This window comes from Malaclemys terrapin, chromosome 7 (assembly GCF_027887155.1).
Source record: "Malaclemys terrapin pileata isolate rMalTer1 chromosome 7, rMalTer1.hap1, whole genome shotgun sequence".
NCBI lineage: Eukaryota > Metazoa > Chordata > Testudines > Emydidae > Malaclemys > Malaclemys terrapin.
Genome location: NC_071511.1, coordinates 75,405,211 through 76,558,643, shown reverse-complemented (window position 1 = coordinate 76,558,643; position 1,153,433 = coordinate 75,405,211). Strand labels below are relative to the sequence as shown.

At 41.2% G+C, this 1,153,433-nt stretch overlaps 3 protein-coding genes and 1 long non-coding RNA gene across 7 annotated transcripts in view; 2 read left to right on the top strand and 2 right to left on the bottom strand.

Moving 5' to 3' along the window:
• Positions 1–221,127: 221,127 nt before the first annotated feature.
• On the bottom strand, positions 221,128–1,038,620 carry GRID1 (glutamate ionotropic receptor delta type subunit 1). Of its 4 annotated transcripts, none has more exons than XM_054034733.1 (18): positions 1,038,267–1,038,620; positions 1,035,477–1,035,632; positions 711,700–711,984; positions 604,718–604,923; positions 409,968–410,021; positions 393,381–393,554; positions 374,469–374,630; positions 373,312–373,431; positions 303,174–303,275; positions 301,471–301,668; positions 299,112–299,436; positions 296,950–297,088; positions 260,957–261,152; positions 247,157–247,323; positions 245,180–245,420; positions 244,864–244,950; positions 234,163–234,198; positions 221,128–221,813 (listed from the first exon to the last, which is right to left on the bottom strand). In XM_054034733.1, exons 1-18 carry the CDS (start codon positions 1,038,343–1,038,345, stop codon positions 221,385–221,387), a joined length of 3,156 nt encoding a protein of 1,051 aa, XP_053890708.1. In that variant the 5' UTR covers positions 1,038,346–1,038,620; the 3' UTR covers positions 221,128–221,384. The 4 variants fall into 4 exon arrangements, with proteins under 4 accessions (XP_053890708.1, XP_053890709.1, XP_053890710.1 ...); XM_054034736.1 differs by having other exon boundaries at positions 221,772–221,813; positions 244,864–244,955; XM_054034734.1 differs by lacking the exon at positions 244,864–244,950.
• On the top strand, positions 855,103–857,333 carry LOC128840563 (uncharacterized). Its single transcript, XR_008445669.1, has 2 exons — positions 855,103–855,542; positions 856,977–857,333. It is a non-coding gene; the product is annotated as an uncharacterized LOC128840563 (long non-coding RNA).
• A 99,538-nt stretch (positions 1,038,621–1,138,158) lies between the features above and the next one.
• Positions 1,138,159–1,139,775, top strand: LOC128840951 (basic helix-loop-helix transcription factor scleraxis-like). Its single transcript, XM_054035563.1, has one exon. It carries the CDS (start codon positions 1,138,243–1,138,245, stop codon positions 1,138,951–1,138,953), a length of 711 nt encoding a protein of 236 aa, XP_053891538.1. The 5' UTR covers positions 1,138,159–1,138,242; the 3' UTR covers positions 1,138,954–1,139,775.
• Positions 1,139,776–1,150,445: 10,670 nt separating this feature from the next.
• Positions 1,150,446–1,153,433, bottom strand: part of WAPL (WAPL cohesin release factor) — a 128,889-nt gene continuing 125,901 nt past the window's right edge. The window contains exons 18-19 of the mRNA XM_054034191.1: positions 1,153,304–1,153,399; positions 1,150,446–1,152,897 (exon numbers count right to left, since the gene is read on the bottom strand). Of these exons, the coding sequence (XP_053890166.1) occupies positions 1,152,832–1,152,897; positions 1,153,304–1,153,399 (162 nt within the window). The 3' untranslated portion in view covers positions 1,150,446–1,152,831. The remainder of the gene's footprint in view (positions 1,152,898–1,153,303; positions 1,153,400–1,153,433) is intronic.

The window sequence follows — 1,153,433 nt, the reverse complement described above, 5'->3', positions numbered from 1 at the left end:
ACATTACTTGTAGTATTTCTGGCCAGGGTGAGGAAAGCACTTGTGTCACTCATCCTTCACCTCTCCTGAACTGCTGGATGATTAGAAGAATCAAGTCTGTCAGTCACAATTATAGACTGGCAAATAATTCAAATAAAAGAACAAACGACTCTGATCTTTGTTCAAAGTTTAAGCCCAACCTGAACTGAATCTTCTTTGAGGTTTGCATGGGGCCTGTCTAGCAATGATCAAATACTCTATATGATCAGGAAAAAACTTTTGGTCCAAGCAGATTTGGTCCTTGCACATTCCTTACCTCTCTCCTAAAACCCTCTATCTTCAGTCCTTGCTTTCAATGGGAATTTGCCTGAGTTAAGGACTGAATAAAAAATAAGGAGCAAGAGAAAGGATGTTTTTGTGGTTAAAGCACTAGACTGGCATTCTGGAAATCTTGGTTCACTTCCTAGCTCTGCTACAGACTTCCTGTGTGATGCTGGGCAAGTCACATCACCTTTTTGTACTTCATCCCCATCTGTAAATAGGGATAATAATGCTTTTCCTCCCACTTTTGGTCTTGTTATTTAAATAACAGGGGTCCTAGGGATTATTGTATTTTAATTAGGACTCAGGATTTGGCCCAACAAAAAGGCATTTTCATTTAGAAAGGAGATTTGTTAAGGAAACTCTTTTTATTTTTTTTATTTTTTTTTAATTGTTTGCAACTTTTAGAAAAAACTTTAAAAGGATCTGATTATACTGATGATTATTTTCCACATGGGCTGGTCCACACTAAGCCCCCAGTTCAAACTAAGATACACAACTTCAGCTACGTGAATAACATAGCGGAAGTCGAAGTATCTTAGTTTGAACTTAAAGGTACTTACCGTGGGGCCACACGCGGCAGACAGGCTCCCCCGTCGACTCCGCCTACTCCTCTCATGGAGCAGGATTACCGGCATTGACAGTGAGCACTTCCGGGATCGATTTATTGTGTCTAGACAAGACGCGATAAATCGATCCCAGAAGATCGATTGCTTGCTGCCGAACCAGCGAGTAAGTATAGACGTACCCTTAGAGATACAAGGAATTACTGTAAGGCCAATAAAGAGTACAATGACAGAGTGCCATTATGAAGATTTATACCCTGGTGAGGGGAGTGGGACACTGCAAATTTTGTTCAGTTTGTATCTGAATGCATATCATGATCAACTGCAGTTAATTGTCTTTTTCCTTTACAGTCTTAATGCTATGGGCCAGATTCCTCAGTTGGTTTAAATGGGCCCTACGCTACAGACGTTAGTGGAGTTGGGCATATTTCTACCAGCTGAGGATCCAGCATGATATTTTTAAATGAAACAATTCTTGTGCATTTCTTCTTCAGTCAACCAAAACCAACTTTAAATATCTCTCCTAGACCTAATGCTTTTTCATTAAAGAGATTCTGCTTGCTCAGTTGATATGTGTATGGTTGGCAAAGGCACTTTCCCTTTCATTCTTTACTTAAACCTTTATTTAATTTCAGAGTGTTATATCCTATTGTATGAAGGAGCAATGGCACCTGGGCATTTTATTCGGTTCCAAATAGCCACGTATCACGGTTCGGTTATCTTATAGTATTAATTTTTTCTCTTTGTTCCCTTCTCTTGCCCTTTTTCAATCTTGTGTTAAAATAAATCAATATCCTATTGTGTGTGAAATATCACAAAATGCAAATAAATCCACAGCAAACTGATTCGGAAACAGGATTTGAATTTCATCATGAGATAAATCCCACTATTAAATAAAGTTTTATTTTTATTAAAGAATTTCTTTAAAATAATAAAAAATCAACTTAAACACTTCCTTTTCCATATGGCACAAACTATGGGCCTGATCCTGAGATCAGTTGCCATACTATAAAAGATCAGTTATGAAGTAAATAAGAGTGTTCTCTGCCCTCTCTCCTTAGTGACTAACCTCCTAAGTGCTTGCTATTAATTAGAAAATAGCACAGTCATTTCTAAGGCCATTAGCCATGATACCACAGAAAGAGGGCAGGGTCTTCCCCCCACAAGATGGAGAAGCTGCTGTTTGAGAATGACAGATTCTTCAAATATATGTCTTCAAGGCCACCAACAAAAACATATGGTGATTGGCCACACCAACTTTTTCCCTTTCAAATTTATTCTGGTGTAAGAGTTCTGCTTTAAAGTAGGCAAGCTGATTCAGAGGATGCCTAATGAATGGTGGCACTGGTTGGCCTCTGAGAGACTGAGGGAATTCCCTGTAATAATCTCTGTCTGCCCTTAACGTCTTGCTTTCCTGCCAGAGCTTAGACTCAAACTGCAGCTCAACAGTCAGGTATCCTGACTGAGAAGCTGTTGAAATATTGCTCATTTTGGCCAAGCTGATTTGACGGTACAGAAGCTAGCACCTCCCATCAGTAAGAAAATATATTGTCTCAGCTGGTGCTGACTGGGAGCCAGTCCTGAAGTTCTTAAAGCAGGAACTGTGCGTGTTCTTATTCTGGTAGGATTCCAACTGAACCAGTGCGAGTTTTACTTGAGAAAGGATCGCGATTAATATACTGCACAGTGTGGAGGTGAGCAAATCCGCTGGGGAAGATGTGGTGAGTCCTTGAAGTTGGAGAAAGGAGTTAGGCTGGATACTCATCATACTTCTGTGTAGCTAGCTAACATCTTTTGCAAATATCCATGGGGCCTCTTTAAAGGGGAAAGGCCAATGGTTGGTAGGAGTTGCTGTATTAAGTTATATGCTACACCCCCAAAAAACTGTTGCAGAAAGCTACCTATTCCCTTCTATGGAGCAACAGAGTGCAACTGGGTTAGTGAGCCAACCGCTGCCTGGTTATTGGTTTTCCCATGCTCAGAAAGAAAGCTAGTCCAGGGGTTAGGTGCTAGCCTGGGATTTAATCGTGGGAGGCCTGCATTCAATCCCTTGCTTCCCCACAAACTTTCTATGTGATGGGCATGGCCTTTCCGTTCCAGTTTCCCATCTATGAAATGGGGATAATAATACTTCTCTAACTCACAAGATTGTTGTGATGATAAATACATTAGAGTCTGTGAGACATTTAGATACTCAATGTGGGACATAGAAGTACCCTGGTTAGATAGATGGCTCAGCTCCTAGAGGACTGCAAGGGAGTGCAGAAAGAGGTCCCTTCACAAAGTTAGCTGAGATCTGCTTGGCTGAGGGCCTTTCTGGGTCCACCCTCTGACTGCTGCACATCTCCACTGATGCTGCAGGCATGTGTATAGACTCCATGGTTCTGTTGGAACCTCTAAGTTTTGGCATTAATTTGTTCTTGTCCCCTAGTTTTTGTGCAGGAAGCATATGACCTGACTAAGGATAACAGGTTTTAGCCTTTATTTCAGTTGAAGTGAGACATGGAAAGCAACAGCTGGAAGCTTTTTTCAATGTGTTTATAGTAGCTGTATTTGTCTCGGACACAATATTGCACAGAATTACCTAAATTCACATCTGGACTTATAGAAAATATTGATGTGAGTAATTACTCCTTGTCCATATATTTAATTATTATTGTTTGTGGGGAAAGCAAGACTTGGAAGATTTTACAAGGTTATGAAGAATCATTGAGTCAACTCACCGGAAAGATTTCAAGATATGGAAAGTGAAGGACTGTAGCAGCAGGAAAACCAGAGAAGTTTTTCACTGTAAAAACATGAAAAGCCAAGAAATCAATCACAATTGTTAAAAGTTGCTGCAAGAAGGCTCACTGAATATGACAAAGAAGAGGCCATACTCAGAATATATCAAAGAAAAAAATGAGCAAAGTGTCTTAGGGAGGGATGTGATGTTCTCCAATTCTTATTCTGCTGCAGCGAGAGAAGGAAGAAGAGAAAACGAAATAAAAGATAGGAAACATTTAAGATATCACAGGGTTGTGCAAGAATATTTTAGAGAAGAAGAAAATGAGATGCCACTGAACGCTGCAATTACAACCAAAAATGCATTGAAATTACATAGCTGGACAATAAAGTGAATATTGATATGGGGTGACCTTTAAGAGATAAAACTTACAAGGTCAGGAAATATCACTGTCTTCAAATGCACGCCCCCTCCCCCCCCCCCCGCCCCAATGGTGAAGGAAATTGCCCCCAAAGGGAAGAGAAAGAGATAATAAATGAAGATAAGAATGCAAAAAACTAAATTTCATCTTTGTCATGAAAGGCTTTCCACATTTAGAGACGTGTTTCTCAACCCCTCTCAAGTGAGCACAGTAAATTTCTGTATTTGTGGGTCTGTCTATTTTACTACCAGTGGAGCAAAACTCTCCCACAGTTGGCTTTCTGCAGAGAAGTAGCAACATCCAGTGATTATTTTTTCCAGATAATTTGATCTGTGTAGGTGGATCACCTGTTTTGTATCTTAAAGAGCTATCCCTTTTTTCACAGCTGATGTACCTTGTCCCAGACAAATGTTGATAAATAAGTTGATGTATCATTTTCTTACTTTCATATATCTGTCACATATTTTGAAATGCAATGGCATTCTCTCGCTCTTTAATTCATTTCTTTCAAAATAGACATTGCGGTAGTTATTGTTTGAATACTATTTTTGTACAGTCAACTCTGACATGAAACAGTCTCCAAAGCTGCTCAAAAATTGGCCTCTCCAGGAAGACGACAAAAAAGGCGTCCTTAGCTCTTCACCACAGCTGGCCTGGGTTGACTTTGAAGCTGTAATAGAGGTGTAGTTGCACAACATTCTTGTATTCAGGATAGCATAGTCCTTCTGGCATGGCAAATTCAAATTCTGTCTCCATATACACAGTAGAGTGATGTGGCAAATTTGTCAAAGATAGACAATTATTTAGGTTAGTTACATCTAAGGAGGCTTATGAAGAATCCCAGGAAGAATTCTAAGGCCTGGACTACAGGCCTTAACGTTTTGACTGACATAGCTAAACCACTCAGGGGAGGTGAAAATTTCACCCCACTGAGAGATGTAGCTATGCCAGTCAAACCCTAGGGTAGACACAATCACCTAGCTCCCACCATTTAGGAAGGAGGGGGAAAAAAAACAGGAAAAAAACTTCCATTGCTATAGGAAACGTCTACACTATAACACTATTGGGGGATAGCTACAGCATCATAACTGCCCCACACCTTAGTGTACACATAGCCTACGTGTTAGGAAATGTGATCGTAGGTCAAACTCAGTGTGGAGGAATATAAGGTGTCATGAAAACTGTAAGGAAATAGGTTGAAACTAAGCTGTGTATTTGGAGGAGAAAGATCTAGCTATCGCTGTAGGTAACTCAGCAAAGGACTCACCTCAACGTGCAGCAATAGTGAATAACTCGTGAGGCCAATAACAGTATTAAGAAGAGGGATATAACAATACCATTACAGAAACTGACCATGTATGCTCACATGTATCAATGAAGAATTGTCACGTGCATAAGTCGAACTCTGAATGCTGACAGGTTTCAGAGTAACAGCCGTGTTAGTCTGTATCCGCAAAAAGAAGAACAGGAGTACTTGTGGCACCTTAGAGACTAACAAATTTATTAGAGCATAAGCTTTCGTGGACTACAGCCCACTTCTTCGGATGCATATAGAATGGAACATATATTGAGGAGATATATATACACACATACAGAGAGCATAAACAGGTGGGAGTTGTCTTACCAACTCTGAGAGGCCAATTAATTAAGAGAAAAAAAACTTTTGAAGTGATAATCAAGCTAGCCGAGTTCACTGAATGCTGAGTTCACTTTTTGCCACCTCATCTTCTGAAGGTCATATAGTAGCAGAAAGAGAAAACGTCTAGAGATGAGCAGCAGGAGTGGGATGGGGGCTTCCATGCAAAAAACAGAGAAACAAAAAACAAAAAAAACCCCAAGATTTAAAAGACTTGTTATGACTTCTCAAAGTTAGATGTGTAATTTTCATATATGCTGAGCATTTGCTGCTCCTATTTACTTCAAGGAGGAGCACAGATGCTGAGAACCTTAGAAAATTAGTGCATGATAGTAGGTAAATACAGATTTGGGGCCATAAAGTTCGAAACTAAACCCCATATTTAGACAGCAAAATAAATGGTCTGATTTTCAGTTTAAAGATTGTGCTTTAGGTTTATTTATTTAGATATTTATTCTAGAAAGGGAGAGAATAAGATTCCTATTTTTAGTGAGGGTCATTAGCCACTGGAACAACTTAACAAGGTATATGGTCCAAAGTTTTCTAAAATACATTCTCTATTTCAAGCACAAATTTTTAGGCTAGTTGCAGGACTCATTGTGGTGAAATTCTGTTATGTGTCATGCAAGAGGTCATCTAGTTCATCTTAACGGCCTTAAAATCTATGCATTCTGAATAGTAAGAAATTATAAGAGGCCTGCAATTTAATGCACAGCATAGAGAAGATCTGCTCTGTGCTCCTATTTGCCCTGTCCTATAATAAAAGGAGGCATCCAAATAAAACCTCAGCACATTTAAATCTGCTAATTTTTATGTATCATATAATTAGCCTCCAGAATTTTTGGCCTCAAGTTATTATTAGAAATAGGTTAGTATAGATTTTAGACGGATAAGAAGTGTATCTGAATAAGAACAAAGCTTTGTTGTGATCAAATGGCATTCTTATTCATATCAGTTTCTTAACTTTTTAAAAATCTATACAAAGCTATTTGACTCAATCATATCTTCAGGCAGTATGAGCCTGATTCAAAGCCATTGAAATTAATGATAAGATTCCCACTTATTTCAGTCATCTTTGGATCAGGCCCTAAAAACCGGAGGCTGATTAAATTCTGATTGTATATTGCATTATTCTAGTTTTATGCTGGCATGAATCCATAGAAATCAGATCCCAGTTATTAATAGGCACCTGCAGCAGAATTACAATTTGTGTTTACAATACATCTGGTTGGAAAATGGAAATTCTATTTTTTTTTGTTTGTTTTGTTAAAAATTTGTGTCCATTAACATTTTTGATACGCTCCAATTTCCATAATTCCTCCCCATATTTAGAACACTTATTCACAGGAATATTATTGACTCCTGTTTCCGAATGAGCTGTGTGTGGCCCTTGGGGTCTTAAAAGCAGTCTGACATGAGAACTGATGATGAGCAGAGTTTACTATGATGGCTTATTCTTAGCTTAGTGTGTGTCAATCACCACACATCAAGTTCTTCCTATTATGTTCTATTTAGGTTCTTATTAGAGCTGCCAAAATTTTTCACACAACATATTTTCCCTCCCCAATAAATAAATAAATGGCCTTTAAAAATGGCAAAAAATTATCAACAGATCAACACTTTCAATTTATTTTGCAAAATTTTCCATGGAAAATTGTTGTAACCAGTTTTAAAATGGTTTCAATTAAAACTAAAATTTAAAATTGCACAAACAAAATGTGCAAAGCCAGCAAATGGGTACATCTGGAACCCAGCAAAATAGAATCTACCTGAAGATTTTGAATTTTTGCAAAAAATAAGTTCCTCATTTTTTTTTTCAACCAGCTCTAGTTCTAATGCCACTGTGACTTCTGAGTTGGTATGGTCTAGTGTATAGGGTATTGGATTGGAACTCAGAAGACATGAGTTATATCCCTGGCTCTGCCACTGGTTTGCCGGGTGATCTTTGTAAAGTCACTTCCCTTTCTGTGCCTCATTTTCCATATCTGTAAAATGGCAATAACGATACTGACCTCCCTTGTCAAGTTATTTGAGTATTATGGGATTCAAATCACTATATAAGAAAGAGGTGCTGTTAATATGAGTGTCTCTTGGCACATGTAATTCTTAATATATTCTTAATTCTATATATATTCTAAATATTCACCAGATCTCTGTGGATATATGGATAGTTTGATTGATTATGAGATCTTTTAGAGACAGTTTAAGGGTTTATTTATATATTCATTCATTTTCTTATTGTCAACATTTTTTAATTATAAATTAAGAAACAACATTCTCTCTCTCTCTCTCTCTCTCTTTTTGTTCTTATTTTATTCCCTCTCCCTCTAAACCTTTTACGGGATTTAGTTAAACTTGTTCTTTGCTTCAGAAGCCTGGATAACTGAGAAGCATTTTAAAGCAAAATGCATAGACCTTGTTCATAACTAAGGCTCCAGTCTTGGTAACACTTTAGTACTTGTTTAACTCAATAGGATTATTCATACTCTCAGACTTGTTCATGTGCTTAAGTGTTTAAAGGATCAGAACTTTAGGGAAAAATTCACCCAATAAAGAGGTCCAGTACTTAAATAATTTAAAACTTATTTTGAGGACTGACATGGAAATTATACGGTGGTATGTAAGTGGATTTCTCTCTCAGAATGTAATTTTATTTCACCCAGTACTAGACCTGGCCAGAGACTGACATCTGAAGAAGAGCATTGTGTAACTCAAAAGCTTGTCTCTTTTGCCAACAGAAGTTGGTCCAGTAAAAGATATTACCTCACTCACCTTGTCTCTCTAATTCTGTTTCATGATGACTTCTGAATTTTCAAAATTTTTGTTCTGTAGCAGAATGAAACCAACAAAAACTTGGCAAAATGTCTGTTTTCAGATTAAAAAAAAAAGTCAGGTTTTCTCTGTCTCTCTCTTTTCTTTTTTTCTGTAGTTGGACAGTGAGTTCACCATGGACATCAGAAACATTTCCATTGAAAATATTGTCAGAATCAACACATCTCTGCAAAATGTATGTACATTTTGATATAGACAAAAATAGTGTTTTCTGATGAAAAAATGTTTAATCAAAAATATTCCAACCAATTCTACCCACTCTTATTTGGCTCTTTTTATTAATTGTACTTCATTGTATGTACAATCGTACTTTTTACTAACTGTACTGTGTGGGGTGCATTTAAGTTGACTGATCTGATTTCCAGCTCTGACAGGGTTAAAAGTGACTTGAATTGCAATTAAAAGGAATTTGGTGATCTCTGTTGGTTATATTTAGTTGTTTCACTTCATACTGAAATAAGTTGGCATAGGTCAGACTTTGCTCATGAAAATCGCAGCTTTGGGTTTGCAGGCAAGGAGTGACTCATGAACATAGCAATGTAGCGTCCCAGGAAGAGGAGATCCTGGGCATTACAAATGAGGTTTGAGATTCGCTGGAAGAACTGATGGGCGAAGAGGGTCAAAGCTCACAAGGCAGTACCTACCTAATTTCTGTCTGCTTCTAGCCAGCATAATCATTCTCTACTTTTCATGAACACTAAGATGTCAAAAATAATGAATGTAAGACTTATGGGATGAGAATATTTTGAGGAAGATCAGCAGTTCTGTGAAAAACATAACTCAGAGAAAATTAAAGAGTATCTGCCTAGAAACCATACTGAAAACCCCTACACTACTGGATGGATCTGAGAACAATAAACAGCTTGAGTGAGTAAAAAAGAACCAAATCTAAATTCCCCATTTGTGGAGAGCCACAGGACACCAGGCATGAAAAAACTCAAGAAAGCTGAAATCTTTACTGAAATCTTTCCTTCTTTTTATATGATCCCCACCCCCTCCAGTGTAACTGCATTGATTTCAGTTGAGTTAAACCATATTTAAGCCAGTAAAAGAGAGATCAAAATTATAGTCTGCAAATGGGAGAAATTAGTGGTGTCTGCTGATGACTAGTCAATTAATATTAACTTATATATGCGGTATATGAGTGATGGAGGATGATAAGAATGAGCAGATAGAGATATACATGAAAACTACATGAAAGATATACCCAATAATTGAATCATCTTTCAGCTGAATTACATCAGCTGACAGTGGCGGATTTAGAGTTAGTGGGGCCCTGTACGCAGCTTTATTTCTCCCCCCCTCTCCCCACGGGACCCAACCAAGAAAAAGACCATTCTCTCTTATCTCCCCCCAACCCCGTTTTTCATTCTTTTTTTCTTCATCCTCCTCCTATATTATAAGTAATGGGAAGTAAATGAAAATAAAGTGAGGCACCTTGATTGAGGCAGGGGGTTGGGGTGCAGGAGGGGGTGCGGAAGGCGGGAGGAAGTTTGGGTGCTGGGTGTGGGGTCTGGGCTAGGGCAGGGGGTTGAGGTTTGAAAGGAGGGGTGAGGCTCCGGGAGGAAGTTTGGGTGCAGGGTGCAGGCTATGGTCTGGGGTAGGGGGGTTAGGGTGTGGGAGGGGGACAGGGAGTGGTGCTTCCCTCAGGCGGCATGGATCCCAAAGCAACCGGCACACACACCCCTCTGGCAGTGGCTCTTAGGTGGGGGTGGGGGCAGGGAGTCTCTGGGCGCCACTGTCCGCTGGTGCCACCCCCGCTGCTCCCATTGGCTGCAGTTCCCGGCCAATAGGAGCTACGGAGTTGGCGCTCGGGAAGGGAGCAGCACATGGAGACGCACACATCCTAGCCCCCAGGGGCCTCAGGGACATGCCAGTCACTTCCGTGAGTGAAGTGGCTTGGAGGAAGGGGGGGAGGGAGGCAGAGCTGGCAGTGAGCCGTCTTAGCCCTGTTGCTGGCAGGTCTCTGCATGCCCCTTGGTGGGAGGGGAGCAGTGGGTCTCCGTGCGCTACTCAGGACAGGGGAAGTGCACGGAGCTGCCTCTCCTGTCCCCTCCCAGCTGGGGGTGCACAGAGACGTGCCGGCAGCCAGTCATTCCGGGAATGGCGTGGGGCCACCGGCCATAGCATGCAGGCAGCCTGCCTGCCTGAACTCTGCTGCACCGCTGGCCGGGACTCAGGTGCTGGTTGTCAGATATTTGGCTTGCATTTTTGGGGTCCCCCTGTTGTTGGGGGCCCCGTGCCACTGCACAGTTTGTTTAATGGTAAATCTGTTCCTATCAGCTGAGCATCTGGCTTTAACGCTTTGCAGAAGATCTCTGGGTCTGATCCTGCAGTCTTTGCTACATAAACTTCCATCAGCTTCAGTGAGATTTTTGTTTGAATAAGGCCCACAGGACTCTTAACACTTTAAACAGCTGTTCACAACTCATTCAGACTTTTGAAATAACGCTAAATATTTAATGAACATTATCAGCCTTAGAACAGTTCTCATGGTGTTTCTAATGCTGAGGCTTTTTCAACTTGTCATGAATTCAGAAATTAATTTCATTAATTCCCTGATAGAAAAATGCTTGTCTTCAAACAAATAAATAAATAAAATTAATAAACAAAACGCTTTTTGTAATTTCCTGAATGTAACACTTGAATGGAGCAGTTTGTCGAGAGCAGCAAAATGCCAATAAACCAATATGTTAACAAAGAAGAACTGTGGCTGGAGGAGCAAATTTTGTTAGGCTTCCCCCCCACCTTTTTTGTATAGACATTTGGGGCACTGCTGTAAAGTTGTTGAGTCTGTGTTGAGTAGAACCAGATGTTTAAATAATTCTTATGGGACAAAAAAACAAGAAGAACACAAAAAGCCCATACATTTTTGAAGAGATCCAGTGTTTCAGGGTTTTATACTGTCAGAGGACAGGTAACCACAAAGTGAGATAAAGGCCTGTTTTGTGTTGTGGTAAGAACTCCAGAGCAGATGCTCAGGTGGTCCAGGGCTTATGTTTAATTCTCTGATCCACTCTGTATCTAGGGAGAAGAATGGCCGATGCTTAAGAAACAGAATACTTAAGTATTTGCCTAACTATAAAAAGTTAGGCACCAAATCTCCAAGCATATTAAGTCTCTCACATTATCATTCACCAATAAAACAGCAGCTTGCAAAGTGAGGAGAAATGGATAGCACAGTAATTGCTTTTCGACCTGATAGAGGCTGCTAACATTTGAAAAGTGGTGTGCTTCATTAGAGTCCAGAAAGATCCAACAAAATGGGGGGTAAAGGGGCAGAAGAATAACTTTTTACATTCCAATAAAATGAAAATTTCACAACATTTTTAAAGGTTCATACAATTTTATCACTGTCGGTAGAAACCCAGAAACTGACAGACTTTGAAATGAAGGTGTTAGAGCTACATGCAAATTCGTGCTGTGAAATATGAATTCTATGAAATTATCCTTAGAGGTACAGTACTTGAAGTGAATTAATTCAGCAGCTCTTTGTGGAAAATGAGTATAAAATAGTTGAATGAAATGCTGATACCAGATACCAGAGTGCAAGTATAATCCCCTTTTAATTGCTGAGCCGTCAGTCACAAGCCTGTTTGTGCACATGTGTAGGGGGATGTAAGGAGGCAGAAGTAACTATCTACCCCTTTGTTGGTGAGGATCTCTAGGGAGATGTTGAGCATCCTCAGTTCCCGCTGAAGTCATTCGGATCTGAAAGTGCTCAGCATCTCCCAGGATTAGGTTGTCTGCACAACCAAATGAGCCTGTAAATCTTTCAGCTTCTTCCCAGTGGAACTTGGGCAGTACCACTGCTAGGAAATGTCTGAGCTGGAAGAGCGTTCTGGATAAGGATGAAAGATGAGTGAAAATTTTCATCCTAAACTTTTCATTTGGTGACAAATGCAGATTCAGGTCAACCGAAACATTTTATGAATTCACTTTCACCAAAATATTTGGCTGGGAAAAGCCAACCAAAAAGTAATCTGAAAAAAAATGGAAATGTTTCATTTTGACATTTTTGAAATGAAGCATTTTGGGTTTTTTTCAGTGCAAAACAACTTCATAAAATCGAGTTGAAATGTTTCATACAACCCCAATTTTTTTTTTAAATTTGTACCACAAAGTTTTGCCAAAAAAATCATTTTGAGTCAACCTGAAACAAATCCCCAGCCCCCCCCCACACACACAATTTTTCAGCACTTCCAGCAAACCAAAAAAATCAGTTATTCACACAACTCTAGTAAGGGTACAAAAATGAGCACACCAAATACATCTATAGATACTGGAGTGCCTATACCAAAGGTAGCTCTAACAAACATCTTTTTAGTTTGAACTGGGGTTTTACAAGCCAGGGAAAATATTGACAAAATTTAAGCATTCCATGAACTATTTGTTTTATTGTGCTAACAAACAGTCAAAACTGGACACTGGCTCATGCTACTGTCTGACTTATTTAAGACACAGTCTTACAAAAAAGGTCATGTTTCTAGCCAAGCAAATTTCCTTAAATAAAATATGTCTAAAAATATCAGCTAAGACAGAAAACAGCTCAGGTGAGGCTTTCCAGCAGTTTATACACAGTCACTTTCCACACGCTATCAACTCCAAATGATCCTTGCCTCTGTGTGCACTGGTACTCCTATGTATACATATTCCTGCTCACTTATGTGCACAATCAAATACCTGCCATATAACTCACTGGTTCCAGAATACATATTATTGGTATTATGACAGGTTTTATGAGATCAGTTCAGGTATATGACCTTTGTTTTTAATTTCTCTCTTATGTGCTTGTTCTTGTCTGCTCACATTTTTCAGCAATCATTATTTAAAAAAAATAATCTTCCCTAAGAACATAATGAGCAATAAAGATTCCCTCGTTTAAGGCTTCATTTCTAAGCATTTTTGAACATTTGCAGATCCCATTAAAGCCCTTCTTGGGAGCAGATCCTTCATGTTCATCACTTCAGAAATGGCCTTGCAACTGTTCACACAAATGGAAGATTCTGAGATTCTGTCAGTGATATCATAGCAATTTCAGAAATGCCTCATCTGGATTAGACTGCTGGCTTTTTTCCCTGTAGTTTCAGTTTCAAAACATCAATAAGTCACTCCTTGAATGGCATTATTAAAGGATTCTCACTGTCACTGTTAAGGTCCCTCAGCCATTAGAAGTCTCTCATAAGACAACCTGAAATATCGACTTTGATAACATAATTGTTCATTCATGGGTGTAAGTTAGAGTTGATGCCAATTCATAGGTTGAGTTTTAAGTTAATATTCAGGCTGGTTTTGTGAATCAGGTTAGGGCAGGGGTGAGTTTGAAGGCTTGGACTAATACACAAACAAAATAAGCCTGGGGGCCTGACTGTAGGCTCTAGCTAGGATTAGATTTGGGGTGAGTTCCAAATAGGGGTCAAGCCTGAGGTAATTTTGTAGGGGCAAGTTAAGCTTATAGCTAAAATCCTTTCTATGAACTATGGTTAGTTACAGTGCCAGTTGAAGGGTGTATGCTAAAGTTAATTGGGGAGCTGGTTTGTAAACCCGAGTTAGGGTTAGGATTGACACCAGTTCCTTGGCTTGTGCCAGGATCAGTACAGGGGTCTGATCAATGGTCCAGCTTGTGAGCCCAAACAAGTACTGAAGATTGGGCTGTTTCTTGGGATGAAGTAAAGGAGAGATTTGGGGCTGGTTTGTGGGTCTTGGCTGAGGCTAGGAATGGCAGTAATATGGGCCCCATTCTGGTTTGGTTTGCAGAGGTGGTTTTGGAGGTGTTGGTTTGGGAGGTGGTTTTGAGCCTGAGCTTAAGTAGAGTTTGGTGCCAGTTTGAATGCAAGATATGAGGTTGATTCTACTTCAACAGCTTGAGTGTCATTCTGGCATTGAAAAGGGTCCTTAAAGCAGGTATAAATGATAACACCGGAGAGGGGTCTTAGTATAAATGGGGATCAAACCTTTATGTTCAGTAATATAGTAACATCCTAATTCCATTATTCTTTTTTACATCATTATATTTATTTGGAATATTTTTATTTAATTCTCGGAGTGCCATGGTAGCAGCTGGAGGCAATTTAAATACACTCATTTTTTATTAATTCTAAATAATTACATACATTAATGAAGGGTTCATTTAGCAATGTGGCAGACAGATGGAAATCTACAGAAAGAACACAACAAAGATAGAAATAACAGTTGACGGGCAGAATTAGGTAAAAATAATGTGATTAATTCACTTCCTAGAGAAGAGAAGGTGGAGGAAGCAGGACACTGGGTAAAAAAAACAACATTACTCCTGCAGCAGTTCCTGCTGAGTCAGTGGGTTCCAAGATGAGTTCAGCAAAACTGCATCTGGGTCTCCGTACAGTGATTTTACTTTGCAAACACCACAGGTGTGCAGCCTATAAACTTCACAGAGGGTCAGGGCATTCAAGATGAGTGTCAAAGTTACATATGAATACTAAAAGAACTGGCAGTAGCGACAGTGGCTGAGACATCAGTCTGCTGTCAAACCTCCTTGGTTCTTGGCACATTACATAAAATGCACATTTACGTCAAAGTCTGCGTGTGCACCTGCCACTTCTGTAAAGCACAAACTTAGCCCAGGGAGAGTTTCAGACAATTTTCTTCCTCTTTTTGGGGACTAAAAAAGGAATGAAAGAAATCAAACAGAGGATGCATAAAATGAAGAAAACAGATTATGAAATGCACAGTTTGGGGGGTTACAAAGCATACAGATGCTAATCAGTGTTTGCTACAACTAGGATAAAGCCACGTAGAATACATATGATATCAGGGTTCAAAAGGGCAGGTTTCCTAAATTTAGGAAGTGAGGAGGAAACTGTGGCTTGGATATGATCATTATATCTGCATTTTTTTCTATTGAGCCCATAGAAAGGAGAGGACAGTAAATGAAACTAAGCAGAAGTCAACATTAATTTAGCTTAATTTAGCACACAAGGACAACCCATCCCAAATAACATGTCTTGGGCATACATGCCCAGTAGTTCAACGAATGTGGACATAAAGAAAGCTAATGTAACTTAAAGGAGGGGTGAGCAGTAGCAGATCATCTCATTCCATTAAGATATTTCCGTCAATCAGCTAGGCCAAAAGTAGGTTGTGTGTTTGTGGTAAGGGGGCACTTATGGAGTGAAATCAGAAAAACACTCAGTATTTGCAGAGTAACCCATACACATCCAGCAGATTTATATTTACAAGGGTTAAAATTAAAGCAATCCTATTTTGTATGACTTCACATATTTCTTGAATACTTGATTTAAAGGCATTAAATTCCTGTCTACGTTCAGCAAGGCTGTTTTGTTCTCATGAAATGTTCCCAGGCCATTTGTGTAGCAGTTCAGATGATACGCTTAACAGTTGGGGTTTTGTCTGTGTAGGAAAGAGAGAGCCTATAGCACTGGACCTGGTGCAAGAGCTGAGCCTGAACCATAGTCAGCAAAGTTAGGCCATGTGTGGAATCAAAGTCAGGCCATGGATTAAAGCAGATGCTTACAAGTTCACTGTTTGATACATGAATTTGGCAAGGGCACTGCTAGCGTTGCTAAAACACAGGCACTCCTAAGAAGCAACAGATACTGGGTACGTATGTGAACACATTCCAAAAGATTAGCCCAGGTACATCCTGACCTAACACCAGATAAGAGGGTTTGACCAAAGTGTTGAATAGGGATGTTTTGCCGAACAAATCGAGCAAGATACAAGTGGAGGTAAGATGCAGATGTTATGAAACATGTAAGGTGGTACATAAGTTGTTTGTCACAATCTATAAATGTCAGGTTACCTCACCATACCCCTTTGTCCAGCCTAGAGGTCAGTAGCGAGTCCCATGGCTGACTGAAATGGTCCATTGTAATGGGCATACATGTGTTAGGGTACCTGTAGCATCTATGGGGCATTAGTGCCGTAATTCGTTGACAATAAACCTGGCTGAGTGCCTTCACCATTGAACAGAGTCTGTGATCTTTCTGGCAGTTCCATCAAGGTCTACTGAGCCAGCTAGGTGCGCAGAGTTGGGACAGCCCACGGAGAGAATATACATATGCAAGTCAACTAACAGCAATCTGAACTAGGCCAAATTTTGGAACCCTTTGAAAATTGCATTTATCAGTAAGGGCCTAATTCCATGAGCATTTCCATTAATTCAACATGAGTTGAGGACTGTATAGGACTGAGCCACAATATTCCTAATAGATGTGCATCACAAATAGTTGCACTAATATTTTTAATAGATACCCAGATGCTACAGAAACCTCAAACAAGCAACATGGCCAAGGTCCTACATATTGGGTTATTCAAGAAAACAAACAAGAAAGCAAGTTCTAATCCTGAGCACCACAGCTAGAGCTTTGGGATCTGAATGTCTTAAATTGGAATCTATGACAGTGATATGGTGTTCCTGAATCTCCCCCTTGAGATGCATCTAAAACAATGCAATTATTAGTGGGCCATCACATCAGATCCTTGTGCAGTGAGCAAATAGTCTTGGCATTAATAAAATACTTCTTGGTTTAGCATCAGTACAAAGGATCCATGGCTAGAATTACCTGATTAGCCACCCCTTCATACTGGAAATGAATTAAGCCTATTTAGAGTGGGAGGTTTTTCCCACATGTGGAGCTTTGGCCCTGGGCAAAATGGTTATTTTCTAGGATTAAGAGTCTTTTACTGGGCTAGGCAAATGTTGAAAAGAAATAGCCTCTTCCTAGCATGGAGCAGTTAATTATTAAAAGTGAGTCCATTTTTGTTATTCATAGAAACTGGCACATTACCCCTTGAACAGTGGGATGGTTCCCCCCTAAGTGTCCAAAAGGCAACATTTTGTCCGCTTAAATGTAGTGTCTCTCCTAAGACACCAGTGATGGAAGGGCCTAGATCTAAATGAAAGTACAGTAGAAATAGCTCCTGAGAGGGACAAGCCTGCCCAAGTGCGTCTGGGTAAAACACCTTCTTTTGCAAAGTGAGAACAGAGCACAGGAATATGAATTATGGCAGCTGACAGGCCGATTTTATCATTGGTAGAACACTTTCCAAAACAATTCCACTGAAGCAGCAGTCTCTTTCTTTACTGTTTACTGAAAAATGTCTCACTCTTTTAAATGCTGAGTGCCACAAGACATGTAGCACAACAGGGTATGGCATAATCCAATAGGACACAAAAGAAAGAAAATACACTACCACATAACATTGAATCCCACAGTGAAATACAACATAATGCAACACAAATAATATACTAGAACATAACAAATACTTGGAGAGGCCTTCTTTCCTAAAAAATACTGAAGAAGATGGTTCCTGGGATGTAGATGGATTGGTTAATTAGCTTGGGAGACTGTGACAAGCCTGGGATAAGCATACTGTGAAAAGGAGAGGAGGAGAGTAGAAGAAGCCATTTCCCCATCCATGCCCACTTTGTGCCCTGGGCAGGAGCTAATCATGATCTCAGTTTTTGCACTCCCTGAGCACAAGGATAAGGCAAGCAACAGTAGTATCCTCACTATAAGGAGTCATGAGGGTTGTGGTTATGCAGGTACTATTTACGTCATTCCTCATGATTTTATAATTATTCTCATGATACTTGGTGATTTTCTTAAAGCCCCAACTCCTGGACTCCTTTGATTATGTGAAAATCTCAGCTTTCACTAAAAAAGCTAAATTTCTAGCCCTTGGGTTTGAAGATAAAAGCCTGAAAATGCTATTAGAGTTCACACTAAAGTCTCAGAAACAAGAAGGCAATGAAAAAAGAATCCCAAAACCTATTTAAAAAAAAATCTCCTGATTTTGAGGCTTGTTTCGTGTTTTTTGAATGCTTGGGGTTTGCTATAGAAGAGGCACCAGTGTGTGACCTTTCCTCTACACCTCAAACTGGAACGGGTGCAGAGAAGGGCGACTAAGATGATCAGAGGAATGGAAAACCTGTCGTATGAAAAGAGATTAGAGGAGCTTGGGTTGTTTAGTCTGACAAAGCGAAGGCTGAGGGGGGATATGATTGCTATCTTTAAATATATCAGAGGGGTTAATACAAGGGAGGGAGAGGAATTATTCCAGTTTAGTACTAATGTGGACACGAGAACGAATGGATACAAACTGGCCGGGGGGAAGTTTAGGCTTGAAATTAGACGAAGGTTTCTGACCATCAGAGGGGTGAAATATTGGAACGGCCTTCCGAGGGAAACGGTGGGGGCGACGGACCTGTCTGGTTTTAAGGTTAAGTTGGATAAGTTTATGGAGGGAATGGTTTAATGGTAAAACATAGTAGCCAAGGAAGACCAAGCAATGGTACATGAATAGCATAATGGCCAACAAGGGTCAGGCTAGAGACTCTTGCCTATATGCTCGGGGTATTACTGATCGCCATATTTGGGGTCGGGAAGGAATTTTCCTCCAGGGTAGATTGGCTGAGCCTCTGGAGGTTTTTCGCCTTCCTCCGCAGCATGGGGCAGGGATCACTAGCAGGAGGGTCTCAGCCAATTGAAGTCACTAAAACACAGGATTGGGGACTTCAACGGCAGAGTCCAGGGAAGGGTCTTGCGGCCTGCATCATGCAGGGGGTCAGACCAGATGATCATAATGGTCCCTTCTGACCTTAAAGTCTATGAGTCTATGAGTCTATGAACTAGCAGGATGGAGCCATTTGAAAGCTCTGACCTGTGCTCTTTCAAACACAAAATATCTGGGAGCTCCCACCTGGTTCATGCACCTCCATAACTACAGCCCCCTTCTGTGTGATTCTGCCTTAAAGTACAGCCCATTGTCATAGCTCCATTCATTTATATGAATGGAGGATCTGTCCCTCAGAGTTTAGACAAATCTGATCTATAGATAGTCCATTCCATGATCATAGAATCATAGAATCATAGAATATCAGGGTTGGAAGTGACCTCAGGAGATCATCTAGTTCAACCCCCTGGTCAAACCAGGACCAATCACCAACTAAATCATCCCAGCTAGGGCTTTGTCAAGCCTGACCTTAAAAACCTCTAAGTAAGGAGATTCCACCACCTCCCTAGGTAACCCATTCTAGTGCTTCACCACCCTCTTAGTGAAAACATTTTTCCTAATATCCAACATAAACCTCCCCCACTGCAATTTGAGACCATTACTCCTTGTTCTGTCATCTGCTACCACTGAAAACAGTCTAGATCCATCCTCTTTGGAACTCCCTTTCAGGTAGTTGAAAGCAGCTATCAAATCCCCCCCAGTACTCTCAGCCTCTCCTCATAAGTCACGTGCTCCAGCCCCCTAATCATTTTTGTTCCCCTCCGCGGGACTCTTTCCAATTTTTCTACATCGTTCTTGTAGCGTGGGGCCCAAAACTGGACACAGTACTCTAGATGAGGCCTCACCAATGCCAAATGGAGGGGAATGATCACGTCCCTTGATCTGCTGGGAATGCTCCTACTTATAAAGCCCAAAATGCTGTTAGCCTTCTTGGCAACAAGGGCACACTGTTGACTCATATCCAGCTTCTCGTCCACTGTAACTCCTAGGTCCTTTTCTGCAGAACTGCTGCCTAGCCACTTGGTCCCTAGTCTGTAGCAGTGCATGGGATTCTTCCGTTCCAAGTGCAGGAACCTCATCAGATTTCTTTTGTCCCAATCCTCTAATTTGTCTAGGTCCCTCTGTATCCTATCCCTACCCTCCAGCGTATCTACCACTCCTCCCAGTTTAGTGTCATCTGCAAACTTGCTGAGGGTGAAATCCACGCCATCCTCCAGATCATTAATGAAGATATTGAACAAAACCGGCCCCTGGACCGACCCCTGGGGCACTCTGCTTGATACTGGCTGCCAACTAGACATGGAGCCATTGATCACTACCTGTTGAGCCCGATGATCTAGCCAGCTTTCTGTCAACCTTATAGTCCATTCATCCAGTCCATACTTCTTTCACTTGCTGGCAATTGCCTCCAGTTGCTTAGAGATTTAAAGATGTAATACACACAGACACACACAAATTAAAAGTTATACACACTACAAATTCCCTTTGAAAAAATCTGTGCAAAGATGTTGTTTCTTTTGTCTACATGGGTTAACCACTCCTTAGATTTACTTTGAATTTCACTTTCAAATGAAGTGAAAAACTCAAAACAAAGCTTAGTCTTAGGTAAAAGTACCACATCTAAAACGTTTATCACTAACTATCATCTAGGGAGATAATTGTGGAAATAACAAAGAGATATTGATGCTGATGCTTCAGCTTTTATCCATCATGCCTCAGGAGACTATTTTTTTCTGCCTAAACAGATAGAAGATTATTTAACAACTGTGTCTAAATTAAGCTAAAGATGTTTTATGTATTTGGTTGGTTTAAATGTAATGCTATTTTAAGTGATTTTTTAAAAATTATATTTAATTATGTTTTCTCTATTAAATTTTGGAGGGATGGCAAATGAAAAGCTTTTCTGTGATAAATTCTAATGCAACCTGCACCTTTTTATATGACAGCATTTTATATTTTAAGTCTCAAGAAAGGGAGAGCAGCATTTGGGAGGAAGCTAGGATTCATTGTAATCATCTGTGTTTCTGCCTATATACAGAAAGCAGAGCAGAGAGCACAGTTACAAGTAGTGTGAAAAATCCCAAAGGTCCAATGCTACCATTCAGAGTACAATATTTTTTATATTCCTCGTACGCTCTATTGAGGCTGACAGAGCTGGAAAGGAGATAAGTTCATATATAGGAGCTGATGGGAATTCCTCTCACACTCAGCCAGAAGAAGCTCTAAGAATGTGGTTGCTGTCATGACTGAGATTTGCAATATTTAAATTAAGCAATGTCTACACAGCACAGTTAGCTCGGTGATGGGTACCACATTTGAGCACCCAGATTTGCGTAGCTCAGTTGTGAACATCCCCACTCCAGTGCTGTTATTGTTTCTTCACTATTTCTGCTCTCAGACATATATTTCTGGGGCATACTCCAAGGCTGTTTGCACTGAGAAGCTCTAGGAGTCCTTCCTAGTCAATTGTATCAGTTGAGAGAGAGCTTGTCATTCCTTTGGGAGAAGCTGTGGGAAGGGCATTGGAAGACTGTCAGCACTCCAATGACTTAACCTGCATCCTCACTGCAGAGTTACAGTGAAGCGCAGGCTCTAAACCAAACCCGCAGCTAAGTCAGGTAGCTTCAGGTTAAAGCACTTCCAAACCAAGGTCAGATTTGTTCTGTGTGGATGGTAGATGGGTTAAGGCTGAAACCCATGTAAGAGCCCAGATTAACTCTGCAGTATAAACATACCATACGAGTTACTCAAGTCTTTACCCATTGTACAAGTAATGGATGGTTCACCATGATGAGTTTTACTGACATAGACAAAGTGCTGAGAGAGGAATTTTTGTCACTTCCAGTTGCTACAGAGCCCCTACAAGTTGTTTTTAACTATTAGCCAGTTGCTTTAAATTGGGAATCTGTCTCTTTTAATGAGGAAAAGAAAAGAGGCAGAAATCAATGAGACTAAAGGTTTGTAAATATGTTATCTGAGTAAGTGGGGCTTATTGGGAAAGGCTAGTGTTGTGTGTAAGTGGAGCCCTATGAAAATCCAGGAAGTTAATTTCATTTTGATGTTGTTCCGTGGCTGCACACATGATTTCCTATCTGACCAGACAAACTAAGGAGAGAGAGAGACAGCCATTAAAAGCGTATTGAGCTCTGTTACTTTGAAGGACTTGCAGACTAAGCTAAGAAGGCAGAACCAGATGATAAAACAAGAACGAGAGCCAATGCAGATTTCAGTCCTGTTGCCATATAGGCCTAAAGTGCTTAGAATCCCTTATGGTTATGTCCAAGGGAACTAAAAAGTGTTACGTGATTTTAAGCGTATTGAACTCATGTAAGACATGCCCACAAAAGGAATGGAAATGTGCCTAGGGTATGACCAATTTTTTGTATCTACAGCATGACCTATTTTTGCAGCTGTATAGGGTAGTTTAACCACATAAAGTGTTATAATATAAACTGGCAGAACTGAGTTAGGTACCACATGTGACCAGAGGCCCATGAAGCTTTGCAGCTAAGCTAAGCATGAAAAGTTACTGGTGTGGTACATATGCTATCAATTGTAGCAAATAAGGAGTACACTTGTTAGGCAAAATGTGATTGGTTCTCTTACTAGAAGAACAAGTTGTGTAAAACTGAACCAAAGCAGGAATAGGTAGGCAGACATGTTGCATACACATAGAGTATAAAACTAAACAGTACTGTGACTGCTTTGGGACATTAGGCGCAAGTGAGCCGTAACTAATGCAAAACTGTTTCCCAAATTGGCAAAGTATTAACCTTTCTATATTGTGCTGTTTAATCTTGTCTAATAAACTGATTGCACCTGATTATCTGACTTCTTATCAATAAAGGAATTGATTCTTCAGTATTCCCATTCTTTTTAGATAACTGAAGAATTCAGGAGACACTATTATTTTAAATTGGAAATTATCCCGATGTGGCTGATAAGCAGCAATTCTAGGCAAGTTGAACATTTAAAATATAAATGTAATTCCCAGAATTGACACCTTCAACCTTTCTGTGGGCCCTATATGCTAAGATAGGCACAGCTTGGAGTTTGGTCAGCCTCTAGAATGTTTATAGCTTTAAAAATTGTATTAAATTTGAACTCTGATAGTATTGTGATTTTAGAGCATAAGAAGTTCAACTATTTTCATGACAGTTGTAGAAACAAGATGCTGTCACTGAGTCAAATTCAGGCAATAAAACATAGAAGAAGTGGTTACAACTTTATTAAATGTCTTTATGCTAGGCCAAAATCAACGAGACGAGTATGAAAGTGTCAGTTAAATGACAGGTACAAATCTGTCATAAAACTGGTGTAAATGGATCTAAGTGACAAAATAACATAACTTCAATCAATTTAGATGCACAAAACTAGTATTATGTGCATGCCAAGAGGTGGGAGTTTAGCAGGAAACCAGGGGCAGCTCCAGGCACCAGCGCAACAAGCGCTTGCCTGGGGCGGCAAGCTGTGGGGGGCGGCCTGCCGGTCGCTGTGAGGGCGGCAGGCAGGCGGCTTTCGGTGGCTTGCCTGCGGGAGGTCCGCCAGTCCCGCAGCTTCAGCGGCAATTCGGCGGTAGAGACACCGATAGCGCAGCACCGGCGGACCTCCCGCAGGCATGCCACCAAATCCGCATGACCAGCGGACCTCCCGCAGGTGCGCCACCGAAAGCCGCCTGCCTGCCGTGCTTGGGGCAGCAAAAAACATGGAGCCGACCCTGCAGGAAACCATCTAGCAAGAGGATGACAGACAATGGAAACAGGAGATGGCTTTAACTCTATCGGCACCTCTTTAACACTCGTAGAGCCAAATTCAGGCCTGGCTCTGGATTTCACTCCCAGAAGTTTTATTCGGAGTTGCATAACTTTACTCATTTTGCATAATCTCAGAATGCCAAATCAGGGCTGCTTCCTCTATTGCACAATTTACACCCATTTCCTGGGCAATTTACACCCCGGGGAAGATTTTTGAAAGCACAAAGTGCCCAACTCCCACTGAAAGTCAATGGATCTTAGAAGCCTAACTCCTAATAGAACACTTGAAAATTCCTCCTCATCCCCAGTGTGTACCATATTTATATCTATATATATTAAATGTGGCTCTTTATGTTGGCCTCCATGTCTGAAAACATCAGACTCATAGGGTTTACAGCAGATTGTTAAAATACATTTCTAATTTTCTGCAAAGCCAAACAAACAGTCCTTGGTACTCTACTAATACCATTTCCATAAAGGAGCAAGACTAATTCCACTGGGACTAAGACAATCCTGTGATTTGACAGATTCAGATAGAGATGTGCTCAGAAAGATGTCTGGATGAGTATGCATAACTATCTGATGCCAAAAGCAGGAGATGAGAAGGAGGAGAATATCCAAATCCAAAGATTATTACATGTAAGAATGACAAGACACTCCAAAGAAGCGTTCTTGAACAACAATTTGCACTCAGGGCAGACTATGTTAAGGCAGTAAAACACAGTTTGAGGCCTCTGGGAGACCGTATGCTGCAGTCTATCATTTAAAAAGTAATGTGCACAGCGGCTGCTTGATAAAACTCCACTCAGGAAATTTAAACTGGCATGTAACTTACTTTTTAACTGGGAAAGCTACTGTCAGCTCTACAACAGCTTTCCCCATCAGCTCAACCAAAAACAAGAGAGAAAGAAGTAAAAGAAATAGTCTATTAAGGAAACTGGCACAAGCAAAAGGTTTCTACAAAATACTTAGTAAGATCCCACCCAGGGGTACGAGGAAGAAATCTACCTAAATCTACCCTTGCAGAATTTATATCTGCCTGTCTTCGTGAGAGGTCCAGAGGTATGTCTCCACCAACACAGGATGAGTCCTGAGTCCCATCCAAACCCAAAGGATCCTGGGTAATCAGTAGGTATCCAGGACCAATCAGGTAGAGGACCTATGTCTTTGTAGTAGCTGTAGTCATTGGGGATGGTTAACTTTTTGCAGAGTTGCTGTGCACTTGCAGCTCCAATTTACATCATTTTGGAGCTGGAAAGGATCAGCATCTCTAAAATCAGGGCCAACATTTGATCAGCACCTCTAAAATCTGGACCACTATTTCTAAAAGTGGGCCTCAAAACCTTCTTTTGAAAATTTGGCCCTTGGTGAGTTACCTGAGGTCATATAATGGGTCAATGGCAGAAATAGATTCTGGGTTATCTGATTCTTTCCAGCCCTGCTCCTTTAGACTAGACACCCTCCCTCCTTAAGAGTAGACATGGTCTTCATAGATATGAAGGCTAATAGTAGCACTGAATCAGGCACTGAGAAGAGCAAGTATTTGGGCCAGATTCCCCTCCACAGCTTTACCAATGCCCTCAACACCACTTTCTATTCCAGTCCTGGGCCTCACAAAGCTCTTCCAATTATTCTCAGTACTGAATCACAAAATCCTGCAGTACAGCAATACTACCTTACCTGAACTAAGTCAACCAATATGCTAATTTTCTGAAACAAACAACAATTTAGCATGAAAGTCCTTTCTGGATGGAGCTAGTAGTAATGCTGATGCAGAATTTTTAAATATCATAATATAAAGTGAAGACAACCAGACTAAATCTCCTTGCCCCTCGCCTCCTACATAATCTGCTTTTGCCATTCTATGCTCTGCTACAGGCTACTTGTGTGACCTTGGGTAAGTCACTTAACTTGTCTGTACTTAGGGAGTCAATCCTGCTAAGTGCTAAACACTTTGGCACTGATCCAGAAAATCACTTAAGCATATGCTTAACTTTAAGTATGCGAGTGATCCCACTGAAGTCAATATTGCTGGATTGGAGCCAGAGAGCTCAGCACATTGCAAGGGTGAGCTCTCAGTTGCTTTTCTTAGTACACCCCTCTCAGTATGTAAGTCACCCTCTGTCTGTAAGTCACACTCATTTTGTTTATTCACTAAATGTCAGTTTGAGACAGGTATTACTAGTTTATCAGGTGTTCAGACCAATTTACACATGACATGTAACATACCCAGCCTGAATTTGGTCAAGACACGTTGTCCTTATTGTTAATTTGTACCCACAACAAGGTATATTTGCGCACAAATTACTCACAGAAATTCTTTGGCAAATTATGTTTGAATAATGAATAAAAAATAGAAAATTCATGATGTGTTCATAGACAATACACACAAACAGAGAGGTGAAATTTGTCAACTCCACTATTCACTACAAATTATTCAGCCATCTCTAATATACATGCTTTCCTTCTCTTTAGAGGAGAGCAAGGAATACATTCTTAAATGTATTCCATTTGATTTCTGCACTTGTCAAAAGAGTTTCATTTGAAAACCATATAACACTATCAATAACCTTCTTGAAAATGGTCTAGTCCCCTATGCCAACCTATGATTTCTCATCTCAGTCCTGTCCTTTCAATCTCACACCTTTTTACACTCAAACATTAGAACTATAATTCCAAATTTCCGGAGACCTAGAAGTCTCTCTCATCTTGTGATCTGGGAGGATTCACAATGCTGCTAGAGCAGAACAGACAGAACAAAATCATTGTGTTTTTATTTTAAACAGCTGAGTTTTCCCTTCTATAAAGTTAATAGCCCTAGACTAGATCAGCTGCAATGAAAAAAACAGTATTGTAACCCTTCTGCTATAACAAGAAAGTGATTTTCTTTGCTCTTTGGAATTCTAATTCATCAGGTTAAATGTTTTTGTCTATCTATAAAGAAAGTGGAAAACAGTGGACTTTCAAGAGTGACATTTTTCCTGAGTTTTGTTTGCAAATGTTGAAATTTAGAAATCTGGGACCACTCCCCGCCCCGTTCACACACACACACCTATTAACTCTAGTAATTTTCTGTACTAGGGGAATTGAGAGCTGGAGGTGTACATGTTATTTAGAAGTCAGGACTGAGATGCATTGAAGAGCTATTTAGGGCCCAGTATTGCAGCCACAGTGGTGTTTGCATGTGAGGATTGAGTAGCACTAAGACATCTATGGGCATAGTCCAGGACAGGAGTTCTAGAGTAGTGGTTCTCAACCAGGGGTACATAGAGGTCTTCCAGGGAATACATCAACTCATTTAGCTGTTTGTCTACTTTCACAACAGGCTACATAAAAAGCACTAGCGAAGTCAGTACAAACTAAAATTTCATACAGACAATGACTTGTTTATACAGCTCTATATACTATACACTGAAAGTAAGTACAATATTTATATTCCAATTGATTTATTTTCTATCTATATCATAAAAGTGAGAAAGTAAGCATTTTTTTCAGTAACAGGATGCTGTGACACTTTTTATTTTTATGTCTGATTTTGTAAGCAAGTAGTTTTTAAGTGAGGTATTACTTGGGGTATGCAAGACAAATCAGACTCCTGAAAGGGGTACAGTAGTCTGGAAAGGTTGAGAGCCACTGCTCTAAAGAGTATAGTGGGGCTGATGTAGGTCAGTAATTTTCTGTCCTGTTCCAGATTGCCATTGCCTTTTTATGAGCACGACATTCACCTAAGTGTTTATAAACAAAGGACTTCTTCACATTTTGCTCCCTAATGTTGGCTGACTAATAATTGACAGCTTCCATGTTTTGTAAGTTTATATATATATATTATGAGAGAGAGAGAATGTTTAACTTCTTCCCCCATGACACTGGCCTGAGTGATAGAGGAGAAAGCCCTTCTTTTTGATACACATTTAGAGCATGAACTAATGTGCATTGCAAGCTGAACTGGGTCTTCTTGCAGGGAGGTACCACCCTGTGTTGTGGGGTGTGGAGGCTTCTTGCCCAAGTGAGACTCTGGGAGACACCTGTTGTGTTAATTTAAATGTAATATATGGTCTAAAGGCATTAATGTGACCTTGTCACTGCCCACCATCAAACAGTGTTACAGTCCAGTGCTGGATACACAGAAACTTCAGCCTGCTTAATAGCATGGCAAACATGCTATAAAACTCAGTCCAAAGGTTAGAAGTTTATTGATTGAAAGAGACAAAAGGAAAAGAATCAAAATGAGGTAAAGAACATTGAACTGAAATTGATTGTTTATGCAAAACAAACAGATAAAATCTATCAAAGTCCTTTCTGGAGACATTGATTATTGGTTAAAGGCTCTTAATCAGCCAAATGGTCCTTCTTAGTGGGGAAGACAGGAGTTAGTTCTGTTGTTCAATTCTGAGATGAGAATGAAAGTCACTTTCCTGCCTTAAACAAAACAGATAGACACAGAAAGGAGGGATGAAAGAGGATAGTAAAGATGAGGGAAATATAGCTTTTGTTGACATTCTCATTATATAGGGTGGTTGGTCAGTCATGGACAGAAGCTTTGGGCTGGCAAATAGGCCATGAAAGTTGTTGCTTTAGATCTGGGCTCACCTCCCCCATCAGGGACATCATCTGGTTGGTCTGGTCAGGTTCCTCTCCTTCACTGCTCTTTCTCAAGCTGGGCAGAGCTGGATGGATCATTTCATCTTGCTGGGCTGGTGCCGTGCAGTACAGTTGATTTGGGGATCCAGTGAAAAGCTGAGGGAGAGACAGAGGACAGGAGATAGATGGGGTGAGGTCAGAAAGGAACACACGAGAGAGGGGAAGACTGACCAAATTTAGTGGAGGTATGTTAAACTTATCTGTTCATGGACTGTGCCCATGGGTGACAGATGAATGGACCATTGGGGGAAGCTAGCCCCCAGGTCCCTCCCCTCCTGAGGCCCCACTCCTTCTCTTCCGCCCCCCTGACCCACCGAAGCCCGGAGTGCACACACATCCCCACAGCCGCTGGCCCCCACACACACCCCCAGCGGTAGACAGTGCAGCTGAAGTGCCTCCAGCCCCAGCACTGGGTGGGTGGGCAGGCGGCGCGGCTGGAATGCCCCCCGCCCTGGAGTGCCCCGGTCCCAGAGCACTAGGTGGGTGGCGCAGTCCCAGCGCTGGGTGGATGGATGGGAGGTGCAGCATGGCCTCAGCCTCAGCACCCCCAGCCACGGGTCTTGTGTGCATTGTCCCAAGCCTTCCTGCCCAGCCTCTTGGCCACAGAAGAGCTGGAAGGGAACAAGAAGCAGGCAGGAGGGAGCCTGGGGGTAGAGCATGGGCGGGGCCATACCAGGCTGTTTGGGGAAGCACAGAAGTCCCCTGCCTATGCTACCCGCTGCCCATGACTGTGCCTATAAAGCAGAATCACTCACGTTTTCACAAAAAAGCATCCATCTATGTAACTGGTAACATTTGAATACTGTAATGTAGTTCAGTATATAAATTTAATACTTAGCACATCCATAATCACTATACCCAAAGGAGGACATGTGGTTGAGTATTTGTTTTGCAAGCTGGAGATAATCTGTGGAACCAGCTACAGCTGATCAAAGATTTCATCTCAAAACTTTGAATTATGTAAGTAATTTCCATTTTGCAGGGTTCAAAATGAAACTTTTCTTTGTTTTTATTTTTCAATTTTTTTGTTTTTTAATTTTTTTTCCAATTTTTCATATTTCAAACAAATTGAATTTTCAAAAATGTGAATGTTTATTTTTATGCCTTTTTGTTACTCAGTGCAATAAAATTATATTTTGTTCACTTTTACATTCATCCTTTTTGCAACTTTGTAACTTCTGAATTTGTTGCATAGTGGCAATTTGTTTGAAAAAAGTTACGTGGGGCAAAAAAGAAAATGAAACTCTGTTACTTTCAAAAACTACTCTGGCTTATGACTCATTGCAGATTTTATTTTTCTTTTGCCATTATGACTTTTCCAAAATTGAGGGAGTTTTGAAATGTCAGAGGGGCAAAAGGCAAAATGTAAAAGTGAAAGAGAGAAAGAGCTATTGTACTGCATTCAGAGAGAAAAAAAATTGAAATTTCTAAATGTTCTATTTCCATGAAAAATTACAAAATTCAAAGAAAATGTTTTTTGTGAACATTTTTTAAAGGCCATTTTTGGTTGTAAAAAGGTAGGCAAAGTTTTGAGTGTAAAATTTAAACCAGCTCTAGAAGTAGCATTGGGAGGATTAGCAAAGAAGTAGTTGCTACAAGTGCCATGCATCACATACAGATATAATCAGCCTGAATTTGACTCATTTTTGGCTATAACTAATGTATCCAATTTATATTCAGTAGACAGTATGAAAATAATTTGAGCTCAAAGGGGACTATGAATCAGAAGAAATGCCAAGAGACTGGGATTCTTGCACATGTTCCAGAATCAATTTTTAGCTAGAGCAGAAAGGCGGTTTTCTCTACCAGACAGCAGGACAAAATAAATATTTGAGTCTTAGTGGGTTAACTTGTTAACTTAGTAGGCCTGAAAGACTTGATAGGTTCAGATTCATACCCACTGAATTGCTAAAGGTGGGGTGGGGGAAAGCTGCCTGTGAAACCTCTCACCATACAGTCATTTCTTCGATCTCCTATTCAGGAACTGATGACCTCCCTAGTGGACTGCCCTATCCTCTGCTAACTTAATTTTAAAAAAGAGTTCACATAGTAGTTTAATGAACTGAAACTCAGTGAGTAGCTGCCTGGTTATACAATAATTCCTTCCCCATAACTATCTACTACAGGGATTTTACTCAATGTTGCATTAAGTCACACAGGAATGCTGGGTGAGCATCCCTGGCAAGGAAAGATCAGTGTCATCGTACAAGTGGAAATGTGGAGAGATTAAATAATTAGAAGGTGAGACTGGTGGCTTCTGGCCTTGTAAGGCAGTAGAAGATACCCCAGGATGTTTGGAGTCTCCAACAGCAAGACAAGACTGGGGGATGAAGTGGATTCTCCTTTCCCTCCAACTTCTATACCCCAGTACACATAACCCTGTGACATTTAACTTCCTTTCTTTTCCTTTGATTCAGTACAGGGTACACTAGGTACGTCTGGACAGTACATGGTAAATTCATGAGCACGAATCTTCATATTTATATTTGGATGTAGACATATAAAGTGTTTTTTTTACTGAGAGTTGCTTCAATAAAATATAAATAAATAATAGAAGAGTAAACATGACATGAATAATGAACAAACAAAAAAGATCTATAAGGAACAGTGAATAACTTAGTAAGCACTGTGAATGTGTGATCCGTTGGCACAATTATGATATATGTTTCCAGAAGGAGAAGTGAAAGCCACAAATAAGAAGTTTATTTTGACACAAAAATCTGAAAGTAAATGCAAGTATTGACCTCCCTGCATATTCATAGTTGGCACTAATCATGCACAGACTTACCAACCCTATAATGCAAGCAGGCATCTAGGCGTCCAAAATCTAAAACCTTTAGTATATTCCTCTCTTCCCATATATCATCCCTACTTTTTCCCTCTCTTTTCATAGAGGGCCCCTGCTCACCAATAATAGCCTGTGGTTTTAACTTTTTGTTTATTAGGCTAGAACACAGTAATCTCCTTAGATTCTCGAGGAAAGGCTCTTCAGAAGTAGAATGCATTTGTGTAGATATACTAGTCTTCAATGAGCATAAGGGCTGTTCTACATTATGTTTGATTAATAGGGATTGTTGCACTAGCAAAGGATCCCATACCTGCCTCTTTCACGCATCCCCCCTACCCAATCCCAGCCCCAGCCATGTCCCCATTTACCCCCAGTACGTCCCCCTACAAAGAAGGGACAGTAGATGGCATCCAACTACTTACACCAGCTTTTAAGACACTAAATTATTTGCTAAATGATCCTAATTTGTCCCTGTAGGGAAGTTCTCTGGCTGCTTTCTCAGAAATACATAGCAGCTAGACCCCAGGGGCTGAGACTTGAGACCATTGGATTAAAATAATAATAATAATAATAAAAAAGCTGGCATTAACAAGGCCTCAAGAACAAGGAGGCAAAGGAATGAATGATAAAATAAAAGTACTTCATACAACAATCTGCCCTTCATCAACATATGGTATTACAGTTTACTCCTCCAAAAACCTCCATTACCAGCTCGTGCAGTCAGTAAGATTGGCTCATTCTGATCTTTCCCAGAGGAATATTTGTGAACTTATCAACTTTCATAATGCAACAGCAATGTTATCCCTGTGAATCTCTTCAGCTTAGGGATTCAGATATTGTATCTTCCAGATGGTGCAAAGGAAATAGAGTAGGATTATTTAGAAATGCGGGTGCTTTCCATGAAAATGTATTTTTCCAATTTTGAAGATATTGATAAAAGATCGTTAAAGGGGAGAGTTGCCAAAATATTGTTGGTTTATGTTGGGGAGTGGGGAGACAGGGTAAGGAGGTAGAGAGATGATGTTAACTGTGTCTGCATGCTAAACTCAACAAGTGCTGTGCAACTAAATTTAACTCTATCCAACACTTATAAATCTATAAAAGTTATCCATCTTATAACTAATAGGATAGCATCATTACAGATGCTCTTATGGGCTTAGTGGTACAGTGGATTACAGTGGACTCCTATTCTTTAACATATGGAGACCTGCATTCAGATACTGATTTAGGCCTCATGTGGAATTCAAATTATTGATTCTCTTCCACATCCCTCTTTATCCATATCATAAAACTATTCTGCAGTTTGGTATAATTAGCAAGGCTGGGGCAGTGAACAGGTGATGTTACTGATCAGAATGGAAGAGCACTGTGGCCAACTAGAAAGGTTGAGTAGCATTAGCACAGCTGTACAGAGTGCATTCACAGCAGCTGTTTGCACTCAATGTCCAATGTCAGTCAGTGGCCAATGTCAGTCCCTGCCCTGGCAATAAAACTGGTGTGGTATTGTAGTGGGCACACAGGGAATGTGCACCCTGCATGGCATTGATCCCTGTTCCACAATAACTCCCTGCACACAGGTATTAGGTGAGAATGGGGCTGGATTCTTGAACTTGCTGTGTCATGGTTTGAAGGCCACTTCAGTCAGCCAGTTGATATACTGGTAGCCTCCCTGGAGCCCAGGGCCGGCTCCAGGCACCAGCTTGCCAAGCAGGTGCTTGGGGTGGCCACTCTGGAGAGGGACGGCATGTCCAGCTATTCGGCGGCAATTCGGCGGATGGTCCCTCACTCCCACTTGGAGCTAAGGACCTTCCGCTGAATTGCTGCCGCAGATCGCAATTGCGATTGCGGCTTATTTTTTTTTTTTGCTGCTTGGGGCAGCAAAAACCCTGGAGCCGGCCCTGATGGAGCCAGTCCAGAGAAGTTCCAAAGCCTTCCACTCCCAGACCTCTGCCTAACATCCAGTCCAGTTTTTTGTGAGGATCATGAAGGTTTGTCGCTTAGGGAAATCTTATACCAGTGATTTCTGTTCCTCAATTTCTTAAGCACCAACATCATTTGAAAAGATTAATAACATAAACAGATTTCCAGCTTTAAGGACTGCTTTTTAGGGGATTGTGTGACACGTGAAAAAGTCCTATATGTTCAACCCCTTGTGTGTTAGAAAAAATATCTTGCATTTGGAATTTGTCAGTGCTGTGATATTAATTTAAGAGGATGAAAGTTCACCTTGCCAGAGATTGCATTACTTAGCACAAGGCCACAGCAGCACTGTCCCACACTGTGCAAGAAGAAAATTGTGAGATTATAGCTTATGATCTGTACATTTTCCCTGGATTCCTATATTCTAGGCTCTGTACTTGGTTTTTCCTCTCTACTTTGCATTGTTACCCAGTGGGTATAAAAGGGTTAAGACTACTGCTGGACTAACACAGGAGACAGGAGATGTGTGTGTCACTCCTGTCAGGGTGGAATGAATGGGTTATTAAAGAACTGGTTGAAACTGACACCTATCAACAGAGGATCTGAAAAAACAATGAGACCATCCCAAGGACTGATCAATTGACACCTTCACAGCAGGAAACCCAAGCAGGTGGAACTAGGCTGGAGAACAAAGGGGGGAAAATGTCAGAGGGTGGGAATAAGGCCAAAAGGGCTTCCCTTAGGAGGGAGTCAGCATCTCTCATCTGGGTCTATGGACAAAGGAGGAAGACAGAGACAGAAATGGAGTCCATTACATTGCACTGGGTTAGCCAGGATGGCTTAACCTTTGCCTCTCTTTGCAAACCTAAGGACTTTCAGATTCTGTATGCCAGGTGACTAATAAACTGTTACCTCATTTTGAAAATGACTGCGTGTCACTAAGAGAATTTCACCCTGAAGGGTCCAGTACAAGCATCCAACAGAAGTATGGCTCAGCTGGATTCACTGCAGGGAGCCACGGATCGCTAGAGTCTGAAGGCCAATTTTCATAATCTTGGAGGCTATGGAGCTACCCCTATGGAACTGTGTGTTTCTTGGGGCTTGGCACACTAAAAGGGTCACTCTGATCTATGCCCCAGACTGTGTCCAGTCTGGGGACACAGTCTGGGGCATAGATCAGACCTGTTTATCCATGACATGGCTGATACAGAACTCAGCCATGTGTCTGTTGTTTTATTCGTTTTGAAAGATTTTATCGTGTTTCTCATATAAACACGGTGGCAGCACATTAACCTGTTCAGAACAGACAGACTTCATGGTAAATCTCACAAGCAACAGAAAAAAAATTCTAGTACATGAGAAATTATTTTAAAAAAATACATTTTAGGCAAATCTGTGAATAATGGGGAATGTTTGTCTAGAAATTTCAATATGGTGAATTGTTGTGTTATTCAGATGGAAAGTGCCTGCAGGAATTGCAGTGTTATTTAGCTGGAATGTGCTTTTCTATTGATTTCGGTGGGTGACTTCACAAAGGGCACTTCACAAAGGGCACTTAAGCCCTATGCAGTTTTCCCTATGCTACAGGACTGGCAAAATGAGGCCATCTTTAAACTTGTGAAATCTCAAAAAGTTTTTGTGCTAATTTTCTGCAACCTTTCAAGAATATTTGTATTTTTGCGATGAAAAAAGATACTGAGCAAAATATTCTCTTGAAATAATTGCATTTATTGTGCATCAGCATTGTATCGCCTATTAACATTCAAAGAATTGTGTGAATCATTAAAAAAATTGCTGCCTCAAGACTGAACCTTTTGTCTCTGCATGTAAAGGTTAATTGGCTGGTGCTGTTGTTTAAGAAGCTAACTGGCAACTTTGCATGTTGCAGGTATATTAACTTAGCTGTTCATGCTGCTACCTCCTATTGTATTATAAAAGGGAAAAAACAGATCTGCACGACATTCCTGTGATATTAATTAGTGGATTAAATTGAAAGCTGTTGATAGCAACATTGAAGGGCAACTAACTACAGACCTGGCTCCTAATCCCTGTTTGTGCTGAAACATAATTTTAGGGGTTCTTTTGAGTCTTATCGGATTTGAAAAAGCTTTGCTGAGCCAAAGTTAAAGAGTTAAAAGTGACAAAAGACCATTTTTAACTACAAAATACAGTATGTCATGTAATGACAATAAAAAACAAGAACAAAATGGAATCCAAGCACTTGCATGAACTAAGTTTGTTTAGGCTATTATGAAGATGCTCTAAACAAGTACACAACAAAGTGGGGGTTGGAAGGGGCGCAAGGGACCAGACTCCCTCCCTGGCCCCTTCCCCCAGCCATAGACACTACAGTCTTGGTCTCTTCAGTGGGAGTGGGGAAGAGGTTCCATCCAGTATCCAAGGCTGATCCTTGGAGATAGGAAAGAAGCAACAATTTAAGATGTTAATGACCAGCATGGCCTAGAGAGAGTATAGCTCCTTCTGGGGCTCTGGTTCCGAGGATCACCTTCTCATGCTGCCTCCTCCTCCTCTTAAGCTTCCAGGCTTGATCTGGAATGAGACATAGAGCTCAATGGTGACATACATGTGCGGTAAGGCAAAGTGAAGAGGAGGAACTCCATGCACATCCATGCATGCATTTTGGAATGCAATGCCTGCATAAAGCAGGATCACAATGATGAGGAAATTAGGAATGTAGTGACCTTTGCTACTAGTCAGGTACTTGGTCCCCTCCTTAGGAAAATTCTGGTTGTGCTCTGCCTCTATGGATATAATGAGGTCACAAGTTTTTATTACAATGAACCAGAAATAGAGCTGCGCAAACATTTTCAGATGAAAGTTGTTTTGGGCAGAAAAATGCAAATTCAGGATGACCAAATGATTTTGCAAACTTATATTGAATTTGCTAAATTGTTTTGATCAAAACCAAACACTAAAAAGTCAAAATGTTTCATTTCAACTTTTCATTTATAAAAAAACCTGTTTTGTTTAGAACTTTGTTTCAATTCTGTTAGTTCTTTTTAAAATGCAAAGAAACCCAAAAGAAAACAAAACACAAACCCTCAAAAATGAAACAAAGTGTTTAGTTTCAGATTGAATGAAAATTTTAATGCAACCTGAAACAATTGTGTTGTTACTTTTTCAGTTCACTAAACCAAAATATTGTTTATTTGAACAGTTTTGATTGGGCACTGTGTAGGTAGGATCGTGATAATTGACCACAAGCCTTTGGGGCATTTTAGAGAAACCCAGGGTATGTGTTTGCAGGATCCTTTTGAATCTGGAAAGTTCTCATAGTGAGAGAACACATTTAAAGGACAACAATCTGGGGATTACAGGGAGTACATTCAGGTTGCAAACAGACTAACAAAGACAGCAGGAAATTGATGGCTGAATCTTAAGCAGCCTCTTCCCTGTAAAATTAAAGAACCTTCTTTTCCCTAAAGTATCATTTAACCCCCTACTATTTTTTCTTTCCTATTTTTCTTTTTGTTTTCTGTCTAATTGATTACAAAATTGATAGCTTTGAAATTAACTAAACTCCATGAGATCGTTGGCATACCCAGAATGACAGGCTAAATCACAATGAGTAATCTCATCCCAGCATGAAGGAGGACCGTTGGGAGAAGGCCAGAACACTCCAGCCAGATGTCATTCCAGACTGGGCAAAGGACTGAACCCAGAAATTAAAGTGCTACTGTGTATGACTGACCGGTCTGTGCATGGTATTCTGCCTGCAGCATGTGAATGATGCAAGGGTAACTGAAACAGAACATTTCCTTTCACGTCCCTTTATGAGTGTGTAATGATCAGCTAGAGAGCAGGAATAACCTTACAAATAATCATTGAGCCCAACAGTGGGTTCATATTTTCTTTTACCCTAGAGAGAGTTTGGGTCAAGAACCTTTTTAGTAATTATTTTTTCCTTCAAAAGAGTTTGTGATGTAAATAAAAGAAAGGGGAATTTCCCCTGAATGAATAAGTAAAAGGAGGTGTCTAGTAACACCACACTGAATATTCCTTCTTCACAACCCCCCGCTGGAAAGGATGGGAAGATAGCAATATTTTTAACTCAAGAATGCAGCTGACCCTTTCTCAAGAGGTAGAGTTTGTGTGTATGTGTAGCAATATAAAGGAACAGGAGCATTCCTATGAGTTTTGATTACAAAGCTGCTTTCGTATCTCGTGAAAGACATGTTGCAGATTTACTTCTTCAGAGAAACCCAGCACATGACTGCTAGCCTGGAACTGAAGCAGTAACCGCCTAGATATGATACGCTGTGACTCAGCTTTCCTGCTTGTCGGCTGGTGTGACTGCTCCAGCTGTTGTAGAGTATTTTTTCTACTGAGAACATGTTTGACAGCAGTTAGATCAGTGCTCATTACAGTACCTACAAAAGCCTTGTATCAAAGCTCCTGCTGCTGTTTGAAATTCTGAAAGGCATTTCTCCAAAGCTCGTCCAAAGGTAGTAACGGCCAAGATTTATCTTGGTAATTTTGGTCTTGGCCCATTGGAAATGTTTTCTAGCCTTCAGACTTGCTGCTGGCCAAAGCCTTTCCAATGGGATCTGAGCCCTAGACTTTCTCAGTCATCGTAGCTGAATGATTTTGCTACTCAGCTATGCAGAAGCAGCAGGCCTTCAGGCTAATTAATAAATCATCAACGCATTTGTGGTGTGAAAAATGAAATATTTATGCTTGCCAGAGTAATATTTCTGTCTTGCAGCCCCATGCTCTGTTGATGCCTGATGGAGGATGAAGTAAATACCAGCTGGTGTAGAATGAGCAGAATATAATTACTTTCTACAGAGTTAACTGAATATTAAAAACAGAAGTCAGAGAAACTAGTGAAAATAAAATATAATAAAAATAATGACACTGCATGAAAGGCAGGGTACAGCCATCACAAGAAGCTTCATGGTGCTGCAGGGCTTGGGAAACTGCAGGATCCATATTGTGTACAAATGGCCCCTGCAGAGGTCCTTTTACTGAGTAGTTAGTGACCAGCTGGAGTAGTTAAAGGCCTGAAAGGAAGCCAAGAATACTTTCATGTTCCAGTAGGTCATCATTAGGGGACTAGTGAAGGACTTATAGCATCAGATGCTGTTGCTTTTCTAAAACATATCCATTATTTTAAAAAAGAAAATGTTACTGTTGTTTTTTTTAAGGCAACAAGGAGTCATTTTTGTTCTTTACGCTCTGACAATGCAGCAGGTGCAAGGGAGATGCAGGAGGTTTAATTCTGATTTTTGCAATCACTTCTCCAGTCCTTTCCCCACATTCAAAGTATGTGAGCACCAGATCAATCAGGCAACTCAGGAGAAAAGAAGTATCATGTACCTTAAGGAGAATTTAACCCTTTATTTGAACAGGTGAGACTCTTTACTCTAATCATATAAGAGCAATCTAGATGGGGAACTGATTTTGATATTGATGGCAGCTGCAATCAGTGAAATTGAAACAGTCAACCATTGCAGAAAGCTATCCAAAGGGATGGCTGTAAAGGGCAAGCCTTAAGATTTTTTTCCAATTCTGATTTTAGTGTGTGGGTGTTCGAAAGGTTGGGGGTTTTTTGTTTTTTTTCGGGGGGGGGTAACGGTTTCTGGCCTTGGTTCATCCCTTCACCTTCTGCTCAGGTGTTTTAGGGCCTTGATTATGGGATTACCTGTGTGCTTTGCTGGATTAGGACCTGTGTGTGTAAGCGACTCTCCCTCTGTCCTTGTCCCCCCCCCACACACACACACTTATGCATTCCTATACTGGACAAGACATATTTTGTCTTTCTGGAGAATAATATAGTAAATAAATATATATCCCAGCATTTATAATTATATGTTCATGGAATAATCTAGGGATACATTTCTTGTTTTTAATCAGGTAAATTTCCAACCCACAACGGGGAGATACTGATTGCTCAAGAGCTCCATTTAAAACTATGAGGCCCCACATGAGACTTCTTGGAGAATTCTTGAAATACGAAAAAAGAAGTTTGGTTAGATATTTTTTTTCTAGCTCATTTTAATTCAAGTCCAGTCCCCACACATTCACATGCACATTGCTGGGTTCTGTCCACAAATGTGCCAAACTCTGTAAGACATCCTGTTCCTGTGAGATTTCTCACTGTCTTTTGTGGACCCAAGAGCTAGGGTTTGGAAGAGCATCTGAACTTGAATCTGTGACTGAACCAAACGTGAATGCTAAATCTCAGACGTGGCCCATCACTGTTTATTTCCATACTGGTTTGTTTATTGTAGAGTTAGCCTGGAGTGCTGGGCTACTGGCAATATTAAAAAAATACTGAGGCACTTATTTGAAAAATAGAAAATACATATATGCCCCTTCCTCTCAGATGCCTTTGTCAGTGCAGAATTACATTGTTGTTATGAAAACAACAAGGAGTCTGGTGGCACCTTAAAGACTAACAGATTTATTTGGGCATTTGTTGTTTTTGTGGATACAGACTAACACGGCTACCTCCTGATACTTGATTGTTGTTATGTACTCTTTATGGTGCCACACCTTCAATCAAGCCAGAAACTGAAGCTGATAGAGTAAGAGGTAACCAGTTCATTTGGTGTCTCGCTGTGATCATTTCACATCAGAGTGGAGGAAGGAGCATTTGTTTTTTGTGGATAGATTGTAGTTTCTATGTAAAAAGGTTGCTTGTTTGGTACTGCTATTTTATGCTCACTATTGTTTACATTACAGTTTATCTAGAAGATCTAATCAACATCAGGGCCCCCTTTTGCTAAGTGCTGTACAAATTCATGGCAAGACAGTCACTGCCCCAAAGACCTTGCAATCTAAAGGAACCAGACAAACAAAGAGTGGGAGAGGAAAGAGAGACCCAAAGGGGTGAACTGACTTGCTCAAGGTCACTCAGCAGATCAGTAGCAGAGAGGGGAATGGATCGAACCCAGGATACCTGCTGAATCTCAGAGCAGTGTTGTGTCCATTGAACCACACTGTGTTTTTAATGATCAGGTGGGGCATCTAGAGACTGAACTAGGTATTCTTTTTCTATCTATATGCTGGGGGGAGGGGAGGGAAGCATTCAGGGAATTTGTAAAATTGTAAACATTTCAGAAGAAGGTTACTTCAAATATTAGATTTTGTGGCTATCCGTTTGCGAATGCCCCTTTAAAATTGAAATTTTACAAAGGGTAATAAATGCTTTTTTCATATTTCCAACAGGGATTAGAATTAAATGTCATATTTTAGCTCTCATGCTTACGTGTTTGCTTCAATGAGAACAGACAATTTAAATGCCACTTATTATAGCTTGTCAATAAATTTCAGAATCTAAGCAAATTGAGCCTACATGACTGACAGCTATAAATTAATTTAGTTTCTTTTTAAATAACCAGCCAGCATTGAGCTGCCATTGTTGACAAGCATCAGTGTGTAACACTAATAGCTCAACAAAGCATGTGTGCAGTTGTGTTGTTATGGAGTGCAAATTGTGCAGACTTTACTTTTCTTTAAAGAGAGAAATATTTAGGGCCTGGCAATGTTCCTTTGGGGAAAAAGCTCATCGGTGTACAAAATCATAACCACCAGTGTGGATGGTTAAAAAAAAAATAGGCATGTTCTGTTACAGGAGAACAGCAGAAATATTGTTGGAATTATATAATCACACAGTATAAAGTCAGTGGGAGCTGCCAGGTGCACAGAACTTCTGCAAATCCAAGCCACTAAGTCACACACTAAAATAAGGGCTTAGGAATCTATGTTTAGACACCCATTTGTTAAAAAAATATTGGTGTATGTAAATATTAAAGGTTTGTACCTAGTAAAATATTGTACCTAATGAGATTATGGAACAGCCCCCAATAGGAGTTGTGGGAGCAAACAATGTGTATAGTTTTAAGAGAGGGAGCTGGACAAATGTATTTGTGAGATTGTACAATGGATGGGTTTCTTTGTGATGGTGGGGCTCAGCAAACTGGGGGTGTCTTCCAGTTTGTCTTATGTTCTTAAAAGCCCCATCCCTTGGGACTTCAGCTGGTCACCTGAAAGAGTCAGAGAGGGATTCCCCCCCGCCATCTGCAATGTATTCTGGTTCTGGTCTCTTTCCTCTGAGGCATCAGAGCTGTCCAGGGCTAGAGATGGGACATTGCACTGGGTGGGACAGAGCTCTGAGGTGACCCCAAGCATTATCACTCTCATGTGCATAATAGCTGATTCTTGCTCAAATGTTCAGGGTCTGACTGCCAGTGTTCCTTTGGGGAAGGAATGTTTGCCTAGCCAGTGCCTTGGGGGGGTTTCCCTTCCACTGCAATGTGGGGTGCAGGTCATTTGTTGGGATTATATCTTAGGGGCTGCAGGCACTGGTGCACCTTTGTCCCACCTATTCTCTGCCTGTGGCACATAATGGTTTAGTCTTCTTTGGGCTACAATACTTTGGTCTAATTTTGGTTGTTGGATTTAGTGTGCAGGTGCTGGGTGGTGTCAATGGCCTGTAACATGGAAGAGATCATCTGGTGATCCCCACTGTCCTTAAACTCTATGATTCTAAGACTCCTCTCTCTGATGCCTATCAATACGCTTGCCTGTAAAGGCTCTACCCTGTTCCAATGGGAGCAGGCTCAGGTCCTAAGTATGGAGGTAAAATTTACAATAGTCAATCAATCTGGTTCCCCAAACACTCTGACCCTTCAGAAATTCAAAGATCTCTCCGAAACAACATACAGTTAGGCCAGTTGGTGGGATAGACTGCATAATACATTGTAATAGACTTTTAATGGGTTGTTCTGTGGCTATTGCAGCTCAGCACTACCACTAAACACACACACACACACACACACACACACACACACATTATTGTTGCACTTTCTATTGATGTCATAATCGTATTTGTCTCAAATTCCCAACAGCCTTTCTACATTGCATTCTAGTGTTCTGAAATGTGGGGGCATCAGTGTATTTATATGAGTCAAATATTATGCCAAATTCTTGCCCTCCATACACGACTCTGCATGTGCCCATAATCAGCCAAATTTTCCAAAGAGCTCAGTAGTCATTGGATGTGCCATGAGTTGTGCGCTTTTGGAATTCTTGCTACTTCATTTCAGTGATGGCATGTAATAATCCAGACTCTGATAAATATGTGAACTGGAAGACGCATTGAAAGTCAGCTACCAGGGTTATCCAGGTTTTTGAAAACCCTGACAGCTTGTTCCGCAGGCAGATTTTCCCAAAACTCCCTCAGCTGTAATCTTAATGAGCTAAAATCATCCTATTAGGCTCATGCTGTCCCAAGCTTATTAAACTGTTCCTGAGACATTTAGCTTCAGTCGGTGACGTCTTGCTCGGGTTCCCCACTACTGTGAGCCACTGTGCTTCTGTTCTGCCTTAGCAAGAGTGAGTTTTGCTGCTGCTAAACTGAGTGTCAGGTCCCTGTCACACCAGCTGGTCAGCCTTGCCACCAAACTTCTCAGGACTCTGACAGTCCAAGCCTTGCCTTGCAGGTAACAATCAGTGATCCCCAAGTCCTGAGTTCCCCCAGAGACATCTTCCTGCAACACCCAGTCTCTCTCACTAAATACTCACACAAATTATTGTTTGCTGCCTCCAAAGACACAGACACTTACCAGCTTATTAGGTTAGCTGCAGAGCCACACTTCAGTTTAATCCACAGCACAGAGGTGGTTTTGTAATAAAGCAAGAGTATGTTTATTAATAAAGAGCAGAGATTTAAGTAATAAGTAAGAATAGATGTGGTTACAAGTAAAACATAACAAAACATGCTTTCTAGTGACTAAAACTTAACTTGAGCAAGTTCTCATCTTTGTCTAAGCACGTTTTTCACCTGTAGTCAGTTGCCAGAGACTTCAACCCCCCTGGCTCAAGGATCCATCTTTCTAAGTTTATAAGAGCTCTAGCCAGGTGATAATGCCATTGAGGCTTTCTGCCTTTGTTTATATTTCCCAAAGACTATTGTCTCTGTTTCAGGAGCCAGGAAGGCTTCTTGGAAGTAAAGGTTCCATCTCCCCTTGTGATCGTTAAGGGGTCTTCCCCCAGCTCATTTAGCTTGATAGCTTTGTTTACCTTCTATGTAGATGTACTTTTCATTGTTCTCTGAGGTGTTACTTGGTTCAGTTTACATCGGAAACAGAGATGAAACAACATTCCTCTGCATAAGCTTATGCAGTATTTGCAAAACACCTTTTAAGAACATATTTCCAGCACTCAACTGCAATGCTTTATACACCCCCCACATATACACTAATAATATTAATGACCAATGTGTTTCCCCCCCACATATACACTAATAATATTAATGACCAATGTGTTTGTGTACGATATCTCCCAGGAGACCTTTTAGATAAAGATTATGACAACAGTTTGTTGGGGCAATGAGTATGTCAGGTCTGACATGCGTTCTTATGGTTTGCCTTCTGCCAGTTTGCACTGAGGGACCTCTGGGTCACATGGATTTCATCTCATCCATGTGTAAGTGAACTTACTATTACAAAGAATGAAATATTTACAAACATTAAACTCCTGTGTTTCCTGCCAGAAAATGCTTCGCTCCCTGTCCTCCTAGCTTTCTGGATCTCTATGGAATTGATTGATTGGTTGAGAATGTTACAAAAATCCCCAATATTCACATGCCATAAATGTGTCAGTCCAACCTCCTATGCAAACAATCCAACAGAAAAAATGAATGTGGTATAAATAGAATACGTAATGAAATTGGTTGTGGTCTGAAAATCATCAATCTGGAACTCATAGACACTGTAAACTCAACAGGTAATAGATAAAAGGTCACCCTATTTCATGCACCTGGTTTTGAGATAAAATAGCTGCTAGAGTTAATAATTCTCACTATAAATCTTTGTACTGTAAGGAGCGCTGTTATACAACTCAAGTTATTTTTATCACAGTGACCTTAATTATTATAATGATCCCTTCATTGTCACATAATTTGCTTAATCAAATATATGCAGAGACTGCAGGACTCCCCAAAACAACCACTAGGGAAAGGAGCAGATAACTTCATAGTATCTAATGTACAAGGGATAACTTATATCTAAAATTAATTGACTAGTCATAATAGATTCATGAACAAATTACATAATCTTTTGGCTACACATAATTAAGTGTATGCTAGGAAGATGCTTGAGTTTAACCTTAAGTTTAACAGATGTGTTCAATTTGTTTAACTGATGTGTTCAAATTGTTTTTATTTATTATATATATGGCTAGATATTGCAGGTGAGCAATGTGGGGGAGAGTTTATAGCGGGCCTTCTGGCTTTGTGCACCTGTGAATGGGAAGCTGGGATCTCACTGGTTGCACAGGAGGGAGTTTTAGTCCACAAGTGGACATGGACACTCCAAAGGTGAAGGGATCACGCACAATGTAGCACATAATATATATATCTATATTTTACAATCTCCAAAGAGCTATATAATACAATAAAGGACATGGATTCCTGCAACTGTATTGATGTTCTTTTTTAAACCCTAAACTGCCTCATGCTGGTATCAGACCTACTTGCTGGTATCCAACCTTACAGGTATCCAACCTTACACACCTTCGGAATGGCATCATCTTATTTCTGTTCCAGGCAATATTTATTTATTGAGTGATCTTTAAACAAAGAAGCTTGAATTTTTATATGAACTTAATAGGGTGTATTTAAGTACCCAGAGTATGTGGCCCAAATGTTTTAGAGCTATATGAGGAGTTCTAGGGTATGTCTACATTACACACTAATCCTGGACTCTGATTGAGGTCTGAGCTCAAGCCCCTTTTCTGTCCACACCCAGATCAGTCTGACTCAAGTCAGCCAGCACTCAGCACCCTAAAGGGGGAGAGGCCAAGGCCTGACTGCCACTGTGACTTGGGTCCAAGCTCTGTCATTTTGCAGTGTTGATGCAGCTCAAGTCACAAACCTGAGTCAGAAAGTCTGTGTGGTGCACTATGGATTAGTTAGCACGGCTGTGAGATCTGGGTCCAGCAACTGTAAGACCAGATTTACAATGCAGTGTGGACACTCAAGCACAGGCTTGGAAACACTGTATCTACAAGCCTGAGTCCCACAAACCTGGGTTTACATTGTAGAGTAGACATACCCTTAGCCAAGGAGTACCAGAACGGGGGGAGGGGGCAAGGGGTCCTGGCCCTCCCACTTTTGAAAGTGGACAGGCCTGGCCTGTCCACTTTTCACCACAGGCCCGGCCCCTGCCCCTCCTCTTCCCCTGAAGTCCTGTTCCCAGCCGGGTGCATGGAAGCAGGGCCTCGGGGGCCTAAGAGCCACAGCCAGACCATGGTAAGCGTTGTGTGGGCACCTGTAGGGAGGCGCCGCGAGCCCTCCACCTGCCCGGGATGGGGGGATTGAGAGCAGCCCCCAGCCCATGTCCCCACCCCTCAGACTCCCCCCTCCCAGGGCAGGTGGAGGGTCCACAGCTCCCCACAGCTGCCCACACAATGCTTACCATGGTCTGGCTGTGGCTCTTTGGCCCCCGAGGCCCTGCCCCCATGCTAGGTGAGAAGCCAGATCTGGGTCGGTGTAAGAGTGACAAGGCTGTGGGGAGCCGCGGATCCTCCACCTGCCCTGGGCAGGGAGATCGGGGGACTGTGCTGGGGGCTGATCTAGGGCCCCCACACCACCCCGGGCAGGTGGAGGAGCCCAAGCTCCCTGGCCCAGCTCCGGCTTCAGCCTCTGGCTTGGCTGAGGGGCAGGGCAGGGTCAAAACTCAGGGTCTGCCAATGTTAATGTTGCCTGCACAACCTTAATTCTGTCCCCCCATGTGCATTCACTAGGAGCCTGACGGAAGTCAATTGGAGTCTTTCCGGTTATTCCAGTGGGATATGGGTCAGACCTCAGGCTAGCATCTTTAATTATATGTTTGTATACTGCTTCTAATAATACAATATAATGCCATATAAGTTTGCCACTACATCACAAGGGGGGTGTGTGTGTGTGTATATATATAAATCAAGCCAAAGTAAGTAAAAGTGAATGGAAACTGCAAGAACACAGAGAGGCAAAATACAGGCAGTAATTTTTTGACATTAGTACATACTGAATGTGTGGTTTCATTAAGAGTTCTGCCTCCTGGTGATATGTAACCTTTTTTAAGGTGTTTAGCATTTGAATTTCCCAACTGATAGGTATATGGAACATTCAGCATTTGGAATTTTGTAGGTATTGACAGTATATTTACTTGAACCATCAATTCTTTTTCCCTGAAGGTACTCATTAGAGATTCTGTAACTGTTTTTTTGTTTCTTTTAAGTGCTCAGCATTAGCAAACTTAGCACCAGTCATTTCTTGTTAAGAATAAAAGCAATGTCTGTCACTTTTCATCTTAAGGACTGTACATTTATTCAATTCTATTTTGATATTTATGATTCTTTCAGGTTCAAAGATATTTAACAAGTGCAAGAGATGGAGATCATAGGTATTTTTTGGGAGTTTAGTTAAGCAAGCTGTCACTATGCAAATTTTAGTAGTTCTTCCTGAATTGCTTGAAAGCAAATACTAAATAAAATCTGAGGAGGCAGTGATTGACTGGTGGGCAGAAAGGTCAGTCAGCTATTTTAGAGAAAGCTTTAATCTGTTCCATACCACTTTCTTCCTTTATTACCAAACCTCTCTTCTATCTATCCATGTTTTAACAGTCCTCCAATATTGCCTGTGTCTGTAGATTTCCATCAAAATCCTTTTGTTGCTTGCACTGTTAGCTACTGCTCCTGTCAGAATTCATAAAAGCTCCCAAAGATTTCCCTGCTTTCTCCAACTGCCTTGCTATACTTTACAGTACCTTGGAAATATTACCTATGGGCTGCAAAGGCCAGATCATCAACTGCTATAAGTTAGTATCACAACAGCGATATGTCCCTATGCATAGGCAGGAGGAGAAGAACACATAATTAACTAGCTAGGCATGGTTCATTTTGTATCATAGCAGTTAAAAAACTGGAGTAAATTACATCCCATTAGAAGAATAATATACATGGAAGCCAGAGCTTGAGTAACACTTCTGCCAGGTGTTGTCAGCAGCAACAGGGATGGATTCAAATGTCTAGGTGTTCCTCTAAAAAATTAAGAAACACCCCAACTTGAGCCTCTAGCCAGACACATGGGAAAACTCAACACATTCCCTGGGCAGCTTTCACAGGCAATAATTCCCAACTTGCATGTGTATGAAAAAAGGGGAAGCTTTATCAGGGGACAAGGGAACACAGCATCAACTTGGGAAAACACAGCAGCAATAAATGAACAATATATCTATATGAATAATAAGTAAAACACCCCCTATTCCCGTGGTAGCTTTGGCTGTTGTCTTTCACCTCAGTTCTCCACCCACTGGTGTGCATGTCCAATAAGCAAATGTACCCTTAATACACTACATCTGCCTCCGCCACACCCCACTCATGGTCTGATGTCAGAGGGCAGCCTAGTCCCAGAGCCCAGGAGTGCACTCGGGCAGTTCTGTATCCAGCCCCTCCAGCCTGGACCTGTCCTGAGGCTCTACCACCTAACCCAGCTATAGAGATTTCAGATTTACTGGTGCTGGGTAGGGGTGTCAACACCGGAGATCACTCAGCTCTGTTGCTGCCCTCTGCAGCTTCAGTGAAGAGCCAACTCCGTGCTGCCTCCCACCATGAAGGTGACCCTTTCCCCCTGCTTCTCTTTCCTTCTCAGTTCTGTTCTACTACCTAACCACTCGTGTTCAGTTCTGGTAACTCCCCAAGGTGTCACATGGGTGATAGACGGGTAGAAAGTAAGGTCTTTTTATATCAGTACATTCCCTTTTCAATAATAATAGATGGTGGCAGAGAGCCCCTTCCCTTATGGAGCTTCTGCCTGCTCTTTCCCCTATTCTACAACAGATGGTAGCAGAGAGCTCCCTAGCCTGTAGAGCCTCAGGGCACAATTTTGTTATTTTGCTTCCCTTGCTATCTTTAACCTTGTGGGGCCAGATCTTCAGCTGGTAAATTGGTCTAGCTCCATTGACTTCAATTGAACTGCATTTAGTTGCACTCGCTGAGAATCTGGCCTGTAGTCTTTTAGAGTGTTTTTTGTTTAATCATCCTGTAACTATTTTGTTGATGTATGACAGTTTAGATCAAGTGTTGCAAACATGACATCACAGCATGCTGCAGTTGTGTATTTTAAGGGGGAGGGAGGACACAGAATCTGTCTGGAGTCTCCAGGGGATCACAGCTCAGTCACTTCAAAAGAGGGGGAGAGTCTTTTAGTGACTTAACCTATGGGTTCCATTTAAGGTCTAAATATATATATGAATTCTCTCAAGCTTATGATAAATGAGGTATGACACTTCAAGGAGAAAAATCTATGGTTTACCATAAAAAAACCCACCACCTCTTTGATTTTCTGCCATTTGGCTTGACTATTACATTGCGCAAGCAGAATAAAAATTAATATGCTATTAGATTACATTAAATTAATGTTGCTCACAAAGCAACGGCTTTCTGGGCATCATTCTTATGTGAATAATTATACTATAATTATTTGTGAGATTGTTTAATTTTATTATGACCTTTTATTTTTTATTGTTTTGTTTGAAGTATGCCTATGTTTATAGAATTGATTTTTTCCCCTGTGTAATATATTGAGGGAGCTTATTCAGTGAAATATGACCCTGTCTATATGATTCTTTTTTATCTACTGCAGTTTGTGAGCTATTTTGACTGTGTATCCATTGTACATGAAAGCTTTGTCTCAAAGGACTTAACCTGTTAAAATAAAAGTTTTGATTGACTGAATAGCCAAGCAGTGATTTCTCCTGTAGTTTACTGCATAGTATAGGACGGGCAAGTCTTGCGCTAGGAAGAAGTTTGCACCAGGCTGGTTGTGTTTGGTTGAAAATCCCACCTTGTTAGCAGGTGGCAGTCCTGCTGGAAAAAGTTAAATGCTTTTTGCTAACTCACTTTTGCGTGTGACTCATTACCCTACTCACAAAAGGAAATGGGAGTGGCTCTCTATAGAGAGGATATAAAGTGTACGCTGAGTAATCTTCAGGGAGGAACCCTGGGAGCTGTCAAGGCTAGGAGACAAGCTGGACTTTGTGTTATTTCATTCTGAGTTCCTTTGAGGGATTTAAATCCCAGGCAGAAATATATTTTCTATCTTAAATATTTAAGTTGTTTGTGGCAGGGACTGTCTCATATTATGTGTATGAACAATGTCTAAGAGAATGAGGCCCCAATCTCAATTGCAGTCTGTAGGTGGTACTGTGATTCAAATGTTTTCCAACAATAAATCCATTAATTCAGTTTCTCGCTAACTTCACCTGAAGATGAAAAATGCCTATCTAATCTATCTATCTATATATAAAAGTATACCAAAATGGGTCTGTAAAAGTGCTGACAGGGAAACAGCTGTGTCTTTTCTCCCTATTCCTAAGTGAGGCTGTTGAAGTTTTGTGTGTGTGTATATGGAGAGTATTCTTGGAGGTTCAAGTTCTAACTTGCCACATTGAGTTAACCTGCAGAGTTAGTCTGGTACCAAATCTTGCAAATTGCCCTTAAGAGTCTGGTTTGTATATAATGCACAAGCAGAACCCTGTAGTTGTTGTCCAGATCTAATTATAGATCCCATTATGCTCTCTTTAACATAAAATAAGAGGTCTGTCTAAAAGACATGCTCTCCTAGCTTAGCCAGAAGTTTGGGTTCGATGCAGAAATTACCGGGTGAAATTCTATGGCTTGTATTACACAGGAGGACAGAACAGAGGATCACAACTTCTGGCATTAATATCTATGAATTGTGTAATGTTATATCTTGATATAGGGGCCAGTTTGCTCAAGGTAGAACATAAGATGCTGGAATCTATAGTCTCTCTAGACTTCAACTCCATTTTAAAGATGAAAAGATTGTTGGGCTGCATTATAGAACTCCATTATTCATATTTGACCCATGGGTAGTACTTTGGCCATCATGACTCTAGATTTATGGACGCAACAAAGCAATTTTTACAAATGTTCTTTGGCAGAAAGAGGAAGAACATGAACACTTGTCTCGGTGATTGCTCATGATCATTTAATTAGGGTTTTGAGGTCACAGGGAAAACAACATTGGAAAAACAAAAAACACTGAGGCACAAATGCAACATTTTCCAGGAAATCATACATATCACTCTATTATATTTAGTGTCCTGGGAGTAAAGAGAGTGCACTACGTTACATTATTTTATTGCAAGGCTTAATAGGCTTTGCCTTCCGAAAGCTTCCAAATAATTTGTCAGGTTGCAATTCATCAAGAAATATATTTGATGTAAGTCCAAAAGGCACTTTCATAACTCAGCCTTTCTCTTGAAACACCACTGAGCTAGAAGTAAAATTGCAAATTGGTTGTGTGGTTGATCAGGGCAAAAGGATTTTGCAATGAAAAAAGAACAATAATCCTAAAACTAGCCTAACAAAGAGGGTTGTGGACTGTGTCATCACTCATGGGGCAGTATTATTTATTATCTGCCACTGATGGCCTTAACTAATGGGACTGAAACAGTTATTCAATGGGCCTGATTCACTCCCCCACTAAAAACCCAAGTTATCTGTCTCTGATAGTAGAAAACTTGCTCAGAATGGAGTGAAGGTACCTAGAAAATGCACTGAGTTAGTTAATTTCCCACTAGAAAGTAAAGCTGCCAGATGAGGGCAGGAGCCTGGGAGGGAGAGTAAAGTTGTACTCCCACCTCTGGCATAGCTGCCTGGGTGAATCAAGCCCAATGGGTTTCTTTAAAAAAAAAAATTACAGATCACTCATAAAAAAGATAATCGAACAATAATATAGGCCCTTGACAAGGTAGTTCTTTGATTAGCAAGGGGGATCCAAATTACAGTGTCTTTGTTTTTAAAATGTGATCCATTTTTGTCCTTTTTGTTCAATCTCCCTGTGACAGTCTGTATCCTCCCACTTGTACAAAACTGATACATTTCATGCCTCGAGAAGTATCATTTGAAAACTCATAATTCACTGATCATTATTGTCCGGGTAAAATGTGTGTGGTAACATTGTAGGTAAAGTTATAAGATTCTTTTGTATGACTTTACTAATACATGCTCCAAGTTTAGAAAATCAGGCACAGACCCGTTCCTCAGAGACAAGAGGCAAAGTGATGCCTCAACCAGGTGTCAACAAAATCAAATGCACTATCACTGGATCAGTGGCCATTCTTTGGCAGGAAGAATGATGTGAGTGAGAAAGTTACATCTTGGCAATAGGATAGCTGAAGGTTCCCGTATAAACCTGAACCCTACTGGAGATAAACCTCAAAAAGGGGAGAAGGGTATAAGAATCAGACACCGAGGAGCCCAAATCTCCTTTCTCCCCTCACCTCTACTCATGGCAGCTACAACGTTTGAAAGACAAAGGAGGCATTATTAAACTGGGGGAGGGGTCCTGGCTGAAAAATCCAGCCAGACTACTGTGAGCATATGGTCAGACAAATCTTTTGCTTTAAATTCACATACCTTGTTAAGTTAGTTCTGATTTTTATGGCTCATTACTTGTAATCACTTAAATCCAAACATGCTGGTTTAGATAAAACAATAAAACAAGTTTATTAACTACATAAAGATAGATTTTAAATGTTTGGGAACTCCATTTGTGATAACAAGGTTTGTGCATATCATTTTCTATTAATGAGCTTTTACTGTCCAGAAGGAAAGAGCTGGGCAGTACAAGACGCACATTTCTGGGGACAAGTCGGGGACTGAGAATTTGCTGGTATCACTCTGCAATATAATTCAGGAGTGACTGGCTAGAGCACTCATATCATTCAGCTGGGAGTGATTTTGCATGCTAGAGCTCTATGTGAACAGGCCAGGAGGGGTTGTTCTCACAGCAAAGCAGTGTAAAAGGCACCCTATGTTGGGGAGTTGAGAGAACGAACAGTGTGCAGTTTCTGTCTATCTTTGGACTAGCTAGGTGATGAATATATCAGATTCCTTTTCTTCTGGCCCAGGGCCTGACTCTGAATTGGATCAAATCTATTCTGTTAAGATTAGAACTCTAGGTACATGAACCAGAAATGAATGAAAGTGGAGTTAAACTAATATAAAAATGCAGGGCTGTAAAACTCCTTACAAAGTCAGTATGACTCAAGTGACAGACCTCTCACTGTGAGTTAGAAGGGCACAGGGTCAAATTCCATTGCCGGCTTCTAGTCAATGTACATATTACAGTGTAGTCCTGGGAAGGATGCTGTTATATGAATCCTGACACAGCTGTATAAAGATGGAGGCAGAAAAAGAAGCTGGAATTTGGGCAATGCTATTGATCAGCTAGTTTGCTGATCAATAACAGCTCCTCCACTTCCTAGAACTCCACAGCTGAAGTTTTAGAGTGCTGTGGTCTTCTGAAGCAGCCAGAAATGGTGTAAACGGGATGCTCCTTTTTAACCTTTCTCATAATACAAGTGTAACAGGGTCTACAAACCCCACACTGAGCATAGACAGGAAAGTGGGGGAGAGTCCTTCCTGTTTACAAGCAAGTGGCTTAATCACCACCCCATGCAGCTGTCAGAGCTTCCACTCACAGATGCAGGTGTAAGGGGACTGTTGCCCCCTTACTAACATTCAGTGGGGGTGTTTTGGTTGGCTAGCTCCCAGCACTAAAAGGGGAAGGGTCGATGGCAAATCAGGAGCCTGAGACTGACAGTCCCCAGGAACAATGGGGAGAGGCCAATGCTCCAGATCAGCCTGATTGACAGGGCGGGCAGGCTAATCAGGGAGTCAGGAGGCCGGAGGGGTCCCGTCCTCCGTGCCTGGATCAGACAGAGTGGGGCCAAGCTAAGGAGAGAGCAGGGGCCTGAGCTAAGTTGCTGGAAGCAGAGCTGCAGCCCCAAAGCCAGAGCACGGCCCAGAGAGAGCAGAACTGCCCTGGGAGCAGAGCTGTAGCAACCAGAGCCAGAGAGGCCAGAGAAGCAGCCCAGGGAGCTGGAGCCAGAGCAGCAGCAGCTGTGCTGAGGCCGAGTGGAGCTGGGGCTGGAGCTGGAACTGGAACAGTCCGGAGCTGGGTGCGGTGAGCAGCTGGGGATAGTGAGGGGGACCCTGGGCAGTGGGCCCAGCACAGGGAGACACCTCAGCCAAGAGGCCTTGCAGGCCAGACTTGGAGGGGGATCATAACCCCTACCGGGCGGGGGCGATGCTGGGAAAAGGGATCCTGCCACCTAGAGCCTGAGAGCGTGTGGCCACCACCAGAGCAAGTGTCCAACCCGCAGCGTCTCTGCAGCACAGCCGGGGCCTGAGAAGGAGCCTGGGACCTACAAGGAACAGACTGTGACCTGCCCTGACGTTCCAGAGACACTGTTTGTAATGTTCCCTGCCACAGAACAGGGTGATGTGTTTTCCTTTAACCTTTCCCATTTTTCCTTATTCTTTTTTAAAATTAATTGTTAATTAAACAACTTGTATTTGCTTTAAATTGTATGAAATGATAGTGGGTCAGGGAGGTGCCCAGTGCAGAGAGAGTACCCCAGAGTGGGGACACCCTAGCCCCTGTCTTGGGTGACCACAGCAGGGTTGGGGGTCAAGCCCCCCAGGAATCCTGGGCCCAGCCTTGTCGGGGTTTACGAGGACTCTGCCAGACAGGAAAGTGGAAGGGGAGTCCTCAAGGGCAGGGAGGCCTCTGGGCAAAGGAAGTGGGAGCGAGGACTCGGATCCTTTCGCTAGCCCACTTCACCGGGGTAGTGCAGAAGCCAGGAAAGTTCCCCACAATAGCGGGACCATTCCCCCACTTACACAGGCACCTACAACTGCAACTAATAGAGGAAACAAAGCCTGCTATAGAGGGGTGACTGCAGAGAAGGAAAGGCCTGGGACAGCAAATGGGAAGATAGCCCCACACCAGGCTGCATTCAAGAAAACAGCCAGGAGACTGCAAGCCCAGAAAGTGAAGGGCTGATAGGCTTAATTGAAGGTGAGGGTCAAAGAATTGATCTGACTGAGAGCAAACTAAGGAGGGTCAGTCAGAAGAAGCTGAGGCCCCTCGAGAGACCATCCCAAGAGGCGATGACAAGAATAAGGGTCTATTCAACATGACTGAAACTGAACAAACTTAAAAATAATCACAAGAAATATGTATTATACAATGCCAAAGTTACATGTGGAATTCATTGCCACAGGGTATCACTGAGGTCAAGAAATTAGGAGCTTTAAAAAAAAAGACTACAGATTTAAAGGAACAGGTGAACGAAAGAGAAATAGGCTATTGGGGCTATATTCAAAAGGAGGAGTTAAGTACCTAACTTCTACTTTAGGCTCACAATCTGGTCAAGTCTGTAAAAATGGTGTGAAGTCTAGATTATATTTAAATGGACTGATTTCTTACAGCACAAAATACTTTTTTATTTACTTATTTTCATGGAAGGACTTTAATTTTGGTTAGCCCTTATTTCCCTTAGCCCTTAAGCCATGCCCTCTGGTTGGCTAGTTGTTAAAAGTTTATATGTAAGTAGTTAAAAATTCAACTTGATGAGTGATAGGTTGTTATTATCTCTGCTAATTGCTAATATTTCAACTCCATCTCAATGTCTAAACTTCAAGAAAGTTATTAAATCTGTGTAATCCATCATGCAATCTGTTGCGTGTTCTACTTTTTTCACACAAGGAAACGTTAATGCATTTAAGATCATTTACATATGGCCTAGCAGTTATTTAAGAAAACAGTAATTAAACATGTTGCGATAATTAACAGTATGCATACGATTAACAATGTGCATAGAAAGCTTTTTAGATGCCAGGCATTAATGGAGTAGATGCCAAATATATGTAATCCTACACTTCAGTTAAGATTTTAGTTCCTAATTACATTAATTTGCAATTTAAAAATAAAATCCTCTATTCAGAGTTCACTCATTTAAAAAAATAGAGAGGCTAGAAATCACTGCCTTCCACTTTGTGGAGTCATTTATGCCTGTGCAAAATGAGATCACACTGACACCAAATCAAAATAATAGCGTCTAATGCCGCACTTTGCAATGGTGTAGATTAACTCCACGAGGTGCAAGTCAGTGGAGATTCTGCCCTTAGATTTTTTTTTTCATTCCAAGCATATTGACATTGGTAATGCTGAGTTATCTAAGTAGCAGTACACTATACAAGATAGGCACATAGTCCAGGTAAAAGGGACAATGCAATACAGTAAAAACTAGAACCACAGTTTGACTCATTCAACTCATTCACTTATATAACACTGGTCTACAATTTTTGAGAAGTTGTCTGCTTCAGAGATAAAATGTGCTATTTATTATGTATTTTGATGTGCTGAATTCAAATATGACAATTAAAACAACTGATTGGCTACTGTTTCTAAGATATTTAAGTTTTTACACTTTATGTCTATGTATATTGTGTAGATAGTAGAGTTTTAATAATAAATTGTAAACCTAGGTCTTTTCATGTGTTTATGGTTGCTTTACATGATAATATTTCACCTGTCCTGTTTATGTAACACTTTAAAAATCAGCAAAAGAGTTATATAAATAAAATGTATTATGAACCAAAAGGCAAAATATTATGTACATAGTTTAGTCCTATTCAGTGTCTACTCAGCGCTTCTTGGCTTGTCTCTTGTATTCATTAAATGGAGGATCTCTTGTCACTGTCCAGCAATAGTCTGCAAGCATTGATGGGCTCCATTTGCCCTGATAGCGTTTCTCCATTGTTGCAATATCCTGGTGAAATTGCTCGCCATGCTCGTCGCTCACTGCTCCGCAGTTCGGTGGAAAAAAATCTAGGTGAGAGTGCAAAAAATGTATCTTTAGTGACCTGTTGCAACCAAGGCTTTTGTATGACTTGAGGAGGTTTTCCACCAACAACCTGTAGTTGTCTGCCTTGTGGTTTCCGAGAAAATTTATTGCCACTAACTGGAAGGCTTTCCATGCCGTCTTTTCTTTGCCACGCAGTTCATGGTCAAATGCATCATCTCGAAGAAGTTCACGAATCTGGGGACCAACAAAGACTTAGCTTCATTTAACCTTGGAAATTTTCCATGGAGGTACTTGAAAGCTGCTTGTGTTTTGTCAATGGCCTTGACAAAGTTCTTCATCAGACCCAGCTTGATGTGTAAGGGTGGTAACAAAATCTTCCTTGATTCAACAAGTGGTGGATGCTGAACACTTTTCCTCCCAGGCTCCAATGACTGTTGGAGTGGCCAATCTTTCTTGATGTAGTGGGACTCTCTTGCATGACTATCCCATTCACAGAGAAAACAGCAGTACTTTGTGTATACAGTCTGCAGACCAAGCAAGAGAGCAACAACCTTCAAATCGCCACAAAGCTGCCACTGATGTTGGTCATAGTTTATGCACCTCAAAAGTTGTTTCATGTTGTCATAGGTTTCCTTCATATGGACTGTATGACCAACTGGAATTGATGGCAAAATATTGCCATTATGCAGTAAAACAGCTTTAAGACTCGTCTTCGATGAATCAATGAACAGTCTCCACTCATCTGGATCGTGAACGATGTTGAGGGCTGCCATCACACCATCGATGTTGTTACAGGCTACAAGATCACCTTCCATGAAGAAGAATGGGACAAGATACTTTTGATGGTCACGGAACATGGAAACCCTAACATCACCTGCCAGGAGATTCCACTGCTGTAGTCTGGAGCCCAACAGTTCTGCCTTACTCTCGGGTAGTTCCAAATCCCTGACAAGGTCATTCAGTTCACCTTGTGTTATGAGGTGTGGTTCAGAGGAGGAGGATGGGAGAAAATGTGGGTCCTGTGACATTGATGGTTCAGGACCAGAAGTTTAATCTTCTTCCTCTTCCTCGTCTGACTCAAGTGAGAATGATTCTGGTGCATCAGGAACCGGCAGTCCTTCTCGGTGGGGTAGTGGGCGTATAGCTGATGGAATGTTTGGATAATGCACAGTCCACTTTTTCTTTTTTGACACACCTTTCCCAACTGGAGGCACCATGCAGAAGTAACACTTGCTGGTATGATCTGTTGGCTCTCTCCAAATCATTGGCACTGCAAAAGGCATAGATTTCCTTTTCCTGTTCAACCACTGGTGAAGATTTGTTGCACAAGTGTTGCAGCATATGTGTGGGGCCCACCTCTTGTCCTGATCTCCAATTTTGCAGCCAAAATAAAGGTGATAGGCTTTCTTAACCATAGTGGTTATACTGCGCTTTTGTGATGCAAAAGTCACTTCACCACAAACATAGCAGAAGTTATCTGCACTGTTCACACAAGTACGAGGCATCTCTGCTCACTTTGGCTAAACAGAAATGTGTCCCTTTGCAAAATCAAACACTGACAAATAAGAGAGTACGACGCTGTGTGATTTCTAGAGCTGATATAGGGCAATTTGTTCAGCAGAGTGATGTAAACTTCATTATGATTGCATCATCCATGACTTCTAGGAATAACATGATGCAATTCATATCATGTATGATGCAATACCAGCTTCAGATTGCATCATTCATTGTTTTGCCTAAAAAGCAAGTACTGTCCAAACCCAGTCATAGATTTATTCATAGATCCAGTCAAAGATGTATTTTAGTCATTTCTGGTTTAAATTGAGATCCCTTCCCTTTATAACTCACTTATCCTCTGCCATTCCCAAGTCAAGGGTTGTATATACTGACCCAATAGCATATCTTGAAAACTAGAGCCAATCAACAATTTTAAGCATCATTTTCGTTCTCAGTGACCCAGAATTAGTAAAGTTTGACTACATTTATTTCAGAAGCATTTTGGCTGTAGAGCAGTGTAATTCGTTTTCTAGCTAATGTACCACTGATGTCAAACCAAATGAAAACATTATGGTGGTGTGATGTGTTTGAGCTTTCCCTGGAACTAAATTATTTAAATGACCTGTTATTGTTTCAAAATTTAAGGTTGCTAAATGGCTGCCCTTCTGGCCCAGTGGTTAGAGTATCATACTTGATATTGTCTAGCCTGAAGTTGGAGGCTAATAGAGGGTTATCGCCTCAACCTTTTCAACACTAGATTGTTTTCTTTAAAATGTCCCATCGTTGCTAAGAGCGGTTCAGTTCTGCTGGTGGTAATACTGGAGGCACGCACCAGTGTAGATACGGCACCGGCAGCTACACCATGTTAGCTATCATGTTATACAGACTGTCTCTTGGCAGGTTTAGGCAGTATAATGGTTAAAATGGCGGTAACTGCCTGGAGTGTTGACTACATTAATTACTACCCCCAGTAGAGCTGCGCTGGTTTTAACGATGGTGCAACATTTTTCAGAATACAATCTAGTGCAGAGAGATTTGCAGTGTCTGAGTTGATTTTACCAGTGGTAGCTGGTGTACTGGGGAAAAAAATGTTTATTTTCCATTGGAATTGCCTCCAAGGTGGTGAGGGGGAGGTGATATGTGAGACATTTGGAAGACTTCTCTCCAAAACTCTTTCTTTACAGAGATGCTAGCATTTTAATTCCCAGGTTTCTCTTTTGCACTGTGATGGTTTTGACACCAAAAAAGAGCTGCATAAAATCTGGCAATTAGTCCTTTAAATATGCCTCTTTGTCTAAGTTTTCTCATTTCAGTTTTCAGTGTGGACATCAGTGGGCATATGTTTTTTGTGATGATATTGTGTTTAGGAACTACTGCAGCTGACGATAATTATGAAAATCTGACCTTTTTAGTTTGTACTGTTCAAATCATTTTAGGGCTGGGAAAGCTGGTCTAATTGAGTCAATTTCCTCTGCTTTTATTGAACTGCACTGTGTCATGGAAGAAGCTAGAGATGAACTCTGGGGTATCAAAGATATGTATTAGTTAGATTCACATATTTTAAAGGCGGAAGGGAATACTATCATCACTTAGTCAGATGCTTTGTGTAACAGGCCATAGAATTTCACTCAGTGATTTTTTTTAAATGGATCCCAATAACTTGTGGTTGAACTACAAGCAGGATAAAATACCCAATTTCTTTTATACATCTTTCCAGCTAAAGGACCAGATCTTCACTCGATGTAAATAAATACATGCAGATTTGAATCAGCTGAGAGTCTAGTCCAAATTGTTGAACCTATTTCGCCCTGAAAATGTTTTGATATTTTTATTGTCTATAAAAGATACTGACTTAAGAAACACAGTGAAAAGGGCTAATTGTTCCTACATGTGTGATCTCTGAAATGCATTATGGGCAATATTTAAAGGAGAGGGTTAGTTAATAGTGTATGGTAACGTTCTGTTCTTAAACACACAAAGAAAGCTCTACATGAAATCAGTGGGACCAACTAACATACAGCTGTATCTCAGGGAAGAATATGAGCCACAAATGGAGAGTATATTCCTCACAAGGAAGGCCCCTGAGTGGATGAACACCGAAGGGCTAGTGGGTTATTGTAATTGAAGAACTGAAAGCATTGTCCCAGTGCTTGTTGGCATGAGGAAAAACAAAGACAATGTTAAAATGAATGAATAAGATTAGTGAATGCAAATCAAAGGAAGTTATTCTAAGAGCTGGGTGAACTCACATTTGGAATATTGTGTTCGGTGTTTATTGCCTATTTATACTAGGGATGTTACAGGAGAGATACAGTGGAAGCCAAGCAGACTGATTCAGTGACTCAGGGAGCTTTGCTACACAAAAAGACTTGAGACTCTAGGCCTTTATTTTGGTGGAAAGAGAAGAATGAGAGGTGAACTCTTAGAGGTATGTAAGATTCCAAAAGGATTAAAATGTAGAGATGGTACAAGACAATTTGAGTTTGTGTCAAGGCATAAACTAAAGCAAAGAAAGGGTAAAACTTTAAAGGAATTCAGGCAACATTCATTTTCACACAAATGCTGCAAAATACTCTTTTTAAAAGGCAGAAATCAGAGCAATGTATATAAATAGTTTCAAAAGGAGTTAGACCATTAATCAGAGAGAAAAATAGTGTGGAGTGCAAATGCTGACTCATCATAAAAGTCAATAATCTGGACAGGTTACCTGATGTTCTTCTATCCGTTTCCTATTATTTAATAATAACGGTGAAGGAACATTAGGCACGGAAGTTAGTCATGATAACACTGAATTCCTTGACTTCTAGGGGTCTGTTTCTAATTCTTGCTGTTACTCTAATTGCAGCAAAGCACTTAAGCACATGCTTAAATTTCAATGTGGGTAGTTGTGACAGAATGTATGTGAGTTGCTGGATTAGGACTTAAAAGCTCTTAGACATCATGTAAAAACATGTCATCTTCATTAAAGAGATAGTACAGTAGGATATTTTGGATTATTCAGTTCAGTATTTCCTGTCCTGTGGTTTCAAAACTCATGACTCAGGGCACAAAAATTGAGAGATTGGCTTAAAATTCATGTTTGTTTAAAATAATATATTTGGGGTTATTTGGAGTTCTCTTTATCGGCATCCTGATTATTGCACCTTTAGGGTACGCTCAAGTCAATTTTTCAAGCTTTTCTCCACAACTATGAAGGTGGAAAATTCATATATATAATGATGAGATTCTTAAATGATTCCAGGATCTGTGGCTATTTAAAAAAAAAAAAAACCTACCAAATATTGCAAGGCTTGTATAAAAGCATGAGAATTGGCAACATTATAAATACCCCGTTTGTTATATTAGGAAAGCAGATTCATGACAGAGTCTTATAAAAACGTATGCACTTGTTTAACTTTAATGATATGTGTAGTCCCATTAGCTTCACTTGCACAATTGGGCCTAAAAATTACTAGCTGTAGCTAATTCTACAAGGTTACGGGACAGTGCTCATCACATATCAAGGCTCAGAATCTACCTTTACGTGTCTGAACAAATGCTTGGTTTACTTTAAAACAATCCAACAATCGAATGCAATAAGAAACCACATATCCTGACATTGTTTGAACGTAACAATGAAAGAAGCTATAAGTGCTTCTATTGTTTGTATGAAGAACTTCCCCTCTTGAAGAAATCCTACTGAGTTAATCTTCCTCCCCACATTTTTATTTGTATGACAAAGCACTGCATGCTTGAATGTAGATAGTTATTTTTCCATTGAATAAATTTTCACCTGCATTTTTGGCTCTGGGGTCTTATATATTTAAAGCTGTTTATTTTAAAAGTCAAATATAATTTCTAAGTAGGGAAGATTCCTAAAAATGCAGAAAAACTCAACTGTTTAGCTTCTTCTGTAATTATAACAACATTGTACTTAGTGGCAGGAAACAGTTTCACTTACAGAAAGGGTACTTAGCATGCCATCCCCATTGTTTAATGATGTTTTGGATTCTTGGCTAAAGTTTAACCCAGTGAGTAGGTTCAAAAGTAAAAGTGACAGCTCTCCAGGCAGAAAGTATGTTTTTTTTAAAAAAAGAGAACCATCAGTGTGCTGTGATCATAGAAATTTATTTTATTCCTAATGTGAGTTCTGGCAACAAACTGAGGCATCATGTAGTGTGACTTTTGTAGCTTTCTGTGGCAATCTGAGCTCAATTCAAACTATAATTAGCTAATCACTGGCAATTTTCAGATATGAGTCAAGCTAATTTCCAGACAATCAACCCATTAGATGGTTTCATTGAACAGCACTGGAAACAATGTTTACGTTTATGTCCATTAGCATTGTAGCTGATGGTAATGTTGAGCTGTGAAGAAATAGGTCTACAACCCTGAATTGCAGAGCATAGAAGACTGCCAAATATTTTGTACCCACTTCCTCATCTACCAGCTAGGCTTATTTAATGGAGAGGGGGTGTTTGGAGATGCAGAGGAGTCATTTAGGACACTTAGTCTAGTGTGAAATCATGGATTAGCTTTTGTTCAGCTTTGAAGGTCAGAGTTTTGACAGAGCATAAAAAGTAGTGAAAATAAAAGCATTCTTTTAATCTAGGTCAGTCAATGTGTTTATTTCTTTTTCAAGAGGTTTTGTATTCAAACTCCATGCAACACCACTGACATATATCAATGTACAATATGTAAATCAGATGGTATTTAAGACCTGTTTTATTTAAGTTTTTTGTGTCTCCTATTGCTAATTCTTCAGCATCTTAGAACATTAAGGAACTTATCCAGACAACATCCCTGTGAAATAAGGAAGAATATTATCCATTTTACAGAGACTGAGTGACATGTTGCAAGCCACAAAGGGAACCTATGGCGAAGGAGAAGAAAGATCTCCTTAGACCAAGTCCAGCGACTAAACCACAAAATCAGCCTTCATTTGTGAAAGTGTTGACTTGCTTCATAAGATCCATGTGAGTTAAAGGGAGCAAAAAAGATGATCCTTTACTCTCACAGATCTTGGGAGACAGACCTGTCCTCGCTTACAGACAACCCCCCAACCTAAAGCAAATACTCACCAGCAACCACACATCACTGAACAAAACCACTAACCCAGGAACCTATCCTTGTAACAAACCCCGATGCCAACTCTGTCCACATATCTATTCAAGTGACATCATCATAGGACCTAATCACATCAGCCATACCATCAGGGGCTCGTTCACCTGCACATCTACCAATGTGATCTATGCCATCATGTGCCAGCAATGCCCCTCTGCCATGTACATTGGCCAAACCGGACAGTCTCTACGCAAAAGAATTAATGGACACAAATCTGACATCAGGAATCAAAATACTCAAAAACCAGTGGGAGAACACTTTAACCTGTCTGGTCATTCAGTGACAGACCTGCGGGTGGCTATATTACAACAGAAAAACTTCAAAAACAGACTCCAAAGAGAGACTACAGAGCTAGAATTGATATGCAAACTAGACACAATCAACTCCGGTTTGAATAAGGACTGGGAATGGCTGAGCCATTACAAACGTTGACTATCTCCCCTTGTAAGTACTCTCACACTTCTTATCACACTGTCTGTACTCGGCTAGCTTGATTATCACTTCAAAAGTTTTTTTTTTTTTTTTTTTTCCTCTTAATTAATTGGCCTCTCAGAGTTGGTAAGACAACTCCCACCTGTTTATGCTCTCTGTATGTGTGTATATATATCTCCTCATTATATGTTCCATTCTATATGCATCCGAAGAAGTGGGCTGTAGTCCACCAAAGCTTATGCTCTAATAAATTTGTTAGTCTCTAAGGTGCCACAAGTACTCCTGTTCTTCTTTTTAAAGGGAGCAAAAGTTACTTAGACAGAGTGTGATCCCTGCATCATTAAGTCCAAGGGAGCCTTTCCATTTAATTTAATGTTGGGTCAGATCAGTCCCTGAGGTCTGGTTCTTGGAGTAGTAATATTCAGGACACAAACTTCACCAAAAAGGCTTTGTAGCACATGACCGACATTGAAATTCATTTAAATAAAAAATGCTTTGAAGTCATTTCCTGCATTCCCCTGGCCATCCAAGGTCCCTTGATGACAAACTGGCGGACAGTCAACTCCCTTCCCCTCAACATCTTAGAAGCATGGAAGGAACCTTGAGAAATGATCACGTCCAGCCACCTGTGCTGAGGCAGGACTTAGTAAACCAAGACCATCCCTGACAGGTCTTTGTCAAGCCTGGTCTTAAAAATCTCCAGGGATGGAGATTCCACAACCTCCCTTAGAAGTCAATTTCAGAGCTTAACTACTCTTTTAGGTTAGATATTAGAAAGTTTTTCCTAATCGTATCTCCCTTGCTGCAGATTACCCCATTACTCCTTGTCCTGTCTTCAATGGACATGGAGAACAATTGATCACCATCCTTTTTATCATATTAGCATCCCTTAACATATTTAAAGACTGTTATTAGATCCCACCTCAGTCTTCATTTCTCGGGACTTCACATGCCCAGTTTTTTTAATCTTCCTCATAGGTCAGAGTTTCTAAGCCTTTTATCATTGTTAATCTTGTCTGGACTTTCTACAGTTTCTTTCCTGAAGTGTGAAACCCAGAACTGGACACAGTACTCCAACTGAAGCCTCCAGTGCCAAGTATGACAATTACTTTCTGTGTCTTACATACAACACTCCCGTTAAAACACCTCAAAATCATATTATCCCTTTTTTGCAGCTATATCACATTGTTGACTCATATTCAGTTTCTCATCCAGTATAGCCCTCAGAGGTTTTTCAGCAGGGCTGCCACCTAGCCAGTTATTCCCCATTTTGTAGTTGTGCATTTAATTTTTCCTTTGTAAGTGAAGTATGCTGTACTTGTTTTATTGAGTTTCATCTTGTTGATTTCAGACCCGTTCTCCAATTTGTCAAAGACATTTTGAATTCTAATCCTGTCTCCAAAGTGTTTGCAACCCTGCTGAGCTTGGTGCCATCCACAAAGTATATTCTCCACTCTATTATCAAAGTTATTAATGAAAATATTGAATAGTACTGGACCCAGGACTGACCCTTGTAGGAACCCACTAGATACATCCTCCCTGTTTGACAGAAAACCATTGATAATTACATTTTGAGTATGATCTATCAACCAGTTGTACACCCTCCTTATGGTAATTTCATCTAGACAACATTTCCCTAGTTTGCTTGTGAGACTGTCATGTGGGACAATGTCAAAAGCATTCCTAAAATCAAGGTTTATCACATTTACTGCCTCTGCCCATCAACTAGACCAGTAACCTTGTCAAAGTAGGAAATTAGATTGGCCTGGCATAATTTGTTCTTGACAAATCCACGCTGGCTATTCCTTATGAACCTGTTATCCTCTAGGTGCTTACAAACTGATTGTTTAATAATTTATTCCAGTATCTTTCCAGGTTTAGAAGTTAGGCTGGCTGTTCCCCTTTTTAAAGAGGGGTCCCATGTTTGCCCTTCTCCAGTCCTCTGAGAGCTCACCTGTCCTCCATGAGTTCTCAAAGATAATTGCTAGTGGTTCCAAGATTGCTTCAGCTAATTCTTTAAATACTCTAGGTTAATTTAATCAGGCCCTGACAATTTGACTACATATACTTTATCTAGATATTCTTTAATCTGTTCTTGCCCTATTTTGGCTTGCTTCTTCTCCTTGTTGTTAATATTGATTGTGTTGAGTTTCTGGTCACCATTAATCTTGTTAGTGAAGATTGAAGCAAAATAGACATTGGACACCTCAGCCTTCATGAAGTAATCACTTATTAGTTTTCCTTCCCCACTAAGTGGAGGACCTACATTTTCCTTCATCTTTCTCTCCTTCCCAATGTATTTAAAAAATCCTGGTGCCTGTCATGAAAATGGATTCTTTCAACAACTTTCAGGTGGTTGTGGAAAAACAACATTGATGTCTTCTATTATTCATCTCAATGCTCTTTTTGTAGAGAATGGGAATATGGAAGGCCAGGTCTTCTTTTCAACATGGCAGGGTATTCTAAATGTGCACCCACTTAAATCCTTCAGGGAAAATCCAAATACAGTCCTGGTCCAGTAGAAATAACTTCTTAATTAATAAGCAAGTTCTAGTGACACAGTTTAATATATTTATTGAAGATCTTGAAAAAGGGCAAAACAGTGTAGTGTCAAAATTTGCAGGTGACACAAAAATATTTATGGTAGGTTAGTTGAGATTAGAGTAGGCTGTGGGGAACTTAAGATTGATATTTTAAAAAATAACGTAGATGATGGCAGATGAAACTTAGCAGAAATGAATATACAGTAATCCACAGTGTAAGGAATGATTTAAACTGCTCATACACATTACGGGATTCTAAATTAATGGTAATCACTCATGGAATAGACATTTGAGTCACTGTGGACATCCCAAGAGAGACCTCTGCTCAACGTGCAGGGGTGGTCAAAAAGGCAAACAAAATGTTAATGTGTATATCAATGGAATAGGCATTAATAATCAAAATAGCATAATGCCCTTATATAAATCAATGCTATGCCTCCATCTGGAATACTGTGTTCAGTTCTGCTCACTCTATCTCAAAAAATAAATAGCAGAAATAGAAGTTCAGACATGGGAGACAAAATGATTGTTGGCATGAAGAATCTTAAATATGAAGCGAGATTGAGAGGACCGGGACTGTTTAGTATAGAGTAGCTGATGATAGAGTTATACAGAATAATGAATGGTATAAATATGCTCATAATGTATCTTATGAGATAAAAACAAAATAAGATTCAATTCATTTAAAGGGAAACACATTTAATATTAATAAAAGTGAATTATTTTTTTACACAATGAATATTTAACCTGTGGGACTCAAAGTAAGTGATATCACTGAGGCTAAAGGCTTACTATGATTCAAAAAAAGATTGGACATGTATATGGATAGTGAGAACATTCCCAGTTACATTGGAGATGATTATATAGAGAGAGAAACATAACCTATAGTGGTCATTCCATGACTGTCCACTAAGGCTTACTGGTGCCTTCATTTGAAGTATTTAGAAATGACTAATGGCAGAGAAAAGACACTAATCTAGATAAACTACTGGTTTAATCTGGTCTAGTAATTTCTATGTTCTGTCATGCATTAGTCTCAAAACAGGTACAAAATAATGCTGCAAAAGAAGCCATATTTTGCCCATCTTAGCAGTTCCTTTCCAACGCTCTTACAGCTGCCAGTGCAATTGCTTATGACATGAACACACACAATCTTAGCAGCGAGAGCCCATGGGGAGGATAGGTACTAAATTGCAAATGTTTTTTTGTAGAATAGGTCAAGAGTTATGGGTTTGGGGAGGATACAGGAGCAAAAACGTGTCCAGCTTGACTTTGTCTTTTTCCTGTACACAAAAAAGACAGCCTGAATTTCTCCTGAGATTTGCAGGAAACATGAATATCCCCAGAGCTATGCAATTTGGGGGGTATGGCAGACGTTCACAGATTCTCATCCTCAGTTAAGTATTTCAGCCACACTTAAGCCATTGATTGTTTGTTTTTGAGAGAAGCACAGATAGATCTGACACCATAATTTTGCTCATTGTTTAATAGTTTTACTGGATTTGTTCTGATCTGGGACATTGCATTGTATTGTCTGGGAAAGATTAAGTATAGTAACTAGTACTAACATTCTAATGATTGGCAAACCTGTTTTGATAAAAGAAGAAACAATGCAATGTGTAAGTATTAATCTAAATGAACCTGAACCCAAACTTTAGAATTTTGGACAAGTGTATAGATTGTATTTTCCTTGGTGCTCACAGGATCTTGTCTCTCTCATCCAGTTTGTAGTTTCTGCAGTTCCCTTTTACCTGGGCTTTGCTTCTTCAATGAGTATTTTGCATAATTATATTTAATCTTTTAATTGAGGGCCCATCACTGTGTTACCTAAATGCTGCAGAGAATAAAAGAGCGGAGAAGAGAGGTGTTTCTATATCTTTGTTCCCCTGAAGCAGAGGAGCATAACTTCACATGTAGATTTGTTGGGTTTTTTCTTTCTTTCTTTCTTTCTTTCTTTCTTTCTTTTGGTTTAGTTTTTTGTTTTTACTTAGAGCAGTAATTCTGTGTAAAGACTGTATTGAAAAGTTGTGTTCTGAACACCTTCATTCATGCTCAGTCTGATCTCTTCCAGCAAGTCTCTGAACAGCCAGGCTCCTCGTGCTGCTGAGAATACTCTGTGCCCAGTGCCTGATAGCTGGAATTGGACCTATGCAGCTGCACCACCCCTGTGGAGTGTAGTCTTGAGGGATCATGGAGGGCAAGGTGATTTCAGAAGTGGATAGGTTCCAGTCCATTAAGTGCCTGGTAGATTAGGACCAGGACTTTGAACTCTGTGCTGAAGAAAATGGGGAGTATGTGAAATTTGCAAACCACAGGTGTGCATGTGATGCATTCCCATCAGTCTGTATGGCTAATGAGGCATGCTGCTGCGTGCTGTCCCAGCTTCAGTCTTTTGGTAGCGGTCGTGTCCACACCCCACACAGTGTAAGTTACAATAGACCCAAATTTGGGGATAACAAAAGCAATGGAATGTGCATTCTCCTGTGTCAACCTCTTTATCTTCCAGTTTGCCTGCTCTGGTACATTTCACTGTGTGATCTGCACAAGTGCATTATGCACTGTCTTCTGTAAAGGTGCATTGAGCAGCGTGTCATCCATAGTTTATTTGCTCATTTTATTTGTGCTATACAGTTATTAGAAGTGCATATCAACTCACAGGCTAAAACAAAGTATCTGATCCTTTTGCTGTGAATTTTCTCCTGTTTTGTGATTAGATACATAAAAGTGCATGCAGAATTATAGCTGCTTTGGTGGCTATTTTGTTAACATTGTGTTGAGCAACCAGTGCTACGCTAGCCAGAGAAATGGACCCCAATCCTGATACTGAGGGACTTTTACCATATTAAGTATATCACAAGAAAACGTTGATACTTGATGAGGTTTCTAGCACATTTATTTTAATGAGTAAAAAAAAATTAATTTGACAAATGTATCCTTAATTCCTCATCACATTGTATCTGTGAGCAAATTGCAATTTCCCCAAGTGTATTCATTATTCAAAATAATTCAATTAATTTTATATGTATATTTTAACATAATAGACTGATTGCAAACAGTTCTCTTCAAATATTTTCTCATTTTATGCTTTGATTCTTCTGTGTTATTTACACTATAAACTTATTGGGGCATAGATCATCTTTTTCTCATGTGTTATATGGTGCCTAGCACAATGGAGGTCTAGGCACTATTGCAACACAAACAGTAATATTTGATATTCACTGTTCTCTGTTGTAGTTATGATGGTTAGCTGTGATTGATCAAACAAGTTACATGATTTGGTTTCTGTTCACTGATTGGATGAGTGTGGGAGCATTTCCAACATGAATACTTACAAGGGCAAGTTTGAAATTGTCTTTCTATGAATATTTGTGTGAGGAAAAAACCAACTGTACAAAGGTTCATCGAAAAGTAGAGTCAAAATAAAGCAAAGGTTAAAAAAAGATTTCTAAATTTGTGTCACTGACTTTAGTTTTTTAATCATAACTGAAGCTCCAAACTCTGCTGGATGTTGATATTTTTAGTCTAAAGTCAGGGTGAGTAATAGACTATAGTAATATTACTTTGCATTTTTGTAAGAACTTCTATTTAAGGAGCTCAAAGTACTCTATAAACACCGACCAATTTAGCCCCACAATATCCCTGTGAGGTTGGGGTACATTATTATCCCCATATTACAGATATGGAACCTGAGGCACAGAGAGATTCAGTGATTTGCCTGTGCTCATATAGGAAACCTGACAGATCTAGAAATAGAACCCAGGTCTCTGGACTCCCAGGTCATTCATCTAGCACCAATGAGCAGACCTAATGCCATTTTTTCAAGGAGCTACTCTCCTCACTGGTGACAAAGGTGAGTAGTTCTGACAAAGTTATGATAAAGAGAAAGGTGTAATATACTGGGAATATACTTCAGCTTCTTTGAAAAGACAGACCAAGTGGATTGGAGAGATTATGAAATCAATATTTCAAGTCTAAATAGGGATTAATTTAGTCACACTAATTTGATAGATAAACAATTTTGCATTAAAAATAATTCCAGAGCAATGGACAGGAGATAGGTTATAGTAAAAGAGAAAGAAAGTGGAAGAGTACTTGGTTCAGAGACAGAATGAACTGTAATCTGTCTCTGCTCCTCTCACAATTATTTTCTAGCAAGATTAAGATTTATTGAACCCTGTTTGTTCAAGATGAACAATGGTTTCCTCCCCAAAGCTAGTTATTGAACTGAAAGTGTTCATTCCACAGGGCTATGTAGTGGATGCCAATTTATCTCCTTTTTAGGGCCATACTTTCATGAAAAATGATTAAGGATGATGTACGAGGTAAATACACCTGGTAAAGCTTTCAGACAAATCAGCATCCTAACTTAAATGCTAGCTTGAACCATTGCAAAGTAAAAAAGACCACAAAAACCATGTCCTCCTTAGAGTTACCCAGAAGGAGCTATCCTTACAGCATATACCCAACTATGTGAGCAGTACCTATGCAGTGCCTACAGGTTTGCAAGGAATCGAGAAAGGACTAGGTTACACTTGCCCCATAGTTTATAGTTCAATAATCCAAGACTAAAATGAGGCATATGGTTTTTAAATGAGTTGTTTGACTCTTGGAGGTGAAGTAATTTGTGCAAGGTTACTCAGTGATTCATTGAGATTAGAAGAGAACTCAGGATCCTGCATGCTCTGAGGCCTATCTTTAATTATCAGTACCATAAAGCTTCCTTGTAATATATTGCTCCGGACAGCGCATACTTTGCATAGGATTAATATTTATTCACATGACAGATGGCCACTCTGTGTTACCAGGAAAATTCTATAGCAACCCTAACCTCTCCCCACGTAGGAGCCTCAGGACTGAATGATTCCAGAGTGACTGGAAAAGGGATATCCAGAGATCACAATTGTCCCCTAAGTGTTCTTATTAGCACCTACATCATCTACTGCCATCTGGCACCTCTTGTTGAGAGGTGCTGTAAACAAGAATTGAAGAGTCTAGATTTAAAAATATACATATCCTTGAAATATATCCCCAGCTGTGTGTCCATGCTACATATGTTTCTGGACTCCCATCTCCTCTTCTTTCATTTCACTTCCCTAATGAATCTGCATAACAAGAGTGTGTCTTGTTATTGCAAACTATAGTTTATAGAATAATACTAAATGATGATACTTTTAAGTTTGTTCTTAATAGTAAAGGGCAAATCTCAAAATGTTTAGAGGTTTTGTTTTGTTTAGATAAGCACAATTTTGGATGCTTATCCATACCTTATGCCAAGTCACCTAGACCCGCTTCAGTAATAAAACACAGCTGAAGTGTAACTGGCTTTCTCACAGCATCCCTAGAGAGGTATGTTTTTAGCAAGAAGTAAAACCTTCTGCATGGGAAAGCATTAAAATGAAAATATACCCTGAGAGATTAGACTGGGTGACAACACTGGCAATTCTCAGACAGGATTTGTCTATGTTACAATCAGAGTGGGTGATTGCAAAGTGTGCAGACATACCCAAACTGAAGTCTGTGCTGCTACAATTTCACTACTATTTGTATTCGTGCTATTGAGATTAAAGCTAGCTCAGGTATGCCTACGCATGCTGCAGTTGCAGAGCAGACACCGTAAGCCTGAAGCTAATCTTTAGTAAAAATTGGGTCCGGAATACATGGTGGTTTTTTTTTTCCAAAATAACTTGCCTTAAAAATGGCAGCTGTCTATCTGATGAGTTAACATGGTAACATTAGTAGTTACAAACATTATTGTGCTCAAGAGCCCACAGTTCAGAAAGGAAGCTTTTCGGACTAGGGACTATTTTTTTCTTCTTTTGTTTGTACACAGGCTATCACAATGGGACTCCGATCCATGATTACCTCAAGAAAAATAAATAATCATCATTATTTGACTAACGTTGGCAAACCATTCACTGCTATATGTCCTCTCATAGTCACACATTCATTATCATTTTGCACTCATCATAAACATCAACCTCTTTCCCTTTCAACAGCTCCCTCCATCAATACAACTTGCTAACAAAGAGTAAGGTCAAAACTGTAGTCAGTGCAGTTATATTATATCTGCATAAAACCTGAAAAAAGAGACAGCATAGAAGAAAACAACAGAATAGTCTGCATTGTGACAGGAATTCACTTAAACAAGTAGGTCCTGGATTCTGTTTGAATTCTATTGGCTGTAAGAAAAAGTTGTCCAAGGTTACCATAAAACATAGAAGACAAGTGTATTTTTCCTTCCCTTTTGCAACACCTAATTCTTGCTTCCTAAATGGAAGGGTTAATGGAATATACGTCAATCACCCATGATGAGATTCTTTTTGTTGCCAGTAATTAAGTTTGGCTAAATGGAATTGTACAGTAAATCTTAATTACGACCAGATGTGTTTGAATACAGACTTTCATCCCTTGAATTGCCCAATATGCACTCTCTTGCATTTTGAATTTATCTCATTAATTTACTCATTAAATAATAACAGACAACTATCTCTGATATAACTCTAATGAGGGCTCTATTAACTCAGGAAAAAGAAAAAGAACTAGACTGTGATTTCGAGTAACATTTTCAAAAGTATCTAAGTCTGATTTTGACGTGTTACTTAGAGAATAAATGGGGCTTAGGCTCAGAAATGCGTAAAACACTTTTGAAAGTGAAATTTTTTTGAAAAGTCAGAATGGTTAGTTTTGGCTATTTTGAAATGAAACATTTCAACTTTTTGTTTCAGAACATTTTATTTCGACTATTTGGAATCAAAACAGTTTGACTTCTCTTTCACAAAGCTATTTAAGGAATGTATCTAATTAACATGCGCATTAAAAATGAAATGTTTCATTCAACCAAAACCTTTTTTCTTTTCTCTTCTTTTCTGTTTTGTTTTTGTTTCAGCAAGAAAAAATGAAAAAAGTCAGTTTAAAATGATTTTTTTTTGTTTGACCCCCCCAAACCAAAAAACCCCCCAACTAGTCACTCAGCTGTAGTCAAGACCTATTGTCTATAAAACCATGTGGACTGGCATTAATTATCATTCTGTCCTTTAATTCTTTATCAATTGAATCTCATATCAGCTTTTCCATTATTGTGCCTTGGATTGAGTGCAGCCTAACTGGCCTATAGTTACCTGAATCATCTCTCTTGCCTTTCTTGAATATTGGTCCAGGATTAGCATTCTTCCATTTTCTGGAATTTCTCCAAGTCTGTTAGGTGATTTTGAAAATGTTATCCCTGGACTATATGCCGCCACAAGACAATAAGGCTACATTTATACTTGGAGCTAAGGGTGTGATTCCCAGTTTGCATCCTGAGTACACCCCATACACACACTCCAAGTTCTGGGGCAATGTACTCAGCATGGCTAGCCAGTGGTGCTGCTGCCTTTGCTACCCCAGCTACACTACTACTTTTAGCATGCTAGCATGTCTTTGTGAGCTGGGAATTACATCCCCAGCTCCCAGTGTAGACATACCCTAACATGGTCTACCTGTTCCTTTGGCCTGACAGCATAGGAAGGAGCAAGCTATTTACCTTGCAGGAGCAAGTGAGTGCGGAGTGGATGGGGAATGGGAAGGGCCATATTTGCTGTTCAGAGTTGATGGATGGTTAGTAATTTACTGCTGCTTTAGGGAAGTGTTCAATCACCGCGTCCTTGCCCCCATAGCAAGAAGGAAGGAGGGGAAGATTTTGACTCAAAAGTCGGTCACTATGCCTCCCAGGGACATTCCTGTCACTATTCCGAGTCACTATGCCTCCCAGGGACATTCCTGTTGGTACAGTTTAACCCATTGTTCAAGGCTTTTCCTAAAGTCACAGCCTAGCACACGCAATTTTCACTCTCATAAAAGAAGGAGAGCCCTTTGCCTGCTGGAAATGGAAAAGTCCTTTAAAAGAAGAGATAAGCAGACCTACATCTACAGTGAATTTCTTTGCCATTTTTATGAGCTGTCAGTGGAATTAGCCCTTGTTGTTTCATCTCTCTCCAAACTGTCTCTCTTGTGTAAACTTGTGTTTTCTAAAATAATATCTCCCACTAGGGAAACAAGTCAGAGCTTTTAGCATTTATTCTGGAATGTTTGCTGAATGGACTTAAAGCCCTGATAAAACATTTTTCCAGCAGCTTATTTCAAGAGTTTATTTAATATAGCTATCAAAGAAATTGATATTCTCATACCAAGCAACATCCAGGGGTGCTGATTCATAAGGAACAAATTTTGCTTATTAAAGAAAAAGGTAATGAATCTTTCCAATTCCTTTTGAGTGTATTGAAGCCCAATCAGCTCTCCATCACCAATATTGTATCATTCCTTCCATTTGTGCAGAGAAGAGATTATCACTGGACAGTTATGTGATTAATAAAGCAAATATATAGTAGACATATTTTTCATCTCCATATCAATAAGCACATGATAATGAAAGAGTTGTGAAGCTAGCTTTTCCCATGGCAGAATTCAAGTGATGAAGGTGACAAATTTGTACAGTGTGTTGACCTGAGATGTCCAGAATAACAAGGTTTAGAATGAAGAAGGGTGTGTGGAAAATAAACCCAGGGTTTAGGAATGAAAAAGAAATATTGTCTGCACATTGCAAACACCCATATTCCATGAAGGGCTGAGAAAAGTAGCAAGTTCAGGTTTGGGACGGTGAGAAAATGGAAGGAAGATTTTAAAGGCAGAGCTTTGTGCAATATTCCATTTTTGAGGAATCTACAGTTAAAAATAAAGTACTTTTGCTGTGTTAAATGTTTGAGCCTCATCCCAGATGATCTCCCCTGGCTTCAGAAATAGAAACCTGCTTTCCTTAGGACTCATAATCCCCCCCACCACCATTCCCTCCCCTCCTCTCTTCCCTCCTCCCCCACTTCAAGTACTGACCTAACCAGATTTCAATGAATGTGTTCTCTTCAAGAAGCATTCATTCCTGGCAGTATTAAAGGCTGTCTGAGAGATGATGGGTTTACAAAGTCTCATGGAGTGAACTGGCACATAGCATGTATATGACCCAATACAAATATGTCAGGGAGGCTGCTGAATTGATCCCAGTTCTGTACTGTGGAAATACTTTCTCTGAAAAAAAAAACACTAAGCTTTCTTGAAAAAAGCCTTCCTTGCCAGAACTTGATCCTCCTCCATGAGAAAGAGTAGACTTGTGAAGCCTGTAGTTGAATTCTGAAAAACAACAGCTGGGGCTCACAGCAGGAAAGTCATGTCCTACCTTTAGATTGCTCTGGAATGGAACAATTTTCAAAATGGAGGATGGGCAAAAACTGATTTTTGAATGTTCAATAGCCTCTCAATGTACCCAGCTTGTTGTATGTTCCGGCGCCATCTAAGTGCCTTCCCATCTGGATTTTTAGAAGGTAGCTGTTTTGTGAGACTATAGTACCCAGCTGCAACAGTGCCCATTTGTTGGCAAATGGTAGCAGTTATTTCTCCTGCCACCTGCCTGTCCCACTCAAGTAGACAACATGCTGAATCTATGTAGTGAAGACTTATAAGAAAAAACTCAGATTTATGATCCATGCAGGCAAGGTGCTTGGATGTATCACATGCATCACAAAGGCCAAGGTGTATAGATGGATGGGCACCTTCTCTCTTCAATTGTTTAATTGTTTAATTGTCAGTTTAAGATCACCGAAGGAGTATGCAGAAAGCCACTCACACAAGCTTTAGAAAATTCCACAATGATTTCTAAAGTGGGAAGGATATTTTAATAACACTGAATGGGTAATGTTCAGTTTGTTCTCATGGAATTGATTTACAAAATTAGCAATTTCTACTTTTAGTACCATAAATCTCACTTTAAAAATATTTCCTCTAATACCTAAAAAAAGGAAAAAAAAGTGAGTGAATTTAATATGTGTGAAAGTGAGGGACTAATAGTTCATTCATGAGTCAGGCATAGTGGGTGGGCAGCCGTGATGCAAACCTCATCATCCAGCTCTGCCAGTGCATCTTACATACATCCCAAATCGCAACATTCCATCCTATTCTAACTCTGGTTCTCTCACACGGTTTTTGCCAATGCTGCTTTATTCCTGCCCTGCAACAGCCTTTGCTATATTAGTCCTGGACCTCTACACAACTCTGCTATTGCACCTAATTCAGGCCATGTAACACCTCTCCAATCCCAGTCTCTCTCCTATTCAGAGACTGCCAATAACGACAAAGCACAATGTACATTTACAGCACTGTATAAAGGATTGTAGTAAAATTGTGGCAATTTGCCTTTAGTGGGACAAGTTGTCCACCCCTCATTTTCACCTTTCTGAGGACCCTGTACTCCGGAGGTACAAAGATATTGTGCTAAAATAATCTACAACCCAGCACTGTATATTTTCATAGTTTACATGTAGACCAAATTGCTTCCCTGTATTCTGCTTATATGCTAGAATGTGTTCCTGTGTGCATAACCCTAGTGAGTTTCAAAACATGATTTCTTTTTGTTGCTTTTCTTAGTTTGTGTCCAAGACCGGGTACATGATGACTTGACTCCTTGGGGCTTGATTAATCATAATTTAGTTGCTATAAAAATTCTTAGTCTTAAACTACAGTCCACCTAGTTCAAGGGCTGTACTTTCTCCTTTTCCAAGTAGTGAACTTTCTTCTTAGACCCTGATTCTTCAATGACCTCTGCATGAGCAGACCCCCAGCTCCCAGCACTGACTTTTGTAGAGCTCTCGGGTGCCAGAGAATACCCACATGTAGCTTACTGTAAGACTAGTGCCTTAGTTATTTCTCAGTGTTTTGTGTTGAGTTGTGGGCGTTAACCTGCAGCTTCCTTGGTTTGCATCTCTAAACCAAAGCCAAACTAAAGCATTCTGCTTTAAATGCCCCTCAGTGATAGTTTGGAAACAGTTATTTAAAACACAATAAATGGCTGTTTAAAATGCCAATTAGTTTAAAAAAGAAGGGAAAAGAAAAGGCAAACAGGCACAGAAAAAACTAAACTACATTTCCAAATATAAAATAAAAGCTCCTTTATTTTTAGGCCCGAGAGCAACTCAATGGCTCATGTGTCATTTTTGTGATTCCTTTCTCTTTCAATGAGTGAAAGGCAGTGAGAGGAAGAGACAAAGAAATATTTTTTTTTTAAAGAAAAGCTGTATCAGAAGCCTTCTCTAACATGATTTTCTTTGTTAAATCATCCAAAGACAAAAATAAAATGGAATCTATCTGAATAAACTTATAATTTGGCAGCTTTGAGTAAACCTTACCTTAGAGATTAGCCTAAATAGATGTCATCAAAGACTTGATAAGTGCAGTGTGGGATTTTAAAGATTTCTAAGTCTAAGCATGAGCTGCAGCAACAACTCCAGAGGAGTGAGAATTCAAAATGTAGTGGAAACAGAGACTGAACTGGGGAAATTGGGGTACGAAGTGCCCCACCACATACTGCTGAGAGGGAGATTGGTTTCAGTTTTAAGGAACTACACTGGGATTCAGGTGATCTAGATTCAATCTTTGGCTGTCATGCATTCACTGTGTGACCCAGGATTGGTCAACTGTCTCCAAGTATGCATCTATACAGACCCTAACTAAAAGGGGCCCCAATCTTAGTTGGGGCATCTAGGCATTAGTGAGCAAACAATAATGTAGAATACCTTTACCTCTGCCACAGCACTCATTGTCAACATCTATGCTGCAAACAACTCCCTTGAATTCATTACATTTTTTATTAGTTTGAAGAAATTTTTTTTGTTCTGAGATGTATTATGGCCCTGGAAATATCTTAGGGTTACCATATCTCATAAATAAAAAAAGAGGACCCTCCACGGGCCCTGGCCCCACCCATTTCCCCACCCCTAGCCCCACCCCAACTCTGCCCCTTCCCTGCCCTAACTCCACCCCCTCCTCCCTCCCACTCCCAGCCAGGGGGAAAGGGCTGCCCCAGCGCTACCAGCTTCAGGGTTTTCCAGGCAGCCCCCAGACCCTGCGCCCCCAGCCGGCGCTTCCCCAGCGCAGCTGGAACCTGGGAGGGGAAGCGCCCAGCCGGGGGCGCAGGGTCTGGAGGCTGCCCGGCAAACCGTGAAGCCGGTAGCGCTCGGGCTTTGGGCAGCCCCTATGCCTCCAGATCCTGCGCCCCCAGCCGGGTACTTCCCCTCCCGGGCTCCGGCGGCGCAGGGTCCGGAGGCATGGGGGCTGCCCGAAGCCGGTAGCTCTCGGGCAGCCCGGCTCTTAAACAGAGCCGAAGAGGAGCAGAGCCTCCAGCCGCGGCGGCTCTGCTCCTCCCCGACTCTTCAGCTCTGTTTAAGAGCCGGGCTGCCCGAGCGCTACCGGCTTCGGGCAGCCCCCGTGCCTCCGGACCCTGCACCGCCGGAGCCCGGGAGGGGAAGTACCCGGCTGGGGGCGCAGGGTCTGGAGGCACGGGGGCTGCCCGAAGCCTGTAGCGCTCGGGCAGCCCGGCTCTTAAAAAAAATGGAGATATCCCATCTCCTAGAACTGGAAGGGACCTTGAAAGGTCATCGAGTCCAGCCCCCTGCTTTCACTAGCAGGAACAAGTACTGATTTTGCCCCAGATCCCTAAGTGGCCCCCTCAAGGATTGAACTCACAACCCTGGGTTTAGCAGACCAATGCTCAAACCACTGAGCTACCCCTCCCCTGGTTGTCCCATTCTCCTTCATGGAAGGTGATCTTGTAGCCTGTAACAACATCGATGGTGTGATGGCAGCCCTCAACATCGTTCACGATCCAGATGAGTGGAGACTGTTCATTGATTCATCGAAGACGAGTCTTAAAGCTGTTTTACTGCATAATGGCAATGTTTTGCCATCAATTCCAGTTGGTCATGCAGTCCATATGAAGGAAACCTATGACAACATGAAACAACTTTTGAGGTGCATAAACTATGACCAACATCAGTGGCAGCTTTGTGGCGATTTGAAGGTTGTTGCTCTCTTGCTTGGTCTGCAGACTGTATACACAAAGTACTGCTGTTTTCTCTGCGAATGGGATAGTCGTGCAAGAGATTCCCACTACATCAAGAAAGATTGGCCACTCCGACAGTCATTGGAGCCTGGGAGGAAAAGTGTTCAGCATCCACCACTTGTTGAATCAAGGAAGATTTTGTTACCACCCTTACACATCAAGCTGGGTCTGATGAAGAACTTTGTCAAGGCCATTGACAAAACACAAGCAGCTTTCAAGTACCTCCGAGGAAAATTTCCAAGGTTAAGTGAAGCTAAGATAAAGGAAGGTGTCTTTGTTGGTCCTCAGATTCGTGAACTTCTTCGAGATGATGCATTTGACCATGCACTGCGTGGCAAGGAAAAGACGGCATGGAAAGCCTTCCAGTTAGAGGCAATAAATTTTCTCGGAAACAACAAGGCAGACAACTACAGGTTGTTGGTGGAAAACCTCCTCAAGGCAGACAAAAGCCTTGGTTGCAACATTTCACTAAAGATATATTTTTTGCACTCTCATCTAGATTTTTTTCCACCGAACTGCGGAGCAGTGAGCGACGAGCACGGCGAGCGATTTCACCAGGACATTGCAACAATGGAGAAACGCTATCAGGGCAAATGGAGCCCATCAATGCTTGCAGACTATTGCTGGACAGTGACAAGAGATGCTCCATTTAATGAATACAAGAGACAAGTCAAGAAGCGCCGAGTAGACACTGAAGAGGACTAAACTATGTACATAAAAGTTTTTTGCCTTTTGTTTCATAATTTCATAAGGGTTATTTATATAACCCCTTTGCTGATTTTTAAAGTGTTACATAAACAGGACAGGTGAAATATTATCATGTAAAGCAACCATAAACACATGAAAAGACCTAGGTTTACAATTTGTGATTAAAACTCTACTATCTACACAATATACATAGACATAAAATGTAAAAACTTAAATATCTTAGAAACAGTAGCCAATCAGTTGTTTTAATTGTCATATTTGAATTCAGCACATCAAAATACATAATAAATAGCACATTTTATCTCTGAAGCAGACGACTTCTCAAAAATTGTAGACCAGTGTTATGTATATACAGTAGAACAGCTTCAACAGGAGAAATTATGGGGCAGGGGGGCTACATCAGGCTATCCCATAGCTCAGTGTTTGGAGCCCTCTCCTGAGAGGTGTGGAAGACCCCTGTTAAATTCCTTTCTCTCCCTCTGCCTGAGGCGGGAATCGAACCTGCGTCTCCTACATCCCAGGTGAGTGCTCTAACCACTGGGCTAAAAGTTACAAGCTGCATGGTCATACTATGGTGCAGGTGCCTACCTCATTCTCACAAGAAATTACTTAGTCTCTTGACTCTAGGAGAAGGGGTCCCAGTTGTGGATTGCTAGAAGTCATAGACACCTTCCTGCAGGTGTCTATCTCTGTGAGAGGGGCAGGACTTAGCACACATCCCTCTCATCAGTATTTCCTATTTTAGGCTTTTTCCCACCTAACATTCTGGTTTTGTGGATCACATTCTAAAGCATCTATCTCTCCCCACTCTTTGTACAGGGAGCCTAGGAGCCTAAGTCAGGCTTTGTGAAGTGCAGTGTTATTCCTGAAATAGTCTCGGTGCCTAAAAGTCAGGTACTGCAATGTTTTAGGATGGGCAATGTCCAAGAGCTTGTGTAAAGAAAAGATAAACTTTTGCTGTAACTCTGAAAGTCTGAATTGTGCTGTTTGGCTGTACAACCCATTTCTAAGCAAAGTCTATAAATAGGGATTATACATACAAATAGATTGGTATAATAATGTATTCATCAGGAGTCTGCTATGCACTTACTTCCTCTCCTAAAAGTGATAACTCATGCTCCGGTCAAGTGTGCTAACTGCTCAGTACTCCCAGATTAAAGAAACTGACTGTCACATTAATGATTAAAACAGCATCTGGCAATAATTTGGAGCAGGTTAACAAGCTTAAATACCTTGGAATATGCGTAGATCCCACTCTTATTATTAGCAAATTGGCCTGCAGTTGGGAGTACGTATGGTTAGCCAGTACCAATGCACACTGTCATTCTACTACATAACACAAGCTAAACACAATAGACTAGTCATTAAGCACATAATCCAACTTCCATGAAGACTTTCCTTTTGACTTCAGTGGTGGTTGATGCAGGTGGGACATTGTCAGGACAAAAGACAGTTCCTCAGCTACTGTATGTAATGATGTTGATGATTCATTAGGTGGCATTTTGTTCACAGGTCACTATTCAGTCAACATCACATTTTATTAAGCACTGTGTTTTTGGAGAAGCCATCTTTGGATGAGACCATCTAGTAACAGGAGCTCAAATTCCCTGCTCCGTGACCAAAATCAGCCCTGTGATCATTTCCCTGCCGTGCCCAGAGTTCAGATAGTCACAATCTCAAACAAAACTAAATAAATAGTATTTAATTACATTAAACATTTTATCATTTGGGCCCAGTTTGAAGTTCTTCCATTTAATCATTTCTCCCTCTTCCACTCAATGAAATGACCAAGTAAAAACTTCAGGATCAGACAGTGCATTTGATATAGACATATATGAGTCACAGTGCAAAGATCAGAGCTCATAATAACAGTTTTTAATGTATATTAGAATTTATATTCATATACCATACGTAATTTTTAAAAGAATGACACTGTTTTTCATTGTTCAAATAAAGGCCATTGGTAAAGCTAAAAATCTGAATATGTGTACAGAATCTGTTTTAAATTTTTCCTTTTTCTTCAGGTTAATTATCCCAGGGTGCAAAATGTTTTTTAATCAGAATTACATGATATAATTTCTGTTTCTCAAGAGAAACTAATCTAGACATTGTTCTATACTATATTTCAATATTGAGAGAAACGAAGAACAACATTAAGGCCAGTATTCCCCAGAAAAGAAATCTAAACCATGTTCTGACATATTCCCACTGGAAGACCTGAACATCTGTCATGCATCTGATGTTCTCTTGAAATGGAAAGATGAAAAATCAACACAACATCTCCAAAAGAAAAAAAGCCCCAAAGTTCACAGCCTCAAACAACATCAATATTCATTTTTATGTTGCACCAGGACTTGCAGAAAGAAGCTTCAAAAGCTGACTTTTCTCACAAAGGATACTCGAAGACTGTGATGCTAACTGTATCAGCAGAGGATTCTTCAGGTTAGGAATTCTTCATTTTATGTCTCAATTTACTGACCATTAGATTGGAAAGGTAATTTTAACTATCAAGGTGGTTTTAATAAGAAACATGGAAAATATTCTCCCAGGCAATGGAATTTCCGGACAGAGCCTATCATATTGCTGTTGGACTATAAATCGTGCACAGTACATATTAAAAAGTAGTGCTGGAATGAGATAAAGATACCACTATTTGGATTCAGTTGAAATTTTTATTCACAAGTCCTCGTATGTGGATGATATTTACCTTCAAATCTCATATGAGGTGGGAATTGAGCAGATAAACTTTTCAACTAAGAACTTCATGCAAATGATCTTGAGTAATAAAGAAGAAAAAATATACTGCAAATATGACATTTCAACAGAATTTTTATTAAAAATAATAGATTTTTCAAAACTGTCTATTACACCTCACCAACTATTTAATACTTCCAAAAATGTAGGTAAACATTTGATTCCAATCTAATTAGGTCTAAAGTTTTGTGACTACCGTTGGCATATACCGTTAGTTCATTTGATTGTATCTTGAAGAAACAAACATTTTTGTTGATTTGTATTGCATTTTCACTTCTCAATTTAATAATTTTCAACTGGCAAAACTCTTGGATAACTGAATGTATAAATAAATGTCTGAGTAAAGTAAAGTAGCCAGTTAAAAAGATATAACTTGTTTTCCTGCATGAACAAGTCAGGGTGTTAGAAGGTGGAGCTCTTTTTGAGAGGAAATGGCTATTTTATAGCTACTGTGTTGTTATGATTCAACAAACGTTACATTATTCCTTCTTGATAGACATGATGAGCCAGATTGTGACCTGCTTACTTGCATTGGACAGCAGTTACTTACACAAACTGTTCCATTGCCTTAAGTGGAACTACTTGTATAATTGCTGATTGAAGTGAGTTACTATAGTCATAATCTCGATTTATATACTTGGGATAAATTACTAAGCATGCTGCTGGGTTTTTTTATTCAGTGAGTCAGAATTTAGATCTGTTAACCTGACTATAAATACCTAGGTCAACAAGATCTGAGATTCCTGCTCATATCCTCTGGTGATATCCTCCTTTAGTCTGTGCAAGGAGTGATGTTAGTAGGCTCTGGAGGAAACCAGGTCTGACTAAGATCTACAGTAGGGGAAATTATCATTACATGAAGCTTTTTGTGGAAGGAAGAGGTGGGCAGGGAGTAAACAAAGAAGTTCCTAATGTCTCCAAAGGATTCTGAGGGTACCCCACCTCAGGCACAGAAAGAATTTTGTTGTAGTGTAACGCTAACAGACCCCCATTATCAGTGGGTGGGATTGAACCTGGGGCCTCTGGAGTTTAGTGCAGGAGCCTCTACCACACGGCATGAGCTAAAAGCGATCTGGCTGTTAGCTAAAGCTGTATAGCAGACCCATGTTCAGGGCCAGCTCCAGGCACCAGCTTAACAAGCAGGTGTTTGGTGTGGCCAAGGGAGAGGGGCGGCATGTGCGGCAATTCGGGGGCGGCAGGTCCCTCACTCCCTCTAGGAGCGAAGAACCTGCCGCCGCCGATCGTGGCTTTTTTTTTCTCCCCCCAATTGCCGCCACTGGCCACGATTGCAATCGCGACTTTTTTTTTTTTTTTTGCTTGGGGTGGCAGAAATGCTGGAGCCGGCCCTGCCCATGTTCGTTTGTTCTCTCTCTCTCTCTCTCCTTGGTGTCACTACATGAGACAGAACACCACACCCAGAACGTGTGTGGTTACAGTAGCACAGTGGAACATGTTAATAGGGGTCACAACAGAGGGACTCTATTGTGTTGGCTGTTTTAACAAATGTCTTCTTAACACAAAAGACTGCAAAAGAGCATTAGGACATCGTTCTTTGTGAACATGTCACTTGCAGACATGTACTTCAACTCACTTTCCCCACATTTAAAATATCCTGAAGTGCTTTACTTTCTGGCCACATTACCAGATTGATTGTAATGCTATTAAAGCTTGACTGTGATGCAGATAGCTGGAAACATGTTGGGGGATTTTGCCTTTCACAACAGTGAGTTAACATAGAGGAGACAGGAAACCTCACAGGAATACCTGGTGGGCATTAGTCAGAAATTTCATTCTGAATGCTCTGACACTCTCATGAGGGTCACATGTCTATCCAAGACAAACTGTTAATCTCATCAGATTAAAAGCAATGGAAATGGGCTGGATGGCTCAAAGGGCTGCTCATGGGATCTGGGGCTTTTCAACTTTATATCACAGATCCAAACCCAGCTCAGTCTGATAATGACTGCAATAACATAATGGAACATTTTTAATAGTGGGCCTGCATGAGATAGGTTTGTTGGCCTCAGTCCAGTTCCCAATGCCCCACTGACCACATCACAATTGGTAATCTATTGGGCTGCCTCAGGAGTTGTCAAGTTGTTAATAATACTTTGTTCTTATACCATGCTTTACATGCCTCTCAAAGTGCTTTACAACGGAGGTCAGCATCATTATCCCTGTTTTACAGATGAGGAAATGGAGGGACTTGCTGAAGGTCACCCACCAAACCAGTGGCTGAGCTTGGACCACGCCTCCTGAGTTCCATCATAGTTCTATGTCCAGTAGGTTACACTGCCTGCCTATAGTTAAGGGCTAAGGGCCAAATTTTCAAAGATATTTAGGCATCTAAAGCTGCAAATAGGTTCATAGTGGGATTTTCAAAAGCACCTAGAAGCCTCTGGGAGTTACATTCATAGATGCATTGGAAAATCCTACCAAGTGCCTATTTGCATCTTTAGGTGCCTAAATACCTTTGAAAGTCTGGCCCTGAAGGCATATAGAACACTATATTGTCCCTCCATACATATAAGGGGTCAAACGAGAAGATTGCCCTGCTACTGCCCCTCCTGTACCAGAGGATAAACAGACTGACTTCCCTGAAAGCTGTATTTATTACTCTAACACTTTTTATCAGCATTTTAAAAATTACACAAAAATTATTTAAATAAATAAGCAGAAAACACTCTACTAGTAATTGAAATCCCAATTTATCTGTGTGTTGTTCACACTAACAGTTTATTTTCATGGTTTTAGCAAATAATCTCTTGATTGAGAGACAGTAATAAAAATTCAGAAGAGCAGAGCATTTGGCGTCTCAAAATGTAAAAGTTTGCTAGGATTAAAAAATAAAAGGATAAAAACCAAGGCTGTAAGAAAAGCCAAGAACTTCTCATCCTTGAAATATGTGTTTTAAAATTCCCCCACTCCTCATAAATCAAAACTGAATAAACAGATCCTAGAGTTGAGGAGCAGGTGGTAAAACTGACTAAAAATCTTTTTCTATATTTTAGCAGAGAACGAATTTCATGTTGAAAAGAATGTATCATTTTTACTATTATTTTAGCTACATGGTTCCAAGGTACCCATTTTGTGAAGCTTTATCCATTTTCACTATGGGTCATTTGTTTCCGCTACAAATTTCCTGGAGATGTATGAATCTGATGCTCATAGATTTTTTCTTTGTATGTTTTTGGCGGTGCATAATGATGATTGGCTGGATTATCTTTTCTTTAACCTGTGGAGGACATGACAGAGAGAGCAAAAATCTTATCCTGTGTCAGATTGAGCAACATTTTGATTACAGTGGTTGAAAGAGACAGAAGCACTGATGCCCTATAAATTGCCCATTTTCCACTTTCTTCTAGGCCAGCTGCAGCCACTAAAATCAATTCTACTAGTCACAATTCTCTTGGAAATAGAGGGATATAGGTGAGAGCTTTTCTGGAAGAAAACTGATTGCTAGGAGGGTTTTGAGGAATGGGTGCCTATTTATTTTAATATCAGGGTAATATAGTTTCCCTCTAATAAAATGAATACTGGTTTATACCCATATTATGCATATGTTACATACAAGTATACAGTTAGATATCACACACATTCTTAATTCTTATGCAGAAAGAAAAATGGAAACTGGGACAAGACATTGAGAGTTATTCTGCTCACATGATCAGTCCCATGGCATGTGGAAACCTAAATAATTTTCAGTTTGCTGAGTGTACTGAATAGGAATTTATCTCCAATTCAGGCTGAATGTATTAAACATGATGTGTGACTGTGTAAGGAAATGTATATACACAACATGAAGACAGATGCCTCATGTATTTTAGTAAAGTCAAGAACAGATTTTAAGCCATTTCATTTTTATCTTGTTTGCATTTGATGGAGACTGTTTCCAGCAAACCACTGAAAAAATTAGCTTTTTTCAGAAGTTTACACCAGGATGATGTATAAAGCTTTGAATAGCACATCATGTTAAAGGATAAAGGCATTAATATATAACATCTGAGAGAGATTGTCACTGAGCCTATATGAAATTAGGCTATCGAGCAGGGATTGGCAATCTTTGACACCGACTTCTCAGGGAAATCTGCTGGTGGGCCAGCCTGGTTTGTTTACCTGCCACGTCCGCAGGTTCGGCTGATCACACCTCCCACTGGCCGCAGTTCGTTGCTCCAGGCCAATGGGGGCTGCGGGAAGTGGCATAGGCCAAGGGATGTGCTGAGGTCATGTCGGGACCCTCAGGGAGTTGCCAAGTTATTACATGGGGGGTCACAAGCTGTCAGCCTCAACCCCAAACCCCACTTTGCCGCCGACATTTATAATGGTGTTAGATATATAAAAAGGTGTTTTTAATTTATTGCGGGGGGGGGGGGGTCGCACTCAGATGTTTGCTATGTGAAAGGGGTCACCAATACAAAAGTTTGAGAACCAATGCCCTAGATATTGAACCCAGCCCTGTTTGCTGCTGGCTCCACCTGGAAGAAGGGTTACAAAGGTTATCCATATCACTAATTTCTACCATAAGGAAATGAGCAATTTATGTGTCCCAGAAGTAGTAGGCCTGTGCAACTTAAATGCAATAGCTGTGACATTGCTGTATATAAGTGTGTGTGTTTTTTTTTCCCCAGCATAGTGAAAGATAAGACGGATGTTGGGTAATGATTATGCTGAGCTTAGGCTCCAATAACATGATTGTGGGCATGATGGAAACTATATAATACAGAAATATTGTTCATGATTTATGATTTCTGAAATGAGATGAGTTTTGCTGCACTTCTGTACATTTAGCTCAGAGCACTGAAAGAAAGGATTTATTTAACAGACAAGCCGTATATTTTAAAAGAATGCCATTATACTTTGAAAGTACTGTACCAACTTTTTCTTTTTTTAACACATTGAAACTATTCCTTATGCCTGCTAATTCCTCAATTCCCTAGTGATATTCTGAGGGCCCTTTAGCTTCTTTCTGAAAGTATGAGCATTGTCCAGATTTTTCTGCTTTATTGTTAAATAGTTGTTGCATTCCATTTTAGGGGTGGTTGCACGGCAATAGTAGATCAATTGAATGTACTTACATAAATTTCCTCATGCAAACCCGTATCACACATTTTTTCACTTGGTTCTGTGCAGGGAAAAAACATACCACAAATGCAGAATATGAAACAGAAACCTACCATTCAGACTAAAGAGGAGATTATAATATATAAATAAAATGAACACATACACAATGTTTGTGTGTGTGCACGCGCACGTACACACACAAATATGTAGTATACACATACATATAAGATTCTCAAATATTCTATTTTAACTCTAACAACAACAATAGTATCATACATATTATAGATATTCTTTTTATTATATGGGTTTTGTGGATTTAATGAGAAAATGGCCAGATCACATGGTAATGAAAACATAGCTGTCACTTCATGAAGGAATGGCTTCCAATCCATAATAAAAAAAGGATTGATACTTGAATCTCTTATAGAGGCTTTGTGCATACAACAAGAAAACATAGTCTCTTATCTAGAGTAGATCATGAGGAATCAGGGTTCCATCACCTTGGGCCTCTCCTTTGTGAGCTTCACAGGTCCCAGCATTCACTTCTAGTTAGTCATTGCTAATACATGTCACAAACTAACTCAAGGGAAGCTCTCACCTCCCCTGAGATCATGTTTTTCAACACTTCTTCTGTTGAAATCTCTTTTTTAGGATAGCCTGGGGATATATACCTTCATTAGAGCTGGTCAGAAAATTTTTATTGAAACAGGTTTCTATCAGAAAATGCCATTTCAACAGAACTGGGGAGAAGGGTGGGGAAAGGGAGACACAGGAAAGAGGGAGGCCGGGTGTGTAATTATATTGATTTTACCAAAGTGTCGTTATGGAGAAAAGTGTTTTGAAAATGTTCCATTTTGACATTTGTGGAATGAACAGTTTCAATTCTTTTTGAAATTTCCTTTTAACTTATATGTTAAAAAATTAAAATAAAAACATAACATGTTCAAGTCATCGAAATAAAACATTTTGATTGAGTCAAAAGAAATTGTTTTTCAGAATCTTTTTTTGTGGAAAAAAAATTAAAATCTTGAAATATTTTGCTGGATGAAAAACCTTTTTCCCAAACATCCTTTCACCATGTCCTAGCATTTCTCCTTCCATCTGTTTTCTCTCATGTTCTTTTCCATCTTTCTATTTTTGGTTATCCTGTTTTTTTTTTTCTTTCTTCTTTTTGCCCTCTCTCTCTCCTCCTTCTTTCAGGTACTCTTTCTTTCTCCCAAACTCTTCAGAAGCTTATTTGACACTGGGGGTGAGGACAGCTATTGGTACTGCCCCAGGCTGAGCTGAGCACTTCAGAGACAGTGATCTGAATCTGCAATCCTATATATGTCAGATATCCCTGCAGCTAGCTGCAGTAGGGTGTCCCAGTGAGAGCAAGGATGGTAAATACGTAGCCTCCAAGGAGCCTTCATCTACTTTACCTGTAGATATGGAAGCATAAATGCAGTGTGTATGTGAAAGGCCTGAACTTGAGGTCTGGATCTGGGCTCCTGCAGCTTTCTCCACTCACACTAATCTTCCCTGTTGTCACACACCCTTGAACTAGTCTATAGGCCCTGCAGCGTAGAGGGTGGGGTAGTTCCTCCAGATGAGGAACAACTGCCCAAAGTATATCTATCCCTTGACTAATTATCTCACATTTGTTATGCAAAGTTTCAGGGCCCTGAATACATTCTGCTGTTTATGCAGGGAGCATTGGAGCTTAGAGTACAGCTGGATTATATCACTCACAAACCTTGGTTCCCCCAGCAGAGTAGTTATCACTCCAAGTCTTCCCAATTAGAGTAACAAGTGTAATCCTCAATTGTCAGGCACGAGAAATCGTTACTTTCACTCACATTTACCAGCTTATTGTGATTTCGCCCAGAACTGAAATTGTCTTGGGTTAATAGGAGGCAAAAATATTCAGGGAAATCTCCATATGGGACTTCTTCACATTGGTTAATGGCTGAACTGGTTCCTAATTCAACTTTGTTACTGAAAGGCAAGCACTTTGGAAGAGCAGATATAGCTTAGATCATTAAAACCAGCCTGAAAATTAGACATGTTTAAAGCATCAAACTGAAACAGCAGATAAAATTAAAGGGCATAACTGTAAGGATAGAATCTGGGCCCTAAAGTGCCTAAATGGCACCTCAACTCACTTGAAAACCCATCCTCGGTTACGAGTACTGCACGTTCGACAATCTAAAATGTATGGGCTAGTGTAGAATTGAAATTACTGTGTAGTACATTCAGTGGTAGCTCACAGCTCAATTGAGGGATCCTGTTCTACCCACGAATAAAGAAAAAAGTAAAACAAGGTGAAAAGATAACCCATTTACAGTTAAATGGTTAATTTTTTTTATGCTTGATTATACATTCCAGTTGCAGTAATTTGTTTGTAAATTAACAGGATTATTTTTAACTGACTGAGGTTAACAGCATTACCTGTTTAGGTTTCATTTACAGAGCATAATCATAAAAACTAAATTCTGTGTAATTAGTTAAATTACATTAGTTAATTTAAGTTGCCGTAAAAATATATAAATTGATAAAATTACAGACAGCTGGGTGCATGATGAACTGCAATAAACTAAACCAAATCCATACTCAAAGGAAAACAGAAATGCTAAATTAAGTGTGTCAGGTTAACCATTTAAATGAGCTAATTTAACAGTGATAAAAACAGTTTAAATCCAAGTCCTGCCTGACTTTATACCATATGGATGTGAAGTTGTGAATAACTACTGAAAACAGACTGCTGCTAAAGGACAGCTGGGGAATGAGTGGCTGGACCAGTAGTTCTTTCCCGACTAATTTCCCATGTTCCTAATAGTTTTCAGTAAAAACTTCAATCAGGGAAATTACTTAGGCAAGATTGATTTTTGTCCTGGAAAACTATTAAGGGATAATGTTCATAGCAGAAGAGCATACAATGCAATAAATGGCTTTTCAGGATTTCTTGAACAAAGAAGCAAAGCTGAGGCATTTGATAACTGCAGAAGATGGTCATTTCAAATATACATTGCTGCTGCAAATGCATGACAAGATTTTTTAATAAAGGGATCCCATAAACTAGAACACAAAAAATATTGACAAAAATATGATTTCCTTTCTACCTGTAGGATTGAAAGCCTGAGCTGCTGACAATGTCACATTGGGGGCAAGGCTGAAGAAGATAACTGAGCAGGGATTCATTTAAAACAGAACTGCAAGCTAAAGGTAACTGCTTATCTGGAAAAAAGAACAGGAGTACTTGTGGCACCTTAGAGATTAACGAATTTATTTGAGCATAAGCTTTCGTGGGCTACAGCCTGCTTCAACAGATGCATGAGCAGAACACCTCCGATGAAGTGGGCTGTAGCCCACAAAAGCTTATGCTCAAATAAATTTGTTAGGCTCTAAGGAGCCACAAGTACTCCTGTTCTTTTTGCGGATACAGACTAACATGGCTGCTACTCTGAAACCTGCTTATCTGGAGTTAGAAGTGTTGTTACTGGACACACACACTCTCCCCTTTTTCATCGTCTCCTCGTGATTTTTTTCACACGTCCCTTTAGATTTGAAACAGTGTCTCTATCCAGGGTCGGCTCTAACTTTTTTGCTGCTCCAAGCAAAAAAAAAAAAAATCCACCCCGCCATAACAACCCCCGCCCCCAGCGCCGCCCCGTCGAACCAAAAAAAACCCAAACCCCGAGTGCCGCCCCCGCCGAATCAAAAAAAAAAAAAAACACACCCCGAGCGCTGCCCCGCCGAAACAAAACAAACAAACAAAAAACCCAAGCGCCGCCCCGCCACCCCAAGATTGGCCGCCCCTTACATGGTGCCGCTTGTTGTAGCTGACCCTTACTAGTTTGTGTTATACTTAAGGAGCCAGATGGCACCCTCCGAGCCAGTCATGTATCTCACTCGCTGCTTGAAAAGGGGAGTCCGCTGCCTGCCCAGAATGTTGGACCCTGCAGAGAGTTCACTGCAGAGTATGGACCCATTTGGGAAAGGGTGGTAAAGACTGGACAAGTTGGGGCTAAGGGACAGGGCAGTCACATGTTTATGTGGTGGCACAGGACCATGGACAACCACCTCTTACCTCTATATTGACCCTACAGAGATTGACCCTATATTAACCCTCAGGAAGGTAATTCAGCCAATGGCCCTCTGTGGTACAGAACCTCTCCCCGCACACACAGAATTTAGTTTTAGCATATCCCTGGAGAGTCATGCTACCAGACAGCAGTGGGGAGACCACTGGATCTGTAGAGCCAGTGGACATGCAGAGCCTTGATACTGGGTACTGAGTCATAGAGCTTTAAGGACAGGCCCATGACTCATTCTGCAGATGATGGGGACCCCTCCCACCTGACAGAACACAATGAGTAAAACTCCATGAACAGAACTCATTAAGTTTTTTTTCCTTGTACCCCTATTCCAGGGATTTTACTATGGAAGGAGATGTAAACTGACCTTACATTAAAGTTCCAAACCACCCCCTAACCAGAACTGTCATTGAAGAGAATGAGAACTCGGTAAGCAGAATGCACGCAGGCTCAGGACCCTTGCTTGTAAATTTCTTGAAGCAGGGACCTTGTCATCCTTTGTCTTTGCAAAGCACCCACGGATGCTTAGTTTGCTATACAGATAATAATACAAATATAGGATCGATAAAATTTTAAGGTCAGCTTCATTAATGAGACAATAGTGTTTGATTTTTCTATGCTATGACTGCCTGCAATCCTCGCTTGTCACATTGTATCATTCATAATAAAGGTATTTATATGCTCTAATATTTTTAATTGGTTCCCATCATATACAGCAGTGAAGCACTGTTTTAATTTGCAATTTAAAATGTGTCAAGTAGATTCACAGCCTCATGTTCAAATCACAGAATCAAAAGAGAAGATAACTTAGAAAAATAATTTTGCATGTCAAAAGCATTATTTGGAGTTGGCTACTAAATAAGAAGTTTTCTTTTTGGATATTTGAAATGTAATTAAGTTTGATACCTACAGGTTTGAAACTCTAATTTCAAATATATTAAGGTTTACAAGATGTTCGTCACCAATAATTTGATAATTAAAAGAAAAAGCTAATTAACTACAATCAGTCTCCTCTTAGCTATATGTATTAAATGCATGTGTCAGAATCTATGTTCCTCCAGTATACAGAAGACCTCATCCCCCAAATCCCAGGTAACAAACAAGAGAAGAAATTATTTTTATAACATTTTGAGATCCTATATTACAGTTGTATGGTGTGTGGTCATGAAATGTATGTCAAAGAAACAGAGACAAATTGCTACATACCATCCATCGCTTTTCTGGAACGCAAAATAACAGAACCTGACTATCACACAGAAGGAATGATGATGATATAACCCTCATACATCGACCTTTGACACCCTTTTCCCCCTATGTAAATGTTTTATAAGATCATTAGTTTCCTTCCTTCACATAGCCATTGCATTCCCCATCTGTTTGTGTTTACATCAAATGAGCAAAAATTAAAAAAAAAAACATACAACAAATTGACATTATGGAAATCTTGAGATCTTATAAACATGTAAAATCCATTTGGATACTAGTCATGAGAATGCTTTCAGTTGATGGTTTCACAGGAAATCACTGGCTAAATTTCATCATCCACTCCTTCAAAGATGAAAATTCCTAAGATTAACATACCTTTAATGCTTTGTTTGTCTTGTTAGGAAAGATATCTGAATACAGAAAATGAGAGTTACAGATAATAGATGGAACGGATTTCAAGTGGACATATATGTCAATTACCATAGTACAGTGTTTCTCAAGCCCCCATTGCCCTGGAGCAGCGAACCGCAGCCAGTGGGAGCCGCGATCTGCCGGACCTGCAGACGGGGCAGGTAAACAAACTGGCCCGGCCCACCAGGGGCTTTCCCTACACAAGTGGCGTCCCATGTTTGAGAAACAATGCCATAGTATATGCAACCTTTTTTGCATGAGTAATCCCACTGACTTTAATAGGGCTACTCACATAAATAACCCATGTAAAGAAGTGTTGCAGGATCAAGCCCTTAAATCGGGAGCCTTATTAGTCGGGACTATTGGGCCAGGTTCCGCTTCACCCATGTGAATCCAGAATAATTCTCTTGTCCAGATTTACACTAGAGATGAATGTAGACTATTGTCTTTTACTTGTCAGTAAAGTATCATACATATTTACAGTAACAATAATCAGAAATGATTAATTGCAGCTATTGATCTGATTCATCTTCAAAGGCGTGCTGATGGATATGGTATTATAAGTGGAACTGACAATGTCACCTAGAGGTAAGGTTGCCTGATGCTTCCTATTATAAGACCCTATTTGTTCAGTTGCTTATAACTTTGTCAAACTTTAACAGTTTGGGCTGAAATTTTCTATGACAGGTGTTTGCCTTAGGCTTAACGTTTTTAACATTTCAGCAAACATGGTTCAGCTGTTTCCAAGAATAAGCATAGTGAAAATTCATTGTTTTGTTGTTGTTTTTAACAGCGTTTTACTGAGATACTCCAAAATCTCCATGCTTTGGAGAAAGGACTTGAAATTTGGTCTTTGTGTCAGGAATGTGCCCTTTTGCCATTCCTGTGGGGGACAATGGCCATATCTGGCCAAATTATAAGGCATGAAAATCTTTGACTTTGCACATTGTCTGTAGAGACTTTTTAGAGTTTGGTAGGTAAATTCTTTAAAGAGTTCATCTGCACTGAACTTGCTCCTGCCCAGGTCTGAAGGTGCTGACCAGGCCTTTCCCTGCTATTGCTATTCCTGGCTGCTGCAAGCTACTATGATTGTGGGCAAAAGACAGATTGGAGGCAGAGATGGGCAAAGAGACTGCAGACACTGGGACCAGCTAGGTAAGGAGCCTGTCTGAGGAACTTTCTCATTCACCAGCATGAGAACAATGGCACAGTAACGGATGTTGGAGTGAGGTAGAGCTAGGGGTTGGCTAGGTAAATATCAAGATGGGGAGAGGGGAAAGAAATCTAAAATAATGGAGAGCATGGAGTGGAGATGATCAATGACTGAGTCAAGGGAGAGGTGAAGAAAGAACGGGATCAGGACAGACAAGAACCCATGGATGTTTTTGATGGATGAGATAAATACATTAATAACTTTTATTAAGTCATTAAAACATTTGTAATCACATTCTTTGGGGGCAAAATAGCTGACCTCTCTACGAAAAGGCTTGGCTTTTGAACAGTCGATTTATGCTTGTTTAAAAGATATTGGTTTAAATTTCCAGCTAACAAGATAAAGCTCAGGGGCGTGGATTGATAGTCCATTAAAATTTAGTATAGCATGCACTTCCTAATACAAATAAAAGTTGTTTTCATGTAATTAACCAATTGCTTATTATTCCAATCATTAAGTGGAGAACAAATACCCAATTGTTCCCCCCTTCATTGTCAAGCTGTAATGGGGAGCAGTAAACTGTCTCATGGGTTTCCTTCGGTTTTATTTTCAATGCTGATCTAATAAATCCTATGAGATAGAAAAATGGGTAATGAAAAAAGTACTACTTCATCTTCAAGCCAGCCAGTGCATTTCATCCATCACACACACAGTAACTTCATTAGTTGGCTACTATTGTGGGGGCACTGTGTGAAGAAAACAGGGCAAAGGAACAAGCAACTATGTCTGAACCGGACTGGCCAGTTCTCAGGATTAGAGCTGGTGGAAGCCAGAGGCTTCTTTTCACATTGGAATGATACTTGTAATCAGAGTAACTTCTGAATAGTATTAAAACATTAGGAACTTTGATGTTTGGGTCTGAATGATATTTGTGTTCAACTTATTCCCTCATCCCTACTGTCTGCTGCATTCCAATGAGATAGCGCTGTAGCAGGGGTGGAAAAGTGATCTCTTTCTACCAGGGCACCAGATTTCTTTAAAAAGTTCAGAACCAGGTTTTCAAGTGCTCAGCACCCACACTCAGAGCCAGATTTTCCAAAGAGCTCAGCTGCCATTTGTAAGGGCCAGATTTTCAAGAGTTCATCACCTAGCAGCTCCTATTGTGACCTTTCAGGGCAGATTTTCCAAAGAACTCAACATGTTGCTCTTTGGAAAAGCTGGCACATACTGTTCAGTTTTTAAAGCCGATTGGAATATTTGGGCCACCCCTACATTGTAATATTCAATGATACTCTTCTCAGAGTACAGTATTAAAGTGCCTCAACATACACATAAAGTTTCAGTTGTATTTTGTTTACAGAACTAGAACAGGAATAAATGGAAATTTACTAGCTGTATGGATTACTACATACAATTCATATCAATATCATGCCTAAGAAACCTTGGCAAAACTTGTAGTACAGAAAAAGAAAATAATATTATTGTTTGATTACTAAATATTTCAGAGGCATTCAGTTATGAGCATCCCTCCATTCCCCCCCCCTTTTATTAAAATCACGGTTACTGGAGAAGAAAGTCACTATCATTGTGGTTTTGCTACCGTTGCACTAATAGGGCAGTCCATCTTTCCAAAGACTGCTTTCTTTGAAGAAAGCTACAGTAAATTGTTTAGCACATTCACAATTCAATAGCTCCCTCCAGTATTGCCTCCATCTTTCACTGATTAATAATGAAGAAATAATGAAAATGTTCCTCTCTGCCTCTTTGTTCCCACCGATTAAACATGTTTCAAAAAAATGCAGCCTTTGGAAATTGTTGTTTGCCTTACCATCTAGTAAAGAATTACATTGTGTACTAAGAACATTGGTAAAACAAGAGCTGCAGTCATAGGATTCAGATGGGTAAAGATGGATCCTTAAGCTGACATTTAAGAATCACTGACTCTCAAATACCACATTAGTAATCACAAAATCAACGGTGTTTAGAATAAATGTAATTACCCCTGTATGCTCTGTTTGAAACCAACACTGTAGCTATTTTCCTGACTAAATGCCAAAGAGAAGAAATGGGAAATATGATGGTTTTATTGAAATGCATTATACTTTATAATTTTTCTATGAAATGACATTACTGTAGCTCAACATGGGTTTTTCCCCTATTAACCAACTGAATTTTTGGAACAGCTGCCAATCTTTCTTCTGCTATGATCTTAATTAAATATTAGATTAATTAAAGGAAGTGGTATAATATAAGTGGGTCAAGTATGTGGTAGATTATCAATATGTCTTCATTTCATCTGTATGTGAAAGTTAGTGAGGCCACAGTTTGTACTAAATTCTATTATACATCATTATTAATTATGGATTAATACAATCAATTAAGTGTTGGGGAGGTCAAGTAAGCAGATTACAAAAACCTGAGTTCTGGACACTGTTGGTGAAGTTACTGTGGAGAGAGATTTTTTAATAGGATACAGGACAGTTCATTAGCTCAAATACAGCCCACATTGGGAGTGATTTAAAGTTGTCATGATTTCGCAGCTCCTTAGCAGTTCATGTGAAACAACTGGTGGTCTCAAACCATTTCATGATGGAAGGTGGCCATGTTCCAATTTCCATTAGTGGAAGTCTCGGGAGGGAGACTATGGGTTAAGGACTTGATCCAAAGTCCAGTGAAGTCAATGAACAGATGCTGATACACTTCAATGGACTTTGGAACAGGTTCGAAATTGGCATGGAAATTTAACTGCCACTGTATCCCTAAAGTTGGTCCTTCCAGAATATGATGTGGAACAATTTTTAAAAAGCATGACTGTACTGTGGTTGTAGGATCCAAGACAAGCAAACTACTTTTTATTTTTAAACACAAAATAAAATAATAAAACAACAAAAAAAAATAGGGCACTGACTGAAAGTATCTGGTCTTTAGCAGTTAGAAGAAATAGTTCCATCACAAAGCATCAGGTCTCATTCAAACTTTGTTCAGCCGCTAACCAAGAATTTATGAACTACTTGCTTCAGTTGAGTTCAGAGATGTATCCTCTGTTCCTCCCTCTGGTCTCTGTTATTCACAATAACCTACCATTACATGTTCAGGGCCAGATTCTGCAGTACATTCCAGCTGCTTTCACTATTCAGGTGACGTAAAGCAGGCATAAAGCCTGTGTAACCAGTTAGCTAAACTAGATTTACAGCAGCTTTTCATCATGAGAATGTTGCAAAACAACCAGTGAATGCTGTGGACTCTGACCCTCTGTAGTCTCATGTATTCATGGTCTCTGAAGCGGAATAGTATTGTAGTATCTGAGGACTTCACAATCTTTATGTACTCAGTCTCACCTCCCGCCCTTCAAGTTAGGGAAGTACTGTTGACCCCATTCTACAGATGGATAATGGAGGCATGTAGAAGCCAATGCTCAGATCTTCACAAGTGCTCAAGCATTACTCTGTGCAGCACGGAAATGGGGTGAACCCCCATTTATTTAATGTGTGCATAGTCGTCTAGCCAAGCGATGGCATCTTCAGTGGCGTGATGCAGTTCTTCTAGGCCACCACTGAACCTAGTCAGCAGGCATTCAGCGACAATGTGTGTCATTGGCTGTGTTGTGCCATAGCTTCACAAAGGCCCCAGTGATACTGGTTGGAACCCACATGGGGAGAACCCAAGCTAGGGTATGGTTTGTTTTCAGTGTCTACCTTGACTCAATCTCTCTCCCTATGCTGTGTTCATTTGATCCTAATTGATTATTGTGACTATGGGACATTGGTTCACTACTTCTGTGTGGTTCAGTTTAATTTCTTGGGGTGGGTAGAGTAAAATATTGGTTTTAAAAGGCAGTTACTAACCGGAGACACTGTTTCAGACTTCATTTCATAACATGCAACGCTTTCCAGATGAATATTTGGAAGGTTGGAACCAAGGAATATACTCAGGTCCCTACAATCAGTTCAGGTGATGGCCAGCAGAGGAGTCCTGCAAGTTCCCAGAAATGGAAACAGTGGCTCTGGAGGCATTTTTATCATGGTTGATGTACATGTTAATGATGCAATTAGCTAACTGTTGGCAGTGGGACCACTGTAGCTGGAAAAGTGCACCCAAATTGCTACCAACCCTGATCTATTAACATCCTGATCTATGACAAGCTCACCTTAAACACCAGCCTGTGGGGAAATGGGATTGTGTTTTCCTATTTATGATCAGATCTTCATTTGAGAGATGACAAAGGTGGTTCTAAGGCATCTTTATGTTCACCCATTCTCTGATGCAGACACCGGCATTATTTAGAGCAACCTTGGGGGGTGCTCCAATTTACTGTGGCTTGTAAGAGCCCCGGAGGAACCATTTTGCCAGCTGAGGAGTGACAGCATGCCCCCTCCTGCAGAGGCACCAACTCCGTGGGTGCTCCGGGGCTGGAGCACCCACAGGGAAAAATTAGTGGGTGCTCTGCACCCACCGGCAGCCAAGCTCCTCGCCCCGCCATACCTCACCTCCTCCTCCGCCTCCTTCCCTGAGTGCACCGTGTGTCCGCTCCTCCTCCCTCCCTCCCAGTGCTTACCGGTGCCAAAAAGCTGTAGCAAGCTCCATGAGGGAGGGGGGAGAAGCGGGAATGTGGCGCGCTCAGGGGAGGAGGCGGAGAAGAGGCGGTTCTGGGCGGGAATTTGGGGAAGGAGTCGAATAGGGACAGGGAGGGGGTGGAGACTTTGGGGAAGGGGTTGGAATGGGGGTGGGTGGGGGCAGGGCAGGGTTGAGTCGGGGCGTGGCCAGGAGCAGAGGAGGGTCGAGCACCCACCAGCGCCATTAGAAGTCAGTGCCTATGCCCTCCTGCCTCTAACACTGCCAGAAGTTGGGAAGGAGGCAGATATTGGGGTAGCTCTGCTGATTCAATGCCAGTCAATGGTTCCTTTCTGAGGCATCTCTATGGCCCCTTTGTGCAATTCCAGATCTAGCCCTATACTTTGAAATAGTTAAACATTTACACTGGCAATAAAAGGCAGAGAAAAACTAAAGCTTATGACACTTTTTTCCATGAATATTACAGTAGAGACTAACTCAAGTTAATGACATTTATTGTGAGATAAGTATTATTATTTTGATGCCAGTCACAGCTAGAACTTGCTATTTTTTAACATAATGCATTTGTATAATGTCCTTATCTTGTTAACAAAAACACCTCAGCAGTGTAACGTAATATCACCTAAACTGGAGGATATTGCTTTGTGAGAATAAAAATCCATAAAGCACAAAATCCATAAAGAAATGGATAAGGACTATGCATTGGATTTAAGAGAACACCACATTTTAAATACAGATCTGCAAAAAAAGATAGAGAGGAGGGCAGCGTGCATTTATTAATTCCCCCCCCACACACACACACACACACTTATTTCCATTTAGCATATTGACAAAGTACACTGATCTAGCCATGTAAGGGACCTTAAAGTGGATGAAATTACACAACTTTGACAGCATAAATAGGCCAAATGTAAAGGGTCTTATTGATCAGGCTCTTCAAAAAAAAGTTCATTTTTTCTTTCCCACTAATTATTTCTTTTCATGTTCACTGCCCTCTGATCTCCGTCTGGGATCAGAAGTGAAAGTGCTAAAATACTGTAGGAGGCACCCACTTATAGATGTCCTAGTATGTGCAGGACAGTATGCTTCAACAATGTCTTAGCAAAATGGCTTACAGATATAGAGTTTATGCACATTATTGTCAGTTTCCTGCAAGCCATCAGAGTTTCAAAGTCCTGGACACTCGATATCCTACCTTGTAAGGGTGGTTGTTTCAAATTATATTTCTTTACACAACATTTTTTGAAAATTTATATGGAAATTTATTAAAGTTTGTCTGGGTAGGTATTCAAAATTCCAAAGCCATGGTTCATGTTGCATGTGCAAACTTAACTCTACACCCTTGTTCATATGCATTATGATGTAAGGCCAGCTCCTGATGTTAATAACAATGAAAAGAGAGGAAAACAACAACAAAAAAACTACTCCAGCAGAGGATTTGATCTTTATGACCACAGACTATTTCTCAAATACAATAGAATTTTTTTAAAAATGTCTACACCCTTAGTTGCACATTGGTTGCACCTGGCATTGCTGTGAGAATCCACAGAAGTAATGTATGGGAAGTGCTCAGCAAGCCACATTAACACGACAATTTACTACACTTTACCATATTGTTGTGTACTATATACTATAGTATTTAATACACAATACTGAATAATAGTGATATTTGGTAGGATATATATGCCAACTAATCTTCTAATTCTCAAAACACATGCATGGACTACGAGTGGGACTACTCATAGGCTAAGCACTTGCAGTATCATTGTCTATATTTACAATTAGCTTATCTTAATCAAAGCTAAGTGCCTCAGTCCCTGAATAATGACAGGTTTCAGAGTAGCAGCCCTGTTAGTCTGTATCCACAAAGAGAACAGGAGTACTTGTGGCACCTTAGAGATTAACAAATTTATTTGAGCATAAGCTTTCGTGGTCTACAGCCCACTTCACTGGATGCATGCAGTGGAAAATACAGTAGGAAGATATATATATATATGTATATATTCTCTCTCTCTATATATATATATATCTTCCTACTGTATATTCCACTGCATGCATCCGATGAAGTGGGCTGTAGCCCATGAAAGCTTATGCTTAAATAAATGTGTTAGTCTCTAAGGTGCTACAAGTACTCCCGTTCTTTTTTCAGTCCCTGAAGTGCACCAAAGGAAGGCTGTGCTGGTGTATGGGCAATTTATTGTACTTGGACATGAATGGACCTGTTTGGCCACAATACGATGCAGATAAAAGCTTTGCATATCCCTAAAAGCAAACACAAAAAAACACTTCTGGAGAATTTTTTGTAGTTTAACACTGGTTCATTTAGTGCTGCCCCGTCTTGAAGAGCTACTACAGCTCCGTTCTGACGATGTTCAGTAGCGGTGGCCACAAATACACAGCATATCTGTGAAAGTCCAGATCTCTAAGGTGTTGTAAATGTGCAGTAGGAGTCCAAGCATCATTACCTCTTATTGCAGTGGAAAGGCCATGGAATTTCCTCTAAGAAAATTCTACAGCTAGAAGGGCAGGGGGAAAACTGCACAGTGGAGATAAGCAAATAATTCTTAACAAATCATTTATTCAACTAATTTAGCCTGTTTTTCTGTTTAAAATTGCCCATGAGCAGATAAAGATTTTCTTGAACATATTGGTTACTTGATACCAAATAATGTCTGTGAATAATCCTTGTTTTGTAGCTTCCAATGCATTTGGATCAATGGTTAGGGTCAAGTTTAAGACAATTTCTTTCATTTACAAATTAAAAACGTACTGTTTACACAAGCATTTCTGCCCAGGACAGACATATTCTAGCAGAGTCGCAGAATGCCGATGCAAAACAAAGTCAAAATAACTGCATTTCAAAAATTGAAAACCAATATCTGTGGAATGGTTTACCATATCCTCCCACAAATCTGCATAACTTCCCCTAAGAGGGATGCTACCAGGGAAGAAATAAAGCAGCCCCACAATAAAAACACATGCCACATGTGCTAACATACATAACGGTGAATATCTGAGTATTCAATATCCTGGATATTGAACCAATGGGCAATGTGATATGCAAACTGGCAATACGGTTTGGAGGAAAGGTACTTACGAGAATTTTTTGCAATTGGATTCTCAAGTTTAACTTTGAATTTAAAAAAACATTTTCAAAGTGAAATATCCTTGACTTAATAAAAGTAAAAAGAGGAAAAAAGAAGAGAAACAATGATAAATATCCAAGCTAACCCTGCCTTACCCTGGTGTTCAAACAGTTCTGTGCCCTGCCTCCTCCTAATTGCAACAGCTGAATCTGACCCAGTGCCCAGGTTCCAAGCCCTTCCAAATCTGAGAAATGAATAAGGAAATATAATGGCAGGGTGGAGAAGTTTAACAAGAACTAACCGAAATAGCACCTGCAGTTTGCCTCCTATTTTTCTTAGAAGTCTCCCATGCAAGCCCTACCATAATGAAATCTTGCTTAGTTTATGAGATCTGACAAATCACAGCCCTTTGATATCAGCTATTACTATCATAGAGAAAAACATGACACCTACCAGTTATTCTCATAATGTCGCCCCTTCAAGTTCTAATAATACCTATGGTTAGCATTAAAATTAGGCAACATCAAGTTTATTCAGACCAGTAAAAGCACCTGCTTGAAGCACTGAGCAACAGCTCTTTGAGCTACATCTTACCATGATTCCTATAATTTATTCAGCATAGAATACACTCATAACCTGCAATATATAAAATAGGATTCTGAACAGTTATGAGCCTGAGGCCAAGCTCTTTAAGCCGTATACAAGTTTGCTGTATGATAACCAGACATGACTGAAAGACTGCATAGTATTCTAAAGCATTATTTGATTTTCCTGGTGCATTATACTCAGTTGGCAGCCACTTCCTGCCCAGCATCATATTCACCACTATGATTTGGTGCTATATCAGGCTCTGTCAGGTAAAATTTTGAAAAGTTCCTAAAGGTACGTCTATACAGCAAATGAAGGTATGATTGTAGTGTGGGTATGCAGACCCATGCTAACTTTCGTCTAGTTAGTGCTGCAACAATGATGGTGTATATATGGCTGCATGGGCTTCACCATGGACTAGCAACATATGTATTTACCATGGTCCCTGGCAGACATGTACTGGGGGAGCAAGCCCACATTGGAGCTCATGCCACCATGTCATCACTACTATTGTTACCGGCGTTAGCTATATTAAAGCTAATGCAGATATGTCTATCTGTGCTCTAATCACATCTTCATTTGCTATGTAGATGTACCCTAAGTGATATAGGAGTCTAAGTCCCATTGATAGTCAACTAGAACATGCTGCCTTTGGTAATTAATAGCTTTAGCCAACAATGTAAATGTCATACGTAATAAACAAACAAACAAAACTCACCAAAATCCTTAAGGCTGTTCTTTTATTTAAAACATACCTAATATCCTATTTAGTGGATAGACAGACAAACAGAATGTACTAACCCCAAACCAAAATGTGCTAGACATATTCTTAAAGGCCATTTATGCTTTTGTGTAGCTTCATGAATGGGAGAGTGCTAACAGCTTCAAAACTGCAACTAAGTTCAAGTTTTAATTTTTGAACCTAATGTGTATTGGAATCATCAACCTATTTTGAGTAAAGCTCATCAACTGAGCAGTGCAGCTTAACAGGAATTCTGCTTAACTTTGCTTCCTCATGCCCTCTGAGCTATAGGGACTAAATACAAGAAAAAAAGCCTAATCATAAAGCTGGATACCATCCAGAAGTGTAGAGCTTGCAGAAGAGCTCTGTGGTGAATATGAAGCTACTTAACATTTTGACTTTCCCCATCTGTTTTGGAAATAAGAAAAAAGTATCTAGTTTTAATTAGTGGTCACAACAGACTTTAGTGTTGTTAACTGCAATAAAATGTTGCAGGTTATAGAGATTCAGCACCAGCATGTCTCTGTGTTAAGGAATACCTGAAAATGGTACATACTGTACATCTCTCACTGAAAAATACTCAGACCAATGCTGTCAATATTTCAGCCTCATTTTTAGGGCTACTGACAGTCTATGTGTAAAAATAAGGAGGGGCCCCTGTAACATTCCAATGTTTTTATCACTAAAGAAGACAGCAATGCACTACAAAGGAGAAAACAGCTTTTAAGACAGCATTTTGCTGGCAAAATTACTCTATTATGGATTATTTTAAAACTCTGCAATAAATGCTTTGAAGAAAGACTTTCTCACTGGGGAAAAAAGAAATTCATATCCTTCTTATATACAAATCTTTGCATTTGTAGTTTGCCTCTAAATGCTAATTATCATATGTCCTTTATCATGGGAATATACCCTCCCCTTGCTCATAGATGGAATTAACGATCTAATAAGTATTCTCCTTCTATGTTTCATTTTCAAAAGGGACTCCACTTCCACATTTCCTAGGCTTCTACTGCTTATTCTTATAGAAGGATTTTAGCACAGACTCTGTGGCATCTTATTTCATAGCATCAGGCTAAGTGATATCCTAAGTAGTAAAAGATAAAATGGGTTCAGTCTGGAGAAATATCTGAAAGTATGGACACTTATTCAAACTTCTTTAGCCTAGAAAGCAGACTGGCATATGTAATAGGAGTACACTGTATCTCAAGATCTTCAGTACTACTGATTTCAGACAGGTCAGAATTAATGCAAAGATAGACTCTTGTGTTTCTCACTTCAGAAAATGTAGATGTGCACAGAACTGAAAAGTAATAAGCTTTCACCAAAGTTCTTAGAACCTCAGAAAAGTTTCACTTTGGATAATGGCTCCATTATCAGACTCTTCATATGACAAATTTTCATTTTACCTACACCAGTTAACCAAACCTAAGTATCTGGCACCAATGCATTAGAGATTACCAGAAGACAACAATTCTGTTTCACAGCAGCTTTCACTGTTTCAAAATTTGTTTTTGTTCCATACTGGAACATGTGGCATTTGACAGAGGTTACTAGAAGGTCAGGCTGACTGATGAGTGTTAAACTGTGTTGGGAACTATCCATATAGTAAGTGAGTATGCACCACAGGTAAGAGAGGACCAAAAGGCAAAAAAAGGAGGATTTTTGATGAGTTGTGTTTTACTGGAAACATACCATCCAGTGAGAAGATAATCACCAGAGCAGATCTAAATACATACATTGGAACTGTGAAGGTTAGATATGGAACAGTCCATGGAAGGCATGTCTTGGAATGAGAAACTGAGGGGGAAATGGGGCCTACAAACTTGCCCAGCATTGGACTTGATGATTGAAATATATGCAGATTCAGACAAGAGAAAGCCACCTCATCACTTATGCCAGTGGAGGACACAAGTCCTAAACTGATTTCTTTTTAACAAGAAGAAGATAGATCATGAATAATCAAATGTAAGGTAATATGTGGTGAGTACATTGTAAGACAGCACAGACTTCTCCTTATGGACTTCAAAATGCAGCGACATGGAAGCAACTGAATCCTTGGGCACCAGAAAGGCCTAAGTTGTGGAAATTCAAAGATGGGAATGAAAAAAAAACTTTATGCAAGGAGTAATGCTTAGACTTCCTGATTACATCAAGGGATGTATGGAGGACAGCTGGTATAAACTAAAGTTAGATTTGCTGAAAATAGCAAATGAAGTCCTAAGAGTGATTAAATTAGTGTTAAAAAGGCTAAGAAGGGAGAGACGTGGTTATGGAACACTCAGGTTAAAGAATCTGTTGAGAGGGGGAAAAAAAGGTAACCTTCAAAAATGGCAGGCTAGTGGTTTGAGCTGTGATAAGATGGTGTACATGGAGGCAAAAACGGAGGCCAAAGGAAATTTTGCAACAGCTAAAATATGGCCCCTGGTATGCTATATAATCAACTAGGAGGACATGAGGGAGCAAAGATCATCTGTAGACTTTTCAAGGCAAGAGAGCAAATGACGAGAGATGTGCTCAAGTTTGCTGACAGTAGAAACAAATGTTGCATATTGCAAACAATGGTGAATCAATCAAAAAGTTTGGAGTGCTTATTTTGAAAGAGTGGTGAATGAGGAGAATCCAAAGGTGGAACTAAGAACATGTCAGCCAAATCAGGGCGGGTTAGATCGCAGGAGGCAGAGGTTGCAGATACACTTAGAAAACTGAAAAAAAAGAGACAGCATCTAGGCCAGGTGAAGTACCAGTAGATGCACTGAACTCACTGGGAAAGGAAGGCATTAGGTATCTTACAAGACCATTCAATGATATTCTTAACAGAGAGAATGCCTGAAGAATTATGTAAAAGGTTTGTGGTGCCTTTTTTACATGGCCAGTGGGTCTGTGACCTGTGGGGTATACAGGCCAATCATAAGGGATGAGTAGCAGACATTGGATTAATCTGCAACCTAGTGTCTGTTGCAGCGACAGCATAATTGTGTAAGGCTGCAGAACACTGATAGGAGAAGAGCTAGTCTAGCCCCTGAATAGGACTTGCATAGAAAGCCCTGTTACTTGGCCTCCAGATGAGAATTTGTCCGGAATTAGCATTTTCATAAAATTATCATGATGTATTTGAGAGTCTGGAAGGACTCCACTCAGGGAAATGCATGATGAGGCAGCTGCATTGCCAAACATCTGTTAATTAACTGTCATTAAAAAAACTAATAATCAAAAATAGACTGTCAGAAGTCAATTAAAAATCTACATGTCAGTAAAAGAAATAGCAAGCTCATTTACAAAAGTATTTTCCTCTAATGTAGTATAAATTACCAGACTGTGGACAAAATTGGGACCTGAGCTACATCTCTGCAGCCTCATCAAATTCACTGAGCTTGTCCTGACATATCTAAGGGCAGTGATTTACTATTTAAATCACATTTGTCGACATTTTGTTGATATAGTATCAGTTTTTACACAATTTCACTCTGACCCTGAACAGAGGTTGTACTAAGCCAAAAGTGCTTTAAAATACTAATTTTTTCAGTTATATTTTTAATCCGTGAGGAAGGCTGGGTATGATAGTTAAGGCACTAGACTAGGACTCAGGAGATCTGGGTTCATTTCCTGGGTCTGCAAGAGACTTTTTGTATGGACTTGGGTAAGTCACTGAGGGCAGATCCACAACAGGCTTCCGGTGCCTAACTGCCACTTTAAGCATCTACATCCAAAATGCAGGTCCTCAAAACTCACACTCAGCTTCTGCCTAACCCCATAAGCGTCTAAGTTTCCACCAGTAAAGTTCCCTCAATTTCTGCTGGTGAGCATGCACAAAGTCACCGAAGTCCAGACAGCGCTGAGCAGCGCAGCACCTAAGTGCCAGCATGATGCTCAAAGTAGGCACTCCCCAACTTCTCTCATCTTGGGGCATGATACAGGAGGAGTTCTCAGAACACCCCCCCCTCCCCCCAGAAAAAAACTGTCTTTCAACTTCCCCTCCATCAAAAATTTCATTGGAATAACCATGTTCCCGAAAAAGATCTTAATTTCTACAAAATTGTATTTGCTGATGGCAAGCTGTTCAGCCTAATTGTAAGTAAATTGGGGTGGGGAGGAGAGGGTTGTCTGGGAAGATTTGTATCTTGAGTAGGCCATAATTCCACACGTTAGTTAATTGGCACATCCTTCCTGCTGTATATATATAAAATATATATATAAAATCTCCTGGTGCTTTTTTACATTATATATATTTTATACACACACACCTATATATATATATATATGAATATTAAACCAGCAACTTCCTGGGCAGAGGAATGGTTTTGTTTTCTGATGCGGTTGGGTAGAGAAATAGGATTTTTAGCTATATTAAAGGTGCCAATCCATTGTTTTGAAGACGTGAATGAATACAAATGACCATAATAGGCTGAAATTTGTGTATGTCAAATCTCAGGCCAGACAAAATGTTGGTGACTAAGGACCTGTTCCAAAGCCTACAGAAGTCAATATGATTCTGTCCATGGACTTCAATGGGTGTTGGATCAGACCCTGTATTAATACACGGTCCCTAGCTAGGTACATATAAAAGTACCCTCACTAGCAAAAGCGTCTGTTCAGAGAGTGAGTAAGAATTGGGACTAGAACTCTTGAATTTTCACTACAAAGCATAATACCACCACATTCACCACTTAATCGAAGGGGAATCTTCATTCAGTACAGTATCATTAATACAGTATTAGGTTCTGTGTAAACCAGCTTCACCAGGTCTGATTCCATTCAGATGAAGGCAGTAGTGTGCATGTGCACACAAGTCTGAATATTAAAGAAAACCAACACATATCCACAACAATGACCTTCCAAACCATGACAGCATGGTTGTATCCTTAAGCAGATAAGATGGCAGGTGATCCCCATTAATATCTCCACAGTAGCACACATCACTATATTTATTTCCAGATACTGGAAAATTTCTTATTTTCAAATAAATGTGGCATTAAGCTCCATAAAAAGAACTGAATAGGGTGATTCAGTCCAATTAAAGATGCAGTAGATTTTAAAACATGCCCATTCACTGATGCCAGCGCTGTTATATCAAAAACTGGTCTAATGAAACTCCATTTCCCTCTTGGGTTTTCTTTGTGTTTATTTCTCCTCCCTTTCTATCCAGGAACAGAGAGAAAAGGAGAGATTTGTCTGTGTTTTCAATATCAGCTACAGTTAAATCTGAAGGGTAAAATAAAAAGCAGATGATACTCTGAAATATAGCTGTGCCAGATCTGGAGTTCCAGCACAGCCAACTGCAACTCACAGCTTCTAGGTTTCCTCTCTCTGACCTGTTCTTCCTGGCTATGGTAGTTATTTTCCCTTAAAATATAATTTGTGCTATGTGATGAGCAATGGAGATGTAGTATTAACTGGGCATTGCTCCACTGTACATGGCATAGATTTCATGCATCATAAAATATTGTTTACGTCCTAGGTAACTGTTAACAATTTAGTTATATGGCAAACACTTTGCAATTACTTTAGAAGCTGAATGATATACATTATCACTTATCTCCTGTAAAAGAGATGGCAGATTACATAATACAGGGAGTTCCACTTAAAACAGGTGTAGGTTGTTCAAACAAGTGGATAAAATTGAGTCTCTCATAAAATTAAAAACAAATCTTACATATATTTTTGTCATTACTGAGCTATAAAGTGGCTTTTGTGTTTGGCTTAGATATTTTCTTAACCTGCTCTTCTCCCCAGCCTGATCACATTTAAAATCCTTCTCAGTCTTCATCAATCAGTCCCTAAATTCTCCCTGTACTGTCTTCACTCACCTATCTATTGGTTTGCCAGCACACTTCCCTCTTCCTCTTCAGCTTCTGTCTCCTTTTCGAAAGTTCCCCTTTATTAATGAACTTTTAACAAACCCCCATAATTACTTTAAATGGATGTTTGTTAAAACAAAGATCAGGCCTTTTCAGTGAATCCATTAGAATTAGCTCACACTAAATTTACTGCTGTTTTTTTAGTTGCTACATTATCTAATACAATTGTTCTTCAATCCTATAAACATTTATGAATGTACTTAAATTTACATACGGTGAGTAGTCCCCCTGAACATTCTTGTGTAAAGTTAAACACAGGCATAAGTCTTCACAGGATCAAGTCCACATTGCATGACAATGAATGAGTCATTTATCTGAAAAGTTAGAGGCCACTCTTCCATCACCAACATACATATTCTTCAGCTCTATAGGCCTCAATCTCCCATACACACCCTTGAAACTTCCACCCATCTGCCTTCTTCTGCTGAAACTGATTGTTCCTTCCACTTCTCCCTGGTAAGATTCCTTGCCCAAACCTTTTGCTCCTCCTACCCACTTTCTTCCTATCCACAAATAAAAAGATGGGAAATTCAAAAGTGATAAGAAGAAATACTTTTCCACATGAGGTGTAATTAAATTGTGGAACTCGTTGCCACAGGAATTCATTGAAATCAAGAATTTAACAATTTTCCAAAAGGGATAGGACATTCATAGAAATAACAAGAATAGCCAGAGGTATAAGTATTGACAACAAATTTTGGAAGGGGTATTAAACTTCATGCTTCAGGGAGTAAGCCAGTCTCCAACTATTAGAGACCAGGATGAGAGGGCAGATTACTGAATATCTACCCACTGCTGCATTTCTACCTTTCACTGAAGCATCTGGTAATGGTCACTGTCAGAAACAGACTAGTGCAGTAGATGGTCCTTGGGTCTGAAGCAGAAAGGCAATCCCTGTGTTCCACTATGATCAGCCACAGTTCCCTGACCTTTCAACATACACTGTTTCATTACCTCACTGATGGACCACAAGTGCTTGCCTTATGAAAATGTTCTTTAGAATTGAATGGAAAATTATAACCTTGCTACTGAATCATATACTATACTAGTCTATAGAATATGAGAATTGTATAGAATTAGAATTCAGTTGGACAAGTTTTTGTTTTGTTTTAATCTACTGGAAGCTTAACATTATCTATCAAATTTTATAGGTTTTTAGAGTAATTTTCGTATAACTAATTTCTATTAACTGAAGGAAACACCATCCAGGATAAATTAGGCTGTGACATTGCAGCAATGTACTCATAAATGTCACAGTCAAGGAGAATAAATCATTTTAAATGTAATATACATAATTTTGCCATTAAACTAATGTTTTGCTTTACTATAGGTATTAGTCATTAAAATATTATTATTTACTATTTGCATTACCATAGATTATGGGATCCCTAGTCATGCACCAGGATGCCATTGTACTAGGCACTGTATAAACACAGATATATTTTTAAAGAGTTGAGGATTAAATCAACGACAAACTGCTAATGTTGCCATGCTGTAAGGTTAACATGGGGCTGTTACTGGTACAGAATATTTCCTTTTTCTTTTCAACCATTTATAGAGATTAAAGGTAACCTTGCTGTACTTTAATATGGTGTATATGCCTTGAGTTTCACACAAATACCTGAACTGCCCACATACCTTTAAACAAACCCTCTGTTAAGGACACCTCAACTTGGTCACATTAAATAAATTAATCTCAGCCTGTATAATTACTATAGCCCTATTCTATCTCCTGTATGGGAGCTCAGGATTAGACCTGGGCAAACTATTTGTAGTGAAAAATTTATTCTCACGTAAATGCTTTTTTCCTGTTCATAAATTATCTGCAGAGACATAAATTTGTTTGTTATTCAGAGGTCTTCAAAGAATGGTGTATGTAAACATATGGGAATGTATGGATTATTTATAAAATATTTGAAGGGAGCTAGCTTCACATATTTTCTATTCATGCTGTGTTATTCATATGTTGTTACTGCCATCTGATTGGATAGTTCCCCAACCCACATAACCTTCAAGATGGCTCCATTTCTGGTACAAATGCCCTTTAAATATATATACACATAAGGGCAATCACAAGTAAATGCCTGCATACGTATATATTCAGGAAGGAGGGGAGAAACCACCTGGAAGACTTGGATTGTCTGTGTTTTAAGATAGAGAAATAGGGATGGAAAGAGCAAGAAATTCAAGTACCAGAAGCAAAGGCATCCTCCACTTTCTAGGAAGCACTGACTAACAGTTTAGGCTAACTAACATCTGAGTTAGCTGTGTTGGTAGCTTGCCTGATGCCTGCCTCCTTCCCTCCCCCCCCCCCCCCCCAAACCTGTAGGTAATCAGCCAGAAGAAGGGTATGAGTGTTTGTTTGGGGGCAGTGCTGGCATGGAGGTGGCTCACTTCCTCACCCTTTCCATAAGGGGAAGTGTGTAACTCCACATATGATGAGAGTCCCCTCCACAAGGAGGGCATGATCTGCTTTTCAGTCCTTTAAATATATGAGCCAAGATAAAATGCTAAAAAATTTTGAAGAGCCCAATCCTATGAGATTTCTCTCCTCCACCCTGCCCAAAAAAACCCCGTTCTGTTTAAAAAGCAGTCAAAATTGAAATAGCATTAGCATTTGCTCTGTTGTTCAAATGCCTTTGAATATACATTGTAAACAGAATCCCTCCATGACATGATGGCAGAAAGGCTGGGAATTCACAAGTAAGGTATCACAAGTAAGGTGAGCATGGGACAGCTTCCCCTCATGGACCTTCCAGGTACCACTAAACAACTATAGGTCACCCTGGAGGGAAGAAGTCTCTGTCCCTGGTGTCCACTGAGGTGAGCTCTTGCCCCTTCAGTCTTCGAGGAGGCAGTTGAACAGGCCTAACCCCAAAATGTTCTAAACAAAAGGTAAACAACTCAATACTGAGCCACCCAACAGCCTGCCCTTGGGGTGTTCCTACCCTTTCCATCAGGTTTGGTTGCCCCAACAGCCTCTTACTCATAATGTCTCTTGCTCCTTGGGATCTCCTGTGGCTGCTCTCCCTTTAGACAGAGCTCCATCTTCCTTCTTGGCCAGTCAGCCCTGAACTGAGCCAGGCTCTTTCCATTTATTTCCCTTTGGCAGTGGCTGCAGATATAGTGTGCGTGGGGGGGGGGGGGGGAGACCGGTGGGGGGAGGGTGGACAGGGAGTGCTCTAGCTGGGTCCATAGGTTATCCTTAACCCCTGCTCTGCTGGCATGGCACCTCTCTGCCCAATCACAGGTATCCAGACCCATTGCCATGTAGAGTAATAGAGTCTTCATCCCTAATCCTGCTGCCACAATGTCAGTATCGGGGCTCTCATTGACTTCAGAGGTACTAGCATCAGGCCCTTGGTGTTCAGCCAATAATGTACTGTTTGTACAAGTTTAAAGACAGAATGGTGTGGTTTTGAAAGGGAGAATATTAATGTATGAATGGAACTGGAACTTTCCCCCCCATTAATAACTTTGGGGGGTTTATGTTGGTGGAGGTAAGTAAATGCCTGCACTGCTTCATAGTGAGTAACTCTGGATAGTGTGATATTTATGCATGATGTTACATTTATTCATTACAAAGAACTGTCTGTGTTTCATGACTATATTTGTTACACTGATGTCTGTTAATTTTTGAAGATTATGTAAAAAGGCCAGATTAAGGCAGAGTGAGTGGTACAAATCCACTGGGATAAATGGTGAAATATTACATGGCTGGAACAGATTGACTGGATACTCTGACTGTGGCCGGTTGTACCTCCTTGATAGATAAATAAATAGAAGACTCCATTCCCCAAGATGGCTAATCTGACACCTCTGATGAGCATTACATTTGGTTTTAAAAATCCAAATACTGGAAACAGTCTAAAATGTTGTGCAGGTCTCCCATCCTCTTCTGGTTCAGGATGTTATAGAACACAGACCTTTTTAATAGATCATATTACATAAGGCAGGATAAATGTATAAAGTAAAGATGAATTTGAATCACAGTTCTAGATACAAATTAAAAAAACCCTACCCCTAAACTTCAAAAAAACTTTGGATTCATATATGAATTTGAACTTCCCAGCTCAGATACATGTCTAGTTTGTATAGTGTTAAATGGAAGCACTATCTCCTCAACATATGTTTTGATGAGTGAGTGAGGGTGAGATTTCCTTCAACAAGATTGCAGACACAGTTCACATCAGTAATTCTCTTGCAAAATACAATCTGTCTCCCTGAACACATCTACAGTCATCTCACAGCTTGAGAAAGAGACATACAATCACCTGAGCCATATTCTCCCTTGGTTTAATTGCATTGATTTTGGTGGGTTTACACCAGGGATTAATCTGCCTCACTTCTTGACAATCTGAAACAGGATTGATGATTCTAAGAATTCCCACTTCTCGATCCTGAGTTTGATTAGAGGCTTTCTCCTAATCATTTCTTTAGCTGACTCTGGTAGCAGGTACAAATTATCCTACGGCTAACACTGAAGCACCGAGAAGGCTGAGCAAGAAACCGAAAGGTAGCTCTCGTGATATCAGGGAAATTCTTTAATTGAAACTGAAGAGGAATTACAGTGAAAGGACATAAAATATCCACATTATGCCAAATAAATTCATTATGATTAGTTTTATTACAATGAATAGCAAATGAATTAATAATGGAGACACTTCAAATTCAGCAAAGTGCTACCTAGCTAGGCAGCCCTGCACTGGAGGGAGCATCTAATGGAAAAGCCATGTAAAGATAAAAAGCAATGCCATTATAGGCTACAATTGCAGCCAGTTTTAGAGAAGAATCAGATTAACTGTCATAATCCTACAAACTACGTTTTTTAAAGGAGAAAATGATGCCAGGGTTCATTTCTGAGCCTCTTTTTCAAGATAAGTTCTTCTACATGCACAGTCATAAGGGTCATTAACCAGAGGTACTGCAGCAGTAAGAAATAAAGCCTCTACAATGTGGGTGGGGGAGGGGCAATGTCTCTTTCTATTCCTGCAAGGTAATACATAGAGCAAACGGTATTGGCTGTGTTCTCTCCTTGCCTTTCTGACTCATTCAATAATAAATCTGGTGTGTCAGTTTCAGGGAATGCACAGTCAACAACCCCGCCTGCAGCTCCAGCTGCTCTGCAAAGCACAGCGAAGGTCGCAGTTGGTGACTTCCTGATTTCAGGTCACTGTTGTGCGGAAAGCCTCCCTCCAGCGGTATATGCATTTCACACCTAGCTGCTCCTTTTGTCAAGCTGTCATATTTAATTAAAATGCTGAAGGCTTTAAGGATCTTTACAAGGTGTAGAAAATACATAAGAGCTGCACTTCACACTTTTTCTGGCAATTATTCTTTTCCTATAGTAATTTCATTTTCTTTCTCTGTTTTCCCCCCTCCCTTCTCTTTATCTTTTCCCCCAAGAATGGCAGGAAAGGCCTCATCAGTACCCTGAACTATTTGACAGAGATATCTCCCCCCAATACCCTTGGATTTATTTCCTCACCTTTTTGCTGTTTGAGGGAAAACTCATTTGGGGCTGCTAAAACTGGGGTTCTTTCTGTGCATCATTACAAAGGCGCTGATCATTTGATGAACAATGCAGGGACAAAGCCCCTCTTCAGAGGAGGGTAACTTTCAAATCTTCAAGTACGGTCACTATAGGGTGACTAGACAGCAAGTGTGAAAAATTGGGATAGGGGGTAAGGGGTAATGGGAGCCTATAGAAGAAAAAGATCCCAAAATCACGACTGTCCCTATAAAATTGGGACATCTGGTCACCCTAGGTCACTAAGTGTTTATAGGCAATTAATAAGAAATGTGGCCTCTGCTATTTATTGTCTACTCCCAGTGTCTCTGGCAAAGGTTATCAACATCTATCACAAATGGTACTAAATTCTGCATCTGTACTAGAGGTGCTGCTGTTGTTCTTTTTTTCACAATTTCATCCTCACAATCTATTGCTCCTGTCTGTTGCCACCAGTTTGCACAAAGAAGTTTTCTGAGACTGCACAAATCAATGTTTGATACATTTCAAGTTGCACAGAGACATATGTGCAGGGTGGGATCTCAGTGAGTTATGCACTCAATTCCCATTGAATGTTAATGAGAATTGGGCACCTAACTCCCTTACTCTCTTTTGAAAATGCAGTCCTAGTCCTTAAAAGGATATCATCAAGTTATTTCTCATGCACTATAAGATATTTATCTTGCCCCTTGTTGTTTTTAAATGTTGTAACCATTATTCAGGACATTGGACTTAACTTTCCCTCTTTTCAAAGATTTCTATGAGGTATTTAACTTCCATCAGTGCAGGACCGCTAGGGACCATAGCTGAGATGCCAAATTTTCAAAGATATTTCTTTCTCCCTCCAAAAGCTATTGAGACACTTTAGCATCATTTTAATTTACATAACAGGGATGCTAGAAGTGCCTATTGGTACAATGTGTATGTACAGCACCTAGCACAAGAGAAACATGAGAAGAGACAGGGCTTATCTTAATAGACAAAAGAGAGAAAGTGTGGGTGGAAGAAATGAAGCATTAATGCCATTTTCAGAGACTGAAGCATAGCGAGATAATGGTGTATACTTGGACTTCGTGGAGAGAAATAGCCACAGGCAGACCGTTGTGAATCCCTGATTCAGACCCACCACATCCCTCAGGAATTCTATTCCAGGATTGGAATATTCCAGGAGGATTCCAGGAGACTTGAGCACAGTAGAAGTCCATTGAATGACATCTGCTCCCTCTTTTCCACACTTTTCCATGCCACACTTCTGGAAAGCTTGGACAAGCCTTCTCCTTCTGCTTGATATAGGAGGGCAGTTAGTGTAAGAGGTGGCAGAGCCACCTCCACCATATATACACCTGTGGACCATTCCCCTGTACACAACAAATCTCCCTTGGCATGTCTAGCACAGAGTGACATTAACGTAGCCACTTACTTTGTATAAAGCGGCTTTAGCAGATGGGAGACTCCTATTTCATGTGACTTGCCCAGAGTCAGACAAGAAATCTGTGGCAGAGCCAGACACTAAAACCAAATTTTGTCAGTGCCAGTTCAGTGCCTTAACCACAAGATCATTCTTCTTCTCAAATTCATTCCAGCTAGCGCAGGAATTTACTATTCTCTTCTGTCTCTGGTAGGTGGAGGCTTGATTAGAACTAGTGTGGTTGGTTTGTGAGCTCAGCAACTTACCAAGTTAAATTTGTTGGGAAAAAAAAGTTTGGCATCAGGAATGGATGGCAAAAAGGCAGCTCAAGTTCAAGTTGATTTAAAGCAGAAAACACCATCCATGAAGCGAAAACGTTTATGAAAATGCCCTGTGACACTCCGTGGGAGAGTTCAGTGGGCGTTTGCTCATTGATTTCATCTCCTTATCCAAAATTCCCGACTTTAGTATAGCTTGACTGGCATAAAATTGGACTAATGCAATGGTGATTTGAGCCCATGGTGTCACAAGCCAGGGATCCAGAACCTGAGAAGCATAATGACATCAGTAACTTCTATGGGAGTTGTAGGCCCACCACATCTTTCAAAATCCAGCATGAGGGGGTCTCAAGGTAGTCACACCGAAAGTGACAAATCTGAAATTAGTGAAAACAACTGAAAATGTTGCCATTCAGAAATTGAGCTTTGCATACAATGCTTCCAGGAAGTGAACTGGTGGTAACCATTTTAAATTTGCATGTGTAAATGGTCACACCAGGAGTATTTGTGCACTCATTCAATTAGTACAGAGAATAATTATATTATGTATCTGACCAACAACTAATCAAAACAGCTTGATTAGCTAAAACAACAACAACCACAACGAACAGATATGCACAGTGGACTGTTGCAATCAATCCATACAGTGAAAAAGTATAATGTAATAATTTCACAAAACAAATTAAAGAAAATCAGATCTCTAATGACTTTGCAATAAAAAGATAAAGAAGCTACATTCATCAGATAAAGTATTTGTTTTAGTTACTCTGCTCTAATAGGTACATACCTAATACTTATACAGGAGAGAGAGAGAGAGAGAGAGAGACACAATAACAATCCAGCTGGCTTGAGAGAGAGTCACAGGATCCAAAAAACAAGAAGAAAACTCTGAGGAAACAGATTATGTAGCACATTTATGGCAAACTATTTGAAACATTGAAAATTGAATTGAAATAATTTAAAATAGTACTGTTAAAATTGTTTAAGATCCCAAAGTATGAATAGAACATCTGTGCAGAATGACAGACCAAATTTTCAGCAGCCTCCCTTATTTGCATCTGCAAGGTTTGCAAGGAAAACAGGTCATCTGTATAAAAGAGAAGTAGCAGAAAGGCATAGCATGCGCCCTCACTTGGGACCTGAATCACACCCTTTAAAAATCCATGTAAAGACATCCATTGACTTCAGTGTTTTTTGGATCAGGCTATTACAGACCACCTCATCTTCTGAACTCTCTTATAGGCCTGGATCCTGCAAGATGTTGAGCTCTCCTGTGGGCTACTGTATGCCTTCAACTCCTGTTGAAATCAGTACATTCAGCAAGCCACAGTCATGCTTGGCCCCTTGCATGATTGCGTCCTTATAGAGCAGGCAGAGGCTCCATACAGAGTGCCAAGTTTATCCCTTGTTTAAATCCTTTGATTTCCAAAGGGTTATACCAAAAATTAATTTGACTCTGAGAAGGAAATGAAGCAGCGCAATGGGAGAGCTTATTTTGTTGTTGAATCATAACTCAGGCCCTTGGGTGATATAAAGGCCTAGACCCAGCTCTCAACAATACTCTTAAATTAATTGTGTCATGTCTGAACGTCTGCATTTGCCAGAAATCAGAAAATTACAGCTGTGCGCTCTCATGATTTGTCAAGTTCCAGGATAATCTGTGACTGGGCATTAAAATGGGCAGATTTTCCCACTGTGCCATCTGGGCAGTTTCTGTTCCCCATTGCTCAAAGTAAATGGTTCATCTGCTAGGACATGTGTAGGGTTGTGAGGGTAATGTAGGGAACTTGCAGATCCATGCACGTGGCCCATATACTGTATTGTGGGCATTACATCAAACAACATCATATTTACAGGTTGATGCTGAAGATGTGCTTCCAGAAAAGGGTTTTTCTGGCTGCGTTCTTTAGAAATGGGAGACCAACTCTTAGTATCATTTCTACACTTGCTAAAGCAGATATATTTAGCTGCTCACATGGAGTGTTATAGCATGCAGAACGGATGAGTTAAAAAATCACCTGCAGTGCTAGTCACATCTGTTTCCTTTGTTCATCCAGGAGATATCAGATAATGAACGTGGATTCTTTCAGCGCGTCCTCATTCCTGGCCACCAATATGGAACCTCACCCTCTGAACAGATGCCAGCATTGCTCGGAGAATCAGCTGGCAAAGGGGACTAAATTGTGATGTCCAACTCTTTCTCAGGCTTCGCACATCACCCTAACAGCATGAAGCGTCTGGATACTGGGCTGCATTTACTAGAGGTGGTGAAAAGAATCATAAATCTATGACTGGAAGAGACCTCAATACGTGATCTAGTTCAGTTCCCTGCACTGAGGCAAGACTAAGGGCTAGTCTACTCTGCCGTGCTACATCGGCGCAGCTGCACCGCTTCAGCGCGTCTGGTGAAGACACACTATCCTCTCCCCTCAGCATAATTATCCTCCATCTCAAGGATAGGAGGAATCTATGTCAGCAGGAGAGCATCTCCTACTCACATAACGTGGTGTAGACACCACTTTAAGTCGATGTAACTTACATTGCTCAGGTGGGTGGATTTTTCACACCCCTGAGTGATGTAAGTTACATCAACTTAAGTGGTAGTGTAACAAGCCCTAAGTATTAACTAGCCTATTCCCAACATGTGTTTGTCTAACCTGTTCTTAAAAATCTCCAATGATGGAATTTCCATACCCTCCCTAGGCAATTTATTCCAGAGCTTAACCTCCCTGACAGGAAGTTTTTCCTAATGTCCAACCTAAACTTCCCTTGCTGCAGTTTAAATCCATTACTTCTTGTCCTATACTAATTATTAAACTAGGTGAGATTCACAGTGACATAAACCTAATAAATTGAAAGTGATTTTTACCTAGCAGAATGTCTGCTTATTGTCAGTTGTATGCTGTGTGTGTGTGTGTGTGTGTGTGTGCGCGCGCGCGTATCTTTGTTTTTCTGTCATTACGGCTGTGTGTGTGTCTGTTTCCCTCCTAACCATATTGTAGTTCCTTCATAAATCTCTCATAACACAATGAAGCATTGCTTATTTATACAGAACAAATAATGCGGGAATAGATCACGGTGTGTGGAATGGGCTCTTAACTCTTCCATTGTTTATTAATCTACTTGAAATGCACAGTGAAAACACATCGATATTGTTAAGGTTAATGACTGACTGATTCATAACGAGAGAGAGAAATGCCATTTACAGTCAAATGATCCTTTGTAATTGTTGTAATAAATACTGTAGATAATCCCTTTTAAGAAACGGTACATAGCTATCTGCAATAATCTCTTTCAAATGGAGGTGGAGCATCATCTGAATTTCTTCCGGGAACATGGGACAGGGGCACTAGGAAGGTGATTTCATATGCTAAATTAGTGTTCTTCCTGGCCAAAGTAATGCACATTTAGCTGCCACCACTGCCAGCCTTGTTAAATGGAGAGTCAGCCACTGAGGCCTGGTCTACACTAGGAGGTTATGTCGAAATTAGCAGCGTTAAATCGAATTAACCCTGCACCCATCCATGCAACTAAGCTATTTAGTTCGACATAGAGGTCTCTTAAATTCGATTTCTGTACTCCTCCCCAACAAGGGAAGTAGCGATAAATTCGACATGGCCATGTCAAATTAGGGTAGGTATGGATGGAAATTGACGCTAATAGTTCCGGGAGCTATCCTACAGTGCACCAGTCTGTTGACGCTCTGGACAGCAGTCCAAGCTCGGATGCTCTGACCAGCCACACAGGAAAAGCCCCGGGAAAATTTGAATTCCTTTTCCTGTCTGGGCAGTTTGAATCTCATTTCCTATTTGGACATTGTGGCGAGCTCAGCAGCACTGGCAACGATGCAGAGTTCTCCAGCAGAGGTGACCATGCAATCTCAGAATAGAAAGAGGGCCCCAGCATGGACTGATCGGGCAGTCTTGGATCTGATCGCTGTGTGGGGCGATGAGTCTGTGCTTTCGGAGCTGCGATCGAAAAGACGGAATGCAAAGATCTACAAGAAGATCTCAAAAGCCATGACAGAGAGAGGATACAACTGGGATGCAATGCAGTGCCGCGTGAAAATCAAGGAGCTGAGACAAGCATACCAGAAGACCAAAGAGTCAAACGGACGCTCCGGATCCCAGCCCCAGACATGTCATTTCTACGAGGCATTGCATTCCATTCCACGTGCAGCTGCCACCACTACCCCACCACTGACCGTGGACTCTGAGGATGGGATATTGTCGACGGCCGCTTCCTCGGAGATGTTAGCGGATGGGGAAGATGAGGAAGGTGAGGAGGAGGACAAGGCAGTCGACAGCGCTTACAACGCTGATTTCCCAGACAGCCAGGATCTCTTCATCACCCTCACAGAGATCCCCTACCAACCATCCCCAGACATTAACCCAGACCCTGAATCAGGGGAAGGATCAGTCGGTAAGTGTTTTAAACATGTAAACATTTATTTTGAACAGAACAGGAATATTAACAATGGGTTTTTCATGATTTGTTTGCCCTAGGTGCTTAACGTTTTAGTCCTTGGCAGTGCAACTACTGCAAAAGAATCTAACAATGTCCGGTTTATCATGATTAGTTTGCCCTAGGCGCTCTACTTTTTAGTCCTTGCCAGTGCAGCTACTGGAAAAGAAGGTCTATATGTCTGGGGATAGAGCTGAAATCCTCATGGGACATCTCCACGAAGCTCTCCTGGAGGTAATTGGAAAGCCTTTGCATGAGGTTCCTGGGGAGAGCGGCCTTATTGTGTCCTCCGTGGTAGGAAACTTTTCCGCGCCAGGCTATCATCAAGAACTCTGGGATCATTGCCTTGCAGAGCATGGAGGCATATGGCCCTGGTTTTTGCTGGCTTTCACGCAGCATGCGTTCTTTCTTGGTCTCAGAAATCCTCAGCAGAGTGATGTCGCTTATGGTGACCTGCTTAGAATTAGGGGAATGTTACTATTGGGACTGCTTGCCTGTTCCTTTACAGAATTGTCACTGGCGGTTTACAGCCACGCGGTGGAGGCGGGAGAGGGGCAGCATACAGGGATCTTTCCTGGGGACAGCCGCAAGGGGGTGGGTCAGGGCAGAGTTCATGCTTGCCGGATTGCCGGCAGCAGGAACTGGCCAACGATAGGAGCATTGCTTTGAACGTGAAAGGAGGGCACAGCTATAATTTAAGTTTTAAGCAGCCAAAAGTCTACGGCTTACCATGTCAGCCTGTTACACGAATTCCGCTGTCCTGCCCCGCTTGTCTGATCTCCACTGCAAGACCCCAGGCACTGAATGCGAAGGCCAAAAATTCAACCTTGTCCTGAGTGCGCATGTGGTAGGTGCTGTGTATGGTCTTGTTCACAGAGAAAGACTATGTTCATTGTTCACAAAAAATTATCTTTGTGAGGAATTCACTCCCTTTTTCCCATCCCACAGCTGCGACTTTCTCCCAACCTACCCTGGCATCCCCCTCCCAGAGGCTGGTGCAGATTAGGCGGAGAAAGAAAAGGACACGGGATGACACATACACATTGCAATCACTAGGCATCCTGGTCAGTCTGGGAGGTGGTTTTCATGTTCTGTGTGGGGGAGGGCAGTTACAGATCTTATGCAGTGGTCCTTATCCTGGATCACAGAGCCATGCAGCAGGGGATCTGTAACTGTCCTCCCCCGCCACAAAGTCACATAGCCCCCACACACAGAGTCCCAAAAAGGAGGGGTGGCAGGCTCCGTTGAAACAACCAGTCCATCACTGCGGACCACTCTAGGAGCAGGCGCCTTTCATTCCTCGAGTTTAGAAGTGTTCTTTCCATCACTACGCCCGCTCTCCACCACAGTCTGCATCCCAGTTTCAACACTTTACCGCGAAATCCGTAATAAAGAAAACGGTGTTCATTAACAAAGTTCCATTTATTTTATTTTTAAACTTGTGTTGGAAGAGGGGGGATGGGATGAACGGGGTATGTAGCTGGAGAGGTAGTCAACATTAAGTGGGTAAAGAAATGGGGGCAGGTTCAGCTTCTCTTTAAACAAACTTAATAGTCACAGGTTACCCTGCTCACTGAGGAACCTAGCTTTCAAAGCCTCCTGGATGCACAGCGCGTCCCGCTGGGCTCTTCTAATCGCACGGCTGTCTGGCTGGGTGTAATCAGCAGCCAGGCTATTCGCCTCAACCTCCACCCCGCCATAAAGGTCTCTCCGTTGCTCTCACAGAGATTGTGGAGCACACAGCAAGCTGCAATAACAATGGGGATATTGGTTTCGCTGAGATCAGAGCGAGTCAGTAAGCTTCTCCATCTCCCCTTGAGACGTCCAAAAGCACACTCCACCACCATTCTGCACTTGCTCAGATGGTAATTGAAGAGTTCTTTTTCAGTGTCCAGGGCGCCTGTATAGGGCTTCATGAGCCAGGGCATTAGCGGGTAGGCTGGGTCCCCGAGGATCACTATAGGCATCTCCACAGCCCCAACAGTTATTTTCTGGTCCGGGAAGTAAATACCTACCTGCAGCTGTCTAAACAGACCAGAGTTCCTGAAAACACGAGCGTCATGAACCTTGCCCGGCCATCCGACGTTGTTGTTTGTAAAACGTCCCCTATGGTGCACCAGTGTTTGCAGCACCATTGAAAAGTAGCCCTTTCGGTTAATGTACTAGTTGGCCTGGTGGTCCAGTCCCAGGATAGGGATGTGAGTTCCATCTATAGCCCCACCGCAGTTTGGGAATCCCATCGCAGCGAAGCCATCTATGATGACCCGCACGTTTCCAAGGGTCACTACCTTTGACAGCAGTAGCTCAATGATTGCGTTGGCTACTTGCATCACAGCACCCCACAGTAGATTTGCCCACGCCAAAGTGGTTCGCGACTGACCGGTAGCTGTCTGGCATTGCAAGCTTCCAGAGGGCTATGGCCACTTGCTTCTGGACAGTCAGGGCTGCTCGCATCTGGGTGTCCTTGCGCTTCAGGGCAGGGGACAGCAACTCACAAAGTTCCAGGAAAGTTCCCTTCCGCGTCCGAAAGTTTCGCAGCCACTGTGATTCATCCCAGACCTGCAGGACTATGCAGGCCCACCAGTCCGTGCTTGTTTCCCGGGCCCAGAATTGCCATTCCACAGCATCAACATGACCCATTGCCACCATGATGTTCACGGCGCGGGGTCCCGTGCTTTGTGAGAGGTCTGTTCCACTCTCAGACTTCATGTCCTCATCGCGCTGCTGTAGCCTCCTCGCCCGATTTCTCAGCATCTGCCTCTGGAAAAGGTGGATGATAAGGTGCGAGGTGTTGACAATGGCCATAACTGCAGTGATGGTCGCAGCGGGCTCCATGCTCGCAGTGCTGTCACTCACCAGAAAAGTGCGCGAACTGATTGCCCGCCGGCACTTTCAGGGAGGGAGGGTGGGAGTGACGGTTGGATGACGACAGTTACCCAAAACCACCCTCGACACATTTTTTTCCCCATCAGGCATTGGGGGCTTGACCCAGAATTCCAATGGGCAGCGGGGACTGCGGGAACTGTGGGATAACTGCCCACAGTGCACCGCTTCCAATGTCGACGCTTGCCCCGTTAGTGTGGACTCACAAAGTCGAATTACTGTCCTTAGTGTGGATACACACGTTCGACTTTGTAATATCGATTCCACATATTCGATTTAAGTAAAATCGAACTACTCTCGTAGTGTAGACATACCTTGAGACTCAATACACCTTCTGTGACCTGCTATGCATTTCATTGCTCTTTAGCTTAGAGCTAGCTGCAGAAAGGAAAGGAGCTGTTTCTACTCAACCAAAAGAATCCTCTACATTGGGACTGATTCATGAAGAAGGAAAGGGGAATTAATAACTTCTTTTGTCAGTGTTCAGAGACTTGGTTCCATAGTGTAGTACAGTGCAACTGAACTAGTCAGTATTCTTGTAGTTTTTGTGCAAGTCATAGTGGGCTAAATTGTGAGGTTACAATCTGCCCTGAGTGCCAGGCACTATCCCATAAACTGCTCAAGCGTAAGGGAAAAATGACTCTCAGTTACAAGTGTCCTTGGGCTTCCCATTTGCTGTAGGGAGAAAATACTCTGCTACTGCAATAAACAACACAAATAGACCAATAGCAGATTACTGACCACTCAGCACTGGCTCACCTTTTGCTGGGTAGCGAGATGGGGTGGGCTTTAATGGAGCCTGGGCTTTGTTTCCTTCCCCTGCCTTTCTATTCCTTCCTCATCTATAGAACAGGAGGAGAGGCCCCATAGAGGTTACTCTTTCCCCCATTATGGGTCCTGCTAGCATGTAGTTCATGGAGAGGAATAAGGGGGCTCCTTTATACCCTTCAATGTTCCAGCACACTCATGTAGGGCAAAGGCTAACACAGCCTGCAACTACATCTTACCCTTTACTAAAAGGTGACATACAATCAACAGTATCTCAGGGGAGACCTGTTAAGAAAAGTGGAAACAATGATCAGATGTATAAATTTGTCACATCAAGGCCTTTTTCTGGTCTGTTTTACTTGTAAGTGGTAAGGGAGGTAGAGTTTGGAACCACACACTTTCCTCTCTTGCACATCTGTTTTCATAACACATGCAAGCAGTAATCTGGACTGGCAGCTGCTTCCATCTACAAACAGCTGTATTGGGAGTTAGCAGAACACGGTGCAGGCAAATATACCAATGGTGAACTTTATACCATGTAAAACAGCAATAGTATATGAAGTGACTGCAGAAGGCTGTTGCCAGTTCTCATCACTGTCTAGATTACAGCCGTCAGCCTTTCCAGCCATCCACCCATTTTAGGGAAGGCTTTCATTTTCATAGCCTATGGACAGTGTTCACGGAACTTAAAGGGACACAGTCAATTTGAAACCCAGTTCATTGAAAAAAAATGTTAAAAGTAGTTCCTGGTGCTACACATATTGAGAGTGCTAATTTTTTTATATAGTTTTACCATTGCATTTTCTATTTATAGAAAACACCCAAGAAAATAGCAAGAGAAACTAATTGCCAACTGAAAGGGAACTGTGAAAACTGCTATGTACAAAGGCCATTGGGCAACACACGTAAGAATTACATCCTATTGATGCCAATGAAATTTGAGCACGTACCTAAAGTTAAGCATCTGTTTAAATGCTTTGTTGAATTAGGGACAAAGGAGCAGATTTTCAAAGGTATTTAGACACCTAAATGGCCAACGAGATTTGAGCATGTACCTAAAGTTAAGCATCTGTTTAAATGCTTTGCTGAATTAGGGACAAAGGAGCAGATTTTCAAAGGTATTTAGACACCTAAAGAGGCAGATATGTACCTAATGAGATTTTCCAAAGGGGCTAGGTGCTTTAACACCTAGTTTCCTTTAAAGATCAGGCCCAAAATACTGTCAAATGCATAAAGAAACTGAAGAAATAAAGACACTGTTTTTATTTCTACTCTCTGTCAGTTAGCTTTTAACTTGTAACATGGGAAGGTATAACATTTTCAGACAGCAGTGTGATTTTTTTTTTTTAACTCACAGTGTCCCTTTACTTAAAGGTGCATTCTAGTTATGTCAAAAGGATGAGATTCGGACTATTTCTCAAAGCAGGAGAGGTTTTTAAACTGGCACTTCAAAAGCAATGGCAGCAGAAATTATCAGAGCTCCCACGGGTGAGTGACTGACACCACACAGCTTGCTTGAGAACTTGTCAAATAAGGGGTGAGAGAAGCAGAAGCAGCAAGTATGACCCTTGCTTGGATTGGATGGCTTAGTGGCAATATGTTGTGGAGTTATTCATCTCTAACTCCATGGCTCAAGTTCCAACCCTAATTGGTAGTGACTGAAAACAATTACCATCTGATGGTCATGTAATGACCCCTGCTAAATTAGTTGATTATCTTAGTCCAGTTCTTACAGGTGTCCATATCATAAAAAACTACCATCATAGTTGGCACTGATTTAAAGTCTCAACACAGATGATTAAATGATTAGGGAGAATGAACTCATGGTAGAAATACATTAGTGGGGCAGTGTGGGTGAGGCTGATACTGCTTCTTCGAGGCCCTTGATGATACCTCAATCATCCAAGATGATGTGTTCTGGTAGTTCTTACTTCTTCTTCTCTGAAGGGAATCCAACGATAGTAACACTCTGCTTTCATTTGCCCCTTGTGTTAATAAAATCCACTTATTCACCTGAGAAACATAATTGTGAACAAGACTGCAGTTCCATTAATCTTTACTTACCAGTTTGATATCGGTTATCCGGTGATGACCTTCTATATTGAACTTTTTAACTTCTCCAATAAATTATCCTTCTGATAATTAACCACATATCTCTGCAGGATGCTGCAATCCAAAATAGTATCATTTTGCAGGTAATACATGTGTCATCTGCATTTGAATGAAGCCAGCTGTGCCATCCCCCTCTCAAATAGTACTTTCACCCCGTATTTGTTTCAAAAATATGTCAGCCCTCAACTTGTCCTTCCTAGAACCCAAGGGAAAAGAGAAGAGTGTACTTAGACTTTGATCAAACAAGATATCTAAACCCACCCCAAGCTTTAAGAATTGCTTTTCGTCCAGGGCTAGATTGTCCCTCAGCCTTTGCTCTGAGGTGAAAATACCACTTTACCTCTATGCAAGCTATCTTGTGTCAAGGCATGCAGTAAGTAAGGTGTGCCTGCTGGAATGGGGAGTGGTGGGTGGCATCTTGACTCCATCCTCTCCATCCCCACAATATGCTGGCCAGCAGAGTTGAAACTGCGTGATACGGTGAGTGGAGCCATAATTAATTTCTACTACAGACCAGTAGCAAATAACTACCCTCTTTGAATAAGGGAGAGTGGGGGAGGGAATTGTGGCTCACTGGATCACTGTTTCTACCCTGAAATGATCTTGGGGTGGCACAGCAATACCTTGCCATTAAATGTCCCCATGTGGCACAATCTAGCCATTACTCAGCATAAGTGAACAGCTCTTAGGACCAAGTTTTACAGATCTACACCCTGAAATCAGGACAGATTTTTTTCCCTTTGTGTCAAGGATTACCTTTCTTTATAGAGGACTGAAAACACGATAAACTTGGATTAAAAACAGAGGCAACCTTTGTGACAAATTCTGATCCCCATCGTCACTTTGGTACCCTTACTCATGGTGAGTAGTACTGTACACCACATGTATTCCCAATTAATTTCAATGGGACTAGTAGAGGAATAAGGTGCTACTTAAAGTCAAGGTGGCAAAATCTAATCCTAAGTAGTTCCATTGTAAACAGTGCACCATATTGTCACTTGTACAAAATCTAGTCAAAAGTAGATCTGCTGCAGATATTAGTGGTAGCAGAATGCAGCACAGTGGGATTACCCCTGAGAGGTAAAATTCTATTAAAAAATAAAAATGGAAATGGCCGGCCTCTAGCTAGGGTTCTCCTTGTGATAGACTGGTACCCTTGTATGGCTGATTCCCAGTGAGCCTCATAGGCTTTGGAAGGTTTTCATGTAGAACTCTTATAAGAGAAACAAAACCATATAGGCTAGGACACTGAAGTTAAGAGAATAACCCATAGGAATCTTACAACCATGGGCTTCTGTAGGAAAAAATGTGCTGAGACTGGAACAGTAAGTAGGGCTTCTCACTGCCAGAAGAACTTGCCAAAAATATCATGAAAACGGGGAGTATTTTTTAGGTTAACCTTGATTCTTGGGCTGATTTTAATAAAAATGAAAGGCTGTTTGCATAAAGGGGAAAATGCTTGTTCACGTGTCCCATGAACAAGGTAACTTTTGGTTGCTTTCAGTCTCTATACCCCAGAAATCAAAATAAAATGAGGTGGAATCTGATCTGGCCATAGGTCTGCAACAGAGCAGAAAAAAGCAAGCTGACTTATAGACTTCTTCTATTACACCTAGTCCAACAGATAGTCAAACTTATGTCTGATTCCTATGGGACTTCAAGGCTTGGATGAAAATGTATTCTGGGACGTCTATATGTAAAGCAGGAACAGGATTTACATTTTGAATGATGAATTGAAATGAGCAAATGGTGTATGAGTGGACATGATACAGAAAGAAAGAATCTAAACACGTTCTTCTCTTTCATTCGTTTAAAAGTGTACATGTGAGTTTAATGTAGATGCTTACCCAAAGAACAGGTATAGCAATGTCAGCACCAATACAAGCTTCCCCCACAATATCCTATTAATGTGACTCAACCCATAGGACTGGAAGGACTATCTCTAGATGTGAGAGGATAGTTTTCTCTCTATGCTTATTTGTTCTTTGGCCCCTGTGCCTATTCTACCAATTCATTCAGTTCATTGTCCACTGGAAACAAGATGAAGACTGCCAATTGACCTCATATAGGAATTTAGCCATATCTGATACTTCCCTAACAATAGCTCTCCTCCTCCACACATCATCCGTTTTATCAATAAATGCAATCTGCTACTACAGTTTTGGGGGTCTCTTTGCCTTTCTTTCTTTTTCTTTCTTCTTCTCAAAGACAGCTGGTTAAAGCAGTATATATACAGGGCCATGGCAGGGTTTTTGTGCTTTTCTACAGCCATGGAAACACATTGCCACATCTGTCATAATGTTGAAAAGGCATTTAGAATGCTTCCCATGCTTTCCGTGGCAGATCTTTTTTATAGCATTTTTCTCCAGGGGAAATAAAAGAATGAAGAAATGTTTCAAAAGACAGAGGCTTCAGGGTACCCATTATCAACTACAAGGCAATAAGCAGACTTACTGACACCTCGTGAAACACTTAGAAAACCAACATTAATATAATTGCTTTAGGCAAAGTTAACACCCAAAACACTTTCTAATAGCTCTTACCAAGCATCCTTTGCTGTCTGTGAGTCTTTGCTGACTAGCTGAAAAAGCAGGGACATTTGCAGCACTAAAGTACCATCACTTGATACATACATACCTACAGTTCTTACTCAATGTAATTTTTGCAAGCCTTGGAAGTAGATTTTTTTTTCTTTGTTTTTGTTGTTGCATCGTTTCTCTCTAATAATCTATAACTGACATTGTGCTTTTAGTATCACATGCACTGTACTGGATTATGCATCATGCTTTTTTAAACATTTTCTGTATTTTTGTAGATGATATTTTCATTCTAAGGAACTACAAAAAGCACCTCTTAAAAGACCCCAGCAAGGCTGAAAGGACAAAAATAAAGCTAATCTTACACTTTGTATTTCATTCAAACTGGCTTATCAATGATCTCTAGATTGCTGTGATCATTTGTCTTCTCCCACCAAAACCTCCAAACTTTCTCGTTCATGAATACACTCTCCTCCTGTGTTGTCCAAAAGAAAGCAGCTAACCAGTTATGGCTAGGCTGAATGGCAGTTAGGCATAACTGACTTGGTTTGGAATTACCAAACTGTCCAATAGCTATCTAATGAACCTATTTGATCTTGTTACTATTACCATCTTTCCTTTTATTTTTTTTTCTCACTAATTTTTTTCTGATCTCATAGTAGATCCTGATTTTGCAGCGGACACATGTACTTAACTTTACACACTGAATAGTCCCATCAAGGCTACTCACAATGTATAAAGTTAAAGCACAAATGTAAGAGTATGCAGGATCAGGGCTGGTAAACTCTTCAGTGCATGAATTGTAGCTTCTATATATTTATACAGTGTCTAGCGTTCATTGATGTGTTTGGGAGCTGTCACAATACAAATAAATAAAGTAAATCATAATACCCAACCTTAACAATACAACCTAGCCTACCAAAACAAAGCCCAAGATACAATATGAGTTTTTTTCATGATTAGGGATGAATACTGTCATTTAACACTTCCCATGCCATGAACAGAATCAGTGGCTTAAAAGAAAGCTGCTCTTAGTTATACAAGTTAGTTATACATTATTTTGCCATGGGTCTCAGATAATTATTGTTTTCCTTAAAGCCCCACCTCCTGGAGTCAAGTGGATATGTGTTGATTTTCATTCTTAAAGAAAAAGTAAGTTTCTAGCCCTCGTGAATGCGGAGAAAGCTTCAAAATGCACCCTAAAGGCTCAAAAAGCAGAAGGCAAATTATTTTTAAATAATTTCATGATTTTAAAACCAATCTCATGATTTTGGGGCATTTGGGGTTGGCAATATTGCAAGACTCTCATAGAACTGCATAGCTTTATGTGCTATCCCCTTGGACAACAGGACACATATTTCTTCCACCTATATAAAAGGCTTGGATGCACTATTTATGTAAACAGCTGTTCAAATAGGGGACATATACAATACACCTTATATGTACCTACTGACTGAGAGATGAGAACTGACATGCTTACGATGAGCTATACTAGGCTAATATATGTATGTCTCCAACTTTTTCTTTCTCTGTATCTATTCAATTCTTCCTAAGTCCTTTCAGTTGCCTATTAGCAGACCAAAAATATCAATATCTAAAATGTACTCCATGGTGTTACTTTGGCTAGTAATTCAGTTTAAATTGACAGTGACATGTTGACATTTTTAAGGCTAATAATCCAATGGTTTATGAGACAGGAGACATTTTAACTCAGATTGTTAGTATTAATTGTTTTATGGAACAACATGAACCAACATTGATTTTTATAGTTCTGCATTCATTGGAGGCAGTGATTTGTCCTGTGTTGTAACCATCACCATTCATTGTCTATGTCCTACCATAAATTGGCAGTTAGAAAAATCCTTTCCAGAAATTCTCACCTCAACTTGAGTAAATTAAAATTAAACTAATAATAAAGATTTTCAATGCAGCCCTGAGGCTGCTGAGTTAGAATCATAAAAACTTTGAGCAGAGGGAACATAGAAAACAGTAAAAAGTAAATAAAAATATAACATATATGTTGAAAAAAGATTGAAAAATATCTACTATCTTGCTGCCTCACTCAAGATTCCACTGCCTAGTAAGCTTCCTTTCTGATTGCCTCTTTAATGTTCTGTTTAGGGTCTTCTTCCAAGTCATTGATAAAAATGCTAAATTAGTTTAGTGTTGTACAACAAGGATCAACGTTAACTTTTCCCAATCTAATCCGCTGCCATCCAGTGATACTCTCTGATGTTGGTCCTCCAGACAGTTTTTCAGTCCACATGACAATGTTCGTATCCAAGCCAATTTGAATTTATTTTGAGAGACTCTTTCATGTGATACTATGTCAGACATTTTACTAATATTTCAAGGGCCTGTTTTTGACCTCATACTAGTTTTAGATTGATGTAATTCCTTTGACTTTAATGGAGTTACATAAGATTTGTGCCAGTGAAAATAGGAGATTTAGGTCCTAAGTATTTAATGCCCAGTGTATTTTCTTCAAATACGAATTTTGAAACTGTGGCAAAATAAATAATAAATAAAACAAAAATCAATCAAGTTTGCCTGGAAAGATTTGTTCACAGCATGCTTCATTTCATTGGTGGGAAAATATATTCATACATACATACTGAGAAAGAAATAGAACATGACTGCATTCTGCAGGATAGATAATGCTATAATTGTGTAAGTTTTCTTTTAGCATCTGTCCAATAGTTGCTAGATCCCTTAAACCATGTTTGCCAGGGATAGTTGAAATTTTTCTATATAAATTCTTTCTTTGGTGGAAAATTGTGTTTGTCACTAAACATTTTTCAAGAAAAGTATCTGCTTTTTATGGAAAATGAGAAACTTGAAATTTTACATTGAAAAACCGAACACCCCAAATCCAAAATATTTTAGCTAAAAACCAACATATTTCAGTTCTGAAATGGGGCCAAAGTGCCTCATGGGAGTTATACTTTGATTGTCTCATACTCCCATTCTTCTCTATGGGCCAGACTCCCCAGGTGGACCACATTGCTACATGCATTGTGGCCGTGCACCCGCCATGACATATGGCCTTCCCTCAGCAAAAGTGAAAATCATGGAGAATGAGAGCATGAGGCACCCAAATGCTAAAGAGGTATCGCTGTAGCATTTTAGAATAAAAATATTTCAGCTTTTAGCTGAGATATTTCATTTTTTTATTTTTTGCTGAAAAATCAAATTTTTCCATGGAAATGTTCTACAATTTTTTTTTCATTTTCATCCAATTTTCCATGGGAAAAAAAACATTTGCCAATCAGCTGAAATCATCACTATTGCCTACCAGCTACACAGTACCTGCAGTAGCTGAAGCGCATGCATAAATCTGCAGCGCTGAGGAGAAAGAAGCTGCTATTCCAGAATAACTTGGACATAATAAACCTCTTGAAATCTATTGCCTACATTATTTATTGTGCCCAAACTGCAGCCAAAAACATATACATGTAGAATGACAAAGGATACTTTCTTCTGATGTGATTGGTTTATATCTAACACTAAAAAGAAGTCTCCTAATACTTATGCAGTGCATTTTAATAAGTTACCAAGAGAAGTGGCAATATAAAATATATAGTTTCAGAGTGGTAGCCGTGTTAGTCTGTATCAGCAAAAACAATGAGGAGTCCTTGTGGCACCTTAGAGACTATTTGGGCATAAGCTTTCGTGAGCTAAAACCCACTTCATCAGATGCATTGAGAGGAAAATACAGTAGGCAGGTATAAATACACAGCACATGAAAAGATGGGAGTTGCATTACCAAGTGGGAGGTCAGTACTAATGAGCCAATTCAATTAAGGTGGAAGTGAGCTATTCTCAACAGTTGACAAGAAGGGGTGAATACCAAAGGAGGGAAAAAATCATTTTTGTAGTACTAATGAGGCCAATGTAATCAAGGTGCCCATTTCAAACAGTTGACAAGAAGCTGTGAGTATCAGCAGGGGGAAATTAGTTTTTGTAGTGACCCATCCACTCCCATTCTTTATTCAGGCCTAATTTGATGGTGTCCAGTTTGCAAATTAATTCCAGTTCTGCAAAAGTTTCTTGTTGGAGTCTGTTTTTGAAGTTTTTCTGTTGAAGAATTGCCACTTTTAAGTCAGTTATTCAGTGTCCAGGGAGACTGAAGTGTTCTCCTACTGTTTTTTTAATCTTATAATTCTTGATGTCTGATTTGTGTCCATTTATTCTTTTGCATAGAGACTGTCTGGTTTGGCCAATGTACATGGCAGAGAAGCATTGCCAGCACATGTCACATTGGTAGATGTGCAGGTGAACGAGGCCCTGAGGGTGTGGGTGATGTGGTTAGGTCCTATGATGGCGTCCCTTGAATAGATATGTGGACAAAGTTGGCAATGGGGTTTGTTGCAGGGATTGGTTTCTGGGTTAGTGTTTTTGTTGTGTGGTGTATTGTTGCTGGTGACTATTTGCTTCAGGTTGGGGGGCTCTCTGTAAGCGAGGACTGGCCTGTCTCCCAAGGTCTGTGAGAGTGAGGAATCATCCTTCAGGATAGATTGTAGATCCTTGATGATGCACTGGAGAGGTTTTAATCGGGGGCTGTAGGTGACGGCTAGTGGTGTTCTGTTACTTTCTTTGTTGGGCCTATCCTGTAGTAGGTGACTTCTGGGTACTCTTCTGGCTCTGTCAATCTGTTTCTTCACTTCAGCAGGTGGGTATTGTAGTTTTAAGAATGCTTGATAGAGATCCTGTAGGTGTTTGTCTCTGTCTGAGGGATTGGCGCAAATGCGGTTGTATCTTAGAACTTGGCTGTAGACAATGGATCATGTGATGTGGTCTGGATGAAAGCTGGAGGCATGTAAGTAAGTATAGCGGTCAGTAGGTTTCTGGTATAGGGTGGTGTTTATGTGAACATCGCTGATTTGCACTGTAGTGTCTAGGAAGTGGATCTCTTGTGTGGACTGATCCAGGCTGAGGTTGATGGTGGGGTGGAAATTGTTGAAATCCTGGTGGAATTCCTCAAGGGCCTCCTTCCCATGGGTCCAGATGATGCAGATGTCATCAATGTAGCGCAAGTAGAGTAGGGGTGTTAGAGCAATGCTTCCTCAGCTCTCATCCCCTAAGTCAGCCATAAAAATGTTGGCATACTGTGGGGCCATGAGGATACCCATAGCAGTCCCGCTGACTTGAAGGTGTAAATTGTCCCCAAATCTGAAATAGTTGTGGGTGAGGACAAAGTCACGAAGTTCAGCCACCAGGTTTGCCATGACATTATCCAGGATACTGTTCCTGACGGCTATAAAATATATAGTTATTTCCCCCCATAGACTATCAGATACATCTCATTGTATCTTTCATCTGCTAGCATTTTAAAATATCAAGGACCTAATTCTTCAAGCGACTTGCTATTTGGGGTGCCTTTGTTTTTGACATCAGACACCCTATTGATTTTCCAAAGTGCTGAGCATCCACCTTTGAAAATCAAGTCCTATTTAAAGTGTCTTATGTTGGGCACCCAAAAATTGAGGCATGCAAAATCACAAGTCGCTATTGAAAATTCAGGCCAATGTGTGTTGGGATTAGGCCCAACCCATAAACTCAGGATTCTAAATACCCAAGCATTTGGAGATAACTTGATACAGGATTTTAGGTTGGTTCACTGTTTTGTTCTTGTTGTTGTTTTTGTTTGTTTTTTGTAAAGGGCTATTTGCAAAATTTGAATCCAAATTCAGATAGTGAACATCCACTGACCCTTCCAAGTTTAGGAGTGGTTGGCTCTGGGGCTTGGTCTGGTTCCATATCTAGTTGGGAATTCAGAGTTTTGACTTAGCAGGATTATCTCTTGGGAGACATTGTTAGCTAGTAGGTCACAGTCTACAAATGAAACATTTCCTAATACTATTTTGGAAAATGACATGAGGGTATTGGTGAAAGGCCACAATCAGAGGAAGATACATTGGGGGAAGGGGAGAGTTAAATATTAGAGCTGGCTGAATATTTTCAAATAGTTTTTTTCCATCAGAAATGATGTTTCATCAGAATTGAGACTTCCTTTGTCAATGTCAATTAAATGTTTCAGGAGAAAAAAAGCTAAAAAGTGTTTTGACATTAATGGAATGGAACATTTCAATTTCATATTGAAAGAACTTTTCATCTTGCATTTTTACAAATTTTATACTATAGAAAAATTGTAAAAAGAAAACTGTTTAAAAAATCAAAATTTCAGTGAAATGTTTCAATTTTTTCTAAAAAGAAAAAAAAAGTTGATTGACCTGAAACAAATTGTTTCTGAAAATTCCATTTTGGGGGAAGTAACAATTTTGTTCTACAAAAAGAAGAACAGGAGTACTTGTGGCACCTTAGAGACTAACAAATTTATTAGAGCATAAGCTTTCGTGGACTACAGCCCATATATATGCATCCGAAGAAGTGGGCTGTAATCCACGAAAGCTTATGCTCTAATAAATTTGTTAGTCTCTAAGGTGCCACAAGTACTCCTGTTCTTCTTTTTGCGGATACAGACTAACACGGCTGTTACTCTGAATTTTGTTCTAGTTCAAAAAACTAAACAAATTACAAAATCACAGAATGTCCTCTGAAATGGACATTCCAGTTCCCACACAGCTTTAGTTAACACTGAATTCTGTGTATCAATCAATTAAGAATTTGGCTACCAAAAAGATTAGCTGCAACAGACCTAGCAGTCACTCCTCGTGTTAGCTGGAGGTACATTACAGCTATCAGCACTGAAATCTACAGAACATGGAAAAGATCTGAGCACATTTTCAAAACACCTATGCCAGTGGGATTTCCCAGATGTTTAGAGAACAAAAAGGGTAGCTGTCAAATTCAGTAGAAAAAACAATTCTGCAAGTGTTAAAATCAGCTGTCAATTTACCCACTTAGGTGACCTAACTTGGGCTCCAGGGGGAGGATCAACACATGCAGTTGGAAGCACAGAAGGCTTTAAAGCCAGACCTGTTCAATTTCCTTTGAAAGTGAGAGACTAGCTACAGTAGCACTTAACTGAACCAGAAGTGAGATAAGCAGGAATATCTGCCTATTTATATGGTGCCCATCAAGGAACTTGAAAAACAGCAGAAGTATTGCACCTTCGTATTGTACCCTAAAGACTCATCTAAAAAATCCTATGTAATTTCTTTCTGTAGGTAATGCAGACTTTGTACTTAAAGTATTTGCATCCTTTTTTTCCTACCAACCCAAATGAAGAGGGCTCCATTTACAGCTGTACGGAACTAAGGCCTGGTCTACACTGGGGGGAGGGGAGGGGAATCGATCTAAGATACGCAACTTCAGCTATGAGAATAGCGTAGCTGAAGTCGACGTATCTTAGATCGACTTAGAATCACTTACTTCGCGTCCTCCCAGTGCGGGATCGATGGCTGCGGCTCCCCCGTCGACTTTGCTTCTGCCTCTCGCCAAGCTGGAGTTCAGCAGTCGACGGGAGAGCGATAGGGGATCGAATTATCGCGTCTACACTACAGGCGATAAATTGATCCCCGATAGATCGATCGCTACCTGCCGATCCGGCGGGTAGTGTAGACGTACCCTAAAACTCAAACAGTGAAAAATGAAAGGTTCAGTGACCTGCATGCAAAGTCCCCCTCAAAAGGGCCAGAAAGCTGTTTGTTATTTCCACCTAGACCTATGTGTTTTCACCTGAGTTCCACTTTGAGTTTTCAGACTCATCAGAAATCCAAAAAAGATTAAGATTAAACCCCCTGTAAAGAAAAATCACCAAGTTTTGCACAGGTTTCTTTCTGTTAAGAACCAAGGCCAAACTGGTGTTTTATACAGCAACCACTGGATTTACCCAAAGGTAACAGCTGCAATTCCAAAGATAGTTTTGGATCACCAGAGGGTAACATTTTCAAACAGGCCTGAGTGATTTAGATGCCTCAATTCCACTGACTTTCAATGGGACCTAGACACCTAAGCCACTTACGCCCTTTAGAAAATTGTATTAATTTCTTTTCTACTAACCATACTGGAATGCTCTCAACACTTCCCTTACCAGATTCAGTACAAAACTAGCTAAACAATCAGCAGGGCCGGCTCCAGGATTTTTGCCGCCCAAAGCAAAAACAATTTTGGCCGCCCCCCCCTTATTTAATTACCCCACCCCCGGCCCCGCCTCAACTCCGCCCCTTCCCCAAATCCCCAGCCCTGCCTCCTCCCCCCAGGCTCTCAAACCTAGGAGGGAGGGGGAGAAGCGGCGCCGCGCCGCGGCCACTCGGAGTCTCCCCTCCCCTCCCAGGTTTGAGAGCCTGGGAGGGAGGGGGAGACCCCGAGCCGCCACGGTGTGCGAAACATCTGATTCACGCGCCGCTGCTCCCCCTCCCTCCCAGGTTTGAGAGCCTGGGAGGGAGGGCGAGTAGCGGTGCTCAAATCAGCTGTTTTGCGCGCCGTGGCAGCAGCAGCGGAGGTGAGCTAGGACGGCCGGGGCACATTTTTAGGGGCGGCATTCTGGCGCCGGCTATGCCGCCCCTAAAAATGTGCCGCCCCAAGCACCAGCTTGTTTTGCTGGTGCCTAGAGCCGGCCCTGACAATCAGATCAGTTGACTGCACTTTCCACCTCATTGTCTTAGCAGAGTCCCTACAAGTCACAAATACAAAAACATTTTTCAAATGAGCTCCCCCCCCCACACACACACTCTTAAAAATACAATATTCAAAATAGAAAAATCATGAAACAAGATGAATATACATCCCCTATTTGGACCGTCATTTTTACTGGTTGGAAAAAGTATCATTCTTAATGATTTTTAAAAGAGGTTGAGAAAGTGGGGGGAAGTGAAAATTAATAATCCTTTTAGCAGAAAGCAGAGCTGTCAGTTTCCTGATCCAGGCATTATGGAGGCTCTATTTTTTCCCCTACAAGGACATCTTTAATTTGAAGTCATTTTAACCTGCAAATTACACATATATAGTTTGAGGACTGACAATCAGATTATCATGATAACAGCAGGGTGTGAAAATATGAGCTTCACAATATCCATGCAGATGTGCTGGAGAGTCTAATTGATTGTTAGGTACAGTACAAATAGCCATGTGAAACACACTCTACTAATGTAGGGAGCCAAGGACAAACGGTATAAGTCAGACAGACAATTAAGCTACACTACACTACAATTAAGGTAGTTACAAATGCTATTTCATATTTTAACTCCATAAAAGTTATACGGGCATAGACACATTGCCTGATATCCAACATCACCCTACATACAACCTTTCAACAGAAAGAGGACATGACACATGCAGCCTCTACGACATCCACTGTAAATGTCACTAAGATAACAACAGTCCTGTTATGTGTATTTGAAGATGAAGTTGTGTGTGTGTGTGTGTGTGTGTGTGTGTGTGTACACGAGAGAGAGAGAGAGAGAGAGAATGAACCCAGAGGGGATTTTAGATTATAAAGGTTTGTTTGTTTATGTATTATGCACACAAAATGTGCCCGATGAAAGTATCAGAGAGAGTTCTAAATATGTAACATTGTCTGTAACCAAATTATAAACTATGAAGATCGTCTGAATGTCTGGGGTTAGATGGGTAGAAATTGAAGCTAATACTGTAGTGGAATGAAGAGAAAGTATTAATTCTGTATTACAATTGGAAGCTGAGAGATAAGCCATGGTGCTAAGGGCTTATTTTGTATGCAAGCCTTTCAAACATGGCTGGGGGATCCTTTTTATAGTTAAGAGACTCAATGAAATTCCAGTAGTTAAGCCCCAGAGTTACCATCAGAGAAGTGACCAAATTAATTTATATGAAAATCTTCCTGGGGTTTCTATGTGGGGGTGGGGTGTGAGTGTGTGTGTTATACCATTTGGACCATCATTGGTACTTTAGTTGACTAATGCATAGTCCAAAGCCCACTGAAATCTTTCAATAAAAATCTAAGGCCTCTGCTATACAAGGGATCAGAAAAGATGATCATAATATTCCCTTATGGCCTTAAAATCTGTGAGTCTATAAATTACTTCATTTAGCTTTTTATCATGCCTCATATGGTTTATGCAAGTGGAGAAAAAAAAGAGGAACCCTTTTTCAGCCTCTGCCATCTCAGTGCACCAGAATCACAATGGTTCCACTTTGTGTAGGGGTAACATTTGTCCCTGAAATGGGTGGGGAGTCACATTCAAATAAGACAGTCTACTTTGTATTGTATAGGTGGATGCATGAACTATATCCATCTTACAGCATGTGACAGAGAAGAAACTAAAAATGCATGCTATTTGATATATTTTCTGAAGGGGACATACATAGCATAAGCTATCTCATATCACAAAAAGGAATTGAATAGGAGACATTTCCTGCCATGCATTTAAGCAGGAAAGAAATAAAATAAATGATAATCACCATCCTACCTCCAAGCTGTAGTACTTACTGGTCTCTTGGTTATAAAATGTCATATTCAACACTCAGGGCTCATTATGCTACTTATGTAGTGTCATAAATACTATAATCTTTGCTTTCCAAAGATGGAAGTCTTCATCTTTTGTGGGAGCAGCAGGTAGCCTTGGGTAGTTAGTCTTGTGATACTGTACAAAAGAAATAAAAGTAGGAGATTATGTCAACCTAGATTTACATAAGAATGCTTACTATATGTGCAGACCATGTAATATTAGATTTAATCAATGTCATACTACATGGAAAAATCCCCTCGTGAACAGTTTTAGAGGTCATATGGAATCTAGTGCATTATAGCTTTAGTTCTACTGTTACTCAATTGGTTTTAAACAGGGTCAGAGACAAAAGTGACTTACCATAAAAAGCAATGGTTAATAAATGTCAACATCTCATCTATAAGTATTTATAATCCTAGCACTTTAAAAATGGTATCATTTTGTAACAGGTCAGAAGTAAAACAAACACATTTTTCATTGTAGCAGTTTGTCTTTACAAACTTAGACAGTTCTAATCACTTTTTTTCCTTGCCACTTGAATAGAGAATTCAATTTTTATCCTGCAATTAAAGGAGCTATCTACTTACCCAACTCACCCACAATATGGAACACCTCATAATGTGCTATGGAATAAAAGTTTTGTCAGAATATATTTGGGATGATCAAATTACTTACAAAACAGTAACTTTATTAATTATGAAGATCATTACAAGTGCATATAAAACCTTCATACCACATCATTATGGGAACCAACAGTGTAACACTGTTGCAAAACAGACAAACATCTTTCTGGGATGTATTACCAGGAGTGTTGTAAGCAAGACACACAGAAGTAATTGATTAGGCCTCAACTGGAGTATGCCAGTTCTGGATGCCACATTTCAGGAAAGATGTGGACAAATTGGAGAAAGTCCAGAGAAGAGCAACAAAAATTATTATAGGTCTAGAAAACATGACGTATGAGGGAAGCCTGAAAACTGGGTTTGTTTAGTTTGGAGAAGAGAAGGCTGAGAGGGGACATAAAATGTTTCAAGTATATAAAAGGTTGTTACAAGGAGGAGGGAGAAAAATTGTCCTCCTTAACCTCTGAGGATAGGACAAGAAGCAATAGACTTAAATAGCAGCAAGTGCAGTTTAGGTTGGACATTAGGAAAAAATTCCTACCTGTCAGCATGATTAAGCACTGGAAAAGATTGCCTAGGGTTATGGAATCTCTGTCATTGGAAATTTGTAAGAGCAGGTTAGATAAACACTTGTCAGGGATGGTCTAAATAATACTTAGTCCTCCTATGAGTGTAGGGGACTGGACTAAATGACCTCTCAAGGTCCCTTCCATTAGAAAGAAAGAAAGAAAGAAAGAAAGAAAGAAAGAAAGAAAGAAAGAAAGAACACATTTTAGGGCATCTTAAAAAATTATATTGGGACTATTTCTTCTACACCTTTAAGTGTAAACCAGGTACCTTAATTAAAACAAGCTTAACTGTACAAGGCTCAGATGGAGAGAAAATTTAAAACACATCTAAAAATTACCAACTGAATCTTTAAATATCTCACAACTTGGAATCTTCCAGAGCTAAAAGTGCTATCCCATTGGAAAATGGCACTGTCCCCTTTCTAAAGAGAGAAAGCCTCAGCGGGTCACATAATATAGGAAACCTATCAGTGAACCCAAAGTGCATATTGCTCATTCTGCACCTTCACCCATTGTAATTTTCTGGAAGAGGGTAGAAGTTCAAAATTAGGATTAAGAAATATATCTTTATGTCAAGCAAATCTTATAAGGAAATAGTAGTTGTTTGAAGATGCTCAGGTAGGTCTTGGGGAGATGAATTTGTGCTGAGAGTGCAGGTAAGGCAGTCAAAGAGTAATATTAAGGGCAATTTACCATGTAGTAATCTATCACCATGCAGGAATTATTTGTACATGTGTTTATTTTTAAACAAACACAAACCATCCCATGCAGGGTAGTGGGATTTTATCGGTGGAGGTACCTCCATCAGTTTTGTGGTATAGCTAACAAATCAATTTGCATGCTGCAATCTTAATAGTTAAAATGCTGAAAGATTTTCCTTTTGGAGTGGGGTATTCTTACAATTATAAACAAAGGGCCAAAATGGAATGGACTTCAATGGAGGTACACTGAGTTACAACTGGCTCACAGTATCTAAACACCAAAGCTCCATCTTCTCCATTGCGCTAAAACTTGTGTAGTCATTTACACCATTGCAAAAGTGGGTATAAAGTGATATTCTGATTTGATAGCATTTTCCATCCACCTTGCACTGTGTAAATGGCCATACAAGGTGCAGGGCAATGGTTAATTTGATCCCAAATGCGTACCTGGTCAAAGCAGGTGATGCACTACTGAAAGTAGTGGTGTTGCCTCTCCTAAACCACCTCTGAAAATTCCCCACAATCTTGAGAGTCAACATTCTTTTTCTATTTGTTCTAGGTATGTTTGTTTCTTATATATCAGTAGCTGCACTTGACTTAAAGATTATTAAAACTTTATCAACATTTTTCCCCTATCAGAAAATGCTGATTCCTTGAATTTGTAGCCATTTGTGGAAAAGATTTGTTTCGACAAATTTCTCATTTTGAAAAAAAAAAAAAAAAAAACGTTTCGAAATTGTCAAAATGTCTCATTTTGACATTTCCTCAACAACAATAAAAATCCATTTTGAGGATTTTATATGATATTTTGTTTTGACATTTAAGCCAATTATAATAAAAAATAGCTATCAAAATCAAAATGAAACATTTCCAAATTATTGAAATGAAACTTTTTGATTGACTCAGACTGAATTTTTCTTCAGATTGTCAGTCCACAAAAATTTTTGAGATTTTGACTTTCATCCTGATTCAAGGTGGAAAATATTTTCAAGAATTTGAAAATATTCCCAGGATGGGAAAACTGTTTCCTGCCCATCTCTAAGTGGAATACCCAAGATATGCCCATCTTGACTTTTGAACTGATTTACCCTCTGATTGGAATACAGTAGGCTTCTTCATTCTGTAGAGGGGGGGAGAGAAAGGGGGGAAAAAAGTTCAGCTTTTTTCCAAGACATGATGAAATCCTTCCCCAGCAATTTACAAAGGCCTGCAACTCATTGGTGGAATCAAAAGTTTCCTTCTGCAATGATGCCTTTCAAATTTCAGGGACCCTTAAATTAGCTTCTAGAGCCCAAGCCCATTGACTTATAAGGTAGTATGTGTGCAGACAGTGGGGGGGAAGAAGCAATGCCAAATTTATGCCACTCTCCTACTGTTCCGCTGATTTCTGTGTCAAGAGAAACCTCCATCTTCCTGCCAGAAAACCTGATAACCTGCTGTGGAAAGGTGCTTCATGTAAATCAAGAGAGGCTGAGAAATGACAGGTAATAAAAAAGATCATAATGCGTTAAAAAAATAAAAGAGGATTTGGCAGATTATTCTCTCACTCCATGCTGGGACCATCACGTGCCTCATACTGGTCAGGCAATCCAAGCAATTAAGCTTTAATGAAGCAGACACAATTGTGTTGTTGGCTAAAGGGAACAACTGACAACTTTCCCCAGCAGATCAGACCAGCAAATGGAAATAAATGTGAAGTTCAAAGCAATGGACAAGGCAGGTGTGTGGGGACAGGGAGAACAAGCAAGCTGGCTAGACAGCTCGGACACATAGTTTGAAACCTAGTGGTTGGTCATTTATATTATGAAATGGTCTTCAGATCTTGGATGGTGATCAGTTAAACCCAACATGTGCCCATGCAGGTGTTAAGCAACACCACACAATTCAGGATGACTTTCAAGCAGAAGACAGCAACACAGTCACAAATGGCATCGTGGGAAAATATGTCAAATAAACTGTAAAGACTAGTTTACACTGTTCCTTTTGAATCCCCTAACTTCTCTCCATTCTGCATATCTTGGGTCTTTCATCCTGGGCCCTTTCTCCCTTCTTGCTCCCTTCTATCATTTGTCTCTTCTCTTGACCCTCTTCTGTGTCTTTTATACTCTGCTGTGCCTTTTATTGCTCTCCTCCCTGCTCGGCAATCTACTCTTTTTCTAATGAAAAGCCCAGTAGGGAGTTGTTTAATGTTCACCATTGGGTTTTTCAGTAGAAATTTAAACCAAAGGACTAATTGCAGCTGCAGAGCAGCAGGGGAAATCTTGGCTTTAGAATCCCTTTCAAATGTAACAGTTTTTGTTTGTCTGTCTAAAGTGGGGTCATGGCTGGGAGTCACCTTTAAATCTCACCTCCCAACCAGAACCCATCATGAGGTTGCATTAGCTCTTTCATTTAAATTCCTCTGGAAAAACTCCAGTGGGGGGCATGCCCCGGCTCCCAGCTAGGCAGTTTTTATAGAAATTTAAGCTAAACTACAGAAGTGGAGACAGAGGGCCTTAGTCACATTTGGGCTTGAAGAGAGCTGCACGGACTCAGAGAAATAGGAAGGAGAAAAGTGCACTGGCAGCTGGGAAACGAAAGAGAAAGGAGAAGAAACAGGTGAATGTACCACTCAAATAAATAGTCAAAAAGCTACTTCCATAGAAATTATGTGATGTGATAAAAGGATATTTAAAACAATCTAATTATTATGAGCCAGATCCTGGTCTCCCAATCCACCTGCGTTGTGCTTCTTCATTAGCAGGCAGAAAGATACCTTAAGCAGTCAGTGATGATTCCCCAGAATAGGGAGGTGCTGAGCTGGGGGGGAAGGGGAGGACAGCCAGTATGTTGCTGTAGTCCTGACTGTAGAAGAGCCTTCTGAGGGGGAGGGAAGAGGAAGAGAGTTGTTTGTAGCCAAACAATATTCAGAGAAGCTGCTCTAATTTACACGGAGGCTCAGATTGGCCTCCAGCTAGCCCCAGGCTTCAGAATTGCAAACATGGTTTAAACCAGGGGTCTCAAACACGCGGCCCGGGGGCCACATTCGGCCCGCAGGGTTGTTTTCTGCGGCCCGCGAGCTCCTCGCACCCCCCCCCGCAGCGTATACCTAGAGCAGCTCCAGCCCGACGCGCACTGGGGGAAGGGCAGGCTCCCTGCCTGTCCTGCCCCCTGCTGCTCCGGGAAGCGGCTGGAATGTGGGGAAGGGGGGGGCACAGGGCTCTGTGTGTTGCTCTTGCTTCAGGCAGCACCCCCAGCAGCTCCCATTGGCTGCAGTTCCCCATTCCCGGCCAATGGGAGCTGCTGGGGGTGGTGCCCGAAGCAACAGCAACACACAGACCCCAGTGCCCCTCCTCCCCCAGATTCCGGCCACTTCCCGGAGCGGTGCGGGGACAGGCAGACAGGCGGCCTGCCCTGCCCCTGGTGCATGTTGGGCTGGAGCCCGCCCCCCGAGCTCCTCTTGCAGCCCAACCCCCTGCTGTACCCCACACCCCTCCTGCACCCCCACCCCAACTCCCTGCCCTCAGTCCCCACCACACCCCACACCCCTTCTGCCCTCCTTGGGAGCAGGAAGGGGGCAGGGTTGGGGTGGGGATTTCATGGAAGGGGTTGGAATGGGGGCAGGGCCTCATGGAAGGGGTTGGGGTGGGGATTTCACGGAAGGGGTTGGAGTGGGGGCGGGGCCAAGGGTGGTGTGGGGAGGTGTCAGTAATGTAGCCCTCGGCCAATGTACTAGTCCTCATGTGGCCCTCGTGGTCATTTGAGTTTGAGACCCCTGGTTTAAACCTATTTTAGCTGTGCTAAGCAGAGCTCTGGCCATGTACTTTTAATAACCTTTTTATAGTCACAGTAAACCATATTAGCTCATGTTGTAGAGCTGAGTAAAACTTCTGGGACATGTTTGAAACATGCAATTTAACTTCACATCTCTCTATTGTGCAAAAAGTGCACTACTCAGCACTGCCATGTGATCTGAATAAATTTCAGGGAGTAAATCAGGAAGTCTGTTATTAAAACGGGGTGCATATAGCTGTGTAACAAAGTAGAGGTCATTCTCTTTTCTGCACACTTCCCCATATAATAGCGGAGTCGACATGTCCCTGCTGCCATTCTTGTTTCAGTTCAGATTCAGAATAGTGGCAGAGTGAGTCATGGCGTTCTTCTTGTCTTGGAACATTTTTACTTGCACTTTCTTTCTTTGGTTTTTGTAATCTGAATTGTCGCCATCAGGACTGAAAGCAGATGATTTGAGCTGTGTAGGGGAGCACATAAGAGGAATGCTAACCTTTTAGGAATACAGTGGTTATTTAAGGGACTAGAAATAATTTCTGCATATAAATGTTGTTGCTATAAACACAGATGGTATTTATGCCAATGATTCTGTCTGAATCATTTATATCAAAATACTGCCTCATAGCATTACCACTTTTCTGAATTTTAGAATATAAGAAACAGTCTCTTTTTTTCCTTTCTCTCCGAATGTGTAATAATGCCCATTACCTCAGTAACTGGGTGCCTGGCTGAAAGATACTTTTAACAACTAAAAGTTCTGAAAATAAAAGACATCATCGGAAGAGAAACCCAACTCCTTGCCATTAAGACGATATAATGGTAAGGGCTGGACCAGACCACACTGAATTACAGTAACCTAATGCCCACTAAACATAGGCTGTGGTAGATCACAGGAAAGAGCTCCAAATTCCAAAGAGATATGGGACCTCCACTGAAAATGCCACAACACCCATCCTTATGCAGAGGGCGCATGTGACTCAGGGAAATGCAATCCCCATAACAGGACAGAGAAAGAGGTGATTGTTTGCAGATAAATTTCCCTCTGTGCAGGGCCGGCTCTAGGCACCAGCAAAGCAAGCAGTTGCTTAGGGCGGCAGATTGGCAAGGGGCGCAAGAATCCAGCATGGGAGCTGAGAACCAACAGGGGCCCTGGGAGCTGTAGTTCCTTGGTTAGCTCCCTGCCTATAGAGCCAGCCCTGGAGCAGGGAAAGAACTGCATTTCCCAGCATTCCCTTGGTCACTAGCAACAGGAAAGGGTGGGGGAAGGAGTATGGAACTGAAATCTGCAGCTTGCTATGAATGGTAGGAACAGAGCCAGCTCTAGGTTTTTTGCCATCCTCCCCCCCCCACACCCCTGTATTGCCCCATCCCTGGACCCTCCCCCGCCCACACCCCCTGCCGCCTCAGCTCTGGCCCCCACCTGCACCCTCCTGCTGCCCCAACCCTGGGCTCTCCCCCGCCCACACCCTCTGCCGCCCCAGCTCTGGCCCCCACCTTCACTCCCCTGCTGCCCCAGCCCTGGGCTCTCCCCCAACCTGCAACTCCTGCCACCCCAGCCCTGGGCTCTTCCCCCCCCCCCCGGCCGCCCCAGCTCTGGCCCCCATCCGCACCTCCTGCCACCCCAGTCCTGGGCTCTCCCCCCCCACCGAACCCCCTGCTGCCCCAGCTCTGGCCCCCACCTGCACCCCATGCCGCCCCAGCCCTGGGCTCTTCCCCCCCACCCGCACCTTCTGCCACCCCAGCCCTGGGCTCTTCCCCAAAGAAGGAATTGGGGGGACTAAATGGATGGTGCACCTGTCTATCTGAAGCCTAGCAAGGGAGGTATGTGGATCCCACTAGAATTTAAAATGAAAAGTAAGGGAGGGGAGGCTCTGGACCTGGGCAGCTTTAGATACAGTACCAGGCACTTAGGAGGATTTCCACTTCTGAGCCATGGAAGCAGAAATTGACTTTTCCTTTCCAGATATAGCTAATATTCAGAAAGGGAATCTAGCACCTGCCTTCCAGATTTGAACACTCTCAAAATTCAGGAGTGCTCAAGCTCAATTTGGGCAGCTGTTACTTCATTTCTCCCAAATCAAATATACTGATCCACTGTAACTTGCTGTAGAAAAGGTAGAATAAATTGAGCAAGAAATGCTTCCCAGTGGTTATTAGGACTGGAATTGCTATTTTCAACAGCCATTGCTTTTTTGTTTTTTTAAGTTTTAGTTGTTTAAAAGGAAGACCGTGATAGTGCATTCCCCATAGAAACAAAGAATGGAACAAAAGAATAATAAAGGCACCTCAACTTTTCCTCATTTATGTAGGACAGTCTTATAATATGCATCCAGCTATCCTCCAGTCACACAAGCTGAAAATTGTTCCACTTTACTGCAGTTCTGTAACCATATGGGAACCAATCCTCTCTGTGTTCTGTGCACATCCAAAATTCCTGCTGAATGACCCGCCCTGGGAGCAAGTTACCAGTGACCCAGGGCTGGGCTGCAGGAGGGTGCAGTTGAGGTGGGGAGCGGGAGAGCCCAGGGCTGGGGTGGGGGGGCACAGCAGCCAAAAATTTTTTTGGATGGGGCAGCAAAAAACCTAGAGCCAGCCCTGCCTCTGTGGTAGCAGCCATAGCTCAGGTGGAGGGCTCAGCTGCTTGTCTCTCCCACCCTAAAGATCCTTGGGATTGGAAGGGTGAGCAATAGCTTTGTCTGGCTTCTCCCTGCAAGGACTGGTAGAGCTTTAGAGAGACACTTCACTGTTAGCCCCCACCTCTTCAGTCAGGTACTTCATGTATAAAACTCCCTTCTTGAGGGTGCTCACCAGCATCCCCTCTATGGTTGTTTGAATGTCTTTTATTCATATGAATTGCTTTTCTCATCTTGTTGTATTTGAGTGACTGATTCTCTTGGACATTAGGTCCTGTTCTGATTCACTGTAGTTTTAAACTAGCACACCTGCTCAGTTATCTACTCAGACATTTAAAAGATAATAGGCAAAATAAATCACTGAAACACCTAAAATACCTGTTTTAGGTGTGTCTGTTCTTTCCTAGTAGGAACCCAAGTCACTGCACTGATACAACCAGTTGATAGCATTCTCTCTAATCACTAATGCAGTCTTATTTAGTCTTTGTGGAATTCAATTTTTATTTATTAATAATTGCAACAGATATCTGTTTATTTTTAGGCATTTTTTCAATTTTTATCTATTTAAATTTTCACAGTTGCGAGAAATGGCCATGGGGTCAGACAATAAGAGAGGTCAGACAACTATTTAATGACAGTAGATGCTGAGACTCAAAAAGTTAAAGCTTCATAACCGTTAAAGCACAAGTTGTCAACATCACATCAAAATATACAAAGTAAATATACTTATATCAAACTCTAATAGGTTCGCAAGCAGCATTTTTATTAATTTGTCTATTTGTAAATTTCAGTCATCATTGATGGACATATTGGTTTGTGTATGTATGCTGAAATTGACAGTTACTAATATTTACCTTTACAAATCTAATCCTTCAAAGCCTGTCCATGTTGCTTTCTTTTCTGCTTTCTTCCTTCACTATCACAGTCTGTTCCCCACAGCATCTGCTCAATATATACCCCTGTTCAGCACTTTCACTTCTCAGACAAATACCTAAATCCCAGCTTGAGAATCCAAAGCTAGTTCTTCTCCACTCATGCTATTAGTAGGATGGTTCTTTTATAGTCAGGTGACTGTGCTGTGGAGCAGAAATGAACATAAATCACCACTCAGTCTCAGGGTTTTTTGTTCTGGGAGGGAGGAAGACAGTGGGGCAGCACTTTGGGAATTAGGCTGCCTGACCAGTCGGGTACAGAATGATTGGGACAGCAGCACAGGAACCTGAAGAGAAGAAAAGATGATGAGGTAAGAAGTGAAGAGAAACAACAGAAGGAAAAGTACCCATATTCAATTAATAGCATGTACAAGACCCACCTCCCCAATGAATTGGCAAATCTTTGAAACAGATAATGAGCCAGATTCTCTTCTCACTTATACCAGTGTGCAGGGCCGGCTTTAGCAGGTGCGGGGCCCCACGCCGGGACGCGAATTGTCTCGTGCCCCCGGCCCCCCCCGCCCCAACTCTGCCCCAACTCCGCCACCTCCCTGCCCCATTGGATCCCTTCCCAGGCCCCGCGTCTTCCCCAAGCACGCCGCATTCCTCCTCCTCACCCATCCCTCCCAGGCTTGCGCTGATCAGCTGTATGGTGGCGCAAGCGCTGGAGGGAGCGGGGAGAAGCAGGACGCGGGGTTTTTTTGCTTTCCGCCCCCTCCCCCCCACTCCGCCGGCAGCCCCGGAGGTTGCGGAGCCCTCTTAGGTGCAGGGCCCCATTCCGGGGAATCGGCCAAATCGGCTTAAAGCCGGCCCTGCCAGTGTGACTCCATTTTTTTACTTCCATGTTGTTACTCCAGATGTCAACTGGTGTAAAAAGAGACCCAGACTAAAAATCTGAATCAGTCATTTCATAGTGATACAAAAATAATTAAAATTAAATTAAGACATATTTCAATTCAGACTATTTTACAAACTAACTTTTTGAATGTACACACCATTTAATGAAATGATCTGAATTGTGGAGAGACTTTGTCGTCCTGCCAGTGTGTGCTGTTTGGGAGATAAATACAAGGATTCGGCATATTCTTCTGCCAATCAGAATGCACTTTCCATTCAAAGTCATTTTATAAACACAACATAAGGCATGACATAAGGCTTGAACAGGCTAGAAAGAAAGGACTGTTTGAAACATAATTCTGAGGAATATTTTCATTGATTTTCTTAACAGAAAATCCTATCAAACTAATATATCAAATATATTAGGCATTTTAAAAGATAAAACCTGAAGATAAGACATTGCTTCTTTATGGTCTTATCAGAGGCAGACTCATAGACACAGACTTTAAGGTCAGAAGGGACCATCATGGTCATTTTGTCTGACCTGCAGACTGCAGGCCACAGGACCTCACCCACCCTGCCCTCTAATAGACCCCCAACCTCTGGCTGAGTTACTGAAGTCCTAAAATCATGGTTTAAAGAAAATGCACCGTTTACACTAATTTAAACTTGCAAGTGACCCATGCTGCGGAGGAAGGTGAAGCCTCCCCAGGGACAGGTTCTTAAATGTGGCTCCAAAGACAGAAAAAAGATGGAGATGAAATATGAGTTTGGTACATTTAATATATTTATATAAATTAATACATCTATAGGCCTGAGCAAAGTAAGCATTTAAATGAGCCTTTGATGTATGCAGGTATACCTCCTTATTCCAGAGAAGGTGTGCACCTCAACTATACCTTCCACATTCTGACATATACACATCAGCTGAGTTTTGAAGTGTAACTGGAGTGAGTGAGACCAAAGAGCTTATTTAAGAAATATTTCCAATATTTTGTGTTCAGACAACTTATGGCTTTTCTAAAACACAGAATAAAATTCATGTAGCATTCAATAAGGATTAGTGTTTTTGGCATCTGTGAAGAAATTTGGTTGATAAATAATGAAGTTATAAGCGTTTTATACCATATGGTCGTCTCTACTAACTTAATACCAGACACAGATATTTTTTTCTTAATATAGTCTAATATAAGCAGGGCTACTATTCATTTTGACCATATCATTTCCAAATAAAGACAAAAAACCTTATTCCAAAAATTAATCATTTCAAATAAAAAGCATTTATTTGTATAGGCAATTAACATTGATACCTATGGATTTCAAACTAACTTGTTCATTAATTTTAAGATATACAACATAAGTATATTTATTTGCATGTAAGATAGTATGAATAAATACTGTCCTTACTTCATTCTGAGATTGTGGACCAGATCCTTTTGTGGTGTAAATGGCCATAGCTCCATTGAAGTTAATGGGGCTGCATTAATTTACACCATTTGAGAATCTGGCCCACTGTTTGCCCAATTTTGTAATAGATCTGAATTTCCTCTTTTTTTTTTCCTTCTCATTTTCTACCAGTAAATATTTATATTATATTAGCACTCAGTTCACACCCTGAAGGTCTTGCCAGTCCATGACAAAAATTATTTAGCCTGTGCTTTCATGACCAGTTACAACTAAATTCAAACACCCTAATCCAAATGCAAAGCAAAGGGCTTAATGCATCTGGAGTTTCAAAACAATCACACATGTCAACTAAAGCCATTGAACCCCCATGAGCAGATCCTCAGCGGATGTCATTCAGCATAGCTCATTCAATAAAGCCATGCTGATTTATACTAGCTGATGAGCTGGCCCCAAATTTGCTTCCTAAAGCCAAAGGGCCAAATTCTCCCCTCACATCACGTGACACAAGGGCAGAATTTGCCCCAAAGATATTTAGATAAAACTAAAGCTTCCTGCAACTAGAGTTATGGAAGTGGAGGAACTGGAAGACTGCGTACACATCTGTCTCAAGAAGAGACCAGTCTTGCGTTTCATCTACCTTTCAGCAAGACAATTATTTTTAACCCTTCTCCTTTGTTATATTTAGTTTCCTTCTGCCTGGTTTGGCAGTCGTCCGCAGCTAAACCTTACCCTAGTGCCACAGTTGTCAGTTCACTGCACTATCCCTGACAAACATTAGGCAGTATACACTCTAAAACATTTTCCTTTCTTGGTAACAAACAAAAGCCTTAAGAGAGTTAAATTCAAGGGTTATATTTTAAGCACTGGCAACCCCACTGTCATGGACAAAATATTGATTAGCTCCTGTGGGAACTCAACAGTAGAATGGAGTGGCCACTATTCCCGTCGCATGCTTATACTGAAGTTACACACTAGTTGAACATACCCAAGTTAATCTGATACAGGTCTTCTGCATCAGAAGTCAGCTACAAATAAGACAAATATCCCACCACACCTTTTTTTTCATCCCACTCTAAGTGCTCATCTGAAGTTAGATTTGCTAAGAATGAACCAGGAGTCTCAGATCTCAGTTATATTAAGAGTCCATGGATGACAGATGCAAAAAATACAGAATCATTGAGTGGATAGGGCAGCTAGGTTGGGACTCAGGACACGAGCTATATTTCTAGCTCTGCTGAGTGGCCTTGGTTAAGCCAGTTCACCTCTTTGTGCCTCTATGGCCTTTGCTACTCTTTGCTAGTTTTAGATTTAAGCTCTTCAGTGGACTGTCTCTTAGGCCTGGTCTACACTAGGAGTTTATCTCGAATTTAGCAGCATTAAACCGAATTAACCCTGCAACCGTCCACACAACGAAGCCCTTTATTTCGATATAAAGGGCTATTAATATCGATATCTCTACTTCTCTCTGACGAGGGGAGTAGCGCTGAAATCGGTATTGCCATTTCTAATTAGGGTTAGTGTGGCCGCAATTCAACGGTATTGGCCTCCGAGAGCTATCCCACAGTGCACCATTGTGACCTCTCTGGACAGCAATCTGAACTCGGATGCATTGGCCAGGTAAACAGGAAAAGCCCTGCGAACTTTTGAATTACATTTCCTATTTGCCCAGCGTGCAGACCATGCAGAGCTCATCAGAACAGGTAACCATGCAGTCCGAGAATCGAAAAAGAGCACCAGCATGTACCGTACCGGAGGTGCTGGATCTGATAGCTATATGGGGAGAGGATTCCATGCTAGCAGAACTACGTTCCAAAAGACGAAATGCCAAAATATTTTAATGCCAAAATATTTTAAGGGCATGATGGAGAGAGGCCACAATAGGGACTCACTACAGTGCCGCATGAAAGTTAAGGAGCTCAGACAAGCCTATCAAAAAACAAAGGAGGCAAACGGTCGGTCTGGGTCAGAACCGCAGACATGCTGCTTCTATGCTGAGCTGCATGCAATTCTAGGGGGAACCGCCACCACTACCCCACCTCTGACCGTGGATTCCGAGGTGGGGGTAATCTCAGCCTGAGTATTCTGCGGACGGGGAAGATGATGATGAGGATGTCGACAATGAGCTTCCGGAAAGCACACAGCACTCTGTTCTACCCAACAGCCAGGATCTTTTTCTCAGCTTGACTGAAGCACCCTCCCAACCCCCAGACAATGAGGCCATGGAAGGGACCTCCAGTGAGTGTACCTTTGTAAATATAAAACATGGTTTAAAAGCAAGCGTTTTTTAATGATTAATTTGCCCTGAGGACTTGGGATGCATTCGCAGCCAGTGCAGCTACTGGAAAAGTCTGTTAACATGTCTGGGGATGGAGCGGAAATCCTCCAGGGACATCTCCAAGAATCTCTCCTGGAGGTACTCCAAAAGCCTTTCCACAAGGCAGTGCAGCCGTATTCCGTCCTCCATGGTAGGACACTTGACCACGCCATGCTAGTAGCAAGTAATCTGGTATCATTGCATGACAAAGCCTGGCAGCATATGGTCCCGGTGTTTGCTGGCATTCAAGCAACATCCGTTCTTTATCTCGCTGTGTTATCCTCAGGAGAGTGATATCGTTCATGGTAACCCGGTTGAAATATGGGAATGTAATTAAGGGGACAGAGATGGCCATTCCTACTGGGCTGTTTGCCTGTGGCTGAAAAGAAATTCTTCCCTGCAGTTAGCCAAGCGGCGGGGGGGGAGAGGGGCGGATCATTGGCGCTGAGCTTTTCATGTTTGGCTAGCAGGGATATTCCCTAATAACAGCCACGCGGTGTGGGGGAGGGATAAAGCGATCATCCCAGAGAATAGGATGGGGGGGGGTTAGTTTGGTTTCTGCTGCTGCACGTTAACAGGAAAACCGCAGCACTCAACGGGCTTTGCTTGGTATGTGGGAAAGGAGGGCGCTGCTTGTAGGAAAGCTGCAGAAGCCGAAAGACAATGGCTTACCATGGCCGCATGCAAGCCGAATTCTGTTGCCCGGACCTGCGTCTGTGCTCTCTAATACCAAAACCACAGGCACTCAATATTAAGATGCAAAATGCGACCTTGTACCGAAATCACATATGCTATGTAATGTGAATAATGTTGTTCACCGTGAAAGAATATAAACATTGTTCTGTAAAATGTATCTTTTTAAATACTTCTCTCCCTTTTTCCCTCCTTCCCGCAGCTGCAAATTTTTCAAGCCTCCCTCCTCCATCCCGAAGGCTATCTCAGATAAGGCGGCAAAAAAAAAGGAATCCACCCGCAATGAAAGAGCTCATCTGAATGAGTGGAAGGGCATGGTATCAAAGTACAGGAAAGATGCCAGTGAATGTGAGGCCATGAGGGATGCTAGAGATGAGAAGTGGCAGGCTGCAACGCTGGGGCTGTTGCGTGATCAAACGGACACGCTCCGGTGTCTGGTGGAGCTTCAGGAATGGCAGTAGGAGCACAGAGTGCCGCTGCAGCCGCTGTATAACCTCCCTCCCCCCGCACCGTGTTCCATAGCCTCCTCACCCAGACGTGTAAGAACGCGGGGGGGGGAGGGGAGGCTCCGTGCACCCTCCCACTCCACCCCAGTGGACAGCCCAACCAAAAGGCTGTCATTATATTGAACTTTTTTAGTGGCCTTTTCTTTCCCTCCTATCCTCCTTCCAAACCCCATCCGGGCTACCTTGTCAGTTCTCTCCCTCTTTTTATAATCAATTTATAAAGAATGCATGATTTTTAAATGATAGTGACTTTATTTCCTTTGAAAGCAAGCTGGGATCGAAGGGGGAGGGTGGGTTGCTTACAGAGAATGAGTCAATCAAGGGGGCGGGTTTTCATCAAGAAGAAACAAACAGAACTTTTACACGGTAGCCTGGCCAGTCATGAAACTGGTTTTCAAAGCTTCTCTGATGCGCAGCACTTCCTGGTGTGCTCTTCTAATCGCCCTGGTGATTGGTTGCGCGTAATCAGCGGCCAAGCAATTTGCCTCATTCTCCCACCCTGCCATAAAGGTCTCCCCCTTACTCTCACAGAGATTGTGGAGCACACAGCAAGCAGCAATAACAATGGGAATATTGGTTTGGCTGAGGTCTGAGCGAGTCAGTAAAGTGCGCCAGCAACCTTTTAAATGTCCAAATGCACATTCTACCACCATTCTGCACTTGCTCAGCTTGTAGTTGAACAGGTTCCGACTACTGTCCAGGCTGCCTTTGTATGGCTTCATGAGCCATGGCATTAAGGAGTAGGCTGGGTCCCCAAGGATAACTATAGGCATTTCAACATCCCCAACGGTTATTTTCTGGTCTGGGAAGTAAGTCTATTGCTACAGCCGTTTAAACAGAGTAATGTTCCTGAAGATGCGAGCGTCATGAACCCTTCCCGGCCATCCCACGTTGATGTTTGTGAAATGTCCCTTGTGATCCACCAGTGCTTGCACACCATTGAAAAGTACCCCTTGCAGTTTACGTACTGGCTGCCCTGGTGCTCCGGTGCCAAGATAGGGATATGGGTTCCATCTATTGCCCCACCACAGTTAGGGAATCCCATTGCAGCAAATCTATCCACTAGGACCTGCTCGTTTCCCAGAGTCACTATCTTTGGTAGCAGCAGCTCAGTGATTGCTTTGGCTACTTGCATCACAGCAGCCCCCACAGTAGATTTGCCCACTCCAAATTGATTCCCGACTGACCGGTAGCTGTCTGGCGTTGCAAGCTTCCACAGGGCTATCGCCACTCGCTTCTCAACTGAGAGGGCTGCTCTCATCTTGGTATTCTGGCGCTTCAGGGCAGGGAAAAGCAAGTCACAAAGTTCCATGAAAGTGCCCTTACGCATGCGAATGTTTCGCAGCCACTGGGAATCGTCCCACACCTGCAACACTATGCGGTCCCACCAGTCTGTGCTTGTTTCCCAAGCCCAGAATCGGCATTCCATGGCTATAACCTGCCCCATTAATAGCATGATCTCCAAAGCACCGGTGCCCGCGGTTTGATAGAATTCCATGTCCTCATCACTCTCGTCGCCGCGCTGCCGTAGCCCACTCCTCGTCGCCTGGTTTTGCAGGTTCTGGTTCAGCATAAACTGCACGATAACGCGCGAGGAGTTTACAATGTTCATGACTGCTGTCTTGAGTTGAGCGGGCTCCATGCTTGCCGCGATATGGCGTCTGCACTGTTCACCCAGGAAAAAGGCGTGCTGTTGTCTGCCATTGCTTTCCCGGAGGGAGAGGGAGGATGTACCCAGAACCACCCGCGACAATGTTTTTGGCCCCATCAGGCATTGGGATCTCAACCCAGAATTCCAATGGGCGGAGGAGACTGCGGGAACTATGGGATAGTTATGGGATAGCTACCCACAGTGAAACGCTCCAGAAACTGACGCTAGCCCCGGTACATGGATGCACACCGCCGAATTAATGTGCTTAGTGTGGCCGCATACATTCGACTTTATACAATCTGTTGCCAAAAATCGAATTCTGTAAATTCCGATTAATCCCGTAGTGTAGACATACCCTTACTATGTGTTTGTGCAGTGCCTAGCACAATGGACCCTCAGTCTTGCTTAGTGCCTCTAAGCAGTACCATAATACAAACAAAACAATATGCTTACATTACACATCTTGAACACAAAGAGATTAGATCTTGACAGATGATTTCCTGGGCACCCAACATGAAACACTCCCATGGGATCAATAACTATCTAACCAAAGGTCCAGATTTTCTCTGCCAGGTCTCTTAATGGTTGTCACCCCATGAACCAAGAACTCAGCCTCCGCAGAAACAATCCTCCATGGACATCCATATCCCCAGCTGAGAGCACAAGTGTTTAACCAAACAGCAGCTCCCAACGGAGGAGAGATGCCAGAGCTGGAGTATTAACCAGGGACTTCTACGTCAGAATGCCAGAGGCAAGGTGTCAGATCCATGTTCTAACAAAAAGTTCATCACTTCCCAATCAAATAAGAAAATTCCAAGCAAGATGGAAGGGGAGGGGGAAAACTACAAAACAAAACCCTTGTCTCATTTGTTATTGACATTTATCTATTCGTATTTGGGCATATTTGGATATACTTCATCACCTCAATAGTACCTTACTCCCTGAGTAATCCAGTTGAAGTTAGGGAGCTTTTTTGGCATGAGACATTACTCAACTTGAGTAAGTGCATGATCATTTTTTCTCCTGATGTCATCCAAATAAGAACTATTGTCAGCCTCTCTAAAAAGCAAGCACATTTCTGCTACTGTACTCTTAATTGTCTCATTTATTACTTTCAGTACAAAACTAGTAACCTATATATCAACCATTACATTCATATTTAAAAACTACTAATTGCAAATTCTATGAACGCAATACTGTTACATGGTGCTAATCATATCAATCATCATATGATGTACACACAATTGCAATACCATGCTAGCCTGCTTCCAGAAAGGATATGGATAAACACAATTTGACTTCAGTGTGAGTATGCAGCACCAAATACCTACATTTTGGCAGAAATTAGCCCAAAGCTGAGACTACTGAAGCCTATCACAGTGTATAAATAGCCCTGAGCGGTAGCAGAAGCTCAGCATTGCACTTCTGTACTTGAATGAACAAAGCCAATAACATTCCATTTAGTTTTGCATTGAGAGAACTGATCATCATTCAACAGGGGGTGAAAAATATATTCCTATTCACAACAGAAATAAATTGAGGCTTTAGCCTTGCCACCAACTCTATACTTACTTTATGAAGAACAGTATGTAGTTCTGTACATGGTAGCACCTTTCAAACCTTGAATATTTCGAAGGACATTACAGAAAATACTGCAGTTGAAAATGGACAATGGCTGAATAGGCAGAGAGGAGCCATTATTATACTTTCGCTTCTCTCCCCTCTCAATCCCCTGCCAGTCTCATTCTCTCTGGAGTGAAAGTGATTGTGCCTTGTGTAAATAAAACAAATCAAATGGAATGTTTTAATTAGACTCTTTAAAGGATTGTTCAAATCTTATAGACTATCAGTGTTCCTGCAGCAAGTATCTGTGACATAGCAAATTGGTTGCTTATGTTAGCCATCCCTATCTCTATAAAATATCTCATTGTAAGATAGCTGTGCTTTCCCCCCTTTTCCCATTAAAGGGACTATTTGAAAAGAAATTAATTTCCCAACACAAGTGCTATCGAAATACAGCTTTTTATTCAGCAGATAGGTAGAGCAGTTTGCACACTTCTGAGAACATTGTTGTTTTAGTAGTATCCGTAATGTTTCAAAGGTGACTGTGGCAGGTTTTCAGGCAAGCTATTTCTTGATCGCTTAAAAATAAGTTATAAAGTACAAAATAGTATTGATGCTACTGTAACCTAAGCTGGCTGTATTGTCTGTCTCAGCCTCTCCTTCCTGTCTCTGCTTGAGAACCAGTAAAAGTCCTTGTCATTGTGACAACTTTACAATGCTTGCTGAAGCTTAACTTTTTATAGGATTTCCCTTTTTTTACAGTCTTCTAACTCTGGTGTAAAGCCCAGTCTTTAGTCATGTCCATGGTTTTAAAGTCCTTCCTGTCTCTTTCACAAGCTCAAATGATCAATCCATGTGGTTTTTTGTTCTTCAAGTGTGTCTGATCTCACCTCACTCTCCTTTGCTAGTTGTTCATTTTTGTCTCTCATCTTCATTATCAGATACCTTTAGCAACTGTTTACAGTTTGTAACCATCATAAAAATAGTTTCTCTCTTCATGATCACTGATCTATAAATGAGGTGACAGGTCTTTAAATCACTGTAGCTTCTTTGAGACTGTGCGCCTCTTGCTATAGTCTATCTGCGGCTGAGATTTTCAAATAATTCCAATTCAGATTCAAAATCAATGGAACTTTGGGTTCATAACTCCCTTATGCCTCCCCTTGAAAAGCCCAGCAGAGTGTTGATTCTTTAACTGTAGTAAAGGTCACAATAGGTAGTTTTGTTGACTGCTATAATCTCTTTTCCTAGATCACAGAACTATCTGTCATCCTTTGGTTACATTTCACCTGATTACTGAGTATATATCTGCCTCTTATTTGTTAATTGTAGTCCATACAGGGCCGGCTCCAGACACCAGCTTGGCAAGCAGGTGCTTGGGGCGGCCACTCCGGAGAGGGGTGGCAGGTCCAGCTATTCGGTGGCAATTTGGCGGACGATCCCTCACTCCTGCTTGGAGGGAAGCAAAGGACCTTCTGCTGAATTGCCGCCGCAGATCGCGACTTTTTTTTTTTTTTTGGGCTGCTTGGGGCGGCCAAAGCCTTGGAACCAGCCCTGAGTCCATAGTGCCTCAAAGCCCCATTGATGGATCAGGACCCCATGGGGCTAGGCACTGTACAAATACAGAACAATAAGACAGTCCTTGCCCCCAAAGAGTTGGTGTATTGATTTTAAGGGCTAAAAAGAGTTAAAGGTGTTAATAAACTTTTCTTGCTGTCCAACATTAAAAAAACGTTACTTAAGTTTGGAGTTTCATTCTACAGAGGCTTGGTTTACTCTGTTTGTTGGCAAACACTGAAAAGCATTCATTTTAAAGTTGAAAGTGGATTTATCAAACACAAAAAAGAACAAAAAATGAAAACAAGCATTTATATTGAAACTTTAATTGAGTGATTATGCAAAACAAATAATCAAAGACTATATTAAAGTTTCTCTCCTTTGAAGGCAAAATATCAGTCTTATTTGTATTAACAACCTTTCTTTGATTAAAAGGAAAGGGTTAATTTTATTGCCAGTCCTGATGCATAAATGGTATTTACTTCTCCTGTTTTTAACAAACAGACAGATACAAGGTGGAGAGAGAAGATAGAAAAGGTGGGAGAAATGTGGCATTTGTTGATGTTTCTGGAACAAGAGAAGGCTGGTCATTTACGAATGGATACTTTAGCTGGAAGTCAACAATAAACACCTGTTGCCTGGACCCTGGTTCAAATTCTGGTTAGGGATGTTATTTAGTTGAGCCTTTTCTCCTTAGACAGGACAAGACAGTAGTCATCTCATCTCACTGTGCTAATGCAGTGTAGCTGATTTCAGGATTCGATGAAGAGATGAGAATGGGAGACAGGATAGGAGGAAAGCATGGAGCAAAAAGTAACGCAACAGGGAAGGAAACAGAACATGAGCTTACATGTTGTCTCTGTGGTGCTGGCAATTAGGAATCCCCAATGAGTGGCTGATGATGTCATGATATGACAACTTTCAGAACTCATAGGTGAAAACAAAGTTCCTTGAATAGGAGGGAGGCTTGCTGGCCCTTTCTCTCAGAAAGCAATTCCTTCTCTGGTCTCTTGCTTTTGTCTTGGGTTTGGGGAAGATAAAATGAGTCAAGAGGATCTGGGAAATGAGAGCTGGGATGGGAGAGAGATTAAATGTTTTTTTTTTTCAAAGTCTCTTTTTAAGACTCCCTAAAGAGTTACAAATGGGCAGCATAGCTCACGCCCTCATTATTTTGCCCATGAATTAGACCTAATATCATTTGTATTGATCAAGGACTGCAAGTGTTAGGTTGAAATGCATACGTTTTAGCAAAATCCAGGAATTCCTTAGTTTTCAAATGTGGTCCATTGTCTATTTTTACAGACCTTGGACTTCAATCTGGATATAACATGCCTGGTCACCATGAGACTGTGATGACATCTCCAAGAGTCTCTACTGTTGGAAAATGATTAAGAGTTCATTATTATCAGAGCTAAGAAATTAATTGGGAAGTAGTTCCATGGAGCTGCAGGCTGTGCATGTGAAATCACATCTCCTTTCCACTGTTCATTACAGAACCGTAGGCAAATTCCTCACCTTGTTCACCTTCATCAATAACATTCCTCATCTGCACCTAGAATACACTTTCTCCAGCATGTCTTTTTGACTCCATTATTGCAAGTTCTCTCAATGAATTCTTTCAAACATTTGGCTAACTGCAGCAACTGTTATTTTGTGCCTTTCAAGAATTCTCACAAAATTCTCTGAGGTTCATCTTTATATTGGGAATATGCAGGTGGGAAATGTTGATTTCTCCATTTATTGCTTTTAGGTATTACTGCTTGAGATGAGTTTCATCCTTAGCTGTTTCTATTTCCAGCTCATCCCATATGCCTAGTAATACAGCACATGAATGCATTTGTCTGGTTCACATGTACTGTTACAGCTTGTTCAATATTAGCTGGTTGTGTGTCAAAAGGAGCACACACTCTTGAAAGCATGTCTGTAATAATTATCTTATGTCCTGACTGCAACTCTAGGGTCATACCATACTCTGGTACTCAAAGAAAGAAATGTTGTACCCTTGGGCATCCTTTTTGTGGTGTATTGCAGTCAGGAATTTATGGTCAGCTCCAGCTCTGAAGCTATGAAAATTGTGAAATGTGCTACAGCCAGTTGCAAGGTCCACCATCTTTTTTCAAATTCTGAATGCATTTGCTCTGGCCTTGTTATAGGGCTAGACACATAAGTAACAGGCCGACCCTACGCCTCATAGCTCTGCAACAGTACAGCTTCCAACACACCTTTCGAAGCATCTGTGGAGAGCTTGAACTCTTTCAACAGGTCAAAGAATTCAGTATATGGTTGAAATCCATGAAATCACTTTCATGCTCTGGCATCCATACCCATTCTACATCTTTAGGAACGGGATTTTTTTAAGTGAGTTGTTCAAATTATATAGTTAGGTATAACATTACTGGCAGAGTTCAGCATTTCTTTTAGTCTCCAGTTTCCTATACATCTTTGAGTCTCTCCATGTTCACTAACCCTTGAATTTTAGGCTCATCAGCCACTATTCCCTTTGTGGTCAGTTTACCTCCTAAGCAAGTAAGTTCAGTTGTTTGAAGCTGAACTTGGACTTGCACAATTTAAGGCCATGTTTTCTTACAAATTCCAGTAATCATCAGAACCATCCCTCATGCTCAAAAGCAGTGCTGCCCCAGCCATTTATGTCATCAATATGCACTTGCATTCCTGTCAGAGTTTCCAGCATCTGGGACATTGTGTGGTGAGGTATTTCCAGTGCTGAACATATCCTGACATGCACTCTCCAGAAGTAATATCTGCCAACCTGTGCATTGAAAGAGCAAATCTTGGAGCTTTGTGCATCTAGGACAGTGGTGTTCAACCTGTGGTCCACAGACCATGTCTAAGATTTCCAAGGGGGTCCACAGCTCCATTCAAAATTTTTAGTGATCTGCAAATGAAAAAAGGTTGAAACCAACGGGTCTAGGAGAACCTGCCAATAATTCTGAGTGCTGAAGAATTTTATTGCTGCAGTCTTGCGTAATAATGTGTTCTTTGTGTACAAGTGGAAATATTGCCTCTTGATGCTTTTCTTAAGCTTCTAAGAGTTAATTCAATGCCTGCATCCACTTCCCCTTCCCCTCCCCCCCCCAACATTACTCAGGAAGGAACCCAAGCTTTTGGATCTTCTGTTCTAAAAATGCTGATTACATTGGTGTTTATTCAAGGTTTGTGGAATTCTCTGAGCAGCTCGTATAAAAGGCTTGTATCCTATTACCATATCTTGAATGTCACCAGGAGACATCTTCATAGAGTGCAATTAGCCTTTGTGCAATTAGCCTGGTTCAGGTTTGTTATCACCCTTGGTCAAGCACCTCACAGATGTACAAGTGCAGGACTGTTTGCTTCACTTTGTTTACTTCACTTACTCCCACCACCTTTTTTTTAAAGTACTGTTTTGCCTTTGTACTATCCCGTAAATTTGAATTTATTCCTCCCATAGAAGTTCAATCTCACCTTTGACTTTTCTAGCCCTATACTGTCTTTGAATCATGGTATCTTAACATTTATTATTACAATCACTTGTGCTTCAGTATTTATTCTGTATGTCACATGCAGGCTATTTTGCATGCTTCTATGAGCCATTCCTTTGCGTTTGTAATAGCTTTTCTTACTGTGTTTATGAACATTTCATCCCCTTCCCTTGAGGAAGTCTCACAGATTGGTTTAACCCATGCATTTTCCTGCTTTGCCTACATACTTCTGAAAAGTGGTTGAGTCTTATTATAGTTCCCATATGTTTACCTGAATTCTGGGCATTTTCTCTACACCTGTCAGTTACCATATTGTTGTTATTGTTCCTTATTGTGCTTTTTCCCCCTTCTTCATTTCCCCTGGTTTTGTGTTTTCTATAAACTTTGTCCTTACTTTTTTAACTATCATGTTTTCCTATGCTCTCTTCCTATCACTGGGGGGACATTTATCTGTTCTGCTGCTTGGCATATCAATATTGCCTTTGAGAGTGTTAAATCCATGTTTGTAAGTAGCTTTACATGTACCTTTTTACTGTTATTTCAACAGCATTACAGGGTCTTTAGTGAAGGAGTCTTTTCACAACACTTTTTAAATTTTATGTATGGGACACACTCCTCTACTGCTTTCCCTTCTTCGGGCAAGAAATATTGTATAGATAGCATTTTTTTTCAAGGGGTACAGTGAGCCACACACTTTTTCATTACATATTGAAAGCTTTCTTGATCACTGTAGAAAATGCTTTATATGTATATATGCACTGCTTCTGTACCAGGCACTGTTGAAAGCTGTGCACTTTTTTGTTCCTCTTCCCTTTTACTAGCCCCTGTGGCTTTCATTTACAGTTCAAATTGCTGTTTAAAGCTTTGCCTTATCTGCTCAGCCTTCTCCATATTTTTTAAGGCTGGTGAGAGATTTACATAGTGCAGTCAAACAGGTGCCACAGCAGCATTTTTTATTTTTATTTTTGTAGTCAGCAGTACATTCACCAAACATATGCAGGCTGCTGGCTCTTTCCCTGGATTCCTCAGCACTCCATGCCTTTCACTTCTGCTACAATGTTATATGTAATTCAGGAAGATCTGAGACAGGTTTTCAGATAGCTTGTTTAACAATGAGAAATAAGTAAGAGTCCAATTCTCTCACCCTTACTCACTCTGAGTAATATCTTACTCTGAGAAGAGATGATCCCCCGGCCAAGATCTATTAGTCTAGAACTTGAGACCTAAGTTGTGCTATAGACTTTCTGTGTGACCTTGGGCAAGGCACTTTCTTCCTTTGTGAATCTAGCCCTTACTCAGCATCAGCTTGCCTAGAGCCACAGCTAATGTTTAAGTGGCTAGAAAATCACTGTGATTCATAAAGCCTGAGGGCAAGTCTACACTACAGCACTACATCAGAGGGGAGAGCACTCTCCCATCAGCATAATTACTTCACCCTCAGGGAGAAGCGGAAGCTATGTCGGCGGGAGAGTGTCTCCTGTCGACAAAGTGCGGTGTGCACAGCGCAATACATGCATCACTTGGAGGGGCCTTTTTTGGACCCCTAAGTGACATAAGATAGATTGACTTAAGCAATAGAGTGTCAGAGGGGTAGCCGTGTTAGTCTGAATCTGTAAAAAGCAACAGAGGGTCCTGTGGCACCTTTAAGACTAACAGAAGTATTGGGAGCATAAGTTTTCGTGGGTAAGAACCTCACTTCTTCAGATGCAAGAAATCTGAAGAAGTGAGGTTCTTACCCACGAAAGCTTATGCTCCCAATACCTCTGTTAGTCTTAAAGGTGCTACAGGACCCTCTGTTACCTTTAAGCGATAGAGTAGCCCTGCCCTGAGTTAGGAGCCTACATTCTCTCTACAATGAATGGGAAGAGATAGGCAACTCAGAATGGGAAGCACAAAAGCCAACATACTAGGTAGCTCCCTACCTAAATTAGCCAATAGAGATGCCAGGAAAGGGATGTGTCCTAAGCCTCACCACCTCAGGGAGTTTGGCACCTAAATTCAGTCTAGGTCACTCAGGCTGCAGGAAGACACCTCCATCTGCTTGGGATTCTCAGCTGCCTACAGTGATTTTGTAAGAAGCTACTGTGGGGGGGGGGCATTCTCTTGAATTTTAGCCCACTGGTTAGGATGCTCACCTGGGGTATGGAAGATCCCACTTCCCCCTCCAGTTGAGAGGGGAGAAAAGATCTGAATGGGGACTTATCACTTCTGAGGCAAGTGCCCTAACCACTGAGCTATAGAATATTCTGATGGGGGGCTTGTGGTGGGGTGACAACTCATTGGCACAGCGCCTCCTGCTGGCCGTCTCAGGAATTAGCTCTTTCCAGCCTGAAGCACCCTCTGCAGGCCAGTGTCTCACCTGCCACTGGCCCCATGTCTCTCCCTTGCCTCAGTGGCTACTGCCAGTTATCATCTAGCCCCTGCTCCCTGAGACCAACTGCAATCTGTAAACCACTCATCATCGGCAAGGGGGTGACTGTCTATTCCTGGGCTGCCCCTCTGCAGCCCTATTACCCTTTTTGTGGGCCCTTAACGTGGCCTGCAGCCTGGGGCTTAGCTACACTGGAGCTCCCCAGCTCCTTCTGCCCTTCCCCAGCACGGCTCCACCCTAGGTACCCTCCTCAGCTTCCCAGGCAGCCAGGTCCTTCTCTCTCAAGAGGCGAGAGAGAGAGTCTGTGTACTAGAGTTCTAGCCCACAGCCCTCTTATAAGGCCCAGTTGGACCCTGATGAAGCTGGCCACAGCTGTGGCTGCTTTCCCCATCAGCCTACCTTTTTCCCAGCTGCAGCCCTCTCCAGGGCTGCTTTAACCCCTTCAGGGCCAGAGCAGGGTGACCACCCCGCTACAGGGCTCCTTCAACAGGAGAGATTGAGGACATTCCACTGTGGAAAAATAATAGAAGAATCATTGGTGGGCAGGAAGAGAGCAAGCGAGTGAGCACAAGCAAGGATCCTGGAAGTAAAAGACTCCTTGGCAGAGGCTTTATATATATATATATATATATATATTAATAAATAGAGGGACACTAAATTAGGGTTCCAAATACATATATAGGCACCTAAAAAGCTTGCCTGATTTTCATAAGTGCTGACCACCCATTGACTTCAGTGGGAGTTGATAGGTCTGGAACACTGATGGAAATCAGGCAAGCTGTTTAGATACCTATATATAGGTGCTTAACTTCTAACTATTTTTTATACCTCAGCCCACATATTTTGCCATTTCTGTCCCCACTTGTGATACCACTTTAAAAAAAAATGTAATGAGTATCACATCAGTAACTGGTTTTACTGGACCACAGTTGAAGCACCTCACTTAGTGCTTCTTTTCTTTGCACTTCCAGGAACACCACTTTGAAGTTCTGTATCACTTGTTGCCATTCCATTTCATCTAACAATTGTTGATCATTGATGTCAAGGGACCATTTGAGACTGCAAGATGCTGTTGACGAAAAACTGTTAGATTTGATGGTGCTGTCAAATATGAAAGCTTTACCAGTAAACTGTCCTTTGTCATCACTTTCCTTCTGACCGGGCCCACAAGTCAAACCATCAAGCACTTTGCTTTTGTTCTTCCTTTTCAAAGGAGAAGCTATATGTGTGAGTAAAAACTCAAGTGTTAACTGGGTTAATTAGGTGCAGAACAACAAAAATAACTTACATCAGGGAGGTGGGAGGGACAGCTGAGTAGAAGTGCACAGGACAAATAACTGACCCACAGACTTGCTGGGGTGAGGAGGAGAAGAGGCGATGGTGCAGTGGCTTTTCACCCTACAAGTTCAAATCCTGCTCTAGACTATAAGCATGGTGATCTCAGTCTGGTTCCCAACTGTGTGCATCATAAAAGTACTGCACCATTTGCAATAATTCAACATGACTGAGACACTCCGTTCAAGAGCAGCCCAGGATTGAGATTTACAGGTCAGAACTGAAGGTGTATTGGCTGGAATAGCAGGATTGGAGTAATAAAGGATTTTCATTAGTAGAGCTGGGAAAGGAAGAAGTTTGTACAGTATTTGCCTGTATAATTCATGTCCCTGGATTCCACACTTTCAGAAGTGCTACCATAAATTCAGCCTTCAAACTACAGCAATTCTGCCTTCTCACCTCAAGAAATCATTGTGCATCAAGTGGGACAGCCTATTGGAGTTCATAGACCACGCGGTAGAATAATTTGGCTAAGGACTTAGACTTTAGTCCAGAAAGGATCATCATGATCATCTAATCTGACCTCCTGCACATCACAGGCTACAGAACCTCTTCCACCCACTCAGTAACAGGCCCATAACTTCTGGTTGAGTTACTGAAGTCCTCTAATCTTTATTTAAAGACTAAGTTCCATACAATCCACCATTTACTCTAGCTCAGGGGTCGGCAACGTTCAGCACGCGGCTCGCCAGGGTAAGCACCCTGGCGGGCCGGGCCAGTTTTATTTACCTGCTGACGCGGCAGGTTCGGCCGATCGCGGCCCCCACTGGACGCGGTTCACCGTCCCGGGCCAGTGGGGGCAGCGAGAAGCGGTGCAGGCAAGCGATGTGCTGGCCGCGCCTTCTCGCCACCCCCATTGGCCCGGGACGGCGAACCGCGTCCAGTGGGGGCCGCGATCGGCCGAACCTGCCGCGTCAGCAGGTAAATAAAACTGGCCCGGCCCGCCAGGGTGCTTACCCTGGCGAGCCGTGTGCTGAATGTTGCCGACCCCTGCTCTAGTTCAAACTAGCAAGCGACCCATGCTCCACACTACAGAGGAAAGAGGAAAAAAAATTTTAGGGTCTCTGCCAATCTGCCATGGGGGAAAATTCCTTCCCAAATATGATTATCAATTAGACCCAGAGGATGTGGGAAAACCCATCAGCCAGGCACCTGGGAAAAAAATTTCAGTAGTAACTCAGAGCCCTTCCCAATCTCCACCACTGGAAATTTTTACTAATAGTAGTCGCAAATTGGCCACATGTCAGTGTAGGCAGTTTGTCTCATCATACCATCCCCTCCATAAACTTACCAAGCTCAGTCCTGAAACAAGGGAGGTTTTTTGTCCCTACTGCTCCCCTTGGGAGGCTGCTCCAGAACTTCACTCCTTTGATGGAGACAAGCCTTTGTCTAATTTCAAGCCTAAATTTGTTGATGTCCAGTTTGTAGCCATTTGTTCTTGTGCCAACATTGGCCCTTTAAGTTAAATAATTCCTCTCCCTCCCTGGTGTTTATCCCTCTGATATATTTATCTAGAGCAATCATATCTCCCCTCATCCTTCTTTTTGTTAGGCTAAAGATCCAATTTCCTTAAGTCTCTTCTTGTAGAGTAGATTGTCCATTCTTCTAATCAGCCTAGTAAACCTTCTCTGCATCTGTTCCAGTTGAATTCCTCTTTCTTAAACAAGGGAGACCAGAACTGTATACAGTATTCCAGATGAGGTCTGACTAGTGCCTTGTACAATGACAATAAGACTTCCCTCTCTCTACTGGAAATACCTTGCCTTATGTATCCTAGGATTGCATTAGTCTGTTTCACACATGCATCACAATGACAGCTCATAGTCATCCTGTACACCCAGATTTTTCTCCTCTGTTGCTTCCAAATGATACATCCCCAGTTTATGGCAAAAAATCTTGTTATTAGTCCCTAGAGTGCATGTCCTTGTACTACTAAATTTCATTCAATTTCTATTACTCGAGTTTTCAAGATTGTCCAAATCTTCTTAGACGACATTTCGGTCCTTCTCCATATAGGCAATACTTCCAACTTCATGTCATTCATAAATTGTATTAGTACACATCCACTTTTTGTGCCAAGAGCATTAATGAAAATGTAAAAGAAGATTGATCCCAAGACTGATCCCTGAGGAACTCCACTAGTAACCTTCCTCGAGCCTGAGAGTTCACCTTTCAGTGTGACCTATTGTAGTCTCCCTTTAACTTGTTCCTCATCCACCTCTTTATTCTCTTATTAATCACCATCTTCTCCAATTTAACTAATAATGTCCCAAGTGGAAATGTTTAAATGTTTATTGAAATCCAGGTAGATTAGCCCCACTGCATTTCCTTTATCTATAAAATCAGTTATCTTCTCAAAGAAAGATCACATTGGTCTGGCATGATCTAACTTTTGTAAAACTGTGTTGTATTTTATCCCAATTACTGTTTATTTCTATGTCCTTTCTCTTTCAAAATTTGTTCCAAGACCTTGCAATTGACAACTGAAGTCAAAATAATGGCTTGTAGTTTCTCAGATCACTTTTTTCTCCTTTCTTAAATAGAAGTACTACATTTGTAATTCTCCAATCAGAGATGACCCTCAAGTTTCTGGATTCATTTAAAAAAAAATCTTGCTATTGAGCTTGCTATTTCATGTGTCAGTTCCTTTAATATTCTTGTATGGAGATGATCTTGGCCCCCCCAATTTGGTCCTGTTAAGCTGTTTGAGTTTGGATTCCACCTCAGATGTGGTCATTTCTACATCCATATGATTTTTCCCATTAGCCACCCAGCCAGTGTCCCTAAGCTCCTTATTGCCTCAGTAAGTCCCTCGGCCTGCGCCGCTTCCAGCAGCTCCCATTGGCCTGGAGCAGCGAACCACGGGCAGTGGGAGCCGCGATCGGCCGGACCTGCGGACGTGGCAGGTAAACAAACTGGCCCGGCCCGTCAGGGGCTTTCCCTAAACAAGCAGCGTCCCAAGTTTGGGAAACACTGGAGTAAAGTATTAATTTATGTGTTAGGCTATACCTAGATGATCTTTATTCTCCACCCCATCCTCAGTGCTTATCAGTCCCACTTCTTTTTTTGTTTTCTTTTTATTTATATGGCTATTACTCTTGGTTTTAATTTCCTTTGCCTAGGGTTCAAGCCAGAACTATAACCCCATAAGTGGATTCCTGCCTTTGCATAGGCATCAACTTTCTCTAGTCTCCCAAGTAATCATTTCATAGTCCTTCCCCTGAGTACGGGGAGGAAATAGATAATCCAAGTTTTAAAAAAATGTATCTACTTGTAATATTGTTTATTGTCTATGCTTTTTGAGCAGTAAATGAGGGCGCTCCCACACTATGGAATTGCCTGAAAAGCATAATGAAATACCCATCCTTGTAAATAGTCATTGCTGAAAATAATCGTTAATGTATTTTACATCAGTGGATATTTTCAATCAGTGAGACTGTGTGTGGTGGGGTGGGGGAGGAATAGGAATAAAGAGTATTTAATGAGGAAAAATAAACAGAATAAATTAAAATAATCATTACTATTTATTGTAGTAGTGCCTACAAGCCCAGTCACAAATCAGGATTCCATTGTGCTAGGCGCTGTTCAAATGTAGAACAAAAAAGACTGTCTCTATCAAAGAGTTTACAATCTAAGTAAATTAATTTACCACAGAAACTAGGAATTGCTGTCCAGAATTTAGGGGCTGATGCCACAGAATTTGCCAGAGTACATAAGGCTCTGCTAAAAGGTAATGAGGACAAGAGCTGAAGGAATCTATGAGAAAACGATGGATTCTGATATTTTTACACAACCAACAGAACCACCCTCACATATGGAAACTTCCTGGGCATTGAAACACATACGCCTTGCTGATGTTTGCTTGCATGTTTGCTTGCAATAGGTGTCTGAGACAAAGATTTCTCTCATATGTAAAGTTTTGATCTTGCTTGACTTACAGGAGATATTTTAAAATTACAATTTACATGCACACTGAATGCATCTGGTCTTACTTAACTAATATTCTGAAGCTTAGAGCCTACCTAGTGATATTTTTCCTAGTGATTAGACTAGCTGTGTTTGTATTCTGCTTGTCTTTTCAGTTTCTCCTCATTGCAAATAAACCTTGCTGTTATGCAAGATAGAGCAACTGAAATTTGTGGTGGGATGACTTTTGTGGAACAATAGTTGGATGCTCTGGAGAGAAAGGAACTGATTTTTTAACTTAAGGTTCACAGTCAGATTTGGGCATTCACTCAGCAAGATTCCACCCGTTTGAGCCGTAAGGCATGGGCTCTTTTGCAGCAACTTGGAGGATCCCAGACAGTAATGCAACACTCAGCAAAAGTGACAGCAAATGCTGTTGCCTCTCATCTTCTTTCTAACAGCAAGACACCGACAGACAAGATTACAAGCCAGAAGGTCCAGCAGGAACTCCACAAAAATCTTCAAAAATGCCCAGAGGAATCCCTACTCTCTTCCCCATAGTTTATCGAGGAGATCAATGTTGCACTGTTGAAAACCAAAAGCTGGAAAGCTGCAGGGATTGATGGCATTCCTCCAGAGTTTCTCAAGAATCTGGGGAGACAGGGATGGGAATGGCTGGTGGCGCTTTTTACTGCTGTGCATAGAACCGGAGAAGTGCCAACAAGCTGGTGACAGACAACTGTGGTTGCCCTACTGAAGTCTGGGAAACTCCCAGAGGAGCCAGGTACCACCCCATCTCTCTCCTCTCAACCACCAGCAAGCTAATGGAATGGGTGCTGATCTACCATCTGTCTGATATTATTGAAGATATCCTCCCAGTAGAACAGGCAGGATTTTGCCTGAAGAGGAACTGCTGTAACCAAGTAGCTTCACTTGACAGCCACATTGAGGCAGGATTCCAATGCAAGTTGAAGACTGGAATTGCTTTTGTTGATCTGTCCTCCAATGCTGTTTGGAGACAGGGCTTCCTCCTTAAGGTCTCCCACATTATTCACTGTCGGCGAATGATCCGCCTCTTGGCAGCAATGACTGGGGGACCACCGCTTTAAGGTATACCTTAATGGCCCAGATCAGTAGACCAAGAACTCTTAACTTGGGCATCCCTCAGGACTCTGTCCTGGCTCCAATACTTTTTATCTGTATACCGAAGATATACCAGCGATGGAGTCAAGGAATTAATGTATACGGATAATATTGCCTTAGCAGTTCAACATACAAGCCTCCATACCATCAGCTTCAACCTAACCCGAGATTTTAGCACAATGGCTGATTATTTCCAATGCTGGCAATTTAGACCTAATCCCCCCCAAAAACATGGTAACTGCTTTCCATCTGAACAATAAAATGACTAATACCAAACTTGATTTGCAGTTCTGTGGTGATAGCATCAGACACGAAGCTAATCCAACGTATCTTGGAATTACCCTGGACCTTTCGACAACACCTTGAGAACACATACGATAAGATCAGGTCTTGTATTGCGTTTATCAGAAAATTGACCGGAACATCATGGAGCTCCAGTCCACGGACCTTATGAACCGCAACAATTGCCTTGGTATACTCTGCAGCTGAATATGGTGCACCAGTGTGGTCTCATAGCAATCACACTAAACTCCTTGACACTCAACTCAATAATGCTATGTGCACAGTTTAAGGGACGCTCAAATCTACTCCAGTTGACTGGCTCCCGGTCCTATCACACATCCAGCCTACACAGATTAGAAGAGGGGCTCAGACATCTTGCTTTCTTAATCATGTCAATGTAAATATGAGGAGCCCACTGCACCATGACCTGCAGCACTCACCAAAGACGAGATTAAAATCACACAACCCTCTATGGAACCATATCAAGATCCTTACACCCAATTTGGATGCTGAGGCTCAATGGGAATTCACATGGAGCACTTTGACTGCTCAAAACAAACAGCTCATCGTTGATCCCGTTGAGGAACCATTGGGTTTTGATTTCTGTCGGAAAGACTGGTGCAGATTGAATTGCATCAGGATATCTCATGGGAGATGTGGACAAACCTTCTTTAAATGGAGAATGAGGCAAACACCTGTATGTGGTTGTGGTCACCAGGAACAAACAATAGAGCACACCGTATCTGAATTTCCCCTTTGTTCCTTTGCTGGAAGCCTGAAAGACATTCACCAGCTTGCTGCTGCGGCAATGTGCTGGCTATCACACATAGATATATATTTGTAGTTGTTGCTACCTACCCAAGCCATACGAAAGACGATGATGACTCAGCAAGGACAACTTTTGTTTTGGCTCCCTGAATGGTGACAAAAAGGAACTGATAAATGGGCACAGGGAAAGCCAACAGATCTGATTACAAAGCTTAAAAAAAAAGGGGGGGGGAAGTTAAAAAATTAACTGTTTGATCGCCACTGGAAGTTCCAGTCATGTCCAGGCTGAGCACACTTATTATGCAACTAAATTATTGCAAATGTCATTATATGCCATTATCATCAGCGCACTGTTAAAAGAAAGACTGCAGCACCACAAGTGCAGGGGAGTAGTATTCTGGGTCTCCTTAGTTTTGTTTAGGTGCATTTGGTTCCTGTTGTAGGTCTGACCCAAAAGGACTGATTAAGATGTATGACTTTGTTACAGCTGTTACCTTAGCAATATAGACTAACTTCCTGTCCCACTTCCAGTGCGGGTAACAGATTGGCATTCTTGCCATAATAACTGCTTCTTCTATTCTAGCTTCTTGGCACATAACTCTTTTGTAACTATTTCAGGATTAACTCTCTTTGGCTCAAGAAGCTTGTTAGATGTTGACATTAAAGATTTGGTCCTTCCATGAGTCTCTGAACTGTTGGTCCTAATTAAGCATTGTGAGGAATGTTGCAGTATTCTACTTATGCTGAGAATGGATCTCTTCAATCCACTGGAGTTTACATAAAAAAAAAAAAATCAAGTTTTTTTGCTATTTATATTCTTTTGCACTTTGTGCTGAGAGCAACACAGTTTCACTGGATACCTCTGCACAGTGTTGTAGCTGCTTTCATATGTCTTGAAAAAACCATGGACATTTCTTGCAATAACCTGGCTTTGACCTAGTCACTAGCTATATCACAAATAAGTCAGTCTTAGATAGTCCATTTCTTAGCCAATCAGATTCACATTACTTAGCTTTTAAGATGTGGATTTGCAATACAGTCAATGCTCGCCCCAACAGCTAGTTTCTTTTTTGAATATATTCTTGAGGTTTATTAAAAGCTTTTTGTTTAGCAATTTCCATCCCTACTTCATGCTCCCAATGTAATATATATTTTACATCATAAATGCCTCTGGTCCTCCTACATGTAGTTGAGTGGAGGATTTCACCCCCTTCAATTTTTATGCAATACCATTTGGTTTTAACTCAAATGCTGTCACCACCTCCCCCAGTTCTCTGTCAGGCTGATGGGATACATATGGCTTCATTTGTTCCTTTTTTGCCAGAGATGGTTTTCTTTTATGCACTCAGGATGTGAGAGTGCGCTGGTAGGAGACTGAACTTGGTAGCAGTCACTTAGGATTCAGCATTACAAAGGATTATACCCAATGTCATATCACGGGGGCCAGGGTGAGAAACTTTTGCCACCCCATGAAATTTTTCAAAATTACAAAAAAAAAAAAAAAAATCATATCTGAAACCAGGAAGAAGAGTCTAGAAATCTAGAAAAAATTCACAAACTGAAAATGTTTGTATAGTTCAAAGGAAAACATTGATAACTTTAAAATTGAAACAAAAGATTTCAACCTTTTAAAAATGTTTTTACATTGTAAACTAACTTAAATTTCCAAACAAAAGCTCATATTGAACCAAAAAAATTGAACTTTTCATTTTTAAAGTGTCAGAATGGAACATTTCAACAATTTCATTTAAAAAAAAATCAAAAACAGGAAATTTGTTGACACTGACCTTTTCCTGCAAACTTTTGGTTTAGATAAATCAGAATTTTCTGACCAAAAAAAAAAAAAATAAGTCAAAACCCCCACGACCAACTCTAGTCAGTACCCATTGGCTCCTATGGCAAGAATCACCTTGCAACCCAAGAGAACTTCAATGCAATAATGCCCTCAGATAATTTCTTAGAGTTTACTCAGGAAACCCATTCTTGCTGTTGCCAGTGAGTGTTTGCTTTGCTGCCTACAGTTTCCTTCTTCATTCCTAAGGAAATTCTCTCCAAAATATTTTAAAAAAATGCCTTACACATTCAAGAGACTCTTTGGACATGAATCATGACTATATATATGTACAAAGCCTAGCATTGATTGGAGCCTCTGGATACAACAGCAACACCTTTACGATCTGAAAGAGGGGAAGTTCTCATGTACTTTCCAGACAGTCAAGAGGAACCCTTCATGAAGGAGATGGGATAAATTCCCTCACTAAGGAAATACCTTCAGGAAACTCAAACCCCATTAGCCACTGGAGAATCCTTGATTTGTTTTTATTTATTTATTGGTGGTGTGGAGTTGATGCAGAATGTAAGAACATGTGAGACAGAAGGGGTGAACATAAGAATGGCCGTACTGGGTCAGACCAAAGGTCCATCCAACCCAGTATCCTGTCTACCGACAGTGGCCAATGCCAGGTGCCCCAGAGGGAGTGAACCTAACAGGTAATGATCAAGGGATCTCTCTCCTGCCATCCATCACCACCATCTGACAAACAGAGGCTAGGGACACCATTCCTTACCCATCCTGGCTAATAACCATCAATGGACTTAGAACTGGATAAATTCATGGAGGTTCTTTTAAACCCTCTTATAGTCCTAGCTTTCACAATCTCCTCAGGCAAGTTGTTCCACAAGTTGACTGTGTGCTGTGTGAAGAAGAACTTCCTTTTATTTGTTTTAAACCTGCTGCCCATTAATTTCATTTGGTGGCCCCTAGTTCTTATATTATGCGAACAAGTAAATAACTTTTCCTTATTCACTTTCGCCACATCACTCATGATTTTATATACCTCTATCATATCCGCTCCTAGTCTCCTCTTTTCCAAGCTGAAAAGTCCTAGCGTCTTTAATCTCACCTCATTTGGGACCCATTCCAAACCCCTAATCATTTTAGTTGCCCTTCTCTGAAACTTTTCTAATGCCAGTATATCTTTTTTGAGATGAGGAGACCACATCTGTACGCAGTATTCAAGATGTGTGCATACCATGGATTTATATAAGGGCAATAAGATTTTCTCCGTCTTATTCTCTATCCCCTTTTTAATGATTCCCAACATCCTGTTTGCTTTTTGACTGCCGCTGCACACTGCATGGATGTCTTCAGAGAACTATCCACGATGACTCCAAGATCTTTTTCCTGATTAGTTGTAGCTAAATTAGCCCCCATCATATTGTATGTATAGTTGGGGTTATTGTTCCCAATGTGCATTACTTTACATTATCCACATTACATTTCATTTCCCATTTTATTGCCCAATCACTTAGTTTGGGGAGTTCTTTTTGAAGTTCTTCACAATCTTTTTTTGATTATTTGCTGTTTCAGTAAGATACGGAGGAATGTTATAGCTAAGGTAGAACCCATTACAGTACAAAAGCCAACATGAAATACAGGGCTAAACATATGATTGATGACACTTTGAAGGCTTAGAAACCACACTTTCAGGGGAAGATCTTCAGCTAGGGTAAATAGTCAGTGCTTCCTACTTTTCAATGGAGTTATGACAGTTTACATGAGATAAAGATCAGCCACTCTCTATCAAATGACATTGCTTAATACCAAGTGTCCCCCAGAGCTGCAAAGTGTGTGCGTGAGTGGAAAAACCATGTGGACAAAAGGAGTGTCCCATATTATGACTGCAATATCACTCACAAGGGTTAATGAACATAGGACAAAGTTAATTTTTTTTTCTACAGTAATTGCATGCTGAGCTGTCAGAAAAGAAAAGTATAACTCAGAGTCGGTAATGTAACCCTCCACCCCTCCTCTTCATTGACACACGCAGCACGCTTCCTAAATGTCAAAACCATTATAATATGTTAGCTAAGTATAATGAAACCAGGTTAGCCAAGTCACCACTTTGCATCTCTAATGACAGTGCTTGCTTTTGAAGTTTATCTTAACACACCAGTTTACAATAATTTGAAACAAATTGTTTTCAAAAGAGCTTTGAAAAGAAAAAGAGGCCACGGAAAGAAAGAAAAATAAAGCTCACAAGTTAAACTTCTTACAATTGTTTCCATCACTCAACAAATATTGATTTCTTTATTATATTCGTAGAAATGTGTCAGTACTGTCAGTGCAGGATTGATTCCCTTGCCTCTGGGAATGTTACGTTATCAGTATAATTACTACCATCAGTACATTTTCACAATCCTTTCTGACATTTCTGCTCCAGTGGCAAATTAGTGCAATTTTGACTTCTCCCTTCCATGCACCAGCTACCAATGAGCAAAAAGATCTCTTAATCTCCCCTTCCAGAAAAAGAGGGGCTATTACTGTAACAGTAGAGAGGAGTTAACTGGAAACGATAAAATAATAATAGCCATGTCTCCTTATAATGCATTTACTGAAGCTGTTTTTCCAGATGCAGTTAGTGTGCATGCAAAATTGTAACTATCAAATACCTTCAGTAAGAAAACTGATAACTTTTTAAATCTCAAGGATTATGTTGTATTACTATATTTTGTAAGTAAAGAATAAACCAGCAGATTTTTCTGAAAGCTACTGTTTAGATAGATATCCCCAACACATTTTGGAATTGTGGTGGTGGTGGTGAGTCACCACAACTCCACTGGTGTTCAGTACCTTCCTGGATCAGGCCACTTACTAGCACCTGAAATGTATTCAGTAAAGTGTGTACTAAGGAATAATTTAAATTTGCTATAAAATGACAGATTAAGCTAACATGGCCCATGGGTTATAACACCCATTATTCTCTTCAGGACCAATTGAGCTGTAAATTTCACCAAGATTTTCAAATTTTACTCTCTCAGATATTTTATCTGTAAGCAAAAATCCTCTCTTCCGCATGTTACAAAGAGCGAATAATGAGTCTGGAAGGAGCTCTGGCTCAGTTTACTGATTTATCTCACAAGACATCATTTCAAATCCCCTCTTCGGTTACAAGTGAAAATGAGTTTGGTGTTCTGTTCTCAACTTCTCCATTTGTGTACACAGAGATGGGATAATTGGTTAGAACAACCTAAACCTTCTGCCAAGCCAAGAATGAAACCATACCTGACGTGTTTCCATCAGGTTGTCATTTATCCAGTTGCCTCTGGAGGAGATCATAATATAAGGCCAGATCCAAAGCCTGCTGAAGCCAATGGGCTTAGGACCAGGCCCATCATGGGCTCATGGTGCTTACATGCAGACCTCTCAGTCATGAATGATGATCATTGGGGATCCCAGGTCCTTCAGCAGCAAGAGTCCAAACTTACTTTGGATTTGAACCTGGATCTCCTACGTCGTAGGTGAGTGCTCTAACTGCTAGGCTATTGGTTATGCTGAGGTCTCGCTCTCTCTCAAAAGTGAGAATGAAAACCAATGTCAAAACCTCAGACTTGTTCACAAAATTAAATTCTTGCTCCCAACCCTACCTATGACCTCCCACCCTCAACATATTTCTTTTCAATGCACTGGTCATTGCATTCAGACTATTCTCTCTACTCCAATTCAGTCTCACCTACATAATTCAGTATGGCAATTCACACCTCAGAAATTCCTTTAATAATAATGGTAATAATCTTTTGGGGATAAGTTTCTGGTGCAGGTTGGGACCAAACGAGTCCTCTGATAGGTTCCTTCTAACCTCTCTCTCTCTCCCTATGTATTACACATACATGTGTCGTGTACAAAGCCCATTATTTATAAACTTCTATAACACATATAAAACAGTTTTGATTTAATATGGGATTGATGTTGGGAGGGAGGTGTTAGGGGGCTTATTCCTTCACCCTCTCACTTCCCTGGTCCTTCTCGCATGAACAGAGAGCAACAATAACCCGAAGTCCGAAGGTGCAAACAATTTGATGTTTATTGGGGTGAACTTCCAGCAAGCATGATTCCAGTTTCCTTCCTTAGTGCCCCCCTTCCCAGCTCTGACACCATAAAGCCTTGCCAGTGTCCCTGTTCCCATTCCCCCCCTTAGCAAAACATGATCCCAATTCCCCCACCCCCAGTCCCTGTTCCCATTCCCCCCTTACTTCCTGATTGACTGCAGACTATATAGTAAAACTTGAGTTCTGCTTAGCTATACCTTAACCAATCATTTTACTAAAATTTAACTAACCAATCCTAACATATTGTAACATGGTTATTTAATCAATTACATCCCACCACCTTAATTGGTTTACACCCAACAAAATTAATTATACAGCAGACAGAAACAATCACAGAACCAGACAGAGATTATACAGACAATACAGTGACAGAACAATACAGAAATGAGGATTTCACATCCCAGCCATTGATAAGTGAGTTCTTGCCAGACAGGATGCTATCAAACTAAGTTTCCTTTTACATCTTCTAGGATCTTTCCTTTCTCTGAAGGTGATAGAATATCAAAACAGAACTGTATTCCTAACAGACCAATAGCACCTTATTTCAATGTCACTAGTTTGGAATGTGAGGATGTGACCATACTCTTCCCAGTTTATGGCTGGCCTTTGCTGCTTAGCCGAAGGCCTTAGCCTAAGAACCAGGCCTCAGACTGTCACAGTAAGAGAAGGCCCTTACACAGACAGAGATTTTGATTCTCTCTTTTATACCTCTACAACTAGCTAAGTGATAAGAATACACCTAAATTCTTAAAGTATAGGCCTTTACAGACAGGCAATATCTATATCCTAACAGGAGGTTCAGTCAGTTATTTGTGTGTGTCACAGGCAACTGGTTCAAGATGCTCACACTCGGTGCTTATTTTAAGAAAAAAGCAGTTCCCTCATTCTTTACTTACCACAGAAAACTACAAATTATTTAATCATGTGTTCAGTAAAGAGATTTTTTCCCCCCACTGAGGTTAATTTAATTTTTTAGTGCATCTGCATAAACATAGCTCCCAGGAAGATTTTTAACTAAAAGGTCACAGAGACCTCTGGTTTCTAGAGTTCCCTTGGCTGAAACTATTGCATTACCAGGTTAGGGACCAATTCACTTCTGCTGAACTCCTGCCCTGACAAACATACATTTACAACAGATAAATATGTGCTGCATAAACAATTCAGAGGGATTACTGAGATTACCTGCGGTTTTCTCTGCTGCTGCCAACATAAAATCTCCCTTGTAATGAAAGAGTCTGTTGGACACGTGCAGTACTTATAAATTAACTAAACTTGAGGAAGAAATACATTCCCAGGGAAATGCCAATGCAGGATGCATATACATACACACACACTCTGCCCTATGGTTTGTGCTCCCCCCGCACACCCTTGTCAGAGGGATCAGGTTAGAAATAGGCAGACTCCTTGAAATAACAGTTTCAATTCCCACCAGGGTCAGCTCTTCCTGATCCAGATAAATTGAGTTCACTGTAGGTGTGTGGGGGGGGGGGGGGGGAAGTGTCTTTCAAGTGAGACCTCAAAAGCATATGAGCAGTCCTATAGATCTAATTGGGATTATTCATGGACATACAGTGAAGCAGATGCTTAAGTGCTTTGCTGGTTTAGGGGCTGTAAAATTAATGCTAACCCACAAAGTGTTGGTCAGATAAAGCGGTGGGATTACCGGAATGGAAGGAAAGATGGAAAATGCGACATGTCCAGGGGCACAGAAATTTGGAGGAGCTGGAGTTAATAATGAAACAGCTGAAGAATATTACTTTTCTTTTTGTATCATGAGTAAATGTGTCCACTTTTGATAATGAGAGATAAACATATGTCTGTTCCATGCTCAGTATTTTTGTTCTTTCTTTCTTTCTTAACACAATCCCTTAAATTGTCTGTGCCAAGGAGGGCTGTTGGGGGATGGGTGGAGGGGAATGCAAGCTAAGGAGAGATCCTTTAGGTGCATCCCTACTCAATCACTCTGCTGTCATTCTCAGCTCCTTTAGGTGATCAGATTTCAAGCATTTACAAAGAATAGGACAAAACACCATTGTTTTTAAAACCAGCAGGGACACTGACAAGCCCCAGAAACAAGGAAATCTCCTATTAAGAAGGTTGAGTTGAATAGACAGTCTGCATGCATGTGGCTGCAATGTTAGTGGCAGTTGCAGCACTTCTATAAATAATTCTTTTAAGAGCAACTTTAGTTTTAAAAACATGGAGTCCTCTCATATTATCACCCAGCATGTGGTACATTGTTCTCTGCCTATCTGCTGGCCTCCACCTCAGATGTGGTAGAATGTCACTGATGCTGTCTGAATAACTGGGGAATTCTATGGGATGAAAGGTTCTCTATAAATATGAAATATCATCATGTCTTTTCATCTTCTCATGTACTTTAATGCTAGCAGATAATGGCACTACTAACAAGGTTGCTCTGCAAACCACAGTTTTTCATCAGCTGACCTTCCTGAGTTAAGCAGAACCCTTTACTAGGAGTGCTAAACAGGCCAAGTTGTGTATCATCTACAAAAAGAAGTTCAGGTTTTATTTGTTAATTAAAACCACAAATATACCTTTATAATTTATCTATCTTTTCAATTTAAAAAACAATTGCTTTATTTATTAATATTCCACAGCAGTGCGATCTCTGTGATGGAGCATTACTATAACATTTTTAAAATGAAGTTCCTGTTCTACTTCAGCTACTCTGTAAATATTTGGTGATCTATCTTGATATGTTCCTGTCTGTCAAGGGCTGTTACTTACTTGATGCTTTTCTTAAAAAGCAGACAGAGGGAGTAGGAAGCACCTTCCTCTGATTGTAAATCCTCTTTCTTAATTGTACATGAGGCTGAAGCTGCAGTTTCAGTGTTTTGAAGTTGGTATGCCACATGAATAATTACTAGCAATGGATGATATTTATGGCTGGCATTTAGCTGTGTGTAAAAGGATAATGATGCCAAACAGACTAGAAAGGTCTCAGCTCTACTTTACCTACAAGTAAGAACAAATACATACCTTTCAATGATGATTTAACACAACGATTGCCTAGGAAAATTTGGGCACAAACACCTGGCTTTATTTTTAATTTTTTTAGTCTCTTGTTTATTAAAAAGGGATGCTGACAAGCTTGGTAAACCTAAAATGTGATTTACCAGGGCCATTTTCTTATATAGCTTTGCAAAGTCCTGTACTGCAATTCTCTTTGAGATTTGATTTTGATCATGATTTTCCTGGATGTTAGTTATTTGTAATTGCTTAGTTTTTCAACATGAGTCAATTCTTTTTATTCTTATTTAAGAGCAATGTGAAAATTCATAAATAACCCTACAGTAATAAACCAGAATGCACAGCTCAACACCCACAAGCAACCCTAGAACAACAAACCACCATGCATACCTCCACATTCATTACAGCTTCTCAGATTTAGGTTAATCTTCAGCTTCTGTTAAACATATTGTATTTACAAAAGCAGTTGAGTTTATGGGATTTTTGCAAACTGCCTGTTGTGAATGCTCTTTCAAGGATATAATATTCGGTCACTGTCATTCATTACCTGAGTCATATGGTATGGTTTCTGTTCCCATATTGGACAACTAAATCTTTACAAACAGGAGCAGCAACTGGAAAAATCAATGAGTATTGAGAGGGGAAGTAGGAAGTTCTCTAGATAGGAGGGAGATGATAGGCAATAAGACGTAGGAAATTTTAAGGACATTTTAAATGTTTACTTTCCTCTTTTGCACAAGAAAGAGCATTTTTGCCTTCAAATGGTATGTGTATCCTAGATTTTAGGATAACTAGGTTCCTTTCTTCTCCCCAGAGGAGGGAGGGGAAGAGAAAAATAGCTAAGACGTAATGACTGTCTAACTGTCGTCACATTCAGTGTACCCCTCACATTCATGGCACATAATTGTTGCTGTTGTCACTGTCACTTTAATGTTGCTTGTGTTGACCCCTCATTTCTACCTGATAAAGGCAGAGAGGCAGATGACCCTCCCATTACCATGAGTTCTTTGATGTTGAACAATGTCTGGCCCTGTGTCATGGATAGAGTGGTTGACTCCAGGTGTTCATCCTTCTAACACATTGTCTGGCCACTCTATAGATACCTTGCCCTGAATTCTAGGGATGGGACATATTCAGAGTGTGGGTCCAGAGAAGTGAGATTCCTGCTGCTCAAGCATTTTTCTCTCTTGTCTCCTCCCCTCCTCATGCTGATATTGTTTGTGTTTGTGAAAAAAATTGCCTTTAAAAACCTCTCCTGCTTCCTCCTTCCATCCCAACACCCTCACTCCCAAAGTCTACAGGTACAAAGATGGGTGAGTGATCACTTGTTCCATGACAACTAATTGTGTGCAAATACACTAATTGTGTGCAAGTACCCGCAATTGCACAAAGAGCTGTTTCCCAAACCTTAATTTGAATGAAACCCAATCATCCTCATGGTTCTGAAAAGGAACCAGAAAGGGTACAGACATGGCCAGATCCTCAGCTTTGTAGATCAGGATAGCACCATTGAGTTAACTGGAGTCATGCAGATTTACACCAGGGAGAGCATGGCCTTTAGCGAATGCATGCAGATATGTTTTCCCTCACCAAGCAATCATCTCCTATTCTTCTACTGTCCTTCAAACACATCTGCTACATGGGCATGTCTAGAAATCCTTCAAAAGATCTAGGCTTTGATGCATGTGAAATTAATCTGGTCATCCCAGTCAACAAGTGTTTACATAATTAAAAAATAATAATCACAGTTGGCACCCTGGGAAGGAGAAAGACCAAGAATGGGACATGGGCCTATCCTTTCTCTGCTAAATGATGATTATGTAGGAGTTATTTACGGATTGTCTCAAAATGGACTGATACAGACAAGAGAGAGACAGTGTCTCTGGTCCAATGCCAAGGCGCATTGAGAAGGCAGTGGTTCAGAGCCTCAGCTGGTGTAAGTCAAAGTAGTTCTACTGAAGTACCCGATGTTACACCAGAGTTAAGCCATTCTCCCCAGCTAAGGATCTGAGCTAGCATTGAGTTGGTCTCCGCTGCGGCTTCTTCTGTACCTCTGCTGTGGAGGAACAGATGACTTCAATGTCCAGGTCTTGCCCTGGCACTTCACATGAGCGCTCCCCCAAAAATCTCACAATTAAACCCAAACCCATAAATCTAGACTTCGACATTTAAAACAAACAGCTGCCAATGCTCACACACTTGCCTAGCCCATGACATGGCTCTGTGTAACCTCAGTATGTCCCCATATCAGGGGAATCCTCAGCTCTGGGTTTGGGGCAGTCTTACAATTCCTTTGCATCATGACATAGAATAGAAGGAGCAATATCAGTGACTGGACCTGGCTCATTGCTCTGTATAAAACAAGTGCAGAATATTAGTGAAGGCTCTTCTGCAACAACAGCTTAATAGAGCTAGTCTTTTCCAGCCCCCTTCTGTTTGGATTTTAATCAAAAGCAGCTTTTGTGGGCTTGGGAGATGTCACTTGAGTTTGTAAACCAAGCCAAAAGAATCCAAAATGCTCTTTTCCTCCCTCAATTAGGTTTTATAGTTACAACACTGCCAGCTTTTCACCAGAACCTACTGACTGCTCAATAAACAAGTTAAAGAAACCAAGTTTTTATCCTCCATATGTGTGTCATTGGATCAGATAGTACACTACACGGCAGATTTATGTTGTATATCATCTTTCATCCAGTCTATGTTCTAAGACATTTAACTAGAGTTACAGTTCTCTCCAGAGAGAGAATCAAGAAGCACAACAAAAAATATTTTCCATGATGACATTTCAAATTAGATAGAGAATCAACGGTATTTAACAATAGAGTAATTCCTGCCCCCTGGAACAGGCTTGTAACACCCACTTGGGAATTCCCTCTGGGGGCTCTATTCAAATGCCTACAAGTCAGATGGCTACCAAAGCTCTCTGACTCATTCCCAGCATGCTTCAAGTCAGGCGTGGGGACAATCTATTAAAACCCCTACTAGTGCCAATAGTGAGTATTCATAAACAAACTAAGGGAATACAATCTAGATGGAGCAACTATAAGGTGGGTGCATAACTGGTTGGAAAACCATTCCCAGAGAGAAGTTAACAGTGGCTCACAGTCAAACTGGAAGGACTTATCGAGAGATTAGTTCTGGGTCCAGTTCTGTTCAGTATCTTCATCAAAGTTTTATATAATGGCATAGAAAGACACTGTAGCAAGGCACCTCTTTTCTCTCACCAACCCTAGTGCTTTCCCCTCTGGTGATGGTGGGTCTGGGGTAATCTGCCCCCTCAGGCAGAGTTTACCTTCCTCCTTCTGTGGTCCCTTGGTCATATTTTCAGGGTAGGCCTGAGTGTCAGCCTAAGGGCTGATCCTCCACCAAACGAAAAGGAAACAGTCTTGTAAACAAAATCCCAGGGGGGTACCTTTTGCTGCCTCCTCTCTGGGGCAAGGTGTTGTCCTGTTGGTTGCCCTGGGGTGTCAGTCCTTCCCCTAGCAGGCACTCAGGTTTGGCTGTCTCCCCTATGGGAAGGAGAACAGCCTCTCACCCTGGAGTAGTTTATTTCCCTGCTACCACTAGCCTGGCAACAGCTTGTCTGTTTGTCTTTCTTTCTGTCTGTCTGTCTTTCTCTCTCTCTCTCTCTCACACACCAAAGGAGGGGATTTTTAAAGTCCACAGGCAGCCCTTAATTTGATTCAGGTGTCCCTAATTGACCTGAGGTAACCCCTTCTCAGTATAACCCTTCTGCCCATCTAAGTTGACAGCAACAAGGGCCGGGTTCTGTATCTAGGGGTTCCGTTTCAATAAAGCAATGCAAAACCGGCTCGAGCCCCCACTCAGTGACCTGGGACAATTACATACCACCCCCTGGGTGCCTCTAAGAGGCAATACTTCCCCTCTCGCAAGCACGGAGTCTGAGTGTAACAGAAAATGTTTAATAACATGAGATAAACGACATCAGCATTAAATTGGAAAAACACCACAAACAGGATTCATAACACAAACCATGAGCAAAAGACCCACCCCAGCAAATTGGGCTGTGTCCTTTCCCTTTGGTTCTTGAATCCAGCAACCCAAAAATCACCCAGACTCCCCAAAGTCCAACACCCCCAAAATCTCTTGAATCCAGCAACTACCCAAAGTCCCAAAAGTCCAACAACCCCCAAAGTCTCTGTCCCTGGTCAGTGCAACCCCAGAGTAAAAGGGGGGCACCCAGGGTGTTAAGGGGCACCTTACGTGATCCGAGGCCAGCCGGCTGTCTCTCCATGGGGTTCCGCCGCAGCCTTCACTACGAGCCAGTCCACTTCCTGTCGTCCCACAAACTGCTCTGCTCTACGAGCTGCTCCGCTCCACTCACCGACCTGTTTGCTGCTTCAGCCGTCCCCGCAAACTGTTCCGCTCGCTGTTCCTTGGGCCGCTCCAACCGTCCCCACAAGGCTCCGCGCCGCTCGCTGCTCCTCCAGTCGTCCCCGCAAATTGCTCTGCCAGCTGCTTAGCAATATAGCTTCAGGCTCCCCCACTAGTTAACCCAGCACTCAGCTCTTTTGTGATTTCAGCTCATAATAGGGGATCCCCAGTGCTGGTGCACCATTGGCCCAAAGTGAATTCATCTCAGCAGCCTGTAACTAGACTTCTAATGGAATCAAAGTTAGCGCTGACATTCAACAGTGGAGAGAGAAGGTAGTACAATTGGTGTGTCAAGTCCCCCCCCCCCCCCCAAGGCAGCCCATACCATCAGGTACAAATACCTGTCCCCATCCTCTCTCAATTCACTGGGTTTTGTAATCCATGCCCCTTGTCAAGCAAGTGCTACTTAGGTAATGGTGAGTCCTTCTGTCATACAACAGTTCCACTGGCCTTGATTCACAGAATCAGGGTAACAAAACTTTATTCTTCCTGCCCCAATAACAGAGAAACTGGGGATCCCACACCAGCCAAAGTAACCACTTTCAGTTGCTATTGTTTCATGCCAGGCGGGTGGGTGTGCCTATGCAAACAAGATCAGCCCCTGGAGTTCTTTTCCACACTCACCATAATTCACCACCAGATGTCAGGGTACAGCTCATCCTCTGCTTACATCAGTTTATAGGGAAAAGGGCTGTTAACATTCTAGGGATAGTAGATATACTACCTTCCAGACTCTCTTGCAGCCTTCCCACCTGACTTTGTCACAACACCTATAAAGTTTGTGGACAATACCAAACAGGGAGGGGTTGAAAGTGCTTTGGAAGACAGGATTAAAATTCAAAATGATCTGGATGAACTAGAGAAATGGTCTGAAGTAAATAGGATGAAATTCAATAAGAACAAATGCAAAGCATGCCACTTAGGAAAGAACAATCAGTTGCACACATACAAAATGTGAAATGACTGCCTAAGAAGGAGTACTGTGGAAAGGGATCTGGGGGTCATAGTGGATCACAAGCTAAACATGAGTCAACAGTTTAGCACTGTTGCAAAAAAAGCAATCGTCATTCTGAGACTGGAGTGTTGTAAGCAGGACACATGAATTAATTCTACCACTCTGCTCTGTGTTGATTAGACCTCAACTGGAGTATGGTGTCCAGTTCTGGGCACCACATTTCAGGAAATGTAAACAAATTGGAGAAAGTCCAGAGAGAAAGCAACAACAATGATTAAAGGTCTAGAAAACATGACCTCTGAGGGCAAAATGAAAAAAATTGGGTTTGTTTAGTCTGGAGAAGAGAAGACTAAGGCGGGGGTTGGGGTGGAAGGGACACGATAACTGTTTTCAAGTACATAAAAGGTTCTTATAAGGAGGAGGGTGGGGAAACTGTTCTTGTTAACTCTGAGGATAGGACAAAAAGCTATGGGTTTAAATTACAGCAAGGGCGGTTTAGATTGGACGTTAGGAAAAATGTCCTAATATCAGTGTAGTTAAGGAAATTTCCTAGGGAGGTTGTGGAATCTCTGTCATTGGGGATTTTTAAGAGCAGGTTAGACCTCGAGGTCCCTTCCAGTCCTATGATGATTCTGCATGGAGTCAACAAATAGTCCACTGAACCACTGATAAGCCAGGGCAACACAGCCCCCATTTAGTCAACTGGGAAAGAAGTGACAGATTGTAAAGGAAGAGTTTTAAGTTTGGAAGAAGGAAGAGAGACAGTGTGCCTTGGAGAGTCCCTGCTAACTTCTCATTCCCCAGAAAGGGGAATTTCTGAGACTCTGGATACAGAGATCAGCATCCAAAAAGAGAGAAAGAGAGAGAGATCTATAACCAGGCATCAGCAATCAGGAGCCAGCAGAGACCTGGAAGATGGGGGTGGGGGGGGGAAGAAGCTGCTCAAAATAGTGGTGATACTAAGCACCTGGAAAAGAAAAGGGAGAAGGCTTAAGCAACACCCCAGGCGATTACATTACCAAAAAGAGAATTCTGTTACATTGGATTGTGGTGAGACTGGATGTTGGCCAGGGCCGGCTCCAGGCACCAGCGCACCAAGCTTGTGCTTGGGGCGGCACCTGGAGGGGGGCGGCGCGGTGCTCCGGCTCTGGCCACCGGGGAGAGCGGAGCCGCGGCGGGCTCGCCGCCCTCCCCCGGCGCTCTGGCCCCCGGGGACAGTGGAGCCATGGCGGGCTCGCCGCCCTCCCCCCGGCGCTCTGGCCCCCGGGGACAGTGGAGCCCCGACCGGGACTCGCCGCCCTCCCCCCGGCGCTCTGGCCGCCAGGGACAGCGGAGCCCCGGCCGGGGCTCGCTGCCCTCCCCCCGGGGCTCCGGCTGCCCTCCCCTGCCGCGCTGCAGGGAGAGGGGGGTGGCCGGAGGCTTTTTTGCCTGGGGCGGCAAAAAGCCAGAGCCGGCCCTGATGTTGGCACAGAAGGAAGGGCCCCTGTAGATGAAACAATTATGTTCTAATGGGGCAAGTTTTAGGACGACGGAAGACAGTTCTCAACTAGGGTCTGAAGAGGTGCCTAGTAAGGGTGTTTGAAGATAGAGGCAACAATGTCAGGCTTCTTAATGTGTCTGAGAAGGCAGTAGGAATGCTGGAGAGCTGGAACTTGGGGGAAGCAAAGTAAAAGGAGTTGTAATTGTCAAAGCAAAAAGAGATGTCATGGATGAGGAGTTCAGCAGAGATGACAATGGGACTAATCTAGCCACTAGGAGCAAGTACCACCACAGACTTTACTTGTCTACTTCACATTAACCACATATAACCTAAGAGTATGTCTACATTGGAGTTGGAAGGTTGAGTTTCCAGCTTAGGTAGACATACCCACACTAGCGCTTATTGAGCTAGCACACTAAAAATAGAAGTGTAGACAAAGCAGCAATAGTGGCAGGTGAGGCTAGCAGCCCCAAATTTGTTTCCATCTGAGACCCTAGGAACTTACTTGGGGAAGCTAGCACGTCCCTGCTGCTCACACTGCCATGGCTACACCTCTTTTTCAGCATACTAGCTTGATCACAGTGAGTGTGGCTATGTCTCCTCGAGCCTCCAACTCTAGTATAGACATATCCTAAGTATGTGATGTATGTACTTTTGTTGATTAGCTACTGTACCTGGATTTAATGCCACCAATTCCTTCTTTTGTCACCTTCCAATGAAAGATGGGGGATCTCCTAAATTGTCTGTGGATGCTGCAAGAGATTCTCTCTCATATGAAACCTAGCATAAAGCCCTAGAAATCCTACACATAGTTACTAACTAGGTTTCCCATTGGCTGTTGGCAAATTTAAGGTAGCAGACCAGCCAAGAACTCCAAGTCAGATGTTAAGATTTTAGGAGAGAGGATTTATGGCACATATGTATTGGGGTAGCATATGATAAACTAACTAGCGTTTTTAGAAGTGATAATACCTTAATTAGCATTATTATTGTCTTTATGATAAAACATTGCTGTTGTCAAATGTATTGGGAGTCCACTCTTCAAACCTGTTTATAATCTGACATTTAAAGCTATATTCTTTACCAGTTCCTTATATCTGATACTATTTTTTTTTAAGATTCCCAGCTAGCTTACCCTTAAGAACTCCCACCTCTTCTCCCCGCAAAACAAGATTGTTTTCTATGGTGATCTGCGTCTTTTCTGTATAAAGTTAGCCTCCCATTTTCAGTGAAAACTAGTCCTCCAGCTGGGAGCCAAGGTCATTAAAAAGAGATAGATTCTTGCTTTTAAATACTTTACATTGTGTTGCATTTAAAAGTGTGGATTTCAGTTTCCATCTGTGATGGTGGCCACTCACCACAGCAGCACTTCCTGCTGGTCATCACAGTGATTTGCTCCACCAGCCAGTGTGCCTTCTCCAGATGGTGCCTCTCCTGTCATTGTCTCTGCCCACAGACCTTCCTCAGCCCAAAAAACATAACATCCTCTTCATCACTTGGCCCTCTGGCCAAGTCACTATCTGTATTTCCCCCTTCCTGGGTTCAGTCCATCATTCCAGCCACTTCCCCAGTGGCTAACGGGGGGGATAGGAATAGGATTTCCTCAAGAAGAACCCACACAATATATTTTAAATATACAATGTGTGTCTGTGCACACATACAACATATAGTGCTTTTAGGCCTTAATCCAACTCTGGTTAACTTTAGTGGAAAGACTAACATTGAGTTCAATAAGAGCAGGCCCTTGCTCTTCAGTCCAGTCACATGTCCCTGTAACATTATGGGAACAGTAATAATTTTGAAACAGAAGGAACAAAAGCCTTTAGTATGTTAAAGTTATTTAAAAGACAAAAAAAAAATCTGGTGATGGGGAGGTAGAATAGCAAAGAAAAATTTGTTATGGCTATAAGTAAGGGCCTATTGTTTTTTTTTTTGGCTCTTCCATGAGGCTAGATTAAATGATTTAAAGGGCCTCCTGTGTCTCTGTACAGGCAAACCCTCAACAGACTGGTTACTTCCTATTTCTATTTGCTCTTGAGATCATCATTGACAAAGCAGCTCCAGTATGCATCTGCTGTAATTGGCAGCTTCAGAGCTGTAGATTAAGCTTGCAAGAAGACTGAATAACCACTCAAGCGTGATAATCAATTGGCAAAAGAAAAAAACCTACCTGTAGTACTCCTAAACTACCACACAGAGCCGAAGGTTAAAAGTGGCAACCTTTGCTCCTTGCATTCATAAAATAACTGGGCACCGAGAATAAAAACATCACTAGCAACAGTTATGATAAGATACATATAATGAGGAGCAATGCATACACTTCCCCAAGGGTCCATATTAGTTAAGTACTTGTTTCCTTTTTTAAAGCTGTGTGAACTATTCAGCTAAAAATTAAAGACTTTTTTACAGCTCATTGCTGTTGCTGCATTTCCTATAAAATGTTTCACATCAGTGAAAACTGAAGTCACTTGAGTTACTTTGATACAAAACCTGAGTGAGAGTAGAATTAGGCTAAGAAAATGAGGTATTTTAAATTGTCTAGCCTGATTGAGTATCTAAGACCTGATTTTCCTCTCATTACACTGGTGTACTACGTCAAAAATCAAAGGAACTACATAGGTGTGGGTAAAGGAAGAATTGGGTCCACAGACTCGACATAGCTTGCCTATTTTCTGCTCCAATTTGTTTGTAGTTGCATTAAAGTAACTGGGAAAAAGGTGTGGCATGACCTACAGAAAACATCAGAGTGTCAGTACAGCGATTATGTGAGCACAACTGACATCTAGTCTGGCAGCTCAAAGAAAACTCGGAGATTGTTCAAAGATGGAAACCATTTATAATCTATGGCTTTTCTGCATTAGAAAAATCAATCGATTGTTTTAACCAAAATATACCACCTTAGATGGAGGAATGCTCAGATAGCTCACACATCACCCCCACTTCCAGCTCCTGTTGCACAGAGCCTACCTGGGGGAAAGGAAGCATGACTGCAGATTCCCTGTGCCCAAGTGAGGCCCAACTACTGAAAATGCCCCTTAGGGATAAGACCAGCCAAACATAAATTGAAACTGCACTAACTTACACCAGGTTTGCTCCAAGTTCAGGGGTATAAATGTGGCTTAAAGCAACATTCACACACTAGGGTCAGAAGCAGCCCAAAATGTCAGCTACTAAGTTTAATGGGGTTTGCCCAGTGTGGAAGAGCAGACTCGCTACTAGCATACCCGCTTATGGCTGAATGTGGTGTAACAGGACCTCTTCATTTAGCATGCCCTAATGACAGCCACTCCAGTCCCAAAGTGGTCTGTTTCTTCTTACGACTCAACCCTCCAGTCAAGATCACATTTTAGTCCCTCCCCTGCTGACACAACAGAAAGTCTAACAAAAACAAATGTCTGATCCCTCCATCTGGTCTGCCGCCCTCATTTCTGGACCAGTAGTCAGTACACCCTTTTCTCGAGGCATCCAGTAGTCCACCTCCCCTTCTCAGGGGCTTCATAATGGGACTAGTAGGGGAACCCAGACCCTTCCATTACACTGGGTTCTAGTCCAGGCACCCCAGGCCAAACAATTAGGGTTCACTGTTCCAGACTCCTTGCTGCAACCTCCCTGGCCAACTTCTTATCAAGTCTGTCGGCAGACCTCTCCTACAGCCTCCTGAAGTTCACCCTTCTTTCAGGGCCAGGAATCGCAGGGCTCTTCCCTACAATCCCCAAGTGTACAAATGTAAATCCACTTCTGCCCTCCTCATAGTTGACCTTTCACCCCTCTATGTCCTTCAACTGAATGTCTCCTAAGACATTCAGATCCTGCCCTATTATCAGGGCTCAACACTGTAGCTCTCTCCATCCTGGTGGCTTCTCCATGTTTCCCTATTACTAAGAGAGTGACTGTAGAGTTTCTCCCCACAGCCCTCTTCTCCTACAGACTTCCTTTCTTTATAGTTATCACCCAAGCTCCTTTCCTCAAATGGCTTCATCTTTAACTGGAGCTGGCTCACCCTCCAGGTGCAGTCAGGAGCATTAATTGGCCTCCCAGGCTCACTTTAACCCTTTCAGAGTCAGGATGGAGTATATACCCCATTACACCCAACCTTGCTCTGTTCTTTTAGAGCACTGACAATAAAAGTGACATTCTACTTTCAAAATGTTTTGAAGAATGACTCTGGAGAGTTTATTTAAGAGTTTGACCTACCGGTAACATGAGGGAAACATTTAGATTATATATAAATGTCATCCATCAACTGTCCTTCCAGTTCTTTTCCTTTTCAATAATTAATCCTCAGATTTTCATTATACATCAATATCACCCAGCATAGGAATACTTAAGAAGCTTGGGCTTGGCTCAAAGTTTTAGGTGTGAAAGATTGCAAAGTTCAGCTTGGTTTTACAGGGACACTGGCAGTTAGTTTAGGCCCAAACATTTTGGAACTGAGTGCATGTGGGGATTACAAACCCTAATATGAACAAAGAAATAGCAGCATGACTTTTTGACTATATTATTCTCCCGCCTCTGCTCTTTTTCCTTCTAATCTCTGGGAGCAGTTATGGCTCAGATTCATGCCAGCATCTATTCTTGTGTACCCTGCTGAATGTCACTAGCAACAGAAAGTTAGATTTTGATCTCAAGTTTCCATTCATTTCAATGAGAATTGGGTGTCCAGATGTCTTAGGCAGCTTTGAAAAATCTTAGCCAGGAAGTACACAATAAATCAAAGTTCTGGTAGCACAAAGGAATAGCATCCTATCAAACCAGACATTAGGGAACCTGCAAGCCCAAAAACTGGGCAGCACTCAGTAGAAAGGGGTGTTGGGTCAAACTGGCCAGAGAGAGAACTGATTGAGTGCCTCCCCTCAAAATCTCCCACTGTGAAACCCCTGCAGGAGTTGAAGTAGCCCCCACCAGACATTCACCAGGATGAATTCTCTCTCTGGAACAAAGAGCTACTTCCTGCATCTGCCTTTCTGAACCTAGTCTGATATTTTAATTTCCATTATTGGTTTTAGTTTATGAGCATGGTGAAGTAATCCAGGTGTGTGCCCTTACGGGAAGATATATTAATTGTGAATTGAAAGCCTCTTTGGGAGTCAGACTGCAGCTGACATCCAAGTCTTTTTTTATGTATTTATAGAAGGTTTGTGTATTTTTTTTATTTATGTTAAGGTTGCAGTTTAAAAATCGCAATAGGCTAGGAAGTGCAAAACCAAAAGCTCTCACATCCTCCATCTCAATGCTGCACAACCTGTACATTCTGTGGTTTGCATTTTGCAACACAGAGAATAACACTAAAGACTAAGAGTTATTTCAGCAGAAAGTCAAAAAGAAAAAAAAAAACCACTGCATATTTGCAACACAGCCAAACTGACATTACTGTTGGTAAAAGTAAGTGAGCAGGGTCTCGATCTCTCAAAATGTCTGTCTTGTCTCCTTGTTTAAATATCAATCTTATATTATAATGAACAAGCTAATATGTATGTGGACTTCTGCCTTCCACTGGGTGAAATCAGAACTGTTCAACTGTGTATGATAGGCCTAATATCACTAAGTGTTAGTGCGAATACTAGGAGCCTGTGCTGCAGGTGCAGAATGACATGGGCCTTTGTGTATAGCACAGCGAGAATAAATGAAGCTCTAGGTGGACCCAGGTTTGCTACAATAACATCCTCTAATATATGAGCTGTGTCATCATTTCTTTGTGATTTTAAGCCAAGACTGGTGATCCAGACCATGTATGGATGTAGCCCGAGAACCTTTTACTGCCTCCCAAGCATCCCCTCATATCTAGGTTTGCCTCTGTAGCTATCCTGCCTCTATTTCCTCTTCATCCAAACCCTTTAAGAGTTCATTCAGTCTCCAATAACCTTCTATATTCAGTCCTTTAATTCACTGTTCACTAGTTCTCCTGAGGCTGGCAACAGAGTTTGTCACATGAAAAAAAAAAACAAAAAACAAAAAACAGAACTCAAAAACATCAAAACCAGAATTTTTCAGCTCATCTTCACTTCTTCCCATCACAGCCTTCATCTGGCTCGGGTTCTACAGTCACAGCTACTCTCTCAACCACTCTCCCCTGCAGCATCCTGCTGCCTTTTTCAGTGGAATCACTTGATTCCTTTCAGGTGGATCTCATCTTGCAATCAGGGCTGGCTTAGCCCCAGGCTTGTCAGCCCACAGGCAAGACATGCTGTTAAAGTGGAAATCCAAGAAAACACTTGGTAGCCTCTCCTCTGCTGCTCAGCAAATTCTGAAGATAAGCCTTTAGTAGATCTGTACTTTGTCTTTCAAAGTCATTGAAACTAATGCATGTCTAGTTTCAATAAGATTATTAGATTTGCAAAATCAGAATCTTGGGCAGATTTCTTCCTACATTCTTTTAGGGTAATGAAATGCTCAGATAAAATAGTGGCAGCTTCTGACTCAACACCACAAATATTTTGTGGAATGGAGGTTCTCTCCAGAAGTTCAGTCTTCCTACTGACTGTACTCTGAAACACTAAGTGTTGTTCACATTCACTTTGACCAAAAGATCCACTTTGATAGCATTCACACTCCTTTGGCTTTTCTCATCATTCCAAAAATTGCTCAGCATGCTGATCACTTGTTTTAATAGACAGCGCGTTCCTGGTTAACACGAAGCAAATTCTACTTCATGTATCAACATCTCCTGAAGAATCAACATTTTTAGTTGTGAATTAAAAAACAAACAAACATGTTTTGATCAGTGAAATGAAAAACCAGGATAGTTCAGGTGTATCTAAAGAGTCCCCAGGACATCATATGAAAAGTGAAGACATATGGTCCCTTTAAATGTAGATGAAAATTCAGGTTACTCTGCCCTGTTCAAGTTAGCAGAGTCCAAGACCAACGTTCAGAAAGTATTTCTGTAATCTGAACTACCCTAGAGAGAAGCTTTAATTTTTAAGGCATGTCACAGTGTCCAAGGACTGGATAAGGAGTTGTTCATACAAACTCTATTTGGGGTATCACTTCTGTCTGCGAAGAAGGCAAGGCTTATCTCTGACACAATGTTCTGTCCAGAATGATGACCTTGGAAAGTAATTTTGTTGATCAATATTTGTTGGGACTGAGATTAAGCAACAACGAGTGCTTGTGGGCAGACTGCAGAGAAAGTGAATTTCAAACTAGTGAGAGACATGTTACTGTTGTGGCTTTGTCTTTTAATGTACAGTTTGACTGTTACATCTCTGAAATCAATTTTACTGCTTGTCTTCAACCACTTATGTCAGTACAGCCATTTATTGCAACTACAAACCACAATAAGGTTCTGCAAATTAACTCTCTGTATTCGGAAATAAAATGTAAAAAACAAGAAAGATCTCATGAGAAGTTTATAGTGCCTATCACTGCAGACAAGCAACAGTATGTACTCTAAGGCACCAGACCAAGCAGTAATAAAATTCCAGTTTGCACAGGGAGGTTTAGAGAAAAATAGCAGAACTACAAAAAAGTGCAATATTTTTGAGTCACAACTATTCAGTATTCATACATATCGAGAGAGCCACTGCATTCCCTCACAGTCTCTTTCTCTCTCTCTCTCTCTCACACACACACTTTATTCCCACTTGACACAGAGGATTATATATATAGAGACCCGGACGAGATGCATCTCAGAGCTAATCTACTCTGCTCCTTAGCTAAAAAAAGAGGTTACTGTTAAGTGATAGGACACACCCACCTGTTAAGCGCCACCTCCAAACACTTCTAGCAAAAGACTGTATATCTATATCCCTGGTTCTCAACATTTTCAGCTGAGGGCCAGAAATATTACTTCAGAATGTCAAAGGATCCAATCAGGAGGCAGTTTACAGCTGACTTTTCCTCCTCCAGGTCCCATTTCACTTTTCTCTATCTTAAGTTCAAATAAAATTAATTGGGAGCCTAACTCAAGTCCCCCCGAAACCAGATGTTCAAAGCCGATCATCTGTTTTCTCAGATTACCAACAGGACTCAGAGGGGAAAGTGGTGGCTTCTTTGATAAAGTCTTATCTTCAGCTCCTCTATCATCAGAAATATACCCATCTCTGGCTTCTTTCCCAGCCTATCCCTGTGAGACCACCCTCCTTAGTCCCAATTCCTGAATGAAACATCTGCTTCCCTCCTCAGGGACCCTGGGGACCCCCCAGGAACTCATCCTCTCTTTCTCTCTCCACACACACACACACACACACACACAATGTTCCTAGATATACTCCCTAACCCTGAAACCTCCCCACCTGGATATGCCTCACTCCTCAAACAGTCTCTCCCTTCTGACTCAATTCCACCCCTTCCCCACTCAATTACTGAGGTCTGTATCCCACCCTAAAATCAATTGCTGCTGCTGCTGCCACCACTGCCCCATACCTCTTTTTAGGGAACCTCCGCAATTGCTATTCCTCTTCCTAGAACGCTCTTTCCTGGGTACTACAGCTCCTTCCCCTGCACTGGTTGTGCTGCTTGCTTACTCCCCAGCTTATAAAGACTACATGGCTCCTGCATTCTGTTCTCTCATTATCCGTTCCCCACCTCTTAAAGGGGCAGAAGTTCAAAGGCCACTGTGCTCTTCATTCCCCTTCTGCTCCTGAAAAAGAGCTATCAGGGATCACATTTTCAATTTGTAATCAAATACAAATATGCATTTTCTTCCTAATATGGCTTGCCCCAAGGTCCACAATTAAGAGGCCTAGGACACCAGTTTGACACACTGTTCTATATATGTGTAGCCCTTCTCCAATGTCAGCAATGATGGCTAGAGGCAATAATATGTCTATGGGACCATTTCTAATACAAACTAAAGATATAACTCAAGCTACCAACCTAAAATCATGTCCATTCCCCTAGCAACTTAAAATTATGATTTCCCGGCCACCTTTCCAGGTAATTATTTCTAGTTTTTCAAGCACACAATAGTCTCTTTGAACATATATGGGAAAAGCTTTTAATAAAATCAGAAAGAAGTGTGGCAAACCCCTTGAACCCAGTCATTAATTGACCAATGTATTGGGGCCAAGACTCTGTGTAAGGCACACAGTCCTATTTAGCTATGACATCATCCTCATATTTAAATAAATTCAGTAGTGACTTAAGTGGTCCCTAGGATGCAGACTGTCTGTTTCAGTTCAGCCTCACCAGATCTATGGCTGCTCCAACCTGTGGGCTGCTCTGCTACCACCTATCCAGTTCTGCCAAATTGGCTCCATTTCTATTGCTTCCAGTCCAGTACTGTAGTGAGCCTTGCACAGGGGTCAGTATCTCTGGGTGGACAGAGTCCTTGATCTGTCAAACAGAGCCCTTCAACGCCTCTTATTTAGCTTGGATTTATCTACCTACTGGAGTCCACTACCTGTCAGATCAGCATGAACTACTTACTACAGGGTATATAGTTTGCATAATAAATATGTCTCTCAAAAACACAGTTACTGTTATCTATTATCAGAACATAAACTCCAAATAATGGAGTGCAACGTACTATATAAAACTGGGGGTAAGCAAAATTATATTGATGCCTATCATGAGCTACTTTTTCACCTTTTTTCCTATAAGGGGAGCAGAGAGTTCCAGCCCTTAATCTAAACCTTCTAAATCTGGAGCCTTTTTTACTGAACCTGGAGAAAAGGAGCTATTTGTTTGTTTAGTTATATTTTATATGTTAAAGGTTTCTTATTGTTCTTGATGATATTTTATGGTGTATAAGAAATCTATATTTGCTGATTTCCATTGGAGGTGGATACCACTGTTTTTGGGAGATCTGTGTTTGCCTGATTGCCATGAAAATCAGACACCAGCTAAATATGGGCACAAGTTAATGTTGCTATAACTATAAAGGCATCTACGTCTATACTTACTTCCTGGTCCGGATGTAAGCAATCGATCTTCTGGGATCGATCCCGGAAGTGCTCGCCGTCGACGCAGGTACTCCAGCTCGGCGAGAGGAGTATGCGGCATCGACGGGGGAGCCTGCCTGCCGCGTCTGGACCCGCGGTAAGTTCGGACTAAGGTACTTCGAATTCAGCTACGTTATTAACCTTAGTCCGAAGTGGCGGGTTAATGTGGACAAGGCTGCCTTATAACTGCACAGTAGGAAATTGCTTAATCTTTCCCATTCATGCTTTTAGCGTGTTTTTTTCTCCCACCCCTAATTTTATTTTCAAGTGATCAGAAATATGGTCAGGCAGCCTGCCAGGAGAGAGAAGATAATGAAACTTCTTCAATAGCAGTTAAGGAACAGTATTGCCTCCTTTATAAAAGGTTGCTAATGTGGTGAACCAGCTAAGCTAGGCTATGCTAACTGGATGGAGACACAGAGGCAAACCATGACAAAAGGAATACTTTTAAATTTTTAGAACTTTATAAGGGAAAACCCCAAAATAGTACCAGTAGCATAAATAATATAGAACATTACCAAATACTTATTACTTATAATACTACACTATAGGTTACCATCTCATTAACCTTTGTGAGTTAGTACATGCTACTCTTCTTTATTCTGTGAAGATAATACCAAATGCATTATTATTAACAAGAACAAAAAGAGATTACTCAACAATATACAGTGTCACTTCAAAGAAGATTCAATTTTACTCTCCTTGGCTGTAAGTCCAGCTCCACTTTTGCTGTCCTGTTCTTTGTTTCTTTTCAGCTTGAACTGCTCCTTAGTGTCAATGTTCCTGTGGCTATACCTCTTTTCACAAGTGCGCTTTCTCCACCTAGTAGGCCCTCACTTATCCATTAGGCACCTTTCAACTCTAAATGTTCAGACAGTCATTCTCTCCATTCATATATTTTAGACCCGTTGTGGGTACGCTTCTCATTTCCCCTTTTCAGGATCGGTTTTCATCTAACACGGCTTTTTGATCAATTCTCTTTTTCACCAATTATATTTCCTTTCAGTTTTTTTTCTTTGGTAAGTCTGAAGGTTTTATTTCCCTCTACTTCCCTTCTCTAATAGTGTCTGCTCACACACCCAGGTATGGATTTTTTCTGGTTCTCCTGACCTGAAATCGTTCCTATTTTCCTCCGTTCCTCCTTCTCACTTCTCTGGCCCCTACTTTTATTCTCCGGTTCTTTTATTTTATCATTTCTCCTCCTACCCAGGCTCCAGTTTATCCACTCAGCATCTCATTTTTTCACTTTCTCTCACAGCTTTTTTTCCAACTATTGCTTTGGGTGGATTCTGAATCCCTCCCTAGCTTGAGCTGCCCTCTCATTTGCTCTCTCTCTCCCCCCAGGACAGCATTCTATGTTGCTGCATCACAGCTGCAGCAGGTGCCATTGCCAGGGTCAGGATTACTACACTAGCTCTGCATTGATAAAGTGGACTCAGTATATGGATGGGTGAATGAAGGAAGAGTAGGAGAGAAAGCAGATGGATAGAGAGATATAAAAGAAATGTAAAATAAAAATCCCATTTGGACTATTCATAAAGTGGGGAAACATACATACCCCACACACTGCTGAATCCTGAACGGATGTAAATCAGCATAGCCGGCTCATTTTTCATAGGAACTCTGATCAGATAAAATCACTGATTACATACAGTGGATGGCTTTCCATGTCTGTTCCCTCCTTCATTTTTATAGAGAACAATTAGTTCTGTTTATATTTTATGAAAGTGCAATATTGTCCTTCCCATGTCTGTGCAAACTTCTTATATCCTTGAGCTCCACCACATGATGTTTCAAAAGATTATCTTTGCAAAAGAATGACATCTAGACACACTGGAGCTAATTTAATCCCATCAAGGTCATTATCACAGACTTTTTAAAAAGCATTTCTTTTCTTTTTAACTATCCTATTTATAGTCTGAGTTTATCTACAGATTTCACATTCAATAAATGTAAAGCTTGCTCTGATAAGCCAGGGTCCATGAGTTGTTTCACCCCCAGAACTTACTTATAACATTTTGCTTCCATTGAGAATACAGCTAATGTAACAGAATAATATTTTTAGAGTGTTTAAAATGTGTAGCTAAGACATTGTGGCAGAAAGGGGACATTGATGAAGGGTTGGCTGCATGTTTTAGACACTTAAAGGTGGTACCAGTATGCTAAGATCTCTCTGCTACTGAATTTGTAACTAATTAAACAGGACAGATAGTAAATGGGAAAGAAATCAGGAAAATGTAGGTTATATTAAAAAGACAAAAATCAAAATAGTAATAGCACACTTTTGATCGAGGCACTAAGCAATTTATTTCATTATGTAGAGACCCCTGAGGGGGATTAAACCTTGCTAAAGAGGTCAGCTGGTCACAGAATTTGTCAAAGGAATTTTTATACAGCCTTTCACACCTCTTGGTCACTGTTTTTAATCCAGCCATAGGCCTTGACCTAGCAATCTGATCCATGCAGTCAGACCACCTCACCAAAGCAATGACTTCAGTGAGACATCTTGTAGGAACAAGGAACAAGCTTGGATCAGACTGCAGGATAGGGACCTAAGTAATAATCTAAAGTTATTACCATCTGACAGCAAAGGAGAAGTTATCCTCCCTCCATTTCCTAGTCTTTAAATCTAAGATACTACAATTCATATTTCTCAGAGGCATTGGGCTAAGTGATACCATATTAACAAGGGTAGGAATGACCACAGTTTCTTTGTACTCCCAAATCTATCTGAATCCACTTGTTGTCTCTTCCTTAGCTTGTAAGCTCTTTGAGGCAGGAACAGTGCCTAGCACAATGGGGATTCTGGTCTCTGACTGGGGTTTCTACATGCTATGGTAATACTAATAAATAATAAGCTAGAGAGATCCCTTTGCTGGAGTTGAGGTAAGTCTTACTAGAGCCATTTTATTTACACTCAACTCCACTGAATTCAAAATCTCGGAAGTGGCACATGTAGGGTTTCTGACAAGCAGTTGACTGTTAATATGACAGTTCCAAACCACTCTGTGTACAAGCTGACCTAATTCTGACCTGGCAAGTAACAGTTAAAGAAAAACAAATCTCTGCTTGCAACAGCTTGCAATGGTTTATCATTAACTTGACTGACACGCTGAATATTTTTGTTTCATTAAAAAAAACAACACAAAACAAGCATTGTGAAATGTCATTACTCATACCAAAATCAAGAAAAAAAATCTATGAGTGACAGGGTGTGATTATTTCCTCCCAGCACATCAAACTAGTATTTAGAAAAAAGGACTTCAGAGAGAATCAGCCTCCTAGTTCAAAACCAAGCTACATAGCGCTGGCTAGATAGCTCTCCAGAGAGGGTGTAAAATTGCTCCCTGCTCACAGCCTATAGAGAGTAACTCTAATTAGTGGGTGGGGCTTCCAGGAAAGGATTAAAATAAAATCAAAACAATGGGCTCGATTCCTCCTTTAATTTGCTCAGGGGTCAGTGGAGGTGTACTGATGTAAATCTCGCGAGAGAGGAGAATAAGGCCCATTGTTAGTTTTAAAAACAAATTTGTATTCTCCCTGACCCTCAATGTACCTATATAGCACCTCTAAATTTGGCCCCAGGAGCTTTACCTTGACAGCGTGGACCAAATTCAGTTCTGTGTTAAAAGGATGTAATAACTCCTGAAGTCAATGTGAACTGCAGCCATTTACTCCAGAACCTGACTCTGCTCTCACTCACACCAGTGTAAATTCGCCAAGGTCAATCAAGCTGATTCTCAGTCTGATTACATATCCAGCATTCTGAATACTGGCGAGTGCACCTTGAGTGTAATTTATGCTTTACTTCCCGTTGTCCCCATCCCCTATCCTCTGGACATACAAATAGCTGGAGACCAGTACATTCTGATCTCATACCCTGCCTCTAGTTCCTTTGTTCCAGCTCACACACAATACACCCTGTATATCAGGGGCTGGGAATGAGGTTGACATATGGCTGCCCGAAAAACTCCATGCCAACTGGGGAACCCCTTTACATTTAGGATTCTGGCCCCCTTAAGAGTCTCTTTGCACCACTAGAGTGGCATGATGGGGCTTTAGAAGAATGTATAATCTGACACAATGGATTTATACTGTTATAAAACTTGTATAAACAACAGGAGGATAAGACTCTCCTAGTTTTGCAGGTAGATAAGAAGAGAGAGAGAGTAAAATATGGCTCCTTATTAGAGCCGGGCAAAATTTTTCAATTGAAACCTTTTTTCAATCAAAAATGCAGACTTGGGTAATCAAAACCTTTCATGAATTCATGTCAAATTCACCAAATTGTTTTCTTTGTAGGGAAAAAAATATTCTGAAGAAACCTAAACTTTTTGTTGTGACATTTTCAAAATGAAACATTTTGATTTCTCAATTCAAAATGACTTTTTATTTCAAAATTTCCTTCAATGTAATTTTAAAAAAAGTTTAAAAGGTCTCTATCAAAATGAAACTTCTCACTCAACCCCAAATGATTTTCTTTTCTTTAAAAAAAAAAAATCAATTCATTGAAAATTTTGAAAAAAAAATGGTTTTGAGTCATCCCAAAACATTTATTTTTCAGCAGACCAAATGATTAGAGAGAGATCGAAGATTTGCACAGCACTACTTCATATATTATCAATAGTATGTTTTTTTTTTCTATGTAGAAAATTGGGATACCTCAATCCCCTACATATTTCAGGAGAATATAACTCATTTCTATGCATGACAAAGTAATCCACATCTAATGCACAATCAGACAAGTGACCTACTATATGTCGGGGGGACATATTCTAAATGATTTGGGTCATTGCCCATGGGGAAGAGAGAACTCTATACCTCTGTATTGGTTAGAACATTTCAATTTAATTTCACTGGGACACGTCAGAACTCTTTCAAATACATTTATATTTTAATAATGGATTAGTGATATATCAATTAATATGTACCAATAATCCAATTAAAAATATTCTCTGAATAGACATTCTGGCTGTACTCCAAATCTTCAGACTATATAAACAATCTAATGGAAACATTAGGTACGGGGATGCATATTTTGTTTTCTAATTAAGGTAATATTTGGCTGACACTGAACCAATTTACATGTAGAAACCAAACAATTTAAAAGGTCACATAACTAAAACTTGTGCATTTTATATATGCAAATTGGGCTAGCCGGTATGTAACAAATTAACATGTGCAAACAAGACTGAACTTTATTGCACAAATGCACTCGCTAACACATGGAGACGTGCAACTAATTTGTGCCTTTATTTGCATTTTATAATTGCCTATCGTAAATTCTAAAAAGCACAACCAAATTCATATTAAAATTAGAAAATAAAGTTGCAACCAATGTTGTGAACATTCTGGCCTCCATCCTCATCCCACTGAAAACAATGGGAGTTTTGTTATTTACATTAATGGGAGCAGGATCGTGCCTTTTAGGGGTTTTTTTTTTGGACCATGTGGGCCTGAGAGGAAGAATAATCTGCATTTTTCTGAGAGTGAGATGTGTGTGGTGGTTTGAGCAAAGAACTGGGAGCCAGCAATTCCTGAGTACGAATTCTGCCTATGAATTGATATTAACTCTTCCAGAAACATAGAACAACTCTGTCTCAGTTTTCTTATCTACAAAATGAGGATATAAGGCATCATTTCCTTCATACTGCTCTAATTTCCATAGAACCAGATAGACCCAGAACAGTAGAGTAAAATGAGTAATCTTGAAATTAGGGCAGTGGTCAGGAACTGATTTTGGCTCTGTATGACCTTTGTCAAGTCACTTAATCTCTTCTGGCCTCATCTCCCAATCTGTAAAATGGGAATAACTATTTGAGCTGATCAAAAATATTGCCAACTAAATGATTTTTTTCCCTGCAAAAAAAATAGGTAATAGAAATTTCCATTTTTGTGGAAAAAATAATTTTAAATGAAGATATCAGGGTTTTCCCTGAAAAAAACATAAATCTTAGAACCAATTTTATTAATTGATTGATTTTTGACAACTGACAGTCAAACATGTTCAGTTTTAAGCTGAAAACCTTTCAGTTTTTGTTTGTTGAAAATTGAAACTTTTTGGTTTTCTTTTCCAAAACAAAACAAAAAAAAATTCAGTATTTCAACAACCTAATTTTTTCAGGGGAAGTTTTGACAAAAATGAATTTCTTTTTAATTTTAATTGAAAATTTTAACAGGATAAACAATCTCTTCCTGACCAGCTGTAATAGTAACACTTCTTTTTAAACAACATCCAGAACAGATGCCTTGGTGGTGATGGGGGACTTCAACTATCCAGACATCTGTTGGGAAAATAATGCAGCAGGGCACAGATTGTCCAGCAAGTTCTGGGAATGAAACTAAGACAACTTTTATTATAGAAGGTAGAGAAAGCAACTAGGGGAGAGGTTATTCTGGGTTTGATTCTGATGAAACAGGGAGGAACAAATTGGGAATCTGAAGATAGAAGACAGCATGTGTGAAAGTGATCATAAAATAATAAGAATGAATGATTCTAAGGAATGATGGGTGGGAACAATGGAATAAAGACAATGGATTTCAAGAAGTCTTTAGCAAACTCAGAGAATTGGTTGATAAGATCCCATGAGAAGCAAGTCTAAGGGAAAAAAGAGTTCAGGAGAGATGGAAGTTTTTTAAAGCGACATTATTAAGGGCACAAGAATACACTGTACAAATTCATAGGAAAGACAGGAACTATGTAAAATGCTACCCTTGTTTAAGCCTTAACCAAAAGTTCTTCTATGACCTGAAACTCAAAAGACTGTCATTCAAGAAGTAGAAACTAGGTCAAATTACAAAAGATGAGTATAAAAAAAAAATAAAACAAGAGTGTAGGGACAAAATTAGAAAGGCCAAGGCACAAAATGAGATTAAACCAGCTATGGATATAAAGGGTAACAAGAAAGCATTTTACAAATACATGAGAAGCAAGAGCAAGACCAGGGACAGGGTTAGACCATTACTAAATAAGGAAGGAAGGAGAATAACAGAAAATGGGCAAAGAGTTAAATGTCTTTTTTGTTTCAGTTTTTACCAAAAAAATGTAGCAGTGATCTTATGACTAACATCGAGATCATCAACATAAATGGGGTAGGATCTGAGGCTAAAATAGGAAAAGAACAAGTTAAGAATTACTTAGACAAGTTAGATGTCTTCAAATCAGCAAGGCCTGATGAAAAACATCCTAGAAGACTGAAAAGATCTCTCAGCCATTAGTGAAATTATCTCTGAGAACTTGTGGAGGAAGGAAGAGATACCTGAAGATGGGAAATGGCAAATATAATACTATCAATAAAAAGAGGGATAAGGACATCTCAAGGAATTATAGACCAATCAGCTTAACTTTGGTACCCAGAAAGATAAAAGAGCAAATATTCAAACAATCAATTTGTAAGCACCTAGAAGAAAATAAAATTAATAAGTAACAGGCAACATGGATTTTTCAAAAACAAATCTTGTCAAACCAACTTAATATACTTCTTTGACAGGGGAACAAACCTTGTGGATGTGGAGAAACAGTATATGTCATACATTTTGACTTTAGAAAGTTTTTAATACTGTCTCACATAACCTTCTCATGAACAAACTAGAGAAATATAGCTTAGATGAATCCACTATAAAGTGGGTGCACAGCTGGCTGAAAAAACCATACTCAGAGAGTAGTTATGAACGGTTCACAATTGAGATGGAAGGGCATATTGAGTGGGGTTCCACAGGGATTTGTCCTGGTTCCGGTTCTACTGAATATCTTCATAAATGATTTGGGTAATGTCATAGAGAGTACACTTAATAAAGTTTGCTGATGATACCAAGTTGAAAGGGATTGCAAGCATTTTGGAGGACAGGATTAAAATTAAAAATGTTCTTGACAAACTTGAGAAATGGTCTGAAGTAGGATGAAATGCAGTAACAAAAAATGCAGAGTATTGCAGTTAGTTAGGAAAGAATAATCATTTGCACCAATACAAAAGGGGGGGGGGAGGAAATGCCTAGAAAGGAGTACTGCAGAAAAGAATCTGGGGATTATAGTGGATCATAAACAAAATATGAGTCAACAATATAATTCTGTTGCAAAAACAGTAAACATCATTCTGGTATGAATTAGCAGGGGTGTTGTAAGCAAGGCAAAAGAAATAATTCTTCCACTCTACTCAGCACTGATAAGGCGTCAGTTGGAATATTGTTCCAGTTCTGGGTACCGCACTTAGGAAAGATGTCTATAAATTAGAGAAAGTCCAGAGAAGAACAAGAAAAATGATTAAAGGTCTACATTGAAAGATTGAAAAAAAATGGGGATGTTTAGTCTGGACAAGAGAAGACTGAAGGGGACACAATAACAGTCTTCAAGTACATAAAAGGTTGTTATATAGAGGAAGGTGATAAATTGTTCTCTTTAACCACTGAGAACAGGACAAGAAGGAACAGACTTAAATTTCAGCAAGGGAGATTTAGGTTGGACATTAGGAAAACTTCCTAACTGTAAGGGTAGTTAAGCAGTGAACCAAATTATCTAGGGAGGTTGTGGAATCTCTGTCATTGGATGTTTAGGTTAAACAAATATCTGTCAGTGATGGTCAAGATACTTAGTTTTACCTCAGTGCAGGGGATTGGACTAGATGACCTATCAAGGTCCCTTCCAGTCCTATATTTCCATGATTCTATTAATCTTTTCTGCAATCCTTTGTCTATCTTATCTATTTACCTGGAAAATTCATACAAAAATTAGGGTTTAGAGTGCCAGTGGCTCTTTAGATGATAAACTGTTTGGGACTGGGGCTGTCTCTAATTATGTGTATGTTCATTGCCTAGTTACAGTACAATGGAGCCCAACTCTCAGTTCGGACCTTTAGGCCATACTGTAATGCAAATGAATAACAATAAGAAGGAAGTCCCTTATCAGCCACAGATGAGTATCTGGCCCTACATAGTGACTGAGCAAATAGTGATGGGGAATGCTCAATGGTTGATGAAAAGGTAATGAATTACAATACAAGTAAAAAGACAAACATAATGGAACCATCACTAGTTCATAAAATGTTTGATCATTTATTTAGAAGAAAATATTTTCTTTGTCTTCAGCATTGGTCATGTGATATTCACAGGCAAATCTCAGGCTACAATTCTATCCTAGCCTGCTGAAATGGAGTCCAACAAAGCATCTGATGCATGGGAAGAAATACAAAAGATCCAAAGGTGCAAAAGGGTACAAACTAGTTCAACGATAAAAAGGCTAATTTGAGAAACAGAGCTTTGATCATTTCTTGCTCATAATGGAGACTATTAGAATGCATAGCTGTTAAGATTAGTATGATATCCAGGGGATAAATCATTAGTTCTTTAGTAGCAAAAAATAATTATCTGCAGGAATGGGAGTTCAGATTAACAGAGACTTTTACTATTTATTGTCAAGCTATATTTCTTTCTTTCTTTCCTCCCAGAACTGCATATGCACACGGGACCCAGCCAGCACCTAGTAGTTCTTTGGTTCCTGAGTTTCCCTGTGAGAAATAAATTTATACATCTGAAGAGATATCACTTAAGTACTACCCACATTAAATTTGCAATAATGAACTCTTCCTTTAAGAAGAAAGCAAAGTTTCCATATAGGCAAGTCCCAAAAAAAGGAGCTAGGAGTAATAAGATTGGAGTAATTAAAGCTACTGGATCCAGACACTGACACAAGATGGAGTCTCTGGAAAGGACAAAGAGACAATGTCTAGTAGATGAAAGACAGTGTCTTTTTACTGGGGGAGTGGGGGAGGATGTACAAGTTTTTGGATGAACAACAGGGAGAATCCTAGCTCCGGTGAGCTACTGTGAACTGAGGCACTGCCACAGCTAACATATAAGATATCATTACTTATCTGTGGCCTTTATAATGTCAGTTTCCCAGGTCATAATACTGCAGCTTCCCACAGCTGTGGCTACATGAGAATATGAGTAAATGCTTCCCTTCCCCACTCTTTTCCCTAAATAAACAATACCCTGTGGAAACGCAGCTAAAATTGGTGCTGGTCTATGGATCTGGAGAAGTTGTTTACAACTGCTGGCTCTATACTCCTGTGAACTAAAGGGGTCAGATCTCCAATTAGTGTAAATCAATATAGCTCCATGGAATGAAACATGACAGATGTGATGCTTTGGAAACATGGAATATTCAAACACTGTTAAATCAACTTTATAAATATGCATCCGAAGAAGTGGGCTGTAGTCCACGAAAGCTTATGCTCTAATAAATTTGTTAGTCTCTAAGGTGCCACAAGTACTCCTGTTCTTCTTTTTGCGGATACAGACTAACACGGCTGTTACTCTGAAACTTATAAATATTATATGTATCTTTATGGGCTCAATAGTTACTATATTCCTAGCTTGATGGCTGAGCTAAAGGATGCTCCCTCTAGGAACTACAGTCACGGTGTGAGTGGGCAAGTGAGACGTAATTGATGCAAATCCCTAATGCAAGTGACAAATCTGTGGAAGTTTCATTCCCTGGGGAAATGGCATATATTGGTTTGACCTGGTTCAAAAAACCTAAGAACACAGAAGACTTGAGACTGTACAAATTAACTGTCCTGACCTAGGTATAGAAGTCATTCACACTCAATCGAAGAACAGACATGACCAAGAGAGACAGGCTCTGGATAGCAGAAGGTGCCGGAGCTGGAAGTAAGGGTTCCAGGTGGACATAAAGTGAACTTTCCAGCCTTATGGATGCTGAGTTATGGTGACTCATTCTGGCTCTTTACATTCCTCTTCCAGTTTTACTAATAAGCAACAGGTTGGTGTGGTCAATTACTCCCCCTCCTGCTGTAACCTTATTTAAAGAAACAATACTCATTTAGCAATTCTCCTTAATACAGTACAATAACTACACTATTCATTAGATTGCTTATGGGCAGACCTGAGGTTGGCTTTTAGGAGGTTTGTTTTCCAACGTTCATGAACAGAGCTGGCCAAAACATTTCAACTTTGAAATTTTTGATGAAAAATAGGGACACATTTTGTTGTGAAAACGTTCACCAGAAAACTCATCCTGTTTTTGACCAAATACAGAGCTGGGCACAAAAACTTCAAATGTTGTTTTTTTTTTTTCAGCAAAAGAGAGAGAGAGAATTTTTGAGAACATTTTTGAAAAAAACAACAACTTCCCAATTGTGTTTTCCAACTCATTGTGTTTTCCAATTCATTAGATTTGTTTCTGACAAATGCTAGTGCTATTCAATAAGTGCACCCAGAGTAGTTGATAGGTTAAATTTAACAAATATATATGTAAAAATAAAGTGGGAAATATTTCTTTTTCCCTTATCCCTCTGCAAGGCATAACATTGTCCTGGTGTTCACATGCTGAGCAACTTAATCCTGTATTTAGGCTTAGTTTAATAAGACAGTGGATGCAGTATGAAATATTGAACTAAATTAACAAAAAGAGATTAAAAATACAAACAGCATTACCATTAAATGAATATAAATAGTATTAGTATATAGTTTAATTAGCAGTCCCTTCAGAAAAAGTCCTTGAAATGTAGTCTCTCTCTTCTGGATCTTTAGGGTCAAATAAACTCACTGTTGAACTGTGGTGAAAGTTTTATGAACAGTCTAATCTCTTCATGACACAAAGTAAGCATAAATATCGTTCTCTGAACTATAAAGGAAAAATACAGAAACTAAGTGTATCAGAATACCCAATATCTGAGGTACTGAAATTCTAGAATGAGTCTGAGTCATTGCCAAGATAAATTCACTGTGTGCTCACCAGAATCTTGCCCAGTTATTAAGTGAATCTTAGGTAGTTTGAGATTCAGAACTATGAAGAATTAAGACACTTCTTTAAGTGATTATGGTGCACAACTAGTGTTTGGTGGTCCATATTAGGTACAATTATACTTTATCTTTAGAGCTGTTCAGAAAGTGTGTACTTTTAGAGCTTTTTAAATTGGAAAAACTGAAAACCCAAAAATGAAAAGAAAAAAAAAAGTTCAGGGTTCAACAACCAAAAAATGAAAGAAAATTTCATACAAAATTGGATGAAGACTGAAAAATTTCTGCTGAAAAGTGAAAAATTTGAGCCAAAAGTTTTTAGTTTTCTGATGCAACATTGACAAGTTTTGAGGAAAGCAGACAAGTGTTGGAAAATTTTCAGTCCACCTTAGTATGGCAAATCATTCTATCACTGAATAGTTGAGTTGTATCTTAGCTATGAGAAAGTATCAAGAGGTCACACTAAAAATAAAGGATTGGGTGGTTTCATTGATTGGAGTTAGATGGATTCTGCAGAAAGATGGACATGAACATCCCAGACATAGTGACAGTATCTTTGTCATGTGACTGTGAAAGGCATATCCTTTCTCTAAATAAATAGGAAGCCTTTTCCAGCTTGTCCTTCAAATTCCCCACCTGCTTATTATAAATGGTTATATGCTAATATATTTCTGAATATGGCAATTGTGCTTTGCAACCATAGAGCATAAAGGCAGGACTTTGGTGAATGGTGGTAGAACACAAGGTTAAAAGGTAAATCCACCATAGTAGGATAAAAGTATTTTTCTTCCTAATTAGAAACAGTACATATGGCAGACCAGAATACTAATAACTCCTATTATCCAGATGTCTTGGGGGGCATCTGAAACCATATGTGTAATCATAGTTTCATAAATATAAGTTTTTTTAATTCTCTGTTATTATTTATTTGTATTACCAAAATGCCTAAAAGCCATAGTTGTGCACCAGGACCTTATTGTACTAGGCGCTGTACAAACACAGAACAAAGACTGAATTTTGTCTCAGAGCCTGGGCTCCAGACCAAGCAAGAAAGTCTACATTGCTACTTTTAGTTCCATAGAGTGAGCCCTGCACACCCGAGCCGAGTCAGTTGACCCGGGCTCTGACACTCGCTGCTGAGGGGGGTGGGGAGGTTGCAGTGTAGACATACCTTAACTCCCTTAGGCTTCTTTGAAAAATCACAGCCTTAATGTTTATGCTAAAACATTCTGACCCTTCCATGCTCATTGGCATGAGAGGGGAGGAGTGGGTATTTCAAGGATGGGAAAGAAAGGATGCTTCTCTACAGTGCTTGAGTGAGAAAACAATGATGAATGACATTTAGACATGTTCAACTTGTGCTACTATTAAACCTCTCAATAGTGATTAATAAACCTATCATAACTAAAGCTGGGTGAGTAATTTATAACTAATTATTCATTCATTAAATTTCACTCTGCTGCTGAGTTTCAAAGTGACAATTTTTTGACTGTTTTTCAAAAAAATTCACTAAATAATTTCTATGAATAATGTTTAGTCTATAGCTCATTTAGTGAATGTCCATTGCATTATGAGTTCATGTCCTTACCAGATGAATTCCAGACACAAAAAGACCAGAAAATCCAAATAAGCAGCAAATCACTCTCTCACTGATTTCTTTGAAACGTTGCTTTTTTAAGGACATAGACTTAAGCAGAACTCCCAGCATGGAATGTGCTAGACCTCTTGCAGTCTTCTGATAAGCTGGGAGTTTTTCATGTGTTTTCTTAGAATAATCAGAGTTATTACTTGAATAGGCCTCCAGAGCAGATTAGAGTGATCTATAGCTGTATTGAGCTGTCAGATGCCCAGATTGACAGATCTCTGGATTTCACACCTTCTAGTCAGGATGGAATTTCCTTGCTGCAAAAAAATTATGATACTTTTATTCTAAAACAGCCATGGGACTTGTTTCACAATAGACCTAAACCCAAAGCACAGTTTTTTTTCTGTCAGTGGATGTAAACAAACTACATCTGAGATAAAATATGGTTTACAAGCCCACTGCATTGATAGAGCTGCATATCCTTTTGTGCCAGATGTTACAAATATGCAGACAGACAGTTCTTATTGATCCAAATGGTTTGAAGAAACTCCATTTGAAAGCATATGTATTTCTGCCTGACATTTTGACATGCTTGACATGACAATGCCAGAAATGCAAATGTGTGAGAAGAAAGTATGCTCTCATGTTATAACAGCAGATTTCCCTGCCAGACAGTTGGAAATATGTTGCAAAACTAATCATAGATCAGAGGAAACATGATCATCATCATCACTCATCTAAAGACATAAAACAGGACTTGATATCAAGCAGTGTGGACTTCTCTTTTTTTAATTTGAACCATTTCAGTCTTGCCTGTTACAAATATGAAACCACCAGTTGCTTTTCTTACAATCAAAGTACAGTAGCTTCAACTGTAAAGCCTTCCAAAAAACAAAAAAAGTATTTAGAAGCCTTCCCTTACAGCGAAAGAAATCACAGCCTTCTCCCTCAAAATCCCACAAAGGCCTGTAGCACCCAATGTATCCAACAAAAAACTTATAAAACCATGTGATGGCTAATTGGCCTGAAAGCCAATTACTGAGCCTTCTTCAAATCTTATCCTCTTTTGGCTTTCATGAGTCTGTCACCTCCTAGTTCTTTTCCTACCACTTTAATTGCTCCTTCAGAGTCTTATTTTGTGGGACCCCTTACCCTTTTCCAACTCCATCTCTCCCTGTGCACCTTACCCCTGGAGAAGGCTCTAATTCTACTCTGCTACAGATCTAGCCTTCCTCATTCCAAACAAAAATCTCATCTTGTCTTTCCAATATCTCATGGATGTCCAGCCACCAACTCAACAATATGCCAACGCTGAGCTCTTGATCTTCATGCCACAGCCTCCCCTACCCACCCCCCTCTCTCATCACTATGGACAACATCACCATAAACGTGTCATTCGGGCCCTTAATCTGAGTGACTGAGCACTCTCCCTACAACCACACAACCAGCCTGTGTCTACATTTATTGATACGTCCTAAATAACAGCCCAAGAACCAGCTTTTCCTGTATGTTCACACCTCCAGGCCACCATCATCTTGTATTCTGTAACCTCTTGCTATCTGGCTTTCATGCAGCCATCCTTACCCCCTTAAATACATTCAAAATGCAGCTGCTTAAACTATCTTCTGTAGTCTGACTACATCGTTCTTTCTTTGTGTGCCTCCATTGGCTTCCTCTTCTTTACCATATCAAATACAATCTTATCTTCACCATTAGGGATCTTCCTGACTGAATCTCACTCTACCTAGCTGTTCTATTAACTCATTTTGACATTGATTGTCACTTCTGATCCACCAATATTCCTGGCCTTCTACCAGTAAGCTTTTGTAACTCATCTGTCAGGTCACCCTGTCTGCAAAAGCTCTCAAGCAAAAAAAAAAAAAAAAAAAAAAAATCTGTCTAGCCTCCTTTGCATCTATTTTCAAATCTCTCCTTAAAACTCACCTCTCGCTATGATGCCAATGAGGCATTGTCAGATGACCATGATAAGGAAAACCGTAACTAGTGCCCATTGTGACAAGATATGCCTTACTGTTAACCCATCTTCCACTTTTGAGGTGGTGGAAATTAGAATAAATAATTATAAGTGACTGAAAAATCACTTCTTAGCAGTATGGGCATCTGCCAATATTTTCACAGAGAATAATGAAGTGACATCACCTTCCATTTTCTCTGCCCAACTTGGCAGGAGCAGAAGCTACTGATTTCAGAAGGTCAATGGGAATATTTTTGCAAGGACATCTGCAACTGTTTCATTGAAGCACACTCGTGTAGACGCCACCTGTCACTGTGTGACAGGGCAACATCATGGGTTTGCGATCCCACCAGGATCCCATGATTGTAGGGGTTCTCAGCAATTTTTCTGCATTCTGCAATATTCTGCAAATTCTAAATTTTAAATTTGGGGGGGGGGGGGGAAAGAGTGTTTTGCATCTTTTTTCACTTCCAGGTTTACAGACACCTAATGTGCTTCTTCAGTGCTAATTCACCTTGCTGAAAGCTGGGCTAAATTCCGACCTGTATTGTTGTACCTGAATTTTTCCAGAATTATTTACCTCAGATTTTAAAGGAAAACTATTATAAACATTGGGCCTGATTCTCCACTGAGTGCATGTTGTGTAGTCATTTATACCTGTGTAAAGCTATAGCATTCTTATGTGTTAGCAGTTTACATATACCTATATAATAGTGAATATTCAATACAGAAATCCTTGATTGTTGCCAGATTCAAAGCATGTTCATGAAAGCTCAGCTGCTTTGGTCTGGGCTTTGGCCGACTCGAGACTACCCAGGACCATAGTTTATGGTCTATTAAAGCAATGCACCTGTTCTCATGGTGGCCAATACAAACAATATTAAGACATACTGATGTCAAATTTGAAAGCACACCAGGTTGACCTCCAGCAACTGGGAAGCAACAACTTATGAAAGAGCAAGGTGGCATCCAATTTGTCATGTCACCATTAACCACTTTGAGATAAGGCCCATTCACACCTTTTGTGAAAAACGTGAACAGCGCAAAGCAAGGATACAACATTTTGCAATGGTCATAGACAAGCTTGTCTGGCCAATATGTAAACATGTTTATTGTTCTGACATTGGTCTGAACTCACATAAACATGTCGACATACAGTGTTTTCTGAATCCTCATATGTCGACATCGACATAAGAATCCCAGTTCAGGAAAACACTTAAGCATGTGGTCAACTACATCTCTAGCCTTCAACTCATTTAAGCACGGTTGTGTTTTCCTGATCTGAAGAATAATGGCTACACAAGGTGCAAGAAGGTCGATTATCAGCTCCAGTGTGACAGGATGGAGACAGTCTCTATAAGCTTATTTTTTAATAGTTCACCATATTGTTATGCTGTATTTCAGTACTGATGCCAGTACTGAAAAATATTCTCTTCAGGGAAGCCCATGTGTATGAGATATATCTTTTGTCTGTCTTTCCCTATTCTGTATTATCGGTCAGATACTGCATGCATGAAAATGTGATCTTTGCGCTTCAAGAGTTTATTAGTATCACTGATTCAATGCCACAGATGTGCATGCTTATCTGCTCTTTCTGCTGCATGCCTCATCTGAAATTGCATTCTACATTGGTGTCCTCATAATTAGTTGCAGTGGAAATATCACCAAGAGATGAGGTTAGGGCTTCATCTGGGGGACAAGCAGCAGCAAAACTGAACCTCTGAGGCCTAAGCACCTCTTTTGTGTAAATAACCTAAGCTCTAATGATTTTTTTTCAAAAGGGAAGACAAAAAAGATAGAATGGATAAACAGAACTGTTTCTTAAGAGGTGGTTTTCTGGCATGTGCCCTGGCTTTTTAAGGACAGATTCTGTCCAACCCTTAAGCAGGTATGGAAGGCGAAGAGAGGACATAAAGAGCTTCATCCCTTACTTGTACCTCATGCAGATGCCAGTGATCATCTCATTGTAACATGAAGGCATTGTTTCCTCCTAACTTCAACCTGGGCACTTGGGGCCTCAAAGTGGGCATGGGATGTTAAGTCTGGGCCAATTAATCCACCCCACCATCATCAAAACACTGGGAGGGAGCGTGTGCTGTGCTTTTGCCATGCCTGCAAATCCTGCCTGGTAGCCCACAGGCAGGATTTCTGGCTGATCCATTACCCCAGCTGCACGTGGTTGCTGCATACACCCTCTAAAGCAGCTGACCTCATGAAGGACACAGTCTAGCTCATCATAAACAAGATACCATGTAAAAATATCCTGGTAAAATAACTAAATCTTCTCAAACTGTAATTCCTTAATTCATATATTTTGATAAACATGGCATGGCGAGGGAGAGAGGGGGGCATCATACAAACAAACCAAGGCAGACTACGTTTTGTCTTAAGAAAAGCGGGGACTGTATTTGTGTTGTGATTTGAAATTTCCTACCCTGAAGCAATTCAGTTTATTGCTACAATCTGGTCACTCACAATATATTACCACTCGGCTACCCAGTCAAAGCTTTGCCAGGATGAACAGACATGTTCTCCCTTTTGCCCCGCACTTACTCTCCCATCTCCCTGCTGTTAGTTACATCAAGTGTTGCAGATAGATCATTTTTTCCCTTCATTATGTGGAGTCCTAAACAAAGACAGAACTTTGCTCCTGCCCAACTGTGGAAGTTTTACAGCTGTGATGAAAAATTGAATAGCTGCTGAGGTGAGAGAAGTCTTCCATTGAGATTTACAAGGAGAGAGGCAAAGCAACTGTCTTGCTGGGATGCCCCATTCCAGCATCAAACTCAGTTACTTGCAGCATTAATTCATTCATATATCAAAACAAGGTATTTCATGTGCATCAACTAATCATAAGAGAAAAATCACCAGCTTGGTAGTCCATTGCTATGCAGATAATAAACTGAGCTGTTTACAAAGTAGGAATTCAGCAAGGAGGAAAGAAAAATATTAATAATGGGACAAGTTATTTTAGGTTATTTAATTCATTAATTAGATTGTAAGCACTTTGGGGCAAGGACTGTCTTTTTGTTCTATGTTGTACAGTGCATAGCAGAATGGGATCTGGGCCATGACTGGAGCTTTGACATACCACCACAATAACTCATCCCTAGCACAGTTACATCAGGGATGCATTTATTGGTAAAGTTTGACTTGGTAGAGCTTTTACATGAAAGTTTAGGGCCATATCCTCAGCAGGCGTAAGTGGCTGCGGCATCACTGAAACCGATTTATACCAGCTGAGGATCTGGCAAATGGTTTAGAACATTATCAAGTAAATAGTCCCAACTCTTAAATAATATAACAACATTTATCCAGTACAACAAATGCTGCTTTTATTAATTGATTTTCTAAAAAGAAAAAAGAAAAAAAAATGAGGCCACCGCTTGTATAATGGAATCTATGCTTCTGATACAGTATTATAATAATAGTTCTGCTGGACATATCAAATAGATGCATTGTACCCCTCCCCCCATTCATTATAACCTAATATTTTGCTTTTCTTCATAGCTTTTTCTTTTATAGTTCCCCTTGCCTTTTCCCATTGGTGCAAAAGGATATGGATTCTTTGGGAAATTTCCAACAGAGTCCTCATATGTGTTATGTATAGACCTAGCTCTTCCTTTAGCCATTCACAACATAAATTCAGGTCAGTGAAAGGAATAAAATATGGTCTGAACATTGTAGTTACTATACTGCCCCAGGAATGTAGTCTCCTTTAAAAGAAAAGTTCCATTTGTTATTATGTCACCAACTTCTAACCTCTGTCAGAGTGGAGGTGCACCTAATTTTGAACAGGCTTTGAGAAGAAATTTGTGCTTAAACTAGTTCATACAGTAGCTATAACTAAAATCCCTGTTAATTGGCCAACAAAGTTGCCTTCTGAATTTCATTATTAGCACTTACTTATCACATTTTCTTTTCAGAGCCAGCAGTGAATACAGATTCATAAGAAGCAGTGCTTTCAAGCTCAACATTAAGGGCTTGTCTATATGACCACTGAGCTTGTGGCAAGCCTGGGTTGGGGGCAATCCCTACTTCCCACTAAGCCTCTGCTGCTGCTCACTAAAAGTTCCATAGTGCACTTTGAGCTAACCTGCTTTGATCTTCTACTAGTTTAAATCAGCCTGGGTCTAATGTAATCAATGGAGCTATGCTGATTTATACCAGTTGAGGATCATGTCCTGAGTATTTTATTCTACCAGCAGACTAAGCGAAGGTGGGTTATTCTTGCTCTGCTTAGGCTTCACAAACAGTGCAGTAATGCCAGGTTATAAAAGCAAGGCAGAATGTTGGGAATTTCACTTTGCAAGACAAATATTGCACACAAGTAATTATAACTCAGCATTAAAAAGGTCCTATCAAGTTTTAACTCTGAAATCAAAAAGCACAATTAATATTGTTTCGTTGCGACAGGAAAACATGACACATTATTCAGAAATAACAGCAATGCATTCTCCAGAGCTAGTGGACTGCAAGCAAATCTAAGAAACTGAGTCACAGTTTTGTATGAAAATAAAGTATTGTTTCTAAACTAAGGGATTAACAGAACGAGAAACACTACAAGTGCTGTGCCACAGATGTCACATTACCAGAAATTCATCAATAAAAGAGCACAATCAAAGAAGGTATAGGCACTCAATTTCACTTACACTCAGCTTTGCAATGTAAACATCTTGGAGAACCTGGAACACTTGGGCCCCTAGATTATCCCCGTTTTTAAGCAGAACCATTACACTCTGGTACACTCCTTGGGGAGTTCTGTTTAAAACTAAGGGCACAATATGGCCCTCATAGTTTACAGAAACTTATGCAACTTGTTCCCTCTTCGTGTCTGCAAAATATTTAAAATGAAGGGCTAGATCCACTGCTGGTATAGCTAGGCATACCTCCATTACTTCACTGATTTACACCAGTTGAGGATCTGGCCTGAAATCTTCAATTATACTTTAATTCATCTATGAATAACTCTCTCTGAGTGCATATAAATGCATGAGTTTATGGTGTATGCATACAAAGTCAACATGTATAAAAATGCTTTGAACAGGCAACATTAAAATAGAAATCTAAAACAGAAGACAGCAACATGGAAGTAATACATTCTGAATTTACTTTGAAAATTGAAATGTATTGGGAAAGAAATATTTTTAATTCTCCCGAGAGTACCTCTTGATTTATTTAAATAACCTGAAACTGAAGCAAAGGCTTCTGTCATGATTGATAGGTTCAGGATATAACTATCTAAGTTTTTAATAAACTAATCTTTTCTAAAGAGTGGGAGACTCATTGTGAATTGCTAATTTCACAGTCTAGCCCTTGATGTAACAAAGCACATGCTTAACATTAAGCAGAGACTAGTCCCATTGAAGTCAATAGCAATGTTGAGCATGTGCTTCACGTTCAGCATGTGCTTAAACCCATCTTTAATCAGCAAAGCACTTAAGCATGTCACTAAAGCATCAGCTTCAATTACACCAAAGCACATGCGTAAAATTAAGCACACATTTAAGTACTTGCTAAATAAGGATCATCATGGGCTTGATCCTGTACTCTGTATGCCATCCTGCCAAGCACTTAAGCAAGTATTCAACTTTAAGCCTTGAGTAATCCTGTTGACATTAATGGGACTACTCACATGCACAAAGTTAAGCACACACTTAAGTGATTTGTAGCACCTTGCAGGATCAAGCCCAAAGAAAGCAAACACATAATAAAAAATATTAAAGCTAATGGAGCCCAAAATGTACTTTGTTCATTCATTTCATAAATGTAGTTTAATTTAAACTGTTTATGATGATGCTTTAAAACATACTAATAAAAGTTACATAATTTGTTTTCAGAAAGTAATGAAGTCTCAGTAAAATGAGATTTCACTATGATCTTTACTGCAAAGAAGTGTGTATTGCCTTTTTTGTGTGTACAAGGGATGCAGATTAGAAAGATTCTTCTGTTCTTGTTTGCTAATAGCACTGACTCAGGTCCACGTTTTGGCCCATATCCACAGATGCATTATGGTTGCACTATGATACTGCAGCACCAGTTCAACATGACCCTAAAGTCTCTTATAGCCAGCTAAGGGAAGATCATAGTGGGGGATCCTCTTGTGCCATGAAGCATAGTAGGCTCCTACATCACCCCTAATACTTGGAGGCCTGGCCATGGGGAGAGTGGTCATGGCTGGGGTGCCCCGACAGGCAGCTGATACTCAAATATTGTATGGGATCATTGGCAGGCATTGCAAATGAGAGGAGTCTTCAGGGCTGAGAGACCATCTCTGTACACACACAGCCCAGGATCAGGGGAGACCTAAGGTGGCTTCTTCTGGATCACACTGGTTGGTCCTCAGAAGCCACTGAAGATCTGGGCTTTAATGTGAATTAGGGAAGAGAGGACAGTGAGGGACACTTTCAAAACAGATGCTTCAATGCTTTTCTCTTGTTAAATCATATATACATATGCACAGCATTCCAGCATGACCAGTCTTAAAAACATTGTACACATGGCAGATGAACAATAATTTCAGTAAAAAATATTAAATTTGGCTGAAAATGTTCATAACTTGTTACAAATATTGAGGAAAATAATTTTTGGGGTGCTCTGGTGTACAATCTAAATGGACCAAATTTATCACTGGTGAAAATCCAGTGACAAACATTATTATTGTTTATTTTTAATTAGTTTGAAGCAGGAAGTACAACTTGGCCAGATTGCAGAATGGTATTGTCTACATCAGGAGCCAGCTTGACTGGAGATGCTGGAATTAATCACCACTGGAATACTTCTATTAGCAAATTGTCAACGTTCCTTAGGTAAAAGGTAGAGTTGTAAGTACGCTTTTTCCCATGGGTAGTTTTCCTATCACTGTTTGATTCAGTTTTAGTGTTTCTCCTCTGTTTAATCATTTAATGCAGGGCTTTCCTAAAGAAAACAATTCTTGGAAAGTTATCACCCCATAACTAGTTGAGTAACTATTCAAGCCAGTATACCAGACAATAAATTGAACCTTTTATTTCTCCAAAAGCATAACCCACATTGTCTGCTTCCTTTTGGAGATATGTATGCATTTTTACTTTTGTTCAGTCATTTTTTTTTGTCCTTAATGTAGGCAGTGATTTTTGCTGCACCCACTGATATTGCATTTTCCAAATGATCATGTTCTAATAAAGTAAACAAATCCAGCTATAAATGGAAATAGCAACCTTGCTATTGTGACACGTTTGAGAGGTTATGAAATTATTCAAATTCTGAAAGCCAATGTTTGCCCAGGAATATCAGAAAGGAAGGAAAAAACCTCCTAGTTACCTGAGCATTTGAGTCACTATTTGGGAAGGAAACAATGGTTTTGAAATTTTCATGTTAAACTGAACTGGTAATGTTCTCAGACAAGACCACAAGCTAGCTACATGTGTTACTCCATCTTTTTCCGTTGATTGAGTTTCACAGCAAAAAAAAATGAGGCATTTGATAGCCGATTATGGACATAACCATTAAATGCTTCTTTAAAAAAAAATCAATGGAAAAAAACAGAAGCTGTGCTTATAGTCGTGAATTTAGCCTCATTCAGAGATATGACTTTAACAGAGAATGCTGCCTCCATTATACAGTAGTCCTTGAAACATAAAAGAAAGAAATCATAGCATAGGGCTATAGTCACTGTAACATGATCATTGCCTCACTATCAAATAAAGCTTTGCCTTGTTTTATTCCTTTAAGTCATTGGTTCCATTCCACTTTAATTTGTGCACACAAGAAACAAGAAAGATCTGATCGCAGGTTTTGCTTAATAGCCTTATCCATAATAACCTTATTTATCAAATATTTATATATATATATATATATATAATATATATACATAAATCAAATGTATATATTATATATATATTCATACACATAAGGGTAAATTAAAAAAGCCACACAGCACAGTACGCACATAAAACACAATTCAGTAAACCTGTGCTTCAACTTAGAAACTGTGTGGAAATTTAATCCCTGTTAGAAGGAAAGAGTTCAGTTGTTTTGTTTATTGTTTGCTTGTTTATAGTTATAATTCAGGTTTAAAACATATATTACTGCTTTGCTAATATCTGCTGTTAGATTTTCAAGCGAACTGCCACCATGACTATGAAATAGGGTACCGAGAAGAAGAGAGTGCTGAGGAGAGTAAACTTTTACAGCGACAAATGGATAACTTTACTGCTTTAAAACAAAAATAGTAAAACAAAAATAGAACAAATAAGGAATAAAGGTTGAAATCCATGATTTTTTGTTTAACTGCCCTCAGTCCCAGTAACAGGTCTTCTTTGGCACTTGAGAACGATCACAAGTAGTTTGCCTTTTTATTCATATAGAACAAAATTTACAAAGTCATTCATACATTTTTTTGTTTTTTGTTTTTGTTTTTGTTTTTGTTTTTTACTGACTTCGAAAATTGGGAATATTCAAAATACACTTTTACCCCACTTCATTCTTTCATTATTTACAGATATGTACACGAAAAATGTAAAAGTTTTTGTTTTTGTTTCAGATTGTATTAAAAAGCTCTGCTGGTTGTTTTGTTTGTTTGTTTTCATTATATGGATGTTCCATGGGAAGGCTCCATGGCTTCTGGAATGACTCCCCCTGGCACAGACTGAAATGACATCGGGATAGGTGTTTTCACGGGGCTCTGACGAAACAGTCCTCCATTTGGCGATCTGTGTTTACACTGTATAGAGGGCATGGTGGCTGAGCTGCTAAGGGGCAATGGCAGGTTACTACCAGAGGCAGTTGTGAGTGTCCTGCTGGCACCATGACTTGTCTGTTCTGGTAAAAAGGTGGTGACAGAAAGTTGTGTGTTCTGGTATTCGCGTACTGGCTCCAGGGTCTGACTTGGCTGCATGCCACCAATCTCCAAGGCTGAGATTTCAATCGACGCTGGAGAGATTTGCTTGTGGGCTATGTCTTCATCAATTAAACTGTTCATACGTCTGTGGACCTGCTCCAGATTTACTTCTTTATCCTATTGAGGTAAAAACAATGGAATCAGTCCAAACAAAAATCTGTCTCTCTCCCCACACTATGTGGTGGAAGCCATTGTTTAGTCGGTCACTTAATTTGATTTGCTTAGGCAAAAGCTCCAGGTACCCATAACAACTTAATCTTAAAAACACATACCAAAAAAAAGTCAACTCAGTGACAATCCACAACTGAACCCCTTAAACCACTCCCTCTTTGAGGCAAAACCTTAGCTCTGGTTCCACCTGTACACAGTGGAATGTCACACCAGCACCTTCCTCGAGCTACAATCTTGTCTGCCAGAACTTCAGTTTTTATTCTGGAGCAAAGAGTGAGCTTCTAGCTGTTATGGTTATGAAGAAATCCCACCTCCCAAATGTGAACTGAGTGTAATCGATGCAGAGATGTCAGAGAGCCTGGAACAATAATGCTGGCTGGGAGGTGTGAACTGCCCTATTCATCACAGTGAGATGAACTCAGATGCTCATTGATGACAACCTAAATATCAACATTGTTAAATATTTAATTTCTCATATCAGAAAAGAGAGGAAGATCGCAAAACTGTACAACACACTGAGCAATGGCTCATTTGGGGAAGCAGTGGGGAGATACAATCACATACTTTTTCACCAGTCAGGAAGGAGCCCAGCCCAAGAAGTCTACTGGGCATATTCAAGCCCCACCAATGGTGAGCCATGCTCAGAAGGTTCATGTGATCTACTTGGAGCAGCATCTCATTCATTTTGTTGACTCAGGTGGAGGTTATTTTGTAAGAGAAGCTTGGAAGCGCACGCTCACCTTTTTTATTTCCCTCAATTTTAGTTTTGAACAAAATAGATAACAGACCCAATATGACCTGAAGGTTGACAAATATGGCCTTTGTCAGAACAAAGGAAGGACTTAGTTCCAGAGTTGAGGCCTTCCACTGAGATTGCTTTTCCCTGAACTCCCTTAAGGAACTGTCAGCTCAGGCATCGCAGCAGATTGTAGCTGCCAGGATAAAAGCACAAGGGGAGAGCTGGTCTTTAAAACACAAACCAGTGAGGGACTAAACTGGGCTGCTTACTGCATCACTACTGTATTTCCCATATGTAGAATGGAAAACAACATAAACTGCATGGCGAAAGCAAGTACCGGGGTGGTGGTTTTATAGAGGACAATGTATATGTAATGTAAATGGTATTTCATAAAGCAGACCTAAAGTATGTAATATTTTCAAAGTACAGAATTTGATTATTTGATCTCATTGAAATAGTGGCCCAGAAACAAAGCATCTGTTAGCCCACAAGCTCTGGATGATAGAAGATCCCTCTTGTATTCTAGACTTCTAACGTGGTATTGAGCTCCCATAGTGAGAATGTCCTGGGAAAAAATGTATGTGATCTGCATCCAGATGATTCCCTGGATGGTGAAATAGTCTCACAGGGCTGTGGGTGGCTGGGTGCTAGGTAGAATAGCCTCGCAGCTTCTCTGTCTTATGCCAGCGAATAACCCAGTCTTCAGTGGCCCTGGGAATGGGGGAAATGTAAAACTGGCTCTAGGCCACATTTTCCCTATGGTCCTGTGCCAAGCAAAGTTCAGCTGGACTAGAGAATTTGATCCAAATACACAATAGTTCTTCAGCTGCCAACTGTCTGTATATACAGCTTTTAATTATAGATGAGCCCAAATCAAAACCATAAATTGTCAAACACTAACTTTGTGACTTTGGTCAATCTCTACTTTTCATTACCATTTAATAACTGGCTTGCTGGTCCCCCAAAGGCCTGAAGATCAGAACACATTGCTGGCCACAAACCTGCAGCCCTAGCTCAGGCTAAACTCCCATTGACTCTATTGGGAGTTTTGCCTAGTTAAAGGCTAAAGGCATGGAACTGATCCAAAGCCCTTTGACATCAATGGAAGGTCTCCTAATGACTTCCATTAATTTTTTATCATGACCACATTTCTGGCATGCCAAACACTCATAGCTACTCCTAGAAAAGTGACAATGAAGCCTGACACACCACAAAATCATCATCAGAGTATTCAGGAAAAAAAAAATTCTGCCAAATTATTTATATATGTCATCCATTCCCAAATGAAGATAAATCAATAGAAAATTAGAAAAGAAACTTTAAAGACAAAAATAGAATGTACCCTACTTACATTTAATAAGAAGTCTTCTCACTTTCAGTAGTGTAGAAGTCCTTTTAATGACTTCCACACTTGAATTATCATTCTTTTCATTCATGAAGGTAGACAACACATTAGCTCTAACCTATTATGTGTTCTCTATCACACAGTAGCTGTGTACCCAAAGGATTTGTAATACAAAGTCTCAAAGGAAGCACTGTAATGCACCACTGGTTTGTCAATTTAGAAAAACCTTGAAAAAATGGACTTGGGGGGGCGGGGGGGGGGAGATACAGTCATTGGACTGACTGTTTATATTGTAGCAGCCACTAGGAAGCAAATGCTGTACTTAAGATGGCTAAGTTGTTTTCATTAGAACCTAAACATCCTACCTGGGTCTACCAGTGAAGGTCACTTGCAAGCTTTATCTAATTCAACATATGATGAGCTACCTGCCTAGCTATGGTAACTACAGAGAGCTTATTACACCAGTTCTTCACGAGTTGCCCTGGACTCCTATTCACTTGAGGGTGTACTTGTAAGGGGCTGCTGATTTGGGTCTAAAGTGCAGAGGGCTTGGTTATTTGAGAGACCACTGTTGTTGCTCTAATCAGCTGCAAAATTAGAGTGGAAAGAATGCTGGAATTTTTTCCCCTGAACACGTGTTCAGATTCAAAGATGAATCAATTTTAATTTTTCTGTGTTCATGATCTGTTCATGTTCTCTTGATTTCTGCTAGCTATCTTATTCCTATAAACTAATGTTAAGCAAAAATATACACCAACATTGATTAGTGGTATTTTTATTGTAATATTTATAATTCATTCTGTGCTGCTTTCTGACCTGAGTCAGGAACAGAAATAATGTGACCGGGATAATTAACCAGTGGGGTGAAAATGGTAAAGTTCTAATTAGGGCTGTCAATTAATCGCAGTTAACTCATGCAATTAATAAAAAAAATAATTGCGATTAAAAAATTAATCATGATTAATCGAAGTATTAATCGCACTGTTAAACAATAGAATACCAATTGAAATGTATTAAATATTTTGGATGTTTTTCTACATTTTCAAATATATTCATTTCAATTACAACACAGAATACAGAGTGTACACTGCTCACTTTGTATTATTTTTTATCACAAATGTTTGCACTGTAATGATAAACAAAAGAAATAGTATTTTTCAATTTACCTCATACAAGTACTGTAGTGTAATCTCTATTGTGAAAATGCAACTTACAAAGGTAGATTTTTTTTGTTACATAACTGCACTCAAAAACAAAACAATGTAAAACTTTAGAGCCTACAAATCCACTCAGTTCTACTTCTTGTTCAGACAATGGCTAAGACAAACAAGTTTGTTTACATTTACGGGAGCTAATGCTGCCCATTTCTTATTTACAATGTCACCAGAAAGTCAGAACAAGGCATTCGCATGGGACTTTTGTAGCTGGCATTCCAAGGTATTTACATGCCGGATATGCTAAACATTCATATGCCCCTTCATGCTTTGGCCACCATTCCAGAGGACATGCTTCCATGCTGATGATGCTCATTAAAAAAAATAATGTGTTAATTAAATTTGTGACTGAACTCCTTTGAAGAGAATTGTATGTCTCCGGCTCTGTTTTACCTGCATTCTGCCATATATTTCATGTCATAATAGACTCGGATGATAACTCAGCACATGTTGTTCACTTTAAGAACACTTTCACTGCAGTTTTGACAAAACACAAAGAAGGTACCAATGTGAGATTTCTAAAGATAGCTACAGCACTCGACCCAAGGTTTAAGAATCTGAAGTGCCTTCCAAAATCTAAGAAGGATGAAGTGTAGAGTATGCTTTCAGAAGTCTTAAAAGAGCAACACTCCAATGCAGAAATTACAGAACCTGAACCACTAAAAAAGAAAATCAGTCTTCTGCTGGTAGCATCTGACTCGGATTATGAAAATGAACATATGTCGGCCTGCACTGTTTTGGACTGTTGTCGAGCAAAGCCTGTCATCAGCATCGACACACGTACTCTGGAATGGTGGATGAAGCATGAGGGACATATGAATCTTAAGTGCATCTGGCATGTAAATACCTTGCAATGCCAGCTGCAACAATGCCAGTTCTCACTTTCAGGTGACATGGTGAACAAGAAGCGGGGAGCATTATCTTCCATAAATGTAAACAAACTTGTTTGAGCGATTGGCTGAACAAGAAGTAGGATTGAGTGGACTTGTAGGCTCTAAAGTTTGACAATGTTTTAGTTTTGAGTGCAGTTATTTTTTGTACATAAATCCACATTTGTAAATTCAATTTTCATGGTAAAGAGATTGCGCTACAGTATTTGTATTAGATGAATTGAAAAATACTATTTCTTTTCTTTTTTACAGTGCAAATATTTGTAATAAAAAAATAAATATAAAGTGAGCACTACACTTTGTATACTGTATTGTAACTGAAATCTATATATTTGAAAATGTAGAAAACATCCAAAAATATTTAAAATGGTATTCTATTATTAACAGTGAGATTAATCGCGATTAATATTTTTAATCACGTGATTAATCACGATTAATTTTTTTAAATCGCTTGACAGTCCTAATTCTAATACTTGCAACAAACAGTTTATGAGCTATTTGAAGAGCAAAAACAAAACTGTGACTAATTTAGAATTATGAATAAATTCAAAACTTCTGTGATCTTCTCACAAACAGAAAAAGAGGTGAACTTCAGCACATTAATTATTCCTTGTGATATATTTAGCTTAGCTCTTTTAAGATATAAACATCAAAAGGCTACAGATGGGGCATTCTCAGTAGAGGAGACTTAATTCAGACATTTTAAGGCCAAGGAACTATTGTGATAATCTAGTCTGGAAATCATGTCTCCAACTGATCTAAGAGTATGAGATTGGTTACCTTTTTGACATAGTGTATAACACATCTCCTTTTGCAGGCTCTTTTCCGAAAGTGTGGATAGATGAGTCCTTGCATTTTGCAACTCATTTGTTTTTAATTTTGTATCTGATCCTCCCTCCTTGAAATCAATGTGAACATCTACAATGTCATTTTTATATAGGTGCCCAGATCATTGTATAAGTATAAATGAACACCCTTCTTTTCTGCCGTTTCATTCATTCAAAACTCTGAAAAATTCTATGTTAGATGTTAAATCCTGGACTTCTTGAAATCAATGGGAGTTTTGCCATTGGCTTCACTGGGCCAGAATTTCACCCTATGTCTCCATTCTAAAGTAAAAATGTTGTATGTGGAAATTTCAATTAAAACTGGTTCTGCCTCCTTAAATAAATAAATTAAATTAATGGAGATATCCTATCTCCTAGAACTGGAAGGGACCTTGAAAGGTCATTGAGTCCAGCCCCCTGCCTTCACTAGCAGGACCAAGTACTGATTTTGCCCCTAAGTGGCCTCCTCAAGGATTGAACTCACAACCCTGGGTTTAAGAGGCCAATGCTCAAACCACTGAGCTATCCCCATCCCCATTCAGGTGATGAGGGTGAGAAATGACACTTTTTGTTTTTTTAAAGTTCTGCTCACCTTCTTTTTCCCTGCAGAGAAATAACTGAAAGACTTCTGAATAATCAAGCTTCAAAATTGGCATGTGAAAAGTTATCAGTGAGGATGGGTGATTTGCCAATTTTGAAAAAAACTTTAAGATAAAGTTATGAGCATTTAAGCATGAGCCTGAGCTGGCACAGTAGACAATTTCTGTAAATTATAACTAAATTACGCATTGGAGGACAGACAGACAGACTGGGCATATATGTGCAGCTGTGGCCAGATTCTTCAAACAATCCCTATCCAGTGATGCACTTAGACACGTCTATGTCCATTAAAATCAATGTTAAGCAAGTACCTACGTGCTTTACTAAATAGGGATGGATTTAAGCATGTGCTTAAGTGCTTTGCTAATTTGGGGTTATAGAGAAGTGTGCTTTTTAAACTGTCCAGGATTCCAGCCAGCTCCTGCAGAGCTCTTAAGTCCTCCAGCAAAGCACGCCAATTTCTATACAACTCTTCAGCTCCAAGTACAGCAGTCCAACTCCTGTGGAATCCGAAGTTCCTCCAAATCACAGCCCTGCTAAAAGCCCCAGCAAGACAGTGCTGCTTTCGTGAAGAAACAAAGATCCCCAAAACTGCAGCCCCAATGAGGTTTAAGGAAATTACAGACTCCACTAACGAAGTCAACAGAACTTGTAAACTATAAGCTTAATTAGGACTAATTGCTGTCCCTTTTTTCTTTAAAGATTACCTAGGAAATTAAATAGAGAAAATGAGTTAATGAAATAGTAATCTTATAATTCAAACAGTGAAAGCCAGGGAATGCAAAAGTTAAGATTCCAGGTGCTTTAATCCAGCCATTTTCCTTTTCTGTAATTCTTGTCAAATATGAGGCTTTATGTATCACACTTTATATCTTTCTAGGTTTACCACAAAAGGTACAGGCCATATGGTGGGTTAACATTGCCATTGGATCCTTAATGCTTTTGCATCTCTTGATGCTTTGTGCTTTTAATTGTGCAATTCTAAAGTAGTATAGCAAAAGTCAAAAAGAGCCTTTGGGCCTATTTAACTCTATATTTGTACAGCACCTCACAAAATGGTGACACAACCTGATTGGCCTCCAGGCACTATTGTAGTAAGAAAGATAATTAATAATAGTTAATAACTGCTGCTCAATAACTTTATTGAACTAATTATCTGAACTGAGGCTGTGCAGAAGAATTAATGGTATGGCTCATTGCAGGAGACACAGTGCCTGAATGGACAGGGTAAGCAGCTCACCTCCTGTTTGTGGCTTGCTATAATGATATCATTACAAAGGGACTTTTAATAGGTTTGGGGCAGGATAAAGAAGCATAGGAGTCAGCAGTTGTGCTGGGAAGAACAAAGGGCAGAGAAGCAGTTTGACTGGAGATTTTGAACACAGAGCTGTGTTTCACACTGGGCCTTGAAGTTTGGTTACTAGTCTGGAAGCTTTGTTTCTGTTCTTCCCACATATTTCTGATTATCTCCACTCATTTCGCTCCCAAAGGTGAATAAACTGCTCCAGACTTGACTGTTTGGAGGCTGGGACAGTGACATTTTTGCAGTTAATATGTATATGGTATATTCATTCATATTGTATATATTTATGTAATATCTATACTGATGTATATTTCTATCAATGTATGTATTCCATAGCTATATGTGTATTGTTTATGTATAGTTGTATCCATACACACACTATCAAATAAAATGTGTGTGCTCTCACACTTTTCTATTAGATGCCATTAATGTCAATGTCAAACATACAATGTCATTTTCTTTTACTCTCTCAATACGTTCTCTTTCATTATTTTTATTACTATTATTATTACATTCCTTGCGGGTTATCTGAAGAGAATGATCAGTGAAATGGAGCAAAACACATATGTATATAGAGGATGAATATAAGTGCATGTCTTCCTCCTGACTGAGAAAAACAACTAACCACCCATTTCTGCTGGGTAAGCAAATTATCTCATTCATAGATTCATAGACGATTAGGGTTGGAAGAGACTCAGGAGGTCATCTAGGCCAACCCCCTGCTCAAAGCAGGACCAACCCTAACTAAATGCCAGTTTGAATTTCATTCGTTCCCTCGGTAAATTGAGCTAGAAGAGGGAAAGGCAGGTTTCTGAAATATTGTAAGAATTTGTTCATGAAAAATGGGTCCTGTGACTGTGGCTATTGGTACCCTGACTGACAAAGTTCACAGCTATGACCCCTCTACAGAGAATTGAAGGCTGCCTCAGGAAATTCTTTCAAACAACTAACCCTCTATGAGAACAATTACAATTAACTAAGACTCTGTACCCTGGATAACTTGGATATCATTTTTATTTTTGAGAGAGACTGTGATCATTAACCACCATGTAATATGCAAGTTTTAAGGAGTAATCAATATTCTTTATATAGGTGTGCAGAGATAAACAGGTTTTTTGTTTTGTTTTTTTCAGGTGTGTTTTTTTTTTTTTTAAATGAATATTTGGAGAGAGTTTGGAAAAACCTGGGAATTACCTTGGATACTTTTTGCTAATTGACATTAGCAGTCATTAGCAATGCCTCATTGACTTTCAGAGAAGAGTTGTTGGGTGAAGGATGTCTAGAAGGTTATCCAAGACCTCCTGAACACAGCTAATAAAATGTCTAAGTTCTTAGCAGTATGCCTGAAGGCCGCAGATTCCTTGAGGGAGGGCTTTTAGGTGAGAATCTTTTCTTAAGGAAACTAACACCTCTTCTTTATTCTACCCATTCTCCTCAGATCTTATCACTGAGTTCAGTGGAATCCCCTTGACCAGGGAAAGTCACTACAGATTGGTGAAGCTGTTTTGGACAAGTCAAAAGCAGATGAACCCAAGAAAGATGAAGGGTCAGGTGATGGATTGCATAACTAATACTACGATAAAGAGTACGTACACCAAACGTATGCTAACAGAACCACACTGGACTGAAGGGTGGAGAGGAAAGTCCCTGAGTATCAAAAAATAAAAATTTAGAAAAACAGCATGCACATACCTTGAGGGACTATGATGGATGTATTGACATCTCTAGGTCACATGCAGACATCTCTGCCTCAAGTATTAAAGTGATGTTAATGCAGTTCTTAATATGCCTGAGGTATGCATAAAAACTGCTTATGGTCTGTTTACGTAAAATTTTCTTAGGCCTGGTCTACACTAAAAAGTTAGGTTGACACAGTTATATCACTCAGGGGTATGAAAAACCCATACCCCCTGAGCAATGTAGTTAAGTCCATTTAACCCCTGGTGTAGACAGCACTATATCAATGGAAGAATTCTTCTGTTGACCTAGCTCCTGCTTCCCAGGGAGGTGGATTACCTCCGCCAATGGGAGAACTGCAGCTGTGCTACTGTAGCATTTCAAGTGTAGACAGGCTCTCAATCATCATTCATGGACCAATTTGTGTGTGTGTGTGTGTGTATATATATATATATATATATACACACACACACACACACATATATATATATATGAATGAAATGTATGGAAGAATGACACTTGAGTTTTGACCAAAATAAATATAATAAAAATATGAAACTTGCATTGTGTAAAGGAAATATAAGAAAAAACAAACAAGGATGATTCTGTGGTCATGGCAGTGAACTCAGACTCATGACTTCTGGGTTAAATCCCCATTTCTGTCACATATTTCCTGTGGGACCTTGACCAAATCATATGCCAATCTCTCTGTTCCTTAGCTGTAAAGCAGGATTGATAATATCCCTTAGCTCACAAGGTCATGCTGAAAATAAAGGTATTAATGGTTGAGTCACACTCAAAGTGATGGGACCCTCATAAATATCCAGATAAGTGGAAAATGAACCCTGAGAAACTTTTAAGCCCTGCTGGACAGTCTGTTTAAAAAATACAAAACACTTAAGAGGCAGATTTGCATGCTCTGGTATCCATAGGCTATACTACTGGTTCAGCACCAATTAGCCCCCATTGAGATCGATATCCTCAACCAACTACAAAATTCCAGGAATTCTTTTTATCAGACATGAACTTTTCAAGCATGTGGTTGCTGAGAAATGAATGGAGGACAACCCATGTGTATAAAGTATGACAAATAGGAGAGTCATTTTGAAATCCTGAATTTACTACATTCACTATTACTTTTGGCTTCATGTAATGCATTTGCAAAGCCATAATTCTATTTCATTCCATCAGACTCTGAGAGAGGTAAAAAAGTAGCTAATAATTGGCCTGCTCAATGAAAGAAACAGGAATGATATATTTAATTCGGTATATTTTGGAGGGGGAGGGGGAACCCTGATGTGTTATGTTATATGAGGCTAATACAAATAATAATTTAAATATAAATTAGTTTCCACTCTTATTATTCTAGGGTTTCATTAGTCAGAAATATGTGATATGCAGGCAGATGTGGAAACTGACATAGTGATGTATGTTTGCTGTCTTAATTTACCACAGGCAAGTGACCTAGTCAAATAGCACTTAATGTTACATAAAATTTGCTGACTATGTTTTGCATGTATTCCGCTGGATAATGATTTGAATACTATTGTATCTTATTAAATATGACTAGAGGATAAAGTCTGCCTTTATAAATAGACCAAGTTCTGCAATCAAACTTGTTGTGAGGATCCGCAGGTCCTGAACCTGCGCCGCCCCCCCCCCCCCCCCCCCGCTGAAGCCACCTCCTCCCCCCAGTGTCTCGTCCAGTGACTGGAGCATTGGGAACCCTAAGGCCTTGCATTCCACTAAAGGTAACACCCATAGGGACCTGACTGGAGGGGCTCCTCCAGAGTTCCTGATTGGGCCAGGTGCACTATTCAAGTTACAAAGACACAGGAAGTTGTCTGTGCCACAAGATGGATCCTGGCTTGAGGCTACTTCAGACCTCGCTGTGTTTGCTACCTCACTCGTGGTCTCATCTCAGGTTTCTAACTTGGACCCCGTCCTCTTCCTGGCTCCTGCCCTCAGCCTTATTCCAGTCCCTGAACCCTGCTGCTCTGTGTTTGACTGCTCTGGCTTTGACCCTAGAGTACAGCTCTTTGGCTTCTGACTCAGCACTGACCCTCGGCTCCTGTTTCGTATCTGATCCTGGCTTCAACTTTTGGCTCTGGCACCTGGCTCCTGATTCAGACCTGGCTATTGGCCTCTGGTTCCTGAACTCAGAGGTGATCACCAAGCCAGACCACCCACATCCCAGTTGCTGGTACCAGTCTTCCACAATCTTTTGTTCATATAAGCAGAAACAATACTATGTATTTTAAAATAGTAATTAACTAAACAAAAAGACCTCAGTAAGACTGACATTGTTTGAGGTCAACTGGACTCTTATCCAATTGAAAGGAAAAAGAAATTAGATGAGTTGGCAGTGTAAAATTATTTTCAACAAATGTGTCAACATCTCCACAGAACACAAAAACTTCAGCAGAAGCTATTTGGTGGAGACAACCTGATTCATTAGGAATTGGTTTGCTTAATTAAATAGCAGAAACAGTACACCTTACTTCACATAAAAGCGAAATTGATATTACTCTTCACTTCTAACTGAAAGAAAATAGGAAAAAATAATGAGCAAAAGGATGCTGACAGGAGGTAGTCAGTGCAATAGTCTTCTTTCAACTACATTTCCAGTGTTGACTCACACTCCTGCACCAAATTAATACAAATCATTTCTATTAAAGTGTAAAAAAAACCCCAAAACAAATGACCAATAAGGTGGAATTGACATAATGTCTACACTACAAAAGTAAGTAATTTCATGACCTTACTTTGTGCAATCCATATCCCTCCCTTCCCCTTTCCACCTTGTCTGCTGCCATCTAGCCCTATGTCATGAGGGCCTGGGCCTGAAGATTATTCACACAGTGTTTGTAGGATCAGTCCCATAGACTGTAAGTACCAAACCAGATCTTCAACTGGTATAAATCAATGTAACACCAATAAGCCAATGAAGTTCTGCCAGTGGAAACCCTGACGATCCAGCTCCATTATTTATATTTGTTGCTATATCAACATACATCCATATTGTATGGTGCTGTGTTAATAAACATGCAGAACATACAGTTCATGTGGGAAGTACATCACAAACTAGGTGATTGCTGGTGAACATGCTAATGCTCTATTGCCATTTGCAGAGGTTCAACACCACACCTCATTATCTAACTGCAGTAACTGTAGCATATTTGATGGTCTTTATTGCTAACGGTAGAGTCAAACCCAAGAAGATGAAAGGAAGAAAGCCTCATAGCACTCATTTGTTACTGCTGTAGAGGGCCATTAAGCCTCATGCTGAGGCATCCAAGCTTCTGAGTCCTTATCAAAGCTAATAAAAAAGAATGATTGGGCACATGACACATGTTCACAGGCTTCAAGAGGTTAAAATAAACAGCACAAAAGGAAGGTGCATAGAAGCATTTTCCAGCACAAGCAACAGGAAAATGCAGCATCAAATGGGTAGTGTTTTATGAGCATGCCAATGTCTTTGGAAATGGACTATTTGGGAGAGAGGGAGTTGGATGTTGAGAAAATAGCTACTATGTGAACATTATGTACACAACAGCTATAGGCATTTGCAGCAATAGGAAGGTTAGGATCAAGGGGGCTTTCAGGAGGTGAAGATGAGAAAGTTAGCAAGGGCTAAACTGTGCAGGCACTTTCAACAATAAATCAAATATTGGTATGTGGTTTTTTAATAAAATCTCACCATAGTTCTGAGGCCCAGCCTCACCTCATTGGCCATCTCCAGATAGGAAAGGGAAAGAAGAACAGGGAGAAAAAATGGATCAAAATAGTGAGGCTAATAGTGTACTTAATATTTTACTCTTTTTAACAAACATTTTCTGCCATATGTCTAACACTGGTGTTTGTTTTAGCAACAGTATATCATATTCTTGCAAAGATAGTCCCATTGCAGCCAGGGTCACATGCTACAATAAAGCCTATTTTTCATGAGGCAATATATAGACCATCTGAAACTGCAGTGTGATTAGATAGGTTGATAGGCTCTCTGTAACCCCATCATTCTGATATTGAAAAAGTTTAAATTCACTAAGGTCCTGATCCAGAACACATTGAAATCAATTGGAGTCTTTCCATGGTCTTCAGGGGACCTTGGGTCATGTCCTAAACCATTGGATGTTGACATACAAAGGGCTTGATTCTGCATTCTGTTAGGGCTGTACCTGCCCATCCTGACTTGCACCAGTGAAGGAGCTGGCATAGCAGAGCCGTGCTCGGTCATACCCCTTACCCTCCCCATTCTGTCCAGGTCCCACCGCTGAAACATCCCCTTTTGCCCATTATGCCAGGAGTGTTGGAGGCAGCTGGCAGAAGTCACAGAGGAGTCTCTTCCACCAGCTTTATGCCCATGGAGAGTTTCCCTGCACAGGGGGAATACTCCATTAGCCATCTCAGGGTGCTTGTAAGTCACTTTGATCTTATGCAGTGCAAATCAATCTCGAACTGGGCAATCTAGCCTAATGTCCATTGTGGTCTCCAATAAAAGCTAGATTTTCCAAAGTGATCAGCACGCACCATCTGAAAACAGCTCTGCTCCCATTTAGGCACCAACAGAAATAGCAGATTTTCAAAAAAGCTTAACACACTGAAAGTTGCAATTGAAGCTGCTGGGTGCTGAGTACTTCTCCAAATCTGGCCCTTATTTTAGTGCCTAAATGGAGGCTGAGCTCTTTTGGAAACCTGGCCGCAATTGCAGGTGCTGAACTTGTGAAAATCAGGCCCTATTTGTCAACATTTACCAACAATTATGACATGTTAATATTTGAGATTCCTCAGTATTTCTCTATGTTTAGAATATGGGAAAATAACTTATCTCAGATACTGGAAAGTAAGTTAAAATCTATATAATATTATAGTTTTATATAATTCTAAATATAATTATACACATGCATAATATAATTATTCTTACTAGTGGTGATGCTTGTGAAATGTAATGGTCACTATAATAATAGAACTAGGAAATAATTTTGTTTTTTGGTGGGAGTGAGCTATAGCTCTAAATACGTTTTCAAAAACAACCTTTCAGGCCTGATTACTTTGTAAGTGGCTCTTAGTAATCTGCTGTCAATAGCTTTTAAAATACCCAAGCTATTTAAGCTAAAAATGTGTTACCGTTGCACGCTATAACATTTTTTTTGCCTCAAAGTAATTATGCCCCGATCCAGCAATACACTTCAGCACATGCATAACTTTCAGTACATGATTAATCCAGGCTGACTTCAAAAAACCAAAGGCTTGATCTTCCATCATTGAAGCTAATGGAAGTCTTTCCATTGATTTGAATGGAAGCAGAATCAAGACTCTACTCTGGCAATTAAAAATTAAATATGGTCTTAAATGATTTGTTGGATCAAGGCCTCAGGCTTTACAAACCACAATAGGTTGAAAAACAAATGTTGGGAAACTGTTACATTTCATTTTTTAAATTCTGATTCAAATATATGTTTTAATTATTACTGAACATTCACTGTCAAAACAATCAACTTGGAAATACCACTGTGAGCTGAGATAAAACATACAAAAAAAAAAAAAAGGCTTTGAATGCACAGTGTCAGGAACCTAACTAGCTACAACCCCAAGTTCAGCAAGATACTTAAGCACATGCCAAACTTTAATCACATGATTAACCCCACTGACTTCAATGGGAACACACTGTAATTAAAGTTAAGCACATACTCAAGTTGCTTGCTGAACTGGGACTTTAAATGGTGTTGTTTCTAACAGCGTGGCTCGCACTCCAAGGGGACTTGTTTTATGCTCACTTTTGTTCAGGGCTATTTTTTTTCCTAAGAAACATGCTGCTAAATCATGTTCTAGTCTAGACTACCCCTCTAGGACTCTTATAGCAGGATTTCCTAATGTGGTTCTCAGACAAGAAACTGCTGCCCCCAAAGGACAGGAAAACCTTTGTGGTACTGAGCTAGCAACAAACATATTTAAATATCATAGTAGCTGGCGCAGTTCTGGTCCCAGTGTCAGCAAGCTAAAGAATGACATGTCATGCTCAATTCACTTAGGGCCTAATCCAAAGACCATTGTGGTCAGTGCTGAGATTCCCATTGACTTCAATGGGCTTTTGATCAGCCCATTTGTTATGACTATGTATTGCAGAATATCTGGTTCTGCTCAGAAAAGAGGTGAGTTTTCAGACTATTTATATTGCAGTTGTTCAAATAACCAGCAAGGAGTGAATTAAGGTGGTTTAACTCATAATTTCTCAATTTTTATCAGTATCTGTACAAGGGAGAGTACAGATATTTTCTCTCTTCTTTTTTTCTGTACCTCTTCCCTCAAGCTTTGTGTTTTGTCATATAACTGCATGAAATCTTGCAGCCTAGAGTGACTGATGGTTGCTTCTGAAACCTCATTGCTGGTTTAAAGCTGCTAGTTAAGTGATGTTTGCCAGTTCTTATGTTCATAGTTAGTCTTGAACCTGAGTTTTCTGGGTGGCATTACAATGCACTATTTTGCCAATGTTTGTATTATTTAAATTTTCCCCTCAAAAAACTTTATTTATTCTTAGAAAAAGTAGAGTACAATACAGTTGTACAAACAAATGATCATTTATATGTAACTGAGCAAAAAATGTACAAAGATTTCAGACATGTCAAAATACATAAAAATAATTTAAAAAACAACATAAAATATAAAGAACATACAATGAAGGGAAAATAAAATGTCAGTTCAATGATCTTGTATTTTCTTTCACCATCAGAAGTAACTGTCCCAAGGGGGAATCAAAGAGTCAGGAAAAAAAGATAGCAGCAGAAAGATGACAAGTGGACAGGAAAAGAAAGGTAAGAAAAGGAAAGAATAAAGGAAGAGAAAAATTGGTGTAAGTATAAGAACCTTTAATAACCAAAAAGTTGACTGACACCATATGGAAAATGTGCCAGGGACTATGAAATAATATCTTGTTGGAGATCTGAGGCGAGGTAAACCTGATCCTGATTAGAATTCTCAGCAGTAATCATCTTTGACTCATTATGATCATATTAATAATCTCATATTTCTATTTCTGAGATACAGTGGGTTTCAGTTCCAATTCCAAAGAGAAAGACTAAAGAGCTAAAGCTGTAAGTTCAGATTTTTTGAGGTAGGTGAAAATATGTGTATCATCATCCAGCACAGATATATGATGCACCGTAGGGAAACTTAAGGCAGAAGATATAAGGCTGTGTATCCCAGTCCAGAAAGATAGGTTGTTGTTTTTTTGTTATCCCCTCTCCACAGAACAAATTACAATATTTCAGGGCAATTTCATCACCTTCCTCAATCCTGCACAGTTAGAAAATTTTGCAGAGTGATGACTTGTGGGGTTGCAATTGTATCTATTGAAGTTATTTTGTTGAAAACAGAGTGAAAGCAGTAATGACAACATGATGCTGTTACAAATATATGAGTCAGTTAGTACAATTTTGTTCCTGCTGTGGACAGAGCATTTGATGTCAGCCTCCTTAATTTGAAGAATAGAGAAGAAGGAGAATACTGATGACAGGAGAAAGAAAAAGCCTGCTCGGTAGAATGGTTTTACACGGGCTGATTAAAACAATGAGAAATTATAAGCCAAGCAGCTTTAATTAATACTGTGATAGTTAAAGAATTGCAAATATATGTCATGAAATATCCTTAGGGTCCTTAAAGGAGAGAGATGCTGCAATATCTAACTGAAACTGAGTAAGATGAAAATGACGTAATTTCCTAGCTAGCAGGAAATTAAGATTCCATGTACACCAGCATTATAACTGTGATTTGTGCCAGCCATGTTCTAGTCTCTTCAGATAAAATACATTTATGTTTTATAGTCCTCTTCATTATAGATAAGGAAAGATCGAAAGAGGAATTTGATGAGCAAGTTGTAATAGTGACAAGATGTGGTTTAACAGCCAATGTGTCAATCTCATCTTCTATAAGGGATGCGATACATTTCAGTTCTTGGCAAAGGAATCATTCTGTAAATAGTTGAATGAAGTCAATGACTAGTCTAAAGTTGCTAAGTCTCCTTATGTGAAAAGATGTCACATAATTTGTTTTCTGTGATTAGTTCGCGCACACAGATAATTTTACAGGATTGCCATGGTTGACTTTTTTTATTCTTCTCAGTTTCAAAGTTTTAGTTATTCTAGAGTGTAACATTTGGTATGGAAAAAAGCGGGGTGGAGGGCTACAATGGCTCGGTGACTTTGAAGATAGCACAAGAGAATAGTTCTTCCGGGCGGATAGCTGAGTGCAAAAAGACATAGCTGATAAAGTATCGATGGAGCCTGCTAAGTCTATTAGCAGCCATGTTGGGTCATAATGATAATGAGCATTTGGAAACCATCTTTCAGACTGTCAAATAAATTGAAAAAATAGCCAAGACTTGGTGTTGGAGGAAAGCCCTTACAAATCGACTGACCCAAATTATATTAGAGTTTGTTGAGCTTGTGAAACACATGAGTAGGAATTGTACTAAAAAGTTACAGTACTTAGGATGCTGTGACCCTCTGTACCTCAAATTAGCACCCTGGAACCACCATGTTCACCACTGTGATGATATTATGATATGTGTTGTACAAAGTATACCTTGTGATGTATCATTTAAAGTCTTGATCTGTTGAACATAAATATCCTGTTTGATTGTATGTACCATCATTGTACGTGAAGTTATGAAGTACTGCTATATGTGTTACTGAAATATGTTGTGAGGTTGGGAACACCCACAACCAGCCTTTCAGTTACAACAAAGGAATAGCCATCAACACCCATCAAGAAAATAATCCACTATCCCAGAGACTTCTCAGAGAGATTGCGTATGCAATGGAGACTGCTTGACCAATGGGGACTGCCTGATCCCCTAGTCACAGCAAGGATCTTTCCAGCAAGCTGGAAGACAGCATAAAAGAAGGGAAGTGACACCATCACTTGGCCTACCTTTCCCCCCCGCACCCCGCCATCTCAACATCTGGAAACACATCTAGAAGACAGAAGCTTTGAACTAGGAAAGTTTGGTTCCAGGCTGTAAAGGGAGTCTAGTCTGTGCATTGGGAACTGAAACCTGCTTGTGCCATCTGTCAGGGTGAAAAAAGCTATTTGATTCAACTCTTGTTTAGACTGAAAGTTTAATATTTAGAAAGCATGTTTTCTTTTTAGTTTCTTAAGTGAACTATCTTTGACCTTTATACCTACCCCTTATAATCACTTAAAAATTAGCTTTCTGTATTTAATAAACATATTTTAAAGTTGTATCCTTATCAGTGAGTTTGTGTAAAGTGCTTAGGAAATCTCAGCTCAGATTACAAGGGCTGGTGCATGTCTACTTTTCTATGAAGAAGTGGGGAACTAAATAACTAAGTTACACTGGTCAGGCTTCTGACCAGTGCAAGATAGTATAGTTCTGGGGTGCGAGGATGGGGAGCTGGGGGGAATTGGCTGCAGCCTCCCTATTGATGGTTCATGAGTAGCTGGGAAATCATTCATGTAACACAGTTGGGGGTGTCCATGCCTGTGTATGTCTATGTAAGTGTTTACAATTTGACATTAGCATCACAGTGAGAGGGCCAGCCCAGGTTGGTGGGTTTGGAGGGCTCAGAAGTCTCACAGCCCAGGTTGCACCCTGGGGACCCCATTACAGAGACACTATTCATTTTCTGAATTTCTTTTCGTATGAGAAAGACTATCTGTTTTCAATATATTTAAGTGATTAATTTGTAATGTAGCTCACACTGACAGATGCACTTTAGAGGTCAGGGACCAATACATGACTTGCTTAGTTATTCAAAAGGGACAGAGAATAATCTAACTAAAAGTCCAAAATGGTCATTAGTTTGGATTTTTCACTCATTTTACTGACTAAAAGGCTTCTAAAGGCAATATTAGTGTCCAAAATATTACGTATAAACTATTGTGGATCAGTAAGAAACAGCCTAATATCACTGGTGCAAAATTCACACATCTGTTTGATGGGCCCAGTTGTGATGCATCCAGAGATTTGTGGAGGTACTCTAGTATTCATGACCAGGGTAAGAGGACTGGCCACTAAAAATAATTGGAACAATACATTGCAGAAAATCTAGTCAAAGTTAGAAGAGATTGTCTATAAATTTTAGAAAATCTACTCACTGAAGAAAGATCAAATATAATTTCCCCAAAGTTAGAAATAATCAAGGCCTTTTAAATGTTTCTGATTGTCTTTTTCTTTTGAGCATTAATAGACTATAAATGTGCATCCTAGTGGAAGATTCTGGCATTATGGTGCAGATATAATTTTTTTTCTAATATCATCATAGGCAAATCTTCCTTTCCAAAAAACAGTCTGTGGTTACCAGTACATTAATTATTTACTTATGCTGTGTTGTAGCTGTGTTGGTTCCCAGATATTAGAGAGACAAGATGACCTGAAGAAGAGCTCTGTGAAAGCTCAAAAGCTTGTCCCTCTCACCAGCAGAAGTTGGTCCACTAAAAGATATTATTTCACCCACCTTCTCTCTATAATAATTTATGTCATTTAACTATCTGAGTATTGGATTGCTCCAATGTACATGAAAAACAACAGGCTCACCCGAACCCAGAAAACACCAATGTGATTCTAAGTGGAAGAGGAAAATGCTTTAAGGAACTGGCAAATATCAGTACTTCATCCTCAGGTGAAGTCAAGATAACACACAGCCTTTGGGTCATGCTGGACTCAGTACTGACTCTGGAAGCACCAACTGCAACAAGTTACTAAAAGTGGTATCTCCCCTCTCCAGGTAGCAAGAAGACTCCATCCATTCCTCAGGTGAATTAGCCAAGGTGGTTTCTGCACTTATCACCTTTAGAATAATTCCCTCTTCCTGGGCCAAGATAAGAAGTTCACAAAGAAGCAGGAGTTGGTGTAGAGTTCAGCCTACTGAGTGGATCATACCATTCATGTTATGCCAGTGCTCTTCAGCATGAACTGATTTAATCCTGGATTCACTTCAAGTGTCTCGAACTGATTTACAAAACCCATTAATGAGATACGGTCATACTATCCGAAGGATTGCCTCTTTTGTTTGACAAGCCAGGGAAACTCATTGCTCAGTATCCTGTGACCAATAGGGCCAAGTATAATCTTCAGGGAACCAGAGACTTACTCCCTTCAGCTGCTCTGTTTTTCAAAAGGGATAGAGAATAGTCTAACTGAAAGTCCAAAATGGTCATTAGTTTGGATTTTTCACTCTTTATTTTACTGATTTAAAAGGAAGTACTTCTTCACACATAGCATAGTCAACCTGTGGAATTCGTCGCCAGGGTATGTTGTAAAGGCTAAAACTAATACAGAATTCAAAAAATAATTAGATATGTTTATGGAGGATAAGTCCATCAGTGGCCATGCGCAGGGGGGTCCCTAGGCCTCTGACTGCCAGATGCTGGGACTGGATGACAGGGGATGGATCACTTAATAATTGTCCTGTTCATTCCCTTTGAAGCCTCTGGCATTGGACACTGTCAGAAGACAGGATACTGGGCTAGTTGGACCATTGCTCTGACCCAGTATGACCATTTTTAGATACTTATGCTCATGCAAGACTCTGGAACACTCTTCCAAAGGTGATCAAGAAAAATCCAACTCTCACCATTTTCAGCTCACATTGCAAGTCACATCTTTGCCAAAGCCTTCCAAAAAGCAGAAGAGAAGAAAAATCCAACAGTGTGCTCAAAGTTAGAAGCTGTTAATTAAACTACAGAGTTGGATAGTATATTGACTGCCCCAGTGGGACAGATTTCACTTTTTTCTGTAATCCATTTATACTTTATACTGATTGGCAGTATTTATACTTTATAGTGATTGGCAGCTGATGATAATATGTAGATACCTGCATTGATAGCCTCAAACTTAGTCTTTCTGAAATCAACTCCACTAACAACTCCATTATCCTTCCTGTTTCCCACATCTGCAACCCTGGTGTCATATTTGACATCTTTCTCCTCCTTCCCCATATTCTGTCCCTTCATAACTCTGAAATATCTATTTAACATTATCAGAATATTCTATTTTCACTATCCCAACTACTTGCATTTGCATTCTTGGGGGACATTTTTCACCTTGACTACAGGAATCTACCCCTCTTCATCAATCCTATTTCTCACTTCATCTTCTAGTGCATCCAAAAGGCTCCTTCTACCTAATCCATCTGGGAATTTATACAATAATGAGAAGTATGGTATCTGAGTGCTTGCTAAAGTCACTTTCCTTTTGGGTTGATCTGATGTTTTTATGCCATCTCCTTGAACCACTTTACTTGCTTCCTGCATTTTACTTCATTAAATTCAAGCTCCTTGTCCTCTTCTTCAGGACCTTACGTAATCACAATTTTCATTTCCTTCTACCTCATTCCTGCTCCTTATACTTCTCCAAGACCTTTCATTACTGATTCCTTCATCTCCTTCTCCCATTCTCAACTTTGTCCCTTCATCCATTCTGCAACCTACATCTGGAAAAGTCTCCCACATTTTGTCCATGCAGCACCCTCTCTCTACTAAAATTAAAACCAACTTCTTGCAGGACTCCACCCTCCTTGTTCTCTTTCCCAGTCTCTCCACGCACACTCTCACTTTCTTGATCTGTTCTCCTGTGTCTTGTCTTAGTTTAATTTGTCTTGTTTACCCCTTCCCTGGAAGTGCTTTTGGCTCAGACTTGAAACCACTTACTCCCACACATCTGCTTATTCCCACAGATGAGTGATCTTCCTGGAGTAAAGCTGTACCATACATCCATCTGTTCTCTGAGTCTGCTGAAGTATTTTAGAGATTTGTGTGTGGGATGTTAAGACCCTGAGCATTCCAAGAGAGAAAGTTACGGGCAGCCATAATTTAGAACAGTAAAAGCCTAAAACACTATATTTCTGATTAAGAAAAGTCAGATAGGGGAATGATGAAAGCTGTAAGAATTCCAGTTAAAGACACAGAAAAAGAAAAGGAAAATAAAGGGAAGCAGGAGCAAAGGAAGCAGAACATAAAAGATCAGAGAGACAGGAATGGGAAATAGAAATAAAATAGAGCTTGGGGTATCTTGAATTAAATCAGTGACTGACCTTATCTAACACTTACTTTACCTTTTCTGTTTTTATTTCTGATTTTTGGGAATATGCTCATTTAAGTCTACAAAGCTTTATGCATTGGACTCCCTGAACATTGAGAGGCGAATACACCCAGAGTATGTCACACCCAAATATGGCTAATATTAGTGGACTTTGAATAGTCACCACCTTTGTCCATGATCCTGCAAGATATTCCTCAAAGGTGAGGAGGTCCCCCTACGTGGAGCTCCTTACAGGATATGCGCCTTAATTAGCAATGTTATTGTGGAGTAGGCTTCCATAGTTCTAGTGGGGATGAGGTCTACAGTGTACTAAGGGAAAGGCTAAAGCTGTGCATCAAAAATATAAATGCATCTGTCTTTATAGGCAAAGCTATTTGTCCTCACTGTGCATGCTCTCCAAATGCTATACTGTGCTAAGCAAAATGGATACAAAATTTCCATTATCAAAAGGCTCCCTTTCAGCAATATACATCGTGGAGTTGTGTGCAAGTGACTTCACAGGTTTGTCCCACAAGCATGATATGGATGTTTATGACTGAACACTTTGTGGATGAATTAAAATGGGTGAAGAGGGAACACAGAGAATGGAAGCTTATTGACAAATATTTGATAACATTACAGACTGCAACATTTATTTTCAGATTCCATATGCCACAATTGTTTATATGTGGTAGGCATGTCAATTATTGTAATACTCCTAGAAATTAAGATTGGAATTGATGGGCTTTGTATTCTTTTCTAGCAGTGATGCTGCTTGCTCCTATTAGTTGCTTGTAACAAATATCTGTTCAAAATGTAAGAATCTGCAAGTCTCTCAATGTTTAAAAAATTCCCAGAGGTTAGCTTGTTAAACTTTTTAATTGATGCAAATAGATACCAGCTTCATGCAAGATAGCTCTGCGTATGGACTGCTTTGTCTACCATAATGTTACTATTAATTACTTTGTACTGTTGCAAGAAAATGTTTGCAAACAAGTCATTCCAAATGGATTTTTCTAGGTAAAATATTTTATATGAAAGGCATTGGCTCAGAAAAGTCATTAATTTTTTTTAAAGGTTCCAAAAAGAAAGTTTTTAAACAGTGTTGGTGGCTGGCTGGTGTACTGTATTAATAATGGGATAATTAACTTTTAATCACTATGTCATCTGTTCAAATTCGATCTAGATTGGTTGTAACCAAAAATTGTTGCCATCAGATGGCAGTTATGTAGAATGAGCTGGTGGTCACAGCCCACTAGACAAGGGTCCAAATCACAAAAACATTAGTTGGTGCCAATTAGTATCCTTGCTGTCAGTCTTAGCAGAGAGGCCAAGGGCATGGTGTCTCAGCTACTCTCTTACCCCTAAAGCTGGTCTCTCCAGGTCAGGGTTGAGGCACATTGGTGGGACAACGTAGGGAAGTTTGCACTGCTGCTGCCCATGCTGTAACTGCTCTATAAATAAATAGAGGACTTTAGTCTCCAGGGCTGTCAATTTGGCACCTTCCATGAAAGTCACATTTAAAAAAAATCATAAACTTCATGAAATAATTTAGTATCTCCAATCAAAATAAAGTGAGTGTATTTGTACGAGAGCACCTAAAATCCCACAGCTTCCATTTGCTCTCTGTATTTTGTGTTTTCTATTCTTAATGGTGATAAGAATAAAAGTTATGGACCTCTTTTGGAGTTTCTTGATGACAACGGTTGCTGTTCCACCACAACTCCAGCGCTGCCACCAAACACGCAAGAAGAAGGCCTACTGCCAAAATGCAGAAGACGCCTGCAAAACTGTGAAGCTTCAGTGCCTTGCCATCTGTCTGTGCATTGGTGTGGCTGTTCAGGTCACAACGTCCCATCCGTGGCCACCATTTCTGTTTGAGTACATCCAAGTCTCCAGTGTCTTGTAATTCTAAGATCCTGCAGAAATTTTAAAACACAGCCATTATTTCAGTTGATTTCTGTATATTGTGTATGCATTTATCAACAACTCTGCAGCCCTGGAATCCTTATTTTACAATTGGGCTGCAGGAATGATCTTTCTACAGGAATTCAGCGTTAGTCAGTGGAATTCTGTATTTAGGGCAGAACATCTCCAACAGGACTGGTGTAATGCTACAGTTGCAGGACTTCCTCGCTCTCTGTCTATAATAAATCAGTGAGGTATATTTCCTGCATATCAAATATTCATATACATTTTCCTCAAGCATTGACGTGGTTGTGAGAGGGCCACTTTCACAAGATAACTTTCAGTAAGTAATAAGTTTGATGAATATCTCCTAGTCAAATGTAATTTCATCCAAAAAGCATCTACCTGGGAAAGGGTGAAATTAGCTACTCTTTTATACCAAACTTTATTCAGTATATTCCAGTCCAGAGCAGCCACAAGATTTCACAGATCAGCTTTAGAAATAAGTGTGACTTTCAAAAACTGCTCTTAATAAGCAAAGCTTTAGCTAGGGCTTTACCTAAAATTTTGACTTTGCTCAGATTTCCAGTAGATGATAATGGTTATTCAAGAAGAAACAGCTCATGAAAGACTCAACCTTCCCACCCATATATAGTCCATCATACTAATTTCAAATTATATTTGAAACAAGCATGTAGCCATTTGCACAGTACTTAATACAAAATGGTTTAAGCAGCAATAGAGTTGCTTATTTCTGCTTTGAGCTATAGCAAAGGCAGTTTATTCAAAAATATTTTACTACAATGCTGTTACTTTATGCTTGAACTAGTATGTTAACAATTACTAATTAATCATTGTTTCCCATTTGTGAAGTGTCCCTTTTCTCCATGAATGATTCATTTGGGGTCTGGTTTGACAACTGCCTTTGCTATTTAATAACAAGTTTTCCTTTCGAGGAAGCTTTGTCTCTGGTTATCACGAGAATTCAGGCCAACTGACTATAAAAGGCTTCTTTAAGAATAATCCACATAGACAGAAAGGTTGTGTTGGCTTTCTGCATGTAGCTGTGTGCTCAGCCACTTTCTACTAAGGCCGCATGTATCTACACCACCATGCACACGTTTGTTTTAGCATAAGGAGAAAGTATATATCTATACTTTTAAAACATACTGATAGACTGGGATCACTGAATTGTGATAGACACAGTAGAGTCACTATCTTCCTGAACCCATGCAATCACTCAATAACTATTATTTGCCCATTATATAATGATACATAATAGACAGCATTGCTTTTCTCATATGGATCAATGCTCCTCCCCATCTAAAGACTAAATTGTGGCTTTGACACAAGCCCTGAGTTTCACTGCCCCCAAAGCAGCCTGGGAAATAGATTGTGACTCAGAGAGTTACAATCTCCTTCCCAGTTTACCCACTGCTCTGGGGAATATATCTGGCACAGCATGGGCTGCCCAGAATGTTGGGAGCACAGCCAATGTTCCACCCATTTCCAGCTCCCTCCTATCTACCCCCAGACCACATGCACAGCAGAGGAAGTAGCTGCTCTGTTGAGGTTGCTCCCCACCCCTCTGCCCTATGCTACTATAAAAGGAAGAGAATTCAAACAACTGATTTCAAAAGATAGAGATTCATTTAATAAACACACATTGCCAAAGTTAATCAGCTGTGAACATGAGCTTCTTTGTTGCAGAGAGGAATCCTATGAAATAAGCATGGTTTTGCCTTACCTTTGGGAGAAGAGATCCCTGTAGGGACTGCCATGCTGGAGTGCTATCCCATATCCTTTACTACTGATGCTGTTTCCAATGACCGTCACAGAACACTCATCATCTGTCAGGGCTGCATATTCCACCACTGTTACATCCCACAAAAAAGCATAGTTGCCTTTCTTTGCCTGCAAATGCACCACAAATAAAATAAATTATATAGTTGATCTAGGGCTTAAATGGGTCTCAAAGTCATGCTGAGCCTTTCATTGACCAGTGCTGACATTTTGTTAGTTCATAACAACATTTTAGACCTCTAACATCTTCAGACACTTCATAACAACAGTTCCTCATTTACTTCATACCCACCTTAGAGCACTCTCATTGTTTCAATAAGCCAGAGTGGTGCAGTAGGCTGGGTCCAAGGCTTCTTGTGTGTGACATGGTTAACTTCAGGCCTCATATTGGTCTTTTAAATAATTATAACTATTAATAATGAATCAAAGACATCACCTTCAATTACACTGCTCTACAGCCAAAATGCTTCTGAAATAAATGTAGTCAAACTTTACTAATTCTGGGTCACTGAGAACAAAAATGATGCTTAAAATTGTTGATTGGCTCTAGTTTTCAAGATATGCTATTGGGACAGTATATACGACCCTCGACTTGGGAATGGCGGAGGATAAGTGAGTTATAAAGGGAAGGGATCTCAATTTAAACCAGAAATGACTAAAATACATCTTTGACTGGATCTAGGAATAAATCTATGACTGGGTTTGGACAGTACTTGCTTTTTAGGCAAAACAATGAATGATGCAATCTGAATCATACATGATATGAATTGCATCATGTTATTCCTAGAAGTCATGGATGATGCAATCATAACGAAGCTTACATCACTCTGCTGAACAAATTGCCCTATATCAGCTCTAGAAATCATACAGTGTCGTGCTCTCTTATTTGTCAGTGTTTGATTTTGCAAAGGGACACATTTCTGTTTAGCCAAAGTGAGCAGAGATGCCTCGTACTTGTGTGAACAGTGCAGATAACTTCTGCTATGTTTGTGGTGAAGTGACTTTTGCATCACAAAAGGGCAGTATAACCACTATGGTTAAGAAAGCCTATCACCTTTATTTTGGCTGCAAAATTGGAGATCAGGACAAGAGGTGGGCCCCACACATATGCTGCAACACTTGTGCAACAAATCTTTGCCAGTGGTTGAACAGGAAAAGGAAATCTATGCCTTTTGCAGTGCCAATGATTTGGAGAGAGCCAACAGATCATACCAGCAATTGTTACTTCTGCATGGTGCCTCCAGTTGGGAAAGGTATGTCAAAGAAGAAAAAGTGGACTGTGCATTATCCAAACAATCCATCAGCTATACGCCCAGTACCCCACGGAGAAGGACTGCCGGTTTCTGATGCACCAGAATCCTTCTCACTTGAGTCAGACGAGGAAGAGGAAGAGGATGAAACTTCTGGTCCTGAACCATCAATGTCACAGGACCCACATTTTCTCCCATCCTCCTTCTCTGAACCACACCTCATAACACAAGGTGAACTGAATGAGCTTATCAGGGATTTGGAACTACCCAAGAGTAAGGCAGAGCTGTTGGGCTCCAAACTACAGCAGTGGAATCTCCTGGCAGGTGATGTTAGGGTTTCCATGTTCCGTGACCGTCAAAAGGATCTTGTCCCATTCTTCTTCATGGAAGGTGATCTTGTAGCCTGCAACAACATCGATGGTGTGATGGCAGCCCTCCACATCGTTCATGATCCAGATGAGTGGAGACTGTTCATTGATTCATTGAAGACGAGTCTTAAAGTTGTTTTACTGCATAATGGCAATGTTTTGCCATCAATTCCAGTTGGTCATGCAGTCCATATGAAGGAAACCTATGACAACATGAAACAACTTTTGAGGTACATAAACTATGACCAACATCAGTGGCAGCTTTGTGGCAATTTGAAGGTTGTTGCTCTCTCGCTTGGTCTGCAGACTGGATACACAAAGTACTGCTGTTTTCTCTGCGAATGGGATAGTCGTGCAAGAGATTCCCATTACATCAAGAAAGACTGGCCACTCCGACAGTCATTGGAGCCTGGAAGGAAAAGTGTTCAGCATCCACCACTTGTTGAATCAAGGAAGATTTTGTTACCACCCTTACACATCAAGCTGGGTCTGATGAAGAACTTTGTCAAGGCTATTGACAAAACACAAGCAGCTTTCAAGTACCTCCGTGGAAAATTTCCAAAGTTAAGTGAAGCTAAGATAAAGGAAGGTGTCTTTGTTGGTCCTCAGATTCGTGAACTTCTTCGAGATGATGCATTTGACCATGCACTGCGTGGCAAGGAAAAGACGGCATGGAAAGCCTTCCAGTTAGTGGCAATAAATTTTCTCGGAAACAACAAGGCAGACAACTACAGGTTGTTGGTGGAAAACCTCCTCAAGGCATACAAAACCCTTGGTTGCAACAGGTCACTAAAGATACATTTTTTGCACTGTCATCTAGATTTTTTTCCACCGAACTGCGGATCAGTGAGCGACGAGCACGGCGAGCGATTTCACCAGGACGTTGCAACCATGGAGAAACGCTATCAGGACAAATGGAGCCCATCAATGCTTGCAGACTATTGCTGGACAGTGACAAGAGATGCTCCATTTAATGAATACAAGAGACAAGCCAAGAAGTGCCGAGTAGACACTGAATAGGACTAAACTATGTACATAATAGTTTTTTGCCTTTTGTTTCATAATCAATTTTATTTATATAACCCTTTTGCTGATTTTTAAAGTGTTACATAAACAGGACAGGTGAAATCTTATCATGTAAAGCAACCATAAACACATGAAAAGACCTAGGTTTACAATTTATGATTAAAACTCTACTATCTACACAATATACATAGACATAAAATGTAAAAACTTAAATATCTTAGAAACAGTAGCCAATCAGTTGTTTTAATGGTCATATTTGAATTCAGCACATCAAAATACATAATAAATAGCACATTTTATCTCTGAAGCAGACGACTTCTCAAAAATTGTAGACCAGTGTTATATTACTTGATATGGTTTTCCTAGGATTAGTGAAAGCATATTAATTCTTCCACTTCTACACAGTTACACACCTGGGCAGATACATTGTAAGCACTCTGGTATGTTCTAGCAGTCACAGCCACCAAAATGGCAGCTCACCAAAAGCAAAAAGAAAACCCTTTGAAAAGAGTTGCCCGAATCTGCAACAAAAGGAAGGATACAATTTTTAGAGACCAATTTTCTCTCTTAGCATGGAAGAGAAGAGTCACCAGATTCTCCCACTAGTTTTATTTGTGACTAATATTGACTTATTTTAGTACACACCTATACAGCTGTCCTCAAATGTGAGCCTTAATTGGATTCAAACCAATGCCTGAGTGCAGTGCGCATGATGAATGTAAATCACTTTACTTAACATAAGATGTAAGAAATGTCTGTGGATGGGGATTTTAATAAAAAAAATTCACCACTTTGCTTGGTTAAAGTAATAATTGATTTCCTAATGTATTTAAGTAATATGTTTTTTAAGTCTCTAGTGAACATACAAAGCACAGTGGAACAGATGGGCTGGAGAATCTAATGCAAATAAATGAGTAATCATAGATGCAGGCTTCCAAGACTTATTTTTTTTAAGTTAGGGTGATTTGTCTTTTCTCATCAAGTAAAAAGAGTTGGCAAGGCAGGAAGCTGACATTCTACATATATTTGTTTACAAGATTAGATCCTCAAGCACCCTCAACTAATGGCCTCATTTCTGACCATAAGCGGTTCCCAGTGGTTCTTTTCTATCTCCATGTAAGTTCAGTCTTGAATTGACCTAGAAGACAAGATTCTCTCACTTGTTTTATATCAGCTGCTGCCTACTTGAGACTGGGCTAGGAAATTAAACCCATTTCACTTTAGCATGCTTGGCTCTCAATGATCACAGTATGTTGAATGGAAGGGATAGCTCAGTGGTTTGAGCATTAGCCTGCTAAACCCAGGGTTTGTGAGTTCAATCCTTGAAGGGGCCACTTAGGGATCTGAGACAAAATCAGTACTTGGTCCTGCTAGTGAAGGCAGGGGGCTGGACTTGATGACCTTTCAGGGTCCCTTCTAGCTCTAGGAGATAGGATATCGCCATTTATTATTATAACTCCTTGATGGCTATTCAAACAGGACAAGAAACGAAATGTTGGTGAGTGGCCCTCCAGTGAAAAGAACCCAAGCAACCAGAAAGGAAACTCCCACTACCTCTCATCTGCCCATATACCCCTACCTTTTAGCACATTATCTCAGGCCAGAAAATCAGCCCCAGACAAACAGTATATCCTATCACACTAAACAACTACAATAAGGCAGCAAAATAACAAATGAATATGCTCAATAGGCTAAAATAATTCATTCATGTAACATTCTTTGAGAGGCTAGGATGACTGTTGCTGTATTAGTTAAGTATTTTTATAGTCCCAAATACAGCATGGGCTATTCAGATAGGAAGGACATGAACGCTATATGATCCTGTGCCAGCATCGTGAAGTAAGCCAGAGAGTGACACATCTTATTATTAATTATAATAATTATTATTATTGTTATTTAAAACAGTCCAGAAAACACCAGTTCCTAAAACGGCATCTTTGAGGTATGACACCACACCAAAGCAACCCCCCAAAATATTAGTATGTCTGACATTTCATGCACAATTGCCTACATTCCAAGTGGGCAGAGAGAGTTTGATGTGAATGGGGAAGGAATCAAGGACGAAGTTATCCCATGAGATATCCCATATGGCTGGAAACACAAAAATCTGTTTCTGAAAACACATACAGCCATCTATGAGTGTATTGAATAATGCTCTACCCCCAGCCATTGGTGTTAGTTACAAACCTGTTCATATCGGTCTCTGTCCTACCTGTGAATATGCTTGTATCTTTCCTGACTGTTCCAATTTCACCATTGGAATTGGAAGTGTCCATTATAGGACCATACTTCCATATCTATGATAGATCTGACAGGATTTCTGGTTCAGGGCAATATGCATCTTTTATAACCACATCCACTGTTCTACATAACAGCCTATTTGTGTATTTTAAGCCAAAGATCCATAATAAATAATGCACCTGCTTTGCAATATAAAGATGCAATTCTGCTGCATATATGTGCAATTACACAAGAGGCCAGAAGGAACTGCTATGAAATAATCTGGTATCCCCCGACACAGAATTTAGTCAAAGTGTGTAGAGCAATAAGGCAAAAAACAGGCTTAGTGCTAATGGAGAGATGGGACTCATAAAAGATGGACTCTGAGACACAAGATATGTCAGTCTTGTTTTCTTCTAGTTTTCACATCTGTATGTATTTGTTGCTTCAGAGCTGATCTGCAAACAGCTGTCTTGAGCTTCCAGTCTTCAGAAGAGGAACAGAGCCAATATCTATACTAGCATACTCTTATTTGTCCCAGGGCTGCTTGGGGAAACATTAACTTCCACAGGCATTCCATTTCCATTACAAGGCAATGCCCAGAGAATCATGCAGCTATGGCCTCTATTATGCAAGCTGCCCTGGATCTCTATTTTGCCCAGAGAAGCTTCCCATTACTGAGTTACAATTGGTAGGAAGCCTTTTGACAAGGTCAGTCTCTCTCTGCTGTTTATGATATTGCTATCCCGAGTTATGATTTGAGACTATGAAACAGTAAATAAAGTCCACCAGGCCTTTTTGTATCAATTATATATTTTTGTGACATAACCAATTCTGCCCAGTGCCATCGGAACTGTATAGTATTATTTCTCTGATATCCTCAGGATTTTAGCATAAACAGAAGTCTGCGTTTTAAACCCTTAATTATGCACACTTCTCAACCTCCAGAAATCCTGGAGGAGGTAAGATTGTTTTCTTTCTCTGATTGCCAAAGAGAGAGGTCCCAAAGATCTCTTTTTCCACGGGGATGATTTTCTCTTCTGCCATTTCTTCTACTTTCATAATATTTGCTTCTTTAAAGAATGGAGATTCCTTTCTCTTCGTATTTATATTACATAAAAAGCTTCCTGTGTGACCAAATATTTGGCTGCAGTCTAAATTCAGCACACTTCAAATCCATGTTAACATCCAATATGACAGGGAGGCAGTATCATTTGTGCAATTTAAAGAGGGGCTGTCGCACTGGAAAAAAATTAAAAATATATTCAATATAGTTACCTTTCACATGCTTTTCATTAGGAATGTGTGAAATGAGCTGGAGAAAATAAGAACTGACATGAATCATCACCCCAAACCCTAACTGAACCTTTTGTTACTCTTTGAATAAGTCTTGTTAACTTTCGTTTTCATTGCATTTTGAACTTCTTGACATTTTCAGGTCCAAGCCAGTAGCAGAAATGGAGGGATCAAAGTGCCACAATTAAGGCTTTTTTCATGGTATTTGGGACCCAACATGAAATCTGGAAGTGCTAGGAGCAGCTGTCAGTGGAAAGATATATGTGTGTATAGACGGTGGAAGGAAGGGGGCAGACACACGAGGTAAGAAAGGGGCTAGGGTTCTTTGGAGGAGCAGGAAGTGTGAAGTGGAGTAAGAAATACCCTAAAACGTATACATTGGGGATTGGGATTTGAATTTGACCGAATCACGTATATTATGCCCCCGATTGGAGTCCCAGGGTGCATGCAGGTAATACAGCAAAACTAGCTGGAGCTAAACTAATAGCTTGGTTAAACTATGGTGGTAGCGGTGATGGTGGTGTTTTTTCCCCTCTACCCATAAAACAGGCTTTCTAATGGAAATCCAGCAGATACTAATAGAATGGGACAACTGCCCTGGCTAGCAAGGAAAGAGGTATGGTGCAGACTAAGAGGGTAAGGAGGAAATTTGAAGGGAAAAAAACCCAAAGTTATATAAACAAAATTTCTTCTTTGCATTCATCAAATGGGCTTATCAGACTCCCAGGATATAAAAGGGAAAATCAAAGAGGATAAGGAGAGTGCAGAGAAGGACTAAGTAATTGCTTTCCATTATTCCTCACTATAGAAGAAGACTGGAAAAAGACCTGTCACAGGGGCCCTTGTTTATTAGTAGTGAAGTGAGGCTTTTTTAGAGAACAGATTGAAACAAGAAATGATGAAACAATTTAACTTTCAAATAAATACCCAGGTGTGGCTGGAATTCATCTGAAACTTCTGATGAAACTGACACATGAAGCATCTTGAATTACAAACAATACGGCATTCATCATTACAAGACATACCACTTCTTCGCACAACTACTGTACTGGCAGACAGAAAGGTCACCAACATTGCACCCATCTCTATAGTGTACCAAAGAAATGTAGAGGAGTTCGCTTTATTCTGGTACCAGAAAATAGATCAGAAAATCGATAAGGATAGAACTATAGAGCACCCAGCTTGGTATCAAAGAATAGCAAACAATCATGAGTTGTATAAGGAAACAACTAGCTTATTTAACATGTAACTATTTGAAAGAGTTAACAAAATAATGGATAAAGAGCCAGTGGATATTTAGGCTTTCAAAAGGCATGTGCAAGAGACTATTGAAGCAATTTTGTAATTTCTGGGATTGAGAGGTAAAGCGCTACCGTGGATTATAAAAGGTTTCAGAGACAGGAAGCAAAGAGTAGAGATAAATGGTTGATATTTAGCATACACAGAGGCTAATAGTAAAGTGCCCCAGAGATCAGTTTGAGGACAGGTATTGCTTTATCTGAAGGTGTGAATTGTGAGGTGGCATCATTATTGATAACAGAGAATGTAGATTGGTCAAGAGAACAGGAGGGCTGCCAGGAATTCCAGAGGACCTATGAAAATGCATACGTTAACTGGACAGCATAATGGTATATATGAACAAAGGCCATGTACATTGGAAAAAATAATCTAAACTATTCCTATGCACCAAAATTTTGAGTGAAGTGTGGCAATATCTCAGGAAAAACATTGATATGTGGACTGCTCAGAAAAAAAAATAAAAGCCTAGTTCAATATTCAGTGGTGATTTTAAAAATTAACAAGATATTAGGAGGCTGTAAAAAGGGGAGAGAGAATATAGAAAAATATTATAATTATAAATTATATGTATAATATTATATTATACATCCTTGCCTTAGATACTGTATTCAGTTTAGATCACCTCACTGCCAATAAAACATAGCAGAAATAGAAAAGATTCAAAGAATGGCAATGAGAATTATTAGAATCAGGAGAAGGAAGGGTTCCAACAGGGAGAGCTTTAAAAGATTATTGCTATTTAGTTTGGAAAGGAAAAGAGTAAGAGCAGGGGTGGGCAAACTACGGCCCGCGGGACTGTCCTGCCCAGCCCCCGAGCTGGGGCTAGCCCCAGGCCCCTCCCCTGCTGTTCTCCCTCGCCTGCAGCCTCAGCTCGCTCGCTCTGCCACCGGCGCAATGCTCTGGGCTGTGAGCTCCTGGGGCAGCGCAGCTGCAGAGTCCAGCCTGACTTGGTCTCCGTGCTGTGTGGTGGCAGCAGCAGCGTGGCCCGGCTCCAGCCAGGCGGCGCGGCAGCAGCGCTGCCAGCCACCAGTGCTCCAGGCAGTGCAGTAAGGGGTCAAGGAGCAGGGGGGGTTGGATAGAGGGCAGGGGAGTTTGGGGTGGTGGTCAGGGGGAGGGGGTGTGGATGGTGGTTGGGGGGAAAACAGGGGGTTGAATGGGGGCAAGGGTCCTGGGGGGGCAGGGGCAGTCAGGGGCAGGGGTTCCAGGGGCAGTCAGGGGACATGGAGAAGGGGTAGTTGGATGGGGCAGGGGTCCCGGGGGGGGTGCTCAGGAATGAGAGTAGGGGTTGGATGGGGTGGCGGGGATCTGGGAGCAGTCGGGACAGGGAGTGGGTGTGTGTCGATGGGGCAGGGGTCCCAGAGGGGCCAACAGGGAACAGGGAGGTTGGATGGGGCAGGAGTCTGGGATCGGGGGCAGATAGGAGGTGGGGGCCTGGCCACTACCCCTGCCCCTAACCGGCCCTCCATACAATTTACGAAACCCGATGCAGCCCTCAGGCCAAAAAGTTTGTCCACCCCTGAATAAGAGGGTTTATTATGTCTACATCTAAAATAATGAACAGTATAGAAGGAACTTATCAGGTCATCCTATTTATCCTACTCCTATAATGAACAGATGCTTAAAATAAAAAAGGCAACAATGCGAAATGTCTAAATATTCCATGATTCTCCAGGATATTCCACAGGATATCATGTGGGCTTACTAAGCTCCACAAAGGGATTAAAAGTGTATATGATTAAGAATAGTGTTTTCAGTTGCATTACCTAGGATAAAATTACAGGAGCTACCAAACTTCATGCTTCTTAGTGTACACTGATCAATAACTGGAGTGAGAAGGAAATTTTCCCCACATAACACTAATGCTGAATTAGTATTATTATGTGGAATCTGTACCAGTATTCCCATTTTCAATACTGTATTATATGGACCATTGTTACCATGAGAGACTTTTGAACCCGTAAGACCAAACTTACAGTCCAAATCAACTCTCCTCACACATCTTTGGAGTTAAACGAAACATCACTTGACTCTCTGAGTGCAAATCTGAAATACATTTGTGTCATTGAGTGTTTTGCAGTGCTTAGATACCCTTTGTGTGGTTGCCATCAATGTTTTTAGAAACTGTGCCTTGAGACAATGGTAGATGGTCACTATGGATGTACAGACTATATCTTTTATGAAAAGATGCATTTTCCATGGCAACAGAAATGCATGAAAGCTTTCAGAACCCTCTTTAACTTTATCTTTTTGTTTTGAGCTGCTTAAAGAGTTCAAATTGCAGAAGCAGATAGGAAATTCTCAGCTAGATTAATTGAGGTGAGTCGAATAGGGCAAAATTGACATGTCTAACACTTATCTATAAAAAAACCCAGACTCTCTCACATTGCTTCTCACTGCAGTTGGCATTGCTTTTCTTAGAAATTCACTGGTAACTAATGTCCATTTTATAATCCAATAGAACTGAAAGATATGGGGAAACTGAGAAGAGTCACAGAAATTTGGGTTTCAGGGAGAAGTCATATTTTTCCATTGTGCTGACAAAAGTCCTTGCTCTGAAAGATGCACTAGAAATATTTGTGGTTTTGTGCTATGGAGAAATTTAGATTTTACAATGCAAAAAATTAGAGTTTTAAGACTACATTTACATTTCACTTTTGTGTTCTAGGAAATGTATACTGATTAAAAGTCCAGTTTCATTGGCTAACACTGATTCTCTTTAAAAAAAAAAATACAATTTCTAGATGTGGTATTTGACATGAGCAACTTGTCTGTTTGTTCAAGGAGCTCAATGAGCTGTGAAGAGAGACATTTAAACTAGAAACACCGTATTTTATTTGACAATTTTATTAAATATTAAGCCTGATTTAGTAAATGTTTAATCAAATGGAAGCACAGGTCAGCTATGGGACTGCAGAGAAACTGGATTATAGTCAATGTTATTTGATGGAGTCGATCAAGTTTTATATATATCACACCAGAACATTAAAATCAGAGTTAATTTGACACAGTTATTATCATATAAATTTGAGCCACTTCCTACACTGAATCCCAAAGTTACTCTAATTGGTATTCTAAACAGTTTGCCAATCTAAAGCTAAAACCTGAGGCTTAAGTAAATCTAACTATAATAAATGGAAGCCCGTAATAGGTTTATAAAATATGGATATTTACAGCCTTGCTGTTGTTGAATATATTATGACATAATACGAGTGATATAGGGAAAATAAATTTAAATACATCCTGCATTTTTCTATGGTAAATGATTTAAATTTTTTTTAAACATCAATGCATGTGACAGAGTGCTTATCTATATTTCGCGTATTTATTTTTACTATTTTTTCATGCTGAGAAAGCATCATAAAATAGATATCTCATTTCCATACAGATCCTAAGCAGTTATAAAATCATACACGAGCACACTTTGTTACATGCATATAATGAGGGACAGTACATATAAAAGAAGGCGAAATGGTGACTGGGCCAAGGGCAGGGCATTTGGCAAAGTCAGCCTTATATTTTACAGTGGTTACAGGTTGAGGCAAAACCCACAAACTGTGGGGAAGCCACACACAAAAAAAATAGCTGAAGTTTATAGCAAGAGGACTTGACCCAGAGAAACCATTACTAGTATAATAATATTCCTATGAGAGAGAGAGAGAGAGAGAAAAAGCCTGATCGAAGGGTCATAGTAGTCAGTGAGAGGCTTTGCATTGACTTCAATGGGCTTTGGATCAGGCTTCAGGCAGGATTTATTCTTCTTCTGCCTCATGCTGTCTTAGGCACACACTGCGCACTCACTCAGTCTTTCGCAGGCAGAGCAGGGTCAATAGCTCCCAACTGCAACAGAATCCTGCTCAATATCATTAGTGGCAGAGCTCAGAGAATCATTTTCAAAGAACATGTTATCTGACAGGTGTAGCCTCACTTTATTCTCCCAGGATCTCTCTGAGAGCTCAGCACCATTTCCTAGAACTGATTTGTCATCTGAAAGAATCTGTGGATTTTTTTTTTTAATTCTCTGGACTAACTGATCCTGACTAGTTCTCAATGGGCATGTAAAAGTCACTATGTGAGCTGGGTTGGTTAGATGTGAGGAGTAGAACAAATCACATGATATTGTTTATGTTCTGTGCTTGGACAGCATGCAAGTACTTCTAGCCAAAATGTTAGTGTTTATGAAACTAGAATTTGGTTTGTACAAATTCTTGTACATGCAAACATGAAATCCACATTTGTGCCAAAAACTAGATTGCACTTATATTTGCAGCAAGTAAACAAACAAACTGGTGCAAACAAATTTATTTTAAAATTCCACACATTTTACAGGGAATTTGTTGCAATGTACATATAAATTCTACTTTTATATGTATTTAAAGGGTTACCCAAATAGCTTCATATGTAAAAGGTGAAACTGGTGTCTCCTTTGCTATTTGACAGTAGCGGTTTCAGAGTGACAGCTTTAATAACAAAAGTATTTGGAGGTAGAGCTTAGAGACAGCTTTGGGAACAGTGGTCTTGGGTGAACCAGTGGAAAGAGAAACCTCTGCATGATGGATGCAGCTGTTCAAACAGAACTGCAAATGCTGGAGTTCTGAGAGTGGAATTACACCTGTGATATTTTATTTGGTGGCTGCTCCTTTTGCCACCAAAATCTGTTCAAGACATAAATACTTGTTAATCAATTTGATTAGGAATAGAGTATTTCTGCTTGTGCATCCACACTTATTTTTCCCTAACAACGGAATATCCCTTGCCTGGAGTCCATTCTTTCCCATCAACTCAGCCTGTGACATTTTAAAAAGCTGAAGATTTTAATTTTTCTCTTTGAGCTTCTAGAAAAATAAACATAAAACATTTGGAAAAGTAAAATAATATAGAAAAGTCTACATATTAGTCTCAGCTTTTCAAAAGCATAAAGAACTTGTAACAGTTGTGGGCCCAGAGATACCGGTTTTCAGTTTACACCAAAAGAAACTGACCAATGATTCTACATTTATAATATTTTATTTTAAAAAATAAAAAAACTGATAAAAAGGAGTCTATGATATTCCTCTAAAGAAAGTTTTAACTTTTATTGACTTCCTGTGCATCCTGTCTGCTGTAATTTACTTCTGATTCACATTTGTCATTCACTTTCTGGCCATGCAGAGCTACAGCATGGGAAGTAGCACAAGAAATGTGTGTATGCATGCATGTACACTTCTAAGGCACTTCTAAGCAACTGGGTGGCTGAAAGTTGAGTGTCTGATTCCTGTGTCATTGCTCGGGGTCAAATGCCATAATTTCTATGTACTAATGAGACAACATATTTCAATTAGAAAGTCACAATTAAAAGAAACTATCACAGGCTTTAGGACCCTGAACAAAGATCATGGCTCCTCTACTGAGCCACTCTATGTCAGCTGCTTGAATCCTCCATGCACAGTTAATTTAACTTAAAAGTGTGTGTGTGTGTGTGTGTGTGTGTGTGTGTGTGTGTGTGTGTGTGTGTGTGTGTGTGTGTGTGAGAGAGAGAGAGAGAGAGAGAGAGAGAGAGAGAGAGAGAGAGAGAGAGAATGAATAGGTGAGTGGATATATTAGTGAGCAGATTAAAGTGGCACTGAATAACTGCATGGATGGGTAATATGTGAGTGGGTAGATGAATTTTTGAACAAGTGGAGTACCATTGTATAAACAAAAATGACCAAAAACTTAGTTCATGTTTCTGCCCTAATGTAAGTGGACATAATTTTGCTGAAGTGAATAGGACTGAATTTAGTCCACTGACAACAATAATCATGGGTAAACGACAAGTTTCAGCACCCAGGGAAAATATAAGACCACCCAAGGTAACTCTTTCAAAAGTGATTTAGGTACCTAGGAACCTAAATCTTATTAAATGTCAATGAGACTTAAGCCATAAAAATGGGACTTAGCTACAAATGAAAATTTAACCTTCAGTCTTAGAAAGAGGAATGGGAAAGGTGCAAAAGAATTAGCAGTTGTAATGTACTAGAACAATAGCCTTTCAGAAATGGAGATCTGAGTTCCATGTGAGAACTGGCCAAAGGTTGAAATGATTTTGCTGGGGAAAGTATATTCCCTTAGTAGAAGCATAATGCTATCAACAGTTTTGTCCTCAAATCAATTTGCGACTTTTACTTAAAAGAAACCTCGGACTGGAGAATTTTTTATTTTAAATCCTGCCTTTATCACATGACAATTATTTTCATTCATTAACTCCATGCAAGCTACACAAACACAATACAAATTTAAAGTAAAATTGCACTATTAATCCATTCTTACCTTCCTGATGCCTTCAGAAGGGTTCGATACACAGTTATCTGCCCCATTATTTTTACTGATTGTCCTCCAAAGTTCAGCAAATGTGTTATCCTGCTCCAAAGGGTTTGTCCCTTTTGCTTTGAAGTATTCATAGACTGCTGAATCCCTGACAGTACCGTAAGACATATCCATTTGTTTGGACAGATCTTGAAATGTTCTGAAATTCAAGAGATGTTGAAATATTAGTGTTAACTGGTACAATAGAGAGATTTTATTAGTTAAATGATCTCTCTTTATGGCTGTCTTTAGAGAGAAACAAAACACCTACCATCAATCAGTCTCATTTGCATGTCTCTCTTTTTTCATAAAAGGAACCCAAAGTGTAATTCAGCTGCACTGAAATCATACGAGGTTTCATTTTACCTGAGTTCTTTTAGTGAAGAGATTTATTTGGAAGCGATAACATTCATTCTGATGCCCATCAACATATTGAGATCATGTTGCTATGCTTGTGCAAGAGCACAGAGCAATCAAGTTTTATTAAAGCATGTGGAAAACAATGTTTAAAGATACAGGTCAAAATCAGCTCTCATTTAAATCTGTGTAAATAGGGAGTACTTCCACTGAAATTAGTGGAGTTACTCTGGATTCCAGCAGTGTAAAATTGGGCCAAAAATCAATACACTAACTTTAAACGTCTATAGGGCATTACATTCCAAATCTCAGCAGCCCCCAATAAAATAAACAATTTTCAGATACCCACACACTGGGCCTAATTCTTATTTATGCTAAAGTTGCTTTATATCACTCTGACAGTGCAAAGGGGCCTTAAAGGGTATGTCGACACTGCAGCTGGCACACCGAAGTGTGCCTCCCAGCTTAGGTAGGCAGATAAACACTATCTCCATTCGAGCAAGCTTGCTAAAAATAGTGGTCTGGACATTGTGGTACAGGTTAGCCTCCCAAGCCCTAGTCTGCCCAACCCCCCTGGGTCTGAGCTGAGGTGGCGAGCCCATGCCACAGCCTGTGCTGCAATAGCCACATTATAATTTTTAGCATGCTAGCTCAAGCGGAGCTAGCATATATCTCTCTACCTAGGCTGGGAGGCGCACTCCCAGCTGCAGTAGAAACATACCCTTAAACATAACATCTTAATCCACTCTGGGTCACTCACTTTCCAGCCATGCAGAATATAATTTATATCCTTTTAAGGTCCCTTTTCACTGCCAGACAGGTGTAAAGCAACATTCAGGTCAGTGAGAATTAGGCCCACTATATGTAAAATATCCATACTATCCACTCAATTTACATTAGAGCAGGGACCATTCTACCTGTGCTTTATAAGCACTTGTCACAAGGTTCAGAGTGCAATCCAGACCAGTAAGGGGTTGTGTCACCACTTGTCCTGCAACCCAGGGTGCCTTATAGTTAAGGCTACGATTTAGTCACAGGTATTTTTGTAAAACTCACCGACAGGTCATGGGCAATAAACAAAAATTCCCGGTCGTGACCGGTCCATAAATTATATTATAAACACCCCTGACTGAATCTTAAGGGGGTCACTGCTGTGAGGGGGGAGGCACACGGGGGGCACTTCTGAGGTGGGTGTCTGGAGGGATTGCTGCTGGGGTAGGGGGAGAGCCAGGGAGCCGCTGCTGGGGGGATAACCTGGGGAGCTGCTGATGGGGGGAGCCCGGGGCCACCCGAAAAGCAGCTGGTCCGGCTGGCCCCAGAGCCGCTCCAGCAGCGGCTGGTGCCCCAGCGGCTAGATACAGAGCCGCTCCAGCAGCAGCTGCTTAGGCAGTCCTGGAGTCAGCCACACTTGCTCCTGCAGAAGTCACAGAGGTCGCAGAAAGTCACTGAATCCGTGACTTCCATGACCTCCATGACAAACACAAAGCCCTACTTATAGTGCTTTGCTGCTGGAGGTCTTAGCCTGGGATGCTCACAGCCAGCCTACAAACATATGGGTCACACATTGAGCGTCTGTGTGCTAGATAGCCTGTACCAGCAGCCTGTTTACAGCCCCACTCTGGCTTCCACCAGTCTTGGCTACAACCAGCAAGGTGACCCCAACATGATCCTAGTGCAGAGTTTTCCCAAAACCATGTGCTCTGCAATGTCCAACCCTCTCCTGGATAGCACAGAGAAATAATAAGGTTTGTTTTTTTTCCTTTAAAGAGAACAAAGGACATCATAGAATATTAACTGGGGTAGATACACTCTTCCCCTCAAACACAGTTCTGCGTTGTTTTATAGTAAACATAAAATATATTTATTAACAATAGGACAGAGGTTGAGTGATGCCAAGTAAAAGAAACAGAAGCAGAGACGGTTACAAGCAAATAAAAGTGAAAACACATTTTTAAAAGTCTAAATCTTAATCTAGCAAGGTACAGGTTTTGCTCAAGGGGGTTTCTCTCATCAATCCACCTTCTTCTCAGCCAAGGATGACTTTCCTTCTGTCAGAATCCCAAAATAAACTTAGTGTCCATAGTACCTCTGGCTACAGACAGCGTGATGGGGTCCATCATACCCACATCTGGTTGTCTGCCAGCCCCTGATCAGGCAAACCCTTGTGTCATTCCTCCTGGGTTCCATGGGTGTGACTTGTCCCTCCTCTTCTATCTGAGCTGCCTGTGTTTCTCCTGGTCAGCAAACTTCCACTACTTCAGCTCTGCTTCCTCACTAACACGTGGACTCCAGCTCTGCCCACCTCTCCTCCACTAGCAGCTTTTTCCACTGTATCCTCCACAGCTCTGGAGGCCATTGCTGCTGCTGCTTCTGGATCATATGGGGAACCATCTGCTTGGTCTCCTGCATGTTCTGTAGGAGAAAAAGGGACTCTTCTTCTTGCCACCTGGTTTGGTCTCTAGCTCCAATTTCTTCTGATTCACTGCTGACAGACCTCACTATGCACTCAGCTTTTCTAACTTCTTGGTGAGCTTAGCACCTGCTCCTTTGCTCCGCCTGCCTTTTCTGCTTATTACTCATCTTTCCTTTCCTTTCTTCTATTTCCAGAATAAACAGAACACAATCAAGCTGTAGCCTCTCTTTGACTGTGCCCTTTCACTTGTGAATCACTTAAACCTATTTCACCAATACTTAAACTGTAAACCTTAGTTAAATTAACAAGCTGTGTGTAAATCCTTTTTAGATTACACCAATTTCATGAGGCTCAGGGGTGCAATCCAGACCATTAAGAGGTTGTGTCACCACTTGCCCTGCAATCACTTTGCTGCTGGAGCTCCCAGCCTGGGATGCTCCCAGCCAGCCTACAAGCACACAGGTCTCACCTGGAGTATCTGTGTGCTAGACCGTCCTGGTTCAGCAGCTCTGACCCCAGCAGCCTGTCTACAGCCCTACTCTGGCTTCCACAGCCTTGGCTACAACAAGCAAGGTGACTCCAACACACTCCCTGTCCAAAATTTCCCCAAAACCATGTGCCTGGAATTTTCCAGCCTCACCAGGATAGAGAAATAATAGGGTTCATTGCTCCTTTAAAGAGACAAAAGCCCATTGTGACAGTGTACCCCATAAGGCTTTATGGGGGGGGGTTCCTATAAATGTGTGTATGATATAACTGGAATAGGGTTTTGCTACATATGCCATGTAACATATCTATGTAAGGGTTATGATCTACTGGTTATGTTCATCCTAGTTGTATGCAGGCACCATTTGTGTGTTCCAAGTTATGTATACTTGCTTGATTTCTAAGTAAGCTTTGTGAGGCATTTGGTCAGCTTCTTTAGGAAGGAATTTGCAAGGTTAAGTACCCAGTCAGGAAGCATTTGGGGAACAATGCATCTTGGAATGCTCCAATCCACATAAGAAGTCTTCCTGGAGACATACAAGATACCATGTGGATAATAGCTTCTGCCTGTAAAGACTGTGAGTCATGCATGGACATGTGACTTGCCCAGGTGACTCCAGAACTCCATTTTGTAGCTGGATTTTGCATAGGAGTGAGGAGGGGGGTTTCCACCCACAAGAGAAAGTCTATTTAAACCCATGGGAGATCCCTCCATTTTGTCTTCAGCTGGCTAAAGAGAGAGCCTCCCCACCCCCCAGGATAATTGGAAGAAACTGGAACAAAGGGGTGTGAGTGATTGCTGGACCCAGGCTAAAAGGAGATTAGCCTGTAAAAGGAAGCATTCTGGAACTGGTGAAGATCTTATCTGTATTCAGTGTTTGATTAGACACAGATTTGCGCATTTTATTTTATTTTGCTTGGTGACTTACTTTGTTCAGTCTGTTACTACTTGGAACCACTTAAATCCTACTTTCTGTATTTAATAAAATCACTTTTTACTTATTAATTAACTCAGAGTATGTATTAATACCTGGGGGAGCAAACAACTGTGCATATCTCTCTATCAGTGTTATAGAGGGCAAACAATTTATGAGTTTACCCTGTATAAGCTTTATACAGGGTAAAACAGATTTATTCAGGTTTAGACCCCATTGGGAGTTGGGCATCAGAGTGCTAAAGACAAGCACACTTCTGTGAGCTGTTTTCAGGTAAACCTGCAGCTTTAGGGCAAGTAATTCAGACCCTGGGTCTTTGTTGGAGCAGATGGGAATGTCTGGCTCAGCAAGACAGGGTGCTAGAGTCCTGAGCTAGCAGGAAAACAGGAGCAGAGGTAGTTTTGGCGCATCAGGTGACAGCTCCCAGGGAGTTTCTATGATCCAACCCATCACATTACAGCTTATTAACTTAATTATGGTAAGTACACCCTTCCCTGAAAACACAGCACTAAGTTGGTTTATAGTAAAAACAAAACAAATGTATTAACAACAGGACATAGGCTGAGTGATACCCAGTAAAATAAACAGAAGCAAAGATGTTAAAAACAAATAAAAGTGAAAAAAATGCTTCTTAAAGTCTAAATCTCAACTCAGCATGGTACAGATTTGGTCAAGATGGTTTCTCTCACCAATCACTATTCCCAGCCATGGCTGACTTTCCCTCAGTCAGGACCTTCCACAGAAGAACAAGATGCTGGCTTCCCTTGTCTTCCTAGGTGAAAGATCTTTGCCTAAGCAGGTTTCTCATCTACATTCAGTTTCCAGAGACTTCAACCCCTCCTTGTTTGAAGGACCCATCTTTCTCAGCTTGCAAGAGCTTTAATCTCTTGTGTCTGTCTAGTGATGGATGCCAAAGACAGCTTCTGTCTTTGCTTATGTCTTCCAAAGTTCAATGACCTTGTTTCAAGAGGCAGGATGACCTCATGCTGTATCCCTTCCTGTGGGCTTCCCATCCCTCTGCTGCTGTCTATGTAAATGCTGCTTCCCATTTTTTAGTCATTTTGCTTAACTTCTTTGGAGACAGGTAGATAGCTGCCTTTCCTCGTGATGGGGGAAAGCCTGTTTAACCCTTTGTTTGGTCTCTCAGACTGGAAAGCATAATATCAGTGAGTATTCATAATTCCTCATATAGTATTAATACATATATTTCACAATGCTATTAATTACCAGTGTTATAGGTTTTCATAAAAGACCTCACTCAATAAACTTTTATAATACAGTAATATTGTAGAAATCAGTAGAGTTAATTGCTTATCACTTGAGGTTCAGCTCCTCTGTCTTTATAGACCAGTAAACTTTTGGAATGTATTCTTTGAAAAGTAAAATCTAGCTCAAGCTTCTGTCTTCTGCCAAGTTTAGATGCCATGCTATCTCCTCCTTCAATTGTTAGCTCGATTTACCTAATATTAAATGGACCTTCACTGTCTCTGTCTGATGACTGAGGGTCTGGCTAAAGAATCTTGCCTGCATGCTCGGGGTTCTACTGATCGCCATATTTGGGGTCGGGAAGGAATTTTCCTCCGGGGTAGACTGGCAGAGGCCCTGGAGGTTTTTCGCCTTCCTCCGCAGCATGGGGCGGGGGTCGCTAGCTGGAGGATTCTCTGTGACTTGAAGTCCTTAAATCACAGGATTTGGGGACTTCAACAGCAGAGTCAAGGGAAAGGGTTGGGACGGCTTTGTGGCCTGCATCATGCGGGAGGTCAGACTAGATGATCATAATGGTCCCTTCTGACCTTAAAGTCTATGAGTCTATGTCCAGGCTGGTCAGAGAAGCAAAAACATATTCCTTTGTCTAGGGAAGATCTGTTTCCCATATCTCTGCGCTAAAATACATTTTAGTCATCATTCTAGCATATATAATACGTACTACATGCATACATCACACAAAAATCAGTTTTCCAATAACATATTACATGACCTGTTTAACTAGAGATTATAACCATAGTGTGTAGTGATACACAGAATTGGTCAGGCCAGCTGAAACTCATGCCTTGATACCAATGAGCCCCTTGCCCTCCAGCATTGGGATGCTCTTAGGGTCACACCTTCCCATTTACAAAACTGCAGGAGGGTTAGCCACTGGCTGACCCAGCGACAGCAGGTCAGATCCCTCTTTCCTGGACAAGGCATCTGCCACCATAATTTTGTTCCCTTTATATGGAAGAAACCTGTTTTGTCACCTTTGTCTGTTGACAGTCTCCAGAACATAATATTAGAGCGTATCAATAATTTCACCTACACAGTTGTTAAAAACATTTTACAAGTGACCTTAATGACCCGTGTATTAGATTTAAAATGATATATTATATGACACCTTTTCAGGAAATATAATGGCACCAAGTGTATGAGGTGTAGTGAGTATGTCAGGCCTGACAAGCATCGGTATAGTTGACACAGACTAATGAACCCCAAATGGGCCTCTGTGTCACAGCACTATTTATACCTTTTTTAACAACACACAACAAGGCACCCATCTGCTACTCTGGATGTCTTCGACATTTTTTAAAACCGTGACACTAAAACAAACAGCAAACTTCCAGCAAAAGTCTCTCCTCAACATAACCCAATAAGTGGGCCTTTCCCCATCAAATCTCCACCCCTGCTCCCCCGCAATCACTCCCACCAGCCTCCAATCTCTTAAGCAAAAAAGCTAGGCCTTGCAGTGTGCCTTAAAGATCAACAATTCCATGCAATTGCAAACCAACAGCTGAAGCTAGATCCATTGCTGAAGACCCCCGATAGGAAATGCTCTACTGCCACCTTCCTATCTGTCATATTGAGAGGGATCCACTATTCATACCTAGGATGCTATATACAGTAGTTGAAATAGTACATAATTCTAACAATGATAAGATCATATACACACAATGCTATATTGTATAGCTAGCCATGTAGGAAAAATGTTGTACAAGGCCACTACCTGCAAAGCTGTCTCCTCCAGAGTCCACATACAGCATTAGTGTATGGTCAGTGCTCGTTTTCATGGGTTATAGATGAAAGAAAACATACAATAATAAATTCAGTGAAGAGATCTTTCTAATTATTGTTCATTAATTATATCTAATTGCAGCAAGATGCTCTTTTGCTACAAGAGGTCTAAGGGTTGTTACTTTGTCATAATTTTCTTTTAATGAAAGTGGAGGTGGGGTATAAGCTTTTGCACACTTTTTATTTTTCTCATTGTAGTATAAAAATAAATAAATCTTTGATAAATGGGGAGCATCAGAATGAATTACATAGTTGAGCCTAATATGGAACCGCTCTAAATTATTGCATGGCCAGCCACTAGAAAATGAATAAATACCTGTCACAGAGTGCCAATCCACTGCTTTCATCCAGTATATTTTAAATGGTAATTTCCTCCTCTCTATTAGTATTTATTCAGTGTGTTTCTAGTGGTCAGACAAGGAGGAAATGTCTTCACAGGACATGAGAGCAGTTCCACTATTTGAATTTTAATCCAGTTTATTTTTTTAACATTATTCACTATTCTTTATTTCAGATCTGCAACTCTTTCTTACGAAGAGCAGCTTCATATTACCAGCCGCACTCTATGAGCCAGATGTCTTCAGAGCTATCCCAGTTTCCATCAGCTTATGATGTACGCCAGTAGTTCTGTCTAGGTTCTTATATTTTCTTCATCACAGCAGTGTTTAAACACCAATCACTTCCACTCCTTGATGTTTGATTTCTACAAATAGCCCTACTCCACCCCGGACACACACGTACCCACGCTTCAGTCTACTTGGATTTCCTTCAAACAGGTCCCTCCCTACAAGGCATCCATCATCTACCCCTACAAACTCTTCAAGCTCTTAAGCTCCTTCAAGCATTTTAAGTGGTTTAAGCTCATAAATTGCTTTAGGGACTTGTATCAATTTAAGCTGTTAAGTAGCTTTAAGTATGATAAGTTGTGAACAGCATGTGTGGACCTGGGATGAGTTTGGAGTTACACAAGAACCCCAAACCTGGTCTTATTTCAGTTGCTCTGTATTTAGGCAAGATATAATATTAACACCCTAACAGCTGCTGGTGAGTAAAGAGACTAATGTGCACAAAAAGAGTAAGAATATTAGTCTAGTCTTCTAGCATAATTATAACTCTAAACTGTATATTCTGGCCTGCCTAAATTGCCTCTGTAATTTCAGTTGGATAAGTTTGTCTTCAAAAACTATTCTAAACTATTATACATTACTGCTGGTCCTGTTAGGGCTTTTGTCAGCTCAACCATATGGACTTGGTTGCATTATAGTGATGAATTTTATGAATATATTATATTCACACACATATTCATACAGAACAGCTTTGACAAGTTTAGTTAATATTGCCTAACATTTTCCATTACAGATCCTTCCTTTCAGTTGCTTATAACTTTGGCATACTTCCACTGTTCAGGAATATTGTTTGAATGTTTGATCAGGCAAGAGTTAGGCCAAACTTAGGAACAAGGTTAATGAAAAATTGATAGTTTTACCAATATTACAACATTTATCTGGCCATTTTTAATAGCTCCACTGCCTCTGTTGTTTGGAATAGGATCTTGATATTTAGCATTCTACAGTCTTAAACTCAGAAAGTGCCTTTTTTTCCCCCATGAAAATGTCCAAATCTGTCCAAGCTATAATCCACTGAAAATCAACATTTGTACATGCATAGTACATTTTTTTCAGCATTTGTCCTTCAATTTTCTGAACATACCAGTGCACTAATTTCAATAGGACTAATGATGTACTTAAGTTTGTGTGCTTTGCTGAATCAGTGTGGCTTAAATGAATACATGATGTGGGTGGTATTAGTGGGGGAGATTCATGTTATGGATAAGGTCATCTTCTCTTGGATGGTATGAGTGAGAGAACCATCCATGATACAGACAAGCTAGTATTTGTGAAGGAACTACTCTTTCAAAATATAGACAACCAATATTCCAGAAATAGAATCTAACATCATTGAGAATAGCATTACAGTTTCTGCACTATGGTGGTTGAGTGTGAAATAAGGGAGATTGGGACAGATTTAGGGTATGTCTACATGGGAGTGTAAACCCAGGGTTAGTAAAACTCGAGTTAGCAGATCCTGTGTTTGTTAACCTAGGACTTGAGCATTGACACTCATTTATAACCCCAGGTTAGGAATTTTTGAACCCTGGGTTGCCACCAGGGGCTCCTGTATCTACCTTGCATTATGGGGGCTCAAGTCCAACCACCCATATACCAGACTTCCTAGGGCCCTCCCAAAATGTGGCCAGTCTAGCTCTTTGTTCATAATTCAGTGTGAGAACACTTGACTATCCACCAAACTTGACTGTCCAGAGGACAAAGAAAGTTGGCCTGTGGAATTGTGGCTGACTCCAAGAGAACAACTCCAGTGGGGCTGTGTCTACACAGCAAAGTGATAGGCCTTGAAGCCAGAACATAGCTTGACTCTGGCTCAGGCCCTCCATCCCCATGGGGTCATGGGACTGAGCCCTGGGTCAGTGTGATTTGTGTGTAAATGGAAGAGAAGTTAGGCTTGAGCCAGAGTGCAATCCCTGGTCTTATAGTGCAGTGTAAATATACCCATGGTTTCCTTCCTTCCTTCCTCCTACAAGTTTTCTGAAGAGTCAAACAAAATTGTGTGAATATACCTAGCCTTTCCTGATGTTTTCTGATAGTGCTGCATACTTGTGTGTTTTCTTGATGTAGTCTGTAAATATCATTATAATTAAACCATTTGCTTTATTTATAAGTAGAAAATGGATGGCTACTTTAAAATCAAGAGGTTAGTTGTGGACCATAAGATTTGCCTTTGAAGCACATATTTCACACTACAGGAAAGGAGAGGAAGGGTTGGGAAGCAGCCTCTAATAACAAATAGTCTCTAGTGTCAGTGCATTAGTGCAAAATATACAAGGTGAAATCATGGTCCATTGAAGTCAAAGGCAAGCTCACAGTATTCATCCAGATCTAAGCAAAACATGTAAGGAGCTTTGTACCAAAACATATGTAGCATAATAGGGATCCCAATGCAATTCAACCAGCTGAAAAAAAATCTTTTCATAATTTTATTTATAGAATTAATAGGTTTTACAAATCACATCATCCTCCCCAGCCCGTGGTGTCATTACAATGTAGTAAAATGAGTTTGGAACATTTCCCACTACTCCTATAGCTCCATAATGGAATATTCCATCAGAGAATGGATCTCTGCTCCTTTATTCAAAATGGGGGTAGAGATGGCAGTCACTTCTATGGCAGTGGTCTCCACCTCCTAGGGAGGTGATTCTGTGGGTCTGGAATCGATCTGAAAGGAGTAGCAGAGGAACCAAGCATGGTGTGAGGGAGAAGTAGATCACAGGTAGTGCCATAGGGACATATATATTTTCCCTTTTGGCTCACAGAGATTCTCTGGAAGCAACAATACAGACTAGGCTGGCTGTCTTTTCTGCACTGCTCCATTTAGTGGACCCTGAGAACAGCCATGGCCAAGGCAAGTCCTTGGTAGCAGTTTCATTGGAACCACGTTGCCAGAGAGCCAGTAGAGTACTGAAGGACACAGCCAATATAGATAACGCTGGCTTTCTACCAATCCCTCAGCATCTACCAAGTTTGTGAGCCGGTCCTGTGGCATAACCTGCAAGGAGACGGGAGGGTGAGATAATAACTCTACCCGTTTCCCAAATGGCATAATTAGGTAAGAATTACCTCCAAAATGAACATTCTAATGAAGACTTCCTCTCCTATAGATGCCCTGCATGTAGGCCATGGTATTTACCAAACAAATATTTATTGCTAAATAAAGTAAAGAGTCCCTTGCATGAAATGTGTACTCTGTAACCTGAAGTGATGCTGAATATTCTCTTTGCAGCAGAAGAAAGAGGCCTACAGATTGTTAAGACTTGGATGATGCAAACGTAAGCTGTTATCACCCTATGCTTTGTATGATGAATTAATAGCCAGCACAGTGCAGCTTTCCCAGTACTTTCTCATAGCCTTTTATTTTAAACTTTAAAAACTAATCCCTGTTTGCTCAAATACCAGGCAATAAATTTTCCACTCCTAGTGAAAATCATGTTGCTCTAATCAAATTTTAGATTCTGATCAGATCTCAGGCTTGTTTCGTTCTTTAATGCCAGCTGCTGTCACCACTCAGATTGTGTTTCCTTTTGCAAATAGCCATTAGTTGAACTCAGCTTCCTTAGTTGTCCACATTATATCTCACCACTCCAATGAGAAAGGTCCCATGCACTTAATACTGGAAAATATTTGCAACAAAAATCTACAGAAAAGCAGGATGGCCCCATTAACTGTATTGTCAAAGTTACTGGATCTCATAATCCATTAAGGGACTGCCTGTTAAGTGTGATTAAAATTAAAGTCAGTCAAGCAGCAAGAGACAACGTACTTTATTTACAATTATAAGACCAGAATTTTTAATTTGTAGATAAACATACCCATTATGTAGATATTAGGCAAGTATGCTGTAACCAATTGTTTTAAGTAGACGTCTTTTTTGTTAATCAAAACAAAAATGTGTCTCAATCATTTCATAGTATTATAGAATATCAGGATTGGAAGGGACCTCAGGAGGTCATCTAGTCAACCCCCTGCTCAAAGCAGGACCAACCCAAACAGATTTTTGCCCCAGATCCCTAAATGGCCCCCTCAAGGATTGAACTCACAACCCTGGGGTTAGCAGGCCAATGCTCAAACCACTGAGCTATCCCTCCCCTTTAGAACTGGTATGTTTTAGAACTCTATTATTGGCTAAAAACATATTTAGCATATACTCTCACCCACTAGTTAGTATATAATTTTGTCATGTAATGTACATTACAATGGTGTTGCAATTGTTTGACATCAATTTAAAGATACAGAAAGATACAGTTGTGTTAGTAATTAACAGAATTAAAAAAAAAAAAAAAAAAAAAAAGTCCTGGAGCGTATCATGACCAGGAACAAATATTTGTGTCCTAGAATGAACATTTCTGAAGTTTCTATACTAGCATTTATAATTGTTTTATGCCAGGTCTACACTAAAAACTTTTGCCAGTAGAACAATGTAGTTAGTGTTGTGGGTTTTTTTATGACGTTTTTATACCGGCATACCTTCGTAACATTCATTCAGCTTATATTAAACAAGCAAGTACATGGTTTTACCCATGTCGCTTATTTCTCGCAGGGAACTGGTACACCTCTACCCTGATATAACACTGTCCTTGGGAGCCAAAATTTTTTACCGCATTATAGGTGAAACTGCGTTATATCGAACTTGCTTTGATCCACCGAAGTGCGCGGCCCCGCCCCGCCGGAGCACTGCTTTACCGCGTTATATCCAAATTTGTGTTATATCCGGTCGCGTTATATTGGGGTAGAGGTGTATAAGCTTTACTGCCAAAAGCACTCATTTGGTGGTTTAAGCTGCTGAAACACTAGCACAGACCTGGACCTAGATAACTATAGTTAATTGGTGATCAGCAACACAAACAGAAACTATAGACTGGGCCTCAGCTTCAGGGAGGGAGAACTAAAACTCGAGCTACAGCTTCATGTAACATCACTATGTAGGTCCTCCAAAGATCTGGGTGAGGTCTTCCAACAAGAGAGAAATGAGAACCTAATATTTCTCATGTGAAAAACAACCAGTTTTGTTTTGTTTCTTTAACACAGATATGGCTTTTGCACAAAGGAAAGTTAGCGTAAAAGGCAAAAATATTTCTTCTTTGTTTTTGTTTTTTTTCCTTTGTAGTTCACTTTTTAGAAGGCTTGGAGAAAGCTGCATGTCTGGATGCTAGTGTGTAAATTCTATTACTGTAAACAAGTTAGGTAGTTATCAGTGTGATGTCATATCAAAAGTAATCGGAAGTCATGTCACAGCAATCAATATGGCATTTTATCTCGACTGCAGCCTCACGGGATAACCACAGACAATAATGGAAATGCTGACAGATCCTTAATTTAGAACTGCACTGTTATTAGCATTCACTTCTGCAAATGCTCTGTACTGTAGAACTGAGGATTTTTACAGTACAATGCTTTTATGGAGAATTTTACTACAGCAGTTACTGAATTTACAATATTGTTTGGAAATGCTGAAATACACACATTTTTAGTTCCTGTGTGTGCGCATCAGCATATACAATGCCCCCAAATAGTATTAATTAATAAGTTAAAGTTGAGAAATCAAACAGTCAAGAGTCAGATTTAAAAAAATATATATGTGCACTACCCAGCCTTAATTCTACCACCTTGTGAATGTACCTTAAAATATGGTCTCTGTTCAAATATCACTAAATATTAGTTGCCAAATAATACAAGTTAGAGGTCTGCTCTCTTAAGTGGAATTCACACATGTTGTTAACTTATGCTATACAATATCTGCATACTTTGAGATTTTCTAGAGATCGTTAAATACATTTACTACTTATCCAGTTTGAGCAAGGACATTGCTAAGCTATGCTTTTACCCCAAAGAAGCCAATAAGGGAAGCTTTTAGCTCAGGGCACCACACTAAGCTTCTAGTTCAATGGTGCAGCTAAGCTTTTAGCTGAAGGGCGCCACTAAGATGAAGTGCTGCTGAGTGCATGCAATGTTCTAAGCCATTCTTCTTAAATAGAGGCTCAGAAAAAGAACGAAAATGTATACTACATATTCCAAATTCACAATTTAAAACATTCCTAACTTTTAACCTTCTTAGAAGCTTTTCTTCAAACTTGGCTCAAATGCTGGAGCTCTCTGACACCTATGAAATTAGATCAGTTTGAGGCTTCTAGCTACAGCTATTTTTGAATTATGTGAGTGCTAAATTTTTGATCAGAATGTAGGGGGCAAACATGTATTTTTACACCAGAAAAAGGAAAATGGAGGAATTGTAAGTAAAAAAATCAAATAGCTGAATTGATTTTGCCTTCCTTCTGAAAACAAGCCCCCCCCGCCAAAAACAAAACAAAACAAAACTATGGATTGAAACCAAGCATGATTAATCTGATCCCTAAAGAAATTCTTTGAGAAAGTGATCAGCAGTAAGCAGAGGAGGGTTAGAAGGGAATTCTGAATCCAACTTCAACTATATAAGACTGTTCATGTTTCAAAATGTATAAAACAGTTAAATTAAAACGGACTGTTAAATTCAAATGGACAGAGACAGAATGATGGCTTCAGGGTACAAATGAAGGCTCTTCTCTGTCTGAGGTCAAGCCAGTCTTGATCACTTGGGAACCGGAGGTTTAATGTGTGCTCTGGACCACAGCCTGTGACTTGAATCCATGTCCTTACTGCCTGGTGAAGACTGGCAGAGAAGAGCTGGGTCCATTACTTTTGGAGATTGCCAGTGTTGTTCTCCTCTGCTCACATGCTTAAATTAGGCACATGCTCAGGTACCTTTCTTAATTGGAGCCAAAGGACACTAACCCCACTTATGAACCAGGTAGTCCCCCAAGCCCACAAGTTAACAACACAGACTAGGTAACAGCGAGTATTGTAAACCTTTTAAAACCAGCATTAAAACATACTAAGTTTGATGTGTTGAAAACATATTATGTAAGCACAATGAACTAACTGGACAATGTTATAAGAAAAATGTTCCATTGTTAAGGATGACCTATAACCATCACTTTGCCACCCATACATTTTAAAAGTTAATCCCCAAGAAGAAAAATCTTAATATCAGATTGCCCAGAAATTCACTATGTACTGTATAGGGATATTACTAAAATCCATGAGAACATGTTGTGTGATGTACTATAACATATTTTAATTTCAATGTCTACTTCGAAGCAATAATGCCAAAACTCTTTGAAGTTTGGTTGAAAAACCACTTGTTTTAATAGAGAGCATATTTCACTGAGATAGTCCTGATCTAGATACAAACATCCCCAAATTCTGGGAGGTTCAGATCAATAACTTTAGTTTGTGCCTAGCTCTAATTTAATTTAGGATTAAGGATCAGATAGATGACCTCTTAAATCATCCATCATTAGATTGCCAGTCCCTCTGCTATGACATTATAGAATTCTGCACTGTTCTATTTTACTGCAAATCAAAGTTATATTTAATTATCCTTGATTCTGGGCTTGATCTTCCAAAGTGCTGAGCAACAGGGTCCTGATCCAGCAAAGAACGTAAGCATATATTTAACTTCGAGAATTTAAGTGGCCCCATTGAAATCACATGCAGAATGTTCAGTTGGCAGCAACAAATCCTTCTCTAGTAGCTACACTGATCCATATTTTACATAAAATTTATGTTACTGGTTATAATCAGGGGGAGGGACTACAAAAAATTATCTAAATGACTCCCAGAAATCCTGGCAGACAAAGCCTCATGGGAGTTTTTACAGGAGAAGCCATACGCATTGGAGCTTGTAAGAAGTGATGCACTCTGTAGCATTGCAAATATCCAAATGGAACACAGAGATTTACTATAATTCCAAAAACCTCTGAATAAATATTTGTGAACTCTGCCAGTTTATGATCTTTTTGCAACATGATTTAATTTTCTCTGTGCTGTAATGAACAATGAGGGAAAATGTTTCCTTTCAGCTGATCAGGAGGAATTCTTCTAAATATTTGTATTTAAATTCTTCAACACAAAATACAGAGCAGAGGCTTCCTAAAACAGGTCTCCAGGAGTTGGTGAGCTACTCAGAGTGAGCAAGCTCCCTGACATAGTTAAAAGATCTGCAAATGCCCCAAAGTGTGGGAGAGTGGTGGGGACAATCCTTGCAGAAGGGACTCAAAGTTGGCAGGACCAGCTAGATTGGGGTGAAAGGAAGATAGCAGCTGGCTTCCCCTTCCCATTTGGCCTCTATGGAGGTACCAGACCCCCAAGTGGTTCTTCTCCCCTCTCCCCGACCCTGAGACATAGGCTGGGAGAGAAGCCTAATCTCTTGGGAGAAGTGGACACTCCAATAATGGCACCAGAGGCATTTGGAGGTACTAAAGCAGGAAAGGAGAGGACAGAGAAACCACCTCTTTCTGAACCAAGGGACCTCAGTGATATCAGAACCTCGACTCTTACATTTGAAATGTTGACATTTTGCTGTTTGATTAGACCAGTGAATCTTCAGGAACTCTCCCCCCACAACCATCCTCCCTATGAACAGCAACTCCTTCTCTTCTCTCCTTGCCCTTTTTGCTGCTGAGTGCTCCCCTCTTCAAGTCTCCTTCCTCAACTTCCTGTAGCTCTCTCCTTAGGGGAGAGGATGAAGAGCTGTGGGCAGAGAAGCATCTTGAATGGACCTTGGGCAATAGGGTAGTCAGCGTTCCCTGATGGCTGCCCAAAGGCGTATGTTCAGAAGATGAGGATAGGAAGTCAGCATAGCTGAAAGATAGGCTCCCTTATTGAATTACCCCATTTGGCAGCTGCATAGCTCCAAATGAATAAGCCTCATTGGCTCTATGGGCCAAGGGTTCAGCCTGTTCCTTCAAAACAATAATATTTTGCAGCTCCTCCTCTTCAGCCTGTAACATGTCCCTCTGCTCCTACTCATTATCAACACCCTCACTGACACCCTCCATGCCTGCCCACAACAATTTCAATGTCATCCTATTCATTAAGTCAATCTACCAGCATATCATCTTTAGCTGCAGCAGCATCTCTGTCAGGATCTATCCCCTACATCCCTGATAGCTTGGTCCCTCTTAGGGATTTTGAGTTCAATCTGGGTTTTAATGCCACAGTTCTTTGACATATAGAGTCAGAGTTGCCTGGTCAGGGGAAGGAACGTTATGAGGAAACTGTGCTGCCTCTGCCCTTAGCCCTCTTGCTGCCATGTTCTTGGGAATGTTGCCTCTATCAGAGCAATGCTTTCTGGGGTTTTGCATGACGTATCGCCTCTCATCCTGTTGCTGCAGTGATTGCTGCTCATAGACTCATAGACTTTAAAGTCAGAAGGGACCAGTATGATCATCTAGTCTGACCTCCCGCATGATGCAGGCCACAAAAGCTGACCCACCCCCTTTCCCTTGACTCAGCTGCTGAAGTCCCCAAATCCTGTGATTTTAGGACTTCAAGTCGCAGAGAATCCTCCAGCTAGCGACCCCCGCCCCATGCTGCGGAGGAAGGCGAAAAACCTCCAGGGCCTCTGCCAATCTACCCTGGAGGAAAATTCCTTCCCAACCCCAAATATGGCGATCAGTAGAACCCCAAGCATGCAGGCAAGATTCTCCAGCCAGACCCTCATTGACCATTGATACTATTTACCAGCGATGGCACGCTGTTGATTAATTGACTAAAATCATGTTTGCTGATCCTTGCCATTTGCTTTGGAAGTTATTCTGAAACAGACCTATATGTGGGTAGGGAATTCATCCATGGCCTAACAGGGAACTCTGGCCTACAAAATAAAAACGACAACAATGCCTTCTACTTAGAGATGGAAACACTAGCAAGGCAGATGAACGCACTAGGTCAAACAGAGATGTAATGTAAGCCCGTTATACTCTACTAAAGTCAATGGAGCTGCAGCCACTGACACCAAGTGTGAATGTGGCTGAGTATCTAAAGAAAAAAATGACATGGGCTTCCACTGCTGATATGGGCTTCTCATCATCAGTGAAGCAGGAGCAGGCTCTACGAGTGGTTTAAACTAACAGAGATCTTTGTCCTGCTATGATATGATAAGATCTTTCTACTTAGAAATGGAATTTATTTTATTATTTTTTACAAAACTTGTCACCATGGCAACGAGTCGCTTTCCTTACGGGTAAAACAAAACATCAATTAACTCTCAGCAGGCAGTAACACTAAAACACCTACTTATCCTAACTGTCACTATATGGCACCTAAAAGCCCCAGTCAGGATTGGGGCCTCAGTGCACCAAACAGTACAAACAAAGAGCAAAATACAGTCCCTACCCCCAAAGAATTTAGAATCTAAAACCCTGATCCTTCTACACATGTGAGCAGTCCTACTGAACTCAATAGAACTATTCCTGCATGTAAAGCTAATCACATGCACAATGTTTAAAGGATCAGGGCCAAGAAAGTCAGGCAGAAATAGACAGACAAAAAGTATTAACTAAAGAACATACATACACCATATCAAAAGCACGGAACTTGTCAGAAACTCCCACCACTATTTAATGTCTCCAAAACAACCTTCGCCCCTTCCTGCATGATTTAGCCCAGATTAAAAATACAGAAAACAAGACAAATACAAACAAAAAATACCCTTAAAAGCCTCCATATGGGCTCACAGCAGTCAATGGGGCTCTGCCTTTGCAGAGATTATTGAAGGATCAGGGTCTAAATTAACATGAAAACATACTAACTATGCAACAAAAAGCTGAAACAAAATGATTAACTAAACACTAAGCTGCATAAATGGCCTATAATATTATTTATTATTGGTTCCTTAATGTTAATACTAGCTGCACATGCCGTAGCAACAAACTTTCCTTGGCTTTGGGCAGCGGCTGTATTTGAATAAGCCTTAACTGACAGGCACAGAAATCTGTCCTACACAGTCAAATGAAATATCACTTTCCCCTCACAGATGGAATTACTAATTGTGGTATTTTTGCCAAAGGGGAGACCTCCCCCGCCCCATCCCTCCTAAAAACAGCCTTCCTTTGATGCTTACTCATAATTTAGACAAAACAAGGCCTGATCTCCTTCCCATTAAATCAAAAGGGAGCGGGATTGAATTTGTGGTGATTCAGTGTGCAAACATTTATTTAAAAACCTATAATACCTGAAGGGTTGGCTTTTGAATATGGGAATTAGAGCTTGCCTAAGCACGGGCTTGCTCCTTGAGATCCCAGCCATTATGGCACTATCAATGCTCTTTATTACAATTATTTTTATTATTTTTTAACATTTATATTGTGATGGTACCTCAAGGCCACAGTTGTGTTGGTCCCCACTATGGCAGGTGGTGTGCAGACAGATAATAAATGACAGTCCCTGCCCAAAGATATTACAATCTAGAAGAGAGCGTACAGTTTACATAAGGTAGACTCTGCCAGACAGAAACCCATGGGATCTTTTATAGTAACCCCAATTCACATCCCAACCAATGGTCCAATCCTGCATTTTGTGCATGGCTGGATTACTGCATCTACAAGTCAGTGGTACTTGGCACAGGGGCAGAACTCTGCCCACAAGCAACAAATTGGAAAATCAGGGCCCAAGCCATTAAAATTCATCCTTTGAAGAGTCTCCCCTCTCCAGATAGAAAGCCAAATGTTTTGCTCAGTTACTACAAAAACCTCACATACTGGGAAGAAAAAAGTTCAAATGAAACACAGCTTATTCAAATGTTGTATGAGAATCTTGAACCAGGCAAGTTTCTTTTGGGTTAGAGCTACCAACATTTCATGTAGCACTGTATAACCAGCTGGTGCAAATAACTGGCAGAAGTCTTGACAGGGAAATCCCAAAAAGAGAACAGTAAGTACAGGAAGTTGCATCCAGGTAGTGTTGTGTCATTGTGGCAGCCGATTCTGCACTACAGCTATCCAAACGGCACAAGGAAAATTAACATCACTTCAAATACAACTGAATAAACATCTCCCACCACATGCTCTTTTATAATGCGATTCCCACCCCTCACTCCCCATGCACTGAAGAAAGTTTTGGGGAAATTGTTTCATTGCAATTGAATAACAAAAGTAGAACTGGTTAAAGATTTCCCAACAGAACAGTATTCTATCAGCAAATGCTGATTAGGGGAACTGGGACCCCTGAGCTCCAGCTGCCAGCCTTTTTGTCTGTTGGCTACCAGGAAGTTAGGTATCCCTGGGCTGACCAGCTCCCCAGGCACCTGGGTCACCTGGCTCTTCAGCCCCTCAGCTGTGAGCTACTTGGGGAGCTTGAGAGCCCAGAGAACATACTTCATTTTGGAAACACCAAAACGTTCCCACTGCTAGAAAGCTGCGGTGTTTCCAAAATAAAATACTGGAGAATTTCCATTCTTTGAAGAGTTTTTTGGCTTTTCATCATGATTTGGGATGGAAAAAAATTCCAAAACCTCACAATTTTGCACTGAACTGAATTTCTCTTTCCTGGCCAGCTCTGACCAAAGGTTTTGTCAGCATGAATATGGACAATGAATTGCTAAAAAAGTGATTACTTTGTTTGTGTGACTCTCTATTTGTAAACTAGAAGGAAGAGTCATCATCGTGCATTTCCACACCCAGACTCACAAACATATAGGCAGGGATATATACCACACATGTGGAAGTGATATCCATAAGCAAACGAGGGAAATATAGCATAGATAAAACTACTATAAAGTGAGTGCACAACTGGTTGGAAAACCATACTTAGAGAGTAGTTATTTCCTAAACAAATGTGCCCAGTTTACAAGGAAAAGAAAGCATAATTCCCACCCCTCCAAACTCACATTTGGATCTGAATCAAACTGGGATCTTCTCATCCACCATCACCAGGAATAACAGTTCTTCTGTAGACCAAATCAGGCCCTCAATCACACCAGTTGATCCCAATCATCTTCAAATTATGCACTCTAACCCCCAACCAGTGCCAGTGGTTTCCACTGGCTCAGTGCTTTCCACAGGTATATCTGATCAGCCTTCTAAATGGAATTTACAGCTCCACCTTGCTAGGGGCTGAGCATCCTGGTTCTGACCCGGCATAGCTCTTAAATGTGCACTTAACTTTAGGTAATAAGCAGTCCCATTAAAGTCAGAGAGACTACTCAAGCTGAAAGTTAAGCATGTATTTAAGAGTTCTGCAGGGATCAGGGCCAGAGTGCTCAGAACCTTTCAAGCCCTTAGTGAACAATTCTGCTGATACAGCACAAGGAGGACTGAAATCCAGCTTCTCCTCTCTCGGATCTTCTGGCTCTGCAAAGTAAACCAAGTCAGAGTAATCGAATTTTTGTCACTGAAGTAATCTCATCTGATGCTGAATATACACAGAATAGCTCAGTTGCAAAAAAGGCCACTTCTAAATGCTAATTTTTCAAAGTAGAACCACACTTTAACCACAAGGTCATTTTTCCCTCCTTCTTCCACCACAATGACAATTGCTTACTATTGGTATTTGCACTTGTTATTTATATTACAGTGTCACCTAGAAGCCCCACGTGAGATTAGGGCCACACTGTGGTAAGCATTTTTTAAAGGCTCTATTTTGATGCTGTATCGATAGCATAAAAAGAGCAGGGGGCAGTGGCAGATCAAGGCTAAGACTTTCAAAAACAGTAGCCTAAGGTTGGACTTCTAAATCTATATTTGTACTCCTAAATGACTGGACAGGCTTTCAGTACTAATCAATTGATAATTTTCACCTAAGGGCATGTCTTGAAGCCCATGGATCCAAATCCAAGGCTCAGAAAGAGCCCATGAGCATTTAAAGGGCAGATCCAAAGGACAGCTGCTGTCAACCCCCAAAATCTGACAGTGTTGAGCCCTACATCTGAACCTGGCCCAAGATCCACCCTTCATTTATCATTTGAGAAGGAATGAAATATAGAAAATGTAGGATCTACAATAGACAAAGCTGGCTGCAGTTTTTTTCTGAAAAACAAAGAGCAGATTTTTAAAGTTCCCATTGGATTATTAAAAAAACCTAACCCCACCTCCACTATGCCAATGGTTTTCAACCTTTTTTTAATTTGTGGATCCCTAAAACATTTCAAATGGCGGTACGGACCCCTTGGGAAATCTTAAACAGTCTATGGATCCCCAGGGGTCTGTGGACCACAGGTTGAAAACCATTATTCTATGGTAACAACCACCTTTCGCCGACCCCTGAGACATAGTATGTAGACCCCCAGGCGTCCGCAGACCACAGGTTTAAAACCATTGCTCTAGGCCATCATGCCTTCTATTTGAGCATCCCGAAGGGCTAATGTGTAAATTAAAGCAAGGAATCTACACTTCTTGCAATATTAATTAAAGTAAAAACTGCAGCTGTGTTTAACTACTACTCAGTCCCAACAGCAGGTTTCAGTCACTTTACCTAAATCAAACATATCATAAAGTTGGCATGAAAATCATATCGTCTGAACCGAACACATCTGGCGAATGACACATGCTTTCACTTATAATGAAAATAACAAACTACCTCGATTACTAATGCAGATGTGTTTTTAAACAGTTCACCGTACTGATTTCTTCTACCACTCACTTTGGAAAGCTAAAATCATCATGGAGATTAATAACTAAGATCAAGAAAACAACATGTTCATTCTTCTCTTCTGATATCAGAAGCATCTGATACTTCATTATGAAGTTGCAGCAGTGTGATTTTGTAATGAAAAATAATTGCTTTTTGTTCAGATTGTAAGCTCTTTGGGGAAGGGATCATCTTTTTGTTCTCTATTTGTACAGCTCCTAGCACAATGGGGCCCTGGACCATGACTAGGTTTCCTAGATGCTATGGTAATATAGATAATAATAAATATAAATAACACTAATTAAATAGCATCAAGAATGAGTACACCTGGTAGCTTGTTGCTAGATTGTGAGACTCCTACTAATGCTGAATAGTACAGTATACAACTATTATACCGTTATGCCATGAGTAGTTCCATCAAAGTCAGTGAGACTACTGGACTATGGCATCACTCAACTTTGTTGTGTGTGAGTTCACTGAAACGGACACAATCTAAAACTGGCTGCACTTGGAGCACTGCGGAGCCCCATGAATTTAGGATTTACTTGCTGCAGTGTAAATTGCGGCGTCGCCTGCATCAGTACCACTAATCTCATTGCCAAGGAGGACTGGAGAGGGATCCTTTTGAAGCTTACTTTGGCCCTGATGTCTGCCAGAGGGGTTGCCCCTCATGTACAATGAGCCATTATCATCGCTCTCCCTCTCTCTCAGTTTGAACACCAGTCTCACTTTATTTGTGGGCCTGATTTGGTATCACTGAAAGCTTTGTAGCAAAATCAACAGGCTGCTCCATGTGTTGATGATAATCATTCTTATTAGGCCAGACTAATCACGTTTCTTAGCTTGAAAATGTCATCACTTCCTTAGCTAGGAAACAGTTTTTTTTTGCCATTTAAATTGTTGTTCTCAATTTTTATTAGATGGATATACATAGTTATAAATCAATGAAAATAAGTCAGTGATTTATTTTCCTAGATTGACTCCAATATTTGTCCAGGGATGCAAATCCCCCTAACTGCATGAGATTATTAAGGTAGGTTTCACAACTGTACCAAAATGGCTTCTCTGGGATACTATTAATCTTCTCCTGTACACAGATGACACTGGAAACTCTCCTCTACCGAACAGCTGAAGGAGGTGCACACACAGAGAAAAAGAGGTTTTATTCAGCAAAGCCGCTGACTGCAGGAAATGATGATAACATATACCATCTTCCCATAATTAAGAGATTGTTCCTTCAAGGAAAGCTGTCCTCCATATTAGAAAATCATTTGTGATATGACAGTAATAACTCATTAAAGATGCCAGTGCAGGAAATGATTCTGTAGGCAAATAAATAAATAACTTCTCTCCCCCACCACCATTCCCCAAAAATAAATAAACTGATGAACAGTTTCAGTAGCATGTTAATTATCAAGAAAATTAAGAACAACAATTCCTGTCTCACAAAAATCCTTTAAAATTCGATCCATTAAAGACAGTCTGTTTTATATTTGACACCATCAGGAGTAACACAAATAATTCCAACTCTACTTAAGAGGATATAAGATTTTAAAAGCCTCAGTGAGTAAAAAGTTAATCAAGATCTATGCTGCAATGTAAAAGAACACTGAAAGCTTCTGGTGGAAAATGAAGGAAACAACGATTGATTAGCTGAGAAAAACAAATAAACCCTGCTTCCAATCCCAAACCTCCTGTTCCTCTTCAACTAGCTAGTCATTCTTATACTGATAGAAACCTGGTAAGGATTGTGAAGGTGCTAGTAGGCTACGTCGGATAATTGAGATAGAAAAGAAAAAAAGAGTTCCCAAGGGAAATTAATAGAAATGTTAGTTTGAGAAGGAGAATAAAAGAGATTTCAGTGCTACAGGAAACGACAAGGAGTCCTGTGGCACCTTATAAACTAACAGACGTATTGGAGCATAAGAAGCATGCGTCTGATGAAGTGGGTATTAACCTATGGAAGCTTATGCTCCAATACGTCTGTTAGTCTATAAGGTGCCACAGGACTCCTTGTCGCTTTTTACAGATCCAGACTAACACAGCTACCCCTCTGATACAGTGCTACAGGAGTGACAGTTGGAAAGGATAATTGTGTAAAGACACTTTCTAGGGGCAATGTATTCCATATCTTCACCTTTTCTGGGTAAATCCACAATTCTGGGCATACAGTTTGTTTATTGTTAACAGATTTAATGCACAAAAATACAAAGTGAAGTGGTTCCACTTTTAAATTTTTGCCACTACAAAATGTTTTTATTTTCTTGTGTGGCTATATCATATTGACAGCAGATGCACCTAAGAAATCCTTCATGGAGAGAACTACACAGCTACTAAGACAAATTAAACCACAGCTAATAATTAGCATTTCTCCAAGTTCTAACTGCCTATACATTCAGTTAAACAGAATTTGTAGGACTGTTTGTAATAGTGTCAAATGGTGACTCCAAATAAGAAGACATTCTTTCATAGCGATGAGAACTACCAAAGCATAGATGTTACGAACAAGGGGGGAAAATAAAGAAAAGTTTTACAGCAGAAACTACAGATACTAACAGAATATTTTACAGTGAATTCTAAAAGTTCCTCAGAAGTTTCAAATATCTTAAGTGAGCTAGAAAGTGTTATATACTACCTTGAGGTCTCATTTTTCACTGAAGTACATCAAACCTAGGCTCTGGAAGACCATCCTTTGGGGTTGTTATATGAACTGAACTTCTAGCTACATGACATAACTTTAGTTCCATACTTTAAATATGAAATAGAGGCAAACCTATAGCAGTATGATGTTGGTCACTGTTTACCACTCTGATATTGGTCAGTGTTGTCCTAGTAATAAAATAGCAGATATTTATATTTTCAGATATTTAGAGTAATGGCAGGGAAAGAGTTCCCTTGCGTTATGGGATCATTCCTGCATCTTTCTGGTAAAAATATAAACCAAAATAGTACTATAAGGCCACACGGTGATTCCCGTATTCATCTTGGTACCACTGAGCATATGGTATCAGAAAATAATTGGGATATGCTCCTCTTGCTGTCAGATATGAAAGAAATACTGATATTTTCTAACTGAAGTGACAGCAAATCAAAAATTGCTGTCCAGGAAGGAAAGCTGAACTCTGCTTTCCTAACAGACTTTCAATGATAGTTCCTAGTTACAGATCTAGGTCAGTATTTTAAGAGGGGTGGTGGAGTTGCAATTCATTTTAGCTAACTATATGCTGATTAATTATGGACACTTTTCAAAGTGCACTTCAGAATTCTGCTGTGCTCGTCAGTGAAATCCTATACCCTTGCTACTTTGGAGCCCTTTATGCAATTGTGCACTGCATAGCTGGGTAACTAGAGAATATGGATCCTTCACATGGAAGAGCTATTCTCTTATACTAATAACTGTAGATAGCACAGAGAAATGGTATAAATATAAAATGTATTTTACTTTAATTATATTTTTCTCTGAGTGGATCAGTTCTACTAGTAGTTCCATGAAAATAGCTACCCTTTGTCCCAGGTTCTATCTGGCATCCTACTTTGAGATTCTGAATCATTTCTAAGACAGGATATATCCAATGGAGGGGACAAGATTTAACTGTACAAAAGAAGAGCAAATACAGCCAATAGGCAAACACTATATAGGGAAAAGACACTCAGCTACTACAGGGATTGGGGCCATATAAGTATCTAGCTAGACTATGGTATAGTAGATAAAGGATAGACTCCTCTCAGAGGTCCAGAGAAGGCCTGGGCCACTTCTAGCTTTTGAGGCCCCTAGCCATAATAAAAATAAAAAATGACAACACATGAAAACAAAATAAGGCACCAAAAAACAAGTTGTGAACTTATCAAATGCCAAAAAATTAACAAGTGTCTAAATGTGAGGCCCCCTTTGAGCTTGAGGCCCAGACCAAATGGCCCTTCTGATTGGCCCTGTCTCCCATGCCTTGCAATGGTGAAACGCAAAAATTAGTTTGCTTTGCATTTGGTTGTTCCTAGGCCAGAACAGATTTCCATAATGCAAGACACAGTTAGTCTTTCTTCTTATTTTTGGCTTGGTCCTTAAAAATGATAGATGATAGTAATCTTTACAGTTAGGAAATGTTTGCAACTTTAAGACCTGTTCTGTCTTAACTGTCGTAGTAATCTTTATTATGCTTTCTTAATAACCTTTTTTATTAGAGTTTTTTAATGGTTCATTCACGGCACTATATCAACATCTTTACAGTAGACCAATGGAACAATAAAATGTTCTATTGGAAAAAAATTCTTCTACTGCTGCATCCTGCATTTTCTCCTCCTCTAGCAGCCAGACAGGAAAAAAAAGTATAACAGAAAAAAAAAACATATAGAAGTGAGGTTACGGAGTGGAATGATTCTTGCAGTATAAAGAAACCAAATATAAATAGAACAGTGAATGGAACAATGATTAGGTGGGTGGGTAGAGCAATGAAAGATGATACAAAATGCATAAAGCAGTTCTGCTTCTGAGGTTGCAAATGAGTAAGGCTATTTTAAAGAGAAAAGCAGAACTTCAAAGAAACACAGAGGTTCCAAAGCCCAAGATTCAAACCAACCCTTTGAATATTGACTGACATATCACAAGAACTGCTGTTCTTGTTAGAGTTCCACCACTCCAGTTGAGGGGAAAAAAACATGTAAAATCAAAAGATTTAGCAGGATAGCCACCGTTGTGAGCCAAAGGATCAAGAGCCCAGCTGATGAATTGTGGCGTAGTCATATCCAAATCACTGTCCTTATTTGGCCTCTAATCCAAATGTTTGTCTAAACTTAATCTGAATCTCCACATTGAATCCTCAATCCATTTCAACTACAGAACTTCCCTAGAAGGTGAAGAATGAATAGACACACAAATTACAATACAGCACAGGAAATGATAGAATTCCATCAGTACTTCAGTCTTCCAACAACCTCCACTATAAACCTTCCTTTCAAATCACAGCTGGAGATGTGTAATGCATGTTTAACTTTCAGTTGTGCTCTCCAAATTTTGCACCCACAATAATGACTCATGCTAGTGTTTGCACCCACACAGTTGCACACATGCCCAATTGGTATGAGAGGTTTGTATCCATTCCCATCTGCTGCTAAACTATGAAGATTCACAGTAGAAATAGAAATAGTGTGGAGAGCTCCTAAGAAGTTCCAAATTCTGGGGCTTCCCAGGAGCACTTCACTACTGGCGTCAACACTGAGGAAATTAAAGTGAGGCAGCAACAGCTTTATTATATTTCTGCTTGTGGCTAGTCCTGGGATGGGGAAGGAACAGTGCTGGCACGGAGGACAGCCTAGCGTCTTTCCCCTTGAATTTCTGTGCCATGGTGTGTCAGCAGAAAAGCATTTTCGAAGAAGTTTCCTCTGAGTGCACTGGGAGTGAAAGCAAGCCATACAGAAGACTCAAAGGCAATTATTGCACTACAGGTGTTTTTCTCCTCCCCTAGTTAACTCACTTGAGTCCTGTACTCTTTTTAGCCATCTCTTTTTTATGAAGTCCTTAATCATGATGATGATGGGTTTTTTTAATAATGCCCCCCACATACACAATCCCTTCCTGTCAAGGTGCCTGGGGTGCTGCATAGACACGTTAAAATACTGGAAAAATAAACAAAATTAACAATATAAGAAACCCAAATGAAATATTGAAAATCAAATCCAGTGGCATCAGTGAGAGAAGGGCTGCTTTCAAGCTCAAGGAGTTCCAATTCAAGGTCCCAGCCAGCGCAGATTCCTACGAGTTTTCTTGCTACCAAAAAAACATGGTAACAGTTTCACTGTTTCAGATGAAGCCTCTCTTTATTCCCCAAAACCAGCTTTTTCTCTAAGGCCATGTCTACACTACAGGGGTACCCCATAGCGTAGATGGAGACTATAGCGGCATAAGGGGTTTCTCCATTTCTGCAGGAACAACACCTGCCTGGGAGATGGTAGCTAGATCGACAGAAGCATTCTTCCATTAACTTAGCTGCATCAATACTGAGGGGTCAGTCGGCATATCTATAGCACTCAGGGTGTGGATTTTTCACACGCCTGAGTGATGTAACTATGTTGACCTAAATTTTAAGTGTAGAACAACCCTAAGAAGTAAGCTTCTACTACCTTTTCCGCTATCTGGGATTTACAGGAAGCTCTCCTTGATTTTCTTTAATATATATATTTTCTTTTCAACGGAACTTAGAAGTCTATCTTAGGTACTTATATGGTCCCCATTACTGTAGTATCTGAGCATCTCACATTCTTTAATGCATTTATCTTCACAGCACCCCTGTGTGCTAGGGAAATACTATTAAACCTCTTGCACAGATAGAGAACTGATACATAAAGAGGCTAAGTGATTTGTCCTAGGTCACACAAGAAATCTGCAGCAGAAGAGGAACTTCTCCCTAAACACTGGCCCATCCTTCCTATCAGCATCCTGGAAAAGCAGGCAAGCTTCTGTAAAAATTTCAGCTCTCAAAAACAAAACAGAAACCCACACCAAAAACAGGTGAACTTGGGAATTAGAGCACAAATAAAGAAACCCCAAATCATGAGATGACACAAGAAGCAATTATAACAGCAGACATAATATACTCTTCATGTGCAATCAGCAAATGAACATGTACAGATGCATTTAAAATATTCATAACGTCTGATGCAAGGACCTATTTGACAAAAGCTCTAATTTAAACTCCTTTGAATTTGCAGACAGCCTACTTTATGCCCTAGTTTTTTTACAATGCAGTACTTAATTACCATCAGGAGGGTTCTCCTAAATCTGAGGTTTGGAATATATATGTAGCTGTTGAATTGCATGTATTTTGCTTGCTAACCAGGAGCAAAGATGGAAGTTACATCATTGCTAATTAAACTCATAATTACGTATGGCTGGCTTAGTCAGACAGCAGATCCCATGGCTGTCAGAAAACATAAACAAATCAAAGCACAATCTGTCATGTAAAAGTTTAGACCACTTTTGGTGGATTGTCTCATTGGAGGGCTCCATACTTTACACACAGTTCTAAAGTTGGCAATTGGAAGAGCAAAGTAGAATTGCTTAGGCCTAGCAAGAAAGAACACTTGGTATTTACCTGGGATGGTCTAGTGATCATTTGATTTTAATTGCAAGGTTCCTGTAAGATTTTTGCTCTTACATGATATGACCTTTTAGCCTTGCTCAAGGCATTTGTCTGAGAATTTCTCTAGATTTTCAAAAATGTTTAAAAATTATTCAATCAGTCCTGGTCGAACTTAGATCATTGCCTTCTCATCCCCAGCAGCACCTCCTCACTACATGCCACAAATCTGGTTCCCCCCCCCCCCATGTTCACCTGCTCCTCTGTCCCAACCTGCACCTTGAGGGCCTTATTTTCAGAGGCCCCCAAGCACTCACTACTCCCACTTATTTCAACTGGAGATGTGAGTGCACAGCACTTCCCAAAATCAGACTCTAAGACCTCATTGTCTTGTTGTTTTCCGCAGCATCCCCATGGTCAGTGAGATTTTAAGTGTGCACAATCATCAGTGCTCCTCAAGACATCCACCTTGCTCAGTATTGTAGATTTGGGAACAGACCAAGAAAATCGATAGCAGGGTATCAGAGTTAGGAGAAGGATGAGAAGAGTGAAGCCAAGACAGGAAAGGGGGATGTGGCGAGGGCCTTCAAAAAGTGGGGCTACAGACAGTTACAGAAGCATAAAGTGTAGTTCACCAGGAACAGGAGGATGAACAGGAAGGGCTCAGACCTTCTCCATGCTATCTACCCTGTGTTTGAGCTCCTAAAACGTAGAGAACCATCAGTGCACTTCTGGCGCTCCATATCTTGCTGCACCTCCCTCGTGTTGTCAATACGGAATCTGTGGGGAGACTGTGGAAGTGTCAGATGAAGGCAGCAGAAATGGTGGAGGTACAATGGGCAGGAGGCTCTATCCAACATCCAGAATGCTGGAAAACTCCTGCAATGCGTGGGAATGCCTGAGAATCTTAGGAAGTCCACACGAGGGGAGTCACGTACTTTTGGAGAAAATGCCTCTCCTAGAGGATTCATAGATTTGGTTAGGGCAGAGCCCCTTTTCTTCTGGGGCTAACAGAGTCTTTGACCCACCTTCTCCAGCCTCCTCTCAGATGCTGCACTGCACTCCTCACAGATGCTGGACTGCTTTCTGCCCCCCACACTGCTGCTCCTAATCTAGCTAATTTCCCTTTCTGTGGATTTTAGGAGGGGCACTGGAGCTCAAACAAGGGTCTGGCAAAACTTGTAAAGCTCATCAGTGCCATGATCTTTAAAAGCCTGCTGCCATTCTGCAGTTTCTAATCTGACATTTTAATTTAATGAATTTGCTTTCCAACAGCTCAACTTTGCTCTGGTGAACAATGACTCACTTAGATCTTTCTAACACACACCATTTGTGGTTTCTCTGAAAAGCCATTTTGTAGCCGGCATGTGGAGAACAACGAGTATTAGTAGAATGATTGACATCTGTTTATTTTCTTCCATACTTCAGCTCTCCGCTAGTCACAGATAACACGTGCCAAATTTGAAGCTGGTATTCTAGAGGGAGTTTGGGAGCAAAATCAGGCTTGTAATGAACTTAACTATGTCACAACTACTGCTGCACCATAATACTAGTTTCTCCCTTGCTGGCAATTTAACAGCTACAATACTGCACAACAAAAGACTCTTCTATGGAGAGAGAGAGATAACAGCATATATTTATTCAGAGTGTGGGGGTTCAGTTTCCTAACATGGAAAGTAAATGCAGGAGGATTTAATAGTTCTCAGTTGGTGGGAAAATTGTCAACTATTATTTATGGTGCCTCAAATCTCACTATGGGAGGGAAAAAATGAAATTCAAGTATATATTTCCCTTCTAGGAAAGGCCTTATCTGGAAAAGTTCCAATGCTTAGTTTAGAAGGGAGACAAAAGTTATTTGCACTATACATTACTTTGCTGAAACTAAGTAGTAGTAAGATCTGGGAACACAGTTGCCAACTTTCACGCGGTAAATAAGCACCCCGACTTTCACAATAAGCCAAAATCAAGCTAATCCCATTTTAAAACAAGGCCAAAACAAGCCGATCCCTAAGAACCCCAACACTCTATGTGACCAAATCCTGCCGGCATGCAGTCTGGGACTGTGATGTGTCCACTGTGCACCCCTGACTATTCCCCCCCTTGCCACTGCTTTCCCCTTACCTCTGCATGCCTCCCCACCCCCCGTCTCTGCTTGCCCTCTCCCCCCCACCCCTGCTTGCCGGGAGACGATAAAAAAAAAAAAGAAGCAACAAGCCAAAAACTAGCCAATAAGCAACTCACAAGCAAGTTAAGCCAAAAACAAGCCCAATTTCTGCGTTATTTTTGCAGGTTTAGCATGTCTGTTTGGGAACTTGCAGACTAGGGTCTGATGCAGCAGAAGAAACACATGGCAGAGATGAAGTTTCAGCCTCAGGGAAATCTCTCACTCTGTGGCTGGTGATGAATTAATTTTTAGAAGAAATCTCTGCCTAACTGGCTGAGGCATGGAATCATCTCCACCATATTGAAGATGAAAGAGGGCAGCCAATCTTCTGAGTACTTTTATTATTGTTTTCAGGGAAAGTGGCATTAATGTGATATTAGAAGCTTTCAATAAAAACCAAACACAAATCTTAAAAAAAAAAAGATTCTTGGCAGAGGATAAAATCAGGTAGGGACACCGGGTGGCTTTCAACCACTTTTACATTCCTCAGTGTTTAAGCTGTCTGGCCCCTAGTATAAGTTGGAGCAGCCTTCAGGCTGCTGTAAATTGTGCTTAACTACTCATAGTCATAAGGTACTCTTCTAGCAATGGGGACTTTCAAGGAATAGGACCACCCTGGCCTCACCACCTTCCAGGAAAGTCCCATTCACTAGGGTTTGGAGGGGTGAAGCAGAAGCTGCTGCAGGGTTCTACACCACCTACGGATTTTCCCTTATACAACCAGAATCCTCAAAGTGGTTCAAAACAGCTATAGAAAGTGTGACAGGGCGCTATCAGTAGCACCCCAGTCACTGATATTGCTGCAACACGAGGACAGGGCCACCCGGGAGGGGAGGGGGGCAAGTGGGGCAATTTGCCCCAGGCCCCGGGCCCCGCAGGGTCCCCCACTAGAATATAGTATTCTATAGTATTGCAACTTTTTTTATGGAAGGGGGCCCCCGAAATTGCTTTGCCCCAGGCCCCCTGAATCCTCTGGGCAGCCCTGCCCGATGAAGGCCACAGGCCCAACTGGGGGCAATTATACACTTTCTATTGGGGGACTGTGAGCACCTGGGTGACAATCTGGGGCTAACAAGGTAATTAGGGTGAATATAAGGGGAGGAAACAGGATCAAGGAGCAGCTCAGAAGGAAGCTCAGGGGGTGAGGGCTGCAGGAAGCCTACACTTTCTGTAAGCCTGTGTTGCACAGTATTACTATGTAAGAGGGGAGTAAATACACACCTGGGTGAAAGATAAACAGTCCAGTGTGTGTTTGTGACTGTGAAACCATCTGAACTGGCCAGGCAATGAGGGTCACCAGAGAGCGATGGTGGCACCCTGTGACAGAAGGGCTGAGAATTTGGGCCGTCTTTCTATTAGTCACTAAATAAATGTGTAATGTCAACCTCACAAATATTATATTTCCAATTTAACATAATATTTGAATAAGTAGGGATTTTTTCTTGCTAAGGCATGAATTTAGGACTCTGTGTGTGTTGCCTTAATGACATACCAGCATTGAATTCCCAAGGTCATATCTGTTTTTTTTAATAGGATATTTTGACACACCATTCCCTGCCCCAAGGGTTAGAAGCTTCCATTGTCTGTTATCCTTCATTCAGTTTTGGAGTAAAATGGGAGGGAAGACTCACTTGACCAATGTCTGTGAAATAAGTCTATGGAGCATCAGAAAGGGCAAAACTCCAAACAACAAGCAAGTTGAAGGCCCAACATTAATTACTCTTTCCAGCATCAGGGCATGCCACAGAGTTCTGAGAGTGACCTGCTCTATTAGAGATGCACTGCATGTGGGAAACCAATTATTGTTGTTCCCTGATCTCAGTCTCACTATTCAGGCCAGATGGAAGAACTGGCCATTTTGAGATGCGCTTTTTTAGATGAAGGATTTAATGTCTGAAACATGCTTGTAGCAACAGTCAAAACAAGGTTTTTTTAGCAGCTAGCACTGCAAGTTCAACACAGCTTTGTTTTCAGATACCAGGTTGACTTCTGCCTTGTATATCATCACTGACCATAAGGAATCTGTTATTGAGAACTGGCAGTTGCCATTTTGTTGACAGTTGGCCATAATTACATTTCACGGGCCATCGCTGGAAATGCACTCCGTGTCATAACTAAAGGTAAAAGGCTGATTGCTTTCTGAGGTCACAAGACAAAGTCTAATGGGCCCTGTAACTAAACTATCATTCTATAGATTTAGGTAGAGACTTTCCAAGACGCTTAGTGGATTTGAATGCCCAATTCTGATTAATTTCAATAGGAATTAGGTGTCCAAATCCCATGAGAGGTTTTGAATACTTCAGCCTTAATGACCTCTACTAACAACACAGAAAATCTGCTGTTGATTTTACCTCTCCACTGAAGTTTCTTTAATGCATCTATTGTGCTCTTGTCTTCCACTGAAATCAGAGGAGTTTTAGGAAGCACCTGATAGATTGCACAGCCAACTCCTTCTACCTACAAGAAACTGTAACATTCAGAAGTAGTTGAGTAAATCATTTTTCAAGCTCTACAGCTCATTGTTCCTGACTTGAGTTGTAACACTGATTTGCACATTGTGCTTCCACCTCAAACCCATATTACAATTTGTTACCGAAGTCAGGACTGAACATTGTGGCAATTTGCAGCACTCATTGTCTACCATGGGACAAAATCTTCTTACATCTGCTGTGCCCATGAAGCATTTCCTAAAGGAGCATTCTCTGTTTGCAACATCACACCCAGACACACTATTATAGGATGTATATATCAAATGACAAGTTATGGTATAAAAGTTTTATTAACATGAGTTTGGGATGACAATATTACTCATGAGAGATTAAGTCAACTGTCATTTAGTGGCTGGACTACAGAGAGGGAAAAGGGGATATTACTGCAGCCAGTTGTGGGAGTTCTCCTTTAGTTTATGGAGTAGAGGTCTCTATGTTAGGACAAGGATTCTAGTCCTACCTCTCCTTGTATGTATACGTGGGAGATATATATAGTAACTTTGTCTATTTGTAGCACAAGAATTCCTTATATTAGCACCTTTCATGGTTAGAAGAAGATCCTGTGTCCCTTCATACTACTGGGAATCTTCCATTTCCAGTGGAATAAAGCTCTCATTTCACTGAGGGGCCACAGGATATCAGACCATAAACCTGTCACTGGGGAAAGACTGATGACAAATAAATTGCCTGCCTTGCACTTCATTCGCGTGTATAAGGTAGTGGCTGTAATAAGGATGTTGTTTTATTAAATGTGCATTTCTCCTCATGTATGTTGGCAATATCATTGTGATAAATTACAGGGCCTTGTAATAAACTACATTTATCCTACACCTTTGTCCTCTTTCCCTTGTACTCATTCACATCTGATGAGAGTATTTCCAAGGCTCTGGGCAGTTTCTGGACAGCTGCATTTAAAAAAAAAATCAACTTGCCAGCGAAATTTTTTCCTCCTAAATATGGATTAACTTCCCCAAATTACACTGGCATGATGTGCAGGGCACTTGGGGAGTTAGTCCATATTTGAGAAGAGAGAAGGAAACATTTTCCTGGCAAGTTGACTTTTTTTTTTTTTTTTTTTTTTTGAATGGCAGCTGTTCAAAACTGCCCAGAGGCTTGGAAATACTCTCATCAGATGTGAATGATGGTAAGGTAAGGAGGACAAAGGTGCAGAACAAATGCAGTTTATTACAAGGGTCTGCAATCTAGCATAATGATACTGCCAACATCTGTATGGAGAAATATATATAGTTAATAAAACAACTTCCTTACCACATCTACTACCTTAGAGTCTGATTCTGCCATCCTTTCTCCCTTACTAGCAGTACCTTACTCTTCAAATAGTCATAATAAATCTGGTCTTTTGATTTTAACAGCGTGCTTATCTTTTTGTACATGGAATTTTGTGTGCATAATCGTTTTCATGCAGTACTATATAAAACTGCAGACGACAACATACACAAAATTGCATACCCAAATGATTGTGCACACAAAATTGCACATGCAAAACTAGAGGCCATATGTTGCACGATGTTTTAGAGATATAAATTTGATACCATTTTTTCAGATTTCCTCCTTTAGAACCAGAAATATTAAGACACACAAATGTAGGTAACCTAAATAATGAGGAAGAAAACCTGCATAAGAAAATGAGTTCTCTCAGTTAGGGAGATTTGTATTTTCCTTTCAAATCAGCAAAAGTTTTCTCTTAAAGTCTAAGTGCCATGGTCTTCCCTATATAAATGTGAAAACTGCTTGGCATTTGTAGGAAAAAGAGAGAAGCAGGGAAGGGAGAAATGCAGACACTGAATATAAGGAGAAAATTCCCTCAAATATTTTCCTTCTCTCAAGAATGAGCATTCAAAGGGATAATGCATATCTATGAAATTGAGGTTTCCAGCTCTGTGTAAAGAAAGGCACTTACCTGATAGGATTATCCATCCTTGATACTGTGAGAAATGCTGCTAAATTAGCTGTATAGGATGAACACACAATAAGGGTAAAGAGCCACCAACTTCCCATCACAATGCGCATAGCCACAGAATTGATAGCAGATTCACCACCTACAAATAAGCAGAGAAATTGAGGTATCACAGAAACCTACATTTAAGATCACCTACAGTACGTGTTCCATGTGTAAAATGACACTGGAAATGATCTCTATGAATTTTACTTGTTCAAACTTGCATTAACAGATCACCCCATCAATGTGTTCAAAGACCTATCTTAAGTAGGTCTGATATTTTATAAAAACATACTATCTAACTGCTCAGCATCCAGAAAGCTATGGAATACTCTGTTGTACTGGTGAGGTTTGATCTGCAACAAAAAAAAAATACTAAAATGTGCTAAAATCACTGGTTTGAAGTAAATGTTGTAAAATTTCTACATCAACCCTCTCACTCCAATTGCCCCTCACATAGTCATAGAATAATGCTCTCAAGAAAATCCACACAGGGCCTTACCCAGAATTGTCAGGATCTAATTCACAGAATGACTTCCATAAATACAGCCAAATTAATAATTAATAATAAATAACAATAACAATAATGCAATATCACTATCTAAACATAGAGGTTAAATATTCAGAGTGTATCAAAGTAGACCTATATTATGTGTGAGGGGGTAATATAACTTTTAAACTGAGGATAACTGTTCAAACTTCTGTATGCTACTTATGCTGAATTAAATAATATGAGATTGTGGCATCAGTTACCCTAAAGTAGATTTCTCTATGACGTTTCCAGTGCAATGATGCTTGACCTTTAGTTAAAGACAAAACTCTGTTAAACAACTGATTTTTGCTAGTCCCTCTGGTGTCTGCTTACGGTAAGAAACATAAGAAAGACCACGCTGGATCAGATCAATGGTCCATCTAGACCAGTGATTGTCAAACTTTTTTTCTGGTGACCCAGTTGAAGAAAATTGTTGACGCCCATGACCCAACGGAGCTGGGGATCAGGGGTTTCGCGTGTGGGAGGGGCTCAGGGCTGGGACAGAGGATTGAGTTGCGGGGCTCAGGGGAGGGGCCAGGGATGAAGGCTTTGGGGTGCAGGAGAGGGCTCCTGGTTTTGGGGGGCTCGGGGCTGGGGCAGGGGATTGGGATATGGGAGGGGGTCAGGGCTCTGGGCTGGGGGTGCAGGCTCTGGGGTGGGGCTAGGGTTGAGGGGCTTGGGGTGCAGGAATGGGCTCCAGATTTGGGGGGGGGCTCAGGGGTGGGGCAGGAGATTGGGGTGCGGGGTTGGGGCATGGGCTTACCTCAGGCGGCTCCTGGTCAGTGGCGTAGTGGGAGGGGCTAAGGCAGGCTTCCTGCCTGTCCTGGCACCACGGACCATGCTGCGCCCTGGAAGTGGCCAGCAGCAGGTCTGACTCCTAGGCAGAGGCACACAAGTGGCTCCGAGAGGCTCTCGCTACGGCCAATGGGAGTGCAGAGCTGGTGCTTGGGGTAGGGGCAGCATGCGGAGCCCTGTGGCTCCCCTGCCTAGGAGCCGGACCTGCTGCTGGCCGCTTTCAAGGCGCAGTGCGGTTTCAAAACAGGTAAGGACTAGCCTGCCTTAGCTGGGCATCACCACCGACAGGACTTTTAACAGCCCAGTTGGTGGCGCTGACGAGAGCCGATGCGACCCAGTGCCTTCCATTCCGCGACCCAGTACTGGGTCATGACACGCAGTTTGAAAACCACTGATGTAGACTAGCATTCTGACTTCCAACAGTGCCAGATGCTTCAGAGGGAATAAAGAGAACAGGATAATTATTGAATAATCGATCCCCTATAATCCAATCCCAGCTTCTGGCAATCAGAAGTTTAGGGACACCCACAGCATGGGGTTGCATCCCTGGACATCTTGGCTAATAGACACTGGTTAACCTATTCTCCATGAATTCATCTAATTCGTTTTGGAACCCAGTTATACTTTTCACCTTCACAACATCCATTGGCAATGAGTTCCATAGGTTGACTGTGCATTGTGTGAAGAAGTACTTCCTTACATAGGTGCTGGAACTAGGGTTAATATAATATATGGCCTACTATTTCATACTGAGATTGAAAAGTACTGACTGTAAGATAGTAAATGCTGACAGTACCTTGCTGAACAAAGGCCCCATACACAATCCAAATGGCACTGTGAAGCGTGGAGGAAGCAGAGGGACTGGGATGTGAAGAATTCTGTGCTCTGACTGCCTGGATACGGTTTAAAACAAATATCAAGACACCAACTACAGGGATGGCAGCTGCAATACAGGCCCACACCGCAAAATCAAAGGGAGCAAAGAGAGAGAAGATGTTGATTTTCTCTTCAGGCTTCTTGATTAGAATCCCCACTGAATAATCCATGTACCGCTTGCTGAAGTCCACAACACTTTCCCGTTCCGGTGTTATAGTGATAGCCGAGATTGCCAAATCTGCTCTCTGCAAGAGAAATGCGACAGGTCATATTTCTTCCTGCCCCTAGCAAGCACATTGCTTAGATTGGGCAGATTTGGACAATAAGAGAAGTTCCGAAGTAGCCAATGGTTTACGTATTTCATTGATTTCTTTCTCTCATCTAATTTTAAATTGAAGTCTAGTTCAATGCATAAAAAGCAGTAGAACCATTTCAATTTATTGAGAGAAATTAATACAATAAAAATATGTACTAGTTGAAGGTGGAGTACTGAAATGTACCCTGTGAAATTACTGTATAACAAAGAGCATCTAACTGTCTCACAGATGGGAATTTACTTAACCTTTCTGTCTCACTTTCCTCATCTACAGAATGGAGGCTAATAATTCTAGCTCTTACCTAACTGGGGCATTGTGAAGATTAATGAAAGAGTCACCATCAATATAAAAATCACACTCTGCATGAACACTTCTTTTTATCTACTTTTGTTACAAATAACTTCTGCAATTACTCTAACTGAAAGAGATTAATGGGAAACAGAAATCCTACTGTATTCCCCCCTCCATCCCCTTTGTTTATTTTGTGTATTTGGCAGTACTTTATGTATAGTTAGATTTCACTGTTTTCTCTGTACAGTCTATCAGTTTCCCATATTCATACAAGATTGTCATGCAACAACCAGAGAGACTGGTTTGTTTGTTTGTTAAAAAAGGATTAGGACAATGTGATTCTACAGCCATAAACATTGGAAGAAGGTTTCAGGGACATTGGAAGAAGGTTTACCTCCTGAAACTATTTTAAACTCATTGTTTAAGTGAATAGATTTCATGTTAACAGTCATGCTGGCAAACTTTGCGGAAGATAAACATTTTATTTGAAATTAATTTAAAAAAAAAAGTTTTTAAAACATATTTTCTGTTTCCTAACTTCCCTTTTGGGAAAGAACTCAGAGGAGAGGCTGATATAAAGCTTATTGAAATCAATGGAAAGACTAGTAACAGAAATACCGTAAGTAATCAATAGCTCACAAAAAAGCCTGATCTCATGGGACCTCTAACCAGATTTCCAAATTAATTAAATTCAGAAAAGTTGGGATAAATTTAGAATAAATATGAAAATATCTAATGTTTACCTAATGCCCGATGTAATGAATATAGATTTTAGATATATATTTATTAGAGCTGTTCACTGAACTTGTATTTTGCTTAAATTTTCATCTCAAGCATCCTTTTTCCAGTAATACTAAATAATGACAAACATTTTACTTTCAGTTAAAACATATACTGCAGCAGAGCAAACTCCTGTGCAAAGAATATTTTGCACCATTGGATATTAATTCCTCTAAATGTCCTTGCACTACATTGATGTTGATTGTTCCATGTTAGAAGCTATGTGCATCTCCAAGAAAACACATTTCATTTCCTCTAGGGATTCTTGGCTATGATCAGTTGTCAGTTATTTCAGTGGTGTTCAACTGTGCTCTTCCTGATTTATACGGGTGTAACTAAAAAAAGAATCTGGTCCTCCAAGTGTTATCTGACTATCATCTTGAGACCAGCTTTCCAGTCTTCTTCTTCAAAATGTTTCTGTACAATGCATCCATTGGAATCAAATAGTTGATCATTATAAAACCATATTGCTATAAAGCAGGTGACCCAAAGGAAGTTTAACAGAGTTAGAAATGAAGTTGTAGTAGCTTTGAATTAGTGGCAAAGATATAAGAGAAAGTCCTCTAATGAGAATGGAAGTAGAATACATATTTTGGTATCTATTTTCCATATGGTAAATATGCATAGTCTATTGTTACATGAGCATAGCTTACATTGACATTGGGAGTAACTTGCTATCACTGACAGAATAATATACTCTTGAGTCTTTGTTTTGTGGAGATGGGCCAAAAACACAAACATTTGGATCAGGATCCAAACTTCAGGAATGTTTATAATTGGGGGGTTTGATTCTGACTCATCCCTTGTATTTTACTGGGGAGGATTTCACTACACCCTTTAAAAAAAGTTAGCTGTACTCTGCTTGGAGATCTCTGTTTCTGCTCTCTGTACCTTGTTAATAAGTTCTCCAATCATGCCGTTCCAAGAGCTGTTATGGAGCTGGTGTCCATACTTGCCATCAGGAGATTGATAAATCTCATACTTGAAGCCCAGATTCTTGGCAAGTGCATCCAAAACGTCAATGGAAAATCCTTTATAGCGCTTCGGTTGCCCAAGTATGTTCTCTGCCACCATCACAAAAGGCTCTTCCTGAGAAAAAAATAACATCTAAACTAATATTTAAAGAAGTTTTTTTGAAATGCCTAAAAAAATGGATGTAACTCTCATCAACCCAGTACTATTGTTGGTTTTTAGAATAATGTAGTTTTATAGATTTTTTTGCATAAGGTAACGAACGTATCATCTACCCAGGGCACACACTGAAATAATAACTAGAAAACACTTTGATTATTTTTACATTATTTAGCATTATGACCAGTCCAAGAATAGTTCTTACAGGGATTGTCCCCTGAAGTGCTTTTAGAGTTAGCAAAATGCATTTTGGAAATCGTGCAATAGGGAATCCTGCAGGGCGATGGTGTTTCAGTCTGACAGAGACTGTGTGCTCAATTGCCAAGGGAATGCCAGCTCTACTGATTTTACAGCCATTGCTGTTGGCCATGTCTGCAAACTGGTGCTGACATCCTCTCCGGATGGAGCTGCTCACCTCCCACAAAGCGGGGAGATATGATCACAGCCTTTACTAGCTAGAGGGAAGAAAGATAAAAACAGATGGAAAGAAAACTGTCCTAATGATCTCCTACAGTTCTCCAGATCTTTCTAATGCACTTTGATCTAGGAGAAGAGAGAAAATACACATAGAAAAATAAGTAAGTTAAGAAGCATGCATTATTTACATAGCCAACTATAGTATTTTTCAACCAGAAGATGACATTATTATAATGAAGAACTGGTGTGGGCATATGGTTTTGGTAAAGAAGAAAAACATAATGAGGGTCACCATGTTCAGCATATTAAGTAGTTATAAAGTAACTGCTCCCTTAAAAATATATATTTTTAGTGGCTTAGCCAAGCAGAAAATTAATGAACTACCCTTTTATCTCTGGAAACAAGTTCAAATCCTAATTTATTCCCAATGTAGCTTTTAGCTAACTGGAGCTCCAGTACCTTCTAAGTTACTAGTGGGAAGTGGCCCTATACCATCACATAACGTGACAAGATTAGAAGACCTCTCCAAGGAAGCCCAGGAGTCTTTCTAAAAGAGATACTTTAGCTCAACAAGCAATTATGGACTTAATGAAAGAATCGCTTGATGAAATTCTATGGCCTGCATTACGCAGGAGGTGAGAATAGATGATCACAATGTTCCTGACTGGCCTTAAAATCTAGTAATCAGTACAGGAAAATGTTACAGGTTAGAGTAAGGAGCACTGTGCAGAGGACCAGTACAAGTCCCAGGCAGTGTATTGGTCACGTGCACAGAGGTGAATTTCAGCCTGGGTGACTGTTTGAGACTAGCACACAGTCTCTGTATGCAATTCTCTAAACTCCTGATTTTAATGAGCATCAACAAAGTCACACAAAAACAGAAAAGTCCTCCATCTCTCTTCTCTTGCTTATGCAGCTGGTCAGCCCAAGTAGATGACACAGAATTAAAAGAGATAATGAAAAATTACGGGAGGGAACAACCAAATATCCTATCACAGCATTTTTATTTTGAGTATTTTGTCTCCTGAACTCAAATAGGATCATACCAAGACAGTCACCACTTTCAGTGTCAGTCCTTGTAAGTCACTGCCCAGACGCCGTTCTTGTAGGCTGCCATTCAGTCCCTTTTCAGAGTCCCATGTTGCCAACTACAAATAGAAATAATACAGTGAGTCTGAAGGCAATATTAGGCATGTACATTTTTAACATTTACCTAAAATACTTTAACAGCAATTTGATTGAATGGTTATATTAAAAAACAGTAGAGAGTAAAAAAGGGGAGGGATGGGAGAGAATGAGGCATTTTTGCTCACCATTAGTGTCTGGATAATGATGAGTGAAATTTAAGAGGATAAAAATGCCCAAGTACTTTGGCTGAATGTGTTTTCTTCAATACATCTCACAATAACTCTGCTTTGTTATCTACAGTACTTGTCATATCATTTCACCTAAGTCACTTTGACAAGACTTTTCTTTTTGGCAAGTTTCTATTGCCTCATCATCAGCAAGATTACCTGTGGTCTCACCACTGCTCCCTCTCTGTTCTCATTCTCTGCCTATATTTCAATCCATTCCCCACTGCTCATCAAGTGCAGTTCCCTTCTCTGGTGCACAACCCTGTATCTCATCAATAAGTAGTAAATGCTTGATATTGTTGGCATCATAAGGAATGGACTCCCCTTCCATCTATATGAGAATGGCTCTTCAGCTCCTATCTGAAGACTTATTTCCTCTCCTTGACCTAGAACTCCCTACCCTCTCGCTAATAAAACAATCACATCCATTACTCTCAAAAGCCAAGGTTGCTGAAGATCAAATATCTCCTAAGCTTTAAAATAAGTTATAAACCTGGTGTATGCACCCTGCTTAACCCCAGCCCTGCAATATTTATTGATGCTACTTTTGTCAGTATATCTAAATGCATTAGTTTTCAATTAAATATGATACAGCACATCAAACTAAATTGTACTGCATTTTCTGACAAGAAGTCTAATGTGGTAGTCCGCCTCAGAAGACCTATTGGATTTTTCACAGTGAATACTCTCTCTTTAGTCAGTAGCAGACTGTTCCTTTTACCCTAGAATGGATTCCATGAAATTGTTTTGTTTTGGACGGAAATAAGTGATATTGAGGTCAAATCTCTTGTGTTTGTCATCAGCCCTTCACTTAGAGATATGTAGGCCAGTATTTATGCTGCTAGCTGTAGGCATACCCCTTAGAAATTAAACGTAGGCCAGAGAACACTAAAATGTGGCTTCTTCCAGTTGGGTATCCTTAGTGTAAAGAGTCAAACCTTTCCTGAGAAGGAATGTATTTTGCTGATAATGCCTCTGGTTAAGAGTCCTACGAGACTTACTTCTGTTACTTTAATTTTATCATTCACCCCCAAAAGTTTGACCAACACTCAACAAATAATGGGGGACCACATAACAAATCCTCAGCCAGAGCTTTGGATACAGTGAGTACATAAAAATGATAATCTCACAGATCCATCTTAGTTTGATGATTGGTTAGTCATAGGAATGAAATGGGCACTAGAGTTATTGTAGGTTTCACAACAATATTCACATACCTATGAAAACTGGGTACAGTATAGGAAAGTCAGGAATTAGGCTACATCTATTTTAACACATCTGAGAGTGCTAAGAGGTGAGAGATATAGGTAGTGTCAAAAGCTACAATGACCCAAACTTGAATGCTCTCACACTGCTATGTCATTTTGGAAATACCACCCTCTGGGTGAAGTAGTAATTCCACTGGGATAGTCTCCTATGAACACCTACAGCCATGGCCAGTGGAATTTAACAGGAAAGTTCAATTTTAAATTTAATGTCATATATTTGCTCTCAAAATAAATCTAAATAAAAAAAAACAAATAGGAAAAATCATTATCATTTAACAAAACAGGCCAGATCCTCAACAAATATAAAACAGCATAGCTTAATTGACTGAAAAGGAGCAAGTCCAATTTGTACCAGTTGAGAATCTGGATATTTATTCAAAACTAGGAAGCAAAACACAATCCCGTATTACTCACCATCTTCTCTTTCAATGTCTTAGCAAACAATTCCTTCTCCCACCCCTTTTCTCTTCCCCACCTTTAAAAATAGACTTTACCGGAAGACTAAGATATGAATCATTTGAATATCATCTAAATACAGTCCTCACCAAGACTGGGAGTTCTCAAAGAGGAGCTGAAAAATATGCCAACATAAATAAGGATTTTTTTTTTTTGCTTTAGTTTAAAAGGGAAAAGGGGAGAAACTGGCTTCTCATATATTAAATAGGATGAGGTTCAGGGAGGACGGGAATATGTCTAAGATATTTTTATGGTTTCTCTCTATTTCATTTCAGCCTCAACTGCATACTGTTTTGTATGCAGAGGTAAATTTTGCAGTCTATAAAAAGTAAATGATGCAGATAAGGTTGATAAATGGAACATGAGGAAAACCTTTTACCAAAAGGGATTCTTCCTCTGAATCCTTGAGCTTCAGACCATTTCATTTGTTCATAAGTGTGTCAATTTTGACTTCCACTTGTTCTTGTAGACAGAATTTTGTTTATAGGATCAATGAATTTACGGTTATATACACCAGTTCTTGACAGCTGACCCGTCAAGATCAGTCCCTGAAAAACTAATCTCCAGCACTGTTAAACAAAATGAGTGCTGCTGCTATTTGATAAGACAGTTACAGTTTTCATTCTTTGTGGAAATGTGCTATACTTCTACCAGAAATCTGAAGCCAGAGGTTACAGCACAATCATCAATTGATAGGAGATGTATGGCTTCTAAATCTGATTATGACAAACAACTGCTCATAGGATCAGCCACTCGTAGAATAAATTTCATAAACCACTGGTCTCTGGAAAATATATTTGCTGAAGCAATCCAGGGTATTCTTGATTCTCAAGTTATTGAATTGCAGGGTTTGGGCTTCCTGGTTGTGTCTTTAATAAAGCTTTTGGCTTAAAGCCTTCCAGCTAGGCTTTCTTTCTGATTAAGGCTTGTATTGTGCATAGCTATATTACAGACAAATCCTACATTCCCTTCATAAAACAGAAGATCAATCACCACTGAAGCCTAAACTGGAGAAACAGCTACAAAATCCTGATGAAATTATCATTTCTTTGGAAATTCTGGCACAAGGCATGGTGCTAATATTTCTCAGATAGTTGTTGTACTTGTGAGCACATTCGCTGAGAAAATCTTGGAAAGAAACTAACAAGCGTAATTGTATTTTACAACACATAAATGCAGCACATGGTCATGCACACACAGCATATACCACAGTGAAACATTGTTGCTAGTTGGTTAATGAACTGTTAATGAAACATTTAAAGGGTCTGATCCTATAAACTGCTAAAAGGCCCTGGGACATGCTGAGTGCCTTCCACTTCTCCTGACTGGGAGCTCAAATTGCTCAGGACCTCGCAGGAGGCACTTAAATGTTGTGTGCTTGGACTCCATGTGCTTCCATCAATAAGTAAGGAGCCAAATCCTGCTAGTTGCCAATGAGAGATACACACACACAAAAGATTGGCCAGATTGAATCCTATGTTAATGAAGTTCCTGATCTCTCTCAGCCTTACTCATGTAATTGGTCCTATTCAAGTTAGTAGGTCTGATTGTGCTTTCACACCAGAGAATATCTGAAATAACTCCACTGAAGTCAATGGAGTTACATTGATGTAAAATTGTTGAGTAAGAACAGAATCTGAGCCAATGAGACTGCTCATAATAACAGCGTTAAGTCACGTAAGTAACATTAGCATGGATTGTACATGGATTATAAGTACATTATGTTTTATATGATCAATAGTATATAGTAGCAGAGACATACATTATCCATAAATCGCAATATGATTATATAACTATTTGCTTATGCATCAACTGCCATTGCAAATGCATTTTCTTTAAGAGCAGTACTTTGATATAAATTTTACAGCTATGTTCAGTAAGCCATTTATAATTAAATCCACAGCCATTTCAATGAAAAAATGCAGACATACTATTGACAATTAGACAGTAAACACTTACTAAACCTCATATAATCAAGTGTGTGTAGAAATAAATGTCTATAATAATCAGTTATAATTCAATGCACTAGATCCTTAAATTAACAGATTTAAGTGGAAAAATATGTATTTTATCTTTTCTACTAAAAGATGAAAATTGTCCCTTGCATCTATCAAGCAAATATAGCTGAAAAATTGAAAGTGACATAAAAAGTGAATATTTATATTTATACCACATCAGTAACTAAGACCACCCACATCTATATTATTTAAGTTTAGGATACAGTAATTACTGTCAAAATAATCTGTGCCACTATCATCTTACTCTCCTATTAGATATGACATCACCTAACATGATCTACTTTTCAAAAAAAGTTGGTCCCTTAGCAAATAAAACCTTATTTTTAACAGAAGCACATTAATTGCTTGAAGGGGTTTGCATTAACCAAAACCACAGATCTTCAATCCTGCCAAGAGGTAGCAAAACCTTGCTTGGGAACTCCTTTGTAGCATAAAGACCTTTTTGGACTTTCAGCACTAGGAAGAAAGCAAAAGAGAGGAATGTGTGTCAGGCAGTCATTTCTCAGAGCATGAGACATGGACCTCTAGTTCAATGCAAATTATGTTTCCTAGAAATGTGGAAGCCCAGTCCAAGCATGGAGACAGATAAACTAGTCCATCCTATCCCTAGTCAACCTGATTAAAGTTAACTGAAATGGACTCCTAAGCCCATTGCAATTCCAATACAATACATTTTTGCATTTTATGGCAAGGGAGTAGGTATCAGAATATTTTAAAAATCTTCTTGTGCTAAATTAATTTATTTACATGTTGGACCACTCTGGTTAACATTGCCAGTCATTTATTGTACAGCCAAGTTAAACGGATCATTTGGAAGATTTCTTGTGTCTTCCTCTCAAGCATCTGGTACTGGTCATTGTCAGAGATAGGATACTGGCTAAGACTTGACAAGTGAGCTCATCCAATATAGTGTTACTGTCTAACACCACCTGCTCATGTTGCAACAGATTTACTTTTAAATATTATTATATACTGATTTCATTTTATGATACCTTTGTGTTAAAGATGTAGCCTGCTTCTGAACATCCACATAGTTGGAATGTCAGTATTCAATGGATGGGTATAATCAGTTTAAGACAGATACTGTAACAAGGGAAGAAGAGGTAGAAGGTGGGCACTATATGGTCAAAAGCCTTTATCCTGTCTGTGAGGTAAAATCGGACAATGACAAGTTTGCTGCTGGGATAATTTGGTTGAGAATTCCATCAGGAATGAAGTAAAGCAGAAACACAGTGCACCTCTGCCTCTGATGAATAGGACTGGAAGACAGCAAGATCCAAGCATTCCTGGATCAGCTCCTGAGGTGCCTGAGAACTAAGAAACCATACTAATGGGAGACTCTCACTGCCCAGGCAAACAGAAAAAAACACCTCAAAGCAGTTCTTAGACTACGTGAAGGACAATTTTATGATGCAGAAAGCAGAAAACCCAACCAGAAGAGAAGTCATGTGATACAAATAGAGAGGAGCTGATTAAGGACACAACAATAATAGTGACAGTTAGTTTCATTCACTGTGAGATATATGAATTCAACATAGGATGGAACAGCTATATAACCCACTGGTCAGCATATACTATGCATCCCCTCTTTTTGCACACTCCACAGAAGGTATGAGTCTGTTACAGAACGTGGCTCTTTAGTTCAAACTGTGGAGACTCATGCTACAAACTCTAAGAGCTGGATTTTCTAAGATATTTAGGCACCTAAAGATAAGCATGCAGGGTTAGCTCCAGCCATGGGACTTAGACTCTGCATTGCAAGGCCTCGCGTTTAGGCACTCTGCCACCTAATGGAATCCACAGCACTGACCTAGATGTCCAGGCTCCCTGTACAACACACGGGGAGCACTGGGTGCCTGAGAATGGGATTCACAAAAGGCTGCAAGCTGAGCATGAGCTGTTTAAACTAGCCAATACAAAATGCTAAGGAGAGGGGTGTGACCTAAGCCCTGCTCCTCAGAGAGAGTCAGTCACCTAACAGGAGGCACCTCCTTCTGCTTGGGATTTATAGCAGCGAAAGCTCTTCCAGAGTCAGGGGCCTGAGACAAGTCATCCCTTCCTCACAAAAGATAGCCCAGCTCAGTGGTCAGAGCACTCTTGCAAGATTTGGGCAATCTTCAGCTTCTCGTTCTGCCTGATGTGGACCAAGAAATTGACCCCAGAAACTTCAGCTCCCATCTCTCAGGTGAGCAAGTCATCCAGAATACCCTATAGCTCAGTGATTAGGGCACTCATCTGAAAAACCCAGATTACAGTCCCTGTTGCAATTAATGTGGGATGTGCAGGCCACTGAATCACATGGAGGAAATCTTTGTTGCAGTCTGGTTGATACACAAGACAGTCCACTTGGCATGGCAAGGGGCCTGCAAAAAAATTGCTCAGCCATTCAGTAAATCCTCAGAGCAGGGAAGAGAAATCATGTAAATGTGTTCTCTGCCACTCCAGTGGTCTTTTGCTGATTCTGGCCGCCATATCTTTCCCGAGTAAGCCCTTTAGAGGCAGTGAGTTGCTCTCACAGAGCAACTTCTGCAGGGAAAGATGGAGGACTAAGGAAGAGAGTACTGTACAGGAACTGCCATGCTAATGCTTGGTTCCCTGCCACAATTCTGTAATGTATCTGACAGAGAGCACTGTGTTCCTGTCCAAGAGAATGATGCGTGCTAGCACTATTATTGCAGTGTAAATGGGCCCTTAGAGTGTGAATTCTTCAGGGGAAAGAATGGAGCTTATTCTGTTTTAAAGTGCTGTGCAAATTTATGGTGCTATATAAATGATAATAAAACATTTCTAGAGAATAACTGAAGCATGAGCATTAAGCAGCATGACTTTATAATGAACAAATCATTCTAGACAAACTTGATTGCTTTTTTTGATAGAATTGCAAAATTAGTAGCTAACAGGAAAGAAGATGGCATACAATACCAGTATCTAAATGTAAGTAGTGTACTTCAGTCGGTGTCTCCTGAAATCTTACCTTGCACCATTTGAATTAATTTCCTGTGGAAAGGCAATATCATATGGCTTACAAACTACCTGATGAACCACAGTCAAGGGGAACAATCAAGAGTGATGTATCAAGTTGAAAGGAGGTATCTAGTGGATGCTTTAGGGGTCAGTGTTCAGGTCTAGTCTTATTTAACAGCATTATTAATTATCTGGAACAGGGAATAAATAGCACATTACTAAAATGTGCCGATATTACCAAATTACAAGGCATTGCAAACACAAGTGAGGATAGAAAAAGAATATGAAGAGAGAAGGAGCAGTTAGAAATATGGGCATGAAATAATTTGTCTTGGAAAAATGCAAACTAATACCTCTGGGGGGGAGGGAAAGAATCTAACACACACATATGCAAGTGGAGAGAGAAACCTGGCAACAAATGTCAAAGAGATGCATAGGGGTGAAACTGGACAGCAAATGAGTGAAGAGTTTGCAATGTGATATGGCTGTAATATTGCCAATGTGATATTGGGCTGTTAAGTGGAGGCAGCACATGGTAAATTGCCCAGGAGACAGTCCCTCTCTATAAGTAACTGTGGTGCGGCCACACTCATAATATTGTGTTTAGTTCTGGGAAAATCAATAGCAGGAAGAGGTAGAAATATTGGACAGAGTTCAAAGGAGAGCAACAAAAAATATTAGAAGGCTGATGGAACTGGCTTATCCAAAAAGATTAAAGGAACTAACCAGATATAGCTAGGCTAAGAACAACTAAGGGTACAGCTACACTGAAGCTGGAGGTTTCATTTCCAGCTCACGTAGCTGTACGTGTGCTAGCTATGATGAAACTAGAATGTTAAAAATAGCTGTGTAACCACAGTTTCATGGGCTTATCTGACACCCTAGCTATGCAGCTGGACAGCTAAATCCATCATGCTGCCTTCACTGCCATGGCTACAAGTTATTTTTAGCATGCTAGCTCAGTCAAAGCTAGCATACGTACAACTAGCCAAGCGAAAATTACATCTCCAGCTGCAGTGTAGACATACCTTAAGACATGCAGGAAATGTATACATACCATAAAATAATAATGACTATTACTACTTTGAATCTATATAATGACTTTCTTATGAGGATCCAAAACATTTGCAGTTTGCAATTGCAAACAAACAAAAACTCTGTTTTTCTGTCTGTAAGCTTGGCTACAGACTTTGAGATAAGAAAAGGACATAGAGAGATCAATTCAGCAGTGCTGAAATGCAAACTTTGTGTGATGGAACATGTAACAATGTACAGCAACAGTTTAAGGTCTCGATCCCGCAAACATTTTTGTATGTTCTTAATTTAACACACATGACTAGTACCACTGAAGACTATGGGATTACTCAGCTGTAAAGTTAAGTATGTGCATAAATGTTTGCCAGATAAGAGTCTAAGACAGGAAGTAAAGAAGGACATCATGTTCAAGTGAAGATGAAGGAGAGATTTAAATAGGTAAAATGTAATTAGTTGAGTTGGAATTTGGTCAGGAAACATAGATATAAACCCCTATTCTTTAGAAAACCATACAGCAAATAGCCAGGACTTAGATTCTATATCTCATCTGAAAGACAATACTTCTAGCAACATCAGGCCCACAAACCATGCAAGGGAGTTGGTTGAATATGGGCACAGAGAGAAGAGTACCACCCACTGAATCACCACCACATAGATATTCCTAGGAGATCTTTCATTCAAGTACTGATGCAGCCCAGTTCTGCTTTATTGTGGGAACAGAATGGATCATAGTGCAAAGCAGTATATTTGTAGGTTGTGAACACCAAGAATGGAGATAAATGTTTTAGGGTGGTCAAACAGCTAAAATCTGGTGTAAAGGGATGAAATTAAGTAAAGACAATTTGTGGATTAGTATTAGAAAGATCTCTTTGACAATAAAATAATTTAGAGTATGGAATGGTGCTCCCATTGCATTTAAGAAGATAATAGACACATCATTAGAAAAGATATCATAAGGCGCAATCACCATTGTCCTGGGGAAAGTCTGGTGTTCTAATAGGGGTTTTTAACTCTAATTTTTGGAGATTCTCCAGGAGCCTCTTTAAAAGCACTGGGCTACATTCTGTTCTCAGTGTAAAAATCACTGAAGTCAATGGAGTTAATCTGGATTTACCTTTGTATGATACAGAACAGAACCTAGCCCTACTATATTTATGGTTTGTTATTGTAGAGGAGTAAAATGTTACAAAATCAGATGAAATCATTAGCCAAATCTAAATTTAGTAAAATGCCTTGTTGCCCTGAAAACCAATTGTTTTGAATAGTAAAGAGAGCTCTGTGATATAAAACAAGTAGTATAATCAGTAGTATACTTATATCAGAGGAAGCCATGACAGCCCTGTACAGTGAGCTATAGAGGCTGCTTACAATATTTGTGATCGGTACATCACACACAGAATACACATAAACTGAAGCCAGTGGCTGTTTATATTTCCTGTAACTGATATATAGCACAAGGGACAAAGTAATCTATTTATTGACACTGTCCAGTCACAGAGATATCTTCAGTTGTGTATTGTGGATGTGTCATCCCACCTGTGTTACATATTCATGGATCTACATGTTGATTATTAATTGTATGCTCCCAGGCTTCCAGTGGGGTGGCAGATCCATTGTTGTGCTACAAGATAGGAAAAATGAAACATCACCATGACCAGATAGTTGAAGCAGGATGATCAGATACTGCAACACAGAAACAAAAGCAACCCAAAACCAGTAACTATTAATGATCCTGCAGCTGCTTTGAATACCAAAGAAACACATCCATGCCCAATGCTTTGACCAAAACTTGAGCAAAATGTTATAAGGGGCACCAAATAGACACTAAATAGAAAGAGTAACCAAGCAGAAGTGACAAGGTAAATGGAGCCTGTTAATTCTAGTGATATAAATGTATAAATATGCCATCTCCACCTCTGATAGAATAAATTGCCTCAATTAATACTACTCTTTATAGGAACAGTGACAGCAACATGCTAATGATGGTGAAACAGAGGAAATTAGTGGGGGACATTGGCTGCCGTGGCAACGTAGGTACTGAGTAAGATACAGTATTTAATAAAGCAATCATAACAGTATGAAAAAGAACATTATGCTCTAGTGGCTTTTGTGTATAATATTGGCAACTATTGCATTGCCACAAGAGTTTTGTATCCTATTTCCATAACAGAGTAAATCAAAGGTATGGAAATCAACGTGCAAAATACATTAAATGTTTTTATTCCTTACTAGTTCCAACATGTGTTTGTAATGTAAAAATAGAAGAGTCCCCCTTTTTATGCTCTTCACACCTTCCATCCATCTCATCCACTTAAGAGTGAACAACATCATACAATGGAACAACACTGCTGCTTAATTATCTGGTAGGGTAGCTGTGACATAACAAAATGTATACTCTGCCCACCAACCTCACTTCCTGAGCTTGAGCATTCCGCTTCCAAATACCCGAGAAAGACTACCAGATCAGATACAGAGCAACTGGGAATCAAACGCAGATCTCTCCATGGTATTGCTGACTACCAATCTTTATGGCCAGCCACCTCACATAAGTTTAAAAATGATAAAGAATCATAATAATTGGACCAAGCCACATGGAAAATTTATTTGTGAAGGCACTAAATTGCCTCTTGAAAATACATTGACCATTTGGAAAGCAAAGTAGCCCTCCTATCTCCTTTCACAATTGCATAGGATATTAAAACAAACACATTGTTGTCCAATCTACATATAGCAAGTGCTTGAAGTCAAAATTAATTCTGCAAATTCTGCATGCTGCTATCAAACTGGGAGAGGGAAGGTAGGTGTGCACCAGAGTTGCTTTTTGTGCACAAAACAACATCTACTGCACCTGCCATTACTAATTATCCGTGGATTATAATGAAAAAAAAAAAAACCATTTCACACAGATAGACTTTTTATATAGCTGCCAAATAGATACTCTGTTATCTGTGGAGAAGTGAAATGGGGAAGCTATTCTGTGAAAAATAGGAAATTGGAAAAGTTGAAACTAACAATATATATATATATATACACACACACACAGACACACAAGTTCTATTCTCTATAGATTTTCACGTCACCCTCATGACCCTAGTATCCGAGCACCTACCAACCATGATATCCCAATTATAATCCCCTATGCCGAAGAGGAAAAGGGAGAAGGGGGCTCCTTTCAAGTCTTGCTGCCTATGGGACTGAACACAACTACATTTAGGTTTTGGGGGCTCTTTTCAACAAAGAAAATAATACAAAGGAAGTCAGGATCATTCTTTAATGGGTAATTAGCTCTCCAAGAAACAAAATAAACATAGACAATATTATTAAAAACACATGAATGTTCATCCGCATAATGATACGCATTTAATGGTTTTAATTTACAAGAAAAACAATTTAAAAACAGCCTTCAAAAATATATTTTCGCCCTTTGCTTTTGTTGTATACATATAGTGAGTTTTGCAAGCCAATTACCATCAGCCTACACACAAAGCTAATTAGCACTGAATGTACAAATTTGCTATATCTGCAGTTAGTGTTATAATTTCATGATTCCAGCACTATTAAAGCATTTGCAGTGTCCATAACAACATACTTTGGCTGCCTCTATTACTCTTCCTAAAGGCATGCTGGCAACCTTGAGTGATGTGAATTTTAATTACATTTTTTTCCTATTTTTCTTTTCAAAGTCTTTGTCTTTCTTCCACTGTGTTTTTTCCAAGGCATATTTAATGCCTTTTTTAGCCTTTTATAAAATGCCAGCAGTCTTGAACTTATGAGCAAAATTTAGCAGGAGGTAGAGTCACATGAGTAATGTAAACTGTACCCATATAGTTCTGTTAGTTGAAGTGTTTTGGATACTGACACATTAAGTAAAGGGAGGGGCAGACGGTTGGGACTCAAGAACCAGGTAAGAAGGGCAGCTGAAAACAGACAGCTGGGGAACTACACAAAGTTGCTGTAGATATAGAGCTGTATTTGGTGGATAAAACACATTGTGAGTTGTTATCCAATACATATTTGTTATGCGCATGGCATATCAGTATGCTCTAAATCAAATCAATATTATAACATGCATGTAATTAATATTGTACGCATTAAATCATATATGAATGCTGGGTAGTTATGTTAAATTGTATCACTGAGTTATATTATGCCTTTCCCAGAATGCAGTAGTGCTAACGTATATCCCATCACACTTTGCACAGTTGAATTCCGTCCTTGGACAGACACATACAAAACCTGTCAGAAGCAAGATGCATGAATGGTGTATCCTGGTATAGTTAGGGAGTGCATTCATGGCCCACTGTTCCCTGGTATATGGTATCCAAGACAAAGGTAAGGAAGGTACACTACTTATTTTTCTGTACCGTTGAGACAGGTAGGTGAAATATATATTGCGTTCTAACTTATAAACAACAGTGCTATAAATCTAGGTAGTTTTTACTGCATATTTTCAAAGCACACCTTCTATATATGGTGAACACTGCAAGCCTGCTTCTCAAAAGGAGTAGTATGTTTGCCTCCTTTTTGTATTGTACTGCTTCGTCTTTGACTAATAAACTGACTAAGCTTGGCTATTTGGTCTCTTAAATATTTTAAATATAGAACTGTAAGTGTAGTCTAATAATTAGCTATTCTTAGTTCTTAAAATGTATTTGTAATGTCTTGGCGACATCCCCTGCAGAATCCTGACCATGGCTTTGAAACTCAGTCTCAGGTTTAGGTTAACTAAACTTGAGTTAACTCTGCTCTCCAAGAACCTTTGTGAGGACGGCACATCAGCATATTGGGACAGAACTCTGAGAAGTTCGTAAGTGTTATGTGAATACCCCAGAGGGCAGACATGATCATTAAAGCTCATTCATGGATTTCAATATCATGCCTTGGTGCTTTCATTTAAGGACCTCCCAATAAACTAGGATAACAATTATATCCTTCAACCCGCTGAGGACCAATTGCAGGACACAATATATGACAAAGGCCCAAAATGCAGGACAATCAATCAATTAATAAATAAATAAATTCAGGCAGGAAATGAAGTGCCATGGGATTCATTCCTTTAGTGTAAATAACTCCCTCTGCAGCTGCAGTTTCATGATTACCCATTTCTGATGTAAACAATTTTCAGCAATAAAAGTGAGGACACACCAAAGCTGTTTGGAACATTGGGACTAAAATGAGTAATGCCCCTTCAAACAAGGGAGTACTTGAGAGATATGGATACAGCAATACTGTGCAGATTTATTGTAAATTATCTGAGGAGAAAAGGAACATCATACATTCATTAAATCTTTTTTTGAATAACTCTCACCTGACATTCTTCAGTTGCTATGGTGATTATTATCTAGCTGTTTGTACATTTAAAGAACAATCCAGTATTCCTTCTTATGAGAAACAGACTTGCCAATTCAAGAATATCTGTGATGTCCTTTTACAGTAACATAGGTTGGTTTGTTTGTTTCAATGTTTCAGAGAATTGCTGCATCTTGGGAGATTTTCAGGTAAACTCAGACTGTCCCCACCTATTCAGTCTTAAGGGGACAGCTGTGACAAAATATGGTATTTCCTTGATGAGCAAGGATGGAAACTCAGACAGTAGTGCAGAACACACAGACAGATTCAGGCACAGGGTGCTGGAGCAATTTTTATAGTAGGGGGCTAATGATGGAAACCATGTATTTATTCAGTGTTCGTTATTACCACTTCAAGCCAGGCGGTGCAGCAGCATTCCTAGCTCCCCTAGTTCCAGCACCACTGTTCAGGCATAAAAAGTTAGTGAGCCAAGATAGTGGCCACAGAGGAAGCAGAGATCCCAGTACTTTTCCGCCAAAGCAGCTGCTAAATCATAACCCACTGAACTGCCCTGGACTGTGAACTGCTTTGTCAGCCTGGTGCCCTCTTCCAAAATCCAGAGCCTAGCACCTGCGACTGCAAATAAAGATAAGACTACTTCTAAGTCAGCTACCAAAAAGCACCATTCAAGGCATCTCCAACCAGACACAACACCTCTCCTCTACAGATGGCCTGTTCACACAACAAATGCACAGTAGCAAATCCTGCAAACACAGTCCTTGTCCTTTGTGGCTAGTAAAAGAGCACAGAAGAAGCATCCGGAAGTGATACAAACTGATGTTAAAACCTCCTTTGAGGAAATCAATCACCATCCATCCTAAAGCACACCATATTACAATCAGTATTTGAATCATCTCCACTCAGTTCTATGGACATCCTCAGCTATCATCCAGTATCTAACCTCCAAATCCTGAATAAGCTAAGTGAGGACCTCAATAAGGGTAGATTCCAAGATAACTTAAATCGGATACTGCCAATATCCCCAGCCTTCCCAATAAAGATTTAGGCAGGATGTGGACAGAGAAACACAGCACTTCCAAAATCAAACATAAACCACAAATCTTTGACCTAAACTCCTCTCTCTCACTTCCCTCTGATACTGTTCCTAAGGGGTAATGTCTAATATACTACTGAGAAGACTTACCAGAATCAGTCAATATGCACATTCTTTTAAAATTTATGCACTCGGTAGAAACTAATCCATACAATTGTTCAGAAACTGGACTTTCCATCCCAGGGGAAATTCCAACAATTTGAAATTAGTTTTTGCTCCAAATCGGGACGAAAAGTTTAAATTTTTAAATTTTTCTCAGAAATCCTGAAAATTACAGTACAGAAACATCAAAAACTTCTTTTTAATAATGTTGGGTCACGTCATTTTCATAATATAAAAACATTTTAATGTCAACATTATAAAATATTAAATACATATAATATCAAACACAGTATTTATATAGATATTACCTTATTAAAATTATTTTAATCATATGAAAGTTCAAAGAGAACATTTCAACATTATCAAAATTAAATGAAAAAGGCTGAATTGATTCATTTAGACACCTTTCAGTCAAAAAAACTGCAAAATTGACATGTTCCTGGAAAACATTTTTATTTGGACGAAACTGCATTTTTGGATGGAAAACTTTTATATCATATTATTTTTTGGCCAGCTCTCCTAATCAAACATCATTAAATGAGAGGGAAATCCCAAAACCATGATATAGAAGTGAGTTCTGAAGACACAATAAGAAGAACAGTATTCCCAGTGCCACACATTACCTGGTTAAAAACTTGTTTGTTTTCAATGTGGCCATGGAGGTAGTTTTTCTTTGTCATCCCTATCCTCTTCCCAGGCTATCCAGAAGTAGAATTCTCCCTCCAACTGGCATACAAGAAGTGACTCAGACACATGATAAATGCAGACACCAAATAAGGTTTTCCTTGTAACAAATAACTAAGGGTATGAGAGGCTGTTTTAGGTTAGCAAAGCTGGTTTTACAAGGTTTCAGAGGACCTGAAAAAGTCTCCTAGGGGATGCCAGTTATTCAGCAAAGCAGCTAGTTAGCAATTTAATTGTGATTTAAAATAAAAGGGGGGTGAGGGAAGGAAGCCAATAAAAAGCCCCTTTGGCACCCAACATCCCCAGTGGTGAGCTGTAAAGAAATTATAGATAATGGTCAAAATCAGTCCCCGAGAAACTTTGGCTTTGGAAGACTCACAGATGCTGTGTAAAACTTTTATTTAGGTTTATTCAGGGGAGTCTCCCCAGAAACCTTATTCTTTTTAATGGTGCATTTCAGAATTAAAATCTGCACAGTTGAGCAAGGAAAAAGGAGGGCAAACACCACTTGCCAAACAGAAACTAGATGCATTTTGATAAGAGACTTACACTAAGAAAGTGGAAAAGTACTGCTTTCCTAGTGCATGCAGAACGATATGTTGAATTATCCAACACTGCTTGGAGCGAGAAACTGAACTCACTGGAAGAAATAAAGGAAACATGCACGATTTTGTTTGGAGAATTTTTCTAGACTTCTTTTTTTCTTGTTTTTTCCATATTCACGTAAAATGGGTGAGGGAACGCAAAGAAGGCAGCACTGGCACCACAGTAATATATCTTACCTCTGCTGATTCCCATGAATAAGATTGGCACTGTCATGGCTGGTTGGTTCTTAGGTATGACATTGTCTCTCCTCGAAGCTAAAGGGAATTTGCAGCATTTGCAGCACTTTTTAGCCTCTCAGCATCATCTTATGCTGCTTTCCTGCCAGAATGTTAAGTGGTGAAGGAACACCAAGGCTTCCTTGTATGCTCCAATCCTTTGCTTGCAGACCTCAGAGATAACTCATGAGGGGAATGAACTAAAGGAAACTCACAATTCTTAGTCCTTACAGTTGCTTATCTTCTCCTCCCCCCATCATCCTCTTATTTGTTTGAGCCAGGCATAGTGTAGGCACCTATGATTGAATGTCATTGTCATCTGCTGGCTGGCTGCTGTGAATGAATTATTGGTTACTAGTATGACAGGGAGATCTAGATTCAAGTCCCTGCCCTGAATCAGGTGAAGCTGAATCTGGGTCTCCCACATCCCAAGTGAGTGCCCTAACCACCAGGGTATAATCTCTCTCTGGCCCTCTGAAAATTAATTTATATAGTGGTACAGCCCCAACAGAAAAGACTGCAAGAGTGAGAGTGAGAGTAAGACAGACTCTAAAGCCCAGTGGCTAGAGTGCTGACCTGGGTCATTGGAGACATCCCTGCTTCACACCAGCCAGAGGGAGGATTTCAAACTAGCTCTTCCATATCTTGCATGAGTGCCCTAACCATCACACTATTGGCTATACTATGGTAGATCTCTCACTTTGTCACAAAAACATTCAAAGGGTTTAGTTTGCATTCTGACGTGGGACAAAAACAAACGTGGCATTCCAAGAAATGGTCCTTATTAGTGTAACTCTTCTGCCCATTGGAATTGGCAGCAACAAGGGCTCGGTTCAATATCTAGGAGTTCCTCTTCAACAATACAACACAAAACAGGCTCAAGTTGCCACCCAGTAACCTAGGACAATTACATACCACCCCTTGGGTGCCTCTAAGAGTCAATACTCCCCCTCTCGCAAGCACAGAGTCTCAGTGTAGAAAAAAAACTTTTAATAAAAGGAGGGAATTAACCTGGCATTAATTTGGGAAAACACCACAAACAGAGTTCAAAAACATAAACCATGAGCAAAATATCCACCCCCACATAAGTTGGGCAGTATCCTGTTCAGTCAGGTTCTTAAATACAGGAACCAAAAGTCCCTTTAATGTGCCCGTCCCTTTTCTGCACCACACTCACAGTTATTGTCCTTGGTCAGTGCAGACCCAGAGTCCAGAGGTGCATCTGCAGAGTTCACCTCCTGCCCTGGGTGCGGGGGAGGGAGGGAGGAAGAAGGCACTTTACTCACGCTGCTGTCCAGGCATTTGCTCGCCACTCCCCTTTACCAGATGCCTGGCCGCCCTGCTGTCCAATCTCCACGCCTCTTTGCTGGCTGCCCTGCCAGATGTCATCAATCTGCCAAGGTGTCTTCAGGTCCCACCACTTAACACAGCTCTCAGTGATTTCAGCTGTTAGTGAGGGAGACTCACTGCTGGTACACAGTCTCTTACATCAGAGACACAGTCTCAAAGCAAATCTAATGCTTAGATCTAAGTATCAGTGATTTCAGCTCTATGGTGTGTAACAAGACTCTCAATTGAGTCTAAATTAGCTCTGTTATTACACAGCGGAGAGAGAGAGTCAAATGGTGTCTGGGGCCCTTAGGCAGGGTCCTTACCACCAGGTACCAGTACCTGTCCCCACCCACTCACAACTCTCTGGGCTTTCGTACCCATGTCCCCTACCTAGTGAGTGCCTCAATCAGGATATGCCAATTATAGTTCTGCTGCCCTTGATTCACACAACAAGGATAACAACCCTTTATATGCCTTCCCCAATAACAAAGAGACTGGGGATCCCACATCAACTACAAATGATCTTTGGGCAAATATCCCATCATGCTGAGCACCTAGGCAGGGTGGGTGTGCCCATGCAAACAAGATCAGCTCCTGAAGTCCTCTTCCACAGCTTATCACCAGATGTCATGGGAGAGCTCATTCAGACTCTGCTTACATCACAGACAGCTCTTCCAACAGAAAAAGATTGTGTTCACCCTGCTGAGTGACAACATTCAGCATATAAGCTCAAAACTGAATGAGTTAAAATGATTTCTGTTACAAATATACCCCTTTTTATGTTCAGTCAGGGCTGTCACATAAAATGGAATATGCTCATCTCTGCTCTAGGGAACATACTGCTCTTGTGATATACATAAAGAATCACTTACAATTAGCATTGGCAAGATATTGTTAATTTTTAATTTCCTTGCATCCTTTAAACCTCACAGTTACTCTGGAGACAGTTCTGTCTTAAAGCAAGCTCACAGAATGAGAAAAAGAAATTACTCCTTCAGAATTTTATATACTTTTCTGAGCTTGTCTTCATGGTTATTTAACACCGTTTTTTTCACTATTTATTTATTTATTTAGGTTGGATTTTGTCAAGACTGAACTGATGTCAAATTACTTTGGGGGGGGGCGTATTAGACAAGCAGGAGTTTGCTGTTAGCATGCATAATTCTGCTGTCGTGATTTATATACATCAGGCTTAGTAAACTTAGCTTTCAGTCTGCACCATACTATCACTGTTATTGAAGCTGCTGTGAAACCACGTGTACAATTATTTTGAAGAGAGAAAGTGGGTATATTCCCCCACAAAAATACTTTGCTACTTACAGTTTAGTACAGTTGAGATTTCTACTATCATCAAAACACTCCACACCACACCAAAGCTAATGTCTTCTCTAACACTTCTATAGTACTGTGGCCCTGAGTGTATTAATCAAAAACTGATCACACTGCAACCCACAACCTTAACTCTGACCTTCCAATTATCACATTTATTGTGAAATGTGATAATTGTTATAATATCAAATTACAATCATATCATACCCCTGATAAGAAAATTACAATGTGACTATATATTAATTCCTTATGAAAACATAAACCAACCTATGCTATATATTTACTTTATAACCTGAAAATCAGATCAACTATGCTACTAAACAAAACCATCCACAAATATGTTTTATAAGTACAATCATAATATGGTACCAAACAAAATGACAGACAAACAGTTTGGAATTAAGGTAAGGCATTGTAGAATCACTTTTTAAAAAAGTTTTACTATACAGTGCTTGTCTGAAATATTCTAAAGATTAATTATGGGGTAAAATTTAAAATCTGTAGAACTTTCATTTTAATTTAGAGGAACCTAAAGAAATATCAGAAAAGAGGTCCATGTTTCACAAAAGGGAGTATTTTTAAAAGGTATCCATTACTAAAGTTGCAAATACCATCTAGAAAGCTCAGTTCCCTTCATGTAGAGGAAGATAAAGGATACGTCTCTCTTCTTCCTTTTATTTAAGTGGTGTTTATTTTAAGGAAGGCTGGTTGAAAATTTTCCATTGACACCAATTAGATAAATAATTTGGTTTTGACTTTTGTTTTCTGGAAAGCATTTGCTGTTCATAAAAGAAAGAAAGAAAGAAAGAAAGAAAGAAAGAAAGAAAGAAAGAAAGAAAGAAAACTGACCTCCTCCCTCCAAATTCAGCAGTTTTTTGGCCAAAAAATTTCAGTCTTTGTTTTGTTGACAACAGGGCCGGCTCCAGGCACCAGCTTGCCAAGCAGGTGCTTGGGGCGGCCACTCCGGAGAGGGACGGCATGTCCAGCTATTCGGAGGCAATTCAGCGGACTGTCCCTCACTCCCACTTGGAGCGAAGGACCTCCCGCCGAATTGCCGCTGCAGATCGCGATCACGGCTTGCTTTTTTTTTTTTTTTTTTGTACCGCTTGGGGCAGCAAAAACCCTGGAGCCAGCCCTGGTTGACAAAAGTAAAAACTTTTCTCTTTTTTTCCCTGACCAGCTCTAGCTTTAAGCTGCTCAAGGGTTTGCAGTATTAGAATCAATTCTGGGGATATGGATTAGTGTGAGAAGAACAGGTTAGCTAGTTAAAAGCAGTCACAGAGCTGCTATACACATGCTATTATAGCTCAAGACTTTAGCAGTCTCTGCAACAGTTGCACCCTTTGCAGGAAGAGTGGTCAGTGGATCCAGATACCCACAGATTCACAGACCTTGTCCCCATCTGTTCCCAAACCCTTTATATAGGATGGGTGCAGCTTCCATGGAGCTGGAATCTCTGGCACGCCAGCTGCATCTCGACTGGCTGGGGTCCTAGCAAAACGTTCCACCCCTGTGCAGTAGAACCAACTGTGCCATAGAGAAGATCTTTTCACAGCCATGGAGGTGGTGTCATGATTTTCCCTTACAGAATAAGATACTTGGGTAAGAAAATAGATCAAACAGTATCAATGAGTTCAGAAAATGCCTAGTTTTGTTTCTAGAGAAGGAAAAAATAGAGAGGGAAGGTGAAATAGTTAAAAATAAAACAGGGTAAAACAGACACATTAAGTTAGATGGCTTTAATACACTTCATACATTTATTTTGTTCTCCTTTTCCATTTTTGATGTAAGACCATACGCAAACCTGATGTATGTGGATACAATTCAGTCCTGCACCAGATTTTACCATTTGTATTGCTTGTTGAAAATATTCTAAGTTCTGGATGAGAAACGTGGTCACACAACTCTCATTGCTCGTGAACCTGCCTTGTTTCTCCTGGAATCCATACTCTTTCTCTTGTTAGTTTCACCACTACTTTTTTGTGCTCATATAGCACTGGCATAAGCACCTTATACATTTCAAACTGCTGTCACTGCTATATGTCTTTCAATAAAGTACCTTTTGGACAGCTTTCCCAAACTGTAGTGGTTTTCCTTAATGTACTAATTTTATCCATCTGTATCTCACATAACTATTTCTCCCTCCCACCCACCAAGGTCTTGCTGCACATTAGGGTTGCCAATTTTGGTTGGATGTATTCTTGAAGATTTCATCACATGACATAATCTTTAATTAAAGATTAATCTTTAATTCATGGAGACTCCAGGCCAATCCTGGAGGACTTTAATCCACTAGGGCTGTGGCCCTGAAAGCTATCCAAAGCAAGCAGAACTCTGTGCTCATTGACTACAATAGGGCTCCAGACTGACACTGGGGTAGAACAGCTTGCAGGATAGGTGCCTATTTTTGTAGTTAAAGGATCAGCTAAATCCAATCACAGCTCTAAACATCCAACAGGAACACAGAGCAATCACATAAAAAGCAGGGGAGGTTACATTCAGGGAGACATCACAGGGAGGGGAATAAGTTGGATAACAGGAGATATGTGTCCCCTACAGAGGCAGCAAGTATAACTTTGTAGGCTTTGTGACAATTTGGCTACTGATGATGCTAGTAGCACCAAATTATTCTAACCCATTACATTTAAAATAAATAAGTAAAGTAAATTTTATCTGCATCCAGAAACTAATGGGGGGAGAGGGAGGAAGGGGATTTGGTTTGTTTCGTTACATTGAAAAGCATCAAGTGTGCCAACCAGCCCCATTTCTATATAACCCCAAACCCTTAATTAACAAAGCCTGATATTAAGTTGTACTCAATTACATGTGTAATTTGCCACTGTGCTCCCAAAGCTAGTCCATACACTTGTGTGGCACCTTTTCAAACTCTCTTTTGGGCACACTATGACTATCATACAATGTGCTTGTAGTATAATTAAATTTGGCATAATTACTTTACAGAGTGATCAGTGACAGTCTATTGTTCAGGAAGAATTAATCCTCTGAGCCTTCCAACATCATTTTAGTTCCTGGTTCTAAATGAGATTTCAAAAAATGTAATTTATAATAACCCAAATCCCTAATGCACACTTTAATATAGCTTTCCTTTGTTACAGCAGTTCATTGGTAAAATGCTTCTGAATTAGAATCCTTCTGGGGTAATGAGTTACCTATGCTGCATTGGGCCACCTGAATTGAAGCAGAAACTTGTTAATTCTTAATAGCATCAATTTTTGATGCCCAAAAAATCTTTATTGATACTGTAAGACACAAAACTAATTCTTTTATTTAAATATCTACCTTAATTGTTAAATATGTCTGCTTTTAGAGAGCAAGACAACCGATCCTTTAACCTAAAACCACATTAAACTCCCCACACATTTGCAAAATAGGTATTATGATTAGAGCTGAGGAAAATTTCAACAACTGTTTTTGTCCCAAAATGAAAAAAAAAAAGAGTTGAAATATCTTTTTATGCAGAATGAAAATTCTAAAAAAAATTGATTCAGAAATGTCAATACATTTTGATTAGATTTCTTCAAAGAAAACTAAACATTTGGAATAGTGATAGAAATGTTTCATTTTGATTTGTTGAACATTTGAGCATTAACATGCATTTTTCTCTTGTCCAATGGGAAGTTTTAGCTCCAGTTCCCATGCTCTTCTATGGGTCAGGCTCCTTGGCCAGACTACATTTCCCATAATGCACCTAGATTCATATAATTCACATGCTGTGCCACACAGAGAAATGCATTATGGGAGCTGAAGTCCTCCAGGGAACCAGGTCCACAGGTGAGAATGGGAGCTGGAACTACAATTCTCATAAGGCAACGTGCCATAGGTAAATGCAAAGTTTAAAAATATATATATATATATTCAAATGAAACATTTCATGTCAGTTCAAAAGCCAAAATATTATGATTTGGGTAGAACTGCCCTGACATGATATGCTTCATTTCAAATACAATTTAAAAAAAAATAAAATCCCATAGAACATTTTGATTTTGTGGAAACTGCATTTTCCATTAGAAAAATCAGTCTGATAGAAAATTGCAAACCAGTTCTAATTATGATATCTGATTTCTGTTGTGTTTTGTTTTTAAATAAAGGGCATACAAAATAAGAAAGCTTTTGTCTAGTCAATGTTATAATATTTCCTCTGAGCTATAGTGGCTCAATCCCATTTAAAGTCAATGGGATTGCATTTTATGGGCTATTATATTTCAGACACTTAGATACCAAGGTAATATTTAGTTACCAAGATGATCAGTACCTTATAAATATCTAACATGCTAGACGTGAAAATCACACTAGAACACATTCAGAAAGCCTGACAAAATTTGTATGCATTTGCACCATTGCCACCTGGCAATTTGTTCAAACATTATCAGTTTATTTTACTGGCTAAAATAATGTAGCAAAATTGGACAGAAGTCTATGATTGCGGTGCCAAGTATTGGAAGTTCTGTTTCCCATGCTGCTTGCATGAGGTCAGTTACTAGGTAGCGTTTGAATCAATTATATGTTGAGGATAGCAGTGTTGCCAACTCTTGCAATTTTATCATGAATCCTCAAAATCTGGTGTTTTTATTTAAGCTCCAGTGCTGAAGGCATGTGATTATGGGAGAATCTCAGAGAACCGGGAGTTTATATTTTAAGTCTAGCCCTCCTGGTTATAGAGAAAAAGGCTGAAAATATGAATCCTAAATACTCCAAAACCATAAGGTAAATAAAAAGGATCCAAAATTATTTTTAAAATCTCATGATTCTTAATTGACTCTCATGATTTTGAGGGCCGCATCCTTTATCTCCCTTCCCAATTTTTGTCCAGAGTTTATTATAAAGGGAAGAGCTTTGCTTGAACATGTCTTAAATAACATTCAACATTCTTGTTGGAAAAAGGAAATCCCTTTTAGGTGGTAGCACTCAGAGTCTGTGATTTAAGTCCATCCATGTGACTTCTTAAAACAAAAGTACACAAAGGGGCAAAGAAAAAAAAAAAGCAAAAGATTGGAAAATGCAACTCCTATCTCTGATCTTTGCACAGTGCATTCCTTAGAAGACCACAAACACAGCACACACAGACCATTCCAGGACTTCAGCTTTACTCCTCTGGCTCTGGAAAACGTGGCTAGGTTGCATTTCTTTTACTCTGGCCAGTCTGTGAGAGACAAAAAAGTTTAAAAAAACCACAAAAACAAGAGAAGCCCCTGGGCTTGATTTCTGCAAAATGTGGGCTCCCAAATAAAGTAAACTTTGTGACAACACTGATGCAGATAAAGGAAATATAAGGATCATTTCCTCCATTACTGAAATCCAGGTTTGGAAGGTAGCTGCTATTTAACAGCACACAGCAACACTACACCATAATTTAGGACTGGAAGTGGAGATGACTATATCCTATTTAAACTGCAGGAAGACTGTTATGTAGGCAGGAATTTAACCATGGGACAAAAGACTATTAACACTTCGCTTACTGATGGGCAGTAATATAAACCCTAAAATAGATTGGAGGAGAGAGAGAGAGAATATATGTATGCACGAATGTGTGAGAGAGACAGAAGGGTCCAGAGAAGAGGGGGAATTGTCTGAGGCAGCACAAATAATGCTGGGGGAAGACTGGAGAGTGTTGCTTGGGTACTGGGGTCCTGTTGAACACCTCAGTAAGCCTGGATGACCAGGTAGTATCTGTATATAAAAATGCCTTCCCTTTCACCTCCTTCTTCCCAGGAAACTTCATCCCTTCTTCCCAGATAAAGACCTGGCCACAGTGATCCATGAATTTGTCACCTCCCAGCTGGGTTACAGAAGGCAGCTGCCCGCTTTCTCCATAGCTTAGGCCATCACGAGCACGTCAGACTTGTGCACCAATCCCTCTACTGGCTTCCAGAGCATTTCTATGCTGCATTTTGAAACCCATGATAGCGAGTTCTAGAGGAGCCTGGTTCTACAGACTTGGGCTCATGCTACTGCACTAAAAGCAGCTGTGTAGACATTTGAGCTTGGGCTGCAGCTTGGGCTCTGAAATTCATTCCACACCCAAGGCTTCTGAGCCTGAGCATCTACACATCTGTTTTTAGCACCATAGAGCAAGCCTGTGTCTGTAGACCCAGGGTCTGAGGCTCGCTGCTGTGGGTTTTGAAGTGCAGTGTAGACATACAAGCAAGTCTGCTTCTGAAGCCAGTTTAAGGCCTTGGTCCTATTTTTCATAAGAACATAAGAATGGCCATACTGGGTCAGACCAAAGATCCATCCAGCCCAGTACCCTGTCTATCGACAGTGGCCAATGCCAGGTGCCCCAAAGGGAGTGAACCTAACAGGTAATGATCAAGTGATCTCTCTCCTGCCGTCCATCACCACCCTCTGACAAACAGAGGCCAGGGACACCATTCCTTACTCATCCTGGCTAATAGCCATTAATGAACTTAACCCCCATGAATTTATCCCGTTCTCTTTTAAACCCTGTTATAGTCCTAGCCTTCACAACCTCCTCAGGCAAGGAGTTCCACAAGTTGACTGTGCACTGTGTGAAGAAGAACTTCCTTTTATTTGTTTTAAACCTGCTGCCCATTAATTTCATTTGGTGGCCCCTAGTTCTTATATTATGCAAACAAGTAAATAACTTTTCCTTATTCACTTTCTCCACATCACTCATGGTTTTATATACCTCTATCATATCCCCCCTTAGTCTCCTCTTTTCCAAGCTGAAAAATCTTAGCCTCTTTAATCTCTCCTCATATGGGACCCGTTCCAAACCCCTAATCATTTTAGTTGCCCTTCGCTGAACCTTTTCTAATGCCAGTATATCTTTTTTGAGATGAGAAGATCACATCTGTACGCAGTATTCAAGATGTGGGCATACCATGGATTTATACAAGGGCAATAAGATACTCTCAGTCTTATTCTCTATCCCCTTTTTAATGATTCCTAACATCCTGTTTGCTTTTTTGACTGCCGCTGCACACTGCGTGGACATCTTCAGAGAACTATCCACGATGACTCCAAGATCTTTTTCCTGATTAGTTGTAGCTAAATTAGCCCCCATCATATTGTATGTATAGTTGGGGTTATTTTTCCCATTGTGCATTTCTTTACATTTATCCACATTAAATTTCATTTGCCATTTTGTTGCCCCATCACTTAATTTTGTGAGATCTTTTTGCAGTTCCTCACAGTTTGCTTTGGTCTTAACTGTTTGAGCAGTTTACTATTTTCTGCAACTTTGCCACCTCTCTTTTTACCCCCTTCTCCAGATCATTTATGAATAAGTTGAATAGGATTGGTCCTAGGACTGACCCTTGGGGAACACCACTAGTTACCCCTCTCCATTCTGAAAATTTACCATTTATTCCTATCCTTTGTTCCCTGTCTTTTAACCAGTTCTCAGTCCATGAAAGGATCTTACCTCTTATCCCATGACAACTTAATTTATGTAAGAGCCTTTGGTGAGGGACCTTGTCAAAGGCTTTCTGGAAATCTAAGTACACTATGTCCACTGGATCCCCCTTGTCCATGTTTGTTGACCCCTTCAAAGAACTCTAATAGATTAGTAAGACATGATTTCTCTTTACAGAAACCATGTTGACTTTTGCCCAACAATTTATGTTCTTCTATGTGTCTGACAATTTTATTCTTTACAATTGTTTCAACTAATTTTCAAAGTAATTAACGCATCAAAGCCTAGTTACACTGGGGAGTGATTTTTGATCTATGAACCACAGCAACAGCTGCACTCCTCTAGGACAACGCATATCACGCAACCCAGGACGATGCACCTGTGGGCTTGGGGATAAAGGATTCTTGGACAAGAGGATCCAGCTATGGAACAATCCTCCAGAAGAGATCAGGTGAATCCAGAATCTGTCTTTACAAAATGAAGCAAAATCCTCCTCGTTGAAAAAGCCTTTCCAAAATCTCCTGGCGGTGGCAGCAACAACCAAAAAGAGAAAATTAATAAACTAAAACAAACCCTAGCAGAACCCCTAGCAGAATTGTTACCTTGAAAGAGGGAAAGTGCTAGAGACTCAATGAAGCTCACTAGGGACTTTGCTATTGCTGCTGATTTTACATGAAGGGCACTCCGATATTATGGTGATGGACAGTAATATAAACCCTAAAATAGATTGGAGGAGAGAGCGAGAATGTATGTATGCATGAATGTGTGAGACACACAGAAGGGCCATAGAATTGGGAGGACAAGGCAATGTGTGTGTATTGGAAGGGCAGGGGGGAAGAAGGGTGAGCATCAGAAAGGTATGGGGGTGTGAGAGCATGAACTATGGAAGGAGAGTGAAGACCATGATGGGGGAAGAGGTGGTCAATACAGAAATGCAGGCATCCAGATCCTACTTTGCTTGCTTGCATCCACCACAAGCATCAGCAACTGAGACTGACAGGCTGATGAGGATGTCTATATATCAAATAAAAAACTATATGGGGAAAAGAACATTTATTTACCTTTTCAAAGTTGTCCCCAAATTTCATAGCAAAATATTACTGATGGCACATCTGGTGAATTGTCTAATAAAGATCCTCTCGTCCTCCTGTTCACATAATGTAACTAATCTGCAATTATTTTGTAAGAACTTAGTCTGTATCTTTACCACAAACATTTCTCCTTACCTACTGAAGCTCAGCTTCTAACGATAAAATATCATACATTAATGTCTTCAAGCATGCTTATGATTTATAATACACAATCTGAGCTTATTATTACTGCATAGATATACAAGCAAAAGAGAAGCAGATGCATTATGCTTACGCTACTTCGGTTAATTTTACATCTTTCCGTGTCTTTCTTAGAACTTGCAGTATGTAGATAGTTTTGAATATGTATAACACGCTTATTAACTATAACATTAGCACTGACATTTTAATTTAATCAGAGTTTTGGCAGACAAGTGAAGTGATTCTCTCCTGTTCATACATAAATAGTATTATCTTTTCATTTCAAAAGGTGCCAATACGTGATCAAGGAAGCTTGGGAATTAATTACAGCATTGTATAGGAAAACTCTCACAAAACCCTCCTCAAAGATCTTTTTTTGAGACTGGATTTAGACATTGTGTGTCACTTTTTGCCCTTGGATGCATGTGTGGCGCTCCCATGGAAGTCAACCGGGGATCATATGTGTATCAATGGGCAGAATTTAGGCCCAAGCTCAGCAAAGTACTTACACACATGCCTAACTTTAAGCAAGTGAATAGTTTCATAACCTTGCTGCATCGAGATCTTAGCCCTTAAAGATTAAACAATACATAAATATGGAAAGCTTGCTAGATAATTCTACCAGTAACTACTGAAATGTAAACAAGAACAAAAATCTTTAGAAAGAAGTCAGATTACTCCTTAAGAGTAAAAAATCCTTTGAAAAATATACGGTGTGTCTGGTTCTCCATGCCCTTCTACCTTGTGCAATCATTTATGCTCGTGCATAATGGACATAAAATGCTACCGAATCAAAATTCTCCTCTCCACTCAGCCCTTTGCATCCACTTAGTACTCACTTTGTCAAGTGTAAATGATGAGACAGTGCGAAAGGCAGTAGAGAATTAGGCCAAAAATGTATCTTATAAGCCATGCAGACTTTAGGGCCATTTTGATATTGATTTTTTCAGCTGTTGACACTTTGCTATGCCAGTATTCATTAGTATTCATTCACACACCAAGACTCTTGAGAACCAGTTCCAGATACCATCTTAGATGGTATTTGTCTGGATCTTGTTGACCGATGTTGCTACCTTGGCTCTACTGTTACCAGTAATGTAGCACTTGATGCTGAGCTCAATAGTAGAATCAGCAAAGCAGCCAGGAAATTTGGTCTTTTGCAAAACAGAGCATGGAACAATAACAAATTGTCAACTAAAGTGTAAATCCATATTTATGAGATGTGTTTTTTGCACTCTTCTATATGGCTCAGAAACATGGATGACTAATTTCAAGCATACCACAAAACTAAACAACTTTCATATCAGATGCTTGTGTAAAATACTGCAGATAACATGGCAAGACAGGGTGACAAATGTGGAAGTGTTCAATCGTGCTGGTATGTCATTCATGGGAATATTGATTAGTAAGAAAAGACTCAGGTGGCTTGGACATATCAAGCAAATGCCAGATTACAGGATCCCAAAGAGTGCACTATACTTTGACGCTCGTGAATGGTCTAGAAAGAGAGGCAGGCCGCTGCACAGATTTTGGGATGCTTGTAAGGATGACTTAATATCCTTTGGAATCTCTGAGCATGATTGAAAAAGGAGAGCAGAATGCCACTCTGATTGGCAGAGTCAGCTTGTAGATGGAGTGAGGCGCTGCAAGGCAGACTGGATCAAGCCTTGTGATGACCAGCATCAGAGAAGGAAAGAATCTGCTGCTCGGGTTCAGAGCATTGCTAGAGCGCGGGTGTGCCCTACCTGTGGACAAGACTGTCACTCGCACATCGGACTCAGCAACTATCAAAGAACTAATCTGCACATATGCCATGCTCTGTAAAGAGCGACGGTGCCATTGGTATTCATTAGACAAAGACTCTAATCATGCAGCCCTCATTCAGGTCAGTAGTCTCAGATAAATTAAGTCACCAGAGCTACTCAGTTAAGCAAGGGCTGGAATGTTAGTTTTTTGGCATGATACTGCACAAATTAAGTCCTTCACAAGAAAACACATTACAAAATCATCGGGCCTGATTCTCTTCTCACACCAGTTTAACACCAGTGTAACTCCACTGGCATTAGATACTCTTGACTCTCACAGAGGTTGGCTCAGAATCAAGCCTAATGCACTTTATTGAGTAAACAAAACAAACACCATGGGATCAAATTAAGGGCCTAATTGACATCAGCAAGACTAAGGCTGGAGATCACCAGCTGTGGGCAGAGTGAGACAACCTGCCTGCAATCCCCACTTTGATGGTGGACACAGAGCTTAGTTATGCATTCCACAAAGTTGGCATGGTCACCAGTGGAGAGCATAGGGCCAGAATGAGAGCTGAGTAAGCCTCATTCCAGGAAAATCATATTCCACAGCAGGGAATTAAAATTATTAAAGTTAATGTTTAAAATTAAATATACACAAGTTAAGAGGGAAGGTACTGTACATCTGGAGTCAGGCTTGAGTTATGAGGGATTACAGGTATCGGTGACGAGGATCACAAGATACATACATATCACATAACCAGCATAGACCCAGATTGGGGTGCAGGAGTTTTTAAAGCATCAGTGGATAAGTGGGCTTGGGTACGCCACCCATGGAATGTATTAAGAGTCCAAGTCAGTATCAGTGTAGTGAATAAGTACTAGAAGCTCTAACAGAAATCACACATATTTCCAAGATCACTGAAATGCACAGGAAAGATCCCCACCATGGTTCCCCATCACTAAGACATTGGAAAAATCAAAGCAGAAATAGCCATCAAAGGATCAACTCCAAGTTTTTTTTTTTTTTAAATCATGCTTGGATAGGACAATTAAAGTTTTAATTAGACCACCAACCTTTGATTTTTTCTATTTATTAGTATAATACAAAAATGAATATACATCTTGAGAGTGTGTGCCAGTATAAACAATATAGGCAATAACATAAGGAGCTCTTTGTATATTAAGGAAGTTTACAGTGGTGTAACTATTTCAATCTATTTCAAACCCCTATTGTAGACATGCTGCGACAGCCAAAAGTAGGGCTCGCATGGATACAGCTCAGTCTGCTGCGCTGATGTAAACCTTGCTATAAAAATGTTTACATTAGGGTTTTCATTGTATTAACGTAGTTATATTGGTGCAAATTTCCAATGTAAACAAACAGAGACTTAGACCTCTTGCCCCATGGAAAAGTCTATAGTATATCCTACAATCTCATGCTCCCTGCAAAACCCTGAGAAAATAGTTCATCCTTATACTGTGCCGTGAAAATTAACATTGTTGGACTCTGCTTGGGAATTGATTTCCATTGACAATGCTCTACCCTCAAGCTCTAGTTGTTCAAACATAAGATAGCATTACACTCCCAGGAGCATAGTACACGTATGTAGTCAAAGCTTCCAGCTCTTGATATAGTCAAAGTTGTTAGCTCTTTAACTTATTACTGAGTCTTAGTTTTACTTTTGCTATTATAAAAGGTGGAAAAGATTGGCAACACTATGCTTGAATACATCTATACTCAGACATAAGACATGTAACAAAGAACAAGCAGTTATTTCAGATTGCTGTCATAGGGTGATTCAGAGCTTACTGAAAGTACTAGAGAGTCTGCCATTAACTGCACTGCACTTTGGATCAGGTCCATAGATTCAAAATTATTATAGTACATCAATGCATCTGAGTCCAGAACGGAAGAATTCTCTCTAAGTAGTCTAACTCTATCGTCTTTTCTCTGTGGCAAAATAATGCTATCACTGTACTTTCTTCTATGTATCCATAACTAGAGCTGGTAGAAAAACAGGAAATGTTTGCAAAGCATTTCAAAATGTGAGGTTGTTTCTACTTTACAGGATTCAAAAAGGACACACATTTGAAGTTAAAAAATTCATGAGAAAATTCATATTTTTCTACTGAAATGTTACCACATTTTTACTGACCATTTTAAAATGTTTTGTTTATTAGCAAAATATTTTTTTATGGAGCAAGACAAAAAATCAAATGATTTTGAGAGAAATTTCAATAATATAGTAAATAGTAAACTATAACAAAAATTTTCACTGAAAATTTTGAGAAAAACAGCACATTTCAATGTTGTCAATTTTTCACAAAGTTTTGTCTGCATTTTAAGACAGAACTAATTTTTTTGTACATAAAAATGTTGACCAGCTTCACTAGTAGCCTCTAGTGTGAAGTACTAGTATAACCTCTATTAAATTAGAGAGGGATTGAAGCTGAAAAAATGTGAATCTGTAGTTGAACACACTAAAGCTTGGAGTTGTTTGCATCACTAGCTTTGGTTGGGGACCTTCTGTGTTCTAAACTGAGTTATTTTCCCCTTTAAATTACATTTCTCCTCCATACAGTCAACACAAACCATTGCAATTGTTCAGCTATGCTGTAAGGAGGACGGGAGACACAGGATGTGGTTTAATTAGGCCACAACTTTATTCCTGAATGTCTGGAAGTACCAGGCAGATAAAATTATACAGTACAGGTAATATCATAATCATTTCCATATACCCTGGGGGCAGCTGCCATCCATCCCCCTTACCCATTCTGGTCCCCAGCCAATCTACTGCTGAGATCTCACCACCACCCGACCTGAAATCAGGGTTAAGGGGGGCTATAAAGGAGGGAGGGTTGACTCTCTGCTGTACCAGTCATAGGAGCCCTGAACTCACCCCTCTTCTCTTCCCACTCCTTTAAAGAGTACCTTCTTTAAATCCTTTCCCAATCCAACTTCACTGATCACTGTATCCATTCCCTACGGAGTAACTGCACCAGAAATCTACCCCAAACTTACATAAGGAGTTGCAACATTATAGCTTAAGCCCCTTTCATTCTTTGGGGGCTTAGTGAGGAGCAACCTACTGTGGGGAAGGTGAAAGCCCCCCATCCCCCTTTGGCCTTTGCAGGAAAGAGCAACTAGCATAATTCTCACAGCGGATCATCACAAAAAGCTGGGTGCGGTTGCTAAGCTTGACAAGAGGGCTTTTACTGCACAGACATGAGCATAAATAGTGACCTTCTCTTCCAATCATCTCGGGGAGGGGGAATGGGTCTGAATTCCCATGCTGCCCTGGTATGGAGCTGTCTACATATGACAGGTGCTCTCTAGCTGCCCTTAAAGGAGCAACAACACCTTCTCCAACCAGCCCAGCAAAAGGTCCCCTCCGCTTAATGTGCAGTGAGGTCATTCCGCTGAACTGGTGCCTTTCTAGTGGGAACAAAAGGGATGATTTGTAAACAGTTGCTTATCAAAAATATACTCCCTTGGCAGCATGTCATAATGAGAGCCATTACACCTGCCCTCTGTATGGAGAAGAATTCCTTTTTTTGTATCATAGACAAGAGGTCCTTGGTAATTATCACAGGAGTATGAATTCTATTGTTAGGTGGAACTAGAATTGATCCAAAAAAATAGTGTGTGGGGGGGAGGAGGAGAATGGAAATAATGGAAATAATTTTCTATTCTGTTATGTTTTGCATTTTCCGGCTTCCATGTTCATTACTTTCCTCAGAATTCTACTATGAAATCAGATCATTTCAATTTTTAAAAAGTATCCTATCATGTGACTATGCTGACCAATCATAACTTACACAATGGCAATCTACAAAAATATACACAACCCCCCCGTCCTCCCAAAAGAGGGAATTAAAAAAAAAAAGAATCACAAGTAAGATTCATTTTTTCATTTGAACTTGCTAGCATAATTTTTTGGAAAATTCAAATTGAAATATGTTTTTAAAAGTTCTGTGTTCAAATAAAGGCCAGGTCGTGGAGGGTAGAGTTGCTTGGTTTTTTGTTTTTTTGCATTAGAAAAATTCCAGCCAGTTGAAAGGGCTTAATTGAAAGCCCATTAAAATCAGTGGGACTCTATCAACTGAATTCAGCAGGCTCTGGATCAAGTGGGTATTCTGCTCAATACTGAATGTGTGTGTGTGACTAAGGCAGGGGTCTCATACACACGGCCCGCGGACCGCATGTGGCCCGCGAGATTATTTTCTGTGGCCCGCGAGCTCCTTGCGGCCCTCCCGCCCTTCCCCAGCGTTTACCTAGAGCAGCTCCGGCCCAACACGCATTGGGGGCAGGGCAGGCTCCCTGCCTGCCAGCCCTGCTCCTGCACCACTCCGGGAAGTGTCCAGAATGTGGGGAAGGGGGGGCACATTGGTGTGTGTGTTGATGTTGCTTCAGGCACCACCCCCAGCAGCTCCCATTGGCCACAGTTCCCCGTTCCCGGCCAATGGGAGATGCTGGGGGCGGTGCCTGAAGCAACAGCAATACACACAGCCCGGAGCAGCGGGGGGGCGGGGGGAAGCCTGCCCTGCCAGAGCCCGCCCCCCGAACCCCTCCTGCAGCTGAACCCCCTGCCCTGAGCCCTTTGCTGCACCCTGCACCCCGACCCCCTGCCACACCCCTTCTGCACCCCGACCCCCTGCCATACCCTGCACCCCTCCTGCACCCCGACCCCCAGCCCTGAGCCCCCTGTCGCACCCCACACCCCTCCTGCACCTCAATCCCCTTCCCTGAGCCGCCTTCCGCACCCCGCACTCCAACCCCCTGCCCTGAACCCCCTGCCGCACCCTGCACCCCTCCGGCACCCCAACCCATTGCCCTGAGCCCCCTGCCACACCTCACCTGCACCCCGAGCCCCTGCCCTGACCCCCTGCCGCACCCTTCATCCCTCCTGCACCCCACAACCCAACCCACTGCCCTGAGCCCCCTCCTGCACTCCTCACCCCTGCCCTGAGTCCCTGCTACACCCCACACCCCTCCTGTGTCCCCTGGGGGCAGGGAGGGGCAGAGTTGGGGTGGGAATTTCGGGGAAGGGGTTGGAATGGGGGCAGGGAAGGGGTGGGAAGAGGCGGGGCATCATGGAAGGGGTGGAGTGGGGGTGAGGCAGAGGACGGCGGGGGGGAGGTGTCAGTAATACAGCCCTCGGGCTAATGTACTAGTCCTCATGTGGCCCTCGTGGTCATTTGAGTTTGAGACCCCTGGTCTAAGGGACATTTGAAAGCATTTCTTTGTAAAACTCCAATGTATGTATGCTCTCTTTTGGGTTACTGATTTTTTTAGTGCTCCTGCTTTTGTCTTAGCATTTTTTCTTCCGTTTTTAGTTCTTTCATAGAAGTAGTTAAATCCACAATAATTTGATGAGGTATTAAATGCAAGAGAATGTAAGGTTTTAACTGGGTTTGATGATCCCAACTACAAGTGCATAGCAGTTACAGATGCAAAGACGATTCTAACAGTGTTAGCTTAGAGGACTAAATAAACTGCAGAAAAGTAGTTTTCCAAGACTACTTCTCTCACAGACCCCAATTCAAATTATTCAAGTACAGTAACTCCTCACTTAATGTCATCTTGGTAAACTTGTTTCATTGTTACATTGCTGATGTATTAGAGAACATATTTAAAGTTGCGCAATATTTGCTTATAACATTGTTTGGCAGTGGGGGCTTGGAACCAGGGTGGGCCACAAGCCCTCCTAGCAGCTCTCCTCAACCTCCCCAGCGCCTCCTGCCTGCCAAAAGCCCTGAGGATCAGCAATGCCCTCCTCTCTCCCCACGCCTCCAGCCCACAGCAGTCAGCTGTTTCACGGCATTCAGGAGGCTGGGGGGCCAATACCAAGGGGTGGCACGTCCGGGTCTTCAGTGGGAATTCGGCGGCAAGTCCCTCAGTCCCTCTCTTCCTCTTTGAGCTTGCGCCGAAGTGCCGCCGAAGAGGAAGAGAGGGAGTGAAGCCGCCGCCGAACTGTCACCGAAGAGTGGAGCGGCATGATTGCGCTGCCGCGGCTTTTTTTTTTTTTTTCCCCCTCTTGGGGCGGCAGGAAACCTGGAGCCGGCCCTGCCCTTTGGGATGGATTCTGTGCTCATTTACACCAAGATAACTCTTTACTGACTTCATTGGGGTTCCTCTTAGTTTACCACCAATATAAGTGAGCAGTGAATCAGGACCTTTGTCTTTCGTGAAGCACAGTGAAAGCCTGAAATTGTTTTAATGCATTGAAGTGGGCAAACAACTATTCTATGTATAGGGAACCTATGCTTACAGTGAAGTTGTTCTGTGAAATAAAATCAGAGGGCTTCCCTGTATAAAAATAAAGGTTCAGGAAATACACAATAATCTGTAAACAACTCAAGAATAGAAGAAAGGCTTATATACAAAATAAAAGGAGACTTTTTTTTAAAAATAGTCCTACATAACTATTTATTGGCTGTTTGCATCTCTGTAAATTGTTCAAAATGTACTGCAACCTCATGGGCAAATTAAAAAAAAAACAATAGGTTTGTTGCTTTACCCTCCCTTCCTTCCCACATTCCTCTCTCCATTTCTCACTTAATTAAAACATGTTAATATAGAAAGGCTTCAAATGCATTTGACAGTGTTATCCACAATACCAGCAGAAATATGACAAGGTTAATCATTTGGTTTAAAAGGGTCTAACTTCCCCTCGCGGGCATTTCCTACTATCAGTTTTCTTGTGGATGGACAGTCAATAATGACTCCTAATCTCTTATAACAGACACAGCACTAACATCCTATTACATCCCAAATGAAAAAAAGAAACTTTAATATTAGACCTGTCTGTCAAAAAGACATTGCAGTAATTATTACACCAGTGGTTGGGTTATTTTTAACGAATGAGCCATTTAATCAAAATGCTGATTACAAACAATGACTATTAGGGCTAGGAGGAGAAAAGTAATTCTGTTTCATGCAGGGTTCCTATATTTCAAATTTCGGTTTTGTTCTGATTCAGAGTGAATCCTATAATTTCTAAATTCTCCATAGAAGGGAATGGAGTTGGAGTTCCAGGGCAGCCTGCCAGGTGGACTGCACTGGAGCCATGGATCCTGGAAGCACTGGGGCCCACAGAGCTGGAGACCCTTGCATCCCTGGGAGTCCAGGTTGGTGAAAAGCTGGATGACTAAAACCCTGGGTTCTCTAGCAGTGCACCAGATGAGCTGGCAAAGTGCTGGGGTCGTGAGCTGACCGGATACTTTCCTGGCAGGCCAGGGTCCACTGGAATTCTGTCTGGTTCCATTGGCATTTTGTCAAAATCAAAAACTCCACAAAACTAAACACACACATTACTTTACTATTTCCACTGATGGGTCCAAATCTCACATTTAAAATCTGAATCCCAATCAAGCCAAAGTTGTAGAGTATTTGAATCCAGGTTTTTGGTTCTGCCTACGTTATAGAGTTAGAGGACAGCCATGAAATCCATTTACTGATTCAGGTGAATAGATTTTAAGACCAAAAGGGATCATGCTGATCATCTGGTCTGACCTCCTGCATAACACAGTCTCAAGAACCTCACCCAACAATTTCTGTATCAAGCTTGTACCTTCTATTTGAGCTGTAGCATGTCTTTTAGAAAGTCTTGACTTCAAGACGGAAAGTAATGGGATAGATGATAGACCACATCCCTAGATAAAGTGTTCCAATTTAATTCCAAGTCAATTACCCTTACTGATCAAATTTGCATAATATCAGATTTAGACTAGCTCCTCTTGGCCATCAAAACAGATGTGTCCATGGATTGGGTTTTGTCCTTCTCTAGTTTTTTTCCACATTTTATTTAGTGTCAGGTAAAAAGCAGAATGGTCCAGTTTGGAAACTTATCCAAAGACTAGCAGAACTGTCCAGACCTCCTTCAAAACTGGGCTAGAGACTGAACATGAACAGTCTTTCCTGACGACATTTCCAATGCTTCCTGCTTCTGACTGAGCTGGAAATATCATGACAAAAGCCTTGTTCTTAGACAAGTGTTCTTTGGCACTTAAATTTCCTGCCCCAGCTGGAATGTGAAAGTGTACAGGCACCAAAATGTTCACAATTAGTAGGGGCCTTGAGTTCATGGCTCATGCAAGACTGTATCCCGCTCATTCAAAAGACTGTAGCCCCCACAGCACATTGCTTTCCAGAACTTTGTTCTTGGTTTTGAGCTGTTTCAAAGAAAAGAATGCCACTGTTTTTGCTGGTTCTATTAATTTTCATCAACAAACAGACAATAAAACATACAAAGGTAAATGAGTTACCGCTTATGTATGTGTCTAAACACCACATGCTTCATGAGATCTCCAGTAGAATTATGCAACTATGAAATTTTATGACTTATCAAAGCAGCAAGACCGGACAATAATACATAGACATAATATGTTAGGGTGTGGGTAACAGTAATAAAATAGTAGAAGACATACATGAATAGGGAGAGAAGGGAAGGATGAGACCGGGGAAGGAGAAAAAAAAGACGTGTGGTTATGTGGAATAGAGGTCTGGCATTCTTTGAGCCATCACAATATTATTTTATCCATATACTGGTGTGTGTGTGTGTGTGTGTGTGTGTGTGTGTGTGTGTATATATATACACATATATATACATATATACATATACACATATATACATACACATATATATACATATATACACATATATATATATATATAAATATAAAGAGAGAGAGATACACACACATACATACAGAGAGAGAGCGCGAGAAACGGGATCCAAAAATCTTCAAATTCATATAATTGCTCTGTATGGCAATAAGCTATTCTTTCTTTGGCTTCTAACTCAGACCACTGTATTAGCAATATCATTATCCAAATGTTTTCCTCAGTAGACCACCACATAAGTACCAACTCCACTTATTAGACCATATTTTGACATGTCATTGTCGTGGGCCATAATATGCTCTGGAATATACAATAAGAAGTATATCTATGCTACTGATGATGATATGCCTTTAACTGCTATTAACATTAATAGAAATTCTGTGGATGTATCAGTTGTAAAATAGACCCTATGATATGCTTTGTCGTTGTTAAACTAATGGGTGATGGGAGAACAATGATGAGAGAACAGACCCTTTCATTTTAACCAGGCAGCTTCTAATAGCATGAATGGCTACATTTGCATGTTGAAAGAATGGCCGTTATTTAGCAATTTTGACCCTTTTCATCTGCCACCTACTAATTTTCATTGCATTTCCTAAGAACATATTTCTCGTCTATTACAGTTCTGGTTTCAGCTAAAAGTTAGTATCTTGTTTCAAACACGTTGGGCCATTCTCTTTCATATTGGCGAAAAGCTTTTTAAACAATCAATTCAAATATAATGTCCGCTGTGCTATTCACTGCAGAAATGTGTTGCTGTTCAAGCATACATTCCCTGGATTGTAATTGGAAAGAGAATAAACTCCTGAGGGCATAATATAATAAAATCCCAAAGTTTCAGGCTTGTTTAAAACTTAATTCAGGTATAGGTGTGTTATTTTAATCAGCAAAAACCTATGACATTTACAACATTGTTTCTGAATCTTTTTGCTTCTTTTTTCACATGCAGTCTGGAATTTCATTAGTGATTATAATCATAATTTATAATCATTAATCATAAATAAGTTTGTATAGTGATTTTTCATTCTACAGGATCCCAAATTGCTTTATACGTGTATCCATGCATCATTTCAACCACCATTGAAAAATGCAGCCACCTCTGGGGTAAAATGTAACAGATGTTTAACAATGCTCTACAATTGAAGACACACTACACAATAGTTTGCAGTAAACATCAGCGTAGGACACAAAGGGCCCAGGTTTCAGAGGTGCTGATTCCCAGCATCTTCCTATTTACTCCTCAAAACTGTGGATGCTCAGAACCTCTGAAAACCAGGCCCAAAGTGAGAAACAATACTGTTGAGATTGAAAATGCAGGGGAAAATTAACTAATCACAGTGGACCAAATTCACTTCAGTTTAAGTCAAATATTTACACAATAATGTGGCCCAGAGATTGGAGCTAACATTTTTAAATGCGTAAAAAGACTATAGGGATTAGATCTGTGCAAAATAGTCTTGTAAATCCCTGAAATCAGAATGGGATTGGGCCCCTCTCCCAAATTGAAACATTGGCCCAAATTCATCAAAGTTCAATGGAACTAGGCTGATGGTGTTCACACAGTCTTATTACTTCCCTTTCCACCCTCCCAAATCTTGCAGCCAGCCACTCCTCCATGTACCGTTAGCCATTTTGGGGGTGGAAGGGAGGAATAAAAGAGGTAGCTTCTTTAGAACGGACCTGGAAGGGGTGAACTAGGTAACTACTCCCCAGACTCTTTAGGTACTGCTAGGAAGGACCACTCCAGGCCCTAATGTGGAGTGTAGTTTCCCATTGGCCAGGAATCAACCACAAGATAGTGAGAGCCAGCAAGGTGTCCCACTCTAGTAGTAGTATCACAGACCAGTGACCAAGAAAGCAGTGCCCCAGTAACTAGTAAAGATTCTGGGGGAGCTGCTCTGGAGACACTCAGATGCTGGGATAGTAATGAGGGAACGACTCACCACTATCCCCCAAAGAGGATTAAGGTTGTATGGGGAGGTGTGCGGGCAGGGTGGTACATAGCAGTTAATGTTTGCCATGTGAATTATTAGAATTCTGTTAGAAGGTAAATCCTTACAAATCTGTGAGTTCAGCTGACATAACTTACAAACCCAGAAGAGTTCCCATGCGAGCTCTTTGATCATCACAAAAGATTAAGACCTCAACTTTATATCTCACTCAAAGACTAAGCCAGATTCTTGGCTGGTCTGACGCAAACTAATTCCATTGACTGCCTGGCATCTCTACCAACATAATGTTCCCTAACTTCATGTGGAGGCATTGGTTCCACACTATTGGGGAGGAGAGGTGCTATTCACTGACCACCTTCCTGAATCACATGAAGAGGGTATCTCTGCCACTCAAGTATCAACCAGAACTGGCTGCGGCTCACAGCATCTTGAGATATCTGTTGAGATCACAGCCTATACAGCTTTAATTGCATATTAACTGAATCGAGGTGTTTGTTTGTTTTTTAAATCCAATAATGGCCTCTGTCCCTGGCCAATAAACATCAAGATAATACTAAAACATTTATTTTTTACTAGCAGCTGAGCAATATTGGGGCCCAAACTCAGATTCTATTTACAAAGCCCTCAGATATAAACATTTAAATAGGTTGAAGAAAAAAAAGATCAATGTTAATTTCCCCAGATGAAGATTGGTGAAGGAGGCATCAGATATTGCTCATTTAAATTCATATAAAATGTACGGAATTAAACAGTGAATTTTAAAGAAATTAAATTAATAAGTCATTTGAACTACGAAGTTGTCCTTTTGTGCTCTGGATATTAGTGCAATACAAGGACTTTACTGGTAGTTTTCTGAAAGAATGTGTTCTGATTCTGAAGGCAGCTTTTTTTGATTCTGCAGGAAAATGAAAAATGCTGTAACATAAGAGAATGATTTCAAGGGGGCACAGGCATTTGGAAGGAATGTCTAAGCTCAAATGCAATTTGGGTGGATGGGAAAGGAAACCAGCAGCTGAGAGGCAGAGACAACACATTCCTGCCAACAGTGTGTTGGGGGCAATGCAAAGTGAGGGCAGAAGTTACTGAGCGTGCTCAGTCTGTGTGAGCATGCTTATTAAAAGCCAAACAGCAACTCTGGGGGCTAGGGTGACCAAATGAGAGGAAGAAAATATTGGGGCACATGTTGGGGGAGAGGGGGAAGCAAAAACAACAACAACAAAAAAAGCCTAGTGCTGCTGGCGGAGGGGAAAAAAAAAAAAAGGAGTACCGTGAAATATCGGGACAAATTGCCTAAAACGATCGGTTGGGAGGTGGGACAAATGCCTAAATATCAGGAAGGTCCTGCCCCAGCATGTCGCCTCTGCTGAGAGGTGTGTTGGAGATTTATCAGTTGGGAGGAGGGATAATAAAAGCAATAAATTAAGAAATAATAGGAAGTTGACCTACAGGGAATCTGAATAGAGAAATAAGCCAGTGGGGAGGGAAAAATGAGTTATCCTTAGATGCAGACCAAGATTTTCAAAATGATTAATTTATTGCCATAGAGAACAATTATATGAATGTAAAGACATTTGGATCCCATTTCTAGATACATTTGGATAAAAATGTTGAGATGGCTCAAAGAATACCAGACCTCTATGACAATCAGGATCCAAACACCCCAAGGAGCTGAAGCCCCCAAAATAAACAGTAGAATCAACTGTTTATATACAGTGTCATACTGAAAATACATCAAGTTATTTTATTAAAGCCTGTAATGAGATATGTATACAGACTATGGTTATGAATGTATATATTTCTGTATATAGAAAACTGTTCTCATAAGTTGTGGGGCAACTTCAGCTATACCTAACAGCACAATGGTGAAGCAGTCAAGCAGGAAGGGACACCTCCCAAGCCAGATGTTTATGCAAAATCAGCTCCAAGAAATCATCCATTGACCAGCCCAGGAAAAGACAATGATGGGCTATTGGAGTTAATGGGAAGACATTGAGACATCAGTGCTATCAAGTTAAGAGGTTTCAGAGTAGCAGCCGTGTTAGTCTGTATCCGCAAAAAGAACTGGCGTACTTGTGGCACCTTAGAGACTAACAAATTTATTTGACCATAAGCTTTCGTGGGCTACAGATGCATCTGAAGAAGTGGGCTGTAGCCCATGAAAGCTTATGCTCAAATAAATGTGTTACTCTCTAAGGGGCCACAAGTACTCCTATTCTTTTTTCAAGTTAAGAGGGAATTTCCCCCATCTGCATAACCATGACTCATCATGCCAGGAGAACAGGAAAAAAGGAAAAAGCCTTTTAAAAAGGAAGCTTGAATCCGGTTTTCATCCAAAAACTGAGGGACAAGCTAAAGGGAGGTGTCAGGGAAACACTAAATCCCTTCTATAGCTGTTTCCAGGAAACAGTTAAAAGGCAATACATAAACTTGGATTTGAAAAGGGGTTTTATTTAATATGGAAGTGCAAAGCCTGAGGTTGCATCTTTATGCTTATTTACTGTGTAACTTGTATGTGATTGCTCTCCACTTACTATTTCATCTTTGAATCTGTGATTTTTCCGTTAAATAAACTTTTTGTTTATTTTTACCCCAAGCACATCTCTGATTTGCAAATTGTGCAGAGTGTAAGTGCCACAGCGAACTGATAGCTTGGGGCTGGTTTCAGACCTTGAGAGGTGATAAACCAGAGAGGAATGGTCCAAGTGTCTGGTAATTAAGAACTCAGGGTGGATGGATTTGGGGAGACTCAAGTGAACATGCTGTTGGTGTCACTGGAGTAATTAGGCTAGTAAAAACTAGGGTGAGAGCTTATGCTTGTGGGCTGGTGTCAGAGATTTGAACCTTAGCAGCACAGTCCCCAGTGCCCTAAAGTTACAGGGCAGGCAGTGACAGAATCCCTTACCAGTATGTCACAACCATCATTCCACCAAACTCATCCTTTCTCCCAGCCCCATCCAGTCGCCTCCTTCCCCTATTCGGACATGTCTTCTCCTATTTTATTACTCTTACCTCCATCCTAACATGTCTACGTAGTATTGTCTGGTTTTGTATTGTCTAGTCTTGCCAACAAGTGGTAAAATCGCATAATTGTATAATTGCAATGGAGATCCCGTGAAGCATCTGGTATTTGGAAACATATACAAGCTGTAAATCATTTACCTTTTGGTACTTTTCATTGTCTGTTTCTTTATGAAAAAATCAATACAAAATTAATCATAAAAATGACTCAATTATTCTTATGGCCAGTGTCAATAGTGATTAATGATTTTAGGTGCCTCAAGGGAGCTGATTTTCACAAAGTAATCATCACCTGCCCTATGAAAATCATCTCCCTTTAAGATGTCTCCAGTTGGACCTCTAAAAATGGAGGCACCCAAAATCATTTATCAGTGTTTATACTTGCCTTAAAAGATTTAAGAAGGGTTTAAATAAATAGAGAGAATTTAGTGTATTTTTATCTTGCTCTTCCATATTTAATTCATTATTTAAATTCAACAGATTACACAAAACATATAAAGAATCCTCTGCCATAAGGTATGCATTAAGAGGGGGAAAAACTGTCTAGATGAGACAGGTGCAGACAGCCCATGAATTGAATACGACTGTACTGGATTGGAATATATTAGCCAATTAATATAACTGTGTAACAGAAAACATTTATAAAAGTAATAACTCCACAGAGTACAATTATATATCCTTGCATCGAAAGTGGTTGATGATTACTTGATTTTTGGCCTCCTGTCTCATAACCCTGATATTCTATGATTCTATGAACACAGCTGAGGTAAGTATAACTATGCACCATGTTGTATGTTTTGTTTTCAAAGGGAATATGCAAAACCATGTACAGAAACACAACGCTGGTGTAGGAAAAAAGAAAGCTTTGTGCTGTTCATTCATTTCATTAGAATAATTTAGTAGAATTGTATCCCAGGCCCCTCTGAAGGAGTCAGTCCGTAGAGCCATCCCCAAAATTTTAGGTAGCTGATACCCAGCTATACTTTTCATGAAGTCCGGGGAACTATGTTTTGCACATTGGGGAATATGCTACCTAGCTACCTGGATGCTATTGCTGCTCTTAATATAGCATATGTACAGCAATAACAACAGTCAAAAGAAATAGCTCAATAGCTCAGCACATCCCTGCTAACAATCATGTGTCCTTTCAAACAAAGCAAATAATGTTGGCAGCTAGATAGGTCTCAGCTATGGATAATACCATTTGGAATTCTACCATATATGCTGCAAGCTTCAAAATACCTGTAGGTACAGCACTTAACATTAGACTTACAATTTTCTTCTTTTTTTGTTGTTGAAAAAGCATTGATTTACCTTTGACCCTTCTTTATTCCACCAAAACATTAAAAGGTTAAATCATAACTCGTTTCCAAGACAGCATAGTTTTTTTCCCCCCAAACAAAAATAAATATCTGCAGATACATCAACGTCTTCATGTGAATTACCAGACAAGAAGCAGTAGAGCTGGGGAGAAAGCATTAATCTTAATTTAATTAAAACAACAACAGTTGCAGTAGCAAGCAACAATAACAAAATCCAGCTGGCTCAGTGGTCATCATCCTATTTCTTTGCTAAAATTTCATGACTTCAAGTATTCTGCTTCAGATGATGAAAAGAAAAGCCCTAAGAATAAATGATTTAAAAAGTAGGCTTTGATATTTAGGGAATCGGAGATACACAAATGGACACAGAATATATATAAAGATTGAATGGTCTGTTGACTAAAGTCCCATTATGTATGACAGTGATACAAAGCCAAATGGAATTTATTTAAACTGCTGGGGATGGAAAGCGCAAGAGGGGACACTAGGCGCTTGAGAAGTTAGCTTATAAGGAGCACTGTTTATAAAACAGAACCTCTAAAAATAACATCATAAAGCTTTCACAAATGCTAAACAGTATGACAATCTTTTGCAATGAGAGGGGAGCTGTCAACGCTTAGCACCTCTGAAAATCAGATTAAATTGATTTAGGTGCTTAATTGTAAATGACAACGTTTAAACATTTCAGTCCAATTACTTAACAAAAATAGAATACATAGGCCATCTCTTACTATAAGTTTTTTAGGTGGTTTCTGATCTATACTTGCTAAATTCCTCATGGATTGCATTCTCTGTCTGGGAGTAAGCTAGGAAAGAAAACCAAAACTGGTCTGATTAGTTATTACTACTACTTTTTAGCTACTGAAAAAACAGGGACATGCTGTAATCCTTAGACTGTGCTGTAACCCTTAGACTTCATGACGCAATGCATAATGGTTATAGTCAAGACCTCCTCGAGCCTATACCTGATGGGATTTCATGGTCACATACCACCCAGTGGTTAGAGGTTCCACCATCATGCCTGAAATCAGTAGCTGACTGAGATTTTGCTGTGATGACCCTGGAATTGTGGGGAAATGCTTCCTCCTGAAATCCATCTTATTTCATCTCTCCCCAAATTAAAAAAAAAAAAACCTAAACAATTATTTTTTTTTGCCAAAGATGCTTTTAAATTACTACCACTGTTGCTGTTATTTTTGCTTCTGTTCTCATTGTATTTTGTATCTACACCTTGTTTGTAGTTGCACTCAGGTTGAGATGTTCTTCTTGTTAGTTAATGATAAATTGTTTTTATGGGTGTGGTTCAGCATCCTGGATACTTTTGTGGAGGTTGGGTCTTTTATTATAATTATTTTATTATTCATTTGAACTATTTTTGTGTCATTTTGGTTAATTTCTGTTCTGCTAGTGCTGAACATGGAAATGAAGTAATAACTTACATGACAGACAATTTTTACTGGCTAAAAGTTTGACTTTTGTTATCCAAGTGTGGGAAGGGTGGAGACACAAACTACTGCATTGTTCATAGGTGTTTCCTGGAAACACATGGAATTTGGCCATCACCCTAGTTTTGCTTTCCACCTAACTCTAAACAGTACCAAATACCAACTAGTTTGTCAAATACTACCCTCCTTGGTAACAAAATTTTCCCAACTTCTAGAATGATATTTTTCCATTGATCCACAAGCAACAGAGCCACTGACATACATAACAAGGACATCAGATGATATACTGATTTATCATTCTAAGTATAAGAGAAAATTGAGGTTTTTTATTATTTCTTTTACCCTTGCACCTAGGAGCCCTAGTCATGTTTCAGGACCCCACTGTGCTAGCCACTGTACAACCACAGAACAAAAAGACGGTTCCTGCTCCAAGGGGTTTACAAGCTAACTATAAAACAAGAGGCAACAGATGGATACAGACAGATGGAGTAAACAAGTAAACAATAGTGGTCCGCATGAAAAGCAAAGGTCTCTACACACTAGCAGGCTAACCATTGTCAAGTTTTATGTAGGCATCATAAAAGTTTTGAGGAGAGCTGTGAAGGTGGATAAGAAGATAGCTTTCTGGATATTTTCAGGAAGCGCCTGTGATGTGTGTGTGTGGAGCAGTATGGGAGAATGCACAAAGGTGTTTGTTTGAAAATTAGCTGATCAGAGGCAGCTCAACAATGAATCAAAGATGATAGTTAGGGTGGGGACTGACTGAAGGACCTTGAAAGTTAATATAAACAGTTTATGTTTGAAGCAATAGAGAAAGTGGAGGCATACAAAGAGAGGGGTGACATGATGAAAGTGATGGGCTAGGGAAATTATCTTTGCAGCAGAACTCTGAGTGGCTATGAGAGGGGCAAGATTGCAGAGAGAAGGATGCTGCCGTAATTGAGACATGAGGTTTTGAAAGCTTGGATGAGATTTAGCTGTGTGGATGATGGGAAAGTCTGTAGCTCAGAGGTGTTATGTAGAAAGAATTGGCAAGATTTAGATATAGCCTGGATGTGAAAACCTATAGGGAGTTCCAAATCAAAGATGATGTGTCAGTTATGGGACTGAGTTACAGGCAGGAGCATGTTGTTGTCCTCAGTGATTGAAAAGCCTGCAACAGGCTGAGCGGGGCCTGTGGCCGGGACCCCGGCTGGCAAGGGTCCGGCAGCCAGAACCCCAGATCGGCAGTGGGCTGAGCAGCTCAGCCCACTGCCACTCAGGAGTTCCATCCGCCAGTTCCTGCCAGCCGGGATCCCTGCTGCCGGACCCGTTCAGCCCGCTGCCGGTCTGGGGTCCCGGCCCTGCCCACATACAGTGGGTACCTACCTTCTCCCTGGTTCTGGCCCATTCTCTTCCTCTCTCTGCACTGAGCTGAGGGTCAGAGTGCACTAAGTATAGGGCTGGGGATAAAGGGTCTGGCCAGGAGCTAGAATGAGGGAGGGGGCTCAGGGATGGGGCAGGAGGTTTGGGTGTGTGGCACTTACCTGGGCAGCTCCCATTTGGTGCCAGGGATGCAAGTGGGAATATGGGGGGAGGAGTGCAGGAGCTCCCATTTGCTGCTCAGGGTGGGGGCGGGATATGTGGGGGGTGCAAGAGTTAGGGCAGAGGGTGGGGGGACTGGGGATGTGTGGGGGTGCCAGAGTTAGGGCTGGGGTCGTGGGGGGGGGGAAAGAGTCAAGCAGAGGGCTGGGTGTGTATGAGGGGGGTATAGGGCTCAGGGCAGGGGCCGGGGGAGTGTGTGGGGCACAGGGCTCAGGGCACGGGCCTGGGGGGATGCGGGGCTCAGGGCTGGGTGTGTGTGAGGGAGGGGTCAGGGCAGAGGGCTGGGCGGGATGTTGGGGGGGGTCAGGGGATGGTGCAGGAGGGGATATGCCCCTATTCTACCCCCCCTTCCCCAAGGCCCTGCCCCCGCTTCTTCTCTGCCTCCGCCAGGGGCTCTGCTCCTTCCTGACCCCCTCCCTCGCAAGGGCCATCAGCTGATCGGCTGGCAGAGACAGAGGGATGGAGAGGCGGAGGAGGGGCAGGAACCCAGCACACTACGGGAAGAGACAGGGGAGCCAGCAGGACCAAGCTTCTGCCCCCTGACCCTTGCCCCCTGCCCCCGTGGGGGAGGTATTGGGGGCGGAGGGCGGAGAAGAGCGGGCCGGGCTGGGCTGGACAGTTTTTTTAATGGCATACTGCTGCCTGCTGGGACTCCGGCAGGCAGCAGCGTGCCATTAAAAATCGGCTCGCATGCCGTCTTTGTCACGCATGCCATAGGTTGTTGACCCCTGGTCTATACCGTTAAGCACATCAGAAATGCATTCTTGCTATATAAAAAAGGCCTGATTTGGTGTAACTCATAAATAACATCACTGAAGTCAGCAAAGTAACACCAGTTGAAGAGAAAAGAGTATCTCTCCTAAAATATATAACTAACATACCACTGCTGATAGTAGTCAGTGAAAGAAGGAGAGTATAGATCACAGTGCTGCAGAAGCCTGCCTAGCAAAGTGGTCACAGTATGAGCAGCATTACATCACTGCAAGCAGACTTATAAATTGAAACACTGAAGGAGGGAGTTCAGAGATGTAGCCTAGATCTAGGCCAGATCAATGTGCGATAAAACCTCTGCATCTTCAGAGCTCAGACAAACTAGCACTTCCCAAATATGTCTGCTAAAGAACAAATAAGTGGAAGTTTATCTACTGCAAAATAACACTAGCCCCTGCAATGTCACCTTAGCAAGTGAGACCTATGGAAATCTGTGGCATAAGTGTCAGTTGCATACAAGAAAACTTCCTAACTGCTGCTTGCTGATTTAATGCTAAGCACTTCCTTTCAAGGTTTTGTCTTGTCTTAGTTTTAGATCACATAACTATAGATTTTAGTACAATTTAAGATGCCTGTCAGTCTGTACTCAAGTTCTCCAGCAACACCCAGGGTGAAAATAGCAAAAGGACTATGCAAAATGACCAGTATTGGTCCAAATTGTGAATTAGAAACAAATGCAAATACTCAATGGAATTAATACATATTTCCTTTGCAAAAATGTATTCTGGATGAAATTTCCTACTATTCCCCTGCATTCCATCCATGATGCCCAGATGATTAACTAAAAAAATACTTGTTAAAACAAAGTTTACTAAAATCACAATAAATAAAACATTGATAAGATTCCAACACAGGAAGACCACAGAGCCAAACAGTCCACGAGACTGTCACACTAGCTCACCTAAGCCACTGACGGACTTCAAGGCAAGCAGGATACTGAAATCAATGGCATGAAAAGTCCTGGGGAAGTTTTCATTCTTCTTCTTTTGGGAGTGTGGGCGTTGTGCTTCCTTGCCAGGGAGTGTTTAGACGTCAGATAAACTGACAAAAAAGCAGGTGAGAAAACTGGGTGTGAGGATGCAAAATTTCAAACCATTTTAATCAGGATTCAGATGCACTGGCAAAATTGTGTGGAATGCCTGAACTGGAACAGCAGATATTACAGGCTTCTAAAATACACCTTACTTCGACTTTGTAGTTGCTATTCCTACAATTTTACACGTACCATCTCAGTCCTGACTCTCAGTGTTCCACCTAATCCAGTCTTGTGAGGATATCCAGCTCTGTGCATTAAAACACAGTTATTTGCTGGTGGAGTGGAGTGGTTAGACTAGAACAATGGCACCATCTTTTAGTTATATATCTGTACAGTACTTAGCATGTGGAGCTGAAAGCTCTAGGCACAGCTGCAAAATAAATAAGAGTGATCCAGTATTGAAGTGATAATGGCATCACTGTGGATCCCTGGACAGGAAGAAAAAAAGTGTGGCAGATCAGGATTTAAGTGCATTACATAGATTCACATATGGGAATCTTACACGACACCTACGGTTATCATCACTTCAGCCGATTAAATGACACTATATAGAGATTTTAAAACCCTAATAACTGATATCAGATCTATTTAAACTGAATTTTTTTCTTTTTAATATCAAATAGGCTCCAAGACTTTTTTCCATGAAGGAAATTGCTGATTTTTCCAGTGTCACACTGCTCTCTGAATTGTTAAGCCTCTGGAGACTAAATACTTCAATTGGTGCAGTTATTCTGTTATCTTCCAAAGTACTGTATTTCACAAATTTTAGCAAGGTATGTAGACATATACCTATTTTTGCATAACAGCCACTAGAGTTTTAGTAACATACACAAGAATTGGTATCATCCAAATAAACAGAAATTCACCACTGTCTATTTTGCAGTGTAAGTGACTGACACTCAGCAGACTCTAAGTTTATCACATGGGCAAGGTAGACAAAGATAGGTTTCTTCTGTCCTGAAAGAGAAGCTCAATCATTACTGTCTCTCTACAGGAACTCCAAGCTTTCTCTCCTCCCTCTTTTGACACTTTTCCTCTCAACAAAACCCGATCTCTGTGAAGTCTTCTATCTAGATGACAGTAAAATTAACCTAATTTTGTAACATATAATACCCACATTTCAAAGAGAACATTTTATTTCAAGTGAACTGGATATTGGCAGTCTATAGGTCTACTGCCACATTTAAGACAAATAAGCTCTGCTCCAAAGAAATTCATGTCATTCTTCTGAAGAATTATACATGCATACCATCTGTCATCCAATGATCTCAAGTCACTGTACAAATATTAATAACTGAAAGAAGAAAGTAACGTCACACAGGGTTCACACAGCATCTTAAATTCATGGGCCGAATCCTCTTTTGGCTTTTTGCATACCTTATACTTTTTAAGATTCTATTTATAATAATTTGATGTTGACCAGAGGGGGGAAAATGTACATGTTTTCTCGACATGCAGTTTGATTTCAGGACAGTTACATCATGGTTCATAACAGAATTTAGACTGTACAAGTGATTTGGCCAATCAGGATATAGTTGACTTCAGTTCTTTTGCATATTATCCTGTCACCTCTAGGCTGGACTAATATAATCTGCTCTGAGGCAGCTCTTAACCAAGCCTTCAAAAACAGCACCTGAGTTTGTTGAGCTACTAATCAGCAAATAACACTTGTTTGTGTGATCTACTAGCAACTATTTAAGTTCCAGCTGCCAAACAAGTTGCTAGTGATCTTTTCAGCTCAACATGGTTTGGGACCCACTTACTTAAACCATCTCCAATCCCTTTTCTATTCAATCAGTTGAGGTGCACTGAAGCAGAACCTCAGTTTTACAAACTCTAATCTTACCAACAACCAGTTATATAAACCATTTTTCCTGACCTCCCTCCCAAAAAATCATGATGAACATTATGTCGGTGAAGAACATTCTGACTCCTTCAATGCTTTGGAAATCACTTTCCACTGGTCAAAAGGACAAGAAAGTGATGTTGGGCACTAGACCACATCTTATGTACCATACCTAGTGTCATTTTAAATGTTATGAACTTTTTGATTTTATACATTCCTCAATGCCCAATTATTTCATAAAATAGGCATTCTAATGTATGGAACTGTCAATGGCAGGAACTTGGTTTCCCATGGTAATAATAAGGGCAGTTCACTACAGGGCTCCTACCTCTGAAAATCACTCCTTGTAGTTTTCCATCAAAGCCTCAGCTTGGCAAGCTTCAGTTCTGCTGCAGGGCCTTTTTTTTTTTTTTTGGGTTCACTCTAATTTTTAATGGAATAATAATGGGTTGTTTTAGTTAATGACTATTTCAGGCTAGAAGGGACATATGGAGAGCTGACTATTTTTTAATCATTTTGACTTTATTAATTATTATTGTATAGTACCTACACACTTCTGTTATACTAAAAATGCCATATAAGACATCCAAAACACATTTTTTTATTACTTAAAGAAATATATTTAGTTTTAATGATATCACAACTATACAATATTACCTGTGGGTGATGCTATAACCATATAGGTTTTAAATTCCATATGCACATTTGTATATTACACAAACATGCAGTGGTCACACTCCAAAAGTTTCTTCCATTTTGAGAGAGATTATCCATTCCAGGAACATTCCTCATTTATAGAATAGGAAACATTTTGAAGTATGACCTCTGTAGATTACACAAAAGCACATACACACACTCAGAGTTCTACTGTGTAAAAGTGGAATATTGCAGGGCTGAATCAGGCCCATTTATTTTACAAGATGATTGTTCGATATCTTAAAATTTGGTTTCTTTCGAGTTGGGACCTAACCCAACAAATGTCAAAATTCTCCATGAATGAAAATGGCATTTCAGTTCCGGGGCATTGGACTGAAAGGCTGCCACAGAGCCACAGACCCTGAAAGCCTTGGAGTCCTGACTCAGAGGCAGTCCTACCTGTGTTTCCTTTGCAACTTAGCTGAAGTTGAGCCATCTTCATGAAATGTTTCAATTTCAACAAATTAGCAAATTCCAACAAAAAAAGTGGTTTGTCTGGATTTTTCCGACCAGCTCTAGCATTTATCTCACAGCAACTCTGTGAGATGGGGAAATATTATTATCCCTATCTTACAGGTGCAGAACTGAGACTCAAGGCAACTATGGGGTTTGTTGAAGATCACACATGTAGTCTGTACCAGAGCCATGAGCTGAGCCCAGGTCTCTCAAGTCTAAACTAGTGCTTTAAGCACTGGATCATCCTTCCACTCAACTTAAATTGACATCAGTTTGACTACTCATGTAAGTGCCTTCCAATTTAAGGGTTGAATAATCTAGTCCTAAATGGCAGAAACAAAAGCAGAAATGTATGTAGAGAGATTTCAGTAATAATTTTCATCTTCTGTTTCTGGCCACATCCTGGAATTTTCGGCATGGTCTATAAGAAAAGCATGATCTTTCCCATGGTTTGCCATGAGAAACAACTAGCCTTAACTATATGCCTGTAAATGTCAACCTTGTGTCAGTTACCCGTCTAAATCCAGAATGGAAAATGATGGAATGACATGGAATTAAAACATAACTGAGATTATAATCCTGTCCATAGAATATGTTTTGTGCCTATATCTATATGCAGTTATGTTTCCAATCAAGTGGTACTAAATGCTATGGCAATTAGAGGAACTAAATATGTTTCACATAACTCCAGAGACGGGAACATGTGTATGTAGGGCTTGCCTGTTGGCATATAGTCCTTGCAACTGTCCTTGACACTGAATAAATGATTTTCCACTAAAAGTGAATAGATGATGCAATCTGTTTAGTTTATGCATTTATTACAACCAAGGTGACATCTATTATTTTATTTGTTCATTAAAATAATTTGGTTTACCTTTTATGGTATAGTCATTAATAACTTTCAAACCCATTGTGCTAATCAGACAATGTGGTTAAAAGCAAGTCTGATGGCACACAGATAATTCTTCAAGCTTTGGTGATACTTTAAATAGCAATCATGACTCAAGAAGATTCATCATGGTAGGAAATGTTAGAGAGGAAGAAAAACTGTCATACTTTATTCTGAAATGGAGAATTTACTGCCTTGGTCCCTGACAGATGCTGTGTAATAGGGAACAGCAAATAATCTTTCTCTTGACATTTCCAAAGAGGTAAAAGGAACCTGTTGGGGTGTTTTTCAATATTTTTTCCCCTCATTATAATAAGATCATAGAATCTTGAAACTGAAATCTGTTTTCCCACAGAAATTATTTTTCCTCCATGGTGGGCGCACATCAGTTTATTATTGCAGAGTTCTTTATGAGTGCTGAGTTACTGGAATTAATTCCTCACCCACACACCACCCTCATTCTGTAGGGTTTTCAATAAATTATGGTGCTTTAGTAGAAACTCCACAGTTAAGGTTGTGAGACACTTACTGTTACAAGTCTGATTAGAACATCCCTTTTAACACTCTAAGATTTTGCATAGGTGTAAAAGAGAAAAAGCTGGAGACGGGACTCTTGTAGAATTTACAACTTACCATGTATGCCATGATATTTTATTTGTGAGATCAATGGATTCTCCAAACATCAAAAGAATGACACTGCTGCATATGTGCAGGAGTGAAGAAGTCTCAGGAAAGTAGTTAATTATTGAAAATATGCTGATCCATTTAGGACTCGCAAAGAGGGGTGCATTTTGAAAACATGGTCTCTGTGTTCACACATACAAATGGCATATAAACAGATCCTCCAAAAGGTTCCGCAGCACAGACTGAGACCTGCGTGTACCGTTATACATATGAGCAATAGTTTATGTAGAAATATGTGTACAAATTAGTATGGACCCTTAGACAATTTGTCCCAGAATATACAAAGAATTTCTAATAAAAATATAACTGCCATATGTTTAGGACATTCAATGAATGGTGACACTCTTATTTATACCTGACTATACAATCTTATTTTAAAATTTAGAGTTAGAAAATTTTGCTATAGAAACTTATTGAACATCACAAGAAAATATTGACTTCTAAAAAATCAGTTGCAAAACTCAAACAAACCAGTGCCCTGCTTCGTATCAAGATAAACATGCAAGCCAGTTGTTATGAAGTTTACTCAATAGTGTAATTAGCTTTTTTATTAAAATTTCTTCCTACATTTTAAGACATAATTTCCCCCATAAATAAGGCACGTTATGGAATTTTCAATTCTAGTTTTCTAAGTCACATACTGAATAACATCTAGGTGCCTTATGGGGAAAATTACAGCTAAAAGTGTAATGGATATTTGTTATGGTCACAGGGTAATATCCTAGAGTTCCCATTGGGTCTCTATATGTATGGTATAAATAGTAGTAAATCTTTTTCCAATTTGGTCTACCATGACGCACAGTTTTTTTAAGAGGCTAAGAGAAAATTAAACCAAATGTAAATATACAAGAATTGGATTTTGTCCAGGACATTGGTCTATTACCCCATTTTCTTTGAAAAAGTGCTATTGGATCTTTAAAGACCACAACCAGCAAGAATCTCAGTTTTATATCTCATCTGAAAGACAGTGTAGTAACATAGATTAACCTGAATTACTACACCCAAGTATATGTTTATGAACTGCTCAGATGGGAGGTAGGCATCGGTTTTACAACTACCAAGGCAATTTGGTTGGGTATTTTTCATAAGAGTAAAACTGATTCAATTACTGTAGTAACTGCCTGAGATAATTCCCTGTAATATATTACATATGATGACTTTGCTCTTTTCTTATGGATGCAGCCATCTGATGATTCAGACCCCTGAACAATATAGGTCATTTGCTAATGAACAGCAATGAGTGTGAGAATGGTCAGATTTCCTCCAAAAGTAACAGTTAGAAATAAAGTATTTTATCTGACTTCACCAATGAACCTTCAATCAATAACAAGTGAATCACAGAAGTAGCAAAAGTGACTTCTGCAATCTGTCTGAAAGTGCAAAGGGAAACAAAAAAGATTGGTTTATGAAGCAAATGCTATTTCAAGAAAATCAAGTTTTCAGAAAAAGACTTGGAATGACATAAATGAATACCCAGTGGTAAATGTTATCGTTCTGAACAGTGTGTTTCTTGTGAATTACAGCATATGCGTGAAATATTAGCTCTGCCTGCATTCCAGTCAGCATGGGAAATAAGTGTACAGCTTACTTAAAAAAAAGTAATAAAATATCATAAATAATAACACTACTTTGTACATACACAGCATCTTCCTGCCAAGGATGACGATGATTATAATAACATCAAATCTCTTTACAAACGTTAATTAAGGGCTTGTTCACATGAACAATTAGACTGTGGCAAGCTTGGGTGTGACTCCATTCTGCTAATTGTCCATGTGCACCCTGCTGATGTGGGTTAAATTTGTTACAGAACTTTGATCTAGTCCCCTTTGAAACAGGACTAACTCAATGTGCATTAACGAACAGTTCACACGCGTCAGCAGGACACACAAAGATAGATAGATCGTGACAGGCTAGTGCAGGATACATAGCTTTACTTCCCATCTTGCTACAGTCTAATTGCTCTTGTACACAAGCCTGAAGCCTAATAACACCCCTGTGAGGGTAGTTAATTGATATTATGCTCATTTTATACATGCACAAAGAAGCACAGATAGGTTAATTGCCAAAGACTACAGAAAACTACAAATCCAAAAGCTTGTCTCATTCACCAACAGAAGTTGGTCTAATAAAAGCTATTACCTCACATACCTTGTCTTTCTAATATCCTGGGACCAACACGGCTATAGCAACAATACAAACGAGAGTACAGAGTGAATCAGTGATTTTCTGGGACTATCACCCTGGAATCCAGGCTCCCTGTTCTTTGCCCTCAACACTAAAATCCACCCACATGCCCAGGCATTAGAGATAGTAAGCGCCTTGCATGCCTTCCCTTCCCCCCATGCTGAGATTTTCATTAATAAAAATAGATAATTTAGATCTATTCCAGATAGGGGGACCAGACAACAAGTGTGAAAAACTGGGATGAGGGTGGAGGGTAATAGGATCCTATACAAGAAAAAGACCCCAAAATTGGGACAGTCCCTATAAAATCGAGACATCTGGTCACCCTAATTCCAGTTTTCCTGCATGGTTTGCAGGATGGGGAGCAAAGCAAACACTATCCTGCCTCCTTCCACTTCCTCCCATGCATGATCACCCAGATCGATGGAGTTCCTTGCATGGATTCTAGGGTAAGGGGACCAGACTATGCTGAGAAAGCAACACACACTTCCATACTCTCTGCATGGAGGATTCCCGAGACCTAGGGATGTAATCCGATTCTTTATACTTAAAATTATCAATAACACCACATTGCTCTTTCATCAGGAGAGCTCAAAACACTGTACAAAGGAGCTCAGTTTCATTATCCCCATGTTACAGCTTGGAGAAATCAGTCACAGAGAGATGAAGTGATTTGCCCAAAGTCACACAGCAGGCCAGGGGCAGGGCCCAGATTAGAACCCAAGGCCCTACACAATAAACTTACATCAGTAGAACTCCATCACTCAAGGGTGTGAAAAATCCACACCCTGGAGTGACACTAAGGCCTGATCTACACTATGACTTTAATTCGGATTTAGCAGCGTTAAATCAAATTAACCCTGCACCCGTCCACACAACGAAGCCATTTATTTCAAAATAAAGGGCTCTTAAAATCGATTTCTGTACTCCACCCCGATGAGCGGAGTAGCACCAAAATCGATATTGTCATTTCGAATTAGGGTTAGTGTGGCCACAATTCGATGGTATTGGCCTCCAGGAGCTATCCCACAGTGCACCATTGTGACCACTCTGGACAGCAATCTGAACTCAGATGTACTGGCCAGGTAGACAGGAAAAGCCCCGCAAACTTTTGAATTTTATTTCCTGTTTGCCCAGCATGGAGAGCACAGGTGACCACAGATAGCTCATCAGCACAGGTAACCATGCAGGCCGCTAATCGAAAAAGAGCACCAGCATGGACCGTACGGGAGATACTGGATCTGATTGTTATATGGGGAGAGGATTCAGTACTAGAACTTCATTCGAAAAGACAAAATGCCAAAACTTTTGAAAAAATCTCCAAGGGCATGATGGAGAGAGGCCACAATAGGGACTCAAATCAGTGCTGTGTGAAAGTCAAGGAGCTCGGAGAAGCCTATCAAAAAACAAAGGAGGCAAACGGTCACTCCGGGTCAGAGCTGCTGACATGCCGCTTCTACGCCGAGCTGCATGCAATTCTGGGGGGGCCGCCACCACTACCCCACCTGTGACTGTGGATTCCGAGGCGGGGATACTCTCATCAGCTACGCCTGAGGATTCTGCAGACGGGGAAGAGGAGGAGGAGGACGAGCTTGCGGAGAGCACCCAGCACTCCGTTCTCCCCAACAGCCAGGATCTTTTTCTCAGCCTGACTGAAGTACCCTCCCAACCCAGTATCCAAGACAACGACTCCATGGAAGGGACCCAGGTGAGTTTACCTTTTAAAATATAAAACTTGTTTTAAAAGCAAGCGTTTTTTAATGATTACTTTGCCCTGAGGACTTGGGATGCATTTGCGGCCAGTACAGCTACTGGAAAAGTCTGTTAACGTGTCTGGGGATGGAGCGGAAATCCTCCAGGGACATCTCCAAGAAGGTACTTCAAAAGCCTTGCCACAAGGTTTCTGGGCAGTGCAGCCTTATTCCGTCCTCCATGGTAGGACATTTGACCGCGCCATGCTTGCAGCAAGTAATCTGGTATCATTGCATGACAAAGCCTGGTAGCGTATGGTCCCGGTGTTTGCTGGCATTCAAGCAACATCAGTTCTTTATCTTGCTGTGTAATCCTCAGGAGAGTGATATCGCTCATGGTAACCTGGTTGAAATATGGGAATTTAATTAAGGGGACAGAGGTGGCCATTCCTACTGGGCTGTTTGCCTGTGGCTGAAAAGAAATTCTTCCCTGCAGTTAGCCAAGCACGGGGGGGGGGGGGGGGAGGGGAATTGGCCCAGAGCTTTTCGCGTTTGGCTAGCAGGGATCTTCCCTGATACCAACCACGTGGTGGGGGGAGGTGTAAAGCGATCATCCAGAGAATTGGATGGGGGGGAGGTTAGTTTGTTTTCTGCTGCTGAAGGTTAACAGGAAAACTGCAGCACTCAACAGGCTTTGCTTAGTATGTGGGAAAGGAGGGCACAGAAGCCGAAGGACAATGGCTTACCATGGCCACCGAATTCTGTTGCTCGGACCTGCGTCTGTGATCTCTAGCAGCAAAGCCACAGGCACTCAATATTAAGAGGCAAAATGTGACCTTGCACAGAAATCACATGTGAATAGTGTTGGTCACCATGAAAGAGTATAAGCATTGTTCTGCAAAATGTATCTTTTAAAAAAAATTCTCTCCTTTTTTCCCTCCCTCCAGCAGCTGCAAATTCTTCAAGCCTCCCTCCTCCGTCCCGAAGGCTATCTCAGATAAGGCATCGGAAAAAGAAGACACAAGACGAGATGTTCGCAGAAATCATGGAATCCACCCGCAGTGAAAGAGATCATCTGAATGAGTGGAAGGACACGGTTTCAAAGTATAGGAAAGAAGCCAGTGAACATGAGGACAGGAAGGACCAACGTGAGGACAGGAGGGACCAACGTGAGGACAGGAGGGACGCTCGAGATGAGAGGTGGCAGTAGGAAGATCAGAGGAGGCAGGATGCAACACTGGGGCTGCTGCGTGAGCAAACAGACATGCTCCGGCATCTGGTGGAGCTTCAGGAATGGCAGCAGGATAACAGAGTGACGCTACAGCCCCTGTATAACCTACCTCCCTCCCCCCTCACCACGTTCCATAGCCTCCTCACCCAGACATGTAAGAACGTGGGGGGGGGAGGCTCCGTACACTCTCCCATTCCACCCCAGTGGATAGCCCAAGCAAAAGGCTGTCATTTTTTTAACCTTTTTTTAGTGGCCTTTTCCTTCCCGCCAATCCTCCTCCCAAACCCCACCCGGGTTCTCTCCCTCTTTTTATAATCAATTAATAAATGATTTTTAAATGATACTGACTTTATTTCCTTTGAAAGCAAGCTGGGGGAAGGGGGACGGTGGGTTCCTTACAGAGAATGAGTCAATAAAGGCGGTGGGTTTTCATGAAGGAGAAACAAACAGAAATTTCACACTAGCCTGGCCAGTTATGAAACTGGTTTTCAAAGCTTCTCTGATGCACAGCGCTTTCTGGTGTGCTCTTCTAATCTCCCTGCGTAATCAGCAGCCAGGCGATGTGCCTCAGCCTCCCACCCCGCCATAAAGGTCTCGCCCTTACTTGCACAGAGATCGTGGAGCACACAGCAAGCAGAAATAACAATGGGGATATTGGTTTGTCTGAGCGAGTCAGTAACGATCGCCAGCGACCTTTTAAATGGCCAAATGCACATTCTACCACCATTCTGCACTTGCTCAACCTGTAGTTTAACAGCTCCTGACTCCTGTCCAGGCTGCCTGTGTATGGCTTCATGAGCCATGGCATTAAGGGGTAGGCTGGGTCCCCAAGAATAACTATTGGCATTTCAACATCCCCAACGGTTATTTTCCGGTCCGGGAAGTAAGTCCCTTGCTGCAGCCATTTAAACAGAGTAGTGTTCCTGAAGACTGTAGGGTTCCTGAAGGGCATCATGAACCCTTCCTGGCCAGCCCACGTTGATGTTGGTGAAACGTCCCTTGTGATCCACAAGTGCTTGCATCACCATTGAAAAGTATCCCTTGCAGTTTACGTACTGGGTACCCTGGTGCTCCGGTGCCAAGATAGGGATATGGGTTCCATCCATCGCCCCACCACAGTTAGGGAATCCCATTCCAGCAAAGCCATCCACTATGACCTGCACATTTCCCAGACTCACTACCTTTCATAGCAGCAGCTCAGTGATTGCTTTGGCTACTTGCATCACAGCAGCCCCCACAGTAGATTTGCCCACTCCAAATTGATTCCCGACTGACCGGTAGCTGTCTGGCGTTGCAAGCTTCCACAGGGCTATTGCCACTCGCTTCTCAACTGTGAGGGCTGCTCTCATTTTGGTATTCTGGCGTTTCAGGGCAGGGGACAGCAAGTCACAAAGTTCCATGAAAGTGCCCTTACGCATGCGAAAGTTTCGCAGCCATTGGGAATCGTCCCACACCTGCAACACTATGCGGTCCCACCAGTCTGTGCTTGTTTCCTGGGCCCAGAATTGGCGTTCCATGGATAGAACCTGCCCCATTAACAACATGATCTCCAAATCACTGGGGCCCGCGGTTTGAGAGAATTCTGTGTCCATGTCAATGTCCTCATCACACTTGTTGCTGCGCTGCCGTCGCCACTGCCTCCTCACCTCGTTTTTCTGGTCCTGGCTCAGCATAAACTGCACGAGAACGCGCGAGGTGTTTACAATGTTCATGACTGCTGTCTTGAGCTGAGTGGGCTCCATGCTTGCTGTGGTATGGAGTCTGCAGTGTTCACCCAGGAAAAAAGGCATGAAATGGTTGTCTGACGTTGCTTTCATGGAGGGAGGGGTGAGGCTGTACCCAGAACCACCTGCGACAATGTTTTTTGCCTCATCAGGCACTGGGATCTCAACCCAGAATTCCAATGGGCTGGGGAGACTGCGGGAACTATGGGATAGCTATGGGATAGCTACCCACAATGCAACGCTCCGGAAATCAACGCTAGCCCTGGTACATGGACGCACACCGCCGAATTAATGTGCTTAGTGTGGCCACATACATTCGACTTTATACAATTTGTTTCCAAAATTCGAATTATATAAATTCGGATTAATCCTGTAGTGTAGACATACCCAGATATACCAACATAACCCCCAGTGCAGACAGAGTTATACTGATGGGAGGACTTCTCCTGTCGACATAGCTACCACCGCTCATGGTAGCTTCTTCACTAAAGCATTACAGCGGCGCAGCAGCACTGGTGCTGCTGCAGCATTTTAAGTGTAATCTCAGCCCACTGTTTTATCCATTAGGCCACAAATGGAACTGAACAGAATACTGGTTTTAATACAGCACTGTTAAAAAAAATAAAAAATATTGATGCTGAATAAGCAAAGAGAAAAAAATATATTTTTAAACAGGGAAAAAAAGGTCTTGTAAATGAGTGTCTCTGAGCTCAGAATAAGAAAGTTAGTTCATGAGGTTCAAGTAACAGAGTGTAATAGCAGCTAACTTTGGTGTTAAATTCAAACCAGCCATCCTTAAAAGTACCTTAAAAAAATGGAGGTAGGGGGTGTGGAGAATATTTCTCCTACAAGTACAGTTGCCAGTTATAATGAAAACATCAAAACACATGAAGCACTTTGAAGAAAAAAGGCTACTAGACTCACTCTGGCTGGTCCGTAGGGTCTACCTGAATTCTGCATGCCAATTTATCTCATTTCACCACCTTTCTCTGCATCCACATTTCTCTCCTGCTTAAATTTTCCTTGCTTTAAAAGCTTATCAGCAGAGGTTCTGCTCATAGACACACCCTGCTTCAATGGCTATAATTTTTGCTTTTTGATTGATTTGGCCATTTCTTACTTTTTATATTAGGATCCTTGAACCTAAAATTGCATTTGCTTTCCTCTCTCAATTCATATCAAGCCAATTTTCCTTTGGATGTGGTAAAACTTTCAGGCTGGGGTTTTAAAACGAGTATAAAAGAATTAGGCACTTAAATACCATTGAAATCCAGTGGGAATTGGGAGCCTAACTTACTTAGACTCTGTAGAAAATCTCAACCTTAAGTTCTAAAATGCATTCACGAGGTCATCACAGCCTCCTCTTTTCCAGTGAAATATGTCCCACATTCTCAGTCTTCCTTTAGGATGTACAGGAAATAGGAAAGACCCAATTGATTACCATGTAAAGCAGGGGAAGTTGTACTGAGTATGGTACTAAAGCTAAGGTACTAGTGCCTTATACACAAGATTTGCAGGAATGTTTATTAAATATGTATCAATCAAAATATCCACTTCTTCATAGAATTTTTAAACTGGGGAGTTTTTATTTATTGTTTTGGCAAAAAGAAAAAGAGCATTTCCTGTCATTTCAGTCTGGCAAATCTAGAGGCAAATCAAGATATCATGCCAAGTAAATCACGTAGGCTTGTATCCTCCACCCTCATAAAAATATCCATTGGGCAAGGAAGGAGAAAACTATGAGGATTCTCTCACTCCATGTTCCCTGAAATAGTTCATTTTTATGGCAGAGTACAGTATAACCTAATAGTTATCAACACCAGAGTTATGAACTAACCAGTCAATCACACCTCATTTGGAACCGGATGTACACAAGCAGGCAGCAACAGACCAGGAAAAAAAAAAAGAAGCAAATACAGTACAGTGCTGTGTTAAACGTAAACTACTAAAAAAATTAAGGGAAAACAGCATTTTTCTTCTGCATAGTAAAGTTTCAAAGCTTATTAAGTCAATGTTCAGATGTAAACTTTTGAAAGAACAACCATAACTTTTTGCTCAGAGTTACGAGCATTTCAGAGTTACGAACAACCTTCATTCCTGAGGTATTTATAACACTGGTCTACAATTTTTGAGAAGTCATCTGCTTCAGAGATAAAATGTGCTATTTATTATGTATTTTGATGTGCTGAATTCAAATATGACAATTAAAACAACTGATTGGCTACTGTTTCTAAGATATTTAAGTTTTTACATTTCAGGTCTATGTATATTGTTTAGATAGTAGAGTTTTAATCATAAATTGTAAACCTATGTGTTTTCATGTGTTTATGGTTGCTTTACATGATAATATTTCACCTGTCTTGTTTATGTAACACTTTAAAAATCAGCAAAAGGGTTCTATAAATAAAATTTATTATGAAACAAAAGGCAAAAAACTATTATGTACATAGTTTAGTCCTATTCAGTGTCTACTCGGCATGGATCATCTCTTGTCACTGTCCAGCAATGGTCTGCAAGCATTGATGGGCTCCATTTGCCCTGATAGCGTTTCTCCATTGTTGCAATGTCCTGGTGAAATCGCTCGCCGTGCTCGTCGCTCACTGCTCCGCAGTTCAGTGGAAAAAAATCTAGATGCGAGTGCAAAAAATGTATCTTTAGTGACATGTTGCAACCAAGGCTTTTGTATGCCTTGAGGAGGTTTTCCACCAACAACCTGTAGTTGTCTGCCTTGTTGTTTCCGAGAAAATTTATTGCCACTAACTGGCAGGCTTTCCATGCCATCTTTTCCTTGCCATGCAGTGCATGGTCAAATGCATCATCTCAAAGAAGTTCATGAATCTGAGGACCAACAAAGACACCTTCCTTTATCTTAGCTTCACTTAACCTTGGAAATTTTCCACGGAGGTACTCGAAAGCTGCTTGTGTTTTGTCAATGGCCTTGACAAAGTTCTTCATCAGCTTGATGTGTAAGGGTGGTAACAAAATCTTCCTTGATTCAACAAGTGGTGGATGCTGAACACTTTTCCTCCCAGGCTCCAATGACTGTCAGAGAGGCCAATCTTTCTTGATGTAGTGGGAATCTCTTGCACGACTATCCCATTCGCAGAGAAAACAGCAGTACTTTGTGTATCCAGTCTGCAGACCAAGCAAGACAGCAAAAACCTTCAAATCGCCACAAAACTGCCACTGATGTTGGTCATAGTTTATGCACCTCAAAAGTTGTTTCATGTTGTTATAGGTTTCCTTCATATGGACTGCATAACCAACTGGAATGGATGGCAAAACATTGCCATTATGCAGTAAAACAGCTTTAAGACTCGTCTTTGATGAATCAATGAACAGTCTCCATTCATCTGGATCGTGAACGATGTTGAGGGCTGCCATCACACCATCGATGTTGTTGCAGGCTACAAGATCACCTTCCATGAAGAAGAATGGGACAAGACCCTTTTGACGGTCACGGAACATGGAAACCCTAACATCACCTGCCAGGAGATTCCACTGCTGTAGTCTGGAGCCCAACAGCTCTGCCTTACTCTTGGGTAGTTCCAAATCCCTGACAAGGTCATTCAGTTCACCTTGTGTTATGAGGTGTGGTTTAAAGGAGGAGGATGGGAGAAAATGTGGGTCCTGTGACATTGATGGTTCAGGACCAGAAGTTTCATCCTCTTCCTCTTCTTCGTCTGACTCAAGTGAGAATGATTCTGGTGCAACAGGAACCGGCAGTCCTTCTCCGTGGGGTACTGGGCGTATAGCTGATGGAATGTTTGGATAATGCACAGTCCACTTTTTCTTCTTTGACACACCTATCCCAACTGGAGGCACCATGCAGAAGTAACAATTGCTGGTTTGATCTGTTGGCTCTCTCCAAATCATTGGCACTGCAAAAGGCATAGATTTCCTTTTCCTGTTCAACCACTGGCAAAGATTTGTTGCACAAGTGTTGCAGCATATGTGTGGGGCCCACCTCTTGTCCTGATCTCCAATTTTGCAGCCAAAATAAAGGTGATAGGCTTTCTTAACCATAGTGGTTATACTGCGCTTTTGTGATGCAAAAGTCACTTCACCACAAACATAGCAGAAGTTATCTGCATTGTTCACACAAGTACGAGGCATCTCTGCTCACTTTGGCTAAACAGAAATGTGTCCCTTTGCAAAATCAAACACTGACAAATAAGAGAGCACGACACTGTATGATTCCTAGAGCTGATATAGGGCAATTTGTTCAGCAGAGTGATGTAAGCTTCGTTATGATTGCATCATCCATGACTTCTAGGAATAACATGATGCAATTCATATTGTGTATGACGCAATACCAGCTTCAGATTGCATCATTCATTGTTTTGCCTAAAAAGCAAGTACTGTCCAAACCCAGTCATAGATTTATTCATAGATCCAGTCAAAGATGTATTTTAGTCATTTCTGGTTTAAATTGAGATCCCTTCCCTTTACAACTCACTTATCCTCCGCCTTTCCCAAGTCAAGGGTCGTATATACTGACCCAATAGCATATCTCGAAAACTAGAGCCAATCAACAATTTTAAGCATCATTTTCGTTCTCAGTGACCCAGAATTAGTGAAGTTTGACTACATTTATTTCAGAAGCATTTTGGCTGTAGAGCAGTGTAATCTGGGAGGGGTTGAAAGTGCTTTGGAGGATTGCATCAAAATTCAAAATGATCTGGACAAACTGGAGAAATGGTCTGGAGTAAATAGGATGAAATTCAATAAGGACAAATGCAAAGTACTCCACTTAGGAAGGAACAATCAGTTGCACACATACAAAATGGGAAATGACTGCCTAGGAAGGAGTACTGCGGAAGGAATCTGGGGGTCATAGTGGATCACAAGCTAAATATGAATCAATAGTGTAACACTGTTGCAAAAAAAGCAAACATCCTCTGGGATGTATCAGCAGGAGTGTTGTAAGCAAGATACGAGAAATAATTCTTCCGCTCTACTCCGTGCTGATTAGATCTCAACTGGAGTATTGTATCCAGTTCTGGGTGCCACATTTCAGGAAGGATGTGGACAAATTGGAGCCAATCCAGAGAAGAGCGATAAAAATTATTAAAGGTCTAGAAAACATGACCTATGAGGGAAGATTGAAAAAATTGGGTTTTGTTTAGTCTGGAGAAGAGAAGACTGAGGGGGAAAATGATAACAGTTTACAAGTACATAAAAGGTTGTTACAAGAAGGAGAGAAAAATATTGTTCTCTTTAACATCTGATGATAGGACAATAACCAAGGGGCTTACATTGCAGCAAGGGTAGTTTAGGTTGGACATTAGGAAAACTTCCTGTCAGGGTGGCTAAGCACAGGAATAAATTGCCCAGGGAGGTTGTGGAATCTCTGTCATTGGAGATTTTTAAGAGCAGGTTAGATAAACACCTGACAGGGATGGTCTAGATAATATGTAGTCCTGCCATGAGTGCAGGGTACTGGACTAGATGAACTCTCAAGGTCCCTTCCAGTCTTATGATTCTATGATTCTTTGTGTGGGGGCAAGGTGGGAATTTTATCTTCACCATCCCTGTGGAACTATTTTGTCTGCAAAAGCCACATATCCCAGCGCAGCCCAGAGGAGCTTACATCCATCTACAAAAAGGTTTTGTGTCTTCCTGCAAGGGCTGATTGACCTTATGTTCTTTTCCCATGATTCCATCTCAGCCATTCTCCCAGGGAATCCCTAGCTGGAAACTACCCCTAGAAGACTAAGTAGCAAGGGCCCAATGTAAAGTGGCAGCCATAGTGCAAACTCACGCTGCATTAACTTTTCCCACTAGGTAGGAACAGTCTATGTGTGTCCTGTCACCCCTTCTGAGTGCCTAACATGAGGGCTCTCTGTGGGGTCCAGGTCCAGGAGAGGGGCAGGGCCATAGAGGAAGCTGACTGTCACTTCATATGGGATGAAGAAGATCTATAGATAGGGGACCCTCCATACCTCTCCAACAGGGTGACACCCCTTAGTTATATGGAGAGAGTTGAAGTTCAACCAGAATTGGCCTCTCACTCAAGTAATTTAAAAGGAGAAGAGCTTGAATTTTCAAGCCATTGAAAATATTTTTGAACTGTAACAGATTTTTGCTGCAATAATAAAGAAGTGGGCGATGAATATAAAAATCTAATAGAAATCAAGAAAGGAGTGAAACAAATGTCACCAACTTTATTCAACATTTACAGCAAGTGTTTGATTAAATTAATTGAAGAAACCTTAGAAGGTATTAAGATAAAAGGAAAATAGATGAATCACATTCACTATGCAGATTGAAAAGAAGGTCTGATGAAGTTAGTGGAGATTTTATCTGAATATGGTAAAGAATATGGTCTTAAGTGAAATGTGGACAAGACAAAAATTATTGTGTTATTCAAGGTTCCTGGGAAAACATGCAAGATTCCAGCGAATGACACAGCCATTCAGTAAATGAGAAATTATTGCTACTTCAGAAGCATTATTACAGAAGACGGAAGACTGGATAACGAAGACAGCACCAGAATAGCAAGAGTGAAAGAGACATTCTGGAAGAATAAAAATCTGATGAGAAGGGACATAAATTTGAAGGCTAAATTCTGATTCTTAAAAACTTACATCTGGTCTGCATTAAAATTACTGCTGTGAAACATGGACATTCCAACAATTGATAATAAAGAAACTGCAATTCTTCAACTTATGGTGTTGGTTGAAGAATTCTGAAAATGGCATGGATAGTCAGAGTAGCCAATGAAAAATTTGGGGGGAATATTGATAATTGAAACTCAGCAAACACTTGTCAGAGATCTTACAAAAGGAAAGATTTGACTTGCAAGGTACATTTTAACAAGTTCAGTGGGTGATGCATGTTTATGAGCACCTGAAGGGAAAGTTGATAGCAGAAAAACATGAGGTAGAAAAAGAAGATCTTGGATGGACAATGTGGCATCCTGAGTGGATCAAAAGGAATATTCATCCATAAAGAGATTAGCAGAAGATCGTACAGAATGGGCTACCATGGTTGCAAACCTCCAGTAATAGAAATGTCACATAAGAATAAGAATAAAAAAAAAGAGAAAGAATCAAAATAACAGACTCGTGCAGATACTACAGTACTTATGCTGTGAAAAATATCACCTCCTCCCAAGGATTTCCAGTCAGATACTCTTTCTTTACTATTTCCAAACATTAAACTAAAAGGTAAATACATGTTTTCAGAATCTTTTCCTGCTCAAAGCAGTATGTTGCAATAAGCAGCTCTCCACAGAATCCCTCTCTTTCAGAAATATATCTTCTTACTTTCTTTGCACTGGATACCATTGTTCATCAACAATCAAGGTGTCTGAGTAGACTTAAGCCCTCCTCCATCTAACTGTATTGTCCCAAATTATTACGTGAACCTCTCATTTTAATATAAATTATAAACTTGGAAATCTTTCATATAAACAAATCAGGAGATCAAACATGAAGCCTTGTTGTATCCTATTTGTACATCATCATCTTTCCCCAGTACAATTAGTCAGATAATATTTCCTGTCTTGTCTTATTCACTTCTGAATAACCTTATCTGGTCATTTTAAGGGTGCATGAATTTCACCTGAGTTAAGCCAGTTTGTTCTGCTCCAATTTACTGTAGGAACTCTGGCATGTATGCTGGCAGAAACTGGTGTAAATAATAATAAAAATAATCATTTACACTTACACAGTGATTTCCATCCAAAGATCTGAAAGTTATTCTCAACAGGGGTAAGCACTGTAATACCAGTTTTAGAGAGAGAGAAGCTGAGGCATAAAATTAAGTGACTTGCTCAAGGTCACTGAAGAAATCTGTAGCGGAGACAGTAATGGAACCAGGGCTCCTAACCTAGTTTTGTGCTCTGCTCAACAGCCATTTTTGCCTCTCAAAGTGACCTTAATTTTCCATTAGCGAAATGGAATAATTTCAAAAGGAAGACAGCTGGAGACTTGGAGAGTATTCCTTCTTTCAAGTAGAACAACTGTGGAACATGCAGTAAAGTGGACAGAAAAGTAACCGTTTCCTACCACTTGAATACAGAGCGGGTTCACACCCTGATCTAAATTCTTCAGAGACAGTTCCTGGCAAAGCAGGAAGTTTAATATCTAATCCTGGAGCCATATAAATTGAAATGATTTTTTTTCGGTTATTGTTTAATGACCATTTCAGGACATAGGCTCCCTCTGCAAAGCCCTACTGACCTTCTGAAAATCAGACTCCTTTAAGGTATCTCCTTTAAGGTATCTAATCCAAAATTAGAGGAGAATGTTTGAAAATCTGGATAGATAAACACAAAATGTTATTGCTGAGCCAGACAAACTTCAGACAACTTCTGGCCATTTCTGTTTCAAAGAAGCATTAATATTTGTTAAGTAAGACTATAGATGTGTACCTTTATTCATTTGTCCATTAGAGGACTTCAGGGAGATGAAATTTGGATTAATAAAAACAAACAGACAAATAAAACACTAAAATTTTGCAAACTTTGAGCCACTATGAAATTCTGTCTCTACTCACTTCTGCTTTTTCAGACAAATAGTATTCACCAAAAAGTGCAGTTTTGGATTGACTGAAACTATTTGCAAATTTGATCTGATTGCTTCCGGTGGGGAAAAACTTTTCCCAGGCCAGCAAACCATGTGTATACATCTGTCCTCTTTACCACCTTGTAATGTTCTATCTGCCTGATTCAGAAGAGGAATTTGAATCCACATCTCCTACCTCCCAGGTGAGTGCCTGAATTTCATTAGGCTATAGAGTCATTCTTAGTCCTCTCTTTGGCAAGGTGGAAGAACTCCATCAGGAGAGATTGAGAGAAGCCCACCCAAAATAACTCATAGTGTGGTGATTGGGCTGCTTATCTGGGACAGGAGAGTTCAAATCCTTACTGCAGAGTGGGGATTCAAACCTGGATTTCCACTTCCCAGGCATATGTTTTAGCCACTGGGCTAAAGGTAGACATGCTCACAGCCAGTTTGCTGGCCCAAAACAGACTGTCCCTGTTTGTTGACAAATTCCAAATATTTTTTTTAACTGAACCAAATATTTTTTCTGATTTTTTGGTTTGCTGTCCCCACTGAACAAAAAAAATCAGTTAATTGCCCAGCTCTGCTCTGCATAGTATAAGAAATGCCATGGTAATATGAATTATTTAAAAACAATATTTGAATGGAAACCCCCTTGTATACCTATTATGTGGGCATTTTTCAGCTTCTGTTCCAGTCAAAAGCAAATCAACTGTTCCTATTCATGTGCTAGCCTTAATTTACAGTTCTCCATCTGTATGAACATTTCCTACTAAGCTTTCTCATCCTATGGCAGCATATATTAATGATCATTTTTACCAGTCCTATTGCCCATCTCATTCCAAAGTGTGTCTGCTCCACTAGCCAGTTTTGATATGTCATTTCTCTCTTCAAATAGAACATCCTCCTCTCACATTACTATACCTACTCCAGTTTTCCAGCTTCTTAGAGAGACTGTACCTTCAAAAGACTTTATATGTTCTGGTAATTTAATATGCCAGTTAGTTTCCTGATTAAGACAAGTCTCAGTTATGCCAATTATATTATAATTCACCTGAAAGTCTTCACTATTATGCTCGCCACATCAGTATAGAATATATTAAGGAATATTGCACATTTGAGAACAATTTGCAGACCTCCCTTCTGATGGTATAAAAGTGTTATCTTTCAAGCTTTAAGTATATGAGAAATTAGAATATATTATTTCTGTAATAAGTGACTTTTGTACTGTGAGCAAAAGCACTTCTTCCATTCTTTCTAAAAGGATAGCATTTCCCCCCAGATAAGCAGGATCTCTCTCTTTTTCAGGGGAAAAAAAACTGAATCTTTACCCTCCGCACATCTTTGCCAAATGTTTCACTATAGCTGGTGCCCAGTATTTCAAATTGGACATAGGGGTTGGAGCCGTCTTCTCTAAATTCCATAACGCCAGTGAGCCCAGTTATATGGCCCTAAGGAAACAATGTTAAAGATATTAGAATACAATTTTTATAAAGCACCTTTTATGCTCCAGGTATCCTAACATGCCTTGCAAATGTTTGCAATTAAATTAACGTGGCAGGCTTGATATGCTCTGCAATAGCTCACACATAGCCTTAGACAAAATATACTACCTTACTGAAAAAGAGACGGTTAGCCAAGACACATCTACCACTCGTTTTGAAACATGCCTTGGGATCTTTAACTTATACAAGGATAGCCACCAGTAAAAAGCAGACAGAACCTTAGCTGAATCTGAAACTATAACACTTGTAACATGATTGAGTTTACCTAGATTCTGGTGTGCAACACAAAGCCACCACTTTCTGGCCCAGAAAAAATAGAGCTACCGAGTCAGGCTGACAACAATGTATTTTCAATGTTATTAAAACTTCAGTGAACAAAGCTCATGCCAGTTTAACAGTGGCGTAACTAAAAAATGATTTAACCTTGCTTTAAATTCTCAATGAAACAGTGGTGTCATTAGAGTTGGTTGGAACATTTTCACCAAAATGCAATTTCACCAACACATGCTGTTTCAATGAACATTCTGTCAGAAAGTGGTGTGTGTCTGGGGCACAGTGAGAAAGAGTGCATATGAATTGGATTCAGGAGTTACTCCAGATTTACAGTAGTGTGAAATCAGAATCAAGATATTAGATTATACAATGCATCATTTTTCCTCTAGTTTCCTAAGAGCCAACCATGTTAGCAGCTTTGCTAAGGAATGTCTACTCTGGTCGACTCTGACAACTACTTAAGGTTTCATCTGTTTGGTGAAATGCATAAAGCTATACGACTACTCATCATTATGTGACTTATACAAAACATAGCCATGACATCACCTGTTGTAGAGGACACACCTTCATGACCACACAGTTTCATTAATAATAACTTAAAATCAAGGTTAAATCATTTTTGAGAAGTTCATCTGAAAGAAAAATCAGAGCACTTTGGTTCCTTTGTAGTTTTTATTGCACATTGGGCTTCCAACCTTGTCCACTCTTACCTTCTTAATAGTTTCCAACATGGATCGACCTCCATTCCAAGGTTTGGTGGATTTCCTCATGCAGTTCAAGCTTGCCATGCTGTGCCATTTCCTGTCCTCCAGCTTTCTATGGAAGGCATTGGCCAACATGAGCACGCTGTCATATAGATAGAGGTTAGAAACCTGCAAACAATGAAAAGAGTAAAACAGAGATTGTAGTCTAGAAGATCTCCGCAAAAGAAAAAAACCTTTAAAAATACAACACAGGAGAACTTGTAAAGATTAATATGGAGCTTTTCACTTAAAGTGCACCAGTTCAAATACACTAGGTTGGTAAAAAGAACAGGAGTACTTGTGGCACTTTAGAGACTAACACATTTATTTGAGCATAAGCTTTCATGGGCTACAGTCCACTTCATCAGATGTAGCCCATGAAAGTTTATACTCGGATAAATTTGTTAGTCTCTAAGGTGCCATAAGTACTCCTATTCTTTTTGCAGATACAGACTAACAAGGCTGCTACTCTGAAACCTAGGTTGGTAGTGATTATAGCCGCATCAGTAAAATAGTCACTCATTGGTACCTTGCCAGTCATTTTAGCAGGGAGACCAAGGAGTGAATAGAATTACCCTGTCATCTTCTATGCTCACTTTACCAGACCTCTCTGCAGCATTTTACGCAGTAGAGCACAAGGTACTGCTAATAAACCTACCAGGCATAAATGGAGTAGATAGAGCAGCATTACTATGACTCCAATCATTTCTCTCTAGCATAACACTGAGAGTGGTGATGGGTAACTGCTCCTGGTCCTCTTTCCTGAAGAGGAAGTTTGCAGGGTCCCGCAGGGTCCTTAATATCCCTCCTTTTTTATATGAGAGTATTTGAAGAGACAGTGAGATGACAGTGGTTCCACTACCAATCATATGCTGAAAATAGCCAAATGAGTATATCATTCTCCACCGATATAACCATTACCACTACTAAGATGTCATAATGACTACAAGACATACAGCATACACCTTCTTGACGTACAGCAGCTGGCTCAAATTCAACCCAGGCAAGACTTAAGTGATACAGGTTGAAAAAATAGCTAGATACTGTGCCATGTCTTCCACTGAAAGTATACAGCCCCCATTCGTCAAAATTGTGCAAAGCCTCAGTGATCTTGTTTGATTCCTCACTGAGCTGGGATGATCAGGTAGCATCAGCAATGAAAAGTGTCTTTCCCCTGCAGCTCATTAAGAAATATCACCCCTTTCTGCTGGATAAAGACCTGGCCACAAGATCCACGCATTTATCACCTCCAGATTTAATTTCTGTAATTCACTGTATCAGAAACATGGAAACAGTGAAATGCACACCGTGAAGCTGCCCACTTCCTCCAAAGTTCAGGCCACTATGAGCATGGTGAACGCAGCTGGAGGACTCAGGAGGAGCACCGGGCAGCCGCCCGGAGAGAAGCAGCACTTTGAAGGTGAAACCACAGCTTCTCTTCAGCTGCACGGCTGCCCCTGCTCCTCCTGAGTCTTCCAGCCATGTTCACAGGGCCGCACTCTGAAAGGGACTTTGGGGGGGATTGGATAGGGGGTGGGGCTCCAGGGGGACTGTCAGGGGGCAGGGGTGTGGATAGGGGTCGGGGCAGTCCGGGAGCAGGGGGGGTTGGATAAGGGGTGGGGTCCCAAGGGGGTGGTTAGGGGTAGGGGGTCCCAGGAGGGGATGGTCAGGGGACAAGGAGCAGGGGAGGGTTGGAGGTTCTGAGGGGGGCAGTCAGGGGGCGGGAAGTAGGATGAGGCGGATAGGGTTAGGGTTTGGGGAGGCACAGCCTTCCCTACCCGGCCCTCCATACAGTTTTGGAACCCTGATGTGGCCCTCAGGCCAAAAAGTTTGCCCACCCGTGGTCTAGATAATACTTCGCCCTGCCTTGAGTGCAGGAAACAGAAGTAGAAGACCTCATAAGAACATAAGTTTGACCATACTGAGTGAGACCAAAGGTCCATCCAGCCCACTATTCTGGCTGCCAATAGTGGCCAATGCCAGGTGTCCCAGAGGGAGTGAACCTAACAGGTAATGATCAAGTGATCTCTCTCCTGCCATCCATCTCCACTCTTTGACAAACAGATGCAAGGGACACCATTCCTTACCCATCCTGGCTAATAGCCATTAATGGACTTAACCTCCATGAATTTATCCAGTTCTCTTTTAAACCCTGTTATAGTCCTAGCCTTCACAACCTCCTCAGGCAAGGAGTTCCACAGGTTAACTGTGCGCTGTGTGAAGAAGAACTTCCTTTTATTTGTTTTAAACCTACTGCCAATTAATTTCATTTGATGGCCCCTACTTCTTATATTATGGGAACAAGTAAATAACTTTTCCTTATTCAGTTTCTACATACCACTCATGATTTTATATACCTCTATCATATCCCCCCTTAGTCTCCTCTTTTCCAAAATGAAAAGTCCTAATCTCTTTAATCTCTCCTCATATGGGACCCGTTCCAAACCCCTAATCATTTTAGTTGCCCGTCTCTGAACCTTTTCTAATGCCAGTATATCTTTTTTTGAGATGAGAAGACCACATCTGTATCTCTTGAGGTCCCTTCCAGTCCTACGATTCTATGATCTTCAAAGCAATAAATGGATCAGGTTCCCTAATATAGGAGGCCCCAGAAGAGATGAAACAATACAGAATCAAATCAGCTTGAAGAGGGCTGAAAACCTTCCTATTTGATAGAGCTATTTTGCCATAGCCAGAATAACACTAAACAAAATAATGTAAAATAAAAGTGTTAAAATATAAGCAGATCCTTCCTAAAAAGTGGATATACTTCTGATATGCCAATAGATGTTATTGCCTTCTCTAATTCCTATAAAGTACATATCTCTATATAAATGTTAATCTTAATTAGCCGTATATTTAATTAACATATCCTATCACTGTTGACAACATGGTATTTTCATAATGAACTAATATTTCCACAAAATCCAGGACTAAATCAAATGTGAATTAAACAGGCATAAAGCTGAACACTACCAAAAAGGCCTATCCATACATTTTAAAAAAGACATCTCTTAGGTGGTAAGGAAAAAAAAATGCAAAAAGAGGGATGCCCATTTATAGAGTGAAGAGTAGGGCTGATTAAACATACAGCACGTGAGAGATACTTTACTCAGCTGTGTATCTCCTTATACTGTAGATAGTTATTTTATTTGTAAACTGTTTGGAAACTAAGCGAGTCCTGTTATTCAACAGGATGGCCTTCCTCTTCTGTTTTGAACTGGTTTCCACAAAAAAAGTACTGCTCATTTATAAATAGATTTCCCACGCATAAGGAAAAGTGCAATTTCTTACATGCCAAAGTGAGAGAGATCCTCTAAGTTCTCCATTGAAGTTCATTTTACACCCACACATTGTACCTGACAACTCATTTTAAAGTCTCCTTGGAACAGCCACAGAGTGGAAATGTACTGTATTTCCTCAGTTTTGTACGGTTCTGCTCCAGCTGTGGAAAATCACTGCCTCGTTCTCAAAAATTGTTTTTCTAGTTCTAGTTAAGAGCTTGAGGGTAGAATTCATGCTGTATCTGTCACATCTTCTATGTTCATTGTATTCCTTCTCTATGTATTGTACTATTTTGGAAGAATTCAAACTTATGTGTAATGTACTATGCACTTCAGAGAATTTTTATTTTGAAGATCCTTCCTACTAGACACCTTCTACTTGAAAGAAATGTGTATCTTAATCATAGAATGTCAGGGTTGGAAGGGACCTCAGGAGGTCATCTAGTCCAACCCCCTGCTCAAAGCAGGACCAATCCCCAGACAGATTTTTACCCCAGTTCCCTAAATGGCCCTCTCAAGGATTGAACTCACAACCCTGGGTTTAGCAGGCCAATGCTCAAACCACTGAGCTCTCCCTCCCGTCTTTCCTTACGGCCCTAATCCTGTTCTATGCAGTGCTCAATTTCCAGAGCTGGGACTAGAACCCTGGAGGCTTGACTCCAGTTCTGTCTGCCCTAACCACTAGACCCCCAGTTCCCTCCCTCAGTATCTTCCTCTGCATAAGATTCTGAATTACAGCCCTGACCATAGAAATGCCACCTTGTGTGGTCTTTTGGATCATCTCTCTCCCATTTCCCTGCTTTAACTTCTGCTCCTTTCCCCACCCTCACCCCTCCCATCTATCCAGCTGTTGTATTTCATTTCAATTGAATTGTAACCATCTCTTGGTTACATGTTTGTACAGTGGCCAGCACAACAGGGCGCTATCATCTGGGGGCTACCAAAATACAAACATTAAACAATAACAATTACAGATGTGTAATTTTATATCCCTCATGTGCCATGCACACCCCCAATCTCTATGGTCAAGACTCTATCTGGAGTCTGACAATGCTACATCTAAATTAGCAATTATTATTAAGGCCATGTCTACACTACAGACTTATGTCAGCATAAATATGTCACTCAGGGGTTTGAAAAATCTACACCCTTGAGCAATGTAGTTATACTGATGTAACCCCTGGTGTAGGCAGTGCTATGGGAGAGCTTCTCCAGTCAGAGCTATTGCCTCTCATGGAGGTGGATTAACTAAACCAACAAGAGAAGCGCTTCCATCAGCATAGTAACGTCTTCAGTGAGCCCTGGTTTACACTACAGGGATAGGTCGAATTTAGCTGTGTTAGGTCGATTTTACAATGAATGCGTTCCGTCGACCTAAAGGGCTCTTAAAATCGATTTCTGTACTCCTCCCTGGCGAGGGTGTAGCACTAAAATCTACCTTGCTGGGTCAAATTTGGGGTAGTGCGGATGCAAATCAATGTTATTGGCCTCCAGGAGCTATCCTATAGTGCTCCAATGTGACTGCTCTGGACAGTACTTTCAACTCCGATGCACTAGCCACGTACACAGGAAAAGCCCTGGGAACTTTTGAATTTCATTTCCTGTTCAGTCAGTGTGGCGAGCTCAGCAGCACAGATGACCATGCAGTCCCCCCAGAATCACAAATGAGCTCCCCCATGGAGCGAACGGGAGACACTGGATCTGGTTGCTGTATGGGGAGAAGAATCTGTGCAGGCAGAACTCTGATCAAAAAGAATAAATGCTAATATATATGCCAAAATCACACAGGGCATGATGGACAGAGGCTACATCAGGGACATACAGCAGTGTTGCATGAAAGTCAAGAAACTGAAGACTTGGGATGCATTCGTGCAGGGCCGGCTCCAGGCACCAGCTTAACAGGCAGGTGCTTGGGGCAGCCAAGGGAGAGGGGCGGCACCTGCGGCAATTCGGGGGCGGCAGGTCCCTCACTCCCTCTAGAAGCGAAGGACCTGCTGCTGAACTACCGCTGCCAATCGCAGCTTTTTTTTTTTTTTTTGCGCTTGGGGCAGCAGAAATGCTGGAGCCGGCCCTGCATTTGTGGCCAGTACAGCTACTGGAAAAGTGTGTTAACATGTCTGGGGATGGAGCGGGAATCCTCCAGGGACATCTCCATGAAGCTCTCCTGGAGGTACTCTGAAAGCCTTTGCAGAAGGTTTCTGGGGAGGGCTGCCTTATTTCATCCTCCACGGTAGGACACTTTACCACCCAAGCCCGTAGCAAGCAGTTGGGAATCATTGCAGCACAAAGCATGGCAGCGAATGGTCCTGGGTTTTGGTCGCATTCAAGCAACATTCAGTCTATATATTTCTGTGTTAGCCTCAGGAGAGTGATATCATTCATGGTCACCTGGTTGAAATAGGGGAATTTTTGTAAGGGAATAGTAAAAGGACCCCATTCATGCTGGGCTGTTTACGCTTGGCTAAAAGGGATCATCCCAAATAGCCACGCGGATGGATGGGGGCAGATGTGTGCTGAACATCCACCTGAAAACCACAGCCCCTCCTTTTAAATGGCAAACCCAACCGGCATTGCTTGCTATGGGAAAGGAGGGTGCTGCAGTTTGAAAATATTCCCACATGTTATCAAGGCAGTAGAAGCCAAACCCTCATACCCTTTAGCTTACCATGGCTGCCTGGAAACCAAATTCTGTTGCCCAGACATGTGTGATGTGTCACCATACCGGCAAGTGCTCAATATAAAAGGCAAAATGCAATCTTGTACCTAATGCACATGTGCTGTCTGCTGTGAATTGCTTGATTCACTGTGAAAGAGTCTCCTTTTTGTTCTCAGAAATGTATCATCTTAAATTTTACTCTCCCTTTTTAGCCCCCCACAGGTGCAAATGTTTCTATGCTCCCCCATCATCTCCATCCCTGAGGTTATCGCAGATTAGAAGGCGAAAAAAACGCACTTGCAATGACATATTTTCCGAGCTCATGCAGTCCTCCCGCACTGATAGGGCACAGCTGAATGCATGGAGGCATTCAGTGGCAGAGTCCAAGAAAGCATTAAATGATGGCGATGAGAAGAGGCAGGATGCAATACTGAGGCTAATGGGGGAGCAAACAGACATGCTCAGGCATCTGGTGCAGCTGCAGGAAAGCCAACAAGAGCACAGACGCTGCTGCATCCACTGTACAACTGCCTGCCCTCCTCCCCAAGTTCCATATCCTCCTCACCCAGAAGCCCAAGAACGCGGGGGGGGGGAGGGGGAGGATAAGGGGAGACTCCGGGCACCCAGCCACTGCACTTCAGAGGATGGCCCAAGCAACAGAAGGCTGTCATTCAAACAGTTTTGATTTGTAGTGTGGCTACAATAAGCAATGTGGCCTTGCCCTTCCCTCCTCCCATTCTCCCCCACCCCACCCTACCCCACCCGGGATACCTTATCAGTTATCTCCCTTTTTTTTTTAATTAATAAAGAACGAATGCATGTTTTCAAAACAATAGTGACTTTATTTCCTTTGCCAGCTGTGATCAAAGGGGGGAGGTTTTCAAAGCCTCTCTGATGCGCAGCAGACCTACCTATGCTCTTCTAATTGCCCTGGTGTCTGGCTGTTCAAAATTGGCAGCCAGGTGATTTGCCTCAACCTCCCCATAAACGTCTCCCCCTTACTCTCACAGATATTATGGAGCACACAGCAAGCAGTAATAACAATGGGAATATTGGTTACGCTGAGGTCTAACCTAGTCAACAAACAGCGCCAGCGAACTTTTAAATGTCCAAAGGCACATTCTGCCACCATTCTGCACTTGCTCAGCCTATAGTTGAACTGCTCCTTACTACTGTCCAGGCTGCCTGTGTATGGGTTCATGAGCCATGAGAGCAAGGGATAGGCTGGGTCTCCAAGGATAACTATTGGCATTTCAACATCCCCAACAGTAATTTTCTGGTCTGGGAAGTAAATCCCTTCTTGCAGCTGCTCAAACAGCCCGGAGTTCCTAAAGATGTGAGCCTCATGCACCTTTCCCAGCCATCCCACGTTGATGTCGGTGAAATGTCCCTTGTGATCCACCAGTGCTTGCAGCACCATTGAGAAGTACCCCTCGCGGTTTATGTACTGGTTGGCAAGGTGGTCTGGTACCAAGATAGGAATATGCATTCTGTCTATCACCCCACCAAAGTTAGGGAAACCCATTGCGGCAAAGCCATCCACTATGACCTGCACATTTCCCAGAGTCACTACCCTTGATAGCAGATCAATGATTGCACTGGCTATTTGAATCACAGCAGTCTTCACAGTAGATTTGCCCACTCCAAATTGATTCCTGACTGACTGGTAGCAGTCAGGCGTTGCAAGCTTCCACAGTGCTATCACCACACACTTCTCAACAGTCAAGGCAGCTCTCATCTTGGTATTCCTGTGCTTCAGGGCGGGGTAAAGCAACTCACAGAGTTCCAGGAAAGTGGCCTTACACATGCGAAAGTTTCGCAGCCACTGGGAATCATCCCATACCTGCAACACTATGCGGTCTCACCAGTCTGTGCTTGTTTGCTGGGCCCAGAATCGGTATTCCACTGTATCAACCAGCCCCACTGCCACCATGATGTCCCAATTGCCACAGCCTGTGCTTTCAGGAACGTCCATGTCCTCATTACAATCGTCCTCATGCTACTGTCTCTTAGCCAGGTTCTGCACATACTGCAGTATAATGCGCGAGGTGATTACAATGCTCGCAACAGCAGAGGTGAGCTGAGCGGGCTCCATACTTGCCATGCTATGGCATCTGCATGGGTAACCCAGGCAAAAAGGCACGAAATGATTGTCTGCAGTTGCTTTCACAGAGGGAGGGAGAGAGAGAGGGGAGAGTGACGACATGTACCCAAAACCACCCGCGACAATGTTTTTGCCCCATCAGGCATTGAGCGCATAACCCATAATTCCAATGGGCACCGGAGACTGCAGGAACTATGGGATAGCTTCCCATAGTTCAGCGCTCCATGAGTCGATGTTAGCCATGGTAGTGAGGATGCACTCCGCGGACTTAATGCGCTTAGTGGGGGCATACACAATCGACCGTATAAAATCGATTTCTAAAAATAGACTTCTATAAAATCGACCTAATTTCGTAGTGTAGACAACCCTGAAGCACTAAAGCTGTAGCGCTGTATGTGAAGACAAGTCCTGAGTGCTACCAAGTATCCCTTTCTGCCCAGGAGCTAAGTATACTGTCTCTGTAGGACTTCCAACTCTTATTAATCCAGACTGTGCGACCTGGAATCAAACCCAGATCTCCTACATCGAAGTGCAGAACACTGATTACTTGGTTACCAAGCTGGCCCGTCCTTTTTAGTTTGACCCACAGAACCACAACCACATTGTCAAGGCGGATTGATGTCATAGTGCTATGCTTCATTCCTACTTTGAAGCAATTGCGGTAGTTATGTGTCAGTAAAATAAGTATCCACAAAAGTGAAGGTGATGGTATGCTGTCTGTTTCTTTCTGTCACTACTCTGAGGATCTTTGTTAATATTGAAGAACTGTTGTAGCATGGAATGGAAAGGTTATCATCATGCACGTCTTGTCCTTTAAAAGGAACCACTGGAATGCTGGTCCTCCATTTCTCTTACAGCGTGAGTCTACTCTGAAATGTTACTATGTAAATATGGTGCCTTTCACCAGCAGATCTGCTCCTTCCATTTAGTCACACTCTTCTATGCTTACTTAAGTGACAAAAACATATATATTATATTACATATTATTTCTATTAGTACTGCAGACCCCATATCTGTGGAACAGGAAGCTGAATTCTATTCTTATTCTCACTGTCAACAATATTTTTAACTAAGTAGCAGAAATTTTATCACTGGTGATGTATTAGCTAGAATTATTTATAGTGCACATTTAATCCTCTATATACCTATTCTGGCTAGCTTTCTGGAATCTTAATATGGTTTGTTCTGTTATTACTTCCAGTGAGCTGTAAAATGTAAAGAATTCCAAAATTGGATTGTTTTATGAAAAAAAAGTCCGTTTTCTGTATATGTTGCCTAATAATGTTTCCAGAAGCAACCATATTGTTTTCCATTACTGCTTATCACAAATAAATTCTTATCTTATTCTTTTTAATGCTGCTTTTATGCAAAAGACTAAGAACCTTTTTATCCTCTTTTCCAAATCATATACACCCTTTTAGCCTGAAGTCATATCTAAATAGGTACTTTCCTATGGAAAAAGGGAACTCAAAAGAGCATTCCAGGTCTTGGCTCACCTATCCACATTCACTCATATAATTTTCATTGTTTTCTTTATCACAGTCCTTTTCATGCAGCAAGAATCCCACAGGCCTTTTCTGCTTCATCTAAGCAAGGCATTCGTAATTTCATATTACTGCCAATTTAAATCCCCTTCAATGGCACCATCAGCCACTGTATCTTAGAAGCAAAATGATTTCCCTACCATCCCCTACAAATGTGATAGATTGTATTTGCAACATCACACGTTTGCTGCAAACTCCAGGAAGATGATGCTGTGAAGAGGAAGACAGGCCATCAGACCAAGCTTGTTTACACTTGTTACCTCAAGTGTCCACACAAATTTCAATTTGCAGCTAACTATCAAAACCCACTGGATACAGAAATGTACTGTAAAAGGCAATTCATGTAGCTACCTGAACAATCAGTAATACCCCATGGCTCTACTCCTGCAGTCTCAGGCATGAGGAAATAGGAAATTAAGAAATTAGCATTAGAGTAGCATGCACGATTGGAAGAAAAATAACACTGAGATGAAAACAAGGTGATAGACTTGTTTCCTTTGGGCTTTCTGAGCTCTGCAACACCGCTAATTTTTCCTCTTTATCTATTCGGGATGGGGGTAGGGCATTCTTCTGTCTGCAGAAACTCCCTTTCATATCATGAAAATTTCCAGAGGAAACCAAAAAAAGTGTTTCACTTTTCTTATCTCGGGGGGGGGGGGGGGGGGGAATCAAATTTTAGTTCCTCTTTCACTTGTCGGCTAAGACCCCCACGAATTGAGGATACCACAAATGCCTAATAAAAGCCAAAGACTTAATGAAATGCATTTTGGGGGCCTATCTACATTATCTATACCACACCCATTGCTGTGGAATCTGAAAGCAATAATGCCATGAACTGTTAGTTGGAAAGCATGAAATTCTGAACTAAGGACTTACCAGTTCATGAATGAAAACTTATCTAAATATTGTGTTTTGAAGTGTACATTTTGCACCTGAAATTTTTTTCAGTCCACCATACACATATGCATTCTGTAAGTCATTTGGGATCTTGCTTCTTTTAAAACATGTTTGTCCACATGAACAGAAGCTTCTGTTTAGCTTCAGGTGGAATACACAGGGAACCCTTCTCTTGTACCAAGTAACAAACTTTATACACAAATAGGCAGGAAGCAGAAATATGGAATCAGAACAGGGATATTTCCATAATGCAGTAAAGGTAAAACATCCTTTTTACAGAGAGACTAAGATTCATCCAGATTTACTATTTTTAAAATTCTATATGGATAACCTTTAGTTTCCTTCCAAGCATTAATCAAAGGGAACTTGCTACCCAGAAATACAATGTTGCACAATAGAAGACTGACCCTGCTTCAGGACCATGGGCAGATTCAGAGCTGCCTGCAAAGCCAGAAGTCCAGCCAGAGAAGAGGCCTATGAAGAGACCAACTGGAAGACAAGCTGACACCCACATGCCACTGCTTCAAAAATTCATTCCCAAGCTTGGCATCAGAGATCTGCAGCTGCCAAATTCACCCTGGAAGTATCCCAGCAGTCAGCTCCAAAGATGGAGACAGACAGAGATGGAGGGCAAATTGGAACATACAGAACCCTGCCAGTGACGGAAACATGCACTGCCTAATGAGTAATACAGTTGTTTTTGTGCACACCACTATTCTCTGAAGGTGTTTATCTATCCCCAAAGCCCAGGTTGTGCCAAAAGTGATGGTGCATGTGCGTGACTCTAAAGCAAGGCGGCATCTATCTGTGCTCTTCAAAAAGAGGAGAGGTGATGACTGATGTATTACTTAATGTACAGTAGTATGCTTAGAGGGATGCTGTCAAGGTTGGGAAACTGACAATCTGACCTACCTATTTTATTTTCTTAGATCAGTTTTCAAAGCCCATCTGATACGTTGTGCACGCATGTGTTTTAAATAAATGCTTCATTGCTCTTGGAGAACAAAATCACAGCCAGCAGCTTGACACTCATGAGAAACCCTATAATAAAATAAGAGCTGCAGTTGCATGCCGTGTAAGAAGAAAAACTTCCATTAAAGACTCAAATGTCAGTTTCAAACAGCTATTTATTAGGAGTTAAATGAAAGAAAATATAAAAGTATCATAGAACCATAGCAAACAGACCTTATTAGGGTAACTAGTCAACCCCCCTGACAATGTAGGATTTTTTTTTTTTACACTGTTATCTAGGTTTCTGGCCATTCAGGTTTTACACATCACAAATGATGGGTGCTTTCAGAAATTCCTTCGGGAGATGATTCCACAATTTAATAGATCTCATGGTCAGGACATTTTTACTGATATACAGTTTCTATATTCATTTACATACCTTCTTTCATACCTTACACTCAGCTATTCTTCTGAAAGAATTCTTCTCCCTCCTTATGGTTTATATCTAATATCAAGTGTTCTTCAACCATTTATAGTTATTTCTTTTGCAGCTCAAACATCTGTCTGTAACAAAAGTTGAACTGTAGCCACAGGGGCACAAATTAAACTACATTTTAAATGTAAACCTCATCCCTAGGGGACTACCGCGTGTCACTAAATGTTTCAAGAATCTGGCATGATTAACATACACTGATCAGAGAAGGAGTCAATCTAGTAGAGGATGTTTGGAAATCAGAACTAAAGTGTATTGGTGGAGCTGAGGGATGGCGAGGAGAGGAGAAATAATACTGAAATAGCAGAGCAGAGGAGGGGGGAAACATTGGTGTTTTACATTGGGTTGAATATAAACATGAGCTATAGTTTAGATTTGAATTGTGTTGACAGGAAGGGCTTGGGTGGTGACATCTGCCTGCACTATGTTTGCTACTAGCAAGTGCTCTCAGTCTTTTAATGAAGTACTAAACAAAGAACAAAGTAAAACAAAAATATTAAAAATTGTGACAGTCCATGGCCTCTTTTGGTCCAGATGAGCTGGACTGAGTGGAGGGGCAATGATGGCTTTACATTATCTTTGAGTTCCTCTGATCTTCAGCATCTGGCTTCCAGGCTGCTCTAACTCACAGCTGCCGGCAAAATCCCAAAATGGGCCATTGTGGCATCTGGGGTGTTGCCGGAGTGCAGTGCATTCAAGTCATGCCCCTTCTCTCCTAACATGCCCCTAGCTAAGCTGCTAGCTGTGATAAGAGGAAAGTAAAGCTATTGAGGGAATCCCGAGCTGGCCACTGAGGCCAATTTAAGACCTCCAAGTGCTGCAAAGTAGCCCAACTAGGCCAAGGGTCTGGCCCAAAGCCCCTACATAAAGTCTTTGTGAGAAGACATGTGAAATGTGTGTTTGTAACTTAATGTACATTTTCATAGAGGCCTCTGGTACGGTAAATTAATGCTTTAATTCTGCAAACATTTACTATCAGCTGTAGTGCTTAATAATGTGATGAATAGCTCAACTGACAACAATGGGACTCCTCTGCCTAGTGAAGTGACTCATATGAATGCTTGCAGGATTGGGCCCTTCAAGAGCAAATGGGACACTGTGAATTATATTTCACAGGTTATACCGGTCTGCAAGGTCCAATACAGCAGTTCCCTCACAGTAACTCCTAAAAAGAATACAACATGTAAGCAAAGTGTGAATGCTGAAGGAGCAGCCCATTAACTGATGCCTGGTAACATGTTCAACGGTCAGGTCTGTGAAGGACAAAGTTACCCTTACACATGGAGAGGCGAGCAGTTGTTTGAAGAACCTGCCCTCCTACGCCTTCTGACATATCCTCTCCAAAAACATCCAAACAACATCTGGAACATTGCTAAAGTAAAGAAGTGGGACTCTGATGACACTAAGGAATAACCGTACTATTCTGCCATTGCTGTATTGAGTCCCATTAGTTTTAAACTTACTGTATATTTAGAGTCAAGTCAAGTAATGTTAGATGCCCCAGGCCCTTATAACACTCTTGAATCCAAACAGGGCCTCAGAAAGGTTGAACTAAGTTATCAGCTGTATAAATAATAAATGTGATCAACAACAAATAAAATAAAAATGGAATCATAACAGAGAAAATTATCTGAATCACAAATCAAGGGCAAAGAGATTTTCAAACCTCATGTAAAGCAAAAGGAAGAGGTTGGGAGGAGGAACTAGACAAAGTATTTCCAAACTCAGAATCTAAAACAATATGTAATATAGTTCAAGCTGTGTAACAGTGGCAGTCTTGTTGCATAAAAGTACCAGGGAGGTGGATATATTGGGAATACATTAGACTAACAAGAATATCTGGCATGTAAATACCACTTTTCATTCATAAATATCCAAGCACTTCACAAAGGTGGTTAAATATCTTTCCAGATGAGAGTCAGAGACAAAGAAGACAGACAGGCTAGATATGGCTGATGCTTAAAAAGGGTACAGGATGTTGGCTGACCGTGTTAACACAGGTCACCAAGAAATAAGAATGAGAAACGCATATAGACAGAAAATGATTTCTGGATTAATGCTGTCCTCCCTCTAATGTCAAATGAAGCCTCCAAGACTGGCAATTTTAGAAAGGACTTTCTCCATTCTAAGCAGAAATGCAATGGAGTTTATTAAAGTAATGTTTCTTGGCTAGGAATAAGACCATGAGCAAAATGTTGCCAAGCATGCTGACAGAGTAAAACAGGACTTCCATAAAAGGTTCTGAATAAATGAGTTTTTGCATGAGTTTGCAGAATGGTCTGATGTTTCATGGCTCATCAGACTCCAAGCCAGGATGATCATCTCCTAAAAAACAACTTCCTAGGAGGTAGTACTAAAAATACTAATAACGGAGATGCTCCAAAAGGATTTTCATTAATTTAGCCAAGACAAAGTTAATAAGCCATGACCCAAATGTTTTTTTCTTTATTAGGTTGTTTTAAACATATTCATGTTATATAGTGTGACAAAGTTCCTCCTCTATCTTGGTGGGTCCTGCGCTTATTGGCGGATTTTCTTGCCTCAGAGATTCACCATGTGGGTTGGGGAACAGCCCAGAGACCTTCCGCTCTGGAAGAACCCACAGTCCAGGTCAATTGGGAGGTTTGGGGAGAACCCGGGCCCACCCTCTACTCCGGGTTCCAGCCCAGGGCCCTGTGGACTGCAGCTCTCTATAGTGCCTCCTATAACAGCTGCATGACAACTACAACTCCCTGGGCTACTTCCCCATGGCCTCCTCCAAACACCTTCCTTATTCTCACCACAGGACCTTCCTCCTGGTGTCTGATAACGCTTGTGCTCCTCAGGCCTCCAGCAGCACACCCTCTCACTCTCAGCTCCTTGCGCCTCTTGCTCCCAGCTCCTCACACTTGCACCACAAACTGAAGTGAGCTCCTATTAGCCTGCCTTAATTGATTCTAACAGCTTCTTCTTAATTGGCTCCAGTTGTCCTAATTAGCCTGCCTGCCTTAACTGGTTCTAACAGGTTCCTGATTACTCTAGTGCAGCCCCTGCTCTGGTCACTCAGGGAACAGAAAACTACTCATCCAGTGACCAGTATATTTGCCCTCTACCAGACTCCTGTACCCCACTGGTCTGCGTCTGTCACAATATATATATATACATGTTAAATAAATTTAGAAACTGGCAGATATTAGTTTCCTTTTACAAAGTCATTAAAATAAAATAAAAAACCAGCCATGGTTGGTAACAAACCTTGACAGGGAATGTTTTGTAATACAAAATAATACAAGTGGGTCTGGTGTAACACAAGATACTAAATCTATTTCCTACCCAAAAAAGAAAATAGAAAATGTAGAATACTTGAAATTAAGGGACCAACAACAATGTGTTATTCATATTTATGAAATGATTACTAGATGCGTCTCCACAAGGTGTGCTATGATGCGTGTTTCTTCAAAGTACCTGATAGAACTGGAGTTATACAATAAGTAAACTAAAGCTGGATAAAAAATTCCATGATCAAAATCTGTGTAAGTGTAATAGTAATGTAAAATACACAGGGATTTGGATGGTTTGAGGGATTGATAATGGGGCACAGAGCATTTTATCCCGATCTCACAATTTACTCTTTGGAAACTCTCCAGTGGTCATGAAAAAAACCAAACCCTGGTGGTTTCTGAGTTAACTTCCTAGTAGCTAACTGTCCATAGCACAAGCAACACCACAACACTTGGCTCCCCTATTGATCTTTTGAGCAGAGGATGAAAGATTGAATGGGCATGGAGATTTAATTACGGTTTCATTTGAAGGGATGTTTTCTCAGGTGGGGTATGACATACGTTGGAAGGCACGATAATACTTCCTTGGAAATTTTGTTAATTGAAGAGACTATCATCCCTTGGATAATTTCCCTTTAAATTTGATACAAGCCTTTGCATTTTCACCAAAATGAGGTAGGACTGGGTTGATTTTTCAGTTTGCTCCAAAAACAGAAAAGAAGAAAACCCAAACCACAATTGAAAATGCCTCCCAAAAATTAATTAAAGAAGCTGACCAAAATTTTATTTCGGGTTGAACAAAATGTATCATTTTGGAGCACTTTTTCAAATAAAAGCAAAGGAAATGAAGGGCTAGATTCATGAAAATCAGGAGGAAGAAGAGGTGGTGATGTTCACCTTATCACTTTGTAGCCAAGTGGTTCAGGGCACTCACCTGGGGATGTGGGAGATCCAGACTCAACTTCTCCCTTTGCCTGACAAGGAGCAGGGATTTGAAATTGCATCTCCAAAGCTGCAGAAGAGTGCGCTAACCACTGCACTATGGGATATTCTGGTGTTGGTCTTTCTCAATTTCCACTGTTGAAGCTGTTCCACTTTGTTCCACCATCACCTCTTCTTTCACTGCCTCCCTTCCCCTACCCCCCATTTTGTGAATGGCACTTAAGTCCTCAAAAGAATTTTTGGCTGAAACTATTCAGCAAATTTGTGTCAAATTCACAAATAGTTTTGGGTTGATGAAACTGCATTTTTTCAGTGATTAACCTCCCAACCCTCTAATTAGTGGCCAGGCTTTCTCCCTCCTTAAAGATGATCATCCCTCATGTGATTCATTAATTTGGGTGATTTATGCAAAATGAGCTTGGTCTGCATGCAAATAAGATCGCAGAAACATCTTGTATGTTACCAAGGACCACACTGGGCTAATTTACTAACTAAAATCTATAACTGGATTTCTGGGCATCCTGTATGCTCACAGATTGCTCATCTCTAAAAATGCTGAGTACTGTAGCTGTTTTCACACCCCAGAGACCAATTTTTCAAGGAGTCAGGAGACTACTTAACAGACACCTGTAGCTTTATTGTCAATACAGTTTAGAATTATGGAGCTAGGTTATGCACGCTAGCAAACATATTACTGTCTTGACATATGATAACTCAGAAGAAGTCTGTCAGAGGAGTCCTTCAGACTAGTCTCTGAAATAGATTTGTGCATAAGCAGATGGGCAATAATATTCAAAATCCTGCCATGATGTGAAATTGTCCCCCAATTAAGTCATCTGCTGGTGCAACCTAGAATATGCTCAGATTCCCTGAAGTAAGCAGCCTGTGTTCTGATTCCAGGCAGCCTGGATTTACCCATCTTGGAGGTTACAAACACAGAACAAAACTTCTCATTTCTATGCTTGGTAGTTATGCACGTTTTCTTGGAGAAGTAAGACAATATAAGGGGTAGTTAATGTTTGTGGAAGAGGCACCTCTCAAACTCTTTCACAGTAAGGAATTTTGATAAAGTTTTAATTTGATTTGAAAGGGACACTTTCAAGTTTTCCAGTATATAGCTCAAAATCTCACCAACCGTTCATTATTACTATCTGCTTATAAAATCCATCTAATTTGTTGTGGGCTGCCTTTTTATACTATTTTCTTTTTTGTTAAATTAGTATTGTTTTTCTTATAAAACAATAAAATCTGACAGCAGTCCTGCACTTGAGACTTGACCTTCAGTAAGAAATCAGGGTGCCTTCAAAATAGAAATAGCTTGCAAAAATTACAAAATTTCAGGTGAATAAAATGAGTAAATATTGAATTTGAGAAAATTATGAAAAATCTTCACAGGGTCCTTTTAATTAAAAAGGAATACTGATGCAGTAAACGTGAATAGAAAGCTCAGTTCTAAAGCTTCAAAACGATTTACTGCAGTAAGAAATCTTTACTTTAAAATCCATACTGTCTGAATCTACTTGCCAACTACACCACTATAATGCAGCTCTATTTCTATACAGTATCTGACTATATGATGCACAGTATTCAAACATACAGTGCCTGGAGTTGCAAAAAGTACATTACCCACACAGGGCCAATATCTGCTATCAGTGACACTTGTTACAGCTGGTACCCTCATTGGGTGGATAGTATTAACATGGCCAAGGAAAATCCCATTTACTTCATGAGGCTTTGGATCAGGTTCTGAATGAACATGGACTATGAATTACCCTTTCAATCACATTGGTATTCTCCTGCCCCGCCCCATCAAGTCAGTGTTCTAGCACATTGGCTGGGTAGTGTAGGAGGCACCTTGTTCTGCAACTGCCTTTGCTTCACCTACCTTGTGAATAAATAAAGGTTTTCAGTTCTATCCAGCATCTTTCATCAGTACTATGGATGCAATTTTTAAAAATGCCTCAGTGACTTAGGAGCACAAGTCCCCCTGGATCTTCATCATGTAGTTCATTCAGATATTCTCTATTCACTTTTTACTTTCACTTAATTCACTAAAAGGTTGCTTTGATGTTGCACCTTATTTTGAGGAATCTTGGCATTTGGAATAGATATCTTGCCAATAAGAGAGATCTTCCAACAGGGCTTGAGATGTTGGTTTCAATAGCCTAGACTGTTACAAAATGGCACTAATATCAGTAGTGCATTTCTCGTAGGCCAAAGAACCATCAGATGTTAGTGATGTCCAGTCACTGCTGATATGGAACACACAGAATCAGATACTTGGAAGTGAAAAGCTCTATATCCCAATACATAACTTAACTCTGCAGTCCTCACAAATTAATCCTTTCACATGAAATGGCTAATAGGCATAAATGCAGTATTTAGGCAAAATTGGAATTGCGTAACAACAAAACATGATTCTATATCATCTATATATCTATATCTATATTTATATACACAGAGAGGTTATGGAATGAAATGCCCCAAATCAACTTAGAATCAACTTAACTGCCCGCTAATACTTTATGCAGACAATGTCAGATCTAAAGCACTCAGGCCCAGGAAAGGAAGGAAACTAGATAATTAAGGTTAGTCAGGAACTATCCCACTCAATTTCAGCATGCTGAGATTTAAGGTATTCATTTTACTTCTTCCTTCCTTTGTTTCCTGTGAAGCTTCACAATCACACACACAACTATCTCATGTCATGTTCCTAAGGACCTTCGCAGGCACCAACACTTTACTGACCTGCAGCATCTGCAGATAGCCTTCTTGTGGATCACAGAGCAATGAAGATATTCTATGATTATTTCTCATGCATCTCTGATTGTTGTCTCTTGACAGAGGGAAGATCTGCCGGATAACCGTCATCCTCCCGAGAGCACTGTGTACCAGTTCTAATATTTCATTATCACTGATTTCCTGTGAAGAGAAACACAGTCCTTTTAAACAAAACAACACACATTTCTTGACACATATTTCTTGTATTCCTGCCATTATTTGATCAAATATTCTAAACAGAAAATGACCCTGAATTTTTTTAATAGACTCAATTCAGGACAAATGATCCTACTTTGTGTATGTTAATGGGAATGTTTTATATGCATCATTTAAAACAGACTAGAACTCAGCATTATACAGCACCTTTTATGCCCAAGCTATCTTGGCTCTTCTTATACATTAGCTACTTAGCTTATCATAGCAAAATAATGAGATGGTTAAAATAGCTTGGTTAAACAAGGACCAATAAGTGCTTTCATCCAAAGTCTAAACCGCATTCAAGCAGAAAGTAAGTTGGTTAAAATTTTTAGGTCATTTTTTTTTTAAGAGCATGTCATTTTGTGCCTCATCACATCCTGATCCTGCTTGGGACCAAAAGCATAAGTGGCAAAACAACATATGAAAGGCTGTTCTTACAATAATCCTGGCCCGACCAAAATCTCATGAGAAAACCCACATTTTGTAAGATTAACAGTCCTATTTTGCAGACTAAAGGGTATGAAGAGTTCTGATAAGCATCTGAAATCTTTTGACAGTTTAACCACATTAGCAAAAGAAGTCAAGATTAGGTGAGGCTTTGTTAACACATATAAACTAAACTTGACATAGCCATGATGTTAACCTGCATCTATGTTAAGGAAAACATCTTTTATCTTAATTAAGCTGGTTGAGATCAGCTTGAGACTACCCCTGCATTTTTACTAAGGAAAAATGGTTGCCTTGACCTCTTTTCCTAATCTTGGACATTTTTCTGAATCAACCACCACCTTTTGGGTTCCCTTGTTAATAGCACCGTAATTGTGTAAACATTTGGAAGTGCATGACACTACCAGTGATTTCTCTCAAAGCTTTGGATGTTAGAATGCATTTTTATTTTATTTGATCAGGATGTTAAGAATCTTCTCTTAGATTTCGACCAGAAATGTTCAAAAATAGGTGCCTAAAATTCGACTTCTAGAGCCATATTTAAGCAACTAAATAGGTGGCCTGATTTTTAAAAGTGCTAAGCCCCTGTCAGCTACCTTTGAAGTCAAAAGGTAAATTTTGTTATTTTTTAGATACTTCATACAAGTGAAAGGGAGCTACTGGGTGTCCAGCCCTCTTGAAAGTTAAATCATTTACTGAGATGTCTAGATATGAATTTAGGCACCCATTTTTGAAAATCTTGGGCTGAATGTTTCTGACTTTTTCATTACAGAAAAAACATCATCACAGATAATGAAAAACACTTAAAGATTACGACAAAGAAAAGAAAAAATGCAGGATAGAAAGAAGACAAAGTAGTTGAAGGAAAAGAGAAAAGAAATGGACCATGTTAAGAAGAAAATCCAAAGTCATTTGGTCAACTTCCACCTCAACAGTCACCAGAGACAGAAACAAAAAAAGACTGTAGGTTCAAGGGTATAAAGTGAGTGACTTATGTCATGACACAGGCAACAGGTTTCATGGTGGTGAACTGACCATCTTTTTTCTGATTCATAAGTCCTTTTATTAACACACTGATAGGCATTTATAGCCAGCTGCAACACCATGATATATTAAATGATGATATTCTATGTAATAGCAATTCTGTTTTGTGAGATTATGGACAATTATGGAGATTATGTGAGCTGGAGACATTTAATTGCTCAGTGTATTTGTCATTTTTAATTGCTAGGTATACCCTTGGCTTCAGTTTATCAGCTAACGTGCAGGGTAATAATGAATGCTGTAGTATCTTCACTGTTCCAGAAACATTTGGAAGAAAGAAAGTAAAGGAAGAAGGAAGGAACACCACCAATCTTGCCTGTCTTGGGACAGGCTCCCATAGGAAACTGCCGAAGCTTTCACAGCTTTGCTTCATAATGCCGAATTTGCTTAAATGTAGCACAGAAGATTTCAGAAGTTGCATTGCTACTAATGAGGTGCCATTGTTAGAACACTATCTTCTACGAAGCTGCACATGTTCCAGTCTGAACGAGTGGAAAAAATAGAGTATATGCTTTCTTTTGGGTGGTGCTAGTTTAAACAAAGTATATACCACTTCAAAGTAAATGTACAAGTTGAGAGGAATGACAAGAGAAAGGCATCCAGTTGAAGAATGCCTCAAGAAAGAGGAAGAGATTAATTAATATAGGGATGCACATGTTCCTGCACAGCATAATTTGGGTCAAAGATGAGGGTAAATAGCAGAGACCACAAACACAAACCACAGCCTAAGTTTCTTCTTCAAGCTTGGTTAGTACTAAAGTTTCCCTGCCAGACCTTCAATGTCCTAGCTCCCTAAACTCCTTTAGCACAAAAAGATGCTTCTATTGCCTGTACATTGCAGCTGAAGTTAACTGCACATGGTTTACATATTTTATATTAAAAACTATTTTTTGACTAGGGACATACAATGATTTTAAAATCCTGGGTTTAGTTCACTACTGAAATTGCTGTAGGGTGGCTATTTGTTAACTCCTGTTTCCTGTGAGGGATTCCCCCAAGGGAATGGCAAACCAATGGTACTGCCTATTACCTTCCTTTCAAAAGGGACACAGAAGGGAACAGTTTTTAATTCTGGCTAGAGCTCCATAGAAGCTCCACTAGTGGAATCTGAATGTCTGAATCAGCTCTTCTCCCAGGTGCTTTGGCCACACCTTCTCCACAGCTGGTCCAACCCAATTTCTAAGCTGCACAAACCAGCCCTGAGCCCCCCCTTGGAGTGGGGTTTGCTGCTGTGCTTCCTCCATTCTGTCAAGGGGCCCTGCAGCTTGTGTTCTGTCAGCAGCAGTGAATCTGGCCCTCAATTTTTAACATGAAAGAAATAAGTATTTTGTTTTCATTTCACTTTTGCTCTCAAGCTGTGAGTGAAACGACCATGAGGCTATTATAATTATGTGGTTTGGTAGACTAGAATGGCAGCTTTGGCTCATTTTAGTCCTTTTCTGCCAATTTCCAGTCTGTTTTAGGAATATTTTTTTTAAACTTTGCAGAAGGTGAATATCCTGATACTAATGACAGGCCAACTGGTGGGGGTAAAATACATAATATAGTCTCCCAGAAGTTGAATGGAGGGCTTTTGAGATTTGTTACTGAATTCAGGCAAGCTCCTGATGCCTTTACTGGAACCAGTGCTCAGGCACTCCACAGGTGTCCTGAAGGCTCCAAAAGATCCTCCAGGCAGATTGCTTTATGCCTGGAGTTTCTCTTCTCTGTGGGAAGCCAGACAGGGTGCCTAACCATTTGGTATGCTGGTCTTAGCAAGAAACATTTTTATGGGATACCTCTTGCCTCATCTTTTTTCTCATCAGTTATCCTTCTGGGGCAAGCCTCTTCACACACAAACTCCAACGGAGTGAGGTTAAATAACAAGAAACTTTTTTTAAAAAAGAACAATTTAAATTAGCAAGAACTTCCAACTAACCTACACAGGAGGCAAAGGCTGGCTCAATGGCTGCACAAACTGATGAATAGACATTTAGGGGACAGGGTCTCATAACCTCAGGTCCAGAATACTTGATCTGAGACCCATGAGCATGTGCATGGCTTAATTACAGTGAATAAGTCTGAGACTCACTTAGCAGGACACGCTGTTCCTAAGGTGGGGATCTGCAGAGGAACTTCTTGGGGGAATGTTCAGCCATGACAGCTTTCACCCATCAATCACCCATATCTACTGGTGGATAAATCCATTTTAGAGATGTGGAAACTGAGGCACAGTGAAGCTAATTGACTTTCCCAGGGTCATGAAGCAAGTCAACAGCACAGCCAGGGACTGAACCCTAAGATGTCAACTCTCACCTTGGTGTTTTAAAAACTAGACACTGCATCCCATTTGTCAAAATGCTTGCAGTTCTAGTTTTATAGTAGGTATGATAAATACATGCACAGAAAGTTCATCTGAATCCCAAGAATGAAAATTAAATAAAAAGTAACCCAAAAAAGGACAAAAAATATGTGAAGTGGACTCTTGTTTTATATCAATCAGGACAACTGTGTGTATTCAGAAAATAGTTTTCCACGAAGGCAGAAAAAAAAGCCATTTGAAAGGATTTATAATTAAGCCCTAATTTGTCTAATTATTTATTTAAAAGTGATTTCCTTTTTTCATATACATGATACAAATCTTTCTTCACTTTGTGAAACAGATAGAGGAAGTGCTCTGCTTAACTATTTGGCCGCTGAGTTTTTTGTTTGTTTTTTAACAGAAATTTAACCCTGATTTTTCAGTCAATTTGAGGGTCATTAGGGCTGTTATAGCACAAGGCAGCTGCAGTGCAGGGAATGGGGATGTGTAAATGCTGGATACTACATCTGTCTGTCTCCCATGCCTAACTGCTGAAAGCAAGGGGTTGATTCAGCAGCTGGGAATAGCATGGCATAAGGATAGCTGACCCTCCTTCCCCAGTCCATGTGCTATGTTAGGGAGCGTGTGACATAAGAGCTACAACAAAATTCCCATGCTGGTACATAGACACTACCGTGAGGGAGGCCTGATAGAGTGAGAGAGAGACATATCCTGTCTAATATGTTTTAATGGTGATCATAGAACACCTGCCAGACAACCGAGGTGTTGGAGGTTCCTACCCAGGCTCTCCCATATTTTCTAACCTTGGTCATTTATTCTCATCTTTCTCACCCCATTGTATACCCGGCTGAAGAATAAGAAAGAAAAAGGGTAGAGATGAAAGGAAAGAGCATCATCCAGCTTCACCCAGGGGAAAGGAGCTAAAAGCAGCTCCCTGGAGCACACTGATTCTTGCCTTGAGTACAGCAGGGAAAGATCTGGCACATACTCCCCATGCCATTGGGACTTCACACATGCCAAGGGAGGGGAGATGGAAGCCTCAATACCAGCCTCAAACACTTTAATAATGTGTTATTAAATAAATTATGTAAAGTTATGTAAATACATGTAAATTTGAACAACTTACTTTTTATTCAGGCTGTTGGTACATATGAATAATCTTTGAGGAAAGATAAAATTGCTAGGTAAAGCCCACAGCCCAGACTCAAAAATAAAATGTCTGCTCTTCCTGGTCACATAGACTGTTACACGTAAAGCCTGCACTGCAAGTGGGGGTCAGTCATAGCACCTATTTATCTATTTATACACAAAGAACATCAATTAGTTAGTTTGAAATACCTCACAATGTGCTCAGGGAAATATTTAAATCTACTTTAGTTGTGTTCAGCTATCATAGCACAAATTGCAAAATGAGACAATTAAGTTTCACATTAAAATCTCTATTTTCCTAGAGGTAATGACAGAAAATTATAACTGTTAATGATATTAATAATTTAAAGAGCCAAAAGATTTCCAGGAAGTAGATCCCTGAGAAAATCAGAGGATTAACTTGAATGGCAACAAGGGCCATGAGTTTCATGAACTCACAGGGGTTGACAACCTTCGGCCGCGGCCAATCAGGGTAATCCACTGGTGGGCCGCAAGACATTTGCATGCATCCATGCTGATGACGGGTTCTGCTCAATAACAATCCAAAGTAGTGTGGACAGACGCATGTTCATTTTCATTATTTGAGTCAGATGCCACCAGAAGAAGGCTGATTTTCTTTTTTTTGGTGGTTCAGGTTCTGTCATTTCTGCAGCAGAGTGTTGATCTTTTAAGACTTCTGAAAGCATACTCCACACCTCGTCCCCCTCAGATTTTGGAAGGCACTTCAGATTCTTAAACCTTGGGTCGAGAGCTGTAGCTATCTTTCAAAATCTCACATTAGTACCTTCTTTGCGTTTTGTGAAATCTGCAGTGAAAGTGTTCTTAAAATGAACAACATGTGCTGGGTCATCATCCTAGACTGCTATAACATAAAATATACAGCAGAATGCGGGTAAAACGGAGCAGGGGAAATATAATTCTCCCCCAAGGAGTTCAGTCACAAATTTAATTAACACTTTTTTTTTTAAACAAGCGTCATCAGCATAGAAGCATGTCCTCTGAAATGGTGGCTGAAGCATGAAGGGGCATACGAATGTTTAGCATATCTGGCACGTAAATACCTTGCAATGCCAGCTACAAAAGTGCCATGCAAATGCCTGTTCTCACTTTTCAGGTGACATTGTGAATAAGAAGAGGGCAGCATTATCTCCTGTAAATGTAAACAAACTTGTTTGTCTTAGCGATTGGATAAACAAGAAGAAGGACTGAGTGGACTTGTAGGCTCTGAAGTTTTACATTGTTTTGTTTTTGAGTGCAGTAATGTAACCAAAAAAAAAAAATCTACATTTAAAAGTTGCCCTTTCACAACAAAGATATTGCACTACAGTACTTTTATGAGGTGAATTGAAAAATACTATTTCTTTAGTTTATAATTTTTACAGTGCAAATATTTTTAATAAAAAGTAATATACACTTTGATTTCACAACACAGAATACAATATATACGAAAATGTAGAAAAAAATCCAAAATATTTAACAAATTTCAATTGGTATTCTATTGTTTAACAGTGTGATTAAAACTTTGATTAGTCACAATTAATTTTTTTAATCACAATTAATTTTTTTAGTTAAAAGTGTTATATTTCATGTGTCTTATATAAAAAGAGAAAAATAAACAGTCTATGGAAAAAGCTATATAGGGCCAAATATATTAGTCATTTAAGAAATGGAGTTAAGGAAGATTTCTGTAGGCAAATATAAAATACATGTTACCTGGAACTGGACTGGGGTAATTTTGGAGATATTCTGAATTACTAAATTTTGCTTGGGAAAATGTTCTTTGCCAAATCTGAAATAACTGCAAAGAATTATAAATTCTTAGACTGTACATAATTTTGTCCTGATTTTCAGTGTGCTTTGTGCAATTCTGTTATTTTTGAAGAAAAGTCTCTGCATTTTTGTTCAATTCACCTGATTTTGGAGTTCTTAATTTAAAAGTGTAAGTAGGGCATTCATTGCATTTGATTTTTTAAATAAATACCTGATTTCTTATAAGAAAATAAAGTACAAAAGCCTCATACAATTATTAAATATTTATTTTTCTTGGTATTAGATGTGAGAGAGCTTTCTTCTAAACAATTATTATATTTAAAAATTTGCTGTCTGATGAATGCAGACAGCTAGATACACAAATTCCAGATGTAAATCAGCTTTAATTTCATTGAAGTTAACAAAGCTACGCCGATTTACAGCAGGTGAGGATCTGGCTCCTACTTCATACTATGTGCATACACAATAAAGAAAGGCTAGGTCCAAATCTTCTGGCAGATTTGCTTTAAATTGAAAAGGGAAGAATGAACAATAATCACTTTGGGATCATTTGTGTGAATCATATGTTTCCCATCATTTCCCTACAAGTACTGTACTGAGCAAAACACTGCTGCCTATTATTCTGTAAATAAAATATTCTCTCGTAGGAAGAGAAGGAAAAAACCTCTTAGCTCCTCAAAATTCATTTCATTTGATTATTTCTATCTCTTCCCTCCCTCTTATTCATCAATTTTTTTTTCAACCTTTTGAAAATATTTTATAAAGGAAAATGATAGTGTAGATTTCAGGAAGCTGTAGCCTGATAACTGAATAACCTAAATCACTTGAGCCTCAAAGTAAGGAGGCAAGGAACAATGGCTTACTGGATGTGTCTGACATTGTAAAAGGAAGAGAGAATGCCGAATGGCACAAATGATGGAACTACAGGCTGGAAATGGAAAGTAAGAGAATCCAGACCAGAGCAGACATTACAAAACACTGTCTTGTCTATCAAATAATAAATGGCCTCCTACAACTGGAAGTACAGGAGCAAAGAGAAGAGGGGCCTACAGAATGGAGCAGAGAATGACAAAGACTAGAGTTAGATTAAGAGTACAACAAAAACTGGAGGGAAGACAAGTTAATTGAGCCTGGTGGGATGGAAGAGGGAACAGGATCATTAGAACAGATATTTGTCCTCTACATGGCTTTGGCTGTTCAGTTAAGACAGGTAAACACAGTTTTTGGGTGTTTATTCCAACCAAATCAATCAGTGAGATCTCTGGAGATTTAGATGATAGTAGCAGTAGATGCAGTACACACCATCAACCTAACTGGGAAGAGATAATGGTGAAGAATGAGGTCTACTGCAGCTTAATTCTTTTGATTCACAGTCTAGTGATGTTGTTATCCAGATATTCTAATCAGTTTGTACGGGATTCTTCACTCTCTCAAGGCATGTTTTTTGTTTGTTTGTTTTTGTTTTTGAGAGAGAGATGATTTTTGCCATTAGTGCTCGAAGTCCCTGCCTGACTTTTCCTGCTCCCATTCTTGAATCCGATTCTTTTTCTCCCTCCCAATCTGCTTTTTAATCTTTTTATTCTTGCAAATGATAGGGGGCACTTTCCCCCCAGAACTGTCAACAGTTTCTCTGTGTAAGCTCAAAAGCTTGTCTCTCTCACTAACTGAAGTATATTCAAAAAAAGATATTACCGCATCCACCTTGTCTCTCTAATATCCTGGGATCAACATGACTACAAGACCACTGCATACAGCATTTCTCTTCTCAAACATCAGCCTAGTTTTGAAGAAGTTATCCAGATTCATTGGAATTGCAGTCGCTATAGTAGTTGCTCTTTGTCGCTACCCTCAAACAGCATTTTCAACAGCACCTTTACTGGATGCAAGTTCTTTCTGCCAAGATATTTTCTGTGGATTAAAGAGACCAAATGCCTGTCCACTGCCTTCATTGGGTGCATTTATGGTTCTCTTCTAGTTTGCCTTTGATTGTATAAGACTACACTCTCTTTCATTTTCTAATTAGGTCTGTATTCGATGTGTTGCTTTCCAATGCATTTTATAACCTGTATAGTACCTTATTCCTGTAGCTATTAGCGTAAAGATATACATTTCAGATTTTATTACTGCAAACACAGATTTTCATCTGTGATAAATTGGTTCCTGAAGTATTTAAATGCCTATATTTATGTTTAGCATCATACACATTAAGAATCAGAATAAAGTATTCATATAAAACAACATATTTAATAATTTTAAGTTAGCACAACCAGATGTGGGAGGAGGGCCCTTAGGAAATACTATCAGCAACAATCAGCCTTGTTCTTGCCAAATAACTCTGAACGCAATTTATCTATGCATTACCAATCTTACAATTCGTACTTGTTTTTCCTTCTTTATACTACAAATAATATAACAAATTCTTTCTAATGACAAGAAGTGACTAAGTAAACCATAGAGAGATTTTTTTTCCCCATATAGTTTACACATTATGTGGCATTCAACACATTCAACCCTGGACTAAAGCATTTACTCCAGGATTGATTTTTGCCTCATGTATGTTTATACATCAAGCAATCAACTCAAGCATGACCCCGTTCTACATAAGAACATAAGAATATATGAGCGGCCATACTTGGTCAGCCCAAAGGTCCATCTAGCGTAGTATCCTCTCTTCAGACGGTGGCCAATGCCGGGTGTCCCAGACGGAATGAACAGAACAGGTAATCATCAAGTGATCCATTCCCTGTCTCCCATTCCCAGCTTCTGGCAAACAGAGGCTACCATACCTGCCCATCTTGGCTAATAGCCATTGGTGGACCTATCCTCCATGAATTTATCTAGTTCTTTTTTGAACCCTGTTATAGTCTTGGCCTTCACAAGATCCTCTGGCAAGGAGTTCATCCTTTGGCAAGGTCGTCTTTGGAAAGGGTGCCAGGTAGGATAACAAAGAAAACCTTTGCTCTCACAAGTCTAAGACTTGACAAAAAGTTACAGGACCACAGCTAACTGGAAACGTTGAGGTAGCATAACAGAAGCTTTCAAAAGTATGAAAAGGATTGAGAAACTTAAAACTTTCTTAAGGAAGATAAATGTTGATGCTCCAGGGCATACGCCAGCAACTAAGTGATGGAAGTTAGGAAGAAATGTTCCATGTGAATCATAGAATATCAGGGTTGGAAGGGACCTCAGGAGGTCATCTAGTCCAACCCCCTGCTCAGAGCAGGACCAATCCAAAGACATATTTTTGCCTAGACTCCTAAATGGCCCCCTCAAGGATTGAACTCACAACCCTGAGTTTAGCAGGCCAATGCTCAAACCACTGAGTTATCCCTCCCCCTAATAATTGCATAATTGTCCATTATTGCATTACTTTCACCTTCCTCTGAAGCATCTGGACCACTGGACTGGTAGGTATGGCTGTTTGATGTTCCTAATAGAACAACTGTTCATACTGCTATGGGGTTCAGAATAATGTATGTCGCCTGAACATATTAAATATATTACCAAGGAAAGCAAGTACAGCAAAAAAAGAAAAAAAAAAGAATGAGCTTAATATCTAGACTTTTGGAAGGTGGAAAGGGTAGATGTTCTAAGAGCTCCACACTTCGCCTTCTTTCCTTCAAAGGTCCATCATCAGGTGAACCTATCTGCTGTCTGAGGATGGACGACAAAGCCTGAAGGGAGAAGCTGAGGCACAACATGAAGTGTTTTCTCTGCCTCCTGCCATTCGCACAAGGTAGCAGAGAACCAGTTTTGTGCCAAAGCGTAGGTCTTTGCTCCAATTAAATTTTCTTTGTATGCTTAATGTGTGTGTCTGGAAAAAGAACCAGATTGAAGGGTACTTTGAGAACAGAGGAAGGGAACAGTAAGACAAACCAACAAGAGCAAACCTGTTGCTATTCTCCAGTTTTCACCTTTTCCTAACTTCTTATATGTATCTCATATTTCAGATTTATCTCATATGTATCTCAGATGTTTAGTGCTTTTCTGATATTTCACATAGGCACAGGCCCAAGTGATTTGCAGTAGACACTTAAAAAAAAAATTGTGGTTCCCCCACCCTGCAAGTAGATGCATTAGTAAGAATCTACATGAGTGCTAGGAACTGTGCTGATGGATCAACTTGCAGGATCAAGGCCTAAGTTTCTCCCTTCTTTAGATAGCTTTATTTTTCACACCAGCATATTTGGAATCTTTAAAATGCTTCAGTGAAAACCATAATGGATCCGCACACAAATAACTTATTAACAAAACCTTTAGAGAAAGAAAAAAAAATATATCTCCTCCCTAAACTACATTGGGTGACAAGTTACTAAACTAGTTACTAGATCTAAGATAAGAGAAAATGCTTGCCATAACTCACTATTTTCCTGTGGTACTTCTTGAAATAATTCAGATAGTAAAGATCCAATGCCTCGAATCCACATCCTCCCTCCACCCTAGCCCAAACATTCACATTTTCAGAATTTACAAATGACTGCAGCTTGACTTATAGTGCTTGTTATTCCTTCAGGTGCTATATGTGATAATTATAAGATTGAAAAAGAAGGGTAATAATCTGTTATTGTAAATTAATAATAAGGACCTTTTTGTATCTGAACAGATGCAGGTTAATCTGAATCAACCACAATCAGTTTAGTGGAAGGGCAACAAATGGAAACTGCAGTCTAGTAGAAGCTCTAACCTTTAGTTTTCAGACTTATTTTTCACACCTTATAATTAAATCTATTTTTAAAGTACTGAAAGTGTCAGCAATTCCTTGCTGTGCATCTTTCTATCAAAACAATGTAAAATTACAATATACTTTTCCATTCCCATTGACTGATGTCTAGAAACATAGAGCTGAATTCATCCCTGCTGTAACTAAAGTCACTGCAGTCACATCAAGGATAAATGTGGTTCAGATACAATAGTTAAGGCTCAAATTGATTTGAAATGAAATATGAGACACACAGTTCCCAGGAACTTCAAGTTTGTCAGAAAATATATTAAATACATGATTTGATTTGAAGTATGGACAGTGATTTCTTGTTTAAACTTTCACTGTCATACATATTTTGCATTAGTTGAGAAAAAGATATATGCAAAAATGGCAGCGCAGAATGTGCCAATGAATGATAGTGAGTGGCACTTACACTACACCTTTATTTTTATCCTGTCTTTAAACTGGAACCGCCAGAATTATTGATATTTGTATTATCCAGATTAATTGAATTAAATAACCCCATCCACTGCAAAATTCAAGGGGGGAGGAATGGAAAGGGATGGGTCAGGGGGAGAAAGAAGAGATAGAAAAGAAAACAAATATTAAGATAAAAAAAGAAAGGCATTAACAACACTGTCGTGGCATGGCACCAAGAAACACCAGAAGAGTGAGTACCCTTCTGCCAGACCACCACAGTGTGAATGGCTCCAACAAAAACTGCAGGGCACAAATTTTTCGAGGACTGTTGCTGAAAAGTGATGACCCTCAGTGACTCTGACTGCCATCACTGGGGGTCACAGGTTCTCAGCATTTCTTGGAACTAGGACCCTGGAAACACATTGAGCGGTTCTAAAGACACTAACGTTATCATCCTCATTTCCTTTTGCTAAGGCTTATACGACCACAATTTCGAGTCTGCCTTTTTCAAAAGGTGTTTGAACCATTTAATCAAGTATTTAGACTCATCCCTCTCCAAAGCACCACAAGGCCCATCCACAAGCCAAGAATGTAAAAGGAAAAGTGTTTAAGTGTTTGTGCGTCTAAAACAGAAAGTTTTAAACCATTTGGATGAAGTTCTTTATACATAATAACTTGGGCCACAACCTTGGTTTCCTGGTTCAATTCTCTATTTTTGACTAATCTACAATAATGAAGTGGAAATAAGGTAACTATGGGCTAAAATAAGGGATCGTTGAGAGGTAATTTTTTTTCCCTACAAAAAAAAAATACAAAAACACAATGTACAGCTTTTGAGATGTCAGCAATTTTTAATTATAAAATACCTGCAATTGAACCAGCTAGATACGAAATATCAAGTGTATTTTGTGAGGATGGAAGGATTATCATCAAATGGTGATTTAAAAGGTAAAATATTGGAAGTAATTATCTATTTTCCCTGTGTACCCAGTGTATTTCCCCATCCTGAAAGGTTTTGCACTGTAGCATTCCTTCCTCCACTGGCCTGATCCAAGTCCTATTGAAGCCAATTAAAATATTCCTCTTGACTTCAGTGGGAATTGGTTTGGGCCCTTGCTTGAAGCTGACTGGAACCCTTTTAAACCCACCAATGCCACTCCTAAATTGAACAGTGGGTTGACTAGAAAAAGACTCAGGTCATTAGAGAGCACCACATGTAGGACACTGATTTGAATTGGAGCAACGTAATTCAAGGCCGGTCCCCTGCTGCTCTCAGACTTGGTGGTATTTATTTATTTTAAAAGATTAAAATAAGTGGGAAAACAGAAATTCAGACACCAAAATTTAACCTCAACCCCATCGTGTCAGAAATGGGGACATGAAAAATAATCAAAACATCCATTCAGTGATCAAATAATGATAATTAAATAGTCTAATTATAGCAAAACTGCCATAGACACATCATATGAATAAATCAATGCTGTGTACTCATTCAGACTACAGGAGAGTACAGAGATGGGCCTGAGTCATGAAGTTCAGGTCTGGATATGAACTTAATTTGAATTTGGGAAATGGGGAATAGCGGGGAGGGGGATGGGTTCCAGGATTCCATTGTTTATACAGTAAATAAAGCATTAAGGGCCAAATTGTAAAACCTCTCCCTCCCATTGATGACCAGGTACGCTCATAAATCATCCCATTGCCTACAATGGGAATAATTAGGTCACTAGCTGCTCACTGTTGCAAGCTAGGGGTTTACAATCTGGCCCAAGAATATAAAAAATGAAAGAAATATTATTATGGTAGATTGTTTGCTTGAAGTCTAACTAATCTCCACAGTGCAAATCAGTTAGCTTAGATGGTTGTTCAGGTCTTCCACATCAAAATAAAGTGTAATCAAGACTTACAATGTGCCTCATGGGAGCGTGCAGGAGAGTGGCCATGTGACTGCAATGTGCACGTAAGGCCTGATCCTACACGATGCTGAGCACTCCAGCCCCAGTCCACCAAAGCATTTAAGCACATGATTAACTTTCAACAGGTGAACAGCCCCACTGGTGCACTTAAAGTTAAGTGCATGCTCATGTGTTTAGTTTCATCCAGACCAGAGTGCTCAGCACCTTGCAAAATTGAGTCCATACTATGGCCAGACTATGTCTAATCTTTATATGGATGAGCAAAGGAGCAAGAGGGAAGGACAGAGGTACTTCACCCTGCAATTTTGCATTCCCTGTGCAGGAGACAAGACACAGTGTAGGCTTTGTGCTCACCTGAGTTTAGGGGCTGCTTCTTGCTAGTGCCCCTCAGGACTGTCATGGCTCTGCTCCTTTCTGCACTGGAGCTGGCTGGCCATTAACAGAAAAGTATGCTGAACCCCTCAGTAGCGGAGCGTGGCATGCTTTCCTCTGGATCTCTCTCTGGGAGGAAATGGCTGTGCACTAGCCCCAATATGTGCCTTTTATGATATAGGCCTGATCTGGCATAATACCCACAGAAGAAAACATTGAAAATAACAGTTCCAATTGCTTCTAAAAAACTGGATGCCACAGGTGGATTAAATGCTGGATTCCAATCTGAGAATCATAGGCACATGTCAGTGCAAGTCCAGGGGATGGCATTGCCCCAACATCCCCACTGATGTCAACTGGACATTGGTATGTAGACAGCGGTATCTGGATGAGGGCAGGATGCTCTCTCACTGTGCATATATGTATAAGTACAAAGTTTAGATATGCACAAATCCATGCCTGTGTATCTCAAATTAGAATCAAGCCCTAAGGAATCTGCCCTTCTATATATGTAGACTCCTTAGGGCTGAAGAATGTACATTAATAACTCCTGCCAATCCATATTAGAGGTCAAAATGGTAACCAACCCACAGTACCCCTGAGTAAGCAGACACCTACCCATTCCCATTAAAATGGAAGAATTATGACATTTCTCGCACTTTTAGCTTGCATATTCCAGCTCCAGAGTTTCATGGATTTGAGATATTTTATAGTTTTCTTTTTTAACTCAATTGGATTTAATAGAGTCTATATGTTCTTGAACCAATATTTATCACTGAGTAATATTTATGTTGTTATTTCTACCTGCAATAACAAGTCCCCCAGATTTTATTACATTATATGGGAATTCTAATTTGTTCTTGTCTCATGAACCACTGATTGATACTTTAGATTTGCATTTAGCCAGCATGGCTTCCCCATCCACCCTCTAGCAGCAAAAGAGATGCATATTTTGTGCTCTCAAAATAAGAACAAACCTGACACCTTTTGAAGGTTTGTTGTGGTAGTGATTTTTTGTTTATTTGTTTAAGGGTATTTAGACTTAGGCTTTATGAAGTGAATTTTAACATCCGAACAACAACAAAAAATCCAAACAAAACCCAATAATAAATGCTGTGGGAAACATTCAGTGTGTTATCTTTATGTGAATATAAATTACTGACACACTGTGAGCTTTGCTGATATTTTTTACTGGGCCATTACAGTAGGTGACACAGCAGAAGACACATAAATGTAACAGGGATAGGGAAGAAATTCATAAACCTTTGTATATAGAGATTTTCTCCCACCCTATTTAGTTATAGTGACACAATGCAATTTATAGTTACTGTTAATAGATAAGGCTACTTTAACCAAAAACTATTTGTTAGATGCAAAGAAGAGACTGAAAAGCGAACAAAGGAATCAGTAGTTAAACTTTGCTGTTGTATATATATATAATATGAATCTAAGGCAATGGATTTAGTCACTTTTTCATTTAAATATTTTATTAGCCTTTACAATATCATTATTAAAGAACACAAATATCTAAACTAATATGGGTTCTCTTAAGCCATTAGAGATGTATAATGATTATATTGGCATATCTGGGATTCTAGTGTATAAAGCTTTCCAGGGTAGAGACTGTACTTTAACATTTGTCTGTATTGATCCTGATTGGGGCCTCTTGGTGTTAACACAAAATAAATAATAGTTGTGACAGGACAAGATACAGGTCCTCCCCAACCTCCCCCCTCCCAAGGGCATGATAGGTAAATTGACATCTTGAACTGATATTATTCTGGCCAAAAGGTCAACATAATTCTGCAGTAGAGTTACACCACATATCATGTAAGTTCATGTTGTAATAGGCCAGCAATTGACAGACTTTAAATCTAGCCTCACTGTTCTTTACTATTGTCAGTGGTTTCTGACTGCAAAGTGAGGTGAGGTGTCTTTTGAGCAGCTCTCTTTGCACTAAAAAGCTAATGGAATAGATCACTATGGGGGGAAAATGAACAGCCTTTCAGTTGTTATCATATACACTGGGGACTTTATTTTGGTATTCAGCCTGTGCCAATTCAAATGAGGGACTAACAATGAAGCCACACAAACTGAATTCTTGTATCACCCAAAAGCAAAATGGAAAGTGTATGCCTCTGTCTGATTTGTTTAAATGCATGGAATAAGAGGAACAAAAGTAGATGAAAGAGTTAACACTAGGACAAAACTAGCTCATCTCTTGGCTATCTTACCTCATTTACAAAGACCCAGTGACTATCCTTGGAAGCAAGGTTGGTTTCCACAGCCTACAGAAAAAAATAAATACACACATAAATAAAACTAAATAAAATGAAGATTTCCAGAGTTAATTTATAATTTCCGATAAAAGGACATCATTACAATGTTCATTTTAAGACCTGTTTTCTTTGTACAGTTCCCTTTATTCATACTGCTGCTACTTTGCTGAAAGTCATCTAATCTCTTCTGCTCGTGTTTTATTTTGATTTGAGTATCTGCAGCAGTATAACCTACATTTGCAGAGTTGCAGCAGAGCAGTGCATCACCACCATATGGAAATCTATGCACAGAAGCAAACTTAGCGTTGTTTGGTCCATGGATGCAGGCAAGTGTATGGTATATGTCCCATGGTCTGTCATTTTTAAACTTCCTAGGATGATATTTCTTAAGGCTGCTGGTAGGATGTTGTCAATATTCAACAGGCCTCTCATTAACATACACAGATAGATCTTGTCCAACTGCAACCCCTGGGTTAGTAAACATATTGGGTGAAACTCATACCTGTGCAGAAAGCGAGCATAAGGCATGTGTACCACTTAAGTCTCCCCTTATGTTTTTCACAGGCCTTGTGCTTGCCCGCTACAGAGGGCTGAATTTTATGTTAGGCATATGGGTCAATTTATTAGCATATTTATAACCTTCAATGGAGACAGACTGCTACAGTTAATAGGCTCACTAATGCAATAGGGCAGTGCCTAAATGTTCTGGGGAACTGAATGGAAAGAGCCTGACCAGTGCATGCACGCAGTTAAGTTTCTAGCTATCCCCTGCTTCACTCCTCTGGCAGGCAGAGTTGATGCCATTCCAGAGATAATGAGGTCCCTTACAGCTGCAGTTGATAGTGCCCTCAACCAGGTGTCAGGAGATCTACAATCTGTTGCCACAAATCTGGGGTTTGTATAGTCATGTTAGCTAACATATGCTGCTTAACACATTTGTAAACACATAGCATAGTCGGACATATCAGTGTTTATAAATGTACTCCCTGATTGTGATCAAATCTAGTTAAATCATTAACAACAATTGTAAACTACATAGCTAGTTAGTAGCTAATGCTGTCTGTAAGCTACTTTAGTTACAAACTAGTTTTGACCACAAGCAGACAGTAACTTTATAAACATCACTGTATTTGTGTACACAAGATGTTTTAAAATGCCATAAATAAATAGCACATGAGCTGATCTATTTAAAACCACCACTCATCTTCCCAGCCTAGACAAGTCTGATGTGTAATGGTTGGAAAATCACTTCCTCACTCTATGCCGTCGTGGTCTCATCTGTAAAACAGGGATAATTCCTACTCACCTTTGTAAAGCTTTTGAGAGCCACAGAATGAAAATACGATGAAGTAAGGACAAATTATTTATCATCATCAATAAAATACCGTTGTGGTAGTTTTAACCAAGACATGTCTCAAAGTAGATGAGAAGGTACTAGGGGTAAACATCCCTATAGACAATCCTCTCTTAAAAACTGGTTTTAAGCTAATTTCCTTAACTGCCTGTGAAGGGCTTCAGTATTTGGGCCAAGACTTTTAAACCTAACTTCTATGTCCATATTTAGGCCCTTAATGTGCTGAGCAGCCAATACCTCCTACTGAAGTAAATGCAAGTTGCTGGATGCCCCACACTTTAACTGAGTAAATGTGGATTTGGAAGCGAACTTTAGGCTACATCTACACTACAGGGGGGAGTCGATTTAAGATACGCAAATTCAGCTACGTGAATAGCGTAGCTGAATTCGACGTATTGCAGCCGACTTACCCCGCTGTGAGGACCGCGGCAAAATCGACCTCCACGGCTTCCTGTCGACGGCGCTTACTCCCACCTCCGCTGGTGGAGTAAGAGCGTCGATTAGGGGATCGATTGTCGCGTCCCGATGGGACGCGATAAATCGATCCCCGAGAGGTCGATTTCTACCCGCCGATTCAGGCGGGTAGTGTAGACCTAGCCTTAGACACTTAGGTTTTAAAATCTTCATCTTGGAGGCAGAGCTCCGACGGCAGAGAGTACTCTTCTGTACCCCGGCATTTAGGGAAGAATTGGAGCTTGTAACTTTCTGTTTCCTGGCTTTCAGAACTGTACTTCACAGTCCCTAACTTATATGGCAAACAGCTGCAAGACAAAATGGAAGGAGAGAATCCATTGGCTGTAGCCAGCTAAGGAGCCTCTGATAGCACAACTCTTCAGATGTTGTATTGCCAATAAAATATATATGTTAATTAATCTTAAAAACTAATCGATTTGACCTGCCAGAAATCTTGCTACAATGTTAAAGACATGCCATGTATTATTTAGACTTATTGCTTCCTTCCCTCAAAAAATCATACTCCATACACTTCCTAACAGAGCTATTGCAGCCAGCCTCCTAACTGTACCATATGAAAGGGATTTTCTAGGAGACAGATCAGGAACCTGAGTGATTGCTGTGTCTGAGGAATAGCACTGCCATCCATTGTGTACTGTTCTGAGCACAGCAAGTTTCATGAGCTAAAATACGTTATGGGATTTTTGATGGAAACAAATATTAGGGTATACACAAAGTAACTCATTCATTTATATACTGTATGTGAGTGAAGATTTCTCATAAAATTCCCAAAGGGTATAGCTGCCATTCAAGACTAATGGCCTGCAACATTTCTATCAAAAAAGAAAAGCGGCTTTGGAGATGAATAGCGCATTGGAACCTACAAAGTCTCCATCTTTTCTATAATTTGCCTTAAAACTAAAACACATAATTTCTCCAAGTTTAGCAGACAGAGAGAGACACTTTGAGACCAGTACCTTGTCCCCTTTGTTTCACCCCAAACACATTTTAACAGCCAGATTCTATAGCATAATGTCCTGAAAACCAAGGTTTATAATGCAAACAACAACCCACTATTAATTGTGGTGCATAAATGGTGTATTTGGAATGACAAGCTGCTAAAGTCTATATAGATGTGTCCATGTACAACACTGGTTGTAATTTCTCTGTACCAAATATGACACTGCTTTGTCAGCAGAAACGAAAGGAGAGATATTGAATGTATTAACAAAAAAAGGTGAGCATTCCATTCTACCACTAGTAGTAGTCATAATAATGAAAGGAAAAGATGATGCTTGACAAAAGACAGTCAAGGAGAACTTCCTTTTTTTTTTAAAAAAAAGGGAAAAATGTTTTCTTTTGCACATCTTATAAGAAATTTAATGTCAATAAACCAAACCATAATCATCGCACTTGAATCTTGTGGAACAAGGGAGATAGCTGCATTATTTTTTACAAATATGATAGGTTCTTCAGTGTATCTATTTGATATTATCCTGTCTGCCTACATGAAGTTGAATTAAAAGGAGCTGTTAGGAAGAGTAAGCAGGAAACAACAAAATGGTCAGAGGTAAGACAACTCTAGGTAAACAGTTTCAGTGGGACAAGGGCTGAACCATTAAACAGGAAACTACTTTTCAGACATGCCAGATGAACATTACCTAACTGTTTTGCCAAGGCCAAAGCCTACAGATCAAAATGACTGTAAATATTTAAAAAAGGCGATGGGGGAGTGAGTATTCAGCAACTCATAGAGAGGTAGAGAACCCTGCAGGAGCAGTTGGTCTGAGACAGAGGACCTGTAAGATGTGTCTGAGGCAGGTAGGCATCCCTAAACTTCGAGAGAAGTGATAAGGTTTAGGCAAGACCCAGGCATACAGACTTTTTGTGGTTATAACTTTTCTATCTGTTTGCTATGTACCTTGGGGTGAATAGTCAACACTCCAGTTTGAGTTACTTTAATCAGCTGCTGGTCACAGGCTCCTAGAGAGAAGTGTGTTGCAGGTGCCAACACAATTGGAAACAGGGAGGCTGCCGCTGTCATTGCAGGATCCAGTCTAAGAGTGGTAGAACCATAGTGAGGTGAAGGAAACAAAATCTGTCACCTAAGAGGTAAACTCCTAAGGGACTGCAAAGGAATATAAAGCACTGCTTGCCCTGTAATCATATAGTGGGAACACAGGGTGCTATAGATTGCTGATCCAGACTAATGGAGTGAATCGTGGACTTCCAGTTGGGAGAAGTGCAGGTAGAGGCCTGTCACTTGGAAAGAGTGCCCTCGGGGAGAGTCCACAGGTGCAGTTCACCCCTGAACCAGGACAGTTGGTGTCAGCAGAGCAGATACATCTGCAACACTATAAGCTTTATCACATGGCATTGCCCAAGCACCTGTTGATCTGAAAAATGCTCCCGAACAGACTGGACTTAATTGTATAGCATTTTTTTAATGCTAGGACAATCCCATATGGTGCCTGTTAGAGATGTGGACATCTGTCCACTGGACTGGCACCACCAACACATCTCAAATAAACCAGTGAGTCTCAAACTTTTCTACACTGAGACCCCAGTCGGCAACCTAAAGAATGCATGCCAAACACGGCACACAAGCCGATTTTGAGTGGCATGCTGCTGCCTGCCGTGGTCCCATCCCCCAGCCCCACTCAGCCCCCCCGCCCACCTGCAGCAGCCAAGCTTCCCCCCTCCTCCGCTTATTCCCCCAGCATGGTGCTTTCCTGCCCCTCCTCCTCTCCTTCCCTGCACCGATCAGCTGATGGCCCTTATGAGGGGGAGGTGGACGAGTGGCAGAGTGCTCGCTGCTCCGTAGAGGAGACAGAGAAGAGGTAGGGATGGGACCTTGGGGAAGCGGGTGGAACAGGGCATATGCCTTCCAGCCCCTGCCATGAGTCGCTCAGGGCAGGGGACTGGGAGCACCCCCACAAGCCGAGCACCCCAGACCTCTGCCCTGAACCCCCCCCACACACACCCAGCCTTCTGCTCTGCACCTCCACACACCCTCCAGCCTTCTGCCCTGACCGCTGAACCCCCCCACACCGACCCAGCCTTCTGCCCTGCACCCCCCCACACTCCCTGGCCCTCTGCCCTGACCCCTGAACCCCCACACACACCCAGCCTTCTGCCCTGCACCCCCATAGCCCCCATCCCTCTGCCCTGAACCCCCCACACACCCAGCCTTCTGCCCTGCACCCCCCCACACACACCACCAGCCCTCTACCCTGACCCCTGAACCCCCCCCACACACCCTCAGCCCTCTGCCCTGACCCCTGAATCCTCCCCCAGGTCTGGGGTCCCAGCTGCCAGCCCCTTACCAGCCAGCATCCCGGCTGCAGGCCCCACTCAGCCCGCTGCTGGCCTAGGTGAACAGGACTCCAGCCTGGCAGCGGGCTGAGCAGGCTGGCAGCGTAAGATCAGCATTTTAATTTAATTTTAAATGAAGCTTCTTAATCATTTTGAAAACCTTGTTTACTTTACATACAACAATAGTTTAGTTATATAATATAGACTTATAGAGAGAGACCTTCTAAAAAACGTTAAAATGTATTACCAGCACACGAAACCTTAAATTAAAGTGAATAAATGAAGACTCGGCACACCACTTCTGAAAGGTTGCCTACCCCTGAGCTTCCACTTCCATTTAGCAATATCTGAAGGGCACAAAAACCCTGACACCTTTTTCTGACTCCTTCACAAATTATGATCACCAAGATTTAGACCTATTGCTGAGGCTGTCTGGCGATTCAGGCAGGCAGTTCTACATTGGCTTATGTTCAGTTCACATTTTAAAAATTAGTTCTGTAACCATGAGGGACAGAATTTTATTTTGTTATTTATTTATTTACTTTCTTACTTACTTAATAAGAGGGTAAGAAATGACTGGAAAGGGAAGGTTGTCAGGACTTCCTCCCTCCCCCAAATCTGTTTGCAAATCCCTGTGGGAGTTTCAATCCTAGATCAAGATCCTCAGACTTCTGCCAACAATTCACTTCACATTTGCCACCAAGCAGCTGTGAGAAGGCAACAGTTTTCAGCCACCGTTGACCTGGGCAGCATTCCAGCCAGTGGCTGAGAAGTGAAAGGTTCTGTATCCCAGTAACTATCCCCTGGGTCTTCAGTTCCCTTAACACCATATGCCTAGCCATGATTTATTTAAGTGCATTTTGGGGTTGTTGTTTTTTAAAGCAAAACTTTAAGGAACATTTTTAACCTTTTACACTGAGAAAACAGGACACACACTTTCACCAGGAATTTAATACAGTTTAATAAACCTCAGCCAGACCTATCTCAAACTGTTTCAGCTCATTAGTAGGAGATAGATTTTTATATTTAAAAAAATCAACAGCTTTGTTCTGGATCTACATGGACAGGAAAATATAATGGGACTTGTAGCAACAGTCCAATTTCCAAAGAGAGATGTAAGGCCATGTTTGGAGTATGTGACAGCAATTAATTGGATGGTATCAAAGTGCACCCATGTATCTGAGAAATCTTGTATATGTCTTGGATACAAATGAGTAGAGATAGCAGATATGGGGAAGTGAACTCTGGTGGGACAGATGGTTTCAGATCTTATTCCCATGATATTTAATATATATTTAGAAACTCCTTCAATTAAAATGTATGCAGCTCAAGTCCAAGAGTGACTTGCATACGTACAAAGAATCCCGCTCCCCTCCCCCCGCAACACACACGTTATTGTAATTCTTTTAATTCATTAAACCTTTTTTACTTTTGCATTTAAATAAATAGCTTTTAGTTCAGTATTCCCTGTAGGGCACCTCTCCTATGGTGATTAATAGATTAAAAGAAAAAGAAAATGAAGCTTTCCTAGTTTCAATGAAGAAAATGTTTCTAGTAATTAAAGGGAAAATGTCAACCTATTCTGGCCTTCGTTATAATGGTTATAACCTAGTGATAAATAGTCCATATAGCCATATAGCATCCAAAGCATTAAATGGTGACAACCCTTACCACACATTCCCTGTCCTATATGTTTACGCACACGCACACACACTCTTTTAACTTGATCCAAAGACAGTGATTCCCATTAGTGAATATACATTTTCCAGCAGTTACTGCAGTATTTCTCGTATTTCCCAACACTCTCAACAGAAATTAATTGTGGAACCTCAAACTCTTGGTGCATGTTAACTTTTGAACAGTGAGCACCGGAGTAACAAAGGAGATTTTTTTTTTTTAAAATCTAAATTTCTCCATCATTTGGAGTGTACGTTTTTGGTTGTTTCCCCCCACCTCCAACTCTTTGTTAAAGTTTTACTCTGAATTCTAAATATGTTTTTTCTAAAATACGTCACTTCTTTATGACATTTTTAGAAAAGCCATCCCATCAAAACATGATGCATGTGCTCCCGCCGCTATTCTTCAAGTTAACTGTACTACTAACACAAGCTATTCTCCAAATAGGGTACCTCCCTACAGGTATCAATAAAAAAATGTTGCACAGATAATTTTCAAAATAGTCCTCTGTCCCTGGACTAATTCCAGACAGTTTGCGCTGCTTCACAAGCGCAAAAAAGGCCTAAATCTGCAGCTCTCTGGAGGATTTCCTCTGTGTAAGGGATGTCCATGACGACTCCTATGCAATCCTTCCTTCTTGCTAACATAGGGGACCTGGCTGGAGCTTCCACACACTGATATCATAGCTCCTTGATGATATTATCAGCTAGTATCAGTTAAAGCAGGGGGTCTTAACTTCCAATGCTATAAAAACTCCATGGCCCAACTGGGCCACAACAACTGTTTTTCTGCATATATAAGCCAGGGCCAGTGTTAGGTGGTAGCAAGCAGGGCAGTTGCCTGGGGCCCCAGGCCACAGGAAGCCCTGCAAAGCTAAGTTGCTCAGGCTTCGGCTTCAGCCCTGGGTGGCAGGACTTGGAGCCCCAGGCGGTGGGGCTTTGGCTTTCTGCCCTGGGCCCCAGCAAGTCTAATGATGGCCCTGCTTGGCGAACCCCCTGATACCTGCTCATGGCCCCTTAGGGGGCCCGGATCCCTGGTTGAGAACCACTGTATTAAAGCAGCCTTCAGGCTGCTCTAACTTGTGCCAGGATTTCTCTAGGTTTGGAAGAATGCAAAGGGCTCTTCTGCATACTGAAGATTTGGATTTCCATGGATTTCTAAGTTAGTATCTGCTCTACTAAACAGGAGAGAAAAATGCTTCACAAAAAAAGTAAAAAAAAATGTGGTAATAAGGCAAAATGAGTTTATTTTCTAGTTTGCTATGCCTCATTAGGAGCAACAGAAAAAAAGATTGCCAAAACACTGTTGATTTATAATTTGTACAGTTCCACTGCTTTTAATTCAAATCATCATTATAATGTCTATTGCATGCTAAATAGGAGTATGCATTATATTTTTAATACATCAGGAGGATGAACTGATAACTCAGATTAATAAATAGTAGTAATATTCCTTTATTGCTTTCATCGCACTAATTCCCAGATGCCTTTTTGTGCTAGGGGCTGTACAAACATGAAGAAAGAGACAGTTCCTGCCCCAATTATCTCAATGGGAAGGATGAAGGGGATGAGTAAGAAGATCACATGATTACAGAAGTTAACTATGGGCAAAACTAGATGGTCACTGGAAATTGCTTTTCCTATTATAAATAAATATTAGCTACATAAGCTTACTATGTGAATGGGTTTTAGATAAATGCATATATGTAAAGCTAACATAGGCATAGTGGAATATTTTCTGGCCTGAGGACTGATTATATGAACAACCATAATGCGCTTGAATAACTTCTGTGATGAAAAGGACACCAGCAATTGTGTTACTTTTTTATCATTTATAATTTAATGTACTATATTAGGACTCCTGCATTTAATCCTATTTGCATTTTATAGGTGCCCTTTTATTCCATTTCATATCTGGCTTATTTAGTGGTAAACAAAAATAAACGATTGGATATGAAATTCTTCCAAAAGTATATTACTCTGTGTGATGGAGTCTACAGGCCCCACGCTGAACTAAGGTGGGGAGCAGACCAGTACTGAGCTAAGGAGACCCTACCCCCTCGACAGGTACAAGGCATGTTCTCAATGGAGGAACAGTTTAAAATTACAATTGTAACCCCGTGGAAGGGGGCAATGAGCTGCATATGTGGCACCAGGAAGCAAGGCTGATGCTGAGAGCTGTGCAGGGAGTGGCAACTGCTTTGTGAAGACTTCACTAGCATCAGAGACTTGGGCTCCCCCTCCTCTTTGGGAGTTGAAAGCCCTGAGAGAGATTGATTAACTCAACTGGACAATGAGCGACTGAGGAGAGTCTGCTAAGCCTGCCGCAAACTGAGAAGCTCTGTTCTATCAAGTAGTATCCAGGGGATTACATAATTTGGGGGAGTTCAGTAACTGGGCTGGACAATCTGAGAGACACCTAGGGCCTTGGGTCAGGACTTATTAGAGCGGGTGGGCCCAGGACCCCTCTCTCCTTGTCCCCTCCCCCCCATTCCTTTGTAGTGAAGAGCTTTCAGGAGAGCCATCTGAGCGGGAGAGAAGGGGAAGGGAGCGGGGTGATTGAGGGTACAGCCGGGCTCCCTCTGGACGACTGTACGGGCGGAAGAGGAGGTTACTCACCCTGTGCAGTAACTGACGTTCTTCGAGATGAGTGTCCCTGTGGGTGCTCCACTACAGGTGTTGGTGCGTCCCTGCGCCTTCGCCCGGAGATTTTTGCAGCAGTACTCATAGCGGCCACGCATGCTCAGAATCTGCCCCCCCGCTGTGACTCTAGGGTAATAGAACGCATGCGTGGCCGGTCTCCTCAGTTCCTTCTCTACCACGGAGGCCCCCCAACTCCGAAGTAGAGGGGAGGAGGGTGGGTAGTGGAGCACCCACAGGGACACTCATCTCGAAGAACGTCAGTTACTGCACAGGGTGAGTAACCTCCTCTTCTTCTTCGAGAGATGTCCCTGTGGGTGCTCCACTACAGGTGACTTAAAAGCAGTGTATCTTAAGGAGGTAGGGACTTCGGATCTGGTAGGAACGCCGTCGAGAGTACCGCCCTGCCCAAGCGTATGTCAGATAAAGGGCCTTGAATAAGGGCATAGTGTTTAACAAAAGTATGGTCAGATGACCAGGTGGCTGCTTTACAAATGTCAGCCAAGGGGACTTTGCGTAAGAACGTGATGGAGGCAGCCGAGATCTAGTGGAGTGTGTTCTAATGCCATCTGGAGGTGCAACCCCTTTCATCTGATAGCACAGTCGGATACACTGGGAGATCCAGTTCGAGAGTCTCTGGGTAGAAATAGGCATGCCCTTGGAGCGCTCTGCAACAGAGACAAAAAGTCGAGAGGAGGTTCTAAAGGGTTTGGTTCTATCCAAATAGAATGACAAGGCTCTGCGAACATCTAGTGTATGCATTGAGGCTTCAAAGGAGTTTGCATGTGGTTTCGGGAAAAAAGTCGGGAGGTGTATGGGTTCATGAATATGGAATGATGAGTGAACCTTTGGAAGAAATTTGGGATGCAATCTGAGGGTAACCTTGTCTTTAAAAAATATCGTATATGGTGGATGAGCCATGAGAGCTGCTATTTCTCCTGCTCGTCTGGCAGAAGTAATTGCCACTAGAAACGCTGTTTTCATGGAGAGGTGTAAAAGGGAGCACGTGGCTAGGGGTTCGAAGGGTTGCTGAGTTAGGGCAGACAGTACCAGATGAAGATCCCAGGGGGTGGTCGGTTGTTTAATGTCTGGATATAAGGTTTGTAGGCCCTTGAGGAAACGCTTCGTAGTAGCGTGAGCAAAGACAGACGTATCATCAATTTTGTCGTGGAAAGTCGTAATAGCAGCTAAATGGACCCTGATGGAGCTGAAAGAAAGGCCGGATCGCTTAAGGCCCAAGAGATAGTCCAATATAAACGGAAGAGGTACCGAGGTAGGAGAAAGATGTTTGGCAGAACACCAATGTGTGAATCGTTTCCACTTTTGAAGATAGGTCTTGCGAGTAGCTTGCGTTCTGCTATGTAGGAGCACCTCCTGAACTTGTTCGGAGCAATCTAATTCGCGTTGGGAGAACCACGTAGGAACCAGGCCTTGAGGTGAAGCATGGACAGGTTGGGGTGGAGAAAACGACCGTGCTGCTGAGATAGAAGGTTCGGAATAAGCGGCAGGGAGATTGGTGGTTGGATTGACATTCTGGTGAGGAAGGGAAACCATGGTTGTCTGGGCCACGATGGGGCAATGAGGATCACCTTGGCTCGATCCGTTCGTATTTTTATCAGAACCCTGTTGAGAACTGGTATCGGGGGAAATGCATAGAATAGGTTTCGGTGCCATGAGATCATGAATGCGTCCCCCAGGGAATGTTTGCCCAGTCCTGCTCTGGAGCAGAAATTGAGACATTTCTTGTTCTTTGCAGTTGCAAAGAGGTCTATTGTTGGGTAACCCCAGATGCTGAATACATTGTGAATGGTTTTCTCGTCTATCTCCCACTCGTGGTCCCATGGGAAGCGTCTGCTCAGTTCGTCCGCTGTGGTGTTCATGATTCCGGGAAGATAAGCAGCTGATACCCGGATGTTGTTCACAATGCACCAATTCCAGAGCTTCATAGCCTCTGTGCACAGCGAATGGGAACGAGCTCCGCCCTGCCTGTTTACGTAAAACATGCAAGCAATGTTGTCCGTCATTATGCGTACGTGATGATGTTTGATTAGTGGCAGGAAGTGACGGCACGCGTTGCGAATGGCTCGAAGTTCTAGTACATTTATGTGCAGGGAGGTCTCGGTTGGTGACCATAGTCCCTGTACTGTGTGATGAGACATATGTGCACCCCACCCTGTCATAGATGCATCGGTGGTCAGAATGCGTGATGGAGCCTGTTGAAGAAACGGGACTCCAGAACAAAGGTTGGAGTGGACGGTCCACCAACGTAGCGAGTCTTTGACTGGAGTAGGCAGGGAGAGAGTCTTGTTTAAAGAATGCATATTCGGTTTGTAAACCGTTGCCAGCCACGCTTGGAAGCACCTCATGTGTAGGCGTGCATTCTGGACGACAAAAGTGCACGAGGCCATGTGACCTAGTAGTTGCAGGCAGTCTCGGGCAGTTACCTGAGGGCTGTTGCGAATAGTTGTGGTCAGTTGTTTTATGGAATTGTAGCGATCGGGTGGGAGCGATGCTAGCCCGGTCCGAGAGTCGAGGTCTGCGCCTATGAACTGAAGGTGCTGGGTGGGGCGTAATGTGGATTTGTCTCTGTTTATTTGTAGGCCGAGAGAAAGAAAGCACTCGACTGTGAGTCATGTGAACCGGAGCGCCTCGTCGAATGTTGAAGCTTTGAGGAGGCAATCGTCGAGGTATGGAAATATTATTACCCCTTGTCTCCTGAGGTGAGCAGTGACTATAGCTAGAAGTTTGGAAAAAGCACGGGGGGCTGTAGATAGTCCGAAGGGGAGTACCCTGTATTGGAAATGTGTGGAACCAAGGGTAAATCGGAGGAAACGTCTGTGGGCCGGATGTATAGTGACGTGGAAATAGGCATCTTGTAGGTCGAGGGCAGAAAACCAGTCTTCCTGCTCCAGCGCTGGGATTATGGTATTGAGGGTCACCATCTTGAACTTTTGCTTTTTGATGAATCTGTTGAGCCGCCTGAGATCGAGGATTGGTCGCCATCCCCCATTTTTCTTCTCCGTTAAGAAATAATGGGAGTAAAAACCCTTCCCTCTGTGTCGCTCTGGCACGATTTCTACTGCTCCCAGATGAAGGAGATGTTGCACCTCTTGGAGGAGTAGCTGCTCGTGAGAAGGGTCCCTGAAGAGGGACGGGGAGGGTGGGTGGGTGGGAGGTAAGGAGAGGAAGGGGATGACGTATCCAATTGTAACTACCTCTAAGACCCACTTGTCGGAGGTAATCTTCCTCCATTGTTGGAAAAAAGGTCGTAGGCGGTGTCCAAAGATTGGTGTGCCGGCTGAAGTGAGGGCATTGCTTTCTAAACCCTCGACCAAGTTTTCAAATCTGCCTATTAGCTGGTGGGGGTTGAGGCGCCCCTGTAGAGTTTGGGCGACGTCGCTGGAATCTTGGTCGTGGACGTTGCGGCTGTTGCTGTTCCTGCGGTCTATGGGAAGGTTGTGTAAATGCGGGATAACGTGGCCGGTGGTATGGTTGGTATCGATATTGTCGTCTTCTTGCCGTAGGTGTCTGGAGACCTAAAGACCGGAGGGTTGTTCTGGAGTCTTTCATTGAATGAAGCACTTCATTCGTGTTAGCAGCAAAGAGTTTGTCACCGTCGAAGGGAAGATCTTCAATTGTGTTCTGAACTTCGCGAGGAAAAAAGGAAGAGGAGAGCCATGAGCCCCGTCGCATGACTATCGCTGTAGCGGTAGATCTTGCCGCTGTGTTGGCTACATCGAGGGCTGCTTGGAGAGCGGTGCGTGAAATGGCTTGGCCCTCAGAAACTATAGCTCTGAACTGTTGTTTTCTTTGTTCTGGAATGTCATCAATAAAGTCCATTAACTTATTATAGTTTTTATTGTCGTATTTTGCCAGGACTGCAGTATAATTAGCTATGCGAAATTGGAGGGTGGAGGATGCATAGACCTTGCGACCAAACAGGTCCAGTCGTTTGCTATCCTTGTTAGGTGGGGCAGAACGAGAATACTGTTGTCTGGCCCTCTGGTTCGCAGCGTCCACTACCAATGAGTTTGGTGCTGGGTGGGTAAAAAGGAATTCAGAGTCCTTTGGAGAAATAAAATACTTCTTGTCCGCTTGCTTGCAGGTAGGTAGGCTTGTCGCTGGAGTCTGCCAGATGGACTTAGCGGGTTCTAAAAGGGCTGCGTTAATTGGAAGTGCCACTCTGGAGGAAGAAGGGGGCTGTAGGATGTTCGTTAGCTCATGCTATTGTTCGGGAACCACTTCCAAGTTAATGTTCAGGTCACTAGCAACTCTCTTAAAGAGGTCCTGGAATTTTGTATATTCATCAGAGGGAGTGGGAGGAAGGGGAAGTAATGCTTCCTCCGGTGCTAACTCCGGATCTGTTGGACCAGGAGAAGGGCTTGGTTTATCCTGGGAACGTGGCTGTGTTGCCAGGCGTCTCGTTTCACTAGCATATGCATTAGGAGACGGCACTGGATCAGTGTTGCGCCTGGTCGAATGGCCACGGGGCATGTGTTCCCGAGGGTATGATGTCCATGGTGTCCAGTATTGCCATGGTGGCGGGTAGGGCATAGGTGGTGCAATCCAGGGGTTCATACCCCAAGGGGCAGGGTCCTGAGAGTGGGATGAGGTAGTATTTCCATAGCCCTTATTGCTCTGGGTCCGGGGCTGGGAGTCATGATATGGGGAAAAAACTCCCTGTGGATCTGCTTCCTCCTCACTGGAGGAAAACTGCTCAGATCCTGACTCAGGCATCGAAACAGAATATGCATTCATGAGCGGAGACTGCAAGGTAGGTGATACTAGCAGATCAGCTGTCTGGGTAAAATGAGTGAAAGCAGCTCCTGCGGGAGATGAAAGCTGAGCCGACAGAGGCTGCTGCACAAGAGCATTCCTGCGATCGGGGCTTCTGGCTGTGATCTGTGTGTCAGAATGCCCCGCAGGCGTCGGTGCCGCGGTCGGTGCCGGGCGAGAAATGTCGGGCTGCCTCGGGTGAGGCGTGCTGTAGAATGTCGGCACCGTCTCATTCGCGGTGCCGAACGGTGCCGTCCCTGAGGCAGGCAACTGGAAGCCTGATGCCTCGGCACCGGAGCTTCTCGGCGGCGCTGAAGCCTCAGGTGGCTTTTGCGCTGTTCCGGAGGAGCCTGGCTCGTGAAAATTGCTGAGGCGAGGAATCACAGGCAGAGAGATCGTTGATCTGCCTGGAGAAACTTTATGCCTCATAGTCTTGCTCGGTGAGGAAAGGTGCCCCTTTTTCGTAGACTTCTTGAGCTTTTTTGAGGGGGGGGGGGCTGTGTCGGGTAGCGGAGCCGGCTTCAATGCCTGGGTCTGAAACTGACCCGATAGATTTTTGAAGCAGGAGCAGTTTGAGTTTAAGCTCCCTGTCTTTCCGTGCCCTGGAGCTGAGTTTACAGCAGTGGGCACATTTTTGGGGAATGTGAGCTTCCCCCAAACATTTTATACACTTTGAGTGCCCGTCCGATGACGGGATAGCTTCCTTACAAATAGCACAGCGCTTGAAACCGGTGGAGCCCGGCACAGCCGCGGCTGACAGGAAATTTTTTTTTTTTTTTTTTTTTTTTTTAAGATAAAATAGTTACTTACCCAGTTTAACAGAGAAAACTGACAGAAAAAACTGGTTTCTAAAGGATAATTAAGGCAATAGTGAAGGATTCTCTAATGAGTCTGCTGAGCTCCGTCTCAGGCCGGGGACGGTTGAGAAGGAACTGAGGAGACCGGCCACGCATGCGTTCTATTACCCTAGAGTCACAGTGGGGGGGCAGATTCTGAGCATGCGTGGCCGCTATGAGTACTGCTGCAAAAATCTCCGGGCGAAGGCGCAGGGACGCACCAACACCTGTAGTGGAGCACCCACAGGGACATCTCTCGAAGAAGAACCTGAAAGTCCACAAGCTGACTAGTCCGCTAGGTCAGCCGGTCACCAGACCTTCCTGCTACACTTAAATGTCACATATCTCTATACATGTTAACTGTTGACCATTCAGCTACCTGATACAGCAATGACACAAGATAATCACATAGGTGTCAAAAAATAACCGTTCTTTAAAGGTACACTTCTAACATTAACTGAAGAACATAACCTCTCGGGAGTCTTGCACTTGGAGTTTTACCAAAGACTTGTCATTGAAGACACACAGATGTCTCTGAAGAATATAATGACCAAATAGTGCTTATTCAAGTATGTGCAACTCTGTTGAAGAAAATGGGATTGTATGTGTATAACCAAGAGCAATATTACCCCTCTCTGTTTAGAAAGGATTCTTCTTATGTTTTGCCATTGTTTTTAAAAAGATTTGCTATGCAATATCATAAGATAGGATTCACTAGATCTGGATGCCAACTTGATTTTCTCCAGGAATAATAATAATTATGGCAATAATAATACTTAGCTCTTATATAGCTCTGAATTTCAAAGCACTTCACACAAAGGAGGTCATCATTATCCACATTTTGCATATGAGGAAACTAAGGCACAAGTAGGGGAAGTGACTTTCCCAAGGTCACTGAGATGGGCAGTGGCAAAGCTAAATGAACCCAGTCTCCTTAGTACCAATACAATGTCCTAAACACCAAGCAATGCTGCCTCCCCTGGAGGAAATACTGTCAGAAACTTTACAAACACAAAAAAAGTCTTCTAATGCCTGCATGGAGTTGGAATAGACATTTTAAAACTGGACATGGATGTGAAGTGAGACAGAGTGTGTTCCAGGCATAAGCCCTTTGTAAACAAACCTATTTTCAGGCTGGGTGGTCACTGTCAATCCCAAAAATCATAGAAATGTAGGGCTGGAAAGGACCTCGAGAAGTCATCTAGTCCAGCCTCCTATACTCAGGCAGGATCAGGTAAACCTAGACCATCCCTGACAAGTATTTGTCTAACTTATTTATTACAAACCTCTAGTGATGGGATTCCGCAACCCTTGAAGCCTATTCCAGAGCTTAACTATCCTTATAGTTAGAAAGGTTTTTCCTACTTTCTAACCAAAATCTACCTTGCTGCAGAGTAAGCCCATTATTTCTTGTCTTACCACCTGTTGACATAGAGATCATCGCCCTCTTTATAACAGCCTTTAACATATTTAAAGACTTCTCAGGTCACCCATCAGTCATTTCTCATGACTAAACATGCCCATTTTTTTTTTAAACCTTCCTCATAGGTCAGATTTTCTAAACCTTTTATCATTTTGCTCTCCTCCAAACTCTTTCCAGTTTGTCCACATCTTTCCTAAAGTATGGTGCCAAGAACTGGAGCCAGTACTCCAGCTGAGGCCTCACCAGTAGAGCGGGAGAAATACCTCATGTATACCTCTCATATAACACTCTTGTTAATACATCCCAGAATGATATTAATCTTTTTCACAACTGCATCACATTGTTGACTCATTTAATTTGTGATCTGCTGTAATTCCCAGATCCTTTTCAGCAGTACAACCACTTAGCCAGTTATCCCCGATTTTGTGGTTATGCATTTGATTTTTCCTTCCCAAGTGTAGTATTCTGCACTTGACTTTACTGAATTTCATCTTGTTTTTCAGATCAGTTCTTTAATTTGTAAGGTCATTTTGAATTCTAATCTTGTCCACACATAGCTGTCATCTGAAAATTTTATAAGCATATTCTCCACTCAATTATCCAAGCCATTAATGAAAATATTGACTAGTACCAGACTAAGCAGTGCCCCCTGAAGGACCCCAATAGATTCTCTCACACACACCCAGTTTGACAGAAAACCACTGATAACTACTCTGTTATCTTTCAAACAGTTGAGTACCACCCTATAGTAATTTCATCTAGACGACATTTCCCTAGTTTGCTTATGAGAATGTAGTGGGATTGTGCCCAAAGCCTTACTGAAATCAAGATATGTCATGTCTGCTTCCCTCCACCCACTAGGCCAGAAACCTGTCAAAAAAAGGAAAATAGATTGGTTTGGCATGACTTGTTCTAGACAAATTCATGTTGGCTATTCCTTATACCCAATTATCCTCTATAAATTGATTGTTTAATAATTTGTTCCATTATCTTTCCAGGTATCAAGGTTAGATGGACTGGTTTATAATTCCAAAAGTCCTCTTTGTTCTCCTTTTAAAAGACAGGTACTACATTCACCCTTCTTCAATTCTCTGGATCCTCACCTGTCTTCCGTGAGTTCTCAAAAATAATTGCTAATGGTTCAGAGATTGTAGAGTAGGTTGAATTTTATCAGGCCCTACTGACTTGAATACCTTTGACTTATCTAAATATTCTTTAGATCTTAGTTCTTTCCCTATGTTGGCTTGTGCTCCTTCCCCCTTGTTGTTAATATTAACTGTGTTGAGTATTTGATTACCATTAACCTTTTTTGTTAAGATTGAAGTTAAATAGACATTAAATAGCTCAGCATTTTTTGATGTCATCAGTTATTAGCTCTCCCTCTCCACTAATCAGAGGACCTACACTTTCCTTCATCTTTCTCTTGTTACTAATATATTTAAAGAACCTCTTCTTATTGCCTTTTACGTGCCTTTGCTTTTCTGATTTTGTCCCTACATGCTTGCGCTATTGTTTTGTACTCCTCCTTGGCAATTCAGATATGTGTCCACTTTTTTGGATTCTTTTTTGATTTTTCAGGTCATTAAAGAGCTCCTGGTGGCCTTTTACTATTCTTCCTATCTTTTCTTCACATTGGAGTAGTTTGCAGCTGTGCCTTTAATATTTTCTCCTTGAAAAATTTCCAGCTCTCCTGAACTCCTTTTTTCCTTAGATTTTCTTCCTCTTCCTTTTGCATCAGGATAGGTTGATATTGTGCCTCTATTATTGTCTCTTTGAGAAACTGCCAGCTTTCCTGAACTTTTCCCCTCAGATTTTCTTTTCATGGGACCTTACATACCAGTTCTTTTATTTTGATAATGTCTGCTTTTTTGAAGTCCATTGTCCTTATTTTAGAGTACCAGCTGTGTTAGTCTGAATCCGCAAAAAGAACAGGAGTACCTGTGGCACCTTAGAAACTAACAAATGTATTTGAGTATAAGCTTTCGTGGGCTACAGTCCACTTATCGGATGTATAGAATGGAACATATAGTGAGAAGTAGAGACATCAGCCACGCCATCAGGGTCTCGTTCATCTGCACATCTACCAATGTGATGTATGCCATCATGTGCCATCAATGCCCCTCTGCCATGTACATTGGCCAAACCGGACAGTCTCTACGCAAAAGAAATCTGACATCAGGAATCATATCATTCAAAAACCAGTAGGAGAACACTTCATCCTCTCTGGCCACTCAGTAACAGACCTAAAGGTGGCAATTTTGCAACAGAAAAGCTTCAAAAACAGACTCCAACGAGAAACTGCTGAACTGGAATTAATTTGCAAATTAGACACTATCAACTTAGGTTTGAATAGAGACTGGGAATGGCTGAGCCATTACACACATTAAATCTATTTCTCTATGTTAAATATTCTCACATCTCTTGTCAAACTGTCTGTAATGGGCTATCCTGATTATCACTACAAACGTTTTTTCTCTTAATTAATTAGCCTCTTAGACTAGGTCTGCACTACCCGCCTGAATCGGTGGGTAGAAATCGATCTCTCGGGGATCGAATTATCGCCTCTCGTCGGGACGCAACAATCGATACCCAAATTGACGCTCTTACTCTACCAGCGGAGGTGGGAGTAAGCGCCGTCGACGGGGAGCCGCGGAAGTCAATTTTGCCGCCGTCCTCACAGCAGGGTAAGTTGGCTCCGATACGTCGAATTCAGCTATGCTATTTGCGTAGCTGAATTTGCGTATCTTAAATCAACCCCCCCCGTAGTGAAGACCTGCCCTTAGAGTTGGTAGGACAACCCCCACCTTTTCATGTTCTCTGTATGTGTATATATATCTCCTTGCTATATGTTCCATTCTATGCATCGATGAAGTGGGCTGTAGCCCACGAAAGCTTAAGCTCAAATAAATTTGTTTGTCTCTAAGGTGCCACAAGTACTCCTGTTCTTTTTGTCCTTATTTTGGTGCTCTCACTCCTTCATAGATCCATAGTTTCATAGACTCTAGGACTCGAAGGGACCTCGAGAGGTCATCAAGTCCAGTCCCCTGCCCTCATGGCAGGACCAAATACTGTCTAGACCAGGGATCGGCAACGTTTGGCACGCGGCTCGCCAGGGTAAGCACCCTGGCAGGCCGGGCCAGTTTATTTACCTGCTGACGCGGCAGGTTCAGCCAATCGCGGCCCCCACTGGCCGCGGTTCGCCATCCCGAGCCAATGGGGGAGGAGGGAAGCCGCAGCCAGCACATCCCTCACCCGCGCCGCTTCCCGCCACCCCTATTGGCCCAGGACGGTGAACCGCAGCGAGTGGGGGCTGTGATCGGCCGAACCTGCCAAGTCAGCAGATAAATAAAGTGGCCCGGCCCACCCTGATAGACATTTATCTAACTTACTCTTAAATATCTCCAGAGATGGAGATTCCACAACCTCCCTAGGCAGTTTATTCCAATGTTTAACCACCCTGACAGTTAGGAACTTTTTCCTAATGTCCAACCTAAACCTCCCTTGCTGCAGTTTAAGCCCATTGCTTCTTGTTCTATCCTTAGAGGCTAAGATGAACAAGTTTTCTCCCACTTCCTTATGACACCCTTTTAGATACCTGAAGACTGCTATCATGTCCCCTCTCAGTCTTCTCTTTTCCAAACTAAACAAACCCAATTCTTTCAGCCTTCCTTCATAGGTCATGTTCTCTAGACCTTTAATCATTCTTATTGCTCTTCTCTGGACCCTCTCCAATTTCTCCACATCTTTCTTGAAATGCGGTGCCCAGAACTGGACACAGCTGAGGCCTAACCAGCGCAGAGTAGAGCGGAAGAATGACTTCTCATGTCTTGCTCACAATGTTAATGCATCCCAGAATCACGTTTACTTTTTTTGCAACAGCATCACACTGTTGACTCATATTTAGCTTGTGGTCCACTATAACCCCTAGATCCCTTCCTGCCATTCCTTCCTAGACAGTCTCTTCCCATTCTGTATGTGTGAAACTGATTGTTCCTTTTTAAGTGGAGCACTTTGCATTTGTCTTTATTAAACTTCATCCTGTTTACCTCAGACCATTTTTCCAATTTGTCCAGATCATTTTGAATTTTAACCCTATCTTCCAAAGCAGTTGCAATCCCTCCCAGTTTGGTAACATCTGCAAACTTAATAAGCGTACTTTCTATGCCAATATGTAAGTAGTTGATGAAGATATTAAACAGAGCTGGTCCCAAAACAGACTCCTGCGGAACCCCACTCATTATACCTTTTCAGCAGGATTGGGAACCATTTATAACTACTCTCTGAGTTCGGTTATCCAGCCAGTTATGTACCCACCTTATAGTAGCCCCATCTCAGTTGTATTTGCCTAGTTTAATGATAAGAATATCATGCGAGAGACCATATAAAATGCCTTACTGAAGTCTAGGTATGCCACATCCACCGCTTCTCCCTTATCCACAAGACTCATTATCCTATCAAAGAAAGCTATCAGATTAGTTTGACATGATTTGTTCTTTACAAATCCATGCTGGCTAGTCCCTATCACCTTACCACCTTCCAAGTGTTTGCAGATGATTTCCTTAATTACTTGCTCCATTATCTTCCCTGACACAGAAGTTAAACTAACTGGTCTGTAGTTTCCTGGGTTGTTTTTATTTCCCTTTTTGTAGATGGGCACTATTTTTGCCCTTTTCCAATCTTCTGGAATCTCTCCTGTCACCCATGATTTTCCAAAGATAATAGCTAGAGGCTCAGATACCTCCTCTGTTAGCTCCTTGAGTATTCTAGGATGCATTTCATCAGGCCCTGGTAACTTGCAGGCATCTAACTTTTCTAAGAGATTTTTTACTTGTTTTTTTTATTTCCTCTTCTAAACCTACCCCCTCCCCATTAGCATTCACTATGTTAGGCATTCCTTCAGACTTCTCGGAGAAGACCGAAACAAAGAAGTCATGTCATGATCACTTTCACACAAATTGCCTTCCACCTTCTCATTCACTACCAATTCCTCCCTGCTGGTCAGAATCAAGTCTAAAATGATTGTCCCCTCATTACTACTTCCACTTTCTGACACAAAAAAGTTGTCTCCAATACATTCCAAGTGTCTACTATAGACCACCAAATCACGAAAAGGAGGTGGATGAGGCATTTCTAGAATAAATAACAGAAATATTAAAAACACAAGATCTGGTTGTAATGGAGGACTTTAACTACTCAGACATCTGTTGGGAAATTAATATGGCAAAACATATTGAGTATTGCCATATTAATTTCCGAACAGATGTCTGAGTAGTTAAAGTCCTCCATTACAATCAAATCTTGTGTTTTTGATATTTCTGTTATTTGTTCTAGAAATGCCTCATCCACCTCCTTTTCATGATTTGGTGGTCTATAGTAGACTCCTGTTGTGATACCAGCCCTATTTTTTCCCATATGAATAGCCATTCAACATTTACAGTAAAATGAATGTCAGTATGCAATGTAAATCTTATGCATTATGCCTTCTCAGCTTTCTTTATAAAGAATAGTTTAGGTTCAACTTCAAGCTGTTTCAGCAAGTTAGGTTTCATGTTACAGGGTTTAAGCAAAATTCAGGTCTTGCTATTTTGGAGGAACAACAGACAATACCTATACCATTATATAAATACTTTCTAACATACAAGTAGCACACAATAGTGAAGAATAAGTCTGTCTACCCCCTTTTCTCTTTTAAAGTGACTAATGATGATGATGGGTGCCTTAATGACAACACTGACAGCTGAGGCCCTATATGTCCATGGAACAGGTATGGAATGGCATCAACCGTAACCTGCAGGCAGGGGTGAAAGTAACTTAAAGGACTTGCCAGTACTCCGGAGTCCTGAGGAGGGGTGTGGCCTCCACCGGAAGAGGCGGGGCCTTTAAATCCCCAGGCCCTTTGAATTAGAATTTAAAGGGCCCAAGGCTAGGGCTGTGGTAGCAGCAGCTGGGAGCCCAAAGCCCTTTAGATCACCCCCCCCCCCCCCCCGAGCTCCCAGCTGCAGAGGTGTCTGGTAGCCCTGTGGTTCGGGGGCGATTTAAAGTGAGCAATTTAAAGGGCCCAGGGCTCTAACTGCTGCTACTGCAGTGGTGCCCCGGGCCCTTTAAATTGCCGATGGAGCCCCGGGGCTCCAGCAGCAGGGCCCAGGGCTCCGTCTGCCGCTACCCTCCAGGGCCCTTTAAATCATCTCCGGAGCCCTGCTGCTGAAGCCCTGGGGTAGCAGTGGCAGGTCTCTGGTGGCTATTTAAAGGGCCCGGGGTGGTAGAGGCAGCGGGAGCCCTGAACCCTTTCAATAGCCACCAGAGCCCTGCCACTGCTACCCCAGGGCTCTGGCAGGCTCCGGGGGCTAGGCCCTTTAAATTGTCCCCGAAGCCCTGGGGAGCAGCAGTGGCGATTTAAAGGGCCTGGGGCGGTAGCGGCAACAGGAGCCCTGGGCCCTTTAAATCGCCACCCGAGCCCCGCCGCCACTACCCCAGGGCTCTGGCAGCGGGGCTCTGGCAGCAATTTAAAGGGCTCTGGGCTCCAGCCCTTTAAATTGCTGCCTCAGGAAGCCAGTCCACCCCGGTATGGCGCACCAGCTCTTGCAGGCAGGGGTGGCAGGTTTGTAGAAATTTTGGTGCCCCCCAGAACCTGCCCCTGCCCAAACTCTGCCCCCCACAAACTCCACCTCCCACCTGCCCAAGGCTCTGGGAGGGAGTTTGGGTGGGAGGAGGTCTGGGATGCAGCCCCTGGCTGGGGAAGGGGACTGGGGTGCAGGAGGGGTGTAGGGTGCAGGCTCTGGGAGGGAGTTTGGGGATAAGGGGGTGTGGAGGGAGGGGGTGCAGGGGTGAGGGCTGTGTGGTGAGGCTGGGGTGGATTTGGGGTGTGGCTGGGGATGAGAGGTTTGAGGTGTGGGAGGGGACTCAGGGCTAGGACAGAGGGTTGGGGTGCAAGGGGATGAGCTCTGGCTGGGGATGTGGGCTCTGGGGTGGGGTAGGGCTGGGGATGAGTTTGGGGTGCAGGCAGGCTGCCCTGGGACTGGAGCCAGGGAGGAAGACTCCCCCCAGCCCTCTCCCTGCCAGCAGCAGCGAGCTCTGGGGTAGGGACCCCCTTCTCCCCCCGGCAGCACACTCACCCCCCCACTGTCACTGCATGTGCTCTCAGGTCCAGGAATCCCCCTCGCCTCCCCTGGGGTGGGTGCCATGCCGGGGGGGGGGGCTGCCATCACATGTGCGCCTCCACCCCTGCTGCTTCCCCTCACTGTAGCCTCACTGGAGGTGGGGGATGGGGCTGCCCCTTGCCCAGCGTGGGGCAGGAGCAGTGACTATGGGCAGGAGGGGCGGTTGTACAGGTGGAGGGTCCCACCAGAAAATGAAAGGGTCTGAGGGGGAAGGGCAGCCTGCCCTGGCAGTAGTGCAGTGGGGCTCTAGGACCCTGCGGCGGCAGTTAATGCAGGCAGGCAGCATGGAGCTTCAGGGGAGAGACAGCTCCGGGACCCAGGAAGGTGCACGGGGGCAGCAAAGGGGGGCCAGCCCACACTCAGGGGAGGTGTGGGGGGGCAGCAGTGGGGCCAGGGGGAGACCAGCCCCAAACATTCGTGGAGCCGGGTCCCCGGACCCTCATTATTGCTGGAGCCAGGAGGAGGAATCAGAGAGGGAGAGAATGCTCCATTTTCTTGCCAGTAGGCTACTGAACCTTTTCTTACCAGTCCTCCGTACCAGCCCGTACCGGCTTACTTTCACCTCTGCCTGCAGGGACCAACTGCAGGGATGGGGGCAGGTCAGTCTCCATTACTATTCAGTCTTGGACAAGGGTGAAAGTAATAATAAATTCTCCTCTGGCCCCCCGGAAGGAGTGGGGCCTTGGTCAAAAGGGGTGGAGTCTCGGACAGAAGGGGATGGGGCTCGGGGTCAGCCTCCAAGAGCCAGCCCATCTGCGCTGCCTGGCCCCCCCATCGTCCGGGGCTCCAGCGGCTATTTAAAAGGGCCTGGGGCTCTGGCAGCTTCTGCCGGGAGCCCCAGGCCCTTTTAAATCGCTGGCCCTGGGGGAACTTCCCTTTTGCTCCCCACCCCCACCCCGTCGGCAGCCCTTTAACATCGTTGTCCCTTTTGCTCTCCCCATCAGTGGCCCTGCCAGTAGGGTCCATACTGGCAGGGCCATTGACAGGGGAAGCAAAAGGGGCAGAGACGTTAAAGCCCTGCTGCGGCAGCGCTTTAACCTGGGCTGTGTATGGGCCAGTACTGGCTTCTTACCGCCTGTATCAGCTCACTTTCACGCCTGGTCTTGGACCTCTCCAAGTCCCATTCTGAAGTAGTATAGCAAAAATGCCAATTTTTATAATATGGAGGCTAAGGCCACACCCTTTTAGTCACTACTAATCTGGCTATAAACCCCTAACTATGTGAAAAGTTACATAACCCATTACCTATCTTTTCATCTATTCTATCTCTTAAACCCTTTCAAACTGCTGTCTGGTTTAAATACAAGGGAAAGAAACTAATCTTCCAGCCCTCAAACAGGTTCACTTTCTAATCGATTTCTACTAAAAATGCTCTTCTCACATCCCAAATAAATACATACATAATTAAATTTTAAACAGAACTGAGGACCTGCTCATCAGAACCAAAGCATAATGTGTTTCACATTCACTAGTAGTTCCAAGGGAAGGCTGTTTCAATCAAACAGCGGAGAACACAATACTTACTTTCACTTATTCTGGAACTCGAAGACCCCTCCTGCACATAGATGCAAGGAGCAAACAGTATTTTCCTTCTACTCCACTGCATGGACATGGCACCTACATATCTTCTGTGTACTGATTAAATCATAATTCCCTTAAATAGCTTTGAAACAAAACCAGGCCTTGAGAAACACCCAATAGATATATGAAGCCAAATTCTGCCCTCAGAAACATTCACCCAGCTCCCATTGATGATAGCGAAGTCAGCTGAACAGAATTTAGTCCACTCAATCTGTTTGCTTTAAAACCTGTTACCAACAACCATTGTGTATATACCTATCCTCTCCCCTGAACACACGCGCCAAATTCTGCCCTCACTTACATCCATTCAATCCCTCTAAGTGCGGCTAAAGGTCAGTCAAAACACCATACATCTCATTCTCACACATACCATAGACAGACTCATACACACACACACAGGGCCGGCGCTTCCACTAGATGACCCTAGGCGGTCGCCTAGGGCGGCAGGATGTGATGGGCAGCATTTCGCCGCCCTCTGCAGAATTTCGGTGGCGAGAGGCTTCTTCCATTCCAGGTCGGCGGCGGAAATTCGGCAGCGGGTCCTTCACTCGTGCCGGGACCCGCCACCGAAGTGCCCCGAAGACCCGGAGTGGAAGGACCCCTGCCGCCGAGAACGCAGCTTCAGAGGAGGAGCTGCCGCCGATTACTGTAGAGGAGCGCTGGGGCAGGAGTGCCGCCAGCTTTTCTGCCTCCCTAGGCGCCGGAAGGTCCCACCCCGAAATGCCGACCCCCACAGAGGCGGCGGAAGGTCCCGCCGCTGAAATACCGCCACGGTCGCCGCACCCCAAATTATAGTGTCCTAAGCGACCGCCTAGGTTGCCTAATGGGTTGCACCGGCCCCGAGCGCTGGAGCCTAGGACGGCAAAAACCCTGTCGCCACTCCTGCACACACAATTTATCTTTCACTGATTTTTTTCCCCTCTCTAACATTTGATAAACTTATTTACCATTTCAGCTAAAAGCATTGATGAGCTTCTGTCAGTCACAAAGCTCAGATATGGATCTACATTTCTGCAAAGCTTTTAGGAATAGGTTTGAGGTCCAGTATGGTGACTCAGACAAGTCTCAAGTTACAATAACATTACTTCCAACCTTACCATGTGTTGAAATTTGTCAATAAGAATGGTATTTTTAAAAGTATTACAGCAACAGGGTAGAAATAGATTTGATTGCTAACAGATTTGTCACCAGATTTTCTCTCTCCAAACAGTTTGCATGCTGGAAAAATATACTGTGATTTTATTTTAAAAAATTCAATACATCTAAACAATTTCTAGTCCATCTAATTCACATGATTTCCTCTAGTGTTTACAAAGTTAAGGACAAATGGGCTTTTGAAACTGACACTTTCTCCACTGTCTAAAAAATCTGCTTCTCTACTAACTCCAGGGAAACCTACATTCACTACAAATTGTTTTTCGATTCTTTTCATGAAACTGAAACATATTAGCATTTGTAAGTATTGTAATTTTGGGTTTTGTTTTTGCAAAAGAATCTAAATAATATACAGATTAACATTAAAATATCCACATTTCTGAATTTTCAGACAAATTGAAAGCAGCAAAAATATGAAATTAATAGGTTTTTAATTTTAAAATCTTTGTGTGTATTTGACTTATAATGTCTCATCTGATTTCTATTATCCTATCAATTTATGGAGGGATCTACAAGAGAAACTCATTATTGCTAATGAAATTTACCCACGCCTCAGTGGCAAAAACAACATACAATATATATTGTATCATTTCTGCGAATGATGAGAAAAACACATGTCTTAGTTTTAACCCACTAATCTCCCACTGAGGGGAAAAAAAATTGTGCCTCTATGGCAGTGGTCACCAACTGGTAGATTGTGAGCGACTGGTCGATCATGGAGCCTCTGACAGTCTCTCTCAGTCTCAGTGACTGAGACTGAGATCCACGGTCAGAGGCTCCACAATTGACCAGTCAATCATAATAGGGTTTCCAATCCTCCTGCAGCCAAACCCGGAGATCAGCTGCTAACAGTCCGACGGTGCTATGGGACTAAAGCAGGCTCCCTGCCTGTCCTGGCACTGGCCCTGCACTGCTCCCGGAAGCGGGCGGCATATCCGGCAGCAGCTCCGGGGTAGGGGAGGAGAGGGGCAGGGGGTTTCAGCGCGCTGCCCTCGCCTGCAGGCACCACCTCCGCAACTCTCATTGGCCGGGAACAGGGAACCACAGCCAATGGAAGCTACGGGGGTGGTGCCTGTGGACAGGAGCATCACGCGGCGCCACCTGCCCTTCCCCCCCCTCCAGGAGCTGCTGCCAGAAACTCACGCCCGCTTCCAGGAGTGGTGCAGGACCAGGGCAGGCAGGAAGCCTGCCTTAACCCCGCTGTGCTGCCGCTCAGGAGCCACCTGAGGTAAGCGGTGCCTGGCTGGCATCTGCATCCCAAACCCCTCCCGCACCCCAACTCCCTGCCCCAGCTCTGACCCCCCACACACCCAAACTCCCTCCCAGAGCCCACACACTCTCCTGCACCCCCAACCACCGACCCCAGCCCTGAGCCCCCTCCCATACTCTGCACCCCCTCCTGCACTCCTACCCCCTGCCCCATCCCCCTCCCAGAGCCTGCACCCCAACCTGCTTCCCGAGCGCTAAGCTCCCACAGAGCCAGCACCCCATGCCCCCTCCTCCACCCCAACCTCCTGTCCCAGCCCCCTCCTGCACCCAAACTCCCTCCGAGAGTCCATACCCTGAACCTCCCCCAGCATGCCAACCCCCTGCCCTAGGTTCAGTCCAGAACCCCTCCAACAGTCTGAACCATTCAGCCCCAGCCCAGAGCCCACATGCCCAGTGAAAATGGGTGAGGGTGGGGGAGAGTGAGCGATGGAGGGAGGGGGGATGGAGTCAGTGGGGCGGTTCCACACAGGGGTATGGCCTCGGGGAAGGGGTGGGGCAGAGGGCAGGGCAAGGGTGTTTGGGTTTGTGTGATTACTGTTATTTCTACATTTTCTTTGAGGTAGATCCTGGGTTGCACTTAAATTCAAAAAGTGATCTTGTGTTTAAAAAGGTTGGAGACCACTGCTCTATGGGTATTTAGCTTAAACTCTGAGTTCATACCAAAATATTCTAAGAAAAACAGATTAGTTTAACTGTATATACACAGACTGACCAATAAAATGCAGTCCAACTTTTGCTCCCTACAAGGACAGCACCTGTCAAAAAGCAGTCTTAAAAAAAAAAAAAAAAAAAAAGACCAAGGGGAAGTGTGGAGAGATAGTCAGCCTCTTTACTAAAAGCCCAACAAAGTTCATATTTTACATCCTGCCACACAACTGAAGCTTGGAATAATTTCCATAAAAACTAAACTAAAAACCAGGAGTTAAATCCAGATATTTACCTTATAATCAAAATGCTTCATTTTCCTATTAATCATGATTGCCACTTTGTCCATTTTTGAGCAACTTTTAAAATAAACTATTTATACCTCTGTACATGTTCACTGATATCTACCTACGCACTCTGTAACTGATAGACAAATACTAAATGCACACAAAAATACATTTAAAATTCCTTAAAACTACAGTCAGAGCTTTTCACTCACTTGCTTCTCCAAATAAGTTCATCTAAGCTTAGCCTGAGAACACAGAAGCATGATTAACATTACATACCCTGTTTCCCCGAAAATAAGACAGTGTCTTATATTAATTTTTGCTCCCAAAGATGCGCTAGGTCTTATTTTCAGGGGATGTCTTATTTTTCAGAAATGAAAAATGCCTTATTATCGGTGGATGCCTTATTATCGGGGAGGTCTTATTATCGGGGGGATGCCTTATATTACAACGAGAGGCAAAACTGTAAGTAGGCCTTATTTTCGGAGGATGTCTTATTTTCGGGGAAACAGGGTAATATGCTCTGCCATTGGAATTCTTTTAAGGGCTACAATAAATCCCCTGCCCATGCTTTCACAAAGAACTGCAGACAGTTTTTCTCTTCATGAACAAAGGTTACATAGTGGACATTGGCCTGGGCAATTCATGAGGCATCTCTAAGGTTCCCAGGAGTTCTCAGAGCTCTCTCAGTCTTAGGTTATCTGGACCAAATTGATGTGTTAGCCAGTGTCTTAGCTGTAAATACTGCCAGTCCACTGAGAGATCTAAGCCTATGCTTGATACAACAAACGATTACATTCAAAATGTATCGGACACCACAGAGATTGCACAAGGCCTTATCCTTTGGTGTTTGTTGGTGCTGTAACAAAGAAAAAGGAACCTTGATGCATATGCTACAGGGCTATCCAACTGTCAGGCAGCTGTGGCAAGAGGTGGACAAGAGTTACAACAGTGCTCAGCTTCAGCAACCAAAGCTAGATTTAGCTCTTCCAGAAAAACTTTTGTTCTTGAGGGCTGCAGTGATCACCAAGAGCATGATTTTACAAAAATGGAAGAGTAGATACCTATGCCCAGAATAGAGCAGTGGTATTTGGACATTCTGAGTTAGCAGCCAAAGAACAAAAACCTTAATGCTGTAGAAAGCAATTATATGAATTGGGAGAAATGTGGACCCTATTTCTAGATACATTTGGACAAAAATGTTGAAATGGCAGAGCTCCATTTCACCTAACTTCTCCCCTTTTTTCCTCTCTCACCCCTACTCCCATTCCCTTCTTTCCTCCTTTTCCTATCTATGCATCTCTTCTCCTATTTTATTACTGTTCCCCCCCACCCTGCCCGCCATTCTAAACTGTTATAGCAGTATTAACTGGTTGTCTATTGTCTGGTCTTCCAGCTTGTAAAATTGAATAATTCCATAATTCTATCAAATATCCTGTGAAGCAGGTGGTATCTGGAAACATAAACAAGCTGTAAGTAATTTATCTTTTTGTACTTTTCATTGTCAGTTTCTTTATGAAACTCAATTTAAAAAAAAAAAAAAAAAACACCCAAAAAAGTGTGTTTCAGAAAATGTTGTTAAACTACAGTCAGGTAAATATTTCTTTTAAGTTGTTAACCTATGGAGTAGAAAATAAATGCTAAAGAAACAGAATAGAGGTGCCATTGCACAATAGCACAACAATGGATAGTGCAGAAATCCAACAGCAGCAGCAGCTTGGCGGCACCGTCAAGGTTTAACAATAAAGGCAAAATGTACATTTAAACTATTTCAAACTGAGCAGGGCTGCTAGAGTTAATACTGAGTTAACATTTCCATTAGAAATTCAAACATTCAGGGTTTAATATCTCAGCCATTCCAAATTGCATCACCCTGAAACTTGGCAAGCAACTTCTCAACTTCAATACAATTTCTTTTTCCAAACCCAAATTGTTTTTAAAAGATTAAAGAGTTTAATTTTTTTAAAAGCAATAAGGACTAAGATAGCAATCTTTTACCATTCTGATAAGGATTACCTAGCATAATCTTTATTGTTCATTAAAACCTGATTTTTCAGAGTAAAGAAAGCCTTTACTGTAGGTGTTGCTATTTCCTACATTTGGAACTAGGGAAAAGGGGGCATAGAGTAATTGCATTAGCACTTAGCAAAAAAACTGGTGACAGTCAATGCAGATTGGGTGGTTTGAAAAGTTAGTAGTGAGCTATGAGGTGAACTCCTAGCTACACTTGAAGTCAATGGCCAAGCTCCCACTGACTTTAATGGGACCAGGATTTAATCCTTGAAGTCTTTCATCTCTCAGAAACTGATTCAAATATGCCCCAGATAGTAGTGACTGAAAGTCATTGCTATCTGACAGCTGTTTGGTAATCTATGTGGAACAAGTGAAGAGTTTCAGTTGAGATCTCCACAAAAATATGCATTTTTGGCATAAATTCACATGTATTAACTTCACAAAAAGCAAAGAAATAGGGCTTTTTCACTGTGAGAAAAGACAGGTGTTTTGCAGGCAAAAAGGTGCGTTTCCACCTGCCTGAGCGAAAACAAACAAACAAAAAATGGAAACACACATCACTTGGGACTTAGGAATTAGTAAGAAAAATATATCCTTTTTTTCACTTGGTCCTACTTTTACCATCCCTTTTGGAGGCCTCCAACTGCTTGGTGCCAATGAGTTGTCCTACAATAACCTTCTAGTATACTTTAGTCTATGTGAAATTAAATTTTCTGCCCTCAGTCTTTGTTGTAGTTACAATTCCATTGACTCGTTTTGCCATATTCTAGTACAGCATGTGTTACCTACCACCAGGCTGCTGACTCTCATTGTAAGGCCTGGTCTACAATAGGAGTTCACATCAATATAGCTATGTCTGGGGAAAAAAAATCACCACATCCTTGAGAGACGTAGCAATATCAACCTAACCCCTGTGTACACAGCACTAAGTCAACAGAAGAATTTGTCTGTCAACCTAGCTACTGGCTCTCAGGGAGTTGGATTACTTATGTCAATCCCTCCCATCAGTGTAGGTAGTGCAGCTGCGCCACTGTAGCAGTTTAATACCTGAATATAGGCCCTGAATAAACACATACTAGGAGGCAGTCCCTGCCCCAAAGAGTTTACAGTCTACACAGATGAGACAAACATAGATTTGGAAGTAAGGAAGTATGATTATCCTCATTTTACAGATAGCAAATTAAGGAATGGAGAGATTAAGTGACTTTCCCAAGGTCACACAAGAATGTTCTGAGAGAGCACAGAATTGACCTCAGATCTCCCAGTTTAATGCCCTAACACCACCACCATCCTTCCTCATTAAAAGCTGGGTTTTCTCTCTTGACCTAAGCAGCACCAAAAGGAGCACATCACAGCAGAGAATCTGCTCCTTTATATTCACACAGATAGAAAAAAGTAACCTATGTGTATTCAGAGATATGCTGTTGAAGGTCTAGAGGCCTTTAACATTATGCCACTTGGACAAGTGTCCAGTTTGACAGCACTTTTTAATTATTATTTTGGGTATACCTGCTATTGCATGGCACACATCTGTGTACACAATTCTCTATTCCAGAGCTTAAACTAAAAACAAAGCCATGATTTACTGTGTTACACAGTAAAACTGCATTTACAAATGATCTCCCATTGTGTCATGGCTGCAGCTAATATTAAGCCTGTGGTTTGATTGTTTTAAATTGATTGCTACAGCAAGTTCCACATTTTCAGAATCAGCTAAAAAAACATAAAAGCCCCAGAAAAACATGTAAAGCTAGTACTAAAAACTATAAGGATACCGCGGTGAAAGATGCATCTCCATGAAGGATGGTTTTGTGGTTAAGGCCGTGGAGTGGGACTCAGGAAATCTAGGTTCAATTCCAGACTCTGAGATCTGGGTCAAATTTGCCCAAGCTTTCTGTGCCTCAAGTAGTAATTAGTATTATTAAAAAGCACATGTGTAGAATAGGGCTGTCAAGAGATTAAAAAAATTAATCATGGTTAATTGCACTGTTAAACAATTATAGAATACCATTTATTTAAATATTTTGGATGTTTTCTACATTTTAAAATATATTGATTTCAATTACAACACAGAATACAAAGTGTAAAGTGCTCACTTTATATTTATTCTTGATTACAAATATTTCCGCTGTAAAAGAAACAAAATAAATAATAGTTTTCAATTCACCGAATACAAGTCCTGTAGTGCAATCTCTTTATCGTGAAAACTTACAAATGTAGAATTATGTACAAAAAAACTGCATTCAAAAATGAAACAATGTAAAATTTTAGAGCTTGCAAGTCCACTCAGTCCTACTTTTTGTTCAGCCAATTGCTCAGAAAAAACAAGTTTGTTTACATTTGCAGATGATAATGCTGCCCACTTCTTGTTTATTATAATGTCACCTGAAAGTAAGAACAGGCATTCTCATGGCACTGTTGTAGCTGGTGTCGCAAGATATTTACGTGCCAGATGTACTAAAGATTCATATGTCCCTTCGTGCTTCAACCACTATTCCAGGGGACATGCATCCATGCTGATGACGCTTGTTAAAAAAAATGTTAATTAAATTTGTGACTGAACTCCTTGGGGAAGAATTGCATGTCCCCTACTCTGTTTTACCCGCATTCTGCCATATATTCCTGTTATAGCAGTCTCAGATGATGACCCAGCATATGTTGTTCATTTTAAGAACACTTTCACTGCAGATTTGACAAAACGCAAAGAAGGCAGCACTCGACCCAAGGTTTAAGAATCCGAAGTGCCTTCCAAAATCTGAGAGGGATGAAGTGTGAAGCATGCTTTCAGAAGTCTTAAAAGAGCAACAGTCCGATGCAGAAACAACAGAACCTGAACCACCAAAAAAGAAAATCAACCTTCTTCTGGTGGCATCTGACTCACATAATGAAAATGAACATGTGTTGGTCCACACTGCTTTGGATTGTTATCAAGCAGAACCCATCATCAGCATGCATGCATGTCCCCTGGAATGGTGGTTGAAGCATGAAGGGACATATGACTTTAGTGAATCTGGCAAGTAAATATCTTACAACACTGGCTACAACAGTGCCATGAGAACGCCTGGAGTTTTACATTGTTTTATTATTGAGTGTGGTTATGTAATTAAAAAAAAAAATCTACATTTATAAATTGCACTTTCACAACAAAGAGATTGCACTTCAGTACTTGTATGAGGGGAGTTGAAAAATACTATTTCTTTTGGTTATCATTTTTACAGTGCAAATATTTGTAATAAAAAATAATATACGCTTTGATTTCAATTACAGCACAGAATACAATATATATTAAAATGTGGAAAAACATCCAAAATATTTAATACATTTCAATTGGTATTCTATTAACAGAGTGATTAAAACGGCGATTAATCATGATTAACTTTTTTGAGTTAATCGCGTGAGTTAACTGCGATTAGTCAACAGCCCTAGTATAGAAATATTAAGACTTCCTTTCTCCAGCCATTTTTCTGTCTAGATTATAAACTCATTAAGGTAGATGCTGTCATTCTTATTGTGTATTTGTACTAGTGGCTGGCACAATGGAGCCCTGATCTTGGTTGTCTCAAGGCATTTCTTTAATACAACCAGCAACAACGAAGCTCCTGTTAACTTGTGACAAACTACAACAAAATATCCTGACACGTGATACAGGAACTATATTGTTCCTGACAGCATTCCTGTATAGTAAAGGTGCAACACTGAGGGCATGGCTACACTCGCAGATGTAGAGCGCTGGGAGTTAAACCAGCCTTCAGAGACCGCAGCAGGGAAAACGCTGCCGTGTGTTTACACTGTCAGCTGAAGGCGCACTGGCGTGGCCACATTAGCAGCTCTTGCAATGTCAGAAAGAGTAGTGCATTGTGGTAGCTATCCCAGTGTGCAAGTGGCTGCAATGTGCTTTTCAAATGGGGGGTGGGAGTGGAGTGTGACAGGGAGTGTGTTGTGTGTATGTGGGGGGGGGGGAGACAGTGTGTTTTGGGGGGCTGAGAGTGTCTCAGCATGCTGTCTTGTAAGTTCAGACAGCAGCAGACCCTCCCTCTCTCACACACGCTCACAACAGCAGCATTCCACACTAATGGTTTGCTTTGTCCTGGAGCAGATAAGCATGCCAGCTGTTACAAATGGAACTTTGAAAGGGGATATCCACATTCCTGCAGCCGATTTCAAAACAATGAGAAGAGTGACCACTTGATTTCAGGGGATTATGGGACATTTCCAGAGGCCAATCACTGCGCAGTAATGCAACACCTCGTCCACACTGACGCCCCGGCATTTCAGCCGGGGTGCAGCAAGCTTTATGCTTCTCGTGGAGGTGGATTACCAGGAGTGCTCCAACTGCAGAGTCCTGGCGCTCTACGTGCCTTGCCAGTGTGGACACATCAAGAGTTAGGGCGCCCGGGGCTGTTTTAATGCGCTCTAACTTGCATCTGTAGCCAAGGTCTTAGCGTCTCATTAACAATTTGCCAGGAACCCAAGGGCCTGGTATCTATTTATCTGAGGGCTGAGTTTCATGGTTCCATGTGCTACGGCTGGCATTGGGGCCACACTTCAGGCATGCCTAGTGTAAAATATGTATTGTCATGAGATCCTGGTAACCAGACCACTCAGAAGTGAGGTCTTGCTACATGGCTAAGTGTTCCTCTTTCTCTTCAAAATTTAATCAAGCCAATTTCAGTGACATCAAAGCCAAATATGCCCATTACTCTCTCTTCCCTGAATATGTTGGTACATATGCCAATCTTGTGCAAAACAATTACACAGTAAGTCAACTGGCCAAATCACAAACTACAATAACCACAGACCATCTGCAAAGTATGGGGCGGGGAGGTGTTGTTTGCATGTATAAATGACTTCTCACAATGAAGAAAGCTGCTCATTGTGCTACATCATGCTACATCACACGCAGGGCCCGCAAATGTATTTTCAGGCAAACGACAACAAAAAACACCTTTCCAAAAATAAAACCCCCTCAGATAGAACAGTACTGTATGGAACAAAGTACCTGCCTCAATAAGCAGCTCTCAGTTTTACTAACTCTCTGATGCCATTAGTCTATTTAATGCTTCTCTTCCCAACCCCAAGCAACAATTTGAAAAAATTAAAGGAAAAAAGAAAAAACAGAAAAAAATTCCACATCTTCAAGGAATTACAAATCTCCTTCTCGGGTATATCAACAGCATAGTTATTATTATTCACTACCCATCTCTCTAAACACAGCATTTATTGTTGCAGGCACTGGTATACAGCCACCAACACAGAGTACATAAGAAATGAGGGGGAGGGAGATCTGTTGTGATTAGTATTTTCAGTGCTGGCCCTCCTAGCTGATGTCTGCATTGTTTATACTGACAGCTTGCTGGAAAACTATGTGGCAATACAAAGCGCAGCCAATCACTCTGATCGCTTGCTGTGCCAAACTATCTGACAGAGGGTTCTAGCCCATAATGAACCTCAAATGCAGGATGCTGCAGCACAAAGCTCAGCTGCACCTCTCACAGACTGCAAACTAAACAATGGCATGTACTTAATGAGAGCCGCTTAACACTGCTTGGTGACGGCACTTCTTTTTTTTTTCTTTCTTGTCTAAATCCATGAGCTATAGTTTAAGTCATTTAGCATGTCCATTTACTACAGCAATCAGCAAACAAAAACAGGTAGTCACAAGGGAACATTCAGTTACTTTGTGCTTTAGTAACTGGAAGCTTGTACCAATTGAGCTGTGAAATGCTTTTGGTTTCCCAAGAATGCATATAGAACTGTAAGCCCCCAGCTAAACAAAGGACTCTAAACCATCTTGGGTAGATTGCCAAAGAGAGATTTTTCTAAAGCAAACACAAAATATAAACACCTGCCAAGCAACGTGAATTAAACTGTAACGGCAAAAACAGCAGCGAGAATTAAATGTGCTTTTGTGCAATTTAAGTTGCTTTTTCTGCAATATTACTATTATAGATGGGCCCTTCTGTTAAGGAAACAGGGAGGGGACAGGGATGCATTTACCATTATCACTCTCTCAAACAAAGTGGGTCACACGTTGCCTACACCAATGGAAGGCAAGCTAGTGGAGAACTGCCTCCTCTCTGGACTTATTGTCAGGCAGAGTTCTTCCTCTCTCAACCAGCAACTTAATGGTGACATGAACATGTACTTGCAACAAAGCCCGATGCCAACTCTGTCCACATATCTATTCAAGTGACACCATCATAGAACCTAATCACATCAGCCATGCCATCAGGGGCTCGTTCACCTGCACATCTACCAATGTGATATATGCCATCATGTGCCAGCAATGCCCCTCTGCCATATGCATTGGCCAAACCAGACAGTCTCTTCACAAAAGAATAAATGGACACAAATCTGACATCAGGAATCATAACATTCAAAAACCAGTAGGAGAACACTTCAACCTCTCTGGTCACTTGGTAACAGACTTAAAGGTGGCAATTTTACAACAGAAAAGCTTCAAAATCAGACTCCAAGGAGAAACTGCTGAACTGGAATTAATTTGCGAACTAGATACCATTAACTTGGGCTTGAATAGAGACTGGGAATGGCGGGGTCATTTCACAAATTGAATCTATTTCCCCATGTTAAGTATCCTCACACCTTCTTGTCAACTGTCTGAAATGGGTCATCTTGATTATCACTACAAATTTTTTGTGTGTCTCCTGCTGATAATAGCTCCTCTTAATTAATTAGCCTCTTAGAGTTTGTATGGCAACTTCCACCTTTTCATGTTCTCGGTATGTATATATATTTTCTTACTATATGTTCCATTCTATGCATCCGAAGAAGTGGGCTGTAACCCACAAAAGCTCATGCTCAAATAATTTTGTTAGTCTCTAAGGTGCCACAAGTACTCCTGTTCTTTTTGCGGATACAGACTAACACGGCTGCTTCTCTGAAACCTGAGAAATGCTGTAACTCAAGATCAGCACTGAATGACCATTTTGGTTTAGCTCATGTATTTCAGCAGTGCATCAGATCAAGGGAAAGGTAGGCTGAGTGAGATGCAGTGGAAGCCTAACTTCACTGAGATACTACTAGATATTTTCTCCATTCTGAATAGGCTTACATTGCAATGGAGAACTGCTCCTGCTGTACTGATGAAAAGTGGATTCAACTCAGACGGTTTAAAGGTTTTATTCAGGTACTTATCTGAACCCCGTATCTGGAAATCAGTCTGGAATACTTCCAATGATTCCATCTTTCTGTGCCTCTATTTTAGTATTTCAATATTTCCACTTCAGGCCAAAAGCCAGAAATGCTACAATATGACAAATTGTGTTTGCTATGTTTGTAAACAAGTGGTAATGTGATGTAATGCTCCAATTTACATGCCACATCTTGGAAGGGTAAATGTAAAAAGACCAGAATATCAGTCTCAATCCGATGTGTGGTTCTGAAAGGGAATATTGCCTCAGGCCACATACATGATTGAGAAATCAAAGTAGGAGTTTGCATCCCTGTGTCAGTGACCAGAGAGTTGTGTAAGGTAGTGTTAATGACAGATCTGTATTAACAGCTACACTAACAAATAAATTGAAATATCTAATTTTATACACAGGTCAACTGATTTAAATTTTGGTTCACACCCTTTTAGAGAGCAGGTGCTGACTAGTTAGATACTTATTTTTAAACCAACGCAAATCACTGGATTTCACACACAGAGCCTGATTTTGCCACTGCCCTGACAGATCAGAAAAGTAGCATTTTAGGCACACACTTCACAGTTGTAAATGACTCCATAAGATACCAAGCAATTTAGAACTAGGCCCATAGTTAATTTTTTCTCACTTAAAGAAGCAGGGTTTTTTTTAAGTTTGCCTAAGTTTTTGGCTCATGAAACAGAATTTTGTGCAATGATTTAAGTCTGCTAATTTTGCTGAACCACTTTTGTCCATCCCTAGAAGAGAGGTGCCTTTTCTGTCATATGTCTGCACCCACGGCAGTACCACTTCTGAAACAGAATGGTAGGAAGTAATTTCTACTGTAAGCTTGCTTGTTACTTGCCTTTGAATACCCATTTCATCACCTCAATTAACTGTGTCAATTGAGACAGCACCTGATTGAATTCTCTGCCAATCGCTTCTCCCAGCAGGCTACATACTGTCTCAAACACCATCTGCCCTAACCTCCAATTGTTCTCCGCTTCTTTTCATTAGTTCTTCCATTCAGCACCTCTCTTTAAAAAAATCATGTCTTGGCTGTCTCTCTGTCAGCTGACTCCTCCCTGCCTCTTTCAACAAGCAGAGGACTCATAGTCTCTGCCTACTCACCTGCTTGTTCTGCACAAGTGAAAGACAGAAACCTATCAGTATCAGCCAAAGTAGAAGGCAACAGCACACTATTCCATAGTATTATTTTGCTTCTCCTTAGTTAATCAAGGCAATCCATGGCAGAGGCACATTGACTTACAAAATTAACTATAGGGGTCTATTGGCCTTTCTTTGAAAGTCCTTACCAGCTGCTTCCCTTAGTCCAGGCACTGGTTAGAGTGAGCCATCTGCCTCCCCTACTCCCTTTACACCCACAGCTATGATTTTTGTTCTGCTTTGGGAGCTCTTATAAGCAGAATTACTCCTCTCTCCATTACCTTCCACATCTTGCTGGGTGCCACTTATTAACACTGCTCCCTCCTTCCTCCCAGAACAAACCACTGGTTCATCTATACCACCACAGCTGCAATCAGAAACTTCAAATGATTTATTAACTCTGAGCATGTGATTTTTCTCAGCCTGTTACAACACAGAGAAAAACACATACTTTTTAGAGCCAAACCTTATCCCTTCTCTACATCCAGATGATTGGCTTAATTAATATAAGAGAAACAACCTAAATTTCAGCCTAAGCCTTCTCTCCAGGTTTGGTTCCTCCTAAGATGCCTCTCTTCAAATTGTTCCATGTCAGATGCCAGAATCCTCTCTAAAGAGCCACCCCCCACGGAGCTGGTTGGAAATTTTTCAACAAAATATTTTTTCATCTCAACATGCCAATTTGCCAGAACTTTTCATGGAAATGTTCATCAGAAAGGTTTCTCAGGTCATTCAGGGTGGAATGCCTGGGGTATCTGGGTCTCCCATGTGCCAGGTGAGTGCCCTACTACCAGGCTATTGGTTATCTGGGTTCTCTCTCTCATTTTTCCTTCTGATGCAGAATGAAAACTATTTTCAAAACCTCATTTTTTCACAAAACAGAGTTCTTTGTTTTCTGGCCAGCCCTACTCCCCAAATCCTTGATATCTAGGGCAGAGCTGACAGCAGGACTCACTTTGCATCTTTCAGGGAGGTTCAACACCTCCCATTGTGGTCGACCTACAGGACAATTCGCAACCTCTCCCCACCCTCCATAATTACATACCTGGCTAGTTATACAAATGGTGAGAACATTTCCTCTTTCCACCAGTTTACAAAGATGTACAGCCCTTTGTAACTCATGATCCTAATTAATATAACTGCAGATGCCGTGTATCTCACTCATGTAATCTTTGAACAAAAGCCATGCATATCACACATACTAGTCTACACCAGAGGTTCTCAAGCAGGAGTATGTGTACCCCGGGGGTACACAGAGGTCTTCCAGGGGGTACATCAGCTCATCTAGATAATTGTCTGGTTTTACAACAGGCTACATTTAAAAAGTGCTAGCAAAGTAAGTACAAAGTACAATTTCATACAGACAATGATTTGTTTATACTGTTCAATATACTATATCAGGGATTCTTAAAAACTGTGGGAAAGTTCATTTTAATGGGGTCGCCAGGGCCAGTGTTAGACTCGCTGGGGCCCAGGGCAAAAAGCTGAAGCCAGAGTCCCACTGTGCGGGGCTGAAGCCAAAGCCTGAATTTTTAAGTGAGATGAAACTTGGGGTACGCAAGACAAATCAGACTCCTAAAAGGGGTACAGTAGTCTGGAAGGGTTGAGAGCCACTGCTCTGCACCACAGATTGGAGTTGTCATCATGCCCTTTGACAGGAACCCATCAAAAAAGTCTTCCTTGCTTCCTTAAGTGGCTGTCTTATACTACTCCCAATTCAAAGTTCAGTTACTTCAACACTCCGAAGAGCTGCTGCAGCCAGGAAAAGAGAACCCCCAGAATGGATTTTAAATACTCTTCATGTAATTTAAAAACATTTCAAATGTCACACAGCTTTGTCAGGTGTCATTGGGGCCTGAACCCAGCTCTGTTGCTACCAAGCTCAATTAACTCACTCAACCTGATTAACTGCCGATCAGACCAATTCTCAAATCCCGTTCTTGAGCAACATGCCTTATGTGGCTTGAGGCCTCTTAGATTCACTGAAGACGAAAAATTTCCATATTATAAACTGAAGTTTGGCTACGGTGATGCAGGGCTCACCACCTGTTCCATAACTGTGTGCTAATAACGGAAATAAACAGAGAGGTTTTGAATTTAAACACTGTTAGAAGTATTATCAAAAAGCAACAGGCTCCCTGAAACAGAAAAATTATTGGGAATATCAGCAATCTGGTGAAAATAGAGTTAACTTAAAACTAGTTGCTAACAAAGAGTTTGGATCTTCAACACTGATTTTTAAATGAAATTTGAAATTAATGGAGATATCCCATCTCCTAGAACTAGAAGGGACCTTGAAAGGTCATTGAGTCCAGCCCCCTGCGTTCACTAGCAGGACTAAGTACTGATTTTGCCCCAGATCCCCAAGTGGCCCCCTTAAGAATTGAACTCACAACCCTGGGTTTAGCAGGCCAATGCTCAAACCACTGAGCTATCCCTCCCCCCCCCGCCAGAAAAATGCTACGTGATGATGCACGTGTGAGTAATCTGAGTGATGGAAGTTGTTCCATTGGATTCACATGGAGACGTGCTTGCCCTTAGATCCTAAGCAATTAGACCCTGGTTATCAGGGATATGATGGAGAAAAAGGGAGATGTTGATGAAATTTTGCGATATGTATTCTCCTTTCCTAGAGCCAGATTAATACCATGGATATCATGGTTTCCACACTGTCTCCTGTGTAGGGCTGCAACTTGAAAGAACAATCCAGCTCTTTGAGTATATCCAGTTAAGGCTCTCAATTCAGAGGCAAAGTTTGCGCTATAGCTGGCGGCGTTTAGAGCAGTCTAATGGTCTATTTGTCTGCTCCAGATCATACACATCCTGTATAGTGGCTGTGAAAGGGCAGAGGAAGGCCGCATAGGAACTGGCTATGCCCACTCTATACTTGCTCAGAACTCCCTCACACCACAGGAATCTCCAGGCGGGGAAAGGCAGCCAGTCATAGCCTGCTTTCAGAATTACAAAGGGAGCAGAGGTGGTCAGAGAATCTTGCTCACTGAATTTAATAAAGAGAATGAGAATTAACAGCTGGTTTAGGGTGACTCTTTTGTGCCCTCATGGTCCTTTGCTGTTTTGGGAGCTGATAAAATTCAGAATGCCCTGGGTGCTTGTCTAAATTACAACATCCTCCCTGGGCTTCAGTGCTGTGGCCACACCCCCTATGTTGGGGCTTAGGAGGGGTTCCTCAGAAGGTAGCTTTACCACTATCTTCTGCAGTGCCTGAACCTGAGAATCCTTCCTGACTGTAACCATGGCTGTTAGGCTCATTTATATTGTTCCAGCTTTTTTTAATGTGTCATAAAGGACGTGGAACAGGGCTGAGTATCTCACCCAAAGTTTCTTTGTAGATTAGAAGCTTGATCCAAAGCCCATTGAAGACAATGTGAGTCTTTCCATTGACTTCAGTGGGCTTTGGATCAGGCCCTAGATAAAAGAATATGAAATAAACCACTGTGATCTGTTTTACATTAAAATATTTTCATTAGAGCTTATATTTTTTTCTTTGGGAGAACTGTTATGATAGTTTTAATTAATATCTTGTCAGAAGAAGTAATAATTTACATTTGAGGGCAAATTAATATCTAAATAATAAACCCCTCTGTGCTTTGAATTCAATTCTTCACAATTGTGCCATGCACACATAATGTGTGATTGCTGAACAAATGACTTTGAATAAATGAAACTGACCTGAAATTAACAAGGATGTAAAACGGAAAACTGAATCTTTACCACTGTGCTATTGACTCCCTAGGAGAGCAGGATGTACTGTTCCACTGTGTAAAATGTTATTAATGTTGATGATAATTTTATCATGTCTAACGTAAAAGTTCACATATGTGGGATTTTTTGATTAATGAAATAGCTTTAACAGTGAGCAGCTTCTTCCCAGTATTAGAGAGCAAACTGGTGGGTGCCAATTCCCCGTCGTTCAAACTGGTAATGTTCGGTGCTTCCAAATGCTATTATTCCTTTGCCTATGAGCCATCCATTTAATGAAGTGAAATTAAATTACAGTAATAGGAAATTCTCAGAATTACAGCCTAAATGAAAGCCCAGGCTTTAACATGAGAAGAACAAATGGCCTTTTCATGCAAGAGTGACCACACGTACTTCAAAAAAATTTGAAAGGCCTTTATACCCTTGAAGTTGGAAAGGTATTAGTCGAGGCACTATATTGCATTGAATATGATAGATCACCAAATGCCTCTTTGGAACAGGAACCAATGATGCAAATTTAGATTGATTTTCTAAATGCTAAGAATTGTTTTCCTTGTAATATACTGTAGAATTGTATGTCTTTCTTGGATAGCTATATTACATCTATATTAAAAACACACAGTGATCACCTCGTCCCTAATGACACTCTCAGACCAGGATATCTTCAGGAAATTGCCTTCTGAAAACAGGTAAAAGAGAGAGTCAGTAGGGACTTCTGGTATGTATTTTACTGGCTTCTGTAAGCACATGTTCTTATTTCTATTTTTTAGAGGTGGTTGAAATTCCCTCCCCCCCCACCATAAAATTGAAAATACTTCAATATTTCTTCAGATTTTTCTGATTTTTTGACAAAAAATTTCCCACGCTGCTGTATTTCATTTTTGATGGGGAAAAAGATCCCACTTTTCTACCTTTTTACTCCCCCCAACCACTAGAAAAATATGAGGGAGAATAAAAAAAATCCACAAATGAAATTCTTTTCTCAATAAATAAATACATAAGAAGTGAACATTTTTTAACAAAATGAAAAATTTCAACAACAAAAAATTATGAGAGCTAGTTACCTTTTTTGACCAGCTCTGATATTTCTCTCATCCTCCTTCCTTCCATCTGAGAGTTTTACACACATACTTGTAACATATTGCTTTAATTAGATTGCAAGCTTTTTGGGTCAGGGACTTTATCTCTCTGCTCTTACAACACTTAGCACAATGAGGTTCCAGTTTTGACTGGGGCTTCTGAGTGATATCAGAATACAAAATAAATAAATGTTGACCACAGTACATTTGTATACATACACACACTGCTCTGTGCACATACATGTAATAGCAGTATCTAGTTCCTATATAACATTTTTCATCAGTCGATCTCTAAGCACTTTACAAAGGAGGTTAGTGTCATTCTCATTTTACAGATGGGGAAACTGAGGCACAGAGCGTCATGACTTGCCCAAGGTCAACTCAGTAATCCAGTGGCAGGGATGAACAGAACCAGCTCTCCTGACTCTCCCTTACCTAGATGATCAATTGCGTTTACCATGCATCTGTATTAAGGCACTATCTGGAGCCATAGGTGCACTGAAATATGGGGACCCAGTTGCTCTGCTCGTTTGTTCCCACTGACCATGCCTACTCTCCTGACTGTATGGAATGACAGTAGAAGGAAACCCTCTCCTTCCAAAGAGGCTTCACTCCATCACACAGAAACAGGAGTAGAGGAAGGAAGACCCCTCAATACTTAGCCAAGCAGCTGTGCTGCATCTTTGGGTAGAAAGGGCTGATATACAGTTCTCCAAAAAGCTAGTTTTTTTTTAAACATCAGTGTGACAAAAATGTTTCCTTCTTTCCCCCTAAGCATGGAGTCTTCTTCACTCTCAGATGGACCAGCAGTTTCTTCTAGCCCTAGGAGATCCCCAAATATTAGATTTTATTCTTATGGGAATCTCTTTTAGAATGGTTAATAACTACCAAGAGAATCTTTATTTTCTATTTTATTCTTTTGGCCTTTTGGTAAAGTTAAAATAATAGCATTTTTATGTTCAGAAAAGCTACTTTTGGCCCATTTTAGATGTTTTCAGAATTGTATTAGTTATAATTTCCTCTCCCTGTGAGTCCTGTATGCTTGGACTTACAGTATAAAATGAGCCTGATGTTAGAGGCTGAGGGATACCAAATATTAGTCCATCACAATATTTTTTACAGTTGTCAAGCCCCTCTCTAAAACAATATTTCTGCTAGAATCGCAGCACATATAGAGTATATGAGTGTGTACCTAGTATGGTATAATTACCTTATTTACCCTTGTTTGCGATGCTCTGCATAACTCATGAATGGCTTCACCAATTGTAGATAATGGGGGTCATCCCAGATTCATGCAGCTAAAATCTTTACATCACACTCTCTCATGTAGTTTCTTTTTTCTCTGTCTCTTCCTTTTCAGAACACAGATACACACCCTTTCAATTTATACTTCTTCCTAACATAGAAACTGTAGGCCAGGCAATGATGTTCCCTTCCTAAGTGTAGTGGTGACATTTGATTTCTACATATTTGAGAGAGACAGAAAGAACTACATGTATGGAAACTGAATAAGAGTTAACTGGGCCAGCATAACTCGAACAGCAAAGCTGCAATTCAGATTTGGTGTGTTAGCCTTTCAAAGTGCATTTAATATTTTTGAAAAAATAAATAAATGGTGAATTGTCTTTTCTCATTGTTCAAAGAAGCAAAACATATAAAAACTGATTACAAAAAACTTCAGAATAGTTTTCATTTCAGACATATTTGTGGGTGACTTATTCCCTACAGGTAATGCTCTTTAAAAGGAGTGAGTTTTGCTGGCCTTTTAAGATCATTAAGCCATTTTACATGTAAAACCATGATCAGACATGTGAGGCTGCTCCCAAAGGAACCCCCATAACGCTGACCATTTGTGAATGAGCAAAACTTCCTTGGACGACTTCTACAAGCTACACTTGTGGAGCGATTGAGGCCCCAATTCTACAACAGAATCCAAGGGCTCAATTATGTCTGTGTGGAATTTATGCCTTTAAACTATATACTATTGCCAGTGAAACACAACTTAGAGTATTTCATTATGTTTTTTTCTATCCTTAACCTTATACGCACACTTTTTAAATGTCTAAATGCATTCTGGCTCAACTCATTATTCAACAAATGAATTGTTCAGTGTGGTTTTTGCCACAAAGAATGCATATTCAATAAGTAAACTGCAGGTTAGTTTACTTGGGATATCTCTGATGGGTTCTGAAAAGAAAACAGACTCTTTGGCAGGGACTTCCCAATTGGAAGGCACTGTTAGGTCCTTAAGCAAAATGCCTGTGATTGTTTCATAAAGAGACAAAAAGTGCGACGTGTAAAGAAATTCTCTGTATAGTATATCAGATGTTTCATATCTAAGGACTAGTCAAAGGTCTCTTTCTACCTGTGTATGCTCGCATCTTTCAGTAAATTGGATATTTCCTCAGCATATACTACATTACAAATGCAGTCTTTTAAAAGCATGTTTTCCCCATTTCCTGTTTCATTTTTCTTCTTTGCCAGTGCACCTAAATCTTCAGTAATTGAAAAACAGTATGTATCAACGGCTCTGCTAAAAGGGAGTAGCAAGTGTTGCATTGATAGTGGGTTAAAAATAAATTCAAAGCTTGGTTTAATAATCCCTCAGGAAAGACTCTCCTGAGCTGCTGATCATTATAACATTAAGATCCTTAAATTCATACAATGGAAAATAATTACATGTAATCATGATCACATTATAGATAAGAGGGAGATAACACTTGCAGGTTGGGGGCAGGGAGGAATCGAAAGACAGGAAAGAAATAATATCACAGTCCCTGATTTCATGGGGTTTACCTGCATTTGCATTCAAGGTTTGTAACGTGAACAGTCTTATTGGATCTTTTCCTGCTTCAGAATACTCTGATAGCAACCAAAGCTGTCCACCACCACCTGCACTTAGCAAGATATTTGCTTTCTTTACTCACCCCATGCCGCTGACATCTTGAGGCTTGTATTACTTCAGTGTGCTCTAAAGCCATCTGGAACATTAGCACCAATGTTTCATGCAGAGAGAGCATTCTTCACATCTGTGTTCTGTATGGTTTGCCAACTGATTTCCAAGTGGAGTTCAAAGTATTGGTTGGTTAAATAGCCTAGGATGTGCCCATTTGAAATACCACCTCTCACTGCATGTGATTCAGTTGTGGTTGTGATCATCTGAAATGTCTGAGCTTACAGCTAGTATAAATAAGGCTGGCAAAAGCATGATCCTAGAGTAAGGTCATTGGTTTTGGAATGAGAATCTGAACTACGAGAGCCAATATTTGGTGACCTTCAGGAAACATCACTAGACTCAGCTGCTCTCCCAGATTTTCTTTGTGGAAGAGGTTCACTGGGGGGATAAGTGAGTAAAGACAGGAGACTCTCCGTGGATTTGGGAAGGTTTTCCCTTTTAGTAGGTGTAATTTTTACTCTCTCATTTTGTTAAGAGTTGTGTAATATCAGTGATGATGAAACATGTCTGTGACTGATCGGGGCTACAGCCTGCCTGAAAACCCTGTGTAGGAGGAGAGCATGCTGGTTCCTGGATGGTGAGGCTGAAGCACAGGAACTGGAGTCCATGTTGGGACAGTTCATTCCTGCAAAGGAGACTAACAGCAGAGCCCAGCTGGGCTGGAGATTTGGTTGTTTTGCTATTTTCGGTTGGACTTTAAGTGAAAGACTTCGAGTACCCAGAAAGGGTTGGACTCTTATGTGGCTTGACTGGAGGACCTAGTCACTCCTATGGCCAGAGTGAGCCAGAGAAGACACTGGAGAAACTGAGGCAGAATGGCTGCAATATCACTTCCAGCCACAAGGTAGTGTGCTGGGTAATGCATCTACAACAGTTACCATAAGACAAAATTTAACTAGTTTTCCATTTTAGAATTTATACAACGTATCTTTGAAGGCGAGATCATCAGAGTTCATCAACCCCTTCCACACATAAATGTTAGGAATTGATAAGTTTAGGATATTTTTAGCAGACCTTTTATTAAAAAACAAAAACAAACCTACCCACATGAAAAGAATGAGCATGTCATTTAGGCAATGGCCTGTGACTCATAAATTCTGAATTGAATTCCTGGCTCTGCCCCAGATTTCACATGTAACCTTAAGCAAATTGCTCAATCTCCCAGTGCCTCAGTTGCCCACAAATAAAATGGGATGTAAACCATTTCCGAGGTCACGGGGATTTTGTGATGATAAAAAATCATGATTGTTTTTGTGAGGCTGAGATACTAGGTTGGTGGGCCAGAAAAGCACGTTAACAGCAGATAAATATTTTTGTTTGATGGAATTTTCTCATTTTGAACCTAAATCTGGAAACCTTAACTCAAACTTCATTCATACCTACAGAAGGGTTATCTGTAAATCATGTGGTATTGGTCTGCGAAATCTGCCTGTGTGAAACTTAGAGAGAAAAGGTGGATGACCTAATTTCTTTCATTGGACCAAATTCGGTTAGTGAAAGAGACAAGCTTTCAAGCTCCACAGAGCTCTTCTTAAGGTCAACAAACATCATATGTAAAACTTACGGGTTTCTGTTTGATTTTATATACTCTCTGTATCATTATGTCTCACTGTATATTAAATCTGCCATTTGCTAACAGGGACTGTCAGGTACTGCACTGACTATCTAAAAAGCTGTTATAGGAACATCAAGACTTATTAATATTTGATAAGTTTTCCTTGGCCGTACAATGAATTGGCTACAGCAGGAGGCTGAGCAACCATTTTTTCCCCTCACCAGGTTTGGACTTCAGGTGGGTGGTAACCAAGGTTCGTCAGCCATCTTGATGGAAATTGAAACGTGGTGAGAATTTTACCTTGAACCAAGTCTAGTTTGTTAAATTTTAGTTACTAGAAAGTGTTTTCTCTTTATTTCTCTTGTAACCATTTCACTTTAATCCTTATGCTTGTACTAACTTAAAAAACTCTTCGTAATTAAATAAACTTGTTTTATTTTTAATTTACACCAATCTAGTACTGTGTTTAAACTGAACCATTTGGTAACGCCAGTTAAAATAAACTGCTGAATATTAAGTCTTTAAAGGAGCAATGGACCTTGATATTCCTCTGATTGTTCCAGGATAGGGCTGGACATTTCAAAACACACATTTGGGGGGAAATTTGGGGCTGGGAAGAATTTGAAGTCACCTTACCAGTTGCTAACCAAGGCTGGTGGAAGTCTGTGGTATTCCAGGCAGACTCCAGGGTACAAAGCATTGCACCAGGGCTGCCCAATATCTAGACATAGAGTGCATGCTTGTTGCTGACAGTGGCATCCCATGCAGAGATCTACAGTAGCAAGGCATTGTGAGGCATTTGGGGTTACCAAGTCAGAGGTACACAACTCCTCACCAGTCTGGATTGTGCCCCAGAACATAATAGTGAGATACAGGAGACTGAAGATCTGGAACAGTGTGAAAACCTGTATTGTTCAGAATTTCATTAGTCTGTATGCTAATGGACTTCATTCAATCAATCGTATCCAGATACTTTCTGTACACCTGCGAGTCTCTTCATTTGGTATTCTAAGAGAGATTAATATCCAGTTAGTTTGTGTGCCATGGTGAGGACCCACTTCCCAGAAAATCTCCATAGCTTTTACACAACTACCATATTGTGCCTGTCGCTCTCTAGAGGCACAATTAATTTTGAATGGTGGATACACTGGGGTGAAAGAACCTTACAGCACAGAGTCTTGTTGACACACTGGTCCAAACTGTGAAGTCTGGATCTCAACTTTCACAATATTTAAGATGAATATTTTGGCCTGGGATTTTGGTTTGGGGCCATCTCTGTTCTTGGTATTTTGGTGGGAAGCCAGCCCAGTAAGGAGGGAATTAAGGACTGACCTGGGAGGTTCAGTGAATGACTTCACAAAATCGTCTTGTACAAAATGGAGGTGAAACATTCTCACAAAAGGCAATTCAGCCTCCTTATGTCTCAACTTCATTTGACAAGGAAGTGTATGAAGAGTAGTGCTGAGCAGATACAAAGGGATTAATGGAGGAGTAGCTTAAATGGAGAGTAGATCAATAAAATGCAGCACTGGGATGGGTCTGTTTTAAACAACTTTCCATCCCATTTGGCTGCACTTATCCAAGTTCAACAGGTAACTAACTTATACAGATTTCCACACAAAAAAACTTGATTCTATTAGAAGAAGAATCCATGAATTATGATCTCTAAAGATATTTATGTACAACCAAGTTCTCAGAAGGATACAAATTATTAAAAGGAATGCAAATTCCTCCAAATCAAAGAAGCACTGAAAGAAATGCACATTCAGAAGGGCTGTTCAGCACCCGGAAAGCTAGAGGAACCTCTACTCAGGCAAAGGCTCCTCCACAAAGTAGTAGCAAGGCCACATAGAAAAAATGAAGAACACTTGAGACATTCCCCTGGGAACAAAATGATACAAAGAATAGTACCGGGGCAGATTGTTCTCTACCAGTGGAAATGCATGTACTTCTTGAGAACATACTCATTGAAGGAAATGAGACAGGGCAGTTTTTCAAATCTGGCATGTTCATTGCTAATCCTTGCATGGACAACCTTAGAAGCAGCTTAAAAGGCACATACTCCTTCTGGGACTTGCCAAGGAATCAGATACTTCAAGATCAAAGAATATTATACAGTTGAGCATGTATGTGAATCTTCTGGCCGACATCTAAAGAGTAGGAGGAATGGGTGGGGGGTATACAGAGGGGTTCTGTTAAAGTGTGAAATCAGAGAGTGCACTTATAATATTTGAATCCTAATTCCTGAAAATAAACCACCCACTTTGCATTTTAAAAAGAACAGAATATTGAAACACAAGGCATTCCAGTGTTATAAATAAGTAATGTAGATAAACAACAAGGAGTCCGGTGGCACTTTAAAGACGAACAGATTTATTTAGGCATAAGCTTTTGTGGGTAAAAAACCTCACTTCTTCAGATAGCTTATGCCCAAATAAATCTGTTCGTCTTTAAAGTGCCACCGGACTCCTTGTTTTTGTGGATACAGACTAACATGGATACATCCTGATACTTGACATAATGTAGATAATTAAGACTTTTTTTCTTTTTTGTCCCTTTCCCCTCAACTTCTCTCTCTCACACACACACATACACACACACACCACCAGCATCAATTGGGAGGAGAAAAAATTACAGGACTCTTTCTCTGCACAAATAAGAATTTACACAGCAAAGTGTTGGTCTTTGGTTGAGCATCTTTTGAACATTTTTGAATAGACACCTTACAAGGGCATTCATATTTAGTACCTCATGCTTGCAGCACTGGAAATGACACATTGTTACAGTAAGACTATGGAAAACTTCTGTGCTTGACTGCTCAGAGGTGTAAGCTGACATGGCTATTTTACACGTTCTTGTACTCTGAAGGCTGCAGTGATGTTAATATGGAACCAAACTACAGTGTGCACTGCATCTAGAAGTGTGAATAATACATGTCGAGATCTGATCTGGGATTAAGTCATTTGTTTCTTCTTCCCTCTTCCTCCAGAGACTCTCTGAGCTCCTCATAAGGACTGAATATTTTTTGTTTATGCATTTATTCCATCACACACTTGGTGTGGGATTTTAGGATTGTCTCAACCTACATCCCATTTGTATTTACGGTTAACAAATTGTTCCTCCCAACAGGATTTTGGGAAGCAAATCCTAATAAGAAATTAACATATCCCCTGTAATGCAATTTTTCTTCTAATAAAAAACGAAGAACCAACAAAAAACTATACCCATAAGTAATTGTAAAGACCCCTGCACCTTGTACAAAATTTGACTTGACTGGGCTTTTTGGTGAGGGTAGGATCAAGAGAGTTACTAATATAAGATTTCCCTTATGACACAAAGAACCTTTCACATCTGACACTGCATCAAATCCCATCCAGTTCAAGACTGAAAGTTCTTTACCCCATCTAATCTGATGGCCATTCAGCTGCCCTTTTGAAATTAGTGGTTTCAGTGAGCTCCTGGTGGACGGGTGTCCAGATTTTAACAATGATCACCACTTTTATAAGCAGACTCAGCAGAAAGCCGAACAGCATAACAACAGGACTATGTGTACCTCTGCTCAATCTGTGTTATGGATAAAGAGAAATCTTCAGTCTTTACCATCCTCAGTGTGGTATCTTCCACCAGCACTAAAATTCCCCTAATTGTTTGGGGTCTACTTGACCACTATGGGCTAAATTCACCCAACAAATGTCTGGACAAATCTCATTGTCTTCATCTTGAGCTGTGTCCATTTAACTGTACCCTGGAATTTGCCATTTCTATTCGCAGGGGACTCTGCAAAACCAAAGCCTGTTTTGAAGTGTACCATTCTAGTTCCATGTCTTTAGTACTAACAATTATTCCTCCCTTACTCGTGTCATTCCACTGAGAGTCTCAACCACAAGTGTCTTCAACTGCTTTTTTGAAGCTGTTGATAGAGCAGTTCCAAAAGGACAAATAAAAGTCTGGTGGAAAGGGGTTGGGGATTAGAATACTGACTTGTATGGGTACCAGTCTAAGATCTGGGACTACTCCTTTATAATGGGAGGGCACTAGATCAGTGTTCTTGGAGCTGAAAATAAGTTGCATTCCCTTGCTGCATGCATGCAGCTAGCTCATGTCTGTAGTTGCTGCCCTGAAATGCTACTGGGTTATTTTCAAAGTGCTACTGCACTTCAAAATCAAAAACAACTAAACCATAAAACTATGCAAAGTTCACGCATTACACTTTTAAAAAATAAGAATGTGTTTTCCAGGTCTGAGACCACGGATGGGATTATTAGAAATCTTTGTTATTTTTTCTGGATTGAGTTAATTTTTTCTTTTCACACAGCGACCTAGAAAATGGATCATTCAATAAAGTGTTAATTTGTGATCCCCAGGGATTTGCTTTTCTTTAACAATATCATATTCATCCAGTGATGATGTAAGTGTGTTTGGAGGTTTTTTGGTCTTAAATGGCCCATTCTTCAGTTAGCTGAAAACAACATCCTTTCATTTAAACAGCAAGGGGTATCTTTCAAAAGACTAGTCAGGGAATATTACTAATGATTCATAATATTAAATCTTTTTTAAAAGAGGGTCAAGGGTATTTTCTTATAAGAGCTATTAGGTTTTTGATGCCTTCTGTACAGTTCTATTTAATCTCTCCTAATATTATGATTCAAATACTTTTCTCTGCTTCCAATAAAAGGCTTTTGTAAAATAAATGTGACTGCCAACCTAAATATTCATGTCTCTTAGCACGGCTAACTCAGACTTCCTCACTGAGATCGCTACTACACTCTGCTATGGATATTGGCTGCAACTCTGATTTTTTTTCTCATCATAATTCTGTTAGATAGTATCATTTACAAAAATGGTAAAAGGAGCACAATTTTACTTTAAAAAGGTAAATATTCTTTTTCTCCTACAGTGGAAGTCCTTTGTGTCAAAATCAAAATCATAAAGAATCTCCTATTTATGCACTTCCTCACCCCTTCTAGGTCCTTACTCTGATTATTAATTATTTGTAACACAATAGCACCTAAGGACTCCAACCAAGATTGGGGCTAACTTCTGTATAGATTCATACTAAGTCACAGTCACAAACTATCTTTACAGACATAGAGACAAGATTACAATATAAACTGACAGGATAGATGCAGGATAGGAGGGAAGGAGAGTTAACAGAGGTGAAGTGACTTGACTAACATCACACAAGTCAGTGGCAGAGTCAGGAGTAGAACTCAATTTTCTGAATCTCTCACTTACACCAGTGCAAAGTCAACCAGAGCAGAAATAGAGAATTAGATCCAGAGTGTCCAGCTTATGTGAGTCTAAAATCAAATAGATCTTTATATCTTTTGAAGATCACAGCACTAACATGGTTTGATCTACTTTCCTAACCAATCTATCAGCCTAGCAATCAAGCTGCACTAGTCTGCAGGAAACCCAGATTTTCATCCTTTATTGTCACTTCTAGAACTAGTAAGAACATGGAGGCAGCTTTATTGGAAGAGAACCGGGACGATGGAAGGAGGCTGGCCACAACTCTGGAAATTTGCAGATGTACTTACAATGTGAGGAACCAAATGAAAAAGAAATTTCAGGATTATGATGCAGACATCGGTCACAAGCTAAATATGAATCAACAGTGTAACACTTTTGCAAAAAACAAAAACAAAACACATTCTGGGATGTATTAGCAGGAGTGTTGTAAGCAAGACATGAGAAGTAATTCTTCCGCTGTAGTCCATGCTGATAAGGCCTCAACTGGAATATTGTGTCAAATTCTGGCTGCCACATTTGAGGAAAGATGTGGACAAATTGGAGAAAGTCAGGAGAAGAGCAACAAAAATGATTAAATGTCTAGAAAACATGACCTATGAGGGAAAATTTAAAAAAAACTGGGTTTGTTTAATCTGGAGAAGAGAAGACAGAGGGGACATGAAAACAGTTTTCAAGTACATAAAAGGTTGTTACAAGGAGGAGGAAGAAAAATTGTTATCCTTAACCTCTGAGGATAGGACAAGAAGCAATGGGCTTAAATTGCACCAAGGGTTGTTTAGGTTGGACATTTGGAAAAGCTTCCTAACTGCCAGGGTAGTGAAGCACTGGAACAAATTACCTAGGGAGGTTGTGGAATCTCCATCATCTCTTCATACAATCCAGCAGGTGCCTAACTCACGCATGAGAATTCCACTAGGCAGCAGCGCCTCTGAAGTTAGGGTGGCAACGCTAAGCTTTAGACCCTGTTGTGGATCTGACTCAAGAAGTCAATTAATGGTTAAAGCTAAGCACATGTTAAAGTGGGGTCCAAGTTGCGATTGAACAATCTTATATTTGTATTTTCATGTAGACTAGCACACGGTAAACTAAAGAAATGTATAGCCGTTCAAAATATAGATTGTAAAAACAAATAAAATGTAAAGTACTCTCCTTATTCAAGTTGATTTGAATGTAACATTCTGTCCTAGCTCTAGATTTTATAACCAAAAGGTTCTGTAGTCACTAATTTCAAATTCACATTAAAAGAAGTAAATATAAAAATCAAACAGCCTGGGCTAAAGAGAAAAAAATGTAACTACTTCTACTGTAAATCGGAGGTGGGGTCTGGCAGAAATATGCATCTACCCAACTAGAAAATAAGAAACACTTGTTTTCTTTTATTCCAGTGGAGTAAAGTTATAAACTATTTTTAAGAGATTTTTGCCACTGGAACCAAACTCTAGCAACAGCATCTCAGATGTCCTGCTACTGCAAAAAGTGCTCCTGAACTTCCCCATCTACCCCTTAAGCTAGGCATGTTCTTCACCTCTACTACGTAAGCTTCCCTCAGACCTTGACTCCGGTCCTTGACCACCTCTGCAAATGCAGATGGAGTCACAAAGATTCTTAACTTTGCATAGCTTTATTAGATTACAACTGCACCACAACATTGCCCAAAATTGTGAGCCCATTTGCATGAAAAAAGTGAACATGGTTATAAAAGATGTTTGATACTAAAGCCCCAAATAAAATACTTTGCTTCGAAAATCAATTAAGGTTGCTATGTGACAATATACTTCCTAGCACATCATTAATGTAGTTGGTCATCCTTTTTTTTAAAAAAAAGCAAGGAAACTAATTGATATGGATGTCCTAAATAGTACATTGCCACATCACAAACAGAACATTGTTATTTCTGAATACCAAAACAAACAACAACAAAAGTATATTTCATCACAGAACTACCCTAACTCTGGCTCATGGACTGTTTTTAAATATATTATTTTTGCTATCTCAATTTGAATGTCTAAATATTGACTTTTAAGGGATACTGTTCAATTGATTTCATTTACTATCTTAATCAATTAATGTACTTATCACCTGACAATTTGGGGTTTCTTGTTTTTTTTTGGGGGGGGGGGAAGGGTTAGAACCTTTTTCTTGAGAACAATGTTTTGTTTTTAGTTAACAGGAAAAGTTTGTAAGCTTGTTGATTTATGGTAAAAATGGGTATGTAAGAGGATTTGCATTAGAGGCTGATCAATTTCTTTTACCGGAGAGTTTTATGTTGTGTTTATATTTTGAGATTACAAATAATAAAACAGTATTCATTTGTGTGAGACGAAAGATTGTTGTTCTGTCATAAATATGCATTTCTTTGCACTTGGCAAGAAACATTTGTTTTGTTTTGATATGGGTATTGTAAGCTTTATGCTATACTTAACTTTTATTTCCTGCCATTTACATATTTTGGGGTTATTGTATTTAATATGATAAACAAGTGCGCTTTTTCATTTAGCAAGAATAACTGGTTTCTAAAAAGAGAGTTTTTGGTTGGTTGGTTTTGGAATAATTTTTTTTAACATGTTCTTTTTTCTTTTTGTAATGATCTGTCTAGTCTATTATCACATATGAAAGACTTGCCACCATGGCATCTGAACATTGTGTATCAAATAAAATATAGCAGTGAGACTGCCAACAGTAATCAGTAACATCCACCTATGTTTTGAATTTTGTGGTGTAATGTGATTTCATTGACCTGACAGAGGAACACAAAGAAAAGTCTCTCGCTTCCTCACACAAAGGAGCCATTTTAAAGTTCTTTATTCTCAAAAAGTATTCAATCAAAAACTATCATTAAAAATATCACTTACCGCCAGTATTTTCTAAGATTTAACTCTAAAAATATTGAATGAATGTATTTTTGTATATATTTTGTAATTAAAATATGTATTAAACTGTGTTATAATGACCCCTAGGTGAATATGTAAATATTCTATTATTTGCATTAGGTTAGCATCAAGACCCCAACCAAGAAAGGGGTCCTATTGATCTAGGTGCTGAATATACACATTACTCCTGGGGGAATTCAGCACCACTGCGCATGCACAGAATTTATGTCTCCCACAGATTTCTTTGCTTCCTCACCAAAAAATGACTTTCTGATGGGGAAGCAAAGGGAAGCCACAAGAGTGTTCATGTGACTCTCCCCAGCACTATGTTTTGGGTGCCCAGGGCAGCTGGCAGAGAGATAAATCACTGTGGAGCACGGGGTAGGACTGGGGAGACCCAGCTGGTGGCTCCTACCCCACACCAGGCTCAGCTGCTAGTCCAAGTTGAGCTGGGGAGGACGGGACTTCCTCCTCCCCTGCACGACATCTGGGGCTGGATCAGACGCACCCCCAGATTTCCCTCCAGCTTCAGGAAGCTCTGCAAACTCCCCCCCATTCCATCCTGCAACCATCACTCCTCAGCTACAGGGGGAGGGATCCCTGTACAGGGAGCTGCTCCCCCATCCACCCAACCCCCATGCATCTCCCTCATACCCAGACCCTTCCACCGAGCCTCACCCCCTACGCTCAGAACCCCACCCCCTTACACCTGGACCACCCTGACCCGGAGCCCCACCCCACCAAGCCCCAACCAGCTGCACCTGGATCCCTGCTCCACTCCCCCAGCATCTGGACCCTCCACTGAGCCCCCACACCCAGACTCCCCTGCTGAGCTCTAGCCCCCCATACCCAGCCCCCCACATTGAGCCCCAACCCCCTTCACCTGGACCCCCCTGCAGAGTCCCTTTACCATTGCATCCAAAAAAAACCAAACAAGGCCCTGTGCATCCAGATCCCATCCACACCCAGATCCCCCACTGAGCCACTTGCACCCAAATTGCCTCATACAGAACCCTCTCAACCCACACCTGGATCCCTCCACACTAAGTCCCTCCACACTTGGATCCTGCCTTGCTGGGCCTGCCTGCCCACACCTGGTGCACATGGTACAGAGGGGCAGGGCCCTGGGGTGTTTCTGGGGCAGGCCTGGTCCTTTCGCTGTGTCATGGTTGGGTGCAGCCTCACCATTAAGTCTGTGTCCCAGGGGGGAGCTGCAAAGTGATCTCCCACCTTTGTGCAGCCAGTGGCCTGTGCTCCCCAATGCCATGCTGGAGCCTCCACATTTATTTGACAAATAAAATTTGCAGAATTTTAAAATATTGTGTGCAGAATTTTTAATTTTTTGGTGAAGAATGCCCTCAGAAGTAACACATAGTAAGTGACAGAGATGGTGCTCAGCCTCTAAAGGTGCTGGATCTTCTTACTGGAGAACAGATCCACCATAAAGGGCGGTTCCCAGTTTGGATAGGGCCATAGCAACAGAAACATTTTGGAATGTGACTAGAATAAGGTTGGAGTATGGACTGAGTTTCACTCTGGCTCCTCAGCTTATTGTCTGACTCTGCAATCAGGGCATAAGTTAGAACAGCCCTTATCTAGCTTACAACAGGGCCTCAGAATCTTTTTGCCCATTCCTGTTCCAGCTTCAGGTGTGTAGAGCTCAGTCGCAGCCCAGAATCAGGATACTAAGTGCAATAAGACAGTGTGGTCATGTCATATAAAAGATATAATTCAAGGCATTGACAGCGATGTACTCGAGGGAACTACTGACTGCTCCCCAAAACCTTTTATTACAATTCTACCACCAGACTGGAGGGAGGTTTGGTGTAATTCCCTGGCCTCTGTTAAGAGCCACCCTATATCTGAATTCTGCTCTTCTTCTTGACGGAGATGACTATTTCTGAGACGCATAAAAATACTTCTTTGGAGCAACTTTTCTGAGTTGCAACATACAAAGTTGCAACAAATGGCAGTTATTCCTGAAAAAGACCTGACTTGGGTCAGTGAAGTTACTTTTGATTTATATCAGTGTAACTGAGCGAAGTATCTTGCTCCCAATATCCGTCGCATACACTGTTACTTATGTCACCACTGATCTTGCCTGATTCTGCTCCACTACCTTTTCAATAACTCCACTGAAGTCAAGCATTTCACATGGATCAGATCAAGACCATAGTGTCAGATATGAATAGTCAATTTAAATCAAATTCTCAATATTCTAACAAACTAAATTTCTGGGGTACAATTCTGGCCCCATTGAAGTTGATGGGAATTATGCCATTGGCATAATTTAATGGAGTCCAGATTTTACCCTAGTACTTAGCAATGCAAATAAATAATTATTTTGCTGTATGTCAAATATTCAGGGAATATTATACCATTCATTTTCCTGGTCATACAATGAACATTTTGTAAAAAGCAGCAAAAGAATCAAAAAAGAGTAAAGGCAAAAGTGAGCAATATGTTAATTTCTTCTTTTTCATCCTCTCCTTGCTCTTTATGTATTTGTTTAATTTAGCATGTCTTGTCAATTTTGAATCTCCTGTCCTACTCTAGACTATGAGCAAACTTCAAGAAAATTCTAAGCTTTTTTGATGATTTTTTTTTATGGCTGAAAATTGTAATAATAAACAATGATTAACTCAAATTATCCTGAGGAAAGAGAGAAAAAAATCAACTCCCATCAGTGCTATATATATAAAAAAATCAATCTTCCTTTTGGAGAAAAGTTTTATCAAATTCCCTCCCTCCCTTCCTTCCTATTAGTGCTTTAGAACTTCTAGCCTGCATGAGTCTTTAATAAAATAAGAGCTAATACAAAACTTTTGAACTCCATGTAATATCTTCTCTCCTACTCACCAATATTAGGTGTTTTATTTAAAACCTTGCTATAAATGTTGAAAGAATGAAACTTCCTTCTTCCCAATCAATCATGATAAACTCACCAAGTGCAAAAGAAAAGAAACAAGAAACAAACCCTTTTTAACTTAGACCTTAAAGTTCTATTTCTATTCTAGTTCTAGTTCTAGTTCTAAAAATAGAAAATACAGCATTTTGTAGAGTGATAAAGAATGTTTTCAAGAACTAAAAGGCATTTTGTTAGCCAGTGACACACAGAAGGGTCTTGTAGTGACAATTAGCATATATGGCTTTGTACTTATATAGTGTTTTAGATGTGAAGATATCGAAGAGATTTAAGAGAGTTACAAAGGTATGTAAGTGAAGCCAAAGTTGTGCCTGTGTAGAATATAATAGCACCAGGATTTAGGCATCACTTCCTTTTTGCGATGGTTTCCTAAAACCCAGAGCAGCACTTCTCTGAAGCAGCATATACCTATAACTCACATAGTACTGCACCTATAATAGATAAATCTTCAGCAAAACCTGAAGCTTTGGTTTCATTCTCAAACATTGCAAATCTCAGGACATGTAGGGCTCAAATTTCAAGTCCACTTACACCATTAGCATCTCAAACTCTTGAAAGCGATGTCTATGGCCAGTTTAGAAGTATTTGACAGGTTCTGAATGTGTCTCAGAGTATTCTTCAGCCATGGAAATGGTGGCCGAGATAAGGTTCTCAAAAGTAAGAGAAAGAAAGCTGAAAGGGGATCCCAAGGGATCTAAAAGAGATGAAGATCCCTAGCATCAAATCTAGATTTTAAGGATTTTTCTGATAACGGGTTCCTTTTTATTGGCAAATAAGTTAGCAATAGAGGAAAATCTGTCTTACTTGGCCACACAAGAGACCAGCAAAAATCAGCTGCCTACTAGAGATGGTGTAGAACTAGAGGTTAAACAATATTGTGCCAGAAACTTTGAGAGAACTAATTATCATTTAGTTAGTTAATATAGAGTGCTATCAGTGGTGCAGATCTTTAGTGTAGGTTTCATGTCAGGTTATTGCTAGCCAATATATCAATGGTAGCAACATTTTATTATCCACATTTTCACAAAAAGTTCAAAGCTACACACACCTAAAATTATTCTTCCTGGAGCTGAATGGTATGTCTGAATACTTTACTACTTCACTGAAGCAAATGCAAAATTAATGAGTGTGTTTAACATTATTCATTTAGTAAGTTTTTAAGAAAGTGTGTTCCGAGGGCTTTCGTTCCAGGCATCATGCATACAGAATGCATGACTCTACTCTGTGGTCCTCATTAGCTCTGCATTAGTCATAAGACCACTAGACTGGGAAATGGCAAAATAAATTGTTTTTGACCGTAAAATAATGCATACTTAAGCATTACATAATTAATATTTTCATCAGTTCTTTTAAACCTTTGGGAAATAGCTAATTCCAAAGTGAATGCTACTGGGAAGTGACTAATATCTTACTTTCTTTTGAAGAGGGCAAATAGAGGATGCTATGCCAGTGAAAAGGAAGTATATGCTGCTCTTTGGAGGTGAAGCCTTGTTTGGCAATAGATGGCAGGATCCCAACACTCCATGGTTCCCCTTAACCAACATCCTGACATGACATAATACTTAGTAATTTTGAGCATGTTTCCATTATGACCTTTTAAATTTAACTTTTTCTTTAGTATATCATAACTAAAGGTTTTTTCAAATCAAAAAAATAAAACTTTTCATTTCAAAAGTGTCTAAATGTCCCAATTTAACAATATTTCAAATTGGGAAATTCATCAAAAGTGACCCTTTCACACAAGCAGTTTTAGTTTTGACAAATCAACATTTTTCATCATGTTTTGTCAGAAAATTTCTGAGTAGCTCTAGTGTGTATACCTGAAGCTAGGTCTCAGTTCCTCCCCCTTGGGGATTTATTTCATGTCTGAAAAGTGGTTTGACATGATTTAATGAAAGTTACTATGCAAGGAGATGCTGAGGCTCTATACTTTTGAGGCTAAAAGACATACGTAGAATACATCACAGGTTGCTGTTCAGACTGACTTGTATGGGTATGAGAAAACAAAAAGCAAAAACATATTCCCATGCACAAGCCTTCTTTGTAAACAATTAAGTATCTATTGATCGATCTATCTTTTCTTGCATGCTATATGGTGTGACGGGGCAAGGCCAGATGGCTATAGTAAAGTAATGGGAGACAGTTATATAAGCCACAGGCTAAACAAATCCCTGTTACTAAAAGAAGCAAATGGCAGCCTCTCCAGGTCAATTAAGATACCTGGGGCTAATTAAGATCTTTCCAGAAGGCAGGGAGGACAGCTAAGTTGATTGGGACACCTGAAGCCAATCAGGGGCTGGCTGAAACTAGTTAAAAGCCTCCCAGTTAGTCACGTGGGTGTGCATGTTAGGAGCTGTAGGAGAAAGCTGTGCTGTTGGAGAGACTGAGCAGTACACACCATATCAGGCACAAGGAAGGAGGCCCTGAGGTAAGGGTGAAGTGGATCTTGAGGAAGTGGGGGCTGCTGTGGGGAAGTAGCCCAGAGAATTGTATGTGTCCTGTTTCTAAAAAGTCAGCTACCATAGCTGATACTATTAGGGTCCCTGGGCTGGAGCCTGGAGTAGACGATGGTCCTGAGCTCTCCCATTTACCCCCTGATTAATCACTAAGACTGGGAGACAACAGAGACTGTGCAAGGGAGGGTTGCTTCTCCTCACCTCCCTTGCTGGCTTATGATGAAAATGGCTCAGTAGGCTCTGAGTGTGATGAAAATGGCTCAGTAGGCCTTGCCTCTAGAGAGAGAGAAGGGCTATGTGGAGAGTCACAGTGAGCCTCTGAGGCTAGCGAAATCTGCCAGGAAATGTGGGACCCACGGAGACAAGGACAGAGCTTTGTCACAATTGTTATGTTGGAACTGAGCTGGAATAAAAAGGAACAGAATTTCTTTTAGTATAAGGTAAACCTGTAAAGGTTCAGTGGCTCAGCTCAGTTCAAATGAGCATCCAAAAGTTTCAGTACTCTCATAATTCAGAGGCTTCTCATACAACACTAATGCAAAATGAGAGCCTATTAAATCCACAGAGTCTTAAAGAACCATTGACTCCCCTTTGATAAATGACAGTATTTTTCAGAATCTCTCTCTCTTCAAACCATGTTTTCTCTTAACTGATACTTGATTACAAAGGGCTAGAGTGAACCAAACAATAGTTGTCAAATAATTTATTCTGCCCTTTGGTGCGTGGACCCAACTCTATTTTAATAGGCGCATTATTTGAGCTACAAAAAGAATAATTTGGCTTAGCATAAGCATTAATAGTAATTTTGGGGGAGAGAGAAAGGGAGAGGAAAATGATACCAAAATATTATCCAAACTATTATTAAGCATTGACAATATGCTCGCAGCTTTACAAACTAAACAAGGATATGGTCTGTGCCCCAAGGAGCTTACACTCGTGTATGGATATATGTAAAATAATTCTGATACATAGAAGACAGATTTAAATGATTGGCACCAGCTGAGGATCTGCCCAACGTATATTGTGTGTTGGTATGAGATCAAGGTGGAGTTGCAATGTTGCAGAGGTCATTTTTTAAATGCTTCATAAAAGAAGAGTAATTTGAGGAATGATTTGAATGTGGACAGGGATCTTGTTTGGTGTACAAGAAAAGGCAGATTATTCCAAGGCTAAGGGAGGCATGGACTATATTATGATCATTATGAATGTCTTTATCTGGAAGATTTTTTTTCAAAATCCCTGATGTTGTTTTAAAATATATATTTTTAAATATAAATGTCCCCAAGAGAACACTATAGAGTAGCTGGTATGCTCCAAAAAATCCAACCCCTGGAAAGACTTTTTAAGTTAATGGTAGTTATGTCTGTGGAGGGCTTGTGAGAGCAGGAACACAGAGAGGAAGAAAAAGAGTCAGTGAAACAAATAAAACAATATACAAATGAGCATGATGAAAGATACATCACACCACTGTGAGTTTGCACCTTTTGTAACCAGGTACCTGACTCACCCTGGAAGCCAGACCTGGCAGTTCGAACAGCTCCAAATCAGAGATGTGAAATGCAGAGTGGCTCTTTGAGGATGGGAAATATTCATAGATTCTAAGACCAGGAAGAGACCTTTGTGATCATCTAGTCTGACCTCCAGGATAGCAAAGGCCACAGAACTTCTCCAGAATAGTTCCCAGAGCAGATTTATTGGAAAACCATTCAATATTGAAGGAGGGAAAGGAAGTCTGACTGAGAGAGACATTTTTAAGTACTGCTGCCCGCTTTATGGCTTTGCAACTTTATTGAATACAAGGCAAATCTCAGAGAGTATCAGAGGGGTAGCCGTGTTAGTTTGAATCTGTAAAAAGCAACAGAGGGTCCTGTGGCACCTTTAAGACTAACAGAAGTATTGGGAGCATAAGCTTTTGTGGGTAAGAACCTCACTTCTTCAGATGCAAGTAATGGAAATTTCCAGAGGCAGGTATAAATCAGTATGAAGATAACGAGGTCAGCTCAATCAGGGAGGGTGAGGTGCACTGCTAGCAGTTGAGGTGTGAACACCAAGGGAGGAGAAACTGCTTCTGTAGTTGGATAGCCATTCACAGTCTTTGTTTAATCCTGATCTGATGGTGTCAAATTTGCAAATGAACTGGAGCTCAGCAGTTTCTCTTTGGAGTCTGGTCCTGAAGTTTTTTTGCTGTAAGATGGCTACCTTTACATCTGCTATCATGTGGCCAGGGAGGTTGAAGTGTTCCCCTACAGGTTTTTGTATATTGCCATTCCTGATATCTGACTTGTGTCCATTTATCCTCTTGCGTAGTGACTGTCCAGTTTGGCCAATGTACATAGCAGAGGGGCATTGCTGGCATATGATGGCATATGTAACATTGGTGGACGTGCAGGTGAATGAGCCGGTGATGTTGTAGCTGAACTGGTTAGGTCCTGTGATGGTGTTGCTGGTGTAGATATGTGGGCAGAATTGGCATTGAGGTTTGTTGCATGGGTTGGTTCCTGAGTTAGAGTTGTTATGGTGCAGTGCATGGTTGCTGGTGAGAATATGCTTAAGGTTGGCGGGTTCTCTGTGGGCGAGGACTGGCCTGCCTCCCAAGGTCTGTGAAAGTGAGGGATCATTGTCCAGGATGGGTTGTAGATCACTGATGATGCACTGGAGAGGTTTAAGCTGAGGACTGTAGGTGATGGCCAGTGGAGTTCTGTTGGTTTCTTTTTTGGGCCTGTCTTGTAGCAGGAGGCTTCTGGGTACACGTCCGGCTCTGTTTTGTGGACTCTCTACTCAGACCCTACGCCACCAGCACTCCCAACTATCTCCGTGACACCACTGATTTCCTGAGAAAACTACAATGCATTGGTGACCTCCCAGAAAACTCCATCCTAGCCACCATGGATGTAGAGGCTCTCTACACAAACATCCCACACACAGATGGAATACAAACTGTCAGGAACAGTATCCCTGATGATGACACAGCACAACTTGTTGCTGAGCTCTGTGACTTTATCCTCACGCACAATTATTTCAAATTTGGTGACAATATATACCTCCAGACCAGTGGCACAGCTATGGGGACCCGCATGGCCCCACAATATGCCAACATTTTTATGGCTGACCTGGAACAACGCTTTCTCAGCTCTCGTCCACTCATGCCCCTTCTTTACCTACGCTACATTGATGACATCTTCATCATCTGGACCCATGGGAAGGAGACCCTGGAAGAATTCCACCATGATTTCAATAGCTTCAAAACACCACCATCAACCTCAGCCTGGACCAATCTACACGGGAAGTCCACTTCCTAGACACCACAGTACAAATAAGCGATGGCCACGTTAACACCACCCTATACCAAAAACCCACCGACTGCTACGCCTACCTTCATGCCTCCAGCTTCCACCCTGGACACACCACACGTCCATCGTCTACAGCCAAGCGCTGAGGTACAACCACATCTGCTCCAACCCCTCAGACAGAGACCAACACCTACAAGATCTTCACCAAGCATTCTCAAAACTACAATACCCACACAAGGAAATAAAGAAACAAATCAACAGAGCCAGACATGTACCCAGAAGCCTCCTGCTACAAGACAGGCCCAAAAAAGAAACCAACAGAACTCCACTGGCCATCACCTACAGTCCTCAGCTTAAACCTCTCCAATGCATCATCAGTGATCTACAACCCATCCTGGACAATGATCCCTCACTTTCACAGACCTTGGGAGGCAGGCCAGTCCTGAACTAACCTCGTTATCTCCATACTGATTTATATCTGCCTCTGGAAATTTCCATTACTTGCATCTGAAGAAGTGAGGTTCTTACCCACGAAAGCTTATGCTCCCAATACTTCTGTTAGTTCCTCAGAAAGAGAGTGAGTGTTGGACAATAACCTATGCATTCTATACAGGTGAATGTCATGGTGCCTCTGCCCATTCGGGCACTCCAAAGCAGTGCTTCTCTAATTAAGGTAAATCTTTACTATACACTTAACTTGGGTGATCAGCACCTGAATCTTAGCAACCAGGTTAGTCTAGCCTGGTGCGAGCAACCACACTGCAAAGCCCCTACCTGAGTTGTTGTGTTCTCACTGATGCTGTACTAACCTGTGTGTGTCGCTTGGACTATTGGAAGCATATGCCACAGCTCCTTGCACCTGTTAGCTGAACCATCCTGATTCTTTCTGGGTGAATTGTAAAAACACTTGTTGATCCTTCTGGGCACACGGGAGGAATTGTGGGAAGGCATTGAAGGACTATTGGCACTGGATTGGTTCAAAGTAGGCAGGTTAGCAGCCCAAGAAAAAGCAGTACGTATGCTTTAACCTACATTCCCAGATGGGCCAGCTAGCTAAAGGTGAAACAGCACTAAACTTTAATGAGAGGATTTTTTGTGTGGGAAGGAGGAGGGTTAGAGAAAACACCCAAATAAAAGCCTAGATTAACTCTGCAGTAAAGACATAGCCTTATAGGTGAGCTGACATTTAATTTAGATTTATAAATGGGGGAGGACAATAATAGTCAAGCTAGAGTGGCAAAAAACAGAAATTATTTTCCAAAGGAAGAAACTGATAAGAGTAGTGGTGAAACAAAGTAGACCCTCTTCCAAGTAAGGATAGGTGATGGAAGAACATATGAAGAAGCTCCATAAACCTTTGAAATTCTAACAATAAAGTCAGCTAACTTTTTTCCCTTTGGTTTCATTTCTATTCACTAATTTAAACATCTGCATTTTCTCATCCAATGAAATGAAATACATCACCAGAAATGGAAATATCTGCACCTGCAGTTCCCGCTGACGTCAGTTGGAATGTTGAGTTCAGCATCTTGAAAATGAGATTCAAGGCCTCTCATGCAGGGCACCTAAAATTAGTGGCCATTTCTGAAAAAAATCAATTTGTTCATGTGTGTCTGTGATGGGTGAAAGATGTGTGTGAAAATAACTGAACTGTAACCAGAAGATCTCAATAAAAAAAACCTTTCTGTAACTGTTGTTCCTCGAAATGTATTGAATGTCTCCATTCCATGTTAGGTGTTTGCATGCCCTGAATGCAGTCACCAGAACTTTTTCCCTCAGTGGTACCTGTCAGGTTGACTCTAGTGCCCTCTGGTGCTGCCATTGGGGCAGGCTAGTGTGTGCAAGCAGCTCATAGACTCCCGGACAGGAGATGCAGGTGACTGTGCACATGGCATACACACACCTAACATGGAACTGACATGTGCAAGCACTCAAAGAAGAACTTTACTTATACTCTTCTCCAGAGAAGAGCAACAAAAATGATTAAAGGTCTAGAAAACATGGCCTATGAGGGAAGATTTAAAAAAAATGGTTTGTTTACTTTTGAAAAGAAAAGACTGAAAGAGGACATAACAGTTTTCAAGTACATAAAAGGTTGTTACAAGGAGGAGGGAGAAAAATTGTTCTTCTTAACCTTTGAGGATAGGAAGAGAAGCAATGGGCTTAAATTGCAGCAAGGGAGGTTTAGGTTGAACATTAGGAGAAACTTTCTAACTGTCAGGGTGATTAAGCACTGGAATAAATTGCCTTGAGCGGTTGTGAAATCTCCATCACTGGAGATCTTTAAGAGCAGATTAGACAAACACCTGTTAGGGATGGTCTAGATAATACTTAGTCCTCCCATGAGTGCAGGGGACTGGACTAGATGACCTCTTGAGGTCCCTTCCAGTTCTATGATTCTATGAATAACCCACAAGCATTCCAGATACCACAAATCTAGTGACAAGATAGCGAAAATTGGTGTGGGGGAGTGCAATAAAACAACACAGCAAAATATTCCATTGTCTCTCTCTCAGGTATTTCTAAGGGCTTGTGAAGAGTTGATTTGAGATGCCCCTAACCAGATTTACATCCACAAAGACCCTTAACTCGAGTGTGGCGGTGCTTTCAACTTGAGTCAGCTAGCTTGTCAGGAGGTATAGGGCTAGCACAACTCATGAGGAGTGTAGATAACTCAGGTTAACTCTGCAGCAAAGACAGCCTAAGGCAACCCTCACCATTGTACAAAAGCACCATAGATAGAGTTAAAGGGGTTGAGGAAAATGAACATGATTTTGTTTTTCTATCTGGAAAGATGACAACACCAACCTATCAACTAATGATATAACTGTTGATGAACAAACATTTCTGTTCCCAATCCCCCAGAACATAGTGGCTTCAGGTAAACAAGAAGATAGATAGTACAATGAGCTCACCCAAATATTGATAAGCCATCAACCCAAACCAGATCACTGTAATACAGTTCTGATTCCACTATCAAAATAAGAAAGATGAAGTTTCTGACTGTACATTATTTTGTTTCTAAAGCAACTATCTACAGACGGCATGTTTGCAATATTTCTAAATGAGGTACTCTGGGACACATGCCTTTGTCGGAGATGTGGATGTCTGAGAACAATATTACTTTTCCAGTTTGCCCTATGGAACAGCATTAGCAATGGAGATGTCGAAGAATGCTACATTGGAACTGGCAGAGCAAAAAGCATCATACAAATCTTCACAGTAATATGATATTCTTCTATTCTAAGGGAGTGAGAATAGTCCAGTCCAGACCATGCACAAAAACACTATGAATGTGAGGAATGAGTACATGCCTAACAGGTATACAGACTTAAAAATAATAATAAAAAAAAACAGACAATGCTTGGAGCTGTAAAAGAAAAAAACCTAGCTGTTGCTCAATATATTCAAAAGAAAACTGACTTTCAGCTAGAATCAGAATAACTTTTTGGGACTATTTGCATTACAGCTAGTGAGAGGAAGAAGGAGTGCCTATTAAAAATCTGCCTTGCTGATGCACCTGTGAACATGCAGTTTAAAACAGGGGCAAACACATCAGAAATCATATGTAGTTGGTCTCACTTACCACTGTAAAGTGACATAATGCAGTCAGACACACATTCAGGAGAGAAAAATCCCTGTACTAGAGCAAATAAATACCCCCATTAAAGGTAAGAAAAGTGGCTATATTGTGAAGGGCTATAGCCAACTTTGAATTTATCAGTGAGCGCCTTAAAATTAAACAGGCTGTCATTTACTATAGGTTTGTAAAGTGCCCCACATTTGGATCCCAACCAGATGATGGTCTCTAGATGCTATTGCAATATAAATATTAAGCTACACAACTAATGCTCACCTCTGACATGGGTCCATTCCCACAATGTCTCAACAATCCCTTCCTTTCTACCCAAGTCTCTCTGATTTTTCCCACCTTTTAAACCCAAACTTCTAACAATATGGGATTCTTTCCCACTTGCCTTCTATATATCCAGAAACTTACTTTTATAATTAGTATTCATTTCTCTTGTGGTAGTGCCTTCAGACCCTAGCCCCTGGGTGCTAAGCATTGTACAAACACATAGCTGGCCCTTTTCATATCCAAACCTCCCAAAGAATTCAGAAACAGAAATACCACTCTTTTTTCCCAGATGAAAATGAAATAGTGTGATTAATTTATAATGTGGGGAGAGGGGGAGAATTTATTCATGGAAACCAAGTCTAAAGCCTGGTCTACGCTATAAACTTAGGTCCACAGAAGCTGTCTTAAGAGGACCTAATAATGTATGTATCTACACTACCACGTCCCATCCACTGACCTAAATCACCTGTAACATCTGTACTCCAACTCTGCGAGAGCATAACACTAAATTTGATGGTTTGTACTTCGTTCTGAGAATTATGAGCACCTGTGGTCATCATTTCCTGCAGCAGTGAGTTCCATAGCCTAGGGCCAACTCCTGTGCAAGTTGTCTCTTTGGTGATCACAAGATTCATTGCACTGGAAAGGAAGGATGGTCTGGCAGTTGTGATGCTAGCCTGGGATGCAAAAGACCCAGGTCCAATACAGATGTCTTTTGCAAATCACCTAGGCCCAGATTTTTAAAGCGATTTCATCATTGCTGCACCCACCATCACAACACCCAACTGATTTAGGAGCCTAAATCTCATTTTCAGAAAGGATACGGGCACTGTGGCAATTAGATTTAGGCTCCTAAATCATTAGGCATTGTGACACTGAGCGAAGCAATGATGAAATAGCTTTTAAAATCTGGGCTCTCCGGGTGCCTTTGTCCCTTACCCATAAAATAGGAATCCCTTCTTCATAGGTATGTTTTGAAGATCAGTGCTCATACTGTGGCAATAGGGACCACATAAATACTGAGTACAATCTGTTTTTCTGATTGTAATGCACCATATCTTGCAGGTATCAGAAATGCATTTTCTCAATAACATTGAATAACAGAGATCTCCGCAGTGAACCACTAACATACTCTGGCTTAGGAAAAGTTTAGTCACTCAGAGCAGTACAGAGTCAGTATTCAGCAAGGCAACCTGCAGTTTTTACAAGCAAGTGTTCAGTGTCTGGGAGACATAGTAGATAGTGAAAGACTACAGGTAAGTGTTAATAAGGTTGCCAAAATAACCAATGCACCAAAGCCAAAAATGTCTCTGAACTCAGATTATGTTTAGGACTGTTAAATTACTATGACTGCTTCATCGAAAACCTCTGAAAATCGTTCAGTCCCTTAAATGAGAGTTTACATCACTATTTCACTAGCCAAAAACTCTCTACAGTATGTCAGTGACTGATGAGTACCACTAGAGCATCAGCTCCCAAACTTGATGGGTTCATATACTATCATCTTAAAACACTGTTGTAGAGTCAACTGATGGCACATCAAGCTTACGTACCACCAGTACTCTTGTACCACAGTTGGGGAACTCATGTACTAGAAGATTTGAAACCTTTCCCCACATTACAACTTTGGACCTATTACAAACATGTCATGTCATTCCTAGTCCCCCTGTGAAAGGTCCATATTCCACAGTCTTTACAGTTATCAGATGGAAACAGCCACAGGATACATGAAAGTATATTATGTGCAGTGTTTATCTCAGCATTTATATAGCTTTGGCTACCATGGTATCAGAGCATCCTCAAAGTGGTAGCTGAGATTGGAGAAGAAAGGATGTTAGACAAAATTTGATTCTATATGTTCAGTGTCACAAGATAAAGACGACTTGAATCATAATTGGAAAAGAGGAACACTGAGCCTATACATCTCCAAACCCTATATCAGGGAGCTGAGATTGCCAGTGAATTATTCAGAATATTCTCTCATTTCTATTTTTATTCTCCTTTGGAATCACTTGACAATAGGCAGGTTTAGAATCTTATTATGCTACATCTACAATAGGAGCTTGCTGTGGAATTCCCAGCTCACATAGACATACTCACACTGGCTGTCATTTAAAAATAATAGTATAGCCATGGTAGCCTGGGCAGTGGCAAGATGGGTTAGCTTTGGTTGGCTTGTACTCGGCACCACTATCCCATGCTGATGTCCATGCTATCATGTCTATACTACTATTTTTTAGTGCACTAGCTCAGATAAAAGTTAGCACAAGTATGTATACACAAGCTGGGAATCACACCCCTAGATTGTAGCTGTCAGGGTTCCCTCCCTACTCTGAACTCTGGGGTACAGAAGTGGGGACCCGCATGAAAGACCCCCTAAACTTATATTCCACCAGCTTAGGTTAAAAACTTCCCCAAGGCACAAATTCCTTTCCTTGTCCTTGGACGGTATTGCTGCCACCACCAAGTGATTTAAACAAACATTTAGGGAGGGGCCACTTGGAGCTCTATTCCCCTCCCCCCCAAAATATCCCCCAACCCCCTTCACTCCCTTTCCTGGGGAGGCTTGAGAATAATATACCAACCAATAAATTAACAAAGTGAACACAGACCAAATCCCTGGTTTTTAGGGCACTGAAAATCAATCAGGTTCTTAAAAGAATGTTATTAAAAAAAAAAGTAAAAGAATCACACCTGCAAAATCAGGATAGAAGATTACTTTATAGGGTAAATAAAAAGATTTAAAACACAGAGGATTCCCCTCTGACTCTGCGTCGCAATTACAAAACAGAAATAAAATTACCTCTTAGCATAGGGAAAATTCACAAGCTAAAATAAAAGATAATCTAACACATTTCCTTGCTATTACATCTAAAATTACAGAAATTGTAAGTATCAGTTCAGGATCTTTTTAGGAGCTGGGTTACCTGCTTGGTCTCTCTCTTTGTCCCGAGAGGGAACAAAACAAAAAGCACAAACAAAACCTCCCCCCCACACCCATTTGAAAGCATCTTCTTTCCCCACTGGTCCTGGTCAGGTGCCAACTAGGTTAATTGAACTAATTAACCCCTTACAGGTAAGTGATTCTGTACCTCTGGTCAAGAGGGATTTTATATTACTGCATACACAAATGTTGTTACCCTTCCCTTTATATTTATGACAGTAGCATAGACAGATCCTGAAGATAAACAAGTTGAGTGAATAATATTCTACTATAAAGCCCTTCAGGGTATGCCATCTGTATAACTAAAGTATTGATTTCAAAATTATGAACTTTGCATGAAAGCAACATTTATTGTACAAAGATAGCTGACAAGATTTAATGCTTTCTTCTTCTACTAGCCTGATAGATGTTGCCAGAGGGTATCTTGTGGGGCAGTATATCAGCTAAACAAAGTGAAAAAACAAACAAAATGTACAGTAATCCCCAGAATAGAACCAGAGGAGGTGCATGAGAGTGAGTGCATATGCAGAGAAGTTACAATTTGGCTTAGTCTATATTTTTTGGCCCTTTCCTTCATTAGTTCCATATTATTAATATGCATTACATTGGGATCTTTTGTTTATAGGTTTTTATTTGTTCCTGTTTATCCCAATGACAATTCTTCATTTGTGATCTCACAATAAAGGGGACTGAGAAGCATAAGAAGGTGAGCTTTTAAGAAATAAAATCCTATTTCATGGAAATTATCGTAGTAGAGGTTCAGAAAAGGGCAACAAAAATTATTAGGGGCATGGAACAGCTTCCATATGAGGAGAGAGAAATAAGATTGGGACTTTTCAGCTTGGAAAACAGACGACTAAGGGGGGGATAGGATACAGGTCTAGAAAATCATGACTGGTATGGAGAAAGTAAATAAAGAATTGTTGTTTACTCCTTCTCATAAAACAAGAACTAGAGGTCACCAAATGAAATTAATAGACAGTAGGTTTAAAACAAAATCAAAAAAGGAAGAATTTCTGCACACAACACACAGTCAACCTGTTGAACTCTTTGCCAGAGGATGTTGTGAAGACCAAGACTATAACAGGGTTCAAAATGAACTAGATAAATTCATGGATGATAGGTACATCAATGGCTATTAGCCAGGATGGACATGGATGGTGTCCCTAGCCTCTGTTTGCCAGAAGCTGGGAATGGGTGACAGAGCATGGATAACTTGATGAGTACCTGTTCTGTTCATTCTCTCTGAAACACCTGACATTGGCCACTGTTGGAAGACAGGATACTGGGTTAGATGGACCTTTGGTCTAAGCCAGTACGGCTGTCCTTATGTTCTTTCGACCAAAGTAAGGCAGAAGAAAAATATAGAAAATGTATATTGTATATTAAGATAATTGTCTCTGCCCAGAATGTTCTCTCTTCTATTGCATTTTAATGCAATTCAAGAAAATAAGCCACAGCAGGGAACAAAAGAATAAACAGGGCACAAGTTTCTAGATATGTAATGCAAGAAAGAAAAAGTAAATTGCTTCTGTGATATTTAAATGTGCTTTAAGGAAACATGCCAATTTAAAAATCATATTGTAAACAAATAAAACAAAACACTAACTGTTAATACACTTTCTGCACTGCTCTCATCTTTGAAAATAAAAATCAATTAACTTTGGCTATGAACCAAAGTGACTATTTCCCTTTTAGGTTTTCTCTGCTGCAATGTTCCAGTTGCAACAATGCAGAAGTATTGATTTGTTTTAAAATAAATGTTTCCATTACAATTAAAACACCACCACAATGGAACATTTCTATGCACCTTAGATTTTGGAAAGAAAACTTAGTTTCTTCAAAATATAAATGTTGGCAATATTTGCGTTGACAGTATTCCTTTAATTATTGTCTTTCGCTCCAACCATAGAAGCTAAATATGTACCCTGTATCTGCAGAAACTAGAAAAGTTTGAGTAAGGACAGGAGAATATTGTGTCACATCAAAATGAACAAGTGCCTAATTAACAAAAAGGATCATGATACACCATACCTTATTTTACCCAGGTACATTAAAGCATTAAGAATGAGAAAAAAACAATATCTGATCATCTTGCATATAAACTTCTCATCAGCTCTTATAACCAAAGTCTATATAATAGAGATGGGTGGGAATTTTCTGACAAAACAGTTTGTTGGAAAATGTCAATTTTTTTTCAAATCCAAAAGCTTTTCACGGGAACGTATCAGTTGTGCCAATAAAGTTTTCTAAGGCCTAGATGAAATTTCTGGTCACAACTAACAACACACATATGCACCTCTCATCCCGAAGTTGTTGGTTAAGGTACTCATCAGGAGTGTGAGAGATAAGGTTCAAGTCGTTGCTCTGTATCAAGCTCACCTAAACGGAAATATTGGGAATCTTCCAAGAAAGACCGACCAAAGAGATTTGGATAAACAACCAAGCTTCTAGATGTTTACCTGAACCTAACTTCTTAAGCTGTTTACGTTCACTAATCATTAGCGCACTAACTGTGTCGTTATTAATGTATGAGAGAATGGCTGAAGAAAAATCTCAGTGTAAATGGCCTGCACAATCTGGCAGGGAATCTATACAGAGATAATTGATGGGCAAAATTATATACAGTGAATCTATCTTAAAATAGCAGCAAAGAAACCACCCACACAGGTGTACTAGAAATCTTAGGGCTTGTCTACATGGGGACATCCAGGAAAATTAATTCAAATTAACTAAACTAAATTAAGGCTACTTTAATTCTGAATGAGGTTGTTTACAAAAGCGTTTAATGCCATAAAACTAATCCACTTCAAATTCACACTTTTAGTTAATCTGGATTAATTTTCCATGATATCCCAGTGTACACAAGCCGTTAGAGATACCTTAAAGAAGAATTAAACCAAAGAGCTGTTGGCAGGATCCATGTTTCGGCATAAGTTTTGATTTAAGATCAGGTCAGGGCTATAGTTAGGGTTTGGATTTGACAATGTTAGATGTTCTTGGAAAAATTCAGTTGTAAATTCAGCATTCATTATCTTGGGTGTAAATCTTGTGAAAGGCTAATCATGAGATTTTTGCCATCTCAGAAGTAAAAGCATAAAATCTATCGTTTCTCACTTTTTGATCCAATCAAGAATCAGAATATTAAAGGCAGGTTATTAAAACAAAAAACTGGAAAACCAAACCAAGACTAAATGGCTAAAACCCAAGGATTCTAAGGCAAGAACAACTTAGTCCATTTCAGACCAGTTAGTCTGACTTTCCATCCAGTCTGTTTTTCCTTTCACGTGTATTAACTCTGAGAGTTCCCTCATGGCTATCTTATAGTCCAAAGTTCCCTCATGGCTATCTTTATTTTTCTGCAAGAGAAGAATCTTCTGCATTTCCTCATATGCTATTGGGTCTTTGGTTCTGCTTGGAGAATCAATGCAAAAGAAAACTTGGTTATCCTTGGTAACCCTTCTGGCTTTTTAGGTACATGAGATGGGATTATAAAGTGTTTCTTGGCAAGTTTTAGAGAGATTTATTCTCCAAGTAAACGTACAATAATATTATACAATATCTCTGAAGCCTTGTCACCACATATCCATTCCACTTTCAAGAAAAATTTCAGTCCCATCAAATGTATCTTAAAGCTTTCCAAAAAGAATCATTTCAATTCTGCTTAAATTCTCCAATATAATCAGTTTTCCTTATCTAACATTGTGACATCGGCTACTAGTCAGCAAAGTCAGTTTATCAAAACAGACCAAAATATCTTAAGGGGTTATATAAGCCCATAAGTGTCATTTAGTATAAATCTGTCAAATACAGCTGGATTCTTTTGATACCAGTGTCTTGGTATCTTTATACGCTATTATTACCCATGTGCATTTAATATCAGTGGAATCTGAGCTTCCCAAGAACATGAGCAACAGCCATCCTGCACACAAAGACAATTTTACAAGCTACTTAGAAGCTTTGTGAAACAAGATCATAAAAATTATTCATCACAAACCATGTTCACTTTAGTGTTTTTTCCAGTGGGCAATCTAACTTATGTTACAGCTGGTCATATCTTATACAATGGTAAAACTGCCTTTTTAAAAAATGGGAACCGATAGCAAAAGAACAAGCCCCTTCCCTTTCACCATCATAGTCCCTGCACTTTGAACACTGTGCCTACTATATTCAATCAGAGTCAACGGACCTTTTCTTCAGGAGCAACATTCCGAAAAATCCAGGCTTTAAAATTAACAGACACTACTTAACACACTAAATTCCTTCTGTCACAGTTATTTGCCATGTCAAGGAATCATCTGACAACTTGTCTCACCCCCTCATGCACACACAAGGGAAAGGAGGCACATGTAATGAAAACCATGCACAAAATAAACATTTACAATTGGACAAAGTTTTCTAACTCAAATAGCTCTCAATGCTTTTAAAAAAACTATCCACATATAGGAGCAACTTCATCAATGACATATATGTCTGTCTACTTCACAGAGTGGTACAGGCAGACAGACAGGCAGTGTTTACAGTAGTTTGAAACATGAGGGGCAGCCCAGGAGGAGGGGGAATCTGTAGAGAAGAACTATTTATGCTAGACAGAGAAAGGAAGGGGAACTCCTTTTAGAAGAGTGGAAGCTATGCTTCCATTCCCCAATTTAACTCGTGACGCCAGTGCATAGTGCAATGAGACAGGGAGGCTGCTGGTGCTAAAAAGTGCCATGAGATATTTCAGTATAGAGCAGGCAGAACCCTTTCTGTAACATTTGACTGAAAATATTCTAACATAGCAAATTCCATGGCACCCACTATCCTCAGTGGAACAATCATTTGCATTGCAGGTCTCAGGATTTGAACTTGTGCATCTTTGGAGTCTAAGTATTGCATACAGAAATCTAAGTATTTCAATCACAAAACTATTCCCTTGGACCTTAAATTATACATGTGCCTTAATGAAAATCTGTACCATAGCAAAAATGTTTTTACTCAAACAAGCAAATAAACAAGAGGAGGGTTTTTTTGTTTTTACATCTGACATTTTCTTGAGCAGAAATCAGCAAATACTCACCCTTCCCCCCCCCCTCCAAAGTAGCAGGTTGTCCAAACTATCAAGTGTCCAGTGTTGAGAGATAATTTACTGCCAGGCTTAGTGGCAGGATTCTAATAGCTGGAGAGATTGTACTCTTCCTCATCCATAAACAAGTTTCTTTACAATGAAATCTGGGTGTTATATTCTGCCTTCAGCCTGCACTGTAGCTTCTATTAATTCATAGATTCCAAGGCCAGAAGGGACCATTGTGATCATCTAGTCTATTATTATAATCTATTAAATGTCAGTATGAGTTACATGCCATGTGACAGAGATAATATACCCTGTGGAACACCAATTCTAAGTTTGAGATTTTAGAACCATGATTTTGATGTTTTTATTTTGGAGGAGGGGGCTGGCTACATTTATTTATTTATTTATTACAGGTTAGTGCTCTATCTAAATGTTGTAATCTTTTCACTAATGTGGAATATGGGTTTGAGGCAATTAGTGTTACACTACTATCTTATTTCAGTACTGACGAAAAACTGCTCCATATGATGGCTTTTTAGTGACTTATCTGAAATGAGTTAGTGTCAGTCAAGTGCATAGCAGACAGATGCCCAAAGCGTGCACACAAACAAAAAAACCCACCATCACAACTGTCACCCTTGTTGGAAAGATTGCATGACCATGAAAAATGAAAGATAATGTCACTCCTAGAGGTTCCTTCAAGTTAAGGGCTGAAGCAGATATTTGGCATTGTATGGGAAAGCTTGCTCTGTTGCTACCTGCTACACTGTACCTTCTATGTGGTTAAAGAGAGGACTTCAGAGGCCAGAGCTTTCAAGCTAGTTTCTTTCAAGAACACTAAAATTTGAGAAGTAAATAAAGTAATATCACTTAGTAACACCTTTCTAACATTCAATACTGGGCTGAGAAAGTGTGTTACTGATCAGCAGATGAAGAAGACTCGCTGATTATGCTCATTGGCAAGATTCACTGAAACACTTTTCTCAGTTATTAAACTATGAGAAAGATGTACCAAGAGGTATAACAGGGATAAAAGGTGATGGTGCTTGGCAGATGAGTTTATGGCATGCCTGAATGATAACAATGTGATACTTCTTCAACAGAAGCATTATTTCCACAAGACCTTGTTGGTTCACAGATAAATGTTCAAATAGCCTATCTACACTAAGTTATTGGGCAAATGTATTTGTAACAAACACACTATTAAACTTTTTGATTGCCAAACATAATTTGTCTGATCTAAAATAATTTTGCACTATTGTCCTCTTTAGCTGGTTAACTTGTTTTTAGTCTGGCAAACCATAAGTAGAAAAGCCAACACAAACCACATTTAGATCCTGAATTTGAAGCTTGTCAACTTATTTCCCACTTAATAGAGCTTGTGAATTACACCATCTTGTTTTTCTACTGCTTTTTAAGCTTGCCACACCACAAAAAGTAAAAATCCTCAGGGCAATATTAATAAAAAATAGCAGCAAAAAGACTTTAAACATACCAGAGCCATGGGAAGATGTGAACATGAGAAACACAAACTATAAAGTCCATGGGGATTTTCAATTAAGTATATCTAAAATGGTTATGAGCCATTTGTATTGGACCTTTGCTACTGATAAAGAACATGAACATAATGTATTGTTACATGAAGTGAATAAATTAATAGTTTATTCTCAATATTTTTATACATTTCTATTGCTATGATATTAATCTCATATTTTTCAACATATATCACATATTTTAAGTGTTCCTTATGTTCTGAAATTGGCATCCATTTATATATGTATATTCAGTGCAGAAATGCCGTTGGATTCGACATCAGAACTTTGCACAAAACTGCAGGACCTGTAAGAGACACTGAGGGTGCTGCCAGAAACACTAAGGATGCCTGTGAGGGTGAAGACAAAGATGTAGCTAACACAGCTTTATTTTGTCATTTAGTTGGTATACTCCAAGTCTCTTACTATGTGTATATACAGCCCCTAGCACAATGGAGTCCAGGTCTCTACTGGAGACCCAAGTTCTACTGCAATACAATCAGTAACATCAATTTTTTTGACTGATCACGCATACTTTTTTCAAGCTCTTGCGAAGTTGTATAATCATTGGCTCCTATATTGGTGCTGCTTAAACTCCTTTGGCACTTCTGCCACTGACTACTACTCGACCATCAGCAATGAATTCAACTCAGCAAGTTTCTAACTGCTCATTAGCCTGAAATGTAATTGCCTTTCATTGTAATGCAAATAAAGCATAACAAGCAGCATAAATGCAAACAGGCAACTCACATGAAGTGTTTAAAACTATACAATATCTATAGATAGGGTGAAAACATTTTGCAAGATCAAGACTGGTTCAGTGAACAAGAAAAACTTATGTCTAGCATAAAAAGCAACTGACAAGTTACCCACTTATGGAAATTCAGCCTAATGTTACATAACTTCTATTACCAAGCACAATCCCTCCTTTTCAGAGTCCAAAAGGGGCACTGGCTGCTAGTCTAGCTTCTCCTCCCCTCCCCCCACCTCCATATTCTGATCTCATCCTTGTCAAGAGGACTAAATGTTTATAGCAAAAGAGGATACAAACTGCCCGCTCTTCCTGACATTTATTGAACCAATGCTCAGCATTAAGTTTCCTCTCTGGCATCCTAGAGTGAGATAAATGGGGATTTAAATGGCAGAGAGCAACAGACGCTCAGGAGATTTTTTTTTTATGCATTCATTCTCCCAGAGTTAAGAATAAAGATGTACCAGAAAACAACATTCACAATAACAGTAACATCAAGCTATAGGTCTTCTAAAAGAAATTATATCTAATCAGTCTCTCTCTCAAAAGCTGAGTTTCACCTGATCATCTATAATGAAATCTACCTCGCACAGAGCCGCTACATAATAGGCTTCTATTAGACAAATGAAACTACACTGAAAAGATGGTGTCACGGGTGCCACCTGAAAAGAAATCTGAAGAAAAAAAATTTAAAGGTAAAGCCATCTTTCTTTTACTCAGATGTGAAGGTAAGGTTATATAAATACCCCTCTCCCAACCTGTTTTTCAGACTCTCTTTGTTCTTCAAATGTTAAACACTCTTCATTTCCAATCCTTCCTCTGATGGCAGAGCTTTCATTCATGCAGGCCCCACCATCTGTAATGGCTTGTCTGAACTTAACTGATCACTTTGGTCTCCTGAAATCTCACCTCAATAATCAGCTGCTCCCCATGGGCTACACATATTTAGTCCCTGATCTTTCCAAACAAACATGCCCTAAATCCAACATCTTCCTATTACCTCTGTGCTTATTCTCACAGAAATATTGTTATTGCATTCTTCTGTACTCCTGCCAGCCATATTACATCCACAAAAGGCAGACAGTTGAGCAGTGCAGGAACCAGAATTGCTAGTTCATGGGAAATTCCTACATTTCAAAATTTATTTTCATTCTGAATTGGAATGAAACAAATTTTGAAATCTCCCGTGAAACCAAAACCTTCAACGACATTTTCTCAATCAAAAGATTCAATTTTGATAAAATTGAGATTTCAATTTGATTTCAACTACATAATATACAATTTTAAACTTCTCAATACAAAATTTCATTTTGAAATCTAAACAATCAAAACGTTCATTATGAAAATATCCGAATAGAATGTTGAGACATTGAAACACTTTTGGAAAGTTTCAGTTTGAACACATTGCCATTTTCTGATGGAAAAATGTTCACTCAATTTTTTTTTACTAGCTCTAGTTAATAGTAAGATGTACTATAACCTGTGTATGTTGTAGTTTATTTGCTTCAATGTGTACAAACTAAAACAACTTTAACAAAAGGTAAATATTCTTTACAAAAACTATGTTCTTGAGAGGTCATTGCCCTAACAACCTCCAGATTACCACAGTAGTTTGTCACTTATATAAATTTTCCTAGGCCTTACATCATTAAAAATCCATTAGTGAAGACTAAAAGTGCTCAGTCTCGTTCAATCCATAGTGGACAGGATCTTCTCTAGTATCTATTTTATGCGTATTTGGTACCATACTCAAGAAAAGAAATTAGATCTCCCCTTTTCAGTCTGCTGGGACACTCAGTAGGTACAGAGTTTGGCTAGCCACTCAATTTTCTAATTATCCTTAATATTTGCTGATAAAGGGGAGCAAATGAAATGTTCATTCTTGTTCCTTTGATCCATCAAAATTCAGATCAGCTCCTGAACCAAGGATTCCATATGAACCTCCGAGGTACTAACCTGAGGACTCTCTCCATCAAATTAATTACATGGTGGTACAATTGCAGAGAGAAGGGAGTTAGTCTTTCTATTAAGACAGTCAGTAATCACTGAATATCGCTTCCCAAGATTTTTTTGTTCACTCAAGATGCTGACATAAAGGTCTGAATCCAAGCTACAGGATAGCAAATCTCTGGCCTTTGGGCATGATCTACAAATGCATGTACAGTAATTGTACTTCTACTCTGCAGAATTTTAAACTAGAGCAGATTTTTCTTAAGGCTTATCTGGTGGTAAAAACTGCACGCAGTGGATTTTAGATTGACCATATTTCTCATACAAAGCTAGTTTCTCTTCCATCCTCTCAAGTTTACATATTGAATGTCCTGTGTTCAATATATACATGATCTGAAATGTTTCGGCCGAGATTTTCAAAGCCCCCTAAAAGATTTAGCTACCCCATTGTCCAGCTATACCGAAAGGACAGGAGACACTTGATATGCTTTTAATCAGGCTACAACCTTATTATAAGATGTCTGGGTCTACCCAGCAGATGAAAGTCCAGGTTAACTGCATGTTCATTCAATATCTACCCAGAGGGCTTCTGCCAGACCCCCTCTTTTTCCATGCAGGTTCCCCAGCCAACCCATTGATGGGCCCTTACCATCCCCCTCCCCCCCAAACAAGGGTTAAGGTGGAGTATAAGAATGGGGGTTGACTCCCTGCCATACAGTCATAGGAGCTCCACACCCACCTGTTCTACTACTTTAACCAACCCCTTCTTTTTAATTCCTTTGTCAAGCTATTTATCCAGTCACTATACCCTTATCTATGGAGTCCCTGCCCTGGACATCCACCCCATACTTACATAATCAGTTGCAACATATGGCTCAACCCCCTTTCCTCTTCACCATAACAAAGCCCTCCTTGAACCCATGTGGGGAAGGAGGAAACCCCCCTCCCTCTCCACACACACACACACACACCCCCCCCACAACATCTACGCCAATCTTGTGGTGAAGGAAAAAATCCTTCCCAGACCCCCTAAAAAGGAGCAGCTAGCATGATGCCCACAGCAGGTCCTCACCAAACCTGATATTTTGCCACCTCAAGGGCGGATGTGGGGTGGGTGCTGCTTCCCCTGCTCCTGGGAAAAGGGGCTTCTCCCTCCCGGGCTTGCCCTTTTTCAACTTCTCAGCACTTCCAGTCTCAGGGGATGAGTCAGCGTTGTCAAGCTGACCCACTCCCCCTTTTTAAGCAACTTCTGAGCCTCTCTTGCCCTCCCACTGGTAAACCTTTGTTCCCCCTCCTGCAAGCCGGACAACACCCCCTGCACACACCCCACCCTCCGCTTAAAGGTGCGGTCATTCTCATTAAAATGAAGTGGATGTCCTAATCCTATAGGTGGTTTAGAAAATCTTAGCCTTTGGCTCTATTGTGTATGGACAAGGAACATCCACAGATGACCACAACAGCATCACTCCCCAGAGGCATTCTGCCCATGGAATATACTGTTGTTATAGCCATGCTGGTCCCAGGAGATTAGACACACAAAACGGGTGAGGTAATATCTTTTATTGGACCAACTTCTGCTGGAGAAAGAGACAAGCTTTCAAGATTACACAGAGTATACGGACGGACAGATTGTCTCTGACACAGCTAGGCAGTCAGGAGCGAATGCAGGGGAGGTGGCTCCTAAACTTCAACTTTGAAGTATAGCATGCACTCCCTCCACCACAATCACTGGAAAGGGATGGAGCCATGCCTAACTCATGGTTGCTAGCACCAACTCATGGAATACAGCAACCATTCTGTCTGGGGGTGAATGGAGGGAAGGCTACTTAGGGCCTCTGCATCCCACCCCTTTGTTCATTTGCACAGTACCAGCCTCAATCTCACCCAGTGAATGATTTTTTTTTCAAATATTTGTGGTTTCCATTAAAATCCATATCATCTTTTTCTTTGAATTAGCGGCATGCCATTTTTAACTTGTATTTTTTTTTATTTGTTGTCTGACAAATCTGAATGTCAAAACAATAGTTTCACTTAAATTTGCCTGTGTTTACTAAACTAGAAGGTTATTTTAAGCTCAATTACTTCAAAACCTCATTTTCTAATTGATTTTGAATTAAAAAGGGAATAAAATTGCATAATGTCTTGTAATCCAAATCACACTACCCACCATATATTTTATTCCCAGAACAAGACCTATTGGTTCCAGTCAGTGTCTGTTCGATTTATGAGAGCAGTTTTTACTTACTGACATAATTTGTATTAATAGGAACTCGATTACAGTGATTGTGCAAAACTGAACTACAAACAAATTGAATATATTAAATGTATTATAAAATATTTATTAGAATTTAGAATCTCCCATCCCATTGAGAATCAAATTTTAAGGATCACTGGCATACATGATAAGATTTTATAACTGATATTAACATATATTCTGCTTAATTGAAAAGTGCTTTATAATGGTGGGGACTTTGCCTAGACAGCTCATTATGTTAGGAATTTGCCTTCCCTAGTAAATGGCAATGCTTGGTAATTAACTCAGCACAGTATTACCATAAATTCTTCCTAATTGGATGTACTTTACTAGTACCAAGTAGTTAAGTGTTACTACACAAATGCTAATTTCTTCAAGCCAAGTTCCTTTTTTCCACACTCATTCCCTAATAATGTTTAAATGAAAAAAAATAATGATGGACAAATGAAGCCCTGTAGAGAGCATAATTTTATTCTTGTATTTTTAATTAATTTGAATATTAATTCTAATTGATACTATTAATTTTCAGAGCTGCTGTAAATTATGCCAAATGTTCATGGCCCCCAAGGGCTGTTTACACCAATTGAGGGTTTCTGGAGTGCAACAACACTGTCGCCAAGCCTCTTTGATGTAGGCACCGCCTTGTAGGAGGGAAGGGAACAAGTTTGGGTGACACAAAGCTTCCACATAAATTCCTTCCTGTCTTGGAAAGAAAGCAGAATGTATTTGACTCTGTCACACACTCACCTCACCCGTAACCCAGACATACTAAAACAAATATTATTATATCTTTTATAGTTTGAACATAGCAATGGTTCTTTAAACTTCAATCCATTTCCATGTTCTAGTTTAGGAATAAACAAGGATCTTTTCTTTTTGTTGTTGTTTTGGTTTCTCTACTTCACTTCTGTAAATAAGTCATGGAAAACCATTTAAAATAAAAACCACCTGCATTTTTACCTAAAAAGTGTGTCCATTAGATACAGCTTATTCTAATTTAGAAGATACAATTATTGTTCTCATTCCATCAATAATAAAGAATGAAATTCTTAAATACACTTTTAAAAAATGTCAGTTATCCAATAGCACATCTGCCTTTATTTCCTCTTCCCTCCCCCACTCTTCTTTTTTTTTAAGAGATACAGAAAACTGACTGAGTACAGAAGTGCTGGATGAATAGTTCTGGATACCTTTATACAGCCACAGAATATTTACAGATAGTAACACTGGATGTTTGTCTCACATTGCCTTAATGATGTGCCAGAAACATTTCTGAAGCAACTAGTTCCTTCAGCTAATCAAGAATAGTAGAATTCATTCTCCCTAACGAGACTGCCAAAAAAGAGACAGTCCTAATATTGATTTTGGTGATTGTTATATTTGTCCACTAGAAATGGCGCAAGATAATCTCAGTCACATACTGAAAAACTATCAAATGGCAAAGATGCTCAATCGTTATAGATTGAGAATCAGATTCAAACATATAACAGAGGTAAAAAGCTTCATGTCCTATTATCTGACAACAGAGCCGTGCATTCTACTTTGAGATCAATTTCACATATTCATGATCTCTATAATGGAGCCAGCAGAGGAGAAAAACGAAACAGGATGTATGTTCATTGACAAAGGTTGTATTTGTGGCAGCTAGTATTCTGAACTGAACGTGTGAGTAGACAGGAGTATTACATACACTTTCTTTAGTATTTTAAGAGAAGCAGGGAAGGGCATGGACATTTTTTGTTTCTTAATTAAATGCTTTCTGATGTGGCTGCTGGGTGAACCTGCATCACAACAAACCACTATGAACAGGTATTTAAAAAATCATAATTTTTCCTCATTACTTGCCTGTAACTTAAATTTTACAAAACTAGTCAAAATGAAGAATGATAATTGTGTTTGTGTGATGATGAAAATGGAACACTATGTTCACCATGAAATCTTTATGTCCATTCTCATCACAGGATCCTGGGGCTTAGATTCTACCAAACAAGCTCCAGGCAATTATGTTGCTTTCCGCTGGCTTTTGACATTGCTTTTCCATGATTCTCTGATTCATTCAGAAAGCATCCTACTATTATGCTGAAGTGACTTTCTTTATCCCTTTCTTTCTTTCTTTTTTTAAGTCTTTGAAGGAACTGGTTCTTTCCCCCCCACCCCCACACACACCCTAATTACTGCTGTACATAGAAAATTATTTGTGATACATTTTTAAAGCTATAGCAAGGGTGCCTAGAGTATGTGGGTAAGTGACCTTTAAAAGCATTTGCACAAATCTAAATGAAAAATAAGGGCCAGATCCTGCCACCCTTATTCACATTGCATAGTAACTCATCAGTCCAATGTCCAAACATTTTAATGGAACTGTACAAGTAGTAGGTACTTAGTATTCAATGTGAAAAAAGGGAGTACATTCTGGCCCTGTATATGTGTATAAATGTGTAAATCATCTTCACATAGGAACATTGCCAAGTTAAAATGTACATGGCAAATAAAATGAAGAAAGAATAGGAATAAAAATCATCAAATCAAAAAGCTTGGTTCTAATGGAGTTTGATGATACATGTATACACATGATTTTACACATACTAAGTACCTTACTGCCTGCACAGTTCCATTAAAATGTTTGGATATTGGACTGATGAGTTGCTACGTACATGTAAAACCCTACCCCCACCCCCAATTGACAAATATTCAGTTTCCTGGAAATACTGCATATCATTAACCTCCAATAAAACCAAGCCTTTTAAATTTGATTTGTTGGGTGTTTTTATCCCTATTATTTCTAGATTTTGTTTGCTCAATATATTTTAACTGGCTTGGCAATGTTCCCTGTGTGAAGGTGATTTACAACAGCAGATGCGTAAATACTGATCTCCATGAGAACTTTTCTAATAAATAATTCTGTCCTGACACTGCTTGTTACGCTCTTATTCTGTTTTGTATCTAAGTCTACACACTGCACCAAATCCAGTCATGAATCCATGTGGCTATTATCTTAAATATATGCCAAAGATCCGTATTGGCTACATACATTTTAACACAGAGAGGCCATATACACATCACATTCTTAATTATTTGTATATAAATGAAATATTTTAAGATGTGTTCTTATATTTGATGGCAAAATATAAAATATATATGTACTGCTTTTGTTAAAGCCAAAATGATAATCTTCCACTGTAGGTGGAACTGCACCAATCAATTAGGAGTCTGTTAATTTTTAAAATTTCCATCACAGAATGTCTTTTTATTTTGGCTATTAAAGTCCCTCATTAAAGAAAGGTACTACATCCCAGCAGAATGTTAGTGAAATGTTTACATTTGTTTATCTTGGACAAATTAAATACTTAGGCTACAGCTATTACACTGTGAAACAAAATAACAAAGTTTTGCTGGTGTGCAACAGATCACCCAGGGGTTGATTTTCGAAGCTCAAATTGCAGTTATGTGTGCAACTCTTATTGAAAGTCAGTGAGAAATCAAGCCAAGAGCCAGATTTTCAAAGGTAATCAGGAGCCTAATAATACAGATGGGCCCCTAGTGGGATTTTCAAAAGTGCCTAGGTGTCTAACTCCTATTTAAATCATAAGTGCCTAAATATGTTTGAAATCTGGCCCCTCATTGCCATTTGTACCCTTTAAAGTCTCCCCCACTAGTCCATCACCAAACCTCACGGCAGAAGCAACCTGTTTTTCCACAAGTATATTCAAAATTAGAAATCTTCAAATACACATCAATCTTTGTGTTCAGTCTATTGACCTTGAGTAGCTCTGAACATGCTGTTGGGTAGTCACCTCAATAGGCTAATGAACCTTGACATGAAAAAAAATCTTGTCGGTGATCAAACCCAAGCCTCTGCTTAGTTTCAAATCAGGCCCATATGTTACATAATGACATTATCTACTAACATGAACTAAGTGCTTTGTGATGTTTCTTAATGGTCAAAGTGGCACAGCACTCCAAAAATAGCAAGAGTAGAAACTGTGTGGAGAAGATGATGATTATACCCAAAAGAGAATCAGGCAAAAGGCTAAATGGAGAGAAAAGGAAAACTTACCTGGGCAATATTGTAGGGAGAATGAGCAGCACAGGAGGAGACACAAAATGGAAACAGTGACAAGTATAGGATGGCCAATATTAGCCCAAAGGCGCCTTAGACTACTTCACTGCAACACGAGATGCAGGATCCCCAAATGGAGGAGTAAGATAGTAGTACCCTGGCTTAGAGGACAGACTGCATTTGACACAATGGGAGTTTGGCCATCAACTTCAATGGGAGCTGGATCAGGCCCATGAAAAAAAATCATTCAGTATTTCCACTAACTCCAACGTAGGTCAAGCCGGAGCAATAAGCGCCAGATCCTCAGCTGATATAATCTGATATAACGCCATTAAAATCAATGGAGCTGTACTAATTTATACCAACTGAACATCAGTCCAAAAACCTGATGTAGCATGTTGCCTTAACTTGTATGAATGCAGGCTTACAAGACAAGGACTGATTCTGTAGTTCTTACATGTGGAGAATTCTCAGTGAAATCAACTAGAGTTGTATGTGCAGAGAGACTATATGACTGATCCCATAAGGCTTTTAAAATATCTAAAAATGTGTTAATATAAAATATTAAATATTCCTTTGCTTTTTAAACATTTGCTGGTTATAAGTGATACACGTTAAAATGTTACGTTAAGTGGGTGCATACTGATACAAAATATTCTAAGCACATTAATTAGATCCTTGATACAGGTTTTACATATATTCAGAATATATACACACTGTAATGGCTGTAATAGCTTCTTGATATGTCTCTTTAAAGACCATAAACGCTTGCCAGGTAGGCTTATGAGTGATGTCCGTAATGCCTCCCAATTCAGTATGAACTGCAGATTTCATTAATACGCTGTATATCCCTTCTTCAAGATGAATAATGAAGATAATAAATAAAACTAGACCTAACACTGACCCCTACGGGCCCCACTAGAAGCCTCCTCACAACTAGATAGATTGCCGTTTATCATTTCTAGGCAGCTGGTGTGCTGAGTCCACCGTCTGATGCTGACCAATATTTTCTTATTGTTTCCTTGCACTCCCCCGTCTGTCTGTATCCATCTGTTTTCTCCTGTCTTATAGTGAAGTTGTAAGTTCTTGTGTGTTTGTACAGTGCCTATCATAATGTGGTACTGACCCATGGCTGGAGTTCCTTGGCATTACCACAGTAGAAATAAATAATACATAATATTTAAGCCATTGTTAGTGCACTGACAGCTGAAAACTAGATTATTTGTTGGTTCCCAAACAAATCAGGGGGAGGGATAGCTTAGTGGTTTGAGCATTGGCCTGCTAAACCAAGTGTTATGAGCTCAATCCTTGAGGGGGCCATTTAGGGATCTGGGACAAACCAAAAACTGTCATGGACAGTATTTGGTCCTGCTAGCGAAGGCAGGGGACTCAATGACTTTTCAAGGTCCCTTCCAGTTCTATGATATATATATATATATATATATATATATATATACACCTAAGATTATTACTACTCCATATAAAGCATGCCTTTCTAACTTGTCTCTGGTATTTTAAAGAAATTGTTTTATTTCCTTTGAAATATATAAAGGAGACAAATGGATATCAATAGGGATTCTTCATATACTCATCTTGCACTATTTATTTATTTGCTCCACAGAAAATACAGATTGTTCAGTCTATATACTGTAATTAAATTAATATGGAAAAAGTCTTGTTAAGGAAGAAAATTATATAGATTTCTATCATCTTCAGAATTCTACATATATTTTGATTGGAGGAGATTAAATTTTGGACCAACTGAACCATAAAAACACCACCACTATAAAAAATAATAAAAATGTCTTTGTAGGTTGGTATTAATGTCCAAGTAACTGATTCTAAATGTATCAATGTTGTAGCTATTGGACAGAGATGATGACAGACACCAGCTCTCTCTAATAACCTAAAGTGTGGGCTAAATATTTATTCAGTTTCATAATTCACTTATGTCACCATTCTCTATTACCCCTTCACTACAGTATGTTCAGATTCTCTGCCTCACTGATCTTTTGCTTTTGTGGTGTATCCATTGCAAAAAATATGAACCCTATTCTGGAGCTTTTGGACTTGACTTGCAAACACATATTTCCTGCCAAACTGTCGTGATGCACAGTTTGGTGCCAACAGGCACAGGCATTAGGGTGACCAGATTTTAAAAACTGAAAATAAACACTTTCCTCAATAATTTCGTGGATCTTGGAAAAAGCAATTTCAGGAGGGCCTCGACAACTGGGAACAGGGTTTGGGTTGTGGACCCTGGTCATAGGTGATGTTTAGTTGTTATCTTCCCCTTCTTTAACCCACTAACCTTTCAGGCTCCTTCCCCTAGCCAAACCCTAGGTCTACTTCTGTACCCACAATTCCTTCCTTATCTTTAGGCATGCACTTGAGGTGCACTTAATAGTCATGTTATTAAGTCATCCCAATTTCAAAAAAACTAGGACTCAGAGTGCCCCAGGCACTATTGAACATTAGGATTGCACAGACATTCTACAGAGGTGTGCTGTGTCATGTCATAGCACAGAGAAAGCTAAGATACAAATTCATCGTGGTGCTTCGAGAGCTGTGTTGTGGACTTTCAGTTGGATGGAGGTGCTTATACAGGTACAAGTTGGCTTAATAAAGGTAATAGTGCTGACCTAATATACTTAGATTCTATTGAGTTGGTACCACATGACATTTTGATTAAAAAACTAGAATATGAAATTAACATGGCACACTTTAAATGGACTAGAAATTGGCCAACTCATAGGTCTCCAAAACATAACTGTAGACGGGGAAAATCATCATCACGTGGGTGTTTCCAATAGGGTCCAATGGGATCAGGCCATGGCCCTACACTATTTAACATTTGTATCAGTAACCTAGAAGAAGAACATAAAATCACCACTGATAAAGTTTGCAAATGACACAAAAAATGAGGGAGTGGTAAATAATGAAGAGGACATGTCACTGATTTGGAGCAATCTGGATCACTTGGTAAACTGGGTGCAAGCAAATAATGTATGTTTTAATAAGGCTAAATGTAAACGTATACATCTAGGAACTAAGGATGTAGGCTATACTTACAGGATGGGGAAAGCAGAGACTGAAAAAGATTTGGGGGTCATTGTGGATAATCAGCTGAACATGAGCTCCCAATGTAACACTGTGGCCAAAAGAGCATGTGATCCTGGGAAGCATAAACAGGAGAATCTTGAGTAGGCATACAGACATTATTTTATCTCTGAATTTCACATTGGTGCGACTGCACTGGAATGCTGTGTCCAGTTCTGGTGCCCAACATTCAAGAAGGATGTTAATAAATTGGCAGAGGTTCAGAGAAGATCCATGAGAATGATTAAAGAATTAGATAACATGCCTTATATTGATAGACTCAAGCAGTTCAATCTATTAGCTTAACAAAGAGAAGGTTAAGGGGTGACTTGATAATAGCCTACAAGTATCTACATGGGGAACAAATTATTAATAATGGACTTTTCAATCTAACAGGGCTTTTCAATCTATAACAATCTAGTGTCTAACACATTCAGACTGGAAATAAGGCATACATTTTTGACAGAGAAAGTAATTAACCATTGGAACAATTTACCCAGGGTTGTGGTGGATTCTCCATCACTGACAATTTTTAAATCAAGATGTGATGTTTTTCTAAAAGATCAGTTCTAGGAATTATTTTGGGCAAGTTCTCTGGCCTGTGATATACAGTAGGTCAGACTAAATTATCACAATAGTTCCTTCTGGCCTTGGAATCTACAAAATGATGCAAGATGGCATGAGAGAAGAGGCATCACCAATGGTTCATAACCACACTTCTTATGTGGAACTTCAGCAGTGATCCTCAGCTGTAATGAGGCCTACTGGGCACTTCTGAGGTCAATTCCCACACTTAAGCACTCAGTAGGGCATTTGGTTAGGGATTTTCTTTTTTAAATCCATGAGACTCTCCTTCTACCAAAGGAAGATTGGATTTGGCTCTCTTCAGATTCAGTGCTTCAGCTTCTTTTGACAATCAAAGGATCTTGTGACCCAAACTTGTTTTCCTCATAAGGCAACAAACTAAGGGCTAAATCCAAAGTCCTTTGAAATCAGTGAAAAAATTCCCATTGACTTCCGTGGGCTTTGAATTATGCCTCATACACCTGGGACCACAGGTACCTGTGCTATGTGTGATTTACTTTTAGATTCCACTATTAATAATGGAACAGAGGAAGGCAGTGGCCTAGCTTAAATTTTAATCTGACAAATGCAGGACATAATAAGTGACAAAGACCCTATTTGAAGTAGACACAAAAGTATTTGTACGGGAAATAAACTGATGTAGGATTCAATCCTTGAATGCAAGCATTCTTTTTATAGCCTCAGCTACATGATTTATTTTTATTTATTTCTTATGTAAATAATTTTGAACTGTAACAATGAGGGGGTCCCAATTTGTAGGTAGCTTTGGGACTAAAATGAGTGATGTCAATCAAAATGGGAGACATTGAGAGGTATGTTACCCATGAACCCTTCATTTGTCTTCCTTTAGTCTCATAACTTATATTTATTTGAATATTTTTAGTAATGGAGAATTCATAGGAAAAAGGCTACTACTCTTTTTTCCTTTGTTCTTCTAGATGGTATTTTAAATACATTTCAAGTAGAGTTTCATATTATTCCCCTATGACTAAATGCTTGTTTACACAATGGAATAATGCACTGTATGCGGGTATAATTTCTAAAGAACACTAACATGCTGCATAGTCACTGGTCTGTGTGAGCCCTGCTGGTATGCTTTATTATAATGATGTTTGAAACTGTACTATGTTAAAGCACACTAGGGAACCTTTAGGGCACACCAGCAGGGTGTATACGGAGCAATTAATGCGCAACACCTTAATGTGCTTTAGAAATCATACTCTGTACACCATGTTCCCCACTGTATAGACAAGCTTTCAGAAGAAATGGGCTAAGACTGGAATTTCTTAACTAATGCCTTTTGATTTTGGTGAACTGGAATTTTCATCCTCAGAGCTGAACCTGTTCTAAAGCAGAAACCACAACCAGAAAAAGGCTATTTTCCAGCGCTAGTTCAGATGCAGCTGAAATATACTGAGATTTCTATCATTCTGAATGGATAAAATCTCACAATATCAACTCATGAGATTTTTGTCTTCATATCTGAACCCAAGCCTGAATCCTAGCCCAGATTTAGGGCTTGTTTTCACATACAGCGCTGCAGCTCTCCTGTCGACATAAGTGATGTCTACACCAGGGGTTAGGTTCGTATAACTACCTCAACTCAGGGGTGTGGATTTTTCATACCTCTCAGCAACGTAGTTATACCAATATAAATTTGCAGTGTAGATCTGGCCTTAGTCTCTAATCCAAACCACAAATCATATCGAAATCTGAACACCACCTTCCCAGCCTGTCCAATATTAAGGTGTTCTGTTTTCAAAGCATTGGGCTGGGTTTTAGCCATAATGCTCCCATGAGCTTTAACAGGGTTCTCAGGCAGCTGAAATCCCATCTACTACCATCAAAAGAGTAACCCTTTAAAAATACACTTTACCAGGTTCTCTATACTACCACCCTTTCACGGCCTCTTGAATTTACACAAAGCCTGATTTACTTCCCATCTGCATAATATGAAGTGCAGTCAATGGGAGTTCTGCATGAGAAAAGACTGCAGGAGAGCAACGGGAAATGTAAATGAAAAAAATATATACTCTAATGCGGTTTCTAATCAGGGCAAAATTCCACAGCCTTTGTGCAAGAAGGAGAGCTTGGCACATAAGTGCCCCAAATTAGATTTCTTGAATGTGACCTTGAAGGTTAATACACAACTAAATATAGCTACTTTCAGCACTTTTGTTTTTAAACACTTTTAAAGACAAATTCTATTTATATTGCATGCCTTAATGATATTTATTGCTCAGCCCTGAGCTAAGGTACTTTCACTTCTGTTAAAAATAGTTTCCTAACAATTTTAAGTGATTTCAGTTTGACTGACAGCCCTAAGAGACAAAAAGCCTCCAATTAACAGCAGCATAGGTATGGGATGGGCAGTGGTAATGCAAGCTTCCCCAAATGCCAATGTATCTGAGCTCTGACCTAGAGGGGCCACCTTCTAGAGATGAGCAGGTAGAACAGTCTCCCTATTTTATCCAGTCCCTGCCCTCCCTACAGAGTTCTCCAAGATTGCCATGAGGTTTTTATGATGTGGACACTGGTGAATTGAGATTACTATTTCATTTCACTTTAACCACCAAAGAACACATAGATGGCAAAAACTTCAGATCACTGTTAATGTAGGCAAGAGTCACAGTGGTTTCCTAGAGGTCCAAAACTCCTTATCCCAATACCAGATTTCTGAGGTATCCCAATTCCCTTGTTTAAATATTTTGCTAGAAATAACTTGAGTAATCAAAAGATGCCAGAAAAGGCTTTTCTTTGGTGCCAGAGGAAATAACTAGCCTAGAAACAAAGGAAGTCATGTTAGTTTTGCTAGAAAATGAAACAAACATTTTAAATTACATTTATGCTGTTAAGAAGGTGTTATGGTAACTTTTACCAAATAATATTATAGCGGCAGTTCACAGTGTCATTTGATTCATCAATAAGGTTGTGATCAAGAAAAAATACACTAATGCTGCTGTAGTTCAAAAAGGCCGAAGCAGCCTAACTATCAGAAATGAAGAGGGTTTCATACTGGCAAAATTTATTTTCGTTCACTCTACAAATGCTATTTGGCAGCAGACAAGCTTTTTTTTTTTTTTTTTTTTTTATGTATGCAGAAGAATTGCTGTTGGCTTATTGACATGCAGGTCAGGTACTGACTTCCTGTTAGCTCAGATGACTCAATCCAGCAATACAACTGGATTTCAGTACAGGAATGATAATAGACAGTCCAGCAATACATTAACTAATAACCAAAAAAAACAAAACAAAAAAAACCTTCACCACAGGCTAGTGCTGAAACTGCTTTATGCAAGAGACACTTTATGCAAATATTCCTTTAACACAGTCTGACACGAACAACGCCAGATCGAAGTGGACACAGGGTTTTACAAGTGTATTTAGCACAATAGAATTCAATAACATTTGATTATATGTGTCTGAAGAAGGAAATAAAAAAGAAACCCAATTTAAGAATTCACTGTGTGAACAGGATTATTTTAAAGATCTGTTGATAGCACATGGAAATCTAGGAAATTCTTCATATACAGACACAATTTGGCTTGTCTTTCTTAGAATCATGGAAGTTAGAGATTGAAAAGCTCTATTATCTTATCCCATCCCTCTCTATGCCACTGAAGAACTGTTCCTCTACAGTAAATTTTCTAGTGTTTGTCAATGCTAGTTTTAAGGTCTCAAGTGAATGGATTTCCACAACTTGTCTAGATAGATTATTCACAACCTAATATGTCTCTGTCAAAGTTTTCTTGATACACAATTTTTAATTTCCCCCCTTTCTTAATTCCATCCCATGTGAGCTGTTCCACTGATTTCAATAGGACTAAAAATATGCTTAAAGTCAAGCACAGGCTTAAGTGCTGTGCTGGATCAGGACCTAAATACTTTTAAATATGCAACAAAAGCTTACGAAATGGAGCATGTTTTTGAAAAATGTGATTTCAGTGTTTGAAGCCAGTTCATTAACACAGACGCCATGCAGATGCTACACAAAGAAATAAATCCTTGCATTTAGCTTTGAAGAATGAAATCCGAATCTTGCGCATAAAGACTGAGTAGGAGAAGTGTGGCTGAGTTGATGAGGTGAAACAATACCCTCCTTGCAGCCTACAGACTGGAGTCCTGGCTACAAATCCCACCACACTAATTACCTGGAGTGTTATGACTACTCTAGCCACATAATCATGGATCCCATGGCTCCTCTCGGGACCAGCTCCAGCCCACTCCTCTCTCAGCCCCTATGTTCTTTCATGTTGTGAGAGCAGGCACCTCTTCATGACTGCTGTGCTCATGGATGTCTGCAGCCTTAATGAAGGGTTTAAGTGCTGTGGAAGATTGTACACTGTCTTTCCACACGGTAGGTGAATTTCCCCCTAAAGGGAAAGAGATGAAAAGAGCTTGTCTGCCACTAAGCAATATTGCTAAGAAGATAAAATATGTTGTCTCTGTGTGAAAACTTGCTAATTTCTTACTATTTCTTTATAACCTTACATCAATTTAAGTACAGGCATATCACTAAAGACTGAAATAGTATACCAGATTTTTACAAAGCTCTAGCAGATGTCCAGAGAGTAATTGCATAAAGAAAGTAAAACACCTGACAATAATGGTGAGAAAAACCAGTAAGGGTGGCTATTTGGCTATACATGTTATGGGTATTTTCATTATTATATCTAAAATATAGTTGCCACATTTCAGTATCAATAGTATAGGTCTTTTTGATTCTGGTTAACTTCTTTGTAGATGACATCTCTGCCTTCCTTCCTATGAAAGGTTTCAGAGTGGTAGCCGTGTTCGTCTATATCAGCAAAAACAACTCAGTTCTTGTGATCTACAGTAATATTCAAGTATTTTTCCCTGCTCTAAATTGTACCGATGAAATGAAATAAAATAAAACAATAAGCTGTCACTATAATGCCCTTTATTATCTGCATTACAATAGCACCTAGAGAATAGTGTCTTTTTGTGTTAGGCTCTGTACAGACACATGGTAAGAGACAACCGTGCCCTGAAAAGACATGGCAGAAATGGTGGAAAAGGAAACAGAGAGGTGAAGTGATTTGTCCAGGGTCATACAGCCAGTCAATGGAAGAGATAGAAACAGAATTCAGGTCTCCTGATAGGGATTCAGGAGCTCTGAATTTAATTCCAGCAGTACCACAGAATTCTTGTGCGACTTTAGGTAAATCATTTAATCTCTGAGTGGCCTAGTCTACACTAGGAAAAGTATGCTGTTATAAATATACATGTATAGCTATTCTGGTAGCAAACCCTCCTAATGTAGACACAGGTTATATCAGCAAAAGAGTCATTTTGTGTGTGTAGCTTATGCCAGATTATACCAGGCCCCCAAATACAATAACCTATATTATTATGTCTACAGTGGACTAGTGCTGTTATAAAAAGAGTTTCTTTAAAAGGAAAAAAAAAAAATCACATCCCTAACCAACATTGCTATACCACCAAATATTTGTCTCAGCTTGCCATGAGTAAAAGGGAGATAACAGCACTTCTTTTACTCAAAGGGTTATTTTCAGGATAAATTCATCATCATTAGTACCCGAAAGAAGTTTAGTTACTATGGTAATTAATGTACCTAGATACATTATAGCTTTGTCCTTCTTTGGGCAGATTGTACAGAATATTCTTGTTCAAACTTTTAAAAATATAAATGCAATGTAGGGATATAATTTTGCAACTTCGGTGCCTTCTGCTTCATTCATGTTCTATTGAATGCACAATTTTATTACATTCCCTCAGAAGTGTCAGAAACCATACTATTTACATTGCAAACACCACTGTATTAGCTATTTTTTATTTCTTTTGGCAGGACTAATTCATGAACTTGATCACAGGCAACAGAATTTTGCCATTTAATCAATAGTGAATGACAAATACTGGATGAGAGGGAAGAAAGGAGAGCAGCAATGGGAAGGGGCAAATAATAGAAACGCACTACAACTTCATTTCAGACAGATCAGCCTTAGCTATTGACATTTTAGGGTGTTGCCATGCACTACACAATTGCAATTCATCTAATGATTAGATGGATAATCCTTTAGTCTGCTTATTTTTTTCAGCTAATTTTTAGGAACAAACTGCATCAAAAGAACCAGAAACTCATAGATATCAAATTATGCCCTAGTCAAAAATATACTACTTGAAAACTATTTTTATCTCACTGTCTTTTTCTGAAAGATGTTCAACCAAAGGCCAGTATGCCACCCGCAGGTCTGTCATTGATATATGCCATCATGTGCCAGCAATGCCCCTCTGCCATGTACATTGGCCAAACCGGACAGTCTCTATGCAAAAGAATTAATGGACACAAATCTGACATCAGGAATCATAACATTCAAAAACCAGTAGGAGAACACTTTAACCTGTCTGGTCATTCAATGACAGACCTGCGGGTGTCAATTTTGCAACAAAAAAGCTTCAAAAACAGACTCCAACGAGAAACTGCTGAGCTTGAATTGATATGCAAATTAGATACAATCAATTTAGGCTTAAATAAAGATTGGGAATGGCTGAGCCATTACAAACATTGAATCTATCTCCCCATGTAAATACTCTCACACTTCTTATTAAACTGTCTGTACTGGGCTACCTTGATTATCACTTCAAAAGTTTTTTTTCCTCTTACTTAATTGGCCTCTGAGAGTTGGTAAGACAACTCCCACCTTTTCATGCTCTCTGTATGTGTATATATATCCCCGCAATATATGTTCATTCTATGCATCCAAAGAAGTGGGCTGTAGCCCACGAAAGCTTATGCTCAAATACATTTGTTAGTCTCTAAGGTGCCACAAGTACTCCTGTTCTTTTTTCATTTCTTTGAACATCAAAACAAATGATTGACTTTTAGCCTAATTGGCCGTTGATGATTGTCATCAATTGATCTTTGTTAAATACACTGCAGCATCTCTGCTTGCAGTTTATAAACTAGAATTTTGTATGTTTAAAGGGGAATAAAAGGGCTTACCAGAAGCCAATACATGGATTTAAATAAGCAGAGTATTATAAAAGAGACTACTGTCCTCCTTGTATCTAGATATGATGGAATTACCACATCTAACATACAGGTATGGGAATGTACATAAACACAGGAGTATAAAAGCGCAGGCTGCATATACAATGAGCTGGGCATACCTGATTAAAACAAGTTAAAAATCACTTAATCTGCATTAGTATGATTAATGATGTGGGTCCCTTGCTAAGACATTGCAGCAGCCTTGAGAAATGGTGCAATTATTCCTTTTGAATAGGAAAGTTAAGAGACTTGTTACCAAAAGACAGCACGCACAATCTGGACTTTTAGTGGACTGCACCATTAAACATCCTAAACAGAGTTCCTGACCGAATCACTTTCTGACATTTTTATTGTTATGAAGTAAATTACAATTAATGAATAAATTGACCATCCTGACATAATTAAAAATTAATAATCATTACTTCAAACTTACTTTGCTGCCACCTTAAATCAATCTCCGAACCTCCTCATACCCAGATGTTGACATTGTAACTGCTAAGTGCTAGAGATGGAAAAGATTATGTCATTTTAGTTCGCACCTCTGCCAGAGCAGGTTAGTTTTCCTACTCTTTCAGTGGTTTGTTCAGTCTAGTTTCAAATGTCCCAAGTGATAGGAGTTCCATCACTTCCATTTTGTTTTACAGTCTAATGAGCCTAGCTATTTATTTTACAGTGTAATAGATCTCACCATTAGTAAGTTTTTGTCCATTATCTCTTCCTATTCTTCTGTTCACCAGCCAACAATTTTGTTTAAAGACTTAGGGCAAAAAGTTTTAACTGTATTTGAAATGCAAATTATTGTGCAGTTATGTAAATAAACAAAGCTACATCTTTTCACAAGAAAATGTAAGCAACGAATATAGCTAGAGAAAGGGACATTTTGTGCATAAATTTGCAGCTAACTATTGCACAAAATACAAAGTATCAGATTTTTTAAAACAGTAGTGGGAAGTGTATGTAGGCAACTGAATGCAGGCAACTGAATGCTGACCATCAACTAGTAACTCATTAACATACCAGGGCCCAGGCCACATTCTCCCCTGTATCAGAACTCCAGCTCTGTACAGGGATGGAATAGGGCAAGGCCAGGGAATCGATTCTGGCTCTCTGGTTCTTGGCCCTAGTCCTGACCCTAATGCCACTTAGAGCTGCTGATAGATGTGTGAGAATGTTATCTCTGACAGGCAGCTCTAGATTCTGCCACTGGCTTAGGATCCTTAATATACTATATAATATAGTATATCCCCACCTCCCTACCTGCTCCTCACCTCCAGCATGTCCTTATACCAGAATGAGGAGGCAGAGGAACAGACCCAGAGCTGGCACTATCAAAGAGTTCCCCTATCTCAAGGGAATTCTCTACTGGCTATCTGCTGCTAGTTTCCAGCTTCTTTGTACCTCCTGCGTAATGCTTGAAGGGCAGGATCAGATGATCCAGGTCAATATCCCCTCTTATCCATACTTTAGTTTGTATTAAACAGATTCCAGCTATTCTTTTCTTTTTTAAGTGAACTACAGCAGCCACTCTAACCAAAACGAAAATCAGTAGAGGCAAAATCTTATTTTAGAGAAACTGAGATATGACACCATAGGGCCTAGTTTCCACACTGACAGTGATCTGGTCATTCCGCAGCTGGCTTCAAAGCTCTTTTCAACTTTCCCTCACAGTACTTGTTGACTATCAGTCTCGTGCCAGTATTTAGCCTTAGATGGAGTTTACCACCAGCTTTGGGCTGCATTCCCAAGCAACCCGACTCCAAGAAGAGCCGGAGCTCATAATGATATTTCCTGGGCATTTAATGGAAGTAGCTGTTTTTGTAGCATCTGCAAATTTAGGCACACTTGCAAAATGTGCTTTGGGGCCCATACAGCTTGCAATTGCCACAACAGTCAGGAAAGGCTGCAGTGGGGAAACAGAATGGGGGGTAAGTCAGGTGCTGCCTGCACACTCATGGGGGCAGGAGCAGAGTATGGGGGGCCAAGGCACAGAAAAGAGAAAGGACAAGCTGAAAATTGGGGGCTGGACAAAAGCACCATCTCCCCTTAAACTGAAGGTGTTAAGGGTGCTACCTTAACAAGATGGATGGGGCATATTTGTGGGACGGATTTACTGAGGTATTTAGGATCCCCTTTGGGGGGAAAAGAAGTCATGTGATGTCCAAATATTTGACATCCTTTGGGAAATAGGTCATATTGTAAAGAAAAAGATTACATAAGAATTAAAGAATAGGGTAGAAGGGCATTCAATTATCTTGCGGATTTCTCCCCTATACTTGGTCCCTAAGGAAGTTCCAAGTGAATATGGCTTAATTCACCATCTGTCATACCCATGGCAGTTGACAGTTAATGATGGACTAGACAGGTCTTGTGTTCTGTGCACCCGGGTAGTCTTGTGGGCCGTGGATGCTGATGGCCAAGCGTGGTATCAAGTCTGCTTTTCAACTGCTGCCGAGCTATCTTCTGACTTTAACCTTTTGGTTTTCTTTTTGAAAGACAATTTTATTTTGATAAAGTACAATGCTACACTGAGCAGTTATGTAGGAAGCTGGTTTATGGGAAGTAGTATATTACTTAGGGTATGTTACACTACGAAATTAGGTTGATTTAATAGAAGTAGATTTTTTAGAAATCAATTTGATACAGTTGATTGTGCATGTCCCCACTAAGTGCATTAAGTCGGCAGTGTGCGTCCACAGTACCGAGGCTAGCATCGACTTTTGGAGTGTTGCACTGTGGTAGCTATCCCACAGTACCCGCAGTCTCTGCCGCCCATTGGAATTCTGGATTGAGCTCCCAATGCCTGATGGGGCAAAAACATTGTCGCGGGTGGTTCTGGGTATATGTCATCAGGCCCCCCCCTCCCTCTCTCCCTCCCTCCCTCCGTGAAAGCAACGGCAAAAAATCGTTTCTTGCCTTTTTTCCTGGGTTACCCATGCAGACGACATACCATGGCAAGCATGGCGCCTGCTCAGCTCACTGTCACCGTATGTCTCCTGGGTGCTGCTGGCAGACGCAGTACTGCAGTGCTACATAGCAGCATCCCCTTGCCTTGTCTTGCGGACAGCAGACAGTGTAATACAACTGCTAACCATCGTCGTCGTCCAGTGGGTGCTTCTGGCTGACCTCAGTTAGGTTGGTTGGGGGCACCTGGGCAGACATGGGTGCTCCTAGCTGGCCTCAGTGAGGTTGGTCGGGGGCGCCTGGACAAAAATGGGAATGACTCCAGGTCATTCTCTTCTTTAAGTTTCGTCTAATGGAGATTCAGTCCTGCCTGGAATATCATGCCAGCTGGAGGCTTCTGCCTCAAGCTGCTCTCCCAGTCGGCAGCACCACGCGGTCACATCTACCCCTTGCTCCCATGGCTCATGAAGCCTGGACAGTAGTAAGGAGCAGTTCAACTATAGGCATAATTGTGGTAGAATGTGCCTTTGGACGTTTAAAAGCTTGCTGGCGCAGTTTACTGACTCAGTTAGACCTCAGCAAAACCAATATTCCCATCATTATTACTGCTTGCAGTGTGCTCCACAATATCTGAGAGAGTAAGGGGGACACATTTATGGTGGGGTGGGAGATTGAGGCAAATCGCCTGGTTGCTGATTACCCGCAGCCAGACACCAGGGCGGTTAGAAGAGCACAGCAGGGCATGCTGCTCATCAGAGAAGCTTTGAAAACCAGTTTCATGACTGGCCAGGCTATGGTGTGAAAGTTCTGTTTGTTTCTCCTTGATAAAAACCCTCCCCCTTGGTTCACTCTACTTCCCTGTAAGCCAACCGCCCTCCCCTCCCCCCTTTGATCTCCGCTTGCAGAGGCAATAAAGTCATTGTTTAAAATTCATGCATTCTTTATTAATTCGTCACACAAATGGGGGATAACTGCCAAGGTAGCCCGGGAGGGGTGGGGGATGAAGGAAGCACACAGGCGGGGTAGTTGTAGGGGCATCTCCTAGAATGGCATGCAGCTCATCATAGAAGCGGCATGTCTGGGGCTCTGACCCAGAGCGGCTGTTTGCCTCTCTGGTTCTTTGGTAGGCTTTACACGGCACTGCTGCGGGTCCCTGTTATAACCTCTGTCCTTCATGCCCTTGGAGATTTTTTTCAAATATTCCGGCATTTAGTCTTTTGGAACGGAGTTCGGATAGCACAGATTCGTCTCCCCATACAGCGATCAGACACAGTACCTCCCGTTCGGTCCAGGCTGGAGCTCTTCCGTGATTCTGGGACTCCATGGTCACCTGTGCTGATCAGCTCACTACGCTGGCCAAACAGGAAATGAAATTCAAAAGTTCGCGGGGCTTTTCCTGTCTACCTGGCCAGTGCATCTGAGTTGAGAGTGCTGTCCAGAGCAGTGACAATGGAGCACTCTGGGATAGCTCCTGGAGGCCAATACCGTCAAATTGCATCCACACTACCCCAAATTCGACCCAGCAGGGTCGATTTCAGTGCTAATCCCCTCGTCAGGGAGGAGTACAGAAATTGATTTTAAGAGCCCTTTAAGTCAACAAAAATGGCTTTGTCATGTGGACGGATGCAGGGTTAAATTGATCTAATGCTGCTAAATTCGACCTAAACTCATAGTGTAGACCAGGGCTTAGATGACTTTTTGTTTGCAGACAGGGTGAATTTGGATGAGCGTGTTAGTCTGATGGACATTTTTCAGGCCCTGACTAAAAAATTGGGGATACCTCTAGTGGAGGAGAAAACAGAGTGGCCTTCCTCTATGCTGACCTATGTCAGAATTGAGCTAGACACACTGGCGACTCACTCAGGATAAGCTTCAGGAGCTACTGGGCTTGATTAGGAGAGGTAGAGCAGCCAAGAAAGTTGTACTCCATGAGCTACAATCTTTTATTGGACATCTTAACTTTGCTTCTTGGGTGGTAGCCTGGGGATGGGCATTCTGTGCCCAGCTTGCAGTAGCCACCACAGACATAGCCAGAGCTCACAATTTTTTAAGAGTTACTAGAGAGTTGAAGGAGGATTTGGGGGCATGGGAACAGTTTCTGTGCCATTTTAATGAGTGCCATTGTGCAGGGAGGAATTAGAGAATGATTTAAAGATCCACTCGAATGCTTTAGGAGGTACAGATTTTGCGGTATTTTACCAAGGCAGGTGGTGCACCCAGAAATGGCCCTTTTCCTGGTTATAGAAATGGGATAGTGCAAGTTACACATTTGTGGATTTTGGTTGCAGTGGTCACTTGAGGAACCGCATTTGCTAATAAAAGTGTGCATTTCTGATGTGACAACATGGTGGTAGTACACGTTGTCAATCATCAGTCCTGCAGGTCACACAGAATTATGAGATTGGTGAAAGCATTTGTACTACAGTATATAAGCTTCAACATCTGTTTCTCTTTCCAACACATGCACGGGGTTGATAATGGCATAGCAGATGTTTTGTCTTATGGAACCTTGGTGTATGATGGTTGCTAGTGCAGTGTAGAGATCAGTAGCTCTGAGAACACTGCAGAGCTATGAGAGAAGTTTTAATGATTTTGTGTAATTTCAGGCAGAAGGGCCTGTCACCCAGATGGCCCATTATGGAGGAATGGATGCTGTAGTACATGGTGTCATTCGAAACCCCAAAACTGGTGCTATCAACCATCTCCACTTGCCTATTGGCCCTTATGTTTATCAGTAGGCTGAATGGTTACCCAGATTCTTGCAGCAGGTTTTTAGTGCAGAGGTTTCTAGTGGGGTGGTCTCAAATCACTGGCCCTACAGAGGATACTCGTCCCATCACTGTTAATACACTTAGGGACCTGGTGTGGTTCTTAGCATGCATGTCATTGTGGACAAGAGGGGGCCTTGCTCAGGGCAGCGCTTTTTGAGCTTTCATGATCAGCAGACTAGCACCTTGGTCCTGTAGGGACTTTTCTGGATGGGCTTTGTAATTGAGGGATATACACTGGGGCAGGAAAATCAGTGCTATTAACCTGGAGGAAGTCAAAGATGGATCAAGGAGGCCTGAGTGAATCCATTATTTTACAGGAGGCTGGTGAGCCTGTGGAGGCAGTGAGGGTACAGATGGCAATAAGGCCAGCAAGAGATGGATCCCTCTTGACTCACAGTGACAGGAGTCCCCTCACAACACACCAGTTTGTTACAGTTTTAAGATGGGGACTGACAAGGTTGAGGCTTCCAGCACAGGAATTTGATTCCCACTCATTCAGGATCGGGATGGCAACAGCAGCGGCCCAGCTGAGCATAGGGACTGTGGCAATTCAGGCAACTGGGCACTGGCATTCAGAATGTATGCGAGACCCCAGGTGGGGAGTCAAGTGTTAATTTTCCTTTGCATTACAGATGCTGACAGATGGGCCAGCCAGATGGTGATGTGGATTTGCGGGCACACTATTGTTTACTGAGCACATAAGCAGGCTTCCAGGCTATTTGGAAGTTTGCAGCTGGGCCTCAGTGGTGAAGCAGTACTGGGCTGGCATGGGCGGAGGGGCATGATATGGGACCAGCTGTTGCCTCTTCTGTACACCATGGTGCCTAGTGAGTACGCACCAGATAGAACTGTGGTTCACCTCCGGGAAAATTATTTGGAAATGTGAAAAGGGGTGGACTTAATGATCAGCTCTAAGAGGGACTTGGGACAGATCCTGGAACTTTTCCCTGGAGTAAAAATTATTTGATCAGACATGTTGCAATGCAGGGCATGGCAAGGAGCTGTGAAGTCCCCTCAAGACAACAAAGCTAAGAGGTATGTGAATAAGGAGGTGGCCAAATTCATGGGGATGGTCAGTAACTTCTCATCCAGACATAGCATACAGGGAACCAGAATTATTCAGCAAGAATGGGCTCCTGCTGTCCACATATTTTGGCCTATATTAAAAAGGGCATTCGTAGATGACTGGGAATCCAGCTAAGTATGGGGTGGGGGAGCAGCGGGGAGGAAGCCAAGCTAACTGCTGGTGCCTCCTTGTGGTGGATGTCCAGCACAGGTACTCCACAGGGAAGGAATACAGAGATCAGATAAAATGCATTGGTAAAGGATTTAAAGGAGGTATTCTTTGAAGGAGAGGAAAAAGGAAGGGTTTGTGGCAGCAGAGAGCCAGCAACCCCCTCCTTTATAGCCCACCTTAACCCTAATTTGAGCAATGGAGTGGTGAGGTCCTTGCAGCAGGTTGCCTGGGATCCAGGATGGGTAAAGGGGTAGGGCCGACAGCAGCTCTCCTTCCCACCCCCAGGTAGATGTACAGGATTATGGAATTACTTTCATTGTACACTTGTATCTGCTGGGTACTCCCAGACATTTAAGTTGCAGTCTAATTAAACAACATCCGGTGCCTCCTGTCCTTCTTCCAGCTTAATCAGACAATAGATTATGCATGGAAATCTTTATGCACCACCAGAGTTAAGCTTCTACCCTTTGGAAAAGCAAGAACAATCAAGGAAGTTGTAATACAAATTCTAACATTAGTGTAATGTTAAGGTTATTAATGTTAATGCTGAAAAGACCAAAAATGCTGCAGTTAATGTTGAGTGCGCCATCTTAACTCTCAAGTAACTGTAACACCCTTCTCACTTTTTTCATACTCCCCCTTAAGCATGAAAGGGGCTTCCTGTAAATATCTGCCAATTGTCCTGCTTGAGAATCATAGTTGAAGTGATTGTAACATGCGTCATTCACACATTTAATTGTATCTTGTGGATGCTAAGAAATACACGAAAATAAACCCTCAGACAATTGCAATTCTATAGTCGGAGAGTTTTCCTGGTGTTGGATCTCCAGACATGGCTGTTTTATCCTTTCCTCGATCACCCTGAATGCTAAATAATACCACTAAATAATGCACAACACTTTGTCACAGTAGCTGCTTGGTAGCTCAAGTGTAACTTCACTAGAAAAAACAATACTTTAGGATATAGCTACATGTCAATCAAGATGTGACACTGCAGCACATGTAGGTGCACCCAGGCTAACTTTGATTGAGCTCGCTTGCTAAAACAGCCGTGATTAAGCCACCACAGGGGCACAGGCTAGCTGTCAAAACACGTACCCAAAGTCCCGGATGGGCTTGTACTTGTGCAGCTAGCCTGTGCCAGAGCTTCATTTTTTTCCCCATCAAGCTAGCTCAATCACACCTAGCTTGGGTACCTGCTGCAATCGCACCTCCCAACTGCAATGTAAACACACCGTTAGTGTTCACACAGTAATTGCCTTTGCCATGAGATAGCTCTGTAAACCTGTGTTGCCTCTATAGCCATTACCCTGCCCTTAAACTAGTCCTGAAGATGGCTGGATAATTAAAATCTGAATCTCAAATAGTAATATATTAATCACACCTTTTTTAATATTACATGTAGTTGATTTATCCCATTGATGTCCCTCTAACTGCCGAAGCTTTGAAAAGCTAATGAGCCATGGAGGATGGCTCAGCTTAGACTGTTTTCAAATTTCATGAAGTGAGATAATGCAAATGAAAAGTAGGTATGTGCTGAGCCTTCCAAAGCTCTGATAAGGTGTTAATAAACCTTAGCAAATTCTGATTAGGGCTGTCTCATTACGCACATTGCATTCTCCACAGATAGCAGTGTTGGTAAATTAAAGCTCCAGAAATGCTAAATTTGAATTTGATCACCTGAATGAGCAGTGATAAGTAACAAAGAGCAAAACACAAAGTACCCCTATTATTTCTGGAGCTCTTTGTGCAGATTGGGGGGGGGTAATTTTTTATCATGTCTGTTCTATTTCTAATCTATAGGTCCTATTTTAGGAGTCCAAACCCCACAAAACACAATATTTTACTATGCAAAGGGTTTTAATGGCAAAAGTGCAGGTGGCCTATATGATCATAAAGTAATAAACTAAGCAATAGCAAACAATTTTACCAAAATATTTCACATTCTTCAGAATTATTATAGTTTATTAGAAAACTGATGACTCTGAGATGACTCTGTTTTGCTGCGTCAAGAATATTATTCCTAAATACTCAAATGTGTCAAGCAGAAATATTAGAAAATGTGCTTTTCCACCTGGTAATAAATTCCTGGATAGATGGAAGTAAGTGGGTTATTAAGTGAGCGTCTTGTTCAACTCAGAGAACTTCCTCTACTTCAGACATCAAGACACCTGCTTATACATAGATTTGATAGGGTTTCCAGCCATCAGGAGATGACACATGATTGCAAACCAGAAAAATATATGCTTCTAGTTTTAACTCTGCCGCTGACTTGCTATGTGATCACAGAAAGTCACTTACCCTCTCCATGCCTAAGTTTCCCCACCTGTAAAATGGAAATGAGGATCTCAAACACTGAGATTTGTCGATGAAGAGGTCTCTAAGTGCTGTTATTATTCTTACCTTTCTTCATCAGTCTATATGACGTCAGATAGGAATCACGCAGCAGAACCAAGGGGACAAGTAATCAAGAGGAATCCCGTAGATGAGAGCAGAGGAGGAGAAGTAGCATGGAGGTGGGTAATGGAGTAGTGTAGAATATGATAAAGCAATAAGAGAAGCTAAAAAAATTCTGAGAGCCCACAGAGTTTGTGCTGGGACAAGAGGAAGGAGTATTCTCTTGTATCTGTTCTATAGCAGATACAATGATTTTTCATATCGGTCCCTTGGATGAAAATCCTGGCCTCACTGAAGTCAATACAAGTTTTGCCATGGATTTCAATAGGGCCAAGATTCCACCCCTGGTGTACCATCATTTTGCTGTGAATGATTCAGCATAGCTCTATCCCACCATATGCAACATCTATGCTGTGTAGCTTAAATACTCCTCCTTTCCCAGATGTGTTTGTAGTACAGTAGTAGTGAGCAGGAAAAGGGCTTATAGAAAAAAGTTTAGGATTGAATAGAGATTATAGGAGACAGCAAAAAATATTATTATTTGTACTATGGTAGCTCCAGAGGCCCAACCAAGATCAGGATTCCATTGTGCTAGATGTTGTACACACACAAAGTAAGATTGTACATTTTGAGGGAGACACTATTTAAATGGACAAGACAGACGCAGGTTAAGAGGAGAAACATAGGCACAAAGACATGGAGCAACTTGGCCAAGGTCACACAGCAGATCAGTAAGAGATCCAAGAATAGAAAACAGAACTCATGACTCCTAGTCCTGGGGCCTAGTAAACTGGCCACTCCACTCATCCAACATCTAATTGCCAGCTGTGTAAATCTTTTCATTAAAAATATATAAAATATGAAAAATATTTTGAGCTGTCTAGAACTATAGTGAACAGGGTTTTCGTGTGTGTGTGTGAGAGAGAGAGAGAGCGCAACCCCAAAAACTTTGTTGGTTCCTTCCTTTCCTAATGAATTATCCATTTTCTAGAGGAAAAGAATAAGCCCGCAGGCTTGTCAGGTCCACACTTTTTTGTTCTGTTCTAATACCTCTGACACTTATCCATACACTTCGGTTTAATTAAAAAGTGTGGCTTAATGAATATTCTGGGGATGTAATACTTAAATAGTGTAATTCAAGGACAACTTTGTTTTCCAAGGCTGCAATCACAGTCACCCCAATCAAAATAAAATCAATAAAGTGAAACTCAGCAAATCAGACAGCATTAATAACTACAGATCCCATCTTAATCACAAAAAACAGTTAGCAGCAGTCAAATGCTTTTATGTGAATTAATCTGGGTAAAGCCTCTTTCCATGCCAGCTCCATACAGCAAAATCCATTACTTCTTACACTTTTGGAACATATAGAACAGCAAAGCATTGGCTTATGTGTGCTTCCCAAGGAATGCAAGAAAAGAAAAGTGAATGTTGCCACACTCCATTCCCCTCTTCCCCTCCCCACCCACACTCTTCTATTCCTGTTTGATTTGTACTGACAATTCCCTGCAGAAGGGGATGTAAACCTGCCAAGTATACATATATTTTTGGGAGGTGTTTTGGTTGTGGGTTTGCTTGTTTTTTTAATCAGTTCAGCAGACAGTGCAAGTCTCCTAGGTCAGTAGTTGGTCTTCTCCATTCTGATACTATTTGTAGTTGTGTCTGCCTCTGCAGATAATGCGATGGCTGCAAAATGTGTCAGAGAAATGTGAGCAGAATTCTAAGCAGGCACTATCTGTTGTTAAAGCACTGTAAAATGTGGACTAAGAAGGCTGAGTGCAATGCAATTAGAATCATCACACCATGGTCTTCCAGATGACCAGTAGCCTATAGGTCTTTTCTTTAGTATTGTAGGAATATTGAGGAAATTATTATACCACAGAACACTGACTGCATTGACTTAATACTGACCACAACTTCCTCACTGTAACTTTGTTCATAATGCTATTGTTAAGGCTCTGACAGCATTTCCATCAGAACCTCTTTTTATTAAGGGCTTATAAAATGAATCATAAAAATGTGTGCCATGCAGGCAGTCAAACCAAAGGTCCAGCTCGGGAGCACTCAACATTTTAAAGGGAATTTAGTGTTTTTAACAGCCTTGGAAACCACAGTTCACTTTATGCACAGCTACAGTTAGGGTAAGGGTAATGCAAAAATTCCCCTATGCTTTCCCGTCAATGTTCCTCATCAGTGACATAGTGAAACCAATTCTAAGAGTGAGAGGATACTTTAGTCTCATTGACCATTCATTACTAGTCTCTCAGCTGAAGCAGACATGAGATACCTCTTCATCCCAAGTGGTGATGGGGATGCTTGTCCACTAGGAACCAGCCACCTGAAAACAGTCAAATGCTAGGGACTTTCAAGTCAGCGAAGATGTAGGCTGGAATCACACTGGTAACTGGGAGGCAAAAGGCTCAATATTGATGGAAAGGGAGTTGAGAGTTACAAGATGGAAGAATTAGGTCATTGTATTAAAAGTCCACCACGCACCATTTGAACACCACGCATTTCACTTTATCCAAAATTTGTTGTAAAAACAAAACAAAACAAAAATAGCTTAATTTTTTGTTACTCTGTGCAAGGACCAAAACAACTGGGGTTTTGTATTCTTCAAACTTAAGAATCACAGGACCAGATCTTGATGTAAATGGTCGGGGGAAAGGGGTAGGAGTTGACTAGGCTGCAGGTGGAGGAGGCAGCTTGTTCTCCCATTTCCCTTTCCTCCTCAGGTATGGTCCCAGCAGCAGGCGTGTTTGTCAGTAGGGCTGGATTAAGGCAATGGATTTGAGGTCCATGTTTAGGGCCCCAGCTTCTGGAGTGATGTAACTACATCAGACATCATGCTTTCATTAAAAAAAACAGTCAGTGTCTAGCTCTCATGACCTCACAGAAAACTTCAAAGTATGGCCTGATAATGACTGATGCACTGCTCTGATGGGTCCCCCCAACACCACCCTGGCAGAAAGCAGACTCCTCTGGGCCAAGAAGGTGGCCTTCCTTGTCCTTTTCCTGCAGAGAAAGAGAGGGGGCTGTTTCCTCCTCTGCTGTACCAGAGAAGGGTTACTATTCCTGGGACAGATGGTAGCCTGTTGCGGCTATCCCAGCCTCTCCCGAGTGGGAGAAAGGATCCCTGCTCCTGCATGGGGCAGAGTGAGAGCATGAGATTAGGGTAATGGGGGACCCAGGTTGTGGCATGTCCAAGGATCTGGATTGCCTAATCCAGCTTGTATGGAAGCTTCCTTCATAATCATCTTTCAGCTCACTCCTGTGTTGGAAGGAGCCAAGTATGGTACCTCCATAGCCTGTGAATGGCTGTCCTGGGAATGTGAAGATCACAATTGGCATTGGAATCACCCTTCTCCACCCTTTGAAGGGCTCTTGGTGATTGACTTCAATGAGATTACTCACATGCTCAAAGATAAGCATGTGTTGACATGCTGTGCTGAATGAGGCCAAGAGTACTCAGCAACCTGTACAACTGCACTCAGGCTCCCTTTCCTCAGTCCCCACACTTACCCTTTTCTGCTTCTCATCCTCTCTTATACATGCCAAGTTTTCCCTTCTTTCTGAACTAATTCTTCCTTCTCATAATTCTCAACTCCCTTTCCATCAATAGCCCCAGCAGGAGGCAATACAGTCTAGGAAGTAAGGAATTCTTTGCTATGGTTAAGCAACACACAGGTGGATTTTCAAAGGTCCTCTTTAGAACACACTAGAGGATTTGGCTGACCAGTTTTGGGAACTCAGGAAAAAATGGGAAATGCTTGGTCTTTGAAAATATTCAGTTGTGTTCAACAGGATGCCCAGCAACTGGGATTATCTAACCACTCATCTGAGCTACCATATATAATCACAAACATGCACTTTGGATCACAAAGATATTGGTCTGATCCAGCTTGTGATTTGGAAATACCCAGTAGGAACACTGAAACTGCCATAGCAAATCAGACCACTTGTCCAATATGGGCTTCATAGTCAATTGTGCAATACTATACACTGGGAAACCTTCTTTTACAGTGTGGTTTGAGCTGGTTATTTTATTTTCTAAGCTTTACTCACTCCAATATTAAATTTCAAATTCATCTCAAAGATGAAAATCTCATTCTAGTTCTTGTGTGAGCACATCACAAAACCACCTCACAGTTTTGTCCAATGAGCTGTCTTTGCTCAGGAAAACTTAAGACAGTAAGAGAACAAGTACTATACAGTTAGTATTGAGATGCTTTGAAGAGATTGGCATAGAACAAGTTAGTATGGCCCACCTCCACTATGTCCAATTGAATCAGCATTGCTGGTCACTCTACCATCAGGAGCACAATATTCTCTTACCATTTTAAAAAAACCCACAAATTTGTAAGAGTTCCAGATTTTTCTAAACATCCACAAATTAACACTTGATTAATATAATCTATGGAGGACAGGTTACAACTTGTGAGAATAGGGTGACCAGATGTCCCAATTTTATAGGGACAGTCCCAATATTTGGGGATTTTTCTTATATAGACTCCCATTACCCCCCACCCTCTGTCCCAATTTTTCACACTTGCTATCTGGTCACCCTATGCGAGAAGTATACACTATCATCTCAGTTGGTGTTTGGCAAACCTCAAAGAGTTCAGGTTTTTTTTCTGGATAAGCACTCAAATTATTCACAAGTCACCATACCTGGTGGTGGGATCCTTCTTGCCACAGTGCCTACCTTCCCACAGCATTCTCAATCTCTAACGTGCCACTATCACAGCTTACTTGATCTATTGCTCTCCCATTGCCAGTAAGTAACCCATCCCCACCCTGACCACAAGATTTCCCTGAAGAACTGCTCCCTACTGGGTTTCCTCTTCATGAGCTGGCCTGCTCTTGTCCTACAATCAGAATCCATTGATCTCCCTGTTGAGACCTCTGATCTGATTTTACGTTTTGTTAGACTGACTCTTCCTTAAAATGTCCATGTCAATCTGCACTGTAAGATTATAAAATCACAGCACACCATTCCCTTCCTTTCACTGGTTGAACTTGAGGGATGGAAATAGGCTGAAGTCTTGATCTTATTTTATTTGAACCTGTTCCAACCAATTCAACTTCAATGGCAGATACATTTTCAGACGAAAGCAAACTACAACAAATTAATTGTGCTTTTAAGGCTAACAGCCTTGGAGGTGCCATTGCAGTTCTCAACAGCCTGAGTGTGTCTGATATTAACTAAGGGAATCTCATTTTAATACTTTCTTTCCTATATCAGAGAGATGTTGTGAGGAATAATTTATGTTTGTAAAGTTTTCAGAAGATAAAAACTGCTGTTGGATTAAGTATTACTTAATCAGTGGTTCCTTTTTACGTAGCAGCCTATATGGTTTCAAAGTCAGAATGATGTTTCTATTAAAATATTAAACAGAAATGTTGCAAAATTAAGATTCTCTGAAAAGGCTTCAACTGGTCATAGTGTATGACTATTGTGCCTCATTACACCAGCTTCATTTACCATGCAATGCCTAGGAAAAATAGAGTGATGAATGAATCAAGTGTTTGTTGGTTCATGTCACATCTTTAACTTTACTTTAGCATCCTTTCTGGGCATTATAAGCATGTAAAGAGGTTCAGACATTATAGCAAATATGGTATAAAAACTAAAGAATAAAGGAGTATAAATGAGCCATTAGTATATAAATCGAGTAGCTCATAGCATAAACATCAGACTTCTAAGACTATTTATAACTTTTGAAGTCTCATATTTGTTCTCATTGTTTACAAAGTTTTAAAGGAAAAAAGCAGCCCACACCTATGTGTCTTTCCTTTAAAAAAATAAATTGAAGGGAGGAGAGAGAAAAGAGGCAGCAGGCGTGTGTCTGGACTCCCTCTCAATCTTCTGTGCACAAAAATGGTGAGACAGAACAACTCTTTTTTAAATTAACATAGGGATTGCCATAGTGCATCGCCATAGTGGATCGGACCCATGGTCTAGCTAGTCTAATATCTTGTCTCCACTATAGTGTAGACATATCCTTAAACCCTGAAGCATATCTCAAAGTACTAAGGAATAGGATGTTTTACACCTCCCTCTGAAGCCTCTGATGATGTTTAAATATAAATATATAATAGTATAGTAAATGAAACAATGAATCCACACTACTGTGGTTCTTTTGGGTAATGTTGATCACTAATTTGGCTCCTGAACCACAAAGGTCTGAGTATCATTGATCTAATTTTTAGGGGTAAACCAGGCTTAAGTCAGAGTTTTAATGTCTCTTCCCATATTTAGGTTAACATTAACTATTATAAACCAGGATATTCTTGTTACCCATATAACTATCCAATCCACTTTTAATATTGCTATGTTTATGGCCACAATGACATCATATGGCAATGAGTTCCGCAGTTTAATCATGCATTGTGCGAAAAGGAATCTCTTTTTTAAACAGTGGCAAGGTTACATACAGTGCTTAGGGGCCTTGTTTTTTCAAACTTGGTGCGTAGGAAGGTGGGTAACTCAGCAAAGAATGATTTGAAAGAAATGGAATGGTTCCATTTTCATAGATTTGTGACACTTTGGATACACGGGATCAGGGATTTTCACCTGTTACATTATCTGTACATGAACTTCCAGCTAAAGGATTATTGCAGATGTTTGATACTTAAAGCTTGAAACTGTAGTCCATGCACATAACCAACGTAACATGCAAATCAAATGAAGTCTGCAGCATTCTTTGATCCTTCACACTGTCACCTTGGAGTTGACATCAAGGCAGTAGCATCACAGGCCCCCCTTTCATTTCTGAAGATCAAAAGGGCAAATAAGCACTATTAGGCCTGATCTTGGGCAAATAAGCACTATTAGGCCTGATCTTGTTCACAGTAAAGTCAGTGGAAGTTTTGGTTTTAAAGGCAGGCCAGCCTGATTCTCACATGAGAGAAAGTCAGATACAGAACTGCACTGCAGTGCAACCAGTTTTAAGTAAGTGGTCAAGCAAGCCACTCATCTTCAGGGACATGCAAGGGTGCATAATCCCACAGTTAAGGGGTGTTCTCTGAATAAAACAGGCAATCAGTTCTACCGCCTCGGTGGGGACCCAGTAACTGCATCCCCAACATGGTCTTGAACTGTCACTTTAAGTTATAAAAAGCATACTAGATCTTATGACCCACAGTACACAGCAAGAATCAGTAAGCCCTCTCTTTGCATCTTCAAGAAGAGACCCCTCCAGTTCTGAGAGTTCAGCAACCCTTGCAGTGCCCAACGTGGCATGCATTCCAAGAAGAATTGAAAATCTTACAAGAGGCAGATCAGTGGACCCAACAGGGCACTGACTGGATCTCACTAGAACCCGGAGGAGAAATGGGTCACTCAGTATTCTCCCTTACAAGGAGTCACTTCCTCTGCAGGGCTAGAGCAAATTGCCAGGCCTCTCCTCCAAGAGGAGGAGAGGGTAGCTTGTGCCTGATGGGGGAAGGAGGGATTGTGTGGCAAATGGGGAAGGAAGGTCCAAAATCCGGGCTAGAAGCAATTTCCTTTCATTTTTTACACTGCTGAGTCCCCCTTGTGGCAGTTTTATCTTAGTATTGCCCAAATATTTGTCCCATTTTTAAACAAATTCACATCTGTCATGTTCATGTCCCATTTGTTTTTGTTTTCTGCAAATAAAGTAATCAGGTTCTAAAGGCAAAATAGCATGGTGAAAGTGCATTTCAAACTTGCATGGATATTTCTAAAAAGTCTATTTTAATTTTTTCAGGGAGTGGGGGAGAGAAGAGGATAGATAGAGAACACCACCGGAGGATCTGTCTGTTTGCATTTTGTGCGTGTCCGATAAGAGCAATAGCAGTCCATTGGCGTTTGGGGGTTTTAGTACACATTTTTTAGTGTTTTAATGCAATATACTTTCCCACTGGCAAGGTTCTCTCTCATTCAAAGGGAAGGCTTCCTCTAAACTCCTTGTCTACGGTGTTCTAATGCAAGAAATTGTACTCAATCTTCTACAATTTGCAAGAAGACTCCCAAATCCTGCACTGAAATTTCTCTTGCCTCCCCATTGTACACCCACTTTTGTTTGACTAGCTACAGGCCTGTGCTGTAAGTGTAAGATGGCTGTTGCAATTAGTGCAATTTTGTCTAACAAATGTGTTACATGCTTTAAAACTGGTCAAACCAAAAATAAAGTTAAAGCCCAGAATACTTTCTCAAAATGTTCATGGGGGTCATGCAAGTGAGTGACACTGTGTGGAAGAAACTGTTACAAAACAGTCTGATCCCTTTGAAAGCTGATGACAGCTACTAGTAGAGGGCTTAAAAGAGTTTAGTGTATTTCCAAGTACTCTCCAAAGTTTCTTCATGAATGGGGAGAAGTTCTAACTTTTTGACTGGATTGAGCTAAATGGACAGATTAAGTGCCACATTATTTGTCTCTAATTAGAATAAAAAGACTGCATTGCAAATGGACAGATCTTTTCAAATGCCTACAAAATTCATCAGTGACAGGCATTGAGATCAGGGGAAAATCCATTAGTAGCCAACAATCCTATGGAGTAAATAGGAAAAGATGTACAAAATGAAACAGTCTCTGCAGTGAACAAATTACCCGTAATTAGCTGTTACCCTGTCTAAAAACAGTACAGTAGTGACACCAGATATCTTATCTGCACTTCACGTAAACAAGCCTGTTCTTTTCTGCCTAGCTGATGGATATTATACTGCATATACTCTTATCACTGAAAGAATTCAGGTACTCCCTGCGAGCTAAATCCGGAGAGCTCCTGAGCTGCTATATTGCACCTTTGACTCATTCCCCTTGAAGTTTCAGGTACACAGCACCTTTCAGGATTCAGTTCCACATGAAATCAGGAACCAAATCAAAAGACTTATTCCTTGCCTTTCTGTTTACATTCAATACTACCATAGTGTGATAGAACCGAGGAGGGCTTTATTAAGTAACAACCTGTTTTTCAGAGGTGCTGAGCACAGAAGCACCAGTAACAGCATTACTCTGGATCTTTAAAAATCAGGTTACAAATAACTCATCATTTCTGATATCCAGTATCTGTTTTATAAATACAGCAGGCAAAAAAGAAAAGAGCTTCAGTATGACACAGTGTCTGAACTACAGGATCTTGAACTGGCCATTCATATGGTTCACTATACAGAGTGCTTAGTAATTAGATATGAAGTGACCAAGGTAAAGGGGAAAAAAAATCAGCTTCCTCACCCAGTCGCAGTTTTATTAGTGTGAATATTTAGTATCAAGCTTGCAGGCTAGTCTCTGCTGTGGTAGCCTGTGACACGAATGCTGGATTTACAAAGAGATACAAGAATAAGGTTTCCTCTAGAGACAGCAGAGGTCAGCAACCCACCGCCTGCTCAAAGCAAAGAGTGAACCTCGTGGGACAGAATAAATATAGGAAAATATGGAGAGTGAAATGGAGTGAGACAACAGAGAGAGAGAGCAGGGAAACCAAAGACAAGCAACACAAACAAAATAAAGATGTGTAAGAGATACATGAGAAGGATGAAGTAATGTGAGAAAAAGGAGGTGCACATAGGAAGGGGAGAAATAACTTAGTTTACAGTGCACATTCTTAATCGTCACATAACCACCTACTCTTCTCTCCACCGACTTGCCTAAATGACCCCTTTGTGGGGCAGTCTCGGGGAGTTACAGTCCACGTAAAAATGATCTGATTAATGCCAAGGTTTAACAGAGGAACTGGTCAAAAAATGAAAAGCAAACTTGTGAATAATCCGTTAATACGCTGAGGGCCTGATCCAAATCCAGCTGAAATCAACATGAAGATTCCTACTGCCTTCATAGGGTTTTGGATAAGGCCCTGAATGAATCAATGAATATCTGACATATATTATTTAACCAATTCTATTTAACTCTGAGGTATGTAATTTACATGTTGGGCAACACAGTAAATAGCAGAAAGAGATTCCCAGGCTTTTCCACTTTTATCTGGAAGGAAGAAAGTCTATTGGCAAGAGATTAAAGATTAACGTAAATGATGCCAAGTGCTAGTGCCCTCTTGCGTTCACCTCTGCCTTACAAACCTCCTGCAATATTATATTCTGCACTATTTTTCACTTTAAATGACAGTTCTCCATTACCACCAAATGAACTTTGGCTCATTCCACTGCTAAGGTTGCACAAAACTACACACACTGAGATGCAGATCTAAAGAAACAAGACAGTTAGGATTTCCCTCAGATACTCATGCTAATTCCATCTTTCTGACACCCTTATGAGCTATGTCACATATAAAAATGTGCACCACCTTTACCGAATAGAAATGCAAGTTATTCTTACAAGGAGTTATTCTTACACTATGCTTAGTGCAATTTTTTTTGTTTGCTTGTTCATTTGTTTTGATTTGGGGTTAGTGTAACAATATTTATGTGCAGCCAGTTAAAGCAAGTACCTTCCAAAGTGCAATCTTAAAATTTCCCCAGAGCTAAACTTTAAATGTACATAATTATTCAGCCAAAGGCTCGAGACAGAATAGTTTACATTTTTAATAATTCTCAGTGAAAGAATATTCTACCAAAGAACCACTTAATTAACATACAAACAGCAAAACTAAAATAGCAAAAGTGTGACAATTGGTAATTTATAACAAAATAAGTAACTTCCACATGAGATTTCTAATATTTTGTTTAGGATGTAAATTATTCATTCGTTGAACAGATCTGAAAGAACAACTGTTTGTGGATGCGTTTTTACTGGCTTATTTTAAAAGGTAACATCCCATCATGCAAATCCTTGAAGACCTTCTATTAAAGCAACAGTTTTTCATCTATAAATACAGTGATCATCTTTCAAGTCAGTATGAGCCAATGGTTATAACAACTGTCAGAGATTTACAGATAAGTCTCCCCTATGTTTAGCAAATGTTGACTTTGTAATAGTTTCTAATGTATATACTTTCCTTAGGGTTTTTTTTTTTTCATTTATTACGAAGGACTTAAGCATGCAAAGATGATATTTTTAGCACGATTCACTCCTATTTAAAACAAAACTGTACAGAAGAACAACTTAGGTACAAAGGGTCATTGGACACACAGCATCACCCTTATATACCCCAATCATTATGGCAGAGGGGCAGTGGGCATAAGCTAAGTTGTATGTCAGATGAGTTTCTTTGAAAGCGAACTACAGATACTCAACAAAAACTCTGGCCATGAGTGCACAGAGTGCTACTTCTTCAAGCTTGTTCCACACATCTCATCACCACTTCTTGAAGGAACCAACCAGATCTCTTGCTGTACTGCTATTGCTTTTCTGCCAGGAGATGCATTCATGTGATACCCTCTGGTATACAAGGTATGTAGTGGAAGCTAATATTCATACAGTCTGTGTTGCAACATGCAGGGAATCTTGTAATTTACAGCACGTTTGCAGGGGAACTTGCCACTTAAATCAACTGATTCTACCCCTGGTCCTACACTGTTCTGTATGGACACACCTGTCATAGCAATTAGTTGAAGGAACTAATGGAGTGAGGTTATGTGCATTAATCACACAGTATGCAGAGAAGTTTAACTGGATGGGGTTTATGTCTTGCGGGGAGAGGAGTCAGACTTAGAAAAATTAAATCCTCTTGACCTCTGGTAGTTGTTTCATAAAACTACATTAAATTATTGTACAAGAGATGGTCAGACTCCAAGCAACATCCCCACCATCCTCTCCCATCTGTATCTCAGCTGCTTCCAATTCAAGGTTTTGTGAAGGATGAAAAATTAAAATCTTCCTCTAACTTTTGGTGAAGCCAGCCTAGTGGCAGCAACAGAAGATTGTATACCACGCTTATCACCATGGAACGTGAGCAACATGGTGACAAGATGGATAATACAGAATAGCCAGACTTCTACTCACCTGGACATTTATTGCATTACAGTAGAACCTCAGAGTTCTGAACACCAGAGTTACAAACTGACCAGTCAACCACACCTCTCATTTGGAACTAATCAGACAGCAGCAGAGATAAAAAACAAAAACAAAAAACAAGTACAGTACTGTGTTAAACGTAATCTACTAAAAATAAAGGGAAAGTAACATTTTTCTTCTGCAGAGTAAAGTTTCAAAGCTGTACTAAGTCAATGTTCAGCTGTAAACATTTTAACAACCATATCATTTTTGCTCAGAGTTACAAAGATTTCAGAGTTATGAACAACCTCTATTCCCGAGGTGTTTGTAACTCTGAGGTTCTACTGTATTTGCATTTATCAGCCTTTTCTACCTCCAGAAAGAGCTTATATCTTATTTATTGATTATTTTAAATATTCACCTACTTCTACTTTTACTCCCCACCTGACGTCATAATCCTATGTGGCATTACTATGAACTTCTGTATTTCAAAAATAAAAGAGGCATATAAAAAGTAGCAGAGAAACTCTTGAGAAACAAAAATCTCCTTTACCAAGAAAGAATCCTTAGAAATAAGCAATGAGGTAAAAGAAACAGAATATATTTCATAAGTTTCTATACAGACTGTTTCCATATGGGATTAATAGCTGTTTAATACCATAAAGTAATAGACAACACCAGATGCCCCTTATGTAACATCTTGCCCATTATTAAATGGGATTTTGTTTGTGTCAGAAAAAAGTGGTATTTTATAATATAACCTAGAGATTCAGTATGTATGAAGAGTCTGCTTTGAACACCTTTTAAACTATTAGGAGTTCAAAATTGTATCATATCTCCTTGAAAACCTAATTTTCCATAGGTTTTTCAGTCATGTCTCTGATATGATTTATGGGCCGACTGTCACAACAAGATGGGTATTATTAATACAGGAATGGTCAGCCTTTATCTCCCTCCTACATTAATAAGACATTTTTGATTAGGCCAATTTTGGAAGCACACTCCCCCTCTTCAGAACAGAGAGCTCTTTCCCATTTGTAATACTGCATATTCATTTATGTTATTTCTTTGTTTCAAATGCATTATAAATGTGTGCCTATTGCTAGGCTCCGTGTGACTTTGCCATAAACTAAAAATGGAATTGTACAGAAAGACTGAACCAGCTGCTGCTCTTCTCCATCCCAAGAAAATAATGAATCAAAGACTAAATCAAAATATCAAAACCCCATCAATACCCTCCATTATCACAAACACCAGCTCTTATCATGCTGTCCCCTCCTCCCAAATCCTGGGCTGATAGATGGGATTTGCTCTGAACATCAACAAGTTCTGATTATTTCTGACCAAAGGAGTAAGTCCATCCCATTGATTAGGCTGGTGGCCACCTGTGACTAGCATACTCATTGGGAATGTGCAAACACACTATCTTGACCCATATCCGTCTGTTTATCGACCACTTATGGCTTCTGTAGCGAGGCAGTGGGATACCCCACAGCCCCGCTGAGGGCAGAATCTCCCCTAACACCAACGTGGGCGGAGCCACTGGGTCTGGCGCCCGCCCCTCAGAAGTCACGGCGCCAACCCAGAAGTATAAAAGCCTGCCTGCAGAGCTCAGTGGAGAACAAGCTGCCGGAGAGAGCAGACGTCTGTGGCCGAGCTCCTGCTTGGGAGACAACAGCAGGCCGCGACTGGCCTGAGGACTCACCAGGCCAGCCGAGCCTACCCCTCGCCCATTACCCTGAGGAGGACTGGCCGAGCCTGCCCCGTTCCAGCTACCCCGAGGAGGAGCCGAGCCTGCCCCGTTCCAGCTACCCCGAGGAAGAGCCGAGCCTGCCCCGTTCCAGCTACCCCGAGAAGTAGCCGAGCCTACCCTTCGCTACCTACCCGGAAGAACTGATGTTGGTGGAGACCACCGAGGACACTAGTCCAACCCAGGTACCCTACGAGTGGGAGTGTGGAAGTAGCCCGGGGGCAGCCGACCCCAGTCTGGCTGCTGCACTGCCAGAGCCAATGTCAGTGTGTTGTGGCCAGGATCCCCACTGACAGCAGCAAGTTTCCACCGCTGCTAGTGCCCCAGGCTGGGACGCAGTGGAGTGGGAGGGCCTGCGTCCCCCCTGCCACCCACTCCTTGGGTGGCAAACTCCCCCTTTCCCTGGCCTAGAGAGGCTGGGACCTCTCGCTCATTGACTCAGCCCCTGCTTAACGGCCTGGGCTCCTGACTATTTGATTGCTGCCCCACCCTGACCTAGGGCCTGGGCTGCTACAAACCCATTGGCTCAGCCCCTGGTTAAGGGCCTGAGCTCCAGACTGCATGGTTGCTGCCCCGCCCTGATTGAGGGCCCGGGGCTTTTCCTGAACTATTGGCTCAGCCCCTGCTTAAGGGCCTGAACCCCTAACCGTGTGTTTGCTGTCCCACACTACCGTCGGACCAGGACTGACGACGGACCAGAGCGAGGCCCTGCTGAGGGTCGAACTTCGGCCGAGACCTTTACAGCTTCTCATAGTCAGATTGAGAGAAGCATGCAACAAAGACTCTCTCTGTTTTACTCATTCACACAGTGCCTGGCCCTGATCCCTGACAATCCTTTTGGTGCCAATACAGTAATAACAAGAAGGAGGGGCCCGACAGAGAATGCCCTGCCAGCAGTTCCCTGTCTTTCATAATGAGAAAACTCCAGGTCAAACATCTCCACTGACCACAGCTGTGGTAATGTGGACCAAGAAGAGCAGCCATTTCTCAGCTAGACTGCTCCCAAGCCATTCAGGAGTTTATAGGTCATGGCTAACACCCTGAAATGACAGACACCCAGGGCATGGCTACACTTGCAGATGTAGCACGCTTTGAGTTAAACCAGCAGTAGGGAAAGCGCTGTAGTTTGTCCACGCTGACAGCGCACTGGCGTGGCCACATTAGTAGCTCTTGCAACGGCCACAGAGAGCAGTGCATTGTGGTAACTATCCCAGTATGCAAGTGGCTGCAACAGGGGGTGGGATGGATTATGACAGGGAGTACGTTGAGTGTATGTGGGGGGAGAGAGAGTGGGTTTTGGGGAGGCTGACAGCATGCTGTCTTGTAAGTTCAGACAGCAGCAGACCACCCCTTCCCCCCAGCCTTCTCTCTCACACACAGCATTCCACAGTAATGGTTGCTTTGTCTCGGAGCCGATAAGCATGCGAGCTGTCAAACGGAGCTTTCAAAGGGCATATCCAAAACAATGACAAGAGTGGCCACTTGACTTAGGGGGATTATGGGACGTTTCTGGAGGCTGATCAGAGCACAGTAATGCAACATCTCGTTCACACTGATGCTGGGGCGTTCTAGCAGGGGCGCATCAAACGTTAGTCTACTCGCCAAGGTGTAGTACCAGGAGTGCTCTAGCCATGGAGTCAGAGCGCTGTATGTGCCTTGCCAGCGTGGACGGGGAGTGAGCTAGTGTGCCCGGGGCTCCTTTAATGTGCTGTAACTCGCAAGCGTAGCCAAGCCCCCAGTGTAGTTCACAGAGCTCTGGTGTCATGAGTTCCCAAGAAAATACACTGCTGCATTCTGTATTACCTTGCTCTCCAAAGTTTACTATGTTAGAACTAGTGTTTTAATAGTGTCGATTTAAATTAATGCAACATAGACTCCACAAACCTACTACACCAATATGAAACTGATCTGAAGTATTGCAAACTTAAAATTTTATTACATAAAATTCCTGTTTTTGAAAATATGCATTGCATGTGAAAATTTGACGGTTGAAAATTCTCTCCTGTTTTTTTTTTTTTTTTTTTGTGAAAAATGTCATGACTTCTTTTCTTTTTCATTTTTATTGAAAGTGTCAAAATGGTTAAAAACTGAATTTTCAGATAAACAGAAATGTCATCAACCATTTCAATAACTTTTCTGAGAATGATTTGAATAAAAATTCAAAATTTTTTTTAATTGCAAAAAAATTGAAAACAAATATGGAAAAACGGTTCTGTTTCAGACCCCTTAAAAGGACAACAGCTCTGAAATTTTTCACAAAACCAGTTTTTCATTTTGTGAGATCTACTGTGAAGTACTGTGAAAAAGTCACATAGGTCTTTAGGTCCAGTCATGCTGTGCTCAGTGCAGTATCTTGAGAAGAGCGAAAAGGAAGGTGTCTGTCCCCTTGGGAACAGGTCATGCCTGCAACTGATACCTCCCTCTTCTCCTGGTCCTGACCCACAGCGCTTCTGTGCTAGGGCTGTAAGTGTATCATGATCAGTGGAACTGGAGACAGAGACAATGCTCCCGGAGGGATTGTTATGCATGGGACACCAGGAAAAGAGGGGACATCAGGAATTAGGCTGGAAGGAACTCAGTCACATGGACAAAGTAGTACACAATGTTTAATAAAGTTCCACTTGTTCAATTTAATCTGCATTCAGCTTCACTCTTTGCAAATTAAACATAGGGTATGTCTACACAGTAATTAAAAAGCCATGGCTGGCCTGTGGCAGCTGGCTTGGGCTTGCTGAGCTTGGGCTAAGGGGCTGTTTAATTGCAGTGTAGATGTTAGGGCTCAGGCTGGAGCCTAGACTCTAGGACAGAGGTGGGCAAACTACGGCCCGCGGGCCACATCCAGCCTGTGGGACCCTCCTGCCTGGCCCCTGAGCGCCTGGCTCGGGAGGCTCGCCCCCAGCCCCTCTCCTGCTGTTCCCCTACAGCCTCAGCTCACTCCGCTGCAGGCGCAATGCTCTGGCTGGCAGGGCTGCAAGCTTCTGGGGCAGCACAGAGCCCGGCCTGACCTGCTGCTCTGTGCTGCACAGTGGCAATGGCGTGGCTGGCTCCAGCCGGGCAGTTCAGTTGTAGCGCCACCAGCTACCGGTGCTCCAGGCAAAGCAGTAAGGGGGCAGGGAGCGGGGTGGGGAGGGTTGGATAGAGAGCAGGGGAGTTTGGGGTGGTGGTCAGGGGGCAGGGGTGTGGATAGGGGTTGGGGCGGTCAGAAGGCATGGAACAGGGGGACTGAATGGGGGCAGGGGTCCTGGGGGGGCAGTCAGGAAGGAGAGGAGGGGGTGGATGGGGCGGTGGGGGCCGGTCAGGGGCAGGGGGTCTGGGGGTGGTCAGAGGACAGGGAGTGGGGGGGGTGGATGGGGCAAGGGTTCTGGGGGGCCATCAGGGAACGGGGGGGTTGGATGGGGCAGGAATCCCGGGGGGAAGGGGGGTGACTAGGGGGTGAGGCCAGGCTACGATCCCCTCCCCTAAGCGGCCCTCCATTCAATTTCCGAAACCTGATGCGGCCCTCAGGCCGAAAAGTTTGCACGCCCCTGCTCTAGGACCATGCAAGCTGGGTGACCAGACAGCAAATGTGAAAAATCGGGACGGGGGTGGAGGGTAATAGGAGCCTATATAAGAAAAAGACCCCAAAATTGGGACTGTCCCTATAAAATCAGGACATCTGGTCACCCTAGTCCCAGAACTCAAACTGCAGCCCAAGTTCTAGCATCTACACTGCAATTAAATAGCCCCTCAGCCTGAGCCCCACTAGCCTGAGTCAGCTGGCACCAGCCAAGCCAGGCTTTTAATTGCAATGTAGACATACCTATGATGGCAGCGTCTGAGCCATGAATTCTCTGAAGTACAGCAGCTAGGAGCATGAGCCACCAACTGAATCTGAAGCCCCAGATTTTGCAGACACAGCAATGGATCTCGTGGAGGGTAGAGTTCGAGCCGTACACAGACCTGGCCATGCAGAAAGATGACAACAGCAAAACAAAAACAAAAAAAACCCTGTTACTTTACCTTATTGGGGAACAAGGCATAACTGCCTCCAGTCTCCCAGTAGCTCTAGGAGCCCTGAGGACCTATTTATCCCAAAGCAGAGTGACACAGCTTTTCAGTACAGACCAATATGAAGGGGAGGGGATAGATGCCTGTGTTGCTGCCTTAGGCACTGGCTGTTAGGTACAATTTTGAAGACTTGACAGGCTCCTTAATTTGGAACAAGATAGCCTGTGGAACTTGGGATGCAGGAACAACTGCATCAGGAAGTCAATCTCATAGTAGACCATGGGCAGAGATTGGGGATGGCATTTCCCCACCACTACCTCCCTGTATGTTAGTCCCAGGGCAGGTAGCAGGAGACTCGTACTGGGGTTGCAGTTGCTGTGGTCACTTCACCGGGGGCCGGGGAGGAGGAGGGAAAGCAAGGTTTGCAGAGATATAGGGAGGGGAAGAGACAGCTGTGGGTGCCTTAATCGCAGCACTCCAGAGCCTGCCACAGTCACTCCCACCTTGGCAGTGATGCACACAGGCTCCGGCCACTGCAGCCGAGTCCCCTCAGTGTGCAGCAGGATGGGAGGGCAGCCAGGTCTCCAGGGGCTACTTCCCCCAGCTGGGTTCTCCTGCTCCTCTGCACCCAAAGTGCAGCTCAATCAGGTAAACTCCTGAGGGAATGGGGTGGAGAGTCATCCAAAGGCAGGTGAAACTCCTCCAGGCATGTGACCATCAGGGAAGTACAATGACCATCATGGCCACATGAAGAGAATCCCCACCTTCTGTCAATCACTGCCTGTCTGATTAGGGAAAGGAGCTATTAATCATGGGCTACCCTCAGGTGTTGTTTTGCTGGTTTTCTCTTCTTGTGAATTCTGAGTAGAGTTTCATCTGAATGCATGTACATGTAGCAAACCAAAATGAGATTTTTTTTCATTAGCAGTTTAACACCTCTGTGAACATTATGTTTCTTCTTGCAGTAAATACAGCATTGCCTGTGTTCTGAAGTTTGGGAGGAACCAACATGCAAAGAGGAACAGACAGATGTATAAATGAAGCATGCACACAACCAGCTGAAGCATAGCTGGAGTTTGGGGAGAAAAAAAAAAGAATCATATCAAAGTGCCACTCCAGCAAGAGTTGCATGTAAAAGGCACTGATGAAACATTGAATTTTCTGTTAAGTGCTTCCCATCTCATAGCACACCTCACCGCATAGCATGATGTTTTTACATAATAGGCAAACAACAGTCATGGATCACAAAAGGAGCAGTCACTTTTGAGTTCAATTTATGCCTGCTTTTGTTGGGTTTTATGGTATATGTGTGAGAAGCACCTCAGACTTTATTCTGCCCCCTGCCCCCATTGTTATTGAGATTTGTATTATAGTAGTACTTGGAGGCCACTGAGATTGGAGCCCCATTCTGGGGGGCACTGTACAAAACTACACCAAGTCAAAGTCCTTGCTCCAAAGGACTAGCAATCTAAACAAACAAGACAGATAAAGTACACGTCATTACACTCACCTCAGAGATGTGGAACTGAGGGAGATTGACTGAGACACCCAAGATCACCCAGGAAGCCTATGGTAGAGCTGGGAATTGAACCCAGCTTTACTGCAGCCCAGTCTAGTGCATCAGCCACAAGCCTACCCTTTGCCTCATGAGAAAAGCCCCCTAGGCTTGCACAAATGGCAATCTTTACACTGAGAAAAGATAGGTGAGGTAATATCTTTCATTGGACCAACTTCTGTGGGTGAAAGACAAACTTTTGACCTACACAGAGCTCTTTTTCAGGTCTGGGAAAGGCACTTTTCCCAGGTACCTTTCCCAGCCTGAAGAAGAGTTCTGTGTAAGCTCACAAGCTTGTCTCATCACCAACAGAAGTTGGTCTAGTATAAGATATTACCTCACCCACCTTGTCTCTCTGATATCCTGGGACCAACATGGCTGCAACAACACTGCAAACAATCTTTTCATGTAAGTAATAGGAAATTTGTTCTATCAATACTGTATTTTAAGTTGAATTATCACTGACTACTTCATGAAGTTCTTCAGTGCCCATGTCAGATATCAAGATGCCATGAGTAAGTTTAGCTTTTCTTCATTCTTAACAAAACAGTCATTGTCACATTCATATTGGGAACTGTGATTCTCATTCTCAGCATTCATTATATTTTCACATTCATGTTTAATATGTTGGGGATGCCTAAGAAAAATTAGAACTAAACACACCCTCACCACAGATCTACTTTTAGAGCACTATTTAGTTTGTAGGCACTGCCTGCATCAGCAGTTTCATAGGGAAAGTATATTTAGGTTTTTGACTTTTTTTTTTCAAAAAATTTTCATACTTTACCTCACAAGATGGGTGTTATTTATACTACCGAAACTGACCACTACTGCTACCAGGAGCTTATCCCTGGATCACTAAAATCAATGAAGTCAATAGGATCTCTGACATTGATTTCAACAAGCACCAGGTATCAAACATGGCAATACCCCTCTGTTACTGACCTTAGTTAGTGTTGAAACAATGTCGTCAAACATGGCAGTTTTGGCAGTTTAAACGGGACCCTAGACGTGATATTATTGATGTAGTCAACATTACAGTACAACTGTTGTAAACTATTCAGATACTAGTGAAACTGCAATTCATGAATAAAACAAATTCATTTCATTCCTTTGTGCTCAACTCCAGGCTATGGAATGATAGAAAATTGAGTATGCAGAAGGAAATGCACAAACACTGCTAAGAATCCACGAACCTTTCCTGGAGAAATCCTGTCATAACTTCTTTAATAAGAGCATAAAATGTTAATAGACATTTAGGGCATGATTTCCAAAACCAAAACTTTTTGCAGGAAAGGGTCAGTTTCAATGAGTTTTCTGTTTAGAAAAAGGTTTCAAAACTGTTGAAATGTCCTGTTTTCACAGTTTCAAAATGAAGAGTTTTTTGGTTCAAAATGACTTTTTGTTTCTAAATGAAAGTTGATTTATAATAACTATTTAAAAAAAGAAAAAGGTTGAAATCGAAACAAAGATTTTTGAAATGATCATAATGAAGCATTTCAATTGACCCAATCTGAATTTTTTTCAGATTTTTTGTTTATTATTTTTTTTTTTTTTTTTTTTTTTTTATATTTCAACTTTTTGGTCTGATTTGGGATAGGAAAATTGTTTCCCACCCAGTTCTAATACTGAGTACTGTTGAAAATCCTATCCTTATTATTGCATATAATATCTTATCAAAACAACGGTTCATTTAAACATTTCAATAATGACATAAACCTTTGGGAGCCTTCACAAGCCCACAACACACTTGGACTATTAGGTGTCTGGCCCAGCTGCTAATACTATTCCTACAGCACTGGAAATTACTGCTTGTCAGAATATCAAGTGAATGTGTAGAGATGTATCTATTTCTATATTAAGTCAATGTTTATGTATCTCTAAAACTAGGGAGACATTAAGCACTTTCATGTAACTATAAATCATAAGTGTTAATTAAATTTCTGACCGAACTCCCTGGGGCAGAATTGTATGTCCCCTGATCTGTTTTACCTGCATTCTGCCATATATTTCCTGTTATAGAAGTCTCAGATGATGACCCAGCACATGTTGTTCATTTTAAGAACACCATCACTGCAGATTTCACAAAACGCAAAGAAGGTACCAAGGTGAGATTTCGAAAGATAGCTACAGCTCTCGACCCAAGGTTTAAGAATCTGAAGTGCCTTCCAAAAACTGAGAGGGATGAGGTGTGGAACATGCTTTCAGAAGTCTTAAAAGAGCAACATTCCGATGTGCAAACTACAGAACCACCAAAAAAGAAAAACAACCTTCTGCTGGTGGCATCTGACTCAGATAATGAAAATGAACATGCAACAATCCAAAGTAGTGCGGACTGATATTGAGCAGAACCCGTCATCAGCATGGGCACATGTCTTCTGGAATGGTGATTGAAGCATGAAGCAACATGTGAATCTTTAGCACATCTGGCACATAAACATCTTGCGACACTGGCTACAACAGTGCCACGAGAACGCCTGTTCTCACTTTCAGGTGACATTGTAAACAAGAAGTGGGCAGCATTATTTCCTGCAAATGTAAACAAACTTGTTTGTCTAAGCAACTGGCTAAACAAGAAGTGGGACTGAGTGGACTTGCAGACTCTAAAATTTTACAATGTTTTATTTTTGAATGAAGGGTTTCTTGTACGTAATTCTACATTTGTAAGTTCAACTTTCATGATAAAGAGATTGCATTACAGTACTTGTATGAGGTGAATTGAAAAATACGATTTCTTTTGTTTTTTTACAATGCAAATACTTGTAATCAAAAATAAATATAAAGTGAGCTCTGTAAACTTTGTATTCAGTGTTGTAATTGAAAACAATATATCTGAAAATGTAGAAGACATCCACAAATATTTAAATAAATGGTATTCTATTATTGTTTAACAGTGCGATTAATCACGATTAATTTTTTAATCGCTTGACAGCCCTGCTAATAATGTACAATGAAAGCATAATGCAGACCATTGGAGAATGTGACCTCATAGTAACTACCCAAAAAAATAACAGATTGTACCAATTGAAGTTTATGGTGGTGGATGGTAAGCACCACAGACCCATTTTGTGGAATATAGCCATACAAGCCAGAGGTCTGATTTGGGTTCAGCATCAGAACTTCATAGCTGTAGGGAAACATCCAAAAGGGGAGTCTCAAGGACAATGGAGACAATTTTAAAAGCATATGGGAAGCTTTTCAAAAAGCAACAGGTACCTTGAAGGAAAGCTGCAACAAGAAGTAGATCCCACAGTGGAACCTGTGTGCTTACCATGAAGGAAAATTCAATTGGCACCAGATAATGCAGCATGCAAGGAGCTCGAACGTGTGCAGTAGATGGGTATCATAGCACCTGTAGAGGCTAGTACAGCCTGGACAAGTAGTTTGGGGGTGGTAAAGAAGCCATCAGGCAAATTATGCACCTGAAAAAAACCAAACCCTGAACTGGACATTGAAAAGATGCACTGCCTAAAATTAATGACATCTTGCCAGAATCTTTACAGTCTAGTTTTGATGATCTGAGGAACAGGTTTTAGCACATAAGCCTGGATAAAGAGTCCAGCATTCTAACAACCTTTGGTTGCTACCCATTGCTGAGCATGCCAATGAGCATAAGCCCAGCACAAGAGATATGCCAGAGAAGACTCACCCAGTTGCTAGAAAAATTGCTTGAGGTGAAAATAACTACAGAGGACTACACAGGAGGGAAAATCAGCCATTTATGAGCTAGCAAACAGCACCCAGAATGTCCAGAATGATACAGAGATCATCATGAAACAGAGAAACAGTCATCCAAAGGCCAACCCCACAGGGAGGGAGGAGAGTCCACAGAGAGAAAGTGTGCTAGATTCAGACAGTTGACAGGAAGACAGAGAGGTCACTATTGGTGTGGTCACCAGACTATGTAACCAGCTGAGTCTGTGGGAAAGATGACACTCCAACTCCGCTATGAGCTAGCAACCTCTGGCCAAAGGACACAGAGAAATGGACTGGGTGGTAATTATTTGCTTGTTTATAATAATATATAATGTTTATTTGTAAAATAGGAAAGATGTATTATCACTGGAATGGCAGAGGGCCCATGTTCCCTTGAGGGATTGTTTGTGACAGGACACCCAGGAAACAGGGAATTTGGACAGTTACGCTGGAAGCAACTCAGGCACATGGACAGAGTAGTGCACAAGGTTTAATAAAGTTCTGCTTGTTCAACTTAACCAGATTCAGCATCTCTTTGCAAATGAAATAGTAAGCAGAGGTAGCATAGGGCTATGCCAGTCTTTAGTGGAATCATTGGGTAACTGCATACACTGGCTTATGGCTGCTTTCACAGTTTACACAGGAGCAAGAATCCAACTTTTGGGCCTTTCTTAACACAAGGGGACATACCTTCAGCTGATTAAAATGGCTCTAAACTGCAAAATATGAGTGACTGCACAAGCCAAATAGGTCAGTCCCTACAAAGTGGGAAATGCAGTAGACAGTTTTTGCTAACTGGAACTAACTGTGAAATAATACTTGGTTCATTTGAGTGTTACTATAATTGTTATAGTTGGTGTAATTGGGAAGAGTATTTAAAGCTTTGCTTGATTGTCATGTATTGTGGGAGAAACAATAAGCAGCAGAGTTTTGTGTGGCAACAGAAATCAGCACTGAGGAACCTCAAGATGTAGGAAGCTCAAAGTGTCAAAATATTTGGATTTGTATCTGAATTCATCTAACTTTTTGAGCTCTCTTTCTCTTTTCAAACAGCTATATCCAAAATTCCTTTTCTCACACAAACACACACACTTTTCCAAAACCATCCCCTCTTCGTGAGACAACTGCACCCTGGAAACTATCCTATCCCATTTCCTGGCTCCTTCCCCAACCTCCCATCTTTAAAGAAGAACTTGCTGTCCAAATATTTAGTCTGTGATTCCTGTTAATGCCTTGTGCTCCAATTCCTATGGTCTCATGGTTCTTTGGGCTTTCTTGGATCAGAAGCTCATTGTAATGCTCTGCATGTCTGCAGGAAGTATCACAGGAAGCAATTACAGGCTGGTAAATCTAACTTTTGTACCAGGAAAATTGATTGAAACTATAGTAAAGAACAGAATTATCAGATACATAAATAAACACAATTTATTGTGGAAGAGTCAACATAGCTTTTGTAAAGGAAAATCATGCCTAATCAATCTATTAGGATTATGTGGTGGGGTTAAAAAAACATGTGGACAAGATCAATTCAGTGGATATAGTGTACTTTGACTTTCAGAAAACCTTTGACAAGGTCCCTCACCAAAACCTCCGAAGCAAAAGTAAGGAGTCATGGGATAAGAGAAGGTCCTCTCATCGATCAGTAATTGGTAGAAGACCAGAAACAAAGGGTAGGAATAAATGGACAGTTTTCAGAATGGAGAGAGGTAAAAAGTAGTGCGCCCCAGGAATCTGTATTGGGACCTGCACTGTTCAACATATTCATAAATAATCTGGAGAAAGGGGGTAAACAGTGAAGTGGCAAAATTGACAAATGATACAAAATTGTTCAAAATAGTTAAGTGCAAAGCATACTGTTGCACATTACAATTGGATCTCTCAAAATTGGGTGACTGGGCAACAAAATGGGAGATGACATTCAATGTTGATAAATACAGAGTGTTGCACATTGGAAAACATAATCCCAGCTATACATACAAAATGATGGGATCTAAATTAGCTGTTACGATTCAAGAAAGAGATCTTGGAGTCATTGTGGATAGTCCTCTGAAAACATCCACTCAATGTGCAGCAGCAGTCAAAACAACTAACAGAATGTTAGGAACCATTAGGAAAGGTAGATAAGACAGAAAACATGTCAGGATATAAATCCATTGTATGCCTACACGTGTAATGCTGTGTGCAGTTGTGGTTGCCCCATCTCAGAGGTACAGAGATGGGCGACAAAAATGATTTAAGGATATGGAACAGCTTCCATACAAGAAGAGATTAAAAAAAAAGACTGGGATTTTTCAGTTTGGAAAAAGAGACGACTAAGGGGGGATATGATAGAGGCAGTGATGAGCTGCCAGAATGTTAATAACCGGTTCCCTACCGGCTCTTCGGCAGCGGCGGGTCCTTCACTCGCTCCGGGTTTTCGGTGGCACTTCGGTGGCGGCGGCGGGTCCTTCAGTGCTGCCGAAGAACCAGAGCGAGTGAATGACCCGCTGCCGAAGTGCCGCCGCTGACCCGGTAGGGAATCGGTTATTAAGTGCTGCCCGGTGAGTACAAGCCTGAGACCCCCCCACCCTAACTGCCCCCAGGGCCCCACCCCCTACCCAACTCGCCCCGCTCCCTGTCCCCTGACTGCCCCGACCCCATCCATCACCACCCCGACAGACCCCCCGGAACTCCCACGCCTACCCAATCCCTCCATTCCCCATCCCCTGATCGCCCTCCCCCCGAACCTCCGCCCCCTTCAACCACTCCCTGCCCCTTAACCAACCCCTCCTCCCAGCCCCGGCCCGGCCCCCTTACCATGCTGCTCAGGGCAAGGTGTATGGATGCCGCATGGCCCACTGGCGCTCACAGCCCCACCCCCTTACCATGCCGCTCAAAGCGGCAGGAGCTGCAGAGCTGCCCAGGAGCGATCCATAGCGCTGGCGCCAGGCTCTGCGAGAGGGGAGAAGGCGGGGGAGGGGCTGGGGAGCCTCCCCAGCCGGGAGCTCAGGCGGGCCGGACAGGACGGTCCCACAGGCCGGATGTGGCCCGCGGGCCAGAGTTTGCCCACCCCTTTAACAACTGGTTCTAAACTGGCTTCTAAATTTAACAACTGGTTCGTGCGAACTGGCTCCAGCTCACCACTGGATAGAGGTCTATAAAATCATTAATGGTGTGGAGAAAGTGAATAGGGAAGTGTTATATACTCCTTCACATAACACAAGAACCAGGAGTCACCAATGAAATTAAGAGGCAGCTGGTTTAAAACAAAGAAAAGGAAATATATCTTTACATAACGCAGTCAGCCTGTGGAACTCTTTGTCAGGGGACTTTGTGAAGGCCAAAATAATAACAGGGTTAAAAAAATAACTAGATAAACTCATGGAGGATAGGCCCATCACTGGCCAAGATGGTCAGGGATGCAACCCCATGCTCTGGGGGGTGCCTAGCCTCTGACTGTCAGAAGCTGGGAGTGGACAACGGGGAATGGATCACTCAATGATTATCCTGTTCTGTTCATGCCCTCTGAAGCACCTGGCATTAGCCACTGTCAGAAGACAGGATATTGGGCTAGATGGACCATTGGTCTGACCCAGTATGGCCCTTCTTATGTTGACATTGGTGAATTTGAATAGCTGTCCATCGAATTAATGGTTTTTAATATGCAATAGATACTAAGGTATTTAACTTAAAAACTTAATAGGATGCATAATGTTGGTCTAGTTTCTAAATGCTTAATGATACCATCTGATTTTAAATAATACATTTGCTAAGATTAAAAAGCATTTATATCTATTATAGCTGTTTCCAGCAATGACTGTTTTAGTTAATAAAGTTTCCATTATAATCTCATTTCACATCATCATAACTTTCTGAAACATTTTCTTTCTTTGCTGAAATCTCCCAAGGACAATGTTTTTCTCCCCTGTTTAAGGTTGTAAATATTCTTTGAATTATTTCTGAGATTGGGGAGAATGAAAAAAACAACAAAAAGACTGTACATTTCTCATCATTTAGGAAAAAATACTGCCACCACTTGATTTTAAACAGGGCTGCAGCAACAGCAGTTGAGGTTTGAAACTTGGCATGGAAAAGCTTTGTTTTGTTTGAAAGAGATTGGTTTTGACTTGAGATATGACCGTTTGAAGTTATATACTGAGCAGCCACAGTAGAAAATGTCCTTAATCCTACAAGTCTGAATGCAAATACATACAGATGTCCTACATATGCCTGTAAAGCTAGATAAGGGCTCTTGTTGAACTGTAGCTTACAAGTAGCAGCCACAGAACCTGTTCTATCCCTATTACCACACCCGGATTCAAGGTCCAGGGAGACTGTGCCGGGCAGTTGTTCTGTGAGTGCCTTACTCTGCTTCACTTTACTTTGCAACTGCATTAGGGCTAGCCAAGTTCTGGCCTGCTATTACACAACAAGAACATAGACTAGCCAATTACTGACAGGAAATAACTTTTTATCAAAACTAAATGAAATCCATACCTGAGCAACTTAATTAACATATCGATGTTATGCCTAGATTCTAGCTTCCAGGAAGAGTGGTTGGAAGAGTTGAAATTATCTATTTTTAAGCCAACTTTGTCTGCTTCAACCTTGATGTAGATGCACATTAAATAATAACTCCTTTCTTCTTTTAATGGAAAACAGGCAGCTCTAATTGTCAGTCATTTGTTAAATTATGCTGGCTGGCACTGAGGTTAGTAATGGTTTGGAAAGTAGGTATTATTATGGGTGCTTTATTAATTTTTATTATTACACACTTGCACTGATGTAACATGAGGCCAGGGCCCTGTTGTGCTATGCGCTATACAACTATATATTAAATGACAGTCCCTTTCCCCATATTTAAATATGCTATAGGTCTAGCTGTCTAAGATACTTACATGACCCCCATATGATACCTTAGGTAGGCCCTGACCATCTCACACTGTAATGTTTCTATTCAGACAGCACGGCTTGTGGGGTAGGGAAGTAGTACTATCCCCATTTTACAGATCAGGAACTGAAGCACAAGGAGGCTAAGTGACTGGTCCAAAAGCAAACAGTAAGTCTGTGGCAGAGCAGGTAATTGAGTCATAGACTAGTATCTTAACCATTGGACCTTGTTTCCTCTCTATAGTTTAGGTTAGATCACAACTCTTATTATAATCGCTTTCTTTCAGATGCTCAGATATTTCCTAAAATGTCAACCTTGGGGCTGGAGAATCAAGGTGGGTGAGGCAATATATTTTATTGGACCAAATACTGTTGGTGAGAGACAAGCTTTCAAGCAACACCGAGCTCCAAAAAGCTTGTCTATCTCATTAACAGAAGTTGATCCGATAAAAGATATTACATCACCACTACCACCCCCGGTCTCTCTAATATCCTGGGACTGTCATGGCTACAACTACACTGCATACAACCTTTGGAGCTGAAATTCTCCAGCCTTGGTTTTAGCAGAGAGGTGATTTTGTTTTGTTTTGAAAGTTACAGCAAGAACACTTCAGAAATATGTCAGTTATGAAAAGGTGTAAATAAATTATTCTTTCCCCATTCTAAGTATATTTTAAATCAATGTTTTACTCACAGTGAATTAAAAAGTTACCAAAATCTACAAATGGAAATGTCACGGCAGGAACTCAGTGGGTTTATCTTCACTAGGAAATTTAATCCTGGTTCCACTCCGTTTGTAACAATCGAGTAAGGTGACAAGCAGCTGACCATGACTGACTGGTTAGTGCAGACTGTGACGTGCCTTGTTCAGCATTATGTCAGATAATCATGAGTAAACCCTAGTTTCAGTGATTTTTACTCCTAACTAGATGGCACAACACTGAAAAGAAACTCTCCTTGTCTACACTGAACATTCTGCATGGTGTCAGTTTACTTAATTGTTAAAAGCAGAATTTAAGATGGATTAAATTTCCTAGTAAACATAAGGTCACTGAGGACTAAGCACATTTCTTATTTGCCAAAAAAAAACAAAAAACAAAAAAACAAAAAACAAAAATGTTAAAGGGGTTTAACAATTCAGACAAATGTTAAAGGGGTTTAACAATTCAGGTGCATGGGTTTGCAGTAATAACGTGTAATAACATTGGGAGCTATCATATAAATTAGTAAATTGTAGCTAGCTAGCTTCATGGCTAGTAATAGCTATACAGAAAGCTCATAAGTAATTTAGGGAATTTCTACATTGTGCACAAGCCCACCTGGCCCAGAGGCATAGTTTATGAACTCCCCTTGGCCTGATGCACTTAAAAACTGTCTAGAAGAAGGGAGCCCATTAAGCTCTTCTAACCTGATAATTCTGGATTTATATATTCACATACTTTAACAGAAACATATAAGTTTTAAAAGTATATATTTGTGTTGTATTAAGGTTACAAATGAGGGCTCCAGTCCTGCATTTCACAATATGTGAGTGGACTGCCATACTCATCTAATGTCCCATTGAAGCAAGTGTGTTACAAGAAGTTAAACGTGTTCATGGGTGGTTTAAGGCCCTGCTCTGGCAAACTCTTACACCTTACACACACAAGTTTGGGTCTACTCCCATGTGTAAACATTTGCAAAACACGGGCCTTAAATATGTTGACATCAGGAAATACTGAAGGCTGAATATGCCTCCTTAACTTTACCCTCTTGTGCATTATTATAAAATCTGACATTACAATTACATGCTATTTCTCATGTAATACAAGTTGTGCAATTTTTTCTCCTTAAAATAAAAGTTAGTTTTAGCATTTAAGAACTCACAAGTAAATTTAATTTAAAACTAAAAATACAAACAGAAGAATTTAAGTCGGGGTTTAAACATCTAATAAAGAATAATATTTCATAATTAAAAAGAAAACTTACTACACTTTGAAAATGTCCTTTTATTTAATAGTTATAAAGAGAATCTTGTAATGCCATGCCAGTTTGAGTTTATTTCAATACTTGCTCCATTGAACTCCAGAAAAGTACTATTCCCTTTTCACACACGTGTCACTATGGATTAACAGTCTTACTATATATTTAGAGATGGGTACATGTGAATATGAAAGAGAATAAAAGAAAGCAAGGAGTTGTCGTCCTTCCCACTAGGTAACAGGTTTCTCTGACAGATAAACTGTCACTCCATGCTCACACAGTTCATGTTGAGAATCATTTACCTGACAAATTACTCCCACAAACTTCTAGCTTCATTATTTCCTCACATAATTATGCCTGATTTTTTTTCTGGAATGATTTGTGTTGGAACTGAACATCTGGCATCATATTATACACAAACTTCTTTCCCATTAATATAAAGAAACAAATGTTATCTTAAAATATGTTGTTTTTCAAAAGGGGGTTATATCATAGGTAAACTTTAAATATAGGTATATTAAAATGTAAACAATATATAAATATATTTAAAGTTTACCTATGACATAATCTCCTTGCAAAATAAAATATTTTAAGGTGACATTTGTTTCTTTGTAGTAACACACACAATACAACAGAAGGCATAGCCCCTTTTATACTATTGTAAGCGGAGTCAGAATGAGCTCTACCCTGACATTTGGTGTGGAAAAGGACTTCGGGGCTGATCTCATTTGCCTGGGCACACCTACCCCGCCTAGCATTATGGGACTGCTTGCCCAAATGGTCACTTTGGCTGCTGTGGGATCCCCAGTCTCTTTGTTATTGGGGCAGGAGTAATAAAGCGTTGTTATCCTAGTTATGTGAATCAAGGACAGTAGAACTGCACTTGGCATTTTATGACAGAGGGACTCGCTCTCAACTAAGTAGCACTCACTAGGCAAGGGACATGGGTTCCAAAGCCCAGTGAACTGATTGAGGCCAGGGACAGGTATTTGTACCTGTACTGTAGGCCCCTTCTGAGGGCCCTAAACACCACTTTGACCCCTTCTCTCACCACTGTGTAATAACAGACTTTTTGACTTCATTAGGAGTCTTGTTACATGCTGCAGAGCTGAAATCACTGATAGCTAGGTCTAAACATTAGACCTCCTTTAGACTAGTGGTACTGAGTGCACTGAGGCTCCCCTACTAACAGCTGAAATCACTAAAGAGCTGAGGCTACTAAGAGCTGTGTTAAGTGTGTGTGTGTGGGGGGCCCTAAAGACATATTGGTGAGCAGCTAGCAGAAAGGAGCAGCTGGTGGAGAGGCGCAGCTGGCGGTGAAGACTGGAGCAGAACCCCACAGAGAGGTGTGGCAATTGGCCGTCGACCTGAGCAGGGGAGCATGTAAGGTGTCCCCATACCTCCCCCCACTTTCACCCAGATTAGGAGATAAACTCTGCAGATGAACTTCTGAACTCTGGGGGCTGCACAGAAACCATGGGAGGGGTGACTTTTGGGTTGCTAGACTCAAGAACCACTCTGGGGCTGCACTGACCAAGGACAGAAACTGTGGGTGGGGTGACTGTTGGGTTGCTGGACTTGAGATCCTGAGGGGAAAAGGACACTGCCAAACTTACTTGGGGGGGTGGGTCTTTTGCTCATGGTTTGTGTTATGAATCCTGTTTGTGGTGTTTTCCCAACATAATGTCACATTGTTTCCCTCCTTTATTAAAAGGCTTTTGCTACACTCAGACTCCGTGCTTGCGAGAGGGGAAGTATTGTCTCTTAGAGGCGCCCAGGAGGATGGTATGTAATTGTCCCAGGTCACTGGGTGGGGGCTTGAGCCAGTTTTGCACTGTGTTATTGAAACGGAACCCCTATATACTGAACCTAGCCATTGTTGCTGCCAACTCTGACGGGCAGAAGGGTTACGCTATAATGTCAGTTACTTCAAGTACAGAATGAGTGACTCAAACAGCAATACACAAATATGTACTGAAAAAAGGTACATTTTCAAAGAGTGGGCATTATTATTACTACCTGTAGGTGTCACACACCTGAATTCCTAGTTGTTACTATGAAAACATTGTTTTAAAGCATCTTATTTATTAACAGATTTTGTTGTTGTTAAAGAAAACATTAGACATTAGGCAGAGTTTATACCCCACTTCTTTTTCCCCAAGCCAATGAAGAAAATATGCATGTACTGCATCATCAAAATATCTAAGAGAGTGTTAATTCAGTTAAGGGAATAGGTATGCCAATGTGCTGACATCTGATTTGCGCTGGCTCCCTGCCAGTAAGTCCTGCACATCATTCAGTGTCGTAAACAGCAGGGGATGATACATTCGGTTCCTTGAAGGATTTAATATACTATATAAACTTCCTCCATACAGGCAATTGTATTTTGCAACTGTCTTGGCAGTAGATTGAGAAATTCAATCAAAGATGAAATTAAATAAACTTAATGGGGAGCTGGGAAGAGAAAGAGAAAAATTAAAATTGGATCAGACAGAGATGTGGGGGACTTTGTACAAAAAGCATTTTCCTTGACTTTTTTTTGCCTATTCTTTTTGCAGTTGTTCCAGACATTTGTATTTAAATAATTTATGGTTCCCTCCTCCCCCCACAATAGCGGGGCTTCAACTACTACATTTTGCACTGGAATTGTATTCCTGTATTTGACACTTTGGGACTGGTCACACATTCTTGCAGAAACACCTATGGCAAGGAGTTATGTTTTCCTGGAAACATTCCACAGGGAAGAGGATTTGGATGCACCCACCCTTCTAGAACGTGCACCAGTCCTTTCCCTGAACTCTATGTAGCTTGGGAAATCTGCATGCAGCAATACTGCACAACTAGGGTTGCCAACTTTGTAATATTTAAAAGCCGCACACTCCAGCAGGAGTGCTGGAACCTCCAAGACCCTACCTCTGCCCAGGTTGGGAGAGACTTGTCTGCAGAGCTGGGAATGGGAGCTGCAACTGCCTGACACAGGTAGGAGGCAGCCCCAGCTGAGTAGGGCCTGGTGTGGGTTGATGACCCAGCGCCTCCCTCACCTGCAGTAATTGGACTTTTGGTGTCCAGTCAGTAGATTTGACCGGACACTGTCAGGTCCCCTTTTTGACTGGACTTTCCAGTAGAAAACTGGGCATCTAGCCACCCTTCACAACAGTTTATGACATGCAGTTCATACCAATAAACCCTTCCTGGAGTTTAGTGGGCATAGGTACTGGAATAAGAATATAGTTAGTCAAATGGGAACAGAGCCAAAACATAAGCTACTTAGAATGTTGTAGAAAGTGTCATGTTTAATATCTCATTAGACAGATCAAAAGCACAAAGCTGATGTATTGGGTCAAAAAACTGGAAACTACTGAATACCACTTCCTAGAGTATCTGGGTTTTCTTTGGAGAAGTTCTGTCACAGGGCAAACGTTCCTCCCCCTCATGTCAGGATGTGGCGTTACAGGGGTTCTTCTGCTCTAGCAACCTTGTTTGTCACCAGGGTGCTGTAGCAGACTGCAGCTTCTATGGCCTGACCATCTGGGCAGGTCACCTTTCAGGGTAACAAAAGTTCAAATAGAAAAAAAAAAAACCCAAAGTCTAACAGCCTTTAGGCCAGCTCTTCAGTGCCCATCTGAAAGTCACGAGTCTGTCTCTTTTAGTCCTGAGACATGTATTGCCCCTCTTGCTGGGGGTGTGGGGCGGGAAAGGGAAATGAGGACTCAGGCCCATTCTGTCCTCTGGAGTTCTCTCTCCTCATGCAGCTTTTTCCTAGCTGGCTACTGAGGCACTTCCTCAAAACCATACTCAGCCTCACTGACATAAACCCCTCTGTCTGAGCTGCAGCCTTTTATGCCAGCGTCTGAGGCCCTCAGAGACAGCTGGAGGGGTACTTGGTCCATTATTAACCCTTTCCTGGCTACACACCCCATCACAAGTTCCATTCAAGTAACGGCTAACTCCAAGATTGCTATGGCTGGAAACTAAAAATACCTTATTAAAGAATGTTCCAACCAGATAGCTACTCACTTTTTATGTCACTGATTGTGACTGATGCAGGTGTGGCAACAAAATAATTTTATTATATCACTACAACCTCAATTCAACCTTAGAGGGAAAAGGAGAGCTATAAAAATGGAATATGCATTTAACAAAATCATAGTTTAAAGTTAATAGTGATACTAAATCACATTAGGAAAATATTCTGCTATAAAGCTCTCTCCATAACACAATCCCTGCAGTTATGTGTGGTGTCCATCAACATATGTAATAAAAGTAAACTGAACTAAACTAGATTAGAAAAGTTTAGGAGAGGCTTTAGAGGTCATCTAGGCAGTTATTTGTCCAGTGTCCCATTACTGACAGACTCAGTCAACTCTGTATGAGCTCTTAAAAGGCATCTGGTTCTGAAGTTACACTAATAAGATCTATCAACATTCTGAAAGACAATCTGTGAAAGTTGTGAACTAGGACTGTCAAGCCTTAAATATAAAAAGGGAATTAATACCCTGTTGCTGACTAGCTGGTTGTTACTTTTCTGCTACAAATCTACCACCGGTAAATTAAATGTGACAAAAATGCTTATCTTTTTTTCCACTGAGCTTCTTTGGAAGTGCCATTTGGAGCTAATTTTCTTCAACTCATTTATGTCTGAAAGGGGGAAACGTAATTATATCTAAATTCACTAAAACTATGTATTCTTTGGAACTGGAAGATAGATGTACCCATTTTGCACAGTACCATGCTCTGAAAGCTCACATGCTGATAAATCTTTGTCTACCATTCAGGAAGTTCAAATAGTAAAAAATGACATGTTAAATTACAATTGGTTTTTTGCAGCTTTCTTCCACTGGCCACCAGATAATATGACTGAAATTTAAACTTGCAATGTTCCTCACATATGGCACCACTATCACTAGTTTCCCTCTTGCTTCAATACAGGCTTAACACTCAGAAGAACTTTAATAATGTTAGATGTTTAAATTACAGCATGCATCTTATGAATGCTAAACCAGAATTCAGGTAGTTGGATGGAAACCAATTTCCATTCATTTTCACTGGACTTTATTCTGTGGCACAGCTATTGTCATCAGTTAGGGACTGAAAACATGTCCTCACTAAAATGAATGGCAGAACTTGTATTGACTTCAGTGGTGCAGAAATGGTACAATGTGAAACACCTCCAAAGATCTCAAAGCCCTTTCACCAACATTAAACGATGAGGCCTCATAAAACTCTGGCCAGGTAGCGAAGTATAAAAAGTTTACAGATAGATAAAAGAGACGGAGGTATTAAGTGACTTAACCAAGATAAAACACTCAGTCAGTGCCATAGCTGTAAACAGAACTCTGGATATCTTGACTCCAAGTTCCCCTACTCTAACCAGCAGACTACACTGCTTTTCTGGAATACTCTTCTGTCTCGGAATGTCATTAAAAAAAATGTTGATTTTCTATCAGTTTCTTTGAATTTTAATACATTTGACAGTTTGTACATCTGAAGCAAGAGTTGTACTGACCCAAACGGATGCAACATTGTTTTAAGGTAGCTTTCAAAAAACAAATAGATACAACCAGAAACAACATAGTGAATGTAAGCAAGGTTTCTTCTTTGTCTTCAAAGCTGACAGCCTCTCTGATTGGACACCTCCCAAAGAGTAGTAAGGGCTTCTACCAGTAATCAGCTCTCACTAAACATCAAAGCTAGTACCTTAAAAAGTTCATCAAACAAATAGTTGGTGCTCCAAGTATACATTTGGTTTTGGAGGAGAGGAGGGCATTCAAATGAATCAACCATTCAAGAGTAAATTTATGTTTCCAGTAATTAAAATATATTTACAATGTGTTTTTCCTGTTTATTCATTTCTGTTTCTGAGCCCCGTTCCAATAAATGCTTAACCTTGCAATAAAGCCAAAACAGAATATAAATAGACTGCAATTATCAGTAAATGTTGGTGAACATCAATTTCATAGTACACACACAAACTGACAAATATTTCCATAGATAATAATAAAAATGTACAGATATACAAAGTAAGAAAAATGCTGCTAGACGATCTAGTAGAGTGTGATTTAAGGACATTTATTTTGTATATTTTGACATGTGATGTTGACATTTTGTGTTTTATAAAGCTTAACTTTTTGAATCTCAACATCAACTGTCACTTGACTTATTCCCCTATTAATTTCCTGCAACTATTAAAATTTAAATAGATAAAAATAAAAATACTTAAAAATATGCATCAACATTATCTGTCAAAATTATTTAAAAAATTAAAATTAAGTTCTGCAAAGCCTAAATATAAGCAATGAATGAGCTTTTTTTAAATGAAAAATACCCCCATGCACATCACCTGGAAAATCCCCAGCAGAACAGAAACAGAAGAGGCATCACAGATTGCTTTTAAAAGCAACATGCTCTCTAAGCAAGGGGCCAGACCATCACCATAGCAGAAGACACAGATGGGGGCAGGAAGGACCTTGCCTTCTCTAACGATACTGATGGATCCCAAGGACTCTTAGGAGGAGTGAAGACTAAGTGGGACTAGTGTTCAGACATTTATTATTTTGCATAGATTTACAGCTCTCCTGTGCTCAGTGACGTTGATATTAATACACTTCAAATGTCTGTAGAAACATCCGTATGATTCATTGACACAGAGGGGTTGCACTAGAGGGAACTATTTTCCCTCTACTTCCTAGCAGAGGATGTTTGACCTTTGTTATGAGATTTGTGCTAAAAATAAAAACAAACAGGTCCTTTTTACATTGATTAAAAAAAACCAGGACATGCCTTCAACATAGAGAACAAATAATGAGGGCAAATACAGCCTGAGAAATGATGTGTCTTTTTCTTCCATGGCTGCTGTAGATAAACTTCAAAAGATGTCTCTTAATGATGGAGGATCCCATTATTTTGTCTTTAAATAAAACTGATCCACCGAAACAACACAGTGAGTGATCACTCTCTTTATAACCACACTGATTGTACCGAAAACTAGAAAGATGGATAAGTGTGGTTGTTTGGAAAGAAGGTGTTCTAAATAGTCTCTGGCCTGAGTATCATCATCTGATATATTCTGAAAACAACCTGACACAGATCTGGCATAAGTGGAATGGTGAAAAGCATTAACTCCATTTAATTATTTTTACTGCTCATGATCTTGCCTGGTCCTCAGTACACTTTACCTTAGTCTCCAAAACTTTGAAAATCACTCTCCCTTCCTAAGTTGTTTGTATCTACAGTCATTAAACTTATGTAGTTTTATCCATCAGTTATTACATGGTGGCCTTCCATTCTGTTTTGTGTCTATTGTCCTTTGTCTGTAATTGATCTGTCTCTCAGGCTGTTTTAATTTGCTTGTTTTCTTTAAATGTTTTGGTCTGTGTCGGTTCTCTGTCTTTGATCAATTCCCTGTCACTTTCTCCAAATTCTGTAGAAATAAGGGCCCTCTACCCAAATCCTTAGTCTTTTGATAATTTTATAATTTGATTTGCTTAAGTTTATATCTGTCCTCCACTTGAAGCAGCTGTTTTTATCAAATCCTGTATGGTTCACATTTTGAACTTTCCCTGTCTCTCTCTTATGTGGCAGTCTCTCTCTCTATTTACTTGTACTCACATTATACATAAGTCTGTTATTTATTTTGATGCTTTCTGAACATTGCTCAGTTTTGGCCCTATCTTTCTTCACTATCCATTCCCCTGTAGATGTGTTCTTCCCTAGCACCTATCCCAGACAAATTTCTCCAATAGTATCGCTCTGTGGATGTGTGCGCATCCCCCCTAGCCCATACTCAGAAATATCCAGGTGATCCTTTTTTGCTTTAAAATTATTTTTTCTTTTTTTCTTTTAAAATATACTATTACTATTTCCTAAAACCTCGTGCTCGAACAGGAAAACATGAATGAAAGTGATTTTAAAAAGATAAGACGAGAAAGCCTCAGCATTGAGTCAATTACAACTTCTTTCTAAATTTTGTTCTCTGGAGTTTTACATGCTACCTGTTCAGGACCAAAACACTGTACAAACTGACTGGTGTAAATGTGGAGTAACTCCACTGAAGTCAGATTTATATGGGCGTAATTGAGAACAGCAGTTATTGCTCTGTTAACACTTAGAAATAACACAGTAAAGAAAGCCTTCTTCCATTGTTTAGACAGATTAAAATAGAAGTGTTTTCTTACTATTCCTCCTCTCCCACCCCCTCCATTCTTTTATATTTAGAGTATCTAAAAGCGCTTTACAAGCAATGAGTCAGATACTGGGTGCATGCATTAGTATCAAGCAGCCTGGGCATTAAGGGCTAATCCTGCAAAATGTTTAGTACCTCCTCCAAGCAGGAGTGCTGGAACAATTTTTATAGTGGAGGTGCTGAGAGCCATTGAACCAACTGTAAACCCTGTATGTAATGGAAATCCCTTCAAGCCAGGGGGTGCAGCAGCACCCCTAGTTCTAGCACCTATGCCTCCAAGATGCTGAGGGACCTCAAACACGAATGGCTTCACTGTCAGCTTTCTGTTACAGCACCTAACAGCACACATTGAGTGGAATAATGGGTTCTCCCATATTCTTTTGGAAAAGTGCCAAAGGATCCTTAATTTCTAGTTATCAGGGATAAACAGAAGGGATGGAAAATAGATACAATGATCCAAATTAACTACTGGTCTAAGTAGACATCACTGAATATAATGGATTTACTAATCTTCCATCAGTGGTAAATTTTGGCCTGTAACATGCCACATCCTATTGGCCAGTGGCAGTTGCTGAGTTAAGGGTGTGATTTTTCTTCCAAGATCTTCAAGTGAACATCTGTTTTCCTCAAAGCTGTAAATGTCAAGTCAAGAATTTCCAATTACACTCCCCTCTGTTTTATTTAGTGTGAAGATATTAGTGGCATAATTAGTTTGTGATGAAGTTGTGCCTCATCTCCTTTCCACCAAAATTAAATATATTTGTAAAATTCTAATGAATAAGAAATGCTGGCAACAAAGAACTAAATGAGAGAGAGAGAGAGAAAGAAGCCTATGAAGATGCCTACAGTAGCAAATCAAGAAATAAAGCAGGAAAAATGTACAGGTTGATCATGGCAGCAGGCGGAGCAGCACAATCAGGATTAGTTCCTTGTGTAACATGACAGAAGACACACATGTTGTGAATCTCTCCTTAAAATCTCCTAATGAAGAATTGCCTCTTAAGCCAACAAAAATGAGGCTGACAAAGATTTAAGATTGAGTCTTGCTCATCTGTTTTCTATCTATAAATCATTTTAACTGTTAAACATCTGTGGGTTGCTTTTTGGTCTTGGATTCAATGCATAAATATTCTGTTTTTTAATCAATGAGGCATATTTTGTTAATTGTCTCAGCTGGGTCTCATAATTTGCAGCTCCCCTCATCAAACATGTTGGCACTTCAAAATCTTCCCATAAGAAACAAAACCAAAACAAAAGTCACCTTTTTACCCATCTATCGGTGTATATTTCATTAGCCTGAATCAGCAATGAACCTTTAAGAGATGTAGATGAACACAGATAGCAGCACATGACTTGAGCTTCAAAAGGCAAGCACTTTAGTTAAACCCAAAATACAGGAAAGGTCATTGAAAGTTCAGAGTTGAAAGTTCAATTATTAAATCAGTTGGCAGTAGCCTCTGTTTTGCTGCACTCTATTCCAAGGCAGGCATTCCTGCCATCAAACCCCTCCTCTCTAATAGGTTAAATTCTTCATTTACTTTATCTACTTTATCTACCTACTCTCAAAGCCCATCCAAGTCTGCAGCTTCAGTCTTTGCCTCCTATTAATATTGCTATTACAGTCGTGCCTGGAAGACCGAGTCAGGATTGGGGTCCCATTGTGCTAGATGTGGTGAAAATACACATGTAGATATGGCCCTTACTCTGAAAAAGCTAAACTCTTTATTACAACTTTTCTAACCATAATAATTAATACATACAATATGCAGCACTTATGTATCTGAGATCAGGTTTATACCTAATGTATGCAACACCATGGACCTGTAATGGTGTACTCTAGCTCTTTACTGCTCAACTGGTGAACCCTCTTAAAACAGATTGATTTGTAAGCAACCGCAAATGCTTCACCCCTTTACATAATCTACCAAAATGCATACAAGTGAAGCTAGATATCATGAGGGAAGCTGAAGATATCACAGAGTTTTCTGGTATAATAGGAAGACTAGTAAGAGGCCAATATGATTCCATTAGGATCTATAAATTAAAAAAGGAATCCTATAAAAAGTGGAAACATGACCAAATTGCTAAGGATGAGTACAAAAGAACAGCACAAGCATGAAATGACAAAAATCAGAAAGGCAAATGCACAAAATGAGTTATACCTAGCAAGGGACATAAAAGGCAATAATAAGAGGTGCTCTAAATATCTCAGGAGCAAGAGAAAGATGAAAGAAAGTGTAGGTCCACTACTTAGTGAGGGAAGAGAGCTAACAACAAATGACATCACGAAGACTGAGGCTATAAGAAACTCATGCAGCCTGTGCGGGGCTTGTAACTAAATTAGTATAGCTTACACCCACTGGTCGTTGCCCAACATAGGCCAACAACCCTGGCTATATAAGAACTCTGAGTCTACACTACGAGTTTAGGTCGACTTTAGCAGCGTTAAATTGAATTAAGCCTGGACACGTTCACACGACGAAGCCCTTTCTTTCGACTTAAAGGGCCCTTTAAACCGGTTTCTTTACACCACCTTCGATGAGGGGATTAGCGATAAAATCGGCCTTTGCAGGTTGGAATTGGGGTAGTGTGGACGGAATTCGACGTTATTGGCCTCCGGGAGCTATCCCACAGTGCTTCATTGTGACCGCTCTGGACAGCACTCTCAACTCAGATGCACAGACCAGGTAGACAGGAAAAGACCCGCGAACGTTTGAATTTCACTTCCTGTTTGCCCAGCGAGGAGAGCACAGGTAACCACGCAGAGCTCATCAGCACAGGTAACCGTGATGGAGTCCCAGGATCGCAAAAGAGCTCCAGCATGGACCGAATGGGAGGTACGGGATCTGCTCGCCATATGGGGAGATGAATCAGTGCTAGCTGAACTCCGTAGCAGTAAAAGAAATGGCAAAGTATTAGAAAAGGTCTCCAAGGCCCTGAAGGACCGAGGCCATAAACAGGGACACACAGCAGTGTCGCGTGAAAATTAAGGAGCTACGGCAAGCCTACCACAAAGCCAGAGAAGCAAATGGAAGGTCCAGGGCAGAGCCGCAAACTTGCCGTTTCTACGTGGAGCTGCATGCCATTCTAGGGGGTGCAGCCACCACTACCCCAACCGTGTGCTATGACTCCCTCACTGGAGAAACACACAGGGAAGAGGGCTCGGGGAACAAGGAAGATGAGGATGGAGGTAATGTAGGTAGCTCACAGCAGCAAGGAAGCGGAGAAACCGGTTTCCCCAACAGCCAGGATATGTTTGTCACCCTGGACCTGGAACCAGTAACCCCCGAACTCACCCAAGACCCTGAGGGCACACAGGGGACCTCTGGTGAGTGTACCTTTGTAAATATTACACATGGTTTAAAAGCAAGCGTGTTTAATGATTAATTTGCCCTGGCAATTGCGGCCAGTACAGCTACTGGAAAAGTCTGTTAATGTGTATGGGGATGGAGTGGAAATCCTCCAGGGACATCTCCAGAAAGCTCTCCTTCATGTACTCCCAAAGCCTTTGCAAAAAGTTTCTGGGGAGGGCTGCCTTATCCAGTCTGCCATGGTAGGACACTTTACCACGCCAGGCCAGTAGCACGTAGTCTGGAATCATTACATAACAAAGCATGGCAGCGTATGGACCCGGTGTTTGCTGGCATGCAAACAACATCCATTCCTTATCTCTCTTTGTTATCCTCAGGAGAGTGATATCATTCACGGTCACCTGGTTGAAATGGGGTGATTTTATTAAGGGGACATTCAGAGGTGCCCGTTCCTGCTCTTCTGAACAGAAATGTTCCCCGCTGTTAGCCACGCGGTGGGGGGAGGGGTGAAGTGATCATCCCCGAGAATTGTGTGTGTGTGTGTGTGGGGGGGGGGGGGGTTAGTTGGGTTTGTGCTGCATGTTAACCCGGAAACCGCAGCCCCTCCTTTTACATTGAAAACCCACTTTAAATGGCCAACCCAATTCATCCTTGATATGGGAAACGAGGGCGCTGTTGTTTGAAACCATTCCCACATGTTAAGAAGGTTAAAAAAGCCAAAAGACTGTGGCTTACCATAGCTGCCTGCAAGCCGAAATCTGTTCCCTGGCACTGCGTGAGTGATCTCTCATACCAAACCGGCAGGCCCTCACTATAAGAGGAAAAATGCGACCTTGTAACGAAAGAGTGTACCCATTGTTCTCTAAAATGTGTCTTTTTTAACCACCTCTCCCTTCTCCTCCACCAGCTGCAAATGTTTCTCCTTCACAGAGGCTAGTGAACATTAGAAAGAGAAAACGGAGGACGCGGGACGATATGTTCACGGAGCTCCAGATGTCCTCCCACGCTGATAGAGCACAGCAGAATGCATGGAGGCAGTCAATGTCAGACATGAGAAAAGCACAATATGAACGAGAGGAGAGGTGGCGGGCTGAATGGCGGGATGAAAAGAGCAAGTGGCGGGCTGAAGATGATAGGTGGCATCAGCTTGCAGACAGAAGGCAAGAGTCAATGCTCTGTCTGCTGGAGCATCAAACTGATATGCTCCAGCGTATGGTTGAGCTGCAGGAAAGGCAGCAGGAGCAGAGACCGCCGCTACAGCCCCTGTGTAACCAACAGCCCTCCTCCCCAAGTTCCATAGCCTCCTCACCCAGACGCCCAAGAACACGGTGGGGGGCCTCCGGCCACCCAGTCACTCCACCCCAGATGATCGCCCAAGCATCAGAAGGCTGGCCTTCAATAAGAGTTAAAGTTTTAAAATGCAGTGTGTCCTTTTCCATCCCTCCTCCCCCACCCATCCCAGGCTACCTTGGCAATTATCCCCCTACTTGTTTGAGGAATTAATAAAGAATGCATGAACGTGAAATAACAATGACTTTATTGCCTCTGCAAGCAGTGCTCGAAGTGGGGAGGGGAGGGCGGGGCGGTTGGTTTACAGGGAAGTAGAGTGAACCGGGTGTGGGGGGGGGAGGGTTCATTAAGGAGAAACAAACAGAAGTTTCACACCGTAGCCTGGCCAGTCACAAAACTCGTTTTCAAAGCTTCTCTGATGCACACCGCGCCCTGCTGTGCTCCTCTAACCGCCCTGGTGTCTGGCTGCGCGTAATCAGCGGCCAGGCGAGTTGCCTCAACCTCCCACCCCGCCATAAATGTCTCCCCCTTACTCTCACAGATATTGTGGAGCGCACAGCAAGCAGCAATAACAATGGGGATATTCTTTTCGCTGAGGTCTGAGCGAGTCAGTAAGCTGCGCCAGCGTGCTTTTAAACGTCCAAATGCACATTCCACCACCATTCGGCACTTGCTCAGCCTATAGTTGAACAGGTCCTGACTCCAGTCCAGGCTGCCTGTGTACGGCTTCATGAGCCATGGCATTAAGGGGTAGGCTGGGTCCCCAAGGATCACGATAGGCATTTCAACATCCCCAACGGTTACTTTCTGGTCCGGGAAGAAAGTCCCTTCCTCCAGCTTTTGAAACAGACCAGAGTGCCTGAAGACGCGAGCATCATGTACCTTTCCTGGCCATCCCACGTTGATGTTGGTGAAACATCCCTTGTGATCCACCAGGGCTTGCAGCAGCATTGAAAAGTAGCCCTTGCGGTTTATGTACTCGGTGGCTTGGTGCTCCGGTGCCAAGATAGGGATATGGGTTCCGTCTATGGCCCCACCACAGTTTGGGAATCCCATTTCAGCAAAACCATCCACTATTGCCTGCACGTTGCCCAGAGTCACTACCCTTGATATCACGAGGTCATTCATTGCCCTGGCAACTTGGATCACAGCAGCCCCCACAGTAGATTTGCCCACTCCAAATTGATTCCCGACTGACCGGTAGCTGTCTCGTGTTGCAAGCTTCCACAGGGCTATCGCCACTCGCTTCTCAACTGGTATTCTGGCGCTTCAGGGCAGGGGAAAGCAAGTCACAAAGTTCCATGAAAGTGCCCTTACGCATGCGAAAGTTTCGCAGCCACTGGGAATCGTCCCACACCTGCAGCACAATGCAGTCCCACCAGTCTGTGCTTGTTTCCCGTGCCCAGAATCGGCGTTCCATGGCATGAACCTGCCCCAGTAACACCATGATTTCCACATTGCTGGGGCCTGTGCCTTGTGAGAGGTCTATGTCCATGTCAATTTCCTCATCACTCTTCGCCGCACTGCAATCGCCTCCTCGGCTGGTCCGGGTTTCGCCTTGGCATGTCCTGGCTCTGCATATACTCCAGGACAATGCGCGTGGTGTTCATAGTGCTCATAATTGCCGCGGTGATCTGAGCGGGCTCCATGATCCCAGTGCTAGCTATGGCGCCTGGTCTGAAAAAAGGCGCGAAACTAGTATCTGACAGACCAGGGGAAGGAGGGCCGAGTGACGACATGACGTACAGGTACAGGGAATTAAAATCAAGAAAGGTGGCTGTGCATCAGGGAGAAACACAAACAACTGTCACAAAGAATGGTCCCCCCAAAGATTAAACTGAAAACCCTGGGTTTAGCAGGCCGTTGATTTGACGGAGGGAGGGGGAAGCAAATGAATACAGAACAAATCTATTTTTTACATCTTAAGACGACGGTGCAGCATGACTGATAGCCCTCGGCATCTTCTGGGTGCTTGGCAGCAAATACTGGGCGCTTGGCAGTTAGTGTACTAAGACTGATAGCCACATTTTTCCTGTATGATGCTGATGGCCTTCAGGCCTATTGCACGATCTGCTGCTCAGGGAAGACTCTGCTAATGTGCGATGATCCAACTTGTAATAGGACGGTTACCAGTCGTAATACACCATCTACTGCCAAAGGGCAAAAGGCAAAGGGCTGGTGCAATGCAGCCCCACGGCTGCCAGCCCCACAGCTGCCAGCACCCAGATCGCCGATGAAGGGTACCAGTCATGCTGCACCGTCTACCGCCAAAAGGCTGCTGCTGCGTAACAATGCAGTCCCACGTCTGCCGGCACCCAGAGGACATATGGTGACGGTGAGCTGAGCTGAGCGGGCTCCATGCTTGCCGTGGTATGTTGTCTGCACAGGTAACCCAGGTAAAAAGGCGCGAATCTATTGTCTGCCATTGCTCTTACGGAGGGGAAGGGGCCTGACGACATGTACCCAGAACCTCCCGCGGCACTGTTTTGCATCATTCGGGCATTGGGATCTCAACCCAGAATTCCAATGGGCAGCGGAGACTGCGGGAACTGTGGGATAGCTACCCATAGTGCAATGCTCCGGAAGTCGACGCTAGCCTCAGTACTGTGGATGCGGTCCGCCGACTAGAGCACTTAGAGCATTTTATGTGGGGACACACACAATCGGCTGTATACAACCGATTTCTATAAAACCGGCTTCTATTAATTCGACCTAATTTCGTAGTGTAGACATAACTTGAGTGTCAGTCAGCATTGCTCAATGCCACGGCTGCTTGGCTCTTTATCAACTAAGGAGACGTTCTCAAAATAAAGCCTGAAACTGCCTCAGCTGAATCCGAGTCTGTTGTGAGTGTTGTCCTGTTCCATGACAGAGGATAGAGGTATTTAATATCTATTTGCTTCAGTCTTCATTAAAAAGATTAACTACAACTAAATACTCAATACAATTAATATTAACAACAAAGGGGAATGAATGCAAGCCAAAATAAGGAAAGAACAGATTACAGATTATTTAGATAAATTAAATGTATTAAAGTCACCAGGGGCAGATGAAAGTCATTGTAGGGTACTTAAAGGACTAGTTGAAGTGATCTCGGAACCATTGAAACTTTGAAAACTTATGAAGGACAGGTGAGGTCCCAGAGGACTGGAGAAGGGCAAACATAGTACTTATCTTTAAAAAGGGTAACAAAGAGGACCAAGGGAATTATAGACCAGTCAGCCTAACTTTGATACCTGGAAAGATACTGGAATAAATTATTATATTATCAGTTTATAAGCACCTAGAGGATGATATAGTTGTATAAGAAATAGCCAACACGGATTTGTCAAGACCAAGTCATGCCCAACCCATTTAATCTCCTTTTTTGACTGTTACTGACCTAGTAGATGGGGCGGAGGGGGAAGCAGTTGACATGATAGATCTTGATTCTGTTAAGACTTCTGAGACAGTCCCACTTGACACACTCATAAGCAAACTAAAGGAATATGGTCTAGATATCATTACTATCGGTGAGTACACAACTGGTTGAAAGACCATACTCAAAGAGCAGTTATAAATGGTTCACTGTCAAATGATGTACCTACTTGGGTTCAGCAGGGATCTATCCTGGGACTGATACTATTCAATATTTTCATTAATGACTTGGATAATGGAGTGGAAAGTACGCTTATAAAACTTGTGGATGGCCAGGGCTGGTGCAAGGATATTTTGCACCCTAGGCAAAACTACCGTCCCCCCCTCTCCCCCACACACACACACGCCGGTTCATTGAGGGGCAAATCCCAACGATCCTTTATAGACCCCAGGGGCCAGCCGTGCCCAGGGGCTGCTCCCCAGACCAGGTTCTCCCCTCCCCGCCCTCTGAACGCCCCTGGAGGGTGCACAGCCCCCCGGCGAGCCCACCCCACCCCGGTGGCTCCCCCCATGAGTCCACTCACTGGCTTTGCCAGGCTTGGGCCGCTGCAGCAGCTCGGCAGGCAGCTGGAGAGTCAGAGTGTCCCGCTTGCAGCGCCGGCGAACCCCAGTCATGGAGGAGCCAGCACGGCGCAGGGGGGCTTCTGCAGGCTGCAGCAGATGCATGAGGGTGCCGGCCCCCATGCACCCCCCGGCTCCCCCCTCGCCGCACTCGGGCTCTGTGGCTCCCAGGCATATGAGCCATCACCGCCATCTGCTCCGGGAGCCGCAGAACCTGAGAGCAGTGAGGCAGGGGGGTGTGCCTGCCCGGGCTGCGGCCCAGCGCGCCCACCCCCCCGGGGGCTCCTGCAGCAGATGCATGCTGCGGACGGTGGCTCCTGTCTACCCCCTAGGTCCCCCCTCACCGTGCTCGGGCTCTGCAGCTCCCAGGAGTGTGAGCCGCCGCCGCTGCCCCTCCCAGAGCAGGCTCAGGGCCCCACACCCCAGCGGCAATGGCATCTCACATGCCTGGGAGCCACAGAGCCCAAGCGCGGTGAGGGAGGGCGCACGGGAGCTGCTGCCCGCATACATCTACTGCAGCCTGCAGGAGCCCCCGGGGGGGACGCCAGGCCGCAGCCTCGGCAGGAGGGGTGGGGGGGCGTGGCTGCTCCTTGCTAGTGGTGCCACCGCCTTTGCAGGACTGCTGCCCCCCTGCACCAGCTCCTCCATGGCTGGGGCTCGCCGCCCGCGCAAGTCGATGCTGTGGCTCTCCTATGCCTCTGGAAGGCGGCTCCTCCCTGCCTAGCCAGGGCACCGCTTTTTGGCACCCCCAACCACTTGGCACCCTAGGCGACCGCCTAGTTTGCCTAGTGGTTGCACCAGCCCTGTGGATGGCACCAAGCTGGGAAGGCTGGTAGCACTTTGGGGGACAGGATTGGAATTCAAATGGCCTTGACAAACTGGAAAACTCGTCTGGAATCAACAAGATGAAATTAAATAAAGATAAGTGTAGTACTTTGCACTTAGGAAGGAAAAATCAAATGCAGAATTACAAGATGGGGAATAACTGGCCAGGTTGTAGTACTGCTGAAAAGGATCTGAGGGTTATAGTGTCCACTATGGGTGCTCCACTCTAGGGGACTCCCGAGCAGTATCCCTGAGGGAGGGTGGGGGCTTTACTCTACAGGGCACTGGTGAGGACTCAGCTGTAGTACTGTGTCCAGTTCTGGGCGCCACACTTTAGGAAAGATGTGGACAAATTACAGAAAGTCCAGGGGAAGAACAACAAAAAATGATAAAGGTTTAGAAAACCTTTGACCTATGATGAAAGATTAAAACAAGGGCAAATTTAGTCTTGAACAAAGAAATATGAATAGAAATTTTCAAATATGTTAAGGGTTTCTATAAAGAAGATGGTAATCAATTGTTCTCTATGTCCACTGAAGGTAGGACAAAAATAATTGACTTAAGCTTCAGCAAGGGAGATTTAGGTTAGATATTAGAAAAAAAAACTTATAGCTATAATGGTAGTTAAACTCTGGAATAGGCTTCCAAAGGAGGTTGTGGAATCCCCATCATTGAAGATTTTTAATAATAGGTTGGACAAACCTGTCCATGATGATCTTGGTATACCTGGTCCTGCCTCAGAGCATGGGGTTGTACTAGATGATTTCTCAAGATCCTTCTAGTCCTACATTTCTATGAATCTGTGGTAGAGAGTTAGTATGGTCCAGTGAACTGCTGTGAGTAGACCTGAATGAAATTGAGTTAAAAGAGTTTGTGTACCAGAGGCACAGGGAACTCTTTTAGAATCCTAAACTGGAGCTAGATAGGACATACCTGCTCTGGTAGACACGGTGCAACAACAGAATAAACCTGCATCTCTGTGCAGGGCCATACCACCTCACTCCTTACCACAGTCATAGTCTATTAAAATGCAAAGTTCAGGAATTATGGAATAATTTGAATACGAACTTGAATGGAATCTATAGAAGAAGTTTATAATAGAAATAGTCATCTAGTCCAGATCACTTTATATAGTCAAACACAGATATTTATAATCTATAGGATTAGTTTGTATTAATTAGAGTCAAGTACAGTATTTTGCTACTTTAGAAAAATTAAACATTTACAAAACTACTGTGCTAGTTCATTATTCCTCTATGAAACAATTAGCAAAGATTATCTAATGAATAAAATATGATGTTGATTAAAATATATTATTTTGAAATACTTGTTTATGTTTGCCTATAAAATATAACTATGAATATATGATGGTATACAACATGAGACTAGTTTAAAAACAGATCTTTTCTTACATTAGAAAAAAAAGGCACTTTTTTTTTTTAACTTTTCAACTACTTAACTGGAAGTATTAATCACTGCAAAATATTTTGTAATTTATATTATTCATTATAAAATGGTAACAGAACAGAGGGGACTATCAGTATTATAGCTGGATCCCAAAATATGCTGCATATGTTTACAGGATGGAACAAAATGTATCTGAAATTACCTTATTCCAGCTTGGTGAAACCTTAACTAATCCTTTCACATGAGATGCTAGGCTAAGGGCATGGCTACGCTCGAAACTCCAAAGCGCTGCCAGAGAGCTCTCCCAGCACTGCAGGTACTCCACCTCCACGAAGGGATTAGCTTAGCACGGCTCCCAGCGCTGAAGGACTGTTTACACTGGTGCTTTACAGTGCTGTAACTTGCTGTGCTCAGGAGGTAGAGCTCTCTGGCAGTGCTTTGGAGTTTTGAGTGTAGCCATGCCCTTAGCCTAGCATCTTGGCCTGAAAAACAACAATACATATCTCTTGTATGGTGCTTTTCAGTGATAGATCTAAGTGCTTTAAAAATGAGATCATTATTCCCATTTTACAGGTGGGGAAACAGAGGCATAGAATGGCAGTAACTTGCCCAACCCCACTCAGCAGGCTAGTGGCAGAGGCAGGAATAGAACATGGATCTCCTAAATCCTTTTTAATATTCTATCCACTAGGCCATGCTACTTCTACCAATGGTTTTAAATGGTGCACATAATTTTTTATTTAATTGTTTTTAAAGGACTTTAAAGTTTTCCTTCTTCTAAAGCACTAATTTTGTTTCTCACATATCTAGGTTTAAAGAACACTAAAATTCTTCCTTCCCTCCCCCTCCCCCAAAAGTATGTATCAAGCTAGTGTATTCAGGATTCTGTTTTTATTGCAAATGAACTGTAAGTGTTAATTATTTGAAATTGCTATTACATTAAAATGCAATTATTGGATTAATTGCAACAATGTCATTTTAAGCTTACTGTCAATTTTGTCTTGAGCATTAAACATCATCCCATAGCCCTATGATTACTGGTTTTAAAAATATATTGTATTAAGTTAACTCACTTCTACTAGTCAGCAACTCAGATTCCAAATGTACTCAATAACCTTGGTCTACTATACCTCTCCTTAGGACCAAATTACAGAGAACATGCAAAGGCAGATCACAAATAGATAAGATTGAAACCTTTCCTACCATATACTTCTGGCAACTTTAATCTTCAATGCTGTCAAAAATATATCTAAGACCATCTTTAATTATTAGTAAACTTCATGAGTGTAGAAAAAAATTGAATTGTAACAGACAAAATATGAAAGATAGTAACCATCTGTCATTTCACTTCTGAAACTGAAAAGCATTTTCCATGTGTTATACATTATATCAAATTAAGTAAGTGTCAGCCAGTCAGATAAAAGACATTGATTAATTGAAAGATGCACCAATGATAAATACTTCATCTGAATGAATCAATTGTACTTACAGAATTACTTGATTTGAAACAGCAGCATTTACTGAAAGTTTGAAGTGGCCTTTGATTGGCTGAGTAAGTCCATTTTCCCAACCATAGTATATCTTCTCGAGAGCACTGCTTTGAGAGCATCACTGTGCCACACCAATGTCCAAGGTTTGAAAATTGCTTGTTAGAACACCCACTCCTTGGTGTTTTGATTGTTTTATAAATGTATTTCCATTTCTCTTTATATGTACCCAAAATGTCTAGAGCTCATGAGAGATGCCAGTTGGACTGAAGTCCTATTTAGTTATAGGATAGGTACACCCTAGGTACAAGAACTGGAAAGGATTCAGAGACGGGCAACGAGAATGATCAAGGGCAGGGGATCTCAAACTGGGGGTTGGGACCACTCAGGGGGTCACAAGTTTATTATATGGGGGGTCATAAGCTGTCAGCCTGCACCCCAAATCTTGCTTTGCATCCAGTATTTATAATGGTGTTAAATATATAAAAAAGTGTTTTTAATTTATAAGGGGGGGAGGGTCGCACTCAGAGGCTTGCTATGTGAAAGGGGTCACCAGTACAAAAGTTTGAGAACCACTGATCAAGGGCATGGAAAAACTTATGAATAATATTGAATAGACCGGAATTGTTGATCTTAGAAAGGAAATGAATAAGAGGGGGCATGATAAAAGTATATAAAATAATAAATGGTCTAGAGAGGGTAGGCTGGTAGTTTGTTCTCCCTGTCTCATAACATAAGAACAAGGGACACTGAATGAAATTAAAAATGGGGAAAAAAAACCAAAACAATCAGAGGAAATACTTTTTTTCCACACAACGTGTAATGAGACTACAGAACTCATCACCACTGGAAAGCATGTAGGCCAAGAACTTGGGAAGATTAAAAAAGGGACTGGACATATATGAAAATAAAAACAACTCCAGAATTATCACAATTGATGAAAAACATTTTGGAAAGGATATTAAATCATGCTTTGGGGCTGAAACCAGTCTATCAGAGAACAAGATAAGACACAATGGGTGAAGCAGATTACCACACATCTGTAACACCACAGGGTTCTTACAACTTCCTCTGAAGCATTTGGTACTGGCCACTGTCAGAGACAGGACATTAGACTAGATGGTTCCTGGGTCAGAAATTCTTATTTTTTCTATGACAGCAGTGCAAAAAGTTCCCCATCAGTGAGCATCTCAATCAATCTGGAGGGATTGCCATGCAATTAGACTATTCATTCTCCGGGACTCATTCAGGACCTTCTCCAGGGACTTCAGATAGTGACAGTGTTTTTTGGTTTTTCTGAACAGATACCGCTACAGTGTTCTTTGTGAAATGAGGAGCACCTCTCAGAACATAATTACCTTTCATCAATGTCAACCTGTAACAGTCTGACAAGCGTTTGACCAAAAAACCCAAACTTGTTCAAAGGTGACAATTTCACACGGAAAATGCAAACCATATTTGCTTGCTTACTACTGCAGAAGGAACTCAGTAATAAAAGATGGGCTTTCTGGGGGGACTTCATGTGTGAGTTGAGCAAACTTTGAAGAGGAACCCTGAGAGAAGCCAAGCCTAAGGAAAAGGCTAGAGCTGGATATTATTTTATTTTGAGTTCCTTTCATGAGTTCCTAAACTCTAGGAAGGGAGCAAGTTCTGACCCAGCAAAATCTGTGCAGATTCAGCTAGGAACTACCTGCACACACTGTTCCTGATCAGAACTAGTGAAACAGTGAGGATCAGGATCTGTGAGACAGGCCCATCCGTGGCCTGACTAAGGCATAGGTATGTCCATAACTAGGCCCCAGCCCTGGAGTCCTATGATTACATCTTACTCTCCAAGCTTGCATTATATAAAAAAGGCCATGTCAAGCCCACATGTGAAGAAAACTGAAAATGTGACTCAAGTGTAACTGATGCAATAATATTTGCAGTTAGCCCGAAGTAATAGCTTTGAGCCGAGTAAACTGCCCTATGCCTCTCTCAACTCTAAGACCCACTGTGTTTGGGTGTGGTGCAGGGGAGGGGGCAAGGGAACTGTCAACACCAACCTGCCTGTGTGGCAGGAAGGAAAGAGTGTTGCAAGCCCTGGACACTCACCCAAGCAGATAGGTCCTGGCTGCTGGGATAAGCATTGAGAGTTAATACTACCACCCTGACTGCCAAATACTGTACTCCTACCTTTTCAGGGGAACCAGAAGAACCTGCCATTGACTCTCCAAATGGGGGACCAGCCAAAGGGGGCTCCATGTTGTGGTGCGCCAAGAGTCCTGGATTGTCTTAATCAAGCCCTGGGTTCATCTCAAATTTTATCCTAATGGCATTTATTTAGGATTAACTAAACGAGCAGGATTGTCTCCTAAATTATCTTTTCCCATAGAGCACTGTAGAGTCAGCTCTCAAATTATCAAACTATATTTGCTTTAGTATCATTTAAAAAAGATCTCACTGATAGGGTACAATAAATGAAAGGAATTCGATTGGGTAATCGGCTGTGTCATAACTATAAAGGGAAGGGTAACAGCTGTCCTGTGTACAGTACTATAAAATCCCTCCTGGCCAGAGACTCCAAAATCCTTTTCCCTGTAAAGGGTTAAGAAGCTCAGGTAACCTGGCTGGCATCTGACCTAAAGGACCAATAAGGGGACAAGATACTTTCAAATCTTGGGGGGGGGGAGGTTTTTGTTTGTGTTCTGTGTTTGGGAGTGTGTTCGCTCTCGGGACTGAGAGAGACCAGACATCAATCCAGGTTCTCCACATCTTTCTAAACAAGTCTCTCCTATTTCAAACTTGTAAGTAAATAGCCAGGCAAGGCATGTTAGTTTTCCTTTGTTTTCTCAACTTGTAAATGTACCTTTTACTAGAGTGTTTATCTTTGTTTGCTATACTTTGAACCTAAGACTAGAGGGGAGTCCTCTGAGCTCTTTAAGTTTGATTACCCTGTAAGGTTAATTTCCATACTGATTTTACAGAGATGATTTTTACTTTTTTCTTTAATTAAAAGCCTTCTTTTTAAGAACCTGATTGATTTTGTCCTTGTTTTTAAGATCCAAGGGGTTTGGATCTTGATTCACCAGGAGTTGGTGGGAGGAAGGAGGGGGGATGGTTAATTTCTCCTTGTTTTAAGATCCAAGGGGTTTGGATCTGTATTCACCAGGGAATTGGTGAAAGGTTTCTCAGGGCTTCCCAGGGAGGGAATCTAATTGGGAAATGGTGGCAGCGGAACCAGAGCTAAGCTGGTAGTTAAGCTTAGAAGTTTTCATGCAGGCCCCTACATTTGTACCCTAAAGTTCAAAGTGGGGATACAGCCTTGACAGGGTGTGATAGCCTTCTGCTTTATTAAATACTCTGTTCTGCTTCACCCAGTTTCACTTGCAGGATAAACATAAGTATTTCAGTGGCAAACGGTACCATTTAACAATCCTCCTTAGAATTAGGATTATAATGTGGTCACTGTGTATGACTTTAGTCAAATCAATCTTCTTGGATCTCAGGCATCCACAGAATAAAACTGTGCAATACCTAGATCAGGGGTCGGCAACGTTTGGCACGTGGCTCGCCAGGGTAAGCACCCTGGCGGGCCGGGCCAGTTTATTTACCTGCTGACGCGGCAGGTTCGGCCGATCGCGGCCCCCACTGGCCGCGGTTTGCCGTCCTGGGCCAATGGGGGCAGCAGGAAGCCGTGGCCAGCACATCCCTCACCCGCGCTGCTTCTCGCCGCCCCCATTGGCCCGGGACAGCAAACCGCGGCCAGTGGGGGCCGCGATCGGCCGAACCTGCCGCGTCAACAGGTAAATAAACTGGCCCGGCCCGCCAGGGTGCTTACCCTGGCGAGCTGCATGCCAAACGTTGCCAACCCCTGACCTAGATCCTTACAGAACAACAGATACTGCATCCCCACTGGCTAAAGAATACTTACAGAATTTGTAATCCAAATACTAATTCTTAAAAACAAGAATAATTCCACACATTTGTTCTAGGTGCGTGTATGGTTCAAAATTCCACACTTTATGTAGGCTAATGTACATGTTTTCTTGGATTTTCAATTCACATGCTGCTCCCCACACCCAACCATGCCACAATCACACATTCAAGGCACAGTTGAGAGTCAGGCCAGGGGTGGATATAATGAGCCATAAAGTTAAATCAAAGATGAACTTAGCCTCACATGATCTAGCCTCAAAAAATTCATTTTAGAACCAGGATTCCACTTGCAACATCAGATAATATCAAAATAAAATACAGGCTGTCTGACCACAAGAAAATTCATCATGCATTTCTCCTGTTATATTTTCGTTAGTTATTTTTGTATGGTAACTTATTACAGACCTGGTATCTTCCTTTTGGCTGCCTTGAACTTTTATATACAGTTGAACAGTGTGTCAGCTCATCTCATCCCCACTGGCCATGCAGCTTGATTTCTATGCGTTTAATAAAGCTGGGCATGCTAATAACGAATCATTAACATGTGGCATTTCTACCCACTATGGTTGGCATAATAGAAATAGCAATCTTTGAAGGGACAAACATTTTGGGCCAGTAAATCAGCTGGCCAATGTTAATAAGGGAGCATAAAGACAGCTTTCACTATACCAATTAAACAAAAGAAATGTGCACATTTCTTGATAGCTAATGCTAGGAGTAGCATAATTCCAAATTCAGAAGTATTCAAAAATGGAATATTTGGACCACTCAGTCAGGTCAGACCACACCTTGCAACCTAGACAAACTCAAGAAAGATTCAGAATCCAACAAAATCAGACACTTCAGTTCTCAAATTCTGTGTGTTTCACTGGATGGAACACAGTACTGACTACCCTCATTGAACCATCTCCAGGGAAATGATCCTTAACAAAGCCTTTATGGGAAAGCTCTTTCATAATTAAGGCTGCAAGTCTGTCACGGATTCCGTGACTTTCCGGGACCTTCGTGACTTCTGCAGCGGACGGTGTGGCTGGCCCAGGGGCTGCTTGAGCTGCTTGGGCAGCCCCTGGGCCAGCCACACCGGCCGCTGCTGGTGCAGTCTTGAGCTGTCACAGTCCGCCCCCTGCAACAGCAGCAGGGGTCCCGAGCCATGCGCTGCCGTCTGCCGCCTCCCCCCCCCCCAGCAGCAGCAGGGGTCCCGGGGCTCCACACCCCTCCACCCCCCTGCAACAGCAGAGGTCCCAGGACACTGTGCCCCCCCGCCCTCCCCAGAGCACCCGTGGTGCCCCCAGGCCACCCCCTGCGCCAAAGCACCCAAAATTTAGTCAGAAATATATAGTACAAATCATGGACATGTCACGGGTGGTGAATTTTTGTTTACTGCCTGTGACCTGCCCATGACTTTTGCTAAAAATACCCATGACTAAAACGTAGCCTTATTTATAATCACCCCCTATAGCACTCTACCAGCCTCCAAGAGAAATAAGTAAAAGAAACCTTGCCCATGGAGATGAGGGAGGAATTTTGATGCTCTTCCCTGTTTCCCATGGTTCCTTGCTCAAGCAGGATATTGCCTGAAATAGGAAGCTTTAAGGGCATGTCATGAACTATGCTGCACCAAAGCCCATTTGGCTCCACATCAGGAGGAGGTGGAGTAGGGAGTTTGGACACAGAATTTTTATATTCTGAATATCCTGGTGCATGCTTGTATAGAAAGCCAAACAAAAATGCAAGAAAACACAAGACAGGGATAGATGAGCTCTGGGAACCCCCAAGTTCAGTACACAATGTGAAGAGAATCAAATTGTGAAAGCACATAATGAGGTCCCAGGATAGGGTCAAACTAGGGAGTCTGTGGATCATTGCATATGTGATAAGAACAGACTGTTAACCAGATAAACTATACAGCACAGTCTTTCATTTTCATGCAGCTACTAGAGTGTTATACAGGTTTGCAGGCAACCTTCCTCTCCTCTCATCCTCCTGTCCCACCCCTCCCCATCTCCAGTTTTTGCAAAGGCTGAATAAAAATGTTAAAGTTATTGTATCTTTTTAGCTTGACATGCAAGAAATCTTTCACTGCCACTATGAATGATTCAGGATAAATGACGTACTTGTTGGCAGTATTTAAGTACTTAAACTACAGCGTAGAATTTAGGGCCCCCAAATTTTTTTTTGAAACATACAAAATTGTTTATGTAACCCATCACCCACATAATTAATTACCACACCTGAAGACACAGACATTTGCACCCACACATGGGGTAGCTAGGTGCCCAAATACTTGATTTGTGAATACAAGTATAACTATATAAATCCATTGTATGCCTCTATATAAATCCATGGTATGCCCACATCTTGAATACTGCGTGCAGATGTGATCACCCCATCTCCAAAAAGATATATTGGAATTGGAAAAGGTTCAGAAAAAGGCAACAAAAATTATTAGGTGTATGGAAGGGCTTTCATATGAGGACAGAATAAGACGACTGGGACTTTTCAGCTTGGAAAAGAGACGACTAAGGGGGGATATGATTGAGGTCTATAAAATCATGACTCGTGTGGAGAAAGTAAATAAGGAAGTGTTATTTATTCCTTCTCATAATACAAGAACTAGGGGTCACCAAATGAAATTAATAGGCAGTACGTTTAAAACAAACAAACAGAAATATTTCTTCATACAATGCACAGTCAACCTGTGGAACTCTTTGCCAGAGGATGTTGTGAAGGCCAAGACTATAACAGGGTTCAAAAAAGAACTAGATAAATTAATGGAAGATAGCCATTGATGGACCTATTAGCCAGGATGGGCATGGATGGTGTCCCTAGCCTCTGTTTACCAGAAGCTGGGAATGAGCGACAGGGAACAGATCACTTGATGATTACCAGTTCATTCCCCCTGGGGCACCTGGCATTGGCCACTGTCAGAAGACAGGATACTGGGCTAGATGGACCTTTGGTCTGACCCAGTATGGCCGTTCTTATGTTCTTATACATACATAACAGTTTCCCTTCAAAATTTGAATGTGCACATTTGCAAACTGGGTAGAGGCTGGCTGAAAGTTTGGCCAACACCATTGTCCCTTAGGAATATAGTGCAGTATACTTTAACCAATTATTTATTTCATATATGAAAGCATATATATTAGGTCATCTCATTTTTTTTAAAGTGCATTTATTTCTCCACCCCGATTAGTGGTTCACTTGCACAAGCCTTGTTGTACTAAATTATCAGTTTTAAAGCTCAGTTTTCCCCCATAAAACTTCAGTGTTTTATCTTAAATACAAACAGTGCTCTTGAAAGGTAACCCAAAGAAATTCTCTCCATTTGAAACAAGTTACTGAATGTTCTCCCCAAACCTAGTCTTTTTTTGTCTTTCATTCCTTTTAACTCTTCTATAGAAAAATATGTAGAACAGACCTAGAACATAAACTACAATAAAATAAATGGCACAGACACCACACAGGAAGGTCAGTGATCGAATTGAAATTCTCACCTTAACCAACCGTGCTCTTAGTTATTGCTGAAAATTACCAAAGAGTGGGTGATTTGACTTGCCATATAATGTGGTTAGGAATGGTGTTTCAACTTTATGCTGTTGATTTACTGACCTTTGTGTAAGCGGGGGAATGGTCCCGCTATTGTGGGGAACTTTCCTGGCTTACATAATTGGCATCAGAAACAAGATCCTATCCACAGGGTCCACCCCATTGGTTTATTGGTTGAGTTCTGGTAGCACTGTCCAGGTATGGTCAAGAACCCTACTATGGCTGGAATTGAAGAACTACTGACCCAGTTTGCTGAACTTCAGCGCAGATTATCAGACCAAGCGGAGGCATTACAACAAGCAAAAACAAAACAGAGAGAAGCCTTATCACTGGCTAAGGCAGTAATAGACCAATAGGCAGCAGAAGCTAAGAACCCCCTACTATTTATGTCCCATGGAAGCAGAAGGTCACAAAGTTTGGTGGATTCCCAACATTATGATAGAGGAATGGGTGAAGTCTGTGAAGGCAGCTCTGCATGTGCTAAGAGTACCTGAAGAAGATCATGTGGACTTCATAGAGGAACACCTCAAGGGCCAGGCCAAGGCCACAGTAAAGTTCATGGCATTGGCAGACAAGAAAGATGTGGAAAAGATATTTGAACTCCTCCTAGAAGCATATGGAGACAAGGTACCTATTGGAACCCGACTAAAGGAGTTCTTTGAGAGAAAGCAGAAGCCTGGTGAAACTGTCTGGGCATATGCGTATGACCTCCAGGAGAGAAAGAGCAAAGTGGAGCAGCGATACCCTCAACGAGTTCCAGATCCAGATATGGTTCTGAAAGAGCAGTTAGTACTGAGGCTCCAGGATGATGCCCTCTGTGGTGAAATGAAAAGGAGGTTTAAGAAAAAGCCCAGTAAGAAGTTCCACAAACTCATGCAGGCTGCCATTATGTGGTCAGAAGAAGAGCAAGTCCCTGTGGCAGAGACAGCCAAGCCTATCCTCTGTACACGAAGCGGGTGCCTAGTGAATGCAACTGCTGGGGAAAAGACCCTGCCCCAAACACAGTTAACACTGGAAAGCTTAAGTGAAGCTGTCCACTAACTAGTGGTCAAACAGGGGAAGATGCTGAAAGTGATGAATGAGGTGATGAAAGGAAAAATCTCCACTAATATGCCAAAATATCCTAGGACCCCAGGGTCCAGAAGATCCCCACTGAAGGATGAGCTGGGAAGGTACATTTGTTACACTTGTGAAAGGCCAGGACATACTAGCTGAGATTGTCCACTCAGAAGGAGACTGGAGTCCCAGGCACCTGAAATCCAAGAGGCACCAAGAGCAAGTAGCCCACCATCAGGGGAACACTGAGTGGGGACAGAAGGGTTTCTACAGCTGTCCCTAGGAAAAGGGTAGCATGTCAGCAGTGAGCTTTCGGGGACTGCTTGATAGTGGAAATAACCATAGCAGGGGTGAGAACCCACTGTTTGATAGACACTGGCTCAGAAGTCACCACTATTTCTGAATTGTATTTCTGAAACTACTTAAAAGAGATCTGACCATGCATAATACCCGATTTGTACAGCTAACGACTTGTCAAACCAACACCTGAGGCCAGTCTCCCTAATGGGCTCCTGGTTGCAAATGTACTTGCTAGTGCCAGCAAAGGAAAAGTGCCAGTCAGGCTGTTAAACTCAAGTAAGAAGGCCATAAAGTTGTGCCCTCGAATTAGGGTGGCAGAAGTACACCGACCTGGAACACCAACCCCAGTGAGGGTGGCACTAGAAGAAAATGGGGATGAGCTGCGGGTGACAAAAGTGGAAAAAGGAGGACAGGTTATCACATCACAAGTAGCACCTGACGGAGAGCTACCCATTCCAGTCCAAGTGGACTTCCAACAGTTAATCCCTACACAGGTCAGCTGTTTGCGGGCGCTACTGGAGAAACATCAAGAGGTCTTTTTCCAGGGACAAGCGAGATTTTGGTTACGCCACTACAGTGACACACCAAATAGCCACTGGAGATGCTGTCCTGATAAAACAGAGACACCGGCGGATTTCACCACGAGTGTTCCAGGACGTTAAAAAAAAAAAAACCACCTTGCACCTAGTGACTCAAGGTGTCCTTAAAGAAAGCCACAGCCCCTGGGCATCACTCGCACTGATTGTAATAAAAAAAGATGGTGGGGTGGGATTCTGCTGTGACTATAGGAAACTGAATGAGGTAACACACAAGGATGCCTACCTTCTACCTAGGGTGGAAGAGTTACTGGATGCATTAGGAAGTGCAAGAGTGTTTTCAACCCTCGATTTAACTTTTGGTTATTTCCAGGTTGCAGTGGAAGAACAAGAACAGGAAAAGACAGCAGTGACGACTCTGTTTCGGCTGTTTGAATGGACACGTATGCCATTCGGCTTGTGTACTGCACCTGCTATATTCCAGAGACTAATGGAGGGGGTGTTGAGAGACTATATCCTAGACACTTTGCTGATATATCTGGATGATGTTATTGTGTTTTCCAGGGATTTCGAGAGTCATATGGAAAAACTGGATTTGATTTCACTGCTCTACAGTCAAAATGTTTCTGAAATAAATGTAGTCAAACTTTACTAATTTTGGGTCACTGAGAACGAAAATGATGCTTAAAATTGTTGATTGGCTCTAGTTTTCAAGATATGCTATTGGGTCAATATATATGACCCTTGACTTGGGAATGGCGGAGGATAAGTGAGTTATAAAGGGAAGGGATCTCAATTTAAACCAGAAATGACTAAAATACATCTTTGACTGGATCTAGGAATAAATCTATGACTGGGTTTGGACAGTACTTGCTTTTTAGGCAAAACAATGAATGATGCAATCTGAAGCTGGTATTGCGTCATACATGATATGAATTGCATCATGTTATTCCTAGAAGTCATGGATGATGCAATCATAACGAAGCTTACATCACTCTGCTGAACAAATTGCCCTATATCAGCTCAAGAAATCACACCGTGTCGTGCTCTCTTATTTGTCAGTGTTTGATTTTGCAAAGGGACACATTTCTGTTTAGCCAAAGTGAGCAGAGATGCCTCGTACTTGTGTGAACAGTGCAGATAACTTCTGCTATGTTTGTGGTGAAGTGACTTTTGCATCACAAAAGCGCAGTATAACCATTATGGTTAAGAAAGCCTCACCCCTTTATTTTGGCTGCAAAATTGGAGATCATGACAAGAGGTGGGCCCCACACATATGCTGCAACAAATCTTCGCCAGTGGTTGAACAGGGAAAGGAAATCTATGCCTTTTGCAGTGCCCGTGATTTGGAGAGAGTCAACAGATCATACCAGCAATTGTTACTTCTGCATGGTGCCTCCAGTTGGGAAAGGTGTATCAGAGAAGAAAAAGTGAACTGTGCATTATCCAAACATTCCATCAGCCATACGCCCAGTACCCCACGGAGAAGGACTGCCGGTACCAGAATCATTCTCAAGTGAGTCAGATGAGGAAGAGGATGAAATTTCTGGTCCTGAATCATCAATGTCACAGGACCCACATTTTCTCTCATCCTCCGCCTTTGAACCACACCTCGTAACACAAGGTGAACTGAATCACCTTGTCAGGGATTTGGAACTACCCAAGAGTAAGGCAGAGCTGTTCAGCTCCAGACTACAGCAGTGGAATCTCCTGGCAGGTGATGTTCCGTGACCGTCAAAAGGATCTTGTCCCATTCTTCTTCATGGAAGGTGATCTTGTAGCCTGCAACATCGATTGTGTGATGGCAGCCCTCAACATCGTTCACGATCCAGAGGAGTGGAGACTGTTCATTGATTCATCGAAGACGAGGCTTAAAGCTGTTTTACTGCATAATGGCAATGTTTTGCCATCAATTCCAGTTGGTCATGCAGTCCATATGAAGGAAACCTATGACAACATGAAACAACTTTTGAGGTGCATAAACACTGACCAACATCAGTGGCAGCTTTGTGGCAATTTGAAGGTTGTTGCTCTCTTGCTTGGTCTGCAGACTGGATACACAAAGTACTGCTGTTTTCTCTGCGAATGGGATAGTCGTGCAAGAGATTCCCACTACATTAAGAAAGATTGGCCACTCCGACAGTCATTGGAGCCTGGGAGGAAAAGTGTTCAGCATCCACCACTTGTTGAATCAAGGAAGATTTTGTTACCACCCTTACATATCAAGCTGGGCCTGATGAACAACTTTGTCAAGGCCATTGGCAAAACACAAGCAGCTTTCAAGTACCTCCGTGGAAAATTTCCAAGGTTAAGTGAAGCTAAGATAAAGGAAGGTGTCTTTGTTGGTCCTCAGATTCGTGAACTTCTTCGAGATGATGCATTTGACCATGCACTGCGTGGCAAGGAAAAGACGGCATGGAAAGCCTTCCACTTAGTGGCAATAAATTTTCTCGGAAACAACAAGGCAGACAACTACAGGTTGTTGGTGGAAAACCTCCTCAAGGCATACAAAAGCCTTGGTTGCAACATGTCACTAAAGATATATTTTTTGCACTCTCATCTAGATTTTTTTCCACCGAACTGCGGAGCAGTGAGCGATGAGCACGGTGAGCGATTTCACCAGGATATTGCAACAATGGAGAAATGCTATCAGGGCAAATGGAGCCCATCAATGCTTGCAGACTATTGCTGTACAGTGACAAGAGATGCTCCATTTAATGAATACAAGAGACAAGCCAAGAAGCGCTGAGTAGACACTGAATAGGACTAAACTATGTACATAATCATTTTTTGCCTTTTGTTTCATAATAAATGTTATTTATATAACCCTTTTGCTGATGTTTAAAGTGTTACATAAACAGGACAGGTGAAATATTATCATGTAAAGCAACCATAAACACATGAAAAGACCTAGGTTTACAATTTATGATTAAAACTCTACTATCTACACAATGTACATAGACATAAAATGTAAAAACTTAAATATCTTAGAAACAGTAGCCAATCAGTTGTTTTAATTGTCATATTTGAATTCAGCACATCAAAATACATAATAAATAGCACATTTTATCTCTGAAGCAGACGACTTCTCAAAAATTGTAGACCAGTGTTTTCACACGATTGAAGTAACATGGATTGAAGCTGAAGCCAAGCAAGGGCTGCCTCCTATGTGACAGTCAAATTCTTGGGCCATGTGATTTCGAAGGATGGAATCCAGGTAGACGAGAGGAGACCAGGATGCTAGAAAACTGGCCGGTCCCAAAGAATGCCAAGCAAGTGCAGCAGGCTCTAGGTTTCATGAGCCATTACTGACAATTTGTTCCAAAGTTTGCACACACTGCTGCACCCCTATATGGACTAGTGGGCCAATTGGTCCAAACGAAGGGAAAGGACCAATGCTTTGTGTGGGATGATGCCTGTCAGACAGCTTCTGATGGCATCAGCTGATATCTTAATTCACCACCTGTGCTTGCATATCCCGAGTTTAGCTTGCCATTCATAGTGACAACTGATGGAAGCCTGCATGGCCTAGATGCGGTGCTCAGCCAGAAGCAAGAGGGGTTTGAGAGAGTGATCGCATATGCAAGCTGAGGAGGTCAGAAAAATGACAAAACTACAGTACTTTTAAACTAGAACTGCTGACCTTGAAGTGGGCTATCACTGAAAAATGTAAGGATTATTTAGTGTACTCTATATTCATGGTAATCTCAGACCACAATCCACTCTGATACCTGACAATGGCTAATTTAGGTGCAATTGAACACCGGTGGGTTGCCCAACTCCCTGAGTTCACTTTTGAAGTACAGTATAAATCTGCAAGGCAGAACCTCAATGCTGACACCTTGTCTAGATTGCCTCTAGAGGAGGATGTGTAAAGACTTCCTAGTTGTGGTACAGATGTGGTACAGACATGTTTGTGGCTAGAGAATCCAAAGCCCGAGGACGAAGTGACAGTAAAGGATGCAGTACAAAACCTGGTAAAAGTTGAGAGCGTGATAATCTCGGGGTACTCATGGGAGGAGATTCAAACTCTACAACGAGAAGGTGACATTGGACCTGTCTTAGTGGCAGTCATAAGGTGAATGAGGCCAGACCGGAGATTTGGGGCCAGATACCTCCAGTCTAAGAAGCTAGCCAGACAGTGGGAATGAATTAGATTACAATACGGAGTGCTGTTCTGGGTAACATATCCTCAAGATGGCGAAGAAGGGTGGCAGTTAGTAGTGCCTGTGTCACTATGCCATCACGTTTATGAAGTCAGGCACGATCACTGCTGGCATTTTGGAGACAGGAGCACTCTTGAGGTGATGAGGAGAAACTATTACTGGCCCACGATGGATAGCAACATGCAAGCGTGGATCTGTCAGTGCAAACTATGTGCACTAGCCAAGGATGTGTTTCTTTCCAATCAAGTCCCTTTGACCTGTACTAACATGACTGCCCCAATGGAGGTCCTAGTGGTGGACTACACACAGCTAGAGAGATCTTCAGCAGGGTCTGAGAACATACTGGTCGTCACGGACATGTTTACTCAATTCACTGTCACAGTTCCGACTAGAAACCACATGGCGCGGACAATGGCTGAAGCCCTCATAAAACACTGGTTTGTGTACTATGGTTGTCCAGCATGGTTACACTCGGATCAAGGGAGGAATTTTGAATCAGATGTGATCTCTGAATTGTGTAAACTGTATGGCATAGCCAAAAGCCGAACACCACTCTATCACCCACATGGAAATGCTCAGTGTGAGAGGTTTAACCAGACAACGCACAACATGCTAAGAACACTCCCTCCTGAAAAGAAGCAAGGCTGGCAGGAACATCTCCCTGAGCTGGTGTTGGCCTATAACAGCCATGTCCATTCGCTGACCGATTACACTCCTTTTTATCTCGTGTTCAGGAGGGATCCCAGGTTGCCACTGTATATTTTGGACAGAGAGGGCCCTGAGGAGGATGAGGTGATCAATTTGGAAGACGGGGTCAAAGGTCACCATGACAGGCTGAAGATATATTGAGAGCAGCTTCACAGGCTAAATAAAGAGACAGCCCAAAGTAGGAAAAGGACTTATGATCGCAAGTCCAGTGAGGTTCTCATCAAGCCTGGTGACCATGTACTAGCTCCTAATCATAGACACTGGGGGCATAATAAAATACAGGACAAGTGAGAGTCAAATCCCCACACTGTGGTCGCTCACAACAATCCCAAGTTATAAGTTTACACCATCCGGCCTGAGCAAGTTGGTCCTGAGAGAGTAGTACATAGGGACCAGCTAAAACATTGCACTCTTAGTCCAGTCAGGGACCATAGGAGACATAGATCAGCACGCCTCAAGGAGACTGAAACCAATTGGGGGCTGGTTCTAGTCCCACAAACCAAATACATAGGGGAACAGAATGGGGCAAACCCAAACCCTAATGAGAATGGCCAGATCCCTCAAACTGACCAGGTATTACCCAAGGACAGGGAAATAGAAAATATGGGTAATGAACCACCAGTCTTATGAAGGTCTCAGAGGGCTAATAAGGGTGTACTTCCTGTTAAACTTAGAGATGATTATGTTATTGGCTCTATGTAGTGTTTTAATGAATATTGTCATGTATAGGATGAAGTAGTAGATGTAGAAAGTTAAATATGTTAAATGTTCTTTTGATAATTGTTAATGGGTTTTTAATATGCCATGATGTGGGTATATGTTGTTAATATGGGGCCCAGACATACTGGTGTGAATGCTGTGGCAAAATTTTAGCAAGGGGGAAATGTAAGAGGACTGGATGTAAGGTGCCACAAGTACTCCTGTTCTTTTTGTGGATACAGACTAACACGGCTGCTACTCTGAAACCTGTAAGAGGACTGTTATCCCCTTACTAAAACTCAGCGGGGGTGTTTTGGTTGGCTAGCTCCCAGCACCAAAAGAAAGGGGAAGGGTTGATGGGAAATCAGGGCCCTGAGACTGACCGTCCCCATGAACAATGGGGAAAGGCCAATGCTCCTGGTCAACCTGATTGACAGGGCGGGCAGGCTAATCAGGGAGTCAGGAAGCTGGGGGGGGGTCCCATCCTCCGTGTGAGCTGGAATTGCCTGGGTCAGACAGAGTGGGGCCGAGCTAAGGAGAAAGCAGGGGCCCAAGCTGAGCTGGGGAGAAGAGCTGTGCCAGATCCAGAGGGGCCAGAAAATCAGCTCAGGAAGCAGATCAGTGCTGGGAGCAGTCACAGAAGCAGCCTGCAGAGCAGACCTGTCCTGGGGGCAGAGCTGCAGCAACCAGAGCCAGAGAGGCCAGAGAAGCAGCCCAGGGAGCTGGAGGCAGAGCAGCAGCAGCCCTGCTGAGGCAGAGTGGTGGAGCTGGAGCAGTCCGGAGCTGGGTGCGGTGAGCAGCTGGGGAGTGCGAGGATGACCCTGAGCAGCGGGCCCAGCACAGGGAGATGCCCCCAGCCAAGCCGCCTGGCAGGCCAGACTTGAAGGGGACTGTAACCCTGACAGGGCAGAAGCGACGCTGGGAAGAAGGGTCCTGCCACCTAGAGCCTGAGAGCGCATGGCCACCACGAGAGCAAGTGTCCGACAAACAGTGTCCCTGCAGCACAGCCAGGGCCTGAGAATGAGCCTGGGATTTGTGAAGAACAGATTGAACTTCCCTTACATTCCAGAGACATTGGTTGTGATGTTCCCGTGCCACAGAGTGGGGTGATGTGTTTTCCTTTAACTTTTCCCATTTTTTCCTTATTTTTTAAATTGATTGCTGTTTAATAAATTGTATTTGCTTTGAACTGTGTGTAATGATGAGTGGGTCAGTGAAGCATCCAATGCAGAGAGAGCACCCCAGAATGGGGACACCCTAGCCCCTGCCCTAAGTGACCAAAACAAGGTTGGGGGTTGAGACCCCCAGGAATCCTCTGCCACACAGGAGAGTGGAAGGGGAGCCCTTGAGGTCAGGCAGGCCTCTGGATAAAGGAAGTGGGAGCAAGGACTCAGATCCTTTCGCTAACCCATTTCACCAGGGTAATGTATAAGCCAAGAAAGTTCCCTACAATAGCAGGACCATTCCCCCGCTTACATCTGGCAATCTGGATAACCCCCTGATGGTTATTTGAATGAACTGTGAGAGAATAGAAATTATTTCAACTTTTTAAATGTTTCTTTTAAGAAAAAAAGACTATACAGAAATGCAGGGTCAGAACTAACATAATAGATCCAGTGACATAATAGATCCAGATGAGTTTTAGTGTATATAAAGATATTTTCAGAAAATTTTTAAAGCATCCATTTACACTCACAATCTTTGAAAGATTATTACACTTCATCTTGTGAACTTGCATTCAGGCAAGTTATATTTTATTTTATCGTCTGAATTATCAGCACAATATTTTCCAATTTCTCCCACAGAAAAATTATGCATTTCACAAAATTACAATGGGGGTTCTCCAGATGGTAGTATGGTCCATGGGCCAAAAACAAACCATATTGAACATTTTCTTGTGACTGCACTGAAACTCTTACTGTCAGCCACAGATGACAGACATAAGACACAGGTGAACCTCAGCATTTTAGCAGCTTGACTCCATTCTAAAATTATGAGGCTAGCTCTAGCCACCACTTACATTCTATTGTGCTGGCCTTCTGCACAGAGGTGCAGTTCACCCTAAATATTAGGCTTACCAGAACATTTCCATCCCTTCCTTGACCCCCAAAGGCAGTCTCCTTTCCTCTCTTCCCAACAAGGTTTTATGATCTTTCTCTATGTTCTGCAGTAGTTATGAGAATACCCTCGACTCTCAGTCTGTGCTTCAGACTCCAGCATGCAGATTAGACATCCACAGTCTGAATACTGATGCATGATCCATGCTTTCTCTGAAGCAAATAATCAAAGTGGTTTGATTATCTGGCAATATTTCTTGTGTTCTTGGGCTTTCTCCATGAGTTGCTGTCATCATTTGCACCTCAGTGGGATAATTGGTGTAGGATTTATATCAAGGCACTAGTCGCATAATCCCTCACCCCCAATCCTGCATTCAACAAGAAACCCAACAGCTTGCCCACTTTGAACAGTAAATATTCAAAATACAACCAATGTCAACCATAACCAGAATAACATTTACAAAACTGCCACCTCATCATCCCTCACTGAACCCCACCCCACCCCCTCAAAGCAGGTCGTTTTATAATCTAAGGGAGAAGAGCTGAAGGAGCCAATAAATCTATTAGGGATCTCACTATGCCAATCTAATACCTGTGAGGCACTCAAACAGCAGCAATAGAAAGCAGTACAAAGGCAGATGGACAGGCAGAATTTCAATTAATCACAACTCAGAAAGAAACTACCAATTTCCCTTTTCCAAAGACACACTGAAATCTTTTTGACAATCCACATATCTAATCATATCACTCTTTTCCTGACATCCTTTCAAATGATTATTAACCTTTCTAAACACACACAATTTGTAGGTAGGATTTAAAAACAAATAAAGTAGAATTTGATTGTTCCTATCATCCTTTGTAATGATTATTCTATGGATCCAAAATTACTTCTCAAAAGCCATTTTATGTTAGTGTCAATGCATTTGCCTACTGCATATGCTTATCAGTGGTGCATTGAGTTGTAAGGTTCAGAGAGAAGTAATTTATTTTAAACTTCAAAAACAGGAAACATCACACCTTTTTGAGAGCTTCTCTGATACAGGTAAAGAATGTTACAGCGTATGGCTGGATAAATTGCACCCAATTATAATGCGATTGATGTGCTTTGGCATTCAAATGTTTTCTTCTTGTAAAATGGAGATTTGGCTTCTATGCATGTGACCGATTTGGGAAATTCATTGTTTCATGGATGTGGATGGAGTGATCATTCAATATATAACAACAATCAAAATAGGGATTGTCCTAATCAGTTCATATAACAGGATTTCACTTTACATTAGATATTGAAAAAAAAAGAAACAAAAGCTTACATAGTACTTTGCCTCAGTCAGAGTATTAAGTCGTGTGGCATCAAAAGTGTAAGTTATCCTTATTTAAACTCAGCCCTCCCCACTAATTTACTTATCTGGGTTTGCCTCGCTGTGATGTCATTGAGATTCAGAGAAAGAGGTACTTCAGCTTTTCCAAGCCTTCACAGGGGGTTGTTTTATTTTGCCTGCTCTGTGATATTGTGTAATAGTAATAATCTCTGTTACTCTGTTGTATACTCACAATAAACAGCTTTTGAGATTGATTAACAGCCAAATCAAAGCTGAGGCTTTTAATCAGTCTCAGGAGCTATTCATTGCTTTATATGCTATAAAGCAAAAGAGATTATCCTCTAAATAACTTATAAACTCATTATACCTGTAAACAAACACTCAATTCTGTCCTCGTATAACACTATATCTAGGACTTAAGCATTTTGGGGAGGAGGGGGCCTGTAAAAAGCCACAATAGAAGAACACAGTATGTCACTCAAAAAGTTCAGCTTCAGAATTCTAGATGCAGCGGAGACCTGAATAGCTGAAACAAACTTGAACATAGAATTCTTACCAAATATAATCCTACTATTGAAATAAAATACATACAATGTATAGAATTAGCTTCAGGAGAAAGCAAGGTCAATCTCATGAGAGGGAACTGGCACAGAAAGAGTCTGGCTACCATTGCTGCCAGAGTTCTGGTTGAATGGACTCTAATTTAACCTCTCTCGCAGCCATCCTGCCAATAAACAGCAGGAGGAAATGCACAAGAACAGCCATTTTGACACAGTTCACTTGCATATAAGAGGACTTCATGTACTCTTGTCAAAAGCAACAAAGACCTGGAGGGACTTTTGGGGGGGGGGGGTGTTCTTCAATAACATCCTGACATTCTTTAGAAGATCCAGCTGATGAGCGGAAGGAAAAATGAAGCCAGGACAAATGTCACACACTGATATTCTGTCCTGTCTTTCTTGCCTCCAATACATTTTATGTCAGTCTCCCCGTCTCTCTCACTCTTTTAAAAACAAACTCCATTCCCTTTCCTGCATTCCCTCATAGGACCAAGAGAAAGCTTTGCAGGATTTTGAGGGATATGGACACATCAATGAAGAGGCAGTTTCAGAGACCGGTACGACTTATGGCGTATTACTGCAGAAAGTGACATACAGGAAATTGTTTCCAATTCCACACTGTTTTTAATTAAAGAGTTAAACAAAAGTGCAGTATTCTCTCATTCTTTCCTTCACCTTACGGCTTCATTATGGTGATCTAAAAATTCTTCCATCACAGTACATTCTAGTAGTTTTAATTATTGCAAGTCCTTTGTTAGTTTTCCTGACCCTTCCACAGGCAAATCAAAGTGATAAATAATAAAATTCAGAGCCCCTGGAAAGCTGCTACATCTTGGCTGGAAAACTTTGCTGAAGTAATGACGCGATTCCAACAAACAAACAGGCAGGCTCATTTACAAATCAATATCAATGAGCTGAGTGGGAAATTTGGCGGGTGTCATTGCACACTAGAGCAGCCCACTAGCCTGTTGATTTATCTGTTTGCCCACGGCCACTGACAGTGTTCGTAGCTTCAGTGATGTGGTAAACAGATGGGACATAAGTGTTCACTTTTAATTACAACTGTTGGCATGGAAGCTTCAGTGGTTCTGGAATTTTTTTTTTTCCCTTGACAAATTTTCGGTCAAGGTGAAAAGTACTGACTCCAGTTTTATACATAAACAGAGCACCTTCACATGACAATGTTTTAACTGGGCCATTACCTCCCTGTAAAGATTTATATGTACTCTTAATTCTAATTTTAGGTTAGTGACGACAACAGCACTAACACGCCCCATTAAACACCCATGCAGATCATTTTAACATCTCCACCAACATTATTTACAATTAAGATCTCTTAAACTCAATCTATTTTTCAAAAGAATTCACTTAATACAAATTTACCACAAGGAGATTTGGGAGGAGGGAATAGAGAAAGAGAGAGACATAAGTCTTCCTCACTGTGAAAAGCTGAATTTCATTTTTTAAAAGCACTAAAATCTAGCAGGGATCAAAAATTGTGTACAGCTACATATGGGTACATCACTGTGACTCATAGTTCTAACGTACAAAACAGATACCACCAAACGCTATTGGTTGTCTAGCCAGATTGGTGTGAGCATGCCCAGAACTACTGTATTTTAGAGAGTACGTAGCCTACATGACATACGTTCACCTCAATAGCAATAAATATGTAGAAGTCCTACAGCAAGTCTCATATTTGTAGTTTGTACTGATGCCATAGTCCTAAACAAGCAGTTTATAATTGCACTAATGATCAGGTATTAAACCAAAAGTTCTAGAACATTAAAAAAAAAAGGCAAGATATTTGAGCACCTAAAAGAAAATTAAGCAGCTTCATTCGTATCCTAATATGTCATTGACCTAGTTTGATATGATACTACACTTTCTCAGGGTTACTCCTACTTTCTATTATACATAATCCTCCAATAAAAAGTTGCAATGCCAGCAAAAAAAATACTGAATTTTGCTTTTCCACCGTGTAACAGATCTGCTGCACATCAGAACTTCATGGATATAAGCAGGGCTAGGAATCAGATCCCTCTACACCACAAGTATAGGGTCACACCACTTGAGTTAAAGGACAATCTTTTTTAGCTGTGTTAGTATTTGGGCTTATGATAAACACTTATGGGTCTGACACTCAATCCAGTAGAGGTCACTGTTATAGAAAAGTAGTAGCCCACAGGCCATTATTTTTTGTGAAGAGGACAAAAATGCTATATTATAATGTCAAAAGATGGCAAGATATCATGGCTCTCACCATGGAGCTATTTTTCCCCCCCTGCCTCAACACTTAATTATGCTGGATCTTGATTACTCGTTTGAATGAAAGTACTTGAAAACAGTAATGTATATACCAGTCCTGACAAACACTCTCAAATAGTACATCTGAGTATTTGAAGGACATACTTTATTTACTTATTCATATTATTTATTTACTTATTACTTATAAATAAAATATAGTATTAATCAGGCCCACTTTTCAAAAATTTAACACTGGTGAAATGCCAAATGTACAACATTGGAGTCTGAAGTCCTCTTCTATTTACCGGACAGCAGGATGAGTTAGATATACAAGTAGCATTGCTGTTTTACAGATGCAAGGAATAGACACAGAATTTAGCAAAATCTGTCTGCAAATCATGCATTTCATCCTTTAGTTTATGCTGCCTCTCTTTTAAACTATAAGAAAGTATCATTAGAGTGACTGAGATTTGGTCACTTAAAAGCTTCAGAATAGGGAACAGTCTCAGAGTAACTTGCCTTCCCTGTAATATTTTAGCTACTTCAATTTCCTTGCCCAATTGCACTGAAGTACATACACACTGATCCTGTGCATTTCCTCACAAGCCCTTTGCTCTTGGGGGGAGTTAAGATAAAGATTACACACACATATATCTCTCCCCTTTCACAGTTATCCATATATAATCTCTATCTTTATCCTAATTTCCCCAAAGATGAAAATAATTTACTTGAGTTAAATTTGGTGACATTTATAAGGACATCAAATTTTTCAGACTAATCGTCCTACATTTTATAGGCCTACAATGTGTGAATAGGAGTGTGCACACTATATATCAGAATGCTCAGAAGTCCAAGTTGTACATTTTGGGGAAGATTTGGCAGCCAAGTAGAGGATCGCAGTACTAGTCACTGGGAGGCACAAGGAATGTTCCAACAACTAGTAAAGAGGTGTTGAATCAGGCTGCTTGTCAATGCGGTGGAATGAAGGGTTGCTTCCTCTTCCCAGCACCCCCCTCAAATACATCTTTCAAGATGGGATGTGGTCATATCCTGTATGGAAAAGTCCTGTAGAATTTAGTGGGATTAAACCAGTAAGGTTCTAAAAACCCATAAAGAATGCTAGCCTCTGGTTATTTGAACTATCCTATATAATTCTGTAAGCAAAGGTATGATTTTCTATTACATTCTGCAGGATGGTCCATAAAACATGTAGACTTTTCCATTATATCCTATAGTACTTCTGCCCAAAAAATCAGTAGAGTGGCCAGGGTGCTAGCTGCTGACATGGCAGGGATCCCTGTGTGCCTGTACATTTGCCAAATGCCTAGGACCACTTCGTATGCTTGTGGCAGCACCTCAGCCATTAGAGGATTTATGCAGAAGCCAGTAGTGACTGAAAAGCCTAATCCAAAGACTCTCATTGACTTCAATGAACTTTGGATCAGTCCCTAAAATTATTTTTGTCATCATTTTATTTTATTTATTATTTATTATTCCTCTCTGGTATTTAGTAGTGCTGGTACAAACACATCATTTTTCTGACTGATACATATAACACCCCCCCCCCCCCGGCACACACACACACACCTACCTTTTTGTGCTGGAAAGGTGTATCCTTTTTTAATTGCACAATGATATTAACCAGGGCCGGCTCCAGGCACCAGCCTACCAAGCTTGTGCTTGGGGCGGCACCTGGAGGGGGGCGGCACGGTGCGGCACTCCAGCTCCAGCCGCCGGGGAGAGCGGGACCCCGGCCGGGGCTCACCGCCCTCCCCCCGGGACTCCGGTCGCCCTTCCCCCCGCCCCCTCCGCCCTCCCCTGCCGCTCTGGCGGGGGGCCGCCGGAGGCTTTTTTGCCGGCCCTGATATTTACAACTTTAGGGTGTCTCTTAGTAATACATGCTATCTTGAATGACTTTGACAAGTGCTGCATTGCTAAGTTGTTCTGACTTTGAATCAAGATGCATTCAAAACTAAAATGGTTTAGAAACTGAACACTTACATTCTATTAGTCCACATAGTGGATTCTATATGATTTTCCAGTTTTATGGGGCACTGTATTGGGGAACTTTAAATATTCTGAAGCTATGATGTGGTCATTAAGAAATAGTCATAATCATATTTTGTTTTTTTCCTGATACAACTGAAAAAACAATTCAAATTTTTTTCTCTTTAGAAAAACAAGCTTGCAAGTTGAAAGTAAAACATGAATTACACACCAAGATTGATCATTCAAGGTGCTTTCATAAATAGTGTCCTTGGAACTCGATTTCCATTTGCACACACATTAATAAAGTGCAAAGCTATTTAATCTGATTGCTTCAAGTTGAATGGATGGGTCAGTGCCAAACAAACTGATCTCATCCACTGAGTGTTTCCACAGCAAACTTTAACTCCATTAAAATGAAAGGATCCAAATTCAATAAAAAAAAAAAAAAAGATTACCTGAGCAATTCTTCAAATGCCCTGTGAGACTCTATGTGCAAGTTTGGTTATGTAGCTAGTTAGAAAATAAAACTAAAAACAATGTTTGTTATTTGAAGAAGTTTATAATATTTGATCTAGAGTGAATTAGTCAGAGCCAACAAAGTCTTACTCCGAATCACTGGAGTGATGGACTGGGAGGAAATTAATATACTTTCCAGCAAGTTCAAATACTGTAGCTAGGGGTCAACAGTGAAATAAATATAGCTGACAGTATCCCATGGGGTCCTGTGGCACCTTTGAGACTAACAGAAGTATTGAGAGCATAAGCTTTCGTGGGTAAGAACCTCACTTCTTCAGATGCAAGTAATGGAAATCTCCAGAGGCAGGTATAAATCAGTATGGAGATAACGAGGTTAGTTCAATCAGGGAGGGTGAGGTGCTCTGCTAGCAGTTGAGGTGTGAACACCAAGGGAGGAGAAACTGCTTCTGTAGTTGGATAGCCATTCACAGTGTTTGTTTAATCCTGATCTGATGGTGTCAAATTCGCAAATGAATTTCTCTTTGCAAACTTCAATTTGCAAACTTCTCTTTGAAGTCTGGTCCTGAAGTTTTTTTGCTGTAAGATGGCTACCTTTACATCTGGTATTGTGTGGCCAGGTAGGTTGAAGTGTTCTCCTACAGGTTTTTGTATATTGCCATTCCTGATATCTGACTTGTGTCCATTTATCCTCTTGCGTAGTGACTGTCCAGTTTGGCCAATGTACATAGCAGAGGGGCATTGATGGCATATGATGGCATATGTAACATTGGTGGACGTGCAGGTGAATGAGCCGGTGATGTTGTAGCTGATCTGGTTAGGTCCTGTGATGGTGTTGCTGGTGTAGATATGTGGGCAGAGTTGGTATCGAGGTTTGTTGCATGGGTTGGTTCCTGAGTTAGAGTTGTTATGGAGCGGTGCGTGGTTGCTGGTGAGAATATGCTTAAGGTTGGCGGGTTGTCTGTGGGCGAGGACTGGCCTGCCTCCCAAGGTCTGTGAAAGTGAGGGCTCATTGTCCAGGATGGGTTGTAGATCACTGATGATGCGCTGGAGAGGTTTAAGCTGAGGACTGTAGGTGATGGCCAGTGGAGTTCTGTTGGTTTCTCTTCTGTGTTATTCATTACTTGTTTTGCACTAGCATTGACAGTGCACAGATATAGAGAGATATTGACCCTTGACTAGGTAAGATTAAGAGGAGGGATTTCTACACAGCCCTATCCGTTATCCCTCATAAAACCTACAAGGAGAAAAATCTTTACAACATGCTTTGCAATGGATGCAGGATAGTAAAAGAACAGCATACTAGACTGCATATCTGATAAGAATATAAAAGACAAGCAAAACTAAAGTATGTTCCTAGTTTTGCAGTGCAGGGAGTGAACGCTACACCTCCAGAAAGGTGATGTAAGCACTACTTCACAGCATATCCTGTCTGCCTCCCTCATCCACAAGCACAAAATTCTCAGCCCCTGGCACCTCTACCCACATCTTTGCCATAATTGGTATTATAAGAATTACAAAATATCACTTATATCATTAGCATTTTAGCCTGTCTTACATAGATTTAGCTCGCTCTGTACATTAATAGAGCAGTATAAATAATTAATGCTAATCAGCATTCTTGGCTAGTCCAAGTTTGGGCAGACTTCCAACAACACAGAACATCTTCCTGAATATTGTCTGCATCTCTGTGCCTGTCCTTTCATGATGCTTGTGAAGTCATTAACGTCCAATGGAGTATAGTGTTCTGAATCTTCTAAAAATGTTAATGTTCAGAACACCTGGGTGAACCAAGGAATATTTACTTTGCTCAAAACTCAACCACACACATACTGAAGTTTGAAAATATTCAGATAACTTTATCCTTCCCCACAAACTTATGTTTATTTTCACACATCTCTGGACATCCTGGTGGTATTTGGGACAGGAAGCAAAAACATGAGAAGACCGAAATGCTAAGAGAAAACATTGTTTTAGGTTATTTCCATTTCCTAGCCCATATGAAAACAAGTACCAGAAATCTTACAGTAAAATCCCTTCTTGCAGACTTTTAACCTAACTGTGCAGACAAAAATTTGGAAAAGCATCTCAAACCAAATCTGTAGAGATTTAAGCCTTAACTAGTTTCCATAGAAATTCCTCAATCCCCAATGCATTTCATTCCCATCCCAATGTCACAGTCATCTTACTTATCAATCATCTCATCTCTATAGTGATAGGACTGTGCTCAGTCTGCCTTTCTTTCTGCCCTCTCCATTTAATATCGTGCCATAAATCTCTGAGTATTTGACCTATTATATCTTCAGGGTATATAGGTGAATGAGGGCAACTAAGACATCACACTCCCTGCTGATGATGTACTGCTCTATTTGTCTGACATAGAACACTCTTTGCCCGAGGAAACACAGTCAATTATAGCACCATATTCGGTTATAAATGTGATTTAATCAAATCCAAGTGCTTGCCCCTGACAAACAAGGTTCCCAAATATTTCTTTACTTTCATTTTCAATGGGCTTCCATGAGATTTACCTGCAGTACCCTTGAGGTTTTCATAAAAACCTATACTCCGAACATAAAAACCTAGTCAAAGTCTTAGGTGCTATGGACCTTTGTGCTGATCCACCAATGCAAAGCAAACCTAAACCCAATGGACCCAGGCTCTGGAGCATCTATCCAGTGTAGATGGAGCTTCAGGTGCCATAGGGCTGCTGTAGGTCATTCTGCTTGCTGTTACTGAAAGAAGGAATATGGTCACTGGAAAGCCAGGATACTTTTGTCCTTTAGCTAGCTACCACAATAGATCTTTGGGGTTATTGGCACAAATGACCTGCTCTAATCTGAACCAGGAGAGAAGATCGAATAGATAGAGCTTTCTGTCTTAGGACAAGTCTTCTCAAACTTTCAAGGTAAGTTTTGCCTAAATTTCTGTCTTGTGTGCAAACAGTACTCTGCCATATTTCCACAACAATTATTCAAGACTCAAATTATTTTCCAAATTAATTTGGAACTAAAAATGTCTTGGTAAATATCACTTTATTTCATTCATTAAAACTGATACTTAACTGAGAATTTGAAAAGGTACATTCAAAGTTCAAATTAGTAACTATCATATTACTTATCCTTTTCCAGGACAAAAGGCCTGTTCCTCTATGATCTCTTGCAGTTAGGAAAGGAGTAAATCATAGAGTCACTTCCTGAATCCAGAATGACAGGATTAAATATGTATCTTGAGAGAGGCCATCTTAGTGCAAGACTCTTGCAACAGCCTCTGTATTTACGTGAGAGATACAGTGGTTCCCATTAAAATCTCAACATTTACCCATAATTACTATACAGTGGTGCCTAAGGCATTGGAAAATATCACAAGATTGAAAATAACTGCTATTTCAGTTCTATATCTTATAATGTCTATATCATCTGATCCTTCCAATACATTTAGTTAAAAAATAAGAAAAAATGGCAAATTCTTTAAATAGCTACGTTATTAGTTATATTACTGATTTTACAAGATAGAACTGGTTCTCTTGCACACACGGTAGTTCTGCTAAAGTTTTAAGATCAGCAAACCCTAGGATAATGAAATGCAAATGTAGGGTCGTATTTAAAAATTAATCATCCATAATTAATTAGTAATCTCAAGCATTCTGGTAAATGATAATAAAATTGCACACAATTATCCTTGCAGTGAATGATAAAGTCATTGCCTAAAGATTTACAATATTTTAAGAGAAACATTTTGCATATATTTACGTGCTCTGTGACCACAGATATGTCACAGTACTTATTTTAAATTTCCAGTTCATTTTATCTTTAAATTGCAGGATGTTCAAATATTCATGCAAACTCCCAAAAGTAAATGATTTGAAAAGAAAATAAACCTTGTACATTTACTAAAGTTACTCTTGCATCCGTCAATTCAGTGTATAAGAATAATAAACAAAAACCTGTGTTTAAATATGCATATAACAATTTTTTCAGTTCATTTTTATACTTTTTCTTCAAATAAAGATTTACATGAGTTTTCTAAAACAAATATGTTTGATGCCAGGACCTACTGAATAAATAAGAATACCAACAGTTACTTTACATAAATGTCTTTTCTCATGAAGGATGCCAAAAGGTTAGAATCACCACTTTTAAAGTTCAGGTATACTTCAGGTTCTAATCCTTTCTGGAGAGTTAACTTTACTACTTCAGAACTGCATTTGAGAGCTTCACTGCTTCTACAAAAAAGGCAGAGTGAAGGTAGATCAGGTACTTCTATATGTCATCTTTCATAATACAAAAACCAAAAGGGATATTGAAAAAAAATCCAAAAGATGGCAAATTTAACACAGATAAAAAAGGAAATGCCCTATGGAACTCATTTCCACGAGATCTCATTAAAGCCAATTATCTTAGCAAGATTACAAATAGGATTGGAGATTTATATGGAAAACAACAATATCCAGAGTAACAATAGTAAGGATTTCTTAAATAAAAGTTTTGAAGAGATATAAAACCTCATGCTTCAGGGCATAACAACATTCAACTAAATGGTCATTAAGAAAAAAAAACTTTCCTTTAGAGCTTTGATTTGTTTGTTTTGTCCCCCCACCCACCCACAAGTGACTATTGCAGGGGTTTCTTACCTCTGATACTAGCCTCTGTTGGCGTCATGATTCTGAACCATATGTCTGATTCATTAATGTCAATAGGGCTGCCATCCATACAATAAAATACAGGTATATATCATTGGAGAACTTCAAATGTTAGGAACTGCACCATGCTTTAATACAACAACAAACAGGAATCTATCCCAGAAAGTTTAATTGAAACAACTATAGTGAACATACTACTCAAACATGTTCCACTTACTCTATTGCAGCTCATTAAGGAGAAAGTTACAAGGAACTCATAACCATGCAAATGTTTGGCATATAACATTGTCAAAACCTGGTTCTGCTGTCTGCCAGATAGCTCTTTGTAAGTGAAAACCTGTCAGCTGAACGTACTCAACTATGATCCAATGTAGTGTGACAAAGTTCCTCCTCTATCTTGGTGGGTCCTGCGCTTATTGGCAGATTTTCTTGCCTCAGAGATTCACCATGTGGGTTGGAGAACAGCCCAGAAACCTTCCCCTCTGGTAGAACCCACAGTCCAGGTCAATTGGGAGGTTTGGGGGGAACCCGGGCCCGCCCTCTACTCCGGGTTCCAGCCCAGGGCCCTGTGGACTGTAGCTGTCTATAGTGCCTCCTGTAACAGCTGCATGACAGCTACAACTCCCTGGGCTACTTCCCCATGGCCTCCTCCAAACACCTTCCTTAGTCTCACCACAGGACCTTCCTCCTGGTGTCTGATAACACTTGTGCTCCTCAGTCCTCCAGCAGCATACACTCTCAGCTCCTTGCACCTCTTGCTCCCACCACAAACTGGGGTGAGCTCCTTTTTAAAGCCCAGGTGCCCCAATTAACCTGCCTTAATTGATTCTAGCAGCTTCTTCTTAATTGACTCCAGGTGTCCTAATTAGCCTGCCTGCCTTAACTTGTTCTAGCAGGTTCCTGATTACTCTAGTGCAGCCCTTGCTCTGGTCACTCAGGGAACAGAAAACTACTCATCCAGTGACCAGTATATTTGCCCTCTACCAGACTCCTGTGCCCCACTGGTCTGGGTCTGTCACCGTAGTTTTGGGGGTTAAGTGACTCAGCACAAATGTAACCATTTCCCTATTTTCTTTTCCTCCTATTCAACCACTGATTAACAAAATCAGTGTGTTTGTGTAACATAGGTGTGCGCACATGCACACTGAGGAGACGAAGGGGAAGCTAATGCAAAAGCTATCAGACCTCTTTTTAAATTTGAACAAAATGCACAGGAATCTAGGGAGGGAAAGGACTCTGATAAGGCTAGTAATACAGATTAATGACAAAGCATACTGCCCAACTTGGGTGTTTTTTTCCCCCCCTCTCACAGCTATGTAAGTGATATGAGCATGTTACATAAACAGCGCTAGGAATGCTGTCAGTTTTAATAAGAAAGTACAGGCCATAATAAAGCTGGTCAAACTACTATGGCTCTGATAAAATATCTTCTGGTACACTATGCTATAAAAGATATTTATGAAACTATCAGAAGAGCATAGTCTGAGCATTTGGAAATGATAGTGTGACATGATTTAAAACGTACAAAAACTAAAAGGTAACAAAATTAAGCACTGTGGTCCAAATTCATTGCTGTTATAACTCCACTGTTTTCCAGAGGGATTACACCAGGGATGAATTTGGTCCAATATCTGTTTAGGGTTTAACATATATTACCTGAATTGCACAAGTAACGTATGCAGAGCTCAATTAAATTCCTTCATGCATGCAACTACTACAAGTAAAAAAAAATCCTAATTCATTATAAATCATATATTTTAACTTAGAGGATAGAACAAGAAAGCATGATGGGAGAAATGCCAGGGAAATCCCACAGTCATGGAGCCATTAATCTCTGGCAGAAAGAAATGCCCTTTTTAATTAGTAAAGGGAACAAGCATAGGAACCCAGCTAGAAGGTGCAATGATCTGTATTCATTACCAATGTTTTGCCATCCCACAGGATCAAAGAGTGGGCTCACAGAGCTCAACAGGGACAGGATTAAGCCAAAAATCAATTTTAAAAACTGTAGCCAACAAATGAAGAAATCCACTATCATCGTACAAAGTATATGGCAATTCTCAGCACCTAGGCACTGCAAAGAGTCACATGCCAGAAAACCCATGGCTAGCAGTGGCAATGGGGAAAGATGTCAGTATTGTGTGCCCCCATAACTCTGTGGGGAAGCTGTCCAGGAGGTCCTTAATTGCAGGAGTCAAGAGGTACATTCTGGGTTAGGATCTGGGGTCCGTGTTGGCTGCACGTCTATTCACATTCATCTCCATACGCAGCTGTGTGCACATATTTTACTCTAAGCAAGTCACAGGGGCAAATTGGGCTGCTAGGATGAAGATTTAGAAAACACAGTTCCTTTACATTAAACTTGAGAGATGGTTATACCAATTTCCCTGAATTGGTCAGAATTTGGTCTCAGATCTAAGTCTGAATAGCTCTTCGATTTTATAATAAATAAGCAAATACAGAAATCTAACAGAGAAAGCAATATCAAGTGATAATGCCATGGACTAATGGAAAAATCCTCAAACACTGGAACAAAAATATAGCAGACCAAATTAAAAAAAATACCACAACAATCAGGTACACAGGTAAAGCATTACTGTCAGTGTTCATATTAACATCAAGACAGACTATATATGAGTAAAATAAATGTCTACCATATTAAAATTAATGTGAGATTATTAAGCCTACCCATGACTTTATCTGAGTTTTCACTTCAATGAAGGGTGTTTAATGAATATCTTGTTTCCCTCTAACTTTATGCAATCTTCCACCATAGTGTGCTGCCACCTTTTCATGTGATAGCCACACACATCATATTTAGTCATGTTGAAAATGAGATTTGTGAGAGATTTCTCCACTTGTTTATGATTAATTTAGCTGCTAATATTATCAGTAAATCTACTAGAGTTTCCTCAACCACTCCTAGGTAAATTTGAAATCCTTTGTTCAAAAGGATTAGAGAATGAAGAATGTGGAAATCTAAGTGTATATTTGTTTGGATTAATTTTACTATTTGCATCTAGAACAACCTAACAAACGGACAGTTAAATAGGGGCAAATTTATCAATGCCGTAACTGCATTGAAAGCTAATGAAGTTGTACCAGAAATGAATCTGAACACTTATGCATAAGTGTCCACTCATCAGATTCAAAATACTAGCAAACATCTAAATTCTTTAAGCCAGCCAATATTCTCACCGCCTTACATGGTATTAAGTAAAAAGACTAATACTACAGCAGATTCTAAACCTTGTAAAGGCCACCCACAATTCCTACTAATGCTCTTGTATTTCCATAAACCAGTCATTTTCCCATCTTTGTTTCCCAAACACCCACAGACTTGTTGCTATTGTTTACTATTAAAGTTGTATGAATGGATGCTGCTTTGTGTTTTTCCTCTTCATAATCATTACAATGATTTTCAAAATTTTATGGATCACAGATAGCTGAATCTAACAAAAAAGACTTAAAAATATAATCACTTAAAGATAATTGAAACAAATAGGAAGGTGTTGTACGTAGACTTTGCTGACTAATTCATATAAAATAATTTAGCCTCTTCACAAATTGCCTACAATTTACATTAAAATTCAAACAAATATTTCCATATGAATTTTTGTTTTGTTTTTGCAGTGCTCCTGCAGCTTGGATTACTTGTAGTGAGACAAACAGTATTCTTCTGTTAAATCACCAAAGGAAAAGAATCTGTTTTCAAGCCAATTTACTCAAGATCAGGAAACATTATTTCAGTTCAGGTTTGAGCAGTTAAGAATCGTTTATTTGTTTTTCTTTTAAATTTTAAATTATTTTCCTTTGAATCCAAAAAGTCCATTTGTCCAAAATGTCATCAATGCCAGATTAGATTTTAGTTCCTGAGGAGGCACAATGCATGCTGGATTTAGACAAAGTAAATGTACAGCGGTTTCTTCTAGCTCTACTCAATGAAGAATTATCACATTCCCACAATTTTAATGGTTGCTAGTTCACCCACACAAAATTAGCCAATCACTGCTATTTAAACAAATATTTTAAAGGGGGAGGGGGAGAGGACAAACAAACTTCGCAGACCAAATTCCTCACAAAAGATTTCTATCTCATTATAAATCACTCTATAAAGAGCATATAGATAGCCACATATGTGTACATAGGTACAGAGATATAAAGGCAAGTGTCAAAAATGAATGCCAAAAGCCAAAACACTAAGTTTATCAATATGAAACATGATTTCCTGCTGAACTTACTATAAAAGATAAAGGATATTTATTTCCTTTAAAAATGATTTCATATAGGTAAGATTGTTTTCCTTGGGAGCACAGGATGTTCAAGATACCGTATATCATTTTTATAATTCCATTTGTGTGATAGGGTGTCACTTCACAGGGAATTTAGAAAGACAAGCTCGATTTCTTGCACACAAACTAGCACAGAGGGGCAGGAAGGAGAGAGAGTACCATATACCACTCCGAACTGACTTCCAATACTGATTCAGGATCAGCAATGACTCAACCATCTGAAACAGGGGAACGTAAAAGGGGAAACTGAGAGCAATCCTGGAACTCCAAGTAAGAGCTCAGAGCTGAAAACATAGGGAGGGCAGAGAAAGAAATTTTACCTGATCTATGAGCACCTAGGGGAAGTTTACAGCTGTGACTGCATATGGCTGTCAGAATTCCATGGTGACATTAGGAAGAGAGCTCTGATCCTCCTACTCCAAAGGCACAGGGCTTTATTGTTAAGTAAATCAAGGAAAGTCTTCATTTATTGTGTAGGGCTTATGTCAGACAGCTGAGCAGTTTTGATTCTATCCAGTATTTATGCATCTATACCAGTCTTCTCATTACAATCCCCATGCTATTTTTGAAACAACCTAAGTAGACCCGATCTATAGTTCCATCTTTCTCAGTAAACACACATTGTATTCATAGTTGGGCCTTTTTTAAAAGCACCACATATTTAAGATTCCATTGAAGATGGCAATTAATAAGTTTCACAGAGTTAAAGGTCATGAGTTCCATTCCCTTCTCTTACTGATGAGAGCTTGTAATTGTCCAATACCCTACAGTTTAGGATCTACTGGTCTACAGAAGTGACAAAATTAATACAAAATAAACTAGATGGACTCAAATCACCCCGTCTTGCATTAAGTGATTAAGACAACCTGTGGTATTAACATGCATGTCTATTGTAAAGTGTAACCGTTTAGGAAAAAATATCCAACAAGTTACTGTACATCTACTCATTTCTCATCCTGTATGTGGTTACACAAAATTCACCAGTCTACATTCATTCGAACAGAATCATAGCAGAAAGATCTTGAAAAAGACCATCTGGGTCATCTAGTCCATCCTTTGAACTAGTGCAGAAATGACCTCTACACTGTCGTTGAGTGTTTCATCTAGTCTACTCTTGAACACCTTGAGTGATGATGCCTCAATCACATCCACTGGGCAAAAGGCTCCATTGTATGATTGACCTCACTGTTAGAAAGTTTCCTCTTTTTAGTTTTAGGTCATCACTTCCTGTTATACCACTCATAACCACCTTAAATAATTCCTCTTCCTCCTACTCTCATGCTACTTCTTCTAAGCATTGGTTACCCTTTTGTCAGGCTGTATAAAGCAAGGTCCTTAAACTTCTCTTAAAAGGTCATGCTATCCAATCTTTTTATCATTTTTGTCACTCCCCTTTAAATTCTCTCCAGCTGACAGATGCCTTTATGTAGTGAAGAGCCCTTAACTAAAAAAGTAGCCTGTTCAAATTTGCTTTCTTTAAGAGCAAAGCTAAGGGCCCATCACACAGCCCTAGTAGCATGCTAGACTCTGGATTTCTCCACCAGCGACCTCTCCTTCCCCCACCCAGGCTGCAGAGGCTGAGATAGCCCTTGTGGCCCTGCCTGCCATTGGATGAGCCAAAGGAAAGAGCAAGCAGGTAATGGATCCCTTGGCTCCTTTCCCTCCCTCCCTGTGCACTGGAATGCAGGGACCATGTACAGGTTCCTTTCCCTCTATGTGCCCATCCCCCTAATCCAGACCAACTTTTGCACATTGACTGTGCAACACTCTCAGTCACACTGTTAGAGAGAGTTCCGCATATGTAGAAGAGGGCATTTGCCCCTTGGTGACTGAAGTTCATGTACTATTTGCTCCAAAAGGAAGCTCACAGCATTGAGACTAGGTTTGCTTCAACCCCCAAAGTGAGCTTGTAGTGCAATATCTGCAGTAGATAACATTTATAAAATATTTTAGGGGTCAAGCAACACTACATTCAGTTTCTATAAAGAGCTTCAATCCACATTTTCCTCACTGCCCCAGAAGAGGTTTCTCTCTCTCTCTCTCTCTAGTACAACAGTCTCAACAGAAAATAAAGCTTGAGAACCTATGAGCAGGGACTATCACAGAACCTATGAGCAGCGAGCAGGGACTACCACAGAACCGGGCATTAGGGATACTAGGCCAATAGAGGAGAAATGATATCTAAAACAATTAGACATAAGCCCAAAACAAAACCCTACAAGTGCACACCTCTGAGCTTTGGAAATTTTGGAACCCTGACCTGGATCTGAATTCCAAAGTTGGCCCCTCTCTCTATAAATCTAGATGCCAGATATAAACACACTTGAACTTCAGGTAGGAGGTGAATGGGTCCGAAATCTGGATCGACTTTTTTTTTTTTTTTTAAGACCAGGGCCATCTCTAAAGAAAATTAAGAATTTGTCTCTTTTTGCAGAGATTAACAGGCAGAGTACTATCTGCTGATTTCAGCTAGAAGAGGTCTGTGAACCTTTCTTTATAAAATTATGTTATAGTCACTCACACAACAGTCATCGAACAGTCTTGAGATACTGGATGAGAATGTGTCTCTTACAATAAGAGAAGTTTCATTAAAATATCTTAACTTTTGTTTGAGAGTGTCTGTGCTCAAGCATTATCCTGCATTCAATCAGTACTTTATTAGTATCCTCATTGATGTTAACAGAGGTGGTTGGGAATTTTTCAGTGAAATATTTTTTCAGCTCTTGAAAATTTTTCCAGGAGAGGAAAACTATTTCCCATCGTTTATAGATATGAGTCCTTCTATATGTGTAATTTGTTAACTGTAGGTTTCTTGCCTTCATACTAGTTTCCTCCTCCTTCTGTATGCTTTGAACACCTATCTCTGGAAATTAAATAAAAGACAATTGATCTGAAAGTTGCAACTCAATACTCTATATTGTATTGTGTACAATCTGTATTTATGCCTTGCATGATTATAGAAATACACAGCTCCATAAAATCATAGAGACACTAGAAATATAAGAGACATATTGAGTCCTATTTAAGTTCATTCCCTGCCAATGCAGGGTTCCCCCCTAAAGCATATACTCAAATATCTCAAGCCGTTGGGGAGTTGATTTTTATTATTTAAATATTCTTTTGTAAAGCTTTTCTGAATCAATCAAGATTCAATAAAAGAAGATTGTCAAATAAATTACTTCTCATTTCTGCCCACGGTTATATTCCTGCAGGGATCTGGAAAAATATCAGGATCATTAGCCCTAATACCTATAATACCATACTGCTTTGAGGAGGGGCTGAGTGGTAAGGTGGTTTAATGCATTACTCAAACTCTAGAGGCCTGCAGGGCTATTGTCCATTCAATACAACTCTTATTAGCATTTCTGGGAATTATGAGTATTGAAAGGAGACAGACTTTATATCTGGCTGAGGTTAGAGTGATTTGTAAATGCTGGCCTTAGTTTAGTACCAGTTTTGGATATTTCATTTGGACAGATCTGAAAACCAATCCAAAATTCTTTTTCATGGTGGGCCTCCAATGAAAAAACAGACAGGAAGTCCCAGCTGAACTGAGCATAGCTTTCTGTAAACTCTTTGGGCTGAATTATGACCTCAAGTGCTTATGCATAACTCTAATTGAAGTCACTGAGACTTTTGTGCACGTATCTGAGGACAGAATTTGACCCTTTATCTTGACCTTCCCATGCTCTTAGTCTGCCTTATTCAGCAGCGCTAAAATTAACCATATTCATCAAAAAATAATTACACATTATCACAGTTTAACATAAAATGAAAGGTTTATTAATGCTGATATGAGCCAAGAAAACCACTAAACAGTGACTGAACTAATTCAATTTAAAAGGATTTTATTTTTTAATATAGCAGGCTTTCATGTAGCAACACACTGATAACTGGAAATAGGCCTTACACATTTGAATTTCACAGTTCAGTTCCCTGGTGACTTAAAGCAAAAGGGTACAACATTTAAGGCCAAATTCTTAGCTAGTGTAGATCAGTGAAACTATGCTAATTTACACCTGCTGAGGATCTGACCCTTAGATTTCAGACTCTTCAGCACAGTAAGCACTCCAAAGTCATTCTTTACGTCATACTGGAAAAAGGTGGGGAAAATAATTAATGTCAAAACAGTAGCCTATGGCACAGTGTTAATTACATCTTTACCTAACAGCTACATCCTGTTCCTAATTAGTCTCACTGATCTCAAGAAACCATTAAGAAATAAGGCAACCAATATCTTCTACTGTATTTGCAATAAAAATTCCACTGCCACACTGACAGCACATTCCATACACCTTTGTAATACAGACATGAACAGCATAATTCCTTTTAGCAAGGATTTGGGAATTTCCTCGGTAAAGACGACAGTCACTGATAAATCTAGCTTCTTTTCTAGGATTATGTATTGGTCTTTCAATTCACTTGCAGTATTTATGTAATCAGAAGTACATTACAACCATTTCCCTGAAACTGGACATTGACTAAGATATGTAGTAAACTAACACATGTATGTCCACATTTTCAAGATGTGCCAGTTTGGAAGATTTGGTCCTTACTGTATAAAATATCATGCATGTTTTTGTACTGCACAATTCTTAAAAGAACAATGCACTGACCTCATTGATGAAAGTTTGGGCTCCCCTGGGGCTTAGAAGTAAGATTGCTCTTCGTAACGTGTCACGGTAGCGATTCAACTCTTCAGTTTTCATGGTAGTAAAAAGGCTGGCAAAAACTCTGCTGATGTTTCTGTCCACCTTTTGTAAAGATACATCAAGTCCTAATCTAGAGGCCTGGTCCAGAAATCCCTGCAGCCCACGAATATCTATAAAACAGGAACAAATTCACAATCTGAGTGTCAGCTTTTTAAGCTAAGAACATAGCCCTTACCAAACAAAAGGCAGTGGTAATATGTCCCTAATTATTATCATTTATTATTTATATTACCATAGCACCTAGGAGCCCTAGCCATGGACAAAGACCCCATTGTGTTAGGCAATGTACAAACAGCAGAAAATGATAGTCCCTGCCCCAAAGAACTTGCAATTTAAGTATAATACAAGAGACAACAGATGGTTGCAGACAGACAAGACAAGGGAGTACAAGGAAACAATGGGGACCATTGATAGGCAGTGGTCTGAGGCACAATAATCAGCCTACTGTCAAGCTTTTTGTCAACATGGTGGAAAAGGAGACTTTAAAGAAGGTTTGGAGGAGGATAATGAGGAGGAGATAGCTTAGAAGATGTTTACAGGGAGTTAAGAAGATAGACCTCTTCATTTTGTTTCTGCTGATATGCATCCCACACTCCTGCTCAATTGAGTGGGAGTTCCCTGTGAACAGTAATGGTAAGCTCATGCCCATTATTGACACTGGAGCAGCCAAAGTTACATAGAATCACAAAAGGATCATTTCTACATATTCACTCCCATCCAAAAACACAGAGTGAAATATTGCAAGCAGCTAAAGCCTTGCAGCTCCCATCAAAGTCAATATGAGATGTGCACAGGCATCTGACAGCAGAATGTGACTCAATGATAAAGATTAAATTTCATTATCTTATACACAGTCTTTCTTCTGAACTCAAGGCTTAAAAATAGAAACAAATGGCATCACAATGAAACAGAAACAGAGTTGACAATTATATTAGTAGTCCACTATTCACCATAAATGTGTGCCCTCTTATCTCTGAGTAATCTCATCCACAAACACAAATTTGTTTTGTTTTAAACATACTTCAAAGAAGTTGGTGGAAATGTTGTGAAAACTATTCTAGGTTTTCCATAACGTAAACGGAAAAAAACTAGTTAGCAATAATTAGTTACATATTACAGATTCTTAGATTCACAGGCCAGAAGGGACCACTATGGTCATCTAGTCTGGCCTTCTGTATAATACAGGCCATATATTCTCAATATATTTCTTCTACCTGGTCAACAATTTTTTTTAAGTCTAAAAGTCTGACTAAACTTGGATGGAAAATGGTAAGTATTTTCTGTGAAAATTTTTGAAAGAAATGAACTCTCTGCCCCAAACATGGAAATTGTCAATTTTTTCCAATGGGAAAAAAACAACTTTAAAAGATAGTTTTTGAAACTTGTCAGAAACCATCATAAGAAATGAACTCTCCCAAAAATATTTAGTTTATTAAAAAAGCCATTTATAGTCCTTTTTTTAAAAAAATGAAAAATTTTGGACCAGATTTTCTGTTAAGTGACATCTGTTGGCTGATAAAATGGATTCCAAAAGCCCAGTCAACGATCTATCTACTGCTACTGATTGTTGATTTGCAGTGGTGGCCATTTAAAAAGTCAACATTTGCCAGCAGACACTGTGTAACTCAGATATCCCACCAATTTCCTATTCTAAGTATAGGGGGAAATGTTAGGTTAATGTATATTTTGTGCTAAATGTTGGCAAATGCTGAGTTGATTAGGACACATGGGAGAATGAAACACAGCTAAAGGGATGGGCTTCAAAGTGGAAGACCACAACTATATTAACATTTAACCCAGGCATTTATTTGGGTCCAGGAAAGCGTTAAATGGTTTCATGACAAACAACCAATGTTCAGGATTGGCCCTATTCAGCCTATGATTCAGCCCACTTCTGAATCTTCTCACCTTCCCCCCTAAGAGATGGAATGGGAGTGTACATGACGGGTACCTCTGTCTGCAAGAATTTAAGATTTTCCCTTCTTCCTTCAGGCTAATAGCATTCCCCAGTAATCTCCTCGATCTCTTACTCATTACTTCTGAACCCTTTAAATCACGCATCCACACTGCACACTGGGCACAAGTTGAGATGCCATTGCAAACTCCAGTTATAAATAGACAGCTTTCTTACTCTCCTTATTAACGTACATTCAAGCCCTCAGGATTCTGTGAGGAAGGTGAAAAATCTCGGCAGGCATCTTGTCAATCTTGCTCTAAGGGAAAAATCCCTTCCTGATCCCCAAAACTGCTAATCAGTCAGACCCACAAGATCTTGGAAACACAGGTCAATCTATAACTGCACAAATCTGACAGGCAGAGAGGGCAGGACAGCAGACACAGAATGGCTGCTGCATTCCCTGAGGTCTGAGCCAGCCCCTCTTCACCCTTTCTCTCAGTACCCCAGGGGTTGTTTATTCCCTGTTGGTCTGATCAAATATCCCCCTCCTGTTGCAAGAGGGGGCATTTTTAATGGCAACAACTTTAACAATATCTTGGATATGAAGACAAAAATAGCCACCATACAGCTTTTCCTTTAACTATGACTGCAATCAGCTCAGAGAATTGGAACAGGAACGTGAAGATATGGGACCAGGTCCACATAATTAAATTGAGTCAATTATTTTTAAATGTAGCCTGACAACCGCCCATAGTAAAGGCATATTTCCAACAACATAGTGCAAACCTGATTTTCTGATCTCTGAGTAACTAAAATTCCCAGTTAATCAAAGCTATGCTATTTGCAATAGGTTTGCCCTGAATAAAGCTCAGCGGGAAACTTTACAACAGCTCTAATCTCACAGAATTTAGGAGCTCCAAAGGTCTGAATCTAAGTTTTTGCAGAGCTCCTAAGTGCCTCTTACAAACTGATTCTCAACATCTGAGCTTTGTAGGACTGAAGCCCATTGACCCTGCAGACCTGCAACTGAAAGAATGCTGTATCCCAAATCCCAGTTTTTGCTAAGGTTCCAGAAGTGCAATCCTGGCCCCACTGAAGTTAATGGGAGTTTTGCCATCAGCGTCACTGGGGAGAGAATTTCAACCATGATGTGCTCTAAGACCATCACAGAACCACCGTGATTTTATCATACTAAGGAATTCTGTAGGAATTTACATCTTCAGAACATTGCACAACCCATGTCCTCAACATAGTTATGCCAAATTACACCAGCTGAAGATTTTACCATACATGTGGCTGCAGTCCATAATGGTCAGTGATCCAACAGATAAGATCCAAAATACACAGAACAAAAAGTACCTTTTATATCTGCACCTACATACTTTTATTCAAAATGGAACATTTGGCAATGTGATTAATTTAGCTTCAGAAAAGCTATATTTACAGAAAGAACAGGAGTACTTGTGGCACCTTAGAGACTAAAAAATTTATTAGAGCATAAGCTTTCGTGGACTACAGCCCACTTCATCGGATCTACATAGAATGGAATGCATCCAAAGAAGTGGGCTGTAGCCCACGAAAGCTTATGCTCCAATAAATTTGTTAGTCTCTAAGGTGCCACAAGTACTCCTGTTCTTTTTGCGGATACAGACTAACATGGCTGCTACTCTGAAACCTATATTTACAGAGAACTCTCAGAAAGGAACAGAAATCAGGCCAGGGATGTGCCAACTGCAGCAGACACTTTAATGCTTGTTTAGGTCAGGTTTATTTGATATGAAAATCACCCAAATCAATTCCAGCACCGGAAAAGGTGTACTCAAGAGGATTCTTTTGGTGACTTAAGAAGCTGAGTCATATAGAAATTCTATCACATTTCTATATGTGTACTGTATTTGTTTAGGCTCCAAAAAGCCTGAGTCATTAGAAGGTACAAGGGGAAGGGAGGGCAAACATAATATTGTGCAGGCATTTCCAGAAAATGCCAGAAAATAATTGAGCACTAATATAATTACTACATTGTGCAGACATGCCAAAATAATGACAATGACAAAGCAGCATAGTTTATAGGCAAAAATATTGTATTAATACTGCCAAACTAAGCTTTGGATTTTGCAAATTTAAATTCAGTAAACTAGCCTTCATTACTACACCTTTTGTTGACTTGTTTTCTGTGTCTGTGATGCTTGAAACAAAGACTGATTTTTGAATGCTGTCTAGTCCTTCAAATATTACAGCAGAGCGTGACAAATACTAAGAAAATCCTCTTTTTTTTGGTTTACTTATGTCATTTTATGCCAACATCTAAAGTTATCCCCGAGCAAAGAAATTGTTTGCAAAAGATTAACTGTGATGCTGTTCTTTTGGATTGACTTTTCCTTATGTTTTCAGCTGACCTACTGAACTACTGGATCGAAAGACAATAAAATGGTAGAGTTGTGTGAAATATTTGACACACAAGGTAAAACTGTTTGAAATTGCAGGTGGGCAGGGGGAGGTTGTTTTTTTTTTAAAGTGAAAATCAGCCCATTTCCAAATGAAAAATCAAAGAGGGACTCAAGAATTCAGACATTTTTGTGTTTTCAATTTGAACAAAAAAGAAAAAATTGAAAAGGGAAAAATTGCCTAAAACAAAATTTTACATCAGAAATGTACACCAGTTTTGCACAACTCTAAATAACTGCTAATTTATTTTGATGGCTAAACATATTTGAATAGATGCATCTTACTGAATTGTGGCCAGTCTTTCCCTATATAATATTTGTTTCTTGTTGGAGCTCATGGGGAATTTGGAGCAGTGGGACATTTTCAAAAGCGACCAGTGATTTTTGATGCCCAGCTTGAGACAAGTTAAAGGGGCCTGATTTTGAAAAGGGGGCTCTTTGAAGGGGCATCAAAATACTTAGGCACCTAAGACACTAATAACTTTTTAAAATCTTGTTTGCAATGTTGTTGGAACTATGTTGGTCCCAGGATATAGGAGACAAGGCAAGTGAGAACTTTATTGGACCAACATTTGTTGATGGTAGAGACAAGCTTTTGAGCTTCACAGAATTCTTCTTTAGGTCTAAAAAGTTTACCAGAGTATCACACTACTTTTTAGCTGCGACACTGGTGACCTGTTCCAGACCTAAAGAATAGCTCTGTGAAGATCAAATGCTTGTTTCTTCCACCCATAACTGTTGGTCCAATAAATGATTTTACCAACCCACCATGTCTCTCTCTTTTTTTTTTTTTTTTTTTTGAAATTGACTATTGTGACTTGGTAACCTTTCCTGGCAATCTGCCAGAAGTTCTTTCATTTATTTAATATACATATATAAATATAAATATATGAAGAAACATCTGTGTCAATATATATATGATTTTCTGTAATAAACTACGTTGTATGGTACTATATGTACAATTCAAATTAATGCTGGTTCCTTTCTTATGTATCTAGAATAATTCCATGCAAACATTTAATTCAGTAAACAGGGATAGCCAATGCTTGGGATTAAAGAGTCTGATCCAAAGTCCACTGAAGCCAATGAGGTTCAGACCTTATATTCTCTCTCAAGTCACATGAGAACATGAATTTGGTGTGTCTCATTCTTTTCCCCATTTGTGCAGATCACAAAATCATCCTCTAATCAAGAAGAGTGGTGAGTCTGAGCTAGGGAAGTCCAAAAGAAGATACATACACAGAGGTGGGAGAAACCTAGCACAACACCTGTCTTCCCTTCACTTTTCCCTAGACCATACTAGTAGTCCTTTTATTTTCTTGCATACACAAATTACACTCACAAAATTCACTTGGAATTAAAAAAAAAATAAAAAAAGAATTCTATAAATCAGCTGACTAATCAAATTCATTAAGTCTCTGACAGCGTCTATTTGGTTAGATATTCTATTTCAGGCATTACATTAGTGAAAAATTACATTTAATGAAATAATATTATGAAAACTGATAGCCATAGCTCCATTTAGTTTACACATCACAGGAAGATTCTATCAAATTAAACTCAATCAAGGTCAAAACTTGTGTTTAGCACATCCCATGAATGAAAAGCAACATACTGTAACTATGTATTGTGGGACAAATTTAAAAAGGAGCAGCTTCTGTTTGCCTTCAGTTTTCCAGGCACATGTTTTCACTCAAGGAGAAACCTATATTTGTATATGCCAGTAATGTTCTAGTTGAACAAGAATGTAAAAGTTGTGCATACAAAATACACATGCATTCTGAAAATGGTAGACAGTTTTTGAAAATTTGATCTTATAAATGTTAGATTCCTCGAGGCTCTGCACCACCTATACATGGGAAGCAAAATGACACCTCACAAAAGTACAGTTCTGTGTGTATTCCTAGCAAAAAAGTGAAATGCATTTCAGGATTTCTCTATTAAGCAAAGTGCAAATTTCCCCATGTGTAAAGTATACTATCTCAGCTAAGTTAATGTGAAATGAGTAAGCCAGATCTGGGACAAGACTCAGTAAAGGAAAGTCTCATGCTGAAAGCAGCCTATGGCACCTTGCAAAGTTTGTGTCTGTTCAATTTTGTAAAACAGGCACGGTGAAAGTATTTTCATGTTCCAGAGCACCATTTTCCTAACTCCTAGGAATATACCGGTTTGCAAGACTTCAGATCTGATGTAACAGTATTTTCAGGGTTGGAGACCTATAATTCTATTGGTATTGATGTACTGCAAATAAATAATTAAATTTATAACACTTTTGGATTGCATCTAGTGAATGTGTTTTGTCACTGGTTGCAAAACAAATGTCCACTATAAAAACAGCTTTCATAGTAAAGAAAGAATTAAGAGACTAATGATTTCTTGCCTGGGCTGATGTTAAATACTGAACTGTTTGAAGTAAGATTGTAGAAATGGGATGAGTTGATTTTTTAAAAAAAACTCATTTCTATAACTTTTTGCAATGATAGTTACCTATATAAACAACAATATAGTATAACCCATAACTTATGGTCCTCATCTCTACTGTACTCTTATCTTGTATATCTGTTGCCTATTCTTATTTTTCTTATGTAGAAAATAACGTGTGCTGTCAACAGTAATGTTTCCCTCTCGTAGAACTGTAGGACCAGATTTTTCGCCTTGATACAAGCTGCTTTGCACTACATTGCAAAGCAGCTGTGAAGTTGCCCCTGAGGATTGCCCTTGTGGAAGGAAATCTCCTAGCTCGTGTATAGCTGGCATAGTGCTTTACACTACCACCTTCTCTCCCCAATTGAAGGGAGAACAGGTAGGTAAAGAGGCTATCCTATACCCTGGTAATCCCTGACTGAGGACAGCTTGGAGTAAATTAGAATAGGCTCCAGGGGATGGAAGGAATTTTATTTAAGGTGGCTTCCAGAAATCTATCTTTGCCCCTTTGTTCTGGTCCTCCTTCACTGAAGAATCTGGTTTACGGTATCTAAAGCAGCCTATTGTATTATTTGCAATAAGCTGGACTTAAAATGTGCTACAATGATCCTCTTTTCATGCAAACATTTGAAAATGGGAGAATTGTATGAGGAGGGGAAATAATGAAGTGGAGAGGGAAATTTCAGCTTCTGAGTTATCTGGTTTATTGGTGGTGAATTCTAATCAATTATATTGCTGTGCTTTTGTTGCATTTGAGTATTAATTTGTTTGTATTTTTAAGCAATGTGAAAAATGCCTACCATACGCTCATAGGCATTTTTATAGGCATTTAACATTTATATACCTCTTAATAAACATACATTATACATTTTCCCAACATCTGAAAAAGGACAACGTATTTTCAGTTTTTCTTATACAGTGTTTGTCAAGATAATAACCACAATAGAAGGTGGAAAGTTACATCTGTTTTCTCACTAATTGTTTCTTTTCTTCATTGCACATGCCCTCGGCTTTATTATTGGTGGGTCAATCCTGAATGCTGGGCAAGCTAATGGCATTGTTATTTCGCTTAGAAAAATGAAATCAAGAAAAGGTAGGTCAAATGATAAGGTTCACTGATTTTAAGGGTGTCCTAAAGGCGCTTTTAAACACATCTCTTTGTCAGGGACAGGGACATGAGCAGTCTGACTTAGTGCTTAGAGATGGTGCCTGGCCTAATGGTTAGAGACAGGAACAAGGACTGAGAGTCACAGGCAATGGTCAGAGCCTGATGTAAGCACTCAATTCTCTTTGACAGAGAGAGGTCCCAAGCAGCAAGTCAAATTGCATGCTGCAGAAAGGAAGCCATGAATTCTACTATTATGGCATTGTCTGAATGCGCATTTCCCTTGGTTAGCCCCATGCTTTGGGGAACAGTGAAGGAAGCACTCACTGATGAGACAAACTGGTGGGTACCACTGAGCTAGTACACGGTACCAAGTGACCGGCATTAGTAGAAAATGACACTCCTAGGGAAGTCGTATTATAAACAAACGACAAGGGCGGACAGATATTGATTGAAAAGTGAGATTTTTAGGGCCTGATCCTACAAATATTTAAGCGTGTGCATATATTTACTCACATAAGTAATCCATTGAAGCCAAAATAATTTCTCATATGAGTAAAGTTATGCATGCGATTAAGTATTTGTAAGATTGGTGCCTTAATTATTATTTAAGATGCAAATCAAGGCAAACAGATGAAAAATAGAGGAGGGGCACATACATCATATTTTACTAACATCATGATCCATCATCCCAGGTTTGAGGCTTTTTAAGAACACCATTTTAACCAATAAATATGCATGAAACAAATGAGATAGTAAACTGCAGCCCAGGTTTCATAATGGCATGTACTCATAATTTGCATGTGCAGTAATTCTTCTTTCAAATTATGTATATTTTCAGTTTTGTACATACATCCTTATGGAAATCTGGGAGCATGATGATGATTAGCCAGGTAATACTGAAACCACAGTTCTACCAGCTGAAAATCAGCCCTAAAATAACTATCTTGAAATACAGCAGCTTTTTTCCTCTGTTTTTCCTGTATCTCTGAAACCATCACTGAAGGTGAATGTTAACAAAATCTGTAAACATTGTTCTCTTGTTAAAATCTCATATGGTACAACTATATAATAGTATAATGGGAAAATGGTGAATAAGACTACATGGTCTTTTCTGGGTCTCAGTGTCTTCATGAATCTGCAACATGTCTTTTAAATTAAAGCGTCATTAATTGAACCAGAACAAAGTAGCCAAGCTAGTACAATGAGAGGGTCCCTCGTCTACAAGCCACATCTAATCCCACTTTATTTCTAGGGTCAGTCGCCAATAACTTCAGCTGATTGGCAAGTCTTTGCAACTCTGCATTCCAGAACATGTGAGAGATTAAAGGTGGAGTAACAAAATAGTACCATCACATTCTTAAAGCATCATAAAGAATAGAACTATTCAGGATTAATTAAAAAAAACAAAACAATCATGTAAGTAGATAGAATACTTTGGAGTCTGCAAGATTAAAATTTAGGGGTTACTTTTACATATCCTGTATGTATTAGAGATTGATTGAAGAGGCAAAGCTCAGATCCCAATTAAGGTTAGATTAGAGTTTGAATTAAGGACACACCTAGTTTAGGATTTGAATTTAATTTCCCCCAAAATCTGACATATTTTTCTCTCCAGATTTTGGCCACAAATAGTGGAACTCACAAGTTCTTCTGCTCTTGCCCAGATTTTAGTTTTCACTGAAGTCAATGAAAAGAGCTCCCAAACGAAGATGGATCGAGCCCCTACTGAGGTTTCTGAAATTTTGGGCCACAACCAAACTGGATTTGCAAATAGAGATTGGAGATGACTGAAATGGAAAATATGCATGGGTTTTCTTTGTTTTGTTTTATACATCCAGGATGAAGAAAACCTTTCTAACACCAAGGGCACATATTTCTGGAAACTGAGGTATGTGCTTGTAGGAGCCTGCTCCTACATGCTAATCCAAAAATGCTGTCAGACAACTTTATGCATTTTGTTTCAGTAAACTTATGGTGAAAATGTAAAAGGTCACACTTATTCAAGTACTACAGTTAAGTCTCAGTTAATGATAGTGTAGGATCCAGCTGCATCCTACATATGCTTCAATTACAAATATCAGTAGTATATACACTGTGATTTCAAAGAACCATTTCTATGGGTTTAGAACAAAACCTTCATTTCATCTCTCAGTGAAATGTCCACAGTTTCTCAAATTAAGGAATCACTTTTTAATAGGTTATACCCAAAACATCTTGATCTTAAAATCTGAATGAAGAAATCTACTCTTTTCTAAATGCCGAAGGAAAGAGATTAATGTCTTCTACAATGGCAGCAAAGAAACACACCATTTTGAAGATCTCACAAAGAAGCCCAAGATAAGTTACTTTTGCTGGTTTCACAGTACCACGTAGGTACCAATATCATTGGTAGTTTGCTGGCAACATTGGTTGTCACCTCTACATACCCAAATTAGTAAAACAGAAGTAAACGCTGTGCTCATTTCAGCTACTTTAAAAAACACAGAGGGTTTGAGGGAGGGGAGAAGATGTTGTGCCAAAAAAGAAATGCTAGTTGGTAGCTGTCAAGCTTCTGAGAAAGTCAAACAAACTTTGGAAAGTTTAAAAAATGTAGTTATTGACCTTTCATTTACTTCATATACTTTTGTATTGGACTCTGGGATGTGGGGGGAATAGATCTAATCTGGTGTGCTCTCTTAAAATGCAGCGACAAAAAAAAAAAAAAAAAAAAAGATTTAAACTACAACTAAAAACCCTAGTAGCTTAAAACATTTTACTTACCTCACTTGGTATTTCTAACTTCTGAGAAAAGCCTAACTCTGCAGAATTCACAGAAAAAATATTTTATCATGAATAATATATGCAAGTGGATTTAGCATAAAATGAAAGTTTATTTGAACTTTGGATGAACCAGTTAGAGGTGGTTCTGAAGTAACAGAAATGTTGAGATAAAAATAAAAGCTTGTTATATTTATCTGAGCCATGACGGCTTTCTGATTTCTACTTTTACCCTACCCTAAAAGTGTTATTTACTCCTTCTCATAAGACAAGAACTAGGGGTCGCCAAATGAAATTAATAGGCAGCACGTTTAAAACAAACAAAAGGAATTATTTCTTCATACAATCCACAATCAACCTGTGGAACTCTTTGCCAGAGGATGTTGTGAAGGCCAAGACTATAACAGGATTCAAAAAGAACTAGATACATTCATGGAGGATAGGTCCATCAATGGCCATTTGCCAAGATGGGCAGGGATGGTGTCCCTAGCTTCTGTTTGCCAGAAGCTGGGAATGAGTGACAAGGGATGGATCACTTGATGATTACATGTTCTGTTTATTCCCCCTGGGGCACCTGGCATTAGCCACTGTTGGAAGACAGGATACTGGGCTAGATGGACCTTTAGTCTGACCCAGTATTGCTGTTCTTATGTTCTTATCAGCCTCAAAATAAAACTGATCCTGCCTCCATCCCTTTAAGCACCACACAGTTAGATCTATTCAAGAGAATTACATTCCAGGATATATCTTCATGTACTGTATATGGTGGGAATATGAATCTTCCCCCCCGAGAAATGCTCACAATCAAATCCTTCATTCTTATAACCTGGCTATGCACTATAACATCTCTGGACCTCTCTTGGTGGTCAACCGTAGAATTCAGTCATCATGACAACCACAGTGCTTCCATGGTCAATATATATATATTCCCTAATATAGCTGTGCACACAAAGGTACTCATACCACAGAGTACAGGTACACGGTCATGCTTCAAAGTGTGCCTCATTAATGAGATTAATATTTCTCTGGGAGGGGAGGATAACTGGATAGGAGGAGGGATAGACTGGGATCTACCCAAGGCAGTGGCGGCTCCAGGCACCAGCACTCCAAGCGCGTGCCTGGGGCGGCAAGTGGCGTGGGATGCCCTGCCGGTTCCTGCGACAGCGGCCGTCAGGTAGCTTTCGGCGGCATGCCTGCGGGAGGTCCACTGGTTCCGCGGCTTCCATGGCAATTCGGCGGTGGGTACACCGAAGCCGCGGGACCGGGGACCTCCCGCAGGCATTGTGCCAAAGGCAGCCTGACGGCCGTGCTTGGGACAGCAAAAAAGCTAGAGCTGCCCCTGAGCCAAGGACTACTCTGCTCTGGTTAGGCCTCAGCTGGAGTATTGTGTCCAGTTCTGGGCACCGCATTTTAAAAAAGATGTGGAGAAATTGGAAAGGGTCCAGAGAAGAGCAACAAGAATGATTAAAGGTCTTGAGAACATGACCTATGAAGGAAGGCTGAAAGAATTGGGTTTGTTTAGTTTGGAAAAGAGAAGACTGAGAGGGGACATGATAGCAGTTTTCAGGTATTTAAAAGGGTGTCATAAGGAGGAGGGAGAAAACTTGTTCACCTTAGCCTCTAAGGATAGAACAAAAAGCAATGGGTTTAAACTGCAGCAAGGGAGGTCTAGGTTGGACATTAGGAAAAAGTTCCTAACTGTCAGGGTGGTTAAACACTGGAATAAATTGCCTAGGGAGGTTGTGGAATCTCCATCTCTGGAGATATTTAAGAGTAGGTTAGATAAATGTCTATCAGGGATGGTCTAGACAGTATTTGGTCCTACCATGAGGGCAGGGGACTGGACTCGATGACCTCTTGAGGTCCCTTCCAGTCCTAGAATCTATGAATCTATGAATGAAAAAAGTAAGGTATAAGGCATTTTAGACGTGTTCAAAACTAAGCATAGGCTGAGACACTTGTGTGTAAAATCTCAGACAATTTGTCTCTTATCCAAGACAAAAGAATATACAAAATGCCAAAAACTTAGCAAGATTCAAATATGGATTGGACTTTTATATGGATAACAACTATCCAGAGTTATAACAGCAAAAAGAAGAATTGAGGAAGGGATAGAAAACTTCATGCTTCAGAGTTTAAGATGACCTCTAACCATTAGGGATTAGCATGAGACCTTCATAGAGGCAGATTACCCCACATTTGCCTACTACAGGTTTATCCCACCTGCCTATGAAACATCTAATGCTGGCCGCTGTCAGAGACAGGATACTTGACTAGATGGGCCATGGACCTGACCCAGTCTGACAATTACTATGTTCCTATACATAGGAACATAAGAATGGGCATACTGGGTCAGACCAAAGGTCCATCTAGCCCAGTATCCTGTCTTCCAACAGTGGCCAATGCCAGGTGCCCCAGAGGGAATGAACAGAATAGGTAATCATCAAGTGATCCATCCCCTGTCACCCATTCCCAGCTTCCGGTAATCAGAGGCTGAGAACACCATCCCTGTCCATCCTGGCTAAAAGCCATTGATAGCCTATCATTGATGGACCTATCCTCCATGAGTATACCATGTATTGTGACACAGGAAAACCTGGTGAAAGAAAAGGCTCTACTCCATTGGTCATTTCCAGTAAGGTATCCTCTTCCCATCAGAAAATTATTTGAATCATACAGGAAACTTTGAAGTGCAGAGTATTAAATTGATTATAAGTGTTAATACTAATTAAACATGAGCTGCTAGTACAATTCTCTAGAAAGAAAGAAAACACAAACCTTGCATGTATAAACAGGGGAATATCAGGTAGAAGTAGGGAGGAGATATTACCTCTGTATATGGCATTAGTGAGACTATTATTGGACTATGTCCAGTTCCAGTGTTCAGACTTCAGAAAGCATGTTGAAAAATTGGATAGGGTTCAGAAGAGAGCTACAGGAATGATTAGCAATTTGGGGAATGTACCTTATAGTGAGAGTCTAAAGAAGCTCAATCCATTTTGTTTATTTAAGAGAAGGTTAAGAGGTGACTTAACCATCATCTATGAGAATCTACATGGGAGACAATTTCTGGTAAAAGACTGCTCTTTACCCTAGCAGAAAATCTATCCACTGGTTGGAATATGAAGCTAAACAAATTCAGACATGAAATAGGGAGTCCTTTTTAAATGTTATTATTATTACCAGCAAGGGTAATTAACCATTAGAACGATGTACCTAAGGATATATGGATTCCCCATCACTTGGGATCTTTAAATCAAGATGGGATGAATTTTCTTAAACCAAGGTTCTGGGCTGGATTAAAAAATTATTGGGTTATGTAGGATCATCAGACTAGATGATCAAAGAGTCCCTTATAGTCTTTAAATCTAATTAACTATTTGTTCTTTTTTGTTTACTTGTTTTAAAAGATGACTTAAAAAACAAGACAAGGATATGAATCTGAAAACTGGAAATAATAAGTATAAAACCAAGTATGACCTCCGCAACACTACACTGGAGGTGAGGAAATGATTAATATCTATAAGTGTGCAAAAAGGTTCATTGAAATTTCTAGCTCATCACCTCCAGGAGTTAATGTAGAGTGTTTGGGGAAGTAAAAAGAGGAGAATATATGGAGACTATCTCAGGATGGAAAGGACACTCAAACCTCACTACCATAAACCAGGCACCTAGATACCATACCATGTGGATTATCAGACAGGACCAGAACCCCACTCAGTGGGCAAAATTCTCTGTATTAAGAGAAGATAGAAACCGATTATCTAGCTATTGTCTTAATTCAGCTGTCATATCAAAATAGATGAGACTGGATTGTTAAATTTCCATGTTCTTGGATTTAAAATAAAATAATAAAAAATAAATCAATTGAAAACAAACAGCTACTCTGGAGGTTCTAGATTAAAATCAATACAGAATAAATGTTTACACTGGAAAAAAAAGACCAAACACTACCGCAATGCTATGAATTACACAAGATATACCAACTAACCAATTTACATAATGAACAGCATTTGCATTGTATAATGAAAATACATTTATAGAGTAACTGCTTACAATCTTCTGCTTGGCTCTGATTTCATTATTTACTATTTTGGATGAAATTCTGTGATGTTTATCTACCACTTTGTCTTTGATGTTTTACATCTTCAGTTTGTTTTTTCTTTATTTTTATTAACCTGTCCCTTATTCCCAATGCAATAAATAGTCACTTTGATTTGCAATTCCCTTCAGCCAACTGAACAGAATTATTCTTAAAAAAACCCCTCAGTAATAAGTTATTTTGCAGAATTTTCAAAGCAAGAAGGGTTTGAACTTTCCTTTATTCTGTCTATAATTAAGTATTTATTTTAGTGTGTTGTTGTCACAAAAATGACAAGCGTTAACTGCAAACACATCCTTTCAAGATGTTACTTCAACAGAGGCTTTTAGTTTCAGTTGTTGCACTGGCATAATAGAAATATTTTCAGCAGGCGAGTTTAGGGAGGAAGAGAATGTAAGAACCCAAGATTACCTTCATCCTTTTTTTAAAGATGCATTTAGTTTTACTTTATTTCTATGGAGCATTCTGAAAGAACCATCTATAGTATATATTACTCCTGAGGGCATTCTGTGCCAAAAAAATAAAAATTCTGCACATAATATTTTAAAATTCTGCAAATGTCAAATAAATGTGGAGGCTCTAGCATGGCATTGAGGATCACAGGCCACTGGCTGCACATAGGTGGGAGATCAGGATGCAGCTCCCCCATGGGACATGGACTGAGCAGTGAGGCTGCACCCAACACAGCGCAAGGACTGGACCTGCCCCAGAAACACCCCAGGGCCCTGCCCCTCCGTACCAGGTGTAGGTGAGCAGGCTCAGTAAGGCAGGATTCAAGTGTGGAGGGGCTCAGTGTAGGAGGATCCAGGTGTGGGTTGAGATGGTTCTGTGTGGGGCAATCTGGGTGCAAGCAGCTCAGTGGGGGATCCGGGTGCGAGGGGGATCTGGATGCACAGGGGCTTGTTTGAGAGTTCTCAGTGCAACGGTAATGGGACTCTGCAGGGGGGTCCAGGTGAAGATAGTTGGTGATCAGCAGGGGGGGGGGGGAGGTCTGGGTGTGGGGGATAGAGCTCAAAAGGGGGGAGGGGCTGAGTGCGGGGTCCAGATGCTGGAGGAGTGGGGTTCAGTGGGGAGGGAATCCAGGTACAGCTGTTTGAAACTCAGCAGGGAGGGGATCTTGGTGCGGGTGGCTCATTGGGGTGGTCCAGGTGCAGTGGGGCTCTTCGGGGGAGTTTAGGTGCAGGTGTGTGTGTGTGAGATTTGGTGGGAGAGTCTGGGTATGAGGGGGTCTGGATAGTGCTGGGGGGTGCTCAGTACAGATAGTTACCTTATTACCTTTCCCCCCCCAACCTTCAGTGACAGAGAGACTTCCTGATGCTTAACTGTGTGTCAGCTCCCTGACACCTCCAGTCTATTAGCTATCCAAACAGTCTCATCACTATGCCAGCCCTTACTTTGCCTTGCAGGTTAACAATAGGTGCACAGTACCAGAGTCCCATTGAAGCATTCCACCTGTAGGGTTCTGCTCTTTAATCACTGAATGCTCACAGTAATACCAGGTTTTCTGTCCCCATAGGAACAACGTGCACATCAGCTTGTATGATTCAACCCAGGATCAACTCCTTGTATAATACCACAGCACTGAGATATATTTATAGTGAATATAATCATATGTTTACTATCAAAGATTAATATTTAAGACAGAGAGTCAGGATAATGGAAGCAGAAGGGTTACATATAAAACAAAATCATAAAATGAAACCTAGAAACTTAAGTCAACAGGTTAATCTTCTGCCTAAATAAGTTTTTTGCACTCCAAATGTCATTTGCAGCATATCAACCAAACCTGGTTGAGATCCTGTTTTCATGAATGTAACTGCACTTCCCATTTATTTCCTAAGTGCAAGATAAAGGGGCACCTCCTTGCCTTCTACTAATATCCCCAAAGTTCTATCCTTCTACTAATATCCCCACAGTATATGGCAGGTCTCTTTGGATAGAGGAAGAATATTTGTGAAAAGGGACAAAATGCCAACCTTTCTTGAAGGAGCATATTCTTTTACGGCTTTTGCTGCCTTGGTCCTTTGTAGCCAACTGCGCTAGTAAATCTGTATTCCAAATGCAGTAATGTCATTTTCAGACGTACTGAATCTTTTTCTGTAGGTTGTTATACCAACAAATACATTTTAATTCTGCCAGAATGCTTAGGTTTTAGTAAAACACTAGCAGGAAGGTCTTTGATACCTTCAGATTTTGAGCCCGATAAAGCCACTTAAATCAAGTGTATTGGATGAATACACACATTACTAATAGTCATCTAGGCAGGAATCTTACATATACAAGATTCAAGAGAAAAAAATCTGGTATAAACCTACATAGATTGGAGCAATACTTGGCAAATAAGTCAAAAATATTAGGCCACTGAAATCAATGGAGCTATGATGATTTAAGCCGGCTGAGGGTCTGGCCTATTAAATACATACCGCATATGTAAACAGAGTCAGATACTTTGGCCACCAACTGCGGCACTGTTAGCAATGCAAAAATACAATGCATTCAAATGCCATATAGATAGCATTAGCAGATTTTTAAATCAGTTTTAATAACTGTTACACTACAAAGTTTAATATCTTGTAAAAGCAGAATAAATGGGCCTGTAATTATTACATTCAGGAAAAGCCCATAGCCCCAGAAAGACCTGTGACAGAAAATGAAAGAGATCACAATTCATTTAGACGAGTGGCTCTTAACCTTTCCAGACTACTGTACCCCTTTTTGGAGTCTGATTTGTCTTGTGTACCCCAAGTTTCACCTCACTTAAAAACTACTTGATTACAAAATCAGATATAAACATACAAACGTGACATAGCACATTACTACTGAAAAATTGCTTACTTCTCATTTTTACCATACAATTATAAATCACTTGAAATATAAATTTGTACTTACGGTGTATAGTTTATAGAGCAGTATACACAAGTCATTGTCTGTATGAACTTTTAGCTTGTACTAACTTCGCCAGTGCTTTTTACGTAGCCTGTTGTAAAACTAGACAAACAGCTAGATGAGTTGACATACCCACGGAAGACCTCTGTGTACTCTCAGAGGTGCGCTAGACCTGGCTGAGAACCTCTGATTTAAACATATAAAAGCTTTATATGTTGAAGTTGTAGTGTTGTAAAGTAAGGGCTTTTGTAATTACTATTTTAGATGTGTAAGTCTGCCCAAATCTCATTGATAAGGAGGGAATATTTCATGAGGGATTAGTCTGTTCAGTAATATACTATAAGATACGTGCACAATATTTATATCCTTCCAGATACCCAAGACATACTACTAATAGAAATATCTGTCCAATCTTCTCCTAGATTGCCCTGTGATGTCAAATTATTTGTATTACAGTAGAACCAAGATTGAGGCTCCATTATGCTAGGTGCTGTACACATACACAGTGAGAAAAAGTCCTTCCCACGAAGAGTTAACCATCTAAATAGACAGGACAGACAAACATTGCGGGAGGGAGGAGGTACAAAGAAATGAAGTCACTTGCACAAGGTCACATAACACATTGATCATGGGATGAAAGGACCAAGCAATGATGTTCTGCATGACGTAAGGTGGGGTGGTGAGTGTCTACTATTATACAAGTGAGAGACAAACCAATATTTTTGCTTTACTTAAACCCTCATTAAAGCAAAGTTGGAGGCTACATCACCAATGATAATGGGAATTTTAGTAAGAGGCACGACATCTTATTAAGCAAGCTGCCAATTGGAAAAAACACTTCACTAGTCTCTCAACAGATCCAGGTAAGGTTCTTCAGCATACAACAGAATTTCTAACAGAACGTTGGGAATCATTAAGAAAGGGATAGATAATAAGATGGAAAATATCATATTGCCTCTATATAAATCCCTGGTACACCCACATCTTGAACACTGCATGCAGATGTGGTTGCCCCATCTCAAAAAAGATATATTGGAATTGGAAAAGGTTCAGAAAAGGGCAACAAAAATTATTAGGAGTATGGAATGGCTTTCTGTATGAGGAGAGATAAATAAGAATGGGACTTTTCAGTCTGGAAAAATGACGACTAAGGGGGGATATGATACAGGTCTATAAAATCATGACTGGTGTGGAGAAAGTAAATAAGGAAGTGTCATTTACTCCTCCTCATAACACATGAGCTAGGGGTCACCAAATGAAATTAATAGGCAGCAGGCTTAAAACAAACAAAAGGAAGTATTTCTTCACACAATGCACAATCAACCTTTGGAACTCTTTGCCAGAGGATGTTGTGAAGGCCAAGACTATAACAGGGTTCAAAAAGGAACTAGATACATTCATGGAGGATAGGTCCATCAATGACTTAATAGGTATCCCTAGCCCATCCTGTTTGCCAGTAGCAGGGAATGGGCGACAAAGGATGTATCATTTGATGATTACCTGTTCTATTCATTCCCTCTGAAGCACCTGGCATTGGCCACTGTCGGAAGACTGGATACTGGGCTAGATGGACCTTTGGTCTGACCCAGTACAGCTGTTCTAATGTTCTTATTTTATGTAAGAGAGGAAGGATGGTCCAGTGGGTATATACTCGTCTGGGATTTGGGGACCTGGGTTCAATTTCCTGCTCCACCACAGACTTCCGGTGTAACCTTGGACAAGTCACTTAGGGCCAACCTTTTAAAGGTATATAGATGCCTAAAAGGGGCAGATATCTGCATCTTTAGACACCTAAATACTTTTAAAAATCTGTCTTAGTATCTCTGTACCTCAGTTCCCCCTTCTGTAAAATAGGGACAATAGCACTTCCCTATCTCACAAAGGCATTGTGGGGATATATACATCAAAGATTGTGAAGCACTCAGATTAGTGATGGAGACCATATAAATTCCTACGATAGATAATCGAGGCAGGATTCAACGTATCAGTGAGCCTCCAGAAGGCTTATTTTAATTCAGTTCCAAACCTGAGAAACCTACCTAAGCCCAACCTTTGCACAGTTTTCCTCGGAAGGAACAAAGCTATTTTGTAGTTGGAGAAAGGATTTACTGAAAACTACTTTTCACTTTTAAACACTGACAGAAACACTCAAATTGTTCATGCCCAAGTAGTTCTGGCGAAAAGATAAACATTTGCCAGCTTCATGCAAATGACAAAAAATCCCTTTGTACAATATTCCTGTAATCTACCACAACATATGCTTTCCCCGTATGTGTTTGTCTATGTAGTTTTGCCTTGTCTATCAGGCATCTTTCCACATGGCATACTTATAAGTTAGTCACTGTTTGTGTGGTGGTGCACTTTGCAGAATGTTTCTGCTTCAACTATGTTATACTATGGTTGGGGAGAAGTGTAATATTGTCCCTGTGAACTGTATTTTACACCTTAGAGCAAGACTAATATTTTCTTTTTAATATTGTTCCTTCCCTCACGCACAAATAGACCAAACTCTGACCTGTAATTCATACAAGTATTGTCAGTAACAACAAAACTATTCTGGCTGCAACTCTCTTCTGACTTGTAATGCCACTTGTTATTCCAGTCCTGGATTTCTCTTGAAAGCCCGCCTTCCCCCTCGCCATTCTACCAAAGGCCCTGGTGATTTTGAAACTAGCACTGATGGAGGCAAGGATGAAAGTACCAACATCAATACAGTTTTTAAAATGGTTACCAGGAAAGCTTGAGTTGAGTTAAAATAAAAATGAAAAACAAACAAAATACTATTTGAAATCCAGTCTCTTCATTGATTAAAGCTGTTTGCATTTTGCTACAGGAGCTGCTCTACAATATTGCTGACTGTCAGAAGGATGGAATTAAATATAAAGAAACTGGTGGTCAGTGACTTATTGAACACACTATCAACAACCCTTAAAAAAATCAATTCTTCTAGATAATTTTAAAAAATACTAATTAAAAACCTATACTGGCAAAATAATACTAGTCTAATGTGATCATGGCAGAATCAATCATTGCTTAATCACATCCCACCATCGCCTCTATGGGAGGATTACAAATGAGATGCTTCAGAGGAGGGGAAGTTCTTTCGAAATATAATTTAAACTTTACTTCTGAAATATCATGGCCACCATGATCCATCACCCACAATCACTGCCCAGAACCACAGTAAATCAGAACTATGATTCATCAGCTATAATCAATCACATGAGAGCAGTCAGAAGAAATGGTATTGCCATGTACAGTACATGCATTTCAGAGTATGTACACTGCACCTCAGTAGTGATAGGGTGAATTTAACACTAGTAGAATGCACAGGACTAATAAAATCTTATACAGCAGCTAATCAAAAACAAACAAAAAACCTAAAGAGATTCAGCTGAAGAAAGCTGCATTGCCTAAGGTGAATGGGAGATAGTGATTATTTACTCTTTGGGAATTAAAAGCCTACTCAGAGGAGGTGTTTTCTGCCTATCCATCATAAGGAAGTAAATGACCTTAGATGAACGTTCAAGCTCAGAGGAGCTATTCAAATAGAAAGAATACCGAATTCCCAAAACCTAATCGTGGATTGCTAAGCAAGAGCCTCAAGTAGAGAATCTTGGAGAGGGACAAGAGTGGTGTAGGTGGGCAGAGGGAGGAGGAAGGTTGAATAATCTACTACAGGCCCCGGTTTAACAGAATACATAAGCATGTGCTCCAATTTAAGCACATAAATTGTTGACTATTGATACTTATATTTAGGCATATGCTTAAGGATCTTGCCAAATCAAATCTGGAAAGCAGCTCTATTCCAGAGTAGCCCTACTCACAAAGTCTTATTCTGCATGCCCCAAAAGCCCACTTTATAAGGCCATGGATGGTATTTTTTCTAAATTACTCCAGGCAAGGATTAGCTCAGTACTTACATATCTACAGGCAACTGATCTTATTGTCAACAGTAGTTTGGACATTCTTAGCTGCCCTAACAAACCAGAGGTGACCTTTTACATCTTCTTGAATAGCTATCAAAGATGGGCAGAAGGGATCTCAGTTAAATGCCTCATGCTAGACTTTAAAAGGATGGATGATTTTATCCCTTGTGTCTTCTTTTAAAAAAAAAAAGAATCAATAATCTTGCTATAAACTTTCCTTTCCTTACAGTGCACAGTCATATGGTTCATTTAATGTATCAAAGGCCTTGAAATTCCACCAAAGGAATTTTAAGCAACAAATCATTCTCTGGAGTCTTGTTCTAATTTACAGTACATAGGCATATACTGAAGTCTAATCTCCGTTTTGAAAAGTTGCACAATGCAGGCTACACATTTTTAATGAATAAATTGCATTCATTTCTTGTGGGTATCAGAACTATCTTTCTTCAGTAAACTGTAGATGTCTTTTAAATGAACTTATGATAAGAAACAGGAGGTGTAAAATTCAAATTCACTGTCAAGAGTTTTCATTTTGATAACAGTGATTTCTAGTTTAGGAGGACATGAATACCCAGGAAAGTATTCAAAATTAATCCTACCCTCTGAAGTAGCAATATAATTCTGTTAGGAGTGAAATATGACTATTTCATTTCAGATCTTGATATCTAGAGAAAAAAAGATCCAATTGTCTATTTGGCAGTAGCTTAAGGTAGATGAAGGCGTCAAATACTTAAACTGAATTCTAAAATTTCAATCCCAGCTTTGCTGCTTTCCTTCATAGCCTATAGATCAGTGATAACTGTGGAGAGAGTTTAGTAGTTCTACATATTCTTTCAAACAGCAAGTGTTAACAGCATCAGATTTGTAAGAAGGTAAGGAGCTGTAGAAGCTGTGTATGCATAGAAACCAGCCCACCTCTCCCTTCCCAAATGCAGGATCAGACACATGAAGGGAGATGGATCACACCGAGAAATGCAGTGAGAAGTCTGAGCACCATTCCAAACCTTTCCTCCTACAATTAACTACCGTGCACAATTCCTACTAATGGTAACAGGAGCTAGACAAGCCCATCAAGAGAATAGGAATCCTCTGAAGCATAAATGTAGCATCATTGCTACTGTTAAAGGCTCATCATAATAGGCACACAAGTAGTCAACATAACCTGCCCTTGTTTGGGTTTTCCTACTCTTACTTTTCTGAATTTGCCTTTCAGGCCAGTCACCAGAACCAAATCTAGGTGTCCCTTGGCCAAAATTGACCTCCTTATCTTTTCTCAGACACCTTTTCTACTCCCCACATCCTCTCGCAGAAGTGAGTGGACAAGACCACCATTTTTCCTGACTGTCAGCCCCATAACATGAAGGGCAGCTTCATCTCCTCCATCTCTCTCACCTAGCACATCTAGGTTGTGTCTAAAACTTGCTGTTACTAGTGCCATAACATTTTATGGTCTGTCCTTTTCTTTCTGTCCAGACAGCTAATATTCTTCTCCAGGACCTCATTATCTCCCCTCTTGAATACTGTAACTTGTTTCTCTCCACCCTCCCTAACAACCACATCACCCTATCCAGTCCATACAACATGCAGCTGCTAAGGTCATTTTCCTTGTTCATCATTCAGACCACATCACCTCAACCCCCATGTGAATACCTCCACTGACTCCCCCTGCTTCACTACATCAAGTTGAAGCTTTTCAAGGTCCTTCACAATCCTGCTCCCTTCCTATCTGTCTCCTCTAGTTTCTTACAGTATGACACCCCACCCTCTGTGCTTCATCAAAAAATACCAGCCTCATCCACTATATTGCCAGCTTCTCTACAAACCTCTCCATGCCTACTGGTGTGCTGCCACTCATGCATGGGGAACCCTCTCTGTACTGACCTGTAGGCTCACTACATTGTCCTCCTTCAAATCACTACTGCAAGTCAAGACCTGGCTCCACCATGTTGCCTTAAGAAATCCAAGAGTTCATGACATTAAGAGGCAGATGGGGTAAGCTCACATGTGTGCACATACACACTCAAATATAAGTTGCATTTATTTGTTTTTTCCCTCTCCCCCAGCATTGTTACTTGTAAGCTGTTTGAGGAAGAGACCATGTCTTCCTCTGTCAGTGTAGCACACCTAACACATTGGGATCCCAATCCTGAATTGAGCATCAGGACACTATTCTGAAATAAATAACTCCTGGGGCTCCAACTCATTTATATACTTGAAGAGCCAGAGCCTTAGCTGGTGTAAAATGACACTGTCATTGACTTAAATAACTTTCCTTGCTAACAATTCAGGTACATAAGCACGTGTACAATTTTAAGTGTGTGAGTAGTCTCAGTGAAGTCAGTGGGACTACTCGCGTACATTGCTGCATCAAGGCATTATTCAAAATGCCTGAAACCTTTGTGCTGCCAATCATCCATGTTTATTCTTAGTTTCTCAATGTTTAAGAGCCCCTACTCCTTGAACCTCTCAGCAATGGGGAAAACATCTCTAGCAAATGTATCAATGCCCTTCAAATATTTCAAAACTTTACTTGTGTCAAAGTTCTCTCTCATATAAGGGAGAAAATCCCCAGGCATTTAATTTTTCCTCATAATTTAGATTCTTCAGCCTTCACATCATCTTTCCAACTTTACTAATTTGTCTGAAATGAGCAAAACAACAAGTAAATTGAACCATTTCGAACAATTTCCCATTGTCTGCATGCCTAAACCATAATTGGCTTAGACTTGGTGGGCAATTTTAAGTGGATTGTCCCTGAAAACATTCTTATGTGGACAGAATCACAAATAGCAAATCCTACCACTAAGAGCACTGTAATCAGTATATAGAAATATAGGACGTGACACTCACCAAACAATTCTGTGTTTCTTGGGTTTTTCTATGGGCACCTACAGTTCATATGATTTCATCCTACTCAAGGAATGAAGAAATTCCCTGCAGAATTTTATAGGAAACTGCTGAGAATACCACTCAGGGGAGGTCACTACTGACATCCTCTGCTTAAGGTTTCATTTATATATTCAATCAGAAGAGTGACTTATTTAACAGCAAATATATGGGTTAGTTTTTGGAACACACAGTATAATTAAGTGACTCCATTTAAAGGTAATGAGAGTCACAATGATAAAAGGTTAAAAATATTTTTTTAAATGTACTGTTTTTTCAAACTATTTAACCTGCAAGGGCAGTCTTAATATAGAAAAGCCTTGCATACATGGACAAGATGTACTGTGAATAGCTAATGATTTGCATATAAGTATTTATGCAATACTTGTCACTCTGATATCCAGTACAAATGCTTTATGATGCTTCCTCCTTCCCACTCTCTTTATTTTACCTATGCTTGTTCTATAATCTGACATACACTCAGAGCCACTTTTGCTGGTGATGCAGGACATATACCTCAAACATTTCATAACAGCTTGTGTATATTTAATCATGCAATTTCCACTGATTTTAAAGGGAGCTGTGCAGCCAAAACTCTATACAATGGTTTGAAACTTTAGGGCATAACATCCATTTATCAGCCCAGACAAATCCATTCCCGGGACTGCACCAAAGTCAATAAGTGCCTGGTAACTTCTTATTAATTCAGAGACTACCCACTCTAAAGTGCATGACCATAAAGATAAAACTGACCATCCTAAAAAACTCAGTAAACAATAAAAGATAAAATATTAAGCATTAACATGTTCTATGGGAACAGCGTAGATACCTAGATATACAACTCTGGAACACAGACAAATGTACTCATGCTTGGGTTTTGTGTTATGTTTTATTATGGGTCTATTAAAACCATAATCTCCCTGCCTTCCTGCCCCTTACATCACCCTGATGCAGACTCTATGCTTTCCCACCACTGCTGGCTCCTCAATGCAGGCTCCACACACCATACTCCCTACCATCTCACAGATACAGGCTAATATTTTTGCAGCAGATGGCAGCCACACAGAGACTAATTCAATCCCTTTTTGTCCCTCTCACTTTCTCTAAAATCTGACAACCCAATACAAAATACCAGCCTGAGTCAGTTATGGTTTCGTTCTGTCTGCAACATTGAATTACTTTAATTGTGTCTTTTAAAAAAGGCCAATTCTATTTCAAAAACAACAGAGGAATAGCACGCACACACACACACAAACTTGATTTACTGAACCACTAGATTTACATCACCAAATAGGTAAAAATATATTTCATTGCAACCAACATTGTCTGTCAACAGGGTTCAGCAGGTAATTTACTCAATTTCATATTTCTTTTTGCTGGTCTGTCCTGCTTCTAATGTACTTACTGCAGTTCAGTATCTCTGCAATATGCCTACTGCATCTTTATTGTTTTTATGCCCTGTCACAGCAATCAAGAAAAGAATGCAAAGTTCATTCTGGGGACAAGCCAGGAGAAGGGAAAGCCATATGTTTAACCTCTGCAAGACTAATTTCTTTTTTAAGGCTGGTAGGAAGGGGGAAAAAATACTAACAAGCATGATTCATTTCCTATTATTCACAAAGAGATCTATTAAATTACTGCACCAACAGTACACCGGAACAAGGATGGCTCTTAGACATAGTGAAGGTCAGTTTGACCTCTGCTACTAAACTCAGGCTGAAAACTTCAGAAGGGAATTATCGGGCACTAATGGTGGCCACTTAGCACAAAGACAACACATTTGAAATCACCATAGCTGAGCATCTATATAGGACATTGTGGGGTATGAGAATCTTGAAACAGATAGGGAGAATCTGGAAGAGAGCTTCTAATGTTTGTTATTAGAGATGGGCCTGGATCCAGATGTAAATGTTTCCAATATTTCAGGTTGGCCCATAACAGGGAATGTCAGTCCTTTAAGGCAGTCCCATGGACAGGCACTGTCCATGTTCCTACAGTAAGGCACATTAGGAATTGTTGTGTAGAGGTGCACCTGGGAGTTGGAGACTGGCAAAGCAATCTATGCTGGAAAAGGGAGCTGGACATATGCAACTCCCTTTCCTCAGCAGGAGGGAGCAGGATCTGCTGGTGGGACTCTCCAGTGAAAAGATTAGAAGGAAACTAAGGAGGAAGTAAGTCCACTGGTGGGTTTCTCCAATCAAAGAGCCTGGTAGGAGTTTAGAAGGAAGCTTGGGAGACAACCCGGGCAAAGGCCACAGTTATGTGTAAAGCACCCTAAGGATCGGGTGTTGTTTCGCTGAGTGCCAGACATAGATGAATCTCAGAAAAGAAGCAAAAGGGCTATAAAAGAGCCAAAGAAAGTAGCCCTGAGGGAGAGAAGTGGAGAGTCTGGATTTGGGCCTGGTGCCTGCTTTGTTATATTGGTACACAGGCTGATGAAGAGGGAAGATGGGAGCCCCTCTTCACTAGTGGGATTACCTTAGAGAATGACTGGGTGAAGACTGATTCAGCCCCTCAAGGGAAGGATGTGAAACAGAGAAACAGACAATGGATGAAGGTTCAGACTTGTATTTGTAAGCTTGTTAATTTGGACTCATGCTACCTTGGAAGGAGTAGAGTTTTGGTTTAGCTGAAGAGCTAAACTAACCAACCAGTAAAGGAAACTGACCACATTAGCACAATGACCAGCTAAGAAACCCTACCTTACAGGCCTACTATACAGGCTGAGGCCAGACATGTACACCTCTACTCCGATATAACGCGACCCAATATAACACGGGGTCGCATATAGAGTGGTAACCCCGGGGCTCTGGCAGCGGGGCTTGGGCGGCGCTTTAAAGGACCCGGGGCTTTGGCTGCTGTGGGGAGCCTCAGGCCCTTTAAATCATCGCTGGAGCCCTGCCGCTGCTACCCCTAGGGCTCCAGCAGCAGGGCTTGGGCGGCAATTTAAAGGGCCCGGGCTCCCTGCAGTGGCGGAACCCCGGACTCTTTAAATCACCGCTGGAGCCCTGCTGCCGCTACCCCGATATAATGGGGTTTCACCTATAACGTGGTAGGGATTTTTGGCTCCTGAGGACCGCGTTATATCGGGGTAGAGCTGTAGTATAGATTTAGATCTAAACTGCCACAAAGTTTGAGGTGTTTAACTCTAGGGTTTTAGTTCAGGCCCATTTCTATTTCATGTACCTATTTGAAGGTTATATTGCATTTGTATTTATCTGAACATTCTTAGAATGTGGACAGAGTAGGATGTAAGAGCCACTAAGTGCAGAAAAGTCTGAAGAGAGAAACACACATTGTTTGACAGCTACAAATGGTACACATAGGCTTTTTGAGCTGTCTCCTGCTCCCTTTCTGTGCAACAGTGGTTGTTTCTACTTTTGAAGTTAGTAGGCATCCGCTAAAGAATATCTTCTGAATGATCAGAGGAAGAATCCAAATGTTTTGACAACGACGTAAAAAACAAAACCCTAAAAAAACTGCATTTAAAAGTGCTTCTCATATAAAGTTATGTAAGGTGGCCACATTTTAAACAAGACAATGTAATAGTCCTTAGCCTAAAATCAAACAGAGCTAAACAAACAAAAACAAAAAACCCCACACATCTTTTTTGCACAGCACAAAACGTGCCTCTCTGTCGAGGGTTCTGCATAAGACTTCAGATATCCAGCTCAGAGGATAGGTGAGTGATTGATTACATGTGAAATAAGCAATGGCATTTGACTGTCCAGTATAGGGGTGGGCAAACTTTTTGGCCCGAGGGCCACATCAGGGAATAGAAATTGTATGGTGGGCCATGAATGCTCACAAAATTAGAGTTAGGATGCGGGAGGGGGTGAGGGCTCTGGGGTGGGGCTTGGGATGAGAGGTTTGGGGTACAGGAGGGTGCTCCAGGCTGAGATTGAAGGGTTTGGAGGACGGGACGGGGATCAGGGCTGGGGCAGGGGTTTGAGGCATGGGGAAAGGCTCGGGGTGCAGGCTCCAAGCGGTGCTGACCTCAAGTGGCACCCGGAAGCAGTGGCATGTCCCTTCTCTGGCTCCTATGTGGAGGCGCGGTCAGACAGCTCTGAACACTGCCCCCATCCGCAGGCACCACCCCTGCAGCTCCCATGGGAGCGCTTAGGAGCTGGAGTAGGGCCATACCACGGCTTCCGGGAGCCGCATGGTGCAGCCCCCAACCCAGCGCCCCGGCCAGAGCGGGGCCGAGCCATGTGGTGCTCCCGCCGGGGCGCTGGGTCAGGGGCAAGCCAGACCCTGCTCCCCAGCGGGAGCTCACACCCACCCCTAGTCTAGTATGAAGGGCTTTGGCATGAAACAGCCAAACCTCTACCTTCTAAAGACTAAAACCAACCAACTCAAAAGCCCAGAGCCTCAGGTAGTCTATAAAATTGATTCTTCTGCTTAGTGTATCATAGGACAAACCAGCTTACATATTAGACTCTTATGGCTCATGGAAACCATAAATTAGAAACAGTTCTACCTTAAAAATGATGTTTAAGAGATCTACTAGCCCCCAAACAATTCACCACAGATTAGTTTTTAAATTATTAATATTACAAAGGACATTTGCAGAACAACATTATCTGCTTTAAGAGGCCACCATCTGCTGCTACTATTTATTCCCTTCTGGAAGTTATACCCCTGTATTTTTACATAGTCATAGTCATTTGCTCTAACCAACTGTGATACCTCTAAGTGAGGTTTACACGGTTTCCTCTCAAAATCATGACTTGGCCCAGTTTTCCTCAAAATTCAGCTCAGGCTCACTGAAAGGTTTTGAATATGAGGAACCTGGCCCAAGTTTTGAGTCTGCAATGAAACACAATACCAGGGGAAAATAGCACTAGAAACTCAAGGCTTACATTTATTCACTGAGTCTGTATAGTACAGGAAGCAATAGTGCAAGCTTCTTCCATACTGCTCAATATGCTTCAAGTCTGACCCAGGAGGACCATCTTTAGATCCCCATCCTGCCCAATAAGGCCTCTATACTACACACACTTAATAGCTGGTTTAACTTTATGCACAGGAGCATTTACACTAAATACAATGGGACTATTCATGTGAGTAAAATAAAGCCTCTGTCTAGGTATTTTCAGGATTAAGGCTTAATCCTTCTCAGTAACAGTTGCCAAGCTGTAACAATGGTTTTAATGATGAACGGTAATAATTTCATAAGACCTAACTGACTTTGAAGCCTAAGTCCCATTTTCAAAAGAGACTTAGGCACTTTTCTAAATCTGGCCCTACGTGCCTATCTGTCACCTTGGACACTTAGGAGGAGATTTTTAAAGATTTAGGCACCCTAGTCACTTTTGAAAATGGGAATTAGTCTCCTAAATTATGTAGGCACTTTGAAAATTTTAGCAGTAAAGAGTTGGCCACTGGGAAATGAATTGAGACAGCCAGATAAATCACCAAACCATTCTTACTTTTCTAGTTATGAACTTAATTATCTAACTATTGGAAGCTTTTCTTCTTAGAGAATGTGCAACATGCCTCAGGTGGCATGTGACCAGGATTCATCACTGAATTTGGTCCTCTGGTTGGATCATTAGCTTCCCCAGTGCAGGCCGGGTACTGACGGGGAGTGCAGTGTGAATCATATCCTGTATGCGTGAGGCCAAGACTGAGTAAGTTCTTAATACAAAGTCAAACACAAGGATTCAAAACTCAAGTCACTGTCTTTTACCATGCTGAATGCAGAGAAATAAAATAAATCAATTCCCATGTGAGCATCCACTTAGAAACCACCAAGAAACATCAAATATACCACAGACTTATACCCTCGGAGTTTACAATGCTGAAATTAAATCAGTGTAGAAAATAAAGCAAAAAGACTAACTTCTTGGTCCTAAGTAAACTATTATAAAAACCTACAAAGTATAAACAGACATAAAGAGAGGAACACACACACACAAAAGTATTAACTTGCTTATTTTAATTCCACTATATTGGCCCCAATCCTGCACCACTGAAGTCAACAGGAGTTTTGCATTGACTTCTAGAAGAGTAGGATTTAGAGCACTATGAGCACTCATATAATTTATTGCTATTATAAAGGTAATAATTATTAATTTTTGTTGGTAGAGTATGAAACCTACTCTGTGTTAGGTCAGTATTATTTAACAATACACAAACTGGCACTGTAGCATGTTCAGGGTCAGATCCTTATCTGTGTAATTTTTCTGATTTATATCAGCTGTGGATTTGGCCCTGCATCTTTAAAACAAAACTTAATTTTGGACCATCATCAATGCACCTGCAAGATGAAATATAAAATATGTTGCATTCATATATGTGCGCGTGTTTGTGTGTGCACACACACATGCACACCTGCCATAGAAATAATGTGTGTCTTCATTAGCACTACACACACACACACACTTATATTTATACTGAAAGCAAATGTTTCACATTTTAATAGCCAGGAAAGCAGCATGCAAACATTCATGATGTGTGAACCTTGTGGGAGCCAAGTTTGTAAAATCCTGAGATGTTTCGGGAGCATACAATACTAGTTCAGATTCACAAGTTTGTTTCTTTTTTGTTATTCAAGCCAACGTTCCTCTCCCCATCCAACAAAGTTTGAATCAGTTTAAATATTTCTACATACAATATATATAAAATTGAAGCTTGTTTTATAGACAGATCTAGATATAGAAATGGTTCCCCAAGTTTATTATTACTGTTCCCCATTATTATTTCTTCTTCACATTCCTTGTATAGGAAACCCAGGCACCTAACTCAGGCTTTATGAATCCCAGTGATTTTCTAGGTGCATAAAATTGGACATGGTGATGCTCAGCATCACAACGCCTACACTTCTTTGTAAATCTAGCCTAAGGAGCCTAACAGAGCATGCATGGTAATACTCTGAATATGTACATAATTGATTGTAATTGGAATTTCAGTTTGGCATCACAAGTGGGTGGAGTTTGATTTATAGGCAGCCCACAAATTCAATCCCTGGTATCAGCTCCAGAGAAGTCCATGAATAAATTATCGGGGCGGCGGGGGGGGGGAATACTGCAAATAAAGATGGAGTTGCATTGGTATCACTGAAGAGAAAACCTGTCCAGTCACTCTGGGTGGCATAGTACTGATTATCTCATATACAAAACAAAACAAATGAAGGAACATGCTCCTTCACTTTTATGTTTCTTTACTTAAGCTGAGGTTCTGGCAATACAAAATAAATTGCTAAGAGCAATATTCATGTGTCAAACATACACACATATCTGCAGTGTTCACTGTCCTCTATTTTATGCACAAGACAACTGTAAACATAATAATTATGGTGCAAATAGGACCTGATCTAGTTTCCCATCTATTTAAAAGGGCTTTGGACCGGGACTGAATAAGAACGCATCAGGTCATGTTCACCACTGTTGCAATACTTAATAAAAGAAGATAGCATATATCTGACTCTCACATTTATGATACAGATGACTGATAGAGCGGCTAGAGCTCAGCAATCTCATTAAAAACATTTTACAGGAATTTAAGTTCCAGCATTTTTTGCTCTCCAGACCTCCTTTTCTCTTTGTGCCTGTCAGAGAAACAGTACTCAGCTCAGTAAACTGTTCTCTCTTCATTCTGTATGTTACCAAATACCAGAGTCTTTTTAACAGTAAAAACATACAATGAAAATAAAAAAGTTATTAGGCTGTATTGTATAAACTTGGAATAAAATATCCTTGCCTGCGGAAATATATTCTTCTTGTTTTTTCACATTTTAAAGGAAGTTTGTTAAGCCAGTTTCAGAGTCAAACTAGTGAAAACATTAAAGTTTAACTGTCAAAGATTAACTTTTCCTGATCAGTCAGCTGGACAGGACTTTGATTTAAATGTATTATACTGAGTGACTGGTCCATAAGAATCCCAGGTTGGTTTTGATATTCATACGGAGAAAAAATGCCAAATATTCTCCTATTCTCTGTGTTCATCTGTAGTTTCTGTACTTTTCTGTCTCAGGATTATTGTCTCCAAATGTGTGTCACACCTCCTTTTGGCACTACTAATGGGTGGCACTTGGAAGAGTCTATCACTTAGTTCTTTCCCCTGTTTGAGCTGTGCAATCAACAAGCCAGAGAGCTATCTACACTATAGACTGAAAACACCAAAGTGATCACTGTGGACTATCAAAGCCATGGAATTTTTCTCAAACATGGAAGTAATAACCACAGCGTTATTGTCATTTTCTAACTTGAACAATTGTATTATACTACAAGTTATTTAATCACTCTGTAGTTCACAGTATTTAGTATTTTTTCACATCCAGTTCTAGAAACTGCTCTCATACACCATTGCTGCCTTCCACCTCAGAAGTGGCTGCATTTCATCAGTGATTTCTATTGACTGTTATTATTTGTATTTCAGTAGCATCTACAGTGTTCTAGGCCCTGGCCACACCTGCAGGGAAGCCTCAAAGAGCTTATAATCGAAGACAATCAAAACACAAAAGGTGAGGAGAGGGCCAGAATCTGAATATCCTCAATGTTTATATACATGATATACTCTTGTGCTCTTTACTGCGAAATCATACCACTTATTGATGGTTTTGTACTAGAAACAGAATAAAAGGAAGGAACAATAACTCATCAGGCATGTTCCTAGGGGGTGAATAGGGAAACATCCTGCAAATGCAGGACAGCTGCGAATATCCAATAATAATATCCGATATCCAGTTGTGGACCAATGGGCGGCATCTCTCGGCAGCACATGGTGGGGTAGCTGGTGAGGCATATCTCTATAAAATGCCACATAGGCCCTATAACAAAAGCTCTAGTAGGCAGCTCACCTAGGAGAAGGGAAACTCCTATTTCAAACCACAGGTGTCAGGCTTGGATAGCCAACCTATGAAGCTTGTCTAATAAATATGCTCAAGTGAACTGATGTCCATGTGAAGTGTTTCTCAGAGAGTTAGGATGTTCCCCACTAGCGAGGTACAACATCCATGCCTGTTGTAACTGAGCAAGGTCTACATATAGTGGAAACAAATTGGCAGAGTAAGACTAAATTCTTTGACTTGTCCCACAATAAACTATGTACCAGATTCTGATTTTACCTAAATCTGCTTTAGACTACGATAATTTAACTGATTTTCATGGAATTACTCTTGGTTTATAGCGAGATCAAATTTATGCCCCAGGTGTCCAGGAATAAAAGGAGACACTTGCAGACTAAGCTATGAAAAACCCACACACACGTGGATACATTTGGATTTTGATAGAAATGTTGTGTTTTGCTATATTTGTCACTTATTTTCAGTCTAGACACCTTGTTCGTTATTGTATAGGAGTGTTCATAAAAAGTCTCTTAGAGGGGACTTAAAAAAAGCTTTCAAATCTTACCGCAGTAAGTGTTCTTCTATTTTGTGAACAAGTGCATAATGTACAATGAAAAAGAGCTAGCACTTTACAAAGGGGGTAAATGTAGAAGACAGAATAACTCAAGACACTAAAAAAGAGGAGACCAAATTCTGCTCTCTTATGTCACTAACTGCTTCCAGTTATATAAGTGCAATTTAGTTACCCTATTAAATGGTGGTTGTCTTTGTAACCAAGGGCTGAATTTGGCAATTAGTGTTTAAGTGGTATTTCTGTAGTCTCTAATAGAAAGGAAAGGAATTTGAGCCCTCTTCATAAGCACTGAGGTTTGCTAAATTCACAAATCAAATTAGGTTTTACATTGCACCTTTCAGTCCTGACCTGATCCAGAGTGCTTTTAAGTGACAGATGCTAGCAACAGCTGGGAGCAAAAGCAATTGCACAAGTAGTTATGCGTTTAGAATAGCTCACACAGCCTTGGCCATTAGAACTTCATTTAATGAGAGAGAATATTGGCCAGGACACTAGGGTCATTCCTTTCCTTTTTTAAATGGTGCCACAGGATAGTTAATTTCCACGTGGGCAAAAGTCTCCAACCGAATGCACAGACAAGCCTTGGTTCATCATCTCATCTCAACTATAAAAAAGTTCTCTCTCAGTAGCAAAGTCAAAGAAGCTAGAATCGTTCACCGTCAAAAATTCAAACAATATTCTGAATGTACTTGGGCATTCAAAATATTCTGAAGAAGATACACAACGCAAGACAAGGTTGCCTCAAGGCAGGTCTATAATTTGTGCTCTGAGCATTTATACGATGTAATGTTTTAAAACCATTTATAGCACTACTGCAGTGTTTGGCAAAAAAGGGACCCATGCTAATACATTTGATGTAGCTCACTTTTATAAAATGACACCACCTTCTCCTGACCAAAAAGCAATTACAATCTTTTGTGGCATATTCAGCAGATTCTAGGGAAATGGGTCTTATAGATAACTACGTGGAAAGTGTTATATATGTCCGAACACAATTCCTGTTCCTGGTTTATTTCATTGTGTATTTCTGTTGCTACTGGAACAATACAATTTTTGTGAAAGGAAGTGTGAGCAGGGCTGGTATCCCTTGAGAATTACGTTCAAACTAATTCCCCCCCCCCCTCATTGTTAGACTGCTAGGGTGAAATCCTGGTCCCACTGAATGCAACGGCCAAAGTTCCATTGACTTCACTGGGGCCAGATATCAACCCTTAAATTTTGTCGACTGTGCCCCAGGTCAAACTATGTGAAGTCTTCATAACTAAATGGAAATTCAACTGATATTTTGTTTTGCATTTCAATAACAAATATATAGACATAGATTGCCAAAATGATCCCACCACCTAGTTAAATGGGTTCAATTTTTAGCAGAAAAGACTTTCACCTCGAAAGCGTATTAAAATTCATATTTCTTAACATTTTCAACCAAAATCCATGCACTTCGACAAAACTGTAAAGCAAGAATGCAACATTGATGGGGGGGGGAGCACAACAACAAATTTGTTCGCAATGTCAAAAATTATTCTACTAAAGTTCAGTAAACAACAAATAGTGAATTTTGCACAGTAAAACCCCTTGGAGGAAGCCTGTTGTGAGCTTACCACCAGTCCTTCTGTGGGAGAAAAGGTGTGTATTTTTATACTGATCTGATCCCCCATCTGCTTAGTCTATCAGACATGCAATCCACAAAGGTACATTTCCTTAGTCAGAATCTAGCATATCCATGAGCTTGTGCTTTTAAGGGCCCTATTTTAAATTCCAACTAATCTTATATTACTACAATTAATTACAAAATACCTCGAATTATAGTAAAATCTGGAATCCCTCAAAGGATAAGAAAAATAAATAGGGTAACTGATTTAACCAACCACTGGATGGCACTATTTCCCTCACACAAACTAATCCTCCCGTCCTCTACCTCCACCTCAATATTTCTGTGTTCTTAAAGATGGACTTTCATGATAAGGCAATCTATCAAATAACTCCCACTCCCACAAACGCACCTATTTGTCGTTCTCCTTTCTGACATTATTTTCCTTGGAACTTTTGCTTAACAAAAGCATTGTGTTTTTACGGGGGCATATATCAACCTTACCTTCAGTGAAGTCCCATTATTCCCTTTTCCCAAAGTATATGCACTACTAACGTTAATGGCATTTACGCATGTCCAAAGAGAGATGAACAGAGACTGTTCTGCTGAAGTTGTGATATCACAATCATTCATGCAATAAAGGATTACATTATAAAAATAATACTCAGCACTGAAAGACCTTTACACATCTTCAAAGCATAGTAAAAACATTAACTGAAATCATCTCAACACCCCAGTGTTCTAAGTATTACCAACAAATAAGTACTTCTTCAGTGCAGGATACAACAGAAGATGGATTTTCAATATTGCTGAATGAACAAACAGGGAAGAAAATGCATAACTATTCAATTTGCAAAGGAAATTTGGATTTGACCATGTTCAGCATGCCTTTGTTTTTACGGTCCATGATCATTTAAGCACTTGAGCTTAGGAATTCAAAGTTTCACAGAAGCCTGGTTCACAGCATTACAGATGGCAAAACCACACTTTATCTTTCAGAGTTTGACTGGACAGTAATATCAATCCTATTGGAAGAATACATCAGTTAATGAAACTGCTGTAAATTATGTGGAAAATGATAGAGATTCAAAGCTAAATGAAAACCAGTGCTCAAATTGCTATGATGCAGACAGAAAGGGAACATACCACCAATTATGGTTTTTTCAGGAGGTATATTTCATTCTCCCTAACAGCTCTGAGAATAAAAGAACATTTTACAAGTACATTCTCAAGTACAGCTGGAAAAATAAATTCAGTGAAAATAAACAGCTTGAATTTTAATTCAAATCACAAAATGAACCAATTGTATATAAGATTTTTTTAAAATATTGAAGAACCCACCCTCTTTTGCTCCCTCCCTGGAGGGGTATGTTTCACAAATGTTAAGTAGGCTCCCAAAATTAAATACATTTTACCACTGAAAAAGGGAAATCCAGAGAGGTTGTCTGAAACTCAGTAGAAAAAGTGCCAGTCCAGAGATTCCCATCTCTTAATTGAAATATGTGGCAGAGTATCATGAGGTCAAGAAAGAAAGGGTTGGAAATCAAGTGCAGGTAGGACTATTAGGTATGGATACAACTTCCACCTGCATGAACCTTTTCTCACAACCCAAATCTACCTAAATTTCTTCTGACCCCAAAATAAGAGATGTTCCAAAGCCACTGTCAGTGAAGGGATGAGATGTGAAAGGAGAATGTTCTAAATTGGACTATGAAGAAGGGAATATGGATTATGTAAAAAAAGGAAAAAAGGAGACACACCATGTTCTCCTTAATTTTGGGAGGATTTCTAAACCAAAACTCTGCACACTCCAAAGGTAAAGTCATTGCTACTGTAAAGTCAATTGTTAATCATTCGACTTTTTAAAAATTTTCATTTGTTTGAAACAACCCTCTATGGATACTGAAAATAAAGGTCTACCCTACTGCAGCGATTACTCTTTTGTGCAATTTGTCAAATCTTTTTTTCCCCGCAGTTCAAATTTGGCTTGAAAATAATAATTTTATTTTGTTTACTTCTTTATTAGTGCCCCAGCAGCATTCATTTATGTCAGAAAACTGCTTTGGCTGTGTCATCTATGGTGAAGCACTCCATAAACTTATGGTATTAAGACACACATCATCATCATCATCAAATAACTCTGAGGCTGTTGTCTGTTAGTTTACTCCTGCTGGCCAGACAGCAGAGAGAGAGATCAAAAGTACATAAAACATACAATTTTCTTCCAAGTTCTAAATATCATTAATGTAAAGAATATATTTGTGGGGCCTATATCAAGGATATTTACAATTTGGCAGGCATTATCCATATTTTAACAATTTTAAGCTGGGTCAGATTTTGAAGCTAATTAACTGAACATTTTCTTTTAATGTATTTTCAATACAACTAAATACTCTCCCTGCTCTTACTTGCATCAAAAAACATGTGTCAGTTGTAAATAATTGTAGATAATATATTAAAAGAATTGTTGCTGTCTTAAACTATCAGATTAGCTAGAACTGTGAGAACATCAGCATTGTCAAAAGCCAGGACCAGTAAAGACCAGCAGCTCCCTGTAGGACAGCTCTGCTAATGTGCCTCAATCTTGACCTGAAAAGTCCCAGCTGTTCCAGTCTTCAGGCTCTCTTATGATGAATGTTAACTGAATTTAATGCAAGTGAAAGGCACCAGATTAACAACAGTGGAAAATAAAGCCCCCTGTTTACCTTCAAAAAAGACAAAAGAGGAGCAAAATTAAGGCAAGATTGGCCTAAACCAGTGGTTCCCAAACTTTAACAACCTGTGAATCCCTTTCACCAAAATGTCAATGTGAACCCCCTCCTAAAAAAGAATATTTCCAGGGATTTTCTCCTTTACCAGATATAAATTATAAAAGCAGTGATCTTGGAAATATAAAATTTGTTTTTATGACATGCTTATTACACACTATTATTAATTATTATTTATCATTACAGTTTTTTATTACATTATGAAAACGGCAACACTTTTCCAAGATCTCACTTTCGTAGCTTGTATCACTTTGAATAAGCTTGTTATAAGACAAGGCTCCTATGTTTCATCAAGAAGTATCAGATTTGAAACAGCATGAATGTATCTAAGAAGCCAACTCAAAGAGTTCCTCTTATACAAGCATTCAGGTCTTGAGCAGTTCAAGCAAACAACACACATTACAACAAAGCTTAAACTTGTTCTTCATAATAATTTAAAAAACAATACTAGCTGCCTATTTAATTTTTAAAACCGCAAAAAATATCCACCTCCCTTTCCATTTCTTATAAGGAATCTTGAAGTTTAAATCTCCTCAGTGTGATAGATGTGCTTGCTTTGATCTGCTTAGCTCTTGGAAGTCCAGGGGCTACAGGTTGCTGGTGGTGTGCTGCCTGGGGTCCCTAAGGACAGCTCTGTCCGCCATTAGGGAATTTTTTCCCAAGAACGCCCTGTAACATTCGCAAACCCCCAGGGGTTTACGAACCCCAGTTTGGGAACCACTGGCCTAAACTAATCCCAAAAACGTGCCTCAAACCTCTTCAGGAAAAGTCACTAAGGGTGAAAGACTAGTTCCAGCTGCAGATACACCCAGGTCTGTCTAGATGACAATTTGGAAGATGTTAGCTAACACACATTAATAGTGTCATAGGCTTTTACTCATCCAAGATGGCATGTGTTAAAGGCACATTGCTTTGTGTATACTATATCGGTAACAGTTGTCGCTTAACTGACATTTTCCAAATCTTTGTCCAGATGTTGGTTAACATGTTATCTAACATTTTCCAAATCCTAGTCTAGACGTGCTCCAGCACATTGAGATTTTGCTGATATTAATGAAGGATTTGGGGACAGAAACTGGTCCAGCAGAAAACTGATTGTAACCACTACTTTTTTCATATAGGCCATTAGACATCTGCACAACAGTAATACATTTTAATCGTTACCAATCTATTCTGTATTCAAGTAAGTGAATAAACACTGAAAGGCTCCATATATCTTTATCAATTCTTCCCCACTTGGTATGTTTAGGTCACTTTTTTATATGCGGAATATTACAAATAAAATCATTTATACCAAAACCAATATTAGAATTGGCTGTGCATTTCACTTGTAGTTTAAAATTCAATATCGTCATTAAGTCTGTTTTCAAAGTCAAGGTAACTGGATTTTCTCTCAGTATACTGCACCAGAGAAATTTCTTTCATTTTAATGGAAAACTGAAGGCTAAGCTAAAAGCTAATACAATCTTCTTGGCAAATGCACTAATGGCAAAATATCTGCTTCTTAAAGCATGTTCTTCAATTCAGTGGTCTGTATCTACCACTGAATTTTGTCCTTTAAAACTCATTGATTTTTTTTCTGCTGACTTTTACAGTACAAATGTCATTGTTAGATAAAATAATTGAACCAAGTAATCTATTCACCAACTGGAGAGAGAGAGTCTTTCACTGACTTCATCCTCATCTATCACAATCTAATGTGAATCTAACAACATTTTGTTAACAGGCAAATTGTACTTACTTTTAATCTGAGTCACTTGATATGTTGAATACCAGGAGCGCATACTGGGGAGGCATTTCTGAACCTGTGAACTGTTGGTAGTTGTCATAAGAATGACAACTTACTATAAGTGTAGACATTTTTCAAGAGTGGCCCTATGGACTAGCAGGCTGTAGTTCAATTCCAATCCAGAGTTTGGGCTCATATCCAGTATTGATACTGCTATGCAATACCAAATGCTGCAATGTCAAATGTGCCATATTTGAATCAGTCACTATGTGCAAGCAGAACTTACATGGGTCCTATCGGATTTTACGAACATCACCAAGGGATGAAATTGAGGTTCTAGCTAACATCCCTCAAGCTGCGTATGAGCCAAACTACATTAAGGGCTTGTCTACATGGGGATTGTAAACCAGATCAAATTGAGTTAACCCAGTTCGGAAATGCTTGAGTTCACACAATGCATTCCATCGCTGCTGGAGTCCGCTTACCAAGTGGACTAGGTTTGCTTCACCTGATACAGTATGGCCTTTTGTTCATGTTCACGTAATAGCTGTGCACCATTTTTTGCATGCTTCCAATGGCAATCCCACAATGCTTTGCAGGTCGACCATGAATGATCTGTTTACTTGTGTGCCTTCCCTGCCCGGGTATCAAGGAGGACCCTTACCCTCTTTAAAAGGTGACACAAAGCCAGATTTTGCTGCTTTGCTCCTGGATCCTAGTGTATCTTTATTGTGGGGATACAACAATGATAGCACTCCAGAAGTCCCACAACACGCCTTTCACAGCTGCTTGAAGTTGTCCTGAGACCCTAGATCTTATTTCCCTCGGTGGAGACACTTAGGTTCAGGAAGCTCTCATGCCCAGCCATAGGAATAAGGACCTTTTTGTGAACATTGCAAAGGAGATGTCCATGAGGGGTCACGACCACACACCAACAAGTACTGAATAAAGAGCAAGCATGTAACGAGAAGTACATTGTTTCATCCTTCATTTCAATCAGGTAGGGGACATACGACCTGCCCACTTGTTGATGAACTAGACAGGATTCTACACATATTATAGTACAACCCATCAGAGACTCCATTCAGAGCCAGCTGCCTGCACTCTCCCTGCCACCAGCAGTGACCAGCAAAACCTACTGGAGGATGAGCAGAAGCAGAGAGCAGACACCAGAGAAGAGCTGCTCCAACTGCAGGATCTTTTTGTGATTTGGGACCCTGACAATGGCCAGTGGAAAGCCAGCCCCACTTCTACGCCGCTACTATGGACCCTGATTCCTATCCTGCTTTGGCTGAGCCCAAATCCCAGCCAAAGAGTCAGATCACCTGGATGGAACTACAGTATGTTAGTACCTTTGTTTACAGTTTATTTTTGTTGGCAGATGAGACCTAAGAGCCTCCTTTGTGCTGCCCACCAGCATGATGTATTCATTGTCTGTACCACACACCCACGGCAGATTAAAACAAAAGCATTCATTTGTGCAAAATTCAACAGTTTATTGAGACTGTTCTTACAGGGAAAGAAATATGGTTAGTCTTCACAGTTCACATGAGGTATAAGTGCACTTTGCAAGCCCGATCAAGGCACATACAATATTGCTCCCTGCTGATATTCAAATGCCCAACAGCACACATTGTAGTAGACAGTCATTGCAGGACCCTATCTATTTTTCTCAGCACTTTCTCCATGTTTGCAGGGAAGATATAGCAGAAGACAAGACTGCGAAATAGCTCAATTTTGTTTGGCACGTTCTAGGGAATAGCCACAACCCCAGCCGCCGATATAGTTTGTAAGTTCCTTCCACACCTGCCTGCACCACTTCTGGGAGGACCATTCTCTGCCTCGTAGTCACTTGCCTCCGGGTAATGTCACTGAGAGAGGACAGCCTATAGGGATGTAGGGGGGGATTACTATTCCGTTGACCCCCATAACTCCCCCCCTTTACATTCCCAATGCCATAGGAGCGCCAGTGCACAAACAAAACTGCAAAAACCAACCTGCGGTGGGGGTGGTTGAAGCTAACAGCATGAAAGCAGATACAGCAGACTGAAATCCAAATGCATGCAGCAAGCTATACGGACTACTTATCCTCTGAGGTTCCCCCAAGGAATGGGAGGAGTCTCAGGGAGGGAAGGTTACATTACATGTACTAAAGAAAGCTATTATGACTCATCTGTAATATGAACAAACAATAAGCAATTTTTGCCCCCACTACTCCCACAGCCACAGCATCTGCAACAGCCAGACCGTCAAGGACAGGGCCACTATGCCCTGCTGAAAGGCTGGTCAACCTGAGTGGGAGAAAAAGGAAGACTCGGGACACGATGTTTGCAGAACGCATGGCAGAGTCACAGAGGAATGCCCTGCTGGTTGAGAAGTGGAGGGTGTACATGAGGATCCAGAGAGACAGAGAAATGCAGTTCTCCCAAGAGATTCTGGAAGTGGTTGAGGACAGCATCACAATGGCCCAGGGAAAGTGTGGCTGTGGCCAAAGACAGCAATACCACAGCAAAGGAGAGCATGGAAAAAAAGAGAGATGCAGAGGCTACTCATGGACACTATCCTGAGTCAGAATGCCCTCTTGCAAAACATGCTCTTGTTAGGCCAGCAGGCTCTACAGTCCCATAATTTGGGACCCAGCCATGTCCCTGGACAGTGCTGGCTACTGGGACCTACAATAAATTCTAACCTCCACATCCCTAGAGCAGTGCTCCCAGCAGCTCTCATTCACCTCTTAGATCCAACCTCTGGGTACAGAGAATACAGGTACCCGGGAGTCCAGCTCTTTTGAGCGCTTGCAATGTCCCAGAAATTTCTTAGCCAAGCCACTCAACCCCAGAACCCATGTGGTCAAGAACAGCCAGAGGCAAGGCACATGCACACCTTTAACACCCCCTCCCGCTGTGTCCCCTATTGTTGTACTTGGAATGTTGTTACTGTTGCATTTTTGAGTTTTGTTGGCAATGTCACAGGAATTAAAGCTTGCGTGTATAGTTGGTTACTTAAGAAGATTGGTTTGTTAAATGTATTTCCAGATACAATGACATTATTTTTCTGTTGCTTTTATTAAAACTATTATTGGATTTTTGTTATTTCATAACAAAAGTATTTACAGTATATCCATTATGGGTCATCGTTGCATTTAACAGAGAGAATCTTTTAAATAAAGCAGAAATAATTCACAGGGTTTTGACAAAACCACATGGGGAACGTTAATCTTTAACCTCCCACTCACAATACCCCAGTGCTCTCACCGTCTGCCTCATGCAGAGGTGAAAGTAAGCCGGTCCGGTCTACCGGCAAGAGCCAGTATGCCGTACTGGACTGGACCAGCTTCCGCGGTGGTGATTTAAAGGCCCCAGGGCTTCCGGTGCTGCAGGGAGCCTCGGGCCCTTTAAAGTGCCTCCGGAGCGCCGGCAGCCGGGCTTCATTAGCCAGGGTATCAGGGGACAAGCCAGGTCTCCCATAATAATCAAACCAACCTCCACACTATTAATGTCCATAGTGCTTCCGGGAGCGAACAGTTTTTTCTCCATTAATTCAAACAGTACCAAGTTCTGAAAGACCCTACTCTCACTAACCCTCCTAGAACCCTGTGCATTTACATCTGTAAACCTGACGCAGCAGTCCACCAGTCCTTGGAGTACCATGGAGAAATAACCCTTTCTGTTTATACATTTTGCAGCCTGGTCGGGGAAGGGTGGGGCACAGGATAGGAACATGAGCAATTGTCCCAGTACAGTTTGACAGAGGGCAGACAGACGTTGAGATTCAGCACAGAATCCGCTGTGCCGCCTTGCCTTTGGAAGACTGTCTCACCAGGTGTTCAACAATTACGACATCAGAACCCACACTAGACTTTTAGTTTACAAAGCAGTGGTAATCCCAACTCTCCTCTACATCTGAGAGACTTGGGTGACCTATAGAAAACACCTGAAAAACCTGGAATGCCAGCACCAGCACTTTCTTTGGAAGATCCTTAACATAAAGAGGGAGGATCATCACACTAATGCCTGTGTCCTCACAGAGGCCAACATCTTCAGTGTTGAGGCCCTGATTATCCAGCACCAGCTGAGGTGGAGTGGGCACTGTGTGCACATGTGTGATGTACGCTTTCCAAAGCGATTGCTGTATGCCCAACTCACCAAAGGAGAAAGGAAACTGGGAGGCCAAAAGAAACGCTTTAAAGACATTCTCAAAATAAACGTCAAGAGATGTGGTATCAACACCGCACTCTGGGAGACAGCAGCCCAGGACAGGGATAACTGGTGAAGACTTGTCAGAATGTCCATTTTTGAGGAAAATCGCCTTGCCCTGGTCACATTAAAACGCTGGAAAAGAAAGGATAGATGACTGTCACGCAGCAATCGCGGCCCAACCCTGTCTTCCAACACCACCTGCAACATCTGCCAAGGAGCCTGCAGCTCAAGGATCCAACTCCTCAGTCACCAAAGGACCCATAAAAAATTAAACCTGTGAAAGATCATCCTTGACCTCGAGGGATCGCTGCCAACAGTGAGAGTTTGGAAACCCCCAAGTATGCAAAGCCATCAATAATCTCCTGAGCGTTACCTAGCTTCCTGACCTTGTTAGACAGCACGTTATCAATGGCATAGCAGACCAGTATGGGAATGGCCCCAAAAGTTGATCTTCCCATGCTGAACTGGTTAGCTACAGATCAGTAACATTCTGGGGTGGCCAGCTTCTACATGGCAATGGCAACCCATTTCTCCATCGCTATAAGGCACTGCATGTTGGTATGCTGCCACTGAAGCTCCAGGGCCAATTCTGCACAGATCTCAGAAAAGGTAGCCCACCCTATCCTGAAGTTTTCTTGCCACTGCTGGTCATCCCAGGCCTGCAATATGATCCTCTCCTACCAATACATGCTGGTTTTCAGGGCCCAGAAACAATGCCGAATGCTGCATAGGTGATCCAAGAACTCCTCCTCTTGCTCCAACAGCTCAGCATCCTCCTGTTCTTCCATTTTCTCCTGCTGTCAGAGGAACTGCAGCTGCTGCCATAGAATATTATGCTGCTCCCACATCATCTGTTCAATGGTGTGATGGGAGAAGTCCAATGTCAAATTTCTGTGGCTCTGAGTGAGTGCCATAATTTAGCCCAAGCAGCCTCTACCATATTCAGATTTGTCACATAATGACATGGAGCATTGTTGGCCATGAGCAGCACTTAAATGGCACAAGCCAGCCCAGAAAGAAAGTATGGGGCAAAGACAGCAGAAACAAGAGATTTTTTTTTTAAATTTGAACCCACCTGGCTTCCCACAATTCACAGCAAGAACAATCCAAGGATGAACTCTGCTCAGCAGCAAAGGACCACAGATACCATGGAGTACGCTACGCTCTCAGTTCACAGCAAACTCTGTTCACGCGATATGAATTGAAAACTGAACAGGTGTCCTGTGTGCTCACTATTTTATGACTCAAATACTGCAAGTTACCAAACATGCATCACAAAGCTTTGAATTAACCCCTCCATGCAGACATACCTTAAGAATTCCCTCCCACCCCGCAAGGCATATCACACCAGATGAGTTTAAGGGACAAAGTAAGTAGTTTACATCAAATGTCTGATGTAAACCAGTAGACTATGCCAAGTTTAAACAACATTTAGATTAAATACTACTACTACTTTGCACTTATGGGGCAAGTTTCATTCAAAGCTCTCAAAAGCACCTTACAAACATTAATTCATTCATACAGTACCTCTGACATAAGAATTATAACTAGTTTACAGATGGGTAAAGTAAGGCCTAGAGAAGTCAAATGACTTTCTCAAGGTCATGGAGTAAGTCAGTGACAAAACTCAGGGTAGAGGCCAAGAGTCCTTAACTGTCAGGCATTGTCTCTGAGCTATTAACAGTACTCCTTGAACGTCAATATATTTAAAGACAGTGGAATTTGAGGCTAGATCCTCACTTAACCCACCCTGCTTGTCACCATTAGTAGTTTAATTGAAGCTTTGTGAACAATGCCAGTTCCTTTCCAGAGAAACTGCATGTGCAGTTAAAGCAGCGACTTTTTCAATCAAGAGATGTGTAATTAAGCAAAGAGGAGGGATGCATGGTCTATAAAAATGTGGGGGCGGGGTTGTTTGTTTTAAATCAGGGGTGTGGTGAATTTGCTGACTAGCATTAACTGGGCAATCCAAAAGTAAGTTTCCAAGAGAAAATGAGCCTACTGACTGCATTATACAGCTTTTACATATAAAGGAAATCTGTGACTGCTGAGGAGCCTATTAGAAATTTTACATCTGAGAAAGGAGAAGGGACAGACTTGGGGAAGCAGTGCACCGCCCACTTTAACAAAGGGATGTCTGCTCCAAGAAACTTCAGAATGATAATTAGGCTTTTCTTCCAAAAATACATATTTCTTTAAAGTAAATGAAACATGAAGGAAACCCAATTATAATAAGTCCTGAAATGAGCTGAACACAAAACAGAAATGTCAGCGGTCTTGCTGTGCAACAGATTCCTGCTCCCTGCATTCAGTCAAATTATGGGTATATTTAATTCTATTATCAACACTTTAAATACCCCTTTTATATTTAATTTCATTGATACACATAGCATCGTTTTCATTATTTTTAATTAGGCAGAGATGTCTAAATGAATCCAGCTTTTGCTGATTATTTCAAATCACTGCTAGAATCTCATTCCAGGCAACTAAGAAATCAACTGATTGAAGTGGCTTTTCTCAACTCAGCCTCTAACTGTGCATGAGCCTGTCACTGCCTGAATTCACTTGCTCAGGACATGCCTGAAATTTAGGATTAAATTGTGGCCTGAGCAATCTGGCCCTTGGTTACGGTAGGAGGAAAGAGCAATGTGCACCAGACATATACCTGGCAGGGATTATTTCCTTTTCCATGATGGCTCGACTGGGCTGGCTGGCATGTTAGGTGGAACCTGCCCATCTGCACGGGATGGAGATCACCAGACATAGAGAGACTGCTGCCCTTCCTGCCCAGCTACCAACAAAATGGGTAGTCAACATATGAAAGTCAGTAGGTTCCTTACACCTCTTTCACTCCCCTACATGGGAGCACAGACTGGGTCAGAATCAGGCTCTTAGCTAGCAAAAAGGCCAATAGTTAGACTGCAAAAGGGGCACTCCTCCTGCATTTGGACAACAAGGCTCATAAAAGTCTCATCATCCATGCACCTAGATAAAAATTAAATCCTGCATTCACATCCTTGCCAATGCCTTAACATATCTGCTTATCTTAAGATAACCCCTTATATTAGATCTACACTATTTTTAACACAAAGGGACATGGAAGGAAATAAAAAGGAAGTATCTGATTTTCAGCAGTGCTTTTGTGCTTTATAACTCAGAACTATTCTGCATCAAATATTGTTCTACATGGAGCTGAGATCTGAATTTTCAATGCTTGTATAATAAATCTTTATCAGCCAACATGCATTTGTTAATCTTTTTTCCATAGTGAAAAATGGAATAAAAGACAGTGCTATTCTGTTTCTCTTTTAAGATCAGATTTTAATGTCTGCTTCAAGGAAACACAGTGATGTAGGTAGACTTTAGACTATGCATTCTCAACTCTTTCTCCAAGGATTTCTACACAGAAATCACCACATGCAAAAGTCATTTGATATTCACCTTTTGGTGCTGCATGCTTTCTGTCTAACTCCAGTTAATGCTAAGGTTCTTAAGCAACTTGTGTTCATGAGATGCCATCTTGGTGATGATCTGTGGTGCAGATTATGAAAAGATTGCAACATTAATGTTATTAAACTTAACAGTGGAGTCATCACTGAAGAAATCTTGGGTACTGTAATATGCAATCATTGCTAAACCTTTCTAGAAAGGAGGGGTTTATGAGGGTTAATCACCAGTAGTATTTAAGAATTTGCATGTGAGAAAATATATTTTATATATATATATATCACACCCTAATAAGTAGTAACTTCCAGTAAGGTCTGTTATCTCTGAGGGAAATCTGGGTAGGCACACAGTATGACAGTCATGGCTCTTTTGGAAACAATTAGTGTCTCTCAGCTATAATTCATTTTGGTACTCACTGAAAGGACCGTGTTGTTGTAACATGTGCTTGGTCAGTCAAGATGTGAATACACATTAAGCTGCAAGGGACTTAAAGTAGGCATAGTTTCCATTTCTTAGTGAGTAAAGTGATGGGGATGTTTTGCACCAAATAAAACAGTCACAGAGGTGTTGAGTCAGGACCATTATAGTGAAGCACTAGCTATGATTTGCCAACCAGTTAGTGATCATGCAAGAAGGGAACTAACAGCAGTAGACAAAACCAGGGACTGGACAGGTAGGCACTGTCCAAGAGGCAATTCCCTCTACACCCTACAGACCCATTGAGTTTATACACACCCCCACTGAGTTCAGCTAATGCAATTCGGTCCTGACCTACAATACCACTCCTCCCCACTACATCCCATTCCAGTGCTAAGTCTCTCAGGGATGGAGATGGTTGCATTATGTGATGGCTAAAGCAAGCAGTGACCCACAGATGTTCAGTGAAATATTGCAAATGTGCACTGAATTTTTAGAAAAACCTCATAAAAATACAGAAATATTACACAGACACCTGAAATCCACAGGGAGCTAATTCTATGGCATAATCCTGCCTACTGCTGCTCCTATTTCTGGAAGCAGTGAAGAAGCTTCACTGCTTAGCAGGACCCCAACAGGCAGAGATGCAGATGGTAGGTGAGGAGAAATGTTTTGGAGTGTCCCCAGCTACTGCCTGAGTAGATTACACAGAGCTGTGATGGCATCTGTGATTATCACAGAACTTGTAACTGCTGCCCTGAGACCACCAGAACCTTCATTCTTAGCATCTTTAAAAAAAAAAAAAATATTTTAAGCCTCATAAGCTTTGTAGCATCAGTATTGCCACCCCAAGCATTCAAATATCATGAGTCAGGCCCCAGTGGCGTAGCCAGGTGTAGCGAAGGAGGGGAGCGATCACAAAAAAAGGCGCCACCCTCTGCAGCGCTTTTACTCACTCTGTGGCGCTCCGGGTCTTCGGCGGCGGGTCCTTCACTTGCTCCGCGGGTCTTCGGTAGCATTTCGGTGGCGGGTCCTTTGGTGCCACCGAATACACCTGGAGCGAGTGAAGGACCCGCGGCCGAACTGCAGCCGAAGACCCAGAGCGCCGCCCTGTCAGTAAAAGCGCCGCTGGGTGAATAAAAATTAAAAAGGCGCCAAGAAATTGAAAAGGTGCCGCTTGTGCTCAGCGGGAGAGCGGCCGTTGCCCCGCTCCCCCCACAGCTACGCTACTGTCAGGCCCCCCAAGAATCATAAGATTGGCTTAAAAATCATGAGGGTTTTTTATATAATACATTTAGGGCTTGCCTCTCATTTTCTGAGCTATTATTTTACACATTATCAAGTTTTTCACTGCAACCATCAGAATTAGAAGCCATTTAAAAAATAAATTAAAACAGAGATCACCACATAATCCATGACTCCAGGAGCTGGGTCTTGAAGAGAAACACCAAATATCACAAGACTCACAAAGAGCTGAAAAACTGATGTGCACAAATGGAGACAAGGATGAGACACAAAAACCTCACCTTGGTGTGTACTGAAGGTTTTACTGGTGTATCACCACCACCGTGTCTCAGAAAATTATTTTTTAAAGTTTTAATAGAAAAGTAGTAAAAGTTAAGGCAACAGAGATGTGTGTTTTTATTTCTTACAGGGTACATAGCAGATCAAAATCTCCCAGATCAGGCCTAACTCCTTCAAGAAGATCTACAGTATAACACTGGATTTGGTCTTGAGATGTACTCATCACTTTCAACCGGAGTTGCAGGTGCACAGCAACTGGTATAGCAGTTCCCAGGAACAAGCACTTAGGGTAGGATTAGACCTCTGATTGAAAACTCCTTGGGGGAAGGGTGCTGCTGTCAGAATCTGTGCTTTGTCCAGTTCTATGAACACCTATAACACTAAATTAATAATAATAATATCTGTGCCAAAGTGTGTGTCTATGTAAGTATAAATACAAACCCACAGTATATGTATAAATAAACTACCTTTGTTAAATATAAGCCAAAAAAAGAAAATAGCCCGCAAATTGTGAAACCAATGCCTAATTTTATCTTTTCGTTGGCATCAGTGTGCCAGCTGTTACATACCCATGTAAGGAAAATTGGAAAGTAATAGTCCTGTTCTCAAAATATATTTGAGTACTTTACTCCTCCTTGCTCCATAACAAATATATATAGATGTGCTGTGTGACTGGGGATGGCTATTTTTAGGTATTTTAAAAGATGAGCAACAACGAAAGAAGTTCATCAGGATCTGCCAATGCATTTTTTTTCATGTTCATTAAAAGTGTCATCCCAAGAGACGTTATCCTAACTCCAGTCAGCTCCGCTGATGTGAAAAATAGCAAAGAACACAATAAAATGAGAGTGACTCAGAGCAGAAGAAAGCTCATGAGCCAGCATGGAAGTGTTTGACTAGACGGTTTGTAGGGATGATTCCGAGTGGGAGGGTGTCTCAGCCAGAGTGTATGAGTCAGGCAGAGTGGGTGTTGCAATCTGAGCTCAGGAGACTGTCACTGACAGAGATTTTGCCTGACATTTTTTCCTGACTGTGAATCATTTCAGCAGCAGAATATACAATCAGCAAACAGAACGTGAAGAAATTCATTCAAATGAGCAGTCTGAGAGCATGTAGGGTATGAGCCTGTGTGCATGCTATCCTAGCTACAGTGCTATTTTTAGTGGCTTAGCTGGAGCAGAGCTAGCGCAGGTATGTCTATGATAGCTGGGAATCACACTTTTCAGCTCAAACATAGACATACCCTAAGAGTTTAAGGCCTGATCCTACACTGGGCCCTTGTGAACAGACTAAAACCACTGAAGAGTGGATTTGAAAGAGGGTTTTCCCAGTCTGCATCACCATCAGCAGTCCCAGCAGAGAGGACTCGGATAGAGCAGGAATGGACTATGAATTAACCTCCCACCAGTAACAGCTAAACGTGGCCTGCGTTGCTTTCTTTACCCTACCCCTACCCTCCTATCTTACCTATGAAGATTTTCCAAGTCAAAAATAAGGACACTCATGGTGGAGGGTCAAGAAGAGACTAATAGGGAAAGAGTCCTCTGTTCCAAATGTGAAGAGCAGAGAAAATGTCAGAAGGAGATTTTGAGATTATAACACAGTGTGTAAACTCTGGATTTAGCCAGCAGTTAAATGTCCTAGGCTTTAGCTGGCCATGCCAGAAACAGAGCAATGCTATTCTAGAAAAGATGCAGCTGGCTTCCTCTTGATGACTTTGGCCACTAGCACATTTCAGAAAGGGATGGAGGAATCAAAATGATTAGCCAAGCAATAATGCCCAGTGTCCTAAAAGGCCAACCCCACATTCTGCGGTTTCAAACCCCTCTCGCCCTTCTGAGATTTCCCATGTCTGTTAAAAGCAGCCATACCCTTTGGGCAGTGCTGCTTTTGAAGTTACTTCAAATAAATGTGGTATTCTGAATCCAATCCAAATACAGTCAAAATAAATTCTGTATTTCTTACTTTGACATTTTGAAAATAGATATACATGAAAAGGAACTGGGGTATTTTATTCATCATATGTACCCTTTGTTCTTGGGGGGCGGAAAAAGCATTTTACTTAGAATTTTGGGATTTGCCTTCTTCTATGTTCCTCTGCAGCAAAAGGTTTTTTAAACAATACTCCCCTGCTTTCTGTCTATATTCTTTTTATCCCAATCTCTAGTGCACTGGTTCTCAACCTTTCCAGCCTACTGTACCCCTTTCAGGAGTCTGATTTGTCTCACATACCCCAAGTTTCCCCTCACTTAAAAATTACTTGCTTACAAAATCAGACATAAAAATTACAGAAATGTCACAGCATACTATTACTGAAAAATTGCTTACTGTCTCATTTTTATCATATAATTATAAAATAAATCAATTGGAATATAAATATTGTATTTGCATTTTAGTGTATAGTATATAGAGCAGTATAAAACAAGTCATTGTATGAATTTTTAATTTGTACTGATTTTGATAGTGCTTTTTATGTAGCCTGTTGTAAAACTAGGCAAATATCTAGATGAGTTGATGCCCCTGGGAAGACCTCTGTGTACCTCCAGGGGTACATGTACCCCTGGTTGAGAACCACAACTCTAGTGCCAAATTGTGCCAGCAAAATTTGTTCTTTTTTCTCCTCTTTTAAACAAAATGAATAGTGTGTGTGTGTGTGTGTGTGTGTGTGTAGTGATCACAGTCCGGGTCAAATTGACCACACTGAAAATGGAAACCCTTTCTCCATATAAACAGGTAACTCCCAACTGATGGCAGTGCTTATTTGGTTCCACTATGAACCAGTATGCTTCAATCCTAACCAGTCAGTACTATCCTCAGAAAGAAGGGATTATTCATTTCCATACCCATTGGATATCAAGTCTGCCTGTTGAAGTTGTCAGTAAAGGTGCCAGTTGTGTGGAGGTTGTATTTGTTTGTTTTGTATACATAGACCTCTGTCCAGTAGGACCTGAGACTAGAAAACCATTACAAATACTTCCATGATAGGGTAACAATGCTCTTGCTTCTGAACAGTAGTCAAGTCAGTGATTGACAAATATGAAAGTTTCTGCATTCCATTATCAGTTTCCTGACTCAGCCAGTACTACGAAAGAACCTGTTACTTTAACAGTTCTCCCAAATATCGCTTTATTTAATCACCATCAGTGAAAGAAACAAGGCAAGTGTAGGTTTCAGAGTAGCAGCCGTGTTAGTCTGTATCCGCAAAAAGAACAGGAGTACTTGTGGCACCTTAGAGACTAACAAATTTATTAGAGCATAAGCTTTCGTGGACTACAGCCCATTTCTTCGGATGCATATAGAGTGGAATAAATATTGAGGAGATATATATACACACATACAGAGAGCATAAACAGGTGGGAGTTGTCTTACCAACTCTGAGAGCCAATTAAGTAAGAGAAAAAAAACTTTTGAAGTGATAATCAAGATAGCCCAGTACAGACAGAATGGCTGAGCCATTACAAACATTGAATCTATCCCCTTATAAGTATTCTCACACTTCTTATCAAACTGTCTGTACTGGGCTATCACTTCAAGTGATTATCACTTCAAAAGTTTTTTTTCCTCTTACTTAATTGGCCTCTCAGAGTTGGTAAGACAACTCTCACCTGTTTATGCTCTCTGTATGTGTGTATATATATATCCTCAATATTTATTCCACTCTATATGCATCCGAAGAAGTGGGCTGTAGTCCACGAAAGCTTATGCTCTAATAAATTTGTTAGTCTCTAAGGTGCCACAAGTACTCCTGTTCTTCTTAAGGCAAGTGTAGAATTTTGTTATGCATTTACAGTGACAAAATAAATGGCTGCAGCAAAAACATGCATTTTCTAATTCAGCAGAGCTCCAAGCTTCTCCAGCTGACGGCAATGGAAAAATTCCTATTTAATGGAGCAGGATCAGTCCTAGATTTGTTTTCATGCTGCAATACAAAAACAAAAGAACACATGCCAACGTACATCCCCAGTAGCTGGGAACGTTTCTGCATGTTGGTCCCTTTGGCCATCGATGTACTTTCACCGCCTATGTTCTCTTTCTTCAAGGCTCTCTTTCAACTTCCAGAAGTCTTCACTCTTGCCTCAGTGCTCTTAGCTATGTCTCTGCTAGGCACCCCACTTAGGCTCCTCTCACTTCATGTTTCTGAAGATCCTTTCTATTCGGTCTCTGTGCTACTTAGAGGATTTTGAAATATGGAATCTGTTCACTAGGAACTGTGCTGGAGCCTCCTTATTTCACAAACAACCATCAGAACATAACAACTTTTCATAGCTACTTAACTACCTGGCCTAGATTTGAACCAATGAGCTACTGAGGAAAGGCTCTGTATACCCGTCCTGAGTCATAGCTAGTCCCTTTTCCTTTATTTTGGATTTATTGTCATTATTAATTGAGGCAAACTGTTGTTTTCTAAAAACAGACATATCAATCTGGAAAAAGACTGTTTAAAGATGTAATTAACTAATTCTTGAACTATCTATTACCTTAGGCAGAAATAAATGGCAGGATCGTTAGGAAAGAATAATAGCCATTTGTCCTTTCAAAAATATGGCTCCTTCATTTTGTGCAATTCAATAGACTTCTATGTAATTTATGAGAAAAACAATTCACTTCATTCAAACTAAATCAGTACATCAAACTACTCAAGAGATCAGCACTACAAGTTATCAGGTGTCTATTTGACAACCACATTTTATATAAATCACTATTTAGCCCACACATTTTCAGCTGAACATATATTTTTCAGTGTGCAGAGTGAATCAAAACAATAATTTCCCTACTAGTACTTTGGGTGAGATATGAAGCTTTTCCAAAGGTCACACTAAACTTAACTGTATAACAATGCAGAGGTTCTTATGGAAGACGGTATGAGGACATAAAATACCATTTACCAAATACTCCTAGCACTACTTTGTATACAGTGGAATGCTCTCATACAGTGGCTGTCTGATGTACTAATCTACTAGAATTAGAGTCTAGAAATGTTGTAGTGCATTATAATATAATGCATATTGCAACTCTGCCTTGAATGATCCTCAACATATAGAGCAGCGGTTCTCAAACTGGGGTCAGAACCTCAAAGTGGACCGTGACTCCATATTAATGGCGTCGCCAGGGTTGCTGCGGCCTGGGGCCGAAGCCAAACTCCGAGCCCACTGCCTGGGCCGAAGCCCAAGGGCTTCAGCCCTGGATGGTGGGACTGAGGTTACAGGCCCCCAGCCTGGGGCTGAAGCCCTTGGGCTTCTGCTTTGGCCCCCTGCTCTGGGCCATGGGGCTTTGGCCCCCATGGGAGTGGTGAGGCTCAGGCTTCAGTCCCCACTCCAGGGCTCATGTAGTAATTTTTCTTGTCAGAAGGGGGTTGTGATGCAATAAAGTTTGAGAACCCCTGATAGAGAATCTGTTCTGTGAACAAAGCAACTTCACTATCAATTCCACTATTCTTGGAACACAGTATCCTGAATTAGATGGAGTGAACTTTCCTGTTTCCAAGCAACTGGTTAGACTGCAGTATTTCTTCCTCCCACAAAACACTTATAAGTGGCATATCCAATACACATATTCTCCCATGAGTATAATCACCATGTTTACACATCGACAGCCAACCTCCTTCCTGGACACACCATGGGAGGCATAATGTTCTGGAACACCAGAAGTGGTTGCAATGGGGTAGAAGCAGTATTTCCAGAGAAAGCAGCATTTTATATGAGGAGCCAGCTGCAGAGTAGCTGACAGAATTTGTACAGTACAGCACATGTGCACGTAAGTGTCCTGTTTATTGCTACTCGATAGCAGCTGCTACTGCAGACCTGACCCAGGAAAAGAGAAAATTGGAAAAGGTGAAAAAATAGAAGAAGAAGAAGAAGAAATATAAATGGTGACGAAGAGGGGGAAACACTTTAGTGGATGAGATAGAGGAAGTGACAGATGGTCCCTGCAGTGTTGGTATCCCACAAATTTTCCTCAACATGGGCCACTGAATTATGTATTTCTGGCTTTCTACTAGCCTATCATGTATACATATACCTCGTCCTTTGCACACTTACATGGAAGCTTTAATCTGAGGATATCTAAGCAGAAAACAAACATTAAACCTCAGAACACCCAAAATAGGTATTACTGTACTTCTTTTTGAACACTAATAAATTAAGGCACAGAGAGGTTACATGATCTGCCTATCATCACACACAAAAATAATGCCACAGCTAGGGACAGAACTAAAAAGCTTTGACTCCTAGTCCTTTGCTCTAGCCACTAGACATCATTTCTTATCAGTTCCTTTTTCTCTTTTGCTAAAGTGAAAAGAACACATTATATGATACAATAAAACTTGAGATATTAGCACAAAAATTCCCCTGAGATGGCACTTGTGCAGGGAAATGGGATATAGAAAACCCACAAGGTACTCAAGCAGCAGCAAAAAAAAAAAAAAAGGTCTGCCCTGGAACCAGAAGATGGAGATTTTTTTTTAAAATAAAAAAACAGACAATGTATAAAAGTCCTTTTTACATCACGATAGTCTTTTAATGATTCTGAACAGACAACAGATAATTGTGTTGTTATAAGAAGCTCCTTGCCATTATCTAATGGATCTGCCTCTAGTCTAGGTTGTAATGAACATACATATCACCCATCTCTAGAGCAGGTGTTCCATTGTCTATGGTATAGGAATTAGTACCTTCCAAATTACAGGGTCTGGTGTAACTTTTACAAAGCCAAATTTACAAGTATTGTACATTTGTAGTGAGCAATTCACTAAGGGCCAGACCACCTTTTCTGCCTCCATAGAGGAAGGGATGAAAAACCAGTGACTGAAAGGAATTACTCCAGGTTTATCTTGGAGTCAGAAAAAAAGTCAAGTCTTTTTGCAATTAGGATGCTGAGAGGTACTCTAATTACCATGCATCTGACTCATCTAGATTTGCTACTATGAAGTTATTGTGCTCTAGCCCCTAGCTGTATTGAAGCCTGCAGTCCACATCATTTAGATGACGTACACCATAGTATATTTAAAATACATAGCTACATAAGTGGAGTTTTATGGTTGAGAATATAAATATACAAAAGTAGGGAATTCAAAGTAGTGGTTCCTATAGCAACCACAACTGGGATTCTGGAATCCTTTATATATTTCAGACTGTATGGGATGTTAAATTTATGCCTGAATACATATGTACAATGAGATATAGTTACAATTGCCATGGAAACCATAAAGCTGAATATACTGTCTTCTTTCAAAAATTGTTTGGTATTGAATATCTTTGTTGTTTCTTTTAATGAAGAAAAAAGAAAAAAATATTGCACATTAAACCAAACACTATGATTTGAATGTGCAGTGTGAGATTCAAACGATTGCACATTCAATTATACACACTGTACACAGTTACTCAAACATGGAATGGGAGATTAAAACAAAACACTACGCACATTTGAGCGTTCTTGCATTTACCATGCATAGAATCACACACAGAGAGTTTACTCCAATATGCAGAGCTTCAGAGACAGGACTAGTATACACTGCTCCGTACAGTCACATGATTAGTTACATGCGGAGCTTTACTGTTTGGCATTGATGCATTGGAAATTACACACTGTGCACACACACTATGCAATTTTCTAACACTTGCAAATTCATTATTTCCAAACTACCAGAAAGGAACTTGTCCTCACTGAAGGATACAGCCATGGCATGCTTGAAGTTTTTTTCAAATACCCTGTTTGAGTAACAAGAAGATGCTTTCTTGGGGGTCTAATCCAAAGCCTATTGAAGTTAATGGAAAGACTCTCATTGACTTTCATGGGTTTTGAATCAGACCCTTCATACTTGGATAGAGACATAATTTGAACCAAATTTAAAAGATTTTCCTTCATACTGAGAGCAAGATTAAGAAATTCCAGCTCAAGGAGTAATAATTCTTGGGAAAGTTAAACGTAAAACAGATGGCTACAAAGTGCTTCTTCAACCATGACTTTAGTACAAGGCCATTAAAATCACAAATTCTTGGGCAACACATACCAACATGAACTATTTGTAAAAGACAGTGCTTTGGGTGCATGCAAGACTCTTGATAGTAGATGAAAGAGAGGAATACATATACGGAGAGTGCTCTGAAGTTTGACAGCAGCACATTGTCCTGTGGAATAAGAGTTTTGGAAGTGAGAAAAGGTTAGAGTTCCAGGGACTGGGCTGATGATGACAAACTCAAGTAGTAATTGACTGTGTCTCTGCTGGCCTAGCTCATCAGTGGTCTCCTGCTGGGCAGCTACAGACAAGACTTGATTAGTACTTGACACATCTGAAGCAAGATTCAGCAGCAAGTTTAGTAGGGGAAGGTTGGAGGAGTAGAAAGACTGTTAAAAGGAACAACCAGTCAACATTTTCTAATCATTGTATTATAGTTCCAGCTCTAAGCTAAGTATTAATAACTCAAGTTGCTCTCTCACTTGAGCATTCTTTATTATTTCAAAAGATAGCACAGTGAACAAATGCTCTAGATTATGCCACTCAACACCTGGATTTCTAATACTGACTGAGGTTAAAAATGGAAATTAATTTGGTGTGATCCTCATCCTACTCACCAGAATTAAATTAGTACGACTGAAGGATCCGCCCCTTTTTAAATCATTCCATTAAGGCCAAGCATAGCAGACCAAATGGTACCTCAATCCTGCCAGCCCATGCATGCAGGTAAGACCCCTGCATGAGCGCAGGGATCACCTGTAAGTATCAACTTTCAGGTCTGGGGCCTGAGACTGTATTCTGAGATTGTGTTTCATAGCTATGGTGGGATGGGCTGTTCTGTCAAGGTTCCATGACAGCTGGGAACAAACCGATATGCGAGTCCATAGAAGGACCTATTTGCCCAGCTAGCTCCTGCCTATAAGCAACAAATGTAAATTTTCCAGTAAAAGATGTTTTTATATTTATCTTCATCAGCTTGTGGTGACAATACTATCCCAGTCTACCTCTGATGATGATCTGATGACCTCTACTAGATGAACATAATAGTGTTATTATAAAGGGGATAAGGGGGCTTGGTGGCTAAAGGTTAGATCCAATATCTATCTTAGTCGGTGAGCTCTGGATCAGGCTGCTTTACTGGATCAGGGCCTTAGAGTACCAGCCTGGCATCTCTAGAGAAAGCTTGGTTCAGATGATAATTTACTTCACATCAGTCTCATGTTTCCATGTAACAAAACCATTGTACATTTTGTAATTGTTATTTAAGAGAATCCCATGACTGAAATAAGAGACTGATGGGACTATTGTATTGGAGAGCATCACTTCTCAAGTCACTGACACTGATTCCTCACTTGCATAATCACTAAATTCACAGGAATGTATTTCGTGAACATTATACATAGCATGCTCCGTATTAAATTATATTGTGTTTGAATATTGGCAGCATTTTCATTTTAAAAAACAGTGTTTAGAGAATGATGGGTATAAAAAAAATAAGCATCTAGAATTCCTTGGCACCATCCAGTGATTTAGCATCCCTGTAATTTATCACTGTAATCTTATCATTGTTATGCCAACGACACTCAAATCTACTTTCCTCTCTGTGGCAATATATCTTGGGTGACAGAATGCAAGCTACTGTCTTTTGGCTGTGAAGCTGTGGTTGTCAAATAATTTTTAAAACTAGACACTGACAAAACTGAAGTGCTTTTTCTTGGGCCTAAGTGATTACTTGACTCAGTGCCTTCTTTTTGCTTTTTCCTCTCAACAGCCATCATATGGTGCCAGTTCAGCTCACAATTTGGTGTAATTTTTGGATTGACACTTGACTATTCAAACACATATGAAAAATATTCCTTTACATATATTGGGACTATACTTAAAGCTAATTTCTTCCTCACACCCCATTGTATTTATAAATTTTCAACATTTCAAATGACAGTTCAAACTCTTGAAACTGCACAGTAAACTCTCTTCAAAATTCATTTCCAAGTGACATAAGTTTAATCAATCATGTTCATTTAAGAATTATGTTTTCATTTTCTTCTTCTTCTAGAAATAAGCCCCTCAAATATAATCCCCTCTCCTCCAAAATGGATCCCTTCTCCTCCAAAATGTTTACATATATCCACATAGTTCTTGGATTCTAGCATTGTAACTCCTTGCTTGTTGACAACCAACCAAAACTGATGGGAAGGCTTCAATTTATTCAGAACATGGAAGCTGAACTCCTTCATGAAGAGGATCTGGTCATTTCAGTTTATCACCTCTGCTGGATTTTTATTTTGTCTTTCAGTTTTGTCTCTTTGTGACATGATTATGAATGGTACTACATGGAGGGTGGTCCTTATGTTCTGGGCCTAATGCTCTAATATCTTTCACTACACTCCTGGTAATCTCAGCATCTTTTTATTCTTTCATTTGTGCAAAAGTCCCATAAGATTTTTCTTCTTGAGCCCTTTGCTCATAAAATTTGCTGCCACTTGAAATTAGAAATTCTGAAATTCGTACTCTATGTCTAGACTGAGGATTTCTTAACATAAGCTTTATAAAAGGTGTATCATTTCTTTATCTCTTGATAAAGCAGTGCAAGATACTGCCTGTGAATTTTTATACAGACTACCAACACCAGAGATCTGTCTAGCCAAGTTTTAGTTTAAAAACTGAATTCCAATCTGAGCTAGAAATCATTCTAGACTTATCATGGAGGACACTGTCTGACCCTTGACTATAGTAACTGGAAAAGGGCTATTCAGATAGTTTTTCGTTGGTAGGACCTGGCATCTGATAAGTGTATATATAGCAAAAGGCAGGGGTTTTAGCTTGTTATCAGCAAACAGGAGACTAATATTCTTCTCAGTTCCCCCATTCTTTGGAGAAAGATAATGTGGCAGAATGGGATACTGCAAAGCTATCATTTTCTCCAGGAGGAAGACAGAAACTCCATGAAAGTCTCAGAGGGGTAGCCGTGTTAGTCTGAATCTGTAAAAAGCAACAGAGGGTCCTGTGGCACCTTTGAGACTAACAGAAGTACTGGGAGCATAAGCTTTCGTGGGTCAGAACCTCACTTCTTGCATCTGAAGAAGTGAGGTTCTGACCCACGAAAGCTTATGCTCCCAGTACTTCTGTTAGTCTCAAAGGTGCCACAGGACCCTCTGTTGCTTTTTCCATGAAAGTAGGTGCTTCCGAGACAAAGGTAGAGAGGCCTTGCAAGACACCAAGTCATTTCAGGACGGAGGCAGTAACCCAGACTGAATTTGAGCAACACAAGATCAGTTTGTTTGTTATTGTTATTCTTGCATTGTGCAACTTTCAGGACATAAAGACCTTGATTTGCTCCTTCACCAGAGTTCTGCTTGGCCCAGAAGAATAGGACTGGGGACACATGTCAGTAACACAGTCTGACCATGAGTTAGAACTGCTTTTGGGAACATTTATCTTCTGCCACTTACGCAGGGACTAAAGCCGGTGGAGGACCGGTCTGCTCTGCCACACCCCCTCCATGTCCCCAACATCCCTTTTTCCCCACAACATCCTACATCAAGATGCAGGGAGCAAAGGTGCAGGGTCTGGCAGAGATGCACATGCACCAGCAGGATGTTCCCTTCCAGAAGGGGAATTCGCTTAGTGATGCAAAGAGGCAGCAATCCAGCTTGAGAATCTGGCCTAAATACCTTGAGGAAGAGAACAGTCAGAGATTCCCTTGTATTCAATGTCACGCTAGATGAACCATTCCACCAGCTCACAGCCAGGAAGGCCTTATTTGCTGTTCCACCAGGAAAAACTGTATCCATCATATTCAAATCTTTGAGATATGTTAAGTTGTGGTTAACAGAAAGATAAGCTAGACAAAGCTCTATTTTCTCAATTAACAGGAAAGACTAATTATAAAAATGGTAGAGAGGACCTCTTGAATCATCAGGGGCGTAATCCAACATCCACTAAAGTCACTGACCTTATTTCAAGCACCCTTCTTTGTGCAGTCTGCACTTAGCTTGCCAAAATTTTCTACCCAGAGCATCTCTCATTTGGCTCAGAGTAGAGTGATAGTGATGATGGGGGGACGTGGAGGAAAATAAATGTCACATTTCAGCTGACAATACAACATGTAGGGGCAGATTAAGGCCAGAGCCCTAAAGCCAGCCTTGTGATCCAGTAAGGCCCTGAGCATCAATGGGAAGCCAAGAATCTATCCAGGAGTAGAAATTCAGTGGATCCATTGTGGGAAAAGAATTTTAAATGACATAGACTATGGTTAAAAAGAATTCTTTAAAAGTAGATACATGTTAAAATAAATTAAATACGCAAATGTTAAGAAAGAACAAAAAAAGAGGCAAGGTTAATAAATAGGGAGGGTTAAGATTAAAAATGGAAAAGAAGCAATAGTTAAAGAAAAAATAAGAAACTAGACAAGGCTTAAAAAACTAAGTAACAATGAAAATAGTGTCATTTACCATAAGAGATAAGGAGCTAACAATGGGCAATACCAATGCACATTTGGAATAATTTATATATTTTAAAAAGAAATTAACAAGTCATGGGCCTATCATTTCCCAGGGTATTTCGCTCTTGCGTTGCATCCCTTCCCACCAACTTTCAACTTTTTATTACTTTATAGGCCCCAATCCTACAATCAGATCTGTTAGTGTTAGCCCATGAAGAGCCACACTGACATCAATGGGTTCCACATAGATGCAGAGGACTTCCCATACAGGCTTGCTTGCAACTTGTGAGCTTTAGATGGTAACTAATTTTGGGGGGAAGGGACTGGGTCTTCCTGTGTGTCTTCATGGTATCTAGCACATTTGGGGCTTTATTGTTACATACAAATTAACTATTACTATTATTTTCCAGAAGAGGAGGACTGGAAAGCTAAAAATCCATATGTGAATACCTTCCAAGGAAGATCAAGAAGTTGGGGATATGAGAGTATCAGCAAATAGGACATTATCTTGATGTACCTTCACAGGTTCTTGTAAAACCGTTCTGATATAAATAGCCTCTCAGATCCAATAATATTTGAAGTATCTGGGCAAATAATGAAAACTACAGGCCAACTGCAAATGGTACATAATATGGGGGGCAGAGGGGTGCAGCAATAGAAGTCTACAAAGTTCTGTGTCAAGCAAATAAATGAATTTAAAAAACCTTAAAATCCACTCAGCACAGTTAGATGAAATAGTGTTTAACAACTATTATCACTTTAGTAGTAATCGCTTTAACAACTGACTTTTTGGAATGATCCATTTCAATTCCTACCCCATTACCCATGAGAGGTAACAAAGAAGGTAGACACATATTAATGATTTGTAGTACATTTGTACTGTTTTGCATTCAATTATAAAACAGTCTGCCGGAGGCTATTATATTAGCTCTTTGAAAGCCCACCCACTCTGTACATCATCTTATTCAAGATAATGAATAATACTAGGATAATTATCCATGCAGGCAGTAAGACAATATTAATCTTCTCATGGACAATTCAAGGATCACCTACCAATATATGGCACTCACATTTCACAAATAAAAGGAAGACAAAGATCCAATATCTTTTCAACACTTCCATCAACTGGCTCATACAGTAACTCCTCGCTTAACGTTGTAGTTATGTTCCTGAAAAATGCGACTTTAAGCGAAACGATAGTAAGTGATTCCAATTTCACCACAAGAATTAATGTAAATGGGGGGGGGGTGTTAGGTTCCAGGGAATTTTTTTTTACCAGACAAGAAACTATATATTATATAAATATACACACAGTATACATTTTAAACAAACAATTTAATACTGTTCACAGCTATGATGATTGTGAAGTTTGGTTGAGGTGGTGAAGTTAGAGGGTGGAAGAGGGAGGGATAGTTCCCAGGGAATGCCTTACTGCTAAACGATGAACTAGCACTCGGCTGAGCCCTCAAGGGTTAACATATTGTTGTTAATGTAGCCTCTCACACAAGGCAGCACCAACATGAGGGAGGGGAGACAGCATAGCAGACAGAGACAGACACACACCTTATGTGTGGGAGAGAGAGAGAGAGAGAAAGAGAGAGAGATGCGCACTGCCCCTTTAAGTAAGCTGACCCACTCTTAAGTGCATTGTCTTTTTAAGTGGATCCAGCAGCTGCTGCCCCAAGCTCTCTCTGTCTCTCTCAGTCCGTGTCCCCTCCCTGCTCTATATGGAGAAGGGGTAAGTGGGGTGCAGGAGCAGGGGGGGAGGGGGACACCCTGACATTAGCCCTGCCCTTCCCCTCCCTGCACAGCAAGCAGGAGTCTTTGGAAGCAGCTCCAAGGCAGAGGGCAGGAGCAGTACATGGCAGTGGGGGGAGGGACAGCTGAACGGTTGATTGATAACCTTCTGGGTGGCTGCAGCACAAGGAACTTAGGGGAGCAGGGAGCTGATAGGGGGAGCTGACAGGGGGGCTGCCAGTCCACCCTAGTTACAAGCCCCCACCAGCTAGCTGCAATAGGCTGCTCTTCCTACAAGCAGTGGACAAAGCAGGCTACTGCCAAACGACATTAGAAGGGAGCATTGTTCAACTTTAAACGAGCATGTTCCCTAATTGATCAGCAACATAACAATGAAACAACATTAACTGGGATGACTTTAAGTGAGGAGTTACTGTACACCAATAATTTTGTAGAAAGTAACCAGTATCCCATTCTGACCCAGGCAGTCTCCCCATTTATTTATTATTTTTTAAGAGGACTGTCCCATCCATATTGAAGGGTCACAATACTATTTAGTATATGTTTTAAATTTGCCTCACATTAATTTTGTTCCATTTTATGGTTGACGCGATGATGGTTTCTGTGTTGCCACTTTGCTTTTGGTTTAATTTTTGCCCCTACATTTTGTTAAGAAATCCAGAGGCCCTCAAGGGATGTACATACAATTATTCCCATAGTATATTCCAAAACACTTTAAAGAGATTACACTACACAGAGGATTACAAAGAGTGTCAGACACAAAACAGCAAACAACCTAAGAGGAGGGAATAGAATAAAAGAGAAATTACATTTAAAAATTATAGAAAGCAGTATTTTTGTAGACAAGTAACAGAGGGGGAAGGATTTAACAGTGAAAGGAAAGGTTAAGAACAAAGTGTATTTGTCATGGCTAAAGTTATGAGGAAAGTCTGAGTGCACAATGTGAATGAAAAAGCAATTTGTGGCAAGACAGGGGAGGGAAATTCTTCCTAGTTGCAAAAGTTAAATGAACACTCAACTATGGAGAGTCTTGGAGTGGCAGAACAGAGAAGACCTCTGTAGAAGAGCAAGTTCACCACTGTAGTGACCCCTCATCGCTGGGTGTAGCATAGCAGATGCTCTCCTTTATAGCACTCCCTGCCAACAGTCTCTCCAGGCCCATGGTAGTCTGCCTCTTCTCATGACTTGGCCTTCTGGCCAGATCACGTTTCGTCCCACTGCTTCTGGGATAACAAAAACAAATTTCCAGTCTATCCATTTGGTCTGTTGCCCTCAATTCTGAGTTTAGTGATCTATAGACCCTTTTTCTCAGGACTTCTGGTAGTCCATATTCCCATCTCCACAGTTTCATGCCACCAAGTGGCTGCTATGGAAACTTCGACCCTCTTTCTACAGTGAGTTCCAGTCCAGGGACCCTAGAACAGGCAATCAAGGTTATTCCACCAAACTGCTGCTACCTCCCTGGATTTCTTACCAAGACTTTCTTTGGGCTTTCCCTTCAGCCTGCAAGAGCCTTCCTGTCCCCTATAAGTCTCATCCACACTAGCAGGGGAGTAACTGCAGAATTTCTCCCTGCTACCCTTTCTACTCCAAACTTCCTCCGTTTGTAGCATCATCCAGCCCTCCCCATCTGGGTTTCATCATTAATTAGGCCTAGTCCACCCTCCAGGTGCAACCAGGTGGATTGATTGTCTTCTCAGGCCACCTATTACCTGTGTGGGATAGCTGCCCTATCACAGACTCCAAATTGCATCAACAGAGTTGGCAGACAAGGTGGTAGTTAAGATTAGATAAATTTCATGGATAAAGCACCCAGATACCCTGTAGATTAGCATGGCATAAGAACCTAAATAGGCAGACAACTAAAATAGATCAGATCCAAGAGAGTTTCCAAGAGGAGCAGGGCCAGCCCTAGGCATTTTGCCACCCAGGACAGAAAACATTTTCAACAATCCCACAACCTGACCAGCCAAACAAAACAACTCCTCTCTCCATTCCCAGAATGCTCCTTTGCCATCCCATCAAAAAATAGCCCTGGTCATTTGTTCTTAAGGCCCACCCTGAGGAAAAATGATTGTCACCAAGGCACAGGATGACAAGGCCAGACACCTGGATTCTGACCCTAGCTCCATCATGGACTTGCTGTTTGACCTTGGACAAGTCACTTGCTCTCTCCAGGGTTGAATCTACATTAATTAGTGTGTGTGAATAGCTTTGAGATCCTCCAATGAAAGGCTCTATATAAGTGCCAAGTATTTTTACTACCATTATAGTGCAAGTCAAACCCTCAAGTAGTAGATGTCTCACTTGGAAACCTGACTCAGTGTCCCTGCTTCTGTCACTTAGATCGGACAGAAAGAAGGCAGACTGAGCTTTGAAGTTGGCTGTTGTCCCACTAGGAAGTAAGAGGCAATTGTTGATAACTTGAATATACCTTTCTGGTAATTAATCTTTTTAGGGAAAAGCTATTCACCATGAAAAGCCTTAAAATGGACTATAACAAGACCTTCACAAACGTACCAAGATGGCTGATTAACATTCCGTCCAAGTGTTCCCAATTTGGAATCTAGCCTTTGAAGTTGAAAATAGAGATCTGTGCCTGTGTAGATGGAACCATGTAAAAAAATATGACCAATAAATGTATATATTTTTAAACTGACAGGTAAAAAGAAAAACATGGCATGTAGGTATTGTATAGTCAGCCTACAAAACCTATCGACACATTTACAGGCATACCTGTCTTGTGTCACCTGCAGATGTGCTGTAGCAGGTGTAGTGAGGCCATGCTAGTGTCAGAACCAAATTTCTCTCTGTGACTCTAAAACCACAATGCATCATAGGACCTAAATGTTGTCATCCCACAACAGCCAAACATCAGCCTTTTGATATTCTGATGGCCTGTAGCAGACAAAAATGTGTGTCCCCCACCCACTCACTTCTTGCCCTATGTTTGAGAAAACAGTTTTTCTCAGATACTATAGACAAACAAAAAGGGATGGAGATTTAGGGATGTATACATTTTTTCTGCAAAACTGTTCCCCAGTTTTGACCCCATGTCTCTTTTTGTTCCCCACCCCCACTCTCTTTTGTAAATTATGAACAGAAGTGTGGAGTTATAAGGTACACACCTTTCTGCGCACACTACAAACAAAGGGAAGGAAATGGAAAGGTTTATTTTTAATTGGGTTCAGATCCTGTGATATGGAAATTCATTTACCATTTCAAGAAATAGATTAATAATTTAATGCATAATAGTTGGCATTATTCACATAGGTGTTATATTGGCACAAGCTTTTAAGTAGGTTCTTGGAAATCTCCTCACTCAAGTACCAGTTTTCTGAATAATCTGTGTGCCAATGCTGATTGGGGGGGGGGGGGGGGACAATGGGTACGGGAGGAGAAATCATGACAGTTTATTTGAAAATGTTCACAAAATATTAAAAGTTTCATTTTTAAATTTTGACTTTTTGGAGGTTTTTCTTTTTCCATTTTACCACTGATAAGGGTGGGGGGGACCAGAGGGGGAAAAGGGAGATAAAGTTGAAAAAAGAAAAACAACCCCCCAAAAATCAACTAAACTTTTGTTTTTTAGTTTTGTCAAAAAAACCTCAATTAAAAAAAAAACAAACAAACAAACATGAATTTCTTATTTTGAAAAAAATAATTTAGGGGCCAAAATTATTCCAAGACAGACAGAAAGAAAGAAATGCTGACCAATTCTACTATTCACCTCTTCCAAGCATTGCATTCAAGTTTATTTTATTGCTCAAAGAGGACATTTGTAGACTTTTACCACCACCATGCTCCTGTATAGTGAGAATGTTGGCATTTTACTTATACTAACCCACAATCATTAGCTCCCCACTGTGGAATGGCTGAATTATTACTTCTCAGTAGTGAATGTGGTTCTTTAACCCATTACAATGGTAGATTAGTAGAGTACAAAGCTGGCTGAAGCTGGAGAATGTGAAGAGACACAAAGCAGAACAGATCATTGCTATTTTACACACAAACTTAGTATAATAAAGTAAATCTGAAAAATAAAATACGGAGTTTTTACAAAATGAAACAGTCACCAAAACACTACATTTTTGCTGGATTTGGCTACATTTTTATAAGTGCTTTGAATATATCACTGGGTAATTAGATAATGTAAATGGCTTGGGATATGCTGTTCTAACATATACATATGTATAGATATTTATAGTAGTAATTAGCATAACTATTAAATCTGATATAGAACAGATTTACTGGGACAATCTCATTTCCATATTTTGGGATACATAATTGGAGTTACTCCTCATTTACACCAGTGTAAGTGGGAAGAGAATGTAAGTGGAACTAGACAAGTTTAAAATTGGTATAAGAGAAATGCATGGCCTGATTTTCCTGTTTGCTAAATGGTGCATATTTTCTAAATCAAACCTACACCTATTCCATGAGATCAAAATAAGAATCCACTTTATATTCTACCCCCTCATCTAGAGTGTTTCCTCCCCTTGATGCATTGGTACCTTGCCACATTCAGTTGCTCAATTTTTGGGGGACTCATGATACTGGTACAGCTTTAAATTTTAGTCTGCAGTTGAATGGAAAACAGAAAAGTCTCACACATTTGTAAGACATTTCTCTGCCACCCAGCCCTATCTCCTATAGGGGCAACAAATTAAGCATTATGCTGAAAAAACAACGCATTATGGCAGGATAGGAGAAGTCTAAGGGGTTTTAATGCTGATTTGCACTGACAAAACCCAGCATGATACACTAGAACACATGTAATGAAGACAGTAGGAAAGAAAAACAATATGAGATCCAACAAACTGTATTTTAGCCCAAAGATACAGAGTATAAATGCTGGAAAGGGGTGGACTGGTTTGGGTTAAGTGAAACCCAACCCAAATCTTTGGCACAGCTCAAATTGAACCTGATGGCCAGGGCACATTGCTCTTCTTCCATTACTACAGAAGGTATGTGGGATTTCAGGGGGAAAGGCAGTGTGTTCTTCTTCTCCCAGCTCACTGGACAGAAGATGGGTTATCAGGGTGGGTGGGGAGGAGGAAGAATGAGATAGTTGGATTATCTGTGCACTTACCTTTTCTTGGCAATGAATATTATATAGCCCTGTACATTCCTCTTGCTCCCCTTTTATATTTGTATTCTTCAATTATTCTTTTCCTATTGTTAGAAGTATTTTTAGGGGCTGTGGGGGCCAGAAATGTGCATCCTATTTTGTATCAGAGCATAGCTCAACCCACTAGTTACAGGAAGTGGCTGATGTTTCTTCCTTCAGAAAGGCCTGGGGACAAAAAGGCTGCACATTTTTAATGGCAGAATGTGATCACTGACTGCTCTGCTCATCTGTCCTAGGGTAAGGCCCAACAACTAGCAGAGCAGTGATCAGTGTAGGAAGCAGCAAATATGCTATGCTCTGGAGCCTGGAATCAACGATGCTATTTGTGATACAATTGCATCCTCAAATAGCTATAATAATTGGGGTAATCAGTTTTGGTTTCAGTTCCTAATCTTCACAATCAGATCAAGTCTTCTCTTTAGGAGATACACATTGATCATGTTTAGTTTTACTATTTATTTACGGTAGTGAGCATACAAATAGGATGAACACACTCAGTAGATTGTAAGCTTTGTAATGATACCTTACAAGAGACCTTTTGTATAAAGCATATTCCAGTTACATTATATTCACACTCATTAGCATATTTCCATAAAATATATGGAGTGTAACGTCACACTGAGCAAGGCGGCTTCTCCAATAAAAGGCAGGGTTAAAAGCAGACAAACAAGGAATAGAATGTTAAAATGTCAGTAAAGTTTTCACTAATCAGCGGGTGCATACAAAGAACAATGTGCCAATAGCTGATTGGAGCTGTTCAGCCACAAAGTGCCTCTACAGCTTTCCTGTTAACAAAAGGAATCAAGGGGGAATAAGTGTGGAGATAAAAATAAACATTTTCCATTTACTGTATTAATTTATTAATCAGGTATAAAAAAATACACAAAAGCTCAGAAGATAAATGAAAAGTGAAATGCTCACAGAATCCTACAGAATTGCACGATACATTACTACTGCACTGAGAAGGATCAAGTTTCCATTGTCCAAACAGCAGTCTGTATGTGAAATGAATTTGGCTCTTTTATCATAAAGACAGGTATGAAAGCACAATAGTGTTTTACTTCCAGGGATAAAACATTAAAGTATGTTAGTCATGCACATTGTCCAGGAATAAAAAAAAATACCCCAAAACAAACAATAACAAAAAATAAAGGAGCCATTACATTTTGAGCTGATGTTTTTGGTATGCAAATGTACTTATTTTCTTTTTTCTATTGGTCAAATGGACTTGGCTGACCTGGTAGTTTATCAATGGCAGGTTTGGATGATCAGAATCAAAACACAGCTTTGGTTACCAGGTTTAGGGTTCCATCTTCCCAATCCAGTGATGTCTGAGAATGCTACATTTTGAGGGGGCGAAAGGGAAGGTATTCATAGTTTCATTCTAGAGAATTTTGCAGGCCAGAAATGTTGATTTATGGGGAATTTTTCACACGATGACTATTATCTCATCCAGACATGCAAACTTTCAAAAGTTCATGTTTTGATGTAAAAATAGTTGATCTATGTCCAAATGTAATTTTAAAACTTAATATTTAGATTTTTTTGTTGGAAATAGACATTGAGTGAAAATGCCCCCCTCCTTTAATTTTTTTAAAGGAGGAAAGGTATAGAGGTTACATAACTGTCCCTACACAATCAAAATGTTTAAATTAAAACAGAATGTGAAAACTTTGCTTTTTGAGGTTTTTGCAAGGTGTATGGGTATTTGAACTTGGAAGGTCAGGATTGGACAATGTCTTATGTGCATGGAGCAGCTGCTATTGATATGTAATGTGCATAAGTCAAAGATCATCTTCCATTTTGTAAAGTGGGATTCTGAGCTGCAGGATGTTGCACCGGCTTCTGGCTATTATTGTGTTAGGTTATGTTACCTAAAAATAACTGATGTATTAAATACAAGTGATTCATGTTATCCAATAACAACAACTCCTCTGACTGATTGAGCTGTGGGTTCTTGGGTTCCCAGTACCATCCATACCTCCTAAATTGGAAGTGCTGTTGGCTATGAACCAACACTTTGATTAAGGATACTACAGGATGGAAAGGACTCCCCTTCCAACAACAAAAAATAAAACCTCAGTGCTCTGATATTGCATTCATGGCTAGTACCATTAGTCTGGAGACAGACCTTAAAATTTTGATCTGCCAACAGAATTTGCCAGCAATGGCTCTGGGAGCTGTTTCACTATTATTAAGTAACATGGCAGGCAGAGTTACAGACAGAGAAAAGAGATCTTTATTAAGTGTGCAAAGTTGCCAGTGTTCCATGAGATGATGCTTTTACATTTTCAGATAGCAGCGTGGCCTCTGCCTGCAACCCTAAACTGTTGGTGTCCCACCAAATTAGGTCCCTTCTGAAACCAGACTCTTTCTCCAGTGCCACCCATCTACTACCAGCGGGGGATGCCAACAGCCATACATTCCCATCCCTCCTAAGTGAAAATGGCAGATCCCCATCCTAGCCAGCTTTCTGATGAGGCAGTTGATATGAACTATGATAAATGATCTATTTCTTCTGTTACAGCATTCCCAAACTGTGGGTTGCAACCCCAAATGGGGTCATGCCATTAGCAGATGGGGTTGCAGTGATACCTAGTTTGCAGAGGACATCATTATGCTCTGCACAGTGTGACCTAGTATGTATGGTCCATGCGAGGACATGATGAATGGAGGATCCTCCACACAGTGTGATCTTGCACACACCATATGTACTAGGTCACGCTGTGCAAAGGATTCCATTTTGTAGAACAAAATGGTGTCCTCCATGCGGTGTGACCTCACATATATGGGGTGTGTGCAAGGTCATGCTGAGTGGAAGATGCTATTTTGAAGAGCATCTGTGCTGTCTGGAATCCCAGGAGAAAATAACTCTTTAAAATGAGGTCATACTAGCAAAAAGTTTGGGAATTCCTTTCCTATTGTCTTGGCAGAGATAATTTAATACAACTGGTTTAATCAAAACCTACCATACAAATGGTCCTGAAGGTACCATGAAGCATTCTAGGCAATCCCCGGGCCGACAGGGAGTCTCTAAAATACATTGCTGAAAGGAGGTTATTACCTTCATAGTGATATGTTCTTTCACAAAGAAAGTTTCTATCTATACAAATCCCACATTCAAGAGAAATCACAAAAGCTTTCATGTAAGAAGAAAATTCTCTGTATGCACATAGATAATGCTCAATAATCAATATACAGCCACATTCTTTAGAGAAAAGCTGTGTTAACTGAAACAGCATAACCCTCCAGTCATGAGCTGTTTGCCATACAGGTATCAAAGAATATTGTAACAAAGGCAGATGTAGTGTACAGGCAAGATTAATATGGAGCAGCAGGATCGAAGATCTTGTAATCATTGTGCTTTTAACAAAAGTTGAGTAGCAGAAACAAGTTTTCAATTATCCTAATGTCTCGGGGAAAAAGAACTAGGCTGGCCATCTCTTTTCCCCTTTATTACCATTATTATTTCTTTGCAAGGCTGTACATCTTTTGTCAACTACCCGAAGAATGACATGAAAACTGAACATTACAGAGAGGAAACATTTCTACTTTCCAAAGGTTATCAAAACACTCAGAATGGAAGAATAAGATAGTGATGTGATGTCTATTTACAGGTGGAACATCTCCCAAACAGTTTCTTGCTTAATACAGAGACATAAAGCCTACCCATTTGGAGGGCAGAAGTCCTTGAGAGCATGATTAAATACAAACTAAATATATTCCACTAGTCTACATCTTTCAAATGTCTTAATGTCATATATAATTTTTATCTCCCTATTTAAAGCAGGACATATGTTAAATCCCCAAAAGAGAAGTTTAATTTCACCTTGAGACGGAAGAGCCCTTCAGTGAATCTTACCTCTCCGGTGCATAGGTTCAGGCATATTTCTAACATGACTATCATCAGTATTTATAACCAGTGATTGCCTGCATTTATTTGCTACTACTTCTTTAATTATAATAGGTACCTAGGCTACCTCAGTGTGTAGGTGTCTTCAAAAGAAATCACAGCTGCCGGGAAATTCCAAATATGAAGGTAGTTATGGCAACGTCTATTTGGCCCCATTGCATATTTTATGTCATGCATTATAGTTTGCATTGGACTAGGGAAAGCTGAATAGAAAATACTATATGCCCATCCATTATGCAGCAAAGGCAGTGGTGCCAGAGCCACATAATTTTGGGAATTCAATAATTTTTGAGTGCTCAATCTCACTAATGTTATGTTGCTTTAATGCTAGTTTTTCCATTTAATATGACAGGATGGCCAAACTGTGGCTCACGAACCACATGCAGCAACTTTCCCATTAAAGTGCGGCTCACAGAGCCCCACCCCCGCATTCTCCACCTACCAGACTGGGTGGGAAACTCAGGACCTCTGTCTTGCAGGGGGGTGATGCTCTAAGGGCTTCTGCCCAGTGGGGATGGGGCGGGTCTCGGGGCTTCAGCAGGCACGGGGCTGAAGCCCCAACGCCTGGCTCCCGGCAGGTGTGCCACAACCACTTCTGAAGGTTGTTGAATGTGGCTCGGAGGGCCAGTAAGTTTGGCCACCCCTGTAATATGACATAAAGAGCGTGTGTGTGTGTGTGTGTGTGTATGTGTGTGTGTGTGTGTGTGTGTGTAAGTAAAACAGAAAAGGAAAAATGAGTACAAGTTAAGATTAACTGGGGTAATCAGAGCTTGCAGTGATTATAAGATCATTTGGTTTTGCCACCAAAATTTATATGTTCAGTGAATCAACACATTCCCTCTTAGGCCTGGTCTACACTATGAGTTTAATTCGAATTTAGCAGCGTTAAATCAAATTAACCCTGCACCCGTCCACACAATGAAGCCATTTACTTCGAAATAAAGGGCTCTTAAAATCGATTTCTGTACTCCTCCCCAACGAGGGGAGCAGCGCCGAAATCGACATTGCCATTTCAAATTAGGGTTAGTGTGGCCGCAGTGCGACGGTATTGGCCTCTGGGAGCTATCCCACAGTGCACCATTGTGACCGCTCTGGACAGCAATCTGAACTCGGATGCACTGGACAGGTAGACAGGAAAAGAATTCCAATGGGTGGAGGAGACTGCAAGAACTATGGGATAGCTACCCACAGTGCAACGCTCCGGAAGTCGACGCTAGCCTCGGTACATGGACACACACCGCTGAATTAATGTGCTTAGTGTGGCCGCATACACTCGACTTTATACAATCGGTTTCAAAAAATCGAATTCTGTAAATTCGGATTATTCCCGTAGTGTAGACATACCTCTAGTTACATACATACGCAGCTTAAACTTTCTAACGTTATGCACTTTCCGTGAGAGAACAAGCATGGAAAATTTCAGCCTAATAGTTGAATGTACCAGAAAGCTTTGAGGATGTGAAAACAAGGTTACAGCCAACTGTTTTACAGCCCTAACAAAAGCAGGCACCATCAAACTCCAGCTTTGATGAATTATATTTATATGTACCTGCAGAGATAGTATAAATACCTCTTGCGCATGCTGAGTATAATCAAAGGACATAACACAGGAAATTGTAAGCTCCATGAGGAGTTCTGATGACAACAAGATGATATGAAATATAGATGTAATGGCAAGAAGATTCATTGGTCTCCAGACTCCAACTTTCCCCCATGTGGCAATGCACTTAATTTTTTTTTAAACTCAGAAAGTTTTGGGTTGATTTGTGCGAAGGTAAAGATTTGTATTTTATCCCAGTAGGTTCACCCATCCCTCATCCAGTGTATCAAACCAAAGCATACAAGATTAATGTCTGATTCAGGAAGATTTGTTTTATGCATTCTCTGTGCTTCTCTATATATCACAATCCCCAAGTGACCTCTTGGTTTACAGCTACGAACTAAAACATTTTTGCTCCTTTACATAAATAAATAAATAAAATAAATAAAGGATTACACCATATGTTTTTTCTATTTGTTATTTATCTGCTTTCAAATTTTAACTATCATTGTTAACAACAAGTATCTGATTTACAGAATGGATACACATAAATAGCAATTTGCAGCAGTCTGATGCACTGGTTTTCCCTAAATACAGGTGCTGGTTAGTTATCTGCTGCCTCCGTGTAACTAATAGTTTAAGTGATATTACTGAAGAAGTGTATCACCCATTCATTAAGATTTAAAGGGATGGAACAGGATCTACTCATTCTTATCCCTCTGATTAACATGGCCTAATTTCTCCACAGCTTTAGCCATTGGGAGGGAAGTCTCAGAAAGCTCATAACCGAGAGGAAGACAGAATGGTAACAGTCCAGGAGATTTACGTTTAAGTGAAGTCTATAATGCAATGGAAGAAGGGCAGAACCTTTTGAAGACATTGATATCCAGCCTTAGCAATTCAAGTGAGATACAAACTTTACTGTGTAGTAGTACAGTAGGTCTGGCATTTCACCAATTACATCTAATAGTTTAAATGCTAGGGAAACTGTTTCCCCACTGCCAATTTCTGCGGAAAGCCAGTGGAGAGAGAGGAGTATAGCTTAAACAGATATTCAAACTGAGAGGTACATGACTGTCAAATGATCCACAAATGGATTAAGTGCTTGCCTACACAGGGTGTTTAATCAACAGGGAGTTGATGTGCATCAGTTAATGGACAATATGCTTTAATAGTGTGCACACAGGATTGCTATGCCCGCTTTCAGTTTGCATCAGATTGTATATGGTGGGGGCTTGCTGTCTATGAAGCGTGTGGCATTCACTGAGGGTACTCATGGTTCGATAGTTCACTGCTGGGCAGTGTGCATTCTGGGATTTCTCATTCTGCACATTGTGGGCTACATAGCAGAACCTGGGCAGAAAGCAGTGGAATTCTGGGACATGGGGTCAAATTCAAAAGAATTCCATGATTCCAATTTCTCTATCCCATCTTTTTGCGCATGCTAACACCATTTTCAATTACTTTCAGACAGCTTAAACCCAACATTACTCCATGCTGCTATGCTGGCAACTACGAACAGGCAGAGGAAGCTTGGTACTTCAGTTCTCAAAGCTGAGTGGCTTGAGTTTTGGACTTTGTCCATAGCACTACTGAGCAGATGATGTGGCTGTTGCAGCAGGACAAGGAAGATGAGGATGACACTGATCAATGGATACTACAGGAACTGTCCCTGGAGCAGCGTCACTGGAGCAGTATTATTTCTGGACTCAGGAAACCAGAGACAACAGCTTGGAAAGGGTTATTCTGCAGGAAAGACCAGCCACAGCAAGAGAATTTCAGGATTCCAAAGGACCTTTTTTCAGATGTGTGCTGGACTAGCCCCGGAGCTGCAGCACACCGACATGCGGTGCCCCATACTCACTGAGAATCAAGTCACCATTGCCATCTAGAAGCTGGCCACCCCTGAATGTTACCAATCCATAGCCAAGCAATTTGGCTTAGGTAGATGGACTTTTGACACCACTGTCATGCAGGTGTGTGCTGACATGCATACGGTACTGTTGCACCAAGTTATAAAGCTTGGTAATGCTCAGGAGATTACTGATGGCTTTGCATGCCTGAGGTTCCCAAACTGTACTGGTGCTCCAACAGCTGGTTGACCACTGTTAACAGGTTTACAAACATAAATGTAAGGTGGTCTAGAAAGGTCCACAATGGTAGAGCAGAGTTCCAAAAGATCCTATTTACCTTAATGAATAAAAGACAGTTTGTCCTCAAGATCACTGGATATTAATGGTGTGAAAATTGCTCCAGTTATCCTGAAAGACCTGACTTATCCTCTGGTGTCCTGGGATAATGAAACCATTCCCAGGCCACTTGGACAGAAGGAATGAACTGTTTAACTATCGCCTCAGTAGCTGCACAATGACAGTGAGCGTGTTTGACAGTCTGAAAGGAAGGTGGCTCTGTTTGTGGAACAAGTTGGTAGCTCCAGATTTATTAAAAAAAAAAAAAACTTGCCTAAGCTTGTAGTTGCATGCTGTATTTTGCACAATGCATGTGAGAGAAAGGGATAAAGTCTAATGGGTGGGAGGGTGAGGTGCAGAGATTTGCTCAGAAGTTTGAACAACCAATAAGGTGTCCAATAGAAAATGTGAACTGCCAGGGCAATACTGTCCATTGCTCTTTCTTTGAGGCCTGAAAATGTGCACCTGTACATCCAGCTGCAATCCCAAGGCAGGGGAAGGAGAGGCAAACCATGAGCAGAGCTGTCTCTTTTATGGGTGTAGACATGGCATGTGGTGGCTTACTTTACCTTGTGTCTGTGCCTTTACACTTTTGTAAAAACTTGTGACTTATGCAAAACATATGGATTCGCTGTGTAAGATACATTGCTGACACTTTATGAATGTATTTCTAGTCGCTTTTATTAAACAATTTATTATATAACAACCTGAAATAAAATCTTAATTAAAATGATAACGACACAAAGTTTTATAGTGACACAGTGCAGTAGGGAAGAGGGGGACAGAACACACACGAACGTCGGTGGGAGGGGCCCCCAATTCTAAGAGGAGCACACACCTTGGTTCTGCCTCTCCTTGTTCTTGGGCCTTCTGGCATTGAGTGTCAGGGCTCCAAGCCATTAGGGGTGTTAAATGGCTCAAAAGAACTGGGCTCCCAGGTGTAATTGTTCTTACTGTCCTGAGCTTGGGCCAGCAAGGGGAACGGCCTCTGGGAGCACAGCCACAGAGGTACAGCGGGGGACGTATGCTTGTATTCCTGCATCTCCGTCTTTATCCAGTGTCTTTTGGCACAGCAATGCTGTCTCTGGACACTGGTGCTGTCTTTCAAAGCTCTCTATCTTTATGCTTAATAAACTAGTTTCCCAAGTCTTAAAAAACAGACAAATCTAACTTAATATACATGCAATGGGCCCATTGCTGAAGTTCCTACTCAGGCAAAATGCCTGCTGATTCAATAACTATCTTGCCTGAATGAGCACTTCAGCCCCGTGTCTAGACAAAATAGGAAGAGCCTGCCCAGAATATCTTAAGAGGCATTACAGAGACATCTGGCAGTGAGTCCATTGTTAGTGTTGTGTTCCAAACTGGGATTCAAAATGGGGGCATAATTTCCTGTTTTTATCTTAAAGTAGGTGGTTCTTCAGTGTGAAATTTCACATAGGGCTAGTTTTTATGTCCTTAAAATTTTATGTGTAGTTTTTGTTTGGTTTCACTTAATACATTTTTAATAGGAAGCTTTTGAGTTTGGCTCTGGCGGAAGTTTTCCTTTGGCTGCCGTACTTTCACTGTTGATCAGTATATATTGAAAAAACACTGTGTTGATACATAAAACTTGATAGAGAGGTGAATCCTGTGGAAAATTGGTCAAATGTGGCAGTGGTTATTTGGGGGGGGGGGGGATGATGGTAATATTAGATTTAGTATCAGGGGGTAGCCGTGTTAGTCTGTATCTACAAAAACAACAAGGAGTCTGGTGGCACCTTAAAGACTAACAGATTTATTTGGGCATAAGCTTTCGTGAGTAAAAACCTCACTTCTTCGGATGCATTAGATTTAGTGTAATTTTTAGCCATTCTTCACATTATAAATGAAAGTTTATTGGAGGAGGCTGGGTACAAACTAACTTGATTGACGGATGCCAGTTGCACAAAAACCTGATTGACTGGGGCCAGGCACGTGCAAACTTGATGAAGAGGATGCATGCATGCAAATCTGATTGATAGGAGAGCACATAAAATCATCTCGATGAGGAGCTACACTTTCCTCTGAGATTTTATTCTCACACAGAGAAGGGTTCATTTGCAGCTGCTGAATGATAACATATTCCTTCTGCACTTCTGTCAATACACTTACCCCACTACTTTATCCAATACCCACTGCTACTGAAGCACTAAAAACATTAGGAAATGAATACGCAAAAACACTGTCAAGGAGTTAGGGTTCTACACATACAGCATGCCTGACACAAAACTAGAAAGCAAGGAAAACAAAAGGTTAGCCATTTAACAATACAAACCTTCTACTCCTCCATTCCTCTCTTGCACACTTCACCATTACCCCCCAACTAACATTCACCAGAGACCACTCTGCACCCTAGGAATGCTAGCCTTCCATCACTCCCTCTAGTCACTCTTCTTCCCACAATCCTTTACCAAACCATCATATCCAAACACAACCATTACACCAACCATCCACAGCACACTGGAGAAACAAAATATCTGGGAAAGGAGTGTGTACCAAATCAAAAAATAAAAACACACCTCTACCCCGATATAATGCGACCCGATATAACACAAATTCGGATATAATGTGGCAAAGCAGCGCTCCGGAGGGGGCAGGGCTGCGCACTCTGGTGGATCAAAGCAAGTTCGATACAACGCGGTTTCGCCTATAACGCGGTAAGATTTTTTGGCTCCCGAGGACAGCGTTATATCGGGGTAGAGGTGTACATATCCATATACCCACCAGGCCCAGCTCTAGGTTTTTTGCTACCCCAAGCAAAAAAAATTTTGGCTGCTCCCCACCCCAGCCATGGGCTCTTCCCCCCCCCTCCCAACTGCACCCTCCTTCCACCGCAGCCCTGGGTCACTGGTAACTTGCTCCCAGGGCGGGTCATTCAGCAGGAATTTTGGATGTGCACAGAACTCAGACAGGATTGGTTCCCATATGGTTACAGAACTGCAGTAAAGTGGAACAATTTTCAGCTTGTGTGATTGGAGGATATCTGGATGCATATTATAAGACTGTCCTACATAAATGAGGAAAAGTTGAGGTGCCTTTATTACTCTTTTGTTCCATTCTTTGTTTCTATGGGGAATTTGCCAATGCAATATCATGGTCTTCCTTTTAAACAAATAAAACAATGGCTGTTGAAAATAGAAATTCCAGTCCTAATAACCACTGGGAAGCATTTCTTGCTCAATTTATTCTACTTTTTCTACAGCAAGTTACAGTGGATCAGTATATTTGATTTGGGAGAAATGAAGTAACAGCTGCCCAAATTGAGCTTGAGCACTCCTGAATTTTGAGGGTGTTCAAATCTGGAAAAGAAAAGTCAATTTCTGCTTCCATGGCTCAGAAGTGTAAATCCTCCTACGTGCCTGGTACTGTATCTAAAGCTGCCCAGTCTAGTAGAGCCTCCCCTCCCTTACTTTTCATTTTAAATACTAGTGGGATCCATGTACCTCCCTTGATAGGCTTCAGATAGAGAGGGGCACTGTCCATTTAGTCCACCCAATTCTTTCTTTGGGGGAGAGCCCAGGACTGGGGCGGCAGGGGGTGCAGGTGGGGGCCAGAGCAGGGGCGGCAGGAGGTGCGGGGGGGAGGGGGGGGCAGAGCTGGGGCGGCAGGAGGTGCGGGGGGGTGGGGAAGAGCCCAGGGCTGCGGCAGCAGGAGGTACGGGTGGGGGCCAAAGCTGGGGTGGCAGGGGGTACGGGTGCGGGGGGAAGAGCCCAGGGCTGGGGCGGCAGGGGGGGCTACAGCTGGGGTGGCAGGGGGTGCAGGGGGGGAGAGTCCAGGGTTGGGGCAACACAGGGGTGAGCCCAGGGCTGGGGTGGGAGGCGGCAAAAAACCTAGAATTGGCTCTGTCCCTACCATTCACAGCAAGCTGCAGCATGAGGTTTCAGTTCCACACTCCTTCCCCCTCCCTTTCCTGTTACTAATGGCTGAGGGAATGCTGGGAAATGTAGTTCTTTCCCTGCTCCAGGGCTGGCTCTATAGGCAGGGAGCTAACCAAGGAACTACAGCTCCCTGGGCTCCCTGTTGGTTCTCAGCTCCCATGATGGATTCTTGCGCCCCTGCAAACATGCCGCCCCAAGCAACTGCTTGCTTTGCTGGTGCCTAGAGCCGGCCCTGATACCCACTAGGCTAAATAGGCTAATTAAAGGAAAAGGGAAAAGGAGTACTTTTAAAAAATCTTTTAAAATATATTTCATGCTTTTGCTGCAAAAGCAACCGAAGCCTGAAACCCAAGGATGTCAAACTCATTCTGGGGAAAGTAGGGATGTTGGGAGTCAGGAGTGATCTGGTAGTTTTAAGATTTCTCTTCCCTGTACCCTCCAAACTATGAATCCAGCTGCCCATCATGTCTCCCTAATTTCTATTAGAAATACTAATCTGGGGATAATTTGATATGAATGGTTTTGGTTTTCTAAGGGAAATTGGCAGCTGAAAATAGACAGTCAACGAAATACAGCTGAAATGTGCAGTCAAAGTCTGAGACTTGAGGAAAGGATGAACAATTCAGGGGAAAAAGGTCTAGGCTGAGACTTTCAAAGGGCACAAAGAAGAATACAAAAGGGAGTGCCAGTGGAGGGATTCAAAGACAGGGCTGATATAGTCAAAGTGATGGGCTAGGAAAACGAGCTTTAGCAACAGCATTCTGAATGGATATGAGGGGGCCAGACTGCATTTGTCAAGGCCAGAGAGAAGGAAGGGTGTTGCAGTAATCAAGATGTGAAATGTAAGACACACAAAACTTAGCTGACACTGAAAAAATATCAATGAGAGTTGGGCATTTAATTGCCATTTTGCCTTTGAAAAATTGCCCGTCTGACAACAAATAAATTCCAAATTGCGGAGAAAGAGCATTTGTACCCTTTACACAAATTCCATCATTGCACCACAAACTACTTTTTGTAGTGGAAGGATACAATACATAAATCCTGCTAACTTAGTTTAATTTCTTTTTTATTAGATGACATCTCCTATTAATAACTCTAACAATAAGCCATAGCAGGATGGGCATTAGTAGGCTGCTGACCTCAAACAACATGACTGCACTAAACGTCAAAAGTATCTCCACAACTTCTGGCTATGCTGGCACATCTCAGCAGTCAAATCAACTAAGATGACATCCTATATTGCCACTACAGTTACTTTAATAATTAACAAAAAACAAATACAATGTTTGAATTCCCCTTCTGAGACTGTCAGAACCAGAATCTTCCTTTTTCCCTAAAAGCAACATATTCTCCTTTAAAATATCCCTCTGATACAAGAAGAACAAACCCGATTAAAAACCACCATCTTCCCATCCAAGATGTGTGTGGGGGGGAAGCTAATTACATATATTCCCAGTTCTCCTTTGGCTCACCCCTTTCCATCTTTAAATCATCACATTCAGTTATTCATTTTTATTAGCATGTGTCAGTAAAGAGAATACTCATGCCACTTTCAATTCCTAATAGGGACATTTCAACCAAAGGCCTTTTTTCAAAGAGGTGAATAAAGTGACAACAAACATCCCCTTCATTTAGTAACACTATTTCAATAGATGCCTTCTTCTCCAAACATTGTTCAATTTTACCTGCAGGTCAGAGGTGTGATTAAATCCCAATTTTCTTACAGATTCACTAACACCACTTGTGTCCCTACAGACTCTCAGCAGCAGCATTTTTAAAAAAAAAGACATTAGCAATCACAAACAAGCAGAAATCCACCTTTATTCAGTTGCCAATGTTTTCCAAAGGACCATATTAGAATCCTCAGCGGGGTTTCCTGTTAGTCTATGTTTTAACACTTAGATATTTATTGGTATTAAGAATCAAGCATCTAATTGTTTTTCTTTTTCTAAATTATGTTAATATTTTATACCCAATGGCAATATGTATAATGCTGTAGTGAATTGAATAATGTGCACCACTGTCCTCTTCTGGATCAAGTCAGAACTGTAAAACTGCAGTCAATTTCTGTATTCATAACAGTTAATGGAGGAGTTCCTTTAGCTCAAGTGGTAGGGGCCCATTCTTCCACAACATGAGAATCTTAGTTTACCTCATATCTACATGGGAATGGTGTGATTTCAGCACAGTGAAATCCATGAAATCCAAAGCAGAGGAAATGGAACCCCCATAAAACGTGAAAGAGAAATTAAAGCAATAGTGTACATCCAGGTCCAAAATGTTGTATCAGTACACCACAATATCATTGTCACATCTCTGGATGCAGACAACTGTTTTAGACAGAGGATATTCTTGTTTACTTCATCCTAAATCTATTACTTTTTACAAAAGACAAATCTTCTTAACATTGAGGATATAAGAGATTATTTATATATTCCCTGATATTTTCCACAATAAACATAAGGTTTTCCCCCCAAAGAGTGTAGATGGTAAACTAACAAGAAAAAAAACTGAAACAAATGTTAAAATTAAGCCATTGGACCAGCCAATCCTCAAACGTTTACCTGTTTCCATCCTGCAAACACTTATAGACTTGCTTCCCTTTAAGATGGGACTAGTCCTGCTATCCAACCAAAAGATAAGCACTCTGAGGGACTGCAGATCTCAAACACAGGTCCGCAGCAGTCTCAGATTTTAGCCACCACCCAGCAGCTCACTGGTACCAGCAGGGAGCTCACGTAAGGCAATGCCCACGAAGCTCCCACTCGGAGGAGATGTCTGATCTCTCCAGTTGGCTCAGACTCACTATTTAAGCCAGGAGGTGGCACAGGAAGTTGTCTGAGCAACTAGGTGAATCCCTAGTGAGCTGCTACATCAGACCCTGCCTTCTTGCCTGAGCTCTGCCTTGTTCTAGATCCCTGCTTCTAAGCCCCAGCTACTGACTCCAGCTCTAACCTTGGCTTGATTCCTGACACTATCTCCAACTCTGACCACTAGACATGACCATCATTGCTTTTACCACTAGATCTGACCACCTACATCCCACTCTACGACAAGCCCAAGTGTTTGGACTGTTCCCACTAACTTTACTTGTGCAGCATCAGGTCACATTACATCAATCATGGTTCCTATGTTCAGAAACAAATGCATTTGAGGATATTTTGTGGCTGCATTAGAACTTGAACCCATCTTCATGATTTCAAATTGAGCCAGACAACCTCAAACCTAATCCTGCAATCACCCACTTATGCGCTGAGTTGAAGGAGGCTACTTAAAATTACTCACATGTATCCATTGCTTGTATGATCAAGGAACAAACTCTCACTGGAAGAAACAGTTACATAGTTTTCCTCTTTTACACTTTTTTTAATTTAAACCAAACTGATTTAAATTACTTTAATCTGCAGTGGCGCAAACAAAATAAAATAAATCTTAATCTAATACAAAAAAACCCTGCAACACTGCTAGCTTTATTAATCCTTCCAGTTTGTTTATTTTTTTATGTGCTGCATTGAAGTTGCTGAGGAGGTGAAATTAAGTCCCTTTATCATCTTTATTATGTCAGTTAAGTCCATAAAGACAGGCAGACAAATCCCGCTAACTTTGTACTTTTCGCTCTTGACACTTGCATTTACAGTTAATGAATTTTTCCTGCTAGCAGTGTGTTCTAAAAGACTGAAATCATTTCTGAAGCAAAAAGCTCTAAGAGGCACTGAGTAGCTTAAACACTCACTCTACAAAACCAAAACATTCTATATATATATATATATATATATATATATATATATATGATTATTGATGAGCTAATCTCCTCACTGCTCTTTTCAGGCAAAAACCACACCTGGGGGCATCACCTTTGAAATGTCAGAATTCACACAAATGCCACTACTTTCTTCTGTCACAGCCAGAAGATGCTAGGCAAGATCAGTAGTGAAAGGGGTATGTTATACTGTCCAAGATAGCAAAAGTATTGCTAGCTGCTAAGAAAGGGCCCTCCAGATTCCTGTGAGGAATCTGCAGAGAGACTGCAGATTCCTCACAGCCCACTTGCGATGTGACACTGGATGGATGCACTGAGCATAACTGCTGCTCAGGGGAGAAATTTTAAAAAGGCTTACATGGCCAGAGGAAGGAGTGTCTCTGAATACCCTTATCAACCCCAGTCAGGGAGATGGTGTTGGGTGGGACAACAGTATTGAAAATGTGTCTTTCCCTAATCATTTCTCCACTAAAGAACAATCTGGAGGAATAGTTATCCCCACTTTGAGCAGGGAGCACGTGCCTTACTATGAGCAGTAAAGATCCTCATTTTCTATGAATGTAGGGTTAGGAAGATGGTGGGGGGAGGGGCAGGAAGAGGAGAGAAACTCACTCTCTAGCTCCCCTCTGGCATGGTGGGAAAAACTGTGAAGTTATCCAAAACATATGCAAGCAAAACACTTCACCACACTCTCAGAACTATATGCTTGTAATTTCAGCTAAGGAAACATTTGGGGAAATCCAGGCTGACAATAATTACAGGGTGGTGATGTTTGCTTAAAATATATTTACAGGTAGGTTTGCAGGGTTAATCAAATAAGCACAGTAAGACACTGAACACAGGGGAGAGAGAGAGGGAAAGGTTTAATGATAAAAATGTAAGGGCAAATGTTCCATCACAGAGAATTTTCCTCCTAAATGACGCCCCTCGTCACAGGTGAGAGGATATGCTGACTCCATTAGCTTCTCCTGACATTGAGGCAAAGTTCCTGTTGTAGCACTGCCACCATTTGCAGTGCACTGTCACCCAAACTCATTTTGCTCCCATCTTTCTAATAACGTGCTAGTGTATGTAGCAAGACAAATTAAGAGCCCAAAGGTCAAATATCTGTAATAGCTTCTTTTGATGCTATTATAACCATCTGTAATGCATAGTTAGTCATGTCTAACATTTATAACATCAATCATTTATTAATCATTATCGGATGCTCAAATACTATGGTGATGAATGTGATATAAGAACCTATTTAGAATAGAAACCATTTATAGATGGAAACTTAATACAAACTATGACCAGACAATCTAATCAGGGAGTACTACAGCAGACCTCACATCCACAAATCAGTGCTGGGAAACCTGACTGGATCTTCCCATACAGGGAGATGCATGTACCTGTGGGATCTTAAGACTAGTGGCCATAAGAGATACTTTTGAAACCTTGCTTTGTGGAACAGCTTTTGCAAAGTAACTTGAAGCCCTATTGTGAAACCTGGAGGTCTCAGAGAGTGGAGAAGTGAATATTACAGAATTCCTACTGAATACTCCTTACTATGGAATAGGGTTTACCAGCCCACAGACGAAGCAGAAGGCATGGCCCTTTGAACTAGTGGAAACCAGGGATCTTCGGGTCACTTGTGCTTTCAACCCTGCAGATCCCAGGAAGAGAGTCAGCCCCTTTCCAGTGCAGGCTCCTCTTCTATCATGGGGCACAGACTACTTCTCCTTTCCTCATGTGGTGAGGACGATGTGGCTCCAAAGTTTGTATAGCTTCTAGGAAAATTTACTTCTCTATGGAATCTTATCATAAAGACAGCATTCATGCAGGGGAACACAATGAATAGAACAGTTGCTCCTTGGTCCTGCCCTGGTACCCAACATACCTCTAATTAATGCTGGGATTGACTTGGAGATGTTCTTATGGGCTCCCAAGGAAAGAGAAGCACTATACACCGCTGCTGCTCCAGTTCCGCTCCTTGTATAGTATTTTAAATCCCCATTATGGGTTTTTTTGCTCCCATTCACACTTTGCAAGTTTACTGGATTTTGCGACCATTCCTCTTTAGCTGAATCAGGCTGCCTATTCCACCAAGACAGGAGAGTATGTGTGACTGTGTATCTTGTAATCTAGGGGAAGGAGCACTGAATTGGGAAGCAGGAGCCAGGAGATTGAGAGTTCTGGTTTCAACTCTACTGGCTGTCATTTATATTTCTGTGCACTTTGAGATCATATTCCATATATTTGGACATTCAGCCTTACCAGGTATGTAAACCCAAGAACTGTATATACTGAAAAACAACATTCCCATGAATATACAGTAACTCCTCATTTAACGTTGTCCCACTTAACGTTGTTTCAATGTCAAGTCCCTGTTCAATTAGGGAACATGCTTGTTTAAAGTTGTGCAATGCTCACTTATAATGTCATTTGGCTGCCTGCTTGTAAGATTCTTTGGAAGAGCAGTGACTTTACAAGGGAGCATTGCACAAGTTCCGCTTCTCCGCCTCCTCCCTCTCCCTCCCAGTGCTTCCCCTAAACAGCTGTTTGGCGGTGCTTAGGACTTTCTGGGAGGGAGGGGGAGGAGCGGAGACGCAGAAAGTCCTAAGTGTGAAGTGCTGGGAGGGAGGGGGAGGAGCAGGGAAGCCCCACGTCTCTACTCCTCACCCTCCCTCCCAGAAAATCCTAAGTGCTGCTAAACAGCTGTTTGGCAGCGCCTAGGACTTGGGGGGGGGGAGGGATGTGGCATGCTCCGGAGAGGAGGTGGAGTGGGGGTGGGAAGAGGTGGGCCTGGGGTGGAGCGGGGACAAGAAGAAGCGGGCCTGGAGCATTCCTGGCAAAATCCAAGCCTGTTCTCTGGGGAAGCTGCCACTGCTGCTGCAAAGATGCTTCCTAGTGTCCTTGCCTGCAGCAGGCTGTGCCTGTGTGGGATAAGCCAGGGGCACTTCCCAACCAGTATACAGTATAATGCCTTTTGTCTGCCCCAAAAAAATTTCCTCGGAACTTAACATTTACATTAAATCTTATGGGGAAAATTGGATTAGTTTAACATTGTTTCACTTAAAGTTGCATTTTTCAGGAACATAACTACAACATTAAATGAGGAGTTACTGTAGACTCAATTTTTTTAAATCAAATTGTTTAGGCCATTCTTGCTCCTTGTTTGTATTTGAATTCCATGAACATTAGAAGTATCAAGTTTGACTCCTCTGAATATTCATGGTAGTGAGTCAAGTCTTCGTAGATAGTTCACTAACTTCTCACTCATCAGTATTCACACCAGAAATGAATTTTGCGGTATGTGGCAAGGGTTCACTGCTTGGGAGAACAGGAAAACAAAATTCACAAATTTCCCACTGGAGCCCTAACACAGAGGTAAATAAAAGGAGCCAGACAAGGATCTGGTCACCCCCATCACAGCTAGGGCCATGCATGCTCATAAAACTACCTTCTGTCAAAGACAACAGAAAAATAAAATTTAACAGCTGAACTCTGCCAATTAATCTAATAGTAGCCAAACTTTGCTAAGAAGGATACCTCAAGCAAGGCTCAGAGCCCACAAAGATAGCAGTTGAATATTTTCTACAGTTTCCTAATCCAGTTTAAATACTTTCTCTCCCTTAGGGGATCAAAGTTCCCTGTGGCTTCCTCTTCCTGACTGCAAGAGACTTACTTTCATCCAATCAGAGAACAGAAACAAGAGGATCTGATGGACAATTTCAAAGAAATACTAAATTCTCAGAGCAGGCTGTTCATGACCAAGTCACTGAGTAAAATAAGAATTTCACTAAAATAATTAGTTGAATAAATTCAACAAATTGCAATCTGCTTTCAAACATACCAAGATCACAGAGAGAGGCTAAAATCATCATCAGTTTTTCAGTCAATTCTAGTAGGGCTGTAAAGCGATTGATTTTTTTAATCACGAATAATCGTGCTGTTAAACAATAATAGAATACCATTTATTTAAATATTTTGGATGTTTTCTATATTTTCAAATGCATTTATTTCAATTACAACACAGAATACAAGGTATACAGTGTTCACTTGATATTATTTTTATTACAACTATTTGCACTGTAAAAAAACAAAAGAAATAGTATTTTTCTATTCACCTAATACAAGTACTGTCGTGCAATGTCTTTAAAGAGAACTCATTAAAGTTCAACTTACAAACGTAGAATTATGTACTAAAAAATCTGCATTCAAAAATACATCAATGTAAAACTTTAGAGCCTAAAAGTCCAATCAGTCCTACTTCTTGTTCAGCCAATCGCTCAGACCAACAAGTTTGTTTACATTTGCAGAAGATAATGCTCCCTGCTTCTGAAAGTGAAAACAGGCGTTTGCATGGCACTGTTGTAGCTGGCGTTGCAAGATATTTAAATGCCAGATGCACTAAAGATTCATATGTCCCTTCATGCTTCAATAACTATTCCAGAGGACATGCAACCATGTTGATGATGGGTTCTGCTCGATAGCAATCCAAAGCTCTTTTAAGACTTCTGAAAACATGCTCCACACCTCAGCCCTCTCAGATTTTGGAAGGCACTTCAAATTCTTAAATCTTGGGTCGAGTGATGTAGCTATCTTTAGAAATTTCACATTGGTATCTTTTTTTGCATTTTGTCAAATTTGCAGTGAAAGTGTGCTTAAAACGAAAACGTGAGCTGGGTCATCATCAGAAACTGCTATAACATGAAATATATGGCAGAATGCAGCTAAAACAGAGCAGGAGACATGCAATTCTCCCTCAAGAAGTTCAGTTACAAATTTGATTAATCACAATTAACTTTTTTAATCGTGATTAATTTTTTGAGTTAATTGCGTGAGTTAACTGCGATTAATTGACAGCCCTAAATTCTAGTAATCCACCAATGAAAGTGCATTTCAAATGTCCATCTTTCTCTGACTTCCGTGTTTTCATTGCATCACCTCCTGTTTTTCCTATTTCTTTTCTCTAGGGGTATTGCTATTAGCAATGCACACAATGTTGTATTAATATTATAATCTATTGTTCCATTTAATTAGAGCTAAATCCTGCCTACGCCTTCTCAGGTGCACAAGGTGGAGGTCTGGGGAAGAGATGAACAACCACCGTAGCACTATGTGTATTGGGGATGTTAAGAAGGTATGGCACACACAGTCATCTAGCACATACAGATGGCTAAAGTGACAGGGGATGCACCTTCAACACAACTGTTTGTTTGAGGGGAAATATCTGTGGTTTTCACAAGAGTCTGGTGAACTCATATGCTGCCATCCAGAGGAAGAACAACTGCACACCATTAACATTGAACAACATGGTTCTAACAATGTCAGGGCCGCCCAGAGCGGGAGGCGGGGGGGCGGCAAGTGGGGCAATTTGCCCCAGGCCCCGGGCTCCGCAGGGGCCCCCATGGGAGTTTTTCGGGGCCCCCGGAGCGGGATCCTTCACTCGCTCCGGGGGCCCTGGAAAACTCTCGCGAGGCCCGGGCCCCTGCAGCTTCTTCCGCTCCGGGTCTTCGGCGGCAGTTCGGCGGCAGGGGCCCCCTAATGCCGAAGACCCCAGGCCCCCTGAATCCTCTGGGCAGCCCTGCATAATGTAGCAATAAAACACACCCTACTGCGCAATCAGCCAGCAGGATTTCTCTTGCACTGAAAGTGCCTCACAGAATATCCAGTCATGTACTTGTGGCACCTTTAGAGACTAACAAGGACGCCTCGTTTTTGCTGATACAGACTAACACAGCTACCACTCTGAAACCAGTCGTGCTGATGCTCATACTGCATAAGTTCCTGGGTATATTGCTATGATTGGACCTCTCATTACTTGTCCAAAGGAGGAGGATTCATATTCCTACCAGGAATATAAATAGAGGAGACAGGGCTCTTTTCTTCCAAGATTCCATCATTTGTAGGATTGAAGGTGATAAAGGAGAAGTACAGTATTGGCTCTGATGGGAGCTTACACTTTTCCTTTACAAAGTTCTCCTGCTGTTACAACATAGTTTTTTGGATGCTAAACTAGAATTTAACTCCAGCGTACATTAACGTTTGATGTCGACTAGTAAAATCAATGGGCCAAATCCTGAAGACTTTGCATAATTAAAACTGCTATCGACTTCAGCAAGAGTATAGCCTGTGTAAGGACTGAGTGAAGCCATCAGGACACAGCCCAATATACAGTGGAGATTAATAAATTGGGGCAAAGTGGACTCTTTTCTATTATACATAGAAAGATCTGTGTAGAGGACTGTTCTGGCCACAGTACAATTCCCCCACCCCCCTCACCCTGCACTGATGACCTTCCAATGGAATTCTGTCAGGGGTAGAGTTCTACCAACTTTTGGTGGACAAGCCAAGAATGGCAGAAGGTGAGTCGGGAGATGCTGCTCTCCATGGCACCAGGAATAAGTGAAATTCAGGCCAGCAGTAATATAGCTCAGAGCTGAATTAGCACTCTCTAGGTCCCCACTTCCCAAGTGTGCTACTGCACAGCAGGAGGGTAATCTGGCCACAAGCTGTGCAACTCCTATTGCTGAATGGGAGAGGAGGGACTGCAGCCAAGGGGCATCTGTGCAGATTGTTCTTTTCCCTGCATATCGTTGATGGGCTGGGATGCACCACAGCCTCCAAAAATCTGGGTCCCCATCAGAGGGAATTATTTAAAGGAAACTCTTGTGAGAGGGAACCTGCCAGTGTTCCTCTCTCTCTCTACCCCACCTCCCTGCCAAGCTCCCCTCCCAACTCTATGTGTTTTCTGTAGAAAGGGGTAATCTGGACCTTCATTACCAAATGGAGAGAGATAACAAAAATAGTATCTCCTGTATCCAAAGGATTTCTTTGTGCTTAAAATTTTTCCCAGCAATTAAACTAAACCCATTTGCTCATTTCATATGAAAAAATGCATTGCTTCAGTTTAAACTAATGTTATAATTATAGGATGCATATTAGATCACCCTCCACTGAAACTCAGTCATCCAGCTTACATTTCAGGGGCTCTAACTTTGGAGAATCAACATTGTGAAGCTCCCCGACCCACACACCCTTTTAAAAACAGCTTCAGTCTAATATTTCTAGTTCTCCTATATAGAGCCTGAAATAATTTATTTTAAGAAGATTCTGTCCAGTCATGGACAACACACTTCTGCTTGAAACGTTAATGCTAATTTGAAACTCCTGTTTAAGCTTGCAACTGCAGAATCCATGTTTAAAGTTGTATACAAGTGGACTTCAAAGGGACAATTTGTAGTTTAAAGTATTATTCAGCATGAGCAAAGGCACTGCAATCTGGCTTTATATTTCATTAAGTAAGTTGTATTGGACCTATATATTATAGATTAGACAAATATAAAATGATGTGCTGCATAAAGGTCTCATCAACATTAATTTGGAATACTGGGATTTAATTCTCTTTTTCTTCTAGCCCTCCACCTGTAAAATTAGGCATCTTCTTTACCACAAATCCCAACTGTCAAGGGCTTAAAGGGTGCAATACAAACCTCAAAAAATTAAAATAGGTTTACTGATTTGTTTTGTTTAAAAAAAGACAATGTTAAAGTCTGCCGTCTCAATAGCCTTTCCAGAGCTAGAAGTTTTTGGTTCACCTCCCCTAAATTTAGAATGTCACACACCTCCACCCCCCAAAAATAAAATAAACTGGTTTGAGGCACACAGTTGGTCAGTAAGAGCTTTACATGATTTTGGGAAAAAAAGGATGGTCCAGTAGCTACGGCTATTTAGGACATAGCCGAGGACTTGGGAAACCTAGGTTCAAGTCCCTGCTCTGCAACAGATGAGGTTGAAGCAAGTAATAAGAATGGATCAGACCAATGGTCCAAATAGCCCAGTATCCTGTCTTCCAGCAGTGGCCAATGCCACATGCTTTAGAGAGAATGAACAGGGCAATTATTGAGTGATCAATCCATACCCGGTCATCCAATTCTAGCATCTGTCAGTCAGAGGTTTAGGGACAGCAGAGAATGGACCATCTCGTGTAATATCCATCGATGGACCGATCCAATTCTTTTTTTGAACTCAATAATACTTTTGGCTTCACAATATCACCTGGCAATGAGTTCCACAGGTTGACTGTGTGTTGTGTGAAGAAGTATTTCCTTATATTTGTTTTAAACCTGCTGCCTATTAATTTCATTGGATGATCCCTGGTTTTTGTGTTACATGAAGGAGTAAATAACTCCTTATTCACTTTCTCCACATCATTTATTATTTTATAGACTTATCATATCCCCTCCACTTAGTTCTCTCTTTTTCAAGCTGCAAAGTCCCAATCTTTTTCATCTCTCCTCACTTGGAAGCTGTTCCATACCCCTAAGCATTTTTGTTGCCCTTCTCTGTACTTTTTCCAATTCTAATATAGCTTTTTTGAGACGGGGCAATGAGAACTGCACAAAATACTCGAGGTGTGGGTATATCATAGATTTATATAGTAGCATTATGATATTTTCTGTCTTACTATCTATCCCTTTCCTAATGGTCCTAACGTCATTGTTGTTTTTGACTGCCACTGCACAGTGAGCGGATGTTTTCAGAGAACTCTCCACAATGACTCCAAGATCTTTCTTGAGTGGTAGCAACTAATTTAGACCTCATCATTGTGTATGTATAGTTGGGATTATATATTCCAATACACATTACTTTGCATTTATCAACAATTAAGTTAATCTGCCATGGTTCCCCAGTCATCCAATCTTCTGAAAACCCTTTGTAACTCTTCAGTGTGCTTTGGACTGAACTTTGAGTAATTTTGGATCATCTACAAATGTTACCACCACCCCACTGTTTAGCCCTTTTTCCAGATCATGTGTGTCACTTAGCCTACCAGTGATCTCAGCTGCTATTATCCTCAGTTCATGTGGAAATGAGGACAATAGCACTTCCCTAGTTCACAGGGGTGATGTGTTAAAAAGATTCCGAGGTGCTCAAACACTATAGGAGTCAGAGAAACTCCTAAAAGTGTTTAATGTCAAGTCTGTGGCATAGTGTTTCATATAAGCATATAAACACCAGCAACCCATAACTCCAACAGCTGTACTAGCTTCTGGAAGGTTCTGGCTGGAGTTCAAGGTTCTGATCTTAACCTATACAAGTCTAGATGGTTTGGGGTCCAATTACCAGAGGCAGTCTCTCCCTGCACCATGCTGACTGAATTGCAAAACAGCAAAAAATTTTCAGGTTGGCACTCTCAATATAAATGGAAGCAGAATTCCCTGACTGGAATTCATGTCCCTCCTTGCTCCACATAGCCAGACTCATTAAATTTTTTGGACACACTGCAAAATCCTTCTTTGCTTGCAGATGTCATTTGCACTACGCCTAATACAATGGAGTCCTGATTCATGACAAGGGGTACTAGCTGCAACACAAATACATATTATAAATAATAATGATCAGGGTTTTTTTTACCCTTTTTCATTTTCTTTTAGGGTGGATACAAGTTTTTCCTTTTTTAATCTTGATAATACAAAATCCAAAAATTCTTACATTTTCATTGCAAAGCTTTCTTACAGCTCTAGTTGTTTTTAAGTTGTTGTTATACAGAATTTTTACATTTTTAAATCACATGCAGATCACTGCAATGCACATTATTTGAAACTTCCACCTGTCTTTTCAGAATAAACTTTATTATGATTTTACATTTGAAGGTAATTAACATTGTAATTTCCTGGTTCCTGAGTGCTAAGAAAATTGTAATTCTGTCTAATAAAGTTGCAGTTCTGCATGTAAACTTACACAGGTAGCATCCCCATCTTTGTGTGTGTATTTATAGTGCATGATAATAATAAAAATGCCAATGAGTTACATATGTAAATCTCAACACTGGGATGGGAAAAGTGTATACTTAATGTGCATTCAACATATTCAAGGTCACTTTAGCACTTATAGGTCTATCACCTTGCACACTGGCATTCCATGAACTTTGTCCTCAAGGGACAGCCCAATCTTGCCCCCTTCTTGGAGAAGACAAAGACTAATAGTGCTACCCGTGCAGTGTGTCAACTCAGATGTGCTCATGGGATCAGAAAGGGAAGAGGGCAAATGTTTTGAGTTCCTTTGATACCTTGGCATGAGTAGGGGGAGGGGAGGGGATATTCCCAGGCAGACTCTTAGTCCTCCACCACAGAAAAACACTGAAGGAGGCCAAGAAACATGCAGCTTTGTGCTGAGCTTAGACACAGCAAAGACAAGGGGGCCATTAGGCTGAAGAACCTCATCACAAGCACGGGACAAAGGGTGAGAACGAAGAGGGTGCAGGAGGAGCCATACCGCACCTTTTGTCAGCTAAAGGCAAAAGACCAAGCAGGGCTATTCTCCAGCATTCTGGCACAAGTACATCCCCACCTTGGCCAATCCATTTTATGTAGGTGTCTGTAGGAAGGAGGGTTAATTCCAAGAAACAGCTCTTTCCTGAGTTCCACATAGGACTTACTCCAGCCCCATCTACTATGAGCTGCAAGAACCCAGCATAGGGCGGAGTGTGTTGCAGATAGAGACATTATTTATAGAAGTTCCCTGCATCATGAGAAGTTGCACAATTGTATTGCATTTTAGAGCTATGGACTGGCATAGCCTGAACATTTAGTCCAGGCAGTGTTCACAGCATCTCAGTTAAGTTCAAATGCAGCAGTGGAGGACAGGGAGAGATTCATAGTGTGTGGGATATATAACAGATATACCTTGAATGATTAATAACCACTGACTCCTTCTGGCCCTCAAAGTAGAAGAAAAGGTATTCTCCTCTGTTTATCCCAAAATAGGATCCACCTAGGAAATAAAGACAATAATAAAATGGTTCACTTTGTCTAAAGACCCATAGATCAGGAGTTCCGTTCCGTGAGAGGAGAAACTAAAATGGCCAAATGAAAGTATTGTTAATCACCTCGGTGAAAATCTCTCAATGTGCCTATGGATGATGCATCTCTTTCTCCCTCACAACCCAGCTAAACAGAATGCCAAGCTACCAAGCAAAGGTGCCAGCCGGGGGGGATGTGTGGATTGATATAAGGCCACTGATGGTGAGTATGGCCAGCAATAAGGGTCCCACGTGGGCCCTGCTGCCCTGGGTCCTGTACTATGGGCCCCAAAGATAGGGGTACTACCCAAGCGGGCCCGGCGTGTAGTGCATCAGAAAAGGTGAGTGCACCCGGAAGTCACAATACGCTGGGAGAATGGGGAAAAGGGTGGCTCTTCTGCTAAGAAGCCCTCTGAGTCTGAATAAGCTTCTGGAAATGGCAGAGCTGTCAGTGTGGGCAGTACCACAACCAGTGGAGACAGGTCACAGCTCAGAAGGAGCAACTCTTCCTCCGGTCTGGGCGTCTGCAGGGGTGAGTATAGCAGTTTGAGGTGGGATCAGTGGAACCATCGGCCCGCTGTCCAGGGCAGATTCCATTGTCCACTGAACTGAGGAGGAGTATGTGGAGCAGAGCCTGGAGAATCCTGCCATGGATGAGGATCGTGCACTGGCAGGCTATCGTAACCCTCAGTCATTGCGGGAGCTGGCAGTGCCGGCAAGTCTTGCTTCCACTTCACCTTGCCCCTGTCTATGTGGGTGGCCCTGTGGGGTCATCACACGACATCTCACCTGACTGAACCTGTCTATAACTGTCTTTCTCATAGCAGTTATGAGCACCAAGAGAGGATTCTGATGCCGACCATGCGGTAAGAGGGAACTGAGGGTGCGTTGCCCCACACTGTCGCCACATGCTTCATGTGAGGCTATAGGAAATGTAAGATGACCGCATGAGTCAATGGACGCTGCAGCTGAAAAACTTCTGGCTCTGGCGCATGTGCACCCACATTTGGAATACATACAAGGATCATCACTTGAAGAACGCCTCCTCCTCCCCATCCCAGAGTTAAGAGGATAAGAAGTGAGATTTCATTTCAAAGATTGTATTTCCCCTTTTGTTTCTTTTGTACAAACAATTGTAGGTTATCTTGCTTAAGTCTACGCTCTCTAGTGAGACCTCAACCATCATATTTTAGATGTTTAACTCCTTTCTAAGTCCAAGCAAATTGGCCTAAGAAAGTGGTTTTCAACCTGTGGGTCCACAGCTTGTCTCTAAGATTTCCAAAGGGGTCTACACTCCATTCAAAATTTTTTAGGGCTCCGCAAATGAAAAAAGGCTGTTCTTCTCTCTCTCCCCTTTCCATTGCCTTCCTGTACCTCTTCTTATCAGTCCCCTGTTGATGGGGTAATTGGCTCAGCCAGCCAGGCTGACTGACTACCCCCATCAGTTTTCTCCAGGAGAACTAATTAATATCTGAGTGATCAGAGTACAGGCTCACCTGTTTGCACCCTGCACTCTGTCACAGGTGTATTTACAGGAGTGTCAGATGTAGGAGACGGGACATAACTGTCCCACCCTGGTTGGCACTGGTGAGGCCTCAGCTGGAGTATTGTCTCTAGTTCTGGGTGCCACACTTAAGGAAAGATGTGGACCAGTTGGAGATAGTCCAGCGGAAAGCAACAAAAATTATGAAAGTTTTAGGAAACCTTACCTACGAGGAAAGGTTAAAAAAAATCTAGATATGATTAGCCTTAAGAAAAGAAGTTTGGGACGAGGGTGAACCTAATAATAGTCTTCGGATATGTTAAGGGCTGTTAGAGGATGGTGATCAATTGTTCTCCCTGTCTGTAAGGCTAGTTAAGCACTGGAATAGGCTTCCGACACAAGTTGTGGCATCCCTGTCATTGGAGGTTGTTAAGAACAGGTTGGACAAACACCTGTCAGTGATAGTCTAGGTTTACTTGGTCCTGGCTCAGCACAGGGGATTGGGCTAGATGACTTTTCAAGTACTCTTTAAGCCCTATGTTTCTATGCTGCTGCTTCTGGCAGTGTCCAGTAGTTAATGCTTTAGTGAAAGAAGTAACCTCCACCAACTTCTCACCTGGCCAGGTACGCAATGCCACACATGGAAGGATAATTCCTTCTGATTTCTAATATCTGTTCATAATTAAATGAATATTTATATTACTTAAGAATGTACTACTAAAAATTAATTTACAAGTAATAGTATGAAATGACATTTTATTTAATTACATTCAGTGTTATGTATTGTAATGCATTACTAAATAAAAAAATACCAACAAATGACAAAAATCCACTCTTAATTTACGTAATCCAGTTACATTAAGTGCTGTTACAATCAGAAGAGTGATTTAGAGAATAAATGTGGGAACACAAAATACCATTTCTTCAATGGCTTCCATATCAAATTTGCTCAATTTAGAAGAAGTCAAAAGGTTAATTTTTTTCTCTGTCAGTATTACAAACTCAGCATGGGATCTGAAGGGGAGAAAAAAAACAAGCTCTGTTCTATCTGCTCCTGACATCTTCAGCAGTAATAACAGGGATTTGTAGACACAACTGGCTAACAACTTAATTGATAATTAGAGCTGTGTGGTATTTTTTGGCCTTTTTGAGGGGCAGGGGATAAAAATACTGATTTGTTTTGACAAGCATTTTGCTGGATTGTTTCAATCAAAAAAAGGTAAATTCAGAAAATAAATGGAAAAGTTGATTTTTCAGTGCAAAATGACTCATGAAATTCCCTTCAATTCCATTTTAGAAACATTAAAATGCTGGAAAATCGAACTGAAATATTTAGTTTTGAGACAAAATGTTTATTTTCACCCATATAATGATTTTCCCCACCTTTTCAGTTCAAAGATTTCACAAATTTTGTTTTGGGTTGACCTGAAAGGATTTTCCCTCCATATTTTTCAGAACTGCCAGCAAACCAAATAAAAGGCATTTATTCACACAGTTCTGCTAACGATGGAGGAAGCAGAATAAAAACCAGCTCATTCTTAACTCTGATCGGTATATATATCAGCCAGGAGTCGAAGACAGAAGGGGAACAGGTATGTTTAAGGTGCCATTTTTTAATCTGTAACTAAATGTTCCTCCCCTACACTCCCTGGAACAGAGGAGAGTCTATGCTGCATATCTCAGCTAGGGAGGCATGAAAGGCAGAGCAGCACTTACACGGAGTTTCCATGGGATTCTGGCTCCACAGCTACGGAATAAGGCTGGGTTCTGCTAGATTTTCATTTCCCTGCACCTGGGGGGGGAACTAACACAACTGTAAGATTCAGAGTCTGCAATGGTTTCTTCTAACTCTACTTACATAGTGGGACAGCGGCAGTCCTTAAAGCCAATGGCAGCAGGCTCTGACCTACAATGGATCCCCTAGAGCTGGAACTAAGGGTTGAAAATTACATTCCTCTTTCATGGGGGAGGTAAATCTGACCCACCCCAAAAGAATCCCAAAGGCACTTAGTAAATGGAAAGTCAATTAGTTTCCAATCCCTTATGGAGGAATAATTTTCATAGAGGGAAGTTGGCACATAGCTGCTAGGGTTGGCTGAATTTTTCTTATGACAAAAAAGTTAATATTTGTCCAATTTTTTTTCGAAAACAAAAAAGGGTTTTTTTTTATTTTCCAAAAATTTCTCCCATTTTTTCAGAAAACTCCCTCTGCCTCCTTCCAAAACATACCCACACACACAATTTTTGGTTCATGAAAGTTTTAGAAAAATGTATGTGTGCACATACACATTTCTTTTGAAAATGTTCATAGAAAATAATTGCCATTTTCCAGTCTGCTGTATTAGTCACTTTTTTGGCACACAGAATTAAGAGCCAAGTACTGCAGCACCCTTTTGCATGAGTAGTGCCGGCACAGTGGCAATTTCGAGCCCTAAATGAGTAATTGTTTTGCTTGAATGTGTTTGTGTATGGAAATGTAGAGATCTTAAGATGAAACCACAGCACAAGAGAGAAATGTTTTCCAATCATAAGACTAACCTAAAAACACGACTATTACTCATCATCTCTTGGGAAACAGAATGACTTTATATTCCTCACAGCCAAGCAGATTCTTATCAGTTATATTCAGTATATATTAAAGGTGCTGTTTGGTCAATCAGTGGTGTACTGGCAGTGCAGCATGTAGACCCAACCCTGCACTCTATATTTAGGAAAACACTCCACTGGCTGCCACTTTCCCACCCAGTGACAATACTTTTCTATGGCAGTTATAGCACTGTTTATCTGCTCTTGCTAACAGCAGCACTCACATTGATTAGTGCCAAATCTCCCCTTATTGCATGAATCCCCACAGCTCGAACCCCTTGAGGTCATCTCACAGTTTGGTTAGGTTCTCCTCTGTGCTCGCTACCCCGCCAACTTTGGTATCAGACAATTTGATCATTGATGAATCTACACCAGTAAAACCCAAGAAACAAAAAGCAAACAAAATACACTTGCTAGAAAATTTCTTGCTGGCATACAAAGCAGCCCAGAATACAATCCGAACACACTGACCTATGAAACTGGAGCGTTCCAACATGCCACAATTGCCTTTTATTCCTACTGCAAATTTTTCCATTAAGATGGCAACAACTCCACAGACCACAGTAGTAGAACCACTAACATGCTTAATGCAGACACCATTTTTTCATAAATTAAAGCCAATTATGGTCATTAATCTTGGTCTTCTAAAAATCATCCTAAAAATGTGTCCGCTTAATATGACCATGGTTTCTTGGGTAAATGCATCTGGTTATAAATACATTATTGCCAATTAATACTTTATAATTCTACAGCGCCTTTCCCCTGAGGGCATCAAACTGAATTTCAAATACTAGTTAAGTCTCAACCTCCCGGTGAGGAAGAATTTTGTTTTTTTTAAAACCCATTTTACAGACAGGTAAACTAAAGCATACAGAGATTGAATGGCCTTCCTGAGAGAACTGAGCAGGTAAGTGGCAGAGCTAGGATAGAATTTACACTGTCTCACTTCCATGCCTATGCTCAGACTGCTCAGCCACACTCAAGTCCGGCTTCAGGCACCAGCACGTGCTTGGGACGGCACCTTGTAAGGGGTGGCCAATCTTGGGGTGGCGCTCAGGTTTTTTTTTTTTTTTTTTGCTTGTTTGTTTTGTTTCGGCAGGGCGGCCCTCGGGGGTATTTTTTGTTTGTTTTGTTTCGGCAGGGCGGTGCTCAGAGGTTTTTTTTGGTTGTTTTTGGTTCAGCGTCGCAGTGCTCGGGGGCTTGTTTTGGTTTGGCGGAGTGGCACTGGTTTTTTTTGTTTGTTTCTTTGTTTTTGGTTTGACGGGGCGGCGCTGGTTTTTTTTTGTTTGTTTCTTTGTTTTTGGTTCGGCGGGGCGGCGCTCGGGGGGGTTGTTTTTGGTTTCGTGGGGTTGCGCTGGTTTTTTTTGTTTCTTTGTTTTTGGTTCGGCGGGGCGGCGCTCGGGGGGGTTGTTTTTGGTTTCGTGGGGTTGCGCTGGTTTTTTTTGTTTCTTTGTTTTTGGTTCGGCGGGGCGGCGCTCGGGGGGGTTGTTTTTGGTTTCGTGGGGTTGCGCTGGTTTTTTTTGTTTCTTTGTTTTTGGTTCGGCGGGGCGGCGCTCGGGCGGATTGTTTTTGGTTTGGCGGGGTGGCGCTAGTTTTTTTTTGTTTGTTTCTTTGTTTTTGGTTCGGCGAGGCAGCGCTCGGGGGGGTTGGTTTTGGTTCGGCGGAGCAGCACTGGGGGAGGGTTGTTACGGCGGAGCAGGTTTTGGGGGGCTTTTTTTGCTTGGGGCGGCAAAAAAGTTAGAGCCGGCCCTGGCCACACTTCAGAAGTGAAGAGACTTAGTTTAGTTTTCTTATTAAGCTATCGTAAACACAGTGCACCAATTTCCATACCTAGCTCTGCAGGCACAACTCCCACTGGTATCAATGAGGAGTAGCATGTGCACATTCAAGAGTACATTCTACTCTGTTTGCTCCTCTTTTTTTCTTTTATGCACACGTGGCTGCAGGAAATGCAGCTTTCTAGTTCTCAGTGCCTCTCCTAAAATGACACACTTCTTATGCATGAGAAAAGTACTGTTAAAAGTGAGGGTTAGCAGAGTCATAAAATACATTATCTATGGAGAAAACATAAATCCCCCATGTTCCTTCCACAAATGTACAAAAGCTATATGGAGACATGCCAATTGATCTTTCCTTCATCAGTATGACCCAGTAGGAGAATATTGTATCATTGAGAAAAGGTTTTATGTCTCAACCTTCAAGATGGAGGTCTTTGAAAGGTCCCTTCACTACATTAAAAAAGGCTATTACTCATTTCTTCCCCACAAAAATGGCAAAATTTAAAAGTTCCAGTTTCAACACAGCCTAAATATCACAGATTGAACCAGGCTTTTGCCTTTTTTATTTAGCAATTTTTCTCTCTAGTTGCTAGGTTCACTCCTATCTTTCCATTTCATGTCAAGTTTAAAAATATGATTTTAGGGCATTCTACCAGAAAGGAACATCTTGCACTCTGCAAAGTTTGTGCATAGAAGTTTCTCTCTCTAAAGTTTGTGCCAAAAATGTCAAACAAGCCATGTTTCATCCTAGCCACAGCTCTGTAAGAGAGTCCTGTTGAGGTAAGGGCAAACATTTGACTTCCCTGGTGTACATATTTGCCATGTCAATTTTACATTAGACTATTTTTGTTTAAGATCAATGCAAAGAGTGAGTGATGGGGAAGACAATCAATATGTAAACAGACTTCAGCTTTAAGTTCTCCATGAGGTTATAAACACAGGTTTTGTTTTCTTAATTATGCAGATTCCTTGACAACATTATTTTGTCTTTAGAAAATCTGACTGTTTCTAGAAGGATGACATGCAGAGTCTAGTTGGTTTTACAGATGGATAAGTGAAAATGTTAATTCAGGGAAAAGTTATGATTTCCAACAGCTGCATAGATGAGGACTGTTTACTGGAATCAATCACAAATGCCTAGTGCTTGTAAACCCTCCTTGATCATAAGGACATGTTCTCCAAGTGACCTGCATCCTCACGGTCAGTCCCTGACTCAGAAGTCAAATTAGGAATGCTGAGCTGGGAAGTCAGTCAGCTGGAAGTGCAAAAGCACAGGTCTGGTGAGAAACTAAGCAGATGGCAGAGGAGCCAATATTAGGTGTGTGGTAGTCAGTCTTTAGTTTCTTCATGTAATTTCCTGCCAACTAAGTTAGCAACTACATGTCCACAGACTCTCTCCCACCTCCCTTTCCCAGCAAATACCTACTGGTATCTTTAAAAAAAAAAAAAACTCCTGTACCAGATTTTCTGGTGTGCTCGGTTTCATTTTTTTCTGCAGAGAGAAGGCAATGGAAACCTGTCATAACTCCCCAGCTGAGTATGCCTCCATCATAAAGGAGTGTCAAGCAGGCCTGGAACTGGCTCTTCCTTTCCCTCCACCCCCTGTGCAGGGAGCATGACAGGGCCAACCAGGAGTGTACAGAAGAGATAGAAAGCAAAGCCCAATTGTCAGCTAACATATGGGAACCAAAGCCAGCTGGTGCAGTTTATAGCAGCTCATGGGATGCTGTTCACTGCACTAAAGATGCCGCAGAGATGTGGCTCCCTATACTTGTGGAGGTCAGGGCCAGTGCAACCTATTAGGCGACCTAGGCGGTCACCTAGGGCACTAGCATTTGGGGGACGGCATTTTCTTCGGCAGCGACCACATCAGCCGGATCTTCAGCCGCCCTGGTCATCGTCAGCATTTAGGCGGAAGGAGCTGGAGCTGGGGTAGGGGGGCATTGGGAGGGCCACCTGCAGCAAGTAAGGGGGGGCGGCACGCAGGGGAACTCCCTGCCCCAGCTCACCTCTGCTCCGCCTCCTCCCCTGAGCACGCCGCCCCACTCTGCTGCTCTCCCTCCCAGGTTTGTGGCGCCAAACAGCTGATTGGCGCCGCAAGCCTGGGAGGCGGGAGAAGTGGAGCAGCGACGGCGTGCTCGGGGAGGAGTCAGAGCAGAGGTGAATTGGGATAGGGAGCTACCGCACAGCTCCCCGGGCGGGGAGTGGGGGCTGCCACGGGGGAGGCGCCTCAGGGTGGGGGGGTGGGGAGCTGCCACGGGGGAAGTGCTTCAGGGCAGAGAGGGGGTGGGGAGCTGCCGCAGGGCTCAGGGAGGGGGCGGAGCAGAGGTGAGCTGGGTTGGGGAGCTGCCACACGGCTCCCTGGGCCAAAGGGGGGGGGGAGCTGCTGCGGGGGAAGGGGGCGCGTCAGGGCGCGGGGGGGAGCTGCCACAGGGCTTGAGGAGGGGGAACGGCACAAGGTGGAAGTTTCCCCTCGGGCACGAAACATCCTTGCACCGGCCCTGGTGGAGGTGGTTCACTGAGATACATTGCAGTGAATCATAGTAACACAAAACTGTTTCCGCTGAACATAGAGATGGCGAAAATAGAATTATCGAGTGCAGAGAAACCTATTCCCCAAGAAAGTTTACCACTACAACTAGTATCAAGTTGATGCATTATAAAGAGAAACACAAAAATCCAAATTAAATGATGACCCTCTTTCCTGTAAAAAGCAACAGAGGGTCCTGTGGCACCTTTAAGACTAACAGAAGTATTGGGAGCATAAGCTTTCATAGGTAAGAACCTCACTTCTTCAGATGACCCTCTTTCCTGATTTCACACAGGTGGAGGGGAATAAAGCAAAACAAGATAGGAAAGGTGAATGGATTTACTCTCAACTATTACCGTATATACTCGATCATAAGCCAGTTCATTTATAAGGTGCCCCTCCCGCCCCCAAAATGGATAAGTAAAAATGGAAAATTTTAATGACCTGTTCATAAACCAACCCTATAATTCAGGGGTCAGCAAACTTTGGCTCCTGGGCCATGAGGATAAGCCGCTGGTGGGCCGAGATGGTTTGTTTACCTCAAGTGTCTGCAGGCATGGAGGTAAACCCAAGTAAACAAAGTGTCCCGGCGTGCCAGCTGCTTACCCTGATGGGCCGGGATAGCAACTGGTGAGGAAATTTTTTGGGGGGAAGAGCTGGGGGTCAGGGAAGTAATACCTGTGACCACCCCCCACATAAGCCCACCCCTAGCCTGGGACCCCCACACTCTCCCCATTCCATCCCTTCCCACCTTATCTGGGGAGGATGTCTCTGGCCTGGCTGGAGCTGCTCCGGCCGACTGGGCAGCGCGGCCACAGCCTGCTCCGGAGGGCCAGACCGGGCAGCGTGGCCGCAGCATGTTCCAGCAGGCTGGGCCGGGCGGCATGGCCGCAGTGTGCTACAGCACCCAGACAGCACGGGCACAGCTGCTTCAGAGGCTGGGGAGAGAGCAGCGTGGCCAGAAGTGGGGAGACTCTGGCCCTGCCTCTTCCCTTCTGGCTGTGCTGCCTCTCCTTGCTCCCTCTGTTGGGGGGAGGGGTTGTGTCCCACCTCTCCCTCTCCATACCCATTCATAAGCCGACCCACTTCTCTGGTGCTTCCCTTTTTTACTAAAAAAAAAAAAAAAAAAATTCGGCTTATGAACTTCCAATTTCTTCACATTGGCTGATGTTACTGGTTAATATAATATTAATTTAATTTAATGTCATGTATTCGCTAATGCTAAGTTTAAACTTACAAAATCATCATGGAAGTCTCTAAAAGTATGTTATTTACTCCAGAATCATATGAATATTAGTCTCAAGAAAGCACAGTATTGAGTTTGGGGAAAAACAACTCCACACATTTGCTCATTTTTCTCAAGTCATGCAGTCATGCCTAGAATATCCCCCCCCCCCGAAGATGGCAATGACTGACCCAGATGCTCCCGTCTCTCTGCATGTTTGGAAGCGAACAAACACCTGTGCAAATGGACAATGAGGACAAAGTGGAGGGGAGAAGCAGGGTTCCCCTGAACCCACATTAGTCCTTCTGCATGGAGTACTGGGTATCAGAGACTCCAGGCATAAAGGAGTAATGAGCACCCATAGGAAGGGACAGAGGGGAATTATTTATTATGAAACATGCTCCCCTTGGAAAGAGGCTTGAACTCTGTGGCAATTGTTATCCAACAGCAGTGCTTCTCCAACGAATACTACCTCCCCAACTGAGCGCCAGATAATAATCTTAATCATATCGAATAGTATCTTACACCATGTACCTTACTTCTAGAACAAGGTACTATTCAATGTCAGTAAGGGTACCACAGTTAGGCACTGAGATATTAATTCCTTACAGAGAGAGCCAATGGAACATAACCATAGTACTGAAATCAGTGGTAGTGTAGCTCAATAACCAGTCTTGCTACCAGGAGAAGGGGTTGCTGGTGCAATGTGTGCAGGATTAGCTGTGGTGTGGTTGGGGCCAGGGATCCTGAAGATTTTGGACTGTCCTCCCTGCAGATTCCTGAACTGAGCAGCCCTATCCCTTGCAAATTTGCTGGGTTAAAATTAGGGCAACAAGGGAGATTAACCATAAAGTGATATTTGCAAGATATTTTGAGGGTATGGAAATAAACACTAAAGTAATCTTACCTCTGCAAGCCAAATATTTTGCTGCATAGTAATTCTGAGAACAGAAACCATTCACCTAGTACACTGTATTTCAGCCCTTTCAAGAGAGATATAGCCAAATATGACCAAGGAATCAAAGGCAGTTTTGTCAAGTAAGGCCTGCAGGATTGGGCCTTTGGTTTTTTACCCTACAGATCATCTAAGTTCAGAAGTATAACGTAAATCTGTATATTGAATCCACCCCTAAGACATTTCTACAGAACTGATATTGCTTTGGAGCTCTAGATTGAATTTCTGAACAAAATCAGCAGCAACGGCCACATTCTGTTCCTTCAGAAATGGGTGAACCTTCCTCACAAATGGTTTCTGGGGGCAGTTCCCCAGATTTGCAAAACTAGCCGGAGCTCAGAAACCCTTTTAAAACATAAATCTAAATTTAAAACCATTTTTATTTTTACCAAGAGTGATTCCTTTTAAATTAAATAAAAAGCTGTGTTTTCCCCAGCTAGCTAAAAAGAAGCTTGTGCTGTGTAGTGGGACTAGAACAAGAAAGCTCTGCTGGTGTAAGTGGACACACTATACAGTCTATACCATATACTTCTAATACAGTTTACCACTACAAAATTTCTCTTTCCTGCTCATTATTTCCCATCCCTCCTCCCCACTCCCGCCACCCTCTCTCCATATTAAGGCACAAAACCAAAAATGTGCAAGTCAAACTTCAAACAAAAATGCTTGCAGGGGGTTGAAATCAGGCATAACAAGTCTGCTGTTCTCTATTCAAGAGACCAGATCCCAAGCTGATAGCAGTGAATACAGTATCAGTTTAAAAAAATGGAGCCATAGTTTCATCACTGGAATGCAAAAATAATAAACTTAGATTTTTATCTTTGCAATGTGAGAGTTCAGCAACACGTAGATTAATTTATTTTGACTTTGGAATACCTAATTCGCTCAAGCTAAGATTTCTGTTTCCCAAGTTTCAGCCCAGAGTAAAATTTTGCTGACAGATATATAACTCATATCAGACACGGGGGAAATGCTAACTCTAACCTTTACTGTAAATGTCATGAAATGTACCACTGTGATACATGCTCCAAACAGAATTGTGGGGGGAACCATATAGAGAAGTTAGTAATAGAAATTTTGAAAATTAATTTTTAAAGAGAACTGTGCTCAGGTTTGACAGGAAGCGTATTACAAAGGATTGATGTAGAGTTCTTCTTGTACTCCATTGTATACCCATATGAACACTGCCAATCAATGTCAACAGCTTATTAATATTTTACTGAAAACCTGTAAGATGATTCAAACTTCAGCTGTCTTGATAGGGTGTTACTAAGCGACTTTGCTGCCTGTCTGAGAATTAGTTTTCACAGCATTCTTTCACTCAAAACTACAGATCTATGTCCATTCAAAACATTTTCCTCATAACCTGCAACAAGCCCAAACAACTGTTTCCCAAAACTGTATGTCTGCACCGCCTTTTCTAGCTAAACACAAGAGAGATGCCGTGGTGTGTCTGAAATGATGCATTGCACTCACCATAATCACTGTCATAAAATACTATGAATTTTTGCCATCGAAGTTCGGTGACGAGTTTCAGCATAACGTCATTGAGGCGGACAGGCGGTCTGGCTGCTAATGTGTATTCTTCCTCCTCAAGACTAGGATTTAGGTGGCAAGCAGTGCGCGGGGAGCCTCCTGAGTTGCGCTGTACAAAGAGATGTGGGATGTGCATGGCATCCGTCAGGGACTGCAGGGCATTGGCTGAGGCACAACCAGTGGATGTCACTAAGGCTAAGATTCCCAGGGTCATCAGGTCACAGGCTGAGGAAAACAAAGGAGAAAACAGGTTTAGAGCAAGTTCAAAATTTCTTTGGTCTAGCTAGGCACTACAGACAACGAGGTAGATACAATTTCTGCCCCGAAGAGCTGGACATGCTGTGGTTAGTTATACTACAGTTATGCCACATTGCTCCAACTGAGAGCAAGACCCCATTGAGCTAGGCACTGTACATACACAGTCAGAGGCAGTTCCTGCACCAAAGAGCTTACAATCTAGGGTGACCAGACATCCGGATATTACCAGGACAGTCCAGATATTAGGGGTTTTGTCTTATATACGCAACTATACCACCACCCCGATGGTATAAAAGTGTCCCGATTTTTCATACTTGCTATCTGGTCACCCTCTTACAATCTAAGTTGGGAAAACAGACCAAGGGGAAGTGGGGGGAGACAATGTCTCCATTTTTCAGATGGGAAATGGAGGCAAAGATTAAACAACTTGCCTCAGGTCATACAGGAAGTCTGTGACTGAGACAGGAAGTGAACTCAGATCTGCTGAGTCCCAATCTAGTGTCTCAGCCACAAAACCATCCTTCATCTGATGTGTATTGCAGAGATCAAAATGTTGGGGCCCTAAAGAGAGATTTCAGTCTCAAGCATTTGGTTTATACAAAGTTCTGAAGGATTTTTAAATTTACACAAAAAAGTGCATCTTTTTAACCAAGAAGACTCTCAAAGTATGTTTTAGAATGAAGGGAAAAGCATGAATGACTAAGCATTTATTAACACTGTAAAGTTGTCTTTAAAAAATCTGGAAGAGTAGCTGCAATTTAAAAGCAAATTTGAAACCATCTGCTACTGAAAACGGAGTGTCACACAAATTCTAACTACATACGGTGTTGGCTGTAAAACCTAGCCCTTGGATCTACAATTTAGCAAACTATTATTTTGTTTAAAAGTGCAACTAACACATCTGTTATATTTTTCTATACACAAAGAACAACCATGTACTTTCAGTCTAAGTTACTTTTATTTTAGATTATGGGAAAGAACAAGAAAGGATCACAGTAAAGTTTCCATGACAGAGCAGTGTCGCTGTAGCCTACCAGTCTGTGTGTTATGCAATCCCACCCTCACCCCATGCCCAGTTTACAGAAGAATCTGTTATACCTCCCACCTACCCCCCAGGCTAAAGCACATAAAGAGCCATGCTTTCAGCTCTAAAGGTCCCTAGTACAATCCGTAGCACCAGTCCCAGGTAATTATATAGCCCCCATTACTGTAGCATCTGAGCATCACACACTCTTTAATGCATTTATCCTCACAACAGTCCTTTGAGGTAAGGAAGTACCATTCTTTCCATTTGACAGCTGGGGAACTGAGGCATGGAGTCAGTGATTTGTCCCACAAGAAGCCTGTGGCAGAGCAAGGAACTGAGCCATATCTCATATCCTCGGTTAGTGCCCTAATCATTGCACCATCACCTTCCTCTATAAGATAGTACCGGTCACGTAAATGGGGAGTCATCCAGGATCTAAAGTACTGATGAGCTTCCTTTGTCCACAGGAAATATTCAACCTATTGGTCAATTCATGGCGCATCCACACTGAACCTGATCCACATAAGAAGTGTGGTAATTACAGCTATCAGCTCTTGAGTCCGAGTGTAGACTCGTGCTTTTAGCTCTGGAGGCCCTCATTCAATCCCCATTCTGCAGAAAGGAGGCCCCTAAGAATGGAGAGGTGCAGTACAAATACACCTGTACCCCGATATAACACGAATTCGGATATAACGTAGTAAGGCAGTGCTCCGGGGGGGCGGGGCTGCGCACTCTGGCAGATCAAAGCAAGTTCAATATAACGCGGTTTCACCTATAACGTGGTAAGATTTTTTGGCTCCCGAGGACAGCGTTATATCGGGGTAGAGGTGTAGTACAACACTCAAACAACTGCATACACTACAACTTCTAATCTGTAATATTCATTATTCAAGCAGGAGGAAAGTAGCCACAAAAATCAGATCTGGATTTTGAACAAGAAGTTCCAGAGTTTAAATCTAGAACAGAGTCCATTATAAAGACACTCTCCTCCTCTCCCTCATATCCTCCTATGCCTGTCCCTCTCCCAAAAAAGTTCTGTATTTTGAAGCCCACACATACTCAGTATGTTTCCAAAATTTTCTGCTCTGATCATACAACAAAAACAGGACTCTTGTGCTAGTTCTGTGTGACCACTTTGGTCTTGTATGGAATCAAAGTCCGAAGAGTTGGAAAAAGCGAAGGAAAAGAAATTAGGGATCCATTGAAAACACTCCAATATGCCAGATCCAGCCATTTGGCCTCCCTCAATTCTCAGAAGCAGAGGACCTGTACAGGTCACTGGTAATTACATACCATACATATTTTTGACACAACCAGTTAACTATTCCATAGAGGTCTTTTTTAAAAAGCACAGAACACACAGTGATTTCACTTTGACATCGGATGTACGTGGAATGCTCAGCAAGTAAACTAATCAAACAGTGAAAAGGTGAAGTGCTTTTAAAACCATTCCCTTGATGGTCCTTACAATAAATGTGTCATCTGCATTATCTAAATTTACTCTGTGTTAATTATAATTATATAAAATTGTTGGGTTTTTTTCCCTCTGGGAGCTGACCTGATTCAGCAGCAGAGAAGCATTGCATTGCCAAATAGGAGACCTAGGTTTGGTAACAGATTTGATTTCCCAGGCCAGTTGCCAGAGAAAGCGGAACATGTCATATAGGTAATTTAATTAGTCACAGTAGGGGACGGAATAGGGAAGAAAGAAGTGGAGACAGAGGAAAGAGAATAGCCCAGCTGAGATAAACTCCTGGAGGGATCACCAACCGGTGAGCTTTGGCGTCATCTAAGGTGAGAACAACATGCCTGGATCTACAATTCTACTTGTAAAAGTAGCCAGAAGAAAAGCAAAACCTTTTCCTAATAGTGTGCATTGTGGGACACATCATGGCTCAGAGATAGGTAATGAGTTATAGAAGCAATCAACTGTGGAAAATTTGACCTATGTCAGAAGCAACAGGAAATTCTTACCATTTCACTGTTGCTTGGTGATCTAAGTGAAATGAGAAGGCGTCCTCAGTATAGCTCAGACCCAAACTTTAAGGTCAGAATAGCTGCTAATAATGGGAAAATAATTTTCCCATTATTAGCAGTAGTTGGCATTAACTGCTAACCTCATACAGTAGTTGGCATTAACTGCTAACTGCTCCCTTGTTGGCAGCTAAGAGTACAGTGATTCAGTGGATTGTCGAAAAAGGGCCCTCTGATCTCTCAGGATACCCTGAACACATGGATAATGCAGTGTGTAGTTGGGGGATTTTGACCTGCTGCATGTTGACTGGCTAAGTAGAAGAATTCAGTATAGAAGGCTGTTAAACTAGTTGCTTTCACAAGTGCTAAAACATTTGTAATTTCATTATATTCCACATTTACAGTCTGAAATAGTATAATCAGAGCAATACAAAAATGGGGGAGAACTCTAAGCAATTTGATTTCACATTGTATTAGTCACGTCCATCTTACTACAAAGTTTGTGTAACACGAAACAAAGCAGTTGATTTTTTTAAATGGAAAGCCTCTACTGTATAAATTACAATACGGTAGAGTCCAAAGAGTTCAACCAACTTCACAACACTGACAATCCTGTTAGGATTTCGAATATTAAGAACAAATGCATCGCCATCCATCTGTATGCATCAGATAATAACTCTGAAGTTATAACACAGAATCCAGTTCGGTTTTACTTAATACCTCTGTCATTCATGAGGCATCCTTACAGTGGTTTAAAGCAAAGTAATGACCAAGAATAATAAGAAATCTGAAAGCAACTTTGGGGACATTTGTCAGGATCCCCCTCTCCCCTCTGCTTCCCAGCTGTTGCTGTGATATGAGAAGAGATTTGTTAATTTTCTATTCCATTTTTTTCTGATATTGGCAGGGAGTGCTATCAACTGGTAAGAGCATGATTGGGACTCATGGATCCTGGTTTGCACAGAGTTCAGTTGCTACATCATTATATGACCTTGAGTAAATCACAAACTCTCTGTACCTCACCCATATATAAAATACTAAAAATGCTTTGCACATGATTGGTGCTTTTCATTTGAAGATGTCAATGTGCTTTAAACAAAGGGTGATAGTTTGCTTATCTGTAAAATGGAAAACAAGAAGATGTAATTTTAAGGAAATTGCTCAAGATCACACAATGACTCACTAGTATTGGGGAGAAGAGAATCCAGGACTCCTGACCCTCATTCCTCTTCTCTAACCCTTAGACTCCAGTACCTCTCACTGCTTCATCTAAGACTGGTACAATAGCATCTGCCTACCTCACAGGGATATTGTGTTTCAGAGTAGTACTCCTGTTCTTTTTAGGGATATTGTGAGGTTTCATCAAGCAATGCCTTTAAAATCTTGAAATCCACAGCTGAAAAACAGAATATTTTGAATGACCTGCCCTCAGAGTTTCACTGATTAACAAACAGTAAGATGTATTAATTTAACTGTATTGCCTTTATCACTGATGGTCCATGTTTTACAGACCATCTCACATCCCACAAACCACTGGGCAGGACTCCCGCAGTTTATTAGGTGATGGCAACATGAACCCACTATTGCCATCACTTCTAAAGGACAATAATGTATACAATAGATCTAAGTGAAATCTTTTTTTCTAGATTCTTATTGGCCTACTTTTGCCTCTGATCACAGATCTGTCATCCTCCTACTTACTGTTAATGAGGCTTTCAGAACTATTGATCTCTCTGTAGTCTTCATATGCCTTGAGCAAGAAGCATCTCCTACACTCTCTTTTGAATTCTGCTTTCATAAGCTCTCCTTTTTATTTCTGAAGGAGGATTTTCATCTTTCTAACACCTTCTCCATTACTGAATACCTCAAGGCTCTATCATTGGCCATGTTCTCCATCCATCTTCTCTGTCTAGGACATTTCATTTCTGGCTTCTACCTTGGATGCCATCACTTTCTGTCACCTTTAACTCTTCTTGATCTGTCTATTTTGACTGTTTGGTCCTGGCTACAGTATACTACAACTTTTTACTACTTCATTGACCTACATCTCCAACTCCACAATCACACTCCTTCAGACTATATGTTAGCTTGAAAGTCCTGATATTTTGCAGTCATTATATTACACATACATTTTCCTATCACATTTCCCTGTCAGTGGATCTGCTGAGGCTTATGATTATTTATGGAATAATGTAAGAATTATTCTTTATCTTGTCCCTAACATCTATTTACTATTCATTTCATCACTACTGCTATTCCTTTCTGGATTGCCATTTTATTTCTAAAGACAAGTACAAGCTGTAAAGTTTGAATTTGGAACTAATTTCCCCCGAAGCTCAGGGATGTTTGGATTCTGGAGTTTGGCTCAGGCCCATCTCTAACTAAACCCTTAACTCTCTAAACTTCAGGGAGTTTATGTACTGAAGGCAGACTAATATCTTGCTCCAGAAAACAGAGGCATATCACAAACTTCCAGTCTCCCGTCTACTGGTTTCCAATTCATTTCAGAATATGATTGAAAAATTGCTCTTGTGCTGCCATAATTTTCAATAAACTAGCTCCCACTACATTGCCAGCCTAAACAATATATCCAAGTACTATAATTCACTCTGCCTCTCCAATCTTGACCTCCTCTCTACTCCTCTGCTCTGTTCTTAAGTAGTTGGATCTCACTTCTATTTATGTTGCCAAATCTATCTTGGATTCTTTCCCCGATTCCTTCTGGGATACCGAATCACCTTCCCCTTTTTAAGGTTAAACCTTTCCTTTTCACTTGAATTTGTGAATATCTTTCCCTTTACTGCTATCTGCAATATGGCTTATGAGAGAGACGCTATACAAATCAATTGCATTTTATAATATTTGTCTATTTGAATGTTGAGAACTCACTGCCACGTTGCTAAGAAAGTTATTTCAAATCTGGCAAATGTGCAAACATCCACCACACTTCATATACCCAATACTTCTAGCGCAACACTCTGCAAAGAAATGATTAACAAAGTGGCATTTAAAGTGTTTGGAATTAGGCTTCAAATCTAGCAGCCCATTGAGATCAGCCTGTGGCAGGGTGGGGCGGGAGGGAGTTCACACTTGCTTTGGTGCTATTGTTTCAGTTACTCAGGCTAAAGACTTATGCTTCATGAAGGTTATCTTCATAAACCAGAAGGACTAAGAAATTTGGCGTTTATTAAATGAAAAAACAGATTCCAAAGCATACAGCAATATCTATGTGTGTGTTGGGGGTGGGATGGGAGGACTGAAATCTATGTAGACTGAATCCCTTAAATTCATTGAATTATCCATGCCTGCAGATTTACACAGTCAAAGGTCAATAGCTAGCTAATAACCTACTAACTTACCTAATAACCATGGCAAATGCAACAGGGCTGACTTATATGTTCAACAGCATCTTACAAAAACACTTGGATATTTTAATCTGGTTTTACTAAGAAAGAGAATGAATACAGAGGAAAATGGAGCTATTTAATTCACTTTTTGAAAAGTGACAGGAACTTTATTTTCATCAGGAGAAAACACTTGAAATTGGAATGTGCATATACTTGACTTATTCTGTGTAAATCAAAGGCTGTCACTGAAGTCAATGGAATTATACTGTTGTTAAATGGATATAAGGGAGTTTGGAATTGCGCCTATTGGTCAGCGAAAGGCATCTCTGACCATCAGCAGCCAGCCATAATGTATCAAAGCATCAAGCACTGCAAGTCTTCGGTGAGGACTTGAATATGCAAACTTCTGAAGCAAATGTGTAATTTACACTGTATTCATATTACCAACTGAGCTAGACAGAGCTAATTGCAACCAGCACTAATATTTACACTTTTTCAAAACATGAAAGGCATGCTTATAAACTTAAATACTTATAAAAGAAATTCAAACTTGAAAATCAGCTGTTCTGCTACTAATGTATCATCAGCTATTCAAAACTGGAACTGTGTAAACAGATAGCTTGGGTTCATTAGCAATTCTCGAAAAAAAAGATTCAGATCACCCAAAATTAATTTTTAAAAAAATGTTTGGCAAACCAAAAAGTTGAAATGAATTTCAAGTCAAACAAGATATTGTCTGATCCAAAACAAAATGCTTTCTTTTGATTTTGAGCTCCCTTTATGTTGTAATGTCCTTTAATTAAAATAAAGTCTTTTCAAGTTGGAATATCTGAATGTTTCATTTTGAAAATGTCAAAACAAACATGCTGAGTTTTTTTAATTCTTAAGTTTTGTTTTTCAGCTGAAACAGTTAGGTGAAATTGACATGAATTCAAAAGAAATGTTTGTCATCAAATCCATTTTTCACTAAAAAAGGGTTCACTGGAAAAGTTTTGCCCAACTCTATTCAAAACCACATCTGATTAGACTGAGAATATGAACATGTTTGTATGATGGAAAGTTTTCTTTGGGGGAGTAATTAAGAGCAGTGAAGAGCTAAATGATCAGTCCGCATCATGTTGATTGTATATATGACATTGTTTGATTTACACTGAATCTAGTCAAGTATATGCACAAATTATCAGTACTCTGTATGTTCAATCAATGCTTAATATCTTCCAAGAGACATCCTTAGAGATATTCATATTTCTTTTAGACAATGATGTCAATGTTTAAAAAAATGCTTGCAAGACTGCTTGATTCTAATGTTAGAAAGGGATAAATATTGAGGGGTAATGTAACATGAAAAAAATAGTATGCCACCAAGCAACAGATCAAAACAAAGTATGATGGTGTAATTCTTTGCGTAGCGATAAACTGAAGGAAACAAACTGAAACAGTAGGTATCTACTGTAGACCACTAGCTCTAAAGGAGAGCAAAAATTAAACATTCTTTCACTACTACTTAGTGTGTAAGAGTGGTATCACAGGACACCATACTCAGGGAATTTAAAACCACACCGACACCTTTTGAATAAGAAATACAGCCTCATACAAAGAGTCAAGGAATTTCCTAAATTACAGTATCCGTTAGACAACATTATGATGCATAAAGTAGGGAATCTACCCAGAGGAGAAGACACCCTCTCTGTGTCTTACCAAAAGAGGAACACTTTGTATGAGAGAAGGCAAATTACTTGAATTTGCCTTAATAAGAGATGGGTTCCCAGAAAACAGCAACATAAGGCAAATGGACTTTAGATCAACTGAATTTGAGAAATTAAGACAGCTCGTCGATAAGGTGTAATAGGTGGCACTATTAAAATCTAAAACTGAAAAGTGGGTAGGGCATCTCCAAGAGGGTTCGCTCACACTAGGGCACCTCCTCATGGCTGTTTCTGGGGAATCAGCTCACATCTGGTCAAACATCCCATTTTAGGGTATCAAAGTCCCTCCAGCCCAGGTGGCTGGTAAGTGTCTCCAACAACCCTATGCTGCTTCCCATTGACTTGTAGGGGAACCTAGGCCCACCTGCTACTCTGGGTTCCAGCCCAGGGACCCTACAATCAGAAGCTAAGGTCTGCACAACCTCTAACCTCACTGCTCCCTACTCCACCTCCAACAGACTCTGTTCTCCACCCTTCTGGGTAAATTCTTCTCTCAGGACCAGGATCCCAGGGATTCTCTTTCTCCCTGGGTTTCCTCCTTTTCCCTCTCTAAGCCCAGAGAATGACTACCAGTTTCCACACTGCAGCCCCTTTCTGCTACCAGCTTCCTGCCTTTATATTTTAGCCAACTTCTCTCCCAGTGGGGCTTTAGCAGGCATTAGTCATTTTCAAATCAAGCCAGACTCTCTCCCTGCTGCAGCCTACAAAATTAGGTGGCTGTATTTGTACCACCTTAACCTTTTCAGGGCTGGTATGTGCTGAGCACCCCATCACAGCATCTTAAAAAGAAGGTACAGTCTACAATTCCTCTGAGAAAAACAATTACAATGTGGTTAAAAGAAAAACCTATTCTATCTGGATAGAGAAAAGTGGGAAGCAACCAAAGAATAATTCAAAACAGTTAATTAAGTCTTGCAGAGAAAAGATAAACGTAGCAAAAACAGAATAAATTAATTCTTAACAAAAAAGGCTAAAGGGGACAAGGACACCTTTTATAAATATATTAAAGGAACAAAATGTACTGGAGCTTGTCATAACTATAAAGGGAAGGGTAACAGCCCTCCTGTGTACAGTACTATAAAATCCCTCCTGGCCAGAGACTCCAAAATCCTTTTACCTGTAAAGGGTTAAGAAGCTCAGGTAACCTGGATGACACCTGACCCAAAGGACCAATAAGGAGACAAGATACTTTCAAATCTTGGTGGGGGGAAGGCTTTTGTTTGTGCTCTTTGTTTTGGTGGTTGTTTGCTCTTGGGACTGAGAAGGACCAGACATCAATCCAGGCTCTCTAAATCTTTCTGAAGAAGTCTCTCATATTTCAAACTTGTAAGTAAACAGCCAGGCAAGGCGTGTTAGTTTTTATCTTTGTTTTCTCAACTTGTAAACGTACCTTTTTGCTAGAGTGTTTATCTCTGTTTGCTGTAACTTTGAACCTAAGGCTAGAGGGGATTCCTCTGGGCTCTTTAAGTTTCATTACCCTGTAAAGTTAGTTTCCATCCTGATTTTACAGAGATCATTTTTACCTTTTTTTTTTTTAATTAAAAGCCTTCTTTTTAAGAACCTGATTGATTTTTCCTTGATTTTAGATCCAACGGGGTTGGATCTTGATCCACCAAGAGTTGGTGGGAGAAAGGAGGGGGGGATGGTTAATTTCTCCTTGTTTTAAACTCCAAGGGGGGTTGGATCTGTATTCACCAGGGAATTGGTGAAGAGTCTCTCAAGGCTATCCAGGGAAGGGAATTAGCACTTTGGGAGTGGTGGCAGCGGACCAGATCTAAGCTGGTAGTTAAGCTTAGAAGTTTTCATGCAGGCCCCCACATTTGTACCCTAAAGTTCAGAGTGGGGAAGCAGCCTTGACAGAGCTAAAAGAGGCCCATTAAAAGTAAGGAGGGGAATTAAATTAATGATGGTTCAAAAATGGCTAGAAACTGAATTGCTTTTAAAATTCAACTTTAAGAAACATAGTTTAGATGATTAGGAAGTGAAGACCTTGTGAAAACAGATATTAATATGTTAGTAAGTGAATACTTTGAAAATTTAAAGACAGAAAAATCAGAGGGCATTGATAATATGCATCCAGGAGTATTAGATGAATTAGTTCATTAACACTATATTAGTGACAATTATTTCTGAAATGCCAGAATACTAAGTATCAGAACACTGGAAAATACTGTGTACTTCCATAGCACCATGGTGGAAAAAGCTTGAACTCTTAAACATAATTACTAGAGCTGTCCAAAAAAACTTTATCAGAATGATTTGACAGAAATTGCAGTTTCTACAAAACTGAAATTTTCATTGTAAAAATACTGATTTTGCTGAATTGTTTTAATTTTCCATTCAGAAAATTAATATGAAATATTTCATTGATTCAGTTTTATTCAGATCAAACTATTTTTAATTGACTTGTAACATCTCATCAGTTAATATAAAAAATAAATTGCATTTTCCTATAGTGCATTGCCTTATATGCACTGTAGTTCTGGTTCCTATTCTTTCCTATGTACTGGGCTCCCTGGGAGGACTGCATCTCCTATAGAATCATAGGATTGGAAGGGACTTTGAGTCCCCTGCACTCAAGGCAGTACTAAGTATTATCTGGACCATCCCTAACAGGTGTTTATCTAACCTGCTCTTAAAAATTCCCCATGATGGATATTCCACAACCTCCCTAGGCAATTTATTTCCACTGCTTAACTATCCTGACAGTTAGGAAGTTTTTCATAATGTCCAACCTAAACCACCCTTGCTCCATGTTCCAATTTAAGCTCATTGCTCCTTCTCCTATCCTCAGAAATTAATAAGAACATTTTTTCCATCTCCTCCTTGTAACAACCTTTAATGTACTTGAAAACTGTTATGTTTTTCCCTCCCTCAGTCTTCCATTCTACAGACTAAACAAACTCCATTTTTTCATTTTTTCCCTCACAGGTCATGTTTTCTAGACCTTTAATTGTTTTTATTCTCTGGACTTTCTCCATTTCATCAAGATCTTTCCTGAAATGTGGCTCCTGGAACTGGACACAAACGGGGGCCTAATCAGCACGGAGTAGAGCAGAAGAATTACTTCTTGTGTCTTGCTTACAACACTCCTGCCAATACATCCCAGAATGATGTTTGCTTTTTTTTTTTTTGCTACAGCGTTACACTGTTGATTCATATTTACCTTGTGACCCACTGTGGCCCCCTGCACTCTTTCTGCAGTACTCCTTCCTAGGCAGTCAATTCCCTTTTGTATGTGTGCAACTGATGTTCCTTCCTAAGTGGAGTATTTTGCATTTGTCTTTGTTGAAATTCATCCTATTTACTCAGACCATTTCTCCAGTTTGTCCAGATCATATTGAATTTTAATCCACCCTATCCTCCAAAGTACTTGCAACCCCTCCCAGCTTGGTGTCATCTAAAATCTTTACAAGTGTACGCTCTATGCCATTATCTAAATCACTGACAAAGATATTGAACAGAACTGGACCTAGAACTGATCCCTTCAGGACCCCATTCGATATGCCCTTCCAGCTTGACTGTGAAACACTGATAACTACTCTCTGGGAATAGTTTTCCAACCAGTTATGCACCCACCTTAGAGTAGTTCCATCTAGGTTGTATTTCCCTAGTTTATGAGAACGTCATGTGAGAGAGTATCAGAAGCCTTATTAAAGTCAAGATATACCACATCTACCACTTCCCTGCTATCCACAAGGCTTGTTACCCTGTCAAAGAAAGCTATTATGTTGGTTTGACATGATTTGTTCTTGACAAATCCATGCTGACTGTTACTTATTACCTTATCTTCTTCTAGATTGGGTACTGAAGTTAAGATGACTGGTCTGCAATTCCCCAGGTTGTCCTTATTCCCCTTTTTATGGATGGGCACTGTATTTGCCCCTTTTACAGTCCTCTGGAATCTCTCCATTCCTTCCATGACTTTTTGAAGATAATCACTAATGGCTCAGATAACTCCTCAGTCAGCTCCTTGAGTGTTTAGGATGTATTTTATCAGGCCCTGGTGACTTGAAGACAGCTAACTTGTTTAAGAAATTTTAACTTGTCTTTCCTTATTTTAGCCGCTGAGCCTACCACATTTTCACTGGCATTCATTAAGTTAGATGTCCAATTGTTACTAAACTTTTTTGGGAAAACCAACGAAAGTCATTTAGCACTTCTGCCATTTCCACATTCTCTGTTATTGTCTTTCCCCCCTCATTTAGTAATGGGCCTACCTTGCCTTGGTCTTCCTCATGCTTCTAATGTGTTTGTATAATGTTTTCTTATTATCCTTTGTCTCCAGCTAATTTTCATCTCATTTTGTGCCTTGGCCTTTCTAATTTTGTCACTACATCCTTGTGTTTTTGTTTATATTCATCCTTCATAATTTGACCTAGTTTCCACTTTTTGTAGGACTCTTTTTTGAGTTTCAGATCACTGAACATCTCCTGGTTAAGCCAGGGTGGTCTCTTGCCAGACTTCCTATCTTTCCTATGCAGTGTGATAGTTTGCTCTTGTGCCCTTAATAATGTCTCTGAAAAATGTCCAACTCTCTTGAACTCTTTTTCCCCTTCGGCTTGGGGAAAACATAATTGACTTCTTCTGCATATTACATAATGAGAGAAAATGACCCTAGGTACATTATAGGAGATGTAGTCCAGCCAGGCAGCCTGGCCCATAAGGAAGTATGGGGTCCAGAACTACAACTTCCAGAAAACAATAGGGAAATGCAGTTTAATGTTGACATGTAGCTCAATAAACCCTAGTTAAACATTTTTATTTCAAGAAAAGGCTTATACAACAATCTTATTAATGTCCTTATTAAAAAAACCCTCTATAAAACAAAAATATTTCTCTACAAGAAATATCATTCCTATTTATCACTGGATTAGTTTATTGTTGCCATGAAGAAATTTGTTCAGATATTTGCTGATCAACTTAGCACTACATGTCAAGTTTCATACAACATGGTCTCCTATGGAACATTTCCTCTCAACCTCAGGCATAAGTCTTCAGCTTTTACCCAAGATTCATCTCATTCCTAAATTTGCTTTATTACTTGAGAAAGGCAATTCATAATGAAGTGACACCATTATCGTGCATTACAATGCCATTGCAAACTATGGGCTTTATGGCCCATATTCATCCTTCTTACTTTGGCTACTTAGCAATATAACGATTTTATTTGTTTCTGCTTTTATGTACATTTATGTACAGTTTCTCCCTCTATTCTTTTTTAAATACTAGAAAAAGGTTGTTTCAATTCTAAAAACAATACACAAGCCTGGTGCTTGCTGATCAGAATAGCACAGGTGTCAATAAAAACTAAAAATGACAATAGATTACATACTTTGGCACGAGTGATAAAAAAATTGTGTTTGTGTGACCATGTGTTATTTTTATTGTTGTATCCTATTATATAGTCAGTCAAGGAAGCAGTAGCATGTCACCCTATGATCCATCATTTTTTCAGCTGAAACAAGCTTTATTCCAAGACCAGAAAGCAAATTGTACAACCATTTCATTTCAGTTTGTAAAAAACTAAACACTTATCTAACCAACCCAGCCTTCAATCCACAACAGCATGTAAATCCAAGGGGTATTTTCTTACAATCCTCTTTAAATTTAAAATGATGATCAAGTCATTCCTGATGCTTTTTGGGCCAAACTTTTGACATTTTTCAGTCCCATGTTCTTGGGCAAGATTGCTTATTTCAGGAACAAAAGAAAAATCTAGCACATCCTTGTTACAGTTGCCATAGTATTGCCCTCACTCACTATTGTTTAGTAACAAAGCTTGTAATGCCAGGTCTTCTACTAGAGATGAACTGAAAAACATGAATCTGTTTCCTGTGCATAGTAATGCATTGTGAGAAGGGCCTGTAGAGAACATCTGAGTGAACAGTCCAGCATTCAAATGACTAATGCAACATCCCACTGAATATTGAGTCACTTGCAATCAGGAAAAAAAAAAACAGACACAGGAATCCCAGAAATGTATATAAGCCAGCAGCACAAATGCTTTTCAAAGGGAAAAAGGATCTTGCGTGGATTCTGAGAAACATACTATACATGCAGAACAAATTAACCATGTCTGTCAGTACCTTACACAGAAATAATACAAACACCAAAATGCATTCAGTTTCTCCAAAAAATTCTCCCCTTCAAAGGAATTCTATTATGCAACCTGTCCTTCTAGAAAAGGTAGATTAGATACACCTTGTTCTGAAACACATCAGTGCCACGCATGATGGGTCACTTGGAGGAGTTCACTGTAGAGCAGGGCAAAGCACTCGTTCTCATCAATTAAACATATTTTCTCTCCAGTTGCACTCAGCCTCTGCCAGCCCAGGAGCTGAGGGCCTACCTCAGAACCTGGTTCAAACACATCACCAGTGGACCATCAGCTTTGGTACGGTGACTTTTTAAATCATTTCTCAGTACAGTAGAACCTCAGAGTTACGAACTGACCAGTCAACCACATACCTAATTTGGAACCAGAAGTATGCAATCAAGCAGCAGTAAAGACCAAAAAAACCAAACCAAAACAAAGTACAGTGTTAAACTATTAAAAAAATAAAGGGAAAGTTTTAAAAAGATTTGACAAGGTAAGAAAATTTTCTGTGCTTATTTAAATTAAGATGGTTAAAAGCAGCATTTTTCTGCTTTGGTAAAGTTTCAAAGCTGTATTAAAGTCAATGTTCAGTTATAAACTTTTGAAAGAACATCCATAACCATTTTGTTCAGAGTTATGAACAATCTCCATTCCTAAGGTGTTCATAATTCTGAGGTTTTACCGTCTATGTAACATGAGGCTATGGTTGGGTCATCAGCAGCCACAATCAAACCTAGGACCTCTGTAAAAGCATCAGCCTCTACTGCCTGAGCTAAAGACAATCACACTTGTTAGCTAAGGTTCTTGAATGTTTCAAAAAGAAAAGTCGAGCTGGTCAAAAAAATGGAACCATTTTTTGTTGAGAGCATGTCCTTTTTTCCATCAAAACATTTCAAAATTTGAAATAGCAGTAAGAAAAGAAATGAAAGAGAATAAAAGCAATGGTACTTTTAATGTTTTTTTAAACTTCTGAGAAGGCAATGTAGTGCATGCAAGCATTGATATCTCTAGGAAATGAAAACTTATCTGCAGAACAGCTAAATCACGGGTAGCAGCAGTAGCTTCATATTCCCTGCAGTATCCTGCCAATGTGCCTTAATCCTGAGCGGAAACCACCGCCTCCTCCGGTAAGAAGTTGGCTTTATTTTCATGCTTATTCAGGTTGTTAGCCTCTCTGCTGAGACTGTCAGCAATGATGCCCATTACTTCCTGTTGCCATTACTGAGATAACTGTTGTGGTAAGAACACCTGTCCACTAGAAGCTGGTTTGAGACCTTCAACTCATTTCATATTGACCACCAAATTGCCATCAGGAAGTAGGTAATCATTTTTGGGGACAGCTCCTCATCTGCTGTAAAATGTTATTGTTCTGTTGACTTCAACTGAGCTATGACAATCTACATTACCTGAGGCTCTGCTCTTGTTCTCTAAACCCTCGTTTTAACACGTAATGAAGAACCAAGTCCTTCATGATCACATTAACCTGACAAAACATTTGCTACCATCCTTTAGAAATTAAGGGAAGGGGGAAAGAAATAAAGCTTGTTGTTCTGATGGTCTTTACACAGGTAAATAAGAAATATAAAGTGATACACCAGAGAAAGGGAACAAGGTTATGAAGCTACAGCTATGGCTTTCATTTCATTTACTGAAGCATATTAATAGCTTGCGTCATTCTTTATTTCTCTGGAATAACATTTTAAAGTGCTCTGACACAAAGCACAGAAGTAGAGTAGCCTTGCTGGGGAAGTGGATACAGTTCCCATACAACAGAGCGATGCCATCAAGTGGTCAATCAATGCACTGGTTGTCTCCCAGCAGAGATTTTCTTAATCTTCATTGAACAAACTGGGTGTGTGAAAAACCACCATAAAATTAAAATGTAATTCATTTTACCTGAATAAAAGAATGTTGTATGTTACAAAGCAAGGGAAACGGAAACACCTCATCATATCCAAAACAGAGAACAGTGAGAATACTGTGGGGGTAAGCACCCATGTCTCTAACTAAAACACTATTTTATATTCTTATTGTGGCTTTGCAGTGGGATAGAATTGTAAAATTGATCTAGTGAAGACAATGTACCGACAAAACAAAATTTAAAATGGTTTTAAAGTAATAATTCAGCTACATAGATAGTTTGCAATTTGAAACATTACAGCAGCACCACCTTTCCTGCTGTTTCTGAAGTAGTAATAAAAAAGGTAGCTAAAGCCTCTAAATGGTGTTTGGCAGTAAGGAACCCCTCTAAAAATCTTTGCATTAATGTTGTGCCAACAAACCATAATCCCATTAGCAAAATTTTCCTGCCAGAAACATCTCCTAGTTTGTTTTAACACACTGATACGCGTTTCTGATCATTTAGAATGGAGAACTATTCTACGGAGTTGCAGATCAATCATAATGTAATTGAAATACTATTTTGAAGCACTAGACAGTACAAAATAACCAACTTTCATTTTTTTTTTCTTAAATACCAGGTCTAAGGCAGGATTAGTTATAGCTGATTTTTAAAGGATATATCTATATAGATTAGGTAGATAGATATAGCTTTTCTGCATAAAGTGTATTCAGACTTCACTCCTAGCGAGTTCTGTAATTGTTTAAATTTCTATTTTCCCATTTAATTTGGGACAGAATGCAAAGCAAGTATTTTCACATTCTCTGCTGCCATCACCTACAATTCAGTACTGTGACCAAAGGGGAAAAAAAAAATTCCTGCCCAAATTCTCACACTGTGAAGAGATGTGAGCTTCATCACCTGCATTTATTATGGACGTTTGACTTTACCTCCTGTTTGGGGACTATTATACATACATATGAGAAGTATTAGCATCATAATGTCAGTATGGTCCAGGCTCTCTTCTGGGACAACATAACAGAATACTGTTCTGTCATTTGCAAGAATACATGGCAGTCAAATGTAGGCACTCCAGATGAGCTGATAAACCCAGCTCTTTGGTACTGTAAAGCAAACTTAAGTGGATTCAAAGAGGTAATGACAAAGGAGGCATGTTAGCCAAACTTCACTGTACCTTGGAAAGTGAAGATATAAAATAAAATACTAATGTAAACAGATATTCCTTCCTGATTTTTCTCCTGTTGTTCCCCTTTGCCCTTATATTAAGCCTTGCATTTAAAGTACAAAAGATACAGCTCATTCCAGAGCATCACAACGCTGCTTCCAGGATAGCTGCAAAGGGTCATTCTAGAAGCACTTGAGTCAGTTTTCTCCCAACACCCCAGGACCGTGACTATACTACTTCTGCAGCACTTGCAGCCCCTAATACTTCATAAAACTTAGAATCAATTCTGAACCATGATCCCCTTTCATATCCAATATCCTGACACTCCACTTCAGTGCTTGAAGGACAGAGGTGCTGAGGTCCTTAACATTAAACTAAGGTCCTTTCTGCTAGTCTTTGACGGACTGCCAATAAATTTTTTGTGTTACTTCAATTTAAAATACAGTGAAAATCATATATATACACACACATAGTATGTCCTCATTAAAACAGGACTGGGCCAAATAAAGAAATATCTGAAAACATCTCTGAAGTGATAATGATTCAGTGTCGCCAGTCTTAAGCATTTAAAAATCATGTCCGGTTCCAAAAACCACAAGATTAGCTTAAAAATCATGACATTTTAAATACAATTTTGGATTTTCTTTCTTTGCTTTCTTGTTTCCAAGCCTTTGGAAACTGGATCACATTTTAAGCATTTATCTGAAACCAGGTGGGCTTCTTTTGTTGTTGTTATTGAAGCAAAAACTGAGATTCTCACATAATCACACGACTCCAGACTTTAAGGAAAAACACCAAATACTGTGAGACTTACAATAAAATCTTGAGCAGGCAATGCTGATGTTTTCAGCTGCTTCTTAAATATGGGGCTACTCAGGAGGAGCAAGTTCCATAGCCTAGGAGCCAACCATATTATGGTAGAGGAACACACACTTAAAATGTAAAATGGTGTTAAAGTCCAGAGACCCACTGGGATGAAGCTGAAGAAGGGGGGCCCTTAACAGATCCAGAACTATGCCATTCAGGGCTCAAAAAAAAAAAAAATCAACAGGGCCATCCTAAAGTCTCTGTGCTACCTTGCAAACAGCCAGTGTAAAGAAATCTATGTAGGTGAAACTGCTCAATCCCACAAGTAGTAGTGCTGCTGTATCACAACCAACAACAAGTGATGGATCAGCCTGATGGAGTGATACCATAACTGAGTTTCCTGCTTGCAAAGCTTCTGGTCACACAAGATGTTTTAAGGTCATCACAGGATGGGATGAGGTTTTTAAAAGGAATAGAAATCAGATGTTTGACACGCAGTTCCTCAGTTCAAATCTGACTGAGCATGGCACAGTGATAACCTTGATATAAACGCTTAGAGAGATGGGCCTTATTTTCAGTAAGCATTGGGCCTCAGTAAGATCAAATATAAACTAATTCTTTAAGTATTTAGTACCAGCTGTCTATTAAATCATTACACCCCTTACTGCCCAGTTCATGGCCCTTTTGACCCCAACTCCACCCATCAAATTGATCAACAATGACGTGAAAGCCATATGAAGAACCAGAGAGCTGTTGTACAGCTGGGGAGGCATCCTGATGAGCTGAAATTAGCAGGTTCATGCACTGTAAATATATTTATAGCATTTTATGATTAGATATATATATTGCAGGTGATATACTGCAAGGCCTGTGCAATGTATCACATACTTATGACTAAATAGATTGCTTAATAATCTTAAAACTTGGTCTAATTTTCTAAGACCACCAACAGCTTAAAACAATCACCATTATTTTTATTTATTTATTTATTTATTTATTACAATCAACTTGCAGGAGGAATGATTCCTTCTCTCCCTACCCACAAAATGTGGAATTTCCCCAAAATTACCCTTGCACCAAGCTCACAACAGGAAAGATTTTGTCCTGGGCCAGTGCTAGCTTTTTCTAGCCATAAAAATGTCAACCTTTAAGGTCTGAAGCCTTGTGGTCATACTGAGCTATAAACATTGTGAATGGAGATCCTCCCTTCCCCTTGAGTCCAGCTGTTGCTTCTAGCCCTGAAAGAGCTTTGATATCAGACTTTAAGTTCATACCTTATCAAAGTTGAGACAATTTCTAGAGAGGTTTTAGGTTTCTTAGTTTTAATCTTCCTCTTTGAGCCCTGCACATCTCAACTCATTGGACCAAATTTTGAAACAGCTCAGTGTTCACAAGTGGGGCCGGATTTTCAAGACCTCAGAACCCATTTAGGCTTCTAAAATAAGAGCCAGCTATTTATAAATATGGAAAAGGTACTCTACCATGTAAGGGGATATATGATTTAGGGTGTGTGTAGGTGAATGCACTGTTATTATGCCCTATGGAGAGGAGGTAGCCCCTCTCTCTGAGAAAGTGAGAGATGTAACTTCCCATCCTGCTAAGGGGAGGGCTAACTGGAAGAGGAGGCGGGTAACAGTGGGGGAACAGGCTGGCACTATGGAGCCTGAGAGAGAGAGATGAAGACATACAAAGCAAGGGGAGGGGGGCTAACTGAGGACACCCGGCAACTGAGAGCAACCCAGAGTGAGTGTCCCCCTCCCCCCTCAATAAGTAGCATCCATCTCCTTGGCATCAGTATAAAAACTATCATGTTGACAGTTTTGGACTAGAACCCACATCTGTCCTGTGGTTAAGTAGCTCATGACCGGTCTAAGCTACCTAGACCTCATGAATGCTATGTGCCTTCAACTCATTGCCACGTCTAAGGAGTTTCTACTCATTCATGTGCATCTCTTTTCCACACATGAGTGAGTGTGTGAGAAAATGTGTTGTGCTTACAACATGGAATATTAATGTAATTAGAGTTCAGAGAGCTGTTAGAGCCTGGTTAATTTCATTTTTCATTATGAGCCATGAAGAACTTTCTACAGTGGCATCTGTATACAGTATATTGTTACTGAATAATAATTTTTATACAACTTTTTACTGGATATATATGAATAAATATTTACAGTTTATTCCACCAACCCAATTCCCTCTCTGAAATGAAAATGATCACTCATACGCTCAGTTGAACTTAACCTTTTACCTTTCCTCATCCCCTACTTTTTTCCTTCATGTCTTCTTTATTAAGATGTTATACAAAGCAGCCATTGCTGATATCCAGGTTGTTATGGGTAGTACTTTAAATCAAGTGATAATAAATGTTTCATTAATAATTATGGATAAATGATGGAGAAAAGTTAGTTAATAAATTATTATAAGAGTTAGCAGAGACCTATAATTTATTTTTAATGTTAATCTTTTATTAAATAATTTTTAGAGGCAAACGAAATTAAATAGAAATAGAAAGTGCTAAATGTGAAATTCATGATAAACATAAGTAATAGGATGGAACAGAGACCACCGAAACAAGCATACAATCAGCACTCAATGCTAAAGTGCCCAGTCCTGAAAGGTACTGAGCACTTACCGTATACTGTTAAACAACCTCAGTTTCTATTTAAATCATTGGAAGAGATGTTTAGCAGCCGTAGTTTGGGTATTAAGGGCTCTGTTGTTTGGGGTGCTGCATGCCCTCAATTCTTAATGAAATCAACTAGAGATGAAGGCACATACCATCTTGCAGGAGGTTCTCAAATCCTCTCAGAATTCACCACATCAGAAGGACCATAAACTGGATTCTAAGAATCTGTTTATATATGAACATGTTATAATATATCTGGTAATACTTTACCAGGGGACTCAAACCTTTGACATCATCTGATAATTACTAATGAAGTATTTTCCAATATTATTTTTCTCTTTCTCAACACCTGTCTAATAAAGCCTCAAGATCAAGATTACGTTTCTGGAAAATGTTAAGCCCAGCAAACTCTGAAGACTTAAAAATAACAGGATTGTTCATAAAGTAATGTTTCTTGCTCCTTTACACACAGCCTTGAGATCATAAAATTTATGCTGCCATAAATACTTATTCACGCTAAAACCAAAATGTGTTGGGCCCTGTTCTCGCTCCACAGGATTTGAGCAACTCCTTCTGAAGTCCCTGGAAGTTATCTGAATCCTCTGCTCAGAGAAACAGGCCCCACAAAAAACAAACTTTAAAGAAATAAGCACATACATATTGGGAAAGCAATTGTCAAAAGATATTTTAATAGCAGATCCTACTAAACTTGTTTTCTACATTGTATAATACTATCATTCAATGTTGGTATGGAGACAAGAGTTCTTAGACACAGATGGAAGATAAATGCTTAAATTTAGTAGATTAGATCTCATATAGAGTGTCTGCCGGTGAAGTAAGTGCCAAATACAAATTCCCCATCTGGACATGTAGGGAGACCAATTGAAGAGATAGAGAAGACACCCTTCAAAAAATGGACACAAACAGTAGGGCCGAGACAAGGAGACTGAATAAATGCCAACTTTCAAATACCTAGTTCCTATGCACCAACTGATGAATAAAAATGATGCAGCGGAAATGTGATTTGTAAACAGAGGAATCATTATGAGTGGGAATTTTTATGCTCCCCAGTCCCTAAAGGTTTTTCACTACATCTCCAAGTGCATATCGGCTATTTAATCATACAGAATTTATTAGACCATATATTACAATCAGATTAACATCTCAAGAATGTGCAAGTCAAATCAAAAGCTAGGCAAGAAATCCAAAGAACCTGCCAATTGTGTACATGTACCAATGACCTCTATTGGATAAAAGCAGAACCGTACAACCAACTTCATGTCATAGACCCTATTCTGCTAACAGTTAATGGAGATTGTCCCACAATTCAAGGTGTAAGGGCCTGTGCTTTTGCAGAAGGATAATCCAAGTAGAGCTGGCCAAAACTTGGGGATTTCCAGTTTGCAAGTAATTTTTATATTCAAAATTTGGTGTCATTCCAAATCTGATTGGAACAAGATCAAATTTTTTAAAATGTATCCCAAACTGGAGATATCAAAAATGTTTCATTTCAGAAACACAGATACATGGTGTTTCTGAAACAAAATAGGCTTCCTAAAACTAGTAACTGCTGACTCAAATTGACATGCTTGTCAGCGGCGGAATTGATAGAAACATCTATTTCATTCATCACCTGCCAGGGTCTGGGACTCTGGGACAGCCCCACCATTCAGACTGCCCAGGAGCTGCAAACCCCCTGGGCTTCCAGACTCCTGAGCCAGCTGGCTCCCAAGGCTGCCTCCTCCAGAGCGTAGCAGTATGGAGAGCCAGCTGGCCCAAGAGTCCGGAAACCCTGGAGCAGCCCACACGGCGGGGCTGCCCTAGAAGTATAGATTGTGGGAGCCCTGGAATGCTCAACCCCAGAGCAGTCACATGGCAGGGCTGCCCTGGAGCTGCAGATCCTAGAAGCTCAGGCTCCCCAGAATCCCACCAGGTAACCAGGCATGGAAACCAAACCCTTTGCTACGTTGTTTCAATGCAAGCTCCTGAAGCCCAAACTCTTTCCGCAAAATATTTCAGGTTCAAACAAACCAGCATTTTCCAAGAAAATTTTGTTTTGCTAGAAAATTTCTAACAAGCCCTAAATCCAAGTTCTAGCCCTATTGCTACTTTGAAGTTATAAATGGCTACGACATGCAGCAAAGTGATAGCTGTGAATTCCTAAATGGGTGTTAGAGTACAGCATTCTACTCTCTGGGATATTTGAGTTATCCTCATATGGATTTGATTTGCTGTCTCTTGAACATCTCCTCACAGCCCAATTAGACTATTATATACTTTTCTATATTTTTCTTTTCCTGTCATTCCTAATAACTAACATATGTTTCATGAAGTGATATGACCATAAGAATTGGACAAAAATTCATATCACTATTTAAATCATCCGCACCACCAAGTTTCTGTGGGTTCACAAAAGAGCTACTTGTTTTTGTAAAAAAGGAAGTATACAAGGGCAGAAAACTCATTTTCTTATGTAAATTATTGAGATGCCAGAGATTATGGTTGTAGTCACTTCTAGTCACAGCACTAAACCATCCAATTCTACATATTAGCAGCCTATCTAAATACATGTTATTACTCTCACTGTACTCTTTTGGCCTTTGTTACACTTGACTGTTGTCTCTCTTAAATTAGATTGTAAAGCCATGGCAAGAACAGTCTCTCCCAGTGTCTCTGTACAGTGCCTATCACAAAAGGTCCTGACCAGGACCTTTGGGTCTTGCCACAATATAAATTAGTAATAGGATAAAATAATAGTCCTTATAAAAATGTGTCTTGAAAAGTCTGTCTCAAGTGACAAATTTCAGGAAAGTATACCTTTAAAAGAAGTTCTTCAGTGAACTTCTATAACTCCCCAAAAAGATCAGGAGTACTTGTGGAGTACTTGATATGGCTACTTCCACCTTTTCATGTTTTGTATGTATATATATCTCCTTACTATATGTTCCATTCCATGCATCTGAAGAAGTGGGCTGTAGCCCACAAAAGCTTATGCTCAAATAAATTTGTTAGTCTCTAAGGTGCCAAAAGTACTCCTGTTCTTTTTGCGGATACAGACTAACACGGCTGCTACTCTGAAACCTATAACTGCCCAAAGTATTGTAGCAGGACTACCGTATACTAAATGTTTACTATAAAATACCCATTAACTCCTTAAAAGGGTGTTATTTGCTGGCTACTTTCAGTATGGCTTGGTAAATTAGGATAAGTCACATGTTGGAAATCACCTGATGTTTATTGAGCGTCACTGTTAGGCTGAGCCTATCTCATGTGATAAAACGAGTCTGCCTAGCATCTACATAAGGCATGTCTGCTGATATCTCAGAGGGGCTGTATGTCAGTTAAGCTCCCTGGTCTGTGTATGGGAAACTATTTTGTCCTAGACTCACAACCCACATCTTGACTTTGGCAGACAGCGACCTTGCACATTTATTACTCTCTGTAATTCCATGAGGAAGTGTCTTATTTTTATGATATATTTGACTTGACAAGTATTTCCCAGTTTTGTAAGAGGAAATATATTTGTTCACTGATATCAGAGTTCTTTTGTTCTATCAGCCTCAGGCATAATATATTATTCCTGGACAATACTATAAACCCAAACCAAGCTCCAGATCCAAACATGCTCAAACTTTGGGGAAGTCTGGATCTGAATTTGGATCCAAATTTTGCAATTCAAGCTCATCTCTATACACCATGCACACTGTGGTCAAGATCCTATGCTGCTCCTGAAGAGTGCATGATGCAGTTTATGGGAGACAAAAATAGCCATAAGCCATCTGTTTGTGTCCCCCAATCCTGCTACTGGCCTGGTGCTGGGGTGATTCCTAGGTGCAAGTGACACCAACTAGGAAGCCTCAGAGACCATTCCAGTACCCAAGGCAAAACAATACGCTCTCTAAGCCCACTTCCCCCTGGCCATGCCCTACATTGGTGCCAGAACAAGGGGTGGCATGAAGCCACTACAGCAACCCGAAATCAACAGAGGATCCCCTTCATGTGGCAGGATCCTATGGGTTTGTATCTGCTTTGTGCCAGAGTGAATGGCACAAAGCAGACAATGGACTGCAGACTCAGGGCCACCTCTAATTCCCCCAGTTAATAGAAAATGTCTTTGCACTATTGTAAATTAATGTTTAAATCTCCCAGTCTTACAAGAGGAAATTTCCCTTATGCATGAATTCTCTTGTGGCAGCAGAGTGAGGTGTAGCGTATTATTTCTGAACAAGAGAGAAGCGGTCATTTTACATTACCTTTCCTCCCAATATCTAGAGCAGAGGTTCCCAAAGTGGGCGATACCGCCCCCTGGGGGGCGCTGGAACGATCCAGGGGAGCAGTAGTAGCCTCGGGTGCAATTGGGGGGCGTTGAATAAAAATAAGGGGGTGGTGGAAGCATAAAGAAGAGGATATAAGAAAATTTTGAAAAACCGTTCATACATGTTTCATCTGTTGTGTAACAGAGTTAAAGTTGTAGTGATTACTTTATTTTTCCAAATAAATTCACAAATTATAACCGATCAAGTGTCAAGTCCGCCAACAGCTCTTAACAAGCAAGTGTTGTCAGGCGAGCGTGTCGCGCATTGTCGGGAAGTCCAGCATGCATCGGCAGGAATGTGCGTGTAATGACTTGTTTACAATACGATACTATAAATAGGCGACATGTATGAAATCTAATTTAGATTGTTTCTGAATTGTGTAAAAAGCAGTTAACAATAGTGCAGTAAGTATTTAAAATTTTGTATTCATATTCGATACCTTCGATCTTTATGGATTACGGATCACATACAAAGCAAATTATATTGTTGTTGTTTCAATAAAACAGCAATTTACACGAGTATTTTTATACATTTTCTTACATATCTACCGTACGTTTGTCTCTAGTGCTTACTAATAAAATCGTAGCAGGATTGTGTCGGTACAGTACTATTTGAAGTGTACAGTCAATATATTTGTCTTATTTTTTATTACAATATTAATGAAATCAGAGGAATGAAATCGTAAAAAACCTTAACTATTAACATTTATTTATATCTATCGAATCATCTGTGTTAATTGGTAAATAAGGTGTGTGTTAATAAGGAATAATTATTTAAATAAGGGCAAACTAAATTAAAACTATTAACTGATTTTTAATTGCATATTGATTATTTTTAAATTAATTATTTCTTGATCAATTTAGTTTGATATTTGACAATTTAATATCAAATACATATATCTAATGCTGAGCAAAGAACAAAACCGAGTTTATTAGTTTCATTAGTATTTTAGTTTGGTTGTCTTTTGCCGTCTTACGCAAAAACCACTGTTGTCGTGGGCGATATTCTAATAACACATCTTTCTTTACTATATTGTAGGATGTAGATAGAAATATAGATACATAAAAGAACACAAATTTGTCACGGCATCTTTCTGTTTGTTCGCTTAAAGAAGGTAGATTTCCAGGGGGGCGCTGAGTAATTTTTTTTCTGAAAAGGGAGCGGTAGGCCAAATAAGTTTGGGAACCTCTGAGCTGGAGTATGAAAAAATATTCTAACCCAACACAAACTTGCAGTCTTACCCAAGGAACAAGCAGAGAATACAGTTTCACTGATTTAACATTTACTTTATGTAGATTTTCTTGCATTCAGGTACAACAGTGATGTTTATATTAACAACACAGAGAGAATTATAGATAACTGGAGCTACCTAGCTCATATACCTTTAGTGCATATCACATTTTATTAGGTAAAGTGCCTGTTAATATATCTGGTCTGTCTTTCTCTTTTACACTTACACAGTAACTGTATTCAGAAGAGCACTATTTTCCCCCAAGATGCCACTGACTTAACTCTTTGTATGTTACACATGTCCCACTGCGTGTTTATTCAGAAAGACGAGTAATGCCCTACTGGATAAGGCCAGTTTAACTTTTGCTGCCTCTACAAACTTTGATTTGCTCTGCTTTAGCTCTGTGACTCTTTGCATGCAAATTCAGTTGTTTTAGTAGTGGCTACACTTTACCTGTAAGAAGTAATGCCCGCCATTTAAGGAAACATTGAGAATTAGAGCTTGTTTGAACATGAACAGAGTTTTGCCTTCATATGAATAAACAACTTGCAACTGCATTGATGGGAGAGTGTGGAATGCTGTGTAAACTGGAGTTGAGGGGGCTCATACAGTTCTATTGTAAATCTTTATTAGTTTACACATTTTTAAATGAAGATAATCATAAAAATAAAGCAAATTAGGCTCAGACATTTTACAGCCCTCTATAGCTACAATGTTTACTTCTCCACATCTACTGACCACCTACGTACACTTTGGCCTTTTGAATGCAAATTTTTATTTAGTCCAACAGGTAAGCACAAAACACCATATCTTGTGTCTAAAATAAGATATCGTATTACATATTTTGAATTCAAACCTTACAACCAAGAGATTTTCTCCTCAAGATGTTTATTTGCTTAGTAACAGTTGAAACAAGTACTCAAAAGCATTTTTGCATCCCAGATGTCTAATATTTCAAATTTTGAGTAACTGACATCACTTCTGAACAAGATGATCAATTATTCTCTGTGCCAGAAGGCAACAATACACAGAGAAACATACCATTGTTCTCACACAGCTGATACATCTCCTCTAAACAAGATTTTTAGCTAACCATATAAAGAATAGCCATTTTCCACTCTGGATCTTATTGCAAATCGCAAATGCCAAATTGAGCAGAACATATAGGACTTAAATTCAAGCCATCTTTTCCCTTTAAAGAAATATTCTGAATGATGTGTTCCCGTTCACATATAAATCTTTTGCAAATTTAGTATTAGAATCAGACTTCAGGTACATGGGCAGTTGATGGGTTACTCATATCTAGAGATGACAATGAATTCAATTAATTTAACTTTTTTGATATACATGTATTGAGAAAAGTCAAAGTCTTCCATGTATTCAGTCTAGGGCTGTCTCTGTTTTGTGTTAATTAAAAGAAGACTTTTGCATAGTGTGGATATACCCTTTTTAACATTCAGGACAAGATGTTCTGTATCCAACCAGCTGGACTTCATCAAAGCCCCAGAAACTGATTGGCCAGTACCGTTTCCTAGCGACAACAGGCACCCTGGATGCATTCAGAGCCTTGTATGAGATAAGCAGCTAAATGGTCTATTTGTGTCCAACAATGTGCTAATGTACTGGAAAGCAGATAAAATTCTTAAGGAATAAGCATTTTCAAGTGACAGCTTCTTGCCCACTGACCCTTGCAGAAATCATTTAAACATGAAGCATAGATCGACATGGTACAAAGCATAAAGGAGGAAAGTATGAAATTATTAAAAACAAAAATCACAAACACCACTGTTTTTGCCTTCTTTTAAATTTCACACAAAGAAAAATCAGCACATACTTTTATTTGATTTTGCTTCTGAATTTGAGAAGTGAAATGAACAGTGATTAAGCTCACACCGACAAATATTAAGTCAAACAGTGATACAAACCTGCGGTCTCCTTTGGTCTCTGCCTATCCCTTTTAAACATAGAAAGTAATAGTGTATGTTCCCCTCCTTTGGATCCAACACTGGGCATCCCAAACAACAACAGCAAAAGTAACTTATGGTTCAGTGGTTCTTGTTCTAGGTGAAGCCCCTAAGAAAAAACCTCATGCAACCATGACACTGATTTGCAGTGATGCCTGTATAAGGATACATCTACAAAGTATCTCCCATCCTTTCCAAAGTAAATCTGCACTGTTAAATGCCACTCTGACAATCTCCTATAGAATACTGCTTACATTTGGTAGAATAATCTACACACCAAAACGTACCCTACATCTACTATAACCTCTGTTGGTGACAAATCGTAAGAGGAAAACTCACTCTGGACCAAGTGCTAACACACCTGCTTTGCAGGCAGTGAACCTTGCCAGAGCCCCACAGCTAGAAAAGGCTCCTAGTCCGCAGAGCACTGGTGTAGTCCTGAGGAAATTGTCAGCTGGAAACCAGAGTCCATCAGGTTAGGAGACTTTTTCTCCTCCCCCTTCAATGCAACTGGAGGGAATTCACTCCCAGTGTGACCCCCTCTAAACCCACAAGTCAAACCCCTCCATCCATCAGGTCATTTTTGGGGTGGGACACAGGGAGCCTTGCAATCCATGGACTCCTCTGTGTTCTCCCCAGAGACTGCTTCATGGGAGCCACTTCAACCCACAGCTGCAGTAGATGCCACAGAGCTTTGGGGGAGACAGAGGGGTTAGGATCCAGAGATGAATGGTGGAGGGAAGAGGAAGCTCATATGCATGAGTTCCCCACCCTTTATTCTGAGGCTCAATTAATCACAATAACATGGTAGTTAGACAATCTCTTCTTACCCCTGCTGCTCCACCCTGGCCATCTTCAGGACAGGTCGGGCCAACAACATTCCCACTGTGTACAAGTAAGAGACTTATTGGCTTCTCAGAACTGGGCAACTACTGTGCAATGCACTCACGACTTTACTCTACACATATAGTTTAGGCTCTATCATCAATTAGAATCCAGTGGATTATGTTTTTTGTTAGGGTACACACTATGGCTACAGTTCATATGCGGTCTGTTTTGGGAATGCACAGGCTACAATGAAGGCTGAATTGGTCAAACACAATTTCCAGTGACGAACAACTGGAGTCTTTGTCCAAACTGACACAGTTTCCTACTCCATCAAGAGAGGAGAATAACTTTCACTGTTTGAGATTGGTATAATGCCACAAAAAGCACAATACAATAAGCTAGGCTACATGAATCAAGTCAGAATTAATATTTTGTTAGCTTGGGGCAAGCTGCATTTTCATTTAGTTTAAACCAATAACTATTATACTCCATTTTCTCCATCTCTGCATGTGCACAAACCAGACAAAAAAAATTACACATGACACATGGATATTTTAGCAGCATGTGTATTTTCTATTATTTGTATTTAGGTTTATTTCTTTTTTGTCTGTATTTCCTGCCCTCCCCGCCCCAACACACACATTTTCTTCCATGCTATGGGGTGCTATTTATGTGTCCAAAATAATAATATGAGAAATCCTGCCTTGACATGAAATTTCAGTTCCTTGATGGGACCTGGTGCTATGAACAAGTTTATTATTTTCTGGCTTCCTAAGGCAAAAAAAAGTGTGAATATAACAAGTAAATACCAAGACATTGGACTAATAAGATTTCTGAGCTCTTATAAATAGGCCATGTATTTTCATTGTACAGGGTCATTATGTCCTGCGGTAATATAATATCTGATTACAAAATATGATAGCTGTCTTGTTCAATATATTCTATCAGTGTCATACACTTAAAATTAAAAAATAGTTTTCAAATAAACTTCTTTTCAAGATAAAATTGTTAAAACAATTTCATGATAGCCACTACAGTGATTTCTGTCATTGCATTCTTCCTTACATACACACGAGGCTCAAAATTGTAATCCCTACATAGGCAAAATTCTTAGTGAAGACAATGCGAGTTTTAGGAACACAGGATTTTTCATATTAATGGTCTATTATTTGGTTCAATATCTTGTCTGTGACAGTGACCAGTAACATTCAGAAGACTGTGTAAGAAACCCCAGAATGAACAATTTTGAAATAACGTGCCCATTTTCTTCTTAACCTCTGTCATTTTATGGCTGGTTTAGGTCCTGAAGCATGAGGGCTTACATCTCTTGTAATTTTTTAATCCCATCTAATGGGATTGTGGATGCTCTAATTATCTGTAGAAGTGTCTGATCCTTTCTTAAAATTCTACAATATATCACTGTGGTCAAGAACTTAGTAACAGTAAATTCCACAGATTAATCATGTGATCTGAAAAAAGTATTTCTTTTTTTCAGTGTTAAATATGGTGCATGTCAGTTTAATTGAATACCCTTTTATTCTTGTATCACATGAAAGGGTAAATAGAAGCACCTGATTTGCCTTCTTGCTACCATTCACTACTTCGTATGCTTCCACATAACCCCTCATTTGTTTCTTCTCCTAACAGCCCCAATATTTTCATTCTCTCTCTCTATGGAAGTGTTTCCATGTCTCCAATCATTTTCTTCACCTGTCTCTGAACCTCCCTCTATTTCTGACATATCCTTTGTGAGATTGGGTGACCAGAAGCAAACAGTATTTCAAGTGAAGAAATACTACTGATTTATATAATAGCACTACAATATTCTCAGTATTATTTTCTATCCCTTTCCTTTTGCATCCTAACATCTTATTTTCTTTTTAAACCAGAGAAGAAGCTTTCATTGAGCTGTCTGCAATGACACACAGCATATTTTATCCTGAGTGATTACTGTAAATTTAGAACTGAGCGACACAAAAGTAATTATTTTTTGCAAGTGCATTGCTTTGCATTTCTCAATATTGAGTATCAGCTGCCATTGTGCTGCCCCATTCACCTAGCTTTGCTAGCATCCACTGTAGCTCCTCACTCCCTTCTCTAGTGTAGACCAATGTTACTCTGTCAGGTGGCAAAATCCGCCACCTAACTGTACACTCCTTTCTCCAGATAATTGACGAATATATTAAATGCCGCTGATAACAGAGAGCCTTGAGGCATCCCGCCATTGAGTTTTTGCATGTTGAAAATTGAACATCTATTCCTATTCTTGGTTCTGAAAATGGCTTAGAGATAGAACAATGACTATACTTGACCTCTCACCCCATGACTACTTCATTTCTTTAATAGCCTCTTCTGAGGGACTTTGCCAAACTCATTATGCAACTCCTAATAAACAGTTAACCAGTTCCCTTTCATCCACTATTTTGCTGATATACTCTAAGACTTGCAACAGAGAGCCATGATTTATCCCTATCATTTGTTTAGTTAGGGGTTTTATAATTTATAGTTTTTGCCTTGGTAAAGATTGCAAGATCTAGCACAAGATTTAGAAATCACAACAGAACTCCAATTTCTAAGTAGAATTTCAACTGCTGTATTGAAACAAAATGTCTCATACAGCTCCCTCATTCAGCCTCTAAAAGAAAGAAAAAACAAAAATATATTGGGGAGGGGTCATAAAATGACTTCAGCTTCCTAAAGATTTAGGGCCATGCCCTGACACCTCTTGCAAACACCTTTTGTGGTTCCTGACAAGGCGACTTTACATTCCCTGCAGAACAGTAGTCCACTGTGATACAATGGTGGCAGCATGCAGAGCATTTGGGAAGTGGTTAAATTCCATATAAGAGTTTGTAGTGGGGTCTGTGGAGCAGTTGTACTGGTGCTTTCCTGTTTGAGAAAGAGAGTCTTATAGACTGTAATTGGGATGGAGAGAAATAACTGTCTATAGAATTAGCTCTAAAAGCCAATTCAATTTCCAAGATAATGGTATCCCTACTATAGAAAACTTAAACTAAACTATGAGATTTAATAGCATATTTTGTCCCTGCACTAGAATCCCATAGGGAGCTTTAAAAATGCTCTGGAAACGTTCTTCTCTATTTAATTCTATAGGCCTTTTCCATAAGGCTTCACCCTGCAACCTAGCTCATGGGGGAGGAATTCCATTCCCCCAACCATCACCATAGGTTCCTTTTACAAAGCCTATATACTCATGTTTGGTGCAGATTATTAGGGTTTGGCTCTTAAAGTTGTACATAAGGATTCTTTGGGTTTTACGGGCTGACAGGTATGCTGATACCCACAATGTACATAACCAGCAGGGTTCTGATGACTGGACCTCTCATTGTTTGTGTCATCATCACAAACTCAACAAAAATACAGCTTTAGAACATGCAGCTGGGAGCAGTTTTATATAGATGAGTGCTGGATTGTATTATCAAAAACAAAAAGACACTGGATCCAATATTTCTCTCGTCAGCTTCAGTGGGAGTTTTACCTTTGATTTCAAAGGGAGAAGGATGAGGCCCATGCTTTTTATTTGTAATCTTTGTATAAGAACATAAGAACGGCCATACTGGGTCAGACCAAAGGTCCAGCTAGCCCAGTATCCTGTCTTCTGGCAATGGCCAATGCTAGGTGTCCCAGAGGGAATGAACAGAACAGGTAATCATCAAGTGATCCATCCCGTCACCCATTCCCAGCTTCTGGCAAAGAGAGGCTAGAGACACCATCCCTGCCCATCCTGGCTAATAGCCATTGATGGACCTATCCTCCATTAACTTATATACCAGTAGTTGTTTTTTGAACCCTGTTATAGTCTTGGCCTTCACAACTTCCTCTGGCAAGGAGTTCCACAGCTTGACTGTGCGTGGTGTGAAAAAAAAAATTCTTTTGTTTTAAACCTGCTGCCTATTAATTTTGTTTGGTGACTCCCTAGTTCTTGAGAAGAAGTAAATAACACTTCCTTATTTACTTTCTCCACACCAGTCATGATTTTACAGACCTCAATCATATCCCCCCCTTAGTCATCTCTTTTCAAATCTGAAAAGTCCCACTCCTCGCCTAGAAGCCATTCCATACCTCTTTTCATTTTTGTTGCCCTTTTCTGAACCTTTTCCAATTCCAATACATGCTTTTTGAGATGGGGCGACCACATCTGCATGAAGTATTCAAGATGTTGGCGTACCATGGATTTATATAAAGGCAGTATGATATTCTCTGTCTTATTTATCTCTTTCTTAATGATTCCCAACATTCTGTTCACTTTTTTGAGTGCTGCTGCACATTGAGTGGATGTTTTCAGAGAACTATCGACAATGACTCCAAGATCTCTTTCAGCTAATTTAGACCCCATCATTTTATATGTATATTTTGGATTATGTTTTCCAATCTGCATTACTTTGCATTTATCAACATTGAATTTCATTTGATATTTTTCAGAGTAGCAGCCGTGTTAGTCTGTATCTGCAAAAAGAACAGGAGTACTTGTGGCATCTTAGAGACTATCAAATTTATTAAAGCATAAGCTTTCGTGGGCTACTGCCCACTTCTTCGGATGCATATAGAGTGGAACATATATTGAGGGGATATATACACACACACACACACACAGAGCATGAACAGGTGGTCACCCAGTTTTGATAGATCCTTTTGTAGGTCTTTGCAGTCTGCCTGGGACTTAAGTATCTTGAGTAGTTTTGTATCATCTACAAATTTTGCCACCTCACTGTTTACCTCTTTTTACAGATCTTTTATGAATATGTTGAATAGGACTGGTCCTAGTACAAACCCCTAGGGAACACCACTATTTACCTCTCTCCATTCTGAAAACTGACCATTGTGGGTCCCATGTTTCCTGGTGGATTTCGCTAGCCTCAGACCCTCACTGTGACCCTCCACGTAGCCCCTCTCTCTCTCTCTCTCTCTCTCTCTCTAGAGAGAAGGGTCACAGCTTACTGAGCCATTTTCATCATAAGCCAGAAAGGGAGGTGAGGAGAAGCAATCCTCCCTCGCATTGTCTCTGTTGTCTCCCAGTCTCTGTGATTGATCAAGGAGGGGAGAGGGGGAGCCCGGGCCCACCCTCTACTCCAGTCTCTAGACCAGGGAGACTAATAGTAGCAGCTATGGTAACTGACTTTTTGAAAATAGGACGTGTACCATTCCCTGGGCCACTTCCCCACAGCAGCCCCCACTCAATATCTCCTTCACCATTACCTCAGGGCTTCCTTCCTTGCGCCTGATATGGATTTGTACTGCTTAGTTCCTCCAACAGCGCAGTTTCCTCATACAGCTCCTGAAACGCACACCTCACTGACTAACTGGGGGGCTTTTAACTAGTTCCAGCCAGACCTTGATTGGCTTCAGGTGTCCCAATCAACTTAGCTCTCTCCACTACTTCCTAGAAGGATCTTAATTGGCCCCAGGTGTCTTGATTATCCAGGCGCAACTGCCATTTGATTACCGTGGTACCAGGGATTTGTTTAGCCTGGGGCTAACAAACCTGTTTCTCACTACTTTACTATGGCCATCTGGCCTTGCCCCATCAAACCATTTACTCCTACCCTTTGTTTCCTAGCTTTTAACCAGTTACCAGTCCAGGAGAGGACTTCCCTCTTATCCCTCGACAGTTTACTTTGCTTAAGAGCCTCTGGTGAGGGACCCTGTCAAAGGCTTTCTGAAAATCTAAGTACTCTATATCCACCAGATCCCCCTTGTCCACATGCTTGTTGACCCCATCCAAGAATTCTAGTAGGTTGGTGAGGCATTATTTCCCTTTACAAAAACCATATTGACTCTTCCCCAACAAATTATGTTCATCTATGTGTCTGACAATTTTGTTCTTTATTATATATCAGGGGATAGCCGTGTTAGTCTGTATTCACAAAAACAACAAGGAGTCAGGTGGCACCTTAAAGACTAACAGACTTATTTGGGCATAAGCTTTTATGGGTAAAAAAAACCTCACTTCACTTCAGATGCATCTGAAGAAGTGAGGTTTTTTACCCATGAAAGCTTATGCCGAAATAAATGTTAGTCTTAAGGTGCCACCCAACTCCTTGTTGTTCTTTATTATAGTTTCAACCAGTTTGCCTGGTACTGAAGTCAGGCTTACTGGCCTCTAATTGCCGGGATCACCTCTGGAGCCCTTTTTAAAAATTGGTGTCACACTAGCTATGCTCCAGTCATTTGGTACACAAGCTGATTTAAATGATAGGTTACAGACTACAGTTAGTAGTCCTGCAATTTCACATTTGAGTTCCTTCAGAACTCTTGGGTGAATACCATCTGGTCCTGGTGATTTATTACTGTTTAGTTTATCAATTTGTTCCAAAACATCCTCTAATGAAACCTCAATCTGGGAATGTTCCTCAGATTTGTCACCTAAAAGAATGGCTCAGGTTTGGGAATCTCCCTCACATTCTCAGCCATGAGGACCAATGCAAAAAATTCATTTAGTTTCTTTGCAATGGCCTTATCATCCTTTAGTGCACCTTTACCATCTTGATCGTCCAGTGGCCTCACTGGTTGTTGAGCAGACTTCCTGCTTCTGACATACTTAAAAAAAATTTTGCTTTTACTTTTTGAGTCTTTGGCTACCTGTTCTTCAAATTCTTTTTTGGCCTTCCTAATTATACTTTTACACTTCATTTGCCAGAGTTAATGCTATTTTCTATTTTCCTCCTCCATTTACCTGCCGCGTCCGCAAGTTCGGCCGATCACGGCTCCCACTGGCCACGGTTCTCCGCTCGAAGCCAATGGGAGCTGCAGGAAGTGGCGGCCAGCACATCCCCCTTTGAGAACCACTGGTTTAGCCATTGTGGGATTTTTTTGGTTCCCTTACTATGTTTTTTTTTTTTTCATGTAAGGCATACACTTAAGTTGAGCCTCTATTATGGTGTCTTTAAAATGTTTCCATGCACCTTGCAGGGATTTCTTTTGGCACTGTGTCTTTTAATTTCTGTTCAAATAACCTCCTCATTTTTGTGTCATTCCCCTTTCTGAAATTAAATGTTACCGTGTTGGGCCACTGTGGTGTTTTCCCTGCCACAGGGATGTTAAATTTAATTATATTATGGTCACTATTACCAAGCAGTCCAGCTATATTCACCTCTTGGATCAGATCCTGTGCTCCATTTAGGACTAAATCAAGAATCGCCTCTCCTCTGTGGATTTCAGGACTAGCTGTTCCAAGAAGCAGTCATTTAAGGTGTCAAGAAACTTTATCTCTGCATCCTGTCCTGAGGTGACATGTACTCAGTCAATATGGGTACAGTTGAAATCCCCCATTATTGTTGAGTTTTTTATTTTAATAGTCTATCTAATCTGCCTGAGCATTTCACAGTCACTATCACCATCCTCGTCAGGTGGTCAGTAATATATCCCTACTGCTATATTCTTATTATTCAAGCATGGAATAACGATCATAGAGAATCTATGATGCATTTTGTTTCATTTAAAATTTTTACTTCATTTGATTCTATACTTTCTTTCACATAGAGTGCCACTCCCCACCAGCACAACCTGTTTTGTCCTTCTGATATATTTTGTACCCTGGATTTACTGTCTCCCATTGATTATTCTCATACCACCAAGTTTCTGTGATGCCTCTTATATCAATATCTTCATTTAATATGAGGCACTCTAGTTCACTCATCTTATTATTTAGACTTTAGCATTGGTATATAAGCTCTTTAAAAACCTTGTTACTTTTTAGCTGTCTGCCATTAGAGGATGTAATTGAATGGGACTTTTTTTCATTTGACTGTTTCTCGTCAGATCCTACCTGTATTTTATCATCTTCCATCCTCTCCTCCTTACTAGGACATAGAGAATCTCTATTAATAGATCGTCCCCTAAGGAATGTCTCTGTCCAAACCTTGTGCTCCTCTGCACCTGTTGGCTTTCCCCCAGCCCTTAAAATTAAAAAGGTCATAGAGCAGTTTTTAAACTAAGTGCCAGCAATCTGGTTCCATTTTGGTTTAGATGGAGCCCATCCTTCCTGTATAGGCTCTCCCTTTCCCAAAAGTTTCCCCAGTTCCTAATAAATCTAAACCCATCCTCCCTACACTATTGTCTCATCCAAACATTGAGACCCTGCAGTTCTGTCTGAACTGGCCCTGCGCATGGAATTGGAAGCATTTGAGAAAATGCAACCATAGAGGTCCTAGACTTCAAGCTCTTACCTAGCAGCCTAAATAGTGTACCAATTCATACCAGCACAATAAGAATTGATTTACCATTATACCAATATAAGATTGTTCTTTAAATTACCCTTTTACTCCAGTAAAGTTAAAACCACAGATAAGAAAGCACTGGCTAGACCTCCCACACCCATAAAAAGTATATTATAAGCATATCTATAGCACTTCATATCTTTATAGATTGTATAAAATTTAGCTAATTAAATTGTACATATATGGATGAACTCTGATTTGATCAAAAATACTAGGTTGGTTATCTGAGCCACTTAAAATGCAGTATTACAGTGATTGAGTTTTTACTCTACTGCTTCAACATCCATCAAATAAAAGTATTAGGTTCACATCAACCATTTGACAGAACAGAAAGAAAATCATAGTAATAAAACATTGTCTCAGGATCAGGTGCTCCGATTGAAGAAAAACTTCTCAGTTTTTGTTTCATTACTAGTTTGGCTCAGATTTGCAGAATACCGCCTCAGCTTCAGAAATCATAGTATCAATGTGAAACCATATTAATACAACCTGATTCAGATTGATTTACCCTGATGTAAATCAGGAATAGCCCTAAATAAGTCGATAGAGTTGTATCGGGATAAAACCAGAGTAAGTGAGATCAAAATTAGTTCATCTGACTTGACTGATCTGCCTATGGGAATGTTACTAATTTACAGGCCACATCCAGCCTGGGTACTTCCATGAAGAACAGTGAAACTCAGACAATTAGAGATAGAGAAACCTCCACCCCCAAAAAGCTGTATTTTCAGTTTCTCCAGTCTTTGGGTGAGGGAATAGCAAATAGTACATAAAATATGTTAGGGTTACCATATTTAACAAATAAAGAGGACCCTCCACAGGGCACTGGCCCCGCCCCAACCCCGCCATAACCCCGCCCCCTCCTCCCTCCCTCTCCCAGCCACACGAAAAGGGCTGCCCGAGCGCTACCGGCCAGGGGTGCAGGGTCTGGAGGCTGCCCGGCAAACCGTGAAGCCGGTAGCGCTTGGGCTTCGGGCAGCCCCTATGCCTCCGGACCCTGCGCCCCCGGCCGGGCACTTCCCCTCCCGGGCTCCAGCTGCGCTGGGGAAGCGCCGGCCGGGGGCGCAGGGTCTGGGGGCTGCCCGGCAAACCGTTAAGCCGGATGCTCTGCTCCTCCCCTGACTCTTCGGCTCTGTTTAAGAGCCAAGCTGCCCGAGCGCTACCGGCTTTGGGCAGCCCCCATGCCTCCGGACCCTGCGCCGCCGGAGCCCGGGAGGCGAAGTGCCCGGCCAGCGGCTGGGGTCCAGAGGCATGGGGGCTGCCTGAAGCCCATAGCGCTCGGGCCTTAAACAGAGCCGAAGAGTCAGGGGAGGAGCAGAGCAGTCGCGGGAGGGGAAGTGCCCGGCCGGCATTTTCCCGGACATGTTCGGCTTTTTGGCAATTCCTCCCGGACGGGGGTTTGATTGCCGAAAAGCCAGACATGTCTGGGAAAAAACAGACATATGGTAACCCTAAATATGTACAGATGGTCAGAGAAACCTCAGGAGCAGAAAGTAGGGTGCAAGGAGAGGCTCTGGGCTTTGTGTCTGGGAAAGGCCTATGAATCAGGAGTTTTCAGGCATAATTATTAGTTCAATTATTTGTATTACCATAACGCCTTGAAGACCAGTCATGGACCAGGATCCCACTGTGTTAGGTGCTGTACAAACACAGAACAATAAGGCAGTCCTTGCTTGTAAGAGCTTACAGTCAAAGATAACAGATGAATTCATACAGTGAGACAGTGTTGATCAGAACAACAGGCAATGTTGGTCAGCACCCCCGCAGCCCAACCATTGTCAAGATTTTTTTGTAGGCATCATGGAAAAAGAGGGGATTTGAAGAAGGATAATGCATTAGTTTTGCAGATGCTTATGGGAAGTGCCTCTCAAGCAGAAGAGGCAGCAAAGGAGAAACCACAAAAGGTGTTCATTTAAAAAGTTTAACAAGCAGTCAATGGAGACTGGCATCATAGACCAACCAGAGGCAGGAGTCTACATCTCTAAAATACAGCCATTCCTATCCATCCACATGGCTAAACCTTTCATCCAGGCTCCCATATTGTGATTCAAGTACTGCTTCTCTCTGGCCTTGACAAATACAATCTTGCCCTTCATGTATCCCTGCAGAATGTTGCTATAAAGATTATTTCCATAACCTGTTGCCTTGATCATGGCATCCCTCTGGTTCCTCTTCTCTATGGCCTCAAACTTAAGTGTGTGTCTTCACTTTCCAGGCCCTTACTGGGCACAGTGTAGAAGTAGTTGTCAAAGGTATATGGCACATGACATTTATCACACAGACCTCACTTACACACGGTACATACATATGCATAATATGTACATGAATATGCATACAGCTACTCTGTATACATGCATTCCTAACAAGGATGCATAGGAAACTAACAAACTATTCTGTAAAAATGCACGATGAAGGAATTCCTTCTAAAGGTAATAATTACTGTTAAGTTCCTCTATATTCCTAATCTTTGTTTGCCTTTGTATTTTTGTTTTCCAGAAAACATGGTGAACATCCTTACCAGTCAGTGAAATCAACAGCATATTATGAGGTACAGCAAGTCATCTCCTTGCTGGGATTTTCTATTTATTGTTTTTCGATTATCCAGGCATGCTTTCATTTGCACCCAATTGAGCAATGCTACCTCACTGGGTACTTTATAATGATCTGCTCATTCACTGTGCAATAACTTTTTTGTTTTCCAGTTGGTGATTCCATATCGGAGCATCTATCATCCATTTTGCGACTTTATTCAATTTCACAAACTTGTCACTGTAAATTATTTGCACAAATGGAGAATGATTTCTCTTTACATTACTTTTCACCCCTTAGCTGTTTTTTTCCAATCATACACTTAGCTGCAGTGGGGCAAACTGAGGGGTTCAGGGTATAATGGAATGGCATAAACAACAAATAAAGACTAATGAACTCTAACATTAGTGAGACACTCTACCTTGGCAAAAGCAGTAGTTATTTTAAATGCCACAGGAGACAGGAAAAGCTGATTTTCCCTCTGCCCCTCTTGGAACAATGTTTTCTTAACATACTACAGAACCACTACTTACAGAGCAAATACGTCTTCTAAACAGTTAATTTAAAGGAAAGGAAATAATAAATTGAGACACTCAGAGCCAATATTAACTGAAACTCCGAAAACATTACAGCAGCAGAAAATTACAGTATCTGTCTTTGCATCAAAATAGAAGGCAGGATCCCGGCAGGGTTTGAAGAACAGACCATAACCCTGATGCCATCAAAATAGATCTGCCAAGTTAAACATGCTTATTAAATAGTTTTTAATATAGGAAATGCCAAAAAATGCAATTTGCACTCTAAAATTAAACGAGTACCAAGAGAAAAGGAGAATGGCTGAGGCTGCAAGAAGCTGATTAAGAAACATGTTTTAGATGCATAGAATATTAAATTTCAATTTGTAACATTAATCCACTAAACACCATAATTGTATATTGTGTAAAGTGCTTTGACATGCCATGCTGTTTTTAACGCACTAGATGACCTAACTTGTCATTTTAATCAATGTCACAATTTAAAATCCTTTATTATGTATTGCATCTTATTTGGGTTCATGTTGGTCTGAGTAAAATAAATCAGTTGTAATAATACTTTTCTCTATTAGTACTGTACATACACACACACTAATGGCAATAATTGTCAAAGTACATGATTCTCTGATATTAAGAGTAGATACTCAGCACTTTTTTAAAATCAGGCCTTTTCTGACACTTGTGAAAGTCTTGGATTTCAGATCCAACCCAATTCCCAGTGAAGTCTATGGAAAGGCTCCAAACTGACTTAAGTTTATAAGGGCCCAGTCCAACTCCCATTTGAGTAACCTACGTCTAGGCAAGAGTACATTATTTCAAGGCATAATAATGCAATATGGTGACTTTAAGAAGATGATTTACATGAGCAAAGGCTACAGGATCATACCCTCACATTTTGTATTTATACAGAACTCACATAAATGATATCCCACTGGATTCATTTTTATATTCTACCCACCTCCTTTTCATCCACAGCCCAATCATGCTTAAATTTCCTCAAAATGATTCAGATCAAATTTAGGAACAGTTTTCATTTCTCCTAACCAATTTGCCCGGGCCTAAGGTTAAGATTCTGTCACAGGTATTTTTAATAAAAGTCAGGGACAGGTTGCAGGCCTGCAGAAGCCCACAACCTGTCCCTGACTTTTCCTGCTAATGCCCAGGGCAGGAGGATGGATGAAAAACAGAGCACTGACGGGGCTTCCAGCTGCTCCAGCCCCACCACTGCCCTTGAGGCCCTGGGGCTGAGCTGACCCCAGCTGCTGCTCCAGCAGCCCAGGAGACCACAGTTCCTGCTCCCATGACACCAGGGCTAACGGCCAGCAGCTGAGCTGCTCCAGCCCTGCCACTGCTCCTGCGGTGGGTGCTGGCCCAATCCCAGCCACTGCTTCAGCCCTGGGGCCACTGCTCTGGCAGTCCCAGAGCTGACAACTGCTTCAACCCTGCCCTAAAAGTAGTCACAGAGGTCCCAGAAAGTCACAGAATCTGTGACCTCTGGGAGGGAATCATATCCTTACTCCATGCTTAATCAATCTCCACATGGAGAATCTGATGGAAGTATATTAAACAGGCAATAGCACTTTTTGCCCTTCAAAAATTACAAGCATTAGTTTAACTGAAAAAAAGTATACTTTGATTCAGATTTTAAGGCTAGAAGGGACCATTATAATCACCTTGTCTGACCTCCTGCATAACACAGACAATGGAATTTCACCCAGTAATTTTTGCATTGATCCCTGAAGCTAAATCATATCTTTTAGAAAGACATCCAATCTTGATGTAAAGACTTCAGGAGATGGAGAATCCACCACATCCCTAGCTAAGTTATTCCAATGGATAATTACCCACACAGTTAAAAATTTACACTTTTGTCCCCTAGCCACAACTTGTATCGCTTCAGCTTCCAGAGGATAGATTTTGTTAGGCTTTTGTCTACTCGATTAAAGAACCTTCTAGGATGAGAAACCTCCCCATGTAAGTTGTCATGGCTCCAAAGGATCAGTGCTATGCCCCAAGCTTTGGAACAGTGTACAGAAGGAAGCCTTTCAGTGGGCCAGACCTCCCCACGGATCTCGCTCTTCCTCCAGGGTAAGCTACACTGCCATCTTAGACTGGACCTCTGAGCCACCAGCAAGCCTGCTTCACACTATGAGCTCTTTTCAGCCAGTCCAACTGAGCATGTCTGCTGGTAGAGATTTGTACTCTCTTCAGGGAGTAATGCACCTAACCAAGCATTTGCACTCAATAAGTGTCATCAAAATAGTAAAGTGTATTAGTCAACTGGAATACAGCACAGAAAGTCCTTAAGTTAAAGCATAGACAATTCAGGTTAGCGCAGAGCCCAGCCAAGCTGTAGTGAATCCCATTGTTCAAGCTCCATCTGTCTCTCAATCGGACCTCTTTGGTCAGACTCCAGGTAAGAGCCTTGACTCCTTCCAGCAGCTAATTCCTATCCCCCCAACTCATACCACTGAGTCCTTTGTTCTCAAGTTGGGGGGAAGTTGCTTCCCTGCTGAGAGGTGGGGGGGGAGAATCTATATTCCTCTGGATCATTAATTGCTAGGTGTCAATGTCCTAGTGATTGGATTTTCCATTGCCTTCTCAGATGCTCCATTAATATGGGGACTAAGGCCTAGACAGCTACGTGACACCCACACTTATGTCTATTAGCCTGCCCAGAGCAAACAGTCCTTTTCCAACCCACTGGGTAACAATGCCATGTACAGGCCAAACTGAGGCACACTGGACTCAAAAATATTACCGAAAATTCCCACTTTGTCACATTGGTACTCACAGAACATGATCAAGTTAACGTTTTCTTATGTAAGCTAAGTAGATGGAGCTTCTTTAGTCTCACACTCTAACAGCAAGTTTTCCAATCCTCAGATCATTCTTGTAGTTCTTTTCTGAACTTTTTTCAATTTCTCAACATCCTTCATTAAGTGTGGATAACAACTGCATACAGTGTTCCCACTAACGCTGTATCCAGTGGAAATACCATCTCCCTTCTCCTACTTCATATTCCCCGGATTATACATTGCCACTGAAAATCACAGGTATCACAATAGCTAGCCAACTATATTATTTTCTGAATGATGGCTTTCCATAATACATTTCCCCATCCTATAAGCATGACCTGCATTTTGTTTTCCTAAATGTATGAACTTGCATCACTTTCAATATGGTATCTCAACACAATATGGTTTGAAATGTTAATGAAAAGTAGATAATATTGTTCCAAACCTTTCTTTCAGCAACCCATATGGAAAATTCTTATATAATTTAACTGAAAATTATAGCCTTTCTACAGATTTTTTAACCATCCTATAGAATTCATAAAGAATGATAATTTTGCTTTCAAGTTATCTAAAGTGATTTAAAAACCCATAGAAAGTATATGCTTCCTTAGCAAATATTATTGGTTTTTAGACTAATTTCTATGAAATCTTGTTAATTTTTATTGAATCCTATGATTTCATCCCTATTAAGTTCTACAGGACGTTGTCACAAGGAATATAAGGAAACTCATTGAGGTCAAATAGACTACTGTATACAAATGAGCAAGGATCAGAAGATTGCAGCAACTGGCCACTGCTTTAAAAATCACACATGTTCAGTGAAAGTGTAGCTAGGAAGCTCTCTCTCAGGATGAGGCTCTTAAGCAGGATATTATGCATTTCTAGGCATCTTGCTTTATAAAAAGATACAGCCATTTTTCTCATCACTAATCAGGCTTTATAATACTGTTAAATTTGAAGTACTAAGCTTGTTTCACCTCTCACTTACTTGAGCGAAAGTGAGGAGAAAATCTATTGAAGTCAATAGAGGCAAACCTTGGTAATTGAGTAAAGAACAAAGCCTACTGTGTTCACTTAAAGAACACTTTTTAAAAACATTGTATAAACAGAAATTCTGGTCTAGGAGTTGACCAGAGGCACCTAAACCTTTTAAAAAAAGAGGCACCCTATTCACAGATGCAATGTTCCCAGGATTTATTTTCAGATCTCAGCAGGTTTGCAAATACTAATTAGGATACAGTACAGCAAAAGGTCATCTTTGGATAACACAAAGAGAATTAATATACAATGTCCTTGCCATTTTCTTTGATTTGATTATGTGTACACTGCAAGGAGAAGATTTAATGCTATGCATTTTATTCATATTCACTTTGTCAAACATCTCATGTAGAAAAAGTGTTAATCCCAAAATGCATTTACTCAGATCTAGAAAGAAAACTATTTGAAGAACTGACACGCATATTAAATTGTATCTTAAAGAATTGGACAATGTCTATTCCTTCTATTGTTATCCATTGATTGCATATTAACCAGGGCTGTTTAATCACTGAGCCATAAAAGACTACAAATAGCACAAGCCCATAGTTGTCCTTCCAATTTTACATCTCATAGTTAACTGCAAAGACACTACAGTATCTTAAGGGACAATTTCAAAGCAGGTAGGCCTGCTGAGACCGATCAGCTTGGTTTTGGCTTATGGGTCATGCATGAAAGGCAGCTCTCTTCTCATTATCCAGCAGGGCATGGAAACCAATAGCACTGAAGTATAGGATTTTTGTACATTTCACTACACTTCCAACTCATAGGAATGTAAGTGGCAAGCAGAGTGCAGCACACAGTAAGAGGTCCACACCCTGTATCACTTGCACACTCTCTTGCCCAAACAAATCCAGCCTTGTACATTTGGTGACAGTGCGCCATCCAGCTAAGAAAAAGCTAAGTGCCACCCTCTCTTCGGAGAAATAGTTCCCTTTGTATTTCAGAGATTGGGGAATTGCAAAAGGGAATCAAAGTTTGTGCATGTCCAGATTCTCTGTGTCTTTTCATTACTGGGCCTCAAAGTGTCAGCATGCTCTAGAGAAATTGCAAAAGGAAATTCTGCACAGAGTATTGCCTTCCTTGAAGTCACATTCATTCAGGGTTCCTCTTGCCATGCCAATCAGCTAAGAGACATCACCAAGAGTTTTGGGAGATGAAAAACCTCAGAAAATGAAGTAAGTGCCCTCAGTTGTTGCTGCTGTGGTGCTCCTAGCTATCCTTTTAAATTATCCCTATCAGTAATATGGAAGACAGATGCCTTATCCCAGAAAAGGGTTATGCTACTAGCAACTACGAAGAGAAAATTAACAAATAATCCAGTTTCAGGCTATTTCTAACGGAACTTTCAGCCAACTACTAAACTTATTAATGGATGCAATACCAGAGGTAAATGCCAACGGGTATTTTCCAATTTTTTCCTCATGGGTTTCGGAGCTAAAAGACTTTGTTAAAGTCTATTCCCAAACTCTGCCAGTACCACAGGCAATTAACAGAGTAAAGCCTCATCCACAAGATTTTTCTACAAAGTTTAGGAATATCTAAAGTTAATTCATTATTTGACAAGGCTTCCTTTGTACTGTGAAAATCTCCCTGCTGTGTATCGCCTATCACTGCAGTCATTAAAACAAAAAATCCCAGCCTATTTCTTTGTACAAGGAAGCTAGCACTTTGTTATTCAAGGTCATATTAGGGATTATTGGAAGTCTCTGCTCCAGACTTCAGTGTCTAGCTTCTGGGCAGCATTCTCTGGTATATTCTACATTGGTTGAGCAACACATAGCATGCCCATTTAATGGCAATGCCTGTGCCTTGAACAGATAAAATATACACACCAAAGATTCACATTTTGGAAAGGAGAACATAATGCAGAACAGACAAGAGAATTAATATGGAAGTTTCCATGTATTGTATCATGTATCAATGTCCGCAGACAGCAATATGTATGTTTGTGCAACATGTACATTTTCAAACCAAGTACTACACAGATTTCTTTTTTCAGAAGAAAAACACCCTTCCCTGGGCTTGTAATTGAAAAAACCCAAAGAGAGCTTTGTAAATTGACTGGAATATGTAAATCCTTTCCTCTCCTTCTAAATCTTATTACAAGCTCATGCTGAACTTTCTGTCCATTATATATTGCTGCTTTCCAGGTTCCTCCCTTTCAATGAATAGCCATGTTCCAGATTATGCTCCCCAAAATGCACTATCCTGCATTTTGGAAGATCAATCTAATTGTAGGCGTACTTGTGGCACCTTAGAGACTAACAAATTTATTTGAGCATAAGTTTTTGTGGGCTACAACCCACTTCTCCAGATGCATCTAATTGTGTTATTTTTGGTCATATTCCTAATCTCTCGGGTGTCCCTTATTTATCTGTTTTCACTTTTACTTGCAACTCCTCCCAAAGAAGTATCACCATTGAATTTAATTAAATGTTGTTTATTCCCCTTCCAGCTCATTAATGAAGGTATTAAATACAAGACCAGGTCCAGCACCATTCTCTCCCTACACATCTCCCACAGTTCCCACTACATCTATTTGTCAGTACTCAGTTTATAACTATTCAATGAGATTTTAAATCATACAAGTGTGTCTCTATCAGAATCAATTTGAATTATTTTTTCAAGTTGGATTTCATGAGAGAGTATCAAAAGCTTGACTAAAAATCCAAATAGATTACATTTACTTCATGCCTTTCATCCACCAAATCTGTAATTCTATCAAAAAAGCAATCAACTTTGATATGCCTTTTCTGCTGTACTTTTAACTTTCACAGCTCCAAGCAGAATCACATTCAACATACTGTGTTTGCAAAATGCAAAAGCATTGTACTTGCAAAACTGAAGAGACCAAGTGACACAGTATCAGGGCTGTATCAGATCTTATTTTCATGGACGTGGATTGCACTTGTTTAAATCTGATCTCCCACATTAGAGAGCTGACCCAGTCATTACAATTCAGTATGTACACTAATATATAATGATTAAGCTTCCTTTGATATAATTTGTACAACTTAAAATAACCCCACAAATCCAAACTCAGAGCTGCATGCAGTCAACTTCAATCTACACCATCTTGGCACCACAACCTGTTAGTTCCTTGTAACATATGGGTCTCAATGAATAAATAAAAAAAACTTTTTGATTTTGATTCTCTTTTTAATTCCAGGAAAAGCCAAACATTATGGCCGCTTCTGAGGTCAAGCTATGAAAATAGTGGAACCAAGAGACAAGTTGGCAATTTCTCTTCTCATTCATGGCTCTGAAAATGCATGGTAGTGGCTGGGGATTCCCTGGGTCAGTCTGCACCTAGAGGCTCATTGCTTTAATTCAAATATAATTCAAAGGCAGGTATGTTTATTTGTATGTGTGAATTTGGAGCTCATGAAAGTGCTAGACTGAAAGCACTGAACAAATGTATTAGCTTCTGCTGTACAAACCTCTGAACCCTATACAGCAGTCTTTATACATTTCATTCTTGACTAGGGTTACCATTCGTCCGGATTTACCCGGACATGTCCTCCTTTTTGTGCTAAAAATAGCGTCCGGGGGGAATTTGTAAAGCACTCACAATGTCCGGGATTTCCCCCTCCCCCGGCACAGCAGAGCGAGCAGCTGGGAGGGCTGCAGGAAAGTCCCGGGCTGGACTCCGGAGCAGCTGGAGAGGAGCTCCGCCCTGCATTCTGAGCAAGTGTCTCAGCACAAAGTGCAGCCCTCCCCTTTTGCAACTGGGAGCGGTTTCTGCCATGCAGGGTAGCAAAACGGGAGCGAGAGCACTTTGTGCTGATACAAGGGCAGCTCTCCCCTGCAACCCGGTCCGGACCAGGGACCGGGTTTTGTTGTGCAGGGCCAGGGACCGGGTTTTGTTGTGCTGGGGAGCTCAGCCACGTGTCCGGCTCGCACAGAGCCCAACACCCTGTTCTGAGCAGCAGGGTAAGGGGGGGGCAGGAGAAGGGGCAGGGAGGTTCTGGAGGGGGCAGTCAAGAAACGGGGGGGGCTTTTTGGGGGGAGTGGAGAAAGTTTTGGGCAGTCAGGGTACAGGTAGGGGGTAGGGTCCTGGTGGGCAGTTGGGGGGGGGTCTTAGGAGGGGGCAGTTAGGGGACAAGGAACAGGGAGTCTTAGGTAGGGGGTGGGGTTCTGGAGGGCAGTTAGGAGCAGGGGTCCCAGGAGGGGGCAGTCAGGGGACAAGGAGCGGGGGGGGTAGGGGGCTGGGAGTTCTGGGGGGGAGCTGTCAGGGGGCAGGGGTGGGGAGAGGGATCGGAGCAGTCAGGGGACAGGGAGCAGAGGGGTTTAGATGGGTTGGGAGTTCTGGGGGGGGCTGTCAGGGGGCAGGAGTGCGGAGAGGGATCGGAGCAGTCAGGGGACAGGGAGCAGAGGGGTTTAGATGGGTTGGGAGTTCTGGGGGGGGCTGTCAGGGGGTGGGGAGTGGTTGGATGGGGCGTGGGAGTCCCAGGGGTCTGTCTGGGGGTGGGGGTGTGGATAAAGGTTGGGGCAGTCAGGGGACAAGAGGCAGGGAGGCTTAGATAGTCCTGGGGGGCAGTTAGGGGCAGGGGTCCCAGGAGGGGGTAGTCAGGGGACAAGGAACGGGGGGAGGGTTGGGAGGTCAGGGGGGGCGGGAAGTGGGAGGGGCAGGGCCGGGGCTAGGGCGGGGCTCCTCCCGTCCTCTTTTTTGCTCGCTGAAATATGGTAACCCTATTCTTGACCCAATAACCCCACCTCTCCAAATTACTCCAGCATTGTGCCTGGTGTGATCACCTTCAAAAAGAATAAAGGATAACTGCCTGAAAAATGCAAGACTAAGCTTACTTTCAAGGGACACCATTTCAAAATGCATCCACCTTTTGCAAAACTGATGCTTGAAAAAGTCCTTATTCATGTGCATAAGACAAGCCTAAATTCTTGCAAGGCTGAAGCCTAATTTAGAGATGGTTGGTCATTATATTCCAGAATAGATGGTCTTTATGTTAGGAGAAGTACATTTGTCCTTAAAAGCAGAATCAGCTCACAGACACCACTCCCACTCATCTTATTTGTGCCCCTGAGTTCTGTTCATAAGTCATGCTGTTCAAGAAGTTCAAGCTGAAGCATGCCCAGTACATCCTGCTGCAGAGCAACTGCAGTCTCCTCACTTGTTAGTTGCTTCTTTCTGCAGCATTAAAAGAAATACATGGGCGAAACAATCTTAAAATGTTTGTAAATCTTTGATTTAATATACATGCAATATAAATCATACACAATGGGTCAGATTCACCTCAGGATTACAACAGCTTCTCCTGGTGTATAATCTGAGATAGTGCTTCCCTTCTGCACCTTCTACTAGCAAAGCAACTATGAGCCCCTGGCAGAAATTAAACCTACCACATTCTGAAGGGAAAATCATTTGCCCTCTCTTGGGATGAGCCCCCAGTAAAGCAGAGAGAGATGTGACTTATTCCTCTTTATTCCTTCAGTGTACGTGACCCACTCACTAGATTCTCTAGTGTGGCAGATTTTGCTGCCCTTACTCCATACATGCAAAGTAATGCACATTGGAACAATAATCCCAATTATACATACAAAACAATGGGGTCTAAATTAGCTGTTACCACTCAAGAAAGATCTTGGAGACATTGTGGATAGTTTTCTGAAAACATCCACTCAATGTGCAATGGCAAAAACAAAATCTAACAGTGTTAGGAACCATTAGGGAAGCTAATATGACAGAAAATATAATGCCACTAAATAAATCCATGGTATGCCCACACCTTGAATATGCTGTATGCAGATCTAGTTGCCTCATCCCAAAAAAGATATATTAGAATTGGAAAAGGTACAGAGAAGGGCAACAAAAATGATTAGAGGTATGGAAGTTTCCATACAAGGAGAGATTAAAGAGTTGGGACTGTTCATCTTAGAAGAGATGACTAAGGGGGGATATGTTAGAGGTCTATAAAATGATGAATGGTGTGGAAAAAGTGAATAGGGAAGTGTTATTTACCCCTTCACATAACACAAGAAGTAGGAGTCACCTGATTAAATTAATAGGCAGCAGATTTAACACAAACAAAGGAAGTACTTGACACAATCCACAGTAAACCTGTAGAACTCGTCAGGGGATGCTGTGAAGGTCAAAAGTAAAACTGAGTTAAAAAAAAGAATTAGAAAAATTCATGGAGGATAGGTCCATCAATGGCTATTAGCCAAGCTAGTCAGGGACACAACCCCATGCTCTGGGTGCCCTTAACCCTCTCACTGCAAGAAGGTGGGCATGGATGACAGGGGATGGATCATTCAATTGCCAGATGATTCAGAGGGAACAGAATAGGACATTGGCCACTGTTAGAGGCAGGATCAGGGCTTAAATTCAGCCATAGCCCACCACAGCAGAGCTCCAGTAAATATTTTCAAACCTGTGGGAGCCCTGGCACCTTCCCCCTCCCCCCAGACGAAGCTAAAGCCCCATGCCCTGGTGTCCCCCACCACCTCTCCCCACATAGGGCTAAATCCCTGAGCCCCGAATGAGGGGCGGATGGGGACTCCAGGAAATAATCTTTGAGAATTTAAGCCCTGGGCAGGATACTGGGCTAGATGGGCCATAATGGCCATTCTCACGTACTCGTGCTAAGCATTATTTCACTGTCTGGGCACTCAAATCAATAGGACCATTCATATAGTCAGGTGCTACACAACAAGAGTATAGGGGGCAAATCCATTATGTCAGTGTTTCTTATGTTACAAGCAATAGATTACTAACACTACAATTTGACTCCACTGCCAGCCAGGCTTCCTCAACACTGCCAGTGTAGAAAGTATATTACTGTACATTCCTGTTCGCATGAAGTACTGAGGCTGCGAATAAACTTGCTGTTAGCATTCCAGAAGGGCCTTAATTGACTGCTGCAAGATCGACACCTGAAAACACTTCTTAACTAGAAACACTCCAACCTGTCTCAAGTGTGTAGTTTTGTTTCTTCTAGTTCTAAAACTCCTATTGACATTACCTTTAAGATATCAGAGCACAAAAGATTAAGAAATAAAACAAGAACTAAAAATACCATATAGACTTGGCATTACTCTCGTGGTTAAAGAGAGAATTCCAGAAAAAACAAAACTTTTTAAACATACTGTAAGTTAAGAAAAAGAAAGTTATAAACATTGCTTGGATACTACAGGATTTGTATCCGAGACAGCTGCTTTATATTCTGTTTAAATGATGATGAAAGTTGCCATTAAATACACCTTAGGCAAATTTACAACTTTAAAAAAAAAAAAACCTTTTCCCTGTACTATGCTCTTTAGAGACGGAACATTTTATTTTCCAGTTTAAGGTCCTTGTTTTGTTGGCATAGCCCATTTAGTCTTCAAACAACTGGAAAAGAGAATACAAAACAGGAGTTGCAAGAATTAGAGCCTACTTGTGTTGTGTGTTCCTTTTGTAAAGTACATAAAATGTGACAAACATGAGTAGTACAAAGCAGAAATAAGATCACCCTGGCAAGATCTATCTAGTCAGCAAATAGAGATTACAAGGATTATTTCTCTAGCTCAGTCAGCATTTAACTATTTTTGGTGTGAGTGTGAGAAAGAAGTGCAGGTCAAGGCTACATGTGAAGTCACACACAGCTCTGCCAATGCACCAGAATCCGTAGCTGCATCACCATTTCCTATTTCAGCCCTGGGTCACATCAAATCTCTCACAGCGCTCTTCAGTCCTGATATGCAGCACTCTCTTGCCATTTTACTCCTGGGCTTCTGGATTCCAACAAGCATGAAGATGTGAACCTGCTTCTTTTGCCCATAATGTAAAATAGGTTATTTTATATCATATAGAATAAAAAATTAGATTAAAAATTAGTGTTGACCATTAATCTACACTGAGCCAGCCTATCAAATGATATTTAAAAACGAGTAATTATTACTCCAAATAGCATGGATAAACTCTTTGAAACTGTTTAACTTCAAAAGGGAAAAAATGAATTACTCAAATTCCAAGAGATTTTGGAACATGTGGTTGTGTCAAGTTTTCCCTTCATACAAAATGTCAGCGTTTTGTTGTTATTTATTATTTGTATTACTATAGTGCCTAAAGGCCTAGTCATGGACAGGACCCCAGTGTGCTAGACACTATGCAAACACGGGGAAGGGGAGAGACCAAAAAAAAAAAAAAGAGCCTCTATTCATTATTACCATAGCCTGGAAACAAAGAATGCAGAAAGACATCATCACCCTGGTTTAGAATGAATCCCAATGTAGCAGTGTAGTACAATTAGGGTTGCCATCTCTTCTGCACTAGCCGGGAGTCTATTGGAATTGGCCTCAATCTCCCGGTGACTATTAAAAGCAATCCTGGAGATTTTAATAGGCCAAAAGTCCAGTTGGCAGCGCAGCAGGGCTGAGGCAGGCTCCCTACCTGCCCTGGCTCTGCATGGCTCCCGGAAGTGGCTGTCATGTCCAGATCCTAGGCACAAGGGGCGGCCAGGGTGTCTCCATGCTCTGCCCCCATGTCCCACCCCAAGCGCCAACTCCACAGTTCCCATTGGCCAGGAATCTCGGCAAATGGGAGCTGTGGGGCAGTGCCTGCAGGTGGGGGCAGTCTGCAGAGCCGCCTGGCTCCCCCTGAGCCTAGGAGCCAGATATGCCGGCCGCTTCAGAGAGCCACCCAGCCGGAGCTTGCACCCCTCACCCCTTCCCACACCCCAGCCTCCTGCATCAGCCCTGAGCTCCCTCCTGCACACCAAACACCTCGGCCCCAGCCCAGAGCCCCCTTCTGCACTCTAAACCACTCAGCCCCACCCCAGATTAGGCTGGAGTGGCCTCATCCTCTCCCACACCCCAACCTCCTGCTCCAGCCCTGAGCCACCTCCCACACACTGAACCCCTCATTTCTGGCCCCACCCCTGAGCTCACACCCCCAGCCAGAGCCACTTCCCGCACCCCAACTCCTTTCCAGAGCCTGCACCCTGCAATCCCTTCCAAATCCCCTCCCCGCACTCCAATATCAGCAGGCTCTGGGAGGGAATTGGGGTGCAGGAGTGGGTGCGGGGTGTGGAGGGGGTGGGGTGAAGGAGCTCTCAACCTCCTGCCCCAGCCTGGTGGAAGTGAGTGAGGATCGGGGAGAGTGAGCAACAGAGGGAGCAGAGATGGAGTGAACAGGGGTGGGGCCTCGGAGAAGGGGCAGGGCAGGGGAGGGGCAGAGCAAGGGCATTTTGGATCAAAGAAAGTGTTTTGTCTGAGATGTTCTGGGGTGGTTTTTTTTTTTTAATTTTAACAAAATTGAAGCAAACTACAAAATGAAAAAGTCATGTTGAATCAAACAAAAACAAAACGTTTTGAAAAAGTCAAAACTAAACATTTCAATTTGGAGGAAATTTTTTGAGTCTCCTCTCTGCCCACCCCATAATTTAGTGAATTCACCACAAATTCCCAACATATTTCAGTTGACCCAACTGTGTATTTTTCAGTGAAGTAAGTTTCATCCAAAAAAATTCACTTATCACTAGTCTGAAACTATAGTTTAAATATTTATTTTCCAACCACTGTTCCAATTTTAACATCTCATTATTCATGAATTTAATACCTCTGCTTTCTTTTCCTCCCTGTAGCATCAAATCATTTTATTACACCCCTTAGATTCACTCTTACATAACTCAAATGGGTGAATGGATTTTGTTGAAACTAAAAAGCAAAAGTCACCTTTGGGCTGAGGGTAAGCATAGAAAATTTCAGTCAAAACAGAATTTTTCAGTTATAAACATGTGAAAACAGAGGGTAATGATGGAAATCTCAACATAACCTTAAATATAAATTTCACTTCCTGAGAAATAAAGGGTTCCTCTCTGCCTCTCTTTTGGTTATTACAAAATACGCTTGTGAGCTGTTGGGTGCAACATGACAAACTAGTGCCCTTATCACTATATTATTGTAAAATGGACAAACATATAGATTGAAAGCAAGTGTATTTTTGTCAAAGAGAAGGAGGAAAATAGTTAGATCCTTTTACTTCAACCCTGTCCCCAAAGTTATTGTTGCCGTGGACAGTCTTAAATCCTCTCTGTTTCTTTGAGTGCCTGATGTGAGTAAGACAATTCAAGAGCAAAAGGAAACAGCTGTCTTGGAAGTAATTTGGATCATGTTAGGTCCTATCATGTAACCAGTGCAACAGGTTTTAAATGTATGACAGTAAAAACTAGAGAGGGGTCAAAGCTAGAAGCACAATCTAAAGCTATTGAAATTTCAGAGAGAGGGCTTAGAAGGAACCAAACACCCAAATGTTTAGTTATGAAATAGAAAGAGGCATATTTTCTGCTTCTTTGCTGGAAAAAAAAAATCTCTCAGTGGAAGCTCACTAGATTTCCACTATTTCATGACAACAGCTTGTGAATTTTTGGTACTATAAGATCCAATATCTAATTCCAGTATGGTCCAGTACCCAAAATCTAGCCTAATCTGACCTGAATACAGCCTTCCTCTAGCAAACTTGCCAAAATAGACTTTTAAAAGTTCAGAATGTATTTTTTCATTTAGTAGCATCTTTCCCCTTCCTTCCTGTGTCACCCCCAACATATACTGTAGGTCAGTTAACAACTAGTACAAATCTTTTAGGGTTGGAAATTTCCTAAATTAAAAATTCAGAAGAGAAGCTAAAGAAAGGATAGCCCTGGAGTCTGAGCTTTACCCCATAGAAATAGTCCTACCAGGTCAAAATTGGGACTTATTGCTGGATATGGTAATGGCAAAGTACTGTGGGTAATAGAGAGCTTCAGTTCTGCTTCGTCGACCCAGAATCTTTCATGGAAATGAATATATGCAAATGAAAAAAAAAATTCTACCTTTTGTAATAGCTCACTGTGTAATTAATTACATTTTCTTGACTCCTAGCAAACCTCAACACCAGGCCCAGTTCTGCTACTACTCAGTCAATTAAACTCCAATGGTAACACCATGCATTGAGTGGCTGCTAAATTACTCCTGGATTAGATTCAGGGAAGTCCACCAAACCACCCAAGGTGCTTCATTAACCACTGACCTCACCGCCACCACACACAAAAGTCTGAATGCAATAACTCCCTGGAGTTATTGACCACGCACTTCTCTAAGCTTTGATCGCCATGTAGCATTCAGATGGTCTTCCATTTAAGAAAAAAAAATCTTGAATAAATTTAGGACCTTGGCTATCTCAGGAACTATCAATCTCCTTCCCCCTCATAGAACTTCTTCTGGATTGCTCTTGTCTACCCCCAGGCTTCAACTCCTGCTAGTGGGTACAAGGACACTCTCCATTAAAATCCCTCTTGCCTGCAATTCAATCCCTCTTGGGGGATGTCAGAGCACAGATTTGGTGGCGGGAGGAGGGGGGGTTAGGAAGCACTGTAAGATGTATTTGTTAGCTTTGACTTTTATATACAAGACCGGAGAGCACTAACTTTGTCAAATGGGAAGGGGTGATAGACATTGTGGTGGTGTGATTTCTCTGAATAATGGGCCAATATTATTTAGGAGTCGTGCAGATGACACGTACTATATATATAATATATATATAAAATCTATCTTTGTACTAGCTTAACTAAAACATTCAGACAAATACAATTTAGAAATAAAATTTTAAAAATTAAGAAGTAGAATTACCATGTCAAAAACACCAACCTGTGCTTTGTGTAAATCTTGGTGCCTCCTTGGACACTGCCAGCTAGACCTATGATGTGTATAAAGCCCTGATCCTGCAAACCTGTCCTTATGCCAGTAGCATTTACTCATGAAAATAAGAACTATATGAGTAAGAACTACTGGCATGAGTAAGCATGCACAGGGCTGGGCCCTGGAATTGTAGGCTTTTAAGGATCAGGACCCTGCATATTATTCTCCTGAAAAACACCACACACACTTAAGTAACCGTATAAATAATAATGATACAGACTGTCAGAGATACAGCAGAAGTACAGTGGGTCTGGTACTTCAACAAAAGCCAATTGAGAGTCACTTGGATTATCAAATCGATTTCACTGATTTTGAAATAGAGCCTTAGTGCATAAGCTATGTTTTCAAAATGTAATTTCAGAAAAATACCAACTACAATCTCAATTTCTTTTTATTCTATATTCAAATATGGATGAATATTTGCTGTGAACATTAGCTTTAAAAGAGCTAATATACAACCATTTTGTAAATATCTCATTTGCAATTTTGCACAGGGATTGAAAAATTCCAGTGCTGCAGCTGCAAAGACAGATAAATCTGCACCACTGTCTGCCCACCCATCCACAGTTACTCAGAAAAATATTTGGGCTGCTGAATTCTTTCAGCCATGTGTTATCAAATGAGATCTTTTTAGTCTCTAATTGTTGGGGCTTACATAATGGGATGGGATGTAATGAAGTAATATGTAATGTACCAGATGCAACATGAAAAAAGTATCAGTTGAACAGCACTGCATAGGACTGTCTGGCTGCTGTTTGTTCCTCCTGTCACCATATACGTAGAGATCTCCATGTGCGTTTAGTAAAAATGTAAAGGAATCTTTAAAAGGAAAAAAGATGCTTCACTAATAAAATTGCAATCCCTTCTGTTCTGCTTCTTTAATCCTTAACAATCTTTACTAATAAGACTTTTCCATATAAACTGATTTAAAACCACATCAATTACAAAAAAAATGAAATATTAATATTTCCCAGATTATGATTAAACTATTCTGTAACCAACAGCTTCCTAAGGTGAATTTATTTATGGATGTCATTGCTATTAAATGAGGGCCATTACAGGCAGCCCATGACATTTCAGCATCTAAAAGATCATGGGCAACTGATTTACTGTATAATAGTAAAAGTATCAAAGTTAAATAATAAAATCAGATTTATTAGCATTATTAAAATGTAGAAATGAAATTAGTTAGGGAGTCAGCTGAAATTAAGTTAAAACCATTAAAACATCTTTCTTAGAATAAGTAAGCCAATATCAGTCCCCATTTCAGGACCAAGTAAATAAATACATGTAACTTCAGGTTAACATGACAGAGTCATGCAACATTTAAGTGGGAGAACAGACCCTCCATAATGGAAGTTCATTCATCTTTCCAGTGAAGAGTCTATTAAATACTTTGAGGCTCCTGTGTAAGAAATAAGTGATCAGAATGCAATTTCTCATTATAACCTTTTATAGCCCCCATTTCAGTTTAGAGACAGTGTAAAGCATCTTAGCCAGCAAATGGTCCTCCACTCCCTGAAGAGAAAACTCTCTCCCAAGCAAATCTTCCTCTGCTCCAAAACCTTCCCCAAGTTGGACTGGCCAGCAACTAGCACAATCTTCCCTGAAAGACAGATTCCTTGTCCTCTAGGAAGCAACAGCAAGCTTTGCCTACATAAGGAAGTTCAGGCTTCAAGTAGTACATGGAATCAGAGACACTCTCAGTGAAAAAGAAGGGAGAGGCAACTTCACCTACTGTTCTATGTCCCTTTGCACCCAAAATTGCTGCAGTCACCTTACCACCTTGCTGAAGCAACTACCAGATACCAGTACATTCAGAGGGAAAGGGTCAAAGATCAAGCCCTGTGTTGTGCTGAAGGAGCTAAGGATGGCTTCGGTTTAAGAGGACTTACATAGGGGTGATTTCCTGTATGGGCATCCCTGTGTAAAGTGGGCAGAGACAGAACAGAGTCACTGCACTTGAATAATCTGTGGTTGGAACTCTCCTGTCAATGCCTTCATTGGCCTATGTATTTCATAATTTTTACTTGGAGGTAGTGAAGTGGACAGGCAGGTTAACTCTGCTCTGTCTTGTAAATCATGCTCTTTTGTTTTATCACCCTTAGGCTGTATCATAGCAAAGGATGTATCCTTTCAGCGGATCTTTTGAAAACGTGGTAATCTAAATACATTCTATACATTATAGGTACAACTGTCGAACCCCGTTAGCGAGATAGATGGAGGCTTTGAATCAGAGACCCTGTCTCATGCGTAACAATCATTGTCTTATTCAGGACAAGACAAGGAAACTGTACCACAAGGGTACAACCTCGGGTATCGCCTCAGAGTGTCAGACTGTACCAAATGCTGAGCACTGAATGGACATGGTACCAAAATATGAGGGAGAGGCATGAGAGTCTGAAAATGTCCACTCAAACTCTGTAATTTAGCTTGCAAATACAACTCATCCACACAAAGATTACTATGGGCTAGATTGAGCCTAGCTCTACACAAGTGCGTAAGAGTAGGGAAAAGTAAGCATAAGCCCTTCATGGCCTTGCTAGGCCCAATCCGGTTACTTTCAGACCAGATGGGACCCTAGCACTGACAGGAGCATTAGAAACGACAGAGAGCGAGGCCATAGCTGTGAACGGAGCCGGGCTAGCACCAGAAGAACAGGAGCTCAACACCCTGTCAAAGGAATAGAGGGTTTAAGAGATTACACTGTCCTCCCTCAGTGCTCCTATGACTGGTTGCAGCCACCTCAAGCACAATGCTGCTAGAATCTGCCTTGGACTGACAGGCACCTGTGCTCTCTACTCAATGCACATTGTGGTTTAAAACCACAGCCTAGCTCCATGTTGTTACTGCCTCCTCAATTAGGGCCAAATTTAATATTATCATTGCCTGGCTCCTGGGTAAACATGAATAAATATTTAGTGAGGGTTTTGTTGCCATATGCAGGCTTTCACAGTATGGAAGCTGAGACGAGCATCTAACAAATTGAGTCTCTAATAGTTGTAAAGCACAGTAATTATTCACACTCTTTATAGTGTTACCCAAATCATTTGACTGTGTTGTTTTATGAAAAGAAACTGCCAAAATTGGGCAGCTCAAAATTTGACCTATCATTTTCCTTACAAGTGAATGCAAAACACACTTAGTTCCTTACATTAAATTTTGTTCTTCAGAGACAAGTGATTCAGTGTTCTTCTGAACAAATAGCTGCATGTCAGTGGCCCCAAGCTACCATAGAACAATGGGCCAGGATCAGTGCATGATGAAGAAACACAATAAAAAGAATAGAAATTAAAGATGGAAAAGATTCTTTAAATAGTCTAATTCATTGCCCCTTTTCCTCTCCCCATGTCCAGACATTGTATTTTGCAGTATAACTTTAAATGTCTCAAACAAACTTTGCATTCCCACAGCTCTTTCCATCTGAGGATCTCAAAACATTTAGAAATATTAATCAGTTCTCAGAATCCCCTTATGAGATAAGCAATCAGTAATCTGCATTTTTACAATGGACAAACTGACAAGGTTAAAGCCTATCCCCATTGAAGTCAGTAGGAGTTTTGCCATGGATGTCAGTGGGCTGGAAGTAGATTAACCAGATGTCCCGATTTTTGGGTCTTTTTCTTATATAGGCTCCTATTACCCCCCACCCCCTGTCCCAATTTTTCACATTTGCTGTCTGGTCACCCTAGCTGGAAGTTAACCCAGAGAGTTAAAACAGTTACCTAAGGTCACAGAGGGAATCAAATGGGTGAGCTGAGAATAGAATTCATATCTCCCAATTCATAGCCCCACACTTTAATCACAACACTATCCACAATAGCAGGTGGTTTGGTTCAGGCCCACCTATAATCATTTAGTTAATGAATAAGATATAGAGTTGGAAACAACTGCCTCCAATTTGTACTTCATTCTTTTACATGTCCCTTCAGCATTCCTTGGCCAGTTGTAACAGGCTGCCACCATTTTGTAACGTATCCTAAATTTGAGATATTCTGGTCACACACACTATTTGTGTTCATCAAAGCAAAGTTCCACAAGGATGGCTACAGCTGAACAACAAACATCACTAACTGAAGAAGAGCTGAAAACAACAACAAAAAATTGTCACCAGCTAAAGCAAGAGTTTCAGTTACACCTGGTCTCATTAAAATATTAGAAACTTCCCTTGTTGACACATACAGTTCCCACAATTCCAGGATGAGTCTCAAGATGGGAACAACTATTAATTATCTGAAGCCAAATTGGGACATAACCCAGCTCTCAGCTTATTAGTTTCCTCAGGATCCACAAATAATAATCTGTATTCTCCCAAGTAGTCCCACTGACCTGGCAGTTTATAGAATGGGGCTATAATACAGTTACAGTGAACAGTCTGGTTCTGATGTAATCCTCTCAACATCACTACATAGTCCTACAGAGCAGTATTGCTGTGGGGGGAAATGTCACTTTCATCATGGTTTACAGTTCAATTTCTGATTAAAGATTAGGATTTATAAGATTAGGATTCTGTATGATGAACTTAATCTGCAATAAATACATTTATCTGTTCATGCATACTTCACAAAGTGAGGTGAAACTTGTTGAATAAATCCTTTATTATGAATGTATCCAGTTTTAGTAGGATGAAATTCTATCGCCATTCCTATTCAGTTTTAGCTTCTCTGTTGAGACTGCCAATAAGGATGTTATGATGGCTGTTTTGTAATGTAGACACCTGTCTAACAAGAAGCAGGCTGAAATGCCTAGGTCATTTCTCACAGGCCAATGATTACACCTTGATTGATCTAGGCAGATTCAAAGCAATGACCTAGGGTGGAAAAGAGTTTGTACCCCATTACCAATTCTCTGTAGCTGCATCTTAGTAGAGAACCATGGTTTGTTTAATGTCCTGTTCCTCAAATAATTTTTTTTGTTTTTGAACAGGATTTTTCCATCATCATTATGTTATGCTGAAACAATCAAGTGAAGGGGAAACCCAAAATCAAACAAGCCAAACTCAATGGTCCCTGCAAAACAGGCTGCACACATGATGAATAAAATTCTATACTAATGATTTGCCAAGTCCTCATAAAATCCCAATATTTGGCAAGCACTGTTCCATTTTACAGTTTAACATCCTCTGGCATAAACCATCATGGCTTAATTAAACACTGAATGCAAAGCACATCTCCAGGAGGTGATACTTCTAGCCACTTCTCTTTCAGTAAGCCAGGATGGAAATCAGCCATCAAGGAAATGTAATGCAGAGGGAACAAGACAACTATACATCTTTAGGGCCTGAGCTGCCCGATGCAGCAGCAGTACCCACTTTCCAAGGTAGTATCCACTACCTTTGCTGAGGGAAGAATACCTGCAATGTTAGCTGAGAACATGTTGCTCACAGATAGACTGCCTATTCACAGATGAGAAATAATTAGCACATAAGATTTTTGAACTCTAGGTTTCAGTCTCCAGAAAGGGCTTGACTGTCTCTTAGAAGGCTGAAATTATACACAATTATTATATTACTGGTAGTGGCTCGAGGTCCCAACCAAAAAACACAAGTGCACAGTATACCACTTAGCCAGAACCTGCATTGAACAGCTTCCAAACTATATAGACAAGACAGGCAAAGAATGGGAGAAAGAAGGCGTTATTATCCTCATTTTAAAGATAGAGAAATGAGGCACAGCCAGTCTGTGGCAGAGCAGGGAATTGAACCCTATTCACAAGATCAGCCTACTGTGTGCTGAATCAATCAAAATTCTTTTCAAACTCCTTCATAAAAAGACAACACACAGAGTGTGCTTGGCTTTAAGATTAACTTTAAAGAGACACTTGGATGTGTTGTCCAATATTAGCATTAAATGTTTGTGAACAATGTGGGAGATGTCTATTGTATTTATAAATGGTGTGTAGCTCCATCAATATGATTGCTCTCACGCTGTTTGCTACATGGGGGCAAAGAGTTAACTCAATCCTGGATGTTTTTACACATTTCCAGAGAGGCAGACACTGACTAATGGACCATACAGTTAATCTACTGCTGGGAGTCTACCTTCTCCAACATCCCCAGTGAGATGCATAAAACCGGACTGACCAGCTTCAGGGGTCCTGGACAAAGAACTTTGAAATGGATAAAAGGACTGTCTGTAAACTCAGAGAGAGAGAGGCACTGACTGAAGGTCAGCCTGAGACAGAAGAAAAGGCTGAAGGCTGTCTCACCCAGTCCCAACACTGGAGGAAGAGGGTGTTTGAGACAATTAGGACTTACCTCAACCTTAACCTTTCCTTGCAAGTTTAGGAAAGGTAATATGCAGAGAGGCCTTCTGTTGTTTTACCAGCTTCCTCTCTGTTATGTTCCAATGGATAAATAAATAATATTTGTTTTGAAGATGCTATTGTGTCACTGCATTATACCTACTGGCCACAGACTCCTGAAGGGAAATCTATAGCATGGGCCCAAATGCATGAAAACTCGTGATTACCCTCTTTGTGTGACACTTCTTAGAGCCCTTGGGTAGTTATGAAGATGATACCATGTAGATATCCTAGTTAAAATACATGGTTGACATTACACCATAGCCTATTGTTTCAATGAAGTATTTCACTGATGCCATAGGCAGGGACATGTCTTCTTGGCTAAAAGATAGATGCAGAACTATAGCGACAGAGGAAAAACAGTTCTGGAGTAACTCAATTTTCACAGAAAAAATAAACTAATATAACAAATGAAATAGCAATTAACTTCTGGATGCTTTTCCTTCTTGTGTGGTGCACTAACAAAAGAATTTAATATTAGATATTTCAGAGAGTCCAAAGGCTAAAAGTGGCACACTAATTCATCCTTTAATTTAAAAAAATTATTAATGATCTCTGGTGATAAATATCTTAATCTAGAATTCTCAACTCAGAGATCCATCAGACACTTTAAAAAAAAACAACAACAACAGGGTAACAGAAGGAATATTTCAGGCAGACATTTCTAACAGCCCACTCTTTCCTTGTCAGTAGGGAAAATATCATACAATTTAAGTAAAAAGAAGAAGAAATACTCGTGGTTAAATGAGCATCTGTGAATGTTAAAATAATTGGACCTCCAAAGGTGGGTGAAGACTTTGGAATTTCCACACTAGTCATTCAGAGAGTAGAATTAAGTATTAATTCACTATTAATCCAGTATTAAGGAGCCAGAATAAAATGGAGCTCTTAAGTATCAGAACTACTCTTTAAATGACTAGATTACAGAGCCATGTATTCAGGTTCTGCATGAACCCAGGCCAAAATCCAAATTCCTAACAATAGGCACCCCCGGCATATTTAAGGCCTGATTCAAAACCCACTGAAATCAGTAGAAACACTCCCCATTAATGCCAATGGGCTTTGTAGGGCCCCAATTCAGCCAACCACATCTCAAGTCACACTGGAATCAATGGTACTTAAGTACATGCCTGAGTACTTTGCTGCAACAAGACCCTCCCCATCAGTGATATGAATTTTGGAAATGCAGAGCCTGCAACTCCGATTGATTCTGTGGGAACGGTCAGTGCTCAGCAGGTCTGAAAATCCAATTACCGGTACTTCTATATAGACACCCGAGCATGGATTTCAGAGCCTATATCCCAAAAAATGAAAATGCAAATATTTGTGCGTGCCCAAAACAATTCAGTAAAGCAGGTCTTCTCAGGAATTTAACAGAAATATAATTACCTATCGACATAAATACTTGCAATAAATACTTATGCTAGTACTCACTCAGAATGTCTCTTCTGCAAAACAGAAAGCTTTCCCTTTGGGTAATTATTAAATCCATCTTAATCAGCCATCACAACAAAAGCTAGGTTTTGTGAAAAAGAATTTAAAATGCTGGTTCTGAAAGTGTGGGACAAGAGGGTGACTGTCTAACCTGGTGTAAACATCGGCAGTACCTAGGAAACACGAATGTTACCACAGAGATTGTAATTGGAGGGATATTCAATTGTTCTTTCATATCTTGGTCTAACTTGCAGATAGGCTAAACCGAACACTCAAGGATCTTAAATATCCCCAAGTATTTTAATATATTTGTGTGCATGTGCACTGCTACACACATTTTTAATATACAATTTTTTATTTATCAGTCCACTGTAGTAAAATATTCTAGTTTTGTTTTTATTTTGCACTTATTCTTTTAAAATTCTGATTTAATTAAAATACATCACACTGCACTAAACAAAAACTAGAAAGTTTGGGAGTATTCCATTCCTGGGGCTTTGTTTCAGCCCATCTCAAGACACATGAGAAAACGCAGACACACCTACCTAATTAGAGCCACAATCATACAGCTCTTGTCTTCCAACCAGGACATGTGTTTATGCCCGATTGTGCAGTCATTCTGTTCAGCACTAGAACCAACATTGTAAAACAATTCTTCACAAAGTAAAGTGTGTGTGTGAATATACACATTTCACCCAGGGCAAACTTTTACAATTTTATAGAGAAATGCAGCATTTTCTCTCCCATTCCACCCAGCTCCACCACTAAACTGTCAGGTTTTTTCCACTGGATTATTTTTTCAATCTCTTAGGACTAAAAAGCACCATAAAATTCCTGCCTTTTCATAAGACTATTGAAAATGTGCCCTCAGAGGTATCCATTTTAAACAGTGGGAGGCTTTCCACCCAGAATTTATATTCTATTATGCATAAGCGAGTGAAGGAATGTCACCCAGTATTTAGAGAAGCTGACTCAATTACTTAGGCACCAGAGCCTCCCCAAAATCATAATTCAGATCGTGATAGTTCAAAACTCACCATGAGACCCTCACTGAGCCTATCATTCCAGACTCAAGTTTGTCTGGTTTCGTGACAGAAGTTTGCCCTACTCTCAGGTTCTATTCCTGACACACACACACACTCTCTCTCTCTCTCTGAATTTGAGCAAGCCACTGCCTTGTTGTGCCTCAGTTTCCCCATTTAGGGCTCTATCTTGTGGGAGTGTTGTGATCTTAACTAAAGTTTGTAAAATGCTTTGATATCTTCAGATGAAAGGTGTTAGTGTAGTGCAAAGTATTATTGTTATGATATCAGGTTAGGCAACATCTAGCTTTGTCTACAATGCAATGTCCTTTACCACCCACTCAGCTGCTTGGAAAAATAATGCAGATATTGATGTGAAGCCATGGATTAAAATTTCATGCTGAAATCCATGAAAAGTAGCTTCATAGAAAACCTTTTTTTCTTCAAGCAGCATGGGCAACTTGGCAAAGACTGATTGATAAGCCAGTTTGTTTCATGGTGTAAATCTTTAATTTCATTTGCTGCCCTGGTTACTCTGACCCCTGCAGTATTCCATAAATATTTAGGTAGCTTTCACCCAACTTTTTTCTGTTTTTGAATACTAATGCTGGTTGTAGTGAATAAAAGGGGGAGTTGCTGTAAAGGAACGAGGGACTAGCTGTGAATATCTAATCCGCGGCCTGTCAGGAATTGTGTTTGCTAGAATTAAAGTAATTACTAGTAGCCAGGAACCCATCGCATTCCTTAATGAATTGTAAGTCTGTGTTGTGAAAACAACAAATATCTTTACCTGAATAAGCATTAATGTTGTAACAACAAGCAAAATCAATAACTGTATAAAGCCTAAGGCTAGGGCCAGGAAAACAAGACTGACATGCATGCAGATAATCTTACTAATGAAGAAATCAAAGGGTTTCTGGTTTACTGTGCATCTCATTACTATGTGACAGATTAGCAGCAACTTTAAAGGTAGCCTTTGATATTTGTACAGTCCAGGCCTGGAGACATGACCTCTTAATACTGACACTTCCCCATTCTGCAAACACCCCTAGTTTATCAGACTTCAAAGAGAGGAGTTTACAATACTGCTCTTGGCAAAGCAGTGGCCTGGGATAGCCTGGTGAGTCTTCCCAGTGTTCCATGCCAGGAGCATTGCAAGCTTGAGAGGAAAGTCACAGAATGCCCCTTGTTCACTGGGTCAGCAGATGCAGCATGCACATGCAGTCTCCAGGGGGACAGGGTCATTCATCCCATGAAGAGGTATTTTCCCTGCCAGCTGGCCAGATCTATCAGAGGCACCAGATGTAGATGCAATAGTTTGCTGTGCCCAGCAAGAAGAGAGGTGCTGAGCATAAGTAACCATCAGCACTGAGAGAGAAGCAGCAGCAAAGATGCCAAAATTCATCCATACCTTGGGCCTTGTTTCTGCTAAAATCCTTATTCAGGCTTTAATCACTTCCTGTCACTGCTATTGACGTTTCCTTTAAAATTATCTTGTTAAATTACTGTGCTGTCTAAACTGCAGGGAGGAGTCCAGAACACTGCAGCATGGCTCCTCTCACTGCAAGAAGCTGGGCCATGCACTGTCATTCACCTTGAAAATCAAAAGTTACCCTCCTGGTCTTTGAATCTCAATTTATTTTTCTGCAACTCTGGACTTAGTTATTCTCCCCTTCCACTTCACTTTGCTCTTCCATTCCTCATCTTCTCTTTCCCATTAGTCCTGAGACTCTCCAGAGTGGAGTTGGAAGTGGGTTTTTTTTACCTGTATCTAAACTAGGGCTGTTGATCAATCGCAGTTAACTCGCGCGATTAACTGAAAAAAATTAACTGCAATTAAAAAAATTAATTGTACTGTTAAACAATCGAATACCAATTGAAATTTATTAAATATTTTGGATGTTTTTCTACATTTTCAAATATACTGATTTCTATTACAACACAGAATACAAAGTGCAGTGCTCACTTCATATTTTTATTATGACTATTTGCACTGTAAAAATTATAAAAAATAGTATTTTTCAATTCACCTCATACAAGTACTGTAGTGCAATCTCTATCATGAAAGTGTAACTTACAAATGTAGATTGTTTTTTTTGTTACATAACTGCACTCAAAAACAAAACAATGTAAAACTTTAGAGCCTACAAGTCCACTCAGTGTTACATCTTGTTCAGGCAATCACTGAGACAAACTTTTTTTTACATTTACAGGAGATACTGCTGCTTGCTTCTTATTTACGTCACCAGAAAGTGAGAACAGACGCTCGCATGGCACTTTTGTAGCCGGTGTTGCAAGGTATTTATGTGCCAGATATGCTAAACATTCGTATGCGTCTTCATGCTTTGGCCACCATTCCGGAGGACATGCTTCTATGCTGATTATGTTCGTTAAAAAAAAAATAGTAGATTAATTAAATTTGTGACTGAACTCCTTGGGGGAGAATTTTATGTCCCTGCTCTGTTTTACCAGAATTCTGCGATATATATCATGTTATAGCAGTCTCAGATGATGACCCAGCACATATTGTTTGATTTACGAACAATGTCACTGCAGATTTGACAAAATGCAAAGAAGATTTCTAAAAATAGCTACAGCACTCCACCCAAGGTTTAAGAATCTGAAGTGCCATCCAAAATCTGAGAGGGACGAGGTGTGGAGCATACTTTCAGAAGTCTTAAAAAGCAACACTCCAACGAGGAAACTACAGAACCTGAACCATCAACCTTCTGCTGGTGGCATTTGATTCAGATGGATGGTTATCAAGCAGAACCCGTCATCAGCATGGATGCATATCCTCTGGAATGGTGGTTGAATCATGAAGGGACATATAATCTTTAGCACATCTGGCACATAAATATCTTTTGACGCCAGCTACAACAGTGCCATGAGAACACCTGTTCTCACTTTCAGGTGACATTGTAAATAAGAAGTGGGCAGCATTATCTCCTGCAAATTGTAACCAAACTCTTTGTCTGAGTGATTGGCTGATGTAACACTGAGTGGACTTGTAGGCTCTAAAGTTTTACATTGTTTTGTTTTTGAATGCAGGGGTTTTTGTTACATAATTCTACATTTGTAAGTTCAACTTTCATGATAAAGAGATTGCACTACAGCACTTGTATTAGGTGAACTGAAAAATACTATTTCTTTTGTTTTTTACAGTGCAAATATTTGTATTCAAAAATAAATATAAAGTGAGCACTGTACACTTTGAATTCTGTGTTATAATTGAAATCAATATATTTGAAAATGTAGAAATCAAAACATGTTTAAATAAATGGTATTTTATTATTGTTTAACGATGCGATTAATGGCAATTAATTTTTTTAATCGCTTCACAGCCCTAGCTTAGACCTGACTTTTGAGCCCTTTCACAGCTCAACCCCAACCCCAGCAACTTGGAAAATTGAGTGAGTAATGAAAAATGTTGGTTTCTTTCTTTTTGAAGTTTCTAGGCATTTTCTTTGTGAAGAACAGTTTGAAAGCATAAACAAATGGCAAGGGCTGAAAGGAACAAAGAATTCAGTTCCATTTTTGCAGAGGGGCAGAAGGAACTAGAGTTACCCTGAAGCACACAATTTTTATGTAATGATAATCATATTTGAGCCAACCCCCACTGCCTGTCCCCAAAATTATCTCACTGGTCCTGTCCAAAACCCTCTGGATGGCCTATGCATAACAGTATGGTCATGATTCTTGCCTGCATATTTATACCTGACCCTGGAAATTTCCACCACATGTGTCTGACGAAGTGGGTATTCACCCAGGGCCAGTGCTACCATTAAGGCAAACTAGGCGGTTGCCTAGGGCGCCAAGATTTGGGGGCGCCAAAAAGTGGTGCCCCCAATTTTTTTTTTTTTTTTACAGCGTTCCTGGGCTGGACTGCCGGCAGCGCGCTGACACGTGTGGCTCAGACTCCCTCTCCCAGCACAGCGGCCGCTCCACTTCTCCCGCCTCCCAGGCTTGTGGCGCCAATCAGCTGTTTGGGGCCGCAAGCCTGGGAGGGGAGGAGAATTAGAGCGGGGGCTGCGTGCTTGGGGAGGAGGCGGAGCAGAGGTGAGCTGGGGTGGGGAGCTGCCGCGGGGGGGTGTGCCTCAGGGCAGAGGGGGAGCTGCCATAGGGCTCCCCACCCAAACTCACCTCTGCTATGTCCCCTCCCCAAGCATGCTGTCGCTACTCCACTTCTCCCGCCTCCCAGGCTTGCAGTGCCAATCAGCTGTTTAGCACAGCAAGCCTGGGAGGGGAGGAGAATTAGAGCAGCGGCTGCGTGCTTGGGGAGGAGGCGGAGCAGAGGTGAGCTGGGGTGGGGAGCTGCCAGATGGCTCCCCGGGGGGGGAGCTGCCGCAGGGGGGCACCTCAGGGCAGGGGGGAGCTGCCGCAGGGGGGCGCCTCAGGGCAGGGGGGGGGCTGGGGAGCTGCCGCAGGGCTGGGGAGGGGCGCAAGGTGGAAGTTTCACCTAGGGCGCTAAACTTCCTTGCACCGGCCCTGTATTCACCCACACAAGCTTATGCTCCAATACATCTGTTAATCTATGAGGTGCCACAGGACTCTTAGTCGTTTTTTAGTATGGTCATGAGTGACTGGGATTGTTTACATTTGTGGAAGCTAACAAAACATTGTTCCAGGGGTAGCTTTACTACAAATCTCATGGTCACCACCAAGATGCAAGAGCTCCCGGAACAGAGCAAAGAGCCTTAGTAAGATGGAGATTGTTCTTTCTTATCCAAATAGGGAGCTTTTTTATTGCTATTGCAGTGGGATTGTAATTTTTCTTCGGGAGATGAAGTGCCAGTACAATATTTAGGAGTACATTTAACAGCAGCTATTTACCACTGTTGTAACATCTGCCAATGACTACTATTTTCATGTTTTCATTATTATCATTCAGTATGATGAATTAAGATTGGATCCAACATGATCGTGGCCATTTATCAGCTTTTCTCTGTGCATGTCTTTTTTTACAGTGCACCCCGAATATTAAAATATCTGTGTGGTTCAGTAGCACTGTCTCATATTGTTTATAAAGAAAACATTAATGTAGGCTCCATGCTAGGGTAAATAGCCCAAGAAGTATTCCAATGGGTTGAAGAGCTTAGAAAAGAGATATAAAAGCATTATTTGATGTGAATTTGGATCTATTAGAACATTAGTTTGAAATTTGTAAGCACAGAGTTTGCCACCCCATTTAACACTGACAGACCAAAGATTAGATCACAGGATGAGGAGTTATGACTAATCAGTTAAAATCCTAGGAGAATGAGGGAAATTGTCCCCTTCAATGACAAAAAAAAAAAAAAGTCTTCACAGAACGGGAGGGTGAAGTGAGTTTAGCTCAAACAGAATACAAATTGTGTTCTGACACCAGGACTTGTGGATCTCTGGTGGTCAGTTGAAAACACTCAGTCCCCAAGCCCCAGGCATCTGCAGAAGCTCCAAAATACCATACTCATTCTGTTTCCCAAGCCCTGGCTTCTGGACAGCATGCTTCCATGGCTAGATCCAGAGGCATAGGCAGGGTTGCAGCCGAGGAGAAGCGGCGGAGAAAAAAGGCGCCGGTTCTTCGGTGGCATTTCGGTGGCCCTGTGCATATGCCGAAATGCCGCCGAAAGATGGAGCGGCACATGCGCAGGGCCGCCTCGCTTCCCCGTCCGGAGCGCTGTCCGGGGCACCGAGACCCCCAGCGATGCTCTCAGGGCCGGAGTCCCAGCTGGAGCGCCGGGAGCCCGCGACCCCGTTCTGCCAGCCGGCCGGAGCGCTGGGAGGTGGGAGGCAGCCTGTGGCCCCATTCCACCAGCTGGAGCGCCGGGAGCCAGCCCACGGCCCCGTCCCGCAGGCGCCACTTTTGGGGAATGTGGTCAGGGGAAGTGGCCGCTTCCCCTGAACCCCACTAGCTACACTACTGGCTAGATCCCCCAGAGTCTGCAAACCCTGCTATAGTCAGAGTGAATCAAGCCCTTTGAATAAAGCCTAAAAGTGTTTTTTTTAAAACATCTAGAACTTAAGAACAATTTGACTAACTGCTGTCCAGCTTTCAAAAAAAAAAAAAAAGAAAGAAAGAAAAAAAGTGCTACTATTCGTTGAAAACAATTCTCTGCTGAAGATATGCTTCTTGTGCAAAATTAAGTGTGTGAATACAGGGTTTATAACAGAATCTTATAAGCAACATTAACTATAGACCTCTTACCATGGGCACTACAATCACAGTAATTCTTTACACAAAGTGAAAACACAGATGGATACCATGCTGCAAAGAATCTATTGCTACAAGTGAACACACACCACAATTATCAGCTAGACCACACCAAATTGCAGAGCCCTGATTAGAACCCTTAACCTAAGCTCCAAGAGGACAGGCCTCTATCACTTGATCTCAAAGGCACTCTCACAGTGTCCTTCTATAGCTTACACTTAAGAGTCTCAGCCAATACCCACTGAAGTCAGCAGAAAGACTTCAGACTCTCTCAACTGCAATTATCCACTCAAGGGTAACTTGCTTATACACTATGACTATTAAAGTTGATAAAACAATCATTAATAACTTTACTGAATTACAACCTGTTTTCTTCAAATACAGCCTATAGACTACCTTTCAATGAGATCTAATGATAAAGTTGGAAGGTTTAGCAATAAGGAATTTTTTGAGCAAGAAGGACCCAAACAGACATTAGAGACTATATATCTCTCAAACCACTGTAAATTCTTAATGGCCTGTCACTCAACACCATTTGATCAATTGTCTTCAATCTTTGCAGAAAAAAAATATCCTTTAAATCTTCAAAAGAAACCCAACTATTGCTTGGCCAAAGCAATTTTCCTAGCCAAAGTTTTGGGACCAAATCTCCTCAGCTAATGTAAATCACCATCAGGGCCAGATTTAGGCCAATTCCACCAATTCCCCCGAATCGGGCCCCGCACCTAAGAGGGCCCCACGCCCAGTGGCAGGGCCGCCGGGGTGGGGGCAAGTGGCTGAGAATCCCTTCCCTGGCTGGAGGCTCCTTTTTAATTTTTACTCACCCAGCAGCGCTCCGGGTCTTCGGCGGCACTTCAGCGGCGGGTCCTTCACTCGCTCTGGGTCTTCGGCAGCAGGTCCTTCAGTGCCACCAAAGACCCGGAGCGAGTGAAGGACAAACTGCCGAAGACTACGAGTGCCGCCCGGTGAGTACAAGCCCCACATGTTTTTTTACGTGTTTTTTTTTTTTTTTTTTTTTCAGTCATCCCTCGTCAAAACTGTTCGAATCGGGCCCCGCACTTCCTAAAGCCGGCTCTGATCACCATAGCCCCATTGAAATAAATGGAACTTCACCAATTTAACCAGACGGTGAGCTAGACCCACACAATACATACTGTATGTCTATAAAAGAGTCATGGCCATCCCCCAAAAGATTTCCAACTTACGTATTTCGAAATTAGACTTAACTATGTGTAAATTCTCCTTTGTGTATGGATGGCAAGACATTCAAAACATACAGTATGCTGCCTAGAGATATGATCTCATTTACATTATCTCAAAATATTGGCAGTTGTCATTAATGGTACTATGGACTATCAAATAAGAGATTCGGAGCACTGAACTAGTCAGAATGAACTGTGGTTAACTGATATTACTCTAAAAAACAGACATCACAGAGACGTTATTGTCAAATAAGGAATGACTTTCAAGCGGGTTTCCTCTTTCCCCATGCTTCTTCAAGATTAGGATTCTCAGTAGTAGCACAGCATCTGGAAGTGCTGATACAATATATTGTAAGTATTTTCTCAATAACATTATCTCAGATGCAACAGCACTATGGCTCAGCTGACAGCAATCTTGATTCTGGGCCAAGAGGGTACTGCATGTTGAAGTCCTCACAAGAACTTGGATTTATAATACCCCTGCTGGCCTGCTATACAGGATTTAGACAGTTCTGTTGCCCTGGTAGAAGTATTATCTTTCAGATGAGTCTTTAAAACTAGGACTCTTCTGCTCATCTCCAGTGGTTATCTAAATGGAAGTTAAGGACCCCATCGTTCTTTTCAAAAGAACTAGAGGGAATTAATCCTGGTGCACTGGGCCACACTGCCTTAATCCATAAAATAGGTACTATAAGTGGCCACTGCACTCCCAGTATTTAACTCTTTAAAAATGCTTTGGGATACCTTAAGGATAAAAGAGGCTGTCCTGTTTAGGATTTAGCAAGATAGCACTTGAGAGTCAGTCAGAGAAAACAATGAGACAGACCTCAGAACACCTGTCAGGTTGGTTTAAGTAGTGGCTGTAACCACCGGATAGGCTATTGCACATTCTATGGTGTGGCTGTCGCTAATAATTCCCTTCTGTGATGTGGCTCGATTTGCTTTCCAGAGCAGAATAAAACAGGTTGCCTCAACAGCTCATTACTAACGGGAAAGGAACTCAGTTTATATAGGTGCTGAGAGTTTTTATTTATGAACCATTCTTCAAGGACCCTTTCCTGCCTGGTAGCTCCTGTGAAGTCCCTAAACTCACCACTGTTAGTGATGAGACATTTGAAGTGGTGCCAGTGGGTACTATATTGTGATTACGCATGGAGTGTTGGATTAGATTACAGTATAGGTGGATATTTATGAGCTGATTGGCCACAGTTTCCATACATAAATATGCATATTCATGACAGTGAACACCCTTCACCAATTAGACCACATGGCAATTGTGAAAAAGACATTTTAGAAGCCATTCTATGTAAAATTTTGAAAGAGGACTTGTTTTATTTTTTAAATTTCTCTAATTAGTAATTTTTGAAATATCCAGTTTGGATGCCTCTCTTTTTTCTATGAGACTGAGCTGCACAGGTGACCACTTCAGGGTGGGGATCAGGGGGAGGGGATGTGGATAGGGGGTTGAATGGGGTCAGGGGTTCCAAGGGGGCAGTCAGGAAGGAGGAGGGGTTGGATGGGGCAGAGGTCCGGGGGGGGGGGTGCCCCCATCAGGAATGAGAGGAGGAGTTGGATGGGGCAGCGGGAATCCAGGGGACAGGGAGTGTGGATGTGGAACAGGCAGGGCAATGGCTAGGACTTAAAACAGCTGGTGAAGACTGGGCTAAGGGCTTCAGGGGTGGTGCTTGCCAGGGAGTAGGGCAAGGAACACTAGGGAGCTAGTGAAACAATACCAGCTCTGCTTAAATTATTAGCTTCACAGAGGAGAAAGCTTTAAATAATGCTCAACTTTTTACCTTCAGAGACCAAAACCTTTTCATTCAGGACACTGCTGTTTCACATGAAAAGCTCTGAATGGCACAAAGAAGTACCTGGAGCACTGGTTAAAGCTAACTCGTGCAAAGTTATAAATGGCAATATAATCATTTCACCAGTTTCATATCCCACAACTAGGCTAGCCTTGTTCTTCGGCCCTAGGTGCTCAGCTCTTAATATCTAGATAAATTTGTTTTAAAAACTAGCAAACTCCCTGTGACGAGTTTGCTCTACTCACTGCTGGATAGTACTGCCTGCTGGAGGTTCTGGGGATTAGCTCAGACAGGACAACACCCTTTCCAGCAGCTATACCTGGTCAGTTTCTTCTCTGTAGCCCCTCTCTCACTCTCAGGAACTACAGCTGTGCTCTTTTTGACTCAGCCCTCTGGCAAGGTCACTATTGGGGTTAGTGCTTCTATATCCTGGGAAATATCCCAGAATCTGGGAATTTTTGAGTAAAATGTTTTGAATGAAAAGTTTCAACTTGGGAAATTGAGAATTTTCATTCAAAACATTTTACTCAAAAATTCCCAGATTCTGGGAAATTTTCCAGGATATAGAAGCACTTTAAAAAACTTTATCTGGGAATTTTTCACTAGATTTGGGAAATTTTTACCACTAGGTTGGGAAAAGTTGGCATCACAATATAGGAGCACTGATTGTGGTTTCCCCTCTGGGGGGGGGGGGGGGGGGATGAGGGAAGGAGAGAGGAGAGAGAGAGGGAAATAAAGGTTCCTGACCTCCAGCAGTCTCAGGTGCCCTTCTGCTTCATTGCCTCACACGGCCACTCCTGCAGCAGCTGGCTAGGAAACCAAGGCCCACCCTCCAGGTTCTGGCTCAGGGACCTTCTTCATAGCAGTCAAGGTCCATTCTATACACCTTGCAGCCTTTCCCTGAGCTGCTTCCATATCTCCTAGCCTTCCCCACTCCTCTGGGTTTGCTAGTCTCTTCACTCCCTTCTCCCAGGGAGTAACTTTAGGCAACTCCACTCTGCAGCCCCCAAACACTCCTTCCCAGGGAGCAACTGCAGCCTTTACCAAAGACCCCTTCTGTCACCAGCCTTCTGGCTTTTGTAGAAGCCCTGCCTGTCCCTCACAGGTGAGCTTCTATCTAATTAGCTGCCTCCCACCTAAAGCTCTCCTGTTTTCAGCCTAATTAACTGATTGGGCCCACCTAGCCTAATTCAGCTCTTGCAGGGCTAGTATGGGGAGCACACCTCATCACACTCTCCCACAAAGAACTTCACAAGCTTAGAGAGTTGCTCAAGTATATTTCCTTGCAAGAATACGGACACCAAACAGCTAGGAAATCATAACACAATATTCAGACCTAACACAATACTAGTCCCCAGATGCTAGCCCAATACTATAATTAGTCACACTAGCATACTAATACCATCAGGCCCATTACATTCAATGCAACAATATTGTCACCCTCTGATCTAAAGTCATTTGTGTATTTGACAAGAATCCATTTTGAATATGTAATTAAAGTTGTATTCCTTTTCTGTCTGGCATATGATATGTGAAGGTGCAAAAATTGTGATAAGAGAATTGTAAGTTAAGGTTGTGTGTTGTAGCATGAGTTTTAAATTCTTTGAAGTGTATTGCTGAATTTAAAGTGAGCATGCTAGAGCAGTGTTAGTAAGTTGGTGTGGTTGAATATCATGGTGGGCTAATGCATGGTGTTTGGGAATGTGTTAGGCATGAATGAAGCCTTTTTTCTTATTATTTGTATTTCAGGAGCATAGATCAAGGCCTGTTATGCTAGGCACTTCCCACACACATAGGAACAGACAGTCCTTAAACAGAAAAGATAGACAAAGAGAAAGGGAGTATTATTAGCCCCAATTTATACTTGAAGAATTGAGGCACAGAGAAATTACATGACTTGCCAAAGATCACAGGAAGATAGTAGCGGAGTAGGAACTGAACCAACATCAAATATTTCCAATGGTTTATGTTTGAATTATCTTCTGTGAGCCAAGTTCAGCCCTGGTATAAGCAAATGTAACTCCTGTGCTCACTTTTACAAGGTCTAAATTTCATCCCATTATTTTCCTTAAAATAATAATAATCTCTAAAATTGACTTCCATTATACATTTGGCAGGCCATTCATAGCCCAAGCCAAGCACTAATACATACAGCTCCTATGCTCTATGGATAGTCACTGCGCTCCTAAAATCTCATCTCTCACTCCGGTGTAAATCAGATAAATCCACTGAAAACAACTGAGTCACACTGGGGTAAAAAATGTCAACAATGGAATCAGAGTCTGTATGTCTTCATTTACCACTAAGGTTTCTGACAATATAGAAGGGCCCAGAGTGAATCTCATGCTCCAAGTACATATAAAATGTACTCTAGCAGTTAAGTCATACAGCTCTTATCACTGTGGGATCAGACACCTATACCTGCACATGTGACCAATTACTGGAAGGAGAAGCAGATACAGTTATAGTATTTCAGCTCAGTGCATAACCAGTGACACTGTGGTCCTGATTTGTCATTGTCCTGCAGCTTGTGTCCTCATTTACACCATTCAAAGTGGGTGTAAAACTCTACCAAATCAGAGCAACAGTGTTTTACACCCACTTTGCACTGGTGTAAATGAAGACACAAGCTGCAGGACAGTAAAGAATCAGGCCCTACACACTTTCTAACATCAGGGGAAGCGAACACATTAAAAAAAGTATCAGGGGGTAGCCGTGTTAGTCTGTATCTACAAAAACAACAAGGAGTCTGGTGGCACCTTAAAGACTAACAGATTTATTTGGACATGAGCTTTCGTGAGTAAAAACTCTACTCAGAAGAGTCTGTCCTATCTCGGGGACTCTCTTTCTGTCCCACCATCCCCACGAACATGATACAGTTCTGCGGTGATCTGGAAGCCTACTTTCGTCGTCTCCGACTCAAGGAATATTTTCAACGCACCACTGAACAGTTCACTGACCCACAGGAACCCTCCTACCAACACTACAAGAAGATGAACTCTGCGTGGACTCCTCCTGACGGTCGAAATGACAGACTGGACCTCTACATAGAGTGTTTCCGCAGACGTGCACAGGCTGAAATTGTGGACAAACAACATCACTTGTCCCATAACCTCAGACGTACAGAACGCAATGCCATCCACAGCCTCAGAAACAACTCTGACATTATCATCAAAGGGGCTGACAAAGGAGGTGCTGTAGTCATAATGAACAGGTCAGATTATGAACAGGAGGCTGCCAGGCAACTCTCCAAGACCACATTCTACAGGCCACTATCCTCTGATCCCACTGAGGAATACCAAAAGAAACTACACCATCTGCTCAAGAAACTCCCAGCTACAGTACGGGAACAAATCTACATGGACACACCCCCAGAACCCCGACCAGGGGTATTCTATCTGCTACCCAAGATCCATAAACCCGGAAACCCTGGACGCCCCATCATCTCAGGCATTGGCACTCTGACAGCAGGATTATCTGGCTATTTGGACTCTCTCCTCAGACCCTATGCTACCAGCACTCCCAGCTATCTTCGAGACACCACTGACTTCCTGAGGAAACTACAATGCATTGATGTTCTTCCTGAAAACACCATCCTGGCCACCATGGATGTAGAAGCACTTTATACCAATATTCCACATGAGGATGGACTACAAGCTGTCAGGAACAGTATCCCTGATGAGGCCACAGCAAGCCTGGTGGCTGAGCTTTGTGACTTTGTCCTCACCCACAACCACTTCAGATTTGGGGACAACTTATACCTTCAAGTCAGTGGCACTGCTATGGGTACCCGCATGGCCCCACAGTATGCCAACATTTTTATGGCTGACTTAGAACAACGCTTCCTAGCTCTCGTCCCCTAGTGCCCCTCCTCTACTTGCGCTACATTGATGACATCTTCATCATATGGACCCACGGAAAGGAGGCCCTTGAAGAATTCCACCTGGACTTCAACAATTTCCACCCTACCATCAACCTCAGCCTGGACCAGTCCACACAAGAGATCCAATTCCTGGACACTACAGTACAAATAAGTGATGGTCACATAAACACCACCCTATACCGGAAACCTACTGACCACTATACGTACCTACATGCCTCCAGCTTCCATCCAAGACACACCACACAATCCATTGTCTACAGCCAAGCCCTAAGATACAACCGAATTTGCTCCAACCCCTCAGACAGAGACAAACACCTACAAGATCTTTATCAAGCATTCGTAAAACTACAATACCCACCTGGGGAAGTGAGGAAACAGATTGACAGAGCAAGACGGGTACCCAGAAATCACCTACTACAGAACAGGCCCAACAAGGACAATAACAGAACACCACTGGCCATCACATACAGCCCCCAGCTAAAACCTCTCCAGTGCATTATCCACGATCTACAACCTATCCTGGAAAATGATCCCTCACTCTCACAGACCTTGGGAGGCAGGCCAGTCCTCGCTTACAGACAACCCCCAACCTGAAGCAAATACTCACCAGCAACTACACACCACACCACAGAAACACCAACCCAGGAACCTATCCCTGTAGCAAACCTCGTTGCCTACTCTGTCCCCATATCTACTCTGGCAACAGCATCAGAGGACCCAACCACATCAGCCACACCATCAGGGGCTCATTCACCTGCACATCCACTAATGTCATATATGCCATCATGTGCCAGCAATGCCCCTCTGCCATGTACATTGGCCAAACCGGACAGTCCCTCCGCAAAAGAATAAATGGACACAAATCGGACATCAGGAATGGTAACATACACAAGCCAGTAAGTGAACACTTCAATCTCCCTGGTCATTCTATTACAGATTTAAAAGTCACTATCATTGAACAAAAAAACTTCAGAAACAGACTTCAAAGAGAAACAGCAGAACTAAAATTCATTTGCAAATTCAACACCATTAATCTGGGCTTGAATAGGGACTGGGAGTGGCTGGCTCACTACAGAAGCAGCTTTTCCTCTCCTGAAATTGACACCTCCTCATCTATTATTGGGAGTGGACTACATCCACCCTGATTGAATTGGCCCTGTCAACACTGGTTCTCCACTTGTGAAGTAACTCCCTGCTCTCCATGTGTCAGTATATAATGCCTGCATCTGTAACTTTCACTCTATGCATCCGAAGAAGTGAGGTTTTTACTCACGAAAGCTCATGCCCAAATAAATCTGTTAGTCTTTAAGGTGCCACCAGACACATTAAAAAAAGGTGCCACCTGACATATCAAATTACTAATCACATACTTTTAAATTCGTTATACATATTTATTTTGTACTTAAAATAAAAACACAATAATGATACTGTTCTACAAGTACGTGAGCCTACTTGACAAGTAAAAAGCAACAGAGGGTCCTGTGGCACCTTTGAGACTAACAGAAGTATTGGGAGCATAAGCTTTCGTGGGTAAGAACCTCACTTCTTCAGATGCAAGACTGAAGTGAGGTTCTTACCCACGAAAGCTTATGCTCCCAATACTTCTGTTAGTCTCAAAGGTGCCACAGGACCCTCTGTTGCTTTTTACAGATTCAGACTAACACGGCTACCCCTCTGATACTTGACAAGTTTTATTGTCCTTGGGTCTGGCTTCCATCCCCTCTCCAACTGTTGCAGCTGTCTGGAGGTGCTGCCTTCCACACCTTCCTCATTCACACCTCATTCATTCAACAGGGCAATTGATTAAGGGGTGAGGGGAAATCTTAGTCTATTCTACTGACTAGCCATTACCTTCAGCCCCCAACTAAAACCTCTCCAGCGCATCATTAAAGATCTACAACCTATCCTGAAAGATGATCCCTCACTCAGATCTTGGGAGACAGACCTGTCCTCGCTTACAGACAACCTCCCCAACCTGAAGCAAATACTCACCAGCAACCACACACCACTGAACAAAAACATTGACCCAGGAACCTATCCTTGCAACAAAGCCCGATGCCAACTCTGCCCACATATCTATTAAAGTGACATCATCATAGGACCTAATCACATCAGCCATGCCATCAGGGGCTCGTTCACCTGCACATCTACCAACGTGATATATGCCATCATGTGCCAGCAATGCCCCTCTGCCATGTACATTGACCAAACTGGACAGTCTCTATGCAAAAGAATTACTGGACACAAATCTGACATCAGGAATCATAACATTCAAAAACCAGTAGGAGAACACTTTAACCTGTCTGGTCATTCAATGACAGACCTGTGGGTGGCAATTTTGCAACAAAAAAGCTTCAAAAACAGACTCCAATGAGAACTGCTGAGCTTGAATTGATATGCAAATTAGATACAATCAATTTAGGCTTAAATAGAGACTGGGAATGGCTGAGCCATTACAAACATTGAATCTATCTTCCCATGTAAGTACTCTCACACTTCTTATCAAACTGTCTGTACTGGGCTACCTTGATTATCACTTCTAAAGTTTTTTTCCTCTTACTTAATTGGCCTCTCAGAGTTGGTAAGACAACTCCCACCTTTTCATGCTCTCTGTATGTGTATATATATCTCCTCAATATATGTTCCATTCTATGCATCTGAAGAAGTGGGCTGTAGCCCATGAAAGCTTATGCTCAAATAAATTTGTTAGTCTCTAAGGTGCCACAAGTACTCCTGTTCTCTTAACAAAGAGACATTTTTCTTCTATCTTATTCTATCCTTAGGAGCTGTAACATTATACCAAGGTTCAATGCAAAGTTTCTACATGAGGCTTTGATACAAAGTTTCATGAAAACAGAGGTCACACGTGGGCAGACCCACTACAAGGTTATATGAAGAGGCACAATGTAAAGTCATATGAAAATTATCAGAAATTTATCTACAGAAGCCCATCATTGGGGAATCATGGGGGCGGCTGGCTGGTCCTGCTGCTCTCCTATTCTACGGGAACAGAGGTGACTTTAGGTACCAGAGCCATCAATCCATCACCTCTCTCCAGTGTGCCATTCAGTCCAAATAAATAATATTAATAATAAAAAACTTTAAAAAACCCTCCCAAGTTCCATTTACTACAGCAAAATGTCTTCAAAAGATCAGACAAAGGTATTACCAGTGACATGCGCAGAATATCAACTACAAACCCATTCGGGAAAGCAGTGAGCAATTCCAAGTGGCTGAAGGCTTAGTGCAGAGAGGCAAGAGAGATGCCTGAGAGCTTGGATTAGGTCTCTGGGTTTTATTGCTGGAGCCTACATTGTGCATAAAAGAATCTGCTGGGGAGCACCCCACCAACCCAGATATGCAGGGGGACTGCATGATATGCGAGAGGGATTCAGTGGGGACCAGGCCATCTTCTGTGCCAGCGTGGGTGAGGGGGCTGATCCTGGATGTATTTTTGGTGAAGGGGGTGGTGGGGGAAATCAGATTCACTCATCTATGGGTGTAACCATTGGGTAGGCTGTGGGAGTGTGGTGCCCCCTAGTGGCTGGTTCCACTTACAGCCAATGAGGTAGTTCCCTTGGCTCAAGGGGGTTGGTATTTGTGGGGCTACAGGTCCAGGGTACAATCTCTGGGGCGGGGGGTATTGTAAATCTGGCATTTAAAGCAGCCAATCCTGCTGCTGCTAGAAAACTCAGCTGCCATCTTGGAAAGCGTGGGGTGCAGACATGAGATCTGGAGCATTTCCCATTCTTTAGGGGGAATCTGCATCTTAGGAGATGGGCTTCTAGATAAGGCAACAGACTGGGTCTTGGGAGATGTAGGTTCAGTTCCTGCCTCTGCCACAGACTCCCTGGGGGACCTTGGATGAGTCACTTAATCTCTCTGGGCCTCGGTTCCCTGTCTGTAAAATGGGGATAATACTCCATCCTCTGTCTGTTTGGAGTGAGGGGACTGTCTCTTACTAGCACAATGGGCCCTCATCTAGCTGGAGCCTCCAGGAGCTACCTTCCTAATACCAGAAGGTTTTTTTCAAACCATATAGACCCCCTTCCATAAAGGTGACCTGAATGTGTGGAACAAGAGGGGATCAAACCCAATACATATGTGGGAGGTGGCATGGGTCCAGTGGATGGGGCACTGGACTTGGGAATCAGGAGAGCTGGGACCTGATCTGAGCTTTGCCACTGACCCATTAAGTGGCCTTGGGCAAGTCACTTCCCCTTTCTGTGCCTCTGTTTCCCCTCCCAACCTGGGCCTGTCTTGCCCACATAGATTTGCAGGCTCAGCCTCTTCCCACGTGACTATACTGGGGGTCCAGATCTTTGTTAAGGTCTCTGACTGCTCCCATAACACACATCCTGCAATGGCAGAACGCTTCTGAATTGTTCTAGTCCAGACCCAACACAGCAGCATCTCCCCTGACCTGGGCCAAAGAGGGACATGTTTCCGGAGGACCTAGTTCGCTGTCACCAGGGACTCAGGGACGCAAGCAGGGGCCGGGCACCTCGCACAAACTCTGCAGCCTCAGCGTGCCCAATAAAGATCTCTCTCCTACAACTCTGCCTGCCCTCCCCCCACCCATTAGTGTTGCTGAAACAAACCTGAGGGGTCATCGTTGCCCCTTCTTCAGCCCCCACTCCAAATGCCAAGGAAAACTTGATACTCAAGTGCATGGAGGGGGTGTCAGAAGCTTGTCCAGAAGAAAATGACACCGCTCAAAAATTATTTGGAGGCACCTGTATCAGTGGTGAGCTGGAGCTGGTTCACCTGAACCAGTTGTTAAATTTAGAAACTGGTTTAGAAGCAGTTGTTAAAGGGGTGGGCAATTGGGAGAGGGAAGTTTTTCTGTCGTTACAGGCCATGCAGCATCCATACACGCTGCCCTGAGCAGCATGGTAAGGGGGCCGGGCCAGGCCGGGGCTCGGAGGAGGGGTTGGATAAGGGACAGGGAGCGGTTGGAGGGGGTGGAGGTTCTAGGGGGGGCAGTCAGGGGATGGGGAAGAGGGGAGTTGGGTAGAGAGTGCGGTCCTGGGGGGTCTCAGGAGGGATTGGTCAGGGAACTGGGGGGGGTTGATGGGTTGCGGATTCTGAGGGGGAGCAGGGGGTTGGATGGGGGGGACAAGGGGCTTGTACTCACTGGGCGGTTCCCTACCGGGTCTTTGGCGGCTCTGCGGGGCCTGCCACCAACGTGCCTGGAAGTATTATATAACATAGCAAACATTTCATAATCCTTATTGGAGAAAAACAGTTTTCTCAACAGTTGTCACTAGCCCACTCAATATGTCTGGTTATCATGTATGTCTCCTTGCCCAAAATCCACACTAGTTATTCCACTATTAACAGTGATACTGTCTAACTCAGAAATGGGCATTCAGCATAAATATGCTACAGTTTCGCCTTGAACATAAATAAACTATGGTTAATTTATCTGGATTTTCCTTGAAGTTTCAGATCTGAGCACTGATCTCAATGTCAGGTATGTTCACGTTTATTACACAGAAGTAAACAAAGCATTCTATATTTTGTACTACATTTGAATAGATTTGTTTACATCTTTGTAAGATACATAGAAATCAGTAATACCTTCTGATTTTGAGATCACTGCTCAGGTCTGAAGCTTTAAGGCAAATCTAAGGACATTTATGTTTCCTATAACATGAGTATTACTAGGGTGAGTTTATGGCAAACTATTCTGTGCCAATGCATGAGTGCCCAAGTGGTAGCATAAGAGGATCAGATTCATCCTACCAGGCTAAAGCAAATATTGTATGATAAAATTAAAGAATGATTTCATAAAATGATTTAAATTGTTTGGACAGTATGTATTGGGGCAGTCACTCAGCAGAAGGAAGTCAGGCATTGTACTAATCATACAATGAAATAATGGCACTAAAATAATACTAATTCACAATTTCTCAGGAGTCACAGGCATACTTTAAAATGAAAATCAGATCAAGATAAACTAGGCTACGCAGAACTGGACTCATGTGGAGATATTCAGTTTTCAAAATATTTTTTTTTCTTTTGAGACACAAAGTCTAATGCACAGACATGCGCTGAAATTAAGAAACAACAAACTGTATGACACAGGAGATGTGAGTCACTAAAAAAGTAATTGACTGTTAAGAGCAATAATGATTTTGATGTTATATCCTTGACTTCTCTAATGGATAGATAGGATAGGTTGCATTAAATAGGATGGGTACTGAGAGCAAGTAACTACACTTTGTGAGCTTGAAATCAGCTTAGACATCCTGCTATTTATGCTAACCAAGACAATATTGTCATGATCCAGGGGTCGGCAACCTTTCAGAAGTGGTGTGCCGAGTCTTCATTTATTCACTCTGATTTAAGGTTTTGCGTACCAGTAATACATTTTAACATTTTTAGAAGGTATCTTTCTAAAAGTCTATAATATATAACTAAACTATTGTTGAATGTAAAGTAAATAAGGTTTTAAAAATGTTTAAGAAGCTTCAGTTAAAATTAAATTAAAATGCAGAGCCCCCCGAACCGATGGCCATGACCCGGGCAGTGTGAGTGCCACTGAAAATCAGCTCGCGTGCTGCCTTTGGCACATGTGCCATACGTTGCCTAGCCCTGATAGTCTAACCTTGCTCATAAATCATCATCTCTGGCAGAACTTTAGCAATGACTTACCAAATGCATATTGCCCACATGAAAACGTGAGGAGATTTTTAAAGCACTTTTCCCAAATTCAACATGGGTCTATAAATTGGAACCAAAGACTGGTTAAGAAAAACCCTCCTCACTTATCACACACCAATAGAGAGGTTCAGTAACACAAATGTACTTCATTTTATAAGATTATTTTTAGATAACCAAATGGAGGTAGCACTTATAGAGTTGTAAATTATGTGGGTTGAGCTAATAAGATCTATACATGTATATTCCATGCCCTGCTGAACCACAAAGTCTAATGAATTCTATAATACATTCCAACATAAATACTTTCGCACTTGGGAAGATTTTCCTTCACCGTTTTAGAGAGATATTTAAGCACACTGAATTAAAGGGAGCAGTAGTGCTGAAAATTACAGGTTTGATTCCTGGGAATACAGTTCTAGTGTGTTTAATTAGGCACATCTCGTTGATTCCATTTAATTTTTAAGGCTGGGAAAGGCTCCTATGTGAAATTCAAGGAGAAAGGACAACTGGCTTGAGCCATCTTGTATATATTCTTTACCCTAAAAGGGCTTGAAAGTAGTAAAACCAATCACAGTACCCCCTTATTATTAAATGGCAGTAATCACAATCTGAAGTTTTCAAAGAAGGCCTCTGTGCTGCTACTATGCTGTTCCTACTTATCGAGTAATATAGAGTCTCCTTCAGCTCAAGAGGGGGAGTTGTTTTTAGACCCTAAGATATCAATGTAAGTTAAAAGTTTGTGCCTTAAACACTTGAACATGTGTGAAGTGCAATGGCCTGACTACTCTGACTTCTGAAACAGTAGTAACACAACCTCTAGGGCAACAACATTCTCTACTTTCACAGCCAAGTACAAGTCACATAAGAATTTCAACAGCACAAAAAGAGCATGAGTCAAGCGAAAACTTTACAGGAAAAAAAAAATCTATCTTCCTCAGGAAAAGAGGTGAATATTTTCCCTGTTCACGTCTGGAGGATATTCTCACAAGGGCATTTTAAACTGAACCAGATAAGGAAATAGATGAATTTTAATGCATAATGTTACATTAAGTTCATTGCTTTCTTACAATGTCTGAGCTGGGCAATGAATACTCTGGGCTTGATATTCAGATGGGCCTTAACTCAATCTACTAATATTTGCTCCCACAATTTGTTGTGGGCACTAATGCATGAATGAATTACATTTGCAGGCTCAGAAAAATCAGATCCTAAACCTGTTAATGGTTCATGTAACATAAGGGGGAGGGATAGCTCAGTGGTTTGAGCATTGGTCTGCTAAACGCAGGGTTGTGAGTTCAATACTTGAGGGGGCCACTTAGGGATCTGAGGCAAAATCAGTATTTGGTCCTGCTAGTGAAGGCAGGGGGCTGAACTCAATGACCTTTCAGAGTCCCTTCCAGTTCTATGAGATAGGTATAGGTAAGCCTCAAATCCCTGGAAAAGAAAACCCTTGAAGTTAGGGAGCTTTTGATTACCAGTTTATTGTAGTGCACCCAAAAATCTTTCCCTCTTTAATTGCCATCACAAATGATGCCATTAGACTTCCCTTGAAGAGATGAATTGTTGAGAACATTCACATACATGCACACACAAAATGGAAACTAACTGAAGAGCTGCTGAACTAAAAGAATACCTGTAAAGAGATTGCTATGTCATAATTAGAGCTGAAACAGAAGTTTTGCAAAGGCCTCGGTTCAAGGTTTTGCTGCACAACTGTATGTCCTGTGGTTGAATCTGAATGAGAGATTCATGGACTGAGGTGAGGCCATGAGGTGGAATGTGGGGTTATTTTAAGGGACCAAGACCAATTTTGCAGAGGCAGCAGCACTCTGTTCTACCCCCATGCTGGAGAATGGGGTGAAAGAGCAGCATGCCTGGAGCCCATCAAAAGAAACCTTCAGAGATGAGATGGGCAGGGAGCCCACCAAGCAACATCCTTGAAAACTTGGGGGGAAAGGAGCAGGCCACAAAGTCACCTGCAAGAATGCATTGAAGCCAGAGGGTTTGTAATGCACAGGAGCACTCTCCAGAACACTGTAAGTCTTGTGGATTTGGGAACCCATTAGTGTGAAAGGGACTCCATGTGAGAAGGGGAGTCCAAAGACCAGCTAGACTGGCTATTGTAGAAATGGAAGAAGGTGATGAAACCTCACAAGCATCGCAAAGGTTTATGTCTGGCTTACTTGCCTTTTCTGGGTTTCTGTAGAACGTAAATTTCCAACAAACCTGAAGGATAGTAAACTCCTCCAAACTTAAGTGGCTGCTTTGGTTTGAAAAATCCACATTAACAAAAGCAGCAGGAGTTGTACAGCCCTAGTCATGATCTCATTCTGAGATATACATTGTCTTTGTGTGATGCTGAAGAGGGAGGGATAAGTGTAAGCCAGAGTGTTTTGGTCCACTTTCTACACTGGCTCTCTATTGCCTTTCAAAGTCCATTTCAAGGCCCTCCAAAGGGTCACTCTAGCTACCTGAAACATCCCCACTTCCTCCACAACCATGACCTCCCAGGATATCTACATTCTACCAGAACAATGAAACCACAACCACTGAAACTGATATAAATATGGGCGATGCAGCTTTCACATCAGCTGCACCTAGACTATGGAACTCATTTCTGCAGAAAATAAAAACCACCAAAGATATTTCCTCAACTTAGCTTTACCACAATAATTTACATAATGCATGCTCGCTCGCTCACTTTCTCTCACTCTCTCTCACACACACAGTCAAGCTGTTTATACTACACAGGCTAAGAAGGGGGGGAACCACACAGCTATTTTTAATTATGTCAGAGATGCTCAGTTACTATGGTGTTGCGGTCCATATAAAAAAGTACAGTCAGAGCTAAACACACATTTTAGCAAACTATTTCTATTTTTTCAACTCTATCCCACTAAAAAAACTATCCTCATCCAATATTTTCAAAGATAGGATAAATAAATAGCCAAAATAGTTGAGACAGAGGTGGGAAGAGCAAAGTACAAAGTGACTAAAAATACTTTTCTTTGGGGTTTTTTTTGTCTGGGGGGGGGTGCGAAGCAGTCAAATACAAGTGAAGAGGCATGAGAGGGAGAGAGGGCTGATTGAGCTGTAAAGCTGTAAAATGTTCTAAACAAATACTTCAGCACTTGAATATTTAGCATATATTCTATTGAGGGGAAACATCAAGATTGATGTGTTGACTTGACAGGTTAACATTGACTGAAGTGAAACGGAGGTCAATATACTGTACCTCAAGATACAAGATTAAGTAAATCTTAATTTTGGCTAAAATAAGCAATCAACATTCTGTGCATTCTAGTACAAATATTAATTGTGACATGGAATTCAATATAGTTCAATCTTACAGAGACAGCCTGGCAGAGTCATAGGACAGCACACAGCTTGGTGATGGATGCTGGTTCCAAACTGGCTCCCCTGTTTGGTCCAGATAGCTGGAGGTTGGGTATACTGGAGTGGCAATGAATTCATTCAATTAGGTAAAAGTGCCTCAGTGTGCTTGAGCCATTGTCTCTCGACAACTCAAAAATGGTGGCGGTGGGCTCTGAATGCAGCAGCTTTCTGTCCTCCCTGGACAAATGCTGGATAAAATGAGGAATGGCCTTTGAGCCTAGGACTTTTGAAAGAGCCCCACAGAGTTAAGCATTCATCTCCTACTGAAATTTAATTGGTTTTGGGAATGTAAAAGCAAATGGGAAATGGAGGTTTCAGAAGCACCACTCCCTACCTATTTCCCACCACCCACAAAAAGTTTCATTGCAGCCTATGATAATTCAGAGCATATAACACGCCTCAGGATCACATTCTAGGATACTAACAACAGACTGGATGATACTCCCACTATTTACATTCTGTTTTCACTCATTTTGATAAAAGAGGCATTTGGCATCAAAACTAAATATTAGCCCAAGCATCTGACATCACTTCAGACTGTCAAATGACTATTTTCAAACAATCTACATTTGGCAGCTGAGGTCAATATTTTTTCTGAAGTTTAGCTACTGACCACTTTGACAACAAAATAATTGAACTTTGTATCTAAACACTGAAACTGAATGACTTGTCATATGACTGATTGTATCCAACCCGTTAAAGGTTTCATGTACTGTAATAATTGATATTGATTTATTCTGATGTTTGTGAGTCCCAGAGTAAAATTTAAGGGCATGATTCTACTCCTGCTGACTTAAATGGGAACAGGGTTGTGCCTGATGTTTGTATTTTTTCTTAACCCATTTAAATAATGCTAGTAACATCACAGCTTTATTCTACTGACATGGTGACCATTTTAAACACAGACACTGCAAAAGTCTTACTTAGCTGGGTAAAACAATATCCACTGAAGTTTTCTTTGAACAGAGAATGTAAGGCTAAAATTTACGCAGAGTTTGAAGAAGAAACAAAAAAAGAGTTCAATATGGCTGTCGCCTATACTACTGATCTAGGCCAGAATGGAGCTAGTGTACCTAATCACTTATCATCTCTTCAATGGTCTACCAAAAATACTGAAATCTGTACTCATTGTTGAGATAGTGGTGCCATTCAATTAGCATCCTTTGTAACTCATCTCAAAGAAGTCAAGAACTAAATGACCAGGGAGGCTGAGCTACCTTCTTTCCCCCAGAGCTATCTTCTCCATGTTGAGGCTGCATCTGGCAGGCTGGAATGGGGATGTTTGCATTGCTGCTTGCTGTTCTGTAGAGAGAGGACAACATATCCAGAATTGTCAACCTGACTTCTTTCACCATTCACTTAAAAAGATGATGTTTTTCATCTATTAGTAAAATTTGTATTACAGCAACTCAGTCATGTATGCTAGGCTCTAGCTTTAATCAGGTTGGAGTAGAAATAAGAAGGATAGAAGTATACATGGGAAGCTGTGTAGATACTCAGAATGACAAGAGAAATTGGAACTTGCCACTCTCTTCCCTTTTAGAGGATAGTCATAATGGATTTGAAATCAACATGAGAAAACTAACTGGAGTCTAAACCAGGCAGAATGGGCACCTCTTAGTTTGAATAGCAGAAATGTATCTTCATGCAAGTCAAAATATATACACATACCAGTTCAGAAAACAAGATGTAGCCTCAATTTGATCATTTTACATAACTATTTGCAGTGCACGACATTTGATTTTCCCAGTTACGCTACTGCTAGCTTATTTGCCCTTTCTATGTTTTGCATTGCAAATGAATTTTCAACAGCAAAAAGGTTAATGGTCATAGAAAATGCTGTCATCCCTACTAAAATATATTCCCACTTTACAGTGGCATTTACTAAACTACTTTGCTTGCTTATTAAATGTCTTTCTAATATCTCTACAACCTGGTTTCCTCATCAATGGCTCTCATTTGTCATTCTTACAACACAAAAATGACAATCTTTTGCTTGCTTCAAAAATATTAGAGCTTTGTTATGAAGGGTTTATCCACAATCTGTCACCTTCAAATACTCAAACATGTTCAAACAAAATTGGTTTAGGTTTGTTTGTCTGCTGAAAGGTCATTTTCCAGAAGTAAGGCCAAATCCTCCATCTCACTCTAGCTTCATTTGCACTGCTCTGGTGAGCACAAAGCAGCCTTAAAGCCAGCTTAATTATCCCCTTGAAGATTCTCCTTGGGTGGCACAGAGTTTCTTTTCAGTTCATTGTCTAGTGTGCCTTACTGGAGTAAAAGGGTGTCTCTGCATCTGGGTGGTCCCTGGCTTCCGGAAGAGTTGACAGTCAATGTAGTTTAAAGCAGCCCTGAGACTGCTCTTATCTGCGTTGGAGACAGGGCCAATGCAGAACCAGCTACAGGATCCAGGTGCCTCAAATATGGCTTTGTATCCTGCCCTATGTCCCAATCACTTTCCAGTTTGCTTTGAGCCAAACTAGAACATCTGGCCTGTGTTGTCTGTAAGTAAACAACAACTACACTTACCTAATAGTTATTATTGATTGTTATTTCATTAACACTCAAAAGCCCCAAATGAGATCAGGCCCCATTGTGGTAGGTATTGTCCTAACACATACAAAGAGAGACAAAATTAAAAAAATAATAATTCAGGGGCGGGGAGGGATACAACATACAAGTGACGTGAATAGAATGAGGATGCCTTGTTTCATTTCTATATCATTTATTCATCTTATTTTAGTTATTGTGGGGACAAGGAGATTAGTAGAATGGGAGGGAGTGAGCAGGTCAGAGCAAGGCAGGGAAGAAAGAAAGAAAGCCATTCGGTTCTTGGCTTCTCTCAGAAAGGGCGCTAATTAATGGCATTGAGTGAGAGGGAGAGTCGTGGAAATGTGGAACTGAAAGGACAGAGGAAAGAGGGAAGGATGGAGGAGTGTGGAGGGCAGGGAGAGTGAGACTGGCAGCCAGGGGACAGTGAGGAACAGGAACTTGCAAGACATTGGGGCAAACAATATTCATCAGACAAAAAGTAAATGCCCACAGCCCAGATTGCAAAAAGCAACCTGACATCACTAGCATGCAGGGGCTGAGAAGGCTCAGGGAGACCTAGAGTCACTCCCTACTCCAGTACTCCTGGGGAAGTCCCTGTTGGTCCTGCTCCACACTAGAAGGGCCTGTCCTGCTTACCTGAACCTACATAGCTAGGGAAGGGTGCAGGAATAACTGCATTGTGGTTCAGTGCTCTGGAAGAGGAGGCAAATTATTCTAGTTTTCATATGAATGTAATGTCACACTACAACACTGAACTAAAAACAAGAGGCTTGGAAAGCTGCTAATGTGATTCATTTCAATCATACTGGAAGCTGTCAAGAAATGTCACTAATATTTGAATACTTCTCTCTTCTTCACTCAGAGTAGAAGCATTCACGTAGTACTACAGCCAGTCTCTACTTATGAAACAAAGGCAAAATGTAATCAAAGGTACACAAGGTTTCTAAGATATTTACAACTTGCTAAAACTGGAAGCTCCTTAGGAATCAAAGGAGGTTCTTCCTTAGATTGTAATACATGTAATACACTATCAGGCCTGATTATGCAAGTTTTATAAATAAAAAGTTTTCTCCCAGTAATAACCCTAGTGCTGTACCCACTTTTCTGCTTCTTGCTTGCCTTCTAGGACTGGCCTGAAAACAAGCGTTCAATTTCATGCCAAAATTTCAAGATTTTAACATTTATTTTAATTTCCATTGGAACAAAACTAGACCCAGAAATGTTCTGTAAGAAACAGAGAAGAGACTTGAACCTAGCTCTTCCATATTCCAACTGAGTCTCTTAGCCCCTGAGCTATTAACTATTCTAGGAATTGTTCTTAGTCTCCCAGAATGCCATCCTGGAGCTGAGAAAATATTACTGAAAATATCATTTCATCATATGTTTCTGAAAAAAAAAACCTCTTTGTTTCAAGACATCAGCATTTTCTGACAAAAAAAAGGTTTAGTTGAAAAATTCCTAACCAGTTCTAATTGCATTGAACTCGGAAATTAAACTGGGTATTTGTTTTTGTTAGTATTTATTGTCATAGACAAAACACAAGATGAGCAGCCATGAAAGTAAATGTAAAAGCTGACAATGTCAGAGAAAGATGGTTTAACTTTGTTTCCATGTATTCTGTATTTAGTTTAAAACAACTAGCATTAAAACAATTCAAAGGCCTGAATGCATGCAGTTTGAGAATAGACAAACGTTAAGACAAGGCTGTTTGCTCTCTGTTAACATGTAAGGGCTCTATGGAGGCTGCTGAATGTACAGAACGAACCGCTTTGAAAGATTCCTGCACTTCATACATCTGATAGCTCAATAACTCTATCCATTTGTTGTGTTTTTTTAAATAATCTACATTGCAAATGACAAAAAAACCTGTAGCCAATATAGTGAAAATATTTTATATACTAGAGCTGGCCAAGAAATAAGATGAATATATCCAAACATTTCCTGGAAATAGATCCCTTTTCTTGTCAGAAAATGCTGAAGATCGCCTCACTCACTAAGCACACCTGTGTAAAGCTTGTGCATCCGCCATGACAGAAGACACCACACACACACCAAAATGAGGGAAATGGAATTTTGCCTGGTATAGACCCAGAGCCCCACCTTTCTTTCCTGTTCTTCCTCACAATAGCTGAATTGTGTAGGAAAAATAATTAATCGGTCACATTGGTTGTGTATGTTTCATGCTCAAAAATGTTTAGAAAGATACCTGTCTAGTAGGTGCCTGGAGCATTTCAGTTTTTTACCTCCTTGTTTCTCTCATTTTTCAATAATATTTTGCTTTATTTGTTATTTGGCCCAACACACAGCACCTCACACAATCAGGGCCAGTGAGAATATTCATTCCAGAGCTTCTTATTCTGCCCAACAACAGATAAGAGGGAAGTAGGATAGCCTATTGTGAGTATTTGAAGTGTGTAAGTACCACAGAGGAAAAGGAACTCTGCATAGTAAAATTAAGAGCAAATGCAGAGAAACTGAGAAGAAAGGAGTTTAGATGAATAGAAGGATACATTTCTAAAGGTTAGACATTGTGGAATAATCTCCCAATAATCAGTTATCTTAGTCACTGCAAATTGGAGTGGATAAAGCACTAGAGAATATTCTGTAATGAACAACCTGCACTGGGACAATGAGATTGGATCAATAATCTTTTTCCTTCTCTATTTTCTACAATTTAGAGCATGTGCACATGTGTGTATGTAAAAGGTATAAGTTATTTCCATGCAAAAACAAAACCAAAACCAAAACCCAACTAAATACAATTGTTTAGGTTATTGCTCCTTCAGAGACAAAAATGGCAACCGGTCATACTTCTGACCATGTTTCTCCAAACCTTTGTTGAAATCTCATCAAAATTCTCTGTCTCTACAGAGTTATGCTCTTCCTTTTCTCTCCCATGCTTTTAAATGCCACTGTGCTGCCCAGTGTTGAGTACAGATGTACTGAGACTTGAAGTTTGGGTCAATATCTAAAAAACTTTCCTGAAGTTATGAAGTTCCTGTTTGGATTTAGGGTTCAGTTCAGTCTAATAAATTCAAATCCAAATCTGAACTTTCCCATTGATACAGGAATTTCAGATCCAATGGTTTGGACCCACCTGTAACATTGAGCAGATGTGCAGATAAGAAAAATGAGTGCTCTGATATCCAATCTGGTCAAAAAATATCAGAATTATTATGAGGAAAACCTGAACCTTAAATTTTTTAGTCCAATTTCTACATTTGCAGAACACAGAGATTCAGATAAACATCCACGTTTTCAAATTATTATTAAACCAATTGTACCCTTTTTCAGGTTCAAAATACTCTTTGTTTTACTGTAGGTATCCTTGCAAATGCCTCTGGTTCCACAATTTTAAACAATTTGTTCAGCTTGAATCCTACTTCACCTATGCATCATTTTTTAGCCAGACATTCACACAAAAAAACAGGAGGAGGTGGGAAGACATTTCATTTCCTCCCACAAAATATTCTGAAGGCAGTTGGCTGAAACTCAGTTTTTCATGGTAAAAGAAAAATAATAAACACTCCTTACCTGATTTCTCTTTTGTTGTTAACAAAATTACACAGGCTAACATCTAACATAACCTTGTGTTGTAAGCCTATATTTACATAGTTTATATTCCCAGAGATAATGTTGTAGTCTCTGAGGTGCCTCTAGTCTAATGCAAGATACTAGAGAATAGTATGAATTATCTCTGCAGTGATTTCATGCTGAATTTGCAGTGGTATGTAGCAAGCAAGTAAAAAGTAAAAGAGAAATGCTTCTCTGAGCGCACAGTACTTTATCTTTCATCCAGAAAATAAGTGGTAATAATATTTGTAATATGTTTACAGACAGAACCCCAGGCTCTGTGGAGATAAGTCTTCTGACATAAAATACATCATAAAGATGGAAAATGGTATTACTTGAGTTAAATTCAAAATGAGCATTTTGTCCTAGACAACCAAAAAAGTAAATGTAATTAGCTATCTTAGGTTACAATAAAATTTCCAAAAGGTGTTCTTTAACTCTTTGGTAATTACATTTACTGTAGCTATAGAAACAAGCAACATAAAATCCTTGTCTATGTGCCAGCTTTGTATCTAGTTAATGCTGCACAGTGAAGGCATCTAGCATTCCAGAAACAGTTGTCTGCCCATGTTTGGGCCCATATTACAGTTTTGTTTATTTGTTTTTAAGGAATGGACAAGAAAAAAAATTATATATGGGGAGGAATGGGGAGTGGTTTAAAACATTGAAATAAAATATTATCAGATGCTAACTTTCTTCCTTTAGCTGCAAGTTTAAAGCCAGTTCATGAAAGATTAGTGGTAAAGTTGTTGCATCTGGATGTTTCAAAATAATTCATGTTACTAAATTAGCTTTAAGATTTCTCAGTGTAACTGTGGTAATGCAATGAGTGAGGAGAGAAAAAACGAAAATATTTAGTGTGTCTTTAAAAAACAGTTTAATCTAATAACTAAAATCCCTTAATCATACAGTTATTACATGGCATCATTGTAAGGCAAAGTTAGGGTTGGGTGGGTACCTTAACTGTGTCTTTTACCTTAACAAGTTTGAATTTCATTTAAATGTAATCTTAATTCTGAATTATCTGGATTTAGAATGCTTGGTTTTGGGATAATTACAACATTCCTGGTAATGCTTTACTTTAAATTACTGATCCATACTCTCAATCTTACTCTAACTCATTTTGTCTGTGAATTGAAATACATACTAATAGCTATCCAGGCATCATTCACTAGGTTCTAATTTTTTAACAGAATATTGTTGGCACTTTTAAAAAAAATCTTTAATTTTATTAAAATAAGTTTCCAGTAAAGCCAGCCTAATGTTGAAAAATATTGAACAGCCTCCTTAAACATTTACTATTACAATGTGAGTATAGACACAGCAGATCTAGAGGTAATTTAAGAACAATTTTTCTTTTTAGATGTAACCACTTGTGGATACTCCTCTTTCATCTTCCTGGGTCTGTCCTGTTTCAAACTGAGGATACGGCTACACAGCAAAAGAATATGCATGGGCTAGCCTACCTTAGCAAGCTTTAATCCAGCTTGTGCAGGTAGCTATAACATTGAAGGCAGACCAGCGCAGGCTTCAGAGCAGGCTAGCAATCTAAAGATGTACTTAGCATCTGTGCTAAGATTGTGCAACCCATGTTGAAGCCCACCCTGTGCTGTCTTCTCTGCCTGTGCTAGCTGGATCCAGTAAGGAGTGTAGAGTGTGATGATGTTAGTCCGCAAATAACGCATTAAAGCCTATAAAAGGCTTGTGTTAGGGGATGAACATGACAAACACACACAAAAAATATTAAACACAGCAATAGCACTTTGGGTGTTTTATACAAAAAAAGAGGCTGCTACACACCATTCATTGGTATAACTCAAGAGCATCAAACAGAGGACTTTTCTGATACAAGAGATAAGGCAAGGGTGTATACATGTTGCTGTAGTTAAAGCAGCATCAGATCACCTGATTAATCAAAGGCATATGAGAATTTCAGAAACATTGCGGAGGAGCCGGGGGGCGGGGGAAGACCAGCCAGATCAGTGTAGCTGTCTTTTGGCAATCAATATTTTATTTCATTCAAAAAGGCCCAGTGAAAAGTGCTGTAGGTGAAGGGGGAGATTGGCTGGAGGAATCACCAGCACAAGACAATTCGAACAACATAGAGAGGCTTTAAAGGATGGCTAGCCCTCCTATGGATTTAAAACAGGGAGAATACAAGAGATTCTACATCACTCTGTGAATCAATTATCAGGTGATGTAAAATATTAACTCACAGGGTACTCATTTTATTTCTTTATTTATAGCCCTTTCTGTTCAATAGCCCTATCACTGTAGTATGTGAGCATTTGAATGCATACTTGCAAGACTCCTGCAATTTTACAGATGGGACACTGCGGCACATTCAGGCTAAATGATAGACCAAAAAAATAGAAAATCACATAGAAAACCAAGGCTAGACTGGTAATTGAACCTTGATCTCCCAAATCCCAGTCCAGTGCCTTTATTGCAAGACCAATTTTCACTATAAGTTTATAATCAATGCATCTTTCAGAAATGTATGAAATCAGCTTTATGCTGATAAAAGGGTTCCCTAGCCAGCAAGCTCCTATTACCAGCCTGTGAGGAACCAAATCCCTTTTTAAATATACATTTTTAATGGAGACTACTGTTCACTGGGCTTATTTTACTCTGATTTCAGTTAAGCTAGGATTTCAGAGGTGAACTCTAGTGTACTAAGTGACCTATCCAGTCTGCAAAAACAGATGATTGACAGTTCAAGCTCTAATACAAAGCTCCAAATTAAAGCCCTTTTTAAAAAACACAAAGTCTTGGAGAACAGACACTTATTACAGAACTGGCACAAAAATCCATCCTCTGTCCCTCTCCCACAAGTGGAACTAAATGTGGATTGTCAGAAACAAACAAAATAAAAAAGACCACTGCAAACATCCTCCATTCAGACTTTTAGAACAGAAATATTTCTCACTAGCCTGAATTTTTCCCCTGTATATAAGAACTACAAGGCAGGTAAGTCATAGTAGTTTTTGAGGACGATAAAATACAGGTAAGCCTAGAGCATATGGAGGAAAAATTCTCCAGGTGGAGTTAAACCTTCCCAGACAAATAATGTTTAAACTGCACAAGCTGATGACTTTTCAAATAGTATTGTATAGTATTGTATTAAAAGAGTTTTAAACGAAAGAAACTGAAAAGGATTATTATTATATGAACAAAGTACTCTGAGACACTACATTACTGTTATATAAGTACTGTGAAAGCAAGATGTTCTTGGCAATCAGCATAATTCACTGTGTTTGCTATGCTGATTTCATTAACTATTACATCATGCTTGATTTCCATAATTGGCTTCAACTCTTCATTTTATAATCTACTCAGATTCAGTTTTGATGCATATTCCTATATATTTAACACAGCAAGTTCTCCACATAATCCTTCATGGGCCACATAGAACATTCATCCTTCGCTATCTCATGTAGAGTTTTCCCTAAGAGCAAAACTAAAAGGACAAAGACCACAGTGTCTGAGATCTGACCTTTTCTTTTAGTCCTTACAGCTAAAACTCTCGTCCAGGCCTGCCTCATCCACCATCTTGACTACTTCAACCTTCTCTTCTCTTGCCCCGACACACACACACACACACACACACACACACACACACACACACACACACACCATTCCTCCTCCTAACTATTCAAAATACAGCTGCTAAGATCATCTTGGAAGTCTCTTGATATGAACATGTGACTCCCTCTAAATCCCTCCACTGCCTCCTCGTCTTCATCACAACTTCAAAATTCTTGCCCTATCTTTCAAGGTGCTGCACATATCCCATATAGCCACCCTGCTCTCTTTGGCCCATTCTAAAGCTCAATTATGTCAATAAAAAGACTCCCATTGACTTCAATGGGCTTTGGATCACCCTCTTAGTACTTTGCCCCTAAGTCCTCCTCCACCAATGATGCTCCATGCTCCGATTTTCAACTTCTCCCACAACCATCCCCATGTGTTCCGGGGATGTGTTCCGTGCTGCCCTTTAAGCATGGCATGCCCTTTCTGAGTCAGAACAGCAGGCCTCCACGTTCTCATTCAAATTCCTCCTCAAGACTGATTTCTATCACAATGCCTATACAAGATGTGTCAGCAGAGACAATTCTTTATTTTGTTCCACCATTCTGTGCGCCTAGCTTTTGCTAAGTAAACTCAGAACCTTACTGCTGTAACTCATTTCCTTCCCACCTTTCCTCTTCCCCTCACTTCTGTTACCCTCTTCATTTCAGCATGTCTGAAATTAGAGAGTATTCTTTTTCAGGCCAATGATCGGGTCTTCTTATCTGCACTCTGAGGCAATTTAGCACAACCGGTGGTGCTGTAAAATTATAATTTAATATTTTTTTAAAAGCCGTAGAACACAACAATGCCATTATCCATTTTCAGAGTAGAACCACACTTTAAAAACCCAAACTATTATATATAGAGAAAGGGAGTTATTTAGGATAGTCTTGTTATCCACTCGGGACTAAAAATTGCTCATTTTAATCATGCAGACTCTGTATACACTAGGGAAATTTTCCATTGCTAGCACTGGTTCAATCTCCACCATTGTTAGCAAGGGTTCCAGCCCCAGCATAAATGGGCCTCCAGCTGCTACTGGTATTTTTAACATGATGTCAATTAGACCTGCTTTGAGGTTTAGATGACACAGTGCTAAAAAAATACCAGCAGCCCATCTACACTAAAGCTTCAAACATTATTGACACCGGCAGAGCTGAACAAATGTTAGCAACAGTGGTAAAGTTTAAATGATTTTTCCTAGACAAGCCCTCAGTTTCTGTTTGGACAGCACTGGCCTTCTGTATATTTTAGACATTCTGTATATTTTAGTATGTAAAAAAATTGACAGAGAAACTTACTAATTTTAGCTTGCGCATCACTGAAGGAAACTTTCCTCTTCCAGCCAAACTCAGTTTCCACAGGGGGAGTATTTGTTCAGCTCAGAATTAAATAAGTTAGGATGCTGCCAACTCATGATTTCAGGGCCGGCTCCAGGCACCAGCCGACCAAACACGCGCTTGGGGCGGCACCTTGGGCTGGGGCGGCGCTCAGGTTTTTATTAATTTATTTATTGGGCGGGGGCTGGCATGGCGTGGCGCTGGGGGGGGGCGGGGGCTGGCACTCAGAGGAGGGGCGGGGGCTGGCGTGGCGCTGGGGGGGGTGGGGGCTGGCGCTCGGAGGAGAGGTGGGGGCTGGCGCAGCCCGGCGTTGGGGGGGCCGGGGCTGGTGCTCAGAGGAGGGGCGGGGGCTGGCACAGCGCGGCGTGACGCTGGGGAGCCGGGGGCTGGCGCTCAGAGGAGGGGCGGGGGTTGGCATGGCGTGGCGCTGGGGGGGGCGAGGGCTGGCGCTCGGAGGAGGGGCGGGGGCTGGCACTCGGAGGAGGGGTAGGGGTTGGCACAGTGCTCGGAGGGGGCATGGCTTCGGGCGGCGTGGCGTTCTGGGGGGCGGGGATTCAGGCAGCGTGGAGCTGGGGGGGCGGGGATTTCGGCGGCACTGGGGGAGCGGTACGGCGGCGCGGCGTGGTGCTCGCGTGGTGGGGGGGCGGCACTCTTCTTTTTTGCGTGGGGTGGCAAAAAAGTTAGAGCCGGCCCTGATGATTTTATCACAAAAATTGTGATACTGTAAGTTTTTCTTAAAGCTGCACTTGTTGGAATCCTGTATATGGGAATCTCAGCAATCACGTATATATAACAAGTATGATAGCCCTTAGAGGTCATATTGCAGTGCAAAGTTTGAATACCAATAGGATCTTGTAAGATCCTGTCTATGATGGCTTATCCAAAATAGTGTAGAAGAAAATTGTTTAGTGTAAATAAGTGATTTCTGGGCACCCTTTTTCATCTGACTGATGTAGGGTCTGGTAATATTAAGTAAATAAGGAACAAATGTCTTGGTCTTGAGTGGGAATTAGATTTTTATGATCCCATGGATCTTACTTCTGCTATTTTTAAATTGACAAAAACAATTGCCAATGGTTTATTGAATTCTGCAGAGATTCTTGATTTAGGGGAACAGAGGACTCTTTTGTCTAAGAATCAAATTATATTATGTGTCAACTTTTAGAAAAATCTTTATTCTTAAACTGATTGTGATCCAGCCCCAACAATGTAATGTTCTCCTCTAATCCTCTACATCTTAGATTTGTGCATTATGAAACCTATACTGCTTCCTGAATCATGCCAAAACATATATCAGGAGTCATATTTATCTGATATATTAGAGGGTTCAGATTAAGGCAGAAGCCTTGGGATCCTGCCCAAGAATCACAATCCTAGGGCATGAGCCAGTGACCCACAGATAACACTGTGCATAGCTGATTGCTACCAGCACAAGAGTCAGACAGGAGTAAATGCTCCCAGATTATATGGTGCCCCATCAATGGAACTCCAGGAAAAGGAAACACATAGGCAGAGTTTTGTCCCTGCAATTCTGCCAGCAGGTACATTTCATTCTGTTGCGTAGAGGGCTGAAGGATTTTGGGAAGAGAGAGAGGAAATTTTATGTATGAGGTTTTGATGAATATGGACCCATTATAATTTCAATTCACACCTGGATACTCTATCCCCTGAATTTTGTGTGTTTCTACAAAACATGCAAATATATAGAGACCACAGAGGGAGCAGAGATGGGTGAAATTCACATCTTGGACCCTTTCCTATAAACACAACTGACTAACTTTATCTACCTGAGTAGTCCTATTGGCTCTACTCCCAGGATGAAGTTGCTCACTTCAGCACATGTTTGCAGAATCTTGCCCCTGGATTTCAAACAAGTCAGATCCAAGTTTTTGCTTCAGCCTACTTTGAATTGTGAACTGTTCCCTTTCCATGATATTTTTCTTCCTTTTAAATTAATTACTCACTAGCCCCTTGAAGGCTTGAAACTAAAAAAAACCTGTTTGCTAATAAAAGTGAGTTTTCTGCCACTACACACTGGTTTGTAATGATATGGCTACTGATGCAATTTGGAAAATAAAATAAAATTATCTAGACTGTGAAACAAAATCAAGTTATAGAGAATTTAAACCTACCAATCTTGATATCTCATTTACAGAAAATTAAATGTCATATATACTCTGTGTTTGTGTGTATGTACACACACACACACACCCCAAAATGAAACACCCTCCAGTGCTTTTTGCCAAGTTGTAAACAAACACATCATTGTAGAAAGCATCACAACACTGGCTTTACTATATCAGTGGAGCTGGTCAAAAAATGTTTGACTAAACTTTTTTCTGTCTAAGTCAAAATGTTTTGCAGAAATGTATCAGTTTTCATGACATTTTCATTAGAAAGGTTTCTCAGGTGCAGCTGGCAGGGCATGGACTTGAACCTAGTCTATGACATACCAGGCCAACATCCTAACCCCTGGGCAAGAGAGCACACACATGTGCTTTAGAGACTCTCTTAGGCTATGTCTACATTGTGTTTCAAAACCCATGGCAGCAAGTCTCAGAAAACTCTATAAATTCAGGCACTAAAAACAGCCATGTAGACACTGCAACTCTGAAGCCCACCTTTCTCCCTGGACTGCCAAGCAGGTAACATGTCAGGTATTTCCAAAGCCAATCCACAGCAAAAAGTTTCTAGGAATGCACAAAAAGATTAGAGTAATTTTTTTTTAAATGGTGCCAGGGTTTTTTGCCCAAACCCAGTTCAGCAGAGACTGTAAGCCCTCAATCTATGGTAAGTGGGTTTCTACTCAGCTTTCTGATCACTACCAACAGACTTTACTTATTGTGGCTTTTGCTCAGCAGGAGCTTTTTGTCCTAGATCTCAGCAAAGCGGGTTTTATTCTGACAGTATTTATACCACTTTTGTAGAAGTTGACATTCAGCCATTATAGTACATCAGGCACCAGAAAGGCCTCTTAAACAAGGAACTTAAAGCTTGAAATGTTCCTTTGTGCACTGAAGTAAGCTATTACAAATCTACTTTGTGCTTTACTCTTTTTATTGTAACTGAGGTACTTTACACTTGGAAATACTGGGCACTTTACCCAGGTCACCTTTTTCATTGCCTCTAGATAGGTGGACATACTTTATGTGCCAATTATTTCTTGGTGTATCACAACACCCGGTTCCATTGTACGATATCTTCCCAGCTATGCTAACTGCAGGAATTTCTGTATTTAAAGATTTAAGAGTCAAGATACTGTTTTAGAAAGAGGGATAATAGCAGCTGTAATTTGTGTCAGACTCCCACAGGCAGTCTCCAAGCAGACTTCTCCACAAGCTTGTCAATCCTGACCTGTTTACCCCTTTGCTGTCTCAGTCCTGGGCCTCCCTGAGCAGAGACGGTCTGTTGAGCCAAATGATGGTGGTTTGTAATGTGGGACTGAGGGGATATGAAGATCATTTTCTCTTCTGATCAGTCAGTAATTGAATGCAGGTCTCAGGAAGAGAAGGCTAATGTGGTAGCTTATCTAGCTGCCAAGACTCTATCAACTCTTAATCTGTCTTAAAAAACAGAGGCAATGAAGATTCTCTTGCAATTTAAGATTCCATAATAATGCCTGGCTCTTATATAGCTCCTCCCCTTGAGAATCTCAAAGTACTTTATAAACATTAGTTAAGACACGACACAGGAGACTGATGAACAGGTGTTTTCCCAAGACACAAGTAGGCTGCAGCAGGAGATAGGAATAAAACGTAAGTCTTCAGATTCCTAGTCCTGTGCCCTAACCACAGACCATTCCTTCTCACCTTCATCTTTACAGACCTCTTGCTCTATGGTGAATCCATTTGGCTATCCTATGGTCATGCAAAGGCTTCCCATTGTATATGTGCCTATTGATTACAAATGAACCCATGTATAGCTAAACATTTCTTCTGCAAAGGAGAACAAATGCTCATAAACACCATGTCCAGAGAGCATGGAAGCAGAGGAATAACTACTACATTGCTTACTACCCTCACTTTCTAGCTCCCACCATACCCTCTGAATATCAAACACGCACAGCTGTCGGTGGGATAAAGGGACCAGTAATAGTTGATAGCTGATCAGGGATAATATTTAGGATCAGCTGCTTTTCAAGTTACACTTGTAAGGTATGTGCAAATCATTATGTCTCTTAACACTATGCCATGAAGTGCTGTTCTTCAGCTTTTACGCTTCTTGGGGAAAGTGTTAATTTACTGCAATAGACAGGCAGTTAGTGGTGACCAGTGGAGAAGAGGGCTCCAGACAGCAGAAAGAGAAGGGCAGACACCCACATGTACAGCCTGTGATCCATGCAGTTTTAAACACAGGCTGATGGCTCTATCCACACCACTGCTAGTATCTTCCCCTTGTTCATAGAGAACACCATGTTTTCCTGACTGCCATTTCAGTGCTTTTCTTGTTTTTATATTCCCTTTCTGTAGGACAGGCATTTGTACTTAGAATTAAGTTTTTCTATTTTTTAACAAAATGTTTAGCTTTGTAAATACCCCTCAAGCCTGGTAGTTGTTGTTTTTAAAGCTTCACTATATTGAGCAGGGCTTCCAAGACTAAAGTAAGGTCAGTAGAACATGTAGAAACTGGTTGGTTTGATCTTGTGTTTGTGTTACATAGTTTCTATAACACAAACACAAAATCAAACCAACCAGATCAGAAATCTTTTTTTTTCCAATTTCCATTTATGTCCTACTTAAACGGTACTAGTCTGACTTAGATGTCCCTGGAACCCTCATCCACACCATATCTTTATTTTGGCAGTATCAATAATGTCAACAAATTAAAACTCTCAGTAGCCAGTACAGTAAGTGCTAGGAACCCTACAATGAAACCACTCAAAAATCCATTTCCTAAAGATTTCATAGAAAACTAATGCAGTATTCCACATAGACGTAACAAATAAGGTTCATAAAAATAAATGATTTGTTAGAAGGGAATTATTGTCTAATGATTATAGCAAACAATCAGGAAGCTTGGGTTCGCAATCCAATTCTGTCACTAACTCAGGGCTTGGCAACACTTGCGAGTTAGAGCGCATTAAAGGAGCCCCGGGTGCCCTAACTCATGATGCATCCACACTGGCAAAGCACGTAGAGCGCCTGGACTCTGCGGCTGGAGCACTCCTGGTAATCCACCTCCTCGAGAAGCATAATGCTTGCTGCACCCTGGCTGGAGCGCCACAGCGCCAGTGTGGATGCCCTGGTCTGCTAACGCGCTCTGATCGGCTTCCAGAAGTGTCCCACAATGCCTGTTCTAGCCACTCTGGTCATCACTTTGAACTCTACTGCCCTGGCCTCAGGTGACCAACCATCAGACCCGCCCTTTAAATTCTCTGGGAATTTTAAAAATCCCCTTCCTGTTGGCTCAGCCAGGCGTGGAGTGCTCTCAGCGAGTCTTTCCAGGTGATCATGCCTCCACACACCAGGCGATTCCCAGTATGGGGCAATGATGAGGTGCTGGACCTCATCAGTATTTGGGGGGAGGAAGCTGTCCAGTCCCAGCTGCGCTCCAGCTGTAGGAATTATGATACCTTCAGGCAGCTATCAAGGGACATGATGGAAAGGGGCCATGACCGGGACGCTCTGCAGTGCAGGGTTAAAGCGAAGGAGCTGCGGAATGCCTACCACAAAGCACCCGAGGCAAACTGTCACTCCGGTGCTGCCCCCGTGACCTGCCATTTCTATAAAGAGCTTGACGCAATACTTGGGGGTGACCGCACCTCCATTCTGAAGACCATCATAGACACTTCAGAGCTCAGTTCAACAAGGCAAGAGGAGGAGGAAAGCGGGACCGAAGGTGCTGAAGAGGAGGGAGACAGCCCGGCATCCCTAGATGCATGCAGCCAGGAGCTGTTTTCAAGCCAGGAGGAAGATAGGCAGTCGCAGCGGATGGTGCTTGGGGAAGAACAAATACCAGAGGAGGTACCCGGTAAGCAGCTTTTATTTTGGGAAGGAGGTTGTTCGGTGTGGGCTCTTGGGGTCAGGAGGGCTGCATGCATGCCTAGATGCGGAAGAGGGCGTTGATGTGCTCTCTCACATCATGGTAATCGGCCTCAGTAATCTCTTCAAAGGTCTCATGCAGAAGCTGGGCGACCCGTTTGCGCAGGTTACTTGGCAGAGCTCCTGTGCTCCTTGTCCCAGTAAGGCTAACATGTCCGCGCCACAGTGCCATGACAGGTGGGGGGACCATTGCTGCACACAGACAGCTGCATATGGGGAAGGGCGGAAGCCGCATTGTAGTAGAAGACCCTCCCTTGCTTCCCAGGTCACCTTCAGCAGTGAGATATCTTCTAGGACGAACTCATCCTGTGGAAAATGTGGGGAAAGTGTTCAATATAGGGGCCCCCTGCAGCTGTTGGCTCTCCCAAAGGCACAAAACCCCAGAGGACAGTACAGCCGTAAAACAATCAGTTTTGCCCCTGCCCCTGTGCTTACTCACCATTTTGGGGCTCCTGTGGGTTATGTTCGCTTGCTTTGGAATGGGCAATTTCTGCTATTGTGTACTGTGCTTGTCTTTTAAGTACGGCCAAATCATTGGTCTGTCTGGTGTGAACAATGCTGCCTCTGTTAAGTGTTGCATTTTGGCTTTACAGATGCAACCTTGAGATCCCAGCCGTCCTTGTTATCAACAGCCAAAAGACTCCAAAGAATCAGGAAGTGTCCGCAAAGAAGCAAAGAGGACATGCTGCATGAAGTAATGCAGCAGTCCCTTAATAAAAATCAAAAAGTGCAGGAGTGGTGGGAGAGTGAAAGGAAGGTCCGCCAGCAGAATGCAGATCACCGGCACCAAAGCAAGGAGCAGCTGCTAAGCATCATGGAGCACCAAGCAGACACGATACAGGCGCTTGTAGCAATGCAGGTGGAGCACTTCTGTGCCCGCCCCCCACAGCACTTGTCCCAAAACTCTTTCCCTTGTGCCCCCATGTTCCCACCAACCCACCTTCCCCAACATCCAGGTTCTTATCGCCACCAGCTGCCTCCAACACCTGTAGCTTCACCACCCAGCCTTGCAAACTACGACCCTTACTCACTGCACTCAACCCCCATCACCATGCATTTTAGCCATCCTGAAGTACAGCACTCATTGCACAGCACTCCAGGCACTCCCATCTATCACCCCTCCACAGTTAGGGAAATCCATTTGTGTAAAGCCAGCCACAATGTCATGCACATTACCCAGAATCACAGTTCTTCTGAGCAGGATGCAATTAATGGCCCTGCAAACTTGCATCAACACGATTCCAACGGTCGACTTTCCCACTCCAAACTGGTTAGCGACCAATCAGTAGCTGTCTGGAGTTGCCAGCTTCCAGATTGCAATAGCCACCCGCTTCTCCCCTGGCAGGGCAGCTCTCAATCTCATGTCCTTGCGCCGCAGGGTGGGGGCAAGCTCAGTACACAGTCCCACAAAAGGGGACTTTTCTCATCCGAAAGTTCTGCAGCCACTGCTCGTCATCCCAGACTTGCATGACGATGTGATACCACCGCTCAGTGCTTGTTTCCCAAGCCCAAAAGTGGCATTCCACTGTGGTGAGCATGTCCGTGAATGCCACAAGCAATCTCATGTCGTAAGCATTATGCAAGTCGACATCATGGTTGGACTCCTCACTGTCAGTTTGTAGCTTAAGGAGTAACTTGATTGCAATTCGTGATGTGCTGGTGAGACCCATCAGCATATTCCTCAGCAGTTCGGGATCCATTCCCACAGTTCGAAAGGGAAGACAGCGCGCACAGTACAAAAACTGTTGAAAAATGGCGCCAAATGTGAATGGAAGCATAGAGATTGCTGGGATGCGAAGTGATGCATCACATGGCATTGGGACAGGACCCAGAATGCCCCATGGCCCCCCCCACCCCTTTCCCACAAGCCACAGCGCCAGAATGGGAAGAGGTGCTCTGTGGGATAGGTGTCCATAATGCACTGCTCCCAATGCCACTGCAAGTGCTGCAAATTTGGCTACGCCAGTGCGATTGCAGCTAACAGTGTGAACACACTGCAGCGCTTTCCCTGCTGCAGTCTCCGAGGGCTTGTTTAACTCACAGCGCTCTACATCTGCAAGTGTAGCCATGCCCTTAGTGTGTGATCCTCTGTGTGACTCAGTTTATCCATCTATAAAATAATACTTGACTCAAGTGAGTTACATGGCTTAATTAATGTTTATAAAGAGCTCAGAGTTACTTGTGCAATAGAATTACACACACAAAACTACATTAAAAACATAATTAAAGTTGCATAACCAAGCATTCAGAAGCTAGGAAATGCCATAATTAAGACTGCCTGGGCAACTTAAATTCAGCCCCCTTCTGCATTTGCATTATGACACAGACTTCAACTACATGATCACATGCTACTTTTTTTCCAGAGGAACCTTGCCTCATCTAGTGCACAATGGTCACTTAATAAGCAACTGTTCAATATTTTGTTTTATCCTCATTGTTCAATGTTGGCCTCATGCCTTATTTACTGTACACTATCCAAACTCTTCTCTGACGACAGCATTATTAATTTCAGCATGGGCTTTCTATGGCACTCATCACTATAGGATCCCCATTTTACTGACGGAGACCTGAGGCAAAGAGAACTTAATGTCAAAAGCATCCACTAATTCTGGGTGCCCAATTTGAGACATATGGGACCCGATTTTATCACAGTACTTAGCATTATACAGCACTTTATATGTTTAATCACTGCTCCTGTTGACTTCAGTTACAACTGAGTTCTCAGCACTTCCTCAAATCAGACCCCAAGATCTCAAGCCAGGCACCCAGAAAATGAGGAACAAATAATTAGTGACCACCTGTGAAAAGTTGGGTTTACATGACTTTCCCTGTATTACACAGGAACCCAATGGCAGAGAGAGGAACAGAATCCAGTTTTCCAGGACAACATTCAACTGCCTTAACTGTGAGACCGTCCTTTCCCTTCCCATAATCTCCTGACACATTTACAAAAGATTTTAACCTTAGTAAAACTATGTATTTTTCTCAAACCTTGTTCTCAGAAATGGCTGAACCTTTTTGGTTGAAATTTTCCAAACAATATTCAGCCTGAGGCAAACACATGACCTCGAAAATTTTAGCTTGAGCGATTCAAGTTTGGCAAAGCTAAAAGCAACTAAAAACAGGGTCTTAATAATAGGCCGTGCTACCAGCCCTGTCTATAATACTGAGCAACTACATGCTACTAAACAGGTGTGCAAGTCTTAAAAGAGATTATCTGATATGCTCTGTTATATCAAGGTACTGAAGAAACACACAAGACCTTATTTCAATATCCATTGACAGTCCTGTTTCCAAGCCTAAAGGCCAGACCACAGAAGGTCTTTGGGTTCCTTGCCCTACTTCATCATTCTGAAACAACAACATGCAAACCATTCCTCTACAATCTGAAGGAGAATCAAATTCGAGACCCAGTCCCAGACCTGAACCTTACAGCTCAGAGAAAGAAATTTTCTAATAGCAGGAGTGTTACCTTGAGGCCAATCAGCAAAATAAGAACTGTGCTGAGGCAGTCTACAGTTTGCAATGAATCCAGCTGCTACCTGGCTACTACACATTTGTATAGGCCATTTCTGTAACTGGCAGAATGCAAGTCCTGCTTTCCTCCCCTCTAGGCTCTCACTCCGAAGACTTGAAATCTGTATTCAGCTAGCTGCCAGCACACAGATGACAGTTTGTTTTGATAAAGGTCTGAATCTCCCCATAACACCACTCTCCTCCCCCACTCTTTCCTCACAGAAGGGGAGAAAGATACATGTGCAGAAGCCAATTATTTAGGATCAGAGGAGGAGATTTTGGCAGTTAGGTGTTCAATTTGAACTAAAAGTCAATGAGAACTGGGCACCTATCTCCCATTTGGCCTTAGAAAGTGTTGCCCAGAGACCTTAATCATTTGACATCGATTCTTATTTAGCAAAACCTGTACTGTGCTGGGGTCACTCAAGCTAACAGTGCCTGAAGTTGAACTCCAGGTAGGCATGTAGACAGATGCTCTCAGTGGGGAATCTTTCAATGTAAAATTCACTTACTACACTAATTCACTTGTGCAAGAGACTAACTGGCACATAGTGCAAAGCCCATCTCTTTCCATAGGCTGAGGGGAGCAGGGGCTGGCTGCATAATTCCATTTTGGGGAGCATGGCAATCAGGATCCAGATTTCCCAAGGGGGAGAACATGGGGTTTGAACCCCAAAGAATAAACAGCTGAATCAATGGATTGCACACAATATTATTGTGCTATAAAAATATGTTGAGTAAGGTCTTTTATGAAAGCTTGTAATTTTTAAGCTTAATAATTATGTGGTGTGTACGGTCTATGGTGATGAATTTATCTATTTGTGTACATAGCTGAGCTCAAATTTTGGCTCCATCTCACAGCAGGACAGTGAACGATCGGACAGGGAGAGGCACCTCCCAAACCAGGTGTTTATTTAAAAGCCGACTCAAGCAAGGATTCACTCAGGAAACAGTCACAATGGGCCATTAACTTCAATAGTAAGATATTGAAACTACTAGGGATTTCCCTACTTTGAGTATCTATGGTGACTAAAGAAAAAAAACTGCAAACCCTTTTAAAAATGGAAAGGATTTGAAGTGAAAGGAATCCAGAAACAGAGGGACATCCTCTAAGCAGGAAGCTGTCCGAAAAATGTTGGATTAACCCTATAGCTAGGGGGTACACTGGGAAACTGTTCAAAAGGTGACAGGCAACTTATATTAGAGAAGGGATTTTACCTGATATGGAAGTGTAAAGCCTGAGGTTGTGTCTTTATGTTTATTTACTGTGTAACGTGCATGTTTGCCCTCCCTTACAATTTCATCTCTGAATCAATGGTTTTTATATTAAATAAGCCTTTTGTTCATTTCTACCCCAAGCAGGTTTCTGGGGTATAAACTATGTGAATACCAAGATAAGCTGGTATCCAAGAGAAAGGGTCTGCTTTCAGATCTTCAGAGGTGACAAACAATGGGGCTGGGGGGTGTCCACATGTCTGGTAGTTAAGAATTTGGCAAGGATGGATTTGGGGAGACTCCAAACTGGAAGGGATGTTGGTGTCACCCTACAAGGAGTAATTAGGCCGGAGGAAGCTGGGGTGAGACCTGGTGCTTGTGGACAGGCTACTGGTGTCAGGGTTCTGAGCCACAGCAGCACAGCATTAGTGCACCCCAAGGTTACAGAGTAAGCAGTGACAGAACCCCTCATAGGTCTAGATAGACCTCAAAGAATCACAGTGGCATAGCGGGCAGTTGTCTCAATGTCTTTTCCTGGGTTATACAATGGATTGTTACTTGAGCCTGGTTTGTATAAACACCTGGCTTGGGAGGTGCCTCTCCCTGTTGGATTGCTCACTGTCTGAAGTTTGAGCCCAGCTCGCTATATACATAAACACATAAATTCATAACCATAGCCTCATTTTGCTTTAGTTTAGAACATTACAAGCTTTCATGAAAGACCTTACTCGACATATTTTTATAGCACAACAACATTGTATACAATCAGTTGATTCAGCTGCTTATCCTTTGGAGTTCAAACCCCCTATTCAACCTTTAGGGTATCTAGACCTTGATTGTCATAGGGATTCTTGTTTTTCATCTGACCTTTCTTTTTTTAAATGTCATTTTTAAAAACTGTTTCATGTTCTCTGAGACTTTTGTAACTGGTCACATTTTATGAATCACTCATATGTGCTCATTCCAATGTGCTCTTAATACTATACATGTGCATTGTTGAATGATATTTTAGACTAGGAATACAAAGCTTTCATCTTTATTTGACTAATTCAAAGCCAATTATCCCTAGTTCAATAATCACTAGAATTCAATACCACTGTTTCCCGGCTAGGCAAAATGAGTTGGTGGTCTCAGTCTAGTTCTTAGTGGACTGGTATCCACTTCTACAATTTGCATGGTCAGTCTTGCTATCCATTAGAGAGGACATAGCTCAATCTATATGCCTATCTTCTTCCTCTTAAAGCATCCTCCAAATGGAGACACAAGGCAGGGTTGTGCAAGGAGACTTCTACAGCCACTTTTCCAATCCACACTGTACTTTACCCGTCCTGTGAATAAATAAGGACTTTTCTACACTAAACCTTAAGTTGATGTACAGTAGAACCTCAAAGATACGAACACAGAGAGTTACAGACTAACCAGTCAACCGGACACCAAGTGAAACCGGAAGTAACCAATCAGGTAGCAGCAGAGACCCCCAAAAAAGCAAATACTGTACTGTGCCTGTACTGCATCTTAAAGGTAGGCATATCTGGGCTGCCTGTCCCCTCCTCCTTCCCACCTCCACCTTGACCCCCACACGTGGGGCAACCACTTACAGCAAGATGCTGGGGCTGCCAGCCCAAGGCAGCCAGAGCCAGCCAGCAGAGCAGAAGCAGTGCTGGGGTCTGCACCACTTTCACCCTTCTCCCCTCCCACCCTGCCAGGAGGGGAACATGCTGTTTTTAACCCTCCCTCCCCCGGCCAGGAGGGGAATGCGCTGTTTTCTCACACGCACACACGCCTCTGCCCCAAACTCATACGGGGGCTAAGCAGGGAGCTCAGCTACTGCTGAAGCCTGGGCCTGGAGTGTCAGCTGCAGGATCTGGAGCCCAAACTGCGCTTTGTTCAGAGTTACGAACATTTCAGAGTTACAGACAACCTCTATTCCCAAGGTGTCCGTAACTCTGAAGTTACTATAACTTACATCGCTCACGGATGTGAAAGCGCCACCCCCTCCCCCCCGAGCAACGTAAGTGACATCGACTTAAAGCGTTGTCTACCCCGCACTAATGTTGGCAGGAGATGCTCTCCCAACATAGCTTCCTCCTTTCGTTGAGGTGGAGTAATTATGCCGACAGGAGCGCACTCTCCCATCAGCATCTTCACCAGACACGCTACAGCAGCACAGCTGCACCAACGCAGTCTCTGAGGTTGTCAATTCAGCACATTTTATTACATACATATATATATATATAGTACTGGACTATGAATTCATGTTACAGCAGCTTAGTTGGTTAAGTGAGTTTTCTTTTCCTTTTCAGATACTCATGGAAGGAGAAAAATTCTAAAACTTAATAAGATCAATCTGTGTGATGCATAAACTAGAAGTAGGGGTAAACTGGTCAGAAAACGGGTGCCAATTAGTTTGAGATGCAAAGTGATGTGATATGCATTGATTTGGTATCCAATGGGTGCACAAAATGAACGAAACACGCATTAAGGACCATGTTCTTCCCTGCACCAGTTCAGAACTTGGCACCGAGACTGTGGGGAGGATAATTGGCCGCTATTCTTTGAGTTGCCCAGGAGCAGCTCAGTCACTGGCACAGACTAGATCAGGGCTGATCTAATTTCTTCCTTGCTGCAACAGCCCCCTTGAGCTGTTGCACACACTGCAAATTAGCAGCTCTAATAAATATTTTGCATTATTTGCTCTGCCTTAATCTGGATCTAATTATTTTCCCTTAGGAAGGAGATCTTTTACAACCCTCCTTGGAGCCTTGTCCTGGCCGCCCTGAAAAGTGATTCTTACTCTGCTAGTGTCTAACCTAGTACCCACTTAGAGGAAGCATTTGCAGGCGCTGAGTGAGATACAGCATCACATTTCCATAGTCTCAAAATAAGCTCTCAACAAGACACTTCTGTTCTTTTGCATCAACTCTTCAGTTACCAAAATTGACACTCCCTCCAATAAACCACCAGCCCCCCACTCCAAAACTAATTCTCACTAGCATGTAAACCTGTCCAATGACTAAACACACACTTGAAGAATTTGCATTTGGAAAACAAGATGAACTTCAAACCATGTAACATTAACCTGAAGCAGGAATGACTATAATAAGGCAATTAGGGCAAGCTATAGGAAAAGAAAACCTGAACTCAGTGAATATTTTGAGGAGCAAACATTGGTAGCTTGCCACATCCCTATTCAAGATAGTCCTCTGGAAGCAACAGAGCTGACTGCACACTGAATGTTGTATTCATTTCTTGCCATTTTAGAAGATTTTCACAGGAACATCGGTCTTACTGTACAGGGACACTTTTTTCCCTGCAAGTTTTCTTTGATGCTGTCTTCAGCACCCATCATCACCCCTAACTGAATGAAATTGCACCCTTCCTGCCTTGGTAAACCTCACTGACCACAATCTCCACAAGACCGAACACTTTTCTGCAAACAGAAACTGAGTGTCTGCCATTGTGAATATCCTACATTTAGAAAAAAAAATTGCCAACAGCAGCACTCAGCACTGAGAGACACACACAGGGTAGCACTGAGACAAGAAACGAGGTACTCACACACTCCCTCATAGTGACGAATGAGGAGGCTGATCCAAAGCCCATTGAAGTCAATGGTAGTTTTTCTATTGACTTCAATGGACTTTCAATTACGCCCAAACGTTATGCCAGCATGAGAATTTGTAGAGGACAGCACATGGAAATCATAGAAATGTAGGACTGAAAAGGACTTTAATGGGTCATCTAGTCCAGTCCCCTACACTGAGGCATTATCTAGACCGTCCCTGACAGGTGTTTGTCTAACCTGTTCTTAAAAACCTCCAATGACAGAGGTTCCACAATATCCCTTAGCTACTCTGACAGCAATTTTTTCCTAATGTCTAACCTAAACCTCCCTTGCTGCAATTTAAGCCCATTACTTCTTGTTCTGTCCTCAGTGGTTAAGGAGAACAATTTGTCCTCCTCTTTATAACTATTTTTGCACACTTGAAGACCGTTATCTTGTCCTCCCCCAGTCCTCACAGTCTTCTCTTCTCCAGACTAAAATAAACCCAGTTTTTTCAATCTTCACTCATAGGTCATGTTTTCAATGTTAATCATTTTTGTTGCTCTCCTGTGGACTTTCTCCAATTTGTCCACATTTCCTGTAAGTGTGGCACCCAGAACTGGACACAGCTGAAGCCTTATCAGTGCTGACTACAGTGGAAGAATTCTCGCGTCTTGCTTACAGCACTCCCACTAATACATCCTAGAATGATGTTCGCTTTTTTTGCAATAGTGTTTCACTGTTGACTCATATTTAGTTTGTGATCCACTATAAACCCCAGATCCTTTTCTGCAGTACTCCTTCCTGTGTGGTCATTTCCCATTTTGTATTTGTGCAATTGATTATTCCTTCATAAGTCTGATATCCTTCCCTATTTCAAGGGGGGAGGCCACCCGCTTTGGCCCACAAGGTACCAACAGCACTTGCTGAGTGAATTCTAATGGCTGTGGTGGCTCCCTCCCTGCAACCAAATTATTCTCATATAGTGCAACAGATGTGCCTGGTACTTTATGGTCAAACAAGCCATGCTATCCATGCTTACAATTTAGGTTAGTTAAGCTATGTCATGATACTGGGAGTCAGGGCCGGCTCCAGGCACCAGCCTACCAAGCATGTGCTTGGGGCGGCACTTGGAGGGGGGTGGCGCTCAGGGTTGGGGTTTTTTTTTAAACATACTGGGGCTGTTGGGGTGCCCGGCGGGGTGGAGGGGAGGGAAGAGAACCCAAACTTGTTGCTTTGCAAGAGTAGCACGTTTATAATACACCATATTATATGGTCCAAAGGTAAAAAACTCTTCACAGCAGACTCTCTCTCTTTCTGTGGTAAGCTAGAAACCCAACTACTTTGTTCTTTTCAGAAAAAAGCATGACTCCTCTTCTCATTTTAAAATATAGATGCTGAAAAAGCAATTTTGCAACATCATTTGTTGAAAAGTGGACAAAATAAAGAGCCTTATTGTGTTTTATTTAACCAAGATCCTCAGTATGAAATTTAGAAACTCCAAAGAGTACAGTAAAATGTCAGCAAATCCTCATCACTCGTGATCCAAACACTGAATTACTTTGTGTGGTGAAGACAATTGTAAGGGAATAGTGGGATTCAGAGAATAGCCTTCTGAATTAAGGCTAATTGTGCAGCTTTTACAAAATAATACTAAGAAATGTTATCTATTATTCTTGTGTTGCTAATTAATGAGACATAAATTAGTTTCCTTCCTCTGACCTTTAACTGGGTTCGTAGATGACAACTGAAACCCCAGCAGAAATTCCAACAGTAAAATGCAGCATCTTCAAAATGCCATAGTTCTATAACAAATGCAAACAAATACAAGAGTATGATGGGTTTTATACAGGTTTGATGAATGTCTAGCACAAGGAGCTTTGTCATCGTGTTGTCTTCCTGCAAATGCTCTACACTGAGTAACTATATATTGCCTTAAAGATGACATGACCCTGTAGAAACTGCACAATGCGTTAGACAACTCTGCTTCACAATCTGATTTCTCATTATGTTTTCTTTCTACAGTTGCATATTCCCATCTTCATTCTCACCATACCCATGTTCTCAGTTCCAAAAAAGCTCTCGTTTACGATTTGTTCTTACCTTTGCTCATTTTTAGGTCCTAATACCTTCCTTTCATTGATTATTCTGTTTCCCCTTTGTTGTTTGTCCTATTTTATCATCCAGATTGTAAACCACTAGGGCCAGATCTTGTCCTCTACTGAGTGGCTAGGATAGAGAGAAGGCAGCTCGGGGATCTTCCCTTCTTTCCATTACATCGCGTGCTGGATTCCCATCTACTGTTCAAGAAAGAGTTAAGGATATGTACCTGCTCCTTCACTAGCATAGGACCAAAAGGGGTGCAGTTTGCCAGGTAGGGGTTGCCGCCAACCCTGCAAGCACACATTAGCTAGGAGAACATTCAGTTCTTTTCACAAGGAGCATTGACGTAGACTCTACTGTGTGTTGCCTGGGTTACTCCATGCAAAGATGGGCAGGATTCGGAGAACAGAAGCAACAATGGCCAGCAGCACTGTCCCCTACCTCAGCAATGGCCAAAGCAGGATTTATTCCCTAATTTTTAAATCTCTCCTTTTCTGTGTATTATCCCCACTCTTACTTTATAACAGAGCCTGTTATCTTGATTGCCAGGGAGTTTCACCTGTAAATTCCCCAGGAATTGATAACCACAGAACTCTTACGTGCAGCATACTGATTAGCAGATATATTCAGAGCCAACAGGGATTGTTGCAATGGAATCTCCCATCATGCTCGGCACTGGAGATTGCTAAAGCAGTCTGGGTAAAATAAGCAATCCACCTCCCCATTGCACCTTCACCCAAAACTCAGGACAGTTTTTCAAAACTGAATGAGTTTGGCTAACCATTAACTTTTCATGATATCCCACGTATGCACAATTCTCAGCTAATTGGTCCCAGCCAGGATCAGACCTGTAATACCAGAATTCTTTGAGAAAAACCTCCTTCTCATGTGATTTACAGGTCAATTTTGCAAGTTCAAGTGTATCCTATAAACTTCAGATGTTTACAGGGCCGCCCAGAGGGTGGGGCAATTTGCTGGTAGCCCTGAGATCAGACTATAAAACTAGTTTGGCTTTGATCTCTCAGCCTGCATATGACACTATCCACTTTGCTCTGGGTGCCAGTTCTGTTCTTGTGAAGAGACTGAAATTTGCAAGGACCCTTGAGCACCTGATTCCTTGCTGGGTCACGAGAACAAAGCCCAAAGCAAGGGTGAGCAAACTACTGCTCCAGCCCGCAAGCCATTTTAAGTCAACCCGTGAGCTCCCGCTGGGGAGTTTGGTTGGGGGCCACACCACACGGCTTGGCCCTGCTCTGGCACTCCAGCCGGGGCGCCGGGTCGGGGCTGCAGCACGCTGCTCGGCCCCGCTCCAGCGCTTCAGCCAGGGTGCTGGGTCGGGGCTGCACCACATGGCTCAGCCTCACTTCAGCACTCCAGCCGGGGCACCGGGTCGTGGGCCGCACCAAGTGGCTCCAGAAAGCTGCAGTCCCGCTCCAAGAGGTAAGCGCTGCTTGGAGCCTGCACCCCTGAGCCTCTCCCCATGCCCCAACCCCATGACCCAGCCCTGATCTCCCTCCTGCTCTCCAAACCCCTCGATCCCATCACAGAGCACCCTCCTGCACCCCAAACCTCTCATCCTCAGCCCCACCCCAGAGCCCTCACCCCCAGTCAGAACCTGCACCCCTTCCCACACTCCTGCCCCAGCCCTGATCCCCCTCCGAACCACTCGGTCCCAGCCCAGAGCACCCTCCTACACCCCAAACTCCTCATTCCCAGCCCCACCCCAGAGCCCGCACCCCCAACCAGAGCCCTCACCCCCTCCCACACCCCAAACCCAATTTTGTGAGCATTCATGGCCTGCCATACAATTTTTATTCCCCAATTTGGCCCTCAGGCCAAAAAGTTTGCCCACCCCTGCAGGGCCGGCTTTATGACCCACGGGGCCTGATTCCAATACCCGGCGGCAGTCCGGGGCTTCAGCAGCACTTCGCGGTGGGGGTCCGTTCCGGGTCTTCTGCGCCACCGAAGGACCCCCCACCACCGAAATGCCACCAAAGACCCCCGGAGCGGACCCCCCACTGCCGAAATGCCGCCGAAGACCCCCAGAGCGGGCCTTCTTAGGCGCGGGGCCCTCTTAGGCAGGGCCCGATTCTGGGGAATCGGGTGAATCGGCTTAAAGCCAGCCCTGCACCCCTGGCCCAAAGGCAGAGTGGGACACACGACAGACAGGCATTACACAAAAACAACCTCAGATTTACTGTTGGTCAGACATCCTGCTGCGAAGCTGAGATTTTACCTCCAGTGAAGCCAGCCTTCTTTTGGAAAGTTAAAAAACTAATTAGGAAACATTTTAAAAGATGTTATTTTTCAGAGCTGTGTAAAGCAGGGGCCCACCATCCTTGACGATGTTCCTTTAAAACAACAACAACCCTGAGCTTTGGGAAAGTTTGGATTGCAATCAGAAATACACAGCCCAGACTCTTCCCTAAAGAGTCTTAAAAATAAAAAATATATATATAAAAATATAATGGAGATATCCCATCTCCTAGAACTGGAAGGGACCTTGAAAGGTCATTGAGTCCAGCCCCCTGCCTTCACTAGCAGGACCAAGTACTGATTTTGCCCCAGATTCCCAAGTGGCCCCCTCAAGGATTGAACTCACAACCCTGGGTTTAGCAGGCTAATGCTCAAACCACTGAGCTATCCCTCCCCCCAAATTCAAACCACTGAGCTATCCCTTCCCCTGATATAAAATTTTGGAACCCCTCAAGATGCTTGTCATTATGATAGCAGAGGTTGGGTGGAATCTATAATGATTGTATTCTGTATGCTACTTGCAACAAGGGATGCCAGTTGTGCTGCAGCACTGGTACCGGTGTAACAAGCTCCAAAAAGCAAAGGATTGGTGAATGGGTATCTACTCTGAATCTATTTTAACACTGGATTTGAAATTCATACTAACACTAGAGAGTTCATGTTCTGTATAGGGGAGACCACATGCAGTTAAACTGGCTTATAGTAAAGTCTGGGGGAGAGAGAAAAGATTGTTGGTTTATTCGTTATTTTACTTTTACAGAATGACATCATTGTACATGGAATTTCACTGAAGCTTGGCATATTAGTGGTTGATGTCTCTTCCATTCTTACTCTAGCAGTAAGGGGAAAAGGCTTTCCTCTTCTCTCTGCCCAAGGCACAGCACAGGTATTGAGGGGGATTTGCTGCTCAGGAAAGACAGAAATAAAAGGAAAGGAGGTGGAGTAGCACTGTATATTAATGATAAGGTAGACTATAAAGAAATTAGAAGAGATGGAATGGCCAAACCAGAACCTGTTTGGGTCAAAATCACTTTGGGGAAGAAAGCTACCCAAAGGCTTTCCGGGATAGTGCTTGGGATATGCTACAAACCCCCAGGATCCAATTTGGATATGGATAGAGACCTCTTTAATAGTTTTAACTAAATAAATACTACTGGGATTTGTGTCATTATGGGAGACATTAACTTCACAGATAGATTAGAGGACAACTCCTACTAATAATAGTAGGACCCAGATGTTCCTGGGTGTGAGAGCTGATACATTTCTTCACCAAATAGTTGTCAAACCTACAAGAGGTGATGCCATTTTAGATTTGGTATTGGTGAGTAGTGAGGACCTCACAGAAGACCTGGTTGCAGGGGATAACCTTTGTTTGAGTGATCATGAGCTAATTCAGTTTAAACTAAATGGAAGGATAAACAAAAATAGATCTACAACTAGGATCCTTGATTTCAAAAGGGCAAACTTTTTTTCCCCCAAAAGGAATTAGTTAGGGAAGTGGACTGAATCAAAGAACTCCAGGATCTGAATGTGGAGGAGGATTGGAATTACTTCAAGTCAAAATTGTAAAGATTATCTGAAGCCTGAATCCCAAGCAAGGGGGAAAAATTCATAGGGAAGGATGTTAGACCAACCTGGATAAATAAACATCTCAATCAGGTGATTACTAGAAAGATGAGATTGATCAGCAAGGAAAGCTACCTCTTGGAAGTCAGAAAGTGTAGGGACAAAAGTGAGAACTGCTACAAGCCAAGAAGAGCTGGACCTTGCAAAGGGAATTAAAACCAATAGTAAAAGGTTCTATAGCCATATAAATAAAAAGAAAACAAGGTAAGAAAAAGTGGACCTGCTAACCACTGAGGATGGGGTGTAGATTAAAGATAATCTAGGCATGGCCCAACATCTTAACAAATACTTTGCCTCAGTTTTTAATAAGGCTAATGTAGATCTTAGAGGTAGTAACAGGGTGTCTAAGGGGAATGAGCATATGTAAGTAGAAATTACCACATCCAAGGGAGAAGTCAAACTCAAACATCTTAATGGGACTATATTGGGTGGCCCAGATAATCTCCATCCAAGAATATTCAAGGAACTGGCACATGAAATTGCAAGACCAATAGCAAGGATTGTTAAACTCAGGTATCATACTCTATGACTGGAGAATTACGAATATAGTTATTTTAAGAAGGGGGGGGGGGAATGATCTGAGAAACTTCAGGCCTGTTAGTTTCTCCTCAATTGTATGGAAGGTCTTGGAAAAATTTTTGAAAGAGAAAGTAGTTTAGGACATAGACGTGAACGGTTATTGGGATAAAATACAACATGGTTTTTCAAAAGGTAGATCATGCCAGACCAACCTGATCTCCTTCTTTGAGAAGATAACTGATTTTTTAGACAAGGGAAATGCAGTAGATCTAATCTACCTGGATTTCAGTGAGGCATTTCATACAGTTCCACACAGGAAATTATTAGTTACATTGGAGAAGATAGGGATTAATATGAGAATTGAAAGATGGATAAGGAACTGGTTAAAGGGGAGACTACAGTGAGTCATACTGAAAGGCTGGAGGGAGGTTACTAATAGAGGTGCTCAGGGATCAGTCTTGGGACCAGTCTTATTTAACATTTCTATTACAGACTTCGGCACAAAAAGTGGGAGTATGCTAATAAAATTTGCAGATGACAGAAAGTGGTGATGTACTGCTAATATAGAGGAGGTCCAGAATAGCATGCTAGAGGATCTGGAAAACCTAGTAAACAGGAAAAATAGAAATGGAATGAAACTTAACAATGCAAAGTGCAAGGTCATTCATTTAGGGCCGAACAACAAGAATTTTTATTATAAACTAGGGACATATCAGTTGGAAGTGACAGAAGGGGAGAAAGAACTGGGTGTATTGATTGATCACAGGATGACTATGAGCCATCAATGTGAGGCATCTATGAAAAAGGCTAATGCAGACCTAGAATGCATCAGGCCAGGTATTTTCGTTAGGAGACAGGGAAGTGTTAGTATCATTATATAAGGCACCAGTGAGACCTCATCTGGAATATTGTGTGCAATTTTGATCTCCCATGTTTAAGAAAGATGAATTCAAATTGGAACAGGTACAGAGAAGGGCTAGTATGATGATCCAAGGAATGAAAAACCTACCTTATGAAAGGAGACTCAAAGAGCGTGGCTTGTTTAGCTAACCAAAAGAAGGCTGAGGAGAGATATGATTAGTCTCTAGAAATACATCAGAGAGCAGAGGAGTTATTTAAGTTAAGCACCAATATTGACATAAGGACAAATGGATATAAACTGGCCATCAACAAGTTTAGGCTTTAAATTAGATGAAGGTTTCTAACTATCAGAGGAATGAGGTTCTGGAATAGCCTTCCAACGGGAGCAGTGTGGGCCAAAAATGTAACTGGCTTCAAGACTGAGCTTGATAAATTTATGCAGGGGATGATATGATGAGACTGCCTACAATGGCATGTAGCTAATCTGTGATTGCCAGCAGCAAATATTTCCAATGACTGATGATGGGACACTGGATGGGAAGGGTTCTGAGTTACTACAGAGAATTCTTTCCTAAGTGTCTGGCTGGTAAGTCTTGCCTACATGCTCAGGTCTAACTGATCGTCATATCTGAGGTTGGGAAGGAATTTTCTCCTGGATCAGATTGGCAGAGACCCTGGGTTTTTTTCACCTTCCTCTGAAGCAGGGGTCACGGATCACTTGCAGGTTAAACTGGTGTAAATGGTGGATTCTCTGTAACTTGAAGTCTTTAAATGATGATTTGAGGACTTCAGTAACTTGGCCAAAGGTTAGGGGGTCTATTGCATGAGTGGGTAGGTGAGGTCTGTGGCCTGCAACATGCAGGAGGTCAGACTAAATGATCATGAATCTATGAGCAGCAGTGATAAGAAGAGGAGCACTGCCAGGATTCTGTGGGAAGATGGGGGTAAGGCGAGAGTGTGCAGGGTTCCTGAAGGCCGTAAGAGCTACAGATCAAGAGCTGGCAGCAGGTCCATACTGTAAGAGCCCTGTGGAAACTCAAGCAGTGCTCCTTCTCTTCACCTCGCTACTACTGCAGGAGGAGGAGAAACCTGGCAGTTCTCTTCCCTCCTTCCACCTCAGCCCTGCTGGGGGCTCTTTTGCTTCAACTCACAAGGAAGAAATGCTTCACAAACAAGTGTTGCACACAAGTGTTTGAGAGGTTCACAAATTCCAAAACTCTGATGGGCTCCCCCATTCTTGCTGAAAGAGGAGGTTACTGAGATGTGTGCTCCCTATTGGATTCCAGATGTGGGTACACATGCCAGAGCCAGAACCATTTTGTAGTAGTGTCCGTTGACCTGCATGTGTGTCATTTACACATTTGTGTCTGAAGCTATAAGAGGCCGTGCGAGTCAATGCCGCTCCAGGGTCCCTCTTACCAGCAAGCAATGGACTCCACAGCAGAGGAGATGGAGGGCAGATACTGGAATCCAGATAGAGACCACAAATCTCAAAGAATCTCTAGTTACAGTAAGTGACCTCCTCCTTTGCTTTGAGTGATGCTCCCTATATGGATTTCAGATGTGGGTAGGTAGCAATATGTGCTCAGTATAGAGGTGGGTGTGGGGACTCGCAAGAAAGCTGACTCTAGGATGGCATGTCCGACTGCTGCATCCATCACCACTGCTGGAGCGATGGTGTAGTGAGCAGTAAAGGTGTGGACAGAGGCAGTAGTGTAGCTGGGGGGGAGCGGGGCAGTGGCCGCTCTCCCGCCAAGCACAAGCGGCGCCTTTTCAATTTCTTGGCGCCTTTTTAATTTTTATTCACCCAGCGGCGCTTTTACTGACGAGGCAGTGCTCCAGGTCTTCGGCGGCAGTTCAGCGGCGGGTCCTTCATTCGCTCTGGGTGTGTTCGGCGGAACCAAAGGACCCGCCGCCGAAATGCCGCCGAAGACCCGAGGAGCGAGTGAAGGACCCGCCGCTGAAGACCTGGAATGCCGCCCTGTCAGTAAAAGTGCCGCCGGGTGAGTAAAAGCACTGCAGCGGGTGGTGCCTTTTTTGTGATCACTCCCCCCCTTCCCTACACCTGGCTACGCCACTGGACAGAGGTCCATGTGGGAGACACTGTGTGGAAGATGGTACAAGGGGGTTCAGCCATCGTAGCCACCAGTTCCCTAATGCATCTTGCCAAGGTGATAGCCACAAAACAAATCACCTTCATAGAGAGGAGGATGAGAGAGCAAGTCGCAAGAGGTTCAAAGGGTGGTTTAGTGAGGGCAGAGAGGACGATATTCAGGTCCCAAGTGGGGGTAGGTTTTCATACCGGTGGAAAGACATTCAGCAAGCCTCTGAGGAAGAGAATGGTGGTCAGATGAGTGAAGACATAAGAACCATCCACGGGGGGAGGAGGGGGAATGCATTGAGTGCCACCAGCAGTACTCGAATGGAGGAGTATGTATGGTGGGGCTGCTTAGATCCAAAAGTCTCTCTTTAATCCCATCCTTTCTGGTGAGCGGTGTGCACACCCTGTCCACAGGCAGGGATTTATGCAGTGTTGTTGTAGCTATGTTGGTCCCAGGATATTAGAGACTAGGTGGGTGGGGTAATATTTTTTATTGGACCATCTTCTGTCAGTGAGAGAGACCAGCTATTGAGCCATGCAGAGCTCTTCTTCATGAGGTGGATGAGGCAGGGAGGAACCGTATTATTAAATTATTGGTTCTGAGGAAGTAGTGCCTAGGAATCCCAATTAAAAATCATGGCCCCATTGTCCTAGGCACTGTACAGATGAGTAACCAAGATGATAGGCCCTGCCTCAGTGATAAGTGGTCACTGTAAAATGAATGAGTTAGGATATCTGCAGGCACTAAGTAATTGCAAAATGTGTTCTACAGCTTTCCTCCTTGGCCTGTTTATTTCATAATTTGCAAACAATTGAAATACACTATATGAAAGTAATGAAATGAATGTTACAATGGGTTATGCCTATTAAGAAAATCTACTGGTGCTTTGATCCAATAAAGAACAGCATTGCATATCTCAAAAATGTTCATGCATTTTATCTTGTAATTATGCAGTAGTACACAGTTAAATTGAACAATACAACACCTGAACAAGACCTTGTTTGGGAGGGGTTTAAGTCATACAGGGAAAAAAATTTCATTTTCTGGTTGGACATCCAAGATTCTCTCTAACGCAAGAGTATAAGAAGCATGTTTCTTCATTTACAAACTGATTTTGATGCCATATTGGTCATTTATTCAATGACAGAGATACCCTAGAGGCTTTACAAACATTCTGTAGAATCCAAACATCCTAGCAAATCTGCACTGATTGGCCCCTGGCCACTATAAGGAAATGTGTCCTGCATGGCGGTTTTATGTAATCCATGCAGAGTGAAACCTGTAAGATTCATTCAGATTTAGTCATTCCCAGTAAGCATCCAAAGGTGTAGATGCTTAACTCACCCACTTTGGTCTATATGTTGTGTGGAAATGTCACATGCACAAGAATTCATGATTTCCAATTATGGGCAGGTCAGAAATATAAAGAGAAGATCTCTTCTAATCATGTTTTGCTATTTCCACTTCAGTTCAAACTAGAGAGGCACAATTCCTTCTTTGCTACTACCTTGCTTCAATGAGGTGGTAATATGCTACTGTATGAGCCAACATGATGGAGGTAGAGCCAAGGCTTTGCCTAATTGTACTGAAGAAGTAGTAGTGCCTGGCACACAGCCCCAATTCCTCCACAGTATCTGCCTACAGTCAGGGCCGGTGCAAGGATGTTTCGCGCCCTAGGCGAAACATCCACCTTGCGCCCTCCCCGAGCCCTGCGGCAGCTCCCCACCGCCCCTCCGCCCTGAGGCCCCTCCCATGGCAGCTCCCCCCCCCCACCTGGGGAGCCATGCAGTAGCTCCCCACCCCAGGTCACGTCTGCTCCGCCTCCTCTCTGAGCACTCCATTGCTGCTCCACTTCTCCCACCTCCCAGGCTTGCGGCGCCAATCAGCTGTTTGGCGCCACAAGCCTGGAAGGGGGTGGCATGCTCAGGGGAGGAGGCGGAGCAGAGGTGAGCTGGGGCGGGGAGTTCCCCTGCGTTCCGCCCCCCCCCCACTTGCTGCAGGCAGCCCTCCCCACGCCCCCCTGCCGCAGCTCCAGCTCCCTCCGCCTAAATGCCGACGACAACCGGGGCAGCCGAACATCCGGCCACTGTGGTTGCCGCCGAAGAAAATGCTGCCCCCCAAATGCTAGCGCCCTAGGCAACTGCCTAGGTCGCCTAATAGGTTGCACCAGCCCTGCCTACAGTGTTGATCAAGTAAGACTATGAAAGAGAATTTTACTTCCCTGCCCAAAATGAATCCTTAAATAAATGGAGTATATTGTTTATTTCAAGCAAAGTTGTCCACTGTTCTTTGGGAAGCACAGGAGACACTTGCCAAATGTCTGTGGCAGGTTTTCCAACAAGTCCAGAAAGGTTTTTTCAACATGAAGTTTTGCTGCCTTTATAAAAGGTGGATGCCCATATAGCTTCATAAACAAATAAATTTAGAGAATTTTTTGCCAAGTGCAACAGACTCCTACTGATCTACAGTAACAGCTAAAACTGTTGACATCAAAGAAAGAATCAGTGGAGTGGAGGATTATTTGAATTGTATAAGGTGGGAAACAACATCCCACTATGAATTATTTTAAGTCTCTCTCTAAAGCAAAGAATTTGGAACCAACCACACACATTCCAATTTACACTCTACTGGATTAAATTACAAAATGATGTGCCTGAGTTGCATACACAAAATGGGCACTTGCATTCCCAGTGTCAAGGGCAGGCAGGCAGATATTTAAACAACATATTTAATAGATGGTGTTTAAGATTGCAAAGCAGCTTCCAAGCCTAAAGAAAAAGCCAACATTAAAGGATGGCTCTGACCAATTTAGCCATGCATATGCATTTTCAACCTAATTAAAGGTGCAAATTACTCTCCCTCTATTAGAAAATTAATATTTAGGGAAATAGTTTACAATGTCAAAATAGTACTAGCAATTTATTTTCAGATTTCCACCAATGAGCTTAGGGTCAGATCCTGCTGCCTTTAACTCCCTCTCAAATCAATGGGGGGTTTGGGCATTTAGGACCCGACTTTCAGATATGCTGAGCACCTGCATCAGCAACTGAAGTCCGTATGAGCTGTGGGTACTCAATCCCTCTGAAGAAACTCAGGCCCTTAGTGCACTACATGGCCAACAAATGCTGAGAAGCATGTTGCTAAACAAAATTTGAAACCCATGAAACTAGAAAATCTGTGAAATCTCTTAAGCAGAATTTTCAAGCCTTTTAGTAGGTAGTAATGAAAAGCACTGTGTTTTTAATGATCCATCCCCTATTTCCTTCCAGTCAAACTGGTGAAGGAGGTGTTTGATCCTGAAGGATGTTTTCAATGCTGTTTGTGAAATGCATTCTTGTTAAGCAGTCATATACCACAGCCAGCTCGGAACACAAGCCAAAAATAGAACAAAAGGTCTAACTAGATTATCATAAGCTATGGATTTATATAGATTCTTGGAGACAAACCTTTTAAAAAAAACTCTACATAGTGAAAACCATTTGATACCCACTGATTCTAAGATGGAAAAAAAAACTATGATTGGGTAGTTCCTCTTCTGCATTTTTAACAGGAGCCTACACAGCTTGTATGTTTGTTTTCAAGCAATCCAGACAACTGTAACATAAATCACCCACTTGCCCATTTTGCTTCCAACAAGCAGCTGGAACAATCTTTTATGTTATTGGTATTTTGTGTGGCAGATTAGTTTCATATAGATTCATAGATTCTAGGACTGGAAGGGACCTCGAGAGGTCATCGAGTCCAGTCCCCTGCCCGCATGGCAGGACCAAATACTGTCTAGACCATCCCTGTTAGACATTTATCTAACCTACTGTTAAATATCTCCAGAGATGGAGATTCCACAACCTCCCTAGGCAATTTATTCCAGTGTTTAACCACCCTGACAGTTAGGAACTTTTTCCTAATGTCCAACCTAGACCTCCCTTGCTGCAGTTTAAGCCCATTGCTTCTTGTTCTGTCCTTAGAGGCTAAGGTGAACAAGTTTTCTCCCTCCTCCTTAGATACCTGAGAACTGCTATCATGTCAAAAAATAGCTTTTAGTTTTCTTTTCTACAGCCAGGCCTCTGTTCTAGAGGTTGCTGTTGGGACCTTATGTGCTTCTTTCAGTAACTGGAGAAAAGATTTCACACCATGGATCTAAAGAATTCATGTCTCAGGGAAACTAGGTTTTTAAACAGTGCAGAGTTGGGGAGCAGTGGTGCACAAAGTAGTAAAATACTTTTCTGACTACCAAAGGGATGAGTCTAATTGAAAATAAAGGATTTGTGCGACTCCAACTGTGCACCTAGATTAGTGCCCTCATTTACATGCTCAAGAATCATCACTCTTAACAGTTTCAGGAAGAAAACTTTTTTTGCACTTTGATCAACAGTTTCTCATTAACATAGAAGCAGCCTGCTCTTTGTGTTTTTATTTGCACTATGTTTTTGCTTCCGACAGTATGTTTTTCTCTCTCTTTTCAAGTAAAGGTCATTGTAACAGATGAAAACATACCGTAGGTGTGAGGTTATTTTTAATGATGGAGAGACCAAATTGTTGTATAACTTAAAATGTGAGACTTTTCTCCTTCCCTCCCAACCCCTGAAATGCCTCACAGGTATTTCTTAGAATTTGTCATGCCTGACTCTGAGAGACCTGCCCATGCACAATAGTTTAGCACCAACCCTTGGTCAGTCTAATTTATTAGCACAATAAAATAAATCTCTTTCTCAACCCTCTCACTTGCCTCAGGCATACTGCACTGCAGGCTGTACATGGTGAAGATTGTAGGGATTTACATAGGTAGGTTTGGTCCTGTACAGAACATGTAATTCCTCCCGGTGATTCATGAAGGTAGTCAATAACATGTGGTGGAACAAATGCATGTCTTTTAGAAAAACGTTCCATTTTGATTTAAATTCCAACTGAGAGAGAATGTACCAAGGATATGTATGCTCATCCATGTTGTTTTCACTCAACACTATTAATTTCCCTGGAGAGCATACCCTGTGCGGCACACATGCACATGGCTTCTTAAAAATTTGTTGTGTTTGAAATCTTGCTGGACAGAATACAAAGTTCCATCCTAGATGAAAGATGCAATCACTCGGGAGGCTGGGACTGAGGGGAGAGCTGGTATGAGGGACAACGATAATGGGTTCTCATTACCTGGTAAGAATATTTGTTTCTTTCCAATTTTGTTCTTTAGAAGGAGAAAATTCAGGTCGTGATCATGGAAGAAATCCAAAAATTAAGTAGGCAGTGACTAAAAGATTTTTCCAGCCTCTCAGGGACACTTGGTCACATTATTTTATAGCTTCAGTTATTTTACATTTAGCCAGCTTTCCATGCCTCAGGCTCTACCTCCAAGCTAGAAGCAATTCCCCCACTAAAAGGAAATCTGGAGACAGCACAGCCATTCTAGTTTGCTGACTAATTGTATTTGAAGGATAAAAATTCATGCGTGGTACCCAGACATTGGAAAGAAAAAGATTTGGGGACGGAGGAATAAATGTGTGCTTTGGGATTACAGGTTCTGCTTAAAGACCCTATGTCACCTCTTTTGAAAACTGAAAAGCATTCTATGTAGCCAATCCTGCTGATATGGTGTAGCATGTATTATTAGTATTTCTCCTTTCTCTTTTAGTCTGAGGATGCTTACATAAAAACGGGACCTCTTCTGCCTAGGAGTTTATGCTCTACTTACTCCTTCCCCTCATAAAATCCTAATTGTCTGTTTGTGAGATCACAATTAGCTACAACTCTACCACTAATTGTGACCTCATGCAGATTATTAGGGTTTTTTACGGGGAGTAAACAGTAAAAGCAGATGAATTCCAGAACAGAAGAGATCCTGTTTCTTTACAGAATATTTAGAAAAAAACAAACAAACAAAGGAGAAAGAATGAATAAGGAAAGAACAATAGAAAATACATGAGATGGCAGCCAAATTGTCTCCAAATAGAATGCTCTGTAAAAAGTTTATCATGAGGGTCAGCAGCTCTTCAACTATAAATGTTGGAAATTTTTCCATGTCCAGAGGACAGTCTTAGTATTAAGCACTTCTGTATGTTGGTTGGGACTGTACAGTATGTTTGGTTGGTTCAGCTAAAACCAGCTTAGTTCTACCTTGCATAACTAGGTTATAAAGTGTGTGTATGTATGCGCACACATGAGTATGTACAGGATCTCAGTTCTTAGGTTGCATATGATAGAAATAGGGGGAAGAAAGGAAAATACAATGCAGATTTCTCTGACTGACCACAGATAACATTTCCTACTGGCATGCAGCCCCTTGAAACCTGGCCTCAGCCTCTTTGCTGCTACTCACAGAATTGTGACCTCAGTCAGGTTGATAGCCATGTTTGAGAATAACAATTAGTAGTCCTGGCTGTACCTCAGAATACTGCTTTTGACACTTGATGAGTTTCTCGGTGTCTGCTAATTGTTCTGAATATGAAACTGCATTTGCCTGCTAAATAAATTCTTTTGGGACCCACTGAACAAAACTAAGTCAGTTTAGCATGTGGAATCTTAATCCAAACTGCTAATTCACTGCATCTGTAAACCAGAGAAAAGACCCTGCTTTGCTTACAGAGCACTCGGAGGGTGTGAGAATGGGATGCAGATTCACACCTGTTTCTCCACTCCAAGGAAATTCCCAAAAGGTTACGTCTCATCATTGAAAGGAATGGAACAACATGCCATCTGGAAGTTCAGAACAACAGAAATCTGAATGATTAAAGCTCAGAGTTACCACAGTATTCCCCCACACCCCATCTTCTCTCAACTGATCTCCAAATTCTTCCTCTACTAACAAGCTTAGTTAGCAAGAAACCCCAAAAGCTTGTGAATTAATGTGACAAATATTTTTGCTACTGCAGAAAAACACTGTGGATTCTCAAATATAGAGAACTTTCAATCCTCTTAATACTAATCTTATATTTCACCTGTCTCTATAAAGAAAACATCTCAAACATTACTGTGATGGGAGGTATATAAGCATAACTGAGTAGATGAACTTCAGTTGTTATCCCACTGCAGAGCATGTGATCCAGAATTTTCAACCTGTGCAAACTCTGGTGAACTGCCAAAAGTATTATATCTGCAGACCTATTCAAGAATTTTCCATCTGGCTCCCATTAGAGCAGAATTTAAAAAATCACTATGATGCTGGATTAAGTGAATGACAGAGTCCACAATTTAAAGGCTGCTGTATACAAAGATTTCTGCAGCCATCATTATACTAAGGCTAATACACATACATAGGTGAACAGCAAGTCTGATTCAGAGTTCCTTAATGCCTATGTGAACCATGCCTGCCTTAGCAGTTCTGTAATTGTTCCCTTTAGCCTGTGATCCAATGACAAGCTTAGATGATGTAAATGACTGTGACATGCTCCATCCCCTTTTTCCTAATTCTTCTGGGATTACCAAGTAGATCTTGGCAGAGTTTCAGAGCGGCATTGCCTAACAATTCAATCTTGGCTTTGCAGCCTTACAAATCCTACTGTACAGTATGTTAGAAAGGACTGGTAGGTTGAGAGAGCTAGACTAGCACAAATCCTTACAGAAAGCAAAACAATTAGTACTGGATCTTGCCTACACAGGCTAAAATTTGAAATACCCAGAAAAATCATGTTAGAATCGTTACAGACAAAAAAGTAATCTGCAAATTGAGTTTCTAATATGCATGACTTCACATTCAATTAAAACAGAATAAGGTAATTATTGTGTGTTACACAGCAAATTAAAATGCGTAGAATAGCTATGTAATAAATATGTATTGACGCCATCAAACATTAGCATGTGTCACTGTCTTAACACAGAGTTACAATGGAAATTTGTACATTTTCAAGTTGGGGGGGGAAATATTGTTCCACTTTTTAAAAAAAATAATTCAGTGTAATAATGCCTCCATATTTCAAGATTCCATTTTGTTCTCAATTGATCTTGGACAGTGATAATCCTTCATCACTGGAACCAACTGTTGTACTGAGCCACATGAATGCTCCTGTCACTGCTGCTTCTGTGCTTCAGGGACTCTGTCACGACTCACCATATCCTTCAGTTTTAATTTATCCACTTCCATAGTCTGCCTGAAATAGACCTGGAATCACTAAAGTACACCCTCACTATAACAAACCTGTCGGGATCCAAGCCCTGTGTTTGTTATAGCCAGGGGTTCATTATAGCAAAAGGAAATCAAAACAAACCATAAACTGCTAGAGGAGATTAATGAAGTCACCTTAGATAAAGGCATTAGCTAAATTAATTAATTTATTAACAAACACCAACAACTAAGGCTAGAAGTTGGTCAGGGAGGGAGATTTTAGATGACCTCTGTGACTTTAGCCCCAGGCTCCAGGCTGTCAGCCCCCACAGTAGCAGGGGGTAGGGTGGAGCCCACTCCTTAGTTTCTGTCCTTAGGCTCAACACTGGACAAAAAATGTGCACAGATGTGCAACATCACCCCCTCCCCTTTAAAAAAAAAAAAAAGAACAGTACAGTACTGTACTGTAGTTGGATTCCAGGGAACAGGTTCATTTATAGCTGGACATTCGTAGTAATGAAGGGCATTATAGCGAGGGTGTATTGTACCATATTTCAGGTGGAGGTGTTCTGCACAGGGCTGGCTCTAGGCACCAGACGAGAAAGCATGTGCTTGGGGCGGCACATTGTAAGGGGCAGTTTTCTGGCCAATCTTGAGGTGGCACATTCCAGCCGCCCTGCTGTGATTCTTTTTTTATTTATTTTTTTGCTTTGGCGGCCCCCCCGGACTCCCGGGCAGCTCCCCGCTCCACTCCCAGCCCAGCCCTGCAGGGGCACAGATGCTGGGCCGGGGGACAGGAACTAGCAATCCCCGCCGCTCATCGTGCCGCCGGGCTCCCCGGGGCGCACCACTCCCCACCGCCTGCACCAGCCTCTGCTCCCGCACCGCTCTGAGCCCGGCCCGGCCGAGCCGCCTTTAAAGGAGCAGTTGAGCCAGCACCTCCTGCAGCCCCCAGGGGCTCTGCCTGCCTGGCTGGGAGAGGCACCCCAAGGCCGGAGGGGGGAGCCCCTCTCGCCCGGCTGTGAGTTGGCTGCAGCGCCTGGCTGCCCACGGGCGGAGGGAGCAGGTGGGCGCCGCCCTTCACCCCCCTGCGAGCCGCCCTCCACGCGCTCCCTGCGGCTGCCATTTTTGTTTGTTTGTTTGTTTGTTTGGCTTTGGCAGTTTGGTTTTTTTTGCTTGGGGCAGCAAAAAAGCTAGAGCCAGCCCTGGTTCTGCAGCACCTGCTGCTGGAGAGGATATGAAAAGCACAGCATTCAAATGTCACATTCAACCCCAGAATGCAGGTGGACCAAAAACTAAAGCAATGGTATCTGATTCAAGTCTGAATGCTTTTCATGCCCACCCCACCTAATGAAGGCTGCTGATCACCACCTGCTGAAGAGAGGAACAATAAATTCACTGAATCGTTTGCCTCAGCTTCACCCAGACCATGACTCAGATGGACTGAGTCCAAGTGGCTCTCTGGAAAGAGTGAGCGAGGAGAGACTGACAACTGCAGCCCTGATAGTAAAGCAGCCACAACAGAAGAAGTTATTGTAATTTAGGAAATCAGAGGGTTCAGGATGCTACAAGCAATAATATCTATTGCTCTGGAGACTGACTTCCACCTGCACCAGGAATTAAGTGCAAGAGTTTGAATCACACAGCAGATGGAAAAATACTTTTTAAATGTGCCTGATGTTGATGCTGTCCAACAGAACCTCCTCATTTTAAAAGCAAACATTTTAGTATAACCACACTTCAATAATGCTTAGATCTTATGCAGAACTGAGTATCCCCATTTTAAAGAGGGAGAAACTAAGGCACAAAGATGCAGTGGTTATTCCTTAGGTCACACAATGGGTCAGTGACAGAGCCTGTGACTGAGCCTCAGTCTCCTGTCTCCTAATCTAGTGTTCCATCTACTGGCCTACACTACTGCCTCTTAATGTTATAGAATTTTAACTCAAACAGTGTTAACCAGTAAGAGGCTACAATAGATGAAAATATCAGACCACGGGAACACTTTACAGACACAAATGTGGCCAATCAAATATTGTACCTATAAGGAAAGAACCTGCCTCTCTCCAACTTATTGGTTATATGGAACACTGATTATAAGCAATACAAAGAGAAAGGGCCTTTCAAAAGCCAGGCAAGCCCCAAAGCATAACGTACAGCTGGAAATATACAAAACCCTTTCCAGGTCATAATACATTTGGAAAATAAATAGCCTTTTAAAACCTTTACATAGACCTGACTGCCAGCACAATATCTATTTTAATAAGACAGCAAAAGATACTCTCACCAGCTTCATCCAAGCCATCACTCACAAAGACAAGGTAACTATGCAAGGCATATTGTGTATCATGCTGAACTGGACAGTTATACCATTTTTTTTTCATTTGGATGCAGGGCTTCAAACTTGTTCACATAAAATGAATTCCAGGAATACAGGAAGAAAACTAGAGTATAGTATCTTGATCAGCCACATAAGGGATTTCCATATTGGCCCTTGAATGTTATCATATATTAAATCAATCTTGCTCAGCATGGGAGTAGGCAGAGGAATGACATGGAACAGATTAAGGTATAGGTCCTTGGATCCAGCCAACCTTCACTTGGCACAAGGCAAGCGGGGGGCAAAAGGTATCTGACACTTTAAGATCTTGGGTGTGACAAGAGGCTGGTTCAGCTCCAAGCACAAATTAAAGAACCTCCAGGATGATCTAATTTGTGCCAGCTTGCAACATTCCCTGGGATCCATTACTCTGCCAGGGATGGGCAGAAAGAAAGGTTCTCTGGTTACGTCCCAACCTGCCCTACGCCCGGGTCAGGCATGAGGGTAAGACATAGAACTGGCTACACTAGCTTTACACCATATAGAGATTTCCCTACACAAGGGAAATCCTCAGCTGCCCTGTTAATGCAGACTTGTGTCCCTTTTGTACCACATGAGTAAGCAAAGAGAGGCTAGAGCAGGGGCACAATTGGGCCCACTAAATCCATTGATATAACTATAGGCATTGCCCTTGTCAAAGTGCCAGATCTCTTATTTTAAAAAGCAAACAGATTATCCACTCTACTGCTTAGCTCAACACAAAGCCACAGGGTTTCAGACTAATCCTTCTAGTCAGTAGAACAGTCCTGCATTGAAGCCAATGGCAAGTTACTTGCTAATTGACTTTAATGGGAGCAGAAGCAGGCCCAATATCTCTTCATCTGGATCACTTAAATTGTCAGAACTCACTCCAAAGGATTCATTAAGCACTTGGATCATACACTCATTGAAATCACTGGCAAAGTTCACAATCATTTCAGAATCAGATTCTAAAGGGCTTTTAGCATAAGCAGCCCATACTAAGAATATTTTGGTAAAATGGCAGCTACTCCTGTGATATAGAAGCTGTATCCAAAAGTTTTTGTATCTAGTTTTTCCCTGCAGTGTAAAGGACTAAAGACTTTAAAATAAATAAAAAATACATATAATGACCCTAAAGATTGTTGGACTCATTTACACGTATAAACTACATTAGTTGACTGAATGCACACATTCTCCCCGCCTCTTTACCCAAAGTTTCCCACTCGTATTAGCTAGCAAGCAGTATTTCCTTTGAGTAAACAGACCATCAGTGTCTTGACCTGTATTTTCCACATATCCCAAATGATGAAGGCACTCAGGCGTTAGTAAGGTTATCTTTTTTTAAAAAACAATCTGATTACATTAAAAGTTCAGTTCACTGACCGTTTCTCCTCTCATTATTTTCACTTTTTTTAAAAAATAGCACTGATGCAATCTATATGGCAAAACCAGGAAAGATACTGCAATCAAAGAGACAAGTGGGCGAGGTAATATCTTTTATTGGACCAACTTCTGTTCTGGTCACTTGGATAACAGACTTAGAAAGGAATTCAAAAACATATTTATTCTCCAAGTTTACATTGGAACATCTCAGACTCTGCTTTATGAGTAAATCACTAGACTGCTACACTGATATTTATTATTTAGCCCCGTTTCTCACAGATGGAGGAGTCACAAATAATTAGTTTAATTGGGATCGGGTGGGAGAAGGGGCTCCTGCCCAGAATGAGATTTTGTTTCTTTAACAATTGTGCAGATTTAAGGAAAGTACATAATCAAAGATGGACGTGGAGAAGGGAAACACTGTGACGTGCTTTAAAACTAGGAGTAATACAACATAAAACTCCGCAATGAGTCTATAAAGCCAGGGTGAAGATATACTAAAGAAATGTGGAGAGTAGCCAAAGCACCACCTCATTCTTCTCCATACAAACCAAAGATAGCAAAATGAAGTGTCTGAAAGAGGAAAAAAGGAAGCTATTGTTATCCAAGTCATTTAACCATAGAGAAACACACTGCCTCATTGGAAAGAGCAGGCTTTTTATTAAGACGGTGGTTTAGAAGGCAAGGTGGGGAAATGGTGCATTCCCATTTGAAAACATTAACTCCTAAATACATCTTAGAGGTACTGAACTCAGTCCTTTTTGAAGAGTGATAGAGACCACACTCCTGTAAAAGCAGACCCTGCTGTCTTCTCAATAGAACATCTTTCATGCCAAGTTCACTAGGAGTTTTAGCTTTAAAACAGGAAGAAAAAAAAACACCATGGAAGAGGCCCTTTAAAGCAATGAGGCTTTCTGTTCTTTTTGGTATTGTTTCACAGTACAGAACTTTTCACACCTTTATACAGAACAGTGAGACATGCTGCAGTAGTTCTCTTGGAGGAAACGAAAGTACATAAGATTAATTGGCCACCTTCAGGCACTGAAACAGAAGGTCATTTGAAATAAATATGTAAGGGTGAAAAATGGAAAGTAATTAACCTTTTTGGCTCATCTGTCTCTTATTTCTATGCTTGCAGCAGGGCGTGCAGGTTTGTCACAGCAATGCAAACTTTACTGGGGTTTTATTTCAAACATACTGGAGTATCAGCTTTAGAGTTCTTCAATGTTCTTTATGCGATGGAAATAAAATGTTTGATTCCCCAGCAGCCTGGATGTGAGACTATATAGTCTATTTCCAAAAAGGCAAAAAACAGCAAGACCAAAGTGAATTATTTATTCTGGGAACAGCTTTTACAGCACTTTTCTCCCAAACCCTTTCCCAATCATCAGTAACATTAGGCTTGAACTACTAATAATGGTAGACAGACAGAAGCTTGGAGCTGTTCTCTTCAGGTACAGCCATGTGCTCCTCAGAAGCTGTAAAAGACATCAAAAAAGCCATGGATGGCCAATGGGAACCATAAGTATAAATCTGATGACAACTACAGAATGTCTTGCAATGCAGACTAGAAAGATTACCAATGTCCAGACTATAGCCTGAGAGAAGGAAAAATAAAGCTTCTATATTTTAAACAGTGAATGGGCTTATAAAATATTTTGCAAAGCAAGTATGATATATTATATATATAGTTAAATTCCTCACTCTGAAAATAAACTATTGCATCATTTAACACTTGCACAGAGTAATAGTATGATAGCTTTAAGCTTTAAATCCCTAACAACCTTTCGTTTCTTACATTTGAAGTGGGCTCTCTAGACGTCTCCTTTGATTAAAGCTACTTTTATTTCAGAGTGCCTGATCCTGCCCCTCCCCCCCCCCCCGAAATCAATGGCAAGACTCCAATTGGGTCAGTCCTTCCCCCTGCTGCTCGTTGGGCGCAAAGCACAGCCAAAGTTCCACAGCTTAGCTGAGATCAGCTCCATTGAGTACTCTTCCAATCCTGGATGGGAGGCCTGCCACCAGCAGCATGGTCTCTCCATGCAGAGACTTTGCTACAATCTGTCCTCAGCTGAGTGACATGTGGGAAGTTCAGCTAAGGAAACACATGCCACCATAATAGGCTGATAGTGTCAACAGTGCTGTCAGCCAAGACCATGAACTCATTGACGTGAAAATAGTCTCCTCCTGAGAAAACTAAGTGTCTGGAAGAGCTGCAGAATCCCACTGTCCCCTTTACCCTCCCCAAACCATCACCATGACCTTCGCATCACCATACCAAAAACTCCACTGTCCTAAGTATGCCATCTTCTCACTGCAGGATTGAGAAAGAACCAGAAGCTCTCAAGGGTCTTTTCACAATGGAAGGGCCAGTAGTGAGTGCTTGTTTCCTGCTGCATTCTTCCTATTTAATTTAACAAAGAGACTTCTGCAACAGGGACATGGACATGTTTCTTTTAAAACTGCCAGCTGTTTCTTCGTGTAGGATTTCAGGCACACAGGGATTTTTCTTCCTTATATAAGATGACCATTTCCTACAATTTATCATAAGACCAAATGGAAATCTGCCAAAATTAAGATTTATTCCCTATAGTAAGAAATTGATTGTATCCGGACTCCTTACTGAATTGCATTGCAGCAGACTTTGAGAGGCAAAAATCTCCTTACAAACTTGACTAGGTTTGAATTCCACACCATCTCTCGTTATCTTAGAGCTTTACTTTCCCATTCCAAATATATTGTAATGCTGTCCTGGAGAGCACACTCCCTGATCAATACCCTGTTCTCTTCCCACGTCACACACATGATGGGAAGACTGATGCTGTGCTTGCAGCACAAAAACAAATAGTGACAGCAGGAGTGCCAAAGCTTGAAGAGAAAAAACTTGGCACTGCAGATTCTACAAAATATACCAATGGCTTCTGCTGAATACTCCATGCAGATATGGTCACCCTCACCCCATCTCAAAAAAGATATATTGGAATTGGAAAAGGTTCAGAAAAGGGCAACAAAAATTACTAGGGGTATGGAATGGCTTCTAGATGAGGAGTGATTAATAAGACTGTGACTTTTCAGCTTGGAAAAGTGACAACTAAGGGGGGATAGGATAGAGGTTTCTCCACACCAGTCATGATTTTAGAAAGTAAATAAGGAAGTGTTATTTATTCCTTCTCATAACACAAGAACTAGGGGTCACCAAATTAAATTAATAGGCAGCAGGTTTAAAACAAACAAAAGGAAGTATTTTTGCATGCGATGCACAAGCAACCTGTGGAACTCCTTGCCACAGGATGTTGTGAAGGCCAAGACTATAAAAGGGTTTGAAAAAGAACTAGATAAGTTCATGGATAGGTCCATTGATAGCTATTAGCCAGGATAGTCAGGGATGGTGTCCCTATCCTCTGTTTACCAGAAGCAGGGGATGGATCACTTGATGATTACCTGTTCTGTTCATTCCCTCTGGGACACTTTGCATTGACCACTGTTGGAAGACAGGATACTGGGCTAGATGGACCTCTGGTCTGACCCAATATGGCTGTTCTTATGCTGTAGGTCACTAGCTTGAATTTAGTCCAATTCAGTAGTGAGCAAAGGTTGTTGACATCTGATGCTTTGATTTTGTAAGATGCTAAGCGACTTCAGCTTCTGAGGGCATGCAGCATCTCATTGGGTTGGATCCAAGAAGGCCACTTGGGGACATGTTTGAAATGGGTGGGTGAACTCAGTCCACACTTGGGGCAGCTGCACATAAACACCATTATCTCACTTGTCACCTTTGTTGACATTCTCAGAAGAGAAGCCAAGGACTGAATGGGTGTGGAAACTGAACAACCCTCCCCACTAAAGGTAGTTCCTCCAATAAGAGCTGTGGCAGATCAGTAAAGCTTTGTTAGGAAACTTGTATCTATGCTGCTCTGGGAATTGAGAGAGAACTGCAATCCTCACTGCTGTAAATCGGGCACTTTTCACTGAGCACTAAAATTCATGTGATAAAAAGCAAACAACCCCCCCAAAATGTAAACAGGCAACACTATGTTAACTGAAGGAGAGCAAGAAAAGCAGACAAGCATGATAAAGAAAACTCATTTTAATTCTACAGTTAAAGTGTAGTTACCATTAAAGTAGTAAAGTCATATATACTAATTACAACTAATTTGTTTACAATCCTATAGCCTGACGCATTTAGGTGTCTGTATATTTCTGTATATAACTTATTTATGCAAATACATCACCATGTGGAGGTGATATTAATGTGACAAATGCAACACAAATGCCCCTTTGATCACTTCCCCTGCACTATTCCATCCCCCCAGGACAACTCTCACTCCAACCCCCTGAGCAGCTTCAAACAAACTTATTTTTTGGAAAAAATGTTTGTTTCTCCTCCCCACCCCCCCAAAAAAGTCCCTTCCCTCCTCCCATCTGAGAAAAGAAGAGAAGAGAAAGGGGGGAAAGATTGCTCTAAGCTACAAAATACAATATTTAGTCCCACTCCACTTATAGGTTTACGGTTTGCTATCACATAAACCCGTAGAATTAAAAATCTGAGCTGTTCAACACAGCATTTAGTTCTAATTCTGGAAGTCCCAAGACACTGGATTTACAAATTGTAACATTTTTATGTATTGCAAGGCTGTTTTAGGTCACTTTTATGAGGTGTTTTAAAAATGTATAAGTTTTAATTTTCTCTTCCCTCTGAGTACAGATACTAAGGCAGCCTGACTGTGTAGATGGAAAGATACAAAAAATTGATCCAATAAAAAACTAATACTATAAAACATTTTTACTCCTTTTTTCTATAAAATGTGTTGCATACACAGAATACATGATAGCCAGGGGTCACATAAAAATGTATTGGCATGCATTTTAGATGTGCACTCATCCATCCCAAACATGTTGATAAAATCATTATATCCCATGTATTCTCAACATATAACATGAGGGAAAACAAATAATTTAAGGTTCCTAAGTGAAAACAATGTCACCTACCAGTGTGTCCTAATTTACAAAACCCATACACTTAAAACGAAATGAACAACTAAGGACATTATTAATCTTTCACTGCCCACATGATGACAAAAATTCACTGGCCACATGATGACAAACATCCACATTATCTGTACCAAATGTTCATATTTCATCACAACTTTAGCTCTACATGTTGGTTTTATTTTTTTCAATTAATTTTTCCATCTTGATTTAGATATACAAATATTTTATGGAATGTAAGATGGGAGACATCAATTAATATATTTACTGACAAAAATATGAATTAGAGTATAGTTATATGTTTTTATAATTCCATAGCAAAATGCATAACTATTGATTTATGGAGAGATTATGTACAGAGCTTGTTGAAAAGCTAGGAAAATACTTCACAAACTTTTTCACAAAAAGTTTATCCCTTTTTTCACAGAAAAATGTTGACTGTCTTTTTTTAAAGTCAACTCCATTTATGTATGTGGATTTGAGACTTACCAATATATTTCTTTTTAAGAATAGTCTGATAGTAAAACACATTATGAGATTACTGATGTGAGAACAGTACATATTCTGGGTCATAGTTAAGGTGGTTATGCTATACTGAAATATAAATTTCTTTATACTTGATAAAAATGTTCTTTTTTATCTGTTAATTTCTTTGCTTTACAATTCTTAGGTACTTCATTTTTATATTCATTTATACTTAGATATCTTCCCAACTTTCCCCCCTCTAGTCTTCTAAGCGAATAATTTGTAGTATATAATTAAAAGTGGGCTTTTTTTAAAATGTGGGAAACCGCACCTGCTTTGTATGTGTACTTTGCACAGTATTCAAAATCTAACATTGCATTATATTTACATTTCAAGTAAGTTAATTTTTAACAGTAGTTTGTCTGACTCTAGATGCTGAACCTATAGATGCTGATCAGCATGTTGCATTTGCAGTTAAAACAGTTAGCTTCACTTGTAAATAAAGCCTTTTAAACAAGCTCTGGACTGCTGAAGCACACTTCCTTTGTTAGGAAAAGTATCCTCTAAAAAGTATTCAACATTTGAAATGAACTAGGACATATGTCAAATTGACTTAGAGTCTTTACAGATGTGCAACATCCATACTAATGCATGGATGTAACATTTGCAAGACTACAAGAGAAAAATAGGTTCCACTATTATATTCCATACAAATAATTATTTAAAAAAAAAACAATATATAAAAAGAAAACTTATAATTCCTGCTCCAATTGAAATAATGGAAGACATTTGAGTGAAAATCATCCAACAAACATGAGCTCCTTGTAGTCAGCAACTGGCTGATGTTGCAAGGCAGTTAAGCAGCACCCTCAACATCTTTTGAGGTAAATTGAAGCAGAGGTGAGATGAATGAAATGTACAGGGAACAGCAACAAATATTTATTTTGCTCTAAAATATCTGAAGTAAGTTGGCTTCACCACCCAGGTTAATCAAGCTATCATCTACAGCTTTCTTCCTCACAAAGTCCCTGATTCAGCAAAGTACTTAAGTACATGGCTAAGTTTAAGCATATGAGTAGTTGCACTGACTAATGAAACTACTCATGTTGAATAAAGTCCCAACTGAATAACTTCTCTTGTTTAGGACCTGATCCTGCAAGGTGCTGAGCCCCTCTCATAGACTCATAGACTTTAAGGTCAGAAGGGAACATTATGATCTTCTAGTCTGACCTCCCGCACAATGCAGGCCACAGAATCTCACTCCTGTAACAAATCCCTGACCTATGTCTGAGCTATTGAAGTCCTCAACTTGTGGTTTAAAGATTTCAAAGCACTTAAGCATGCAAGTAGTCTTAATGACTTCAATGGAACTATTCATACGTTTAAAGCAAAGCAGAGGGGTGTATGGGAGAGGTAGTACCTTTGAGCGATTCGAACTGTCGCATGTCTCAAGTGGTTCTTTTCCTCCTCTGGTCCTCACTGTACACCCAGATCTCACTGTGGCTCCAAGTAGCTGTAAGTATGTGACGGCAGCCACACCCTGGTAAACAGCCTCGGCAGGCAAGCTAAACCAGGTGAGGTTAACTGGAAGTGTGGAAAATGATGGTGATTTAGGGATTGCTGTCCCAAGCAAAGCAAGACTGTTCTGGTAGTCAAGGTGAAAGAGACCATATATTGGCCCAACGGCTTGAAAAGCAGTGCAGCAACTCATTGTGGAAGGTGAAAGGCATGATGGGGCATTACAGAAGTCATGGCTATCCACTGGATGGGGGAGTGGCAAAGTGACAGGTGAAGATGATAACTGGCCATCGTAACCACAAGCCTGCATGCAGGCGGCCTGGGACATTGGTTGCCCATCCCTGACCCAACGGCAGCGGGGAAGCCCGGCAACACCCCAGGTGACAGAGCAACCCTTTTTCAGATTGCACTGCTCCCTCTTTGTAAGGGAAGGGGCTAGAAAAGGTGTCTCAAACATTGCCTGCCCAAATCAAATCTGGCCAGTTTACAACGGATCATCGTCAATGCGGTCAAAAACCAAAGATAACTAAAAAAGCACTAAAGATTGCTGCTTGGAACATCAGAACTATGATAGAAAAAGACAATACCTCTCGAATTGAAAGAAGAACAGCTCTTCTTTCAAAAGAGCTATCCAAGTATGATATTGACATTGCAACACTAAGTGAAACTAGATTGGCAGACGAGGGCATTATTACAAAACTGGCTGGGGGTTATACCTTCTTTTGGAAGAGAAAAGAACCACATGAAGATAGAATCCATGGAGTAGGAATTGCCATCAAGACCAAACTCTTGCAATGTCTTGAAGATTTCCCAATAGGCATCAACAAAAGACTCATGAAACTCCAGCTACCACTAAATAAGTCGTGATTTGCTACCATCATTAGTGCATATGCACCCACCAGGGCCGGCTCCAGCATTTCTGCCTCCCCCCCCCAAAAAAAAGCTGCGATCGCGATCGGCAGCGACAATTGGAATTAAAAAAAAAAGCCGCGATCGGTGGTGGCAGTTCAGCGGCAGGTCCTTCGCTCCTAGAGGGAGTGAGGGACCTGCTGCCCCCGAATTGCCGCAGGTGCCGCCCCTCTCCCTTGGCCGCCAAGCACCTGCTTGTTAAGCTGGTGCCTGGAGCCGGACCTGGTGCCCACCTTAACAATGACAATGCTAAGGAACAGTTCTACTCTGATCTCAACTCTCACATCAAGCCAACACCACAAAGTGACAAACTAATCATCCCAGGAGATTTCAATGCAAGAGTAGGTAAAGATAACAACTGGCAAGGTATCATTGGAAAAATGAATGAAAATGGTCTTCTACTCCTAAGCTAGTATGCAGAACATAACCCGACAATTACAAATACCATCTTCAGATAGGCAGACAAATATATAACTACATGGATGCACCCCAGATCCAAACAATGGCATCAAATAGATCGCATCATTGTCCGACACTGTGACATAAGGGATGTCAGGATTACCAGAGCCATGCATAGAGTAGAATGTTGGATGGATCATAGAATGATTAGGTCAATATTGGATCTACACATTGTACCCACATGCCCAAATGCCCCAAAACAATCAAGACATCCCCTGATATTACTAAACTAAACCATGCATCCTATCAAGATAAGTTAAAAATTGCACTAGAAACCAACTTTGGTGATAACCTTGTCTCATGGGAGGAATTCAGAGACATTACAAAGAACTGCAACTGACATCCTCGGATGGAAGAAAAGGGCTCACCATGACTAGTTTGATGAAAATGATGAGGAAATCACAGTACTCTTGAAAGAAAAAAAAATGAGGCTTTCCAAAACTGACAAAATGATATTCAGTCCACCTCAAAGAGAGACAGACTCAAACACTGTAGGGATGCATAGCTCCCGAATCGCCAGCCCATGGGCGCGGCAAACTGCTCCCATGGCTACGAGGCAGGAGTGACCTTCAATCCAGCGTTTGTGTTTGGGAAACTTATTTGGCTGATTTGATTGTACCCTAGCAGCTGGTGTTCACGCGCTCAAGAGATGGGTTCGTTATCTTATGTGCACGTATACTGCCTGGCTTTTCTATGCGCAAGAATGTAACCACTAAGAAGAGTTGTAAACAAAGTAAGGAGAGAAATAAAAACCCCAGGAAAAGTTTTCCTGGGAGGCTTTTTGCAAGAGGCTTGTAAAGCTCTCTAGCTACCACAGACCTGGCGTTCTGTTTCCTTTCCTGCGTCGTCACCACAGCTGGTGACCCCGACGTGATGCCCCTCTACTCACCGGCTGGATACGCCGAGCGCGCCCGCGGCTGTTTGCCGCCCCTTATTCGTGAGTATGGGGGGGGAGACTTTCCAGTGCCCAGAAGGAGCACGCAAGAGAGTTACAAAAGATTATAAGGCAGCGATCATGTGTCGTTGTCCCGGTCACTCATATTGAGGACCTCCTAAGGGAAATAGATCGCCAGTGCCCCTGGTATCCGGACTGCGGGTCATTACAGCTTTTTGATTGGATACGGATTGGGATCACCTTGTATAGTGAACCCCGTGCCCCAGTTCAGCACCTGCTGCTCTGGCAGCGTTGTAAGGAGGCGCTGGAGGGGTTCGGCCCCGACAGCCCCAAGCCGGTCCCCCTTTTGCCCCCAGGTGATGGGCCACCCCCCTCCTGCCCGCAGCTGACCCTCCCTGCGCCGCCGCCTGTGGCGGCGCCCCCCTGCCTACCAGTCGGGCAGGGGGGCGCTGTCGCCGCGGCGGTGCGGCGAGCACGTGAGGCCGGTCTCTTGACCGACAAGGAATCCAAGTGTGGGTTCGAGGCGTTCCCCGTCTCTAGGCGGGATAATGGAAACGGGGGCCGAGTAGTGGACTGGGAGGCTCTCCCCTACTCGGTTCTGCACGAGCTCCGGGGGATCTTGAAAGGTGTGTCAAACGGTTATCACTTGCTCCCCCAAGATTGGAAAGACATGTGTCGCATGGTGCTGTCTCCCGCGCAATACGTTGTGTGGGACAGCGAGTACCAGCGAGAGGCGCTTGCGGCAGCAGCACAAGGTGGGGGGGCTTATCTTGCTGAGCAGTTATATGGCACAGGGCAGTTTTCGGGCATCCCCAAGCAGGCGGTGGGCACGCCCCAGGTAGCTTTTCCCATCAATGGCCAGTGTGCCCGTCGTGCGTTTCGCAGGGTCCCCGCTGCGAGCGAGTCCTCTAAGTCCTTCGACCCTGGCGGAGTTGCTGCAGGCGTGTACTGATGTAGGCACTCAAACCCATCAGATGGCCCTGCTGGCAGCTGCCCTGCACAAGGGGCAGAAGCCTCAGGGGAACTGCTTTAACTGCCACCATCCATATTGATGATTAGGCGTACGGCTCTCCCCCTCCGTTGGCTCACTGACAAGCCCGTATGGGTTGCGCAGTGGCCGCTTTTCCCTAGAATATGTGCAGTGTATATTGTAGCAGAGGTAAAGGAAATGCAAACCTACCAATATAGGTTGTGTTGTCTTGTTCAGATCACTGTGTCTTTGAAAGCAGGAGTTAGAAGTAAAAGGCAATCAAAAGACTGGGAAAGTTAATTGTGTCCCTTTTAAGTAAAAATCTTTAAGCTGTAGATAGCTTTGGATTTGGAAGCAAGCCAGAAAGCATTTGTATTAATGCAAGTTTCTAACTAATAAGGTAGAAGCCACTGAAATCTGGGCTGCCTATGAACAAATACAAGGAAACATTTTAAGCAATGACTGACTGCCCAGAAGGGGTAGACCTCTGTTCTTTTGTCTTTCAGATCATCAGAGAAAACGGATGCCAGCTGAACAGCATTCAATGTACCATGCATTTACTGGCACAATAGGGATTATTTTTGTGTTTTATGGCAAAAATTGTTGTTAAAAATTGCATACCAACAGTCTTTGGAAGCAAGGACATGGAAGGTTAACCCACTCCCCATATTGCCCATGGGATCCTTCTGGCTACCTCAGATTTCTAGCCAGAGGGCTGGGGAGGGAGGAAAGCAATTAGACACCTGAGGTTGTACCGAGTGGACTCCTCAAAAGTGGGTGTGCTTGTCCCGGTTTGTTGCTCCAAAGCTCTGTAATAAAGTTATTTTACTGGAAGAGTGTACATGGCATACATTGAATAATAAGACTAATGTACTGTATAATGGCAATGTGTATGCGTTCATTGTTGGAAAAAAGTGTATAAGTGAAGAGTGAAAGTTTCCTTTGTAGGTTAAAAGAAGCCGAGAAAGGGAGAAGAGGAAAAAGCACAGAATGAGTTAATTGAGAGGAAAATACAGCTTGCAGGCTCATCCAAGGCCACAGCCAAAACTTGGCTGACCCCCAAGACAAGGGGGGGGCTTAAATGTGCCCGAGCAACTATGAGATCTGCAAAACACTGCCAGGCATTAATGAAATGTGTTAGGTTTCTTTTCTCACAGGTAGAAAAGTGCTACCCAAAGATCCTAGCACCCCTGCCATTTATTAAAACCAGGAGACTGAGTCTATGTAAAGTCCATCAACGAAAGACTGCTTTGGCTCCATGCTGGAAAGGCTCTTTCCAAGTCCTGTTAACCACCAACACCGCTGTGAAGTGCCAAGGACTGACTGCCTGGACCCATGCTTTTCACTGCAAAAAGACCCCTCCACCTCGGGAGGACTCTTTGACTGATGATAAGCCTATTTCTTCTTCTAGCCCTGCTGTGCCTTCTGGACAGCAGGAAAAAGGAAAAAAAGACAAGGTGAAGTGCTAGTAACCTCTCCCTTGTCCACTGACAGACCTACTGTTGCTTTGAATTTTTCTAGAAGAAGCAAAACCATTACAGGGTGATGTGCTAGTAACCTCTCCCCTACATGATGCTAAACCACACTGTTTCAGGAAAAGAGAAGAAGGAACACTTGCTTAATTGAAACCATAAAGTCCAGGAATTCCTGACTACAAAAGACATTAAGAACTGGCCCTGGTGAAGAAACAAAGAATTATACCCTAGCAGAAAGAAACTTGTGGGACCCATGCTTGGGAACGTGGTATTGATTAGATTTTAAGGTTTATTTTACAGGCTGCGCCCTGTGTTTTGGATAAGTCCTTCAGCATGTATTGCCCTCCCTAATTGGATTTTAAATGATAAGTACCAAAGGCACCTTGTTGCCATTGCCCCTGCCATCTCCTCTATTACACTATTACCCCTGTAACACATCCAAATACAGACAATGACCCAAAAGTTGCTGACAGAGATGGTATTGAATATCACTGAGGCTGGGAAGGCATTGCAGTGGGATCTAGCATGTTCAGGCTTGGCCCACTGCCCTTACAGACACATCAGGAGTACCATCTGATCTGTGACATGAAGACATACTGGGAGACTTTCTGGGTGGAAGTGCAAACGTTCTCAATGCTCCTTCCAAGCATATGGACCGGTTGAGGGGGTGTGGCCTTCCACATACCAAATCCTGCCGGGTCCATGGGGAGGATGCATGTGGGATTGAGTAATTCACCAAGACATCTGGGAAATTAGACTACCTGGTATGCCCAGTTAATTTTAGTCAGTGCTCCTGGGATTACACCTGACAGGACGCTTACTTTTTCAAGTTAATGACAGCTGTGTGTATGTTAATGACACCACATTACAAGACATTTGAGTCCACCTGGCACAAGTATTGAATCAATCTGATTTCTGCCTGGCCGTTGCCCCGAAAATGCAAGGTCTGTTAAGTACTTGCCTTGTTCCTGTCTGCAAACCACCCAGCAACATCTGGGGTGTGAGACAGTAAAAGAAATGTGTCGTTTTAAGCTTACTGATAATAGTTTTGCATGCAATAGCAAATTGATATGCTAAAATGTTATGCTTAAGTCATCCGCCAAAACATTTTTCCTCCTTGGTGGGATTATATTTAGTCATAGCCACCCTTAGAGTGGATAAAGACCCTCTTATAGTATGGGGTCCTAGTTTTGATTTTTGGCGTTTTACTTTGCTGCTTTGTTTAATGTTTACCCAATCTAGTGACATTGTGTATGCTACCCTGCGAAGGTGCTTTGTTTAAACACCGCATCTATAAAATAAAACAGGGGGGGATGTAGGGATGCATAGCTCCCGAATCGCCAGCCCATGGGCGCGGCAAACTGCTCCCATGGCTACAAGGCAGGAGTGACCTTCAATCCAGCGTTTGTGTTTGGGAAACTTATTTGGCTGATTTGATTGTACCCTCGCAGCTGGTGTTCACGCGCTCAGAGATGGGTTCGTTATCTTATGTGCATGTATACTGCCTGGCTTTTCTATGCGCAGGAATGTAACCACTAAGAAGAGTTGTAAACAAAGTAAGGAGAGAAATAAAAACCCCAGGAAAAGTTTTCCTGGGAGGCTTTTTGCAAGAGGCTTGTAAAGCTCTCTAGCTACCACAGACCTGGCGTTCTGTTTCCTTTCCTGCGTCGTCACCACAAAACACCTTCAAAGCAAGGCACAAGGCGACTACGCTTAATGCAAGATCAATGGTGGGAGAAAGTAGCAGAAGACACTCAAACGTTTGCAGAAACAAATAAAAAAAGAAGTTCTTTGATTCCTTGAAGCTCATCTATGGACCTTCAAAGGTGGGCACAGGTTCACTTATGATTGTTGATGACAGGACAGTAATCAAAGACAAACATGACATGGAACAGAAATGGGTTGAACACTTCAGCCAACTACTGAAAAGACCATCCTCAATTGAAACAAGTGCTATTAACCAAGTACTTCAAAAGCCTATTCAACGCCACCTTGACTCATCGCCTTCACTTGAAGAAATAAAAAAGACAATCAGTATGAGCAGCTCAGAAAAGTCCTTAGGCAGAGAGGGAATACCGGCAGAAATATATAAATTTGCGGGTCCAAAGATGGTGGTAACACTGCAGAAGATCCTTACTGACATATGGGACAATGAAGAAATGCCACAAGACTTCAAAGATGCTACATTTAAAAATAAAGGCAGCAAAACGGTCTATGATGACTACCGTGGGATATCTCTCCTATCTGCCGCTGGAAAAATCTTTGCTCATGTCCTCCTAAACTGATTGATCTCATCTGTCTCAGAAGCCAATCTACTTGAGACTCAGTGTGAATTCAGACTGGCCATAGCACCATAGACATGATTTTCAGTATCAGGCAAATACCAAAAAAAAGTATCGAACAAAACATTGATCTGTTCAGCATTTTCATTGATCTGACAAAAGCATTTCATACAGTCAATAGAGAAGGATTATTGATGATCCTCCGCAAACTTGGGTTGCCCACCAAAACTGGTAAAAATCATTCATTTATTTCATGAGGGGATGCAAGGTCAGGTACTTTTTAATGGAGATCTCACTGACTCCTTTCCTATTTCAAATGTCCAGTGTCTGTGCCCCTGTATTGTTTAACTTCTTCTTCACTCAAATTCTCAACCATGCTAAAAAGGGGCTAACAGAGGCATATACATCAGATACAGACATGACTTCAGTCTTATAAGGCATAAAAGCAAAAACAAAAGTAACAGAACTACTACTAAGAGAAGCAATGTTTGCGGATGGTTGTGCCCTCCAGCACACACAAAGGGAGATCTCCAGTGCATCGTACATCGCTGAAGCATCAAAATTGTTTGGCCTCACAATGAGCCTGGAGAAAACTGTGGTGTTGCATCAGTCATCTTCACCTGTCCATGCCATATCCCCTAGTATATCTATTAGTGGAATCCAACTACAGTAAATTGACAATTTTACCTATCTCGGCAGCAATATCTCCCCTGACGAATCTCTTGACAAAGAGATCACAAAGAGGATACAGAAAGCTTCTCAGTCATTAGGAAAGTTACGTAACAAAGTCCTGAAATCCCACAACATAATCCTCTCAACAAAAATAAAACTTTATAATTCTTTTGTGATCACATCTCTTCTCTATGGCTGCAAGATTTGGACACCATAAAAACAGCATATCGAACAGCTAGAGGCCTTCCATATGCGGTCTCTGCATTCCATTATGGGGATATCTGGCAAGACAAAATGACCAACCCGGAGGTTCTCCTCAAATGCCACAAGCATCGAGGCCATGCTGATAAAAGCCCAAGTACACTGGGTTGGACACATCATTAAGATGCCTGAACATTGACGCCACAGAAAATTTTTCTATGGACAATTGGCACAAGGACATTGGAATCAAGGCTGACCCAGAAAGTACTACAAGGACAGCATCAAGAACAGCATACACTGTGGTGCAATAAAACTGGATGATCTCAAGAAGGCTGCATCAAATAGATCAACATGGCTACACACAACACTCAGAGCTTTCCAAGCCTTTCAAGAGGACAGAAATAATCAATTGTTAGCTGCAAGAGAAAAGTGTCATACCACTACTATAGCTACCAAGATTCTCACCAATGACTTTGTCCGCCCAATCTGCTCACAAGGATTCACATCATGCTTTGGACTTCAGAGTCACTCCCGAATCCACAAAAAGAGATAGCATGAAAATGTCATCATCGAACTAATGGACTACACTATGATGCTTTGCAAACATGGGCCTAAGTGCTCAGAACATGGCAAAAATCTAGACCTTACATGGTTCCTGCTCAGAGACCCTTCCCGGTGAGCACATATGACTGCTAGTGCCCAAGTGCCCCTGCCTTCTTCAGTAGGGCACAGTAGACAACAGGACACAGTGAAGATCAGTACTTTAGTGGTTTGTTTCATTTCACACTTATTGACAACAGAAATACGTGGTAATTACAAGCAAGTTGTGATAGATCTATTTCTCAATATGCATTCCCAATGAATACAGTAATAATGGAGTACATTACAACCTAGCTTCCAATATTGTTTCTAAGATTTAATGTGTTGCGAATAAGATGCTAATTGTAAGTACAACTTCCAGATTGTAAATAATGAGAACATGCCAGTTTGTGGCATAAAATAGCTGGATGATGTACATCTTTGGTTCTGATAAAAGTCATTAGGAACACCTTATTAGCCACTTCAGTATCCAAGAGTCTCCAACATTCTAAAACATTTTTAATCGGCCTAGTATTTTGTTCCATGAAACTCTTAGAAGCTCAAGAAATCCCCTTATTGTTTCAGGAGGAGGTTAAATTCTCTCTGGCTGGAATATACCATCATTGTAGAGGTGTGTGTTCCTAAAGTGAAATGCAAAAATATTTAAAACTGCTCTGCTCCTTTCCCCAGTGCCCAAAACATTTGAAATATTTTTAAATGCCAATAATAGTTATTTCTTATTGTCTATAAGGACATTTGCATTCTCTTTATGCATGGCATCTTGCGTCACAGTTTTGTTATCAACAGGAACACAAGAACGGCCATAATGGGTCAGACCAAAGGTCCATCTAGCGACAGTGGTCAATGCCAGGCACCCCAGAGGGAATGAACAGAACAGGTAATCATCAAGTGATCCATCCCCTGTCACCCATTTCCAGCTTCTGGAAAATGTATGCGAGGGACACCATCCCAAACAACCACTTAAGAGCTGACATTCTTACAGCACAAAAGGCTATTTCTTTGTGCAATAGAGACAAAACATCAAGACAGGCATTGAACACCTTAACCATTGTGATGTTCTCATTTATTACCTCTCCTTCCCCACTAAGCATAGAGCCTACACTTTCCTTTATTTTTCTCATGCTCCTAATGCATTTAAAGAACCTCTTCTTATTGCCTTTTATGTCCCTTGCTACGTGGAACTCATTTTGTGCCTTAGTCTTTCTGATTTTGTCCCTACATGCTTGTGCTATTCTTTTGTACGCCTCCTTAGCAATTCATCCAAGATTCCATTTTTGATAGGATTTCTTTTTTATTTTCAGGTCATTAAAGAGCTCCTGATGCAGCCATGTTGGCCTCTTACTATTCTTCCTGTCTTTGCTTTGGGATAGTACTAAAAGCACAACTCCAAACTAAAAGCACAACTCCAAGTACTAAAAGCTGCATCTTCTTGAGAAATTGCCACCTCCCCTGAACTCCTTTTTCCTTTAGATTTTCTTCCTGTGGGATCTTTGAAATCCATTATCCTTATTCTGCTGCTGCTCTCTCCCCTTCCTTTTCTTAGAATCATGAAGTTCATCACTTCATGATAACTTACACCAAAATCACCTTCCACCTTCAGGAACTATCAGTTCCTCCCCGTTGGTCAGAATCAAGTCAAATGGCTGTTCCCAGGGCTACTTCCTCCACTTTCTGAAACAAAAAGTTGTCCCCAATACATTCCAATAACATACTGGAAATTTTGTTTTGCTGTATTACTTTTCCAACAGATAGCTGGGTAGTAAAAATTCCCTGTTACCACCAGGTCCTGTGTTTTGGATATTTCTGTTATTTGTTCTAGAAATGCCTCATCCAGCTCCTCTTCCTGATTTGGTGGGCTATAGAATCATAGGACTGAAAGGGACCTTGAGAGGTCATCTAGTCCAGTCCCTGGCACTAAGGCAGGACTAAGTAGTATCTAGATCAGTGTTTCCCAAACTTGGGATGCCGCTTGTGTAGGGAAAGGCCCTGGTGGGCAGGGCAGGTTTGTTTACCTGCTGCGTCCGCGGGTCCGGCCGATCACGACTCCCACTGGCCGCGGTTCGCTGCTCCAGGCCAATATAAAAAAATAAAATAAAATGCTGGAGGGAGTAGTTGGCTATACTACCTAGACTTTTCTTCCTAAATAAAGAGAAACTTCCTGGGGGATTACATGAGGAGTTGGGGTTGCCATGTCAAAATCCATTAATCAAAATATGCCTGTCTGCCATCCTAACTTCTGGCAATGTAATCCATGGTTGCACATTTTCACCAATATGTGAAACCCATCAAAGTGGTCCCATCCTGAGTGTTTAAGATGGGTGAGACCCTGCAGCATGAAAAGGAGGTTTGGACTTGTGTGGGACCTTCACTCTGATATACTCTTGTTTACACTGTGTGATTTGGAGAACCTATGTACAAGGTATGAATTCTGAATGACATTATGAAGTTAGGAAATTGTTGATATGAAAACTGCTGTATCATGAAAGCCCCTTTCTCTATGTGCATCCACCACTGCTGACAAGCCTTTAAGCATGTACCTCCGAAACCAAGTACCATGGGTCCTTGGTACCATAGAACTCAAGACAGAGTGAAGCTCAGGACATTAAAGAGCAAAAGCACTGTATAATCTTGTGCAAAGTGTTATATGCTACACCTATCACATGCCCCTTTGAGGGTAGAGTTCTGGCTGAGGGTATGTTGAAGCTGCATGGGAGACTATGGGGCCAGCACTGCTTCCATGGTGCTGGGCTGGAGGCCACATGGTCACAGGAGGGGGTGCCAGATACAAGACCCCAGGGGACTCTTAGACAGGGACAGTGCCTGGATTCACCCAGTTCAGACTCTGGAGGGTAAATCACCTCACAGCAATCTAGTGAGTGGCCAAAAGGGGGCACTCAGCTGCAGCTCTGACAGCCCTAGGAAGGAAGGAGTTTCTGATTTGGCTGGAGGGCTAAGCTCCCTGACCAACAAGAGGAAAAACTAAGGAAATGGCCACACCCAGTAGTGGAAAGGTAAGGTTGGTGCCACTGCTATGGGGGGGGCTACTTAAAATGGGTTGTAAGAGAGCTGGAAACACTGCACAGAATTGCAGCCTACCAGCCAGGGCTGGCTCTGGCTTTTTTGCCACCCCAAACAAACAAACAAAAAACCTGCGGGGGAGCGGCAAAGCAAAAAAAAAAACAAAAACAAAAAAACTGTGTGGGGCGGCCGGAGCCAGGATGCAGTGGGACTCCCTACTCTGCAGACGTGCCCTGGGCAGTGGAGTGCGCACTCCGGCTAGCAGGCAGAGGGGGAGGGAGCGGGGGTGGAGAGAGAGAGAGAGAAGGGGGGCGGCCAGGGCTTCCTTCAGCCGGGCACACGCCATGCAGCCCCTCCCACTGCGCCACCTGCTGGGAGGGCTCCGCGCCGCTCTGGTCGGCGGACAGGGAAGGACGCGGGCTACCCTGCCGGGCTTGCTGCAGATCTGGCACCGACTGGGACAGACGGCGTGTGCAGCCCGCTCCTACAGGGCGGCCGGAGCGGCGAACCAAAAAAAAAAAAGATTGGAGGGAAGCAGCCCCTTAGAATCTGCCGCCCCAAGCACGAGCTTCAGTGCATATTGCAGGACTGAAAACTACTCTTCTGTTATCCTAAAACACAGAGAGAGGCAGAGAGCGTGCACACACACAATCCTTAACAGCCCACAAAAGCAGACTGTCAGCTCTTTAGGAAACAGATCTATAGGATGTGGTGAAGGCAAAATTTGGTAGAGCAGAAATAGAAAAGATGACAAATGATAAATTCAAGTACTTAAGTACAATTTTTTCTCCTCTCCCCTTGCCGCCCCCCTCCCCCGCTCTTCACTTGCTTAATCTTCTGCAATTCAAACCACCACTCACCATTGTGCAAGCACTGCTTTCTTTAAAATATCCTTATTAGCACTGCATTATGTTGCCATATCTAGAATGTCAGTGGCAGGGCACAATATTGCAACTGTTATTCAAAAAGGATATTAATTGTCACAATTAAAAATAATACAAAAAGATACATCTTTAACTACCTGCTGATATCTGCGTGACCCAAAGAGTTAGTGCACAATACTTCTAACACTGGAGTCTCAGATTCAAATACTTCCTTATGGTCACAAGTGAAAATTGGCATGATAATTTCATTGTCCTCACCTGACATGACAAAATTATTGTCAGTCTCTATTACTTATCAAAGAATAATTCAGGTCATAAATTAGGTTAAGTAGCTTATGTAGCAGAGCTATGTGGGGAATATTTTCACAGCACCTGCTCATGTTACACTTGACTGTACGATCAGTCTCATTTTCACAAGCATCAAATCAATACTCAAAACTTTACGGGAATAACAGTAAACAGAAAAGCTGTGTTTCAGTATCTTAAGTTCTTAAGAAGTCACTAGCAAACTCTTTGCTTGGCAGATAAATGATAAGTCCTGTGTAAGAATGTGGACCTCCTTCTTTAAGTCTACAGAAAAGACTGTCAACAAAATGATTTAGCAAACTAGTATTTTTAAGAGTATTTGTGATACGTGACTATGAAAGAAAATACTATGGGATGTTTATAAGTACTGTGCAAGATTAGAGTTACTGAAGTGTGTTAATTCTTATAGAACTATGAAGAGCCTAAGTTTGTTTTTTATATATGTATATATAGCTAGATTTATTTTACACACACACATTATTATTATAAATATGTTTGAAGAGTAAGAAGTTTGTATTCTATTTTTGATGAAAAGTAAAGATTTAAAAATATACCCATACATTGTAATAATGTAATGATTTGGTAGTAGTTTTCTTCTGGAAGTTAGGAATAGCACTGTCAGTTTTGTCAGATATGTACTGAAGTGTATCAAATAAAAACATAAGAGTGGCAATACTGGGTCAGCCCAAAGATCCCTCTAGCCCAGTATCCTGTCTTCCGACACTGGCCAATGCCAGGTGCCCCAGAGGGAATGAACAGAACAGGTAATCATCAAGTGATTCATCTCCTGTCTCCCATTCCCAGCTTCTGTCAAACAGAAGCTAGAGACACCATCCCTACCCATCCTGGCTAATAGCCATTGATGGACCTATCCTCCATGAACTTATCTAGTTCTTTTTGGAACCCTAAAATAAGACTAGAAATTATGGAAGTGCTAACAATTTTTTCTTACATAGACTGGCAAAGAGAATATGTTGGACTAGTGAAGACAATTTTTAACTCAATTTGTTGGCTGTCAGGTGAAAACCTCTGGTAGATTATTGTAAGGTGGACTTGACAGAACAATTACACTGCATTCAGTTCCAGAAAAAATAAAATAATGTTTGTTTGCACTGAGTCTCCAACCCAGTCATTCTCCCATCCCATGTGGGATAGGACACAGTTTCATCAAATTGACCTCTTGTGCTGGACCATATCCAATATTCCTATGTTAATATACTGCCCCAGTTGGACTGAGACAAAATCTCAATGACAGCTGATGTGTAGCCTTGTTTTAGATTAGATTGTGTACATCCTTGTCAGCGAACGTAAGCCATGCAAGTAGACTAAGCTGGCAGCAGTGAAGGCAAAAATCTCATACATCATAGCCTTAGAATTCTTCATTGTCATCAGCCTCATTCCTTAGCAGCTGTTTTATCTCCTATCCTGCATTCTAACCTTTTAAAATCACATGGCATGGAAATGCTAAAAGGCTGCAAAAAGGCATTTTTGGAATTGGAAGGACTGTTTGTTGAACTTTAGTCTGCTGCTGGCTGACTTTTCAGATGGATAGAATTGTTTATAGAGATGCACTTCCTTGCTAATAGAAACATCTTGCATTTGCTTATCTAAAGGAAGGTTCTGAACAGCACTGTAGATATTTTTCTAAAGTTTTCAGTATCCCTCCTCAGAGCAAGTGTGAAAGCTGTTGTGAATGCAAACTGCTGGTTAGAGGTTTAGAGCCAAAGTCAGCCCTAGAGTAAAGTGAGTACAAATCATAAAAGTAGTTGTGTGCACATAATTAGTGAATTTGGCCTTAAAAGACCAACATTTAGCAGTGATGTCCTCCTCACAAACCCAGTTATAGTGGATATTGCTGACAATTGTAGAAACCATTCCTTGGATTTGGCAAGAGCTGCAGATTCCTATGACAAACCATAATGGGCCAGATTGAAATGAGGTCTAGTCTAATGTTCCTCATGTGACCATCAGTGATGGCTACTGTAACTCAGAGTTTACAAAGCAGCATATAGGTGATTCCCATAGTATAAAATATAGGGTTTAATGGCTACACTTGTGTACATGCCTAGTCAGGACTTAAACCAGCAGTCCAAAAATGATGGCTGTATCATGTGAGCAAAATCTCCCTGGAGAAGTGGGTAGGAGCCATGCTAAGCTTTTCACAGTTGGAAGTATATACTGCATTGTACATTAGAGAAGCCATAGAATGTATTGTAAGAGCTCATGGAAGTACAGGTAGTTTTAGAACTCCCATAGCTTCAGTTTCTATCAAATAGATTTTTCACACGTATTTATGTTTCCACAGTCTGTAAAATAAATTAATACAACATTCTTGTAATTCGCAGCATGCCATGTATGTCCACAAAAGGTGAAATAGTTTACCCAGAATAGGAGCAAAACTATCTCACAGCATAATTACTAAGATCTGCAATAAGTCTATGAAAAAAATTATCTGTAACTTCTGTTTACAAAAAGCTAATTATTAGGGCACCGCAAGGTATAACTTGTTTAATTTTATACACTTGTAATTTGTATGAATAAGATATCTAATAGAGACAGAATAAAAATGAGCTGCCTGTTAAACTACAAGGAAAAGATGTACCTAATTATAAATCACAATAGGACACAACTGATGCTTGAAGAAAGTTGCTTTTGGTTTCCTAATACCGTATCTTTGTAATTATATTTGGAATTCAAACTATCAAGTTTTCCCAAACAGTCTGACTGGTTGTTTTCTTCTAATTTCTCAAAAGAGAATATTGTTGCATTGCACAAGGTACTCACTGCCTTGCACCTGATGTAATCACACCTCTGAAATCAGGTGTACAACACTAGCACTCAATTTGCTGCTTGGGTTTTACACCCACTCTGCATAGGTGTAAACGACTATACAAAGTGCATGGAAGGGGAATGTCAAGCCATACGTTTACTTTGCATGGGCCTAGCCAGAGTCTTTATTCACAGCATGAAACTAGATCAGCAGCTTCTGACTGCACAACCTTCTGGACTGAACTCTGACCTCTCAAAATTCCCACAATCCCTACGGTTCATTGTCAGGAGAAATACCATCATTAATTTCTTGCATATAATTCCAGAACATAACCACACAGACACTAACTTGTACCTTCACATTTTCTGAGTAGGAGGAGCATAATATTAAACAAAAAAGCCAAAATGTGTTGAATCAACCTATAAAACTGGAGATCCCCAAATATTTCAGCTCACATCTCACACTTCCTACATCTAGCCCCCTTCACTGTGGTAAGTGGTTGCCCTTCTGCTCTGGGATAGCTCTGGAAATGATTAATGATTTGCCTAGCTATGCTTTAATTGCACACTCTGTATTTATAATAAAAAGAGAATGTACAATTAGTAAAAGCAGTAATTAAGTCTGATTTGTTAACCACATAGTTCTAATATGTACTGGTGAAATGCTCCTTTCTTGGAGGGTGGTAGTTGATGGCTGACATTTAGCATATGAACATATTTCACAAGCATGCCAAGTTTTCTCTTCCAGCTGCTTTATGTGATGACTGCTGCAACTCGGGTGTTCAAAATATTCTTTTTCAAGCTCTAAGACAGCTGGCTCTCCATGGTACTCTTCAGGCCTGCGCAGATTCTCTGTTCTCTTTGCCTCACCTCTTTATTTAGGTTAGCCTGCATCAACCAGCCCATACACTCAATCCTTAACCAATCCTTTTTTGAGCTCTATAAAACCAAGAGAAATAGTTCAGTAATACAGGGAGGCAAACAAAGAAAAGTATAATCTGCTAAAAAGGCCAGGTGGCTCTGGGATTAACCCTGCTCTCATTGCAGTCAATGGCAAAATTCCATACTCACATCTATAGGAACACGGACAAGCCCCTGTGAGAAACCTGGGATAATTCCAGGGTGTAGAGAGGGGAGAAGGTCAGCAGAGCCCATAGCGACATGAACAATCTGTTCTCTCATAACAAGCAAATAGATCAGCTGGAAGAACTGTGGGAGATACACAACTACCTCATCCCTCATAACATTAAAATATCTCTCTTGAGCCCGAACATCCTAAAGTCCATTTCCAGGCTTACAGCAGGCCCAATCCTGTTCCCACTGCAATCAGTGAAAGTTTTGCTACCGCCTTCACTGAAGCCTATGTTTTCAATTGGCAAACTCATATTCTGCCCCTCAAACAGATCAAATAATTTTTTTAAAAATGCAATACCTGATTACTTGCACTGAAGAATGTTTGGAAATATTTCTGAGTATTAAAATATATTTTCTGTGTTATCTTTGCTGTGAAATATTTGTGTGTGAACAGTCTAAAAGGAGACTGGAATTTTAGAGAAGGGGCAGAAATCTAATCTCTCTTTATATCATGCATTAGTGTAAAATCCTAGTAAATCCATCCTACCAAACAAATGCAGACAATTGTTTGCCTGTTCATCTGCAAGTTCAATTTCTAGAGTTTGTCAGATTTAATAGCAGCCAAGATGTATTGTTTGATTGAGAAAATGAAACCTGAAGTATGCATTTGAGAGGCTGGATTTCATCTGAAAAGCATGGCTCATTTTTACGGGGAAAGTAGCAAAACACTCTCCAGTTTGGACTTGAAATAATATTTTCCCCTCCTGAAAAAGTTTGCTCTTCATATAGAGCTATATTCAACTTATTTTTTAAATGAACCTCTATAGCACTGTCTTCATCCATGTAAGACTATTACACCCCTAAGCATACATAATGTTGAAAATTCTGTCAAGATTCTGAAAATAATAGCCACTGAAATAATAAATATTAAATCTAATAAATAACTAAATCTATGACTAGATTCTGACTTTAGACACAGCTCTGAGCAATGGGACGGTATGTAGACTGCCCGTCCCCAGAAGTAGCCTTAGGAGGCATTAGACTAAAGTTCCAAGTAGCCCACATATAGGGTATTAATGCCACATCTTACTCCTCTGAGTGGGTGCATAATCCAAGTCACAGTCTAGGCCAAAATGCTTCCATAACTTGGCTGAACATAAACTAACAAATCCTCATGAAATGCTATTGGGTGAGGTAAGCATTACTAGCCCATTTCACAGGTAAGAAAACAGATACACCAGGATAAGACCAAAGTGTTCAAATATAGATGGCCTGAAGATAGGCAACTAAAGCATACAGGTGTATATAACAAGAAGTGATTTGACTTTCCAAAGCCACCCACAGCCTCCACTAAATGCTCAGCACCTCAGCTTTTATTTTGGGTGTCTTAATAGGGATTTAGGTGCCTAACCTCAGGACCTGAGTTTGACCACAGTGAGATGCCAATAGCCACCCAGTCATGGCAGAGCAGTGACTAGAATACTTGAGTTCACAGCTCTTATCGCCTGCTTCATCTACCATTCTGCCTCTCTGAAAACAAAATGTCAAGCAATTTGCTTATGCCCCAGAACCCCCAGGTGGATGCATGGTTCTAACATGTATTTCAGGGATATGTTGCTTTAAAGTCAGCACACCCTTCCCCCCCCCCCCCCCACATAAGCCCCACCCCATCTGAGTCTGATGTCCTTTTCATTTCACTTCCCACATTGATTTTTCCTCCTCTTAGTCTCTGTATCTTCAGAGTTTTATTTTTTAGAATGATATTCCCCAGAGTATTTAATATGATTTTTATGTACTTTGACACCACTTACAATATCAGCAGCACAGAAGAGACATTAAGAGAAGTGCTGGAGGTTTTCATATATTCTAAACCCAAGAAAAGGTAGTCCAGTGGTTGGTTAGAGTATGGGATTGGAAGGTAAGAAATCTGATTTCTAGTCCCGATTCTACCACAGGCTTGGCAAGTCACCTCTTCGGTCTCAATTTTTTTATCTTAAAATGGGGGGGGACAACAATACTCTGCCCTATGAGAGTGTTGTGAGGGTTAATTTGTTCATGTTTGCACTGTCCTCCGAGATCCTTAAACTGAAGCTGCTACAGAAGTGTTTAATATAATATTTAACTTCCGAGACATAGTCACTATAACTATTACCATGTATCAAGCAACCAAGAGTGTGGTAGGAGCTCTTCAAATATGTAATGTGATAACTAATCCATAAAGTTTACAGTCAAAGGCCTTGATCGTCGGCACACTTCAGCACATTAAAATTTACTGACATTAATACTACCCGTAAATCTTTTTAAGTCCACAAATATGTACGATTGCATTATAAGGCCTGATCAGCATCTGTTCAAGTCAGTGGGAGTATCTCTTTTCTCCCTTTTCTGTCCCTTTTTCCACCTCCCTCTCCTGATCCAGCGCTATTAGTTTATAAACCCAGAATGTGCTAACCACCACACATTTAGCTTGTTTAGAAACTAGTAAAATCCTTAAACACACTGTACTAACCAAACTGTGTTATATCACAATTTGCATGGACTATAGTGATGCTGTATCCTAATAAGATAAAAAAAATTATTATTTCTAAGTCACCTGGGACATTTTCTTTGTTAAACAGTGTGCAATACTTTCAAGGAGGATGGAAAATTAAAAATGAGGCAGAAAGAGAAAGGATGTGATCACAAAGTATTACACCATCATGTTTGAGAAGGATCAGACCTCCCACTATATAGTACACTTGAGCAGTACATTCTGCCTCCCTGTGCCCCTGCACTATGGAGACTTTGAGTACAGCAGCTGACTGATGGAGAACAATGGAAGGACACCTTTCTGATCCTCTCTCTGCCCCTTTCCTTCCCTCCAAGAAGCAGAGTGGGCTAGGTCCAGAGGCCCCTGATTATTCTGCATCATCCTGCCCCAGAATAGAGCAGTGAGAAATCCTCCAGGCAGCCTAGAGTAGCTGCAGAAGAGCAGCCAATTAGATGGGCTGATGGAGCAACCAAACCAGGGCCAGAAGGGCCTTATATAAGACAAGCAGCAGAGCAGAGAAGTTCAGTTGCTGGGTGGAGCTCGAGGAGGGAAGGCTGGGTGACTGGTTGGCTGAAAGAACAGCAGTACCACGGACAGCTCACTGTGGAGCGCTCACTGCAAACAGGGAAGGAACCCAGAAGCCAGCCAACAGACTCTTGAGTAGGGAGAGGGTGAGGAAGCTGGTTACTATGTTATTCACAGAAGGAGGAGGGAGAAATGGGAGGAGCATGCCCTGAGCTGTTGGGATCTTCACAGGCTAGAACATTTCATCTCCTCTTCTTTTCTAGAGCAACGTGTCACAGCCCAAGCAGCTCCCTCTTCCCTCCCCACCTGGAAAAGAGAAACTCCTGGGCATCCTTCTCCTCTCCACAGAGCAAAGAAAGAGAAGGGAGCAGGGACCCAGCAGCAAGTGCAAAGATTTTCTTAGGGGCAGCAGGTACGGAGCCCTGCAGATAGATAGGACGGTCTTAAATGAAGACTGGGGGTGGGGGCTGAATCAACTGTATTGGGGTCTTAGGCATGGGCCACCCTTTATTCCCCAAATCAACTTCTTCCCCCTTTTGCCCTGAGAAAACAAACAGATATTCTCCCTCCCCTCAAACCTTCAACAAAATGGGTAGGGACCCCCTCTACCCAAACCTCATGTGTAAACTATTATAAAATTAGTTATTTTAATTTACATAGCAATGAAACATCCTTAAAAATGGTTTTCTACTTCAAAACCCATCTCCCAATAGCAACACAACAAAATATAGATTTTTCACACTTTAGTCATTTGTGACACACCAGTTGTTTAGGTCACACATTGGCAGGTTGAGTGAGCCAGTTTTTAAAAAATAGCCTCTAAATTTCCCCTCGGTTTTCTTTAAAAAGATCTCATTTGTTGGCCCAAATAGCAAAATGTTCACATCCAACAATGTGGTTTGCTAGCAGATGCCCACTGATCAGGGAGTTTTCTTTCAAAAGCTTATTTGCACTTGCAAATGCACATGCAAACAAAATTGAAGGACAAATTCAAGATGTGGCTTGAGTCCATTTTATGTCTTGTCAGTTTCATCCTCATACACATATACAAAACCTTCTTGCAAGTTATTTTACTCTGCCTAAAATGTCTCTAGACTTCAGTTCCTACTTCTTGCTGAAACACTAAAACGATGATTCATGCCTCGATTACCTTCACTCTGAGTCACACCAGGGCCTTTTAAATCGATTTCCTTGCTATCTCTACAAGACTTACAACACAGCCACCAGGGTTCTCACCAACACCAACCTTTTTCAGCTCATTTTCTTACTGATTAAATCTAGAGCTAATCACCATTATTGTGTCATAAAGCACCTTGGAAACAAGAAATGCAGTCATATTTGATGACTTTGTACCTTCTCAAAGCCATTTCTATTTAAAAGACTTGCTTATTATGTGCAGTATTACATTTCAGACATAAAACTACAATCTCAGCCCCGTATTCTTGTGCTGTTTCTAATTAGTGGTAGTATTACATTGTGCCAGGCACTGTACAAATTTTGAGTAAGTGACATTTCCTGCCACAAAGAGCTTACATTCTAAATTTCAACACATATCAGCTGTTTGAAACAAGCATATGGAAAGATGCAAGGAGACAGATAACAATAGGATGTTTTCATATATTTTCAGTGGAGCTGATCACTTCTTTCTAAATTTCTCACAAAATATACTTAGCTTTCATTTCCAGCAATATGGTATTTTATAACCACTTACTTTTGTGAAACCAAAAAATAAATACATAGAGCAATAATATTAAGGGCTAATCCTTCAAGTATTTATGCAAGTGTAAATCCAAATATCTCTCTGTGAGAATAAAGCACCAGTTCATTTCCTTATTTATTTGCATGCACAGCTCAGGTTCTATTTTATCTATATTAAAATACTTATATGATAATACCGAAACAATTTACCACCTGCCTTGAAATGGTTATGAACAAGATCAATTGGAGGAGTGGTGTTAATATAAATGGAGAACGATTATCTCATCTCAGATTCGTGGATGGCATTGTACAAATTGCCGAAAGCACCAACCAACTGCAGAGCATGCTATGAAGACTCGACAAGAAAAGCAGTCAGGTCGGTCTGAAAATGAACCACTGCAAAACGAAATACATGCGATCAGACGTCTTACGAAAAGCCCGAATAACGGTCACAGGAGAAGAAATTGAAGAAGTGGAGTAGTACATATATTTGGGCCAAGAAGTTAACATGCACCAAGACATGAACGGAGAACTCTCGCGAAGGATTTATCTTAGAACTCTGTCACTGGAATTCTGTAGGTGTATTTTAGGAGAGGACATGACAAGATAATCTTCCTTGGCATTATCCCCTCTGAAACTAGTATATTTTACAGCCCACAAGGTGCTCATTGCTGCAGTAGCCCACCTAAACATAATTCATGGCTTTCACATTCCTCAGAGAGAGAAAGCAAAATGGCTCCTAAGTGAGCCAGAACAATGGGAAGGAGTGGTTGAGGCTCTGTAAAGACTGGGCCTCCTCCATGTGGAAGCACCAGCTCTGTGGATTGTTCAACAAATCTTAGGGATATGCACAATTACAGGGTCCCACCCTCTACCAAGAGAAGACATAGGAGTGGGGGAATGGAGAAAGAAACACAGGTCTCCACTTAGGCCCTACCCTTCCAAACACCTCTGCTTCTGGCACATTACTGAGAGAATCTCCTTTGGGTTACATTTGCAGCCCACATATCGACTTTCGAAGGTGAATGCAAAATATTTGGAGTTTCAGTCCAAATACACCACTGAACAGTTTAGAAACTTAGCTAAGCTTCTTTAGTCTGTAAAATTGGGCTGGAAATATCACAACAGACTTTTTGGTGACATTCCAACATTTTGTGCTTCCAGTTGGGCCAGAAGCAGGGAATGAAGAACCACATTAACCAGAAAATACTTGGGGAGGGGGGCCGCAAAAACCAAAACCCAAAAGTAGTTATTTAAATATTTGCATTTCCTTTGGGGGGGGGATATCAATTCAGGTTGAATTTAAGCTTGTAGCAGAGGCTTGTTTGGCTCAGCTATTTTATCTGCACCAGCTGTTGCATCTTAATTCTGGCACAGCATCACATTTTTATTTTTAAAGGGACAATGAGATTTTTCATAAGAGAATCGTTGTTCTTTTTCCCCAGACCCCGCTAAACTTACTTTCTCTGCTACCACTTGCTCAGTTATCCTTGACACAGCACCTAAATAAGTGCAACAAAATTGAGTTCAGTTGACATAATAAGGAACGTTGCCATATCACAAAATCTGCTTATGTGTCTGTGAATAAAGTCTATAGCCAGGACTTGCAGACAACCAAGTAGAAATATACACACACACACACACACACACACACACACACACACACACACACATATATATGTATGTAAAAAGGGTACATTCTTACTTACCCATTAGTCCTGCCAATCTTCATGTTTTAAGGTCATGCACTTAATGTATTATCCTGTTTCAGGGTCATTAACATACAGGGCTTTAAAACTAACCTCCCTAAATATCAGAGACAAGCAAAATTCCTCTCCTGATAAGGATGGATTATTGGCTACCTGTTTATGAAAGCAAGTGAAGAAAAAACTGAACACCATCTGGCTCTGAAAGTCAGTATGATGCCCCTCATTTTAGTTTCTGTTGTTCTCATGGCCTTCATCTGAAGCACAGCAGCAAAAGAAGAACAACAGAGGAATTAAAAGATATCACAATGGAGGTATTCCAGTAATGCATCTGGCCCATCATTTTTAATGCAACACTAGTGATGCGTGGACTCCATGCAGCAGCAATTAACAATCAAAATCTATCAGGGAAGGGCATTTTTTCAGGCTCAGCAAGCCATGAATAAGGAAGTATATGAAAAAAGTGATTCCATAAAATTTTGTAATAACAGGCCCAGCAGTATGCACATAACAATGAGCCAAATTCATCTCTGGTGGAACTCAGTTGACTTCAGTGGAATTATGCTAGGGATGAGTTTGGCCTAGTAAAGTTTCTTTTAGTGGAACATTAACTGAGTTGAGTATAGAGTGGAATGCCAGTTTAACTGATCAAGGTCACTTTATATAACCTTTTGTTTCTTTTAAATATTGCCCATGCTACAAATGCTCCCAACTTTACAGGTACCTTGAAAGCACTCAGTGAAGAGTAACTTTACTCTGGCGGTTCCACAAATACAGCCACATTTGTCGCTATTCACCGAATAGACATTTAGCAAGACGACCCAGCAACTGGCCACGTTGACTGAAGAAAGCAGTTACTGCTCCTAATTCAGCCAAAAAATGTCATATATCAGGTACATCACAGTGTTGTTTATCAATCTAGGGGGGAAATAAGCTTTAGTGAAAGTCACTGAGGTAAGAAAGTAAGCATTTCAGAAATGAAGATGAATGTGAGAAGTAAGAGGCAACTGGAAACGAGGAACAAAACCTGACACACAGAAAAAGCAAGAACCAAATACCAGGAAAAAAACCCAGACAAATACTGCTATAGATGCTGATGTCAGTTTTGACAGCAAGCACAAAAATTAGTATTTGTTGCCAGGTAAGCCTGGAGGAAAAATATTCTACGCTTCTGCCCTCTGACCAGTATTATTCAGCTGCACTGACCCGTGTAATTGGGCTAACACTAAATTAAGCACAGTAAGAGCTGAAGCTCACATGTACAGATATAAATATGTGAAACTAATTCAGAGGTTTTTCTAATGGAAAATCAATAGTCATGTGTTCGTGTGCCATCTGGACAACTAAGATGATGTGTTCCTTTCAATTAAAAAACTGTTCACATTTACAATGATTAAAGAAGGTCAAATAAATAAAGATGAATCTTTTAGAGGAAAGAAGGAAACATAAGAGCCAAGGTCTACATCTGTGATCAAGAACCTCATCCCCAACAAAATTAGCTAGAGGAGGAGGGCATTTCCAGCACACTATTTGAGATGTATCGTCAAGAAGAACATTATAAACATGCTTGTTCTAAATGATTAATGAAGCATAACTTCTGCCCTGTTCTGGATATTTAGAAGGCACTCAGCCCCAATTCAGACACCCATTTCTGGGTATTTTTCAACCCCAAACCTATAAAGCCATTGATGAAACAGGAAAAAGCCTCTTGAATTACCTAGCCCTATCACCTGCATAGTAAAGGATTGTTCCCTTTACTGTATCTGTTTTCCCATCTAACCCTCTTTTGTACCCCTTGAGCAAGGTATTCACTGTTATACTGTAAAAAACTACATTTGCACATTTGTAGAAGATTCATTTTCCAGTGTCTATTATTTCTTGTTATAACATCCTTACTGTAACAAATTCCTCCCCCTCATTAACGTTAATACTTATATTATTTGTAGTCCATTGTGTCTCCAGTCTATTCTAAAAACTTCCCTGGGGACTGGACTGAAACTACAAGCTCATTTTATCCAGGCCATCTAACAGTTCTCAGATAGTAACCTCTTTGGGTCACTTACTAACCTGCCTTGGACTCACATCAATGAGAGAGATGAAATATCCCATACTCTATCATCAATCACTTGAGTCATCCAGTCATGCTGATTAATTTTTTAAGATCAGCACTAATAGATCTGTAACCTCTCCTAAAAGTTCTTTTGACTCAAAGCTTTTTATGAGGACATTTACATTAACAAACAAAACAAATCATTCTGTTTAATATACACTCTAATCCCATGATATGATTTTTAGCTAATTCTAACAGAGGGTGTACTACAAATCCAGATTTCTCTGACCTTCAAGCTAAGTGGGTTCAGAAATCTTGTTTTGATTTTAAAAGTTAATCCAGCTTTGAGCTGAAATAGCCATGGTACATCCTTTTAACTCTTTGGCTGCATATATAGACACATTGACATTGCTGGACCGGAAAGTCCAGGTTCATCCAGCACTTGTTGCTCATGTGTGGTATTTTGAATACCCTACACTTGGCACTACATGTTAAGATGACATTGCACTCACTCAAATGTTGGGTCACCAGTTTCATTAGGACAAAAGCACCAAAGAAGATTGGAGGGCAGTTGTCTGCATAACACATATCAACTTATCTACTAAGATTTTCTCTGCAACTGAAAGGCTATGTGGATGTCTATTGCACCTCAATAACCCATCACACTTTTTACTCTAATGCCTAATGAGACTACCTTGACCTTGGTGAAAAGGAAGACAAAGATGGCTGTATTTTCAAAAGATGTGTGCTTTTAAGCTTGTTTTATGTGCCTGTGAAAAACAAGAGCAGGTGAAAATATGCGCCACTGAGCACTTTTAAAATGGAATGGAATGTACATCTATAATGCCTAGGGCTGCAGCCATTCCTCCCAGGCAGGGGTTGTGGGTCCTGCCAAAATATTAACAGCCAGCATGGGATTTCCAGACCTGGCACCTGGTCACAAGTCAGCCTGGAGAGAAATCTGTTGGGGCCTCAAACTGACTCCAAAGTAGCCTGCATTAGGCAAGTCCACAGCAGCTGATAGCTGAGTGATACTGCTTTGTTGCATTGCTAAGTTTTAAAGAATAAATGGAAGCACTCAGGTACCCACTTTCATTTCCATAGAACACTCAGCTGGGTAATTTTAGAAATACCATGTCACCCTCCCACACTGTATGGAACCTCAGGTGTTGAGAGATAGCAGTAGAAGAGAAAGCTCAGGCGTTTTCTTCTCAACACAGCATACAGGCCCTAGGCCTGGACTCATGTGGGTATCAAAGGTGGAAATATTGCACCAGTATAGAATCAACTGCCAAACCATTCCAGACCTCTGCAAGGATTTAGAATGGGCTTCTGACAATCAGACCCTCAGGAGTAACACCCTACCCTTGCTGAGGAAAGTCAGCACCAATATACAGGCTTTATACCATAACACACACTCCATCCATTCTGCTCTAGACTCTACACATTTCCTGCAGAGCAAGTTCAGCTGCTAAGATTACCTGTGGAAAGAGGTAAGGGTGTCAGTCCATTAATGTACAAATTGTGTTGATGTTAACACCTGACTGGGACCCAGAACTATGGCATGATGCCTGCATTTTTAAATTCTCTGGATTGGCTGGTGACTTTGAAACCAGACTCACACTGGCAAGTGCACAGAGTGCAGATATGCAATTTATGTGACCCTTGCCAATGTTAGGAGGAGACCTAGGAGTTAGGTCTACACTCATCTGTCTTGCACAGGACTGCACCTACCACTTGAAAATCTGGGTCACAAAAACCATAAATAACCTCCAAAGCCCCTCAGGGCTAAGTTAAAATATAACCCACCAGGCCATCTAACATATCACTGAAACAACAGTGCATTTGGAAAAAGGAGATGTAGCTATCCAGATATTTGGGTGGCACCTTGTTCTACAAGCTAGAAGAGTGGCCCTGGGCTGCAGTATCCAACATAATCATATCAATATTACAATAATATCCAAGATGCCTCCAGAATATCCAGGTGTGGGTTTGTCTAATTCAGAGATTCACATGAGTGCTCATCTGGACAGATACTTCCTAGTCAAACCCTGCACCTCTGGCAGACACAACAAGGAGGCCAAATGGAGACTGACTGAACACAACTTAAGTTTTTTTAACTCCTACACTGGGGAGTGAGAGTTGATATTGGTGAGTGATAGCCTAAACTCTGTCCCCTCCCGTAACCTTCCCGCCCCGCTGCCTATTTCAACCTTAACACCATAGAGAATACAACTCTGGTTTCTGGCTTGGTGGTTACTTGACAATTTTCTCCTTTATTCCATTGTTGAAAGGAGTTTGGGTAAGAAAAGATGCATCCTCTACATGACATCTAAGGATGAGTGAAGATTGCATAAAAGACAGAAAACTGATCAGAAAACAGATTTTTACTTTGAAGAAATCACACAAGGTGGCTTTATTTTTATAAAATCATCCCAGTAACACATATAGAGCCGATTGCAGCAACCTTAATCTAGAGACTGGCAATTGTTTTATCAAAGCTCTTTTTAGGTATTGGCTGAAAGTGCAGGTTTCCCTTTCAAGGCAATAAAAGGATGGTATATTAGCCTGCTTCCTTCTCTCTCCCCCCCCCCCCTTCTCACTCAGCCTCACACACACAGACATTGACTTCTCACTTTTATGAGATCAGTCAGCACATATGGGTCCTGCTTCCATCTCTAAATGCCCTCTATGCTACCACTATGGACCTCCAATCTAAGGTTTTTCAAAATACAATGCTGCTGTGAAAACAGAAAATGAATCAATATGCATATGCATTGTCAATCTGCAAATGAAAAAAAAGTATCACAATTTGTATATAAGTACTTTAGCACCAAAGCATCTCACATAGATGAATTTATCTTCACAACACCTGAGTCAAGAACATATTATTCCCACTTTACAAGTATGGAACTGAGGCACCAAGCAATTAAATTACTTGACTAAGACCACACAGTGTCTTTGACACAGCCAGGAACTGAAGCCAGGTCTCCCAGCTCCAGGCCAGCACATGAATCATAAGACCAGGCTTCCTCACTTAGTTATTTCTAAGAGAACAAATGAGGAAAGACGGCCCAGAGGTTAGGGTGCTAATCCAGGAGAGCTGGGTTCAATTCCCAATGATGCCACTGACTTCCTTTGTGACCTTGGGCAAGCTGTTTAGTCTCTCTGTGCCTCAGGTTCCCATCTGTAAAATGGGAATAGCAGCACCTCCCTATGTCCCAGCAGTGTTGGGAGACTAAATACGTTAAAGATTGTGAAGCACTTAGATACTATGGTGGTGGAAGCCATATAAGTACCTAGGAAAGAAAAATGTTATTTATGTACCTTAACTTCTGTAGGAATTTCGGTAGCTCATTTACAGGTGTAAGCTTTACTTTTGGGGAAAAAAGGCACATAAATTATTAGTCTCTTGCATCCAGCCAAATGTGTATGCATTTAGTAAAACTTACATTTCAGCTCTCTTTGCAAATTACCTCTTACTTATTTTTCATACAAATAAAATATCCCCTCATCTTTAAATTACTTAGGTTAGTTTACACTTAGGCTACTCTGAAATGTGTTAACTGCCACCATATTTACAAAATAAGACATTTTTGTGGGGCTAATTCTCCAAATAAACAGAAGTCTGGTGGTTACCACAGCTGCATGAATTTTGGGATAAGCTTCTGCTATTTTTATGGATATCTTAATGATCAAGGCCTCAAAAAGAGAGATTTTAGGTAGTTCTTAAAAACAATTTCTTACCAGACCAAAATCATACGTTCTCTGCCCCATGTGTTCACACAATAACACAGTAGAAAGTACAATTGCATCATTGTGGTGAAATGTCAGTTACAGAAAATTACAAAATCATTATGTGTTAAAAACACTTATAAAGACCCAGAAAGATCCTATTTTTTTCATACCTACCTAAACTAGGATAAGTGCTTTCCCTGCCTCTTTTCCCCCCAACGTGCATGTGCATACACACCCCTACCTATCTCTCACCAGCACCCAGCTTTCGTCTGTCTTTTACGTTCTTGAGGTGAAGCCCGGAACCCTGCTAGCCCACTAGGCCCTCTGATATGTTAGGAGTGGTTATTATGCCTCATTTTCTTCCTCTGGTACCTTTGCGGCCATTTCCCCCTTCTCTACCAAAGTCTGCTCCTTTCAATCATTTTCTGAGAGCTCTTTATTCCTTTCCCCCTCTGCCAGGGAACATCTGGACCTCTCCTCTTTTCTATTCCCTAAGTACAATGAATCCCATTCCTCCCTCTCTCTGTGCCACTTATCTTGTCTCCCTCTTTTTTCTCTCAATGTCTCCCCTCAGGGTCATTCTCTCTCTTCCTCCCTTACATACCACGCCTCTTCTCTCTCCTTACCCCTTGCTCCAAGAAGAGATGAAGCAACTCCCTCTGCTGAAGTCTGAAAGAGAAAGGCAATAAAGCAGCCAGGGAGGTGAGAGATGAAGCTGGCAGTGGAAGTGCTGGAGAGCAATAGATGAAGCCTTTAGTACTCACAGCCAATAAGAGAGGTTTAGGCCTATATCTTCAGTCCCAGTTATGTAGGACAGAAGTCAAAAACTGAGGACTGTCTCTTCTAATTGACTGCAGTTGTGTTACCTGATGGATATGTGAGGCCCCTTCTGTATAAGAATTTTAAACTCATCCTTGTAAAGTCCTTATAATGCCTTCTTGGTTGCCTTCTCTTCACATATTATTATTATTAAGAAAACAACAGATCAGAAGAAATGGATTCTGACAGCTATAAATGAATCCCAGATTAACGAGTCTGTAAAACTGTTAGGAGATCCCTTTAGCAGGGCCGGCTCCAGGCACCAGCCTGGCAAGCAGGTGCTTGGGGCGGCTGCTCCGGAGAGGGACAACACATCCAGGTGTTCGGTGGCAATTCGGCAGACAGTCCCTCACTCCCACTGGGAGCAAAGGACCTCCCGCTGAATTGCCGCCGCAGATGGCGACTTTTTTTTTTTTTTTTTTTGGCTGCTTGGGGCAGCCAAAACCCTGGAGCCGGCCCTGCCATTTAGAATTTTGAGGTCAATGCTCTCTGGCCCAAATCCTCATCCCTTGTACTTCATGCAGTTGCACAATATCTACAGGATTATAACTGTCCATGTGAATGAAATGATCCTATTTGTGTTGCATACACCAATAAATGCTTTGTTCCTGCTGATGCAGTCTTTTGTTATATTCCAGTTCTGAGGGAAATCCATAACCAAGACTAATGTACATTACTTCATAGATGCTCTAAACTAGTTGAAACAAAGCCAAGGTCCCAGTCTAACCCAGTGTAAAGATTCTTGCATCCAGAAGATATTTAGTGATGGCTTCTATGCTTTCACTGTGCAACCGTCAACCCCTCTAGCTATAATCATTTTTGAAGCTGATGAGTACACCAGACAAGTATCCTGTTCAGATTTGCATGACTGAGTGCAATTCAGACACACTTTGAACTTATGCAACCTCCTTCTTTGGAGATTCTTAACCCTCAAGAATATGAGGGAAAAGCACAATAGGACCTTCTGAACAAAGGTGAAAGAATGTATTGATCCAAACAGTGAACCGTAGAGCAGTGGTGACATCTATTCCCACCCCCACCAGCATACACTTATACATTTCCAAGTACAGCTCTCCATACACAAGGAATAGACACTCCTAAGCTCCTACAGGAGCAAATAACTCAAAAAGTATTATTTGTTTCTGTTCCTGAAAAACACCTTCAGGATGTGGTAAGTCAGTTAAATATGAAGAACCATAATATAAGTCCAGATGTTGAAATATAATGAAGTATTGATCAAGAGTCTTCCAACATCAGTATGTTAACAGATAACAAAATTGTGTGCTTGTGCAAATAGTTCAACTGTGGTTTCTTGGACTTAAAAGACAGGGAGCTGGGGAGAAGGCAAGAGGGAAGGGAATGAGGGAGAGGGAATCAAAGACAAGACCAAATATTCATTAATTGTTTTATTCTGGTGTACCCTAGGAACTCCAATAATGAAACCAGGACCTCACTGTTCTAGGCAATGAACAAACACCTAAAGAGAGAGATCCCTTGTCGCAAGGAGCAAATACCTTTACCTAATACTTCCTGAATGCCATCTTTATTCTGTACCGTGCCAAAATATATGATTAAATGCAGCCTTACAAAAAAAGTGTTCAGTCAGATAAAACTGTATTTACCATTTTTAGAGCTCCCACAGTACGGTGGGTTTTTCTGCATATCTTGGAAAATCTCCTGCATAACCTATGCAAGAATGCACAAGAACTGATTTTCACATATAAGCCTCATGTCTGAGGAGGGCAGTATCTAACTGCAGGTCTTTCCTATGAGGCTATGTAGGAAAGTAGTTGGTGGGTTATTTGCAAAATACAAACAGCACAAGGCATATATTTAGTAAATATCAACTGGTCTATCCAATGGTAGCATGCTCTACTCAGAGCATCATCGCCATTTAGATCATCTAATAAGGGTAATATTCAGTTTCACTGAATCTCTCTGTTGGGGCATTCATTCTGAAATCAAGCTGATGAGACAAAACACAAATGGAATGTCCAGTTAATAACAGAATCGACACAGAGCATAATCTGGATGATTTACAATATCTGAAGAGTTGAATATTGTTGCTGAACAGAATTAATTGTTAATTTGCTGTGCACATGACTAATACACCTGAATACATGTGGACTCCACTTTCGTTTTACAGGATGCAGAGACATCACTAAGTTTTGTTACCATCTGCAAGGTTGATATGGCTGCCGTTAAACAAAACAAAGTGTAATAGCTCCTTCATTGTCAACACAACGTGTTCTTAGGTTCAGTCCTATTTAAGATGTATTAGTAGGATCCAAAGGAGTCCAAAATTCCCCTCCAGGACCTACTTTTACCTTCTGCTATTTATTGCAACTCCTGCACTCACCCAAATTTTCTAAAAAAAAGGTTTTCTATTGCTTCCCTTAGCAGTTAAGCTATGTCTACAATTGGAGCTGGGGGGGTCTGCTCAAGTAGACATTTGAACTAGCTCTCATCAAGCTAGTATGCTAAAAATAGTTCATAGGCACAGTAGCACAGGCTAGTCACCCCAAGTACATAACCAGGCAGGTTTGTACTAAGGGCAGCTAGCCCATGCCATCATTCATCGCTGGCTATGCTACCACAGCTACACTTCTGTTTACAGCATACTTGCTTGATGAGATCTAGTAAGAATGTCTCCTGGAGCTCGGAATCACACCCCCAGCTCCAAGCGTAGATGTAGCCTTTGTTCATTAAATTTCCTGTTCTCCATGTAAAAGGTTCTGCCCAAATTTAGGCCTTCATTTGCTTATAGTACCCTTTTGTATAGACACCAATATTAGCTTGAAAAGAAAAAAGAAAACACACTTCTTGCAGCATCATTCCTCCCATCCCCTTTGGGATTGTGTACCTGTGGTGCTGACAGCTAACCAGTTCAGGACACAACCTCAAAGAGGTGTTAAATCACTGTGTGAGTAACAACGGAATATAAATAGATTAAAAGACCCAAGACCATTCACTTGTGTTGATAAAAATCAAGAATAGATGTTAATTGTATTTATCTACATCCTGTTAGATATATATAGCTTAATCAAAAAAAAGAACAGGAGTACTTGTGGCACCTTAGAGACTAACAAATTTATTAGAGCATAAGCTTTCGTGGACTACAGCCCACTTCTTCGGATGCATATAGAGTGGAACATATATTGAGGAGATATATATACACACATACAGAGAGCATGAACAGGAGGGAGTTGTCTTACCAACTCTCATAGGCCAATTAAGTAAGAGAAAAAAACTTCTGAAGTGATAATCAAGATAGCCCAGTACAGACAGTTTGATAAGAAGTGTGAGAATACTTACAAGGAGAGATAGATTCAATGTTTGTAATGGCTCAGCCATTCCCAGTCCTTATTCAATCCTAAGTTGATTGTATCTGGTTTGCATATCAATTCCAGCTCAGCAGTCTCTCGTTGGAGTCTGTTTTTGAAGTTTTTCTGTTGTAAGATAGCCTCCCGCAGGTCTGTCATTGAATGGCCAGACAGGTTAAAGTGTTCTCCCACTGGTTTTTTAGTATTATGATTCCTGATGTCAGATTTATGTCCATTAATTCTTTTGCGTAGAGACTGTCCGGTTTGGCCAATGTACATGGCAGAGGGGCATTGCTGGCGCATGATGGCATATATCACATTGGTAGATGTGCAGGTGAACGAGCCCCTGATGGTATGGCTGATGTGATTAGGTCCAATGATGATGTCACTTGAATAGATATGTGGACAGAGTTGGCATCGGGCTTTGTTACAAGGATAGGTTCCTGGGTCAGTGTTTTTGTTCAGTGATGTGTGGTTGCTGGTGAGTATTTGCTTTAGGTTGGGGGGGTGTCTGTAAGCGAGGACAGGTTTTTTTAAACATGTAGTCCCAAGGTGCGTCTTGACATTCAGTCACTTACCACACAAACAATTAGTGTCCTGCTAGAAATATTATAATTTAGATGCTTATAAGATGATTTTGGAGACAGGAAGGCATTGGCCCAAAGGCTAGAATGTAGGGTGAGGAATCTGGGATCTAGGTTCTATTCCTAGCTGTGCTACAGGCTTCTTGTGTGACTTCAGCAAGGTTTTTAGCCTCTGTGCCTTAGTTTCCTCATCTGTGAAATTAATAACTATTTACCTAATAGAACTGCTGGGAGACTTTACTGAATTAATGTTTATAAAACTCTGATGTCCTCAGATAGAAGTTGCAATGAAAGGGCAAAGCAAAGCATTGGTATTAAAACAACACACAAATGTGAGTAAGAGACAATCATTTTTGCCTAAATTTCTCCTCCTTATTCTCTACCCAAAGGTAAATTTTTTCAGGGGGGGGGAAATCATTTTAGCTATTTTTAAGTTAGATGAGCCTTAAAAAATTAATACATTTTGTTTTTTCAACAGTTAAGTAATTTTTAATTTGGGTGGAAGGACTCAGTTAAATCAAAGCCATCTTACATTTAATATCAGAGTTGCTGATAAACATCTTAAAAAGTTTACAACTATAATAAAAATGTTAAACTTCATATTTAATGACAAATTGCTATTGAAATAGAATTACTCTATATCTAGTAACAGCAATCATTATTAAGATTCTTCATTTGTCAAATGCTATACCTTCAGTCATTGGTGTTGACTGGTACTCTACCTCAACAAGTAGAAACGGTTATATTTTGGAGTGCAGTATAGGAAAAAAAACTCAATAGCCTACATATTTCTACACACACACACACACACACACACACACACACACACACACACACACGTTTTCTGTTTTTTTTTTTTTTAACTGGAAGAATTAAAATTGAGCTGTTCTTGGAAAACAGCTGAACACTGTAACCAAGTGTATTTAAATACTAAATGCTATGATATAAGATGAATGACAAACAAGAATTGGGGACTGAAATAAATCCCTTGCTACACATGAGAATATGGGTTAAAGGATAGCAGTTAAATAGGATTTTCCAAAATTGATATATTCATTAAACTTGGGTTAATACAGGAAGGCAAATGTTTCATCAAAACTTCACGTTTCTCAATGAGAATTCTTTGCTTTGTTTTACATATCTGAATTTACAATGCATGAATGATGCTAGGATTGACAGCACAGGAAATTGAAGTGGTTTGTCCACATATTGAAAACCAATAGGGCAGCACTAATGCAAACTCCCCAATTCACCCTGCCAATATGGGGACAAAACTGGGGACAAGATGGTAGCACAGTCTACAGAGGGTTTTTTTGTTTTTGTTTTCTGTCAGCTGCTGCAGAGGAGACAATGCCAATAGTGACAATGCTCTTTGGTGAAGTGGAGGACCAAATGAATTTCTGAGTTTCAGACCCTGGAAATTAATTTTTTAATTAGTTAGAGAAGAGATGGCCAAAGTGTGACCCTACGGCCACCGACAGCTCATCTCAGTCAAAATGTTCACGTGTTCAGCCATCTGCACAGTAGCTGGGCCAAGCGTAGCAGCCAAGTGTAAAATAACCTGCTTCTATTGACTCCTGCTGTAGCTACATTAAAGGCCCAATTCTGCCACTATCCCCTTATTACGAAGTGAAGTACTGCTCGCCACAAGTGAAGGTAGCACAGCAGGCCCCATTAGGGATAGGCACAGACTCAGGACAAAGGAAAAATATCAGTATTTAGCATGCAAAATGGAAATAAGGGATATGGACTCTGGCCCCAATCAAGCACAACATTGAAGAACATACTTCAATTCATCCCTATTCAGCAAAGAACTTAAGTACGTGTTTCACTTTAAACACATGCTTAATTCCCATTAACTTCAGTTGGAGTTGAGCACATGCGTAAGTGTTTTCCTGGACTGGGACCTATATTGGGTCCAAGTGTAAAGGTAGTGCAAGATTAGTAGTTCTAAAGCACCTATAAATAGAGCTATAGCCAGTTGGGAACAAAAGAGGGAGTAGCATGTGTCCCCCACCCCACCCCACCGACACACTTTTGCTATCCTATTTCCGTTTCTCTCCATGCTGCAGCAGGACCAATGCATTCTCATTCCTAGTCCAAGTCCAACTTTTTTCACTGGTTGCACCACTGTTAAATACCATTTAGGCAGACACAAAGAAGCTGTAGCCTTTGGGATAGCTGCAGCCAGAAGTCCACTCTAATGATTACTGGCCTCCAATCCAAAAGGTTTAGCAACCCCTGACAAGGAAAACCTTATCTGATTAAGTAGCTTTGATATTGGAAAAAACTGCTCTTGTGGCACCAGCTGAACATTGTACTTGTACTATTGCAGTTTTGCCTTTAGGTCACAAAACAAGAAGCAAGCCTATGTAAAGAGGTTTGACTTAATGAAGTGCTGTTGGTCTGACTGTACTAATATGGATTTTTTTCATATATAAAATATTTTGCACATTTAGGGAAGATTTTTTGTGTTTATTTCTGAACATAGGAAATTGTGAATTACAAGTTAATTTGTAATCATTCATTCTATTTATGGTACTCTACAATGCTTATTCTAGTGACGGCTCAATAGAGATCATACCATATATTCCATTAATCTGTGCACTTGTAACTTCTTAGGAAATAGATGTAGGATTTTCTCTTCCACTACAATATATTCCTTATTGTCTTCCCATATATATAAAATACAAACATGAGCACTCAGGACATACAACTTCATTTTTAAACTTGCCACCATTTTAAACTTGCCACCAAGTAAATGTTGCCCCTTGTTCGAATACATTTGCAATGCCTAGTTGAAACAGCATGAGTTAAAATAGAGACGATAGCCTTTACTTTGAATTCCCTTGAGCAGTTTAAAGCAGTCCCCTAGCATTATCAAGATGCAACTGTCGCCTCATTCAAGTATGCTTTTCAGTGGATGGGCACACTGAAAATGCCTTTACTAGCTGGGAATTCTGAATTCTCCCTCTGATTTGTAATATGTGACATGCCAGCTATTCTAATCTGCATGAGGGGGCTTAGTGGTTTCTGTGATTTGGAGTATGCGCTCCTTTAAAATATCCAAGTTATCCAAGTGAACTAGTGCAGGGCAGGGAGTATTTTATGGCACAAGATAATGGCTGTGAAATAACTGAAGTTTCAAGATTTGGGATAGGGACTGAGGTCTATTAGCATTTAACAGCAGGATACAGGAGATACTGTAGTATGTTCTTCCCTATTTAGTCCTCCAGTGGAGTTTCACCTAAGACTTTTGTTTAATCAGAAATCCCTTTCTTTGTAAGAACTGACACATGCTTAAGACATGTCAAAAGGGAAAAAAATATCATTAGCTGCAGAAGCATTTTCTGTTAGAGAGATTGGGCCCAGACCTTTGGCTCCCTTAAGTCTGCTTTACGTCATGCTGATGTCACGGACAGGACTTAAAGGCCAGCTGAGTGTTCCCCAGGGCATGGGGGCATGGCTGAGAAAAATGCATGTGGCTGGAGAAGTCTGGTGATACCCAGAAGCTGGAACAAGACTTTGGAAGGTGTTGCAGTCAGCTCAAGTTGGAGCAGCCCTAAGGAAGGTGCCTGGTGTCCAAAAGATAAGGGAGCCTTCTTAATCTGTACCTTTTTCCCTCCTTTTCTGAAGCTTTTTGATGGTGCATATAGATCTGTAACAATAAGTCCTGATGAGGACTCCGATTCCCTTCCTGGAAGAATGAAAATATTCCCTCCCCTATCTCCCCCGATGGATTATTATGCCAAACATTTTGCTGGGTCTTGAAATTCTTTGAGACTTGGCCAGTCTATGTGTTAGTATAGACTGCAATGCATCCTGACTTTCCCCTGCTTGCAACAGCCCCATAGATTGGAGGAAGGAGGTACTACACACACAAAAAGTAAGACTGGACAGAGCTATATGACCTTTTCTAAGTAAGGTCTGCCAGGCTGGAGGAGAACAATATATATTTTCCACCACTCTCCACAAGCATGCCCGGCCTCCTTCCCATCCCACAGTGTGGACCTTGGATGTACAGAGAGGGCTCTACCATGCTGTGGGTGGAGATGGTGACAGTGCAATGGGAGGTAGTAGATACTTGTTTCCATGAGGAAAGAGGGAGATCAGCACATGGCCCAAAGGGTGAACAATATTTTGTTGTGCTATTGAATCATTTCCAGCAGCTGCATGAGACAAAAACATGGGTAGACAATGGTCACTACAGTGTTGCCTCTTCTCAACCCCTCCCAATCTTCCCCAGCTTTCCGATTTATGGGAATAGCTGATCTTTGTCTTTATGGAGGGGGGAATGAAAAGAGAAAGGTAAAAAACTAGATACTCTTGAGAATTGACACAATCTAACAATTGTTAAGAAACAAAACTCCAACAACTCCCATTAGTATAGATTTCATACCATTTATTGTCAGTATGACAAAAGATGAGCAACACCATGTTCTGAACACAGAATGGGATTTTTCCCCTTCTTGCCAAATGCTAATTTCAAGTGTTTCTATAAGCTCTGCAAGGCAATTTCCAAAACTGCTTACCAAATGTCAATCTCAATAGCGAGATATAATCATAAAGTGTACTCTATTTAGCTAACATTGCCAGTAAAGCTTAATATCCCCATCATGCAGGAGATCTATGGCTACATAAAAACCAATCAGTGATGCAAAGTTTCTCAAAATCTCAGGTGCCAACAAATCCTCTGCTCCTTTGCTACCTTCAGATAATGCCCCATTATTTTCCCTACCCTAATAGATTTATAATTTTTTTAAAACTTCCACAGTTGCATCCTTTTACTTTCAATTCCTATATTTTTTTAAAACCACAGCTCCAGCTGCTTAGCCCACAAGTCTGAGAGTTGTGCTTTACTACCGCCTGAGCAGCCATTGTTTGCTCCAGTGGGTAAGAGTTACATTACAACCCTCTGTAGGTTATTTTACTTGTTAATTATCTACCAACATCTCACACACATTTTTATTTCTTGCAAGAAGCATTCACACTGTGAAATGTTGCATTAATTACACATCAGACTGAATAGTGTTAGTCATGTAGCCTTGCACTATGTTATAATGTATTAGGATCCATCTTGCTGATGTGTTGTACACTAAATTCTAAAAGAAAAACCATATTTTTGGAAGTTTTAAATTATTTCTAACAAAAAAAAGTATTATTAAACTGAATATATATGTCCTATATTAACATGCAGGCACAGCAGACCGTTCATAGGGGGGAAAAATCACATAGAATGCAGGGAATAGATTTGAGCTATCCCCCCCTTTTTTTTAATTCACTGTGTGAACTAGAAGAAAGATTATTTCACACACTTTTAAGTTACACTTTTCATTGTTACTGAAAAACTCTCACTAGAAAACAGCCTCAACCTGGTCCTAAAAAAAAGGTAGTTTTAAACCAAAAAATGTACTTGTAAAAAAAAAATGTGCTGAACTGATAATTCAGGAGGCTGAAAACTTCTGTTCATCTAAAAGACAGATACAGGCTAGGCAATTATGGATGATCTCTTTCTACATCCCCTTCCATTATGCCTCAGAGCTCATTTGGTCCTTGATGTATCCGTCACAACTTCCAATAGCTGAGCAAAAGGAATATAGGATTTAGCAGTGCTTCCTGTTTCCTAGTTTATATCAAGCTCTATATGTGTATGAATTGCCATGCAAAGCTGATGTGACCATGTCTTTTCATCCTTCAATAAAATAAAAGCAGAAGAATTTTCTAATTCTTAAGGAAAAAAAACTTCTTCAGAAATAAAAGCACATATATTAATATTTATCAGTACTTTAGAGTAAATATGTCTAGGCAAAACCACAGAAGGTGAAATCCACCCTCACACAGAGAGCTTACTCATTAAACCCTATTTAATATCACTGCTAAGACCTTGTTTGAGTCCTTTTGACTGGAGTGATTTTCAGCTAAAAAGAATAAAGTTCCAATGAGTGGAATTTTCAGGCCATTAAATATCTCACATTCCCCATCAAGTTTGGGTGCACTTTTGCTACTTTGGCTGAGTCACTATCACCATTCATTAAAATGACTATAAAAGGCACTAATTCATTGTCATTATTAATAAATATATTCACATTACCAAGTTTGCTCAAAATTAACCAGGCAGCCAGTCTTCCATTGCTAAGCAGTCTATCTACTATTATTAACCAGATCCAAATCTTATTACTTGTGCCTTCATGCACCACTCTGTTTTCTTTTAGGCAAATCGATCTTTTAAAAAAAATAAATGTCATTGCTTACACTGTATAATTTGCCCCAAAATTAGCTTATTTCACCTTTACCTGCCTCGTACGGTGTTTGTGAACGCATCAGAGCCACAGTTTAGTCTGAAGCTCTTTCTTAGGCCAAGGCACTCACTCAGCAAGTTTTAAAAGATATTAGGCATATTTTAAAAGAGAGCCTTCAATCCATACGTGGTATTTCCATTGACATCAATGAGGTACACATCTGGATCGAGGTGTAAGTTGCTCATGGAGAAAGCACAAATACATACTCTCTCATGTGGATGCTCACAAAGGACTTCATACTGCACATAAATGCTCAAGTAAGCACAGGCATATAAATGGGAATATTTAAAGCCTCATCCAATGTTAGCTGAAGTGAATGGAGAGCATTTCTGTTGACTTCAAAATTGACTTTCAATCAGCGAGCACACCTTAACCCTCCACCACCCATCCCTGGATTTGAACAGGCCCTGGGTTACTGCACCATGGTCCCCAAGATCCTGCACTTGAGTACATACTGCTCCTTTGCAAAAGAGAAGCATTGTATGGGCTGCAGCATATTGTGGCTGCCTGTCCAGAGATATCTTGCCCTTTGCCAGCAGAATGGGTATTGCATAAGACACATGAGCAGTTCACTTGTCTCTCCCACTTGGCAGAGCAAGATTTTACCAACAGATTCCAAAATTCAAGATGGAAAACTCTACCTGCAATCAATCAATCAGTGTGGAAATTTTTGCAACCTACCAGTCCCTCAGTGGGGTGACAATCAACTTTAAAGTAACATTCTCTGAGTTTACAGAGAGATTGCTAGTGATTCTATTTTTGTATGTCATGAGGATCCCTATGTAGAATGTTAGTCATGTGGAGTCTATGCCATCCGTATTTGTACAGAAATGTATGGAGCATATGTCTGGTACAGAATGGCATTTGTTGGGTACATTGTGTTATGGAGCAAAAGCATTAAGCTATACTGAAGCTCACTGAAAAGATCAGGAGTAATTAAGTGCAAATGCCATATATGCTTGAGAACACTAGCAGGAGCTGCGTTTTTGAGAATCAGCTGGGATATAGAGTTAAGTTGACTTCATTCATCATCCTTATTCAGAGACCTCACTCCACTGCAGGCCAGAGCACAATCCATATGTCATAAACTCTCAACACATGGCTGCTGACCCCACAACATACCATGCAGCCTCCCAGCTTGGGCCACAGAATCCTGTTTCTCATGTGGACTGAGAGGCTGGGTGTGGGTTATTATACCACTATACCATTAAGTCCATGCTATTGTCACTCATGTATGTAATGGGTTTCTTTCACTTTCCAACTGATACTGAGTCAAAGCCAAAGTTGGTAATGGAACCTTGACTGAATTTCCAGATTTTTATTGGAAAAATTTATAACTTCCCAACCTTGATTTAAACATGAATTTGTTTAGTCATGCAAAAGGAAATCTTCTAAATGTTTCTCCTTCTTATTTTCTCAGATGCTGACAGAATCATGGATTATTTCTACTAGTTTGTAATCACTTAAAATTTATTAAAAAGGGAAGTGTCAAATTATGTAACAAGTCTCCTTCTGTTAAGTTGCTGAGGTTAGACAAGTGAGAGTATACGTTTCCTTAAACAGCTTTTGGGTGATGTCTCAATACCAGTTCTGTGGAAGGATGGGAGAGGAAAGTATTGCAGAAAACACACATTTATAAACAAGCCATCCAGATAAAATAATATTATTTCTGAAGTTTGTAACCAGGAAATAATGTTACATTTCTCCGTTGAGAGGACATACCCATTGTTTTTAAATCTAAGAATTATGGGTTATAAAACAGCAAGAGAACATAATTAAGCCAAATGTTGTTACCGCTACTTATTTTTGTTTAAGGAAACAGTAAGCACATTAGAAAACCAAAATAATTTAGAAAGCAGTGAAGCATGTATAAGCAAAGTATATGAATATATATTTTACTGATGGAATCACACTTCAATGCACATGGATTATTCCTATAGGAAATTTACATTTGAAGTAACAAATGTTTAAGTACCCAATTACAAATTCTGGTGCAAATAAAAAGCATTTTATGCAACTATTTTAGCCATTATATAGATTACTACAGTGATAATTATATTAGAAATCTGCTGAAATGTTTAAAGTGTTCAAATTTGTTTTCCCCAAATTATTCTGCATAATGAATAGAGAGTTAATAAATATTTAACTTGCTAAATCATTTTAATTGCTAATTAATTTTCTCCCCCCACTGGTACATTCATCACGAATTCAGGATTGCATTTAAGTCATAGTTATCCCAGGACAGAGCTCCCGATAGCAGTACCATTGTAGTGACAGTGGCTACTGATTCAGTATTTAATGTAGCTCATGATGCAAGTCTGTACAAAACAGCAACTGATCAAAGGAGAACAAAATGTTCCAGGGGCATACATACATATACAATGTCTCTTTATACACATTATTCATTCTCTAAATGTATTTATAGAGCCCTATGCAAACAAATATACAAATGTATGCATCTTCATTCCTTAAAAGGGTATTTATAGAGAGCAAAAGAATCAGTGATGAAGGAAGTAGTCTTTTGTTCAGGCTTTTGGGGAGAGCTGAATGGTCAATATCAAGGTATTCCTTACCTTTAAAAAAAAAAAAAAAAAAGCTGAGAAGAGGGGACAGACCATAAGCATATGAATGATGGCTGAACATTGTGACCAACATGTCTATCTGGATAGAAGAGTCATCTTAATGTTGTGATCTATTTATTTCCTGGGCAGTTACAAGAGAGGTCAAGGCAAAGTCATTCCAATCCTGTATTGCAGAATGTGCTTGAGGCTCTGTCTGTGTATTTAAAAAAATAAAATAAAAAATAAAAAAATTAGGTCTGTCCTAAGGGTAACAGATACGGTAAGTCTGCCAACTACGTCTGAATCCTGGGAGGCATGCTGCAATGCATTCAGACACTTCCAACAGCACAAATTTACTAGGAGTGACAGATTCACTATGTTCAGCTTGAATTCATACATTTCTACCAAAATATTGTGGTTCAGATGAAACAAAGGAAAAAAATTCTTTGGGGCAGCGAGCTTTTTCCTGAACAGCTGAGGCATGGGATAAATAGACAAGATGGTATCAGTCACAATACACTGTATTTGGAGAATTCTCCTTGGGTCATACCACCATTTATTCCTGACTTCCCTTTACTTGGCAACCCTCATCCCAATCCAGTGGTGTAATACCTTCTTTTTTATCCTACCATTTCTATATCATTCTGAAATAACTCCTTTCTCCAAAAGGATTTATGGGACGTTGAAGCATAAGCAAGGGGACAATTCCCCAGGAGATTCAGTCAAAGCCAACTGGTGCTGGAAAAGAAAGGATTTAGGTTCAAAAGAAATAATCCAAATGACATCCCATGGTGTCTATTTCTTCTAAATAATGTGGGAGCTGCTAGTTACCCATAGTTTATCTATGCTTCTCTAAAACCATCGCTGTGGTATATCTTCCTCAGTTTCACACAGGAATAGCAAGTCCTCAAAGTGACTTCCTCTTTATTCTACAAATCAGGATCCAGGAACTGCATGTCTAAGTGCAAATTCTTTTAGCAGAAATAAGAGCATTTTGATCTATGTATCGGAGGGGGAACAAAACAAAACAAGAAGGACCTTATTTATGAACCTTTAACATTTTCCATTTTATCTCAATGAAGTATTACAATTTATTTATTTAAAGTATTTGACTCATCTTTCTGCCTATTTATTGGTGCAGACAATTACAAAACTCCAAATCAGAGTTTGTGTTTTACTCATCTACATGGAGGCTGAGAACATGGTCAATGAGCAGGAGCAATCTTCCTTGCTATCAAGAATGACATGAAAAGAAGAGAAGTCATCTCTGAAGGAGTCTATGGAGAAAGTTTTAGATACCCACTTATTATTCTAGGTGGCAGATCTTCCTCATGACTTTTAATCCATTGAAGGCAGTTCTAGGGTGGCCAGGAACATAGTAACTGACTGAGCACCGGGTACATTTTAGTATATTTAAATGCAGTAATGTATTTGTTAGACATGGTCGGTTAAGGCTAGGTGGCACTCAGTCCCACTCTCTGACTAATGTGTGATACAACTATAAAACATTAACAAATACAATATTGACTGAATTTTAGAAAGCTTCCCAGAGTGTCCCTTTGTATCGTTTAAAGCTTTCATCGGAAAACATGTTGGTGGTATTAGCTAGACAATGCTAATGAATGTACAACATTGAAAAGGAGCTAATTTAGCATTCCCTCTGTGTGAAAAGGTGTTATGTTGCTGACCTGTAAGTAATTCTGCTTCGCTTTATGCACCTTGTATGACTTGAGTGGAAAGTTGCTGCGAGCATCCTCGAGATGGGAATGAGAACAAGTATGTGAGATAAACAGCTTTTAGAGTCACTCTTCAAAGCTCTCTTCCCTCTGGTGTTTTAGTTCCTCCACATCTCTTACAGTACACAAGAACATTAACAGGACCCTGTGGAGTGTGAGGGGGGTTGTAAGTAGTTCTCCATGCAGCAGGTTGTGGTGTTTGGTTACTTCCTGCACCAATAGTTGAATTTCTTTTAGCGCAAAGTTGGCTCTCTCAGGGCACAGAAAGGAGAGCCTCCAGATGTCCCTAGAGTTTCTTTTTTAAGTTTTGAAGGAGAGATCAGTCACAAAGAATATATAAGTTAAAGTAGGACCAGAAGCGGTAGCAGCCTCATTCTGAGACTTTTCTGGGTTTTGCACTTGCACCCTAGGTGTATTTAGGGACCAGAATAAAGGTAAGGGACTGTAGTGAAGCAGTGTGTCTCCCCACTGCCCCAGAGTGGGAAGAGCCCATCCGGAGGCCGGAGTGGGCGGAGCTAGGGAACTCAGAGCCTGTCCCTCAGAGGGTCAGGCGGTGACCTGGAAGTATAAAGGCCCGCCCTCAGAGATCGGTAAAGGCCCAGCCGCTGGAGAAACCAGACGTCTCCAGCCTAGCTTGTGACTGGGAAAACTCCACGGCCCAAGGCAGCCACCAGGACTGGCTGGGCCTACCCTGCGCCTGCTACCTGGAGGAGTTGCCGGGCCTGCCCTGCGCTCGCCCACTACCCAGAGGAACCTATGGTGCTGGACCCCCCCAGAGGACAACACCCTGACCCAGATACTACCCGAGGGGGAGTCTGGAAGTAGCCCGGGGGCAGCCGACCCTAGTCTGGCTGCAGCACTGCCAGAGCCAATGTCGGTGTGTTGCGGCCAGGATCCCCACTGACTCAGCAGCGGGACTTCTGCGCTGCTAGGGCCCCGGGCTGGGACGCAGTGGAGTGGGAGGGCCTGCGTCGCCCCCTGCCACCCAACTCGTGGGTGGCAGTCTCCCCCCTCTCCCAGGCCTCTGGAGGCTGGGCCTATTGCTATTGCTCAGCCCTGCCTGAGGGCCTGAGCCTTTGACTCCTTGTTGCCCCGCCCTGACCCAGGGCCTGGGCTCCCAACTGTTTGTACTTACTGCTCAGCCCTGCCTGAGCTCCTGACTCAGCATTTGTTGCCCCGCCCTGACCTTGGGCCTGGGCTTATTGCTACTGTTTATAGTGCCAGTGTTCAGCTCCGGCCCGAGGGCCTGAGCACCTGACCTAGTATTGCCCCGCCCTGACCCAGGGCCTGGGCTTACGGTATTTGTTCCTGTTACAGCAAGGGCTGCCGAGGGAGACCCCGTGGCCAGATTAATTCCCCAACATCAACTGTGTGTAGTGAGCCACCGTGTGGCCCCGCTGCCCCGAAGAGGGTCGAGCCCTGGCGAACCCTTGTACAGGGAGGCGTGACTTCTAATGCACTCTTCAAACTCACAATTTGAAATGTAGGCTCTCTCTTAAAAGAATAGATGAAACTGGAAGTAACTTGTAGTAGGAACTTTGCATGCAGCACATGTAGCTACGGGCATTAAGCATTTCAAGAATAGAATATAAAGCAGAATACAAACCTATGAGCTGCTGCTTAAAATGTGCATAAATAGTTAGTCACCCCATCTGAAGGAGACTGTGCCCATAATCGACCCTCAATGATACTAGAAACCGCAAATTATCATAGAGAAACAAGTTTCCCCTCTTGACCACTGCAGTGAGAAATATCACAAACACCTTCTGGAAGCCATTTACGGCAACATAACCAAGCACAGTGTCTACACTGACACTTTGTCGATATAACTTTACTGCGAAACACTCTGTGCCTCTCATCTAAGTGGTTTTATTTTGTTGGCAAAGCATGAGTTTTGTCAGCGGAAGGAGCATTGTACTGTGTACTGTTTTGTCGATGAAAGCTGACTTTTGTCGACAAAGTTCTGTAGTGTAGCCAAGGCCTTAGATGGCTATTACATTGAAATTCTCCCCTTTGTTCCTCATCCCACAAGCTAACACTACTATTAACCCAGATCCTTTCTGGTTTGGCTACACTACCTGAGAAGAGTGGGAAACACTTTTCTAAAATAGTTTGTTTGCTGCGTGGTGTTTATTCAGCTCCAAGCAGTATTCAGTCCTTCAGAAGCAGGTGCTGCTGGCATGTGTTCTCTCTTCTCATCCTTAAAATGACAACTGATTGGTGGTGTTAGCCCAGTGCTTCATTATTTTCTTCTGTAGAAGAGAACAAAATTATTTTCTTTTTGGCATAGGTAGCAGCCAACTTAATTAGTGATTGGCAAGAGGATGCCCTTTATCTCACATCTTTATTGAAAAAGAAAGGAACAGGAAGATGTATATAATTCTACAGTTAAAGAATACATAGGCTGTCCTTTTATGCTGTGTCTACCATTTTTTGGTCACACTACTAGTTATCTTCGAAATCTTTAAAAAATGCTGGGCAAAGAGAATGCAGCTACCTATAACAACTCTAAATCAAATACAACTGCTAACAAACATGGGATGGTATTGGAGAAATGGATAGCTCAGAGAACGCGTATTAGTATAGAGAGTCTTTACCCACTAAGTTGTCAGTTCAAACTCAGCTCAGGTCAATAGTGACAAAAGGATCTTACCATCTCATTAGCTGCTTGGTGACCTATGAGAAATGAGTATTGTGGTCTCCGTTCAGATCCTACTGAACAGGTGTCTATTATCACAAAAAAACACCATATTTGGCATTCTTGCTGGTAGTCTCAGAAGAGAGGCCAGAGACTAAATGAGCAGGGAAACTGAATTAACCTCCTATCCCTAGTAGTGGTCTGTGTAGGTCTGGGTTTAGGCATGTTGGCATGATGATATGGTCCATCTCATGCGCTGGTTTGAAAACTCTGACCGTGTAGGCCATAGTCCAATAATATGCAGTAGTTAAGAAGGGAAGGCACCCAAACCTTTTATTTATATTTTTCACACACACACTTTCTGATGGATCTGATATGCATAATCAGAAAAAAAAATAGGTTGTAAAGTTGCCTGAAATGCCTCAGGTCCAGCTTTAAATCAGAACTTTTAAATCATTGTGCTGAATTCACTACAGAACTATAGCTTGTTTTCTTTCTCCCACTCCCATTAGAGCAGCAATATTTTTGCAGGAATTTATAAGAATATGATGTTGAATTAAAAAATGCAAATTTAGTGTAGGTGGGATCACCCAATGGTACAGCTAAGTGCCCAAGAGAAACCAGAGCTCATAAAAAATTCAATACATATTTAGTCTGTTATTTGCAAACTTCTACAAATATCAGAAATTCTATGCAACATAATCTTTAAAAAAAATGTACATACCAGATATACTATATATTATGGCAATTGCTTTTTTTTCCCCCCATGTTTTTCTTTAGGTTTAAGAGAGACTTTTACTGTCCCTCACCATCAAATGGCCCATGCCAAGCCCTTCCTCTAGAGCTTCTCGGTGCTCCTTTGAACATTGCTAGGGCAAAAGGTTCACTGTGGGACTGAGGACATTGCACCTGCAGACCACCAGTGTTCAGGTTGGCCTTGAACTAGAGGGACGTGCTTAGTTCAGAACTCTCAGGCTGGCCTAGGTTTTTGTACTCTCCTGCTTTCCGTTCTGTAGTGCTACTCTCATTTTCTGTTGCAATGAGTACGTAACAACTGACTATATGATTGGATTACAACTATTGTGCACACCTCACAAATGCACTGGTGTCTATTTTCAAAACAAATACTTTATTGTCAAACATTTGGAAAGCCTATTAAAGGCATCCTTATTTGAGAAGACATCATAGCAACAGACACTTACATGCACATAAGTTAGAGAGGATGGATGGTCTTGATGCTTAAGTAACTGGACTCGGCAGAGCTGGGAATTGAACACAGACTTCCTGTGTTACCTTAGGTAAATCTCAAATCTCTCTGAGCCTCAGAGTCCCATGTGTAAAACTTGGAAAATAGTACTCTTCCCTCCTACCCTGTCTTGTAAGCTCCTCAGTGCAGGGACCGTGTTATGTGTTTGAGTAGTACTTAGCACAACTGGATCTTGATCTCAGCTGGGACCTCTAATACCTTTGTAATACAAATAAAAGTAATAATAATAGCTATTACTATATGGATGTAACTGAAGAACGTGTGCCTCACTCCCCCCTGTAAGAGGTAAGGGGACAAATTCATCCATGTCATAATTGCATTTTAACTAAATGGAGTCACACCAAAAGATAAATGTGGCCTCATAGAAAAAAGCTGCTTGCCTAATTAACAGCATTAAATCATCCCATCTTGACCACTGAGCAATTACTCACTAGTCACAGAGCTAAAGGTAATATTTCCATGTCTTGAACTGCAGCTTTTCACTGTCCTCTTCAAGTCTGAGGCTGATGTTTGTATCAGTTCTCTCACTATAAAGGAAATAACTTTTTGTAGCCTGAATTAAGTTTCCAAAAGGCCACGATACCCATGCAGAATTAAAAGGGAGGAGCCTTGGAAGATAATAAAGTGACAAAAATCACCATGAAATAGGCTCATTCCATCAAAGTAGATGCTGCTCTGCTGGATCAATGCAGAATCTTCTATGCTGTGGTGCCAACCAGTGTCCAGACACTAAAGCAAAATTAACCAATTAGCAAAGATTTCTATCTGGTGCAGGCTGTGTTGTGCATCTTCCCCACACATTTAAATGGTTGAAACCTCCATGTGGCATGTCTAACAAGGAAGCCTCTGACTGGTTGAAACAATGGAGCTTCAAAATCATTCATCCATCTCTTACATCCACAAAAAAATTAAATATGATCAGTTTCACAGAGGGGTGAGAGAGGGAGAGTTGACCCTCATTCAATATGAAAAATATTTTATGCACAGTTTCTCCTTTTCCCCTCCAGTTCAGTGGACCAGTTCATAAATTATTCTGCCATAAATGGAGATAGAGCATGAGACTATTTGGAGCCCTCAGAGAAATCTGGACTATTGGGCCAAGACAAATGTTTTGAATTATTGTAGGAAACAGACATTTCTGTTCTACAGGACACATCCAATTTCCTTCAGCAGCAACCTGTATAATTATTTAGAGTGAATTTAGTGCTAATGAAAAATGCCAGATAGACAGCTCTGTAGAATGAAGTCTTCTTTTATCCATTGAGAATGAACACATGGAAAGTAGCAGCAGTGCAAGGTACATTGCTCTGCCAATTTTGCCTTGCTGCTGATTGGAGAGCCATTCTTTAGGGGTGAGAAAGTAGTTTCTGTATTCATTCAGATTTCCCACTTCCTTTCTGTAACTGCTAATAAGGATGTTAATTATGATGGTGGCTTGAGTAATGTGGACCAGTATCCTATAGGAGACTGAAATGAGTTGGGGCTCTCAGTTCACAGAAAAAATGCAGGCTGATGGTAATGATTTTCAGTAACTACTGACTTGAACTGGATTTGAACTGGTGATCCAGAGCTGAAAAGCTCCGATTTCCAGTCCCTTAAGATAACTTTCTCCCTCTCAACTTGTAGAGCCTAATACAAAACTCAGTCAAATGAAGCATTTCATTTCTTACTGTTGACAAAACATAAAGCCTGTAAATCAAAGTCTCTTCACCATGTCTACAACTTGTAACACTTCAATCATCTCTCTATCAAGCATCTATTCCATCTCTAAGGAGGTGGTATTTAAGCTTTGCACACAGTTTATGTTGCCTTAGGTTCTGTTGTGCTACACGGGATCCTCGCACTGCAGCCACTGTGAAGTCTTGTTGATGTAGCTGGTCTCAGGTAGCATTTGTCATATGTTAGTCTGGAAGGAAGAGACACTACTTTGTGAACTGGACAAATACCTAGTATGAACTCAGAATTAACTATCCATTATTGAAGGAAAGCAGAGACCAGAAATGAAGCTAATTTGTCAAAGTGGTGTCTAAGATATTGGTCATTGTCATCACAGAGCAATCTCCTTTTCAATAATAAATAATAAACAACAAGTAGGCGATTGAGAAACGTGGATCAAGATCTGTGTTTGACCCTCTATTCTAGTCAGTTTTAATGATTTATTAGGCACTGTACCAGTAAAGAGAATTAAATGACAGTGAAATCTCTAAGGGGAACATGCTCAAATATACTGAACTCCTTTCATTATTGAAGAGTTGACTATAGAACAAAATCAGGTTTACTAATTCAGCAGCACTGGGCTCAGATTTTCCTTTTAATTAGACACCAAAGAGACACTCAACATGCACAAGACAGATATCCGAATCAAAAACGTATGTACAGAGAGTCTGTGATTTTGTGCTACTGCAATTATAGTATATCAGTCATGAAATGTTTGCAAACCAAATGTGTGATGAATCTGATTTCTCTCTGCGACATTGCTCAGGGTTTTTTAAAGATCGCAACATTGGGGCTACCAAAAAGCTGGCCATACAGTAGGCTCCAACATTGATAGTTATTGCTGTTTTATACATAAATGGGTCTACTTCTTCCCTTCCTGTGGATGCGCAATGCTCCCTAACATTAATGGATATGATGTGCATGGATCAAAAGGAAAAGAAGACCACCCAAAAACATCAGCATAATGTTGCTATGTGGTGAGCATCTTCAAGTCCTATGAGCTCAATGCAAGTTGAAGGTGCTCAGCACCTTTTAGGATCACAGCAGTACAACTACATAAATAATTATGGAGTACCAAAAGTAAGAACGCATCAGACTTTAGAAGCATCATCCAGGGAGATTAAAATAGTAACAGGGAGGACGTGTCTCCTTCAATTGCTCTGTGGGTGCCAACATTTTCACCTTCATATGAGTTGTTGACCAGGGGCACATTCGACACGCATTTCCTCTAGAAATAGGCTCTCTGTATAAGGCCATGGCAATCTTGGTGTACTCCAGATAAATAAGAGGAGAAAGGGATATAGTTTTACAGGATGTGTGCCACAAAGATCAGAGGTAGAAGGGTTAATTATATTTATTCTTTGTAAAAGCTTTAAGAATGAATCAGTCCCAATGTCTTTGAAATGTCTTCAGAGGCATCCTAAAATTCCACAGAGGGTAGTTTTATTGTGGGGAGGGGGACGGAGGCCTGGTGGTGGGTTATTATTGTTTGTTTCCTATCAACAATTCTGTTGGAGCCAAAAAGTAGAATGAAGTCTGACCTCCAGAAGTAAAGCTTGCACTTCAGTATAGTTCACCACATGCAATATAAGGTAGTTAAAACCCCAGCAGAGGCAAAAAAAAGTCAGTCAGCTCATAGTCCAGATTACATCTGCACCAGCATGCCAGATGAACTGAAAGTAACTCTTGATAAAAGAAAAAATACTGGGGAAAGGAGTACATTTAAACCAAAGCCCAAAAGTAGGTCAGCCACTACTCCAGGTACAAAAGTATGCAAAATGACAGATTCACTGCTATGTTCAGAGAACAGACCCTCTCTGCCTGAAAAATAGAACTTATCTATGGAGACACTCTGCTGGACACTATACCTCTGGGGAGGAGATTTGTAGTTTGATTCCTACCACAAGGTGAAAAGCTACAGATAAACCTTTACTGAATGCTCACTTCTTTTCAAATGTGGCAGCGTACAAAGAAGGAGCCTGATCAGGAAAGTGGAGAATGGGTTGACATACCCACCTCTAGAAACCTTTGCTCACAAAATTCTCTCTTTGAAAGGATCCATGGTTTCAGGCTCACAGTTTCTGAAAATCTAGTGACAAATTATCACATGGAAAAAAAAAAGAATATTGGAGCACCATGAAACTGCTGTTTGTTTCACACACACGTGGCAAAGGAGATCTTCACCGTTGTGCAAGGATTTGCTTATGGGTGAGATTTCACCCTTACAACCAGCAAACTCAAGTTTTTGCTGCAAACATGAGGAAATGCCATCCTCAGACAAATCAGGTGTAAGGACTGAAAACATCAGAGAACTCTCTATTTTGGAAAGACTGATTTGTTTGTTTAAATAAAGCACAAAGTTCCATTCTTTTTGTGTGTGCACACAATGCTTCATTTTTAGGGAGATCAAAAAAGCTAAAGTACTCCTATGAAACCATGAAAATCTGTAGAAAGAAAAAGAAGCATGCCACAGAATAATTCACTACCAAACCACATAAACGTTTTGACAAGATGCCGTGAGAAGCAATATAACTTAAAATAAAAATATTTGCCTAACAAAGCCAATATGCTGCCAACGTAAAAAAGGAAGATATTTTGTTAGTCATTTGAAAGATTTAAAATGTTGAATGTGCCGCATACAACTTACTTTGAGTAGAACTTTACTCCATGAGTAATCCCATTGACCATTTGGACTGCCCTTTAGTCTTACAAATATTTAGTCTATATCTGAAGGCATACTGAAGATAGAGCTGTAAATACAGGTAACACAAAGCTAAGTATGGTGAGACTTACCTGGTCATAATGCCTGCAACACAAATATCCCACACTTTGAATCTCTCCATGACACTCTGTCAAAGCAATAATACTTTGTAAATATATGGAGAGAACTCAGGGTTGCAGCATTGCAAATCTTGTCTGGGGGGATTGCCCTGAGGTTGGCTACTGACACTGCCGTGGTTCTGACTGAATGAGCCTTGACATATCCCTCAAGTTTCAGTCTTACTAAAGTATAATAATGGGAAATGCAAACATAGAACCAATTGCAAAGGACTCTTGGGACACAGACTGATCTAATGTACGGTGCCAAATGAAAACACAAACAATGGATAGTTGAGAGAGCAAGTGTGCACGCTGGTCAAAAATTTTCCATTAGAAAATACAAATCAGACAGAATCAAAGTGTTCCATGTGGAGATGTTAATTACATAAGAACCTTCAGTGGAAACCATGCAGGCAGACCAGCTTTTTCTGAAAGCGTCCCTCCCACTGAAAATTTCACAGATCTGACTTCTCATTCCAATTTGGAAATGCAAAATTTTGCATGGAACAGAAATTGCAGCTCCCCACCCAAGTTCTAATGAAAGACTTTTCTATCCTTCAAAAAGAGAGAGAAATTCCAGACAGAAGTTAGTTTTACAGCCAGCTGATAGAGCAAAGCTTTTTAGGAGTGGGCATGAAGATAATCAATCAGTTGTTCTGATTGTACAAGAACATCAGCTTTGGAAGGAATTTCGGAGAAGCATTGAACACACACCACATTTTTGTAGGGTTTTGCGTAGGCCGGAATTTTCAAAGGAGCCTAAGAAAATTAGGGACACAAATCCCATTAAAATGGAACATCCCTTAAGATCCTTTTAAAATCCTAGCCATAAAGACTGAAAAGTTTCCAAAGCCTGAAGGTCACAAGTCAGATTTATCATCAGAGAATCAATTTTCTACATAAAGTACTAGAGTTCCCCTCAATCTACTTGGCTGGAAGGTAAATAATTAAGAAACGATGCAAATAATCAGTCTATAATGGTCCCAACAAACAGTAAATATATGTTTCATTTATGGGGAAGAGTAGACATTGAATCTGCTAAGTGAATTTTACAAGTAAGTTTTGAATATATTAAATGAGGATAACACTGAAATAAAAATTGCATACTACTACTATGGTGTTAAATAGCACTAGTATCAATAGGATAGAGTAGAATTTTTAAAAAAAAATCTATTTTTTTAAAAAAATGTTGCTAGCCAGCTTTAGAAATGACTAGGATCCAGAGCAGGGGTGGGCAAACTTTTTGGCCCGAGGGCCACATCTTGGTATGGAAATAGTATGGCGGGCCATGAATGCTCACGAAATTGGGGGTTGGGGTGCGGGAAGGGGTGAGCACTCTGGGATGGGGTCATTAGGAGTTCAGGGTGCGGGAGGGAACTCCAGGCTGGGGTAGGCGTGCAGACTCTGGCTGGGGGTGCGGAATCTGGGGTGGGACTGGGGATTAGGGGTTGTGGGTGCAGGAGTGTGCTCTGGGCTGGGACTGAGGGGTTCGGAGGGTGGGAGGGGGATCAGGGCTGGGGCAAGAGCCTGGGAAGGTGTCAGGGGTGCGGACTACAGCTGGTGCTTACCTCAAGCAGCTCCCGGCACGTCCGCCCTCCGGCTCCTACACAGAGGCACAGCCAGGCAGCTCAGCGTGCTGCCTCATCCACAGGCACCGCCCCTGCAGCTCCCATTGGCTGCGGTTCCTGGCCAATGGGAGCTGCGGGGGTGGCGCTTGCGGCAGGGGCAGTGTATGGAGCCCCCTGGCTGCCCTTACGCGTAGGAGCCAGAGGTGGGACATACTGCTGCTTCCAGGAGCCGCATGGAGCCACGGCACACACGGAGCAAGGCAAGCCCCAGACCCCGCTCCCTGTTGGGAGCTCAAGGGCTGGATTAAAACATCTGAAGGGCCAGATGCGGCCCCCGGGCCATAGTTTGCCCACCCCTGATCCAGAGTAATCACTCAAATTGCTTAGGTGTCTCTTATGTTGGAGCACAAGGCAAAAGGATCAAGCTACTTTATCTGGCACAGATAGCTGATCCACTTTTTATAAGTTTATCTAATGGACTCTTTTCAAGCAGCTAGGAAGCCCTAAACCATTTCATTAATATCTTAACAGGCGCAAAGCTATGAGAAAAAACAAACTCTAGTACCGAGCAACTAAGAGTGGTGTCATAGCTATATTTTAATAGTGCTATTAAAATATAGGTTTGGCACCATTCTGAGTTGCTCAGAACTACAGTTTGTTTTTCCCCTCACAGCTTCATTCCTGTTAAGCTCAGTTTTATGCATTATTTTCTCTTGATTGCACTCAACCTTTACTCTTATGCTTAGATGTTTACTGTATTACACAACATACCCAATTATGCCACATTGCTTGTTAACTACAGAAAAGTGATTTATTGAGAGCCAGGTGTACTGCTTTGAGACAAAGTGACAGATATGTGGTTTTAATTATGAAATGGAAGACTGATCATTATTCACTCAGCTTCCCACAGAAGATAAAAAAGTTACTTTATCTTAGCAGTTACTTTTCATTATTCTTCAATTCCAATGCACCTTAATGCTTGATCAAAAGCCCATTATAATAAGTATCTTTCCACTGACTTCAATACTCTTTGGAGCAGGACCTTTTAAATTATTATTTATATTGGCACCCAGGTTCCAAGCGGGATCATAGCTGTACTGTGACTGGTGTTGTACAGCTAGTGCAGTTTATGAACATATTTAGGATAAATTCTCCTCTCCGAGAAACATGGTAGATCTCAACCCCAATATGCTGTTCTCCATCCATGCCTGAATCTCCAGTTGATGACTCTGGGACTTGTACACATCTATGGAGAGCAGTGTATCTTCTGGGCAGCTCTGAGAAGAGAATTCTCTTACTGTTCTTTGAGACAGGATAGAGATTACTGATCTGAATGTTATTGTATAAATTGTGGATTCCCATAATTTAACAGATTCCTTGTTCAATCCAAGCATTTATATAACAGTCAAATATTTTTAAGTCACTGCCCCAATAAGTAAAGTAAGTAACAGTTATTAAACATCCTAACATAACTTAAATGGTGAAGAAATACTTTTGTCAAAATATAAATTAAACTGGTTACAATGCACATACATCCTTCAGTGTGGGAACATGAAAACATAACTCAAATTGTGAAATTAACATTTGCATTTTTAAGTTACAACTAAATATTAACTTCACCATTCAATAACTCTCCCAAATAAGAGACATTCCTTCACATGCAAAAGCCCTAACTTTGAAGTGCCAGTGCATGCAGAACTGCTATTGATTTCAGTAGAGGGCTAGCAAACATACTTGAGGAACTCTATATCAGGGGCGGGCAAACTTTTTGGCCTGAGGGCCGCATCGGGTTTCGTAAATTGTATGGAGGGCCGGTTAGGAGAGGGGTTCATGGCCCGGCCCCCACCTCCTATCTGCCCCCCCCAGGACTCCTGCCCCATCCAACCCCCCCTGTTCCCTGACAGCCCCTCTGGGACCCCTGCCCCATCCACACACCCCTGCTCCCTATCCCCTGATTGCCCCGGATCCCCACCACTCCATCCAACCCCTCCTCTCCTTCCTGACTGCCCCCCAGGACCCTTGTCCCCATTCAACCCCCTATTTTCCCCGCAACCACCAACCACACTCCTGCCCCCTGACCACCACCCCGAACTCGCCTGCCCTCTATCCAACCGCCCCCTGCTCCCTGCCCCCTTACCATGCTGCCTGAAGCACCGGTGGCTGGTGGCGCTACAGCCATGCCACCGAGCTGGAGCTGGGCCACGCTGCCGCCGCTGCTACCACACAGCACAGAGCACCAGGTCAGGACGGACTCTGCAGCTGCACTGCCCCAGGAGCTCACAGCCCCGCCACCCAGAGCATTGCGCCGGTGGCAGAGCGAGCGAGCTGAGGGGGGACAGCTGGGGAGGGGTCAGGGGATAGCCTCCCAGGCCAGGAGCTCAAGGGCTGGGCAGGACGGTCCCATGGGCCGGATGTGGCCCATGGGCTGTAGACACTACATGTTTTTTTTAAAAATTGCTGACAGCTACTACATGTCCCAGGTATAGATAAACTGGGATTTCCAAAAGTAGCAAAGGGTACGTCTATAGTTCAAAAAAATAAAAATAAACAAATCAGAACAGCCAGTCTCAGAACCCAGTGCAACTGTCACAGGCTCACGATATGTAGAGCCCAGCAAATCTGCAAATATCCGCGGACCATGTTTGTGGATCGGATGCAATTACAAATTTTGTATCCATGCAGAGCTCTAACGATATGGGGCTAAAAACAGCAGAGTAGACATTTCCCTTTCTGCTGGAGCCCAGCATTTGATACCCCACCCCTCTCACTGGGTTTCAGAGCCCAGAAACATCTACACTATTTTTAGCCCCATAGCACAAACCCAAGTCATTTGACTCAGACTCACTGTTGTGGTGTTTTTTGGGGGGGAGAGGGTTGTTATTGTTGCTGTTTGCAGTGCAGCTATACCTTAAGAGAGTTAGCAACAATGAATTTCAATGACATTTCAGCACACAACCCCCTTTGAATCCTTTGAAAATCCCATGGTATGTCCAGTCTGCCTTCTCGGTTACTAAACCCAGACGTTCTATCCAATGACCTCCCCAAAATGAGGGCTTCACAGCAGGTGCATTGGAGAAACAGGAGTACAAGGTATAAAATTGAGTTTGAAATCTCAATACCTTGAAAGAAGAAAACCACTAACTAAGAAATATCTATCCAAGTATTAGATTCTTGTAATGTCTCTTTTAAGACCTATTAGAGGTACTGTTATGTCAGACAGCTGTCCTCCTTATTAATGAAGAGGAGAAGGTCACATTCCGGTCTAATTTATTAATGTTATACAAATACATGTTTGAAGAGAATATGAATATTTTATTGTCTATGCTAAACTGGTCCCTTAGGCTTTGCACTATTGAATATATTGGGATTGGATTTTCAAAAACACGTTGAGGGGGGAAAAAAAAAAGCCAGCCACAGAGGCAGAATCATGAATGGCTTGGAACTGCACCCAGCAGACAGGGGAGGAGAGCAAGGTATGGCCTTACCTTGAAAGAGTCCCTTATCAGCCATTACTGTTTTGAGAGAGGGTATACTATTGTGTAAATTGTAGTAGTGCCTATAAATTCCAACCAAGATCAGGATCCCATTGTGCTAAGTGCTATTCATTTATGTAGCAAGTGACTGTCCCTGCCCCCAAGATCTTACTACCTCAATAGATAAAAAGAAAATATTACTCATTTACAGAGCCTATCATCAGCAAGAACTCCACTGGAATTAGTCCAGTTCATTAGTGCAAAACTGATGCAAGTGAAAGGAGAGTCAAGTCCTCTATTAGGCACGTGATATACATTTTTAAAAATAATTAGTGACCAAGATGCATGAGTACAATTTGGCTTCTTTGTGCCCTTTCAGTTAGGCAAAGCTGCCCTAAACTTAACTGGCCAATCACTTTTGTATTGACAGAGTGACAAGCAGCCACAACAGAGAATCTGGCCAACTGTACATAGCAGACCACACGCAGACATCATAAATCTGTACAGCATGTGGCTTTCAGAAAAATAGGACTTCTTCCGATAAAAATTAAAGGAGAGTTTTTGCTATTTTCTAGCTAGAGCCATTTTTTGTATTTGGGCATCTATTATTCTTAGCTTAGCTCATTTATTATGAGTATAAACTTGTCATTTTATTATGAACAAAAAGCACCCACAGGCAATGAGGGGCTCACCTTCATTTCGTCTCACAAGAGGGATAGAGTGAACCCTCTTCTTCGGAAGCGTAACATCGGCAGAGACTGGCCGTTGGGATTGAACCTGGGACCTCTGGAGCTTAGTGCATGAGCCTTGACCGCATGAGCTAAAAGCCAACCAACTGTTAGCTAAGGCTGTAGAGCTGGCTCATATTTTTTCCCCCTCCCTCCCATGGGGCAGACCACCACACCTAGAAGGTGTAAGGGTTACAGAAGCATGGGGTATTGATGGTGTTTTGGTTGCTTGCTTTTTTTAAGATCTGGATTTGTAAGGCCTTTTGCGTAAGCCTGTTGCCTTGGACATAGCTTTTCCTGCAAGCTCTTCACTGCATTCTGGACCCAATTCCAAAACCAAACACACAGCATTTAATGCAAGGTAAAACAAGTGCGTTAAAAATGAATTGTTTTCAACAGGCAATTGCCTATAAATAAATAAATAATGGAGATATCCCATCTCCTAGAACTGGAAGGGACCTTGAAAGGTCATTGAGTCCAGCCCCCTGCCTTCACTAGCAGGACCAAGTACTGATTTTGCCCCAGATTCCCAAGTGGCCCCCTCAAGGATTGAACTCACAACCCTGGGTTTAGCAGGCCAATGCTCAAACCACTGAGCTATCCCTCCCCCCCTATGAACTCCTTCTGTAAATGCCCACATTGCCTGCTCTTAGACTCGTACTGTTGACTGACAACATTCTAGCAGCCTGAAGCCAGAGAGAGCTATACACTTCAGTACTCTTCAGACAGCAGAAGCTGTCTGCTGTATGTTAAGCAATTCATTATAGCTTTATACACTTTCAGGGCTAGTTCTGATTTGTTTTTGATACACACCAATGGAAGATGTGTTGGAAACGCCAGTGTTCATGTTTACAATACTCAGGTAAATTGCAGGGTTCTTCTGAAATTGAAGTTAGCAGAGAATTACATGTTACTCATACAGTGTATCTTAAAATGTATCTGAAACTGGAGCTATGTGGCACAGACACTACAGTAGCCTTTCACTTCTTGAGAAACAAATCTGAGTTCTGGCAAAGATCACAGTTGAATGAGTTGGGCACCTATTTCACAAAACCACCATATAATGTTGCACAACTTACAATTTTTGCTTGAGACTTGGATTTAGCACTGACTAGCAGGAGGTGCTGCAGAAAAGCGCTGAGATTCATTATCGGAGCTTTATGGAGAAGCTTACACAGAGCTTGTCTGCAGGATGCTCATCCACACAATGTTTCAGTGTAACCAGTACCATTGGCACCTAAGCAACAGATTGACTGACTGATTTAAAGGAAGGAAAGCAGTACCAAGCCACCCAGAGGTTAGGAGTCATAGCCTGTGCTTTAAAGGCTCATTACAGCAAAGGCATGTTATGAGTAGCAGCATCTGGGGAGAAAACAACCCACAACTTCTGCCTTTTCAGAAATCAGAAATATTTATAACTCCATCAGCACAAAAGTATTGTGTGTGTTCTCTTTCAGTAGCTATTATCACCAAGGACTCAAGTGGCCCAGTTTCAGCAGCAGGGTACATGGACACTGTTGCACTAATAAGGTAAACTTTGACATTTCCTTTTCATTTTTTCTCAACAATAAAAGTACTTTTCTGTGCTGCTGAATTAATGAAAAGTGAAAAAAGCTCATTCAAAAAGGGTTTCACTGTAATTGGTTAAGGCTCACCAACACGAAAGCATCTCTCTCAAGAGGCTGGACCTTTATGTTCACTTACCAATGTCAATTATACATTTCCTTTGAACATGCAACGTGCCATCTAAGAGTATTATTCATAAACCTGATTTCTAAACAACATGCCCCGAAACCAAAAAATGATCTATTGTGCTATGGGGGCCAGTACCTTAAAAATTTACTGCAAATAATGGAGAATTAAATGCTGGTTCCAAGCAGTGGCACTATAAGCTTTGTGGTTTATAAATCAGTGGGCATAATACTAGAAAGTCAGCGGACATGTATTACTGCACTGTTTTAAGGGCCTCATGGCAATCCTTTAAAAATTATATTAATGGTACCTGAGCTAGTTTCAGGCAAGGAGAAAGAGGGACGAATCAGAGTTTGAACTATAAATGTTTTTTAATTATATAATAATCGTGACATCAAGTTACCTACACTACAGTTGTGTATTTTTTTCTTAAAACACACAAGTAACATGTTTTATAATATTCACTTATAAAAAAAAAATTTTTCAAGAGGTCCTCAACTGGAGAACTCCGATCTTACATTTATTCCCTTGAAAGCCTGGGCAATTAGATAAGAGCTGGAAGTCAAAGTGAATATATCTCCAAGTCTGATAACAAGGAGCCTGAACGCGTTATCTCCACATTAACCGCAGCATCTCAACTATCTCCACTGGTGGTCTCAAATACACATTGAGCAGGAGGGTGACAGAACAGACTTTTTGCCACTCCAAACCACAGACAATTTTGAGCAGACGAAAGCTGCCCAATCACACTTTCTGGCATTGCTCAGAGAGGAAAGAATGGAGACACTCAAATGACAAACAGTGTCTCATATACACAGATTTAAAACCAGACTGAAAAAAGTAAAGAAAATCTAAGGACTCCAGGTAATGTCAGACAGTCATCTCACAACAGTATTCTCAATCACTTTTGCAAGTAGGCAAATAGACTTATGGTCACCCCTTTTACAAGACTATGATAAATTTTGTACAAGTATGCCTTATGAGATATCATCTGAAGACTCAATCTGGTAAAATGTGTGTGGCAATATTGCATGTAAAGTTAAGATTGTACTGTACATTACTGACACATATTCCAGGTCTGCAAAAACAGCCACAAACCAATTTCTCATGGGAAAAAAAAGGCAAACTGACACCTCAGCCAGGAGTCAACATGATCAAATGTCAAGTGACCATTGTTGGCAGGAAAAAGGGTGAGTGAGAAATTTACTTATTGGAAAAGAAACAGCTGGAGGTTCAAATCTTCTCAGACTTTGTCTACTGAGCCTTAGATGGAGAATCATAAGAAAAGGGAACAGATGCCCCAAATTCTCCTCCCTTTCTCTCTACCCACAGCATCACCACCACCTGAAGGATAAGGAAAGTAACACTAAACTGAGAGAGGGGCCCTGGCTGAAAGAAATCCAGCCAGTAAGAAAGCTGAAACATGTGGTGAGAGAGAAACCTTTTGCTTTGACTTCATTTAGCTTTTTAAATTAGGCATTAGCTGTGTTTTACCTTTTAATTCTATGTAACTAATTCTGGCTTTTATGCCTCATTACTTGTAGTTATAGTCACTTAAAATCTATTTTTCTATAGTTAATAAACTTATTTTATTGATCTGTCTAAACCATTGTGTGTTTGGATTGAAGTGTTTGGGGAAACTCCATTTGGAATAATAGGATTTTTGCATGCCCTTTTCTATTAATGAAATTATGGACGTTATAGAAGTTTGTATTGTCCAAGAGAGAGCTGGACAATACAAGACACACATTTCTGAGGGTAAGTCTGGGACTGGGAATTTGCTGGTGTTGCTCTACAGGCTAATTCAAGAGTGGCTGGCCATAGCACTCATATTGTACTGCTGAGAGTAATCTACATGCTAGAGGCTGAGTGTGAGCAGACCAGGAGTGGCTGCTCTCACAGCAAAGCAGTATAAAAGGCACCCAGGGTTGGAGAACTCAGGGGATACAGCTGTTCAACAGTCCAGATTGTACACTGGGTAAAGTCTCACAGACCCATCATATTGCTCCTATATAGAGCTGGTCAGGAATTTTTCTCCAGATGCGTTTGTCAGAAAATACTGATTAATCAAAACAAAAACTGTTTGCAGGAAAGAATTGTTTTCAACAAATTTCCTATTTTGAAAAAAATATTGAGAGGTCTGAAAAGTGTCAGAAGATCCCATTTTGACAGCCTTTAAATGAAAAAAATCAATTTTGGAATGGGGACCTTATTTTTCATTTTAAAATTTAATTTATGATAAAAAAGGTCAAAATCAAAACTGAACACTTTCATTAACCCAATCCATAATTCTTTTCAGATTTTCAGTTTGTTAAAAATTGAGATTTTGACTCCATCTCAATTTTGGATGGGAAATTTTAAAATAACTTGAAAATTCTCATGGCATGGGTGAACTGTTTTCCACTCAGCTCCGTGTGTATATTACATGCTTGTAAGCATCCAGAGAGTATATTTTGAGCATTCACTTCTGACTTGCTCAGATGAACAGGCTAGCACCTTGCGTTCCTAAAGAGAATATTGGTGATTATCAACACATTGGCCAGAATCCTCCACAACTTGTAACCATCCATGAAGGGTATGGAACAAATCATAGATTGCAACTCCAACCCTCCCCAGTAACTCAGCAATGGAGACTCATTTAAAATAAACTGGCCAAGATTTTCCAAATATGACTGATGATTTTGGTACACCTTGAGGCAGTTCAAGGGAGCCTGGTTTTCAGAAAGTGATGCATCTCTCAAAGTTGGGCACTCAAAATTACTAGTCACATGTGAAGTCATGGCCACCATTTATATCCCTCTCTGGCATGATAACATGGTTAGGAATGCAGCCTGTCTAGGTAAAGTCCAAATCAGCTTTCATGAGAAAAGCACTTATTAAATTAGATTTATTAAGTGCTTCTCTATCACTCTAGGTAGACGACTATAGAAAGCACATTTAAAAAACTGATGGAAAATCTCTTCTTACAGTGAGAATGATTTGAAATGTTACATAGTCTATTTCCTTGTCAATGTAAGCCAGTTCCCTACCATAGAATTTACAGCTTTGTCTAATCTAATTTTAAATGATGTAAGTGATGTAGTTTCCACCAGTTTCTTTAGGAGCCTACATCATTGTATAACAACCTCATGCTTTTTTGATATTCAGGCTAAGTTTTCCTTTGCTCAGCTCTTGCTCATTCCTATCTCTGGCCTCTTGGACCATCCTAAACAATCCCTCCTCTTCCTTTCTGCAATGTATACCTTACAATTGCTTGCAGTTAGGTTTCAAATCCCTCTTAGTCAAACATGTGGACAATCCCCCTGAACAGAAACTGGAATTAACCCATTGGGAGCAATGCTAGATCAACCCTTTCATCTTCCTGAGCGAAGATGAAAAGGGTCATCTCCAGTCTGCTGCACTTAAGGGGAAGCAGTACAAAGCTCTCACTCTATCCTGGTAGAGTGCCTGCTGACACACAAAACTTCCAGCATGGACACAATACTCCAGGAGTATGCATCAAATCAGAATGGAGCAGAAGAATGAATCAAATTGAAAACAATCAGTGAGGGTCTGATCCTACTCTCATTGGCAAAACTTCCACTGACTTCAATAGTGCAAAAGATCAAGCCCTTAATAATAAACATCTGTACATTCCTTTTCTCTTATACTTTTGGGGGGTAGATGGTCCTTTGTGTGCTATTGCCTAATGCTTAGACCCACATTCAGATCAAATTAATCTATCCCTGTTGAGGGAGATCAGAGAAAACAGAGGTTTTACGATTTCTGAAACATGCCTCTCTATTAAAAAAGTTTGTGCTACTCTAAAGTTAAGTCAACATAGCTACATCAGTCAAGGGCATGAAAAACAAAACAATCCCTGACTGACATAGCTATGCCAATCTAGCCCCCAGTATGGATGCAGCTATGTCAATGAAAGAATAATTCCATCAACATAACTAACTTGGTTTGAGGTGGTGGTCCTACACCAATGGGGGAAAAAACCACCTTCCTTCTGCATACGGTGGGTCTACACTAAAGGTTATGCCAACATAGCTGTGCCAGTATAGTCACTGTAGCATAGACACAGCCTAAATTACAAGCCTTTTGCCATTTGTAATGCAAGAAAAATATACCCCAAACTACAGTGCCTGTAGTTTATAAACTTGGGAAATCCTGAGAATGCACTTAAAAATTGGAACATCTGAAAATCAATACAAGTTTAAGGCAGAAATAAAACCCAGATAAGTGTATTTTAATAAAAGATGTGGCATAAGTCACATAAGCCCTGATCTTGAGAGAGACTAAACACCCACAGCTCCCACAGGAGTCGCTCAGTCCCTGTCTCAGTATCATTCCCACAAACCAATAATGCTTGACTTTTGACTGGAATGAATCTCACCAAATGAGCTGAAGCTCTGGGGCTATTTGATTCTGAGTAAGCTCCTATACTGATGAAATTAACTCTTCAAAAGGTTTGTTGGTCACTTGACAGGAAAGAAAAATGCCTTCCCTTTCATGCACTGTATGTTTTGTCCTAATGTGACAAAAATCAAAAAAAGACTGTAATCTTTCCAGTCCAATTTGCAACCAAATCTTTCCGCAAAGATACAAGCAGATTATTCCATGCTCTGGATATGTGTATATTTTTGGTATATAAATATTGTCTGTAGCTTTTCTGATGCATCTGTTGGGGAGGTTTTAGAGCTTTTAAATTGTTCAGAGGATTAAAAGAGGATGCTTTTAATGTTGGAACTAAACACGGTTCAGCTAACAGTTCATTTTGTGCAGAAAGATGAAATGGTTCTCTTTTCAGTCAAATCTTCACCTAGCCAAGTTCCTAGATTTCTTAAAAACATCAGGAGAGTTGCTTATCACAAGTCAATTTAGCAAGTCAATACAACCTCTACTAAATTTCATCTCAGTTGTTTTCATTTTTAAAGATCTGTTAAGTAGTAACAGAACCCATCTGGTACTTAGTTGTGTGAATAAGAGAATAAGAATTCACACTGTCTGAGGGGGCAGGGGGAGTGCAGGCAAAAAAACCTCTGACAGTTTCATGTAAGAGCAAAATGCTAGGCTTTTGTCTAAAATATTTTATTTATATCTATTCTACTGTTTTCCCATGAAAATCAAGAGTACGTTTTCCCACACATCGGGAATATCATTGCAAGACATGGGCAAAATTTTGCCTATCCAAATATCTGAAAAATAACACTGTGTTCCTAGAAGAAATGCTATCATTTTCTGCTGCAACCCCTAGGTTACACACTACCTCAATCTACACACAGAGCCCCCCAGTGACAAAAGTAAGGAATTATTCAGTAAAGCACAAATCCTATCCCCAATGTGGAAACCAAATAGTCAGGTTAAGTACTGGAGAATTCTTGGGGGGGGTGGGGAGTGAAAGGCTGAGAACGCAAGATTCCTCCCCACCTACTGGCTACAGAGACACCATGGAGCTATTCCTTAGCTGCTACTTCAGATTGTGGACTTATGACATGCTCATCCTTCCAGTTACATGTGAGGGACTTGTCTAATGAAGCCACCACCTCAAAACCACTCCGAAACTGCCATTGCATCATATAGTCTTGTCATGTAGGCTTCCCACATTCTTCACACGTATAGCAAAATTACAGCCTTCCACAACTACAGAAGTGGAGCAGGATGTTTCCTTCTAAGGGGTTGGGAGGGAGAGAAAAGCATGCATACATATACAAGCAGAACACGGCCAATCTGATACATGATTTCCACTAGTGAAATTTCAGAATAGGCCAAATTAGAGTGAAGGAGTGGTCTCGTGGTTGAAGGCATTGGCCAAGAGGGAGGTTAGTTTGGAGTTTCAGGAGATCTAGGTTCATTTCCCAGCTCTACCACAAACTCCTGTGTGACACTGAGCAAGTCTCTCTGCACCTCAGCTCCGCATCTGTAAAATGGGGATAACAATTCCTCTTGCATATCCTTTGCCTTTCTTGTCTATTTAGATTCTAATCAGAAATAGTCTGTTACTACATGTATGTACAGCACTGAGTACGAGGCCCAAATCTCAGTTGGGGCTTCTAGGCACTAGTGTAATACCATTAATAATTATACTAAATTTCTGGTGAAACTTGTGAAAAATCCCAGTTTTTGCATGCAAAAGTGAAAAATTTTGCAAGTTTCTACTACTAGCCTGGCACTCTAATGGTCAAACCAGAGATTTAAAAAAAAAATCATGTTTGAGAACTACAAGATTTGATCTTCTCTCACTATACAAGTGTAATTCCCTTAAGCCGTAAACAGAACTAACTGATGCAGCAAGGAGAAAGAATAGACGCTCTGTATCTGAGAAGTAGGTAAGGGGGTTGTATTTGCATAGTTTTAGGGAAGACAATGCAGCGAGGGAAGCTGTTTATTTTTAAGCAAATCCCTGACTACAGTAGATCACATAAATTACAGCCAGGAAGATCACAGCTTCACTATTGAGAGGCAAGAGAAAAATACTCAGGGTTGGGCTGCAAATGGAGCAAAAGAGAGAGCATACAGAAAACAGAAAAGCTGATTGTAACATTCCAGCCAAGGTAAAGTTTTAAGCAAGTGTATTTATATTTCTTATTTAGCTATGCTGCATATGTATTACACAGTACTTTTCTTCTTCCTCTTCTCCATCAACTGGGGTCAGGTGACCGCCATCTTCATCTATCTGAAACAACTCTAAGTTCTACCTTCTTTCCATCCATCACTTCCTCAGTTTTCCTTGGAGTCTCTTTCCTACCACCTTCTCTTGCCATGCTCTCTTCACCAAATCCCCTTCATTCATCTGCATGCATCCACACCAGAGAAGCCATACTTCCTGGATTTTGTCAGCCACATCAGACCAACTTTTATCCTAATAGCCTTATTTTGAAGTCTGGCTCTTCATGTAACTCCTCTTATAACATGAAGACATCTCGTCCCAAACACCTGTAGGCACTGAATCTCTCATCTCTGTCTCCCATGTTTCTGCACCATACAGCATTGTGGGGCACAATGCGGTTCTAAAAGCCCAACTGTATTGTCTCAGTGGCATACCTTGTCATATACAACCCCCAAGATGTTATTTCACACTCTTTCAGCATCCCACCCCACCCCAATCTCACCTTCAAACTTGACAGTATCTCACCTTCTCATTATCTCACTTTCAAATTTGACAGTCTTCCATAACCTAGCCTCTCATGATACTTGAACTGGTCAATCTGGTTTAGTCTCATTCCATTAATCTCTTTGTCCAATTTCCCTGTGGCATCTCATATTGGCCCACAACCTCAGTCTTAGTCATGCTCATGTATTCACACAATATAAGTTAGGAAAAGAAATTATGATAATTTCTCTTACAGTTCTGTCCTTTTTTTTTTTTTAGTTTAAATAACTTGTTTCTAGCAATGGGCAAAACAGTTTGATGGGTATGGCTTACACATCTAAGCGTCAGGTTTGAAATACCTACACATCCTGTGACCATAGGTTCAGACTCCCAGACTTCAATAGGCTCTAGATCAGACCTCAGAAAGAGAGATTATTACAGTACTTTTCTGATCAGTGGTACAATGCTACTGAGAGCACAGCCCCAAATTGCCCTGACATTTTTGTTGTCACATCGCATTTCAAGCTGTTGTTCAAGTTGCCATTCCCTACGATCCATAGGTTTCTTTCTGCACTACTGCTTTTCCGGTTTCTCCTTCTTAGTGAATTACTGTGTTCGCATTATTTTTCACTTGATTTATTAATTTGTACTTTTTCCAAGTTGAACTTTAGTTTGCTATTTTCTGCCTATATTTCAAATCTCTCTTGGTGCACTTGTGTTACTTCTCTTTCCTCACTGGTGTTTGCAATACCTCTCCTCTTAGTTTCATTATTGAATTTCATTAACATTTTTCAACCCGCTTGTATATATTTAAGATGCTTACAACACAAACTATCACAAAACCGATCATTACCCCCTCAAAAGTCTCCCTGGGTCAATACTTTGCTCTTTAGCATTCCTTTTTACTCTCCTTCCATCAGTTATCATTGTGACACTGGCAGACCAGGTGCCAAACCCCCAGCCCCATTCACTTTGATCTATACTGCTACACATGTGATTGTTATGTGCATAAAAGAGTGTATTTGGTGTTTAACCTTTATGAAAACTAATGGGATGTTACCTGGATTGTTTTCACTTATCTGAATCCCTTTATAATGTAGTGGCAAACATTTACATGTGTAGACCATTATAACTAAATAACCCATCAAATGAGAGAGAAGCCTTATAGAATGCAAATGAAGAACATTAAAATAGAAAAGTACTAATTTTAAAGCGAGTGGTCATTGCATGTGATGACTGGAGGTCAAACACTCTAAATACATTCCTCACTGTCCGTGAAAGGAAGCGCCAACGTGAGTAGTGACCCTGTCAGCTTGTTTTCTGTGAGAAGAAGCTATAAGTATGAATTCAAGAAAAGATCCTTCATCTCTGGTCTGTTTGGATCCTAACAGGGTAGAATAACTGAATGAGAAGATGGAGATCCCCACAGTTATTCTAGTTAGCCCTAGGAGACTTTTGGGAAACTGGTAGATTATTACATCTCCACTACCATTTGGAATTATAGAATGTAATTCACCCGTACATATATTTTACCTGCTTTAACCCCTCAATAACTCATTTCCTTTTCTTAGCTAGTAAATCTTTGATTAGTTTGCTATAGAATATGCTACCAGCATTGTCTTTGGTGTAAGATCTAGGATACCAGGTAAGGGACTGGTCTCTTGGCACTGGGAACAACCTGAATGTGGTGTGATTTTTGGTGTACGTGACCTTTTATCACCAACTCCAGTTTGTCTGGGTAGCAAGATAGACTGAAGAGTCTAAGGGGACTGTCTGTGACTCCATAGTAAGACTGGAATAGTAATCCAGGAGTTTGCATTTGTTACTGGCTTGGTGAAATCTAATTATAGAACACACTGCCAGTTTGGGATGTCTGCCCTGTTTTCTGACTGTCTGTCCTGAGGTAGGGACTCACAGTCGTGAGCCATTCCAGACAGTGTGACAATCCTGACATTCATAGGCAACTGAATTTGAACTAATTTAGGCCCTGATTCTGGAAATCCTCCCTATTCAGGGAAGCACTTACACACTTGGTTAACTTTGAGCATGTGCTTTGCTGAACAGGGACAGAGCAGGTGCTTAAAGTTAAAAACACACATTTCAGTGGTTTTCCTGAATCAGAGCCTTAAAATAAAATTGCATGAGAAACTGCCAAATTTATTCAGAACAAAATAGGCATACCACCTTCAGTATTCTTTTCATCAGCTAATTCTGCAATAAATGGCATTTGTCAAGCAAGATTTATTCTTTATAAACCCATGATGCTTATTGACCACGGTTCCAGTATGCTCCAAAGTGACTTTATGACAACGAAGAGTGCTCAGATCACACGTTTCCTTTTCTGAAAGTCTGTATGACATTTGTATGTTTCTATTTCCCTGGTACCTACCAATTTTTCATAACGTTTAAAACAATAGTAAGTTCCTTTGCTAAATCTCTTAATATACTAGGATGCATATCAACCTGTTTTGTGAATGTTCCCATTTTCCAAGTACATCCTTACCTGTTCTTTGTCAATAGCTATTACTAAAAGGTCTTTCACGCATCTTAATTAACAGATTTAAATAAAAATTAGATCAATTATATCAATACATTTGCCTCGCAATGTGCAGATATTTACATGTGATTTCCCACATAGTATAATAAAAATGAAATGCTATTTCAATTTAAGATGGTCTGAAATTCTTTTAGACTACAATCCTGCAAGGTGCTGAGCACTCTAGTCCTGATTGAGAAAAACATGTTTAGTTTTAAGCACAGATGTAGCCCCATTGATCACATAGAACTAGTCACAAAGTATGATACTATTCAGTAAGAGTAAAAGGTGGCAGAAATTGGCCTTGAATAACAAACTACACCTCTACCCCAATATAACACAACCCGATACAATAACAAATTCGGATATAATGCAGTAAAGCAGTGCTCCGGAGGGGCCGGGCTGTGCACTCTGGTGGATCAAAGCAAGTTTGATATAATGCGGTTTCACCTATAACACGATAAGATTTTTTTAGCTCCCGAGGACGGTATTATATCGGGGTAGAGGTGTAATTCCCTGGTCCTTAGATGAGTAAAATTCTCATGGAAGGTAATAGAAGTTCTGATTAATTAAGGATCACAGAATTTGTCCATAAATTAAGCAGGGAAATAATTTTTTTTCCTGATTATACATGTACAATTATTCTTAAAGTGTTTGGAGAAAGAACAGTGGCTACAGACTGGAAAAAGCACTCTGAGGAACAGTATCGTTACAAAGTTAATAAAACAACCTAGCTGTAAATTCACAAAGCTATTTAAATCTGCAAAAATCTATACCCAAAGCTGAGAATGTTGCCATAAAAAGCAATCCATCACAGTAGCCACCTCTGTACAGTTGTTCCCACCACTTAATGTAGACAAAGTTATTAGGCCCCCTGTGTAGCAGTCCATGTTTTGAACTCTGCAAACTTCAGTTAAAAGCCTGGATTACAGCTAACAGATTTGAAAATCAAGTTTAAAAACACTTCTATAAAACTGCACAGTACTGTAACTAGTCTCTCTCTCTCTCGCGCGCACACACACACACACACACAAAACAGTAAAAAATACTAGCAACTCAATACAGCATTTCTAACAAGCTAAAAATGATTTCATAGCATATATGATTAAATACCTTAAAGGTGATAATGATTAGAGATAAATAGTCATACCAATATAAAATAGAATCCACGAGATTCTGTTTTCTTACTTGTGTTTTAGATTTACATGAAGCAGATGTGTCACTTCTGTTCTCACATACACTGCAATGATATTCTTCCACCAACATACAGCTTTCAAGACTTTCAGGCAAATTTAGATTTGGTGAGCAATTACAAAGAAGCTTCTAAGTTTAAGTTCACCTATTAAAATAAGACAAGCTAGCAAGAAATGATTTCTATATAAATATTGCTGCTTTCAGGGAAGCACTCTCCCCTTTTTAGTGTTCCGCAGATATAAAATTGAAGTTTTAATAAATACCTACTATTTCAGAAAGCTCTAAACACTTTTTTTTTTTAATGTTTTAATCTCAGTAAGGAGAAAAAAAATCCTTATCTCCAAAGGGTTACGTCAAAGCAACCCCAGGTGACTGCTGTAAATGTAAATTCAATAAGTAACAAAGTGATTTTGTTGAGTTGGCAGCCTCTGTAATATCACAGGGTGATATTGAATGAAGTCAGTGACATTTAAATGACTGCACCTGTATGCATATTGAAATGATTTCCTAATGAATTAGTTCTGCAGCACTTGTATCACTTTGACCTAACACAAAAATATATTTTACAGATGGCCAGTAAGCAGAGAATGTGGAAATTCTTATGATTTCCTTAGTTCAGCTTTATAGGATATGGGCAAATATTCATTTTAACACATCACTTAGAGGCAGGGGGAAAGAGACAGTGAAGATAGGCTTCTGTAGTGTTATTATTTGTAGAGTACATTAATACACATGGCACTTCAGACACAAGATAACACGGTCCCTGAGCAGAGAAAATTGTACTCTAACACAGAAAGATACACTGCACATTGTAAAGAGCAACACACCAAACTAGGAACAATGTCATAAAGGCGATTAGCGTTGGAGGGCTAGGCAAAAGAAGCCCTGCTTCTAGACCCCCAAGGAGGGATTTGAGGGAGGTTTAATGGTACTTGAGAAGACAGGAATTGCAGAAAAGGTGGTAGGAAATGGAATAACCAAAAGCAACAACACTGAGAGAGGGTTGATTTATGTCATGCTAAACTTCTGCATCAAGTATGTGTACACTCTTGCATTGTTGTTTTGTTAGGGTATCTGCATATAAATGCAGATTTTTTTGGTGATATGAAAATATGTTTATTATGGCACCATGTTTAAATAATATAAAAACAGAACTCCTTGGATTTCAGGAAATTTACTTCTAGATATATCTGTGGTTTTACAGATGGCAATCCAATATTTAGCTGGAACTAGGAGATGCAATTCCCCTACCCCACACATACACCAATTGTTTGGGGGAGGGGAGGAAAGAGAGAGAGATTATACATTCCTCCCTTTCCTCTCCCAAAAACAACCCACTGAGCTTTGTTCACTTTTGCTCAGTGTTTCAACTAAAAACAATTTTCACAGGTGGAAAAATAAAGACTTTTCATGACAAGTTGATTGTGTGAAAATGGCACTGGGAGGGCGGCTTGATGTTGGGATAGACTGACAATATCCTGTAATATCCATAATGTTTGTTCTGGAGTTAAGATAAATGTTACTGAAATAAATTAAACCTTATTGAATTAGGGAAATGCCTTTGGGGTACATTGTATTAAAATGCAATTATGTATTAGAGAGTATCGTTAATTGTCCTTAGGATAGGGTTAGAAGAATTGGCCTACTGAAGCCTTATAAGGTTGAGTGCTTCGTCTCAGCAGACACTGTTATGAACTTATAACCACAAGGAAACCCACTGGGTGGAGGGGAGAGGGAGTAGAAAGACTGCTTCTGCCCAAACCCATATTAGAGACTCTCTGATACTGGGGAAAATCCGTCATCTTATAGCACTTAACACCCTTTAATCATGCTGAGGGGGGCCACATAGATATGGAAGGACAGTGAAAGGGATGGCTGGGGGAGAAAACTTTTAGGGCCTGCTAACTTTGACCATGCCTGTTTAAAAAACAGTTAAATTTCTAAGATGGTGTGAATATATTCCAATGCCTGATCTGCAAGGTGCTGAACACAACTTCTACTCAAGTCAGTCCTACTCCTATTGAAGTTCATGGGAGTTGAGGGTATTCAGCACTCTCAGGAGGCACTTTGCAAAACAGAAACCAGATCCCAGACAGCACTGAGAAGTTCATGTGCATTCTTGGTAGGAGTGAGATTCCACAGGCTGTGAAATATATGCAAGTTTGTTTCAGCAGGCTTCCTCTCAATCATTTCATGATTACTTAGTCTGTCTACTTTGGAAAACACACATGGGTGCTGCTAGGAGAATGTTTTTCTAATGAGGGAGTGGTGGCAGAGGAGAGGAGCCAACAGAGCATAAGAACAGAGAGTAAAGTCTGAGATTTGGCCAATATATGTTTTCTTGCTCTTCAATCAATATCATTACATAATAAATTCAGGACTGTAAAAGTAATAATTCTTTTAAAAATCTTTTTAGCTCTATAGGTAGCCCTCTGGGCTTTAAATAACCAAAGTGCATGGATCAACTATCAACTCAACACATTAAAATATTGAAAAGGATGTGGTAAAAATGTATTCTAGAGTGCCTGGGACATTTTGGTCACTAAATCAACAATAATAAATGAGACACCAGATACCTGCATATTTGGGTACTGTACAATGCCCTTATGGCTTTCAGAAATTGATGGCTTGATTGTCATACTAAATAAAATTCAATAGAAAAAAACACTAGTATGTAATAATTTTACCCCTGGACATCAGGGGAAAGGATCCCCCAAGAGAGACAGTGACTCTGTTGCAACACTTGTGGTTTTATTGCAAGTCACAAAATATCTGGTATGTTTCTTAAAGCCATAGATCCAAGCTGAGGCAGGTTATTAGGTAAGAATCTCAGCTTTCATTTTAAAAATATTAAAATTTTTAGCTCCCATGATTGTGGAGAAAAGTTTGAAATCCTGAACCACATGTACCCCAAACGCTCAAAAGCCAGAAGAGAAATAGAAATAACTCAGAATTTATTGTTTTTAAAAATTTCAAGATTTTTAAGCCAAATGTCATGATTTTTTGTGGACTGACTGATGCGATTAGCTTAGGATTGGCAATACTCACCACTCTGCCACCATACTTATGTTATACTTTGATCTTTCCAGTTTCAGGACAGTAACTTTGGAGGGGTAGGTCAAACTGTCTGTTAGCCTTATTTCTGTTCCCTCCACCTGGCATGTCTTTCAGGAAATACTGCATCAAGCATCTCACTCAGTGGCTTTTGGAAACCCAAACAATGAATGGATTTCTCAGTGTGCCACTGTCTACTGCATGTTAAAATGCAACACGTCGTGACTTCACAATGTCTGTTCCAGCTCATCATGCGACCGCAGAACAGAACAGCTAACCAATCTCATTACAGGGCCACAAAATACCCTTTAAATTAACCCACACTTCTTATTTAACATACAGAGTGGCAACCAAATTCCTGCCTTCTTCACAAGCCACTCCCTGTCAACCTGCCATTCAAGCCTTTCAACAGTTCTTCTCTTAGGTCATCGTTATCTCACTCCAGCTACACTCCAGCTAGGAGAAGCCCCAAAGAGATCAGAAACAGCAATGTACCCGTTCAGCCACTTAACATTTTTGTTTTAGTGCACATAGTCATTTGAAAAGGTGTTTGTGATAGAACCATATGTTCACAGCACAACAACTGCAATAAGCAACTTGGGTAAATGTCTCTATTTCAGCATTCAAACCATTATAACAATTAATGCTTTGTGGGCTCCAGCACTTTCAACAGCATTTACTTTGTCCTTATAATGACGACTGGAAGATGGGGAAATAGCCAAGTTGTCATGGTCCTCTCCCCACACACACAAGGCTCAATTCTTCCTTCAGTTACATTCATGTCACTCCATTGAAATTAGTGGGGTTGTATGGGTGTAATGGAGCGCAGAATTTGGCAGACTGTTTTTCTAAAAGATCTGGCACCAAAACAGACAGTGGGCCCCATCCACCGTAAATTTGTATGTTGTATTTATTTCCATGATGTCTATCTATTTAGCGTACAGAACTTTTGGACTGTTTAACTATGGTCAATGGCCCTAAAGATTAGCTTGCCTGGGATTAACATAATAAGGACTTCACCTTGTGTTACACTGTCTCAAGGCTGAGTGCACGGTTTCCTTCTTCAGCATTAATAAAAACGTTCAAGGTTAGAAGGACCAAGTACCCCATCCCAATTCAACTTAGTTCAGGAGTTCTCAAACTGGGGATCGGGACCCCTCAGGGGGTCACGACGTTATTACATGGGGGGTTGTGAGCTGTCAGCCTCCACCCCAAACCCCGCTTCGCCTCCAGCATTTATAATGGTGTTAAGGATATTAAAAAGAGTTTTTAATATATAAGGGGGGTCACACTCCGAGGCTTCTATGTGAAAGGGGTCACCAGTACAAAAGTTTGAGAATCACTGACTTAGTTTGTGAGATGTAACAGGATAACGATGCAAGTGACAGTGCTGCAGATGACAAAAACAGAAAGGGGACTCGTGAGTATAGTGTAAGAACTGAGATGTTGCCAAGCGCACAATGCCAGTTACATTTGCCTGAACATTTGTTACATAACTAGTGACTAACCTCATTATTTTGTGAAGTGGAGATTTCCCAATTATGAAAGATGAGACCTAGCACAGCTCTATAAAAAACAAATTCTGTTCTATTATCAGCGACCTCTCTCCATAATCTGATACATAAACATGCCCACAACTCATGAACCAAAGAGCTAATTTCCTTGTCACCAACTTGTCTCATCCACACATTGCTACTTCGTGTGCTATTTAAAGTATAATGCATCAAAAATTAATCAGTTCAAGTGAAGCTTTTTATGTCATAACAAAGAGTAGCTTTTCTCATGTTAACAGAGAAGATACACGGTATGCTTATTTGTTACACCACTTTTTCATTGTCTCAGTTTGAGACTGAAAACTGCCCTAGAACAGCAGTGATTACACAGATAAAGAAAAGTGAATGGAGCCTATCCTACACTCATTCTGCTTACAGGACTCCCATTTTGTTTACAACATGCCCCTAAGTGTGGTTAAACTAATCATTTGACTGGCAATGTTTCTTCTTCCCTTATAACCTAGGCCAGGGATAGGCAACCGGTGGCACGCGTGCCAAAGGTGGCACACAAGCTGATTTTCAGTGGCACTCACACTGCCTGGGTCCTGGCCACTGGTCTGGGGGGTTCTGCATTTTAATTTAATTTTAAATTAAGCTTCTTAAACATTTTTAAAACCTTATTTACTTTACATACAACAATAGTTTAGTTATATATTATAGATTTATAGAAAGAGACCTTCTAAAAACGTTAAAATATATTACTGGCACGCGAAACCTTAAATTAGAGTGAATAAATGAAGACTCCGCATACCACTTCTGAAAGGTTGCCAACCCCTGACCTAGGCTGTCTGAAGCAGAAATGACTGAGAAAGAGGGAAGAGCAGCTTCTGCAATATTGCTTTACTTTCAAGGTGTCTGATGGCTAAAGTCGAGCATTCTCTTCAGAGCTGTGATAACTGCTCCACACTCAACATAGGATAGAACTGAGCAGAAGCCACCTTCGTCGCCCAGTATAAGTGTCATTTAACATTAGGAAAGCACAGCATTTACTGGAACTTCTGCTCCTCTCCCCTCTCATGTTTTGGGTGCCCAACTTTAGGTATCTAGGATTGGAGTTTCAGAGGTGTTGGATACACACAATCCCAAATGAAGTCAATTGGAGCTGCAGATGCTGAGCACTTCTGGAAAAAGAAAGAGTCAAGGCCTCAGGTGGCTGTGCACCCAACCAGGGCTGGCTCCAGGTTTTTGGCTGGCCCCAAGCAGCCAAAAAAAAAAAAAGCCACGATCGCGATCTGCGGCAGCAATTCAGCGGGAGGTCCTTCGCTCCGAGCAGGAGTGAGGGACCATCCGCCGAATTGCCGCCGAACAGCTGGACGTGCCGCCCCCCTCCGGAGTGGCCGCCCCAAGCACCACGATTCAGAAAAGATCTTCCACCCCCCACAGGAATGGAATAGACAACTGAAGTCTGAGATTTTTCCCGCTACTGTCACAGATCAAAATTGAAATTATAAATCTTTTATTGTTCGACACACACAAAAAGGATTCTGATGATTAGTGAAGTGCACAACAGGAAAAAAATTATGAAGACAAAGCAGATACTGTGTTAACAAAGAGTTTAATCTTCTGCAGGGCAAATTTCACTTTAAAAATAAAACCACACAAACTATGTGAAATATAAAACTTAATGGTATCACTAGCCTCATGAGACTGTGAGGCTAAGCAAAACAGATTGTGCCTCCTATTTGGCAAAATACAGTACGAACCCAGGGGCAATTGTTCAGTGTGCCAGAGGAGAGATTGAGCCAGAGATGCAATTTCTACACTAATGTCTGACATAGGAATAAGTGGGAGAAAGATATTTCCTCAAATGATCAAGAAAAAAAAATCAAAAAGTGACAAGGAAAAAATCTGCTTGACTCGAGAAGAAAAGAGAAAGATGGCGGAGAGGGCATTATGAGATTACATCATTATGAGGCAACTTGCCATGACATCAGTAATTACAAATGAACAAAGGGAATCAATCCCCTATAATAGTGGCATGTAGCTCTGCCCAAAGCAGTTAGACCCTCAGATATAGTTGGATACTGTCTCTCCTATTTACACTTTGGCCATACTTTTATAGTTTGTTAGGCAAACGTACCCATACTGAAATTAATGGTAACAAGAGTGCTTGCTTATAGGTGGAGCTCATCAAAAACTTTTAATGTTTTTCTCTTGGAAAATGCTGACAATGAAATTGAAACACTTAGCACAACCTTCTGATTTTCCCCAAAAACTTTATGGGTAAATATTGAAAAGTTTCATTTTTATAAGGTTGAAATATTTTGTTTTGACCATCATTCCAACTATATTATATTATATATATATATTATAATGTATCCTTTGAAATGATAAAGTCAAAATGAAACACTTCAACCTTGTAGTAGTTAGACTTTTGATACAATTTGAAACACATTTTTAGAATATTTTGTTTCTCAAAAAATTCCAAGATTCCAATTTCTTGTCCTGATTGGCTCGAAATTTTGAAATCTCTAAATTTCCCACAGGACAGGAATTGTGTTTTTCAACCAGCTCTTCCTATGTGTATATCATATTTGGTGCCTAGATACTAGGCCATGACTGCTCTAGGAATAAAAGAGGATATCACACACACACATACACACAGAAAAGACAGGGGAGAGAGATTGGGACAGACAGAGAAAGAGGATGGAGAAATAAGGGATGAGTGGTTATGTAGCTAATATATGGGATGGCAAGTTTGGGTTCTATTCCCAGCTTTTTCCACAAACTTGCCCCAGGTCAGACAACAAGTTTATTTAATTCTCTGTGCCACAATTCTCTCACCATCCCCCTACCATCCAAACTGTAAAACAGGCCTATGAAGCAATCTTTTGCCACCACTCCCCCTCTCTGAACAATCAGTTACAACACCACTATCTAAAGAGACAACTGAAGAGGTTTGGTGAAGGTTTGAGTGACAGTTCTGTGGGTTACACATGAAAAAGCTTTACTTGCTCACTTCAAAATGTAAGAACTGGAGGGGGGCGAGGAATTAATCTGTATAAATCACCCCTTCTGCCTCCTACTGAAGAACTGGGAACTGGCTGTTGTTCCTTTCAACCCTAGTAATTGGTTTACAATGGTTTGTATACATTTATATTTCACAAAGAAAAGTTAGTAAATCTTTAGGTTTTTCTTTTTTAAATGTGATTTGAGATGTTCATTTACGTGTCAGGAGGCTTATGGAGTCTTAAGTTCTGATCTGTTTTTGCTTGTATTAACCACACAAAAGATTTCATCAGTTATTTCATTATGCCATAGGCCTTTTATTGGTTTGCAATTTAATAAGTGTTGTCAGGCTTCTTCTGTTACTGTATAAACCTGTAATGAAACATATTGAAGCCCTGTCTTCCTCACCAAAGAAAAGTCAAAAGCAGATTCCACACTAGTATTAATTCTGCCAGAGATGACAGTGTAGCATATGAAAACCTCAACTTCCGAGGAATACCTAGAAACTCAACTCCTATAAATCAGAGTTGCTCGCTGATTAGACAAACCCCAAAATGAAAGAGGTAGAAGTTAGGTCAATTCTAACCTGAACTAATCAAAGCCTGATTGTTTTGTTTTAAACCTCCCCTAAAGAAAAAATGCAAAACTTTTCCCTGTTAGTAAAGAATGAAATTTGATTTGTCTTTAGGAATAGTCTATATTGGAATTTCAAAATAAGATCTATAAATTTACAATCTTAATTGGAAAATTAAACAAGTAGAACCGAACCCTAGTTCTATTACTTTTTAGGTAGGAATCTACATCATATCAGCCCCCAGTTATCTGAAAGGTGATTAGGGATGTCACATTAATTGGGAAAGAATTAATATTAAACCTTTACAAGCCAAACGAATAATGGAATTTAAGAATTAGCCTCTTAATAAGACATACAGTACTGAGTGAGAATTATGGAAGTTGAGAGCTCAACTTCAGCTGATTATTCACCACAACCCCCAACTCTTTTTCAGAGTCACTGCTTCTCAGGATTGAGTCCCCCATTCTGTAAGTATGGCCTACATTCTTTGTTCCTAAATGTACACATTTAACCATATAAAAAACACATTGTTTGCTTGCACCCAATTAATGAAGTGATCTAGATTGCTCTGAATCAGTGACATGTCTTCTTCATTATTTATCACTCCCCTAATTTGGGTGTCATCTGCAAACTTTATCAGTCATGATTTTATGTTTTTTTCCAAGTTATTGATAAAAATGTTAAATAGCATAGGGCCAAGAAACAATCCCTATGGGACCGCACTGGAAACACACCTGCTCAATGATGATTCCCTGTTTACAATTACATTGAGACTTATCAGTTAGCCAGCTTTTAATCTATTAAACAGTACTTTTAATATTGCTGCCAGGTTTAGAAGATAAGAAAAGGGAAGACAGAAAAGCTAAAAAGTCATTAACTTTAATCTCCTTTCCCTTAACATTAAAATTAAGGGAAAGGAAGGAAGGGATTGGTGTAAAATGGAAGTTAGAGATGGAGGGAAGGCAAAGGGAGAAAGGAGGCCACAAAGCCCAGTAGACAAGGGATGCTGAAGTGTAGCAGCTGTATAGCTGTGATAAGAGAGGATCAAAATGAAGGGGGGAACCAAACACCACTGACAATGCACTAAATGAGAACAGAAAGTTATCCAATCTACATTTTAGAGGTGAGCAAATAGGTCATCAGAAATGCTGCTCCCAATAAGTAATTCTATAACAGCTAATGTAAACTAGGTAAAATGTTGCATACAGGTTAGAGGTAAAGAGAAAATAGGTAAATGTTAAGAAAATATGACCAAATTAACCTTCATGCTACCCTCCTCCAACCTGTGAGCACCCCATTCAGTTCACTGACTGTTTAGACAAAAACTGTGAAACCACAATATATGCATGCTTAATGATAGGGGGTAGGCAATAATTTGTACATAGCACCTAAGAACTTTACAAAGTGTCACAAATGTTTTACAGCAATAGCTCAGAAAGAGCTCTTCAGAGAGGTGGGAACTTGGCACACAGAGATGATACAAGATTTTAAAAAATGGCAGTATTTATACAAATTATTATTATTGCAAACCAGTTATAGTAAAGGGACTGCAATAATGAGGGGGGAGAAAGTGAGTGGGAGTTCACTAACTGGATCTATTATCCTTTTGGATTTAATCATGCTGTTACTTACTATATGTTAATTATATGCCAATTAAATATTAAACATTTAATGAAATTTAGCAGTTAACACATTTACTTTACATACAATGGTTAATTGATCAATATGCTCTTAATAATTTAAGAAGTTATAACGATGCTATTAAATTCAAATTAAATGGCTAAATTAAATCACAAATGCATATAAGTAATGATGGCTAACTTCACTGCATGTACTCTTCACTTCTAAAAGTGACATTTTACGAACAGCAAAGTATATGCTGTATGGTTAACGATACGGTGATATTTCCCTATTAGGATAAGAAATAACTGTTACTTTAAATACTATTATCTACTATTATATACAAAGAAAAATAAGTTAAAAGAAAATTGACTTTTGGCAGCAAAGTCGAGTATTTAAAAGTCAGGAAATGCAAGATTTACATCTCACATGCAACCTTACTTCTGCCCTTTTGTGCATTCATCCTCTACACTGGTTGAGGCAGGGTCGCGTGGAAACAGTAGTATATGATCATGTAATTAAAGACTAACAATACATACACACACAGGGGTAGAATTAAGTTGTGTAGGCAACCATAAATCTGGCATTTCACAGCTCAAATGCTGAACTTTACCATCTAAATGAATGTCTTAACTGGGTTTTTTATTTGGCTTTTTGCATGCAATGTCTGTTAGATTCTATTTCTTCCCCCCCCCCTTTTCTTTTCTTTTTTTTAAAGAACTGTAACAAACACAGCCCAGTCATGCAATATCAGCTGGGTTTGAACCCTAAGCCTTCAGCACTAACTTTACCCTATGAGCTCCAAGACTAATTACATCAGCTGACAGGAACAGAAGACTTACCCCCAAAGAGGCGACTGGCCATTAATGTCATGTGCTGGGCCTTGAGATTATTCAGAAGGAACCCAGCTCTCACATTCTTCTTCCTATGGGATTTGAGAACCTCCTGCCATATAAACATGTCCCCAGATGTATGGGAAATGGGACACTGGGACCATGTATCAGGTCAAGAGGTCTGATTGGGAGGGGCAGCCTTGCCTGGCTCTCTCCCACCCTGCCACTACAGCTGCTCTGCATCTCCCAGGTGTTCCCAGTGCAACAAGTGCTGCTGCTGCACTTGGTGGTGTGGTCTGACTCTTTAGAACGTTCATGGTCAGTTGTTATTTTGCCAGGATGCTAAAACTTTTGTGAGGAACACAAGTAAGAGAAGGGAAACAGCAACTTTTAAGTCTACAATTCAGCAAAATTGGACTGGAATGGAATTTCATAGAACAAGGAAAAGGCAGTTCTTTAGCTTGAGGGCTTTCTCCCTCCTAAATTTCAAATGCCTGCTGAAACAATGGAAGTGTTAAAGTTTCTGAAGAAAAGGTCACAATAATCTTTTATAATGGAAAATGTAAGGCAACTTAAATATAAGGGTTGTTACCAGTTCCCCTTGTAGTGATGTAATAACTGTGTTGACCTTTCAATAACATTTACGTATTAGGCTTGATTCTGAAAAAGGGCTGAATGCCCAAAATTCAGTGCTGTCAGTCCACACCCATGCAGTATGAGAGTGATGCTCAAACGTGTGGATTGCATAGAAAAGAAGTTTTAAAAGGCACTATGATAATTTCTCTAATACTTTCGGGGGGAGAGAGGGAATCAATAAGTCAATGATCATTTTACCCTATGCAGTTCTCATCTGTCCCTGGGTTTTGCTAAAGATATTTTTGAGGGCACCATCCTTTGCTGCATTACTCCCAATAACCTTTTAAAACAAGACAATGACCTTTCCTTCAGTCTCAATGGTCCTCTTGAGGTTTTTGTCCAGCCAATAAATTCCCCCAGATTGTTAGAAGAAGACTAGTATCTGAGACTTGAAAGAGGTTAAAGATTTCTTCAAACATGAGCTTTATTACCTCTCTTTTATTGCACTGAGGATAACAAATTCCACAAGGTTCTTTGTGAATTTGTTTTCCAATCCTGTGTTATGTGGCAAATACAGTGGCATACACTGAGAATAAAGGGCTCTCTGGGACCTCTCTAAAAATAAGTTTGTTTCTATTTCTTTGTTCCTATCAACTTTCAACCAGCAGATCAACTGTTACAGACAGAAACTGGAAAGGAGAGAAAGGACAAAGAATGTCTAAGGAGTGAGATATAAAAGACAAGTTTTCTAAGCAATTATAGCATGCTTTAAGGAGGGGCATTATGACAGAAGATGGAGGAAACCAAAGAGGAAAGGTAGGACATGTGAGGTTATGTATATTCATTTCTTTAATTCTATAGTTAGGAGCCTGGAAGAAATAGGCTGACCAAGGTTCCAGGCAAAATTATGGAGGGAAGACAGAATAGCAACTTTCCTTATCACGTTCCTTGGTCAGTGTTAGAAGGAAATATTTTCTGTACCATTGTCACAGAACAGGAAGGCATAAGGCCAAATGATGAGGAAGTGTACAAATCATCTTTAAAATGCACTGCATTATTACTCTCGTTAAATGGATATTAAATATTGATGAATGAAAGATGTTCCTGTATATTTTACTGGGCATTACTGAGTAGTACCAAATCAAGAAGCTACAATTGTTTCTAATATCCAAACATAGTGCATATTAAATATTTAAGTGCAAAACTCCTACCCAATTAACAGCTACATGTATAAGTGCTACTAAAACAATGAACCCAAAATAACAAAAAGGACAACATCAGCTGTGTCAAAGATGACTGGGAGCTCCATAAATCAAAACATTGCTATTTGATAGCTACATAGTTGTGACATTTATTGATGGTGTCTACATTTTACAAGTATCCATATATAACTGACTACAATTCCTCAAGAAGTGTTGGAACATGCCCTGGGCTCAGTGTGAAACCTGGGATGGATTCTCTTTGGGCAGTCTCTTTGGTCCAGAAACTTGCACAGAAGGGGATATGTCCAGGGAATTATGCTCAGAAGTTGCGAAATCATTGTATCATTTTATATTTAGGTTTTCAGAGTTGGAAAAAAATGATTTTGAAGCTATACCTGAAGGACATCAGGAGGAAGCAGCAAATGATGCCATTAAATTGGAAATTCACATATAGTAATATCAGTTCTTTCTAACGGGGGAAAAAAAAAATTTGATTTTGTGAAAAAAAAAAAAGTCAAAACCACCAAGGACACACAGAGTTAAAAGCTATATTTTAATCTCCTCAAAACAAATTTTACTAATTCATGCAATTTATTGGCTTTTTAGTCCACCCCTCTTCTCTAGAGGAAAAGGACATTTTAGCAATATATTTCAACCTTGAGCCTGTCTAACATCCTCAGCTACCTGGCCTGTCAAATCCAAGTTTGTACAGAAGATCTGGAATATTTATATGCTGTAGCCAGCCCTACACCCTTGAGTGGTGTAATCAAATGATGGATTAAATAGGAGAAGAAATCAGAAATTATTGTTCCCGGTGGAAGAAATATACGCAAAAAATTGAATGATTTAATTCAAACATAATAGGCCAAGTTGAGCATTTACTTACACCCACAAGATCCAATTAAGTCTACCTGATCAAGTAATTTTCTATGTAATCAATCAATCTAATCCAATCCTGCATTAAGCTTACCTAGATATAAATGAAGACAGAATTTGATTAAATATGTTTATCTTTCAGCCTCAGATGCAAACCAAAACTATTCCGGATTACTAGAGGCCATAATAATGTAACTATTAAGTTCATATATACTGTCTCTATACCCCATAATCTTTTATTTTACACTCCGGTTAACAATGGAAGAGGGGAAACTATTTTCCACACATATTTGTTTTAAAAAATTCAAACACATTCAGACCTCTGTGTGTGTTCACTTTCCACATCAGACCTAGTTTTAACTAGAATGACTGTTTACAGAAAGTGAGTTTTAAGCTCTTAAGATTTTAAGAAAAAGACCATCTCTACTGGAACCATAATTAGAGATCCAAAAATATTCAATATTACTAATCACAACCAAAACACAGGTTATGTTTCAGACTTCAAATAGAAAGTAACAAAATTCACCAGAAGTTTCAATGAATAATTTCAAATAATGAATAAATCTGAGGCTATCATGATCAGTTCACAGATATCCCAAGAACAGAAAGTGAGGTGAAATTCATCCCCTGAATGATTTGTTATGAGTTATTCATTCAGCTCTAGTTAATGGCCCCGATGGACTTTACCCAATAGAGATAAATAGTTTAATTAAATGTGTGTAGAAACTGGACTAAGTTTGAAGACCTTGGCTCCAAATGCTCTTTTGCATAAGTTACTGACCTGGATCAGTGGGATAGTAAATCTGCTTTATAATCATCATGTCTGTCTCAATTAGGCAAACCAATTAATTGCGAGATACAAATAGATAACCAGAGTAAGGCATAAAATGGAGCAACCTCCTCAAAGACTAGAGTAGCACCTCAAACCTGCAACCTTCCAAAGTTCATGGCTTCTCTACTGAGAGGATGAGGCACTTTTAAGAGAAAGGGAGTTGGGAGAAGTGACAGGAGCAAACATGACATCTAGATGTCAGATCTGTCACTGGGGAGGGGAATGATAATAGAAAAGTGACATGCACTGAGCATAAGGAAGGGGAGAGAGAAGGCGGCACGGAAAATGAAGGTGCGTATTTTGGTGGGAGAGCAGCATCTCTGCCAAACTATTCAACTCCAGACTATTAAATCTTTGGTTGAAGCTGAATATTGCACTTGGGGCAGAGTTATTTACACTGAATTTTAAATAAACTAAACTTAGTCAACATATTATGGACTAAGAAGAAGATTTTTTTCAAAGGCCCTAAGGGGAGCTCAGCTCCCAAAATCTACCCCTTATTGCCTACCATGCTTTTATTCTTAAACAGAAGCCATTATCCACCTGTTAACAAAAAAAACTCAGAACAAGAAACTTATTTTTTATTTGCCTCTTCACTCAAAGTATAAAATACTTTTAACCCTTTCATTTTATTTTTAAAATAATCAGCCCATTTATAAGGGCTTAAAAATGGAAATTTGACCACAGCATTTGACAATAAAGGAACAAAAAAACCCACTTCAAAGAACATTATCAAGAATAATCTTTTCTCTATTACCAGCAACATCTTAACATTATGAAGAGAAAAAGGCTCAAATTCATCCCGATTGTAACTCCACTGATTTCTGTGGAATTCATAAAGGGTGATTTGACCAAAAATTTTAATAAGCTAATTCATTTTCACCTTTTATCTGTTTAATTTACACACCTCTGAACCGAAGCACAAACTACATGGTTTATAATCAGTTTTGTGCCCACACTTATATAGAGTGCATACCTTTAAAATATTAGTTCATAGTGAAGGGTGAATGCCAAAGTATCATAGTTGGATTCACATAAGCACCCAAATGTTTGGGTGGATCTCTGTAGCTTATTTACATGAATAGCACTGCTATTTTTGCCTAAAACTTTTGTGGTTCAAGGGACTCCCTTCACGAGATTCTTCACCAAATTCTTGCTTCAGACCAGGCCAAGACCAGTTTTTCTTCAAGTAGTTTTGGCACAAAGTCCCCATCAGAACCGGAGTCAGCGAGGATCAGACATGAAATGAAAAAAAGTTAACTGAACTTTTATCAACTTCAAACTCAAGGTTTGTTCCTGGTTCCGATGAATGCTTTGCTGGGATCATTTTAAACAAAACTAGAGAGAGGGGCCTGAATTCAATCCCTCTTTCAGAGCCAAATCCAAGTGTGATGCTGGATTTGAGGAGTTCTGATGCAGATCCACCTCCAGTCTGAACTGGCTTCCCTATCCTATACATTATGGATTGTTCAAAAGGACCAAAGTTTAAAAGAGTGGCATTACTGGTGCATACGACAGATATGGGAAAGGGAGGGCAAATGATCAGACTGCTACAGATGGCCCATTAGAGTTGCAGATGAAATGCAAGGAGATGCTTATAAAATACAAGCAAAAAGAAGGTTAATAGTAAAATAACCTTCCCCATTCTAGTGCAGCAACTTACCATTGAGAGGCTTCAATACACAAATTGTGATTCAAGAAGCCAGGTGTATGTTTATTAGCTCTGGGCCCTTGAAAGATGAGAAATTCACCATGGGAAATAAAGATTACCAGCTTTGCAGAAAGTTGGCTTTTATCTTCCAGCATACAGAAGCATCACAATGTTTTCCCTGCAGCAATTCATAAATCATTATGAACTTTTTAAATGCTTTACACAGAGTTGGGTCCCATATCTTACTGCACTAAGTCTCTGTACATATATAGACACACTGTACAAACACTTGCCCTATCAGCTCTTTCCCTGCCTTGTGCCAAGATGGTGAAGATCTTACAGGAGGCAACAGGCCTTGATGAAAATATTCCTCCTCCTCCAGTAGAAGAAGAATGGCCTCCTACTCCGTTTATGACATGAATAAAGGATTGGGGGGAAATGAAGTATCTGTTATATTGTTACCATGGCAATCATCCCCTTTAGAAGGCCAAGTTCTTTCCGTTTGTTGACAGAATGATTTGTAACAGAGTTTTAGAAAAATGTATTGTTTGTCATATTTTGACTGAAACAACTCATTTTTAGCATTTGCTTTTGCCGTTTCTTTCAAGTGCAGGACATAAAAACTCCTTTTTTATTACAGCTAAAACATAAGAAAATTTGTTGGTGTGATTTACTGCTCTTAACCCTTTGGCACCATGAGTCAGGGAGGAATCCAGCTCAGAAACAATAATGCTTTTGCATTAGTGGCTAGCATGAAAGCATCCTGTTTCTTGGCACCAAAATGCTGAGGGGGAGGCGACATATTTTAGATGCACTCTGAGTATGCACTGCAATCTGGCTGGAGTAAAATAATCCTGAGTCTCAGCTGCAAAGACTGAGCAAGAACACAGGCTATCTAACAGCATTGCTGTATGGACACAGCTCTCATGAACAATGGTGCCTGTACCAGTTGGGACACTGCACAAACTCATCAAAAGAGAGAAGGTATATTCATATTAAAATAAATGTATCTGCACCCAATTCTGTGGCACATTCATAGCTGCTTATTTAACAAAGAATTTATTCCAGACAAAGGAACGAGGTGGTGCAACTGCTTCAGATTATATATTACACATGCCCTAAGGGCTTGTCTACACATACAGTGCTGCTCCTTCCTCCTGTAGTGCTTCATGAAGACACTACCTGCGCCAATAGGAGGGCTTCTCCCATCGGTGTAGGTACTCCACCTCCAAGAGATGGCAGCTACATCAACGGGAGAAGCCCTCCCATTGACATAGCCCTGTCTACACTGGGAATTAGGAAAATCCACACCCCTGAGCAACGTAGTTATAACAACATAAATTGATAGTGTAGACCAAACCTAAGTGGGCCACAAAGGAGGAACAACAAGATTATATTGAGCAGCCAGAGCACAGCACTAAGTGACACTTACACTAATGAAAACATATAGAACTAAGATAGGTTACAGTGCCCCAGCTAAAAATTGATGCACTGGTGTCTCCAAGTCTAAGCCATAGCTGCAACTTTGCCCCCACCTTATTTGTCATAGGGTCCTTTAAGGAATTCAACTCTGAGCAGCTTTATGTCTCAGAAGAGTTTGAAAAACATTATTTCATAGGGCATTTGGTCTTTTTGTTTTGTTTTTTCTTCCTTGGCATTTTATTACCAGGGGCGTTTAAGAAAGCAACATAAGCTTTCTTTTTTGAGAACTCTTACATTTCTTAAGAGCTCAACCTGCTCATTCCCCACCTAAAAAGTCTAACTCCTGTTTTGGGTACTTCAGTCAGTTGTTTTGGAAATGATTGCAATGGCAAATACACTGGATGAATTCAGGTGGGGAAATTCGTACCAGAAACTCATAAAAAGGACTGAACTTTGCCCTCAGATCAGTGCTAAATTCACACTGTATCAAAGATCATTTGGCCACAAAAAGCAAAGATCCTGGGTATGATTCTGATCAGTCTTACACTAGTGTAAATCAGAAGGTGCTCCACTGAAGACAAGGGAGCATTAAACCCATGTAACATTGCCTAGAAACAAAAGGCCTGATTTTCAGCTAATATATCCCTGATAACTCAGAATGAGGTAAGAGAAACAACAAATTTTTTTTTTTTTTTAAATTAAAAGATTATGGAGCAGGCTAGTTCTCAGTCCCTATGAAATGTCGCCCAAAATTTCCTCATCAAATTCTTTGTCAACTGCTCTTTACATCCAAGACTAAAAAACAAGTGCAGTTTACTTAACACAGTTTATTTGTATGCATGGAGATAGAATTCAAGGATAACCAACAGAAGGTCATTCATTGGGTCAATAGTATTGCAAAAGTCATCACCGCAGCTCAATCAATTCCCTGCCATTGCAGAGGTCTCAGGCACCGGTGCATGTCCATCCCTCCTATTGCCTGCCTGTGGGTCATAATCGTTTAGTCTTCCGAAGACTGTAATACTTTGGTCTAATTTCAGTTGTTCGGTTTAGTGTGCTGGTGCTGGGTGGTGTTGGTGACTGGTGATATACAGGAGCTCAAACTAGATGATCTGAAGGTTCTTTCTGGCAAAAAGTCTATGGCCTAGATACCCAAGTACTTTGGTGAATTTAAGTGCCAGTGTTAGGCTGCACTGTGATTCACAAGATTCTCGCTGTACCCTGTAAGTGTCCGAAGTTGCTCAACTTCCTACATCTTTTCAGTAAAAGTTCCTCAGGTGTTTACGTATCTGCCTCTGGGCATGTGCACTGCTGCCTCCCTGTAGGGGCCTGGATGCCTATCTCCCACCTCAGTCCCAGATATTACCTGTAATCAGTTTCTTAATGTATTAGGCTTAGACTTGCGTGTTTTGGTTTATTTTGCTTGGTGACTTATTTTGTTCTGTCAGTTATTACTTGAAACCACTTAAATCCTACTTTTTATACTTAATAAAATCACTTTTGTTTATTAATAAACCCAGAGTAAGTGATTAAAACCTGGGGGAGAAAACAGCTGTGCAGCTCTCTCTATCAGTGTTATAGAGGGCGGACAATTTATGAGTTTACCCTGTATAAGCTTTATACAGAGTAAAATGGATTTATTTGGGGTTTGGATCCCATTGGGAACTGGGTGCTGGAGAGAAGTAACCTGCTGAGCTGTTTTCACTTAAAGCCTGCAGCTTTGGGGGCATGGACCAGACCCTGGGTCTGTGTTGCAGAAGGCTAGCATGTCTGGCTCAACAAGGCAGGGTTCTGGAGTCCCAAGCGGGCAGGAAAAATGGGCTCCGAGGTAATTTCAGCACATCAGATGACAGTCCCAAGGGAGTCTCTGTGACCAAACCCGTCACAAGTCTGTTTGGCAATCTCCACCTCACAAATAGAGTAACACTCCGACAGTGCATTAGTGGGTTAAGAAAGGATGGGATTTCGAGACAAATAGTAACAAATAGAGTTAAGGGTCTTGGGAGCCCCACACAAGTTCTTCTTCAACCAGGCCAGAGCACACAAGTCAACTGTTTAGCATGGGTGCCACTGACATATAGCCTGGCAGGGAAGCCTGTGTCCATTAAATAGAAGCAACAAAACAGAATGAAATTGATAAATGCAAGGTACCCGGAGCTAGGTACTAAAATCCATCAGTCAAGATAAGGTCTGCTTCTGCATTCTGAGTATGACAATGTTCTAGCCTCATTGCACTTCAAAGTAAACCCTCCAGAAGAGTTAATTACAAGAGTAGTTTGATATTTATCTGTGAGATGCCATTCCCCAACATGCTGTGTGCTTTTACTCTCCACTATTATGAAGCATAAATTTAATCTTTTATTGATTTATAAATACTTCACACTATGTAAAATATTGCTGAATTATAATCCTCTCCTCATAAAATGGTAAGCAAACGTCCAGCCATCTGTTTGGCTAATGAGAACAACCACCCAAACTACTTTTTGAGCATAACACATCCCAGTTTGAAACTGCTTTCAGTGTAAACACCTGTTCATACATATCAATTACAATTATAATTACTCAGTGAATATAATCAAAATAAAAGTGTTACAGCCCTATTGTTTACCAATTAAGACTGTTGAATGCACTGGTAGTATTCCTACATTACTTTTTCTTCTTGACCCATCCTGAAAATCAAACCAGTTTAAGTTACTCTAAGGCTCTGCAAAATCCAGTGCTCATGAAAGTATATTTACAAAGGGAACTCAGCAAGGCAGTTAGGTCAAATCCCAGTAGAGGTGGGTTCAAATTCTCACAGTTAAAGTGAGTTTGAAGATAATTATTCTTTGGGCCCTTTTATCCACATCACAAAAGCATCAGACAAATTGACAAATTTTGGTGCCATTAGCGGACACTATTCAACATTACTCCCATAAAACCACACAAGCGGGGACATTATTAAAGGTCAGGCTTGAGATGCAGTAACAGCTGCGTGTAGATCTCTGTGCGGGGGCAGAGATTCGTTTCCTTGGACTTTAGCACAAAGACAAAAGCAAAATATTTTTGTTCCCATCTTAATGAAAGCAGAAGGCAGTATTTAAAGGCAAAAAATTAGTCTTTCGTGGCAAAATGCTGTATTTGTAGCAAGTTTTCTTTGCAGGACTGATCTAGTCTTGCCTAGGATCATGTGCTCAGAAAATATCTGTTGAAGTACAGAAAAATCTTATTTTGCATGATTCTGCATGTGAGATTGAATCCTGGACAATATCATCTGCACCCACTATACTGAGGCCAAACCAATGAAACAGTCAATGGATCAGATCCTCTAAACCAACTTTGTACTCCAGAAGCACTACATCATCACTTTAACGCTGCCCTGAAGGAGCAGTTAAGGTTCCCAACATTAGGGAATCCTGTGCTGGAGTAAAGCCTGTCTGGAGATGAAGGATGGGGGTGGAACCAGAGCATGAGTGCAATTCACTCTGCCAAATCCTATCAGGGCAAACAGGTCCCTAATGGACAATTTCAACTGGCATAAATTAGAGCAATCCTCTGGCTGCTCTAACTTGCACCAATGGCCAGTTTTGACCTCCCCACTGGCCCCAGCATTGTGGGGGCAATGGAGGACAAGCCAGCTATCTTTGCAAGATCAGCTCAATGGACACAAATTGATTATCTTTTTATACTTTGAAGCCATGCCTTAAAAGGTGACAGACTAGTGGATCATCGCCCATACCTCTGTTTTGATGCCATAGTGCCTCTACTTTTTCAGTAGAAGTGCTCCATCTATAATACAGTAAAATCCAGAAACTGTAGAGGGGAGCTGAATTCAGTATAACTGGTCTTTTCAGTCAGACCACATAGCCATCACTGGAGGCAAATCCTCTCATGGAACCTATTATCTAGTGAGAAAAACATTGAGAAAGATCATTCACATCCATGCACATACAAAAGACTTGTGCTGTCAAAGATTAGTGCCACACTTAGAAGATGAATGACTATCAGGAAAAGATGTGGGAGGGATAGAAGAAGAAGAAAAAGACTGATCAGACTGATCAGAAGCTGAACTTCTGGTCCTTGTAGTCTGCCCTCATCACAAGCTAGTTGCTATTTTAATTTTTCAGTAAATACACATTATATGACTCAGAGTCCAGAGCTGGCCTTTGACATCAGAGATGTGCCAGAGACCTGAAAATTGCAGTACCAAAAGCAAAAGTGGTAGTAAGGTATAACCAAAAACAGTGTCCTAAAGGTTACCATATATTAGTCTAGTGCATTATACACTTCATATCTGAAGTCTGACTTGAGTAAATTGCCAACTCTTATTAATGAGGTATTGTTTAAGATCCCAAATAAGTAATGTGTTGGTTTTATGACTTAAAAAGGGGCAAATCTCTCAAGATGAATGCTGTTTTCATGCAGTTCCCACTGTTATTTAAGTGGAAAAGATTTGAATCTATTATTCACCAGCAAAAGGAGTTAAGAATCATGCACGTTACCACCCCAGAAAAGAGCCAGGAAATAGTCTGATGGGCTGGCAGCAATTCTCTACTGCAAAGGAAATGTAGTTGCTTCAAGAGAAACAAGCCTAATTTGACACTGACACACACACACACACACACACTCTCTCTCTCTTTCTTCAGAACTCTGGGAGGAGGATTAGTTATTATATATAGTCACTTTCCCAGCAATGCACATCACCCAGTTGCCTTAGTGTCAACCTGAAAATTCATCCCAATTGCTTCTCGTGAAACCAAATAGTAGTTACAAATTGCATTGAGAATGTGAAATTAGATGTGGCCCAGTAAATCTGCTGAACAAAAATGAGTAAAAAATGTAGCTTTTGAGGTGTCTGCTGGTTTATAGCAATTTCTAGCAAAAAAAAGTAAATTATGAAAGCTACTTTGAACATTCTCTTATGCTGTGATGTGCCATATGCAAGATATTTATTAATATATACTTTGGTATGCACTGAAGAGCTTTTTGATGAAACAAAGCTTCAACCCGGGCTTTAAGGGCATAATTATTATTGTTTTAATTTCTTCTAAATTCATTGTTGTTTGAACCTCCATTTTCATGTGACTAGTTGAGGATATGATGCATAATTAAAACAGAAAAAACGCTGCTCAGTTAATGGTAATGCACCAGAGCTTAGGTTGGACATTCTTACGGATACTGTTGCATGGAAGGCATATACAGACACAAAAGCTTTTTTGAGTAACTGAAGAAGCAACCATATTGTAATAAGAATGAAACAGTCATAGCAAGCTCCCTTAACTTCCCTGGACAGGGTTCTCCTGCACCCCCTTTGAACTGGGCTTCAGTGACATTAACAATTTGCCCAATAAATGAGAAGAGTCAACCAGTTAACTAGAAGGGCCCACTTGTCTCCCTATACCCAGCTTCTCGCACCCTCTTTTTTGGATCAGTTTAAGTGTCCCTTTAGCCAACCACCAGCTTCATAGTGGCCTACCAGATGGGAGTAATAATGAAAGATCCCTAGTACTCAAGCTTGGAACTCTACTGCCACTTCAGCTTTCCTTTTGACTGAAACATGCAATTTAACTTTATTGGGAAAGTGTTTTTAGAATAGAAATGTCACTGTGCACTGCAAAAGCAAACACGAATATGGCCTCATCTTTCCGCATCCCTACAATATATTTATCCCTTTTAAAAAGCAAGGGGTAGAGAGGTGGCACAAGAGAACAGTGATGGCCTTTCACATTTAGATATTGGTCCCATTCAGCCCATCAGAATGTTTTTTTTAAAGATAGTTAAAGAACCTCAGACTTAGTCCCTGTAGGCTTGACCCTCCAAGTATATCTGAAGATAAAACTTGATGGAACTCTCATTGATTCAGTGGACGTTCAAGACTGCAGGATCAAATATCACTTGGCTACATCACAAAACCACTACTCACATGCAGTCTTGGTGCCATAAAAGCCCAGGACTGGAATACTGAATTGTGAATAAGCTCATGAATAAGATGCATTGAGAGAACAGTAAAAAAGGAAGGTTGCACTGTGCTTGCTTTATTTCTAGCTCTAATGAGGGTGATCAGTCTCTCACTTTACTCACAACAAATAAAAATTGGTCTCAAGACACTGTATATCGGATTACATAAAGCACAAGATTTAGTTCAGAACCCTTTCTGCTTATAACCACATTGAAGGATGCTCTACATTTTTAGCATTGCAATTTCATTGGGCATCTCCCAGAGATAGTGTTACTCAATATTGTGATGCTAAGCTCTCTGTACAATGAAAACCAAACAGCTAAGGGTGTAGCAAACAGCCACAAAAATCTGAAATGACTTGTGCCCTGATCTTACAATGAGCTCTCATCTCGCTCTACAACGTCTAACTATTTCAGACTTTTGCATTGTCAGTAAGGAGGCTAGTGTCATGGATATGGATCTTATCTTCTCAGGTATTTATTCCTTCATTTCAATTTATACAATTTCCAAAGAGAGCTGCCTATCCAGCGTCCTATACTCAACACATGTCACAAACCCATTGGGTAGTAGTTTTTCTTCAGTCAGTGCTGACCTGAAGCATATTTTAAATGAGTGACAGAAGTGGAAAGCAACAGTAAAGAGTTGTGTAGGAAGCCTGCGGTATGGAGAGTAGAAGGTTATGTGTTCAGGTTGCAGAGTAATATTTACCTTAGATGGGTTACTCCAGAGGTCACTAGGCATAAGTGGACTAAACAATTGCTTAGGGCCCCAAGCAGCTCAACAGGATCTGATTCATGGGGATGTTTTTTCATTAGGTTTAATCAGAGTTTTGACTTTGAGCTATTTCAGTAATTTACCAATTTACAAAAATATGTTTTAAATGAAAGTGATCCAAAAAACATCATTTGGTAATGTGTGTGTTGGGTTGGTATATTTTGGGGTTTGTGGAAGTAATGCAATTAGTATTTTTAGGGAGTGGGTGAGGGGGAAGGGATGGCCAAAATATTTTGGCCAACGGCCCACAGTGGGCTAGTACTGGCTCTGGGTAATTCCCATTGACATGTAAATATTGCTTCATCCACATGGAACCCCAAAGTTTAGATCCTAGGCCAAACAGAGGAGACTAATATATTTCTAACTAAGCAATTTGTATGAATGGACATGAGAAAAGTGATTTCATGTTTGGGTTTCCAGCCTGAACTGGTCTCCTGCTTCCACTTAAATAGGCCTCCGGTTTTCATCCTGCGATCTCTAAACTTCCCTCAGTCATCTGTCTTTCCTCCACCCCAAGCCTTCTGCATCCTCATTTTCTCTGGCTCCCCTTCTTCCTTACTGTTAAGTCATTTTCACATCTGAGCCCAGTCGACTTAGTCTCCTTTCTCATTCCATCTGGGTGCAAGTAGATTATTCTCTGAAATCTTCCACTGCTATGGCTTCCTTGGAAGATGCCTCCACTCACCCCAGCATGAATGGATCAGAACTTAAGGTTGCAAAGCTGAATCTTGAATAGCATGGTACCTCTGCTAGTCAAGGTTTGTTATGTCAATCTATGCTCAGCCTACCTGATTGATCTCAATACTTCCTTTACAACTGGGTGGGGGGGGGGAGGCGAAGAAACACTATTGGATTTCACATACACTGATGTGAGCAGCTATATTTACTTTAGATAATGCATTTTACCCTTAGATACTCTTTCATAGTCCACTGAAGTTTGGCTGTCTTATAATAGGTGTTTAATATTTTTCTTTCAGTTTATTCACACACAATCCATCAGAATTTGACAACAACAAACAAGGATACATGACCCAGTCATAACAGCTCCCCATATTGCAGAAGTGTCTGAAAACTGACTGACAGTAATTTTATTTAATATTAGCTTTGCCTGGAGTAAATATTTCCACCATATATATAATTCTCTAAAGACCCTGATAGAACCCATTTTATGTGCACAGATCATCAAATACACCCTGTCATGTTGAAAGATTTGTTAGCTTTAAATCACCCCAACCTATAATAAAAAAAAAATAGGAGCAGGAATTGTCTAGTGCACAAGAAAGGATGAATGAGAATAGATTTTTAAAATGTGATGCACTGTATGCATTTTACCCAAAGCATTGAAAATACTTTCCAAAGATGCATTCTCAGAAGTTATTATTCCCACAAGAAACTCCCCCAAAAGGGAGCTGTTTGCCCTTTTGCAGATAGGGAAACTAAGAACAGAGAACTGAAGCCATTTTCTCAAGGTCACACAGGGAATAAGATGTAGGGCAGTGTATTTAGTCCATTATGTTATCCCTAACAGAAAGTAAATTATCAGCATCTGTTCAAGGGGAGAGGAAATCATTGTAAAATGGTGTTGAAGGCATTCGTGCCTAATTTAAATTCAAGGAGATGTAGGAGACAGATTTGCATATGTGAGTCCCTCTGTGATGTAACAGATTTTCTTAAAAATTGATCCTATTTCAAGTTGCAGTTTTATTTTTGCACCTGGATTTTGAGATTGCCACTTCATCTGAAACATGAAGCTTTTCCTATGTTGGACATTTGACTGTATTCAGTTCTTGGTATTACATATCCAACAGGCCATAATGCATCAGGATTTATCATCCTTGGCATATTTCAGGCCAGCTTTTACTCAAACATAGCACTTAGTGGTATTTTACATGAGTCTGGTATGTCCAAGAAAGAGAAGAGTTGAGGTATTCTTTAAGGCCCAGATGCAAACTTCAGCTAAGTGAATGGAAGATTTGCCTTCTAGCCAAAGCCTTGTGGGACAACCAAAAGAGACCCATGTAAAAAAAAAAAAAAAAATCACAAAACGTTCTTCGGTCTCCCCAGGATAGACAGACAATCTTCTACCCTGTTGATGCAGGGCTAAACAGCCTCTTGCTTCTCCCTAGGTCATAGCTTTCACCCCGTCAATGCAGAGGAGCAAAGAGGACTTCTTCCCACTAGATGCTTTGGCTTGCCCCCCTAAACAAGCACAAAGGTGGATAGGTTCAAACCCACACCATTAGTGTGTTGCCTCAGGTCTTCTCCTTCACACACTTTATACCTCCCAGGGTTCCTTTCTCTTCTCCTACTTGTCTCTAGACAGCTTGCAAGGTCCTTTTCACAGACTCTTCTGGATTCTTTCCACAGCATTCTTGGAGTAGCACTACACCCTGGTCTGCCTCTTCCAGGCCTCCCTTTCTTCTGAGGCACAGCTGCACTTTATATTCCTGGCACTCCTTCCAGCATGCCTTGAAACAGCCTACAATTCTCGGTGTCTTTCTGAAAACTAGAACTCCCAGAATTACCTTCTTCCATCATGAACCATGCCTGGGCCATGCTTGACCTATAGCCTCCCTTAAACCACTAGTGAACCCAAATTCAAGTAATGCATCTGGTCTGACAGCCTGGTGCTCACATACTTGTCTCTGAATATAAAATGTAGCTTTATTAAGGCACATCTTTCTTACAAAGTAGCCTGGCATGATCTCCTGTGAAATAACAGCATGATTGACTGTCAATATTATGGCAGGTCAGGGAAGTAATGTATTGCCACTTGGAAAACAAAATATAAAAGCTGTAAGTGGGAAGTTCCAAAAGCACCTTTTTGTCACTGTACAAATGAATTTTGCACTCTTTCACATAGTAAGACTTTGAAAGACATATTGAATAGAAAAAGTCTTTATTTAGTATCTACAGATCTGTTCCTAATTAATAAAGTTATCCAACAAATGTAGCCTTTACATGTTTGAGACTTCTCTGCAAACACAACAGATGTCTGTAAACATCAGTGTAAGTTTTCATTGAACACTATATGAACTTACTTCAGCCTCAGATAGTTCAGAAAGTTTTCCCTTTCACTACTGGCATTCTTTCTATCCCCTCATTGGATGATTTAAACTTGGATTTCCCTTCTTGTAATTAAAGATTTCAAAATGAACGTGAAGTCACTTCTGACATGAACCTTTATTCATGCGAAGATAATTCAAGAAATTTTCACTTCCCCTGAGAAGGCGGCTAACAGGGGAGTTTGAGAGGGAGTCTGCAGGGGGAGGTAAAGGGGGAGGCAGGAGGGCGGGGTGTGTCGTGTGCTCTGTGTCCCCAGGTGCTGTGGGCAGAGACTGCAGCAGCCATGAGCCAAGCAGCAGCAGCAGACAGAATGCAGATGGCTGCATGTGGAAGCTGTGGTATGTATATAGTCCTAGCAGGAGACCCGGAACAAAGGTATGTGTGTATGAAGTGTCGCCTGATAGTGTTACTGGAGGAAAAGATTAAGGGGCTGGAGATGCAGGTAGAGACCCTGGTGGAGTTTAGGCGGGGGTTTGAGCAGCTGATGGAGGATGGGCAAGGCGGGGCTGAAGGGGAAGGCTCTAGGGTGCAGGAGGAGGCAGTAGTAGATGACAGCGAGAGGGGAATGGAAGGAGGAGATCCAGGGAAGTGGAAGCATGTGACTGTGAGAAGTAGGCCAAGGAAAAGGAGGGCCAGTGAGGGGGGAATAGAACTCAGGAATAGGTTTGAGTGTTTGGATAACGAGGTAGAGGGGCAGCAGGTGGTGACTGAAGGTGGGAGGGTGAGGAAGAAGAGAAGAGCTGCTAGTCCGAGAGAGAGGGGGGAGGAGTTGATGGAGACAGCACCAATTATGGGCCACCAGAGGATACAGGAAGGCATAAGGGGGAGCATAAGGGAAGATAGGAGCAGACACAGGTCAGGACTAGAGGGATCGGAGACTAGATTACTAGATCGCACTGTTGCCAGGCGACGGCAGGTGTATGTAATTGGAGACTCTTTACTGAGGAGATTGGACAGGCCTGTGACCAGGGTGGACCCGGAGAACAGAAGGGTGTGCTGTCTACCGGGTGCAAAGATACACGATGTGGACCTGCGGTTGAAAAGGATCCTAAAAGGAGCAGGTAAGAACCCCTTGATAATCCTTCATGTAGGAACGAATGACACGGCTAGGTTCTCGTTAGAGAGACTCAAGGGAGATTATGCCAGGCTGGGGAAGACTCTCAAGGAGATAGAGGCTCAGGTTATCTTTAGTGGGATTCTGCCTGTTCCGAGGGAAGGGCAGCAAAGGGCTGATAGGATTGTGAGGATAAATAGTTGGCTAAGGGAGTGGTGCTATAAGGAGGGCTTTGGGATGTATGGCCACTGGGAGGCTTTCGGGGACAGACACCTGTTCTCGCGGGATGGGCTTCACCTGAGTAGGGAAGGAAATAGACTTCTGGGAGGGAGGCTGGCTCATCTTATCAAAAGAGCTTTAAACTAGGAAGTTTGGGGAGATGGTTGGGAGATGCACAGTTAATCTCCACGCCAGTTTCCGGTATTGAAAAGCTGAGTGTAATAAGAGGAGACATAGCCAGGGAGATGAGATTGGACATAGGAGGGACAGGGGGGACGAACACAAAGAGGCCCGCAACATACAGTGCTAGTAATGGGAGACAGGCTAAACGACATACATTAGGCTGTTTGTACACCAATGCGAGAAGCCTAGGTAATAAAATGGAGGAATTGGAGCTCTTGGTCCGAGAATTGAAACCGGATATCGTAGGAATAACTGAAACGTGGTGGAATGGCGGTCACGACTGGAACGCAGGTATGGAGGGGTATGCGCTGTTTAGGAAAGACCGGGATAAAGGTAAAGGTGGAGGGGTGGCAATGTATGTCAATAGTGAAATAAGCTGTAAAGAAATAATAGTGGATGGAATAGATAACACAGAGTCCGTCTGGGCGATACTCAAGCTGGGTAAAAGTACTACTAGAGCCTCTCCGGGGATAGTGCTTGGGGTGTGCTATAGACCGCCGGGATCGACCCAGGATATGGATAAGGAATTGTTTAATGTATTAAGGGAGGTAAATACTAATAGAAACTGTGTAATTATGGGGGACTTTAACTTCCCGGATATAGATTGGGGAACAAACGCTAGTAGCAATAATAGGGCTCAGATGTTCCTAGATGTGCTTGCGGATCAATTCCTTTATCAAGTGGTAGCTGAGCCGACGAGGGGGGAGGCCATTTTAGATTTGATTCTGGTAAGTAGTGAGGACCTTGTTGAGGAAGTGGTAGTGGGGGACAACTTGGGCTCCAGTGATCATGAGCTAATTCGCTTTAAACTAAATGGAAAGAGTACCAGAATTAAGTCAAAGACTAGGGTTTATAATTTTAAAAAGGCCAATTTTAACAAATTAAGGGGACTGGTAAGGGAAGTGGATTGGGCAAACGTATTAAGGGACCTAAAGGCAGAAGAAGCCTGGGATTACTTTAAGTTAAAGATGCAAGAGCTGTCAGAGGCCTGTATCCCCAAAAAGGGAAAAAGATTACTAAGCAAGAGACTTAGACCGAGCTGGATGAGCGACCGGCTGAAAGGGGCGATTAGGAACAAACAGAAAGCGTACAAAGAGTGGAAGAGGGGAGGGATCAGTAAGGAAACTTACCTTAGTGAAGTCAGAGAATGTAGAGATAGAGTGAGAAAGGCCAAAGGCCGGGAAGAGCGAGGGGAATTAAAAGTAATAGTAAGAGGTTTTACAGCCATATAAATAGGAAGAAAGCAAAGAAAGAAGAAGTGGGACCGCTGAAGACTATAGCCGGAGAGGAGATTAAAGATAATCTAGGCATGGCGCAATATCTCAATGAATATTTTGCATCGGTGTTTAATGAGGCCAATGAAGGTATTAGGGATACTAGCACCGTTACAGAGGGGCATACGGGATGGGGGATTACCGCATCCGAGGTAGAACAAAACTAGAACGCCTTAATGGGACTAAGTCGGGTGGACCGGACGATCTTCATCCGAGAATATTGAAGGAATTGGCGCGGGAAATAGCAGGCCCATTAGCGACTATATTTAATGAATCTGTAAACTCGGGGGTAGTCCCGTTAGACTGGAGAATAGCCAATGTGGTTCCTATTTTCAAGAAAGGGAAAAAAAGTGACCCGGGTAACTATAGGCCTGTTAGTTTAACATCAGTAGTGTGCAAGGTGCTGGAGAAGATTCTGAAAGAGAAACTAGTTGAGGACCTTGAAGTTAATGGCAAATGCGATAAATTACAGCATGGTTTTACGAAGGGCAGATCGTGCCAAACGAATCTGATCTCCTTCTTTGAGAAAGTAACGGACTTATTAGATAAGGGAAATGCGGTGGACCTAATATACCTGGATTTCAGTAAAGCGTTTGATACAGTACCCCATGAGGAACTATTGGTTAAAATGAAAAACATGGGGATCGATATGAAAATCCAGAGGTGGATAGGGAATTGGTTAATGGGGAGAATGCAGCGGGTCGTATTAAAGGGTGAATTGTCGGGTTGGAGGGAGGTTACTAGTGGAGTGCCTCAAGGTTCGGTTTTGGGACCCATCTTATTTAATCTATTTATAACTGACCTCGGGACCGATTGCAAGAGTGGGCTGATAAAGTTTGCGGATGATACGAAGGTGGGAGGAGTTGCAAACTCGGAGGAGGATAGGGATACTCTGCAGGGAGACTTGAATGAGCTTGTGAATTGGAGTATCAGAAATAGGATGAAATTTAATAGTAAAAAGTGTAAGGTGATGCACTTGGGGACGAATAATAACAATTTTAGTTACAAGATGGGGACGCATTGGTTAGAAGTAACGGAAGAGGAGAAGGACCTAGGGGTCCTTGTGGACCGCAGGATGACTATGAGTCGGCAATGTGACGTGGCGGTGAAAAAAGCCAATGCGGTCTTGGGATGTATTAGGCGAGGTATATCTAGTAGAGATAGGGAGGTCCTGCTTCCGTTGTATAAGGCGCTAGTGAGACCTCATTTGGAGTACTGTGTGCAGTTCTGGTCTCCGATGTTTAAAAAAGATGAACTCAAACTGGAACGGGTGCAGAGAAGGGCGACTAAGATGATCAGAGGAATGGAAAACCTGTCGTATGAAAAGAGATTAGAGGAGCTTGGGTTGTTTAGTCTGACAAAGCGAAGGCTGAGGGGGGATATGATTGCTATCTTTAAATATATCAGAGGGGTTAATACAAGGGAGGGAGAGGAATTATTCCAGTTTAGTACTAATGTGGACACGAGAACAAATGGATACAAACTGGACGGGGGGAAGTTTAGGCTTGAAATTAGACGAAGGTTTCTGACCATCAGAGGGGTGAAATATTGGAACGGCCTTCCGAGGGAAACGGTGGGGGCGACGGACCTGTCTGGTTTTAAGATTAAGTTGGATAAGTTTATGGAGGGAATGGTTTAATGATAAAACATAGTAGCCAAGGAAAACCAAGCAATGGTACATGAACAGCATAATGGCCAACAAGGGTCAGGCTAGAGACTCTTGCCTATATGCTCGGGGTATTACTGATCGCCATATTTGGGGTCGGGAAGGAATTTTCCTCCAGGGTAGATTGGCTGAGCCTCTGGAGGTTTTTCGCCTTCCTCCGCAGCATGGGGCAGGGATCACTAGCAGGAGGGTCTCAGCCAATTGAAGTCACTAAAACACAGGATTGGGGACTTCAACGGTAGAGTCCAGGGAAGGGTCTTGCGGCCTGCAGCATGCAGGGGGTCAGACCAGATGATCATAATGGTCCCTTCTGACCTTAATGTCTATGAGTCTATGAGTCTAAGTAAACGTGAAAATTTTTGGTATGAATGTTTGCAAAAATAAATGAAGTTGTAAGTACTACAGGAAATGTAAGGGCTTTATTCATGCAAATGTTCAGACGTGTTCCTTTTGGAGAGTTCACCTAGCTCTAATGGTCTCTATTGCTCCTCTCCGTCATTGTACGTTACTAGAGAGAGACTTACAGGAACACCAGATATTGGTTTCCTCATGTGTTCATCTGCTCACTTCAGTTTATTACCCATCTGTTTGTAAGGGTAAGGGTAAGAGTATCCAGAGTTCCACAGCCGCCAGTTTGGGTATCAATCTTCAATTTGTGTCGGGAATAAGCAAATGATGCAGACTAATTCTTAATAAAAAGAAATTCTCCTTTCCTGCAAATCCTAACAATAATAAAGAATTAGGGAACAGAGGATATATGATATTGGAGCTTAATTGTCTCTGAAAAAAAAATATTGTGTTTTACAAATTTCGATGAGCTAGATTTTCACTCTAAGCACAGCCCTGAGCAATGGGTAGTGGTGCATAAACTGCACCATCCCAGGATAAGCCATGGGATGCACTATAATTCAGAGACATTCTTCTGAGTCATAGTCACTACCCCTTGCAGCAAGGAGAAGCAAGAAAGGAATTGTTATAATACTCCACGTGCAAGCTCAGCTGCACAGAGCAGTGAATTAAGGAAGAGGTGGGAGGATAGACAAGGATCAGCCCATTCCATCCAACTCCCCATCCACCTACTCCAGGGAGTGAGTAAGCAGGGGTGTAGCTGTTTACTCCTGCATACCCGGCTCCAGGTCAGGATAGCTTGCCAAGTGGTATAAGAAGCATTCTTACTCCTCCTACTCCCTGGCACAGGTACATAGTCTAAGTCACAATCAATAATAATTAATCACTCACTCTCCCTTTGGCTTCCCCAGCACATTACATCTGAATGTCAAGATGTTCTGAAAACAATTCCCACAAGCATTCCTCCTCTAGGATCCTTATATTCATCCATTAAGAATAAACATAGAATGGTTAACCAATGTGCTGGAGTTTACACAGCAATTCACTGGCAGGTTCCTCCCAGCCCTGTGCTCTATTTAAGGTGGAGGGGAAGGGACTGACAGCAGTCTACACATTCAGCTTATATTCTTTGATGAAAACTTTTCCCTCCCCCTCACAATCATCTTAATTGTAATGGGTATATATGTTTTAACCAAACTCACAGGGGGGATGAATTGGCAGCCAGCATTAAATATTAATATTAAATAAGGGCTATTCAATCAGTGTCTCCCAAAAAAAATGAAAAGAAAAGTTGTGTCAAATCTTCACAGAAACAATGAAAATACACCAAACCAAACCCAGATATTTCAAACATACATCTTGGATCACTTGTGTCTATGAATAATTAACAACCCAATTTACATTTCTCTCACATAAAACACTCAGCTGCATTTCTCAGAACATATGGTCTAGCAGTGTGTTTTATCTAATTACATCTGTGGAGTTAATTGTGTCTAACATTTGTTCCCCATTGTGGTATTTTGGTCAAACACAAAAGGCTTTCAACCCGATTTGTTTGAAGATTACTCTGAACCATAATTTTTTAACTATACCCCCCACCCCAAAAAAAGTTCTGCATGTGCCTTGAGCTCTCCCTCTCCTTCCCTCCCCTGCCCCAATCTATTTATGATCTAATCTACTCAGAAGAGATAGAAATAGGCACCCAGTTTATCCTGAAGTTGTCATACAAGGAGCTGATAGATACACCTCCACGTGCAGATGGTAATGGACAATGGCTTCATATCATATTCCTCCTTTTATTGCAATGTATTAAATCAAGCCCACATTTGACAATACTCGAAGGTTTAACTTCATGTTTACAGCTGGAAAATACCCATGTCAGCAGATATGTAGCCAGTTACTAGGGGATGATTGCAGTGGAGAAGGGGAAGAGAGAGGGGCAAAACCCCAGTGTGGCATTTTTCCTCTGTGACTATTAGCAAAAAACCGAGCCCCTTTTTTGGAGAGTCCACCTTTGCTCAGAAATTATGTATGCTGACTGCTATGGAATTCAGCACAGCCATCATCTGCCTGAGAAAGCCCATTTATATGTAACTGGGTGGCAATTGCAAAATGAATCACAGGAAGCATTCTTCAAAGCCAGGGCTATTGACAAGGCTGTGCTGCAGAAAGACAGTCCTGTGAACAAGATTATCTGTCACAAGATAACTCACTATGAGATCAAGCTTTGACCTTGCACTGACAAGGCAAAAGAAGCTCTCAGAAGGCAACAGAAGAGAGGGTTGTTAGAAGGTGGAATTGGGCCAGATTTGCTTCCTTTAGAAGACTGCAAGCAACTGTCATTGCTTTTAAAAGGGATTAGCTACCAACACTGAATAGCTAGAACCTTTTGGGTTTTTCACCCTGATATTAAAAAAAAAAAAAAAATTCCCATCTCTTGCCCACTGTGCTTTGTAGTTCAGAACACAAAAAACCCTGCACTGAATATTTTCCATTATTAATAGCCCCAATTCCCTTCTCACTGATACCAGGCATAAAAATCAATGAAGTCAGTGGATTTACACCACTGTAAAGAGAAAAATTGGGTCTCAGATATTAGCTTGGAAGACCAGCAGCACATTAATCAGAGTGTGAGTGAGCCAAAAATATAGAGTATGAGCCCTCGACATGGAATTTTGAAAAATTACCTGCATAAAATTAGTCAGGCAGAGTCCTAGTCATGTGAAGGTGGTTTCCTGTTCCCCGCCCCAACACCCATTTATGGGGAAGTTTCACAGATGCACATGTGGAATATTTCAGAACAAGAATGGCCACACACAACTATGACACAACATAAGTGCCTTGAGCAACCCACTTGACAATCTTTGACACCCATTCTATGAACTTATTAAAATGTGTCAGTTTCAGCTGGATTCAGCCCTTAGCAGCACAAAAGGCCTTTGATGGTCCCCAAATGCTGCTTTGGCCCTGTACCTCCTTGATATCAAATCACCAGTGTATACTAATACTTATTTACAATGAATGTATAAAGTAAGATTGCACAGAAGACAATACCACTCTTCATTATCATTTTCTACTCACAAGTGGATCATCCCAAGGGTCCCAAACTTTGACTATCCACTCATGTTTTTTAAAAAAACAGGGGGTGGGGGAGATAAGGGAATAGAGAATATAGCCCACCGTGTCCTCAAATGTGTTTTTATTTCAATTCTCTGAAATGCAAGCATCACTTCCATTTTTCCCCTTGCACCCACCCCAAATTTTTCCTCACCCAAGTTACAGGATTCAGACACCTTTTTGGTTTTTCAGATTCAAACAGGGGGAAAAAAAACATTTTGCTGGACTAAAAAAGCAAATTCTGATCCCATCTCCATTGAAATCAGTGCCGAAAAGGCAATTGATTGGACCTTAATTGCTTTTGCTATTTTAAAACTTATCTGCTATGTGTAGCCAATATATTTTTTCCACCAAGTTTCATGTGGATTTTTAGATAGCATTACAAAGTGTAATGCTGTAATTACAAGTTTCAGCTATGAGATGACATAATTATATGTAATTGTGCTCATTATGTAAATTCAGTGCTGTAAATTAAAAAATACTTCCCCCACCCCCACCTCAGGCAGGGAGTTATAGCAAAAAAGACACAATTTCACAAAGCGAAACTGTCCATGGTTCATATTAGTACCCAAATATGAACTCTCTACCTGTCTCCTTGTAATCCAGCAGTCTTTTAATTAAGAAAAAAAATTGCACCCTTTATTAAAATAATAATAATAATAATAATTTTGAGTTAAAAAAACTAATTCTATAAAAAATACAAAATTCTAGTTCTGGAGTCAAAGGAATCTTCATTAGCAAGAAGCAAAAAAAAGGCTCTAAGAAAGAAAAATACCTTCACTTTTTCCCTCTGGAGAAAAAAATATGCCTCTATCTAGACACAATGGGGAACTAGTTCACATATTAAACCTACTGTGGTATACTGCGGAGATCTAGGGACAGATTTTGATCTCAGTTACCCTGGTGTAAAACCTAAGTAACCATGGGAGCTGGAACTAGGAGTGCGGGGGTGCTGCCGCACCACCTGGCTTGAAGTGGTTTCCATCATATACAGGGTTTACAGTTTGGTTCAATGGCTCTCAGCACCCTCATTATGCAAATTGTTCCAGCACCCCTGTATATAACTCTATTGAAGTCTAGATTTAAACCACAGAAACTGAAGGCTTTATCCTGCTCCCATTAAAAGAATCACATTCACAAGACTGAGAGAATGAAATCCTGGCTTCTTCCGAGCCAATGGTAAGACTCATTTACAAGATACTTTTATTACTGGTAGGCAGGCTTGAGTCCTGAACTGTAACCTTTCCCATTGTGATAACCTCATAATTAATATTCTCTTAAAGGTGGATAGCAAAGCTTTTTTTGGTAGTGTCTATTTTTAAGATTTTTTTTTACTAGCCGGAGAGCCAAAACAGTGCTTTGGCCAGGATTTAGATATTAATGTTGCCATTTACAATGACATCCTGGAAGCATGGAATTCGGTGCTGGAATCTTGGCAAGAAAGTGAGGAGGAATGGATTTTCAAGTGTTTTGTTTTAAAATGTTGGACATGCATCATTGGATACCTGGACACATTTTCTATTGTACGGTCTTCAAACCCCAAAAGAGATTGACTTTTAAAAGTTTAGCAGTGCCCCGTTAAGCATGGATTTAGTTGACTGTGCAAGGTTGATGAAATGGACATCAAATTTTTGCATGGGGGAAGTGAGGGAATCTTACTGCTTGTTCCTGCGAAGTGCCATGTACCCACAACTCCCACAGAAATGCAAGAGGCCAGAGGCTGGATATTGATCCATAGAGTTTCAGTGAAAGTAGAGGGTGTTCACTGAAACAGCAGCAGACATTAACTTTCCAGGACTGGGTCCAAAGGGATTTCCTAGATGCTACAAATGGTAGGAGTATAAAACATCTGGATGCTATTGTATTCAGTGTAATGTAAACAAAGTATCACATAAAAACTGTGTCAGACATTTTATAAACACCCTGTGGTACCCTGAGGTGGAAGCTAAGGCTTATAGGAAACATTTGCTTCAAAGACCCAAACGTGTGGGTTACGTGTAGCAGCATGTGAGCAGCCTTTGCTCAAGTAGATGTGTGTTAAAAATCAAATATAGGATTAGAAAACATTTGTTATGATCCAGAGAACAACTTGTCATAGGTCCACTGTCAGAATATCCATGGGACTCTGCTTAATAAAAAATGCAGCAGCCATTATGATATAATTCTGCTCACCTACTGTCACCACCACAACACACAAGGCAGAGGACTAGAGCATCCAGTCAGTCACTTTGAGTCCAGCTATCTTCCAGGAAGGAAAACAAAAACTCCCTTTTGTTTTTATTCCTTGCACATCAATGACAGCTCCTCCAAGTCTTTAAGGTTCAGGAGTACTTCTCAGGTGTTTTTTCATGTTTTATCATTGAATTCAGTGCCCATGAAAGCTATGCAATGGGAACACTGGAAATTGAAATCCACTCTTAATCCACTAACAGGTGCCTAATATTGCACTGGGGATGAATTGCCCTACCTTGCCACTGCACAACACATGAGCAAAAGGGCTGTGTTAGGAGCGACTCAGGTGTTAGCAGAGTGCACTCTAACCACTGACCCATGAAGGAGTAAGGATGATGCTTAGGTCGTGTCTATATTCGAAGTTATACCCCTTCAACTTTAAATCAGTTTAAAAACCAATGTAAATCCTGTGATGACACAATTCAATTTAAACTTGGCTTATATCAAGGAATTGATACACACAGGGGTCTATATCAGTTTAGCTAAATCATTTTTAAAGCCATACAATTAGTTAAACCAATACAACTTTGTACCTAGACAAGGCCTTAGCCACACACAGTAAATGGCTGCTAACTGCATAATTGCAAGTTAAGTGGTCAAACGCCCTCCCTAAGCTGCCCCCTCCACATTGACCTATATGGTATATGCAGGATTTAGAGTCCTTCTGCATAACGGCACTATGGTGGTTTCACTATCTTGGGGGCTGCTCAGTCAGTTTATCCCCCCACCGTCTCTCCTACGTACACTTTGTGATGGGTTGGATCACAGAAACCCCCTTGGGAGCTGCCACCTAATGTACCAAGACTACTTCTATTCCTGTTTTCCCTGCCAGCTCAGGATTCCAGCACCCTGTCTTGCTGAGCCAGACACTCCCGTCTGCTCCAACACAGACCCAGGGTCTGAATTGCTTGCCCCAAAGCTGCAGGTTTACTTGAAAACAGCTCACAGAAGTGTGTTTGTCTTTAGCACTCAGATGCCCAGCTCCCAATGGGGTCTAAACCCAAATGAATCCGTTTTATCCTGTATAAAGCTTATACAGGGTAAACTCATAAATTGTTCGCCCTCTATAACACTGATAGAGAGATCTGCACAGTTGTTTGCTCCCCCAGGTATTAAAACATACTCTGAATTAATTACTAAGTAGAAAGTGATTTTATTAAATACAGAAAGTAGGATTTAAGTGGTTCCAAGTAGTATCAGACAGAACAAAGTAAGTCACCAAGTAAAATAAAATAAAATGCGCAAATCTATGTCTAATCAAACACTGAATACAGATAAGATCCTCACCAGTTCCAGAATGCTCCCTTTTACAGGCTAATCTCCTTTTAGCCTGGGTCCAGCAATCACACCTCCTGTAGTTACTGTCCTTTGTTCCAGTTTCCTTCACATATCCTGGGGGGGTGGAGAGGCTCCTTCTTTCGCCAGCTCAAGACAAAATGGAGGGGTCTACCGTGGGTTTAAATAGACTTTCCTCTTGTGGGTGGAGACCCCCCTCCTCACTCCTATGCAAAGTCCAGCTCCAAGATGGAGTTCTGGAGTCACCTGGGCAAGTCACATGTCCCTGCATGACTCAGTCTTTACAGGCCGAAGCCATTGTCCACATGGTATCTTGTATGTCTCCAGGAAGACTTCTTATGTGGAATGGTGCATTCCAAGATGCATTGTTTCCCAAGCGCTTCTTGATCAGGTACTTAACCTTGCGAATTTCTTCCTAGAGAAACTGACCAAATGCCTCATAAAGCTTACTTAGAAACCAAGCAAGTATACAGCCCATATTCTTAACCTCAAGTAGAAAATGATATATGTGTACAAATAGGATGAATAGATATAGTAGATCATAACCTTTACAGAGATATGTTACATGGCACAGGCAGCACAAAACATATTCCAGTTATGTCATACATACATTTATAAGTACCCGCCCCCATAAAGCCTTATGGGGTACACTGTCACATTCTTGGCTTCCGTTTTTTGTTCTCAGTTTTGTGCCTTCTTTCATACCAGCCCCCACACCTGAATCAACCTCCCACTTCTCCTCTGCTAAGTATCCAAACCTTGTTCTAAAGAAAAGTTAAAGCCTTCCAACACTGATCTCAGAGGACATTCATCACCTTCCCTGCTTGAACTGTGACCCAGTGTCTACACTACATGCACTACAGTGGCACAGCTGCAGCTACATTGCTGTAGCATAAACACTTGTTACAGCAACAGTTTTTCCCATCGCTATAGTAAATCCTCCCCCTGAAGAGGTAGTAGCTAGGTTGACAGAAGAATTGTTCCATCAACCTAATGGTGTCTACACCAGGGTTAGGTCAACCTAACTACATTGCTCAGGGGTATGAATGCACATTCCTGAGCAAGATAGCCAGGCCAACCTAATTTTAGGTGTTGACCACACCTCAGTTACATAGCGAACTGTTTAGAGCAAGCATCTTTTTTCTGGGTGTTGGCAAAGCACCATATATGGAAATATACAAATACAAGTAAAGAAAGCAGTGAAAGGAAACATTCAATGTGGTCTACACACACACACACACACACACACACACACACACACACACAAACAAACAAACAAAGAATCAGGGCAAACTGAGGGGCTGTTATGTATGTATTAGGAAATATTGGTGAGGGCGAAAAGAGCTATGGAAGCCAGGAGAGTTGGGCTGTGCATCAGGTGCAGCTGTTCACATCTGTATCTGTTTTCTGTGGACAAAGCTGACTTCAGTTTGATGGCAGGTTTCACAGACACTCATCTACTCTGCAACAAAATTAATGTTATGCCACACTATGTAATAGGCAATTTATTTTTATTGAAATAACTGAAGGCCTGATTAATAGACCTGTGATGCACTGAGAAAAACTTTGTGACTACATGAACAAGAATACTGAGCACATTAATGTAGATTTCATGCTTCTGCTATCCATTAGAGCTCTACTTCCCAACATTCTGCATTCCTAAAATCACTCTCTCCCCACAAAACCTATCCAGGTTTAGAAGAGACAAATAAAAAATAAAGAGGAAGAAAGAGGAGTAGCTCTCTGCAGAACTAGGGCAAAAGTGCACCAAATAGAAAATATCTGAGGGGGGCATAGGGCAGGAAAATCTGTGACACCAAATCTTCAGGTTTCTGTCTAATCTTCTCTCAAAAGCAGGATACACTGGTCGGTGGTTCAGGTAATGGCAACACATATTTATCAGGGAAAGAATTCCACAACAGTGCGTCCTCTCACTCCTACTTCTCAAAACCCCTAGGAAGAATTTCTTCAGGATCCCTGTGGTGGGAACAGAGAATGATTCTGAAAAGTCAGTTCTTGGGTCCCCTAGGGTCATCTGCCTGAACAATAGCCTCTCTACCCACAGAAGTGGAAGGGGTAGCCCGAGTCCCAGCCATTAAAAAATGAAGCTTTGATAAGTATGATTTGGGAGATTCATACAAATTAGCTCCAGGACATTATTAACCCATAAGACCCTTTCCCTGTAAAGGTACATCTACACAGCAAATCAAGGGTGACTGTAGTGCAAGCAGACACATCTACGCTAGCTTTAGTTTAACTAGAGTGAGAGAGTAGCAAGAATAGCGAAGATGGGGCAGCCCAGGCTTCAGAGCTGCCTAGCTTCCCCAGTAAAAGCCTGCTGGTGAGCCTGGGTACATACTGGGATTGTTAGCATGCGCTGAAGCCCCTGTAACTGCTACTCTCACATCTTCATTTGCAGTGTAGATGTACTCTAGATTTCCTTAAAGGAAAACAGGCAAACTGTAGTGTGATGTAAGCCATTTATAGGGAAATATACCAATGTAAAATCCCTCTGGTCTCATGCCATAGGTTTCATTCTCAGATTCAAATTTTCTCTGAATCATGACATTACCCCACAGTGAGTATGGCTGGCCTTTCAAGGGGGATGCAAAAGATGCTGTTATCAAAGTTCATCATTTATTATGAAATTGTAGGAGAAGGAAGAGGTGAAGGATCTGAGCCAGTCATCCTGAAGAGGAAACAATAGCATACCAAAAGAATAGGTATTCAAGTTAAAAAAAAAAAATCAAGTAATTAAGGGTCTGAGTCCACGGCTTTCATTTTAGGCAAAATTCCCAATGACTTTCATAAGAGTGAGGACAACAAGATTGAGCCCTAGAATTTCACTTAAAATGATGAGTGGACATAAAAGGACATTCCTCCTATATGAAATGTTTTCTGAAACATAAACCAATAAAGCTAAAAAGTATCATCCTATTATTGTGAAACACAGTTTAGTTTTTCTTGTCAATACATCTCTACCCCAATATAACCCGACCTGATATAACACAAATTCGGATATAATGCGGTAAAGCAGTGCTCCGGGGGGGGCGGGGCTGCGCACTCTGGCAGATCAAAGCAAGTTTGATATAATGCAGTTTCACCTATAACGTAGTAAGATTTTTTGGCTCCTGAGGACAGTGTTATATCGGGATAGAGGTGTATATAGCACATGCATGCTGGATTAAAAGTGAATTTTTACTTTATCTGCTTTTAAGGCACTTCTCATATTTTGTTCAGACATCACTCTTCATCATGTACCAGGTCACATGGACCTGAAATCAACAATCATAATCAAACATATGCCAGTCACATTAAAAAAAAAAAAAAAAAACGAACAAAAAAAACCCACACAACCAGGTATTTCCCACCCCCGTGTGTTTTGTATGTAGTATAGTTTACAATTTTGGGATCCAAGTCCTTAAAAACACAGTAATTAGTAGACACTAAATTTGTCTATAGATCAGCCACCTCTTGGAACTTGACACTGCATTATCTATAATGTTTCTCTAAATTAACTCTTATCTATAGGTATTGCCAAACTTATTGAAAGAGGAGTAGACATGACCATAGCCCTGAAAAAAATCATGACAGTGAAAAGATCCATCAAAATCATAGAACTGGAAGGGACCTCAAGAGGTCATCTAGTCCAGTTCCCTGCACTTTTGGCAGGACTAATTATCTAGACCATTCTTGACAGGTGTTTGTCTAACCTACTCTTAAAAATCTCCAATGATGGAGATTCTACAACCTCCCTAGGCAATTTATTCCAGTGCTTAACCACCCTGACAGTTAGGAAGTTTTTCCTAATGACCAACCTAAACCTCCCTTGCTGCAATTTAAGCCCATTGCTTCTTGTCCTATTCTCAGAGGTTAAGAAAAACAATTTTTCTTCCTCCTCCTTGTAACAACCTTTTATATACTTGAAAACTGCTATGTCCCCTCTCAGTCTTCTCTTTTCCAGACTAAACAAACCCAATTTTTTCAATCTTCCCTCATAGGTCATGTTTTCTAGACCTTTAATCATTTTTGTTGCTCTTCTCTGGACACTCTCCAATTTGTCCATGTCCTTCCTGAAATGTGGTGTCCAGTTGAGGCCTAATCAGAGTGGAGTAGAGCAGAAGAATTACTTCATCATTTAGGGTCTGATTCAAGGCCACTGAATCCAATAGAAAAGCTCCTATTTACTTCAATAGGCTTCAGATCAGGCCTTGACTGCACGGTGGAATTAAATCAGCTTGATATACAATGTGAAAAGATGGTAATAGAAAGGAAACCAGAACCATTGTCTCCTTGTCAAACCTAAAGAGACCTGGCCTTCATTTAAATAGTACTTTAATATATTTTGCATTTCTCTCCTCTAATATTGCTTGTCCTTGTCAGAGATGCAGTACTCCCATTTTTTCTAACCCTTGCAAAGTTTTAATTACTATTATTGTAATTATTTTAAGAAAGCCAATAAAGTTCTGACACTTTTAAAAAAACATGTCCATTAAGTAGTGTGTGTGTCTGCACTTTCTGACACTCAAAATCAAATAGAGTAATATGCTCTTGGGGTTTTGGGTAGATATTTACTTGATTGAAAAACCCAAAGTAGCTCTGGAGTCCTTTTTAATACATGTGACTGTTATACTCTATATGAGTGACTGGATACAGAGTTTTGTATAGTATTCTCTCTATTCTCTATCAAGCATTAGAGGCCTGATCCAATGCCCACTGAAGTTCACAGACCTCACTGTGCATTAGATCGGTCCTCAGCTGATAAACATGCATTTTTCCATAATTAGTCTTGAAAGCCCATTAGCACAGAAAGAGAAAAATATAGGCATATGGGACTATATCTTCCCATCATTTTCAATGGGAGTTCTGCACACAGATGGATGACAAGATATGGCCCAGAGACTTTAAAAGAATTAAGGGAAAATTCTGCCCTCAGATGCATGCGTGCATGAAGCTCTTATTGACTGTCATGGGAGCTACAAACACATTTGAGGAGAGGATTTGACACCATTAGCTTATTAAAACCTTATGAGCAGAGAAAATAGATTTGTTACGGTACTAGCTTTAGTATAAAATTAATCCTAATTAAATCTGTTATGAACTTTTCCCTTCTGACCAGAGCTATGCAAAGCTAAGATTTTTCACTTTGCACATTGACTTTGAAAGCTGGTAGTTCACAATTTTACCAAATACATATTCAGCACACATACCAAAAAAAAAAAAAAATGCAGAGTCAAAAGAACCGACACAGGGAACTCACCCAAGAAAAAGTTAGTTCACAGTGGTGGGGGATAAAAATACACCTGTATATAGTGTGAGATAAAGGGAAATTAAATGGCTTTTAACCTAGAAAAACACAGAGACAGATTTCACCTCAATAACCCAAACTGAATGTATTTTACTAATACTGAAGCAGGTGGCATTTCCAATGGCTTTGCCAATGCTTTTCCCTCTTCCACTGTGCCATAACACAGAAACACTCACCAACCTCAGAGGGGTAGCCGTGTTAGTCTGAATCTGTAAAAAGCAACAGAGGGTCCTGTGGCACCTTTAAGACTAACAGAAGTATGTCTAACTCACCAACCTGAAGCTCAGGTATTCTGCTTTGTTAAAACAGCTTAAGGTAATGGTTAGTAGACTTCCAGTGGCTGGAATCAGAACTGCTCAATGGCGAGTCATAAGCATATACTGCTAACAGTTAACAGAGATGCACCCTTTGGCTCAGGAAGGAGGGGACTTTGTTCTACTCCCAGTGTTTCCATGAAGGCCTCAATAAGTATGCTTTGTAACATAGCAACAAATGTGAATTACTTGGTGGTCACAAATTTTTGGACCCTCCGTTGCACTTTCAGTCAATGACACAACATCACAATATTAATCACTAGTATTAAGCTACTTGACTCTTTTTTCAGAACATCCATTGAAGCTCTATGTATAGTCTCTGGCATCTGTAAATATTGAGCCTCATATTAATATGTTATTTCATACAAATGTTCAGCCTTACAACATGTGAGGGTCATTCAACATCTCTCCAACAGTGTGTTGTTTTGAAGGCTATAGGTCATATTCTCATCTTGGTATATGAGGTGCTACCATATTATCAACAACAACTTCATACATTGCCATAGATTGTCTGCTTGATGTCCTGGAAGTTCCTTGTATAAAACCCTATGAGTCCAAAAGGAGAATACATCCCCCTAATATTCTACAGCAAGAACTAACACGTGGCACATTTCATGAACACTACTACAAGGCACTTGTTTCAGGGTTATTATCTTCCTCAAACATTGCTCAGGTTAAGTTAATAATTTAAAAGTAATTAAATTCAATAAACCATAACAGATTAAATAAGAATCAACCAAGGCAGATGAATTGCTGGCTCTGACTCACATCACTCATCTATTGTTTTGGGCAACAGAACAACAGGAACACATGGTGAAAGTAAACAAGAGGGAAGGGGAGAAAGGAAAAAAACCCTAGTAATTGAAGCACATTGCACTATCCTTGACTAAAGTTAACCTCACACACACACACACACACCCCTCTGCATCAATTAACAAGCTTGTCTAATGAGACCTGTCAGGGGACTTTTTTCACAAGATTAAGAAAGGGACCAGAAGCAAAAGCGTTTCTGGAGAAGCAGGAAAAGGATTAAAATTTAATTAGCCCCTGTAATTACTAACAGTCCATTCCTAAGGAATAGTCTGCTAAAGCTATTGGCATTGAGATCCAATTGGTTATGATGGAGTTGTTGCTGTTGTTCCGCTTACTAGAGTTATTTGTATTAGAATAAACCCAGGAGAGTCCTTTGTTGATGACTGTGAAAATATTCAAGTGTGCCCAGTAAGTACCAATATTATCTATTAAAGAACATTACAAACTGAGGCACTGTATGGCTGACAGCTGGATTATCAATTGCATATCCACATAACCATAATCTTGTGGGCAGAGAGCATTCATTTCTTCCTTTAATATTAGAGATGGTCCCAGTCAAATTTTGCATTCAGCTCCCTACAGAATCAGATCATTTAACTTCTGCTGTGTGTTGTCACTATAGCTTATTCTTGTACATAATTCATTTGTTACAAATGAGAAGGCAATTTTCAAAGATTTTTTAACTCCCCTTACACCATTCCTCTATACAAGTTCTTGGCTTCTATTAGACTTGCTCTAGGATTAGTGCAGCACTATTTCCACCCCACCATCAACCTCAGCCTGGACCAGTCCACACTAGGGATCCACTTCCTAGACACTACCGTATTAATAAGCGATGGTCACATAACCACCACCCTATACCGGAAACCTACTGACCACTATACTTACCTACATGCCTCCAGCTTTCATCCAGACCACATTACACGATCCATTGTCTACAGCCAAGCTCTAAGATACAACTGCATTTGCTCCAATCCTTCAGACAGAGACAAACACCTACAGGATCTCTATCAAGCATTAAACTACAGTACCCACCTGGTGAAGTTAAGAAACAGATTGATAGAGCCAGAAGGGTACCCAGAAGTCACCCACTTCAAGACAGGCCCAACAAAGAAAGTAACAGAACGCCACTAGCCGTCACCTACAGCCCCCAACTAAAACCTCTCCAGCGCATCATCAAGGATCTACAACCTAACCTGAAGGACAATCCCTCACTCTCACAGACCTTGGGAGACAGGTCAATCCTTGCTTACAGATAGCCCCACAATCTGAAGCAAATACACACCACACAACAAAAACACTAACCCAGGAACCAAACCCTACAATAAACCCCAGTGCCAACTCTGTCCACATACCTATTCAAGGGACACCATCATAGGACCTAACCACACCAGCCACACCATCAGGGGCTAGTTCACCTGCATATCTACCAATGTGATATATGCCATCATGTGCCAGCAATGCCCCTCTACCATGTATATTGGCCAAACCAGATAGCCTCTACACAAAAGAATAAATAGACACAAATCTGACATCAGGAACATTCAAAAACCAGTAGGAGACCACTTCAACTGCAGAGTATATATATGTGTGTGTGTGTATATATATATATATACACAAACACACACACACACACACACACACACACACGCTACTGTATTTTCCACTCCATGCATCTGATGAAGTAGGTTCAAGCCCAGGAAAGCTTATACCCAAATAAATTTGTTAGTCTCTAAGGTGCCACAAGGACTCCTTGTTGTTTTTGCAGCATTATGGAATGTCTGGTTTCCCAACACCCCCCCCTCTCCCCCACCGCCCATGGTTTACTAGTCAAGGAATTTTAAGATCATACAACTATTCCAAACATTGCCAGCTAGGAACACTACCTGCATTTATTCATGCTCCCATTCAATCTGGTTCAGTTTGCATCAGACCATTCCAAAGAAAGAGTAGGTTGCTAGCTAGTTGGATAATTTTATAGATTCGATTAAGTAATTTAGATTCTATTATGTTATATGGAAATATTGCAAGATCGCCAGCCCTATGAGTCATATCCATCAAGACCACACAGATCTGATCATTTGGTGATATACTAATAAAAAGGAAAATAATTCCTTTTGTTAATTAATACAGTTCTTAAAGCTCCTATAAGTGAAGAAAGGTTTGGTCCATGGAAAGTCTCAGACTTCCTTCCACTAAAATCAGTAACCTCGAATATAGGCAGTATTTGACTCGTCCTTTTGTAGGCATTCCCATAGGTTATGTTCAGGGCCACCGAGAGTGGGTTCGGGCCCCAGTGAAAAAAAATTTTCGGGCCCCCCAGCAAGGGCGGACCGGCTAAACAGGGCCGACGAAGCCGGGCCCTCTTCCGGACCGCTGGGCCCCAGTAATTTGTACCGGCTTCCCACTCCTCTTGTTGGCCCTGGTTATGTTCTTTCCATGAACCTGAGCTATTACACAAGCCTCTTATTCTTAACACTTAACAGCCAAGATTAACATCACATCCTTGTAGCAAACAAGTTTGCAACACAAAATGAAGATGATATAGTGTAACTTCTCTTCTTCACAGGATGATTCAACTGTTAACCAGAGTAAAACAATGTTAGAAGTACAGATTTCCTGAAGAAAAAAGAAAAGAAAAAAAGAACCATCAAATTTCACACACACAAATCATACACAAGTATGTACTTGTCTACTGCTCTAGGCAAAAGATCTAACCATTAAAAACAAGAGCTGCAATTTTGACAATTGACAGCTTTTACCCAGTTTACAATCTATTACATTCATGTACCAAATTTGACCTTAGAAATTATTTACATTGAACAAAATATTGAGGTTACCTCTCCAAAGGGCACACTGATAATACACTGAATTTACTTAAATTTCATTAGGGTACAGATTCTCTATTGCTTTCCCCCCGGTGTAGTCATTTACACATCTGCAAAGCAGATGTAAAATGCTACTACTGATGTGAATGGAGAATTCTGATCTGGTAATATTTTACACTCTTTTCACATGCTTACAAAGGACTACACAAGAAGTAAGGCAGTGGAGACTTAAGCCTGTTGTTTCTGTCACTCTATTTAAGATACTTCAAAACTCCTGGTTTTTGTTTCACACAAACTTAGAACTGTGCTACAGTTCAATATCTTAATTATTTCTTCACACATTGCCAGACACTATTACTCCTATCCCTCTGGAACACTTATCAGCTGCAAGCTTCAGAATCAAGTTGCTTCCAACTGCCATTTCCTTCCACAACAACAGTTTGAGCACACAGGATCATCCCCACATGGATTCAGCCCTGCAGCTGAATGACCCCGATCTGTTTTGTTTCTGTCCTCCACTCCAACTGCATTTTTGTTCAATTTGTCCCAGTTAGCCTGGACCTACTAAGTCTTCTGCTCAGTAAGCAGTTCATCTCATATTTGCATACTAGGACTAGGTCCCTACTAGTTGCAAGATCATGACCTAGGACTACAGTCAGGGCCGGCTCTGGCTTTTTTGCCGCCCCAGGCAAAAAAGCCTCCCGCCACCCGCCACCCCCCTCCCGGCATGGCAGGGGAGGGCACTGAGCAGGGCTGGCTCCAGGCACCAGCCCACCAAGCTTGTGCTTGGGGCGGCACCTGAAGGGGGGCGGCGCGGTGCTCCAGCTCCGGCCGCCGGGGAGAGTGGAGCCGCGGCGGGCTCTCCGCCCTCCCCCCGGCGCTCTGGCCGCCGGGGAGAGTGGAGCTGCGGCGGGCTCTCCGCCCTCCTCCCGGTGCTCTGGCCGCCACTCTGCCCTCCCCCCGGCGCTCTGGCCACCAGGGAGAGCGGAGCCGCGGCGGGCTCGCCGCCCTCCTCCCGGCGCTCTGGCCGCCGGGGAGAGCGGAGCCCTGGTTGGGCTCTCCGCCCTCCTCCCGGGGCTCCGGCCACTCTGGCCGGTTGGGGAGAGCGGCCTGCGGCCGGGCTCGGTGCCCTCCCCTGCCGCGCTGGGGCGGGGGCAGGTGGCGGGAGGCTTTTTGCCTGGGGCGGCAAAAAAGCCAGAGCCGGCCCTGGCACCGAGCCCGGCCGCAGGCCGCTCTCCCCGACCGGCCAGAGTGCCGGGGGGAGGGCGGCGAGCCTGCCGCGGCTCCACTCTCCCTGGCGGCCAGAGCGCCGGGGGGAGGGTGGAGTGCTGGCCGGGGCTCCACTCTCCCCAGTGGCCAGAGTGCTGGGGGGAGGCCGGAGAGTCCAGCCGGGGCTCCACTCTCCCCGGCGGCCGGAGCACCGCACCACCCCCCTCCAGGTGCCACCCCAAGCACAAGCTTGGTGGGCTGGTGCCTGGAGCCGGCCCTGACTACAGTATTCATTAAATTAAATCTATTATAAATCAGCTAGCACATTCTTGGTCACTAATCTACTATTACAACTACAAAAATCTTAATACGATTGCTCAAACAGCTAGGCTTATCAGAATGCCCTCTGAGTTTCTAGAAGTTTGACATACTCAGCATTGCCACTTACCTATACCACAATCATTAGAGAATTTAACAATGCTACTAGCTAAAAGAAAACCATGGCTGATGAGTTTGCCAGCTGTTATGCACAGAATGTTCTCCTGAACTGGTATGTAAAGACAATTGCCTTCTCCTCAAGAGCTGAAGAAGAATTCTGTGAGAACTCAAAAGCTTGTCTCTCTCACTAACAGAAGTTGGTCCAATTAAAGATATTACCTTATTGAGACGTACTGGTGTACAATCCAAACTAGTGGAGGGCTGTGCCTTACAATGCATTGCTGTAGTCGCTCCCACCTTAACCGGCTCTCACGGGTCTGGGATACACTGCAGGGTGACCTCAACACACACCCAGTCCTGGATCTTCCCCCAGAAATATATGTCCTGTACTGCCCAGCCCTCTCCTGGACAATACAAAATCCATTATTCCTTTAAGGGAATAATGTGCAAGCTTATTTACTTAAATAGTTATCCACACACTTCAGCTTAAACACAATGGATCAGATAAACCAGTAACATAAGTTTATTGACTACAACGAGATGGATTTCAGGTGAGAACAGGTAATGAGGCATAAAAGTCAGATGTGGTTACAAGAAAAATAAACACTTATTGGTGCCCAACTTAAAAGTATATTACAGCGGAACTCAAAACTTTAGCAGCCCGAGGACCCCCGTTTTTTTAAAAAAAATTTCGCAGACCCCCAAGCCGGCTTCTAATTTTCCCTGGGGGTGCTCAACCCACTCAGTCCCAAGCCCTGCCCCCGTTCCACCGCTGCCCCTCCTCTTCCCACTCCCTAACCCAAGCATGCCCCGTCCCCACTCCTCCCCTGTCCTCCCAGCATCTCCTCCACACTGCTGAACAGCTATTCCACAGCGTGCAGGAGGCACTGGGAGGGAAGGGGAAGAGTTGATCAGTGGCGCCAGCTGCCCTGGACATGACTCACGGACCCCTGGAAACAGACATTATTCGCAGATGCCCTGGAGTACCCACGTGGACCCCCAGGGTCCATGGACCCCAGTTGCTGCTATATTAGATTCGAGCAAAGATTGTCACCACATGCTCCAGCAGATCACTGGCCAACCTCTCCGGTCAGGACCCCTCCCTCCAAGTCCAACAATGCTTCCTTTTGTCTTCTCTGTTGTAAGCATCAGACGCCAAACATGTTTCCCCTACTTGATAAGACCAAAACAGTCTATGACAACTCTACAGAAGTTTCAGGGGAGTTAGAAAGCAAACAAAATGCAGCTCTTACTACCTCTTTGCTAGTTTAAAGTAAAAATTCCAGCAGTAAGCAAGACAGAGGAGCCCACAAAAAAATTCAACTATCATCCTAATTGCCAGGCCCTAGTGACTCCAATTCCCATGCCATATTTTAATCTGAGTATAATTTTAGTCAGTCTCCTGCTAATTAGTGATGATTGTCAGACATAGCCAGTCATGCAGACCAGATAGAATCTATGGGTTTTTAAACATGTCCTGAAAAGTGGAGATTTCAAAAGCACAAAGGGCATTTGGGCTCCCAGCTTCTGCCAAAAGTCAACAGATTTGGGGCACTTAATTCTGCTACTACAAGGGTAACTTCAGTATCTGAGGCAAATAAAAAACAAAGGCCCCAAGCCACTTTGATGCCAAGGCTTTTGTTTCATTGCTGGAATGGTGTAAAGGGGCCCTGCCATGTTGGAAAATTCAGTCCTGAATGTTTTCTGTTTTCCCCATAATTTCCTTAACAATCACTTTTTTCCTCTTCAGTTTTCTGCTATTCCCTCTGCACAGCTTTACATGCCATTTGTACTAGGCTCATACTATTAGCTTTGTACTGCATTGGGGCTTGCAGAAGATATACATGGTCAAGCCTGAAACAGCTTCTGGCAGGTGGCCTGATGTTAGCATTCTACACAGATCCTCCCTCCCCCCCTCCTTTAAAACACATTATATTGATCAGTGGATGCTTGTACTCACTGGAGATCTGCCTTTAATGAATTTAATTCTCTTAGCTCCAGCTAAGTAGCTCGACACTGTTTTATTACATACAGCCAATCTTGTATTGTTTTGATCATTAACAATGTACTATTTCAAAGACCTTTGGGTTCATTTAAAGGGGCTCTTTCTCCCTTCATTGGTGAATTCTGCAGTCATACTGGCAATTTTTTTCTTGTTCTCTAATTATCTAGAGCATAAAGGAAGCAGTGAGTCTCGAATAAACTGAACATTCCTCACAAATATAGTTCATTACAGAAGTGTGGGTTTTAAGAGTTTACTCAGTCTATTAAGATAAATTACTTCCAATGCACATCTTCCATGAGGCTTGATAATGTATAACAGCAGGTGTGAAATCTGTTATTCTAACTGAATAACCAGAGACAGGTTAAAACACTGTCTACTTTTCATCATGATCATTAATCTTATCACAGACATATCTTCCTCTCCCTCCCCCCACCCCCCGCCATTTATAACTGCACTTTATAGTTCTTCTGTAATCCAGATTTCCCCCTCAGTTCAGAGGAAAATGGACAGTGCTCGTGGAAAACTATTAGAAGCTTAACAGAGATTAAAACTATATTAGTCACTTAAATGCACTTAATACTGATTCACTACATGTAAAAGCTAGAGACTGGCCTGCTATAATTTCTTTTCAAATGACTCCAGAAAAACAATTAGGAGAAAAGGGGGGGGAAATAGGGGTTTTAAACTCCTGCAATGAAGACCATATTGGAAAAAGGATTTGGTACATGTAGAGGATATTCAGCTCAGGAAATGTTACAATCTATACATAATGCACTAATTCACAGTGAACAGACAGAACTTAGTTATCTCCGAGTTTTACTGCAGTCAAAGCTAGTATGATACAGATTAATGAGGAAAATAGATCCAACCATAGGGTTTTACGTTTTTATCATCAAATAACCATTTGAATGTGTTTGGATGCTTGAGGCCAGACAATTATAAAATAATTGAAGAAAGAGCAATCTAAATAGCACATAATGATTCTGAGTTATGTGATTAGCTCTGACTGTTACAGTTATGATCTCCTAGTTAGTCAAAATGTGAAAATAGCCATTGTAAAGATGCCATAATACCTTCCAGAATGTGGAGTCACCATACAGCATACTTCTTGGGTGCTGGCTGGACTAATCCTTCAGCTTCACATTTCCCATCTTTTAGTTCGATTATGTTCTAGACCCAAACAAAACACCTATCCCTGTCATGCACTATTACTTACATACTCTGCAGTAAAGTGTTTCTCTGTTATAATAGCCTGGGCTCTAATTCAGGAAAACATCCCTATTCAGGAGAAAACTTACGCACATGCTGAACTTTAAACATAAGTCCCATTTGCTTCAATGAGACTTAAAACACACTTAAGTACTTGTCTTGAATAGGGATGAACTTAAGCAAGTCCTTAAGAGCTTTCCTGACATGGGGCCCCAATGGGTTGAAAGTGAGCAGGTGACATTTTATATTTTTGTACTAAAACTCTTCTATAGTAGAAGCAGTGCCCTACCCTTTGAAAGAAACACAAATTGTTGTTGCTATCAAGCAGCTGTTCCAAAACGACTAGCTTTGACTATGCAATGTAATATTACTAGCTCAGCAGAAAGTTGCAACTATGACACATCAAGTTCTCAGAAAGACGTTTAAGTAAGCTTGCGTGTCTTTTACCAGAAAACAGCCCACATGCAGAAAGAAATACACCTCTACCCCGATATAACGCTGTCCTTGGGAGCCAAAAAATCTTACCGCGTTATATCAAACTTGCTTTGATCTGCCGGACTGCGCAGCCCTACCCCCCGGAGCACTGCATTACCGCATTATATCCAAATTCATGTTATATCGGGTCACGTTATATGGGGGTAGAGGTGTAAAGAGATGCATTGGGAAGACAAAAATCCATCCCCTCACCTCTGGCTATGGTCACTATTTGAAATGTTCACCCAGCTGCACCAATAGAAGCAGAAGCCTGTTTAATTTTTTGTTGCACTGAAGCAGTAAGTGCTAGCACTAGAAATACTTTTCACCTGGCTTTGGGAGTACACTAGAAGCACAACCAGTTCTGTCAGTCTATGAACATCTTACGATTGTGCTTCAAGTCAAATTTGATTCTCAGGCTTCAGCTATTTTCCAGTTTCACCTATGACCAGATGAGCTTATAGCCAAATTCTTTTATTGGATCCATGCAGTTAACTACTGTTGACTTCAGTAAGAATTTCCCCCATGCACACAAGGGTAGACTTTGGTACCGAGACTGGTAGAACTGGTAAAAATAGTGGCAGAACATGTGAAATCAAACCACCACACATCACAACAAATACTGATGGTTATCATTAGCAGTGTGTGCTATTTCAAAATGAGAAAGGCACAGAAAACAATGATTTTGGATCCAAGGTGAGTAGAGTGCCAAAGAAGCAACCACATTAGCGAAGGTCTATCTGTTTAAAAACATACCTTGGTGACTATAATTTATCCTTTTTACAGTCTAGACAGCTTGTATTTCAGATTAAGAAAAAACCCCACAAAGGACAAATATAACATCTTCCTGATGGTGAGGTACTAACATGTTAAGCTGGAACTGAATAACAGGCTGCTTGGGTATGTCTACACTACGAAATTAGTTCGAATTTATAGAAGCCGGTTTTATTGAAATCGGTTGTATACAGCCGATTGTGTGTGTCCACACATAAAATGCTCTAGGTGCTCTAGTCGGCGGACCGCGTCCACAGTACAAGGCTAGCGTCGACTTCCGGAGCATTGCACTATGGGTAGCTATCCCACAGCTATCCCACAGTTCCCGCCGCCCCTTGGAATTCTGGGTTGAGATCCCAATGCCCGGATGATGCAAAACAGTGTCGCGGGCGGTTCTGGGTACATGTCGTCAGGCCCCTCCCTCCCCCGTCACAGCAACGGCAGACAATAGATTCGCGCCTTTTTACCTGGGTTACCTGGGTTACCTGTGCAGACAACATGGAGCCCGCTCAGCTCAGCTGAGCTCACCATCACCATATGTCCTCTGGGTGCCGGCAGACGTGGGACTGCATTGCTACACAGCAGCAGCTGCTAACTGCCTTTTGGCGGTAGACGGTGCAGTAGACTGGTAGCCTTCATCGGCGATCTGGGTGCTGGCAGCCGTGGGGCTTGCCTTTTGGCAGTAAATGGTGTATTACGACTGTTAGCCATCCTATTACAAGTCGGGTCATCGTACGTTAGCAGAGTCTTCCCTGAGCAGCCGATTGTGCAATAGGCCTGAAGACCATCGTCATACACCGCCCCGTATTTGCTGCCAACCACCCAGAAAGATGCCGAGGGCTATCAGTCACGCTGCACCGTCGTCTTAAGATGTAAAAAATAGATTTGCTCTGTATTCATTTGCTTCCCCCTCCCTCCGTCAAATCAACAGCCTGCTAAGCCCAGGGTTTTCAGTTTAATCTTTGGGGGGACCATTCTGTGTGACAGTTGTTTGTGTTTCTCCCTGATGCACAGACACCTTTCTTGATTTTAATTCCATGTACCTGTACCTGTACGCCATGTCGTCACTCGGCCCGCCCTCCCTCCTTCCCCTGGTCCGTCAGATACTACGTTTGCGCCACAGCTCAGAGACCCGAGAAGCGCCTTTCGCGCCTTTTCTTTGAATTCTGGGTTGAGATCCCAATGCCCGGATGATGCAAAACAGTGTCGCGGGCGGTTCTGGGTACATGTCGTCAGGCCCCTCCCCCCTCGTCACAGCAACGGCAGACAATAGATTCGCGCCTTTTTACCTGGGTTACCTGTGCAGACAACATACCACGGCAAGCATGGAGCCCGCTCAGCTCAGCTGAGCTCACCGTCACCATATGTCCTCTGGGTGCCGGCAGACGTGGGACTGCATTGCTACACAGCAGCAGCTGCTAACTGCCTTTTGGCGGTAGACGGTGTAGCATGAGTGATAGCCGTGGGGCTGGCAGCCGTAGGGCTGCATTGCACCAGCCCCTTGCCAGGCGATGGTATATTATGACTGGTACCCATCGTCGTCGTACTGGTGTGGCTGTCAATCATGGCCACCTGGGCAGACATGCTACTGTTTCGATGATGATGGTTACCAGTCGTAATATACTATTTCCTGCCAATTGCCCAGTATTGTCTGCTAAGCACCCAGAAGAGGCTGAGGGCGATGCTGGGTGCTGGCGGACGTGGGGCTGGCAGACGTGGGGCTGCATTGCTACACAGCAGCAGCCCCTTGCCTTTTGGCAGATGATGGTATATTATGATTGGTACCCATCGTCATCGTACTGGAGAGGCTATCACTCATGCTGCACCGTCGGCTGCCAGCTTAAGATGTAAAAAATAGATTTGTTCTGTATTCATTTGCTTCCCCTTCCTCCGTGAAATCAATGGCCTGCTAAGCCCAGGGTTTTCAGTTTAATCTTTGGGGGGACCATTCTGTGTGACAGTTGTTTGTGTTTCTCCCTGTTCCTGTACCTGTACGCTATGTCGTCACTCGGCCCTCCCTCCCTCCCACCCTCCTTCCTTCTCCTGGTCCATCAGATACTACTTTCGCGCCTTTTTTCAGACCAGGCGCCATAGCTAGCACTGGGATCATGGAGCCCGCTCAGATCACCGCGGCAATTATGAGCACTATGAACACCACGCGCATTGTCCTGGAGTATATGCAGAGCCAGGACATGCCAAGGCGAAACCCGGACCAGGCGAGGAGGCGATTGCAGCGCGGCGATGAGAGTGATGAGGAAATTGACATGGCCATAGACCTCTCACAAGGCACAGGCCCCAGCAATGTGGAAATCATGGTGTCACTGGGGCAGGTTCATGCCGTGGAATGCCGATTCTGGGCACGGGAAACAAGCACAGACTGGTGGGACCGCATCGTGCTGCAGGTATGGGACGATTCCCAGTGGCTGCGAAACTTTCGCATGCGTAAGGGCACTTTCATGGAACTTTGTGACTTGCTTTCCCCTGCCCTGAAACGCCAGGATACCAAGATGAGAGCAGCCCTCACAGTTGAGAAGCGAGTGGCGATAGCCCTGTGGAAGCTTGCAACGCCAGACAGCTACCGGTCAGTCGGGAATCAATTTGGAGTAGGCAAATCTACGGTGGGGGCTGCTGTGATCCAATTTGCCAGGGCAATGAAAGACCTGGTGATAGCAAGGGTAGTGACTCTGGGCAACGTGCAGTCAATAGTGGATGGTTTTGCTGAAATGGGATTCCCAAACTGTGGCGGGGCCATAGACGGAACCCATATCCCTATCTTGTCACCGGAGCACCAAGCCACCGACTACGTAAACCGCAAGGGGTACTTTTCAATGCTGCTGCAAGCCCTGGTGGATCACAAGGGATGTTTCACCAACATCAACGTGGGATGGCCGGGAAAGGTACATGATGCTCGCATCTTCAGGAACTCTGCTCTGTTTCGAAAGCTGGAGGAAGGGACTTTCTTCCCGGACCAGAAAGTGACCGTTGGGGATGTTGAAATGCCTATCGTGATCCTTGGGGACCCAGCCTACCCCTTAACGCCATGGCTCATGAAGCCGTACACAGGCATCCTGGACAGTAGTCAGGACCTGTTCAACTACAGGCTGAGCAAGTGCCGAATGGTGGTGGAATGTGCATTTGGACGTTTAAAAGCGCGCTGGCGCAGCTTACTGACTCGCTCAGACCTCAGCGAAAAGAATATCCCCATTGTTATTGCTGCTTGCTGTGCGCTCCACAATATCTGTGAGAGTAAGGGGGAGACATTTATGGCGGGGTGGGAGGTTGAGGCAACTCGCCTGGCCGCTGATTACGCGCAGCCAGACACCAGGGCGGTTAGAGGAGCACAGCAGGGCGCGGTGCGCATCAGAGAAGCTTTGAAAACGAGTTTTGTGACTGGCCAGGCTACTGTGTGAAACTTCTGTTTGTTTCTCCTTGATGAACCCTCCAACCCCCCCCCCGACCCAGTTCACTCTACTTCCCTGTAAACCAACCACCCCACCCCACCCTCCCCTCCCACTTGCAGAGGCAATAGAGTCATTGTTTTTTCACATTCATGCATTCTTTATTAGTTCCTTACAGAGGTAGGGGGATAATTGCCAAGGTAGCCTGGGATGGGTGGGGGAGGAGGGATGGAAAAGGACACACTGCATTTTAAGTTTCAGAGTAACAGCCGTGTTAGTCTGTATCCGCAAAAAGAAGAACAGGAGTACTTGTGGCACCTTAGAGACTAACAAATTTATTAGAGCATAAGCTTTCGTGGACTACAGCCCACTTCTTCGGATGCATCCGAAGAAGTGGGCTGTAGTCCACGAAAGCTTATGCTCTAATAAATTTGTTAGTCTCTAAGGTGCCACAAGTACTCCTGTTCTTCTTACTGCATTTTAAAACTTTAACTCTTATTGAAGGCCAGCCTTCTGATGCTTGGGCGATCATCTGGGGTAGAGTGACTGGGTGGACGGAGGCCCCCCCACCGTGTTCTTGGGCGTCTTGGTGAGGAGGCTATGGAACTTGGGGAGGAGGGCTGTTGGTTACACAGGGGCTGTAGCAGCGGTCTCTGCTCCTGCTGCCTTTCCTGCAACTCAACCATACGCTCGAGCATATCAGTTTGATGCTCCAGCAGACGGAGCATTGCCTCTTGCCGTCTGTCTGCAAGCTGATGCCACCTATCGTCTTCGGCCCGCCACTTGCTCTGTTCATCCCGCGATTCAGCCCGCCACCTCTCCTCTCGTTCATATTGGGCTTTTCTCATCTCTGACATTGACTGCCTCCACGCATTCTGCTGTGCTCTATCAGCGTGGGAGGACATCTGCAGCTCCGTGAACATATCGTCCCTCGTCCTACGTTTTCTCTTTCTAATGTTCACGAGCCTCTGCGAAGGAGAAACATTTGCAGCTGGTGGAGGAGAAGGGAGAGGTGGTTAAAAAAAACCACATTTTAGAGAACAATGGGTACACTCTTTCATTACAAGGTCGCATATTTCGGCTTGCAGGCAGCCATGGTAGGCCACAGTGTTTTGGCTTTTTTAACCTTCTTAACATGCGGGAAAGGTTGCAAACAGCAGCGCATTTCCCATATCAAGGATGAATTGGGCTGTCCATTTAAAATGGGGTTTCAATGTAAAAGGAGGGGGCTGCGGTTTCCCGGTTAACATGCGGCACAAATACAAGTAAACCACCACCCCCCCACACACACACACACACACGCTTCTCTGGGATGATCACTTCACCCCTCCCCCCCACCGCGTGGTTAACAGCGGGGAACATTTCTGGTCAGAAGAGCAGGAACGGGCGCCTCTGAATGTCCCCTTAATAAAATCACCCCATTTCAACCAGGAGAGCTTTCTGGAGATGTCCCTGGAGGATTTCCGCTCCATCCCCATACACGTTAACAGACTTTTCCAGTAGATGTACTGGCCGCGATTGCCAGGGCAAATTAATCATTAAACACGCTTGCTTTTTTTTTGTAATGTTTACAAATAGTTACAAAGTTACACTCACCAGAGGTCTCCTGTGTGCCCTGAGGGTCTTGGGTGAGTTCGGGGGTTACTGGTTCCAGGTCCAGGGTCACAAACATATCCTGGCTGTTGGGGAAACCGGTTTCTCCGCTTCCTTGCTGCTGTGAGCTACCTACAGTACCTCCATCGTCATCTTCCTCGTTCCCCGAACCGTCTTCCCTGTGTGTTTCTCCAGTGAGAGAGTCATAGCACACGGTTGGGGTAGTGGTGGCTGCACCCCCTAGGATCGCATGCAGCTCCGTGTAGTAGCGGCAAGTTTGCGGCTCTGCCCCGGACCTTCCGTTTGCTTCTCTGGCTTTGTGGTAAGCTTGCCGTAACTCCTTAATTTTCACGCGGCACTGCTGTGTGTCCCTGTTATGGCCTCGGTCCTTCATGGCCTTGGAGATCTTTTCTAATACTTTTCCATTTCTTTTACTGCTACGGAGTTCAGCTAGCACTGATTCATCTCCCCATATGGCGAGCAGATCTCGTACCTCCCGTTCGGTCCATGCTGGAACTCTTTTGCAATCCTGGGACTCCATCACGGTTACCTGTGCTGATGAGCTCTGCGTGGTCACCTGTGCTCTCCACGCTGAGCAAACAGGAAATGAAATTCAAACCTTCGCGGGTCTTTTCCTGTCTACCTGGTCAGTGCATCTGAGTTGAGAGTGCTGTCCAGAGCGGTCACAATGAAGCACTGTGGGATAGCTCCCGGAGGCCAATAACGTCGATTTCCATCCACACTACCCCAATTCCGACCCGCAAAAGCCGGTTTTATCGCTAATCCCCTCGTCGGAGGTGGTGTAAAGAAACCGGTTTAAAGGACCCTTTAAGTCGAAAGAAAGGGCTTCGTTGTGTGGACGTGTCCAGGCTTAATTCGGTTTAACGCTGCTAAAGTCGACCTAAACTCGTAGTGTAGACCAGGCCCTTCTGTCACAAGGAAATGGACTTCTCTACACTTAAGGTGCGTGCCACAGAAAACAGAATGGCATCATCATCTTCCTTTTAGTTGCATAGCTACCAACTCCACGGGCTGATTTGATTCTCTTAAAGCTGAATGGCAAAAGTCTGGTCCCCACATTAACTCCAATTCTATTTATTTAGACTTATACATAAAGCTAGAAAGGGGCAACCACTCATATACTCCAGGTGCCCTTGACATTACTTTAAAATACAACAAGACTGATGTACAAACATAAAGCATAGCAGCACAATGCAATATAACCCACCACCAGCAAATGACGTAACTGAAAGTCTTAAATCACCAATACCTTGCAGCAATTCACTACCCATTAATTCCCCAAGGTACAGAGAGGACCATTTACTTCCCATGCTCATTCTACCTTAACGATGCATACACATTTTAAAGGGTTGATTCTCATTCAAAGAGCACATAGCACCAACAGACTAGCTTTTTAAATGAAAAGGCAAATCTATTCTCATAGATGAATACTGCACAAGCAAAGAGTGATTAGCTCTCCTTCACATATGAGTAAGGTTTGAATAAGTCATTGGCACCTCCAGCATTCACAAATTAAGATCCTTTCATATTTATGAAACATAATCACCCTTCAAGGTTAAGATATCAGAAAACTCAAATCTTGTAACATCAGTGTTTCCATAACTGAACCAAGGCTACCTATAGCAACCTTTGTATTTGGGACTTTGTTGAGAGGGATGGGGACTTGTAAAAGGCTTGGCAAAAAGAGAGTAGCAGAAATAAGTCACGCTTTATAATCACAGCTGGATTATATCAATCACTGAGGTGTAGTCAATCTTTTAAGCTGCTACTTTGCAAGATAGCATTTCAGAATTATTTTTGTTATGAAAATTCCATGAGAGTTCATTTTAAGCAGTTAGATTAATGCCAAGACAAATGGAAGCTATTAGTCCTTTAGAGTAGCATAAATGGCAGAAGCTACAGTAATTGCTCTTTAAATAAAGTAGAGTCTCCACACAGAATTTAATCTTTTAGACTAAAAAAAGATGGCAAATCCTGGAATACCCACACATAACAATCACATTTCTGCTGCAGATACATGGGGTAATGTCATATCTCCAAAGTATTTGCCAGTAATGATAACTACACAGAAAACAATCCCTTATTTTGACCATTCCATGCTGATTGATAGAACTCAGAACAGACCAAACATTAATATTGCTCTAGTGTATAGTTATACCTCACCAACTATTTCACTGATATTTTGTTACTCCTATTAAAGGAAAACTGTGAAAATAAGTCACGTATCAAATACAGCCCTTAACAAACTACTATTGAAGTCAATAGGAAATCCATATGCTGATATGACTATACAATTTCTTCTCATCTATTAAACATATATTTACCTCTGTTATTAATCCAGTTACTGTGTTAAATTGAAAGAATTTTAAGCTCCTGTTTTCTAATCTGTATCACAAATCGGAACTAGGCGGTCATGCCTAGTGGTCGGAGCAGAGACCGTCAGGCCTAGTGGTCAGAGCTGGATTCAGCCACCAGGAATAAGCACCACAGGTCAGCACTGGAGTTAGGAACCAGCTATTGGGAACCACTCAGAGGAGCAAAACTGGATTGGACAGGAGCAACACTTGGAACAGGGCTGGAGCAAGGCTAGCAACAGGACAAGTAGAGGAAAGATCACAGCTGTAAGCATGTACATTGAGCAGCAAGAGATAAGTTGTTGTTGGCAGGGCCGGCTCCAGGCACCAGCCCACCAAGCATGTGCTTGGAGCGGCGCCTGGATGGGGGCGGCACGGTGGGGCGCTCCGGCTCGAGAGCGGGGCCGCGACTGGGCTCGCCGCCCTCCCTGCGGCGCTCCAGCCACCGGGGAGAGCGGAGCTGCAGCAGGCTCGCCACCCTCCCCCCCAGCGCTCTGGCCGGTCGGGGGCTCTCCGCCCTGCTCCCGGCGCTCTGGCCGCCGGGGGGAGAGCAGAGCCGCAGCGGGCTCGCCGCCCTCCCCCCGACGCTCCGGCCGGTCGGGGATTGCGGGCCCACAGCCTGGCTCGCCGCGCTGGGGGGGGTGGGGGGGCTTTTTTGCCTAGGGCAGCAAAAAAGCTAGAGCCGGCCCTGGTTGTTGGGCCCTTGAGCAATTTTGCCTGATTGACCACTCTGGCTATCAAGCTGAGTGGTCACTCAAGCGAAGCTGCTGTATCTCAGCTGTGCTCATAGGCTGCCCTGTGACTGGGCAGGCACAGGTGCAAGTATTCATTCCTGACAATCTGTTAGGCCCCTATTTTACTTCTACTTTCATTGTGTTTGCAAGGTAACACTTGAGGCCAATTTTATGCTCATAGACATTTTGCCTTTCTTGTTCTAATGAACATTGCTTGTAAGGGTTTCCAGTACAGCATGGGAATGGAAACTTTTAAAAAGAGGTTTCATATTAGGGTTTGTAAAACATCTGCTGTTCTTGCAAACCTAGATTTGGGGTCTAAAGTAGTTGACAGTATATCTCTAATCATTGTCTAATATGGACCCAATCCTGAAAACACTTTGCACGAGCTGACTTCAATAAGACTACTCATGCAAGTAAAGTTACTTATGTGCATAAGTTTCAGAGTGGTAACCGCGTTAGTCTGTATCAGCAAAAACAACGAGGAGTCCTTGTGGCACCTTAGAGACTAACAAATTTATTTGGGCATAAGCTTTCGTGGGCTAAAACCCACTTCATCAGATGAATGGAGTGGAACATACAGTAGGGAAATATAGATACACAGCATATGAAAAGATGGGAGTTGCCTTACCAAGTTGCCTTACCAAGTTAGCACTAAACTGACCCTAGGGTTACCATATTTAAAAAATAAAAAAAGAGGACACTCCACGGGGCCCTGGCCCCGCCCTGTTCCCACCCCCAGCCCCATCCCAACTCCTCCCCTTCCCCGCCCAACTCCGCCCATTCCCCGCCCCTTCCCCAAAGTCCCCGCCCTAACTCCCCCTCCTCCCTCCCAGCCACGCAAAAAGGGCTGCCCCAGCGCTACCGCCTTCACGGATTGCCGGGCAGCTCCCAGACCCTGCACCCCCGGCCAGCACTTCCCCAGCGCAGCTGAAGCCCGGGAGGGGAAGTGCCCGGCTGGGGGCGCAGGGTCCAGAGGCATGGGAATGAGGAATGAGACTGAACATAGCATAGCATGCAAAGCAAATTTATTTCCCAGTAGTAGAGCAGACAAAACATTAATATAATTAATGACTATATGATAAGTACCATGTGCTATGCACACTTATGGTATAAAAAGTTTGCAGGAATTATAAAACTTGCACATTTCTATTGTTTACAGAACCACTTGCTTCTTCCTTTCTCCCCAGCACAAAGTGTCCTTTTCCTCAACTCTTTCTGTGCATACAATAATGAATATGACTTTGGTTTAGATGGTGCTTTTCCTATTCAATGCATCTTACAAAGACAGTTTGCAGGTTACTAAATGAATTTGTTAATGGTAGTGCAGTTACCATGCGGACAGTTATTATGAACTCAACTGTAGTGCTCTGGAGCTAAGCAAATAATTTTCAGCTAATAATTTATTCAACAAATTTCACCTCTTTCTGTTTGTGAATTGTCTGTGGACACCTCACAATTCTCAAGATTACTAGGTACTTGGCATTACTTTACTGAAGCATTTCTGTGATTAATTCTCGGCCTATATTTCATCTTAAAGCAGGTCATTACAAATATGTGATACTCCCAGTTCAAACTCTGCTGGTTAGTACTGACTGGACAGATAGAAATGTGCCATGTGGCCTGTTTTCCAGTTGATGACTCAAATTAGGGTTACCATCTGTCCGTATTTCCCCGGACATGTCCGGCTTTTTCGTCTTTAAAAAGCCGTCCGGGAGGAATTGGTAATAAGATAGGAAGGTCCGGGATTTCCCCCCCGCCCCCATGCAGAATGCAGCACGGCTGATAGGGTGGCTGGGCCCATTGGCCTCCAGCAGCTAGAGCCCCTCCCCTGCTCCCCCCTCCTCCTGCCTCAGCACTCTGTGGGGGAGGGGCTGTTTGCTAGGCAGCGCGGCATCCTGCTCCACGTGGCTCGATCGGCATGGTGGTAAGGAGAGTCCCAGGGGGCAGTCATGGAGCAGGGAGAGGTTTCGATGAGTCGGGAGTTATGGGGGGGCTGTCACGGGGTGATCAGGGGACAGGGAGCGGGGGGGGTTGGATGGGTCGGGGATTTTGTGGGGGGGCTGTCAGGGGGCAGGGATGTGGAGAGGGATTGGGGCAGTCAGGGAACAGGGAGGGTTAGATGGGTTGGGGGTTTGGGGGGGCAGTCAGAGGACAGGCAGCGGTTGGATAGGCATGGGAGTCCCGGGGATCTGGTGGGGGTGTGGATAGGAGTCAGAACAGTCAGGCGACAGGTAGGGAGTGGGGTCCTAGGGGGGCAGTTAGGGTGGGGGGGGGTCTCAGGAGGGGGCAGTCGGGGACCAGGACAAGGGAGGCTTAGATAGGGTGGGGTCCCCAGGGGGTGGTTAGGGGCAGGGGTCCCAGGAGGGGGCGATCAGGGGACAAGGAGCGGGGGGGGGTTGGATGGGTTGGGGGTTCTGTGGGGGGCAATCAGGGGGCGGGAAGTGGGAGGGAGTGGCTAGGGGGCGGGGCGGGGCTCCCCCTCCCCCCCAGAGTGTCCTCTTCTTTGAAAGTTCAAATATGGTAACCCTAACTCAAATATGCAAGGTCCAAGGAGCAGTCTAACCCCAGTTCAGCAAAGCACTCAAGCATAGGCTTAACCTTGAGCATATGAGCAGTCCCACTGATGCTAATGGGACTATTATGCATTCTCACATTCTGAAAGTGCTTTGTTGCTTTGCTGGATCAGAGTACTGGGTGCTCACTACTTTGCAGGATTGAGCCCTAAATGAGCATAACTCTTAGAATGTTGTTTCTAGTTTAAATGCTCCTGTGCATATTCTCCAAACTTGTTGACACTTTCCCTCTGCTAACATTGTTCACGAGAATATTTGCAAGACACTAACAAAAGGGGCATGAACAAAGTTAAAGCAATTCATGTAAATACTTGATCAAATAATTATGATTTTATTTTGACAGCTCTGAAGCAAATACATATCCTTGGAAATTAGAATCTGTTTTATTGAGAGAGAACATTGGCTCATAAACCAAGACCATTGCTTACTCTTTTTGATTTTCACTTGAACATTCACCAGTGATTTGCAGAAGGGTCTTTCTCCTCCTCTTCATCCTCCCAGCCCAACTCTGACTATACTTCAGCATTTGCACTGTACGAGACTATGTCCAGGTGTGCGATTAGATCCTACATCATTTGATCCAGAAGTGAGAGTCCTGTTAAGTGTCTCATAACTAAGATATACTGATAATATGATGATTTTGATACTACAACTGTTTGGCTTGATTAACAAACTTATCTAGCAAATACATGGCCTGCTGTGGAACAGTTTGTGTGTGGAAGAGGTTGTGAATTCTAAGCTACACTGTACAATAGGCAGTCTAAATAAACAGCAGTAAGCATGTAAATAAAAACAGGATTCTAAACAACCAGGCAGTAACAACAGAGTCTAGCAATAGAGTCTATGAGCTAGTATTGCCTACTATCTTAGTATTTAAATTGAGAACTGTACTTTGAAGTTTAAACAGTGACTAATTAATCCTATGAGTCAACCTGGAAGTACAACCAGGTTCCAGCAAAGAAGCACATGAATGGTCTTTGCATGTTTAGGAGTGCATGCCACGTTACTGAGCACACTTCAAGAAACCTTGTTAAAAGACATGAACAAGAGGGAAAGATGCAAGAGATTAATGGGAGTATTTTAACCTGAAACCAATAGTTAAGTAAAACTATCTTCCCTTTAGTGATGTACGTACAATATCGTTTATATTAGTTTTCCCTGGGGTATAATACAGCTGTTCACAAGGGAATTTGGTGGAACTTAGAGGCTTGTAACTCCTCTCGTAAAATGAGACAGAACTCTAGTCATAAAACCTTACAGGACATTTATGTGAGATCTCCTACTAGGTTTACTTTAATGAACTGTACAAAGGAAGAAAGGTTAATGTACTTTAGATATTTCACTCAAAAGAGAATTTGAACATTTCTAAAGATGGTGGCAGGTAAACCCAGTTTACCTATGACAATGACAAGTCTACACTGGGGAGGAAAGAACATACTGAAACTTCAACTTCACATCAGATTACAGATCTCCCAGATACATACAACTACCCAGTCAGGGTAGGTCTACACTGCAGCTGGGAGTCCCAGCCCAGATAGACAGACACAGGCTAGCTCTGTTCAAGCTAGTGTGCTAAAAATAGCAGTATGGACCAGTGCCGTAACAAGGGCGAGGCGAGTGAGGCACTTGCCTCGGGCGCGCAAAGCGGAGGGCGCAGCTCTACTGCCCAAGCGGGGCGGAGGGGAAAAAAAAAAAAAAAGCTGCGATCGGCGGCACTTCGGCAGCAGTTCTACTGCCGTCACTTCTTCAGCGGCGGGTCCCTGAGTCCCTCTCAGAGGGAAGGACCTGCTGCCGAATTGCCACCACCGCTTCATTCATTCTTCTGCGGCAATTCAGCGGTGGGTCCTTCTCTCCGAAAGGGACTGAGGGACCTGCCACCAAATTGCCGCCGAAGAATGAATGAAGTGGCAGCGGCAATTCGGCGGTAGGTCCTTCCCTCCGAGGGGGACTCAGGGACCTGCCACCGAAGAGCCTGGAGCCGGCCCTTGCCTCAGGCACAAAAATTCCTTGTTACGGCTCTGGTGTGGACATTGCAGCACAGATGGCAGCACAGGCTAGCCACCTGAGCTCAGACCCAGGGGGTCGGGTGGGCTTGTATTCAGATAGCTAGCCAGTGCCATCACCCAGGGCACAAATCCACAATACTATTTTTTGCATGGTAGCCGAAGTGCTGCTGATCATGGCTTTATCTTTTTTTTTTTTCCCCGCTTCGCAGCTTGGGGCGGCAAAAAAGCTGGAGCCGGCCCTGGCCACTCCTACTCCACAATCTGGCTGTCATGCAGCTCCAATAAAGCCATTTCAGTTCTCAGAATTAAATGATGCTGTATCATTAATGGCTGAGAACTGCAGAGACTGGTCTGAGAATCTCAAGGGTCTATGGGAGTCTTTAAAAACCTTATTTCTGAGGTTAGCATACAAGGGAGAGGTCTAAGGTTTCCATCTGTTCTAGTTACAGACTGGAAGAATATCCTTCAAGCGGCATCACAGGCTTCTCGATAACACAAATATTCAAGTAGGATGTCGAGGATTTCACACGTGGGGCAAATGGGGAAAATGTCAGACCTTTATTTCAAACTTGAAAATCATTGTACAAGTTAATATATACAGGTGGACTAACTATTCACTTCTTTCAACAGCATTTAACCTCACCCGGAACTGGTAGAGACTGAATACAACACAGCATAATCTAGCTAGCCCACAAAGTAGGAAGGTAACCTGATTGTGAGATAATGCCCTTGGTCTTTGGGTATTATAGCACAGTTTCAACATAATTACTAGGCCTCAGATGGTACTTTACTAGTACACTTAAAAATATCAGCCGCTAACTATGGTGTACATAGCACACAATAAAATGGGATAGCTGCTGACAAACTATTAATGAAGGTTTATAACCAAGTCTATACTGCATTGCCCAACCCTCAATGAAATACCACAGTAAAAGATTTAAAAGATTAGGACAGTCTCATCTGAGGTACTAAGAACTTTGCCCCTAGTATGGTAGTGATTCTGGAGATATTTTTCATAGGACCTATGTGAAGATCTATCTTTATCAAGTTTTCTCTGTTTACTTACATTGCTGGAAATCAATTTTTTAAAGTGTTGCTTTATGTATACCTGTTGGGCCTGATTCTAATGTAAGTGATGAGGACCTACATTGACTGAGATCAGCTACAATAGTGTAAAAGTGATGTGAAGCAAACAGCATGCAGAAATCTGCTGAGAGCACAAGGACACTACATTTTCCCCAAAATGGGGTATGAAAAAATTTCTAACACTTCGTTTTCTATGGTATTTTAAATCCCAAAGAGCTTAAAAGGCCAGCACACACTCAAACTCTCATCTGCTTTTGCTCTGACACTTATCTTCTAAATGACAGAGGATCATAGTGTAACAGATTGTGCTTGAGCACAGGGCCGACTCCAGGCACCAGCTTGCCAAGCAGGTGCTTGGGGTAGCCACTCTGGAGAGGGGCGGCACTTCCAACCATTCAGCAACAATTCGGTGGATAGTCCCTCACTCCCGCTCGGAGCGAAGGACCTCCCGCCGAATTGCCGCCGCAGATCGCGATCGTGGCTTTTTTTTTTTTTTTTTTTTTTTCCTGCTTGTGGCGGCAAAAACCCTGGAGCCGGCCCTGCTTGAGCATAACTCATCCAGGTATATATAAGCATCCCTTTTCCTGGCATGAATTGAAATATTTGTGCAAAGTATCCTTTCAATGGACTATATGCTTTTAATGCCTAATAAGGGCCTTGTGCGTCAAATACCCAGCACAGTGATTGAATTACAAACTAAGAATAGTTAGGAATAAATGCCACTCTTCACACAGTATCTGCCGTTGGACCAGAAGCTTGGTCTCCTGCATTAACACACTATAATGTATCTCTCCACATACCAATTATGTACATAAGCCAGACAATTCTTACATCAGCAGCAATTCCAAGTCAGTAAAACTGAATCAGTGCCACTGTTTAACCAATCTCAGGAAGGTATTTGCATTTAAGCATGTACAACTTAATTTTTATATCATTATTACCTAACAGAAAAGGGCACTTACTGAAATCATCACGGATCTGCTTGGCAATGAATACAAGTTACAAGGGATATTTGTTGGCATCTCTATATTTGGTTTCTGTAATATTCACTGTATGAACAAAATTTACAAAGTTCACTTAATTCCAATTCTACTTAGTAGAAGTAATGGCTTCAGAAAACTGAATTCTCACAACTTTGATCAGATCCTCAGAATTATCTCCAGCAGTTGATCACTAGCCTCTTTCATCAGGAACAAAGAATAATCACCCTAACCCTACTCCACCCCTAGACATTTAAAGCTTAACCTCCTAAAAGTGAGATCCTGGGAGAATAGAAAAGTGTAGTGAGTCGGTATGGCTCCCCTCCCGCCCAGAAGAGGGAGCACCCTTGCAGGCACCGGAGTGGGCGGAGCCACCGCCACCTGTTCCTGCCCCCCGGAAGTCAAGGGGCGGGACAGGAAGTATAAAGGCCTGGACGCCAGAGCTCAGTCAGCTGCCAGCCACCACAGGGAGCAGACGTGCGGCCGGGAGCTCCCGGCCGGGAGACCTCCGAGGCCCGAGCCCTAACTGGCCGGAGCTGCCCCGGGCGCACTACGAGGAGGAGCCGCCAGAGCCCGTCCGCTCCCGTCGCTGGGAGGAACCCTTGGAACCCCCCCCACACTAACCCTGAAGGTGAAACCGCACCAGAACCCCTCCGCCCCTGCTGTTACCCGGAGGAGCCGCCCGAGTGCAGTTGGCCTGATTTCCCGACGGAGCTGCTGGACCTGCCACCAAGCCCTGGCCGAGAGGAGCCTATGCAGCTGGACTGGCCCGAGCCCGGTGCCACGAACGAGGTAGGCCCTGAGGGGGAACCTGGAAGTAGCCCGGGGGTAGCCGACCCCGGTCAGGCTGCAGACGAATGTGAGCCAATGTCAGTGTGTTTCGGTCAGGATACCCCACTGACCAGCAGCAGTAGTAACTGCTGCTAGGGCCCCGGGCTGGAACGCAGTGGAGTGGGTGGGCCTGCATTCCCCCCTGCCACCCCGCTCACAGGTGGCAGGCTTCCCCCTCACCCAACGCTCGGCTGTAGGAGCCTGGGCGTACCCCACCTGTTTGCCTGCTCAGCCCCTGCAACCAAGGGCCTGAGCTATAACTGTGTGTGCCCCGCCCTGATCCAGGGCCTGGGCTCCTTAACTGTTTGCTCGCTCAGCCCCTGCACCAGAGGGCCTGAGCTATAACTGTGTGTGCCCGCCCTGACCCAGGGCCTGGGCTCTTTACCTTTGCTCGCTCAGCCCCTGTACCAGAGGGCCTGAGCCCCGAACTAACTGTCTGCTCAGCCCCTGCACCAGAGGGCCTGAGCCCTGAACTCACGGTCGCGTACTCAGCCCCTGTCTGAGGGCCTGAGACCTGAGCTAGCTGTCGGTTTTGCTCCGCCCCTGCACCGGAGGACAGGAGCTTCTGAACTAACTGGCTGTTTACTTCCAGCAGTAGTGAGTCGGTGTGGCTCCCCTCCCGCCTAGGATGGTCGAGCCCCGGCCCGGACCTATTACAAAAAGAACCCACAAAATCTTAAATTACATCTCTGGAGTAGGAACCAATTTCTCTCTTGGACTAGAAGACTAAGAACCAATACTACAGGATGTAAACTGGAAATTATTAATCTGTTGCATGGAAAACTCTCCTCAAAAGAATGGTCAGAGGCTGATAACACACCATGGGCCTGATTCTCCTCTCATCCCACCGTTAATCAGGAGTTTAAAAAAAAAATCTATTGGGAAAGTGGGGAGAGGAGGAATCATAGCCTGCGGGGACACGCTCAGTGCTTCTTAGCTGTTGAATGGTGTTTAGATACCATGAGGGTGGGAGCATTAGAATCAGCAGGTGTTCTGCATGCTTACCATGACAATGAAGGGTTCCTCCATTTCAAATTCTCAGAATTTTGCTCTCCTGGGTACAGACAGTAATAAGCAATAACAGATGTACAGTGTTTATGCAAACAGTATCAGGACTGCAACCTCACTAAAAGTATAAAAACACTGAAAAACTCACTGGATTAGTCACTAGAATGTATATTACCATCTCTTTTTTTTTTAAACTACTGAAGCCAAAGTCACTTGATAATTTAAAAGGCTCCTAATGAAATGAATGCAGCCTCAGTCATATTCTCCTCTTCAATTAAAAATGTTTAAAAAAAACTCATAATCTAGTTTAGGCATAATTTAGTTCCAGTAAGCAATCTTTGTTGAAAGTAATTCTGTGAATTATGAACCTAAGGAGAACAAAATAGGCTCTTATCCTAGCTCAAGTAAAAGGTGCCTTACAACTTCTCTAGTCCTAGCACGACATCCTTCAACTCTTCTCTGTGCCAATATTTATTTACATTATACAGACAGATTCTGCGGCCAGCAGGGACGGCTCCAGGGTTTTGGCCGCCCCAAGCAGCCAAAAAAAAAATTAAAAAATTTTAAAAAAAGCCGCGATCGCGATCTGCGGCAGCAAGTCCTTCGCTCCGAGCGGGAGTGAGGGACCGTCTGCCGAATTGCCACCGAATAGCTGGACCTGCCGCCCCTCTCCGGAGCGGCCGCCCCAAGCACCTGCTTGCCAGGCTGGTGCCTGGAGCCGGCCCTGGTGGCAGTCTCCGGCATGCATCATCCTTTGGATTCAACAGAAATCATGCATGGGCAGCTGAGGGCTGAACTGGTCCCTAAGGGTTTAGTAATGTTAATCCCATATGCAAGTCCATCAGGAGGAAAACTGTACAATATATTCATGGTTTATAAAATCAGACCTGAATAATTTCATTAAATAAAAGCGATTGCAAAGTGCAGTCTTGAGAAATCAGAGGAAGAGGAGGCATGTTTTTACCATTATGATTCCTCAGTATTGTCCTTTTATACGGTTTTGACGCCTACATTTGGATCCACACAGACATATAGAACAGCGTGAAACTTCGTCAATGGGTTTCTACGTGGGCACAGAGGTCTGCGTACCCTGATCAAATTGCAGTGTTGGGGCCTATGTTTGTTCCATGCATACAGTATTCCATTTGATACAGAAGGAGGAGTACTCCTCTTCAACAGAGATATTTGAAAGAATTACTAATTCTTACTGAAATTTAACATGGCAAAAAAAGCCCAAATGCCAAAATTAAAATCAGATTCTCAGTGCTTCTATAACTCTCTCTGTTTCTGATTCTGTAATATCAAAAGCAAGTTCTGCAAAATTATAATTTACTTAAATTAACTTCAAACACACACTTTTACATAAGAGACAGATTCTGAAATATAAAAGGATTTTTTTCAAGTATTTTTTGCCCTCTATCTATTGTGGATAATATCCTCTTCAAAATCTGAAGTGAATTCTTTGTCCCTGTTTTGTCCTTTTTGCAGACTTGAGAATATTGATTTTATCTTTGCTTTGTGAAAGGATCTGAAATTACCAAGGCTATTTTTTGTTGAATAACTTCAACTTATATAGCCTCCCATCCGCCAGTACATACTTGCACAGGCATGCTGTCTGTCTATTGTATTTGCTTCGCTCTGGCAATTACTGCTGCAAGTCCAGCAGGGGGAGGCTCAAAACATTGTGTTCTAAGAGAGTTGCATAAAAGAATCCTATCTTTTGTTGTTTTGTTTTTATCCGAAGAGAATTTTCCCTGGGAATAATTTTGATGTTCTAAAAACATTGGGCCTAATTCAGATACCCTTCCTTGTGCTGAGTAATTCCTTATTCCAGGAGTAGCTCCATTACTTTCTATAGCCATATAATAAAAAGAAAACAAGGAAAGAAGAAGTGCCCCCAACCCCTTGCCCCAGCCCGGAGCCCCCTCCAGCACTCTGAACCCCTTATCCCCAGCCAAGAACTCCCTCCTGCACCTCAAGCCCCTCACCCTAGTTGTTGCTCTCTTGCTTGGTCTGCAGACTGGATACACAAAGTACTGCTGTTTTCTCTGTGAATGGGATAGTCGTGCAAGAGAGTCCCATTACATCAAGAAAGATTGACCACTCCGACAGTCATTGGAGCCTGGGAGGAAAAGAGTTCAGCATCCACCACTTGTTGAATCAAGGAAGATTTTGTTACCACCCTTACACATCAAGCTGGGTCTGATGAAGAACTTTGTCAAGGCCATTGACAAAACACAAGCAGCTTTCAAGTACCTCCGTGGAAAATTTCCAAGGTTAAGTGAAGCTAAGATAAAGGAAGGTGTCTTTGTTGGTCCTCAGATTCGTGAACTTCTTAGAGATGATGCATTTGACCATGCACTGCATGGCAAGGAAAAGACGGCATGGAAAGCCTTCCAGTTAGTGGCAATAAATTTTCTCGGAAACAACAAGGCAGACAACTACAGGTTGTTGGTGGAAAACCTCCTCAAGGCATACAAAAGCCTTGGTTGCAACATGTCACTAAAGATACATTTTTTGCACGCTCATCTAGATTTTTTTCCACCGAACTGCGGAGCAGTGAGCGATTTCACAGGACATTGCAACAATGGAGAAACGCTATCAGGGCAAACGGAGCCCATCAATGCTTGCAGATTATTGCTGGACAGTGACAAGAGATGCTCCATTTAATGAATACAAGACACAAGCCAAGAAGCGCCAAGTAGACACTGAATAGGACTAAACTATGTACATAATAGTTTTTTGCCTTTTGTTTCATAATAAATGTTATTTATATAACCCTTTTGCTGATTTTTAAAGTGTTACATAAACAGGACAGGTGAAATATTATCATGTAAAGCAACCATAAACACATGAAAAGACCTAGGTTTACAATTTATGATTAAAACTCTACTATCTAAACAATATACAAAGACATCAAATGTAAAAACTTAAATATCTTAGAAACAGTAGCCAATCAGTTGTTTTAATGTCATATTTGAATTCAGCACATCAAAATACATAATAAATAGCACATTTTATCTCTGAAGCAGACGACTTCTCAAAAATTGTAGACCAGTGTAATCAGTTCTGAGTCTCCAACAACCTGCTTCCTAATTAGAAAGTGACCTGAGTAGGAGAACATTCCACGCTTATCTTCAGATTTATAAGATTAAATTGAAACGTGGGGCTTTGTGAAAACCAACACAATTGACAAACTGAATCTCTGCTTTTGTAAGCTCAACTGCAGTATCATAGCACCAATTAGGAGAAATGTGTAACCTGAAGAGAATGTTACACTGACCAATTCTGCCCTAAACCTTTCTGAATTAAATCAACTCACATAAAAACTCTGAGCACCTACAAGCATATCAACTTTTGTCAATTTGTCCCCAGGTCCCAGAGATATTAGTGTAACTGGGCAAGCCAGAAAGGAAACCAGTAAGCATAGCATGACACTGCAAAATTGCTATTTAAAGTGTTTTTTCAGCTTGAGCAAGATAGAACAGATTGGCATTGGTCTGTCAATAACTTACAAACAAGAGAGTGGAATTAATATTAAGAGAAAGTTATAATAATTATATGAATCTTGTCTCTTCAAACTCACATATGAGACAAACAGTGAGCTGGGACACCTACAGTCTAGACAATTAATATGCCATGGTAAAGTCATTAGCTTGGGACAAAGGGCAGATGGTACTGGGAGTACTTATTTAGAAATAGGAAATGAAAGGTATACAGAAAAAAGGAGCATAAACTGTTTATCCAAACAGGTGATTACAACAGTGAAGAACTTTGAAAAACATACAATGGATATGTCATGTGCCATAAACAGTAAATATCTTTTCTCTGTAGAGTCACTGGTATATGCTCCTTTGACTCCATCAGCAATAGGAATTTTAGCAACAAACTGTAACTGGTCTAGCAAAACCTGTGGTAGCCCTAGTGTTGGGTTTTGGTTTTCATTGTTTTGTTTTGTTTTTCTTAAAATACCCTAGTTTAGACAAAGCCTTTGGGACAAAAGGGTCTGATAATACACCAGGTGCATCAAAGAAATGAGAGAAGTCTAAGTCTCAGAAATGGAGGAGAGAATCTATCTCTAGATTACAGGCTGTGTCTGATCGGCAGCCCTGCTAAGAGGGTCAGAGAAAAAGGGACAAGTTAGACAGAGAGGGTATATGCTCTAGGAATAGGAGCTAATGATTTTTTTCCTCTAACAACACAAACAGTACCTATTTAGACTACCTTTTACAGCGTGTTGGATTAAATATGTCCATGAGAACAGAATTTAAGGGCACAAGGTGACAACCCAGGCCATGTGTGCAACTACAGATGTATCTTCTACACTGCTAGAGCCAGTGTTCAAAGTAATCCGAAGAGGAAAGAGGAAGGCTAAAGTCCTTCACAAGGCCAAGAGGACCTCATTCTATGGAAATTTTTTGGTAAGTACCTGCCAAGTGGGTCTGTCAGATACATTCCAAAGGGGAGAAAACTGCTTCGCACAAGCAACACTAAATAAAGAATTTAATAAAATAAGACTAAAAATCATGTCTGGAAGAGATTGTCTGGCAATATAAAGAGATAGAAAAGAGCTTCAGGAAGTATAAAAATCCCCTAACCACGGTTCCATATAAAAAACAGTTAGGGCTTATCCGCCTGGTGTATCATCCTGAGCTAGGTCTGGTGAAGCTAAGGATATGGGACAAATCTTACTGGTGTGTTGTGCTAGCAGGAACGGTAGAACACTTTTAGCCTTTACAACTCTGAGAGTGTTTAAAACATACCCTTCTCCACATAGCATTGTCTGGGAGTGGATTGATGGATTAAACGTAAAGAGGGGTGCGGGAAGAGAGTGATCACTTTATGGTTCATGGGAAGATAAAAATGTCCAAAGAATGAGGGGAAAGATTATTACAACTTAAGCGGCTACAATTTCCGTTTTGTATTCTGCAGGGCACTGGTCAGCTCCTGCATTGCTTTTGTGTGCTCGTTTGTTTGCCAAGCTCATAACAAAGGCCACTTGGTGAAAAAGTAATTGTTTGGGAGGAATGAGTCTTTAGAAGGATGAAAAGGAGAAAAATCCTATTACGGTAACAGCACACTGTCTGCAGAGAAATACCCTTCTGAAAACCTGGCCTGGAGAAAAGGAGGAGGGGAGAGTTCATCTCCTTTATCATAATTCCCATTACCTATAATCGCAGTTACACAGACATGATAGGCAAACAAGTCCAAGGAGTCTAACTACAGTCAGACAGGCAAGGAGTGACCAAAAACAGTTACCAAAAATTGCAAAGAAGTTTTCTGTCAATATAATCCAGCCAACTCTTAACAGCTATGAAATGTAGAAGTGTTTAATACTCCTGTTAGCCCTTCTCTGCTTACTCTGCAGATCATATAAGTCGAAAGTCTGTTTGCCCCTGCACTGTGATTACTCTGCAGCAACTGCTCTTCTGCCAAAGTGTCAGTGAAACTGTAATTAGTAAGAAGCATGGTTAGTAGCACAACAGGCATGCTCCAATGAAAGGAACCTGCATTTCTGGCAGCCATAAAGGTTAATTTTTAATACTGATGTTTAGCAGATGGACAAACATGATTTTCATAGTAAATGCATATTCTTTTTCTCTGAAGATGTCATTAGAATGCCCCGTTGCCTGTTTGGAAAGAAGCATGCTGGGATGTTCTGTTAACATGTACTTACTTATCCATTATTAGTTTTGGCCTTACGACCCTTACAGCTTATCCACCACGCCTATCACCAGGATATCTGAATGCCTCACAAATTATTCAGAATCTACATTCTCTCTCTCTCCCTTTCTCATAGGCAGGGATAAACTGCCTGCTTTGATTATAGCTTTTCTCTTCTCTTTCAGTTGAGGATTTTTTGTATGCTTGCTTGGTTTTAATTGTAAAAAATGTATCGAAGCAAAAGATAATTGAAGAAATGAGTTCAGCAATGGGGGCATTACCCAAAGCCCATTAAAATCAATGGGTAGACTCCAAATGATTTTGGTGGGCTTTTAATGAGGCCCTTATTTCTGAAATTGGACAGTCCATTGTCACAGACTCATAGACTCATAGACTTTAAGGTCAGAAGGGACCATTATGATCATCTAGTCTGACCTCCCGCATGATGCAGGCCACAAAGCTATCCCAACCCTTTCCCTTGACTCTGCTGTTGAAGTCCCCAAATCCTGTGGTTTAGAGACTTCAAGCAGCAGAGAATCCTCCAGCTAGTGACCCCTGCCCCATGCTGCGGAGGAAGGCGAAAAACCTCCAGGGCCTCTGCCAATCTACCCTGGAGGAAAATTCCTTCCCGACCCCAAATATGGCGATCAGTAGAACCCCAAGCATGTAGGCAAGATTCTCCAGCCAGACCCTCATTGGCCATTGATACTATTTACCAGCGATGGCACACTGTTCATTTGACTAAAATCATGTTATCCCATTAAACCATTCCCTCCATAAACTTATCTAGCTTAATCTTAAAACCAGACAGGTCCTTCGCCCCCACCGTTTCCCTCGGAAGGCTGTTCCAATATTTTACCCCTCTGACGGTCAGAAACCTTCGTCTAATTTCAAGCCTAAACTTCCCCACGGCCAGTTTATATCCATTCATTCTCGTGTCCACATTAGTACTGAGCTGAAATAATTCCTCTCCCTCCCTGGTATTTATTCCTCTAATATATTTAAAGAGAGCAATCATATCCCCCCTCAGCCTTTGTTTGGTTAGGCTAAACAACCCAAGCTCCTCGAGTCTCCTTTCATACGACAGGTTTTCCATTCCTCTGATCATCCTAGTGGCCCTTCTCTGTACCCGTTCAAGTTTGAGTTCATCTTTTTTAAACATCGGAGACCAGAACTGCACACAGTACTCCAAATGAGGTCTCACCAGTGCCTTGTACAACGGAAGCAGCACCTCCTTATCCCTACTAGATATACCTCGCCTAATGCATCCCAAGACCGCATTGACTTTTTTCACCGCCACGTCACATTGTCGACTCATAGTCATCCTGCGGTCTACCAGGACTCCGAGGTCTTTCTCCTCCTCCGTTACTTCTAACTGATGCGTCCCCAGCTTGTAACTAAAATTGTTGTTAGTCATCCCTAAGTGCATCACCTTACACTTTTCACTATTAAATTTCATCCTATTTCTGTTACTCCAATTTACAAGGTCATACAAGTCTCCCTGCAGAATATCCCGATCCTCCTCCGAATTGGCAATACCTCCCAACTTTGTGTCATCCGCAAACTTTATCAGCCCACTCCTACAATTGGTTCCGAGCTCAGTAATAAATAGATTAAATAAAATTGGTCCCAAAACCGAACCTTGAGGAACTCCACTGGTGACCTCCCTCCAACCTGACAGTTCACCTTTCAGTATGACCCGCCCCATTAACCAGTGCCTTATCCACCTCTGGATTTTCATATCGATCCCCATCTTTTCCAATTTAACCAATAATTGCTCGTGCGGTACAGTATCAAAAGCTTTACTGAAATCAAGGTATATTAGGTCCACCGCATTTCCCTTATCTAATAAGTCTGTTACTTTCTCAAAGAAGGAGATCAGATTGGTTTGGCACGATCTGCCCTTGGTAAAACCATGTTGTAATTTGTCCCAATTGCCATTGATCTCAAGGTCCTTAACTATTTTCTCCAGGACCTTGCATACTACAGATGTTAAACTGACAGGCCTGTAGTTACCCGGGTCACTTTTTTTCCCTTTCTTGAAAATAGGAACCACATTAGCTATTCTGCAGTCCAACGGTACCACCCCCAAGTTTAAAGATTCCTTAAAAATTATCGCTAAGGGGCCTGCTATTTCTCGCGCCAGTTCCTTCAATATTCTTGGATGAAGATCATCCGGTCCGCCCGACTTAGTCCCGTTAAGGTGTTCAAGTTTGGTTTCTACCTCGGATATGGTAATCCCCCCTCCTGTATCCCCCTCCATCACGCTGCCAATATTCCTAATCCCTTCATTGGCCTCATTGAACACCGATGCAAAATTCTTTAGATATTGTGCCATGACTAGATTATCCTGAATCTCCACTCCAGCTATAGTCTTCAGCGGTCCCACTTCTTCTTTCTTTGCTTTCTTCCTATTTATATGGCTATAAAACCTCTTACTATTGCTTTTAATTCCCCTCGCAAGGTCCAACTCTACACGGCTTTTGGCCTTTCTCACTCCATCTCTACGTGCTCTGACCTCAATAAGGTAAGTTTCCTTACTGATCCCTCCCCTCTTCCACTCTTTGTACGCTTTCTGTTTTTTCCTAATTGCCCCTTTGAGACAGTCGCTCATCCAGCTCGGTCTAAATCTCTTGCTTACTAACCGTTTTCCCTTTTTTGGGATACAGGCCTCCGACAGCTCCTGCAGCTTTAACTTAAAATAATCCCAGGCATCTTCTGCCTTTAGATCCATTAATATGTTTGCCCAATCCACTTCCCTTACCAGTCCTCTTAATTTATTGAAATTAGCCTTTTTAAAATTGTAAACCCTAGTCTTTGATTTAATTCTGTTAATCCTTCCATTTAGTTTAAACCAAATTAGCTCATGATCACTGGAGCCAAGGTTGTCCCCTACAACCATTTCCTCAACGAGGTCCTCACTACTCACCAAAACCAAATCCAAAATGGCCTCCCCTCTCATCGGTTCAGCTACTACTTGATGATTACTGTCTCTTGTCCTAGTGAGTTCCATAGACATCTCCTGAGTCTCCACTATTGGTCATTAGTGCCAATAGAACATAGCTGAGATCAATTTCATGCATGATTTTTAATATTAAAACCAGACACCTTGAATTTCACTCTGCATTAAATGGGTACAGTGAGCAGGACCAGAATGATGTGCTTATGGAAGCTAGCAGCATTTGGTATAAAAGGTGGAGGACAGAGAATCTATAATTTCAAGACTAGTTTGTATAGTATGTGTAATTTATAGCTGATTTCTCCTCTCAATCTATGGAGGCTTTCTGGTGCTGCATTTACTTATTAAAATCAATACAAAGATTATTTTAAAACAGAGATCCCAAGTGTTTGGATGGAATGAATGAAAAAACAGAATAGCCATCCCATAAGAAATTCTGACGTTTCAACATTTGTTTTTGTTCCAAATTGGGATAGAAAATCCAAATATCGAAAATTTTCATAGAAAACACCTATTTGGAAATATCAGAATTAAACTATGACATTTTCTGTCAAAATGTCTCAACACAATTTTTCAGTTTGATTTTCTCAAATCGAAGAACATTGTTGAAATCAGTATTTTCCAACAGGAAATTTTTTGGTCAAAAAACATTTAACAGCTCTAATAGTTAGCACCACAATAAACAACTTATGATCACAACAAGATTTCACCTCCCTGCCTGTATATTTTTAACCTCTCTGTAAAAGAAAGAAAACTGATACGTCATAGGGCAACGTACTGTACTCCCCAGACTACTGCTACTACTTCTGGAAAAGGTTTGCCACCAAGAAACCATGTTACCCATAAGTTAGGGGGCAGGAATTACTGCTATTTCTATAGCCAAACTAATGCAGAATTGGATTTGTGTTCCTCCCCCAGGTATAAGTACCTAACAGCACTATTCCAAAGGAGCTGAACTGCCAGGAAACCAGGTGGCACCAGAACAGCCATGGGTGCAGAGAGCCTCTGCACAGATGATCCTCATCTCCTATTGATGCCTATATATCCACCAGGTTTGAGATGGGTCTCACCCTTCTCCAAGTGTGTTCCTGCCACTTTAAGCCATCTCAGCCATAGCTTACAGTGCTCTGGATTTCAACACCTGGAAAAGGAAGAGATTCATCTCAGAAACATCAGCATTAGTCATCTTCACCTCTTCACCTTCCTGTCCTTCTCAAGAGATGTTTTTTTAAACAGAGTGGAACCTTACAGACTAACAAATTTTGAAGACACACCATTCATGCTGATTTAATATTTTCTGAAGTGTGTCCCATAGGCAACAGAAAACATAATAAAATAAATTCAGTTCCTTTCCAATTTTCCAAGAGAATAACTGAGTAATGTTTACTTACAAAACCCACAAGGACAGGTTAATAACATGGAACAGTTGCTTACTCCTTTGGAAAATTGGCATAAAGTGAATTTATTTCACTAAAACTGAGTTTATTTTGTAAGCCACCCTTTTCATGTGGAATTACAGATTTCAAAAGGGCTACCATTTCATGCTCGCACACAGATGCATGCACAATGTATTATTATTACAACATTTCTAAAGTGTCCATCTCCCCTTTGTGTCTATAGACAACATTTACAGGCAAGTCACATCATCCATGTAAGTTACATACATAACTTACGCGAATTCAACTAAAAAAAAAAAAAGAAAAACAACAAGATACCTGTAAATAGTGCAGGCGATTCCACCCAATGAGCGAATGCCCCGGAGTGAGTGTGAGATGGAAGACGTGAATCTGCTGTTCCCTCAGTCGGTCTCAGTTCCCACGTGCCTCTCATAGTGTGAGCATCTCACTGCTCGGAGTGTGATTCTAGTGTTTAAAGATATGTATTTTTCGTACAACATGGTCCCTAAATGCAAGACAACTACTTCATCTGGTGCTCAACCAAAGATACAGCGATCTGTTCCAACACTGGAGGAAAAACTGGCTGTGTTGGACTTATTGAGAGATGGTATGTTGGTCTCCAACATGGCACGTAAATATGGTCACAATGAATCTAGCATCCGTGCCATCAAGATTCAAGAGAGAGAAATTCATCAAGCTGTGGCATCAAGTGCTCCAATAACTGCTAAGGTGACGAGCCAGGTGCATAAGACTTTAGTGAAGACTGAAAAGGCATTAAACTTATGGCTGGAAGACATGGATCATAAACATGTGCCTATCGATGGCAACACATTGCGAGAAAGGCTCTTAGCCTCTACGCGCTGTTCAAACCTCCTGCTGAAGAGGGACAGCCTTCTGATGAGAAGGAATTCAAAGCCAGCCAAGGTTGGCTTAACAGTTTTAGGAACCGCTTCAACCTCAAAAACATGCAGATTACTGGTGAAGCTACATCTGCCAATGAAGAGGCAGCAAAAGCCTACCCCGAACAATTAAAGAAAATCATAGAAGAAAAGGGCTATCTTCTGGAACAAGTTTTTAATGCTGACGAGACTGGGCTCTTCTGGAAAAAAATGCCAAACCTCACTTACATTTCGAAATCAGAAAGACAAGCCCCTGGCTTCAAAGCAGCTAAAGACCATGTGACTGTGTTGTTTTGAGGCAATGCGGCTGGGCATTTAATAAAGCCAGGCTTGCTCTACAGGGCTGCAAATCCCCGTGCCCTAAAAGGCAAGAACAAAAATCTCCTGCCTGTATTCTGGCAATCAAATAAAAAGGCTTGGGTGACGGCAGCATCATTTCTGGATAGGTTCCACAAGTGTTTCATTCCAGAGGTCAAGCGGTACTTCGGAGAGAAAGGACTTGACTTTAAAGTGTTGCTGATTGTAGACAATGCTCCTGGCCACCCTGCGGCACTCCGGTTTGCGCATAACGACGTTGAAGTTGTCTTTCTCTCCCCCAATACCACCTCCATCCTCCAACCTCTCGACCAAGGCGTGATTCACTGTTTCAAGGCCATGTACACGAGGCTTACATTCTCACAGATACGTAGCACTATGGATGCTGATCCCAATCTTAATGTGATGGAGTGTTGGAAGTCCTTCAACATTGCCGTTTGCATTACTTATATTAAACAGGCAATGGATGCAATCAAGCCTGAAACAGTCAATGCATGTTGACGAAACCTATGGAAAGAATGTGTGAATGATTTTAAGGGTTTCCCAACCATTGACAAAGAAGTGAAATGCATTGTTCAGGTGGCCAGGCAAGTGGGTTGTGATGGCTTCGTCCACATCCTTGAGGAAGAAATTGAAGAATTAATTGAGAGCCATAGAGAAACCTTGACTAACAAAGAGTTAGAGGAACTGATAAAATCGTCTACAGAAGATGAAGATGATGACGACGAACAGGAAGAGCCTGCAAATTGGAAACTTCATAAATTTGCTGAAGTGTTCCAAGCAGCGAAACACTTGAATGATTTAATTTCTGAGTACGATCCCTCTATGGAACGAAGCCTCAAAATCACACGTAGTATTACGGACGATTTGAGACGGTATCAAGAAATGTTTGAGCAGCTCAAGAGACAACAGCGACAGTTGCCGATCACCATGTTTTTAAAAGAAAAAATCAGCCAGCAGCAGATGAGCCTACATAATCAACTTCTCGAGCTGAACCAGAGCCAACCACTTCATCTATGACTCGCTCGCCGTTACCCAAGCTCTCCGTCACCTCCGTTTCCTGGATCGACATCAAGCCCTGATGATCCCCTGTAATTACCTCCTGTAATTAAAAATACAGTACTGTAAAATTATATTTTGCATATGTACTCTTTATTATATACTGTACATTACTGTATACATTATGTATTTATACATGTTACTGTACTGGGTTGTACACACAAAACCATGTACAGAATTCTGTACTTCATGGGCGATTTAAGGGATTTTCAAGGGTAATTTTGACTATACGCGATTTTCGCCTTACGCGCTGACTTTAGAACTTAACCCTTGCGCAAGATGCGACTCCACTGTACTGCTTAAGCTGAACAGTAGAAATGAAATATGGGTTGAGAGGCATATGGAGCCAGTCTGGGAACTATAATGGAAGCCTATTTGTGACAATAGTGTTTGTTGCTACAAAAATAACAAAACAACAAGAATGCTGCACTCCTTTGAAATGTATCTGTTCCAACAATCTAGCCATGATGATATATTGAGAAAAAAAACTTATGAGAAGTATCAGCCCTAAATAAGTAATGCAAGCTACAGAGAGAGAGATGATACATGAGATCTTAAAGCACAAATGATGTCAAAAAGATTCACATGTATGCTTCAGATCTGCATGGCCTGCATCAGTTCTAAATGGATTGCAGTCTGACCCAGTATATTAGCCACATTTGTACACATCTAATGCGAGAGTGAAAGAAAACAAGAGAGGGTATTAAGAGCAGAAAGGAGAGCAAGTGATGTTTATAGCTAGGTTCCCCAGCCTTGAGAGAGCTGCCAGACTTCTCCATGGGGAGTTATGCCTATCCTTATGGCTTGTTACAGGCAGCTGCCAAATGCTGGCTGCACTTTTGCTCACCCTCCCCTAAGTGGCAGTAAATTACATGCCTTCCTGGAGGCTTCCTGTGGGCACTGTAGCAACAGGCAGCCTGTAGCACAGCTGGAGGTATTTAAAAACAAAACAAAAAAAAATACACAACCTGGAGATCAGGCAGCTCCAGTGCTGGCAGAGAAGGGGGACAGAGGTAAGAATACTGTGGGGAGAGGCAGGATTTAGAGGAGAGGTGGGCAAGAGAAAGGAGGGCAATAAACAAAAATGAAAAGCACAGCAAAGTCAAAACAATAGAAAAAACAGAGAGTGAGCAAGACCAGCAAGAGACAGAATGGGAGGGGGGGAAATAGATGAGATGTAAAAAACACTTCATAGCACAGTACAAAGATGTGGGGACTGCGGGGGAGGCTAAGAAGAACCAGGCATCAATCCATCCCAAGAGGAGAGCTCCATCCCAGAAAGACTAGGAAGTACTGATTTACAGAATACAAAGTGAGTAGGTGCTGGGAACTAGCAGTTAGTCACACACTGAGAAATGGAAGGAAGGAGTTGGGGTGATGTTGGCAAAAGAAGAAACGATAACAAGATCGAAATAAACAAATTTGCTTCCTAGGACAGCAGAGGTACAGATCATAATGAGATCTGAAGGGAGATAAACTCAGGGACTGAGGAAGCCAGCAATGCATTCTGGCAGCTATCAAAGATGTGTACCAAATGAAGATCAGTTTAAAAAGTAAAATGAAACTGTGCAGTTTTAATTTATTCTTTTGGGGAGATTCAGGCAGCTATTGAGGGCCAAACTCTGCCCTGATGTAAACAGATCAGATCTCTCTTGAAGTCAGAGAGAGAGCAAGAGGGAGAGGCTGCAGTAAAGCAGGGGGATGATTCAGGAGAATTTCAAAGGCGGGTGGATTGGACAGGGATTGTTCGTAATCAAATGACAGCAGCCGGCCACCCACAAGGAGATTTACAGGATAGCTAACCCACTGTTTGTATTATATAAATACCATCCGTCTGAGAGCCTGCCTTTCTCTGGCACTCAGCAGGCTTTCTGACTAATAAAGATCATCTAAACCTAGTGGTTGACCACAGGGAAACATAAGAAAAGGCAGGTGGCAAAGGAGCATAGCAGAGATATTATTAATGGGAAAGGTGAGATGATAGGCACCACCTATATTTAAACCATTATTATTCTGCTGAACACAGTGATCCTAGTGTTACTGTCCCTGGCTCTGTTTCTCTGACTTGCTATTTATTTTCAATGTTTAGGTAAACAAATCTAGTGCTAGTGGTTATGAATATAACTGCAATCAAAACAACAATCAAAGTAATTCTTTCTTTCTTCCTACCAGTTACCAGCATGAAGCCTGGAGGCAACAGACTTCAACCGATAACCTTCCCAAGATGCTATTTCATTTGCTAAGTCATGTTGAATGCTATCAATTCCTTTTCAGAATCAAGATCTGGTGGAGGAAAAATTAAATGAAGCCATCGAGGAAGGGCGGCTAAGAGAAGAAAAAGTTTGACACAAAACCACAGAAGGGTAATAAGAGGGAGCATTCCCAGCCAGCTCTTTATCTCCTGTTGATGTGCCCTCAATGCAACTGAAGGACTTGTACATATCCACTCCTGGGACTACAACCTTTTATTTTTGAGGCAGATGTGTCGTTTAACTCTTTATTCCGGTGCGGAAGGAGAGAAGAGAGATACTGGAGGTTCTTTTAGAGAAAACATGAACCTTTTTTATAAAATGCTTAAGAAATCAAATGCAACAATGTGACACTTTATCACGCCTAGATGCTATACAACCTCTTACTAATTAATCCTCGCAATGCCTCTGTCAAGAACGTAGGCCAGAAAGCATTATGTTTATAGCTACAAAACAATCATGATGATATTTGTGCACTGCTGGATAATCAAACACACTCTAATATGGTTAAAATATATTTCAATTTTTAAAAATGTAGATTTACTGTAAAGCAACTCAGTAGGCTGCTTACAGTAAATAAAGATTGATATATTTAAACTCCCCTTGACAAGTTCAAAACTTATAACTATTCTGAGCAATCAATGCATTTGCATATTTCTGTCTCTTTGAAACATTTAGACTGTAACAAACTTTGACTTTGCTAAAATGACAAAGACTACATGTGAAGTAAGTGGGTAATGGTATTGCCTTGCCTTTCACTGTTCATCTAAATCCTTCTTGATAAAAGCTCCTTTAGATTCACTCAAAGTGAACTGACACAGTTGTTATGTAAAACGCAGAGGAGATTTATTCTGAGCAGGAATCCTGGGCTAAGCAAACTCCTCCTTTTTCCCAATAGATGGACTGTAAAGCATTGTCATGCCCATCTATTGGGGAAGATGAGAAAAATTCACTGTCCTGCAATACTATTCTTTTGACTAGATCTCCCACTCCCATGGATGAGAATCTGAAAACTCTTTGCAGGTCAGGTTCCTTCAGAAACATTCCTTCGGGGGGAGGGCGGTGAAGGGGCTGCAGAGTGGGAATATATGAAGAAATGGCCTTCCAGTTTTCACAGACTCATGTTGCCCCTTCTGAGTCCCCCTACAGCTGCTCAGTAGCAGCCATGAAGTCAATGCTGCTTGAAGCATTAACTCCTGATTGGATTTCTGCCTGGAAATTCCCCGGGGGATAGTGCCAGGGAGAACCAAATTACAGCCCCATCCCCAAAGCACCCATCAGAGGTGAAAGGAATGGCATCATGAAGGCTGCACAGCTCCCATCAAGAGCACACAATCCAGCCCTTACTCCTCTATGTAGGTATTTCTGTTACACTCGCCCCCATTGTACAATTTCTGAGCACCTACCTAATATTTTATTTCCACAGGGAGTATTAATTCAATCTCAGATAAGAACTGCCAGACACAGCCCCCAATGCCTTGATCTTCTCTGTGCAGAAGAGGGAGAATCCTTTAATTCTTGGAAATTTTTCAAAGTAGAGTTCTAAAAAAACTAAAAAGCAATCACAGACATTGTTTCTTCAAAGGCATACATAAAACGTTTCTAGTGCCTTATGAAAAAAGCAGTTTTGGTCACTACCAGACATGGAGATGTGTGTGCTCATGGAATTTAAACTCGCCCCATTAAACTGAGAAAGGACATGTATTTCCCCGGGGAGAAATAAATACAGTCTGAAAGGCAAGCCCCCAAATTTGGCCTACTGGATGCATTTTGTTTTTGCAATAGCCAGTGTGAACTCGAATACATAAGCACAGAAAACAGGATTTGTACATATTTCATTGCATTGCTTGCTCACATGAGGCAAGATAATTAGACTTAGTGATAGCATAGTATATCATGCATGGAATTGATAAAAAAGGCCTTGGATGACAGAGAAATTCCTGAAGCCTGGGTTTGTTCTTGCTGGTGGGATTTTCTTTCTGCTGGAGTCCTATTTTCAGGATGCTGTTAAGGGGGGGAAACAGGGTGGACCAGATCCTGAGCTGGTATAAACCAGTATAATTCAATTGACTTCAGTTGTGCTGTGCTGATTTACACCAGCTGATGATCTAGCCTAATGTTTTTAAAAGGGACTCTAGGTTACCTTTGGGACCCATCAGCCTTGACACTGTCCCTTTAATGTGCTTCTCTCGCAAAATGTTGAATATACTGATTCTGACCACAATTAACAATCAGTATCCCTCTGCAGACTTCCTAAATCGGGAAAAGCCCAAGAGACAGCCACCCCTCTAATAGAAGATAATCTAAGAGGAGAGATTGTATGCTTCTCTAGACAGAATTATCCATCTAAGTACCTAACAACAGGATTTTGACAAGTCAGGAACCCCTTTACTGACCTTCAGCACAAAAGCCAATAGTATCCTCAATGAAGTTGTAGGAAGTGTTCCTGAACCATTTGGCTGAACAAAGAGCAAGATGGAAATATTTGCCATGAAAATATCACTATCTCCTGTACCACTGCATTGAAAGGAATTCCTATCACAGCAAGCTACAGCACATATGGCATTATATATCAGAGCAATAGTTTCAAAGGCTCCAACTAGTTAGAAATGGATTAGAGCTTACATGTATTAGAATTCATCTCCCTGGCAAGGGGAGGACACACCTCCCCATAGAGAGGACATATCAGATTTTCAGTGCGTGTTACACTAGATCAGGGGTCGGCAACCTTTCAGAAGTGGTGTGCCGAGTCTTCTTTATTCACTCTAATTTAAGGTTTTGCGTGCCAGTCATACATTTTAACGTTTTTGGAAGGTCTCTTTCTATACGTCTATAATATAACTAACTTACTGTTGTATGTAAAGTAAATAAGTTTTTTTTAAACGTTTAAGAAGCTTCATTTAAAATTAAATTAAAATGCAGAGCCCTCTGGCCCAGTGGCCAGGACCTGGACAGTGTGAGTGCCACTGAAAATCAGCTCGCGTGCCGCCTTCAGCACGCATGCCATAGGTTGCCTATCCCTGCACTAGATCATTCATAAATATTTCCTGATAAATATGGTCATTCAGAATGGTTATAGGAGTCTCTTACCAAAACATATTGAAGTAATTATGGCTCTGCACAAATAAATCCTGTTAAGGGCACAAAGTGTGTGTCTGTGAAAGCTTTAGGCACTAGATCCCTGTTGAAGGAGCTGCAAACACCAGGACTTGTAGTTGAACACAGATGAGCTTGATAGATCTCAGGAAAGGCAGCTGAGATGCCAAAGAGGCCATGAATCTAAGCCGTCCCCAGTGGCTGCAACCTGCCTGTTTTGAAGTTTAACTGCTAGAGTCTTATCAGGAGACTCCTCTGCTGGAACCTCACAACATTAACAAAGCACATCTTTCAGGAGCCATTTGCTGAGAGAACCCTGATCTGAAAAGCCTACTTGAATCTAATAAGAAGCTGCAGAAAATAAGGAGTTTCTAGCTCTGATGAGAGTGATGTTAGCCATAGCAGTGTAGTTTTTCTTCCTATGTCCTTTGCCTTTTGGCAGCCAGTCTCCAAATGAGGATAGAATTGGTTCTCTGACATTCCCATTTTCTGTCTGGTGATGAGCACCTTTAGCCCCTCTATCAGGATCACCACCATTTCCAAACCAGTTTCTCCTGGAACACATGGGAAGTTCAGGATTATCAGCATAGGTTTCCACATGGGCATTCTGTCAAAGATCATTAATTTCAAGGTACTTAATGGCAGTACCTCTCTATATCTAACGAAAAACTGAAATACCACAAACACAGAATATGGGAGATCATTTGGTTTGCCCAAGTCCCAGCTTTCCACAGCTGGGCTCAATCCTGTGGTCTTTGCTTAGGCATAATTCCCATTTGACTTTGTTAATACACTGACTTCAGTGGTCATTCTGCTTGAGTAAAAGACCAGATCCTCAACTGTGGCAAAAAAATTACTCAATACAGCTGGGTGGAAGGGGAGTTGTAAAGATGGCTTAGAGACACCTTTGCTGGCTGGTCCCCTGGCTCAGATTAATGCATCTTGCAGGCTGTTCTAGCTGGACTAGGTGTCTGTGGGTTCCAAGGAGCTGCTATTGCAGCCAGTGATTACCAAGACACAGGGACACATTGGTCCACATCCCTCTTCTCGTGATCATTCCCCATTCATCAGCTGCAAGAAAAAGCACAGAAACAGTTATACCACTAGAAGATCCACTACTCAAGGGCCGAGCCTGCTTTAAGTCAGCTTTCCACTGGTGGAAGGCTTCCCTAACCCAGCCCATGACCTGGCCCTAAGATTGAAAGGAAGGCCCTTTGCAGTTATGGCATTTCCTTGCTATTTGTTTTTGTGAAGGCAAAGTCTGTCACAGCTTTTAAAGTAAAGACACACATTTGCCATTTGTGTTTGATTCTTCTAAAAAGTGTGCTGAAAGGAACCCTGTGACACCCAAGGAAAGAAGGATGTTGTACAGATTCATTGTTCTGTCTCCGACTCTTTTACAACAGATCTATCATGAGACAAAAGAGGGCCCATGCCAGGTGGTGACTCTTGCCTATAGACTGACACTGCCCAAGACTCTCCTAATATAGGAAAGCATGCATTTACCTGGATACTTCTACCGTACTCATCACCCTGTAGAGCTGGTCAACATTGTGTGACCAAAAGAATTTCTGACCCCCAAAAAGAGGCTGTGTTGAAAACTAATTTTCAGTGAGAAAATGTCAGGCAACAAAAGTCTGGGTTTGTTTGTTTTTCCCAAGCGGGAAGTTTATAAATAAAAAATGTTGTTTAATTAATGATTATATTTTTTCTTTGGCTTTCAGAAATCAAAACTAAAAATTTTCACTTTGGTTTGAAATTTCCTGCAAAAACATAAACATTTTCAAACAATTTTTTCTTGGGGGAAATCAGAAATCAGTCAGCCCTATTCTCATCATGCCTGATTGTCTAATAGAAGTGCTGATACACTCTGAGCTATACAGTTCATTTATTTAAGAATGCAACACCATGGAACACTTCCACATTTTGTGTATATACACATAGGGTCAGTCTCCTTTATGTTCTGTAGAGCGCTAAGTATGGTGGTCAAATAAATATTAATACCTAGGGTAAGATGCTATTTTTAGAGTGAATCACATGTGTTTCAGTATCTGTGTCTAGTATACAGATACGCTTCATGTCTATTATGCCTCTGTATCCTGAGACTAATAGACATGAGGCAGTTGTAATCAATGGAAACCTTTGTCTTCTATTACAGTTTTAGGCTATTCCCGAGAATAGAAAACATTTGGCTGGCACTGGGGCCTACCAGAGTCTTGTGTGGAATTGCCTACTGAAATTCCACTGTCATCTGCATTTAAACTTCGGCTGGCTCTTGATTATTCCTGTATAAGGGTCTGCTATAATATGAGAAAAATATCTGATTCTGGTCCCGATTCAGTGAGGTGCTAAGTACTTCTTTGGAAGGGCTGGATACTTTAAACCCCAAATGAAATCAATGGAAGTTACAGGTGCTTAGAATATCACAGAATCAGGCCCTTTAAAAGCAGTAGATTTTGCACTATTTCCCAACACTAATAAAATAGATTATACCTTCTATGCCTTTATTTTTTAATTAGATGAATATTTATCCACTCTATGCTCCATGGCAACAGACTTGTGATAAACATTCCTGAGACTAATAGAGACATTCAAATATCTTTACTGACCTATTTATATTAAACAGTAGAGCCAAGTGACTAATTTGCTACAAATAATTTATTTCACAAATACGGTCTTTATTTTTGCACATAGAATATCTGTTATCAAAATGCATATTTAGATATCAATCACTACACATATCTTTACTCTACAAATTGATCAGGAATATTGCAAATCTGAGGTGTATTGCTTACATGTATCTGGTCGGGTAAGTGACACATTATCCTTTCTATTCCCTGGCTGGCTGAATTTGTGAATGTTTGTGACATGACTATTTGCATGTGAATTTTTAGAGTGGAATTTTCAAAACATTCAGCATTGGCCTAACTCTGCTCCCGTTGACGTCAGTGGGCTTTGAAGCTAGCCTATATAGCATAGCTGCTGCTTTGCAATTATTTTTCCATCAGTTTGACTGTTTAGGAAATACGGGCCCAACTCAGCAAACAATTATGCATACGAGGAACTTTGAATCAACTCACATGAACAAGCATAAGCATTTTCAGGATCTGGCCCTAAAAGAGTAAACTGCAACTATTCAACAGAAAGTGACAAAAACAAGCCTCAAATGAAAAGGTAACTGCAGTTATAGACAGCAATGAATAGGCATGAAATAATACAAATTCATGCATTTGGTCCTTTTAAGGGAAATTCTGTGCCTCCTCACTGATTCTTTCTAAAGAACCAGACTAACTCAGAAGGAAAAAAAATCCCAAATCTGTATTACAAGTGCCTTCAACATGGATTTGTGAGATGCCATTTTCAAAAGATCGTATGCATGTGACATTTGGATAATTTTCTATGTACAAACTTCCAGCGAGCTTGTGCAGTTAAATACAGTTTAGAAGGGTTTGCAACTAGTCACTCATGCTCCAGAATCTCAGCTGTGATAGGGCTGAGAATCCAAGGCACAGGAAATTAATGAGTTTACCTTTTCAAACTCTTATTTTAGCAGAGCACCTAAGAACTGGAAGAAGGCAGGTGGTGACTTTCAATTTTTAATTAGACTTCTGTGAATTAAACTAGGCTGCAAGAAGTTTTGTAAAAAAAATAATAGGAAAGGACTGAAACATTAACATAAACTCACAGTTATTATATGCAGTGATTTCATTTTAGAATTTATTCATATTTCCCAACAGAGTTATTAGTTTATCAAGAGCCTGATAGGAACAATATTTGATTTTTTTATTATTTTTAAGTAAGAAATTGGCCTGAATTTTCACATAAATACCTGGCAGCTATTATGTGCCATTTTCCCTTAGCTTGTTCAAGTGCAATATACAGAAGGAGGAAGAACTTCAAGGATTTGGTTGCAACCATTTCAATGAATTTGGGCGCGAGGGATATAGGCATCATCCAAGGTTCAATGAAATTAGTACAACTATAGTTACATGATATTACAAATGCTTGAAAATGCTATTAGTATGACATATGTTTTCCATTGTCATGTGCTGCATTAACAGAGACAAAACCCTTGAAAATTTTCCGGGCCTTCTCTACACAGTATGCTTTGATGAATAGTATAAACGGGAGATAACATAATCATTCACTAGCTTACATGCATTGAAGAAGAGCTATCTAAGATTTTTAGTCTGCCTTATGACAGTGAAGCAGTTATGCTTAGCAAATAGGATGGAACTCAGCTTAAAACTGTTAGATTTCCTGAATTCCTGTGTCCACCTCATTTCATCAAGCTTCATTACCGCTGAAGAATCACAATACTCCTTCACACTATATTATCCTATAAAATCTACCTGAGAATAGCAAGTACTGGAGAGCAGGGGGGTTTACGCCAAGGCCCAGTATATGGATACTTGCTGGTACATCAACAATGAAACAGTCAGTCAAACTCAGTAGTCCCTGTAATTGGCTAGTGATGTGACAGAGACCTTCAGCTCTGCAAACCACCCAGCCAAATTAAATAATATGTCAGGCCATGTCAAAGAAAATAAATAGCAGGAAGTTAATTTGAGTCAGTATATTTATGCTCCAAACTTAGGGAGTTCTGCACTTCCACTAGAAACTTGATTGAAACTACTCCCTCCATTAGATGGGCTGCCCAAGAGTTTTCAGAAAATGATTCTCAGCCACTAGCAACCTGAGTCAGATTCAAACCCATGACCTAGCGGTGAACGCTTAGGTGATTGAAAATTAGATACAGAACGAGTGCTCAGAAAAATTCATTGCCCTCTCTCTGTGTGCCAAGATAACCAATATCTTGACAAGTTTACTTCCCCAATTAATGATTTTCTATATAAAAAGGAGATAGACTAAGGTAAATTCTCTATGAAAACTAATCAAAAGGGAAAGGATGATGAAGAAAATGGAAATGGTCCATTTCTTATACCAATGTATCTATTTTTAAAATCATCTCCAAAATACTTTTTATTTTAGAGCATTAACAATTTTATCAGCATTTCAATAAGAAAAAGACAGCCTCAGGGCCCAGTGCTGCCAGCAAATATTTCCTGTCTCCAGCTATAATCTAGGGATTATTCTAGATGAATGCACTACAGGATCTTTCTTCTTTAATCACTGAAGCTCAAAGTCTTCTATACTGAAGGCCATACTTCTCATGTGAGTTGTTACTTGCAAATGTGGATACCAATTATGGATGGAGCGTTACCTGTAAACCTTCTAGATTGGACACATTGCAGTTTATAGGGGAGTGTTCATATTTTAAAAAGTTGATCCAATGAATTGTCTGATTAATAACACGTTGCATGACATCATGACCAATATGCACCTATATCCATATCTAGCTATGGTTTCATGATGCTAACAGCTTACTTAGTGATGTCACATATTTTCAGGGAAGTAGAACTTGTCAGAAAAATTAGATCTTTTGATGAAAACAAAAAGGGACAATTTTAATGAAAAAGTTCCCAACTTTTTACCTTGTCTCCTGGGAATACTTTAAAAGGGAAAGAGAAGCACACTGAGCATATAAAAAGACTTGCTGAAAAGAGTTGTTTAGATTGTATTCATTTTACACACACACACACACACACGCAAGTTTATCCCAATTTCCTAAACCAGTTTGCATTTTGTTGGCTCTAGTGTAAAATTTATCTTTACAGTGGTTTTCAGGCTATGCGTTATCATTCGGACTAGCTGTTTCAGAGTTGATTTAAAACTCCAAATTTCAAAGTTTGCCCTATAAAACCTTTAGGACCTCTGATTAGTCCCCAGTTAATTCACTTGTTTGAAATACTGCAATTCCAAATTGTCCATTTTAAGGAACCAGGAAGAGAGAGTTCCAGCTTTTAAATAAATGTGTCATCAGAATACATCAGTTCCTTGTATGTTTTGAGTCCAATATTCATCCCAACTATGCATTTCTCCTTCTGAGGGGGTACACAACCTGAACTCCGATTGACTTAAATGGAAATTTGAAGTGAATACATATGACAGGATTGGGCCGTCTCAGTTCATTTTCTCTTCGTGCAATTGCCAGGGGTTCTGAAGCCAAATAAAAAAATATGGAGCCAACAGAACTTTTTCAGCTGCCATTGTACATTTCTACATTCAAAGAAACTCCTTCTACTTTATTTTGTACTTTGTAGAACCCCAATCCTGACTTGTTAATGCACCTAAATCTCCCAGGAAAGTCAACCAAATTCAAGCAACAAAGGCTTGAGCCTTTTTTCTTCTCCTTCACTCGCAATCTCCCATTCTTTTCATCTTGTCCTTATGACTTAGATTCACTTGAATCTACAATGGCAAAATGTCATTTGCATTTACCATACACGTTGCTTCTCCAAAGCCATATGATTAGAGTTGGGTAACATTTTTCTTATGAAACCTTTTTTTTAACTAAAAACTGCAAATTTGGGTCAATTTTAGCTAATTGTTTAGCTCAAAAAATGTTGGAAACATCAAAATGGCTTGTTTTCGCATTTCTGGAATAATACATTTCAACTTTTCATTTATTTCCCTTGATTTAATTTTAAAAAATATGTTAAAAACCTCAATCAAAATGAAACATTTCATTTTGGGTCAACATAAACCTTTTTTGTTGACATGAAACATAACATTTTTCAGTTTCAGTTCTTTGAACATTTTGGAACATTTTCTTTCAGCTTGACCCAAATTTTTGTATTTTATTTTTTGATTCAGCCACTGAACTGAAAAATCAGTTGTTTGCACAGTTTAACATATGATGCTGCTTATATTTATGTGTCACAATACAAATCTATTTAAAAAAAAGAATGTTTCAAAACCACACAACATTGCGCTTGCTCTGTATTGTATTTTACTGTATCTGTACTTTGTGTTTTGTGATTGTAAGTTGTTTGGCACAGGTATGTTGTTATTTGTTTGGTATACCTTACCCCTAAACAGCACTGGGCACACCTTGCAACACTTATAAAAATAAAGTGCAACATCTAATATGGATTATAATCCAAAACTGGCATGCTACAAATCACTGAATTCCAAGGTCAATTTTGTCATCTTGGCTTGCAGAAAAGGGGATTCGGTTTTTTCAAGCACATTTCTTGTTTGTAAAGTGAAAAGAAGATAGTTACAAAATAAAAGTATTCTTTGTGATAATATTTATTTGTTCGTTCTTTACCTGCTTTTACAAAATATAAATGCAGATATTTCTGAACAAACAGAAACAGGGCCACAAGATTAAAACTAACCAGTCCTGCTCCAAAGATTCATTGCCTCCCTTTTCACAGTCCTCTCCTCAAAAACTATACCATTTTCTCTGAATTCAAGAAACTATCTAAAGCAGTTTGACTCCTTTGGGCCAGCTAACTCATTCAGTTTCAGAGGTCTGTCTCCTGTGGACATGAAAGAACTGAAGATGGCATGGTAGGACTGGCACGGTACTCCCTAAGGCCCCAATCCTGCAATGAGCTCAAGGTGAATGGACCCCTGCACATGTGCAGAATACATTGCAGAATCCGGGCAAAAATAAACAGTATGAAAGTGTGAGCAAAAGTATATCTCCACTCAACATTTATCCAGCCTCCTCCACTTCTTTGTTGGACAAAATGTAGCTATTGTATACCCACCAGAAGCCTCTTTCTTCACTGTGCTTCCTAAATGACAATTACAGAAATCAAAAATACCCGCTTGACTTCTGGATAATAAACCCAAAAAGATACAAGAGCAAAAGTGGATATACAGGATTATTCAATACAGAAGCTATCAGGAAAGAAGGAAAAGAAAAGGGAAGGCAAGTATTTCTGTTTTTCAATCAAATTAGTGACATTTTATAAAGTATTATTTTTTATCAAAGTGGCCAATCCATATTTTAATTTGCATGAAATTAACTGTCAATGCTGCCAGCGTGCACTGTAGAAAATGTAATTGACTGCTGCTGTCAATGTTATTTCCTAGATTTTTCTTGATGTTAATTGCTCCTTAGATCTACCCTCAGATCTCTCCTTTGGGCATTGTATTGATGCATGAGGTTTTGTTTGTAAGTGTAGACTTTCCTTTTTCTGATGGGGTCAAAGAAATGCAGCTTCCAAAGCTAAATTAAACCAAAAGAAAGAACGTATGTTTTGTCAATGAAAGCAGGAGGAGGGTTTAAACTTTTCACCTTTCAAGTCCAGGGTTCTCTGGTGTAGATAAACCAGAAGGTAGCTGTGGGAAGGTAAGGAAGTTTTGCAATGGAAGCCACTGAACAAGGCGACAAATCTTCCAAAGGCACATTTCTCCTTCCTGTAATGCAATTGCATTCCTTTTAGTTCAAATGACAAAATGGAAAAAAAATTGTGGTGCTCTCTGTAGCATAGATATATAATATTTCAAATCCTAGGGAATGTGCTCTGAAAAACAGCTGTGTACTGCTGCCAACAGATGTTGTCATAATGATGATTAAAATGCAATGGAAATATAATAATCCAGTAAATCATAAAAGGAGCACGTTCAAAATTCAATTGCACTGAGGGTGAGATGGGGATTGGGGGAGAATCAGAGACACACCATGCTACTGAGCAAGAAGACGAGAGATATATAGCAGGAAGGAAGAAAGTGGAAAGAGATGTCAGTATCAGGAGATACTAACTAAGAGTTAAAATGGTGATGGATCTGTTGTATGTATAAACTAGGGAGCTAGAATGTCCACCATGGGAAGGCTGTCTAGACAGCACCACTTAAATGAGAACAGCTCCAGACAGAGGGTGTGTGCCTCAGGTAGCCAGGAAATGCATCAATTCAGTACCTCTCCAGAGCTGTCTCTGCCACCAGGGCTCTATGGAAGCTCCGAAGACACTAAAGCTGGCGGAAGTGACATGTGCCACTGACCATGGGAGACTGCCAGGAGCAGAACAAACAAGCTCCAGGAGGCAGATCCTCCTCAGTAGAGGAGCAGAATGCCACAGAAGGGATGGTTTGAGAACAAGAAAGTGGCAGGGTGTCAAAAAGCTGTTTGAGAATTGGAATTACAGTTTTTGATAAATGTTCAATAAGACACAGAAGTATTTTCTCATCTATCAGGGGCTGTCCACACTGACCTCCATCCTAGGGGTGAAACCCTGCCTTCATTGAAGACAAGAGCAAAATTCTCATTGATTTTCCAGTAGGGACAGGATTTCCCCCTAGGTGTGGGCTTTGTTAGTTGGTGGCTGTAGTTTTATGTTCTATTTGCATTTGATTGTGTTTTTTAAGAGCAAGATGTAATTGTAGCCACTAGAGTACTAGAGTAGCCACTAGAGTCCCCTCTCAATTTTGTAACTCTGAACCTCTCTTACTAATAGCAGAGCTACTGTTGGCATGAGCTCTGTTTCTGGATCGAATTGTGGGGAGGTGAGCAAGAGGACTACAACATACCAGTTAAATAATGCAGCCTTACATTATGCTTCACAGTATTTCTGTCTGTGTGCTCCAATGGCTCTGGGAGTGCCAGTGCTGAGCCAAGCCCCCGCTGGCAGTAGGAATGCCATGCTGTATGTCAGCGTGTGCCAAATTGTGGCTCATTCAGGATACTGCTTGACTGAAAGCCAATTCATGTTCTGTCTTTCCTCCCGAAAAGCACTCCCTGATAGATCCCATAGTTGCTCATCTTCCTCCCAGCCCTTCTTTCAAAGCCAGTCAAGTAGCAATGAATTCTGAGATTGTTATTTTTGAGTGTGTTTCAGTTTGTGTGATGCTTCAATCCGGACATAGGCCCCCATGCTCCACTATGATCCAGCAAGAGTGGCAGCCACAGGGAACCACTCACCCCCAGTGCAAGTTAGGGCAGCTACAGTGGGCAAAGACCTTACACTAATGGAGGACCAGGCATAATGGAACTCCACTCCACCATGCTTTGCTGAAATACCCTCTCCTTCCCCTTGCACAAGGGTCAGCCTCCAGCTGAACACTAGCCAAGATTTCCTCTTAGCAGCCTGGTATATTCCGTTGGCCTTCTGGGCCACTTTAAGAATCCAGCCGTATGAGGTACAGTCAGTTTACTCACTATGGAATGTTGAGCAATCCATGGAATTAGCAGGCTTTATTCTGCTCTTGCTGATGTCTCTAAGCTCCACCCATACAAATAACATTATTGTTTCCATAGTAACTGAATTACTTCGGACAGAAGAAAAAAGAGAGAGAGCGAATGGGAGAGACTACAAAAGATTAAGCACTAGGTAAACATAAAATGTATATTGTTGTGTGATGGGAGTTGATTGGATACAATATGGGGAGAGACCACTCATCACCTCTGCATCTTCTTCCATGTAGCCCTCTGCACCTGAAACCCCCTCTGACCAATACTTCTATGCCTCTACCCTCTCCACCTCTGGATTGTAGTTACCAATGCAAACCAAGCAAAATTCTGTTTCACTTGATTTCAACCACAACAACAACAAAGGCAAGCAAAATTCATCCAGTTTTCCTTTGAGTTTGGGAAGGTTCATTTAAATCAAAGCAAAATTCAGGTGCGGGTGAACCCAACATGGAATGGAACGCAAATCCACCATAAACCAAAACCACTGAGTTTCACTCAGCTCTCCCCTTACTCATCAGTAGTGCTGACATCCCAAAAGGCAATGACAATGCCTCATCATTACAGGTTCTATATATATATCATGTGGTAAGAAGCAGAAGATGATTATCACCTCCCAATGCACAGCCAACATAAAACCTTGGACTTACAGATGCATTCACCTGCTGACAAAACTAATTCTCATTAACTTTACAGACATTTCCTTCCTTGTATTTATTCACTTTCTAAATAAGAGTGAGGCAGAGGGCCAACGTGATCAAGAAGATGATATTACAGAGTATTGAATAACGTTGCTAACTAAAATCTCAAAGACTGAGATGGCAAGTTAAAATGCAATGAATTAAAGGACTAGACTAAGATACTGGGTGAATAACGAGAGCTAGGATCCCACTGGGTAGGGGTTGGTTTTTTGGGGCGGGGGGCCTAGAACGCAAGTCATTCCTCAGACATTATTCAGCTGAATGTAAGCGGAAATCATTTCAGGCCCTCATTCTTACTGTCCTTTTTCCCTCTATTTGAGAGGTTGCTAAGGGAATGGTTCTCAGGAAGGTCAAGCAGTAGAAACCCTGCTGGGTGGTTTAATGCAGCCAAACAGCACTACTTAAATTAATGCCTCTTGGTTCTTTTTACCCTTAACTGAAGATCATTAGCGCTTCAAGATATCATTTCTTACTGCATATTTAAACTAATATTAAAAGGATGAGGGTGGGAAATAGATAGGAATCAAGAAGCCACAACAAAGTCAAATGAGAATTTCAGAGCAGAACCACTGATGTGGGGAAAGTTATCCACCAGAGAAACTGAGTAATGTTTTGATCAAGCAAACCTTGCAGGCCGACTAAAAGCATTCAAAACTCACAAACCTGAAAATAGTTTCAAGAACAGCAATCAAGTCTCCAAATTATAATTAAACACAAGCCATTAGGAACTACATAAAAGAAAACCCTCTCAACATGTTTCTCATTTTTATGTACTTATTGCCTTAAAGCTATGTAAATGAGAGAAATCTTGGCATATTAGCATATCGTTATAATCTGTCCCTGAAATCATTACACATCTTCATGCACTATGGAATAGATTTTCAAAATGTTGCATGCTAGTTAGTGGCCTCGCTCCAATTCCTAGCGGACAAGTATCACATCACCAAATACTACTGTCACAATTGACATTAATTGGCCCTTTTATTCCTCATCTCAACCCCAAGAAACCAGCAGTTGAAGGGACACAGAGAATAAACTGGCTTCTCAGTTCTAGAGGTGGTTTCTATAGGTCAAGGTTGAAATGCACTGGTATTGGGAAGATTGCAGGTCCTCATGCCCTACATGTATCCCATGATTAGTAGACTTCAGTCTCCAGGCCTAACAGTCTAGCACTTTTCAACTGCACTAAATTCTAAAAAAAATCAAAAGCACGTTATTTCTGTATATATGAACAGAAGTTGTATGCTCAAGTGCATGAGGAGGCAGCCGAACATAAAATTGGATATGTGCAAATATGTATGCATGTGTCTATGTGAACTATGGAAAGCATGTGTGAAACTGGGACCACAAAATGTGATTTTTCAACATGACACTTCTATTTTGCTGGGGCAGATTTAGATCAATGAAAACCTCCTCCAAAGAAAAGGTAGATTTCAAGTCAGTGTACAAAATCTACTGTACAGCAGCAATGCTTCCAATCAGTCATTTTAGCTAAGATGCCTCTACACGGTAAGATAAGAACAGCAACCTTTAGAAGCATCAGATGCCAACATTCCACTGGGGACAAATAAAAATACAGCAACAATTCATTTTAGAATCTCTCAGAAGAATAAATTTTAGATAAGTGTATGACAAGTTATATCTATAGCTATCTATCGATATATAGATAAAAATATCTATTTTTGCAAGAAAAACGGAGTGAAGTCCAACACACGATTTATGTTTTACTAAGGGCTGGTCCACACTAACCCCCCAGTTTGAACTAAGATACGCAACTTCAGCTACGTGAATAACGTAGCTGAAGTCTAAGTACCTTAATTCGAACTACAAGATACTTACCGCGGGTCCACACGTGGCAGGCAGGCTCCCCCATCGACTCTGCATACTCCTCTCGTGGAGCAGGAGTACCGGCGTTGACAGCGAGCACTTCTGGGATCAATTTATCGCGTCTAGATAAGATGCGATAAATCGATCCCAGAAGATCGATTGCTTACCGCCGAACCCAGAGGTAAGTATAGACGTACCCTTAGAATGGCAAAAATTACATCTTCTTACATTTCAGCCAAGAGGCTCTGCTTATCAACTGGCCCCTAAATATTGCTTTACTTGCCTCCTGAGAAGACCTCTTTTTATATTGTCCATATCATTTATTTGAAAGTATAGAACAATGTCCTTTTTAACTGCTGCAACCTGATCTTTGTCTTGGGGAAGCAAGTAGTTATTTGTCCAAAAAAAGTGATATTTGGGTCACAGAGTATCAAATTTCACTTACATCTCTTCAGTAACCATTTTAGCCATAGGCTCACTGAACACAACATTAACTTAGAGCCACTATTGTAAGAACTCATCACTATCTTTTGTTTATCTTTTTATGTACAACTACACTAAGCCATGCATGATTTTAATAAACCTGGTAATAGCCTCTCTGTTCAAAGAGCTATAGTTTGAACTCCTATCACTCTGGACCACAGAAGGATGAATCACATCAAAATATGAAACTCTATCCATTCCTTATATATTAAGATGCAATTTAAAATATGCTTGGAATATAGGGTTCCTTTTATCACCTGTGGCAGTTAGAGTCTAGGAATGCAGATAAGATCAAGATATTTTTCTACTCAGTGCAAAATTGGTTTACAATATATCCGGCATCTAAATCACTTGTATATATACACACAATATATACAGTGTATTTTAATAGTTAGGGTTATTTGATTTAACAATTCTAATACCAAAGGTGCAGAAGTCCAGGGAGAGAAGATCTTCCAAACTCATTTCACATTTATAGCAGAACTCACTAATTCAAGTAGTGACCGGGGAGACCCATCATGGATTACCAAAGTGTGCAAATAAAAAAAGAAAAATATATAATTTATTTTTAAAATAAAAAAATGTCATTGCCACAAAAGTATGTTCATTTACATTTTTGTAAACACTGCTTAAGTCTGATTTGTGATGATGCTTCACAGTACACTAGTTAATACTGTACATATTTTGTATAAGTAAAGAAAGTAGCATAACACCCAACTATAGCTCTCTGGTATTAAATCTTTGATGAAAAACAGGGTGAGACCATTTGGTATTCTAGGAGAACAGTGAGCCAATCCTGCAGCCATTCGGTGAATTAAATTATCTTGAAATCTAAGACAGTTCCACACCTAGTGGTTGGTAAATCAAGGTATTAGCAGATTGCATATTAGCAGGGAGAAAAGAAACACGGTCAGGCTGTAATATAGGCTATTTGTAGGTCATATGCTGCCCTCATTCTGTATTTCCTTGTCTAACATTTTCTAGGAAATCACTCAACCTGTGTCTACTCTAGCCTTTTCAGAAGCTTCTTCCACCACAGAGAGCATGGATGCAGCTCCACCTAGGTAGAAGTAATAGTGCAGATAGGGCTCCAGGCAACTCCAGCATTCTAACCACTATGTCACTTAAACTTGTTAGCCACTATGTCATGTAGACCTGCTCTAAGAAGCCCAGGGCAACCACAGTCCTGGCAAACCAGCTGTGCCAAATTGGCTACTAATGTTTAGCAAGAGTAGCTAACAGTGTAACAGAGAGAAACAAGCCCACTGTAAACAAGGACCATTGTTATACTGCCATTCATGGAGCTCCACTGTGATAGTAACAATGGGAGTTTTAGAATAGATGGAGTACTGCCATTTTTTAAACTATTTAGGAAGTTTTAGCAAGCTTATAGATCCTTCACATGTAAATATCAGAAAAAAACAATCATTACAACAGGTAGCTTTTGTTTAGCGAGATATTTTACAGGAATATGGACAACAGATCTTTCTATTAACAGGGTGTTACCATATTACAGAGTGAGCATCATCACAACACTGATATCATTTCTACTGATTTTATTAAACTGAGTGAAATCTCTACATACACATATTTAACAGAGCAGGTATGTCTATCAAAGGTTAATATTAAAAACATTGGACAGGTGTGCAAGGTTTTTTGCAGATGAATGTATTTTGTCTGAGTACTGAATAAAAGGTAACCAAATATCTAGGTATCTATCTGTCCTCTTTCCATTGTGCTGGGTATATAATTGGTGTGTTAATTTTTCCATAACCACAACCTCCCATAGTTTTCCTCAATGGTTGGGCTATTTTTGTTTTTTTCCAGTGAGAGGTTACCAATGGCCAAGCAGCTAGCAGCTGATGAGAGATTAATTCTTCATTTCCTTTTGTGTGACCATTTCACCTAGGAAGCCCCAGGAGGATTACCAAAGGACTATTTGGTAAAAACAATTTGTCATATTTGGTTACAGATTGCAACCCAATACTCTCTAATGACTGGACATGTCCACCATATTTGCATAAAATCTCCTCTTTCACCAACACACACACACATACACACACACAAAGAGAGAGATTGCTGGTCCTCTTTTGTGGATCAAACTGCATTCCTCTTGGGTAATTTGTCTATTCACATCCTTTTCCCAGGGTGTCATATATGGACAGGTTTTTGTTAGGAAACCTGTCTGCAAAGTTTGATTATAAATTAGTTATAATTTTGTTTCCCAATTGACCAGATGCCACCACAGCTATTAAAGTTAGCTTTCTGTACAAAACCAGTATTCTAGAAAGTTGAGAAATGTAACCCATGACTTGAAAGTACTAGTACCAGGGAGAGTGGGGCAGTTCAAGCGAATTTTGATCTCTAAATAAAAGTTAGAAACATTTCTTTACTGGATTGTGGGCACAGGTGTTTTTAACCACACCCTAAACAAAGTTAGGCAAAATAGTAGTGAAAGTGCCTGAGTGGCCACTCCCACTGTCACTAGCACAGGTACAGCTGCACCAGCAGTAGAGCAAAGCAGGGAAATTTCCCAAAACTGTTAAGCAGGAACAGCTGAAGCATGAAACCCAATGGATGTCATGTGTCGGAGGCAGCACAGGACTTGGAAATTCAATACATTTTTTTCCTGATCTGCATACGCATGAATGCATTTCATTACACATGGTACAAAGCCAAAATGATGTGGATGCTTTTGAAGGATATGGTTTAAGAGGAAAAGAAATTAATCCCAGGACAGTATGCTGTCTACAAAACCAAAAATATTTGGGGTACCTTTTCAGAACAGTAGCCTCCCAGGTGCAAGATATCCTCACATTTTTTCACCTACAATAGAACAGTGCGTAGCTATGCCTCAAAATACCCAGCTGTAATTAGAGGTATATGTACTTGGATTTGTTGCTTGCAATAGGCAGCATTCATCCTCAGCCGAACTGAATCTGCCCCCCTTTATGAAATATTGGCATATTTGTTTCAAACTGAAGGAAACACAGGGTCATTGTCATTAACATAACATAACAAAAATGCACATGAGGGGAGAGAGGGAGATTTCAAAACATTGTTTTCTTTAATTTTGTGAAACATACTAGCCAAGCCATACAACTAAAGAGCATAAAAGCACAGGCAGAATGAGAAGACAGTGTCACAGATGCCTTCACTGTGGCAGTCCTTAACAAGTCTCAGTTTGGTCTCGGAAGGCATGAGGAGGTAAAAATGTTAAGCACATTCACCCCACTGAGCAACAGCTTTTAACCACAGTAGACTAGTTAGAAAATATGTAGTTACACAGCCAGGTCTCTTGAACTAGGGGAGTAATCCCCTGCTTACATTGTATCTACCCGGTTTTGAGAATGCGTTGAAAGCTCAGAATGAAACTAGAAATGATGTATATAACAATATGTTCACTCCAGAGAACTCAGAGTTCAGCTGTCAAAAAGTTCTAAACAAGACAGTGTATCCCAGTGAAACCTGCTTGAAATATATGCTCAAGTGAGCTGCAAGAGAATAGCAGATAAAGGAGATGCTATACGATAGTGAAAGACACATGAGAAACAACTAGCAAAAAAATTAAATGACAGTACATTAATAAAAAACAATTCTTTGCAAGTCTGGCAGACAAAAGCTATTTACTATTAAATATTTAACTTTAAATATGGGGCATCATAGTATTTCTTAACAAAGCAATACATTTTCCCACCCAATGCAGCCAAATCAATAAAATCTTCTTTTTTAAAATCACTTCATATGAACAAGAGTATATTAGAATTCCTGAGATCCATTATGGTTTGCAATTCTACTCCCAACCCCACCCATCTCCTCCCCATGTTCGGGGACTAAACATCTTGACGATATAAAACATACTGAAAACAACAGCCTTTCACCTCTGGGGCCATGCTTTCATCTAAAAACTATAACCAAACAAATCAGAATGTAGGGTGACCAGATGTCCCGATTTTATAGGGACAGTCCCAATTTTTGGGTCTTTTTCTTATATAGGCTCCTATTACCCCCCACCCCGTCCCGATTTTTCACATTTGCTTTCTGGTCACCCTATCAGAATGCCTTATCTCATGTTTACATGATACCATTTTAGCCTAGGCCTATATATTGACCTGTCCTGAGCTTGCCCAAAGACTGAGGAGGACACTTTCACCATGGCTGGCAGGCATTTCTCCATTTATTGTTTATGTGGCCATTTACACTTAAAGCTGATCTCAACCCAAGGAGAAAGCAGTCTCTGCAACTGAATGCTGAAGACTCTATCCAGGTGTATTTGCAGTACAGCTTCTGTCCCCTCTATGAGTTTCTACTCAGAGTGTCACTCTCACTATCTTGAAATAAACTTGTAAGGGAGGGGGTGGGGAGAGACAGACCCAGAACCTCACAGAAATTCACAGTTCTATACCCTTAGGCTATGCATGTGTTTAGGTTCTGCTTTGAATTTTAGCTGGGCAAACAAATCCTAGAACAACAAAGATAATGCTCCTGTTTCGCTGTTTCACTTGCACATTTAGGCATATACATGCGGCTCAACTTACATCTAAACAAACAAAAATGCTCAATACCTACTGTAACTTGAAACGTATGTCCCTGGCTACAGCAGTTTGAGAACTTCCCCAAGCACACATCCTTGCCAAGTCCCGTATGCAAGAGACAAGGGAACAGCTTCACTCCAAGGTACACAACATGGATAGAAACATGCACCCAAAAAAGTCAGCAGCTGTGAGTCACTCATGTACCACAGCAGTATGCATGGAAAAAAAACAGATAACTACAATCAACCTATGGAACATCATCCTCACTCTCAAAGCATGTACTGAATTCCAAAGTGTGCTCCACTTTCCAGTGCTGAGAGCCTTTTAACCTCAGCAGGCATGCAAGGTTGCCCAAATTAGAAACAATTCATTTGAAAGGAACCACTGTCTATGAAAATAGAACAATTTGCAATTCTAGGAAAGGTTGTATTGGCATTTCAAAACAGTTTCAAGATTTCTGAATAACTACCTCCATCGGATTCTCTCCCCACAATGCACTGTGACAGTTAAGAAGGCAAAAGGTATTTTGTACTGTTAGCCTCTATGCCCCAATAGTGTTTAAAAACATTTAGATCTGCTGCTGAACTATTTTATATACACAGACACACACATGCTTTTTTTTTTTTTTTTTAAACCATAAACAGATGTATTTTCAAGACAGGCTAGAAACTGGTTTACAGTTGTCTTTTGGACTACACTGTCAAACACACGTTCACTTTTCCTCAACATGATCACTCCAGCAGCAAGTATAGAAATGGCAATTTGAATTGAAAACTTTATTTTCCAAATATTTCACAGTCTTATCTGTAAAAGAGTTCCTTATACCTTTGAGCTTTCAAACTTCTTAGCTCAGAAAAAAATTGCAGCATTTTAAGGAATTGCTAGGGTCACTGATAAAAACAAATTATTTGCACTAGTTCACATCTCAGGACTTTTACAGATGTTGGGTTAAAAGTTGGCACACCGCTTCTTTACAATGAAGAGAACAAAAGGGATCAATAATTAAATTAACATTGCTTATACAGTTGCTGCTGATTTCCATAGAACAGCCAATCCAGAATAACCATTCTCAGATTTTGATTTTTTTGCCAGCTATTTACAATAAAAATGATTTTTTCCCCTCAACTAAAACTAATTGTCATAGGCATAAAGACCATACTCCACAAAGTGTCATGCCAGTACGTGAGCACAAATATAAAATCAAGTCCTATTTTATATATACATGAAAGACTACCAGATTTCACTGTTATGTCATACTTCTCCGCTGCCCCCATTTGATTGTTTCATCCACTTGTTGCATCTTGTTATAAAACTAGATTGTGAGTTCTATGGAGCAGGGACTGTCTCTTTACTGCTTGTTTACACAACCCTGAGCACAATGAGGCCTTGACGATTGGCAACTAGGCACGACTGTAATACAAATTATTACTGAGTCATAAGAGGAAGTTTTCCCCACAAGATGCAAGCTGAACCACCTAGGGTCATGTTTTAGAATTAGGCTCCATGTTAACCACTATGCTCAAGCATCTATAAGCCCGTTAGCATGGAAGTCCACCTAAAGAGAGAGTAGGGTGACCAGATGTCCCGATTTTATAGGGACAGTCCCGATTTTGGGGTCTTTTTCTTATATAGGCTCCTATTACCCCCCTCTCCCCACGTCCTGATTTTTCACAGTTGCTGTCTGGTCACCCTAAGAGAGAGAGAGAGAGGGAGAAAGAGACTCAGCTCTCATTTACCTATTGCAGTTACTGGGCATTCACCATCACTGTATTCTGTTGAGCAAAGGTCCCTATAGCTTTTCCCAATGTCTAAGGTATATCTGTATATCTCCTAGTATTGAAAATGGCTTGTTTTTGGAAAATAAAATACTCTAAGTAGGCCATTACTCCTGGAAGTGAACTAATCCTATTGAAAAAATACTGCTGCTTTTCAATTTTTTTTCCTCCCCCTGCAAAAAATCTTACCAATATACTAAATATCCACCCAAGTGCATTTAAAAAATAATCAGAAATTAAATTCTTGTTACCGTTAATAAATCTTGTCACATGGAGTGTTTACTTTTCATAATATTACCTTAGTACCTCTGAAATGAAGTGCCTGCTTGCACCATTGATTTAAGTAGGACTTCAGGAATAATTCACAGTGTTACTGGGTAATGCTGTTTATAAAGGTACTTTAAACAAAAAATAATATTGTGTGCCTTGTTTGATTCTGTCAGCTACTCTGGCAGTAGTATCACACTGGACTATTTTTACTCCAAATCGTTTTGTACTACACAGAGTCCCATTACAATGAAACTAACGTTTACAACACTGATTTCCATGGCACCGCTTAGAAAGACATTGCACAGGAAGAATAATGTGGGTGTCAGTCCATTTTATATAGTAATAGCAACATTCTGTGAGCAGTTTGAGCAGCTGATTTGCTCCAGGTTATTTTGACTACTGTAAGCAAAGTCCTAGTGAAATGAGTAGGGCATCTGCATAACTGATTACAATGAAACTTTGAATAGTAAGACTGACACCATGTAATATTGTGCAGAAAGATACTGCATCGTACAAATAGAATGGTTACTAGTGCATCCCATGCAGCATTCTGTCAGCATATAGAATGACAGTTGCAAATGAAAGAAATTCAAACCCCAAAAAGGTGGGGGAGGGTCTGACTTGAACCAATAAGGCTGCCACTCTGTTTTTAACTCACCCATTGTGGCAAGGTATTGACACACAGGATGAAGATAGGATCGTTTTGAGGTCCCATAAGCTTTAACAGCTAGGTGACAAAGGGTGATTTTTCAATGTAATTGTAACATTTATTCCATTTCCTCTGGTCTCTAGCAGGTGATCAGAACTGTAGGAAATTATTCTAAATTTAGATGCTCACTGCCCATCAGTGGGCATCTCCAAGAAAATCTGGGTCCTACACCTTTTCAGGCACTGAAGATATGCTGTGGTGCCTAATGATTTATACCAAATAGATTAAAGTCTGACCAGAATCCTTCCTGTGGTTTCAACGCACAGTTTTCACAGCGAATTATTACTTTGGAAATATTCTTCTTTCCTGCAGGTACTGCTATTCCTGCAGGATTAAAAGGAAAAATAAGAAAACTACCAAGTCAAGAAGTATTCTCTAGTTTGGTCAAGTTCCTCAGAACAAGCTGAGCAGGTGGACTTGCTGTCCACAAGACTGTCAGTTTATATCGCAATGTGATCAAAGTAGTTTAAAGCTTTTACTTTTGAGAAGAGGCGACACTGTTGGAAGCACTTGGTTCAGCCAGTCAACTTCTGTCACTTCCATGAATATGAATAAACTCCAATATAGGACACTGACATTTTGCAAATATAGGAAGAGCTGATCCTTCAGTTAGTCTTTGCCAATAATCAACCCTACTATTTCATAGTTTGTGACTATGTATTTTTCCTCAGTCACAAGCACCTTTCTTGCCCTCTTTTCAAGAATGTAAGCCTGATCCAAAGCCTATTGAACGAATGCCATCTATGTCAATGGGCTTCGGATCAGTCCCCCAAACAGGTTTGTTTTGTTGCTGTCTTGGATTTATGTGACAGCAAAGAAGCATGCATGGTGGCAAAAAGATGTCAGAAGGAATTGTTTGGGGTCTATGAAAATGAATATTTGATGCAATTTTGTAACCATAATTTGCATGTACACAAGTTACACATAAATACATATGTATGAATGCAAATTTTCACACAGGAAAAGATTATTTTCCCTGTGCTCTGTAATATTAAGGATAAGACTAGTGATGAATCATTTTTAAAAATATTCTTGTCAGGGTATATAAATAGCTCTCTTTTCTAGAATAATTATTACTCAGAAACACTGCTGCTGAAATAACCCAGGCAATAATCAACCTTGGCTTCTTCATCAAACCCCAATAACATCTTTTTAAAGTCTTATTTGTAAAGCAAGCTGATTAATTTCAAACATTTTCCTTTGCAATAAAAGCTAATTGAAATGATTTACCTGTGTAACTACTTGTCAGATCTTATAAACGCTAGGAAAATGCTCAGCCAGTTACTTAGCTACCCCATTTAATCCACACGTAAAACCTCAGTGGGATCAAAGACTGTGAAATAAAACAGCTGTTTTTCTAACCACTTTCCCAGTTTTCTCCCTACTTTAAAAACTTGCTTCTCCATTCATCCACACAATAGGGGGTTAACATGATAATAAAGTATTATTAAACACAACAGCAAACTACAAGGACAGCATCGTCTCCATTCCGAATAGACTTCCTCTTAATCTCTCAGCCAGTCCCTATTTTAGTCCAGCTGTATTTGATCCTTTCTGTGACTGGTAAAAATCTAAACATATCTAAAATGAGACTATCCCTCACTCTTTGAATCAAAACTTGGTTTCAGAAAAGGACAAAATAGCCTGAAGCTTCTGCCTAAGTACCGTCGTTTCAAAGTGTGGGCTTCAAGGCCTGTGACCATTGCACAACTTCTCACATGTATTGCAGTCTCCGCACATTGCAGCACTCAGCCTCTTTATTGATGGATGTTTAATATTTCCTTCCATTTTCAGCTCTCTCTCTCCCAGCAACAAGTTAGGGAGACTGACGTGCCCGCCTGCACCCCGATCGCGCACCCAGCGCACAGGGCTCCAGCAGCCCTGTCAAGCTGACCTTAGAGATAGCAGAAGGGGGCTAGAGGCAGCCTAAACGTTTGGGCACCAATAATGTGTTTTGGTTTCTTACCAAGACTGCTCAGACTGTGTCTCGCCATTCACATTCTTTGAAGCAATCTTTGGAGTTACTAGACCTCACGCACGCACAAGCACCCCTACTCTGCGCCTCTCTGCGGACATGGGGAGTTCAAGTCAGGAGACAAACGAAACGAGAATGGCAAAACTAACCCAACCCACACTCACTCTGAATCATTCAGGGACATCGCATTGTAACTACCCTTTTATTCCCGTAGAAAGGAATTGTTCCCTTATACACTTGCAGGCTCCACTTCCGATCATTCTCTCATCAGTGTCTTAGATTTCCCTGTATCTCACTGAATTGCCTTTACATCGCAGAATTATGGGAGGGTAGTTTGACCACTCATGTTCTCTCCCCCCAATAAATAACATCCGCAGCATCTGCCAGTGAGCGGGGCTTTCAGGTGCCCTTCGCTCTGGCACCTGTTGCAACTCCAAGCCCCGTGCTCACATTCGCCCTTCCCCAGGGAAGGGCTCCTCAGCCGGATCGCCCTTCCTCGGAGCGCAGATTGCCAGGCTGAGAGAGATCGCCTCTGTGCAGCGCCTGAGCTGCCTTCCTTCCCGGCTCTCCCCCAGCGCACCCCACAGCGCCTGAAACCCGCCACTGCTCTGGCCTTGCGGCAAGAGACCAGGCGCCGCTGCCCGGACCTGCCCGGGGAGACACGGGGCAACAGGCCAGATCCTCGTGTTCTGTGCCCGGACACACGTGCGCTGTCCTGCCTGCCTGCCTGGCCGCTCACACGCACTACGAGCGGCTGCTGCTTGGGAAGGCGTTTCACACGAATGACAGCTCTCCGCGAGCAGGCACCACAGCGCCGAGGCAGCTTCCTGCTCTGGGCTCTTTCCTTGGGAAACAGCGCCAACCTTCGGCCGCCGGAAAGTTTCCAGCCCCAGCAGAGCTGCCCGCGCCTTCGGAAGAGAACAGCCGGCACGTGCCCGCCTGCACCCCGATCGCGCACCCAGCGCACAGGGCTCCAGCAGCCCTGTCAAGCTTGACAGTAAAACTGCTCTTTGGAGACAACATCCCCCCCTTTCCGTGTATTATTAGAGGGGAAGATAACGCCCACGGGCGGGAAGGCGAGTCAGCCCGGGCATACCGGCCGTGACAAACACCTGCAACAGACGCGCGAAGCAGAACTACAGTCTCCCCGCGCCCAGCAGCCGGGGCTCTGCGAAGCCCTCGCAGCCGGTCCCAGCCGAGCCCCGTCCCGCGGCGCTTACCTTCCTGCACCGCATGGAAGGGGTTGTTGGCTTCTATGAGCTTGATGGAGTACGTGATTTTCTCGCTCTGTAAAATGTCGTCATTGAGGTTCAGATCGGACACCGCCTGCTTGAAGACTTCGTCGTCCTTGGCAGCATTTCCTTCAAAAATGGCACCTGTTGGCATGATCACATCAGAATTTGATCTTTTCCAGGAGGACTGAGGGGTGGGGGAGTTAATGGGAAGATGGGGAGAGATGAGGAGGCTCCATAACTATTCTTGTTTATTTCCCCGTGCCTAAAGTTTCATGTATAAACATCTATATAAATCAGCTACCTCTCTCCCCTGGAGTGCAGAGTGTTTTAACACGGCCAGTTCAGTGTGGCACTGAGAACGTTGTTAAGCTAGGCTCCATGGGAGAATTTCAAAACAAGTTAACAGAAAACAGCTTCCTTGCTCCCGGTGCTTCCTTGCACCGATTTATCGGTGATCGTACACAGGCATTTATTGTTCAGCGCATTAAATCACACACACACAGTCTTCAAGGACCCATTCCTCATGAGTTGACTGCAATGGATAGGTGCAGCACAACTAGACTTGCATCATGAAGCCTGTTCTTGCCCAATAGGTTATGTGTGCTTCACGAACCGTCACTTACTGGTTTTTAACCAAAACCTCTAGAAAAAAAATTGCTTTGTGAGTTAGAATGTAATAGAAGGGGTGGGGGTTAGAAACACAACCAACTTTTGCTCTGGGTTTTTTCTGCCGTTCACCTAGTTTGTCATTGTTTGGGGGTTTGAATCTCTGCTGCATACACAAACACACACTGATTTAGAGTCAGCCTGTGTGTTCACTAACCTGAAAGCTTCTAATTTCAGGGCCGTGTTTATGCAGTTAACATGAAAACATCTGGCGAGCTGTGTTACATAATATACTCTGACTACGGGAGCGTGTGTGTGCACATTAGGTTTACTATCTTGTTAATGCAGATCAAGGATTTTTTAGGTTGAAGGATTAAAAAAAAGTCACTTCCCTCCCTGACACAATATTGCTTATTCACACCAGCCCTGTGTCCTGAAGCCTTACAAAGATTCGGGTGTAAATTCACAAATCCAACTTCAGGAGGCTCTTCACCTTCAATCTTATTTCTGGAAGAGGTGCTAAAATAACACTAAGGCTGAAGTGTGGGCAGATATACAAGCCACGAATCTATAGCTGGCCTTCACCTTGTCCGTTGGCAGGCAAAGGGCAAAGAGACAGAGGTTTTATGGACGTCTGGCCTCCACCACCTGCTGTGTCTCTGGACTCCTCTGTCTCCAGCTCCACTGATGAGAAACGGGGCGCGCTTTCCTCCTCTTCAGCAAATCGCGAAAAAAGTCAGAAATCTCGAGTTTGCATCCAAGGTGAACAACGTGCTCCTGGTGCAGCTGAAATCCCGTAAGTGTGTCCAGCGCCTGAGAGGATGAGACGCAACCAGGGCTTCCCCGCCGCCCTCCCCCCTCGGAATTCACGGGTAGCTCAGGGCTTTCCTCGCACAGCGGGCAAAGTTGACTCGGTCTCTTTTCTCGGCTACATCCGCAATGCTGTGGGCTCTGGCTCCGGCCCTGGCCCTCAGCCTCCTGCTTGTTTTACAGGGCTGGTGTTGGGGCATCCTAGTTCTCCCCGCCGCCACCACATCAGCTGGTTCAAAATCGGTCCCCACCCTCAGACATTTACCCACATGCTCACCCCCGCCCCCTCACGCGTGGCGCCTGGAGGGGGCAAACTTGTTACATTTCATGTTCATCAGGGCAGAGGCGCGCGCTCTCTAGCTCCGGACTAAACTCCCACCCAGCCTCTCTTGCTCCATGGCTTCTCTCTCTCCTCCCTGAGGATTTTCCTCCTCCTCCTCCTCTAAAGCCGGATGGGAATCACTGCTCTTCATTTCCCCGCCACTCTCCATCTCCTCCCCTCTCATCTGCCAGAAGCCCGGGGGATTTGTGGAGGTTTTTGTCCCTCCCTTTCCCCCACCACCATCTTAATTCCTGCCGGTAGCTTTCGACACCCGCCAAAAGGTGACTGCAGAGCCTTTGCCTTTTGCCGGCCAGACTTTCCCTGGACATTCCTCTACCCTTCTCCTAGAAGCCACAAAAGTTACCCGTCCTGCATGAATCCCCCAGCCTCTCCTCCCATCTCCCCCCACTGCCGAGCCAGGTTTCTCCTCGCTGGAGACTTCAAGCCTGCAGCCCAAAGGTTTTAATGAGCCCTTATTCAAACCACAACAGTTGCGCGCACACACACACACACACTGCTACTGCGCATCTAGCGTCTCCTAACCCTTTCCCAGCCAATTTGTCCCTCCTCCATTCCCGTTATAGTGGCATCTGCTATGATTGGGGAAGGGGACGCCGGGGGTGGAGGGATTTTTGGAAAGTTTCCCCTACGGGATGGTTCCTAATCTATCTTGCCTTGTTTACTAGGGGTGGCGGGGGAAGAGAGAAAACCTCGCACGCAAACAGGTCTGAGCCCAGCATTTAGTACAACCGGAGAAACGGCAGCAGCAAACCTGCGTCCTGTCTCCAGAGAAACCCCTGCCGCGATTCAGTGCTAACGTGCTCGCAGCATCCTTGCAACCAAAAGGGACCCCACCGTCGCTTCCTCATCTCGCTGCTAACTTTGCAATTCAGAGGATTCGGGTGGCTTTTGTGCCCCCCTCTCGGGGGAGTTAATGGGGCTTCCTCGCCCTCTGCCCGTGACATGATGGGGTTTTAAGGAGACACCATCCCTTTCTTGTATTTGTTGCTTTCTCCCCCCTCGTCCCCCCTTCTTACCAATGTGGATGATGGAGTCCGCCCGTACTGAAACGCACTGAAATATCCAGGGGAAAAGCCAGAGCATCACCACTTCCATTTCCAGCCTCTTGCGGAGCACATCAGCCCGGGTTTGATGGAGAGACAGAGACGGGGGAAAAGAAGAGGGTGGGAAAGGTACCCAGATTAAAAAAATATATCAGAAAATCCCAGACCCCGAAATCCCAAGGATTTTCCAAGATTGAGACGATGGAGAGAACGGGAAAGCAGGGGAACGATAGCAAGAAAAAGGCTGGGGCTAAAAATATATGCAGATGGATAGATCCTGGGTGTCTGCGAGGAAGCAGCAGCAGCAGGGCAGAGACTTCAGCAGCAGCTCTTCACCACTCCGTGTGTGTCTGAGCCCCAGCACACAGCAAACTGCGGAGGACCGCCCCCCCCCCCTCCACAGACCACGTGATTGCAGAGACTCACCACTCAATATAGTCTGGGCGAAACACACGGGGAGATGGAGAGAGGAGCGTAGAGGAGGGAAACAGTGGAGCCCAGTTCCACCCAGGAGCCTAGCCAAAAACGGGGGCTGGAGGGGGTGGCACGAGGAGATGGGGAGAGAAGAGCTCGGATTGCATAGGATGGGAGAAAAGGTCTGTGGCGACAGAGCGGGGGGGGGTGGGGGGGGGGTAGGAGGCTTTCAACAGGAAGGGGAGTTTGAGATAGGAGAGAAAGATCTATGCCGGATCAGTGAATCTGACTACAGTCTGAGCGGCAGAGGGGTACGAAGAGACGCTCTAACAAAAAGGGGGGGATCCTAGCTGATCCCAGCAACTCCCCGGTTGCTGGAGGAAAGCGCTCCAGCATCACTTGAGGGAAACAGCTTTCCCCCACAGGCTAGTGCAGATTTTATGGTGATGCACGTATCCACCAGCTGCCCAGGCTTGCTTTACTCCCAGCAGACGCTATCCACTCATGCGCCTCCATTCAATCCAGCTTTCCCGGTGCTGAAGAGGTCAGAGGATGCTGGCTCTAGCCTTCCCCCAGGACTCTGTGTCCCCCTCTTCCCGGCATCACTGTGGAGGGGACCGAAGTTCAGAGCACCGTTAACGAAGATTTGGGAGCCCGCCTCTATAGAGGAACTGAGGGAGTTTAATTCCTTGAACTACCTGGAAATCTTACCGACCTTTTCCTGGCCAGTCTGGAAACTTAGCCTCTGAATCGCAGCCCGGCTGCTTTATTTGGTTTCGGCGTTTGCCCCCACCAGCCCTCTCGCCAGGGAAGCGCTGGCTAAAAGTTTGAAGCTGGAGTAATCGGTTGCATTAAAAATTGGGAGTTCTGCCTCACCCCACGGGGGGGGGGGATTTATTCATCAATCAATGGCGTCATTAGTATAAAAATAAACAGCTCTGGGGAAAAGGCAAGGGTGAATGGAAGCCGCAGATTTAGAAAATCTTAATACTTGGTTCCTGGTTTTTAAACTTAAGTGACAAAATTGTATCGTGTTGCAAAGTAAAAAGGAACAGGAACGCGCGTGGCTGGTGTAATAAAGATGCTGCTGAGGAGGGTATGACATTCCAGGGTTCCTGTTCCAATCTCAAGACCAGGATCTTATTTTCCGTTGACGATCTAACTGAAAACGTGATATTTTCCTGCACACTAGGAAAGTGGTACCACAAAGCTGTCCTCTCTCTCTCAGTTTAAGCTTTCAATGAAATCTAATTCATAAATTGGACATGCTCAGAAGACTAATTCATCCCCTAAAACAAATGCATCAGTGATTGCAGGCATCCAAACGTGCTAAGAGTTTAAATATGACAAGGATCCCGGGAAAACAAATTCATTCAGGAGCCTGAAACGTAATTAAAACTACTGCCAGGAAAATGAGTTGAGAGCAGGATGTTACCAAGATGATTAAATCGCTCTGGGGCTGAAGCCGGGACTGCTTTAGCAATAGATACATGTAATGGCAGTATTTGGACATTATGAGTCGGGACAAAGATGACTGGAGGTCAGTCATCCTGCAAGTGCAGAGACTAGGAGTAAAGCGTTAAAGTCAGATCCTGCTCCCATTGAAGTCAATGACAAAACTCTCACCCACTTCAATGGGAGCAGGATCTGGCCTCTGCTTGTTTGCTATCAAGGAATCCGTCTACAGACTACCTAAATTAGGGGCTTTTCTACATAATATTCCAGTGGTCCATTTCCCCTGTCCTCTCTTGCACTAGTAATTTCAGATCAATGGAGCATACATTTTATAACCATCACCTTGTTTATTTAGTGTTCATTTCTCCAGTTACTTCGGACTAACTAGAGAGATTGCTTCTGTAGTGCAGAGAGCATTCTTCATGCAGAGCGTAGTACCACAAAAACGCTTGACACTAAGGGGTAGTTAAAACAGGTAAGCTTTCCAGTCGTGGGTGAGGGAGGAAACACAAATGGATTGAGTAGAGTAAAGGAAAAGGAAGATGAAATTGAAATGGTGCCAGGGGGGATCCCTGTTCATTGGTCTGTGCCAGCTTGCTATTGAGTTTGTTATAGTCACAGCTTTTGATCAGGAAGAGGCAGGGGGTAAATGAAACAAGATACACTTTTTAGAATAATCACATTCTAACTATTCTAATTTACAGTGTTTTGGTTTTACACATGGAGTTTCCCACTGATCAGTGCGAAACGATTAAATACCATACTCAGTAATCCATGGAATAAAAACATTTAAGCCAGATAATTGGCTTCTAAGACAAAGATCAATAGAAACTTTCCTTATCTGACTACTTTAGCAAGTAAAAATTAATTCTAATTTACATTTGTTTCAAATCAATATGCACTTACTGACTGATGCTGTGAAGAAGGGCACAGAGCTATTCTTCTGGTTACCTGTGAAATTAAACACCCATATTCTCTGCAGTCATACTGTAGTATGCATATGGGATTTATGGGAAGAAATTTATTCCATCATATAACCTCTTTGCCTTAGTCCCTCTATCTGGAAAATGGGGTTAACAACATAGCATTGTGGGGGAGGTAGTTCACTCAAGTTTGTAAAGTGCCATGGGATCCTCAGACAGAAGGCCCTGTAGAATTACAAATGTCATCCTATCTATTTATAAAGGCATCCAAACACCATTCATTTAGACTTCAAGCTCTTTGGAGCAAGTTTGTCTCCTATTGTGTGTTTGCACAGTACTACTACAGTGGGTCCCTAACCTCAGCTGGGGTCTCTAGGGACTACTGCAATAAGTAAAAAATAAAACAGTAATGCATAACTTTTCAACTAAAACTAACGAAGAATCCACCAGCCAAATAAATTAGAAGGGAAATTGAAGTGCAAGCTACTTCATCCACATAAACGATTGATTCCCAACAGGGAAGAGTAGGGAAAGAAAAGAAGGGAGCTCAAACTATACAAAAATAGGCCAACTGAAGAGTTGCCAATATGAATATACTTTTGTCTCTGCTAACTGACAATGTGAAAGACAAATAATGCCTAAAAGAAAGTCATCCCATTATCACTAACATAAAAACAGCTTTACATTTTAAGAAAATGTACAACCTCAGCTAATAAAGGAGACCAGAACTCAAACTGAAATTGTGCTCAGACTGCTAATTGTGGCCCCAAAGCAGCACCTGGATTTCAGTTCCCCAGTCTTCCCTTTGAAAATTGGTCAGCCTACAAGGAGAGGGCAGAGGGAAATAAGAAGAGGCCGAACCTGCAGCCACATCACTTGTGGTCAATAGGGCTCTGCATGGGTGCAGGGGTTTACACACATAGAGCTCAATGCAGGCTTGGGGTCTGTATGTAGACTCATTCAGTCTTCCCAAAGCTACCCATGAAAGAGGAGAAGCATCAATGTTTGGTGCAATCCTGCTAACCCATCATGTGCAGGAGCACGATTGATTTAATAGGAATTCTGCACTTGGAGGACTTGTAAGATCAACACCTTAATGTTGGATTTTTTTTCTTGCTTTAAGTCAAACACTTATGATTATTGACCCACTGCTTGTATTTAATTTCTGTTTGGATGGCTTTGCTTTCAAAATGCTCTTTACAAAGGGAAACAAAATAAGATTAGAATTATGTACATCAGAATTTGAATTCTTTAGGCCCCATATAAATAGAAGGTCATTTCAGTTCCGCCATTCATCATCTAATCAGAAGAGCTCTCACATTTTGCTATGGCTATACATAGTTCAGACACAGCACTACATACTAAAAAGCTAATCCATTTGCAGGCATTTTGCATAGTAAGAATATTATGACTCACCATAATATTCCATCATCACTGTGTAGGGGCTGAGCCATTGCATATTACATAAGGCACACCACTGGATTTTCTGTGTCAGTGGAAGATTAGCGTATCATTAGAAATAGGTAATGTAGCTACTACACTATTCAAAGTTCAATACCTTGGCAACAGAGGTGGTGCTGAGTACCATTATAAAGTTCACCTGCCTCTGCAAACCACCTTGGTGATTTTAAGCTAACCCATCATAAGATATTGCTGTATATAGTTCTGTTGTCAGAATGAATGTGAAATGAAATCTATGCTGATGGGCTAGCCTACTTTACAAGCACAGTTTGAATAAAGCTCTGCAAAATTCATTGAATTAGAATTCTTGAACGTCTCAGAAAGGTGAACTGAAAGGCTTACCAGTTGCAGAGGTCTAGAATTCAGAACTTTCTCTCTCCTGCCACAGCAAATGCCATCACTGGACTCTACAGCTAGTTCCAATAGTGCTGCCAAAGCGGCAACTGCACAAGGTGCCCATACCATGGGGGGGGCCTACCAATGTCAGCGTGATGAAAATGCTCCACCGTGTGCACAAAGCTGTTGATGAAAGAGAGATCTGCAACAGGCCCTTGCTAAAATGGCAGCTAACACCTAAAAGTAAATGGGGTGGCTGCAGCTTCCACCTTTTCTTCCTCCTCCCCCTACCTTCCATCCTCCCCTTGTGGCTAAACCAAATTTTCCCAAGTGAAAACGGGGATGCTGTCCAATATGGGGTGTTTGGGGGGAAATTATGGAATTGGATTGGGAAGTGGGGGGAAGGGGAGAGAGATGCACCAACTCTTCCCTCTCCCACTACCCTCCCCTTTGCAGAATGAATAACTGCAACTCTTTTAAAATAAAATGGTTCTCCACTTGCGAAGTAACTCCCTGCTCTCCACGTGTCAGTATATAATGCCTGCATCTGTAACTTTCACTCTATGCATCCAAAGAAGTGAGGTTTTTACCCACGAAAGCTTATGCCCAAATAAATCTGTTAGTCTTTAAGGTGCCACCAGACTCCTCCTTGTTTTTGTAGATACAGACTAACACAGCTACCCCCCGATACTTTAAAATAAAGGGCAGGGGTGGGAGAATACACTATTTATCCCTCTCTTGTTCCTTCACAGCTCTGTCCCAGTCCTCACTTTTTCTCGCCCTTCCCCTGCCTCCACCCAATCTAGCGCTTATCATCCTAACTCCCACTGCTGTCTTCCCACCCACAAGTTACCTCTGATTCCTGCACCCCACCAATTCCCCCACATACACTTGACCTTATTTACCAATTTGCTCATTCTTCCATTCACCCACACACTCAACTCTATTGTTCAGGGACATTCATGCACTTCCCCAGTTGCCATCAGGGGTGCTTCTAGCCAATAGAGCATTTGCCAGCTCTGGTGCAGATACTGGGCAGAGGTGGGGTGGGGCTGCTCAGTCCCTTCATTGACTGTTTAGCTCTCACTTAGCTGGGGCGACTAGCAGGGCATCATCTTCCCCAATGACATGCCCTGGCAATTCCATTCCAACATATGGAAGGGGGCAGAGTCAGGAATTCTAGCTCAAGGAAAAGGGCAGATCAGCTGTAGAGTAGCCCCAAAACTATTGGGGGGAGTGGGAGTTAGCAGTGGTGGCTGTCCTTTGGAATTTGCCTCCCACAATGGAGGCACAGACCACGGCTAGGCTTCGGAGCTGTGACTGGGTCCTCAGGATCTGACCCATAAAAAGTTTATATTTTTTATCCCACTCTGCCCCATCAAAAGAGATAGGAATTGCTACTACTAGCTCCTCTTGAGTTTCCTATAATGTGAAGCAAGTATCCCAATGTATTAGCTGCTTGTTCTAGGAAGTATAAATCCTCCTTGGTGTGTGCGAATTAAAAAAAAATAAATCAAGATTATTCTGTTTACTGAATTTTAATTTATTTTTGCAAACAGAAAGCAGGCTTTTAATTACTTTGCAAATTAGAATTTTATTGGGTTTTCCAGTAAAAGCTTTATTCCTAGGTAGGGACAGTACTGCAGAAACCCCAATCCCATTATATAGACTTAAGTTTGATGGACAGGATTCCTGGAATTTTTTTAGCTCCACCTCCTCCTTTGCTGATTACCCTGATTTTAAATTGCTTTATTGCAGGGTCCTTTATTTTGGTGAACCCCACTTTTCTTTTTCCAGGGTTGTTAGCATAGCAAAATAAATCTTGCAGGAAGAATAATGGACTGGATTTTCTCTGTGAGGAGGGGCTTCTGAATCAGATTTTTCATAGAATGCTTGATGTTCTTGATTAAATTTGTTATGTGTCTACTAACAAAATGAAAGTTTGTTAACCAGACGCTATGCTGCTCGAGATGATGTCTTTTAACATGATAGCAGTTTGCCTACCTTATTTCCAGATTTCTAACGGGTTTGATTCAACAGAATGCATACTTGCCTTTAGCATGTATTTGATTTAATTCATGTTATGTTTGGTTAATTCCATCAGTTCAATATTTGTTGCATCATGCTCGGAAGTATTTTTTGTTCCCCCTCACCTTAAGCTGTGCCATTTGATGCCCTGTTTATTTTATTTATTTATCATAGAATATCAGGGTTGAAAGGGACCTCAGGAGGTCATCTGGTCCAACCCCCTGCTCAAAGCAGGACCAATTCCCAACTACATTTATGTTTTTGAAGCAGACTTCTTTACAACAGGCCCTCTCATGCAGGCTTTTCCAGCCTCCCACATTTTTCTAGGAGCATAAATAGATGCTTAATTTAGTCCAAGGAAGAATATGGCTTTATGTGGTATATTTAATCTCCATCTAGGCATTTGTGTTTTAGAAACACTTAGATTCAGAAGAAACTGAAAAGGAGCATGGTTATTCACAACTGTTTCCTATAAATGTCTATATGGTGTTTTGCAAAGCTTTCTACAGAATACATTTGATAGCCTTTATTTAATTGTCATTAAATCATCAAAATTGATAGTATGTTTTATGCAGAGCTACAGCAAGTATAGCCCTTATCTGCAGACTGATGCCTGCCAGGTCATAAATTACAACCCTGATATTGCTGTCTTTTTTGCTCATATAATACCATTAATGGCACTGCGTGTTGATCTGTCCAAAAGGTTAAAGGCCAGCCATGTATTAGCATAGTCGGGTTATCCTTGTTTTGCATGTGGACAGGCAGCCAAAGAATCATCTGTCATTTCCTTAGGCACATTAATATTACTGGATAGAACTTCTGCCTTCACTTCAGCATATTGATTTTTATTGTTTTATTTGGACAGAGAACCTACATGGCATGTTTCTGGTCTCTGATTGGAAAATCCTTAAAAATCAATGTTCTACTGCAAATATCTATTTTTGAATGCCTGGGTTTTGAACTGTTATGGGGGTAGGGGATGTGGGAAGAGTGTGGTGGGAGAAGGGTACAGTTGCCATTTTTAATCCAGAGATATACATGAGGATCAAAAACTAAAAAATGAAAATATTTTATTTTTATATTAAAATGTTTTCTGAATTAAGCCCATTGCATTCAAGTTTTTGAAAAGGAAAAAATATATATAAATTCCTCTGTTTCCCCCTCCCCAGGATATTCAGAATTTTATCAAGCGGAACGATCACTCACAAACATTTAAAAGTGCTGAAATCTCTGCTCTCATCTGTCATAATCACACCATCTAGTATTTAAAAGTGTTTAAACCTCTTTAAAAAAAAAACAACAACGTAGGTGCCTCAAGTTAGGTAACTAACTCCATATTTAAGTGCTGAAGAACTTGATCCGAATCCCTTTCAAGTTAATAGACAGAATCTCACTGCTTTCAATGGGTTTTGGATTACACCCTAAATGAGCAGCCTGATTACCAGATGCACAGAGTACCCACAGTCCCTGGAGTCAGGAGCAGCGCCAGGGTTTTTGGCGCCCTAGGCAGGGATCCTTCCGCGCTCCCGGTCTTCGGGCACTTCGGTGGCGGGTCCCGGATCTAGTGAAGGACCCGCCGCAGAATTGCCGCTGAAGACCCGGAGCGCGGAAGGATCCCCCAACGCCGAATTGCCACCGAGGGCGGCAAAATGTCCCCCCCCCCAATCCTGGTGCCCTAGGCAACCGCCTAGGCCACCTAAATGGAAGTGCTGGCCCTGCCTGGAGTCCAAACAGATGGGGCAAACAAAGAGAGAAGTCATTCTTTATTGCATATTCATAACTCCAGAACAGGCAGAGGTTTATACTAGAGAAAGGAGGATATTTTCAAACTAATAGCTTATTCCCCACAAAAACATGCAGTTTGGGGTTGACCAAAACTATTTGCAAATGTGTGTTTATTTGGTCAATGGTTTTGGCCAAAAGAAAATGAGGAAAAGTCAAACATTTCCTTTTGACATTTTTTAAAACAAACCTTTCAGTTCGTATCAAATTGATGTTTTGAAATTTTGGTAGATTTAATTTTTTATGGACAAAACACATTAACAAAATGACACTAAACCAAAAAAAACCCAAAAATGTTTGTTCTCTGAGCTCTAATTTATATCAACCAACTTCACATGGAACCGTTGTTTCTACTTAAGGGAGAACATGTTATTTTTGACACTTACAATATTTCATATAGACACTTCATCACAAATATTTTCCTCCTATAGAAGGGACACCATCCACTTTAAAAATCATAGTGTTCAAATCAGTTTCTGTGCGTTTATTTTTAAAAACAGTTATTACTTTAAGATTGATCTAAATTATGGGGTGGCTGTGCTGTCTAAAGGCAAACAGCAGGCCACTAGTAGTGCTCCTGCATTTATTTTGGTTTATTTATTCATTCATTCATTCTGATTTACACTGATTTATCCTGAGACCATAGGCAAGTCCCAACCTTGCTACTCAGTTTGCACACTTATAAACTGGATATACTACCACACAGTGGTGGTGGTAACACAAAGTCCTTTGAAAGCTTCACAAGCATTCAGAAGGGTAAAATAGTTTTACCTCCAAAGCATACAGAAGGGTAAAGTAGTTTTACCTCCACTTCAGGAAAATCTGATCCATTCCTACCATCAAATCAAAATATATTGTCTTTACTGACTACTACAATGGACCAATTCTTCAATCTGACAAGGTCTCTCTTTGGACTGGTAGTGCCATGTTGTGTAGTCTTCTCTGTTAGTAAGTTTTTGCAGCACCTACTTTGCAGACGTTGTACAAACAAGATATTTGCCTTTCCAGGCCCACATGTAATTCTACTAACATTAATGGCAGTCACCATGTGGAGTGAGATAAGAATATACCCCCGAAGATTTTTGTTTTCTTCTGTATAAGACTGCCCTTCATCAAGTTCAGCATTCATGCCATTGGTTCCAAAAACAGATGAAGTGAAGGTTTGAGAATAGAAACATCAGCTTGACTCATATTGTATTCCTGACTCCAAAACTTATTTTAGACTTGGGTTATTGTACTTCTGTCTCCAAGAAAAAAAATATCAAGCTGAACCATATGCTAAACTTTCATAATATTTATTAAATACAAGATTGGAAAATGGAGTTTCCTTAAAGGGAAGTGTAATCTTTAGCTGATATAGCAGGGAAGCCAGGCTCCAGACCTCTATTCCCACCTCAGTCATTGTTTCACTTTGACTAACGGGATAGGCTGTTGCATGAATCTTGTGTTTGGATCCTAATTCAAGGACAAACTAAAACACAAAGGACCTTTAACTGCCTCACAGAGTGAAGTGTCCCAAGGCTGGAGGGAAGCTAGGCCTGGAGGTGGCAGAGAGCTGGGCCAATAATTAGTAGACAATAATACATAAATTTAGCCTCTTTTTCTCACAATTTTCTCAGATTACTTGCTGTTGAAATTATTTTAATAATTTTGAACAAATAGTTCTTGGACTGCACTCATTTGTGAGTACTTACTGTGGGTGCGAGTATTTAATATTCAGACTGTCTTGCTGTCTCCTTTCCCATTCATGATCATATAACCTCATCCTTTAACATGGAAATGTAAAAGTATTTAAATGACTTTTCAGTTGTCTTACTACAGCTTAGCAAGTAGACACAAGAGGAGAACTGCACCATATGACCATCTGTCTCTACACAGGCCCCTGATTGGATACCATTGCCTTAGAATATCCATAGTGAACACATGCTCACACACACCCCTAAAGAAGCAAGTCCATTTAAAAATTCAAAAGACTATTCAGACTTATTGTTTGTAGGGTTTATCCAGCTGTGGTGTGCTGTGCCTGAGAATTCTTGATTACACGTCCCTTGGGGACTGATGCCCATTCACCTCCTATTTACTGTATTTTGGGTAGCATCTGGAAGTGGAGCTAGAGGTACTACTCCACAAACAACATAGTCAAATCCACCTACTCTTGGAGAGAAGGTATAAGAGGCCCGAGGTAAGCCGACTCAGAGGCCCAGCAAAACTTAAGTGAACCTGGGGTAACAGGATGGGTGGAAATGGAACAGGAGGTAAAATACACTATAATCAAAAACAGGTTGTACTTCAAGGCTCTGGGACTCACTGTGTAAACTTTTAAAATAAAAACCATGTGGTTCATAAACCTTAACTCTGGAGCAGAGTTTGACAAGTCAATGCAATAGGCAGCGTGCCTACACTGACTGGCACAAGTCACTGAATTGCTTCATTTACCCAGTGTGTAAATGGAGATAGTACTTGCCCACCTCAATGGGAGGCTGTGGGGCTTTAACCATAGTATTTGTGACCCCGGGGTGCCTAGGGTAAACCTCACTGAAAATGCCAATGTCAGGGCAGGCTGCAAAAGGGAGAGCAGGTACTCCCATATTCCACATTTACTAGCCATGTACATTACAGTGTGCCAATGTTTAGTCTAGAAGGCCAATTGTCACTTTCTGATACAAACATGTTAAATTCACTCTCATCGCTAATTTAGAAGTTGACAAGTTCTTGGGGAGGAGAAATGGTTGCAGGCAGCATGCTCTTCTTTCTTTCATTATAGAAACCACTTTCTTTTGCTTTACTAAGCTCTTGGATGCTAGGTGTTACACCCTCAGGAAACAGGCTTGTTTTGTTATGAGGTAAGTTTATTAAATTGAGTTCTGACCTTTTAGAGCATATGCAAACAGGTCTTCCACTTTCTGGAAGCACAAGCAAGATCTATCACGTTTTGCCCTGACTCTTGCAAAACCTAACCTGTTCTAAAGGCACAGCTCCCATTAACTACATTAGAGACAAAAAAATAAAAAAGCAAATTTTCAAACTGATCTCTAAATACTGTATTTTAAACTATAAAACTATTACAACAGTTAGTTATTCTAGGGTCCCTCAGCTTTATTGCCATCATAATAAAGTTCCCCTTATTTGACCAGCCTCATTAAATGTCATGCTACCTCCATTCCAAAAAAATTTAAATTCTTTCCTTTACTTTCAGCCCCCTGGTGATTCCCTGTGGCTTGTGCTTTAGCTATAGTGTACTCACCTGGCTTCCACGTTGATGGAAATTTCCTAGTTTACTCCTATGTAGGCGTTAGCAGCTTTTCATGCAACCTTCAAAGTCTGTGGGGAAAGGAAGCTTTAAGTCAATGGAAAGGATAGTTCTACAGCAATGCTGAGCTTTTCTCTGACATCGGGTCCTCCTTTAAAGCCATGCTGCCATTAAGTTACCCTTGTGGTACTCCCCTCTTCAAGAGTGAGGAGACATGGAATAGAAACTAATGCCATTCCTGATAGCATCAACTCCAAATAGAATTCTGCTTATGCAGCTGTGGAATTGAAACCTACTTCAAGTTCCCAACCCTGCCTTGTGCCCACCCTTTCCACAGACACCTGACTGAGCTGAGGAGCAAATGGCTTTTGTGAGCTGCTCCTCTGTACCTTTGACCATTTTTGCTCCCCTGCATACAGGGAGGAAGAATTGGGCCCTATATTTACTTTACTCAGCATGATTCCCTTCACCTTCCCCTGAACCCTATGCATCTTAATTTAGTGCATCAAAAAAATCAGTCTCTACTTTTCCTGTCACACAACTATTTTCATTCTCAAAACTTATAAGCTATAAGCACCAAGAACATGAATACCTCAAGTACACAGCGACCTTTATGGTAATACGTTACAATAAATTTAGATTCCATTTCAAGCCCTGTTTGGAGTGCTACCTCTAAGTGAGGATTCTTATTAATCACTTACACTTCTAATGGACTTACCCCTTATAAACCATTTCTGTTTTACATTCCAAAACTGATTTGCATTCTCAGAATTTCAACTTCACCACTTAGGACTGGGCACACTCACATTTAGCTGATGCAGGCTCCCTTCAAAGGAGCAGCTCACCCAAGGTCAGAGCCCAAAGAAACAAACCAGTGACATATGTTTGTGCGACAAAGTCATTAAAAAACAGACACTGACTTTTTAGGAATATGCAGATTGAATATTAAACCAATTCCTGAAGTTCCCAGGGCTCTGTCTGGAGTCAGCCCTTCATTCTTTGGGCCAGATTGTGGCTGATCCCTGAGCTGGGAAGCAAGGAACATTCCCTTCCCTTCACTTTTTACACACTGGCCAGCCACAATTGCAGACCTCTCTCTCACCTGAGCTTACAGGCTGTTCCTCCAGACAAATGCTGATCATCCCAAAGAGACAAGCAAGGCTGCAGTCATATCCCCACCCAGGGCCGGCTCCAGGCACCAGCCCACCAAGCATGTGCTTGGGGCGGAACCTGGAGGGGGCGGAGCGGCGCTCCGGCCCGAGAGCGGGGCCGCGACTGGGCTCGCTGCCCTCCCGCAGCACTCCGGCCGGGCTGGGAGAGCGAGGCCCCGGCCGGGCTCTCCACCCTCCTCCCGGCGCTCTGGCCGCCGGAGAGAGCGGAGCTGTAGCGGGCTCACCACCCTCCCCCCCGCGCTCCGGCCGGTCGGGGAGAGCAGGCCCGCGGCCGGGCTCGGCGCCCTCCCCTGCTGCGCTCCCCGCCAGGGGTGGGTGAGAGGCTTTTTGCCTTGGGCAGCAAAAAAGCCAGAGCTGGCCCTGTCCCCACCACAGCTATTACACAGGCCAGCTCAGCTGGATGGCCACAGCAAGGAGCATAGGGTGCAGCGCACTGTAAACAAGAGTGGGCATGATTCCCCTGAACATCAAAGGCCTCTTGGAGACACTGAACCTGCTTTAGGCACAGTCCATCTTGGAGCTTACAGTAGCAGTGTAGTTCTGCACCCTCTTGAGTATTGGACACAGCCTACAGGGCTGATTGAACCTTACATAACGACATACATACATTACATAACATAACGATACAAGACTAAGATCAAATTAGGCCTGTGCTAGCATGTCATTTCCTGGGGGAATCCCCATTCTAGTGCATTGACCATCCCAAGTCCTGCACCCTGTGAGAACTGTAAACAAGTCTGATTCCCATCTCAGCACCACCAGATGCTGGAGAGCAATTCCTCACTTAATCTTGTCATTGCCAAACTGACCAAGCAGGTGTTTTCTTCTGAAAGCATGAAAGCTTTATATAGTGCAAGCTAACTACCAGCCACCACCCCATGATATGTGTCAAAATAACCCCTTGCCTAGTCATGTGTTACAGCCAGCTATCAAGCAAGTCCCTAATATTTTCCTCATAGCATATCAGAAATCCTTTATTCCATTGTGTAGCTCACAATACAAGTCTCTACAAAACCATGCTTCCTGGTCCATTCCAACAGCTCATAAACAGAGCCTCTATAACCCAGTCGACACACTCCGTTGTTTTCCCAATGCCAGGTCCTTCACATCAGCACATTTTTTTCCCCTCTACATTTGTTTTTCCATACCCAAAGTTGGAGCACAATTAAGTGGTCCATTAACTAAGTCCGGCAATATGTTAAAAGAATGATCCAACAGTCCCTTTTCTTGATGATTGGAGGTCATCTTACAAAAGTCATGTGTGTACCAATGTCAGTTTGGTCCCAAATGAGATACCAAATCATGGCAATGATTTCTCATTTTAGTAGATTATCTCTATAGTGAGCTGAGGAGAATTCCATCTGTACCATGATATGAGAAAAGAAGAGTCACTTTCCATTATAGTCCAGGCTGCCCATTGTTCTAGCTACTCCTTTCTTGTCTCAAAATCTGAGGCCTTTCATTCTGATTGTAGGGTCTTCTCTCTTTTTTGTCAAACCATGCAAGCATGTACGCAACTGAATGCAGACTAAGGGGTTAAGGTCTTTCTGTAATACACTGCTGACCAGTCCTTCAAATGCATTGAGTCCTTCAAAAGCTACCATTTAACCTTGAAGACTCAAGCATCTGCTTTGATTCTCCACATCTTTGTTAGCTAACATATTTTTTGATCCTCAGTCTTCAGCAAGGATGCTGCATCCTGGCCCTCTAAATCACTCACTCAGGTCTGCACTAGAGCAATTCTTCTATTAAATGTCTCCAGCTTGAGTTGATCCTGGAAATTTGCCTAATAGTGGTGCAGTGATTGCTTCTCATTTCTTATAACAAAATGGTCATGTTTCCTGCCTTGAGGTCAAGATGAGTGTATGCATCTGCTTCTCCTTCCGTGATATCTGGCAGCCAGAGATACTGGAAAAAAATCCATGGCTTCCCCTCTTGCCTTCATTGTAAAAGTTTTTTTATTGATAATCTCCATCACATTTTACTGGGCTTTGGCATTCAGACCTCAGAATATGTAAACTTAAATATTTATAAATGTAGATTTCAGATTTGGAAGTGCAGGAGACAAAGCTTTAGTTATCTGCCATCATGGGTAAACCATATGATTTCTATAGTTTATTTAAAAATTATCTTTATTATTTAAAAAGATTCATAATATTTACAAGCATTATTCTATAGGTGCAATGGGTATACCACTGGAACAATGATTTTCCCTAACATACAGCAAACAAGTTATCACTTAGGGAGGAAAAGAAGATCCCTTACACCAATAGATACATATGAAATACATTCATCCCCCATGTAAGTCCATTTGACTTATCTAAAAGTCAAGAATTATTTTGGCTCAGTAGATTTAGCATCCAAATGCCTTTCCAGTTTTGTTTTCACCCAATTGTAACATAAAGCTATATTATCAAATTTGCAAGTAAAACCTCCCTTTTTTTAAAAAACTACCCCCAGACAAACTCACCCTGCTAGCTGAAATTCAAGTTGTGTGCGCTCTCCCCTGCGTCATCAGTAATAAGATTTGGATGGCTCCAGTGGGGCTGCACTGGTGTAACTGGTGACAGAATTTGACACTACAACTGGAACCATACTAACAATTCTTTTGATGATGCATAAGACAGAATGGAATTCAGCTTCCTGTCCAATAGTCATGTTTGCTCCATAAAGACAACAGAAGCTTAAAGGACAACCCTTCCTTTGGAGCTTGATTATCGTCTCCACAGACAGAGGTTTAAAAAGACCCCAGCAGATCCAAGCAGGGGTATAGGCTGAAAACAGTGTTGCTTTTGTGGGCTCATTCCTCCTCCTCCCCGTGGACACCTCTTTGGGAAAATGTATAGTCAGAATCCATGGCTGGGCATTGTTTCCCTTCTTCCACCAACACTATTGGACTTGTGTGGTTAAGTTAATGCTGAACCTCCTTCCCATCTATAATGTGGAATCCCTACCCGGTGTTAGCTTCCAGAGGACCCAAACAATCTGAGAAAGCCCCTGGCTGCATAGCTCCCAGAGGAGAGACATACTCCAGAGGCTGCCAGCAGGGGCTCAGCTGGGAAGGAAAGTAGAAGTGGAATTCTCAAAGATTCCACCCATAAGTTCCCCTCTATCCACTCAATATGCCACTCCTGGTAGTCTGTGCAGAGCCTCATAATATGATCATCCATCAGGTGCTTTGTCTAGCAGTGAAATAGCTAGCAATTAAATTGTCATTAAGCTTCAGCGTTAACACCCCATTGATACAAATGAGGCAGTTTGCTCATCTCTCACAGAAAACAGAAGCGTACAATACCGTGTTCACACTGTACTCAGAGTCAGTTTACAGCTATATTCTAATAATGCTGATTATGATTTGGCTTTTTTTTAAAACTCTCCACTTACTCCCAATATAAAAAAAAGAGTCATAAGATTAATTATGGGTGCTAGGGACCTGACCTAACCAATGGAAAGCAACTGATTCAGGCCATGTATTTGATATGTCTTGACACATCTGAAACTGAATAGCCTTTGGGATTACACCCTTTATCTAAAGTCTCTGCTCTGAACAGGGTCAATTGCTTGAACGCCATTCCTCCTGCATCCCCATGGCCACATCTTGTAGAACAGCATTTCAGAATGCATATGTTAGGTCATGCACCGGCAGGGGCGGCTCCAGGCACCAACGCAGCTAGCGCATGCCTGGGGCGGGAAGCTGCGGGGGGCAGCCTGCCAATTGCTGTGAAGGCGGCAGGCAGGCGGCTTTTGACGGCATACCTGTGGGAGGTCCGCCGGTCCCCCGGCTTCGGTGGCAATTTGGCAGCGGGGATGCCAATGGCGCGGCACCGGCGGACCTGCCGCAGGCATGCCACCAAATCCGTGTGACCAGCAGACCGCCCGCAGGCATGCCGCCAAAAGCCACCTGCCTGCTGTGCTTGGGGCAGCAAAAAAACATAGAGCCGTCCCTGTGCACTGGGATTGGTTTCAAGCTATCTGCAGACTGAGGCAGACATCACTGCACTGCTTTGCATTAGGTTCACAATCTGAAGGGTCTCCTTGTGTCTCTTAAATAATATAGGCTTAAAGTTAAATGTTATTGTATATTGTGGCAGAGCTCCAACCTTGTCCCCGTGGGTCCCGCGCTTCCAGGCGGTTTATGCTAGCCTCAGAGGCTCACTGCAACCCTCCATGTAGCCCTTCTCTCTCTAGGGCCAGGGTTACAGTCTACTGAGACCTTTTCATCATAAGCCAGCAAGGAGGTTGGTGAGAGAACTCCCACAGTCTCTGTTGTCCCTACAGGCTTATTCAAGAACAGTTGAGTCTCCTGTTCTGACAGGGACCTGTCTTCTCTTCCCAGGAGGTGTTTCTGTAGTGGCGGGTTGGGGGGAACCCGGGCCCGCCCTCTACACCGGGTTCCGGCCCAGGGACCCTAATGGCAGCAGCTATTGGCAGCCAACCTTTCACCGCCAGAGTTGCTACATTTCCCTGGGCCACATCCCCACAGCTCCCCTGCTTTCTTCACTCTTACCTTAGGGCTCCCTTTCCAGTGGTTTCAGGGTGTCTTCATTACCCAGCCCTTCAGCCGCACTTCCTCTCCTCTGGCTCTCTTTGGCCTGACTGGAGTGAGCCCTTTTATAGCATCAGAGGGGCCTTAATTAGAGTCAGGTGCTTAACAGCCTCACCTGACTCTTAGCAGGTTAACTGGAGTCAGGTGTTCTCATTAGCCTGGAGCAGCCCCTGCTCTGGTCAGTCAGGGAACGGAAAACTGCTTATCCACTGGCCAGTAGATCTGCCTTCGACTACTCTGCTGTTCCCAACTGGCCTGGGTCTATCACAATATATATTTCTGGAGTACAAAATGGCAGCTTTCAAAATAAGTACCACCTCATCAAGTAGCAACAATGCAACCCTTGAGTTCCCAAAAAGCTCTGTGTGGGTCTCAGGTTATCTGCTTATTTTGGGGGATGATTCCTTGCCAAGGAATCAACAAGAATTGCTGAGTGCGCAAACCTGAAGTATTTACATGTAGCCTGCACAGAGCCTGATGTAAGCAGACAGTACTCTGAATGCAGAGGGAGGCGATGTACTGAGTGAAGGGAGAGGAGGAACCATTTTTACCTCACTTCTATGCTCACAAGCACACTTTTGACCTGCCATTCTATTGCCTTTTAACAGGATGGCTTAGTCAATTACATCTTACCTGACTAAAAAAGCATGTTACTCTCACCTTACTAGAAACTATAAATAATTTTAATATAGTTAAATATAGTGAAGGAAGGTAGAGTAGCTTTATACCAAAGTACCTGATAATGACAGAATATAAGATAATTCTCCTAAAGCTACAACATAATACGTACACATTTTATATCTTAACACCCTTTTAGATTGGTATTTCTATATTCCAAGTATTCCCATATCAATCCTTTGACATTTCTACTGCACAGCTGGTGGTTACACCATCCATAAGCAATCTCTATCTACCTGGCATTATTATTTTAAAAGCAATCTCTTTCACTGCATTTCAACCAAGACCTATGTTAAACTTGATTGCCAGTTACCACCCTCCTTTCTAGAAAAAGAAAGCATGGCTTTCCAGCTGCTTGAAATTCATCCTTCATGTCAAATCATAGTGAGAAACAATATAATCATAATTCCAGTATCCATACATTATAGGAACATAATCATCAGAAGGCAAAAATGTAGGTGCTATTTGCATTCTTGGTGTCCAACTTAGATGTGAAGTCACAAAGGAACACAGTTCTGTAATAATACTGTGTATGTTACAAACAGAATTACCAGTAAGAGGGGAAAAAAGGTATTACTTGCCTACTTATGATTAATAGATGTAACTAGCAGTCAAAGAATATTATTCCTACAGTGTGTTCATTATGCACTTGATAATCTCTATTTGTAGGACAATGAAGTGTGGGATTTATAAAATGCCATCTGTTGGTTTCTTTTCAATGTATAGGATTTCTGACCGTTCAGGAGCTGCAATTCAGCACCAAGAATGCTACAACATGTAATATTAAAGCATTCTTTGGTTAGGAATACGGGAGTCATTAAACATCAAGAGGCATATTAGATAGAAGATAGATGTACCGTATAGTGTATCTTCTGAATCTAATCTATTTAAAAGCAATTTACCTTTTGCACATAATTGATTTTGATCAGCTATTCAAATATACAGGACACTTCCTAAGCACAACAGACATGAAATGATATATTTCAATGACCCACAAATGTGATAGAAGTGGATTTGTTCTTTGATCTCTGAAAGAGAATGGGTCTCTTGAGAAAAGCTCACATATCAGATGTAAAACTGCCACAGGCAAAATGGTGACAATTCCTATTGGTATCTTAAGTCCTTACCAAAAAAAACAACAGGAAGAAAAAAAATTGTATTTCTTAAAGTATAAATATCTTATGAGCAAGACCCATCTGCTCTAAGTGCTAATTCTATTGAGTATAATTTGTGAATACCTTGATGACACATGACTATCCTGTTCTCAAATATTAGCTATTAAAACAAGGAGATGATAATGAAGGTGAATGCTACAGAGTATCAAAACTAATAAGTGTGATTGTCATTGACTTCTGTATTTAATAATCTTATCAGAAAGTCCCCATTTTCACAGTTTAGTTTCCCGCGAACATAAACTGTTCTTTTAATGCAGTAATGAATTGTGAACAATTCTTTTTTCCCCCCACTATGTCACAGTGTATTCGTATCATCATAAAACTGGAGTGGGTTATTTCTTTCACTGGGGGTCTGATTCTGATCATCAATTTCAACAGGAGTTGCAGGTGCTCAGCCGTCCTCAGGGAAAGCATCAACTCTGGAAAGAGGTGTCCCTCTAATGCATTGTCCTGGATCATTTTCCTTTGCCAGTTACTTAGTGGTATAGAATTGTGACTTCTGTTTTCTGTTAAAGTCTCTTCATTTTGTTGTTACCTACTCCTTTCAACCAGTCCCTACCATATTTGACATCCTGTCCAACACCTAGATGGTCAACTCACTGAGACTGTCTATTATTCGTCTGTACAGCATGTAGCACAAGAAGGCCCTGATGACTGAGGGGCTATGAGAATATAGATAATCATACCTTCCATCCCAAAAAGGTTCCAAAGTATTACAGGTACAGGATTCATTTCACTCCTGGTAGAGATTCAGCCATATTATTCTAGAGTAAAGTCTGGCCACTGTTTAATAGTTCCCAACTGTCCCCAGTGCTGAGGGCAGGAAGTGAAGAAAACAGTAACCAGTGGAAAGTGGAAGGATAACTCCTGAACATAATTTCACCTTTACCTTCCTCCCCCTCCCCCCTGCAAAAAGAGCAACGTGGACTTTCAATCTGAACTCATTCAGTTTAAAGAAAACAGACAAGAAGGAACACAAATACTTCATGCTAGAGCATACAACTCACTAATAGTAGCCACATTGAACCACCTCACATAGGTGCCCACAAAGCAGATACACGCTTCCCACATTTAGACGATACAGTTCACAAGAAAAACTAGAATTTGGCCAGCGCAATTATTTGATATGTGAAGGGAGTGGTTGATAATTTTCTATTTAAGTTCACATCCTTCGGATGTACCCAAAAATGTAAGTCTTCAAAAAACAATATGTTTCCTCTCTTTTTCTGTCAAATCCTGGTACACCTACAAGAGTTTAATGAAACCATAAATTCCTCCATGGACTCTATGAAAATTGAAAGGGTTCTCCTGAAACTTAGAGAGCTTTTTATGAATGTAAGCCAAATCTGGAGTTTGTAACTCACTCATTTTATTTTAAATTTTAATTGCCAAGCTGCACAGATTGAGCCAACTCACAGAGTTAATTGATTTTACAGACTTCTACTCTTGTGAAAGGTACTATAGAATCTTTATGATAATTAGTGGCTAGGTTATAGTTCTAATCCCAAAAGGTACCACTTGCAGCAAAACATTTCCCTCCACAAAACCATAATGGAACAATGACTTGGGATGCCACTTTCTGAATCATTGAAGTCATTGCTTTAATTTATCTTCATCTCCCATCCAAGCACTGAAGAGGTCCAACCTTACTTAGCATGTGAAATTTGACAGAGCAACAAAAAGAGGTGATACAACAGAGGTGACCATAAGAGGGGGATGTTGGAATCAGGACAAAAAACACTTTCAGGAGGCATGACTAATTCTAAGATGCAAATTGAAAGACATTGCCTGTAATTTACCAATGTGCCCATACTTTAAATTTTGTTCAAATTAATTTAAATGAACGGTGATTGGTTTTAGGTGTTGTAATTAACCAACAAATCCTCTGCCTTAAGTGGAAACACAAACAGTAATGACAAGTTTCAGAGTAACAGCCGTGTTAGTCTGCATCCGAAGAAGTGGGCTGTAGTCCACGAAAGCTTATGCTCTAATAAATTTGTTAGTCTCTAAGGTGCCACAAGTACTCCTGTTCTTCTTTTTACAAACAGTAATAGATCCTGTTTCCACTTCTTTGGAAAGAATATAGCCATGATTCAACTTAGCCTTGCTAATAAGATTTGTTATGTTTACTCTCATATTCCTTGTCAAATTAAGGCATGCTATTACCTCTGCTATTTAAGCAGGGAGGAGAGGTGTTCGTGTGTTTGTTTGGTTTTGCCTAAGTTAAACGTGTTTTGTCAAGAACAAATCATGCCAAACCAACCTAATTTCTTTATTTAAGAGGGTTACTAGCCTAGCGGATAGGGGAAAAGCAGTAGACATGATAGATTTTGATTTTAGTAAAAATTTTGATACAGCCCCATATGACATTCTCATAAGCAAACTAGGGAAATGCAGTCTAGACTAAATTACTATAAGGCGGATGCACAATTGGCTGAAAGGCCACACTCAAAGAGTAGTTATCAATGGTTTGCTGTCAAACGAAGGTGTATCCAGTTGGGTCCCACAGGGGAGTTGCAAGCACTTTGGAGGACAGGATTAAAATTCAAAACAACCAGTACTGCTGAAAATAATCTAGGCATTATAGTGGATCTCAGATAGAATAAGAGTCAACAATGTGATGCAGTTGTGAAAAAAGCTAATGTCATTCAGAGGGGTATTAACAGAAGTGTCATATCTAAGACATGGAAGTAACTGTCCTGTTCTACTCAGCACTGATGAGGCCTCAGCCGGAGTACTTTGTCCAGTTCTAGGCACCACATTTAAGGAAAACTGTGGACAAACTGGAAAGAGTCTAGAGGATATCTACAAAAATGATACAAAGTTTAGAAAAGCTGACCTATGAGGAAAGGGTAAAACAACTGGGCATGTTTAGTCTAGAGAAAAGAAGACGACTGAGGGAGGACATAATAAGAGTCTTCAAATATGTTATAAAGAGGACTGTGGTCAATTGTTCTCCATCTCCACTGAAGGTAGGACAAGAAGCAATGGACTTAATCTGCAATAAGGGAGATTTAGGTTAGATATGAGGAAAACTTTCTAATTATAAAGGTAGTTAAGTTCTGGAATAGGCTTTCAAGGGTGGTTGTGGAATCCCCATCATTGGAAGTTTTTAAAAACAGGTTGGACAAACACCTGCCAGACCTGGTCTAAGTTTACTAGGTGCTGCCTCAACACAGGGGGCTGGACTTGATGACTTCTTGAGGTCAACATTTATATGGTTGTTACAATATTTTCCAGTTCTGTGTTCTCTTTCATTCCTTTCAGCTGCCAGTGCCTAGAATTCTAATTAATGGATTTATTGATACATCTTTAAAGATTACAGCACCCCGTTTAAATTTAAAGTTGGACAAGGTTAGAGGAAGCAAAGAATAGTGCATTCTACTCTCCGTTGGGAGATCCAAGTTTTTAACTAGACCAATCTCAAAGGCGGGAGGGAGGGATCTACTCTAGAGCTCAGGCAAGAGGCTCACTGACTTCAAGGAGCCCAATTTTGAGCAATTCTGAGTACCTGCCACCTGCAGTGAAGTCAATGAAAATCTTGACATTAAACTTCACTGGAAATAAAATCAAGTCTATTTACCTCAATGGGAGCTGAAGATGCTTAGGAACTCTCTGCATATGGCCAAAGGGGAAAAGGGAGAACGAGTCTATATCCTGATGGCTAAGGCACTCACCTAAGGCAGGAGATGTAGATTGAAATTCCTCTTCTGAATCAGGCAGAGAAAATATTTGAATCCACATCTTCCAGGTGAGTGCCTTAACCACCAGGCTATGGAGTCATCCTCCCTCTCCCTCTTTGGCCCAATAAATATTCAAGTACACATACACAAAATGGAACAGCTTCAGTAAGAGAGATTGAGAGCAGAATAGCCTATAGCCTGCGATTAGGATGCTCAGTTGGGATGCCTTTCCCGGGATCCTTTTTATTCTGAATCCCTCCCTATCCATATTCTTCCCTTTTATTTTACCAAAATCGACAAGATGTTCAGGTCCTTCTTGGGGGTTTCTGGTAACAAACCCAGAATCTCCTTCCAAAGATAACAGTTGTCTATCAAAACAGCTGGTTTTAGATTTCTCAGCTTTAGAATATTACATCAGGCAACCATTCTTAGCCAAGCAGCACAGTGGCTCATTCCCCTCATGCCATACAGCTCTGGATTGGCTCCAACTGGAAGCAGAATTGATTGCTCCTTTACCATTTTCCAATGCACTGCATACTATGTCTACTAAATTTAAATATCACTCCCTTCTACCTACTAAGGCTTCTATCTGAGGCAACTCAAAACGCTGTATTGCAGGCAACCCCATCATTTGGCCAGATTGGATTAGGAAAGGAATTTTGACCACCATTCAGTTTATTGAAAGTGATAATTTCCTCCTTTTACAATATTAAAAAAGAGGTTCAATCTGGAGACTAAGAAGGAGTGGCAATCTATCCAATTTAAGCATGCAAACTCCCCTATTTGGCCCTGATGCCTTCGCTACCCCAATCCACCTGCACTGCTTTCATTTCTCCAAATATTACCCAGATTGCCAAGACCTCTGGCAACACTATATACACACTTGGCCAGCAAATTGGAACTAAACACGGATCCCCTAAAAAAGAAATGGGTTGAAGAATTAGGCTAATTATTGTCTGCTAACTAACAGAAATGAATTTTAGCCGGTGCCCTGAACTGCTCCTGGGACCTCCATTTAAGATTAACTTAGCAGAAAAATCATAGGGAGGATGCATTGGACCCCTCTCTGACTATTCAAAACAGGTGCTGCTAAGTGAGACCAATGTTGGCACTGTGAGTCTGCAGGTGCTAGCTTAACCCATGTGCTATGGGAATGCTCCTATGCACATAGGTTTTGGGCAGAGCTGAACTGCAGAGTTAATTTTTTTCCTATAAAAAAATTGTGTTAAGAACTAAACATGTAATTTTAAACCTAATGGCCGTTAATTGGAAGCTGAAGAAAGTCTTTCAGCACTAGTAATTTCTAAAAGACTAGTACTACAAAAATGGAAATTCAAAAAGCAACCAACAGTTGAGGACTGGAGCATAAACAACAGCATGGCCACCATGGAAAGAACTGTATACTGGAACAGAAACACCCAAGAAAAATTCTCAGATATGAGATGCTTTCCTGGAGGTATCTGAATGCTCCTAGTAAGTTCATGGCCTCTCCCCACCTCGCCTCCTCCCTACCCACTTCTTTCCGTTCCCATCTCTATTCCCCCCTTGGAATTTTGCTTCTATTCTTTATCGTATTTTAATATTTTTTTATTTAACTAGATGGATTTTTATAAGCAAAAAATTGTTTGTTTGTAACTTGCGTAATGCAAATAATGGATTTATATTTTAATCATTCATATTACATATAATTAAATGTTTAAAGTGTAGCTAAGAATAGGTAGCAAATGGTTACTACAGCATGAGAAGTTTATGTACATCTTGTCACGTTATAGATGTATTAAAAATTAATACAATGTTAATAAAGAAAAAAAAAAGGCTGCTCAGCTAGAAAATCTGATTTCAAGCCCCTGCCCCAGACCAGGGACTCAAACTCAGGCCTGCCATGTCACAGGCAAGTGCCCAAACCACTAAGCTAAAAGTTGCAAGCGGAATTTATATTTTTCTGCAGCTGACCCTAGAAACTGTTTCCCAGGCAAAATTAATCAGGTCAAGTTCATGATTAGTTTCAGGTCAACCAAAACCTGTATATTTTGGTGAATAAACTAATAGTCCAAAAAAATTGTGTCCTGCTCCAGTTATAATACTTTTTTGACCTCTACCATTGATAAAGTGGCCCCTACCTGTCCTCTTCACCAGCTTTGTTCTCACAGGTCACACTGGTTTATGGATGATACGTTGCAAATCAAGCAAGAGTGCTGGTGGCAGAAGTCTTCTGTTGAGGCTGATCAGTTGCAGCATTTCATTTCTTTTGTTGTTGTTGTTGTTGCTGTTGTTTTTAAGTTATGTTGTGGATGTGTGAGAGGCAAAGAAAAAAATGTTATCTTCCTACACCATAGCATCCGTAAAATCTTGGACATCAGATTTGTTTTGGGTGGTAAATAGCCTGGTAAATCCGGAGTGTCTCTGCTCCATAGTTGTGAGGAAATTACTTTATTTTGTGGTCAAGATTCATTAGACTATGGATGGACTGTCTGTTACTGCAGTGGCAGAGCAAAGTCTTGAGGGAAACAAGGGCCTCATCTTCTCTGCTAAAGTTTCAGCCATTGATACTCACACTGAGGTACTGGAAGTGTTGAGAAAACTTCATCCACAACAAGCCTTTGGATCAAGGGTGAAAGCCACTACGGAAGTACTGAATCCTTTGCTTGTGGAAACTGTCATCACTTCTAAGTGGTGGACAAGCTGCTTATTGCTTTGAAGGAAGCATTAGTGCAGCCTTTGCTCCGTAAGTCATCACTTGGCTCTGACAGTCTATTGATCTAGCTAACTACTGACCAGTATCATAGCGTCTCGCCATAATCTTCCCCAAGAAGGGATAGCTCTCAGAAGCTAGATGCCTTTGGTCTTCCTGATCCTTACCAATCTGCACATAGAGCTGGATTTGGAAGAGAGACCTCATTGGTTGACCATCTCCCCACAAGGGATGAAGATCAGGTGGTCCATGCTGGTATTTTTAGATGAGCTGTCTTTAATAGTTCACATGCTGAGTCACCTACAGGCCCTGGCAGCTGTGGAGGGCCCTCAGTTGCTTCATTCTTATCTCTCAGATCTCAACTGGTAGTTGTGGGCAGTTGCTCCTCTTCCCAAAGAGCTCTGAAAGAGTGAGGTGCTGCAGGGTGTTTCACCCTGTTACTCATCCTGGTCCATGAATGTGTGAGGCTGACAGGAGTGTTAAAAAGGAACAATGAGGCATAGTGTTTTTTGTAGGCTGATGACTCTCAGTTGTATGTCTGTCTCATCCAACGTGGATGATGCGGTTCACCACATCAGCCAGTTTCTAACTGAGATTGTGGCATGGATTGGAGCAAGCTAGTTGAAGGTCAACTTAGACACGAATGGAAATGATGGCTGTGGGAAGCAGCTATCGGAGATGCAGCAGTAACCTCTGTTACTTTTCTACAGGGAGTTGATCTATTAGTTACTAGGGTTCATAACTTGGAAAAGGGTGTATTTTAGCACCCCCATTGTTGCTTGGCAAATCATATTAGAGCAGTAGCCCAGTCAACTTTTTACCACCTGCATCAGCTAGAAGGGTGAGACCTCCTTCACATAACACAAGACCCTGGGGTCATCCAATGAAATTAATATGCAGCAGGTTTAAAACAAACATAAGAAAGTACTTCTTCACAGAATGCACAGTCAACCTGTGGAACTTCTTGTGAGGAGGTGTTGTGAAAGTCAAAGTTATCACTGGGTTCAAAAAAGAAATAACTGAGTTCATGGAGAATAGGTCCATCAGTGATTATTAGCCAAGACAGTCAGGGACACAACCCCATGCTCTGGGTGTCCCATAAGCTGGTCAGGATGACAGGGGAAGGATCATTTAATAATTGCCCTGTTCTGTTCATTCCCTCTGAAGCATGTGACACTGGTCACTGTTGGAAGACAGGATATTGGGCTAGATGGACCATTGGTCTGACCCATTATGGCTGTTCTTATGTTCTTATAACCTATCCTTTCAGATGTGGACCTTGCCACTGTTATCTATGCCTTCTTTACCTCAAGATTAGACTCCTGCTATGCACTCTCCATAGGGCTACATCTTAAAACCATGCGGAGACTGAAACTGGTACAGAAAGCAGCAGTTCACTTACTAAATGGAAACACATGACACCAGTGCTTTTGGACCTGCACTGCCTGTCCATCAGTCTTTGGGTGGAGTTTAAGGTGTTAGTTATGACCCCTGAACAGCCCAGTCCAAGGGAGCAGCTCATGACATACTGCCATAGCTGTGCTCAGAGATGCTTGAGCTGGATCCCCCATTATAAAAAGGAGGGCCCATCTGGCAGGACATTCTCCAGAACTTGCTTCCTCCCAAATTTGGTGGCCTTCCAGGCACTCTGCAAAAGACACCTGTTTGATAGGCTTTTTGGAGAGGCCAGAGAGTTATGCTTCCCAGAATTATGAAGGGATGCAAAGGAGTTTCTATAGATGCCTGGCTGGTTCAGTTCCCACTGAGATAAATTATTTCAATGTTGCTGGCATTGTGTTGCATTATTAATGTGTGTTAGGGTGCCTAGAGCCTTTGACAGGCATCTTTTTATTATTTTAAATCTAAATAAATAGAGACATAAACCAAGTCACCTGCTAACATTCAATTCCCAATGCATGTTGACACCTTCCTTTTGGGTTTTTAGCTAAATTCCTAATCTTCCTGGTAACCTAGATTTGATATTTTATGCAAAACAATTCAAGAATAATTTTCAAGAATACAACTGACTTGTCAGCTCCCTTCCTGGCAAGTACTGAACCCTTTCATAGAGACATTTTGAATGGAAGGCTAAGAAGCCGCAGTGCAACAGTGCCATCCCCTGTTCACAGAAATCATTGTCTCTCTCTCAAAAAGGCAGAGGTTTAAAATCCTCCTCAGAAATCTGCTCAATCTGTACAGAACAGCAACATAAAAGCAATTGTGTGAGGCATCTTATTCAATTAATGTGGCAGTGAGTCTCAGGATACTCGCTGCACATGTGGAATGCTGATTGTAAAGGAGTTTCTTTGTGATTAGCAATCAAGGGCAAGTTGCATAAAAACTGATAAGAGACACTTCAAAAGTTTGGAGGTTATACTCAGTTTCCAAGGAGTCATCCAGTATAAAAGTCGCATGGGAGCAGGGGATGGGAGGCTGCATCTCTCTTTTCCAAAGAACAGAAAGGTGTGATACTCCAAACACATGGGATGTTCTAAAATCCACAAAGAGTGGATTAGCCATTAGAGTGGATGAAGAAAAACTAGAAGTAAGTCATTTTACCAATCTAAGGAGTGAGATGTGCAACAATGGTGACACCATGCTAGATGTCAAGCACCAAATATCAAAAGCATCAAACAACTTTCATAAACTTGAAAAGATGTGGAGAAAGTAGCATGTTTGTCCCTGACACAACACCAGCATCATGTCTGTCCTTTACCGAGCAGAGTTATGGAAATCTACAACAGAAACTGATAAGACGATCTATTCATTCCAAAGTAAATGAATATGGAAGATCTTCAGAATCCATTGGATAGGGTTTCTTGCATCAGAAATTCTACATAGAGCAAACCAATCTGAAGCATCAAATATGGTAAGATGATGACGACAATGGACTTATTTAGGACAAAGCTCAAAAACTTTTCCCTTCAGTAAACAGAAGTTGGTCCAAAAAGGGATATTACCTCATGTACTTTGTCTCTCTCATATTTAGGACATGCGTTATGGATGCCACCAAACACAATTTCCAAGTGATAATATTGACACCACCTGGAAAGAGAAAAAAAGAGGGCAACCTAGAGAAACATTATGCAGAACAATAGAGAAAGAAGCCAGAGCCATCACTCAGAAGCCTGAATAGACCAGCGCAAGACCAAAATAAATAGCAGAATCTGGTAGACGTCATATGCGCCTGATGATGCAGAGGATAATAAAAAACTTCTCTACAGGCTTGTTAGGGGATGCTGCTGCACAGAGCCATATCCCCAGATCTATGAAGCCCTAGAATTCACAAAGGGGTTTCATGGGGTTAGAGAGAAGGGTGATTAAGCACACAACTCCTTTTTCTGACTGATTTTAGCTGATTATCCATTACTTTTTTCCTCTCCTAGTCAAAAATCTGACAGGCAATCTAATCCAAAAGCAGTAACGTAATTTATTGATCATGCACATTTAGCAATTCCTTGGGTTTGCCAATGGAATTGCAAGGTCATTCTGTGTTCTAGGGGGAATGTTGCTACAGTTAGGAACAACTCGGATATCAGCCTAAATTGCCTCCTCCATTAGAGGAAGCAAAGAAAAAAGCATGTGGAAGGAATTAATGGAAGTGTTTACAAACATAACTCTAAAAAACAATACAGAAACATGTAAAATACTGTACAGTAACTCCTTGCTTAATGTTGTAGTTATGTTCCTGAAAAATGCAACTTTAAGCAAAACGATGTTAAACTAATCCAGTTTCCCCATAAGAATTAATGTAAATGGGGGGGTTAGGTTCCAGGGAAATTTTTTTCACCAGACAAAAGACTATATATACATATATACACACAGTATAAGTTTTAAACAAACAATGTAATACTGTACACAGCAATGATGATTGTGAAGCTTGGTTGAGTTGGTGGAGTCAGAGGATGGAAGAGGGTGGGATATTTCCCAGGGAAAGCCTTACTGCTAAATGATGAACTAGCACTTGGCTGAGCACTCAAGGGTTAACACATTGTTGTTAATGTAGCCTCACACTCTACAAGGCAGCACAAATGGAGGGAGGGGAGACAGCATGGCAGACAGAAACAGAGACACACACCATGTGTGTGAGAGAGAGAGATGCGCATTGCCCCTTTAAGTACACTGACCGCACTCTAAGTACATTGCCTTTTTAAGTAGATCAGTAAATTGAGACAGCAGTTGCTGCCAGCAAGCTCCCTCCACCCTGAGCCCTGTCTTGTCCCCTTGGCTCTATGGAAATGGGGTAAGCGGGGGCAGGAGCAGGTAAGGGCTGTAACAGTTCCTGGGCTGGAGCCTCGACCAAACATCCTTTCTCCTTGGCAGTCAGCCCAGACTGAGCTGGGCTGCTCCCTTTTATACTGCAGCAGCAGTTGGAGCATGCCCAGCAGGGTTAAGGGGGAGTGATTTTGGCTGCTAAAAGCACTGCCTTAACCTCTTCCGCTCCAGTGTGGGGCCAGTCCACAATACATTAAATCACATTCTAGATACGGGAGCTAGATGGGTTAGGATTGACAGGAGGATATCTAGATTAAGTAGTTGAGTTTTACTCAAATCCAGCCTGGTTTGGGAACAAGCAGGAGTTGTCACCAGTTTATAGCTACCCAACAGCTGAATGTATATTAATCAAATTGGACTCCATTTTGTAATGGGTGGGTGGCCACATCACAATTAGCTCTAAGAATATGTCCACAAAACTTTACCTGAAATTAATTGGATTACCATTTAATTCAAAGGTAATTAACGTGTTTGTAAAGTCTAGTGTGGACACTCCCCAAACATTTGGGTTTTACCATAGGGTTAAACATATTAGCTACCTTGAACTAACTGGCAAGCCATTAACCCCAGGTGAAATGTCTAGTGTAGACAGACCCTTTGTTGGAAGTCTCAGCAACGTGGGCAAGAATTTAATGGGCCTGGAGAATAAATTACCCACTTATCCACAGTAGAAGTAGCTCTTCCAAAAAAAAAAAAAAAAGGTGGAGTATACTAGTGGGGAAGTTAGCACAGCATCCAACTGTGGAAAAAGGCATTTCAGGTTTGTAATCCATTTTTAAGACACATCAAGGAGGGAAGAAAGATTGCTATGGTAGGAGTCACCAGGCAGTGCTGGTAAAGTTCTTGATCTCACCAGGTAAGCATTTGTTGTTCATAGCTTTCATGATTTAGTTTCTATGGTTGGGACCTGTGGCAAGCAGCAAGGGAGTTTGATTTCTGCCTTAATCTCTTTAACTAGATAGAATCTTGAAGCTGAATTGCTCTTTGGAGACCAGACATTGGATTGAAAAGAGATGGACTGAAAGAGAGGTTTCATTGCATGCTGTTTGTGACCACCACTGTTCAGGGACTGGATATAATAGTACAATTCATTTATTTTACACTAAGAATATACCTGAATTCTGTGTCACGCATTTCTCCTCCAACAGGAAATCAACCTGAAAGGCCCAACAAACTGCTACTGCTCAGTGGAGGAGCAGTAGTCAGTTATTCAAGACCATATCCCGTGAAGCCTATTGTATCAAAAACATGGGAACAAAGGAACAAACTGCACTACAAAGTAAGGTAAGTGTCATGGGTTGTGTCTCCAATCAGATGTTGAAGATATGCCTGGACCTGAGAAATAGCCGCCAGATGATTACAATTTCCAAAAGGTCAACCTCATAGATTGTTCCATGTGATACAAAGGGAACTCTGAATATAGTGTTTTCCCCATGGGAAACATTTGACTGTGGGGGTCATTAGATAGCAGAGAGACCACATTTGAGGACATCCAGGGAAAAGCTTTTCCCTTAACACAAACTGTGGCAATTTTAAAGGTTACAGATTAAATATGTGCCACCTGCATGTCTACCTTTGCCAATCCCTTTTGTGCTTTAAGTTCCATCCATGAATAGTACAATGTATTTTTCTGTACTGGCTCAATGCCAAACAGAGGTCTACATGGAACTAATGAAATTTTCCTTATTTGAATATTTGAAATTACTCATCCTGTGCATAAAATTGACTACAAGAAACCGGTCAGAGACATTGGATTAACATTTATAAATTCATAAAGAGATGAAACAGCAGCTTCAGTAAAATAATCTAGGTTTCTGAAAAGCATAGAAAATATTCCAGTAGTGAGAGGATACATGATTATATTTTCAAATAGCAGTAATCAGGAGACCTTGATATACCTCTTCTGTTTGCTCTCTGCACTTTTAGAGAGAAGGACATATCAGATCAGGATAGAATGAAATAAAGAAATGTAGTGCCAAATAAGATCAGTATGGAAATTAAATTTGGCATTGTGATGACACAATTTATCTTTGCTCTCTTCTGTAGATATTATATAAATAATATTAAATAAATAAATAATAAATAATTATAATAAATTCTATCACATGATGTGATGGGTTCCCGCAGGGTGCCACCTGCAACTGGGGTAACACTGATCCCGCCTCACCCACCAGCCTGTGCTCCCTGTCACACTGTGTTGCTGTGACAAGTTGCTAACCTCTCCAAGCTTGCTCTTTCACCAGCATACACACAGGTAGGAACACACCCAAGTTCTTTAACCAGCCCCTACATGGGAAGGCAGCTAAGGCACCTCCCAGTTCCTAAGGCATGCACCCCCCCTTTGGAGGGTAAATCCAAAATTATACCATCTTGCGCTGCACAGAGAACTGTACAGCGTAAGCTCATAACATTCGCCCCCTCCCTCAATGTGGAGAGAGATATGCAACAGCTTTCTGCCCCAAGTTATAATTTACACACACTGGTTTTAGACAAAACAAAAACAAGCTTATTAACTACAAAAGATAGATTTTAAGTGATTATAAGTGATAGCAAATAGATCAAAGCAGATTACTTAGTAAATAAACAAAACTGCAAACTGAGTTTAACACACGAGATAGTTAGGATATGAATTAGCAAATTCTCACCCTGAGTGCTAAACAGGCTGGCAGATTCTTAAGGCACAAGCTGCCTTGGCTTTCCCAGGTTTTCATACACAGACTAGCAATCCCTTAGCTTGCGACCATCACTTCCCACAGTTCAGTCTTTGTTCCTCAAATGTTTCCAGGTGTGTTGTTGTAGGGAGAATGAGGTCCCATCATGATGTCATTGTCTCCCTTTTATATCTTCTTCCAACTTGTTGAAAAGTTCTTTTGCAGTGACCTGGGTCAAACAGTTCCCATTGTGTAGTGCTCTCTCTGAGAAATTGCTATTGTACACAGTTCCTGGGGTAATCCTTGTGCTTCTGTGCATTTCCTCAATAATCCATTAACATTGTTTGGCCTTTTTACTGTTGTACCTGAAAGGCTGTTGTGGGTGTTTTCAACCTCACAACATGTTTCAGTAACATATACATAGCCAAACTTCAAAACTTCAGATACAACGATAGCACATACAATCCAACAAGATATTTATGTCTAGCAGGTCAATACTTTTAGAATGATACCTCACAAGGCATACTTTGTACAAAAAATATCCTAATTACAGACAGTGGCGAATATTGAGGTTCCAGGGTGCCACTCAAAGATGCTACAGAATTCATAGAATATCAGGGTTGTTTGGCCAAGTCAATGTCTTTCCCTATGTTGTATTTCAAGTCGTCCCAGTATTTCTACCTATTTGATATAAGAGAGGATTTTAAATGGCATGGAGGGAGACCAAGAATCAGCTAGTTGAGGTTCCAAACAGTCAGAAAATAAAAGGCAGTATTAGTCAGAAATTCTATAACTGGGCAGCTGTAATTCAATACATTTGAAAGTGGTTACATTTTACAGAAACACAAAACTGGCCTTTATAGCAAAGCATGAAAATAGCATATTGCTCTCCCCCCACCTTCTTTGCAACCTGGTTTATGGACAGAGCACTTTTGGTCTCTTTGGAGATCAAACAACCCTATGCTAATGACCACTCTGCAAAAGTAGATATTGGCAATCCAGAATTCTTACTGACTCTCCAGATATGCAGGCTACCAGCTTTTCTTCCAATGACAGGAAGACACTTTTAAAAAATGACATGCCAAAGATTAATCAGCTATTAGAGACTTTTTCAAGTGCATTACATTACTGGACTATAAATAACTCAGAATGTACATTTAATCTAACTTCTCATAATTCTTATTGGTATCTACAGGTTAGACACTTCCTAGACAAAATTGCTAAAGAACAAACACTCAGACAATGAGCAAACCCAAATTAGCTCCTATCCAACCTCTTCCTAGCGAAACACCTGCAATCATATGCCCAAAATCCCATAACCTGGCATAGAGCTCCTAAAACTCTTTTTGAGAATAATCAATAGCAGAAAGCACTTGAATACCCATTGAAGCCTCTATAAACACATGAGAAAACACAGTGCTACATAGATATTTTTCTTCCATGTAAACAAAATTAACCCTGAGCTTTTCTTAAGAGGCTCTAAATGTGCCACCCTCACTCATACTTTATGGAGCTATCATTACACCTGCTGATTTTGCACATTGATCTACCATTTCATACATCCCAAGTTGGCAGCTTATTCAGTGTTCAATCCTTTAGCATATGTTCTAGAAACTGACCCACAGGATCAACTCTTTGACGTGGAATTAGAGTATAGAACATAAGAACCAATAATTAAAATAAAATTGTGGTGAAAAAAAAACCTCCAACTCCCTGTGTATTATTATGGATGGGCTTCATGAACTGGGATTTCTGAGCGTGACTGCTGGTGGCTTTTCTCTGTTAGTTTCCTTTGCTGCACTACACAATGAACAAAATAAAGACAACCGCTGTCTGTGTTCCACATTCTCCACACACCGATCTTCTCTTTAGTTTTCCAGAAGACATTAGTATACAAGTTAAGTGTTTGAGAATTTTATGAACTCTTGAAGAATCATGTCAACCTAGTCAATGCCAAAAAAAACCAACCCACCAGATACACACACACCCAACAACAAAGAGTGTTCTACCAAATACTAGGTAGGACTCCCAGAAAAATCATTCTGCCAATCTGTGAACAAGATCCCCTAATTCACTCCTATAGGGAGCAGCTGTAAGAGAGAAAAGAATGAAGGAGTCAGGCCCTTAGAGAAGTAAAACAACAATGGCAGAGATGAAGTGTCCTTGAGCCTACTCAGATCAAGAGAGTCTTTGATCAGTTTGGATTCTATTCCTCATATTCCTCAGGTGGTGGAAAAGTGAGAACTAAGTGGATGAAATATTCAGGGAGATCCTCCTAAAATGTTCAGGACTCCTTGGACTTATGTTCTTCTCATCTCAGGGTCCCTCTAATTCAGGGGTGGGCAAACTACGGCCCACAGGCCAGATCTGGCCCATCAGGGCTTTGGATCTGGCCCACAGGATTGCCACTCCTGTGGCACTGCGGGTCTAATGTGGGCTTCCTGCCTGCCCTGGCCCCGCACTGTTCCCGGAAGCAGCTGGCACCACGTCCCTGTGGTCCCTGGGGGAGGGAAGGGGGAGGCAGAGGGCTCTGCGCGCTGCCCTTGCCTGCAGGCACCCTCTCCCACAGCTCCCCATTGGCCAGGAATGGGGAACCACGGCCAATGGGAGCTTCGAGTGAGGTACCCGCAGGCGAGGGCAGCGTGTGGAGCCCTCTGTCCCCCCTATCCCCTCAGGGGCTGCAGGGACATGGTGCCAGCCACTTCCGGGAGTGGTACATGGCCAGGGCAGGCAGGGAGCCTGCCTTAGCCCCACTGCATGCCGCTGCCACTCCGGAGCCACTCAAGGTAAGCGGTGCCGGGCCGGAGCCCGCACCCCAAACCCCTCCTGCACCCCAACCCCCTGCCCTGAGCCCTCTGCTGTACCCTTCCTGCACCCGAACCCCCTGCCCTAAGCTCCTGCCACACCCCTCCTGCCGTGAGCCCCCTCGTACTTCCCGCACCCCTCCTGCGCCCCGACCCCCTGCCCTGAGCCCCTTCCTGCACATCGCACCCGCTCCCACACCCCACACTCCCTCCTGCACCCCAACCCCTTGTCCCAGCCCTACATTCATGGCCCTGCATGCAATTTTCCCACCCAGATGTGGCCCCCAGGCCAAAAAGTTTGCCCATCCCTGCTCTAATTCCACAGAACTCCTATGCGGTATGTCCTTGGAACAGCCACACAAATCCAGTAAACCACTTAAGCACTTCCTTAAGTTTGAGCATGTGAGTGGGGGGAAACAGAATTGCTAAGTAACCAACCCCATATTGTTTGCAACCTATCTCAAGAATAAGCCCCTGACCTGAACTCTAGGATTTTAGGATGTGAGGGATAGAAAGATTTTGCTTCTTGAGTGTTTGAGTCTATACATCAAGAGATTAGACCACTAAGAAAGACTCAAGCACCTTCACGCCCACTCCTTTATCTTCCTTCCCCAAATGTACACCTATAACTAGTTTGTTTGTAGGCTAAGATAAAAACCAGTACATTTAACACAGAGCAAATCCTGCTAATGCATTTTAACATGTTACCTACAGAAACACTGATTTAAACTTACAATAAAGAATCATAGTTATTAGAAGTTTGGCTAAGCCAGAAGACAGGCAAGGAGCAATGGTAAGTAAGGTTAAAAAATTAAACAAGCTCACTCAGCTACTCACAAATGGGTCAAATCAGGTGATAGCAAATTGAATGTTCATAGGTTGTTTTCTAGTCTCTAGGGAGAAGAGAAGTAGAGACAGTACAGCACTGGCACATACATAATAGGTTAGTTTCCATGCAATTTATTTTATGCCACAATTATTATATCAACAAAATGTTCATAGCAGCACTGCTCCATTCCTTCTGAATAGATTTTTAAGCAATTCTTGTATATCTGCTGCATTGAGACTGTCACTTAAGAAATTGCATTTGCTAGGGACTTTCAGATCTATGCAAAAGTCGTGATGATCAAGTTACCAAAATTGAGCACACACTTCCATCAGTAAATGCAGAAAGAAGATTGAGTATCCAGGCAACGATTCTTCTGCTGCTGAGACTCACAGCTGCTAGAGCAAGAGGGAAAGGAAATTGCTAAATTCTACAGATGGCGGCAGGGAGCTCCTAGATAAGGAGCTATAAACTGTTTGCTTCTGTAAAATAAAAGCAGAATTTGAGCTCCATTTTACACCTCTATCAATTTATTTCATTTCTTTAACTTTTGGATGTGCATTTTAGTTCACTGGAGAAGTGCCAGACTGACAGTCCTGAAAACTGAAGTCCTATTTAGCCACAGAACAGTCACCACAGGGGCAAAAGCAACGCAAGCTTCCCCACTTCACCTAATTATCCTTTATCCTAAAGATCATGGCTAGGGTGATCAGATATTCCAGCCTCCGAACCTATTAGTTCCTCAGCTTCGTTAGAGAGGCTCTCAATTGGGACACCCCTCCACACTTTTATAGTTCCCTATGATGTGTGAATAACTTAGAGTCATGATTTGATAGGTCTACATTTAATGTGTGGTTCAGTATAAAAGCTCTTTCCATGTAAATATGGGTGGCTGCATCTCACCTCAGGCCCCTCAAATGCAGCCCTCATCTTGGTCCTCTGCTAAAAATCAAACAGGCACTATCTGCAACTCCTATTGGAACACACCCCCCAATTGCGCACATTTATCTGAGCACTTGAACTGGTGCCTTCTGCCTAAGGCTAGAGGTTCACTTCCTCAGAGCAGCTGACAGTAATTATTCCCAGTAACAGTAGATATATTAAAGTTCATTTTAAAAAGCTTGGTTTATTTAACATAAATAGAGAGAATGCTTGCAAATAAGAATTAAATGGCATACATGTGGCTGAATTTAGGATCAAGCATAAGCCTGGTTGATCAAGCTACAAGCACTGAATAGTACCTACAGCATCTGTGTGAAATGCTCTCTGCCATGACCTGAACCTGGAAAACCTAGTATCGTCCCATCCAGGGACTGCGTGTCATTTCTCCATCCTCACGCAGCCACAAGTCCTGTCATATAGCCCCTTTCCCACCATCCATCTTTTTGGCTGGGTTCAGATGGTCTGATTTACACATTACATTTTTGTTCTTCCTACTCATCTCAAACTGATTTTTAATGGCTCTCCACACCCTCCCCTCCTCCAGGAAGTCTCATCCATCCCCTCAACCCCCACCCCCGATTTGTGCAAATGATTTTGGCATATCTGTCTCTCACAGCTCAATCTCACTTGGCATTCAGGACAATAGAGTTTCTTTGTTCATCTTTTTCCAGCAGGGGGTTAGGCAGGAAAATGAGAATTCAGAGGTGGTATGGACTATGGTACATTGAATTTTATGCTCAAAAGACTAACCTCATAGTTCACTTTGTGTAACAGACTCAGAAAGGAAACAGAATGTCTAAGTAAGGATAGCTAGAGGGAAAGATGGGGCTGAAACACCCACTTTCCATTCATGTATATCTGAAATGTTCTAAGCATTTTAACTAGTCAATTTTAACTAGCACTTAGTCACTGCTCTCCAGCTATTAAAGACCCATATTCACTTTATATTTAATCCAGTTCAAAGACACCTGGTTTGGGATATTTTTCTATTTTATGGCGCTGCAACAATTTTAATTAGTTACTGTATTTATTTAATGTGAGAATATGTTACTGCGTGGTAGGAGTTGTTGCAGGGAAGGTGGAAGGCCTGGTGGAGACAAGTCACATTTGTCAATGAGATACATAAGATGCGGTAGCTGGAAGGAGAGAGCATTTCCTTTCCTTTGACTCCTGCCTTTAATGGCCTTTTGCCCATGGAATCTTTCTTGCTTATAAGGAGAGGGAGTTTTCCTTCCACCATCATTGCTCAGTTTTGTCTGCCCACCTCTCAACATCCTACTGAATTGTGTGTGGGTCTGTTGTATTAGCTGCATTTTGTTCCCTCTTCCTGAGCCCAAGAATCATAGAATCATAGAACTGGAAAGGACGTCCAGTCAGCTTCTTTGGGTTCAGTTGTGGAGGCAGTGTTATATTTGGGCCTGTGGATGGCCCTTCCCCAGCATCTTCCATCACACTGGCATCAGCTCCAGCATCTGTGGTCTCTATTATGCCTAGAGGGGATCCTCTCTCAGCTCCCTCTCTTTCCTTTCTATCCATTTTTCTTTCTGGGATTTACTTTTCTTTGGCTGGGAGGCAAGAATGTCCCCAACATCTCTTTTGGGGTGTCTTCCTCTGGCTCCTATGTTAAAGGAAGTCTCTTAGCAAGAGCTTGGGGAAATATGAACAGTCTCAGCCCAATATCGTGGGGTAGGGAGACTGGAGAAATGCATACTCTCATCCAGTCTTGGTTCCCATCAACAGTTAGTCTTATTGTCATGCTAGGATACCATAAAATAGTTCCCTGGATATATTTAGTTGGGATTTCCCTTTCTCACGTTTCCCTACCGCTTTGACTATCTGTTCCAGACAAATGTCTGATCACATCCCAAGTCCATGAGGGCCAGTGTCTTTTGACCTTCCACTTTGACTGGGATTGTGAGTTTCTTGGGCCCTATTCTCTCTAGTCCAGACCTGTCTGAAGTTACACTCTATGTAGGGGCAGTCCCATAGACCTTAAGATGTTCAGCTACCCCGGCCATCAACCAGTCAATTGTCTGTGTTTTCTTGGGGTTTATGAAAGAGAGACCACCACTTTTGTATCCTTGGCCCATTTCCTTCTCCCGTGTACCTGGAGTAGTTATTTCCTCTGTAGAGGGTCCCTGAATGGCTTGAGTGGCCGTAGAGTTGTCCATGAGGCAGGTGGTTAAAGCTAGAGTTACCGGTCAGCATCTACAAACCCAGTCTCGGCCAGCGGGCAGAAGAATCTATATGAACTTTCCATAACTAGCAGTTCAGCTATCTGGAGTCCCACTCTGGACTCTAGCTTTAACCAGTGCCAGCAGATATCGTTAAATTTTTGGTCAGTTGCCCATGGTTTTTGCCTAGGGGAGTAGCGCTAGTGGCAAAAGCGCTGGAAGTAGGTCTCTTCATCTAGGCCTACTCTGTCCAAAACGACTGCTTCACTTGTAGTACTGGGCCACTGCATTGTCAAGCCCCCAGTGTGATGGGTTTGGTCACAGAGATCCCCTTGGGACTGACACTTGATGTGCTGAGATTATCTCGGAGCCCATTTTCCCTGCCAGCTTGGGACTCCAGAACCCTGCCTTGTTGATCCAGACATACTAGCCTTCTGCAACACAGACCCAGGGTCTGGTCTATGCCCCCAAAACTGCAGACGTAACTGAAAACAGCTTAGCAGGTTACCTGCCTCCAGCATCCAGACACCCAGCTCCAAATGGGATCCAAACCCCAAATAAATCTGTTTTACTCTGTATAAAGCTTATACAGGCTAAACTCATGAATTGTCCATCCTCTATAACACTGATAGAGAGATATGCACAGCTGTTTAATACCTGGGGGAGCAATCACTTATTCTGGGTTCATTAATAAACTAAAGTGATTTTATTAAGTATAAAAAGTGGGATTTAAGTGGTTTCAAGTTATAACAGACAGAACAAAGTAAGTCACCAAGCAAAATAAAGCAAAAACATACAAGTCTAAGCCTAATACATTAAGAAACTGATTACATGTAATATCTCACCCTCAGAGATGTTCCAATAAGCTTCTTTCACAGACTAGACACCTTCCCAGTCTGGGCCCAATCCTTTCCCCGGTACAGTCCTTGTTAGTTCCAGCAGACATCTTAGGTGTTAAGCAGCAGCTCCCTCATGATGGGCCACTCCCCTTTGTTCTGTTTCACCCCCTTTTATAGCTTTGGCACAAGGCAGGAATCTTTTGTCTCTCTGGGTCCCCACCCCTCCTTCTAAAAGGAAAATTACCAGATTTAAGATGAATTTCATTATCAGGTGACAGTCACATGTCACTGTAAGACCTCATTCTTCATTACCTGCGGACTGGCCCACACATACACAGGAAGGCTTGCAGGAAAATAAACCATCCACAACCAATTGTCCTAGTCAATGGAAGCCATCAAGATTCTAAACCATCATTAATGGCCCACACTTTGCATAATTACAATAGGACCTCAGAGTTATACTTCATGTTTCTAGCTTCAGATACAAGAATGATACATGCATACCAATAGAACGAACACATTCAGTGGATTATAAGATTTGTAATGATACCTTACAAGAGAACTTTTGCATATGGAGCATGCATTCCCTGTGGGGGCAGAACTCTGAGGGGGAGCCATTGGTACTAATTCTGCCACAACTGTTGCTGATGGGCTGCCATCTGTTTGGACAGCTGTTGTTGTCATGTGTGTGAGTCATTACAAGAGCTGATTCACCTCTATAATACTGTTGTACGTGGGGCAGGGAAGAAGAAAGGGTTGGTGTTTTTTGCTTCCCTTTTCTGCAGCGATGGTCAACTGCAACCCCACTTCTGATACCACATTATTGCCATCTCTTAGGCTAGGTCTACACTGGGGAATGGGGGGGCATCAACCTAAGATACGCAAGTCGGCGTATCTTAGGTTGATTTACCTGGCCGCAAGGACGGCGGCGAGTTGACCGCTGCCACTCCCCCGTTGACTTCGCTTCCACCTCTCACCACCATGGAGTTCTGAAGTCGATGGCAGAGCAATCAGGGATCAATTTTATCATGTCTACACTAGATGGATAAATCGATCCCCGATAGATGGATCACTACCCGCCGATCTGGCGGGTAGTGTAGACGTACCTTTAGCGTGGTCTCTCAAGAGGCGGAGGAGGTCTCAGCTTCTTCTGACTGACCCTCCTTAGTTTGCTCTCCGTCAGGTCAGTTCCTGGACCCTCATCTCCAACTAAGTCTATTGGCCCTTCAATTTTAGGGCTTGCAGTCTCCTTCAGTGCAGGGCTGTCATCCCTTTGCTGTTCCAGGCCTTTCTGTCTCCCTTTTCTTCTGTGCACTCTCCCATTTATAGCAGGCCTTGTTTCCTCTATTGGGTACTGCTGTGGGTGCCTACATCCATGATTGGCAGCTCTGGCAGCGGAGTTGGGGGTGTGATCAAGCTGCTTGGTTGTAAACAGGGGAGACTCTCCTCCCCCGTCTCTGTCTATGCTCAGTTTGGGATTGGTAGTCCCCATGACAGATGGTTATACTCTAGAGCAGTGGTTCTCAACCAAGGTACATGTACCTTTAAGGGTATGCAGAGATCTTTCAGGGTACATCAACTCTTCTAGATATTTGCCTAGTTTTACAAACAGGCTACATAAAAAGCACTAGTAAAGTCAGTGCAAACTAAAATTTCATACAAACAATGACATGTTTATACTGCTATATATACTATACATTGAAATGTAAGTACAATATTTATATTCCAATTGATTTATTTTATAGCTATATGGTAAAAATGAGACAGTAAGCAATTTTTCAGTAACCGTATGCTGCAACACTTTTGTATTTTTATGTCTAATTTTGTAAGCAAGTAATTTTTAAGTGAGGTGAAGCTTGGTGGTACGTAAGACAAATCAAACTCCAGAAAGGGGTACAGTAGTCTTCAAAGGTTGAGAGCCACTGCTTTAAAGGAGATTTTCTATTAATTTTTACATACATTTCTAGAGATAGGGTAATTCCTGTGAAATACTATTGGTTTCATCCCTATACAAGTTGTACAGATGGAGAGCAGCAATCGGTAGCCAGGTTCAGAGCTCTAAATAACCCAAAAGTTTGGTTGTACTGAGATGTGGGGTTTTGTTTTGGTAACAGGCCCCTCTCTGGAGTAAATAAAGGGGGGGAACCAATAACTCCTGTGACCGTGTACCCCATAAGGCTTTATGGGAGGGGTGCTTATAAATGTATGTATGATATAACTGGAATAGGGTTTTGCTACATATGCCACGTAACATATCTATGTAAAGGTTATGATCTGCTGGTTATGTTCATCCTAATTGTATGCAGGCACCATTCGTGTGTTCAAAGTTATGTATACTTGCTTGATTTCTAAGTAAGCTTTGTGAGGCATTTGGTCAGCTTCTTTAGGAAGGAATTTGCAAGGTTAAGTACCTGATCAGGAAGCATTTGGGGAACAATGCATCTTGGAATGCTCCAATCCACATAAGAAGTCTTCCTGGAGACATACAAGATAGCATGTGGACAATGGCTTCTGCCTGTAAAGACTGAGTCATGCATGGACATGTGACTTGCCCAGGTGACTCCAGAACTCCATCTTGGAGCTGGACTTTGCATAGGAGAGAGGAGGGGGATCTCCATGCACAAGAGAGTCTATTTAAACCTCCATTTTGGTCTTCAGCTGGATAAAGAAGGTGCCTCTCCACCTCCCCAGGATACTTGAAGGAAACTGGAACAAAGGATAGTAACTACAGGAGGTGTGAGTGATTGCTGGACCCAGGCTAAAAGGAGATTAGCCTGTAAAAGGGAGCATTCTGGAACTGGTGAGGAAATTATCTGTATTTAGTTTGATTAGGCATAGCTTTGCGCATTTTATTTTGCTTGGTGACTTACTTTGTTCTGTCTGTTACTACTTGGAACCACTTAAATCCTACTTTCTGTATTTAATAAAATCACCTTTTGCTTATTAATTAACTCAGAGTGTGTGTTAATACCTGGGGGAGCAAATAACTGTGCAGATCTCTCTATCAGTGTTATAGAGGGCGAACAATTTATGAGTTTACCCTGTATAAGCTTTATACAGGGTAAAATGGATTTATTTGGGTTTAGATCCCATTGGGAGTTGGGCATCTGAGTGCTAAAGACAAGCACACTTCGGTGAGCTGTTTTCAGGTAAACCTGCAGCTTTGGGACAAGTAATTCAGACCCTGGGTCTGTGTTGGAGCAGATGGGAGTGTCTGGCTCAGCAAGACAGGGTGCTGGAGTCCTGAGCTGGAAGGGAAAACAGGAGCAGAGGTAGTCTTGGCACATCAGGTGGCAGCTCCCAAGGGGGTTTCTGTGATCCAACCCGTCACAACCCTACAATCACTACCTTCTCTCTCACACAAAAAAACTTGATATTTTTCCAGATTCAAATGTTCACTTTGAGGCTGGCACAAATATTTGCCCTGAAGGAAAAGATTCTTATTCCATTATGCAAATTGGTGAGCACATCCATACTATTAAAAAGAAAAATCTATTCTAACTTGACCAAGTAGCTTTTTAAAAAGGGACAAGATAACCCAGAAGACATTTTAAGACGTTAAAATTCAGTTTAGTTGCAGACATATTCATGTCTAGACTTAGGTGATGTTTATCTTAATGTTGAGTGCCCTCATTCTTTTAAAAGAAGATGCCTGAGATCTTCTAAAATTGGCTGCTGTTCATGGGAGGGGATGAGACACCATGAGGAACACTTGATGCAATACAGTTTACCGCACCCTGAGTCAGCTGGGAACAGCAGTTTCTGTACAGCATTTTGCTATGTGAAGCCAATAATTTTCTGTTATCTGCCCATCTATTTTTACTATGTATTTTACAAAATAAGCTGTTTTCTCATTCTGAAGCTGTAGTGGAACTTGACCTATTTATTTGCTCAGCAATCAAGAGGCTGACAGAATGTCTGGTCACCCAAATACATATATTTTGTAGCAGGTATGGATACAGCATATTCTCTCTCTCTCTCTCTCCACTGATAGATACCACAGAGGTAGGAAAAAAGGTTTCTGAATTTTGTACCCTGTCCTATTTTGCTCCTAAATTATCTTGCATCAAAGCCTCTCAAAATTGTCAGTTTTGGTTTTTATTAGAGCTGTCGCGTGATTAAAACAATAAATCGCACTGTTAAACAATAATAGAATATCATTTATTTAAAGATTTTTGGATGTTTTCTACATTTTCAAATATACTGATTTGAATTACAACACAATACAAAGTGTACAGTGCTCACTTAATATTTATTTTTGATCACGTATTTGCACTGTAAAAAAAAAGAAATAGTATTTTTCAATTCACCTAATAAAAGTACTATAGTGCAATCTCCTTATCATGAAAATTGAACTTACAAATGTAGAATTATGTACAAAAAATATTGCATTCAAAAATAAAACAATGTAAAATTTTAGATCCTGCAAGTCCACTCAGTTCTACTTCTTGTTCAGCCAATCGCTCAGACAAATGAGTTTGTTTACATTTGCAGGAGATAATACTACCCACTTCTTGCTTACAATGTCACCTAAAAGTGAGAACAGGTTTTCTCATGGCACTGTTGTAGCCAGTGTCGCAAGATATTTACGTGCCAGATGCGCCAAAGATTCACATGTCCCTTCATGCTTCAACCACTATTCCAGAAGACCTGCACCCATGCTAATGATGGGTTCTGCTCGATAACAATCCAAAGCAGTGCAGACCGACATGTTCATTTTCATCATTTGGGTCAGATGCTACCAGCAGAAGATTGATTTTCTTTTTTGGTGGTTTGGGTTCTGTAGTTTCCACATCAGAGTTTTGCTCTTTTAAGACTTCTAAAAGCAAGCGCCACACCTTGTCCCTCTCAGATTTTGGAAGGCACTTCAGATTCTTAAACCTTGGGTCAAGTGCTGTAGCTATCTTTAGAAATCTCACATTGGTGCCTTCTTTGCATTTTGTGAAATCTGCAGTGAAAGTGTTCTTAAAATGAACATGTGCTGGGTCATTATCCAAGACTGCTATAACAGGAAATATATGGCAGAAGGCAGGTAAAACAGAGCAGGGGACATACAATTTTCCCCCAAGGCGTTCAAGTCAGAAATTTAATTAATGCTTATTTTTTAATGAGCGTCATCAGCATGGAAGCATGTCCTCTGGAATGGTGGCCGAAGAATGAAGGGGCATACGAATGTTTAGCACATCTGGCACGTACATACTTTGCAATACCAGCTACAAAAGTGCCATACAATGCCTGTTCTCACTTTCTGGTGACATTGTAAATAAGAAGAGGGCAGCATTATCGCCCTTAAATGTAAACAAACTTGTTTGTCTTAGCAATGTACTGAACATGAAGTAGAACTGATTGGACTTGTAGGCTCTGAAGTTCTACATTGTTTTGTTTTTGAGTGCAGTCATGTAATAAAAAAAATCTACATTTGTAAGTTCCACTTTTATGACAAAGATTGCACTAAGTACTTATATGAGGTGAATTGAAAAACACTTTCTTTTGTTTATCATTTTTACAATGAAAATATTTGTAAGCAAAAATAATATACACTTTGATTTCAGTTACAACACAGAATACAATATATATGAAAAAGTAGAAAGACGTCCAAAATATTTAATACATTTCAATTGGTATTTATTTACAATGCAATTAAAATTGCGATTAATCATGATTATTTTTTTAATAGCAATTAATTTTTGTGAGTTAACTATGATGAATCGACAGCCCTAGTTTTTATACCTGCTCCAGGACTATACAAAGAAACCAGAGATAAAGAGAACAGTTCAGCACCATTTGATTCTGAAGTCAGGGCCTCATTGTCCTAGGCACCGTACAAACATGCAGTAAGTGACGGGCCCTGCCCCACTGAGTTTACAGTCTAAGTCCCCGGGCCTACAATTAACTACTTGGAGCCCCAGATATCTCATTGCAGGATCAGGGACCAAAAATATGCAATAGCAATGAAGACCAGCATGTTGGAAGAGGGATACCATGTAAAATAGTCAAGTTAAGGAGGAGAGTGTTAGAGCTACCTTGATCTACCCACCCCATTTCAGAGCTCCCATAGCCCCAAGAAGGGCGAACAATTTAACAAATTGTTTATGTCCTAGTTTTCTTTTCTTTTTTTGTCTTTAGAAAAACACAAGTAGTTTATAATGAGCAGAGGTGCGAATAAAAGCATACACTGCAATGTTCCAAAAACTACAAGATACACAGGATTTGAACTCTCAAACTTTGAAATACAAAAGTATTCACTGTCAACTGTTGTAATTACCATGTGTTAAATTAGCTACTGTAGGACGGTTTCTCTTATGTCTCAGAAATACAAGTGTATTGAGAATTACAAGAAAAAAAATCAAATAAAGCTACAGATAGTTCAAGCAAAGCCTGTCTCCTCGGCCTAGGACTGGAATGGTATATAGATTATCTTGGTAACAACTATTGCAGGTTAGGGCTGGTTTCTTGAGAAACTAATGGGAGGAAGTTTGCATAGTGCTTCCTTACCATTATGTCTATGTGCGTCCAATAGTTAGTCTCACTTTCATCAGCAACAAATTTAGCTCAGTAGTTTAATGAACAAGGAAAAAAATACAAACTGAAAAGACATGGCTTTTTGGTCAAGAGCATAGAATGTGTTTGTTATTCAGTACATGTGGGGGACTGCCTGTAAGGTCTATTGCTTCAGCTACAAGAGAAGCTATTACAACATTAACATTTGCTAACTATTGCAACCGATCTTCAGTTCTAAGAATAATAAGAAAAAAAAAAACTATGGCACATCCAACACTTCTGGTTGGCAGCTCTTGACAAGTGCCAACCGTTAAAAATGGAGAAGACTGCATTATGATCCTGTTTTCTTCCAGATTTCAGTCTCGTTTTGATAGTGTAACCCAGAATAGTATCTTACAGTGCATATGATTATTGTACTGATAAACTGCCAGAGTATCACCTTCATTTTCATTTTAAAATGAAAGGCTCACATTTTCTCTATAAGCTGGAATTAAGTGATCCTGTGCTCAGCATCTTTGCATAAATAAATACATACAAAACTCCTCTGCATTTTGGAGAGTCATAATAGCAAATCTCAATTGTTTTTCTGGAGCATGCATATGTGCGTACACAGATATAGGAATCACCCCTGCAATACCCTTAAAAGAAAAAAGAAGCAACAGCATTTTAAATGCCAAAAATATTTTGTCACCTCTTTCCATTGTTCCAGCATGCAGTGTGACTTGTTATTCCTTCAACATTCCTTAACTTTTTACAAGATCAGAGATACAGGAAATCTTTACTGGAACTAATCAAACTTATTATTACTGCAATATCAGTTTTTATTTTGCATCCAATAAATATTTGTTTTGGTTAGTGGCACTGGCCAAGTGACATTTGATAAACAATGAACACTCCAACATAGTTTTCTCATCAATCAAGCCATATAAAAGGCCGATCCAGTGATTTAATCTCCTTTTGCTGCAAGCTGTCCAAAACACAGTGCTTTTTAACAAGACATTTTTGTTCTAAGAGTACACACTCCATCCAAGTCTTGTCATTAATTTGAAAAATTACATGCATGATACTCAGTTCCCGGGAAACATGAAGCTATCTTACAACTATTCTTTAGAAGTGAATTTCTTTTAAACAGAGTGAGGATGCTCATTGGCACAATTACTGCCAAAGCAGGAAAATGGAATTTAGGGCCCACCATGTAACTTCTAGTTTCTTGAGAGATTTTTCTTTTTAAAAAGTTTCATTTCTAATTCTAAACTTAAACGGAGTGAACAATTCCTATTATTTGGTCCCATCTCTTACAAAAAATATAGTATTTCTAAAAGCTTGTGTTTTTCCACTTTCCAATTACTTCAAGAAAAACAGGAGGCATTTTTCCTAAATTCATAAACACACACACACAGTGTATTTAATTAGTTTTAGTGCTCAGTCTGGCATCTTTTGTCATAAAAGAAATTTGAGTTCTCCATTCATCCACTGGCACAGCATGATGAGCAGCCATGTGTGCATCCCAGTTCTGCCCCGCACCAAGTTTACATCTGCCCTATTTGGAGAACCACCTCTAGAGAAAAGATACAGTTTGGTCAACATGCCTGTTCAATTCTTGGCTTCTTCTGCTAATCAAAGGGCCCAACTGGACAATCTTTGCTGAGGCAGGACTCCTGCTGAAATCAAATTTTTGTCTATGTCAAAGATTGCAGCATCTTTTGTCATCACTGATGTCCATTAGATGGTCTAGTCCTTGCCCCTGTCATGCAGGATTATACCTTGAAACCAAATAATCTCTATTTATGTGAACAGAAGGGAGCAGAAGGCAGGAGTACATGGCCTGGGCGTACCATTTCCTCCCTGCATACCTACAGAAGCCCCTCTTCTGGCCTACCATCCAGCTTGAGCTCTGCAGAGCCAAAGTTGTGAGTAGTTGGGAAATGGATCCAGGAAGCAACCAAGTTACATGGTCTCTTCCCCTAAACTGGGGGATTGTTCACTGGAAGTTTACACACTAGTTGATATTCCTTCAAGCTTGATGAGCAGTGGTGTGAGATAGGGAAATGAGACCTTTGCTCTTCAAGCTTCGTGCATGCAGGCTTTCAACCAGTGAGCAACAGACATTTTTAATACTTTTGTTTTCCCCACATGGCTGGAATCATAGGAGATGGAATGGACAGAAACCTGAGTGAGGTACATTTTTAAGCACCCTCTGCACATCCAAACTGTGCCACCCTTACACCCCATGCCTTTATAAGTTTCATACTAGGGCAGAACAAGGAGATCTATGGAACAATAAGTCATATTTAGGGATGGAGGCAGGATCCAAGTGAGGCATCCATTTGCAATATTGAGATTCTCTGGACAAAGGTCCTGGTTGTGCAATCCTTTTTGATGAGATTATGACAGCCAGAAAAGTTACCTTGATAGCCAGACAGACTGAAGAGAAGGGATAGCTTAGCTGAAGTAGAGAGTTTACAAGAGGAGGTAGCTTGAATCTGTCAGTATTGACCTTTCCCTCATGACAGGAGCATTGGTCTCGGGGGTCACGTAGACAGCTTGAAGATTCATGAGAAGTACGTGGGCCAGATGAAACTGTTTTGCAGGCTGTACATTTGACACCCCTGCCCTAGGACTTTTCCTATTTTAGTTGAGAACACAAATGAAGTTGGTTTGGTTTCCAGCTCCCCACATGTAGCTCACACGTCCACATCCCAAAGCTACCCTGTAACTAGCTGCCTGGGATCAGAGCATGCTGCAGATCAGGAGCCAAGACCTGAATAAGAACAGCAGAGGCTTCAAGGCAGGAGAGAGGTGCATCAGCAGAGCTGTTTACAGAGGGTGCTTTGGCTGCACTTACCCTGTCTCCACCCAGAGCTCGCTTTGTTCAAAGATTTTAAGGGCAACTATAAAGAGCAGAGTGATCAATTGTTTTCCTTGTCCACTGAAGACAGAACAAGAAGAAATTGGCAAGAAAGATTTAAGTTGGCTATTAGAAAAAACAACTTTCTAGCTATAAGGATAGTTAAGTTAGGCATCCAAGGGAGGTTGTGGAAGCCTCATCACTGGAAGTTTTTAATAACAGGCTGGATACCTGTCAGGGATGGTCCCAGGTTTACTTGGGCCTGGTCTACACTGGGGGGAGGGAGGGATCAATCTAAGATACGCAACTTCAGCTACAAGAATCAGGGCCGGCTCCAGGCACCAGCTTGTCAAGCAGGTGCTTGGGGCGGCCGCTCCGGAGAGGGGCGGCACATCCAGGTATTTGGCGGCAATTCGGTGGACGGTCCTTCACTCCGCCTGGGAGCGAAGGACCTCCCGCCAAATTGCCGCAGCAGATCGCGATCGCGGCTTTTTTTGTTTTGTTTTGGCTGCTTGGGGCAGAAAGAAAGTCAGAGTGTGTGAAACCCCCCACATTGCTACATGTTGCAATCCCAAAGCCATTGTAGGTCTATGCTACCTTCCAGAGGGATTGTAAAAGGAATGAAAAACTGCTCAATGAAATTTTTCCAAAGTTTCAAGAATAGGTTGATCCCTGCCAAAAGGTCACATGTGTAAGGTACATTTCCTTGACCAGGTGAGAGGATAGTCCATTATATCATAGACCTACATAAAGCTAAAGCCACATGAATTTGAACAGCTAATAGATGGGCCAATCAGAGACTGGATTGTTTGTGTTACAACTGCTAATCAAGTCAAAGCAAAGTTATTGCAAGAAAGAACTTGTCATTATAAAGAGCAGATATTTGCAAGGTTATTGAAATCTGTACTTCTCAAAGTCAAACTAAAGTGCATCTAATTAAAAATAAAGGCATGAAGATAGAACAGAAGGGTAAACAAAAAGCAGAGACCAAGTTTATTCATAATAAACATGGAAGCAATCATAAAATGTAATGGCGTCCAGTAGAGAGGGTGCAAATTACACAATGCAGAAAAAAAACCTAACCATTTTGTAAGGGTAGCATTCTTAGTACAAATGGGAAACAAACACAAAAGCAAGATACATTCACGAATGTACCACTGGAGGGCAAAGCTCTGATGATGATTGATAAAGAGTTTTTTGCTGGCACTTTTAATAAATTTACAAAGTAAGGTTCTGTAACAGATTGTTTGTGACACTGGAAATAAGTACATTTTAGAGTAGATACTGATCCTAGCGCACAGTATAAAATAACTGGGATTACAAAGAGATTAGACACAGCCATTAAGAGCTGGGTAAATAACCTTTTTGTTTGTTTGATAGCCAAACTTCCAAACAAAAACAAAATAAAGCCTTAATTTTTTTTGTTTAGAGTCAAATGAAACATTTTGTTTGAGGTGCTTTTCAAGTTATATCTAGCTGCCTTTCTAAACAAATGTCATTTCAAAACAAAATTATTTGACTTTCAAAAAATACTACTTTGACTGAAACTATTTGCTGAGTTTGACCCAAATTCGTGAACAAGTTTGGTTGACCCAAAACTGCGTTTTTTGATGAACAAACAATTCATTAAAAAAATTCACCCAGCTCTACATCAGTGTTCACAAAAAGTGAAGCTTGTTTCATACATTAAACACAAAAATGAGCCCCTTCAGCAAAGCCACTGTGCCAGGTCAGTATGAAAGCAGATACTACTGATAGTTTGAAGTAGTGGCGCAGGTAGTCCCATGTGTGACTGAGTTCAAGAGCAATCTGCAAATGCAGATGATCAAATGAATGTATACATTTTCTATTAAAAGGATGCAAAAGAGTTTGATGTAGTACTCATTGGGCTGGAATGCATTAAGGATATGATACAATTTATCGCAGATATAAAAACCAGTGTGTTGATAGTTACATGCACCACATTCAATCCAGTTATCACTGAATGATATATGTAAAAGCTGAACTTAACTCGATTCTAAAATTAAATATTAATGTGCAAATACAGAGCAACTGATCAAGTTCATAGACAGACACCATAGTAAGACCAAACCAGCTCAGGATTTTAGTGATACCATGCAAGTGCCACTTTGTGAGAACAGCTGAGAAGGCCATGTCTGCATTTCAAAACAGACAGCATGCTCGCTCTTGCACAAAACTCTGCAAGTCAGAATCTCAGCTAGTGCAAATCAGGTTAGCTCTATTGATGTTAGTGGAGCTATAATGATCTACACCAGTGGTCACCAACCAGTCAATCGCAATTGACTGGTCAATCCTAGAGGATCTCCCTGTCGAGCGCGATCTCCAGTGGTGTAGTGTGGCTGCCGCTAAGGCCGACTCCCTGCCTACCCTGGCCCCATGCCGCTCCCGGAAGCGGCCAGCACAGCCCCGCAGGCAGGGTTCTCCCTCCGCGTACTGCTCCTGCCTGCAAGCACTGCCCCCACAGCTCCCATTGGCCGGGAGAGCGGTGGGGGCTGTGCTTGCAAAGAGGGACAGAGTGCAGAGCCACATGCCCCCTGCACCCTCCCAGGGGTCGCAGAGGCACGTTGGCTCCTTCCGGGAACAGTGTGGGGCTGGGATAGGCAGGGAGCCTACTTTAGCCTCACTGCACCCACTGCTGACTGGGAGCCGCCGGAGATAAGTGCTGCCTGGTGGGAGGTTGCACCCTAACCTCCATCCCTGAGCCTCCTCCTGGAGTCAGCACCCCTCCAAGAACCAGCACCCTGTACCGCCTCCTCTACCTCAACACTCTGCCTCAGCCCTGACCCCCCTCCCAGAGCCAGTACCCTGTATCCCCTTCTGTATCCCAATACTGTGCCCCAGCCCAGAGCCCCCTCCTTCACCCCAACCCCCTACCCGAGGCTCAGCCCAGAGCTCCCTCCCACACTGCAAACCCCTCAGCCCCAGCTCAGAGCCCATACTCCCTCCCGAACCCCAAACCTCTGCCCCAGCCCGGTGAAAGTGAGTGAGGGTGGGGGAGAGTGAGAAATGGGGGGGGGGGATGGAGTGAGCAGGGCGGGGCTTTGGGGAAGGGGCAGGGCCTCAGGGAAGGGTAGATCCTGGGTTGCCCTTAGATTCAAAAAGTGATCTTGGGTGTAAAAAGGTTGTAGACCACTGATCTACACCAAGAATCTGGTCCTGCATCTTCAGTTCCACTTTTGATAACTATAGATTTAAGTGACTCCCTGCCCCTCTTCAGAGGAACCTTAGTACCAGAGGTCGGTGAACCAAACCATCATGTCCTGGATCCTTGAGGATTTAGGGTAGAAGAACACAATGTTCTGTCTCCAAGAAATTTCCAGAAGCTGGGGGCAAACCATTGTCTGGAATGGGAAGATTGGGTGTGAAACAGAAGACAGTAGATTAAAATAAACTGATATGGTGACTGATAAAATGAGAGCAACCATTTGGTGTTCCACTGCTTCCCTTGGGAGGCTATTCCACAGCCTGGATAGATCTCAGAGTCAAGAAGTTTCCTGATATTCACCCCAAATTTTTGTTCCCATCCCAAATCCAGATCAGTGTTTATTGTGATGCCATCATCTTCTCACTAGGAAAATAACTGAAAACACCAATAAACCTTTGAACAGCCAGCTGATTATAATGAGTTCTGATGGATTCAGACTTGGTATCGCTTTAGAAGTCCTCCCAGCGATCCAGTTCTCCTATTCCCTATCTCCCACCCCCATAAGAAGGATTTGGGCAAGAACAGAGGAAGACGTAGCTCTAGGAAAGTTTTCTTTGAAGTCATGCACAAATCATGCATTATGTAGGAATCCTTTTATTTTAATTTCAATATTCAAACTCTCACCTGACCTGAAAAGTTCAATAGAAGACACTGAATTTTTCCGTCATGAAAATCTGTTGTAACAAATTAACACTTTAACCCATTTGCCTTTCATGAGCAAATTTTAAAGGGTCATGTACTTTATACAGTATGTACCTCCATACATTTGCATCCAAGAGAGTTCATAGAATCATAGAAGTATAGGACTGGAAGGGACTTCGATAGGTCATCTGGTCCAGTCAAAGCAGAATTAAGTAATAACTAGACCAGATATTTGTCTAACCTGTTCTTAAAACCCTCCAATCACAGAGATTCCACAATGTCCCAGGCAATTTGTTCTAGTGCTTAATTACCCCGACAGTTAGAAAGTTTTTCCTAATTGTCCTACCTAAACCTCCCTTGTTGCAATTTAAACCCATTGCGTCTTGTCCTATTCTCATAGGTTAAGGAGAATAATTTTTCAGCCTTCTCCTGATAACAGTTTTCAAGTACATAAAAGGTTATCATGTCCCCGTCAAGTCTTCTCTTCTCCAAAGTAAACAAACCCAATTTTTTTCAATCTTTCCTCATAGGCCATGTTTTCTAGACCTTTAATCATTTGTGTTGCTCCCCTCTACTTTCTCCAATTTGTCCACACCTTTCCTGAAATGTGGCTCCCAGAACTGGACACAATATTCCAGTTGAGGCCTAATCAGAATGGTGTAGAACGGAAGAATTACTTCATGTGTCTTGTTTACAACACTTTTTTTTTTTTTAATCTGAACGGAAATTGGCCTGTGTATAACATTTGCTTTTGCCCCTACATGTCTCATCAACAAATAAAACTTTGTAACCACAGATAGTATTGTTGCTTTCTGTTGGCCTCAGAAAGCTTTGCTAGTTACTTTTCTGTCATAGATCACAACTGGAATTTCAGCCTGCCCCACCCTTTGTTCCTGGATGTGTTTCAGAGCAGTGGAAGCTCATACAATTAAATAATTGCAGTGGTAAAATTTGAAAATTGGCATGCATTTGCAAGACTCTCTAGACACAGTTGCCAGCTATTTCTGAAATATAGGAGGACTCCCTTCTTTGAGGAGGGGAGGGAAATCTAGTTGGCTCTTTCATTATTTCCTTTTTAAAAGCCCAATTAGCAATTGTCCTAAATCTTATTATAAAAGAGGAAGTTATAAGGCATTTTTTAAATTAACCCCTTGAGACACTAGGAATGTACAGTATTCAGCACAGTATGCTTATAGCCTTCTGGCGATACTGTATCTGATTACTTCATAGATCACAGGAAACAGAACCCCTATGCTAGTGGCCTTAGACGCACTCCTGGGTATTCAATATCAAGTGATTCTTCTTTGGAAATGAGAATTCTTTTTAATTAGTAAAATCACAAGTGTTGGGAGCTTTTGCTTTTCTACTTTCTCCTCCCCCATGTGTGCTATTCCAGGGACACCCTTTGTCAATGAATCATTGACAAGAGAAACCATTAAATCAACCGCCAGCGTTGACACACATGCCACATTTGGGTTCAGTGTGAGGAGTTAATGCAACAATAGTTTTTGCGCCCTACACAGGTCCAGTTCAGAACGTGCTGTCATCATCTGATTTTAGAAATAGAAACAAAATAGGTGATAGGAAGTGTTAGGAGGAACAAGCGCAGAATGTGCACTAACAATCCACAAGAGAGATCGAAGGAGAAGAATTGTACCCTTAGCAGCCATTTTATTGACTTCAGAGCTTTGAGGAGTCTGTTACTCACCCAGCACACAAATTCAATGATCCCATGGGAAAAGATTAGTATTTAGAATGAATTGCATTCTTTAGTAACAGTTTTACAATAGTCTAAGATCATATTACCGTTCTGACAGAATTCATCTTTGGTAAAACCATGACAGTGTTCACTCTAATAGTCCCACTGTTTAGATACAGCAGCTTTTGCTAGTGCTTCTAAATACCTGGAGTGCATTTTATATTTTTGTTTCTGCAGTATTGTGTACAGCAGTGTTTCCCAAACTTGGGACACCGCTTCCTGCAGCCCCCATTGGCCGGGAGCGGCGAACCGTGGCCAGTAGGAGCCACAATCGGCCAAACCTGCGGATGCGGCAGGTAAACAAACCGGCCCGGCCCAGCAGGGAATTTCCCTAAACAAGCAGCGTCCCAAGTGTGGGAAACACTGGTGTACAGCTAACTCATTTAATAAGGGAGAGGGATAGTTCAGTGGTTTGAGCATTGGCCTGCTAAACGCAGGGTTGTGAGTTCAATCCTTGAGGGGGCCACTTAGGGATCTGGGGCAAAATCAGTACTTGGTCCTGCTAGTGAAGGCAGAGGGCTGGACTCAATGACCTTTCAAGGTCCCTTCCAGTTCTAGGAGATAGGATATCTCCATTTATTCCCTCAACTTTCTCAGGTTCCCCCAGAGATAGCAAATATCTAGAATTAGCTTGAAGTTTGGTAACACTCTGAAAAGTTATTCAAAATGACATCATTAGATTCCACTTTTATTATGTCTCATCAGTTTGCATATCATATTTGTTTTGTTTATAAATAGCGAAGTCTTTTTTCGAAATGTCAGCCATGTAAACTCAACTTGACTTGAAGATCTCAGGCTAAGTTCTTTATGGCTCATCAGCGATAAACCTGACCCCACTGAGATATAGTTAAGGTGCACTGAGGTGTACAACTTGAGGTAAACATACTGCAGTTGGACCACAGTTGACAATTCAATTGATTATGTAATAAGCCAAAGAGAATCCTGCTTGCTCTCCAATAGCTATTTGAGTTTTGTAATGCAGAAAGTACAAAATAGCAAAACCCCATGTTTGGCATCTCTCAGGTAAGCAGATCTGCCAAGTATGAAAGTGCCATATTTATATATTTCCCGGGTGTTCCTACACTTAATTTTTAACATTCAGAATAGTTTGATTTATTCTGTGGGTAAAGCAATACCCTTCAAAGAATTCCAAAAGAATTTGTATTCTAAGCCTCTTGTCCCTACAACATTCAGATCACAGACAAATTATGTTCACGGCCTGACAAAGCAAAAACTTAAAAGTTATTCATACCCTGGGCAAGGGTCTCTGTCAGGCAGTGATGATTTTACATACTCTATTTGCTGAAATATCCAAGCACGTCACAAAAAATTAAGGAGGAAGCTCCTGTTTAAGTCTGGAGTGTCTGGCTTTTGACAGCCCCAAGTAAGACCCTTCGCAGTATTTTGAAGGTAATTTTTGCCTGTGATCATAATAGAAATATGTTATAGAACCACTCTGATGTTGAATTACTGAATGCAAAAAAACCCTAGGTTAATACAGTGCTAACATGGCACAGTTAAGGAAGCAAAGACATTTTGAGAGAAAGTTGAACGTGAAACTCTTCCTTGATTATTACAGTGTTTTTTATGTGAGCATTTTTCTAAAATATCACAATAGTCACCATTTTTCTGCCATCTTGGGTACACATCATGCATTTAATCTAACACAGGTATGAACTTGAAGACTACCACAAAGCACACATGCAAAGAGGCAGAGAAGTCACAAATCCAGCCTTAGAGAGACCAGGCAGGTGAGGTAATATATCTTTTATTGGACCAGCTTCCGTTGGAGAGAGAGACACGCTTTTGAGCTACACAGAGCTCTTCACTCCCAGCATCTCGGCAAAATGGAAGGTGGAACACATTGTTTAGCACAGACCATTCAAGGTAGAGTGGCCTGTTCACACCTCTATAGTCACTCTACCTTGAATGGTCCCTTACCATATGTGCTCACTACTTATGCTAAGCAAGCTGTTCCACCTTATTTTGCTGTGATGTTGGGAGTACCTTTCCTAGACCTGAAGAAGGGCTCTGTGTGGCTCGAAAGCTTGTCTCTCCCACCCACAGAAACTGGTCCAATAAAAGACATTACCTCACCCACCTGGTCTCTCTAATATCCTGGGACTGGCATGGCTACAACTACACTACATACAAATTCAGCCTGATGCATTCCTACCATCTAAGCATTTAACCATGAAAATTCACATTTGATTAAATAAAAACATTATATTAATCTCATAGGTTTTCTTTTTTAAAAAAGGAGCGGGGGAGGAAATTGGAGTCCCTAGTCTTCTAGGCACTAGTTATCCAGTTAGCACCTAAAAACATCTTTACTGAACCAGGCACCTATAGATTTCACATGCTCTAGCTGGCCAGAAGAAACTAGTGCTTTCATATTGCAGGTATCAGGGCTACTACTGGATCCTCATGGGGCTCCACTGACGTTAAAAGAGTCCACCTACAAGATCTGAATTACAGAATGAGAACCTATGTATACATTTCCATGCAGCCTTAAGTTTAATAAACCAACCACCATCCAAACCCCTTGTGCTCTCCACATATTGGACATGCCTTGATAAGGGTTTGCAGTTTAAACACATCTACTGCTTTATGCTATCTTGGACTTCTTAAATCATTTTAATCTCTTAGATCTTTTAAACATGTACAAAACTTTCTATAAAGAACCTGGAGTTCTTGATTAGAAGCAGGCACAGTTATAGCAGACCAGGACTGAAAACAAAGCTTTCCTTCTCAATGGGTTTTAAATTAGCATTCAGCAAAAATACCCACACCACACTGTCATTTTTATTTTACCTGTGTCACAGACCAGATGCTCATTTCACTGCAAACAAACTGTAGAAATCAGCCAAGTTCAGTCACCTCTCCCCATAGCTCTTGCAACAAGAGTTCTTCACACAACTGTTCCTGCTTAGCTGCAGATTACAGAGCTCATGCTGGGTTAATTAACAAGCCACCTGTGTCATTAAAGAAACTGGCTACTTCTTAACCTCTTAATACAGCCCTACAGTGTGTAATGGAATGGGGTTTGTGTCTAATGCCACTCATTCTAGTGAACCCAAAATGAGCAATGTGATGCTGGCAGATTAGGTGCCAGCTCATGCCAACGCCCTAGGCCTCAGCTGAACACGGACAAATACACAGGTAAAATCAATCTCTGTCTCCTGTGTGTTAATGTTATTTAAAGAGGTATCAGAGTTATAAAAATGTGTCTTGTTTATGGAATGCTTGTAAAATGCTGCATGCATTAATCTCACTTCTAATATCTATATCCCATGTTATAAGGTAATATTTAAGGCCATGTCTACACTACCATTTATGTCGGCAAAATTTATGTCACTCGGAGGTGTGGAAAAAAACACACACACACCCCTGAGTGACATAAGTTGCACCAGCATAAGTGGCAGTATGCACAGCGTTATGACAATGGGAGAGCTTCTCCTGCTGACATGGCTACCACTGCTTATTGGGGGGCGGTTTAATTATGTCTACACGAGATCTTACAGCAGCGCAACTGCATCGGTACAGCTGTGTCACTATAAGGTCTCTAGGGTAACCACTGCACTTTTACTGCTGAAACTTTTGTCGGTCAGAGGTGTGGAAAAAACACACACCCTTGACCGACAAAAGTTGACCAATAAAAAGTGCTGGTGTGGAGAAGACCTTCCAAACAAAAATATTGAAAAGTTATCTTTCTTGTTGGCCATACTATGAAGAAATTCACTAAAAGTCCTCTCTCTTTCAGGTAGTTCTCAGAAGAAGCGAAGAAAAACAAAAGCTACTCCACCCCTTGATATATAACTCCTTAACAAGATACAGTCATTTCCTTCTAGAAGCTATATCTGACAAACTTAGCTATATCACTTTAAATTCCATTTGAACTCTGACCTTGCATTTACAGAGCCATTCAAATCTTCCAGCTCTGGTTTGCCATGTATTCTGTATCAGCTGAACTGGAATACTGGGAGATATTCATTAATGAGCAGGGACAGCGTCCGATATTATGGTCAGCAGGAGAGACTAGATAGTACAGGCTAATGCCAGATGTAGTGGTAGGCAGGAAATGTGAGCATTCCCCTGCATACAGCACTGCCATTGTATCTCAGATATGATCAGCAACATCCTATGTTCCTCCAGTGCTGGACTTTCTCCTGAACAGAAACCCAGTAGAGGAGGTGGTTTCGTCTCTTAACCACCCACCTGTTAGAAAGCTTGATCACCTGCTGCTCAGTAAAATGAAACAACTGTCAGAGTGTAAAAAAGGAATTGCCACTGGAACCATGGGGACGTGCAAATTACGGCCCATCCCCAGTCTTGTCAAAAATAAGAGTATTCACATGCATTAGAATAAAAACCAATTAGACTAATAGAAGGTAGAAAGACCAAATGGCTGTAGTTCTCGTACTGTTTGAGCAGTTTGGTAATTTTTTTAATTGATGCTTTGGATGAGCTTTTAGAATGTCATCTCCTAGGGATGTAAGTCATGGCTATTAAGTACTGCTCAGTTACAGGCTGATTCATGTTCAGAGGGTTTCCTTTTCCACAATGCTGTAGTCTCTCATCCTGAATTGGCATTGTGATAGGGAGATCAGAGCGTGTAATCTACAGCAGCAGCATCTGAGTGATAAGTCTTCATGTTTACCTTTATGAATGTCAGTCACTCTGCACGAGCACTGTTCAGACTTTATCATCAGTTCAGACGCACTGAAATTGAGCTCTGAATAAATGCTAGGAAGAGGAAGCCTGCAATATGTGAGAACAGTTAACTCAAAGAAAGCACAGTTTTTGCCAATTGCAAAGCTAGCATTTATTACCCATTTGAGTCTGCTTCCTCCATAGAAAAACCAATGGCATGATGGCAGCTGATATGATTACAGATTGTGTGTGTGTGAAAGCTATGCTGTAGCTCAGTGATTCTCATACTAATATCCATGCACCACATGTGGTCACCGGAGGTCCTTCTATCAAAATGGGGAAACATCTGTCAGTTTTCAAACAAAAAACACTTTCTGCTGGTAGTGGCCAGTTCAAAACTCTCTAAAGTGTTTCCAGAGCCCTTTTCATCTAGCTCTACTCAAAAATAAGTGTCTTTCTCTGCACTTTGATCAGATCAGATGATCAGATCTGTGGATAACCCTAAAATTGCAGGGATAGCATATACTGGTGGACAAAACCAAACTACAAAGTGTCCTGACTAGGTTAGAGCCATGGCAGCTGCAAAGAATTAGGAGAGATTTGACATTAATAAATGCAAAGATCTATAAATCAGTGGTAAGAGAGAGCACAGCTACAAACTGGAGGGATGTAATCAAACAAAGTATTTTAATTTTAACTTCTTAAAGGCAACTTGTAAAAGGGGAAAAAAGGGGTTTGTGCCCCTTGTTCTCCCATAATGTAGGAAAAAATCCTAAAAGGTTTTCTTAAAAAGAAAAAAAAAGCAGGGGGTTTTTAACATTAAAATATTAGGAACATCAAGTCTGCTCTTCCCTGATTTGGCTGTAGATTTTCTTTGGACAACCCAGAGATCTGGAGTAGGATGCTTCTCAGTCCTTAAGTGAAGAAGTGGAGGTGTTGAATATTTAACAAAGATGCTTTTTTCTCCCTACTGTTATCTAGTGTTGGAGTTTAAAGGGGCTAACAAAACAAATAGAAGGATTTCTCAATCTCAGATACTGAGTCTAAGAAATATGTTGGGGAGCTATGGATCAGGTGGTGTACCCAGGCTCATCCTGCTGCTATCTTCTAATTAAGAGAGAGAGAGAGAGAGAGGGAGAGAATGAGAATGCAATTAGGCTACACCTTTCTTCCCCCCACTCTTCAAAGCATCTTATGTTATTGAATAGGGGATTGTATCAAAATGCAAGCAAAATTAGAAAGAAAATAAAGAAAGAAGAAATCTACACACAGAGGAAACTGCAACATCCTGGACTTAGATGAAATAATGTTTGCGAAAGGAATATGAATGGCAGTTATATATTGAGGAACATGTCATGCTTAGAGCTGAGAAAGAAAAGAACAGGAAGAAATAGCCTTAAATGAAAAGGAAGGAAGGAAAGTAATTGACAGAGGAGGCCTAAGAGAAAGTACAAGTGGGATCATTAAATTGAAAGTGAACAAAACAATATGTAAATTAGTTATCACTAGAATTAGATGCTACAGTACAAAGGACAAGTAGCCTAATAATGTACTCAGGAGGACTGTAGAATTAAGGTTCATGATTCAATATGAACTAGCCAATTTTTTTTTTAATTTACAGCCTAGATACCTTGAAAATGTCATTGGACTTAGACAAACATTGACTCATCCTCACGCATAGTATTTGGAAGAAATAATGATCTGATCACAAATAACAGATCAATGAGGATCTGAAGTGCTGCACTGATATGTCAAAGAACTTACACAGAAATTTGAAAGAGATAGGAGTCATCATGGATTCATAAGAGGCAGACTAAAACTAATAAAAGTGAATATGGGAAGGATGTGATAGAACGGGTTGAGTAGGGGTCAGAACTGACATGATGTACTTGTGTTTTTAAGCAGAGTTCCTGTATGGGAGCACACAAAGATTCACTGAAAGAATTGACTTTAGCACAACCCTAGGGTACCTTCATGGGAAGTAGTAAGGGGCTAGTGGAGTTCCACACACAGGAGATTAATAGTCTCCAAAAATCAACTGGGTGTCCTACTCATTGTTGGGCCATGTGTTCCTAGTGGGTTAAGATACTGGAGGAGGTTTGAATATATATCCTTCTTATCTATTGAGGTACTTATACAGCCCTCACCCCCATTGTAGTTAATAGGGTCGGCTCCAGGCACCAGGCGAGCAAGCTCGAGCTTGGGGCGGCAGATTTCAAAGGGCGGCATTCCATCTAATCCTTTTTTTTTTTTTTTGGTTTGTTTCTGTTTTGCGCTTCACCACTTTGGCCGCCCCTGCAGGTTTTTTCTTTTTGGTTTACTGCTCCCGCCGCCTTGTAGGGGGCGGAGGAGGAGAGCGCCCTGCATCAAGCCCGGTAGGACAGCCCGCGTCCTTCCCTGCCTGCCGACCAGAGTGGCACCGAGCCCTCCCAGCAGGTGGCGCAGCGGGAGGGGCCGCGTGGCAAGCGCCCTGCTTAAGGAAGCCCTGGCCGCCCCCCTTCTCTCTCTTCCCTTCCTCCCCTCCCCCCCGCTAGCTGGGGTGTGCATTCCGCTGCCCGGGGTCTGCAGGGCCAGGAGTCCCCCTGCACCCACGTTCCCACCGCCCCGCAGGTATTTTTTGTTTGTTTTTATTTTTTCTTTCCTTTGCCGCTCTGGCAGGCGGGCCAGTTTGTCGTCCCCCCCGCCTGCCGCTCCGGCCGGGGGCAGGTTTGTTTCCCCCCCCTTTGCTGCTCCGGCCGACCGGTTTGTTCTCCCCCCTCCCCCTTCGCCGCTCCGGCCAGGGGCAGGTTTGTTTCCCGGGCCCCCCTTTTGCCGCTCCGGCCGGTTTGTTGTCTCCCCCCCGCTCCGGCTAGAGGCAGGTTTGTTTCCTGTCCCCCCCTTTGCTGCTCCGGCCGGCTGGTTTGTTCTTCCCCCCCCCCCCCCCCCCTTTGCCGCTCCGGCCGGGGGCAGGTTTGTTTTCCTCCTCCCCTCAACCTGCCCTTGCGGCTCCGGCCGGCCGGGCGTTTTTTGCTATGGGCGGCAAAAAAGCCAGAGCCGGCCCTGGTAGTTAAGCACATCAAATACCCCTGTCGGGCTTGGAATTATTATCCCCCTTTTACAGATGGAGAACTGAGGCACCGGGTAGCTTAAGCAATTTGCCCAAGTTTGTGGCTGAGCTGGGAATCGAAATCTGGTTTCTTGAATTCCAGTCCAGTGCCTTATGCACTAAAACAGTGGTTCTCCACCAGGGGTACATGGGGGTACACAGAGGTCTTCCAGGGAGTACATTAACTCATCTAGATATTTGCCTAGTTTTACAACAGGCTACATATAAAGCACTAGTGAAGTCAGTACAAACTAAAATTTCATACAGACAATGACTTGTTTATACTGCTCTATATACTATACACTAAAATGTAAGTACAATATCTATATTCCAATTGATTTATTGTATAATTATATGGTAAAATAAGAAAGTAAGCAATTTTTCAGTAACAGTGTGCTGTGGCACTTTTGTATTTTTAGGTCTGATTTTGTAAGCAAGTAGTTTTTAAGTGAGGTGAAACTTGGGCTACACAAGATAAATCAGCCTCTTTAAAGGGGTACAGTAGTCTGGAAAGATTGAGAGTCGCTGCACTAAAACATTCCTCCTACCTTCTATGAGGATCAAAAGGGATCCATTGTCCCCACATAATATATCAGTGACCTGGAGCAAGAAACAAACTCCAAACAAATCTGCTGACAATACAAATATGAGGAGAGAGTCAATGTAATAACATTCACAATAGCCACACTAGGTGCATTGGCAGTAATTCAGTTTAGAGCAATGTGAGGCAATGAGAATAGATTCCAGAAGTTTAAGTTAGGTCACATTGTGGGACAGATGTACAGGGCTAAGTCTTCATTTAATGAAGCACCTAGCAATAATGCATGCAAACCCTTTTTGTTGTCGTTCCACGTATTTTCCCCTGACAACTGGAAATTAATACTGTTCAAGATGTAGTCAATATGTTGCAACTAGTTAGAGGACTATTGTCACATTAATTCTAAAATCAGTGATGCAGAATATTTGCTAATTGGACACAGTGGATGCCACACTAAAGGAGCCCTTCGAGAACTATTTTCATTACTTTACTTACAATGAACTAGTGGCTGGGGAAGGTGGAGTATCTCCATAGTAGAATATGTTCTGCCCAAGAATGCATGTGAAGGTATTGCAAGGTTTCTCCCCGTTGCGATTAATTCAATGGAGGCTCTGCAGAATGCTTTGCTGTCTCCTTAAAACCAAAGTTAAAGCCATCATTTCATTTCCTTGTAATCAAGCTGCAGTGTCTGGTATTCTGCAATCATTTTGTTCCTCCTTTTTTACTGCATTATGTGATGATACCCTGCTAACAGAAAGATTTATATAATTATTACACCAGTGTCTATTGATATCTCCAGCAGGATTCACAGGATAGCACGTTGTTAGAGAATGTGAATAAGGAAGTGTTATTTACCCCTTCACATAACATGAAATTCAGGGGTAACCCAATTAAATTAGCAGGCAGCAGGTTTAAAATGATCATAAGGAAGTACTTCTTCACACAACGCATGGTCAACCTGTACAACTTACTGTGAAGGGGATGTTGTGAAGGCCAAAAGTATAACTGGGTTTAGAAAAGAATTAGAAAAGTCCATGGAGGATAGGTCCATCACTGACTATTAGCCAAGATGAACAGGGACAGAAGCTGGGACTGGACAACAGGACATGGATCACTTGATAATTGCCTGGTTCTGTTCTTTCCTTCTGGCCACCATTGGAAGACAGGATACTGGGCTAGATTGACCATTGGTCTGACCCAGCATGGCCTTCTTAAGTTCTAAATAATCTGACTACATTCCTCATACATTACACGAGGACACAAAAAAATCAAAATCACTCTCACATGTAGCATACAATAAAAAGCTAAGTAAAACCTATAATATATATATAATTTAAAATGCTTCTTTACTTGTCTACCAATTAGCAATTTAAGGTTTTTATTAATTTGATAGTTAAAGAGTATCTGATACTGAACAGAAAGCTTTGAGTTAGACTCACTTGAGAAATGAGTCTGCTTCTCTACTGGGAGGAGGGGAGAATTTGCTATAGTGTAGACGCAGGTAAACAGAGTTTACCCACTTCTCACTTGGGGAATATGGAGTTTAGTTTAGGTTAGTTTACTAAAAAAATGTACCACTACACCATTGGGTATATGTCTTGTTTATATTAGGAAGGCATTTAGCATGAAAACAGTATAATTGTTTAATGTTTCATCTGCTCCTACTGCTTATTCCCCCCACCTGAAGTCAGAATCATCTTGTGGCACAACTACTTCTACAGCAACTATTTGTGATGTCACACACTCATTATGACTTCAAATTGGGAATTAGCAGCAGAAACAGATGAACTCTTAAAAACTAAGATCCTGTTTTCAAAAAAGAAACTGGGAGATGAGAAATTAAGAGAACATATGATACTCCAGCAGAATGGCCTCTAAAAAGAGTGCTTCTCAAAGCTTTCCAGGAGGCATCAGTGGCTCCTTAAGGACATTCATGGTTGCATGATAAAATAGGACTTTTTGCAGATGTGAAATTCTTGTGACAAGGTGTTTATTGCTAGCAGTAATGTGTGCAGCAATTTAATTAGTTTCTTTTATGTCTGGGGCTAACGTGCTCTTTTGCTAGGGAACCTTTTTAAAAATTTGCCTAAAAACTCTGCTGGATATACTTACACTCAGCCCCTCCTCTGCAAATAAATGGGCACAAGAGCTTCAGATGTGTAACATATGCCAACACATTCATGCAATCTTGTCTCTGGAAGGCTGCTTTATTCCTGTTAGAGAAGCAGGCGCTGTAATAAGAAACATTGTTTAAAACACTTGCTTTGAAAAGTCTGTTGCTGTGGCAGAGAACATGGACTGAAGGGGAGGGGAGGAGGAGGAGAGGGCAATGAAACCACACAAGTAGGGAGAGGAGACAACTTTGAAAGCATATTCCACCTCCTGCAGGAGTACATCCCTAATTAGAAAGCTAACGTAAAATAATTATCTGGCCACAAATAGCATTTGACAAAGAAGGGAAGAGCAAGGGGAGTATGGTTTAGTGGTTAGAACACAGCACTGAGAATAAGAGTCCTGCCACTAATTCACTGTGTGATCATGGGCAAGTCATTTAAACTTTGTGCCTCTGTGACAGTTCGGGGATATGTCTGTTTTAAATTATGAATTCCATTTTGTTTTGTGAATGATTATAACCTTCACTCTGGATTGGAGGATCCATTCTATAGCAGAGGTTTTATACTTAGTGGACAGACCACATCAGAGCAATCAAGGCCCTCAACATTAAACGACTCTTCACTACTGGATCAATAGATTTTCTACTAGCAGGGCTGTTGACTTTGAATGTCTCTATACTTAGAAGTCTGGGGGAGCACGGTCCTGGCCCCTCCTCTCACACAACTGTAGCACCTGGGCAAACAGGGAACAGATCTGGTTTTAATAGGAATGCGTGTCTAAGCAAGGGAGGCCATTCCACTGCCAGAAGCAAGATGGCTGTGCCAAGAAGTTACCAGACACTGAGTCTGCACCTGTGAGTGCTCCTGAGACACCCAGAGGTAAGAACAGTGATCAGTCACTACCCAGACCTGGGGCTTATAAGTATGTGGAATTCAGCAGTTGGATCCCATCAAAACAGACTTGTGTCCATCCAGAAAGCAGGTCTAAGCCAGGTTATGACATCCCCATTTGTAAAATACCTTCATACTTCCCAGGAGTGTCTTGGGGCTTAATATTTGGGAAGCATTTTGAGATCCTTGAGCAGTGATGCTCTATGAACACAAATCATCACTGTTATAAAGAAAGAATCCATTTTAAGTGCTGCCAGACAGATGCATGGGAGCATCACGGAGGGTGTGGTGATGTTTCCTCAGGAGAGTAACCTTAACTAACATTAAAGCAAGGTTTTTGTTTGTGAAGTTCCTTACTCTTTTAACATTATTTTTATTGTTTTTATATACAATATAAATACATAACTAAATAAAACATATATAAATACATACACCAGAAGGAAATAGCATATAAATAACAAAATTCAAAGCTAATTATTTATAAAACCTAGAACAAAACAAAACAAAAAGCCTGAACCCATAGTGGTCATGCAGTTCATCAATTATTAGAATGACTAAATAGCTAAATAAGTGAGAACATAACTTATGAATATTGGGAACTACTATATACTAAACTGCAAAAATATGCAACAGTTTCATGTTTAACCAGACATCCTTGTATTTTTTCCCAAGCATTTCTATTGGACAGATTCGTTTTTGTTTGTTTTTTCCATTAATGCTGTAGTAGAGAGATCACTAAACCAGTATGTGTATGAGGAGGAATTGCAAATTTCCATTTTTTCAAAATAACTTTTGGCCACTAAAATAGTAACTGCAATCCATTTCTTAATGTTAACTGGACATACCAATTCTCACCCAACCTTAACTATGATCTTGCTACTGCAAGACCATAATTTGAGGCCCCAGATCTATCTGATATGGCCCCATTACCATAGTATCTGAGCACCTCACAATCTTTAAAGTATTTATCCTTATGACACCCTTTGAGGTAGGAAAGTACTCTTATCTCCATTTTAAAGCTAGCTTGAGACAAAGAGGCAACTGACTTGCTTAAAGTCATATTGGAAGTAAACTCAGGTCTCTCAAGTCCTAGGCTAGTGCCTTAACCACTGGATGGTCTTTCCTCTCTGGTCATACAAGTGGCATGGATGAGGTTTCAACATCGGAGTGTGTTTCTACAGGTAAAAGGAAATATTTGGAGAAGGTCCATTTTCAAAGTCTCTCTCAAGATCCATAGATATATCACCTCAAGCTGCATCCTCATGCAACATCCTGGATGTGGCATCAGAGCACACCAGAGAGAGTTCTGGGACCTGTCTTTCAGTTCAGTGCTGGTCCTCAACCAACTGTTTGGCTTGTATGACGGTCGTATGATCAAGCTGATGACCTCGGGAAAGAACTCTTAGATAAATGTATGACAAACAAGCCATAAATGATGTCTCAAATTTGACAAGTGAAAAATTCAGGAGCAATCAATTACTTGTCATAGCAAAACTTCCACAATTTAGAACACTTTAAACAACATCTTCCTCAAACACAACAGCAACTCTCACATAATAACACAAAGAGCAGCAGTTCTATGCTATTGGTTTTCTGTTGCTGTAACAGCTGCAATAGCCAGCTGTGATCATATTCTACCAGTTCTAGAAGCTATAAAGTGAATCCATATCAGTAACTGGCTCAGATATGCCAAGCTACAAAAAACACTTAATCTTTTATAAGTTAAACGAAAATATAAATCACAGTCAAAATTCCTATGCTGAACCTTCCACGGTAAAAGTTTGTTGATTGCATTTATTTATTTTTATTATTTATGATCCAGCTTGAAAACAGAAAAACTGAAATGATGGGCCAAATGTACTGAGGGGAGGAGTGCAAGAGGAAAAGTAACTTACAGAAGCGTCAAAAATAAAGCAGGGTAAATGCCAGCTTTGATGTAAGCCCTGGTGCAATCAGCTGCAAATCCCACTGTATTAAATGGGAATTTCACCAAGCGCTGAATATGGCCACACAGAATACCCAGACAGTATGGGCTGCTCATTCCACACTCCCACTGAATGCCAAATCAATACACATTACACTACTTTGCCACATAGACCTGTGTTAGGATAACTAGAAATGATCAACCCCCTCCCACACACACACACACACACACACACACACACACATTTTCAACACATCTTTTGTTCAAGAAAAGAAAACCTGAGCTACCCCACCCCCACCAAATGAAATTTAACAGAAAAATTCCTCAACAAATTGGAATTTGGAAAATGTTGACCAACTTCCACACAGGACCCAATTATTGAAGTGAATGGAAGTGGGATGTATGCAACCAACATTATGATCAGGCCCCCCAGACTGTAACAAGCATCCCTGTTCATTCAACCACCTGTAATGCCATAGGTGAAGTCAGCAATATTGTGGAGGCAAGGGGAGAGGAGGATCTCTCAAAACCCTTGTGACAATCTGCTGAGTTTTGGAGCATGAGGTTGAGTTCTCCTTATGTCAGAAGATGACATTCACTTCACTCACATAAAACTCAAGTAATCAGGCTTTATTTGTGTGGCTGAAGGTTGGGTGGGAGGTGAAATACACCACCTCCTGACCAGCAGCCTCAGTACCAGTGGTGTGGAGCATGGGGCAGCTACTGCATCCACATAATCACATCCTGGGACCCTTTCCCTGGCTCCATCATTGTCCTTTGCACTACCTATGCAGGACTGGCACATAGAACACCCTCAGCCCTTAAGACACCCCTCCATTGCTTCCCCCTCACTTGCAATGTGCAGCTTAAGTAACACAGAGGGCCTTACATTAATCCTCCACACCTGGATGAATTTTATCCAGTGTGTCCTGGACTCAGTCAGCTGAAACTACTTGACGTTAGTGTTCTGAAAATTTAGCCAATGAATATTGCTATAGTTCAGTCCACTGCTGGCTCGATTCACGCCCCACCAATAGGTCAGCTTCTAACTCAGAGTAGCAAAGGAGTGATCAGGTGGCAGAGAATGGGAGCCTATATGTGCAGTTTTAAAGCAACTTGTAGGTGGTGCAGTAAACTAGGGAATATGAATGGGTACAAACAGTTTACTTTTTAAAAGGAAGTAAACTTCTGAGGATGGATTTTCAGAGCAAATGATGCATTTTCTCTCATGCACTTCTTTCTCTGCCATGCACTGAACATGTTCCAGGAGCCTGCAGATATCAGGATTATAAAACTACAATGTTTTATAAGTGCAAAGATAATGGTATAGACTTTGCCCTAGGCAAAGGATGATAAATGACCCCAGCGAAACACTTTTGTTGCAGACTATTACACACAAATATATATATATATATATATATATATATATACACACACACACAGACAAACAGAGAGTGCGAGATTAAAATTCTGAAAGAAACATCTTGGCAAAAGGAAGCTTAATGAACTACCTCATTTCAGGCATCCTGTGTACCTATGAGGAATTCAGTGTTTCCTTTTGATTTTATATTAGGAAGAAGAAAAAAGGGAAAAAAGACTAACTAATTTTCTTAGAGCTGAATAGCAAAGCTTTAAAAACAAAGCTGTTTGATCCCAAATCACTAACAAAAGGTGTGCATGTGTAGGGGGGGAAATAAGAAATAGGTTTTAAAAACTAAAGGCCAAGATTTTCAAAAGTGACTTTCTTTTGTTAAAAGGGTGGGGGGAGAGACGGTCCCCTTCTTCCCTGCCCAGTTCTGGTGCTGCTGACATGTGCAACTCCCAATATTGTCATTATGAGCTGCATTCACAGAATAAGAGCAGCATATGGGCCAGAGGAGTTACCCGCTAAGGGAAAGATAGCTATCTGTACATTTAATAAGAAGCCAGTGCATTAGTGTACAGGTAATTAAGTCAGCAGAAGTAGTTCTTAAAATACATGTGATTTGAAATAAGCATTGTAGCTAACCTTTATATCCCACTCTCTTAAACACACACATACACCCTGTAAACTGCTAGATACACTGTTTGCTACATCTAGTTATTTGAGGGAAATTCTAATGGGAAATTCCAGTTTTGAATCTTTGATCACGACTGTCTTTCAAAGTCCCTGCAGAACTGTGAATTGACACAGCTTTCCTCAACAGGTTCAATTAACAGTACAGGGCATCAACCAGCATATTTACGTGGAGGCAGTGTTGACTAGTGAATAGAGCACTGGGCTGGGTATCAGGAGTCCTGGATTATATGCCCAGCTCTGCTGCTGGTCTATTGGGTGATCATGGGCAAATCACTTTTCCTTTCTGTGCCTCAGTTTCTCTATCTGTAAAATGGGACTAATGATGCATACTTCCTTTGCAAAGTACTTTGAGATCTACAATTAAAAGTTCTACATAAGAACTAGGTTTTATTACTACATTAAAATGTCTTTCATATGGCATGTCATTTCCAACACTAATTTCAATGGTCTGTTCTTTTTACTAGTCTGTGTTATGACAGTACAAGCTTCCATATATGTAAATATTGCCTTGCTTTTAGGGAAAAATAGCATTATTGCTCCAGCTTTCTAATAACTATGCGGCCTAACACAATAGGGTCCTAGTTCATGACTAGGGCTCATAAGCACTATGGAACTACAAACAATAAATAAATATTAGAAGTCTGAGTCCAGTGGCAAGTGTGTTATAATCTAATAAATTTTGTATCCTATATCAGTGGACTATATCTATCACATGCAAGGGAATGGACTCAATTAATAGGCTTTCTCCATTTCAAACTTCTGTGATCAGGGGAGTGATACTGCATTGTTTAAAACATTGCAGCTCCAAAATGACATATAACTGCTTTTTTACCTTTTAAATAAGGTCACTTATTTTACAGCTACTGCCAATGCATTTTTGTCACTTAGATTTAAAGAGGACAAACCGGTTATATTACTCTTTAATTTTTGCCAGGAGCTTTATATTTTGTGTTTGATGCCTCAGTACAGGGCCTGTTAACTAATTTCACAAAATTGTGGTGCAACTGCTTTGATTTGGCTAAGCAATAGCTCTCACAAAAATAATTGGTGTGATCATGACCGTAGCAAATGGATAGGAATAGAGTAAGAGGTCTGATATACATGCTCAAGTGCCTCTCGCTATCCTTAATCCTGTATGTGTTCCAGTGACATATGGCAACTCAGAATCATGTTCCTTATGAACTTCATGTAATAATGTGTTTTATCTGGCACAGTACCTGGATTTTTCCATCCCGTGCAAAGAGTAAACTAGAACTGGGAAAACAAAGTAATCATCAGCTGTTGGGTAGAGAGTGTCTCACTTCACCACTATAGGTGGCTCTAGTTGACACCATGTTGGCCAAGGGCAGTGTAGGCTTGAGGACAAACTACATTTTCACCTCTAGGGAGGCTCTTACTGTCTAAACTAGGATAAAGGCATATTGATGGACTAGCTCAGTTGAGCTTGTGCTGCATCCTGTGCTGTTTCTGTTCTATAGATAAACATGATTTCAGGCTCGAGAGCTGTCAAATTAACCACCTTTCACAGGAAAACAAATTTTAAATGTACTTTTTTCCCATTTCAAAGCCTACTTCATAAATGCATCATTTTTTACTAACTGTCGTAGAGTCACATGGGTGCAGAATTTGGCTCTTTCAATCAGATCTGTCTCGAGCTCATGTGCACCTTAAACATTGATCACTTCTGTTGGTCTCTTTGCTTAGAATTAGAGTCCTGTTCCAGCACAGTGAACATTTATAAACTCATATCTCCAGAGAAGTAACCTGTTTTTCCAAATAAACGTCAATAAAGGGATACATTAAGGACTGTGGTACATGCATAGAAAAACCTCTGTAGCTTACCCTTATTCTTGTGGCTGGAGCTGCTGCCTCAATTTCCCTCTTCTGGCTAAACAGAAGAGAATTACACACCTTCTGGGGTAAACAAAAGTCTAAACTAGTTTAACAGATTCTGAAACTTTCACCCACTCTTTCCCCTGGACCACAGTCTTCCCTAGAGAGTCTGGGATATAGCAATAGTGGCCATTACTGGTTCATAGAGTCAGGAGGGAGTTCACAAGCTCCAGTCTTGGAGGCCCCTAAAAGAGTAGCTGGCATCAGGTCTGACAACCAGCTCTCCACAATGCTACTTCCTCTGCTCTGCCAGTCTCTTAATTCCCTCGCAGGGGTTGGCAGTCTGGCTTTCTACCCGAAGTAACATTCCCTCCCTCAGGGTCCCTTACTTAGCCACCCGGTTGTCTTTTTAGGCCTCTTCCTGCACCCGCTCCAACATTTGTGCTGAAAAGACACAGAGATACCGCTCACAAATATTTTTTCTTCTTTCCCCAGTCTCTCATCCCAAAAGGGAGTTTATTTATAGCCCTGCCCCCTTTCCCAGCATTCCTTGCAGCTCTCATGATCTTTCTATGAACTACAAGCCCCAGAATGCCCGTGGTGCTGGACTGGACTAAGATCAAGACTGTACTGGGTCTGTAGCCTGCCTTAAAGCATCTGCAGACACTGTTACAGCCTCCCTATCTTGGTGAAAAAAGCCCCTCCGTCCTCTTGTCTTTCCAGTTCTTCCTAGAAAATTCACTTGCTCCACAAGGTCCATAAACATTAGACCTCAACCCCGTTGTATCTCAACATTTTAGTCTAAGATGACTAAATGAAATTGTGCAAAATTAATACTTTCCTCTGGGTCTCCCAGTGCCTATTGTTTTATCTGCACCTAACTTTTTGTGCCAGCCCTTTTTGGCAGGCTATATCTTTATGAGGGTCTTGAAAGGTACAGTGGCCACTGAACCATCTGTCACTGCTGTGTATAAATAATTAAAAATGCACTGGAGTAGGGGGACTGGGACCAGGGTCTGTCACCTCATAAGTGAATCCCCAAACCACTGTACTAATGCATCAGTCTCTCTTGCTTCCTCTTGGCCAATGACTATTTAAGCGTATGTATATATAAATACATAAAAAGTGGAACAGCTTCAACAGCTGAGATTGAGAGAGCCCTGCCTCAGTATACCCCATAGCCCTGTGGCGAGAGCACTCACCTGGAAGAGGGAGACCCAGTTCAAATCCCTTTTCCCCACGAGAGAAATTGAACCCAGGTTTCTCGCATCCTGTATGAGTGCTCTAACCACTGAGCTAAGACTTATAAAAGGCAAGATCTTCTCATACTCCTGTGTTGTTTTCTGCAGCAACCCATCCAGTAGACAGCTTCTGAGACTGCCCACTGGATCAGGCCCCTCAGGTAGACAGGCAAGGGAACACCTAGTCTGAGGATCCTACTGGGGCATAGGCATGAGATAGCTACCTCAGTGTAGGTCCACGGGCACCTGTGTGCATGCACACTGGCAGATTTTTAGGTGCTCAGAGGAATTTACCAGCAGAAATTTAGGGAATTAGGGACTTTAGGCACCTAGAGCGGGGTTTAAGAATCAAAATTTTAGATTTAGGCACCTAAACTGCATGTTAGGGACCTAAATCTCTTTGTGCCCTGCATTTCTAGTCCTCCTGAGTGTGGAAAAAAGCTTGAAGTTGTGAAGCAAGTGCACCCTACAAAACCTTACAGAAACCAGCAGGCAAAGGAAAGGAACCCAACATTTATTTATTTTTTAATTTTATGAATTTGGCTCTTAGCCATCATATAGGACCAGTTTACGAGAGGTGTAGTTAAAAGTATTTTTCAGTTTTCTCTTCCTGCTGTTTATAATCATCCTTTGTCAGCTTGAAAGAGAATTCTATTTCTGGAACTTGTTTTCCCTCCATTGATTTATTATTACAGGACTTCAGGACTGCTTGTTATCAAAGGTTTGCTTAGGAACATTGGCTTGAAACGGAAAGATTGCTCAGAAGAAAAAGCAGGTTGAATGCTCATTTTTTTATTATTCATTTAGGGGGAGATTTTCAAAAGCACCTAGAGGATTTAGGTGCATAAGTCCCATTGACTTTCAATGCCATATGTGCTCCCAAGTTCTATAAGCACTTTTGAAAATCTAACTCAAGGCTTTCAGTAAATCTGCTTTGACTGTGTTTGTGCCCCTATTGTGTTTACTTTTCACAGACATTCTACTGAACAAGAATATTTGCAGCAACAGCACATTTTAATGAATAGTGGAGAATATTCATGGAATTCGTAGAATTTTGACTAAATAAACGTGAGAATTCGCACAGGAAACAATTCCAAAAGTTACGCTCCTCCAAATCAGGGAGCTGAAACAAACTATGTGACTTAAGTATCCAATCAAAACTCTTTGAATGTCTCCTTGAGTACTCACCACAAATTGATCATGAACACGCCACAAGCCAACACTTAGTGGTCAAAATAATTCATCAGGTAATTTCAAATCATTACCAATAATAAATATGAGAAAATTATGATCTGTAACCAGAAAGTTCAGGAATGGACCAAGAGCCAAAATAAAATAAATGATTCATCCACTTCCATTGAGGAGGGTGGGCAACACACAGTGGGTCAAATTCACACTTGCGGGTGCCAAGGGGTCTAATTAGTACTCTCCTGTGCTAGTGGGGCTCTATGCTGGATCAGTGGAAAAAGGCAGCTCCAAAAAAAGGCAGCTAAGGCTCCTGGTGGAGTTGGGACTGCCTCTTGATCATCCCCCTTCCTACTAGCAGGAGGGGAAGAGTGGAAGTCTATCAAGTGGGTGTAGACAGACGCCCCACGGTATGTCAATCACTGTTCTAACAACCCTTTGTTGAACAGCAGAATGCATCCAGGATATCTTAGTGAATCAAAAAAGAACTAGATGGGCTCAAAAAAAGAACTAGATAAGTTCATGGAGGATAGCTCCATCAATAGCTATTAGCCAGGATGGGCAGGGATGGTGTCCCTAGCCTCTGTTTGCCAGAAGCTGAGAGTGGACGACAGGATGGATCGCTGTTGATGATTACCTGTCCTGTTCATTCCCTCTGGGGCACCTGGCATTGGCCATTGTCAGAAGACAGGATATTGGTCTAGATGGACCATTGGTCTGACCCAGTATAGCCGTTCTTATGTTCTTAAACCAGTAGCCCCAACTCACTGAGGTGGGGATATTCCCATACTAATGGGAACAAGAGAGCAGGGATTGGTACATTGCTTATGAAGCTGCCATTGTACATTGCTTGTGAAATTGCCCATTTGGCTAGCACATCTCTAGGCATCTGTTAATGCAACATTCACACAACTATGTTGCAGTCTGTGTTAGTAGGGTTGTAGATTACAGTCTATCACAGACAACATGGCCCTAGTACATTACAATCACTGTAGGAGATTGATGTGTACTACAGGGGCTAATCTCCCAGCACCCTGATGCAAATGCCTTCTCCATGGTCTCCAACACATAACCATGTCCAATACATAGAGTTTTCCCCCGACTGGCTGACTCTCCCTCTGCAGCCATCAATGATTCTTAGACATTCTATTTAGATAACATTCACACCCATGTAGAATATCCACCAAATTGCAGTGGGCTGCGTGGCAGGTCTAGCCCCATCTCCATGAATGCAGCAGTTCCCAGACAGCGAAGGCCTGGTGTGTAAGGGATGGGGCTGAACACACCTTGAGAGTGTAGAACCCAATTGTGCACAGGGGTCTGGTGATGGTGGATCATGAATGAGTTAGGACAGGACCAAGGGATCTGCCATTGAGCTTATTTGCAGACCTCCCAGGCCCACAATGAGGCTGCAGTAGGGGTCCACAAAGCTACTCTAGCCCTGTGGCCAAAGTAGCAATGGAGTCACTGTGTGCTTGGAGTTTGTATGCAACCTCACCCTTTTACCTTGTTTCTCCCTAGCACCTAGCTCAGCTACTCAGGTTTGCTTCTGGGTTTAAGGTTTGCTTCTACATTCAGAGCAGGTTTGAGCCAGCCAGCTTCATGTTACATCTTTATTACACTTCGCACAAGGGACAGAAATGTGTGAAATATTCAGAGGCCCAAAGCATTCTTACATAGTGCTTTTCATCCATAGAGCTCAAATCACTTTACAAAGGAGATAAGTATTATTATCCCCACATGAGGTCTCTTCACCTCTCACTTTCAAAAATAAAAATCACTGCTGGCCTGAGAGTTTTCAGACCAAAAATCAGTTATTTTTACAACCTGTAGGATAGATCCTCAGCTAGTGTATATTGGAAGAGCTCCACCGAAGTCGATTGAGTTATGCTAATTTAATCTAGCTGAGAATCTGGCCCATCATGATCCCATGATGTTTCTCAAATACAACATAAAAACATATAGGGTTTTTTCCACACACATGTGGAGCATCTTACAGCATATTAAGCACACAGCAGGGTCAGTGAAAATTTGCTGGGAAAAATACACCACCTAAATATGTAGCTAAATTAGCTACATCGACCCTGATTTAGCAAGCTATTTCAGCATGTTAATATTCCCTTTGATTTCTTGATGTCAATAGGTCCACTGATCTGCTTAAAATTAGGCATGTGTTAAGTACCCTGCTGAATCAGGGCCATAGTCAGAGACTAGAATTCAAATAAAAAGCCTGTTACTAAAAATATACTGGGCCATACAATAATTAAATTTGTGTTCGGTGTACATAAAGAATGAAAAGATAATACAACATGCTACACATAGGCATATAAGGTTGTAGAAAAAAACTGTAATATTTTAATATTTGAGAAACAGCATGCTGATTCTGTAATTATAAAAAGAACAGGAGTACTTGTTAAAGACTAACAAATTTATTTGAGCATAAGCTTTTGTGGGCTACTGCCCACTTCTTCGGATGCATAGAATGGAACATAGATTGAGGAGATATATATACACAGACAGGGCCGGCTCTGGCTTTTTTGCCGCCCCAGGCAAAAAAGCCTCCGGCCGCGCCCCCCCCCCCCCAGCGCGGCAGGGGAGGGCGGCCGGAGCCCCGGGGGGAGGGCGGCGAGCCCCGGCCGTGGCCCCGCTCTCCCCAGCGGCGAGCCCTAGCTGGGGCTCCGCTCTCCCCGGCGGCCAGAGCACCGGGGGGAGGGCGGCGAGCCCGCCGCGGCTCCGCTTTCCCCGGCGGCCAGAGCACCGGGGGGAGGGTGGCGAGCCCCGGCCGGGACTCCACTCTCCCCGGCGGCCAGAGCGCTGGGGGGAAGGCGGCGAGCCCGCCGTGGCCCCGCTCTCCCCGGCGGCCGGAGCACCACGCCGCCCCCCTCCAGGTGCCGCCCCAAGCACAAGCTTGGTGGGCTGGTGCCTGGAGCCGGCCCTGTACACACATATAGAGAGCATGAAAAGGTGGGAGTTGTTAAGTACTCCTGTTCTTTTTGCGGATACAGACTAACACGGCTGCTACTCTGAAACCTGTAATTATAAAGAATATCAACATGAATACACACATAGGGACAGTGTTAAGGTCATCAGCATGCTAACTTACCTGTGGCATTTCCTACCTTTGAGTGATTGACTATACGATCAAATTTGTAACTGTCTCTTAATGTGGTTTTCTACAGGAAATACGGAATTAATCCAGCAGCCAGGAGCATCAGCAAAACAAATTCAGCCGCCTGTGTCAAAAACACAAACAAGTCTGAAATGATTTCAGCAATTTATGATGATGGTTTAAAAAAAAAAATCACCCATTATTTTGGAACACAGTTTGTATAATGCTTTTTACAGCTCATATGGGAAGCATTTCTTTTCTCCTCCTCCTAATTATCACTAAGCATTTGAGATGCAATTTTGCCTCTGATCTGCTCATTTAAACTAAATCCATGGAAATTAGTAACAATGGCCCAAGGAAATTATATTGAACAATTGAAATAAACAAGTGACTGACTGAAACGGAATGCCAACATCCCCCTGGTCAGCTAACCATGATCAAAGAGGAAACAGATCAATTGTAAGGTCATTAAAGGACAAGAGAAACACAATGGATATTGATGTAAGAGAAAATAAGCTTGGAAAAGTCTAATTGTAATACAGCCGTTTTAATAGAAGAGCTGTTCAAGTGGGACAAGGCCCACCACATGCCCTTGGACACAGAGGTCTCCTATTATTAGTGTACATGCCTGATTAACTACTTACTCACCCACTTGGCTGCAAACAACTAGCATTCTGTAATTGATCCCAGTGGGACCACCAGGGTTCATCCAATTCAGTGCAGTTATTGAATGTTTCATTATGGCGATCAGCTGTCATCCATGTGCCAAAGAAACTCACCGTATGCCACAGAAATGCTTTGTGGCCCTTGCTTTAAAATGCATTCAAGTGGGAGAGTGTTTTGTGAAACAGAGTTCCTTTAAAAAAAAAAACTGATTGATGAGTGATTTCATCTGTTTCAATAGGTAGCCATTAGGACTACAAAACCAGCTGGGCCTGCTATACATCTTTTCATTGATCCTCCTTCATTTTGTGGGAGAGGTAAAGAATTGAATGCATTTCAAATTATGTTATTTTCTATCTGATTGCAGAAGGGGGATAGAAAGAGAGGGTGCCTTGTGCTGTACACTGGCTTCAGTAAATTAGTGTTTCATAGATTCATAGATTCTAGGACTGGAAGGGACCTCGAGAGGTCATTGAGTCCAGTCCCCTGCCCGCATGGCAGGACCAAATACTGTCTAGACCATCCCTGACAGACATTTATCTAACCTACTCTAAAATATCTCCAGAGACGGAGATTCCACAACCTCCCTAGGCAATTTATTCCAGTGTTTAACCACCCTGACAGTTAGGAACTTTTTCCTAATGTCCAACCTAGACCTCCCTTGCTGCAGTTTAAGCCCATTGCTTCTTGTTCTATCCTTAGAGGCTAAGGTGAACAAGTTTTCTCCCTCCTCCTTATGACACCCTTTTGGATACCTGAAAACTGCTATCATGTCCCCTCTCAGTCTTCTCTTTTCCAAACTAAAGAAACCCAATTATAATTAATGGAGATATCCCATCTCCTAGAACTGGAAGGGACCTTGAAAGGTCATCAAGTCCAGCCCCATGCCTTCACTAGCAGGACCAAGTACTGATTTTGCCCCAGATCCCCAAGTGGCCCCCTCAAGGATTGAACTCACAACCTGGGTTTAGCAGGCCAATGCTCAAACCCCTGAGCTATCCCTCCCCCCCAATTCTTTCAGCCTTCCTTCATAGGTCATGTTCTCAAGACCTTTAATCATTCTTGTTGCTCTTCTCTGGACCCTTTCCAATTTCTCCACATCTTTCTTGAAATGTGGTGCCCAGAACTGGACACAATACTCCAGTTGAGGCCTAACCAGAGCAGAGTAGAGCGGAAGAATGACTTCTCGTGTCTTGCTCACAACACACCTGTTAATACATCCCAGAATCATGTTTGCTTTTTTTGCAACAGCATCACACTGTTGACTCATATTTAGCGTGTGGTCCGCTATAACCCCTAGATCCCTTTCTGCCTTACTCTTTCCTAGACAGTCTCTTCCCATTCTGTATGTGTGAAACTGATTTTTTCTTCCTAAGTGGAGCACTTTGCATTTGTCTTTGTTAAACTTCATCCTGTTTACCTCAGACCATTTCTCCAATTTGTCCAGATCATTTTGAATTATGACCCTGTCCTCCAAAGCAGTTGCAATCCCTCCCAGTTTGGTATCATCTGCAAACTTAATAAGTGTACTTTCTATGCCAATATCTAAGTCGTTAATGAAGATAATATTGAACAGAGCCGGTCCCAAAACAGACCCCTGCGGAACCCCACTCGTTATGCCTTTCCAGCAGGATTGGGAACCATTAATAACTACTCTCTGAGTACAGTTATCCAGCCAGTTATATACCCATCTTATAGTAGCCCCATCTAAATTGTATTTGCCTAGTTTATCGATAAGAATATCATGCGAGACCGTATCAAATGCCTTACTAAAGTCTAGGTATACCACATCCACAGCTTCTCCCTTAAAAACAAGACTCGTTATCCTATCAAAGAAAGCTAACAGATTGGTTTGACACGATTTGTTCTTTACATGCTGGCTATTCCCTATCACCTTACCACCTTCCAAGTGTTTGCAGATGATTTCCTTAATTACTTGCTTCATTATTTTCCCTGGCACAGAAGTTAAACTAACTGGTCTGTAGTTTCCTGGGTTGTTTTTATTTCCCTTTTTATAGATGGGCACTATATTTGCCCTTTTCCAGTCTTCTGGAATCTCTCCCGTCTCCCATGATTTTCCAAAGATAATAGCTAGAGGCTCAGATACCTCCTCTATTAGCGCCTTGAGTATTCTAGGATGCATTTCATCAGGCCCTGGTGACTTGCAGGCATCTAACTTTTCTAAGTGATTTTTAACTTGTTCTTTTTTTATTTTATCTGCTAAACCTACCCCCTTCCCATTAGCATTCACTATGTGAGGCATTCCTTCAGACTTCTCGGTGAAGACCGAAACAAAGAAGTCATTAAGCATCTCTGCCATTTCCAAGTTTCCTGTTAATGTTTCTCCCTCTTCACGGAGCAGTGGGCCTACCCTGACTTTGGTCTTCTTCTTGCTTCTAATGTATTGATAAAAAGTCTTCTTGTTTCCCTTTATTCCCGTAGCTAGTTTGAGCTCATTTTGTGCCTTTGCCTTTCTAATCTTGCCCCTGCATTCCTGTGTTGTTTGCCTATATTCATCCTTTGTAATCTGTTCTAGTTTCCATTTTTTATATGATTCCTTTTTATTTTTTAGATCATGCAAGATCTCGTGGTTAAGCCAAGGTGGTCTTTTGCCACATTTTCTATCTTTCCTAACCAGCGGAATAGCTTGCTTTTGGGCTCTTAATAGTGTCCCTTTGAAAAACTGCCAACTCTCCTCAGTTGTATTTCCCCTCAGTCTTGATTCCCATGGGACCTTACCTATCAGCTCTCTGAGCTTACCAAAATCTGCCTTCCTGAAATCCATTGTCTCTATTTTGCTGTTCTCCCTTCTACCCTTCCTTAGAATTGCAAACTCTATGATTTCATGATCACTTTCACCCAGGCTGCCTTCTACTTTCAAATTCTCAATGAGTTCCTCCCTATTTGTTAATATCAAGTCTAGAACAGCTTCCCCTCTAGTAGCTTTTTCAACCTTCTGAAATAAAAAGTTGTCTGCAATGCAGTCCAAGAATTTGTTGGATAGTCTGTGCCCTGCTGTGTTATTTTCCCAACATATATCCGGATAGTTGAAGTCCCCCATCACCACCAAATCTTGGGCTTTGGATGATTTTGTTAGTTGTTTAAAAAAAGCCTCATCCACCTCTTCCACCTGGTTAAGTGGCCTGTAGTAGACTCCTAGCATGACATCACCCTTGTTTTTTACCCCTTTTAGCCTAAACCAGAGACTCTCAACACTTCCATCTCCTATGTCCATCTCTACCTCAGTCCAAGTGTGTACATTTTTAATATATAAGGCAACACCTCCTCCCTTTTCCCCCTGTCTATCCTTCCTGAGCAAGCTGTACCCATCCACACCAACATTCCAATCATGTGTAATATCCCACCAAGTTTCAGTGATGCCAACAATGTCATAGTTGTATTTATTTATTAGCACTTCCAGTTCTTCCTGCTTATTACCCATACTTCTCGCATTTGTATATAGGCATCTAAGATACTGGTTTGATCTTTCCTCCTTGTTGTTGATTAAAAAATATATATTAAAAGAACAAAATATAACAAAATTCTGAGAATCATTTATCCCAGGAAATGAATCTCTAATGTCTGTATTCTGTTCCACTAAGAAGTCCAGAAGAGATGGAATTGAGGTGGATTCCGGAATTCAATTTACTAGTTAATTTGTTGGGGGCACGTTTACATTATGGCTAGGAGGCCTGTCACCATTCCTGCCATCTGAGATTTGGGCTTTAATACTACAGGCTATTTTGATTTAAATTGTATCACTGATGATGTTCACAGTGGCTAGAGTACAGCTATACTTAGAGATAAAGGTTTTTTTGTGATAGATTTACCCATTTGGATGCATGGGGGGGTTGGGTGGGGGCGTGAAGTGTAATGATCCAACCTTTCAAAATAGAATCCCAATCTTAATTTCCTTTGTTAGATCCGTCCTGGTTCGACATTAGCACCATTATTAATAAACCAAGTCCTGAAACTATGTGTTCTGTGAACGTTAACACAGAATCAGTAAGATAAATACATTTTCACTGTTTCAGGGAAGATTGCAATGGAAAAAGCCCTATGATAAATATCTGGCAGGAATGGGATAATGCAGCCAAGATAGAGTAGCCTAAGGATTGAAAGTGACCAGGGAATAAATAGCAATAGACTAGTTCTCATTTTCCCTGCCTGTGGTCTACATGACAATAAATCTTTCTTGAAAGGGAAATTGCACCTACCCATTTTCCCAAAAAAAAAGGATGAGTCACACAAGGTAACGCAAGGTCAACATTAGTTTATCTACATAACTGTCAGGCATCCAAATGACACATTTTATCAGCCTGTTTGCTTAATGGTGCAACATGATAGATCTGGTTATTTCCATTTGTACTTTTCGTTTTTCTTGTATGCCAACAGGCAGCTTTTGTAAAAACACAAACATAACAATGGTATGTGGTATGTGGAGAGTTTAAAAAATAAGACATAAGGATTTCATTACCCAGCTAGATGAGAAAGGAAAATCCGGCCTAAAGAAAACCTCCAGCCAGCTGATTTCTAAGCCCTTTGGGGAAGTGACCACATGCTATTCAAGTCCAAAAGGAAGAATAATATGGACAAATCCATCTGGTAGACGTTGACCTTGATTAAACAAAAATGTTGATTTTCAATGTTCTTCTGGGGCATTAAAGCAATAGAACGTCCTGTGCTACCAGACACATCACACTTCAACATAACCCTGCTTCACGCCATTCTTCTAGCCTCTCACCATTGTCATTTACACCAGGTTAGATTCTGTTAGACTCGGTGGGCAGACGAGGAGGCAATGCATAAGACAGTGTAAATTGTACTTGGGTAAGTGGTTTAGGGAGTGTGGGTAAAATCCTGGCACTACTGAAATCAATGGGAGCATTGATGGGGCCAGTTTCACCCTGTGAATCCAAGTTTATGTAAATTACATGCTGAAGTGCCCAGAAGGTATAAGTCACAGTCACAGGGTGTACTCATTAGTGGCCTCCTGCTGGCCATTTGAGGATTAGCTCCAGCTAGCCATTGCACCCTCCCCTGGCAGGGTCTCTCCCCATCATCCTCTCACCCTGCAGCCACTCTCACTCCCGGAACTGCAGCCTCCACTTTGTGACTCAGCCCCCTCTGGCCAGGTCACTATGTGGTTTCCCTCTTCTAGAGTGGTTGTAACAAAGTCTTTCCCAGAACAAATCACCCCAGGCAGTCCACTGTCCTCTGCCCGGTATGTGCCTTGTCCCCAGTGGCTAGGAGGGGAATCCAGACATGCCCTGTACTCCAGGTTGCAGCTGAGGGGCCCTCTGGTTAGTAACCAAGGCCTACTCCCTTCAGAAACAACAACTATTTCCCAGTGAGACACAGGCACTGTGAGATCACCACTGAGTTTTGGTGGACTAGTATAGCAGCAGAGCCACCACTACTGATCTGGTCAAGCTTTTTTTTTTTTTTTTTTTTTTTTTTTTTTAAATCCTTTCAATATTTTTCCCTCCCCAGGGAGCTCTCTGACTTGAAGGCCCTGTCTCAAATGTCACCTCGTCACTTGTGTTTGTTCTCAGATCATCAAAAGAATAAGCTAAAACTGATTTTTGCAACAGTTCATATGTCAGACCTGACTGATTTGCAGAGGAGGGTAAAGAATAGAAATTCCAAAGGGATCTGAGAGTTGCAGGGTTTGATGATGAAAAACAGCTGCAGGATGATATGCATGTGCTTTGGATTTTGAAATTAAGCTAGTAGGAATATTTTAGCCGGTCTCTTTAAAAAGTATCACCACCTTAGCCGTATGTGCAAAAATGCTTTCTAATTCCTGATTCACTGGCACCTGCAAATTACCAAAGATTTCAATAGCTAACATTCTTCACCAATGGGAGTCACAGACAAACCCCAGTCTGCACTCTTAATGCTTCTGGGAATTCATTCTGGACCACCATGTCCCATGTGCATGTGGAATGCAGGCTTCCTTGTCACTTATGTATGGATGTGGGGCCTGAGGGAGAATACCTGGCACTATCAAGTGCCTCTTGTCCAAAGATCTCACAATGCCTTATGAAAGGGTTGTATTTTAATACACAGAAGGACAGCGATAGGCTAAGGTTAAGGCTTGTGTCTAAGGACCGTATTGACCAACACGTCTACACCCCAAGAATATCCCAGGAGAGTCTCACCTGTCTGAAGAAGGGATTGGTGTTTGGGGAGGAGGTCAGACAGTAGTAGCATAAAGGGGGCCCTTTCCCTCAGCTCCAGAAATGAACAGTTTATTCTCACTTAAGCTTTAGACCCACCAGGGGACAAGGAGGTCAATGATAGCTCCTTTTCGATCTCTTGTGGTGCTCGCCTTCCTTAGACAGTTTATTACATGAATAAGCAAAGCATTCCACGGCTATCATAGCCCCCTCCTGCCTTCCTGCATCTCTGAAACAGATCAAGCTTCCCCACACCTTGTGCTCATTTCCATTCAAAAGCATGTGGAAATGTGAGGCAGCAGAAGGGTGGGGAGGGGGGTATCTTTACAACTGATTCTCATTGGATTAATCCAAGTGGATGTTGGCTTTTGTTTTCTTCCTGAAGAGTGTCTAATAGGATTAATTTGAAGGTTGCGGATGCAAGTTGCCATTCTTTTTCCAAGTGAGGCAGAGAGGGGCATGGGGCAGGGTGATGAAAGGCAACCTGCCAGCCAGTTCTGCTTCATGCTTCTCCACCAATTAGGCTTTCAATGTCTGCTCAAAACAGGCAGGTTACCAATAAGCTTGTTAGTTTAGCATCATTTTGTATCTATTTTCTCTGTAAAAAGTCACTCAATTTAATGCTCAGGAGCTGACAGTTGAGGGAGTCAGAGATGGAGGGGGGGGGGAACACAGGCACACACACACACACACACACACACACCAGTTTCGTTCATATCCACATCAATAACAAAATTGACTACCACGGGAACAAGTCCACATAAAGAAGGTGAATATCACAGATACAGTCAGCAAAGAGCTATCCAACTTCTCTCTGTGACTCTGCTTAGCCAGCTGAAGAGCTCTTCATGCAGCTGGAAGGAGGAAACTACCTTGAATAAAATGTATTTATGTTAAAAAAGCCTTTGTTTGAGGAGAGAGGTCTGAGTAAACTTGCTCTGAACGTGGACATTGCTCCACACTTGAATCCCAAGAGCCACTTTCCACTATTGATACATTAGAAACACTGACTCTAATCCCATAACTGTATTTTTAGAAACTGTAATATGATTGTGAACATCAGTCCAATATAACTGTAGAAATATTTAAATACAGTTATAGGGGTGTCAGTTCCCTCTCCAACTCCCAACATTTTACTGTTTATAATAATTTTACTGTTTCGTACTAATACCTTGGAAGTTGGACACTGAAATCTATGTTCTTAGTACAATTTTCCACTTGCACTGTGAAGACTCGGCGATTGAAGGATTGCTCTCTACCACTGGGTGTTGATTTTATTTATTTAAGACTTGAAGTATTTGCTTTGAACAAAATAACTACACACATAGGGGCAGATCATCAATGAGTGTAAATCAAAGTGAATGGAATTGTGCCGATTTACACCTGCTGAGAATATGGCCCAAAGACTAGCAGGGATTCTGCAACAAGAATGTCAGAGAGGGAAGTGGCCTCCAAGAGGGGCAACAAATCAGATGTTGAGCCTAATAAATCTGGCAACATCACTTTAACCCAGCAAAATCTCTAAAAAGATTCTGAGCTAAGTGCACAGAACTCAGGAAATTCTGAGTTAAGGCTCCTTATTCCAGCATTCTGCCTCAGTATTGTAATAAAATGACACATACCATGAGGCCAGCTCATCAGAACTGGAAAATATTGCTAGACATGTCTCTCCTAAACAGCTACAGTGTGTCATAACACTTCACTTGTAAAGAGATGGCACTGAAAGGCTTTAAAAAAAAATCCAGCAACTTTGCTGTGGTGGATGGATATTAATATCTTTCATAGGTTCTGCAGAATTTTCCTACCTGGTGCTCTTCATTTCAGAACCTATGGCTATCATTCAAAAACATCTGCTGCCTCTTTCTACTGTGCACTACATGTCACAAAAGCAATTGCAAAGCTTTTCTGGGGAAATATTTACTTCTTCCATTCCCCACTATTCCCAAAGATATCTCAAATGTTGGATCTTTGATGTCTGCTGCAAGAGTGATGAAGCACTTGCCTTCATGTAAGACATTGCATAAAATTGTAGGGGTGGGCTGCAGCGCAGAATCACAGAATGCAGTCTTTAATGCAGATTTACAATCTGCCCTTAGGGCACCTTTATTTTACTAGAGGATCCTGTGATGGATGGATGGATGTAGCTATGAAACTGTGCTGCCTTAGTTTTCAGCATAGTGAACTCTGCCTGTGTGCAAAGACAACAGCCATTTTGTTCTCAGAGTAGTCGCAGACTCTTCCGGAGGTTACATGCACTCTTTGCTCTCTCATGGAGACTTCAGTTGTTATTTTTAATTAAAAAAAAAAACATTTTAGCTCCATTATATGGAAAGTGTGAAAAGGTAGTAACAAGCTGTTTGTTAGCTAGATACATAGGAAAATCCGAGATCCACCAGAAAAAGAAAATTTCTATTTTTAATTATTGTTAACGACCTAACAGATTTACTTTAAAATCTTTGGAAAATTCAGTCTTCACTCATATCTGGGCTGTAAACTTGGTTAAGATATTCCGTGTCTTCAAAGATTAAATTCCTACCTTAAGTGGAAATATTCATTGCAACTTGAACTACAGTGTCACAACCAGCACTTCTGTAAGAAGTGAATTATAGGGCTGTACTACTGAATTGTTCTGGTCTATCTGCTTATCCCCATCAAGACCAATTTTAATCTCCATTTTCACTGAAAGAAAGACTAAATTAGGAGCATATTTCTGCTTAGATACAGTTTTCTTTAAAATAGAACATTAGAGTTAAAAGCAGCCTGGACAGAGGATGAAGAACTATGTATAACTGCAGCCAAGTCAGCAGTATTACAGTGTAAAAGATCCAACACACGTCTAATTTAAAAATAGAAATGCATGCCTAAATGTTAGCAGCAATTCACCCACAGCCAGGGTCCTTTTCATCCTCTAGTACAGGGTTTCTCAAACAGAGGTCGCCGCTTGTGTAGGGAAAGCTCCTGGCAGGCCGGGCCAGTTTGTTTACCTGTCCCGTCCGCAGGTCCGGCCGATCGCAGCTCCCACTGGCCCCGGTTTGCCAGTCCAGGCCAATGGGAGCTGCTGGAAGTGGCGCGGGCCGAGGGACTTATTGGCCGCCGCTTCCAGCAGCTCCCATTGGCCCAGAGCAGCGATCCGCGGCGATTGGGAGCTGCGATCGGCCAAGCCTTTGGACGGGGCAGGTAAACAAACCAGCCCGGCCTGCCAGGGGCTTTCCCTGCACAAGCGGCGACCCCTATTTGAGAAACACTGCTCTAGTAAATGTGCCAGGTGATGGTTTGTTGTTGTTTCCTATAAGTCATGTATCCCACTGAGTTACACAATAATAGAAATTAGAAAATGACACAGGTGAGGGTGAAACCTCTTTAAATGTCAAAAGTCTTTAGTGTTACACTATTTCAGCAAACCTCATGAGAAAGAAAACACAATTTCACTCTTCTCTTCGTTCTGCCCTTCTACAGCTCTGTGATTGTGACTCAGAAAATGATAAACATTTGCAGGCTCATTTGTTTAGAAATCAAAATACAGTAAAATGATGATCCTATGCATATGACATGTTGAACCTTTCATTCCTAAGCATGCCAAATAGTTTACAAATTATAGTCCTGATGCTGCCCTCACTAAAGTCAAAGGGAGTTTTGTCACCGACTGCAATGGGAGCAGAAACAGGCACAAGCACATGAATCAGTTTGCTCACCCCTCAAGTAAGACAAGCTGTTTAGTACACCATAGTTTAGGGCAGGAAGGAGGAGTGGATGTCTCTTATTGACTTATGGAGGAAATGTAAGTAATTTAATGGAATTATCCTGTTTAGAAATTTGCTAGGACACCAGAGCCAGCTAGTACTTCTGTTCTTGCAAAGAGTCCCATGAGATGTTTAATTACAAGTAGTCAAGAGCCATGAGGATAAGTGTAGGAGGGAAGGAAACACATACACTCCAGAGAAACCAACAACCTTTCCAGCCTGCAAAGGGTGAAGCACAGCGAAATGGGGATATTGGATGGCCAGCCCAGGAAGCCCTGTGGTCAGCTGTGCCCCACAGAAGCTGTAGGAGCTTCCCTGCAATGCCTCTCCTCAGACACCTAGGGCTAATACGGCGACGACTGGCCAGGTTAGCCTGGCTGCCTCTGCTCCTGCCTTCACTGCTGTCTCTGCTGGCTCCAAGGCAGCAGCAAAATCTCAACACTAAAAAGATACTCTGAGATGGAAGAGACAAGATTGGTTATGAAAGCTTTTAATAGAAGCGTGGGGTAGTTGGTTGGTTTTGGGGGCTGAGTTATGTGTAAACTTTGAGGGAGTACATCTGCCATTAGCTGCTGAAATTTACAACTTGGGGGTGACTTTAGACCCTCAGCTGCTGGATGACCATATTACAGCAGTGTCCCAGTCATTTTTTTACCATCTGTGTCTGGTTAGGAGTTTGCAACCTTTCCTTTCAGATGTAATCCTTACCACCATAATCCATAGTCTTGTTACTTCAAGATTAGACTATTGCAAAATTCCCTCCATGGGACACCACCTTCCAACCATTCAGAGACTGAGGTTGTGCAGAAGGCAGCAAATCACCTACTAACTCTGAACTTTAGGGTACAGATGTGGGGACCTGCAGGAGAACCCCTAAGCTTAATTACCAGCTTAGATCAGTATGCTGCCACCACCCAAATCGTTTAAAATAGCTGTTTATGAAGAACCTTTGTCTTCCCCCTCAAAATCTCTCCTTCCCAAGTACTGTAACCCTTCCCTGGGTAACCTTGAGAAACTTTTCCACCAATTTCCCGGTGAACACTGATCCAAACCCCTTGGATCTTAAAACAAGGAAAAAATTAATTAGGTTTTTAAAAAGAAGGCTTTTAATTAAAGGGGTAAAAGAAATACTTCTGTGAGATTAGCATACAAGCTACTCTCACAGACAACAGATTCAAAACACAGGATGTTCCCCTGGGCAAAACCTTAGTTTCACAAAAGAAAACCCAATTTGATTATCCCTCTAATGCACAAGACAACTCACAAAAGAAAATAAACATAAACTAATTTATTCCTTCTCTAATACTCACTACCCTGTTTGATTCCTGGGTCTTTTCACTCTGGCACAAAACTGAAACTAACACTGAGACAAAGGAAAACTTCCCTCCATCCTCTTGAAACATTTTGTCCCCCCATTGGTTTCTCTGGTCAGGTGTCAGCGAGGCTATGTGAACGTCTTAACCCTTTACAGGTAAAAGAGGCATTAACTCTTAACTGTCTGCTTATGACAGGTGTGTTGCTGGGAGCACATGACACCAGTGCTCTGGGATCTGCACTGGCAGCCCAGTGGTCTCTGTGTAGAGTTTAAGATGTTGGTTATGACCTATAAATCTCTCAATGGCTTGAGACAGACCCGCTCCAGGGATCACCTCTCTCCGGGCCAGACTGCCACAGCTGCGGTGAGCAGTGGTGCTCTGGCCAGATCCCCCTTGTTACAAAAGCTAGAGGAGTAGCTGGCAGGGTGTGCTCTGCGAGGAATTTGAAACTCTGGAACTTGCTCCCCCACCCCTTGGTCTGAAATAGCTCACAACTGATGAGCTTCTGGGCACTCTGCAATAGACACATGTAAGCAGAGTCACGATGAGCTCTACCCTTACATCTGGTGGTGAATTATGGTGAGGGTGGAAAAGAACTTCAGGGGCTGATCTTGTTTGCATAGGTACACCCACCCACCTAGCCTGGGACAACAGCAACTAAAAGTGGTTACTTTGGCTGGTGTGGGAGCCCCAGTTTCTCTGTTATTGGGGCAGGACGAATATAGTGTTGTTATCCTGATTCTGTGAATCAAGGCCAGTGGAACTGTTGTATGACAGAGGGACTCACCATTAACTAGGTAGCACTCACTAGACAAGGGGCATGGGTTACAAAACCCAGTGAATGGAGAAAGGCTGGGGTTAGGTATTTGTACTTGATGGTATGGACCCCCTTTTGAGGGCCTGAAACACCAATTGCACCACCTTCTCTCTCCACTGTTGAATACCAGAGCTAATTTTGATTCTATTAAGAGTCTAATTACAGGTAGCAATGCTGAATTCACTTTGGGCCAATAGTGCACTAGCACTGGGATTCCCCTACTACAAACTGAAATCACTATGAGCTGAGATCACTGAGTGCTGTGTTAACTAGTGGGGGAGTCTGAAGACTTATCGCTAAGCGGTGAGCTGAGCAGTTTGTGGGACAGTTGGTGTGGCCCATGGGACAGGGAGCGGAGCGGAGCAGTTTGCGGGATGGCTGGAGGAGCGGAGTGACTCGTGGTGAAGGCTGCAGCAGAACCCCATAGAGAGGCGGGGCAGTCAGCCTCAGACCACGTAAGGTGCCCCTTAATACCCCGCGTGCCCCTTTCTTCCACCCATTTCCACCCAGGCTTGGGGGGGGTAAGACTCTGCAGATAAACTTTTGAACTCTGGGGCTGCACTGACCAGGGACAGAGACTTTTGGGGTGTTGGACTTTGGGGATGGGTCTTTTGCTCATAGGTTGTGCTCTGAATCCTGTTTGTGGTGTTTTCTCAATTTAATGCTGATGTCATTTACCTCATGTTATTAAACATTTTCTGCTACTCAGACTCCGTGCTTGCGAGAGGGGAAGTATTGCCTCTTAGAGGCCCCCAGGGGGGTGGTATGTAATTGTCCCAGGTCACTGGGTGGGGGCTCGAGCTGGTTTTGCATTGCGTTATTGAAACGGAACCCCTAGATACTGAACCCAGCCCTTGTTGCTGCCAACTCAGATGGGCAGAAGGGTTACACACATGTTTGATCAGGTTTCTGGAGAGCATGGAGAGTGTGCTACCTACAACAAGGAAAGGAGTCTTTGTAGGTGGCTGGCTGGCTGAGTTCCTGTTGAGATGATTACTGGTATCATCCAAGACTGGGATACAGGAGGTTTTTGTGGAGGAGGGTAGCCATGTTAGAGAGAAAGATGAGCGGGCAGGGCGGGGGGGAAGAGAGAGAGACTAAAGGAATAACAGAAGTAATATCAATGCCACTGCATCAGAATGTGCTGACACCCCCAATAAACTCCTGTGCAGCAGCATTAATTCATAACACATCAACTCAACTCCCATAACAGACGACAGCAAAGAAAAAATCCTGGTCTTAGCCATAAAAAGATCCGACAGCTAAACTGTGCTATGTATGGAGAGAAAGGCTTTTAATTAAAGAAAATTGTTACAAGCTTTTAGTGATAAAGGCTGCACCTGCTGTAGAGGCTCAGTCCTCCCAGGTGGAACACAGGAGATGAGGGCCTCAGGGTAATATTAAATAATATTTGTGGTGGACCAGAAAGGATTTTCCCAAAATGCAAGAGTTTTCAATATTTCAAATATTTTTCCTATCCTGAATTGGGACTAAAAGCCCAAATCTTGAAAACTTTCATGAACCGATCACTTAAACTTAAAATCATGTCAATCTAAACGTGTTGTTTTCTATTTTGTTACCCCTTTTTTATTTTTTAACGTATCAATTAACTAAAATTTCATAATGAAATTCAAACCAAAAAACAAAACTTAATTTTGAAAATGTTGTAATGGGACATTTTGACAATTTTGTACCCCCTCCCCCCCATTTTCTTTTCTTCAAATCAGGAGTGTAACAGGGTGCTTGCCTCTTAAGTGCTAGAGGCCTGGGGCCAGCCAACCCTAGCTGCTAAGGAGTCAGTCTTGAACAGAGAGCACCTGATTCCCCTACAAAAGGCAGCAGGAAGGTGGCGGGGGGGAGGGATGTTCAGAAAGCTGTACAAAGCCTGAAGAGAGTGAGAAAAGCTCCTGCAGATAAGATCCTGAGACCAGGGGATTTGGGGCTGTGCCCTACTGTGCAGAAAGACACCAGACCAGAAGGAGGTGTGCAGGTGAATGCCTACCCATTGGCAGTGAGATTCATGAAAACTGACCCGTCCCTGAGAACAATTTGAGTTTCAATGAGTTTTCCAACCAAAAAGAAAAAAAAAAGTTTCATCAAAAAATTCCTCATCAGCGCTAATGAATATACCTCAAGTGCTAGCCCTATGGTGCAAAAAATCTTGATCTCTCTGGTGAATCACATGAACAGCAACAGTGAATGAAGTCAATCCTGCTGGCCTTTTATATCCGATAACACCCTAAAGAACAAAAGAGATGAACACACTACAGTATTGCCAACTCTCAGAATTTTAATCACAAATCTTGCAATTTTTGGTAATTCCCAGCTCTTTGAGTCATGTTCTTACATGAGAACCTCAGATTTAATTTAAAATGAAATGTAAGTTTCTATCTCTCATGATTGCAGGGAAATATTGATAAATACAAAGTAATGCACATTAGAAAACATAATCCCAACTATACATACAAAAATGATGGGTCTAAATTAGCTTTTACCACTCTAGAAAGATCTTATTGTCATCAGGGATAGTTCTCTGAAAACATCCACTCTTTGTGCAGAAGCAGTCAAAAAAGCTAACCAAATTTTAGGAACCATTAGGAAAGGGATAGATAAGAAGTCAGAAAATATAGGGCCACTATATAAATCCATGGTACACCCACACTTTGAATTCTGGTTGCCCCATCTCAAAAAAGATATATTAGAATTGGGAAAAGAACAGAGAATGGGGTGGAACAGTTTCCATATGAGGGAAGATTAAAAAGACTGGTTCCATTCAGTTTAGAAAAATAGATGACTAAGGGGGGATATGATAGAGGTCTACAAAATCATGATGGGGGGGGGGAGAAAGTGAATAGGGAAGTGTTATTTATCCCTTTACATAACATGAGACCCAGGGGTCATCCAATAAAATTAATCTCAGCGTACGTGCAGTGTACCCAGCCCTTTGATAGCATCATCATCAGCCAGGTGAAATTAATAGACGGCAGGTTTAAGACAAATAAAAGGAAGTACTTTTCACACAATGCACAGTCAAACTGTGAAACTCTTGCCCTTCACAACATCCACTGGCAAAAAGTATAACTGGGTTCAAAAAAAGAATTAGAAAAGTTCCTGGAGAATTAAGAGTATGTCTACACTACGAAATTAGGTCGAATGTATAGAAGTAGATTTTTTAGAAATTTATTTTATACAGTCGATTGCGTGTGTCCCCACTTAAGACCATTAAAACCATTAACTCGGCGGAGTGTGTCCACAGTACCGAGGCTAGCATCGACTTCTGGAGCATTGCACTGTGGGTAGCTATCCCACAGTTCCCGCAGTCTCCACCGCCCATTGGAATTCTGGGTTGAGCTCCCAATGCCTGATGGGGCAAAAACATTGTCACGGGTGGTTCTGGGTAAATGTCGTCAGGCCCCCTCCACCCCTCCGTGAAAGCAACAGCAATAAATCATTTCTTGCCTTTTTTCCTGGGTTACCCATGCAGACGACATGGCAAGCTGTGTCGTCATCTCCTAGGTGCTCTTTTAGCTGACCTCGGTGAGGTCAGTCGTGGGCGCCTGGGCAGATATGTGTGCTCCTGGCTGGCCTCACTGAGGTCGGCCGGGGGCGCCTGGACATAAATGGGAGATGACAATGGCTAGCAGTTGTACTGCACCGTCTGCTGCCAGTCTAAGATGTATAAGAGAGATGGAGTGGATCAAAACAATAAAGAGACCAGATTTGTATTGTATTCATTTGCTCCCCCCTCTCTCACTCCCTCCGTGAATAGTGGGGGGAGGGATAGCTCAGTGGTTTGAGCATTGGCCTGCTAACCCCAGGGTTATGAGTTCAATCCTTGAAGGGGGCCATTCTGTGTGACAACCCTGTAAGCCATGTTGCCAGTTGCCCCTGCAACAGTAAACAATCATTTCGCGCCTTTTTTCAGTGCAGACGCCATAGCACGGCAAGCATGGAGCCCGCTCAGATCACCGCCTCAATTATGAGCACTGTAAACACCACGCGCATTATCCTGCAGTATATGCAGAACCAGAACCTGCAAAAGCAAAACCAGGCAAGGAAACAACAGGAAAGTGATGAGGACATGGACACAGACTTCTCTCAAAGTACGGGCCCCGGCAATGTGGACATCATGGTGTTAATGGGGTAGGTTCATGCCATGGAATGCCGATTCTGGGCCCGGGAAACAATCACAGACTGGTGGGACCGCATAGTGTTGCATGTCTGGGACGATTCTCAGTGGCTGCGAAACTTTTGCATGTGTAAGGGCAGTTTCATGGAACTTTGTGACTCGCTTTCCCCTGCCCTGAAGCGCAAGAATACCAAGATGAGAGCAGCCCTCACAGTTCACAAGTGAGTGGCGATAGCCCTGTGGAAGCTTGCAACCCCAGACAGCTACCGGTCAGTCGGGCATCAATTTGGAGTGGTCAAATCTACTGTGGGGGCTGCCGTGATCCAAGTTGCCAATGCAATCAAAGAGCTGCTGATATCAAGGGTAGTGACTCTGGCAAATGTGCGGGTCATAGTGGATGGCTTTGCTGCAATGGGATTCCCATATCCCTATCTTGGCACCAGAGCACCAAGCCAGCGAGTACATAAACTGAAAGGGGTACTTTTCAATGGTGCTTCAAGCACTGGTGGATCACAAGGGATGTTTCACCAACATCAACATGGGATGGCCGGGAAAGGTACATGATACTCACATCTTCAGGAACTCTGGTCTGTTTAAAAAACTGCAGCAAGGGACTTTCTTCCCAGACCAGAAAATAACGGTTGGGGATGTTGAAATGCCTATAGTTATCATTGGGGACTCAGCCTACCCCTTAATGCCATGGCTCATGAAGCTGTACACAGGCAGCCTGGACAGTAGTCAGGACCTGTTCAACTATAGACTGAGCAAGTGCAGAATGGTGGTAGAATGTGCATTTGGACGTTTAAAAGCACGCTGGCGCAGTTTACTGACTAGGATAGACCTCAGCAAAACCAAGATTCCCATTGTTATTACCGCTTGTTGTGCGCTCCACAATATCTGTGAGAGTAAGGGGGAGACATTTATGGTGGGGTGGGAGTTTGAGGCAAATCGCCTGGCCGCTGATTATGTGCAGCCAGACACCAGGGCAGTTAGCAGAGTACCGGAGGGCGCGGTGCACATCAGAGAAGCTTTGAAAACCAGTTTCATGATTGGCCAGGCTACAGTGTGAAAGTTGTTTGTTTCTCCTTGATGACCTCCCCCGCTTGGTTCACTCTATTTCCCTGTAAGCTAACCACCCTCCCCTCCCCCCTTCAATCACTGCTTGCAGAGGCAATAAAATCATTGTTGCTTCACATTCATGTATGCTTTATTAATTCATCACACAAATAGGGGAATAACTGCCAAGGTAGCCTGGGAGGAGTGGGGGAGGAGGGAAGGACAAGGCCACACTGCACTTTAAAACTTATTGAATGCCAGCTTTCTGTTGCTTGGGCAGTCCTCTGGGGTGGAGTGGTTGGGTGTCCGGAGGCCCTCCCCCACCACATTCTTGAGCGTCTGGGTGAGGAGGCTATGGAACCTGGGGAGGAGGGCAGTTGGTTACACAGGGACTGTAGCGGCAGTCTATGCTCATGCTGCCTTTCTTGAACCTCAACCATATGCCGGAGCATATCAATTTGTTCCTCTAGTAGCCTCAGCATTGCCTCTTGCCTTCTGTCACCAAGCTGACACCACCTATCATCTTCAGCCCATCACCTGTCCTCGCGTTCATATTGTGCTTTCCTGGACTCTGATATTGTCTGCCTCCACACATTCAGCTGGGCTCTTTCAGTGTGGGAGGACTGCATGAGCTCAAAGAACATTTAATCGCAAGTGCGTTTTTTTCTCCTTCTAATCTTCGCTAGCCTCGGGAAGGAGAAGATATAGTGTGAGAGTTGAAACATTTGCAGCTAGTGGAGGAAAAAAAAGGGAGAGTGGTAGTTAAAAAGACACATTTTAGAGAACAATGGGTAGACTCTTTCAGGGTAAACCTTGCTGTTAACATTACATAGCACATGGTGCTTTCGGTACAAGGTCGCATTTTGCCTCTTATTGAGGGTATGCCGGTTTGGTGTGAGAGATCTTTCACGCAGGGCCAGGCAACAAAATTTGGCTTGCAGGCAGCCATGGTAAGACACAGTCTTTTGGCTTCTTTAACCTTCATAACATGTGGGAATGGTTTCAAACAGCAGCATCCTCATTTCCCATACCAAGCAGCCGTTGGGTTGGCCATTTAAAATGGGTTGGCCATTTAAAAGGAGGAGGGGCTGCGGATTTCAGGTTAACGTGCAGCACAAACCCAACTAACCCCCCTCCACATACACACACCCAATTCTCTGGGATGATCGCTTCACCTCTCCCCCCACCGCGTGGCAAACAGCTGGGAACATTTCTGTTCAGCCACAGGCAAACAGCCCAGCAGGAATGGGCACCTCTGAATGTCCCCTTAATAAAATCACCCTATTTCAACCAGGTGACTAGGAATGATATCACTCTCCTGAGGATAACACAGAGAGATAAAGAACGGATGCTGTTTGAATGCCAGCAAACACCGGGACCATACGCTGCCATGCTTTGTTATGCAATGATTCCAGACTACGTGCTATTGGCCTGGCGTGGTAAAGTGTCCTACCATGGAGGACGGAATAAGGCTGCCCTCCCCTTTGCAAAGGCTTTGGGAGTACATCCAGGAGAGCTTTATGGAGATGTCCCTGGAGGATTTCCACTCCATCCCCAGACATTAACAGAATTTTCCAGTAGCTGTACTGGCAGCGAATGCCAGGGCAAATTAATCATTAAACATGCTTGCTTTTAAACCATGTATAATATTTACAAAAGGTACACTCACCAGAGGTCCCTTCTCCACCTGGTGGGTCCGGGAGGCAGCCTTGGGTGGATTCAGGGGGTACTGACTCCAGGTCCAGGGTGAGAAACAGTTCCTGGCTGTCGGGAGAAATGGTTTCTCCACTTCCTTGCTGTGAGCTATCTTCCTCGTCCCCAAAACCCGCATCCCTGTTGCGTGCTCCTCCATTGATGGAGTCAAAGCACAGGGGTGGAGTAGTGGTGGCTGAACCACCTAGAATGGCATGCAGCTCATCATAGAAGCGGCATGTCTGGGGCTCTGACCTAGAGCGGCCGTTTGCCTCTCTGTTTTTTGATAGGCTTGCCTCAGCTCCTTAAGTTTCATGCAGCACTGTTATAGTCTCTGTCCTTCATGCTCTTTGAGATTTTTTCAAACGTTTGGGCATTTCGTCTTTTGGAACGGAGTTCTGATAGCACGGATTCATCTCCCCAAACAGCGATCAGATCCCGTACCTCCCATTTGGTCCATGCTGGAACTCTTTTGCAATTCTGGGACTTCATCATAGTCACCTCTGCTGATGAGATCTGCACTCACCTGCAGATCGCCACACTGGCCAAACAGGAAATGATTCAAAAATTCGCGGGTCTTTTCCTGTCTACCTGGCCAGTGCATTGGAGTTGAGAGCGCTGTCCAGAGCGGTCACAATGGAGCACTCTGGGATAGCTCCCGGAGGCCAATACCGTTTAATTGCGACCACACTACCCCAAATTCGACCCGGCAAGGTCGATTTCAGCGCTAATCCCGTCGTCGGGGGAGGAGTACCAAAATCAATTTTAACAGCCCTTTAAGTTGAAAATAACGGCTTCGTCGTGTGGACTGGTGCAGGGTTAAATCGATCTAACGCTGATAAATTCAACCTAAACTTGTAGTGTAGACCAGGGGTTAGAAAAGTTCATGAATAGGTTCTTCACTGGCTATTAGCCAAGATGGTCAGGGATGTAACTCCATCCTGTGGCTGTCTCTAAACATCTAACTACAAGAAGCTGGGACTGGACAACAGGGGATGGATCTCTTGATAAATGCCCTGTTCTGGGCATTCCCTCTGAAGCATCTGGCACAGGCCACTGTCGGAAGACAGCATACTGGGCTAGATGGATCATCGGTCTGATCCAGTATGGCCGTTCTTATGTTCTTAATCTTGAAAACATGAACCCTAATGGCTCAAACACCATAAGGCAAATAAAAAGAATAGAACACTTACTAGGGTTGGTAACACTGCACATGTATGTCGTAGATGGCTCAGGGAATGATCAATAAGGTATTAAGTCTCTCACTATTAAATCCCTGATCAAAAGTTATTGCGAACAGATATTCACTGAACTTAGCAGGACCAGTCTTAGTTCAGGCATATCTTTTGCTTTATGTACACTTGACACCGCTTAAAAATACAGTTACACAAACAGACTATGCTCGGAGCACCTCTTCTCCAAAGAAATCACATAAATCACCCAGTAGTTAAAAATATATTTGATGATCTCTCACCAGAATCCTCCATCTGTTTTAGCCCCAGAAAAGAAATATGCTTTGCAGAGTGTCCTGAAAGTCATTAAAGGAGCACAGCTAAACTGGCACAGAAAGCTTATTGCCTTGTGTCTTCTAGAGGTTGCTCTTTCAGGTCTAGGCTGGCAGGATGATGCAGGAGAAGCTTGCAGTCACACCTAAACTATTCCCAGTTTGTGGACAGAGGGACTTTCAGGCCTCTCAGTCTGGTACCTTTCTGGGCTCACTAAACTCTCAAGGAAAGTGGTGTGTGAGGACCAGGGTTTATTTGCTAATATAACAGCCCTAATATCTCTCAGCTTTGTACCATTAGGAGACAAAGCCCTTGGAGGGGCGGAGTGGGAAGAGTTGAAATGATAAAAATTGAACCAAACGGCTCTACCTTGACTGATTTTTGTGCTTTGAACCATATCAACTTCAGTTATTAAACCCCCAGCCAATTGTATGGGGCCCCTGAGCGATCAGTCACCAGGGGTCCTATCAGCCCCATAAGGCTGCGTGTCTCAGAAGCGGTTACCTGCACAGCATTGTTTTATGGCTTCAGGAACACTTAGCAGCGCTCCAACATTGTTTTTAAAGCCATGCGGATCATTGAAAACTCCCTGAAGCTATTTAATCCTTTCCCAGATCCAGCCAAAGTAAGTCTCCTCCGCTGAACTCAAGGTGCTGTTTTAAAGCGGAACGGGAGATCATTAGCGTGTTATCGCCAACACTGAGTTTGTTCCTGTCAAGGGGCGGGGGGGGGGGGAGGAGAGGGTACAAGCCTGAACTGTGTGCGCCTTTCCAGTGGAAAAGATACCCCCGGATCTAATTGCATTTTGGATTATTAGGATTAACGTCTCTTTGATTCCTGCTGTCACACGTCAAGGGATCACTGGAGAGAAACTAATCCACAGTGACTGAATGCGTTTAGTAGACTTGCTTTCTGTTATAAGTGACAAATTATTCACGGTTTAGCTTTGAACACTAGCTTTGTTTTAAACCCCTTATCCCCGCCCCAGGAGGGACCCTTTGCTGCCTCTCCACGCGTCCCATTTGCAATATAAACAAACCCACCCTTCAAGGTTTCTGGATACACATTCACGTGTCTCCGAGTAAGGAGGCGGGGGAATAGATCCAAGCTCTCTGTTTAAGCGCTCGGGGCTGGAATGAAAGCCCGCTGCACTCCGGAGCCAGTAAGGGCGGGTGGCTTTCCCAGCTACAGTGTCTCAGCGCTGCCCTGCCACCGCAATGCCCGGGTGCAAAGGGAGGAGGCGGTAGAGGAGGGGAGAGGGTTACAGGGAAGCGCAAGGGATTTCCAGCCCGCCGGTGTTACACGCTGGAAAGTGACCGATGGCCGCTTTCCCCAGGGATCCGTGAGCCTGAATCCAGGGGGATTGGCACTAGTGCGCACCACAGACTGGGGGACCCCGCCTGGGCTCCAGGGGAAGAGAGAGCTGGCGGGCTGGGGATACGATCCTTTAGCGGGGGCCTGGATCAGACGGCGCCGGCGGCTGGCGGCCAATGCCCGGGAAAGGAGGCGGATGCTGGCTTTGAACGTGGCCTTTGATCGTCTGCGGAGCGTCATCCCAGCGCTGCGTAACGAAAAGAAACTGTCCAAAGCGGAGACTCTGCAGATGGCCAAGATCTACATCTCCATGCTAAGCGAGCTGCTGCAGCGGGGAAAAGGCGCGGGCGGCCCGCGGGACACGGGGCAGACACTGGCCGTGCAGAAGGGGGGAAGCACCCAGCGCCCAGATACGGCTGTGCCCCCATCCACCGAGAAATGCAGCTCTATACTTCCACCAGCCCAGAACTCATCCCAGGCTCTTAATTCACTACGGAGTGCCGCCACGGAGCCGAGAGCCACACGATCCTGACACCAACTGCAGCGCCAAGGACAGCAGCCCATGCCCACGGGGCTGGGCAGCGCGGAGCCCTGGGGGCTCAGAGATAGTGGGCAGCCCGCCCCCGAAAACAGTGGAACTGCCTGCAGGAAGCGAAGCTAGCCTTTCCAGGACACAGCCCTACCCTGAAATAAGGCACAGTCAGAGAAAGTATATAATTGGACGGCTAAAACAGTTCAGGGCGACCCACACGTTGGCCAAAAGTGAAAGGCGGTTACAAAGAAAAGGACTGGGCTGGATTGAGAGAGACGATTCAGAGGAAAAGCTCGACAAGTCTGACAGTAGGTAGCTGTCCAAATCGTTGTAAGCGGATATTTATCGTCTATGTGGGCTGATTCCAACCGTACTTTTCTATAGAGAAAGGCAGGAGACAAACTAGGCGACTATGGCAACAGCTCTGAAGAATGGTTTTGCTACGCTGAAGAGAAACACTTCAGCACATTGTCACACTTATTGCTGTTTTCATTTCCAGTGCTGCTTTTTTTGGAGGTAGTGTTTAACTTTTAAACTCCTTCGGTAGTTGTAGCCCAGCAGCGTTTAAGTAGACAGGCAGCTATCTTCCATAGATGCTTTCCAGAGACTTGTCCTTCACCTCTTTCTGTCACTTTAGAATTCCCTTAAATAGATTCAGTGACTTGGCACATCAGGAGAGAGAAAAGGTTTTGTTTCCAGTTAGCTACAGGTAGAGTTCAAACAGGGCTCATGCACTGTTAATTCTCATCAGTGAGGAAAGGGCAGTTCTTCTACCATCAGAGAGCAGTAATGTTCAGCAATAGGCAGAAGACAATGTATAGAACCAATGCAAAATTTGCTTCACTTAATAAATGTTACTTCAGCCTACTTGGGTGTGGTTTATTTTCATTTCTACATTCATTAAACTGTCCATGGGCTAGATCCAGCCCTGGGTGATATCAGCTTCCACTTGTGGAATCCAGGTTCCAGAAGCTCTGGCCTCAGGAAAGTCATCTGGAAAGAATCAGCAGTGGCACACAGTGTCTGTAACTGCCAGTGTAGCACGACTGACAGAGCATCTGTCACTAAGCAGGGTCAGGGAACAGAAGCATGTGCCGATTCAGCACATGTCCGCGGTAGGCCCACTAACAGCGCTTCTAAAGCGGTCCCCCCCGTGAAACACTGAAGGATAACAACAGAGCAAATGTAGTCTACCCTTCCCCAGCATTAAGTTCCCCATGTTGGGCAGGCACAGGATGATACAATTTGTATACCCTTCACCAAGAAGGGTGAATTGACTGAACAAACACTAAAGTGATGACAACCAGCACAGCTCATTTTCATGTTCAGGGAGCAACCGTAAAGCACAACTGTCCTCTGAACCTAGACTTGAACAGGAACGGGCAGGGATCTATATGCATTCCCTATTGTACAGTTATTGTCATATTTACAGTGCAGTTATGTGCTGTCTTTACTTTAATGAGGATCTCCCATCTTCCTGCATAGCATGTGACAAACTCAATGTGGCAGAGTGAATGTACTCACAGGGACAAAGGGAGAAGGACTGCCCCACTTTATCATAGTATCTAAACACCTCAGTCTTAATGTAAGTATGCTCCCACCACCTTAAGTATGATCATCCAGTTTTACAGAGAGGCAATGACCACACAGTGACTAAGATTCTTACTCAAGGTCACAAGGGACTCAGTGGCAGAGAAGGAACTTGGGTCTCCCACATCCCAGGCTAACCCTTGCACTATCATTCCTCTGTCTAGCTAAGAGGGTCTTGTTTTCCTATTTAAAAGGAAACGTCTCACAACTGAAGGAGGCACTCCTAGGAGAGAGTATTTTCAATGCTTTTGGTGGAAGTGCTTGCACACTGTTCCTGAAAACATTAACAATAGTCTACTGTTTCAGAGCTATAATTTAAAATATAGAGGTAGGAGCCTCGGCTTTAAAGACCTTTTTGCAAAACCTAGACTATCCTGAATCAGGAATTAACTTTTAAAAGCTTGGCGCTTGATATTATATGGTCCATCCTAAAGGCAAAATATTTGCTCTTCCCCAGTACTTGTATAAGCCCAAGCTGGCTCTCCCTTGTAACTGTGAGGCCTATTGGTTAGAGTACTCACCCAAGATGTGGAAGACCCCTGATTCAAATCCCCATTCTGCCTGATGAGAAGGAGTCTTCACCAAGATCTGCCACTTGTCAGATGAGTGACTAACATAACAATTACGCTGCATGATCATTCTAATTGTCTTGCCCAATTAATATGTAAAGTGGAACAACTTCAATAGGACAGACTGAGGGATACCCAGCTCAGACTGTTCCAAAGTCTAGTGGTTAGAGCTCTCACCTGAGGGGACAGATCCCTGTTCAAATCCCTTCTCATACAGAGGGATACTTGAACCCAGGGCTAAAGGGAGGGCCACCTCCTCCTGCTGTTTGGAGTGGAGTTAGGGGGGACTTGGAGCACTGGTACCAGATCAGGCCCCATGTGTGACTTAGGCACCCAAACACCCATCTTTTCTCTGGTTCATTAGGGAATGCTTTGGGGCTTACGTGGGAGATAGGTTTCTGGGTGCCTACAGTAAGGCAGTAGACAGGTAGAAATGTAGGTGCCTAGGGAACTTTTACTGCAAAAACTTAGGTGTCTACAGGGTTGGGCAGCAGCCAAGTGGAACTTTTGTGGATCACAGTGGTGCCAAAAAATAGGACAGCAGCACCTAGGTACCCTCCTGAATCCCACCCACTGTAACTTACTTAGTTTTGTTGATGCAAGAGTTCTCTACTTAATACACAAGAGTACCAACCCCTTATTATTGCAGTAGCACCCAAAAGACATTAAGCACTTACCAAACAGGAAGAAAGTCCCTGACCTGAAGAAACTTATAGACAAAGTTACAGCTCTAAAGGCAGTTACTGCAAGAGGATTGGGTGGGGAAAGGAGACTTTAACACAACATAAGGATGGTATATCTTGCTGTCAGACGAATCATAGCTGTTCAAACTCACTTCTTATTTTTTAAAAACCCACTGAAAGTTTGCATGTAGAAGGCCTATGAATTTTTTGTTGAAGAAACATAACACCTATGAAAAAGCTGCATTTCATAGAATCATAGATTTTAAGGTAAGAAGGGACCATTATGATCATCTAGTCTGACTTCCTGCACAACACAAGCTACAGAATCTCACCCACCCAGTCCTGTATCAAACCTGTGTCTGAGCCATAGAAGTCCTCAAATCATGGTTTAAAGACTTCAAGGTGCAGAGAATCTTCCAGCAAGTGACCCGTGCCCCACGTTGCAGAGGAAGGTGAAAAGCCCCCAGGGCCTCTGCCCTGGAGGAAAATTCCTTCCCAACTCCAAATATGGCGATCAGCTAAACCCTGAGCATGTGGGCAAGACTCACCAGCCAGACACCCAGGAAATAATTATCTGTAGTAACTCAGATCCCACTCCATTTAACATCCAATCACAAGCCATTTGGCATATTTACTGCTAATAGTCAAAGACCAATCTCATTATACCATCCCCTCCATAAGCTTATCAAGCTTATTCTTGAAGCCAGATATGTCTTTTGCCTCCACTACTCTCCTTGGAAGGCTGTTCCAGAACTTCACTCCTCTGATGGTTAGAAACCTTCATCACAAGCAATGCAATGCAAAATTATTTTGAAATTTCCATTTAAAAACCAACTAAACTATGAATAGCAAAACTGCAAAATAGCCAATTGTTTTTGCTTTTAACTTAATTGAACACTTTAAATGTTGGGGAGATAGAGACATGTTCCTGTGGGTCAATTCCCTTCCTATTGAGACTCTAGTGACTGATGGATTTATACTAGGGATAAAATTAGCCCTGTATGTTATGTTTCAGTTTACAGCGAAGCTTATGGATGGATTTCAGAGATGTTGAATTCCTGCAGCTTCCATTCACTGCAAGGGGAACAGCACGTGCTCAGCACTAATATGGCTTACTAGAAAGGAGGGAATAGAATCATAGAGGATTAGGGTTGGAAGAGATCTCAGGAGGTCATCTAGTCCAAACCACTGCTCAAAGCAGGGCCAACACCAACTAAATCATCCAAGCCAGGAATGTGTCAAGTTGGGCCTTAAAAACCTCTAAAGATGGAGATTCCACCACCTCCCTAGGTAACCCATAGTCACAGAATACTTTAATTCTTCACCAAAATTTTGCAACTACTATTTGTACCACCTTAAAAAAAGAACTACAGTTCAGTTAAAAAAAACCCTATAAGTATTACTATCACTACTTTAATCCTAACTGTGGACCTGTATGTGCAGGCAGAGGGTACAATCATATGGATTCATTTCTAGTTTGCAGTTTATAGATATGCCCCTATTGTATCAGCAGATATGCTCAATACCCCAGTCCAAATTATAATGCACCATGCTAGATTTAAGCCAGTGGTCCTTCCTGGTGATTTCTCTAGGGATACATATAGTGCATATATAGATGTCCCTGTCTCTGAAATCCAGCAGTGTCCTTGTTTTCATGTTCCATTTACCAAAACTCGCACCATGTCTTAGCTTTTGTAAACAACTGCAAATTGTGCTTAACACACAGGTACTTCCAAGTAAACTAGTGATTGGCAACAGGCTTATTGATTGCATAATATCTTGAGGGTCCTTTCCTATCAGGGCAGTCTCCTTGTTGGAGCTCACTAACATGAGACTGACTCAGCCCTCATCTGGGAACAGTCAAGTCCCCCATCTGACTGAGGACAGTGCTATACCAGTCAATGACAACAATTGTGAACCATTATATACAAGTAGCTACTGATCCAGACAAATGATGCAAGCACTTCTGCTCGCCTATGTGCCAGGGCACATATGGTGACCAAAAGGTTGATTAAAGACCAGTACTGATGGGATTAAAAGGAAATTCTGTGTGGTAGAATTGAACCAGAATTTTGTAGGTCAGAATGTTAAAGCAATGAATCATGGTGAGACATTAAAGGTTCAAGAAGCAAAATACAGTAGTCCTGGTGAACGTAAGTAAAATTCCTGACTTCAAGGAATAATATATTAGGACTACGTTAGTCCTATATTGTAGATCAGGACATCAAATATATCATGGAAGCACTGTTTTATATGGCCCATATAGTATAAGGAAATATTACAGAATTTAAATTTCCATCTTAAAAAGGGTTTAGCCCTCATGGTTGTGAAAATAGCCCTCCGGGTTGTGAAAATTCAAAAAATAAGCTAAGCGTAAACTAATGCAGCATTTCTGAGTCAGCAGGCAGCTTCAAAGAATGTCAGAGTAGCAAACTCCTCCAGCCCCATTACTTCCATCATGAGGATGTTCAAGTCTAATGGTCATTTGACAAGTTAGCATTGTTATTTCATTGCTGATCATTTTAGCAGATGGGATGAGGAAGAGGGCTGGAGCGAATTCCATACCAGGGGAATGGGGAGGAGAATTGGGTATTGCTAAAGGGAAGAAACTGAAGAAGGAACACCCAAAGGCATGGAAGAGACAGACACCGAAAAGTGGATGGAGAAGGAAGAAACAAAGGGTAGAAATCGTGATGGCCCTAAAATGAGCCAGTTTTCCCTACAGTGATATAGAATGTGACAATACAGTACTAAACAAATACAATTTAAATTAAGGTATACTTGATCTTTGTGCAAACCTTCTATGGAGGTCTTTCTGTGGCTCAAGAGTAGTAGATATTTCTAAAATTTATACCCTGCCCAACAGACCATAATTAAAAATAGAATTTAGCCTTCTCCATAGGATGAGTTTGACACCTATGGCCTAAGATTGTAGAAATAAATTAGGATATTCTTCTAAATGAAGACATACCCACATTAGACTGCATTCTACTAAAAGGTGCAGGTGTAATATTTAGAGAGTATAAGAACACCCATATTGTGTCAGACCAATGGTCCTTCTAGACCAGAATCCTGTCTTTTGACAGTGGCCAATGCCAGGTGCTTCAGAAGGAATGAACAGAACAGGCAATCAAGTGACTCATGCCCTGTCGTCCACTCCCAGTTTCTGGCAAACAGAGCTACAGGACTCCGAGTATAGTGTTACATCCCTGCCTATCCTAATAGCCATTGGTGGACCTATTCTCCAGGAATTTATCTAGTTCTTTTTTTGAACTCTATTATAGTTTTCGACTTCTTTGTTAAACAAAACTTACAGTGAATGGGTAGGTAGAAAGATTCTGTAGCGTTTTGTTTTGCCTCCAGCTAAGGACCTGATCTTGCAAACTATCACCCATTGCGTCCCTTACTCACATGAGATGTTCCACTGTTGTTAATTATAAATGTCACTAGTGGCATAGGTAAGGATTATTTTGCAGGATCAGGCTCCAAGTTAAGATCAGCTGTAGAAACTCATCGGCCTCTTCAGCATATAGGAATTCTAGTTTGAGCTTCGTATTAGCAGTATCAAACCTTTCATGTTAAAAAACAACTTTCCAGGTTTTAAATGTATTTATAGCAAAGGTGTTCATAGAAGACCTGAGGATTTTTAAACTGTTTATTAAGACAGTTTTGTCTAAAGGTGGTTGGATTCATTTGTTTTTTCCAATCAGACTATAACTTCACGATAGCGTTTTTATCTGGACAGATGTATACTGGTGTTTTCAACTTGGCTCAGGTATTTTCAGCCTCAAAACCCTGGCTGAAACCCAGAGGATAAAATAATACAGAAACTTGGGAGCTGAGTCCACTAAAACATCAGATTTTACATAACAGGTTATACAACAGCCTTACTAAACTATTTCATAAGTTGTAGCTCAGCGTGCTCATGGCAAAACGTTTAGGAACTCAGATGCACAAACTGAGTAAAGTTACAGCACAAATTATTTCCTACAATAAGTTTGTCCTTCTGGTTTGCATTTAAATTCCATTCACTCAGTTACAGACTATGAAGTAAATGGCATGTTGGAAAACAAATGGCACAAACTGGTTACTTTACCAGATGTTTTCATCTCAAACAAAACCTTTGGCCTGGAAGAGCCAAACACACCTGACAACATGTCAATGGCATCACATCCACAAAAGATAACCAACTACCTCAAGTTAGACTATTCTCAGGGGACGTGAGGTAGGTGTTCATGGGCCCATAGCTGTGCCAGAAGCCATCAATTCTGCAAAAAAGCAAGTCAACCCCTTCCCCGCACTCCCATTCCCACTCCCCAAATGCCCTGTACCTTGATTTCCATTGAATACTTTTATTACATTGATAACAGCATTCAAACAGCTAAAAATGATCAAATATGCATTATTTCTCAGGCTTGTTTACTTAATCCTTAAATCACATTCCCTTGCTGGCCATGGTAAGCAGATTTCTTACCAACTACAGTAACTCCTCACTTAACGTTGTAGTTATGATCCTGAAAAATGTGACTAAGTGAAACAATGTTAAGCGAATCCAATTTCTCCATAAGAATTAATGTAAATAGGGGGGGTTTAGTTCCAGAGAATTTTTTTTTTTTTTTGCCAGACAAAAGGCATTATATACATTTTAAACAATTTTTAAACAAGCAATTGCATACTACGCGGGGGAGTAGTGTGTATGTGCTGTGTGTTTACAAACATACTGTACATACAGTACAGTACTATAGTTGGGAGGTGCCCCCGCCTTACCCTACACAGGCACAGCCCACTGGCACTGCAGACAGAGGCAGGCAAGGAGGCTGAAGGTGCTGTAGGCTAGAAGCACATTGCACAGCAGCGGCAGCTTCCCCTACTCTGCAAGCGGGGGGGGGGGGGCTCAACCCTCAGCCCGCCCACTTCCCCCCTTCCCCCAAGTCTCCATCCTTTACCTGCCTCTTCTCCCCACCTCCTCCCTCTTTACTTCCCATGCTGCGTCCTTGCTCCTCCCCCGTCCCTCCCTTCCCTTCTAAACACCACAAGCCAGCTGACTGCCGCCGGCGGGAGGGAGGGGGAGCCTGCACGCGGAGTTCTTGCTCCTCCCCCTCCCTCCTGCCGGGCAATCAGCTGGCTTGCGGCATTTAGGGGGCAGGAGGGAGGGGGGAGGAGAGAGGACTCGGCACAGGCTCACCCTCCCTCCCCCCTACCTGGGGCAATCAGCTGGCTTGTGGCGTTCAAGGCAGGGGTGGGAGGGGGAGTCTACACGCCGAGTCCTTGCTCCTTTCCCCCTCCCTCCTGATCCGAAACGCCGCAAGCCAGCTGATTGCCATCCGGGGGGGGGGGGAGGGAGGGGGAAGGTGCTGATCCATGGGGTCTGCCGGCAGGTGCTATGGGGGGGGGAGGGGCGCATAGGGAGGCTGCCAGCTGTGGAGAAAGCAGGCAGCCAAACAACGTAAGAGTGGAGCATTGCACAACTTTAAATGAGCATGTTCCCTAATTGATCAGCAACGTAACAACAAAACAACGTTAACCGGGACGACTTAAAGTGAAGAGTTACTTTATAGGGTTGGAATGCTAAAAGGAATCAAATGGCAGGTAAACCCACTATTTGTCAGCAGGATTACAGCATAATGCTGTCATGCTTGTTGCCCATCATGCAAGAGAGTGTTAATAATTACATTTTATCAATTATTAGCTGAAAAGTCATGATCAGTTAATTAAGGTATTTGCAATATCTAATTTTTCAAAAACTTACCACCTCTTGTTAAGTTTCACAGAGTTTAATTAATTTCCAGGGGTGATGTTAAACCAGGAAAAAGCAATCAGTTCGCCAAACAAATTAAACTTGTTACTGAAAGAGCTGAAGCTTAGAGAAGTTTGATCCTGCAACAGAAAGAGGATGTTTCTTTTTAAGGTGAAATCCCATACTGAAGTTATATTGCAGTAAGTGATTTTTGATCCAGCCTTAACTCAACTATTTTACTCGAAGGTATTGCTCCATTAGTGCTTCCTCTCATCCACCCGTTTAGCCTTGGTTCTCAGATGTACAGACACTTACATTGTCACTTATGTCAAAAAGGGCAGACTGGTGGATTTACCAAGGTACACACGCTGGGAATGTATGAACATGGTGTGGAAAGGAACCTTGAGACTCTGTGGAGTCAATCACCTAATATTAATCCTTCCTGTTAAGTGCTTATTGGGTAAGTTTTTCTATCATGTTAGTGCTAATTCCATCTGATAATTTATCAACTTCATGCTCAAATAGTATGTCAAGCTATGGTTTCTTAATCTAGGGATCACAACACATCCCCTTTTTATGGTTGGTGGAAGGAGTGCCCCAAAACTTTTCTTGTTGTAATATGCAGCCATAGTACAGAAAATGTTGAGAAATGCTGTGTTCAACAATAGAAACAATACTGGACCTAATACCAGGCCCTCTGTGAAGACTCCATTAATCCTTCCACTGAGGAAAGCAGCCATTCAACATATAATGATACTGTTTCCAATCACGTATGCAGTTTTTAAAATTTGCTACAACACTTCACCATACCATTAGTTTTGTTTGATGCATCTTACACATCTTTTAGTCTGGAAGTTCAATTGCCATGTCTGGGGTCAGAGCTGTTCTTCTAGATTTCTTCTATACCATAGGTAGCTCCAGGATATGTGGTTATTAGTGTCCATGCACCTTGTGCACAACATTAGAAGGTGAAGGTTTGATACTGGATCTGAGCCAGGACTTGTTTCAATATCCTTATGAACAGAGAACCGTACTTACCATTTATCACTCCTGGAACCTCTTCCTTTATTGAGAGAGAAAACCCTAGTATGGGTTAATGTATATTGTTTAGCACCAAACATGTGCTTGGTGCTGTACAGTAATTACAAAGACAAGGACCCCCTATCCTGAAAAGCTGTCTCAAATAATTCCGTGGATATGGTACTCCCCATGCCACTCCATGCAAACACTCTAGTTTTGGTTAGAAGAGCATTCTCACCTCTTCACAGGAACAGGAGAACACCTTGATCTTCCCCCTCAGGATAGCACAGGCAGTGTCACTTAATACAAAAGGAGCAGGGGGTGGAGGAAGGCTTCACAATTAGACCAAAGACTCAAGAGGAGGAGGTATATGACTGCTGAGGCCATGTGGCTAAGATGAGATGGGTGAATCCCCATGTAAAGAATGCCAACTGAGTTCCCCAGGCAGGACAGGAGGAGGAGGAGGAGGAGGAGGATTTGGAAACTGGCCTATTAAGGGGGTTTGGCTAGTAGAGTGCAAGGGGATGAGCATTTGAGTCCAGCAGAGAAACAGCTCAGATGAGGGGAAATGGGAGAGGTTGCTGACAGACTGGATATGAAAAATAGGTTTTTTTCCCCCTCAATTGGAGGAGATATGAGCCTGAACACACCTGTGCAGTCCAGAATGAGAGTGGCCTGATCAGAACCCACTGCTATTCCAACTTTTCTTCACACAGATGTTAAGCATATGGCAATAATTAAAACCTTTGACAGTGCTGTGATCACTGACCAGTTTCTGATTCCATGTGGTTTAGGCTGCTAGCAGCATACAAAATAAAACCCCATTAGATGAGCTTGGAAACATATACCCACCACTTTTTTTACATTTAAGCTTTTGATATATCAAGTATTCACAGAGTGCTCCAGTTTACTTTTTCAGGATATAAATCAAATGTTGCAAAGCTGTCTGAACCTCAATCTTGAAACAATCTCTTGGATAGACTATTGCATCTTATTCTTCTATAAGATCCTCGCAACTGTTCTATTAATTTGAAAAACTCTTCAAGGTTATTTCAGAGATCTACTGCTCCCATTACATGTCTAAATATAAAGCAACCAGAGTGGAAATATTTCTTCTGAATCTGCTCAGAATTTCTAGAGTCACATTTATGAGTACATAATGATATGACTGCCTTTTACAGTACTGTCTATGAATGATGTATGGCTCCAGCACTTGGAACTCTATTAACAGCTCTTTACAGCACCAAGAGAAAATTGCATTATGCTGATGCTAGTTAATAGAGTGGTAATGAGATGACAACATCATTTGCACATTCTCTCAAGCTTTTGACTTTTACTGCACTTTTCACCTGTATGACAGAAAAGATTTAGCTGCATCAGTTAACAGAAGAGGTGTTGGAGAAAATCCACTTTGAACAGATTAGAATATCATCATCATTCAAACTAAAACACAGCAACATTTATTTTAATTTCCCTACTTCCCACTGAAGAAAGGAGAGGAAGTCCATCCTGTTAAGGAAGTCTTAACATCCATGAAGATATAGTGAGGACTGCTCCATTTTCCCCATGCTTTAGTGAGTTTTCATTGTTCTGGCTACAACTCCCTCAGCTGTCCTACTCCCCAGTCAGCTGAAGAGTTGCTACTGAGTTGCCTGGGGAACTCCCTAAGCCTGTCATGATATCTCCAGAACACTTCAATCCCTGTTGGTTTGGGTAATGATTAGCTAAGACCTTCAACTGAATGCTGGTATCTCACATGCCAATGCAGAATGGAGCACTAACATTAGGCCTCACCATCAACTTCCTTTTTTGACTGTTCACCTGATACTGCCTTTTTCTTTTGCAGTTTCTCATGGAGAAAATATGCTTTATTACATGTTAAAAGACAACATGTGTATTGAAAGTAGCAATTTTATTTGAGTTAAAATTATTTACAAAAACCCAAAGACATACTTCATGAAACTGGTACAAACTATTTTTTCCTGCCGTTGGCTTTTGCTCCAAAGATCACAGCTGAGAAATACTGTATAAAATAAAAATAGGATTGGATTCAGAAAAGTACTCTACCGTTCTAATTTCCAATTGAGAGTATTTACACAAATATTTACAATGGAAAAAATTTACTTTAAAATTTTAATTTGCAAGTTGGCCTCAAGTACCCTTTAATGCAGAGTTATTTGAGGGTTTAACACACAAAAAATGCACTGCAGTTCACAGGGTGATTTCTCCCCCCACCCTCAAAAAAAAAAAATATATCTGTGTTCGTCAGTGCTTGACAATTAGTTATCTAAAAAAACTGTTAAACACTGAGATAAATCAATTTCAATTCTAACAATTACCAGTGTAACAGAGAAACAGTTCCCCCTGCTATTTTTTTTTTTTGCATTACATCTATATTTTATTATCTCTTGCCATCTGTCCACAGAAACTTAACTGTTTCATCTTTTTGAATTGTAACTACTAACGAAAAGCCATTAATTTAAAATCATAAGACTAAACGGGCAAAACATATCCAACAAATTCATCCTGCCAGAAATAATTTACATATTTAGTTTTACTAAGTTTCTCTTTCTATACTGAGATTTTTTTACCCAAAGGGAAAACACAACTTCAAAATCCCTTCTAAGTTACACTGGTATACTAAATTTTTAGAAGGTGATGAGAGAAAACGCAAAAAGTTATGACCAACATAGGATTTTTGCCTCTAATCAGTTACTTCCTTACAGAATTCCCAACAATCTGCATTATCAAAAATAGGAAGACATAGAAGGCAGCCACTGTAAGTAAAAAAATTTTACAGCTGGCACTGATACAAAAGCACGAGTTTGTAACTTTATACATGAAAATAACACAAGATCTAAAAGCATGTTAGATTTCCTGTTATTCCCCCTCATTATACATAGAGCTAATATTTTTATGGCTTCAAGTTTTACAAATTCAGTGGAGTAACATGATGTAATTACCTATACAGGTATTTTAAAAATGTTGATGACGCAGAACTCTTAAGAGTCTGCAAATATTCAAGACCAGCATAATAAAAATAATTACCAATTTTGTTGGTCTGAATAACGAGTGCAAGAAAAAACACCTATATTAAAAAAAAACATCTAAATGTATTTTCTGGGATTTTTTGTTCCACTAAAGTCTCTAAACACAATGCTTTGTGAACTAGACCTCAACCTGAACAAAATCTTAACTATATCAGCATTTTAAGGCTTTGTGTTGTATGCATTAGACTTTGCCATACTACAGAAGAATGAAATAGAAAGATTATGTCAGCTGGAAACATTAATCCCCATTGGTGTTTTAGCTTCTTTACTGAATCGCCCCTAAAACATCCAATTTCTTTGTATTGAGTATTATAAAATATATCTTAAATGCTCCCTTGTAACAAATCAAAACAGCATTTCAAAGTTTTTGCTTAGTATGAAGTGTAAACTACCCTGGGATTGAACATTATTTCACTATGTCCTTTAACAGGGCACAACTCTTTACAGTTACTGCATTTTTTGATAATATACCCTTAAACTGCTTGATGTGTTTATGTTTTTGTATGCCTTTTAGAACTATGAAGCGTTATGGTCTATCAGCTTACAGTATATGGGCCATGACAGTTTTAGAACTGAGAAGTAGTTCAACCACCTAATTTCAATCAAAACAGTATAAAAATATAAACAATCCAATCCTTGCCTCTTTGGATTCCAACAATTTTAAATATAGACAGTAGTTAAAATCACCAAAGTATTTAAAAATTTATATTTTATGATTTTGGAATAATCGCGTAACAAAAAAGCAAGAGCAAATTAAACTCAAATAGGAGCGATACTGCTGTCCAGAACTTCTTTATTAGAACATTTGTTTGATACCTCAGTAGCTAAGCTGCCTTGCACCTGGCTGGCATGAAACAGTGGCTCAACAGTAAACAGCAGTTGCACTATCAGCAGCAAGTTTTTCCCCTTTAAACTTGTCATGAACAAAGCAGGAAAAAAAAAAGGGAGGGTAAACCCTGCCAAAAATATTTAAATACTGCACTGCATTGATTCTATATTTATTTTCTTCAGAACCTTTTCCCCTCATTTTTGATAGTTGCAGATTGATGTAGTAACTGTCTTTTAGAAAATGCTGAATGCATGGTTACGAGACCAGGTAGCCTTAAAAATCTGAACACGAATGACACAGATGAATGGTCTTGGTGTATCTTCAAGGACTTCTTTCATGATTCCTTCCTTTGTCTAAGGGTAGCTCCAACATTAGAGTGCCTGCAGCGGAAGTTAAGTATCTAGCAGTGTTCCAAGTATTCAATCACCCTAGAGATAGATTTCTGGCCTGTTGTTCCAACAGCACACTGAAAACAAGCAATAGAAAACAGAACAACAAAAAAAAGCATTTATGACACATTATAAAAATCTCAAAAAGCTCTGCTCAATTTAGAACGCACATTTTAGTAAGACAAAATGTACTTTAGGCTGTGGTTCTGAAATATTTTCCATTGACTGGTCATATTCAAAGGGGAATAAGGAAGTGGTTTCCTTTCCATTTACTAGCAAAATAAAGGGTTGGCAAATGGACATTCTGTATTAAAAATGAAGATATCAACCCCCCCCCCCCCCACGCACAACAGAGCTGACTAGCAGAAGTGCTGGAAAGCTTTCATCAATATTAATATCACAAGTGTATGAGATAGGAAATGAAAGAGCAGTTTAAAGGTCAAAAAGTAACATCTGGCAATCTTAAAAATATGTAATACTTACAGTAAGATTCATGAAACTGAGAAATTTTTTGAGCATTTCAGTCATTATTGAGAAATCCCCTTCAGGTAAGTATTCCCTCACAGTTGTCACATTGATCTGAGGAAGTCAAACATCTCTTAAGTTACAAAAC

Excerpts from the sequence above, each read along its gene's own strand:
- GRID1 (XM_054034733.1), bottom strand. The coding sequence starts at position 1,038,345 with ATGGAAGTGGTGATGCTCTGGCTTTTCCCCTGGATATTTCAGTGCGTT. Across the intron at positions 1,035,633-1,038,266 it reads GGACTCCATCATCCACATTG|GTGCCATTTTTGAAGGAAAT; the intron begins GTAAGAAGGGGG and ends TCATGCCAACAG. Across the intron at positions 301,669-303,173 it reads TGAAAGTGGTGACTGTCTTG|GAAGAGCCTTTTGTGATGGT; the intron begins GTATGATCCTAT and ends TTTTTTTCTCAG.
- LOC128840951 (XM_054035563.1), top strand. The coding sequence starts at position 1,138,243 with ATGAAAGCCCGCTGCACTCCGGAGCCAGTAAGGGCGGGTGGCTTTCCC.